The 1144464-nt window shown below is 43.1% G+C and overlaps 15 protein-coding genes, 9 long non-coding RNA genes, 1 other non-coding gene and 5 pseudogenes across 98 annotated transcripts, besides 114 other annotated features; 15 read left to right on the top strand and 15 right to left on the bottom strand.

The window, feature by feature from the left end:
* Positions 99912-100910: an enhancer, noted in NCBI's record as "H3K27ac-H3K4me1 hESC enhancer chr21:35575958-35576956 (GRCh37/hg19 assembly coordinates)". NCBI's record gives its function as "activates a minimal SCP1, AML or CMV promoter by ChIP-STARR-seq in naive and primed H9 embryonic stem cells {active_cell/tissue: H9 hESC(naive and primed)}" and the evidence as "EXISTENCE:reporter gene assay evidence [ECO:0000049][PMID:30033119]".
* Positions 111845-111934: an enhancer, noted in NCBI's record as "active region_18394". NCBI's record gives its function as "activates an Ori minimal core promoter by ATAC-STARR-seq in GM12878 lymphoblastoid cells {active_cell/tissue: GM12878}" and the evidence as "EXISTENCE:reporter gene assay evidence [ECO:0000049][PMID:35858748]".
* LINC00310 (long intergenic non-protein coding RNA 310) lies at positions 114648-123890 on the bottom strand. Of its 2 annotated transcripts, none has more exons than NR_027266.1 (2): positions 123774-123890; positions 114648-115799 (listed from the first exon to the last, which is right to left on the bottom strand). It is a non-coding gene; the product is annotated as a long intergenic non-protein coding RNA 310 (long non-coding RNA). The 2 variants fall into 2 exon arrangements; NR_027267.1 differs by lacking the exon at positions 114648-115799 and adding an exon at positions 121322-121859.
* Positions 124493-125370: an enhancer, noted in NCBI's record as "NANOG hESC enhancer chr21:35551498-35552375 (GRCh37/hg19 assembly coordinates)". NCBI's record gives its function as "activates a minimal SCP1, AML or CMV promoter by ChIP-STARR-seq in naive H9 embryonic stem cells {active_cell/tissue: H9 hESC(naive)}" and the evidence as "EXISTENCE:reporter gene assay evidence [ECO:0000049][PMID:30033119]".
* Positions 145171-145671: an enhancer, noted in NCBI's record as "H3K4me1 hESC enhancer chr21:35531196-35531696 (GRCh37/hg19 assembly coordinates)". NCBI's record gives its function as "activates a minimal SCP1, AML or CMV promoter by ChIP-STARR-seq in primed H9 embryonic stem cells {active_cell/tissue: H9 hESC(primed)}" and the evidence as "EXISTENCE:reporter gene assay evidence [ECO:0000049][PMID:30033119]".
* Positions 161537-230989, bottom strand: MRPS6 (mitochondrial ribosomal protein S6). The gene is made up of 3 exons (NM_032476.4): positions 230822-230989; positions 179087-179226; positions 161537-162159 (listed from the first exon to the last, which is right to left on the bottom strand). The coding sequence occupies exons 1-3, from the start codon at positions 230864-230866 to the stop codon at positions 161967-161969; spliced, it is 378 nt and encodes a 125-aa protein (NP_115865.1). The 5' UTR covers positions 230867-230989; the 3' UTR covers positions 161537-161966.
* RPS5P2 (RPS5 pseudogene 2) lies at positions 168439-169190 on the top strand (annotated as a pseudogene).
* Positions 174377-174921: an enhancer, noted in NCBI's record as "H3K27ac hESC enhancer chr21:35501946-35502490 (GRCh37/hg19 assembly coordinates)". NCBI's record gives its function as "activates a minimal SCP1, AML or CMV promoter by ChIP-STARR-seq in primed H9 embryonic stem cells {active_cell/tissue: H9 hESC(primed)}" and the evidence as "EXISTENCE:reporter gene assay evidence [ECO:0000049][PMID:30033119]".
* SLC5A3 (solute carrier family 5 member 3) lies at positions 198307-230989 on the bottom strand. Its single transcript, NM_006933.7, has 2 exons — positions 230822-230989; positions 198307-209704 (listed from the first exon to the last, which is right to left on the bottom strand). The coding sequence occupies exon 2, from the start codon at positions 209366-209368 to the stop codon at positions 207212-207214; it is 2157 nt and encodes a 718-aa protein (NP_008864.4). The 5' UTR covers positions 209369-209704; positions 230822-230989; the 3' UTR covers positions 198307-207211.
* Positions 230128-231078: an enhancer, noted in NCBI's record as "H3K27ac hESC enhancer chr21:35445789-35446739 (GRCh37/hg19 assembly coordinates)". NCBI's record gives its function as "activates a minimal SCP1, AML or CMV promoter by ChIP-STARR-seq in naive H9 embryonic stem cells {active_cell/tissue: H9 hESC(naive)}" and the evidence as "EXISTENCE:reporter gene assay evidence [ECO:0000049][PMID:30033119]".
* Positions 230128-231541: a biological region, named in NCBI's record as "H3K27ac hESC enhancer GRCh37_chr21:35445789-35446739".
* Positions 230332-230731: a silencer, noted in NCBI's record as "silent region_13267". NCBI's record gives its function as "represses an Ori minimal core promoter by ATAC-STARR-seq in GM12878 lymphoblastoid cells {active_cell/tissue: GM12878}" and the evidence as "EXISTENCE:reporter gene assay evidence [ECO:0000049][PMID:35858748]".
* Positions 231022-231541: a silencer, noted in NCBI's record as "silent region_13266". NCBI's record gives its function as "represses an Ori minimal core promoter by ATAC-STARR-seq in GM12878 lymphoblastoid cells {active_cell/tissue: GM12878}" and the evidence as "EXISTENCE:reporter gene assay evidence [ECO:0000049][PMID:35858748]".
* Positions 236389-236490: a silencer, noted in NCBI's record as "fragment chr21:35440377-35440478 (GRCh37/hg19 assembly coordinates)". NCBI's record gives its function as "represses an EF-1alpha promoter that drives an FKBP-Casp9 reporter gene in an ReSE screen in phorbol 12-myristate 13-acetate-treated (for megakaryocytic differentiation) K562 erythroleukemia cells {active_cell/tissue: K562(+PMA)}" and the evidence as "EXISTENCE:reporter gene assay evidence [ECO:0000049][PMID:32094911]".
* Positions 237247-237763: an enhancer, noted in NCBI's record as "H3K4me1 hESC enhancer chr21:35439104-35439620 (GRCh37/hg19 assembly coordinates)". NCBI's record gives its function as "activates a minimal SCP1, AML or CMV promoter by ChIP-STARR-seq in primed H9 embryonic stem cells {active_cell/tissue: H9 hESC(primed)}" and the evidence as "EXISTENCE:reporter gene assay evidence [ECO:0000049][PMID:30033119]".
* On the bottom strand, positions 252619-321731 carry LOC105372790 (uncharacterized). 3 transcript variants are annotated; one of them, XR_937681.3, is made up of 4 exons: positions 320694-321731; positions 320038-320200; positions 265697-265798; positions 252619-252856 (listed from the first exon to the last, which is right to left on the bottom strand). It is a non-coding gene; the product is annotated as an uncharacterized LOC105372790 (long non-coding RNA). The 3 variants fall into 3 exon arrangements; XR_937680.3 differs by lacking the exon at positions 252619-252856 and adding an exon at positions 261915-265225; XR_937682.3 differs by lacking the exons at positions 252619-252856; positions 265697-265798 and adding an exon at positions 319608-319837.
* Positions 257347-257396: an enhancer, noted in NCBI's record as "active region_18393". NCBI's record gives its function as "activates an Ori minimal core promoter by ATAC-STARR-seq in GM12878 lymphoblastoid cells {active_cell/tissue: GM12878}" and the evidence as "EXISTENCE:reporter gene assay evidence [ECO:0000049][PMID:35858748]".
* Positions 266010-267209: an enhancer, noted in NCBI's record as "MED14-independent group 3 enhancer chr21:35409658-35410857 (GRCh37/hg19 assembly coordinates)". NCBI's record gives its function as "activates an origin of replication core promoter dependent on BRD2, BRD4, P300/CBP and CDK7 cofactors, and independent of MED14, by STARR-seq in HCT116 cells {active_cell/tissue: HCT116}" and the evidence as "EXISTENCE:reporter gene assay evidence [ECO:0000049][PMID:35650434]".
* Positions 272259-272358: an enhancer, noted in NCBI's record as "active region_18392". NCBI's record gives its function as "activates an Ori minimal core promoter by ATAC-STARR-seq in GM12878 lymphoblastoid cells {active_cell/tissue: GM12878}" and the evidence as "EXISTENCE:reporter gene assay evidence [ECO:0000049][PMID:35858748]".
* Positions 283907-284086: an enhancer, noted in NCBI's record as "active region_18391". NCBI's record gives its function as "activates an Ori minimal core promoter by ATAC-STARR-seq in GM12878 lymphoblastoid cells {active_cell/tissue: GM12878}" and the evidence as "EXISTENCE:reporter gene assay evidence [ECO:0000049][PMID:35858748]".
* On the top strand, positions 285531-288622 carry LOC105372789 (uncharacterized). Of its 2 annotated transcripts, none has more exons than XR_937678.4 (3): positions 285531-285827; positions 286999-287126; positions 287355-288622. It is a non-coding gene; the product is annotated as an uncharacterized LOC105372789 (long non-coding RNA). The 2 variants fall into 2 exon arrangements; XR_937679.4 differs by having other exon boundaries at positions 285551-285827; positions 287019-287126.
* Positions 285560-285719: an enhancer, noted in NCBI's record as "active region_18390". NCBI's record gives its function as "activates an Ori minimal core promoter by ATAC-STARR-seq in GM12878 lymphoblastoid cells {active_cell/tissue: GM12878}" and the evidence as "EXISTENCE:reporter gene assay evidence [ECO:0000049][PMID:35858748]".
* Positions 286117-286306: an enhancer, noted in NCBI's record as "active region_18389". NCBI's record gives its function as "activates an Ori minimal core promoter by ATAC-STARR-seq in GM12878 lymphoblastoid cells {active_cell/tissue: GM12878}" and the evidence as "EXISTENCE:reporter gene assay evidence [ECO:0000049][PMID:35858748]".
* Positions 320341-320510: an enhancer, noted in NCBI's record as "active region_18388". NCBI's record gives its function as "activates an Ori minimal core promoter by ATAC-STARR-seq in GM12878 lymphoblastoid cells {active_cell/tissue: GM12878}" and the evidence as "EXISTENCE:reporter gene assay evidence [ECO:0000049][PMID:35858748]".
* Positions 321732-326875: 5144 nt separating the features above from the next.
* Positions 326876-328185, bottom strand: LOC101928126 (uncharacterized). Its single transcript, NR_134561.1, has 2 exons — positions 328016-328185; positions 326876-327839 (listed from the first exon to the last, which is right to left on the bottom strand). It is a non-coding gene; the product is annotated as an uncharacterized LOC101928126 (long non-coding RNA).
* Positions 327489-328688: an enhancer, noted in NCBI's record as "P300/CBP strongly-dependent group 1 enhancer chr21:35348180-35349379 (GRCh37/hg19 assembly coordinates)". NCBI's record gives its function as "activates an origin of replication core promoter dependent on BRD2, BRD4, P300/CBP, MED14 and CDK7 cofactors, with strong dependence on P300/CBP, by STARR-seq in HCT116 cells {active_cell/tissue: HCT116}" and the evidence as "EXISTENCE:reporter gene assay evidence [ECO:0000049][PMID:35650434]".
* Positions 327888-328417: an enhancer, noted in NCBI's record as "active region_18387". NCBI's record gives its function as "activates an Ori minimal core promoter by ATAC-STARR-seq in GM12878 lymphoblastoid cells {active_cell/tissue: GM12878}" and the evidence as "EXISTENCE:reporter gene assay evidence [ECO:0000049][PMID:35858748]".
* Positions 332198-332887: an enhancer, noted in NCBI's record as "NANOG-H3K27ac-H3K4me1 hESC enhancer chr21:35343981-35344670 (GRCh37/hg19 assembly coordinates)". NCBI's record gives its function as "activates a minimal SCP1, AML or CMV promoter by ChIP-STARR-seq in naive H9 embryonic stem cells {active_cell/tissue: H9 hESC(naive)}" and the evidence as "EXISTENCE:reporter gene assay evidence [ECO:0000049][PMID:30033119]".
* Positions 332505-332799: a silencer, noted in NCBI's record as "tiled region #8447; K562 Repressive non-DNase unmatched - State 7:EnhWF". NCBI's record gives its function as "represses a minimal TATA promoter and a strong SV40 promoter by Sharpr-MPRA in K562 cells {active_cell/tissue: K562}" and the evidence as "EXISTENCE:reporter gene assay evidence [ECO:0000049][PMID:27701403]".
* Positions 333381-373445, bottom strand: LINC00649 (long intergenic non-protein coding RNA 649). Of its 3 annotated transcripts, none has more exons than NR_038883.2 (3): positions 372825-373445; positions 358672-358757; positions 333381-335330 (listed from the first exon to the last, which is right to left on the bottom strand). It is a non-coding gene; the product is annotated as a long intergenic non-protein coding RNA 649 (long non-coding RNA). The 3 variants fall into 3 exon arrangements; NR_134558.1 differs by having other exon boundaries at positions 373300-373353; NR_134559.1 differs by lacking the exons at positions 333381-335330; positions 358672-358757 and adding an exon at positions 366195-366342.
* On the top strand, positions 336103-337466 carry LOC124905013 (uncharacterized). The gene is made up of 2 exons (XR_007067847.1): positions 336103-336334; positions 337217-337466. It is a non-coding gene; the product is annotated as an uncharacterized LOC124905013 (long non-coding RNA).
* Positions 355777-355836: an enhancer, noted in NCBI's record as "active region_18386". NCBI's record gives its function as "activates an Ori minimal core promoter by ATAC-STARR-seq in GM12878 lymphoblastoid cells {active_cell/tissue: GM12878}" and the evidence as "EXISTENCE:reporter gene assay evidence [ECO:0000049][PMID:35858748]".
* Positions 356021-357220: an enhancer, noted in NCBI's record as "P300/CBP strongly-dependent group 1 enhancer chr21:35319651-35320850 (GRCh37/hg19 assembly coordinates)". NCBI's record gives its function as "activates an origin of replication core promoter dependent on BRD2, BRD4, P300/CBP, MED14 and CDK7 cofactors, with strong dependence on P300/CBP, by STARR-seq in HCT116 cells {active_cell/tissue: HCT116}" and the evidence as "EXISTENCE:reporter gene assay evidence [ECO:0000049][PMID:35650434]".
* Positions 356367-356846: an enhancer, noted in NCBI's record as "active region_18385". NCBI's record gives its function as "activates an Ori minimal core promoter by ATAC-STARR-seq in GM12878 lymphoblastoid cells {active_cell/tissue: GM12878}" and the evidence as "EXISTENCE:reporter gene assay evidence [ECO:0000049][PMID:35858748]".
* Positions 356688-356982: a silencer, noted in NCBI's record as "tiled region #8462; K562 Repressive non-DNase unmatched - State 1:Tss". NCBI's record gives its function as "represses a minimal TATA promoter and a strong SV40 promoter by Sharpr-MPRA in K562 cells {active_cell/tissue: K562}" and the evidence as "EXISTENCE:reporter gene assay evidence [ECO:0000049][PMID:27701403]".
* Positions 373151-373792: an enhancer, noted in NCBI's record as "OCT4-H3K27ac-H3K4me1 hESC enhancer chr21:35303079-35303720 (GRCh37/hg19 assembly coordinates)". NCBI's record gives its function as "activates a minimal SCP1, AML or CMV promoter by ChIP-STARR-seq in primed H9 embryonic stem cells {active_cell/tissue: H9 hESC(primed)}" and the evidence as "EXISTENCE:reporter gene assay evidence [ECO:0000049][PMID:30033119]".
* RN7SL740P (RNA, 7SL, cytoplasmic 740, pseudogene) lies at positions 385229-385572 on the top strand (annotated as a pseudogene).
* Positions 388582-389191: an enhancer, noted in NCBI's record as "active region_18384". NCBI's record gives its function as "activates an Ori minimal core promoter by ATAC-STARR-seq in GM12878 lymphoblastoid cells {active_cell/tissue: GM12878}" and the evidence as "EXISTENCE:reporter gene assay evidence [ECO:0000049][PMID:35858748]".
* Positions 388763-401114, top strand: ATP5PO (ATP synthase peripheral stalk subunit OSCP). Its single transcript, NM_001697.3, has 7 exons — positions 388763-388839; positions 390067-390117; positions 392168-392278; positions 395356-395485; positions 397114-397226; positions 400546-400632; positions 400928-401114. The coding sequence occupies exons 1-7, from the start codon at positions 388804-388806 to the stop codon at positions 401039-401041; spliced, it is 642 nt and encodes a 213-aa protein (NP_001688.1). The 5' UTR covers positions 388763-388803; the 3' UTR covers positions 401042-401114.
* Positions 389706-390905: an enhancer, noted in NCBI's record as "MED14-independent group 3 enhancer chr21:35285966-35287165 (GRCh37/hg19 assembly coordinates)". NCBI's record gives its function as "activates an origin of replication core promoter dependent on BRD2, BRD4, P300/CBP and CDK7 cofactors, and independent of MED14, by STARR-seq in HCT116 cells {active_cell/tissue: HCT116}" and the evidence as "EXISTENCE:reporter gene assay evidence [ECO:0000049][PMID:35650434]".
* Positions 402191-402786: an enhancer, noted in NCBI's record as "H3K27ac-H3K4me1 hESC enhancer chr21:35274085-35274680 (GRCh37/hg19 assembly coordinates)". NCBI's record gives its function as "activates a minimal SCP1, AML or CMV promoter by ChIP-STARR-seq in primed H9 embryonic stem cells {active_cell/tissue: H9 hESC(primed)}" and the evidence as "EXISTENCE:reporter gene assay evidence [ECO:0000049][PMID:30033119]".
* On the bottom strand, positions 404706-662066 carry ITSN1 (intersectin 1). Of its 30 annotated transcripts, XM_017028428.2 has the most exons (41): positions 661854-662066; positions 615184-615245; positions 585711-585770; positions 583297-583389; positions 581916-581979; positions 569363-569523; positions 554245-554424; positions 552661-552757; positions 549170-549270; positions 542581-542644; positions 538555-538692; positions 536739-536854; positions 532244-532506; positions 529689-529838; positions 529459-529599; positions 523019-523106; positions 522434-522573; positions 510099-510226; positions 506959-507188; positions 504638-504759; positions 502123-502137; positions 493345-493592; positions 490495-490654; positions 486095-486300; positions 485244-485326; positions 480914-481080; positions 477704-477749; positions 474822-474943; positions 470143-470260; positions 467935-468126; positions 447710-447831; positions 445775-445881; positions 439233-439416; positions 437236-437334; positions 429046-429213; positions 422112-422324; positions 420896-421017; positions 419444-419526; positions 419045-419128; positions 418107-418280; positions 404706-416415 (listed from the first exon to the last, which is right to left on the bottom strand). In XM_017028428.2, the coding sequence occupies exons 3-41, from the start codon at positions 585736-585738 to the stop codon at positions 416267-416269; spliced, it is 5166 nt and encodes a 1721-aa protein (XP_016883917.1). In that variant the 5' UTR covers positions 585739-585770; positions 615184-615245; positions 661854-662066; the 3' UTR covers positions 404706-416266. The 30 variants fall into 30 exon arrangements, with proteins under 30 accessions (XP_016883917.1, NP_003015.2, XP_016883918.1 ...); NM_003024.3 differs by lacking the exon at positions 615184-615245; XM_017028429.3 differs by lacking the exon at positions 615184-615245 and having other exon boundaries at positions 554245-554313.
* Positions 408512-409097: an enhancer, noted in NCBI's record as "H3K4me1 hESC enhancer chr21:35267774-35268359 (GRCh37/hg19 assembly coordinates)". NCBI's record gives its function as "activates a minimal SCP1, AML or CMV promoter by ChIP-STARR-seq in primed H9 embryonic stem cells {active_cell/tissue: H9 hESC(primed)}" and the evidence as "EXISTENCE:reporter gene assay evidence [ECO:0000049][PMID:30033119]".
* Positions 409098-409684: an enhancer, noted in NCBI's record as "H3K4me1 hESC enhancer chr21:35267187-35267773 (GRCh37/hg19 assembly coordinates)". NCBI's record gives its function as "activates a minimal SCP1, AML or CMV promoter by ChIP-STARR-seq in primed H9 embryonic stem cells {active_cell/tissue: H9 hESC(primed)}" and the evidence as "EXISTENCE:reporter gene assay evidence [ECO:0000049][PMID:30033119]".
* Positions 418306-419505: an enhancer, noted in NCBI's record as "BRD4-independent group 4 enhancer chr21:35257366-35258565 (GRCh37/hg19 assembly coordinates)". NCBI's record gives its function as "activates an origin of replication core promoter dependent on BRD2, P300/CBP, MED14 and CDK7 cofactors, and independent of BRD4, by STARR-seq in HCT116 cells {active_cell/tissue: HCT116}" and the evidence as "EXISTENCE:reporter gene assay evidence [ECO:0000049][PMID:35650434]".
* Positions 446353-447046: an enhancer, noted in NCBI's record as "H3K27ac-H3K4me1 hESC enhancer chr21:35229825-35230518 (GRCh37/hg19 assembly coordinates)". NCBI's record gives its function as "activates a minimal SCP1, AML or CMV promoter by ChIP-STARR-seq in primed H9 embryonic stem cells {active_cell/tissue: H9 hESC(primed)}" and the evidence as "EXISTENCE:reporter gene assay evidence [ECO:0000049][PMID:30033119]".
* Positions 502404-502905: an enhancer, noted in NCBI's record as "NANOG hESC enhancer chr21:35173966-35174467 (GRCh37/hg19 assembly coordinates)". NCBI's record gives its function as "activates a minimal SCP1, AML or CMV promoter by ChIP-STARR-seq in naive H9 embryonic stem cells {active_cell/tissue: H9 hESC(naive)}" and the evidence as "EXISTENCE:reporter gene assay evidence [ECO:0000049][PMID:30033119]".
* Positions 562272-562374: a silencer, noted in NCBI's record as "fragment chr21:35114498-35114600 (GRCh37/hg19 assembly coordinates)". NCBI's record gives its function as "represses an EF-1alpha promoter that drives an FKBP-Casp9 reporter gene in an ReSE screen in phorbol 12-myristate 13-acetate-treated (for megakaryocytic differentiation) K562 erythroleukemia cells {active_cell/tissue: K562(+PMA)}" and the evidence as "EXISTENCE:reporter gene assay evidence [ECO:0000049][PMID:32094911]".
* Positions 607318-607819: an enhancer, noted in NCBI's record as "H3K4me1 hESC enhancer chr21:35069053-35069554 (GRCh37/hg19 assembly coordinates)". NCBI's record gives its function as "activates a minimal SCP1, AML or CMV promoter by ChIP-STARR-seq in primed H9 embryonic stem cells {active_cell/tissue: H9 hESC(primed)}" and the evidence as "EXISTENCE:reporter gene assay evidence [ECO:0000049][PMID:30033119]".
* Positions 608087-608705: a transcriptional cis regulatory region, noted in NCBI's record as "H4 fragment used in the reporter construct". NCBI's record gives its function as "negatively affects activity of a beta-globin enhancer-driven SV40 promoter in transfected K562 erythroleukemia cells {active_cell/tissue: K562}" and the evidence as "EXISTENCE:reporter gene assay evidence [ECO:0000049][PMID:30886051]".
* Positions 611921-612447: an enhancer, noted in NCBI's record as "OCT4-NANOG-H3K27ac hESC enhancer chr21:35064425-35064951 (GRCh37/hg19 assembly coordinates)". NCBI's record gives its function as "activates a minimal SCP1, AML or CMV promoter by ChIP-STARR-seq in primed H9 embryonic stem cells {active_cell/tissue: H9 hESC(primed)}" and the evidence as "EXISTENCE:reporter gene assay evidence [ECO:0000049][PMID:30033119]".
* Positions 612448-612974: an enhancer, noted in NCBI's record as "OCT4-NANOG-H3K27ac hESC enhancer chr21:35063898-35064424 (GRCh37/hg19 assembly coordinates)". NCBI's record gives its function as "activates a minimal SCP1, AML or CMV promoter by ChIP-STARR-seq in primed H9 embryonic stem cells {active_cell/tissue: H9 hESC(primed)}" and the evidence as "EXISTENCE:reporter gene assay evidence [ECO:0000049][PMID:30033119]".
* Positions 647297-647796: an enhancer, noted in NCBI's record as "H3K27ac-H3K4me1 hESC enhancer chr21:35029077-35029576 (GRCh37/hg19 assembly coordinates)". NCBI's record gives its function as "activates a minimal SCP1, AML or CMV promoter by ChIP-STARR-seq in primed H9 embryonic stem cells {active_cell/tissue: H9 hESC(primed)}" and the evidence as "EXISTENCE:reporter gene assay evidence [ECO:0000049][PMID:30033119]".
* Positions 661308-661437: a silencer, noted in NCBI's record as "silent region_13265". NCBI's record gives its function as "represses an Ori minimal core promoter by ATAC-STARR-seq in GM12878 lymphoblastoid cells {active_cell/tissue: GM12878}" and the evidence as "EXISTENCE:reporter gene assay evidence [ECO:0000049][PMID:35858748]".
* Positions 661758-661857: a silencer, noted in NCBI's record as "silent region_13264". NCBI's record gives its function as "represses an Ori minimal core promoter by ATAC-STARR-seq in GM12878 lymphoblastoid cells {active_cell/tissue: GM12878}" and the evidence as "EXISTENCE:reporter gene assay evidence [ECO:0000049][PMID:35858748]".
* Positions 661868-662207: a silencer, noted in NCBI's record as "silent region_13263". NCBI's record gives its function as "represses an Ori minimal core promoter by ATAC-STARR-seq in GM12878 lymphoblastoid cells {active_cell/tissue: GM12878}" and the evidence as "EXISTENCE:reporter gene assay evidence [ECO:0000049][PMID:35858748]".
* Positions 662678-663087: an enhancer, noted in NCBI's record as "active region_18383". NCBI's record gives its function as "activates an Ori minimal core promoter by ATAC-STARR-seq in GM12878 lymphoblastoid cells {active_cell/tissue: GM12878}" and the evidence as "EXISTENCE:reporter gene assay evidence [ECO:0000049][PMID:35858748]".
* CRYZL1 (crystallin zeta like 1) lies at positions 662826-715226 on the top strand. Its single transcript, NM_145858.3, has 13 exons — positions 662826-662886; positions 673010-673081; positions 679807-679884; positions 682499-682571; positions 687817-687861; positions 690961-691029; positions 701030-701163; positions 702222-702333; positions 705319-705417; positions 707166-707287; positions 708731-708836; positions 713360-713405; positions 714646-715226. The coding sequence occupies exons 2-13, from the start codon at positions 673016-673018 to the stop codon at positions 714743-714745; spliced, it is 1050 nt and encodes a 349-aa protein (NP_665857.2). The 5' UTR covers positions 662826-662886; positions 673010-673015; the 3' UTR covers positions 714746-715226.
* Positions 698639-698728: an enhancer, noted in NCBI's record as "active region_18382". NCBI's record gives its function as "activates an Ori minimal core promoter by ATAC-STARR-seq in GM12878 lymphoblastoid cells {active_cell/tissue: GM12878}" and the evidence as "EXISTENCE:reporter gene assay evidence [ECO:0000049][PMID:35858748]".
* Positions 715653-716342: a silencer, noted in NCBI's record as "silent region_13262". NCBI's record gives its function as "represses an Ori minimal core promoter by ATAC-STARR-seq in GM12878 lymphoblastoid cells {active_cell/tissue: GM12878}" and the evidence as "EXISTENCE:reporter gene assay evidence [ECO:0000049][PMID:35858748]".
* Positions 715695-716194: an enhancer, noted in NCBI's record as "H3K27ac hESC enhancer chr21:34960679-34961178 (GRCh37/hg19 assembly coordinates)". NCBI's record gives its function as "activates a minimal SCP1, AML or CMV promoter by ChIP-STARR-seq in primed H9 embryonic stem cells {active_cell/tissue: H9 hESC(primed)}" and the evidence as "EXISTENCE:reporter gene assay evidence [ECO:0000049][PMID:30033119]".
* DONSON (DNA replication fork stabilization factor DONSON) lies at positions 715883-727016 on the top strand. Its single transcript, NM_017613.4, has 10 exons — positions 715883-716246; positions 716965-717045; positions 718386-718589; positions 719799-719977; positions 720901-721079; positions 722321-722402; positions 722512-722616; positions 723067-723265; positions 725005-725217; positions 726123-727016. The coding sequence occupies exons 1-10, from the start codon at positions 715926-715928 to the stop codon at positions 726258-726260; spliced, it is 1701 nt and encodes a 566-aa protein (NP_060083.1). The 5' UTR covers positions 715883-715925; the 3' UTR covers positions 726261-727016.
* Positions 727086-761529, bottom strand: SON (SON DNA and RNA binding protein). Of its 5 annotated transcripts, NR_103797.2 has the most exons (13): positions 761398-761529; positions 758188-758354; positions 749176-755091; positions 747251-747411; positions 745191-745337; positions 744792-744980; positions 737300-737410; positions 735480-735596; positions 731937-732016; positions 731112-731259; positions 728900-728971; positions 728674-728789; positions 727086-728149 (listed from the first exon to the last, which is right to left on the bottom strand). NR_103797.2 is itself a non-coding variant. In NM_138927.4 (12 exons), the coding sequence occupies exons 1-12, from the start codon at positions 761472-761474 to the stop codon at positions 728143-728145; spliced, it is 7281 nt and encodes a 2426-aa protein (NP_620305.3). In that variant the 5' UTR covers positions 761475-761529; the 3' UTR covers positions 727086-728142. The 5 variants fall into 5 exon arrangements, 4 of the variants coding, with proteins under 4 accessions (NP_620305.3, NP_001278341.1, NP_115571.3 ...); NM_138927.4 differs by lacking the exon at positions 731937-732016 and having other exon boundaries at positions 727086-728202; NM_001291412.3 differs by lacking the exons at positions 731937-732016; positions 749176-755091 and having other exon boundaries at positions 727086-728202.
* Positions 753839-753905, bottom strand: MIR6501 (microRNA 6501). The gene has a single exon (NR_106756.1). It is a non-coding gene; the product is annotated as a microRNA 6501 (primary transcript).
* Positions 761155-761244: a silencer, noted in NCBI's record as "silent region_13261". NCBI's record gives its function as "represses an Ori minimal core promoter by ATAC-STARR-seq in GM12878 lymphoblastoid cells {active_cell/tissue: GM12878}" and the evidence as "EXISTENCE:reporter gene assay evidence [ECO:0000049][PMID:35858748]".
* Positions 761389-762120: an enhancer, noted in NCBI's record as "NANOG-H3K27ac-H3K4me1 hESC enhancer chr21:34914753-34915484 (GRCh37/hg19 assembly coordinates)". NCBI's record gives its function as "activates a minimal SCP1, AML or CMV promoter by ChIP-STARR-seq in primed H9 embryonic stem cells {active_cell/tissue: H9 hESC(primed)}" and the evidence as "EXISTENCE:reporter gene assay evidence [ECO:0000049][PMID:30033119]".
* Positions 761389-762134: a biological region, named in NCBI's record as "NANOG-H3K27ac-H3K4me1 hESC enhancer GRCh37_chr21:34914753-34915484".
* Positions 761425-761484: an enhancer, noted in NCBI's record as "active region_18381". NCBI's record gives its function as "activates an Ori minimal core promoter by ATAC-STARR-seq in GM12878 lymphoblastoid cells {active_cell/tissue: GM12878}" and the evidence as "EXISTENCE:reporter gene assay evidence [ECO:0000049][PMID:35858748]".
* On the top strand, positions 761674-800636 carry GART (phosphoribosylglycinamide formyltransferase, phosphoribosylglycinamide synthetase, phosphoribosylaminoimidazole synthetase). 9 transcript variants are annotated; one of them, XM_047440743.1, is made up of 22 exons: positions 761674-761716; positions 765244-765396; positions 769247-769342; positions 769814-769988; positions 772111-772222; positions 773010-773078; positions 773683-773808; positions 775630-775717; positions 775963-776048; positions 776232-776400; positions 779567-779798; positions 782285-782379; positions 783552-783661; positions 784005-784203; positions 786959-787210; positions 787426-787578; positions 793109-793315; positions 794647-794784; positions 798463-798593; positions 798865-799006; positions 800040-800155; positions 800252-800636. In XM_047440743.1, the coding sequence occupies exons 2-22, from the start codon at positions 765252-765254 to the stop codon at positions 800441-800443; spliced, it is 3033 nt and encodes a 1010-aa protein (XP_047296699.1). In that variant the 5' UTR covers positions 761674-761716; positions 765244-765251; the 3' UTR covers positions 800444-800636. The 9 variants fall into 9 exon arrangements, with proteins under 9 accessions (XP_047296699.1, XP_006724053.1, NP_001129478.1 ...); XM_006723990.3 differs by having other exon boundaries at positions 761675-761907; NM_001136006.1 differs by having other exon boundaries at positions 761675-761907; positions 765211-765396.
* Positions 761685-762134: an enhancer, noted in NCBI's record as "active region_18380". NCBI's record gives its function as "activates an Ori minimal core promoter by ATAC-STARR-seq in GM12878 lymphoblastoid cells {active_cell/tissue: GM12878}" and the evidence as "EXISTENCE:reporter gene assay evidence [ECO:0000049][PMID:35858748]".
* Positions 762285-762574: a silencer, noted in NCBI's record as "silent region_13260". NCBI's record gives its function as "represses an Ori minimal core promoter by ATAC-STARR-seq in GM12878 lymphoblastoid cells {active_cell/tissue: GM12878}" and the evidence as "EXISTENCE:reporter gene assay evidence [ECO:0000049][PMID:35858748]".
* Positions 772272-773471: an enhancer, noted in NCBI's record as "BRD4-independent group 4 enhancer chr21:34903402-34904601 (GRCh37/hg19 assembly coordinates)". NCBI's record gives its function as "activates an origin of replication core promoter dependent on BRD2, P300/CBP, MED14 and CDK7 cofactors, and independent of BRD4, by STARR-seq in HCT116 cells {active_cell/tissue: HCT116}" and the evidence as "EXISTENCE:reporter gene assay evidence [ECO:0000049][PMID:35650434]".
* BTF3P6 (basic transcription factor 3 pseudogene 6) lies at positions 785459-785957 on the top strand (annotated as a pseudogene).
* DNAJC28 (DnaJ heat shock protein family (Hsp40) member C28) lies at positions 812851-816512 on the top strand. 3 transcript variants are annotated; one of them, NM_001320746.3, is made up of 2 exons: positions 812851-812942; positions 815143-816512. In NM_001320746.3, the coding sequence occupies exon 2, from the start codon at positions 815174-815176 to the stop codon at positions 816338-816340; it is 1167 nt and encodes a 388-aa protein (NP_001307675.1). In that variant the 5' UTR covers positions 812851-812942; positions 815143-815173; the 3' UTR covers positions 816341-816512. The 3 variants fall into 3 exon arrangements, with proteins under 3 accessions (NP_001307675.1, NP_001035282.1, NP_060303.2); NM_001040192.3 differs by having other exon boundaries at positions 812851-812965; NM_017833.5 differs by lacking the exon at positions 812851-812942 and adding an exon at positions 813166-813501.
* RPS5P3 (RPS5 pseudogene 3) lies at positions 822305-823028 on the top strand (annotated as a pseudogene).
* On the top strand, positions 824593-872081 carry TMEM50B (transmembrane protein 50B). 5 transcript variants are annotated; one of them, XM_011529746.3, is made up of 10 exons: positions 824593-824729; positions 835641-835780; positions 837445-837557; positions 839158-839225; positions 844062-844154; positions 848783-848840; positions 853704-855785; positions 865270-865353; positions 867575-867684; positions 871765-872081. In XM_011529746.3, the coding sequence occupies exons 2-7, from the start codon at positions 835682-835684 to the stop codon at positions 853747-853749; spliced, it is 477 nt and encodes a 158-aa protein (XP_011528048.1). In that variant the 5' UTR covers positions 824593-824729; positions 835641-835681; the 3' UTR covers positions 853750-855785; positions 865270-865353; positions 867575-867684; positions 871765-872081. The 5 variants fall into 5 exon arrangements, 4 of the variants coding, with proteins under 4 accessions (XP_011528048.1, NP_006125.2, XP_047296944.1 ...); NR_040016.2 differs by lacking the exon at positions 867575-867684; NM_006134.7 differs by lacking the exons at positions 865270-865353; positions 867575-867684; positions 871765-872081 and having other exon boundaries at positions 853704-855426.
* Positions 867051-901685, bottom strand: IFNGR2 (interferon gamma receptor 2). Of its 2 annotated transcripts, NM_001329128.2 has the most exons (8): positions 900951-901685; positions 893675-893731; positions 889547-889679; positions 882882-883087; positions 877535-877683; positions 872231-872390; positions 871696-871853; positions 867051-867739 (listed from the first exon to the last, which is right to left on the bottom strand). In NM_001329128.2, exons 1-8 carry the CDS (start codon positions 901021-901023, stop codon positions 867605-867607), a joined length of 1071 nt encoding a protein of 356 aa, NP_001316057.1. In that variant the 5' UTR covers positions 901024-901685; the 3' UTR covers positions 867051-867604. The 2 variants fall into 2 exon arrangements, with proteins under 2 accessions (NP_001316057.1, NP_005525.2); NM_005534.4 differs by lacking the exon at positions 893675-893731 and having other exon boundaries at positions 900951-901154.
* Positions 891310-891478: a silencer, noted in NCBI's record as "fragment chr21:34785395-34785563 (GRCh37/hg19 assembly coordinates)". NCBI's record gives its function as "represses an EF-1alpha promoter that drives an FKBP-Casp9 reporter gene in an ReSE screen in HepG2 liver carcinoma cells {active_cell/tissue: HepG2}" and the evidence as "EXISTENCE:reporter gene assay evidence [ECO:0000049][PMID:32094911]".
* Positions 891612-892366: an enhancer, noted in NCBI's record as "H3K4me1 hESC enhancer chr21:34784507-34785261 (GRCh37/hg19 assembly coordinates)". NCBI's record gives its function as "activates a minimal SCP1, AML or CMV promoter by ChIP-STARR-seq in naive H9 embryonic stem cells {active_cell/tissue: H9 hESC(naive)}" and the evidence as "EXISTENCE:reporter gene assay evidence [ECO:0000049][PMID:30033119]".
* Positions 899421-900584: a transcriptional cis regulatory region, noted in NCBI's record as "chr21:34776289-34777452 region (GRCh37/hg19 assembly coordinates) targeted for CRISPR interference". NCBI's record gives its function as "positively regulates IFNGR2 gene expression in GM12878 lymphoblastoid cells {active_cell/tissue: GM12878}" and the evidence as "EXISTENCE:mutant phenotype evidence [ECO:0000015][PMID:33828297]".
* Positions 900055-900555: a transcriptional cis regulatory region, noted in NCBI's record as "chr21:34776318-34776818 region (GRCh37/hg19 assembly coordinates) targeted for CRISPR interference". NCBI's record gives its function as "positively regulates IFNGR2 gene expression in THP-1 monocytic cells {active_cell/tissue: THP-1}" and the evidence as "EXISTENCE:mutant phenotype evidence [ECO:0000015][PMID:33828297]".
* Positions 900586-900635: a silencer, noted in NCBI's record as "silent region_13259". NCBI's record gives its function as "represses an Ori minimal core promoter by ATAC-STARR-seq in GM12878 lymphoblastoid cells {active_cell/tissue: GM12878}" and the evidence as "EXISTENCE:reporter gene assay evidence [ECO:0000049][PMID:35858748]".
* Positions 900776-900825: a silencer, noted in NCBI's record as "silent region_13258". NCBI's record gives its function as "represses an Ori minimal core promoter by ATAC-STARR-seq in GM12878 lymphoblastoid cells {active_cell/tissue: GM12878}" and the evidence as "EXISTENCE:reporter gene assay evidence [ECO:0000049][PMID:35858748]".
* Positions 900846-900925: a silencer, noted in NCBI's record as "silent region_13257". NCBI's record gives its function as "represses an Ori minimal core promoter by ATAC-STARR-seq in GM12878 lymphoblastoid cells {active_cell/tissue: GM12878}" and the evidence as "EXISTENCE:reporter gene assay evidence [ECO:0000049][PMID:35858748]".
* Positions 900936-901475: a silencer, noted in NCBI's record as "silent region_13256". NCBI's record gives its function as "represses an Ori minimal core promoter by ATAC-STARR-seq in GM12878 lymphoblastoid cells {active_cell/tissue: GM12878}" and the evidence as "EXISTENCE:reporter gene assay evidence [ECO:0000049][PMID:35858748]".
* Positions 900936-902609: a biological region, named in NCBI's record as "IFNGR2 promoter region". NCBI's record gives its function as "regulatory_interactions: IFNGR2".
* Positions 901029-902196: a promoter, noted in NCBI's record as "-1172 to -6 fragment used in the reporter gene construct, where the GRCh38 reference assembly represents the ATT haplotype". NCBI's record gives its function as "drives IFNGR2 transcription with higher activity for the ATC haplotype than for the CCC and ATT haplotypes in transiently transfected Jurkat T cells {active_cell/tissue: Jurkat}" and the evidence as "EXISTENCE:reporter gene assay evidence [ECO:0000049][PMID:22057826]".
* Positions 901030-901434: a promoter, noted in NCBI's record as "0.4 kb -411 to -7 fragment used in the reporter gene construct". NCBI's record gives its function as "drives IFNGR2 transcription with moderate activity in transiently transfected HEp2 endothelial cells {active_cell/tissue: HEp2}" and the evidence as "EXISTENCE:reporter gene assay evidence [ECO:0000049][PMID:8910544]".
* Positions 901050-902206: a promoter, noted in NCBI's record as "1.2 kb -1182 to -27 fragment used in the reporter gene construct". NCBI's record gives its function as "drives IFNGR2 transcription with maximal activity in transiently transfected HEp2 endothelial cells {active_cell/tissue: HEp2}" and the evidence as "EXISTENCE:reporter gene assay evidence [ECO:0000049][PMID:8910544]".
* Position 901152: a transcriptional cis regulatory region, noted in NCBI's record as "rs17882748 SNP tested in combination with the rs8134145 and rs8126756 SNPs in reporter gene assays, where the GRCh38 reference assembly represents the ATT haplotype". NCBI's record gives its function as "influences IFNGR2 promoter activity in combination with the rs8134145 and rs8126756 SNPs, with higher activity for the ATC haplotype than for the CCC and ATT haplotypes in transiently transfected Jurkat T cells {active_cell/tissue: Jurkat}" and the evidence as "EXISTENCE:reporter gene assay evidence [ECO:0000049][PMID:22057826]".
* Positions 901238-901258: a protein binding site, noted in NCBI's record as "NF-kB-binding probe". NCBI's record gives its function as "binds the NF-kB p50 and p65 subunits but not the c-Rel subunit in MonoMac6 monocytes, with enhanced binding upon Bryo-1 treatment {active_cell/tissue: MM6}" and the evidence as "EXISTENCE:protein binding evidence [ECO:0000024][PMID:16888033]".
* Positions 901422-902037: a transcriptional cis regulatory region, noted in NCBI's record as "chr21:34774836-34775451 region (GRCh37/hg19 assembly coordinates) targeted for CRISPR interference". NCBI's record gives its function as "positively regulates IFNGR2 gene expression in GM12878 lymphoblastoid cells {active_cell/tissue: GM12878}" and the evidence as "EXISTENCE:mutant phenotype evidence [ECO:0000015][PMID:33828297]".
* Positions 901422-902609: a transcriptional cis regulatory region, noted in NCBI's record as "chr21:34774264-34775451 region (GRCh37/hg19 assembly coordinates) targeted for CRISPR interference". NCBI's record gives its function as "negatively regulates IFNGR2 gene expression in THP-1 monocytic cells {active_cell/tissue: THP-1}" and the evidence as "EXISTENCE:mutant phenotype evidence [ECO:0000015][PMID:33828297]".
* Position 901429: a transcriptional cis regulatory region, noted in NCBI's record as "rs8126756 SNP tested in combination with the rs8134145 and rs17882748 SNPs in reporter gene assays, where the GRCh38 reference assembly represents the ATT haplotype". NCBI's record gives its function as "influences IFNGR2 promoter activity in combination with the rs8134145 and rs17882748 SNPs, with higher activity for the ATC haplotype than for the CCC and ATT haplotypes in transiently transfected Jurkat T cells {active_cell/tissue: Jurkat}" and the evidence as "EXISTENCE:reporter gene assay evidence [ECO:0000049][PMID:22057826]".
* Position 901439: a transcriptional cis regulatory region, noted in NCBI's record as "rs8134145 SNP tested in combination with the rs8126756 and rs17882748 SNPs in reporter gene assays, where the GRCh38 reference assembly represents the ATT haplotype". NCBI's record gives its function as "influences IFNGR2 promoter activity in combination with the rs8126756 and rs17882748 SNPs, with higher activity for the ATC haplotype than for the CCC and ATT haplotypes in transiently transfected Jurkat T cells {active_cell/tissue: Jurkat}" and the evidence as "EXISTENCE:reporter gene assay evidence [ECO:0000049][PMID:22057826]".
* Positions 901568-902206: a promoter, noted in NCBI's record as "0.6 kb -1182 to -545 fragment used in the reporter gene construct". NCBI's record gives its function as "drives IFNGR2 transcription with moderate activity in transiently transfected HEp2 endothelial cells {active_cell/tissue: HEp2}" and the evidence as "EXISTENCE:reporter gene assay evidence [ECO:0000049][PMID:8910544]".
* Positions 918319-918524: a silencer, noted in NCBI's record as "fragment chr21:34758349-34758554 (GRCh37/hg19 assembly coordinates)". NCBI's record gives its function as "represses an EF-1alpha promoter that drives an FKBP-Casp9 reporter gene in an ReSE screen in HepG2 liver carcinoma cells and K562 erythroleukemia cells {active_cell/tissue: HepG2 | K562}" and the evidence as "EXISTENCE:reporter gene assay evidence [ECO:0000049][PMID:32094911]".
* Positions 921090-921384: an enhancer, noted in NCBI's record as "tiled region #6397; HepG2 Activating non-DNase unmatched - State 1:Tss, and K562 Activating DNase unmatched - State 1:Tss". NCBI's record gives its function as "activates a minimal TATA promoter and a strong SV40 promoter by Sharpr-MPRA in HepG2 and K562 cells {active_cell/tissue: HepG2 | K562}" and the evidence as "EXISTENCE:reporter gene assay evidence [ECO:0000049][PMID:27701403]".
* Positions 921090-921561: a biological region, named in NCBI's record as "Sharpr-MPRA regulatory region 6397".
* Positions 921202-921561: an enhancer, noted in NCBI's record as "active region_18379". NCBI's record gives its function as "activates an Ori minimal core promoter by ATAC-STARR-seq in GM12878 lymphoblastoid cells {active_cell/tissue: GM12878}" and the evidence as "EXISTENCE:reporter gene assay evidence [ECO:0000049][PMID:35858748]".
* Positions 923326-924525: an enhancer, noted in NCBI's record as "P300/CBP strongly-dependent group 1 enhancer chr21:34752348-34753547 (GRCh37/hg19 assembly coordinates)". NCBI's record gives its function as "activates an origin of replication core promoter dependent on BRD2, BRD4, P300/CBP, MED14 and CDK7 cofactors, with strong dependence on P300/CBP, by STARR-seq in HCT116 cells {active_cell/tissue: HCT116}" and the evidence as "EXISTENCE:reporter gene assay evidence [ECO:0000049][PMID:35650434]".
* Positions 924004-924163: an enhancer, noted in NCBI's record as "active region_18378". NCBI's record gives its function as "activates an Ori minimal core promoter by ATAC-STARR-seq in GM12878 lymphoblastoid cells {active_cell/tissue: GM12878}" and the evidence as "EXISTENCE:reporter gene assay evidence [ECO:0000049][PMID:35858748]".
* Positions 936611-937312: an enhancer, noted in NCBI's record as "H3K27ac hESC enhancer chr21:34739561-34740262 (GRCh37/hg19 assembly coordinates)". NCBI's record gives its function as "activates a minimal SCP1, AML or CMV promoter by ChIP-STARR-seq in naive and primed H9 embryonic stem cells {active_cell/tissue: H9 hESC(naive and primed)}" and the evidence as "EXISTENCE:reporter gene assay evidence [ECO:0000049][PMID:30033119]".
* Positions 936611-938164: a biological region, named in NCBI's record as "MED14-independent group 3 enhancer GRCh37_chr21:34738709-34739908".
* Positions 936965-938164: an enhancer, noted in NCBI's record as "MED14-independent group 3 enhancer chr21:34738709-34739908 (GRCh37/hg19 assembly coordinates)". NCBI's record gives its function as "activates an origin of replication core promoter dependent on BRD2, BRD4, P300/CBP and CDK7 cofactors, and independent of MED14, by STARR-seq in HCT116 cells {active_cell/tissue: HCT116}" and the evidence as "EXISTENCE:reporter gene assay evidence [ECO:0000049][PMID:35650434]".
* Positions 937313-938014: an enhancer, noted in NCBI's record as "H3K27ac hESC enhancer chr21:34738859-34739560 (GRCh37/hg19 assembly coordinates)". NCBI's record gives its function as "activates a minimal SCP1, AML or CMV promoter by ChIP-STARR-seq in naive and primed H9 embryonic stem cells {active_cell/tissue: H9 hESC(naive and primed)}" and the evidence as "EXISTENCE:reporter gene assay evidence [ECO:0000049][PMID:30033119]".
* Positions 943050-943344: a silencer, noted in NCBI's record as "tiled region #14728; HepG2 Repressive DNase unmatched - State 4:PromP". NCBI's record gives its function as "represses a minimal TATA promoter and a strong SV40 promoter by Sharpr-MPRA in HepG2 cells {active_cell/tissue: HepG2}" and the evidence as "EXISTENCE:reporter gene assay evidence [ECO:0000049][PMID:27701403]".
* On the bottom strand, positions 944703-980172 carry IFNAR1 (interferon alpha and beta receptor subunit 1). Of its 8 annotated transcripts, NM_001384498.1 has the most exons (12): positions 979436-979597; positions 968920-969043; positions 963393-963568; positions 961145-961299; positions 960891-961032; positions 959207-959321; positions 955277-955476; positions 955024-955178; positions 951659-951809; positions 950784-950929; positions 949034-949251; positions 944703-946826 (listed from the first exon to the last, which is right to left on the bottom strand). In NM_001384498.1, the coding sequence occupies exons 1-12, from the start codon at positions 979509-979511 to the stop codon at positions 946808-946810; spliced, it is 1677 nt and encodes a 558-aa protein (NP_001371427.1). In that variant the 5' UTR covers positions 979512-979597; the 3' UTR covers positions 944703-946807. The 8 variants fall into 8 exon arrangements, with proteins under 8 accessions (NP_001371427.1, NP_001371433.1, NP_001371429.1 ...); NM_001384504.1 differs by lacking the exon at positions 979436-979597 and adding an exon at positions 979929-980172 and having other exon boundaries at positions 944703-949251; NM_001384500.1 differs by having other exon boundaries at positions 944703-949251; positions 960891-961056.
* On the bottom strand, positions 969466-969954 carry USF1P1 (upstream transcription factor 1 pseudogene 1; annotated as a pseudogene).
* Positions 978769-979670: an enhancer, noted in NCBI's record as "H3K27ac hESC enhancer chr21:34697202-34698103 (GRCh37/hg19 assembly coordinates)". NCBI's record gives its function as "activates a minimal SCP1, AML or CMV promoter by ChIP-STARR-seq in naive and primed H9 embryonic stem cells {active_cell/tissue: H9 hESC(naive and primed)}" and the evidence as "EXISTENCE:reporter gene assay evidence [ECO:0000049][PMID:30033119]".
* Positions 978769-980893: a biological region, named in NCBI's record as "IFNAR1 promoter region". NCBI's record gives its function as "regulatory_interactions: IFNAR1".
* Positions 979586-980256: a promoter, noted in NCBI's record as "promoter fragment used in the reporter gene constructs". NCBI's record gives its function as "drives IFNAR1 transcription in transiently transfected HepG2 liver carcinoma and 293T embryonic kidney cells {active_cell/tissue: HepG2 | 293T}" and the evidence as "EXISTENCE:reporter gene assay evidence [ECO:0000049][PMID:17125879, PMID:18761606, PMID:19501422]".
* Positions 979595-979624: a protein binding site, noted in NCBI's record as "-3C/-3T probe, where the GRCh38 reference assembly contains the -3T variant". NCBI's record gives its function as "binds HMGB1 in HepG2 liver carcinoma cells with higher affinity for the -3C variant than for the -3T variant {active_cell/tissue: HepG2}" and the evidence as "EXISTENCE:protein binding evidence [ECO:0000024][PMID:19501422]".
* Position 979608: a transcriptional cis regulatory region, noted in NCBI's record as "-3C/-3T polymorphism tested in reporter gene assays, where the GRCh38 reference assembly contains the T allele". NCBI's record gives its function as "C allele results in higher activity of the IFNAR1 promoter compared to the T allele in transiently transfected HepG2 liver carcinoma cells {active_cell/tissue: HepG2}" and the evidence as "EXISTENCE:reporter gene assay evidence [ECO:0000049][PMID:19501422]".
* Positions 979610-980893: a promoter, noted in NCBI's record as "promoter fragment used in the reporter gene constructs". NCBI's record gives its function as "drives IFNAR1 transcription in transiently transfected THP-1 monocytes {active_cell/tissue: THP-1}" and the evidence as "EXISTENCE:reporter gene assay evidence [ECO:0000049][PMID:26679744]".
* Positions 979665-979674: a transcriptional cis regulatory region, noted in NCBI's record as "-77(GT)n variable number tandem repeat region tested in reporter gene assays, where the GRCh38 reference assembly contains 5 GT repeats". NCBI's record gives its function as "9 GT repeats result in higher activity of the IFNAR1 promoter compared to 5, 14 or 15 repeats in transiently transfected 293T embryonic kidney cells {active_cell/tissue: 293T}" and the evidence as "EXISTENCE:reporter gene assay evidence [ECO:0000049][PMID:17125879]".
* Positions 979671-980573: an enhancer, noted in NCBI's record as "H3K27ac hESC enhancer chr21:34696299-34697201 (GRCh37/hg19 assembly coordinates)". NCBI's record gives its function as "activates a minimal SCP1, AML or CMV promoter by ChIP-STARR-seq in primed H9 embryonic stem cells {active_cell/tissue: H9 hESC(primed)}" and the evidence as "EXISTENCE:reporter gene assay evidence [ECO:0000049][PMID:30033119]".
* Positions 979904-979953: an enhancer, noted in NCBI's record as "active region_18377". NCBI's record gives its function as "activates an Ori minimal core promoter by ATAC-STARR-seq in GM12878 lymphoblastoid cells {active_cell/tissue: GM12878}" and the evidence as "EXISTENCE:reporter gene assay evidence [ECO:0000049][PMID:35858748]".
* Position 980165: a transcriptional cis regulatory region, noted in NCBI's record as "rs2843710 polymorphism tested in reporter gene assays, where the GRCh38 reference assembly contains the C allele". NCBI's record gives its function as "C allele results in higher activity of the IFNAR1 promoter compared to the G allele in transiently transfected THP-1 monocytes infected with enterovirus 71 {active_cell/tissue: THP-1(+EV71 infection)}" and the evidence as "EXISTENCE:reporter gene assay evidence [ECO:0000049][PMID:26679744]".
* Positions 980174-980383: an enhancer, noted in NCBI's record as "active region_18376". NCBI's record gives its function as "activates an Ori minimal core promoter by ATAC-STARR-seq in GM12878 lymphoblastoid cells {active_cell/tissue: GM12878}" and the evidence as "EXISTENCE:reporter gene assay evidence [ECO:0000049][PMID:35858748]".
* Positions 991221-991290: a silencer, noted in NCBI's record as "silent region_13255". NCBI's record gives its function as "represses an Ori minimal core promoter by ATAC-STARR-seq in GM12878 lymphoblastoid cells {active_cell/tissue: GM12878}" and the evidence as "EXISTENCE:reporter gene assay evidence [ECO:0000049][PMID:35858748]".
* IL10RB (interleukin 10 receptor subunit beta) lies at positions 994385-1038200 on the bottom strand. Of its 5 annotated transcripts, none has more exons than NM_001405849.1 (7): positions 1038053-1038200; positions 1036050-1036173; positions 1027814-1027971; positions 1024649-1024815; positions 1021326-1021473; positions 1016306-1016463; positions 994385-995591 (listed from the first exon to the last, which is right to left on the bottom strand). In NM_001405849.1, exons 1-7 carry the CDS (start codon positions 1038099-1038101, stop codon positions 995586-995588), a joined length of 810 nt encoding a protein of 269 aa, NP_001392778.1. In that variant the 5' UTR covers positions 1038102-1038200; the 3' UTR covers positions 994385-995585. The 5 variants fall into 5 exon arrangements, 4 of the variants coding, with proteins under 4 accessions (NP_001392778.1, NP_001392779.1, NP_000619.3 ...); NM_001405850.1 differs by lacking the exon at positions 994385-995591 and adding an exon at positions 995676-996382; NM_000628.5 differs by lacking the exon at positions 994385-995591 and adding an exon at positions 1007346-1008383.
* Positions 999932-1000431: an enhancer, noted in NCBI's record as "H3K4me1 hESC enhancer chr21:34676441-34676940 (GRCh37/hg19 assembly coordinates)". NCBI's record gives its function as "activates a minimal SCP1, AML or CMV promoter by ChIP-STARR-seq in naive H9 embryonic stem cells {active_cell/tissue: H9 hESC(naive)}" and the evidence as "EXISTENCE:reporter gene assay evidence [ECO:0000049][PMID:30033119]".
* Positions 1003093-1003142: an enhancer, noted in NCBI's record as "active region_18375". NCBI's record gives its function as "activates an Ori minimal core promoter by ATAC-STARR-seq in GM12878 lymphoblastoid cells {active_cell/tissue: GM12878}" and the evidence as "EXISTENCE:reporter gene assay evidence [ECO:0000049][PMID:35858748]".
* On the bottom strand, positions 1007346-1074629 carry IFNAR2-IL10RB (IFNAR2-IL10RB readthrough). The gene is made up of 13 exons (NM_001414505.1): positions 1074351-1074629; positions 1062590-1062681; positions 1060853-1060894; positions 1059493-1059616; positions 1057677-1057849; positions 1055713-1055858; positions 1051737-1051905; positions 1036050-1036173; positions 1027814-1027971; positions 1024649-1024815; positions 1021326-1021473; positions 1016306-1016463; positions 1007346-1008383 (listed from the first exon to the last, which is right to left on the bottom strand). The coding sequence occupies exons 2-13, from the start codon at positions 1062642-1062644 to the stop codon at positions 1008210-1008212; spliced, it is 1638 nt and encodes a 545-aa protein (NP_001401434.1). The 5' UTR covers positions 1062645-1062681; positions 1074351-1074629; the 3' UTR covers positions 1007346-1008209.
* Positions 1035625-1035674: an enhancer, noted in NCBI's record as "active region_18374". NCBI's record gives its function as "activates an Ori minimal core promoter by ATAC-STARR-seq in GM12878 lymphoblastoid cells {active_cell/tissue: GM12878}" and the evidence as "EXISTENCE:reporter gene assay evidence [ECO:0000049][PMID:35858748]".
* Positions 1035685-1035834: an enhancer, noted in NCBI's record as "active region_18373". NCBI's record gives its function as "activates an Ori minimal core promoter by ATAC-STARR-seq in GM12878 lymphoblastoid cells {active_cell/tissue: GM12878}" and the evidence as "EXISTENCE:reporter gene assay evidence [ECO:0000049][PMID:35858748]".
* Positions 1037945-1038354: a silencer, noted in NCBI's record as "silent region_13254". NCBI's record gives its function as "represses an Ori minimal core promoter by ATAC-STARR-seq in GM12878 lymphoblastoid cells {active_cell/tissue: GM12878}" and the evidence as "EXISTENCE:reporter gene assay evidence [ECO:0000049][PMID:35858748]".
* Positions 1038307-1038935, top strand: IL10RB-DT (IL10RB divergent transcript). The gene is made up of 2 exons (NR_038974.1): positions 1038307-1038504; positions 1038665-1038935. It is a non-coding gene; the product is annotated as an IL10RB divergent transcript (long non-coding RNA).
* Positions 1038525-1038594: an enhancer, noted in NCBI's record as "active region_18372". NCBI's record gives its function as "activates an Ori minimal core promoter by ATAC-STARR-seq in GM12878 lymphoblastoid cells {active_cell/tissue: GM12878}" and the evidence as "EXISTENCE:reporter gene assay evidence [ECO:0000049][PMID:35858748]".
* Positions 1038625-1038684: an enhancer, noted in NCBI's record as "active region_18371". NCBI's record gives its function as "activates an Ori minimal core promoter by ATAC-STARR-seq in GM12878 lymphoblastoid cells {active_cell/tissue: GM12878}" and the evidence as "EXISTENCE:reporter gene assay evidence [ECO:0000049][PMID:35858748]".
* On the bottom strand, positions 1038903-1074629 carry IFNAR2 (interferon alpha and beta receptor subunit 2). 8 transcript variants are annotated; one of them, NM_001385055.1, is made up of 10 exons: positions 1074351-1074629; positions 1062590-1062681; positions 1060853-1060894; positions 1059493-1059616; positions 1057677-1057849; positions 1055713-1055858; positions 1051737-1051905; positions 1043840-1043970; positions 1041297-1041774; positions 1038903-1039633 (listed from the first exon to the last, which is right to left on the bottom strand). In NM_001385055.1, the coding sequence occupies exons 2-10, from the start codon at positions 1062642-1062644 to the stop codon at positions 1039596-1039598; spliced, it is 1356 nt and encodes a 451-aa protein (NP_001371984.1). In that variant the 5' UTR covers positions 1062645-1062681; positions 1074351-1074629; the 3' UTR covers positions 1038903-1039595. The 8 variants fall into 8 exon arrangements, with proteins under 8 accessions (NP_001371984.1, NP_000865.2, NP_001276054.1 ...); NM_000874.5 differs by having other exon boundaries at positions 1038903-1042006; positions 1062590-1062727; NM_001289125.3 differs by having other exon boundaries at positions 1038903-1041774; positions 1062590-1062727.
* Positions 1058537-1059136: an enhancer, noted in NCBI's record as "NANOG hESC enhancer chr21:34617736-34618335 (GRCh37/hg19 assembly coordinates)". NCBI's record gives its function as "activates a minimal SCP1, AML or CMV promoter by ChIP-STARR-seq in naive H9 embryonic stem cells {active_cell/tissue: H9 hESC(naive)}" and the evidence as "EXISTENCE:reporter gene assay evidence [ECO:0000049][PMID:30033119]".
* Positions 1065859-1065908: an enhancer, noted in NCBI's record as "active region_18370". NCBI's record gives its function as "activates an Ori minimal core promoter by ATAC-STARR-seq in GM12878 lymphoblastoid cells {active_cell/tissue: GM12878}" and the evidence as "EXISTENCE:reporter gene assay evidence [ECO:0000049][PMID:35858748]".
* Positions 1066049-1066278: an enhancer, noted in NCBI's record as "active region_18369". NCBI's record gives its function as "activates an Ori minimal core promoter by ATAC-STARR-seq in GM12878 lymphoblastoid cells {active_cell/tissue: GM12878}" and the evidence as "EXISTENCE:reporter gene assay evidence [ECO:0000049][PMID:35858748]".
* Positions 1069834-1069883: an enhancer, noted in NCBI's record as "active region_18368". NCBI's record gives its function as "activates an Ori minimal core promoter by ATAC-STARR-seq in GM12878 lymphoblastoid cells {active_cell/tissue: GM12878}" and the evidence as "EXISTENCE:reporter gene assay evidence [ECO:0000049][PMID:35858748]".
* Positions 1072751-1072940: a silencer, noted in NCBI's record as "silent region_13253". NCBI's record gives its function as "represses an Ori minimal core promoter by ATAC-STARR-seq in GM12878 lymphoblastoid cells {active_cell/tissue: GM12878}" and the evidence as "EXISTENCE:reporter gene assay evidence [ECO:0000049][PMID:35858748]".
* Positions 1074163-1074212: a silencer, noted in NCBI's record as "silent region_13252". NCBI's record gives its function as "represses an Ori minimal core promoter by ATAC-STARR-seq in GM12878 lymphoblastoid cells {active_cell/tissue: GM12878}" and the evidence as "EXISTENCE:reporter gene assay evidence [ECO:0000049][PMID:35858748]".
* Positions 1074233-1074292: a silencer, noted in NCBI's record as "silent region_13251". NCBI's record gives its function as "represses an Ori minimal core promoter by ATAC-STARR-seq in GM12878 lymphoblastoid cells {active_cell/tissue: GM12878}" and the evidence as "EXISTENCE:reporter gene assay evidence [ECO:0000049][PMID:35858748]".
* Positions 1074353-1074812: a silencer, noted in NCBI's record as "silent region_13250". NCBI's record gives its function as "represses an Ori minimal core promoter by ATAC-STARR-seq in GM12878 lymphoblastoid cells {active_cell/tissue: GM12878}" and the evidence as "EXISTENCE:reporter gene assay evidence [ECO:0000049][PMID:35858748]".
* Positions 1098869-1098928: a silencer, noted in NCBI's record as "silent region_13249". NCBI's record gives its function as "represses an Ori minimal core promoter by ATAC-STARR-seq in GM12878 lymphoblastoid cells {active_cell/tissue: GM12878}" and the evidence as "EXISTENCE:reporter gene assay evidence [ECO:0000049][PMID:35858748]".
* LOC105372787 (uncharacterized) lies at positions 1109050-1131626 on the top strand. Of its 2 annotated transcripts, none has more exons than XR_937675.3 (3): positions 1109050-1109256; positions 1126748-1127019; positions 1131387-1131626. It is a non-coding gene; the product is annotated as an uncharacterized LOC105372787 (long non-coding RNA). The 2 variants fall into 2 exon arrangements; XR_937676.2 differs by lacking the exon at positions 1131387-1131626 and adding an exon at positions 1128215-1128542.
* Positions 1131627-1134330: 2704 nt separating this feature from the next.
* On the top strand, positions 1134331-1139097 carry LINC01548 (long intergenic non-protein coding RNA 1548). Its single transcript, NR_024102.1, has 4 exons — positions 1134331-1134426; positions 1134734-1134871; positions 1135986-1136124; positions 1138876-1139097. It is a non-coding gene; the product is annotated as a long intergenic non-protein coding RNA 1548 (long non-coding RNA).
* Positions 1135050-1135119: an enhancer, noted in NCBI's record as "active region_18367". NCBI's record gives its function as "activates an Ori minimal core promoter by ATAC-STARR-seq in GM12878 lymphoblastoid cells {active_cell/tissue: GM12878}" and the evidence as "EXISTENCE:reporter gene assay evidence [ECO:0000049][PMID:35858748]".
* Positions 1139098-1144464: the final 5367 nt, after the last annotated feature.

Raw genomic sequence — 1144464 nt, 5'->3', positions numbered from 1 at the left:
GATAATAGCCATTCTAACAGGTGTAAGGTGATGCCTCATTGTGGCTTAATTTGCATTTCCCCAATAATTAGTGATGCTAAGCATTTTTTTTTATGAACCTGTTGGCCATTAGTATGTCTTTTTATGAGAAATGTCTGTCCAGATCTTTTGCCAATTTTAAAAATCAGGCGAATTGTTTTTCTTGCTATTGAGTTGTTTGGGTTTCTTACATATTTTGGATATTCACTCCTTATCAGATGTATGGTTTGCAAATATCCTCTCCTACTCTATGGGTGTCTCTTCACTCTATTAATTGTTTCCTGCAATGGCTTTTTTAGAATGAAAACTTCTTGTCCCTAGTTTGGAGCCCAACTATTAAATTCCTCAAATTGCTAAGAAACTTCATTATTGTCGATGACTCTGCAGTCACCTGGTGTGGAGATGCCAGGAAGACATATGGTCATGCGTTTGGAAGAGTTTTATAAACTAAATAAAGCATCATCACTCATCTCCCATAGAATATGCTCTGATCATTAAAGGAGACTTTTAAAAAATCTTTAATGAGAGCAAGATGATTGAATATACTTCATTATTTTTGCAGGTCTTAGTTTTATTATTTGTGAAACAACAAAATGCTGGTTTTAGAGACATGGTTTTACTGGATATCCTGACTAAAAAAGTTACTGTCCAAATACAAGAGATTCATGCACATATCTGTACGTACTTACTGGGTCAGAATGCTCATTATCCAATTCTTTATACTAACCACCATAAAGGTTTTCTTGAAATTGGACTAGTCATTTTCTTTTTCCCTGATTCAGTAAAATTTTCTTGCAATCTAGTCAGAGGACAGTGACATTTTAATATTTTTAACAAATACATTAAAAACACTAAAATTCTTCCTCCGGAAGCTTTTTGAGCGGACTAAAAATTGTTTCCCATTTGAAAAATACACAGATGATGAATTTTTATAGTAACACGTCATTTTCAACAATACAGCAAAGTAGTAGAGATATTTCTAAGCATTTTGTTTCCAAAATGCTTTCTCCATAGGGTGATTTACTCTTGAAAATCAGTAATGTTCTTACTCAAAGTTAAAATATCCCCTTTAGCTTTGTAGATCATGTCTATTTATTACTGCAAAAATACCTGCCACCTCAGTGACAGCCACGTGCCACAGACAGCATCTGTGAATGTGCAATGCTAGTCACAGTAAAATAAACTAGATACCTCATCTCTAAGTTGGGCAACCCTTTCAAGTATTTTACAACAGATAACTAGCAAAGTTCTGTGTGATACAAAATGTCTTCACTAATACTTCTTCCCCTTCTGTTACAGAATACTCCAAATTGTATTGCATATGTTAACGTTTTTTGTGTTTATTTCATTGGTTCATTTTGTTTTGAAAGTTAGCCTCTTCACTGCCGTCCTCTAAAACTTTGTACCTCTGGGGACAACATCTTAGTAATGATAGCTTGCCTGTGAAAGGAATAGGAAATGAAAGTCACTTTGGACCTGTCTCTGTAGGATTATACTGGGATTCCTTTTATACTCTGGTCAAATTGGCTGCCACATCTAGGGTTGCACTGATACTGTTCTCTCATAGACCACTGTTCTTGTTACAGAAGTCACTTTGCATTAAACCTATCTTCTCCAGTCCATCTTTCTTTTAGAGGTTCACGAGGAAAGTAGTCCCGGATGTGTTCCATTACTGAGTGAAATTAGCAAATTCCATAAGATGTTCCTAACACCTTCCACATGTTAGAAACATCAGCACATCAATCCAACTATGGAGTAAACCTCCCACACTGTCTCATTTCTCCCAGTATTTATTTCTTCAATTCTTTAGTGATGTTTTCAAGGCATCTTCCAGCTGCATTTGCTGACTCAAGAATACATCTTAGTTTACTCATCAGTTTGCGTTCTACACATTAGTTTGCAGCTGTTGCCACTACAACAGAAATAACAAGTGTTGGCTGGGCGAGGTGGCTCACGCCTGTAATCACAGCACTTTGGGAGGCCGAGGCAGGCAGATCACCTGAGGTCAGGATTTCAAGACCAGCCTGGCCAACCAACATGGTGAAAACCCATCCCTACTAAAAATACAAAAATTAGCTGGGTGGGGTGGCGTGTGCCTGTAATACCAGCTACTCAAGAGGCTGAGGAGGGAGAATCGCTTGAACCCAGGAGGCGGAGGTTGTGGTAAGCCAAGACGGCACCAATGCACTCCAGCCTGGGCAACAGAGCAAGCCTCCTTCTAAAAAGAAAAAAAAAAAAAAGAAAAAAAAACCAAGCATTTCCTTCATAGCATATAGCTTTTCACATTTTACTATTAAATAAGAAATCTTTTTCAATACAGGCTTCAAACAGTGATCATCAAATTTATTGTGATTGTGGCAAAGTGCTGGATTGAAAATGATTAATGAATGGCTCTAAACATTCAAATTATAAAAATTTACTTTCATATTCTAGATAACACATTTTTCAATGTTTTACAAATAGTGTTCACTTCACACCAGCTTTAATTGATAGCACAAGTTGCAATACATATTTAACTTGAGTTTCATTGTTAATGGTAGAGAATGTAAATTCATATTTCAAGCAGGTTTGGGTTTTTTTTTTTTTTGGTCATTTTAATTCTTGTGTGTATGTGACTTTTTGCCAGAACAGATTCTATTCATATTGTTCTGCCTCATAATGTGGCCAAAAAAGAGCATGCATCAGTATTATCTGCAGCAAGCAGTTTCTCTATAGGTTTATTGAAAGCTATTTATCCACTTCATGGAGGTTGGTTTTGTTAAAAACAAGATGAACCCACTTACCCAAGCTCACAGATTTTGCAATTTGTCAAAAGGCTCTGAATGCAAGTGAATGGTTACAGGGGCTGCTGTCATCTCCTGCACACAGGGGCACATTCTCCTCTCAAGGTAACTCATGTGTTGGATGAGACATGAGACCAGTGACATGAGGATCAAATGTAAGCAGCAGTGTCATTCCATATACTGAATGTCAGCCACACTGAAGTTCTTTCTTATTGTTTTAGATTTTTAAAAAAGATCTTTTAATACACCTTTCTTCATAGCAATGGATCATCTTGAGCACATGAGATGTGTCTACCCTTCTCCAGAGACCACCATTCCTAACTCAGCTCTCTCCCTGATAAATAAATAGCAATATATGAATTATTTATTCCACAAATATGGACTTGTTAGCTAAAACCCAAATCTATCTCTTCTCCTTCCTAACACTCAGGAACTACATTTCCTAGTCTTTCTTATGCCTTATGTGGCCATGAGACTGAATTCCAGCCAATGGAATGTGCTCCTTCTAGACACAGGCCATGAAACCTCCCATGCCATCTTCCTCCCCATTCTCTGTATTACTACATCTGCTGTCAATGTCTAAAGCAAAGTTGGAAGCCATATTTTGAAGAGAACAGAGTCTCCATCTGTTTGGGCCCCTGAATGACTCTGTGGAGCAGAGCACTACTCCCACCCCTCCATCATCAGTTGAACTTTACATGAGTGAGAAATAAACTTGCATTATGTTAAGTCACTAATATATTGAGAGTCTATCTGTTACCGAAGCCAGAGTTAATTTAATTAATACACTTCTTATTTTAAGATGTTTTGATAGATGTTATGAGGGCTGCAAAAACAAACAGAAATAATCTTGACCTCAAGAATATAACTAACACATATATGCAAATAATCATATTATGAATCAGTCCAGAGCACAAGCACCATGTGAGTGGCCCAAATTAAGCACAATGGCAGTTTAAGCAAAGAGAACAATTGTTCTAGCTACTGTGGTAAGAAAATGTTTCATGGAGGCCTTTGCGATGGCCTTTGGAGGAAACAGAAGATTTCAGTAGACAGAGTTAAGAAGGGATTTTCTCAGAAAAGATAGGTATGAATATCCTCTTTGAACTGGAACCTTGAATGCCCAAGCTAAGGTGTTTGCAATTGATCCTGCAGGCAGTGAAGAGCCAACAAGACATTTTGAGCTGGGGAAGATGTAGTCCCAACGGTACATTAGAGAGAGAAAAGAAGGTAGACTAGAGGAAGCACAGAAGACCTGTGTGTTTATGAGATTGATTTGGAAGCAACCACAGTGGTCAGCCTGGTGTTAACAGTTAAAAGCTCAAGCTGTGGGTCGGCTGACCTGCTTGTGAATCCTAGCTCTTCCATTTGTCAACTATACAGACCTTGGATAAGCTACTTTACTAAGCCTCAGTCTCCCCATGTGCAAAAGGTGGATAATAATAGAAGGTACTCCCTAAGATTAATATGAACGGTGAGATAATGCATCTAAAGTATGCAGCACAGTGCCCAGCCAAGAGTAAACACTTCATAAACAATTGTCATTATCATTGGTATTCCCAATGTGAGATAATGGGGACCTGAGCTAAATTTGTCAGTGGTCATGGAAAAGAGGGCTGAATGCAGAGACATGCAGAGAAGGCAGATGAATCAAAAATAACTCCAAAGTTTGGTCTCAGTTGCTTAGAACCTTCTCCCACTGGAAAGATGGACTGGTTTTGTTAGGTAAAACATAACTGCATTTTTAGACAAGCCAAGTTTGAGGTATGAAGGGAAAGCTAGAGGCATTTGCAGATAAAGTAGAAGAAGGCAGTAGAGGGGAGAATTTGAATAAGTGAAACGAATTATTGGAGAAAGATTCCAAATGAGAAAGGAGCAGATGAGACCAACACATAGGTTAGGGTCTTGTCTGAAGGGAGATGAAGACACATACTCCTCTTTCCTTCTTCTGAGATAAAAGAGAAAGAAAAGAAAAAGGGAAGGAAAGATCTAGAAAAACTATGATATATGAAACAGAAAAGTTGAAGTAGCTAGTGGAACCTGACCTTGGCTTTTTCTGAAAAACTAGTGGTGTGGTCATCTGCTTGCAGTAGACATGGGGGCAGAGGTCTTAGCACAGGAAGCAACCACCACTTAACACTCACCATCTTCAATGTTCACCGAAGACCCGTGCCTATAAGACCCTGGGCTCTGTGCTCTGCAGAGAGAATTTTTAAAGGACACTGTTTTTAATGGGAGTTGTTGAATGATCAACTGCTTGTGGCTTACAAGGATGGCAAACACTCACTGTCCTCGAAAGACTAGATTTAAGTTAAAGGTCCAAATTGGCTTTCTTTGCTCTGATGTTGATGGGCAGAATCAACCCCAAGGGCATGGCCCATTAGAGTGTTTGCCGACTGAGACCATGCTGTAATTTGATCTTAGTGATCCCAGGGAAGCTACTAAGGGACTAAAGTCTAGTTTGCACAATTGGTGCTTAAAAAAATTAAAATTAAAATTAAAATAAAAAAAGATGGTGGGCTGGTGAGCACACCCATAGGGCAAGCCCCTGCCTCCCTGCACCAGCACACCTGAGCCAACACCAATAGGCCCATCACTGACTTCTCATACTCTAGACTGCTCCAATGCATCCTTTCACTTGATTTCATCTTTGGACAATGTGATTGAGGAGAGAGGGAGGTGCCTGTGGGATAGATACCCTTAGAGACGGTCCTGCCTGGCTGCCAGAGCTAAGTTTCAGCCAAAGTTGAACTTGAGCAACTCAACTTGGAAGCTCCTAGGTTGAAGACCTCCAACCGGGAGGAACAGTCACCCCACCAGAAGACACAGGTCACATGAGAACCTTCCTAATGAAGTGAAGCCTTGTTTGTTTTTCCCTGGTGGAGGTAATTGCATGTGACATTTCTCTGAATCATTTATTTATATTTTTTTCTTCTTTTTCAGCATAAGAAATTAAACAGATGGGAAAATCATGCTTAAAGAGTTTTCTTATTACTCCTGGCAGTCTTTGGCTTTGGGCAACTGGTCAGCATCTTTCCCTGGCTAGAAATAATGTCTGGAAGTGTTTATACCGCCTTCAGCTTTACAGAGGACAAGCAGGGACTGCATTTTCCCCATTTGTTCCCTTCATCAAAGTCTTTGTCCAAGTCCTAGTATAAAGATGTGTTCTTGAGGCCCTGGACCCCACTCAGAAGCTTTTTTGTTTAATTTGATTCTTCTTGTTGACATTAGGAGTGCCTTTAAACATTTCTCTGTCCCCATCTTCTAGCTGGAATCCAGAGTTCCTTGTTAGGAGGTTGGACATGGATGAAAACCTCCCTGATGGTGAACACAGCTGGGAACATGTGCAACTGAGGAGAGGACAGATGGGAGGTGGGGGTGGACTAAGAGAGGGCAGTTCCTTCTGCCATCATGGAGGAGATGCCAGATGGTACACCATGTTGTACCCATATCTCTATAGGTGCAAGCCCCGGGAAGATGCATCTAGGGGCTGTCTACGGAATCAGGAGCCTACTGTGACTCCCAAGAGGATCGGCTTCTCCAAAGCTCAAGCCAGACCTGAACCCCCAGGATATGCCACCCTTGAATATTTGTTCTCTGCTGCTAGGGTAGAGTTTACATTCAGAAGACAGAGTTAAGAAAGGTGACAAAACCGGAAGAAGAATGGGATGTGACTTGGGCACGGAGACTTTGGGAGTTCCAGGTATTGATTGAAGTTCAGGTGGCACCAGGATTGAGAATGGGGTCCAAGGGGACACCCCAGCTCCCTACCCCACATCCTGCTTCCTATCTGTGAAACTAGGGTCCCCTGTCCACGTCATCATCTTCTGTCCCCACTGAGAATGAAAGCAACACCACAGAAGTACATTGCTCCCTGGGGTACTCTTTCTGTCACCCTCTGATATTTGACCAGAATTCCCTTATCATACCCCACATCCCAGCCCGGGTACAGTGTCCCTTTTTACAAACTCCCACAGTACCCAATACTTAACACACATTGTATTGTAATATACCTGCTTAGGTCTTTCTTCATCACTAGACTATACGCTCTGAAATCAGTAATTGTCTTTTGCTGGGCTTATCACATCTGACTCATGAGAGAAGAGAGTTGAGACCTCCAAGTCCCACACAGGCATATGACATGGCAGACAGGACTCGAGTCGCTGTGTCCTATGCTGTCCTTCCTGACCCTGGAGGGTTCCAGTATTTGATTGGAAAGCAGACACGTTACTTTCAGCATGGCACACCCCATTGGCTCTCACACCTGTCTTTTCTTTGCAGTTGCTCCCTTGGACGATTTGAAGCCCTCTCTCCTCTAAGGGTTCTCAATGGATCAGAACCATTTTAGCAATTTGTGTGCTTCATTTGTCATAGTGACTGGGGGATGTCCTACTGATATTTATTTGGTGGGGGCAAAGAAGGCTCGACATCTTGCAATGCCTGGGACAATTCCCTGCAGAGAAGAGTCATCCACATAATGCCTGATGTTCAAGCGTTTCACCAGGGCTTCATGTAGGTAAAATCTCTGTTCTGTTTTACATACAAACACAAAGCATTCCTTGGAAGGTTTTTAAATATGCTGAATTTTCCAGGAATGCGACTACCATGTCAACAGAGGGAGGGTTGTATTTTGTTTGCCAAGAGTCAATCACTATTTGGGACACCATGTTACTGACAGCAGTTCCCCTTGTACAGTGTTTGAGTGGCCAACATAGCTCACTTGAGCAGGCTGCATTTCTATCTGTTTCTTTCTCAGGGAGGTGGCATAGTGGCCCAGGTATCAAGTTGGGCATCATATTTTCTACTTTATTCCTGCCTGAGCATTTACCTATGGAAACACATACTGTTTTATTATAAATAACTTTCTATTTATTTTTAAGTCAGAGCATTATGTCAACCTTTTAAAAATAATATGTGTAGAGAGGTTATATGATTAGTTATAACCTCTCTATGATTAATTACAACAGAATTATAATTCTGTTCTGGGTTGAGTTGTGTCTCCCAAAAAAGATATGCTGAAGTTCTAACCCCCAGGACCTCAGAACATATTTATTTGGACATTGGGTCTTTACCGAGACAATCAAATCAAAATGAGGTCTTTAGGATAGGCCTTAATGCAAGACGAAGGGTGTCCATATTAAAAAGGGAAATTTGGACATAGAAACACACATAGAAGGAGGATGCTATAAAAAGACACAGGGAGAAAACAGTCATCTACAAGCCAAGGAGAAAGGCCTGGAATAGACTCTCACAGCCTCAGAAGAAAACAACCTTGATGACATTTATGACAAGACTTACAGCCCCCAGAACTTTGAGACAATACATTTCTGTTGTTTAAGCCAGCAGTCCCCAACCATTTTGGCACCAGGGACCAGTTTCATGGAAGATAATTTTTCCGTGGGATGGGGTTGGGCAGGGGATGGTTTGGGGATGAAACTGTTCCACCTCAGATCATCAGGCATTAGTTAAAATCTCATTAGCGTGCAACCTAGATCCCTCACATGTACAGTTCACAATAGGGTTTTCGCTCCTATGAGAATATAATGCCACTGCTGACTGGACAGGGGACAGAGCTCAGGTGGTAATGCTTGCTTGCCCACCACCTACCACCTGCTGTATGCCCAGTTCCTAATAGGCCACGCACTGGTACCAGTCCATGGCCCAGGGGCTGGGGACCCCTGGTTTAAGCCACCCAGTCTGTGATACTTTGTTATGGCTGCCCAAGCAACTAATACAATTTCATTCCAGAAAAGTAAGGAGGTGTGAAATGTGTTATACAAAGAGGACACTGGGTATGATGTGGTTGAGAACAATTGCTCTATTCAGACTGTCAAGCAGAGCTGCTGAAAATGGCCCCAAACAGCAATAATAATACAAAAATCAGGCTTGGTTTGGCAAAGGACAACACCATAATGGGTAATTTCAGTGTCAGAAGTAATCAAAGTATTAAATATCTAGCAAAAGAAAAGAAAAGTAAGCCTCCAACTATGGAGACTTCCTGAACTTGAGAGGGATTGACCACAAAGTTATTAAAGTTTAAAAAGAAAGAAAGAAAAACTATTTCATACTTGGAGAACGCTCTTAAAACTCTTCTTGCTGTAGACAAATAGCCCCACTTAATGTGTGTATGGATTTTCACTGTTTCTGAAGCACTTTATGTACTTTGTTCCATTAAACTGTTACAATAGTCCCAAGAGGTAGGCAGAGCAGATGAAACTATTCTCATTTTATATATGAGAAATCTGTGGCTGTTAGAGTGATTTGCTCAACGTCAAATAAACATGACATTTTTCTTTATTAACTAAAATTATTTTGGCTGCAAGAAATAGCCACCAATACCAATGTGAGTAACTTACACATAAAATAATTTGATACTACAGTTACCCCCAGCCAAGGAAGCCATGAGCAATTGGCCTTGGGAAGACTGGAGCCACAGTTCTTCCAGGGCTTTCTTCATCCATGCAGCTGCTATGTAGATGACTCCACAGCCCACCTCCATGATCTGACTCCCTGATTGAATTTCAGATTTCCAGATGAGAATCTGACTGATCATTCAGGCATCTAACCCTGTGCCAAGCAATTGTGCCCAGGGCAGGGAGGTCATGTAGTATCAGCAAGGCCTATAGGGTTTTGATCTTATGGTTTAGGGGGAAGTTTCTAGAGAGAGGAAAATCCTTATGTAGATGAACAAGTCCAGAGAAAATCCATCCTTCTGGGCACTCAACACACTCTAACCTTCCTATGCATCCAGATATGCCCCCGGGTAACACAGTGCAGAACAAACAGGTACAAGCACACACACCCACTTGCCGGGGGAAACAACTACAGGTATATCCAGCTAAGAGTCCATCGATGGGCTAACAGTTCATCTAACATCACTCCTTTTCTTCCTGGGCTCACAGATTAGCTCATTTCCTAGTCTCTGGGGGAACTAGATGTGGCCTGTGACCAAGTTCTAGCCAGTGGAATATGAGCAAAACTGTTGAGCATCACTTCTAAGTCTTATCCGCTTTGCTCTTTCCCCTTCACAGACTTGATGCATATTAATATAGTGACCTTGGCAGATTCTGTATATTATGGGGAAAAAAAACAACATTGAAGGAGGCTGGGTCCCTGAGTCACTTCTCGGAGGAGAGGCACCAGCAGATCAGGGACATATTTGGAATTTAGGAGAGCAAGAAATAAATTTCTATGGTGTTTGAGCCCTAACACATCTTGGGTTTGGTTTTATGGCAGCTAGTGTTACCTTAGGCAATGCAGAGGATGATGCTCAGGACACACTGTTCAGAATGTTACCAAACTCCAGTTTGTGTTTGTTCCTTACCCCTCATTCCATCACAGTCATTTCTCCCTACTAGAAACCCTATGGACTCCATCACCATCATTATAAATCATATAAAGGAATAGGGAGACAGAAAGAAGAAACAATCCTAGATATGAATCAAGAGACCGAGTTGCACACCTGACTTGGTAACTCTACATCTTTTGCTCATGGGGATTCCTTTTTCTCTGGGAACCACAGAAATGGGCTGCTGGCAGCCAGGTTTATCCTGCATGAAATTGCCTCCTGAGGGCTGACTGGTATAGGAACAAATTCCTGACCTAAAAGGGCCAATCAACTTCTCTCTTCTAGGAATCTGAAATTTGAATGAGAGAAAGAGATGATGAGATGAGGACTAATCACATTAATAGCAAAGTTCCTGGGGAAAGAGCTATTAACTCCTGAGGCTGACATCACTAGAACAGCATAGTTACTGTCTTTCTCCAGTTGACTCATTCAACTCTTCCCTGAATTAAATGATTTGCCAAGCAACTTTCTAATAAATTTCTGTTAATGCTTAAACTTTTTGAGTTTTTTATTGCAACCAGAAGAACTCTATCTAATGAAGAAAGTAGTTCCAGAAGAAGGGATTTGTTGATCTTCACAGTATCCAAAGGAGGTGCTCTTCAACCATTCGCTCATTCATTCATTCATCCATATATTTAAAGAATATTTATTGGGCTCCTACCTTATGCCAGGCATATTGTGCTAGATGTTGAGGATTCAATGATGAATTTGGTCTCTGCTGTCCTGATGCTTGCAGCCTAGGAGGAAAAGGAGCATTGGTTGGATAATCTCTCTCATGAACATGCAGGTTTTGAGAGAAAGATTCAGGTCTATGAAAGAGCATAGCAAAGGATGGAATCTAGACTTGCGGACATGAAGAAACAACACTTGCACTAACTACTGAATACCTAGTAGGCATTGACTCCTAGGAGAAAGCAATACTTTACCCAAATCTTTACAAAACTCTGTGATGGGAGCTTAAATAGAAGTACACAGGGAGTACCATGTGGCCCAACAGAAGTATTTTAATTTCTCTGAAAGCAATGGAAAAGGTGTCTCACAGTAGATGAGATTTTAGTTGAGGACAAAGAGGTTTTCAAAGAAGAAAACGGGGTAGGACATTCCAAGCAGAGGAGAAAAAGCATGTGCAGAGGCATGAAGGTATCAAAGTGTCAGAACAAATAGTTCTGTGTGGCCATAGGATTCAGGTGAAGGATATTTGTGAGTGAGCATTTCAGTAAGGAAGCTCAAGGGCCAGGTCAGGAAGGGCCTCATCTAGGCCATGCTAAAGCAGTACGATTTTATCCTGTGGGGATAAAATCCCCACAGTGGGGAGCCCAAGAAAGACGAACACAGGGAAGCATTACAATAAGATGATTTGGAAAGTTCATTCCAGGTTTTCTGAAGAACAGATTCAACCTGGGAGAGAATGGAAGATGATAGGACAATTAGGAACTATGAACTGCCTCTGCTGTGTGAACAGCTGTTATCTGCTAAATGATCCACTAGAGGCCTGAGGTCTACTATAATCTCAGCATTCATTGGTAAAGAAACAGTTTGAAGTGTAACAGTTTGAAGTGTCTCCCCAAGCCTTCCTCTCCTACCTCACTCATTGCCGCCATCTTGGTTGGCCCAAACTGCCTCAGGTGTGGCTTGTTGTGTGGCTCCTAACTGGTCTCTCTTGATGTAATCTGCCCTTTTAATCTCTCTTCTCATAGCCAGCTGGTTATGCTCCTGGGACCTCTCAGCTGATCATGTTCCCTCAACTCAGGGAGCTATCTGCTGCCTAAGGGTCAAGCCATAGTCCTCTCTTCCCCACCACTAGCCTCTCACCCTTTGCTCACTGACTCTTCTTTACCTACGTTGTCTTTAATTCTCACCTCACCCCCAAAGGAAACATTATTGTCCTTATTTTATAGTCTCAGATAGGCCAAGTCACAGGTCACAGATAAAAGGCTACAGGCTTGTAAACTGTGGAATCACATTTTGAATTTAGACCTAGCTGACTCCGAGGCCCATGTCCTTTCTATTTGGGAATGCTAATGCTGAACTCCTGTTCTCCACAGAAACAGAACCAGCAGGATACAAGAACTGGCTTATGTGATTCTGGAGGCTGACAAGTACCAGCATCTACTGTCAGCAGGTTGGAGATCTGGGAAAGCCTATGGTGTGATTCAGTTTGAATCCAAAATCCTGAGAACCAGGAGAGCTGATGGTATAAATCCCAGTTCAAGGGTCAAAAAAGATGAGATGTGTTATCCACACTAAAGCAGACAGGCAGGAAGCAAAAGAGACCGAATTCCTCCTTCCCCTTCCTTTTGCTCTATTGAGGCCCTCAGCAGATGAGATGGTGCCCACCCACATTGGGGAGTGCCATCTACTTTATGGAGTCCATCAATTCAAATGCTGCTCTTATCTGAAAACACCCTCACAGACACACAAAGAAATGATTCTTAATCTGGGTATCCTGAGGCCTGTCAAATTTACACATAAAGTTTTCCACCACAACTCCAACCCTTGTCAACTTGGGCACCCATACACATCTCCTTAAACCATACTTAATCTCCAAATAAAGGTAATAATGAGGTCATAATTCCATCTAATATGATACAATCATCCTGCATACAACCAAAAATACACTGACCCCTTCCCCAGAAGAGGAAGTAAAGTCCTTGAGTGATATTTACTCTTTCCCTTGATACCCCTAATTTAAACACTGTGGTGTGAAATTAATACTTACATACTATGACAAAAGTCAGTGGATCTTATGTTGCATGGTAAGGGAACAGGAGAGGAAAGAAAACAAAGATACACACACATGCACACACACACGTACACACACACACATTCATAGCAGAATGAGGAGGAAATATTTGTGACCGTTAAGTCCATTTCTGTAACTACTTAATTGTTGTAGCTGGTATTAATAATCACTTTCTTCCATTACCCATTCTGTTTTCCCTTTGCCTTCAGCAAGCACCTCAGCTGGTTATGGTTCTTTACCCAGTGGGGTGACCCAAACATTCATTCCCCAAAGGTCTGGGCCATTACTAGCCCAGCCTGGATTGGACTGTTGTCATTTTCCATTGACCTTAATCACAGGACATAGTAATACTAAGAGATACCAGAAGGTATCTCCTATAATCCAGTCATACTCTTCCTTACCTTCACTGTGGAGCTATAGTACAATTTCCCCTTGGTAATCAGGACCAATCACCCAGCCAATAACACAACTTCCTTGCCTGTGGTTTTTGAGGCATGAGGAGCCCAAAGTGGCTAGGTGGCGGTCTTAACTTTCTATTCAATGGAATCATCGCTGTGTCTCTTGGTGGAAGCATTCCTTCCTCCAGAAATAAGACCTCTAGCCCAGCAGAGCATAAAGTCATAAGAATAAGAAGCAAAATTTTGCTAGTGGGTAATAGTGAGTCACTCCAATTTCCTTGGACCCAAGAATCCTGGCTATCAGAGAAGTAGTACCATGTATTAGATGCTGATACAAAGCATAGAGAGCCTTCTGGAGAACCTTGCCCTAACTCTGCAAGGTATTACCACCTAGCTGACATGATAACTGCATCTACAAAAGGCCATTCCACTGTTCTATCGAGTTAGCTGCTTCAGGATGGTGGAGAACATGGTAGGAAGAGTGAATTTCCAAGCTCCTGACCACCCAGTCAGGATGACCCCAGCCTATGAATCAGTATATAATTGCATGTCTGGCCATTTCGCCTTCCAAGTAAAGTGAACCATCAGAAGTGTGGCTCAGATTTCTGCCCAATGGGAGGATTTCCCTTCACCACTGTCCTTCAGGGGTGGCCCAGAGAGGGGCTGTAGAGCTGCAGCCATCCGCTTTCAGGTGGTGCCTGGATATTGTGCAGAACCATCTGTAAACCAGGACTGGGTTCTCTCTTCCCCTCTCAACTGATTCCCTACATGTAGCCATAGGGAAACTCCCATGAAGCTGGGAGAAGGAGAAAAGGCATAACAGGGGTGGAACCACAGGCATTTGGGTCACTTTTTCATGTAACTTACTTGTGTTTTCAGGGCCCACTTGGGACCAATCATATATACCACTTCATTTGATCATGGAGTGTTTCTTTACATGCCCAATTCTATGGCTTGATGGGTCAGACAATATCCAAACCATGATGGGCAGCTCTGGTTTCATGATAACTTGGTGGCCTGTGGTTACATGGTCAGTCTCTATTAAGACCCAGTAGCAGGCCAAGAGCTGTCTCTCAAAAGGAGAGTAATTACCTTCAGATAATGGCAGGGCCTTGCTCCAAAATTTTAAAGCCCTGTGCTGTAATTTGCCTACAAGGGCCTGCCAAAAACTCCAAACAGCATCCCCATCTGCCACTGACACTTCAAATGCCATTGGATCTGCTGGATCATATGGCCTGAGTAGCAGAGCAGCAGGCACAGCAGCTGGGATCTAGTGCAGTGTTTTCTTTTTCTAGGTCCCACTCAAAGCTAGCAACTTTTTAGGTCACTTGGGTAAATGGCCGCTATCTGGTTAAGTGTATCATAATCCACTGTCATTCTCTATGATCTGTCTTCTGCACAGGCCAAATAGGAAAGTTGAATGGAGATATAGTGGGAATCACTACCCCTGCATCTTTCAAGTCCTTCATGGTGGCACTAATCTCTGCAATCCCTCCAGGAAAGCAGTATTGCCTTTGATTTATTATTTTTCTAGGTAGAGAACATTCTAATGGCTCTCAGCCTTTCCTACCATAATAGTTCTCACTCAACATGTTCAGGGAGGCATTGTGAGGATTCTGTCAGCTGCCAGCTGGCAGAATCCATTCCAGTGAATTCTGGAACTCGGGGAATAACCACAGGATGGATTAAGAGGCCTACTCAACCCAGTGGAAGATGGACCTGAGTTAAAACTCCATTGATCACTCGACCTTGATAATCCATACAGAAGTTTGAGGTCTCTCCATTCAGAGCCAATGATATGGTTTAGCTGTGTCCTCATCCAAATCTCATCTTGAATTGTAGCTCCCATAATTCCCACGTGTTGTGGGAGGAATCTGGTGGGAGGTAGTTGAATCATGGGGCAGGTCTTTCCCATGTTGTTCTTGTGATAGTGAATAAGTCTTAGGAGATCTGATGGTTTTATTAAGGGGAGTTCCCCTGCACATGCTCTCTTGCCTGCCACCATGTAAGATGTGACTTTGTTCCTCCTTCCCTTTCTGCCAAGACTGTGAGGCCTCCTCAGCATGTGGAACTGTGAGTCAGTTAAACCTCTTTCCTTTATAAATTACCTAGCCTTGGGCATGTCTTTATTAGCAGCTAGAGAACAGACTAATGCAGTAAATTGTTACCAGTAGAGTGGGGTGCTGCTATAAAGATACCCGAACATGTGGAAGCAACTTTGAAACTGCTAACAGGCAGAGGTTGGAACAGTTTGGAGGGCTCAGAAGAAGATAGGAAAATGTCAGAAAGTCTGGAACTTCCTAGAGACTTGTTGAATGGCTTTGACCAAAATGCTGATAGTGATATGGACAATAAAGTCCAGGCTGAGGTGGTCTCAGATGAAGATGAAGAACTTGTTGGAAACTGGAGTAAAGATCACTCTTGCTGTGCAGAGACTGGCAGCATTTTGTCCCTGCCCCAGAGATCTGTGGAACTTTGAATTGGAGAGAGATGATTTAGGGTATCTGACAGAAGAAATTTCTAAGCGGCAAAGCATTCCAGAGGAAGCAGAGCATAAGAGTGTGGAAAAATTTGCAGCCTGACAGTGCAATAGAAAAGAAAAAATCATTTTCTGGGGAGAAATTCAAGCCTGCTGCAGAAATTTGCATAAGTAACAAGGAGCCAAATGTTAATCACCAAGACAATAGGGAAAATATCCCCAGGGCATGTCAAAGACCTTCATGGCAGCCCTCCCATTATAGACCTAAAGCCTAGGAGGAAAAAATGATTTCCTGGGCCCTGTCCAGGGCCCCCCTGCTGTGTGCAGCCTATGGACTTGGTGCCCTGCATCCCAGCTGCTCCAGCCATTTCTAAAAGGGGCCAAGGTACAGCTCAGGCCATGGCTTCAGAGGGTGCAAGCCCCAAGCCTTGGTAGCTTCCAAATGGTATTGAGCCTGTGGGTGCACAGAAGTCAAGAACTGAGGTCTGGGAACCTTTGCTTAGATTTCAGAGGATGTATGGAAGTGCCTAGATGTCCAGGCAGAAGTTTGCTGCAGGGGTGGGGCCCTCATGGACAACCTCTGCTAGGGCAGTGCAGAAGGGAAATGTGGGGTCAGAGCCCCCACACAGAGTCCCCACTGGGGCAGTAGCTAGTGAAGCTGTGAGAAGAGGGCCACTGTCCTACAGACCTCAGAATGGTAGATCCACTGACAGCTTGCATTGTCCCCCTGGAAAAGCCACAGACAGTCAACACCAGTCCATGAAAGCAGCCAGGAGGGGAGCTGTACCCTGCAAAGCCACAGGGGTGGAGTTGCCCAAGGCCTCGGGAGCCCACCTTTTGCATCAGCATGACCTGGATATGAGACAAGAAGTCAAAGGAGATCATTTTGGAACTTCAATGTTTAATGACTGCCCTATTGGATTTCAGACTTGCATGGTGCCTGTAGCCTTTTCATTTTGGCCAATTTCTCCCGTTTGAAACAGGTATATTTACCCAATGCCTGTACCCCCATTGTATCTGGGAATTACCTAACTTGCTTTTTATTTTACAGGCTCGTAGGTAGAAAGGACTTGCTTTGTCTCAGATGAGACATTGGACTGTGAACTTTTGGGTTAATGCTGAAATGAGTTAAGACTCTGGGGACTGTTGGGAAGGCATGATTGGTTTTGAAATGCGAAGATGTGAGATCCAGAAGGGGCCAGGGGCACAATCATATAATTTGGCCGTGTCCCCACTCAAATCTCCTCTTGAATTGTAGCTCCCATAAACCCATGTGTCATGGGAGGGACCTGGTGGGAGGTAATTGAATCATGGGGGTGGGCCTTTCCCATGTTGTTCTCATGATAGTGAATAAGTCTCATAAGACCTGATGGTTTTATAAAAGGGAGCTCCCTGGCACATGCTGTCTTGCCTGCTGCCATGTAAAACATGACTTTTCTCCTCCTTCCCTTTCTGCCATGATTGTGAGGCCTCCTCAGCATGTGTAAGTGTGAGTCAATTAAACTTATTTCCTTTATAAATTACCTAGCCTCTGGTATGTCTTTATTAGCAGCATAAGAACAGATTAATACAGCCAGTGTCCAGCAGTCCCCAAAAGTTCTGATTATTTCCTTTTCCCTAAAATAATTACCTTTTTAAGGCTATATGTTCCTCTGGGGAAAGCTGGAAAAAAGATTAAACAGTATAAATTTTCTATAGTATAATGAGGGCTCTTCCTTGAGTGGGCCCAGTCTCACTCAAGGGGTTCTGAGTCTGTAAAAAGCTCAAGTATGGGAATTGATTGAGGGGTCATGAGTCTGTTTTTATGATTCAAATTAGACTTTTGTTCACTTGACCTATAACTTTTCTGCTTATACAGATCAAGTAAGAATTTAGTAGGCTTCCTATCTATTTCACTCATATGAGCACCATGATCAATTAGCTAATGCCAGAGTCTGCAGGAGTAGACTGTTCTGACTGCTGCTTTGACTCTGCTGTCCATTACGGTAACACTGCCCACCTTACCTTTGGCTGTTTAGTGCCACTACCTGGTCCCTGCCACCCAATAATCCATTTATTCCCATTGTGTTTAGGTTCCCCAATTCAGTAACTGTGGTTCTTATTGTGAGGTCTGGTCTACAGAAAAGAGCAATCACAGAGGTCTTCAAGAATGCTGTGGCTCCTCTCGCAAATTTACTCCTCACAGTATTGGTGAAATATATGTCTTCTACAGCCTCCCAGTGTGGGTGAGTAGATCCTAAATGACAAAACCGCTCTAACACTCCAATCTCCCTAAGCCTTTGATTCCCTCCCTCTACATTAAACTAAGGTAGGTAGGTCATTTCCAATTTGCTCACAGTGGTACACCTTTGGATCTATGTTTCAGCCAATCAACCAACCAAACAAACTGTTAGAGCCCTTTCTAACTCCATGAACTGCAATATTAGATGCAAAATCTCTGCTTAGTGAGCCCATGTCAATAAATTCAGCCTGACCCAATTTTATGTTCCTTCCACAATTATCCCACACTTTTAGTATACAGCCCTACACATGTTCCATGGACTTCTGCCTACATTAATTTAAAAACTCAAGCAGTTCTTCTGACTATAAGTACTCTCTTGGGTCACACATGGCTCACCTTTAGGGGCCTGTTAGAACTTAAGTCAAGTTATAGGTCTGGAAGCAAAGAGGGATGGTGGGAGTGGGTCCTGAAGAGAATCAGCATTGTCTTCCAAGGCAGCTGCCTCAAGTGAAGTCATTACAATTTCCTCAGGCAATGCAGGGTTAATCCTCCTGAGACCCAAGTGGACAGGCTGATACCACTGGGATGATGATGCCATTACCTGAGAGTGGGAAGGCCATGGCCACTGGGTTTGAGGAGGCCATTTCTGCTGGGGGTAAGGAGGTCAATTCCACTGGAGATGGGGAGACATCTGCCACTTGCGAAGCAAAATAATCAGAATTTAGGGGCTCAGTGTCCCCAGCTTCATCAAGGTCTTCCCGCACCTTCCTATCCCAATTTACAGGATCCCATTCTTTCTTAATCAATGCCCTCACTTTTACCCTGTGAGGCTGGGAGCTCAATTTGCGTTGTAATTCAGTCAGCTGAAAGATAAGGTTCTGTGTTTGATTTTCAGCAATTTCAGCTCTGTGGCTACACATGATCAGGGTCTTTTTTAGGGCACACCAAGAAGCTCTTGAGTCATTTACGTAGCACTTGAACTGGGAGTCCCTGTTCAGCACGTCAAGTCCCTGAGCTCAGCTCATTAGGAACAACCAACCAATTCATTATATTTGTTCATTTTTCAGAAATATTTGTAAGTATTATATACAGATTCACCTAGATCCTTGCTTCTCATAGTTAGTTAAGCGTATTCTATGCAGCTATTTTGTGCATTTCTATAAACAGTTTACACCATGGACTGTCATTGCCCTCTTTACTACTGGAAATAGCATCATTAGTGTCTTTAATCAGATTAGAGATTCAATTTCAGAAACTCCAGAACTTATTTTAGAAAATTCATATTTAAAATTCTGGCCCTCTAGAACTACTCTCAGTATCAAAATCTGGATTAGGGTTCTCCAGAGAAACAGAACTCTCATGAAGGTCCTCTGGAAAACTCCAGTATGGATTTTGATACTGACGTACATAAATACACTTATCACGAGGAGTTAGCTCACATGATTGTGGACATTGAGAAGCCCCAGGATTTGCTGTCTGCAAGCTGAAGACCCAGGAAAGCCTCTAGTGTGATTCCATTTGACTCCAAAGGCCAGAGAACAAGGGGAGCTGAAGGTGTAAATCCCAGTCAGAGGTCCAGAGAAGATGAGAGAAGCTGTCCCACGTCAAGTAGGCAGGCAGGAAGCCAAAAGAAGCAAATTCCTCCCCTCTGTTTTGTTTTCTTCAGGCCCTCAGGGGATTGGATGATGCCCATCCACATCGGGAGGGCAGTCCTCTTTATTGAGTGCACTGATTCCAGTGGTAATTTCATCCAGAAACATCCTCCGGACTCTGCCAGGAACAATGTTTAATCAGGGCACCCTGTGGCCAGTCAAGTTGACACATAATTAACCATCACAGCCAAGTAGCCATGTTTAGTTAGGCCATGTTTTCCAAACTATGCACCCCCTCTGCATCCTAATATTTCAAGCGTTGAGCCAAAGTATTGCTCAAACAATATCAACAAGTGCTAATACTGCTTTTTTCCCAAATCACAGTAAATAACCAAGTTTTAAAAAATTTCACATATGTGCCCTTTATAATTTTTAAAATGTCTTTGGTCCCTGTGACCACTTGTCTAAACTAGAATTTAGTATAGGACACTGACTCTGCACTATTGATATAGTTATTTTAATTGACTGTCTCCTAAATAAGTTTGAAATTTACTGAAAAGACCACATGGTTAGTGGGAAAAGTGGGAAATTAGGCTGTTGACTATTGACATACACAAGGTCCTGAAAGCCTGGCTCAGTACAGTAGTGGTGTGCTAAGCACTGGGGAGACTTGGGTGGCTTTTGATCTGAGAAGCCCAATTATAGCTGTGCCATAGGGAGACTTCTTTGACCACAGGGCCCAGGAAAGATAACAGCAGAACTTCTCAAAATGTGGTCCTCTATCAACTGGATCAATACCCCCCAGGAACATTTTAAAGTACAGAGTGAACACCCAAGACCTCCAGTCAGAATTTCTGGGAGCGGGACCCAGGAATCTACATTTTAACAGTCTCCCAGATTTTCACGTACATTGAAATTTACGAATCAGCAGGTTGGAGATGGGAAAACCAGTTCGGTGGCTGCAGAGATTCTGCTAAAGAGAGGTGATGAGAGAATAAACTACAGGGATTTGATCTAGAATGAAACAAGTAATGACACGTGAAGGAAAAGCCAGCAATGGACAAGCAGCCAAGGGCTTCTGATCAGGTTGACTGAAGGATGGTGGGGCCTTTAGCAGAAACAAGGAGGATAGGAGAACATGCTAGGAGGGTAGGAGAAACATATGAATTTGGTCGAAGGTAATATATACGTTTGGGTTTGGCCACTATAAAAGTGAGGTGCTGGCAGGACGTACTAGCAGGCACGTGGGATGCTCTGTCATTAGCAGATATCTGTGTGGCATCGTACATCTATGGTCGACTTGTACGCCTAGAAACCGAGAGACATAATGAGGCTCGGGCCATGGGGCCGGTCTTCTGGGAGTCTATTAGCTTTCTCTGCTTGTGTCCAGAGATGATACCCATTGCCCGACAGCGATCTGCAGATTAGTCCATTAGTCACACAAAAGTGATGAGAACTGGGGAGAGGAAGATAAACTACCTGAAAACCAACTCATGGTTCCCACCGCACCGGGGCTGCCTGACAACAGCATTTTCCAAAAGGTACCACAGCATTATTACTCTTGAGCTCTGGTTGGGATCTCTGTGCATGTCCTCATTGCAATAGTGCACCAGCAGTTCACTTTCAAAGGCGGCTTCAAAATCCTCACAGCTGTGTTTTAAACCCGGCCAATTAGATTTCACTGGAAAGTCAGTCAGGGCCAAAACCTGGGAGTAATTTCAAGGACACCTTTTAAGACCAAAAGGCAGCCTTTCAGAATTGACAGTTTCTGTAGATCCAAGTTACACAGAGCCTTTCATCTGCACATTAGCAGATGCAGGACTAGGGGGATGGACTGGAAGGACTTATCTGAAACTGGAATCATCAGGTTTCCTGAAACACACACATTTTCTTGTTTAGCTTCCCATCCACCAAGGGGGTCACCTGGGGAATATCACTGCCAGAAATACACCTAGAGGTTTTCAATTAAAATAAATTGCCTCAATCTTTGCAAATTATACAAGAACCGTCAGTGTCATACCAAGGCCACAAACTCACTCTCAGGCGAGCTCCAGGGAGACAAATTTCAGAAACCACAGATGGGGAATGAAATCCCTTCGATGCTCATAACCTGCCCTCTGTGACCTTCTGAATGGAGTCACAGTGCCTGGTCTTCATAAGCCCCAGGAAGCCATCAGCAGAAGCTGTGGAAAATCCACCCAGGTGATCAGTCCTCAGGCCTGCTTTAGTCTCCGGTTGCCCAAGGTCTTCCTGTCTGTCTCAGAGGACTCCTAAGGCCAGCTTAGGGATCAGTGGCCTCACACATCCTTTTTCCAATCCAGCAAGCCTAACTCATCTCAAGGACAGTAAGCAACCCTCAAGTACCTCCCAGGTCCAAACCCTCCCTGGCCTCTGATCTTTATTGCCATCAGACTCTCCTGGGCACACAGAACAAGCAACACATATTTATGTTGCTTCCCACTCTAGATCATAAACTCACGTGTTGTGTTTTTCCTTTCTGGAATTCCCCTGCTAGCTCTACAGCCCCAAGAGAGGAAGTGTCCGGAGTTTGGATGAGTGACACTTGTATTGCTTACAGACTTTTCAAGATGTGAATATGTAAGATGATTCAGGACTATGCATGGTGACACATGCCTATGTCACTATATTAGTCTGCTAGGGCTGCCATAATGAAGTACCACACACTGGGTGGCTTAAACAACAGTTTTTTTCTGTTTTTTTGCTTTTTTTTTTTTTTTGAGACGGAGTCTTGTTCTGTCGCCCAAGCTGGAGTGCACTGGAGCTATTTAGGCTCACTGCAATCTCTGCCTCCCCGGTTCAAGCTATTCTCCTGCCTCAGCCTCCCAAGTAGCTGGGACCACAGGAGCACACCACCGCACCCAGCTGATTTTTGTATTTTTAGTAGAGACAGGGTTTCACCACGTTGGCCAGGCTGGTCTCGATCTCCTGACCTTGTGATCCGCCCAACTCAGCTTCCCAAAGTGCTGGGATTACAGGTGTGAGCCACCGTGCCCGGCCAAACAACAGTTTTTTGTTTTTTTGTTTTGTTTTTAATACAATTCTAGAGGCTGCGGAAGTCCCGGATCAAGGTGTCAGCAGCGTTGGTTTCCTTCTGAGGCCTCTCTCCTTGGCTTATAGATGGCCACCTGCTTCTAGTATTAATATTTTCACATGCTCATACCTCCGTGAGTCTGTACCCTAATCTCTTTTTATAAGGACACCAGTTAGATTGGATTAAGGCCCATTCTAACAGCCTCATTTAACTTTGGTTACCTCCTTAAAGACCCTATCTCTGAATTCAGTCCCATTCTGACGTCCTGGAGATTAGGACTTCAAACATATGAATTTGTAGGGACACAGTTCAGCCCACGACAGCCACATAACATGCACCCAGTGGAAATCCAAGCCCTTCTGCGCCTCGCCTCAGAGCCAGACTACCCACCGCCGTATTCCTCATGAGTTGGAGTGAGTTAGGGAAGACAGAAAGTTCAGTTAAGTCAGTTGCTTCTGGTTCACAGCTCTGGTAGAAAATTCACTGGGAGGAAGTGTTGGAAATTAATAGCTGGCAGGCTCCGGTCCTCACCTGTTTAGACCCCCATCTCCCTTGTCGATGGGCATCACCTAGCGCCTTTTACTGATCAGCTACCCTGGCTCAAAGCCATGACCCCCCAGCCTTCAGAGAAGAATCTCACAAAGGATTCACACACACCCCAGGTGACAGAAATTGCTGTGCCTGCAGTGCTCTAGCTATGTGCGGGACCCAAGCGCTCAGTCCAGGCCTGCTTGGAGCACGTGTGATCTCATCGGACAGAGGAGGCTGCGTGGAAGGCCCCATGTGGAGACGGGCCAAGGCACCGACCAGAGACTGCTGGAGGCTGCATGCAGCTGTTTGAAGAGAATTGGTTTGATCCTCACAACGGAAGAGCCAAAAGAGTTCACGAAATCTACTCTAAAAGGGCAAAGATACCTACATCTGTGTTGAAGAGAAGCACTGCTATTTGTGAGAAAGCACTGCAAGATGGAACAAGGTGTGGTGCCATTTAGAGGAGGGTCAGACCCGAGGCCCGGGTGAGAAACGCTTGGGGGAAGGTGGCCGTTGAGCTCAGTCTGGAAGGCTGCGGGCAAGTGGGAGGGGATCCCAGAAGTGGGGGGCATAGCCTGTACAATGACCAGATTCCAGGCCTGTTCTGACCCAAGCAAAGGCGAGTTTTCCAGTTGTATCCCCAGAGCTACACGCCCCAGAAAGAGCAGGAGCTGAAGGCAGTGCCTGTGGCCAAAATAGCGCCTGCAGACAGCGGGAGAGGCCAGCCTGTTCTCAGACTCAGCACCCCTTCTGTATCAGAACCAAAAACTGGCTCTCCACTGTCAGCATTATTGCTTTCCAGGAATCTCCTGTTTTGTAAAGTATTTTTGCCAAGATGTGATGTTTTGCAAGCCCTGCAGCCCATCTCCCTCCTCCTCTGTGAAACTGATGAAACCATTCATCTTCCAGCCCCAGGCAGCCTTACCCCACCCCAGCCTTACTCCCCAACTCACTCCAGAATCTGGCTAAGATCCAGGAGTCTCGGAGGCAGAAGACAAGCCCGTCTGTCTTAACCAGAACTGGTGACATGGAGGGGCTGTGGTATCCTCACAGCCTGGTGAAGACAACTGCCTGTTGGCAGACACTCCTAAGGGGCCTAAAAGTCTCCAAGACAGACCCTGCATTTGGCAAGAGACAGAGTCGGATCCTTTCTGAGTATATTTTGATATGAATCAAGGGCAAGGGGCCCTTTCTGAAATATTTGCTAGAGGGCCATATTTTAAACTCATTGCACTGCTCAGTGACTCCTGCCCCACATAAACTAATCAATACGGTAAATATTTATTCAAATTCCCATTTATGAGGCCAAAGGGAAAGTAGGTTGACCACAGAGGAAGTGCTTCATGCATGTTGATACCTGTACCCAGAAGTCATTTATCCCAGCCTTGCAAGGAAACAATAAATTTCACCAAGCCACTACCATGCATCAATCCAGGCAGAAACATCTTAAGGCTGGATGAGATGTTATTAATATCAATCAAGCTATGGGACACGCATTGTTCTAAAAATTGTACATGTACTAATGTACATAACCTGAAAGAGATTTCTATTTTACCACAAAAACATCAAAATCCTGCATTAAAAATGTAATACATTTTAAGAATATTTTAAAATTCAAAACCACACACCTGGGACTCTTTATGTCAGCATCCTGGGTAGTACCTCATGGTAGTATCGCTCCACCATGAATACTGATAACAAACTGTACCTTTAATACCTTAAGACTTTAGGCCTAAGGACTAAACCCAGATTGTTCTATCTCAGCGTTCCTGGGAGCCCTGTGAAAGCTAAAAGCGAATTCGGGATTTAGTCTATATCGTGTAGAGAATTCCCAGCTGCTGTTTGAGCCCTTGCTGAGCAGCCATGCCAAGAAATTACCCCAGACCTTTCTGGTGACCTAGCCAGGGCCCAGGAGAGAGAGAGGGCGGACAGGTCACTTTGTCTCCACTCTAGTTTAGCCAGGGCTAGGGTCATAACCTCCCCAGCAGCAAGCATGCAGCTTTGGGAGAAATAGAAAAGTAATCTAGTAAGAAAACACTGTAGGAGTTTAGAGGGCAAAATAGCTGCCACAAGACCTAAATGATGTCGGGATGCTTTTCAGAAAGTCTACTCTGTTCCCTACTTCTGGTGCAGTAGGAAAGACCATGTAAGATTGCAAAGTCATCCCCTGAGGGGATGAATGCCCTTAGCCCATGCTCTTGACAGGTGAATGCAAACTATTATGTAGTTGGACATGTTTACTTTATATGCATTTGTGTGTGAGTATGTGTCATGCCCAGGGGGTGTCCTCCTCTGTGGACTAGGGAGTGTTGAAAGTTTCCCCTCTCTTCCATCCTTGAAGGAATATGTGACTCTAATAGTGAGGCTTTCAGTTATCCTGTCTAACCTTTGTCAGCGAAGGGAAAATAGAAACCTCCAATAGAGCCCCATAACCAGCCAATTTTTTCACCTTAGCCTAGGACAACACTAAGTATGAACAGCAACACAGGTTAGGCAGTTGCCACTTTTCAGAGAAGCTTGCAGGAGGGTGGAATCCGATCCAAAATGTTTGCTGGGGGAGAGGAGACACAGAATGCAAATATATGGAGACCGTGAATTTATTCACATTACAACTCAGAGATTCAAAGAAACTATTCTTTATTGTCTCTATAGCTTCATCTGATATTTCTCATGAGACGCTAGCCTGCTGGGCAGTAGGAGCTACTAAGATTGGCCAATTGACAATAGTTCAGGGTTTTTCCAATTTAAACTGCCTCCTTTCAATTTAAACATTGAGTCTATTTATTCAAAGTTCAATTCCCTTTAGGGTAGCTCGTATTTTAATAGCCTGTATAGGACAGCTCAGATTTCCTCCTGTGGTTGCTTTGTTCCTTTCCAATATGGCAGCCAGTGTTGGAGGAAAGATGGAATTTTCATGATTTTGAGGAGGGAGGGAGTCATCTCTGAACCCCGCTACTGGAAAACTTCCCTAGCCAGATTTCCTTATCAACTTCTGCCTGACACTTTGAGGGCACCCAGGCACTTCTGTTGGTCCATTCCATACTGGCATTGAAGGCATCTAAAGAGGCTAATCTCTGGTTTTCCCTCTGCCTGACCCATTGAATTGATGTGTATTGCCCAGGCTGGTGCAGGGACAGGCTATGAAACAGTCTCCTGCTAGAGTCGTAAACGGTGTTTCTCAGTTTATCCAACAGTCCCCCTCCACCATCAACTCTGGGAGTGTGATGATGACAAGGGATATTAGGGCTGGGGCTTGGTCTCTCACCTCCCTTTTTACTGTCAGCCCTCTGCCAATCCTTCCATGCCCTATGGAAGTGGCCAAAAGCAGGGGTCCTCCAAGAGGTCTGAAGCCCCCCCCCCCTTTTTTTTTGAGACGGAGTCTTGCTCTGTCGTCCAGGCTGGAGTGCAATGGCATGATCTCAGCTCACTGCAACCTCTGCCTTCATGGTTCAAGTGCTTCTCCTGCCTCAGCCTCCCAAGTAGCTGGGATTACAGGCACCTGCCACCACGGCCGGCTAATTTTTTGTGTGTGTGTGTTTTTATTAGAGACGGGGTTTAGCCATGTTGGCCAGGCTGGTCTCGAACTCCTGACCTCAAGTGATCCGCCCACCTCAGCCTCCTGAAGTGCTAGGATTACAGGCGTGAGCCACCATGCTCGGCCTGAAGCCCATTTTTATATACCTGTGAAGGCACGTCACTAGTCTTGATTTTTTGGCCTTCTCATGGCTATCTGGATGTTTCTGGTGGCCCCATGGGTTACAAGTTTGTGATCAAGATCCCTGATCCTGACCCAATTGTCTTCCTTTTTGTTTCTTCTTTGCACTCACAATTCCAGGTCCACATAGGGTGGCCTTCAAGCTCTTCTCATAGATCACAGCTTTCCCCTGCCCAGGAGCAACAAGCCTCAAAGCCTACTTGCCACAGGCTGAAGTCTGTCTCTTCCATAATTATGGAAAAATTTTAGAATATGAGTCTTCCAGTTCTGGGTTTTAAAATGTTAATACATTTTGAAAATCCTCTTCCTCTCTAAAAAATCTGGATTTCAAGACTATTGTCTTCCTGCAAAATTCTATTTTCGATGTCATAAACTTCCTTTCTCTGTGCATCCTGACATAACAATTCCGATTATTTCCCAACCTCCCTGAGGGGCAACAGATGGCTCAAACTGCATAAGGAGAACTGGGGGGAAGTTCTGCCCACAAAAATGCCAAAGGGAAAAGCACATGAGTAGTTTGCAAAAACAAAAAGCAAACAACCAAAAAAACAAAAAATCCTATCCCCGTTTCATATACCTATTACTGAGACTCAGTCAAATGCCTGTCCTCACCCTTATTTGCTCCTGTTCTCAGAACTACATGAACACTTTGGTGGATGAGAATGGGTTCACCAGAGGCCCAAAGCCTGCCCCATCTGGTGTCTCCATGGAATGATTACTCATCTCTGCCTCTCCTACTTCTCAAACTGTCTAGTCAGAACCTACAACAGTCATATGACCCCACCACAACGAGAATCGGGTACTTATGACTATGACAGGAACTTGAGGGACAATATGATGTCTTTTCAATGTCAGAAATGACAAATGGGGCTTGACTTAACAGTTGTACAAAGTTACCAATTTATGGCTGATCTCTTTTGCCACATGATGAAAAGGTGTTCAGACAAACTGCCACAACTGTCTTAAAGACTCTGCAAAGGAGAGAACACAGGCCAGATGTGGTGGCTCATGCCTGTAATCCCAGCACTTTGGGAGGCCAAAGTGGGTGGATCCCCTAAGGTCAGGAGTTTGAGACCAGCCTGACCAACATGGTGAAACCCCGTCTCTACTAAAAATACAAAAATTAGCTGGGCATGGTGGCGGGCACCTGTAATCCCAGCTACTCGGGAGGCTAAGGCAGGAAAATTGCTTGAACCCAGGAGGCAGAGGTTGCAGTGAGCCGAGATCACGTCATTGCACTCCAGCCTAGGTAACAAGAGCGAAACTGTCTCAAAAAAATAAAATTAAATTAAAAAAGGAACACAACTGTGTGGATTTCTCAATGCCCTTTGTATGGACGATGCAGTCACGAAAATTCAGGGAAAACCAAAGAGAACAGAGCACAAGTACAATGCACTTGGAACTTTTTCATTCACCAACTTCTCTAGGAGCCACTTCAAAGAGACAGAACTATTGTTATTTCTTATGTTGTCCTGTATGCCTGCGGCAACTTAGTTTTCAAAGGACTATCACACCTACTAGCTCCTTTTATCCTCTCAAAGCCCCATGAGGTGGGTACAACAAGTGCAGTCATCTCCTTTGACAGATGTGTCAGCCTCTAGGGCACACCAAGGTAGTGTGAGATGCTCCAAAGAAACCCAGGTGACTCCCAAAGAGAGTTCTTTACACTGTGTCGCAAAGAGGCAATTGGACCTAAATCTTCATAGAAAGATGGAAAGTTGAGTGATATTGCTGAATGGTTTAGAGTGAGACAACAGGTATCTGTATATTTGTGCTGGACCTAGGTTCTCATCCTGCTTCGGCCACTCGATGGCCATGCAAGTTTCAGAAAGTCATTGAACCTCTTCAGCCTTAGTTTCCTTGACCAAAAAATAGGAATAAAAATAATATCTGCCCTACTCTCCACACAGGATGGCCAAATGCATCAAAATTAAGCAGCTGTGGGTGCTGTATTTATGGAGGAATTTTTGGACACAATCAACCTTCAGAGGTGGGTCTATGACTACTTAATACTGATAACTACAACAGGCCCAGGCTTCTGTCTTTTCTAGTCACCATTTTATATATCAATCCTGGCTTTCTGCTTCCTTAACTCAAGAAAGAAAGAGGAAAAACGTGTGTAATCGATACAAACTAGTCCTTTTATCCTTGCTTACAGATGACTGGAGGAAGAACATAGCATAAATATGGTGAAGGATGCGGCTATTCGGGTCCTTGGTCTGTATATTAGAAGAGCACTTTACAAGCACTTTTACATACTTTTCTGTCAACCAAGTCAGTAAGCAGGACAAATAGCACCACCTGGATACAAAGACTGAAGAATGGAGCTGAGGACTAGTGTGACCTGACCACAGGGCATTGAACTCAACTCTCCCAAGAATTCCCTAAGTCTCTCCTCCTCCCCCTGTGCTAGGTTTGGGGTTGAAACTTGAGCACTTGAGACAAAATATTTGAGCAACTTGAATGAATGCATTCTTTCTGAAATTCAGCCATAGTCACCATCACTGTTCCTTAAGCACCTGGTATTTACGGAGCTTCATGTCGATTTACAAATATATGCTCATCTCCTGTTAGTGGCTCAGCATTGTGCTAGGGCCCAAAAGCGATGTTGAAGTACAGTGATTGGTGGCTTCCCATGGTTTATAAGTGTATTTGCAGAAACCCCCCAAATATGTGAAATAGTAATAAATGGTTTGGGCCAGAACTGCAACCAGCACTGGGCATGTCACTCACTATAAGAAACGTAATGAAATAACGAGAGATTGGATCAATCATTTAAAACGAATTAATGGGAAACATACTATGAAGGGCTAGGTTTTGTGGTTCATGATATAAACAATAAAGGGGTTTGGATGGAAAACAGACCAATTAAAGTGACTACCGTTAGAGGAAGTGTCATGGAAAAGGAGAGACTTAACTGGATATTAATAGATCAGTAAAAATATTATGTCAAGGAAAAAGGTGAAGCTATGCCTGATAGGAGGAAAAAAAGAACAAAATCCCAGAGACAGGATATGTATAAGGCATGCATAGTACAGCAGTGTGCCGGTAAAGGTTCAGCAACCCTCTCTTGGTGGGTGAGGGACTTGATTAGTAGCATTTGCCAATTTCCAAGGCATAAACACTCCCAATATGGCTAATCTCAAGTGACCAGCATGACATCACGGAATGGGTAGTTGGAAGGGATGGGCATTAGCAAACCATCATAGAGTATTTCCACCATTAAGATACAACAGCCGTGCATGATCTCAGGAGCACAGATAATGGTAAAACTATTTGGAAGCTATGAGTTTTAAGTATTTATTAACTTTTTAAACCTAATTTATTTAATTGTAAGTTTATATCATTTACTGTATAATGACAACTGTGTTTACCAACTGGCTCACAAGCTTCCTGAAAATTTTAGCACAGGCTCTTGAGAGCCTGTATGAGAGAGAGTTCCTGCACATGATTATGGCCCAGATTCAAAACAGGAAAACCGTCCCACGGGAATGATTCATGCAGGAGGTTTGAGGGAAATAACATTCACTTCATAGAGCCAGATCATAAAGACCAAGAAAGACAAGGAACCTGGTGTAGAGGGAATGTAGTAGGATTGAGAGCCCCCAAGCATGGAGCTGCCATGATGTTTCAGGAAGCTGGAGGGGGGTGCACAGGACAGACTGGGGAAGGAGTGTGCACTCAAAGGCGGGGCAGGAAGAGGAGCTTAAAATTGGGGTGACAGATTGGGTGGAGATGGGGAGACTAACATGAGGGATATCTTTAAGTAAACCCAGCACAATATGGCACCCAGCTTTGGGAATTCAGAGAAGGGCCCATTAAAGGTGCAGGAGGTAAGTCTGGTTGGCTGAGAGGGGAGTTGCTGCTGAGAGAAGGAGCTGACCTGAACATCCTGGGAAGGAAGATGAGTTCTCAAATCTGCTGCATGGGAGGCAATGGCCAGGGAGATGCACCAGGGGAAAGGTCTACAGCAGTGACACTGTGGACAACTGTCAGGAGATACAAGGTTGGAGCCTGTGGGAGAGGAATGTGATTGGAAATGTCCATTTTGGGGTTTCAGTCCAGAGCTGGCAGAAGCCTTGAGATGCATGAGCTCTCTGGAGAAAGACACACAGAAAAGAAGGCTTAAGCTTGGCACACACTGGCATCTGAAGGCAGGAGGAAGAAGAGCCACAAATGTTTCCAGATAAGAAGTCCCCAGAGGGTAGAAGAACTAGAGAAAAGGTCTCAGAGACCAAGATGGGGCCATTTCCCAAAGGGAAGTGTATGTCCAATGCATTAGGGTTGTTGGCTAAGCTAAAATAGGGAAAAATAAGTTCTCCTCTCTCAGACAGGGATGTTAGCTAGGCTAAAACAGAGAAAAATAAGTCATTTCTCAGAAAGAAAGAGTAATGGAATTTACAGCGGTGTGCTGGTAAACGTTCAGCAACCCTCTCTTGGTGGGTGAAGGACTTGATTAGTAGCATTTGCCAATTTCCAAGGCATAAACACTCCCAATATGGAGAGTTGCTGTCAAGAGAAGGAGCTGACCTGAACATCAGAGAAAAAGTAATGGAATTTAATTCCACCTCATGAAGATAAACCAAGTCCACTACTTGGGGCAGAAGCTGTTCTTCTGGCCTGGGTTACCTGGAAGGTGCCTCAATGTTGTACCTCACTGTGCTATGGAGGCACAGGCTCTTTGTTCCAAGGAGGGGCACCCAGTCAGTAAAAATGTGTGTTGGGAAATCTCGCCGCACTAAACGTGTTCCAGAAACTTCTCAATAGTCAACAATTTAAAAGCTTGAGATCATAGAAGTTAAAAGTCTAATAAGCAACTAAAAGGAGAGTACAATATATGCAGCCTTAGAGATATTTTTTCTACCCTAGGAATATAAAATTGCAATTTGTGAAATAATCTGGTAGCTACCTTGATTGCAGTTGTTTCCTTTTAGAAAATTCTCCATGAAACCTAAAAACACAAGTCTCGTTCCTTTAGAGGAAATCTTTTTTAAATGTCCAAAAATAATAAAGTATGAATACAGCAGTCCTCTTGAAGGAATGTGCTGTATACATCCATTGTCCGTTACAAACACCAGAGGTACCACACGAGGTCTTTAGGGATTACTATATAAATAATGAACACTCTTAAAAATGCAAAATCCAGTTCAATAGCGCTTTCATTGCTCTTATTTTGGATTATGTCTATTGAGAGAGAAAGCAGATTTCAAGCCAAATGGAGAGAAAGATAATACCCCATATATCGTGTTTAATTTAACATATTTAACAGAAATAACAAAGACAAGGCTTACTCTACAGCTTAGCTTTTTCAGATTTAGTAATTCCAGTAATGCTTTTGCTTCATGAAGTGCTGAAAATAAAGCAAGAATATTTACATTCTTGTTTTATTTTATACAATGCTTCTCATCATTTCCCTGTTTGTGTAGTCTTATGTATGTTCTTTCTTTTGTTCCTAACCCTTTATAAGGACAACCCAAAAAAACCCTATGTTTTTTTCATTTTTGTTCTTGAATGATAGAATGTTTCTTAACTCTTTATGATATATATTAAAACCACCCACATATTGCTGCACCAGGCTTTAATTAGGGGAAGATTTTTTTCCCTGATTGCATCTCCTTAGCTACATGGATTGTGCTACAATCAGGAGAACAACAGGGGAAATGAATAAAAATGACAAAATTGTTTGTTGACAGGGCTTTGGGGAAGAAGACACACTCAACTTTGCTGGCGGCACCATAAATTGAAAAAAGAAATCATTTCAAGAGCAATTTTGCAATATGTGACATGTCATAAAAATTATCCTACTCTTTGACCTAGTAGGGCTATTGGAGAAACATGTCCCAAGGAATAATTCCAAGGAAACAAAAATATCTGTAAAAAGATGTGTTGAGCCCTCCCATATAGTAAAATGAATAATTAGAAACAGCCCAGGTACCCAACTGTGAGGAAATGGCTTAGGCAGACTGTACTCTATTAATATAATGGAATATTAAGTGGTCACTAGGAATGACAGTTATAGAGATGATTATGCAATCTGAGGAGTATCATGCAAAATCATTTTAAATGGCAAGAGGAGAAAACATAGCAATGCACAGAGTGAAAGACAGCATTTCCTGCCTCCATAGGAGAGTGTGTGATGTAAAGAACTGGGGATGTAGCAGTTCAGTTACTGCAATTCCTCAGCTTTTATTTCACTTGCCTTTTAGATGGGCCTGTTTGACCTTCATTGCTTAGTTTATAAATCCTACTATTCTCAACTTGTAGGCTGCACACTCTCCTGAGAAGGGAGAGGCAATGCTAGAAGGTGGAGGCATGCATAATTTAAAAACAGTGTAGTGTTTCGCCCAATTGTGTGTGTGTGTGTGTGTGTGTGTGTGATTATGTATAGTTGAATTTGAAGCTCAAATAATATTTTTAAAGAATGTGAGCTTTGTATGTTTATCAAAAGCGAGGCTTTAAAAGGTTGAGAAAAAGTTCCCTCTTTTAACTTGTCCTAGGTACTTATGAAACTATTTAGTGCCATGTAAATTGGATCTGCAGATATTCCATTGAAATTGCCCATATTGAAGCAGTCTAGCCTGCCACAATTATCTTGAGGTGCAAGGAACACAAAAAAGAATTGCCTGTCCAACAATTTGCTAAGGAAGAGGGTTTACGTGAGATAAACAGGCTGCTGGTCTGTCTCGCCGAGATGGCAATATGGTCATACAGTCAAAGACAAATTTTTAAAGGGAATTTTAAAATGTTACTAAGGGCAGTGGACTAAATGGAAGACCAAATATTCTCTGAGTGTATGACTAAAAAGTCTCATTATTTTGTTACATACTTAGATGGAACTTCTGCCATATCTGTGTACAATGAGCCCTCCCTACGTCCAGGCTCTGGGACTCAGCCCACCACCTCCTCTGAGTCCTGCTTCATCAGGGTTCCATCTGTCGCTAGCTCCTCCACTGCCATCTCCAGTGGCTTCTTACTCCGTTGTCCTTAATCTAAATGAAACTTACACTGGATCTTTCCTTTTCCCTTCGGACAGTGGTGTGCCAGTAAATGTTTAACAACCAGCTCTCTGGAAAGAAGAGCTCTGACTTACAGCCTTTGCCAATTGCCGTGGTTTAAATACTCCTATCATGGTTGAGTTCAAGCTACCAACATGACATCACCGAATACAGAGGAGAAGAGGTGCGTAATCAACAGCACAAGCATCATGTAGTATTTACACACAGGGACAATAAAGTATAGATAATAGTAAAATGAAATAAAATCATTAGAAAATGAGGAGTTTTGAATATTTATTATCATTGTTTTTAATACAATGTATTTAATTGTAAGCTTATAAAATTTAATTTTAATCTAATCAAAATTTAATTGTAACGAATTACAAAATTTTATTTAATAATAGCTCATGAAATTCCTGAAAAGTTAATAATCAGCTCTTGAAAGCCGGCCCTAGCACATAGCTCTAACACACCACTGCATCTCTCCATCAAAATTTGGATCATAAAACTATTGTGTCACAGGATTTCATGGTCATTTGACACTGCCCTCCTTGAAGTGTTCTCCTCCTATGGTTTAGGGCAGCATGCTGTGGTGGTTTTCCTTTGATACTTCCAGCAAGTCTTCTTCATCTCCTGCCTTGGTTCCATCTCTCTCCTTTAACCCCCTTTGCATATTTGTGTGCACCCAATTTTCATTCTTTTTATTTGCTGAGCCAGGGTCTCACTCTGTCACACAGGCTGGAGCGTGGTGCCATCACAGCTCACTGCAACCTGCAACTCCTAGGCTCAAACAATCCTCCTGCCTCAGTCTCCTGCATATTCTCATTCTCCACCTGGGTCTCTTCCCTGAGTGATCTCATTCACATCTACCAACAACATATTAACGACTCCAACATGATTCTAGCATCTGCAGCCAAAAACCTGACTTGTCTCCAGGTGCAAAATGGCCCATGGGCGTCACCTCCTGGATCTTTATTTTTCTGCTTTCTTTCATACCTCTTTACCCAAACTTGATATTTCTCCTGCATTCCTTATCTAGGTCAAAGAACATTTCCACTCATTCATTAATTCAGTCGTAAATACTGATTGCATATTTAATATCAGCTAGGTACAGTTTTAGCCATGTATTCATGAAATACAATAGAGAGAAAAGTCACCAAAGGCCTCAAGAAGGCAGTTAACAAAACAAACAAGCAAACAAAGACCAGATATATCTTATAATGTCAATGACAATAAACATGGTGAAAGGCAAGGCATTTTAAAGACATCCTTGGTTCCTTTCTCCTTTACTCCCTACATCTGCATGGATACTAAGACCTATGCCTCGACTGGCTCAATATCCCTTGAATGGAGGCTTTCCTGCCTCTCCAAATTGGCATTGCCTTAAGTTGGGCATTAGCACCTGTGACTTCCCACCCCTGACCTGGCCTTCCTGTTACAGGTTCTTGCCTGATCCGTCCTCCGTATTTTCTCTGGTGCTTTTCAAAATTATCCCCTCCGCTTGTTAAATACCTCATGGGGTCCTTTAAGCACTGTAGGATAAATTCCTTGACATACTATGACAAGGGAACTAATTTCCCTAGTTATTTACCGTGTGTGAAATGCTCAGTGAACATGTATTGTACACACACAGGCACATGTGCACACAGTGCACACACAGACAGTTTATTTACATGTATACATATATACTATATAGTTACACATATATACTATATATGTGACTATTTGGAATATAGATGTAAATATATACTATATGTGACTATATGGAATATAGATATAAATAAATCCCTTATAGTAGAATAGATGTATGTATTCCATATAGTCACAGAAAGGATGCCATTATCCTTCTGACAGCTTGGTGAATCCACATCATTTTTCACTTTGTACAGGAGCTAGACCTTTTCATAATCTGGCCCAACCTTTCTCCCTGAAGTTTCCTCTCCTGCCCCACCCCCGGCTCACCTAAAATCCCGTCTCAGTGACCTACTTTTCCATCTGACGTCATTTTCACACCTTTGAGCTTTTGCTCACGTTGTCTCTTCTTCCAGGGATGCGTTTGCTTCACTTTCTCTGCCCGGCGAGACTCAACCATCCAGACGCCTCTTCTTAGGGAAGGCTTCTTCCCTCCAGCCCACACCACCATCCTTTTGCCCCAGGAAATCTCCCCCTCCTTGCCACTGCCACAACCCTTTGCTCATAACACCTTTTTGTTGAGCACCTACAATGTGCTAGGCACTATTCCACTATTCCAGAGACTGGGAATGAGTGGTGAATAAAGCTAAGTCCCTGCCCTTGTGGAGTTGGTATTCTACTGGAAAGAAATGGAATAGAAACACCATAATTTCAAATAGCAACACATACTGAAACAAAAATAAAATAAAGCAATAGGTAATGAGATGGAGGGGGGTGAGTCCAGGTGTATCAGTCTGCTCAAGCTTCCGTAACAAAATACGACAGACCAGGTGGCCTAGACAGCAGAAATGTATTGTCTCACACTTCTGGAGTCTGGAAATCAAGATCAAGGTGTTGCCAGGGTTGGTCTCTTCCGAGGTCTCTCTCCTTGGTTTGCAGATGGCCGCCTTCTCACTATGTCCTCACATGGTCTTTTTCCTCTGTGTGTTCACACCCCTGCTGTCTCTTCATGTGTTCAAATTTCCTCTTCTTGTAAGGATACCAGTCAGATGGGATAAGGGCCCACCCCAACCATCTCATTTTAACTTAATTGCCTTATTCAAGGCTCTATCTCCAAATATAGTTACAGTCTCAGGTGCTGTGGATTGAGGCTTCATCATATAAATTTGAGGGGGACCCACAATTAAGCTCCTAACAGCCAGGAAACTGCCCTTCCTCCCCAGGTGGGGACAATCACAGCACATTATCAAAAGGTAGCATAGCCATCTGTGTCCACACTCATCTCCCACATGAGTCACTGTGCAGTGAGTGTAAGGATCATGTCTTACTTCTCGTTGCCCTATATCACCTAGCATATATGCAATAAGTGTTTATTGAATAAATGCATAAACCAATTGGCTTTTAGAGACAATTCGTTTTGGGCTCAGAATCCAATCAGTTGTCCATATTTCAAATTCAAAAAAAAATCATCTGATAGCTTAGTAGAAAATCCTAGTGACACAATAGTGTGCCTAATTTTAAAGCTATTCATATCCAAGCCACCTGAATGGCTCACACTTTTCCCATTGGTCTTTCCAGTGGGCATTGTACCACATCCAGCCATCTGACAAGGAGAGTAAATTGCATCTGATTTTCCAGTTTTGAAAGCTTGAGGATTATTTCTGGCTTGGAAGCAGTTCAATCCCAGGAATATCGATGCCAGCATCTGTACTAAAGTTAATTTGTTTCTCCATCTGTGCCATTTGTGAATCTACCCATTTGAACTCTCGGGAAAGGGAGGTAGCTGGGTGAACCCTACAGTTAGAGAAGACAGTAAGCAGGTGGCTTCCTCTCAGGGAACGCACAGAGCAGCACCAGAGGGAGAAACACAACTGTGAGACATCAAATCGTTCTTGACACTCTCACAGAATACATGCAGCAGATGGAGAGGGAAAGGGATTGAGAATTTTCATCCTCCTACCTTGAAAGTAGAGTAGTGACTTAGGCAGATCACAAGCACGATCACATTTCACATTATATGTGGCTCCGTAATTAACATTACTTTTGTTTCAGTGGGAAAATAGCACATATTCTTTTATCACTAGTACAAGAAGAAATATTATTTTAGGTTCTAGTTCTGTGTTCTCAATTCCAGTATCCTTACCCTTTATAGATTTGCTCTCAGTGAATTCAGATTTGTGTGTGCGTGCACGCATATATTTTATTACTTAAACAGCCTACCATTTTGTCCAAAACATTTTAAGCAACTTATAAAACCACTTAAAATATAATAAGATTGTATGACTTAAAATTGGATAAAATTTTTGCATATGGCCTTTACTTGAAATGAGATAGACTTTTTGTACTAGATCTTTCTCACTGAGATTTGCTAAAACATAATTAAATCCTTCTGTATACGTATTTGATGCTCCAAAGAAAATAATGCTGCTAACAGAAGGCCAGCATAGTATCTCTGGGAATAGGGAAGATTATGTTCCATGTTTCAGGCACATTTTTGCACAACAAATGAAAGGGAATTGTCTTGTGTGAGGAACAGTCATGAAGTTCTAAATGCTTTAGTTTCTCAACCTTGGTGTCAAGACCTCTCAATTCATGCACATGTACAGTCCAGCATGTCTCCAATTACTGTTATGATGGGCAGGGAGGGAGGTGGGGTGGAAGACTGAGAGGTTAGAACATTCTCTAAAAGGAAAGCTACTCCAGTTTTATTTCATATTGGACTGTTAGGGAGTTGTGGGAAGTGGGGAGTAGTTGGAAAAGAAGAGAAACAATAGGGGATTTCACAACAATGAAACACTGAACCATAACACCAAATACTGAGGACCATGGACGGTAGACTGGTGGCAGGATATGACGTAGGAGTTAAGAACACAGGTCTGGTTTCAAAGTGGCCAGGTTCTAGCATCAGCTCTGCTGTTTGCTAGCTGTGTGACCTTGCCAAAAGTCACACACTTAACCTCTTTGGATCCAACTATACAAGGTGTTTCTTATTCTTCACTTCCTTTTTGAAGTGAGTCAGGCTAGAAGAGCTCTTGAGAATATTCTTGTCTTCTTCTGTTCAGTGTTGCTATAAAGGAATTCCTGAGATTGGGTAAATTATAAAGAAAGGTTTATTTAGCTCATGGTTCTGCAGGCTATACAAGAAGCATGGCACCAGCATCTGCTCTACTTCTGGCAAGGGCCTCAGGCTGTTTCCACTCATAGCAGAAGGCAAAGTGGAGCCTGTTGTGCAGAGATCACATGGCCAGACGGCAAGCAAGGGGGAAGGTGCCAGGCATGTTTCAATAGCCAGCTCTTGAGGGAACTAACAGAGAAAGAACTCACTTACCCCCAGGGGAGGGTATTAACCTGTTCACAAGGGATCCACCTCCATGACCCAAACACCTCCCATTAGGATCCACCTCCAACACTGGGGGTCAAATTTTAACATCAGGTTTGAAGGGGACTAGTATCCACACCATAGCAATTCCCTTTCAGTTTTCAGCAGCATAACATAACAAAAAGGTGCTCAAGAAGCTAGTGGAGATGTGCTGCCCTCCTGGGAGCTGGCTGGGGAAAAGTTTATTCTGTTTACTTCTGTTTATCCTGTTATTCAGTGTGGGCCCTGGGGGGATTAAGCCAAGGCCTGGGCCTCCAGGGGCCTATCTAGATTCTCCATTAGCTTGTCAAGCTTTGCCCTGAATAGCTCATTACTAAAAATGTTGACCAAAAAAAGACTTTGTGCATCTTTTTGGAATACCTGGTTCTCTCCCTTTAGTGTTTTACAAACTGTCTTAGTCCTTTTGGGTTACTGTAACAAAGTGTCACGGACTGGGTAGCTTATGAACAACAGACATTTATTTTGCACAGTTCTGGAGGCTGGAAGTCTAAGATTGGTGTGACAGTCTGGTCTCGTCCTAGGGAGGGCTGTCTTCCAGGCTGCAAACTGCCAACCCCTCCTTGTGTCCTCACATGGAGGAAGGAGAAAGAGCACCCTCCAGAGTCTCTTCTCATAAGGGCACTAATTCCATTCATGAGGGTCACCTTCATGACCTAATCACCCCCAACAAAAGCCCCACCTCCAAAGACCATTACACTGAGAGTTAGGGCTTCAACACAAACATTTGGGGAGATACAAACATTCAGTCTATAGCACAAACCACCATCCTAAATTTGTGGCATCGTATTTGCTCTTGGGAAAAGCAGACAGATATGGCCCTAAAGTGTGAACTCTTTGAATCCCTTTAGAATAAGCCAGCAGCCATGAAGCAAAAGGCCCTCATCAATCTTTATATTTTTCTTTCTAATTTTCTATAAACTATTGTTTTCAAACCCATTATTAAAAGTTTCCTTCACATACGAGCTCTCTAGGCCCACATGAAAACTTGAAAACAAGTCAATTAAACAATTGCAGCTAGGAACAAGTAAGCACATTTTATTTTACCTCCTGGAAAAGGAGCCCAGCCCAAAGGAGCTCAGCTCCAGCAGTCAGCTGGAGACGAAGAAGGACTTCCTACCAGTAGCTGCTGAGTATCCATGGAGTTCCCCCATGACACTCAACCTGGGGGCTCCAGAAATCTGGAGAGGACAGGAAATGAGAGCAGACCCGCATCTCCTTGGAGGGTGTGGTTGGGGGTTTCCCCAGCAGGATGCCTGGAACCACGAATGCATAGACCTTAATGGATTAACAAGAGGACTTCCAACAGGACCCAGAAGAGGACCTAGCTAGGTGGCCAACACCCACATTTCTGTGGATTCCCTCTCCACTCAGCCCTTTTCTCAGCTCTCTGAAATTTGTGGTTATGGATGAAAAGATCATTCTGAGAAAGGTACCTCTCTCCCCACCTGCCGCCAGTCCATGACCTTAACATGGTTAGACTCACCAGACTTTGGATAAGTCCTCTGGATTTTCCAAGATATGGATTTTCACTTTATTTCACAATGCTTTGAGCAGTTCTTGAGTTTTTTCAGATATTTATTTTTCTCCTTATCTAGAGTGGACATGGGTGAGGCTCAGTGGGTTTTTCCTGGGGGCAGTGATCATCAACTCCTTGAAAGCAGTAACCATTCCATTTTTAAATTTATGGATTCAACCAATATTTATTGAGGATGTACCAGGCACTGTTCCAGTTGCTGAATTTCTAGTTCTGAGCAAAACAGATAGGGCCTCGACCTTTAAGGAACTTAGAGTCTGATGGAAGGGACAGGTGTTAAATTCACAATTACAACAATAAATATAAAAGTACACACCGTGATTGTACAGGAGACTGACAGACCAACAACTGGGCAGGAGTAGAGGGTTTGTGTGTGGGAAAGAAGAACCATGGAGGTTGGAAAAGAAGCACAGGGTGCTATGAAAGAGTATAACAGAGGCCTCAGTTAGGTTAGGAGGGGATCAGGAAAGGCCTCACAGAGGAAATAGCCTGAAAGATGAAGGAGCCTTAGCCAGGGAATGATTTGGGGACTGGTGGGGTCTGACTGAGCCCAGTAAGAAGTGGAGACAAGGGCATGCAAGGAGCTGGAAGGTAAAGAGGGGTAGATCCACAGGGTCTTCAGGAAGTGTGAACACTTCCATTTTAAGCCAAGTGCAGTGGGAATCCATTGATGGGTTTGGGGCAAGGTTGTAGGCTGATTTGGTTTCTACTTAGAGGAGATCACTCTAGCTGCAGAAGTGGAGGCCACAAATGGATGTGAGAAGACAGGTAGGAGGCTAATGGGGAGTGGGAGACTCTAGGTGAGAACTGTTGGTGCTGGACCTGGCAGGGCAGTTGAGATGGAGAGAAGTAGACAGATTGCAGACATACTGAGAAGGAGGAGCCAACAGGCTCTGGTTGTAGTGCAGGAGATATTACTGCAGGAGCAACTAAAATAGGTGGACAGTGATTTTGTTTTTGTAAGGGGAATACACTGGAGGGTCAGGTTTGAGGGGAAGGTCAGGAGATCCACTTTGGAAGTGTTAATGTTGAGGAGTTTGGGAGAGCAGCAAACAGAGCTGGCAAGGAGGCAGTTAAATATTAATGTCCTGGAGCCCAGAGGAGAGTCAAGGCTGCCTTCTCCGTGATGCCTGGCAGGGCTCTGCATCCACTAGACAGGCCCAATGCATGGCTGTTGACCTAAAGCAATCATGACCCTAAATGCTCACCTTAGTCTGCCACTTACCCTGGGGCTCCCAGGAACCCTCGTCTTTGGGAAGACTTAACAGTCACTGTCGCCACATTTTGGAAATGTTAAAGTCCAGTCACAAACACTCCAGAAAATTGCCTAGAGGGAACCAAAAGAGTTAAATGCATAGTAAGTATTAAAATTACTCTATTTATCCTTAAGCTTCCTCTCATCTTAAAGTTTGTATACTCAAGTCCCAATATAATAAAATCTGGATTAAGCTGTTGTAGAGCTTAATGGAGCCAAGTGCCTATGCCAAGTCTCAGTTAATACATTTTAAATGAAAACACACCAGCAAGATCTAGAACAAGGGTCAGGAATCATAAAATAAATACCACAAAAATAATTCTCCATTGTGAAATGACGGGTGTCATGCCCCTGGGAGTCTAAAATCTCTTCTGAATTAAACAATCTTTTCACTTGGAGACAATTAGCAAACTGTTGGCAGGCTCTGCTCTTACCTTGCGCGAGGGAAAGAGAAAGAAATTCAGAAAGTGAAGCCAGAAACTTGTCTACCTTTGTTTCCAAGCTTGGCTCTAAACACTGTCAAAATGTTATTGCTCTGGTTCGAGGAAAGAGACTGACAGACCAACAACTGGGCAGGAGTAGAGGTTAGTGCCTGGGAGAGAAGAACCAAGTTGTGCAAACATTTAGAGCCTTCTAGAAGCTGAATGAACTTCTATCTCTGGGGATACCTTTGTTTTCTGGGGGTCAGGGGTGGTGTAGTAAACTAATACTGTTTCCCATCCATCCCTCTAACACCAGTCTCATCTTGAATCCTGCCAGAGAACCTCGTGCTCCTCTTAGGGAAGTAACTGAACTACATTCTTTGCTCTGGTGACAGTGAAGGATGGGTCTCATCACCTGCGGGGGCTTGTTTTGCCAGTGCCTGCAGTCTTTTTCAAACCTCTACAGGCACTTTGTGTTCCTAGCTAATACTGGAGCAGTGCCCACTCCTGAAATGCTGAGCCGTAGGCCTTCTTTTCAGCTGCAGAGAGCTCTGTGCCCCCACAGAGAATGCCCTTCAGTCAGGCAAAGGCAGGGGCGAGACGCCATGTTTAAATTCAGACCTGCCTCAGAGTCTGTCCTCCTTGGGAGGCCTTGAGATCTGCATGTTTCTCAAAGGGACACATCCCAGCAGGAGGATTTCCTGTTGGTGCCACTATACTGGGTCTCGCTGAGTTTTAGCCTCTATGCTCAGCCTGTCATGCCAGTGCCCGCACATGGTAACTAAAATGCCCCTTTCACATTTCCAAACACTCCCCTAGAAGAGGTGGTACCTGGTAATAACCACTATCAGGGGAAATCCCAGAACAGAAGGAGTCAGGGACCCAGGGCTGTGTCTTTCTTCTACCTCAGTCACACCCAGGTCTGGGACAATCAACAGGAACCAATGCACCACTGTGTTACCAGCCTCTAAGCTGCCTCCTGCAAGCCTCTAAGCTGCCTGCCTCCCATGTCGCCCACCCTACCCAGCTCAGTCTCAGGTGGGCTGAGAGGGGCCAGCCGTGTTGCCATCTTCCCCACCTCTCATGGCTTCAGTGACAGCACATGTCGTGGCTTCTTCTCCTCACATGATAATCGGAGACACCTCTTCCTTTACAGTAGGACCCAGAAAGAGCCATTATTAACAAATGCCCCAATGGGCTTTTACATTTCTTGAGTGTGAGGATATGAGGGTGAATGAATAGTTTAATTATGTGAGCAGGGGCCTAGGAGTGGGTGCTGACATGACTGGTAGCTCCGTTGTTCTCAACAGACATATTGCTGCCACCTGACCAAAGCTAGAGTAAACACAGCCACACATCTGAACTGAATTTTGACAAGACCCTGTTTCCAGACTCTTCTTTGTCGAAAGCAGCTGTATCTACCACAAAATGGAGGGTTTGTCCTTGAAAAACTTAATAATGTCGAAGAGACAAGGGATGGCCAACTTGTGAATGGTATAAACACAGTGTCTCAAAACCACAGGTGATCCCAGGTGGTCAAGATGAAGGAAGAAAGAGGTCACTTTTCTGAGGGTTCACGCAACTAAGCATGTGTGAAATTCAGAGTTAACTGACAGAAGCACATGAGTGGCCCAGCATGGGTGATTCCCAACCTCACGGTGGGGCAAATGGACCACAGCAAAGGTCTCCAGGCCAAAACATGAGTATCATTTACCCTAATTAAATCTACTCTGCAGGGGGCCTGAGGCATGGCTATCATGCCTTGTGAGAACCTTTGGACAGCCAAGCAACTTGTAGCCACTATGTCTGGCTCAGAGAAAATAAACAGCAATCAACATCTTGGCCTAGATTATAAATTTAAATTTTTAGGGAAGTTATTTTCCAAGGTTGGATCAGTGTTTCACTTCATTATTACATATATATATATATATATATATAAAATCTTCATGCACATTGCTACTACTGGCTTCTGGCCAGGTCTACTCTGCCAAGAGTAGAAAAACTATGAGAAAAGCTTTTTTTTTTAACATTTCTAAACTGACTAGAAACAGAAGGTGCAAGGAATCTAGACAGCGGTTGGCAAGAGGAGAAAAAAAGGGGAGATGTATGATTTGGAGGCCAGAGTAGAGAGACATTGCAGAGGAAGAATATCTAGCACTCAAAAATGAATCTTACTGGGATGGGGATGAAAGATGGAAAAAGAACCACAAAAGGAAAACCCACAGTTCAAATCCGGATTCTGGAAGAATGCTGGAAGCCTCAGTAGATTTGGGGAGTCCATATCAGTTTGGTGCTTTCAGTGATTCCATCCAAGCTCATGATCAAGTTCAAAGGAACACCATGGACGGGGCTTATATCCAGAATTCTACCAGCTCAGAGTTTTCTCAAGGGCCTGCTTCCCACCTTCCAAACTCTTTACTCTTTTTTAATCTCACAGAATTTCATTTTGCTGTTTTTCTACCTAGAATCTCCTACCTGTCTCACCTCTGTGAATGGATGACACCCTCAGGTAGCCTGGCCATCTCTGATTTTCATCATCTCAAAACCCATTTTCTATTATCCACTCTCCACCCCATCACCTACATTGCAGCCCACTCCACGCTCTGCAGTTTTGACAAGTGAAACTCAACTTTTCATCTGGACAAAGGCTAGAATGTGCCACACAGAAGGCTAACTCAAGGTTCCAGTTGTCTGTGTCAAAAGGGAACAAAAGGAAGAACAAGGAGTCAGGAAGGGAACTTGGGGAGAATACAAGCTTGTTTTTGTACATGATAAGTACAAACTGGAAGTTGAATCTGGAGCTCAAGAGCTAAGAGAAGGAATACATTTTGGGAGTCAGCATAAAGGTAAAAGATGAATCCATGAAGGTGCTTTGTGTGAGCAATTTCCATGGCCACCTACAAATTCATCTACATTTAGACTCGTCCTTATATTGTTGCCCCTCATATCTGTATTCAAGATGAATCCCCCATCTACAGTAATAAGTCCATTCTTTCCCACCTCCTTGGGAACATTGTTCCAACAAGTAACTCCTTTCCTGTATCTTCAACTGTCTTTTACCACCAGCTCTTAATATTCAGCCTACAAACATGTCCAAATCTCTCTTATCTTTAAAATAACAACAAATTAATTAAGAAAAAAGAAAAAAATTCCCTCCTCTGGCCCTGATTCTCTCCAGCCACTGCCTTGCTTTCATGTTTTTTGCTTTCCCAAGAAGAAAAGAGATTTGCCTGGAAGAGGAATAGATACTCACTGCCTTTACTTCCTCATTTCCCATCAATTGTTCACTTGCTAAAGTCACCAGTAATCTCCATGTCTCCAAATCCAATGGATTTATTTCAATCCTTATCTTATTGGACACCTCTAGATATAACATTGTTGTTCCTTGAAATTCTCTGTTCCCTTTATCTCCATGGCTCCTCTTTCCCGGTTCTCCTTATTCTTCTTTGATCTCTTCTCATTGGCCTTCTTTGAAGAGCTCTTCCTCTACTACCACTACGTTGGTATTCTCCCAAGTTTTAATCTTGGGCCATATTTTCTGTCCTTTTGCATGTTCTCTGTGGGCAATCTCTGTGATAGACTTCTAATTTAGTTCCATTATCACTAGAGAACACATTCCGTATTATTTCATGTCTTTTAAATTATTGAGACTTGTTTTATGCTTTAGCATATGAACTTAATGAATGTCCATATGAAAATTAAAAGAATGAGTGTTCTGTTTTCATCATGGGGAGCTTTCTATAAATGTCAATTATATCACATTGTTCATATATTGTTCTAGTCTTACATATGCCTGTTGATTTTCCTCTCCTATCAATTAGAGAAAAGAGTGTTGATATCTTCAACTATAATTGTGAATTTGTCCATTTATCCTTTCAGTTATGTTAGTTTTTGCTTCATGTATTTTGAAGCTCTGTTATTGATGAATATACATTTAAAATTGTTTTGTATTCCTTATAAATTGATCACTTTTTCTTTATGAACTCTCCTTTTTCATCCCTGTAATAGTCCTTGTTCTGAGTCTACTTTGTCTAAAACTAATATGGACAATTCTGCTTTCTTTGGATTAGTGTTAATAGAGTATATATTTTATATCCTTTAACTTTTAATCTATCTGTGTCTTCATATAGTTTTTTGCAGGCATCGTATAATGGGGTCTTGCTATCCAATCTGACAATCTGCCTTTTAATTGGGATGTTTAGACCATTTGTATCTAATTTAATTATCCATATGGTAGTATTCCAGTATACCATCTTTCTATTTGTTTTCTATATGTCCTCTCTATTCTTCACTCCCCTTTCCCCTATTTTACTTCCTTCTTTTGAATTAATTGAGAATTCTTTATGATTCATTTTATCTCCACTACTGGTGAGCAACTAAGAAGTAAAATCTGGTGAGTGTGGTGTCATGAAAGTCAACGTAAAAGAATATTTCAAAAAAAATTGAAGTTATCAACACTATGTTAAATGCCTCTGAGACCTTGAATAAATATAGACATAAAAATGACCGTGGGGTCTTGCAACATAGAGGTCAATCTGGTGGCCTCAGTAGAAACAACCTCAGTGAGCTGGTGGGGTTATAAACCCAGTCTAACTGGGATGAGGAGAGAATAAAAGATGAGGACGAGAAACAGGTACCATGAGCAACTCAAGAAGTTTTGCTATGAAAGGGAGGAAAGAGAATGTGATGGTGATTCCTAAAGTATATGACATCAACAGGAATTATTTGTTAAGAAGGGAAATATTAGAACACATTTGAGTGCTGGTGAAAATGATTCTGTAAAGAGAAGAAGACTGATAGATTGATGTTAGAGGAGCTACAGGGAGCAAGTACCTTATCAGAAGAAGAAAAGGTAGGTTCTAGAACACACGTAGAGGGGGTAAATTTTGGTAGGAAAAGAGTCATATTGTCATTTGTGGGGAAAAAAAGCAGCAAATATGTGGGGCAAACATAAGATTGGCTGGTGATTTCTTTTTATGGAAAGAGGAAGGACTTTCTATATTACCCCATGTTCTAGAAGATGTGTAAGTAGAGATTATTAGCAGACGATGTCCATATGTAAAAAGTGCTATAACAAAAGGAGTTCTAGATCACAACATATGGACATAGAGGTTAGTTCCAGATGAAGAATCAGAGAGATCTTTTTAGAAGTGGTATTATTTGAGCCTGGTTTTGAAAAATGGGTAGAATGTAAATAGTTGTTCATTTGTTGGCAAATATCTACGGAAACATTATAACCACTTATGAGCTATGCCATAAGCCAGACAGGGTCACTGCCCTCAGAAACTGCTAGACAAAACTGGGAAGAGGTTCCCAGGCAGAGGAAAGAATAGGAGTAAAAGGAAAATAATTGATGAGAAATAAGGGAAATGGGCAAGTGATAACCAAAGTGTGGAAGAACATAGGTGGAAGACTAAGGAGTTACTGAAGATTTTTGAGCTGTGAAGCACTACTAATCAGAGTTATCTGTTATGGGGAGGCCAGAAAGCCAGGTAGCAGAGGGCAGGGTCCCACATTCATAAACAGTCTTAAATTGAAACTTTTGACATTATCTCCAAATGAGCTCATATACCCAGTCATAGCAATACATTGATAGAAATGAGAGAAGATGATGTTCATTCAGCAGATTTTAAACTTATGTCCTAATATTGGTCTACATAACCTATAATATCTATGAAATCCCACTTTTTTTAAACCCTATCATTTTTGTGGGTGGCACAATTATATTCAACTTGGATTTTCATGTTAAAAACATTGATTTGTTAAATGGAAATATTTAAAATATTCTACCATTTGAGGAACTTGGAAACTGTGTGTGTGTGTGTGTGTGTGTGTGTGTGTGTGTGATATATAGCAGAATTCTTAAAAGAATGGAAGTGATAAAGATGCAACTACTGAGAGGTTCTGCTTGGAATCACAGCATCATTACCTTTCATCAACTGAAAATAGCTTTCTTCTTTCTGTAGTCTTTTATGATATGCTAAGAAGCATCAGCTGATCAAGCAGATGGTAAATTATTACAGTTCTTTTATTAATGTCAACTCTGGTCTCATCATATTAGCAATGGTCACATATTGCAACTCATTCTGCCTTTGCAGGCACTCTGTACCAATTAATAGAATTTAATTCCAGTCCATTGACATTTTAAAAAGGGTTTCAAAGTAAACAATTTGATACAATTTAATTACAATGCTTTGAAATTCAGCTAAGATTAATGGAGTTAAAGAAGAACATACATAAAATTCTTGACAGACACAAAGTGATTACTAAATGAAACTATCATGAGAATACAAAAGATACTTATTTGAATTTCAATTAGCACTGAGAAATGAAACCTGTATGCAAACAAAATTAGAACACACATTAAGCAATGCTGAGGGTAGAAACTGATGTCTCCAGAACACATGAATCCATATCTTTCACTGTCTGCCTTCTCCACAGACCCAGGCTAAAACATGGATAGAGTCATTAAGTATCTACACAGCATTATATGAAAAAAATTACAAAAGTACAAATATTTACTGATCAAGAAAATCCTCTTGCTATTCTTCTATTAAAAATTTATAACTTTGGTTAAATATTACTCTGTTTTTTCTTCTTTGTTAGAATCCAAATACTTTTGGGCAGGAATTTGCCTGACCCTGAAGAGCCACATTCAAATCTAGGTGAGAACAAAACATATCACTCAGGGCTCCTGGACTTGCAGCTGCATATAGTAACTATGCGGATTTTAACTTGACTGCCTTTGGGAAGAGAAGACATATAAATTTCATTAGGAAAGGCTAGGTTTCTAGCTATAAATGTGGGAAGATGGATGTGTGCATGTGTGCTGTAGGACTAAGAAGTGGAATACTGTGGGCATCTGTTGTTTTGTCTGTCCTGCACCCCATTTCCTTTGTGGGACCTTCTTCTCTTCCATACCAGTCATATGATTATGGACAGAGAGACAATCCCAGCAACCCAACACCATCTCTCAGCACAGAACAGGGCAACCAACACAGTCCCTGATGATCAAAGTACCAAATTATTCTAACTACAAGGGCTGGTGCAAGTGTAATTCCTTCTTTGGTATTTTTCAATTGAAGCTGGGATAAAATCATTTTAGAAGACAGAAGATCCCAGGATGAAATGCAGAATGTAGAGGAATAAGGTACAGTAACTTTGGAAGTGAGTGGAGTCTGTAAGACTGAAGGTTAAGGAACTGTACATAAGCCCAGAACTGTACTCTAGCTGATAAAGTCGTTTCCCATGAGGGTACAGTTAACAACTTTGAAATCATTATATATGCATACTGAAACTGAACAATTAAGTAAATGGATAGCAGATGGTAAAAGCTAGGTTTCTTAATGTTAGAGTGGGAGGTTACAGACAGGAAAGGGAAAGAGGCTAGAATGATCTATGTAGTAATAGATTAGAGTCGGAGACATCAGTATGAACACATATTTGGCTTAATATAGATACAAGTAGTTACATATAAAAATATTTAAGATATGTGTAAATACACAAGTTAGTATACCACACATACATATATCCTTACTCTGTCAGTTGAGGGGGCCTAGATTCAATGACCACTTAGTTGCAACGAGCACACCTACCACCTAGATCTTGGTTTCTAATAGCATTCTCCAATAAAAGGAACCAGGCCTCCTTAGAGAACTGGCTGCTTCTAGGACTGGAGCAAGAAAGATACCTACAAAATAATCCTGGGACATCTTGTAGGGCCAAAAAAGTAAGAAAGTGCTCAAGACAAAAGCAAGAACAAAAACCCCACATTTCTATGTCAAAGGGACACAGGAACTAACCGAAAGAGCTCTCAATGGCCAAAGGTGGAACAATTTGAGCAACAAAATTAGAAAGTAGTATTGGATGATAACCCAATGTATAAAATAAATATCAGTGAGATCATACTAATATAAATAAGTGCCCAGATCAATACACGGGGGAGAATGAGTAAATCTCTTGTGCAGAAGAATTCCAAATAATTTCCGTAGGGTGGAGTACACCTCAAGAAGGCAAACAGTTCTCCACTCCTTAAGTGTGGGCTGTACATAATGACTTCCTTCCAAAGAGTGCAAAATGGAAAGGGGAGAAAAAGAGTAACTTTACAATGTGCAAATATGAAAAAAACACTGCCTCAACCATGTGGTCAAGGTTAAAATCAGCAGTGATAAATCATGTTGATAGTCTGTACATCTGACATGATGTAATGAGAATGGTATTTTACTTCTGTGGTCTTCCTCCCCAAATACAATAACCTTAGTCTAATCATGAGAACAACATCAGACAAATGTCAGCTGAGGAACAGGCTACAAGATACCTGACCAGTACTTCTTAAAACTGTGAAAGTCATCACAAAGAAAATCTGAGAAACTCTCACAACCAAGGGGAGCCTAAGAATTCACAATAATTAAATGCAATGTGGCATCCAGGATAGAATCCTGGGACAGAAAAGAGATATTAGAGAAAAACTAAGGAAATCTGAACAAAGGGTTGACTTTAATTAAAAATAATGCCTTAATATCTGTTCATTAATTGTGACAAATGTATCATACTAATGTTAATTAGTGAACATGTAAAATATTAATAAGAGGGAATGTGGGGCACATAGAAATTCTAGGCTATCTTCACAACAATTCCACAAATCTCAAATTATTCTAAAATTAAAAGTTTATTTTAAAAAATAACCCAATATCAGCAGAGCCATCTTTCTCTGGTGTGGCATCTCCCTGGTGTGGGAAGAGGGGAGGAGAGGTCTGAGCCCTCCCCAGCTGGCCATGACTGACCTGACTACTCCCCATTCTTCTTGGCCTCTGTTGTTTCTAGACTTCCTGTTCAAGGTCCCCCAGATCTGTTCCTTGGATCCACCTGGGTTCCCCTTCTTCCACCATTCTTTGGCACAAGACCCAGCTGGGACTCCCCTTGTCCTTCACATCATTTTCTCCAGGTGTCCCAGGCATGACGTTCATGGTTAATGTGAGCCCTCACTCAATGCCAGTAAATACTTAGAAATATTGTGTTGTGACACACCCACCTCTGCTCCGCTCTGCTTCTGCCCATTTTAGTAGGAGGAGCTATTTTTCTACATAAGACACTGCGAGGGATTTACCAAGAAAGAAGACCTAAAGTTTTCTCAGACTCTGAAGACCTAGAACATTCTCAGGCTCTAAAGTTCCAACATGCCCCTGCCCTTCCCCCAAGGCAATGCACAAGGATCCTTTCTCATAAACAGCTGCAAATCATGCGTTTGGCCCATAAAATTTGTTCTGGCTCTAGCCTCATGCCCTAGAGTTTCCCTCTCCCTATTTCCTAGCTCTACTGCCATCACTTCTCTCTGTAACCTAAAGCATCAACTTAGTACTACAAAGACTCCAGTTAGATAGGATCTTCAACAGGGCTACAGCCATGGGTTTGCATCAGCTGCTGCTGTGTGCAAGTTGTTGCACCAGTATGCATCTGTCAAGAGGGATGTGTAGAAATCAGAAAAAAAAAATGGAAATTTCGTAAACTTTATTCTGGAAAAATAGCCAAGACATCTGGAAAAGCACCAAGGAAAGGATGCATAAAGGAAAAGGGATTCAATAGGATATATTTTGTTTCCTGTGGCTGCTGTAATAATTTACCATAAACTTGGTGACTTAAAACAACTGAAGTTTATTTTCTCATGATTCTGGAGGGCAGATTTCTGAAATCAAGGTGTCAGCAGGGCTGCGCTCCCTGCAGAGGCTCTAGGGGAGGAGACTTCCTTGCCTCTCCCATCTTCCAAAGGCTGCAGGCATTCCTTGGCTTGTGGCCACATCACTCCAACCTCTGCCACCATCTTCACATGGCTATACCCCCTTCTCTGTGTCTCTGTCTTATCATTTTCTGTCTCTTATAAGAGCATTTGTCATTAGATTTAAGACCCATCTGGGTAATCCAGGATGATCTTATCTCAAGCTGCCTGACTTTACTTAGTTATATTAATAAAGACTCTTTTTCCAAATAAGGTCACATTCAAAGAATCCAGGACATTCACATATATTTTGGGGGACCACCATTCAAACCACTTATATTAGTCTGTCCTCATGCTCCTAATAAAGACATACCCAAGACTGGGTAATTTGTAAAGAAAGAGGTTTAATGGACTCACAGTTTCACATGGCTGGGGAGGCCTCAGTCATTGCGGAAGGCGAAGGAGGAGCAAAGTCACATCTGACATGGCAGCAGGCAAGAAAGCATGTGCAGGGAAACTGCCCTTTTATAGAACCATCAGATCTCCTGAGACTTATTCACTATCATGAGAACATGATAGTGGTGGGGAAAAACCCACCCCCATGACTCAATTACCTCCCACCAGGTCCCTCCTACAACACGTAGGGATTATGGGAGCTACAGCTCAAGATGAGATTTGGGGGGGTGCACAGCCAAACCACATCACCACTCCATGGAACTTCAAAGAAAAGAGTTAAGATAACTGCCCGTCTTAAGCATGAAAAAAAAAAACAAACACCCCCAAGTGTGGTTGTTTGATGGTGAATGGATATTTTGACACATTGGGCACAAGAAGGGGCATGATACATTTGTGCTTCATTGGATTTCAACCTTGTTCACTGGAAAAAAAATGCAGAAGCCCGGGCTTCACTCCAGACCAACTGAATACAAATCTCTAGAGGATGGGGCCTGGATATCAATATTTTTCAAAGCTTCCCCCGTGATTCTAATGTGTAGCTAGGGCTACAAACCACTGGGCCAGGTGAGACAGGAAGAGTTATAGACCCCATTGTTTTTGTTGCAAAGCTCCTAACCCACCCTGGGAGCAAGTGGAAGAGAGCCCTGTCCCCCCTTTAAACCCACTGCCCAAGCAGGCATTTCTCAGTATTCAGCCGCTAGAGATGTGTCCTAGGGACCTGCCTCTCCAGAACTGGGTGGAGTTGACTTTCTCAGCTTCTCTTTTGCCAGTATCTGTGTGGCCTCCCAGACCCATGTGCACACACATGCACACACACACACATTGTTCTTTTACCATAAGTGATTCCTCCCTCTTTCTGTATTTGAGATCCTCCTCCCCAAATGGGGATATTCCAGCCAGTGCTAGGAATCCCTACTAAGAACAGCATCATTTTCCTGAAAGTTCTGCCCCCAATGGAAACCACATCTTTACCTCATCAAACTGTTTCTTTTCTAATTAGTGTGTACATGAAGTGCTAGATCCAATGAGAAAGACACGAGTCAGCTCATTAGAGTTCTCAGGTTTATATTGAAAGGAAAATTAGATCTGCATTTATCTAAAGCAAATACATACTCTCGGTCAGATAATGAAAAATGCACCAAATGGCTTTTTAAATGGAGCACAAATATGCTTTGATTGTTCTTTTTGTTTATGTTTTGTTTTGTTTTGTTTTTGAGACGGAGTCTCGCTCTGTCACCCAGGCTGGAGTGCAGTGGCACAATCTCAGCTCACTGCAACCTCCACCTCCCAAGTTCAAGCGATTCTCCTGCCTCAGACTCCTGAGTAGCTGGGACTACAGGCGCCCGCCAAAAAGCCCAGCTAATTTTTTATATTTTCAGTAGAGACAGGGTTTCACCGTGTTAGCCAGGATGGTCTCAATCTCTTTACTTCGTGATCCGCCTGCCTCGGCCTCCCAAAGTGCTGAGATCACAGGTGGGAGCCACCACGCCTGGCCGCTTTGATTGTTTTTAATGACACTCTCTTTTACGCGAGTGACATCAAAGGAAGCACCAGTTAACCAGAAGTGAAGCCAAACTGGCTTGCCTTTGAAAGGGAACAAGTAACTCACTATCCTGTAATCACCACTTAGTTAGGTCCATTGACATTTTGGCTCAAAGTGACTCCTCAGGCTTCATGCCAATTAGTCTGAAAACTGCAGGAAAACCTGAAAGAGCAATGCCCAGGCACTAAGAATGGGGAAAAGATGACTGGATGCTTCTCAAGGTTGTCATTCTGACTTAGCAAAAAGGAAAAGGGAAGACAAAGTAAGAAACACCCCCAGTTAATGCTGATCTTGGGTTGGTAAAAGAACAGGAAGAAGAGGAAAGGCCATATCAGAGTTCCACTGGGTGATGATGTGAGAACATAACATTCCCAGAGAAAAGCATCAAATAAAGAACGTTATACTCTTCTCTCTGGATCACTGCATACCAAAAGGCAATAAAAGGATAAATAGTCAATTTATAAAAGAAAATTCACAAATACTAAACCATGATGTGATGGTCATTAGTTCTACCTTCCTGGTTTTTCTGTATCTTCTCTTGGTCCCATGATAGAATCAAAGGTCCCTTGCACTTGAAGTAGGATATGGCCATGTAACTTGCTTTGGCCAATGAAATGGCAGGAGTAACATGTGTAACTTCCAGCCAGACTGTTTAATAACCTATACGTAATTTGCTACTCTCCCTTGTCTACTGCCTCAGTGACCAGCAGCGTTTCAGACGGTGGCTGCCCCACCGTCTGGCCCCTAGAATGAGGACAGGAACAGCTCAACTCACAGTGGGAATCTAGCATGAGAAAGAAATGAACTTTTGTCATTTTAAGTCACTACAATTTTTTTTTCTTTTTTTTTAGACAGAGTCTTGCTCTGTTGCCCAGGTTGGAGTGCATTGGCACGATCTCCGCTCACTGCAACCTCCACCTCCCCGGTTCAAGCAATTCTCCTGCCTCAGCCTCCCGAGGAGCTGGGACTACAGGCATGTACCACCACACCTGGCTAATTTTTGTATTTTTAGTAGAAATGAGGTTTCACTATGTTGGCCAGGCTGATCTCAAACTCCTGACCTCAGGTGATCCTCCTGCCTCAGCCTCCCAAAGTGCTGGGATCACAGGCGTGAGCCACCATGCCTGGCCATCACTACAACTTTTGAGATGTCATTACCACATCTTAATCCAATGTAACTAGATTTGTTTATATGACATGAAAGAAAATGTTCAACTTCATAAAATTCAAGTACCTATGAAACTAGCAAAAAGGAATTAAATGATCAAGAAACCAATGCTAGGAATGCTGGGTATAAAAAAAAAACCTTGTTGATAGTTATTTGATTTGATAATTTCTGGAGTGTGATCTGGTATTATCTAAAAAGAGTAAAAAAAAAAATTCACATCCTTTAGCCCAAATCCCCTCCTATGAATTTATTTTGTGGAAATAATTCAAAAGAATTGTTGAAAGTTAATTATACAGAATGGTTTACAGAAACTCTTCATAATGGTCAAAACTGAAAACATCAAAATGCCCATCAATTAGGCAAGATTAAGTAAACTGTTGCAATTAAATTATTTAATACTGGAGTGACTAAAACCTATGCAACAGTGCATATGACATAAATTCAGTGAAAAAAGTAGCCCACCTCTGCACACTAATTATAACCATAGAAAGGTTTAGCTCCTGCAGAGGAAGTACATCTTTTCACTTGAATACAAGCCCATGTGGGGAGAAATTTTCTGGATCTTGTGCTCCACCATTCTGAGTATCTGGAATAATACTTGGGACATGGAAAACATTCTGTTATATATTTGTTGAGTTGCTGAATTAATTAACCAAGTAATTACTCTTCATAAAAATTAATCTTCATAAAAACCCTGAAAATCAAACACAATGTTATTATCCTCAATTTATAACTAGAAACAAAATGTGGTTTTCAGAGGGGGTTTTGTTTTTGTGTGTGTGCATATTTTTCAATGACATCATTTCAGAATTTTTAAAGAACCCCCTCTGAGGGGAGCCTAACTCCTCAGCTCTCCTTCTCCAGATGGTCTCTCCTGAGAAGTGTTTCTTCTGTGGTACCCAAGAGGCAGGGTGAGGCTCAGAGGTACACAGAGGCTTAGAAGCCAGGCAGGGGCAGCAGGGTGCTATGCTGGGGCTCTCTTTCTTTTGTCTGAGTTTAGGTCCTGGCTCCAGCAGTTCTTTCAACTCCTCTGAGCTCAAACATAAGTATGCCTTGGAAGAGACCTTGAACGTAAAAGAACTTGTAAACAATACAGAGAGTTACACCAGCATTGGAGACCCAGTTTCCTCATCTACCTGCATCCTAGGGCAATTATAAGAATTCAAAGGAGAATGTACATGGAAGTGCTGTGTATAATTTAGAGTTTTCGGTCAAGATTTATTTTTTGGTGAGGGAATCAGGGTACCTGGATGGCAAGAGCATGAGGTAAAACTTATTGGGTGGCTGTGGCTCCCACAAGCCTGAATGATCTGTCTCCTCATCCAAGTTCAGAATGGAGTAGGGAGACAGGGGCTTCAATGGCCAGGCCAGTTTTCTACACCCTGGTGGTTGGTCCAAACTCACTTTCCTTTCTGCCACCCTCAGACATCAAGCAAAACATACACATTCAGTGCACACCCAGGAACCACCAGAGGGGCTGGTGAAAACCTGCAGATTGGCCAAGGCTTAGTCCATCCGAGCACCTCAGGTGACACCTAAAGGAGGAGATGGGTCCCAGCTGCTCCTTGCATTCGTTATCTATTGCAGTGTAACCAATCATCCCAAAGCTTAGCAGCTGAACACAACAAACGTTTACCATGCCACAATTGCTGCCAGTTAGGAATCCAGACACAGCTTTGCTGAGTGCCTCTGGCTCAAGGTCACTCATGAGGTTGCAGTCAAGCTGTCAGCCAGGGCTGCAGTTTCATCTGAAGGCTTGACTGGGGTCGGACAGATTCATCTTCAAGCTCACTCATTCAGTTTTTGGCAGATCTCACTCACTTACTGTGTGGGTCTCTCCACAGGGCTACCTTACAGCATGCTGGCTGGATTCCCCAAGGACGAGTGAGCCAGTAGAAAATGAGTACCCAAGATGGAAGGTACTGTCTTTCCTCAACCTCCCAAGTAGCTGGGACTACAGGCGCATGCCACCATGCCCAGCTAATTTTTGTATTTTTAGTGGAGACGGGGTTTCACCATGTTGGCCAGGACAGTCTTGATCTCTTGACCTCATAGTCTGCCCACTTCAGCCTCCCAAAGTGCTGGGATTATAGGCGTGAGCCACCATGCCCGGCCAGCACTGTCTTTTTATAAGTCCATCTTGGCAGTAGCGTTCCATCATTTCTGCCCCATTCCATGTGTTAGAAGCAAGTCGCTAAGTCCAGCTGACATTGGAGGAGAAGGATTTACACAAGGACATAAATACCAAGACCTGGGGATCACTAGGGGCCATTTTGGAGGCTGCCTACCACTCTACTTCTCCCCAACATTCACTTGGTAAATGAAGCAGTGCTGTTACCTCACCCAGAGGCCACACCACCTACCAGGGCTCAACAACACACTACAGATCCAGTCCTGTGACCTGAATGCCCCACATTGGCTTAGAAGTTGGCAAAATCATATCAGATCTACACCCAAGAAGAATCACCTAGGAATCTGCATTCCAGGCACATCCCACCTCTAACACTCACTCACTTACAACAGAATGACGAATTTGTTAAGAGAACATAAAGAATAGTGGTTAAGAGTGTGCATTTGGGCACCAGACTACCTGTATTTGAATCTGACTTTGCTGTTTCATTATTGTGTGACCTTAGCCAAGTTACTTAACCTCTTCTCTCAGCCTTGGTTTCCTCATCTGTAAATGGGAACTTATTTCATAGGATTGTGCTGAGGATCGAAGAAAACAATAGGTAATGCATTTAGAACAGTGTCTGGCACATAGAAAACTCTCAATACATGTCCATATTCTGTTCGTGCTGTTTGTTGTTGGAAATTAAAACAGAAAATCTATCCTGAAAAGGGGATAGGGGCTGATTATTTGCCCAAAACTCCCTCTCGGTAGTCATGAACTTCTGAATATGGTGTTCAAATATTTTTCAAAACAAAAAAGATTTTTTCCAAAGAAGGCCAAGTTCCATTCACTGCATGTTAATGCTCAGCCATCACGGCTTTGCTTAGGCCATCACAGGCCATGGAAGTGCAGGGACACAACAGTTTGTTTTGTGTGTGTCTCTCTTAATCTGCAAAACAGATGCAGCTTGGTCAGGCTTTCCTCCAAGCCATCTTCAGCAGGAATGATGCTCCACCACTCTGGCACATGGTTCTGCATTTCCAGTGGATGGGATCCCCATAAATCAAGCAACTGATTCCAACCCCAAAATCCACAGCACAGGGGTTCTTGGCAGAAAGCTCCTATTTTGTTAGCTCATGACTTTTTGACTAATTGTTGAATCCTGTAAGATCCACATTGTATGAAGTAAGATTGGGTATGACTTAAGAAAGGATTATTTTAAATACGATTTTTTCATTCACCCTGAGCATGTGTCTCATCCCTTGGTGAGTTCAAAAGCAAGAAGAGCAGGTTATGGTGAATTCTTCATGGTGGACTCCAAGCCAAAGTAGGACACCAAAACCCAGAGTGGTTAGACAAGAAGCATAGATAGTCTCACAACCCTCTGCCTGCCTGGACTCCCGACAGAAAGCACCAAGAGCCTGGGAACCACCTCAGCCTGGCCCCTCACCCCTCAGAGGTAGTAAGCCTGACACCCAGCTCCCCTGCAGCTACAAGTCACAGGGGCAACATGGCACCCAAAGTTTTGCCTCTTCATCTTTCAAGAAGCATGTTCATGTCACTGGTTCTCATTCTCTCTGGGGACCACTCTTTCTATGTGTTCCCTGCTTCCCAGATTTGGATGTCTGCAAAATAGCTGGACACCTAAAAAAAAATCAGCACTGGCTAAGTGAGCTTGGCAAAGTCACATCACCTCCCTGAATTCCAGTTTTCTTCTCTGTCAAATGAGGAAAGATGAGCAGCAGCTGACCTCCGTGGACTCCTTCGGCTCCATGTTTTCTGATTCTATACATGGACGATGGTAAGTTAAAAGCAAAAGCTCCCTGAATCCCACTGATAATTCAAGAGCATAATATCCTTGCAGGAAAACTGGGGCCAGGCCTCAAATCCTGTTTGAATTCATCCTCCCTTCCTCCTCCCACAAGATGAGACAGAGTCCTTGAGCCACTTTCTCCAGCACTGGGAAGAATGAGCCTGGAGAGTGGTTAGAAGCCTGCAGCAGCAGGGGAGGCTGCTTGTCACCAAAAAATAAATGAGTAAATAAACTAAAACCATGTGTGTATGGGTGTGTGTGCACACAGGTGTGTGAGTGTGCATGTAGCCAAATCCACCTTTTCAACAATTGTTGACGCTAAGGATAAAAGGTCTTTACTTGGGAACAGAAAAGAAAATTACTGTAAAGGACATTTTTGGGACATTGGTTAAATATGAACTTAGACTGCATATTACAGATTAGTACTGTGTTAGTGTTGAAATTTCTGAATGTAATAACTGTGTTGTGATTATGAAAATGAGTGTTCTTCATCTTAATGTTTAGAGAATGAAGGATCATGGTGTCTGCAACTTATTGTCAAATGGTTCAGTAAATGATAGTAATAAGTTTCCATATGGAAAGAGCTAGAGACTCATGTGGCAATGTTAACCACTGGTAAGTGTAGGTCAGGAGCAGGCAGATGTCCATTGCACTATTCTTGCAACTTTTCTGCAGGCTTGAAAATTTTCAAAATAAAAAGTTTAAAGTAAAATGAAATCAGAAATGTAAAAGCAAAATGTCCAGGGATTTTTAAAACATCTTCATTTGGGATTAAAGGCGGCAGATGCAGACAAGTAAGAGCCTCTGGCTCTAATTAAGTTCACCAACTCTCTTGGGATTCAGTGCGTCATGACAAGGGCCAAAAAGCTGACACTGTCAGCCCCGCACAGCTGAGTTTCACTAGAAAGGACCCAGTGAAGGGACCTGATCTGCCCTCCTGTAGCTCATGGTCAGCAGGGAGAGAAAGACAGGCCATGGGCCTTACCCGCAGTGATTAAAGGCCACCCAAATGCAGTAGGTCACCAAGATGAGTGGCCCCTCATCCCCGGAGGTGAAGGGGCTTGCTTCCCAGGGGCGTCCAATCTGACTTCCTCAAGTTCCAAACAGAGCTGCCACTAGGGCAAATCTCCTTCCTGTCTTTCCAGTAAGCATCAACATTTTTTCCTTTCTTAACCTCTGGATTCGGTCATTGGTAAGGACGAGGTCAGCCTTGGGATTCCCCAAAGCTGAGATGGACTGGGATGCCCCAGGAGGCAGGAACACTGGCCCCTTGGCCACCTGTGCCACATGGCCCAAGTCAACACCTCTGCTGACCACACCAGATCTCCAAGGATGTCAAGGAGATCCAAGACTTTGGTCCTGTTACAAGGAATTAGACAACCACAGGTACTTAGAACACCATTGCTTGCTCTCAAATCATTGTAATTGTTCTCATAAGGAAACATCATTACAGTCTGCAGAAGAGTGGGACTCTGCTGCCACACTGCATAGGAAGAGGGTGTCCCTGGTCATCTTGGATAGGGTCATGAGAGCTGCTCACAGAAAGAGGACATGAAGGATAAAGCACTCCTTGCCTGGCTCTTTCCAAACATTTTGTTCCTTCTACCAAAGTGGCAGCACTAGTTAGCCCCTAAGGCTCTAGAATCTTCTGCCCCATCTGCAGTTGCTTTATTTTCTTCTTCACTTCCCCCAGTTTTCAGGTTTCCTGTGAATTCCCTTTGGTCTAAAATACCCAAGAAAGAGTCAAGCCTGACCTCCACTTCCCAATCTTTGCTTCTTGTCCGGAGGTGGCCTGACACCTGGAAGCACCAAGGTGGCCTCTGAAGACTCCCAAAATCCCAGCCCCTCTCTCCTTGGCAAGAGAGGACCAAGTGGTTTCCCCAGGAGACCACAAGAGGGAGACAGCTTTCTCCACCAAACTTGGCAGCAGGAATGCCTATGTACCCAACCATGTGCCCAGCACAAGTGCTTGGTAAAGAGATAAATAACTTCAGAAAGCATAAAGGAGGAAAGCCAGCAGTCATGGGACCTAGTCATGGCCCCCAGAAAAATCACTCCCACTGTATCCTCTCCCATTTTCTGACTACATATAAATTCCCAACATAAATCAGCACTTTGGGTTTATTACTGGATCCATCCCAGATTTCAGACTCGTACCTCTCCCATTTTGAGATCCAAAATGTCCTTTATTGGACCCCATTACTGGCCTTCTTTTTGCCTTCCTCCTCTCCCTTCCTTGTCTGCACAGTAGTGTCCCACTGACGTGCTAAGCTGTGGCAGCCAGTGACCCAGCTGGCACCTAGCACTTCCCTGACCTGGTCCTACCCTCATGCTGGGACCACACACCTCTTTTCCTTGCCTCTATCCAGCTTGTCTGAGCTGGAGCCTCAACACCCACCCCCAGCTCATTTCACTGGTGAGCCCCAATCCCCACCCTCGCCCTATCCCTATCCTTGAAGGAAAAGTGTGTCCTTGACCACATGGGTGCCTCCTGCTGGCTATGGGAGTGAGAGGATGCAGGGCACACTTCTTCCCCAGGCCTTTGCTGCATGTACTCTGCACACAGGACTCACCATCGTTTAACACACTCCACCTTCCACCTGCCCCAGAGGATGGTCATAAGGCTTACAGGAGAAAATGTTCTTAAAAGCACCTTGAACTGTGGAAAAATATTAATAGAGGTTTGCTCATATTAATTTTTATAATTGATCTTAGCCAAAAGGCTGAGAAGCAATTAATATTATTATCAAATGGACTTTCTTTTTTAGGGCAGAGTTAGGTTCACAGCAAACTTGAGTGGAAGGTGCTAAGAATTCCTGTCTATCCCCTGCCCCAACACAGGCACAGACTCCCCTACTACCGACATCCCACACCAGAGTGGGACGTTTGCTACAAACAATGAAGCTACACTGACACATCACTATCACCCAAAGTCCAGGTTTACATCAGGGTTCCCTCTTGATGTCGTACATTCTGAGAGTTTGAACAAATGCATGACATGAATCCACTATTGTACTACCATACAAAATAGTTCCACTGCCCTAAAAATCCTCTGTGCTCCACCTATTCGTCCTTCCTTTCCCAGCCAACCTCTGGCAACCACTCATCTTTTTACTGTTTTCACAGTTTTGCCTTTTCCAGAATGTCATATAGTTGGAATCATACGTAGAGTCATGCATTTATTAACGACAGACAAACATTGTGAGAAATCAGCCATTAGGTGATGTTTTAGTTGTGTGAACATCGTAAAGTGTACTTACACAAACCTAGAGGCGTAAGCTACAACACACCTGGGCTATACCGTACATAGCCTATTGCTCCTAGGCTACAAACCTGTACAACATATTACAGTAGGGAATACTGCAGGCAATTGTAACACAATGGGATTTGTGTATCTAAACATAGAAAGGGTACAGTAAATATACAGTATTATAGTCCTATGGGATAGCCATTATGTATGCGGTCCATCATCAGCCGAAACATTGCTATCCAGTGCATAACTGTATATAGCATTTTCAGATTGGTTTCTTTCACGTAGTACCATGCATTTTAGGTTCCTCCATGTCTTTTCATGGTTTGGTAGCTAATTTCTTCTTAGTACTGAGTAATATTTCATTGCCAGGATGTATAGTTTGTTTATCCATTCACCTACTGAAGAGCATCTTGGTTGCTTCCAAGTCTCAGCAATTATGAATAAAACTGCTATAAACATCTGTGTGCAGGTTTTCGCATGGACATAAGTTTTCAGTTTATTTAGGTAAATACCACAGAGCATGATAGCTGGATCATGGATCATGTGGTGAGAGGTCGTGCTCTCATTAATTCCATTTTCAACCAAAGGCTCCATTTTCCTCAGCTCCCAGCACCATAAGGGACTTTAAAAGCCCAGTGCTGGGGTCGCTGCCCTCAGTATCTACAATTGCTTCACATTTTTTTTTGAGATGGAGTCTTGCTCTGTCGCCCAGACTAAAGTGCAGTGGGGTAATCTCGGCTCACTGCAACCTCCACCTCCCAGGTTCAAGCGATTCTCCTGCCTCAGCTTCCCGAGTAGCTGGGACTACAGGCGTGCACCACCACACCTGGCTAATTTTTTGTATTTTCAGTAGAGACGGGGTTTCACTGTGTTAGCCAGGATGGTCTCGATCTCCTGACCTTGAGATCCGCCTGCCTTGGCCTCCCAAAGTGCTGGGATTACAGGCGTGAGCCACCATGCCTGGCCTACAATTGCTTGACTTTTTAAAAGCTTTTCATTTGGGATAATTATAGATTCATATGCAGTTGTAAGAAATATTTCAGGAAGACCCCTTCCCCCAGCTTCTCCCAACAACAGCACCCTCTTGCACAACTATAGTACAATGTCACCCCCAGGAAATTGACACTAGTATGGATGGACCACATTCTGTTTAACCATTCACTCACCACAGGACATTGAGGTTGTTTCCAGGTTCTGGCTATTACAAGTAGAGCTGCTTGGAATATTTTTGTAAAGGTGTTTTTGTGTGTGAACGTAGGGTTTCATTTCTCTGGGATAAATGTTCAAGGGTGCAAATGCTGGGTCATATGGCAAGCACATGTTCAGTTCTGTAAGAAACTACCAAACTATTCCAGAGGGGCTGTACCATTTACATCCCTGTCAGCAATGTGTGAGTGATCCAGTTTCTCCATATCATTGCCTGAACCAGGTGTTATCACTAGCCATTCAGATAGGTGTGCAGTGATATCTCATTGTGGTTTAAATTTGCAATTCCCTAATGGCTAACGGTGTTGGATACCTTTTCGTGTGCTTCTGCATATTCTCTTCAATGAAAAGTTTTGTTCCTGTCTTTCCCCAATTTTCTAATTGGATTTTGGGGGCTTTTTACTGCTGAGTTTTGAGAATTCTTTATACAGTCTATACAAGTATTTTGTCCAATATGTGGTGATATGGTTTGGATGTTTGTCCCCTCCAAATCTTATGTTGAAATGTGATCCATGGGGCATGGCAGCTCACACCTGTAAGCTTTTGCAAAGATTCCCCAGTGATTCTAATGTGCAGCCAGGGCTAAGAACCACTGGGCCAGGTGAGACAGGAAGAGTTGTAGACCCCATTGTTGGGAGCTTCTCAACAAAAACTTTGGGAAGCCAAGGTGGGCGGATCACCTGAGGTTAGGAGTTCAAGACCAGCCTGGCCAACATGGTGAAACCCCGTCTTTACTAAAAAAAAATACAAAAAATTAGCTGGATGTAGTGGCACGCACCTGTAATCCCAGCTACTCGGGAGGCTGAGGCAGGAGAATTGCTTGAACCCAGGAGGCAGAGGTTGCAGTGAGCTGAGAATGCACCACTGCACTTCAGCCTGGGTAACAGAGCGAGACTGTCTCAAAAAAAAAAAAAAAAAGAAAGGAAAGGAAAAGAAAGGAAAGGAGAGGAGAGGGGAGGGGAGGGGAGGGGAGGGAATCCCCAGAGTTAAAGATGGGGCCTGGTGGGATCATTTGGGTCATGGAGGCAGATCCCTCATGAATGGCTTGGTGCCCTCCCCATTGTAATGAGTGAGTTCTCATTCTATTGGTTCCAGCAAGCATTGATTGTTTAAAAGAGTCTAGTACCTCCTCCTCTCTCTCTCTCTCTTGCTCCTACTCTTGCCATATGACACGCCTACTCCCCCTTTGCCTTCTGCCATGATTGGAAGCTTCCTGAGGCCTCTCAGAAGTCAATGCCATCACTGTGCTTCTTGTACAGTCTGCAGAACCACGAGCCAAAGTAAATATCTTTTCTGTGCAAATTACCCATCCTCAGGTATTCCTTTATAGCTATGCAAAACAGACTAACATATGTGGTTTGCAAATATTTTCTCTCAGGAGGTAACTTGTCTTTTCATTCTCTTCATGGGGTCTTTCTCAGAGCAAATATTTTTAAATTTTTTTTAATTTTAAGGAGGTAAAATTTATCAATTTTTTCTTTTATGGATCATGCTTTTGGTATCAAGTCAAGGAACATATCATTGATCACTACGTCCCCATAACTTCCTCTTACATTTTCCTAAAATTTTGTATTTTACACTTAAGTTCATGACATATTTGGAGTTAATTTTTGTCTCATGTGTGAGGTTTAGGTCGAGATTCATTTTTTTGCAGAGGAGTATAAATTGCTCCAGCATGATTGTTGAAAAGGCCATTTTTCTCCCTCTCAGTAACTTTTGCATCTTTGTCAAAACTCGGCCAGTTGCGGTGGCTCACGCCTGTAATCCCAGCTACTCAGGAGGCTGAGACAAGAATCGCTTGAACCCAGTGGGGCAGAGGTTGCAATGAGCTGAGATCATGCCACTGCATGGCAGCCTGGGCGACAGTGAGACTCTGAAATAAATTTTTTTTTTTTTTTTTTTTTTGAGACAGAGTCTCACCTGTTGCCCAGGCTGGAATGCCGTGGCGCTATCTCGGCTCACTGCAACCTCCACCTCTAGGGTTCAAATGATTCTCCTGCCTCAGCCTCCCCAGTAGCTGGGATTACAGGTGCATGCCACCGCACCTGGCTAATTTTTTGTATCTTTAGTAGAGACGGGGTTTCACCATGTCGGTCAGGCTGATCTTGAACTCCTGACCTTGTGATCCGCCGACCTCGGCCTCCCAAAGTGCTGGGATTACAGGCATGAGCCACCAGCAGATAAAAAAAGTCAATTTGACATATTTGTGTGGGTCTTCCCTTAACTTTTTCTCATCTGTTTTCCCTTACAGAAACTCCTCTGCCTGACAGAATGGCAGTGGTTGTGCCTGTCTGAAGTCTCAGAGACTCGGGATAGATAGATAGTCACTGATTCAAGCAGCCTGGGCCAAAATTCTCACCCAGTTGCAAAGCAACAGGTCTGTGGCAAATGGCATTCTAACTTAAGCAAAGCAAGAGCTGAAGATGGTTTGGGGAAGGGAAAGTGTCAATCATCCCTTAATTAGATCTTCTAAAAGTGGAAACCAGCAGTATAGGTCACTTTCCAAGAAAGTGGCAAAATGTGAATAAGTTTCCCTGCCCTAAAACACTGAGTGATTCTGAAGTCCTGAGGGTCAAGAGGAGGACAGTGTCACTAGGGTGTAACCAGATGGGTGCGAGACAATCCATTCCCAACCAGCAGCGAGGGCGAGGGTTGGGGATCATCTTTTTACTGAGTGTCTCGCAGTGTCTTGCAGTCTCAGTGTGGTATTTCTTTTCAGACATGCTTATTCTTTATTTTTTGTTTAATTATAATTTTTATTTTTGGTTCAGGGGTACATGCGCAATTTGTTATATAGGCAAATCGTGTGCACAGGGGTTAGTGGACAGATTATTTCATTACTTAGGTAATAAGCATGGTACCCAATGGGTATTTTTTCTGATCCTCTCCCTCCTCCCACCCTCCAGCCTCAAGTAGGTCCCAGTGTCTATTGTTCCCCTCTCTGTGTCCATGTGTTCTCATTGTTTACCTCCCACTTATAGGTGAGAACATGCCATACTGGGTTTTTTGTTGCTGCATTAGTTTGCTTAGGATAATGGCCTCCAGCTCCATCCATGTTGCTGCAAAGGACATGATCTCATCTTTTTATGGCTGTGCAATATTCCATGGTGTATATGTACCGCATTTTCTTTATCCAGTCTACCACTGATGGGCATTTAGGTTGATTCCATGTCTTTGCTATTGTGAATAGTGCTGCAATGAACATACACATGCATGTGTCTTTATGATAGAATGATTTACGTTCCTTTGGGTGTATACTCAGTAATGGGATGGCCAGTCAAATGGTAATTCTGTTTCAAGTTCTTTGAAGAATCATCACACCACTTTCCACAGTGGTTGAACTAATTTACACTCCCAATAGCAATGTATAAGCATTTCCTTTTCTCCACAACCTCGCCAGCATCTGTTATTTTTTGACTTTTTAATAATAGCCATTCTGACTGGTGTGAGATGGTATCTCATTATGGTTTTCATTTGCATTTCTCTAATGATCAGCGATATTGAGCTTTCTCTCACATGCTTGTGGACCGCATGTATCTCTTCTTTTGAAAAGTGTTTGTTCATGTCTTTTGCCCACTTTTTAATGGGGCTGTTTGTTTTTTGCTTGTAAATTTGTTTGAGTTCCTTTTAGATGCTGGTTATTAGGCTTTTATCAGATGCATAGTTTGCAAATATTTTCTCCCTTTCTGTAGGTTGTCTGTTTACTCTGTTGATAGTTTCTTTTGCTGTGCAGAAGCTCTTTAGTTTAATTGGGCCTTGTTTGTCAATTTTTGATTTTGTTGCAATTACTTTTGGTGTCTTTGTCATGAAATCTTCACCAGTTCTTATGTCCAGAATGACATTTCCTAGATTATCTTCCAGGGCTTTTACAGTTTTAGGTTTAACAATTAAGTCTTTAATCCATCTTGAGTTGATTTTTGTATATGGTGTAAGGAAGGGGTCCAGTTTCAACCTTCTGCGTATGATTAGCCAGTTCTCCCAGTACCATTTATTGAATAGGGAAGACTATTTCCATTGCTTGTTTCTGTCAGCTTTGTCAAAGATCAGATGGTTGTAGATGTGTGGCCTTATTTCTGGGCTCTCTGTTCTGTTCCATTGGTCTATGTGACTGTTTTTGTACCAGTGCCATGCTGTTTAGGTTACTATAGCCTCGTAATATAGTTTGAAGTTGGGTAACATGATGCATCCAGCTTTGTTCTTTTTGCTTAGGATTCTTGGCTATTCTCTTTTTTGTTTCATATGAATTTTTAAATTGTTTTTTCTTATTCTGTGAAGAATGTCATTAGTAGTTTGATAGGAGCACAAACGGCCTTTTTTTTTTTTTTCCAGACAGAGTCTCATTTTGTTGCCCAGGCTGGAGTGCAGTGGCGCAATCTTGGCTCACTGCAACCTCCACCTCCTGAGTTCAAATGATTTTCCTGCCTCAGCCTCCCAAGTAGCTTGGACTATAGGCGCCCACCACCATGCCCAGCTAATCTTTTGTATTTTTAGTAGAGATGGGGTTTCACCATGTTTGACAGGATGGTCTCTATCTCCTGACCTCATGATCCACCTGCCTCAGCCTCCCAAAGTGCTGGGATTACAGGTGTGAGCCACCGTGCCTGGCCCAGATAGGCTTTTAAACTTTTTTTCTGGTTCTTCTGGAAGTGTCAGGATAGAGCGCCCTCTTAAGAACCTCATCTGTAGCTGGAGAAGCCCAGTAGATTTGGTTCTGAGCTGAACCCAAAGCTCCTCTCTTCTGTTGCCCCAGCCTCTCCTTCATCCTACCCATTTCACCCTAAAGCTCCACATCATAACCCTTTTTACCCTAAAGCTCCACAGGGTGGGGAAGGTGGAGGGAGGGCAAACATTATAACCAGAAGCCTTGGAATGTGAGTTCATTTCATTCCAGGTCTGCATTAGAGAGGACATGCCCATCAGCACAGAGCAGTACCCCTGCACAGCAGGCAAAAGCTAAAAATCACAGTTTAATATCTTTGTTTTTAATGCCAGAATGTCAAAAATTAAGACAAATTTCTCCAAAAGCAAAATATTGGTTCTCCACAATCCCCTACTCAGGCCAAATCTCCAAACCACCTTAAAGAAATCCAGGGCTTTTCTCTGAGTGCCTCCGCATCTCCTAGAAACAAAGGCTGTTCAAGACCATGCACCTGAAGCAGATTCACAAGCTTCTTCCTGCCTTTTCCTGGACCCAGAGCAGCAGAATACCTGGCAACCAGTGTTCTTGGGGCAAAAGCTTCTAGAACATCACAGAGCAAAAATAATACATAACAAAGCCATCAGCCCTTTCGATCCCCATCCTCCCCAAGTTGTGTTCAACAGAACATCCCAGGGTGAGCTCTTGTCACAAAGCAATCTCTTCTTGCTATTCACAAGCTAGGAGGGCAATCATAACTAGATTGCCACAAACATACCACAGTTAATAAGTGACATAAATAACCATATAAATGTCAAGCTGTGAATCTGAAACTTGACAGGACATTTCAAATCCAACACAGCTTGGCACCAAAGATCATTCTCTGAATTCACACATAATCTGCTTTGTGCAGCTCTTTTGAGAAAGAGCTATTGACCCAGTAAGCATGTTATTCTCTACCGGAGATTATAGTCATTCCAAGTCAATTAACTGCATTCCAGAGACAACAGGAGGAACTTAAAATACAAGATTTGAAGGTTTGGAAGTGAGACAGAAGACAGGAAGGGGTCTTGTAAATTGCGGTTATTAATACGTTGACGTTGTCCTGGAGCTCTGAACAGCAGAAAACATCAAGCCATTTGTTTTTGTTTTTGTTTTTAAATCCATGTTGTTGCTAGAATTTTCACATGACCAAGTTAGTGGAGGCTGCCCAGGCTGATTGTAGGGCCTTTGTTACACTGGATGGCACCAACTTGGAGACTGAGTCCCCTTCACATGTGAAGCCATTCCTGGTTACAGAGTACACGTCTCTGATTCTCCAAGACTTCACCTTCTTGCTTTATATTTTAAATGGAGGTAAAATTTATACAACTTAAAATTAGCCATTTTAAAGTGTCCAATTCAGTGGCATTTTGTTCATTCACAATGTTGCACAACTACCACCTCTATCTAGTTCCAAACCATCTTCAGCACCCGAAAGAAAACTCTGTCCCATTAAGCAGTCAATCCCCATTCTCCCCTCCTCCCAGCCCCTGACAATCACAGATTGGCTCTCTGTCTCTGGATTGAGCTATTCTGAACATTTCGTATAATGAAATCATATCACACGTGACCTTTTGTGTCTGGCTTCCCTCACTTAGCATAATGATTTCAAGGTTCATCCATGTTGTAACATGTATCCGCATCTCATGCCTTGTTATGGCTGAATAATATTCCACTATACGGATTATCCCACATGCTGCTTATCCCTCCACTGGTGGACATTTGGATTGCTTCACGTTTTGGCTATTGTGAATACTGCTGTTATGAATATTCATATACAATTTCTTATTTGAATATATTTTCAATTATTTGGGGTATATACTTAGGAGTGGAATAGCTGAGTCATATGATAATTTCGTGGCTAACTTTTTGAAGAATTGTAAAACTGTTTCTCCCCCTTCTTGTTTACAGTTATGTCTTCACTTAAAAACTATGTCTTGAGCTGGTCACGGTGGTTCATGTCTGTAATCCCATTACTTTGGGAGGACAAGGCAGGTGGATCACCTGAGCCCAAGAGTTCACGACCAGCCTGGACAACATGAAGAAAACCTGTTTCTACAAAAAATTCAAAAATTAGCCAGGCAGGGTGGTGTGCACCTGTAGTCCCAGCTACTTGAAAGGCTGAGGTGAGATGTTCACCTGAGCCCTGGAGGTTGAGGCTGCAGTGAGCCGTGATCACACCACTGCACCAGCCTGGGTGATAGAGTGAGACCCTATCTGGAAAAAAAAAGTTGTGTGGTACACACAACTTTAGTATTATTTCTGAGGTTCAGAGCAAGGGAGAAGATGGAGAGGAGGCTAGCCAGTGGCTCACTTGGCTATCCTGACACCAGAAGTTTCCCGTTAAATCAATCTTCTGAAGATCTCAGGTGGAGTTCCTACGGTCCTCGTCTACTCCACACTGGTGTTAGTCCATTTTCACACGGCTATAAAGAAATACCCAAAACTGGGTAATTTATAAAGGAAAGAGGCTTAATTGATTCACAGTTCTGCATGGCTGAGGAGGCCTCAGGAAACTTATAATCATGTCAGAAGGGGAAGCAGTCACATCTATAAGGTGGAAGGCAAGAGAGAGCATGTGAAGGAGGAACTGCGAAACACTTAACACCTTCAGATCTCGTAAGAACTCACTCACTATCACAAGAACAGCACGAGGAGACCCACCCCCAAGATCCAATCACCTCCCACCAGGTCCCTCCCTTGACACGTGGGGACTATGGGGATTACAATTTGAGATGAGATTTGGGTGGGGACACAGAGCCAAACCATATCAACATCCCACATCCCCCTGCTCCTAGTGAGAACTAGGGGTGAGTGATCATAAGGGGAGGAGGAGGGCCAGAACTGATAAGGCAGTGGCCTCCATAGGAGAGTACATACACCCCGTGGGAGCAACAGACCACTCTCTGTGGGGATGCCAAAGGAAGCCATTAGAACCTCTATTTCTGTTTATTTTATCTAGAAAGTAGAAAAAAGTGAGCTTCACAGAGTGTTATAGGTTGAACGTCATTCCCCTAAAAAGCATATAATGGAATCCCAACCCCCAGTACCTCAGAGTGTGACCTAACTTGGAGGTAAAGTCTTCACAGAGATGATCAAATGAGATCAGTAGGGTGAGGCCTAATTCAATATAACTGATATCCTTATAAAAAGGAGAAATTTGGACCACACACACGTGCACACACACACACAGAGTTAGACCATGGAAGATGAAGGCAGAGGTGGGGGTGCCGTGTCCACAAGTACCATAGATTGCCAGCAACCCCCAGAAGCCAGGGCAGTGGGACCTGGAACAGATCCTCCCTCCCAGCCTCAGGAGGAACCCACCCAGTGGACACCCATGATCTCAGACTTCTGGTCTCCAGAACTAGGAGAGAATATGTTTCTGTTGTTTACACCACCTAGTTTGTGGTACTTTGATAGAACAATCCTTGTGAGCTAATATACTATATTTTATATGAAGGTGCTCATGGGTCCCCTCACTTAGTCCCTCACATGCAGGACTTGAAGCCTCTTAGGGAGTAGAACAGCCACACCTCAGAGGGACAGACAAGCCCTGGTCAGAGTGACCAGAGCAATCTACCTGCAGGCAGGTAAGTGGATTTATAGATTAGACCATCTATAGTAATGCAATCAATTCTCATGCAATGAATGGGTGGATTTAGTAGATTACTATTTTAAAAGTTGATTGGGGATTATACTGACCTGGCCACCACACAGGAAGCAAAAAGAAAAGGTGGTGCTAACTTCTCTCCTCACACTGAGACAGGGAAAGCTCCTCTGAGGCCATGCAAGGCATTTCGGGAGGCCAAGGTGGGGGGATTGTTTGGGCCCAGAAGTTCGAGACCAGCCTGGGCAACATGGTGAGACCCTGTCTCTGCAAAAATAAAAATAAAAATTAGCCGGCATGGTGGCACACACCTGCGGTCCCAGCTACTCAGGAGGCTGAGGTGGGAGGATCGCTTGAACCCAGGTTGAGGCTGCAGTGAGCTGTGGAATGCTGCAGTGAGGCTGCAGTGAGCTGCAGTGAGCTGTGGAATGCCACTGCATTCCAGCCTGGGTGACAGAGCCAGATCCTGTCTCAAATAAATAAATACATAAAAATGCATGGAGCTATTCAGATCTGACAAGAAGCCAGTCAAAAGAAGATAGAAATTCACAAGAAGACTACTTCGAATGCATATCTATAACCCTTATTGTTAACGATGAACCTTAAATCTAAATGTATATTATGCCTTCAGGTACTAACGAATGGTAATACAAAGCTGTCACAATTAGTGGCACTCAAAATATTGTTTATTTCATCTTGTTCATCCTTTTAGTTTCAATTGTATGTATGTCTTATAATTTACATAATATATAGTTGATAAGTAAACCTATGTGCCCCCCAACATTTTTGTTTTTTTGAGACAGTGTCTCGCTCTGTCGCCCAGGCTGGAGTGTAGTGGCACGATCTCGGCTCACTGCAAGCTCCGCCTCCTGGGTTCACGCCATTCTCCTGCCTCAGCCTCCCGAGTACCTGGGACAACAGGTGCCCACCACCATGCCCAGCTAATTTTTTGTATTTTCAGTGGAGATGGGGTTTCACCATGTTAACCAGGATAGTCTCAATCTCCTGACCTCGGATCCACCCGCCTCAGCCTGCCAAAGTGCTGGGATTACAGGCGTGAGCCACCACGCCCGGCCCTGCCCCCCAACATTTTACTAAATGTGTCACATAACGAGATAGGTTTGGAGACCACTGATTTAGGGCATGGGCTGCAGATAGATAAGTGACATTAGCCACCCAAAGACAGGGGGTGCTGGAGTCCTTATATCTGATCTTCAGACAGAGACAGATGCTGTTGAGCATCAGAGACATTCTGGACAAGAAAATGCCTCCAGGGATGAAGTGATGTGATCATGAGGTCTGAGAAAAAACTTCTGAGGCAGAGGAACCAACGCTAACATTTACAGAAGGTGCTGGGAGAGCTGCCTGATATGCCAGGTGACATGCAGCAGCCCAGAGCTGGAGAGGAATGTGCCTCGTGAACAGGTGCGCGACACAGCAGTGTGGACCCTGGAGGAAGGAGCTACTTCTCAGCTTTGCAAGGGCACGAAGATTTCTACCAGGAAAAGCATGCACCAGAATGGTGTCCCCTACCTGTTGCAGTGAAAGGGAACTCAGATGTTGGAAATGAACAAGCGAAGGTGACTTTTTAATGTGTTTGAAGGTTGATGAGGAGTGGACATTCTTCTAGCAAGTGCTGCCTCACAGGCTCTGGCAAGTCTCAGCAAGAGATGAACCTGGAAGTGCAAGACTTTAAGCATCCAGGGTCGGGGTGGAGCAGAGGATGGGGATAGTCAACTCTCTTCCAGAATCTAGACTCTGATCATCTTCCTTTTCTTCTCCATCTTCCTAATTGAAGCCCCTCCACCCTCCTCTGATGCAAAAGAAGAATTAAGTGGGAAAGAGCCAACCAAGCAAAGAGTTTAAAGAGTTCCAAATGAAGAGGTTAGGGGCAGGTCCTCAGGCAAGGAAGGCAGATGGAAGGGGCTTCAGGGAGGATGGAGAAATTCATAGAACTTGCAAGTAGTTGGGGACAAAATGATGAAACCCTGGAAAACTCAGGAGGTGTGCACAGTAAACCCCACACACTCATTCTCGAGCAAAGGATGAATTGGCTGGATGGGAAGTGCAACCCCCAAGTTCTTTTGACACTGTCCATTTAGGGATGTGACTCTGGGGTCCGAGGTCAAGAGGAGGTGGAACCTTCTTCATGGCACTCCGTGTAGATTTGCTCAGCACCCATCCTTTCCAATGGTGGTTTAAGCAATCTTCAGTAGTGAGGACGGGAGCCAAAGGGTATCACATTGCCAGTCACTCAACCAACCCACTAATAAGACAGGCTTTCCTGACCATTTTATCCCTGGCAGTCAAAATAGGGGAGTCAGACTTCTTCAAAGCAGTCAGGTTCTGTTGATCCAAAAAAAAAATCTAAAAAAGTTTTCATTTTTTATTGTGTTAAAATAGACATAAATAAAATTTACCACCTTAGTCTTTTTTTGTTTTGTTTTCTGTTTTTTGAGACAGAGTCTCACTTTGTCACCCAGGCTGGAGTGCAGTGGCGTGATCTTGGCTCACTGCAACCTCCATCTTCCACATTCAAGCAATTCTCATGCCTCGGCCTCCCGAGTAGCTTGGACTACAGGTGTGCACCATGATGTCCAGCTAATTTTTGTATTTTCAGTGGAGGCAGGGTTTCACCATGTTGGCCAGGCTGGTCTCGAACTCCTGGCCTCAAGCAAGCAATCCATCTGCCTCGGCCTCCCAAAGTGCTGGGATTACAGGTGTGAGCCACCATGCCTGGCCTCATCTTAGTTATTTTTAATTGTACAGTTCAGTGGTGTTAAGTACAGTCATGCACTGTATAGTGGTGTTTTGGTCGACAACAGACCACATATAAGACAGTGGTATTGTCATATACAGTATTTTTATCATATACAGTATTTTTACAGTATTATAATCTTATTTGTTTAGATACACAAATACTTATCATTGTGTTACAGTTGCCTCCAGTATTCAATACAGTGACATGCCATAGAGGGTTGTAGCTTAGGAGCAATAGGCTTTACCGTTACAGCCTGGGTGTGTAGTAGGCTATGCTAACTCGGTTAGAGTAAGTACGCTTTATGATGTTCGCACAACAAAATCACCTAATGGCACGTTTCTCAGAACATATCACTGTCATTAAGTGACATATGACTGTACATTCATTATGTTGTGCAACTATCACCACCATCCACATCCAGAACTTTGTAGAAACCAAACTCTATATCCATTGAAGAATCAGTACCTCATATAAGCGCATTCATACAGTTATTTGTCTTTTTGTGCCTGGCTTATTTCACTTGGCATAATGTTCTCAAAGTTCATCCATGTGGTAGCATATGTGAGAATTTCCTTCCTTCTTAAGGCTGAATAACATCCCATTGTATGCATATGCTATATTTGGCTCATTCCATTCATCTACGTGAATAGCCATTCACGGCTATAAACGTGGGCATACAGATATCTCTTTGAGACTCTGTTTTCAATTCTTTTGGGTATATACCCAGAAGTAGAATTGCTGGATGCTGTGGTAATTCCATTTTTAATTTTTTAAGGACCTGTCTTACCATTTTCCACAGTGGCTGCACCATTTACATTCCCACCAGCAGTGCACCAGGGTTGCCTCTACATGCTGGTCTACACTTATTCTTTCCTCCCTCCCTCCCTCTCTCCTTCCCTTCCTCCCTTCCTTCCTCCCTCCCTTCTTTCCTTCCTCCCTCCCTCCCTTCCTTCCTTCCTCCCTCCCTCCCTTCCTCCCTTCTTTCCTTCCTTCGTTCTTTTTTTGACAGTGGCCATCCTAATGGGTGTGAGGTGGTATCTCACTGTGGCTTTGTTTTGCATTTTTCTAATGATTAGTGTTGTTGAGCATCTTTTCATGTGCATATTGGCCATTTGCATATTGAGAATGTATAATGTTAGTATATTTCTATGGAGAGCAGGACATCCCAAGTGGCCTGGAGCGCATGTCTACTGCCTCAATGTGCTCTGCGCTCTCCCGGTGAGGCTCCTGATTCTGCTGTTAGTCTGTGTGATGGTTAATACTAAGTGTAGCTTGATTGGATTGAAGGATGCAAGTCTTGATCCTGGGTGTGTCTGTGAGGGTGTTGCCAAAAAAGATTAACATTTGAGTCAGTGGGCTGGGGAAGGCAGGCACACCCTTAATCTTGTGGGTACCATCTAATCAGCTGCCAGTGAATATAAAGCAGGCAGAAAAATGTGAAAAGGCCAGACTGGCCTAGCCTCCGAGCCTGCATCTTTCTCCAGGGCTGGATGCTTCCTGCTCTTGAACATTAGACTCCAAGTTCTTCCGTTTTGGGACTTGGACTGACTCTCCTCGCTCCTCAAGCTTGCAGACAGCCTATTGTGGGACCTTGTGACAGTGTAAGTTAATACTTAATAAACTCCTAGATAGATAGATAGATAGATAGATAGATAGATAGATAGATAGATAGATATCGCCTATTAGTTCTGTCCCTCTGGAGAACCCTGACTAATACAGTTTAGGAAACCCAAGTATGAACCTTCCACCATGTGGCTGTCTGCTGGGGACACTCAGTACCAACTCAGGCTTAACGTTGGAGTGGAACCACAGATGCCCTTGAAACAGATTAAGCTGGACCACAAAAGGCTGGAGGCCAGCAAGCAGGAGGCCAGACTCCCTTGAGGCCAAGCTGGATAAAATGCACCCTTATTCCCCAGCTGCTCCTAGCTTCGATTTGGCATGGTGTGCTGGAGCAGACACCCTTCGCCATCCTCTCCTGTTGCTCAGCTATGTTTGAGTTTGGGAGAGCGACAATGGTGCTTGCTGCTCTCCTGACCAAACTACAAGCTACAAGCTCAGGAGATGAAATTTCCCTCAGGCAGCTTCCCGTCTGCTCTTAGGGAGTCATCCTTCCTGGAGGAGCCTCGGGGTTCTCAGAGGCACCTTGTCCGGCCTTGTCCCTTCATAGCAGGACCTGGATCAGGCAGCTCGCAGAGGTGGAGCAACATGACTGTGCACCTGGTTGCTTCTCCAGGCCCAGTCCCATCTGGGTTGATTTTGAAAGAAATATTTACACTAAAGGGCTTAAGCAGAGGGAAGATTTCACTGCCTCTTATCTCTCATAGTTTAGAAAAACAACCAACATTTCATGAACGCGTGACCCTGTGGTGCCTGTGTTTACGGCTCACTTCTCTGGGGAGTCTTCTCTTCTCAGAGCCCTGTCCTGGCTTCCTTTGCACCGCTCACTTCCTCTTGGACTCCCAGGGAAAAATAGGATTCCCATGGACATGCCACATCCCTGATAAGGTTCCCTGAACATTCCAAGTTATCCACACTTGAGACTGACATTGCTCTATGCCCCATCTATGTAACGGCAGCTCCCAGTTCTTGTCCTCCAGCCAAAACATCATGAGTCACTCAGCTCCAAGGAGACCTGGAGACCCTCCCAAACACACAACTCCTATATGCAGCACAACCAGCCCAAAGCCATGTGACCAGGCTGCTCACACTCATGCCCAGCCCTGCAAAGGCCCTGCTCTCCTATCCGTCGCCCCAGCCCACCTTTGTACACATGCACTCCCCAGAAGACCTCAAGGCAAAGGATCTCCAGCTCCACACCCCACCCACCACTGGGTCTTCCTTTCAGGCTGAAGCAGACTTCTCTTATGCCAAAGCACTTATCCTTCTCCAAGGAACCAAGTGGAAACCTAGAGTGGGAATTCCATACCCATCCATCCTCTCCCATCATACCCTCTCCCATCTTCCTCCTGACTCAATCTGCCATCCCCCTCTCCCTCCTGCCTCCGATGCTGCTCTCCAAATTCTTGCTCCATGATCGCAAACTCTCTACCTTTGCATCTCAGCCATCTCATCGAATGTTCCCTCCGACTCTTGGCTTAACTTAGTGATTCCCAGCCCTGGCTTCACATCAGAATCCCCTGAGGAAATGTTTAAAAAGATACTTCTGCCCAGAAAGGGCTGGCTACCTAATTTCTGAAGCCAAGCACAAGACAAATATGCAGGCTTTCTTATTCAACAAACATTAAGGATTTTCAAGATGGCAGCAGCAGAGCATTAAAACAAGCACAGGGCCCATCTGAGTTCCACTGTCCAGGTCCAAGGCCATGGAGCAGCCCTGTGCCCAGGTACTTGCCCTAAACCTTCAGATTTAATTAGCCTGGGTAAGGCCCTGGAATCTGCATTTTAAAAGCTCACCAGGAGATGCTGAGGAGACCCAGCTGCCCCAGGCTGACCAAGAGATACTGCGTCTGTTGCAGCCCTCTCAAATGGAAACTTTTGGAACCAGAAGTTGGGCTCCTGTCTTCCTGGCTCCATAGAGTCACTTCCAGACTTTTTCTCTGTGTGGTCTGGAAATTACAGTCCTGCAAATTAGCTGCTCAACTAGATCTAAGGTCAATCTTGGATTTTCACTGCCCTTGTCTAGGACATTTCTGGACTTCTCTTAGCACCTTTCCTCATCCAACCAATATTTAGCAAACAGTTCACAACTTTCTCCACCCCCATTCATGTTGCTGCCTCAGCATCCCTGTGTAAGGCCCAGCCAAGGTCCTGGCCCCTCGGCCCCTTGTTCGCCCCATGATCAGTGACCACCTCTCTTCTTCCACCTCAGCACCCATTCCCATGCTCACTGCTGGGATCTGGCCAAGACTCAGAGCTCCTTCACTCCTAAATCTCAAACCCAAGTTCCCCACTCTCTGACCACAGCATCCTGTCCTAACCTCTCTCTCATCCCCACTGAGGCCTTCAGTCCAGTGACCACCCCCCCAGATATTCCTTATCTATTACTTTTACTCGCTTCACCTTCCATTTTATCCTGCTAACATTCAATAGTCCAATCTTGTAATTACTCTCCTCCAAATACAGATGCTCTTAGACTTATGGTGGGGTTACATCCTGATAAGCTCATCCTAAGTTGATGATATCGTAAGTCAGAAATGCATTTAATACACCTAACCAGCTAAACATGCTAGGTTAGCTGAGCCTACCTTCAATGCACTCAAAACACATTAGCCTACAGTTGAACAACATCATCTCACACAAAGCCTATTTTATAATAAAGTGATGGGTATCTTGTATGTTATTGAATACTGTACTGAAAGTGAAAAACAGAATAGCTGTATGGGGGCTGGAAGTACAGTTTCTACTGAATGTATATCACTTTTGCACCATTGCAAAGTCAAAAAAATCATAAGTGGAACAAGTCAGAGACTGTCTGTACTAGACATTCCCTTCCTCTCTGTCCTTACGTCTCACCTATCTAGCAAAATTCAAGCCTTGGGTGGATGTCATCATCCACTTTCTCTACACCTGCTATTGGCCAGCAGATCACTGCTGGAGGGACATCCCAGAACTGCACAGCCACCCATCTTGGCTATGCCCTCAGGACTGCCTGGTAATTGGAACCACAAAGGGCTCCTTCGGTCAATACAGGCTCTTCTTTGCACAATTTATACTTCAAACCTTCTCCAATCTCACCACGTCTGAAACCACTCCTTCCTTCCTTCACATTCAGCAAATGACCTTGTCATCTACTGTACTGAGAAAAGAGAACAAACTGTCTCACCAAATCTACAAACAGATGTCCCTGAGTTTGCACCCACCTCTCCCTCCTCCTGCTGAGAGGGCCAGCTCCTTCACAGATGCCCTCTGTGCCCTGTGCCTGTTGCTTTCTCGAGGGCCTGGTGCTACCAGCTATCCTCTCTAGCTTGTTCCTTCCATCTCCTCCATCAGCATTTAAATCCCCTAGCTGCAGGTGGGCACAGTGGCTCATACCTGTAATCCCAGCACTTTCGAAGATTGAAGTGGGCAGATCACCTGAGGTCAGGAGTTCGAGACCAGCCTGGCCAATATGGCAAAATCCCATCTCTACTGAAAATAGAAAAATTAGCCTGTCATGGCGGTGCACACCTGTAATCCCAGCTACTCGGGAGGCTGAGGCAGGAGAATCACTTGAACCCGGGAGGCAGAGGTTTCAGTGAGCCGAGATCATGCCATTGCACTCCAGCCTGGGCAACAGAGCAAGACTGTCTTAAATAAATAAATAAATAAATAAATAAAAATTACCATGGCTGCAATCTTTGAAAAAGGAAAGGGAAAAAGAAAAGAAAAAGAAAAGGGAGAGGGGAGAGGAGGGAAGGAGAGACCAGAAGACCCTCCTCTTCCTCCAGCTCCTATCCTCTCTTACTGTCTTTTTTTTTTTTTTTTTGGCAGGGTCTTGCGCTATTGCCCAGGTGGGAGTACAGTGGTGCGATCACAGCTTACTGCAGCTTCAACCTCCTGGGCTCAGATGATCCTCATGCCTCAAGTTCCCAAGTATCTGAGATTACAGGTGCATGCCACCATGCCTGGCTGATTTTTGTTTTTTGTATCTTTGATATAGACGGGGTCTCACCATGTTGCCCAGGCTAGTCTTGAATTCCTAGGCTCAAGTGATCCAACCACCTAGGCCTCCCAATGTGCTGGCATTACAGGCATGAGACATTGCACCTGGCCTCTCTTACTCTTGCCTTTGTGGCCACACTCCTTGTGTCTCCCTCATCTGCCACTGACCCCAGACCCCATTCCCACAGACTTTCACTACACCACTTTAAGGAAACAATTCTTAATAAGGTCTCCAATCATCTCCGTTTTAAACAGAATGGCTACATGTGGGGCCTCATCTTACTGGACCTCTCAGTGTCACAGAAACAGGCTGACCACTCCCTTATTTCACAAATACTTTCTCCCCTTGGCTCCTTCACACCGTTTTCTCTTCCTATTTCTCTAGCTTCACTCCTCGGTCTCTTTATGGGTTCTTCCTCCATGCCGTAAATATTATATGGTGGAGCTCTTGAGGCTCCATGCTAGGCACTGTTCTTTTCGCCCTCTACTCTCTATTCCTGGTTGATCTCAACTACTGCCATTTCTGCAAATATCATCTAAGTGCAGACTCATTTTTCTCTCCAAAGACATGAAATATCAATGGCTATTTCCCTCTCCCATTCCATAAGCATCCTGGGCTGATAGTAGACTCTAGGCTCCCCATGTCTTGCTGCTCTGCCGCCCCTGGGATATTGCATTCATCTGCACAGTCACGATAACTCACCACCATGTCTGTACTACAGCCTTTGGGAAGAGGAAAAGTGGCAGGGAACAGACAGACCCTTGCCCTTTGAGGACACACCCCAGAAGTTGTATACATCACTTCTGCCAACATCTCATTGGCCAGAACTTGGGCCAATGAGCTCCAAGGGACACCTGGGAACTGTAAGCTTTATTCTGGATGGTCACATGCCCCTTTAAACTCCTCTTAGAATGAAAAAAGGGGAAGGCAAATATGGAGAGAAAACTACAAGAATCGGCCACAGGGCTCAGCAAAATGTACCAACTTCCTCTTTTGTCAAATAAAAACCTTTTTTCTAAACCTATCATGTGTTGCCATTATTTCATGAAAGGATACTTTTAACGCCAAAATTGGGGAAGACATACTCTCAAAATAGAGAACAGTCTTTTAAGTGAAATGAATTTAGATGTATGGAAGAAAGCACTGTCTCATTCTTGTTTTCCTCACTTCCCTTGAAACTAGCACAGCCGCCAAGCCTTGGTCTCCTGACCTGAACTGGGAGCCATGTTTGAGGAGCGGCTGTTAAGAGTGTTGCCAATGTCATCTTCAGCTCCCTAAGCCAATCTGATTTACGGGGTGACTACGAGAGCTCCCAGTGTTATTGACTCCCAGGCTCCACCTGGTACTAATATAGAAATCCATGCCTCCATCCCCTCAGGTCCCTTCCCATTTCCAAATGCCCAGGGCTGACCAGGTCCCGTGCAGTTGGGACGCACTGCTGTGGCTGCCCTCCCCATCCCACTTTGGGCCTTTACGTGACATCAGGGGTCTCCAGAAAGTTCGACCACAGGGTGCTGCTGCCTCCCAAGACTATTCCAGACAGAAGAGTCTCCCCAGCAGAGATGATGATGTCTCTTTGTGGCCAACCTTGAAGGGTCACACCTTTGTCACTAGCATTTCTTCTTCCTGCTTCACATACTTCCATGGAGGATGTGTCCTCAGGAGACCACCCCTGAGACTCCCTGAGAAACACTGGGTAGTGCCCCCTCTTTCATTGGCCGTATCAATCAAGGGAGGACTCAGCGTCTTGTCACTTTCAGGTGAGTTTCTCCCGAGACGGACACCTTTGGCCCTGTCTTTGCACTGAGAGTCATCCTCACCCCCACCCTCAGACCTCTCCCCATTTCTCTAGGAGGCCTGGGGAACTTCTGAAAAAAGAACCGCTGGCCTGCCCCACATCCCAGAGTCCTCACTGCAGCCACACAAATTAGGCCGTGGACTAGAAGGAGCTAAAGAGCTAGGAACTCTTCTCCCCCAGCTCCAGGAAGTGGAGAAGGTCTGCTTTGCACCCCCTGTCTGCTCCTCCACTTACAAGGTATATTCTGGGGGGTTCACAAGCTCTCGTCTGTGTTACTGGAAAGGGAGCTTTGGACAAGCTGGTTTTCTGACCTACTTTTCTTGTGTTCGACCTTTGAAAAACGAAATGTTTCTCTCACCCACGGAGCTCTTCACCGCATCTTCACAAATCCTAAAACTTAAGGTTTGTTTTCAAGTATCTTCTCCACGTTTTTTTTTTAATTAGACATTCCTAGATTTGAGTCCTAGAGTTTTGGTACAGGATGGAGCTTAGAGATCATCAGATCCGATGGCTTCATTTTATGGCTGAGAAAACTGAGGTCCAAAGATGTTCAATGGCCACCCGAGGTCACACGGTAGCCAGCCCCGGCGTCCACGTCATGTGAAGACTCCACAGGTACCTTGCAGGGGCCTGGCCGCGGGGGATGAGACGTTGGACCCTGGCAAGCCCGAGGCAGCCTCCCCTTTCCTGCCGCCGCTGAGTCTCTGCCCTCCACGCCAAATGGAGTTAAGAAACAGAGACAGACTGCACAGGAAATTCTCACGGGAGGACTTTTCAAGATCCGTTAAGAAAATGTTCTCTTGTTTACAGCTGAGTGCATCCTAGATGCAATGCCAACAGCATTCACTCTGTTTTGTTTATTTTAACCAAGAAGGGAAATTAGTGGCAAAAGAATATTTTGATAATGAATGGAAAGTTAGTCATGACATTTTTGAGGGGGAATACGCAAATAAACTTTAAAAAAATGAGAGCTGTCTCAACAGACAACAGAGGGGATTCATGGATCTCTGCCAATTTCAAGAGATATTTGGGGTGTCTAGAGTTTTCTGTTTCTTCCATGCACATAGCATAAGCCTTTGGGGTTGGGGAGGTGTGTGTGTGTGTGTGTGTGTTCTTCTAAAGCAATCCTAGTTAATGGAAAGATTTTCAAATATTTGGAAAGGGATCTCAGAACTTTACAGAACGCGACCGTATCTATTTCAAAACAACCTGGGAGTATTTGGTGTCCACTTTGGCCTGGTAAATTTCCACTGCGGGCAGCACTGCACAATTTTTTCATTCCAACTCAACTCGCTTCAAGTGGCGTGATTTGATTAAGCATTTCTTCACTTTTAATGGCATGCCAAGGCTCCAGGGCATCATTTTTTGGGTGGCCCCAAGTGGGCTGGGGTGGGGGCGGGAAGACATTCGAATCTATAAAGGTTTGTTTCTGACCTTGTCCTCCAATGTAAGTCTACCTGGTGCCTGGCAAGACTTCCCATGTTAGAAACAGGCCTGACTTTGCTGATCGTGATTTTTCTATGGTGAGAGGCAAGAAGCATCCAGTGGGGAGTCAGTACCTGAGGAGCTCAATGAAAGGTGCAGGGGACAAGTCTCACATAGCACTTGGCTGAAGTCCCTGCACCACCCAGGAAGTTCTATCTCTGGGCTGCCCACTGGCAAACTCTATTACCACAGTATTTTAGAAAAAGTTTCACTTAACAATATCAAAAGATCTTGACCTTTGAGCATAGTCTTTTCCTCTGTAAAACCAGATAATAATATGACTTCACTGCTGAGGTTGAGGGGGTGTTAGAAATATTATAGTCCTGGAACATGGTGAAACTCCACAAATGGTATTTATAGATGGTGCCTTTGATTGTCATGGTATCCATTATCACCATCCTCCTTCTTCGAAGAACCCCCATTTTGTTCAGATATCTGCTCCACTCTCATACAGCTGTGTGCCCAGGGCAGGGCCTCAGGGAAGAAGAGCCTGAAAGGGCCCAAGATTCCTCTATTCCCAGTAGCCAGTGATTTTCTCAAGATAAGCCTAAGGCACAGTGATGACCATTACAATGTGAATAGAACCTGCAGTGGGGGTACAGTGAGGACTGGGAATGTCTTCTCTTCTGAGAAGAAGCCACAGGAAGAGTGTCCTTCACTCCTCAGGATGTTATTTCTCAAGCTGATGCTGTCATCTTGAAGCCAGCTACAAGGATGGGGCCAATACCAAGCATGACAGAGCAGAGAGAAGGAAAGAGACCACACTATCAAAGTGAAGTAGCTATTAAATGACTCCAAAGCCCATTATTTCTGAGCTTCTCAGTAGCCCCCAAAAGCAGTATCCCAGGCCACTTAAAGTTCCCAGACAGGGAGACGTTGCAAGCCAAACATGCTCCATGTGACCAGTCTTCTCCAAATCTTCTCTGGCTGGAAATACTCTTTGCCTCCCAAGTAGTGAGTGAGCTGCCTCTTCACTCCCCGACACCGGTGAGCCCTCCCTTTACCCCACAGCAGTGAGTCGTCCTTCCCCCAAACAGGAGGCTGAAGGGAAGATGAGTGCAGGGAGGGTGGTCTTTCAAAAGAGTGAGAGCTGAAAGGAAGGGGAAACTTCAGCCAAGGAGAAAGGACTGGCTCACTACAGGAGAGCCACGAGGACATTTCAACTCGAAGATTTGCAAAACAGCAACGGATCTGTGTGTTTTAGATTCTGCTCCGGGGCGTACAAAGAAGCCATGGGGCTTCATGGGGCTTTGGCAATATTGCCACTCCACCTACTGGGAGGCTTTGGCTACAAATAACAGAAACCCCTGCTTGAACCAGCATCATCAATAAGATAATGCATTCTCTTATATAATACAAATGCTCTGTAGGGGAGTTTTGGAGACAGTTGAATAAGTGGTTTAAGAATGTCAACAATTATCCAGTTCTTTCCATCTCTGCTTTTGGTGTGGGCTTCATTCTCCATCTGGTATCAAGACCACGGTGGGAATTCTAAGCATTTCATTAATGATCTCCACCAAGAAAACAAGTGGCTCTGCATTCTGAGCCACTCAAGTACTACTGACTACAGATGGATGGGCTTTGAGGGAGGACAAAATCCAAGCTCCCAATACCCAAAGTGACATTTAGATCTAAAGAGACATTTTATAGGCTATGAAAAGACAGTCTGCTTGCCCTGAATTCACCAACAACAAAAAGGAGGCTCCATATCATAGTGGCCTCCTTGAAATTGCGAAACAATATACTTCACACCCCAGGGAGTTTCAATTCAGCCTCTATCCCAAATCACTAGGCAAGTGGCCACATTTGAGGGGGATCCAATAGCAAGAAGCTTTAGAAGCAATCCAGGCAGCAGTAAAGGAAGCTTTACCCAAAGCCCCTATCTCCTTCAGATTCTATAAAATCTCAGTTGTCCATTAACACACTTCCCTAATGGGGTTGGACAAAGAGACTCCACCAGTATTTCTAAACCTCTTAGGACTTGAGGGCATCCTCCACCTAGTAAAATGCAATGCCGAACTTGTAGCTGACTCACAGGTGAGAAGTAAAAAGATAAAACTTGACTGTATATCAAATACCTTTTCAAAAAGAACTACCAAGGAATGGCCAAAAAACTGAGGAGAATATTTGCAACATTTATGACAGAGGCTTGATATCCTTATTTTATCAGGAACTCTTACAGATCAGTCTTTAAAATATGAACACACATATAAAGTGTACACAATTCACAGCACATAAAAAACATTAAAATGCTACCACTTGTGAGTAACAAAAAAAGGAAAGCTTAAAAAATAGACGCATTTGTTTCTTTTTTTCTTTTTCTGGTTTGTTCACTTATTTGCTTCATCATAAAATGGTGACGAATACCACGCAGAGACGGGAGGTGGCACTGGGACTGTTACGTGCTGCTAATGGCACTAGAAATCCATGCAAACTTTCTAGAGGTCATTTTAGCAAAATAGAGCAAAAAGACTTTAAAATGTACATAAACTTTAAAGTCATGGTTCTATAGCCAAAAATGTATCCTGAGGAAAGAAATGAAGAATTACCTGAGGTGGTACTATACACTCAAAATTATTCAACCTAGTGTTATTTTTTATATTAAAAAGTTAGAAATTAGGGCAGGTGTGGTGACTCATACCTGTAATCCCAACACTTTGGGAGGCCGAGGCAGGCGGATCACCTGAGGTCAGGAGTTTGAGACCAGCCTGGCCAACATAGTGAAACCCCGTCTCTACTAAAAATACAAAAATTCACTGGTCATGGTGGTGGCACCTGTAATCGCAGCTACTCAGGAGGCTGAGGCAGGAGAATCACTTGAACCCAGGAGGCAGAGGTTGCAGCGAGCCGAGATCACACCACTGTACTCCAGCCTGGGCGACAGAGTGAGACTCCGTCTCAAAATAAATAAATAAATAAAATGCTAGAAATTACTAAAATGTCTAATAATATTTTCATTAGCTAAATGAATGATGATACATGCATTCCATAACATAATATGCAACAACACAGAAGAATGTTTTACCATAGGGACAATGGTAAGTTAAAAGAGTTACAAATCATTAAGATCAGTATAAATTTTGGTAACTATTTGCATGGTGTATCTTTCTAGCTTTACTTCCAAACTTTCTGTATCCTTATCATTAAAGCATATCTCTTGTAAGCAGCAAATAGTTGGTGCAATGTATGGTTTTAATTATATTTAAAAGTACACAAACTGGAATGCACACTTAGAGGGCAGTATGCACCAGTATGGACACAGAGGGTGCTAAAATATTAAAAACAGGGCTGGGTGCGGTGGTTCATGCCTGTAATCCCAGCACTTTGGGAGGCCAAGGTGGGCAGATCACCTGAGGTCAGTAGTTCGAGACCAGCCTGACCAACATGGAGAAACCCCATCTCTACTAAAAATATTAAATTAGCCAGGCATGGTGGCACATGCCTGTAATCCCAGTGACTCAGGAGGCTGAGGCAGAATTGCTTGAACCCGGGAGGCGGAGGTTGCAGTGAGCTGAGATCGGGCTATTGCACTCCAGCCTGGGCAACAAGAGTGAAACCCTGTCTCAAAAAAAATAAAATAAAATATTAAAAACATTTCATAATAAATGATAAATAGTCACTTCCCAAGCCACTCCCCAGTCCTCCTAACTCCCCCACAACCCAGGACTTCCCAGACCTTCCCATGGTCTAGAACCTAATGGGTCAACACCCAGTACAGCAAAAGCCAGCCTCCCAGACTCCTGTCCACCCCGTTGGTCGTGCCCATGCGGAACCAGCTGTTAAATATTCTATCATTCCTATGTGTAGGGTGTACACATATGCATATGCACCCAAAAGAAAAAAACAAAAGGCCATATTTTGCTGTACTGGGTGTTGACCTATTAGTTTCTGAACCATAAGAAGGTCTGGGAAGTCCTGGAGAGAGACTGGGTAGCTGGGGAATTAGGATAGTTGGGAAGTGGCTCAGAGAAATGACCAAACACAGTGTTCATCTCAGCATTGGAATTATTTTTATTAACTGTCTGGGGTATCAGTTACCCCACATACAAAGTAGTTTTATTTAATTAGCATTATTTAATTACCCACGTATCAGTAGCTTTATTAACTACTTTGTGTGTTTTCATATTTCCCCCTTTTTTAACAGTGAAAATGTCTTACTTATCAAAAAACAATAATACTTGTTAAGAAATAAAGAGTTTGGTGAATCCATGAATAGATTGCTTTTTCATCCACTGTCCCCTATGCCCCCCAACCAGCATCTGGCCCATCCCTAATCTCTATTTGGAATACCAAAGCCACTCAAGCAACCATATCCCTCAAAATCAAGCAGCATCTGATCTTGATATCAATAACCAGATTTTTGTTCTTGACAGCCAGTTCAGCTTCGGGAGGAAGCGTGTCAGACAGCAACATCCCTGCATGCTTTGAGGATGCCAGGCAGGCAGAAAGGACAAATCTGGAGGCTCCTTAGTCCTGCTCACTGGGTGGGTCTTCTACTGTTTCTGGGAGTGCAAATTGCTGCAGCTTTTTTTGGAAAGCACTTCAAACTTGTCCATCAAAAGCTCAAAGGCGCATACCTTCAGCCCAGCATTTAACCTACAAATCTGCTCACACACTTAACAAAAAGATGTCTGCACAAGTATGCTCCCTAAATTGTTTTTGTAAATAGCACACATATGGGAAAGAAACCCTACATCTATTAATGCACAGGAAATCCACTACAGCTGCTGAAAACACGAGGGAAGGCTACATGTGCTGATACGGAAAAATATCCAAAATGCATTGATGAATTTTTTTCAATCTGCAGAACATGTATACTATGATTTCATTTGGTTTTTTTTAAAAAAAGAAGAAATCTGTATCTACAAATATAACATTTCTGGAAAGGTTTGTGAGAAGCTGTTAGCAGTGAGGACTTATGGGAATAGGAGGGGGAGACTAGGGAGACTGCTTAGGGCTCTTTTTCTTTCCACTTTACAGCCTTTTGTAGTGTTTAAGCTTTTTGTCATGAGTAACAATAATTTTTAAAAATCTGCTTCCTGACGTTTTAGCCCAAGCCTAGGCAAAACAACAGCTACAGCCCAGTGAGCTAGCGAGTGGGTAATTTACGTGTCAGGGGATTTGCCCACGGAATGACTTCCATCCTAGCAGTCAAGGTCACCTCAGGGCAAGGCCTCTCAAACTTTCCACAGAAGTACCCCCGATGACAAAATAGAACAAACATGTAACCTCAGGGGATGAAGGCAATTGGCCCAAATCTCTGTCGCAAACAAAATTTCTTTAGTGTTCAGACTATCTTAAAAATTAAGGCAAATTTCAAATTTTTACTCAATAATAGAGTCATATTTAATTTATTGTAAAAAAAAATGTTCTCTTCAAATCTCACTTATGGATGTCTGGACATTATGTTGGTAAATCCCTCAATCCTGTTTCACACATTAAAATTCTGGATAAAACTTAACAAGAAAAAAATGTATTCATAGCCTCCAAGGCGTGAAAAGTGAAAGTGATGATAGGAGCTCAAGACGAGGGACGTATGGAAAAGTGGGACTTGACATAGGCTGGGAGGTGCAGATTTAATGCCCACATGAGAAACGAGCCTGGGCAGAATCTAGTGTGTGCACAGGAAGTGCTGTGCCAAAGAGCTAAAATTCATAGGATTTTAGGTTTCATAAACTGCTGCTTCTAACTTAAAATAAGAAACATGGATAAGAAAAATTCTACTCACCAGGATGAGAAGTCACAAGGAAGCTTGCCATCCACTTGCAACTTGGGGAAGAAAAAGAGAAAAATACTAGAAATCAGAATCCAGGCCAGGGCTGTTAGGATAGTGACTTACCACTACCTGCCTAGCACGATGGCCTCAAGCCACAAATCAATGTAAAAAGTAGTTCAGAACTCAAGAAATCCACAAGGACCACGTTAGAGAAAAATGCAAACCAATTCTGTAGAGGTGATCCCCAAACCCAGGGAATAGGGCCTTACCATAAAAATATGAGCCACACTAAAGATAAGCAGAAATAACAAACTATTTGAGGAAATGAATCACCATGAGGGAAAATCCACAGATCCAATAAATAGGAATAATTGCATATCAAGAACCAAAGATAATAGGACAATATGTTTAAATTTAACATGTTTTAATATGTTTAAATAGATAAAGGAAGAAATTTAATATGTTTAAATTGATAAAGGAAGATTTTTAATATGTTTAAACAAAGGCCGGGCACAGTGGCTCACGCCTGTAATCCCAGCACTATGGGAGGTGGAGGCAGGTGGATCATGAGGTCAGGAGTTCGAGACCAGCCTGGCCAACATAGTGAAACCCCGTCTCTACTAAAAATACAAAAATTAGCCATGCATGGTGGCAGACGCCTGTAATCCCAGCTACTCGGGAGGCTGAGGCAAGACAATCACTTGAATCCAGGAGGCAGAGGTTGCAGTGAGCCGAGATTGTGCCATTGCATTCCAGCCTGAGTGGCAGAGTGAGACTCCATCTCAAAAAAAAAAAAAAAAGTTTAAACAGATAAAGGGAGAAACGTAAACAGAATGAAAATAAAACAGGCATATTATCAAAGGACCAAACAGAAGTCTGAGAGAGAACACACATATATTTTCTATAAGAAAGTACAATTGAGGTACTGAATAGGATATCTGCCATAAATGAGGACAGTATTAGGAAACTGGAAGATGGCTGGATGCAGTGGCTCATACCTGCAATCTCAGCATTTTGTGAGGCCGAGGCAAGAGGATTGCTTATGGTCAAGAGTTTGAGACCAGCCTAGCCAATATGGCAAAACCCCATCTCTACTAAAAATACAAAAATTAACTGGGCTTGGTGGTATGTGCCTGTAATTCCAGCTATTAGGGAGGCTGAGACACAAGAATCACTTGAACCCAGGAGGCAGAGATTACAGTGAACTGAGATTGAGCCACTGCACTCCAGCCTGGGCAACTAAGCAAGACTCTCTCTCCAACAACAACAACAAAAAGAAACTGGAAGGTTAGACAAACTTACCCAACATGCCTCAAAAAATAAAGACATGGAAAATATGAGAGAGAAGAAACATGAACATTTAAATGAGAAGAACCAACATATGTCTAAGAGGAGGTCCAATACAGAAAAGAAGGAATTGGGCAATATTCAAAGAGGTAATGACTGAGAACTCTTGAATATTGAAGTAAGATATGAAGCCTCAGTTTAAAAAGTATACCAAAACATAAGAAGGATAATTCAAATAACTACATGCTGAAATACATCATAGGAAACTACAGAATACCACAGGCAAAGAGAGATAGACATTAAAGCTGAACAACGCAAGTGTGAAAACATTAACAAGGTTGAAGGAGAACTAAGTTACATAATAAATAAGGAAAAAAAAAAACAAGAGACCATATTGTCAAGTGACCACAAAACCTCAAAATTTTCGAAAAACAAAAATAGAACAAAAAAATTTCTTTAATGACAATGTAGAAATAACATCAGAAATTAAAAAAGCAAAAAGCAATTACTATGTGAATAATTTTAAGTACTCTTTTAAACAATTCTTGAGTCAAAGAAAAAAATGCAAACATTAACACAAAATAACAGAAGATGGTAATAAGGAAGACACTGCCATCAGTACCTATAGCCATACAGCTAAAGCAGTACTTGGTGAAAATGCAGAGCCTTATTTAACTGTATTAATAAGCATAAAAAAATTTAAAAAGTGAATGAAACAACATAATAAATAAGTCAGAAAAAAGCAACCACATGAACCGAAGGATAGGATGGCTGAATGAATAAGTTAACTATGAAAAAGTTAGAATAGGATGATTATAAACCAGAATGGGCATAGTGGCTCACGCCTGTAATCTCAGTACTTCAGGAGGCCAAGGCAGGTGGATCGCTTGAGGCCAGGAGTTTGCCACCAGCCGGGCTAACATAGCAAAACCCCATTTTTACTTAAAAAAATACAAAAAATTAGCCAGGCATGGTGGCATGCACCTGTAGTCACAGCTACTTGGAGGCTGAGGCACAAGAACTGCTTGAACTGGAGAGGCAGAGGTTGCAGTGAGATCATGCCACTGCACTCCAGCCTAGGCGACAGAGTGAAACTAAAAAAAAAAAAAAAAAAAGAAATTATAAAATAGAAGACTATAGACCTAACTGATAAATAATGCAACAGCTGTTTCATTGAAAAACAAAATAACAATGCAATATATAAACTTCTGGCTAACAAAATCAAGAAGAAGGAAGAAAGTAAATATATAAAATGAGATTAAATAAATTCAAACAACCAGAGAAATCATGGAAATTAAATAAATTATACAGAATTACTTTTTTCAACATAATAAAAATAAATCTTCAAATATATGGATAAAAAGGACAATGTCCCAGAATTGAGCTGTTCAATACAGTAGCCACTAGCCAAATGTGAAAATTGAACACTTAAAATGGAATTAGTATAAACTGAGATGTGTTGTAAGCACAAAATGCCACTAAATTTCGAAGATTTAATAAAGCAAAAAAGAGTTTTTCATTAAAAATTTCAATTGATTACATGTTGAAATTATAATATGTTAGATACATTTGGTTCAATAAAATATTATTTAAAATAATTTCATCTGCTTTTTAAAAACTTTTAAAATATGGCTACCAGAAAAATGTGAAATTATACAGATGGTCCTTAACTTACAATGGTGTGAAAGCAATACACATTCGGTAGATAAAATGCTTCAAGTATACCCATACAACCATCCTGTTTTTCACTTTCAGGAGAGTATTCAATAAATTACATAAAATATTTAACACTTTATTATAAAATAGCCTTTGTATTAGATGATTTTACACAACTGTAGGCTAATGTTAGTGTTCTGAGCAAGTTTAAGGTAGGCTGTGCTGTTATAATGTTCAGTAGGTCAGGTAATGTTAAACTCATTTTGACTTATGATATTTTCCATTTACAATGGCTTTATTATAAGTTGCCTCTGTTTATATAGGCAACTTATGTTGCCTCTGCCTATATATAGCTTTATATTTATATTGTATAATATAAATATGCACTGTACAACTTATATTGTACAATGCCGTAAAAGAAAATATAACTTGTTAAAACACACTAGAAGAATGAGAAGATCTAATAAACTAATACCCATAGAGAAACAAAGAAATTTTCCCAAAAGATTCTCCCTGCCACCCTCCGCCAATAAAAGCTCCAAACCAAGTTCATTTCTCATTAAAGAGCAGTAGGTCCAATGGTATTTAAACTGTGCCAGAGCATTTTTAAGAGAAAAATGTTCAAATGCTCTTTCTGAAATAACCGCAATAGAAAGCCTAACAACGACTGCACACAAAAATTCATAAATTAATTTCACTTATGGATACTGAAGCAACAAACAAACGAACCAACAACAACAAATACTAAATATAAAAGACTGATAAACAGGATACTTGGCCTTCTTGTACTCTACATACTTGTGGAATACCGTAGGTCAGAAAGATCAACAATCTGTAATAACAACCAGGTAAATGAGAAATAATCATACTCTAAAGACAGTAGAGAATCACGGAAACAACAAGGACTAGGTAAAGAAAAATTCCAGAAGAGGAAGAGCTCATCCTAGATGAGCTGAATGTGAGCTAATAATCAGCCTGCCTCAAACAGAGGAACTCTACATGGGAAGAGAAGCCAGCAAAGCTTTCAGCTAGTGCAATGGATTAGAAATTACAAGAGCCCAAAATACAAAGCAATTTTTTCCCATGAGACATTTGCTAAGTTCTGGGGTGTCCCGAGGGGAACAGGGTCAGAAAGGCAGAGTGAAATATTCTTCAGTCTTGTAGGTGTTTAGGAAACGAACTCTCATCAGAGGGAGAAGCCTGCAAAATACATGGCCAGTCTTCCCCTCAAGACATTTGCCAAATTTTAACTTTCTTGGGATGATCGTTTAGCTCAAAACCTCCAAAAGACAGGACTTTCCAGGCAAATCAGGGGTGAAAATCATCTACTAAAGTAGAATCCAGCCTCAAGCCCACCCAGTCCCTGATTGGATTGAAACAATCCTCTTTTCATCTTATCTGCCTAAAAGAAGGAAAAGGCAACCCTCAGTGGTAGAGATATCATCTGCAGACTTTATGATTCTGAAAAAATATGAAAAATGAGTCAGGCATGGTGGCTCATGCCTGTAATCCCAACACTCTGGGAGGCCAAGGTAGGTGGGCAGATCACCTGAGGTCAGGAGATTGAGACCAGCCTGGCCAACAGGGTAAAACCCCATCTCCACTAAAAATACAAAAACTAGCCGGGCATGGTGGCAGGCGCTTGTAGTCCCAGCTACTCAGGAGGCTGAGGCAGGAGAATTGCTTGAACCTGGGAAGCGGAGGTTGCAGTGTGTCGAGATAACGCCATTGCACTCAGCCTGGGTGACAAGAGCGAAACTCCATCTCAAAAATATATATATATATGAAAAATGTGTTAAAGAAAACAATTATAATCCATGAATGTAACAATTAGAATATACTCAAGTGGACATTCCACAACTAAAAATACAATGGCTGAAATTAAGAACTTGTTGGCTTTGAAAGAAAACTATACAAAGCAAAAGACAGGATTAGTAAACCAAAAAACAATATAAAACACAGAGAGAAAAATGAATGGAAATAACAAAATAAAACATAAGTGAAATTTGGGACACAGTCAAAAGATCTAATAAATGCCTAAATGGAGTCAAGAAAGAGAGAATAGAGAGGTAAGGGCACGGCAATATTTGAAGAGATAATAGCCAAGAACTTTCCAACACACTGATGAAAGATGTCAACCCATTGATCCAGAGTCTCAGTGATCCACAGGGAAGGTAAATAAAAAGAAAATCACACCAAGACATATCTGAGTTAAACAGCTGAAGACCAAAGATGAATAAGAAAACCTCAAAGGCAGCTAGAAAAAAAAAAGTAGCCCAGGCACAGTGGCATACGTCTGTAATCCCAGCCTTTGGGAAGCCAAGGTGGAAGGATTGCCTAAGCCCAGAATTCAAGACCAGCCTGGGCAACTGATACAGTTTGGCTGTGTCCCCACCCAAATCTCACCTTGAATTGTAATAATCCCCATATGTCAAGGGCAGGGCCAGGTGGAGATAATTGAATCATGGGGGCAGTTTCCCCCATACTATTTTCATGGTAGTGAATAAGTCTCATGAGATCTGATGATTTTATAAATGGGAGGTCTCCTGCACAACCCCTCTTGCCTGCTGCCATGTAAGATGTGCTTTTGCTCCTCATTCGGCTTCTGCCATGATTGTGAGGCCTCCCCAGCCATGTGGAAGTATGAGTCAATTAAACCTCTTTCCTTTATAAATTACCCAGTCTCTGGTATGTCTTTATTAGCAGCATGTGAACAGACCAATACAGCAACATAGAAAGACCCCACTTACACACACACAAAAAAACCCTTTTTTTAATGAGCCTGTGGTCCTGGCTACTCAGGAGTCTGAGGTGAGAAGACTGCTTGAGCCCAGGAGGTTGAGGCTGTAGTGAGCCATGATTACACCACTGCTCTCCAGCCTGGGTGACAGAGGAAGACCTTGTCTCAAAAAAAAAAAAAAGTATATTAACTTGAAGAGAGCAATAGTTAACACTGATGGTTGACTTTTTCAACAGAAAGCATGAAAGCCAGAAGACAATGGAATTATATCTTTAAAGTGTTAAAGTAAAATATCAAGTTAGGATGCTATATGTAGCTAAAGGTTCTTTAGATCTGAAGGCAAAATAAAAATAAATGCAGGGGGGGAAAAGCTGAGAAAACTCATCCTCAGTGGAGAAGCACTACATGAAATACTACAGAACAATTTTTTTCAAGCTGAAGAAAAATGTTTCCAGATAGAAGCACAGAACTTGAGGAAGGAACACACAGCACTGAAAAGAATAAACATGTAGGAAAAGATTTAAAAATATTTTCTGTCTGAAGCAAAAAAGATAATAATGTCTTATGAGCTTTATGACACATGTCAAGTTAAAATTATACAATACCCCAAGTACATCAGTCTGTTCTCGAACTGCTTTAAAGAAATACCAGAGACTGGGTAATTTATAAAGAAAAGAGGTTTAATTGGCTCATGGTTCTGCAGGCTGCATGGGAAGTGTGACAGCATCAGCTTCTGGGGAGACCGCAGGAAACTTACAGTCATGGCAGAAAGTGAAGGGGAAGCAGACACGTCTTACATGATCAAAGCAGGAGGAAGAGAGAGAGAGGGTGAAGGTATCACACACTTTTACACAACCAAATCTGGTGAGAACTCACTCACTATACAGTACCAAGGGGGGACAGTGCTAAACCATTCATGAGAACTCTGCCCTCATGATCCAATCACCTCCCACCAGGTCTCACCTTCAACACTGGGGATTACAATTCAACATGAGATTTGGGTGGGGTCACCATGTGTGGGAGGGAGTAATGGACTTAACCTGTCATAAGGTTATTGCATTATTATTAATTAAGAAGTAAAAGTAACTTAAGGTAGAAAGTAATAAGTCAAGCATACATAATGAAATCTTTAGGGCAATCACACAAAGTATAACTAAAAAGCTAATAGATAAGAACATAGAATAGAAAAATACACGATTAATCCTCAACCATGACTGATGCTTTATTCTTTCTTCCTTTCATTTTGTTGATTTATATTTTGAATGATGTTATTAGATGCATATAAGTTTCAATTCTTAGATATTCTTGTCAAATTGATCACTTTATTATAACAAAGCATCTCTTTTTCTCTCTAGTAATATTTCTTCCCCTAATGTACGGTTTTCTGATATTAACATAGCCACACAAAATTTGTTTGGGTCAATATTGCTTGGTACAACATTTTTCATTCTTTTATTTTCATCCTAACTTTGTCCTTCTATTTAGTATGTATTCACTGTAAACAGTATACACATGGGTCTCAACACTTTTCATTTAATCCAACAAGCTTTTCTTTTAATTGGAGTGTTTTGTATTTATATTTAGTTACTGGTATAAGTGCATTAAGTCCTACCATGTTGGTATTTATTTTCTATTTATTTCATCTTTTCTACTCCTTTGTTTCTCGTTTTCTGCCTTTTTCAGGATTGATCATGTATTTTTCTATTCTATTTTTCTCATCTATTAGCTTTTTATTATATTTTTTATATTCAAATTCTTATGTATATATTGCATACATAAACATATGCATGTATATGTATAAATTCATATATTTGTACACTACGTATCTCTATACTTTATGTAAACTAAAGATTTGTGCACTTTTATAAATAAAATGTTAGCAAATATATCAGCCAACAGAATTCATCAGCAAGTGAAACAATAATGTTCACCTTGACAAAATGGGCCTTATTCCAGGAATGGAAAGATGGTTCAGCGTGAAAAAATCCAATTCAAATAATAATAATTCTAAGGAGAAAATTATGTAATCACCTCTGTGTATGTGCAAACAGAACTCAACAAAATGTAAAAATCCATTCTCGATTTTCCATGGTCAATAACATAGGAACCCCTAAATATTGCGTGTGTGTGTGTGTGTGTGTGTGTGTGTGTGTGTGTGTGTGTGTCTTAAACTCAAAAACAAAAAGTATGCTTAATCAAGAAATACTAAAAGCTTTTACCCTTAAGTCAGGAATGAGACAAGCATTTTCTCACTATCATGTTGTTATTTAATTTTGTACTTGAGATATTAGCCAACACAATTAGAAAGAGAACAAAATCAAAAATATAAAAAATGGATAGAAGGAGGTAAAACTATCACTATTTGCAGGCGATTTGGCTTATGCTTTGAAAAAACAAGATAAATAAGTGAAAACAACTATGGAATCATGAAGAAAATTCAATAGGAGAGCAGGATATGTAAAATTAATAGAAATCAATAGCTTTTGTTTATATGTTAGAAACAAATTCAGTTAGACAATATAATGGGAGAAAAGACTTCATTTACGAAAGCACTAACAAAGATAAAATATTTAAAAATAAGTTTAAAAGAAACATGGAAACTGACATTAAGAAATCTTTTAAACACTCAGAACAACAACAAAAAGACTTGAAAAATAAAAATCCCCATCATGTTCTTAGGAAGACTTAGCTTCGTAGGGATGTCAATTTCCCTTAACTTATAAATGTTAACATATAACTGTTATCCCAGTAAAAGAAGTTTTTATCTATACAAAGTGATTCTAAATTTTACATGGAAAAATAAGAATAGACCAGCTATTTCTGATAAAATAAATGAGGAAGTTATACTATATATTAAAATATATTTAAAATCTTCAACAATTAAAACATAGTAGTGGCATATTACTTATTAGACGGACATATAGCACAGAATTGAAACCCTGGAAAACATCCAAATCATGCAATGATTTTGTTTAGGATTAAGATGGCACTCAACTACATGGGGAAAAGACAGATTATTCAATAAATGGTGTTGATAACCACCACTTTTGGATTTTGAATATGGGCTTCACATTTATAGTAGAATAAATTCTGACTGGGTCAAAGATTTAAATGTAAAAAGAAAAAACATAATACTAAAACAAAAATGGGAGCATGAGGAAGGCCTTGCTAACTACAACTCAAAATCTAGAAGCCACGAAATAAATGGTGAATAATTTCAACTGCATGAAAACCAAAAGCTTTTGCATGGCAAAAAGCAATTGAAAAAGAAAAAAAAAACACCCTAAGCAAAATCAGTAACAAATGACAAAATGAGGAAGATGTGTAACTCACATCACAAAGGATTAATTTCCCTAGTATATAATAAGCTTCTGCAAATTGATGAGTCAAAAGGCAAACAAACCAATAGAAAAGTGGGCATGGATATGGAGAGCTCACAATGAGAAACATACAAATTAAAACCATACTGGTTTTTTCAAATTTATCGAATGGCAAAAATCCAAAAGTTTAAAAGCCAAGTCTGTTGGTAAGCTTTGAAACATAGGCACTCTCTCTGATACATTGCTGCTGAGAGCATAAATTGGCATACCCCCTGTAAAGGCTAATTTGGCAACATCTGTCCACATTAGAGATGCATTTACCCTTTGACTCAGCAGTTTCACTTCTAGGAATTTACCTTATGCATAAACATAATTGTGTGCTGAACGAAGAATTGCAGTTGTCCACAGCAGCATTGTTTGAAAGCAAAATACTGCAGACAACTTAAATGTCCATTTCTAGGGGATTGTTTGGGCATATTTTAGACAGCAAGAAGCACTAGTAAAGAAAAATGAGGAAATGGTTTATGTACTATGATGAAAAGATCTCTAAGATGCACTGTCAACTGAAAACAGTGAGGTAAGGAACACTGTACTGTGTATTAGCAATCAAGTAGAAAAAGAGTTGGGAGTGGGGGAAGAACATATTCCATGTGCTTGTATGTGCAAAAATCCCACAAAACTCTAGAAGGATAAACAACAAATTAATAACAGTGGCTATGCCTTTAGGGTGGGGGATAAGAATTGGGCAGATGGGGGCCGGGCACAGTGGCTCATGCCTGAAATCCCAGCACTTTGGGAGGCTGAGGTGGGTGGATTACCTGAGGTCAGGAGTTCAAGACCAGCCTGGCCAGTATGGTGAAACCCCGTCTCTACCAAAAAGACAAAAATTAGGCGGGCATGGTGGCAGGTGCCTGTAATCCCAGCTACTTGGGAGGCTGAGGCAAGAGAATTGCTGGAACCTGGGAGGCAGAAGTTGCAGTGAGCCAGGATTATGCCACTGCACTCCAACCTGAGTGACAGACTGAGCCTCCGTCTCAAAAAAAAAAAAAGAAAGAAAGAAAAGAATTGAGCAGATGGGAAAGGACACTTTTCACTGTGTAATGTCTTATACTTGTTGATTTTTTTAACCATAAAATGCATTACTTATCCAAAAAGTTAAATAAATAAAACGTTCAGCTATGTGAAGGAAGCATAGGACAATATCCCTCTCTCTCCCTTTCCTTACCCCAGAGCAGCCTGGCTCCTGCAGAGCTGAGGAACTGAGCACGTGAGGTTGTCTTGGTTTCACAGAGCCTGGAGTGGGCATAGCTGAGTCCCTGAAGGTTACACGACTTGCTCAGGCCTGTCCAGTGAAGTCAAGGGCAGTTCCAGAGCTGGAAGCACAGGGCTGGGACGTGGCCTCTGGTCTCCTCCAGTGAGGAGGCAGGTGCCCAGGGGCAGGGTGCTTCTAGATGGCCCCCAAAGGAGCCCACCATTGCTACATTCTAGAGCAGCTGAAAGGGAGCCCAGGGCCGGCCAGCCAGCTCCGCAAAGGATTCTGGGTGATGAGGCATTGTGGGATTTTCTGAAATGACTTCATGTCATTTCTCTACCCCAGATCACCCTCCTCGCCTGGTGAGAGTTGAGAGGTCTCAAGCAGGATTCCAAAACCGAGAAGGGTCAGAGACTGGGAAAGGAAACTGGCCTCTCCAGCAGGAAGAAGCTGCCCCCAGGCCCTGGCCCCAGGATCTTGACTAGCCTATTAAAGACATGAGACTGAGGCCTGGACACTGGATTCCATTTTTTAATTTCCCTGGGGGAAACATTCCACACAGCAACCAGCAGGGTCATTTACTTCTTCAGGAGGCCTTTTATCACCCTGTGGCTGGAGGACCATCTGCAGCAGCCCCTGCTGTGCGCTGGCAACACTGAGCAGCATGTGCGCGGCTGCCAGGGGCTGCTGGCCACCTGGGCCTGGGTAGGAAAAGGACTTAATTAGCCACAAAGAGCTCCCTGAGTATGCAACTCAGAATCACTCAGTCTGTTCGCAAACAAGTAAAGCACCTACCATGATCCCAGCATAGTCCCGGTTGCCCCTGGGGTTCCCAAAACCCCAGCCTCCCTCATGCTTCTAGGCCCTCCACACAATGCAGCGAGTGACACGAATAGTCTTGCATTGGTCACTAACTGCCTTTTGCAGCTAAATTCTATTCACAGCAAGTCTGTGGCCTCCCCAAAGCTAAGGATCCCTGTTATATCTCCGGATATTCACAGAGCTCCCAGCGCAGCCGAGAACACACAGCCAGCCCTGCAATAAATGCTTGTTGGTTGCCTGCCAGGATCCAAGCTAAAAATGGAGTTGCCTTACGGCCAGGTAAGACCCAAGGCAGAGCTTCAGTCGTGCCCCCCCCCAGCTGTCAGGAACACTCACTGCAAAAGTCGGCCCTTCAGGTCACCTTCAAGGCCCTACAAACTCTATCCGGACCTGCCCCCCCATCAGCCTCTGACCCTGGCACTCATACCCCTCCAAGGACAGTGCCGGCCTTCCTGTTCCTCCAACAGGAAAGGCCACCGTCTCCCCTCAGACCCACTGCACTTGCTGGCTGCCCACTTCTAGAATGTTCTTCCCCTAGAAATCCATGGAGCTCACCCCCCCATCTCCCTGTCAGGTCTCTGCTCAAAGAGTATCTTCTCCATGAGGCCTCCTCATCACCCTATTCTAAAGCACTCTCACCCCGCATTTCCCCATCCCCCTTTCCTGCTTTCTTTTTCTCTATATCACTTACCACTGCCTAAACAGGAAAAAAAAAAAAAAGATTTTTCCTATTTATTTTATCACCGGTCTCCTCCAATCTAAGCTTTCTAAGAGCAGAGCTTTTTGTGTTTTGTTCAGCTGTGTATCCCTCCAGGCACAGAACAGGGCCTGGAGGGTTCAACAAGGCCCTCCAGGGCCTTGAGTAGGTGCTCAACAAATATTTACTGAATATATTAATATATGTATTGATTGATTAATTTAGCTGGGGCTCTTTCTTGAAGTTAATCGAATTAAAACAACATAGATTTTACATTGCTTGTGCACATGGATGAAAAACAGTTCCCTATACTTCTTTACTGTTTCATAGACGTAGTTTTATTTTATTTGGGTCTCACTAAAGACCTTACTCGATTAGATGGGGCAGAAATGGTTATGACCTTGATTTTACAGAGGCGAAAACTAAGACTCTGAAGGGTGAGATTTCCCCAGGACCTTCAACTGGTCACTAGCAGAACCGGGGCATCCAGGTTTCAGGTCCCATGTGCTGGGCTTTGTTTACTAAACCTCAGGGCTTTAGACTCAACCTCAGGGCTTCTCCGTGGATTCTTGCTGAAGCTTCCTACTTTGTTTCAAGAACCTGTATTTCCCCCTTTCTTTCTCTTCCCTCCTCCCAGATAGCTTGGGGCCCACAGTTCCCCACCCCTGCCCGATGCAGATGGCAGAAGAAACCATTGTAAGTCTCCTCGAGCTGAGCGCTGTGCACCAGGTCGCATTCTAAATTTTTGGACTGCGTTCACCAGGGTCTTTCACATTTGCAAGGAGCAGAAACAGGCCTGGATCCTCTGAAATAACAGGGAGGTATTGCCATAATTCACACAGAGTTAAGAAAGATAGGATTTCCTAACACAGACCAACCTCGCGGAAAAGCTGCGGCCCCAGCTCCGGGGACTGGAACGCAGGCTCGGGGCGCCTCCCCCTTCCCTGGCTGGCAAAGTCCTGTCCTCCATCTCGCCTCCATCCCCTCCTCCCCTGCGCTGGCAGAATGCGCAACGTGTCCCTTCTCGGTGGCCCTGGAATTTTCTGTGCGTCTCTGAATCATGGCACCGGTCTTGCTCCATTGGTTTTGACTGCTGGTCTTGGTCTCCTTCGTCCACCTTTGCGAACTCATCACCCTTTGCTCTCTAGGACCCACCGGCCACTTCTAAAAGGGCACCATAGTTCATAGGTGGATTGATCTAGAAAGGTGCCTCCTTCATTCTCCCCCACGATTTCTGGGTTGAAAGCCTGGTGGAGGCAGGGGGACAATTACAGGCAGGATTTATAACTTGGGTGGGCAAGCGTGGGGGTGGAGGACTGTGGCCTCTTTCTCTCTCTCTCTCTCTCACACACACACACACACACACACACACACACACACACACACACACGGAGGGAGGGAGAATGTCACCATTTGTCCCCCAGCTCCATTCCCCACTCCGCAATGATACAAGCATCGCCTGCTTTCTTTAATTTGCTTCAAGAGCTTTTGGTGCAGAGAGGTGGGAGAACAAGGGAGACCCCAACTTGTCGCACGGCGACTCGTGGCAAAACGCCTGGACCCCGGGGCGGTTTCGCTCAGCTCTTCCCCAGCTGGTGGCCACTCGGCGGCCGGGCTGCGGCATTCCGAGCGCGCGATCCCGCCAGGGCCGCCACCGAGGGCAGCGCCGAGAGCATGGAATTTTCCACCGCTCAGCCGAGTTTGCAGAATTGCGTCTCATTGGCCGAGCGGAGGTGTCTGTCCCCGCGTGGGTGCGGAGATGAGATTAGCCAGGAGCCCTCCTCAGTGGGCTTTGCAGGGCTCTGATTAATCAGGTCAGCGGGGCCAGGGAGGGGAGTAGAGGGCGGGTGGGAGCCTGTTTTCTAACCCAGCTCTGCTGCAGCCTTTGGACGTCCCCTCGCTGCACGGAAAGTGCGCCAGGGAGCTGGAAACAGTCGACAGCAAACCTTAGAATTTACCTCTTCATCGTAAAATCCCCCCAGAAACCACTGCAAAATAAGATTATCAAGCTAAACCCTGCCCCCTCCCTCACCTCCTCTTAATCTCCCTCATCCCCCAGTTAAGCCGGAACTAAAACCAGGACCTTACTCTCTCCTGTCCCTGACATTTAACCCCTTAAATTATCTTTCTGCAGTGACTTTCACAGATCCCAATCGCGACAGTGATTCAGGACCAAGTCAGTACTCCCCCACCCCCAGGGTCGAACAAGAAATGCAGAAGGTGGCAGGAAATTAGAACTAAGGGGAGTGGACCTTATTGTGCAGGCTGAAATGCCCACCTTCAAGTTAAAAGATGCAGCAAGACAAGACGCCTGGCTCAGCAGCGTGTTCAAATAGAGTGTTGGCTTAATGGAATTTATGTGTGAGCCAGTCGTGTTGATTTTTGATTTAAAATAGCCCCTTGTTTTATTTGCTCCTGGAGTGACTGCATTAGGAAGCTCCTTTCTGAAAGCTATGGTTAAATCTGCCACAAAGGCAGCCCTGGCCCTCACAAGATGTTTGATGAGTGAATGAACGCTGTTCCCGGCAGTCAGGGCCCTTGAATGAAGGTAGTATGAACTCCAGTTCCTCATCCTGGCTGGGTCATATACTTCTTCTTCCTCTTTTTTTTTTTTTTTTTTTTTTTGGGGGGGGATGGAGTCTTGTTCTGTTGCCCAGGCTGGAGTGCAGTGGCACCATCTCAGCTCACTGCAACCTCCACCTCCTGAGGTCAAGCGATTCTCATGCCTCAGCCTCCTGAGTAGCTGGGACTACAAGCCTTCACCACCATGCCTGGCTAATTTTTGTATTTTTGTAGAGATGATGTTTCACCATGTTGGCCAGGCTGATCTCGAATTCCTGACCTCAGGTGATCCACCTGCCTCGGCCTCTCAAAGTGCTGGGATGACAGGCATGAGCCACCACGCCAGGCCCGTCATATACTTCTCCTGTGACTTTAGACAACTTATAATTTTTTTTGAGCCTCAGACTCCTCACTTTTAAAAAGAGGCTAATAAATCCTCAAAAGGTAAATGGAGAATTACCCTATGAGCCAGCAATTCCACTCCTAGTCATATACCCAAAAGAATTAAGAACAAGTACCCAAAACGATACTTGTGCACAAATGTTCAAGGCAGAATTATTCACAAGAGCCAAAAGTGGAAACAATCCAAGTGTCCATCAACGAATGAAGAAAATGCAATATTACCCAACCATAAAAAAGGAAGGAAATTACGACACTTGCTACAACATGGATGAATCTGGAAAACATGCTAAGTGATAAAAACAGACACAAAAGGCCACACACAATATGTGATGAAATATTGTGATTCCATTTACGTGACATATCCAGAACACGTAAATCCACAGAGACAAAACACAGCTGGTGGTTGCCAGGGGCTGGGGGCAGGGAGAATAGGAAGTCACTGCTTAATGGGCATGGGGTTTCCTCTGGGGGTGATGAAAATGTTTTAGAACCAGATAGAGGAGCTGGCTGCATGACACTGTGAAGGTACTAAGTGCCACTGGATTGTGCATGCTTTAAAATGGTTACTTTTATGTTATGTGAATTTCATCTCGATAAAAAACTTTTTAACGGGGCTAATAATAAAAATACCTGCCCAGCCTGGCGTGGTGGCGTGCGCCTGTAATCCCAGCTACTGGGGAGGCTGAGGCAGGAGAATCACTTGAACCTGGGAGGCGGAGGTTGCAGTGAGCCGAGATGGCACCACTGCACTCCAGCCCGGGAGACAGAGCGACACTCTGTCTCAAAATAAATAAATAAATAAAATAAAGAAAAAACCTGCCCAAGGAGTAAATGTGATAATCTATGGAGCGATGTTTGAGCAACTTAAAAACCCTATTTCCTGATTCTCTCTGCCTTATTTCTAGAGTGGATCATTAGGGCATCACTTTTTCAAACATACAGCTAAAACTGAGGCAACCTGAGGCCCACCCAGCACCAACTGGAGCGTCAACCAGGAACAGAACCTTGTACTGTCCTGAGGTCCCTTGGCTAGGAAGCTGCAGCCATGTGGATCCATGTAAACAAGAGGCTTCCTGCTGTTAATCTAAACTCCAGGGCCAGAGCCCTGCACAGCAGTCAGTCCTACAGGCAGAAGAGCCTTGAGGCACCATGAAAACCACTTAAAACTTTTTTTTTTTTTTTTTTGGAGACAGGATCTTGCTGCGACCCCGCCAGTGCAGTGCAGTGCAGAGCTGCAATCACGGCTCACTAGGCTCAAGCAATCCTCCCACGTCAGCCTCCAGAGTAGCTAGGGCTACAGGTGTGCACCACCACCACACCTGCCTCCCCTGAAAACTGAATGGGAGGATTGGGCACTTCAACTAAACACAAAATACAACTTAAAGAAAAGCAATTCAATACAGGCTTCTCAGAGGGAAGAACCACAGAACTGGTGCTATGGTAGGCTGCTCATGCCAAGAGCCAGGCGCCTGGGCTGGAATCTGCCCCAGCTCTACCACCTTCCATATGGGGCACCTCGGCCAGGAGTCAATTTTCTTATCTAACAAATGGGGCTTACTGAAGCACCTACCACACAGGGCTGCAGTCAGGATTAGGCTCATAAACACATGGGCCAGAAAGAGAGTAAGTGCTTAACAAATGTTAGCTGGTGTTGTTGAGGAAAAGGTGATGGATGAAAAGAAACATTGGTTTTGCTCTTTGGGGCACCTGGTGGGGTGAGGAAGACTGGAGTCCCCTTAGAGCAGCTAACCAAGCTGGGCTGCAGCCTTTAGACGTCCCCTTGCTACACAGAAAGTGGCCCTGCTAACCCAGCTCAGCTTAGATCACTTAAAGGAGCAAGGGGCTGTGAAGTCATTTAAAGCAACATGAAGCACTGTAGGCAGGATGTGGGCAGGGGAAACTCAGGGTCAAACGACAGTGACAAAAAGGGAGAGAGAAGGTCAAAAGGGATATTCTAAAACTAAAGCAAGGAGCAGCTGGTAGGTATTGGGAGTGGGTCAGGAGTGGGGATGACTCGTATTTCAGGGGTCTCACCGGACACAGGAAGAGCCTTCTTTTGTTGTAACAGTGAAAAGGGAGCTCTGAAATGTTGTCCCCTGCCATGGGAGCACTTGGAAAGTCCAGTTCTCAAAGCAGAATTCACCACACAAGCAGCTCCTTCCGAGGAAAACCACGAATGCCGTAAACTCCACAGAGACAAGGACCCTCCGTGCAGGCGGCCCTTACCTGCTCGTCTAGTTCCCACCTGAATTGAAAACCTCATCATGAGCGTGCACCTTTCTGCAAATCAGCAAAGACCGACAGCCTTTTAGCAGCTAAAGAAAGGCCTGCAAGGTGCAGAAGTTAATAGGAATTAGGACATTGTGTGGTTTTCTGTGGTGAAACCCATACTCGTCCTTTGTCATATCAACCACCATCCTCATCATCCTACTACCCTCCCCGTGCCTGGAGCCTCCCAACCCACTACTGCCACAGTGTGAGAACCGAGGGGAGTCCCAGTTGGAAGGGCTGCGGTACAGCTCCCTGTGTGGTCAGCCTGTGTCCTGAAATCCAGTTCCCACCAGCCTCAGAGCAAGGAGCCCAGTGAACTAGCACTCCGGACAGTCCCAGAGGAAGGGAGACTTAGGCCTTGTTGAGATGCATCTTCAGACTGTCTTCAGTCTTCCATACACACATCTTATTAGCTGTTCACAGTAGGTAAATACTGGTATTCTATGAAGGACAATACAAAAAAGGAAAGGTGTCCTCTACTAGAAATACTTTGAAGCTATAGTTCTACGTGATTTTTCAATGTCTATAGTATTTCCTCCTCCTCTCAACACACACACATACACTGTCCTCTGCCCACTCCCACTTCCACCCCTCCAACACTGACACAGGGAAAATACTTTAAGTTGGATGGCAGGAAACTCGCAGTTAAATGGATTAAGATTCAGAGATCAGAGTCAGAACTGATTTCAGGTGCATCCCAATTTTTTTTTCCAGAGATGGGGTGACTTCATTTTTTCTGTTACCTGGGCTGGAGTGCAGTGGCACAGTCATAGCAGTCACTGAGTCCACTCCTGAGCTCAAGTGATCCTCCCACCTGAGCCTCTTGAATAGCTGGAACTACAGACACGTACCACCATGCTTGGCTAATCTTAAAAAATTTTTAGAGAAGTTGCGGGGGTGTCTCATTATGTTGCTTAGGCTGGTCTTGCTGAACTCCTGGCTTCAAGCAATTATCCCATATCAGCCTCTATTTTTAAAAAATACAAGTGATACATGTTTATTGTAGAAATTTTTAAAATTACAATTATGCAGGAAAAAAAAATAGGAAAAATTTAAGCATCCCAATCTTGCCATTCAGAAACTACTATTAAATTTTTAAGTTCCAATTTACATATACACATACACACACAGGATGGGGGAGGGGACCCCCGCCTCCCACAGCAGCTCGTTTGAAGGTGAAGGTGGAGAAAGTCTGGGAGGTTGAAGCTAGGTGCATGGATGCATAGAGCCAGACAGGACTAGCAACAAGGAAGAAAGCATGACTACTGGCATGGCCTCTGGTACCCAGGCTGTCCCTGAGCTACAGCTCAGCCCCATGAAATATTGTTTATCCTCCTGGTTCTTCGCAGAAAGTGGCATGGCCTGACCCCTTGCAGGACCGAGGCATATGCGGGACAGGTGGGAATGCTGGCCGGATGGTGTCCCCTTCCAGGGCACCAGCAGGGACTGGATTGTCCTCAGACACCTCAGTAGGCCATAGGAACCATGAAGCCAGGGAAAGAATTTGAGGGTTCATGCTCCTGACACATGGGAAACACCCCTAAGGCCCTTCAGGAATAACTAGAGAGACAGAGGAAGAAAGTGCTGCTGTTCTGCAAATGGAGTCCACCAACCAGGGGAATTTGAGTAATGACGATGAATGTAACTTCATTTTTCCCAAAGAGTGTTGAAGCCTGGGAAAATTAATATTTCTATATATATATATATTCTTAAACATAAAATCGGATCGTATCATAATTCAACTAGTAAGCTGTTTGCTTAAGATCTCATGAGCTTTTTTTCTCCCTGTAGATTAAGAGATAATTATATAATAATGCATTTCAAACTGTGTTCTATAGTTTTACCAAATTCTGGAGACCTGTGAAGGTATTTCAGGGCCCCTACAGAGGGGAGAGGACATTTTGCAGATGGAAGGAAGAGATGATAAGTCCCTACTCCCAAGTCAACCTAGAAGAGCATTACTTTATTTTATTTTTTATTTAAGTTACAAAAAAAAATTCTTGGAGAAACAAGCCCCAGTAACAAACAAATTTAGAAAATAAAATAAAATTCCCAAAGAGTTCTTCAAATCGTCAGATATTTGGTCAATATACAGAGTAGGATCCAGAGTTCACACGTTACATTTGGTTGACAAGTCTGTAGGTTTCTTTTTGTAAGTCACATTTTTTTTGTTGTTGTTATAGCCATTTTCAGGGACCTTAATGACTTTAATATCCTTTCTTTTTTTTTTTTCTTTTTTGAGACACAGTCTTGCTCTGTCACCAGGCTGTAGTGCAGTGCTGCAATCCCTGCTCTCTGCAACCTCCGCCTCTTGGGTTCAAGCTACTCTTATGCCTCAGCCTCCAGAGCAGCGGGACCACAGGTGCCTGCCACCACACCCAGCTTGTTTTTGCATTTTTAGTAGAGACCGGGTTTCACCATGTTGGCCAGGCTGGTCCGGAACTCCCAACCTCAAGTGATCCGCCTGCCTCAGCCTCCCAAAGTGGGAGAGCTCTACTTCTAAACAGTTCTGTACACTGGGATTCTAGAAAGACTGATTATGAAAAAGTGGAGGTGTCCTTTACTAGAAATAATTTGAAACCACAGTTCTGCATGATTTTTTAATGCTGTATAGCATTTCATTGTGTGGATAAATGACAATGTATTCGTCAAGCCCCTATTTTTGGATATATAGGTTGTGTGCAAGTAAGGAGTTGTGCTCACCTGCAAATATCAAACTCCTGAAAGACTGACTTGGACAAATTAGATTTTTTTAAATATATATAAAATAAAAAGTCTGGAAGGAGGCTGCATTGACATCGGTTGTTGGGTAATGGTCATCTCCAACAGGCCACTGGGACTCCAGAGCAGGACAAAGGGGGAGAGGGGTGCGGAATTATAGGTCAGAGGATGCTCGTAACTGAGTGGATTCCCCTGAGAAAGCGTTTTCCTGCCTGGTATCTCCCAGTGACTTCTGCTTACATCTCATTGGCCACCCTTACCTGCAAAGCGCCCAGAACATGTGGATTGCATTGCCCCCGTCCCGCCACAAACCTGGGGTTCTGTTAGTAAGGAAGAAGAAAAGATTAGAAAAACAAATAAACCTTTGTCATGAAAATCCTTTTCCCCATATCCTTGGAGCTACATCACAAGTTAATTTTTTCCTTAAGATCAAGTCACAGAAAGGAAATTGCTCCTCTAAAGAGCTGTTGGTCAAAGGATATGTAATTGCAATTACATAGGAGGAATAAGTTCAAGAGCTCTGTCCTGCAGCATGGGGATTACAGTTCGTGACAATATACTGTATTCTTGAAAAATGCAAAGAAAGTGGATATTAAGTGTTTTCACACACAAAAAAACCTCTGTGAGGTAACTGGCTAAATTTAACCATTCCACAATGTGCAAATACTTTAAAACATCATGTTGTACATGAAAAATACATACCATTTTATCTGTCAATTCTTAAAAAAGGCAGAGCATTTGTTCTCAGACTTCTCTAACAATTTGCCCTTTAGAAACATTATACTAAGAAACATTGTATTTATATTCCCACCAGCAGTGTCTAACAAAAAAAGTATCTATTTAACAAAAATATTGGGATAATCTTTCATTTTGGATCTTTGCTAATTTAATAAGGAAATTTTTTATCACTTTTTTCTTAATTGTTTAAAAATATTTCCAAAATATGTAATAGTCCTGATTCCATTCCTATCAGTGGGATGTGTATGCCCTGGAGTGGGGCTTCTTACATTTTCACAGGTACACAAATCACCTGGGATCTCATTAAAATGCAGGTTCTGATGCAGCAGGGTCTGGGATCTGCTAAGAATCCCATTTCTTACAAGTTCCCAGATGACGCAGGTGCTGCTGGCCCACAGACCACACTTTGGGTAGGGAGTTCCTAGACGCTCCATGGGTGCAATTTTGTTATAAGACAGAGTTATGTCTGATTGTTGAGTGAGAACTGCTCTCTTCCCTGAAGACAACCAACTTGCACACCTGAAGGTCAAACGAACAAACATCGTCAGAGTGGATTCAGGGTAAACCAAATCTCTTCTAATATGATACTGCAGAGTGAACAACTTAGCTCTGCACCATTCAACACAAGATTTCTGAGTGAGCTTGGAGGCCCTGCAAAAAGTGACGGCTGCCTTAAATGGGTTAAAGTTTGGGGAGGGGCCAAGAAAGCCCAGTACCTCCAAAGCGATGACCTAGACAGAGGTGAGAGCCTGGAGGAGCCCAGGAGGCAGAAACAATGATCCCTGATGGTGGGCACCTGGGGAAAGTGTCACGCTCTCAAGGCCTTATAGGACCCTCTGTTAAAATACTAATCTGGGTTCAGTTCTCTTTATTCTCACCCACATCAAATCCTGGCTAGTGGCCCAGCTTCACACTTCCTGACCTTAGGGATTTCAGCTGGCTGAAAAGATTCTTCCTGGCTTTGGTAAAAACTAAATTCCTGGATGAGATTATGCCAAAGGCCTGGGAGATGAGAGGAGAAGGGGAAGGAAGGGAGGAAGAATCCGGAGCCAGGCAACATCAGGAGCAGCTGTGGAGACTCAGAGGGTCTGGGGAACACCCAAAGTGGGAACCAAGGCACCCAACCCAAGCAACCTGACCAAGATGCCTGTCTGTATTAGTCCATTTTCACACTGCTGACACAGACATACTCGAGACTGGGTAATTTATAAAGAAAAAGAGGTTTAATGGACTCACAGTTCCACATGGCTGGGGAGGCCTCACAATTATGGCAGAAAGTGAAAGGCATGTCTTACATGGTGGCAGACAAGAGAGAACGAGAGCCAAGCAAAAGGGAAAACTCCTTATAAAACCGTCAGATCTTGTGAGACTTATTCACTACAAGAACAGTGTGGGGGAAACGTCCCCATGATTCAGTTATCTCCCACCAGGTCCCTCCCACAATAAGTGGGAATTATGGGAGCTGCAATTCAAGATATTTGGGTGGGGACACAGCCAAACCATACCACTGGACGCAGGCCATATCACATAGACACAGCCCAGCTGCAGGGTCTGAAGCACCTAGTACCAAGACGGTGTAGGGGTGAGAGACAGGGAGGGGATGTCTGTGGGAATTGTTTCGGTTCACGCTGTATACCTGGAAGTCCGATTTGTCTGATCTTAAGATAGCCATTCCAGTCTTCTATGCTTCTATGCTTGGGTTTGCAGAATACAGCACATCCTTTACCGTCTTGAGCCCATCCATGTCCCTATCTTTAAAGTGTGTCTCTTTGTAAACCTTTTTGTCATAATTAGACTGGGCCATGGGCTACAAAAATAATAATAATAATAATAATAATAATAATAATAATAATAATAACATTTATTTGGTAGAAGAGGGATGTGGTATTTACAGGGCAGAGAAAGTCCCCAAGAGTCATAAGATGAGTCATTAACATCACTGGCATCAACTAAATGTCTTCTTAATCAATGAGAAACCAGGATACAGGTGAGAAAGAATTAGAGCGCAGACTCGAAGTTGAGGTCATGGGGACAGCAGCTTCTGTGGCTCCTGGATACCCTGCGTGCCCAACCACAGGACTCATGTGAGAGTTTTTCAACCGGGAAGAGGGTTTGAGAGTGTGTGTTTGTGTCCACCTGCCAGGTGGGCTTAGCCCATGCACTGCCCGTTTCCCTAACAACAGGGCCACCAACCATGAAACCCCTCCCAGGGGCATGAACACTCTCCTGTGGCCTTTAGTCCACACCTACAAATGTCATGCACCACCCACAGTGAGAGACAGAGACCAAGAAATCCCCACAAACGTAGCTAAGAAATAGCTTTCATTTCCTGTGTTCAGTCGTTTTCAAACCAGATGCACCTACCTGGGAAGATTTTTAAGTGCCAATGCCTGGGTCACATCCCCAGGTGACTCTGCTTCTTTGATCTGATGGTGGGGTGAGGTATCTGTATTTTATTTACTTATTTTTATTTTTTTGAGACTGTCTCTCACTCTGTATTTTTTTGAGACTGACTCTCACTCTGTCACCCAGGCTGGAGTGCAATGGCACAGTCTTGGCTCACTGCAAACCCCACCTCCTGGGTTCAAGCGATTCTCCCACCTCAGCCTCCTGAGTAGCTGGGATTACAGGCACCTGCCATCATGCCTGGCTAATTTTGGTATTTTTGTGGAGGTGGGGTTTCACCATGTTGGCCAGGCTGGTTTCGAACTCCTGACCTCAGGTGATCCTCCCACCTCGGCCTCCCAAAGTGCTGGGATTACAGGCATGAGACACCATGCCCAGCTGGTATCTGTATTTTTTGAGGCAATTTCCACTTAAGTCAATATTTCTAAAGCCTGCCTAAGTATGCTGAATGTGCAAACAAACCCCTTTTGCATGCTGAGAATATCCCAGAGGGGACCCAAGTAGAAAGCCACCTGTTTCAAACAGTCAGGTCTATGTTATACTGTGGCATGGCCAATGGCACCAGGGCTGGCTGGCTGCTGAGGACAACTCATGGAGTGGAATGTGACCAGACAATGTCAGCACGCATCAAAGGTAGCAGCCCACTGGGGAATGGCATCTGACACTCCTGGTCCTGAGACTGCAGGAGGGAGAGACCCACAGCCAATGGGACACCCAATGGGAGTCCTGCTCTCCCCAGAGGAAATAATTAGCCCTGAATTGCCCCATTACTTGATATCTATCTCCAAGGTCAATGTGAATGAATAGGTCTCTTTGCTTGATTTCTTCCCCTAGAGCAAATGTTTCAATGATCTCCACACTCCTCCTTAATTCAGAGTCCATTGTCCAGCACATTTGAGCCCCTCCATGAAAACAAGCTCCTAGGTGAGTATAATGTAAATAAAACCATTGCCATCCAAAACGGTGTTTCTTGTTCAACCCTGCTTGCAAAAGCTTACTCAACCGGCAGAGACAAAAAGCAGTGCTTTTCGAAGTATGAAAACTACCCATTATCCCATTAGAGAGATGCCGGTTACAGAGATGCCGGTGGAAATCGGAAGCTTCTGGCTTCAGGCAGAACTAGTGAGTTTGAAGCTCACTTTTTAAATGAAAAAAGTAATGCTCTTTTCTTCTTTGGGACTCACAACAGCTAGTTCATAGTGTGAAGCCACAAAACTAGACCTTTTAAAAATGATCTTGTCCTAAGACTAGGAGGTTGGAAGAGACGAGAAGGTTTTCATTTAAAGAATGAGAGTTTTTTCTGGCCCTTTGGCCAAACTGAATCCCATCCACTTGTCCAATCCAAGATCCTCTTCCTGGATTCACTATCTCCAGATGGGAACTTGCTAGATTTCATTCATTAAAACCAAGGCTCCCCACTTGCAGGCACAAGTTCCCATCTGCTGCCACATCTTTGCAGTATCAGCTCAGCCTTTCCTCTTCTGGCACGAGTTCACAGGCTCCTGTAGAACCAGAGGTAGGTGTATGACAGGGGTTTTGTGCCTTGAGTGAAAAACTTACTTACCCAAGACAATAGTGCCATTCCACATCCATTTTCTGCAGACATTTCAATACAAAAATGATTGAGGTGGGAGGTGGGAGTACGGGGGAGGACTGGTGGATTATGCAGGGATCTTGTGGCTGCCAAAACCCAAAATATATTTCCCTGCTGCTTATAAACAGCAGTAAAAGGTCACAGCCACCTCCGTCTGAACTTCTGTCTGCTTGATAAGAGCAGTTGAAGATGTATAAACATTGCTTCTCCCATCTTCCACTCACTTTCAATGAAATACTACTTAAATACAATCAGGACGACACATCTTCAATATTTAACAGCTCGACTATGGCCCTGGCCTGCCAGAGTGGATATCGTGAAGACCAGAGCAGGTGGGGGAGAACCCTATTTCTTCTAAATCCTGAAGCGGGGGTGGCTTTGCAAAACAGAAAGACTTGCAAGTAAATAGACTGAGTCATCACCTAGGATAAGTGACAGCAGTCTTAACACATTGCATGGCCTTGGATTTTACATCAGCCAACAAAGATAATGAGATTTCTGCCTTCTCTTATACAGACATTCTACTGGCCAGATATCCTTGTCCCACTCAACATGCAATCGTTTGGGGGATAATTTTATCCTCGAGGATCCACTCTCTGGATTCGCTGTCTCCAGGTGGGAACGTGCTAGGTTTGCTAGCACTTTGCTACAATATTCTCTGTAGCTGGAACTTACAGTATGGAATGTGAGGAACAGAATAATAGTAGTAGCTCCTCTGCACACCCAGATACTCAGAGGCAGATTTTTCTGCATGAAGGGGGACTTGCTATCGTGATCCTGGACATTAAGGACATTTTAAAAGTAAGTTAGCACTGCCCTCCATGGCTGGCTGCTCTGTGGACACCCTGGGGAAGAAGCACTTACTTAAATGATTAGACCTGGATTCTGACCTTCGTCCTGAAGTGCGTGGTCTGTATGTATATGTGTGTGTGTGTGTGTGTGCACGCGCACGCATGCGAGCATGTGTGTGACTATGTGAGCATGTAACACATGCGTGTTCATTTGCTAGGTCTTGTTCTCCCTCATCTGTCAAATAGCAATGATATTACCTGACCCATCTACTTCACAGGATTGCCTGGTAGATCAAAAAAGAAATTGATGTATTAGGGTTTGTATTAGTCCATTCTCACACTGGTATAAAGAACCGCCTGAGACTGGGTAATTTATAAAGGACAGAGGTTTAATTGACTCACAGTTCTGCATGACTGGGGAGGCCTCAGGAAACTTACAATCATGGAGGAGGGCAAAGGGGAAGCAAGACACCTTCTTCACAAGGCCACAAGGCAGCAGGAAGGGGAAGTGCAGAGCAAAGGGGGAAGAGCCCCTTATAAAACCATCAGATCTTGTGAGAACTCTTTCACTATCGTGAGAAGAGCACAGGGGAAACTGCTCCCATGATGCAATTACCTCCACCTGATCCCTCCCCTGACACATGGGGATTATGGGGATTATGGGATTTACAATTCAAGATGAGATTTGAATGAGGACACAAAGCCTAACCGTATCAGGGTTCTTCCAGTGAGACAGGATGCGTATAGAGAGATATATTAGAAGGAATTGGCTCACAGAATTAGAGGCTGATAAGTCCCCAAATCTGCAGGGTGAGTCAGCAAGCAAGACCCAAGAGAACGGATGGTGCACTTACAGTCTGGGTCCAAAGGCCCAAGAACCAAGAGAGCTGATGGTATAAACTTCAATCTGAAGCCTGGCAGGTTGAAGATCTAGGAAGAGCTGATGTTTCTATTCAAGTCCAAAGGCAGGAAAAAGTTGACGTCCTAGTTTGAATGCAGTCAAGCAGACGAAATTTCCTCCTACTGAGGGAGGGTTGGCCTTTTTGTTCCATTCAGGCTTTCAATGGATTGGATGAGGCCTGGCCATATCATAGAGGGCCATCTGCTTTACTCAGTCTACCAATTTAAATGTTAATCTCACCCAAAACGCCCTCACAGAAACACCCAGAATAATGTTTGACCAAATATCTGGGTACCCCTGGGCCCAGTCAAGTTGACACATAAAATCAACCATCACAATGGAGTCAGAGGCAGCACTGAGTACTGGAAAAAACACCATTTCTGGAGGTCAACAGCCCAACGTCAAGTTCCAGCTCTCTTACTTCCTAGTTGTGTGATCCGCAGGTTACTCGAACTCTCTGAAGCTGCCTCAGTTGCCTCATCAGTAGAATAAGGATGACAGAAGAATCAGTGTCTGACACATAGCAGGCACCAAAGCGTTGGCTGTTTTGGATGCAAAAAGTACTTTTCAATGGTTCCATTTGCCCTTTGCATTTAATGTACATCACTATTTTAGACAAAAGGGGCTGCAAGACACAGAAAATACAAAGGAAGAAAAAAGGAGGCATTACTATCAACGAAGAAAAATAATGAACCAGCAAGTGATGTGGACCTTATTTATACAACCTTACCCTTAAGTTAGTAGACCAGGATCTGTGGGCCTTGGAGAGACATCAGAACTGCTAGACTGTGTGGCTCGGCTCCTCAATGTGAAACTCCTTTACTTTCCCGGGGACCCGCGGACGCATATTTGCCTTGGAACATAATGGTGGGGTGGCTGTGGCCCTTGCAGAGTGTGGGCATGTTTCACGTTATATGCATGCGTGCTGGAGGATGAAACCAAATCCATTTGGGACCTGACACTGTCATCCACCAAAAAAGCAAAATATTTTCCCATCTAGAATCAAAGTAGAAAACCACTCTCACAGTTGGTTTGGGTTTTAAAGGCACACTAGTGGTTGAAAAATGGTTTGTGGTCCAGACAAGACTTGAGCCAACCCAACACTTCATTACAGTGCTGGTTCCCCTTCCAAAGTCCTGCTGCAGCACGTGGGCGGTGTTAGCATCCCTCTGGCAGCTGAAATGGACCCAGAGAAGGGAATCATGGTTAGAGGAGACCTAGACGGTACAGCAAGAAATGCAGAGGCTGGGCTGGCCAGACGAGACTGCTGGGGGCCAGCGTAGAGCTCTCACAGAGTGTGAGATATTTGGGGTTTGGCAAACCCGAAGAAGCAGGTTGCCAAGTCCCACAGCTCCCTCTCCCCCTGGTGTATTTCAAAGGAAATTAAATCCACATGTTTCTGATTTGCTGACACTTCAGGCTCATCCAAAGGTGGTTTTGCAAGAGTGGCTTGGACATGAGGAGCCCAGAGAAACCCTAATTATTATTGTTATTTTTCATTTTGAAATGCAGACCTGTACACTTACATAATCCATGCCATGCCTACCAAATCAGACCCCAGTTTTGCCTTCCCAAAACTTTTTGTCCCGGGCCCACCGGCAACAGGTCATTGAAGTCAACTGGAGAAGAGAAACGATGACTTTAACATCCAACCTAGAAATCCGCCTTGAAAATAGCACCCAAGAAACGCCAACGCTGGCATTCAAAAGCAAAAGCACTGTATGGATTGGGTCTATGGATCTCATAATTTCCTTAGACTCTGGGCCAAGGGGCAAAAACTTAAATTCAAGATGGTAGGTCCTGGATGTGGGGTCTGAGGTGGAAGGATATGGAGCTCAGAACCTCAAGAGGAAGGAACCATCACAAAAGTGTTCTCTAGAATGTTCTCAATTGACCAGCCATATCTATGAATGAAACTCTGACAAGCTGCAACCAAAATTCGGCTTCAGGGACAGAGAATCTCATTATACACTTAGAAATAATTTAGCACTTTTGGATGTGACCTATGACCTCTCCACGCCTAGCCACATGCAAACAATTGACCAGAGAGGTCAGGGACCAAAGAGCTCCTGTCTTCTGACCCAGGAGTGAACATTGTCCATTCCTCCTATCCCTCTCCCATTTAAGGCTTTTCCATTCACTTCAAGGGGCCTCCTCTCCTGCCGTGAGTGAGTTCTCCCAACAGAAGCGGTGGCTTTGTCCTGGTGCATGGCAGTGTGCTCTACACGCTCGATAAACGAGCAATGAAGGCTGAGAAAACGAATTGGAAAACAACCTTCTCCAGTCTCTCCGCTCCCGGGTTGGAATTTTCAAGCTCCAGCCCTCCTGGTCCTCAGAACTTCACATTTGTTCTCCGTTTCTCCTGCCTTTTTAAAATCCAGGTAGCAGCCCAGCGTTGTGCCTTGCACCTATAATCTCAGCACTTTTGGGAGGCTGAGGTGGGTGGATCCCTTGAGCCCAGGAGTTTGAGACCAGCCTGGGCAACATGGCGAAACCCCGTCTCTACAAAAAATACAAAAATTAGCTGGGCACAGTGGTGTGTGCCTGTGGTTCCAGCTACCTGGGAGGCTGAGACAGGAGGATCGCTTGAGCCTACGGAGGTCAAGGCTACAGTGAGTCGTGACTGCATCATTGTACTCTAGCCTCTGGGCAACAGAATGAGATCCTGTCTCAAAAATAAGAAAACAAAATAAAATAAAATCCAGGTAGCCCTTTCTTCTCAGGTCTCAGCTGAGATGTCCCATCCTGGGAAGGCTGATGCTTTTCAGCCCAGCTTGGGAGGCCTGCCCCCCACCTATATTGAGCTTCCCTCCCTTCCAGGTGTGTGTACATAGATACATACTCGTGTTTAGCTAATGAAGTACAAGGTCACCTGCACAGGCTGCCTGCCCACCGGACTGCTGGCCCCTTGAGGCCAGGAACCAGGGCCATCTCTGTCACCCTCTTCCCAGAGCTTGGCACCGAGGAGGTGGGAAATTGGTACTGGTCCTCTAATCAGCTCTGCTCCCTAACCCTGCGACCAGCCTTCGCCATCAAGACGGCTCAGTTCTGTGAACCGTACAAACCATGAGTCATTAGAGCCTTATCAGATGCTTCGAGACTAGTGCCCACGTGAGTTAGTCTGCTGGGGCCGCCGTGACAAAGTGCCAAAGGCAGGGTGGCTTAAACAACAGACGTTTATTGCTGAACAGTTCTGGAGGCCAGAAGTCTGAGATCAAGGTGTTGGCAGGGTTTGTTCTGAGGGCTCTGGGGGAGAATCTGTTCCAGGCCCCTCCCTTAACTTCTGGGGGTCACTGGCAATCCTCAGGTTCCTTGGCTTATAGAAACATTGCCGCAGACTCTGCCTTCACCTTCATATGGTGCCCTCCCTGTGACTGTGTCCAAAATTCCCCCCTTTTAAAAGCCACCAGTCATCCTGGATGAGGGCTCACCCTTAATGGCCTCACCTTAACTGGATCATCTGCAAAGACCCCAATTCCAAATAAGGTCACGTTCACAGATACTGGGGGTCAGGACTTCAACATCTTTGTTGAGGGGGACAAAATTCAACCGGTAACTCCTCAACCTATAATACCACTCCTCCGGTAAAGAAAAAAATATTTTAAACCAACTTAAAATTCTCATTGAAATAAAGTAACCATTTAATTTATTGCCCAAACTGGAACATTTTTTGAGAATAAAAGAGAGTGCTATTGGTAATTTTGTAGGGAAAATGAGCCGCCCAGTCTGGGCCACATGGCCACCCTCTGTGGCTAAGCTCGTTTCTCAGCCCTTCCCATGCAAGGATGCGGTTTTACCTTCACTGCAAATCCCTCTTTGTTTGTGTTCCCCAGCAGGTCCAGTGTGTTTTATACACAGTCGCAGCGAAACCAAGGGATTAGCTGTATTCCGGCTGTAGTTAATTCACTGTTTCCAGCTAAATGCAAGCCCAATCTCAGCAATTAATGTGGCCAGATCAAATCAGGTTCTCTTTACACCTGTTCCCCTGCTTAATTAGGTTCTCATTTCCCAGGGGGACTCAAAGGCACTGAGAACCATTAGCTCAACCCTGGATTAGGAAGGCAGCATCAGGCCCACAGACATCACCGTCATGCACAGGCGATGTCCCCGAGACAGCTCCAGCCCTTACGTCTAGAAATGTGTCTTGACAACTGTGATGCCCCCAGCGTGGCCAAGGGAACGATCCCCTTTTTTGTTAGAGACTTCCTTTCATGTCGTCCCAAGGGAAGGACGTGTTCCCAGTGGTGCTCCTTTCTGAGGTAATTGTTGGACAGGAGTCAGCCAGTTAAGCCTGCCCACCTAATTAACGGGAGTCTGTTATGATTTATCAAAATAATGAGATAGGGAACAAAGACATTGCTTCACCCCCCACCCACCCGCCTGATATTTTGGCCTCTTTTCTTCCTTTTGGAAGATGACCCAATATTAATGAGAAATGAGTCACTTATTATTGGGGTGCAAATAGAGAGATAAATGACATCAGTAATTAAGTCTCAAGCCCTCTTTGGTATAATGGAGCCATTTGTCAGGCAATATTATTCAATTAATTAATTCCATTAGGGCTACCACACTTCTCCCAACCCAGCCATTCAACTGTCAGCTCTGATCATTTGTATGATACAAAAATAGAATGGTTAATAAATGCATCATGAAACCAAAAAGAAAGTATTTTCGCCATCACAAGAAAGCCAACTAGAAGTGCGTGATTTGTGAATGTGTGAAGTGCTCACAGCCAGCCGCAAACCTCTTCCCATCACGGACTGAAATGTATCTGGTTGTTTCTTAGTTCAAATCTCTAGGAAGAAAAAGGGAGTTGGTCCAGCTCATCTTCTTTTGCCCTATCAGTAACCAGGGAAAGGAAAGAAGTCGGGTGACATGAAATGGAACTGTGTAAGGGACAAGGGCAGGCAAATACAGTGGGAGGGAAGGTTTCCAGAACAGCAGCTCCCAGCTCACGTGCTCCACATAGGTCTGCTGTCTTTCCTGTCTTGCCAAGTACAGAGGAGAATCCTGACCTCGGTCTATGCCCATCCACCTCTCATTGCTCACAACTCATGTTAGTTTTGTCTCCGTTGAGGCTCGTATTAATTAATAAATACACCTGCATTCTCTCTGATTCCATTACTCTTTCTGTTCTCCTTTTCAACCCATGCCAGTTGGTCTCAGAATTCTTTACCTCCCTCCTAGTGGGACATTTGCCTTCAGAAAAAAGAAAGGTAACAATCCAGAACCACAGTTAAGGAAAGTCTGCCTAAATGAATGAGTATCATCATATTCTAGAGAAAGGCCAGAAACTCCTTATGAATCTTGACATATCCCAATTTACCTCTTAATTCGTCTCCAAATCAACCTTTTTCTTTGATCAGCAATATTAACATACATAAAATACCATCTCCGTGTTTCATTTCTTGTTCTGTTCTGCTTTGATTAGGTACTAATACTCCAGGAGCACTGGGATCTGCTCATTTTCATTGTGACGCAGCAGTATTTCAGCCAAGTTTGGAATTAAATATGCCTTTATGTGCTGGCATAAAAAGCTATCTACCATTCCTAGGAAAACAGCTTCTATTCCAAACAGCTGACTTCCAAAGTCCAGAACATAATCTATTTGTAAGCTGCGTGGCTGCCTACACAGTTCCAGCCCCTTTTCTCTCACCTCCCAGCTAATCAAGTAATCTTTTGTTTCCTGAGCCCATTCTGTGGAGAGGAGTGTAAATCAATCAACAGCGAAGGCCTCCAAAGCCTGCAAGCCAGGATGAGCAGGAACAGGCCAAGGGCAATGGTTCTCAAACTTCAGCCAGCATCAGAGTCGCCTGGAAGATCTATCGCAACAGACTGCCAAAGATCTGGGGTGCAACTCAAGAACTGGCATTTCTAACCTTCCTCCTAGTGGAAAATTTGCCTTCAGAAAAAGATGGCCCAATCCAGGGAAGAGCCACTGGCCTAGAGTATATGGGACAGAGGTACAGGGAGGTAACTAGATGTTCAGAATCCTCAGCAGCCAGCCACATAACCTAACTGGTCCAAAACCCACCCTCCCCTGGGATGGATCATGAAGGAGTAAACAGCCCTCCTTGGTCTCTTCTGCCTTAATCTGCAGGCAGAGATTACACCCTACCATGAGATGAACAATTGCCTTGGAATAGGTCAGCATCATGTGCCATTTTATAATTATATCTACAAATGATACGACAACTCACAAGATTTAGGGATTTCTGAATGTTTGTGAAAATATTTTGTTTTGTCTGCTGCTTCTTGTTGATGTCACACATACCCAAAGACATTCCACGGGTTTAACAAGTCTTGGGCATCTTGTGGAAGACTCAGATTCTCATCCATCTCAGAGATGGATGGGGAACTTGACGGTTTTAATTCTGTGCACCATGATTGCAAGGGTCATCTGGTCCAGCATTTCCCAAACTTCTCTTGAGTCCCATTCACAGAGATATGCAATCCAACCAATCCCTTTGCAATTGTGTTCATGTCTTCATGTTGGTGTGTCATTTTAGTGTCTTGGCCTGGGTTCCCCTCAGAAAGCATAGCCTGCAACAAGGGCTTTGTAAGGGAAGATTGGTTTGGAGAGTGATCTCAGCAGACAAGAGTCGGGGCCTGAGGGTGTGAAGCAGGGAAGAAGGTGGTGACCTGCTCCATCTTATCTTCTGGGAGGATCCTCTGAATTTGCAGCCTAGGGGAAGAAAAAAGGGAGTACTAATTTATAGACTCCCACCCCCTTTTGGCCAAGAATTTCCTCATAGAATGTTGACTCCCTTACACTTCCAGGTTGCACAAGCCTCAATACCAGGACACTGTGTCAGAGAGGCCCAGGGCAGAAATGGAGAGACGCAGTGCAGCTGAAACAAGGCACCTTCTGGTTACACCTGCGCAAAGCTGGCTGCTCCAGCAATGGCTGGTGTGGAAGATGGGTCAGAAGGTGAGAGATACACACAGAAGATATCTACTATAGTGTGTATGCAAAAGTAGAAACTGATAGTCAAAATATTTTCTATTTCGTCAACATAAATTTCATGTTAGCTACAATCTTTAATATCAATATATTTAAAATTTTAATCAAATGTGAAGATTAACACCAAGTTTCAAGAGTGTGTGGCTAAAACCCATAAACCTTACAATGTACCTACATGCCTCATTTCTAGAAACTTCTACCATTTCTGTGTCCACAAGAGCTAGGAAACAGTGACTACACAATAAATTTTATGATAACCATTTCAGGGCCACCAGATACAAGGAGGAAGTCAATAAAAGAGTTATTTTGTGTCAGCTGTTGGGTGCTCAGATTAAAATAAAAATTGAAATTAACCAGGAATTGGGGCATCAAAAATTGCTTTCATGACCTCATGTCTGAAATTCTTATATTTTGTGCTTAAAATATCAGCTAGCTGCTATTTGTAATCACTTCTTTACAACCATTTGTTCTCTATAAATGAAAACCAAAATTAGACATAACTGTCCCTGTCTTTTCTTTCTGTAACACTGGGTTTCTGAGGTCCAGGGGCAGACTTTGACGAGACAAAGGCCATCTTCAGATAAAGTGAAGATTATCATGAGGCAATTTACTGAATTATTAACATGAATTTCAACATCTGTGTTGCTAATGTTTCTAGCCTTTAACAAATGATCCATTTAGGATATGGGCCAAAGAACATATGGCTAAGAATAAAGGCCATTTGAAACCGCACAGGGGTTAGCATCGTTGGGGGCTCAGCACACAGTGAAATTGACTGAGGCCAAATCACGAGCATGCTCAGTTGAGCAGCCCCTACTGCCACGCATGCGTACATGGGACCCACTCAGGGGCTCTGGAATCGTTCTGAGATGAAGCAGGGAGGTATTTAAATATTTCGTAAAAAATGTTTTATCATTTGAAATTTTCAAAAATGTGCAAAAGTACAGAAACTAGTATAATGAGCCCTCAAATATCTCACCCAGCTCAAACAAGTATCATGGCTAATCTTCAATAATTTTTTAAAAAATTTAAACAGGCATCCGTTTTGCTCCCAAAGGCAGGAAACCAGGGAACATTTTCATGACCCTCTGAGGGTTTGTGACCTGCTGTCTCTGGTTCACTGACCTTATTCAATCCTCTCTTTATACAAGGGAATGCTATGCTTCTCCCATTCTCTGGCTATTTCTCATGCTCGCACCAAATTAAGTGGACTCTGTCTATGATTTCAGCAACGGTGACATATAATCCCAGTGTTAAAGGACGGAATTTTCCAATGCAGAAGCAGCAGAAAGTGAACAGAGGAAACATTGCCATGAGCAAAGGCTCCTCAACACAGTATCTCCGACTGTGCTACAAAGCCACCCAGCGTGTGGATGAAAAGTGAAAAAAAAAAATCTGACAATTGAGTGATTGTTCTCTCTCTACAAGCAATCCTACTATTTCTAACCCCTCCATGGGCTGCACAGGCAGCATGCAGACATTGCCTAGGTCTTCCTACAGGGGCCGGCGAGCCCGTTGTTTTCCAACAGACCAAGATCCGACACCAGGATTGCAGTCATCAGAACCTTTCCCTCCCCACCCCCACCCCCGCCCCACACCAAAACGAAGAGGGAGTTGAGCAGGGCAGCTACTCACCTTGTCTCATTTGTTCACAAAGAATCCAAAGCCAGCAACATCGATCAGCTTCTTGCTTTTTGTCCAACTACTTGCCTACAACTCTAGAAAAACAACAGAGGTCTGCCAAGAATCTGCAGTCCCTTCAATCTCAAAATAATGACTAGCCTATCCAGTGTTTCCATCCAAGGAATTGTTGGTTGCTACACAAGAAAACCCTTTGGGTGGTAAGAGTCAGGAGTCCAAGAAAGGCATGTGGTTATTTTTGCCCCTTTCTGGACCCCGTCTGCACTTTGGAAAGAAAGGGAAATCTATTTTTGACATTGGCTATTCAGCTTTCAAATAACATTAGCCGTTAAAGCATATCTAATTTAAATGCTGATTCAAAGTTTTGCTTAACATTAAGACGACTTTTTGGTCTCCTGCTTCCTACTGCCTCAAGCAGAAACACGGCTTCCCATTCGCATTCTGTTTTCTTGGCAAATATGAGCTAAAGTTTTGGAATAGGTTAAGGAATTAATGCCTCCATTTTCATATGACAACTTGCATCTTTTTAAAAATAATAATATACCAGAGTGATGAAGTGGAAAGTTTCATTTTTTTCTTTCAGATTACAGCACTTCTAAGACTGGCCACCTCATTCAATACAATTTGTCATTAAAGAAGGAATTATGTGGTCACGAGATATGAGAGGAAAATGAAACACAGCGGGGTGGGGGGAGGGAGAGCATTAGGATAAATAGCTAATGCATGTGGGGCTTAATACTTAGGTGATGGGTTGATAGGTGCAATAAACCACCATGACACACATTTACCTATGTAACAAATCTGCAAGCCCTGTACTTAAAATTCAGTTAAATTAAATTTTAAAAAAAGAAAAAGAAAATGAAACACAATGGGGTCGGGGGAAAGAATGGAAAGGACATGGTAGTTTTGGAATATTACAGTGGGCACAGGCATTGTTACACATCAACCTTGAGACTAAAAAGGCAGGGAACGAACATGAAGTTCACTGGGACTTTGCAAAAACTAGTAAGTATTGTAGTGTCACTGACAACAACACATCTGCATCCAGCCTCCAGAGTGGCTTCCCCTCGCCGCTCCTTGCTTGAAGAGAAAGCCAAGAATTTGCATTTCATTGTTTTAAAGAGAAAAAACAAACAAACTATACTTCTAATAGCCATGAAAGCATTTGCAATCCAGAGTTCAGCTTGTCTTTTAGTTAAAAAAAAAAACAGAAAGCCGCACTACTTTACCAAAATGATTCCTAACATGAAAGGATGGAGTTGTTTTGCCTTTAACTCATTTCAAAGGCAAAGAAAATTGCTCTTCTTCAAAGCCTTTGGTTGGAATTGTTCATCCAAAACAAAATAAAATTAGAAAAACAAAGCAGCTCGCCCTGCCCTCATCCCTGCTTAGCAACCACCCACCTTCTCCCAGCTGGAGGCTTTGGTGGACGCTTGGTTGTGCCACTACCTGATCTTCTAGCTGTCGATAGACATTTCTTACCCCTGAGAGATACCCTGACCTATCATTGAGGCCCCGAAGGACTTTAAGTAGGTGTTTAACTGGTGGTGTTGAGTGACTGCATTTAAGAATTATAAGACTTTAGTTGTACTATAGAATTAATCTCTTTTTATGAAAATAAGAGAGATGGGAGTGAAAGATAATAAAAGCCACAGTGGATGGTTAAGTATCAAACTTCATTAGACATGGAAATAGTAATAAAAATATTAAACTACAAGGAAACTTGAGTTAGAATCTCCATAGGGGGACGAACTGTACTAGTATGCTTGGGTCTGCCCATTATAGGAGTTCAAGGCTCATATCCCGTGAAACCCCTCAGTTCTGGGCAAACCTAGGGACAGGTGATCGCCCTGCAGGCTGCCAGTGACTCTTAGAGACAAAAATCCAAGTGTTGACTTAGTTGGAAATCAGAAGGCTCATCACAAATGCTCATGTACATCCTGTACCCGTCCCACTGTGAGGCTCCATCTCAGCCTCCTGTTTATTTCCTTCCTTGCACTTAAAATAACATGAACATTGTTCTGTTTATTCCCTTATTGTCTGTTCTCCTTACTCAGTGTGAGCTCCATGTGGGCAGGGGAGTCAGCCTGTTTCCCACTGAAGCCCTAGAACATTCCCCAGCAGACAAAGGATGTTCACGAAACATGTCATAAGTGCAGAAGAACTCTCCCTCCCAAATTACTGAATTGGACAGAATTACTGTATTCCACAGATTTTAAGAGGCACAGTTTTTCACAGGCTAACATTGCTGAGATCCAGATACATCTTAATCAGGAGTATCTTTCAAAAGCCATCGGCCATGTGCATCCACCCAGCTGTAGCTGTTCACATTGTTATCACTTTGATTGAGATCTGTGCATTTGTTAGCTTAACCTCAGAGTTTAACTACTGTGTAGGAATCTCCCCAAAGAAATTTCACTACGATTCAGCACTGAAATAACAAGCTATTTTGTAGTCAGAAAGGTACAGAAACCAAGCAGTAGGATGCAAAGGTGGTATTAGTGAACGACATTTATCACAGAAAGAATGATCAGGAGTCCATATTTTCTTGCAAAGAAACAATCAAGTGCACCAGAAACCTCGCAAAGGAAGATACCCACCAGTCGGACAAGCTGTGTTACTTTCTATTGCCGAGTTACTTGTTTCATTGCCAAATCTCTAGAAGAGATGAAGATTAACTTAAAAGGAATCTGATGTCATTGATTCATATGTCATTCAGGACTGTCATTAAAGGCATCTGTCACAGTGTGTTGGCAGTGTTTTTCCTCTCCTATTGGTATATAAAATAATGGCTGGTCTTACTATCAAGCCATTGTAGACCGGACTTGATGAAATAAGATATCATAGGCTTTCTCAATCTTTTTTTCAGGTCTGTGAAACAGACTGCCCAGAGACCATCAAGGAGATTGCTGGCACATGGCAGGGTCAGTAGTGTAGCAACTCATTCGGTCTCTACAACTTTCCCAGAACCTTCTGGTGACAGTACTCTAAGGGCCCCTACTCCTGGTGAGGGATGAGACAAAGGGCCTCTGGCTCTAATACCAACTATAGTTTTCGAGTCCCTATACATTTCCCATGTTGCCCCCTCATGCCAAGTACTCTGTTGAGCTAGTCCAGTCCTGCCCCTCACCCTGGACTCCCTGCAATGCTGAGTGATGCCCATTTGCAAGGCCTCATTATTATCTCAGCACCGCCCAAGTCCTGTCATATGTTAGTGTCTGATAAATCTCAAACACTAATTCCAACATGTACGTCATTGGCAGTTATCCACCATTTTTGGTTGACAGTAGCTGCATAATTCTGGAGAAGGGATTCGTGTATCTAATTGTTTTGCTTCTACAGGACAGAAGCAGGAGAAATGCTCAGAAATGGTGCAGGTAGACTCACACAAGACAAAACCTGGTCAGTAGCCCAAACAGAAGCGTACAGTTAGGAGAGTCATTAGAGAGAGTGCAGCCCACAATTATCAACAATGATCACGTGTTCGGTTAAACAAAATGTGTCCATTTTTCTTAAAGTTTTTAGAGGCTCTCAATGCATTGTTGGATGTTGAAACCATTTCATAGTTTGTTCATTCATTTATTTTGTTCACCGAATAACTGAGTGCCCAATCTATGCCAGTTTACTCTGCTAGGCATGGGACATAGAAGAATGAACAAAAAAGATACAATTCCTACAAGGCATATAGCATAGAGCAGGCTTTTTACTTGGGACACATAGACCCTCCCTCCAAGTGGTTCATAATTAGAACGCAGAGGTCTAAGGAATTTAGATGGGAAGAAATTACAGCATTGTCTTCACTAAACTCTCACTCCTAGAAATCATTGATTTCTTCTCTGTCACGTGTTTCACCTTTTTGAGAGTAAAGTATATCATTCAGTATGTAGAACTTTTGAGATTGGCTCCTTTTACTCAGCATAATGTCTTTGAGATTCATCCAAGTTGTTGGGTGTGTCAATAGTTCATTCCTTTTTATTGCTAAATTGAGTAGTATTCCATTGTAGAAACGCACCACAGTTTATTTACCCATTGACCCACTGAAAGACATTGGGTTGTTTTCTCTTATTAGTGATAATGAATACAGCTGCTATAAACATTCATGCATAGGTCTTTGCATGAATACAAGTTTTCAGTTCACTTGGGATTGCTGAGTCATATGTCAATTGTGTGTGTAGCTTTATAAGAAACTGCAAAGTAGGGCCAGCCACAATAGCTCACACCTGTAATCCCAGCACTTTGGAAGACTGAGGCAGGAGGACAGCTTGAGGCCAGGAGTTCAAGACCAGCCCAGGCAACCTGGACCCTGTCTCTCCAAAAAATACTAAAAATTAGCCAAGCATGGTGGTGCCCACCTGTAGTCCTAGCTACTCAGAAGGCTGAAGCAGGACGATCCTAGAGTAGCTGTGCAATTTTGCATTCCCATTGGCAGTGTATGAGAGATCCAGTTGCTTTGCATGATTGTGAGCACTTAGTATTGTCAGTATTTTTTATTTTTGCCATTCAATAGGTGTGTCTCACTCCATAGGTTATATCTCATCAGAGTTTTAGCTGGCATTTCCCTAATAGTCAATATTATTGACTATCTCTTTGTATACTTATGTATTAATGGATATTTGCTAATATTTTGTTGAGAATTTTTGCATATATGTTCATGAGGGATAGTGTTTTGTACTTTTTGTACCATCTGTCTGGTTCCAGTACCAGGGTAATGTTGGCCTTATAAAATGAGTTGAGAAGTGCTCCCTCCTCTTCTATTTTCTGGAAGAGATTGTGTACAGTTCATTTTATGTCTAGAAAATATTTGGTAGAATTTATCATATTTCTTGTTTAAATATTTGGTAGCATATGCTATATGGTGTGTGCTAGAATCTTGGCCTGAAGAATCCTTTTATAGAAGGTTTTAAAATACAAGCTCAATTTTTAAAATACTAATAGTGCTATTCAAGTTATCTACATGTCATCTTGGGTGAATTTTGGTAATTTGTGTCTTTTGCAGAATTCATCCGTTTTATCTAAATGGTCAAATTTATGAGCAGGGTGTGTAGTGATAACCCTTTTTTCATTCCTGATATCAGTAATTCATGTTCTATCTTTCCCTCTGCCAGTCTCACCAGAGGTTTATTGAACTCCTCATTATTTTTCTGTATTGTTTTTGAAATTGTTTTCATTTTTTAAATTTATGTACTTATTTTTATTACTTCCTTCCTTTGCTTATTTTGAGTTTATTTTGCTCTTCTTTTTCTAATTTCTTGTGGAAGCAGCTTAGATTACTGGTTTGATACTCTTCTCTTTTCTAATACAAATTCATCGTAATGATGAAATTTCCATCTAACCACTGCTTTAACTGCATCCCACAAATTTTGATATATTTTTATATTCATTCAGTTCAAAATATTTTCTAACTTCCCTGAGACTTCCTCTTTGACCTACAGATTATGTACAAGTGTGTTGTTTAATTTCTAAGGGTTTGTAAATTTTCTTATCATTCTGTTTTTCATACTTTGTATGATTTTGATTCTTTAAATGTGTGACAAATTTGTTTTATATCCCCAGATATGGTCTATCTTGGTGAAAGTTCCATGTGAAATTGAGAAAAATGTGTATTCTGCTGTTACTGAGTGGAGTATTCTATGTCAGTTAGAAACAATTGTTTATCATTTAGTTCCATTTTCTATACTATACACTTGCTGACTTTCTGTTTACTAAGTTCCATTGATCACTGAGAGAGGAATGTTGAAGTTTCCAACTATAATTATGAATTTGTGTATTTCTTATCTCAGTTCTGTGAGTTTTTCCTTCATGTACCTTCAAGCTTTGCTGTTTGATACATACAGATTTAGGATTGTTGTGTCCTCTTGATGAAATGTATTAGGTATTGCCCCTTTTTATCCCTGGTAATTTTCTTTGCTCTGAAGTCCACTTTGTCTGATATTACTATAGACACTCTACCTTCATTCTCATTAATAATATACATCTTTTGAATATATATTGCTTTACTTTTAGCCCACTTATGTCATTATACTTGAAGTGAGTACAACTGAAACACTTGTATTAATTATATACTTATAGACAGTATATAATTGAGTCATTTTTTGAAATCCATTCTAAAAATCTATCTTTTAATTAGTATGTTTGATCCATTTACATTTAATGTAATTACTGATGTTTTTATTTAAGCCTATCATTTTATTGTTTGTTTACTGTTTGTCTCTGTATTTTCAGTTTCTATGTTTTCCCTTTGTTTGCTTTCTTTTTGGTTAAACATTTGTTAGTTATCTATTTTACCTATTGCATTTTTGTTGACTATCCCTTTGTGTAATTTCTAAGTAGTTGCTCTAGGGATTAAAATATATATTCTTAACTTTTTACAGTCAGTGTATATTTTACCACTTCAAGTGATATATTACCACCATATATGGGTTTCTTTACCCATCCTCCTTTATGTTGTGGTTGTCTTATTTGTTATATCAACATACATTGAAAACCCCACTAGACGATGTTATAATTTTTGCTTTCTACCATCAAATATATTTTAAAGAACTCAAGAGAAGAAGAACAGTCTATTATGTTTGCCCAGTTATCTGTCATTTTTGTTGCTCTTCATATCTTCTTCTGGTGTCATTTCCCATCTGCCTGAAGAACTTCCTGTAACAATAGTGTGGTGACAACGAAGTCTTCATTTTTCTTCACCTGGGAATGTCTTTATTTTATCTTCATTCCTGAAGGATATTTTTACTGAATATAGAATTGTAGTTTGACAGTTCTTTTCTTCTAGCACTTAAAAAATGTTCTATTTCCTTCTGTAAAATCTGTTGCTATTTGAATTATGTTGCCCTATAAGTAATGTGCTGTTTTTCTCTGGCTTCTGGAAATATGTTTTCTTTAGTTTGCAGCAGTTAATAAGAATGTGTTTGGGCATGGATTTCTTTGGGTTTATTCTATTTGAGATTTCCTGGGATTCTTGACTCTGTAAGTTTCTGTTTTTCTCCAAATTTGAGAAACTTTCAGCCGTGTTGTTGTTGTTGTTGTTGTTGTTGTTGTTGTTGTTGTTTTTGAGATGGAGTCTCACTGTGTTGCCCAGGCTGGAGTGTAATGGCGCGATCTTTGCCCACTGTAACCACTGCCTCCCAGATCCAAGCAATTCTCCCTGCCTCAGCGTCCTGAGTAGCTGGGATTACAGGCGCCCGCCATGATGCCTGGCTAATTTTTGTATTTTTTAGTAGAGACGGGGTTTTGCCATGTTGGCCAGGCTGGTCTTGAACTCCTGACCTCAGGTGATCCACCCACCTCAGCTTCCCAAAGTGCTGGGATTACAGGTGTGAACCACCATGCCTGGCCTCAGCCATTATTTCTTTGAATTTTTTTAAGGTACCACATATTTTCTCATTTCTTTCTACGAATGCTATTACAACAGTGTTAGACTTTTGGTATTTCCAGGCGGGTTCATAAAGCTTGGTTCTCTTTTATTTTTCTATCTGTTTTCTCCATATTGTTCAGGTTTCATAATTTCTATTGATCTATATCGAAATTCACTCACTCTTCTTTGTTGTCTTCATTCTGCCATTGAGTCCATCCAGTGAGATTTTTATTTCAGTTATAGTATTTTTCATTTCTGAAATTCCCTTTTGGTTCTGCTTTATATCTTCTATCTCTTTTCTAAGACTTTTTTTTATTTATTTCAAGAATGTCTGCCCTTATATGTTCAAGTATTTTATAATAGCTGCTTTAAATTCTGTGTCATCTCAGCATTGGCGTGTTGATTGTCGTTTTCCATACTAGTTGAAATTTTACCAAGTCTTCATATGTGTTGAGTAATTATTGATTGTATCCTGGATATTTTGATGATTATAAGACTCTAGATCTTATCTAAATCCTATAGAGAATATTGTTTTGTTTTGCTTGTTTTTAAAGTAGGAAATCGATCTGGCTGAGTTCAGGTCACAAGTCCCACTGGTCTTCTATGGATTATGGTTCCAATATCAGTTCTGTTTTCCAATACTTCAGATCTATCCCTTTGTATATGTACATTATCCAGTGACCAGTCTGAGACCTGGGCAATGGTTTATTTTGTAGTTCAGTTCTCTTAGTCTGTCTATGTTATTTAGGGTAAGTTCTATTCGTGTATATCCCAGGGGTAAGTCTAGAAGTTCATAAACAACTTTATAGGGTTGCTTTTCCCAGCTCTTCCCACTTCCTAGTACTTTCCTGTTCCCAGGAGCTCAATTTTTTGGTCATCTGGCCAGAAAGCCGGGGCTTTACTTAGCCTGTTCTGCTATATACTTCCCACAACTGTATCTGTGTCCAGGGAAAAGCAGTAGGATAACAGAGTGGGGAAAAAAAGCATTAGGGATTTTCTTCACTCTCTTGGGACAGCAGCTCCTCTGATTCAGGAAAGATTCTCCTGCCTCAGAGTTTTGGGCTCCTGTGAGCTCTTGTGCCCCTACTACCACAGGAGTGCCTGGGCGCTGGGACACAAGAGAATGAAGAAAAGAAAAAGCAAAACAAAACAGGGGGTTTCTTCACTCCTTCTAAGTATTAGGAGACTTCCTTTCTGCTCCTTCAAGCCAGACTAGGGGGCTCCTCTGGGGCTCTCTGTCTGCACCAGTGCCCACTTCTGGGTTTTCAGACTGCACTGAATCCAGACCAGGTGATTCTGGAGGGGGGAAAAATGGTAACTCACCACCAGTTCAGCGGTACTTGAGTTCTGTCTTCTTTACCAATTTGCTGGCTACCCTTTGCTTTTCAGAGTCTTTAAGTAGCTATTCCATACATTCTTGTATGGGTTTTATAGCAACATTCACCGGGAGTCAGGGTGGAGTGTGCTTACTCCAACTTGCCCTGAACTAGAACCCAGTGTGTTTTATTTTATGCATTTAAAACATAACTCTGGCAAAAGATCCATAGACTTCATCAGCTGCCTAGGATGGTCCACGGCACAGAAAGAACCCTTAGCCAAAAGTAAGGAAGAGACATATCAACAATCACTTGCAAACAAGTACATGCTCAGGAGAAGGAGCAAGGATTTTTGGAAGCTCCTGAAGAGAGCTTGAAGAGGACCTAGGCTAGTTTGGGTTCAGGAAGGCTTCCCAGTGAGCAGGGGAGGAAAAGTGTTCTCAGCAGGCAAAAGCCATGTTTACAAGCCAGAAAACAACCAGAGCATAGAAAATGTGAGTCATGGTCTGGGCACGGTGGCTCACCCCTGTAATCCCAGCACTTTGGGAGGTTGAAGCGGGTGGAACACCTGAGGTCAGGAGTTCAAGACCAGCCTGGCCAACATGGTGAAACCCCGTTCCTACTAAAAATAAAAAAAATTAGCTGGGCATGATGGTATGTGCCTGTAATCCCAGCTACTTGGGAGGCTGAGGTACAAGAATCGCTTGAACCCAGGAGGCAGAGGTTGCAGTGAGCCAAGATCAAACCACTGTACTCTAGCCTGGGCGAGAGAGTGAGACTCCATCTCAAAAACAAAAAAAATAAAAAAGAAAGTGTGGGTCATTGCAAGAAGTTCAGAATAGCCAGAACGTGAATTTCTATGGGCTCTTGAGGCCATGTAAAGAAGAGAATCACATTGTTTTATTAGATAGCATTGGTGAACTATTACATTCAATGAAATTCTAAATGCACTGGAAGCTGTCATCTTGATGATATCCCTCATAGGACCCAATTCCAGACTTCCGTCTCAGTGCTATACATAGACTCTGCTATGTAGGCATTTAACATGTGAATAAGGAATCCATTCATTCTGCATGCTTGGCAAGAAACTGTTGTGGGTACATACACCATTGGATAGTTATTTTAAATTGCTATTTCAGAGATCAAAAATTCAATGAGGAGACAAAGCAAAATACAAAAATGAAGAATGCAAAAGAATGGAATAGCCAAAGGAAAAGATGTTTAATTCCATCTTTTTGTTATTATTATAAACTAGAAGAACACCTGCAAATAACTGACATAAAGCATTTCTCTGTGCTTTTGAAAAATTCAAATTTGTCAGAGCTTAAGGCAGAGCACAAGAATAAATACAATGAAATGGAGAAAACATGTTTAGAAATAAAAAAGAAACTAAATTCCCAAGAAGGTAAATCCAGCATGCTATAATACAATTCAAATCCCCATAGAGAAACACACACAGGCCTGTTGTGAAAAATTCAGTGGCCTTGCCACAGAGACTATCAGCTGAAACTGACCACAGGCATAGAGCTCATCTCTTCACCATGAAATAGAAGAAAAACTAAAGACCATGTATCCACACACTATAGAATTGCTTGCAAAAAATGACTGGCTAAGGATAAACTGAAAATAGGCAATAAGAGATAGTAATAGTTCTTAATTTAGCATAAGAAAAAATTTGGGCTGGGCACAGTGGCTCACGCCTGTAATCTCAACATTTTGGGAGGCCAAGGTAGATGGATATCTCGAGCCCAGGTGTTCAAGACCAGGACGGGCAACATATTGAAACCCTGTTTCTACAAAAAGTTTAAAAATTAGCTGGGTGTGGAGGGTGTGCTCTTGTAGTCTCAGCTACTCAGGAAGCCAAGGTGGGAGAATCGCTTGAGCCTGAGAGACAGAGGTTGCAGCGAGCTGAGATTATATCACTGCACTACAGCCTGGGCAACAGAGTGAGACCCTGTGTAAAAATAAATAAAAGAAAAAGAAAAAGTGTGATGCCATCCTAGGCATCACAATTTGCTTGAAAATCAAAATGGGGAAAGAGAATACATTTGGGAAAGCTTCAATCAGGCCCTCAACATTTACTGGGCACCTACTATAAGCCAGGCCTACATTAAGCTCTAGGAGTGTGTTATAGACTGAATTGTGTCTCCCCAAAATTCATTATGTTGAAGCCCTTATCCCTGGTACCTAAGAATGTGACTATATTTGGGGACAATGTCTCTAAAAAGGCAATTATGGTTAAATGAGGTCGTTATGGTGGGCCCTAATCCAATCTGATTGGTGTTTTATAAGAAGAAACTTGGCTGGGCACACTGGCTCACACCTGTAGTCCCAGCATTTTCAGAGGCCGAAGTGGGTGGACCACTTGAAGTCAGGAGTTTGAGACCAGCCTGGTCAACACAGTGAAACCTCACCTCTACAAAAAATACAAAAAAATTAACCAGGCATGGTGGCATGCACCTGTAGTCCCAGTTACTCGGGAGGCTGAGGCAGGGGAATCGCTTGAACCCGGGAGGTGGAGGTTGCAGATTATACCACTGCACTCCAGCCTGGGCAACAGAGCAAGACTCTGTCTCAAAAAAAAAAAAAAAAAAATTAGTTGGGCATGGTGGCGCACACCTATAGTCCCAGCTACTCGGGAGGCTGAGGCAGGGGAATCACTTGAACCCAGGAGGTGGAGTTAGCAGTGAGCCAAGATCACACCACTGCACACTGCACTCCAGCCTGGAGACATAACGAGACTCCATCTCAAAGATAAATAAATAAATAAATAAATAAATAAGAAAGCAGCCATCTGCAAGCCAGGGAGAGAGGCCTCAGGAGAAACCAAACCTGCCAACACCTTGATCTGGACTGTCAGTGCCCAGGACTGTGAGAAAATAAATGTCTGTTGTTTAAGCCCCCCAGTCTGTGTGTGGTATCCTGTTATGGCAGCCTGAGTGGACTAAAACAGGTGCAAAGGTGGATGGAACTCACAGGCTTGTGAGGAAGTTGACCCAGAGACAAACAGTGACAATAACCAGAACAGGCTGCAGGGTGATGAGCAAATGGGGGTCCTTTAAGCAGCAGAGAGAACTGAGTCCAACAAATAACCAAGAGGGTCAAAGGATAAACTCAACTTCAAAACCGTCTGTACTGCTACTGCCTCTAGAAGCTAAATTCATCCTGGGATCCATCAGATTGGAAATGCCATCTGGGGTCAGACTCAGAGTATGAAGCTGCACCCTTACCAAAGTAGCATCCCCAACAAGGGATTTGGGATCCTGTTGCCATCCAGATGTAAACCATCCCTGAACAATGAGCATGAAAAATGCAGAGTTCCATCCATCCTTCAGCCTTAACCCATCTCCTGATGGTACCCATAAACAATCTGATCTGAATGATCAAAGAGAAACTGTCTCAGAACATGGAGCAAAAATTCAGTGAAGTGAAAATCATAAATAAAAATATAAGAGACAGGAATACAGCTTCGAGAATATCAGCTACTGTGAGAATATTGACTATTGAGTATTGAATATCAGGCATTCCTGAAAAAAAGGCAGGGAAAGATAAGAAGAAACAAACTTAACAAACAAATAGAAGAAAATGCTCCTTAACTGAATAAAAACCAATTTGGGGACCAGAATGTAAACTATAAGTACCAAGCAAGTATAATAATAATAATTTGAAAAGCAAAAAAGAGAATCCCACTTGGGCATAATCTGGTGAAATTCCCAAAATCCAGCCACCAGAGAAAGAGAATGAAACACAAGAATTGTGTTACAGGCCAGGTGCGATGGCTCATGACTGTAATCCCAGCACTTCAGGAGGCAGAGGATCACCTGAGTCCAGGAGTTTGAGACCAGCCTGGGCAACATAGTGAGAACTCGTCTCTACCAAAAAATAAAAACAAATTAGTCAGGCATGGTAGCCGGTGTCTGTAGTCCTAGCTACTCAGGAGGCTGAGGTGGAAGGATCACCTGAGTCCAGGAGGTCAAGGCTGCAGTAAGCCATGATTGTGCCACTGCACTCCACCCTAAGCAACAGAGCAAGACCTTGTCTAAAAAAAAAAAAAAAAAAAAAAAAAAAAAAGGAATTCTATTACCTAACTGAGCTCAAAACCAAACAGAAAGCCCAGAAATAAAGGGATAACACAGATCAGTGAGCCATAGCTAAAGTCTCATAAACAGTCCAAGGCCCAGCAAAGTCAAATATAGGTTTAACCAGCTGAGCTGGGGTTCTGGGTCCACACAAGAAGAGCAGGCCAGACTGGGAACTGGAAGGAGCCACCAGCATAAAGATAGGAGTTACCCAGAGTGATTTTGCTCCTGAAACCGAACTAGAACTCTACCCACAGGCCCAGGAAGCTTGCCTCGGACCCAGCCTGTACCGTGGGGGTTAGCAAAAGAACTACCTGCAAGAACTACCCCCAAGTAATTACAATGAATGAATATATTATGGTTTCCTCCTGTCCCTGAATTCAGAACTGCCCCCACATTCATTATGGGGTGCAGATGCAAAACCGTGTCTGCCCAAATCTTTTATCTAATTACCAAGTAGAACTGTACCCACTGGAGATGGTGGCATGGCCTGTGCTCCCTGCTCCCACACTTGGAGGAATGTTTGTTGGAAAACATCGAAACCACACTGCAGCTGATTCTTGTCACCATTACCGCACCCTGCTGTGCTACCCGACGTCAAGTGCATTCTGCAGGAAGCAGCACCCCTCTGAAAATGCCACTGTGGCACCAGCTACATGGTGAGCCTTGCAGATTTCAGAAACTGTCAGAAGGCAGACTGTAAGATAGTGAGGAAGGCCAGGCTTTGGAGACACAAGAGCTGGGGGGGATTTTCAAAAAGCATTGTGCTTCTTCAAACCCCAGTTTCCTCATCTGAAAATGGGAGTGATCACAACTACTTTTTAAGGTTATCATGCAGTAGATAAAATAATAACTATAACAAACAAATGAGTATTATAATGATGATGACATTTTTGGTATAAATAGATTACTTGATTTGAAGTTTTAAAAATACCCCCAATGGTTTGTTTTTATTTTTAGTTTCAATATGTTGCTGGAATTCCTGATAAAATTTGTAATTTATAGACAAAAGCTCAGTGCTTTGGGATGAGAAGAGGGGTCACCTGATGATGAGACAGCCAGGTGGGAAGGGGTCCCTGGAGAAACTCCAACTAGCCTCCCCACTGAGGTGCAGCCTCAGGAAGTTCAAGACGTTTGCAGCAGGGAGAGCCTGAGCTTGGCCCCTCCTCTTCCTGCATGGAGCCTGGCATTTGAGCTGTGGGGGAGAAACACTCTAGCAGGGACCCTGGCCTAATAAGAGTCCCTGTTTCCCCCTTTGCTTCCTTTTCACTCAATAAAATCCTGTCTCACTCACCATTCAAATTGTCTGCGAGCCTGAATTTTCAAAGAACCCCACCTTTAGCTGAACTAAAGAAAAGTCCTGCAACATTTTTGGCGCCCAACATGGGGCTCGAGAAGCAGTGAGTGAAACGGGGACTCAAAACCTCTCATTGCTGCTTCTAAGCCTTTTCCACACCCCCATCCCCTCTTTCCCATCACTCCTGGGCCTTTTCATGGCCTTTTCCTTCCTTTTTCAGGACCCACCACAGAGCAGCATCTCCCCGCCCTGCCAGGGCTGGGAAGTATGGCCCAAGAGTCCTGCACAGCTGGCTGGCTGGTTCCCAGCCACATGCTGCTGCCGTAGCCTTCTCCATCCATGGTCAAGGTGTTTAACTCTATTGGACAGTAATTAAGCTTAAACTTCTCTTCCCGGTGGAGGAACCACTTGCATAAGAATAAGAAGTTCTTCCCCAGGCATTTTTAAACTGTTTTTTTTTCTTTCCCCTTATCTACCTGGTCAAAAAGTTAACCTTTAAAGTTTTTTTTTCTTTTAGAAGACACTTTACTAGTCCAGGCTCCCTGCAACTACAACTGTTTGTATTTTCTGTAAAGTTTTAATTGTGAAAAAGGATTTGTGGGGCTAGTCTTGGGCTGTGGTCAATCTGGTGTGCTTTGCTTGTCTGCATGGTTTATGTTGCAAGCTTCCATCTTGCTTTACACCCTGGGGGCATGGCTGGTAATTGCTTGGCAAGGCTTTGTTTAGCAACCCTGCCTGAGGGGAACAGCCCTCTCAGATTTGATACCTCCATGTTTTCTTAGCCCTGTCTCTTAAAGGTTCCCACCCAGCGACTGGGTTCTCTTTTGCCTGTACTGTGTGTGATGCCTGGAAAAAGAGTTCTAACTAATTTAGTCTAAAGAAAGACAAGCACTTGGATCTAATATTTTTTAAAGGGAAGTTAAAAGCTGTGGTACCTTTCAGTTCACGTGACTTTAATCATTAAGAAATAAAAACAGCCCTAAAGACTATTGGTAAAATGCAGGTCAGATGCAAGGTTTGCTAACTGTTTTGAGGTTACAAACTGCTTTTGGGGTTTTGAGAACTATTTGACTTGTCAGCTTCACAACTGGTAGGGACTGAGGACATGGAATTAGCTATGCCCTTAATTATGCTGGAGTCAAACCTTGGCTGCACTTAGCACACAATTAAAGCAAGTTACCAAGTTTTACCTTAAAGTTAAAAATTGCTAGGAGTTAATTGAAACTACTAGAAATAGATTTACAAGCAAGGTGTGTAAGAACAGTAAAATGTGGTTTTTTGGTGAAAAGTTATAAGAAGACATGGAAATGTAAACCTTTACCTAGGGTTTAAAGATTGTTTTGAGTTAAATTAGGAAGAAGCTGAAGGTTCGAAGAAGAAGTGGAAGAATTGTGGAAGTTAATCTTGCAGAAGAGGGTCTCTATGCAAACATATTAGCTAAATTCAAGAGTATTATACCTGTAAAAAGCAAAGATTCCTCTTCAAAAACTTTCCCCTCCATCTAATTAGGAATAAATAGTAACTTCTCTTAAAAACAAAATTTAGGCCGGGCACGGTGGCTCACGCCTGTAATCCCAGCACTTTGGGAGGCCAAGGCAGGTGGATCACGAGATCAGGAGATTGAGACCATCCTGGCTAACATGGTGAAACCCTGTCACTACTAAAAACATACAAAAAATTAGCCAGGCGTGGTGGCGGGTACCTGTAGTCCCAGCTACTCAGGAGGCTGAGGCAGGAGAATGGCATGAATCTGGGAGGCAGAGCTTGCAGTGGGCCAAGACTGCGCCACTGCACTCCAGGCTGGGTGACAGAGCAAGACTCCGTCTAAAAAAGAAAAAAAAAAAATCAAAATTTATTCAAAGACCTGTGCTAACATTCTTAAATAGCTGCTAGCCGTAATAAAAAAGTCAATATACTTCATATTCTTAGGTCCCACAGTTTAGCCTAAATATTTGCCTTGGCGTGCTTATACTGGTCCAAGCAAGCATTAGGTCATAGCCTGTTCCTCTTCTTTATTTAAAGGTGTTTTTACCTTTCTCAGCATTCCACAAGTTACTTCTTCCTTCCTTTATTCTCCTCTGTCTTTGCCTCTTTTAAAAAGTTCTAAGTTGCTGGCCAATCAGGACAAATACAAAACGTAAGGTCCCGTTCCTGCCAATGAAAACCAGACACAGCAGTAGGGTGGACGCGTCAGGTTATAAATGACCCTGTCTCCTTTGTTCGATATACTCTCATGGCAAAACTGCTGGCAAGTGTAACTTTTCTGCCAAAAATATAAAAATGGCCTTGCTGAGAAAATTAAATTTATGTTCAAGTGCTCTTTCTTTACGGCACCAGGGAACAAACATTTCAAACATATGGTTTTTCTGTAAATTGAGTATTGAAATAAAAACACAACAAGGAATTCTTAAAATACTAATCTGCTCTTTGGCAAAGTTTATAAAGGTTTATAAAAGCTTTTTGTTTCTTTAAATTTCTAAGTCATCACTTTGGCAAAATAAATAACTTATAGTAATCTGGAACTCTATTTCATAATAGCAAATGTTTTAAACCTCAAACATTTACTAGCCTTCCCAAAATCAAACTTCAGTTTCAAAATTGTCTTTCCTGACATCTTGCTTTTTGAATACTTCAGAGGGCCCCTGGAGTGTCCAGAAAAGAGAAGTAAACAGGATTATTTGACATGTTTAGGTACATGGGATTGCCAAAATGATGCTCAATCTTCTTTAGGTTATATCTTGGTGAATAATGCTAATATATGTTCCAAAATTGTACAGGATTTCTAAAATTCTAATGTCTGAGTATATGCTATCAACCATAATTAAGGTTTTTATGTTAAGTTATTGTAAACCACAGAGATAACCAAACTTCTTTGTCAATTGTGTTTCTAACTGTAACTACTCTGGACATTCTGCTGTTCATAGACAATTGTTGTCTTGTTTTAATCCTTTTCAAAAGATGGTTTATAACAGGGTATAAGACTCTGACAGGTGCTTTCAGATACAATTTCTGATTGTATTTGAGACAATCAGGTTTGATAACTTTGGAGACTGTGACACTGGAATAAAGGAAAATGTACAGGACTCACAAAAAGCAGAAATGTTCACAAATATCAAACAAAACTGGAGTTAACTAAATAAGCTGAGCTCACGAAGCTGAAGTAAACTTTTTGACTTTTTCTTGGAATATTGTTGATCCTTGTTTTGTTTTTCATAGTCAAGGAAACTTGTTTTGAACTATTATGGCCTTTAGTAATTGAGTAAGGTATACTCCTATGAACGAAAACGTGGAGCATGTTTGTTTCTCTCTGCCTGGTTCCTCTAGAATTTGGAAACTATCTATGAGTATTCTTATGGCAATATAGTTGTTTGCATCAGTGCAATAGGAATCCATTTTTCTTTTGCAACAGGACACAATTGGAGAAAGTGATTATTTTACCAAGGCTTTGACTGGAAGGGTATGCTTCCCTTTAAGGAGTCAATCTCGATTCGCAGAGCCGATAAAAGCCCCATGGGGGAAACTGACCTCATACGCTCGTCTGTGCAGTCCCTGTACAGGGTTCCTGACCTGTGGAATGTCACTTTCTAACAGGTCTAACAGGTCTAGGAGCTCCAAGTTTATCTTGGGACCTTAAGAGGAGAAAATCATCCAACTCACAGGTGTTTGAGGATACAAACCCATGGTTGGGCTCAGCTTTAGAAGGTCTTATCTGAGACTTCTTGTGGAACAAACTTCCATCAAAGCCAATCCAAAAGGCCTATGTAGAAATAATTATTCTTGCTGCACTTTATCCAAATAATCAAGCCAAGAATAAGACTAAAGTTTATTTTGCGAACCATTCAGTCCTATGATCATTTGTTTTTTTAACAAACATGAGGACTGGAGAGAGAGAAATCATGTTTCCAAGCTTATATTTGTCATTAAATTCTAAACTCGCTAGTTGTTTTTAAGTTTTTGCCTACATTTTAGACTAACCCTGCTTCTTCCTGTGAACCAACCAGCAATCTCCAGCTGCAGCTCAGAAAGAACAAGAGGGATGGGAAATGTAAAAATCTGGATCAATATTCTAGTTCTGAGCAGTTATCCTGCAAATCCTGCCAGGTGATGGGAATAAATAGGATGTCCATCACCCAGAGGCTTTTTGGGGGGAAAGTAAAACCAAGGTAGCTAACCAAAGCCAAGTGGCATGCAGCCAAATCCCAGAAAGCATAACTATAGCTACCGGTTATCTGGGTGTGTCACAAGACATCCTTTCTTCTCTCTTGTTGGAGGACTCAGTTCCACATCTTCACCTTAGCATTCAGCTTATGATAAGGAGTCCATGCAACCCCCCAGAGACATATTTTTATCCTAAACTCAATTCCAAGCTTTGGGTCAAAGCCCTATGAAAGAAAACTGGATCTAAGAGATCCAGATGCAGACAAAAACAGAAGTTAAAAGGCACCGCGCAGGTGAGGGTGGTTGATTCCTGCTGATTAAGCCAAGCCCAAGCTTCCTGTTTCATGGATAAAGGCCACCTTAATATCCATGGCATAAATGAGGTCCAGGGAACTCCAAGGCTACTGACAGCAGGTCGGAAAGAGACATAGGTGAGAGCAGATAGTTTCTATTCTCTAGGCCCTCCCTGCTTCATGGGTGCAAGTCGCTTTAGCACTCATGGCAGGACCTGCCAAGGTCACCGGGACTCGAGGAATGCAAGGATGGAAGAGGGAAAGAGGATGCTCTTCCCCTTCTCCCTCAAGTACCCCAGGTATCTGTTAGGAAGAGAAGGGAGCCAGGGATACCTGCTCCTCTCTTTCTAGATGAGTAGCCCTTCATCTTCAGTCTGTGCCCCTTTAGAATGCATCCTGAATCCCTGGGACTCCTTTGAAAAAATGCCTTCTCTTTTTCCTTTCTTTTCCTCTGTCCTCTCTTCACTGATAGGTAATTGTGTCTCTGTACTATGGGACCCTCCCCTCAGATGCATCCTCCAAACTGGAAAGAGTTAATTTCCCAAACCTTAAACTGGTTGGCTTAGGACTGGGTTCAGGGGAAGGAAACCCAGAAGCCCAACATGCCGGCAAAAGGGTAAAGTTTTTTTAACCAGTTAGTTAGGCTTTTGGCCTCCCTCTCCCTGTGCAAACTGGTAAAATGCCTCGGAATTTCTGAGTTGTCCTTACCCCTGCACTTGTTTCGTATTGACACATGTTTTCTAATAACCCCATTTGTCTGTTCTTGCCTTCAGGCCATCAAACTCCAAGCGGTCATGCAACCAGAACCTCTGACAATAGCCCCTTCTGCCAGGGACCCTTACGTAGGCCTCTGAGGGAGCTCTGATTGCCGTTTCCCCAAAATGGCACCCTCTGTCAGCAGGAAGCAGATCAGTCTTCGTTCTTATCCTAAATCTAACAGCAATTAGATGTACTTCTGTCTTTTTTTGAGATGGAGTCTCGCTCTGGCGCCCAGGCTGGAGTGCAACGGCACGGTCTCAGCTCACTGCAACCTCCGCCTCCCAGGGACAAGCAATTCGCCTGCCTCAGCCACCCAAGTAGCTGGGATTACAGGCACGCGCCACCACGCCCAGCTGATTTTTGTATGTTTAGTAGAGATGGGGTTTCACCATGTTGGCCAGGATGGTCTTGATCTCTTGACCTCGTGATCCACCTGCCTTGGCCTCCCAAAGTGCTGGGATTACAGGTGTGAGCCACCACGCCTGGTCATCTGCCTCCCTTTTTAAAAAATAAAAAAATAAAAATAAAAAAAACTATCTTACAGATTAGATACGGTTGCTTCTCTTTTATTTGTACAAATTGAAACAGAAGCAACAGGATGTCATCAAAGCCCTTCCCCTAAATTGTGGGGATTTCGGGCAAGGCACGTGCCCTCTCCTGTGATTCCATTTTCCTTACTAGAAATAACAATAGAGGCATTAGCCCCTTATTTAAATACCTACTCAGCCCAGCTCTGTGGTAAGAAAACACAGTAGAAAATGGTGGCCGGGTGTGGTGGCTCATGCCTGTAATCCCAGCACTTTGGGGGGTCGAGGTGGGCGGATCACCTGAGGTCAGGAGTTCGAGACCATCCTGACCAACATGGCGAAACCCCGTCTCTACTAAAAATATAAAAATTAGCCAGGCGTGGTGGCGGGCGCCTGTAGTCCCAGCTACTCGGGAGGCTGAAGCAGGAGAATTGCTTGAACCCAGGAGGCAGAGGTGGCAGTGAGCCGAGATCCCGCCACTGCGCTCCAGCCTGAGCGACAGAGCGAGACTCCATCTCAAAAAAATAAAAATAAAAATAAAGAAAAAGAAAATGGTAAGAAATGTGGATTCAGACCTAAGAACGAAAACTTTACAACATGTAACAAGGCTTCATATAAAATGCAACCAGATCTTTTGCAAGCCTGTTTGAGCAAGTAAGGGACACACTTCATTCCAAAGACCGAGGTTTTCCTTGTCCTCTTTCCAGAGCAAGAAAACAAAGACCAGGGTGATGAAGAAGTAACTGGGAGCCACAGTGGCTGTAACGAAAGCTAGACCAGAGCACCTGGAATTAAACGATGTTTTCAGTTGGTTTGAATAGAAAGGCAGATGCGCAAAATGAATACTGTACTCAGCTTCTTTTCGGAAGCCCAAGCGACCGTGCTCTGCGGCACATTGCGGCCTTGGAGAGAACCATCAGCAATGGAGGAAATGGACTTCGCGTGTGATGTGAGGGGTTGACCGTACTTTGAATCTTGTATCCGTATCTGTTGTGTTGACAGCGTTCACACGGAGAGTTCTTTCAAACGTAAAATGTAATTCTGTTGGTCACAGGCAAAAAATCATCATGCTACATCTTTTTTTTTTCGACAATCAACTAGGGGGGCAGGGCGGGGGAGTATTCTTTTATGTGTTTCTTCCCCTATGCAATTCAAAATGCAAGGCGGTAGAATAATAAAATTAAATGCGCAATAATGGAAAAAACCGATTCCACTATAAAAAAGCTCTATTGCTCCATCTGAGAGAGAAGAAAGGGAGCTGGATAGTGTGTGCCTCTTCTCTTTCAAAACCAAACTGTAATCAAAAGCAAACAGGCTCAAAAACACAACAGATAAAACTGGAATTTGCAGCTGTGATCGAGAGACACAGAGTGAAGCAGCCCCCACACAAAGCGCGCAGCACACGGCGTTTTGTTTTATTCAGGAGACGCCTCTGAGAAGCTCAGGCCCCTCGAGTGGGGGCCCCAAGCCCTCCGCAGTGCAGACCAGCAGGCAGCTGAGTTTTGGACAGATTGGCAGCCCCAGGGCGGGAGACAGGAGTGGAGTTAAACCATCTGCAGATCGTCGACCACCAGCAAGATAAGCCCCGCAGGCACAGAAGCTGCAGGCACCGCTGTTGCATTCTATGGCTTGGGCAGGTGGGTCAGCTGCCCCGAGCTTTCACCAGCGGCGGGCGGGTGAGGCAGGGGAGGCCACTTCCTCCCTTTTTTCTTCCCGAGGAAAGCCTAACAGGAGATGTCCCTGCCCTACAAGCGGGTGTCTGAGGTTGCCCTCCCTGTGCCTTTGGGCTTGGGCGGCGAAGGCTGCGACCTCACTCAGGCACCCAGACCCTCTGGTGATGTCACCAGATAATTTTCACGGTGGATGGATGGGTCTCTCACGGCCTTCTCCATTCATGCCTCTCATCCTAGAAATCGTTTGGCTTGGTCCAAAATATTGGCCCTGGCCTGGCGCGGTGCCTCACGCCTGTACTCCCAGCACTTTGGAAGGCCGAGGTGGGCGGGATGGCTTGATCCCAGGAGTTCAAGACCAACTTGGGCAACGTGGTGAAACCCCGTTTCTACAAAAAAATTTTAAAATCAGCCAGGCGTGATGGCGGGTGCCTGTAGTCCCAGCTGCTTGGGAGGCTGAGGTGGGAGGATCACTTGAACCCAGGAGGTTGAGGCTGCAGTGAGCTGTGAACCTGCCACTGTACTCCAGCCTGGGCAACAGAGTCCTTGTCTCAAGAAAACAAAAAACAAAACAAAACAAAAAAACAGCTCTCTCCTAGACCCTCATTCCCTGTATAGATCTGCAACATGAACCCCCGCTATCCTGCACTCCTTCCCCCCATTCCGTTTAAAAGAGACTTTCACTGCCACCCTTTTCCCTCCCAGGGCCCCTCCACCCTCTGGCCATGCCTGGGGTCTGGGTCTCCCCCAGGCACTCCACTTCCCTCCAGACAGCCCAGAGCAGGTGCTATTGTTGCCACCCCAGGGCCTGTCACCATCAGGGAGGAGCTCAGCACCGCCACAGGCGGCTCCTTTGACTCCCAGCCACTCTCTGCCTTAACTCCTCTGCTCCAATGAGCTTCCCGTCCCACTTCAGCCACCTTCTCCCGCAACCACACCAGAACTTGTCTCTCCCTGAATTCCTTCCCCTCTGAAATCTGATTCTCCAGTTCGACCCTGGCATCCACCAGGGCTCTTGTTTCAGAACCCCAGTCACGACAGCAGCCAGAATTCCCTCCTTCCAGGCCGGGCGCGGTGGCTCACACCTGTAATCCCAGCACTTTGGGAGGCCAAGGTGGGTGGATCACCTGAGATCAGGAGTTTGAGACCAGCCTGGCCAACATGGCAAAACCCTATCTCTACTAAAAATACAAAAATTAGCCAGGCATGGTGACAGGTGCCTGTAATCCCAGCTACTCAGGAGGCTGAGACATAAAAATCACTTGAACTCAGGAGGTGGAAGGTGCAGTGAGCTGAGATCACGCCACTGCACTCCAGCCTGGGCAGCAGAGCGAGATTCTGTCTCACAAAAAAAAAAAAAAAAGAATTCCCTCTTTCCCACCCTGGCTTCCCAGGGTGGCTTCACCCACAACCCACCAGGCAGACCTTGCTTAGTTAGCTGTTAAGGTTGGAAAAAAAATCCAATTAGCTCTTGCTCACCAAGGGATTAACTATTCATGGGTCACCTGAGAACTGATTCATCTTCCTGCTTCAAGGAATGACCATATATTCATCTTAGGCAGAGGAGAATCAATGTCACACTCTTAAAGTTATTGCCCTAATGTCTCCTCTCCTTCCTGTCAAAGTACTGAGTTTCAAAATCTAAACACATGACTCTCACACAAATATAAAATGAACATTGAACTCATTAATGAGCAAGCCAAGAGGATAGTAAAGAGGAATCAAAGAGCATTTGTGGAATTCATCAGCATTTAAGAACAAAACAGAATGCGAGAAGGACTGCTAGGTTAGATATAAAACCGGGCCAGGCACGGTGGCTCACATCTGTAATCCCAGCACTTTGGGAGGCTGACGTGGGTGGATCACTTAAGCCTGGGAGTTCAAGACCAGCCTGGGAAGCATGGGAAAACCCCGTCTCTACCGAAAACAAAAACAAAAACAAAAAAAAACAACAACAACAACAAAAATTAGCTGGGTGTAGGTGGCAAGCAGCCTTGGGCCCTAACTACTTGGGATGCTGAGTGGTGACAATCACTTGAGCCTGGGAGGTCAAGGCTGGAGTGAACTATGATTGCACCACTGCACTCCAGCCTGGGTGATAGAGCAAAGCCATGATTCAAACAGGCGTGCACACACACACACACACACACACACACACAAACTGGTTAATGTCCTACACAGGAATAAGACTACAACCTTTCTGGTTATCTTTTCTTGGAAACAGAAATTGACAAGTTACGTGTGACTTCACTGTGTTTGGGCTTATCACCTAGTAAACGGTAAAGTTAAACACAGGTATATTCTCCCTCAAAACAACTCCTGGCTCAGCCTGTCACACAGTGTCCCAGCACAACATTGAGAGGACATGCCCCTTTCCACTTTGCCTTAGTTCTAAGTTTTGGATAATTTTTCTTAATAATTCCTCAAGAGACAAAATTCTAAACTAGTTATCTCAAAATCCCCAAACATTCCTTTCTGAACATAAAAAAAAAAAAGAAAACCATAAGTGCATTACTCACACCTCATCGGGATTTTTTTTTTATTTTTTTTGAGACGTGAGACAGAGTCTCACTCTGACACCCAGGCTGGAGTGCAGTGGCACCATCTCGGCTCACTGCAACCTCCGCCTCTCGGGTTCACACCATTCTCCTGCCTCAGCCTCCCGAGTAGCTGGAACTACAGGCACCCGCCACCACGCCTGGCTAATTTTTTTTTTTTTTTTGTACTTTTAGTAGAGACGGGGTTTCACAGTGTTAGCAAAGATGGTCTCGATCTCCTGGTCTTGTGATCCGCCCGCCTCGGCCTCCCAAAGTGCTGGGATTACAGGTGTGAGCCACTGCACCCGGTCCCCATCAGGTACTTGATGACCAAAAAGTGACTGTTGCCCGGTAGGATCTCAGACATGGCCCGGCAGTAGAAATGGTATTTTGGCAGCCCTCCAATTACACAGATGGCCACCAGCTCTCCTAGGACTGGGCCTGGCCAAAAACAGACACTGAGTTCCAGGACAGGTCATTCAGGAATGGATTAGGTATGTTTACACCTTCATGAAGATATCATAGGATTGGAACTTGAAGGAAGCTTCTGGCCAGCCTGCCTCAGGAAAATATCCCCTAGATCTTCTATGACAGATGGTGTTTCCTCTTTTGAGTCCTCCTAGACTGAGGGAGCCCAGTGTTCATCAATAGCCAGTGTTTCATCAGCCTCCCTGGCAGGGATCACTCTTAAGCTCTCTCTTTATGAATTTAGGGCCATTTCTTCTTGTTCTGTCCCCTATGAAAATGGCTAACAATTGATCAGTGTCTTCACCTAAAACCTCTTGACTAACTTAAAGACCATTTTTAAGCCATCATTTTCTGTTAGGCTAAATAATCCAAACTGTTATCATTTTAATTCTATTATTAGTTGTGCTTTGCTGAGAATCTCTCAGGTCAGGTCTCTTCTAAGAACAGAAAGAACATAATAAGGCCCCAGGGACAATGACTTCGCAAACCAGGTTGATGATCTTCCAAATCAAATTGGCTTTCTCTAAATAAAAGCCTGGCATTTCTCTCATGTTTAACAACCTAGGGAAGTTTGCTGTGATTACCCTTTAGGTTGTTTCTTATATTATTTTGCTAGTCCTGTCTTTCTTGATTGTTACTGGTAATTTTTCTAACGGGTTTTTTAACACAGCATCCTTGGTTTTAAAAATTAGGAATTGGAGTTAAAAAGAAGAAAATAAAGTCCTCGTCATCACACTCAGAGATAACAACAGCTCATATGTTGGTGCTCAGCATTTAAGTCTTTTTTCCCAGATAATTTTCTTTTCTTTTGAGATAGAGTTTTGCTCTTGCTGCCCAGGCTGGAGTGCAGTGGCGTGATCTCGGCTCACTGCAACCTCCGCCTCTCTGGGTTCGAGCAATTCTCATGCCTCCGCCTCCTGAGTAGCTGGGATTACAGGCGTGTGCCACCACGCCCAGCTAATTTTTGTATTTTTAGTAGAGACAGGGCTTCACCATGTTGGCCAGGCTGGTCACAGACTCCTGATCTCAGGTGATCCACCCGCCTCAGCCTCCCAAAATGCTGGAATTAGAGGCGTGAGCCAATATGCCCTGCCAGTTTTCTTTTAAGAAGAGAACAGGCTGTACTGACATGCTCTGTAAGCTACTTTTTTCATATGGTAACATGGAACACGGGTGGACAACTAGTGCCCCACACCCTCCCCCAGCTCAGGGTGGCCTCACCCCCCACAGCATCTGACTGTCACCATTGCCACAAACCCAATTCAACACAAAAGCAGCTCCTACGTCAGAACCAGTCCTCGCAGCAGTTCAGATAGGCCTAGGAGGCAAAATGAAATGGATCTACCCACACTGATTCATTTACCTGAAGAGAATCAGCTCAGGAAGTGGGAGAACAACACAGCCACAAGCACGCAACAGTGCTCAGACAGGAAGGCTTGGGTTGAGATGTATATATACATTTTAATTTCTCAATTGACAAGTACAAATTGTATATATGTATGGTATACAACCTGATGTTCTGATACATGTGTATATCGTGGAATGGCTAAATCAAGCTATTTAACACATACATAACTCCCCATACTTTTTATGGTGAGAACACTTAACATCTACTCTCTTTGCAATTTTCAATATACAATATATTGACTCTAGTCACCATGCTGTATGACAGGTCTCTTGAGCTTCCTCCTTCTGTCTAACTAAAGTTTTGTGTACTTTGACCAATGTCTCCCCATTCTCCCCATTGACATAATTTTGAGCATGGAAATATCATTAGATTGGCACCAATTTGGAAGAAAACCAGCCAGCGTGAGGGTCATCTGCAAGGAAGGACTGGGTTGGCCCTAAGCACGCCATTCCAGGCCACCAAACTGCTCCTTCAGTTACCACACTGGTGCTCACATTAGGGCCCTGCCATAGGCAGCTTGGTCAACCCACTGTGGGGCACACAGCACCCCAAGGAAGGTCCCTTTGCGGGGCAAAGCGCGAGGCAGGCGAGTCCCGGGGACGTTGGGGCACTTTCGGGACAAAGCTTGGCTTCTCTTCGTTAAACCATTATTTCATTAAAGAGACTGAGAGGAAATGACAAGAATTGCAGCTAACTCTTTTGAGTTTTTTGTTTTGTTTGTTTGAGACAGAGTTTCGCTCTGTTACCCAAGCTGGAGTGCAATGGCGCCATCTCGGCTCACTGCAACCTTCTCCATCTCCCGGGTTCAAGCGATTCTCCTGCCTCAGCCTCCCGAGTAGCTGGGATTGCAGGCGCATGCCACTACGCCCGGCTAATTTTTGTATTTTTAGTAGAGAGGGGTTTCAACATTTTGCCCAGGCTGGTTTCGAACTCCTGACCTCAAGTAATCCACCTGTCTTAGCCGCCCAAAGTTACAGGTGTGAGCCAGGGTGCCTGGCCTCTTTTTTTTCCAGGAAAAATCAAGTTTTTTGCTGGTGGGAATGACCATCAAACTGCATGACCATTTTGATGATGCAGCAGGGTGAGGGGAAGTTTGCGGAGCGAAGCCCCCAAGCAGGTCCGAGGGGACCGGACCTTGGGCACAGGAGATGGGAGCACCCCTCCCCTGACCCCCACCTCAATGAGACGCAGCATCAGGAACATTCCCCGGAGCGGGGCTGGAGGGTGCAGTCACAGACACAGAACAGCGGAAGTGGTTCAAACATTTGTGGAATATTTCTTCTGATTCCTCCATTTTTTCAGTAAAATAGGGAACAAAGCCAATTAGCAGAGGTAAAATGAGGGCCCAAAGGTACTGGAAGGTTGAGAAGGGAAAGAAGGACCTAGTTTCCTGGGAAGGTAGAGGTCTGGGGAGCCATGCTGCCCCCAGGAGCACCACAGGCCCCTGTGTGGTTGTGGTCATGAGACCAGTCAGCAGAGATATGCTTTTCCCCAGGCACATCCAGCCCATAGGTGCAGGCTGTGGTAGAGTCTGAGTATCATCAAGAGAGGCCTGGAGAGTTGGTTGCAGCAGTAGACTTGAAATTTAAGGAGGGTGAGGAGGGCAGTGAGGGCATGAGGAGAGACAATGGATAGCCAGTAGGATAAGTGGGGCCCTGTAGGGTTGAGGGAATGGGATTGGAGCCAGGGTATAAGAGGGAGTGAGCTAGGAGGGAAGAGCGGGATGTTTGAAATTAGGACTCTGAATAATGTCGTTTTTGGCAATGACAGGGCCTGAGGTGTAACCCGGGAGTGGGTGACTAATGTTAGATGGATGGCAGGGTGGTGGGGAGGAGACTGGGTAGCCAGGAGGCCAGGCTTTTGGAAAGGATCACCTAAGTCGCCTAGGGTCACGTGAGATTGGATTGGAGAGAGTAACAGTGGCTGGGAGCTGAAGCCTTCAAGGAACACAGGAGGTGGCCTGGGGAACCACAGATGACTGAACCCCCGATGGTTTAGCCCAATGGCATGAGATTGGGCAATGGTCTGGATGGGACAAAGAGGACTGAAGACGCCTGCTTTACCTCTAGGCCTCGTGGTAGAGAAAAGACCCACTCCTGAGAGGGCTACAGGGGAAGCAGAGGCTTCAAGGGGCCCCAGCTTCCACTGGAGCAACAAGCAGGAAATGTTTACAGAAGAGGTGGAGGTGATCAGAGACCACTGATGACTGTGAGTTCCAGGGGCCCTGAGAACAGGTTTCACGATTGGACAGGAAGTTGAGTCAAAGGAAGGAAGGTATGAAGCTGAGTGGAGATTGGGTCGCCAAGGGTGAGGGATCTTCTGGAGGGCCTGGGATTCTCATGGTGACTGTCATCAAGAATAAAGGGCATCGTAATATTAGTCCCAAAGTTCTCAAGGTAGAGAGCAGAACCAGGCTCTGGGGGTCAGGAGGTGGGAAGCAGGGGTCTATTGGGGGAAGCAGAAGTGCAAGAAGTATGGAGAATTCATGGTGGTGGTGGTCTTTTTTTTTTTTTTTTTTTTTGAGACAGAGTCTTGCTCTTGTCGCCCAGGCTGGAGTGCAGTGGCACAATCTCAGCTCACTGCAACCTCTGCCTCCTGGGTATAAGCAATTCTCCTGCCTCAGCCTCCCGAGTAGCTGGGATTACAGATGCCTGCCACCACACCTGGCTAATTTTTGTATTTTTTAGTAGAGACGGGGATTCACCACGTTGGCCAGGCTGGTCTAGAACTCCTGACCTCAGGTGATCAGCCCGCCTTGGCCTCCCAAAGTGCTAGGATTACAGGCAGGAGCCACCGCACCCGGCCTCATGGTAGTGGTCTTAAACCCTCTCCGAACTGCACTTTGTATAGCAAGCATTGCTTTTCTGTTTTCTTAGGTCAGAAAAATGACAAACAATCCAGGAAGGAAATCAGCAAATTATTATGTTTATAAAATATTATAAACAGGCAATTAACAGGGAGAAAAACTCAGAATGACCGTTCCCATGAAAGTTCATGCTTATTAATAATAGAGAAAATATAACTTTAAGAGACACTTGTTGACACTTATTAGACTGGCAAGGCTTTAAAAAACGTAATACCACATAGTGGGAGGTACTTGAAAACAGAAATCTTAAACCTTGCTGATGGGTGTGTAAACTGATGCAATGACTTTGGAGAGAAATTTGTTAATAACGGAGATGAAAATACTGAACAAACCAGTTCTTCCCTTCTCTAGCCAGCAGTTCTTCTCAGTTTGCACACTCACATATATGCGCCAGGAGATAGCTAACTAGCAGTAAGTCCATGGCAGCATTGCTTGAAACTGTCAAATTGGAAATGCCCATGAATAGGCAAGTGGACAAACTGGGATACAGTCACACATGGCATACTATATGACAGGAGAAATCAGTGAACTACGTCAACAAGCATCCACCTGATAGATCTCAAAATGAGTGCTGAAGAAATGAAAAACAAAAGCCTATCACTGAAGCTTGCATACCACGAATAAGAATCCACAAAACAATGAGTTGTAGCTGCATATATATGTATCAAAAATATAAAATATGGATATAAATGATACACACTGACTGATAATGGTTTGGGTCTGTGTCCCTGCCCAAATCTCATGCTGAATTGTAATCTCCAGTGTTGGAGAAGGGGCCTGGTGGGAGGTGACTGGATCATGGGGGCAGTTTCTGGTGGTTTAAGATCATCCCCCTAATTGTTGTCATGGCAATAGTGAGTGTTACTGTGAGATCTGGTTGTTTAAAAATGTATAGCCCCTCCCCACTTTCTCTCTTCCTTCTGCTCCAGCCATGTAAGACACACCTCCTTCCACTTCACCTTCTGCCATGATTGTAAGTTTCCTGAGGCCTCCCCCAAAAGCCGAGCAAATGCCGGCACCACACTTCCCATACAGCCTGCAGAACCATAAGCCAATTAAACTTCTTTTCTTTATAAATTACCCAGTCTTGGGTATTTCTTCATGGCAGTGCAAGAACAGACTATTACACTGACTTTAGATATGGCTACCTCTTGAGGGAAGGAATAGGATAAGAGGGGGTACAAAGGATTTCAACTATACCTAATATTTTCTTTAAAATAAAAGCTCTGAAAGATATATAGCAAAAATACAGTATCTATTAAATCTGAGTGGTAAGTTCCTCAAATTTGTTACATTAACTTGTTATTTTTAGGTATGTTTGGATTTTTTACAAACATAGGTTTCTAGTTTCTCAATCCATGTGCCAGTTTTAGGAAAGGAAAGGGAGTACGAATAGCGCTACAAGGTGAGGACACTCACTGTTACAGCGTCATGCTTGCCAGAACAGAGATTTAACCCCAAAACCATTTGGGTTAACAGAGCGGTTAACAGAGATTTCTTTAGCATTTTACTTAGCCACATTTATAAATAACTTCTTCATATTATTTTTAGATCTGGTAAGATATATGGAAGAGGAACAAGCTTTTAAAACATTTAACTGCTAACTTTATAAAATCAGCGCCTTTAAAATCCCCTGTGATTTTGCTTTGTGAATGACCCTTTGCTGGTGTTTTAAAAGTAATTAAAATGTATTTGGAGAGTATTTGAAAACTCCTGAGCTGTCATGGTGCCTGCAGAGGAGAGTTGCTATACTTACTAATTATCCCTTTCCTTGGCCTCACTAAACCCCATCCAATCTGCCTGTTCCTGAGGCTGGAAGGTAACAGGAGTACTGCATCCAGGCTCTCCTAGTACAGTCTGGCTCTTTCTGGCCACATCACCAAATTCTCTGCCAAGGTACTTTTCTAAGGGCTCCTTTCAAAGAGAAGGCCCCTTGCTCATGCAGATGTCATAGTTGCCTAGTGGACGGGAGATGGTGGAGGATGAAAGTTTGTGTGCATGAGAAGAGGAGGCAGGATGGTGGGAGACAGACAAGACAAGCAGAGTAAGAAAAATGGTGGGAATCAAACTCCCCTTTTTTGCAGGTAAAAGTTGGAGATTTACAGAAAGATGTCAAAAAGACCCTCAGCAGAAAACTAAGCAAAATTCCTGCATCAAATAGAGCCTATTCTTGTTATCTGCAGTAGTTGTGTTCTTTAAAGTTGCCATCAACACTGACTTAGAGAACCCTGAATTATCGCTCCTAGGGGAAATACAGGGTTAGGTTAGCCTTTGGTCACAACGCTTATGTCAACCCATCAATCCGTGAGCTTGTTTTATGTGTGTTTCGTTTTAAAGACGTTTACTACATACTGTTGATTAACATTGAACTCAAGGCCAATGGCACTAGAACTCATGGCTGAACAAGTTTGTCTAACAGGTATCTTCTCCAAAAGGCACATCACAGCCTTCTTGCGCTTAGAACACAGTCCTGCAGCACTACACTTGGGGGCCATTTGAAACAGCAAAAGCACCATGAAAAAGCACACAAATGCAAAAAAAAAAAATGGCACTAAATAGTGAAAAAGACACTTGTTTACAGTATGAGAGCTGGAACAAGAAGGCAGAGTGTTGCTTTGTTCGACAGGGAACAGACTTGTCAAGTGACTCAAATTCTTTGCTACTCTACACATACCCGTTGAATGACTACAAAAGTATCATGGGTATTCATTTTGAGGACATAAATTTTAGCAAGTAAGCAGACTCGCAAATATGGAATCTGCCAATAATGAGCATCCACGATACCAATTAACAGAGCCTGACACCTCTGTCAAAGTGTAATATCCAGTCTTTCACAAATAGGTGCTTAACATTTTGGTATCCGATTAGACAAAGGATGCTACATCCAAGTCACATCATTTAGCTCAATACAAGCTTTATGGAAACTACAGAGTCTCCCACTTATTTGGAATAGAGAGGTCAAGAGTCCATTTTGCATAATCCTTACTTCAGGCATTGTCTGGTGAACAATGCACCCTTGTCTCTTCCACTCACAATGGAACTGTCTCAAGGCAAATTGCTTTCTCTGAGAAATGTGACGATGCTGGTGTTCTGGAAGCAAAGGTTCAGATGCCACACCCAGACACCAGTGCTGCTCCCCTTCAGCAGCCCAGCGGACCTGAATACTTTGGGGATGAAGTTTGGTTCCATGAGTCTTTTGTTAATCTCACTGGGTTGTGGTGGCACTAGGAATGTGCAGGATTATCCAGGTCTTACTGTTGTCACTTTAGAGGTCAATTTTGGGGGTTGTGGTGTAGCTCTCAAAAAACTACCACCAATATGGACTTTTCGTTTCGACATGGTTTTCCTCCTGCGACTAACAGAATGTGTCTTGCCTGTATTTGGCTGTAAGCCATGTCCCTTAAAGCTTCATTTTCAGAGAACAAAAAGAATGCTGGCAATCTGAGCCCAGCAAATGACTGTGCTGACCTCTGGGACTCCTTTGCTGTTTTCTTGTGATTAAAGACAGGCCTATTCTGTTTAGAATGAGATTACTAGTCAGCCCCACAGAATCCAATGGCAGGTTATGAAAACAACAGCTATGCTTATCAGAACATGAAAAGAAGTGTGCAAAGAATAAGCCTCTAAGAAATTATTTTAACCCTTCCCCACCTCCATATCCTACCAACTACCAAGTTCTTTAATCACTGATGGAATAACTCTTCAGCAAACCAGGCAGTAACTCGGTCCAGGGTATTAGAGACCAGGACAGGCTCTTTGAGACCATCTGCTTCACTGGCCACATTTTCCATGTGAGGACACTTAGACCGGGAGAAGAAACTGAACATGGTCAAGGCTGGTGGGTGGAGAGTTCTCTGAGCAGTTCTCCAACCCAAAGTCCTATGATCATTCCACTACTGCATTTTTTCAAGGTGACCAAGAATCCCACAAATCGCCTTGGAAACTTCCCACCATCAACACCATACTTGTCTGTTTCCAGGTGCAGAAAACAGGCCAGGGACTGGCAGGTAGCATCACAAGGCCATTACAGGTGCCGTCATCTCTCTGCGGAGACCTCCTAACGCAAATGGCAGTAGCCCAGACCACAGCAGAGAGAGAATAATTTGTACTTTTCACACGCTCCTACGCACATTTCAAAGCACACACTGTTCAGGAAGGGGTTGCCTGGCGAGCACTCGCCCTCTCTAGTCCACACTGCCCACCTTCTTGTAGACATCTGCACCCCTTGCCTCAGCCCTCTTTGTACTTCTCCATGGCCAATCAGTGGAATTATTTCCTTCCTCACAAATATGCAGGCAGCATGGGGTTACTCAATTAGGAGGCATGTTTTATAGCAAGTTAACATGCACAAGACTCATTCTTGGCTCTTTGTAAAGATCTTTCAAGAAACCCTGAGCAACCTGACTTCCCAATCTTACCTCCAGCCACAAGCCCTGCAACTCTGACATTTCCACCATCCTTCTCACCATCACACTGTAACTTGCCCCCCTCCCAGGGGTTCCCAAAGCTCACCATGCAGTCTCACCACCTCCCCACCTGGCCCCACTCTCATTCCAGGCACTAGTCAATCTAGTTCTCCCCCGTCCCCGCCCCAGTTTCCTAGCACTTGGTTTAAACATTTGTTATTATATTTATTATGGGCTGTGTTTTAGACAGCTGAACAGTCCAACCCCCACGTGTGAGAGCCCTGAGGCCAGAACACTGCCCCTCTGATCTTTGTATCCTGCCCAGAGCAGCACCTGCCATATGTGTACTCTCAAAAGACACCCGTGGAGCAATGTGGAGAGAAATGAGCAGTGGGAATTACAGAGCAGGGAGAATCATGAGAAAAAAATACCTGGTCTCCAGGAGACACCAACATTTTCTGATGTTCTCAGGATTTCTGTTTGAAGACCTGAGATTTAAAACACTCCCAGGCACAGTGGCTCACACCTGTAATCCCAGCACTTTGGGAGGCCGAGGCGGGCGGATCACGAGGTCAGAAGATCGAGACCATCCTGGCTAACACGGTGAAACCCATCTCTACTAAAAATACAAAAAATTAGCTGGGCGTGGTGGCGGGCACCTATAGTCCCAGCTACTCAGGAGGCTGAGGCAGGAGAATGGCATGAACCCGGAAGGTGGAGCTTGCAGTGAGCCGAGATGGCGCCACTGCACTCCAGCCTGGGCGACAGAGCGAGACACCGCCTCAGAAAAAATAAATAAATAAATAAAATAAAAAATAAAACCCTCCCAAGGATCCCCAGCTCCCAGCGCTCCCCTTCTCTGGCAGCGAGGAAGCCTGGGGTCTGGCTCTAGGTGCAGCGTCGGAAGGGCCCAGAGGAGCAGGTCATCCAGAGCCAGCCCCTCGTGGCATAATCAGGACTGCAGGGATTGGCAACATCTACCTCCAGGAGCCTGTAAGCAGGCCAAAATGGGCTCTGGAAAGAGAGACATGACTCCCAACTCCAACTCCTCCTCCTTTTGCGGCCTTGGGGATGTTATCTATTATCCTGTAAGCCTCAGGTGTCTTAAGTCATAAAACAAAAGAATATTTGGCTTAGGGGGCTGTCGGGAGGGTAAAGGAATACCCACATTGAACTCCTGCTGAAAGCACTGTGGGATCCCTCAAGTGGGTGGGGGTACACCAGGGCTCTTCCAGACTCAACTAAAAGCTTGGAAAAGCGGCTCATGTTTTCCGTACTCTCTAATCTTTTAACCGAATACTTCATCTCAATCAACATACATTTGGTCTTTCAGCAAAAATCTACTGGGCTCCATGGTCCTTTGTTGACACTCCATGGTACAGCGCCTGTCTCCCTTCAGATGCTTCATGAACAATCCATGTGAATGGATCCACCATTGTGAATGTCATGGAGCAGCTTCTGTTGGGAGCAGGCCCCCCCCAAAATCTGGCCATAAACTGGCCCCAAAACTGGCCATAAACAAAATATCTGCAGCACTGTAACATGTTCATAATGGCCCTAATGCCCAAGCTGGAAAGTTGTGGGTTTACAGGAATGAGGGAAAGGAACACCTGGCCTGCCCAGGGCGGGGAAACTGCTTAAAGGCATTCTTAAGCCACAAACAATAGCATGAGCGATCTGTGCCTTAAGGACATGCTCCTGCTGCAGTTAACTAACCCAAACTATTCCCTTAATTCGGCCCATCCCTTCGTTTCCCATAAGGGATACTTTTAGTTAATTTAATATCTATAGAAACTTTTAGTTAATTTAGTTAGTTAATTTTAGTTAATTTAATATCTATAGAAACAATGCTAATGACTGCCTTGCTGTTAATAAATACGTGGGTAAATCTCTGTTCGGGGCTCTCAGCTCTGGAGGCTGTGAGACCCCTGATTTCCCACTTCACACCTCTATATTTCTGTGTGTGTGTCTTTAATTCCTCTAGCGCCACTGGGTTAGGGTCTCCCCTATCAAGACCAGCTCGGTAGACTAGCTTCTTGGGCCCCCAGGCTCTCATTTTCAACCTCCCTGGGCCACCTTCAAAAAACAACCCCCTGGCTTGTCACAGGCCTGAACTGTGGCCACTACTTTGGACTTGGGACTGCAGACTCTCAGGACCTCCACTCTCGTAGACTGGAGCCAGCATACTTTCCTCCAGCCAGGGGGCAGGGCCCACTGGCAAAAATAAGCCCTTCCAGACATGCTGGAAGAGGAAAGGGGTGACTCTGAGTGCTGACAGGATCATGAGGATAAATATCACCTATGTCATCAATCCTGAGCACCATATCTTAAATGCCGATGTTCCTCTTAAATTCCTTTCAGAAGTCCAAGTTTCGTATCCTAAAATGCAGCCAGTCAAGCCGAGTATTGGCGAGATCAAACCAAGTACTTCTGGAAGACTGAGCCTGTCCAAAGAGGCCCACGAATAGTCAAGGCTGCAAATCCCAGGAAGATGCCCTTTCCAAGGACATGAGCCCCCCAGGGAGCATCCTGAAGCTGATGCCTCACCCGATGCCAGCCTTCTGCCTTCCATGCGTCATTTCCCATTGGCAACCTCCTATCCCTTTGCGCTTAACTCCTCACAGGTCTCCAGTCTCCCAGATCTGGCCCCTCAGTTCCTTGTGACATCACACGACTGGCTCCTCGCCCTTCAGAGCTCAGCTTGCACGTGCCCTCCCCACTCCATCCTCTGTACTCCCCCCAGCAGCTCCTACACTGTACATACTTTGTCTGCCTCCATGCCAATTCTCAGCTCCACGAGGCCAGGGCCTGTCTTTGTCTATGGCTCTACTGCCAGCACTTTGCCATTATCATCCCCTGAAGGAGGAGACCAGAGCCTCGGACCACCACCAGCCTGGGCAGGGAGACCGGATGCTCTACTCTGACAAATAAGTGGCCTGGAAACCACCCACCTGCACGCCCTGCTCCAACACTAGACATCCCGACGGGCCAGCAGCTGCCAGGGGATGAGGACCCCTCAGTTGCTGAGGATCCAGCTATGCACCAACCACTCACAGGGGAAAGACAGTGGCTTCGTTTTGGAGCTTCCAAGGAGGGGAACTGGCATACTGCACGGCTGCCCTACTTTGCCAGCCTCCTTCCTAATGCTCTCTAAATTGTGCCACAGGATTGCATGACCTGGAATACCCAATGGCGTCTTGTCAGGGACCGGCAAGTGCAGGAAAAGAAAGTGCCAGTGCTACACTCGGGCCATGCGGCCAAATGCCACTAACTGAGTGGTGACAATTCACTCCAGACACCCAAGTGCCTTGTTTAACCTGAGAGGGCAAAGACAACCTTACTGTTACAAGAAGGAAAAAACAGATGGCATCAGGGTCCCTAGTTCAAGATTCCAGCTATCACTGGCAGTTGTGGGGTCAAGGGCAAATCTGAGTGGGGGTTTCCTAGTCCAAGCAACAGGTATAGCAATGCTGCCTTTCCTGGGGCTGCTGAAAGGAGTAACTGAGGGAATGGACATAAGTGTGCAGCATGGCACATGGCGTGCGTTTAATAAACTCCAAGCAAAATGGACCTCAGATCGCACCGAGTCAAAGAACATCAGGACACAAAGTGTCTGCTAGAGAGTTGGTGCTCTCGCGAGCCCTGACCGAGAGCCTGCGCTTTCAGGAAATTCCGAATAAAACAGGAAGTAGCATATTTTCCCAGATAATCTTTACCCCTTTTATTTCCAGTCTACAGTTCTTAATGAGCCTCTTCACTGAATTATTGCTCTTCAGAGAGACTTTTTATAGCTTTTTGCCTCTGGAGGAAGTTAAGCTGGATACCGCCTGAGTTCTTAATAAGCAAGGCGACAACACTGATGACCCAGTGCAGACACAGGCAGCTGCTACAGAGGGAGGAGGCGCTGGGCCAGAGCTGGGAGACCAGGCCCTCCTGGCGCTTTGGGCATCTCTTGCACATCTCTCCATCCTCCGGTCTTGCCATGGTTAAAAACAAAGCAGAGGCCAGAACTCTCGGCTCCTTCCTGCTTTTCAGAGATTCCCAGAACCGGCACTTCCCCCAACATTTTATGTGCAGAAGTTCCGTCATCTGTGATGGTGACAGACACCTTGTGCAGGGCACCCCCTGGGAAGGGGGAAGGGCTAGTCAAGTCTTTCCAATCAGCCCCGAGGAGACCGAGGAAGAGATGCAGGTGACTGTTTTGGGAAACGACCTCATCCTCACCCATCCTGGAAGCCATGCCACTGCCAGGAGGCTACTTCCTACAAGAGGCCTGCCCTGGGATGAGGGACAGTGGAGGAGGCAGGTGCTAGTAGCAAAGGAATGACAGGGAGCAGCATGAGACCTTAACTGCACCAGAACACACGTCCCACCACAAAGAGCAGCACAAACCACAATGACAAGTGAGGTGTGCAGGGAAAAGTCACTGATTTTGTGGCGTGCCCAGTAAGGAACAGACAGACACCCCTCCTCCCCTGCCCCACCCCGGCTCTGGACCTCAGTGGGTACTGGGTAATGCCTCCCCGACACTGCCAGGCACTGCCAGCTAGACTGGAGCTGCGGGGCCCTGGAAGTGCACTGCACTGGGTAAGTAAAGGGACAAAACACCTCCCACATTCCTACAATCAAGTTTATTACTCAAAGCAAAAGTTGTCCATATAATACATTGGTCGTCAATTTTTATTTCCACATGGTTACACAGGCTGAATGACTAGCTCACAATCCCAGGAGGTATTATAAGTTTTGCTCTTCAAAAAATGGTGTTACTGTTGTAAGGGGAAAAGTCCTCAATGACAAAGAAATGACACTAATGAAAACAAAATCAAGAACGATCCACTGGTACTGCAGGTTACAGAGAAGCTGTCAGTGAGCAGTTCCCCACCTCTCGCAAGCAAAGGGGATCAAGGGCTAAAAATACCTTAGAAAAATCAAACAGCACCTGCAACACATGCTTATATAAAGGCCAAACTTGCAAATTCTTCCTTCTCGTCCATGCTGCCCAAATGTGAAGGAATTACATATAAGGCTAAAATCTGGCGAATCTTCTCACTTCTTCCTCTTCTTTGTGGAATATAATTTTTCTGCGAGTGGGACTGGGACAATCCCTTCACATTCTTTTAGTTCCTGGGTCAGAGGGTGTTTGACAATATTCCCTCTAATCACATCTATATCTCGAGACAAGTGCTCCACCATGCTTTCAACAGCTGCGGTGGGTGCATAAAAATCCACCAAGAAATACCTGCAATAAAATAAAAACTTGTGAGTGTCTGCATTTGAATTGTAATAATTCTACTATTTTGGTCAGTGTTTCCATTTTACTCTTCCTAGACAGACATCAACTACACACAAACACACACATACACACACATAACCTTGTCAAAATAGAAACTACCAGCTGACCAGCTAAACAGAATTGCAGTGTTAAGCCCAATCTCCCTTTTTCTATGGTCTTTCCCATTACACTCTTGTGAAAATATGAATCCAAACCAGCTTTATGGCAGCAAAAACACACTGTGACATTACAGATGGTGTGAAGTACTAGAAAGCATGGGGGAAAACTTCTAATCCATTGACGAGACTGAATTTTCCAAACTATTCATTAATGTTGTGTGTGTGTGTGAAAACATCTATTAGATACTCTTCTAACTTTTCAAAGGATTTTCCCTGTGAACTAACACACCTAAGAGAACCATGAGCCCACAAACATGGGAAAAGATTAAGAAAGGCATGGGACTGGTCTACAACTATGTTCAATACGGACAAGGAACAAAAAGAAAATTACTGGAACCTTAAGTAAGAAAAAGAATTTACCACTCATCACTCAAACCAGACTAATGTCGACGGGCATCCCGCACGGCTCACTGGTCTTCAAAGATTGACAAGGTCCTCAGCAGCCTGCTGGCTGACAGTGCAAGGAAAGAGCCCATCCCTACCCACTCCTGGCTCCTCTCAGACCTAAAAGGTTAAGCCTCCCTTGTACTGTCTGATTTGGACCATTATGTGACTAAAGGTCAGTTTTCAGGGCAGTATTTCAAAATCCTGCAATGTTCTAGCTGGTTAAAACTATGAAATTTTCGTCATCGCTTGCCTTGTTCTAGGCATACATGTGGTTCTCAGGACTCCCAAGCACATTCCCCTCCCAGGCCTTTGTACTCGCTGGTCCTTCTGTTGGAAATGTTCTCCGCCCAACTTCCACATAGCTCATCTCTTGCTTCTATCATGTCTCTGTCCAAATGTCACCCTCTCAGAGAGACCTTCTGTGCCCACTCTCCTAAAGCAGCACCCTCCTAGCTCCACCAAGGCCCCTCACTCTCCATTGCCCTCACTCAAGGCTTTGTTTTGTTCCACAAAGTACGTTCTCACCACTGGCACAGTATGCATTTGCTTACTGTCTGCCTCACTCCACTAAAGCACAGTTGCCATAGGAAGAAAGGCTCTGGTGTTAACCCTAGCACTCCGAATAGAGACGAACACGGAGCAGGTCCAGAGTAAATCTTTGACCGTGATGGTGTTAGCATGAAATGTGGAGCTCTCACAGGAAGCTGGGAAGATCAAGTTGAAAAGGAACAAATTCAGCAAGGAAGGAACTTATGAGAAAAGGGATGGCATTTTGTGTAATTCCAGACAAAGGGCAAAGAGGTTCAAAACTTGTAAGTAAATTTACCAAGTGACCATTTACTCTTAAAGCCAAGCCTAGTGGAATAATTATTCAAGTAAACATATAATTAAATAAAAGGACAGAAAAATATATACCAACCAAAAACACTAATCAAAAGCAAGCTCAAGTGGCTACAGTAATATCAGACAAAGCAGACTTCAGAGCAAAGAAAATTACCAGGAATAAAAAGAGACAATACATAATAATGGGTCCACCAAGATGTAACAATCTTAAATATACATGCACCAGATAACCGAGCTTCAACATATAAGAACAGCAGAACTGAACAGAGAAATGGACACATCCAGAATCACAGCTGAAGTCTTTTAACATTCCTCTTTCAGTAATCGATAGAACTACTTATACAGAAAATCACCAAGGATATAGAAAAAGTGAACACCAACATTAACCAAGTGGAGTTAACTGACATTTATAGAACCCTTTACCCAACAATCACAAGACAGACATTCTTCCTAAGTGTACACAGAACATTTACCGAGGCCAACCATATTCTGGGCCATATAACATAAAGGGATTCAAGTTATACACAAAAATCTTCGAAAAATGCCTCAACACTTGGAAACTAAACAGATATCTAAATAAGCTGGACAAACAGGTAGAAGGAGAAATCAAAAGGGCAATTACAAAGTACTTTGAATTGAATGAAAAAGAAAATGCTACAAATCAAAATTTGGGGGATGCCATGAAAGCAATACTTGTCAGGAAATTCATATCTACTGAACACCTAGGTAAGAAAAAAAAAAAGGCCTCGAATCAATAGTCTCAGCTTCTACTTTAAGAAACTAGGAAAAGAGCAAATTAAATCCAGTAAGATGAGAAGAGAGAGAGAGAGGAGAAATCCCCAAAGCAGAAAAAAGAAAAACAGAGAACATCAATGAAACCAAACACTAGTTCATGGAGAAGATTCGTAAAATTGATATGCCTCTATAGCCAGACTGTTGAGTAAAAAGAGGTAAGGGCCTCTATAGCCAGACTGTTGAGTAAAAAGAGGTAAGGTATAAATTAAAGGCACTGGGAATGAGAAAGGTGAAACAACTACAGATTTCATAAATATTAAAATAATAGGAAATATTATAAAAAATTTTTGCAAGGTCAGGCGCTGGGGCTCACACCTGTAATACCAGCACTTTGGGAGGCCTAGACAGGCAGATCAGTTGACACCAGGAGTCTGAGAAAAGCCTGGGCAACATGGTGAAGCCTCATCTCCACAAAAACTACAAAAATTAGCCAGGCATGGTGGTGTGTGCCTGTAGTCCCAGCTACTGGGGAGGCTGAAGTGTGAGGATGACTTGAACCCAGGAGGTCCACGCTGCAGTGAGCCGTGATTGTATCACTGCATTCCAGCCTGGGTGACAGAGCGAGACTCTGTCTCAAAAAAAAGCATTAAATTTAACAACTCAGATGAAATGATCAAATTCCTTGAAAAACACAGACTACCAAACCTCACTCAAGAAGTACAGATAACTTGAATGGCCCTATATCTTATTAACGAAATATGTGTAGTTTAAACCCTTAAGCCCTATATCTTATTAAAGAAGTTTAAAAGCTTCCCACAAAGAATATTACAGGCCCAAATGACTTCACTGGTGAATTACACCAAACATTTAAGGCAAAAATACCAATTTTTTTTTATTATACTTTAAGTTTTAGGGTACATGTGCACAATGTGCAGGTTAGTTACATATGTATACATGTGCCATGCTGGTGTGCTGTACCCATTAACTCGTCATTTAGCATTAGGAATATCTCCTAATGCTATCCCTCCCCCCTCCCCCCACCCCACAACAGTCCCCAGAGTGTGATGTTCCCCTTCCAGTGTCCATGTGTTCTCAATGTTCAATTCCCACCTATGAGTGAGAACATGCGGTGTTTGGTTTTTTGTCCTTGCAACAGTTTACTGAGAATGATGATTTCCAATTTCATCCGTGTCCCTACAAAGGACATGAACTCATCATTTTTATGGCTGCATAGTATTCCATGGTGTATATGTGCCACATTTTCTTAATCCAGTCTATCATTGTTGGACATTTGGGTTGGTTCCAAGTCTTTGCTATTGTGAATAGTGCCGCAATAAACATATGTATGCATGTGTCTTTATAGCAGCATGATTTATAGTCCTTTGGGTATATACCCAGTAATGGGATGGCTGGGTCAAATGGTATTTCCAGTTCTAGATCCCTGAGGAATCGCCACACTGACTTCCACAATGGTTGAACTAGTTTACAGTCCAACCAACAGTGTAAAAGTGTTCCTATTCCTCCACATCCTCTCCAGCACCTGTTGTTTCCTGACTTTTTAATGATTGCCATTCTAACTGGTGTGAGATGGTATGTCATTGTGGTTTTGATTTGCATTTCTCTGATGGCCAGTGATGGTGAGCATTTTTTCATGTGTTTTTTGGCTGCATAAATGTCTTCTTTTGAGAAGTGTCTGTTCATGTCCTTTGCCCACTTTTTGATGGGGTTGTTTTTTTCTTGTAAATTTGTTTGAGTTCATTGTAGATTCTGGATATTAGCCCTTTGTTAGATGAGTAGTTCAAAAATTAATTCAAGATGGATTAAAGACTTAAATGTTAGACCTAAAACCATAAAAACCCTAGAAGAAAACCTAGGCATTACCATTCAGGACACAGGCATGGGCAAGGACTTCACATCTAAAACACCAAAAGCAATGGCAACAAAAGCCAAAATTGACCAATGGGATCTAATTAAACTAAAGAGCTTCTGCACAGCAAAAGAAACTACCATCAGAGTGAACAGGCAACCTACAAAATGGGAGAAAATTTTCGCAACCTACTCATCTGACAAAAATACCAATTCTGATACAAATTCACCGAGAAAAAAGGAAGACACATCTCAATTTGTTCTGTGAAGCCAGCATTACCCTATACCCAAACCAAAGACATTACAAGAAATCAGATGAATGTCCCTCAAGAATACACACTTTAAAATTCTAAACAAAATTTTAGCAAATTCACTACTATCATATATTAAAAAATACAATATACCATGACCAAGCAGGCTTTATCCCAAGAATGCAAGATTGGCTTAACATTTGAAAAAAAATGTAATTCAAATTAAAACATATTAACAAACTAAAAAAGAAACACCATATGATCATTTCAACAAACACAAATGAAAGCATTTAACAAAATCCATAGCCATTCCTGATTAAAAAAAAAAAAATCTCAGCAAACTAGGGATAGAAGTGACCTCCCTCAAACTTATAAAGAGCATCTTTGAAAAATCTACAGCTGACATTTCACCAGCTGGTGAATATCTAAATGTTCTTCCCCTAAGACTGGGAACAAACCAGAAAGTCCACTGTCACTTCTATTCAACACTGAAATGGAGGTTCTAGCCAGTGCAGTAAGGCAAGAAAAAGAATAGGTACCTAGACTGATAAGCAAAAAGTGAGACTGTCTTATTTGCATATGACATGATTGTGTTTTGAGAAAGTATTAAGAAATCTATAAAAAAAATAGAACTAATGAGTTTAGCAGGATTGCAAGATACAAAAATCAATGTTATTTCTATATACTAGTAACAAATAATCAGACCTTGAATTAAACATTCAATACTTGCAGAGAAATCAGACAAAAGGTATGCAAAACTACAAAACGCTGCTGAAAGAAACAAAATCTATCAGGTATATCTTGTTCACGGGTAAGAAGACTCAAAATTTAGATGTCAACCCTCTCCAAGTTAAACAAAAATTGAGATCTATTATTTATTTTACTGAAATAAAATCTATTGACATTCAGTAGAACCTCAATCAAAACCCTAGAATATTGATTAGAAAGTTCATAATGGATCTAAAACAGCCAAAACAACTCTGATAGAGAATGTAAGTTGAAGGACTAACACCACCTGATTTCAAGACTTATTATAAAGCTATGGCCATCAAGACAGTATGATATTCATGTACAGATACACAGAGAGATCAAAAGACTAGAATGGAGTACAAAAATAGAGATTTACAACAAATGGTGCTAAAATAATCCAGTATCCACACGCAAAAAAACCGAACTTTCTTCCCTACTTGTACCATTTAAAAAATTAACTCAAAATGGGACAGATTTAAATGTAAAATATAAAGCTATAAAACTTAGAAGCTTTTGTAAATTTGGATTAAGCAAAGTTTCCTTAGACACAACACCAAAACCAAAATCCATAATAGAAAAAATTGATAAATTAGATTTCATCAAAATTAAAAACTGCTCTTTGAATAAAAAGCCACTAAGATTTGCGAATTAGAAGTCTGATAAAGGACTTGTATCTAGAATACAAATAACTCTCAAAACTTAATTTAAAAAAACTTTTAAACAATGGTCATAAGATTTGAACAGACATTTCACAGAAGACATACGATGGCAAAGCAGCACATGAAAAGATGCCTAAAGCCATTAGTCATGAGAGAAATGCAAATTAAAACCACAAAGAGATACCTACTAAAGTGCCATAAAATTAAAAAGGCTGACCACACCAAGTGTTGGCAGGGATGTAAGAAAAACTAGCATTCCATGGATGTGGTGGCTCACGCCTGTAATCCCAGCACTTTGGGAGGCCGAAGCAGGCAGATCACCTGAAGTCAGGAGTTCGAGACCATCCTGACCAACATGGTGAAACCCTACCTCTACCAAAAATACAAAAATTAGCCAGGCATGGTGGCACGTGCCTGTAATCCCAGCTACTTGGGAGGCTGAAGCAGGGGAATTGCTGGAACCTGGGAGGCGGAGGTTGCAGTGAGCAGAGATCGTGCCATTGCACTCCAGCCTGGGTGGCAGAGCAAGACTCCGTCTCAAAAAAAAAAAGAAAAAAGAAAAGAAAAACTGGCACTCCAGGGTGGCACGAGGTCCACGCCAAGTAACAGAGACACTCGGGCTGTGCCCTCTGGATGACCGAGTGGGAGACAGCACCAGCAGTGGTAGAGACCCCTGACACCAAGCTCTTTGGGAAGTGGACGCTGTGCAGATCAATGATGCAGCACAAATGATGATATGCAGATCAGTGACATTTCCCTGCAGGATTCCATTGCAGTGAAGGAGAAGTATGCCAAGTACCTGCCTCACAATGCAGGGCCTTATGCTGCCAAACGCTTCTGCAAAGCTCAGTGCCCCATTGTGGAGTCCCTCACTAACTCCATGATAATGCATGGCCACAACAACAGCAAGAAGCTCATGACTGTGCGCATCATCAAGTATGCCTTCCATTTCATCCACCTGCTCACAGGCGAGAACCCTCACCTCCAGGTCCTGGTGAACACCATCATCAATGGTGGTCCCCAGGAGGACTCCACAGGCTTTGGGTGAGCAGGGACTGTGAGATGACAGGCTGTGGACGTGTCCCCACTGCACCATGTGAATCAGACCACCTGGTTGCTGTGCACAGGCACTCTTGAGGGTGCCCTCCGGGAGATCATGACCATTGCTGAGTGCCTGGCAGATGAGCTCATCACTGCCACCAAGGGCTCCTCCAACTCCTTTGCCATCAAGAAGAAGGATGAGCTGGCATGTGTGGCCAAGTCCAACCGCTGATTTTCCCAGCTGATGCCCAATAAACCAGTCTGCCCTTTGGGGTAACCCCACGCCACCACAAAAAAAAAAAAAAAAAAAAAAAAAACCGGCTCTCATATACATTGCTGGTATAGTTTGGCACTTTCCTAAACATACACCTACAGTTATGATCTAGCCATTCCACTGCTAGGTATTTACCCCAAAGAAATTAAAGCATGTGTCCACACAACAACTTGTACACAAATGTTCACAGCAGCTGTACCTATAACAACCCCAAACTGGAAAAAAACAAATATTCACTACATACAATGCCATACTACTCAGCAATGAAAAGGAGTGAACTATTGATACACACTATTGATCTCAAAATAATTATGCTGAGTGAAAGAAACTAGAGTAAAAGGGGTCCAATACCATCCAATTCTATGTAAGTCTAAAAAAAAAGATGTTCCTCAACTTACAATATACGCATTTCGATAAACCCGTAAATTGAAAATATTTTATGTTGAAAACGCATTTAATACACCACCTAACCTAACATCACTTAGCCAAATGCCCAGAACGCTTAGCCTACAGTTGTGTAAAATCATCTAACACAAACCCTATTTTACATTAAGTGTTGAATAGCTCATGTAATTTTACGGAATACTTTACTGAGAGTGAAAAACAGACTGGTTGTTTGGGTATTTGAGTACGGCTTCTACTGCATCTGCAATCACTTCTGCACCATCATAAAGTCGAAAAAAATCGACAGTGAAAGAAAAAAGATCAGTGGTTGCTTGGGATGAAGGACAAGTAGAGGAAGGAATCGAAGGAGGAGGAGGAAATTTTAGGGGTGACAAATATGTTTATTATCTTGACCGTGGTGATTCTGTGAGTGTATACATATGTCAAACCTTATTAAATTATACACTTTAAATATATGCAGTTTATTACATGCTAATCATCGCTATAAAGCTGATGATTTTAAAATGGCAGTTTAGAAGCTGAATGGGCAGGACTTGGTCAATGAGCTGATGTGGGATGGAGGCAACAGGGAGCAATTACAGCTGATGAAGACTCCCAGGGTTCCTTAAGCAACGAAATAAAAACGGTACAAACGAATCCACTATTCCACAAACTTCTTGAAGCAGTGACTTGCACATTTGCTCACTGACAAGACTGCCACTTGGGCTCACTCTGAAAACTACACATAATCCTGGCCACATTTTCCAAGGTTTAATTCCACTTGCTTATTTCTACTCCATATAGCAGGTAATAGGGTTGCAATGACCCAACTTATGAATTACTCATTTATTCAAGATTTAATTATTGATTACTTACTTTGAGTTAGGCTCTGGAACAGAGCTTAAAATAGTGTGATCAACCTCAAATCACCACCTCCTTGCAACCCTCAGCCTTTTACCCAGTCACTCCCCTTGCCCCACAATAATTCCATTTGGCCACCTGGTGGGCAGTACAGGGAACTCTCACCCAACAGGGGCCCAATGCTTTTTTCCTTCCCATTTATCCATTTGCTCTTTCACTCACTATTCATCAAAATGTCCTTCCAATCTACCACGGACAAGTTATGACCTCACCCTGTCTGCCAACATTCCCAACACACTGAAGTCTATAGCAGGTAGTTTTTCTCTGAGCTCCCGCCTCTTCCTTGGCCTTGTCCAGTTTCCCTAGAAGCCTTCCTCTCTTGCTTCATTCCATTTGAAGCCCTGTGCTTAGAGTAATGTGCTGCTGAAATGCCATGCATCAGGAGGGAGGCTCTAGCAAGAGCATGACATGCTCTGGCCATCAAGTAACCCAGACACCACCACTGCCGAGTGCTCCATGCCCCTCCCTCCAGAGAGTCCACAGGAAGTCCAAGCCTGCCCTTCCTTACAGTCAAGTATTCAACTTATTCAAATAGCACCTCTGGGGCTGTCTTGGTCTTACTTATGATATTGTTCATAGCAAGCACTGCTTTCTTCCATTTTCCATTCAACTGCTTCACAGGGTTAGAAGCTTGTGAGCTAGCCTAGGAGTCTCAACATGTTCTAAGAGAAAGTGTGTTTACAGATGCCAACAACCAACTCAACTGCCCACTAATCAATTCTCATCCAGCCCTCCTGAAAGTGTTCTCCATATACTCAGCACTCACTCAATAATCCTAAGAAATACACCCAAAGCTTTTGGATTCTATGATGTGATAAGGGTAAAAAGAATACCCAAGGATGGAAACAGGAAGCCAGATATATCAGAAACCTCATATTTCTGAACTTAAAAAAGAAGTGTCTTTCATAAGACTCTAATTTTCAAAGTACTTTCACAGCTTTCAGACAACTTTTGAGGAAGAGGATGAAAGAGAAGTGGCAGCTCCACTCCGTGTGGCAATTGAGGAAAGGGAAGAAGAGAAAGTGGTGCCGAGTGTTGGTTGGGGTCCAGCAGCCCTCTCCCCAGCAACAATACTCCTCTAGGAGTCTTCAAAGTGGTTTCCTACACGTTGCCTCCTTTGAGTCGTACAATTTAATGTAGTTAAGAAGAGAGACTCAAAAAGGTTAAGTCATTAGCCCAAGGTCACTCAGCTATGAAGTGGTCACTGCCAGGATTCAAACAGAGCAGGTCTTTTGACTCCAGGACACAAGAAACCACAGATAGCTTTGGGACCAAATGGGTTACAGAATCATAGACTGGAAGTGCTGGAAAGGACCATAAAGACAACGCAGCCTAAACCTTTCACATGAGCAAACTGAAGCCCAGAGGGGAACTGATAGGCCCCAGGTCACAAAGTGAGAGTCAAGCTCCGGACTCCAGACCCCACAGCTCCCCACTCTGTATACTGTATCTCTTGCTACCTAGTACCCACATGTTGGAGGATTCTCAAGGATAAAGAGAAAACCTAGTTAAAGACCTGGAAATCCTAACACTGGGCTTTCCTAGCTTCGGGAGGCTCCCTGTTGCTACCAAAACCCCTCTCTTGCCTTCACCCTCCTAACTGCTCTGACTTCCTGCCACCAGGCATGACAACGCTCCTTCAGCAACCAACTAAACGAGCACAAGCCGGCATGCACAGCTGGTGACTGGCATCTCATGCTTGTCGTCCTGCTGCTATGCGCCCGGGGCTGATGTGGGCAAAGACTGCTTCCACTCCCATGGCTCCCTATTACACCGTGGAAGTTTCCACAGAAAGAAAACGCTACCAAAACAGCGAAGGTGAGAAGTGACTCCGAGACAGGCAGACCTTACTGTATTCGCCACTCTCCGAAGTTGAACCTCTTACCAACCCCCTCCCGACCTCTTCTCCCAGGGAACCAAGATGTCTCTCCCAGGCCACAAGAGAACTGACCAGAAGTCCAGGATAAAGTCAATCTCTGCCTGCTTCAGTGACCCAAGTACACAGATAAATGGTCCATTATGGTTTTCCCACACAGGAATGACCTTCACCAATTCCTGGTTGCTTCCAGTACATATCCTTTTCTTCTTACCTATTCATCTGGGCAAACTTAACTTGTTAATGAGCATCTACTACAGACAAACCTCAGGAGGTTAAATGGATGAGGCACACATGGTCTCATCCTCCTGGAATATGCAGCCCAGCTGGGCAGAGAGGCTGTACGAGCTGCTGCATGAGCAGAAACCCAGGCTTCCACCGCAGTCCTGTGGGAGACTGTCCATGACAGGCAAGGACCCCTGACTCACTGCTGGGCTTTGCTAACTACAGATGACCTAAGGACTGAGAATGAGACTTTTTACAGCTATGACAACACCAAGTACAGTCCCGCATTTCTATTTTTACACATGAAGAAAGTCAGGCCTAGAAACAACCTGTGTGGGGTGGTGGGGCTGGGTGGCTTTTGATGCCTGCGAGGATCCCTTTCTCATGACAGCACAGGTCCACAAGAGACCTACAAAAATGGGAGTTAGGCTGAAAAAATGGCCTTGGAACTAACTCCCTTGATGCCCGCTCCCTGCATCCTCATGAAGGTTGCCATGGAGAAACCATTCTAACAATCAGAGGAGCTGCTGTTCAAGGGAAGGTGACCAGAAAAGGGGCTCAGTGTCTCCAGGGGAGTTAGAGCCCTCTGCCCCAACTTCCTCCTGACCCTGGGAAAAGAGAGAATCAAGAGGACTCCACAACCACAATGAGCTATCAGTGTCTGCTTCTTCCCCAGCCAAACTAGGCAGAATCAAAACACAAGACCAGAAGTCCTAACGCACGTGGACTCACGATCAACTCCTCACTCAAGGCACAAACGTCTGGATTTGACTACATTGCAACTGACTAGACATGCCCCAAAGCTGACATTCTTACTTAACAAAAGCTCTCCAAATAGCTAGTTTTCCATTTTCCACTTCTACTCTTGGTGATTGAATCAATAAGTACACAGCTCATTTTGGGAAAACAGTCTAAAATCTAATTACGTTACACATTCCCAGCACCTTCGACCATGTGCTACATGGCACAAGTGACATGGTTCCGCCTACCAGGTAGCCAGGGTCCATGCAAGCACCAACATTGCCTTGAACACAAAGCCGAGCAGTGTTTACATTTTAAAGGTTTGTTTTTACATGTGTGGTGCTAATTATAGAATCACCACTTCTATGAAGTTGCTATCAGCTTCACAAAAGCATCTCTCTTTTCTATAGAAAAGCACGTAACTTTGACCCACACTAACTCTGCAGAAGTGGAAGTGAGGAGATGACTGATGCCAGGCAAGAAGTAACCAAGAAAGGTTCAGGACACTAATGCATTTCTCACTGCAGATAACAGTGTTTGAAAGCTGGAGCAATAGTGAACTTCTTCCTAGGTAGAACTTGCCCACGTGATCTTCCAGGTGATAATGTGCCCTCCTTTATATTTCTTAAGACACTCACATGCTACAAAACTCTCTACTACATGGCCCAAACCCTCTAGAGATCTGAAAACACTCAGAGAAATGGCTTCCCCAAGACAGACTGTGCCCCAATACTGGAAAACAATGCCACCAAAAACACTCCATTCACAGCAGCATGGTTGTAAGAGAGCCAGCAGCTCTCATGTCCCTTCTGCCCCTCCCCTGGAGAGGCCTAGCCCCTCCACCATTCAGTCACCATGCAGACTGCCCGGTGCTGCCAGCCCTTCCCCGACTCCCCTAGTTGTCCAGGGGGAAAACTGTATTTTCTGACAGTGCCCTTAAATGTAAAGGTTGTATTTTCTTTATTCACTTTTGTCTTAACCCTGTATTTACAAGTTTTCCATAAAAAGAGCTTGCTTGAATTTGAGTTACATTCTTTGTCTCTCTCTCACCCTCCCCTTCTCCCTAGCAGACAAGTGGAAATTTCCACTGAAGCACTCAGTGGCTCACAGTGGGTGGGGGGATGGGGGAGGGGGATGGGAGGGCTTTGCAGCCCTGAAGCATCCTTGAGCCTTTTTGAAGATAGGAAACAGATCTGTCTAAATGCCAGTTCCTAGACCGTCTCAGTTAAACCTTGTTGCATTCAGGCTTCACCGAGGCAGTGAATTATTCACCTTCAAACTGAGGTACCCTCTGCATGGAAAAGCCCCATTTCTTTTTATATCTGTTGGGTCTCATACATTTTCAAAACCACTAACACTAAACCTGCTGCAGAATCCTTACAAATCTTGGGGCACTGCCACTAAAAAGAAACCTCCAAGGCCACAGCAGCCCTGTCTGAAAACCTGGTGTGGAGTACCTACACACGAGAACGGGGTCAGAACACTGGCAGAAAGGCACGAGAACATGGAAATGTTAGCTAACGGGAAAACTACAGAGGAGAATCAATCTCCTCTAGAGAGGGTGCCAGTGCTCATGGAGTAAGCTGCAGACACATTTGGGAAGCGAGTCAGTAAAATTCCACTGATTCACCATGGAGCTGGTTATTTTTATCATTCTGCTTACCCGTAAATAGAAGGGCATCTTATATGTAGGCCAGCAGATCTCTGCTATAAGCACCTATCCAAATTTTAAAGCAGATGAGAACAGGCAAAGAACGGGCAAAACAGGCAAGAAAAACACCTTCTACTTAAGAGTTCTTATACACAGGCATTTGGAAGCCAGCCCAATCTCACTGCCATAAAATCAGACCCGGTAGAAACAGAGCAGAGGCATCCTTTTACAAAGCAGCACAAGCCCAACGCTGAAATACGACCGCACTTTTTGTATAGTTTCCTCTCAGTCTCAGCTCAGCCCCATCTAGTGGAAAGAGAACCGAGAACCATAAGCTCCGTGCAGCCCTGGAGTGAGTGACGTGGTTCTGGCAAAGGGTGACTGTTACTATCATTCAGTAAGATGCCTGCCCCTTTATAGCACGGGTCTAAATGAGCCTCTCCTGTCATTGCTCCCTCTAACATAAATGACATCTTCCCCTTCCAAACGCCCAGGAATACAGTAAGAATTTTCCACACCAACACCTTGTCTGTCCCGCAGAGCAGATGAGGGTGTCAGGGTGAGCACGTGCAGACACAAAGGGGAGGTAATCTCGGGGACCTGAAAGAGACCCCAGCAAATCCAGAGCTGGGAGTGACTCCCAGGCCTCTGAGCCACCCAGCTCCAGGTCATGCACCAATGATTTATTTAGTGTTAACAAGTTAGAGGGCTGAGATATTGTCCCAATCCCTGATAAGGGTGGCCCAATCCAGGCCCCATTCTGCTGCCAAGGGGAACACTGAATTGCATTTTCAAAAACAGGTTTAAAATGGTCCTCAGCTGAACACGCATGACTCCCCCAGTTCTACTGACCTTCAGAGATTATGAATTAAGAAAATCTCTGTGGACTAGTCTGGGAACTTAACCATCAAGTTGTTCCACTGGGAAAATAAGTTCTCAGTTATAAACAACAGACTTACAGGCAAATTTCTGGAACACAACCTGTTTCTAAAGTGGAGTCTGACCAAACTAATATTTGAAATATAATGACTATATTTTTATTTTTGGCATAAACTGGAAACAGTCTTGATATAATAATAAACATCAGGTATCATTTCCAAAGTATACTCTCCTCCTCCTCTGGGCAGATTTCCCAGATAACCCTAAAGCAACAGGCTCTCCCTTACCTACTCTTTTCTTCCAGCCTACTGGGCATGTACGTGATAAGGCGGTTGATTTGGGGGGCGGAGGGGGCTGGGCATGGGAGAACAGTAGAGGCAATTGCCCAATACACAGTGAAGTCATTGGAACAGAGATACCTACCCGTCAGCCCCAGGCTTAGCTTTACTCCTGCTGTGCTGGGCACTTTCACACACACTCCCTCAGCCGGTGCCTAGGTTAGCATTATGCAGCCAACTCTCTGATTAGACTGAAAACTCCTTGAGACCAGGAACCACGACAATTGTGAGAATCAACCTGAGACCTGTGGACACCACTAGGACATACCATTTCTCCCCACAAAACGTAAAAGCAACAAACACACGATACCAACAGTACCATGATAGAATGTGGACTCTCAGAAACATCTAGGCTCACTCCATTAGCCAGCCAAAAGCTGGCTCTCGCACACCACTGTCAGGTTTCAAATCAGCGCCTTGCCGTAATTTCGGATACGTGTCATAGCCTCTAGGGCTGTTCAAAAAGAGCCAAAACTTTGAATGCTAAACGTGTAACCAATAAAACCACTGTTTCTTCTCAACCACTTCAGAAAAGCAAGTCTCCCAGTACATAATCCACTTATTACATGTTTCTAACACTTTCTGTGGCTATGGATTAATGCACATAAAGAATTTGCCAAATGAACAAAATACCTGGTACTGCCATGGTTAGGGTTAGTGATTATGGGGCCACTGCCTGAAGCCAAGAGAATATCAGACTAACCTTAAGCTCCACACTGCAGACACATAAACGTTATCGCCCAATTCCAAATCTTTATTCGGGTAACTTCAAACTACACTTGCCTCTCACATCCTCATTTCCCAAAAGTCACTGTGGAGAATGTTCACGAGTATTATAGAAATAAAATGTAGCATAATCAAATACAGTGAATTAATGAACGGATCTTACTGAAGGGCTTCTCATCATTTATGTGCCAATGTGCACTGTGAACCTCTAGAAGGAATTCGATCATGTAAGGCTTCCCACATCTAATTGATCACACACACCCTACTTCTCCTTTTTTGATGGAGCATCTCTACGGAATTAGCGTTTCAGAGACCACACTTTAAAAAACATTACCTTTAACAAATAAATACCAGACACTGATTTATCCCAGAAAATAGGCTTAAAGCATGAACCTCCCCCACTGCAGCTGGGCACTACCTTTCTGTGTCTATATATAATACACATATGTAATACAGAACACTGCTTCTGTTTGTTGAGGAGTCTGAAAGTAAAAGAACCAGCAATAAAATCTTTAAAAGTCAATGAACTAAGTGACTGCAACATATTCCTCAGCGAGGCACATGCACCTTTGCCAGGGGGGAACCCAGAAGTAGGGCTAGTGTTCTCAGCAGTTCTGGCTTGGTCCCAGTGGGCTCCTCCAGGACCTGAATTTATTCCACCCATAAAGAGAAACGGCTACCCACCCCCAACCCCCACCACTGCACACAGAGGTCTGAAAATGAACTGAGTGAACACAGCAGTTCTTGAGCCTGGTCCTCAGACAAGTGACGTCAGCATTACTCAGGCTACGTGTTAGTGCAGATCCTAGGATGCTGGTCATGCCAACTCTCAACAAAGTCAAATCCTCTACTTGAAAAAAGGGCAGAAACCCCTGGAAGTACTACATGAGTGGAGAAACTGACTTCTTCACTGCCTTCCATCCAAGAACTGCGCTAATGACTCTCGGACAGTTTTTATATGCTCCTCTTTCAACAAAAAAGGCAAAAGGATCCATAACTGCGCTGTTAAAACCACACCCATTTGTGATTAAGTTTAAAAGAAACAGACAGACAGACACACATGCTCTCCATCCCTCATTGTTATTATGACTGTGGAAGAAGCCTAGCCACTGTGCATTTCCTGTTGCCTAGCAACGCCTCAGGCATTCTCTTCAGAGGTGTTCTCAAGAAGCTGAACACTAGCACAAAACAAGGTGAAGCAATCAAAAGATGAAATTTGCAGCACGGCAGAAGGTTTAAATGCAGTAAGAAAGCCTCGATGTGAGACGCGACTCCACTCAGGCCCTATCACACGTACTGTACCTGCACAAGACAGCTCGACTCACATAACTACAAGCAGCATTCTCGTCGCAGAGCACATCTGCAGAGACTGTCTTGCTGGGTCCTTGTGGCAATGCAGATGGGAGACCCATAACCTGAGTTCTGTGCCCAAAGAAGCCAGAAACAGAAGGGGAGGCCACAGAGTTGCTGAGTGCCAGAGAGAGCTGACTCTTCTACTCTTGGACTTTTCCTACCGCGCTAAAACCTGATTCCCATCTTCTCTAACACCCACTCCTAGGAAATCCTACAACATGAGAAGATTCAAATCTATTCTACAAATTGTTCTCCAAGAACTTCTACAAAGATAGTTATTACTACAGAATCAAATCTGTGACATGTATTTGAGGAAGCTGCTGTACACAGTAGGAGACAAAATTCCAAACTGTGATCATTACTTGGAGTAGGTATTACCATTTTTCTTTTGTTGATTAGGCTTAGGTTACATACATCAGTCAAAAGCAGCATGTTCTGTTATTTGCAACGCATATGTTTAAAACTGATACACTATGTTTGTGGACAGCACTGTTCACTAAGGTATTTTAAAGGCAAAAGTTAAAGAAATGTCAGGGAAAACAGTGCTAAGGTTGACAGGAAAAGGTTCCACAAGCTAGACTTGGTAAGCCCTTTGCTCCTAGGATGGCCTAGTTTTGAACTCAGATCATAGTCCACGAAGGGCCAGCATATCACATCCCATCTGCAACACAAGACTGCCAGAGTGTGTACCCAAAGGACACCTAGGCGCAACAGGGGTCTCAATGTGAAATTTTAAGAACTTCTAATAGTAATTGAACAGTACTCTTTACTGAGCCTATCAAAAACGTCTTTCAAGACTTCATGAAGAAACTTACCCGCCTCTGTTGTGCTGCTGACTGTGGGCAGAGATCCTATAAGGAAGCGCTCGTTCACCCAGGTTTTCCAAGTCCCTCACTATTGCTCCTCTGTCCATCAGGGCCTCTATCGTACGTTTCAAAGTAGCAGCAGTCTCTGGCTGTTTTTGTTTGTGTTTTTAAAGAAAAGAAAAAAAAGCATCAGAATTAATATAAGAGCTAGAATGATTAAGTCTGCTCAGTTCCAATCATAACAGCTCTACTGGTAGGAATCGCTGGGTAAAAGCAACAGAAGCTGGTTTTGGTTAACTTAAAATAAAAGAGAGAGAGAATTTATTGTAAGGATATGAGATAGCTCACAGATACGAGGAATATCTGAAGAACCAGGCTTCGGAGAGTTCAGGGACCAGGGCAGCTCCAGGGATCTGGGAGGCAGGAACTAATGAGTGGCTTCTTCAGAGCACCTCGGCCAGGCTGAATCAGTGCCAATCACTGTCAGTCCTTGTATCCCATGACTCAAAATTCAAATTCCAGGAGAAGAGTATCTCGTTGGCAGGACACCTGAACTGCCCATCCCACCAAAACTGTAGCCAGGGGGAAAAGGTGTTGTCTCCCAAAGAAAAACTGGGAGACTGTAACCAAAAGGGGGAAAGGATGGGTAATCAGACCCAAACTCTGCCCTCATGGAGCTTACAATCTAATAAAGGACAGAACACAAAATACACATGTATGGAGAGCAGAGGGCAGAATACAGGAAATAGCATAGAGACCAGAGGGCTCACGAAAGGAAGAAACATTCAGCTGGAAGAAGGGTTTCACTAAGGAAAGTTTACTTGAAAGGCACCCGGAAAATGATGACCGGAGGTACAAAGAATGAATGAACCAGCAACTGAGCCCCAGTGATGGGGTTCAGGGCAAGGGAGTGCTGAGGAGATAGACGGGTATACACTGGGCACAAGTCCATGAGTAATCAAGGCCTGTTATTTAAAAAAAAAAAAAAAAAAGCTTGAACAATATAGAATCCCATTACCCAGAGATAGACTGGATGGTGAATTAAACTTTCTGGTGAATTTCTTTCCAGATATCTCTCTATGCATATGTATACACAAGCAATTTTTGGAAGAAAAGATACTTTATAAGGATAAGCCTGAAAACTGCAACGAATGCAATGTGGAGAATGAAGGCAAGATGTGGCGAAGAAGGGCACCACAATCTGGTGGCTGAGAGAGTGCAACTGTCACTACAGCTAAAAGGAGAGCTGGAGAAGCTGGTGAGGACAGTAAGAGATGAATCTGGTTTAAGACACGCTGAGTCTCAGATGCCATGGCTCCCCTAGGTTGACCTCTCCAGATGTAAATCTTAAGCTCAAAGCAGGTGGATGAGAAATACACATTTCATAGTCACCTGCACAGACGGCTCTCTGAAGCCTGAGAAGGAGGTGAGATCAATAGAAAGGGTGGAGGGGGAGAGGAAAGGAGATCACCAGCAGAACCTTGGGGAGTACAAACATTTAGGGGCTAACAAGAGGACTCAAAGTCAGAGAAGCAAATATAAAACGTATCATCAAATAGGACAAGGAAAATCGGGAGACTGCCTTGTCCAGAATGACAATGGGGTAGAGGACAGAGATCAAGAAAAAGCCGCGGTGTGGTAGCTACATGGGCATTTGGCAAGATGGGGCCAGAAAGCAGGCTGCCAAGGTTCCCATGGTAGAGGTATGAGAACAATGGTGAGGAGGAGAAAATGCCAGGGCTCCAGGGACAAGCAACTTGAGCAACGTGTTTTAGGAGAAAACACATGGGCAAGTTGGTAGTCAAAAAGGAGCGGACCATGCAAGACGATAAAATGTAGGATTTCTAAAATAGCAACAACGATGACAGCTATGATTTACTGGATAACTACTATATGGTCTAGTGTCTTATTGTTACATATTTTATCTTCATAAAAAAAAAAAGCCAAGAAGGTTTACAGATTTGGGATGGGATCTCTAGAGAGATGCTGACAGGGCAGCTATTAAGTGGAAACGCCTGCTGCAAGGAGAAGGAAAGCTGTGGAAACCATCGGGGAGGAAGCCAGAGGCACACCTTGGCAAAGACAAGGTGCACATCTCCTCAAAGACCTACGTGAAGAGGTGCAAGCAGGGTGATTTTAAAGTGCAGGAGGAAACTTAAGAATAGGCTACCTTCCAGAGGTTCATTTGGGGATCAAATGAAGAGAAAATTGCAGAACAAGTTTAAGTGTGCATTCTGGCAACCAAACAAAATCCACTATATTTTTAAAATTTTCTTTCTGACAAGTGCTGCTAAAATGGTATGAAATGTGCTAAGTATTGGCTTAAGGCTTAGAAAAAAACATTCTTTACTTTCTTTTCATATTGAAGTCCATTAGGGATTTTAAAAATTCCTACTGAATCGTTGTTTATATATTTAACCAACCTTAAGATAAAACAGAAATTTCCTGAAGACAATAAAAATTCAGGCCAAAATCTCTTCCCATTAACAGTAGGTAAAAAGTCTAAGGCAATTTATCCTTATGATTGTATCAAACACATTCCTAGACAGTTCTAATCATATGAAGACTACATTCTTCTCACATTTCATTATAGTTCACAAAGACATCGCCATACATCTGCAGAGGACTCATTATTAACAGCAGCACAGTATTTCATTTAACTGAAAATGCTGTTTCTTGACCTGGCATTACATCAATTAACGTATGATAAGGTAAAGGAACAGCCCATCCAAATAAAGAGTCGGGTCTCAGCTTTGCACTCAAAAAAAAAAAGGAAAAAAACATTTGATTGATTAGTTTTCTGATTAGCTACCCAAATAAATTTCAATTCCAGTTTTGCCTGATTAAAAAGGAATATATCTCAATATCTTTTAAGTTCCAACTGAAGTGTTTACAGTATAAAACTCATTACCCTCTTCTGAAGTAAGAGCTTATAAAGTAAAAAACATTTTCTTCTTACATCTGTCTCAAAAAGGGGAAAGGCTACCTAACAAGAATGTAACTTAGGAAAATATAAAAAAAAAAATTGTTTGACTTCAGTATGTCAAGGTCAAACTGTAGACTACTGGAATGGCCACATTCATCTCACTTTAATTTCAAAACACCCAGAAGTATAAAACGAAAGGTGGAAGGAGGAGCAAAAATAACGCCCCATAGACCTTACCTCACCATAAAGCAGGGTTGGCAAACCAGGGCTCTTGGGCCAAATCTGGCTTGCTACCTGTATTTGCAAATAAAGTTGAACTGGAACACAGCCAACTCACACATCTGCATAGTGTCTATGGCTACTTCTGTGCTAAAGGTAGATCTGTAATTACAAGAGACCACATGGCCCCAGAGCCTAAACTATTTACTATCTGGCCAACCCCTGGTTCTATATTGTGATGGGCTGAGGGAAGCTGGCAGGTCCTTAATCCATGTACCCTAAAATGCACCACAAATAAAACCATGAGCCTGGGCCACTGACTGACGTATAGAGGGTGTATTCCTCACTGGATGTGTCATCAGGTAGACACATCGGGTACCATCTAACGAATACCATCAGTTGAGCTGTTCAACTCACTGCAGGGCTCAGAACTGATTCCACTAATCCACTATTCCATCTGCCAAGCTCCTAATAATGTCTTTATCAACCCAGGTTGCCAACTTCAATGTTCCTCATTTGGTGAAACCTATAGATCTATTAAAATAAAATTCTTACGCTTAGAGGGGAAAAAGTTCTGCTCAATCCAGCACAATGTTCAACTTACAAAAGCATATAGTTTACAGGAAACAAATGATCTTGCTGCCATAATTCTCATTTATAAAGTCTCTGAACCACTCAATTCCAACTATTCTAAGAGAAGTTGTGCAGGCTTCTGAGAGGCTTCTCTCACCCCATCTGAAAGCAACTCCTTCAACTCTTTCCTTCTACCTACCAAATGCATCAATGAAACACACTTTGGCAAGGCACAGACTGAGGGCTGAAAACATTCATTTGAAAAAAAAATACAGAAAGAAAGGAATGAATGAATGGGAATGGAAACTAGAAAAACTAGGACTATGATTCTAGTCCTAGCTCATTCACTAATGAGTTATACAAACCTGAATATGTTATTAAAATTTATCAATTTTAAACTTGTACCTCAGTTTCCTCATCTGCTAAATTAGTAGTTCTCGATTTTCCTGTTGCTACAAGCTTCACATGAATAAACAACATTCATACTGCAATTCTCAACATCTGCTGGAGGCACAACAAAGTTTGATGAAAGTCTTTTTATGCCCCCCAATTCTGATATCTTCATCACCAAAATGCACCTCCATCCCCCAGTTCTCCTGATGTCATTCTTTTTTTACTTCTAACAGCACTACAGCAATCTAAAAATATTCTTTCACTAACCAGAATGTAAGCTACAGAGGAGCAAGGACCTTTGTCTATCTTGTACATGACTGTATTCCCAACGTCTAAAATGGGCCACACTCATCGAACAGGTGCTAGAAATAGCTGTGCTAATTGTACCTCCTTTAAGAGGGTCTCTTGCTTACTTACTCCTATCTTTCCTCAAGGAACTCTAAGTTTCCTTCTATCTCTAACATAACTTGAAGCCACTTTTCATATACAACAAAGCTCACTATCAAGGTGGTAACTGTAACACTGAGGCAAAATTACAATACTAATGTTTTCCCATTTACTTCACGCAGTACCAAAATGCTGTTCACACCAATACTGTATTTCAAAAATACCTACAATTCATCTAGAAGTGAAATTAATTAAATATTTTATACATTTCAAATATCAAATTCCAATACACATATAAATATAAATGTTAAAATTACATTATAATTATTTGCTGATTAGGTAAGATAAAGTACTATCCAAAAATTTAACGAAATAGTATAATACTTATAAAAAAGGTAATTAATCCTAGAAGAAATTAAAGCTAATTTTTTATATTAATTACCAAAACTAATGTTTAGCCTACAAAAGACTTAGGGAAAACCCAAGAGCTAACTTCAAATATTTGCAGGGCTATTATGCAAAAGGTAGATTTGTTTTATTTTGATTGGATTCCAAGAGTGGACTAGAATCAAAGGGTAAAAATTAGAGAAATCAAGCTGTATTTTGTAAACAAGAACATATTTCCAAAAATATACAGCTGTATGAAAATGCAGTGGGCTGCCTTGTGAAGTAGTGACCTTCCCATCACTTGAAGTACATAAATAGATACAGGATGGCTGTTGGATTAATATCTGCATGGGTGGGAGGTTGAACTCAACAACTTCTTAAAGCCCCTACCAAGACTAAATACTACTCTGGTACCACTCATCATTCTGAAGGACATTCTGCAGTGAAGCCAGTTTTGAAAACTGCAACTGCATAGCAATGAAGAATACACGTACTGCTAGGAAAAGTTAATGCTGCTGACTAGATTCATGCTAACGTACCAGCTGTTCTACTCACTACTGTTTTCACAATGATCTTCTAAAAGGGTCCCCCGTAAAGCCCAAGAGTCCTCAAACCATATTTTGAAAACCACAGTTCTAGAGATGCTAATGGGAAAAGTTGCTGTAGTAAAAGATGAGAGCAAAAAGGTGGGAAGAATGAAAGGAAGAAAGGAATCTCTCCTTGTCCCCCAAATAAAATCCCCACTCAGGAAGGTTACTGAAGCTAAGAATTCATGGAAGTATCATAACCACCACCACTAGTCAATGACCAACGTTTAACCTAATTAAACATATTTTCATCCCAGAAGAGAAACTTGTCAACAAAATTATCTTAGAAATTAGACTCTATGGGAAAGACAGTTTTAAGCCAGTGGCCTCCAATATACCCAGCTAGCACTACCACACCCTAGTTCCCCAGAAAATAAAGCACACATAGAATCCACAACATTCAACAGCATGCAGCATCTACCTACACCCTGCCCGCCTCACGTTACAAAGAGTTATACAACACTCAAGAGCAGGCAGGACTCAGGGAAGGTAGAGCCAAGACACAGAACTGTCAAAACCTGTGAAAATGTACATGTAAAAGTCTTTCCCATTCTTTGCTGAATCTTAATTCCAAATCTTACTTCCTTTAAAAAATTTCCTTGCAATTTAAATTTTCAAATAGAAAGGCTGTCCCTGTGAATTCTGCATTGACATTCTCACAGCAATCTGAAAATCTGTGAGCCCTAACTTTTCAACAGTCAAATGGGTGTCATGGAAAGTGGCTGAAGTTCTAGCAGACCTTGGGAGAACCATCTACATAAAAATATGTGAAGTGCCAGCCTTGCCTAATGACATAAGCAAAGCCCAACTATGAAATTGATTCCACAGGAACTGTTTGATCAAATATTCTTCATTGTAGAGAACCTCTTTTGCCCAACAATTTATTGAATCAGGAGTTTCAGTCCTCTAGGTAATTAAGGAATAAAAATTATCGAACACAGAAACTACTTTTTAAATTAGAATAAAATTCAATAAGGACAAGTCTAGAACACTAAGAAACATAAAGATGCCTAAGTACATGTTCAAATGTGATTACTTACCTCTACAGGCCTGAACCTGAAGTTATAACTTGAAGTGACTAGAAAAGTAACCTTTATAGGCTTTGTAAAGGTCAAAGATAGAAAACACTTATTAAAATTTAAATGCTGTACTCCTTTGCTTATGAATCATATTATATAGGCCATTTTTAAGAAACATGGAGTAGGCTGGGCACAGTGGTTCTTTCCTGTAATCCCAGCACTTTGGGATGCCAAGGCGGGCAGATCACTTGAGGCCAGGAGTTTGAGACCAGCCTGGCCAACATGGCGAAACCCCATCTCTACTGAAAATATAAAAATTAGCCAGGCGTGGTGGTGTATGCCTGTAGTCCCAACTACTCGGGTGGCTGAGGCTCAAAAATTACTTGAGCCAGAAGGAGGTTGTAGTGAGCTGAGACTCTGTCTCAAAAAAAAAAAAAAAAAGAAAGAAAGAAAGAAATGTGGAGTAACTAATGAATAAAGACTTAACAGGCTTTAAAACAGTAGGTAAATGGGAGGGGAAAGAAGAGACAGGAACCAAAATACAGTGACCCTGGAGCAATACAGGTTGAAACTGTGTAGGTCCACTTACAAGCGAATTTTATTCAATAAATATATTGGAAAAATTTTTGAAGAGTCACAACATTTTGGAAAAAAAAACTTGCTTTTTCTCTAGCTTACTTTATTGTAATACAGTATATAATACACATAACATACAAAATAACATTGGTAAGGCTTCCAGGTCAACAGTAGGCTATTGGTAAAGTTTCTGGGGAGTCCAAAGTTTACACACAGATTTTCAATTATGCATACCCCTACACTGTTCAAGGGTCTAACTGTACATAAAGTGTAGTAAGAAAATAATAGTGTAATGCAGAGAAAAACTCTTTGAATAAACCAATGCTGTGTGCTCTGCAAAAACAAAAATACCCCAAATTTTAAAATTTTTAAAATAATGTTGAAAAAAATACTGCAGATTCACAGGTCAGGCTTTTCAAGTGGTCATTTAATTGTCAGGCTATAGTGTAGAATCTTAAGAATTGCTTAAGTTAATATATTAACTAAAAAGCACTCGTGAATATGGTATTTATATAATCATCTTTCTGAGAAACAGTTACATGCGGGAAAACATCACGCATCTTTATGGGGAAGCCATTTTAAAATAACTTAAATGGCACAAGTCATTTAAGGAGATACATACATACACAGGAGATACATACATCCTGACACCTGCATGTGGAGTGAAAGGGCAAAGTGAATGATCTCTTATGGGCAGACCAAATTCTGCGGGTATCAGAAATGTAAGCTGAAACTTAGGAAATTGCCATTTTGGTTCAACTTAACATTTATCTGGAAACATTCTTCTCAAAGTGTCTTCCTCAAGACAAGTATGTCCAAGCTGCTCGCTAGGAAGCCCATCTCCAAAAGGGTAGCCGCAGGGAAATGGAACACCAAGTCCCTGTCCCTAAAAAGTCTGCGATACAGATAGGAAGACAGACACTTGTAAGTTACTAATAAAGGCAGATTCAAACACAGGCAATACTGATGTGAAAAGCAATGATGCCACAAGAACTCAAAAGAAGGAATTACTACTACTAACTGGTTGGTTGAAGAAAGCAGATTTCAGCCAGACCCTGAAAAATGAATACCCCGTCAGGAGGGAAAGAGGGCCACTTTGGGTGCTCTCAGAGTGGGTCTGAACTAACAGCAGACGAAAGGAAGGGAGAAAATTCTTATGAAATTTATATTTGGGGTAGAATCAACATGGGTACTGAATTTAGTATAGGTAGAAGCCTTTGTTTTCTTCCACCTATGGCACTATTTTGCCTAGAACATTAAGATTTCAGTTTCTTCAAACACTCACCTACACTATTGGTAAAAATGTAAACTTTCTGGAAGACAATTTGGCAATGTATATTAATTTAAAATGTGTACACCTTTAACTCCACAGCTACTTCTAGTGTGGGGAATCAGTCAGAGTGGTGGGAAAAACTACAGGGAAAGGACCTAAACCTTCTGAAAGGTCGGAAGGTTCTGCAGAGCCCCAGGGGAGAAGAGCTGAAGGCAGCTGTTCTATAACCCTGAGGCAGAGGCCAAGGAGTAGGTACAAGGGAGTGTAGGGGAATTTATCTTAAAGAGGCTTGTTTACTTATGCTGACCAGGAACTGATCTTTGATCATCCTCTCGCATGAGGTTCTCTGAAAGGGGGGCAATAAATGTTAATTACCTACAGGTTGTGTTTGCTCCATGTTTTCAGCATTGTGCCGGCACTGAATAAAACCAAGCAGCTCCAGCTTCTTGGGGCTGCTCTGGCCACTAGAGCCAGGCAGTCAACTAGCTGCTCTTACACTGCATACCTGTGTCTGAGTACTCATTTCATCCGTAGCCAGGGTCTGCAGGACACACCCAGCATTCTAGGAATTTAAGCAAACTACCATACCCATGTACCAGACTTAGCTATGAAAAATGCTCATCATAAAGTTATTAGGATAGTGAATGAATGGAAATCTTATTGCCCAATGGAGACTGGTTCAATAAACGATTTCCACTGATTGAATAAGTACGATACAACCATTTAAAAATCCACCAAGATTTCAGAAATCACCACTAAAGAACTTATTAATGTAACCAAACACCACCTGTTCCCAAAAACACCTATAGAAATTAAAAAAAAAAAAAAAAACATGGATGATTGAGAGGCTGAAGCAGGCAGATCGCTTGAGCCCAGGAGTTCGAGACCAGCCTGAGCAACATGGTTAAATCCCATCTCTACAAAACACACATACACACACACACACACACACACACACACACACACACACAAAATTAGCTGGGCATGGTGGGACACACCTGTAGACCCAGCTACTCAGGAAGCTAAGATAGGAGGATTGCTTGAGGCTAGGGAAGATGAGGCTGCAGTGAGCCATGACTGTGGCACCACACTCCATCCTGGGTAACAGAGTGAAACCCTGTCGGGGTTGGGATGGGGTATGATCCTTACATACTGGCATAAAAACATTTTAATAATAAAATAAAATCAGCATGGAGAGTACATCCATGTATCTTCCAAAAAAAAAAAAAGGACTATGTAGACAAACATGGAAAAAAGAACGGATGACTATGCAAGGTATTAGTCTTCCCTAGGTAGCAAAACAAGTGGAGTATTCCATTTTTTTTTCTTTTACACTCTGATTTACGATGAGCAATTAAAACGTGTTTCAGTGACAAACTTCTTTTGCAACAAATTCAATTTTTCCTTTAAAGAATTTCTTCTCCCAAGTCTATCCCAACCGCTATCTTGCCACAGATACCATAATTTGTAAATTCTGTCTTCAAGTCCCAGATCTACACTTGGACACTGAAAACTCATTCACTGACTCCGTGTCCATCCAGGCTTTTAACAATATAGTAATAATCAGAGAGGTATAAACAGGTGGCTTCCAGAGGTTACTGAAAGAGTCTTGCAAGCTGGTACTTCCAGCATCATTAATTATTACAACTGGTTACTCTGTCTCTTGGGGAATGAGAGGAAAAACTGGAATCCAGAAGTACTGGTCCCAGAATCAGAGTGCACCAAAAAGACGTGATAGGACAAGACCAAGTCTGGCCCTGACACCACAGTGGTCAATGAAGCCAAGGGATGTGGAAACAGGAGCCTGCCCATTCTATGGCCATGCAGCCAGGAATAAGACTCTTGAGACCTGGGAAATCCAACATTAAGAAGTACTCTTTGGGCAATGTGATGAAAACAAAAAGAACTCAGAGAAGAATGGAGGTTAAAAAGAAAACAGGAGCAAGAAGCCAATGACTGGTCCAGTAACTGATCTGAGTTCAGCACACATTAATCCTGGGCCAAAACGAAGGACCCAAGAACAAGGCAGAGGCATTGTTATCTTCTCAGTGAGATAATGCATGGCTGAATTTGCAAACGTAAAAAGCAGATGACTGAGGAGTAAAGCAACTTGAGCTGCAAGGTAGGCAAAATGCCTTTAAGTCATAAACTACACTTACCCATCCAAGGGGCCCCTGCACCAAGTGCCTGCTAAGCCATCAATACCAGCATTGGAATCAAAAGGCTATGAGCGAATAAATTTAAAAAATGAACCCACTGAGCAGAAGGGAAGACATAATTATAGGAGATCCAACCTTGTGTGAACTTACTAGTTGTCAGCTATATATTAGTTAGTCATGTGCCTTGGTTAACATTAATCTCTAGTTCAATAATAATGTACCTTTGTTCCTTAATCAACTAATTTCTGAGGTTTCAAATCAAAGAATATCATTCAGATGTCATTCATTTAAGGACAAATTTGGGGGCTCACTTGCATATAATCAATCATTCCTTTCATGATTTGGGTAAGTCAAAGGAAAAGGGCAGAAATCACCAAGGTATTTCTCAGCACTTGAATCACCTGGGAGCTTTAAAAATAAAGGTGTCTGCATCTTACCCTCAGATATTTCAATTCAATTGGCTTAAGGATTCAAAAATCCTGGACACTAAGATTTTTTTAAAGCTCCCCAGGTGCAAACAAATGTGAGAACCGCACTCTAGTAGGAAGCTAGCTGGCTTCTCATCCTCCCAAAGATGAATGACTCTGGCTGAATTGCAGTTTGTAAAAGATTTTAAGCAATGATCTTCTCCAACACTAATTTAAGGAACATAAAAGTTTCACTCTTTCTCACCAATAATATTGGAGTCTTGTCTGAATGTGAAATGGAAAAATGACAACCCCAGTGGGTGACTATTTGTGGTAAATACTACTGCATCAGCTAGAAACAATGCCAAAATGAAGGTACCCTACTTGCTATTCTAAGGACATTTTAAAGTCCATGATCCTCTTGCTGAGAGGTTTCCATTTCTATACTCCCCATCCCCCTTCAGATGCACTCACAGATAAAAGATAAACGGGAAGACTGGCAGGAGTCCTGGTTACTATGACAGCAAGTAAAGGAAATGCCTAAGCTTGTGAAATGGATAGTGGGAGCAGGAATCAGGTAGGCATTACTGAGCCACCTGCCTTATTGATTGCATGCCTTCATGCACAATTCAGTTCCCTGCCTTCGCCTTATATTTCAACCTCTTCACAGGGTAGAAGGGAGACAGCACTGGAGTGACAAGAAAACCAGGGGAGGGAACAGTCAACCAAAGATTTAGATGGTAGAGACAAAAGGTTTATAAGAAAATGAATCTTCTACATATCCATGTAAGGTTTAGCAAAAATATCACCTGGTGGACTGGGTTAAGAGAAGTTCTTAAAATCATACATTCCTAGAATGACAAACATGGACTTTGACAAAAAAGTCAGATTTGCATAATTTGCTCAACAACAGACAAAAAGCATGTCCATCAACTAGGCCAACTGCAGTGATGCTTAAATTCAAGTGGTGGGAGGAAGGCACCTGATGGACTGCTCTATTCTGTAGAGCAGGGAAGAGAAAGGACACAAACACAAAGGAATTATAGGAATAAAAACATGCATCAAGATTCAGCTACTTTTTCAGATGCCACATATGAGGGAAATCATATGTTGTCTTTCTGTGTCTGGCTTATTTCACTTCACATAATGTCCTCTAGGCTCATCCATGTTGTTGCACAGGATTTCCTTTTTTATGGCTGAAGAGTATTCTATTGTGTATGTATGCCATACTTTATCCATTCATCCACTGATGGACACTTAGGTTGATCCACATCTCAGCTATTGTGAATAGTGTTGCAACGAACACAGGAATACAGACACCTCTTCGATGCTGATTTTATTCCATTTATCCAGTAGTAAGACTGCTGGATCATATGGTCATCCTATTTTTAATATTTTGAGAAATCTCCATACTGTTTGCCACAATGGCTGTACTAATTTATTCCCACCAACGGTGTGCAACAGTTCCTTTTCTCCATATCCTCGTCAACATTTGTATTTTGTCTTTTTCATAATAGCCATCCTGACAGACATGAGGTGATATCTCAATGTGGTTTTTTGTTGTTGTTGTTGTTCATTTGTTTGTTTTTGATAGAGACAGGGTTTCACCATGTTGGCCAGCCTGGTCTCAAACTCCTGACGTCAAGCGATCCACCCACCTCAGCCTCCCAAAGTGCTGGATTATAGGAATGAGCCACCGCACCCACAAAACCCTCAGTGGTTTTGTGTTTCTCTGAATTATGTTAAATGAAATAAGACAGGCAAAGAAAGACAAATACTGTATAATCTCACTCATGACATTTTAAAAAGTTGATCTCATAGAGAGTAGAATGGTGGTTACCAGAGGCTTAGGTGGTTATGGGGAGGGGGGATTGGGAGCTGCCAGTCAAATGATATATAATCATAGACAGAGGAATATTTTTTAAAGTGTCCAGAATAGACAAATACAGACAGAAAGTAGGTAAGTAATTGTCTGAGCCAGGGGATAGTGGGGAGAGAATAGGTGTGGGGAGGGAGAATTGGGGAGTGACAACTAATGATTATGAATGTTCTAAAACTGACTGTGGTGATGGTTGCACAACTTTAAAAACCACTGGATTGTACACTTCAAATGGGTGAATTGTAAGATACATGAAATTTATCTCAAACTGTTTTTTTGAAAAGATCCAGCTACTTTCTATAAACGTGTCTTTCTTCTGTAACCCCATAGGTATCGCTCGCATTCCACATACATCTTGCAAGTGTAATTATATAGGAGTCTGTCCCTATTCTTAAACCTCTTCAAATTGCTTCTTACTCATGGTTATTAGATGCTGGAGGTCCAAAGAACTTGGCTTACAATACACGTTCAATAAATGTTTGATGACTAGTCAAAGAATAAATGGAGAATTGAGAAATAAAAGTTGCTAACTGTACTTAATATAACTAGAAAGGAAGAAAAGATTATACTGAGTCATAAAATTTAAAAGATCTTCACTGCAAAGAGGAAAACAGAGTATTTTTTGAAAGACAGAGATGCATAATGAAGTTAATGCACATCCCACTAGTCAAAAGGAGAGATGCAGAGTAAAAGAACTAGAAATAAGACAAAAGACAGAAACAACATCTAAGGCACAGGCAGAAACACTTAACAGTGCATCCAAACTTCTAAAAATTCTTGGGATTAAAATACAAAACCAAATGGATGTTCAACTCCTGAAGCATATGGGGAACAATACAGCAACAAAAAAAAAAAAAAACCTCAACTCTGAAAAGCCATGGAAAGCTGGAAAGAGAGTCAGAAACTCCTATGAAGAGACAACAGGACTTTACAGGGGGCCTACCTTAGGGTATGCCAGTGAGATCCCAAATTAGACTTGGAAGGGGGCAAGCCCTAGGGAATGGTGGCTCTCATTTTGTTGCATTATTAGCAGTGTCTCTCCTCAATTACTGAAACATGGAGGCCACATATGAAAAGGAACCTCAACTGCCTCAAAGTTATCCAGAGGAAAAAACAGAAGAGCAAGATGGTGAAGGGTCTGAAATCTATGCCCTGTGCTATACACCCAGAGAGTGAAGAACATGATGTCTGATTTTGAGACTTCAGAATACATTTATCTTCAACATTTCTCTTCAAATAGAAGTGGGGGAGGGGATAACACTTCAGAGGTAGAACTTGGGAGTAAAAGCCAGAGACAGATTTAAGGTCAATCAGAAAATCCTTTAAAGTTTAGAACTTTCTGAAAGTGGAATGAGCCTCCTTGGCAGGAAGCGGGTGGTGGTGCTGGTAATGTTCTATTTCTTATGGGTGGTGGTTACATAGGTATTTGCTTCACAATTCCAAGTGATTCTCATTAATCATGGAATCCATATATGCCAATTTGCCTACTTGCTAAAATTTATTTGTAGCCCCCAAATCAATACCCCCAACAATACTGCAGTCATCTGTAGATATGCACACATGCACAGCATGGTGGAAAACTGCAGTCCCCTATTGCACACATTCCCAGCTGAGGCAGACAAAGGCAATGTTTCGCCCTTGTTTCAGCTCACATATCATAAACAAGGGTCCTTTGGCTGTCTATTTAGTACCATGTTTTTTTGCATGTGTGCTTTCTGGGGGTCATTTCGTTGTTTAAAATGGCTCCCAAGTGCAGTGCTGAAGGGCTGTCTAGTGTTCCTAAGCGTAAGGATGTGATGTGCCTTAGGAAGAAAATTGAAGCTTATCTAGCACAATGCAGGCATGAGTTCTAGCGCTATCGGTCTTGAGCACAATGTTATCACTGTTAGCAATGTTATCAACAATTAGTAACTATGTTGTCTTTAAACAGAAACACACATGAGGCAAGGTCATGTATTGATTGACAAACACGTATTGACAAAAATGACATGACCATACACTGGAAGGAATCTAACGCAAGGGGCAACGATTCAGAATTCACTCATGCAGTGTTTGAGGTAAATTTACAAAACATAACTACCACAAATAACTGTTTACTACACCATACATGTGTCATTTTATGGAATATGTTAAAACTCACAATAAAATAGCTTTGATGAGTGGTATTCAATACACATTGTATAAAAGAATCACCTATACAGCCTTTTTTTTTTCTTTTTAATGAGACAGGATCTCACTCTGTTGCCGCCTAGGCTGGAGTACAGTGGCACAATAGTAGCTCACTGTAGCCTCGACCTCCCAGGCTCAAGCAATCCTTCTGCCTCGGCCTCTTGAGTAGCTGGCCTCTTGAGTAGCTGGGACTACAGGTGTGCATCTGCACATGTGGCTAACTTTTGTGTATTTTGTAGATATGGGGTTTCGTTATGTTGCCCAAGCTGGTCTCGAACTCCTGGGCTCAAGTGATCCACCAGCCTCAGCCTCCCAAAAGTGCTGGAATTACAGGCATGAGCCACTGTGCCCAGCCAACTACGCAGCTTTTAAGGCCCCTTTGAAATGTGAACAATTTTCATCGCTTAGCACTTAGAAATAAGCAGAACTTTAAAACTCCAACTGTGCTTCTGGTAGGCAACATGTTATCTCAGGGAAGGGCAGAAATGGGCAATAGGCTCTGAAATTTCAACCTTCAAAAGGTTAAAGGGTGAGTACCAGAATTTCCAGGCAAGCCAGAGGATTCAACACAAGCACCTAATTATGCTCCCACCTGAAAACCTACTAGAACTACTGTAAAGAGATTTTTTTCAGCTTTATGGAGGTATGATTGTCAAATAAAAATGATATATATTCAAGGTAAACAATGTGATGTTTTGATGCACATATTGTGCAGGATTTTTTTTTTTCAGGTACAACCTTACAAGAATACGAGAAGAAACATTAGCAATAACATTCTGGAAGAAAGGAAGTAGAAGCAGAAAATCAACAATGGGAAAAACTAAGAATCAACCATACCAACACTGGGCACCTCTGGGAAGTGGGGGTGAAGTGACACTAAAATAAATACAATTGGTCAAAAGTTTAAGGACTAGTTGGATCCTGAGATGCATATTTGAAGGTTTATACTCTGCGGCAGATAAAAAAGAGGGCTCTGCATTGGAGGGCACAGGCACAGCTCTAAATGGTAGTACTGTACCAAAGAGATTAAGGAAAAAATGCAGGCTGTGAATGATGGGGCCCCTGTGTTCTTTCCCCACTTGGCTCTCACAGTCATGGCAAAAGGCCTTTTATCCTTCAGTTTAAAACTCAAAACTTTCTTTGGAAAGCTTGACTTATTCTAAAGATATCGCAGGACTTAACCCAACAAACAGCCAGGCCGTTGCAGGCCCAATCGTGATGCCAGCGTGCTCCACCCTATTAAAAATAAGCAGATCAGCATATATCGGAGAAAAGCCTTTAACATGGAAGATTAACACAGAAAAAAAACTATCTTGAAGTAAATAAAGCGGGAGTGGAAGACGACAGTACCTTCAGAGATGAGAAGATACAAGATATAAGACAAGAATAAGAGACTATAAAAAAAGATTTCAGGAACAAAAGAGCTCTTAAAATTGAAAAACTCAACAGAAATTTTATTCTTTTTCAACAGAAGGGTTGGAAGATAAAGTTTAGAAACTGCCCTAGAAAGAGCAAAGAGATGAAAATTAAGAGCAAAGGCATGAAACCAAGTGTACCAGTCCAGGAGGTCCAAGAGCTAAACAAAAGGGGCTCTAAGCAGGAGAGAGCAGGGAGAATCACAGTCCCAGCACGGAGCTGCCATACTGAAAGAACCCACCAAGGGCCAGTACTGTCCAAGAAAAACTTTTGTCAAGGTACCTAACTGAAATTTTAGAGCACAGAGGCTAGAGGCTAGAAAATTCCTATGGTCTTATGATTTCAAATTTCTGAAGGAAAGTGCTTTCTAACCCAGAATTCTACATTCAGCCAAAGTTGCAAACAAATACGAGGTAGAATAAAGACTCTATCCATGCAAAAATTAATTCTAAGGTGTTACAGGATTCAACAAAATGAGTTGCATCAGTATTATCAGATTTCTCACTGCTGGAGAAGAGAAATACAAACACCGAGGGAAGGCTAAAAAGAAACCACTGGTGTTGGTTTAGAACTGGAGGCATCTGTAGATGTGCACAGTTAGCAACAGGAACATGTTCTGAGAAATGCGTCGTTAGGCAGTTTTGCTTTGTACAATCATAAAGTGTACTTCTGCACACCTAGAAGGCGTACCCTACTACACACCTAGGCTATGTGGTGTAGCCTACTGTTCCTAGACTACAAACCCACGCAGTTACTGCAGGGAATACTGTAAGTAACCGCACAACGACAAGTACTTGAGCATCTAAACATAGAAAAGGTCCAGTCAAAATATGGTATAAAAGATAAAAAACGGTATACCCATAAAGGGCACTTACCATGAATGGAGCTGGCAAGACTGAAGTTGCTTTGGGTGAGTGGTTAGTGAATGTAAAAGCTTAAGACATTACTGTCCACTTTTATATCCCTGGCAGCAGAGTTTGTTTACACCAGCACCACCATCAACAGGAGTAACGTGTTACGGTACGTTACAAGATCACTAGGCTACAGAAACTTTTCAGCTCCATTATTTTATAGGACCACCATCATATACGTCGTCCATTGTTCACTGAAACACCATTATAAGACATGTGACTGTATGTGTATTTCCTAGTTCTGTACACTGAAAGGGCCCAGAAGTCATGATACCCCTACAGCAGTGAGTACTCCAAGCCACTCTACTAAATGCCCAATCCCCAGACTGAGGCAGGGAAATGACACAGTGCATCCAGAACATCTTACTGTGCTGGAAAATGCAAAGCACTCAAGAATTGATGGAAACGTCACAAAGGACAAAGAAACCATTGATAAAAGAAACCAGCTAAATCTGGAAACATCTAAGCAAAATAATGACAGTAATGAATAATAACTCACTGAACAAAGTAATCCAGGAGTTCATACTGACAAATGAACAGGAAAAGGGGAAGCTCTTGAGTACAGTATCCTCCCCATCAAAAAAAGGCTAGAAAATAGCCATTACAGTAACAACTCAGGCAAGATTCATAGATAAATGAATGCTAAAACTAGGGGTTCAAGTTTGATGAGAAATAGGTTATTTACATGGTTTTTAATATCCCCCCACTAATTACATATTACCAAAGGGAAAAAATAGTAACTAACACTGGAGAAACCTGGTGGACACCACCTTAACCAAGATCAAAGTTAGTATCATCGATAATGGGACAACACATCCAATGCCTCCTAATGTGAGGCTTTAGGGATGTAGCATCACTTTTGTATTTCTGCCAAAAATGCATAGTGTGAATCTAATCATGAGGGAACAGACAAACCCAAACTAAAAAGGGACAGTCACAAAATGATTGGCCTGTATTACTTTAAAAATGTCAATACCGGCTGGGCACAGTGGCTCACGCCTGTAATCCCAGCACTTTGGGAAGCTGAGGCAGGTGGATCACCTGAGGTCAGGAGCTCAAGACCAGCCTGGCCAACATGGCAAAACCATATCTCTACTAAAAGTACAAAAATTAGCCAGGTGTGGTGGCGCATGCCTGTAATCCCAGTTACCCAAGAGGTTGAGGCACGAGAATTGCTTGAACTCAGGAGACAGAGGCTGCAGTGAGCCAAGATCGCACCACTGCATTCCAGCCTGGGCGACAGAGCAAGTCACATTTCCCCTCCACCGCCAAAAAAAAAAAGTCAATACCGTGAAAGACAAAATCCAAGAAGTAGTCCAGATTAAAGGGGGCAAAAGACATAAAAGCTAAATGCAATGAACTGGCTTCTGAAAGGGGAGGAAAAGCTGCTATAAAGACATTACTGGACCCAGGAATATCTGAATAGTCTTTTGATTCAAAATCACTGTTTCTCTGTCCAGTTTGATAACTATGAGTGACTGTTCTTAAGAAATATACACGCAAAGTACTCAGGGAGTAAAGGGGAACAATGTCTGCAAATAGTATCTCAAATGGTTCAGAAAAAATATTTATGCTTCAGAAGAATGGCAAAGCCAATGTGGCAGGCAGTATGTTAATCCCTGGTGAGCCTGGATGAAGTCAAGTCCTAAATTCCTCATTCCATTCTTAACAACTTTCCTATAACTTGAAATTTCAAAATTGGAAGTGAAAAAATTAAGAATATTTTAATTTACTCTATGTTTTACACATAATCCTATTCTCAGTCAATACCTGTGAGTCAGTGTTTACAAAGATTAAAAATGACAAAAATTAGTAGGGGGAAATTCACTGGAAACCATTCATGGGCCAAGGGCAAAAGAAACTGAGGTACAAACTCTTCTTCAACTCTGAGACCCAGAACACTACATTGTGGCAGTGTTCATACTGAAAATACTTAGTCACAGAAATATAAATTTTTCATTTTATTCAAAGTTGGTACAGAATTGCTAACATTTCCATAAAATAATTACTATACTTCAGTTACAGGACAAAATACCACAGAAAGGAATGTACTTTGCAAGAAATGTAGTTCATCTTAAGTTTCCAAATACTTTTGAAGGCTAATGCAGCAGCTGGCAAAATAACACACAGTACACAAAGAACAGTGTATTTTACAGAGTCAGTAATGAAAACTGACAGCTCTTTAGCAGATATGCTTTTTTCATTTTTTAAACAATAACACTTTCAAAAACACATGAAACCAAGATCATACATGTTTACAATTTTAAAAAATCAGATTGTACACAATAGGTTAGAATAGACAAGTTAGAATTGTCATGATTTTAACAATCTTAAATCTACAATTTCAACTGTACTCCTTTCAATATAGAAATAACCTGCTTTATACCAAATTCTACTTTCTGCTTGCAACTAAAACACTGTACAATGAGATGGATACAATTAGTCAAACCTTAAAATTAAAAAAGCTGTAGACAACAGAAGGTAAACTGGAAATCCATTTACAATTCAAAAAACTCACTAATAACAAAATTAATGTTCATCAACTTCATTTATAATCACATTTGGCCTACAATGCCTAACTAAAATGACACATGTACACAATATACACCCCCAGTGTACTAACTGGTCTCTTACAAAAAATCTGAACAAAGCATCATAAGCAGGACACTGGGAAGAACATGTTTCAATGTAGACATCTTTTAAAAATGCATTAATACTTACATATCAAAATTACTAGATAAAAGCAGCAGCACTCTGCTGACATTTGGCTTAAAAATAAATGAATGAATGAAGCAATTTCACAGGATATTATTAGAAAAAGAATTGGTTTTCTTCTTGAAGAAGACTACTAACTTTTGCACAGCAACTATTTTTGATATCCATCTTATCAAAAAGAAAAAAGAAAGCACTGAGAAGTATAACACAGTTCATACATGATTGCCAACATGGGTCTGGACAAAAGAAAATGGGATGTCCAAGCAAAGAACGGGTAAATCCCTGCTCTATTTCTGAACTCTGCTGGCAATCTATAAACTGAAGCAGTAACAGTGGGGGAAAGCAAGGGAACAAATTCCATACCATCATCTGACACTAATGGAGTATGGCATTATTAAAAAAAATAAAGCTTTTGCATTTTAATAACCCCACAGAAAAGTCTATGAGCAAAAGACTTGATCTGTTTGCCACTCAAAAGTTAGAGATCTCACAGTGAAATTAGAAAACTCTAATTATACATATTTACACTGCTAGGACTACTTTTCACCTAGGCTAATTAAAGCAGTTCTCCATGAAATTATAGATGAAAGGCATTTCTGCCAAAGAAATCTCCAGAAGCATTTTTTTGTACAGTTCTTACAAACTATCTTAAATTTAAAAACATGTAAAGGTACAGAACACATAGTACGTAGGATTAACAGGTTATAACAGCTTTGCATTATCACATGTTGCTAAGCCAAGGGTGTTCCTCAAACTTCTCTTTCCTGCACTTCTGGTAATCTTCTTCCCCTCATCCCCCCAGGCCTGAGGTTTGATATTCTCAAATAATGTGGTAGGCTCATTCCTGGCTAGCTTTTTGCTGGCAAGAATAATCTCTCCCTCAAAGTGTTCAGGTTAACTCTTCTAAAACATCTCATATTAGTCTACACCAGATATAGTCTTCCTTCTAGATATATTAGAGTTGACCAAGTCTTTCCCTAAAAGGATAATTATATAAAAGAGTAGGAACAAAGGTAGTCATTTCTCTCCCATTCTGAGAATTACATCTTTTAACACATGGGCAAAATTTAAGACAAAGACATTCATTCATTCTTGATAAACAAGCTACTCGGAGGTGAAGTGAGGAGGTGGAAAAGGGCAATGCTGAGTAGAAGAACATACGTTTTCTTCTACACACACATTAACAGATTTCATCTCATCTAGACTAGAAGAGGGTTAATGGGACAAGTGAAAGAATCCTCTCCACCCCATTGTGAAAAGCAAAGTAGCTCCTCTAGCAAATATGCTTCAGAATTAGTCTGATGCTCAGAACACTCAGATCAAATTATCCTTTATTAAAATGAAGCACAGTCAAGTATAGGAAAAAAATAAAGGTAACTTCATCTCTCACATACAAACGTACACAAAAAAAATCAAAGACAAGTAGTATTTGCCCTGTTAAAGTATGACTTTCTGCATGTTTGGGGGGGCACTGTTAAGAGGTAATATTTCCTAAAAGATTTAAGATTTTTTACAAAAAACCCCAATCACACTACAGCTTAAAACAGAAATATGTCACCTGTTCCACCCACCAAAAACCTAGACATCTGTCCCTATTTCTCCAGTTTCAAGTTGCAGTAAAAAGCCCTCAAACCCCATTTTAGCTAGTAACCCCCAAATATAATTTTGGCATTCTTGACATTTATATTCTCTCCCTCCATCAATGTGGTACAAACTTATTGAGATTATTCCTTTGGGTCCCTTACCATTAGGACCAGTTTAGATACCGCATTGTCTTGGGCTTATCAATACTGTAGTGCTCATAGCAACTCTGAGACAAATACCTGGTGGCCTTTATGACTGGCACTTGTGGGATACAGAGAATACTATTAGTCTTGTGCTTTCTATGTGTGGGTACACTAATGTGTGAACACGATTTTGTGCTTTCTATGGACTTTAGCTTTCTATCATGGAATATAAACTGTTGTCACGTACCTGTTCTCGATATACCTATCAACCTACAATGGAAACACAACAAAATTAAGATCACAGAACATAAGTAACTTTAAGTTTTTAATGGATATAAAAGAAACAACATTTAGGCTACAACACAAATACAGAACTACCTGGTTTCACTGAACCTAAATAAAGGCTGCACATAAAGTATGTCAATGTAATGCATGTTTTTTTTTTTTTTTTACTTCCTTCACTAGTTACGACAAAATTTAAGAGGAATAACAAATACAAATTTTCTGTTAAGAACGGAAAGGTGCAAACTAGCAGAGTCAATACTGGTAACCAGAAGGCACTAATCCAAACACATAAATTTCAAAAGCTGGTTATATTATGGAATACCATATATACTGGCCTTTGCCAGTTTGGGATTTCTGCAATAGCAATAAGCCTCGTTTCTGTTTCCAATTATAACAACAAAAAGATGAGTTACTAATGAACATTCCACTTACAGAAGTCTAGGCTATGTTGATAAATTGAAAACTTATCTAGACTACTCTGTCTAAGAGCAATAAAAAGTAAACACTCTTTTATCCAGCAGCACTAGGAAACAGGGTGAATTTACCAAGATAAATTAGGTTGGGGATACCTACTGCCAACTTGTGCGGTTGTCGAATTCACTGTAATATGTATTCCTCTTATTGATAGAGCTCTGAATGTAAACAACCTAGAAGTGAGGGGAAAAGCTTCAGTATCATGGACAACAATTATGTTATAGTGCTTTTCAGTGGTATAGAGCAAAACCACTGTTCCCACACTACGAAAAATCTGAGACCACTGTGTTTTGTCTTGATTTGCTCGCTCTTCAGCTGCTTACTTTATTCTAGCATCCTTTCTCTTCAAGCAAGCTGTGAACCCAGGTAACCAAATTTAAGAGTCATTACATAAAGTACAGTTATTGGTTTAAGTCAATAGCCTCAGACTATGTATGGTACTGCCCAAAAAGTAAAGTGCACAAGATTAGCAATGATACAGATATACCAAACAGTTTTTGTTTATTTCTGAGTGAAAGACTATATATGCCAATGGTTAGGGTTGTTGGTTACTGGATAAATTAGGTGCTTACCCCAAAACAAAAAAACTAATCCCTCTTTTTATAAAGAAGTTTAGATGGAAACAGAAACAGAAATTACATCAATTCTCACAACATTCCTTTAAAGGTGAATCAGTAATTTAAAGCCTTATTCTCAGCATTGAAGAGAGAGAAGTTTAAATAAAAACATTTATATGACTACTAAGTGAATAATGGTGTGGGACTCACCACTGGCAAAGCCAGTTAATTACTTTGAACCTTAACTAAATTCTCTCCTAGGAGTCAAAGTAGCTGAACAGCTAAAGTATTCCAACAAAGGACAGTCTGACAAAAACATTCCATATTAAGTGACCTTGACAGAAGAAAAAGATTTGCAGCCCTAAGTTAACCAAGTCTAGCAATCGAAAGATTACCTTTTCACAATCCAGCCTCATACGTTCCAGTACAAAAGGGTTCCTCTATATGCCAACTAATTCCAAATTTTTACTTTTACTGCAAAAAAACCTTTTTGGCATCAAAACTCCATTGTTTCTCTGCACTCTGACACCATCATTTCAAAGGGGCTCACATAAATGATCACTACTGCTCTCTCCCTAATTTTTGAAAAAGGAGTTTTGAGAATAAAACAGTGCTTTTATTATTAGCCAACACAAAGTGTGAGAAAATCATTCCTGAGAATTAACATTTTAAGCTAACAGAAATTCAGTATACTTAAAACATAATTATATTTAATGAGTCATTATTTGGATCTAAAAGTCCTCAATACTGGGGCAAAACATCACTTTCACACACCATGCCAATATGCCTTAAAGTGAACTAAGCTGACAAAAAAATCAAAATTTGAATTTGCTAAGTGCTGAAAAGACTAGGTGTAGAACTGACACAGCAATGTGAAGGAAGACAAAGAGAAAGACCAGTCTCTCTGAATGGTAAGTGGGCATATACACATATAGAAACAGATCCCATTTGTAAAGAAGTCTGCTCAGGCTATTATCAACACTGAAATGCCTTCAACAACCTAGCATCTGGCTAATGCAAAATCTTACAAATACTGAAGCCTCAAAGCATTTTTCTACTAAATTATCTCTACTGTGGTAACAAACTTCGTACTTTATAATGCTTAACATCAAACCAGGGTTTAAAAAGCTGAAACTTATTTATTGGTGCCCTGATTTATATGGGGAGGAGTTTAAAGTAGCTGAGAGCCAAGGTGCTTCAAGCTCTAAATCTAATGAAAATGATTCTACATATGCAGATTTTAAGCTAATATTTGTTGTCTTTTACCAACGGGCTAATATCTGTGTCACCCAGGTACTTATCTCACTTAATCATTTTTCTGATTTCTTAGGAAAATTTTGTCCTGGCAAGTCTCTGTAGTCACGTAATTTAACAGGAAAGGTCTTGTATACATCTCTCTATCCAAACCTAGGAAACAGTGAGGTGTCACCACCAACGACCCATGTGATCCCTTTCCAGTCATCATGCCTCTGATGAAAATGAGCCAGGAGAATCATCATAAGTTAACCCTGTAAGCTTTAACACTGCCAAGCAGGAACAGGGAAGACCTAACCTTTGAGTAGCAAGTAACTGAGTAGCTAATAAGCCGCTTTATTTGGTGGTAAAGAATGAAAATAACCCACAGGCCACACCAAATGATATTCAAAGTCAGAGGGGAAGATCCATATGCCTACTATAAAGAAAATGAGCCATGGACTGCGAATACAGACACACTCTATTGGCTCTCACAAGAGTTAACCCCTTGCTTAGCCTCAAGTTACAGAAGTGCATAACAACCCCCTCAACTCAGTTCTTAAAATGTGAAGTTTCACAGAGTGATGGGTCCCAGCTAATTTCTTGAGGTATCATCCCTAAGAGCTATGGCTACATGACCCTGGCCAGGCTCTTTGTGCCAAAATACAATGGATCCTTTGAGCCAAGTGAAAAGGAAGCCCTAGGAGATGAGATCTATTGAATTTAGGCCGAAGGACACAGCACCATTGCTATTGCTTGATGCTTCTCTAATCTAAAGACAAAGCATAATTACCCCCAGGAAAGAATAGCTGGGGAAGAAGAAATCGGCTCAAGTGTTTACTCTCTGGGGGTGGCAGAACAGAATATTCTGAAAGATGACCAGGGAAATTAGAGGTCCCACAAAATATGCAATAATCATCCTGCATACCAATGTAATATGCCCTTCTCATCAGATCTTGAGATGAAAATTGCCTGAGAAGACAAAAGTCTAAGAACTGGGGATACCATTAACACCTGGTAAGACATTTATTTTTCTCTACCTTCCAAGACCAGTGTCCTCACCTCATTTTGACTTTTAGCTATTCTAGTCAATATCAAGCTTCAATTCTGAACCTTAGCTTGAGCTAATATAAAAATATACACATGTTAATGTCTAAAGACCAATGTCATCATTTAGGACCCATTTAGTCAGTGTAAAGTATGAACATTTTGCTAGCTTAAGACAGTCCATGTATGATCATTCCAGGAACAATCATTCTAATGAAATATAGATTGAAGACTGGTCCCTGAATTAAGTTGCAATCAGCAATTCACAAACTTACTCGAGCACATTATCTATTACTGGGAAGCAATAAGAAAGACAAGCTTCAGGGACTTTAGTCTAAATAAAATGATGTTTATACTGGCAAGAATAAACAATTCTAATGAATATGCTAATAGTCATTCCTTATTTACAGACTTTAGTACTCTAAACTTGACCTACTGCTATATACACACAGACACAAGATGATGTACCTTATGTATCTTACTAAGACAAGAGCAGAAAGAAGGTAGAGGGACCCTAATTCTCCAAACTACTAGGACTCAATGTTAAATAAAGGGAGAAAAAAAAAATCACAAACACCTCCTATTCATTTACGCTGGATATGGAAGAGATAGGCTGCCCAGCCAATATGTCAATTATCAGTGAATTACACAGTAATGTGGTTCAAAGAAAATTTTAGTTCTTACAACTTAATGTTAATTTGAAAAATCCAAGATCTTATTACTTTCCCAAACACCAAAAGGTTGTCCCAAAGGAAGAACAGTTCCTTTGAAAAAACAGGACAAAACATTGACAACCATTTGTCCAGACACATCTGAACAAACCATGAGTCCAGATTTGGAGACCTGGTTTCTGTTCTTCCCAAAAGAGACTTCATAACCTTGGACATGTCGCAGCCTCAACTTCCAAACAAGAAAATGATGAGCTCTATCTATTTGGCCCCCAAATTATAAACCTCAAGAATAAAATTGAGAAAAAAATTCTACAAGGCACTCTAAGCTCTTCAGAAATACATGCTATTCATACATAAATTATTTTTTCATTTACAGACTCAGTCCTTCAGAAAGCCTCCTGATCATGGGAAGACACTATGCTACCTGACAATTTCTAAAATTAACTTTGGACTAATCAAGTCCATCATAATGAAACTAGTTTATAGACTACAAAAAAATTAAAAAGACTGAGTTTTGATTCAAAATCTACAAAAGTATTTATGAAAGTAATTTCCCTAAATACAAGCCTAGTAAAATCATGCAATCTAAAAAGTATCAGAGATTAAAGAAGGTCAAAGAAAGTACATACATAATTTGCTTCCTTCATCTTTCATGGAGGACAAAGGACAGTGTTGAGCATACGAAGACACAGAAGTACGTAATCTGTAGAGCTTTTCTCTAACATCTTTTGTACCCTGTACCCACTAGCTGCAAGTGGGTGCCAAGCCATGTCAAGTTAGAGTCCTATAATTACACAGTCCTGTAATACCCTCCACAAGACACACTACTAACCCCAAAAGTTCTTGTTTGGCACCTCTCAAACATGCTATCCATCCTACAGAAAGACTATATTGACAACCTAACAACAGCAAAGTATGCACTGAGTTTTCTGTTACCGACGGCCAGTTTGCACTGAAACATCCTTATGCTCTAAGTCACTACAACAAAAATGTAGAGGCTGTGTACAGATGGAAAGTCTTTTGAGGAAAAAAAAAATCAGGGAAAAACTTATCAAGGATGCAATAAGATATCAGAATTAAATTTTCCCTCTAAAAATTCAACCTTGATATATCATGATCTAATCAAGTAGAGCAATCCAGCACACAAAGGCAGCGTCAATTTTTCTTCAGGTTTCTGGACATATCTTCCAACTGGATCCACCTAGGAAGGCATTTGGCTAATAATTTTTCCAAATAACAAGAATAAAGCTAGAAAATTAGCAGAATATATGAGTAATCATCTGATTAGCATAAGTTAATCAAACACTGCTTAGGGGGCTGGTCATTTCCAAACTATATAAACAACCTTAATATGATCAATAAATATGGGGATCATCAGCAACATTTACTTCATTTTCTCCCCCATAATCATTTAACAACACAATCATGACATGTAACTTTACAGGCAGACTTGTTGGTCATTTCAGTATGGTTCACTTAAACTTGAAAGTAGAAAGAAAAAAAAAAAGGAACTGGAACAAAGTTTTTCCCTAACATTCCATATACTGGTGGTACAAAAATACCTACAGGAAAACATTCTTTCTTTGGGAAATCAGAATCCGTAGGCTCATGCTAACAAAATGAACCTGGCAAATGAACTTGTCCTGAAACAAGTATCACACAAGCACATTCGATTTTCAGTACATAACTGATTGTACAATGTCTAAGAAATAAGTTTTTCTTAATGGTAGGAGGGATTACAGAGACAGAAAAAAAAATTTAGAAATGAGCAAATCTTCTACTTCAGGGTAAGGTCTGCCAAGACTTGGCAGTGCAGACAGTATACCTTAATTCATGGTAACTTAACATATATTCTGCTCTAAGTGCTCTGTGAGAATAATTGGTCTCTTCTTACTTTGGTATGCAAAATTTAAAACCACATTTGCACAATTCAGTCTGTTAGGTTTGGCTTCACTTAAGTTGAAGATTTACTTTAATCCATCTCTGGGAAAATAAAGTCTTGTAATTAGATGATTTTCTGCTAAGTAAAATTTGGCTAAAACCTACAGCGTAAACAATGCCTGAGAGATGCACAGTTACATAACTTTTTTCCCCAAAGACCAGTCAGTATTGTCTTAAGTTAGTGTCTCACCATATCCTTAAGTTCATAAGGAGAAATAAACAAACATGAAAATTCCAAGTGAACACACAGCAAAAAGTCCAATATTTAGTATTACTTTAACTTGCCGAGTCTCTTCTAGCATCTGTAAACAAACAGCCTCCTCTTCCATCAGGTCTCTGAGACTCCTCTTGCTGAGGCTCTTACTTTTAAAGCCACAAAACCAGTCTATGAACTTCCAGTACCGACCTCCATCATCCGTTTCTTTCTTTCTCTCTTTCTCACCCATGAGAGCTGCTTGCCCATTGGAGTAAGCGTCAACTGGTGTTTCTGCCTCTGAATGACCTAAGGATGCCACTGGGTTGCCCTCCTCTCTGCAGGTTACCAACAGATTAACATCTTCAGGCTGAAGGCCCTTAATGCTGTCTTCAGATTTCCCGTTGGGAATGATGTGGTTGATGGTCTCATTATTCTCACTGCATCTCAGAATGCTCTTTTCTTGCATTTTGTATGGTTCCTCTTTTGGGGAGCAGTTCTCCTTCACCACCAGGTTCTTCTTAGACCAAAAGGTGGTGGTTCGAATCTGTTCCTTTGTGGGAGGTGGTGTGAGAAGGCTCACAATTACAGTAATGAGTCCCGTGACCCAAAACAATCCTGTGGCCACATACATATAATGGATGTCTTTGATGAAGCCCGGCCTATTATCAGGTTGGTCACATTCTGGGGCACGGTAGGCAAAGGCCAGTATCAAACGGACTGCTCCAAGAACAAAGCCAGCCATTCCACCATAGAAAGCCCCTTGTTCATTGCAGCGCTTCCAGAAAATTGCCAGCAGGAACAAGGCTGCCACTGGGGGTGTCAGGTAATCTGCTACCTCCTGAATGTAAAGGTACATCTGGCCTCCTTGCATCTCCACGATGATTGGCACCCATGCTATGCTGATCACCACCATAAATGCCACAAATATCCTCCCCACAATCATTAACTCCCGGGAGCTTGCGCTCTTGCGGATAAGTTTGTACACATCGAGGGTGAATATGGTACTGGCACTGTTAAAGATAGAGTCTAAGTCACTCATCAGAGCTGCAATCATCACTGCCATCATTAAACCCCGAAGGCCCACAGGAACCAGCTTCATCACCAGGCGTGGGTAAGCAATATTGGAGCAACCAGCTCTGCTTCCACACACCAGCATGCAGTGCTCTGGGTTGATGCAAGCTATATCATCAGTAAACAGTATCCTGGAAATCATTCCTGGGACAACTATGATAAACATTGGCAGGAGCTTTAAGAAGCCAGCCATAAGAGTAGAGCCTTTGGCATGAGCAATGTTTTTGGCTGCAAGGACCCTCTGCACGATGACTTGGTCAGCACACCAGTACCATACTGAAGCTGGGGTCTGCCCAAGAATGAATCCAGGCCAAGGAACATCTTCATCTGTTGGATTCCGCAGCATTTTCAGGGCTTCTTTCTTAGGGGAGACATTACAAGAATTTGTGTTGGAAAGGTTGTATGTCAATAAGATGGAAGTGACATCGGGTGAGGCCAACATGTACCTTCTCTTAACTTCCTCAAACCCGCCAATCTCCATTATGCTAATAATCATAAGTGTAAGTGCCCCAATGATCATGAGCAGAGCCTGCAGAGTGTCTGTGTAGATCACTGCAACAAGGCCTCCGGTGACAGTCAGCAAAGCAGTCATGCCAATGAGCAGGATGACAGACACATAAAGATTCCAACCCAAAGACTCCTGGATAAAAAGGGCACCCGAATACAGATCCACCGAGAGCTTGGTGAAAATATAGAGAATCAGAGACAAGGCTGCAAAATAGACCTGAATCCTATGGCCACCAAATCGCTTGGACAAGTATTCAGGCATGGTATATACCCCTGACCGGATGTAAATTGGGATGAAAACCCATCCCAGAAGTTGTAAAAGCAGTAAGGCATTGAATTCCCATGCGCCCACTGCAAATCCACTTGCAGCTCCAGATCCTGCCAGCCCAATGAAGTGCTCACTCCCAATATTGCTCACAAACAGAGAGGCACCAATTGCTACCCAGGTCATAGAGCGCCCCGCCAGGAAGTATCCACTCACGGTGCTTCTATTAGATTTCCACATGGCAAAAAAACCAATGCACATGACCAGGATAAAATACAGGGCCACTATGGCAATGTCTGCTGTGTCCAGTACAGCTCTCATTCTGGTAACTTGTGAATAATAGCGCTCCAATGACAGAAGTGTCCAACTTTTTATTTATTTTTAGTAACCCCAGCCAAGTCTGTAAACCATACGTGAACTGGACTACACAGAGCAACACAGCAGGGTCAAAGTCTTTGTCCTTTGGTTTGCTGTCTTGATGGTGGTGGTTGTGATAAACTTTGAAGAAGACAGTTTAAATTTTCCGCTTCTTAATTGGGATTGAGAACTTAGCTCGTACTCTTAATCCACTCTCCACAAGACCATCAGCATTTACTCAGGTGCTGGAGGAGAAATTCTGAGTTGCAGCTAAGTCTAGTGAAGCCTACTGTACCAACCCTGCAAGGCAGCAGAGACAAAAGACAAAGATTGAAGTAGAGGAGGTCTCGCCACGTGATGAGGAAACTTTCAGTCTAGCAAACCCGGCGCAACGAGACATTCTTTATTGGAAGAAAAAAAATTTTTTTAATACACTTCAGTTCCACAGGAAAGAGCAATCTATATGATCACAGCTGATACTTTTGTCAGTGAGAATATTATCATTTTGAGCTGAGGACAGAAATTCATCTACCTCATAACTAAGTGGCCTAACTTCAGCAGCTAACTGCCTACCACAGCATTGCCCTTTCTTGTCTTACTGTGGTATGCTCAGATTAGGACAGGCACTAAGATCTTAAAGCACCCTAAAGGGGAGAAAACACTAATTATATTCGTAATAAGGGCACAAAAATGAAATCTTAAAATACTATGAATCCTAAGAGAGTTTGGGGGTAACTTTATGGCCAGTTAGGGTCCTGGATGGAACAGGCAGGTGGTGTTTACTAGATGTTATCATCTACCCTCAGAAAATTTAAATACAGAAAACCAAGTACTGCCTAGTCTCTGGAAATGTATTGTTATAAAGCTTCTTAAACTCCAGTAAATGGATATAGTTGTCATACAGTAACCTAGATCTTGTGAGACGCCCCCTGCCCTAATGGGAAACACGACATTCCACACAAAACTAAAAATATCCAACTTACAAAACAACTCAAAAATTGTATTATTTCTGCCAGTTAGAAGATGCTGCAAGAAGATAAAAAGCAAACTTTAAAAGAAGCAATTTCCTTCTCTTCCTTTTCATCAGGCAGTATTTCCAAAACAACCTCTGAGAGGATAACGGCACTGACTAAAGGCGTGATTTTATGTTTTCCTTTTAATGCTTTTTGTTGAAGGGTATAAGAAGCAGAGAAAAGAGGGAGGAGGAGAAAAGTTTTCAGAAGACTAAAAAATGATTTATTATTATGTCCGCCAAACCTCAACAAAACAGACATTTGTGGACCATTAGATAAATCTTCAGTAGGACCATCAGGAATTTTTCAGTTCTGGATTAAGATAATCACTCTGCAAAACAGACATTTAAATATACCTAAAATTAAATGTATTAAAATTTGACGGCTTCTCTCCTGAAAAAGAGACAAATACTAAATTTTCAGTTAATTGTAATTGCAGCTGACAGATCAATACGAACAACAATTTTATTCAACCTAATGCCTTCCACACATTAACTTCTAAATGATTTCTCCTTTTCCAATAAGGCAACCTCAGAGAAGAATGTTTTTCCATGCTTTTTCTGATGATTCTAGGCATTTTCCTTTTAAGTCCTATAAATTATACTAAAGCTACCTCTTCTCAAAACCGTTCAAAACAGACCACAGTATTAGAAACTTTACAACACACTTCTCACTGACAAAAGGAGCTAAACATAATGCCTAGAGACTACTGCCCTACAAAATTAGGTTCTTAGGTCTAATGCAGAAAAAACTGCCTGGATAGAAATGTCTCAATCCCATCTGCGTGCCTTTTTAAAGCATTAAGCAATACAATAATTATGCTATGAAAAGTGATTTAAATCCTTTCTAAGTGTCAACGGCTGGCATAAATAAGATTGATTGCCAGAGAAAAGCAAAAAAAAAAAAAAAAATCTTAAAAGTTGAGGTTTGTATCACTTCATACCTGCCAAATCCTGAAGATGATCATATTTCTATGACCACCTTCCCCACCCCCAAAAGCTTCCAAGTTTTTAAACAAATGCTTTGACATTATGTAGGACGAATCATCTAAATTTTTAATAAAATCTAATCAGATGACTAGTAAACATTATTTAAAAAGGTATCGTTAAATGTTTCTGCATAAGGGAAGCTTGTCAATTACAATGAAAACTGCTGTGTCAATTACAATGAAAACTGCTGTTCGCAGTTATGAAACCCTGCCTCCAGGGCTCTCTGCTACCCAACAGCCATCCAAGTCATCCTCAGGCCACTTGTTTCAATTTTCAGAAGGCTACCTGGCTAATCAGGTATCACTCTTCCCAATGGCAGTAGCAACCACGTGCTTTCCAAAGAAGGGAGAGAAAAACACAGTGGGTATTTCTGGTTTCATCTGGCCGTTGGGGGGGAAATAGGGTGGGTTATGTGTCATAGTAGCTGCTGCAGCTTATTTGTTCAGAGAACAAAGTGCTGAAAAAGAAAACAAGCACTTCCTCAATCACTGGGAAGCACTGTTACTATCAGTAACATTGTTCTTCATTGTCAAATCTGATTTATGCAAGGTAAATATAGAAGCTATATTCTGCTGCCTGATGAATGCTCAAACTGCATGAAGTTCTCATGCTAGCCCTAACTCCTAACTTCTCTAGTAAAGTCGCTCTGCCCACAGGAGAGGTACCAAATAGTACCCTAACACTAGCTCAAGGCTGAATTCTCAACTCTCCGCCTAGGCTTCCTCATATCCTTCAAAGCCACTGCGGACAGTTCCCTTCTCACTGGATACCATACCACTCTGTGGGTCGTGTCTAGATTTTTCCAACTTAAACAAAACACATGCAGAGACCAGCACCTGGTAAAGACTGGAAAAGGAAAAACAAAACCAAAAACAGGTCAATTTGGTTTGTAGAAATATATAAAATACTATAATGCAATGCAGCTATATTTTACACTCTAGTCACAGTCACAGCCTTGAATTTCAGTCTTTCAAGAGATAAACTACATTCCTTAAAAATGGTTCTGAATATACAGTATGTTATATATATATATATGTTTTTCTTCCTTTTAAAGAAGTTAACATTTCTTCAACAAAATACAATGAGCACTGTCCAGGGTTCCCTTATTTTTATAAGAATACACATGGAAGAATCTTCAGCTAACATGAGGCTTTTTAACTTGTATTTTTATATTTATATATGCTTTTTGTCACAGTTCATCATTCACGCAAACCTCTCAAGTAAAATTATAAGACAATAAAATAGGTATAGTTATGAAAAGCATGTAGGTGGGTTCCTTGGTAGTCCATTTTTTTCTTAAAAAGCTTCTGTAATGGGAGTAATACTTGTAGAATGCAAAAAGAAACAGTCCCCTAGTGGTGATGAGCAGATTTAGCCAAACCTTGAACACAAAGGTGCTTTGAAACAGAGCAGATTCCCCTTCTTCCCAAAAGAGAAGGCATCCTTCTCAGAAAGTAGTATTTTATTGTTTTGCACAGAATTAGAATGCAGTTTTGGTTCTATTCCACGCATCTGGATAAATTAAATTGCAACTGAAGAATTAATCCAAATAGAGAAGTGTAAATATAAATATTTGCTGCATTTGACCAAATAGAAAGAGAAAAAAAGGTAAGACCAAATTTAAATAAGCACTCCTTCAGGTGATATAACCATGTTAACCAAAATGTAATTAGTTATCATGACCAGATCTCTCTAGTACTGTCTGGGTGACCATATAATTTATCTTCCAAACCAGAAACTTATTCTGGAACTATATGTAAACAGCAGGATATATGGGCACTCTATCAAAAAAATAATAAAATAAAAAACCACCTGCCACTAAAACCAAACAAGGAACAAGAAAAATTATCTCCTATACTCAGGGCTTCAAGTCATAAGTTCAATGACACAGGGCGGGGCCTGCAAAGAGTAGTACGCAATAATCTTAAACGTGACCAAACAACCACCTCTTTTAGCTTTGGAGTCAATTTACAAACCACACACTCAAGGTACAATCTGAGACGCCTAGTCCAGCACTCTGTCAATGGTAAGCTTGATGAGCCCTGCTCATCCTCTGATCCAAATGAAAAATATTCACTTAGCCAGCTAATAATTGAAGGGTTATAGAACACACAGACACCTCTGAAAACTAATTACCTGAATTACAATCACTTTTGTGTAACCTACCAAAAACAAAAAACATGGGCATACCCAAGCTTGTTTTCTCCCCACCCCAACAGACAGATTTCATGATTCTGTAAGAAGGGAGGTGGGTGTAGGTACCACATCTATGTAGGTGGCACGGTACAGAAGAAAACAGCACAGTTTTTAAGGGCTGGGTTCCATGCTCCGTCACTTCCTAACTGTAGGATCTCAGGCAACAACTTCATCTCTATGAGCCTCAACAAGTCTCAACTGTCTGGCTTTTAAAATGAAACCAACTTGCTCCTTATGATTTATAAGGAATAAGTAACAGAGAAAGCTAGTATTGCCCAGTGCAATGGGGAGGTGGCTCAGTAAATGTCAGTTTACTCCCTACAACCTGAATATACTAGAAGTGATATTAGTTCCTTTCAAATTAAACTGTCAACTATGTGCAAGGCATATTAGGATTTTCCCAAGTTATTTATATATAGAAAGATTAGATAAAATAATGCATTAAAGATGCAGCTCTCTCAAACATTTTAGACTCCCAACTGTCTCATCAACTATTAGCTCCTACTTAAATCACTTCAAGTAAAATACAAAAAGAAAAAATGTATATAAAATTCTTAAGACTTTACATACATGCTTTCACTTTTGTCACCTTGACTCAAGTTCTAGGAAAGCAAATTCCTGTGGTGGAATAGACTACTAACGCTTGATGCAGAGTGTATGTGTACTCACATAGGACTGTCCTCAACCCCTGCTTACTTTAAAAATGTGGAGCAAGGATACTGTAGCGGTTCATCAGTAACACAAAGAGCAAAACAGGTTTTCCTAATATAACTGGCCTGAACTCCAGCCAGTTTTAAATTGTAAGTGGAGCTAAAGACAACACTACAGATTAAGTATCCCTAATGCAAAAATACAAAATCTGAAATGCTCCTCCCAAATCCAAAACTTTTTGAGAACTGACATGATGCTCAAAGGAAATGCTCACTGGAGCATTTTGGGTTTGGGATGTTCAGATATGGGATGCTCAGCCACCAAGTAATATGCAATATCCCACAATCCAAAACACTTCTGGTCCCAAGCATTTAAGATACGGGATATTCAACCTGTACCGTAATGTTTTAACCATCCCTAAAATATAAAGAATTTGCCCTTAAATCTTTTTGACAAAACATTTCTATTAAACTTGCACCCTCAAGTTTTTAAAAGTTATTAATTATACAAAACCCTGATTGGACTCAAATGGTGCTGAAGCTGTATTCTGATGGGTGAAGTTGAGGCAGAGTAGGGAGGGACTGCGGCCCTCCTCCCAACCCTCTACCACCAGAACAGCTCTACTTTTATCAGTTTCTCCCGGGACAGGAGTGGGGAGGGGTTAAGAATGGATAATTTCCAAAGTAAACCATTTCCTCAAATAAAATCTTATTCACCTAGAAAAGTTCATAAACCACCAGATTTACTTCATCCATATACACTCCGCCCAAGATATATTCATTTTAACCTGATTCTACCAATAAGTTTGGCTCATCATGAATTTTTTTATAGAAATCTCAGAGAAATAAGACCTTGTAGATATGGCAGTCAGGGAGGGAAGAACAACTATGAAACTACTACTGGTTTTAACTTTTATGTGAATGATACTAGATCACATATAGGAGCAAACTCCCAACAACCCATTTTGTTAAAGATAAATGAAAACATGAAATAACAGGCTGGGCGTGGTGACTCACACCTGTAATCCCAGCACTTTGGGAGGCCAAGGCGGGTGGATCACTTGAGGCCAGGAGTTCGAGACCTGCCTGGCCAAACCTCATCTCTAAAAAAACACAAAAATCAGCCAGGTGTGGTAGCACACGCCTGTAATCCCAGCTACTCAGGAGGCTGTGGCAAGAGGATCGCTTGAACCCAGAGAGGTGGAGGTTGCAGTGAGCCGAGATCACACCTCTGCACTCCAGCCTGGGCAACAGAGCGAGACTGTCTCAAAAAGAAAAGGAAATATGAAATAACAGAGCAGCAATGCCTATTACTATGTAATCTTAACCAAACATTTGTGTAACTCAATAAGAATTCAAGAGGCTCAACACTATCTGCTTGTAAAAGACTGTTTATCAAAGATAAGTGAGTTATAAATAATGGAAATTTAAAAAAAAAAAAAAATCTTACACTAACCTAAGTCCTAACACCATCTAGGTACTGTGTCTAGTTTTATGTGCATTACTTTAATCCTTATAACAATCATGAGATAAGTACAATTATTATGACCATTTTACAGATGAGAAAACTGAAGCCATGAGGTAGTATAACTCACCCCAGGCCACAGCTGTCTGTGTTACAGCCAGGATGTTGCCTCACATCTATATGTCTAAACAGCTTTTGCCCTTAATCACTATGCAATACTACCTTCAGTGAAAAGGACATTACTGACAGGAAGAAACATTAACGATATTGATAAAAGATCATGCGTGTTTAAAAAGTTGTGCTTGAAAATACACAAGATGGATATGTAACAACTGTTAACAAAGTAAGACTGCAAACAGCACGTAAGATAAAAACCAGTTGAAATCTTTGTGTGATCATGTGAATGGATGTGTATGGATAAAATGCAGAGATTAAAAGTAAAAAGAAGTCCCAGGCATAGGCTTCACATACAGCAAAGCCCTGATGGGTCAGCTGTAAGACCAGACGTATCTATGTTCTCACCATCCAAGTTCAACGCTTTCTGCCTTCATTCTTTTTATCAGTGTTAATTAGTCATTCCACCAGAAGGGGAAAAATAGTAAGTCTTAAGTGTATTCTATACTTGACCCAGTCATCACAGCTATAGATTCTATCTAAGCCAATCTTTATCAACTCCCACAACTTTAAAACATTAAGTTAAAGGAATTAGCTGTACAATCTACAAATGCAAGGGTTCTCACAGTAAAATTTATGGACAACTGCTCTTAATGGATGAAGTGTTGTAGTTGCCTGTTGTTCCGGGGTATGAATAATTTGCTCTTGCCCAAAAAATGTGTTCTACTCTCAATCCTCCCCATCTCAGAACAGCAACTTCATCCTCACTATTGCTCAGTCCAAAAATTTTAGTCATCCTTGACTGCTCACTTTCTCCCTCAACCCACATGCAATCAATCCATCAGCAAAGCCTGTTGGCGATACTTAAAATATATCCAGAATCAAAGACAACTACTAGCACCTTAGTTCAAATCACCATTCCATCTCATCCAGATCACTGTCCCAGCCTCTTGTCTCCATGCTTCTGCCCTTGGCCCACTACAGGGCACTAGCACAGCAAGCAGTCAACCCTTTCATCACAATGGACCAAACTAGCCTCTGGGACTGGCTATTTCCTATGCAGGCAACACTTTGTAACCCCAGGTTTCCACAAGACCTGTCTCCTCTCCTTTTACGTCTTTGCACAAAAGTAACTTCCCTGACCATCTCAATGCCTCCCTTCCAACTTTGTATTTATCCATAGTACTCAACACCTAACACGCTATAAAACTTAAACGTTTCTTCTGTCTCCTCACTACCATGTATGTAAACTCCATGAGGGTAGAATTTTCTGTGTTGTTCCCTGATGTGTCCTAGTGTCCAGAACACCATCTTACATATTACAGGTGCTCAAATGTTTGTTAAATAAAAAAATCAAATATTAACAACTAAGTTCTTCGCCATCAAGACTGCTAAACTTCCAATATCCTATATTACCATCAACAGTGGTTTTTTAAGCAACAAGAGATGCAGATTAAAGAGGCTAAAGGGAAAAAGAGCCTCCTCCCTCCTCCACCAGTGATCTGCAATCTCAAATAGCTCCAGTTGAGGGTATGTGTAATGACAAGGCAAACTGGACTAGACAAATATGTTCATTCAGATAAAAATCTCAGTGGCCCATGACATAGTAAAAACCTGTATCTGGAGCCACCATCTCCCTCAACCTACCACCTACCACCAGTCTGGCCCACTTCCCTTCACTGTGCTAACTCCACTGCGGAACGTGTTTCAAGTTTTACTGCTGCAACTGTCGACATCCACCTCTTAGTGTGCAGTGATATGTGCAGACCTTCCCTGTGCGTGTCTGTCTGGCAACTGTTCCCACACAGCTGAAAGAGCAGGTCAGTGCCGGCAAGCAACAATTCCCTTCAGCTCACCCAACAGAAACCCAAGCACCCTGATGTCAACTCATGAAGAATCCTCTTCCACCTCTCCATTACAACTTGAGTTCAGAGTTCCCACAAAACTAAAGAAGTTACCTTAGTAACTAGCATTTACCAAACACCATGTGCCAACCACTATTTTTACACTACATGTTTGAGCTCATCTAATCCTAACAAAAACCCCAAGAGGCAGACATGATAATGATCCCCAATTTACAAATGAGAAAACTGAGGACATTTGAGAGGATCACTAAGGGAGTTCATGAACATCCTTTCTGAAATAAAGATGAAGAACGCATCCTTTTACAACACCTTTCAGGAAGATACACACACACACACACACACACACACACACAAACACAAACTAGAAATAAACACAAGTCAGATAAAATCCAGCTAACTGATGCAAAAGGACTAATGTAATGAGAAAAATCACCACCGGTAAGCCCTGAAGTAATGCACCCAGGCTATGAGTACAGGGATGCTACAATTTTCAGGAGAAAGGCTGCTGGGGGACTTCAAAATGGACGCATGCAGCTGCTAACATCTGTACCCACACCAAGAATTAATCTTTTCTCTAAAATGCAGACATGTGTCCCTCTTGATGTGATCTATCCCTCCCAAGACCACTTAAGTGCTCTTACAAAACAAAACAAAACAAAACCTGAATCTAATCAAATTTCTAGAACCTATGGGTCTACAGAAATTACCTGGAATAGAAGAATATATATAAACAGCATAAGTGACCAGCCAAATCCGGAAAGGTAAAGAGTGGGGTAAGAAGCTATTACAGAGTAAGAGACTTAAGGTCATTAAGCAAACATAATTTGTGGACCTTGTTTAGATTCAGAGTCAACCAGAACTGTAGACAGACACTTTTGACAATTCAGGGAATTTGAACATGAACATGAGGTGTTAAGGAATTGTAGTTAGGTGTAAAGGCACTACGGTTGTTTAAAAGTCCTTATTTCTGGCCGGGCGCAGTGGCTCACACCTGTAATCCCAGCACTTTGGGAGGCCGAGGCGGGTGAATCACGAGGTCAGGACATCAAGACCACCCTAGCTAACACGGTGAAACCCCGTCTCTACTAAAACTACAAAAAATTAGCTGGGTGCGGTGGCGGGCGCCTGTAGTCCCAGTCCCAGCTGGGGCTGAGGCAGGAGAATGGCGTGAAACCCGGGAGGCAGAGCTTGCAGTGAGCCGAGATCACGCCACTGGCACTCCAGCTTGGGCGAAAGAGCGAGACTCAGTCTCAAAAAAAAAAAAAAAAAAGTCCTTATTTCTTATACACTAATTACTTACAGGTGAAATGATATATCTAAGTTTGCTTTAAAGTACTCCTGCAATAACTGATTCAGTCACCAACAGATGCTAAAACCAATGCAGATTGTTGGAAAACAAAATATTCAGTCTCAAGTTTGTTATTCCATAGATCACTTAATACAAAAGGGAAATAGGGTACATTTACAATGGCCCATTCTGGTGAATGCCACCTAACCAAATGACTGCTTAACAAAGTGGTATGCCTCCCGGTGTGATGCATTGACATCCCTATGAAATACTCATTCCTGTCAACAATGGCTAATCTAACTCTAATCATGAAAACGCAACTACAGTCAACTCCAAAGTGAGGGTTTCTGCAAAACAGTAGGCCTGGACTCCAAAACTCCTCAAAGTGCCACTGTTATTAATGACAAAGGCTTTGGAACTGTTCAAGGAGACTAAACAAGTAAATATATGATCCTTGATTGAATACTGAATTAAAACACTAAAAACTATTACTGGAAGAACAGCGTAAATTTCTATATGAATTGAATATTTGGTGGTAGTATCGTATCAATGTCCGTTTTGAATGTGATGACTATGTTGTGGTTAGGAGGAAGGCCCTTATTCCTAAGAAAGGTATGTCAAGATGTCTGCAACTCTCAAAATAACGCAGATTAAAAAAAGATAAAATAAGGCATATTCTAACAATTAGTGATCTAGGCAAAAATCATACAAGTGTTAAATGAACTGCTCTTTAAGTCTGAAATTTTTTTAGTCATGTTAGCCAAGGGAAATTAATGAAAAAAATTTTAAGATAAAGAAAACAGAGGTGAGCAGACTGGAAATTAACAGTTGAAGCTGAGTGATAGGTACAATACAAAATTTCATTAAACTACTGTATTTACCATTACGTATGACCAAGTCTGTGTTTTAATTCTTCAGTTTTTCCATTTGTAAAATGGAAATAGCTCTACCTAACCTTAGATGGCTGAGGATTCAAGAGAATTGTACATATGTGTGTGTGTATAATATGTAGGTGTGTATATATATCCTAAATACATATACACACCTACATAACCCCTGCACCCCTACTTCAATCCATTGCTAAGGTTAGGCATTATTATCAACTCATCTAGCCTCCCTCAAAGGCTAGCAACTATGAGGTTTATAGAGGTAAAACATCCTACCAGGTCAACTTTGTGTTTTTTTTCTGTTCTCAGTCTACTTGGTTCCAATTTTATGTTTCTAGAAAAAAACTGTTTCTAGAAGGAAATCGCTTCTGCTCATCTTTCCATGTGACTAAGGCAGAAAACCTAAGCACAAGCACCTTCCTGGTAGACCAGATTATAATTCTCCAGGCCAAGTTATAAATAGAAGATTCAGAAATTAGGGTATTTCCTCTGAAAGATACTTTTCAGTTGGAAAACTTTAAAACCTTCTAATTTTCTCCAAGGTTTGGAGAATATAACACTCAAGAAGTAAGAAGTAAGACCACAAAAAGAGTAACTTTAACAGTATTTGGAGGGACTGGTAGAAATTACGCCCTGAATTAAACCTAAGAAATAAAAACAGAAACATGGTATTCTAGATTATAAAGGCAGCTGGATTTTCCTCTTGCATTGCAAACACAGGACAAGTAGAGGGATAGAAAAATCCAGGGAAATAGGGTCACGACTGTTTTCTTTGTATGCCAGATGACAAGAAATCTTGAAATTATCAATAGTTTCCAATGAGTCCATCCTAATCAGATAAAATACTCAAGACAGTGACATTAGGAAAAATGTTTTCTTCAATCTTCTTACACACACAAAATTTGCAAAATCTCCTGGCCCTTACTTAGTCCACACATGAGAATGGCATTCCCATGAGACCAACAGTGCTACCAAAGTCTGCGAGACTTAGGCTGCCTAATGGAAACTTGGTGTCTTAAAGCTTCAAGATACTATACTTCATACAACTGTTTTCTCATATGACTATTAACAAAACAGAAGGCAAGCAGTACACCAACAGAAGAATGGCAATCAAAACAACCCATGACTGGGTCATTTGCTTACTTAACAGTGTCAAGCAGTTAAAAAACAAAACCACACACTTCAGTACCATACACCTTTCCTACAACATGCCTGACAGAGCCTACACTCAAATTTAGCTTTTCAACTGAGCAACAGAAATTCACCTTAAATCTGAATCAAAACCAGACTGAACAGATGTTTTATATTCGGAATTCATACACGGGGCATCTGAGCACAAAATGAAAAGGGAGCAGATATCTGGAACTTACACTGATTCTGCACCTTTCTAACGGAAGCAAAGACGACACATGGATTTGCAAGAGCATCTTCCCAGCAGCTGAAATGCAACCACAACACTGCACTTCTGATCACCACAATGAGAATTTTCTCAAACTGGATTATATCCACAGCAACCCGGCTACCATAACTGCACTTGGTTTCTTCACCTGACAAAATTAAAGCACTTAACCACTCCAGGGTAGGTGTTACAGAGAAACTTTTAAAAACTCAAGTCAAAACAAAGACAAAACCAGGAATTCTCGATTCTGGGGCAGAAGCAGAAAAATGCCAGTTTATGAGGATTGAGGGCTCCAATAAAGAAAGTTTTGCTAAGTCTGTGCTTTCACTTGCAATTTCATTTTTAAGCTTTCATCTACACCAACCTCTACTGAGGTATGCCCAAAGTGGACAGAAATTACCTTACCTGGGACTGTAATCATAGTAAAAATGATTGCAAGGGGAAGCAAAACAAGTCAATTACACCTTGGGCCAAAACGTACGTAAGAACAACCTGGGATCTGAGTTCGTTTTATTTGCAATTTGATGTTATCTATCTGGAGTGGGAGTGAAAAAAAAGACAAAAAAAGAAGGTTAGTCAAGGTAATAACTTGGCTTCTATTTTATGGAAACACAAAGCCTGGTCAAAAATAAAAATGTCATCACCTCCCTCCTCTATAATCTTTACCAAGAGAGCACCTGAATTTTTTTCATGGTAATACTATTTTCCAGGGATCATGGGTAAACTATTTTTAATTCCACAGATACACTCTGAGCAAAAAAAAATATTTTCTAGGCAAAGCAATCTTTGCATGCCAGTAGTATTTCAAACACCTAAGAGGTTAATACAACGGGTACAAACCAAATAGTACTAATACATGCCTAAAACAAGATATCACTCAGACATTGAAAGAAAAAGTGGACTGTGAATGTCACTCCCTCACAGTTTACACGGTGCAGCTCTGAAGCCTACATGTATATTTTAGCCTAAATGCACATATACAACCCAACAATCCGAAACTATAGATACTTTCAAGAATTGAATATGCCTGCCATTGCTGAAATCAGTCCTACTGCAAACCAGTGACCAATTAACAAGGTGGGCTTTGTCAACATAAATGCTAAGAGATTTACAGACAACCTACAGCTAATTATCTGAATATCTAGATTACAAAATGAGAGCCAACCTAACCCACAGATACATTACATTTGATCCATGGTACCTAAGTATTCAATTAGTTGGCAACATCAAAAAAAAAAAAACCAGATTTCCTATAAAATCTGGATTTCTGGCTGGTAGGAGGAAGAGAGAAAAAAAAAGCTGGCAAAACCAGGCCCACACCCCTCATGGCAATAATAGATGGGAGCAGAGTAGTAAGCACCAACACCACTAATTCAAACATTTACTTAACAAGAACTGTATTTCAGCTTTGATCTAGTTTGGGATTCTGATGAAATAAACTTAGATATAATAAGTTTTATCTTTTAGAGTTTCTTCATTAATAAACTGGGAATAATGAAAAACTAGGCAATGAAGTTCACAGCGACTTGCCTAAGACCACAAAGCTACTTTAATGACAGAACTACACTTAACTACCTCCAAGGTCACATAACCACTTTATCTTCAAATACCCTCCCAAATGAATTACTTCCATTTTACAAAGAAGGAACTGAGGATCCAGAAGGTTAAAGTCCTTAGGAAGTAGGTGCTACAATCCAAAACCCAGTCCCATCTGCCTCTAAAGCTCCTTCTAGTCTCCCAATGCCAGTCTTTGTTTATTCTATGGTAACACATCCAGTATCTTCATTTCAGATCTTACAAGGTTTTTCTACTCATTTATAATAGAAAACAAAAAAATCAGCATTTTTCTATAAAGCAGAAGCCTTCATACCCAAAGCCATATCCAGTCATAAAACTATATATACGTACCTTAAGTATTTTATTAAGTATTTTATTCAACACATAAACATACATTTATTTGCCAACCTCAATATAGGGGTCATGACAAGCACTTGGAGAATGGAATCGATGACCTGGAGTTCCCTGATGATTTGAGTTCCTTCTGCTTGATCTAAGCGACATCTACAGATGGCATTATCTACAATTTCCAGTTTCAGCTTCATTAAAGTGGAAAGTTTAAAAGATCCTTGTAAAACACTCCACATACACAATCCTCCTAGTTATTTTTCTTCCCAAACTTTGAGTTATTTCAGCCATATCTAATTCTACAGTCATTATTTTAATGACTCACCTTTTATCAAGTCTTCCCAAAGAATCCAACTTGGTTTTCAGGAAACAAAGGTTTGCACTCATTTCATCAGCTCACATGATATTTAAATTATTTTACGGAAACAAGATTACCTGTCATAAAACAGTCTTGGAAATCAACACAACTTCTGGTAACATACAACTCACCCAGCGTGAGCGAAGTGCACTGACTTGTAAGCAAACTACTAGCACGAGGTCAACACGCTGTATCATAGCAAATAACTGTTTTATAGAGATGAGAGTAGTAACCCCTCAAGGCAGCTTAGTAAGTATCTACCATATATGCAAAGCATAGCAGAACAAACATGAAAGACTCAGCTCTCAAGAATTTGTAATCTAGCAAAGGAGGTAAAACATATTCACCAATTAACTGTAATACAAAGTAGAAAGTGATCCATGTGATGGGAGACGTGATGAGATTCATGCAACCAAAGGAAAGATTAGTCTATTATACTCCTAATGTTGCAGGCCCTTGATATTTGTTTAATGTACCAAATGAGTTAAGATGAACTTGGAAGAACATGAGACTGGTTTTTCATGGAGGTGGTGGGGTATTGTGGAAAGGGAGGGTGTTCCAAACAGAAAAACAGCATGATGCCGGCACCAAAGAAAATAAAAGGTAATGGTATTTATAAGAATCTGCACAACTTTGTTTACTGGGCATATAAAATGTGGAAAAAAACTGAAAGATGAGGTTAAAAAAATAAGTTGGGAGTCATACTGAGACAGCCTTGGATGTGACTTCATCCTGCATGTATTTGAAAATGAGAAGTATGCAGTAATTTGGCAAGTGTTGATACAATCAATTAGTATGGGAATCAGAAAGCCATCACTTAATGCTTTCTACTATTTCCTTGTTATAAGTGCACCTATTTAGGTGTTTTAAAGTATCTCAAGGACATATATTTGCACTACAAGCGTATTTACAGGTATTAGCTATCCTCCCCTCAGTAGTATGTCAGGAGACCAGCTAAGAAACTGCAAGAGTCCAAGGAAGAAACAAACAACATGAGCAGTTCAACTAGGGCAGAGAAGACTATATGGCATTGAGACTGCAGGAAAAGAAAGAACTGCATTTGTTCAGCCCCAGATGACAGAAGACAGAGAAGCGATAAACAGAAATAAGCAATAACAGAGGCAACTTTGGGGATAGGCAACACATTAAGTTCTTAACCACACTGAGTTTGCAGTGCCAAGGGGATACCCAGGAGGCCATAACCAGCACAGAAGAGAACAGAAAATGCCAGAGTTGTCAGCTTGTTAAAAAAGGTGGCAAATCATCCACATGAAGGTTAATGGAATTGTACATAAAGAGAAGAGGGCCTGTAATCCCAGCACTTTGGGAGACCAAAGCGGGCAGATCACGAGGTCAGATTGAGACCATCCTGGCCAACATGGTGAAACCCCATCTCTACTAAAAAAAAAAAAAAAAAAAAAAAAAAAAAAATTAGCTGGGTCTGGTGGCGCATGCCTGTAATCCCAGCTACTTGGGAGGCTGAGACATGAGAATCGCTTGAACCCAGGAGGCAGAGGTTGCAGTGAGCCGAGATCGTGCCACTGCACTCCAGCCTAGGCAACACAGCAAGACTCTGTCTCAAAAAAACAGAAAGAAGAAGAAGGGAGAAATCAAGGGAGTAACATCAGAAAACAGCAGCATAAGAAGCCAAGAAAAATGATGCACCTAGAAAATTGTGTCTATATACTCTAAATCAGGGGCTGGCACATTTCTTCTGTAAAGGACTAGATAATAAATATAAACAAAAGAACAGGGTCATGTTCCAATGTAACTTTACTTATGGACTCTGAAATGTGAAAGTTTTATGAAATTCAAGTGCCATAAAGTATTGCTGTTTTTTTCCCCACCTATTCAACTGTAAAATCTTTTCCTACTTCACAAGCCACAAAAATATAGGTGACAGGTCAGATCTGGCCCGGAAGCCACAGGCTGCCAACTCTTGCTCTAATTTCAAAGCAACAAAAAGGATAAGAGGCTGAATTAACTGTCACTTTCCAAACCCAAGGGTAGTTCTTCCTTTAGACAAATTGATAACTTACCAGACATTCATTTGACTAATTCCTTAAGTAAGGATTCCCCTAAGAGGTAACTACATGTGTTGATAACACGTCTTAAAAATATTGCCTTCCACTAAAAACAGATAAACTCATGAGTATATTGGAAATTCTAACACAAAGCTAAGAACATTAAATAGGAAAAGTCTGATAATCAAATTGCAACAACTTTTTATAACATGAGTAATCACACAGTATTTTATCATTTGTTCTCTACCCTTCCTTCCACCTTCATGTTAAACCCCATTATGGTATTCCAGGTTTCTTTTAGATGAGTTAAACATGTAGTAGTACAAACACAGCAAAGGCACTAGATGAAAAATATTACTTCAGAATTTTCCCGTCATTGCTTTTGAACTCTTAATTTTTTGAAACTGATTTTATAATCTAAAAGGTTAGAAGATTCAATAGTCTGCATATAATACTAGATATAACCTAGATTTTTAAAATCTAGAAACATCAGTATTGAATGTGTGAGTCATGAATTAAGAAAAAAAATTAGTGCAAAATGTCAACTTCTGACAAGCAGTCTTCATACATACAAACCATATCTGGTGAGGAAGGACTCCTTACCCCCAAGCCATTCCTTGTACCTTAGCTGTAGCTCAGGGGCAGGAACAGGACTCCTTCCTTCTTCAATAGCTTGCTGCGGCAATAAGCTGTAACCCAAGAAAATTTAATACCAAATGAAAGTATAACATTGTTCACAGGGTCAAGTCTTCCATTACTAGGTAACTATTTTAAGTTGCCTGGTTTCAAGCAGATAAAACACAAAGAGAGATTATTAAAGATACAAGGCTAAGCTGTTTAGGGAGGGCCCATGGGAAGAAAAAAAAGACCACTTGACAGCTAGATGTTTCCGTTTGAACTGATGTCTCCCACCAACACACAGCAGAAACTTCACTATTTCCTAGTTATCAAATGCTTGCCAAGCAAACTACAAGGACCTAGGGTTGACCTGACTCATACTTCAGTTTATTAGCACCCTCCATCTCCAAAGGGTATCTAAAATACAGGCACTTCATAGGCATTACTTTCAGAACATCCTAACTTGAATAGAACTCTAGAACAAATACAAAACTTTTGCCAGGTGTTCTAATCAAAAAAGGCTTGCATTTAGAGAAAAACTCTTCATCACTCTACCAGAAAACCAACTGTTTTCTACATTTTAGGAACTGATTATACTTTTCTATATTCAAATTAAACCAAGTCAGAACTCAAACTCAGATTACACAAAACTCCTTACCCTACCAAAGTACTATTTCAATGAGTTATCTAAATGTAAAATATAATCTGCGTTGAGTATTAAACATAAAAATTACTGTTTGTTTTAATAAGAACTTAAGATTTCCAAAATAGCTATCTTCTTTATTCCTATTAGAAAAACATATGAAGATATATATATATAAATGCTATCTTATTGTACATGCAATGGAATCATTTAGCAAGTGAATTAGTTATTAAGCCATTAACCTTTAATTCTTCATGTAAAAATTCCTGAACGCCAATGAGAAGATTTCAGGAAAAGTATTATCCCAGGGCTTTCATAATCTATGCCAACTGTGAACACCTTCTGGGAAAAGGGCACGAGACGTAATTAGCGTTCCTAAAGTAACCACAAAATACTTATGTATTGCACAGATTTCTTTCCTCAGATTTCTTCTTCCTGTATACCCAAGGCATAAAAAGTGTCTACAAAGTTTCATTTTTTTCCTAAGCTCCTCTACATTATACAGTATGCGGCTTTACCATTCATGTATTGGCACTTCAGTCTTTTACCTAACTGAAATACCAACCTTTAAAATCTAATTATCAAGTGAAACCAAAGGGCTTCAACCATTTTCCCACTCACAAGAGAGCTCACTCACCAAACACATGACCCCTTCTCCTCATCTACCTCAAAGTTCTCATTGCAGGGGGGGCAGGGTGGAGGTGGATATAGACCTCACCATCTCACAGGCAATCCATTTCTTTTTCCATTGTCAGAGGTCTTCCTCACACTGAAATGAGGCTACCTGGGACTGCAGCCTTGGTCTCTCCTTTGCGGCTATGTCCTTTCACATTACAGCCTTTGAATACTGTGTTTTCCAGAAGTGAATAAAACTCTCTTGATGCTATCTGATATGGGTGTAACAGGACTTTTAAAATCTTTTTATTCCAGAGACTCTTCTATAAATATGAACTAAGACTGGTCTAAACAACTGGTTTTTCAAATTGCTTGTCACCTTTAAAGGCCTAGTTTCACAACATCCATTACTTTACCGTCATATTTCAGAATTTAACCACACTTTTACCTACTTTTCACGCTAAAACAGAAAATAGAAATAACTTTTTTTATATACACACTTTTTTAAAAATCAAGCTATATGGTACTTGAAAATAAATTTCTTCTTAGAAACACTAGTTAACTACATTCCTAAATGCCCAAACTTGGAAGTACAAAAGTAGATACTCATAATCAACTTCTACTTGCAAACTGAGAAAAACATAGTATTGGAATTTCTGGGTGACTAATTGTACAACTGTATAGTTCAATATGACTGACTCTACATAATACACTCTGAAATCTTTCAATGGGCATTCCCGCAACTGACTTTGCTACAATCCAGATACTGTGACAGCCAACACAGGGCCTGTATTTTAAATTTTAAAACTTTGCAAGCTCAATTTAAAGGAGTCAAGCTAGGGTCAAAAAAAAAGTAATGAGGACAGGGAGGAGTTAATATTCTCCAAACAGACTAAGAATGCTCTCCAGGCTGAGTACTGCGGAGAAAAAACAGGAGAGCAGCTCTGGGAGTCCAAAGGCTGGAAAACTATAGTTTCTTAACTTCCATATCCGCTGTTAAAGTTGCCTAACACAGCATTTTCCTCAATTCCAAGATGCACAAATGATTTGGGGAGGAAAGGAAAATACATCATATTAAAGGGGTAAAGAGGTATACACTTAAGAATCTAAAAACGTGGAAGATACGCAACTTTGAACTGAGGAGCTTCAATACCCTTCTTGCAACAGAAGCACAAAGTGCCTCGGGTTAGAACTGTGGTTTCTCCAAGGCCTGCTACCGGTGTGCAAGCTCACAGTCGCATTTTTCATTTCATAAGCCTAGAGTTAACTTTTTAAATTCGTTTCCCCCCAAACATTCATCCTATTTTAGAATCCTATTTTCCTAAACTGAAAGCAAGCAAACTGGTCTAAAACCTGGAAGTCTTTGTGTTTGTGCCACATTTACAAGCTACAGATAGGTTTTTGAACAAATAACTGAGAAGCTATTGTTTAATATTACTTTATTTAGGTCAAGGATCTCCTCAACATAACTTCGCCATTGTACATAAGTCACCACTGTTACAACCTTCTATCTACTGCCATGGGGCCTCTTTCTCCAAGAGGCAGTTCACCTTTATTATCTACTTTCTAGGGCTTTTTTTCTTTTTTTTGCCCCCCTTCCCTCATGCGAAGATTTCAAGGAAGGTTATTTATTATTTTAACCAAATTACGCTCTGTTGATCTGAACTAGAGTGAAAAATGGGTGCTCCACATCCAAAGGCTATGTTATTACAGGACATAAAAAAAAATGGTAAAAGAAATACACTTAATACTTGCAGCCATGTTAACCAAGATACTTGGCAACTATGGCAAAAACAAAGGGGAGGGCAAGTCTTCATTTCAAAGGTTTCAAAGGGTTACAGAATGAGCAAATATTATTGCCTACAGGTTGCCTCTTTCAGTGTCACCTGCTACCTCCCCAAGACAAGGAAAGTAAACAAAAGGAATTTCAGTAACGAATTTCCCAGGTTCCACATTCCCTAAAACACGTAAGTTGAAGGGAGGGCTTAAACAACTTCCACCTAATTAAAAATCTTCCCTTTTAATAATGCTTTGTTTTCACTGCTCCTATCCTTTCGGAGTTACATATGCTGGTAAGCAAGGAGGAGGGCCAAAAGGGATATTCAAGAGGCTGAACAGATACTATCTTAACTTCTTCCAAATCCATGAAGAACAAGCTGGGGGACACAATGGCATGCCTGGCCAGGCTGTCTGGACCTCATAGAGAGGCACTGGCGTCCCTTCCCAGTTAACAATATGCAAAGCACACTTCCTAACAATCTCCCGACGCTCCGTGATTGTTAGTTTATCAATTGAGCTTAAGTTCAACCAAACTTGGTAATACTCCTCGCAATTGACCTGGAGCCTAATTTCAAACGTAAAAATGCGTCCACTCCTCTAGCGCTGTAGGAAGCTGTGCTTACAAAGTTCGGACGTGGTACAATGATTTTTGTTTTATTACACCTGGTGGAGAAAAAAAAACATAACACCAAACTACGTTACCGAATTCCGAATTCACGGGAGAATGGGGATTTCGGCGACGACTTGAGGAGTACATGACCCAGGACAGAGGACGAAGTGAGCTGCCTCCGGGCCGCGGGCCCCTGTCCTTGGCCACGCCGTCACCTGAAAGGGGCCGCTGGTTCGCTTAGCATCCCTCCAAACCTGAAATCCCCTACCTCAAGATCAATCAAAAGCAGGGGGAAGAAAGTGTCTTCTGGAGGCGCAAGAAAGGCCACAACTTGGATGAATGAAACTGGGCTAAGGGCACCCGGAGCGGGATTTTCGCTGAAGTCAGAAAAAGAAAAGTCAAAAGATTTTTTTTTAACATGAGAGCGATTGCAAGAGACTGGAATACAGACAACGGCACAAACAAGCTTTGGAGGAACGCTTTATTGGGCGCGGACGTTCCGGGCGGCCGGCGGGCGCTAGAGCGGAGGCGGTCGGCGGCAGCCGGCGGGCGGCGGAGCGGGACGGACCAGGCGGCGGCGGCGGGGCCGGCGACGAGGCAGCTTCACGACTGGCGGGGACGGGCCGGAGTCGGGCTGGGCGCCCGCGCGTGTCCTCCCGCGGACCTTCCACTGGACTCCCGCGGGCCGGCGCCGGGATCGGGGTCGGGGCCCGCTCGGTCCGCCCCGCCCCCCGCCCGGCGGGCCGCTTGCGAGGCACACCCTCCCGGACCGCGCACACGCGCAGGCACACCCCCGCCTCCCGCGCGCACGCGGCCGGGCCCGGCCGGCCCACGCGCGCCCCCTTCCCGCGGACGCCCGCCGCCCGCCCGCCGCCCCGGCCTCCTCCGAGGAGTGCAGGAAGGCCCGGGGTCCCGCGGCCAGGGCGCGCGGGGGACGGCGGCCTAGCGGCAGCGGGGGCGCCCGCGCGGGAAGACCGGCTCTGAGGGAAGGTCACTTACCCGCTGCATGGCTTTCAGGATTAAAGCCAGCTCGTAGCGGGGCATGCCTGGAGGATCGGCGAGTGCGGCTCGGAAGCCAGCCGGTTCCCGGGACGCGAAGGGGCGGGACGGCGGGGACAGTGGGGACCTAGAAACTGCTGCGCCGGACGGCTCCCAGGCGGCGAAAGCACGGTCCGAGAGCGCGAGCCCGGGCTTAAAGGCGCTGGCAGCTGCGCAGACGCCGCGCCACGCCCCCTCGGCGCGCCCCGCCCCGCCCGCGCGCCTTGCCGCCGCCCCGCCCCCTCTCCGCCCGCGGGCGGCCGCCACGCCCCCTCCGCAGCCCCGCACCCGCCGCACCGCCCCCGCCCCGACCCCAGCCCAGCCCGCCGGCCGCGGCTAGGGGCGGTGCTGCAGACGCGGCCCAGAGCGGCTCGCGGCGGCCGCACGCCCCCTCGCGACCCTGCCTGCCCCTACCCCGCCTCCTGCCATGCCTGCTACCTAGCTCTCGAACCGGCTGGAACTTTCCATGCCTTCCTTCTCCTCCCGGGCGGCGGGCGAGTGAGTGCCCGCCAGTGCGCGTGCGCTGCGGTGCGGTCTCGTCCGTGCGCGTGCCCCTCGCCCGCGACTCCCCGGAGCTAGGGACCTTCGCGGCGCAAGGCGGGGTCGCGGCCGGCCCGGGGGCTGTGCGGCCAACGGCTGCTCGCAGGGGTTCTGGAACATTCCCGCCCGGGGTCGGTAGGGGGGTGCAGCTCTCGCCCCCAGCCACAACTCTCAGGTCTGACGCGGCTGACCAGGCCCCCTACCCGGCGAGGAGCGCGCTGGCACAGGCCGTGGGCCGCGGCGCGCGGGCTCGGGTCTGACTCAGTCCCTTGGCACTGCGTGACCTTGGGCCTGCTGCCTGTGCCGAAAGTGGGGACCCGAGTGAGTTACTGCACGTTAACCTCCGAGGACGGTGCCTGGTACACACAGGCGCGATACGGGCATTTGTGGTGTGCCCCTGACCTGCCCCCACGTGTTTCAGCGGAGGGCAGGCGAACACCTTAACTCTATCTCATTTCTTTAAATGTTTCCTCCGCTTTCACTTAAAGGCTAGGCTGAGTGCCTGGGAGACCCTTTAGCAACTGTCTAAGGTGGGCAGGGGCATACGTTCTGCCCTTGCCATCCCTTTACACCCACATGGTTCTCCGCCCTCCAGCCAGGGGCTCTGCAAGTGCAGTTTTCTCCAGCGCCCTTCCTTAGAGGTTGAGTACCCTGCAGCTGAGGCCTCTGCCCCTTGTTTGCCCCATTAAAAGCTCTGTACGTGGAGTGTTTGTCAACTTAAAGTGCTTTAACGTTAATAGGTAAAGTTTAGTGAACACTTACTCTGCATCAGGCCCCATGCCAAGGCTGGTGGATGTGTCTCCTAAAATTCTCACAACAGCCCTGAGGTGACAAAGATTCTTTGCTTGGCCAAACTTTAGTCAGGCTTCTGAATCTCATGCTAGGCCCATCTGTGCACTTCCTTGTAAAATCCAGTTCTAGCACAGAACCCCCATCCCCTCATAGCAGATCAGGTTCCTCATCTTCCTCTATCCCCCAGTCATGTCTTTTCACCCTGGCCTGAGTTCTACAAGAATCCTTTAGATCGGTTGAGCCAGAATCCCTCTTCCCCCGATGGTTACTCTTAGTGATTTTACATGGCCATAAATTTCTACTTGCCGACGCTGCATTCAGAATTGGAGCCCACTCTCTCTCCCCGGGTTTCCCTGATCCCTGTACCCATCGCGTTGGTCCTGAATAAAGTCTTTCTTACCATGCTTTAGTAAGCATCACTGAGTAATTTTTTTAAACAGAGGCAAGCACTGTTAACCCCATATTAGGGATTAGGAAATGTAGGCACAAAAAGTTTTGTAACTAGTCCAAGGTCATACAGTAATAGAAACAAAGTACTTTTAGCCGCCCCTCTACCCTTCTGACCTCCGGTTCTCCTACCACACAGATGAAGATGCTGATTGTTATTCAGTGGATTAACCGTGTAGTCCACGTAAGCCAAGATTAGAGTACCTTTGTCACCTTACCCAGAGGTTACCATTTCACATCCCATGCGTCTATTTGTGACATATGGGAGGTAGGAGATGGAGATGAACCCAAGTTTTTCTGAGATAGCTGGATTTTAACATTTTCTATTTTTAGACTTGTCTACAACCCATACCTGTGTGAAGCCACACAGGTAATCCAAATTGCCTGGCTAAGTGTCAATTAACTTCATGTTTGGTTTAAATAAGTAGCGTACTATAAATAACAGAAGGAAACAAGGAATTTCTGGACCTTCAGAAGTGAGTTACAGGCTGGGTGCAGTGGCCCACGCCCGTAATCCCAATACTTTGGGAGGCTGAGGCGGGTGGATCACCTAAGGTCAGGAGTTTGAGACCAGCCTGGGCAACATCGTGAAATCCTGTCTCTAATAAAAATACAAAAATCAGCTGGGTGCGGTGGCACTTGCCTGTAGTCCCGGCTACTCGGGAGGCTGAGGCAGAAGAATCGCTTGAACCCAGGAGGCGGAGGTTGCAGTGAGCCGAAATCGCGCCACTGCACTCCAGCCTGGACGACAGAGCGAGACTCCATTAAAAAAAAAAAAGTCAGTTACAGATTTTCTAGAATGGTCCCACCCCGACTGTCCCCTGTCTTGTCAATTACATGACCCAGTTTAGTAATGAGAAAATAAAGACCCCGTAGTAATATGCCAAGTCAAACACTGAGGCGGCGCAATGAGCTGACTTCAACTCAGAGCATTTCCTCTTGGAAGCTCTTTAGTTTTCCCTTAATGCCCAGGGATGAGTGAAGACCTGGCATCTTCTCTACTCCTTCTAACTTGACAAGTGGTATAAGGAAATTAACCTGACTGCGTAATACCTCACCACAGAGTCAGCATCCCCAAGCCCTCCCAGTCTGGTAGCCACCCACAGACTCATTCCATTTCTTAAAAGCAGAGAGAGGGCAGCTACTGTGATTTTCCCCCTTCAACCTTTTTTTAACAAGCACAGAAGCGGCCGGGTACGGTGGCTCACGCCTATGATCCCAGCACTTTGGGAGGCCAAGGCGGGCGGATCACCTGAGGTCGGGAGTTTGAGACCAGCCTGACCAACATGGAGAAACCCCGTCTTTACTAAAAATACAAAATTAGCCGGGCATGATGGCACGTGCCTGTAATCCCAGCTACTTGGGAGGCTGAGACAGGAGAATCGCTTGAACCTGGGAGGCAGAGGTTGCAGTGAGCCAAGATCGTGCCATTGCACTGCAGCCTGGGTAACAAGAGCAAAACTACATCTCAAAAAACTAAATAAAAAATAAAAAAGCACAGAAGCAGAATGCTTGTGGCTTCATTTAAAAAAAAAAAGATTTTTTTTAAATCACGAGGAATGCTGTTGCAAATTTAGTGTCTTCCTACTATAACTACAAACTTAAATTCACCAAAACAATTTTTAACTTTATACTATGTATAGTCAGCATAATAGAAATATATTACTGCAGCATTTGATATATTAATTTAAAAATGACTCTCTTAGATTCTCCAAAACATTTATTATGGTATGTGTTTAAGATTTGATTAACCAGAAGTTTGATTAATTTTCAAGTAAGTTTTTTTGAGGGGGAATAGGAAAGAAGAATAAGAACAGAAGTTGAAATCCAGCCCTATTTGTAAAAAAGGAACCTCAAGATATGCCCTGGGTCAGTTTAATCACCTTTACCTTCTTCTTTTATGTTGCTGTATAATGAGACTTGACCTTGAGCTTTCAATCGTTAATCCTCAAAGATGGCCATTATTTTTATTACTGAGTCTAACATTTTGAGCATTAACTATGAACCAGAACCTATTTTAAATTATTTGCATGTATTAACTCTCAGTTCTTACCACAAAGATATGTATTATAACTGCCCCCATTTTACATATAGGGAAAAGGAGACTTCATAAACATCTCAGCAACTTGCCCCAAATTATGCAGAACTCAGAGCCTGCACGCTTAACCCCAATACCATACAGCATTATGTTTACCAGCCAGCGCAAACTGAGCAACTATCTGTCGATCAACCAACTTTTATTGTAGTCCTACTCTGTCCTCTTCCCTGGGTGATGGCAGTCTCCCACTCCTTGCACCCATATAATGCCCTCCCTTAAGTGGCCAAATTCTCCCCTTGCACAGACTTCTTCCTGCTGCCATGAAGCATATATAGGTCTCTTCTAGCTAGGGGGAAGAAAAACCTCGTCATAACCCTGTTACCCTCTCAAGTTGTCATTCTTTTCTTCTTCTCACAGCCACATATCCCCAGACCCACTGCATCTTCCAGCCTTTGCACTCTGTGTTCCCTCACACTGTCACCACTGGCCTTCCATTTGTCCACCAAGTAGTTTCCCTGGCATCATCGTCAGGGACCTCTCTGCAGTCCTGAGGGTCTCTTCTTGGCCATCCATGATCCTGTACTCTTGGGGTTTTCCTTTGTCTCCTTGGTCCCTGTGTCTGGCTCCTTTTTCCCCTTCTGTCCCTGAATGCGCTGTTCTGCAAAGCAAGGAGGTGTCTCAGCAGCAAGGATTTAAGGCAAGACTTGCCCATAACATGAGTTCCCATGATCCAAGTGCATTGGAGTTTGGCTCTAAACAGCCTTAAACTGATCTTTCCTGCCAGAATCCCGGTTTACCCTAACAGTACAGGTGGGCAGTGGAAAGTGAATAAATGAGTGATCTCCTTGTCTGTAGATAAGGAATCTGATACAAAAACAAGGTACATTATTTATCCAAAGCCATAGAGCCCTGGGGTGGCACAATTCAAAGAAAAAACTTTTGCTTGCCATATTCTTCTTAGGCATGCACTGCGTGCCATGATGCCATGATGGCAGTTTTACTGTTGCTAATGGATTAATCCATTGTGAGTGTGATACTCCTGTATTCTAAAAGGTGAGTTCTTTTCTTTTTTTTTTTTTTTTTTTTTTTTGAGACAGAGTCTCCCTAGTAGCTGGGATTACAGGCACCCGCCACCATGCCCGGCTAATTTTTCTACTTTTAATGGAGACGGGGTTTCACCGTATTGGCCAGGCTGGTCTTGAACTCCTGACCTCAAGTGATCCGCCTGCCTCGGCCTCCCAAAGTGTTGCGATTGCAGGCATGAGCCACTGCACCTGGCCCTAAAAGGTGAGTTCTAACAGTCATTGGGAAGAGGTAAGATAAGCACAAATCATCATTCTGCTTAGGTAACCTTGTGTCTCTAAATACTGCCCCCAGAAAGTGGCGAAATGTGACTGTTTCCAGTTAATGGAGACAGTGATCCCAAGGTAGCACCAAATCATCTGTTAAGCTGTCAGTCATCACTCTCATCAGCCTGTCATCTTCTCCTAGATAAAAGTGAGCCTCCATTCATGGTAAAGTATACTCCAACTCCCCAATTTTGCATCACTAAGTCCTGGGATTGTTCCCTAACTGACTCCTAGGACCTGGGCCTGTAAAACCCCATTTATTTGCCTTGCTGCCCTGTATGTATCTGTGTTCCTCAGCCAATGGCCCAAATGCAAGTCACATTTCAAATGTATTTCGTTTGTAACTTTTATCAGTGAAACCGCTGGTATTTCCTGATCCCCCTACACTCACCCTCACCCACCTTTCAGACCTTCTTGGCCATGCCCATTTGCTTTGATTCTTCTTTTTCTTCTCCATAAGCCCCCAGGTGCTACATAGGCTAATTTGTACCTCTCTAACTCTGTCAGCTTGTAAGTGCTATTGGTTGTGTTCCTTGCACAATGGAATACTGTATGGAACTTCTTAGGGCGGACATTTGGAGAGCTCTTTAAACATTTTCTTTCTTTTAATCCACCAATTTCATGATTATTTTTCTAACTTTCATCAACGGTGGGGGTGTGGTTCAACTTGGGCTCTACTTATAAGAAAAAAGGTAAAGGAAAGATTGCCTAAATCTCATGTTCTCTTATTCCCAGCCCCATCTCACCCTATCCTGCCAAAAAAAAATTATGGGATGTTTTTGAGAGATATTCTTCTACTACAATATCTTTTTTAAGAAAGAGAGAATTTTTTTAAAAACTCTTATGACTTTAAAAAGACAAAATACTGCTTGCATCACTGCTTGCTGAAAGAGTTTTTCCTAATAACAAGATTGTAAAGTGTCCCCCAACAGGCCCACAAGTGTTCTTAATGTTAAATGTCAATGAAATTGGAGGTATTAAACAGCCTCATGTTCTTTCTCCACGACTGCAAAATCAGAAGAACACATGTGGAAGCATTTTAGATTTAGTAAAGGGAACAAAGGCCAGGCACCAGAGACTGCTGCGGTGGGCAGGGGTCTCCAGGGGCTGGGCCTCCCTGGCCAGGCGCTAAACAAAGGTCCTCGGGAGGACCCCGCAAAATCAACTGGGGGGCAGTCCTCAGGGCCAGGCGGGGAGAGCTGGGTGAGCCAGGCCCACTCAGCATGGAGTTTTAAGGCTGGAGATGAAAGGACAGAAGGAGATGAGGCCCAGAAGGCTTCAAAGGGGGCAAGCGTGCCTGCTCTGGAATGCAGAGGAGGGCGTTGTGGTGGCTGCAGAGAGGAGCGGTGGAGACCAGAACCACAGGGCTTGGCGACTGCTGAGATGTGTGAGGGGCAGCTCATGGGGCCAGTGTCAACTACGGTCTTGGGTTTCTTCTCCAGAAACATTCTTGACCAACTAGCCTTTGTTCTGGCCACATGCACCTTTGGTATTTCCACAGCTCCTAATGTAAGGCTTCTATTACACTTCAATTCATTAGCATTTCTTCTTGGATGTTTTATTTTCATCAGTCTTCATAGCAACATGATCATCTTCTGAGGAGCTGAGGTAGTAACTCTTATTTCTCTAATAGTCTCTTAATTCGGGGCTTTAACCAAGAGGAGGGGGTCAGTCCCAAAACCTTCACTGGGTCCCCACCTAAGTGTCATGACACTGCCAGGCAACACTTCCTGGTAAGACAGTCAACATGCAGGTGTCATCTCAAAGTCCAGCCATCTGTGAGGCTCATGCCACCCCCTGTTGCTGGGACTGACTGGACATGGTTCTGTTGATCTACATGGGAGAATGCCCTCGTGATCATCAGCCATGGTTGAAAAGAGACCCAGTAAAAGAAAACAGAAAACAACCCATTTTTTAAACATTTTAAATGAACAGACACTTCATCAAAGATGGGCCAATAAGCACATGAAAAGATCTTCAACATCAGTTATTAAGAAAATACAAATTAAAACTGGAATGAAATACCACTGCATACCTATTAGAATGGCTAAAATTAGAAAGACTCAAAACACCAAGTGCTGGTGGGAAGATGGAGCAACTGAAACATGCACTGCTTATGGGAATGTACATTGTGTGATCATTTCGGTAATTTCTTGCAATGTTATACACAGACCTACCATGTGACCAGCCATTGTACTCCTAGATATTTATCTAAGATGAATGAAAGCATGTGCCCGCACAAACACTTGTACACAAATGTGCACAGCAGCTTTGTTTGTAATAGTCAATAACTGAAACAACTCAAATAACCATCAACAGGTGAATGGAAAAACAAATTGTGATATACCTATACAATGAAATTCTGCTCAGCAATAGAAGGAATGAACTGTTGATATATTCAACAATATGGATGAATCTCAAAATAATTATGCTTAGTGAAAGAAGCCAGACAGAAAAGAGTACATACTAAATGGTTCTATTTATATACAATTCTAGAAAATACAAACTTATAGTGACATAAAATGAATCAATGGCTGCTTGGGGTCAGAATGAAGTAGAGAGATTATGAAGTGGCATAAGGAAACTGAGGGCGTGATGGATATATTTATTATCTCGATTAGGGCAATGGTTTCATGGATTATATATACACATATCAAGTTGTATACATTAAATATGTATGGTTTATTATACATCAATTATACCTCAAAACTGTAAAAATATAAGTCATTCACATCATTATGCTCAGAGGAAAGTCATTTTGGTTTGTCTGATGTACATCTATCTTCATCTTCCTCTGTTTCCCCTTCCCCAAATTCCTGGATAAAAGGATCAAGATCACACCCACTTCTGGTATTCAAGTCAATTAAGACAAAACAAACAAAAAGTCCCATTAAGTTCTACAGGAGATGCAAAGAAGTATAAGAAATAGTTTACAGGAGATGCAAAGATGCGTAAGAAATCTAGGTAGCAAGAGAAGATATAAATGTGTTTACAGTTAAATTGTCCTAACAAGATTGAAATATCTATTCTAAAAAATAGAAAACATATAAAAAAGAGTGTGATTAACTGTCTAATCAAGATTAAGGGCAAAAATTTCCAGAGAGGGATTACTTTGAACTGGGATGGTTCAGGAATGTTTCATGTATGATGTGGGACTTAAGCTGGAATGTGAAGAATGGATAACATTTTACAAATAAGAGGAAAGAGAATGAGCACAAGATGTTTTGGTGGGGTCAGAGGGTGGTGACATGGGGTGAATAAGTTTGACAGGAGGAAAGTTTTCAGTAAGAGAATCACGGGACTCAACTCTACAAAAGTGAGACCAAAGTGGGAGGGACTTAAGCGCCAGGCAGTGTCTAAACTCCCAGCCTTGATTTCATCTTCACATGAGGAAGAACTTGGGAGATAGTCAGCCTTTCATCACCAGAATCATTCAGCAGAGTGTGTGCGCATGTGAGGGAAGTAGGAAAGGAGCTAACTGTTGAATAGACAAGTCCTTCCCAATTCTGAGCCACTGGTCACAGATTCATGGGCTTCAAAAGCATCTTTGCAGGTAGCACAGGACATTTGTCTCATAGCATCTTGGTTCCTCTTGGAGGTGGTGCCTGACTCTCATACCAGAGTCAACAGAGCCAAATTTTCCCCTTTCCTACCCTACATTTAGTCAAGGAAGGGAAGACATTCAACTGCGGCCAATCAGACTCTTCCCCCATGCTTTTGAATCCTGAGTGGACAACATGAGGAACAGTTAGAGTCACTCATGATGTTGGCCAGACCGTTGCTGCTCCATGCCTGTGGCTTCCAATCTTCCTGGTTACCAGCCCTCCAGAGTGCTTTTGGCTCCTGGCCAGTCCCCTGGTCTCTAGTCCATTCTGTGATTCCCCCAAATATCATTTCAATAAATTTCTTTTTTGCTTTACACAGAGTCTGTTTCTGTAGCTCATAGCCAAGAACCCTGACTGACAGAACTCTTTGGGTCATAGCACTTCAGTTTCCTGCATAACCTATTGGTCTTAGTTCAGACCCCTGGGGCCGTATGGCACAAGTCTACTCCCTCTGTCACATGAGCTCCTGTGTCTGAAGACAGTTTTATAGTCTATCCTGAGCCCTCCCTTCTCTGGGCTAAATGTTCCCTTGTTCCTCCACCTTGTGAGATGGGTACTCCTCATCTCACATGGGCTAAGTTGTTTCTGCAGCCTGGGTGCTTTTTCCAAGAGTGCACAACTGCCCACATTTAGACCATTTGTGACTCAATAAAAGTCATTCCTTTTTTGTTTTCCCATGCAAAGACTATATTATAGCCAGGGTACTGGTTCAGCTACTGAAACAAAAGTCAAAGTAACAGTGACTTAAACAAGACTTTGTCTCTCGTGGAAAGATCTGAATGTAACCAGGGCATGGGACTCAGGCTTTTTCCAGCTTGCTGTCTATTTACAAGACATGGCTTAAATCTCATGGTTCTTTATGGCTGTTCCGCTCCCAGCACCATGTTCACATTCCAGGAACAGTATGGCAAAATAGAAAAAAGACTTGAGTAATTCCCTTTAAAGAAGTGGCCCAGAAGTTGAACCCATCACTTACACTCATATTCCATGGATCAGAACTTTGTCCTTCCTGTGGACCTGCCTTGCCTTCAAGAAAGGCTGGGAAATGTAGCTTTACGTTGCAGAGTACGGTAAACTAGCAGTCTATGCCATAGACCATATAATGCAATTTGGATATCACCCTATAAGTTATTCTAAGTATAATAAGATGTTATACAAGTCAAAAATGGTTAGTTGCCTATAACTTTCTAACACTCAGTCATTGTTGGGTATTTTGCAGTGATTATCAGGCTAGAGTTACTGAAAGAGTTGAGTTTTAGGTAAGCTTGATTTTTTGGGCTTACCAGGGCACATGCCTTGGATCAGTCCCTGTACTCTGAAACCCAAAGGTCAGATCTGCACTGGAATTTTCCACTAATTGAGACAACTAAGTAGCTCTCTCGAAAACAAAACTCACAAGATTGCTTTACACAATGAGTTTAATATATTTTCAGGCGTATTAGGTAGAATTCTGTGGGTTACAAATAGTAGAAACTGACTCTAGATAAATTATTATAAGTGTACCGGATGTCTCCCAGGACTCGAGGCAATATGCAGCTGACAGTCTCAGGAACTGACTAGAACCAAGATGCTCTCCACATTTTTTTTCTGTTTCTCTGCCAGTCAGCTTTCTTCTCTCTCTGAAAGGGCCCTTTTTCTCTGCTCTCCCATCTGCACAATAGATGATAGCCATTCTCAGCTCCTTGGTCTACATATAATCCCTCTAAACACCAAGGGATACTCCAAGGCTCTCCTTCAATTGGCACTTGATTAGCCTAAACTGGTTCATTGGTCCACCCTTGGGCCAATCAGCCAGGTCTAAAGAGTAGATCAAATCATATCACTGTGGCTGCTAATAACTACCTCTGAACCCTACAAATTTGGGAGGTTATAGCTAAGGAGAAACAGTTTGCAGCAAAGGGGAGGCTAGACAGGCAACCAATGGGTACCATGGGTGTCTCCTCCATTCATGCATGTGTTGAGAGTTGTCATAATTTTAGAAATGTAGCTGTGAGCTCTGTGACACAGAGACACATAGAAACATAAGGGGGTTGGAGGAGAAACTGTCTTCCTCAGGGTTTTTTGGTCATAAGTAATAGAAACCTGTCCAAAGGTTCTGCTATGGTTTGAATGTGTCCTTTGAAAAATTCATGTGTTGCCAATGTGATAAAAGGTGGGGCCTTTAAGAGATGATTAGGCCATGAGGGCTCCTCCATCTAGAATGGAATTAGGTGCCCTTTTAAAAGGGCTTGATGGAGTGAATACACCTTGCTTGCCCTTCTGCCTTCCACCATGTGAAGACACAGCATTCCTCCTTCCAGAGGATGCAGCACTCAAAAGCACCATCTTGAATGCAGAGAGCAAACCCTCACCAGACAACTGAACCTTCCAGCATCTTGATCTTGGACTTCCCAGACTCCAGAACTATGAGACAATAAATTTCTGTTCTTTATTAAACTTCCTAAGACATTTTTAGTGCATTTGAAATTAAAATATATCTGATTCTCTAAAACACTTCAACCTGATATGGCAAACTCATAAACCTGACAAGATCTTTCTAAGCCTTTAAGCGATTATTGAAATTTAATAAATCTAGGGAATGAGCTTCTCTTAAGCTTCATGGTGGATAAGTATCGACTGTTTTCTAGTGTTAATTCTCCCCTCTTTTCCTTTTAGCTAAAACCCTTAAGCTTTAACTAGTTGCATGACCACACAACCACAGACTACATTTCCCAAGCTCCTTTGCAGCTGGCTGTCACCATGTGACTATGTTTGGGCCAATGGAATATGAGCAGATATGATGTGTGCTACAATGAGCGCATCTCCTTAAAGACACTTGCCATAGACTTTCTTCTTTCCCACTTCCCGTTGATGTGGTAGTGAGCCACCATCAACCATGCTTATGAAGATAACACCCTAGGCCAAGGGAGAACCAAAGGAGAGAAGGAACCAATTCCTTAGAAGACCTCAAATCACAAGGCTGCTTGGCCTCCAGCTCTGGACCATTTCACTACTGACTGTTAACAAAAAATGAAATAAACTTCTATCATCTTTGAGCCATTACATTTTGTGGTTAGATTGTACCCCAATAATACAACTTCCAAAGACTGTCTACAAATTCAATTAATTATATCCTCTTAAATGTTTCAAATTAAAATTGCAAGTGTAATATGCCAGGCTGTCTACTATGTTAGATTTTCTTCCATGTTCCAATCTCTTTAAATAACCAAAAGATTATAGTGATGATTTAAAAATTATTCCTAACCTTACCACAAAAAGAGTGTGTCTTCCTCCATTTTTTGCTGCTATAACAGAATGCCACAGACTAGGTAATTTATAATGAATAGAAATTTATTTCTCACAGTTCTGGAAACTGGGAAGTCCAAGATCAAGAAGATAGCACCTGGCAAGGGCCTTCTTGCTGTGTTATCCCATGGCAAAAAGTGGAAGGGCAAGACAGAGGCCAAGGGGGGGCCAAACTCATCCTTTTGTAAGGAACCCACTCCCACAATAATAGCATTAATCCATTCATGAGGGCAGAATCAAAACCAGAGTATTGTCATATTTTATTGATTCTCATATTGAATCACCCTCTCATTAGGCCCCACCTCACAACACTGTTGTATTGGGAATTAAGTTTTCATCACACTTTTTTTGGGAGAGACAGTTAAACTAACTAAAGCAGAGTGCTATATTTTGTTGAATCTAAGATATAAGATTCAACTTTTTTTTTAGGATATCACTAAGGTAGAAAAAACACAAACATTTATAATTTTTTGGAAATTTTCAACTTTTATTTTAGATCACCATTTATAATCATATGGTGCCATTGATTTCTTTCTTTTCTTTTTTTTTTTTTTTCCAGACAGAGTTTCACTCTTTTGCCAGGCCAGAGTGAAGTGGCACAGCCTCGGTTCACTGCAACCTCCATGCCGCACCCCCCAGATTCAAGCTATTCTTCTGCCTCAGCCTCCTGAGTAGCTGGCATTATAGGGTGCCCACCCCATGCCCAGCTAATTTTTGTATTTTTAGTAGAGACAGGGTTTTGCCATGTTGACCGGGCTGGTCTCAAACTCCTGACCTTGGGCGATCCACCTGCTTCAGCCTCCCAAACTGCTGAGATTACAGGTGTGAGCCACTGTGCGTGGCCTGATGCCATCGATTGTAAAATGCATTCTAATTCCCAAGATGGTAAAATGTAAAACACTGTGCACCTTAGAATCAGTAAAATATGATAGTATTCTGGTTTTGATTCTGCTCCTCATTGATTCTACACTAGTCTCTACATTTTCCCAGGGTTGCAAAGTCCCTTACCCAACTGAGGGGAAGAGAGTTGCTGTCTCCAGTGAACTGAGTCTACTGGTGGCAGATTCAGGACCTTGACTCAGTTACAAATTCAAGTTCTTGGTAGAGAAGTAAACACCAAATCTGGACACAGGTGCTTTGTACTTCCAGAATGATTTTGCCTGAGCAGCCATGAATACTGGAGTTGGAATAGTAGAGTTGGAACTTGTCAGCTGTGTCAAGAGAGTCCCTCTGTGCCCACATCTTTGCCCTGGGATTTAGTTTCATAACAGTGTATCATGTGTTTTCTGGGTGGCTTTCAAATTTCACCTTATGTCAATCTTAATTGAAACCTCTGTCAACTTTTCATCACCTGATTTGAGTGGGCAGATCCTACAAATACATGCACACTTTCACCCATACATACACACACCAGGCTAATCTCTTTGCTGAAAGATTAGGATTCGTTGAATGAGTGCTATTTGCAACACTCTTTATATTTTCGCCAATCTCATTGGCCATCATTTTGTAATTATTACATTAAAAAAGTAAAAACAAGGATGTATCAAAGGACTCAAGAGTGCATCCTAGAATCCAGTAACAGAACGTACATCCAGGGCTCCTGGGGAACTAGACAAGACATCCTTGGTTTCTCTGGGACTACATGTATCTTGTCTCTGCTCTGCTCATGAAGTGTCTGACATCACCCCACCCTCCCCATGCCATCTTGTCTGTTTGGAGACAAGCACTCTCTGCCTCTACATGCCCACCATGGAAGATGGCTAGCCCATAGCCCAGGTATCCTGAGGACACACATGCCAAGTTCAAGTGACAGCAGATACCACCATCTCTGATCAGGAGGAGGAATCTCACTTGACATCCATCTTCAGATCCATCTGAATCCACGAGAGTACAGTGATGGCATACAAATTCTTGCTTCCAAGAGAAGAACTATCCAAGAGAATTGTAGGCAGAGCAGGTCTCACCAAAGGTGGCTAGTTGGCAGCAGTACAGCTTGGTGGTCAAGAGCATGGAGCCAAAGCCAGACCGCCTGTGTCCAATGACTGTGTACCCTTGAACAAGTAACTGAACTCTGTGGTTCAGTTTCCTCATCTGTAACATAATCAGACCTAAGGCATAGGGTCGTGTCCAATATACCACACACAATACACGGAAAGTACAGTGCAGCCTGCAGTGTGGGAAGTGCTTAATAGCGGTTTGCCATTATTGCTACAAAGGCCCAATGCTTTAAAAGAAAAATTGATTCAGATCACCAAGCTCTGCTTGACTCTTATTCCCCAGATGTCCCCTCTTTCCACAGCTGGGGAAACCTGACTCCACTTGAAGGCTCAGTGGCACTCCAGGAGCTGAGAAGAAGCAGATCCTAATGAGCAGAAGGGATGTAAGGAGCTCTAATTTGGCTCTAACACAGTGCCCGGCTCCATCAGTGTTAGCCTGCAGCACATAATGGGTTTGCAGTGCCGTGAGGCTTCAGTAGAATGTAAGCTCCAGAGAACAGGGCCTTGGTCTAATCATGGTAAGGTCCTGGCCCCTGATACAATGCCTGACACAGAGGGTGATGAATAGATATTTGCTGGCAGAATAAGGTAGGAATTTCCTCTAGATCAAGCTTGTCCAACCCATGGCCCATGGGTCGAATGCAGCCCAGGATGGCTTTGAGTGTGGCCCAGGATGTCTCAGTATGGCTTTGAATGCAGTCCAACACAAATTCGTAAACTTTCTTAAAATCTATGAGTTTATTTTGCAATTTTTTAAAAAACTCATCAGCTATTGTTAGTGTTAGCATGCTTTATGTGTGGCCCAAGACAATTCTTCTTTCAGTATGGCCCAGGGAAGCCAAAAGATTGGACACCCCTGCTCTAGATGGTGGGCTGTCCCCACTTAACTGGGGATATCAACCTCTGTGCCCCCTCTGAGGGTGGTACCTGAAGCCTTTGGCTAGGTTGAGTTCCCAGGGAGGGAGATGAGGAAAAAGGGGGTCTAGCTGGAGGCTTGAGGAGCCTCAGCCTTGGAGCCATGGGTTCCATTTGGGACATAGGTCTCTGCCATTGCTGCTCCCCCCACATCCTCTCTCCCTGGAGGTGCCTTCAGCATGATCCCCCTCAGAAGGCCTGAAACACAAACAGCTGGGGAGGAATAGAAGACAGCGGGAATCTTCTAATCTAGAGTAGGGCAGGAAAGGGTGTCCTTCTCCTTTTCTGGGTCCGCAGCTGTGCAAAACAGTAACATTGCAACACCACTGGCATTTTTCTCCCTCCTCAGGTGGGAAATATTTACCCTGCCTAGAGCAGCTACAACACACACTGGTGACCCATCCCTGTGCCCAGGTCCCTATCTTACCACGCCATCCAGTCCCAGTCTCCTTTCCTGTCCTCTTGTTAGCAGACCTCCCGAGTACCAGGAAGCTTACCCCACCTCAGCCAGCGTGCCCCTCTGTGCCAGCTTCTGAGTTTTTCCTGAGGGGATACCCGTGATGCCATCGCTCCGGTCTTGATGGTGTTATTTCCTTGTGGCCTGGAAGTCTCTTGGCCTGCGCTGCTCAGCCAGAGCGTCCCACAAGAGGATGCATACCTCACTCCCATGAGCCCCACCCCGGGATTTTCATAGCTACTGTCAGGGACAAGTCGTGGGAAATGGGCCTCAAATGCTTTCCAGAAGCTTCCTTGCTCACTGCATGTAAAGCTTTAAAGCCCTCATTTAATTGTCTTCTTCCCACATTTTAAAAGTCAACACCCCTGAGGTGGGGCGCGGTGGCTCACACCTGTAATCCCAGCACTTTGGGAGGCTGAGGCAGACAGATCACTTGAGGCCAGGAGTTAGAGACCAGCCTGGCCAACATGGCAAAACCCCATCTCTACTAAAAATACAAAAATTAGCCAGGTGTGGTGGCACATGTCTGTCATCCCAGCTATTCAGGAGGCTGAGGCATGAGAATTGCTTGAACCCGGGAGGCAGAGGTTGCAGAGATCTTGCCACTGCACTCCAGCCTGGGTGACAAAGTGAGACTCTGTCTCAAAAAAAAACAAAATAAAACAAAAACACACACACACAAAAACAAAACCAGAGAGCCTTGGCTGCCCTACCCCAGGGAGGGGGTCTGGTTCCGCCCAGGAGGCTGTGCCCACAAGCTTCTGGCTAGCCTCTGTAAAACCTCCCCAGATCAATAGATAAGCCAAGAGGAGGAATCGAGTCATAGGGAGCAGGAAGGCCAGGCTGGGGACAGGACAGGGACAGCCCATGCTTGAGGGACAATTGAGAAGAGGAGGTACCTGTCAAATTAGGCTTCAGGGTTTTAAAAGATTGTTATTTGTATTTTGCTATTGTAAGATTACTGTAACCTTACTACGGAAAATTCAGGAAACAAAAAAATGCCCATAATCCCACAATCCAAGCTGAGCCACTGTTGACACTTTAGAGGTTTCTTTCTAAACTTTTATGGATATGTGTTATTTAATCAGACGGTACATATAATTTTATATTCCATTTTTTCATTGATATCTAATCATGAGCTTGTCAATGTTTTTAACTAACATTCATAACTGTTATTTAGACTTGCTGTGTTATATCCTACTCCAGGAAATGCCGGTGTCCATTTAATCTTTCCCCTGCTCTTGGATGTTTCAGGTGACACTTTTTCACTCTTCATTTGTATAGCAAATCCCTAGATGAACATCTTTGTTCTCTGGCTTTTTCTGCATTTAGGAATGCTTCCTTTGCTTGGCCTTCCAAAGCGGAATTTCTTGAAACTGATGGCTTCTTGGGTCCATTGCCAAATGTTTTTTTTCCAAATAGGGCATCAGCAGTGCTGAGCAGGCCTCGGGTTAGAATCAGAGCTAGGGGGCCAGGCTCGGTGGCTCACGCCTGTAATCCCAGCACTTTGGGAGGCCCAGGCAGGAGGATCACCTGAGATCAGGGGTTTGAGACCAGCCTGGCCAATATGGTGAAGCCCTATCTCTACTAAAAATACAAAAAAATTAGCCAGACATGGTGGTGCAGACCTGTAGTCCCAGCTACTCAGGAGGCTGAGTCAGGAGAATTGCTTAAACCTGGGAGGCGGAGGTTGCAGTGAGCTGAAATCACACACTGCAGTCCAGCTTGGGGGACAGAGCGAGACTCCATCTCAAAAAAAAAAAAAAAATCAGAGCTACGGGAAACTGAGGCCAGCAAGGATCCTGTGTTCTCAGTACCCGAAACACTGCAATAAAATTTCTCCAGGGCTAGGCCAGGAGGTCAGAAGATCTAAGAAGTGGAACTAGGGATGATTGGAAATGCCCGAATCATGTGGAATCAGTGCCAAAAGAAAGTAAGTAATGAGTCTAGACATGTAATTGCCGAAGTGCATATGGTGCCTCCAGCTGTACCACCCTGAACAGCTGATTGCTCAAGTGCTATACAGTAAAGACCAAGAGGTGGAAAATTACAGGCAAAGTACAGGTGAAGGCCAGGACCCCAGGCACATATTTTTAAAAGAAGCTCTGGCCGGGCACAGGGCTCACTCCTGTAATCCCAGCACTTTGGGAGGCCGAGGTGGGTGGATTGCCTGAGGTCAGGAGTTCAGGACCAGTCTGGCCAACATAGTGAAACCCTGTCTCTATTAAAAATACAGAAAACTAGCCAGACATGGTGACATGTGCCTGTAATCCCAGCTACTCGGGAGGCTGAGGCAGGGGAATTGCCTGAACCAGGGAGGTGGAGGTTGCAGTGCACCGAGATCACACCACTGCTCTCCAGCCTGGGCAACAGAGCGAGACTCTGTCTCAGAAAAAAAAAAAAAAAAAAAAAAAAGAAGAAGAAGCTCTAATCTCCTGGGTGGTGGCATGGAAAGTTACTCAAAGGCAGAAACCGCCTCATCCCAATGGTTCCTGAAAGCCACCTCACCCTGCACTTCGCCCAGGGAACCATATAAAAAGGGAGTTCCAGCATCCACTTCCTTCTTGGTTCCAAGCTGCCTGCCTCAGCCCATTCCTCCCACCTCATTCTATCTTGGATTTTATTTTTTCAGCTTCCAACCTGGGCATTCTTTCACTATTGCAGGTGAAAATGACAAGGTCCTCTTGCAGCTGCCATTGATTCCCCCAAACCATAACTTGTTCCACCCCCCCAAACCATAACTGGTTCCACTGCCACCAGCTAGCCAGCTTTGGGTCACCTCTGCCGATTCCTTCCATCTGCCCCCAAGACCACTGCTGTGCCCACCCCACAGGGCTCCCTCTCTGAGTGCTCTCCTCCTACTGTCTGGTTTCCAGCACTGCCCAGACCCTGCTGATGTCCAGACCTTCTTCCAGCCCAGACCTGTCTCCTGGCCCCAGGCCCAGGTTTTGGCTGATCATTAGACATTTCTACCTGGGTGTTCCAGGTGTCAGCTGAACCCAGTATCTTGCCTTTAGGCTGCGCCACCTCCAGTCTCATGTCCTGTGAATGGCCCCACCACATACCCAGGCCTTGTACCAGAAATCAGAAAACCTCCTAGAGGTGACCTTATTTCTTACTTCCATCCAGTAGGTCACCAAGGAGCTCTCAAATCCATTCCTTCCTTGCCACCCACCTCACTCCACAGCCCTCAAATGCACTCCCACACGCACTTGTTTACCTGCCTCACTGACCCGGGTCTTCCCTCTTCTACTCTCGGGCTCCCAGAGTGGTCCTTCTCAAACAGCATGTTGATCAGATCACATTTCTGTTTACGTAAAACTCTAACTGCCTCCTGGAACGAGGGGTACTGGGGGTAACATTCCAAATCCATTCATTCATTCACTCATTCAGGAAATATTTACTGAGGGCCTTCCATCTGACAGGCACCACACTAGCACTGGGAACCCACTGGAAAATAAAGCAGACATGGGTAAGTGATGTCCACTGATATCAGGGTCATCTACGAAGGGCTGCACCATGCACACCGAGATTGATCCCTCACCACATCCCAGCTGTATTCTCCACCGTTAAACTCACGACCCTGCAGCTCCCGAAGCATGGTGCTTCCCTACCCAGAACAAGTTGCTTCTCCAGCCCTATTTACGCTTCCCTATTCTTTCTTTGGATAATCACTATTTGTTCTTCCCAACTCAACTGTATTCTCAGCTCCTCTCGAAAGCTTTGCCAACACCCTTCCTCATCCCCCTTCAGATCTACCTGCCCTTCCCCTATGTCACCAGCACCTGTGTTTACCTCCATAATTGTATTGACCACACAGTGTAGTGACACTGTTTACTTGCTTATATTCCCTTTCCCACCCACTTCCTACACACACATACACACACACACACACATTTATGAGCCCCTTAAGATAAGGACCTGGGTGTTTTTATCACCGGTGCCTAAAAACGACTGGTATATGGTCTGTATTTGGTAAACAAACCATGTGAAGATAACACAGATCATTCTTACTTTTGAGTTAATAAAATATTTGTTGACTACATTTATTTATATAGTTCATTATAAATGCAGGTTAATGTCTTGGTCACCTTGGATACATTTAATAAACTTTTCAGAGTAGCATGAAGTTCACTGGGCCAGATTTTTATTGAATGCCAACTATGTGCCAGGCATCATTTTGGCACAGGGAATATGGCAGTGAAAAAATTAAAGTCCCTCTACTCTTAAGGCTTCTATTCTAGTGGGAAAAGGCTGACTGTAAACACATAAATAAGTGGAAATCTCAGAGAGTGATAAATGCTATGAAGAAAACATCATAACGGGAGGAGGAGGCATTCTTGGAGGTGGGAGAGCAGCCTCCACATTAGCTGGAGTGATTTGGGAAGCCCCTCTTTCTTTTTTTTTTTTTTTTTTTTGATATGGAGTCTCACTCTGTCACCCAGGCTGGAGTGCAGTGGCACGATCCCGGCTCACCACAACCTCTGCCTCCCGGGTTCAAGCAATTCTCCTGCCTCAGCCTCCCAAGTAGCTGGGATTACAGGTGCCTGCCACCACGCCCAGCTAATTTTTGCATTTTTTATTAGAAATGGGATTTCACCATCTGGGCCAGGCCAGTCTCGAATTCCTCACCCCAAGTGATCCCCTCACTTCGGCCTCCCAAAGTGCTCCTGACCTCAGGTGATCCGCCCACTTTGGCTTCCCAAAGTGCTGGGATTACAGGCTGGGATTACAGTGAGCCACTGCACCCGGCCTGGGCAGGCCCCCCTTAAGCCCAACTTCCTCATCAGTGAGTTGGGAATGATGACGGTACTGAGGTGCTTGGAGACTTAGGAGGATTACATGAGAAAATATGAATACAGCACCAACACTTAATAAAAATTGTCCTTATTGCAGGGTTTTTGTTCGGTTTTGTTTTGTTTTTGAGACAGAGTCTCGCCCTGTTGCCAGGCTGGAGTGCAGTGACATGATCTCGGCTCACTGCAACCTCCACCTTCCAGGTTCAAGTGATTCTCTTGCCTCAGCCTCCCAAGTAGCTGGGATTACAGGCGCGTGCCACCACGCCCAGCTAATTTTTTTGTATTTTTAGTAGAGAGGGGGTTTCACTGTGTTAGCAAGGATGGTCTCGATCTCCTGACCTCGTGATCCGCCCGCCTTGGCCTCCCAAAGTGCTGGGATTACAGGCGTGAGCCACCATGCCAGGCCTATTGCAGAGTTTTAAGCAAGGAAGAAAGATTATCTAATTTACACTCTTTTTTTTTTTTTTTTGAGACAGAGTCTTGCTCTGTTGCCCAGGCTGGAGTGCAGTGCCACAATCTTAGCTCACTGCAACCTCTGCCTCCTGGGTTCAAGCAGTTCTCCTGCCTGAGCTTCCTGAGTAGCTAGAATTGCAGGCACACACCACCACACCTGGCTAATTTTTTCTATTTTTAGTAGAGACAGGGTTTCACCATGTTGCCCAGGCTGGTCTCAAACTCCTGTCTCCAACTCCTGTCAAGCGCTTCACCCGCTAAGCCTCCCAAAGTGCTGGGATTATAGGCGTGAGCCACTGCGCCTGGCCCCTAATTTACACTCTTAAAGGAGCATGCCAACTGCAGATGGAGAATGAATGGTAGGGGTGGTAGGAGAGGGAGGCCACCCCCGGAGGCTGTGGCGATGGAAAGAAAGATGAAGCTTCTTTCTGTTTCTAGAAGCAGATCTAGTCAAGTATCAGAGATTTACTGACATGTGCCACTGGAAAGGCCAAGTTTAGAAGATAATCTCTTGGACACGAAGAGCACATTTGTGCCTGATGGAATGTGTGAAAACATGCCTGTATTTCCTGCCACACACATGTCCTGCATCAAGTTCTACCATGATCGTCACACCTGGGCCATCGTTCACATCTGCTTCTAAACGACTGGTACAACTGTGTGTCTCTCTTTCTACTGTGCCTGGGCTGTCTCCTTGGGGTTTCGTTTTCATCTCTAAGTCTATTAAATTACTCCTTAAGGTTTCATGAGTATTTCCCCTGCAGTTTCCCAGAGTCCTACAAGCTGCTCAGCCATTGTTATCTTTTGAGACTTTTAAAGCTTTGATTAACTTAATAAATAAAAACACAGTTCTTGAGACAGGGTCTCACTTTGTCACTCAGGCTGGAGTGTAGTGGTGCGATTTAGGCTCGCTGCAACCTCGACCTCCTGGGCTCAAGCAATCCTCCCACCTCAGTCCCCAACCAAGTAGCTGAAACTACAGGCAGGCACCACCATGCTCAGTTAATTTGTGTTTTATTTTTAGTAGAGATGGAGTTTTGCCATGCTGCCCAGGCTGGTCTTGAACTCCTGGACATAAGCAATCCGCCTGCTTTGGCCTCCCAAAGTGCTAAGATTACAGGCATGAGCCAATGCGCTCAGCCTAAACACATACAATTCTAAACACTCAGAAATGCACACAATTCTTATAAACATGATCTACCCAGCACCTGTTCATGGTGAAGATTTTGAATGTTATTGGAGCGAGGTTTTCATGTGATCATCAAATGTTGGCCCACTCGGTGGCTGGACTGAAACACGAAAACTCCCGAAAGCTCTGCCTTAGGAAACACAATAATATATATGTTTGTTGAATGAATGAGTGAATGAACAAATTCTTAAAATTTATGGCAACCCCAAAAGTGGAAGTAGGAAAGAAATGTTCAAGGAACATTCTAGATGAAGCTGCTCAATACCATCTCCATTGTGATCTTGGGGGGCCTGGCTCAAAATTCTAGGTTTGCTCATCTCTTCTTCCTTCCCTCCCCTCTTTCCTCTCTTCCTCCTTTCTTTCTTCTTCTTTTGTTTGTTTTTTTTATTTTTAGTTATACCAGTCATACGGATAGCCCTCTCAGCAAATACTCAGTCCCTTCTCTAGAAGTAATCACTGTTTTTAGACTGGATGTATGCCTCTGAAATTAATTCTATGTACTTCTATGCATGATGACTGTGCTGTATATGTAAACATGTATAGCATTGTTTTGATATACATGTATTGCATTGTGTGCATCATTCTGCAGACTGTTTTATTTTCTCAGTGGTAATGGTACAGCTTCAAAAACTCTCCAAATCTCTATGTATAAATCTACTTCATGTTTAAAGACTGATACTCAGCATTTCGTAATTTACTGTACTTAGTATATGTAACCATTCTGTTTTTTCTTTTTATAATTGTGTGTGCGCATATGTTTGTGTGTGTGTGTATGTCTGTGTGTGTGTGTGTGTATGTGTGTGTGTGTGTGTGTGTTAAAACAAATATAGAACAGGGAAAAAACAAAAATGTATCGCTCAATGGTTTATCCCAAAGTGAACATCCATATAACCCTATTCAAGAAATAAAATATTACCAGCATTCCAGAAACCTCCTCTGTATTCCAATCACCATACCATCCCTCTCTGATTAAAGTAGCCACTACCCTGATTTTTATGGAAGTCATTTCCCTGATTTTTTAAAAGACAGTTTTACCATCACAACTTGTATTCTTAAATATTAGAGTTTAGTTTTGCTTTTTGAATTTCATATAAATGGAATCTTTCAGTACACCTTCTTTTGTGCTTGGTTTCTTTCACTCAAAATCATTTTTGGAGATTTCTCCATGTTGCTCCATGCAGCCAAGGTTCATTTGTTTTCGTGGAGTTTCTACCTTGTTGCCCAGGCTGGAGTGCAATGGCGCAATCTTGGCTCACCGCAACCTCCGCCTCCTGGGTTCAAGTGATTCTCCTGCCTCAGCCTCCCGAGTAGCTGGGACTACAGGCATGTGCCACCACGGCCAGGTAATTTTGTATTTTTTTAGTAGAGACGGAATTTCTCCATGTTGGTCAGGCTGGTCTCAAACTCCTGCCCTCAGGTGATCCGCCTGCCTCGGCCTCCCAAAGTACTGGGTGTGAGCCAGCTACTGTATTTTATTCAGTAAATACACCACAATTTATTTATCCATCCTACTGTTAAGGACAATTGGGCTGAGTAAATTCTGAGGCTGTTGGGAGCAGCTCTGCTTTAACTGTTCTTGTCCGTTTCTTGGTGCCCACGTGCATGCATTTCTATTGGGCACATATCTAGGAGTGGAATTGTTGGGTCATAATATACGCATATCTTCTACTTTAATAGAGAATGCTAAACTGTTTTCTCAAAGTGGCTATGTCAATTTATTCTCTTACCAGCCATGTATGAGAATTCCCTTTGCTTTACATCCTCACCAACAGTTATTATTATCAGTCTTTTTAGTTGTAACCATTATGATGGATGCATAGTTGAATCTCATTGAAACTATAAGTTCTCTGATTTCTGATTTATAGGTTTATTAATCTGGATAGCCTGTTTTATGAAGTACCCATCCCAGTGTCTTGTCCCTTTTTCTACTGGGTTATCTTATTCTTACTGGCTTGTAAGAGTTTTGTGTGTGTGTGTGTGTGTGTGTGTGTGTGTGTGTGTGTGTGTGTATTCTGAATAGTTGCTTACCTTTTCACCCTCTTACTGTCATCTTTTAATGAACAAAAATTCTTAATTTTAGTGAAATGTAATTTTTTTAATAGTTAATATATTTTGAGCCCTGTTTAAGAAGTCTTTATGTACACTAGAGTAGGAAGATATTATACTACGCTATCAACTAGAAGTTTTATTTTACCTTTCACATTTAGATCTGCAATTCACCTGAAATTGAATTTTACATATGGTGTGAGATAAGGATCAAGTTTAATTTTTTTCCATATGGATATCCAGTAGTCCCAGCACTATTTGTTGAAGAAAACTTTGTGAAATATCGAGTGTCAAAATACGCATGAGTCTGTTTCTAGATTTCTCCCTTCTCTTTGATTGATCCATTTATCTACTTATGCATATATATATATATATATATACTATGTAAATGGCTGTGGTTTTATGATAACCTGATATCCAGTAGAGCAAATCCTTCCATCTTTTTATTCTTCTAAAAAGTGTTTTGCTATTTTGGGCCCTTTGAATTTTTATACCTGTATGTTCTTTTGGATATTTTACGTATACTATGATACCATCTATGAATAATGAGTTTTATATTTTCCTTCCCACTTCATATATCTTTCATTTCATTTTATTGCTTTTCTTCGTTTGTCTAGGAGATTCAACACAATGTTTAATAGGAATGAGAGTGGACATCTGTATCTTATTCTCATTTTCAAAGAGAAACCTGTCAACATTTCACCATATGTTTGCCATAGGTTCCCCCAGATAACCTTTATAAGATTAAGGAAGTTCTCTTCCATTAAGAATATTTTTTATGAACGACAAATTTTATCAAAAGCTTTTTCTGCATCTCTGGGATAGTCATAGTTTTCTTTGTTTTGTTAATATAGTGAAATGCATTGATTAATTTTCTAAAGGTATTCTTGGAACAAATTTAATTTGGTCATGATATCTTTTGCATAGCTAGATTTGGTTGGCTGGTGTTTGTTTGGGATTTTTGCTTCTATGTGCTAGAGTCTGATTGTCTTGAATTTTCCTCTCTTGTAATATCTTTGGCAAGGTTACGCTTTCTTCATATGTCAGGTTCTGGGGAATTTATTTTTTTCTTTTTTCTGGGGCTATTTGTATAAGACTGGTGTTATTTCTTCCCTAAATGTTTATTATACTTCGTTGCTGAAGACTTCAGGGCCTGGTTTTTTGTTTTTTGTTTTTTGGGGGTTTTTTTAATAATTAATTTAATTTCTTTACCAATTATTCAGATTCAGATAGTCTGTTTTTCTTAAATCTATTTTGATAAGTATTGAGTTTTTCAAGGAATGTCCCATTTCATTTTTTGCATAAAGTTTCAAGATCTCCTTATCTTTTTGATACCTATTGGATCTGTAGTGATGTCCATCTTTGAATTTCTGACTCTTTGTTCTACTTTAAAGATAATCAGGCCTGAATCTTTACTGTCACACAAAAACCCTTTCCTTGTTTCTCTCGTCAGTAAAGCCAGACTTCACTTTGCCGCCTTTTCAAGCCACACGCATCCATCAAGGCTCTGCACAAGGTTTCACAGTCTCCATGTATATTTGATGACTATCTCATCCCTCACTTATTTCTCTCTTCTCTGAACATCTATTATTTTTATCTCTGCATTCTAATTTTTTCTTGATTATATACTTTTAAATTTTATTGCTTTGTCCAATCAAACTATATGTTTTCTGAGGGTAAGGACAAATATGACACTTCCAAATTTCTCATAGCACATGAATGGTCATAGTTACACAGAAGAACTCAGTCAAGAATGCTGATAGAGCAATAATAGATTAATCCTACAGTACATATAAACTCAATATTGCAGAAATGTCACAAAAAGAAGCTCTGAAAGGTTTGTTGATAAAACACTAAGATAATATCCTAAGATAGGAAAAATCAGGGCACAACTGAAACTGTTCACCAGTCAACCCTTGAATAATAAAGAAGTATTACCCTTTTATACCAGCCTCCATTGTAGTCTCTGCTGTTATAAAAATTAAGGTGTGCCAGCCGGGTGCGGTGGCTCACACCTGTAATCCCAGCACTTTGGGAGGCCAAGGCAGGCAGATCACAAGGTCAGGAGATCCAGCCCATCCTGGCTAACATGGTAAAACCCCGTATCTACTAAAAATACAAAAAAAAAAAAATTAGGCGAGTGTGGTGGCGGGTACCTGTAGCCCCAGCCACTCAGGAGGCTAAGGCAGAAGAATGGCATGAGCCCGGGAGGCGGAGCTTGCAGTGAGCCGAGATCGCACCACTGCACTCCAGCCTGGGCAACAAAGCGAGACTCCATCAAAAAAAAAAAAAAAATTAAGGTGTGTGGTTGGGCATGGTGACTCACGCCTGTAATCCCAGCACTTTGGGAGGCCAAGGCGGGCGGATCACCTGAGGTCAGGAGTTCAAGACTAGCCTGCCCAACATGGTGAAATCCAGTCTCTACTAAAAATACAAAAATTAGCTGGGTGTGGTGGCGCATGCCTGTAATCCCAGCTACTTGGGAAGTTGAGGAAGGAGAATTGCTTGAGCCCGGGAGGTGGAGGTTGCAGTGAACCGAGATCATGCTACTGCACTCCAGCCTGGGCAACAGAGTGAGACTCCGTCTTTAAAAAAAAAAAAAATTGAGGTGTTAACTTAATATACGTACATATTAAAAGTGAAACTATGAAGTCACAGAGTATTTATAAAAACTGTAGAGAAGGAAACAAGCAAAATGAGATTAAAATAGAGAAGAAAACTACTTTTAGCAGGACCTAAGAAAAACCCCACCTTTTGTTACAAAGTCTGACGAATATTGTCCAGATATAGTGCAACATGCACTAACTTGAAGACAACTCCAGGAGCCCCTATACAATTCTACAGTGAACAAGTCTAGTGCAATGCGACAGGTAAACCCATTTGGAGAGCCATTGGAAATAGAAAGACATAAAGACATTGGGAATACTGCAGAAAACATGAGGAAACTCAAAAATTCCTAGTTTTCATCCTTATTTATTTTTCTGAAGATTTTACATTCAAAATGCAACTTGCTATGCACATAGAGAATATCTCTCAGAAAAAAAATTCTAAAGTACATCAAAGCAACTTCAATTGGGGCACTGAAGAGCAAAATGAACACTTCTGAAATTCAATGTACAAATAACTTTTAATGTACAAATAACTTTTAAAAATTCTCCAAAAATGCAAACCAAAGAAATAGATATTTTAAGACTAAGATATGAGACATGAGACGCGATCTAAGAGTCAGCCACTTAAGTGAGTTTCAGTAGCAATGTCACTTAGAAGAGAAGCCATAATGCAAAAAATAATAAAAGAAAATTTCCTTTCACTAAAGAAAGGAAATAGCCGGGCACAGCGTTTACATCAAAAGGACCCACCAAACACTCGGCAGGAATACTAAAGAAGAGAGCCAACAAAACATGTCATGGTGAAATTCCTGAATCTTGAAGATGAAGAGAAAGTTCCATACACTTCCAAACAAAAACAAAGGACTACGTATTGAGAACATTGACCAAATTCTGAGGTAATTCTAGAAATCTCTTCCCATCCAAACTGTGATTCATGTGTGATTGTAAAAGGGAGACAGGTTTGGACATATAAAAATGAAGATTACATGTTTCTTCTGAAGAAGTTACTTAAACTTCTAAAAAGTTCTGAAGTTACTGAAGTTAAAGTTCTGAAGTTAAACTTCTTCTGAAGAAGATTACGTATAAAGATGAAGACCCCTTGTTTCTTCTGAAGTTACTTAAAGGGTAATCCAATAGAAATGCATCAGAGTAAGAATAACCAGAAAGGGAAGGTTTTGTGTATTCTAAATATAATTATTAGTTTGGTGCAAAAGTAATGGCAAAAACCATTATTTTAATGGCAAAAAACTGCACTTACTTTTGCACCAACCTGATAGCTCACATTTATTGAGCATTTACTATTGGTCAAGCATGTGATAATCAAAGAAAAAGACTTGGAATGCAGGAAAATAGAACATTCATTATTTTTTACCCTTTCTAAGAATAACCAAATTAAGAAAGAAGAAGCAGAATAAAGACATCAAGGAAAAAAGTCCAGTGTGTAATTGTAATAATAATAGCCAACATTTATTGTGGATTTACTCTGATTCAAGTACTATTCTGAACAAATCTAGATATAGTGTCTCATTTAATCACTCCAACATCACCATGGAGTAAGTATTATTATTATTATCCCTATTACACAGATTAGAAAACTGAGCTATAATAATAATTTGGCCAGATGCAGTGGCTCACGCCTGTAATCCCAGCACTTTGGGAGGCTGAGGTGTGCGGATCACCCGAGGTGAGGAGTTTGAGACCAGCCTGGCCAATACGGCAAAACCCCATCTCTATTAAAAATACAAAAATTAGCCGGGTGATGGCGTGTGCCTGTAATCCCAGCTACTTGGGAGTCTGAGGCAGGAGAATCGCTTGAACGTGGGAGGCAGAGGTTGCAGTGAGCTGAGATCATACCACTGCACTCCAGCCTGGGCCACAGAGCAAGATTCTGTCTCAAAACAAACAAAAAAAATAGGAAGGCCAGTGTGGCTGGAGTGAAGATAATGCAAAGAAAACAGTGAGAAGTAAAATGGGAGTGGTGCCCAGGAGCCAGATCGCCTAAGGTCTGCAGACCCCATGTGATGAGAAACTATAGCAAGGATCACTCGGTCTTCAGTTTGGAGACAAGATGATAGGGAGGCAAGAAGGAAAGAATCAAGACTGGTCAGAGCCTACTGTGGTATTCCACAGAGGTTGCAGTGAGCCGAAATCGTGCCATTACACTCCAGCCTGGACAACAAAAGTGGAACTCCATCTCAAAAAAAAAAAAAAAAAATAGCCTACTGTGGTATTCCAGAAGTGTGGTGGTGCTCTGGGCCAGGACAGTATTAGTGAGGAACTGGAGATGTGCTTGAAGGTAGAACCAACAGGATTGAATTTGGAGAGCGTGAGAGAAAGAGAGGATTCAAGTTTGATTTTAAAGTTTTCAACCTGAGTAACTGGGTGAATAGGTGCCATTCACAAAGATGGAGAACACTGGAGGAAGAGCAAGTCTGGGGACAGAATCAAGAGTTTGATTTTGGACATGTTACGTTTGAGATGCCTATTGGACATCCAAGTGAACATGTCAAATTGACAGGTGGAGTTTAGGAGAGAGGTTAAGACCGGAGATACAAATTTGAGAATTATCTGCAAAGGGTGCTGTTCAAGGCCATGGGACCAGATGAGATCACCCAAGGTGTCAGGTAAGTGAAAAGAGAAGCACTCTGAGGACTCAGTGTTGGACACCCCGATATTTAGGGGTGACGAACAGGAGGACAACTAAGCAAAAGAGAATGAGAGGGAACCTCCAAGAGGCAAAAGAACACTGAGATTATGTGGTATCACAGAAGCTACAGAAGGGGCTTTAAGAAACCAATACAAAAAATTCATTGACAGAGTAGTTGTACCATTTAATTTAAAATTGTTTAAAGGAGGCTTAAAATAGAAGACATAATGTTTTTAAAAATCCCTAAACAGTCTGAGAGGTAGTTTGAGGTAGTAGTTAAGACCTTGGGAAAAATAAGATAATGCTTATAAAATAAACATGATACATGGTACTTAACATTCAACAAGTAATAATTACAGATTCTTTTCATCATCATCATCAACAAGAAAATCTAGATTGTAGAGAGGTGACTAGGAGAATGAAAGCATGTTAAGTTTCTTGCGTTGCAGAGATGATAGAAGGGAAGGAGGGTTACATATGCTGTTTCAACCTTGATGTCGATAGAGAAATAAAAAATAGATTTGTTAAAAATTTAAGAATGCCTGATAGAATATAATATTTTCTTTTATTTAAAAAATACTTCATATTAAAAATTAAGATATAGTCATATACTATAAAATTCACCTTTTAAAGTTTACAATTTAATACATTTTAATATATTCACAAAGTTGTGCAAACATTATCATTATCTCATTTTAATCGCCGCAGAAAGCACCTCCACACCCATTAGCAGTCATCTCCCATTTTCCTGTCTCCCCACGCCCAGGTCCTGGCAGCCACAAATCTTTCTGTATCTATGGATTTGCCTCTTCTAGACATTTTATATACAATAGTTCCCGTTATCCGCACTTTCCATTTTCTGTAGTTTCAGTTACCCATGGTCAATCATGATCAGAAAATATTAAGTAGAAAATTCCAGAAGTAAAGAATTCATATGCTTTACATTGCACGCCATTCTGAGTAGCATGATGAAATTTTGTGCTGTCCCACCTGGGATGTGAATCATCCTTGGTCCAGCATATCCATACTGCATACACTACCTGCTTGTTAGTCACTTAGTAGCCATCTTGGTTATCAGATTGAAAAACATCGTATACATAGGGTTGGGTACTATCTGTAGTTCCAGGCATCCAGTGGGGATCTTGGAATGCAGAAAAGGGGGGGCTACTGTAAATGGAATCATACAGTATGTGGCTGTTGATGTCTGGCTTCTTTAATTTAGCACAGTGTTTTTAAGGTGCATTCCTGTTGTATCATGAATCAGTATTTCATTCCTTTTTATGGCTGAAAAGTATTCCATTAGATAGGTACACCACCTTTTGTTTATCTGTTCACTAGTTGATGGACATTTGGATTGTTTTTATTTTCTAGCTATTATGAATAATGCTGCTATGAACATTCACATACAAGGTTTCTTGTGGGCAAATGTCATTTCTTTTGAGTATGTACCTAGGAGTGGAACAACTGAGTCACATGAAAACTCTATGTTTAACTTTTTGAGGAACTGTCAAACTCTTTCCCAAAGCAGCTTCACAGTTTTCTATTCCTACCAGTAATGTATGGAGGGTTCAGCTTCTCCATATTGGCAACACTTGTTATTGACTGTCTTTGATAATAGTCATTCTAGTGAATGTGACATGATATCTCACTGTGGTTTTAACTTCCAGTTCCCTGTGACTAATGATATGGAGCATCTATTCATGTGCTCATTAGCCATTTGTATATCTTTACTGGAAAAATATGTATTCGACTATAGTGCCCACTTTTAATCTGGGTTGTCTTTTAATTGTTGAGTTGTAATAGTCCTTTATATTATAGGGGGAAGAAGAGAACTCTTCCCCCATCACCCTCTGAAGGTTTGCTGAAAATAAACTGACAAAGGCAGATTAATAGAAGAAAAAAGCATACAGATTTATTTTAACACATCACATTGGAATTGCAGGAGAATAATTACCCAGTAACCCAAAGGGATACACATGCTTATATATTCTTCTTCATAGGGAAAAAGAACATGGGGAAATGTGGCTGATTTGAGGGATAGTAAATGATTTTTAGGGGAAATGAATGGGTCTAATGCTCAGACAATGGTTAGTAAATAGTTTTCTTTGGAAATTGAATGGGACAGAGAGAAGACAGTGGTTTGGGACAAAGTTTGTCTGGTGTTTAATTTTCAATCTCTTCCTCTGTGTTATGAGTTTATTCTTCTCTAGTTAAATTTCAGGGAAGGCAATTGTGTTTCTCTTTAGTAGGTTCAGTGTCTAGGTAGATAAGGGAATTTCAGTGAACAACTACATTCTGTGCTTTGAGAGAGACAGAGGAATAGTCGGGTGCAGGGACCAGGGAGGTCAGAGAGACCTCGAGGTTGCTTCATGTCAAAGTGTCCTATTTGGGGGTAATGTTTTCTGAGCCCCAACAATATATTCTGGATACTAGACCCTTATCAGACATGTGATTCAACAATATTTCCTCCCACTCTGTGACTTGTCTTTTTCCTTTCTTGATCGTGTACTTTGAAGCACAGATTTTTAAAATTTTGATGAAGTCCAATTTATCTATTTTTTCTTTGATTGCTTATGCTTTTAGTGTCATAGCCAAGAAACTTGCTTAATTAAAGGTAATGATTATTTACATCTATGCTCTCTCCTAAGAGTCTTACAGCAAAGTCTTTGATCCATTTTGAGTTAAATTTTGTATATGGTGTAAGGTAAGGGATCCAATTTCTTCTTTTGTGCATGTGGATATCCAGTTATCTCAGCACCAGTTGTTGAAAAGACTATTTTCCCCCCATTGAATGTCCTGGCACTATTGTTGAAAATCAATTGACTATAAATATATGGGTTTATTTCTGGACTTTTAATTCTATTCCATTGTCTATGTCTATCCTTAGGTCAGAACCACACAGTCTTGATTACTGTAGCTTATGTTTTGAAACTGGGAAATGTGAGTCCTCCAATTTTGTTATTCTTTTTCAGGATTGTTTTAGCTATTGTGGATCCCTTGAATTTATATATGAATTTTAGAATCAGCTTCTCAATTTCTAAAACAAAACAAAACAAAAAAAAAGCCCAGCATCTGGAATTTTTATAGTGATTTCAATTTGGAGAAAATTGCCATTTTCCAGTCCATGAACACAGGAATGTCTTTCCATTTATGTAGGTCTTCTTTAATTTCTTTCACCAATGTTTGAGAGTTTTCAGTTAAAAGTCTTACACTTCTTTCATTAAATTTATTCCTAAACATTTTTGGATACTAAGTGGAATTGTTTTTCTTAATTTCATTTTTGTGTTGTTCACTGCTAGCTTACGGAAACAAAATTGATTTTTGTATATTGATCTTGTGTTTTGTGGATTCCTTAGGAGTTTCTGTATATGAGACATTTTTCCCTGTATAGCCACGGTTTCCTTTAGTTTTTTAGGGTTTTTAAAACATATTTAACATAGTTGATTTAAGTCTTTGTATAGAAAATCCAGTGTCTGTGCCCTCTTGGGGACAGTTTCTATTGAGTGTCTTTTTCCCTGCATATGAGACAGACTCTCTTGTTTCTTGGCGTGTTTCATAATTTTTGGTAAAAACTAGACTTTTAAAACAATATAACATAGCAACTCTGGAAATCAGATTTTGCCCTGGGTTTGTTGTTGTTACTATTTAATTGGTATTGTTTGGTTGGATGGTTGGTGACTTTCCTGAACTAATTCTATAAAGGTATATTCTTTGTTTTGTGTGGCCAGTGAGTCTCGACCAGTTAGCTTAGTGGTCATTTAATGATTCAACAAAGACTTCCTTAGATGACTGGAACCAATAAGACTCTCAGTCTTTACCAAGAAGTTCTGCGTGTGTTTCCTTCAGCATTCAGCCAAGCACCTTACAGCTCCATCTTAGCCTTCACTTCCTGCTTCAGCAGAGGCTCAAGGTTGGCCAGAGGTGAGAGCCAGGGTCTTCTTGGATATTTCCTGGGCACACACACAGCACTGGGTGTCCACACAGCCCTAAACATTTGTATGGCTTTCTATATTCCCAGGAATATTGTTAGAACTTTTTAAAGCGCCCACTCTCTCCAAGGACATCCCATTCCTCTGCTTTTTCTTTTATGTTTTTTGGTTAGCACATTGTCTATCCCACTTGTTATCCACTACCTCAGTCAGCTGTGAGGTTCAATAATTGACCCTACTCTCAAGGCTGCTTTTATTTGTGCTGGATGAGCTCTAAGTCAGCTCAAATAAAAACAGCCTTGCAAGTAGTGTGACCAGAGAGGTCAAATAATGACAATTCTCCGAGAATGGGCCTTGAGGAGCTCTAAGCCCTTCCAGTGACTGCCGGACTTTCCCCTGTGGTCACAGGTCGTTTTGCAGGCTGTTGGATTTCACAGCTAATGTGGTGCTGGGGAGGGTGGGGATGGGAATACGGCAAGTTAAAGTGCCACAAAGCTCCCTGTTCTTACCAAGATTCTGCTGTTTTCTTAAATAAATGTTTCCCAGATTGCTGCAAGCCTTTGGTTAATTTCCAAAGTTCTGAAAACGTTGATTCTGACATTTTTTGATAATGTTCTTGTTGCTTTTATGGAGGAGGGAATTTTCGGAGATCCTTATTTGCCATTTTGGCTGGTGTCCTAGAATACAATTTTAATGGAAACTTTGAACCCTCTAGAAGTGCACCGTGTAGTGCAGCAGCCACTACTAGTACACGTGGCTGTCAAACCCTTGAAATGTGGCTGGTGCGAACTGAGACGTGCTCTAAGTATAAAACACACACTGGCTTTCAAAATACACTCTCTCTATATATATATCCATAATCATTTTTACTCCAAATATATTTTGAAATGATAATATTCTGGTTATATTAGATCCAGTAAAATGTATTGTTAAAATTAATCTGGAGCCTGATGCAGTAGCTCACACTGTATCTCAGCACTTTGGGAAGCTGAGGCAGGAGGATTGCTTGAGCCCAGGAGTTTGAGACCAGCCTAGGAAACATAGTGAGACCCTGTCTCTATAAAATAATAACAACGCATTTTTTTAAAACTAATTTTGCTTCTTTAAACCTTTTTTAACGTGTGTGGTAAGCAGGATTCTAAGATGATCCCCAATGAGTCATGCCTTCATGGCTGCTAGAAAAGTTTAAATCACAAATGTGGCCTTGATATACTTCTGTTGAACAGGGTTGATCCAGGAGGAAAAGAAATACAAAGGAAACTATTAATCTGTTAAAATGAAACAAAATTAAATCCATTAAAAATTAGAAAGAAACAAGAAAGAATAATAAACAGAAAATATCAAACATGATTATAGGAATGAGACTCAACATATTGTTTGTTAGATTCTATATAGTGGAATGCTTGAAGATGTCAACATGATGAGCATTGTGTTAGACTGATTCCTGGGGAACATCTGAGTTGGAGGTTTGTGGGCTGGCATTTTACTGGGAAAGGCCTTCAGTTACAATGAATACCTGAGGGAATGAGGGCAGCAAGAGGGGACAGAAAGAGAAGTCAAACTGAGATGCAGGTGGAACGGGGGGTCTCAGCCGATCCCACAGGAAACTCTGGAGCTGGGGAGCTTCTCAGAGGGAAGACTGAGCCTCTATGCTCCACATTGGCCAAACATTGGATGTGAATTGTCCTCTGGAGAGAAGGTGTAACCTTGCCAATGGCAAATCCTGAGAAAGGGCTTACCTGTGACCCATCACCAGTCAGCTTCCTGACAGCCGGGGAATGAGTGCCTTCACTCTGAAGCAGCATCTGAGAGCACACCATATCATCTGCTACAGAAGTTGTCTGCCATACAGTAAGTGAAAAGAAGCAGATTATAGACACTATATGTTAAGCATTAAAATATAGGTTGATATATAGGCATTAGAAAGGCCAGAAAAGGAGCACATGAAATCATTAATGAAGGTTCCCTTGAGGAGGATGAGGGGAAGGGTTAGTGGTGGCTGAGATGGGGGAAAGTATGTAACATCAGGTATTCAAATACTTTGTATTGATCACATATCACCAGGAAAAAAATACAGAAACTAATGCGAGGTTTCCAGTATGGGCATGCCTATGGTGATCAACTGTGGGTTCAGGATTGAAAACCTCAGAATTAGAATTGCTTTCTGAATTTTGCCTTCAACATCTCCCTAGACTGTACAAATAGACAACAACCCCGGGCAGTTCTGACATTAATGAGAATGATGCCGCCATCACTAAATTCCTCCTGGGCCAGATGGCATCTGCCTCATTGTACAAACTTCATCTTTTTAAAGTCACATATCTACTTATTTTATCTGGTTGAATTATTCCAGTAACTTTCTTGGCACCAGAAAAAGAGATAGCAAATATTAATTCTGCTCTTTTTATCACGTCAACGGAGTTTCTTCTCCACACTTGGTTTTCTCAATCACCTAAACAAAAATAGCAGTTGGGGCCTCCTTGCATCCTGAAAGAGTCATGGGGAATTTTCCAGGGAAAGGAAGGCATGGCATCTGCCACCCCCTTGTTGGGAGAGGATTTGTTTTAATTGTTCCATAATCTGGGGTGTCAACTATTCAGCAATCAGTGTAATAACAGAAACTAACCAATTAGAATGGACACAAGCCCTTGGGGAGGTTGGAAGGTATCCAGGCAGTGGTTACTTGACAACCAGTGTGAAAGTAGTTCAATATTTTAACAGGTCGAGATGTACCTGCCAAACACCAGTGCAAATGCAGGCACATGGTGGGTGAGGGATGGGTTGATGAAGCTCACTGAGTAAATGAATGGCTCCAAATTGGCCTAAAACTCCACCATACTTAACCTCTGCAACATGTCAGCTGGATAGGAAAGCACACCACAAATTCATCTGGCTCCGACTCGCCCACTTCTTCCCATGACCCAGCCTGAGTCACCGGCATCTGTAGGTTTATCACAGCACTCTACTCCAGGAAAGACAAAGGTACACAAAACAGAGGAAGAGCCGTCTCCCCTTGATTAAAAGTCCGTGTGTGTTCCGCAGTCTTCTCCAGAACACCAAGAGTGGGAGGCAGGAAAAGGATGGTGGGTTTTTTATTACACTTTGAAATGCCACCAGACTTGTGGTAAATTGAAACATTGTTTTAAGGAATTATAGGTATTTCCAGGCAGGAGAAATGTGAGCTCCATTTGATCACAGTAATGTTGACTTTAGGCTTCCTTGGGCAGAAATCTAAAACCAACATGGATAAATGGATGCTCTAAAACATCTAACGTGGGCAGGGTACTGAAGATTTGTCCATGCCTCTGCTTTTTTATTTAAATGTGAAAAATTGCACAAGTCACCTCTATCTTATTTGACCTCTGCCCGTAGTCCGCTTCACAGCCTAAATCAGGTGATGAGACTCTCCAAGGTCCAAACTCCTTACTAGGTCCAACCTCCCCGCTGGTTACAACCTTCCTACTGGGTACCAGTCTCCCAGTGTGCAGCAAACTCCCTACTGGGTACCAAGCTCCCCCCGGGTGCCACCTCCCCACTGGTACCAATCTCCCCAGTAGGGTACAACCTCCCCCCTGAGGAAAACCTTCCTCTGGTACCAGTCTCTCCAATGGGTACAGCCTTCACCCTAGGTAAAACCTCCCCCCTGGTACCAGTCTCTCCAATGGGTACAGCCTTCCCCCTGGGTAAAACCTTCCCCCTGGTACCAGTCTCTCCAATGGGTACAGCCTTCCCCCTGGGTAAAACCTTCCCCCTGGTACCAGTCTCTCCAATGGGTACAACCTTCCTCCTGGGTAAAACCTTCCCCCTGGTACCAATCTTTCCAATGGGTACAACCTCACCAATGGGTGCTAGTCTCCCCAGTGAGTACTAATTTTCCCACTGGGTACCATCATCCTCCCTGGATACCAACCTCCCTGCTGAGCACACCCTCCCCCTTGGGCGCATCCTCCCCACTGGGTACCATCCTCCTTCCTGAGTAACAATCTCCTCACTGAGTCCCCACCTCGTCAATGGGAACCAGCCTCCACATTAGTACGACCACCTCTCTGTATACCACCCACCTTGCTGGGTGCTAATCTCACTGGGTACCATTTTCTGCTAAAGACGAGTACTCTCATGTTGCCTGAATGAGTGTTACCTTCCCAACCAAGAGCAAGAATCATCCGTATCTGTATGCCCCTTGACAGTTGACAAAGCACCTTCATTCTCACGGTCCCCTTTGACCTTTGATCCTCACCACTGCCCGGGATTCACATTCACATTCTTATCATTTTACCCAAATGTCCTGTTCTTTTCATGATGCTAGGCTGCACCATGGTACCCATGGGGTGTTGACACCTGTGCAAACTGGCTCAACCTGAGAGGACAAGCCCATGCCCATACACCCTGCTGCTGTCATATCCCAGAACCACAGGGTGCAGATTCTCTGGATGCCTAGCTTGGAAGGCGATGGGGAAATGTAGGCACTTGGAAGAAGTTGCGCTGCTGTTTCTGCACCTCCCTTCCAAGTACGGTGACAAGATAAAGTGATGACGTAGGTCAAGCATGTATTGTCATGCCTGGCACAACAAATGTCTGGGGCTGGTATGAGTCCAATATAGAAGGATACCTGGGAGAAAAGTCTCCTTTACACCCAGGGCAGCACTTTCATGCCAAGGTGGGTTAACTGAGTAGTTCTACCTCTTGCTTGGCATGAAAGCTGAGGGCTTGTCCAAATAATTTCCTTTGCAAAGCAATGCACTGTCCCTCCCATGAGGTCTCCATGTCTGTGCAAACTTGTTCTAAACCTGCAGAGGACCAGGCATGTGCCTATACCACATGCTGTGCCCACATTCCAGAGCTCTTAGTTCTGCACAGCAGGGAGAGGACTTGTACCACCGTGCGCAAAGAGGGCTCCCAGGCCAACATCCAGCCAGGCCTGGCATGGGAGCCCGTTCAGTCACTGCAAAAGACAATATCATTGAGCTCGACTTCAGGACTCACAAATGGATGGGTCCAGCCCCACTGATCTTGTACAAGACAACTGTCCTTGGCTCCAAAGGACACCTGGGGTCTTTAGTTTCCAACACTCTCAGTGTGGCTAGTGGTCTACGAGAGTACATCAGGATTTCCATATAGACTCAGCAGTTCCAAATGATGTACCACAATATAACACAGCTCATATGGAAGGAGGTGTGCTTAGTGAGCTATGCAAGGTATTACTACGCAGGTGTTATAAACGGAAGGAGATGAGAGGAGCTGATAAGCCATTTTGTTTTGAGAGATCTATGATCTGAACAAGTTTGAGAAATCTGGGGGGCAAGGGGGGACAAACCAGCTGATTTCCAAATTCCAGACCCTCTTTCGGGAGTCAAAGCTTGGCTCACCAAAATTGCACCTGGAAAACAACCATCTCTTTGTCCTTGAGCTTAACCTCAGAAGACTTCTGGAATCTAGTGGGATCAGAATTGGAAGGGGACCTGGCAAATTTTCTTTAGGCGAAAAAAAAAGCAAAAATAACAAAACGGCTCCCTGCTACACCCCACCCAGGAACCCCCACCTCACTGCCCACCAAAAAAAAAAAGAAAGAAAGAAAAAGAAAAAGTAAAAGAAAAAACAAAACAAAACAGATCCAGGGAGATTTTCCTCTTTCTCCCTGCTTCCTTTTCTTTGAGTGTTTTATCAACTACTGCAGTGGGTGGCATCTGAGCTACTGGTGTTTTCCTACTTAGAGGAGAAAGAAAATTCCATTAACTGAAGAATAATATGGTTGACTGCCCCACACGGCAGAGGCATGCAGCACACTGCAGACTTGTTTTCTGTGTCGTTCTCAGGACTCTGAGGTCTAGACTCACTGGCTCCTGTTCCCTAGGTTGTCCAGGTCTTTGGGGGTGTGACTACCGCCCACAGGGAAAGGACAGTGCGTGCTGATAGGAAGCACAGGAACACGGGAGGGAAGAAGAGGATGAGAGCGGTGTATCAGGTGAACCATTTCTTGTTCAAGAAAGAAAATAAAGAAAAACTAATCTAGGCATAAATCTGTACTACAGCTCATGCTGAGACTCTGGAAGTACAGTCAGGGTCTAGAATCATCCAGAACACACACACGGATTGACTCCCACCAGTCCCTTACCCTTTGGGGTGAATGACCCCAACCTTCCTGTTTTGTGTGCATGTGTTTTTTAAGATGGTCAGGTCTCATACTGTTAAGTATAAAATGGTAAAACTAATTGGGAAAACTGAAAGTTTCTTATACCGTTAAACACATAACTACTGTATGCCTCTGAAATTCCATTCCTAGGTATATTTACCCAAGAGAAATGAAAACATATGTCCACACAAGGACTTGCATAAGAATGTTCCTAGCAGCTTTATTCAGAATAGTTCCAGACAGCAAATAACCCCACGTATCAAGAGGTGCATGGATAAACAAATTGTGTTTAAAATTATATTAGTTTCCTATTGTCACTATAACAAATTACCACAAAATTAGTGGCTTAAAACAGGCCAGGCGTGGTGGCTCATGCCTGTAATTCCAGCACTTTGGGAGGCCAAGACAGGTGGATCACCTGAGATCAGGAGTTCGAGACCAGCCTGGCCAGCATGATGAAACCCTGTCTCTACTAAAAACACAAAAATTAGCTGGGCACCGTGGTGGGCACCTGTAATCCCAGCTACTCGGGAGACTGAGGCAGAGAATCCCTTGAGCTGGGAGGCAGAGGTTACAGTGAGCTGAGATCACACCACTGCACTCCATCCGGCCTGGGAGGCTCTGTCTCAAATAACAACAACAAAAACAGTACGAATTTATTCTTTTTCAGTTCTAGAGGTCAGAAGTCTAAATTCAATTTCACTGGGCTAAAGTCAAGGTGTTGGCAGGGCTGGTTCCCTCTGGGGGCTCTAGGAAAGAATCCATTTCCTGGCCTTTCTGTCTTCTGGCGGCCCCCTACGCTCCTCCAGTCTCTGCCTCTGTGATCACATTGTCTACTCTTCTTCTGTAGTCAATCTCCCTTGGCCTTCCTCTTACTTGTGATGACATCTAGGGACCACCTGAATAATCCGAGCTAATCCTTCATCTCGAGATCTTTAATTCAGTCGACATCTGCAAAATCTCTTTGGCAGCATAACGTTCAAAGTTTCCAGGATTAAGACCTGGATATCTTTGGAGCCATCATTCAGGAATATACTAACTAGGAATAAAAAAGAATGAGCTGTGATACACACAAGATAGACGAATCTCAAAAACAGAATGTGGAGCCAAAGAAGCCAGACCGAAAAAAAAGAGGCCAGCCATGTGATTCCATTGAGATGAAGTTCTAGAACAGGTAAAACTAATCTGTGTTGATAGAGATCAGAACACTGGTTGTCTGGGGGGCAGGTGATTTACTGGAAAGGAACACAGAGAACTTTCTGAGGTGATAGGAATGTTCTGTATCTTGATGATCTTCATGGGAGGGTTGATTACAGGGGTGTATACATTTATCAAAACTCAGGGAACTGTACGCGTTACAGCTGTGCATTTCATTATATGTACATTTTTCTCCAATGGGAAAATAAGTGTTGGGGGAAAGGTAAATAACAACAAACAAAACGGAGAGAGAGAGAGAAGGGAGGGAGGAGAAGGAGAAGGTAGCAGTGGAGGGAGGCAGGAAAATAAAAAGCAAAGCTCAATCTATTTGAGGAACACATTGATCATTTTCCTCTCTTATTATGGAAGGAGCTTTGACTCAGAAGAGAGAAGGACTGGACTCTAACCTGCTTGAGGTTAGCTATTCCCCAGCCCCTTCCAGCACTTAAGGCACCTAACCCAATTAGCCCACCTTAGATAAATGTACAAAACAAGACACCCAAAGGGAAACCTGAAATATATTGAACACTTCCTTCCTCCCACTAGAAGTGAGAAAATCATCATATTTTTAATGTATCAACTGTTTCCACTTCTCACACTCCCTTCTAGAATCCACACATATTTCTGTGTATTTTTTAGAGTGTTGTTATCATGGCAGAGGGATCACTTATCTTCTGTCTTTTTCATTTAACATCAGACAGACACATTTTCCCATTTTGCTAGGGAGGCTTCATAAACAACCCTTTTGACCATTGGATAATATTTCACCAAATTGATTGATTTGTTATCATTTACTTAGCCTTTTCTGTCATATTGGACACTTAGGCTATTTCCTTTTTTTCCCCCCATGGAAAAATAATAGAGTAATGACTATGTGCATACACATGCTTTTGTTCTTTTTTTTAAATTATTTGAGACATGAATACTGAAATAATAAATAAATAAGGGGAAAAGGAAGCAGCAAAGAAACCCCTATCATAGAATTTAGGGTTCGAGACACCTCCAGAACACCTGGTCTAAAGCCCTAATTGTACAGAAGAAGAAACTGAAACCAGGGCGTGTTTGAACTCACACGCCCAAGGTCACAGTGTGACTAAGTCACAGATCTGCGACTCAACTGAGGACTTCTGAGTGAGTGCAGCGCTCTCTAATCCAAACAAAATAAGCACAAGCCATGCCATCTGCCTCACCTGCACAGCCAACACCAACAGGAATGAATTACTGCTGTCTAACCTTGTCATAAAACTGCGTCGCCCAGCTCAGTTATGAGAGAAATCACTTAAACTAAGAAGAACAGTTGGTCGAGCCCGTAGTGTTAGCATGAGATTCGATTTTAAGCTATCCTTTAGCTCAGCCGCAAAGATAAATACCTCATCTGGAAATTGGAGAGAAAATTCCATTCTTTGCATTTGTGTGTTTGGGAGATGCTCTGGGTACATGTGAGTGAAAATGAAAGATTGTTGACTCTCAACTATCTTCACAAATAGCAGAAAACCCTGTCATGGATCATCCAAAGAGAAACTAATCCAAATATAATTTGCAATGTGCTTTACATAATTTTCTGGCAGTGGATTCACTTTCTTAACTGTTTACCATAAAATTTGAGTTTTTAGAGTATTCATCTATTGAAACGACTTGATCTATATAACATACTGGAAGAAAGACCGCTATTTACAATGGGCCTGTTTTGTGCCGGGCCATAAGCTAGACACTTTACATATGCTGTCTTGTGGATTGTTATCCTCAATAAGTAGGAATCTGAGGCTCAGATAGATTAAGGAACTTCCCCAAAATCACCTAATGAGAGTTATAAAGTCAAAATTCCATTCCAACACTGTCTAAACCCCACTCATTTTCAATTCTACCAGGAAGATCAGATCAAACTTCATTCAACAATTTATTTATTTATTTATTTTTTGAGACAGAGTCTCACTCTGTCACCCAGGCTGGAGTGCAATGGTGTGATCTCAGCTCACTGCAACCTCCACCCCCCGAATTCAAACAATTCTCCTGCCTCAGCCTCCCAAGTAGCTGGGATTACAGGCTCCCGCCACCACAACCGGCTAATTTTTGTATTTTTAGTAGAGATGGGGTTTCACCACATTGGTCACACTGGTCTTGAACTCCTAACCTCAGGTGATCCACCTGCCTCGGCCTCCCAAAGTGTTGGGATTACAGGCACGAGCCACAGCGACTGACAACAAATATTTATTTATGTCCCATCTATGTGTGGAATCCTGTTTGCTAGGTAACACGGGTATAAAAGTAAATAAGAGAAACACCTCCCTTCAGTAGTGCACAACCTAGCAGATGAAGATAGAAGCAATCGCATGTAGAAGGTCCTACAAAAGTACTTGATAAATAAAAGAATGAAGAATTAGAGGTTTGTAAAGCAGGTCACATATTTACGGTCAGTCAATGACAGACTGCTTAAAATGCCAATCAGCACGGTCATATTCTTGATTGTTTCTTACAGGATGTAAATGTCATGCAAATATTCAATTCTACCCCAACTCTGAGACAAAAAGTATTTTGAATCCCCTTTCCCACTGGGGTCAAGAATAAACAAGCTGAGTTTCCTGAAATCTAAGCAATAAACTAGATACTGTTCCACTTCTTCCCTATGATGAAATATAATACTCTAAGTATAATAAGTTGTTTAAGTAATGTAATTAAATTAATGGTTTTTGAATGATGCCAATTGTGGTTGTAAGTAACCAGAAAAATTTCCAATTCAAAAAAATTTGGCAGTAGAAAAAAATTATCTGTCCTTAAAAAAAAAAAAAATCTACAGAAAGGAAAACCCCAGGCTGATTACATCAGCTGCTTAACGACGTCACCAAAGACCCAGGTTCTTTGCATCTTCCCCCGCTTCCATCCTCAGATGTCCGATTAGTTGCCCTCATGGTTGTACCATGCTGCCATAATTCCAGGTATCACATGCTGAGGCAGAGACTTGCGCTGTGCTGACCACGTCATTCTTCCACCTCAGCATGCAGGAAAACTACATTTCCCAGCTTCCCTTGCTGTTAGTTGAGGGCATATGACTGGGCCTGGCCAATGAGATGTACACCAAAGGGATGAGCCTAACTCCGTGTGAATGACCCACCCTCTCGCTTCTTCTGTAAGTCATACATCTGGCAGCATCACAAGGTGAAAGGAACCTGGGTCCCTGAATCTGCACTTGAGGAGAGATGCTGACCCAGTGAACAATAAATAAATATGTATGAGTTTAGGCCACTAAAATCTTGGGGGTGTTTGTTACAGCAGAATTGCCAATATCCGGCAGAAAGAGAGAGGGGCTACCTTCTCTCAGTGGTGCATTCCTGACCCTGGGGCTTAGTCAGCCAGGAAAAGTGAGTGCGTAGGAGGGGCAGTCAGAATGTCTGCGGAACCCCGCTTCCATCTGGGCTACGTGTGTCTGCCTCAGAATCTTCTGTTTACCTTGTCAGCTCTCCCATTCTGGCCAGTGGACCACTTTGTTTTCACTTCTCAAGCCCCCCAGTTGACCTGCTCTGCCTTCCTTTAAGTTGGCCTTACACTCGGGCTCCCAGAGAGCTGTCCGGCAGGAACCAGCTTTGCTTCCTGCAGCCAGACCTCCAGACCCACCTGTGCACCCCAGTACTCTACTCTGGATCCCGTACTTACCCCTTTTGGACACCTCGCTCACTGACAGATTCTTCCTTTTTTATTTTTATTTTTATTTTTATTTTATTTTTTTTTTTTGAGACAGAGTCTTGCTCTGTCGCCCAGGCTGGAGTGCAGTGGTGTGATCTCGGCTCACTGCAACCTGCGCCTCCCGGGTTCAAGCGATTCTCCTGCCTCAGTCTCCCGAGTAGCTGGGACTACATCTTCCCTTTCTTATACAGTCAAGTGCCGCATAACGACGTTTCAGTCAACAACGGGCTGTGTATACCACAGCTCCCGTAAGACCATAATGGAGCTGAAAAATTCCTATCGCCCAGTGACGTGCTAGCCATTGTAATGTTGTAGCACAATGACTTCATGTGTTTATAAATTTAGTGTAGCCATACAGTGTTCATAAAGTCTATAACAGTGTTTATAAAGGAGTGGGCAGTAATGCCCCTCACATTCACTCACCACTCACTCAGAGTCACCTACAGCAAACTCCAGTCCTGTAAGCTCCATTCATGGCAAGGGCCCTATACAGGTGCACCATTTTTTATCTTTTACACTCTATTTTTAATCTTTTATACCCGATTTTTACTGTACCTTTTCTATGTTTCGCTATGTTTAGATACACAAATACTTACCATTAGGTTACAACTGCCTACAGTGTTCAGTACAGTGTCATGTTGGACAAGTCTGTAGCCTAGGAGCAGTAGGATACACCATACAGCCTAGGAGTGTAGTGCCTTATACCATCTAGGTTTGCGTAAATACATTCTACGATGGTCACACAATGACAGAATCACCTAACAATGCATTTCTCAGGACATGCCTTCATTGTTGGCCAGGCATGGTGGCTCATGCCTGTAATCCCAGCACTTTGGAGGCTGAGGCAGGCGGTTCACTTGAGGCCAGGAGTTTGAGACCAGCTTGGCCCACATGGTGAAACCCCATCTCTACTAAAAATACAAAAATTAGCCGGACGTGGTGGCGGGTGCCTGTAATCCCAGCTACTTGGGAAGCTGAGGCATGAGAATCGCTTGAACCCAGGAGGCGGAGGTTTCAGTGAGCCGAGATCGCACCACTGCACTCCAGCCTGGGTGACAGAGTGAGACACTGTCTCAAAAAAAAATAAAAAAAGAAAGAAAGAAGGAAGGAAGGAAAGAAAGAAAAAACAACAGCAACAAATATCTCTCTTGTTAAGTGACACATGACTGTATTTTCAGAAAATGTTTTCCTCTCCAATGGCTTCCCATCAGCATTTAAATCTGATCAAATCTTTATATGAAAAATAAAATCTCATCAGGGAAATGTGAATCAAAACCACAATAATATATCACCTCACACTGTCAAGATGACTATTGTCAAAAACAGCGGTCCTCAGCCTTTTTGGCACCAGGGACCAGTTTCCTGGAAGACAATCTTTCCACGGACCAGGGTGGAGGATGCTTTGGGGATGATTCAAGCGCATTCCATTTATGGTGCACTTTATTTCTATTATTATTGCATTGTAATATATAATGAAGTAATTATACAACTCAGTATAACGTAGAATCAATGGGAGCCCTGAGCTTGTTTTCCTGCTAGATGGTCTCATCTGGGGGTGATGGGAGACAGTGACGGAGCTTCAGGCATTAGATTCTCATAAGGAGTGCACCACCTAGGTTCCTCGCATGTGCAATTCACAGTAGGGTTCGCCCTCCTAGGAGAATCTAATGCTGATCTGACAGGAGGCAGAGCTGAGGCACTAATGTGAGCAATAGGGAGTGGCTGTAAACACAGATAAAGCTTCACTCGCTTGCCTGCTGCTTAACTCCTGCTATGCAGCCCAGTTCCTAAGAGGCCATGGACTGGTACTGGTCTCTTTCAGAGAAAAGGAAACTCTTGTACACTTGGTGGAAATGTAAATTAGTACAGCCGCTGTGGAGAAATTCCTCAAAAAACTAAAAACAGAACTATTATATGATCCAGCAATCCCACTTCTAGGGATATATCCAAAAGAAATGAAATCAATATCTTGAAGATGCATATGCACCCCCATGTTTATTGCAGTATTATTCACAATAGCCAAGACATGAAATTAAACTAAGTGTCCATCAACAGATAAGTAGATAAAGAACATATGATACATACATGTCACATACGAATACACTGGAATATTATTCAGCCTTAAAAAGAGAAGGAAATCCCAACATTTTGAACAACAGATAAGTCTGGAAGATATTGCGCTAAGTGAAATAAGCCAGACACAGAAGGATAAATATGACATGATCTCACTTACGTCTAAAAAAAAGTGGAACTCATTGCCGGCATGCCCACGCCTGTAATCCCAGCACTTTGGGAGGCCGAGGATCACCTGATGCCAGGAATTCGAGACCAGCCTGACCAACATGGTGAAACCCGGTCTCTACTAAAGATACAAAAATTAGCTGGGCGTGGTGGCATGCACCTGTACTCCCAGCTACTCGGGAGGCTGAGACAGGAGAGTCGCTTGAAACCGGGAGGCGGAGGTAGCAGTGAGCCGACATCGCGTCACTGCACTCCAGCCTGGGTGACAGAGGGAGACTCCGTCTCAAAAACAACCAAAAGAAAAGTGCAACTGATAAAAGCAGAGAGTAGCATGCTGGTTGTCAGGGGCTGAGGGGGCAGTGGGAGAAATGGAGAAATATTGGTCAAAGGGTACAAAGTTCCAGTTATAGAGGAGCAGTGCATTCTGGGGAGCTAATGTGCAGCATAGTGACTATAGTGAGTAATACTGTATTGAATATGCTAAATTTGCTAAGAGAGTTGATCATTAAGTGTTCTCACCACTTAAAAACAGACACAAATAGTAACTATGTAAGGTGATGGATATGTTAATTAGTTACTTAAAATAGGTAGGTAGTTAGAGGGATGGATAGATAGATAGATTATAGATACATAGGTAGGTAGATAGATAGATTAGATAGATAGATAGATAGATAGATATAAATAGAAGATAGATAGATAGATATAAATAGAAGATAGATAGATAGATAGATAGATAGATAGATAGATAGATAGATAGATAGATATAAATAGAAGATAGATAGATAGATAGATATAAATAGAAGATAGATAGATAGATAGATAGATAGATAGATAGATAGATAGATAGATATCGATAGAGGAGAGGGCTGGGCATGGTGGCTCATACCTGTAATCCTAGCACTTTAGGAGGCCGAGGTGGGCAGATTGCCTGAGCTCAGGAGTTTGAGACCAGCCTGGGCAACATGGTGAAACCCCGTCTCTACTAAAATACAAAAAATTAGCTGGGCAAGGTGGTGTGTGCCTGTAATTCCCAGCTACTCACGAGGCTGAGGCATGAGAATTGCTTGAACCCGGGAGGTGGAGAAGGTTGCAGTGAGCTGACATCACACCACTGCACTCCAGCCTGGGAAACAGAGTGAGACTCTGTCTCAAAAAAAAAAAAAAAATCTCAAGATAGATAGATGATAGATAGATAGATAGATAGATAGATAGATAGATAGATAGATAGATGATAGATAGATAGATCATTTGGTAGATCGTTCGATAGATTTCATTGACATCTTCTAGCTACTGTAGACTTCTCTCTCTCCCTGCGTAGCCAGGCTTGGGGAGACTTGCTTAGACCTGGTCTCCATTTCTCCCCCTGTCATTAGCTTTACCACCCTCTCCAGTCTGAGTCTCCCTCACTGCTAGACTGAAGCTAGTTTTACCACGGTTTCTTATGACTTCCTTGTTGCTACATCTGTGGATACTTTCCCTTCCTGTATTAGTTTTGTAGGACTGCTATAACAGATTACCACAAACCAGGTAGCTTGAAACAGCAGAAACATATTGTCTCACAGTTTGGGGGCCAGAAGTCTAAAATCATGGTGTTGACAAGGCCACGCTCCCTCTGAAGGCTCTCGGGAGGGAGACTTCCCTGCCTCTTCCTAGTCCTGGTGGTTGCCCTCCTTCCTTGGCTTTCCTCGGGTTATGGTGGCATCATGCCAAACTCTGCCTCTGTCTTCACATTGCCTTGCTTGTGTCTCCGTGTCCAAATTTCCCTCTTTTTATAAGATTAGGGCCCACCCTAATCTAGCATGACCTCATCTTTACTTGATTATATCTGCAAATTCATGACCTCTAAATGAGGTCACAGGTACCAGAGATTAGAACTTCCACATTTCGTTTTGGGGGACACATTTTAAACCCATAACACTTTTATATCTAACTTGACCTGGCAAGCCCTTCTCTCCTTGCGATACCATCTATTCCTGGTCCTCCTTAGACCCCCTCGAAATCTTTTTCCCACATTCCTTCTTGGGCTTCTCTCCTTCTGTCCATCCTTCTGCCATTAGTGTCTTCTGGGGCTTTTCCTAAGCCTACTCCTTTTCTCTCTTAGCTGGAAAATTCCAAACATCTATGGCTTCAGTTGCCATTTCTAGACTGACTCACACAGAAACGCTCACAAAACATACTCAGCTAAAAGTTCCACACTGAAAACTCATCATCTTCATCCCAAACTTGCTTCTGCTGCTGTCTTCCCCATGTCCATGAATGGACCACCACCCATGAGGTCACTTGAATTGCCTCCACCCGATCACTGAGCTTCCCTCACCTTCATTCCCCACTGCCAATCAACTGTCAGGGCCTGTCCCTTCCAATCCCTTCTAATCCCTCTCCCCATTGCCATAGTCCTAGTTCAGGTCATCATTGTCTTGCTCCTCGACTAGGAAAGAAGCTTCCCCATGGTCTCCCTGTCCCAAGCTGTGTGGAAACTCAGATCTTATCACTTCCATATTAAATACTTCAACTGTCCTTACAACCCTCAGAATAAGGTCCAAGCCCTTGAACTTGGCTTACAAGACCCTTCACCATCTGGCCTTACCTACTTCCCCAGTCTGATCTCTCCATATTCCACCCTCACATGTTAATACTCCAGCCAAACCAAGCCACCTACACTTGGCCTCCTGGTCTTTGCTTATGGTTTTCTGCTCCTGGAATATTATTTCCAGCTCTCCTGGCTGCCCAAATCACACTTACATTTTATATTCATTTATTCCACAAACATATCTTGAGTGCCTGCTATGTGTCATAACCTATCCTAGGCGCAGAGGATGCGGTAGAAAACAAAACAGAAAAATATCTCACTTCATGAGCTTCCACTTTGGTTAAGAGAGACAGACACAAACTATCAGCAAGTGAATACAGGGAGTGCATCAGATAGCGCTAGTGCTTTAAAGAAAAATAAAACAGGAGGGTAAGGGGTTAAGTTTTTAACTAAGCAGTACATGAGAGTCCTCACCGAGGAGATGGCATTTAAGCCTGGCTTGAACATTACTCCCTCCTGGAAGCCTCCTGGAAATTTCCCAAGACCAGGGTAGGCGTCATCTTTATAAACTTCTATGAAGCCTTTATTTACCCATCATAGCACTTACCGCACTTTAAAGGACTTTTGTGTTTGCGTGTGAGTGTCAACTGTAAACTTTGTGAGGACAGAGACTGAGTCTGTTATTTATTGTATATCAACAGCTCCTTGTAGATATATGTTCCTTGAACAAACGGATGCATTGACAGCCTACATTATTTACAAGTTTTATTATACAAAAAATTTATGTAGTATTTATTGTAATGTCCTGTGTTACAAATCACTTTCTCACCCACTGTCTCGTTTGAGAGATGTGGGTCTTATTGTCACCTTTTAACAGACACTCAGAAAAGTTAAGTTTCTTGCCCAGAGTGTCACAATAAAGGCTAAACCCAGCTCAATCACAGCTCTCACATCTTCAGACCCAGAGTGCTTTCTAGAAAAGCCCCCTGCCTTCCTGCATGTTCTAAGAAAACGCAAACCACTAACCCCAGGGCATTAGCCGTCCTCAGCCAATTTTTACTGTTCCTCCCTGAGTTATCATATTCTCATCTCCCCAGAAAACTTCCACCAAATGCTAAAGCCAACATTTAAATCCAAAGGTAAAACCTTCTGGAATTCCTTGATGTAGCCACTGCACAGGCTGGCCTGTGTTCTCATATCAGTTTTCAGAACAATTCTTGCCCTCCTGCAAGTCCACATTTAGCAGATCCACTCAGACAACTACAGAGTGGGGATCAATTGAATTCCTTTCCTAGCTGACACTTTTGAGCTAAGACTGTCTTTTCCATGTGTTAATTTTAAAATGTGGGTTTCATAAAAGCTGCAGGCGGAACAGCAGATGGGGGTCCGTTAGCAATCATTAATATCCTCTATTCGTTGCCTGCCCCCCCAATTGATAAAGTGTCACTCCACTTGGGCAAAAGGGGCCAAAAAGGGAGCGGGGCACAGAAACTCACTGTTCAACAAAAGCCCTCCCATGCAGTGAAGAGCTGGCCCCATCAGAGTGCCTGTGTCTTGCAGGATTTGGAGAAGGGAGCCTCAGCTACCCTCCCTTGAGCGAGGTGAAGTTTGTTGCAGGAGTGATGGGACAGCTCTTGGTAGTTTTCCACTTGCTACTCATGAGTTCTCACCCTGTTTGGCTCTTTGTCACTTGGTCCCATAAAAACACCCACTGCAGGATGCTTGCTCATGCCACCCACCCACCAAATGGCATGTGGCAAAGAGGGTCAGAAGTTCACACACTTCCTCTTTGTTTTCTTGTGTTTCTTTCTGCATAAGCACCTCTCAACAGGCCAAATGGTTGTTGTTGCCACATAGATTTTTGTATTGATGGTTTCCTGCCATCCCCTCATTCTCAAGAGTGGATGGGGGCAGAACAGGGGAGAGTTAACTATTTTGATGAAGAGCAGTTTATAGGATGAATAGGCACAGACAACAAAAGTAAGCCTGGATGCTTTGAAATGAGCTGCTTTGTATTGAAGAGCTTGCTTCTGCCCTGCAATACTTCCTTGCAGTTGAATAGATACTGCAGAGAGTAAACACACTTATCTCTCTCGAGAAAGAAAAAAAATTGTGTTCCCAGGAAGCTGGAAAATTCTCCCATAGGTATAAACATTTAGGAAAAAAGAGATAAGCCGCCTAATTCTAATAACTAGGAATAACCAATTAGGTCATCTGTCCTCACCTCTGTCACTTCTCTCTGAGGCTTGTGGTGTTCAAATTCTGCTACCCTTAACTTTCTAGAAGGAGGGAGAAACACCTCAATTCCTTTCCACTCTTCCGGTTCAGATGGTTCAAACAGCTGGACTTCTTTGACAAAAAAAAAATGACTTTAATCATGATAGAAACATAGTACTTGAAACACAGAACAAACAGAAGAGAAAAACATTTTCTGTGATAGTTTTCTCTTTTGGTTTCTGAAAAGTGAGCAAAATTTTTAATTAAAAAAACCCATAAAATTGCCTTAGGACACTCTCGACACAGATGAGAGAAGACAGTCATTAAAATAAATTACAGAATGGGAAATGGCACCATTACCATTCTCCACTGATTTTTTTTAGAAGTGTCTTTTACCAAAAACCTTTTTGACATTCTAATAAAAGCAAAATGTTTTAAGTTAGGAGTGGCTTTTCAGAGCAATATCCCTTTGCCTCAATGGTTACTAACCAAAATACATGGATAAGATAAATCTGAATAAAAGCAAGAACTAAACCAAACTGAATTAACTTCTTCTCAGCCAGAGGTTAATTTTAAAGCATTAAGCTGAACCATCATTCCTGATGATTGTGGAATGAAGTATTTGGAAGTATACGTTTCATCAACAACTGGGAGACACGGAGTGTGGTTAGGAGAATACCTTGGAATTACACAGTGCTGGGTTCAAACCTGAATTGAGTCATTTCCTAGTTGTGTTCTCTTGAGCAAGTTACCTAGCTTATCTAAACCTGAGTTTCTTCATCCATAAACTGGGAATAATAATAACTGTTTCATCTGTCACAAGGTTGTGAAAAGGATTAAAAGATAATACAAAATGCTTAGAGATACAAAAGGTGTAGTAGGGTGTCTGGTACCTTTTAAGCAAAGCTATTATTACTGTATGGAATATTCAGAAAAACTACTAACTGCTGCACAATGCACACAATTTTTTCCTCATGTGTGCAAGGACTTGAAACTAAAGAATAGAGTTTGGGATCTTCCTACATGGAAGCATGTTAATCATGGTCTCAAAACCAGATTGAACAATATTTGCAGTCAGCTTGCAAACTTTCACAGTATCAGGTCACATGGGATGGTTCTCAGGGTCCCAGGAGAGGGATTGAATTGTGTTGTCCTCAAAATTTATATGTTGAAGCCTCAATCCCCACAGTGAGATTGTATCTGGAGATAGGGCATTTAGGAGATAATTAAGGTTAAATGAGGTCAGAAGGGTGGGGCCCTAACCCAATAGAATTGGTTGCCTTATAAGAGGAGGAAGAGAAATTCCTCTCTCTCTCCCTCACTCCCAACTCCCACCCCAGCCCTGCTATATGCACAAACTAAGGAAAGGCCATGTGAGGACACAGCGAGAAGGCGGCCATCTGCAAGTCAGGAAGAGAGGCCTTACTTGGAAGCCAATCAGCTGGCACCTTCACCTTCCTGCCTCCAGAACTGTGAAAAATGCATGTCTGTTGGTTTAGCCACACAATCTATAGTATCTTCTTACGGCAATCTGAGTTGATTAATACAGAAGGAAAGATATCATTAATTTTACCCCACAACCAGAAAATCGAAAACATGCCTTACTGAGCAGAGAATGCTTCCTCTCTAGAATACCCCTGTCCCACTCTTGAGAGCTGGCCAAATGTACATAAAATTGATGGCTTTATCTGATTTTGAAAGAGAAATACATCAAATCCCAATTTTTTTAAGTTAAGTAACTTTGACAGGGGAAAAAAATTCACCTCCCAATGGAGGGCATAATTTGTACAGTAGTCTGTTGGGGGATACATTTTGTTGCACAATTCAAACCTGTAGCCAGGATTGAGTAAGAAAGCAACTTCAATGATTTTGGAAGAAACTGCCCTAAAACCGGAAGCCTTAGTTCCCTTCTGAAATACATCTCTACAAGTGGTTCACAAGTTTAAAGACAGATGTTATCACCAGTTATTGAAATGATAGTTTCCCCAGGGAAATGGGCACTGCCCCAAGAGAGACAAAAATGTAGACAGAGAATGAATAAATCCTGAAATGTTCTAGTAATTTCTACGACAACACCTCCCCCTTCTTGCCAGCTCTACTCTAAGCAGATGCTGCTGAGCCCTCTGAACCTTAGAAGGGTGGCCTCTGCAGGGTGGAGGCAGAGGCACTGGCTGGGATTCCACAAATTTGCCTTCAAATTCGTTTATTTGCTTAACGGCTATTCATCAAGGACCTGTCATGCATTACAGGAGAGTAGTGAGGAACTGAGTCTAAAGCCAGACTGTGAGATCAAGTCCTGCTGTGCCGTTTACCACGGCCAGGTGGCCTTGGGCAAGTCAGTCCATCTTCCTAGGCCTTGATTTCCCAAGACAGATGGGCAGACTGGGAACAGCACTTGCATGTCATCACAACCCTGTGTGTGCTTGTGGTTATCACAGCTGCTCCCTGCCCCAAGGGTCTATTCCTGGTACTGGCATCAGCTACCCCTTTTCTGATATTCTGTAGCTCTGTGACCTTCAGCAAAACATTTAACTTGCATTTGCTTTCATTTCCTCATCTGCAAAATGGAAATGACAGTGCCTGCCTCACTGGATTATAGGAGCATTCAGTGAAACATATATGCAAAGTGCATGATATAAAATGGTTGCACAGGAATGTTTTTCTTATTAATACGGATTAATTGTTTTTTTGCTTCCATCTTCACCCCATACCCTTTTATTATATTTACATAGAGAGTCCTTCTCAGCCCTTGGCCATGGACAAATCCTGAGAATGCTCCTGGTGAAAGAGGCAGCTGTGTTTCTTCCATGTGAACTTTCTCTCATTGGTCATGTGGGGTCAGGGTCTTGCCCACACAGCATGTAGTGGAAGTTGAAGTAGTTATCTAAATCAGGGGTCAGCAAAGTTTTGCTGTAAAAGGCCAGATAGTAGATATGTTTGCCCTTGCAGGTCACACAGTCACTGTCACAGCTATTCAACTCTGCCGATGTGTGAAAGCAGCCTTGTACAATCCACAAATGCATGAGGATAGCTGTGTTCCAATAAAACTTTATATACAAAACAGGCAATGGGCCAGATTTGGTCTGTGATCTGCACTTTGCTCACCTCTGATCCAGATTCATCCATTCAACAAATATACTGCATGCCTTATATGTAACAGGCACCATTCTGGATGCTAGGAATATAGCTGTAAATGAAATAAAGCCCTCACCATAATGGAGTTCACATTATGTTATAAAGGTATTAATATTGGTTATTGTCTATTTCTCACACTGAAGACAGCAAGTGGAGACAGTTTTTCAAAAAGGGAGTAATCATTTGGGTGAAATGCTGCTGAAGTTTGGGTAAACCAAGGACTCAGAACTGGCCATTGCATTTGGCAACAAAAGAGTCACTGGTGACCTTGATGAGTGCACTTTCAGAACAGTGAGGACAGGCCAGGTGTGTGGCTGTAAAGGGAAGCACAGCAGTGAGAAGGGAGCAGGGAGGGGCTCAGCCTCAAGGGAGAAGGTTGTTGTGTTGTTAAGATGGAGAGGTTAGAGCTCATTTGCATAGAGAATGATCCAGAAGAAAGGTACAGTTGTATGTCATGATACAGGAGAGAGAGAAGTGGTTTTCCAGAGTGGCAAGAGGACACGGTCCCAGTGCCCTGGTGAAGTGCTCTCCTCTGCAAGGAGCAGGTCCAGTTCATCCCTGGGAACAGGAAGGAAGGCAGGGCCAAGGGGCAGAGATTCAGTTCTGAGAGAATAAATCAGTTCTCCTCCAATTGCTTCTATTTTCTCACTACAATCAATGAGAAGCAATATCATCAGATGGGAATGAGAAAGGGAAGGAGTTCTAAGGAGAGATGAGAACATTTGAAACAGCCATCTCAGAGGTAAGAAATTTTCCTACTAGGACCCTTGGTCAGCCTCTGGCCAGCCTTCAAAATGGGCTCTTTGTGTTGGATGTCCATTTTGGGTGCAACCGAGTCAAGGGATGGCCATGGAACATGCATTACAGCCTGTCCTCTCTGCATAACTGCCTAATTCTCCTTAGCCAGTAAGGAGGGCTATATGTTGAGTCAGATAGTTTTCCTACAATGATCTGTAGCCATAGACCCCTAGAAGGGGCAGAGAGAGGGAATACCAGTCTGAGGGTAGGCCTGGCCAGATCCACTTAGCATCAGATGACCTTGATTTTTCACATGACAATGAAGTCCAGCAGCTGTATAATATTCAGTGTCCAAGACACAGTGCTGCCAAATCATGCCCTAGTTTTGGTTTTGTTTTTGCTTTTTGAGACAAGACCTCACTCTGTCACCAAGGCTGGAGTGCAGTGGTACAATCTCGGCTTACTGTAACCTCTGCCTTCTGGGCTCAAGAGATTCTCCTGCCTTAGCCTCCTGAGTAGCTGGGCTTAGAGGTTCCCACCACCACATCCAGCTAATTTTTGTATTTTTAGTAGAGATAAGGTTTCACCATGTTGGCCAGGCTGGTCTCAAACTCCTGACCTCAAGTGATCCTCCTGCCTCGGCCTCCCAAAGTGCTGGGATTACCAGGCATGAGCCACCACACCCAGCCTGTGCCCTAGTTTTAAAACTTCTTGTACATAACTGCGCACCCTCTATCTGTATTGGAAGGCAACTTCAGTTTCGCTCTACCATCTACATCTAGTCAGTTGTTGGTATGTGTCAGGCACTGAGCTAATTAGCTCTTAAAATATATCAACTTATCCTTAAAACAACCCAGTGGTTAGTACTGTTGTTGATTCCATCTTACAAATGAAGCATCTGAGAAATGTGAGGCAGTATGTCCAAGGTCACATAGCTCAACATATCAGTAGGTCTGCCAGACCTCAAAGTCCATACTCTCAACCACTAGTGTAGACTGAAAATACCTCTGATTCAGTTAGATGTTGGGTTTGACTGCAAGTAACAGAAACTCCCAAAATATTAACTTACACAAATTAGGGGCTTTGCTTTTCTCATGTAAAGGGCTGCTGTGGTAAGCCATTCAGGATTGGTATGGCAGCTGCACAACAGTGTCTATAACTGATGTTTCTTCTAGCTATTTGTTTCCCTGCTTAGTTTGTGCCTTCGTGCTCACAGTCACCGCATGACTACAAAATGGCGACTCTGCCTCCAGCATTGCATCAGCATTCCAGGGAGAAGAAATGGGACAACAGATGATGAAAGGTGCGTGCCAATTTATTCCCCTGACACCAACATTTTTTTTTTTTTCTGTCTTCTTTTAAAGAGCTTTCCTGGAAGCCCCACCCTGTAACATCTGCTTACTTCTCATTAGCCAGAATTGCCAAAGGTCTCCCCTGACTACAAGGAATCTGAGAAATGTACAATCTTAGCTGAGCTTATTGCCACCCTAAAGAAAATTGACATTCTGCCACCCCTCCCTTTTTTTCCTAGCAACCCCCTTGACAAAATTGCTGAAGCAATATGGGACTTTTTAAGATTACAAGAGCCACGTGGTTAATATTACTGGAATGTTTTCATGAGTGTGAAATGCAGTTGTCACAGAGAAGCTTCTACTCATCATCTTAAGGCAAACACCAAAGTTCTTCAGAACAACTGATTCCCCCTACAAGGAGAAATATCCAAGGCCTTCATCCACCAGAACAGTCAAATCATTGAAATTTATCAGGCCTCGTGCAGTGGCTCACGCCTGTAATCCCAGCACTTTGGGACACCGAGGTGGGTGGATCACTTGAGGTCAGGAGTTCAAGACCAGCCTGGCCAACAGGGTGAAACCCCGTCTCTATTAAAAATACAAAAATTAGCTGGATGTGGTGGCGCATGCCTGTAGTCCCAGCTACGTGGGAGGCTGAGGCAGGAGAATCACTTGAACCTGGGAGTCGGAGGTTGCACTGAGCTGAGATCACGCCACTGCACTCCATCCTGGGTGACAAGAGTGAAACTGTCTCAAAAAGAAAAAAAGAAGGCCAGGCACGTGGCTCATCCCTGTAATCCCAGCACTTTGGGAGGCCAAGGTGGGCGGATCATCTGAGGTCAGGAGTTCGAGACCAGCCTGGCCAACATGGTGAAACCCCATCTCTACTAAAAATACAAAAATTAGCTGGGTGTGGTAGCACATGCCTGTAATCCCAGCTACTCGGGAGGCTGAGGTAGAAGAATCACTTGAACCCAGGAGGCAGAGGCTCCAGTGAGCCGAGATTACGCCAGTGCACTCCAGCCTAGGAGACAGAGCGAGACTCCATCTCATCAAAAAAAAAAAAAAAAAATTTCTTCCAGTGTCCCAGGACATTCCCCCAAGTATCTGGAATTTCACAAAGAGGGCCAGATACAATTCTATCCAGAATTCATTGCTATACTTGGAAGCTAGAAAGACCCCTCTTTACTATGGAGAACAGATGATAGAACTTATGCTTCTAATAAAACAAGATGCTCTTCAATCAGCATGCTCATGTGTCCAGGGAGCTGACCCCAGTGTGTTGGTAGTAAGGCTTAATAGCAAGAAGAGATCATGGGAAAGTCAAGGACAACCAGATCTGACAGTATACCTGGGAAAGGGCTCTAGTTGCTGTCCGTCAGGATATTAATTCAAATGCCCAAACAGTGATTGTTCATCAAAGGGCATTCTGACCTTCCCTAATTCCATTTTTTCAAAAGACATTTTTAGAGTAATTTTGGGTTCGCAGAAAAATTGATCAGCAAGTACAGAGAGAGCCTGTGTATCCCCACATGCCCTCACCATTTTCCCCTATTATTAATACTTTGCACTTATGTGGTACATCTGTTTCCATTGATGACACAATATCGATACATTATTATTAACTAAAGTCCATAGCCTACATTAGGGTTCCCTCTTTGTGTTGTACATGCGGTGGGGTTTGAGAATGTCTAATAACATGTATCCACCATCACAGTATCCTGCAGAATAGTTTCACTACCTCTAAAAATCCTCTGTGTTCCTCCTTTTTATAGTTTGGATTTGTGTCTCCACCCAAATCTCACGTTGAAATGTAATCCCCAGTGTTAGAGATGGGGACTGGTGGGGGGTGATTGGATCATGGGGTTGGATTTCTCATGAATGGTTTAGCAGTGTTCTCTTGGTACTGTCCTTGAAGTAATGAATGAGTTCTCACAAGAACTGGTTATTTAAAAGTGTGTGGTGGGCTGGGCGCGGTGGCTCACACCTGTAATCCCAGGACTATGGGAGGCCGAGGCAGGCGGATCACGAGGTCAGGAGATCGAGACCATCCTGGCTAACACGGTGAAACCCCATCTCTACTAAAGATACAAAAAATTAGCCGGGCGTGGTGGCACATGCCTGTAGTCCTAGCTACTCGGGAGGCTGAGGCAGGAGAATTGGTTGAACCTGGGAGGCGGAGGTCGCAGTGAGCTGAGATCGTGCCACTACACTCCAGCCTGGGTGACAGAGCAAGACTCCATCTCAAGAAAAAAAAAGTGTGTAGCACCTCCCCCTTCTCTCTCTCTTGCTCCTGCTCCTGCCATGTGAGACACCTGCTCCCCCTTCATCTTCCCCCATGACTGGAAGCTTCCTGAGGTCTCCCCAGAAGCAGATGCTTGTGTTATGCTTCCTGTACAGCCTGCTGAGCCATGACCCAATTAAACCTCTTTTCTTTATAAATTACCCAGTCTCAGGTATTCCTTTATAGCAGTGTGAGAAGAGACTAATACACACTTATTCATCCCTCCCTCCTTCTGAACCACTGGTGACCACTGATCTTTTTACTGTCTCCATCATTTTGCCTTTTCCAGAATGTCTTATATTTGGAGTCATATAGTATGTAGCCTTTTCAGATGGGCTTCTTTCACTTAACAATGTGCATGACAGTTCCTCTGCGTCTTTTCATGGCTCAATAGCTCTTTTTTATTGCTGAATAATATTCCACCATCTGGATATAGCACAGTTTGTTTATTCATTCGCCTATTGAAGGACATCTTGGTTGCTTCTAAATTTTGGCAATGAAAAATAAAGCTACTATAAACATGAACACAAATTTTCAACTCCTTTGGGTAAGTACCAATGAGTGTCATTGCTGGACCACATGGCAAGAATATGTTTAGTTTTGTAAGAAACTGCCAAACTGTCTTCCAAAGTGACACTGCCATGTTGCATTCCTGCCAGCAGTCAATGATAGTTCCAGTTACTCCACATCATCATAAGCATTTGGTGTTGTCAGGGTTTTGGATACTTTTTTTTTTTTTTGGAGACAGAGTCTTACTCTGTCACTCAGGCTGGAGTATAGTGGTGCAATCTCGGCTCACTGCAACCTCTGCCTCCCCGGTCCAAGCAATTCTCTTGCCTCAGCCTCCCTAGTAGCTGGGATTACAGATGTGCACCACCAAACCTGGCTAATTTTTGTATTTCTAGTAGAGATGGGGTTTCATCTTGTTGGCCAGGCTGGTCTCGAACTCCTGACCTCAAGTGATCTGCTCACCTCGGCCTCCATTCAACAACTATTTACTGCAAACCTACTTAATGGCATATGCAAGAGAAAGTCAATCTCTACCTCAAAGTCCTTAGAGTTTCAAATGTCTTTAGGATTCCAATGGAAAGTTGTGGACAATCCTGCAGCCTTTGGATCAATTGTTCTTGATATGGTTTGGCTGTGTCCCCACCCAAAGCTCATCTTGAATTGCAGCACCCCTAATTCCCACATGTTATGGGAGGGACCCAGTGGGAGATAATTGAATCACAGGGGCGGTTCCCCAATACCGTTCTCGTGATAGTGAGTAAGTCGCACGAGATCTGATGATTTTATAAGGGGTTTCCCCTTTCGCTTGGCTCCCATTTTCCTCTTGCCTGCTGCCATGTAAGACATGCCTTTTGCCTTCCACCATGATTATGAGGCCTCCCCAGCCAAGTGGAACTGTGAGTCCATTAAATCTCTTTTTCTTTATAAATTACCCAGTCTCAGGTAGGTCTTTATCAGCAGTGTGAAAACGGACTAATACAGTTCTTAAACTTTAGCTGGCATCCTAGTCACTCACCTGGAGTGTTTATTAAAACATAGATTGCAGTGGGCAGGAAAGAGGAGTGATGCCCAGCCCCAGAGTTCCTAATTAAGTAGATCTGGGATGGAACCCAAGAAGTTGTGTTTCTAACAAGTTCCCAGGTGACACTGCTGCTGCTGGTCCAGGGACCACACTTTGAGAATCACTGGCCTAGATGCTTCTCAAGTGAAGGAAAAACACCAATGGGGATAGTCATGCCCTCCCTCGGGTATTGGAAAAACCAATGGAAAAGCCATTCTATCTCAGGGCTGTAGGGCTGCCCCTCACCTAGTGTGTTAGGAAAGTTCATGACATCCATGCTTTGCCTGCTCCATAAAGAAGCTCTCAACCCTCTCTGAAGCAGCTCAGTTTAAGTCCTGTTTTCTTTCCAGAACAGAAAGCCCTGTGTTAAGCATATTTTCACCCTCTGAGGGAGCAGCTCTGTGGTTGGGTACCCTAGCAAGAGGACCCCTTCTTAATGTCAAGCAGGTTTTGATGGCAGAAACTATGTTAATGCATTTTGATGAGCACAAATTGTGACGACTGCATTTTGTTTTTGTAGCAGATGCCATACCTCCTGGTACTAGAGCTTGTGTTGAGCCACCAAATGCTAGGTGACCCCTAGGTCCTGATTGCTGACGGTTTACTTCTCAAGAGAAATGTCATCCGCAGGACAGACCTGTCTTTGACCCCAGGCATCAGCTCACTCCACAGCTACTTCCTTGACTCTGCCTTTACCACCCGTGTTAATTATATCCTCTTCTCCAACTCTGTCCTAGGAATCAGCTGGTACTCCAAAGTTAATTATATCCCAAGAGGAACACTGACTGTTGTCACCTTGTTGCTCACCAGCATTTGCTGTGCCTGGCTCTGCAGACACTGGGCTGGACATTCCACAAGTCCTCCCTTTCATCTTCACCAGGGCTTCTGGAGGGGCTTCCTTTTAGCATCACTGCCCCCCATTTAAGGATGAGGAAACTGAGGTTCAGTGCAGTTAAGACACTTGTTCCATCACATGGCTACTAAGTGGCAGAGCTAGGATTCAAACTCGGGTCAGCCTTATATTACAGACTCTGGAAGGGTAGATCTGAGCAGAGCTACCAAGACATGGACCTTGAGGATAGGAGATAAAGTCTAGAATCAGGAGCAAAGTCTCTTTCCACCTTTAAATACTCTGTAAGCTCTATTCATAGCTTGCAGGCAGCCCTCTTCTTGGACCATGGAGTAATAGAGTTAGTTGCACCTCATTTTTCTTGCCTGCCCCAGAGTCTTGCCCAAAATCGGGACTCAGAAAATGTGTATATTTAGTAAATGAATGGATAGATTAAAAGTGGCCAGGCTGCCTCCACGCATGGTGGCTCACACCTGTAATACCAGAACTTCAGGAAGCTGAGATGGGAGGATGGCTTAAGCTCAGGAGTTCAAGACCAGCCTGGGCAACATGGAGAAACCCTGTCTCTACAAAAAAAATACAAAAATTAGCCAGGTGTAGTGGTACACACTTGTGGTCCCAGCTACTCAGGAGGCTGAAGTGGAAGAATGGCTTGAGCCCAGGAGGCGGAGGTTGTGGTGAGGCGAGATAGCACCACCACACTCCAGCTTGGGCAACAGAGCGAAATCTTGTCTCAAAAAAAAAAAGGGGGGGGGGCCAGGTTGGACACATTTAGCACCTAGATCTTGGTTTCTAAAATGATTCTTTAGCAATGGCTTATCCAGGGCTCCCTGGAGAAATGGCTGATTCTAAGACTGGGGCATTTTGTAGTGCCAAAGTAATGACATGCTAAACAACTAAGCATACCAAAAAACCACAATGATGGGGAGTGTGTCAAATGAACAAAGGAGCCAACTGAAAGAACTCCTACTGACCAAAGCAGGAACCATTTGAGCAAAAACAAATAAATAAAGTACTATTGAATGATAACCCCAAATAGAAAATAAGTATTCATGAGTCCAATACTAATATAAATAAATGACCAAATATTTAAATAATAAATCGGGAAGAATAGACCAATCTCTAGTGCAGAGGAATTCCAAATAAATCATGTAGATATTTGCTCCTCAAAAAAGTAGAGCATCACTCAAAATGACTTCCTTCCAGCCAGGTGTGGTGGCTAATGCCTATAATCTGAGCACTTTGGGAGGCCGAGGCAGGCAGATCACCTGAGGTCAGGAGTTTGAGACCAGCCTGGACAACATGGTGAAACCCTGTCTCTACTAAAAATACAAAAATTAACTGGGCATGGTAACAGGTACGTGTAATCCCAGCTACTCAGGAGGCTGAGGCAGCAGAATTGCTTGAACCCAGGAGGCAGAGGTTGCAGTGAGCCGAGATCATACCACTGCACTCCAGCCTGGGCGACAGAACGAGACTCTGTCTCAAAAAAAAAGGCTTCCTTCCAAAGAGTACAGCATGGAAGGGATGGAGGAAGAGGAGCTTTGCACTAGATAAGTCTGACGGGCACTACCTCAGCCAGGTCATCAAGGTCAACATCAACAGTGATGAATCGTGTAGGTGTTATGTGGTGTGGCCTTCTTAGTGGCTGTCAAAGGCCTTCCAGTTGCATTTCTAATCCCCATTCCTTGACATGATTTACTGAAAATGACACTTCACCTCTCTGGTCTTCCCATAACTCCATAACCCCAGTCTAATCAACAGAAAAACATCAAACAAATCTCATCTCTGCATTCTAACAAATAGGTGACAGTGTTCCTTGGAACTGTCAAGGTCACCAAAGACCAAGAAAGTCTGAGAAACTGTCACAACCAAAAGGAGCCTAAAGAGGCATGATTAAAGGTAATGTGGTGTCCCCAGTGGGATCCTAAAACAGAAAACAGTACATAAACGACATTAGGAAAACCTGAAGAAAATACGAATCAAGTGTGGAATTTAGTTAATAATAATGTACCTGGCTCATTAATTGTGACAAATGGACTCTACTTACATAAGATGTTAATAACAGGAAACAGTGGATGTGAGGCCTATGGGAACTCTCTCTACTATGCTTGCAATTCTTCTGTAAATCGAAAATTGCTTTGAAATTAAATTTTTATTTTTTATTTTATATTTTTATTTTTTTATTTTTTTTTAAAGGCCAGATCATACCATTAAGTAAGTGACATTCCAGATTGATTACTGTCTGTATTGGTTGGGGAGGCAGTATAGAAAATGGAAAACAAAGCTATTTACGGTTCTCACCATGAGCTGTGTTTCCATAACAGATGCATTTTATAGATGGATTGTTATTCTAATAATAAGTACTATATTTTCTTGCCTATATTAGGTCATTATATCCTCTAAAGAGTATAAGTTAGTACAACTCTCCATAGGCAGAGGCTCTTCCTTGAGAAGAACCAATATGAGTTCATGAAGAGTCTTCAACTCAGTTTCCCAAGAACATCCTAGAGGAGAATTAACGAAAGGTGTGGCCCTCTTAGTGGCCGTCAAAGGCCTTCCAGTTGCATTTCTAACCCCCAGCAGAACCACAGCACTGCCCCAGGTAGTCAAGCACGGTGGTTTCTGATAAAGGTCTGCCCGTGACTTATCTGTGGTTTTCTTAACTTTCAATTTTTATTTTTTCAATTTTTTAATTATTTATTTATTTATTTTTTGAGACAAAGTCTCCCTCTGTCACCCAGCCTGGAGTACAGTGGCATAATCACAGTTCACAGCAGCCTCCAACTCCTGGGCTCAAGGGATCCTCCCACCTCAGCCTCCCAAGTATCTGGGGCCACAGGTGTACGCCACCACACCCAGTGATATATCTGTGTTTTAAAGGTCATGGATTATCACCCTCAAGCAATAAAATGGTTCAGATGAAAGCATGCCATGAAGTAGGTGCGTGAGGTGATGGCCAGAATTCCACTAGTTCAATGACTCCCACCTTTGTCAGCCAGGAGTCGGTCCTGCCGTATTCCTTACGGACCACTGAGCCAGTCAGATCCAGTGCTTCTTCCCCTGTGCTGGTCAGTGGGGCTGACCCATGCAGATGGTGTTTTCCTGGCTTCCAGGTGAGTTTGGCTAAGCGGGGCATTGTCAGGAGATTAAGAGTGGGAAGAAAGGAGAAGCCAGAGGATCTCTCCCCTTCTCTCTCTACCTCACCAGGTATCTCAGCCACTCCTGCAGATCCCATGTGACTCCAGTTCTTCCCAGACATGCCCACCGTGGGTGCTGAGTAACCCAGCTCCTGGCTCTGGCAACCTCCCCTCCTTTTGACTCGCAAGCCTAGAAACATAGTGGCTTCCTGCTGTTACCAACTTCTGGGTTCCTCCACTGCCCTTTGTTTGGCCTCTCAGAACTTTTATCACCCACTGAACCAATTCTTTGTAGCAAATGAAACCGCCTTTGCAAAATTATGACTGAGACAGTGAAAGAGATCTAACTCAATCAACTCCATCTTGCTTCTAACCTTCAAGCTGTCCTTGTTCATTCCTGGGTGTAGGCTGAATGAACTTTGGGAGAAACTCAGTTTATAGTTTATAGTTTAAAACAAAGATGATAACAGCCCTTTCTCAAAGCAGACCTCCTCCTTGCCTGGGGACTAGACTGCCTTTGTAGGACTAACATTAGCCACGAGATTAGAAAAAATTATTTAGGAGTCATGCAGCTGGAGGTTACAAGATTCTGACCCTCCCTAAACCACTCCTAAAATCAGTGCTTCAGATATTTTGCAGACTCTGCACTTGATGGATCAGCCGGCACCATCCAGACTGATAAGCTGGCTCATCTGATCCTGTGGCCCCTGCCCAGGTTACTGACTCAGTGCAAAAAGATAGCTTTGACTCCCTATGATTTCATCTGTGACCAATCAGCACTCCTGGTTCACTAGCCTCCCACGCCCCCACTCACCAAGATGTCCTTAAAAGCTCTGCTCCACGAATGCTTGGAGAGACTGATTTGAGTAATAATAAAACTCTGGTCTCCCGCATAGCTGACTCTGCGTGAATCACTCTTTCTCTATTGCAATTCCCCTGTCTTGATAAATAGGCTCTGTCTAGGCAGCTGGCAAGGAGAACCCCTTGGGCAGTTACATAAATACCGTCTGTTGGCCAAAGCGGTGGTTCATGCCTGCAACCTCAACACTTTGGGAGGCCGAGATGGAAGGATCACTTGAGCCCAGGAGTTCAAGACCAGGCTGGGCAACATAGCGATATCCTCCTTAAAAAATAAAATAAAAATTAGCCATGTGTGGTGGTGCCTGCCTGTAATCCCAGCTACTCAGGATGCTGAGGCAGGAGGAGCACCTGAACCCAAGACTTTAAGGCTGCAGTGAGCTGTGATTATGCCACTGCATTCCAACCTGGAGGACAGAACAAGACCCTATCTCTAAGTAAATACATTAAATTAAATTAAATACTCTCTGTTTCACCTGAGACATAGCAGAGTGTTTTCTAATACCCTCTTTTAAAATACTTAGAGTAGATTTCAATTTCCTTGTTAAACTCTGCTGTCTTTTTTTTTTTTTTTTTTTTTTTTTTTGAGACGGAGTCTTGCTCTGTCTCCCAGGCTGGAGTGCAATGTCACAATCTTGGCTCACTGCAACCTCCACCGCCCGGGTTCAAGCGATTCTCCCACCTCAGCTTCCCAAGCAGGTTGGGATTACAGGTACCCATCATCACGCCTGGCTAATTTTTGTATTTTTCTAGAGATGGGTTTCACCATGTTGGCCAGGCTGGTCTTGAACTCCTGACCTCAGGTGATCTGCCCATCTCGGCCTCCCAAAGTGCTGGGATTACAGGTGTGAGCCACCGTGCCTGGCCTCTGCAATGTCTTAAGACCTGATTTTTTTTCATTCTCCTACACACACACACAAACACACACACACACACACATTTTGAAAGCACTTTGCAATTGTCTTCCTGATTTCACGTCATAGTAGTTAATGTTGCTTAGGAACATGGGAGTTGAACAAGGTGGACCTTACCACTATGATTGAGCCAGGAAGTTGTAAGAGGACCTGGGAGAATGATCTAGAGGCATAGATGAACTCTAAATGAACTTCTGGCCTAACAACCACAGCAAAATCATTAGATGCATCTCCTCTAAAACTAACAAAAGTTTTGGCTACACACTTTTAAACTCTCTATGGTCACAGAATGAAGGAAGCAACATTTTCCTTTGGGTACTATGATGTCTCAGTGGGGGTCACCCTGGTATTTCTAGATTTACCAGGCAAACTAAAAAGAGACCCCGTTATGGATAAAAGATTCCATTGTTCATAAGAAGAAACATGTTCTGACTTTGGTTTAGCACTGGCATCTTCATAGGGTCCTGTTGACTTTATATTGTCCCTGGATGGAACAGTTTTGGGGATTTTAGAGAAGCGTTTTGTAGTGATTTAGGAATATTTGGAATATTTAGGAATATTTGGTTAAAGGTCCATTTGTTACTTGGCGGGTGGCTCATTTGCTTTCATTGCTGTCTAATGTAATAGACTTCACCTAAGTTAACCAGATAACCATAAAGTTTTAAACTAGGAAGTTTAAATTGTCCTAAAATAAGCAATTTAGATCCACCCAAATTTGTGAGAAGATGAACAAAGCTCTATTCAACTCTTGCTGTGTAGATCTAACGTCATTGTCCTTTAGGCAGCAAATGTCGTTCTAGATTTGTATACAGTGTAAATTCTGAAAACCACATACTTTGAGGACCAGGACACTCAGACTCTCTTAGGTGATAATGTGTGCATGAATTCGCATGTGAATACACAAGTACATATGAATCCTGTTCTGTAAGATGCTGAACAGTAAGTTCCACTGAATTGCTTTCTTATCACTCAAAAACTGTTTGGCTTCAAAGAAATGAGATATTCAACCAAATGATTTTATTGCTTTTCTTTTGCTTTTATCAACATGTTGCAATCACATGTAACTGAAGGACAAATTCTTCCCCAGAAGATACACAGAAACAACTTCTTAGAAATACTATTCTTAGGCAGATAATGACAAGTAACTGCAAAAGGACGAGATACACGTATCAATCTGCAAAAGCGAAGGCTTAAAGTAGTCCCTGTCTTTTGTGGTTCAAAGTTTCACTACCACAGACACACAATTAAATAAGTTCACATGGATGTGAGCAAAAGAAACCAATCTTATTGTCCATCACAGCTTGCTTTAATGGCTTTAAAATATATGAAGGGGGCCAGGTGTGGTGGCTCACACCTGTAATCCCAGCCCTTTGGGAGGCTGAGGTGGGCAGATCACTTGAGGTCAGGAGTTCAAGACCAGCCTGGCCAACATGGTGAAATCCCATCTCTACCAAAAATACAAAAATTAGCTGGGTGTGGTGGCTCATGCCTGTAATCCCAGCTACTCAGGAGGCTGAGACAAGAGAATGGCTTGAACCCAGGAGGCAGAGGTTGCAGTGAGCCAAGATAGCGCCATTGCACTCCAGCCTGGGAGACAGAGCAAGACTCCATCTCAAAAACAAACAAACAACAACAATTTTATATATATGTATGTGGTTTTTTACATCCAATGGCTCACAAACTTTGGGGTATATCAGGATTTCCTGGAGCTTGGTACAGTGAAAATTCTTAGCTCTAGTTCCCACGTATTTGGTAGGTGGTTTGGTCAGAAATTTGTAATTGAAACACGTCCCCTGATTCTGATGTAGGAGGGTCTCCAGACCATGCTTTGAAAAATGCTGGATGACACACTACTCAGGAGAAGACAGAGCCCCAACCCTAATATATAATATATTTTTACCTTAAAGCAAATGTCATTTTTAATTGGACAGGTGCCACCAGTTCTACAGTAGTTGGGTTCACTGCTTGAGGGCAGACATCCTACCACAGGGAAAAAATGTTTCTTTTTGTTCGTTTGTTCATTTGTTTTTGTTTTTGAGATGGAGTCTTGCTCTGTTGCCGAGGCTGGGGTGCAGTGGTTCGATCTTGGCTCACTGCAGCCAAGATCGGATCAATTGATTCCCCTGCCTTAGCCTCCTGAGTAGCTGAGATTACAGGTGCCCACCACCACACTCACTGCAACCTCCGCCTCCCGGGTTCAAGCAATTCTCCTGCCTCAGCCTCCCGAGTAGCTGGGATTACAGGTGATGCCTGGCGAATTTTTGTATTTGTGGGTAGAGATGGGAGTTTCACCATGTTGGCCAGGCTGGTCTCGAACTCCTGACCTCAGGTGATCCACCCGCCTCAGCCTCCCAAAGTGCTGAGATTACAGGCGTAAGCCACCATGCCCAGCCAAAAAAATGTTTCTTCTTTGGTCAATACACAGAAGCCCCTCAATACCTCTGCTTGTGTTAAACTCTTGGGGGACATCTGAAGCACATCTTGCACTTTTATTCCGGGTGCTCTTTTCCAAGGAGGGAAAGGTCATTTGAAGAACAAATCACTCGCCTGTCTCAGCCAGGGTCCCTGAGGAGATCCAGCCAGTGTTTTTCAGAGCCTGGCACTCTGCCCAGGGCTTAGAGGCACCTTTTGACTTGGTGCTCTGGACAAGATTTGACAATCTGGGCCAAATCTGGAATGGGTTTCCGAAAGCCAATATTGGAGCACTTGCGATTGAGACCTGCCAAATAATGTGTCAGGAATGTCCAGTTCCTTTCCCATGCAGAGTGGCAGTGTTTAATGAAAAAACACAGCTCCGAAAAATGAGATGTTTTGTGCATTATCCATATTCATTAAAACTGGAACCCAACCCCAGAAAATACAGATGCCTTCTGTCATCAACACCTCACCTTTTTTCCTGTGGTTACTTAATACAAATGTCACAGAAGCTATTCTATAAGGACATGTCACGTGGCAGCATCTGCAGGCCAGTGTCCCTTTTCTTCTTGTCCAGCCTGATGCTAGGCAGTGGGAGGGGAGGTATGGGGGTGGTGAATTAAACAAAATCTTTAAAAACAAGACTCTGGCTCTGACTTCCACTGCACAGATTACCAAGCGGATAGGCATTTTATTTTGCTAAATGAAAGGGCTAGTTTATATCTTCCCTGGATCATTTTCTAACCTAACTGCAGTGGAAACATTCTCAGAAAGAAAGGCTTTCTTGTTTGTTTGCCCTTTATATAGCCGCTGGTCATCCCACTTGGAGAATTTGGGCAGTAACCTGCTGCTTCTGCTTGGGGCCAGGCCAGCTAGCAAACTCTTCTATGAGTTGGCCAACACAGCGTTTTGTCAGATGATCACAGCCAGCTCAGAAGCCCTCAGTGGCACCATGTTGAAAGGTAGACCACATTTCAAGCCCATCTTTGGTGGATGGAAATGGCTCATCTCACTGGCTCCTCTAGGCAGGGAACCACATCTGACCCAAATTGTCTACATTCCACAGACTGGTCTTTTTGTATGTTTGGGGTTTTGTTCTTTCTGTCAAGCATATAGCAGGAATTTTCCTCTGGAAGGAAGCCATGAAAAGATGGCTTCCCCAAAACGGTAGGAAATCCCTGTAGGATGGTTAATTTTAATGTGTCAACTTGACTGGGCTAAGGGATGCCCAGATAGCTGGTAAAAGATTATTCCTGGGTGTGTCTATGAGGGTGTTTCTGGAAAAGATGAGCGTTTGAATTGGTCGGCTGAGCAAAGAAGAGAGCCCTCAGCAGTGTGTGTAGGCCTCATCCCATCCATTGAGGGCCTGAATAGAACACAATGGCAGAGGAAGGGTGAATTTGTTTTCTCATCTTCAACTGGGACATTCATTTTTTCCTGCCCTTGAACTTTGGAGCTCCTGGTTCTCGAGCCTTTAGAGTCTGGAACTGACGCCAGTATCCTCCCACCACCTCCATTCCCAGGACTGAATTACACCACCAGCTTTCCTGGGTCTCCAGCTTTCAGATGGTAGATCAGATTGTGGGACTTCTCAGCCTCCATAATAATGTGAGCCAATTCTGGCGATGGATTGACTGACTGATTGACAGACAGAGAGACAGATAGATAGAGAATGGATAGACAGATAAATAGTTGATGGATGACAGATGATAGATTGATAGTTAATAAATAGATGATTAATAGATAAATAGATGATAGATAGATAATAGATGGCAAACAAATAGTTGATAGATGAGAGATGATAGTTGATAAATAGATGATGAATAGATAGATAGATGATAGATTAGATGATAGATAGATAGATAGATAGATAGATAGATAGATGATAGATAGATAGATGATAGATAGATAGATAGATAGATAGGAGAGAGAGAGAGAGATGACAGGCAGATAGATCCTATTAGTTCTGTTTCTCTGGAAACCCCTGATTAATACACCCTGCAACTGGTCCCTAGTAAGATCTTCTCTTGCAACCAAACCCCACAGTTTGCTTCTCACAAAATAAAGATAAGGCGATGGGGCTTAGCCAGCGTCCGCCTCTCCTGAGATCTGACAAAGCCCGAGCGCTAATTTTCCCCCTTTCCTCACTTTCTCCTTCCTCCCCTGGCTGCCATTTTGTGGCAGAAGCAGACCTACACTGCAAAGCATTTGAATCTCAGTTCTTCTTCTAAACCAGTTAGCAAGTTTCTAAGCCATTCTGGGCCTCCTTTCCTCAGTTGATGAAACAGTCATGGAGAATACTTCAAAGCATTTAGGGGTGAATTCAGTGAGACGAAGAACAAGAAGGGACCTGAAAGGATGGCAGCTCTCCCTTTTGGTTGTGTCTTTTTTCTTTGACAAGGGGAATCACTCGGGGATGGGAAGGAAGCGGCGTTGCTCACATGGAACTCAGAAAATCTCTTCATTAGTGAAATTTGAGGCTGTTCTCATTCTAGCCACAGCTGTAGTGATGCTGAAGTCATTTGTCTCAGAGGTCTGCCTCTCCCACTCTGAGCGCTGCACAGCCCTTCCAGGCAGTGGCTTTCAGGACAAAGACGATGAAACCATTTTCTGCGTAGTGAAACACAGACATGGTTCTCCCTTAAGTGATCTAATCTCACAGGGACATTCTTTATGTACATTTTGAATGTAAATGAAAAGTAACCTTTAAAATCATCATGTTAGGGTTTCACAGATGGGACTTTAAGCAGTCCATGATACCCCTGGGAACTGCATGAGTGTTCGTGGGTCTTGGTTATATAGTAAACTTCCAAAGACAGCCTCTACAGATGCATTGTTCAGTCAATACATAATGTGAGCCACATAGTTCATTTAAAGTTCTCTGGTAGCCACATTTAAAAATTAACAAAATTAGGCTAGGCCTGCTGTAATCCCAACATTCTGGGAGGCCGAGGTGGGAGGATCGCTTGAGCCCAGAAATTCAAGACCAGCCTGGGCAACATGGCGAAACTCCATCTCTCCAAAAAAATACACACAAAAAATAAACTTAGCCGGGTTCGGTTGCACACACCTGTGGTCCCAGCTACCTAGGAGGCTTAGGTGGGAGGATCTCTTCAGCTCAGGAGGTTGAGGTTGCAGTGAGCCAGGATCACGCCACTGCACTTCAGCCTAGGCCACAGAGTAAGACCTAGTCTCCAAAAAAAAAAATTACTTTAAGTAATATATTCAATTTAACCCAAAAGATCAAAAATATATTCAATATAAGAGATTTACTTTTTTTTTTTTTTTTTTTTTACTAAATTCACAGTTTAGTGTGTATTTTACCCTCACAGCACATCTCAATTCCAGTTAGCCCCATTTCGGCTGCATGTGGCTAGTGGCTACTATGACAAAGAGTGCACGTTTATAGCTTTTGTCAGCTTTTGATAACAAGTAGCATCATGACATTATAGAGGATAGTGAGAGATCATAGTACCAATAACAGTTCAAAAGTCTCCTTAGGAGCTCACAAAAAGCTTTCAGGTAGATTATCTCACTGTATTCTCATTTTTAAAAACTCACAAAGTGGACATGGCAGATGTCATTTCCTCATATGAGAACTGAAAAAAACTAAAGCTTAAAAAAAGTAAATAGGCCAGGTGCAGTGGCTCACACCTGTAATCCCAGGACTTTGGGAGCCCGAGGTGGGAGGATCTCTTGAGCTCAGGAGTTGGAGACCAGCCTGGGCAACATAGCAAGACCTCATCGCTACTAAAAATAAAAATTAAAAAATCAGCTGGGCGTGGTCTTCACACCTATAGTCCCAGATACTCAGGAGGCTGAGGTGAGAGGATTGTATGAGCTCAGGAGTTCGAGACCAGCCTGGGCAACATAAGAGACTCCTTCCTGTCTTTATAACAAATTAAAAAATTAGCCAGGCCTGGTGGTGTCCAGTTGTAGTCCCAGCTACATGGGAGGCTGAGGTGGGAGGGTCACTCGAGCCCGGGAATTCAAGACTGCAATGAGCTGTGATCACACCACTGCACTCCAGCCTGGGCAACAGAGTAAGACCTTGTCTCAAATAAATAAATAAATAATTGGCCTCGAGTCAAACAGCTGGAAGTTGAAGGGCCAGAAACGTCAACTGGGCCTTCGGACTCCAAATCCCCAGTTCTAGCTAGGAAAGGGATGGTCACATCCCACTGTCATCACAATGCTGTGGAAGTGGCCCTTTTTTATATCTTCTGCCAGGTAGTAAGGCCCAAGAGGGCAGGAATTGATCTACATTTTGTTCATTGCTGCATTCCCGGCACCTGACAGTGCCTGGCACAGAGCAGGCACACGATTCCTCCTTGATGAATTAAATTCAACTGAATGAGAAGAATGGGACACAGCAGACACCCCCATAATCAGAATCCAAGTCACTCCATCTCCAGGACCTTTTGGTTAAGCCAAAATCACAAAAGCCACCTTCACACAGAGGTGGCCTTTGTCCATCCTTTGACACTCTCTCCTTTCCCACCAGACACAAAAATATCTGCGCATCTTTTTCAGAGCAAATAACTTTAGCCACGCCTCTGTGTTAATGCTCACTTTGCATTTTTAAGTGGAAATTTACATCTCCAGTGCAAAATAGATCTTGAAAGTAGACTCAGTCTGGAGCAATTTGGATGCCAACCTCTGCCCCTCCTTCCACCCACCCAAGGCCACCTTGGAGGGGCCTATGGACCACCCCAAGAGGCTGTGAAGCTACAACATTAGTACGAGTGAAACATCATATTGCCCCTCCACCTTGCCAGCTGTGTTGGGTTGAATCATGCACATCTGGAAGAGTGGTCAAGTCTGACTAGCGAGATCAGAGGATGGCTTGAGGCTCGGTGGAGGCACAGCCCATTCCCAGCTGCCCCTGGCACAATCTGCTGCTGGCCCCTGGCTCACCTCTACACCCCTAGCAGCAGCAGCCTCCTCCAATGAAGGTCTCTTTGCCTCCCTGTGTGGTGGCCCTGGCATCCCACATCTGCGTTACTTTGCCAGGGTTTAGTGGAAACCTGGGCCAGGTGCTGAGAGCTTCTGTCTTCCCAGTGGTGTTAGGATGTGGGGGCAAGGCAGAGATCCAGGACCAGAACATCCTGCCCATGCCCTCAGCTGCTGCTTCTTGCCAGTTTACCACTGGGCACCCAAGAGGAATGTAGAGCAGGGGGCAGAAGCAAAAGCTGATTCTGAACTTTTTATGATTCCTCAAATCTGATTGGCAAACATTTCACAGCCCAGGGCCCCACATTTACCCTTACCAATGCAAACTAGAGTCCGATTGAGTCCCATGCTATTTCTGTCAAATGTATCTTGTTTTTGTAAGTTTCTCCATGAATAAGTTTTTCCAGAGGACACCCAAAATTGCTACCCATATTTTGGTTAGAGGAAAAACATCCTTTGTTAAATGAATGAACTGAGCTAAGTGCAGTGGAAAATTCAAGATTAATCCAATTAATAATCAAGGACCTCCTACTGCTGCAGGTCAAAGCTCTAGGCACTAGAGATACTAAGGTGACACTAAGAGATATAGAGTGGCTTGTAAAGTTTACAATGTAGTGGTAGGGGGTGAGGACAAGGGAAGAGAGAATAAATCAGAAAACATCAATATGTAAGAGAATTCTAATAGTCATAAATGCTATGGAGACATTAAAATAAGTTATGGGGTACACAGTCATTTTGGCATGAGAAAGACCACTTAGAAGGGAGGTCTTCCTTTGGAAGCAGTGACATTGAAGCTGTGAGATGAATGAAAAGAAGCAGCCAGCTACATGAAGAGCTGGGGAAGAGTGTGTTGGCAGAAGGAATAGTGACTGGGATGCCTGACACAGAGACTCACACCTGTAATCCCAGCATTTTGGGAGGCCGAGGCAGGTGGATCACCTGAGATCAGGAGTTTGAGACCAGCCTGACTAACATGGTGAAACCCCGTCTCTACCAAAAGTACAAAAATTAGCTGGGCATAGTGGCACACGCCTGTTGTCCCAGCTACTCGGGAGGCTGAGGCAGAAGAATCGCCTGAACCCTGGAAGCGGAGGTTCCAGTGAGTTGAGATCCTCCACTGCACTCCAGCCTGGGCGACAGAGCGAGACTCCACCTCAAAAAGAAAAAAAAAAAGAAAAGCAGAATAGTAACTGGGAAGGCCCTGAGGCAAGAGTGGGCTTGTTGCATGGGGAGAGGCCAGTGTGGCTGGAGCAGGGTGACAAGGGACAGTGGGGAAGGATGACATTGCAGGGTCATTAGGGACTAGATAGGATGGGGACGAGTATAGATTTTACTCCAAGCATCAAGCGCCTCCTTGGAGCGCTCCAAGCAGGGGAGTAAAACCCCTTAGGTTTTCTAAGGTCTGCCCTGGCCGCAGCTGGGGATGGGTGGTGGAAGGGACTGGAAGGAAAGCAGAGAGTCATAGTGGTTGCCCCAAAGATCTCAATCTAGAAAAGAAACAAAATACCTAGAACTCCAGTCAGGGTGACATACATTACAACAGAGCTTTAAACTAACGTCCAAGATAGCCACCAGTTGAGAAAAAGTTATTCCAGCTGAGGAGACAAGAGGGGACTCTTGAGGGTGCCGCTCAGGCCTCGGCTTAGGCTTCAGGTACGACCATCTTAAATTTGGTCTGCAATTAGTTTACGTTTTTCAGTCACCACATGAGGTTACTCTGATGCCAAATCACCATTCTTAATCTGCCCATCCCCACAGAGGACACAGTTAATATCTTCTAGAGCCTTATACTCTGGCCACAGGGCACAGAGCCAAGCTTTCAATAGGAGCAATGTATTAGTTTCCATGTGGGTAGCAGCAGCAGGAAGGCATCTGATTTCTTTGACTTGAGGAGTTCAGAAGATGCTGGAAACCACAGAGAGGGAGGCCTTATTTCCTGGTTAGATACTAAGAGGTGTGTCCCTGGGTGGAACCCACCTTGGCAAACCTGTGAAGCTCTCCTGGTTTCAGGGATCAGAGCAGTTCAGAACTGCAAAGGATCTCACCTGTCATCCAGTCTAGCATCTCCCAAGTCCAACAGTGGTCCTGAAACAGGAAGTGATGGAAATGCAATCTCCAGCCTTCCCAGGTCTCATGAGCCAGAATCTGCATTTTTCACAAGATCTCCAAGTGATGTGCATGCATATTGTAGTTTGAGAAGCACAACTCTGAAGATTCTCACCTTCAGTGGATAACAGATTCACCAGCATAGATTTAAAAAAAAAATACAAAACAAAACACGATAAGAGATGCCTGAGCCCTATTCTAGGGATTCGGTTTTAATTGGTCTGGGGTGAGCCTAGGCAGTTTTATGTAATTGTTTTTTTTTTAAGATCCCTGATCATGCAGGGACATTAATCAGAGAATCTCTTATGTAATCCAAAGTTCTTATTTTTACTGATATGAAGCTCTGGCTCAATAAATTGAAAAGATTCGCATCTTATTCCAATGCAGGCATCTTGGCAAAAGTGGGCCCAAGATTCTGCATTTCTAGCAAGCTCCCAGGTGAGGCCAATGCTGGTCCTCAAACCATACTTGGAATAGCAGGTGTAAGAGTTAATTTTACGTGTTGACATGACTGGGCCATGGGGCGCCCAGATATTTGGTCAAACACCATTCTGGGTGTGAGGTTGGTTTTGGATAAGATTAACATTTAGATCCATAGACTTTGAGTAGATTGCCCTCCATTATGTGGGTGGGTATCCTCCAAATAGTTGAAGGTCTGAATAGAAAGCAGTAAGACTGGCCTCACCTGAGCAAGAGAGGATTCTCCAGCAGATGGCCTTTGGACTTCATCTGCAATGTTGGCACCTCCTGGTTCTCCTGCAGACTGCCTTTGAACTAGAACTATAACTAAAGCATTGCTTCTCCTGGGTTTCCAGACTGCCAGCCTACCCTGCAGATTTTTGACTTGTCAGCTTCCATAATCTCATGAGCCAATTTCATATAATAAATCTCTTTCTATAAATATATACACATTCTATTTGTTCTGTTTCTCTGGAGAAGCCTGACTAATACAACAGGCTTACAAAGGTTGCTCTGCTGAGACTCCAATTTTTGCCAAGATGGAAAATTCACATAAACCATTATACGTCTTGCCCAGAGTCAACCTAATTGAGGTACAAAACACAAAATTCAGGAACTAACGGAAAAACTGTGAGAATACTGAAAGAGAAACTGTTGCATGTGTATGGTGGTAAGAGTGGTAAGGGTTGCAGCCTGGGATGAGCCAGCTGGTGCTGCTCTAGGAGGAGACAGTAGAAAAAGCAACTTGAGTTCCACTCTTCTCTTCCATCATTGCCTTGGGACAATCACTATCTTTCCTCGGCCTTTAGAAATTGGCAGTTGTGGCCCAGACTGCTGACACAAGAGTAAAATCAGGGCAGCCCAGAAGTCCCATTCCAGTGAAACCTTATAGAACTTCAGTGAAGGCTGAGTAGCCTCTGCATTCCCTGCCCTCCCAATCCCAGAGTTGGGGATGATAAACTGTGCATGCCTATTCCTGTTGCTGCTTCTGCCTGAGGATCTGAAGAGGAAGCTCTGGCCTCAGGTGTTGCTTGGTGGGTGATACCAAATGGGGGCATCCTATCTGGGGTTCTTTCCCAGGCTTGCCCATTCTCTCTCTTTGTTCATCCAAACATAGCAATATAAAACAAGAACAGGGAGAAAATACAAGGTATGGAAATTATATAATGGGAATAAAGAGCACAATAAATGGGCTTCGTGGTTGAATGGATACAGCTAAAGAATGAATTAGTGAATTAGAAAATCAGATTGAGGAACACTCCAGGAAGCAAGCAGGGGAAAATTCAAATGTAGAAAATATAAAAGAAAAGTTAAGAGACTTGGAGAATGAAAGTAAAACTACCAGCATCCAGACAAAAGGAGTCACAGAATAGAAAAAAATAAATAGAAATGAAGAGAAGAAAATAGATGAAGAATTCATGGAGATACGTTTCCAAGCATTAAAGATGAATATATTCAAATTAAAAGAGTGCATAGAACATCAAAAGGAAAGAGAAGAAAATTCCACATCTAGGCACACTAGAATCAAATTTAGGAATACCATGCAGAATCATGGAAATAATTAATTAATTAATTTAGAAATACCAAACTCAAAAAGAAAATTTTGAAAACTCTCAGAAGGAGCATAACACCTACTAAGGAAAAATAACCTTTTTCCTTTGTGAATATCATACTTTTTAAAAGTCACTTTAAAAGTGAATATCATACTTTTTAACCACAACAGTGAATGCAAAAACATAATGAAGTGTGAGTTGTAAAGTGCTGAATGGCTGGGAGCCATGGTGCATGCCTGTAATCCCAGCACTTTGGGAGGCTAAGGCAGGTGGATAGCTTAGTCTTAGGAGTTAGAGACCAGCCTGGGCAACATGGCGAAACCCCATCTCTACCAAAAATACAAAAATTAGCTGGGAATGGTAGCACCGCAAGTCCCAGCTACTTGAGAGACTGAAGTGGGTGGGAGGGTCGCTTGAGCCCAGGAGGTCGCGGCTGAAGTAAGCTGTAATCATGCCACTGCACTCCAGCCTGGGACACAGAGTGAGACCTTGTCTCTAAAAAGTATTAATCCATAAATAAAGTACTGAGGAAAGTACATTGAACCTAAAATTCCATTTCTGGCAAGATTGTCATTCAAATGTAAGGTGTGATGAAAATATTCTCAGGCATACAAGGCTTGAGGAAGTCTGTCATGCTACAATCCACATTTAAAAACACTTTTTGAAGAAGTGATATTCAAATAAGAAAAATAAATCCAGGAAAAGCCGCAAGAAATATGTGAAATAAGGCTGGGCGTGGTGGCTCATGCCTGTAATCCCAGCACTTTGGGAAGCTGAGGTGGGTGGATTCACCTGAGGTCAGGATTTTGAGACCAACCTGGCCAACATGGCAAAACATTGTCTCTACTAAAAATACAAAAAACTAGCCAGGAATGGTATTGGGCACCTGTAATCCCAGCTACTCGGGAGGCTAAGGCAGGAGAATCGCTTGAACCCAGGAGGCAGAGGTTGCAGTGAGCCGAGATTGAGAGCCACTGCACTCCAGCCTGGGCGACAGAGCAAGACTCCATCTCAAAAAATAAATAAATAAATAAAAATAAATAAATTAAAAAAAATCAATATAAATGGCCTAAATTTGCCAACTAAAAGACAGAAAATCATCAGATTGGATTTAAAAAACAAAATCCACCTACATACTATTTATAAAAGGTATATCTAAAGTATAAAAACATGAACAAATGTTGAAATTAAAAGAATGAAGAAAGATAACAACATATGTCAATATAGGATAAATATACTTTAAAAGAAAAAGCATATTTAGGGCTAGAGAGGATCACTGGATGCAGAGAAAAGGGTTCGTTCTCGAAGAAGACACGACAAAGCTAAATATGAATGCATCTAATGAACAAACCTCAAAATACAAAAAACCAAAAAATTGATAGAAATACATGGGGAATGCTAAATACATGACAATGCCAAATATGAATGCACCTAATTAACCTCAAAATATATAAAACAAAAAATGGATAGAAATACATGGAGAAATTGACAAATCCACTACCGTCGAGAGAGATTTCAATTATTGATAGGTCTCTATTATTGATGGGTCAGGCAGACAAAACAGCCACACAAATTACAAGCTTGAACTAACGACCATATATAGAATTCTGCATTCGACAATTAGAGAATGCCGTTTTCTCACACATGCATGAAACATTTATCTTTTTAAAACTTCTAATAATTAATAGAGATTTTAGTTGGTTTCCCAGACACCCACGTAAAGACTACATTTCCCAGCCTCACCTACCTCTAGGTAGGGCTATGTTACTAAGAGCCAACCAATGGGATGTGAGTGGCAGTGATATGTACAACTTCTGAATCAGGCCCTTAAAGGGCATCCTACTACCTGGATCAATAAATGATTGTGACCCACTGTGAGTCCCGTAAAAGGCAGCAACACCCTATAGATGGCAAAACAATATGGCAGAGGGAGCCTGGGACCCTGATACTAAGGGCTGCTAGAGTGCTTATTCTCAGTCTCATAAGAAGGAAAGGGAATTCTATCTTGTTTAAGTCTCTTCTTGAAATGGAAGAAGTCCCTTTTAGCTTTCTCTCTTTCAGGATCCCTAATACAGAGTATGTGTGGAACTGTCTACGCACCAGACTGACCCCAGAAACAGAAGACCTGGATAAGGAGGAAGGATGAAAAACCAGCTTTTGCCTTACAGCAAAGACCTTAAAATGCCGCTGGAGAATGTGAAGGGAGGCCTGAAATGATCAGAATCTTCGGCCAGTCACTAGGCAGCCCCTGGTGGGAGGATGTCCTGTCTGCCCCTGTGCCCTCAGAGGAGGAAGGGCAGAGAAACAAAGAGGAACTAGGGGAGGAAACACACGCTCCACTCTCATGAGGGCAGAATAGCAACTGGCACGGGGGAGCGGCCATTACTTCGAGGAGGCAGGCTTGTTGTGCCAAAACCATGTTTGTTTTAAATGGAATTGGAGGGAGGAGCACTCCTCCCTCCTTTGTAAAAATAACTAGTTTCTGAAGGCAAAAGGAAAACGGGGAGGCAGGTGGCAGGCTGAGGCCTCAGTGATAAAAACATATCTCCTCATCACAAATTAATGAAGATAAGCAACACAAGACCAAGGGGAGGGGAGCTAAAGATGGGGGATGACCCAGAGTGAAAGAACTTCTGTGGTGACCTCTGCAGAGTCACAGGGCCACCGTTTCAGGGTGCAGCCAGCACTTAATGACTCCTCCAGAGAAGCCCAGTGTTCCACAAGATCACACAGGAGTATGTGCCAGGAGTTCTAGATCCATATGGAGTGGAAAAGTACCGGTTAGATTGTTGTCCCATGGTTTCTTTCCAGGTATTTCCTCAGCAGGTGGGCATGCCCCACCCACAGCAGGGAAGGGGAGAAGCTGGAGATAAGCGTGCCTGAGGTCCAAGGGCGTGGGCCTGCATAGCCGAGACCCAGGTCCCTACTGCCTCTCTTCTGGAAGCCTCTCCTACCACCTAGATCTTTCTGTACCTTGTCCTCTGCTGTTTTGCCCCCTGAGGGCACCCAATGCTGTCATGCTCCAAACTCCTTCCAGAGCCTTCTTTCAGAGCCCACCCTGGGCCCCATCTCCCTACCCCAGACAGGCACACCAGTTCTGCTGCATGTCTGGCAAAACAGCCATGGAAAGTCTAGAGCAGCACTGCCTTCCCAGGACTACTTACATCTAAAATAGGGGTCCAGATAACACAAGTGAGGCTGGGTGTGGTGGCTCACACCTATGATGCCAGCACTTTGGGAGGCTAAGACAGGAGGATTACTCAAGCCCAGGAGTTTGAGACCAGCCTGGCCAACAAGGCAAGACCCCATCTTTACAAAATAAAAATTAAAAAATTAGCCTTGTGTGGTGGCACACACCTGTGGTCCCAGCCACTCAGGAGGCTGAGACAGGAGGATCACTTAAGCCCAGAGGTCAAGGCTGCAGTGAACCATGTTCGTGCCACTGCACTGCAGCCTGGGCAACAGAGAGACTCTGTCTCAAAAAAATAAAAAAATGAAAGAGAGAGAGAACACAAGTGATATGGTTTGGGGACACAAGTGATATGTGTCCCCACCCAAATCTCATCTTGAATTGCAGCTCCCATAATTCCCACATGTTGTGGGAGGGACTTAGTGGGAGATAATTGAATCATGGGGGCAGTTTCTCTCATACTGTTCTCGTGGTAGTGACTAAGTCTCATGAGAACTGATGGTTTTATAAGAGGAAACCCCTTCTGCTTCATTCTCATTCTCTCTTGTCTGCCACCATGTAAGACGTGCCTTTTGCCTTCTGCCATGTGAAACTGTGAGTCCATTAAACCTCTTTTTCTTTATAAATTACCCAGTCTCAGGTATGTCTTTATCAGCAGCATAAAAACAGACTAATACAACAAGTGAGCCTCCAAGTCAGTACCTCAACCCCAGGTAAAGCATCCAAAGCCCCCTGTGGAACTTTAGAAACTACAGAGTTTGCACTTCCTCTCCACATCCCAGTAAACAGAAAACCCAGGAAAGGGGCGGGGAGGAAAGCGCTGGGAACGTGCAGTTTTCAACCTTTTGTTTAAGGGTTTCTGCTGCCACCAAGGCTGAGAACCAGAGCACCGAGGCAAGATTCAACAGACGTTTTGGAGCTCCAAGTTCACTAAATTGCAAGGTATAAAAAATTAAAACAGGAGCACAAGCATGCCCAGAAGTACATAAGAATTTGGCTTGTTCTTCTTTCCAGCCATCTCCCACGTCTTCCTCCTCCTCCCTCTGCCCACCTGGACATGGAATCCAGGTTCTCAGTTTGGAAAAGGGAATGAGGGAAGAGAAAATGAGAATGGAAGAGGCACAGCTAATGCCCTTCAAAGCCATCAGCACCTGCACCTTTCTGCTTCTCCCTCCTCCCCAGAGACTGGCAGTAAATGTCTATTTTTAAAAAGCAACAGCTATTAATAATTTCTCTACCAATTCAGGTAATGTTTAATCCCTTATTGTCAACCACAGTGGTTTGTGGACGAAGGACTTCTGGTTTATTATAGTCATTACTGCCTTACTGTCAGTTTTCCAAAAAAGTATTTTCATTTTATTTTTATTAGGGAAGTGCGGACTCTTTAATTCCTTGGCAAACCCAAACTCAATCAATATATTTATTGTACTAAGTCTTCTAAAACCCAACAAATTACCGTCCCTCCTGTTAAGGTCCTTAATTAGTTTGCTAATGAGTATTCCCTGTTTAAGGACATGATCCTGAACAAGCACACAGAAGTCATCAACCTCAAATGTAATTTTCATGGAGTTACCTCCTCAACCTGGCTGTGGCCCCCATCATGTCTCAAATTAAATTAAAATCACAATTCCCATAAAGGCTCTCCACCATCAGCCTTCCCCTGCCTGACAGCCTTCTTTTAGTGCTCCCTTCCCCCAATAGATGTCTTCTCATTCCTTTTGCCTAGAATCTTCTTCCGCTCTCTCTGCTACCTGGCAAGCTCTCAGCTGTCTCTAAAGGCTGGCAGTCAGCATCCTTTCTTTCCTTCTAGGAAGCTTTTCAAATCCTCTCTAGCAAGATTAGCATATTTTTCCTCTGAGCCTGCTTCTACCAGACCTCAGTCATCCTGTTCCATAAAGTCTGTGCCTCCATGCTCCAGACTTTGAACTTCTCAAATAAGACTTCGTCATCTCTGTATCCCCAGTGTCTTGCATAAAATCTGCCCAGGGAAGATGGCCCATAAATGCTGGATTAATTGAACGAATGTATAAAAGAAGCAAGCCTACCTACAGTCCTCTACACAATACTCACTCTCTCCTCCATCTTTCCCAATGTTCATCCTTTTTCCAGAGTAACCTGAAAACCACACACCTACCATGAGGGCAGGAGACTTATCTGTTCTGTTCCCTATTGTATCCCCAGTGCCTAGAACCCTGCCTGATGTATTGTAGGTGCTCAGTAGACATTTGTTGACCAAATGAATGAATTCTTCAAACTTATCGTTCAAAACCCACTTCCTCTACCCAGCTCTCACCATTCCCAGAGGACTGTCCTCCATCTACTCCCCTCCTCCTTTCTGAGGGAAAACTGCTTTCTGTAAATCTCTACTCATCACACCATCCTGTCTTTTTTTTTTCCTTTTTGATTTTTTTGAGACAGAGTCTCACTCTGTTGCCCAGGCTGGAGTGCAGTGGCACAATCTCAGCTCACTGCAACCTCCGCCTCCCAGGCTCAAGCAATTCTTGTGCCTCAGCCTCCCAAGTAGCTGGGACTACAGGCACGCACCACCATGCCTGGCTAATTTTTGTACTTTTAGTAGAGACAGGGTTTCACCATGTTGGCCAGGTTGGTCTCGAACTCTTGATCTTAAATGATCCACCTGCCTCGGTCTCCCAAAAAAATATATAAAACTTTGCGATTACAGGCATGAGCCACCACACCCAGCCTCAACCTGTCATTATCAAGAATTTTGGTGCAAATATACCAGTTTGGGATTACATAAATTCTTCCCAATTTGATACAATCCAGAAATCAACCATGTACCATGACTCATCTTTTTCCCTATGTGCAAAAAAAAAAAAAAAAAAAAAAAAAACTGTCCTGTAAACCTTATGGGCCTACTTAACAATCAGATTTAGGTAGCTATTCACGTAGGCATGAGAACAGAGTATCCCGCTGTGTTCAACATTGTGGTCGACAGAGAATTGCAAACTGCAATTAACATCACTCATCCATCCCTAAGTTTCCAAGAATGAGAACACGGTGAAATGTGCTTCATGGTAAAAATCTACTGAGTAGAATCTAAACTTTCTTTGACGGTTTCTGGATCTACATAGCCCCAGGATTACTCTGAACATCAATATCTTTTTATGAAAGTTATACAGAAGCATGTCAGTCAAGGAGCCTGTTTGCAAGAGTCCTGTGTGTGTTGACTGGGGTACCCACCCCACACACTCCAGGTTGCTCTGTGCTGCAGTGCCCACCCATTGAGGATTTCATGTAATAAACCTCAGCGACCCCTCCTAACTGGCCTATTTGCCGATAAAACCAGCTGCTGAACTACCCCTCCAACTCTCCTACTTGCAAACTCCATCTCCTCCAAATTCCAGTGGGAAAGACAATTGTTTTATTTTATCTTAGTCTTTTAATTATCTTCTTCTTCTATTTACTTTTCTGAAGCTTAGAGCTATAAAGGACTTTGGGCACACCCAACCAGACATTGCTATATAAGACTATATATTTTATAGATATATATACAATTAAAAGTTAGAGGGTCATTACACTATAGGATAAAACAGCAATAAAAACTTTATACTTAGAGCTTAGGTTAATCCTTTTAAAAGCACCTGCTCTTTGGCTGGGCGCAGTGTCTCACCCCTGTAATCCCAGCACTTTGGGAGGCCAAGGCAGGCGGATCACCTGAAGTCAGGGGTTTGAGACCAGCCTGGCCAATATGGCAAAACCCCATTTCTACTAAAAATAACAAAAATTAGCTAGGCATGGTGGCAGGAGCCTGTAATCCCAGCGACTCAGGAGGCTGAGGCAGGAGAATTGCTTGAACCCAGGAGGCGGAGGTTGCAGTGAGCCACTGCACTCCAACTTGGACAAGAGTGAAACTCCATCTCAAAAAAAAAAAAAAAAAAAAAAAGCACCTGCCTTTTGAGGACTGTATCAGGACTCAGGCCTCAAAAGCTGATTTGACCATCTGTGCTGGAGAGACATGTAAAAAATTAGAAGGTCAATCTAACCAGGCCTTACACATAGGCTTACAGTTCATGACCGAGGTATCATAACATGATGGGTACACCATGTTATGATTGCTATCACAATATTCCTAATAATAACATCTACTATAAGAATAATAAGGCTACCATTTTGTGAAATAGGCATTAGTATCCCAGTTTTGCTGACAAGAAAACTGAGGCTGGGACAGGCTGTATATCGCCAGGACTGAGAGATAATAAGTGAAGATTGCTGGTCCTCAGACCCATCTGTGTGATGCCAAATCTCATTCTCTTAACCACCCTGCTCATCCCAGCCCTGCCCTGTACATACACACACACCCTAACGTAGAGAATATTTGTAATTATCCTGGCTGCCCAGCATCTGAACTCCCTTCCTGGGTTCAGGGAATCCTCTATTTATGTATGAATCGTGTAGGAGGCAGGGCGTGGAACCTCCTAGTACAGAAGCTGAGCCCCTTCACTCCTGCCTTTTCCAGCCTCCCTTGCTGCCGGGGCTGCTAGGGCTCAAGCACATGACCTAGGTCCAGCCAATCAGATGCACCCTCCTGGATTCTAACTCAGGAGCTGGTGGGGGTTAGAAGGGGGCCCACAAGAAGCCCTTCTAGCAGCAGGGGCAGCCTGTTCTGTGTGCTTGTTCAGGATCATGGGGGCAATTTCTCATGGTTGAGCACATCCCCTCGGTGCTGTTCTCGTGACAGTGAGTGAGTTCTCGTGAGATCTACTTGTTTAAAAGTGTGTGGCACCTCCCCTGCACCTTCCTCCTGCTCCAGCCACGTGAAGTGCCTCACTCGCCCTTGGCCTTCCACCATGATTGGAAGCTTCCTGAAGCCTCTTCAGAAGCAGAAGCCACTATGCTTCCTGTACAGCCTGCAGAACTGTGAGCCAGTTCAACCTCTTTTCTTTATAAATTACCCAGTCTCGGGTATTTCTTTATAGCAGTGTGAGAACGAACTAATAAAAACATGTTCATGAAAAGACCTAAGGGAGAGCTGGTAAATGTGCCTTATGAATAGTCCTTAGCGGAATCAACCATCCCAAACATTCCAAAGACGATCCTAGTCTTTCTTGGTTTCAGATGCAATGCGCAAATCCTCTCATCCAAGCTGGGACAGTCAACACCACCTTTTCCCCAGAAAAATCAGCCATTAGAGAACCACAGACTCCCCGCTTCCCAGGAACTCCAGTGATCTTGGGCTGCACCCACCCTGTCCCCTCCCCTATGCCCTTGCCAATCCAGCAGCCTCTGCAGAGGGTTTCTCTGCAAGGACATCAGATGCGCGTCCTCTCTAAAGAAGCTGCCTCCACCCAGAGGCTGAGTCAGGTTGGGAAATGAGAACTGAGTTTGCATCCAGAAGAACTGTGTTCAGTCTCCCTCAGATGCTTTCTGACTGTGGGATCGCGGACAAGTCACAGAGGGCTCTTTTCCCAGCTCTAAAAGGGGAATGGCATCTGCCCAGTCCTGCAAGGGAGCAGGAACCAGATGGGACAATGCATGGGGAGGCATCCAGGAACAGCATGGAGTTCTACAGACGTCTGCAGCCTCCCCACTCCCATCCTGTCCTGCCTGCCAAGGTCCTACCTGTCCTGCAGGGCCATCTTAGCCTATGGGAGTTGGGGAGCAGGCCTGGGCTGTGTCCATAGGAAAGCTCGCCTGGCTCTGCTGTGGGGAAGATCCGTGAGACCAGAGCTATGAACCCTTTCATCCCAAGGTTTGAGGTGTGCAGGTGGGAACCCTGCCCTGATGTGCCATGAGCCAGAGGGGCTTTGAGCCATGGGCGGGGGACAGGAGCTCAAAATGGAAAGAAGAGTCCAGCTTGGCATCATCCTCTGGGTTTATTTGCATGAACTGCTGCACACCAAGGCTGTGGGGAGAATTTTTGTTGAGAGAGGAGAGTTTAGACGAGGAGGTTCTGTTGGCCCCAGTGAAGAGAAAGCAGCAAGAGCTTTCTATTTTCTAACGGAGGGGGTGGGCCAGGCGTGGTGGCTCGCACCTGTAATTGCAGCACTTTGGGAGGCTAAGGTGGGAGGATCGCTTGAGCTCAGAAGTTCAAGACCAGCCTGGGCAACATGGCAAAACCCCGTCTCTATAAAAAATACAAAAATTAGCCAGGCATGGTGGTGCATACTTGTAATCCCAGCTACTCAGGAGACTGAGGTGGGAGAATCACTTGAACCCAGGAGGTGGAGGTTGCAGCGAGCCGTAGTCACACCTCGGCACTCCAGCCTGGGTGACAGAGCGAGACCCTGTCTCAATAAAAAATTAATTAATTAACTAACGAATAGATGAGGTGTGGCTGAGGGTAATGGATGAGACAAAGGTGTCAGCGGGTGACAGAGATCAGATAAAAACCAAATCCTCCCATTGTACATTAGGACGATGCCACTTCAGAGCACCCCAAACTCAGGGACACTTTGAGTTGGTGGCCCTTTGCACTTAACTGTCGCCTGCAACCAAAAAGCTCCCTTCTCCCTCAAATTTTAATCAAGGCCCTCCTCAGATGTCACCACGTTCACAATGCCTTCCCCGAACCCCTGCAACAGGAGAACCTTCGTGCATACCCCTCCCCCATATCACTGGTTCAACCTCCTGAGAGGGCCACACACAGAGCCTGAAGACCCAAGTTCCAACTCCAGCTGACAGCGTGATTTTTGCACAAGTTACTCCATCTTTTTGGATAAAAATTCTCTCCAGACCTTTCTCTCAAGGTTGCTAGTTGTGAGGCTGGAATGGCTAATAAGCAGGAAAATGCTTTGGCAGCTCTGAATGGCCCCGGGCAATTGCCACTTCTGTCTTGAGGGCCAAGGGACAAGTCTCTGCTTACCTTTGCACTCCTCCTAATTCTGAACACCTGACCTGCTCCACATCCTGGGCACCTTGATCTCAGAGTGGAAAGCCCCAGAAGGCAGGGAGCCCCAGAAGCAGGGAGCATGTACACCTGCTGTGATGGGGTGAATTGCGGCCCCCACCACCCAAATTCATCCTTTGAAGTTCTAACCCTCAGTACCTCTGAATGTGGCTTTATGTGGAAACAGGGTCGTTGCAGAGAAAAGTTAAGAAGAGATGGTATAGGAGTAGGGTGGGCCCCCAATCCAGTCTGACTGGTGTCCTTATAAAAAGGGGAAATGTGGACACAGACACACACGGGGAGAGCACCCCGGGTGAAGATGAAGGCAGAGATCTGGGCGATGCTTCTAGAAGCCAAGGAACGCCCAGGGTGGCCAGCACCCCCAGCGGAAGCCAGGGAGGGCCTGGGACAGCGCCTCCCTCACAGCCTCAGAGGAACCCGCCCTGCCGCCACCTCCATCTGGGACACGTGGCTTCCGGAACTGTGAGGCAGGACATCTCTGTAGGCGCAGCATGCTTCATGGTGCTTTGTTACGGCAGCTGTGGTAAACTGTGACAGCCTGGGATTTACTGAATTTGCCAGGCAAGGAACTGGAGCTGCGAACCCTGGGAAATGCTGGTTCAGGCTGTTCCTCAGGGGCCTCCACTCCCTGAGGAGCTCGGAACACAGGCTTGCAGGGTGTGAGGTGTGGGGTGTGGTGTGTGGTGTGTGTGTACATGGTGTGAGGAGGGTGTGTGTGATGTGTGTGTGGTGTGTGTGTGTGGTGTGTGTGTGTGTTGTGGTGTATGTGGGTGGTGTGGTATAGTGTAGTGTGAAGTGTGTGGGTGGTGTGTGTGTGGTGTGGTATGTGTGCGTGGTGTTGTGTGGATGATGTGTGGTATGTGTAGTGTGTGGTGTGGGTGGTGTGGTGTGTGTGTGCGGTGTGGTGTGTGTGGTGTGTCGTGTGGTGTGGGTGGTGTGGGTGGTGTGTTGTGGTGTGTGTGTGTGGTGTTATGTGGTGTGTGTGTGGTGTGTATGTGTAGTGTGATGTGTGGGTGTGGTGTGACATAGTGTAATGTGTGGGTAGTGTGGTATGGATGTGTAGTGTGTGTGTTGTATGGTGTGGTGTGTGTTGTGTGTGTGTGGTGTGGTTTGTGTGGTGTGTCATTTGTGGTGTGGTGTGGGTGGTGTGTTGTGTGGTGTGTGTGGTGTGGTGTGTGTGTGGTATGTGTGTGGTATGTGTGGTGTGGTGTGTGTTGGGGGGCAGCGTGGTCAGGAGCAGGAGTGGTTCTGAGACACACAGCTCCCCCTCCTGCCCCGTCTCCACCCCATTCCCCGCAGGGCCCCATCAAACCCAGCTACTTGCCTTTCCCTTCCCGTCAGCCTGGAGCAGACTGGAAGAGGAGGAGAGGAGAAAAGAAGAAAAGCACGAAAGTACGAATCCTTCCTAGGTTCTTCTCCACGTCCTTTTCCTCCCCTTCCTTCCTGCTCCCCCAAGCCAGTGCCAAATGTCAACCGGGAGCATCAAGTTGACCTGACATTTTCTGAACTGGCAGTTCCCTTCTGGGCCGTGCAGCACAAATAGACATCTTCTGCATTGGCTGAAAACAAAGTTGGAAAGACCAGACTACATTAAAAAAAAAGAAGAAGAGAAGAAGAAGAAAAGAAAAGGTAAAAACAGATGACACTGCCCCTCCTACTATTTATGCCCCTCCCCAGATTGCTGTCTCCAAATACAAAATGCCGCCTGGAATCCCGGCCAGTGCTCCAGCACAGCCTCAGAGACCAGAACAGAAGTTACCTGAAAACGAAGGGCACGCCTGTTTCAGATCTGAGCTGGCACTAGGATGTATCCTTCGCCTCTGGAATCTGGAGCCCGCACCGACTCCACAGGCGGGGCAGAGGCCAAAAGTCAGGCCTGGAGGCTGATTTCTAAGCAGACAGCCCAGCTCTCAGCAGAACACCTAGGGAAGGGCGGCGAAAATTATGCAGCCTCACGTGCCACGCCAGCCTGGCTCATGCACTTGCATATTTTGGGCCTTCCCTCAGCTGATGGGGACTGCTTGCACGGAATGACCTGGCGCCCCTGGGCCAGGGACAACTTTGTTTTCGAAAACATTGTTTCCTGTAACAGCTCATGAAGAACTGAAAACCTCACAGATGGAATGCCCCCAGACGCCAGAAACTCTGCACACCATCTCCCAGTCAAAGATGATGATTCTCCTGACATTATAGTCTCCTCAACCTCTTCCTGTGACAGGTACCCGTCCCCAAAGTGGTTCAGGCCAGGCCTGCACTTCCAGAATGAATGGTGTTCTTCAAAGGACATCCCCCCATGAAGGGCAAGAGGGTTACTTGGTCATCCAAGGCAACTGTGGTAAATGGCAAGGTGACTCCAGGTTGTCACAGCGATAAAAATGCTGCCACGTGAAAGAGGGTGCCCAGGTAGAGACTCACCTAATCCATCACAGTGATCCAGAGACACGGCTCCACTGGGGTTTTATCCCATGTAAGAGGAGAGGGAACAGGGATGGGTGCCCCAGGTCACACCAGCAGACTGAGGGATCCTTTGACTCCCCATTTTTTCCAGCACTCCAGAATATTGAGAATAAATGACACATTTACTGAGACCATTCATTCAAGGTGGTTGCATGCAAATGAAGTTATTGTGGCTTACATGTGTGAGTTATTACGAGTTCAAGGCCATGTGTCTGAATATAAGCTGGGATGCCTTTTCTTCTCACCTAGGAGACAATAGAATGTTCCATGAGGATCAAAGAGCCATGAGGGCCAGGCCAATGTGGGAGAAGGAGTGTGGAGAGAGGTGTCTGGGAAAAGAGAAAATCGGCAGTACCACTAGGCGCATTAGAATAGAGTAAGGAGCTGCCAGAAGACGTGAGCTGGGAGTGGACAGCCCCCACAGGTGCAACGTCTCAGCCAGCAGCACCAGGCAAGAGATGGTGAGGAAGAAGGAGTTGATTCAGATCAAGTCCAGGAACCAATGGGAACTGTCTCCAGGCTGGCCAGAGCAATCCTCTGCTTCCACGACTGCCTGAGAGAGTCCAGTCACTGCACACTCATGTCCTCACTGCAGGATCAACACTGTGGCTCTGGAAGACCTGACTGAATGAGTATCCTTGGTGACCTCCCAGGAGAAGTCACTGAGGGGATCAGAGTGCGTAACCCACTGGCTGCACCCAGGGCCTCTGACCAAACAGGAAAGATGGAGAGCAAGCAGTTGGCTGGCCCAGGACACTCAGGCCAGATGCAGGAAGGGTTGTTGCATTTAATAAAAATGAGTGTTAAATCATGATCTGGGAGAAATTGGAAGCTTCATCACCACTGGTGGGAATGCAAAATGATGCAGGTGCAGCCACCATGGAAAACAGTTCGGTGGTTCATCAAGTTAAGCACAGAATTACCGCTTGACCCAGCAATTCCACTCCTAGGTATATACCAAAAAGAACTGAAAGCAGATGTTCAAACAAAAATGTATGCAGAATGTTCATTATAGTTCATAGCAGCACAATTCATAATAGCCAGAAGATGGAAACAACCCAAATGTTCATCAATAAATGAATAAACAAAATATGGCAAACCCACACAACTGAACACTATTCAGCCGTAAGAAGAAATGAAATACTGATACATGCTACAACGTGGGTGAACCCGAGAGCATTATGCTGACAGAAAGAAGCCAGACACAAAAGGCCACATGTTGTATGACTCCACTATATGAAATAGCCAAAATAGGGCCAGGAGTGATGGCTCACGCCTGTAATCCCAAAACTTTGGGAAGCTGAGGCGGGCGGATCACTTGAGGCCAGGAGTTTGAGACCAGCCTGGGCAACATGGTGAAACCCTGTCTCTACTAAAAAAAAAAAAAAATAGAAAATAAAAATTAGTCGCACATGGTGGCAGGCACCTGTAATCCCTGCTATTCAGGAGGCTGAGGCAGGAGAATCACTTGAACCCAGGAGGTGGAGGTTGCAGTGAGCCGAGATCACGCCACTGCACTCCAGCCTGGGTGACACAGTGAGACACTCCATCTTTAAAAAGAGAAGAGAACAGAAGAGAAGAGATCCAAAATAGGCAAATCTATACAGACAGACACAGATTCATGGTAGCCAGGAACGGGAGAAGGGTGAAGAGCCAGGGAGAGGCTGCTAATGAGTATAGATATTCTATTTGGGATGATGAGCAAATTCTGGAACTAGAGTATACTTAAAACCATGGAATTGGACACTTTGAAATGGTTAAATTGGCAGAGGGCCCCCCATCCCTCCGCCAAAAAAGATATCCAGCAATTTTCCTCCTTCCTAAGTTCACAGACTTTGATTTATTTGAAAAGAAACTTGATCCACAACAGATTAAAAGCAAAGTTTCAAGCTTTTAGTCATTCTCTGATATCAGATTTGCGTCATCTGGAAGCGACATTATGTTTGGAGACTCTGCTCTGAGAAGCTGGTCCTGAAGGAGGACAATGTCTGGCCATCCTCATCCAAGTCGCTGTCCAGTAATACCCCTTAGCTTTGCAGAGGACTTGCGAGACCTTTGCAAGACCTCACTTTTCACTTCTCATCCCCGCTTCTACATTGTGACAGACGGACGGGGCTATGGTTATTTCCTTAATACAGAGGAAGAAGCTGAGGTTCTTGGGGATGAGGGCCAGTTGAAGGTCATCACAGCCTGAGGGAAGCAGCATCTAGACTCTGTCCAGTGCTGCTTTCCCCCATGAGCACCTCCCTGGTTTTGACCTATCATCTCAGGCTAAAAACCTCAGAATCTTTGGCAGAGAACCACTGTGAAGCTCCACAGTGGGTTGCCTGAGCGCAGTAGTTACATCAGAGAGACGTATTCTTTCTCCAATTCTGCCCCTAGGGAGGCAGCTGGCCTGCCTGCAGGCAGCAGGGAGTGGTGAGGAAATGAAGTAAAACTCAGGGTCTTAACACCAATACTAGAGGTTTTTTTCTCTTTTTATTTCTTTCCCCAGGATTAGTCACCGGGCCATATCCTTTTATCGCAAGAACCCAAATACTCTTAGATTCAACCACGTGAAATCTGCATGTGTGTGGAAGTATAGTGAGTAGAATTTTGTCCCTCAAAAAGATATGTTGAAGTCCTAGTCCCCATACGTGTGACGATGGCTTTATTTGGAAACAGCGTCTTTATCAATGCAATCACATTAATATGAAGTCATACCAGATTAGGGTGGGCCCTGATCCAATGACTAACATCCTTATAAGAAGAGCGACATTTGGACATAGAGACATGGAAGCGACCCAGGGATGAAGGCACGTGGTGACCGAAGCAGAGACTGGAATGATGCAGCTGTAAGCCAAGGAATGCCAAGGAGTGCAGGCAGCCGCTAGAAACCAGGAGCTTTTCCTAGAGCTGTCTTTGGGAGCATGGCCCTGCTGTCACCTTGATTGATTGAAAGAATAATACCCTCTAGAACTGCGAGAGAATCCATTTCCATTGTTTTAAGTCACTCAGTTTGTAGTAAATAGCTCCTGTAGCCCCAGGAAATTACTAATATAGTAAGGGCAAGACTGTTGGATGCTGGTCCTTTCACATGCCACCATCTCACAGTGGGTCAGGAGCCTGTTATGGGTTGCTCAACTTCAGCCATCCACAAGATGCACAGCTGGCCCCAGGGGAAGAGGCAAGCAGCCTTGGCTTGCTGGGCCCCTGGGCTTTGTTGCTCATGGAGCAGGCACCATCTTGGCATCCTTGACGCACAGCAACGGTTACTGGCTCTTGACAGGCCCTGGACAGACCTCAGTCCATGCACTTCTCTCTTCTCTCATGACTCACTCTGCTAGCCAAGAGTTTGGCAAACAGCTTCTACAAAGGGAAGTACATTCACCTTTGTGGGCCACGTGGTCTCTGCCATGACCTCTGAACCCTGCTGCTGTAGTGTGGAAGCAGCCGTAACAATACCTAAATGAGTGAGCATGCTATGTTCCTATAAAACTTTATTTGTGGACATTGAAACTTGAATTTCATATAATTTTCGTGTGCCACAAAATGGTATTCTTGAAAAATTTTTTTCAAATATTCAAATATGTGAAAACCATTCTTAGCTTGCCAAGCAGTACAAAAACAGGCAGCAGTGGCCGGTCACGGTGGCTCATGCCTGTAATCCCAGCACTTTGGGAGGCCGAGGCAGGCGGATCACGAGTTCAGGAGATCCAGACCACAGTGAAACCCCGTCTCTACTAAAAATACAAAAAATTAGCTGGGCGTGGTGGCAGGCAACTGTAGTCCCAGCTACTCGGGAGGCTGAGGCAGGAGAATGGCGTGAACCCGGGAGGCGGAGCTTGTAGTGAGCTGAGATTGTGCCACTGCACTCCAGCCTGGGTGACAGAGTGAGACTCCGTCTCCAAAAAAAAAAGAAACAAAAATGTGAAAACCATTCTTAGCTTGCCAAGCGGTACAAAAACAGGCAGTGGTGGCCAGGTGCAGTGGCTCATGCCTGGCCAGCACTTTGGGAGGCCAAGGCAGGTGGATCACCTGAGGTCAGGAGTTTGAGACCAACCTGGCCAACATGGTGAAACCCATCTCTATTAAAAGCACTAAAATTAGCCGGGCGTGATGGTGGACACCTGTAATCCCAGCTACTCGGGGGGCTGAGGCAAGAGAATCGCTTGAACCCGGGAGGCAGAGGTTGCAGTGAGTCAAGGTCGTGCCTGGGCAACAAGAGCGAAACTGTCTAGGGGGAAAAAAAGTCAGGCAGCAGCCCTGTGGCTATAAATGCTAAATATATCAGATGATCCACAAATTCCTGTCTCCAACTCAGGTGTCTTCTGAGCTTCAAATAACTCCATCTATGTCCACTTGGATGTAGAATGTGTATTAGGTTTTTCAAACGTAACATATTCTAAATACCACTTTTGCTCTCCCTCCCCACCTATACCTATCCCATCCCTGTGGTTTTCAAACATTAGTATACCCCATCTCAGAATTTAAATAACCAATCAGGCCAGGTGCATGGCTCACACCTATAATCCCAGCACTTTGGGAGGCTGAGGCAGGTGGATCACCTGAGGTCAGGAGTTTGAGACCAGCCTGGCCAACATGATGAAACCCCGTCTCTACTAAAAATACAAAAATTAGCCGGGCTTGGTGGCAAATGCCTGTAATCCCAGCTACTAGGGAGGCTGAGATGCGACAATCACTTCAGAAGGCACCAGAAACTCTGCACACCATTTCCCAGTCAAAGATGATGATTCTCGTGACATTATTGTCTCCTCAACCTCTTCCTGTGGGCAGGTACCCGTCCCCAAAGGCGGTTGGATCCAGGCCTGCATTTTCAGAATTAATGGTGCAAGGAGGCAGAGGTTGCAGTGAGCAGAGATCGTGTCACTGCACTCCAGCCTGGGTGACAGAACGAGACTCCATCTCAAAAATTAAAAATAAATAAATAAATCAAAAACAGAATCTCCACATGATTCAGTAATTCCATTTCTGGGTATATATCCAAAACAATTAAAAGCAGGGTCACAAAGAGATAATCGTATACCCATATTTACAGCAATATTATTCACTATAGCAACCCAAGTGTCCATCCACAGGTGAACAGATAAGCTAAATGTAGTCTATGCGTACAATGGAATATTACACAATGTTAAGAAGGAAGGAAAATCTGACACATGCTACAACATGGATGAATATTAAGGACATTATGCAAAGTGAAATAAGTCTGTCACAAAAGGACACACACTGTGTGATTCCACTTAGATGAGATACCCCAAGTACTAACATTTACAGAGACAGAAAGAAAAATGGCGGTTGCCATGAACGAGAGGGAAGAGGAAATGCGAACTGTTGAAATGGCATAGAGTTTTAATTTTGCAAGATGCAGAGAGTTCTGGAGACGGGTTGAACAATGATGTAAATGTATTTAACACTACTGAACTGCATACTTAAAATGGTAAAGGTAGTACATTTTATGGTTTATATTTTATTTTTGTATTTTATATTTTGTATTTTGCCACAATCTTTTCCAAAAATCCAATTCCCTCCTCGTTCTCTGTGCCCCTCTGTGATCCGGCCCTGCCTCCATCTCTGACCTCATTTTCTATGCCGCCTCCTCTACTCCCTCAGCTCCAGCCATTCTGGCTTTCTGGCTAACACCCGTTAAAGCGTTTAACACCCACTAAGGCATTTCCACCTGGAATCTTCTTCCTCCAGAGAGTCTCGTGACTTACCCTTCCACTCCCACAGGATCTGCTCAAGGAGACCTTCCCTCACCACCCTTTCTAGAATGGCAGTCACCCTGACTTTGTTCCTTTTTGCCACACTTCCTAACTTGACATTAGGTTGTTTGTTTATTTAGAGACAGGGTCTCGCTCTGTGGCCCAGGCTGGAGTGCAGTGGTGTGATCACAGCTCACTGCAGCCTCAACCTCCCAGGCTCAAGTGATAAACCCGCCTCAGCCTCCCGAGGCCTCTGGTCCCGAGGGACCAGAGACTCATGCCATCACCCCCAGCTAATTTTTTGATTTTTTTGTAGAGACAGGGTCTTGGTTGCCCAGGCTTATCTTGAACTCCCGAGTTAAAGCAATCCTCCCATCGTCACCTCCCAAAGTGCTAGGATTCCAGGAGTGAGCCATCACACCAGGCTGACATTATAGGTGCAATTGTCTGCTTGTTTATTCTTTCTTCTTGTGAGAGCAGGAGTTTTTGTCTGCTTAGCTTACCACATAGCTCCTGGCACACAGTAGGTGCTCAATAAATACACTGTCTGTGCAATGAGCTGCTGAGAGAATAAATGTGAGCCCTGCAATACAATCTCACATAGAAAGACAAGGGTGGGGGACCCCAGGGACTTCAAATCACCCTCTTACTGCTCAGTAAATGCAACTTTTTCCCTGGACAATAAAGAATGGAATTGTATATGTAAAATACTGAGAGCTCTTAGAGAAAATAGTTACAAAATTCGTAGCAACCCGCACACAGCAAAGCTCAATATTCATGGAATGCAGATCTTTAGTACTGGCATGATTTTAAAATTCAAACATAAGCTGTTTTTCCACGTTCTTTAACCACAAATAAGGCTGCTGGTCTGGGGTCAGGATACCATGGAGTCAGGAGGACTCCTGGGTGACTAGTGCCACCACTCACTTGCAGTGTGACCTTGGGGAAGCCACTGTTCCCTCGCTGGGCCTCCGTTTTCTTTCCAGTCCTAATTAAGGACCAGGTTGCTTCCCATGGGTCACTTCCGACTTGAACATTTTTGCAACTTCAGAAAGTTATAGTTCATTCATTCTTCAAGATTTCTGAGAATTTAAGTTCATCTGAAACTGCTCATTGGTAAGTTTCCTTTTTTTGTCCTTCCATCAATTGGCAATGCAATACAGAAAAACAATTCTACCCAGGAGTAAAACCACAATGATTCATGTCATGTCAAACCCAAATGCAATGGGGAGGGGAGGGAATAGGGATATTTACTCATTCTTGGAATAAGAAGGAGTTTGAACTCAAAACTGCATTATTCACGGTAACATCATTCATCGTGACAAGCTGCTGTGTTTTTCATGAGGTTGTAAGATGTAATTGCTCAGGCATTCAGATGGTATTAGAACGAGGGAGTGTCATCCTATCAATAAAAACAGAACAAACTCTGTCTTTGGGGAGGCCAAGAGTGGGGCTTAAGGGAAGGGCACAGCGAGGGAGACAGAGGCTGGGGCAACAAGCACTGGGGCGGGGGGTGGGGTGGGTGCTGCAGTTCCCCACGCCTAGCCCGCCCTTCCTACAAGCCTGCCCTGGACTCACCATCAGCTGAAATGAAGCAGGAAGTGGAGCAGGGGATCTGTGGGCCCCACAAGCTCAGAGGAAGGAGGGCAGCAGGGACTTTCAGTGCGTGGCTATAGGAAATTTACCAAGTGGAACAGGAGACTCCGAAGAGTTCATGTGCTTTTCCGAAGAAGTGTCCAAAGGCACTTAGGCCAAAAATAGATGAATAGATGAGTGAGTGAGTGAGTGAGTGTACGTGTGTGTACGTGTGTCAGTTCTGGTAATCTACAAAGACAAGACTGGCTTTCCCCAACTTAATCCTCCCACCAACCCCCACACCCCCTTCCGTTCTTGCATGTCTGAGCCTGTCTGTCTGGCAGAGGGAGAGGTGGACCCAGCAGCCTCTGGGGAGAACTAGAAAGGAAGATAAAATAAGGCTAGGAAGTTTGGCCACCCCTGCTCCCCCGAAAAAAGCTGCTATCATCAAAGGGGAAGGGCCATTACACTGATAGTCTACTCTGGCCTCTGTGACCAGAATTTGTTCTTGTGGAATGTAGCCGGAGAATCTACAAGTGAAAACGCAAGGCGTTGTTTTCACCAAGATATAAAAAGCTGTGGCGCCAGCAGCATAGGTGCCCACCACTGCCACTGCTCATCCACCCCACCCCACTGTCACTCATGCACAGATGGCCCTGTGGCCTCGTTTCCTGAGAACCCCAGAGGATGCAGAATCACTCTAGCCCTCTGAAAACTCCTTAGCGCCTTAGCACTGTGAGCAAGAGTGGCATTAGTCATTTGAGGAAGTGGTGGTGACCAGCAAGAGACAACCTTCATTGAAGGCAAAAATGAGGTGATTTCACACTGTTCTGCAGAGAGCAGAGGCCTCTCCCTGAATGCAAATGTTACCATGACAGGAGACAAACACATGGCAGTTCACTGGGTGATAGTGAACAGGTGTGCCTTTGGGTATTCCCAGAAATAACTGGAGTTGGACATATTCAAAGACAACCAACTAAACATCCAGGAAAACATGACGCCATGAGTAGGGCTAGCAGACAAAAGAAACAGACTCACAGAGGTTTCAGATATTCAACTCACTATACACAGACTAAAACAATTCTAGCTACTCTTTTCAAAGAAATAGTCAACAAGTTTGCAAATTCTAACCAGGAACTGGAAACTATAAGAAGTGTCACAGAAGAACTTCTAGAGGTGAAAAGTACAATAACTAAAAATTAAAGAGCATATAAGTCGCTTTAACCACACTTTGAACACAGCTGAATAATTCATATACCAAAATTAAAGCAGAAGAAACACTGAGATTACAGTATAAGGAGACAGAAAGATTAAAAACCAGATGAGAGGGTAATAGAGTACACAGTGAGTCAACCTAACATGCATTTGATGGCGGTATCAAAAGAAGTAAAAGGAGGGAAGGCCCAGAAGAAAATATTTTAATAGGCTGGGAGTGGTGGCTCATGCCTGTAATTCCAGCACTTTGGGAGGACAAGGCGGGTGGATTACCTGAGTTCAGGAGTTCAAGACCAGCCTGGCCCACATGGTGAAACCCCATCTCTACTACAATTACAAAAATTAGCTGGGTGTGGTGGCGGGCACCTGTAATCCCAGCTACTAGGGAGGCTGAGGCAGGTGAATCGCTTGAACCAGGGAGGTGGAGGTTGCAGTAAGCCAAGATCACACCGTTGCACTCCAGCCTGGGCAACAAGAGCGAAACTCCATCTCAAAAAAAAAAAAGAAAGAAAGAAAATATTTTAATATATAATGATGGAAGAAGGAAGGAGGGCGGGAGGAAGGGAAAAAAGAAGGAAAGAGGGAGGAAGGGAGGATGGGAGAAAAGGAGGAAGACAAGGGAGAAAGGGAGGAAGAGAAGGGAGGAAGGGAGGGAGGAAGGAAAGGAAGAAGGGGGATGGGGTGGGAGGAAGGGAGGGAGGGAACGGAAACTTTTAAAGCAGCCTTAGGAAGAAAGAGATCACCTTTAGAGAAGCCATAAATAAACAGTCAACTGACTTTTTTTTAAAGCCACAATGGAATCCAAAAGAAAAGCCTAGATCCTCTACCCATGGAAAATATCCCTCAAGAGGGAAGATGAAATATAGACATTTGCGACAACAAGAAAAACCTACAAATAAAACTCCAAGAGCATTCACCACTAGCAGATCATCATCTTTTAAAAGGAAAAGGAGTGTGGCACCCACAGCTGTGTGGAATGCTGGAGCTGACAATTTGCTTGGAGCTTCCAACAGGGAAATCGCTGCTTGATGACTGGTGTAGACCCATGATCTAGCTACTCTATTCAAAGAAATAGTCGGCAACTTTGCAAATTCTAACCAGGAACTGGAAACTATAGGAAGTGTCACATAGTTGATATAAAAAATGAACTCAATGATCATGGACATCAGTGTGAACCAGATGGACCCCACACATGTCTTGGCACCTCAGAGGCCCCTGGAATGTGTGTGTGTATATATGTGTGTGTGTGTGTGTGTGTGTGTGTGTGTGTGTGTGTGTGTGTGTGTGTGTATATGCCTCCAGGAAAAACATTGGACCCCTAAAATGACATGGGAAAACAGGGGCTCGAAGCAGGAGGTAAATTCAGCTAGAGGATAATAAAGTTATGCTTCTTGTGGTGCACAGACTACTGAAGGCAGGCTTTGCAGAGAGCTTGGAAACCTCCAGAGTTGCATCTTAGCCACCCTTTTGAGTTACTAGGGGAGTCAAAGAACATAAGCCCTCTTAAAGCACCTGAAAGGCAAGGAAAGCCATACAGATTTGAGGCAATGATCATACTTGAAATCACTCCCTTAAAGTGACTGAAAGAGTATCAGTTGGGCTCAAGCAATTAAACAATTGTCAAATGCATCAAGCATCTGTGATATGAATTCACAGGCACATCTGAGGAAGAGCCCAACAGTAATTCCTCATCTTGTGGCTGGACCTTGGGAGGACCCTTGGAATTCCCTGGGAGAGCTCTTATCTAGGACTGGCCCCCTCTCCTGCCAGGAGCCACCTTCAGAGACTGAGGGACTGTGAGTTCCTTCTCCCTAGCTCCTCCCTCGTAATTCCCAACATCTCTGACCACTGGCAGCTCTCCCCAGAGGCTGGAGGGCTACTGATGATTCCACGGAAGTGACTGCATGCACCGATCCTAACCCCCGATAACTCTAAGGATGCTAGGTAGGAATCTCCTTCCCAGGATCATAAAACTTGGTGGAGAGGAGGGGTTTGAAAAAGATTAATAACCTGCTAAGGACGTGACCAGACTGCCTTATTGAAAACAAGGGACTTGTGTGTGTCTTCTCTTCCCATTAACATCCCAACTGCCTGGTGAACAACCAGCTCGAGGAAAAGAAAAAGGAGATTTGCTGCTGTTGCTAGGACTAGGGCCCCAAATACATTAAGGCCCTTGATGGGGGAGTTAAGCCTGCCACCGTCCAGCGTTATGGGGTAAGCAAGCACTATCAGGTCTCTAAGTGGTAAACATAATTTTCCCACATGGGAGACACTAATCCACATCATGCTGAAAGCAAAGTTATAAAGTGCGGCTGTCCCACCCCACCCACCCCACCCCATCTCGGTCATGAGCATCCAGGTGCCTTTTCTTTTTAGAGACAGGGTGTCATTCTGTCACCCAGGCTGGAGTACAGTAGTGTGATCATAGCTCACTGCAGCCTCGAACTTCTGACTCAAGCCATCCTCCCACCTGCCTCCTGAGTAGCTGGAACCACAGGCACATCCCATCATGCTTGGCTCAGTTGCGTTTATGAAGCTTCTTCCACTCGGCTCTGAGCCTTGCTCCTGGAGTCATCCTTCGGCCAGGGCTGCTGGCACCTGAAGCCACTCTGGCCCCTGAACATCCCCCAGCCACACTAGTCCTGGCTCTCTTCTTCACGATGTCCATCAGGCAGAGACCAGCCAATGGGAGGTCAGACCCACCCTCCTCTGAACTCAGTGACATGTATGGGCTTTCATTATGTGCCTCTTCACAAATTTTATCTTTTTTCATTTTTGTGTCCCTTAGGATAGGAATTCCTAGCTCTACTTAATAGATGAGTGTGGGGCCGGGCATGGTGGCTCACGTCTGTAATCTCAGCACTTTGGGAGGCCAAGGTGGGGGAATCACCTGAGGTCAGGAGTTCAAGACCAGCCAGGCCAACATAGTGAAACCCCATCTCTACTAAAAGTACAAAAAGTAGCCGGGCGTGGTGGCAGGCGCCTGTAATTCCAGCTACTTGGGAGGTTGAGGCAGGAGAATTGCTTGAACTGGGGAGGCAGAAGTTGCAGTGAGCCGAGATCATGCCACTGCACTCCAGCCTGGGTGACAGAGCAAGACTCCATCCAAAAAAAAAAAAAAAAAAGATGAGTGTGGTAGGCAGAATAAAGTCCCCCAAAGACGTACACAGCCTGACCCCTGGGACCTGTGAATATTTCCCTCTGTGGCAAAAGAGACTTTGCAGAAGAGACCAAGTCAAAGATCTTGAGATAAAGATATTATTCTGGATTATCACAGCTTCTAAATGCAACCACAAGTGTTCTTATAAGAAGAAGGCAGAGGGAGATTTGACAGTAAAGAAGGCAATGAAACAAGGTGCTGTTCTGCTGGCTTTGAAGATGGGGGAAGAGGTCAACAATCAAGGAATGCAAGGAATGCAGCATTAGAAGCTGGCAAAGGCAAGGAAATGGGTTCTCCCAGAGCCTCCACGGGGATCTTGGTCCTACCAACATCTTGATTTTAGCCCAACGAAATTGATGTCAGACTCCTGACCTCCAGAACGCTAAGAGAATAAATGCATGTTGTTTTAAGTCCACACGTTTGTGGTGCTATATTACAGAGGCAATAGGAAAGTCATAAAATGAGTAAACAGAGACACGTAATGACTTGCTTCAAGTCACGCAGCAAGTCAGTGGAGCTGGAATTCACACTCTGGCTTTTGGATTCTAAGCCTCATATTCTTTCTGTTACACCATGCTGCTTCTGAGACTCTGCAGCAATTGAGAGTGTAATAATCGGGGAACAGATAAATTAGGTAATCAGTGTGTGTGTGTGTGTGTGTGTGTGTGTTAGCAGGATTAGACAATAGGGTACGAAAGAGAACATGTCATTGACTTGTACTTATCTCTCAAACTATCCAATGGAAAATTGAGAAACACCAAATACAAATTATAAAAAGGTATCATTAAGCTCAACATTTTGCCTCTGTTTTTCTGGTCACAGCGCAGTTGGTCTTCATATTGCAAAATAGTGATGATCTTGTTCTGTCCACGTGTTCACCTAAAGCACTGGTCTTACAGAAGGGTTTGAAAGAAAACAAATGGGCCAGGTGTGGTCGCTCACATCTGTAATTCCAGCAGTTTGGGAGGCCAAGGAGGGTAGATCACTTGAGATCAGGAGTTCAAGACCAGCCTGGCCAATATGGTGAAACCCTGCCTCTACTAAAAATACTAAAAATTAGCCGGGCATGATGGCACACGCCTGTAGTCCCAGCTACTCAGGAGGCTGAGACAGGAGAATTGCTTGAACCCGGGAGGTGGAGGTTGCAGTGAGCTGAGATGGCACCACTGCACTCCAGCCTGGGAGACAGAGTGAGACTCCATCTCTAAAAAAAAAATAGAAAATAAAAGATAAATAACTGTTCCTTGTGAGCCCTAACAAATAACAGAAAGTGTATAGAATAGATGCAAGCCGGGACTTGGGTCCTGAAGGCCAGAGTTCAATGTTTGCATTTCCTAAAGGAAATCTAGGGCAATCACATCTCTAACGGACAGCGGTCACTTTCGTGCCAGAGATAAGCCTTGAGCTCTTGCTCACTTGGTACATGTTGCATTTTCTCCTTCATTTTTAACTCCTCAGGAACCCCTAGAATGGTAAACTGGGAAGTCACCTCATTTAACTTAACAAGGAATCTGGGGCCCAGAGAGCTTAGGGGTGCCTCAGATGCTACTGGTTATGACCACGATCTGATGGGTCATCGTTACTTGAAGGGGTGAGCAGAGGCTTCGCTTAACTTCCTTAAGGCTCTCAATGGAAGAACCGCAAGTGTCTGTCCCCTTGTCATTTTCTGAAAAAGCAATTTATCATTAAGTCCTCCCTGTTGCTGAGCTATTCAATACTTTTTTACCTGTAAAAACTCCACTCTGGTTAGTTACTGCTTGGACATGATACCACAGCATTACCTGAGAGGTCACAACACATTTTATGTCTTTGGTCAGAAATAGAAAAACAGAAGCACAAGACCCCTAGCCAGAAGATGACAGCATGCCAGAGCTTAGTGTCACCAAGCTTTCCTTTCTATTTTTGGAAGCTTTAACTTATTAGGCAAACGTATCATCCAACAAACACTGGGAAATGTAAGTTGGAAAGGTCCCGCTAGTTGATTAAATTCCCTCATTCTCTTCCAAGGCTCTCCCCCAAAACTGAAAGCCCCGTATCAGCTCTCATAAGAATAATAGGAGGAAACAAGCATTTTCTAAGTCTTTGATCCTACTCCTGCCTAACCTCCTAATTCAATCTTCACCCCTGGTTTTAAAGCCACCAACACCTCTCCTGCTCCCAGAACTTTTCTCTAGCTGGGACCCTGTCTGCTGCTTTAATCAGAAGACGTAAGTAAAGAGCTGTCTGAAGCCCACTTTGGGGAGTCAATGTGGAATCAGGGTAGAAGATTCTTGATGCCCAGGTGGCCATCCTCCACCTAAACAGGATCCTGCCAACATCATTGTACTGCCCAGCTTGCTACAGCACAGTGACAAGATGTGCTGGTGATATCTTTCAGTGGAGATTGTACTTTGCACTGGACAAGTCCTCATAGATGCCGAACTCATGTCAGACAATAAAGCAGGACTTTAAATAGCATGGCAGAGGCAATCTAGAGCTATCATTAACTCTAATTCTCAGAATCAGAGGACTTTGCTTATTTTGTCAATAACATCTACCGGCAGAGAACACCCAGGCCAGGGAAGCAGTGGGACTCCCCACAGGGAAGAGGAGCCACTGCCTACTAAACATGCATGGTTTGTCTTCACAGTGGACAGTTTGGTGGCCGCAGACATCATCTTCTACAACCACATCTACATCCTTGCCTTTCTGTTTCAAGTTGTTCTCTTGAGAAACTGTTCAAATTTTCAGGAGCTGAAAATGTACTGCCTTAAATCCAACTCATGCCGAGATTTCCAGGTTTGCTTTGAGGAATCCACTGCACTGATGGTGACTTGTTTAAAATTCTTCAGCTCTTCTATTATGTCCAATTCAACAAATAGTTACTGAGTGATTGCCGTAGCCAGTCTCTGCTGAGCTGGGCGTCTTCAGGTTGTCTCGGACCTCATGGAGCTCCCAGTCTATCTGGGAAGACAAAGTTAAGAAATAATGAGCATTGCAAAGTGTATTATAAATAGCAAGGAGATGTTAGTCTAGAGGGCCAGCTGCTGCTGTTGCCACTGCAGCAAATTGAAGCCAGAAAGAGAACCGGAGGAAATGCAGGAAATGTGCCTGGAAAAAAAATAATAACAGCATGGTGGCCACCCACAATGGTGATCAAGTTTTTTTCCAAGTTCTAATGAAACATCCATTCATTTTTATTTTGTGAGATTGAAGCTGTAATAGCTCGGTATACAAAGAATTTCCTGTAGATTAATATGAAGCTGGAAGGAGTTGATAGATTTCAGCAGTGATTTGGGCTATTAATCCAAGCCAGTCATTCATTAACCCTCAGGAAGTTTTCTGTGCCAAAGTCATTATTATTATTATAAACTAAACCCCAAGCCCCAAATGGGTGTATGGCTACTTTTCTCTCCAGGATCCTGAGTGTTTGAGTCAGCCAGGGAGCCTGAATCATTTCCTGAATTCCCTTCTGGTTCATGGGGAGTTAGACTTTGTACTATGCACTTGCTGCCAAGGGAACCCAGCAAAGAGCCCTTTTGAGAGGTAACTATCACTCTTGCCTTTTTTCGTGAGGTCCTAAGTGGCTATGGCAGGTGGCTGGTTGTCTCCCAATTTTTGTTTTTCTATACTTCTGTAGTATAAATTTTAGCTGGCAACATGGCTGCCTGGCCAAAGACTACATTTCCCAGTCTCCCTTGCAGTAGCCATGGTCATGTGACGAGGTAAAGCCAGCAGAAGTGATGAGGGTCACATCCTGATCTTGCCCTCAAAAAATTGGTAGTATCATCGACCCCTTGTGCCCAGTCCCTTTCCCCCTTTCCACTGCTGGAAGGAGAGGAGAAGAACCAGGGTATCTCCTTAGACACAGAAATGGAAAGCACGTATTAAGGATGTGGAGCTACCCCAGCAGCCCTGACCTGCTGACCTCCAGACTGTGACATGGAAACAGATCAACTTCTCTCTTGGTAAGTCACTGTACTTTGGAGCCCCTTTGTTACAGCAGTTAAGACTGTACTCCTACAAACACAGTGCCTACCAAGCAAACCCTGTGGCCCCAGCTCAGGGACTCTTCCATATTGTATGTTGATGCCTCAAGGCAGTGGCTTTTTTTTTTTTTTTTTTTTTTTTTTTTTTTTTTTTTTTGAAACAGGGTCTCAGGCTGGAGTTCAGTGATGCAATCTTGGCTCACTGCAACCTCTGCTTCCCAGGTTCAAGCGATTCTCCCACCTCAGTCTCCCGAGTAGCTGGGACTACAGGCAAATGCCAACCATGCCCGGCTAATTTTTTTGTATTTTTGTAGAGATGGGGTTTCATCATGTTGCCCAGGCTGGTCTCGAACTCCTGAGTTCAAGTGATCCAACTGCTCGGCTTCCCAAAGTGCTGGGATTACAGGCATGAGCCACCACGCCCGGCCTGCAGTGGCTTTTTAAATACATTGTCTCATTTAATTATCCCAATAGTCCCATGTAGTTGGTATTATTGTACCATTTTAAAAATCAGAAAACTGAGGTAGAAATAGATGAAAAAACTTGCTTCAGATTCCACAAGCAAGTAGGCGGGAGAGTTAAGATTCCAACCCAGCCATGTAACTCCCTGTTGCCTCTTCCCTTCCTTGCCATTCCCCTATAAGATGACTTGGTCACATCAACATTCTCTTTGTGGTCCAGGTAAATACATACCCTGGGTTAAACAAATTCCAGAAAATAGTCTAACTTGGCTCTGTGTGGGTGTAACCCACCAATCTTGCTTTTCTAAAGGCAATAACGATCGGTCACCCTCAAAAGCTCTATCTGGTGGTTCAATAGTTCAGCAGCTCCACATTGGTTGAATTCCTATTGTGTTCCCAGGCATTAAGTCTGACACTGGGGACATCAAAACGGATAACACATGGCCCTGGATCTCAAGGAACCTGCCGCCTGATGGAAAATAAAAGAGAGAGTCACACTTAAATGAATGATTTCAGCATAATGAATGTGACAAGTGATAAGATAAGGGAATGCATCCAGTATCACTGCTTTTCCAAGGCTTCTCGAGGGGTAAAAAATTACCCAGTGGGTATTTGAAGGAGAAAGTAAATAAAAGAAAATCTACCAAGAACTGTGCTATTTGGTAATACGTGTTATTTTATCTAATCCTTACCATAAAACTAAGAGGGGTATAATTTTATCTCTGTTTTGCAAACAGGGAAAGTGAAGGCCAACTGGACCTAAATTCCCAAGTTCCTACACTCCACAGGAGATGCAGTGTTGAAATCTAGGTTAGCCTGGGTCCAGAGACCACATTTTAGCTACTGTTCCCAAAATAAAGAAGAAGTTGATCCTCTCTCTTGGGAAATTTTTCTTTTCTCGAGTCTTTTGACTGGAACAGAAAACACCTGGAATTATGAAAACAGCTAAGAGAAAGGACTAGTTCTTTATAACACAGCGCTTTCTGTCAGTCTCAGGGAAAATGTCTCTTGTCAGCATGGAAAGAAAAGCAAGATTATAGGCAATTACTGTTTCTTTTTCCTGGGAGCTGCTTCTCCCCAAAGCTGATGGTATTGATTCTGGGGGTTCAGTCACAGTGTCTGGCCCCCTCAAGTTCTGGCTAATTAGCCCCCCATCCTTCCTGCTAAGTCAAAGGCCCAAGGGAGGGGCGTGTGTCCAAGTAAGGCCAGCCTGAGCTCATCTAGGATTTGACATGTGACTGCTGGGAGAAAAGAGAAGCTCCTTTTGCCCCTCTGGGCATCAAGCCAGGGAGGCCTGGAGGTGAGGCAGCGTTTTCAATCATAGAAGCAATCAAGCAATCATTCAATCAATTTTCCTGAAGTCCTAAGCTGGGTTGGGTTCAGTTTCTTTTATTTGCCAATGAAACCATCCTAACACTGTGGGGAAGGTCTGAGTACAAAAAGCAAGCTCACAATGTAATTTCAATACTTACATTCCTTATGTTTATTTCTGATTTTTATGTTATATACTTTATATATACAATATTTTCAAATGTATATACAATATATTATGTTACACACATAATAGACACACAATATATGTTACACACATAATAGACACACAATATATTATGTTACACACATAATAGACACACAATATATTATGTTACACACATAATAGACACACAATATATTATGTTACACACATAATAGACACACAATATATTATGTTACACACATAATAGACACACAATATATTATGTTACACACATAATATACAGACAACATATTGTTACACACATAATATACACACAATATATTATGTTACACACATACACACAATATATTATGTTACGCACATAATACACACAACATATTATGTTACGCACATAATACACACACAATATATTATGTTACGCACATAATACACACACAATATATTATGTTACGCACATAATACACACAATATATTATGTTACGCACATAATACACACACAATATGTTACGCACATAATACACACACAATATATTATGTTACGCACATAATACACACAATATATTATGCTACGCACATAATACACACACAATAATTATGCTACGCACATAATACACACACAATATATTATGTTACGCACATAATACACACAATATATTATGTTACGCACATAATACACACACAATATATTATGTTATGCACATAATACACACACAATATATTATGTTACGCATATAATATATTCATATATAAAATACATGAGTTTACATATAGAATACAATATTTATATATTTGTATATTTATTATATTTATTATATTCATTATGTATTATATTTTTATCTATTTCTTATATTTGTTATTTCAATGCATAGAGTTTTGACCAGGCATGGTGGCTCCCACCTGTAATCCCAGCACTTTGGGAGGCTAGGGTGGGAGTATCTCTTGAGGCCAGGAGTTCAAGACCAGCTTGGGCAACATAGTAAGGCCCTTGTCTCTACAAAAAAATTTAAAAATTGGCCACGATGGCATGCACCTGTAATCCCAGGTATTCAAGAGGATCCCTTGAGGCCAGGAGTTCAAGGCTGCAGTGAGCTATGATTGCACCACTGCACTCCAGCCTGGGCAACAGAGTAAGACCCTGTCTTAAGAAAAAAAAAAAAACTTAAGAGTTTTCTAAGTTCTGAGAGTTTCAAGCACCCCATCATTTTCAAATGAAACCACACAGACAAATGCTAAGGTTAAATGTTTGGAATCACCATCTTTTTATGTGGCTCCCAGAGCAGTGGTTGTTCATGCATTTCATAACTAATGTCTGGTCCTCATTTTTATTTGTAAGTTACAAAGGATGCAGACAGTAACTTCTGGCTTAGTCACCAGCCCCGCTCTACGAGATGTCAGCTGTGCATACTTGAGAGTTGTTAAATTTATGTTTCCTCCTGAATTGCCATCTTTGTCTAACAAAACCCATTCTATGATAAGCTACTTCCATTTTTTTCTTCTTCTAAAAGGTATTACTCAAAATGGATTTCCCCAGAATCTCACAGTTTTCCAGAATCTGTGACCAAAAGTGGGACTATTTTTCCATCTCTATACTGGGGGCCTGGCCTGAAGTATAGGCAGGTTTGGGGGTACCTATATGGGGTGTCATAGGGCTTTGGGGTTCCTGCCTCACTCCAGGGCTTTACCACCTGCTTTCTGAGCCCTAAGAGTCCTTCCCCATGGAGCAATCTCAATTAGAGATGCCTTCAGAATGTAATTCTGCCTGGGAGAGGTGACACATGGATAAATCCACAGTAAGAAACAAATAGCTGGAGCCGATTCTTTCTAATTCTGCAAGGAGAAAGGGTGAAGTGAGAAAAGGTGGGCAGAGGCTGCCTGATCCTGGGAGAAGCAGCCCACGAATGGGGAGTGAGGAGGAGGGATTCTGAAGGAGGAGGCTGAGAGTACAGGAGCTGCCCCTACAGCTCAGCCTGGCCAGCCATGGGATAATCCTGCCTGTGGCTTCCACTAGCCACATGACCTCAGGCAATGCCTTAACTTCTCAGTATCCTCATCTGGAAGTGGAGACAATCATACCTACATCACAGGGTGTTGTGTTCGTAAAATCCCTCACATCTATGGACTGTGCAACATGATGCATGAGGTTCACTATCAGTGGACAGAAATTTAATCCCTAAGGATGTCAGGTAAATATTTGTTGAATGTTAGTGAATGAATGAATGCGTGAATGAATGAATGATCAGCCCTCCCTCCATTCAGTCAACCACTCAGTAACCTCTTATCTCCCATCTGCTTTGAAAACCACTACATTCAACATTCATTCAAGAGATTATTTATTGAATGCGTACCATGTGCCTGGAAGTCAGAACCTGCTCTGTAATTTTCCAGGTCCAGCATAAAATGAAAGAGGAGGGTCTTGTCCAAAATTTTGTTAGAGTTTCAAAATAGAGACAGCAGGGCATGCAGCTGGCCACACCGTCAGCATTTTAGGAGTCAGGGACACAACGGTGACAAAATAAGCATCCCTACCCTTGTAGAGCTCACATTCTAGCAAGAAGAGATAGACCATAAACCAAATCATTTTGTTTATGCAAGACATATAAACAAATATATCAGAAAAATATATAGAGAATGTTAGAGAGTGATTAGTCCTAGGGGGAAATGGATGAGGAAAATGGGCAAGAGAGTGGAGGGGTGGGGTTATTTGATTTTAATGAGGATGGTCAGAAAGGCTTCACAGAGAAGGGGAATCTGAGCGAGGACGAAAGAGACAGCGGATGAGCTGAGCAGATAGCTGGGGAAAAGGCTTCCCGACAAAGGGAACAGCACATGCAAAGGCTCTGCTGGCAGCATGCCTGGTGTGTCCAAGGAAGAGCACGGGGCTTGGAGCAGCACTAGATGAAGTCAAAGAGGTAGAAGGTCTGGAGGACTCGAGCCAAGGCTCCCGCAATTGTGCAAGGACACACAGGGTGGCCTGACGCAGAGTGAGACAGCGAGGTGGCGAGAAGTGAGTAGATTCTGCATGTCTTTGGAAGGCAGGGCCAAAGGATTTGCCTACACATTGAATATGGCATGTGAGCAATAGAGAGGGGTCAAGAAAGCTCCAAAGTTGGGGGACTGAATAAAGCCCAAAGAAGAATCAAGCTGCCATTGCTGAGGAGGAGGTGGTGGGGAGGAGCAGCTCTGGGGGCATCACAGGGGCTCAGTTTGGGACACTTTAAGTCTGAGATGCCTCTTAGTGGTTCAAATAGAGGTACAGGGTAGACAGAGAGAGGAATTTTGGAGTTGGGGGAGGGGACATTCAAGCAGGAGGTACAAATGTGGGTGTCATCAACAGCAATGCAGGACATAAAAGGTGTCAACCTAAATAATGACAGAGAGAGACAGGATCTCCACAAAAGGAGCTTATTTGGGAATTGCAGGGGATTGCAACCTGGGAAACATGTGCTATGATGAATCATAGGCATATCCAAAGAGACTGGGGCTAAAGAAAACTTTTACAGACAAAAAAACGGAGAATTCCACATAAGCTGTTTAGAAACAAAGACCATTGATTACAGGAGTTCGCGATGTCTCATTAGTGGAGGCTGCCATTGCTGGGTAAGTGTCCTTGAGCAAATGGCTTACCTCGAATCCTCCATATGTGAGGAGTTCCTGGCATAGTCCCCATCATACACATATGTGCAGGGATTCCTTGTGACAAGTCCTGTTACAGGCACGCATATAGGCTCCAATTCGTGACCTCCACCTCCATTTTGTTAGGGTTTGACATAAGCGACTCCATTCTGATATTGAGAACCCCCACAAAGGAAAGGACCCCCAGGAGCTCCAGTCCACCTGGAGAGATGAGACACAAACAGAGGCTTCCTAGCAGTACCAGGCAGTCACAGATGAGTGCAGGCGAAGAGCTGAGAGAGGGCATCAGAAAATGGACTCCGAATATAGGGAGTGGCATGGGCCACATCTTGGTCAACAGGCTGCTCAAGAAGAAGCCACAGAAAGAGCTGAGCCTCAGCAGCTGAGCTCAGTGGACCCCAGAGCATCTTGCAGAATTCGCCTTTCCGTTCTACCTGCAGAAGAACTTCCAAATCAACCTGTTTCTCTCCAACTCCACTCCCAGCGGCCCAGGTTCTTCTGCTGTTGCTGAGACAACCACAGGTGGGCTCCCTTCTGCTCTCACTCCCTCCTGAGGCTTCCTCTTCACAGGAGCGCCTGTTCTTAGAATGTAAATCACATCTCATCACTCCCTTGTTTAAAACGTACCCATGGCTTCCACAGGTTTTGCACTCTGGCTAAAGAAAATCATGTGAAAACTTTTCAAGGAAGTGGGGCTCCAACAGGCTGTTGAAAATCCATTGGAGGGCGGCACTAAGCTTCAGTACTCCAGGCAAAAGGAATCATGGAAACCCGTGTTTCTCAAGCTTCTTTTGGCCAAAACCCACAATAATAAATATGTTTTATACCCACACACTGAAACAATCATTATCCTAACTATACACAATTCACTTTTTAAAAATGCTATCCTATTCTGTTCTTTTCAGTTCTATTAAATTCCAACCCATTCTATTCTGTTGTACATCATTTCATTACACTTTTTTTTTTTCTTTTTTTTTTTTTTTTGAGACGGAGTCTCCCTCTGTCGCCCAGGCTGGAGTGCAGTGGTGCGATCTCAGCTCACTGCAAGCTCCACCTCCTGGGTTCACGCCATTCTCCTGCCTCAGCCTCCCGAGTAGCTGGGACTACAGGCTTCCACCACCATGCCCAGCTAATGTTTTATATTTTTAGTAGAGACGGGGTTTCACCGTGTTAGCCAGGATGGTCTCGATCTCCTGACCTCATGATCCGCCTGCTTTGGCCTCCCAAAGTGCTGGGATTACAAGCGTGAGCCACCGTGCCCAGCCTACAATTTTTTTTTTTAATGCTGGTCACAATAAACTATTGATTTCACCAGCCATTAATGTGTTGCAATCTGTGTTTCGTTGGTAGTAAAAGGCAGGGAACTAGGATGACCTACAGTGGAATCAGTGACTCCAGCCAGGTGAATCAGTCTAGCTAATAACAGCTCATGTTCGTTAAACAAGTCCTATGTGCCAAGCATTTTGCCATTACTTAGGTACAATATTACATTTATTCCTCAAAATAAACCCTTAGAGTTAGGCAATGTTATAATTATTTTACTGTTGAAGTCTTCTGAGGTTTAAGAAAGTTAAAGTCCTTTGGACGTGATTACCAGGTAAGAAGTAGAATTTGGGTTTAAGAAGTCTGATTCCAGATCCTAAGCTCTGGCCCCACACCAGGGACTAGAAGGAAAAAGATGAGACATCAGTCTGGAGCCAGGCATCTAAAGATCTCATATACCCATCTAAAGGGCATTGATTCTTTTTATTTTTAGTTGATATGCAATAATTGTACATATTTATGGGACACAGAGTGATATTTTGATACATGTGTACAATGTATAATGATCCAATCAGGGTAATTAGCATATCCATCACCTCAAACATTTATCATTTTTTTGTGTTGCAGACAATCAAAATCCTCTCTTTTAGGCTGAGCACAGTGGCTCATGCCTATAATCCCAGCACTTTGGGAGGCCGAGGTGGGAGATCACGAGGTCAGGAGCTCACAAGGTCAGGAGATCAAGACCATCCTGGCCAACATGGTGAAACCTGTCTCTATTGAAATACAAAAAATTAGCCAGGCATGGTGGTGCAAGCCTGCAGTCTCAGCTACTCAGGAGGCTGAGACACGGGAATCTCTTGAACCCAGGAGGTGGAGATTGCAGTGAGCCAAGATCATGCCACTGCACTCCAGCCTGGGCAACAGAGCAAGACTCTGTCTCAAAAAATAAAAAAAAAAAGAATCGCTACAGAGCTGCAGAGGCACAAGAGGCTGAGGCACAAGAATTGCTTAAACTCAGGAGGCAGAGGTTGCAGTAAGCTGAGATCACTCCACTTCACTCCAGCCTGGGTGACAGGGTAAGACTCTATCTCAAAAAAAAAAAAACCTCTCTTCCAGCTTTTTGAACATGTACATTTAATTATTGTTAACCATATTCACCCTAAAATGCCGTAGAACACTAGAACTTATCCCTCCCATCTTACTGTAACTTGTATCTATTAACCAATCTTTCCTTTTTCCTCCCTAGAGGACTAGAATATTTATGTAAAAAATCATCCAATCACCTTTTATTATTATTATAAATATTTCAAACATATAGAATATAATAGCAAGTAACAGAATTAACTCACAGGTATCTACCACTTGGTTCTATCATTTCATCATATTTGCTTTATATTGTTTCCTTTTTTAACCTATGTCATATTTAAATTAGCTTTTTGTAGACAGCTTATATTTGAGTCTTCTTTTTTATCCAATCTGACAATCTCTGTTTTTTTAGTGGTATGTTTAGCTCATTTACATTTAATGTAATTATTGGTATGGTTGAATTTATGTCTATTATTGTATTATGTGGTTTCTGTTTGTCCTCTGTGTGTTTTGGTTCTGTTCCATTGTTCCTGCCTTCTTTTGAATTACTTAAAGTTTTTAGTATTTCATTTTAATGTATCTGTTGCCTTTTTTGGCAATATCTCTTTGTGTGTGTGTGTGTGTGTATAGTGACTGTTCTAGATATTGCAATATGCATTCCTAGTGTTTTACAGTCTACTTCAAGTTACTATTTTACCAATTCAAAGTAAAATGTAGGAGCCTGACAAACATATACATACTTTTACCCTCCCCCTTTATGTTATACCTGTCATATGTTTATATCTATATACATTGAGAACCTCACCAATGTTATGATTTTTGCCTTCAACAGCCATAAATATTTAAAGAATTTAAAAGGATAAAAATAGGGTATTTTATTTAGCTCAATATTTACCATTTCTGTTGCTCTTCCTTCATTCCTGAAGTTTCAAGTTTCCCTCTGGTATCATTTACCTTCAGCCTGTAAGACTCTCTTTAGCATTTATTTTAGAGCAGGTTTAATACCAAAGAATTCTCTCACTTTTTCTTAATCTGAGAATGTATTTATTTTACCATCATTCCTGAAGGATATTTTTTCTGAATATAGAATTCTGGGTTAAAAGCTCCTTTCTTTAAGCACTTTAAAAATGTTATTCTACTGTCTTCTAGCCTCCATGGTTTCTGGTGAGAAATACTCAGTCATATGAATCCTTGTTCCCCTATATATAATGTGTTACTTATTTCTGGCTGCTTTCAAGATTTTTCAATTATATCTGGTTTTCAACAGTGTGTGATGCATCTGGACATGATTTCCTTTTGGTTTATTCTGTTTGAGACTTGCTGAGCTTCTTAAATCTACAAATGTATGTTTTTCCGAAATGTAAGACATTTTCAGCTATTAATTCTTCAAATATATATTTTTTTCATAATCCAGTCTCTTTTCTCTTTCCTTTTGGTGCTACAAGAACAAGAATGTCAGACCTTTTGGTCTTGTACCACAGGCCACTGAGATTCTATTAATTTTTTTCAATCATTTTTTCTCTCTGTCCTTGAGACCAGATAATTTTTATAGATACATCTTCAAGTTCACTGACTCCTCTGCCATCTCCATTCTGCTATTAAGCCCATTCAATGAGTTTTGTTTTTCAGATATTACAATTTTCATTTTCAAAAGTTGTATTGTATTCTTTTATAATAGTTTCTATTTCTTTGCCAAACACTTTTTTCTTTCCATTTTAAGGTGTTTACCTTTACCTCATGGGCTTGGTTATAACAAGTAAAGTATTTGTCTGATAACTTCAGCATCTGGGCCATCTCAGGATTAACATAATCGATTGCCTTTTCCTTTAAAAAATAATCACATTTTCCTGGTTCTTTATGTGTCAAGTAAGTTTGGATTGTATCTTGTACATTTCTAATATTATTCCATGAAATTCTAGATTCTCCTTGTAAAACTTCTAGAGAATGTTGGTTTCGATTTGTTTAGCAGGCCATTAACCCTGTTGTGTTCAGATCACAGGTTCTGTCTTGCCTTCTGTTTGCAGGGTTCTAGTGTCAGGTCAGTTGTGAAAATCTTTGCAGTAGTACTTTTAGGTCTGTCCTGGGTATATACAACTTGAGGCTGAGCTCAAGATTTGTGTTGGTCCATACACAGAACTAAGGAATCCCTCTTCTCCAGCATTTCCCCTACTCCAGGAGCCCCCAGTCCCTGGGCCATGGACCATTACAGGTCTACACAACAGAAGGTGAGCTGTAAGCAAGCGAGTGAAGCTTTATCTGTATTTACAGCCAGTCCCCATCTCTCCCATTACTGCCTGATCCCCTGTCAAATCAGCAGAGCCATCAGATTCTTATAGGAGCACAAACTCTGTTGTGAACTGTGCATGCAAGGGATCTAGGTTGCATGCTCTTTATGATAATCAAATGCCTGATGATCTGTCACTGTCTCCCATCACCCCCAGATGGGACCGTCTAGTTGCAGGAAAACGAGCTCAGCACTCCCACTGATTCTACCTTATGGTGAGTTGCATAATTACTTCATTATATGTTACAATGTAATAACAATAGAAATAAAAGGGCACAATAAATGTAACGCACTTGAATCATCCTGAAACCATCCCCCTACCCAGGTCCATGGACAAATTTTCTTCCATGAAACTGGTCCCCAGTGCCAAAAAGGTTGGGGACTGCTGCCCTATTATCTAGTTCCCAGGGATCCATTTTCTCAGTCCTCTGGCCAGAAATACAGGGTTTTTCTCAGGATTTTAGGTCCACAACTAGGCTGCCCTCAGATCAAAGTTGGGAAATAGAATGGGGGAAAATGAGAAATTCAGCTCTGAACAATTCATTCTTCAAGTTTTGACTCCCTTCCTCAGTCTGCATGCTATGACTTTTCCAAGTCTTAAGTATTTTCTGCTTTTAAAAGTTTTAGTTATAATCAGTGGGAGAGAGAGAGGCTTAGAGGTTAGACTCCTTCTGGATCAGGACAGGAAGCTGATCTCTTATTTAAGGTTGTTTTAAGCACTACATATACCGCTGAGGCCCCTAATATGTCCCTCCCCCATCCCCTTTTCCTCCTTCCAACTGCAGAAAAACCTACAGCCTGAATGTAGGATCTATTGCCCCCATGTATTTTATGTTTTTTATGAAGATCCATGAATATGGTATAGTATAGTTTTATGGGTTTTTAAGCTTTACATAAATAGCTTCATGATATAAATATCCAGTACATGGTCAAAATCTGTATATTTTCTGTATCTGCTTAGAAAGAATGTATATTCTCTAACTTTTTTCAGTGGGGGGCGGGGTGGTTGTTGTTTGAGACGAAGTCTCGCTCTGTTGCCCAGGCTGGAGTACAGTGACATGATCTCGGCTCACTACAACCTCCACCTCCCGGGTTCAAGCGATTCTCATGCCTCAGCCTCCTGAGTAGCTGAGATTACAGGTGCCCGCCACCATGCCCAGCTAATTTTTGTATTTTTAGTAGACCCGGAGTTTTGCCATGTTGGCCAGGCTGGTCTGGAACTCCTGACCTCAAATGATCCACCCACCTCAGCCTCCCAAAGTGCTGGGATTACAAGCATGAGCCACTGCACCCGGCCTATTCTCTGATTGTTGAGTGTAAAATTACACATATAATTATTGTTCAAGCTTCTTATATTGTTTATATGTTCCATAATCATACTAATTCTCTGTCTTCTTGGTTTATCAATTACTATGAGAGGTATGTTAAAATCTCTCACTACAAGTATGGATTTGTCTATTTTTCCTCCTAATTTTGTAAAATTTTGCTACATATGTTTTAAGGTGATCTTGCTAGGTCAATGGAGGTGAATGTATCTTAATGAACTGTTCCTTTTATCATATGTAGTGACTATTTTTCTCTTTAAAGTGTTTTTATACATGTATTAAAAAGTCCATTTTGTCTGTTATTACTATAGCCGAACTAGTTTTCTTTTGATTAGTATTCCCCTGGTGTGTATTTTCTACCTTTCTGCGTCACTCTCTAAACAAGAGGCATACTAGAATACTAGACTGCATGTGCGTGTGTGTGTGTGTGTGTGTGTGTGTGTGTGTGTGTGTGTTTAACCTATTCTAACAATCTCTTTTTTTTTTTTTTTAGACAGGGTCTAACTGTGGTGCCCAGGCTGGTCTCAAACTCCTAGACTCAAGCAGTCCTCCCACACCATCCTCCCAAGTAGCTGAGACTTCAAGCCATGAGCCACCACACCTAGCTTCTGTCTTTTAACTGAATAATTTATTCTATTTATATGCATTATGATTACTCATATATTTAGTTTTATTACCATTGCTTTATTTTATACTTCCTACTTACTCTGTCTTTTCTTTGTTTCTTTTCTCTGTCTCTTGGATTGTTTGAGTTTTACTGATTCCTCCTTTATCCTCTAAACTATACATATATATTTTTTTAATTCTGCTCAAGAGTAATCAGACTGATTGATTTTTAGGATTTAAGTCTTAAACCAATTCTAAAAAATTTTTAGCCAGTTTCACTTTGACTGCTGCCTCTTCCCCATTACCTTTTTTTTTTTTTTTTTTTTTGAGACAGAATCTCGTCTGTCACCCAGGCTGAAGTGCAATGGCACAATCTTAACTCACTGCAACCTCCATCTCCTGGGTTCAAGTGATTCTCCTGCCTCAGCCTCCTGAGTAGCTGGGATTATAGGCTCCCACCACCACAACTGGCTAATTTTGTATATTTTTTAAGTAGAGATGGGGTTTCACCATGTTGCCCACACTGGTCTTGAACACTTGACCTCAAGTGATCCACCCACCTTGGCCTCCCAAAGTGCTGGGATTACAGGCATGAGCCACCATGCCCGACCCCATTATCTATCTTCTTACCTTCTGGAAACCCCATTACATGTATATTAGAATTTCTCATTCTGTCCTACTTGTCTCTTAATCTCTCTTTCATATTTTCCATCTCTTAATCTCTCTAAACTGCTTTCTGTGAAATTTCCTGTACCTTCCAAGTCCCTAATTCCCCTTCAGCTGTCTCTAATCTGTCCATTGAGTTTTTAATTTTAATGACTATATACTTTTCATTTTTATTAATATTATTCTTTTTCAAATCTGCCTCCTCCTTTTAATAGTCTTATTCTCTTTATCAATTTTCAATTCCTTTTTAAGTCTTTAATAATTTTAAATATATTTATTTTATAGTATATTTGATAGTTCTATTATCTTAAGTTCTTGAAACATAATCCATCAGTTGCTTGGTCGGCTGACTCTTGCTCATGGTAAATTGATTCCTCGTATGTTTTGTAATTGGATTGTGAACTTATATTTAGTAGGACTCTGTTTGTAGCAATCTTCAACTGCCTGAATTGAGGGAATGTTCCTCCAGAGAAGATTTTTTATTGCTTCTGACAGACATTGCAGGGATACCATCACTGCTTGATACCACTTCTATATTAATCTTTTATCTTAAGAATTCCCAGACCAAATGGGTAATATACATTTGAACCTTGAACCTACATGAAGAATTTATAGTATGTTACGTACTGAATGTTTATGTCCCTCCAAAATTCACATGTTGAAGCCCTAACCCCCAATATATTGTATTTGAAAATGGGGCTTTGGGGAAGTAATTAAGGTTACATGAGGCCATGAAGGTGGGCCTTTCATGATGGAATTAGTGCCCTTATAAGAAGAGACACCAGGGAGCTTGCTCACTTGCTATCTCTTGCGACACACCCACAAAGAAGAGATCATGTGAACACATAGCAAGATGGTGCCCACCTAGAAGAATAACCATCTCCTACACCAGGAAAAATGCTCACTAGGAACCAAATTGGCTGGTACCTTCATTTTGAACTTCCCAACCACCAGAATTGTGAGAAATCAATTTCTGTTTTTTAAGCTACCCAGTCTATGTTATTTTGTTATGGCAGCCTGAACAGACTAATAAATAGTAGCATCCAAAAAATCACAAACCTAGGTATTAACATAATGGAAGTTGTGTAAGAGCTCTACCATTCAATATTGGAAGATTCAATATTATAAAGATATAAACTCTCTACAATCTGGCATATCTAGAGTTTCTGTGTAATTCTAATAAAAATCCCAGCGGGTTTATTGTGAGCGTGCATGGAAATTGACAAGCTCATTCTAAATTTTATATGAAAATGTTAAGGGGCAAAAAGAACCAAGACAATCTTAAAGAAAAACAAAGTTGGAAGACTTTCCCTATTTGATATCAAGACTCATTATAGAATGAAGTAATGGTATACAGTAAGATAATGTCACAAGGATAAACAAATAGACCATTGGAACAGAATCCAGGATCCAGAAACTGACCTATAGATATACGGTCTCTTGATTTACAGCAATGGTGACAATGTAACACAAGAGAAATAATATTATTTTCAATAAATAGTGTTGGGTCAGTTGGCTATCTAGATGTAAAAAAATTAATACCAACCTCTATATATTTTTTTAAAACTATATATACAAAAAAAGAATTCAAGATGGATTGGATTGTAGCTCTAAATTTGAAAAATATAAAAATAAAGCTTCTAAAAGAAATCACAGGAAAATATATTATTTTGGACTAAGCAATATTTCTTAAGTAGGTCTCACAAAGTAATAACTATAAGGAAAAAATAAGAGACTTGAACTTTAATAAAATCAAGGACATCTGCTTATCAAAAACACCATTAAGAGAACGAGGCCGGGCGTGGTGGCTCATGCCTGTAATCCCAGAACTTTGGGAGGCCGAGGTGAGTGGATCATCTGAGGTCAGGAGTTTAGACCAGTCTGGCCAACATGGTGAAACCCCGTGTCTACTAAAAATACAAAAAATTAGCCAGGCATGGTGGCGGGCGCCTGTAATCCCAGCTACTCAGGAGGCTGAAGCAGGAGAATCGCTTGAACCCAAGAGGCAGTGGTTGCAGTGAGCCGAGATCTCGCCATTGCACTCCAGCCTGGGCAACAGAGTGAGACGCCGTCTCAATAAAGGAAGAAAAAAAAAGAGTGAAAAGGCAAGCTAAAGAATGGGAGAAGATATTTGCAATATATTTATGGTCACCAGGATTTATATTTCAAACAAATCTATAAATCAAGTATAAACTGTAAATCAGTAAGAAAAATACAGATGACCCAATAGAAAAAATGAGCAAAATACTTGAACAAACACTTCATAAAAGCAGGTATCAAATTGCCACAATACATATGAGAAAGTACACTCTCATTCATCATCCTAGAAATGCAAATCCAAGGTCAGGCACAGTGGCTCACACCTGTAATCCCAGCACTTTGGGAGGCCGAGGTGGGCAGATCACAATCTCAATCAAGAGATCGAGACCATCCTGGCCAACATGGTGAAACCCCATCTCTACTAAAAATACAAAAATTAGCTGGGCATGGTAGCACACACCTGTAGTCCCAGCTACTCAGCAGGCTGAGGCAAGAGAACTGCTTGAACCTGGGAGGCGGAGGTTGCAGTGAGCTGAGATCATGCCACTGCACTCCAACCTGGTGACAGAGTGAGACTCCATCTCAAGAAAAAAAAAAAAGAAAGAAAGAAATGCAAATCCAACCAGAGTGATTAAAATAAGCCTGAGGAAAAGACAATACAAATTGAGGATGTGGAGCAATTAGAATGCTCCTACACTGTTGTCATTGCTGTTGGACTTTTTTTTTTTTTTTTTTTTTTGATACATGGTCTCACTTTGTTGCCTAGGCTGGAGTGCATTGGCGCGATCAAAGCTCACTGCAGCCTCCATTTCCTGGACTCAAGTGATCCTCCTATCACAGCTTCCTGAGTAGCTGGAACTACAGGTGCACGCCACCATGCCCAGCTAATATTTTAATTTTTTGTAGCGATGGGGTCTCACTATATTGCCCAGGCTGGTCTCAAACTTCTGGCCTCAAGCAATCCTCCTGCCTTGGCTTCCCAAAGTGTTGGGATTACAGGCATGAGCAATAGTGCCTGGCCCATATGCTGTTATTTAAAATGAACAGCAACTTTGAAAAACTGTTTAGCAGTATTCTCCAAATCTGAGGTTATACATACCTAAATTCAATAATTTTTCTCTTAAATATTTGTTCAACATAAATACCTTATGTGCAACAAAAACTCACATACCAGAATGTTCTAAGCAGCACTATTCACCAATATTCAAAAACTGAGAGTCACACAAATGTCCTGGATGAACTTTCAAACCCAAGTGCCCTGCTTCCCAAAACCAGCGTGTACACCCCCATCCCCAAGGGATACACCACATCAGTCATGTACTTGAAGCTCTGACTTCCAGTTCACTCTTCATTTGGCCCCTACAGATTTGCTTTACTTTCTTATGAGCTCAGTTTTGCACTGAAGAGGCTGCATGTGACTGTTCATTCAGAACGTCAGGAGGTTTTGCAGCAGAAGTATTACAAGATTACATAGTTCCTGATATGCCTCATCATCTTTCCATGGCCCTGTCTAGCTGTGAAGATTCTTCCTGGCCCTGGTTTTGCAGACTAAAGATAATATTTTGTTGTAAAGCGGAGAGAGCAGAGAGAAAAAAGGAAGATACTTTCACTTAACACCGAAGGGTCGGGGGAGCATGGTTGGGGTAGTGTCTCTCCCCTAGTTCATCTGCTGAGAGGCTGCAGTGAACCTTGTCCACATCCCACTGGAGAACCAATGCCCTGCCTGGCTGGAAATCAACACCCTGGCTGTCCTAAGGGCTCATCTCTGGTTTGATGAGGTTGACAACTATTTCTAGAGGCTCCCATCACCCAGCTGAGCAGCTGTCCACCTCCCTCAGGTCTCTGGGTGGCACTGGGCAGGGCTGGAATCTAGGCTGCCAGGCACCCCTGACTGAGATGTGCTGAGAGGGTCAAGCCTGGAGAATCCCTCCCACCTTCTGCTTTGCCCCTGGCTCCTGTATGGATGCCCTTCAAGGTCACGCCTCTCTCTGATAGAGGACTCAGTTTAATTACCAGGTGCTGCTTGGACTTCTCGTGTCCTAATTTTCAAATAGCCCACAAGGCCCCAGGCCGCATGTAAACAGGCAGGGAAAATAGTAGCTCCTCCTGAGTGCTGTGCATGGCCCCAGAGGCCGGGATGACCAGTTTTCTGCTGACCACTTCTTTGTGGTTGAGTAAAAAGGCCTTCGCATTTCGGGATAGAACTGAGGTTCCTTAGGATCTACTGTCATCTTCAACCTGTGGCTAAAGAACAAGGGCTGGTGAACAGGGAGATGCTCAGGTCATAACAACAAAAACAGGTGACAGTGATGAAGTATCCTACATGCCAGGCACGGTACACAGGGCTTTACATGGGTTAGGTCATTTAATTCTCAAAACAACCCGAAAGATAGAGATATAGACATACATACATATGTATATATGCGTATATATACACACATATATTATAAATAAATATATATTATAAATTAATGTATAATTATATATTATATATAATCCCATTTGTGATTATTATAATCATATAATTATATATACACATATTATAAATAAATATATAATTATATTTTTTATATATATATATAAAATTCCCATTTTTCTGATGAGCAACTGAGACTGCCAGAGGTATGTGACTTGCTCCAAGTGACACAGTTAAGTGACAAACCCAGGACTGAGCCCCAGAAAATCTGGCTCACATCCTTGACCACGGTTCTAGGTGTGATCTTTTGTCGCTGATCCCAGATTCTACGTCACCTCTAGCACATGTCAGGCACTGCCCCTGGCGGACCCTTTCCACCCTTCCTGCTTTGCTGTCTCAGTGGACCCTTCAGTAGGTGTGTCAGCGGGAGGGGTTCACAGAACACCTCTTTGGCGGGATCTCCAAAAGCCCCTCCTCATTTCCCTCTTCTTGACCACCAACGTGTCCCTCTCCCTGCCCTTTTAGCTGGGGTCTCCTGCGTGCCTGGGCCTTTCTGTCTCCTTCTTATTTACTTTGCCCAGCAACTACTATAACTTCTCACCTGGCTCTGACCCACACAAACCTAGACCAATCCCCCTGTTTCCCTCTCCACCTCCTAAAGAGTGGGGTGCCCAGCTGGACCATAACGACACAGCTGCCTCGGGCTGGGGTTGAGGGGCATCCACTTGGTTCTTCCTTCACTGGGAACGCCAGACCAGGAACGGCCCCAGCTTTCCTTAAGGAGGAATGGTTTCTCTGAGTGGAAATGGTACGCATTCTGCAGGCACTAACCATCTTCAGTGGTTGTGGTTTAAAACTCAGAATGAGAAAGCCACCTTCAAAGAAGCCATGCCACACATTTCCTGTTTAGGAGCTCAGCCTAGACTAGATGAGTGCTCACGCCTATAGTCCCAACACTGGGAGGCTGAGGCGAGTGGATGGTCTTCAGCCCAGGAGTTTGAGACCAGCCTGGGTAACACAGTGAAACCCCATCTCTACCAAAAAAAAAAAAAAAATTAGCCGGGTGTGGTGGGACTCACCTGACTCACCTGTACTCCCAGCTACTCAGAAGGCTGAGGTGGGAGGATCACTTGAGTCCAGGAGACTGAGGCTGCAGTGAGCCATGATCACACTACTGCACTACAGCCTGGGCAAGAGAGTGAGACAGTGTCTCAAAAAAAAAAAGAGCTCAGCCTTGATTGGGCATCAGATTTAGTTCTTGCTTAATGGCCCAGAGCAGCATAAAGCATGAAGCATGACAGACATGTCAAAAGCAGGCCTGGCAGAGTCATCCTCCTGGGCTCCTATGGCATATCCTTCACGCTGGCCAGGCCTCAAATCCAATTCCAGGTCTTGACCACCACCAAAGCCCTGCGGTCAGCCGAAGGTTCCTGCCAGCCAGCTTTGTTCAGTTATCTACTTATTTTTACCCCTAAACCACCCCAAAAAAATAAGCAGACTGACTGTTCAGTTAAGGAGGGACATCAGTCCACTACAAGGCCCTGAAGCCAAGAGCTAATTTTAAGAAAGGAGGGAAACACATATCACAATGTGCCCCAGACCAAACACCACTGGGACAGGAGTGTGAACAGCGCTTAGAACCCAACCCTGGAGGCTCACCTCTGTGCAGCCTTTGGCCATCCATCCGGAGCCCGCCCTGATTCTCCACAGGGAGAGTGGGGAATTACAGTTCCCATCCCTGTTGGGTGGAACCAGATGACATCCTAAAGGCCCTTCCTACTGGGACTCGCTCCATCCTGGTAATACCTGCCATCGAATAAACACCATGGCCAGCCATAGAGACGCATGATCACACTCGGTCATCCCAACAACCCAGCCAGACTGTTCTTGTGAACACCCTTTCCAGAAATGGGGACAGTCTCGTGCCAAGATGCCAAAATGGGTGGGGGGAAGAGAAAGGGTTTGGGTCCAGGTCTGTCTAATTCGAAGGCTGCTTCTGGCACTTCCCCAGCTCACGAAGCCTGCTGCCTCTTGACAGGAAGTAAAAGGCACAGACAGATGGTGCTCTGGTGGAGCCCTGCCCAGAAAATGGCCACTTCCGGAGCAAAACTGCCACAGCAACAGGCCTTGTCAACAGCAGCCTCCAACCGTTAACCACAGGGCCATCTCACCTCTAGAAATCAGCTCCCTTTTATCCACACATCCCTACACACAAACAATAACTCCATCACCCAGGAGACCACAGAACAAAGGCAACGAGAGAGAGGGACAGAATGGGGCATAAATAAGATGCTGGATGGGCAGACAGGAAAAAAACACTTCAAGGCAGAGCACACCAGGATGTATTAGAAAGGAGTATTTGACACGCAGGCTTTTAGATGAAGCCTACCCTCCTTACGTGGGGAGTATACACAAATGAGTCTGTATTTTCAACTACGTCACATGCACCGCCTTGCAACCCAAAACAATATTTGTGCTTCAGGGGCTGCACTGCGCTGTTTTATACACAGAATCACCTGGCACAGCTCCTGTCCCTGAGATGCAAATTAATGTTCTCATGTAGTGGGGGGAAGGGGTCGAGAGGAGGCGAGGGGGAGGGGAGCAAATGTGCTCTGCAGGCCACACTCAGGCATTGACATCGCTGGGCATGATAGGCGCCGCCAGTGCTGTTGCTTAGCAACTCAATACCCTTCGAGAAAATCCAGCAGCCTCGCTGGCTTGCAGAAGCAGGCAGGGCTGGTTCAGCATGGCATTGGGCATGGAAAGATACTAACAGGTTTTTTTTTTCCAGTTATTAATAATCATTCTTCCTGATTTCCCATACAGATCGACATACCTGAGGGGACCCAGAGTCATCCACTACACTGGGGCTGGAAAAAGCCCAGGGTTTTTAAATTGCCTCCCAATCGGCTTCGGAGAGTAGTGGAATTTTACTGGCTGGTCCCATGACACTCCTTCCAGCCCCGGCCCTCACCACAACACAAAGGCAGAGCTCCACAGTGTGACTCACCAGCATACCTTCAGATCGTTGTTTGTCAGCCCATGTCATGAGTCATGGTTTCTTCAGCTTTCTTTTTTCTCAAAACTGAAACACTTGACATTTTACAATAGGGTTGGGGGGAGGCTTTTCATTTTTTTTTTTTAAGCCACTCTGTGGCTTTGTGTGCAAGTGTGGGGGCACGTGGGCAGAGGTGAGTAATGGATGCAAGAACAGGTAAACATGAGCAAGGTTCTCCACGCCATCAGCCACCTGGCAAGCCATCAGAGCTCAAGGAAGTTGTCATTTGTGTCGTGGAGGAATGGGAATACCCCTGGGCTATGTATCTTGGAAGAGACAAGGTGCTGGACAGCTTTCCACCCTCCATCTGTTGCATCCCAGCAGTGTAATGCTCCCTCTATTCCCACACACAAAGAGGTCGGCTTCATTTTGTGCCACGTGATAACAGCACCATGTAAGGCTTTAAGAAAAATCCTGCAGGAGTTACAAGAGACAAAGTACACTGCGACGTAAGATAAGAAAAAAAGAAGTGGAATTGCCACAGGGAAACTGTGCTGGGCCGAACAGTTGGTTGGTGGGTCCCTGGCTTTGGGTTCTGATTCTGACATAAATCGGGTGGGTGATGAGCTTCTTATTTGCATGGCTCATGCAAATATGCCATGATGTTATAAAGCACAACTTTCCTCCTCTCCATGAAGCCCTCAATCTCCAAATTTATTCACTTAGACAGCACAGTCTTTCCCCCAGAGTGTGAACCCCTCAAAGTCGGCACCATTTTATAAATCTCTTTATGGTATCAACCCAGCACATATCCAATACATACTAGATGCTCACTCATGCTGCCTGTGTGTATGGAGACATGGAGAAACAAAAATTAACTAAATCCAATTCACGTTTTGGAATCCTTATTTATTCCCATGCATTACAGGATAGATTCAATATGCCCTGTCAAGTCCCAGGAAAGTAATGAAGACCTAGGAAAGGATACAACAGAAAACGTTCTGAATGTTACACAATTTGAAATGCCATGATGTCATAAAGCATTCTTAGAAAAGGTAATAGTTGGCCGGAGGTGGTGGCTCACTCCTATAATCCCAGCACTTTGGGAGGCCGAGGCGGGCAAATCACCTGAGGTCAGGAATTCGAGACCAGCCTGACCAACAGGGTGAAACTCCGTCTCTACTACAGATACAAAAATTCGCCAGGCATCACCTGTAATCCCAGCTACTCGGGAGGCTGAGGCAGGAGAATTGTTTGAACCCAGCAGGGGGAGGTTGCAGTGAGCTGAGATGGCGCCACTGCACTCCAGCCTGGGTGACAGAGTGAAACTCTGTCTCAAAAAAGAAGAAAGAAAGAGAGAGAGAGAGAGAGAGAGAGAAAGGAAGGAAGGAAGGAAGGAAGGAAAGAAAGAAAGAAAGAAAGAAAAAGAAAGAAAGAAAGAAAGAAAGGAAAGAAAGAAAGAAAGAAAGAGAAAGAAAGAAAAGGTAATAACTATCAAAAGTCTCCCCACAGTCAGGGATGAGGACCAATTCTATACATAAGTAAATTAGGGAAGGGGAAAGTTAGAACTAATAAAAATATTTGCCCTGTCAGATTGGGGTAATGTCTGAAATTTCCACAATATTTGCTTATTTAGATTAAGATATTGAAGACCTGTGTCAAAATGTAAATGTTCTGTAGCCACAGCAATGTATAAATCCATTATTAACCTCAGGTGCATTTGCTAAATTTATTAAATCCATTCCCAGAGTGTAAGAGACCTAGGGATTGAGACTTGAAGCATGTAATTGTGTTTTTACATTATGGAAATGTCCAAACATGTACAAACTTGAAGTAATAGTGTAATCAAGCTCTATGTGCTCATCAGCTAGCTTCAACAATTATCATCCTATCACCAGCCCTGTTTTATCTACTTCCTCCCAACACACACACATTGGAGTGTTTTGAAACAAATCTAAAACCTCATAGCATTTCATTCATACATATTACAGTATATAACTCTAAAATATAAAGACTTTTTTTTTTTTTTTTTTTTTTTTTTTAGAGACAGGTACTCACTATGTTGTTCAGGCTGGTCTCAAACTCCTGGCCTCAGGCAATCCTCTCATGTAGCTGGAATTACAGTCCTGAGCCACCGCACCCAGCTAAAAACATAAAGACTTTTTAAAAACATAACCACAATACCAGTATCACACCTGAAAAAAAACCCCAACAATTTCTTTTTTTTTTTTTTTTTTCTATTTTTTTGACATGGAGTCTCGCTCTGTTGCCCAGGCTGGAGTGCAATGGCATGATCTTGGCTCACTGCAACCTCCACCTCCTGGGTTCGAGCAGTTCTCCTGCCTTAGCCTCCCAAATAGCTGGGACTACAGGCATGCACCAAAATGCCCAGCTAATTTTTGTTATTTTTAGTAGAGACAGGGTTTCACCCTGTTGGCCAGGCTGGTCTCAAACTCCTGACCTCAGGTGATCCACCTGCCTTGGCCTCCCAAAGTGCTGGGATTACAGGTGTGAGCCACCACACCTGGCCAACAATTTCTTAATATCAGTAAATATCTGGTCAGTACTCAATATTCAAATATCCCTGTTAAAACAATTCAGGGGTTCTTTTTGAATTAATGAACTTGAATTATTAGAGCAGTTTTAGGTTCACAGCAAAATTGAGCAGAAAGTACACTTCCCATATGCCCACTGCACCCAGACATGCACCACCTCCCCCACTATGGACGTCCCCCACCAGAGGATGATCTTTGTCACAATCAGTGAACCTACACTGATACATCATTATCACCCAATGTCTGTAGTTTACATTGGAGTTCATTCTCGGTGTTGTATACTCTTTGGTTTGGACAAATGTATCATGATATGGATCCACCATTACAGAACCATAAAGAACAGTTTGACGTCCCTACAAATCCTCCGTGCTCTGCCTGTTGATCCTGCCCTCCCTCCAACCCCTGTCAACCACTATCTCCACCGTTTTGCCTTTTTCAAAATATCATATAGTTGGAATCATACGTAGCCTTTTCAGATTGGTTTCTTTCACTTCATAATCGCATTTAAATTTCCTCCATGTCTTTTCATGGCTTGACAGCTCATTTCCTTTTAGTACTGAATAATATTCCACTGTCTGGATGTACCACAGTGTGTTTTTCCATTCGCCTACTGGAGGACATCTTGGTTGCTTCCAAGTTTTGACAACTATGAATAAAGCAGTTATAAAATCCTGTGTAGGTTTCTGTGTGGATATGTTTTCAGCTCATTTGGGTAAATATCAAGGAGTATAATTGCTGGATCATGTGGTAAGAGTATGTTAGTTTTGTAAGAAACTGCCAAAGTGTCTTCCAAAGTGTCTGTATCATTTTGCATTCTCAGCAGCAAAGAATGAGAGTTCTTGTTGTTCCACTTTCTCGTCAGCATTTGGTGCTGTCAGTGTTTGGATTTTGGCCCTTGTAATAGGTATGTAGTTGTATCTTTTGTCATTTTTATTTGCAATTCCCTAACAATAAATGATGTTGAACATCTTTTCATATGCTTATTTGGTATCCATATATCTTCTTTGGTGAGGTGTCTGTTCAGGTCTTTTGCCCATTTTTTAATTGAACTGCTCCTTTTCATTTTTTCTTTTTCTTTTTGTTTTTTTTTTTTGAGACAGGGTCTTGCTCTATTGCCCAGGCTGGAGTGCAGTGGTGTGATGTCAGCTCATTGCAACCTCCACCTCCTGGGCCCAAGCAATTCTCCCACCTCAGCCTCCTGAGTAGCTGGGACTACAGGTGCACACAACCACGATTTGGAGTTTTGTTGTTGTTTTTTTATTTTTTATTTTTTTTGGTAGAGGCGGGGTTTTGCCACGTTGCCTAGGCTGGTCTCAAATGCCTGGGCTCAAGTGATCCACCAGCCTTGGCCTCCCAAAGTGATGGGATTACAGGTGTAAGCCACCACACCTGGCCTGGACTGTTCCTTTTCTTATTGTTGAGTTTTAACAGTACAGTTTTGAGGTTAAAGTGGTCATATACAGAACATGGCCAGGGCTGGTCCTAAGAGTATGCACACGGAAAGACAAGATGTGAATTTCACCTGTTTCACTGTTTTGTATTCCGTTTCACGGTTGTTGAGAGCAATCCATGCATGAAGTAGGACATAGATGTGGAATTCAATTTCTCTTCCTATCAGCCAATGATGCACACCAGCTTCCCCCAGTTGTTATAAAACAACAAAGAGCTGGGTTTTCTTAACCTGGCAGTAGCAGGACTTGATTATTTAATCCCATTGTCAGCTCTACCTAATCATGGATAAGCTAGATATCCTTGTCTGATCCTCAGTTTCCTTGTAAGATAGAGGTAATAATAGGACCTACCTCATACAATTCTTAAGAGAATTAAAGAGGATAATGAATGTAAAGCACTTAGGAAAGCTCTTGGCATGGTACACTCATAATGAAGATGAACTATTGTATTGTTACTTCCCAGTCTCCCTGGAAACCAAAGCTGTGGGCAAGCTGACGCTTGATGAAGCTCCTAATGGCCAATCATGGCCTCTCCTCTGCTTTACAAAACACTGAATCTGAAATGTTTCAAGCTAGTGTTCTCGATAGGTTTCAGACCACCTGCATTCAAATCATAGCAAGCAATTATTTAAAATGTGGATCACTGGCCAGGGGTGGTGGCTCATGCCTGTAATCCCAGCACTTTGGGAGGCCAAAGCAGGTGAATCATTTGAGGTCAGGAGTTCAAGACTAGCTTGGCCAACATGGTGAGACCCTGTCTTTACCAAAAATGCAAAAATTAGCCAGGTGTGGTGGTGCACACCTGTAATCCCAGCTACTCCAGAGGCTGAGGCAGGAGAATTGCTTGAATCCGGGAGACAGAGGTTACAGTGAGCCGAGATCATGTCACTGCACTCCAGCTTAGGCGACTCCATCTAAAAAAAAAATGGGATTAGTAAGGCCTGGGCAATTCTTAAGAACACTGACATTTGAAAACTTCGGCCTTAAGCTTGCCTTACTGGTCGTGGAATGACTTACCCAACCAGAGAGAAACCGTGGTGCCCAAAAGTGAAGATTAGCAGAGGGGACCCGGGACCTGGGATCATGAGGCTAGCAGTGGACCCTGGCCACTTGTGGAATGGAATTAACAAGAACTCCCTCATGGGGCCACAGCTACATATATTCCATTAATTGATTAATGTACAATGTCACTTGTGTTATTATTTCAATTCCAAGAACCTAAATATAGAATTCCTACTTGGTGCTTCCAAAAGAAGACCATGTGGCCTAGTGATTTCCATAACAAAGGACATCACTCATGAGAGTCTCACCCATTCATTCATTACCAAATATTTATTGAGTGTCTATTCTTTGCCAGGCACCATGCTGGCAACAAAACAGGGAACAAAGTAGCCACATCCCCTACCCTCTTGAGTAGAGGGCTCTGAAATATTCACAAAGAAGGGATGGGAGAAATGTAAAACAAAGCTTACAAAATCCAAAAACTAGAAAAGGACCTTCATGGGTACAAGCTCCAATTCCTTCAATAGAACTGGTGAGGAGACACAGAGAAGGAGATGAAGCAACTCCACGCCCAACTCAAGTCGGCAGCTAGGAAGGCACCTTGCCCCTTAGTTCTCAGAACTCTTCTTACCCTGTTTGTTTTGCAAAGAAGCAAAACAAATAGGGAGTTGCTCTTTCTCTGTGTCATTGGAATGCTCTCTCGAGTTGACAGCAGCAAAATTGTTCCCACTTAATGCAGTCCTATTAAATTTTAATTTTTATCTTAATTTAAAAGCATGATATAAAACAGTATACAGAGTGGAATCTCATTTTTGTAAAGAATATATATGTGGTGTTTGTGTGTGCATAGAAAAATGGCTGTAAAAATGAAAGATTATCAATAGACAGCCCCTAGGGGCTAGGATTATGGGAGCTTTCAATTTTCTTCTTTATTTTCTTGGAACTTTCTCTGAATTTTCTAAATCTCCAAGAACACAAATTACAGTACTTCTATAAGAAATTAAAAGGTTGTTTCAAAAATAATGTTTGCTTTTTTCTTTTGAAGTCAGTGTGTTTTGCTTTTTTGACAGTAAATCCAATCTCATAGGAGGTTTCGAGAATCTTCTTGTCCAGATTACACCCAAAAGTTAAACTCATGAGAGACGCAGCATAAAACAGTGACCTGTTGCCAGAACTCCTCTAAGATTTTTTCTTTTTTCTTTTTTTGAGATGGAGTCTCACTCTGTCACCAGGCTGGAGTGCTGTGGCATGATCTCGACTCACTGCAACCTCCAACTCCATGGTTCAAGCCATTCTCCTGTCTCAGCCACCCAAGTAGCTGGGACTACACGCGCATGCCACCACGCCCAGCTAATTTTTTGTTTTTTTTTTTTTGTATTTTTAGTAGAGACAGGGTTTCGCCATGTTGGCCAGGATGGTCTCGATCTCCTGACCTCGTGATCCGCCCACCTCAGCCTCCCAAAGTGCTGGGATTACAGGCATGAGCCACCGCAACCGGCCTCCTCCAAGATATTCTTAGGTGTACCAGGTGAAGACTAGCTGTGGTTGTGAATGAAATCAACTAATCTACAAATATTTCCAGACCCCTAACAAGTACAAGGAATTGCACTGTGCCCTGTGTCAGGAGGTCAAAGGCATGATCCTGGTCTCCGAGAAACTTGCAATCTAGCTGAGCCACAAAGACATAAACATATGCAAAGTGGATTAACAACATGTGCCCAGAAGCGTGATATTGGGACACACGCCATGTGCTGCAGTGGCAAAGGGAGTTTGTTTAGGAAGCCATGAGAGCCAAGAAGTGGACAGAAGGTGAAGGAGGCTCCCGGGGTCTGGGCCTGAAGGCAGTGGGGAGCCACTGTGGGTTTTTTCAGCAGGGCAGTGACGTGATGAGATCTGTATTTCGGGAAGATTAGGTCAGTGGAATGTACAATCCTACTGGAGCAGGAAGAGACTAAAGAGAGAGGAAAACAATTGCAATAAAGGCCCAGTGGAAAGAACACTGGGTGTCAGGTGTGGCTCAGACACCAGGCAGGCCACTCCAAACATGCCACTTCTTCTGCCTGGCACCAGCTGCCTCCCCTGACAAGCGAGAGAGTTAGGCTACAATCTTTAAGGTCCTTGTCAGCTGCTAAAATTCTTTAGTTCCACGATCCAGGTAGGAGTGCTAAAGGCCCGAACCAGTGTGCTGACAATGATGAGGGCAGAAAGGATTTTATTCTAGCAAATGCCTCACGGCAGAAGCTACTAAATCATCTTCAACACAGGCACCCACACAATGAAGTCATGTTTTTTTCTCTTACTCTTATTTTAACCCCACGGGAGGCTTATGCAGCGTTTTCTTTTTACTTTTTTTTTTTTTAATTGAGATGTAGTTTACACACTATAAAATTTCTCTCTGAAACTATACAATTTAGTGTTTTTAGTATAGTCACAAAGTTGTGCAACCATCACCGTTAATTCCAGAATATTCATCACCCCAAAAAGAAATCAACTAACTAAAGCTAATGCCTTACCCGTTAGCAGTCACTTCCCTTTTCCCTTCCCCGGACCCTGGAAACCACTCATCTGCTTTCTGTCTCTACGGGTTTGTTTTTCTGCTGACACGTCATATAAATGGAATCATACAAGTAGACTTTTGTGTCATCTGGCTTCTCTCACTCAGCATCATCTTTTCTTTTCTTTTTGAGCCATAGTTTTGCTCTCGTCACCCAGGCTGCAGTGCCATGTCACGATCTCGGCTCACTGCAACCTCCGCCTCCTGGGTTCAAGTGATTCTCCTGCCTCGGCCTCCTGAAGTAGCTGGGATCACAGGCGCCTGCCACCGTGGTCAGCTAATTTTTTTTTTTTTTTTTTTTTTTGTATCTTTAGTAGAGACAGGGTTTCACCATGTTGGCCGGGCTGGTCTTGAACTCCTGATCTCAGGTGATCCACCCACCTTGGCCTCCCAAAGTGCTGGGCTTACAGGCGTGAGCCACTGCGCCCGGCCAGCATCATCTTTTCAGGGTGGTAGCATGTGTCAGTACTTCATTCCTTTTTATGGCTGAATAATATTCCATTGTATGGATATGCCAGATATTGTTTACTCATGCATCCATTGATAAATATGTGAGTGGTTTCCACTTTTTTTCCAGTGCAGTGAATCTTATTCTCTGGTTTACCAGCAGAAAGCTGTCACATGAGCTTCCATTATTTGAATTGTTTAAAAAGTGGAACTTGGGGGTGAAGGGGAGTGTGATCACTTCTGGACAGAACAATCGTGTCTTCATCTGCATCAATATTCATTCTGGTAAGTCTTACCAGAGATACTACTGGGGGAACTGAAACATTTGTACCTCCAAAAGAGTGTGTGACTTTAAGTGAAAATTGCTGAGCACCAAAGCCCATTCCATGGATTTTAAAATGCCACGGGATTAGGGGTAATCTTTAGCTTTTATGTTCTGCCAGTGAGAGGGCATTGAGTTTGTAGATTCCCAGGCATGACTGAAGCCAAGTCTCAGCTTATGTGGAACTCGCTTTTCATTCTGTAAACAACATACTCAGGCCTGTGCGTATCAGAGTTTCAGCTTTACTTCTTTTCCCACAGTCCAAGCTGTTGATTTCCTCACTGTATTTTTATGAGTTAGAAAAACATGAAATATCACAGAACTGTGATTACAACATGACTCTAGATGTCCTTGTCTTTTCCTAAATCACACTAAGTTAAGAATAAGGCCAATAAAACAATTATCCAGTTGACATGAGACCTCTGAGTTCAGACTTTTCTAAATGGGAGAGGAGGGGGAAAAAATCCAACTCAGCTGTATGTCGTCTTCTTCTAGATGTTTAACACAATTTTTTTTTTTTTGAGATGGAGTCTCGCTCTGTCACCCAAGCCAGAGTGCAGTGGTGTGATCTCAGCTCATTGCAAACTCTTCCCCCCGGGTTCAAGTGATTCTCCTGCCTCAGCCTCCCGAGTAGATGGGATTATAGGTGCAAGCCACCACGCCTGGCTAATTTTTGTATTTTTAGTAGAGACGGGGTTTCGCCATGTTGGCCAGGCTGGTCTCGAACTCCTAACCTCAGGTGATCAACCCACCTTGGCCTCCCAAAGTGCTGGGATTACAGGCATGAGCCACCGCACCTGGACTATAATTTTAAAATTATCACATATGCCAGCAAAAAGAGTAGAAAGTCTTAATTGAAAGCTTTATCACAAAAAAAAAAAATTTACTAAGTACCTACTATGTGCCAGAAAGAGTAATGAGTTCCATGGTGTCTTGTGATGTAATTGAAAAGATTTAACCATTAAAACCGTCAGAATTTGCCAGGGGCTGTGGGGAAGAAGGAATGGAAAGTGACCGCTAATGGGTATGAAGCTTCTTTGGGGGTGAAGAAAATGTTCTAGAACCAGATAGTGGTGATGGTTGCACAACCTTGTGAATATACTGAAAACCACTGAAATGTAAGCTTTAAAAGAGTACAGAAATTTTACGGTATGTACCATACCATAAAATTGAAAATAATTTTGAATAATTTGAAAAGTGAAATAATAATGACACATCATAGTATCATTAAAAGAAAAACTTCAGCCAAATTAAATTTAAAGGAGTTTAATTGAGCAATGAACAATGCACGAATCGGGCAGCCCCCAGGATCACGGCAGATTCAGAGAGACTCCAGGGATGATCGCTTCTCGGCCTTTTGGCTAAGATCAAGTGTGAGACTCCAGGGATGACTCGGGTCTGAACAAATTTATAAAAAAAAAAAAAAAAAAAAAAGGAAGTGACGTACAGAAATCGGAGGTGAGATTCTGAAACAGCTGGATCGGTTACAGCTCGGCGTTTGCCTTATTTGAACAGAGTGTGAACACTCAGCAGTGTATGAGCGGTTGAAGTAAGGCTGCTGGGATTGGCCAAGACTCGGCAATTGTTACAGCTGCATACTCCTCAATTAGGATTTCAATCTTGTCATAATCCTAAATTAGGGTTTCAATCTGTTTCAAAGTTAGGTTGCAGTTCGTCCACAAGGACTCAAATATGGAAGTAGGAAGTCCGGGGCCGGGCACGGTGGCTCATGCCTGTAATCCCAGCACTTTGGGAGGCTAAGGTGGGCAGTTCACTTGAAGTCAGGAGTTTGTGACCAGCCTGGCCAACATGGTGAAACCCTGTCTCTACTAAAAATATAAAAATTCGAAAAATTAGCTTAGCATGGTAGTGGACACCTGTAATCCCAGCTACTCAGGAGGCTGAGGCAGGAGAATCTCTTGAACCCAGGAGGTGAAGGCTGCAGTGAGCCAAGATCGTGCCACTGCACTCCAGCCTGGGCTACAAAGCAAGACTTCATCTCAAAAAAAAAAAAAAAAGAAGAAGTAGGGAGTCCTTTTCAGGCCATATCCATATATAGTTTGCTTTAACAGTATTTTTTAAAGACTTAAAAAACATGCCTGGGGGTGAGGTAGAGGAGAGATTCTCTTTCAAAACAGTTTTGCTACTGAGCAAAAACTAGAGTCAATTTCCCTGTCCTGTTGCCACTATCCAGATTGGCTGCAGTCCTCCCCTAGCTGTTCCCACTACAGGCCTCTGGCATCCCAAAACCCCCAGCTTTGTCTGGTTCAGTGAACACCCCAGTCCACACACTGCAGTGGAACCTCTCTTAACTGCTTTGCCCCCAAGGATGTATGTTTCAAGAGAACGCTGCCTGGCTTACAACGTGATTTGGAAATACGCTGCTGGCTGTGTTTTATGCGTTTTATCAAGTGTTTTTACCTTTGTGCTAGCTGGGACCATGAAGGGCACAGTTTTAGAAGGTTGAAGTTAAATAATGATTTCACACCAGAAAATGTTCAGCAGGGGCCCCCAAGCAGCAAGCTGCCAGGCAATGGTCAATATTCTTGAACCCTGGAGGCAGCCACACAGCCAGAATTTGCACAGTGGCCACTGGTAGAGTTTGGGGTTGGATAATATAGCAGTTAAGCCCAGGGTCTTTGGAGGCAAGCTAACTGATTGGCCATGTAGTCTTGGGCAAGATCATTCACCTCTCTAAACCTCAGTTTCCTCATCTGTAAAATGGGGATGATTTTACCTATAGGCATCCTATAGGTTTGGGGAGGATTACATGAGTAAATGAACATGAAGTGCTTAGACAGTGCTAAGTAGATGCTGCTGTTAGAATTATTATGACTTCCTGAGCTGTTGTTTTCTTACCACCCTTAAAGAAGGAAGGAAGGTGTTTGCCACATCTAACAACCTTCAAGGATGCTGGCAACTTCCCAGCTGGGTCTATTTTGATTGTCATCCCACTTAGACATGTCACATTCTAAACTAAGACATTTCAGCTGAGGGTCATGGGTCCAGGGACATTCTGGGGGAACTCAGTTGAGATTCCAGGGTGAAACCAACAAACCGGGTCTTCACATTCTGCCACTTTTCATTGTCTTTAGGCTTTGAGCAATTTAAGCCCCATTTACAGGTTCTCAGAGACCCGTGCCAGATAGCTCAGAATCACATGAGGAGCTGGTTTAAAATAGGAAATTCCTGGCCCCACCCAGGACTACTTCACAGAGCCTCTTGGGAGAGAATCTGCATTTCAACAGGCTCCTCGTTGCCTCTTCTGTGAGCTGGAGAGTAAGAACTGCAGCACTTGGGCCAAACACAGTGGCTCACGCCTGTAAACCCAGCACTTTGGGAAGTCGAGGTGGGAGAATTGCTTGAGCCCAGGAGTTCAAGACCAGCCTGGACAACATGGCAAGATCCCATCTCTACCAGAAATAAAAAAATTAACTGGATGTGGTGGTGCACACCTATGGTCCCAGATACTCGGGAGGTTGAGGTGGGAGGATCACTTGAGTCCGGGAGGTTGAGGCTGCAGTGAGCTGTGATCGCACCACCGTACTCCAGCCTGGGTGACAGAGCAGACCCTGCCTGGCTCAAAAAAAAAAGGCAAAAAGAACTGTAGCAGTTGAACTTGAGAAACTGACCTCTACAGCCCAAGGGCATAAAACCAAGTGCCAGGCTCACACAAGCACTGAAGACCCTTTTTTTTTCCTTTATGAATACAAAAAAAAGACTAAATAAAATTGAAAAATAAACTTTCAAAGGCTAACCAAAAATCATGAATGAGTAAATGAAGCAGCCACACGTATCTCGTTTCTTCTTTGCTGCTCCTCACCATGTTGTCCCTGAAGGGGAAAGCATTAATATTTATTGAGGGGATTCTTCCTCAGTACAAAAGTAACGTGAGATTAATGCTTAAAACTCCAAAACCACAGAGAAACACTAAAGAAAAGACAAACAGGCTGGGTGTGGTGGCTCATGCCTGTAATCCCAGCACTTTGGAGGCCGAGGCAGGTGGATCACTTAAGGTCAGGAGTTTGAAACCAACCTGACCAACATGGTGAAATCCCATCTTTACTAAAAATACAAAAATTAGCTGGGTGTGGCAGCAGGCACCTGTAATCCCAGCTATTTGGGAGGCTGAGGCAGGAGAATCCCTTGAACCAGGAGGTGGAGGTTGCAGTGAGCCGAGATCGTGCCACTGCACTCTAGCCTGGGCAACACAGCGAGACTCCTCTCAAAAGAAAAGAAAAGAAAGAAAAGAAAAGAAATATGAGAAATAAGGGGGATCATATATAATTGTTAGCTCCAGGGATACTTTAGAATAATGTGTTTAAAACTGTTTTGTCTGGAGACTTAATGTATAGCATGGTGACTATAGTTAATAACAATGTATAGTACACTTGAAATTTGCTAACAGAGAAGAACTTAAGTATTCTCACCATACACACACATCCAAAAGTAACTGTGGGAGGTTATGAATACGTTCATTAACTTGATTGTGGTAAGCATCTTGCAATGTTTATGTATATCAAGTCATTACATTCTGTACCTTAAATATATTCAATTTTACTTGTCAATTATGTCTCAATAAAGCAGGGGGCAATACAATTTTTTTTAATTTAGCATGCAAAAATTTTTTAAAAACATCAAAGCTGAGTCCACAGTGTTGATTTTACTTGTATAAAATATTTCTGCAAAATTTATCCTATCAAGATATTTGGTTCACTCCAGTCCCACCCTAGAAACCTGTCACACTTTCAGTTCAGGACCTACAGACCCATTGCAACCGGCCAGCTGTCTCTGCTCCCATAAGGGGAGGTCCCAAGTCATCAAAGGGGACACTGTCCCTAAGGTCAGCTGTAACCTTCCATTTGGAGTGTCTTCTTTTTATTATGAAACATAACTAAGGCTGGGCATGGTGGCTCACACCTGTAATCCCAGCACTTTGGGAGGCCAATGCGAATGGATCACCTGAGGCCAAGAGTTCGAGACCAGCCTGGCCAACATGGTGAAACCCCCGTCTCTACTAAAAATACAAAAATTAGCTGGGCATGGTGACCATGCCCGTAATCCCAGCTACTCAGGAGGCTGAGGCACCAGAATTGGATGAATCCAGGAGTTGGAGGTTGCAGTGAACCAAGATCATGTCACTACACTCCAGCCTGGGCAACAGAGCGAGACTCTGTCTTAAAAAAAAAAAAAAAAAAAGACAAACAGAAATCATTGCTCAGAAGCCAACACTGTCAACAGTTTTTGAGGTTCTTTCTGGCCTTTTATATAATGTGTATAAATACACAATTATTTAACAAAAACCTCATTTATACACAGGCTACTCTTTCTTGAATTTGAGCCTGCTCTTTTAAAAAAAAAAAAACTTAGCAAGGCATTATGAATATTGTCTCAGGTCAACAAATTCTTTTTCACCATAGTTTTAAACAGCAGCATAGCGTTCCACCATAGATATGCTGGGATATTTAATCCCTGTTCAATCACTGAATATTCAAGCTCAACAATTAATTAAAAATAAAATAAGGCCAGGGGTGGTGGCTCAAGCCTGTAATCCCAGCATTTTGGGAGGCCGAGGTGGGTGGATCACCTGAGGTCAGGAATTAGAGACCAGCCTGGCCAACGTGGTGAAATCCTGTCTCTACTAAAAATACAAAAATTAGCTGGTGCGGTGGTGCATGCCTGTAATCCTGGCTACTCAGGAAGCTGAGGCAGGAGAATCGCTTGAACCTGGGAGGCGGAGGTTGCAGTGAGTTGAGATCGTGCCACTGCACCCCAGCTTGGGTGACAGAGTGAGACTCCGTCTCGAAAAAATAAAATAAAATAAAATAAGGCAGATTCTAATTCATAGGCCTTTGGTGGACATCTGTCATTTTTTAAGCTCTACAGTTGACTTCAATCAGTAGCCAGGATTGATGGCTACCATGAAAGACTACTTCTAGAATATTCTCAGGAAACCTTTAGAATTGGAACACAAATAAGGAAAATTTCCAGGCCCTGAGGACATCAGCAAATCTGGATTATATAAACCCCATTAATTCCAGGGTGAGCAGTGCTGTCACACATCACAAAAGGAAAGACTACTACTCCTTTTGTCCTTGTCACAAATGGACTGACTTGATCCAATGTCCCTAAGATGGTGCCAACTTCATTTCTGATGAACAGCCACTTTGAGAACTGTACTGTGAGGCTCTGCCAACTGGAATGACTTGTTTTTATCATTTTTTTTCTCTCTCTTTCATTGCTTCATTTAATTGCCAAGCTATGACTGGAGTTTGCTGTGTCTTTGGGGCTCAGGTGTACAAGGAATTCCCACAAATTAAAAAATATATTCAAGAAAGCTCAGAGTTTATGAAATTATATGCAACTTAGCTTGATGTTAGTCTAATGCCCATCTCAGTGTCTTCTTGAATGTATAACAAAGAAAAGGTGATTTTTAAAAGTTAAAATTGGTTCAGGCCAAGCATGATGGCTTACATTTATAATCCCAGCACTTTGGGAGGCTGAGGCAGGTAAATCGCTTGAGCTCACGAGTTCAAGACCAGCCTTGCCAATATGATGAAACCTCATCTCTACAAAAAATACAAAAAGTAGCCGAGTGTGATGATGTGCGCCTGTGGTCCCAGCTACTTGAGAGGCTCAGGTGGGAGGATGGCTTGAGCCCAGGTGGCAGAGGTTGCAGTGAGCCGAGATTGCATCACTGCACTCCATCCTGGGTGAAAGCCTTGTCCCAAAAAAAAGAAAAAAGTTAAAATTGATTCAAAGGGAGTTGGTGACAGCTCCTTATAGGGTCAGTCTTGGTTGCTTCTCTATTCCCTACAATTTCTATCATGATCTCAAATAGGCCACTCATATTTGTTTAAAGAGTTCATGCCTGCAATGAATGAATGAATAAAGATGGCTTTCTATCCCATTTCAAGCCATACAATATAGATGATCTGAATTACTCTGCTGTCCTGCAGATTTGGCCTTGGTTCCCAAAGACCACCCCACTAATAGCCCCCTGATTGCTTAAAAACTCAAAATAGCCAGTGCTTTTATCCAGCCCTACAATTCTATCCACAGAACCATAAGCCCGTAGAAATATGCTACCAGCCCAGCCTCCCCCAAGGAGGTGTCCTGCAAAATGAAAAGTATGGCATTCTTTACCACTTTCGGGTCAAGGGGCCATCTCCAAGGTCACACTAATTCATCTGCTACAGACACTGTGGCTGCCTTTAAACCTTGAGCTAGAAAAAGCCTCCTTTATTCTCCAGTCACCTCATCTACGCTTTTCCCAGCCTCTCCGTGGGGTCAGCAGTGACCACTTCCTTGTACCAAACTGCACTGCCCCAACAGAACACCAGCCTGATTTACCAGGATCCTCAAAGCAAGTGTTCCTTTCTGTGTGTTCTTTATGCATAAAAAGAAACAAAATGATTCCTCTGTCACCAAACTTTGCCAATGGTTTTTGGGGTGGTGCATCCCACTGTGGGGTCCAGGAAGATCATATTCTCTCTGGAGCATTTCAAAATCGGACTCCGCCACTCGCTGTCCCACGTTCTGGGAGCACTTCCCCACATCTGAATGTGTTTCCTTGCCCCAACTTTTACTTTCACTTTTGCTCCAGCTAAATAATTATATAAAGAAAAAAATGTAGAATTTATCTTTCTTTTTTTTCTTTTTTTTTTTTTTACCATGTAATTTCCTTTTTCGTGGTGAACTCCTACAAAGCCTCGGCCGTTCTCACATTTTTGTTTGAACCAAACATAAACGCTCTTTTTTATAAAATAAATCTTGCTCTGTGCTTGCTTGCCAATGTGCCCTGATTGCTGATTGTTCTAAAATCACTAGTCTGTCTTCCCTTGTAAACCCCCTGATGAAGACACCCAGTTGTGACTCACCTAGCTGTGGTCCCCTGCAACCAGGTGCCTCCAAAATGGGGCTGGCGTTGACAATAACCATTTCCCAGCTTTTAGAAAGAGGTGACAGAGCTCTGTTGTAGTGTCTGAGCCACAACTCAAGAAGGTAATGAGAATAAGGAGCCAAGATGGCCGAATAGGAACAGCTCTGGTCTACAGCTCCCAGCGTGAGCGACGCAGAAGACGGTGATTTCTGCATTTCCATCTGAGGTACCGGGTTCATCTCTCTAGGGAGTGCCAGACAGTGGGCGCAGGTCAGTGGGTGCGCGCACCGTGCGCGAGCCGAAGCAGGGCGAGGCATTGCCTCACTTGGGAAGCGCAAGGGGTCAGGGAGTTCCCTTTCCGAGTCAAAGAAAGGGGTGACGGACGCACCTGGAAAATCGGGTCACTCCCACCCGAATACTGCGCTTTTCCGACGGGCTTAAAAAACGGCGCACCACGAGACTATATCCCACACCTGGCTCGGAGGGTCCTACGCCCACGGAGTCTCGCTGATTGCTAGCACAGCAGTCTGAGATCAAACTGCAAGGCAGCAGCGAGGCTGGGGGAGGGGAGCCCGCCATTGCCCAGGCTTGATTAGGTAAACAAAGCAGCCGGGAAGCTGGAACTGGGTGGAGCCCACCACAGCTCAAGGAGGCCTGCCTGCCTCTGTAGGCTCCACCTCTGGGGGCAGGGCACAGACAAACAAAAAGACAGCAGTAACCTCTGCAGACTTAAATGTCCCTGTCTGACAGCTTTGAAGAGAGCAGTGGTTCTCCCAGCACGCAGCTGCAGATCTGAGAACGGGCAGACTGCCTCCTCAAGTGGGTCCCTGACCCCTGACCCCCGAGCAGCCTAACTGGGAGGCACCCCCCAGCAGGGGCACACTGACACCTCACACGGCAGGGTATTCCAACAGACCTGCAGCTGAGGGTCCTGTCTGTTAGAAGGAAAACTAATAAACAGAAAGGACATCCACACCAAAATCCCATCTGTACATCACCATCATCAAAGACCAAAAGTAGATAAAACCACAAAGATGGGGAAAAAACAGAACAGAAAAACTGGAAGCTCTAAAATGCAGAGCGCCTCTCCTCCTCCAAAGGAACGCAGTTCCTCACCAGCAACGGAACAAAGCTGGATGGAGAATGACTTTGACGAGCTGAGAGAAGAAGGCTTCAGACGATCAAATTACTCTGAGCTACGGGAGGACATTCAAACCAAAGGTAAAGAAGTTGAAAACTTTGAAAAAAATTTAGAAGAATATATAACTAGAATAACCAATGCAGAGAAGTGCTTAAAGGAGCTGATGGAGCTGAAAACCAAGGCTCGAGAACTACGTGAAGAATGCAGAAGCCTCAGGAGCCGATGGGATCAACTGGAAGAAAGGGTATCAGTGATGGAAGATGAAATGAATGAAATGAAGCGAGAAGGGAAGTTTAGAGAAAAAAGAATAAAAAGAAATGAGCAAAGCCTCCAAGAAATTTGGGACTATGTGAAAAGACCAAATCTACGTCTGATTGGTGTACCTGAAAGTGATGGGGAGAATGGAACCAAGTTGGAAAATACTCTGCAGGATATTATCCAGGAGAACTTCCCCAATCTAGCAAGGCAGGCCAACGTTCAGATTCAGGAAATACAGAGAACGCCACAAAGATACTCCTCGAGAAGAGCAACTCCAAGACACATAATTGTCAGATTCACCAAAGTTGAAATGAAGGAAAAAATGTTAAGGGCAGCCAGAGAGAAAGGTCGGGTTACCCTCAAAGGGAAGCCCATCAGACTAACAGCGGATCTCTTGGCAGAAACCCTACAAGCCAGAAGAGAGTGGGGGCCGATATTCAACATTCTTAAAGAAAAGAATTTTCAACCCAGAATTTCATATCCAGCCAAACTAAGCTTCATAAGCGAAGGAGAAATAAAATACTTTACAGACAAGCAAATGCTGAGCGATTTTGTCACCACCAGGCCTGCCCTAAAAGAGCTCCTGAAGGAAGCGCTAAACATGGAAAGGAACAACCGGTACCAGCCGCTGCAAAATCATGCCAAAATGTAAAGACCATCGCGACTAGGAAGAAACTGCATCAACTAACAAGCAAAATAATCAGCTAACATCATAATGACAGGATCAAATTCACACATAACAATATTAACTTTAAATGTAAATGGACTAAATGCTCCAATTAAAAGACACAGACTGGCAAATTGGATAAAGAGTCAAGACCCATCAGTGTGCTATATTCAGGAAACCCATCTCACATACAGAGACACACATAGGCTCAAAATAAAAGGATGGAGGAAGATCTACCAAGCAAATGGAAAACAAAAAAAGGCAGGGGTTGCAATCCTAGTCTCTGATAAAACAGACTTTAAACCAACAAAGATCAAAAGAGACAAAGAAGGCCATTACATAATGGTAAAGGGATCAATTCAACAAGAAGAGCTAACTATCCTACATATATATGCACCCAATACAGGAGCACCCAGATTCATAAAGCAAGTCCTGAGTGACCTACAAAGAGACTTAGACTCCCACACATTAATAATGGGAGATTTTAACACCCCATTGTCAACATTAGACAGATCAACGAGACAGAAAGTCAACAAGGATACCCAGGAATTGAACTCAGCTCTGCACCGAGCAGACCTAATAGACATCTACAGAACTCTCCACCCCAAATCAACAGAATATACATTTTTTTCAGCACCACACCACACCTATTCCAAAATTGACCACATACTTGGAAGTAAAGCTCTCCTCAGCAAATGTAAAAGAAGAGAAATTATAACAAACTATCTCTCAGACCACAGTGCAATCAAACTAGAACTCAGGATTAAGAATCTCACTCAAAACCGCTCAACTGCATGGAAACTGAACAACCTGCTCCTGAATGACTACTGGGTACATAACAAAATGAAGGCAGAAATAAAGATGTTCTTTGAAACCAATGAGAACAAAGGCACAACATACCAGAATCTCTGGGACGCATTCAAAGCAGTGTGTAGAGGGAAATTTATAGCACTAAATGCCCACAAGAGAAAGCAGGAAAGATCCAAAATTGACACTCTAACATCACAATTAAAAGAACTAGAAAAGCAAGAGCAAACACATTCAAAAGCTAGCAGAAGGCAAGAAATAACTAAGATCAGAGCAGAACTGACCTTCAAAAAATTAATGAATCCAGGAGCTGGTTTTTTGAAAGGATCAACAAAATTGATAGACCACTAGCAAGACTAATAAAGAAAAAAAGAGAGAAGAATCTAATAGACGCAATAAAAAATGATAAAGGGGATATCACCACCGATCCCACAGAAATACAAACTACCATCAGAGAATACTACAAACACCTCTATGCAAATAAACTAGAAAATCTAGAGGAAATGGATAAATTCCTCGACACATACACTCTCCCAAGACTAAACCAGGAAGAAGTTGAATCTCTGAATAGACCAATAACAGGCTCTGAAATTGTGGCAATAATCAATAGCTTACCAACCAAAAAGAGTCCAGGACCAGATGGATTCACAGCTGAATTCTACCAGAGGTACAAGGAGGAACTGGTACCATTCCTTCTGAAACTATTCCAATCAATAGAAAAAGAGGGAATCCTCCCTAACTCATTTTATGAGGCCAGCATCATTCTGATACCAAAGCCAGGCAGAGACACAACAAAAAAAGAATTTTAGACCAATATCCTTGATGAACATTGATGCAAAAATCCTCAATAAAATACTGGCAAACGGAATCCAGCAGCACATCAAAAAGCTTATCCACCATGATCAAGTGGGCTTCATCCCTGGGATGCAAGGCTGCTTCAATATACGCAAATCAATAAATCTAATCCAGCATATAAACAGAGCCAAAGACAAAAACCACATGATTATCTCAATAGATGCAGAAAAAGCCTTTGACAAAATTCAACAACCCTTCATGCTAAAAACTCTCAATAAATTAGGTATTGATGGGATGTATTTCAAAATAATAAGAGCTATCTATGACAAACCCACAGCCAATATCATACTGAATGGGCAAAAACTGGAAGCATTCCCTTTGAAAACTGGCACAAGACAGGGATGGCCTCTCTCACCACTCCTATTCAACATAGTGTTGGAAGTTCTGGCCAGGGCAATTAGGCAGGAGAAGGAAATAAAGGGTATTCAATTAGGAAAAGAGGAAGTCAAATTGTCCCTGTTTGCAGACGACATAATTGTATATCTAGAAAACCCCATTGTCTCAGCCCAAAATCTCCTTAAGCTGATAAGCAACTTCAGCAAAGTCTCAGGATACAAAATCAATGTACAAAAATCACAAGCATTCTTATACACCAACAACAGACAAACAGAGAGCCAAATCGTGAGTGAACTCCCATTCACAATTGCTTCAAAGAGAATAAAATACCTAGGAATCCAACTTACAAGGGATGTGAAGGACCTCTTCAAGGAGAACTACAAACCACTGCTCAAGGAAATAAAAGAGGATACAAACAAATGGAAGAACATTCCATGCTCATGGGTAGGAAGAATCAATATCGTGAAAATGGCCATACTGCCCAAGGTAATTTACAGATTCAATGCCATCCCCATCAAGCTACCAATGCCTTTCTTCACAGAATTGGAAAAAACTACTTTAAAGTTCATATGGAACCAAAAAAGAGCCCGCATCGCCAAGTCAATCCTAAGCCAAAAGGACAAAGCTGGAGGCATCACACTACCTGACTTCAAACTATACTACAAGGCTACAGTAACCAAAACAGCATGGTACTGGTACCAAAACAGAGATATAGATCAATGGAACAGAACAGAGCCCTCAGAAATAACGCCGCATATCTACAACTATCTGATCTTTGACCAACCTGAGAAAAACAAGCAATGGGGAAAGGATTCCCTATTTAATAAATGGTGCTGGGAAAACTGGCTAGCCATATGTAGAAAGCTGAAACTGGATCCCTTCCTTACACCTTATACAAAACTCAATTCAAGATGGATTAAAGACTTAAACGTTAGACCTAAAACCATAAAAACCCTAGAAGAAAACCTAGGCATTACCATTCAGGACATAGGCATGGGCAAGGACTTCATGTGTAAAACACCAAAAGCAATGGCAACAAAAGCCAAAATTGACAAATGGGATCTAATTAAACTAAAGAGCTTCTGCACAGCAAAAGAAACTACCATCAGAGTGAACAGGCAACCTGCAAAATTGGAGAAAATTTTCGCAACCTACTCATCTGACAAAGGGCTAATATCCAGAATCTACAATGAACTCAAACAAATGTACAAGAAAAAACAAACAACCCCATCAAAAAGTGGGCGAAGGACATGAACAGACACTTCTCAAAAGAAGACATTTATGCAGCCAAAAGACACATGAAAAAATGCTCATCATCACTGGCCATCAGAGAAATGCAAATCAAAACCACAATGACATACCATCTCACACCAGTTAGAATGGCAATCATTAAAAAGTCAGGAAACAACAGGTGCTGGAGAGGATGTGGAGAAATAGGAACACTTTTACACTGTTGGTGGGACTGTAAACTAGTTCAACCATTGTGGAAGTCAGTGTGGAGATTCCTCAGGGATCTAGAACTGGAAATACCATTTGACCCAGCCATCCCATTACTGGGTATATACCCAAAGGACTATAAATCATGCTGCTATAAAGACACATGCACACGTATGTTTATTGCGGCATTATTCACAATAGCAAAGACTTGGAACCAACCCAAATGTCCAACAATGATAGACTGGATTAAGAAAACGTGGCACATATACACCATGGAATACTATGCAGCCATAAAAAATGATGAGTTCATGTCCTTTGTAGGGACATGGATGAAATTGGAAAACATCATTCTCAGTAAACTATCGCAAGAACAAAAAACCAAACACTGCATATTCTCACTCATAGGTGGGAATTGAACAATGAGAACACATGGACACAGGAAGGGGAATATCACACTGGGGACTGCTGTGGGGTGGGGGGAGGGGGGGAGGGATAGCATTGGGAGATATACCTAATGCTAGATGACGAGTTAGTGGGTGCAGTGTACCAGCATGGCACATGTATACATATGTAACTAAGCTGCACAATGTGCACATGTACCCTAAAACTTAAAGTATAATAAAAAAATAAAAATAAATAAAAAATAAATAAAAATTTAAAAAAAGAAGGTAATGAAACAAAGCATTAACATTCCAAAATGGAAGGCCGGGGGCGGTAGCTCACACCTGTAATCTCAGCACTTTGGGAGGCCAAGGCGGGCAGATCACTTGAGGCCAGGAGTTCGAGACCAGCCTGGCCAACATGGTGAAACCTCATCTCTACTAAAAATACAAAAAGATTAGCCGGGTGTGGTGGGGCGCATCTGTAGTTCCAAGTACTCTGGAGGCTGAGGCAGGAGAATCGCTTGAACCCAGGAAGCAGTGGTTGCAGTGAGCTGAGGTCATGCCTCTGCACTCACTCCAGCTTGGGGGACAGAGCGAAACTCCGTCTCAAAAAAAAAAAATCCATAATGAAGCATGATCCATGTTTGCATTCATCTTGCCTCTATTGAAAGACAAAATACTGCATTTAGAGGGGACTGCATCCTGGGGATGAGAGTAACAGCTCTAGTTTGTGGTGTGCCGACTCCTTGCCCACGCTGCGTTAAATGTTTTGCAGGCATTACATAATTTACATGATATATACCATCACTATCTCCATTCTCCAGGTAAGGAAATGAGGCAGGAGGTTAGGCAACTTGCCCAAGTCACACAGCTGGTGAAGGGAAGGGCTGCAATTCCAACCCAGGCCCTGGGGCTGCAGAACCTGACGCTGCCTCTGCAGGAACAACAGGATCATAACCAGACTCCAGTGACCCAGGTCCCCCAGGCCCCAAGGCTTGGCCGCAGCTGGAACTGCAGAGTGCTTCATGACATCAAAAAAGGGCACCAAGCAGGTCCAGTTTACTATTAATACATTCATTCCTCATCTCAATTTACAGTCTGTTTTGATTCAAATCAATGAACAGAAGAATGTTCTGCTGTTTATCATTTGTTCATTCCTACAGTCATTACCGTCTTCCCCAACAAGGCACCCATTTAGTGGCATAACTTCTCCCTGAACTGCCCTAGCCCCAAAAGAAAAAGGACTTTGATATCAGAGTTACGGATCTGCTCCAAGCCAGCAGCACTTTTCTGTGAAGCCCGTGGAGCAGATATGAAAACCTGGGCGAGATGACTCCAACCTGGGTTGCTATGGGAAGTCTGAGGGGCTGGGTGGGCAGGGGCTGTGGAGCTGAAACATTAGAAGGGGTTTGTTTCTAGGGTTTCTAAAGCTAGAAACTCCTAGAAGGTTTGCAGCCAGGGGACAACAAACTGTAGCTATCTGGGCCCGCAAACACCAGGAGCCTGGATTAGAGCATTTGGCAAGGGACCCTTTCATTTGCAGACCTCACAATACTCCGATTCTTTCTTGCATGTGAGCGAGAACAACACCGAGGTTTGTAGAAGGAAAGCTCTAGAACAAAATTCATCCCGATGCCAGAGGCTTCCTCACAATGTGAGGAGATGGCGCCCCCTCGTGTCGAGATGATCCTTCAGCACCTGGACCAGGCTGAGAGCGGTGACCTTGAGCACTAAGCAGGTGGTGGCTTCAAGATGGGCTTGACCTGCAGTGGGGAGAGGCCTGGGCCCCACAGTAGGTGACCAGTTCCCACGGCTTGGGGTCCTCCGTCTGTCACCTTGCAGATACAGGAGGTCTATACTGCAGACCCTCCTAAAGCAGCTTTCTCTAAAGATGCAAAAAACCACCAAGCTGTTTTTAGATGTGCTATTTGCTGTTTTTCTCTAGCAGATGCGCCAAGTCCTAAAGATAAACAGTTTAAAATGATATGGATTCAGTACCTGGAATCCCATTGTCCATTTCTATCAACACTTTTTTTGTTGAAAGCCTGATCGGTTCCAGCCCAGTGACCTCCATAGATTGGCATGACTCCCCTAAAGCCCCCTTTTTGTAAGTGCTAGAGATCCTTGCTGAAAGCTGTCAAGGGCACTTTCCCATCCTTTGGGTTTAAACAGAAAGACCAGCTACATGTAAAAGCCCATCACCCCAAGACAACAAGTGGCTCTGGTCTGCTAGAAAGGATTCATGCAGTTTTTTAAAATGAACTCAGAAAAGAAAAGAACAGAAAGACAAAATTGAAGCAGAATTCACTCCAAGATAAATAAATACTTGAACAATGCAAACATTTCTCAGGTCCTTCTGGTGTGACAAAATGTATAGGGGCCAGACATGGTGGCTCACATCTGTAGTCCAGCTCCTCTGGAGGCTGAGGCAGGAGGATGGCTTGAACCCAGGGAGGTCGAGGCTGCAAGTGAACTGTGATGGTGCCACTGCACTCCAGCCCGAGGGACACAGCAAGACCCTGACTCAAAAAAAGAAATGCACAGGGAAATTGTTATTACTATCCTTTGCTCTGAACAAATACCATCCTTATCTGCATTCTGCAGAGCTAAAGAAAATTCCCCCAGGTTGGAGGAGTCTACGTTAAAGCTAAGCTTTGGAAGGAATTTAAGAGGTAATCTGATCCAATTCCTCAGTCTTTCATGGATCTCCTTAACTTGAGGCAATTGCCTTTCATATCAGAAGCTGTGTTATCAGAAACCACAGAGGATGTATCTCCCCTTTAAGGGCCATAGTCATTAATAAGTGACAGGATCGTGTCATCCTTTTTTTTCTGATTATAGTAGTGACATATGCTCACTACTATAGTGTAGTGAGCATTTTTCACTGTGTAGAAAAACACACAGTGTGGTTTGTAATTTTTCCTCATGTCATTAAGTACTTTTTATGTCATTAAATACTTTTTGAAAATCTCTGTATCTCTTTTTTTTTTTTCAGACAGGGTCTCACTCTGTTGCTCAGACTGGAGTGCAGTGGCACAATCACAGCTCACTGCCACCTTGACCTCCTGGGTTCAAGCAATCCTCCCTCCTTAGCCTCCCAAGTAGCTGGAACTACAGGCATGATGTGCCACCATGCCTGGCTTTTTTTTTTTTTTTTTTTTTTTTGGTAGAGATGCGGTCTCACTATGTTGCCCATGCTGATCTGGAACTCCTGGGCTCAAGTGATTCTCCCTGCCTCGACCTTCCAAAGCACTGAGATTATAGGCTTATGCTTATAGTCCTGCATCCAACCCTGAAAAATCTCATTTTAGTGGCTACATAATATGCCATTTAAAAAGCCATTTTCTTATGTTCAGACATGTGTTTCTAGTTTTTTGCCGTTTTAAAGCTGAGTGTGGTGAGCATTTTCCACATTAACACTGGTCCAGATTTCTGACTAGTATAGATTGGAAGCGTTCTTTCTGGGTTAAAGGAAAAGTCACTTTTAGCCGGGTGTGGTGGCACAAGCCTGTAATCCCAGCACTTTAGGAGGTGGAGGGGGGAATATCGCTTAAGCCCAGGAGTTCAAAACCAGCCTGGGCAACATAGTAAGACCCTCATCTCTACAAAAAGATAACAGAATTAGCTGGCGGCATGGTGGTGCATCCCTATAGTCCCAGCAACTAGGGAGGCTGCGGTGGGAGGATTGCTTGAGCCTGGGAGGTTTAGGCTGTAGTGAACCATTATTTCACCCCTGCACTCCAGCCTGAGTGACAAAGTGAGACCCTGTCACACAAACAAAAATTTATTTTAAGTCACTTTTTTTTTTTGAGGTGGAGTCTCACTCTGTCGCCCAGGCGGGAGTGCAGTGGCACAATCTAGGCTCACTGCAACCTCCGCCCCGCGGGTTCAAATGATTCTCCTGTCTCAGCCTCCTGAGTAACTGGGATTACAGGCATTCACCACCATACCTGGCTAATTTTTGTATTTTTAGTAGAGATGGGGTTTCACCCTGCTGACGAGGCTGGTCTCAAACTCCTGACCTCAGGTGATCCGCCCGCCTCGGCCTCCCAAAGTGCTGGGATTACAGGTGTGAGGCTTTAAGTCACTTTTTAAGCCTTTGAGTCACTTTTTTAAGAGCATGTACAGTGAGGGTCTGATGCCACCACACTGCTCATTTCTACCACTGCATATGGTTTCTTTGTAGAGAAAATAAAACAGCGAGCAATATTTATTTTGAATTGAAGGTCAGTGTAAACAAAAACATCGAGATTAGATGTCCGAGTTTTGCCCTGTGGCCTTGGGCAAGTACCTTTGACTCCATTGGCCTCAACTACTAAAATATTAAAATAACTCATTTTTAAATGATTTGAGTTTGTGCAGAGAGAAAGCGCGATAACTGCAGAGTGCTAAGTCTCTTCACTTCTTTTTCTTTTTTTGTTTTTTTTTTTTTTTTTTTGAGACAGGGTCTCACTCTGTCACCCAGGCTGGAGCACAGTGGTGCGATCTTGGCTTACTGCAACCTCTGCCCCTCAGGGTTCAAGTGATTCTCCCACCTCAGCCTCCCAAGTAGCTGGGACCATACGCCCAGCTAATTTTTTTTTTTTTTTTTTTTGTAGATACATTGTTTCACCATGTTGCCGAGGCTGGTCTTGAACTCCTGAGTTCAAGCCCATCTGCCCACCTCAGCCTCCCAAAGTACTTAGATTGCAGGTGTGAGCCACAGCGCCCGGCCTCTTCCCTTATAGGATACAACTTTTTGTTCCTTTCCAAATGCTCTGTTCTTGCATAGCAGAGGGTGTGGCAGTGTCACAGCTGGGAAGTTTCTGCCAGTTCCCTCCACATGGGAGTTTGCACATGGCGCCCTGGCCTGACATCACAGTGATTTGCCTACAGGCACCCAGAAATCCAAGAGCAGGCAGGAGGGAGGTGTGGATGCAGTGTTATCAGGCTTCAGGGCTTCTGTGTTTCTCCCTTTGCCCACACCACTAAAATACAGGCTAGCTTCAAAATCCCATTCCAGAAACACATCCTGAATGATTCACTTATTCTTTCAACCATAGAGATGGAAAGAGATGGGACTTGGTGCAGGTGCCTGGGTTTGAGATGCAAATTGCCATTTCCTAGACAAGCTGCGTAAGCAGGATCCAAAACGTTTTCACCATCTATAAAATGGGGGAATACCAAGCCCATCTACATCTCGAGTCATCCTAAAACTCAAAATAAAAATGAAACCATATATGTGCAACCAGTTAACAAATCCTAAAATTGAAATGACCATAAACCACTATTTTGGAGATGTGCAAGTGGCTGGAAATTATTCTAGATATGAAAGAAAGTGTGTCTTAATATGTTTAGAAGATTCAGAATTGTTTAAAATGTCAAAAAGTTGGGGGCAGGGCACCAAGCGCGGCGGCTCACACCTGTAATCTCAGCACTTTGAGAGGCCGAGGTGGGTGGATCTGGAAGCCAGGAGTTTGAGATCATCCTTGGGTAAATACAAAATAAACAGAGGGTATTTCTCTGCTGCTGTGCAACCTTACAGTTTACTTATAATTAATTTTTTTTCCTTTTTTCTCCTTATAATTAATTTTCCATGCAGCTTTTCAATTTTCTCTCACCAAGTTGTGTCAGTTTTGGAAATCTATTTCAAAATTTTTCTAGATATAAAAAAAGATGCTTAGAAGATTCAGAATTGTTTAAAATGGCAAAAAAAAAAAAAGTGGGGGTTGGTGGTGCCAAGCAAGGTGGCTCACACCTATAATCCCAGCACTTTGGGAGGCCAAGGCAGGAGGATCGCTTGAGCTCAGGAGTTCGAGACCAGCTTGGGCAACATGGCAAAAACCTGTGTCTACAAAATACAAAATTAGCTGGGTGTGGCTGTGTGCACATGTAGTCCCAGCTACTCAGGAGGCTGAGGTGGGAGGATTGCTTGAGCCTGGGAGGCTGAGGCTGTACTCAGCCATGACTGTGCCACTGCACTTTAGCCTGGGCAACAGAGTGAGGCCCTATCTCAAAAAATAAGCAAATAAATAAAATAAAATGGCAAAAAAAAAAACAAAAAGCAGAAACCATCTGAATTATATTCAGAGTCTAGAGTTTCCCAAGTATAGTTGACCCTAGAACTTTTTATTTGTATTACATCTGTTAACACCCACACTTCAGAAAACACAGGTTTTGCAGTTTAATTTCTCATAGAATATAAAGTTTATAAAGGTAGGCACTGTGTCTTGTATCCTGTTGTAGCCTCAGTGAATAGAACAGCTGGCTACATGTAATAGCTGCTCAATAAATTGTGTTAAATAATGTGTTGAATACTTTTCATTAGGCTTATTTGAAAATAGTCTCTGAAAGTTTGCAGAGTAGAGTGAAACAAGGGTTTTCATGTGCTGCTACGGAAAGTATAAATTGGTTAAAATTTTGAAAAGCAGCTTGGCCTCATGCATCAGAGGCTCTTAGAGTACTCATATTCTCTCACCAAGTTGTGTAAATTCTGGAAATCTATTCGGAAATTTTCCTAAATATGAAAAAAAAAAATGACTGGGCATGGTGGTGTGCACCTGTAGTCCCAACTACTTGGGAGGCTGAGGTAGAAGGATTGCTTTAGTCCAGGAGCTCTCAGCTGTAGTGCACCATGCCGGTCAGGTGTCCACACTAAATTAAGCATCAATATGGTGACCTCCCAGGAGCAGGGGACCACAAGGTTGCCTAAGGAGAGGTGAACCAGCCAAGTCAGAAACAGAGTAGGTCCAAACTACCATTTTTAGGCCGGGCATGGTAGCTCATGCCTGTAATCCCAGCACTTTGGGAGGCCAAGGTGGGCAGATCACCTGAGGTCAGGAGTTCAAGACCAGCCTGGCCAATATGGCGAAACCCCATCTCTACTAAAAATACAAAAACTAGCTGGGTGTGGTGGCATGCACCTGTAATCCCAGCTACTCTAGAGGCTGAGATAGGAGAATAGCTTGAAACCAGGAGGCAGAGGTTGCAGTGAGTCAAGATTGGGCCACTGCACTCCAGCCTCAAAGACAGAGCGAGACTCCATCCCAAAAAATAAATAAATAAATAAATATAAAAATAAAATAAAACTCCCATGCTGATCATTAGTGGGAATCATGCCTGTGAATAGCCACTGTACTCCAGGGCAAAAGAGCCAACACCATTTCTTTTTTTTTTAAAAAAAAAAAAAGAAGGCTGGGCACAGTGGCTCATGCCTGTAATCTCAGCACTTTGGGAGGCCAAGGCGGGTGGATCACCTGAGGTCAGGAGTTCAAGACCAACCTGGCCAATATGGTGAAACCCTGTCTCTACTAAAAATACAAAAAAATTATCTGGGAATGGTGTCACATGCTTGTAATCCCAGCTACTTGGGAGGCTGAGGCAGGAGAGTCGCTTGAACAACAAGAGCGAAACTCCATCTCAAAAAAAAAAAAAAAGAAAGAAGAGAAATATATGTCTAAATATGCTTAGAAGATTCAGTATTGTTTAAAATAGCAAAAAGAAAAAAGGAAATCATCTGAATTATGTTCAAAAATCATAGAATAATTAAGTTGCAGAATATTCACTTGATGGACTACCCTGCAGCCATTAAAATGATACTTAGAAACTTTTATAATTTGGAAATATGCTTATATTATAAGCATGAATGCATAACTCATATGTAATTTTGCATCCTTTTCTTTCTTGCATTAAAGAAAATGGCAAAATACCAAACTGTATAAAGATTGTTAATCTGCATGTATAATAAAAGCAAACAAAATAAAGAGCTAACATAACCGGGTGTGGTGGCGTGCACTTGTAGTCCCAGCTACTTGGGAAGCTGAGGTGGGAAGACTGCTTGAGCCCAGGAGTTGGAGACAAGTCTGAGCAACATAGTGAGACCCTCATCTCTAAAATAAAAAAAAATGTTGTATTAGCCAGGCTTGGTAGCATGTGTCTGTAGGCCCAGCTACTGGGGAGGCTAAGGTGGAAGGATTGCTTGAGCCTAGGAGGTCAAGGTTGCAGTGAGTCGTGATCACACAACTGCACTCCAGCCTGGTGACAGAGCAAGGCATTGTCTCAAAAAAAAAAAAAAAAGACTAAATTAATAAGCACCACTCTCTCAGGCAATTGTTCTAAGCACTTTACATGTATACCTTTTTGTTTCTTCTAATGACCTATAGGCAGATACTATTATAATACCCATTTTATAGATAATAAACTGAAGCACAGAGAAGTTATATAATTGGGCCAAGGAACTGATTGGGATTCAGGCCAGGGTAGTTCAGGCCACAGCCTAAACAAATATTGAGAAACAAGACACCAAAATATTTACAACAATTGCCTCCGAGTGGAAGAAAAGAGGACAATTACTTTCTTTATCTTTCTCTACGTTTTAAAAAGTTTTTAGGGGGTTGGGTGTGGTGGCTCACACCTCTAAGCTTTGGGAGGCTGAGGCAGGCGGATCGCTTGAGGTCAGGAGTTCAAGACCAGCCTGGCCAACATGGCAAAACCCCATCTCTACTAAAAAGAGAAAAATTAGCCGGGTGTGGTTGTGTACACCTGCAGTCCCAGCTACTCGGGAGGCTGAGGCAGGAGAACCGCTTGAACTCAGGAGGCAGAGGTTGTAGTGAGCTGAGATCACGCCACTGCACTCCAGCCTGGGTGACAAAGCGAGACTCTGTCTCAAAAAATAAAAATTGTAATAATGAGAAAACTGCTCTCTAAAAGGGCAAAATAGTGAATTAACGTGTTTCTATAATAAATCTGAGCAGAGAATTTTTCTTTTAAGTTGATTACAGAACCCCCACTATTACAACCAGGAATACTGACCCTTGCTCTGCCAGCCAGTCTCTTCTCTGACAGAGGAGAAAATTCGACCAAGTTCTATTTAGAGAGAATGGGTTGAAGATAGGTTGTTTTTATGGATGCAGACAAACTATATCCAAGGCTAGTACCCAGTTCTCAGTTTCAATATCAAATTTGCTCAAACCCGGGTTCTCCTATTTTAGGCCTGATGCTCAGATAGCCACTCTGCCCTAGCCAGAATCAAGAATCTAGGTACCAGAATCCCATATGCCCTCACAAACCAACAGCTCAGTTCTATACTCAGGTGAGATGGGGGAGAGGGGAGGGGAATGGAGGGCCACAGGGATTCTTTGCTTTTGCTTGGCCAAACTTTAGTGAGACTTCTGAACCTTCTCGTAGTCCTATCTATGCACCTCCTTGTAAAGTCCAGTTTTAGCAAAACTGCTAAGTCAGTTTAGCCAGAACCCCCAATCTTCGACAACCGATCATCTTTGATATCTGATCAGGGTCTTCATCCTTCACCATCCCCCAGGTGATGTCTGATCACCCTGGCCTGTCTTCTACAAGATTCCTCTAGGTCATTTTAGCCAGAATCCCTCTTACCCCAGTTTCCTCTAAGTAATTTTCTATCCACTGACCCCCGCACTGCTCCTTGGCCATAAATTCCCATTTGCCCATTCTGCTTTCGGAGTTGAGCCCAATCTCTCTGCCCACTCCCAGACCCTGTTGCACTGGTCCTATACCCATCGCTATGGTCCTGAATAAAGTCTTCCTTATCATGCTTTAATAAGCATCACTGAATAATTCTTTATTTAACAATGGGTAGTCATGGCCCAGGTAAGAGAGACGTGGTGTCCGCTCCTGGAGCTGCAAGGCTCCTGGGGGCTTTTTGTTTTGTTTTGGTTTTGTCTTTGTATGCAACGTGAGAAAAAGCCATTGATGCAGGCTTTAGCATGCTGGGAAGGAAGTGTAAAGAAGCCAGTGACGCTGGTAATAACTGTGAAATGGAACAAATGCCACCATATTTATCTAAATGTAAATTTTAAAACTGGGGACAGCAAATCCATTCTACAGTGAGCGCCGCTTGGCCAGTAACAATGACTTCATTTTCAGATGCAGTCGAAGCCCTGTGGCTCCACCCCGAGGGTCCAGCCCTTACCACTGCTAAGAACTACAACTCCCAGCCCGAGGGAGGTCTCTGCGCCTGCGGCCTGACGCCCTACGCCTACACTTCCCAGAGAACCTAGCGGTTACGCCAACGCGCGCGTGCGCCCTTGCGCGTTTCTCTCTTCCCACTCGGGTTTGACCTACAGCCGCCCGGGAGAAGATGGCTGCCCCAGCAGTGTCCGGGCTCTCCCGGCAGGTGAGAGAAAGGTGGTCCTGAGAGCCAGTGGGAGGATCCCTCCTGGGATGACCGGTACCAAACCTCGAGCACCAGGGTGCGATGCTTCGGCTGGGGAAGTCTGGCAGTCTTCAAGGTTATGGGACCTGGCGAGTGGGAGCGACTCAGGACGACCCAGCGTTTGTCCCCCGGGATGCCTACGGGGCAGTAGGCGCGGGGCTGCGCGTGCCGTAACCTTGGCGTCTTCCGAGCACAGCCCCTGGAAGCTGCTAGCCTGAGGGGCGCAGGAGAGGGGGTCTGCCCTTCGCTGAATTCCGGGGAAGGGGCATGGACTAGCCCCCAAATCAGCTTCCTTTGCCATTGTGGTAAAACCTGTCAGAGATCACTTACTAGTAATGCTAAGGAATATTTGTAAAACACATTTCACAGTTTTATAAATAAAATGAGGCCGAAAAGTTTAAATGAGTCTTTGGCTGCTCAGTCAGTAAGTGGTAGAATTGAGATTTGAACCCACGGAATCACCCAGAAGATCGAGTTTGAAAAAATGTTATGCTGTTTGTGCTGCATCTCACCATGGTGCTTTACATATCATGACCCCTTCCTGGCATCTTAGGTAATTTTTTCATAAGCATTAAAAAGTCTTAATCCTCACAAGCAGTTTTGATAAAACACGTTCCATAGCTGGAGTATTTGAAGGTGACCTGTGATCTGTGACCTGTGCGCTTGCAGGTGATTTTTAAACTGTGTATTCCAGCTCTGTCTTTTGATGGGCAGGATAGTGTCTCTCAGAACTAAGGCTTCTTGTCAGATCAAACTCTGCGGCAGTACTCAAAAAATTCATCTTTATTTTCAGATAGCATTTGCATTCCGAGGAGGGTACGTCTGTTGCAAATGATCTGCTCAAGGGTCTGTTAATAGAAACGCCAAAATTTTGGTTAAATATTTTTGAAACATGCACTCCTTGGAAGTTAGTGTTTTTCTGTCTTACGGGTATGCTAGCCTCGGTCCATTCCTAGCAAACTAGGAGGTTCGTGGGAAGGTGATTTCCCAAGCAACTTGGCATAATCCTCATTGGGTAAGTTTACCCCTTAGTAATAGTAAGTAGCTCACCCTCATGTAATATGTGAATATACAAAGAGACAAAAGTAATGATTTTAAGGTTATTTAAAATTTTTTGTTGTTATTGAGTTAAATGCAGAAATCCTTCAAGTAATTTTGTTTGATCTATTTTCCTTTATTGCTTTGAAGGTGCGATGCTTCAGTACCTCTGTGGTCAGACCATTTGCCAAGCTTGTGAGGGTATGTTAATTTATATTCTTCTGTAATGATAAAGTACGCGAAAGTGTGAGTCAAACAGCAGTACAGTCAGGGCGTGGATTTTTGTGTAGTTACTATCTAAACCTTTTTGCGTGACTTGTGGTTCCCAAAATGTGCTGTGTGCATAGGGTGGGGAAAGGAATGGTGTTGAGTATTTGCTTTTTGACAGGCCCATGCATAATCTTTAAATATGAAAACTTTTTAATCATTTGTTTTTCCATTAACCCTCTAAAATAGGCAAGCTAGCATTTACTTACTTTTTTTTTTTAATGAAAGAAACAGGTTTAACAAAGTGACATGCCCAAGTTATCACAGGAAGTTATTACAGGAGACGATATTAAAATCAAGGTACCGGGCTGGGCGCGGTGGCTCACGCCTGTAGTCCCAGCACTTTGGGAGGCCGAGGTGGGCAGATCACGAGGTCAGGAGTTTGAGACCAGCCTGGCCGACATGATGAAACCCCATCTCTACTAAGCATACAAAGATTAGCCAGGCATAGTGGCGCATGCCTATAATCCCAGCCACTCGGGAGGCTGAGGTAGGAGAATTGCTTGAGCCCGGGAGGCGGAGGTTGTAGTGAGCAGAGATCATGCCACTGCACTCCAGCCTGGGCAATAGACCAAGACTCTGTCTCGAAAAAAAAAAAATATCAAGGTACCTGGGTTTCTAATGCAGTTCTCCATGTTCCATTCTGGTGAGAAATATTCATACTCTTCACACCCTTTCTTTCCAGTAGGCACCAAGGAGGCTCACTATTTCAGGGAGTTGCCAGTCCCTTTCTTTTCAAACCAGAAGTAATCCAGTTGACCCCGGATAAAGAGGACTATTAGTGACACATAATAAATGAAGTTCCCCAGAAGGCCCCCTGAAATGATACATGGCTAACAGCTGGAAACAACCCTGTTGGAACATGAAGTCTGATTCCATTTCTATGGGTTATTTTGAAATTCTTTATTTGATTAAAGAAAGTTCCTGTGTGATAGAGAATTGGTTCAACTGTCAAGGAGCAGGAACTTTTCTAAGATGTGCTGGGCAGACTATACTACCCACGCTTTTCCCCACCAAATCAACAGTGAGCCAGTCCGCCCCTTGGAAAAATCGTGTAAAGGAAAGATGATCATACCAGGTCTGTGTCCTTAATGAGCCCACGTCAGGTGGAATTTAGGAAGATAATTATCCTGTCCCGTCCTCATTACCAGCCCTAAATCTCAAATCAAATGATCAAAATCATTTCGTCCTTCATGTGAGACCTTAAAACTTCATAACAGTGTTAAGGAGTAACTGGTCTTCCCATTTTACAAAAGGGGAAACTGAGGCCCTGGGAAAATTTACCTGAGGTTACTCAGCTTAGTCCTAGAGCTGGACTGGAACTAAATCTTTCTCATCCAAGCCTGAGCTTTCCCACTACAACCATACAGCACCACTAAGAACATGTAGTCATACATTGATGGTAGAAAAAAAGTCTATAGTTTATTGTGAAAAATAATTCAAGCATCAGGTTTTTTTGTAAACTGCCAAAGGGCTCTGTTACACTGAACATCGATAGGGAGGCTATGTAAGGGAAAATGTGTAGTGTTAGTATGAAATGTATAAAAGTATACTTGTGTGTTTCATAAACACCTGTTTTCCTAGCTCTAACATACTCGAAACTGTCTATCAGTGTTCACAACCTCCCATACTTGAAACTAAATAGTTACTGAGTTCAAAGGAAACATAAGCTTATCTCAAAATTAAAGTACAAGTAATTGATAAAGGTATGTAAACCTGGAAGGGACTTTAGACAATGCCTACTAAGCCCCTCATTTTACAGATGAGGAATTGGAGGCTCAAAGATTGAGTGACCTGACCAAGGAAACATCGCTAATTTATTTGCAAATTGCCATTTAGGACAGCTCTTGAATGACATATTTAAACTGTTTTGTGTTAAAGAGATACATTTTTTAAAATATAAATTTTAAATTCTGCTCTTGAGAGTATACTATTAACTGATTTTCCTTTTTCTTTCCTCTCCTATTTCACCTTTTTTTTAAAGCCTCCTGTTCAGGTATACGGTATTGAAGGTCGCTATGCCACAGCTCTTTATTCTGCTGCATCAAAACAGAATAAGCTGGAGCAAGTAGAAAAGGAGTTGTTGAGAGTAGCAGTAAGTAGCTTTCCTATTCATTACATATGAAGTTCCTGTTTGTATATTTTTTCCTTTGGTTGTTTGTGCATTCCTAATGAGGTGTATCCTACAAGAAAAAACTGGGAAAAAGCCATTGTCTGTAAACACATTTTTAGTAATAATATTGGGTTTTTATTATAAGACATATAAAAAGAACAAACAGATACATATAAGGATATTAATATTAGGAACCAAGATTAGGGGCTAAGAAAAGGTAGAAATATAAGATTAAAATGGATGGTAATTTAGGAAAATTGCTATTTCAGAAGAGAATTTAAAAGCTACCTTTAAAAATCTATGCTTATAACTGGGCACAGTGCTCACGCCTGTAATCCCAGTACTTTGGGAGGCTGAGGCAGGCAGATCAGGAGGTCATGAGTTCAAGACCAGCCTAGCTGACATAGTGAAACCCCATCTCTACTAAAAAATACAAAAAATTAGCGGGACGTGGTAGTGAACACCTGTAATCCCAGCTACTCCGGAGGCTGAGGCAGAATTGCTTGAACCTGGGAAGCCGAGGTTGCAGTGAGCCGAGATCGCGCCATTGCACTCCAGCCCCGGACGGTACGAGACTCCGTCTCAAAAAAAAAAAAAAAAAAAAAAAACCTATGCTTATGGGCTAGGTGTTTAGAATATATTGTGATTTGGTTTTACTGAGAATTTGTTTTCATGAAACCTTTTCCTCAGGTTTTAATTGCCATATTCTATGCTTGTAGAATCAGAGGAGGCTCAGATATGTCTTACAGGTTGTTTTCATTTGGTAGAGATGCCTTTGCAATTGCCAGAACCCCAGAAGTAACCATGTAGACCTTTTCATTGTTTTGGTAAACCTCTTAATTATTTTGTTCCCAAAATGTGAGGGAAGAATAACAGGGTGGGGCGCGCTGGGCAGCAGAGTTAGTAAAGGGGCATGGGCTTCCCAGTAGTAGTAGAGGACTGACAGGCAAAGACTGTGAGGCTGCTGCAAGATGTTTTTTACTTTTTTTTTTAAACATGAAAAGCAGAATAAATAAACCGTATTACCAGAAGCCTACATTGTAACTGAATAGGAGAATGTCTGCTTTCGTTTTCACCGAATTTTCTAGTTAACAAGTTTCTACACATTCTGTTGCTTCCTTCGATTTTCTAGCGCCACCACTGGCAGTAAGGTCTGCATTAAAAAAGGTGAGGGAGACGCAGTCTGGTATATAGCCTCTTCAGAGGAAGTTTGGTTTTTTCTTCATTTTAAGATTCTTCATTCTTTAATTCACATATCTGCAAGTTTTTATTGTTTAGAAAAAACAATTCATAGGCCAGTTGTATAGAGTAATAATACTTACGTTCTATATTAATCATCGTATGTATAGTCTATAAGTATTACTGTTCTGTACTGTTTATGTTTTATTCATTTTTCACTTGAGCTTCTATTGGAACTTCCGTCTTAACAGGCAGAATAATTTTAGCTCCATATTCCTTCCTTGATCCATTTATCTCTGCAGATAATGCTTAAGGTCTTAGCTGGTGTGATAAACTCTTATGATTCTCTCAGAGCCCAGGAGCCCAGCCCTGTTGTTGGAGACATTTGGGGGAAGGGCATGCAGGAACAGACGGGGTCTCACACAGGCATTTTTGGAGGTGATGGTTATTGTCTGCTACTTGTCAGTTATGCCCATTTTAAACGGAAACAATCATGTTTACAATGGAGAGAATTACTTGGATTGTGGATATTAGAATAGAGTTTGTCTAAAGCCTGGAAGTCAGTCGAGACATGGAGAAAAAGGGAGGCAATTACCTTAAGACACTGAATATTAGCAGGGTTTTGGCACTAAGAGGGAAGGATGATACAAGGATACGCACTGTCCTCTGGATGATGCAGGAGACACAGATAAACATGAAAAACTAGGTAACCCAAATTCCAGAATGCTTTAAATCTGTATATTCCTGCATTTTTTATGGAAAAATGTCATTTCTGTGGGGTCACTCAAGTGGAAATGTTAGCATTGGATGATAGTATCTGACCAGTATCCTGGATCAGAGGCAGGATTCTGGCCAGGAGCCTGGGAGGAGGTGCTAGGAGCGTAATTGAAAAGCATAGAGAGGTGTGTTAACTGAAGGTGCTCAACTGGAAACTGCTGTTCGTTTGTTGGAACTCTGGAGCAACATGCTGGAAGCTGCACTTGGTCACTGAATTCAGACACTGTGATACAACAAAATGAGAAGAACGTTGTTTCCCATGATGGTTGTGCTCCTGTTTTATTGTCCACTCTGTCTCCCAGACTCTTTGGGGCCGCTCTGGCAGCACCAGAGGCCTCACAGAATCTGCTGGGTTCCCTGGACTCTGTAAGAGGCAGGGCCCCTCCAAGGGAGCGGTGCGGAGGCCTCTGTGGTCAGAGCACAGTTGTGAGGTCTGCACTCTAGAAATAGCACTGCTAGAAAACCAGACGACTCCTCTCTTAAATATATTAAAGTATGCAGTCTAATGAAGGTTTGGCTGTTTAGTGTTTTATAATCTTTCTTGAAAAGCAAAAACAAATTTAAGAAAGTTCGTACAGTATTTTTAAATTTTTTTGAGGAACATCATTCTATATAAAATCCTGGTGCAGTGCACAGTGTATTCTGAAAGGCAGTCAGAAAATTGTTTGATTATAATCTTTTTTTCATATGTTCTTCGGCAGTGCTAATTTAATTCATAAAATATTTAATTCATAAGAAAGTGTTTGTATGGCCGGGCACAGTGGCTCATGCCTGTAATCGCAGCACTTTGGGAGGCCGAGGTGGGTGGATCACTCGAGGTCAGGAGTTTAAGACCAGCCTGGTCAACATGGCGAAACCCCGTTTCTACTAAAAATACAAAAATTAGCGGGACATGGTGGTGCAGCTATTCGGGAGGCTGAGGCAGGATAATCGCTTGAACCCGGGATGTGGAGGTTGTGTGAGCCAAGATTGCGCCACTGCACTCCAGCCTGAGCGACGGAGCAAGACGTTGTCTCCAAAAAAGAAAGAAAGAAAGTGTGTGCATGGCACATCCTTCATTTGTGCTCTAAAAAATTTAAGAAATTATTTTTTGATGCTTTCAGCAAATCCTGAAGGAACCCAAAGTGGCTGCTTCTGTTTTGAATCCCTATGTGAAGCGTTCCATTAAAGTGAAAAGCCTAAATGACATCACAGCAAAAGAGAGGTTCTCTCCCCTCACTACCAATCTGATCAGTGAGTATTAGAACTTTTTCATTTGAGGTGTCTTGAAACTATGACTGGAAATGTGGTCCATGGACTGTGGGCGGCATCAGCATCACCTGGGAGCCTGTTGGCAGTGAAGAATCTCAGGCCTCACAGCAACCTGCTGAATCAGAGTCTGTATCTTAACCAGCTCCCTAAGTGAATCGTTTGCACATTGAAGTGTGAGGAGCATCGTCTAAAGGATACTAGGACCTAAGCATGTCTAATTGTATAGTCAGTAGTTTCAACTGTGGAGGCGGCCAGTGTGATACCTACCAAGAAAATGGTTCGTGGCCTGTGGCTATACCTTGATCCTTGGATACATTTGCATTCTTGGGTACATTTGGACTGCTTTTCTCTTTTTGAGACAGAGTCTTACTCTGTCACTCAGGCTGGAGTGCAGTGGCACGATCTCAGCTCACTGCAGCCTCAACCTCCCAGACTCAGGTGATCCTCCCACCTCAGCCTCCCTAGTAGCTGGGAATACAGGTGCATGCCACCACACCCAGCTAATTTTTTGTATTTTTTGTAGAGATGGGGTTTCTCCATGTTGCCCAGCCTGGTCTTGAACTCCTGGGCTCAAGCCATCTGCCTGCTTTGGCTTCCCAAAGTGTTGGGGTTACAGGCATGAGCCACCATGCAGCCTGGATTGCTTTTCAGATCCTCATAGCCAGCTCAAAATAAAAGTTGCAGAGAAAGTGTGTTCATGATATCATCTTTGAATTTGTAGCCAAACATACAATCTGTAACATAAATATGAAAATCAGATTGCAAGCTGAGAACCCCCCATACCTACTAATTTAAATCCTTGTCAGTGCAGTCTATTTAAAAAAAAAAAAATTGGATATGCGTTTTAAATAACAAGTTGTATCTTCTCCATTCTTTTTTTTTTTTTTTTTTTTTGAGCCTGGGTGTCCCTTTCTGTCACCCAAGCTGGAGTGCAGTGGCACAGTCTCAGCTCACTGCAACCTCTGCCTCCTGGGCTTAAGTGATCCTTCTGCCTCAGCCTCCTGAGTAGCTGGAACTGCGCGCATGCGCCACTAATTTTTGAGTGCCCAGCTAATTTTTTAGTTTTTTTTTTGTGAGGCAGGGTTTCACCATGTTACCCAGGGTTTCACCCATGTTACTCCTGGACGCAAGCTGTCTGCCCATCTCGGCCATCCAAAGTGCTGGGATTACAGGCATGAGCCACTGCACTTGGCCTCCATTCACATTGTTAAAGAACATTGAATATACTGTGATTTTAAGAGACAAGATCTTGCTCTGTCGCCCAGGCTGGGGTGCAGTAGGACAGTCATAGCACACTGCAGCCTTAAACTCCTAGGCTCAAGCAATCTTCCTGCCTCAGCCTCCTGAGTAGCTGGGACTATAGACATGCACCACCAAGCCCTAACGTTTTTTTGTAGAGATGGGATCTCACTATTTTGGCTGGTCTTGAACTCATGGCCCCAAGCAATCTTTGCACCTCAGCCTCCAGTAGTTGGGATTATAGGCATGCGCCCCTGTATATGGTGTTTTAAGGCCACAAATCTAAGTTTGTTTTTTGGGTTGAGTATACAACTTCATGAATAACTTGTTCAGGTGAGTTTCTTGTTACTGAGACACCTTCACTCTGGCAGATTTGCTTGCTGAAAATGGTCGATTAAGCAATACCCAAGGAGTCGTTTCTGCCTTTTCTACCATGATGAGTGTCCATCGCGGAGAGGTACCTTGCACAGTGACCTCTGCATCTGTAAGTAACGGGTTGTTGCTGCTGTGTTTGCCTTGATATTACATGTGTCACCTTTTGCAGGAAGAAAAGGGAAAAACAGGGTAAAATCAAGAAATTGGGAAAGGTAACTTGTCACCTGGGATGTTTGTTTCATTTTTATATCAGCTTCTGTGACCCTTTGCTTTGGAAAAGCCAGCGTGTATCTTATTAGTGCTTCTGTAACCAGTGATTATTCATAAGGCCTGGGTTAAATGTAAAGTACATCAAAATGTGTTGGAAAAGAGTGGTTTAGACTCTATTATATGTTTGAATTATTTTATGAATACCACTTGAAGTAGTTTCCTGAAACTAGAATTCTAGAGTTTATTTTTTTGAGACAGAGTCTCACTTTGTCACCCAGGCTAGAGTGCAGTGACACAGTCACACCTCTGTAGCCTCAACCTCCTGGGCTCAGGTGATCCTCCTGCCTCAGCTTCCTGAGTAGCTGGGATTACAGTGCACCCCCACCACACCCGGCTAATTTTTGTGTGTTTTTTATAGTGATGGAGGTTTTACTGTGTTCTCCAGGCTTGTCTCGAACTTCTGGGCTCAAGTGACCCACCTGCCTTGGCCTCCTAAAGTGCTGGGAATAAAGGTGTAAGCTACCACACCTGGCCTGAAACTAGAGTTACTAACCTTTCATCTTTGGTGGTGGTGAGTGGGAAGGAGTAGAGCCGTTGGGCCTTTGTATCTTTTTGACTTGATAGTGGGCTATAATTGGCTACCGTTTATTGAACCCTACTATATGCTGGGTGCTTTATTATGTTATTCAGTATCAAAAGATTCATGTGAGATAGAAGTATAATTAACCTCATTTTACAGATGAGGAAACCGAATGCAGGGAGATGAAGTCGCTTGCCCAAAGTCATACGAGGTGGGACTAGAATTTGAACACAGGCCTCAAGGCCTCTTAGAAGTCCATTTTCCTTAGACTACACTACATTGCCTCCCTAGAATTAATTTTGTTGTTGTCTTCAATATGTATTTTCTTCCCTATGTAACTCAGTCAAATGTAGTGTAGCTTACCCTACAGGAAAACAGGGGAGTGTGGTAGATTGACTTGGAATTCGTAGCACCTGACCTCATCTAGATTAATAGATGTAGCATTTAAAGGACAGTCTAACCTTCTAGTTAGCACAGATTCAAGGAGAGGCATCCTAGCACATCATACTTACTTGCACGTTTGTAGTTCAGTAGTTGGTGCCCCCAAAACATGTGCCTGGCTGCAAATCATTACAGCTCAGACATAGGCAGGGAGCCCTCTGTGGCTGCATCAGTTATCCCTAACAGTGTGGCACAGATTAGACATTCACCTGCCCCACGGTCACCCATCATGAAGCACTGGTGCAGGCCATTCTTCAGTGAACACAAGGACATGATTTTCTTTTTTTTTTTTTTTTTTTTCTTTTTTGAGACTGAGTCTCACTCTGTCACCCAGGCTGGAGTGCAGTGGCACGATCTTAGCTCACTGCAACTTCCGCCTCCCAGGTTCAAGCAATTCTCCTGCCTCAGCCTCCCAAGTAGCTGGACTACAGCACCTGCCACCACACCCGGCTAATTTAGTGTATTTTTAGTAGAGATGGAGTTTCACCATGTTGGCCAGGCTGGTCTCGAACTCCTGACTTCAGCCAATCCACCCACCTTGGCCTCCCAATGTGCTGGGACCACAGGTGTGAGCCACCGTGCACAGCCACAAGGCCATGATTTTCTTTTAAAGGATGCTTGTTTTTGCAAAAGATTTTAGAACCAACTGTTACTAATGCTTTTGATGTTGATACTGTTGGGTGCGTGAGTCTGTACTGTTTGAAAAACGTTATGTCTTGATGAGTGACTAAGAGCACAGGCTTTAGAAATACACAGACTGGTTTCAAATATTGGGGCTGGTCCTCACCTGCTGATGTGGCCTTAGGTGAGTTTCTTACCCACCCTGAGCCTCCGTTCCCTCATATGTAAAATGGGCATAATGACCGGTGGCCTTTCAGGGTTGCCCACATGAAGGGAGATAGTAGGCATGAAATGTGCCTGGCATAGACAGGTACCTGGCAGTTGGTACATGTCTCAGTGGAGGGTATGTATATTTCAGAATTCTGTAACCTTTTAGTCTCAGTAAATCATGTTTTGAACACGAATAGATTCTGGCCACCACCAGCACCCCCCACCCCCAAAAAAAGGATATTGTTATATCTTTACAAAGACATAAATTTTTCTGCCAAATTTTTTTAGGCTCTTAGAGGAGGGGCCAGGGAGGTAGGATTTATGACAAGTTAAAAAAAGGCCTTTTTAGCAGGGTGTGGTGGCTCACACTTGTAACCCCAGCATTTTGGGAGACTGCAGCGGGTGGATCACTCAAGGCCAGGAGTTCGAGACCAGTCTGACCAGCATGGTGAAACCCCGTCTCTACTAAAAATACAAAAATTAGCCGGGTGTGATGGCATGCGCCTGTAATTCCAGCTACTTGGGAAGCTGAGGCAGGAGAATCACTTGAACCTGGGAGGCGGAGGCTACAGTAAGCCGAGATCTCGCCACTCTACTCCAGCCTGGGTGACAGAGCGAGACTCGGTCTCAAAAAAAAGGCCTTTGGTTTAACAGCCTTCTTCATTTTCACCATTAGAACACTTAACACTATAACATAACTAACCAGGAGTAAGAGTTGGGGCCGAGAGGAGAGTGCAGTCTGGACATTTGAGGTGCTTGCTCTAAAGTAGGTTATGGAGCTGAGCTGACTTCAGGAAAAGCCAACTGCTCCAGGTTCTCTCACTGGGGTTCAGAGAGTGGAGTGGCCTGCCAGAGCTCCAGGTAGCTGTGGATGCGGGGAGATGAACAGCCAGCAGAGCTAGGCAAACATGAAGATGTAAAACCAGGTTAAAATGGCAACTTTTCAGCCAAGGACATGATAGATGCATGTCGTGTCCCCAGGGCTGCACCCAGGAGAGGCCTGTGTCCTCCTGCATTGATGGGGCTGCATCTTCAGGCATTAGAAACTTGAAGGCCTTTCCTTGTTAGTTCCAAGTTGTACTGCTAGCACACAGAGCAGAGGCAGGGAGGGAGTGGCATTTACAGGCCGTCCTTGAACGGCTGAGTGGGAGCTGCCCGGGTGATGCTGTGAGGCAGGGCCTTCCTGTGCTCCCTGAACCTCCAGCGTGAACAAGGAGTGAATGCTGCAGAGCAGCTCCATGATGGGCCCAGGTAGCAAAGGGAGGAGCTCACAAGGCCTGTCTTGGTGATGTGGGCCTGGGGTATTTTAACTCTGGAAGTTTCTGTTTTGCTTTATCTAAATTGAAAGGATGGTTTTGCCTTTCAGCCTTTAGAAGAAGCCACACTCTCTGAATTAAAAACTGTCCTCAAGAGCTTCCTAAGTCAAGGCCAAGTATTGAAATTGGAGGCTAAGGTAGGTTTTAAATTATTTATGGTACGTTTTCTCGGGTTATTTTAAGCTTAAAATGGCTACAGAAAGTACTAGTGAAATATTAGATCTAACTCTATACTAATTTTTCTGTAGTTAAAATTTTGTATTTATTTTAAATTTAAATGATTATCTGACTGTGCAGTTTTACTTTTGCCTTTTTCTAGGTGTAATTATAACCTCTTACATTTGTGCAACACATTTAGCCTTTCAAAACACTTTTTTGTGTGTCCCATTTGATTAGCGCGTTTTCACATTTCCAGTCTTACTTCTTTTGTAGACTGATCCGTCAATCTTGGGTGGAATGATTGTGCGCATTGGCGAGAAATATGTTGACATGTCTGTCAAGACCAAGATTCAGAAGCTGGGCAGGGCTATGCGGGAGATTGTCTAAAAGTGTTGGTTTTCTGCCATCAGTGAAAATTCTTAAACTTGGAGCAACAATAAAAAGCTTCCAGAACAGATCATATTATGTTCACTGTCTTTTAAACTGGAATGTAGAAGGCTTTATTTTTATGTCCTTTTTTGGTATCCCCTGAGTATAAAGGCCAAAAAGCCCTTTTGGCCTAGAGAATTTGGTTTGAGTAGATTATGTTTAGGAATTAATTGGTTAGACACAGCACCTAACACATGGTCACTCAGCAAAGTCTATCTGGTCCTGCCTGCCAAAATCCCGTGTCTTTAAGGGTTTGTTCAGAGTTCCTGGTCCCTACTAGATCATCGGATCTGTGTTTGATCCATAGCCCTCCAGGGAGGCCTCTTGCCCTTGATCCTAACATGAACACACCTAGTTGTAGGCTGCTCTGTAGCTTTCAAGGCCATTTCATGTACATCTGAAGCTGCATGACAGCCTTGTCACACGGGTGGGAGAGACATCACCCCACTTTACAAATGAGGAAAGAGATTGAGGGGCCCTAGAGATGTGCTCAGAGTCACCTGTCTGGACAGCTGGTGTCAGGCCCTACAGCCCATGTTTTTACCACTGTATAACTAACACCATGCGCCGACACGTTGCTGGAGCAAACGGGCAAAAGTTACCTTAGGTAGGTCCCCTGCCCCTTCCCGCTTTGTCCCTAAGATGCTCCCAATTCACCTTTTAACCAAAACCAGTTCCCAGGTCAGCTCTTCCACTACATTTTACCTTTTGGTCTTCTAGAGAAAATAGTTACAGAGTTCCCCACGCAACAGCCCGCTCAGGTGCCTGTTCCTTAGTCAACCTCCAAGAACTTTTGGCCAACAAACCAGTTCCCTTCCCAGAACCACCCCTGGTTGGGCAGAGGCAGGACCATTGCAGCAAAGAAGTCCTACAGAGCAATGACATGGCCCAGCGCTGCTCCCTATGTGCTAGTGCTGGGACTGGCGTGCCCTCCATGTGGCACAACACTCCTGACACTCATGCTTGGCTTCAACTCCAGCTTCCTCCTGGCAAAGCTTTTAATACATGATCACCTAATGTGACAACCAACGGAGACACCACGTGGCCCCTCAGCCTTTCCAGGAACCAGGAGTGCTGAGGCCCCTCAACCTTTCCAGGAACCAGGAGTGCTGAGGCCCCTCAACCTTTCCAGGAACCAGGAGTGCTGAGGCTGCTGGCTGGCCCGAAGACCATTCAGCCACCTTTTAGGTGGGCCTAGGGCTACTCAGCTAGAGACCACATTCTTGAGCCTCTGGCAGCACCTGACCTTGGTGCTGAGTTCTGGCAAATGGGAAAGGAGAGGAAGCGAGGTGTGCCTTCCTGGACTGCCCTCTTGAGCAATCCTTAGTCCATCCCTCTAGCTAGATGCAGACAAGATGGCAAGCGATGCCAAGGGCAGAGCCACCCTGCCAAGCCTTACTGCTGCCCCTGGGCTGTTAAACACGATGAAGAAATAGACCTCTCTTCAAAGCCACGGGATATTGAGTTCTGTCTCCGCAGCTGAGTCTGCAACCTAACCATGACCACATTCCAGGTTCCCCCAGACTCACTGCCTGCCTCCTGCCTGCAGTGAGGCCTGCTCTGCAGAAGGTGGCGTCATACACACAATCACAGCTCCTACAGACATGTGACTGCCAATGGACAAACCGTCTTTGCGGGAGCCTCATGCTGCTGATGCTGCCCAGATCCTTCAGAGTCAAACTCAGCAAGCTTCCTGTTGATCAAGCACATACAATCTTGGGGAATGATGAGGCCCTTCATATGTCGCCTTACGAGGTCACCAGAGAGAACCTAGAGATCTATGTACAATGATTTGTTTTGTTTTTTGAGACAGTCTCACGCCATCACTCAGGCTGGAGTGCAGTGGCACGACCATGGCTCACTGCAACCTCAACCTCCTGGGCTCAAACCATCCTCCCACCTCAGCTGAAACTACAGGCAGTGAAACTAGAGGCAGTGCGACCACACCCAGCTAGTTTTCATATTTATAGTAGAGACAGGATCTTGCCATGATGCTCAGGCTGGCTTTAAACTCCTGGGCTCAAGTGATCACTGGCCTCAGCCTCCCAAAGTGCTGGGATTATAGGCTTGAGCCACCACACCCAGCCTACAATGATTTTCTTCACAGTATTTTTTTAAAATCAAGGTGAAAGTTTTACAGTCCCTTGTATATGGGATATTTTCGATGCATATTAGCTATTAAATAGTACAAGAGGCCGAGCGCAGCCAGGGTGACAAGAGCAAGACTCCGTCTCATAAATAAATAAATAGTACAAGAGTATTTAAAATGCACACACACACAAAAAATACAGAAATGAAGTGCATCAAAACCTTTATTTTTGTGTAGAAGAACATCTCCATTAAGTGATTTTATTTCCTTTGTGTTTTTCTTTCCTTGCTGAATTTTCTGCATTAACAAGTATTACTTCTGTAACAAGAAGAAAAACTAAATATTTGAGAATAAAAAGTATTGCCTTGATTATGCTGGCTACTAACCGTGGTTAAATAGGTAATAATTACATGTTTTGTACTAGTGATTCCATCCACTCTCTGGTCTGTGTGAGGGGGCCCTCATCAGACTTGGAGAGAACTAGGTATAGTTGGGAAAGTTAATTATTGCATTTGTTTTTAATGGCATTTAACTTTTTATTTTTAAGACAGGGTCTCACTCTGTCACCCAGACTGGAGTGCAGTGGCACAATCATGGCTCACTGCAGCCTTGGCCTCCTGGACTCAAGAGATCCTCCTGCCTCAGCCTCCCAAATACCCGGGACCATGAGCATGTGCCACCATGCCTGGCTGATTTATTTTTTGTAAAGACAAGGTCTCACTATGTTGCTCAGGCTGGTCTTGAACTTCTGGATGCAAGCAATCCTCCTGCCTCAGCCTCCCAAAGCACTGGGATTACAGGTGTGAGCCACCACATCCAGCCTTAACTTATTTTTAAAACTTCAAATAACAACCAAGAAAAGGGCATACGATTTTATGTTCTTCAAAAATGGGGCATACTAGTTTTAAAAAGGCAAAGACATACTGCTGTAGGGTCAACTTTTTAAAAATGTGCTATGTCACAATTCAACTAGTGTCCAAGCCAGCTAGAGAATTTAAAGGACTTATTTATAGTCAGTTAAATCAGTGATGAAATAGGTAGGAATGGCCTTAAAACCAGAACAGGAGGAAACAACCTAATACAATTCAGCGTTGGGTTTTATGGAACGCAGAATTATAGATCACCCAAGTGCTGAACACGTGGAGTTACGTGTGTTAGAAACTTCTTCCTGGAAATTCAGCGACCCTTCTGAATGTCTTTATAAGAAAATCAGCTTTTTGCACCGCCCTCTCAACCCCACCCTCAGAATTTCTTATGCTGTACAACACAAAACTTCTCCTGTTCTCACAAAGACTTCGTACACAGAAATCTATTTCTGCTTGGTGTTAGCTAACATTTATCTGAAGCCGCAGGACAGCTGAAAGGGTTGTTGGTTGGTTTTGTTTTCTAGGTTTATTTCTGCACAATTTTCCTTGCACAGCTACAATCTTATCTGTGGGAAGAGGAAGAGACACCATTTGCAGGGCTGTTAGCTTCCTGTGCTCTCAGAAAAGAGTGAAGCAGAAAGAACCCAAAATAATCCACTATAACAGATTGGCTTTTCTCCTTTTATTCATGAACTATTTGAATTTAAACCACACAGGTCAAAATGACCAAAGAGTTGTTTTTTGTTTTTGTTTTTGTTTTTGAAGAGATTGTTCTTTTTAGGTTCAAGATACACAGGAAGAGCAATTTGTACTGATGTTGCTACTGGTTTAAAGAAAGGTCTCAGTTACCATCATCTTAATCGGTAAAATTTAACATTTCACACATAATAAGTTGCCAAAGGAACACTCAAACAGCAAAAACAAACCTCAGCTTCTTTCAAACAAAAAAGAAGAAACAATGTTTTGGCCCTGCTTCATCAAACCTTTAGACAAATACGTAAGTCTACAATTTATAATAGTGTCTAGTAATTCTTAGAATTCCATTAACATTACATATCAGACAATATAGTCTCTCTTTTATGGAAAATTAAACAGTACCATTATTTGGCAACAGAAGTATATTACAATCAACAGCACATCCATCAAGGGGCGGGCCTGGTCCTACCCCTGGGCAGGGCTGTGAGGGAAGCAACATGCCACCAGCACTGTGGCCCGCTTGTCACTGGAAGCACAAGGAGCTCACGTTCTGATGGATTACATTCTTTTCCAAACAGGCAAAGGCTATCTGGGAGGGTTCGCTAGCACTCCTGGGAAGGGAGGGCCCCATGTTCTAGCTTTTCTTGTCCCCAGACTTTTTTGAAACAACCAAGGCCCAAGGGACAGTTGACTGGCTGACTTGTTTCCACTCACAGCCCTCTTGCCACCCCAGCCAGAGGGCATCGTTCTAAGGAAGGAGAGTCAGGGCCTGTTTGGGGTTGGTAGACCAGAGCTCATCTCCTCTGCTGGCAGGCCTTAGGTGGCCTTCCAAGGCTGCGCCTGAACAAAGAAATCTCTGAACAGCTCCATCTTTGGGAATAAAGCCAGTTATGGACCACATGGACAGTGCCTCTAAGTGATTTGCAGATTATTCATGCACCTAAATAGATTCCAGGAAGCTTCCAGAAATCACAGCTTCCCATACTCCTGAAGTCAGCAGCTTTACTGGTTCGGGCCTCTCAAAAAAGGGGCTCCAGTTGCTGGTTGACAGCATTAAGATGCACGCAGCCTGTTCAAAGAAATGTTGAAAACCTAACACATTCTTCAGATGTCTTTTCAGACCACAGGCCCTCAACCTTCCACCAGCGGTGTCACCCCCAAACACAATGCATTCAGATCACCAGAAACCAGCTCTTTTTGTTACTGCAGTATTTCCAGGCTGCCAGGGGAGGCTGGACTCCTGGGGTTGCCCCCTCCTGAAATCATTTCTGAATGCCTTTCTCAGGGGTTTAGACATTGAGTTTCACAGAATCCTCCTTAGGTGGCCTAAGGGGCACTTCTGGTGGCCAAGTACAGAAAGTCTGTGCCCCAGAAGCAGCCTGGACTTCTGATCCTTTTCTGGGAATGCAGACGGGAGGAAGGCATCTTCCCCCTGGGGTCTCCATGGAAACATGGGCATCCAGAAGCCTGCCCCAAAACGGCTTAACTCAGAAACCCTAAACCATCCATCCACCCACCTGGCTATGCAACAGTTGAAGACAGTGAGGATGCATCAGGAAATTTCATGGAAAACGCAAACGCTAATTAGGGATAAACTGAATCAATCCAGATACAGAAGTAGAAAGGGCGACCTGGAAGTCAGAGAGTGGCCTCTCTAGTGGGATAGCTGCGTCAGCCCCAGATCCCTAACAAATCCACTAGAACCCAAGGAAGCCTGCGTGGCACATGGATCTGATGAAAAACAGGCTCCCTATCCTCTCATCCTTCCTGACACAAGTACCCTCTCAGATATGTGATCTGCAAAAATCCATTTTTAATGCAACACCAAGGTCCCATGCGAGGTCATAGCTACAGGATACTTTTCATTTGATCACGCCACCATCCATTACACTGAAATTTATCATATTTCCTGCAGGAAAAAAAATGACTCATTTGATTTCTAACATATACAACTTGGAATTTTTTTTTAATATAAGAAATTTAGTTGAGTTGAACCCAAGTAATCTCATTAAGCATTTTCTACTCTTGGAATAGGTTTTAAATTTTTTTCTATAGTTTTATGCACTTAAATTAGATTCCTAAAATACTCTCATATACATACAGAAAAATAATCTCTCAATGACAAATCACATTTTACAATAACAAGTTAAATATTTTTGACTACAGAATCTGTGTTAGTTTATGCAACATTTAACAGCATGGCCTCTTACATACCATATATACATTTAGTCATGGCCATTCCATAAACATACAGCAGAGATTTCATGAGGAACATGAAATGAATACAACCTTTTCCCTTTATATAGTGGGAGTTCGCCTTTTTCTTAGCTGGAAACAGCACAGAATGTAGAAAACCGGAAACTGAGCTGATTATCATCCACAGGACATTTTTGTTGCAGTTTCTCATCTGTACACATGTATTTACACATAAGTTCACCACCTATACGTGTGAGGGTACAAAGCTGATGGAGCTAAGGCAATACAACACGGGGTGGGCAGGGGCCAACTCCCCTATCTATGCAGGGCCACCAAGGGATAAGAAGGGTCATGGAGGGCACAGACTCCGGCTTGCGGGGCTACAGCAGATGAGATCTGAGGTTGATTTCACAGTTCAAAGATACTTGGGCTATTGGCCATGTAGGCTTTAAATGCATGTCTAAAATTAAGTAGCATTAACATAGATCTTGCTAAAATATCTACTTTCTGTCACAGTGAATGTTTAGCAGATGACATTTTAAGGATATTGATTTATAGAATGTACCTCAAATGTTCATTCATTAAAACTAATGCTGACACGCTATTAATGAAATGCCCCTGGAGAACACTTGCAGAACTTCCCGTAGTCCGGAAGATTGCATGACGCATGAAAACAAAGCCATAATTTGTTATGTCATTCAAGGTGACTCAATCAAATCCAGGTGAGATGAGTTTGCAATTTCTGTCAACATTTTTACTTAGCAAATATAATCCCAGACAGAATCAGGAAACATAGTGAGGATTATTGCTCAATGTATATGGAGATGGGGACCTACTTGCAAAAAGCAAATGGAACTGCAAACATTTTGGAGCGTCCAGCCCAGGAAAAGTAAAAGCTCGTGAAAGAAAGCAACAACAGGAAGCCCAGCTTCATGGTCAGCTGCCTCCCGGGGCCATGGTCTTCTAGAACTTGAGGCTACTTACACAGAGGGATCTTTTCTCTCCTACCATCCCCATACATGGGATCCTAAGGGGAGAGTCTAGCTGGGAGGTCGCAGCCTCTCCGAAGCAGGTTCCTCCCAGACACCCGCAGACCAGATCGTGTGGCCCAGCTGGGCAGGGAGGCACTGGCTCCGCAGACTCCCCTTCTCTCCAGGGGGTGAAGGCTGGAGGAGCAAGTGTCCAGCCACTGGGGAAGGGACACTGAGCACTTCTATGACCCTGCTTCTCTTTGAAGGCAGAAGGTTGGAAAAGGCTTGCTGTCCTCCCAGGAAAGGGGAGAAAAGCTCCCAGTGGATGCCCAAGGCCCAGAGGAAGGGTTTTATTTCCAAGCAGTGAGCTCAATGGTAAAGGCTCACAGCTGCTTGACGCCCTGTGGCCCATCCTGAACTGGGAGCCCAGAGCTCCTGCCACCACCGGCAACCCCCTCTCCAGCCTTGGGGTACAGCTGTGAACTAGGGGCTCGGTTCCACACCCACTAGCTAGTCCAGGCCATTTGTGCTTTTAGGAAATAAATGCAGACGTTTAGAAAAGTGTATCCGCGCAGCTTGCCACAGCCTGCCGGGAGACCTTTCAAAGTAAGAAGACCTAAGACAGAGCCCATCAGCTTCGGGAACCAGCAGAGAACAGTGTGGTCAGGGCCGGCCTCCTGGGTGTGCTGCCTGGCAGCCACAAGGGGCTATGCACTCAGAAGGGACCTGAGCTTGGCTTAATGCTCTCCTCTCACTGTCTAGAAATGCTTCATCACCTGAACAAGGGGCCTCGCATTTTCATTTTGCACTCTGTCCGCAAACCACGCGACTAGTCCTGACCAGGATGACAGGACTGTGGAGCAACGTATTTCCTGTTTCCCTCTCCAAGGCACAGAGCCATGCATCCCCCTAGGTGTGGGTAGGTACACACGCATGCGCACACATGCACGCACACGCACGCGCACACACATACACATATGCACGCACACACAAACATGCACATGCATACACGCACATACACACGCACACACACGCACACACACAAATACGCACACACGCACAAACACATGCACTCACAAACATGCACACACGCACACATACACGCACACACATGCGTGCACACACACGTAGACACACACACATGCACACACAAACACGCGCACGCACACACATGCATGCACGCAAACCCATGCACACACACGCACACGTGCACGCACAAACACATACATGCACACGCACGCACAAACACGCATGCACACACCACGCACTGAGCTGCTGCGTCCCACCAACAAAAATTCCCTTCCACCTAAAATTCCAGAAGTCAAAGTCTACAAGTAGAGACTGTAATCCAATCCCAATAGAGCACACCGTAACTCCTAGAACGCTTGCTGGGGAGCAGGGCCTCCTCCAGGTCACCTGCCCTGCAGTCCACCCAGCCGACAGACACTAAAGCTGATGCAGAAAGGGTGGGAAGCCTGAGGACCTCCGTGCAGCCCCAGCCTCAGCGGCAGGGAAGAGCAAGGTCTCACTGGAGACCCCTGGCGCGCTAGGCTTGAACCCTAGGCTCGCCGCGAGCTTCCTTCCCACCCAGCCTTCGGTCTCTGCCAGGCCCACATTCCTAGCTCTGAGTCCGTTTTCCTGTCTTCCCCTACACCCCACATCACCAATAACTCCTTCTGCGATCTACACAAGAGCAATGCCTAGCAGCTGCGGTAGGTGGAGCCGGCACCTTGAAATCTGCCAGTGAAAACAGCGAGTTTCCTCCTCCTACAGGGAGACCCTCCACCCCCGCCGGTGACAGTGCACAGAATGGCAGCGGCTGCTGCTCACCCAACGCTGCAAAGCCACTACACCCTTTCTTTGGTTCCTGTCTGCCTGAGGCCCCCATTCTGTTTAGATACAGGAACGGCAGGAAATAAGAGATTTGAGTTAAAAAAGAGAAATGCAAAAGCGAAGAGAAGCAGAGTCGCACAGGAATGTTATTCTTTCAAAAGATAAAAGTATAAAACCAGAACTTCTGGAAGAAGAAAATACGCATTCTTACCACTGCCTAAAAAGAAACCTTAGTTTCTGGTTAATCCTCAGGAAATATCAGAGAAATGCTGATTTTTTTTTTTTCAAGGCTGACCAAAAAGTCCACTTCTGAACACAGCTTTATCTGGTGGGCTTTGAATACTAAAATATTCATACTAGGCAGATGATAGTAACAATATAGGCTGGTATAGAAAATCGAACAGAATCCTATTAAAACACAACTCACAAAACACCCCTGACATCCAATAAGGGGAAACTGACCCTGAAATTTGACAAGCACACATAGTGTCAGAAAAATTATGATGTGGGTGTAATATGGCTCCCCCAGGGCCAGGGTAAAGAGGGTTCCTTTGAATGGAGGAACTGATTGAGGCTGCATGGAACTAAAGAAGTTATTGGGAGGTGGATATGAACTCTTTTATAAGCGTTGGGTCTTATTTTAATGACTTAAAGTTAGTTTGCCATCAAAAGCAATGGCAAAAACCGCAATCACTTTTGCACCAACCTAATCCAATTAGGCTTGCTTGAATGCCACCAAGGCAGGCCCGTCCAGCTGCCGCCCAGCTTCTAGGAGGGTGGCCTGGACCAGGATGGGGACTCCCTAAATGAACAGTGCATTAACTACTAAGATGTTTCTGAGAGATCACAACCCAGAGATGGACTGTCTAGTGTGTCTTGGTGTCTGGGTTTTAATGCTCCCAAGACAGACAGCTGTTAGATGTCTTCTGTCTTTCATGTGGACTAAGTTTCCATGCCTATCAGGAATAGATTTTTTTTTTTCTGGCTCCTACAGATATAAGGTTATGTATCTTACTTGATCCTGATGAAATGCAGACATATCCTGGATCTGATACAGTGCAGGCTGAGGAAACAGGAATTCTAGAACTTTCCTTTCCTCTAGCTCAAATAAACTGTGTTCCAAGTACAAAGAAGCAGGATCCAGAGGAAGCTGTGGGGCGCCATTAAGTTGACCAGCCAATTACTTCCTCCGTGTCAGGTCTAACCAGAAGAGGTCTGCATTAGCTCTTTTTTTGTTTGTTTTGAGAAGGACTCTCGCTCTGTTACCCAGGCTGGAGTGCAGTGGCGTGATCTCGGCTCACTGCAACCTCCGCCTCCCAGGTTCGAGTGATTCTCCTGCCTCAGCCTCCTGAGTAGCTGGGATTACAGGTGCCTGCCACCACCCCTGGCTAATTTTTGTATTTTTAGTAGAGACAAGGTTTCGCCACGTTGGCCAGGCTGTTCTCGAACTCCTGACCTCAGGTGATCCACCTGCCTCAGCCCCTCAAAGTGTTGGGATTACAGGTGTGAGCCACCGCACCTGGCCGGTTTGCATTATTTCTCTGAAGAACCCCACACAAAGCAACATTAATTGATCGGAACCATTCAAAATAGAATAAAAATATCCAAGGGCTCGAGGGAAACATTCACTCTAGAAGGCGGGCCCTGGGCTACTGCACATGAAGTACAAGCCACTGCGACAAGGAGAGCAGGGACTGAGCCACGTCTTCATCAGAAACCGGGCTGGCAGGCACATGGCAGTGGCAGGGGATGCAAACGGGCCTAAGACTGCTTCTCCTGGAATGGGCTGACCTGTGGGTCCCCCAGGAGGAAGCTGCAGGGAATGCATCCCTTGGCCCCCAGGATAGCTCTCATCAGGCTCCTCTAAAGCCTGTAAGGTCACTGGGCAGAAGAGCTAGAGGGAGCTGCCCCGTGAATGGCAGCTGTGGTTTCTTTGCACCCTCAGTCTTTCTGCTGCTTTACGATATCACCTCATGAGTGCAGCCTGACGGACAAGGAAAGCCCACCTTCCTCTAGAAGGGGCCCAGGCAGGTAGGCAATTACACTGTAGCTGGGGAAAAAAAGAAAGAAAGAAAATGCCCCCCATTTGATCAAGCATTGAACGTCCCTAAAATGAACTGAGTGTCTACGTGCAGGAGGCTGCTAGATCAATGTCATGGGAATTCCTGAGCCCCCCTCACTAGTGCAGGTTAGGGCTGTTCTAGAGAAGTACCTGCCACTCATACTTAATACAAGCCTGTTTCTGTCCCTGAGATCCGCCCCAGAACCTAGGCTGGCCTAGCAATCCTCATCTGAGCTCAGCCTTCCCAGAAATGGATTCATCTTCTGGGTCATTTGAACAAATGAACTGAAAACATAGAGAAACACAAGCATTTGGTCTCACTGGTCCACTCCAGGGAAAAGGAGGAGAATGAACATTCTAATGATATACTAAGCAGCCCCTGGGCCATTCATGGAAGTAAGGGGAAGTCTCTAGCAGGAATTTCAGCACCCCACGGTGCAAAAAGAAGGAGGTGTTAGTTTTCCCTAATGCCTCTTATGGTGGCTCAGACTATACTGTCTGAGGGCTTCATCATGCTACCGGTTTCTGGGGCTACTGGTTATGCTTCTGCCTGGTGTGAGCTAAAGCTCTTTTATCTAAAAGCAAAACAAAGCAATCCAGGTGCCTTTGTTTTCATCTCACTTTCTGGCATAGGATGCTCTAAACTTGTAAACAAGCATATCTGGACCAAGCAGACCTGCTGCTAATTGCACACTCACCTCGAGCCCAAAATGACCCTGTTACATCCAAAGCACACCAGGTATTCATGTAAAAGTGCTAGTGTCTGCTATAAAGCACATCGCTAACCTTGAAAAGGAAGGGAGAACTTAGAAATCAAATCAAATCAAATCATACTTTGTTTCCAATGGAAATTCTTAAAGTTGTTACACGTACAAAACACATTTTCTTCTTATCAATCAAAAAGGCCCAATCAACTAGAAAAAAACGACTTGGAGTGGAGATAGAGAAGTCTTTTTCTGCTTATACAAGGTACTGGCCTACTCTAAAATATACTCCAAGAGCTTCACCTTTTCAATAAAGCCAGAAGTGCCTTGTCCATTTCTCCCTTCATCTTCAGCCCCATCAGATTCTAGAACATCCTGGTTCTGTGTGGTCAGTGGCTTTACACTTGTCCTAGCCAGTTCCTGGAGAGACAGCCGGCCTGCTTAGCCTTGGAAGGCAGACCTGCAAGTGTCCTTCCCTGCTGGCGCTAGCACCTAATCCCCCTGCCACCCCAGAATACTCCCCTGGAGGACACCTGGGCTTTGGTACCAGGTCACCGAGATAAGACTTAATGTGGGTGGTCAATTTACTCATAGTCTGATGGGATTTTTTCCCCAGTTAAATTCAGGGCTACTCTACCCAAAGAAATCAGTTAGTTTCATACACTTAGGTCATACTTTAGGTTGTTTAAAAAAAGCAAAGAAGAAAAAAATGCCTCCTCTTACATGAATGTTCTTTGGGAGCAGAGCTCTTTCCTCTGCTATCAGAGGACAGGGACATATTATCCAAACAAACAAGGAAGTCTGGCTCTAGTTTCTCAAGCATCCCTGGTGACCTGCACCTAGAAAGTCCCTCTTTCCAGATTAGTCCAGGCCTGGATCCGAATGAGCCACATCTTCAGGCTCTCATGGTCACAGCAAACCTGGTTCCAGGAGATGATGCTGTCCATCCACCTGCCAGGGTGATGCCAGCAGCCAGACAGGCCCTGCCCCAGAGGGACCAGGATGTGGACTCTGCCTTCTAGAGAACTGCTCTGTGAAGAAGGCTCAGCCCAAGAGGTCCCAGGATAGTTCAGTTCTCAGGGAAGACTGAGGGTTACAGCATAACCCTATGACCAGCACAGCCCCTTCTTGGGCTAAAGGAGATCAGAGTGTGCAGGAGAAGCTAGCAGTGTGGCTCAGAGCAGAGGAACGCTTGCAGGGGTGTCTAAAAGGCTGGGATCAGGATGCCGGGATGCAGTGGCCTAGAGAACTCCTATATTTAGAAAACAAAGAGCTAGGAGACAGACTCCTTGTTGGCAAGGAGCATTTAATTTCTATGAAATATAGCCCAGGTGGTCAAGAAGGTAGAGGTGAAGGAACAGAGAGGCCCAATGGTTTGAGACTCCATGCATCACCCATGTTTCTCAATCCCTGTGACACAACTCATGAATCACAGCTGGGTCCGAGGGCCAGCCCGACTCCTCCATACGGACAATTGGTTACATTACAAATTACACCAGTAAATACAAGGACACTAATCCAGAACTTGCTACATGGCAGGAGCATCTCAAGGATGCTCAACAGAGTCACTTGAGGAAAAAGAGTCACATATTGCTTTCTCATGCTACATTAATTCCAATAATAGGACACTATGAGTGGGTGACCTGGGACCTAAAACGATTGTTTGTCATTGTGCATACCATACGCTACCTACATGAACAATGATGTCCAACATTAACACGCAAATAAAGTCAATGAAGAAAAGACAGGACAGAAAACAAAAAGAGATCGGAATGGTGACCCACACTACCCCATTTACACATTGAATACTTTTCTTTCTACCATGGTAGCATATCTTTCATAAATACACTAAACAAACGGTGTTGGTTATAGAAATAGGAAAGCATGAGTTGCATGTCTATTTATAGATTTAATTTAAAAGTTTCTTAACAACATCAAAAAATATAAACTTAAAGTATTTTAACCATGTTTTCTGCTGGGAAATGGTAAACAAATGCATGCCTGAAGTTAAACTTGGTCTCTAACATGTTCAGTTGAAAGTTTCTAACTACAGGGTATATTTGCTTGTTTCAAAAAATACTTATGTCTGTTGTTCTTGATACAAAATTCTACACTATCTTCAATAAATAAATAATAAAGTATTTCTTAAAAGTATGAAATGTAAACTTTGTTGTCCTTTCCAACACACACTTTTAAAAAAATTGCTTGAAGTATGACCGGGCTCTCATGGGAAATGATAACACTACACATTCAGTTCCCAGCAAAGGAGGTACTCTGCCACAACGCTGATGCTATCATTTAGAAAGCACTTTGATAACCCTAATTAAAGTCTAAGGACCTACAATCAAAGAGAACACCATCTAGTACAGGAAAGCTAGACTCCAGTACCAACAGAACATGCAAAGGACATTTCATGACCACAACAAACTAGGATTATGAGAATATTAACATGCAAACAAAACACGGCCCCCACTTTTCATTAGCAAATCAAGTTACTATCTAACTAACCAGATGATCTCCTGGCATTTAAGGGAAAAAAAAATTAAAGAACTCAAACCAAACAGCTTGGCACATAGTCATAAAGTCCTGACTCTTGCAACAAGCATATTATGTGAGGTTGGGGTGGTGGAGGGTGGAAAAGTGTCTTAGGTCTTTGCCCCGGGATGTGCGGGGCTTGCATCCTCCTAGGGTCTTTCACCCACCACATAATGGACTGCCTTCATTTTCTTTCCCAACCTCCAGCTTGATATTTTTCCTTTTCACGCCTTGGGGATCTAGGACATGGCTTTTTGGGGAACGTACCAAAAAGAGCTGTTGAAATGTCCTACAACAATCAGGATTCAGCACATTCAAGCACAGAACAGGTCACCAGCAACGACTGCTGCTATGAAATATCACAGGCCTCCGAGCCAAAAGAGATTTTTCCAACATGGCTGCCAACCGAGACCCAGTGACCCAACATTGTAAAGTTGCCTTTCCAGTGACCTGTAGTGATCTGATCCAGCAGAGGGGTGACTTTCTAGATAATGACTTTCTGTGACCATATTCTAAGCATGCTGGGAATCAGAACTGAATCCACGCAACAATACACCAGTGTGTTTTCATTGACATATATTAATACAAGGCCTAGAGGGGGAAGGAACGGCTATAACGGTGCACATGCTGGAAACTTCCATAGACCAGCTCTTCAAAGAGCTAAGCCAGGGCCTGATCAGACCGTCTCACCGAGTGATCAGCTCTAGGCAGCATTTCCCTGCAGGAGAGATGGGATTCTGAAGCAATGACAGGACCGTCATAATTGTTTCTAAACTCACACCAAGGACTGGGCATTGTAGGCCAAGAAGTCTACTTGGGGACTGGTGGATGTAAGAAACAGGAGGGTTACATGAGTTCTCCAAAAATATAGACATTGCATTTATAAATCTATTTTATAGTAACCAGACCCATCCCTCAAGCCCGGGAAGGGGCTAGACTCCCAGCTGCACCCTGTTGAGGGCTATGGGATTTCAGCGACCCTAGAAGCCATAATGAGACCTGTAGTGAGGACAAAGGAAAACACAGCTTTGTTTCATGAAACAGGAAATTGTTTCGGGGCAGGGAGGATTGTCGAGAATGATTCCTAGGAGCTTTGAGGGGCCTGTCTTTGCCATCCCATATCCCTGTGACTGAATACCAAATGGTGGTTTCTTAGAAAAGGAATACAATTTCCAGACAGCATGTGTGGCCGTGGGCTGGGACCCTGCTGAGCACACCCTGAGCCCGCTGCCTACGGCTCATCAAACAACTGCAGGTCCAAGCGGACCACAATCTCTCCCGTGGGGACTTCGTGCAGCAGAAGACACTTCGTAACTGGACCTTTGGAGCCCTGGTCTTTCTTGATGTCCGCCACACGGATCTCCGTCCGACCCAAAAAATCTGAAAAGAGAACAAACAGACCCTCCTAAGAGGGACCATTCCCTCTCTTCGAGGCACATGTCTGGCATATTGGGGACCCCCTGATGAACTGTTATGCTCTCCCTTCTTCTCTGGGCTCTGATGTAAACCAACACTAGGATTTCCAACTCGCTCCCCAGCGGAGTTGCCAATGTGTCATGGTATTTCATTACTTAAATAAAAAAAAAAACCCAACCCCAACCTTTATCTCTCAGAATTAGAAGGTGGCCGGGCACAGTGGCTCGCGTCTGTAATCCCAGCACTTTGGGAGGCCGAGGCAGGAGGATCACTTGAGTCCAGGAGTTTGACACCAGCCTGGGCAATAGAGTGAGACCCTGTCTCTACAAAAAATTTTTAAAAATTAGCCTAGCATGGTGGTTCATGCCTGTCATCCCTGCTACTTAGGAGGCTGAGGCAGGAGGATTGCTTGAGCCTGGGAGGTGGAGGCTGCAGTGAGCTGTGATTGCACCACTGTGCTCCAGCCTGAGTGACAGAGCGAGAACAACAAGAAAAAAGATAAATAAATAAAAAAAATAAAAAGAAAAAAGAATTAGAAGTTGACAGTACACATAGTAGTTAAGAGCCCAGACTTGGGAGCCAAACTGTTCCAGTCACACTCAAACATTTAACCAGCTACCACAACGAGTACCTAACTCACAATGAGATAATTCATATAAAAAGTACTAAAAGATGAAGGCCATATGGAGCCATTTAAACCTTGTACAGATAATGCTAGCATTTGACCCTCACTTCTTCGGTTATAATTAAGTTGAGACCATAATCTTTTAACTTACTCTGTGATTTTTTTTTTTTTGGAGACAGGATCTTGCTCTGTTGCCCAGGCTGGAATATAGTGGTACCATCATGGCTCACTGCAGCCTCGACCTCCCAGGCTCAAGCAATCCTCCTGCCTCAGCCTCCCGAGTAGCTGGAACTACAGGTGCATGCCACCATGCCTGGCTAAGTTTTGTATTTTTTTGTAGAGACAAGGTCCCACTATGTTGCCCAGGCTGGTCTTAGACTCCTGGGCTTAAGCGATCCTCCTGCCTCAGCCTCCCAAAGTGTTGGGATTCCAGGCCTGCAGCACCATGCCCACCGGTGATTTTTATTGGGTTGAGGGAGAGACAGGTAGTTTCTTGGAATCATTGGGCTGAGACTATTCTTTTCCAGGCCCAAGCAGAAACAGAAGGCTGGCTGAAGAAATGATTCATTCAACATGACTGCATCCCTTTGCCTACTTAATAAGTGGTACAAAAATGCCACCCAAAGGGACCTGGCCCATTCTGCGGCTCCTGTTGTGGGCTAACATCCTTGTTCCATTGGCCAGTTTCATCCATTGCCAGCACAGCTTTTTGCCAAGGACTGAAGAACTATGCTGAGGCTCTTAAACACACCCCTCTCCACAGTCACCTGCTTTGGAAAGCAGAAGATGGACGTGTTTGCCCAGGGCAGCTGGCACAATTCTAGACCAAGCATGCTCTGTCCACATGCAATGAGACGCCTCCAGAAGACTCCTCCAGGGGAGACAGAGCCTCGTCTTGTGCCAGCCAGCCTCATCTCTCAGGAGGGAAACCGAAGGAATCCTGGCACCAAGTCCCCAGGTAAGAAAACATTAACCCACGCAAACGAGTGCCAGGGAAGGAGGAATAACCACAGGGCCGCGTTCCACTCACCATCTGGTGAGAACTGGTCCCTCTCGAACACAGTGATGCAGAGGACTTCCTGCTCCAGGTCTCGGATGAAGAACTGGCAGTTGGAATTCCACTTGGGGTTCAGAGTGTCCTGGATCGTCTTGGTGATGTGGCACTGGGAACCCATGGTCACCTCACAGTACGGGTTGCTCTTTCCTGGAGGGAACAAAAGCCTTCGCCAGGTGGAACTCACACCTCATTTTGATCTCCACTCTTTTTTTTTTTTTTTTTTAGATGGATTCTTGCTCTGTCGCCCAGGCTGCAGTGCAGTGGTATGATCTCAGCTCATTGCAACCTCCACCTCCTGAGCTCAAGTGATTCTCCTGCCTCAGTCTCCTGAATGAATAGCTGGTATTACAGGTGGCTGCCCCCATGCCTGGCTAATTTTTTATATTTTTAGTAAAGACGGGCTTTCACCATGTTGGCCAGGCTGGTCTCAAACTCCTGACCTCAGGTGATCCACCTGCTTTGGCCTCCCAAAGCACTGGGATTACAGGTGTGAGCCACCATGCCCGGCCGCTCCCCACTCTTAATAACTGCTATGCTTAATAAGTGTCATTCGGTGGAGAATCCGGGTGGAAACTCCCAGAAGTCAGCTTCATCCTTAAACTAAAAACAAATACTTAATTGAGTGGGCTTTGAAACTAGGCCCTTCCTGTCTCGTTACTTTGGCCTGATCTTGTGTCACATCCACTGTGAATGCAGCCACTCAGATCCCTCGGAGAAGCAGAATGGTAGAAAGGATGGAAAAAAAAACACAAAACCTCCAGGTTTTTAACAAGTGCTAGTTAAACCAATTCTGGAAGGAGATCAGGGAGTATGGAAATAGCACATTTGATCTAGAGCCAGGTGGGGGTGTGGGGAACCCGGACCCTACTCCCAACCCCAAAGCAGGAGCCGGGGGCGCCTCACAGCCTTACCATGTGACCGACAGGGTTTCAACTCGATGCCTTCAACCACGTTCACCATCAACCTTCCAATGCCTGTTGCCCTTTGGGAACGGACTATGACGGCAGGAAAAACACAAAATGCTTCATTTGAACGTGCCACACCTTTCCCATCTCTGTGAGCCTCACAATGCATTTCATGTACCTCTCCCGACTCAAAAGTAATTCTTCCCTCTCCTTAAACACTTGCTTCCTTGCTCCTGGAATTTGCCCTCCATCCCCATCTGCATCCCACCCCAAGCTCACTTCCATCTCATTCCATGCCCCTCCTCTAGGTCCAGGGGATTCTTCTATTCTGAGGATTTTCAGCCCAGCCAAATGGCCCTCCCTCCTGCCCAGCTGTGCAGGACACCCCGCGGGGCCATGCATTACCCAGGTACGCTTTCTCGCGCTTCTTTTTCTCAGTCTCTATGTAGAGTTCAGAAGCAGCTTTGATTTTCTGCACCCAGGCAGTCCTTGGACAGAAAAAGACAGAAAGTTGCCAAACAGAAACTCAGGAAAAAGGCTTCAGGTCTGTTCAAACACTGTTGCCAGGACTCTGTTTCTTTGTTCATTTGATTTTAACAACAAAGGCTCGGGAAAGAAAATCTGATTTTATGTCACGTGACGCTAATACTTATTCCTGCCATCGATAAGAAAGGCATGAGGGCCATTTCCATGGATGTCCTCAAGACCTGCGATGATGTCCCCGGGGAAGAAAATCTGTGATAGATGCTGTCTTGGAGGCAACATCGGGACACGACTCCTCTTCCTTCCTTACCGAAGAGCAGCACATATTTGCCTAATCCAACAAAGCCAGAAGGATCTCGCTTATGAAATCACGCAAAGAAAGAACAAAAACCACTTCCCAGATTGGGAACCACTTCACACGAAAGACCAAAACGCCTTGGGGGAAGGCATTTGTGGCCGCGGTTTTCTCCTTCATTTTTTCTGAGAACCATATGCACAAAAGCTTTAGCCAATTTTCTTGCTTGGTGCAAATGCTCTTTGGAATGATGCTGGCCTTGTGTCAAGTTCACCCTTCAGAAAATGATCTATTTCATTTGGCTCCAGGGCAGTGTCTTGAAGACAGATTGAAGCAAAATACCCACAGCCCTAGGTTCCAGAATGCCCATTTAAGTCAGCCAAGGTGAGGAGAGGTTTGGGTTTGCGTGGTCCTATTAACCCCGAAATTACTTTCCTATTGGTTTCTGCCACCTGGGAAGCCAGGGGAAACCTGAGATGCTCTGTTTACCTCAAAGAATGCGAAACATTTCTTAATAAAACAACAACAACAACAACAACAATGCCAGGTGCAGTGGCTCACCCCTGTAATCCCAGAATTCTGGCATTCTGGGAGGCCAAGGCGGGTGGATCCCTTGAGCCCAGGAGTTTAAGACCAGCCTGGGCAACATGGCAAGAACCCATCTCTACAAAAAAATATAAAGAATTAGCCAGGCTTGGTAGCACATGCCTGTAGTCCCACATACCTGGGAGGCTAGGGTGGGAGGATTACCTGAGCCCAGGAGGTTAAGGCTGCAGTGAGCTGTGACTGCACTACTGCACTCCAGCCTGGGTGACAGAGTGAGACTCTGCCTTAAAAAAAAAAAAAAAAAAAAAAACTCAAGCAAAATTAGTTTGAATCCATGTTATTTTGGAAAGGGCATGCCATGTGACAGATTTTTGAGAGGCTGTAGAAAAAAGTAATAGCCCCATCCCCACTCCCAGCTAGGGGTGATGGCATTGCCACTTGGGAAACATTGGCACCTGATTAATCACCCGCCCCTTGTGTGTCCTAGAGCCGTGGAGCCCTGGGGCCCATGCTGGGGAGGCGGCAGGTCTCACCTTTCATTTATGCTTTCTGCTCGGAGAGTATAGACGCGGTCAATGTGGGAGATGTGGAAGATGGGCTCGTCTCCAGAAGGGTCGGTGGGTAATTTTACTAGAACCTCATTTAGGAAAATAGGCTGGAAAGTAACACACAGGCATTACAAAGCGAGGCTGGGGGTCTGTGTGCTCCGGTAAACCGTGAGTGTGTGAGCACACTTATGCCAATGTGTTCTAGTAAACGAGACTGCAAGTCAGCGCGTGTGTGCACACTCGTGCGTGTGTTTCAGTAACCTAGACTGAGCATGTGTGTGTGTTTCTGGGTGTGTTCCAGTAAACCAGACTAAGGGCGTGTGTGTTTTCCAGTAAAGAATCCCAGAATAATAATTTTGGGTTAGCATCAACTTTTACATATTACAAATTATAAATATGATAAATATGGGTTCCCCCGCCCACGATTTTGCGGGTATGTTTTAAGTCTTTCAGAATAAGATCTGGCTGGTGTCGCTTTTCCTGGTGTATTCTAAACAGCAGTTTTCATCCACTTTACATCAAGCAATTCCCTCCAAAGATTTTCACATGAAGTTTCTAGTAACTATATAACTACATAGCTCTTTTTTTTCCCATAATAAAGCTAACTGCTGCCTCAGAGAAAATTCTTCTGTAAAAACACCCCCATGCAGACAAATTTAGAAAAACAACGTCCCGTGACACAAAGACACACAAACACAGCCATGCACGTATGAGCAGACCATATAAACAGCTGAGGGAAATTCTCCACGTATCAACTGTTTAGAGAGACTTTGCTAGAAAGGAGGGGGCTCGGATGTTTCAAGCTACCTGGAGAAGTCTGGCAGGGGACTTAGGACTGTTTGGAGGCGACGGTGGGCCCTGGGTGCTGTTTTGCACCTCTTCTCCCGAGCTTTTTCACACCTGCCTCATCTGTACCCTAGACTTCGCTCCTACAGGCTAAAGCATGCCTCTGTCACATCCCAGGGGACCACAGCAGCCATTTGGCAGCCAATATGTTCCACCGATAGCACTGAGTGTCACTGACACTGCGGCGGGATATGGATCGTCCTCCACTCCGGACACCCTAAATCGCATTTCAACTCCTGGCCTTCTCCTGCATGCCACAGCCCCTGACCCTGCTAAAACTCTACCTCCTTTTTGGAAACTTCTTCCTCCCCAAACACGTCAACCCTGATAATGCAAAATCTAGAATCCAACTTACTGTTTTATACATTTTATACTGCAGGTTTGATTTGGGGCTGAAGACTTTGTCGGTGCCAGAAGACCCCAAAGGCTTCGTGATCTGAGTCAGCAGGAGGAAGTCGTTGAAAAGGAAGCCATACAGCTCCTTGTTGCTCTTGGCCTTGTAGAGCTTCCCACTGTGCAGAAATTTGCGCGGCCCCAAGCAATTGGTCACTGAATTGAACACAAGTTGCTGAGAAAGGAAAACAAAACCCAAAGTGTAGCATTTTTGTTTCTCCGCATCTGAAAGCATGGGCTCCATCAGAATCAGAGGCCAGGCCCCAGCAGACTCGGATCTCAGGCAAAAGTCAAGGATAGCTTTGAAGACTTTGGAGCCAAGAGATCAAAGTCAGACAAAGGCACAGTTCAGGGGATTCCAAGTATCAAGAAGAGTCTCAATGGTAATTTCTAAGGCTTTTCCTCTAGGAGCATGCCAGTGTCTTATGGTGCAACTGGTGTGTTTTTTCTTTTCTTTTTTTTTTTTTTTTTTGAGACAGGGTCTCACTATGTTGCCCAGGCTGGAGTGCAGTGGTGTGATCATAGTTCAGGTAGCCTTGACCTCCCAGGTTCAAGCAATTCTCCCATCTCAGCCCCCCAACACATGTGAAAAAAACTTTTGTAGAGATGGGGTCTCCCTACTTTGCCCAGGCTGGTCTTGAACTTCTGACTTCAAGCGATCGTTCCACCTCAAGCTCCCAAAATACTGGGATTACAGGTGTGAGCCACTGGGCTTGGCCATTTCTCTTTTTTATTTACTGGGGAAATGGGGCAGCAGAAAGAAAAGTGCCCACCTGGCTCCCACCTTGGGGACTCCCTGCTCTATGCAGGGTCTGTGCATGAAACAGCTCCAGGGAGAAAACCCCACACAGATTCAGACAGTCCTTTGAGCTTCTGGAAAGCAGCAGCCCCCGTCTCTCTCCAATTCCATGGACAAATGCTGCCTTCCAAGGCACAACTGCAGTCCGGGCCCCTGGCATGTGTGTGACTGCACAAATCAGTGGTGTTAATTTTTTTTTTTTTTTTTTTTTTGAGACAGAGTCTCACTCTGTCGCCCAGGCTGGAGTGCAGTGGCACAATCTCTGCTCACTGCAAGCTCCGCCTCCCGGGTTGACGCCATTCTCCTGCCTCAGCCTCCCGGGTAGCTGGGACTACAGGTGCTCGCGACCACGCCCGGCTAATTTTTTGTATTTTTAGTAGAGACGGGGTTTCACCATGTTAGCCAGGATGGTCTCAATCTCCTGACCTCGTGATCCACCTGCCTTGGCCTCCCAAAGTGCTGGGATTACCGGCGTGAGCCACCATACCCAGCTGTAAATCAGTGGTGTTGAGCGACCCTCCAGTGCCAAACAGAACAGACACTGTACTGCGCACATGAAACCTCACCCGACTCACCCGCTCAGCAAACAGGAAGGGAACAGCTCCCTCCCTCCACTGACCCTTAGAGACACGGTGGGCGCTGAAACGCGGCTCTAACACCTCTCGGGGGTCCATCACCTCCACTAGGTTCTGAAGGGGCAGAGGGCACTGAGGTGGAGATGATCCCACAGAGGCCCCCTTTTTGACAGCAAGGGGAGAGGCCAAGGATAGCAAGGCCATGGCTGCGCGCCAGGAGTAAGATGACCCAGTCCGAGGCCAGCCCCTCACGCTCCCCATCTGCCCACACAATTGGCCTGGGGGGCGCTCCGGAGCTCTGTCCTGAGCTACGAGCCCTATGGACCCCTCTCTGAAGAGAGTATTTGTGAAGGAGTGATAGGTTCGTAACATGTGTCCCCCAAAAGAAGCTGATGGCCACCTGTCCATCTCCAATACAGGAGAAACAGTGGCACTTCTGTGAGTGGAGAGCTAAAGGCAGCTGGAAAGGGGCCACTGCACTCTGCTGTCAGCCACGAGGAGGAAAGATGACCTCTGACCTCCTGTGGAGGGTCTGAGAGCCCAAGAAAGACCGAAGGTGGTGCCACAACAGGAACCTTCAAAGAACATTCTTCACCTCTGCACTCCAGGCAGGAGCCTGGAGACCAACCAGCCCTTCCTGCTTGCCAAGACAGGGTTCAAGCCACGTGGGCGCAAATAATCCAGAGAAGGCAAGTGTCATTGGATCCAATGACATAAAGGTGCTCTCGTTCATTCATACTCAAAGCCTCTAATTGGCCAAGATAACACTGAATATGCATGAACTGGGAACAGTATTTAAACTTCTCTATCTTCAGACAGGAATGCCAAAAACAGCATCTGTTTGAAACTTAATCACTGGTGTGTGTCCAGACCTGGGCCACGCATGGTCCACACCGTGATCCTAGGTCAGGAGACAGAAGTCAACACATCCCCTTCCCATCACCATGAACATCATCAAGACAACAACGACGCTGTGCATGATAGCCAGGAAGACTGACCAAGAAGGACAGCCATCTGATGGCAAAGGGGGGATGTAAGCTGAAAAAATCAAAGCACAAGAACTAGGCTGGATGCAGTGGATCACACCTGTAATCCCAACACTTTGGGAGGCCGAGGTGGGCAGATCACCTGAGTTCAGGAGTTGGAGACCAGCCTGGCCAACATGGCGAAACCCCGTCTCTACTAAAAATACAAAAATTAGCTGGGTGTGGTTCTGGGCCCCTATAGTTCCAGCTACTCGGGAAGCTGAGGCAGGAGAATCTCTTGAACCCATGAGGTGGAGGTTGCAGTGAGCCGAGATCGCACCTCTGCACTCCAGCTTGGGTAAGAGAGTGAGACTCTGTCTCAAAAAAAAAGAAGGATGACAACTGATTTTACTTTAACATCTTCAGATCCCGGCCTCACTGTGTCCCTCTGATGGCAGCTGTCAGAGTCGGGGAAGGGCCCTTTCTAAAGTGCACATGACTGTGTGTCGGCATTTCTGCGTGGCAGTGCAGGGGCTGCTTGAGTCCCTTGTCTTCAGGATCAAGTTAATGTTCCTTTGCATTATACACAGGCCTTCCTCGGCTGGGCCTCAGCCTGCCCTGCAGCCCTGTGGCCCATCATTCCTCTGCAATCCTCACCAATGCCCTGCTCAGAATCTCAGAATGGTCCTCCACTCCTAATGCCCTGCCTCAATCTTTCTTTTTTTTCTGAGACAGGGTCTTGCTCTGTTGCCCACGTTGGAGTATAGTGGTGCGATCATGGCTCACTGCAGCCTCAAACTCCTGGGCTCAAGCGATCCTCCTGCCTCAGCCTCCCAAGTAGCTGAGACTACAGGTGCATGCCACCACACCTGGTTAGTTTTCTAAACATTTTTTGTAGAGACAGGGTCTCACTATGTTGCCCAGGCTGGTCTTGAACTTCTGGCCTCAAGGGATCCTCCTGCCTTGGCCTCTCAAAGTGCTGGGATTACAGGCCTGAGACACGGTGCTTGGCCTGCCTCCAATGCTTCATCCTGCAACACGCAGTCAAGCATCACCTCCAGGGCCCGAGAGTCCCCCGTACAACTGTCCCTTGCTCCTGTCACATGTCGCCACAGCACTTGGCACCTAGCTCTGCCTCCTTACCCCTCACATCTTGTTGTAAATGTTGGTTTAACCCCCAGCTTCCTCCTGGACCATAAGCTCCTCGAGAGTGGGAGTCACATCTTATTTGTTTTTATGTCCCAGGGTTTAGTACTGAGCCGTGGCACATGGGTGGTTACTCACTAAGTGCTTATTGAATGAATGATGATGAGCGAATAAATGAGCCACCCACTGACAGCAGAGCAACACAAAATCCCAAAATGGGAGCCCACAGCTGTCCTCTCGGCTTCCACGGGGCTGCTTCCACACCTTTGCTCATCCCACACCAACACTGAAGGTGGACAGGAGATGGGGCCGTGGAGGAACCAGTCATGGTGACTCCCTCAGGTGGTGATGGCCTTTGCAGCTTATGAGAGGGAAGAAACCACAGGAGGAGTGGATGAGGGAGACACATTCTCGCTGGTCATTTTGGGAAACCCTAGTGAATGGTGTATGTGTGTGCATACATGCATGTATGTATGTGTGTACAGGCACAAGCACATGTGTATACAGAAACAGAGAGAAAAAATGGGCAAAAAGAATGAATGAGACCAAAGGAAAGGTTAAGTGAAAAGAAGAAAATTAGAAACCAAATGAGAGGCTTCTGGCCAGGCGTGGTGGCTCACACCTGTAATCCCAGCACTTTGGGAGGTTAAGGCGGGCAGATCGCTTGAGCTCAGGAGTTTGAGACCAGCCTGGGCAACATGGTGAGTCCTTGTCTCTACAAAAAAAATAGAATCATTAGCTGGGCATGGTGGCCAATGCCTGTAGTCCCAGCTACTTGGAAAGCTGAGATGGGAGAATCACTCGAGGAGGTTGAGGCTGCAGTGAGCTGAGTTTGTGCCACTGCACTCCAGCCTGGGCAACAGAGTGAGACCCTGACTAAAACAAACACACACACACACACACACACACACACACACACACACAAAGAGAGAGAGAAAGAGAAAGAGAGACAGAGAGAGACTTCTGTTGCTGGAAGTAGAGTGGACTAGATACTCAGAATGACTCACCCAACAAAAACTTTAAAAAAACAGAAAAATGCAAAAATCCACTTTTTAACTCCAAGAAAACTGGCACACACACACACACACACACACACACACACACACAAAATAGAAACAAAGTAAGAAATTTGCAGAGGCTGAAAACAGAATGAAAATAGGAACCTTGGAAGATCACCGAAAGCCAGTGCCACTATAGCTTTGAGGGTCTCTCTTGAATCTGCTGACGCTGACCTTGCATTTTACTCACTACATAGGGTGCAGAAACAGGTGCATCCAGAGCCAACGTGAGGGGTCTACTAGGAGATCTTCACAAAAAGATGAACCCAGAGGAGGAGTGACAGGTAAACTCAAGCTCAGAGGGGATGAGCAATAAAACATTTCTGTTTTTGACCTTGGTGTAGTGAAGGAAAACGTGCCCTGAGAATGTGTGCTTTATCAGGTAGCTCTCACGCAAGTTTACAACCACGATTCACACAAGGGCTGTGATGCCCAAACCCCTCTAAACATAGTTTTGGATAATCACAATAACAGTCCTTCCAGAAGGAATACAACTTCAGACAATAAAGATGCCTGCAGGTGGGCCAGGTGCGGTAATCACGCCTGTAATCCCAGCACTTTGGGAGGCTGAGGCAGGTGGATCTTCTGAGGCCAGGAGTTCGAGACCAGACTGGTCAACATGGTGAAACCCTGTCTCTCCTAAAAATATAAAAATTAGCCAGGCATGGTGGTGCGCACCTGTAATCCCAGCTACTTTTGAGGCTGAGGCAGGAGAACTGCTTGAACCTGGGAGGCAGAGGTTGCGGGGAGCCGAGATCACACCACTGCACTCCACCCTGGGTGACAGAGCGAGACTCCATTTCAAAAAAAAAAAAGGTGCCCACAGGTAAAGTTCTAAGGAACATTTAGTTCACAGTCAAAAATCGTAATACAAGAAACAAGGTAGTAAGTTTAGCAAGAGCTGGCAGAAACAACAGACAAAACAATAACACCCATAACTTCAGGTTATGGGTTCTATATCTATATCTATATCTACATCTATATCTATATCTGTTTGTTGTTTTGAGACACATTCTGCTCTGTTGCCCAGGCTGGAGTATAGTAGCGTGATCATAGCTCACCTTACCCTTGAACTCCTGGGCTCAAGCAATCCTCCCACCTCAAGTGTGAACCACTGCACCCAGCTAATTTACTTTTTATTTTTTTGTATAGACAGGGTCTCACTCTGTTTCCAGGCTGATCTTGAACACAAACTAGCCTCCTGCCTCCACTTCCCAAAGCACTGGGATTACAGGCGTGAGTCACGGCACCTGGCCAGGAATATCTATGTTTAAAATGTGTTAAGAAATAAATAAGAAGGATTAACATTTGAGCAAAAAACAAGATACAAGAAAGAAACCAGCATAGCTGGGCATGGTGGCATGCACCTGTGGTCCCAGCTACTTGGGATGCTGAAGTGGGAAGATCACTTGAGCTCAGGTGGTCCAGGCTGCATTGAACTGGGATTGTGCCACTGCATTCCAGCAGCCTGGGTGACAGAGCAAGATCCTGTTGAAAGAAAGAAAAGAAAAAAGAAGAGAAGAGAAGGAGAAAGGAAGGAAGGAAAGAAGGAAGGAAGGAAGGAAGGAGAAAGAAAGAGAGAGAGAAGGAAAGAAAGAGAGAAAAAGAAGAGAGGAAGGAAGGAGAAGAAAGAGAGAGAGAAGGAAAGAAAGAGAAAAAGAAGAGAGGAAGGAAGGAGAAAGAGAGAAGGAAGGAAGGAAAGAAAGAAAGAGGGAGAGAGAGAAAGAAAGAAAGAAAGAAAGAAAGAAAGAAAGAAAGAAAGAAAGAAAGAAGGAAAGAAAGAAAGAGGAAAGAAAAAGGGAGAAAGAGAAAGAAAGAAATCAGCAGACAGGAGAAAATAAATAGAACTTCTGGCAATGGGAAATGATATAATTTAAATTAGAAACTCAGTGGATGGCCAGGCGCGGTGGCTCATGCCTGTAATCCCAGCACTTTGGGAGGCCGAGGTGGGCAGATCACCTGAGGCCAGGAGTTCAAGACCAGCCTGGCCAACACGGGAAACCCCATCTCTACTAAAAATACAAAAATTAGCCGGGTGTAGTGGCGTGTGCCTGTAGTCCCAGCTATTCAGGAGGCTGAGGCAGGAGAATCACTGGAACCGGGGAGGCGGAGGTTGCAGTGAGCTGAGATGGTGCCACTGCACTCCAACCTGGGCAACAGAGTGAGACTCTATCTCAAATAAATAAATAAATACTCAGTGGGTGGATGAAACAGCAGATGAGAAGCAGCTGGATGGAAATGAGGATGCTATCGGCTGGGGAGGAGAATGGTTCATGCTTTTCTTTGTCCTCCTCCAGGCTGGCAGGCGAGGCTCTGCCGGGGGAGACCAGGGCCCAGCCCCAAGGTTGGCTACCTCAGACAGGCCTTCACACTGCACGTGGGCCTGGATCCACTCCAGCCGGTCAGAGTTCTCCTTCTCCCGCACCCCTTCGTTCACCTGGGAACAGAGCTCTTCCGCCTTCTCCAGGGCGTGCTTCAAGTGGCTGTGGTCCGGGTGGTTTTCAGGGGTGTTTTCCAGGATCTACACAGGAGAATAAAAACAACCACCTCCTTTTAGGCAATGTGGGCGGGCCTGTGATCCAGGGTCCTGCAGGACCAGGCCCAGCGGGGCAGGGCACCATCCTTTCATGGACGGCGCCCACTTGAGCAATCGCAGCTCTGAGCACCCACATGGCAATCACGTAGCAGATGACGGCCACTCCTTGATGGCTCCAGTGGGTGGCATTGCGGGAAGCAGTGAATGGTCCCATCCTTGAGGTCTCAGTCCAGCCCCACACCCTGAATGTCCAGGGCAAGCTATGTGATCTGTCCGGCAAAATGTTAACATCGCAGGGTGGACCCCAAGCCACACATGCAGACTCACAGGATCACAGTGTGTACATATAACCATGGGGCCCTTAGAGTTTCTCTTTGAAAATATTTACCCTTGGCCGGGCACAGTGGCTCACGCCTGTAATCCCAGCACTTCGGGAGGCCAAGGTGGGCAGATCACAAGGTCAAGAGATCGAGACCATCCTGGCCAACATGGTGAAACCCCATCTCTATTAAAAATACAAAAATTAGCTGGGCGTGGTGGCGCATGCCTGTCGTCCCAGCTACTCGGGGGGCTGAGGCAGAAGAATCGCTTGAACCCAGGAGGCAGAGGTTGTAGTGAGCCAAGATTGCGCCACTGCACTCCAGCCCAGCAACGGAGAGAGGCTCCGTCTCAAAAAAAAAAAAAGAAAGAAAAAGAAAATATTCACCCTGTTTCACAGAGGAATAAACTAGTCCCTGAGACCAGGAGCAGAGCCCAGGCATCCCAGGCCCAGTTCCGTGCTATTTTCCCACCTGTTCACTCACTTGGGGAACATACAATGCAATTCTGGCATTTGATGTGCAGTGTTCCATCAACCCACTGATGAGGGTCTAAGAGCCAACAGGTGCCCTTGGAGGGCAGGGCAGGGACAGCGCAGTCTATGCTTAGCATGCAGCCTGGGGCATAAGAGGAGCGGTGGCTGCAGCAAGGGTGGCTCCTTCCTGGGTCCACGCGCCTCTGGAACCACATGCAGACGGGTGCATCAGAGCAAGTGTGCGCTTTTCTAAGCAGACCATTTGGGGTGGTGGCTAAGAATGCCAGCTCCGGAGCTGGACCTCCTGAATTTAAATCCCTGCCCCACCACAGACCACCCATGATTTGGGTTGGTTATATAAATGTTCTTTTTTTTTTTTTTTTTTTTTTGAGACGGAGTTTTGCTCTTGTTGCCCAGGCTGGAATGCAGTGGCGCTATCTCGGCTCACTGCAACCTCTGCCTCCCGGGTTTCAAGCAATTCTTCTGCCTCAGCCTCCCGAGTAGCTGGGACTACAGCCACCACGCCTGGCTAATTTTTGTATTTTTAGTAGAGATGGGGGTTTCACCATGCTGGCCAGGCTGGTCTTGAACTCCTGACCTCAGATGTTCTGCCTGCCTCGGCCTCCCAAAGTGCTGGGATTACAGGCGCGAGCCACCGCACCCAGCCATAAATGTTCTTTTTGTCTCGTTCTGTCACCCAGGCTGGAGAACAGTGGCACGATCTCATCTCACTGCAACCTCTGCCTCCCAGGTTGAAGCAATCCTCCTGCCACAGCTTCCTGAGTAGCTGGGACAACAGGTGTGCGCCACCATGCCCAGCTAATTTTTGTATTTTTAGTGGAGACGGGGGTCTCGCCATGTTGGCCAGACTGATCTCAAACTCCTGGCCTCAAGTGATCTGCCTGCCTCAGCCTCCCAAAGTGCGGGGATTACAGGCGTGAGCCACCACGCCTGGCCCACATAAATGTTCTGAGTCTCAGGTTCCTCGCATGAGAAATGGAGAGGTTAATAGCCTCCTTTATATGGTGTGTGGAGAACTAAATGAGACACGTGGACCTCTTGGCAAAGCACCTGGCCCTTAGAAAGTGCTCAATAAGCAACAGTGATTACCATCAGATCCTCAAAGGACTTCCAGGCCCCTAAAAACAATTATCACCCTGTGCTGGAGAATGAAGAAAGACCCTAAGCCACCTTTGAAGTGTACCAGGAGAATGCCGAGGGCATATTTGCCCAGGCCTTGTCCACATACAAACAATGTAAATGGCCCTGACTCTGAATATCTTATCCCAAAGGCATACCGTGGTTTAAAGTCCTAAGTAGATGCTCAAATGGAGAAAAACACACACTGTTTTCTATGTCTTGTGAGTCCACAAATCAATTCCAAGCAACAACCCCAACCTCTGGGCCAATCCTGACTGTACGTTAGAATCCTTTTGGAAAATCTGAGGCCTCATCCATGACTAAATCAAAATCCCTGGAGGGTGAAACTCAGGCTTAGGGGTTTTCTAGAGGTTTCCAGATGTTCTAACATGCAGTCAAATCTGAGAACCACTACTACAGGCTAGGAACCCACCCAGCTGGCTTGAGTAAATTCATTTGTTTTGTTTAGTTTCAAAATTCAAACAGGTTTATCAATTTTTCTAATGACAAAAGTAATATTGTACAATGTACAAAATTTAGAAAATTCAAAAAGTTATAAAGAACCTAAAAATCACTAATAATCTCCCCATTATTTCAAGAATAAAAATTGCTTTGGGAGGCCGAAGCAGGATGATCACTTGAAGTCAGGAGTTTGAGACAAGCCTGGCCAACATGGTCAAACCCCGTCTCCACTAAAAACACAAAAATTAGCCGGGCGTGATTGTACCTGCCTGTGGTTTCAGCTACTCAGAAGGGTGAGGCAGGAGAATCACTTGAACCCAGGAGGCGGACATTGCAGTGAGCTGAGATCGTGCCACTGCACTCCAGACTGGGTGACAGAGCGAGACTCTGTCTCAAAAAAAAGTAAATAAAAATAAAAATAAAAATTGGATCATACTACCATTTTACAAAAACTACCATTTTATACTGTACTATTTCATACATTGCTTTATAGTACAATGTTCCATGTCCATTTCATACATATTATCATTTTGAGGGTTTTATAATATATCATTATTGGGGTAGACCCCAATATTCATTGAGCACGTTATTGAGCACAATGCGTCTAAATAGTTACCTTCCCATAAAACTTTATGTTGCTTCCAACTTTTCAATATTTCTTAAATTATTTCCTTAGAATAAATTCCTAGAGGTGGAATTGCTGAGCCAAAGAGGAATTATAGTTTGATCTATAATCGCCTTCCAAAAAAGGCTGTATCAATTTAACTTCCACCCAGATCTTTGCCAACACTGGGACCTATAATCTTTTCAATATACGCTCATCTGGCAAGCCAAAATCAAAGTATTTTCTTGTTTTGTTATGTATTTTCTTTTATTACCTGTGAGTGTGAACTTTTTGTACATTTAGCGCATAAGTGTTCTCAATGATAAAACTAACATTTATATACTGCCTAGTATGAGCCACTTTGCATACATTAACTCAGTTAATTCCCACATCACTATGCAGTAGGTACTATCAGTGTCCCTATTTTACAGACAAGAAACTGAGGCCCAACTTGCCCAAGAGCACACAGTGGTTAAGTAGCAAGATTCAAACCCCAGCCAGCCTGGCTCCAGGCTATGTGCTCTTCACTGCTATTCCATACTGCCTACTGCCTCTCAGCAACTTCAAGTTCTATATTCTATCTTTTCTTTTTTTTTTTTTGAGACTGAGTCTCGCTCTGTCGCCAGGCTGGAGTGCAGTGGCGCGATCTCGGCTCACTGCAACTTTCACCTCGTGGGTTTAAGCAATTCTCCTGCCTCAGCCTCCTGAGTAGCTGGGACTACAGGCATGCACCACCATGCCCAGCTAATTTTTGTATTTTTAGTAGAGACGGGCTTCACCATGTTGGCCAGGATGATCTTGATCTCTTGACCTCGGGATCTGCCTGCCTCGGCCTCCCAAAGTGCTGGGATTACAAGTGTGAGCCACCACATCCGGCCTTTTTGTTTTTTGTTTTTTTTTTTGTTTTTTTGAGACAGAGTTTCACTCTGTCACCCAGGCTGGAGTGCAGTGACTCAATCATAGCTCTTTCCCCTCTTCTTGCAAAATGCATCATACCATAGGATTGCTCAGTGAGTTTAGTGTTGCTTTTTCACATAACAGCATTTTCTCAGTGTCTTTCCACACTAATACATGAGTAGAAGTTGCTCTGTATCTTTTTAAATATTTTCATAGTACAGATCTACCATAATTATTTAACCATTCCCATTAATGAACATATACGTTGTTCCCCAGAATAAAATTTGGGTTTTTGTTTTTTGTTTTTTTTTTGAGACAGAGTCCCACTCTGTCACCCAGGCTGGAGTGCTGTGGTGTGATCTTGGCTCACTGCAACCTCTGCCTGCCAGGTTCAAGATATTCTCCTGCCTCAGCCTCTCGAGCAGCTGGGATTACAGATACACATCATGTAGGGAACATGGCTGTGCTGCAACCAGGCAGGCATACGCAGATGTAAACAGCCTGCATGACTCAGGGGGATTAGAGTGCAGGTGCACAATTCTGTGCCATGTCCCATCTACCTGCTGTCTCTCAAGTGTTCTTCCAGCTCCCTGCCCCACGTTCACCCACTCCCCTCAGACCTCAGCTGGGCCTCAAACCTGACACACCATCACTCCCGGCTAATTTTTTCTGTGTTTTTAGTAGAGACAGGGTCTCACCCTGTTGGCCAGGCTAGTCTTGAACTCCTGACCTCAAGTGATCTACCCGTCTTGGTCTTCCAAAGTGCTGGTATTATGGGTGTGAGCCACTATGCCCAGATGAAAGTTTGGGTATTTTTTAGGTTGCTATGATCTAAATCCTTTAAGTTTAGGATTAGCATGTCTTTGAGACCATGCTAAGAATTTCTCCACATCAGTATCATAAAAATATTTAGTATTAGTACTTTAGCAGATTTCATATGTATCTCATAGCTGACCACTGTTTTCAATTCTCTTCTTAGTTCAGCTGGTTTTCAGTTCATTTTTGTGGGTGCTCTGGAAGAAATCAATCGTGTTTCTGCAAATAATGAGTTTTTTTCCCCCTTTTAAATATTTGGGCCATGCAGTCCTTTTCTTGTTTTAGTTTTTCTCCCATTGGCTAGATATAGAACACCTATTTTAAAAGCTTGTTTTCAACTTCAATTTGCAATTAAACATTGGGAGAAAAAAGAGAAGTACTGAGCTAATTAAATAGTAACTGTGGTGTTGGAAGAGAGAAAACAGTAAGTTGAAAACTTACTTCAAAACTAAGTATTTAACTCAGCCAAAGATCCACAGTGTATTTTGTGGAGTTGAGCTGGGGCTGGACTGAGGAGATGGCTTATGTGGGAGGGAGATTTGTCACATGTAAGAAGACTGAGCAAATAAGGAAACACATTGAGGATAATGAGAGCCAGGCTCTTCACAGAGTAGGGAGTTACAAAGGCAGAAGGGGAAAGGCTGGAAAAAATTCTGCAGTATTGGATTAGAATAGGAGGTACTGGTGTGAATTCATGAGTTCTAATATACATGGATAGATGGATCTAGAAATAAATATAAATATATGTGTATATACATTGGCATATGTAAATATGTGTGCATGAAAAGACATTCATATATTTCCCAGCTCTGCCACCGAGAGGAACACAAAACAAAATCACCCCAGTAGCAATGAGCACGCCAGTGCCCACATCTGAGTTTCTAAACACCATTTTCCATTAAAAGGAACCAGATCTAAAACCTCTTTCCAGGAGCTATACTCCCTGTGGTTTTACAAACATAGGCTCAGAGGACATCTAAATCTGTTCACTCATTTTACAGGTGGGGACACTGAAACCCTAATTTTGTTCTTTCTTTTTTCTTTTGGTATCGGCTTTCTCAAAGTGACAGGAGAAGAACAATCATCTAATATCAACACACAGTGTCTGACATGGTTTGGCTGCGCCTCCACCCAAATCTCATCTTGAATTGTAGTTCCCATAATTCCCACATGTTGTGGGAGAGACCAGGTGGAGATAATTGAATCGTTGGGGTGGCTTCCCCCATCCTGTTCTAGTGAGAGTGAGTGAGTTCTCACAATATCTGATGGTTTTGTAAGGGGTTTCCCCCTTCGCTGGGCTCCCATTCTTCTCCTTCTTGCCATTATGTGAAGAAGGATGTGTTTGCTTCCCCTTCCACCATGATTGTAAGTTTCCTGAGTCCTCCCCAGCCATGTGGAACTGAGTCAATTAAACCTCTTTCCTTATTAATTACCCAGTCTTGGGCAGTCCTTTACAACAGTGTGAGAATGGACTAATACAGTGTTTCACAATGGCCTTCTGAAGACAGGTCGTAGCATTACGTTTCTTTCTCTTTTCTGCTAAGAAAATCAAGGCCTAGAGGCACTGGGCCTGTCTTTAAGAAAGAGTCAAGGGAGAAAGGCACAGACCACAGACTGTTTCTGTGATTCCATGTTATTTTCTTCTAGAAAAAAAAAAATTAAAAAAAGAATCAACGACTAAGCTCTCATTTTCTGACTTACAAGGTAGAAGCCACTTGGTCACACATCTGAAGGCTGTGCAGTATTGAGAGGTGACAGCGTGCTGGCAGTCCTCACAGCCCTCGCTCGCTCTCGGTGCCTCCTCTGCCTGGGCTCCCACTTTGGCAGCACTTGAGGAGCCCTTCAGCCCACCACTGCACTCTGGGAGCCCCCTTCTGGGCTGGCCAAGGCCGAAGCCCCCTCCCTCAGCTTGCAGGGAGGTGTGGAGGGAGAGGCGCGAGCAGGAACCGGGGCTGCGTGCGGCGCTTGCGGGCCAGCTGGAGTTCCGGGTGGGCGTGGGCTTGGCGTGCCCCGCACTCGGAGCAGCCGGCCGGCCCTGCTGGCTCCGGGCAATGAGGGACTTAGCACCCGGGCCAGCGGCTGCGGAGGGTGTACTGGGTCCCCCAGCAGTGCCAGCCCACCGGCGCTGCGCTCGATTTCTCAGCGGGCCTTAGCTGCCTTCCCGCGGGGCAGGGCTCGGGACTGCAGCCCGCCATGCCTGAGCCTTCCCCTGCCTCCGTGGGTTCCTGTGCAGCCCGAGCCTCCCCGACGAGCGCCGCCCCCTGCTCCACGGCGCCCAGTCCCATCGACCACCCAAGGCCTGAGGAGTGCGAGTGCATGGCGCGAGACTGGCAGGCAGCTCCAGCTGCAGCCCCGGTGTGGGATCCACTGGGTGAAGCCAGCTAGGCTCCTGAGTCTGGTGGGGACGTGGAGAATCTTTATGTCTAGCTCAGGGATTGTAAAGGCACCAATCAGCCCCCTGTCAAAACAGGCCACTGGGCTCTACCAATCAGCAGGATGTGGGTGGGGCCAGATAAGAGAATAAAAGCAGGCTGCCCGAGCCAGCAGTGGCAACCGGCTCGGTCCCTTTCCACACCGTGGAAGCTTTGTTCTTTCACTCTTTGCAATAAATCTTGCTGCTGCTCACTCTTTGGGTCCACACTGCTTTTATGAGCTGTAACACCGCGAAAGTCTGCAGCTTCACTCCTGAGCTAGCGAGACCACGAGCCCACCGGGAGGAACGAACAACTCCAGACGCGCTGCCTTAAGAGCTGTAACACTCACCGCGAAGGTCTGCAGCTTCACTCTTGAGCCAGCGAGACCACGAACCCACCAGAAGGAAGAAACTCCGAACACATCTGAACATCAGAAGGAACAAACTCCAGACGCGCCACCTTAAGAGCTGTAACACTCACCGCGAGGGTCTGCGGCTTCATTCTTGAAGTCAGTGAGACCAAGAACCCACCAATTCCGGACACAGTATTAGCTCTCTTTTTTTTTTTTTTTTTTAATAGAGATAGGGTCTCATTATGCTGCCCAGGCTGGGCTTGAACTTCTGGGCTCAAGCGATCTGCCCACCTCGGCCTCCCAAAGTGCTGGGATTACAGGCGCGGGCCACCGTGCCCAGCCAGCTCTTTGCGTGATAAACCAGCTTTTCTTTCTGAGTTACCAAGCAGACCTCTGTGACACCTTGTTGTCTCGTGCTTTCTACACAACAGTTACCAGATATGTTCACTGGGAATCTTGTCCATGACCCCAGCCCTCTCCAATGCAGAGAAAGCCGTCCCCTGCTTGAAAAGGCAAGACAGGTACTTACATTTTTAATGATCAGTGGGTATCTTGTTACCCGTTGCATAGGCTTCAGTATAAAACTAGAGAGTGGCATCCCTTTACACCGAGGATCCATTGCCAATCTCTGAAATGAGATGTTTTTAAATGTACTTAAGAAACTTGCAAAATCCAAAGTTAGTGACATCAATACTAATGTCAGTGAGGACTCTCCACCCATTATCTCATTTATCTGGATGACAACTGAGAGACCTGGGGTTGGAAGGGCCTGACTAGTTACCCTGTCCAGGATGACACACTTTCCAGATGGAGAATGGAGACCCACAGATGTGACTCAGCCAGCAGGGTTAAGCCCTGCACTCTGGATTCAGCATACCCTCCATGGCATGCATGGTTCCTTATGCACAGAGATGAGATTCTGGCTTTACACAGAATATTTCGTCTGGATGTCTGCAGAAACTTTATAACATTCCCAGGAACAAGAGTCACAAGACTATACGGTTAGAGGAAAAATTCCCCTTACACCCCAGAACTGCTGGAAGGGCTAAATCTCATTGTCTAGTTTTGAGTGGAGCCTGCACGTGCCTCTGGGAACTCCAGGCAGGGCTGAGAAAGAGGAGCTCAGACAACGGGGGTCAAGACTCCAGTTTCAGGGTCTGGCCACTTAGCTGTCAAAGGCTGTGGTCTGGTTTAATGCCTTAGAAACGGGCAGCTGCATTGACTGGAGCCCTGAGACCTGATAACTGTCTCCAGGGACCGGGACCTGCTCCAGCTGTGGACACCATCATTCCAGGAACACCTCGCAGCTGGCAACGACGTGCCACATTCCCACTGAGAGGAGGTGGGGAGAGGTGAAGAGGAGAGGGGCGGGGAGGGACAATGAGGCCCCTGCTCTGGGCTGGTGTCAGCACTTTCCTGAAGTTCAAGTGCATCCAACAATGAACTCATCTTGCTCGGGCCTAGGAAGAGCCCAGCCCTTGGCTGAAACCCTAGGTGGTCCATGGCGCCCAGCAGCTCAGCATCTGCTCTCTCGTCTCCATCCACCCAAGGCCTCCTTCTTAGCAATCTTTCTCCCCTTGGAATGACCTCAGAGTGCCCCATGCCTTGGCTGGCAAGTCTAGGCTGAGAAACACCATGAGAGGCAGAAACAACAAGCTCACATGAGGCTCTGACCAAGAAGAGGCTGCGCTTGTGCCTCACCACAGTGATTCCACAAGCACCACTCTAGGACAGGTGAGGATGGCCTGTCTCCAAAATGCATGAGATCCAAAGATATGCCTGTTATTATTATTTTGTTGTTTATTCATCAAAAGATACCTGTTTCACAGAAGCTATTTTATTCTCTTCCTCCTTTTTTTCTCCAGGAGATGTGGGGGCTGTTTGAATGGCCCAGCACGGCCAGCAGAGACCCACACTGGCCAAGGCCAAGTCCCAGAGCTGCAGGTCTTCCAGCAGTATCCGCATTACCTCCCCAAACATCCCCTGGTGGACTCCCAACTCTCCAGATCCCTGCTACCTCCAAGGAAGAGGTCCTGGCATCCCACACTGACTCCCACAGGCTGTCTAAGGCGGGAGCACATCAAGCAGAACCAACTGCGAAAGGAATGAAGGGGCCACTGGGAGTCCTGGCCATTCCCTCTGCAAGTGAAGGGCAGAGACCAGCAAAGAACTGAGGATGTGGCGATTAAACACAAGAGGAAATCTAAGACCTGCCTGGGCCTTGCAAATGAAATGAAAGATTTAAACATGCATCCAAATAACACCAATAGCATCTGGAAAACAGATCCCTAAAGACACTTTCAAAGCTTCCAAGCCCAGGGTTCACCCCTCCTCTCCAAGCCCACCCCTTTGGTGACAGCCACACTTGCCAGTGAGTGCCAGTCCCCTAAGGCTTAGCCAAGACCCTAGGCCCTGTTGGCCTCTAGTGGGAACACTCTTGCAGACTTTTGAATTAGCCCCTCACACATCCAGCTGCCCAAAGATCGCCACTCTGGGGCCCAGTCTCTGCACAGCCTGGCTCCTTACTTTGACGAACTCCTTGAAGTCTGGGGCCTCATCCGTCTTCTGCTGGATCAGGGCAGCCCCGTTGAGCTGGCGGCTGCAGAAGCGGATGTAGGGCTGCATGTGCGGCAGCTGTGCGCTCAGGATGTCTCCAATCATCTTCACAGGCATCTTCTCCCCGGACATCTTCTTGCGGACTCTCAGCGCTCTGCACGGAAACACGGGAGGTGAGCCCCCTGCTTTCACGCTATCTGACAGCACCACAGCACACTTAGGTTGCACAGAAACAGAATGTGTGTGAGGGGCACAGCCTTAAGGGCCACTAAAGGATCTATTTGGGAGACAAGGAATGGAGAAAGAAATGAGTCTAGGGCTACAGAGAGGTAGCACCAGAGCATTTTTCTTTGGCAGAGTGGCTGTTTGTTACAATTTGTTTTTCTTGTGCAGAAATATGGAGTTTTTTTCTTGAACAACTCAAATGGGTCCCCTGTGTCGATGCCTCACTACACAGATTATCGGTGGTGAAAGCCCCAGGTTGATGTGGCCTGAGCACTGATCCTATTTCCAGGAGACACTTCTGCCCAAGGGAAGTTGCTATTGCCAGAGGATGGGGAAGGATGATTTTTGGCTAAAAAGAACATAATTAAGATGGCAAAACAAATGCCTTGGCAAAATAATCCCATGAGATTCAGCAAAAGCCAGGTATAAATGACTGTTTGAAGTATCTCTGTGATTCGCTGCTTCATTGCTAGAGCTGAGTTAACTAAATTAAGAGGAGTTCGGAAAAGAGGTCTATTACTATGATAATGGGCCAATGAACCCAAAAAATGTATATCCTGGAATTCAGGAGAGGTGTTGATGGGACTGGGAAGTGTGTGTTCTGGGGTCTGCCTGCAGTGTGAGTGCTCAGAGCTATGGTAACTAGGACTGTGCTTCCCCTCTCCCAACTTCAACATGTGAACCCTTAACACCAGCATCTGGAAGAAGGGCATGGCACTGAGCTTATACACGGTAAGGACAGCAAGGTACTACATGGCAGGACCACAACATGAAGCCATGGGTGTGTTCAGCTATCCTAGTTAGTGATCATGGGTGGATGGATGGGTAGATGGAACAAAATGGTATAACCTATGACTTTAACACAAGGCTGGGAGGATGTCCCTATTGAATGCCTTTGGCTGCTTTCATGGTCATGTTGGAGAAGCCTTTGAGGTACGGGGCGGGCTATTGAATTCCAAGGAAGCTCTGCAATATTTATATTAGGCTTTAAAAACTTCAGATCACTTTCTTTTCTTTCTCCCACATTTTTGGCTAAAATAAAGTCCCTTGGACCGGGCAAGCCAAGGAGAAAAACTTAGGGACCATAAATGATGTGGTGTGAGCAGTCAGCGATTCCACCTGAAGTGGATGCCCTCATGGGGAGATCAGCACTGGCTGCCTCTGGGGTGTGGGGAGCAGTGGCAGCTTGGTGTCCTCAGGATGGCCCAAAGGCCACTGCCCCATTGAGGGGTTGGTGTGAAATACCACAACGAGCAAAAATGTGCTCAAGGGTGATGACACCAATAATTTGGGGGGATGAGAGCCCTGGATAGCCACGTTATAAACTTGCAATGAATGGAAACAGGAAGAAATTCCATCATTCCATCATTTTCCTATGAGGAGTAGTTTTTTTAACAAGTGAATAAAAAGTACTTTCACCCTTTCCTTCTCCTATTTTGTTTTGTTTTGTTTGAGACAGAGTCTCACTCTGTAGCCCAGGCTGGAGTGCAGTGGTGCAATCCCAGCTCTACAACCTCCACCTCAGTCTCCCGAGTGGCTGGGACTACAGGCACCCGCCACCATGCCCAGCTAATTTTTATTTTTTTAGTAGAGATGGGGTTTCGCCATGTTGGCCAGGCTGGTCTCGAACTGCTGACCTCAAGTGATCCACCCACCTTGGCCTCCCAAAGTGCTGGGATTATAGGCATGAGCCACCGTGCCCGGCCCCGGCCGCTGGCCTGTTTTTTATTAAAGGATGAAGGAGACAAGAAGAAAAGAAAAGAAGAAAGAGCATCTGCAGACAGTGATTGTCTTGAGGAATTAGTTCCTGGGTTCTGCAGACCCACACTTGTAGAACAGAGTTACCCAACCAGCAGACAGGCCTAAAATTAAAGCCTGATTTACTATGGACTAGGCACCTATTAGATTCAGTCATGGGTCTTCGTCCAGGATGGTCTACTGTATAGGCAAAGACTTATGAAGACCGCAAGGTGTTACCAGGCCCAGGGATCATGTGACTCGGCTGCTGCAGCCACAGCCCTAAGAGTACTCTGCTTGCGGTGAGCTGATCGGCAGTCTCCTAGAAAGGTTTACAGATGAGAGGACTTGAACTGCAAAAGGCAATTAACTGGCTAACAAATGTTTCAAAGAGCGCTCAATGATTGCTGAACACATGAGTGTCTGTAACCCTCTGAAGTCTGCAGACCAAGTGGACAGTCATGGAACTAGCATTTATTAATGCTTCCTATGTGTCAAACAGAGTTTTACATATATTATTATCCCCATTTCCTATTGGGGAAACTCAGGCATGCAGAAATTCAGTGACTTGACCCAAGTCTCAGAGCTAATAGGTGACAGAGGTAACCCTGGAACCCAGGTCTGACTCCAGAGCCCATGGTTGGGACCACAGCCTCAGAGGCCCCAACCCACCTCCCGCCACGACTGCCTCCAAGCTGCTCTGGGCACCTGCCCATCTTCCCAGACGCGGCTGCCCTGCTCCCGCCATCTCGCCCTCAAGCCTTTCCCTGCTGGTCCCAGCCTCAGCCTCTGCACTTCCCGCCCTGCTGGACTTCCCACCATCTGCTCCATGCCCTCTCTCCTTCCCTCTTCTCCTTCTCCCAACCCCACATCCTTTTCTTCTTCTTTCTCACCATCTGTCATTACCCCAAACTGATTTTTATTTTTTATTTTTCCTTCATTTTCTGCTTAAACAAGATAAAATGGAATCCATTCTTCTTAAGTTAAAAAGAAGATGAGTCAGATATTTAAGAAAAACACTGTTTTGGGACAAGCTCTTATTTTTTTTTTCTTTTCTTTTTCCATCGAGGGGACAGGAAAGCCTCTTGATAAAAAACAGTTCCCCAAACCTGGGTTGGTCACCCCACCTCACTTCTGCTTCCCTTCTGCTATCATTTTTTTTTTTTTTTTTTTTTTTTGTGACACAGTCTCACTCTGTTGCCCAGGCTGAAGTGCAGTGGCACGATCTTGGTTTACTGCAGCCTCTGCCCCCACCGGGTTCAAGCAATTCTTCTGCCTCAGACTCCTGAGTAGTTTGTATTACAGGCATGCGCCACCACGCACAGCTCTTTTTTTTTTTTTTTTTTTTTTTAGTAGAGATGACGTTTCTTTTTTATTTATTTATTTATTTATTTTTTGAGACGGAGTCTCACTCTGTCGCCCAGGCTGGAGTGCAGTGGTGCGATCTCAGCTCACTGCAAACTCCACCTCCCAGGTTCACACCATTCTCCTGCCTCAGCCTCCCGAGTAGCTGGGACTACAGGCGCCCGCCACCACGCCTGGCTATTTTTTTGTATTTTTAGTAGATGTGGGGTTTCACCGTGTTATCCAGGATGGTCTCAATCTCCTGACCTCATGATCCACCCGCCTCGGCCTCCCAAAGTGCTGGGATAACAGGCATGAGCCACCGCACCCGGCCCTTCTGCCATCATTTCTGACAGCTGTCCTGAGGGTCCTGCTCCAGGCTCTGGATATAAAAAGGTTCTAGACCTGTCTGGCCCTACCTTGTCTATGAAAGGCACATTTCTCAGGTCTCAGCTTCCTCGCAAGAGAGCCAGCCATTTGCTCTAACCCTCAATGAGGCATCATTAGTAGGAAGTCCATGTGTTCCAGTTAGCCCTTTTTATTTTCATGTTATTTATTTATTGTTGACTTGTTTGATAACTGCCCTACCCCCTGCCCCACCCCCCAAATACAAGGACTGTAGGATCAGGAGTAGCAGACATATGGCCGCTCACTGGTGGCACTCCAGGGATTGCTGCCTTAACTTCTTATCCTCAAATGCCTCCCTCTCTCGGCTGCTAGGAGCCCTCGATCTCCCCTCATCACAGTTATTCCTTGGCATGAAGAAATTATGTCTATGCAGCCACCCAAATACAGCACAATGTTTTTTGTCCAGTTTATGATGTGGGTGTTCACTCTACAATTCTTTCAAATTTTCTGTATGTTTGAGATTTTTTCTAGTAAAATGCAGAAAAGAAGAAAAAGAAATCAGGTCCCCAGAAGGCTACGGTTCAACATAAGATTTTATCTGGAGGATGAAGACATGAGCCAGTTAGTCCAAACAAGCTAATCCGGGAATCAGAGGAACGGGGATAGAGAACCTTGGGATGGAGGGAAGCCAGCAGCCCCTGTACACATCAGCCCCCTGATGGACGGCGTGCCCCTGGGACACCTGATTCCCTTGCTCTCAGAATGACCGTGCATGGTAGGCAGGACAAGCACCATGACTGCCACCTTAATGCCCAAAACTAGTTAGAAGGGGCCGGAGCCCAGACAAAAACTTGGGATGTCTGACTTCTGGGCCCATGTTTTTTTCCACGGGGGCAGGACTGGGCGGAGTCTCTATTCCGGGACCTAGGCATCATCCACAGAGCAGCCACCCTACTGTGTGACTTTAGGGAAGTCACTCAGCCTCTCTGAGCTTTGCTGCTTCAGCCGTAACAGGGCTGTCAGTTCCCACCTCCACAACTGTGGAGCAAGTCAGAGCCGACAGGAGGAAGAAGCACGCAGGCCTGGCCCCCCACACAGCTCAAGAAAGAGGCTGCTTCTTCCCAGATGGGGGTTAAAAGACAACAGAGAGGTATGGGGAGCTGAGGCCAGCACCAGTTTCCCTCAGGCCAACCCTGAAGTGGGGGAAGCCCTCTCTAAGGGCTACTTGGGAAGCTCAGAAACATCTCCCGCCTCCCCCAGCCCCCACTGATAGCTGCCCAAGGAAAAAGGTTTTAACTTACAGGTATATTTTCTTTTCTTTTTTTTTTTTTTTTTCTTTTTTTGAGACAGGGTTTCACTCCCGTGGCCCAGGCTGGAGTGCAGTGGTGCGATCTTGGCTTACTACAACCTCTGCCTCCCGGGTTCAAGCGATTCTTCTGCCTCAGCCTCCCTAGTAGCTGGGATTACAGGCACCCACAACCACACCCGGCTACTTTTTGTATTTTTGGTACAGATGGGGTTTCACCATGTTGCCCAGGCTGGTCTCAAACTCCTGACCTCAAGTGATCCACCCACCTTGGCCTCCCAAAGCACTGGGATTACAGGCATGAGCCACTGTGCCCAGCTATCGTCTATGTAGACGAGAACACTGAGGCCCAGGGACCAAAGTGACCTGCCAGAAGACACACAGCCAGAGGCAATAGCGGATGTGAGCCCAAGGGTGTGACACCAGACCTAAGTTCGAAAGGCTTCCACGGCATCGGGTGGCAGGGGGCGCGGGCAACGGAGTCCAGACCTTCTCTAAAAGCCTGCCTGATGTCACCTTGGATCATTCGTCTTCTAGAGCACCAAGCCAGCAGACATTATGTATCTTTCTTCATGTCCACCTCTCCACACCTCCTCTCCATCCCTCCATCCACTCCCAAACACACGCTCAGGAAAGTGGGGACCTGAAATTACCTTATAAGAACAATGCAGAGACCACATTTAGGAAATGGGGACTTCCCAATGACACGGATGAAGATCAGGAATGGACGCAAGGCTCTGGAGCCTGCCCTCCATCCTCGGGCCCAGGAAGTGGGTGGCCCTTCCTCCCAGCAGGGAATATCACGCGCCCTGCAGGCTGTGACTTAATCTGTGTTCTAGCAAGTGATGTTACAATGAGAGCGTGGTGGATACAGATTTTGGTTTTTGACTTTTTTTTTTTTCTAAGAATTGGAAGAGACTTTGTGATGATCGAATCCAACCCTTTCATTTTACAGATGGGGAAACTAAGGCTCAAAAAGGAAAGGCAGTGAGTAAGTCAGAATCCAAACCCAGGTCTCTTGACTCCTGGCCCTGGAGCTGCCTCTGCAAACTAAAGTTGGAAGAAAATACGACCAGCCTAGGGCCAGCTTCCCGGAGTGATCCTGAGGAACTGCTGATGTTAGGCAGTGAACAGTTCCACATTTTTCCATCTGCAGGGCCAAGAATGCCTCAAAAGACCAATAATCCCCCATGGGATCCCGCGTCCGAGGGAAAGCGTAGAGGGGGCAGCCCCACGCCCCAGCATGGAGCCAGCACCATCAGGAGCCAGCGTCGCCCTAGCCCTGGAAATTCACAACCACAGTAATTCACCCAACAGCAGGCTCTGGGGTGCCCAGGAAACCTACTCTTGCAATGAGAGATTCGGAGTGCGTTTCCAGAAAGCACGAAGGCACAAAAGGGTGATGGTGTTTGTGAGTGGCAATGAGAAGAAAAAAAAAAAGCCAGAAAGAAGCACAGGGCAGCATGCAAGAAGGACACACAGACCCACAGAGGTGCGAGTGCATGAGAGCCGAGGAGGCCAAGCCAGGCTGGGGATTAGAGGAGAGGCTTACTTTAGTAGTTTGATATTACACATAATCAGCTCCTTCCAGTTCACAAAAATCATAGCAACCTCTTTTTCTGTCAGCAGCTCAGACTCCATCAGGGGTTTTTGAAAAATCTACAGATGCAGAAAACGAAGCAGTTCAGAAAGCAGTTAGCTTAAAACTCACACACTCACACGCCGATCCGCTGAGAGCAGGGAAAGGGCTCAGGTGTCTGTACCTTGGCTGAGAGGCCCAGAGGTGAACGCCTGCTTTCCTGCAGTTTCTGAAGCAGAGAGCCCCTCCTCTGCCCTGGAAACCGGAGGGGGGTCCCCAGCAGGGCCTGCATTGTTTTACAGGGGAAGGAGGGCAGCTGAAGTCTCCAGGAGACAGGTCTTAACTCCACCAGACAAGCAGGGAGGCCGGTACCAAGTCATGCACGCAGGCTAAGCGGTCTCACCTGCGCACTGGGAGGGGCTGGACCGGTGTGAAAAGCGGGGCTTAAAGGTGCCGGTGGCTGTGGACAGTCCCTTCATCTGCATAGGTAAACCGAGGGCCTTCTGAGAGGAGCAGCCCAGGCGGCAGCTCCTCTAATAAGCCAGTGGCCACCTCGGTGACTGACTCCATCGCTGTGTCCTCAGCCTCCTGGGCTGACCCTGGACAGACCCAGCACTTGCAGGCCCGCTACAAGGGGGTGAGTGCTGCCCTCCTCCTGGGCTCTGGAAAATGAATGAGCCCCTCCAAGCTCTGTGTGGTTGAGCAACTCTCAGTAAATCACAGATCTCAGTGGAACCCCGTGTTCCACTTGCAAGCCCCCGCCTGCAAGGAGGTCATTTTCTCCCACAGGAGGCGCTTCTGAAGGCTCTTTAGGGAAGGGGACAGCCCATCTTCGACATAAACTTGGCTGGGCTGCGGCTGCTCCCTGGGAGTCCTATTCCACAGGAGTCCTTAAGCCGACGTTGAACCCGGCATGTACCAGGGCAACCACATATGGTGGTGCGTTTTGCAGAGTGCAAAAAGGAGCCATATCTAAGGAGTGACACTTGCACCCTGGACATCCTGAACTGCATATTTAATAACAGTCAAACACCTTGAGAAAGGGGCACCTTTTTGAGTTTGCATCAATGCTTCCTAAGTATTAATGGTGGTCCTGCAGCTAACAACCCACCCTGTACTCCTCCAACAGCGGCGAGCCCTGCTGCGTCTTTCCTGGATGTTAAGACTATCAGACAAGATGGTTTCACACCCGTTTGGTGTGGTGGTTGCCAGACTACCACAGCACTCTCCAAACTGCAGGTCCATCTCTGCAAATCCCTGTCTCCCAATATGGCATCTTCCCATGGACGTGGACAAAAGGCCTGCTGAGCAGCAGGAGCGCCGGGCTCCGCATCTCCCCATAGTTCTGGATGAGGTGGCCAGGGCCCTTCTGGGAGGACTGACAAGATGAGGAGGCATCACTCAGGTCAGGGGCTTTTGTGGGGGCCTGGGAGGAAACGTTGCCATTCTCAGTGACAGGTTTGTCTCAGGGTAACATATGGCAGGAATGACTCGAGACAGCAGCCAGATGGCCCCCCATTTCCAGATGCCAACACTGCGGGCCAGGAGGGCGGCGTGGCTGGCTCCATGGCACCTCCTGGTTGGTGGCTGAGCTGCAGCTGCTCTGAGTAGAGCGTGGACTCCAGACTCTCAGTTCACATGACTCCATCCATCAACTGCTCAGGGACTCACTTGCCCTTGGCTAAGTGATCTCTGTCCCTCTGTGGGAATGACTCAATGTTGGCCATGGATAAGCAACGAACCGTCTCTGCGGTCGCAATCTCCTATAGCATTTGCCATCCAGATGCTCCTCAAACATCAGAAAGTTTCTTGGGCTCAGAATCAGGACATAGACCTCCTTGACGGAACCCTCCCCTCTCCCTCCGTCATCGCCCCCTGCCGTGCCCCCTGCCCCACCAGCTCCCTTACCTCTGTGACCAGCTGCAGGTCATTCACATAGTTCTCCTCGGTGACAATGAGCTCGTGGATGTATCCTTGTCGCTTTCTTTCAGTTGGGGTCAACATATCCAAGAGATGTAAGTCTGAACACCCTGGAAAACACAACCATTTGGGAGAACTTAGCACAGTCTGGGGAAGCCCACACAACTTCACACGGAAGATCCTCGTGGCTGCTGGGTCCTGAGGGCTTGCTCCAGTCCAGTGGGGTCATGGGCTGAAATGTGTCCTCCCCAGTAATATGTGGAAGCCCTACCCCCTGGTACCTGTGAACGTTACCTTATTTGGAAATAGTCTTTTCATATATAATCAAATTAAGATAAAGTCATACTCAGGGTTGGGTCCTGACCCTATATGATCAGTGTCCTTATGAGAAGAAGACAGAGACAGACAGGCAGAACCTGGAGTGATGTGTTTCCAAACCAAGACACACCCCGAGCCCTCAGAGTGAGGCTGGCACCTGCCAGCATCTTCCATTTTAGACTTCCGGCCTCCAGGAATGTATGGCAATAAATTCTTATTGTTTTAAGTCCCCCCGTTTGTGGTCGTTTGTTAGGGCACCCTAGAAACTGATACAGGCGGCACACTCCTGCTTCATCAGAAACACGAAAATAATGTGAAAACAAAACACTCAATGACGATTGGCCAAAACTCTGGAGGGCTCACACCATGTCAGGTGGTGAACTGCATTTAATGCTCAAGTATTATACTAGAATTATCCCCATTTCACAGACGAGGACACCGAGGTTTACACAGGTTGACTGGCCCCAGGTCTCTCAGCTTGGAAGTGGTGAAGGCAAGAGCCAAACCCTGAGACTTGGGCTGCAGAGGCTGTGCTCTATCCCCGAGCTCCAGGAGGCCATGGGTTATCCATGTCGAGGTTGGTTTGTGGAGGATGAGGTGGCTGTGCTGAGGCTCTGATGGTCCTGGGGACCAGGCAGATGCAGGGTGCCTCCAGACAGCACTGGGCACACTCTCCTGGACAAAGCTGCTGCCTGGCCCCTGGGGCAGCTGAGCAGCATGCTTGCCACAGAGAGGGTAGTCCTTCCCACTGCAGAGAGCCTGGCACAAGACCATCATGGAGGCCAAGGCTGCCCGACGGGAAGGGCCACTCCACTGCCCTGAGATGGTGCCTGCACTGGAAGTGGGGCTCACTCATGACTCTGCCCACTTAGCTTGTTATTTGGGGTTTTGTTTGAACATTTGAGCCTCCTGCCCCAGACACACTGGAATGAGCAGGAGGGAGGCTTGGTTCTTGGGAGCATCCCATGTGCAGGCCTGGACCCACCTCTCTTTTTTATCAGAGGTTCTTTATTTAATCACAGAAGCCAGACTTGGAAGACAGACCCAGAGGTGTCCCGAATGTAGGTGGGAGAGTCCGGGCTGAATCCCCTTTACTTGTTCTTCCCATCCCTTCTGTTCCCCTCAAGGGGGCACAATGGAGCACAGTGCAAAACCCCCTGCTGGGGACCAGTGGTTGTCAAAGCGTGGTCCCCAGGCTGGCAGCATCAGCGTCACCTAGGAGCTTGCTAGAGATGCCCCGGCTGAAGTGACTCTGGAGTTGGGGGCTGGGTATCTGTGATGTAACAAGCTCTCCAGAGGATTGTTTTTTGGCGCACTAATGTTCAAGAAGCCTGCTCTGGCCTAGCAGGGGTTCCTCGAGTTTCCATCTTCTCTCAAGGGAGTTATCTGGGGTCATGACTGATCTAGCCTATATGCTGAAAGCTTCTGCAAATTGTATGATCCCTCTGGGCCAAATGATATCAGAGATTTCTTGGCAAATGCTTTGCTGCTTTAGAGGTTAACTCTCGGGTTGTGGTGCTTCCAGCCCTTGGTTTTGTCCGTTCTCTGGGCCAATTGTCCTTTCTGGATGCTGTAGCTTCTCTTGCTGGGACAGGAACAACCCAAGACCAGCAGGAGAATGCTGGGAAAGCAGCAGAAATGAGTCATCATTATATCAACACCCTCGACCTCACTCAGAGTCCCCTGCCCTGAGGTCAAGCAGAATTCTCCAGGGCTGCAAGGTGAGCTCGCACTTTTGCACAGGTCTGCAGATGTGTCTGAGCTTGAGCCCTCTGCTCAGCCACGGGTTTGGCCCAACTGTTCTTCCTGCCTCAGGGCATAGATTGTCTTTTATTAAAACAGCTGCACCAACAATGAACTCTCAGGAAGGAGGCAGGCCACGGGGCTCACTCATTCAGTTCAGCCAAGCTGCTGTGTGAGCTTGGGTTTGTGGCAAGCTGAGTGATGTCTCCGAGTTCTTTGACTTTTATTGGGAAGGTCACCCAAGAAACACTCGAGTTTGGGGGGAAACATATCTTGTTCCTGCCCTCTTTTTACCCCACTCTCCTGTGAGTGAGTGAAAGGGCCCGGGCCTCAGGCCATTTCTTGTTGAAGGGCTGAATGCAGCCCCTGCATTAGGCAACTTGGATGCCCTCTCACGGAAGCAGAGTCCCTGGAGCGTTCAGGATGGTCCCTTCTGCAGGGAGATTAGAATATTGACACAGAGTGGTAGCTCTAAAAGTCACTGCACAAACACGGTGCGGTGATGTTTGCAGCTACAGAAACATCAGGCCCGTAGTGGCCACTGGCTGGACCAGTTTTCTGAATGTCCCTTTAAGGATGCCCCACAGTTGCCTTGAAGAATCTGAGGGAAGTTATGGGTTCTTGCTGCAGCGAATACATGTGTACAATGCACACCTTTAGGGCACACTTTCATTGGGTTCACAGGCCCTTTTGAAGACTGTTCATAGATCTTATTCATTCACTGGGCAAATATTTACTGATGTCCTACTATGAGGCTAGGACTAACCACTCTGGGTGCTGGGGATTCAGGACAGAAGAGGAGAGACTCCTGCCCTCCAGGGCATAGCTAAGAACCTGGGGGACTGGTGGTCCTCAGCAGGCGGTGCTACTGCCCCACCCTCCGCTGAAGGTGGTGCTCTTCCCCACCATGTTGAGGTCAGTACTGTCCCCACTCCCCAAAGGCTGAGGTTTGCCCTGCATCCCACTCCAGTCCCAGGGCTGAGAGTGTGTTCTTGGTTGTCATAGTGGAATCTGGCAGGCTGGCCAGGGCTGCTAAATGACCCACAACATGCAGGACACAGAACTGCCCACCCCAAATGCCAATAGACGAGCACCCTGTTGAGAAACACTAGTGTTACTTGAAACTGACAACCCGACCAGAGTTCCAGTCTGCAGCATGGAGGTGCGAGGGACCAGCAGACACGCGTAGAATGATGAGGAATCGGAAAGAAGGACCTATGGGGAAAAGTCCTGGCTTGCTTTGGATTTCAGAAGCTCTTCTGAGTCTTCAAGTTTTACACGGTGCAGGTTGTGAAGAAGCTCAGAGCCAGAGCAACAGCAGAAGGTTCAGGGTAAATTTGGGCCATTTGTCCAAGAATCCCAGGAGCCTGGGGCCAGTTGGGGACAAGCTGGAGGGCTGCTGCGTGGCCTCCTGCTCCAGGTAGCGTTGGCCTCTGGTCCAAACACTTTGCAAGGCCCAAGTCAGAGCTGATGGAGCTTGGAGGTCAGGGGAAGCGCTGGGCAAGTCTGGGCTGCTTGCCCCCACCAAATTCCACCTCTCGCAGGTCCACCTACCACCCTGCCTGGAGACAGGGGGATGGCCCTGATGGCCACTGCAGAACACAATGAAAAGCAAAAGTTTTGTGGGGAGAGTCTTCTTTACATTATGTGCCAATGATGTTGGCTTGGAATCATCTTTTTAGCCATCAAATTGACCCATGGGAGGCTGCTTTAAAACTTGCTGGTGAATGCCAGACCAAGAGAACCATTAAAGATTTGAAATAGGCATTTTGAACTCAAAAATATTCTTCCTTTGAAAATTTAATATTTAGAAAAACAAGTGAGTTTAAAAACTCCATTATTCAAAGTAGGGTAAATGGAAAAGACATTTCAAATAAAAGCGTTTTCTTTAGGGGTGGAGGGACGTGGCCTTTTCCTCTTTTGGGTCCTAGGATAAACATGGTTTCTGGCCCCCTTTCCCAGGGAAAAACGAGAGGAGAAAACACATCAAATGGTTTTCCATGAACATCTTGGTGTGACAGAAGGATTCTCAAAACTAACTGAAATCCACACACAGCTGAAATAATATTGCAAATGACTCCAGGCGGTTACAAATGATCCCCTATTATAGCCCACATAAAATTCCTAATCTGTGTGCCGTCCCTTAGATGTTGCCTAGTTAGACACATTTACGAAATGGAGAGAGATGTGATGGCCTTCTGGAAGGATTTTTTGAGTCTAGGCCCTGGAGAAAATCACGGGGAAAAAAAAACCTTACCAATAAAAGGTCATCTTGCTTCCCTCAACTGATATTTGTATGAACAGCATCATTTCAAGAACTTGTTTTATTACAAAAGTAATACATAAACACATGCTGATTATTAAAATTTCAAGGGCTACAGAGCATTCAGGGTAAAAAGTGCACCTCACCCATCTCCACACCTCCAATTATTCTACCTTTCCCAATGAGAAGCAGAATTTTGAAAACGAAGCCAGCCCCCACAGCAAGTTGCCCATTGAGCAAAGCAAATAAACAGACCTTGTTCCTGTATGAAAGGGGCCAAAATATGCAATAAGGTGGTCCATAAATATTTATTAAGTTCCTCTGAAGTCCAAGAGACGCAGAAATAAGCAAGATACTGTCCTTGTCCTCAGGGAAACTCACAATCTTGGGAGAGACACAACAGGAAAATTAAATTAAAAATATTAATAGCAAGCAGCTGGGCTTGGTGGCTTATGTCTGTAATCCCAGTACTTTGGAAGGCAGAGGTGGGTGGATTGCCTGAGCCCAGGAGTTCATGACCAGCCTGGGCAACATAGTGAGAGACACCCATATCTACAAAAAATTTAAAAAATTATCCATGCATGGTGGTACATGCCTGTAATCCCAGCTACTTGGGAGGCTGAGGCAGGAGGATTACCTGAGCCCAGGAAATAGAGGCTGCAGTGAGCTATGATCGCACCACTGCACTCCAGCCTGGGCAACAGAGCGAGCACCTGTCTCAGGAAAAAAAAAAAAAAAAAAAAGGAAAGAAAAGAAAAGAAAAGAAAAAAAACGAGAAAAAAAAAAAAGAAATTAAAATAGCAAGCATTAAAAAAAGAGCCCAGGCCGGGTGCAGTGGCTCACACCTGTAATCCCAGCACTTTGGGAGGCTGAGGCAGGTGGATCACTTGAGGTCAGGAGTTCAAGACCAGCCTGGCCAACATGGTGAAACCTCATCTCTACTAAAAATACAAAAATTAGCTGGGCATGGTGACAGGCACCTGTAATCCCAGCTACTCGGGAGGCTGAGGCAGGAGAATCGCTTGAACCCAGGAGGTGGAGGTTGCAGTGAGCTGAGGTCGCACCACTGCACTCCAGCCTGGGTGACAGAGCGAGACTCTGTCTCAAAAAAAAAAGAAAAAAAAGAAAAGAAAAAAGAGCCCGTGTGCTGTGCTGATGGTGGAGACAGTAGGACCTCAGAAGGGAGCAACTCCTCGTGCTAAGGGGAGGCTTCCTCGAGGGGCCCTCCTGAGGCTGGGTCTCCATATGGCTGGGGAGGTCAAGACCATACACTGGGGGCTATGGGCACCAGCAAGAGCAAGCCTTCACCCAGGTGCCAGGTCGACGCGGAGACACTGCAAGAGATAAGGTGGAAAGGTGGGAAGGGCCAGATGACAGGGTGACGGGGATTGTGATGCCAGAACAAATGTTCAGAAACAACATGTGGAAGGACCAGGAGAGAGAGCAATAAGCAAGCCCGGGCGATGGCTTTCATCTTTAAGGGAAAGGATCTACCTTTCCCTTTTGTCTCTGGGGACATTCAGCCCAAATCCTCTGGCTCAATGGCCCCGGATCAGCAGGGTCTATGCTACTTGGGCTCCTGGAGGTCCCATCTATACTGCAGGCTTCTCCCCATGGACCAAGTCTCTCCTGCCAGGTGAGCCCATGCACCCCAGAGCTGCACTGGCTTCTCCTGGGCAAATTAATCTAACTGCACTCCCTTCAACACCCTGGGCCTCTCCTGGTAGGTGTGGGGTGGCCTGTCGTGTAGGAAAAGCAGATGAAGCCACATGGATATGACGTGAAGAAAGTTCTCTGGCCAAACACTATGTCCCTTTACCCTGCAGCTGATGTCTGAAACCCCAGCGTTCTCCAAGCCATGAAGTTGTGTACTCCTGCTGTGAAGCAGCATCCACGCTCGGCCCCGGGGTTCAGTGAGAAGGAGGCAGTCCGGGTCCTTGTCCTTTGGGAGCCTGCTGGTTGCTAGACCTGGGAGTCCCAGGCCAACTTGGATCCTTGCTGAGTTGCAGGCACTTTGCACAGGGCATCACTCCAAGCGGTTATCAGTCCTTGAGACCTCGGAGTTGCAAATCCTCAAGATGCGATTTTTAATGGGGTCTGGAGAAGCCGGTGGGCACAGAGGTGAGAGGGGAAGGAATGCCCCCAAAGGCACCAGAGACCCTCGTGGGTCCAGCAGAGCTCAGGTATCCCACCCAGCCTGTCCTGGTGACACATCTTGCCCCATGTAGCTGGGTCCTCGGGAGGCTTCCATTCAGATGTAACCCAGATGCTTAAAAGTGCCAATGTAACTCCAAATAAGCTTTGTTTTCTCCCAAGGAGGGGAATCCAGTCCACAGGGGTTGCCAGGCAGTTTAATTACTGCTGAGAAGTGGTGAAGATCAAATTCTTCTCAGGGATAAATCATCTCTTAATTTTCCATAAATATGCACATTTCAGAGAGTGAAAGGGTGTATCATTCATAGCTTCATAATGGGCACTGGAATTCCTGGCACAGCTTTACATCCTCTGTGGTAGGTATGCTTCAGCTCATTCCAGGCCCCTTCTATGTCCCACCCCTGACTTCCTGCTCTCACTGTGCCCTCTCCTGTAGTATGAGTAGCTCCTGTTAATAAGTTTTTTGGGTACAAAGGCAGACTGGCATGTTATAATGAAAGTACAAATGCATTTTTATTGGAATATGAAGGAGGAGCCTGTTGGTTTTTGTTTTATTTTTAAGTTTTGTGGGTACATTGTAGGTGTATATATTTATGGCGCACCTGAGCTATTTTGGTACAGGGATGCAATGTGTAATAATCACATCATAAGAATGGGGTATCCGTCCCCTCAAGCATTTATCCTTTGTGTTACAAACAATCCAATTACACTGTTTTAGTTATTTTTAAATGTACAATTAAATTACTATTGTAGTTGCTCTGTTGTGGTATCAAATACTAGGTCTTTTTTTTTTTTTTTTTTTGAGACAGAGTCTTGCTCTGTTGCCCAGGCTAGAGTGCAATGGTGCAATCTTGGCTCACTGCAGTTTCCACCTCCCAGGATCAAGCAATTCTCGTGCCTCAGCCTCCCGAGTAGCTGGGATTACAGGCATGCGCCACCACGCCCAGCTAATATTTCTATTTTTAATAGAGACAGGGTTTCACCATGTTGGCCAGGCTGGTCTTCAACTCCTGGCCTCAAGTGATCCGTCTGCCTTGGCCTCCCAAAGTGTTGGGATTACAGGCATGAGCCACTGTGCCCAGCCAAATACTAGGGTTTTTCTTGTTGTTGTTGTTCTTGTTTTTGTTATTTAGACAGAGTCTTGCTCTGTTACCCAGGCTGGAGTGCAGTGGCGCAATCTCAGCTCACTGCAACCTCCGCCTCCTGAGTTCAAGTGATTCTCCTGCCTCAGCCTCCCAAGTAGCTGGGACAAGCACATGCCACCACGCCCAGCTAATTTTTGTATTTTTAGTAGAGACGGGGTTTCACCATGTTGGCCGGGCTGGTCTCAAACTCCTGACTTCAGGTGATCCGCCCGCCTCGGCCTCCCAAAGTGCTGGGATTACAGGCGTGAGCCACCACACTCGGCCAAATACTAGGTCTAATTCAAGGGGGCCTGTTGTTTTGATGAGAAGGATTTGAAAATATTTAGCAGGGGAGGAGGAATTTGAGTTGGACTTCAGCAGGCTAATATCGGTGGTGAGGGGGCAGGCAGCGGTGAGGGATTCAAATGGAGGGAGGAAGAATGGGAGTAAATAGAAATTGGAGTCGGGGGCGTGGAGCCCTGGGGGCAGGTGCAGAGGAGGGAAGCAGTCTCTGCGTGATGGTGAGTCATGGGCGTTCAGGTGGAACGCCACTCAGAGCTCACAATGCCGGGTGCTGCACATGTGCAAACTCATTGAATCCTCACCAGGAATCCTATGCGGTAGCTATACTGTTGTTATCCCCCACTGAACAGACAGGGAAACTGAGGCACAGGGCGGGTAAGTCAGTTGATAAATGGCAGAGGGAGTCTGACCCTAGAGCTCATGCTCTTCCCCGGAGGCCTCTTCCTCCTCGCTGGTGCGCTAATCTGCTCAGGCGACCATAACAAAGGCCACAGACCCAGCCGCTTAAACAACATATACTTCCTCATGGTTCTAAAGATACAAAGTCCAAGATCAAGGTGACAACAGGGCTGGTTCCTCCTGAGGCCTCTCTCCTCGGCAGGGTCTTTCCTCTGTGCATGCACATCTCCAGCGTCTGTGTGTCCACATTTCCCCCTCTTATTAAGAGCACCCATCAGATGGAATTAGGGCTCACCCTAACAGCCTCGTGTTCACTTCATCACCTCTTTAAAGAATTTATCTCCAAACGAAGTCATATTCTGATGTCCTGGGCTTCAACGTGTGAATCTGAGGGACACAGTTCAGCCCTAACAGGTGGGGAAGTCCAGTCGAGGAGGCGCTGGCTGCGGAGCTGGGAAGGTCTTGGCTGTGTTTCAGGGGATCAGTGCGGCAGCTGTGTGTGGCATGGACGGGGCTGTGGCCCTGGAGTTTGGCCACACACTGGGGTCACGCAAGGAGTTTTTAAAAATCCCAGTGCCCCTGCTGTACCCCAGACCAACTAAACCGGACTGGCTGGAGTGGGGTCCAGGCATCTGTTATCGGCAAAGCTCCCGTGTGGTTCCCATGTACAGCCAGGAGATCAGAGGAAAGATGGCCTGGAAATCAAGACACCTGGCGCGAAAAGCGGGTGGGATTTGGAAACTGATCCGTCCAGGCCCAGGGATCATGAGAGCTGCCACAACTGCTGAGCTGAATCCAGCCCATGGCAGGTCACTCAAGCCATTGTCCAAGAGGCTCAATGGCTGTAACCACAGAACGCCATCTCTCTGAGCCCAGAGACCATCTGACACTCCACTCTTCGGGCCCTCTGAAGCTGCACCTCAGGCCACGCTGCCACCACTGACCCCCAGCCATGGGCTATGGCTTCAAAGGCTACTCTCTCTGCTCAACGCCCTCATCTTATGAATGGAACAGCAGATCCCAGCGATGTACGGTGACCTTCCCTATCAAGAATAAAACCTATGCTGGTGATATGTCAGGAAATGGAATCAGGAGGAAACCACCGGCTTTTCAAAGGGCAGGCCTGAGGGTGGTCCTTAAGCTTTTCTCTCTCAGCAGATGCCTGCAAGATCAGGCTGAGAGGTTGTGCTTGTCCTTGGAGCGCAGGGCTGGTGGGGACTGGTGGGGGATGGCAGTGGCCAGTCTAGGCCAAGGCAGCCAGGCCTTCTCTGAAAATGACCCTTGGCTGACCGGTTCCTGGACAGCCCCAGCCCACAGGAAGCTCTGGAGGCCAGACCAGCTCTGAGCTGTCCAGAGGGGCAGGTGGACTTCTCATCTCAATGGAACTTTCTTCAGAAGGGTCTAAGCACCCATAGCCTGCTCCCTGGGGTCGGTCTCTCCTAACTTAACAAACTGATCCCATAGGAACCCAAGAGGCAACCTGAGCCATGACATTTCCTGCTCATTCACAGCGGCTGCATAGATCCGCAGGGGCCCCTACTTTTGTGGGGCTTCCATTTTGGTAGGGGAGACAGAAAACCAAATACATACATAAATAGACAGTACTGAAGGTGGTTATAAGAACGATGAAGAACAATCCTTATGCTTCATAAGCTCACTTCCTGTTTTGGGGTCTTTTCATGAGAACTTATTTTGTAAACGATGGTGCCTCGTTTACAATTTCCTTTCCTCCTGGGGAGGGAAACTCAAGCACAGGTTTTGTGCTGGGTTCCAGGCTACACGCAGCAGGGAGAATGAACACTGTGACGTGTCCTGCCCCTCACAGCCTAGCTGGGGAGGAAGGACCAAGCCTGTGGAACAACAGGCAGGTAGAAGGGCAGCCCAGGACTGTCTGCCACAGCACTTCCTGAGCAACTGGCAAGAGTGAGGCGCCATGGGGATATGCACGTGTGGGAGGTAGGCCCTGCCCTCTGGTTTGTAATCAGCAGGGAGGCAGGGTGCCCTGCAATAAGACAACTACACAAGGCAAGGTACCATCGCTGTTCATTAGTGTTGTTACCATGGAGGTCTTAATGGGGATGTAACAAACCACAAGATTTGGGCCCTGCCTCCAAGGAGCTCACAGTCTAACTGGGGAGGTAAGAGTATCTATGTATTTCTGTATCAGCCTTTCTATCTAGTCATCTTTCTGTGTGATAAGGAATTCAGAAAAGAGCTGAGTTGTTACAAGTTAATGGAGCAGGAGAGGTGGCAGCGAAATCGGGAGAGGTGAAGGCAGGTGGGCAGGAAAGGCAGGGGAGGTGGGGCAAAGGCATTTGCAGCTGGGGCCTACCAGTGGCTTAAATGAGACTCAAGAATTCTGGGGTGGTGGTGGAGGCTGACATGATGGAGGGAAGGTTCTGGGTTGGGTGAGACTGGACAGCAGAGTGAGGCTAGATGATGAAGGAAGTCCCTGGACCCAAGCACCACCTCCCTATTGGACATGTGGGCACACAAGATCCCTGGGAGGTAGACAAGGGGGGTTGAGTCATTCAGTCTCTAAGGCTGGGGGAGGCTCCTTGCCCACACTGCCTGCCTGCACCCCCATCCCTTCCTGCTGACGTGGGCCCACGATGCCACAGTGGGCACCAGATGTGGGTTCTGACTCTCTCTGAGGAGGGACTCCCATGATGAAAATGGACCTTTCCATAAAGTGGTTTGGAGGGTCAAAGGGGATGTTTTCAACAGGGCCATTTGGAAAGCCATGGGGGCAACAAAAGCCTGGACTTTCGTGACGGGTCATGACGGGGACTCAAAGGTGGCAGAAGAAAGAACACTGAGCAGGCTCCTGTAGAGCAGCTCCGTAACCAGTCAGCCCAGTTTCCCCTCTGCAAGCACAGAAGAATGCATGGGTTAGGGAAGGCTTCCTCGAGGAGGTGACGACTGAGCCGTGCTAAAATTCAGCACAAATAGGAATAAATGAGGAGAGGGAAGGTTAGAGGGCTGGAGAAGGGGGCAGATCAGGCAGGGTTTGCAGACCAAGTAGATTCGGGTCTTTTATCTCGGAGGACCGGGAATCCCCTGGATGATTTTAAGCATAAGAAGTGATGTTTTTAGAATAGCTCTCTGCCTGCAGCGTGGGGGAAGCTGGAAGGAGAGAGTGGGTGCAGAGAGACCAGGTCGAAGACTCAGTCATCCTTCTGTGAGGGGCAGGAGCAGCTCCTTCAGCCCTGGCCTTTGCACTTGCTGTCCCTTGGGCCGAGAAAGCTCCTCCCCCTTGATCTTTGGACGTGCCTCCCCCGCAGCCAGGTCTCCATCCCCCCTCTTCAGAGAGCTTTCTCGGGCCATCCTCTCGGCTGGATCCCTGGCCCCCAGTCATGCTCTGTGCCACCCCATCCTTCACTAGCTGGAACCCCCACTCATTTCTCTGCTGCTTGTCACCTGCTCCTGAAAGTTCTAGGCATCTCCTCTGCTTGTGTTCTGCTGAGCACGGCCCTATGACCAGGCCGGTTCCATGTACCTCAGCCATGACTCTCAGTGGGCAGCGGGAGAGGTAAACAGAGTAGACTGGGTCCCTCCTGGGCTCATGGGCCACACAGCAGGAGGCGGGGAGAGGAGAAGACAGGATGCAGGATGGAAGGGGAGGCGGACAGGACGGGCAGATGTGCTTCTGCCCCCTAGAGAATGGGATGGAGGGAGGAATCCCACTGGATACCAAGTCAGTGGAGGGCTGTTACTGAGGATTCGGCCGTGTGGGGTCTTGTCACGGGGCCTCAGGACTCCAAGGTAACACTCCAGAGAGGAAAGAGGCATCCCTGGCCTGGTCCCCTCTGCTGGGGCGGACTGCAGGCTCGCTCTCCTGGGGGGCCTAACAAACAGAGTGGAACTGCAGGTCTGGATATTGAGAGGCATCTTGGGGGTGCACACAGTGGGCAGGGAGGGAATTAAGCATGCCTGGGGCAGCTGCTCTGGAGACAGCGCTTTGGGGCAGCATTCCCCAGCAGCCCACGCCCCTTATCTAAGCTGGATGATTGCTTAAAAAATCCAGCAGCCGGCATGTCTAGGGGGCTGAACGTTCCATTCTTTGCTGGCAAGAGAACACAAGGCCACAGAATGCCGTGATGAGAAATAAAGGACCCAGTGACTCAATGCATTTGTGACAGGTTTATTGTGGAGCGCTGCATGGGCCTGCCAACACAGTCCAGACGTGACATTTAAAAGCCCTGCACATTCCATTTTCCCTGGTGGCCTCCCCACCGTCGACCGTGTGAAACACAGGCAGCTTGTCCACATCAACCAAGAGTCTGCTGAGTAGGCTCTGGTCTTTGGTCCAGAGGTCTCTGCACATTGCAGGAGTGCAGCGAAGGCGTTTAAAAAGCTGCTTGCTTCCACCGGTGGGCCTCCTGCTATCAGGAAGGGGGCCAGGGTTCGTGCACGGATTGGTAGGGCAAATCTTGCAATGAGATAGCTCAAAGTTTTTAGGGAAGCTGTCCAATCTTTTCTCTCTGAAATTCCTAATCTATAAAAGCATACTTTCTAAAAGGTCTTAAAAATGCACACAACCTACCTGCTGTTTTGGTTTAATGAAAGAAGGCACTTGATTGGATTCCATGATGCTCACTGACCAGGCACAAATGCCTTTTCTCTCCAATAAAAACAACAGCAACAAAGCTATTATTCTCTGCTTATTTTCTGCTAGATGTCATCATTATCTCTCCATATGTAAATGAGGAAACTGAAGCACAAAGAGGTTACATAACTTGCCCAAGATCACACCACTAGTAAGTAGCAGAGCTGGGATTTGAACCCGTGCTCTGAGCCACCATCCTGGATTGCTCCTTAGCCTCTATAAGGTCCCCAGATGCAGTTATGTGGATGCTCCGTCTGAATCACTATCTTCCTATAGGCAGGTGGTCTACAGGGAAATAGAATGTTCCAAAATGATGAGAGAAATGGAGTAAAATATTAGGCTGAACTTGCAGAGAAGCCGTGTTGTTATATACAGCACCATGTTTTTCTGGAGGCCAGGAATGAAAATTGGGAAGCTACAGCAGCACATGTTCTTACATTTGGCTCAGACTGAGGGTGTCTTAAGTAAGCCTGAGCGCCTGGCAAACTCGCCCAGTGGAGGAGAGAAGGACAAAGGGCTGGGGCGGGTCAGCATGAAGCTTGTGCGTTGAAAATGTGTTGGAATCCTTACCAATGGCTCCAAACTCCCATGGTAACCCCACCAGTGAGGAAATCACATGAGGCAAGAGGGGCCCCTTCCCGATCTTTCCAAAGATGCAGCCACCAGTTCTGTGGAGGCAGGAGCTCTGGGGCTATTATGGACACACATGTCCATAGATCTGTGCATCAAATGGTACGCCTAGAACGAGGACTTGTCGGAATTTGAAAAGCTGACTTGAGAACATCACTGTGTTTCCCGAGACCCTCAGTGCCCTCAGCTGTATAGGTGCAGGCCTTATGCTCAATGTTCTCTAAGATCTCGACTTCACTGAATAATCCGCAGAGAACATCCTGCGCTCCACCGCAGCCCAGGCCTTTCCTCACTTTCTGGGTGGGGCCTGGGAAGCAACGCAGTGGATCAGCGTGCATGAGTGTGTGGGGACAGGTATCAGAAGGGGACAGGACAGCATAGGAAATGGGAGGGGAAAGCAGGGGCGTCAGGGGTTTCATCCTCTCACTGAGGGAAACAGCGTCCTTGATGAAAACTGGCAGATCAAAAGTGTTCTCCCCTCTCCTGGGTCAGAGTTCAGAGAAACGGCATCAAGAGAAGGAACTGTTCAGCTTTTAAAGACATGATAGTCTGAGTCAAAATAAGGAACATCTCTTTTGAGGCTTGCAACATCACTCAGAAGCGACGTGCCAAGCAGATGTGGAAATAGCAGCTGTCAGCCTCTGCCAGAATCTTCTATACAGCGGTATTTATCTGCCTTCTGGCTGTACCCTGAACTCACCGTTTGACCTACTGTCACCAAGCTACAGATGTAGGCAGTTAAGTCACCTGAAAGTTGCTGCTCACTGCCTGTCACACACACACACACACACACACACACACACACACCGTTGACATCATAAAACAACAGCATGGTAGCTGGTAGCTTCTAAGAGGTGGTATGCCCAACATTAAGTTGCACGGACACTATATATATCTTATAGCTGATGCTCATTTTTTATAAATGAAACATTTTTGAGAATCAGGTCATACAACTTAAAAATGCCTGGGGAGCTTTTAATTTAAAGAATAGATTCTTCCTGAGAGGCTATGGAGCCCTCTGAAATGGAATAGCTAACTAGACGTCAGGAGACACTCTGGAAGCCTGGTTTTTCCTATGTGGGGTTTTCGTAAAGAAGTGCCCAAGAGTGGCCGGGCGCGGTGGCTCACGCCTGTAATCCCAGCACTTTGGGAGGCCGAGGCAGGCGGATCACAAGGTCAGGAGATCGAGACCATCCTGGCTAACACAGTGAAACCCCATCTCTAGTACAAAAAAATTAGCGAGGCATGGTGGCGGGCACCTGTAGTCCCAGCTACTGGGGAGGCTGAGGCAGAGCTTGCAGTGAGCCGAGATTGCACCACTGTACTCCAACCTGGGTGAACCGTCTCAAAAAAAAAAAAAAAAAAGTGCCCAAGAGAACTCTGGCTGAAGCGGAACATTCACATTAAGGCTACTGTGATCTTGGACTTCACTACGTCTCCCTATCCTACCAGACCCCGAATACCAGACATTTCAAAGAAGGAGCTATTTTTCCTTGCATTTTTGGGACCATTGGCATCCAATGTCATTTCCATAAAAATTCTCTTGGGTATTTTTGGAACTAAAGAGAATGAATAGGATTAATGAAGCAGGACTGCGATTTGCTGTGCCCGTTGCCCAACTGTTACCTGGGTGGGGTGTTGCCCCCGCCCTGTGCTGGAGTGGAGACTTGGCTCAGACAACGGTCCCTGGTCCTCAGCCTCCTTCTTAGACCAAATGAGCAAGAGACTCCAGGAGCAGCCCCTTCCAAGGCCACTGTTGTTTTTGGGAAGCTCACATCTAAAGGAAAAGGAAACTGGAGAGACAGCATGGTCTCCTCTCTGAGGGTGATGTGGTCTGTGTCAAAAGCTGAGACTGGTGTTTTCTATAGTCACCGGTTGATTTCATTCACTCATTCAATAGGCATTTTTTTTTAACCTAACCTACCATGTGCCAGGTGATGATATATTGTACTAGGTTGAATTATAGATTGCTGTTTTTATAGGTAAGAATTGACAATTTCATATGGTTAAACCTAATATTTAGAGGGTTTTCCTAAGCTAGTGTTACTATTTCTTCTGATGGCATCGCTGAAAGCATAGATAACCCAATCGTTACTATTTGCGGCCTGGGTCTGCCCAGATTCCTTTCCAGAAACAGGGAAGATACCAGTTTCTACCATGCATGTAATGGTTAGATATTTTGTGACTTAACATAGGGCCGAGTTACTGCTTTAGATCGGCTTCTCCCAGACACCCTTTTATGCAGAGGCAGTCTGAGGCCTGGGCCACTTGGGGAACTCAACCACCATGGCTCCCCAACTCTGCAGGCCTGCTCTGCAGTGTGGAGAGGCAGCCGGCCAGAGGAGAGTGATTCGTAAGTGCACAATGAAGACAATCTCATTTGGACTCATCTTGTCTAATGCTACTGGAGCAAAACTGTACCCAAAGTTCACTTGCAAATATATTTACACAGACCAATATGAAATTAAATGATTTAATAATCAGTTTAAAAAACAAAACAAAACAGACTGGGCACAGTGGCTCACGCCTGTAATCTCAGCACTTTGGGAGGCCGAGGTGGGTGGATCACCTGAAGTCAGGAGTTCAAGACCAGCCTGGCCAACATGGTGAAACCCCATCTCTACTAAAAATACAAAAAGTAAGCCAGGCACGGTGGCTCACACCTGTAATCCCAGTGCTTTGGGAGGCTGAGGCGGGTGGATCACTTGAGGTCAGGAGTTGGAGACCAGCCTGGCCAACATGGTGAAACCCTGTCTCTACCAAAAATACAAAATGCAGCCAGACCCACGTGCATGCCTGTAATCCCAGCTACTCAGGAGGCTGAGGCAGGAGAATCGCCTGTATCCGGGAGGTGGAGGTTGCAGTGAGCCGAGATCACGACACTGCACTCCAGCCTGGGTGACAGAGTAAGACTGTCTCAAAAAAAAAAATTAAAAAACAAAAAACAAATAGCTAAAGAACAAACAAACCAAAACCTGACACCTTTAAACTCTGAGGCCATAGGAGATACCTAGTATCCCTTCACTAATTTATTAGAAGAAAGATGCTTTCTTTCCCTTGTACTCAATTTTCTGTTAACCAGATTCTCTTGTGAATATGACTGAAGTAGTTTAATCTAGTACCAAAGTGCAGAGTATGGGGGATAATAAACAAGAATAAGATTTTGAAATATAAAACCAAGGTTCTGAGATACGTTTGATGCTGCAGATACACGACATGAGCTTAGGTGATTAAATTTATTCAACAGGAGTTACCGGGGCAGCCTTTCTGGTGGTGAATAACCAGGTGAACATTAACCACAGTGGCCAGTGGGGTGAGACCTGCGCTTCTCAACCTCAGCTCTGGTGACATCTGGGGCCAGATCATTCTTTGTTGCGGGGGACTGTCCTGTGCACTGCAGGATGAGGAGCAGCATCCCTGACTCTAACCATGAGACACCAGCAGCACTCCCACTGGCTGAGAATCATGGGGTCCAATGGATACAACCAAATGCAAACTCAATGATTTGTAGGGGAAAGCACAGCTTCCTGGGGAACAACCCATGTCAACTTCACAAAGCTGGAGGCAAGCCTGGGGAAATGGCCTACAGTGAGGGCGTGGGGCATCTGGAGTGAATTAGGTAGAGTGTTATGGAGTAGTACCCACCTTGACAACTGCATCCCTTCCAGCCAAACTCAAGACTGGAGAAGCAACACTGGCTTACACAGCTGAAGGGATCCTGGGGAAGAGATGGGACTTGCAGACTCAACCACTGCTCCACACGGGGGTGGCCTGGGGGACAGTGAGAAGGATCTCCCCGCCCACCCCTGGGCCTTTGCTTGTCCTGACAGCTCCATCTACAATAGCCACACCTCTTCCCCCACTCCATCTGGCTCCTCCCTCCTTACTCTTCAGGTCTCAGCTCAAATGGCACTCCCCGCCCCACCCCCTGAAGGTTCTCTGATCCTTGCCCTGCAGCCACCCTCCCCTGGCCCTGCCAGTCTGCTCAGTGGTGCCTCATATCCAAACTTCTAGTGCAGAACTTGTCACCTTGTCACACACATACCGTGCATATTTATATGGATTGCAGGAGTTTGGTTTTCTGTTTGTTCCTTCCATTACAATATGAACTCCATGAAGACAGGGACTCTGTTTCCACGGAGTACCACACTCCTCCCAGAAGCCAATGGGGCACCCAACTCATGGTAGACATCCCCCCCACCAAATATCTGCTGAATTGAGGAAGGAAACCACTTTTCCACTGAATGGCAGGAGAGGTCCAATAAGTGAAGCTCATGAGGATGGAATCAAGCATGTGGTCATTGTAGCAAACAGTGGCATCAATGTGGACGCTGGTTTATTTCTGCAAAGTGTGCCAGGCAGAAGCCGATCCCAGACAACGTGGGGCATGTGCAAGTTTCTGTCTTTACCCACATAATTTTGGGGGTGTTCACCAGTACATTACGATACATCTTTTGGACAAATGGTTTGTACCCTGAGCCAAATCACACACCCTCAATGTGTCGACAACTTATATCAAAAGCCCGGTGAGACTGAACTGCTAAACTGGGTGGTAGAGTTCTATGTTTCGAAACTGGTATTATAAGGAATGATCATTTGCATATTGATCAGGGAAGGTGGAGAGCACGGGGAGAGGGAGGGCTGTTCAACAAAGACTCGGCGAGCCTCTGATAATGTCTGTATTTCAAAGAGCACAGGTCATGGTTGACACGTGGGCAGCAGGCCCATTGCTGACATCTAGTCTGCTTGGTTCCTCACCACCACTGCCAGGTTCCAACATCAAGAACACAGAGACATTTCCATCTAACTTTTGTATGAAGAATTTAATTATCTATACACGGAACTAATTCAAAAGGTTGTATTACAGTTGTTAAAGCCGCAGGTTTATATATTTATATATTTTACATTCATATCCGTGAAAATACTGAAGTGCAACTGAACGAGGAGGAGAGGTCCTCGCTCTCTGCACCATGTGAAAGGAGAAGGACCTCTACACGACCACCAGCACAGCCTCCCGACAGCGCCGGGAGAACGCGAGGGGAGTGAGCATTACAGAGTCTTTAGGAGGACAGCTAGATTGTGCTTGAGGCTCCCCCTGCCCCATTTTCTGTGCTGTGAGCAGCAGGCATTTTTATTGAGAGCTTCCAACTAGTGTTTAAAAGACAAACAGGGCTTCAGCTACAGCATATCTAACACACAAACGGACCATGAGCTCCATTTCATATTAATCTGTAGAAATTCCACAGTCTAGTTAAAAAATGTAAACATTGGAAATTAATTGCAGGGAGACTTCTATACATTCTTTCTTGTCAAGAAAATTACTTGTTCAAAATAGGTCATTCCATGAAAAGTAACTGGAATAAAACTTCATGTAACAGAGACTAAAAAGAGACTGTGGATATCGTTGATCGTAACGACCTCAGTGGTGTTGTCTACTGATTTTATGCTATGCAAACACGCAAAATTAAAAACCCCAAACAAAACACCAACTCAACCAGATAAATCTGAGACCGAACAAAAACACAGAGTGCTTTCTCATGTGGCTACAAGGTCACTGTGCAAAATAAAATTAAATGCAATATGATTAGAGCATCGTACAAGGTAATAGCTTTGCCATGGAAAGAACTAATTTCTTATGTACAGGATGTATTACATGCTCAACAAGGTACAGCTGATACACACAAACAAGCACAAACACCTTCGCTTTAATTGGGCTCATTCTATACGTCTTTAAAACAGAGATACTGAACTCCTCTGCACTTCTATGGTAAGGGGGAAAAGCCCCAAACTGCACAATTTAGTTGGTAACACTGGACAAAATGAAAAAATACATCAAGTCTCAGATTTATGGACATTTGGAACAATTTTTAATAGCACATGCAGCATTCCTTGATAGTGGGTCTTTTTGCAAAACCAAAATAGCAAAGAAGTCATTTATTTATTTTGTTTATTAAAAAGCTAAAATATATATTTAAAAATAATTTTAAAACTATTGAAAGCACCTGTGCAAAGGTGGGGGAAAGTCAATTTGAGTAACTAGGAAAGCCACAAAAGGACCCACTACCCTGTGTGTTTTTGTAATTTTTGCTCCTATCTCTGCAAGTAATAACTCAAACATTGCGATCACATGCAACTAAGGTAAAATGAGGTAAACTGCTCTGCAGTGAGTTCTTCTACTCAGAAGGCAGTAGGTGATCATGCTGGAAGTCACATGATCAAGGCTGCATCTCCCATCATCCCTCTGGGCAGTGATATGGGATAGTGGGTCTCTTTGAGGACTTTCAAGCCTGAGGGGGGGATGGACAACATATGATTCCTAGAAAAAGGAGGAAAACAACACATAAGCAAAACAAAACAATGAGCAAAATTCAAGCTAGGAAAATGAGTCAGGCATGTAAACAGCATGGTGCCAAAATGATTTAAAAAAAAAAAGGAAAAAGGAGGGAGGGGAGGGAGGGGACATGCTACAGAAGGAATGAAAATTAAAGAGAAATAAAACCCCATGAGATAAACTCTTGCATTACAGAAGGTCTTCAAAGAGACGACTGCGAATGCAGCAATGGTCTAGCTTTAAGTTCTGCAAACAAAGCTCAGCAGAATCAGAGCAATGCTGCATGTTTTACGGGAAGATACCAGAGAGGCGAGGCGACAGAGCCACCAGGGCACTTACATTGCTGGCTTGGGTCCATGTCTGTGGTCAGCTTCACATAATTGGATGGGAAGAGCCCCACTTGTCCATTGACTTCTCCTTTCCACCAGTCAGGGTCCTCCTTGTTGAGGACGTTGATGATCTGGCCCTTGTTGAAGGCCAGCTCATCGTCATTCTGCGCGGTGTAGTCGTACATCCCAATCACCTGGCACACTGCAGGAGACAGGGCTGGGTGAGCGGCTGCACACCCGCCGGAGAATGCACAACGGGTACCGCGCAGCCATTCAACATTCCCAGCTACTATTTCTGTCCTTTCAGAAGAGGGTGACAGTAGGTGGAACTGTTCTGTTGGGCTTTTTACAGTGTGGGCAATAAAGGTGAAGAATTAAAAACTAAGACAACAACAAAATTTTCACACTAAGTCTTTAGTTTTTATGATATCGTCCTCTTTTTCATGTTTACTTGTCAGCAGAAAATGTACAGTGCTAATCGAGGGCTTTCGTTTTGAGTGCAGCGGAACTCCTTCCTACTGCTGACTCTGGAAAGACCAGCCCAACCCCATCCTATCTTCTGCTGCACAGGACAGCTATGTATCATGGGGACTTTACTATCATTTTTCCTTTTTGGTTTAAAGTGGAAGGTAATCATCATTTGACCTCCAAGAATTCCAAATCTTAGGGAAAACTAAAACCAGTGATTTATTTATTTATTATTTATTTATTTGAGACAGAGCCTCGCTCTGTTGCCCACGCTGGAGTGCAGTGGCACGATCTCAGCTCACTGCAACCTCCACCTCCAGGGTTCAACCGATTCTCCTACCTCAGCCTCTTGAGTAGCTGGGATTACAGGCATGCACCACTACGCCTGGCTAATTTTTCTATTTTTAGTAGAGACGGGGTTTCACCATGTTGGCCAGGCTGGTCTCGAACTCCTGGCCTCAAGAGATCCGCCCGCCTCGGCCTCCCAAAGTGCTGGGATTACAGGCGCGAGCCACCATGCCAGGCCTAAAATCAGTGTTTCAAAAGATTTTTCTGCTGCTGTATCTTTGCATCTCAAAATGTTGTCCTGAAAGAAATCTCCACCCTCAAGAACAATTTTTCTTTTCTCATTTTCTCTCAAGCTTACAGGAGGTAAAATTGTTCTCATTCTTTGGCACTTCTACTTCAGATGAGTCTGCACCAACAGGTCACAGTCCCTATGAATCTTTCTTAACCAACCTATTAATAAATAGGTTTAGGCTTTTTAAATTCTCCAGCTAATTCAATCACTTCAGCAACTAATTTCAGCGGGCCTGAGGAAGGGGCTGTACATGGAAGTGGAGGGATACTGACACATCTCTCCAGGGGACAGCAAACCCTGCGGGAACCACATTCCTCAGCCTACACAAGGCCACAGCTCAAGCAAAGAGGCCCAGTGGGGACTGCGGCTCATCACAAAGTTTGCCCATCCTTTAATTTCTTGAGAAGGCTGCCAGTTTTTAATCTTATCTCACTGGGTACATACAGCACAGATATTTAACCACAAGGTATTGGAACAAAAATTCTACACTTTCCACAAAAGCCAACCAAGAATGATGGCTTAAAGACCTAAAGCAGAAATCTGCTCCCCCTGACCTCACCTCTCTCAGATCTTGCTGAAGCATCTCATTTGGTCCCTTCAATCAGAAAATAGCCAACTGGGCCAACTGCTGTGCTCTGTTCTTTTCCAGTCCTCCAGGAAAGTGAGTACAACATCCTGCCTGCCCAGCGAAGCCCCCTCTGCCCACAGTGAATGTCACAGGGGAGCTATTTTGGTCTTCAGTGAACACCACATTATAGCCCCCCAACCCCCGTGGCCCCCAGCTCCATCTCATGACCTACTGAGACCCCAGCCGTTTATTTTTGGGTGTCCCTTTCTGTCACCTCACCCCCTAGCCTAAACCCCAATTTAAATGGCTGGAAGGAAATCAAGAGGAAAATGTGGCCTTAATGCCACAGCATTCATGACTCCTGCAAGAAGAGCATTCCAACAAGGGTTCTGTTGTATCCAGCACAGAAAAGCCACTTAGATATCTGGTCCTTTTGAAAGACATATTCCATATCACATTAGTTGGGTGTCAGTCCCAGCAAGTACAGGAAGTGCTTTAAAGCACATGTGAAAAACAACCTAAGATATTTAATGAGAAAATCAAGTGGAAAAACTCAAGTGGCATGCAGACCATCTTCCAGTTAGAGATGCGAAACTCCTTACCTGCCGCTAATGCTGTTGACTTAGGTGGCTCTGTTGGAGTGATTTTGCTCGTCCCAGGGCTTAGAAGCTTTACATAATTAGCTGGGAACCAGCCTATCTGGCGCTTTTTCCCACGTGCCTAGTAAGAAAATAATTACATCAAACATTTTTAAAGGCGCATCTTTTATAATACAGCTCACTTTATAACAGAGCACTTATGTAAAGCTTACATATAACTGAAAAACAAATGACATTAACGGTAAAATCTATGGATTACTATGTCACAAAAGTAAAACACCATAGCTAAAAATTCAAATTGTGGCAATCACTGGTCAGCAAAGCCCAGAATGTTTTTGCTTCGGCTAGACTGTGTGGATCACAAAATTAAGATATACCATGGATTGCCTGGGACAGGAAATTCTACTCATGTAATGCTAGCACTCAGCTGTTAATTTCAGGTAATGTAGACATTATGGTTAATGCCAACACTGTATATGGGTTTTAGGAATAATAATAATAATAATAATAATGGCCACCAATACACACTGAGTACTTCTTTTTTTTTTTTTTTTTTGAGACGGAGTCTCGCTCTGTCACCCCGGCTGGAGTGCAGTGGCACGATCTCGGCTCACTGCAAGCTCCACCTCCCAGGTTCAGGCCATTCTCCTGCCTCAGCCTCCTGAGTAGCTGGGACTACAGGCACACCGCAACCATGCCCGGCTAATTTTGTTTTTGTATTTTTAGTAGAGACAGGGTTTCACCGTGTTAGCCAGGATGGTCTCGATCTCTTGACCTCGTAATCTGCACCCCTCGGCCTCCCAAAGTGCTGGGATTACAGGCGTGCGCCACCGCGCCCGGCCCTCACTGAGTACTTTTTATGAGCCAGGCCCTGTGCATTTATGCACACAATTCCAGAAGGATAATAGTATTATTATTCTCAATTTCCAGATGAAAAGTTGAGTGACAGCCCCAAGGCCACAGGCAGTTAGTGGCAAGCCAAGATGCACTCATGTGTCTGCATGCTCCTTTATGGGTAATATACATCCTTAGATGCAAGATGACATACATGCAGTACACACAGAACACAAGGAGACTCAATGTTACTTTCACAAACCCGTAGGCCCATGTGATGACTAAAGCCACATTTTTCACCGCCATTCCTTTCTCACTTAATTCAATCTGATTCAACACAAGACTCATTTATGGAGTGTTTCTGCACCATGCTGTTAGGAAGGGACAGTAGATGACTGTCCCTATAAACCCGGGGAGTTTATAACAAAGTTGGTGAGGCGGGTTTTGCAGTTAGGACACAATCCCATTAAAAGACTCGAGTTAGGGATCATGAGTCGGGCTTTGACTACCCTTCTGTACACCACCAAGAAAAGAGAACCCAAAACTACTTGTGCATACACACACATGCGTACACATACACACACACACGTCTAGAAACAAGGCTCTGATCGAAACAGCCACCTCTGGGGACAAGGTGGGAGGGAGACATTTATATCCCCTTGTAACTTTTGAATTTTAAACCATGTGACTATAATTACCTATTCCCAAAATAAGGAAATAAAACTAAAAGAAAAGAAAACTTCCACCACATTACCTCTGCCCTCCCACCTGCCAGTTTATCAAGAGGGATACCTCTAGGTCATTTTCAGAACACAGAGCAGGTTTCCCTTTCCTTGAGGTCTGATAGATTCCATCCCCTTGGCTCAAGGACTAAAGCTTTTATGTTTACAGTGAACCTGCCGATGACTGAAGCCATCTGGTTACAAATTTCCACGTTTATCTACCGAGTATACCACCATTCTGCTCGCAATGACACCACTCTTTCCCACACCTCTGCAGCACAGCACAGAACTCACTGGTGTTTCCTCATTTGTGGATCCACGCTGAGAGTCACTCTGGTGACAGCGCCAGGAGCTCTCCTGGGTCATGGCAACTCAGCCACTTTATTGAGAATCCTAAGAACCACTCAAACACTCACTTAAGCACAGTGCTAGAGGTGTGGGGACTGAAAAATACGGCTGCTGCCTCCAAGGTGCTAGTCAGCTACATGTGGAAGTAAGAAATGTGCACAGAAAGCAAAGTAATATAAAATACTAAAGAGTGGTGCCGGCACGGGGCCAGTGCTGGAGCTCAGGGGAGGGACACGGTGCTTCTGGTTGGGATGGTCACAGAGAGCTTCCAGAAGTGGGATCTCCCAGCTCTTGCGAAAGTGGAGAGGTTGGAGCTGGTTGGCCGCTGGTGAGAAATGTCATGAACAAAGGCAGCAAGGCAGGAGAGCAGGGGGTGCTGGTGTTTCAAAGAGGCTGGAGTGGAGACGCCATTGCTCAGCGGTAAGACGTGAGGCTGCACCGGGGAGAGGGGCCCCGCAGGAAGCCTTCCCCTGGCAGGCAAGGAGGACAGGCGATGGGAGTCTCCCACGTCTCCAGAACAGGACAGGGGCATGATGCTGGAAGGACCAATGGGTGATACAGCACAACTCTAAGCAGGGAGTGGGACCCGAGGGTCTAAGGAGGCCTCTCCCTCCCCAGCACAGGAGAAGGCATGCTGACAAAAAGGAGTGGATTTCCAGGCCTCCAGAGGTCAGATTCCTTAACCAGTGAGTAGTATCTGGACATTTATGGGTGTCCATCAGCAAACTCTCCAGGGAAAGTTTCATCTTTAGTTACACTCCAGGTTGTGCCTTCTATTCTGGCCAAGATGCGTTTCTTATATATTCAGCTCTCCAGTGTGGCTCTTCCTGTCCTGGCCTCAGGCTCACTTCCACAGAGTGGTAGACGGGACTGTGTGAGACCCGAGGCCTTCCCCAGCAAGGCCTTCTTCCTTCCTGCTCCTGCTGTTCCAACCTCCATTCCTCAGGAGCACCTGAGGGTCTGTCTTCCGTGGCTAGTCCACTGCATGGCAAAGGTTTCCTGCCTCCCTCTTCCCCCTCAAACTTACGTAGTTCCATACCGTCCTGCTCATGGGCAGACAAATACCAGCAGATTGGGTAAGTCAGTCTACAGGCCCACTAATAGCCACCAAAGGGTTCCCATGGGCCCCTTCCTCACAAAGCATTCCAGAAACCATTCCTTCCTATATCCGTTCAAGCCTTACTGAGGCCCCCCTGTGTTACGCAGAGGCCCACGTTCAACAAACGCCAGAGAGACGGACGGCTGCTGGAAAATTCAGTCCTTCCATAGGCCCCATGTGGGCAAGCCAGGGAGCAAGCCCTGTCCTTCACTAAGCTATGAAGCAGGTGGCCAGGTGCCCGCCTGGCAGTCTGAGGCTGATCTTCACTTTGGATGGGGGAGGATGCGGGGAGGGAGACACACTTTCTGTATGAAAAGTCAGCTGGCTTACCTCTCAAGTAACTGCTATAGTAGTAACTTTTTAAAGGCAACTTTTTATTTAGAAATGATTTCAAACTCAGGAAAATTGGCAAGAATAAGAAAAGCACACAGAACACCCATAGGCCCTTTACCCGAATTCACCTACTGTCAACACTTGGCAGCAGCTGCTCCCTCATTTGTGCGCGTTCTCCCTCCCTCCCCCCCCACCCTCTTCTCTGCAAGTTCTTTTTTTGATTCATCTGATTGCAAGTTGCTTACATCTTAACTCTACCCCTAAATACTTCAACACGTATCTCCTAAAAATAAGAATATTCTCTTATATAACCACAGTACAGTTATTGCTTTCTGTAAATTTTACACTGGTACAGTAATTTTGTCTAATGTAGTGTCCATAACCCAATTTTGTCCATTATCCCAAAAATGTCCTTGACAGCGTGGTTTTCTTTCACACAGGGTCTAGATACTGCACTGAGTCTAGATACTGCAGCCAGTCCTCACGCCTCTTTAGCCCCCTTTCGACAGGTTTTGTCTTTTATGATCCTGACGGTTTTGAAGACCAGTCACTCCCTCCCTCCTCCCTCCCGGCACAGCTGTACACACACCATGTCCTCTGGTCTCCCCACTGCTCATCATTCTGATCACCTCATTCAGGTCTTGTCCTAGTTCCCCACTCTATAATTATTGTGTTTTCCCCTGCAGATCATGAGTGATCTGTGGGGGTCACTTCAAGACCATGCACATTTTCTGCTCCTACTGAAAATTTTCTTGCAGATTGGGCATCCACCAATGATTCTAAGAAGTTTTACCATGAGAACTGCGTAACAGTAATCTTTTTAAAGCATCTTTGTCTCTGGAAATGAGACTTATAGGAAGTATCTGGAATGGTAAAATGTGTAAACAAGATGATATGATTAACAATACACACACACACACGTGCGCGCACACACACGGGAACTAAAAATACTGTGATGTATGGATGTGGCTTTGAATGCAAAGAAATCTGCTCTTGTGCCACACCTTCTAATACCACTGATGAAAAGCTCCACTCTCTAATGCCAAGGCACATAAGGATATGCAGGCATCCCTCGTCATATGAGTTCTCACTATGCCGACTCTATCTGAATTCAGGAATGGGAAAGATATGTTTTCGTATGCGCTCCTAGCTCTCAGAAATCTGTTACCGGCTGTCTGAAACTTAGGAACCAAACAAACACAGAAAATTTGGCATCTCTCACTATCCAAATACAGAATTTAGGTGGTGAGGGGTGGTTTGTACTTTACAATAAAATAGCGTCCCTTTGAGATTTTGTGTATTGAAACTTGGATGGAGAATTGTAAATAAACAAAAAAGACACTGACTTGCAGCTCTCCTTCCCACCATCCACCTGGGTTCTTTTTTCGGATCAAAATCAGCTGACCAGGGGCGAGAGTGAGCTGCTCGGGGCCGGTGGCGGTGTATGAGGCAATAACCTGGGCAATTTCTGAAAAACAAGATCAAACACGGCAGTGCACTGTTAAGAGTCAGCAGGAGAAAAGGCCAAGAAGATGCAGGCGCCTCCCAGGTTCACAGATGAACACATCAAAACCAATGTATTGAGCTGGATTTCTACCCAACGAGTAAGGCTCCCTGAATCGCCCGTTCCCAGAGCTACCAGGCAGACACGGCATTCAAGGGCCTGGCTGATCCTTGAGCCCTCAGTGGGCTGCAGACTCCCTTGTCATCCCGTGAAACTTACTTACCAACTTCCCTCCACGAAGTCCGCTCCTTGCCCACTCCTGGCACCTTCTGTCACACCCCTCCCATAATTACCCAGAATGCCCTGAGGCCAAGGGTGGGGCCTCATTCACCACCCACCCCAGCACAGTAGCACCCAATGGCTAAAGTGCTACTTTGAAGTGACTAAAGGACTCAATAGCTTTTCTAGCTGCCAAGTACAGTAGAAAGAGAAGCCCATTTTCCTCAGAAACCACTGGGAGCCCGGCAGGGGCTTATTTCTATGTTGTTGCTGCAGATTCTCACTCCCAACGACACAGCCTTCTTCTTTATGGCTCACATTTTGAGAGTGATCCCTGAATATCAGGTGCAAATCATGGCAGGGCAAATTTCTTTCTTTTTATTTCACGTTACAGGAGGGACCTGGAGTTAAGAAGGGAACTTTATGCAAAAACAATTCAGCACAGGGAAAAAAATGTGAACAGTTCTGTACTTTTCCTGAATGTGAAAAGTCCCATGGGAAAAACTCCAGCGGTACCACAGACCAGGCTCTGAAACACACCATTTCCACGGGCCCAGGAGACTGAGTATGAAGAGACAGAACCCTTCTCTGCCTGAGTTCTGGCTCATCTGCAACTACTGCTTTCTGAACTTCTAGAAGCAATAGAGAACAAACTGTTCTGCTCCTCTACCCTTGCTCTCCAAGTGTGGTTTGTGAACGAAAGGAGAAAAGAAGGAAAGAAGGACAGAAAAAAAAGAAGAAAGAGGGAATGAAGTAAAGAAGAATGGAAAGGAAGAACGCAAAAAGGTCTCATGTTCTGACGAGATTTCCTACTTTTCTACTCACTCCAGGGAACAAGTAAGACTCTGGCCCTTAAGCAAGCCGCTCTCATTCTGTTCTGCATGCTATCAGGGGTCGGCCACCAGGATAGAAGCACCTGGCGGTCATGGTGCAGGCCTGGCCCTGCCTGATGCTTTGCAGAGCTTGGGGCAAGCAAGAAAGGCCACAGCATGGTCTACTGGCCCAGCCTAGGCTCTGACTGGGAGCTCCAGCTGGGATGTCTACGCTGGGATGAGGACTCTCCTGCAACACACCAAAGACCAGCTCTTGGTTCCAAGAGTTTATGGTTTGGAGAAAGACCAAACTAGTGTCCTATTTGGCACTGGATGTTCTTGCTCCTCAAGGGACCTGGCATACGCAGCCAGCAATCTGCCCCAACATTCTCTGCAGTCTTTTGTGTCCTTTCTTGCTAGTTTCAGTGCAAAGCAAAGCCCACCTGGGCTTCATCTATGAAATATCTGGACCCTCTGGAATGACAAGTGTACAAAACTTAGAAAACTTACACTTAAAACGGAGATTTGGTGGGGTGGTCCAATGTATCTCCATCCACTGTATTTATCTGACTAAATACTCCATCCAGTATTTATCTGACTAAAATAAAATCCTAGACTACGTGAAATTTCCCTTCTTTTCCCTAGCCATGTAAGCCCAGTTGGAGCTGGGCACCAGACAGACAAGCAAATCCGTCTCTTGGCAATTCAGTGACTGTTTCAACCTATAATTTTCTAAGAATATGATAGCCAAAAAGTTCAAATGACCTAGACCAGGAAGACGTGCCACAGAAACCGTATTATTTCACATCCGCTTCTTTCTTTTCTTTTTCGTGCTATTTATAGCACATGTGATTTTACTGAAATAAACTAAAACACTTTGGATTCAGAGGCATGACTACAATTTTGTACCTTCAATGTGTACCGAGGAAAACCATCCTATGGCTTCTACATTAATGGGACCTACACTCTAATCTTCTCCATTGTTTGTGTCCTGGGAATGCATTGTTATGAAATGAAAAAGGGCTAACCAAGCCTAAGAGGAAGACGGAGAAGCAGCTGAGCCCATAATCCTACAGCTCCATGTATTATAACTTCCCAGCATCTTGCCTGAATTATTTATCTATATATTTATTTTATTTTATTTTATTTTATTTTTTGAGATAGAGTCTTGTTCTATCGCCCAGGCTGGAGTGAAGTGGAGCAACCTCGGCTCACTGCCACCTTGGCCTCCCGGGTTCAAGTGATTCCCCTGCCTCAGCCTCTCGAGTAGCTGGGATTACAGGTGTATGCCACTATGCCTGGCTAATTTTTCTATTTTTTGGTACAGACCGGGATTCCCCTGTTGGCCAGGCTGGTCTTAAACTCCTGACCTCAAATGATCCACCTGCCTCGGTCTCCAAAACTGCTGGGATTACAGGCATGAGCCACCGTGCCTGGCCTCACCTGAATTATTTCTCGACAACCCAAGAGAACATTCTGTTAGGTAACGTCTCCACTCTTCATGTGTGAAGCAACAGACAAATCTCATAACCAAGTAAAATTATTAATGGATTCCAAGGAAAGGACTTACTCTCACCACTCTTAGGAAAGATTCTTTTTATTTTAGGCTTCTGGCCCTAATACACAAAGATGGGGAGCAACTATCAATTACATTCAAAACATTGAAAAGTAAGCATCAGGGTTTGTAACTTACCAGGTTTTTTTCCTAAACTCCCTGTTTTCCCAGCAGTTCCAGAGCCCTTAAAACAGAGCAAAAGGTCTCATTTGCATGCTGAAGTTTTGATCATGCAACTTTAAAAACGATTAATGATGATACAAACCCGCTTGAGCCCCAAAGCCCCACTTTTCATTCTGGGAAAACATAGCACTGTATCACCTGACACAAGGATATAGATCAGGAAAACATGGAAAAAAATAATTAAAACATGTGGCTTTTACTCATTTCTATAAGAGAAAAAAACAGCAGAGTATGGCGCCTGTAAGAGCCCAGAGGGCTCCAAGCACAGGCACTTCTCGGACCTGGTCAAATCTAAGAGGAGGTTCCAGGCTAGGAAGACTGTTAGTTTACATCCTAAACACTAAGCTCGGACTTATTTTCACATGGCTAATTATGAAATATTTCACACATAAAAAGTACAGGGAATATAACTCACGAGCCTACTACCCGGTTTTAACACATTAAAATATTAATATTTTGCACATTTGCTTCAGGAGCTTTCTTTTTTAAAAAACTAACAGGGACAACTGGAACCTCTCTTCCCCCATCCTATTCACCCCTCTCTATCCAAAGAGGCAGTGGCTGTCCTGTGTGGCCTTTCCACCCAATTTCACAGAGTTTATACATTGAAATTTCTCTATCAATGCATAGAGGCAGAGCATATTTCTTCCCAACTATCAAGTGTTTAAAAAGTGCTCTGGGGTTGAATTCCTCTCTGGGATACTCATGGAATTTTAAACCAGCCAAGTAAGCCAACAACAGAGACCACGAGAGGCAGGACAGGAGCCAGAACGGAATCTGTTGTTACAAAGTACTTTATTCTAAATTAATTTATGCTTGAGTCTATCTTGCAGTAAATTAAGCATTCCAATTAAAACAAAACAAAAGGCTTAATAAACAAAACATGAGTTACTGAAAGAATAAAAATATGCCATTTATCTACCAGGAACACAACTTACAGTCTCTTTATTTTGCTTATTGAAATTTAAGAAACATTTACCAGGAAAAGTTCGGGTTAAATTTTTACTCTGATTCTGCTTTATTAACGAACAAAGTTATACAAAAGCAATCTCTCACTATTTTTCAATAGGCTGCATATCAAAAAAAGGAATACCAATGAAACAAGACTCCAGTGACCAGTTAACTTTCCTAGTACAGGCTTAGAATCTACTCCCTATACTCCATAAAAAGAACAAGGCAATTGGCAGTACCCTAGAGTTCAAGTAGTTTCAATGTGCTCCCTTTGAAAAACCACAGCCAGCCCCATAAGCTGAGATGGATTCAGAAGGCCATGTTCTGTCCTCCCTGCACCTATAAAGTCCCCCAGACTGTGCCCCAGACCTGCCCATACAGAGAAGGGAAGCAGGATGGGACGACTCTCCCCATGCCCAGACGTCAGTTCTGGTATCTGAAGCTGGGTCTGGTGTTAGGTTGGGTCGGATATTTTGCTTTTACACTGAATTCTGTATTCAAGTAGGACGAAAGAGCTGAGTTTTCAGGTTTTTTTTTCATTATTATTGAATAGTATAGCTAGATGTATATCTAAAAATTTCTAGTACTGCTAGTTCTTCTGTGGCTAATAATTTAAGACTGTGGTTAAGAAAGTACCTTACAACTCCACTTACCTTAAAAAAAAAAGTCACTGTGTGTTTTCCTAAAATTTATTTCGGATGGTTTTATTAAAGTAGAAAACTGTAACTTATTAAAATACATTACAAGTAATGGCTTTCGTATTTTAACTGATCCAAAAGGTAAAGTCACTTTAAGAGTTTTCATGCACGGTAGTAGAAATTGAGTTTGGCTTTTAGTGTTTTACCCAATTCCCCTGAAATATCATCTGTATGACTCTCATTGGACTCGACTTGCTGGCCTGGAGAAGAATTGAATTCTCTGTTTCCAGGTCTGAAAAGTCCAATATGCCAGCTGTCTCGCAGGGCAAAATTACTTTCTTCCGGGCTTCTGCCAGATTCTCCAAGGGTGGGCAGACTTATGTAAATCCATCCATGGGAATTCCACTTAGCTGCTCTCAAGACCGCAGCAAGAAAAACCAAAAAGCAAAACAATGCCACCCCTTAAAAAAACAAAACCCAAGCAAATAAAATCATTTCTGGGAGCTGCAGGAGAGGTGAGCAGGCCAAGGGCAGGACTCCTAGAGCAGGGCACCAGGCCCAGCCTCGCTCCCAGAGCAGCTCCGAGTACACGGAGCCGCACATGTAAGAGCCCAGTATACACTCTACTACTGGCATTTGAAAGAGAGAGAGAACTTTGTCCACTTGCTCACTCCTGAGAAAGCGGCCCCTACAGGCTCCCTGCCAGCCTTTTCTCTCTCAGTACCTAGGAGGTATGAGGAGAAAAAGAAAATAACTGTGAATTGACTGTCAACACTTAAAAAAAAAAGGAGTTAATTCTTGTTGGTTTTTTTAAATGTGCATTGGATCTGTTAAATGACTCCATTTATACCCTGAAACTCTCCACTAACGTGCAAGTGGCTCCTACAAGACTGACTCCCATGCTCTGTGGTAGGTCCACCCCACCATTCCATTCAACTTGCACTATCTTAAGACCACAGTTTATGTGATCAAATTTTTAGGGCTCTATTTAACAACAGTGAGAGCACTTCCAATTCATACGGATAACAGCACTTAAATTCAGTCCTGATCAACGGAGATTCTAAGGCCTAGCCAAAAGTGTACCCATCCCTTAGATCTTGTGTCTTTCTACTGTGTGGGCAAAACCAGAAATTCTAAAAACTTTCTAATAATATCCAATATTCTGGGGCGATTATCACCAGAATACTTCTGTTTATACAGGCAAAATATTGCTACCATTCTTGGGCATTTAAAAATCAATGACCATAATGATCTAATCAAGAAAGTTTACTCCAAAGCGTAAGTCAGTTACAGGCAGGAAGAGAGCTTAATACTGAACATTATCCTCCCAGCTGATGCGGACCAGCCCCATCACACTCAGCCTCCACTTAGCCCTGATGGCATTCTGCTTGGGGGAAGCCAGTGCTTACTGCGCAGTGCCAAATGACAAGATCAAACAATGACAGGTCACACTGGATTTACTGTCACATTCCAGAACTTAGCAAAACCCAACAAAGTTCCGCTGTCAAACATCGTGACTCCCCACAAAGAGAATCACCGCACAGAAAGGGAGAGGAAACAGTTAATGTGGGTTTACCTCTGAATCTTTAAGCCTCACATAGTTAGAAGGGAAGACTCCGGCCTTGTCGCCCACTGTTCCTGTCCACCAGTCACCATCTTTCTTGGTAACCAAAATCACATCCCCTTGCTGAAAGGTTAAATCTCCTTGCTCAGAACTCTCGTAAGTGTACATGGCAATAAATTCTGGTGGGGAGAAATATTGAGATACGGAGAGAGCTTGATTGTTTAAAGAAATCCCAGACAGCTTTGCAAAAGCAAGTTTACGAATAAGGAAGTTAGGACAAGATCCATTCAAGAGAAAGGCTAGTCACAGATAAAATACAGAGCTGCAGAATGCCCTGGGCTCCACATTCCCCCAGTGCACATAAAAGTTCAGTAGCTGCAGACAGGGAGACAATTCCTGGGAAGACCCAGACACAGGAATAAAAAACCCAACTGCATGTTTACCGACACTTGAGTATTTAAGAGTGATCTACCATTTAGCATCATGATTTCTTTTTGAATGAAAATGGTTTTTACATTTATTTTTAACTAAGAGTTACACAATACCTACTCTGTGCTGAGCACTGGGTCAGATGCATTCATATGCAGGCTCTTGGTAAGCATATTAAATATGTGTATTTCAGTTTTGAGGGTACTACGTCACAGGTTTTTAAAAAATTGTTAGATAGCATATATCCTTCGCATAAATTAAATAAGACATACTTTTCCTTATTGAAGTGCCTGAAAACTTATGTCCTATTGTGCCATATACACAATATGATAGGAAGCTGTTAGAACACAAAATGAGTTACACATATTGTTTAGTTAAAAATGGGCATCTAGTTGTCATTCAAGAGCACAAACAGGTAGAGAGGACTGATGATAAAAGGAATGTCTAACCCAATCCCAGAAAGCCTTTCAACAAGTTAAAAAGACAAATCACAGTTTATCACATTTTATTATTCATGTAATTTAGTCTTAAAGGATAAGAACTAATGTTCCTTTGTGTCTTGAATTTGAAGGGTGTGCATTACAGAAGAAACTTTCCTTTTTAATTAGATGTAGAACTTTGCATCACTCTTGGTGGATTTTATTAAGGCTTAGAACCAAATCACACTCTCAGAAAGATCACCAGACACAAAATCCTGGATGGAGGTTCTAGGTACAGGATAAAAGATTTACAGAAAGATGCACAGGTTTCTTATTTCCCCTTTTTCTCCATTTTATCCTAGGCTTTTGTATGTATTTTTTTAAAGCAACAGAAAAATCACCATTTACCCAAAAAGTTCATTTTTATGATGGACAATGTATGTTTCTCTCTAAACCTCAGATGATGTTCCTTTAATGTCGAGCCTCGTGTTGAGTAAGAGGTAGGAATTTTTTATGGAGAACTCCTTCGGTTGATTATCAGAGCCTCTGCAGGAGGTACTAATGAAAACTAAAACAAACAGACAAAAACACAAAAACCTCTAACTCTTGTGCTCACGTGGGCAGCCCCTGGAGCAACAAGGGCCTCCTTCAGCGCCAGTGTTGACCTGTCAGCGCCGAGGCCAGCAGCAATTGCTGGTGGAGAGCACTGGGCCCCATGGCAGACACAGGTCATTCAAACGTCCCAGGGAAAACAGAAGACTCTCTGTCTTTAGCCCTGAGGCGCTGGTAACACATACCTCCACAGTGAAAATTGGAAAAATGATTTCCCACACAAGGAAATCAAAGTTTGGTGGCTTTAATAGGGTCATTCTTTCTTCATTAACAGACTCATTTTTCTGACTTCTCCATACTCTCACCCTTCCCTTTTCATTTTGCTCCCTGTTACTGTTCTTTAGATCATATTTGGCCATTTAAGACAGGATCCTTGGCCATCAATACTTTCCCCAGTGATTCCTCAACTTCAAAGTTACTTTCTTTAAAATTGATCCAAATTTTGAAGTAACTTTCCAAATGCTTAAGAAACTTCAGAAACATGAACTCTGGCTGAACTTGGTATTGCAGTATAAAATATAAAGGAGACTGGGAAGACTGAGGCTGGCCTTGCCCTGCCTGCCTTGCACAAAGACATCTGAGAGTGGCTTTAGGGTGACAATGAAACCCAGAGACATGATGATGGATAGGCAGAGGTTCCTCTTTAGCTACCCCTTCTCAGGAAACATTCCACAGAGGGCACTGGCCATCCCCAAGCCAATATTTTAAATATTTTAAAAGCAACCCAAGCCAATCATCTATTTTATCTGGTTTACAGTTTACTTTAAATTTGATTATGTTCAATGTGGTATTTACAAAAGGCTCATTAATATATGTAAATAGCTTTTCTCAGAATTTCTAATGTCCTCCCACCCCTTCACAAAGCCAGCAACCTTTCCAAATATTTCTAATAACTAAGTCATTTCAAAATTGGCTGTAATAAATACAAACTAAGATCAGAATTTAACTCTATTATGTTGCCCAATTTTAAGTACATGCATGGTTCACTTGTGACCTATTTATTGAGTCCTCAGTACATGTCTCAAAACAAACAAACACTCCTCCATACTGCTATTGGATGAGGATGCTCATACTTTATGTGGCTTTATCACTAATCCAGGGAATGAAGCAAAAACGACATAAAAGTAGCAGACATTTACTGAGCTTTGTTCTAAAAGCCTTCTGCATGTTATCTCATTATCCTTGTAATAATTTCCTACCTCAAGGGGTAGTTATCACGGCCAATTTACAGACAAAGAAGCTAAGGCATAAACAAAATAATACTGTTACTAGATGGGTGAGTCAAGATACAAACTCCAGCCCTCCAGTGAGCCTTGATTGGATGTAACACACCAAAGTTTTTTTCTTTATCTTTTGGTGAGGTGCATAAGTTGCTTTTTACTAAACTGACTGCATGTGGTATTTAAAGGAGCTTTTTGCCTTGTTACCCTAACAGTGGATAAAAAGTCATTAAGATAATGAGAATGTATAAAGGGAACTCTGTTAATCATTTTCATGGTAATAGCAAAAATTAGATGCTGGATTTGTTTAGTGATAAGGTTTTATAGCTATACTATGAACTAAAAAAAATTCTTACTTTAAAAAACCTCTTGAAAAAAGAACATTGTTACTGTGAGTCTGAAATACCATTATACCTTAATCCTTGCTGTCTCCACCTAAAACAGCTGTTTTAATAATTCTGTTTTTCACTGGGCAAGGTTTCTAAGGAATGTTAACAATCTCATTATGGCAGACAAACTAAATAAAACATTCTATTCTCCTGTAATGTATTCAAGGAACCCATAAAGAATTACTATAGAATTGGTTAGTTATGGCATCTGTTAACTACAACACTGCTCAGATGTCTACACAGAAAACCCATCTAACTCAGGGAGCACTCTCCAGTTAGGATGTGATGATGGCTGTATTGAATGTAAAAAAGATGTGAGATTTTTACCATGAGGGCCTGAATTACCTAAGTTTTATTCAGTTGGCATCCATACAATATTTAGGATTATGTCACCAAGTGGAGATTGAGAAAGAAGGCAATTATTTGCATAATAAATACTCAAAATGATTTTTTTTTTTTTAGTCCTAAATTGTCTGGTTTGATTGTTTTCATGGAGCACAGAAATTGAGTTTCAGTTTCATTTGGGATGGTACAGATGGCATTCATGTTACTATGAGAACTCTAGTGGTCTGTGTAGTTACTTTTATTTTATTTTATTTTATTTTTTTGAGACGGAGTCTCGCTCTGTCGCCCAGGCCGGACTGCGGACTGCAGTGGCGCAATCTCGGCTCACTGCAAGCTCCGCTTCCCGGGTTCACGCCATTCTCCTGCCTCAGCCTCCCGAGTAGCTGGGACTACAGGCGCCCGCCACCGCGCCCGGCTAATTTTTTGTATTTTTAGTAGAGACGGGGTTTCACCTTGTTAGCCAGGATGGTCTCGATCTCCTGACCTCATGATCCACCCGCCTCGGCCTCCCAAAGTGCTGGGATTACAGGCGTGAGCCACCGCGCCCGGCCTGTAGTTACTTTTAAAACGAAATACTTATCTATGAAGTCAGATGAGACTAGACTATGTTAGGTGAAGCAATGACCATAGTTTAGCTATAGAGATGCTCGGAAAACTCGATTCTTAGTGAACTGAATGGGTCTCTTTTAAAAGTCAAAGGGCTTATAATAAAATATAATTAGAAAATTCAGTTTTTGATGATTAATATACCTGACAGTATTTTCCATGAAGTACTCCGATTCTGTAAAGAGCTAAACTTACATTTTACTGTAGTTTAATATACTGATCATAAATGCAGTCTATCTTAAGATGAAATTCAATCTCATTTCAAACATTTACACAATGTCCTTGACCCTTCTGAAGAACATAATACAACTCAGGCCCTCACCTTCTCCCGAAACGACCGGCTTGGCTGCTGGAGAGGCTACTCGCTTTAGACTAGCAGGACTCTCTGAAGAACCAGAATCCATGCTGCAATAATGGAAGAAGAGAGTATTTTAATTTTTATCTTCAAAGAAAATCGTACAATGACACTGATTTTTCTGTTAAAACTGCTTAACTTTTAAAACTTTAAACGACCCACAGCTGAAATAGTTGTACTTAGCTAGGTTAAAAACACATAATAAGGTACTACAGAGGCATGACTCTAAGCTCGCATTCTTATTTTTCAGCACTTTGCTATACTGGACACATGGCTTATGTACTAGTTTATTTCAAGGCATGACTGACTGAGAGATGCTCATTGAATATTTTTGCTATTTTCATCCTTTTAAAGCTCATAATTTGTTTTGAACATCAATATGGTTGGAGGAATTAACAACCTTAGGTTCCATGCTATAAGACCCTAATGAAAAAGACAATTAAGTCCTTCTGATCATTTCCCCAGATCCTTTGGGTTTCCAAGTATTCACATATATCTGGTACAGCACTGGGTAATAAGCATAAAGAGAGTCATAATCTCCAACTAATGCACAAGAGTGTTCCAGGTCTCAGAGCTGAATTCCTTCTTGCATAAGGCAATGAAAAACAAGGCACATAGGTTTTCATGAGAGAAGAAAGAATGCACTTATCTATAAGAGGCTCCCTTTTGGTACTCTATATACTATAACTTTTGCAGTTAAAAGATCTAGAAGACAAACTAATCCCGCAACTCCTGTCTGTGAATCTTAACTAGTGCAAACAGTAATATAACGCCTAATATTGTTTTCATCAAATACAAGCAGATAAATACAAAAATACCTTGTAGACTTCCTTATGGGCCCTGAAATGAGTTTCACGTAAGACTTGGGGAACCAACCCTTCTGACCTTGAACTTCTCCAAACCACCACATGTCTTGCTGTTCCAGGACGGTGATGACATCATTTTTGTTAAAATTTAAGTGGTTGTCTTTTTTGGCTCTCCAAGGATATAGGGCTTGAGCTTGTAGCCCCTCCACCTTTTCACCCTTGTGTGGAATAACATAAAGGACCTCTCGTTATGTTGCGCTTTGTTATCAATTAGGGCAGACGTGAGCATGGCACCTCTCCAACAAGCACAGGCCAGACAAGCACACACAGCCACAAAGGGCCCTGAGGCAGCACAGCAGGAGGGCTGGATGCTTCACTGTTTCCCAACAATTGTTTATTTCCAAAAGTGGAGGCCAAAGCCTTCCAGCCTCTTCACAAAGTCATTGTCTGACCATCTAGAACTCTCTATTTCAAAAAGCCAGGAGGTCACAATTATTCTGTTGCATCTGGCTGTGTGCCCTTTATATTTTGGTTCTATTTTCACTCTCAAGTTGCCCGGGACACCTCCCCATTTCCAATTTGACTGGCATTTTTAGTGGAGGATTAACAGTGGAGCAGACATTTTATGAACTATCATGAGATCATTAACTGGCATTTTAGATTAGGTAGACCCAGGGAAATAGGCCCTATCTGGATTATGCTTGTTTTAGTTCCTTTTCAGAGAAAACAGGGATTTGGTTAGCATAAATTCATTGTAATTACCATTTATTGTACATCTACATGCACTGCCCCATGAGATTACAGATGAAAAAAACAGTCTCTGCCTCCCCCAGATAATTTAGGGAAAAGCACTTTATTAACCACAAAGCACTATAAAGATGGGCAGTATTACTAGCAGGTAATTCACAAGTAATGGGGAAGACAGAGATAAAAACAACCAAGTGTACCACCTGGCAGAATGAAATATACTAAAAAGGAGTTCCTACTATTCACTGCAGGAATAAAGAGAAAACAGGGATGAATTCTGCCTGGGGGCATCAGCGTAAATTTCACAGAGGGGGCAGCATCTGAGATGGGCCTTGAAGGATGAGAAGGACTTTGACAGCTAGGGCTTCGGAGGAAGGGCACTCCAGGCCGAGGGCGCAGCATGGGCAAAAGCCTCGAGGTGGAACACTGCAGGGGGTCCGGGAAGAGAAGCACAATCCGGGGCTGCATGTGGCCTAGTCTCATGGAGGGGTGGAGGAGGAAGTCAGGCTGGAAAGGCAGGGTGAGGCATTTATTATCTTTTAAGCTATAGCATTAAACCATTACAGTATCTTAAAGCATTTAGTAAAAAATGAAACACCAACTTTCAATCATATATATGAATGGACAAGAACAAAAGATAATGCCTAGAGAGAGTTACTTCAGAACCAATTTGTACATGCCTTTAGAAGTCATTTATATTATACTGACATTAAGTTATGATTATGTCTGATGAGCAGAGAATTTACAACAGGTCAAATAGTTTCAGCATCTATGTTGATAACCTCTAATTCCTGGTCTTCATGGGTTCTTGCCTTCTTAAACCCACAACATCCCTATCCTATTTCCTTCCACTTAGCTGTACATTCACTCCTTCAAGTCCCTCAGAGCTGAGGGGGTTTCCCTGGATTTCGAACACCCCTAAGATTGTATATTCTCGACCTTCCATTTTCCCCCTCTTGCAGTGGACCTGCTGCCCGCGTAGCTCCTCATCCCACAGCCCTTCTGCACTGTCTAATCCTCTCCGCCACTTCACTGATTTCTCTACGTATGGACCCCAGGGTTGGCCTTTCAACTGTGCCCTCACTGGTATTTCAGAATCTCTCCCCCTGAGAAATCTTCCCCGTGTCTGCTTTGTCAACCTTTTCACATTGATGGGCCCTAATGACCCCAGCCTGGGCTGGATGTGGACTCTGGGTTTGAATCCCAGGTCTGTCACTTACTAATTTTCTGGCTTTGGCAACTGTTTAATCTCTCTGAATCTCGATTTCCACATCTGTAAAGTAGAGATGATACTTTCTCCAAAAGGCTATTAAAGTTTAGCAATCCCATGGTAATGCAAGATGTGTGTAGGTGGGGAGGGGGAAGGAAGTTTAGTAAGATCCATGCACAGTATTGCTATGATAGAAATAACAGTGGTGAGCTATATAACTATTATTATTCCTAGTCCCAAGCTGTGAAGCATTGCTAGAGAAAGCTGAGGCAATGTGCAATGATCTATTACGGACTCAGGTTAAATTAAGCCAGGCAATTCTTTTTTTTTTTTTGAGAACTCAGTCTTGCTCTGTCGCCCAGGCTGAAGTGCAGTGGTGTGATCTCAGCTCACCACAACCTCCACTTCCCAGGTTCAAGTGATACTCCTGCCTCAGCCTCCCAAGTAGCTGGGATTACAGGCGCCCACCGTCATGCCTGGCTGATTTTTGTATTTATTTATTTTTTTTAGTAGAGATGAGGTTTCACCACGTTGGCCAGGCTGGACACGAACTCCTGATTTCAGGTGACCTGCCTGCCTCCCAAAGTGCTGCGATAACAGGCATGAGCCACCGCGCCGGCCCAATTCTTCATTCTTCTTTGTCGGATCCCTCATTCGCCTGCTCCCAAACCTCTTCTACACTCCGCAGCCCCTCCAGGCTCCCTCCTCACTGAGAACAATATCATGCAGCCCAACTTGAACATTTTTCTTGGCTTTATCTTCTCCAATCTCTTCACTCTTCCTCATCCAGAAGAAAAAGACTCCTGTCTTTTCTGTGCTTTTAATGTTTTCTGCCTTATACCAACTATATCCTCTGACACTTCACTTTTCCATTCCCATCTCCACTGGCAACATGGCTGGTTCTTGCTTTCCCGAGGCCCCTCACTCTGGTCCTTCTCTTTCCTTTTGCAGATCTTTCCACTTTCTTGCTGCTCATTTCCTTTTACGCCCCTGCAGTGTGGTTTCATCCTTCTCCTTCCCAGGTTACAAAGCTCTACCTGTCACAATGAATGGTCTCTTCTTTGCCCTGACCACGGTACTTAGTAACATAAGCAACCTCCCATCCCCCACCTCCACTCTCTGGAACAAACCCCCACCCCATCACTGAGTTACTGTTAACTGAGCATGTGACACGTGCTAAATGCTGAGCTAGGACAGATGCAAAGGAAAGTACCATTTCCTGCTGAGTAGCTCCTCTTCTTCTTCCAGACCACAGAACACACACGTGCCTGTGGATTTGCTATTTTCTCCCTGTATTCCCTCTCCTTGGATGACCTCACACATTTCCTGATATCCGATAATGTTCTCTATGGGAATGGCTCCAATCTATAATCCCAGTCTCGTGCTCTCTTCCATCCTCCAGATCTATATTCCGACAGCCTGCCAGACAGGGTCCCACGTTCACCTTCAACTCAACACAACTAAAACACAACTCTTCCCTTTAACTGCGCATTCATTTCATTTTCTGCCTTTCTCCCTTCCCGCTTTAAGGTGGGCCCTTATTCTCAATCCCAGCCCTCTTTCCTTTCCTTCGGCTCCCATAGGCATTGTGACTCCAACCTCTTCACTCTCCTCTGCAGTCTCTCCCACGTGCTCGCCTCTTCTGCTTCCACCGGCACCTCCCTACTTGGTGAACATGAACTCAGCTGGGTCCAGGCCTGCCCTAGGTCTCAGCTGGGTGACACCAACAGCCCCCTGACTGGTGGCACCGCCCTGCCGGCCCTCCACTCTAATCTTCCTGCACACCGCTCCTCCAGATGGATCTGCCTAGACCCTGTGTTCCATCTGGGTGTTCTCAGATCAGAAATGATGCTGGAACCTCCAGTGCCTCCCAGATGGGCACTTGCTGTTTGGCATGATTATTGATAGAAATTTGAGTATTTTATCATTATTGTATTAAGCAAAAGAGAACTATTCAGAATAACCACCTTTATCCTTTCAGACATTATTCTTTCCGAGCAGGGCATTTCAGAGCCTCCCATTAACCTTTAATTGGTCTACCTTTTCCAAAAAAAACTCAATGGTCTAGACAAATGGAGGGGTATGTGATTTTCCTTAAATACATTCTGACTGTCTGCCTTCGAGCCTTCCCAGCAGTTTCTGTCTGACAGGCAGGCTCTCTCCATTTTCTAGTAAGATCTTACCCACTGGTCAAGATGCAGCTCAAGTGCCACTTCTGCAATGAAGCTTCCTTCATCAACCCAGGCAGGAGAAGTTGACTGTGTCCCACCCCCACCCCCAACTCCCAACTATTCACAGCAGATTTCTGGCTCCTGCACTGGATTCCCATACTGCCAGCCAACCAAGACACACATAACAAGGCTTGCTTCAAAATGACATTGCCAAAAAGCATTTGCTGAAGTTTTTGGCACTAGATAGCATGCTAAGTCTTCACACTCTCACTGGCTGCCTTTACCTGGCCTAGCACAGGAGACGGGGAGGAGCCAGTGGCCGTGGCTGGAGTAAAGGCGGACCTCTGCCTTAACTGGCCGGCACTTGGAACGGTGAGAGAGGGCTGGGCTGCCCATGCATCCCAGTTATCCGTTTCTGGTTTCTCATTCGTGCTGGTGGGCCACCTGGAGGGAAAAGCACAACACCATGAATAACAAGCACTCCCTAATATACCAGCTTTTTACCCACAGTAAAGTACCAAAAAAAAAAAAAAGCAAGCACTCCCTAATATGCCAGCTTTTTACCCACAGTAAAGTACCAAAAAAATAAATAAATAAATAAAAGAGGAAAAAAAGAAAAAAGAAAAAGATGGCAACCAATGAGCCTGTGCAACACAAACCTAGTATACTTAATGTGGCTTTCTACAGTGAAAGAACAAGGAGGAGGCTGGGCACAGTGGCTCATGCCTGTAATCCCAGCACTGTGGGAGGCCGAGGTGGCTGGATAACCTGAGGTCAAGAGTTCGAGACCAGTCTGACCAACATGGTGAAACCCCATCTCTACTAAAAATACAAAAATTAGCTGGGTGTGGTGGCGCACCCCTGTAATCCAAGCTACTAAGGAGGCTGAGGAAGGAGAAATGCTTCAACCTCGGAGGCAGAGGTTGCAGTGAGCCAGGATCGCATCACTGTACTCTGGACTGGATGACAGAGTGAGACTCTGTCTCAAAAAGAAAAAAAAAAAAGTTAGCTGGGTGTGGTGGCATTGAGTCTGTAATCCCAGCTACTTGGGAGGCTGAGACACAAGAATTGCTTGAACCTGGGAGGTGGAAGTTGCAGTGAGCTGCTGAGATCACGCCACTGCACTCCAGCCTGGGTGACAGAGCAAGACTCTGTCTCAAAAAGAAAAATAAATAAAAGAACAAGGAGGAGAGGAAAAGGCATTTGATTTCCTCATTGATAAAATGGGAACAATACTGTGCCACTTAAGGTTAGTTGTGAGGGTACATGAAATACAGGCTAGGGAAATACTCTGTAACTGCAAAGCCCCGGAGAAACATCCTCACATGATCATTATCATTTGTAATAACAATAGTTAAATGAGAAAAAAAAAAGCTACATGCCACCTATGGAGCTGGAGCTTCTCAACACCATTTCTCAGACCCATGCACTCTACAGCAAGTACCTGGTAGTATGCCTAGATGCCACAGCAATTACAAGTGGCATCCTGACAGCAACCAGTTGTCCTGGGTCCCAGGGACAGTTCTAGTTTTGTGATTTTAATAATTTTAGATAAACAGGCTGGGCATGGTGGCTGATACCTCTAATCCCAGCGCTTTGGGAGGCCAAGGCAGGAGGATCACTTGAGTTCGGGAGTTCAAGATCAGCCTGGGCAACATAGTGAGACCTCATCTCTACAAAAAACTTAAAAATTAGCTGGGCATGGTGGCATGCACCTGTAGGCCCAGCTACTTAGGAGGCTGAGGCAGGAGTATTGCTTGAGCCCAGGAGGTCAAGGGTGCTGTGAGCCATGGTCATGCCACTGCACTCCAGCCTGGGTGATGAAGTGAGACCCTGTCTCAAAATAATAATAAATAATAAAAAATAATTTTAGATAAACATGTCTGTGTGACTGCAGATCTAAAGGCAATTTACTTTTTACATCCTTATAAGATATACAAACAAATCTGAAAATCAAAATAATTCCTGATTTTTCATTTGGAAAATAAGGTGCCCATAATTATAGCAAGAGAACTGCACACCATACATATATTGAAGAAGAGGCATACTGATTTGATCCCCAGCAAAACAAATCCTGGAAAATATGGTATTAGTCTTCTATTTTAGCCTAAGCTTTAGTTTAAAAACTCAGAACTTTTCAGTCAAGACCAAAAGAGTAAGGAAAAGTTTCAACTTGGAAGTCAAGCTAATGGAAGGCTTTTTTTTCTTAAAGCAGAGATTAGATGAGGGGACCTTCTTTAGCGCCTTCAGCCTTTTATGTGAAAATAAAGTATGAAAAACTTGCTATTCCTTACATCCTTCCCTCCACTTCCTCCCGCCCTGAGTAATTATTCTTTCTTCCCTCTATTTGTTCCATCTGATCCTTCTCCAGCAATACATCTGGATTCCTTGCCTTCAATTTGTTTCTTCTGAAAGATGATTAGACTTGAAAAAAAATTTAAACACTTCTTATTCAAATCACTCATACTTGTATCCTAGTATAAAATATTTTTAGACAATTGCTCATCTAGGTCATGGCCCTATAACTGGAAGTCTGAACAACCATTTCATCTATCATTTCAAACCTCTGCTTACACACAGTTTTTAAAATGCCATTTCCTGATGAACCAGGGCACAGAACTAACTGGCCAAGTGCAAACACCTCTTCATTCTACTGTACATTTGTATAAGATTAATGAAAGTGGAAAGCTTTAAAGGAAACAGCTTTCTATCTTATTCAGAACCACATGACTGAATTCAATTTTTGCTTCTGCCTGGCAAAAAAAAGTGCTATTTGCATGCAGGAAATAACTCTGAAAATTTGCTGACTGACATGGATGTCAAAATAGATTATTAGGAAACTGTATTTCTCCACTTCTTCCACAAGAATGATAGATACAAATACATTATTGAACAAAACAAGATAACAGGCTTCATTTTGTACCATGGTAAGTCACTGTTAGACAATGATATCATTAAATCCAGTTCAGGGACTGTAATCTCCAATTCGCCAGCTAGAGAAAGGAGTACTGAAAATGAGCCAGCTCCCTCACATAGAAGGACAATCCAAGACTATGAAAATACTTAAGGGGGTGGGGGGGAAATGATCAAATTGGGATTTCAAAAATCATCAGAAAGAGCCCACCAACACGTACGTGGAGCTGAAGTCGGCCCAGTTATTAGGGGTCGTGGAGGGCTCTGAAGAGGTTACTGCCAAAGGGGCGGGGGTCTCACGCAAGGCCAGTTTGGGGGCAGGGGCAGATGTTGAATCAGTCACTGGTTTCACTGGAGCGGGAACCTCATTTTCTGGGATTTTCTCTGCATAGTTTGCAGGGAACCACCCTGTCTTTCCTTTTAATTCTCCTCCAAGCCAGCCGGGTTCTCCAGTTTGGCTTTCATCCACCTGTGGAAAAAGTCACAGCTTTAAGTAGAACTAAATTAACCCCTGAATAGACCCAGCACCCAACTACAGTGAAGTCCCAAGCCTCTGCCCTCTTTAGATTGACATATGGCATAGGAATCTCTTCATCTTAGTCCAAGTGTCTGGGAAAAGAGTCTAAGCAGTAATGCTGAAAAAAAAAATGCACTATAATTCAAGCTCTTATTCTCTGCACTTTTTAAAAAAGCCTTACCCCATAACTGTCCTAATAATGGCAGTTGAGACAAAGTGCCTGGAGTCCTGAGGCATGTAATTTAAATATTTTGATTTGGGAAGTGACTTAACAGGCTTCATCAGAAAGTCATGTCATTATTAAAAATAATTTGACTTGAGTTTATTACTTAAAGTTGAAAGCAAAGGGTGCAATCAATATAAATTCAGTACTCTGAAAACCTCCAATAACTAAGTAGTATTTATTCAGTATAAGGACAAGGAAGATTTAAAAAAAAAAACCATGGCCTTAAATGGTTTCCACGAGAAGCAAAGCTGACTGCTGCTGTGTTTAGGCATTTAAAAGCTCCACAGACACATGATGAGAAAATTAAGGAAGTCATTATTTACAGCAATAATCAATTGTATTAAGGTCCTGTAGTTTTCTTTTGTATAAATTTAACTTGCATATTCAGTGCACAGGAAAATCCAGGATTATACTGTTTAAAAATTTCACAGAGGCCATTTATTACGCCAAATGCTTTTAAGGTTTGCATTTTAATTCTGACTCAAATGGATCATCCAAAATGGCCAAAACGATTCTACTTTTCTTTACGAGTTGTCCCTACTATTTTATGAGCAACAGGAGAATGACTTTGGAGGACAATCACATTTGCTATTGGGAAATTTATTTTTGGGCTGGGCACGGTGGCTCATGCCTGTAATCCCAGCACTTTGGGAGGCTGAGGCGGGGGATTACCAGAGGTCGGAAGTTTGAGACCAGCCTGACCAACACAGTGAAACCTCGTCTCTACTACAAATACAAAACTAGCCAGGCATGGTGGCGCATGCCTGTAATCCCAGCTACTCGGGAGGCTGAGGCAGAAGAATCGCTTGAACCCAGGAGACGGAGGTTGCAGTGAGCTGAGATGATGCCATTGCACTCCAGCCTGGGCAACAGGAGTGAAACTCCGTCTCAAAAAAAAAATTTTATTTTCATTACTATAATTCTTATAAGGGTCTTATCTTATGAAACCTTATATCTTATTTTTACCCCTTCCTATGCTGCCTAAGGAGTAAAACATCAAACACTTCACTGGAAATTAAAGTTGCTTCTTAGAAATCAGACATGAGTAGGCAGGGTCTTAACAATGATTTTGGAAAAATCTGACAAAAATACCAGTTATCTAATCCATTCAAGTATTCAGTAAAAATTAATTAAAAATAAAGCAAAAAATGATTACATTAAACAAACCAAACATCTATCTGTATGTACTCAGTGGACAGTGAGTAATAGGGTTCAATACTTATTAGCTTATTTGAATTAACAAATGTTTGGGGTAGAGGTGGAGAAAACAGAATGCAAGGCAAGGCTTACTTCTGATTTCTACCTGTTATTTACAATATATTCAGCAAGTAGGGGATGCCTGCTTGCTGCTCCACTTTAGGGAATCTTTATTGTCACAGATAAAAGCAATTTTTAAAGCTGAGAATTCTCCAAACAACCAAAAAAGGAGTTCCCTTGTATAAAATGCAATAACACTTCCAAAGGTTGAATTTTTGGCTTCACAGTTCTATCATTTCTGCTCACACTTACACCCACATGAACACACTAGCCACTTTGCAGTCATTGTTTTGTTCTTACTGTTCTTTTTCTGGGCAGCCCCAACTGTTTCTCTAGATGAGGATTTAAGATAAATTTTCCCCCATTTGGATCTTCTTTTATGCTGAACTCAAATGGCTAGATGTCTTTCCTTCCTTGTTTACATTTTGGTGATATGGTGACACATTATAACTTTGCTCCACACTGGAAACATAGCTGTCTCTATCCAAGCCAGGTCCTGCCAGACTTCTCAGTAGGTTCAATAGTCAAGATCAGCCACCTTGGTTCTAGGACCAAAGGTGATGTCAGGCAGGAGTGGGTTAGGAGCTTGAGCCAAACACACAATAACTTAGTGTCAAGACTGCAAAGTGTAATGATCAAGAATAGGGCTCTGCAGTTAGACCGTCTCAATTTAGGAGCTAGTTCTACAATCTATTAACTGGTTGACTTTGGGCAAGTTTAATCTCGTGGCACCTGTTTCTTCATCTGTAAAATGGGGATAATAAAAATACCTGTCTTATTATAATGCTCACTGTGAGGACTGACAAATATTTACACCAATGCCTGGCATACTAAAAGTGTTAGCTTTTTTTTTTTTTTGAGATGGAGTCTCACTCTTGTCACCCAGGCTAGAGTACACTGGCACAATCTCAGCTCACTGCAACCTCTGCCTCCTGGGTTCAAGCAATTCTCCTGCCTCAGCCTCCTGAGTAGCTGGGATTACAGGTGCCCACCACCACGCCTGGCTAATTTCTGTATTTTTAGTAGACATGGGGTTTCACCATATTGGCCAGGCTGGTCTCGAACTCCTGACCTCAGGTGATCTGCCCGCCTAGGCCTCCCAAAGTTCTGGGATTACAGGCGTGAGCCACCGTGCCAGGCCAGATATTTTTTTTAAATTCTCTCTTCTGCTGTCCAGCTCTGATGTTGCGCTGTAGTTCTCCTACTTGGGCTTCTGTCCTATTCTAAAAGCCTGGTCTTTTTTTTTTTTTGAGACGGAGTCTCGCTCTGTCGCCCAGGTGGGACTGCGGACTGCAGTGGCGCAATCTCGGCTCACTGCAAGCTCCGCTTCCCGGGTTCATGCCATTCTCCTGCCTCAGCCTCCCGAGTAGCTGGGACTACAGGCGCCCGCCACCGCGCCCGGCTAATTTTTTTTGTATTTTTAGTAGAGACGGGGTTTCACCTTGTTAGCCAGGATGGTCTCGATCTCCTGACCTCATGATCCACCCGCCTCGGCCTCCCAAAGTGCTGGGATTACAGGCGTGAGCCACCGCGCCCGGCCAAAAGCCTGGTCTTGACTTTACCTTCACTCTAGGTAACAATCTGCTTCTCTGTTCAGGAGTTCCCTGCTCTAACTGCCTGGTCCTCTGCTCCCTCTAGGTTTACCTTCTTGCCATAAGCAATCCTTTAGGGGCTCAAGTGGATCCCTTGATCGACGGGAACTCCTACTCGTCTGCTCATTTTGGACCTCCTCAAAGGTCAGCTGCTTTGCTTAATTATGTCCCATGATCTATTGTTACTCCCTTGAAACACAGGGTATTGACTGGTTAATAAGACTTTTAGGCCAGGTGCAGTGGCTCACTCCTGTAATCCCAGCACTTCTGGAAGCCAAGGTGGATGGAACACTTGAGGTCAGGAGTTTCAGGCTGGTGAAACCCCATCTCTACAAAAAATACAAAAATTAGCCGGGCGTGGTGGCACATGCCTGTAATTCCAGCTACTTGGGAGGCTGAGGCAGGACAACTGCTTGAACCCGGGAGGCGGAGGTTGCAGTGAGCCAAAATCACACCACTGCACTCAGCCTGAGTAACAGAGCGAGACACTGGTGGACATCTGGAATGCGACCTGAAGCCCTGGGGAAATGTCCTCCCCCTCCAGTAAACTGATAACACCCAGCCTGTCCTCAGATGTGATAGAAAGCCTGCTGGTGCAGTGTACACCTAGGAGTGAAGGAGGGGGCCATATCAGCCTCTTATCCCCTTAAGCAAGAGCTTCTCCCATCCCTAAGGATAACAGTGAAATCAGCATTTCACTTTTAAGCAAAGAAATCTGTTGGTCTCAACAGCCCCCCAAACAATAGTCTCAATTAGCTTAATTTACTCTTACAAGTATACATCAATTTTAATAAATTATTACATTTTAAGGTTCAGGGGCTGTAAGAGACTTTCATTCTTAACACCTAAATTAAATTAACCACTTAGAAAGGGCACAAAGGTCAACATATGAAAATGAAAAATATTTCTTCTTGGATTTGGAAAACTACCCAAAATGCCAATCCAATTTTGGAAAACATAAGATTATGGCAGACCAAGAAATAGGAACACAAACTGCTTTGTAATATGACTGGTTCCAACGTGGACTTTTACACAATGTACATTTACCTACTGGGGGCTATAAGGGAGATGTTATTATTAACAATTTTGGTCTCAATACAATTTCATTTATCAGGCACACTGTAACACCCCAACGTATTTGGGGGTAATTCTAGTGAAACATCATTTAAGCGAAGTACAAACACCAGATATTGCTCACATTTCTGGGACTATGTTACAGAGCTGCTCTACTAAATGTTAGTAATTACACACTGCATATTGTAGCTCGCTGATGCAACAGTCAAATATACACAGCAGCCACTTCAGCTTCAAGTCCGTTTGGCAAAGGCCGATGATATTACACCTCTTTTCTCAATTTTTATATGCTCCATGGCTGCCATCTTCATTAGGTAAGATTAATATTTCTAAAATCTCTGACCTTGTCACAAAGGGGGGAAGCAGAAATTCCTTTTTCCCCTCATAGAACATGATAAACAAGTGTAGCAAACAGGTTTAGCCTGTGTATTCAGACCAGCTGACAGTGGCTGCATGGGATGTGTTGAGGAGTGCAGGTAGTAAAACATTTTCCATGGATTTGCCGGTTTTGAAATATAAGGTTTCTCCCCAAATTCCTAGATGAGGATATTAAAAGTCTTTGTTTTTTGGAAGGATTCTCACTCTGTTGCCCAGGCTGGAGTGCAGTGGCGCGATCTCGGCTCACTGCAAGCTCCGCCTCCCGGGTTCATGCCATTCTCCTGCCTCAGCCTCCCGAGTAGCTGGGACTACAGGCGCCCGCCACTATGCCCGGCTAATTTTTTTTTTTTTTGTATTTTTAGTAGAGACGGGGTTTCACCGTGTTAGCCAGGATGGTCTCAATCTCCTGACCTTGTGATCCGCCCACATCGGCCTCCCAAAGTGCTGGGATTACAGGCGTGAGCCACCGCGCCCGGCCTTAAAACTCTTTCTGAGGTCAGGAGATTGAGACCATCCTGGCTAACACGGTGAAACCCCATCTCTACTAAAAATACAAAAAAATTAGCCGGGCGTGGTGGCGGGTGCCTGTAGTCCTAGCTACTCGGGAGGCTGAGGCAGGAGAATGGCGTGAACCCGGGAGGCGGAGCTTGCAGGGAACCGAGATCGCGCCACTGCACTCCAGCCTGGGCGACAGAGAGAGACTCCGTCTCAAAAACAAAAAATAAACAAACAAAAAAACTCTTTCTAAAGCTCCAACCTGGAGGCTGGCAAATTTCACCTCTGTTGCAACTACTCAAATCCGCCACTGTAGCACACAATATGTGAATGAAGGAGCCTGGCTGTGTTCCAATAAAACTTTATTATAAAACAGGCAGTGATTGGGCCAGATTTGAGCCAACCCTGTAATCGTGTATACTGGTCCCTCAAAACTGCAGTGATATTATGGCCAGTTGTTACTAAATGAGATACTTTCTGATGTTTAATCTATGGAAATCTATGGAAGGTAGAGGAAAAAGGTATTGTTGGCTACATTTAAAAAAATGTCTGTCAGGAGAAGAAAAGGAAAAGAATGAGTTAAAAATTGTTATAAGAGTAACACTAAGACAAACAATTTCCAGAATGAACTGACTGGCTAATGACTGATAACTACTAAAGAAGTCCATTCTTCTTTGGATATTTTTAAGAGGATATTTTCTAGAAATGATTTAGGATTAGTCCTGACGTGAAAAAGAGATTAGGTTAGATCAGCGGTTCCTGAAATTGACTACCTAACAGAACCACCTGGTCAGACTTCTGAAGGCTGTATATGCAGTAGAGTTCTCAGAATCTCTGGGGATGAGCCCTGGCATGGTTATTTTTTGGAAGCTCCCTCAGCAATCTGGATGCATTCAGGCCTGTACCAGTCCAAGGATAAGCATTTAAACCAAGCTTGTCCAACCCGCAACCCACTGGCTGCATGTGGCCCAGGACAGCTTTTAATGAGGCCCAACACAAATTCGTAAGCTTTCTTAAAACATTATGAGTTTTTTTTGCAAGCTTTTTTTTGAAGTTCATCAGCTATTATTAGTGTTAGTGTATTTTATGTGCAGCCTAAGACAATTCTTGCAATGTGGCCCATGAAAGCCAAAAGATTGTACTGATTTAGACACTCAGCCTGTGTTCTCAAGATAAACTTCAACAAAACAGCAGTGAGCATAGGTCTTCTCATTTCTTATGTTCTACTAACATGTTACGGATGTCAAATTTGATTTAATTCACCCTCCAAGTATTGGGAGTTCCAGATCAAGAGAGGCCATGTATTTTCTACGCATCTAAGCCTTAGCCATCAAGGTCAGACTCAATTGAAAGCATTTGGTCTTCCCTGAGCACATCACTTTACACTGATTCCTCTCCTCTTTTAAATTCCTAGCAGAGTTAGTGAATGTTTATTGAGAACTTCATCACATGTTGGCCTTTTCATGTGTTTCTCTAGATTTTTCTAAAAAGATTTTAAACATATGAATGGCAGACTTGATAATTTTCTATTATCTACAGTGCTGAGAATAGTGCTATATACAAGGTACCACATTAAATTTTTGTTAAACATGAAAAATTATAGTTTTGGATAAAACCAGGCTAAGTTTTTCTAAAAACAAAATATTTTTAAGGCTAAGACTGCCTACATTAAAAAACACTGTCACAATGTTAGACTTCTAAAAATCGAACATATTATAGTAAGCTATGTCCCAAAGACGTTTGAGGAATCTGAGAATCTGATGACTGTGCCCACAAAAGTATAAGTGAACCCCGGATTTTTCAACCTAGGGAGACTGACAGTAATGTTGTACTACATGTCTCATGCTCATCATTTGTTAACTGCAAAATTCATGAAATTAAAAAAATACAAACCTGTTGCTATTAGATGTCAATATCTATCTTTTTGCATTGACTGTTATCCTCACAAAGATAACACAGCTGAATGGCACCTGGAGTATCACAATGCATTTTGTAGTACAAAATCGAAACACTGCTGTCCCTTCTGCAAGCCAACGAATTATGCCTAGTAGTACATTCTACATTTCATTACATATTTGGGAGGTCTGAGATATAATAAACATTATTACAGTCCTGAGTAGATACTCTCTAATATACTTGTCCTTGAATTTATTTTGTTTTATTAAAAATTACAAATTAGATACATTTATAAAAATGAAAATAACATAGAAGTCTATAAAATTCAACACGAAAGCCCCTTCTTTACTGCCCAGTGGTAACCATTGTTAACAGTTTGATATATATATTTCAAAACTGTTAACTATACATAAACACATGAATACATATATAGTTTTATTTCGAACCAAAATGCAATTATGCTGCACATATTCTGCTTTTTTGATGGAAATCTTATGTGTATATGTGATCTACATAAGTTTTAATCTTCATTGTATTTTTTAGCTGTATCATAATTTATTTAAGCCATCCCTTTACTGATGGACATTGGGCTGTTTATTTGCTTTTACCAACACCACTGCAGTGAACATCCATGTACACACATATTTGTGCATGTGCCCAAAAGAGGAAGGAGAAGAATGAGAGGAAGGAGAAAAATAGAATTTCTGGGGCAGAGGGAACGAGAATTTTAAATCTAAACAGGCACTGCCAAATTGCCTTCCAAATCGCTTAACCAATTTATACAACCATGCTAACAATGTATATTATATCCACTGTCCTATACTCTTGACAAAGCTGGATATTACCAGACTTTTAAACTTGCTCATTTGACAGAGGAACAATGCTATTTTGTTTTATAACTTGCATTTTTCTGATCACCCAAGAAGCTAAGCATCTTTTCATGTATTTTTTAAATAACTGACTTTTTACTTCATCTGTGAATGTCCCTTCCCACCCTCTGCCAATTGTTTAAGGCTTGTGGGTGTCTTTCAAAGTGAACTGTTCGGAATCTTTATGTAACAGGGGTAACCCTTTATGTAACCCTTGGTCTCATATATTTTGAAACATAGACATTTTAATTTTTGCATATTGTTGACTGTCCATTTTTGCCTCTTAACGACTTCTGGTTTTTATAGCTTCAAAAGGCCTTTCTTAGCCAGAAAATTATTCCAATAGTCTGCTTAAAAAAATTTTTTTCCCAGAATTTTATCTTTTATGTTTAATCTACTTGGAACTCCTTTTTGTCTATGGCCTGAGATGGAGACTTGACCTAATCCCTTGCCAAACACAGAGCATTCAAGTTAGTCCTTAAAAGGAATCTAACAAAAAGAAACCCAGTACACAAACTGAGAAGACTTACGACTTACTTTTTTTTTAAAAAGCACAACCTACTACACAGACTCAAACACATTTTTACTGCCGCAACAACACCCAGAGATACGTGTACTTACACAGAATTCAAGTGACTTAAAAGGACAAAACATTGAATAAGATGCAGACTTCCTGACAGTTAGGCAACACTTACCCATTCCCCTTTAACCTCCACCAGGAAAGCAAAGGTTTGAAAGCAAGGCAAAATATATGTTTAATGACATGCTTTATTCTTACAGCATATCTAAACTCTACGCATCTCATCAAGCTGGTGGTTAACTAGCCAATTCGAGGAAAAGGTTTCAACAGGCCTAGGATTACAAGTGAAGCCCAGATATGTTCCCGAAAAAGAGCAACACTTTCTCATTAAGATACAGATCACCTGCAACATTTCCTCATCATCACATTTCATAACATTCCCTTACTTTAGGATGAGAGCGAGCTGCTTCTCTGCACCTTGTGTTGCAACAAAATCCAGTTTCAAAAATATTAGGCTGGTTTGTTTAACATTAAAAAAAAAATTGTAATGAGGTCCTCACTGATGTGACATTGTATTTTCAGAAATTTTAGATTCCTATTATATGGTGTTTACATATTTTACAATTAATCTGCTTTACAGGATACACTACTTCAAATATGAGGCAGTATGAGTAAAGTAGCTTCAGGCTATCAGAAACCACGGTGTAGGAAACAGCAGGTGGTGAAGTCAGAGGAAAGCTGACAGAAACACACCCCGCTGGCTCAAGTTACCATTTGTGTGTACAGAGTGGCATGCCCAAACCAACAGTTCTTTCTGTAAAGGATGAGTAAGGCTGGCACCCAGCATGTTTCAGTCAATAACTGTGTGCTGAATGAAGCCATGGAGTATACTTGAAGAGGTTTTTGCTACTGTTAAGGTGATTTTAACTTTTAAAGATCTGGAGCCTGGGCAACATAGGGAGACTCTGTCTCTACAAAATGTAAAAAAATAAAAATTAGCTCGGTGTGGTGGCACACGCCTCTGAGCTACTCAGGAGGCTGAGGCAGGAGGATCACTTGAGCCTGGGAGGTGGAAACTGCAGTGAGCCAAGATCATGCCACTGCACTCTGGCCTAGGTGACAGAGTGAGACCCTGTCTCAAAAAAAAGAAAAAATAATTTGGGATGTTTGGCCTTGCTTCTTCTAGCCCATGGTAATTACAGAGAAAGCAGCTATTAGGAAAAAAGGGGACACAGGAATTCATTTCTCTAAGTGCCAAACATATTGTTATTTCTAGGTATTTTAGCCTATTAAAGATCCACAGATATGATGTGTATATGGCAAGATGAATGCATGAGTAATAGTAAAATCACCTGTACACCACCCTTTATACTTCAAAGACATACAGTCCTTGGGTAAGAAACATGTTTGTTTCAATTGTTAACTTTCACAGTTCTTTACAAATTCTAGGCCAGGCATGGTGGCTCATGCCTGTAATTTCAGCACTTTGGGAGGCTGACCTGGGAGGATCGTTTGAGCCCAGGCAATTCAAGACCAGCCTGGGCAACACGGAGAAACCCTATCTCTATAAAAATTACAAAAATTAGCTGGGCATGGTGGTGCACGCCTGTGGTTCCAGCTAGTTGGGAGGATGAGGTGGGAGAATCGCTTTGCTTGAGCCCGGGAGGCAGAGGTTGCAGGGAGGCAGAGGTTGCAGGGAGGCAGAGGTTGCAGGGAGGCAGAGGTTGCAGTGAGCCAATATCACACCACTGCACTCCAGCCTGGGCAACAGAGTGAGAACTTGTGTCAACCACAACAAAAAAAAAATCTAAATTATCTTTAAAAAAAAAAAAAATGTTAAGAGTAATGCAGAGTTGACTACTTCTAAGACTCTAAAGAGAGTAACTAGAACAAGGAACTACTATTTTCTTTTAGAAAATGATTTAGATCAACCATGTCTGATTTTCTTTCTTAAACTGGTTCCTATAGTTTTAGTCACATCATAAAATGATTATTAGTTCAAGGAAAGAAACAATAACAAAGCAAAATTCTAAACTATTTTCTGTTACAAAGTAGGAAAGCAGATTAACTGTATAATTCATTACTCTTTTTACATAATTAAAAGTTCACATAATTAAAGGGAAAAAAGATGCTTTGATGCAAAGATACAAAAGTTATTGCAATTATGAGAATGATTTGATAGAGTGTTTTGCACTTATAACTATTTCTTAAAGACTCCTGGCCTCCTTCCACCTTGGAGGATCCTTTTGTGTGTGTATATATATGTGTACATATATACACACACGCACACTAGTATATATTATACATACACATATATATACACACGCACACTAGTATATATATTGTCTATACATCATATATAAAATATATGTATTACATATATATGTATACTCATAGTATATAAGTAGTAATCTAAACTCTGAAATTATCAGACATTTATAGATTTAAAAATAAGAACACACTGTCTTTATCAACTCAATTTTAAAATGATGTTAGGATACATTTTTTTAAATGCCATCTTTCATTTTAATAGAAAAGAAAGAAGATTGAGCTTATACTTTAAAAATCTAGATGCTGGATTATTGGGTTTCATACTCACTGACAATCTCACAATTGTTGAATAAAGTGAAAAAAAGAGGACAGAGGCTAATCTTCAACAGAAATGACCCTCTCACTGGAGTCTTTCTTACCATGACTATGTCTCCTGGCTGGATAGTGATTTCATCATGGCTTCTGGATTCAAAGGGGTACAGTGCCCGGTAATACACCACTTTTACATTTTCCTGTGCAGAAATGGTAAGTGGACCTTTTTCTGTTTACAAAAAAAGGTGGGGGGGACAAAAATAAATAATTACAGAGAACACAAATGTATGACAACAAGCCAAACAACTAACCTCTCCTCTATTGCCTATCTTAACCTCTGAACTATTTCCCTCCATTCAAGGAATTTCTGAAACACATACTGAATGCCAAAGCACAGCCAAATCTGACGTCAGCAACAAAAACCCATGAGAGAGTTCATTAGTGACTCTCTCTAAACAAAGGTCACTCCAAGCCTGGGTGCGGCGAGGCTGCCTAAAGGTCCCTTGTCTCTGCCTCTTTCCTTGGGCTCCAGCAGTGCAGATCTGTAAAGCATCAATACCCGCCCTCCTCCCTACCCAGTGTGTTGAGTACAATGTAGCAGTTAGGATATGACCCAAAGTCTGAATCAGCCAAGGAGTCAACTTGTTTGGGAGGGAACAGAGGCACCAGTTTCCATACTGAAACATGAAAATGCAGATGTTTTAGGCTCTTTAACCTGGTCATATAAAAACTAAGTGCTGATTTTGGTTATACTGATAATCCCCGATGAAGACACTCTTCCTCTACATTTCTTTGGGAAATAATTAGCCTAAGGATGAAACCTAGATGAAAATAATTTAGATTTTACATGAAATAAAATGTTTAAAAATGCACATGAGCGGAGGATATTTTGGATTCTGGTTAGCAAAAACTAGTAACAGACCTTTGGGCATTTTTACTCAAGAGCTACAAGTATTTTGACATATACCTATCTTATCTGAAAAGCAACGAGGGGGAAGTATTATCTCCACATGATTTTGAACTGTATGACATGCAAGATTTCCTACTGACTGAAGGGGAAAAATAAATCCTCATCTTATACTAGGAGGACGCATGAAGAACTTAAACTAACTTCCTAAGATCAATGGTGAAATTATTTTCAGATTAAAAAAAAAACTATCAAAAAATTAATTTGCCCCTCCTATGACATGGTTGCTACTCTGTAGGTCTGATGACCTGCCAGTCTTTCCCCTGGACTGCATGCATCTGAAGGCAGGTAGGTGCCTAATGCAACTCCATACCTCACGCCCATCTCTGCCCACTATGTAGCTGGGGACCAGTAAACCTTTACAGAATAGCTTGAAAGTGTTTTTTCTTTCTTTTCTTTCTGTATACTGAAGCACTAAAGAAGCACATGGATGACCAAGCAAAACTGGTATAATTTACCACACAAAGAAAAAGCAATGACTTGCTTCCACTGAACATTATTTGCAAAACTGTACAATCACACAACCACACAAGAATCTTAAATACATTCTAGCTCACATCAGATATTATAAAGGATAGCTTTTTCTAGCTATTCCGATTAGATTGGTCTTTCATTTATCTTTTTGTTCAGTCTTTCATTTATCCCTTTTTTAAAAAAAAAAGGCAAATTAGGCTAGGCATGGTGGCTCATGCTTGTAATTTCAGTACTCTGAAAGGCCAAGGTGGGAGGATCGCCTGAGGCCAGGAGTTCAAGACCAACCTGGACAACAAAGTGAGACCCCCCATCTCTACAAAAAAAAAAAAAATTAGCTGGGCATGGTGGTGCATGCCTATAGTCTCAGCTCCTTGAGAGGCTAAGACAGGAGGATTGCTTGAACCCAAGAGTTTGAAGCTGCATTTAACTATGAGTGTGCCACTGCACTCTAGCCTAGGCGACAGAGTGAGACACTGTCTCAAAGAAAAAAGAAAAGGAAAGAGAAGAAAGAAAAGAGAAGTAAAGAAAAGGCAAATTATGCTTTTACATTTTTCAAAAAGTAAAAGCAGTTTTATGCAATGCAGACCGAAGACAGCGAATGCCCCATCAGTGGAGGCAAGGGTGAAAGGTGCCACTTTCTGTTGCAGAAACAGCTCAGAAATTCCAGGGAGGGAAATAACAAACCAGAGAAACAGCAGGTTCTTTTGCAGCATATAAGACCACTGGAACTTCACGCCACTTGTTAGCTCCGTAGAGGACTCGTGGATGCCAGTGTAACGTGGGCCAGAGGCTGGCATGGTGGTGGGAGAATTACACAGATCTCAAATGACCCTGGGGAAAGAAGAGCTGGCCATGCTCAAAATAAGAGACTGACGTTCTCATCTGTTAATGTAGCCAAGACAGGTACTGATGAGATAGGGGCATTTTTCAGGAGGCTCTGGGAGAGAAGATGACTTATTTTCTATAATTATTTTTGGCTTCTAATACCTGCAGTGGACCAGGGTGCCTGGACAGCTGGCTTAGCTGGTTCTTGGTGTTGATGGAAAAGCCGACCCAGCTTGTCTTGTGCTTCCTGTTTGCCTTTTTCCTCGCCATCCTTCTTTTTGACACTCTCCTCCCTTTTCAGTTTTTCCTCTTCGTGGAGTTTTCTTGGTCTCTGATGCTCGTCCTCCTGCTGCACATGCTCCAGCCACTGCTTGTCCCTTTCCTGAGCTCGTCTGCCAACAAACACGCTTGATTACAGCAAGAAAGCAACTCTAAGTTAACACTACTGTTGCCTCTTTTCACAAAAAAAGCTCCATCCAGTAAATGGGATGGGAACATCAAGGGAACATTGTTGTTCAGATGGGGCAACTGAATCAGGGCTCCAGTTCTGAATGAGAAGAAATCACATGATTTAGGAAAACACAGAAAATTTCTGATGTATTTTACAAAGTGGTTACAAGAATAAGAAAAATACTTCTTAATAATAAAGCTGGTATTAAACTGACAAAACAAACAAACAAAGCCATAAAACACAGAGAACATAACTTCTATAAAAATAAAATACACCCAACACTGTAAAAATTTCCCCCCAGCAAAGGGAACAACACATTTACATGCACACACATTGCTCCCCAAACCTGAAGTTGAAAGCAAGGGATTGTTTTATTGACTTCAACTACTTTGATTTTGTTTTTCAAAGTAGCTACCACAAATAGATAATTGTAATTAAATCTAGGCCTTGAAATTTTTGATGGCCTCAACCTGAAACCCACAGTAAAAGACTGAGAATGATTTTTCTCATTCCATAATACTTTATAAAGTCAGAAAATACTTTAAATGAAACTAATATGTAATAACAAATGACATAATAATAACTAGCTCCCCATATATTAACTCCTTTAAACTGCGAATCAGGTTGGTAGTCCTAGTATTACTCCTATTTTACAAATGAGGAAGCTGGGGCAGAGATATTAAATGACTTGTCCACGTCACACAGCCATACATGCATGGGCTTCAATCCCAGGCAGCCTGGTCCCAGAGTCTCCACCCTGAACTGCCATCCTGTGACATGGCTAACGCACACAGGTCATCGGCTAGAATTAGGAATCTGCCACGGGAACATAATTGAAACAAATTATACTTTTATTCTCCATTGTCAAAAAATTACATTTATTTCTACTCTGTATGAATGTGATATTTTAATGCAGAAGTCTTTAAACTTAAATCTTAAACATTTTATTTACAATTTTTAAAATGTCTTTTAAGAAAGTATAAAAACATTTTTTGGAGGGGTAAGGATATGGTTATTCATGACAACAAAAAAACCATAATAAAAACAGTGGCCAGGCGCGGTGGCTCATGCCTGTAATCCCAGCACTTTGGGAGGCTGAGGAGGGCAGATCACGAGGTCAGGAGTTCTAGACCAGCCAGGAGTTCTAGACCAACATGGTGAAACCCCATCTCTACTAATAATATAAAAATTAGCTGGGCGTGGTAGCACACACCTGTAGTCCCAGCTACTTGGGAAGCTGAGGCAGGAGAGTCGGTTGAACCTGGGAGGCGGAGGTTGCAGTGAGCCGAGATCGTGCCACTGCACTCCAGCCTGGGTGACAGAGCGAGACTCCGTCTCAAAAAATAAAAAATTAAAAAAAAAAAAAAAAGAATTACTTTATATTTTCTACCAATGAAGGTCACCATATATACTGTATAACCATCTAATTTCTGACGTTAATTTGCAGTTTTTATCTATATAATTGGAATACATATTCCATATTATATTTTTATGCTATTTTCTGTATTATGCTATTTTATGTATTTTTCTGTATTTTATGTTTATTTCTACACTGTAGGAATTTAACAGTTCAGTGTGGTATAGTGTGAATAATAAAAGCATTTTATAAACTCTGGGGGTAAGAAAAGGATGGAGTTAATCAACATCCAAGGAGGAGATCCTTAGTCTGACCCCCAAGAAAACCATAAAACAATCCTGTAAATTGGTCTGGGACCCCAGATACCTCCCCACTGGCACTGAAAAACAAACAGAAGACTCTATATACCCATAAGAAAGTATGCACAGCTCTTGGCAGGTTAACTGAACTCAGCCCACTAAAGTCAATGACTTGCCTCAAGTATCCGTTTCTTCGCCTTTTTAATCTAATTTCTTGAGACAGAGTCTTGCTCTGTTGCCAGGCTGGAGTGCAGTGGCATGATCTCAGCTCACTGCAACCTCCGCCTCCCGGGTTCAAGTGATCCTCCTGCCTCAGCCTCCCAAGTAGCTGGGACTACAGGCGCGTGCCACCGTGCCCAGCTAATTTTTTGCATTTTTAATAGAACAGGGTTTCACCATGTTGGCCAGGATGGTCCTAATATCTTGACCTCGTGATCCGCCCACCTCGGCCTCCCAAAGTGCTGGGATTACAGGTGTGAGCCACCATGCCTGGCCTTAATCTAATTTCAATTACCAACTTTTATAATTTACGGGGCTGTCATTGGGACATTTGGTCATTTTTGTTTCGTGGAGTCTAAAATTAACTGACATTTAAAAGGCAAATACCCAGTAACAAAATCAGACACAAATTTCTACAATTTACTACAGTAAGTTACAAGTAAAAATAAAAATATCACAAATAAATCTTCAAACAAAAACAGATAAAAACATGTCTGTATCCTACACACTAAGCAGCGGTGGCAAATTTCCCCCTTTTGTACTAAAGTTTAATTTGCAGTTGAAAAACAGAAGAGGCCCACCCTGACCCTGCTGGAGAAGCCCTGTGTGGGGCACTAGCTCAGTGGCTTGGATTTTAAACCAGGCACTCCAACCCCTGTTAGCTGTTAGTAAAAGGCTGTGAACTGGCCATTAGCATGCAAATGAGCACACCAAGTGTCCCAATTTCCTTGTATAATTCCATTTATCTACATAGTAGTAGCTTGAGAGAGCTCTGGGAACCAACCAAAAACTTCAGAGGGTACTGATACATGCAAAGATTCATATATACACGTGTTTGTGTTTGCACTCACACTTCACATGCACACTAAAGACTGAAGGCTCTTTCTGGTGCAGTAACTACTTGGAGAAGCCAAGCAAAGAATAGTAAATCCTCAAAGTTCCTTCCAGATGAGTCCACAATCCAAAGAAGACTCACCTTTGGGCTTCTTCTTTTTGTTTTTCTAATTCTATGATCTTTCGTTCTTGTTCTTTCTGTTTCAGTCGTTCAGCCTCCATGGACTTTTGCTTCTGGAGTTGTTGCTTATTGTGTATTTCTCTTAGTTCCTATAATTAACCGAGAAACAGTTCATGTAGCGACATGAGTGACAGGTACATCAACTATTTATCAGCATGCAACATTTCATAGTGGGAAGCCTAGGACACTTAGGAGATAACGTTTCAGAGTTGGAAAAAGTCAACTTGGAAAGCTAGAATCACACCACATTTTGACATGACTGATTTCCAAAGGCCACTTAAGATTACATTCTAATGAGCCATACACATTATACCATTTTCCATGATCTGCTCTAGAAGAAACCTGCTAGCGAAGGGCAGGAGGTGAGCTCTGCTGCTAAAGGCTCAGCAATCATAATGGAACGTAACCAGTTCCAAGATATGACGATGATCATGAATAAAACTTAAGCTTCTTTTGATTATCAATCAACACCAACCTTTACTGGCTTTGAAAATACAGATGCCTCTTCTTCACTGACTACCTCCATTCAAACCTCACCTCCACCTTTCACTAAGCTGCCTTAGAACAAATGGACATCTCTTTGCTCCTCAATTCTTTGACCTCAATTCTTCCCCCCAGGGTCTATTTTTCTTCAAGTTGCTCCTCTTCCAGAGCATCTTTTCTTACTAAATCTATCCTTCAAGTCGCTAACTGCCCCAAACTAAACCAGCAATCAGGTTAAAAGTAAAAAGCTATAATTTGATGATGAATACCTTGGATCCAATTTCCTCACTTGATACTACTAGCTGCAGGAATAGCAGTAATTTCCTTAGCAGGCTACTGAAAATAAAATGCATTCTATGATATTTAAAGTACTCAAGTCACAAGTTTAGACACCTGAAAATAGGAAGAATAAGGAAACGTCTGCTGAGGAAGAAACTCCCTGATTCCATAGAAATCAAATGGTCACCAATAGATTGAGTCACTGAAACTCGTCTTATGTGGGCCAGCGATAAATCAGATGAGTCAAAGTGCCCAGTAGAGCCAAGGTATCTTTCCAGCTGATTTCTTGATCTAACCAGGGCTGGTCCTCCCAGTACATGGCCCAGGGATCTCTATGGGGAGAGTTAAGGACTAAGATTTGCCCTGTCGTCTTCTATCACCTTTCTCACTGGCAAGACTAGATGGGCAGGTAGGTTTCTTCCAGGCCCTAAAATTCCTACCTTTAGATTCATTCAGAGATTGAACAACAAAGGTAGACGGTTTGTCTGTAGAAAGTCAGTATTAAAATGCACTTGTTATTGGAAAAAAATCCTAAGGGTTAGGCTAACCTTTTCCTACTAATTTTGCTAAGGTTAAAGTTAAAATCCATACACAAATGTTTTATAAACTGTAAGTGACGCTGAGAGGCTTTAAAAGAACAATGAGATAAAAGAAAAAGTTTAACTGGAGATAGGGGTCTGGGGGGAGGTACTTAGGAAGAGGAAGGTACTGGAGGAAAAGGGGAAGGGGAAAATGGAGAAGAAGGGAAGAAGGAAAAAAGGAAAGGAAGGAAGGGGGAAGGAGGAAAAAGAAAGGAAGAAGGGGCTTCAGTAGGGAACCTAGCAGATGACACTGGGAACATCCAGGCAGGACACAGCAGGAAAAGGTACCTTTGTAAGGCACAAATTGGACTGTTCCCTATGGCAGCAGACCTGACATGTGGAACAGAGGGAAGGGGAAAAGAAGGCTAAGACTGGAAAGCAATGATGCAGCCTCACACTGACTGTTTAAAGTGCTGAGATCAGAAAATCAACCCTAGGGAGAAAGAAGTCCATTTTTCATCATCTTTCTCACTGCCATACCAAGGGATGTAAAACTTAATTTTAATGTGTTAAAAAATCAGTAGTACTGGTTTTCATAGTAACCTGGAATCAAGAATAAATAATCAGTAATAATATGAATGAAAATTTCATTTTCAAGACCATCAAATTCTTAAATAGGTTCAGAAAAAATAATTTACAGCAAAAGACTATACTTAAAAGTTACGCCACCATGGCTAACACGGAGAAACCCCGTCTCTACTAAAAATACAAAAAATTAGCCGGGCATGGTGGCAGGCGCCTGCAGTCCCAGCTACTCGGGAGGCTGAGGCAGGAGAATGGCGAGAACCCAGGAGGCGGAGCTTGCAGTGAGCCAAGATCGCGCCACTGCACTCTAGCCTGGGTGACAAGGCAAGAATCGGTCTCAAAAAAATAAAAAATAAAAAAGGTACAGAACTGGGAATCAAGAAACCAGGATTCTAATCTCAGGTCCCTGATATGAGCTGGCAGATGAATCAGAATGGATGATCTTTAGGTGTTCTTCTAGTTTTGGGATCTGATAAATCTTAGACATTGTTCATCACAATGTCTAACAAACAAATAAAGTATTTATTTATTTCAGTATCTGTTTTATTTAGAATTTTATTCTTAACTGCAAGAATAAGTGAAAAAAGCATAAGCAAAATAACCCTGAGCTGAAATTAAACCCTACAAAGGAGTAAGAAATGCCGGAAGAGAAATAACATTTCAGCTTGATGTTCAGGAATCTGATTATATATTAAATAAAGAAAAGTCCTTATTTCATCCAGGAAAAAATGTATTCATGAGTGATATTCAAAATATTCAACAACAGGTACTGCACAACCAGAATGGACACTGGCCATGATGTATCAACATACTATAATAGATAGCCCATAGGCACAAATGAAGATTTTTCATTTTTCCCCAAGAATTATACCGCACATTTCCTTTCTATACTAGGCTCTTGTAACTGGATATGGATTTATAGATCATTGATTACCGGATTTAAGTAAAGCTAGTAATACATTAGGAGAGACTATAAAATTGAAAAGCTTGTAAGAAAAAGTGATTTTGAAGAATCTACAGAAAAAAAACCTACCTATGACACAGTTTCAAAAATAATTTTTAAATGTATCAAATACATGAAAAAAGATACTTAAATTTTTTAAACACACTTGTTTTTGAGTATAGCAGTATTTGAACCGATCTTAGGAACTGATTATGTAAGTTGCAGTTTCAAGCACCTCCAAGGAATGGAGCTTGCAGGAACCATAAAATAACAGACGACAAATAAGCTAACAGAAGGCTCTGGCACCTTATGATCCAGATTTCAAGATGGCAAAGTTTTTCTATCATTTCCTTCATCCAAGTCAAACACTGCTGAGATACACAGTTGTAAGGAAATCAACATGCTGCCCAGAGGCAGGCATTCTGGGTCTTCTCTTTTCTTGGACTTAAAGAGTTTACTATGGCATGAATCAACATAAGCAGAACATGGATGATTTCTAAGTTGATAAGCTTTTTAAAAAGTTGAACTTCCGAGAAGGCAATCTATAGAATGAAGAAATATATACTCTTAAAAAAATGAGTGAATGACTCTCCTTCCTTTGCCAGAACAAAGTCCTTGTAGAATACCCAGTCCTTTCACATAGGGGAGCAGATGGCTACACTATTCTCTCATTCTTCTCCATACTATTAAAGAGACTCAAGTACAGTTACAGTTATTAAGAAGTATCCTTTTAACTCCTTCAGAAAGAAAAAAATTCAAAGTGACAAACAAATCTAGTGCCATTAAATTACATATCTAGGAAATGAGCAAATTATTGGGGGAAATGGCTAAGGAAAATTTCACCACACTGAAAGTATCAACATTTCCTGGTAGGCAACTTGATTTAAATGACCCTGCAAATTCTATTAAATCCACATGGAATTTGTCACAGTTATTTTGCTATTATAACAGAAAGAAAACAAACAAATTACCACGAATCAAAAGTCAGTATCTCACTCGGTTCTTCCTAAAGTTAAGTGATTTTTTTTTCTAAAACCAGTAATTCTACAAAAACTTGTTTCTTGGATGGATATTAATCTAGCAATATAGTACGGAGTGTACAACTTTGTTGATTTTTCTTTTATGAATTCTATTCAAGTGTATGACATGTTTTACACTAGGTAGAGTATGTAATAATTTGATATTATCTTCCAATAAAACATAATTACAGTACTTTCTTAAATAAGAAATTATTAAGTAGTCAAGAAATTGTAGCTGCATGTAACAAATACTTATGCAGAAAAAATAAAACTATAAAATGTGTAGTATATATACTACACACATATATTAAATATTAATATTAAATATTAAAATAAGTTTTTTTTAAAAAATCACAATTTATGCAGAATCATGAAAATACAGAGTTTCTTAACCAGGTTCCATGAATAAGCTTCAGCCCTGTGGATACTATGTTGCATGCAGACTTGGGGTATATGGGCATTTTTCTGGTGGAGAAAGCTCACAGCTTTTATTAGTCTCAAGGGGTCTTTGATCAAGCACAGCTCATGAACCACAATAACAAATTACTGGCATATCAAGATTCTGTTTTGTATTAGTTAAGATAAACGAAAATCAACTTGCTTTTAATTTTCTTCCCTAGACCAAAGAGGGAAAAGTCACTTATTTCCCCTAAAGAACTAAGATATTTGAACCATAAAACATCTTTGGACATCCTATGGCACAGAGCCAAAGTATTTCAAAAGCAATCTGTTTGACAAATTGAATACCCAAGAAAATCCAACTATTTTTCCCCTGAGAAATGTGGCTCAGGTTTACTGAAGAAGTTTGTTCTATTGCTAAGCTAAAAGGCACAGAATCACTTGATTTAATAACTGTGACTGTTTCTCCTTCATCTGGTCTTAGAGACACTCAAAAATACATGTATTATGTGAAACAATATTACTTGAAATATAAAGTAGCATGCGCCTGAACAATATATAGGATTCCTTTTCACAAACATTACTTTGCATAATGTATATGAAGAGAAAAAAATAGCAACAGGGGTCTATGAAAGGAGACCAGCAGTTAATGGAAATGTATTTACTGATTTAGATATTTAACTTTTTTGAAGGATTTTGCTTTTGGTTCGCCTCAGGATGTCTCTTGGAAATGAGAGACAAAAACAAACATAACTTAATTACTTAAATTTCATGAACTCAAAACCATAAATCAAGATAAAATTATTTAGCTCACATATAACATTTATAATAATCTTCATACTGTTAATATTAAATTGACCTCATTAAAAAATGATGTAGCTACCAGCATCAGAAATTTCAGGTGTTTATCTATAATATCACATCCATAAAAAGTCCAAAGTAGAAGTGCTTTTCTGTAAATAAACATTATTTCTCACCTAGGGATAATATGTAGTATACGGTATCAAAATTTATAGAAGGCCTTTGGAGTTTTAAAATACATTAACTTTTTCAAATTAAGTGGTTGTGAAACAAATGAAGAGCTATTAAAGAAGGCCAGTTAACAAACCCCATGAGGTGAGAACTTGTGCCTGTATGGAAAATTTTGAAAAATAACGATTTCAGAACACAGAAACTATACCCAAATCAAGGTAAACTGATAGCCCATTTATCATAAAATTATAAATTTATTCATTCATTTAAAAAATTTATTTATTTAGAGACATGTGTTGTCCAGGCTGGAGTACAGCGGCTACTCACAGGCACGATCATAGCCTTGAACGTCTGGCTTCATGTGATCCTCCCACCTCAGCCTCCTGAGATATATGTCACTGTACCAGGCTACATTTATTCATTCTCGATGCATTAAAACTGAGAGGACTATACAGAAAAATATATACTGATTGGTTATTCATTTATTTATTTATTTGAGATGGAGTCTTGCTCTGTTGCCCAGGCTGGGATGCAGTGGCATGATCTTGGCTCTCTGCATCCTCTGCCGTGATGAAGTTCAAGTGATTCTCCTGCCTCAGCCTCCCGAGCAGCTGGGATTACAGGTGCATGCCACCACACCCAGCCAATTTTTGTATTTTTAGTAGAGACAGGATTTTGCCATGTTGGCCAGGCTGGTCTCAAACTCCTGACCTCAAGTGATCCACTCGCCTCGAACTCCCAAAGTGTTAGGATTATAGGCATGAGCCACTGCACCTGGCCTGACTGGTTATTTAAATTCTGAAATGGGATATACTGTTTGAAAACATGTTCAAAAATTTAAATTTGAAGTCAGTATTTAACAAAATAATAAGACTATTTCCCATGGCACAAAATGGTAGTCAATGTGTCACAAGTGCTAAGGGAGATTGGAGCAAGGTGTGTGTGTGGAAGGAGGTGGGCAGAAGAGCTAGAAGCTCTTGTCCTCTCTGCAATAGTAATAGGTAATCAGACACCCTCTGCCATGAGGCTTTGGGAAGTACCCTTGGGAAGCATTACCAGAAAGAGAAAACTGATTCCATTTTGTCCTGAAAATCTGAATTTCCCTCAAAGTGTCTGCTTCAGTCACAAAGCAATATTCCATTAAGAGAAGAAAGTATTTTTTCAAAAGACTGAGTTCTTCTTAACCCTTTCCCAAATTATCTTTTATTAAATTTTTACAACCTTAAAAAGAAAAAAAACCCATGCTGTAACTAAAAAACTCAACCAAGCAGCCTACTGGTATGGCACAGAATCTGACAGAATGAGAGTTAGAGCACTTTATTACTTCTGTGCATAAGAGGTCTTTTCCAAAGGATCATATAGGTAAAAATAAAATTTTAGCTTGAACAGAATGAAAGAACCAAACATTATTCTACTAATTATGACAAAGCAACATGGCTATTTGAATTCATACTGATTTCTCTCACTGTCTCTGTGCCTCCTCTTTCTGAGTCTTTCTCCTTCCTTCATTGTTTCCCTTCACAAGCATTTTTTTCCCTGACTTCTTACTCTGTTCTGCAGTTCTTTCTCCAGCTCTTTTCTTTTTTCCTCTGGTTGCTAAACATTTTGCCTTTCACTGCCTTCATAATGAATGAGCCTCCCATGAAAGCTAGTGTCTGAAACCAAGAGTATAAAGGCTTTAGTTAAGCAAACAACCTCATTTACTACAACTGGCCTTCTCATTTCAACATCGATTCGGTTCTAAGAGCAATTTTTAGAACAGGTAGCATTATGGGGAGAATTTATATTTCTAACAGCCTCTTGTGTCTAATTTTAGAAGCCTGGATTTCCCAAGTATACTAAGGAATTAAATCATAATTGTGAATTAGTCTTAAATATTCAAACTTTGCTAGAAAATAAAATGCTATACACATTTGGAATAGTATACTGATCACAGTATGTCTCCCATGATGGAAACATGCACATGACCCAAATAACAACTGAGCGCTTTCACATTTTTGCAGACAAGCTCAAATTCAATGATCTAAAATGCTTGTTAAAAAGACAAGACTACAGTATACAGTACCTTGTCCAGCCTGTAATTCAGTTTACACCACCATACACACACGCAACTCGTCAATAGGAAAGAATCAATCATACTCCACGATTAATAATAACTAGTAATTAACTTTTATAAAGAAGGCTTAGTACTTCATGGTAAATGCTATCTTAGACACTGAGCACTCATCTGCGCAGGGGAAACTGAAGCACAGAGCTGGAGATGGTTCATCATTCTTAGTCTGAGAAAGATGTGCATTGCCTGAGTAGGGCATGGAGACCTTTAGAAAGAAGTCTAAGTGGATGACGCAGCCCAGGAGAACTGCCAGGCACTGCAACACTGCCTCCTCCATTGCCACTGACTGGAAGAAAGAAATGCTCAAATGTAAACGGCCATTCACATTAGGACTTGTCCAGTACACACTGACTAGACAGGAACCAACAAGGACTCAACTTTTCAACATGAAACATAAAATCTAGCTCCGTTGGGTGTTGGATTCTCCTTATTTGACCTCTTAAAGGAGCCTGGAAAACTACAAGCTGTACTTTGTGCTGCTGCTCCATCTTAGAGCTAAGACATTAAAATATGGAACATTAGGCTGTCAGTGCCAAGGAAAACTGCTACAGTAACTACTGACATCGCCAAGGTCAAGGTAAAGTCAGGTGCTACTGTCCAAAAAGTCCTAGCAGTAATGTTATTTAACACTTGTTTGAATCATAATTTTATGCCTATAGGTAAGCACTGTGTGTAAGAAAAACTACCCTTTTGGTACACAGAGTCTCCAAAAAAGTTGGGAGTTTTAATTTTCATGTAAACTGAAGTAGAAGTCATAGATAATAATTTTAAATTGTTGTTTCTAGAACGTGGATCTGAGAAGACTACCGATTTCTTAATAAGGTATTTGTTACATACAGAACACATTTTAAAAGCAGAAATTAATGGTAAATAAATTTTACCCACTGAATTAAAACTATTTTAAGATGTACTAATTCATGCTAGCAATAATCACAACAAAATTAATTATTCCTGGTTAATTCACTGTTCAAATATTTCATTTGATAATCAAAAACCTAAAATTTATCATGCATAGCAAGGGCAGCATAAGTACAAAGGCTGCCAATTGGGGAATTTGTAGGATAAGAGCTTCAATATTTCAGGGTGCTATCGTTTCTCCTCTTCTCCCACCCTCCCTGTTTTTACAGACTTATTTAAAACCCAAAAGCAAAGTTTATTTGCTACAGTAAGATTCCTGTTTCCTTTCTCAAGTAATTATTGGTTTGGGTGGTAAATAGAAAGATATTTACATCTTAGGATCTTTTTTTGAATATATAAATATGACACCTAAAAGGTAAATATCTATTAAAACGCATGGAAAAACAGCCTTTTTTGGAAAACAAAAAATGAGCCTTCAATTTCCATGGATTAGGTAGAAACTTAAAGGCCCACGACTTTGAATATGGAGCCATTTAACAGAAGATCACGATTATAAGTATGCCTTATGTTTTCAACAGGTTGCTTCCTATACGAGACAAATACCTGTTAACCTGTAACTTTTTCCTCTTTAATTAATGCTTTGAGAATTTCTATCTTTGCTTATCAGATTTTGGGTAGGGAAGGAAGGAATTCTTCCTGAACTGAAGAAAATGGGAGAAACCCACAAAAGACAAATTAATCTGAGCAAGACATTCTAGAGAAAGAACTAAATCAGATTGTATGTTAAAAGAAAAGGAAAGTATAAGTGTATTTAGTTTTTTGACTAAATACGCTTCCTATACTTCCTAATCACTGTCTTATAACTCAGAATCTGGGCTGAACCAGGGTACGATTATTCCCTGTATTACCTTTATACCTAAGAAACTGGACATAACTCTGAGCATGCATCAAAGTAGGTGAATGACTTATTGCAATTTACCCAAAATAGTGAGAATCAATTTTTGTTAAATGTTATCCTCATTTGTGGAGCCAGCCACTTAATATAGATTTAGTATCCTGATCAACTAATTTTAAAATTCTGTACTCTGTAAGGTATTCCTCCAGTGTTACAGTACTAACCTATAATGAGGGAACTGCATTTCCTTCTTCCAGGTGAACAATCTACGTGAACATGAAATACAAAAGAACAGGAAGCCCTAATTTCTTTTCTGTACTCTCCAGCTGGCTTCCTTTAGGGAAAGGAAGGTTTAGGATACAACAAATTCACACTATCAGGTTAGATGTGTGAAATGACACATCCCAGGAAGGCAGAAGTAATTTTTGCATCAACAGCGTGGATGCTCTAAAGGCACTGCCGATCAAGAGGGGCACTGAAGAAACCCCAAGAGTCAGGAGACTGGCTCCTCCTGGCCTATCTCTTCATCCAAGAAAACATGGTTGCTAATGGACACATGCTCTAAAGTTACAAAAAAAGTATTTCATTTTCCAGTGTGGCTACAACAAAGAAAAGTGGGCAAGTGACACTTAAGAGACTAAATGATAAATCCATCTCTGAGTTGTCTCAATCAAATTCTATAAATCTTTTGATTCTCCAATTTAATTGTTTGTTTTGGCTTTATCAGGTTTGAGAGGAATACTAGAGATAATAACCATAACACAACATATTCACTAAGTCCTCCAAATGCGTGTTAAATAACAAAACAATATAGTTATACTGACCTGTGATTTGTTTACTGTTTTGTTTGTTTGTTTTTTGAGACAGGGTCTCACTCTGTTGCCCAGGCAGGAGTGCAGTGACACAATCATGGCTCACTGCAGCCCCAACCTCCCAGACTCAAGTGATTCTCTGACCTCAGCTTCCCAAGTAGCTGGGACTACAGGCACATGCCACCATACCTGACTAGTGTGTGTGTGTGTGTGTGTGTGTGTGTGTGTGTGTGTGTGTGTTTTGTAGAGACAGGGCTTCACCCTTTTGCCCAGGCTAGTCTCGAATGATCCACTTGCTCAAGTGATCCACCTGCCTCCCAAAGTGCTGGGATTACAGGCACATGCCACCACACCCGACCTGACCTGTGATTTTTTTTAAACTCATCATATTAATTAAAGTTAATAAGAGAAAGCCAAAATTAAAATTAAAAAACAAGAAGAAATACTCTTATTTAAAAATAAGCATATTTGGAAAAAGGGCTAGTGGAAAAGGGGGCTAAAATTGGCCTTTATGTAAGAAACTCTGTGATACTGAAAGCAGCCATAGTCAATTAAACAAAGTAGGGGTGACTCGCCACATATTAAGGGTGTTCTCTTTAGTAATGGCAACAGAAATTCAATCACCAAAATTATTTAATCTTCTAGACATTTATCAAAAGCCTCTCACTAGAGTATCATTTTCTAATACCTGAACCTTTTTTAGGGGAGTCAAATTTCTAGAAAAAGAATCAATGTGAAGGCACAAATCTGGACTACTGCCTGGGTTCAGAAGAGAGCTTAATATTTAACAGTTTATATCCCAAGAGACTATTAAAAAGCAACATAGGCTTTGCAACAGTGCTATTTTTTTTTTTTTTTTGCTTATAAAAGAGACAAGTGACAATGAAAGTTAATGTGAGCATACTTTAATTGAACTTATTCTTTTTTGTTTTTTTGTTTCTAATTGCACTTATTCTAGAGATGGTTAATTTACAGCTGTACTTCCAATACTGACATACCACACATAATCATATATGCATGAATATAGAACATATATAGTGTACACACAAACACACACCATGTAAGCATGAAAGCAAAGTGAAGAAAAACACTAAGTTGGCTCAAATAATATTTCCCCTAAGAGCACTTTCCTGGAATCGTACAATTGAGAAAAGATCATTACCTAATACTCTGAAAGAACAGCACACATACCTCAAACTCAGATGTCTAGACAATTTGGCCTAGAATCTCAATCCAAAGGTCAACTATTATAAAAGTTTCAAATATGCTAATTTTTAATTTTGTTTTTAGAATTATAGAATAGGAGTTTTACTTCTTCCCACTGTCAAAAGCTGAATTGGCTTAAAAAGAATTTTATGTTAGAAAAGGAAAACAAATATTTGGAGGGGAAAAAAGTATAACATCCAATTTCTTATAAGAATAACAAAAATGCTAATATCTACATACATCTAAAGTAGTATATGATTGTTTATAAGAAATAAACTGTTTGTGTTCTGATTTTAAGAATTAACATTCCTTTTTTTTTTGAGACAGAGTCTTGCTCTGTCACCCAGGCTGGAGTGCAGTGGCGTGATCTTGGCTTACTGCAAGCTCCGCCTCCTGGGTTCACATCATTCTCCTGCCTCAGCCTCCCAAGTAGCTGGGACTACAGGCGCCCACCACCATGCCCGGCTAATTTTTTGTATTTTTAGTAGAGACGGGGTTTCACCGTGTTAGCCAGGATGGTCTCGATCTCCTGACCTCATGATCCGCCTGCCTCGGCCTCCCAAAGGGCTGGGATTACAGGCATGAGCCACCACGCCCGGCCAAGAATTAACATTCTTAAGATGATACAGTTGTAAAGTTAAATCAGAAACACCAAATCTGAAAAAGGCTGTGATCTAACCATTTTACATTTCCTCAGAGTTTTGGCATTTTCCCAATTTTACTGTGCAAATGTGACAAAACCATACACCACTTCTGCCACAAGAGACAAAAGCAATTACTCCACTAAAACAGTAAGATTTAAAAATGAGGTAACAAAATAAAGATCTACATTTAAGCGCAATGAAGATAAGAAGTGGCAGAAAAATTCTTAGTTTTAAAAAAGAAAACAATCCCTTTTAGTAGTATTCAAAGAACATAAGAAAGATAAAGCTTTTGGAATCAACTTGATGTGACTATAAACAGACAAAAGAATGGAGATGTGTCAAAATATGATTCAGGTTAAAAATAGATGTCATGCTGGGGCCACTCATTCAGCCCTAATTTATAGATGCCAAATTCATTCTTATATTTTCAAGGAGAAAAGTGCAATTTAGATTGTCTCACAATGGCATAATAAATTTTTCTGCCTGTGATTAAATAGCAACTAATCATTTGGACAGTTAAAAAAATTAAAGGTAGGACACACATGCAGGCACACATAGAAGAGTTACCTTCAGCTGATTATTGAAAATATCAATCTCCTGTAGTTTTGATCTAGTTTCTTTCTCCACTTCATCCAGTTGGTCTCGTAGGTGCTGCCGAGCTAGTTCTTTTGCTTCTAAGGCTCTTTTAAGTGTAACAAGTGAATCTCCTATTTTAGAAAAACGTCGCAAAGATAAGAAAAACTTTAATTTGCAGTGAGGAAAATGTTTTTTAATGTTCTCATTTCACTTAAGGAAATTCTTGCTGGTTAAAAAATAAGAAAAGGCTGGGTGCGGTGGCCTACACCTGTAATCCCAGCACTTTGGGGAACCAAAGTGGATGGATCACCTGGGGTCAGGAGTTCGAGACCAGCCTGGCCAATATAGTGAAACCCCATCTCTACTAAAAATACAAAAACTAGCTGGCTGTGGTGGCATGCACCTGTAGTCCCAGCTACTTGGGAGGCTGAGGCAAGAGAATCTTGAACCCGGGAGGCGGAGGTTACAGTTGGCCGAGATTGCGCCACTGCACTCCAGCCTGGGGGACAGAGTGAGACTCCATGTCAAAAAAAGAAAGAATAAAGAAAAGGTCAACTTTAAAAATAAAACACCTACTGTGCAAACTGTTCTGCTGAACTTGTTTTAATTGGTCATTGAGTATCTGTTTTTCTGGAATAAGTCTTCCAAGCATTTGCTGAGATTCCTGGGAAGGAAGGAGGAAAATAGTAATGAATGACAGGGAAGGCTACCACATCTACATTAAGATCCAGGCAGAGCTTAAGTCAGTTTTCTCAGACTCTTCCCAAATCCTGCATGGTGAAGCTGCATTTAATTATTAATTAGGTGTGGCTCCTGCTTTCTTTCCAAGAAATTAACTCTGTTTGCCAAATGCTTTTCCCTACACAGTTATAGCTTCCCTGATATTTCTTATATTTTTGTTGACTTACCGGATATTTATAAGCTTCAAAAAATGTACATTAAGTACTACTCCACAGAGATAAATTGAAGCAATGATCTTCCAATGGCACCGGGATCAAATGCAAATGCAGTGATCCTACTGTTTGTAAACTAACTCAGTGGTCTAAATAGGAGCTACCCTATTACTCTATCCTGAACTTTGATACTTACTAAGGCTGAACTTAGGTTTACCGTATACCTGAAGTTAGAAACAGAAATCAAAGATTTTTAACAACTAGAATCTTAGCTGCTGTATATATTTTTCCACCACACTGGATGGAATTTTAAACAGGTACACAAAAGTTTTGAAGCAACTATTTTTTTAACTGACACAAGAAAAAAGTTAAGCCACACTGCACAGGCTGTTTGGAATTTTTGTGGTTAACTTGCCAAGAACAGTATCTGCTTAAATTTAGCCGAAAATATCCTGTATAGTTTCTGCATGTTTCAGTAAAATGGCAGCCTTCCTAGGTTATAATAAAGAATATTTGACTTTTATTTTTACCTTGATAAAAAATGAGCTCTATGTATTGACTTTTTGTTTGAAAAACTAAAAATGCCTTAATTAAAATTTTTCATCAGAAGCTAAAAACCAGTCCATTTTGGAATAACCACCTTTAGATACAGACTGGCTTATGTGGAATAAATCTCTGTGTAATGCATGTCTAAATGGTAGAAAGAGTTAACTCAATAGCTAGAATTTAGAAGCATCTTCTCCTATGAATAATCCATACCAGAAAAAAAAATCTTGATAAAACAGAATACACAAATCAGATCTGACTTATCTCCAAAGCAAGTATCTGCTAATCCCTGTACAGAAAGGGAACCAATATCTGATTACCTACTACATACTTTTCTTTCTTCAAAGAATGTTTTATTTTTCACTTCATTACATTTTTGGGAATCTTGATTTTTATCATATTATCAATAAGTGAACAGTCTAAACATCAATCTTTAATAAAAATTGTACTTGGTCATATAGTATTAGGTGATAATACTTAGTTTAATAAACACATGGCCTTCATCCCTAAATTTTCCAGGAGAATATTTTATGAAACTTTACCTCAAGAGTTAACAAAAGACACATAAAGAGAGTTAACACATAGAAAAATACACTTAGGCCAAGGTGGGCAGATCACCTGAGGTCAGGAGTTTGAGACCAGGCTGGCCAACATGGTGAAACCCCATCTCTGCAAAAAATATAAAAATTAGCCAGGCGTGGTGGCGCTTGCCTGTAATCCCTGCTACCGGGGAGGCTGAGGCAGGAGAATCACTCGAACTCGGGAAGCAGAGGTTGCAGTGAGCCGAGATCGCACCACTGCATTCTAGCCTGGGCAACAGTGAGACTTTGTCTCAAAAAAAAAAGAAAAGAAAAATATACTTTAAAAAGGTGCATGCATTTTGTAATATTTTAAAATAATTTCCAGCAATCAACTTCTGGTACTTTTTCCTTTACAAATCTCAAATTTCAAATGTATAAGGAGTTTCTTAGGACTTCAAAGTACATGAAACAATAATTGAACAGAAATGAAAGGAAGATATACAAATCCACAATGATCAGGATTTCAGTGTTCCACTCTCAGTAGCTAATAAAAGTAGTCACAAAATCAGTCAAGACACAGGAGACTTGAAGACCACCATGAATCAACTTGATCTAACTGATATTTAGGGAACACTCTACCTAATTACAACAGCATGCACATTCTTTTCAAGCGCCCATAGAATATTCCCCAAGACAGAGCATATGCTGAGCCATAAATCTCAATAAAGGTGAAAGAATTAGAAGAAATTACAAAGAAAATTTAAAAAAGATTTTGAATTGAATAAATATGAAAATGCAACATATTAAAAATTTGTGGGATATGGCAATGTCAGTGTTTAGATGGACATTTAAAGCTTAAAATGTTTGTATCAAAAATGATGAAAGGTCCAAAATCAATTATCTAAACTTCCTCCTTATGAAGCTTGAGAAAAGAAAATTAAACCCCAAATAAGTAAATGGAAGAAACAAGAGAAAAAGAACAAAAATAAAGCAGAAAACAGACATACCACAGAGAAAATCAATAAAGCCAAGGGCTTACTAAAAAAAAAAAAATCAATAGAGCCAAGAACTTATTTTTTAAAAATAAACAAACTCCAGATAGACTGATCAAGAAAAGAAGAAGGAGGAGAGATAGAGTAGGAGAAAGGAGAGAAGAAGGGGTTAGGAAGGAAAAGGAGAAGGAAGCACGGAGACAGAGTGAGAGGACACAAATTACCAATATCAGTAAAGAAAGAAGAGACATCACTACAGATACTACAGACTTACATACAATAAGAGAATATTATAGGCCGGGCGCGGTGGCTCACGCCTGTAATCCCAGCACTTTGGGAGGCCGAGGCGGGCGGATCACGAGGTCAGGAGATCGAGACCATCCCGGCTAAAACGGTGAAACCCCGTCTCTACTAAAAATACAAAAAATTAGCCGGGCGTAGTGGCGGGCGCCTGTAGTCCCAGCTACTTGGGAGGCTGAGGCAGGAGAATGGCGTGAACCCGGGAGGCGGAGCTTGCAGTGAGCCGAGATTGCGCCACTGCACTCCAGCCTGGGCGACAGAGCGAGACTCCGTCTCAAAAAAAAAAAAAAAAAAAAAAAAAGAGAATATTATAAACAACTTTATACAAGTAAATTTAATAATTTAGATAATATAAACAAGTTCATTGACAGATAATCAAAACAGATTCAAGGAGAAGAAGAAAATCAGAATAGCCCTATATCTGCATAATGAATTTTATAATTAAGTCTTCAAGAAAGCTCCAGGCCCAGAGGCCTTCACTGGTGAATGCCACCAAAATTTAAAGAAGAAATGCTATTTCAACACAAACACTTTTAGAAAATAGAGGAGGAAGGAATATTTTCCAACTCATTTTCTGAGGCCAGCATTACCCTGATATCAAAACTAGACAAGAATATTAGAAGAACACTAAAAACCAATATCTCTGTTGAATTGAATTCAACAGATTTAAAAAGATCCTTAATAAAATAATGGGAAATGGAATGTAGTGAAATATTTTAATAAAGGGTAATATACCATGACCAAGAGTGGTTTATCCCAAGAATGGAAGGCTGATTTAACATTCAAATGGCAACCATGTACTTCATCATATTAACAAAATAAGAAAGAAAAAACACATACTTATCTCAATAGATGCGGGGAAAAAACATATGATCTATTTCAACACCCATTCATCATAAAAACCCTCAGCAAAAGGAGAAGTCCATCAACCTGATAAAAGGTGTTTACAAGAACCCTGGTTAACACTATACTCTATGGTGAGAGAGCTTTCCTTCATCGAGAGGGAACAAGGCTCTTCCCACTTCTATCCAATATAGTATGGGAGGTTCTGGTCAACAAAGTAAGACACACAAAGGAAGTTAGTTAAGCAATCACAGATATAAGGTCAATATACAAAAATAAATTCTATTTCCATATACTGGCACCAAACAACTGGAAACTAAAATAAAAATATGCAATATACAATAGCATCAAAAGCCACAAAATACTTAGGGATAAACTTTACAAAGTATCTACAAGACTTGGACACTGCAAACTACAAAACATTGCTGAGAGAAATTTATAACTACCAAAATAGAGATTTATGCCATAGATTTACTATTGCTGAGATGTCAAATCTTCCCAAATTGATTTATAAATTCAATGGAATTCCAACAAAATTCCAAGCATTTTTGTAAAAACTGATAAGCTGATTCTAAAATGTACATGGAAATGTTAAGGACCTGGAATAACCAAAAACAATTCTAAAAAGAACAATAACAGAGAATTCGTATCACTTGACTTCAAAAATTAGGTATCAACAGGGTGAGGTACTGGTAAAGGACAGACAGATCAAAAGAACAGAATAGAGTCCAGAATAGACCATTACAAATATGTTCAACTGATTTTCAACAAGCTACCAAGGTAACTCAATGGGAAAAAAGCCAGTGTTTTTAATAAATGGTGCTATAACAACTGTGTATCAGTATGTAAAAATATAAACCTCAACCTTTACCTTATACTATCTGCAAAAATCAACTTGAAATAGCTCATAGACCTAAACATATAAGATACAACTATGAAACTTAAAATTTTAAGTTTTTTTCAATTTATAAAAACTTGTAAAAATTATTTTTTTAAGCCCCAAAAACTTCTAGAAGAAAATAAAATATTTGCAGTCATGGGGTAGTCAAAGATTTCTCAGATAGAACATAAAAAGCATGAACACCAAAAGAAAAAAAACGGTAAACTGAACTTCATCAAAATTTAAAACTTCTGCCCTTTAAAAAATACCACTAACAAAAATTAAACCCAAGCCAGATTGGGAGAAAATATTTGCAAAACACGTATCTGACAAAGGACTTGTTAAGAATATAAAAAGAACTTTTACAAGTAAATAGTAAGACAAACAGCCCAATAAAAAATGGGCAAAAGATTTGTTCAGACACTTCAACGAAGATGCACAGTAAAAAATACTCGCCAATAAACATGTAAGATGATTCCCAACATCATTAGCCTTCAGGGAAATACAAATTAAATGATCAGAATGTAAAATGGTACAAACTCTTTGCAGTTTGTCAGTTCTCTTTCTTTCCTTTCTCTTTTCTCTCTCTTTTTTTTTTTTTTTTTGAACAGGGTCTCATTCTGTGGCCCAGGCAGTCAGTGGCTCAATCATAGCTCACTGCAGCCTCGATATCGTGGGCTCAAGTGGTCTTCCTGCCTCAGGCAGGTACTACAGGTGAACGCCCCCATGCCAGCTAATTTTTAAGTTTTTTTTTTTTTTTTTTAGAGATGGGGTCTTGCTATGTTTCCCAGGCTGGTCTCAAACTCCTGAGCTCAAGCAATCCTCTTACCTTGCCCTCTCAAAGTATTGGGTTTACAGGTGTGACCCACTGTGCCCAGCCTGACAGTTTCTTATGGGGTTAAATATACACTTACATGACACAGTAGTTCCATTCCTAAAAGTTTACCCAAGAGAAATAAACCATTTCCACATAAAGACTTGTACATAAATGCTCACTGCAGTTTTATTCATAAAAGTTCCACACTGGAAAGAACCTGAATATCAACCAGTAGGTGAATGGACACATAAGGAAACACTACTCAGTGATGAAAAGAAACAAAAGAGTCATTCACTCAGTAACATGGACACATCTCAAAAACATCATGCTGAGAAAAAGCCTAACATAAAGGAATCACAGGCAAATATGATCATCCACAGGCAATATTTACATGAATTTGATGCCCCTGTAGTTCAGCACTTGATACCAAACCAGGTGATATTATAACAACTTTGGATAGGCTTTAAAATGAAGACAGAACTACTAAAAGTGCTCTGTATGTCTCCAACTATTTAGTATACATATAGCTCTCATATGACCCCCTAAAATACTTAAGTGTACTTATTTATTGTAATTACCACAGTAAAGCCAAAGTCCTGTTGGTGGACTACAGGTTCTGTGTGATCCAGCTCCCACCTGCTCTACCCAGTAGTCTCCTTGCTGTAACTGGCATCTCAGAGTCCTGCTACGACCTCAGGACTTTGGCACTATTTCCCTGCCTAGATCTTGCTCTGCCAGATACCCACATGGCTTAGCCTGTCATTAATTTCAAGTCTCTGCTCAAATGTCACCATCCAGAAAGACCTGTCTTGGCTACCTTAGTTAAAATCACAACATTTCCTATCCCTAGGACTCTCTATTCCCTTCCCTACTCACTCTCCATAGCACTTTTCATCTTCTAATACAGTACACACTTTATTTTGTTAGTCTCTGTTCCTCCTGCAAACAGAGGGTAAGCTCCCAGAAGACAGAGTGTCTGTCCCTGCTGTAGCCTCAGAAACTGCAAAAGCACCTGGCCCGAAGCAGTGCTCAGTAAATATTTGCTGAGTTTGTCTCCTTGACAGGCTACTTTTCACACAAGGACCCTGTCTACTTCATTTTTGCTTCCCAGTGCCTAGTACAAGACAGTTGCTTAATGTTTACTGAATAAGTAAGTAAATGAAATGAATTAGAGAAAAGGATGCCAGTTTAATATAATAGCTTTTAAGAGGCATATTTCCTCACCTGTAATTGTTGCTGTAGATGGGTGATTTCGGCAATTCTCAACTCTCTAGATTTGTTTGTGCTCTCAATTTCTTGCCTTTGGGTGGTCAATCGACATCTGATATCTTGAAGTTTCCCTTCTAGTTGATGCTTTTTATCATTCTTGAACAAATGAAAGATAATAAAAATTATTACTGTTTTTAATGGTTCCATCTTAGTATATTTTCAAAGTATAACCAAACTTCACTCACTAGAGCTTCTAATTCAAATTCCAAAGTCTTTTTCTTTGCTTTCAGTACAACTATGTCCTCTTGTTCTTTGTTTCTTTGATTTAGTAGTTCTTGCCTTCGATTCCGTTCCCACTCAAGTTGTCGTTGCCTTTCAAGTTCCCGTTTTGCAGCCTGTGACATTTACAGAGACAAATTACTAATTTTTCAGTTCTTACACTACACAATGTCTTTTCACAAAAATGGCATCTAGGAAGTCTTTCCTTTTAGGGATGAAATATTAAACATTACAAGAAATCACATTAGAAAACAAAAAATTACATAAAAATACAGTATTCCTTCTATGGGAATAAAGGGAATACACAGAACTGGGTATTATATTTACATAATACTATATTTACGTAAGATGACAGGATTATTTCCCCATTAGAATTCCATTCTTTATGCCTTCAAGAATGCTTGATGTGCTAACTAAAAATGCTCCTTCTTATTTACTGACACGCCAAGAAGGAAAATTTATGTAGTAAAATCAAACTAAAACACCCCTGAACAAAAACAAACAAGAGTTGATTTTACTCCACCAAAAGAGAAATTATTACTTAACTCGTTTTAAAAGTCTGCGACTCCCCACTTCCTAATCATTCATTTCCTTTTTACCACAAAAGCTTTTGCTCCCTCCAACGACTGGCTCTGACGACTGCTAGATAGAGTACATATCAGAGCATCTGACAGTCTATGGGAATTGCCTCTGACTCATGGGTCATCCAACTACACCTGATACATGGTAAATGTCTATTAAATAATTCTGAATAAATACTCTAGAATATCATTTTTTTGGTACGTTGAAGAAAAGTTTGCCTATCTTTGTTCATTCTGAAAATTAAAATTTTGTTAGTGTCTGTCTGAACAAAAAGGAGTTACGGGGCCGGGCGCAGTGGCTCACGCTTGTAATCCTAGCACTTTGGTAGGCCGAGGCAGGCGGATCACCTGAGGTCAGGAGTTCGAGACCAGCCTGGGCAACATGGCGAAACCCTGTCTCTACTAAAAATACAAAAATCAGCCAGGCATGGTGGCTCACGCCTGTAATCCCAGCTACTCCGGAGGCTGAGGCAGGTGAATCACTTGAACCCAGGAGGTGAAGGCTGCAGTGAACTGAGATCGTGCCACTGCACTCCAGCCTGGGCAACAGAGCGAGAGTCTGTCTCAAAAAAAAAAAAAGGAGTTATGGCTATAAGTTTTGTTTCTTTCTTTTTTTGAGACAGGTTCTTGCTCTGTCACCTAGGCTGGAATGCAGTGGCCTCCAACTACTGGCCTCAAGTGATCATCCCTCCTTAGCCTCCCAAAGTGCTGGGATTACAGGCTTGAGGCACAGCACTCAGGCTATTTTTTTACATCGAAAAATTCCTCATTTTTATCTTTCATTCACATGAAAGAACCATGTGTTGCTTCTGCAGTAATGTACTAAAATTGGAAAGAGAGACAAGATTTGCTTAGCCCCTTTCCAGGTATGGCGCTAAATTTACGAAGCCTTCCATAGAATATAGGGAGGATGTCCCAGACATATTTTTAAAAGAGTTTAAAAAGAAGGTTGCATGGGCCAGGCGCGGTGGCTCATGCCTGTAATCCCAGCACTTTGGGAGGCTGAGGCGGGTGGATCACCCGAGGTCAGGAGCTCGAGATCAGCCTGACCAACATGGTGAAACCTCATCTCTACTAAAAATACAAAATATTAGCTGGGCGTGGTGGCGGGCACCTGTAATCCCAGCTACTCAGGAGACTGAGGCAGGAGAATCGCTTGAACCCAGGAGGCAGAGGTTGCAGTGAGCTGAGATCATGCCACTGCATTCCAGCCTGGAAGTGACAGAGCGAGACTCTGTCTCAAACAAAAAAAAAAAAAAAAAAGAAGATTGCAGAACAATGTAATTGGTATGATACTATTACAGTGGTTTTTAAAAAATTATACAGCCCTTACACTCTCCGCCATATAAACCTTTATATTTTTATATAGGTGTATACAGAGAAAACAGTCTGGAAAAACACTTTACTGGTATCAGTGGTTTGTTACAAAATTGTATCATCAAAAACTTGTACATTAATGTTCATAACATCATTGTTTATAATAGCCACAATGACCATCAACTGCTGAATGAATTAAAAAATGTGGTATACCCATATAACGAAATATTACTCAGCCATAAACAGGAATAAAGGACTGATTCATTTTACAATGTGGATGAACCTTGAAAACATTATGCTAAATGAAAGCCAGAAACAAAAGTCCATATATTGATGATTCCATTTATAAAAAATGTCCTGAATAAGTAAATCTAGAAAGATAGAAAGTAAAATTAATGATAGGAGCTGGAGGGAGAAAGAAATGGGGAGTAGCTGCTTAATGGGTAAAGAGCTGGAGTGATGAAAATGTTCTGGAATTAGGGACGATGGTTGCACAACTTTGGGAATATACTAAAACTACTGAATTGTAAAAAGACAAAGATGGCGTGAATAGATCACTTGGATAATTCTGAAAAGGGGTGATCGCACACTAACTCCGGGTGGCTCCACTCTCGCCTGCTTACCTCTCGCCTCTCAATTTCTTTCCTCCTCTCCTCCTCTCTCTGCCGTTCTAGCTCCCGCTGCTTTTCCAGTTGCTTCTCCAGTTCCAGTTGTCTTTTGCGCTCTTGCTCCTGGCGCTCACGCTCCTTCCTCTCCTGCTCCGCCCGCTCCAGCTGGGCCAGGCGCTCCTGCTCCTTGCGCTGCTGTTCCAGGAGAGCTTGCCTTCGTTTCTCCAGTTCCAGGTTGCCACGTTCAAAGTTCTCCCGCTTCTTATCTTCAAACGTTACTTCAGACAAGGAACACAGCAACTATGAAAACTCAAGATTTTCAACGGACTCTTTTCAAAGGAAAACTCACCAATGTATTTGAAATTTGTAGTACAAACCCAAACCCAGAACTCCCTAAGCTTCTGTGTCCTTGTTAATGAGCACAACGAAAACCCCCTTTGCCTAACCTCTCTGTTTATATCTTCTCCTCCACGCCAAACACTGTTTCTAAAAGATCCTTATCTAGCAGTTCTACATCACCATCCAGACTCCTTTCCTTCCCTGTTACTCCATCCTTTCCCTTCTTCCCATGAGCTTGCCCTAGGAATTAACCCCCTCTCTTCTGGACCATGAGTCTCTGTCTCTCTCCCTCCTTCCCTTTGCCTTGTAACCGTGCTGATGAGTCCTCTATTCTAACAAGATTTCTCAAAGCAGAGTGAAAGGTGAGCATTCGGCTTTTCACACTGAAGAACAAGCTGTGCCCTGATCCCTATGGAGATCACAGTCAGTCAACAATTTTTTCTAACCCATTATTCAGTTTCCTTCTTTAACACATCAATTATAAATTTAGAATGATTACTCAGTTCTATCCTTTTTTTTCTAATACTTTATGTCCATTTTATTTCTTCATTTTCTACAATCCCATCATCCTTGTCCCTTACTGTCCTCAGCAGTGTCTATTTCATTTCTGTGTTGGCCTCACGCAATCCTCCTTGGTACCAACGCCGGCCAGGGGAGCACTCATTGCCACCCTGTGCAGCATGCCAGTCCCTGGTCCACATCTAAGAACCATTGCTTCTCACTCTGCCTTGAGATCTGCAGCTGTGAGCATCCATCTTTGGCTTCTTCCCACATTCCTGTTTGGACTTCACTGCTTTAGACAGACTTCCTTCACGTACTGTAGTCAGCGATTAGAGATGAAAGCGGGCAAGTATGTTTTGGTTTTCTTGCTCACCTTTGGTGATTTCAGAGGAGATGGTATCCTCTACTCTGATATCTTAAAATTCAAAGTCCTGGCTGGGTGCAGTGGCTCACACCTGTAATCCCAGCACTTTGGGAGGCTGAGGTGGGCAGATCACTTGAGGTCAGGAGTTCCATACCAGCCTGGCCAACATGGTGAAACCCAGTCTCTACTAAAAATACAAAAAAATTAGCCAGGTGTGGTGGCAGGCACCTTTAACCCCAGCTACTTGGGAGGCTGAGACAGGAGAATCGCTTAAAGCTGAGAGGCAGAGGTTGCAGTGAGACAAGATTGCGCCACTGCACTCCAGCCTGGGTGACGAGCAGACTCTGTCTCAAAAAAAAAAAAAAAAAAATTCAAAGTCCCCCTCCCACAGAAAGGGATGATGTAATGATACATGCTGCAAGGTGGATGAATCTCAAAAATATTGTGCCAAGTGAAAGATGTCAGTCATAAACAGTCATATATGATTCCATTTATATGAAATATCCACAACAGGTAAATCCCAAGAATCAGAAAGCAGATTGGTGGTTGCCAGGGGCTGGAGGGAGTGATGGATATGGAGTTTTGTTGTGAGGTGAGGAAAGTATCTTGGGACAAGAGAGGTTGTGGCTGCAAGGCACTGTGAATGCACTAAATGTCATTGTTAGGAACTGAATGTTTGTGTCGCCTCACCAAAATCCATATGTTTAAGCCCTAATTACCCTAATGTGATATTTGGAGATGGAGCCTCTGGAAGGTTAAGATTAGATTAGCTGGCCAGGCACGGTGGCTCACGCCTGTAATCCCAGCACTTTGGGAGGCCGAGGCAGGCAGATCACCAGAGGTCAGGAGTTCAAGACCAGCCTGACCAACATGGAGAAACCCTATCTCTACTAAAAATAAAAAATTACCTGGGTATTATGGCACATGCCTGTAGTCCCAGCTACTCGGGAGGCTGAGGCAGAAGAATCGCTTGAACCCGGGAGGCGGAGGTTGTGGTGAGCCAAGATCGCGCCACTGCACTCCAGCCTGGGCAACAAGAGCAAAACTCCATCTCAAAAACAAAATAAAACAAAAAAAATTAGCCGTTGAGAGTGGGGCCCTTATGATAAATTAATATCCTTATAAAAAGACAGGGACTGCCGAGCGCAGTGGCTCACACCTGTAATCCCAACACTTTTTGGGAGGCCAAGGTGGGTGGATCACCTAAAGTCAAAAGTTCAAGACCAGCCTGACCAACATGGTGAAACCTCCGTCTCTACTAAAAATACAAAATTAGCTGGGTGTGGTGGCACATGCCTTTAGTCCCAGCTACTTGGGAGGTTGAGGCAGGAGAATCGCTAGAACCCAGGAGGCGGAGGCTGCAGTGAGCCGAGATTACGCCATTGCACTCCAGCCTGGGCAACAAGAGCGAAACAACCGTCTCAAAAAAAAAAAAGGCAGAGACAGAGATAGAGAAAACAGAGAGAGGAGAGATCTGTCTCCCTCTGCATGCACAAACCAAGGAAATCCCATGTGAGCAAAAAAACTGAAGGCTGCTGTCTGCATGCTACGAAGAGGGCCCTCACTGGGAACCAAATCTGCACACCGTGATCTTGGACTTCCAGCCTCCAGAACGGTGAGAGATAAAATTCCCACTGTTCAAGCTGCCCGGTCTATGCTATTTTGTTATGGTAGTCCAAGCAGACTAAGACAGCCTCTGAACTGTACATTTTGTATTATGTGAATCTCATCTCAATTTAAAAAACTCTCCAAGTCTCTATACATCTTTTTAATTCCAGCATCTGGCAATATTCCTAGTATGTAGGAGGCATATAATAAACGGCTGTTGAAGGAATGAATGCACAAATGAAATCTCTGATAATGTTGCTTCCTGTTCAAAATTTTAAATGAATGTCTACTAAAAACAGAAAAAGAAAATTCTGCATTCCAAGCATTCCTGTCCTTATCTGCCATTGAAATTTCATTCTCATTGTTATCAAAACCTGAACTATTCTCACTTCCACTTGTGGTGACCCTATTCATCTTCAACTCTCAACTCAACTGTGACCTCTTCCACAGACATTTAATTCCTCATATCTTCCCCAGTCTACACCAACCAACCATAAGTGAGGTCTGTTGTGCATCTATAATACTCTCCAGGAATTTATCCCACTCACATACTGCTGAAGTGATTGCTTATATGGATGTCTTAAATCCTCTAATATATTTTAAAGGTTCTAGAAAGTATGAACCATGTATTAACATTTAGATTCTTTGCTCAACATGCAGGCTTGCACGTAAAATATTTCCAATAGTATTTCATCAGTGAACAAAAGGTAATTTAGTTTAGACAATAAACTGGGACAGCCAGTGTTCTGACCAGACCAATTAACTGCTGAGCATCTTAAATGCAGCAAAATGACACTGACAAAGTATTTATCATAAAAGACTCCATAATTTCATTTGCTTCTTAGTATCATTATCATCTCATCATTAATAATTCATAGCCACCTTAGAATATTTTAATAGTATGATGGATTTATCATTGTAAATGAGTATTATTTAAAATAGGTTCAGCTGGGCACAGTGACTCACGCCTATAATCCCAGCACTTTGGGAGGCTGAGGTAGGTGGATCACTTGAGGTCAGGAGTTTGAGATCAGCCTGGCCAACATGGTGAAACCCCATCTCTACTAAAAATACAAAAATTAGCCGGGCGTGGTGCATGTGCCTGTAGTCCCAACTACTCCAGAGGCTGAGGCAGGAGAATCACTTGAACCTGGGAGGCGGAGGTTGCAGTGAGCCTAGATTGCGCCACTCCACTCCTGCCTGGGTAACAGAGTGAGACTCCATCTCAAAAAACAAAATAAATAAAATAAAATAGGTTCACATTAAATTTAAAATAGGTTCCTGCAATTAAGGAGTTTCCAATTCTCTTATAACAACATGAGAAAACAACAGTAGATGATTTGATTTTCTATTTCTGCACTGGTGGTATTAAGCAATCACCTTAATACTCATCAGTTTTTAGTGCTGTATATTCTATGGATAACATTTACATAATTTTTGTTTAGCAGTTTATAATCAGATTTCAAGTTACAAGTTAGAACAACGGTGCATTAGCAGAGTGCATAATGTTCTTATTTCTCTATCCAGACCCAAATCCACAAGCTTAATTAACAATTATCTCCAACTAAGGTCAGTTAAGTTACAAGGCAAAAATGTCAAAAACTAAATTTATGTTTACCTCTATCTTTGTCTTAGAGATAGGAAATCTCTAATTTCGTTTAATCTAAATGATTTAACTCAACATAAAGGCTGCCTTACCAGGTAATTTCTTTTCTAATTGTTGTTGTTCATCTTCTAAAACTGGTTCCTCTGGTAGCCTCTGATCTACAGATGTTGAGCTTATGACAGATATACCACTGCCAGATCGAACTCTTCTGCAATTGCGGGGAAAAAGAAAAATAGATTCACACAGAGCTGTCTGGGTGGAGTTGGACAAGTTATGAAGAAGGATTTTTAAAGATTTTACCATGCCATGGAGCAAATTTCATTTACAGTAAGGAAAATATAAAGATTTGGTCTTCTCTATTTACAAAGAGTTTTTTAATGAATATTGGAATGTCATCAGACTCTGAGTGCCAAGCTTAAGAATCACCACCAAAATTGAAACAATTCCAAAGGATGAAAGTAGTTAATAATCAAAAAGTGGTAAGAACAATGCCTGGGACATGGTGAGCACTAAGTGGGAGCTGCTATTTCCATTGCCCTCTCAAGTAACCTTAAATTCCTCCAAGGGAAGATCAGCAGCTCAGCTCACTAGGAGCATCTCTCTTCCCTTTCCCATCTCTCCATTTCACCCCCTAAGAAACACATGCAATGTCTATATAGTTCGTAAAACAAATCACTTTGTTTACTAATTTCTTCCACTTTACACTTTTATTTATTTATTTATTTATGTCATTTTATTTTATTTTATTTTTTGAGACAAAGTCTCACTCTTGTCCCCCAGGCTGGAGTGCAATGGTGCAATCTTGGCTCACTGCAACCTCCGCCTCCTGGGCTCAAGCGATTCTCCTGCCTCAGCCTCCCGAGTAGCTGGGATTACAGGCACCTGCCACCACGCCTGGCTAATTTTTGTATTTTTAGTAGAGACGGGGTTTCACCATGTTGGCCAGGCTGATCTCAAACTCCTGACCTCAAGTGATCCACCCGCCTCGGCCTCCCAACGTGCTGGGATTACAGGCGTGAGCCACCGCACCACCCTCCCCACTTTACACTTTTAACTTTGCTGTGTTTAAACCGTCTCCCAATCCTTTTTACGCATTCATTATCAGCTTCCAATGTTGCAGTTGTGGGATTTCACAGGCAAAGTGCCTCAGCTATCTGTTGCTTCCTACATAGTCACAGTTTCCTCAGCTTGCTCCTGTACCACGTGTGTGCTGACAGTAATGGCTCTATTTCTCTTCATTTAAAGGGGATTTTGCCCCAGTCCTTCCTGCAGTTTGAGGACTCAGGTCAGAAATCTTAATCTTTCTTTCATTCTCCTTTGTACTTGTAAGATCTCATATTCAGTTTTTATGTTCAAAGCCAGGAGACAGAGCTGTCCTGGACAGCGTGTGCATGCATGCATGGATGTAAATGAGGATGCCAGTCACAATACTGGACCTCAGGTGACTCTCTTGACATCTTTACTGAGACTGTCTTTCAGTCCAGGGTAATTTTCTTTGTCTTCCTGATTATAATTTCTACATTGCTAGCAGCTTTTGTTACCACTGAAATGTGTGGAATTCACAAGTGTGATCTCCTTGGTTTCTTCTCTATGCATAGGCTCATGCAGTTTCTCTCTTGCTGCTGGCATCTGTTGTGAAAATTTCTGGTAAGCATTGATGACATAGGTTGGTAGAAAATCAACAATCTATTGATGTTTTACTTCATTGTTTCACTAATATACTTCAAGTACTTTGAAGAACAAAATGGGCCCAAGATTAACATAGACCTAGATGAGAGTCTCTAGAATTCACGGATACTTAGTTTCCTTGTCAGGGATGAAAATCAGGTAAGACACATAGTCAATAAAGCCAAGTTTGGAATTCATATACTCCGCATACAATTCCTGATCAGAGCCCATGTTCCTTACCTAAAAGAAGGTGGAATGTATTCTGGAGGCAGGACAGGTGGCAGTGGTTGGCCAGACATAGCTACATCAATGAGGTGCATTGCCAGGATAAATTCCTCTGCTGTAAGTTTTCCATCTTGATCAATGTCAGAAAGATTCCTATTCAACAAAAAGTTAACTGTAATCCGGTTTCATGAAAATTCATGCTTTTTACTATTCATTAGTGATTTAAAAGTTATGTTTTCTTATTGACCACAGGCCAACTGAGTCTCTTTGTCCCTCATTTTGTCAAAATAGTACCTATTTTATACTGCTGCAAAGATAAAATTACAGGTAGTTGGGACAGTGTTCCTCATTCAACAAATGCTATGATTATAATGATACTCTTCCCCAACCTTTGCATATTTAACATATAATACACTCATATTCCATGAATCTTTTTTAACAGATGAGCTCTCACTGTTACCCAGGCTGATGTGCAATGACATGATCACAGTTCACTGCAGCCTCACTGCAGTCATGATCACAGCTCACTGCAGACTCACTGCAGTCATGATCACAGTTCACTGCAGCCTCACTGCAGTCAAGATCATAGTTCACCACAGCCTTTCCGGGCTTAAATGATCCTCCTGCCTCAGCCTCCCAAACGTGAGATTACAAGGTGTGCGCCACCATGCCTAGCTAATTTTTAAAATATTTTGTAGAGATGGGGGTCTCACTGTGTTGCCCAGGCTGATCTGTCCTGGCCTCAAGTGAGCCTATCAAATCGCTGGGATTATAGGCATAAGCCACCATACCCAGCTCTATATTGTTAAATGTTCTGCTCTAGACCAGGAAATGACAAACTATCAGTAAAGGGTCAGGTAGTAAATATTTTACAGTTTATAAGACATACAATCCTTATCATACTGAATTCTGTCATTTTGGCAGAAAGTAGCCATAGACAACATATAAATGAATGGGCATGGCTATTTGTACGATAAAAACTTTCTTCACAAAAACAGATGCAGGCCAGATTCGGCCCACTGGGCAGAGCTGGCCACCCCTTAATCTAGGCCTACACAGTGGATCTTTATGAACTCCAGCCACAGAGTCTAAGTGTTTCCTCTTCCTCAATCTCAGGATTCAATCTCCATCATTCTTCATAATGAACTTGCCCAAGTAGCTAATTACAGCAAACATTCTCCTGGCAAGTCCAAGAATGTGATTTTACTAAACAATTTCTGGACCATCAAAAGAAGATACATGACAACACATCCATTCACTAGAATGTCAACAGGACAAATGCAATGGGAAACTGGTTTTGCCAATGCCAAAAATTAAGAAACCTTCTTAATTCTGAAATTTCCTTAGGTGCTATAAACTTTTTTTGTTATAATTTCCATAAAGTAGAATGCACACCTTCTAGAGTATAGGTCTGAGAGTTTTGACAAACATGAACCACAACATACAGAATAGTGTCAGCTCTACCTAAAATTCCACATCTGATTGTAGCAACTCCCTCCTTTGCCCCCATCCCCTGGCAACTGCTGATCTTTTTTCTGTTCCTCTAGTTTTGCAAGATACCCATATGCAAGATACCCAGTTTTAAAAAGAAATGCAAATGAAATAAAATGAAACCCCTGCCCGCTCTTCCTTATTCTGTTCCTTTTTGTGTCTCACAATTAGCCAGTCCTAGGTAAACCAGTTAGAAGGTGGCTGAAATTCTTGTTTTTTCACCACACTTACCTAAATTATGATTATAAGCATTTAATTAAAATATCTTTTTTAGTGTGTAGCACCAGAATATAACATTCTAACAGAAGAAGCCTCAAGCGTTTTTCTCAAATAGGATAAGTTATAAATGAGAAATTTAAAATAAATATTTCAATATAATCTGGTATCATGAGAACAACCTAATAAATTGTCAACCAACCTCCATTAATGTTAGATCTTAAGTTTATATTTCAGGGGGCCCTAGGATACTGTTCAATACCCTGATTTAAAGAGTTCTGGGTGTGTCAAAGATATAAGATGTTTATTAACTGGTCTGGTCTACTGCCAAAGGCAAGCTCTTTCATACAAAACAGAAGGGAAGAGAAGGGCAAAGGAAGCTGCATTAGAGCTTGATCATTTGTGAAACAACCCTATCAATGTGGCCTGCAAGAAAATCACGAACTTTGCAGTGAGTCTTGTAGACAAAGTTTATTTTCCAGGGACAATCACCAACATACAGCTATAACATGCACACTTCTTAAGAAACCATTCTAGTTAACATTTAAATTTAAGGAAGCCTGTAGGACCCAGGCAATGCTCATCGATAGCTATTCAAAATCATTACACAATAGAGACATTATGTGCCTTTTGAGGAGAGTACACAGAGACCTCTCTGGCACAGTCTTATCAAAAACAAAACAACAAAACAAAAAAAAAAATCAAATCTGATCCGCAATTCTCAACCAGGGAAGATTTTGTACCCCAAGGCACATCTATCAAAGTCTGGAGACATTTCTGATTGTCATGCTGGGTGTGGAGCTCATGCTACTGGCATCTAGCATCCAGTGAGTAGTGGCCACAGATGCTACTGAACATCCTACAGTATACAGGACATCCCCCAACAACAAAGATTTATCGGGCCCAAAATGTCAATAGTGCTGGGGTTGGGAAACTTTGCTCTAGATCTAATTATCAATTTACAGGAAATACAGAAACAAATTAGACAATCCCACAGTGACGCACTCTTCAAAAGTTAAGCCATTAAGAAACTACAGGACAAATGATCTGGTTTGTTTTTAACGGAGTTTTTTTTTTTTTTTTTTTTTTTTGGTTGGGGGGCGGCCTGGGGGACTTGGGAAAAGAAGCAGAGAACAAGACAAGGGGAAATTTATAGATTAAAGGAGACATAAAAGATGGAAAACTCAAGTATTGCAAAATACAGGCTTATTTCAGTCCTGAGCTGAACAAATGAACTATAAAAACATTCTGAGGCACTCTAAGGAATGTGAACATTCCCTGATTAATTTAATGATAAGGATGACTACTGAAAAACTTAGGTGAGCTATTGCTGTTATGACTGTGCTAAGAAGAAAGTCGGTCAGGCGCAGTGCTCACCCCCGGAATCTCAGCATTTTGGGAGGCTGAGGTGGGCAGGTCACCTGAGGTCAGGAGCTCGAGACCAGCCTGGCCAACATGGCAACACCCTGTCTCTACTAAAAAAACAAAAATTAGCCAAGCGTGGGGGTTCATGCCTGCAGTCCCAGCTACTAAGGAGGCTGAGGCAGGAGAATAGGCTGAACCTGGGAAGTGGAGGTTGCAGTGAGCCAAGATGGCACCACTGCCATCTGGATGAAAGAGTGAGACTCCATCTCAAAAGTAATAATAATAATAATGAATGAAAAAAAGGAAAATCCCTCTCTTTTGAAGATAAAAGCTAAAATATTTGCAGTAGAAATTATATAATAACTAAGATTTGGCTTAAAATAATCAAAGAGGCTGGGCATGGTGGCTCACGCCTGTAATTCCAGCACTTTGGGAGGCTGAGGCGGGTGGATCATCTGAGGTTGGGAGTTCAAGACCAGCCTGACCAACATGGAGAAACCCTGTCCTACTAAAAATTCAAAATTAGCCGGGCATGGTGGTGCATGCCTATAATCCCAGCTACTCAGGAGGCTGAGGCAGGAGAATCGCTTGAACCCGGGAGGTGGAGGTTGCGGTGAGCCGAGATCGTACCACTGCACTCCAGCCTGGGCAACTAGAGTAAAACTCCATCTCAAAAAAAAAAAAAGAAAAAGAAATCAAAGACAGGGAGAGCCAAGACTGGTCACGAGTTGAGAATTGTTAAGTTGTATTATCACTCCTTCAGAATTTATTGTATTAATCTGCTTTTGTATTTTTCAAAATTGAGAGGGGAAATAGTATTATAAAAGAGGCAATCATTACAACTCACTGAAATTAAGCAAATTCTACATATTCCCCCATAAAAAACGGTATTAATCTAAAACCCATGAGGCCACACCAATCTAACCAAGTTTCCACTTTATCCAAACCAAAGAACTTTTCATTCCTTACCATATTGAAGCCAGCTGAGCCTGTGGTAAACTTGACTGCATAAGAATAGTTCTTGCTTGGGGACCTAAACAGGAACCAGGAAAAGGACATACAGATGAGTCAGCAAATACTCACTGTACAGGAGGACCAGGGTTCTGCGTATGTGGACTACTCCATGACCTCATGCAATCACAATGCTTTAAATAACATTTGCTACTACCGCAGGGGCTTTGTAAAAAGGAAATTAAGCCCCAATGAAAAAGAGGAGAAACACAGAGCACAGCATCTGACACATAATAAATTTTTGTTAAATGGATGTTTGATAAAGAATGACCATGTGAAAGATTTAGAGTTTCAAAATATAACCTGACCTTTTGTCCACATTACCATCTTTATTTGTATTGGGCTTTATTTACAAACTTGAAAGTTATTCTCTTTAAGTTTAACATCTTTTGCCGCTGCTACCACCTGCTGTCTCCACCCTGCTCAACCTCAGGCAAATTCAGGGAAGATTCGGAGAATCTTAGAGGAGGAAGGGACCTCGGAGAGATCTCCGGGAAACTGTTTCACTAAACAGACTTAAAAAGAAAAAAAAAAAAAGTTGCAGGAAGCGCTAATAGCCAGGATTAAAACACATTTCCAGCCTGGTGTGGTCACTCGTGCCTGTAATCCCAGCATTCTGGGAGGCTGAGGCAGGCAGATGGCTCGAGCTCAGGAGTTCAAGACCAGATGGCAAAACCCCATCTCCACCAAAAGTGCAAAAAATTAGCTGGGAATGGTGGCATGAGCCTGTGGTCACAGTTACTCGGGATGCTGAAGTAGGAGGATCGCTTGAGCCCCAGAGGCGGAGGCTGCAGTGAGCCAAGATTATGCCACTGCACTCCATCCTGGGCAACAGAGTGAGACACTGTCTCAATTAAAAAAACAAAACAAAACACATTTCCTATGTTAGCCAAGAAAAAAAAAAAAAAGAAGAATTCCTGGAATTTCTACTCTTCTCTCAAAATAAGCTCTCATTTCTTAAAATAATCATAAACATCTTCACTTCTGGTATGAAAGTGGCCTTAGACATCAGACAAACGCACAGTAGGAGACTCAGTTTAAATAAACTACAGTCAGAGAGGGAGAAATAAATACGTCTTCCTTTCCAGCACTGCCTCTCAAGATGTGGTCCCAGGAAGACTGCTGGACAGAGGAATGGAAGGCTGTGGCAATTTTGTTGGGAAGATTCTGGTGTATATGTTTTTGCTTTTTGCTATTTCTTTATTCAAACGTCACCTCATCAAAAACCACAAAACTGGATGTGTTTTTGCATGGCCAGCAGTAGAGGTCAGGGAACCAAGGAGCTGTAGGCTCTAGTCCTGGCTTAGTCTAGACTTTGCTGAGTGACTGGGCCAGGTAGTCTGGATCCTAGTTTGCTCATTTCAGATAAACCAGTCTATGATCCATTGGGGCAATGAGCTTAGCATCACATTAGCACATGAGAGGTGCTCTAATGGCAGGTAACATTACTGACAATAGTTCAACTTTTATTTACATATAAAATCCTGACAGAAAAGCACACATACGGATACATGTGGATATATACATGTGCACATGTACACAGCTGAATTAATTTTCCAAAGTGAAAATACTCAAACACTATGGAGGTCATGAAAGAGAGTATAATCGCACCCCAGATGCCCCTATTTGCCTCTCTTTTAGACTCAGCTACCACCAAGGTAGCCTAACTTCTAACCAAATAGCCTGTCCGCTGTTCCACCTGGCTTATTTTGCTCAATATATTGTCGTGTAGAGTTGTAGAACATTAATCCTCACTGCTATGGAGTGTATCATTGTGTCATTACATCCTAATTCATTGTCCATTCTACTGTTTTCTTTTCTTTTCTTTTTTTTTTTTGAGATGGAGTCTCGGTCTCGCTCTGTCACCCAGGCTGGAGTGCAGTGGCGCCATCTTGGCTCCCTGCAACCTCCTCCACCCGGGTTCAATGATTCTTCTGCCTCAGCCTCCTGAATAGCTGGGACTACAGGCATGCGCCACCACACCTGGCTAATTTTTCTATTTTTTTTAGTAGAGACAGGGTTTCCCCATGTTGGCCAAGCTGGTCTCGAACTCCTGACCTCACGTGATCCACCCGCCTTGGCCTCCCAAAGTGCTGGGATTACAGGTATGAGTCACTGTGCCCGGCCTGTCCATTATACTGTTGATAGGCATTCAGTTAGTCTTCAATTAGGGCTACTATTAATAGTGAGCATTCTAACTTTTGGTGAATATATGAACACATTCCTGCTGGATGTGTGTGCATACATGAGCACGTGTGTGTTTTGGGAGCATCTAAGAATAAAAAACAATCTACTGAATTCATGTGAAGATTCTAAAGGACTGTGGTACAATGGAATGAGCAAAGTTCAGGCATCACTTTCTTTAGTCTGTAACATTGTATCTAGAATGTTGGTAACAAAGTAGAATTAACAAAACTTTAGTGGGTGATTTAATTTACACTTGTAACAATTGCCCTTACTCCAGAACTATAAAAAAGGAAGTTAATATTTTATCTATTACACATAAAAAGCCTAACAATAAATGTGAAGAACTAGCTCTAAACCTGGATATCAGGGGACTTGGATTCTAGTCCTGACTCCCTAATGGCATGTGACATTAACAAAACTACTTTAACTTTCTAAAATGAAGTTCTTCCATCTGTGAAATGAGGAAAATAATCTACAACAGGGATTGGTAAATTATAGCCCTTAGGCCAGATCTGGCCCACTGCCTGTTTTGGTAAGCAAAGTTTTATTAAAACAGCCATATCCACTGATATAAGCATGATATATGGTTGTTGTCATGCTACGATGGCAAAGTTGAGTAGTTGCAGCAGAGAACATATGACCTATGAGCCTAAAATATTTATTGTGCTATTCTTTACAGAAAATGTTTGCCAATCCCCACACTAGAAGATCACAATTATCTCTTGTAATTCTACTATTTGTCTACATATGTCCTAAATCAATGTTGCAAAATATTAAAAATAGATCAGCAACAGCTAAGATAGCATCTTAGCACATTTGGACAACACACAGTTGAGCTTTGAGTGCACAGAACTCTTCTGTGGAAACCTAGGTACATAAAGGGATATCGGTTTTGGAGTACTGGCTTATAAGGGAACATAGGAATAAAACCAGAAATCCCAAGCACACAAACCCCACTTCTGGCATCCATGTTTGGGCAGGGAAGTATGGCTAGAAAGGAGAGAGTAACTACATGAAATGAGCTTTATTTAAAACAATGACTAAGACTTTAGCTTTTCTGATTAATAGATGAATTACCAAATAGCATATTCATTGTTTCAGAATGCAACAATAAAATACCTCTTTGAGAAGAAGGGCTAGCATTATTAACAGGAATACCAGAGTTCTAGAGCTTCTTACATAACCTTAATTAAAGAATGATCCCTCTCTATTTTATAAGGCAGTCTCTTTTAAGGGCATGCAACAGTTACACATCAAGCCATGAAGGAAGAACAGGGTGTCCAACAGGATGTATCGGCTAAATCAACCCAGATAGTCAGTGGGGTAAACAGTGCCACTATTAAGGCCAGACGCGGTGGCTCACGCCTATAATCCCACCACTTTGGGAGGCAGAGGTAAGCAGATCGCTTAAGCTCAGGAGTTCGAGACCAGCCTGGGGAACATGGCAAAACCCAGTTTCTACAAAAAATTAGCTGGGCATGGTGGCACATGCCTGTAGTCGCAGCTACTTGGGGGCTGAGGTGGGAGGATCCCCCGAGCCTGGGAAATCCAGGCAGCAGTGAACCATGATTATGTCACTGTACTTCAGCCTGGGTGCCTGTAATCCCAGTACTTTGGGAGGACAAGGTGGTAGGACTGCTTGAGGTCAGGAGTTCAAAACCAGCCTGGACAACAAAGATCCCACCTCTAAAGAAAACTTTTTTAAAAAAATTAGCCAGGTGTGGTGGTGCATGCACGCCTGTAGTCCCTGCTACTCAGGAGGCTAAGGTGAGAGGATTGCTTGAGCCCAGGAGTTCAAGGCTGCAGTGAGCTACTATCGCACCACAGCACTCCAGCCTGGGTAACAAAGCAAGTCTCTGTTTCAAAAAAAGAAAGAAAAGAAGTGCTTTTTAGCTCCTGAAAACAAAAACCCACAAAAAACAAAAGCAAGAAGGATGAAAAACAAGAGATTACAAATATAAATTATATATTTCTTTTGGGCCATGTTATATACTGAAACCTTTTCTCAACTTTCTTGATATTTTGCTTCTCCTGCAGCTGAGTGAACTGCTTTGGGGATTCTGACTTCATAAAATTATTTTTATAATTGTGATCAAGACAATGACCTTTATGTTCCATCCACCTCAACAAATCAGCTGTTTCCATCAACATTCTAATTTAGTATAAAACATACTTCATATTGATTCCTAAGTACATAAAGGGAAAAAAAATTAAATTTCTATTGTTTATTCCCATTTTAAAATTTACTGTAATAAATTATTCTACTTGACATGACTATACAAAGGTCTGGCTCAAAAGTAAAATTCCCACCTTAAATTCTTGCTGGATCAAAGTAGCAATAAGTATGCAGATAAACAATATCAAAATCTGCTTTCTTTCCAGTATATTTCAAATTTTACTTTCTGCCTCAGATATTTAAAAGTTCTAAATGCTCAAGTGCCTGGGTCATTATATTTGGAATGTAGATACTGCATTTCATTCATAAAACACACATCCCACCAAGAAAGAGAGAATTTCTCAATCAATGTCTCAATTGAATACTATTTTAATCAACTCACAGCAAACACCAACGTTTTCAAGAAATATTTTTGGATTCATTGGCAATGTAGTTCTGGGTTTGTATGGAGCACTGGTGTCAAACAAACCATGTAAAACAGTACTTAAAAATATGCTATTAAATATACCTTCAGTGGGCCGGGTGTGGTGGCTCATGCCTGTAATCCCAGCACTTTGGGAGGCTGAGGTGGGTGGATCACCTGAGGTCAGGAGTTTGAGACCAGCCTGAGCAACATGGTGAAACCCTGTTTCTACTAAAAATACAAAATTAGCCGGGCGTGGTGGTACATGCCTGTAATCCCAGCTACTTGGGAGGCTGAGGCAGGAGACTCACTTGAACCCAGGAGGTGGAGATTGCAGTGAGCTGAGATCACACCATTGCACTCCGGCCTGGGCAACAAGAGTGAAGCTCCATCTCAAAAAAAAAAGCAGAGCCTGCATAAGGTAGGCTGGTTTTGACAGCTACTGCTTTATGAGGCAGTATGACACATCGAGAATCTGTGTGTATTTACTATTCACCCATTCAAACATAAATACATGCTTATTTGGGGTGACTGCTGAGATCCTTAAAGGGACCAGAGTTCAAGATTAGATTAGAACCCTTCAAAATCTCGTCCAACTCTGACATTTTTAAACATAAGATACCTTTTTTCTTTTGGGAGTAAAAATTGCAATTTTAAGTAATAGCAAGGAAAAAATAGTAAGAATCATTTCTTAAAAGTGTTTTGGATTATAATCCTCCCCTTACCCCACTCCACCACACAGGAAACCTAATTTTTTTCCCTTCCTTTCATATTTGTTAGAGGGCAGTTAGTTTTTCCCTTTAACATTTAATATTCATATCAGAGGTCTCTATTTTCTTTCATTAAAGTTATGCTTTTCTTTATAACTTTCTTTTTTTTTTTTTTTTTTTTGAGACGGAGTCTCACTCTGCAGCCCAGGATGGAGTGCAGTGGCATGATCTTGACTCACTGCAACCGCCTCCCAGGTTCCAGCAATTCTCCTGCCTCAGTAGCTGGGATTACAGGTGCCCACCACCACACCCGGCTAATTTTTGTATTTTTAGTAGAGACCATGTTGGCCAGGCTGGTCTTGAACTCCTGACCTCAGGTGATCCACCCGCCTCAGCCTCCCAAAGGGCTGGGATTGGGATTACAGGCGTGAGCCACTGCACCCAGCCTTCTTTATAACTTTCTAACAAGTATTTAAACCTTCGTGAGAAAAATTTTGAACAGTATGCTAAAATTCCTGTCTATCCTTCTGACGTAGATAACAGAATCATTCTTCTTTTAAAAAAATCCATTGAGATCACCTAAGTTAACTCTGGCCTTTTATATTAATAGATAAAGAAATATCCAAAGTGGTGAGCCCTATCTAGGCAGTTATCTGAGACAGAGCCATGTTCTCAACTCCCTGCTTTTACCCTGCCTGCTGCCTCCAACTCTAACCTAGTGAACAGACAGCTTCAAGTTCATCAAGTTCAAAGCTGGACTTCAGAAGTTGAAGCTAGTTTTTGTTCAAAGAAGTGTTTCTTTGCTAGTGCCTTGATTTGCATATCAGTGGCTTTCAGCGTACAGGAGTATCCCTGGTCTATATTCCATTTTACCACAAAGCAATGGGGCATGAGAGAATGATATAACTATGTAAAGAGTTATCAGTGGATAAGAACATGAGATAACAGAGACAAAGGAAACACTGCCAAGAAATAAGCACACAGACATGGAAAATATCTATGACCCAATATCTAGAAACAGTTTACATTGAAAACAAAGATCATATTTCACTAATTTTTATTTGTAAATACCTGTTAAGTGTCCACTCATAGTTTTGTCATGACTATTGAATAATTGCCTGTATTTCAGTCTTGATGACTGAGGAACAGCCCACTCTGCCACTGGTGGGACACTGTGGGGAAAAGAAAAAGGAGAGAAAGAGGATTATCCATAAGGAACAGCCTGGTAAAGTTCCTTAATGACAGTAAACTAAGAACTTCTCTAGATAATCATCTCTAACTTTCATATTTTATTCATTTTATTATCACTACTTCTGATTTTTTTTGCCATGGGTATTTCCCATTTTTAAGATCATAAACATTTCCCTCAAATAGATAATTATTTTTCCAGAATCATGGATAAACACAATAGACTGAGAGGCTGTTTCAAGTTGTATATATAATAATTTAAAGGTTCTATAAAAGTATGAAAAACCTCTTGTAACTGAGGTAAAACAATAATGTCCAGGCTATTCTAATTTCTAAAACACTTCTTTTTTGGTTAAAAAGCAATGCTAAAAGCAAACCAATAACTGCCTTTAAAGGTACTAATTCTCCAAAATGTTTTAACTTTCTATACGTGAATATACAGGACCCATTTCTTAATGAAGTGAAATTACTCCATTCTGGTAAGTTTAAATTCAGACCCATTGGACAGTTTCCCAGAGAGAGAGAGAACAGAACATTTCCATGGTCACACATAAGCAGAGTGGGAATGGAGACAGCTTCACTTTCTCGACTACAATCCAATACTGATCTCTCCTTGCCAATGTGCCACAATCCTGAGCTGGCCCAAGGACACACTTGCCAGTAGTTAGGCTGCGTCTACACTTCCTTAGTGATTAGTTCCTCAGATGCCACTGTCCACACAAATATCACACTGGTACCAATGGCTTGTTAAGCTTCGACATCTGAATTAAACCCAATGGCTGAGCTCAGACAGTAAAACTGGCATTCCCCTTCCAGGACAGATTACAGCTAATGCTCTGTCTGCAATTTCACTTCAACAAAAATATCTATTCAAACATGTAAAAGCACAATCTTACTGAAATACTGAACTTTTTAATCATCATTTCCATGTGTTATCTATGCACTTATATCTATTATATACAGTTCAAGTATAGGAAATACCTCCCAAACACTCGAGAAGTACTTATATGAATTCACCTTTTTCAATTTTTATGAATTTCTTAATAAAAAACACTTACCATGATCTATTCTGCTGTGGGTACTTCTGCACCAACCCTCTCATGTTAACTAACTAATATTTTGCTGATTCCAACTCCCACCTATTTGTCAAGAAGCTAACTATCTAGTTGCTACACGCCAGGAATGTTGGGTGTTACATACACAAGTTGTCCCAGATTACACTTATCACATCAGAGTTTTCTGCCAAATTCCTGAGAATTTAAATAGACTAAAAACTCATGAAGATGTACCCAAAAGTTCAATACTGCATTGCAAAAATTGGCTAGAAATTTAAGTTATTAAAAAGGTGACAACATAAAACAGTTGTTTCAATAGCACTAATGTTCACTAATACTGATAGTTCATTCTAATGTCACAAATCAATAAAGCAGATTTCAAAATTGCTTCTGCAAAGTCATAATAAACTCAAAACTTCAGCATGGTATAGGAGAATTTTTTTTTTTTTTTTTTTTTTTTTTTTAAGAAAGAGACTTGCCGTGTCACCCAGGCTGGAATGCAATGCCGCGATCTCAGCTCACTGCAACCTCCACCTCCTGGATTCAAGCAATTCTCTTGCCTCAGCCTCCCGAGTAGCTGGGATTACAGGTGCCCGCCACCACGCCCAGCTAATTTTTTGTATTTTTAGTAGAGACGGGGTTTCACCATGTTGGCCAGGCTGGTCTCGAACTCCTGACCTTGTGATCTGCCCACCTTGGCCTACCAAAGTGCTGGGATTACAGGCGTGAGCCACTGCACCCAGCCCAGGAGAATTTTTTTTAAAAAGGAACTTAGTGTAAGATGATATAGGTTTAACTCTCAGCTCCACCATGCACTAAGCTGTAAACTATGGGTGAGGACTAGAGCTTCTCTGGGTGTGCTTCCTCATGCACCATCTTGAGACATCTACTGCATAGGTAGCTATGGGGTTGAATAGGATTAATGATGTGCCTGGCAAAGTAGATGCCCAATACATATTGAGGCATCTTAAGGGTAAAACCGCAATTAAATGGAACACAAATAAATACCTGTATCCTACAATTAAGTTTTTTAGAGAAAACTTGCATAGTTAAGAACACACGCCTTAAAATCAGACATCTCAGTTTGACTCAGCTCTGTCACTTATGAGTTACGTTCTGTTGCACGAGTAACATAATGTCTCTGAGCTTGTCCCTCATCTATAACAGAGAGTAACAGAATCATCTCATGGGGAAGAATGAGTTAATGTAAAGCTTTTGGCACAGTGCTTTTCAGTTTATGGATTTTCTTTAAATCATTTTTAAAAGGTAATGAAGGCATCACTGAATTATATTCAACATGCTTTTCTCTTGAAAGTGGGAAAATGACTTGATTCACTTAACAATTTCTAGTGAGGATTGACATAAGACAGGATAAATTCCAAAAGCTTTTTTTTTTTTTTTAGGCAGGCTCACCCAGGCAAGAGTGCAGTGGCACAATCACAGCTTACTGCAGCCTCGATCTCCCTGGCTCCAGCCATCCTCCCATCTCATTTTTAAATTTTTGTATCGACAAGGTCTCCCTATGTTGCCCAGGCTGGTCTCAAACTCATGAGCTCAAGCGATCCTCCTGCCTCAGCCTCTCAGAGTGCTGGGATTACAGGTGTGAGCCACCACACCCGGCCCAAAAGTTCTGAGATGGCTTAAAAGAGACTTAATTTCTCTTCTTAATGTAGCAGTATGCAAGGGTAAAACATAGGAGTAAAATAAAAATATGAAAGGTAATAATTGAAACCAAGGTTGGCCAAAACATAAGCAATAATGTCATGTCAGCTTTAATAAAATTGAGCCACACATTTGATTAATGTGAATTGTCCACTATCTGGATAATTCTTTTCATAATAAATCGTCTTTAATAGGATTTTACTAATTACCCATATAAACTCCACAAGATTATCTGAGATAGAATTAAAAATAAGGCCAACTATAACTCCAATCTTCATACAAAAATTTTATACATAAACTTGTAAATCATAAACACATAAAATAGTTCATTTGCTTTTTTCCCTTATACCCAGAATTTTATCTTACTGTTTTTAAACATTTTATTACTATCCATTTGTTATCCTCTTTAAAAAAAAAAAAATACACAAAGCCTTTAAGGAAATGTTATGTCCTTGATTTCTCTCATCTCTGCAACAAATTAATGATAAAAACTAGTGACACTATCCAGAAATTAAGAAAATTATTATTAGCACTCTACAAAAGCCTACAAAAAAGATGACAACAACAAAAAGAATATAGATGATTCATGGTCAAATTTATGATTTAATCAGGTAATGGCCTTAACCAAACTTCCCATTTAAAAACAAGCAAACTTACCTGGCCACATCAAATGACTGTGCCTTTTGTAATTTAGTGTTTAGTTGTGACCCTGGACCAGATCTACTAAAGGAAGAACTCTTTGGCAATGTGGCTGCTGTAAAAATAAATGTTGAATAATTTTAATTCTACAAAGATAAGAAACTTTCCCCAATTTACAAAAATTAAAATGCACAGTCAACAAATCTGAGGCAGAAATAATTCCCCCTTCTTGCCAGCCTAGACTGAAAAGAGCTTTTCCCTCCTTACCCTCTGTCCTCCTGCCAAAAAGGTTTCTAGATTTACTTGTTCTACTGAAAATCACCTTACTATGTAGTAATGCTGATTTCCATAAAATTTTACTCTTCATTAAACATTTTGTATCACATTTTATAGGACCTATTCCAACAGTTAAAGAGGTAACAGCTTAAATATATAAAATGGTATTTTATTCACTGCACTGAAGGAGCTGAAGTATTAGTTCCAGATGTAAGAGCCAAGAAGTCACAAACTGTAGTCTTGGCCAGATAACATGTGACACTAGGGAAGGTCAGCTTTTGTGTCTGATTATCACTGGGGTTGGTTAGTTGAGTGTCAGAAAAAAAACACTGCGTCTTAGCCACATTCCCTCACTCTTGCCTGATGGCAAATGACTTGCAACATGTGCCATTAGTCACAAAAGAATAGAAGACTCAGAGTGTGTGGATTTGCTTATGCTCCTGGAAAAACAACTGCACACACTTTCTGGGCTACCATCATGTCCACAGTCATGGTCATATATGCAAGATGAACTACATGTGACAAGAAAAAATCTAAAAAAAGGAGATACATTTAGCTTATTTGGCCATAACTTAAATATATATCCTGATAAATATACAACAAATTCAGGGGGCCAAAGGCGCAGAAATGTTTCAAGTATGATGCTAAAACCCATGTCGTCAATACTGAATTTACTTAGATGTAGTCAAAGTACTTTAAAAATAATACTTTCCATATTGATATGAATTCATTAAGATGTTAGACCAAGGCTATCTACATCTACAGTTTTATACTTTAACTAAAGGAAAAAAGACTTAATAAAGTCTCAAAGTGGAATTAATTAAACCAGAAACTTTTAAATCCTTTCCTTCAATTAAGCAGGCATGTAATACCATAAAATAGTATAAACTGTTCTTTTTTATTCTTTCCCACAACCCCCAACATAGTTCTATTCCTAGGGGATTGGCTTGCTTATTAGCAATTCATAGTGGCTAAAGAAAAGTAGTAACTGATACATAAAAATAGAAAATGTTCAACTACAGTTCAACTTCAATTGCTCTTCTCAGCCCTTGAAAGAAAATTACATTTGTGGCTTTCACTGCTGAGCTCACCTTTGTCCACAGTGGTACCCAGAAATCTATAATTCTCTTTGACTCTCTCCACACTAACATATCCCATTTAATACAGTGGAAAAAATGTGAAATCAAGTGAAAAAAATAAAGATATTTTCCTCTGGACTAAAATATCATTTAAACATAATCAGAACGTGAAGAGAAAATATTTTAATAATGAACAGCAAAATACAAGTAGTAAAAACTCAGCCTATGGTTTCAGCAAGTCACATACCAGGATGAGCAAATGCAGGCAGAGGTTGTATAACAGGGGGAGCCCCGTTAGCCAGGGGGGGCACAGCTGCTGTGGGAACAGAAGATACTAGGGTTGGAGACATTCCAACAACTGGAATGGATCCCATTGGCACTGGAGCAACAGCTGTAAGCGGTGGCATGCTGGCGATACCTCCCATACCTATGAAGAAAAAACAGCTCAACACCATTCACATCCAATCACATTTCAACACTGAATAATAATTAACCCAGTACTGCTTAAAGAAAATCACTTTCCAGCTGTAATATATTCCAATTAAAATAGGGCTTCAAGTTAATCATTTTAAAGAGTAACAAAAATTATGTCAAGGATCACATCAAAAGGACTCAAGACTCAACCTGAAGACAGAACAAACAAGATGAGAATCAAAAAGAATAATAACTGCAGTGGACTTAAAGGCTCAAATATAATTAAATCCATGAGTTCAAAATGATATTTAAAAATAAATAAAATCCTAACTGGTCAAAAAAGGAGGACACTAAGGCAATCAATTTACTACTTTGAAAACTAGTAAATAAAAGGTAGAAAAATCAAACTGCAACCTGCCTTTCCTATGTTTATTATACCTCAGGGAAACCACATGTTTGATGGGGAAAGCATCTTTATTCATTTTCTTTTCTTTTTTCTTTTCTTTTTTTTTTTGAGATGGAGTCTCGCTCTGTCACCCAGGCTGGAGTGCAGTGGCGTGATCTTGGCTCACTGCAACCTCCACCTCCCGAGTTCAAGTGATTCTCCTGCCTCAGTCTCCTGAATAGCTGGGATTACAGGTGCCCACCACCATGCCCGGCTATTTTTACATTTTTAGTAGAGATGAGGTTTCACCATGTTGGCCAGGATGGTCTCAAACTCCTGACCTCAGGTGATCCACCTGCCTTGGCCTCCCAAAGTGCTGGGATTACAGGCATGAGCCACTGTGCCTGGCCCTGGAAGCATCTTTATACAAAAATATTCTAACCAATAAAGAAGAAATGATAAAACAAAAATAAATGTTTCCAGCTGGGCACAGTGGCTTATGCCTGTAAACTCACTACTTTGGAAGGCCAAGGCAGGAAGATCTCTTGAGGGCAGGAGTCCAAAACCAGACAGGGCAACATAGCAAAATCCCATCTCTACAAAAAATTTTAAAAATTAGCCAGGCATGGTGGTACCCGCCTGTAGGCCTAGCTACATGGAAGGCTGAGGTGGGAGGATCACTTATGCCGAAGAGGTTGAGGCTACAGTGAGCCACAATCACACCGCAGTACTCCAGCCTGGGCAATACAGTGAGATCCTTGTCTCAAAAAAAAAAAAAAAAGTAAAAAAGCTTACCTTCTTTTTTATTTCTCTGTCCCAACTTTAATACCTTCTTTCATGTGGAGTAAATAAATTTTAGTGTTTAAATGCCCCCTATTGATTTTTTTTAAATATTTTTGTTTGTTTGAGACAAGATCTCACTCTGTTGCCCAAGCTAGAGTGAAATGGCATGATCATAGCTCACTGTAGCCTTCACCTTCTGGGCTCAAGCGATCGTCCCAGCTCAGCCTCCCAACTTGCTGGAACCACAGGTGTGCATCCCTACACCCAGTTTCATATATATATATACGTGTATTTTTTTTTTTGGTGGGGCGGTAGAGATGAGGTCTTACTATGTTGCCTGAGCTCGTCTCGAACTTCTGGGCTCAAGTGATCGTCCTGCCTCAGCCTCTCAAAGTGCTGGGATTACAAGCGTGAGTCACCATGTCTGACCTTTACTATTTTTTAAAAGTAAATTTTCTTTTCAACCTGAGAGAGCTAACTGAAAAGAGTATTATTACATAATAATAGTAATTAAAATTTTCTTTTTTTTCTTTTATTATTAGAGATAAGGTCTCACTCTCACCCAGGCTGAAGTACAGTCACGTGATCACAGCTCACTGTAACCTTGAACTCCTGGGCTCAGGGGATTCTTTTGCCTCAGCCTCCAAGTAGCTGGGACTATAGACACGCACCACCAAATGCAGCTAAGTTTTTATTTTTTTGTAGAGACAGGGTCTTGCTATGTTACTCAGTCTGGTCTCAAACTCCTGGCCTCAAGCCTCTCACGGTGCTGGGATTACAGGGCTGAGCCACTGTATGCATCCAAAAGTAATTTTCTATGTGGTTGTTGTAGGGATTAAAATCTCCAAATTAATTTATCATAATCAACTTCTAATGGCAGAATATAGAAACTTTACACAAATATAGCTCAATTCCCTTTCTCCTCTTCTGTGCTATTACTGTCACATACATTATAATATGTTATAAGCCCAATAATAGAGTTATAATTATTACTTTATACAATCTTATATCTTTTAAACTTGAGAGAAAAGAAGAAAAATAGATTTATGTGGTCTTCTAAATTAACCTACATATTTACCATTTTTGATGCTCTTCATTTCTTTCCATATATTAAAGTTACCACCTTTTGTCATTTCATTTCATCCTGAAAGTCTTCATTTAGTATTTCTTCTAAGGTAGGTCTAGTAGCAATGAATTCTCTCAGTCTTTGTTTATTTGAAAAAGTCATTATTTCACCTTCATTTTTAAATGATAGTTTTGCTGAATATAGAATTTTGGGTTGAATTTTTTCTTGCGGCATTTTGAATATTCCACTGCCTTCTAACCTCCATTGTTTTCAATTACAAGTCTGCTGTTATTTATATCTATGCTCCCCTATCCATGATGAGTTGCTTTTCTCTTGCTGCTTTCAAGGTTTTATCTCTGTGTTTGGCTTCCGTAGGTTAACTATGATGTGTCTGGGTGTAGATCTCTTTGTATTTACCCTACTTGAGGTGTGTTGAGCTTTTGATTGTGTAGACTATTGCTTTTCACCAAATTTGGCAAGTGTTTGGCTTTTATTCTTCAAATATTTTTCTGTACCTTTCTCTCATGATCCTCCTTCTAAGACTCCCATGACACACATATTGGTAAACTTGGTCTTGTTCCATAAGTCTCTGAAACTTTGTTATTTTTTTTCAATCTTTTTGTTCCATATTCTTCAGATTGAATAATTTCTATTGATTAATCTTCAACTTCACTGACTCTGTCTTCTGCTATCTTGAATCTGCTATTAAGACCCTGTGGTAAATTTTTCATTTTAGTTATTGAACTTTTCAGGTTTTGTTTTTGTTTTGAGACAAGGCCTCACTCTGTTGCCCAGGCTGGAGTGCAGTGGCGTGGTCTTGGCTCACTGCAGCCTCCACTTCCCGGGTTCAAGTTATTCTCCTGCCTCAGACTCCCCAATAACTGGGATTACAGGCATCTGCCACCACGCCCAGCTAATTTCTGCATTTTTAGTAGAGACGGGGTTTCGTCATGTTGGCCAGACTGGTCTCCAACTTCTAACCTCGGGTGATCCGCCCACCTCAGCCTCCCAAAGAGCTGGGATTACAGCCGTGAGCCACCGCTCCCAGCCTTAGTTATTGAACTTTCCTTTTTTTTTCTGTGACAGAGTTTCACTCTTGTTTCCCAGGCTGGAGTATAATGGCGCAATTTCGTCTCACTGTAACCTCTGCCTCCCGGCTTCAAGGGATTCTCCTGCTTCAGCCTCCCACATAGCTGGGATTATAGGCGCCTGCCATCATGTCCAGCTAATTTTTTGTATTTTCAGCAGAGACGGGGTTTCATCATGTTGGCCAGGTGGGTCTCGAACTCTCTACCTCAGGTGATCCACAGGCCTCGGCCTCCCAAAGTGCTGGGATTACACGTGTGAGCCACTGTGGCCGGCCAGTTATTGAACTTTTCACATCAATTGTCATACTTTTCTAGAATTTCAATTTTCCTCTTTTTTGTAATTTCTATTGTTTTTTGGAGAGTGTCTGTCTGTTGATTCATTTCCACGTTTTCCTTTAGTTCTTCAGTTCTTTGAACGTAATTGCTGCTTTGAAGCCTTTGTCTGCTAAATGAATCCAACAGCTGGATCAGAGATAGTTCCTACTGACTGCCTCTTTTCTTGAGGGTGAGACAATACTTTCCTGTTATTTTTTAATGTCTCAAATTTAGGTGAAAATGGACATTCAGATAATACATTGTAGCTACTCTGGCTCTGATTTTCCCCCTGAAGGTTGTTGTTTCTATCTTTATTTAGTAACCGGCATAGGCTAATTCAGAAAAATCTGTCTTCCCTTGTTGTGCAGCCCCTGATGGTTCTGCTCAGTTGGGTTTTTAAAAAATTCGTTTTTATCTTTAAGCCTGGCTTTTTACGGATTGCACCTGCATCTTTGTAGCACAGTAGTCAGCCAATGATGGGACGGAAGTTGTGCTCAAACACCTCAAGTCAGTAAGGCTTCCTTTCTCTGACAATCTGTCAGCACAAAAATGCATTCAAAGTTCAGACCATTTTAAAGTCTTCCTCAACTTTAACATTTCACAGGGCCTTTCTGCATATTCTCTATACGTGCATGCAGTTTGAGGGCTAGTCAGGAGTTTGCAGCTGACTCGGGCCCACCCTGGTCTCCGCGACACATGTGCATAGCCTCAGCCAAGAATATACTTGCCCTGGCCATGACCACGAGTTCAGGATAATAGAGTGGCTGGTCATACCTGCTCTTCTGTGGCCAGAATTGTCATTTCCACTGACAAAGCTGCTGGGCACAGGCATGACTTCCCACTCCCAAAGCAAGTAAGCCCCCTTCAGTGACAGCAGTTAAGACTGCTAATATTTACAACCTGTCCCTCCACATTACCAAGCTGAAGTGTTGGGGGATAGGAAAATGCCCAGGAAAGAATGCAACAGACTTCTGCTTCATATCTGAAGCTCAGCAGCTTTTCAGGCATAAATGATTCTCAGATGTTATATACCTTTGGTTAATTTCCAGAGCACTGAAATGGTTATTCTGTCAATTCTGCCCTTGAGGGAAGAATTTGCTCATCTCAACTCAGGCATGGTCGGAAATCTCACTGCTGAAATGTCTTTTAGGTTTCCTTTAATCCACAGTCCCCTCTCCATCCTTTTCATTTTCTTTTCTGTTGAAAGACCCAGGCCATGTGACCTGTGGAGTTTCCCAGTCTGGATTTTGCTGATTGCATTCTCATGGTGCGGTTCAACATTTCCCTCTATATTCTGTATTTCCTGCAAATACGCAGCTACATCCAAAGAATGGATCAAGCTGACGGTGGATCTCTTTGGCAAGACTACAGGAAACACACAAAATGTAGCTGTCTTTTTGTGATCTTGGCAGTCATTGATGCTTAACGCCTATATTTATTCATTTATGGGGAGTTGAAAATAGTGATGTTCTAATCCTACTATGTCTTTGTCATTTATTAGCTGTAATAATTTTATAAAGAGGTGCTTCTAATGAGGATATACTAGTTGGCTATCCAGTTGTACAGCTCATATACAAAAGGCATAATAAATGCCTGATTCTTTCCCTTTACCTGTTTTCAAGGTAATGAACTGGTTTCTTAGGATCTTCTTAAGGTAAATTATTCTTGTTAAATACATTATTAAATCATTATTGAGTCATAAATTTACAAATATTTATTGAGTTTTAATTCATGGCACATTATCATTCTTGAAGTTCAAACTGTCCTCTCTTTGGCCAATGTAAGCCTCTTCGGGTTGGCTTCTGAGAATTTCTGATATCCTCCTACTATGCTTTGATAACTTCCTTGCTGACCAGTATTACAAGATGGGTCCTTCAAGCTCTTCACATTTCATATCTAGACCTGGATTCAGCCATTTCTCCAAGAAACTCTGGTTTCTTTTGGTGAGAAATGATATTTCAAGTTCACAATCTGGACGCTAAGGATGCTCAGTGCTGCTGGGGTAGATGATTGTATCTAGTCTTTTCAGTGAACAGAACTAGGAGACAAATAGATGGATAGATGAAGAGAATGGGGGGTGTGGTGAGAGACGCCTTCTGAGTTCATATTAATACTTTCAATTTGAAAATTCAAATCCAAGACTATACTGCTTTTTCATTACATTTGATACTATTATATTTGTTATCTCCTTTCTTCCACACCAAGAATACAGATTTCAAAGGTATAGAAAATGACAGAATTAGACTATTCCGTAATTACTTATTTGTTTTTACCACATATCTCAGACAACAGTTTCAGAATAACAATACTAATACTAATTTCTGAATGCATTAAATTATTTTTTTGCATGCAGTCCTGCTCCCCTTAAAGTTTTATCGTATCCAATTGACAGTGCATGGGAATTACATCCGATACTCTCTCCTCCTCAGCCTTCCTTCAGTCTTAGCTCTACAGCTAACTATATATTTAGTGCTCACCATCAGTCCTTATGATGACCTAGGTCTAGCTATTTTGATTGTCTGAAGCACATTCTCTAATAGATTCCTTAAGAAAGGCTCATGTTAATATACCCCGAAGCCTTATAAATTGGTAACGTTTTGTCTGTTTTTTCTACTTGAAAGTCAGTTTTTCTGGACACAAAATCCTTGGCTTGTTCTTTCCCTGAGAATTCTAAATATGTTACTCCATTTTCTTCTAGCAGAAAGCACTGCTGTTGAAAAATCTGAACATAATCTAATTTTCCCCCTTGTAAGTCATATGCTTTCTTTTTCTACATGTCTAAATAATTTCTCCTTTAACTAGAATATATCTTAGTGTTGGACTTTTTAGATTGATATTCTTGGCCACATGATACTCTTTTAAATATAGTTTAGAATCTCTTATTTTAAGAAAGTTGTCTTGAATTCATTTTTATCATTTGTTCTATTCCATTGGTTTAGTTTTCTTCCTCAGGGACTCCTGCTGCCCATACATTCAATCTTCTTTGTCTTAAATACTTGTTACTGTTTCTCAAATTCTTTTTATATCTTTTCCATTTCCTTTTATTTATTTAGGAGACCTAGTCTCACTCTATCCCCGAGGCTGGAGTGCAGTGGTGTGATCTCAGCTTACTGCCACCTCTGCCTCCCGGGTTCAAGCGATTCTCATGCCTCAGCCTCCAAAGTAGCTGGGATTAAAGGCATGTGCCACCATACCCAGCTAATTTTTGTAATTTTAGTACAGACGGGGTTTTGCCATGTTGGCCAGGCTGGTCTTGAACTCCTGACCTCAGGTGATCCGCTCACCTCGGCCTCTTAAAGTGCTGGGATTACAGGCGTGAGCCACTGCGCCCAGCCTCATTTCCTTTTAATTTAAATTTTTTTCCTCTTTGTAACTTCTATTTTTCTTCAGTTAGTATCCCCTGTGTTGCTTCTAGTTGCATCCTCATTTCTAGAATGAATTTTTCTTTTATTTCTCATTCTTTCTGTCACCTTATTTATGAGCCTTAAAAACTCTGATTTTCATCTTTCAAGTCTTGTATCATTTTCTTATTCTCTTTGAGCTTGTTTTGAAGTAGTGATTTACTGGTGTGCTTTCACTGTCCACAGGGGTGTTATTTCTCCCTTTATTCTCCTTTTTCCTAATAATAACTTTGTGTTATTTGACCTTGCTTGACACTTTCTGCAGTGGATTTGACCTTGCTTGATACTTTCTGTTGCTCATTTTTATGTGAGCCTTGCTTCTTAGGAATTCCAGTCTCCATTCTCCTCCCCTACTTTTGTCTGGACCATCTCTTTCCTTTGTATCCATGTCCCTATACTGCTCAATTTTGATTCCACTCCCAGTCATTTTTCCTGAGTATGAAGCCCTGTCCCAAAAGGAAGGCTTGTTGGGCCAGTCTTTTGAGTTCATAGGGGCTGGACTGCTCCAAATCTCTCAGATCCTTTGTACTCACTCAGTACTGCAGAGAGCATAACCCTTTCCTATTTCTATTGCTGCTCTCAGCCTGGTTGAACTTTCTTGCAAATACCTGTTAGCTATTTTGGGGTTCTCCTGTTTCAAGTGCACCAGGTACCCTAATTCTTCCCTCTTCCTCCTGCACTGTTACAAATGTACACAATTCTGTTTTGTTTGTATTTCTTTTTACTAAGAGCATGTATTACTTGTGTAAAATTTTAAAAATAGGGCCAGGCGCGGTGGCTCACGCCTGTAATCCCAGCACTTTGGGAGGCCAAGGTGGGTGGATCTTGAGATCAGAAGTTCGAGACCAGCCTGGCCAACATGGTGAAACCCCGTCTCTACTAAAAATACAAAAATTAGCCAGGCGTGGTGGCACATGCCTGTAATCCCAGCTACCGGGGAGGCTGAGGCAGGACAATCGCTTGAACCCAGGAAGCGGAGGTTGCAGTGAGCCGAGAAGGTGCCACTGCACTCCAGCCTGGGGGACAGAGCAAGACTCCACCTCAAAAAAAAAAAAAAAAGATTTTAAAAATAGTGTTGTTGAACACAGTGGTCATCACTGGGTAACAGAATTAATAGTAATTTTTACTTTTTAAGTCTTTTTGCATTGTTGACTCGCAAGCAGCATCTATTACTTATACAGTAAGAAAATCAGACTATTTCCTTTTTTTTTTTTTTTTTTTTTGAGACGGAATCTCGCTCTGTCGCCCAGGATGGAGTGCAGTGACGCGATCTCAGCTCACTGCAAGCTCTGCCTCCAGGGTTCACGCCATTCTCCTGCCTCAGCCTCCCGAGCAGCTGGGACTACAGACACCCGCCACCATGCTTGGTTAATTTTTTTTTGTATTTTTAGTAGAGACGGAGTTTCATCATGTTAGCCAGGATGGTCTCGATCTCCTGACCTCATGATCCGCCCACCTGGGCCCCCCAAAGTGCTGGGATTACAGGCGTGAGTCACTGCGCCCGGCCTATTTTCATTTTTAAAAACAATGTTTATAGACACTGAAAATCCAACAAAGAGAAGAAAAAAATTCTAACTTGGGCTTTACTGAGTAAGTTTATAATTATAGTCATCTAGATGACTGGTTTACAGTTCACGTGCACACTATCAAGCACATTACCACACATCTCATTTGGAATCAGATTAACTTTACATATCCACACATAGCAACATGTATCAGGTTTACCTTGTCAGTTTTAGAATTCCAAAATTTTCTAAGATTATTTGATAACTATATTTTTAATGTGTTTTTCTTTTTAAAAATTTGGTTCTTTTGATAACTATACTGAATTATACTCCAAATCCTGGTTTTTGCTTAAGTAAGAATGTCAATCTACTCAAGCAACAAATAAAAATAGATGGAAACAAACCAAAAGTTTTCATGAGCCATCATTCAGACTTTCAAAAGGCTTGACACAGCATACTGCGCAACCAGTTAACCTTCAAGACACGTACCCCATCTGTGCTGCAGACCCCTAACCTAAAAGGAGGCTAACCTCAAAAAGACACTGAGGAAAAGGCCAAGTTTAAAAATACTGTTTAATCATCAGACTGGTAAAAGCATCTTTTAAGCTTCCAAATTTGTTAGAAATCTTCTCTTACATAATAATTTTTCCATTTTACAGAAAAGGAAAAATTTATTAGCTATCTATCTATCTATCTACTTACATTAAAAAAATATAAATAGGATCTCACTATGTTGCCCAGGCTGGTCCTGAACTAGGAGCCTCAAGCAATCCTCCAGCCTTGGCCTCCCAAAGTGCTGCGATTACAGGCATGAGCCACCGTGCCTGGCCTACTGTGCTTTAAATAGCCACTGCAAAAAGACTATCATCCTTTTGACAACTGACTACCTTTTCTGAATGAATGACTTTCTAAATAAATACATCTACCAGAAGCCGTATTCTGGCTGCCATCACCTCTTCCTGTGTAAGTCTTAATTCTTGAAATTCTCTCCCCTCTTCCAAGCCTCCAATCAGGATTTTGTCCCTATCACTATACTGAAACTGCTTGTCAAGGTCACTCAAAAGCTCATCACATCAAATCTAATCAGCACTGTTCTGCCATATTCTTACTCCATCTCTCAAAAGCAGCTCAAACAATGGAGCATTCCCTCCTTCTTGAAACACTTTTTCTTGGTAGCAGGACACCAATCTTCTGCCATTTCACTTTTGTCAGCCTCAGTTTCTGGCTTCTCCTCTTTTGCCTGACCTTTAAATGTCACATCACATCAAGGCTTGGGTCTACACTGTACTCCTTATAGCTAAGCTTGCCCCTAAGACATGCTCTCCATATCCAAACTGCCCCAGAGCTGATCGATCCTTCCTCTGAGCTTCAGTCAAACGTAGTCATCCCTGTCTCCTTAACATCCCAACTCGGAAATCTACTAGGACTCTCAAAATCACCAAAACTCTTAATTTCTCCTTTAAAACCATTCCTCTTCCTGTTATCCCCATCTCAGTATACACTTATACCATCCATCTAGTTATTCATGTGAAAAGCCTTAATACTCCTTTTTCATTTCTTATTTCCAATCTACTGACAAGTCCTTTTTACTTTTTTCCCAAAATACAGGCTAGAATGAATCTAATCTGTCCTCCACATTGATTATCACCACCAGATATAAATCACCATTGCCTCTTGCCCGTGGCAAAAGCCTCCTAACTGATCTCCAGGATTCCATTCTTGTCCCCTACATTCCAGTCTTCAGATAACACAGATAAGTCTATCAACCACGTCACTCTTCTGCTTAATCTGTTGTTTGCTTGCTTTTCCTTATGGTCTCCCCATGCTTCAGCTACGACGCCCCTCGCACACCTTCCAAACCCCAAGCTAGTTTTTGCCTTAGGACTTTTGCCAGTGCAGTTCCTTTAGCCTGGAAGGCCTCTCCCCTAGGTCTTCACATGGCTCTCATCATCTACATCAGTTCCAAAAGTCATCTGCTCAAAGAATTCTTCCCTGGCCATCTTGTTCTACTGGTTTCTCTCTCTCTGTCTCTCTACTATTACTCTGTTTTAATGAACTTATTGCACTTATTCTCACCTAAAAGTATTTATTTCCTTGCTCCCCACAATTTGAAAATAAGATCCACAGTGGTAGAAGCCATGAGGTCTTGCTGGCCAGCATGTTCCCAGCAACTAGGACACACAGTAGGGGCTTACAAAACACTGGTTTAATCCAATAAAACCATGTACTCTGGCAAAACAAAAACCAAGCAAAAGAAAAACAGACTCCTCCTGTATAAGCTGGGTCCAGAACAAAAGAATTATGCTGAGTGCACACTGGTGAAAGAAGGTACCAAGTCTACCCATAGAATTTCCTACAATAGAAAATTCTATTTTCAGGGTGCTCTAAGGCAAGTCACAGTATCACTGCACCCCATTTTTCTCTCTTCTCTGTAGGGGAGTTGAACAAAATCATTGTTCAGACTCCAGTCTGAGCCTTAATTCTATAGTGTGTTAACAACTACATTAAAAAATATCTGAGGCTTGGTGCCATGGCTTATGCTGTAATCTCAGCACTTTGGGAAGCCAAAATGGGAGGATTACTTGAGATTAGGAGTTTGAGACCAGCCTGGGCAAAAGAGCAAGACTCTATCTATAAAAAAAATTTTTTAATTACTTCAGTGTGGTGGTACATGCCTGTAGTCCCAGCTACACAGGAGGCTGAAGCAGGAGGAACGCTTGAGCCTAGGAGTTGGAGGCTACAGTGAGCTATGATCGTGCCATTGCACTCTAGTCTGGGCAACAGAGTGAGACCCTGTCTCAAAACAAAAAACCCATGCAGACAAGGAACCATGGAAGAGTGACACGTCATGTCACCCAGTTAGTTTGGTGATAATGAAGGCACGGAGAAGGTAATTTTAAAAAACCTAAAGCCATCCGGGTGCGGTGGCTCATGCCTGTAATGCCAGGAGTTTGGGAGGCCGAGGCGGGTGGATCACAAGGTCAGGAGTTCAAGACCAGCCTGGCCAAGATGGTGAAACCCCGTCGCTACTAAAAATAGAAAAATTAGCCGGGTGTGGTGGTGGGTGCCTGTAATCCCAGCTACTCGGGAGGCTGACGAAGGAGAATTGCTTGAACTCGAGAGGCGGAGGTTGCAGTGAGCCGAGATCATGCCACTGCACTCCAGCCTGGGCGACAGAGTGAGACTCCATCTCGCCTTTAGATAAATGGTAGCTTTGGACAGGTTCTATCTCCTTTGTTAGAAATATGGCCTTAAGCAAAATGTTCAATTTCTGAGAATCTCAGTTCCCTCATTTATATAACAGGGCTAATACAGTCTGCATACTTTTTAGGGTTATCATTGTGATCAAATATTATATGTGAAGGCACATACTATATATAAGGGCAAGGAAATGCAGAGTCAGATTTTTGTTTTGTTTTGTTTTTTGAGATAGGGTCTGGCTCTGTCACCCAGGCTGGAGTGCAGTGGCACGATCTCCCTTGGCTCACTGCAACCTCCACCTCCTGGGCTCAAGCCATCCCCTTGCCTCAGCCTCCCAAGCAGTTAGGACTACAGGCACACACCACCATACCCAGCTAATTTTTGTATTTTTTGTAGAGATGGGGTTTTGCCATGTTTCCCAGGTTGGTCTCAAACTCCTGAGCGCAAGCGATCTGCCCACCTCGGCCTCCCAAAGTGCTGAGATTACAGGTATGAGCCACCACACCTAACCAATAATTTTCAATATTAATTAGAAAGCAGGCCAGGTGCAGTGGCTCATCCTGTAATGCCAACACTTTGGGAGGCTGAGGTGGGTGGATCACCTGAGGTCAGGAATTCAAGACCAGCGTGACCAACATGGTGGAACCCTGTCTCTATTAAAAATACAAAAATTAGCTGGGTGTTGCGGCATGTCCCTGTAGTCCCAGCTACTCGGGAGGCTGAGACAGGAGAACTGCTTGAACCCGGGAGGCAGAGGTTGCAGTGAGCCAAGATCATGCTACTGCACTCCAGCCTGGGCGACTAAGTGAGAGTCTGTCTCAAAATAAATAAATAAATAAATAAAACAATGACAATAGTAATAAATTATTTTATTCTCAAGTGGCTCAACAAACTATAAAATATATATATGTATTTTACCCTAGATTGAGCTGAGAGGTAGAACTAGAAAATACTTAAGTAAACTTGATCAAGATCATATACTGGTAACTTCTCCTATGTTCTGATATCCTTCATGGTTTAGCCTCATCAAAATCATTTACTGAGAACATCAATGTGGTGAGGAAAGACAGGGAGAAGTCTGGGGGGAAGAGTGATGGGCTGCCTGGCAGAGTATTAGGTCAGAAATCCTGGCAGGTTTAACAGTAGCAGGTTACTTAACGACTGTAAAACTTTCTCAGCAGTAAGGTCACAACCTCCTGAAACTAAATCAGCAATAGCTCCACAACTGAAATTCTGATGGCAGAATGGAATAAGAGAAAATGAATTAAATGGTACAGGAAAAATTATTGACCCCAGGTTTGAGAGAAAAAGGAGAAATGGGGTGCCTCTAGTCATTTGACCTTTTCTCCACTATGAGATTTCTTCTTGTAGCATTGGAAGAAAGCCAAAAGAAAACCAAATACCGTTGTTTTTTGTTTTTGTTTTTTAAGACAGGGTATCACTTTGTCACCCAGGCTGGGGTGCAGTAGTGTGATCTTGGCTCACTGCAGGCTTGACCTCTTGTGCTCAAGTGATCCTCTTGTCTCAGCTTCCCAAGTGGCTGGGACTATAGGCACCCACCACTATGCCTGGTTAATTTTTAAATTTTCAGTAGCAACGAGGCCTTGTTATGTTGCCAGGCTGGTCTCCAACACCTGGGACCAAGCAATCCTCCTGCTTTGGCCTCCCAAAGCATTAGGATTACAGGCATGAGCCACTGTGTTCGACCCCAAACACCCTTGAATTATTTTAACGCCTGGGTCCTGACCAAAGATTGGCTACAGAGATCTTCAGGGATTCAGAGCAAGTTCCACTTAAATTAGCTGGTTAACTAAAGGCTAAACATTGTGAGCACACACTGGACAAGACAAACAACGGCCCCAGTCATGTGGAGGCTGCTGCAGTGTTCACTTCTGCTCTTCCTCGCCTTTGCTCATATATGGATTTTTCTTTCTTTTCTTGGACCACTATCCTATTTGCCTAAAAATCTTCCAAAACCTTTCCCCTTACAAAAACCAGCCTTGTGGCTAAAACTTACTAAAAGAAAGGCAATACATTGTTTTTAATAGGAAACCTAGTAAGTAAAACCAGAGTATTTCTGTATCTTAGCTTATCATTAATTATATCAGAGACACCCTGAATTACTGTTGACTGCCCCCTCCGAAATCTATTTCACTTTATCACCTATCATCAGCTATCTGAGGATGAAGAGATGAAAAGAAACTCTAGCCACAATTTTCATGTTTTGTTTTAAACTGTTAAAGAACCTCCCCATGAATCAGATGTTAGATTTTATTACTGTGATCTTCAAATTAACCTAAAGTCTAGAATGAGAACAGAAATCAGAACTACTGATCTCAGTCAACTAATTAATCAATTAGCTTATAAGAAAAATACCTGGTTGAAAGATAATTTTTTATGGAATCACGTTTGTTTTGAGACGAAGTCTTGCTCTGTCGCACAGGCTGGAGTACAGTGGCACAATTTTGGCTCACTGCAGCCACTGCCTCCCAGGTTCTCCTGCCTCAGCCTCTCCGAGTAGCTGGGATTACAGGTGCGCACCACCACACCTGGCTAATTTTTTATATTTTCAGTAGAGATGGGATTTCGCCATGTTGACCAGGCTGGTCTCGAACTCCTGACCTCAGGTGATCCACCTGCCTCAGCCTCCCAAAGTGCTGGGATTAGAGGTGTAAGCCACCATGCCCGGCTGGAATTAGGTTTTTAATCAGGATAACAATGTTTATTTTTTCTCTATTCCATTTTGTTCTAAGAAAGAATTTAATGTGGCCAAGTGACTCAGTACTGTGATTCAAAATATATATATTTCTAGATGCCATAATCCAAAGGAATTGTTTATGCACAAGGAGAAACAGACATTATGGAAACCGAAAATCAAAAGGAAGTATGCAACAACCTGAAGGATAATGGAAGAGAAAAAAAAAAAAAAACCCAGAAGCTGCAGCAGCGGACTGTAAGTTTCTTCCTTTTCCCCTGACTGGCGGCCTGCATCTCTGCTTTCATTTTGATTACTTTACATCCCAGGGTTCAAATGTGAACATGCTCCTTCTTCTCCCCAGCACTATCTTCCTGCAGGGGGCCATCATTTTTCAGACAGAATTACCTCCTAGAATTTCATAATGTTATAAACCGAGAGGGAAAAAAAGGAAAACATTTATTTTTAAAATATACAAGAAAATACAGAAACCAATTCATTTTCAGACTTACCAAATGCTGGTGCGCTAGAAATAGCAACTGGTTGCTGTTTCATGACAGGGGGAAGTGCAGAGGGTAGCTGATATCCTTGTAGCTTCAGTTTGATAAGTTTCATAGCTATGGAAAACTCCACTTGATCCATTCTTCCATCATTATTCATGTCAGCTAGTGCCCTGCAAACCAACAGCATGGCCTGAGAACAACTGTGACCATAAAAGAACCTTTCCAAAACCACCACTCCCACCAACACGAAAACAAAATAATTAGCACTCTTACCCCTAGAGACAACAACAGAAAACATAACTGTTTACCAAACTATGGGGAATAGCCTGTAAATACTGGCCAAGTTTTATATAAACATAAAATATCTTTCACTCTGCCACTTTAGCAGGTAATTTTCAGCCTCAGTGTGAGGATTTGTACTTTAGACATCAAAAGGGGTTTCTTTCTGAAGTGATGAAAACATTCTAAAATTAGCTAATAGTGACTGTCGCACAACTCTGTGAATAAACTAAAACCAATGAATTAGATACTTTAAACGAGTAAATTTTATTATGTGAATTCTTTCACAATAAAGCTATTAGAAAAGAAAAAGATTTAGAAGCGGAATGTTAATATTGCTAGAGATACTTAGATTGCATTCTTTGTAGAGCTCTACAAACCTCAATGTGGGAACATGACACAGTATGCTATGCTACCTACTTATGCTATGCTAGGGTTACTCAACTATAATGCTACTAAACCTCTAAAGCTCTTGAAACTAACTTTTCTTTAGAATCATGCCCCATATCACTCAACAATTTTGTAAGTTAGCTTACAAAATGTGTCTGCTATTTGAAAATGGTACTCAAATATACACGGTCCAAGTGCAAACTGTAATGAGCTTTAATGTAAAGTATTTTCTCAAAGAAGAGTAAGCAAAAGGAATCGCTTCTCGGCCTTTTGGCTAAGATCAAGTAAGCAAAAGTTTGTCCTTGTAACTGGAAACTACATTATATCATCAAAACTGTGCATATTCATGACTTAACCTCTTCTGCATAAAAAAGTTTTATTCAGATTTTATTTCTTTTAATCCAGATATTAAAAGCATGAGGATTTTTTTAAACCAATATTATGAAAAATGTATTTGAAAGATCTAAATAAGACAGTTCAATTAAAATACCATGATCTTTTAGACTGAGCCATATCCGGACAGTGTTCACAAAAGAAAATTAAGTTACACAGAAAACAATTCTGCATAGCTGGAATTAACTCAAAGAAAGAAAACATGTAACACAATAAAAAGTATGGCATAAGACAAAGATAAAAAAATCTCTAAAAGTGATCAAGATTGTAAAAGTTGGCACATTTTAGAAAATAAGGATCATAACGCAGGAAACAAAGCTCTGTGGTTGCAGAAACCTTTTTGCCTCAGATAGGAGTTCCCCATTCTCCTGTAGTCATGGGCCCTTCAGCAAAGAATTCAGAATCTGAATTCTTCTCACTACTTGTGAACCTGAGCATCATTTTTCTGTATTTCGTGGCCATTTGGATTTGCACTTCTATGAACTGCTTATTCAAATCCTTTGCCAAATTTTCTATATATTGCATGTCTTTTGTTGTTAGTTTATAAGAGCTCATAGTGTATCACAAATTAACTGTTTATCTGCTGACTGCTGAAAGACTTTTAAAAATTCATTATTTGTTGATTTATGTATATGTACGGCATAAAAATTCTAAATTTTTGTATATAAAATATTTCTTTTATCATATGATTAGAAGGTTGTTAGTCCTTGATTTTCTAACATTGTATTATTTTATTTCATTTCAATCCTTAAACCAATAATTATGGGTAGGGGTGGGGGAGTTATTCCAGGGTCCAATCACATTTCTTCTACATGGATTCCTAGCTTTCCCAGTAATATTTATTAATCAATCCCTCTTCTTCTCACTGAACTAATATACATTTTTATCATGTATCAAATGTTCATATGAAGTGAGAACTATTTCTGGACTATCTGTTCTGACTGAACAATTTCCAGGTCAATATTACAATGATTTGATCACACTGGCTCTCTGGTATATTGTGATCCGGGAAGGTCTGGGAAGGTTTTTTTTCCCCCTTGGTTATTCATGGGTGTCTATTTTCCTATGAACATTTAGATTATTTTATCTGTTATACAAACAACCCTACTGGGATCCAAAAACTGCCTTAGAAGGGGATTTTTGGAGAATTGATTAAACCACAATTGCTTTTGCACCAATAGTTTACCCAACCAAAGAAAAGACAATCTTTCCGGTTGTTCAAATATACTATTTCCTTTAATAAAATTGTATCACTTTTTTCATATAATATGCTTTTCTTGCTAAATGTATTCTGAAGAATTTTATCATTTTTGCCAGATTTTAGATGAAACATTCCCCCCATTTCCATTTTTAGGTGCTTATTTCAAGCACAGAGAACATTTTTTATTTTAAAAAATTATTTAGGCTGTATTTAGCTATCCTACCAGACTCCTACAAGTTCTTATTAATGTTTTAAAACTAAAATCTCTTGGGTGTACTAAGTATACAATCACATAACTAGAAAAAAATGAGCATTATCTTTCTTTTCCAATATTTAGGCCAATCTTTTTTATTGGTCTTACTGCCTTCTAAGACATTACTGAATGCGTTCTTGCTCAGTTCTGAGTTTAAATGAAACAGTAGATTTACTAGAGCTAATAGTTTAATAGAGTTCATTGTTTAGAATGACAGTTGGTAGTGATTTCTGGAAAGTAATGTAAACTGAAAACAAAATTTTGAGCCCCCCACCATCTGAATGGACCCCTCATCTCAGCCAAGGGCATTTCAAAATTAACCTGAAAAACTAGTTCAAGCCAAGATGGGAAGAGGAAGTCAGACATGCCTCATTATACCCTCCTCCCTTTTGGAATTCAGGCCCAGCTGACCAGCATTAGCATCAACACAGGCCTTAAGACTGATAAAGGAGGCTCTTAAAGTCTGATAAGAAATATTTACCATCTATTTTCTCTGAAGTCTACTACCGGGAGGCTTCACCCGCATGACAAAACTTTGTTCTCCAAAACCACTTATGATAACCCACACATTCCCTTCTATTGATTCCAGCTCTTTGGATAATAACTCTTTCAATGAAATGCCAATTAAAAACTCTTGAATCCACGTATGACCTGGAAGCCTCTGCTTCCAGTTGTCCCATTGTTCCAGACCGAAATAGTGTACATTTTACATATATTGATTGATGTCTTATGTCTCCCTAAAATGTATAAAACCATGTTATATACCAACCACCTTGGGCAAATGGTCTCAGGATCTCCTGAGGGCTGTGTCACAGGCCATTGGTGACTCATATTCGGCTTGGAATAAACCTTTTCAAATATTTTACAGAGTTTGACTCTTTTCATGGATAGTAGTCTCACATATTTAAGTAGTTTCCTTTCTACTTATTAGAAATGGTTACTGTATTTTTCATCGGGTGCCTAATCTGTAATTACCAATCCGATCACAAGTTTTCTTCTTCCTTTTATCTGCTGAAATAATGACTAATGTTGATAGAATTTTTCGACTCTGAACCAATCTTGCACCTCTGGCATAAAGTTGGTCATTGTGTATTCTTTTCATACATTGTGAAATTCTATTTGCTAAGATTTTGACTTTTTTGGATCTATGCTCATAAATGAAACTGGCTTCTGGTTGCTTTATTTTTGTACTACCTTTCAGGTTTTATAAAGGAAACTAAGTAAATAAAATGAAATGGTGAACTTCCTTCTTTTGCTAAGTAGTTTTTTAAAAGATACGCAACTATTTAAAACGGTTTGGTGGGGAAGAGTTCCCATTAATAAAAATCAACATCAACATGCACACTAAAACCAATCAATCAGTCAGGCAGGTGCCCACTCCCTGTTCCCCACACCACTGCCCAGTATGGTCTCTGGTGAGAAACAGGAATATCCAGTGTGGGATAATGAGTAGGTTAGGGGAGAAGACTTTAGGTAATGGCTTAATTAGACTCTAAAGGTGTCCTACAGAAGTGTTTTCATGGGTGAGGAGAAGAAACTTAACCATGAGGTTCTAGGGACTTGACTTTAAACCACATACGACAATCCCAACATTTAGTTGAAAATGTCGTGATACTCAAAAAACGCTTTTCTCAATAAACATAACTGTGGGGAATCCCTGGTAATGAAAATTCTAAGAAATTTATGGAAATATGGTAGTTACGGCTGGGCGCGGTGGCTCATGCCTCTAATCCCAGCACTTTGGGAGGCCGAGGCAGGTGGATCACCTGAGGTCAGGAGTTCGAGACCAGTCTGACCAACAAGGTGAAACCCTGTCTCTACTAAAAACACAAAAATTGGCTGGGCACGCGGGCGCCTGTAGTCCCAGCTATTTGGGAGACTGAGGCATGAGAATTGCTTGAACCTGGGAGACGGAGGTTGCAGTGACCTAAGATAGCACCTCCAGCCTGGGTGACGGAGCAAGACTCCATCTCAAACAAAAACAAAAACAAAAAAACAGGCTGGGCACGGTGGCTCACGCCTGTAATCCCAGCACTTTGGGAGGCCGAGAAGGGTGGATCATGAGGTCAGGAGTTCAAGACCAGCCTGGCCAAGATGGTGAAACCCCATCTCTACTAAAAATACAAAAAATTAGCTGGGCATGGTGGCACGTGCCTGTAATCCCAGCTACTCAGGAGGCTGAGGCAGAGAGTTGCTTAAACCTAGGAGATGGAGGTTGCAGTGAGCCGAGATCACGTCACTGCACTCCAGCCTGGGTGACAGAGCAAGACTCTGTCTCCAGAAAAAAAAAAAAAAAAAAAAAAAAAAAAGAACAGAGAGCATTTATAGCAGGTTACCTTAATGTAAGGAGGAAAGGAAGTAATTTAAATATGAATACATACACGTTATATACATTATGTACCTGCTTTTTTCCAACAAAAATAAATGAAGGATAACAGGAAACTAATACAATGGGTGGAAACAGGGTAAAGGGATAGAAGAGGGAGTGACCTTGTCTGAGCACACCTTTTTGTTAGTTTCGGTTTTTAGAACCTTTTTAATCTGTTATGTATTTAAATAATAAAATTAAGTCCACAAAGATGAGGAGGCATATCTAAATTAAATAAAAATGAAAATAAACCTAATCATATTATAAATAACTAACATATCCACGTAAGAGGTAGAAAAAAAAGCCTAGTCCAAGTAACTTCACATAGTACTTTATATGTCCTCTGTTTAAAAACAAAAGGAACTACAAAGTAATCTTGAAATCTACTGTGAAAGGAAAATAAAAACGCAGGACTTCAATTCACTATGCAAAAGGTAGAAAAGTAAGCTGAAAGCTGAGTCCCTGAAAGCTGAGTCCCTTTGTTCCTAAGCAGGGAGCTACAAATAAAAGGTCAAACACCTCTACAGGCTACTTTATGTTCCATTTTATCTTATGTAAAGTGCCGACTTACTGAGCACTTTACTGATTTACTATTACCTAACTGACTATTCCCCTGCCTGCTCCTTTTCTCTGGCAATATATGGATTACCATATCCTCCCTCTTTGCCCTCCAGCCTACCTGTTCCCTTTAAATACTGAAGCCATCAAAATCATCGTTGGAGAAAAGCACAGTTTCTGTGATTCTGTGCTTATTTCCTCCCGGCATGTCCTTAACTTTAGCAAAATAAACTCCTAAAATGATTGAGACCTCTTGTCTCAGATACTTTTTGGTTTACACTACTTACTAGGTTCTTTTTTTTTTTTTTATTTGTTTGTTTGTTTGAGACAGGGTCTCACTCTGTTGCCCAGGCTGGAGTACAGTGGCACAATCATAGCGCAATGCAGGCTTGAATCCTCAGCTCAAGTGATCCTCCCACCCCATCCTCTGAGTAGCTGAGACTACAGGCATGTGCCACCATACCTGGATAATTTTTTTTTTAAAGTAGAGACGGGGTCTCACTATGTTGCCCAGGCAGGTCTCAAACTCCTGGGCTCAAGTGATCCTCCTGCCTCGACCTCCCAAAGTGCTGAGATTACAGGCATGAGCCACTGCACTGGGCCTAAATTTGTTGTTTGTAGTGGAGGTGAATGTAACAATTCTGAAACTACTTTGTGTGTGTTACAGGATGAAGGGATGAGGCCAGGCTCCTCTTGTCCCACCTCATTCCCTGCAGTGTTGGCACCTACAGATTCCTTTAGGAGCCCAGTTCATCCACAAAGCCTGGCCTCAGGCTGCTCATCTCTCACCTGCTGCCCCTTGGGCTGGAGGTGAGACCCAGCAGCAGTGCAGACTAATCCAGTCATTCATTCTCATTCATTCAAAAACCAATTATGGGGCAGGGGGGAGTGGGGGGCTGGGCATCTATCTGGAAATTGGGGTTATATCTATGAAAAAGACACAGTTCCTAGCACCACAGAGCTTATATTTTAGTGCAAGCAGAACTAACAAGAGAACAAACCAGATTATTTTACATGGTGATAAGTGCTACCAAGGTAAAGGGAAAGAGGTGGGCAGAGGGGACCACTTTACACTAGCTGGTCAGGGAATGCCACTTTGGGGAGGTGACATATGAACTGAAACCTGAAAGGCAATGAACCTGCGATGTGAGGAACTAGAGCAACTGAATTATAGGAAGAGGAAACACTAAGTACAATGACCCTGAGGCAAGGAGAAACCTGGCCCATTTAAAGAACAGGAAGAAGGCTGGGCAGGGTGGCTCAAGCCTGTAATCCCAGCACTTTGGGAGGCCGAGGCAGGCGGATCACAATGTCAGGAGATCCAGACCATCCTGCCCAACATGGTGAAACCCTGCTACTAAAAATACAAAAATTAGCTGGGCATAGTGGCGCGCGCCTGTAGTCCCAGCTACTCGGGAGGCTGAGGCAGGAGAATCACTTGAAGCTGTGAGGCAGAGGTTGCAGTGAGCTGAGATCGCACCACTGCACTCCTCAAAAGATTATTCCTGGCCGGGTGCGGTGGCTCATGCCTATAATCCCAGCACTTTGAGAGGCCGAGGCAGGTGGATCATCTGAGGTCAGGAGTTCGAGCCCAGCCTGGCTGACATGGTGAAACCCCGTCTCTACTAAAAATACAAAAATTAGCCAGGCATGGTAGTGTGCACCTGTAATCCCAGTTAGTCAAGGTGCTGATGCAGAAGAATCACTTAGACCCGGGAGACAGAGGTTGCAGTGAGCCCAGATTGCGCCACTGCCCAGCTTGGGCGACAGAGTGAGACTTTGTCTCAAAAAAAAAAAAAAAAAATTCCAGCTGCTGTTTGGAGACTAGACTCTAAAGGGGCAAGTGTGAAAGAGAGAACCCAGTCCAGATGCTCGAACAGTGGGCCCAGGTGAGATGACAGGTTAGGATGGTAGCAGTAGGAAAGAAGTGGCCAGATTGGGGATAAAGTCCGTAAATGCAATTACGTTGATGGACTGGGTATGCAGGGTGAAGAAAAGAGGGAAATCAAGCACGGTGCCCAGGTGTTGGTTTGGGCAGCCAGGTAACTAAGATGTCATCTTAGTTCAACGCCATGAGCTACTGGATGGTAAAGACTCAGGAATGAGGGATGGAGGAGAGGGGATCAAGAGTCCAGGGTGCTTATTCTTTTTTTTTTTTTTTTTTGTATGAGTTTAGCAAATTGATCTTGTTGGGGCTGAAGGCCCTTCTGACACATACTCAGGAGTGTCTTAAGAAAGTACAAACTATGACTATATGGCTGTTTGCCCTGACACCCATTCTGAACCAGATCACAAAGTTGATCTAATCCTTGCCTTCATGTGTCTGGCTCCCTTCTTTCCTCTCAGGGCCCATTTCCAGGTAGTGCTCCCTCACTCCCTCTTTTCTCTCCATTTCTGCTGGCCCTCCGTCTCAGATTCCAGAGCCCTCATCCAGCCTCTTCACCCCGTCTCTTCTTCCTTCCTGTACCTTCTGGCTCTTGTCTATTCCCACTGCTTTATTCTCCTCCCCTCCACATCATAGCAAAGTTGAAAAAATTCTAAGCACTTCAATTGCCAAAAGGATATCTGCCAACCTCCTTCCAGCTCCTTATTAATAAGACAATTTCTAGGAAGATGTACCATCTTTGGCCACGGTTATAATTTGGCATGACACACACTGACTTGACTCCATCCTCCGAGAATTAAGGTTTTCTTGTATTCTTAATTGGAAATCAGCCAGGAGAGACAAGGAGTCCCCAAAGCATTAACAGATTACAGTTGAAAGTTAACAAATTAGTTAACTGGAATATAGTTTCTACATGGAAATAAAACATAATAAAGGTTTCTAACATATACTGTCCATCAGTTCGTATCACTCAAATATTTGAAACAAAGTCCAGAACAAAGTAAGTAAAGCTCAGAGAGAGAAACTAGACACAGTTTCCAATTCTTAATCCAAACTTCTCTTCTTTGCTGGATGTGATGGCTAATGCCTATAATCCCAGCACTTTGGGAGGCTGAGGCGGGCAGACGGCTTGAATCTAGGAGTTCAAGACCAGCCTGGGCAACATGACAAAACCCCATCTCTACATAAAATACAAAAATTAGCCAGGCATGGTGGTGTATGCCTGTAGACTCAGCTACTCAGGAGGCTGAGGTGGGAGGATTGTTTGAGTCCGGAGGATTGTTTGAGCCCAGAATATTGAGGCTGCAGTGAGCTATGATCATGCCACTGCACTCCAGTCTTGGTGACAGAGTAAGACCCTGTCTCAAAAACAAACAAAAAAGCAAAAAATTATCTTCTTCCCCAGATGACTGACACAAGGACTGCCTAAAACTTCAGAGTCAAACCCATTCTTCCGTCTACCAAAAGGAGTAAGGACTTACCCTGGGACCCTACCAGAAAAATCACAGAAGAACATAAAAATAGTATGGGGGTTGGAGGGAGCTGCTTCTTTAGATCAGCTATTATTAGTTGCAATTTTAAAAACCTAGGCTTGGCCGGCTGCAGTGGGTCATGCCTGTAATTCTAGCACTTTGGGAGGCCGAGGCAGGCAGATCACTTCAGGTCAGGAGTTCGAGACCAGGCTAGCCAACATGGTGAAAACCTGTCTCTACTAAAAATACAAAGGTTAGGCGGGCATGGTCGTGGGCACCTGTAATCTCAGCTACTTGGGAGGCTGAGGCAGGAGAATCACTTGAACCTGGGAGGCAGAGGTTGCAGTGAGCTAAGATCGTGCCATTGCACTCCAGCCTGAGCAACAGAGCAAGACTCCGTCTCAAAACATAAACACAAACAAACAAACAAAAAAACCTAGGCTTTAAGAGATCAAGTACTACTCAGGGTTACTATGTGAATAAGTATCAAATCAGCTCAGTTGAAAGGCAGATCTTGCTAAACTCATAATTTGCACTGCATTATTCCATCATCTGGGCAGGATATCAGTGGTTCATGAAATTTCCAATGACTTTTCAAAGACATTTCTTTTGGGAAAAGAGAGTTACAGACATTTTTGATAGTAAAATACGCCATCACAAATTTATTTAGCAAAACGTAAGAAAAAAATTAAAGATTCATTCAATCTAAGATTGCCACATTACCATCTTTAATTAATATACATAGTCATTATAAAAACCTGACTTTGGGCCACTCAGGTAAAAATAGTTTAGAAAGTTAGGACAACTGTTTTTATTTTTTAGAGACAGGGTCTTGCTCTGTCACCCACGCTAGAAGGCACAATCATAGCTGACTGCAGCCTCAAACTCCAGGGCTCAAGCAATCCTCCCACTTCAGCCTCCCTAGCAGCTAAGACTACAGGCATGCACCACAATGCCCAGCTAATTAAAAAAAATTTTTTTGGCCGGGCACAGTGACTCACGCCTGTAATCCCAGCACTTTGGGAGGTCGAGGCAGGTGGATCACAAGGTCAGGAGTTTGAGACCAGCATGACCAACATGGTGAAATCCCATCTCTACTAAAAATACCAAAATCAGCCAGGCGTGGTGGTGTACGCCTGTAATCCCAGCTACTCAGGAGGCTGAGGCAGGAGAATCGCTTGAAGCCGGGAGGCAGAGGTTGCAGTGAGCTAAGATCGTGCCATTGCAATCCAGCCTGGACAACAAGGGCAAAACTCCATCTCAAAAAAAAAAAAAAAAAAACAAAAAAAAAAAATTTTTTTTTTTTTTTTAAAGATGAGGGCTCATTATATTGCCCAGGTTGGTCTCAAACTCCTGGGCGCAAGCGATGCTCCCACCTTGGCCTCCCAAAGCATTGAGATTACAGACGTGGGCCACCACACCCAGCCAAATGTCACTTTTTTCAATTAAGACAGTTGTCTTTGCCAGGCATGGTGGCCACACCTATAATCCCAGCACTTTGGGAGGCAAAGGCAGGAAGATGGCCTGAGTCCAGGAGTTCGAGACCAGCATGGACAACATAGCAAGATCCCACCTTTACAAAAAACAGAAGAAAAAAAATGAAATTCATTAGAGTGTATTTTATTTTTCTCCACCACACTTACCACCATGTGACAATTTTTGTGTTGTTATTGTCTCCCTCCACTAGACTGCCGTTTCAGTAAAAGAATGGATTCTGTCTATTTTGTTCATTGCTATATCCGCAGCACCTCTTAACAGTCCCTGGCCCACAGGAGATATCTGATAAATAATTTTTCAATGTTGAAAGAATAAATGAACTTTGAAAAATTGGGAATATAACACAAAAGCATAATCCAGTGGAGGAAGTTAAGTCTGCGGAAGAAGGTTCCAGCGAGAGGTCCTGATGGTATGAGACATGATCATGTATGAGCTGCAAAGCAGAAGCTTGTTAAAATTCACAAAGGTGCCACAGGTCTCTTGCGTTTAAACTTTCACATTTAACTGACAGAACAGGGCTTCTGTGCTCACTTGCACATGACTTCTTTCTTGCAGGCTGTTTCTTCATCTGAGCATCTTACTTTACTTAAACTGTAATTCCAAAACCGCTTGGTTATCTGATTTTTTAGCTCTAATAGATCAGAAGTTAGAATTAGAATGGCTTCAGAGGAGCAAGCACACTAGTTTAGAGACAGTCTGGCGGCCAATATGCTGACAACCAGGAAAAAGAAAATAAAGCAGATACCCAAAAAAAGCACAGAGATCTGGTATCATTTCGTTTCAATTCAAATATATCCAAATACACACACACACACACACAAACACACACACACAATCTCCTGTGAAAGTTTTGCTATTTCAGGACAGTTACTAATTTTCATAATGATGACATTTCATCAAGAAAAGCTTAGATTGTGTTCTGTAGACTGTGCTTAAAAGAAACAAAAAGCTGTATCAACCTTTATTAATTTCCACAAGATTATAAATTTAAAAGTTTGGTAATTTAAGAGGACAAAGTAGTTAGCTGGAAAATTCAGTTATGTAGAATACCCAGCCCCTGGAGATGATACCTTTTTGGGTTTTACTTTGAGGGCCTATTATGTGACAGGAGCCACAATAAGTCCTTGGTTTTTCTGGAATCCTCTCAACAACTCTCACAAAACTATAACCATTCCTATTTTCTAGATTAGAAAACTTGAGGTCAAAGAGGGTAACTGTATCTCCAAATCAGAGACACTGAAAATGGTACACCTGGGAATCAAACTCAGGTGTACGACTACAAATCACATGCTCTTTTTTTTTTGGAGACGGAGTCTCGCTCTGTCGCCCAGGCTGGAGTGCAGTGGCATGATCTCGGCTCACTGCAAGCTCTGCCTCCTGGGTTCACATCATTCTCCTGCCTCAGCCTCCCGAGTAGCTGGGACTACAGGCGCCCGCCACCACACCTGGCTAATTTTTTGTATTTTTAGGAGAGATGGGGTTTCACCGTGTTATCCAGGATGGTCTCCATCTCCTGACCTCGTGATCCGCCCGCCTCGGCCTCCCAAAGTGCTGGGATTACAGGCATGAGCCACCGCGCCCAGCCTACATGCTCTTTCTTCATAGCGAGCTGCCTTCGTATCACTAATTAACTCAGGGAAGTGAAGTATTAAGCACCCTTGGTGAAAAAAATGAGACATCTTAGAGGACAACAGAATTCAGCATGGCTCTCCAAAGCCATGAGCCAAGAATCCAAAACTGTATTTGCCACCCTTTTTATTATACTCTCTGTATTTCCTGTGGCTTAAAAGATTGAATGCCTATTTGTGATAGTCAAATAATTCACTATTATCTATTAATGTTATGGATTTACCATGCACTAACTCTCAAATATTTTCTTTACCTTTTATTCTTCAGTCAATGAAAGATAAAAAATCATTCCATTATAAAGCAAGAAATGTGGGACATTCAAATAAATGTGGGTGATATGGGTGAAGCCAAAACTAATTGGTGAAGGAACACCAAAATTTAGATGTCTCCATGGAAATTCAACTTTTTGACAGTGTTGTCATTCAAATGTCACCACTTTTTTTGTTGTTTTGTTTTAGTTCCATATGAGAAAGACACTTTTCAGACATAACTCTCTGGTAAGAAGTAACAAGATATTTCAGGCTAGAGATACATGTTCTCCTTTTATAACATAAGAAATCATATTACCAAATAGAACAAAACGATATTTTATTTTGCCTTATGCTTATGTAAAATTTCATGTAAAATTCCAACTTACCATATCTGTGCTAAAACAGGTTGAGGTAACCCAGATTGAAAAAAAAAGTTTCTAGCTTGATCACCTGTAAATTAAACAGAAAAAGTTTCAGGAAAAAAAAAAAAAAACAACAGCTGACAGAAATCCTGTAATAGCAAAATTACAAAATTTACAAAGAGGCTGGTAATACTATAAATACCAGTTGAGTGCATTATAAAAGTCCAAGGATAAGCCCATAGGCAACAGTAAAAGAATCCATCAGCACTGACTTTAGAATTCAAAAAATCATCTCAAAAAGGGCCTACCATTTCCTGGCATAGATTTTCCACTTTAATTAATCTGCTATTAACTAAGATATGAACAGCTACCCATTGTGCAAAAGCACATTTATAGAAATCCTTAGGAAACTGATGACCCATACTTTCACTTTATAAAAAAAGTTATTTGCCATTCCCAATACCTATACTCCAAATTCTGGGTACTTCTGAAGTATTTACAGAGAATAAATAACAATGATTAAGAACGACACCTGAGGTCAGAAGTTCAAGACCAGCCTGGCCAACATGGTGAAGCCCCATCTCTACTAAAAATATAAAAAATAAGCTGGGCATGGTAGTGGGTGCCTGTAATCCCAGCTACTTCGGAGGCTGAGGCAGGAGAATCGTTTGAAACTGGAAGGGGAGGTTGCAGTGAGCCGAGATCACGCCATTGTACTCCAGCCTGGGTAACAAGAGCGAAATTCTGTCTCAAAAAAAAAAAGAAGAAGAAAAAATTAGCTGGGCATGGTAGCAGAACAATTCCCCTGGAAATAAAGATTCCACTTTTTATAAAGTGAATTCTGAAAAATAATCAAACAGGAAAATTAGTTTGTTTATTTTTGAGATGGAGTCTCGCTCTGTCACCCAGGCTGGAGTGCAGTGGCGTGATCTCGGCTCACTGCAACCTCTGCCTCTAGGGTTCAAACAATTCTCCTGCCTCAGCCTCCAAGTAGCTGGGATTACAGGCGCCCACCACGACACCCAGCTAATTTTTTATTTTTAGTAGAGACGGGGTTTCACCATGTTGGCCAGGCTGGTTTGGAACTCCTGACCTCAAGGGATCTGCCCACCTCGGCCTCCCAGAGTGCTGGGATTACAGGTGTGAGCCATTGGTCCTTTGATCTTAACCAATTCCCATAAATTACATGCACAAAACAAGTGGTTTGACATGCACTAAAAATTGCAAACAAGGTATGATTCCATTATGTGTAAAAAAATTGTAAAAGGACAGGCACAAGGTTAGGGCAAAACAGGTAAATGTCTCTCCTTGGTCATATTTGCCCATCTCGTCTTTGCATGATAGAGTTTCCACAGACATCTGCACTACTGATAAGTAAAAATGAAAAAATGCTGACTGTGATTACCAGTAATGAATCCAGATATTGGCTTTAAACTATGGAACTGCTGATCATGCTTCGCTCTTTCCTCTACAGTTATGGCCCAGATATCCAGGCTGCCTAAAATCCAAAGAAAAGACAAACAAATTATTCAGTGAGAAAAGGAAAACAAAATGCTCTCACACACTATTTCCACAGCACTTCAAGATTCTGTCAATGTATTATAAAGACTTGATAAATTCACATCTTCTTGTCCTTGGAAGTTATGCATATAAAGTTAGAAAAGTGTAAAACAGGACACAAAATGTAAGAAACAGAAAGAGAGAGAATGGGAGGGAAAGAAAAGAAGAGGCACACATTCCTTTTTTAGAAACTTGTTTTATAATCCCATAGTTAGCAAGATTATAGTAAATTAATAATTTACTTACATAAACCCAAGCAACAGACTAAATTAACTTAAACCTAAAACTGTACTCTCAAGTGCCTTAAATGCCACAGGCAAAAGTTATGAAAGAAGAAGGTGAGTGTGATAAATATCCATGAAAATCTTTTGGGGGGTGATTAAAATATTAATATATTAGATTGTGGTGATGGCTGCACAACTCTATATAATTTGCTAAAAATTATTATACAACTAAAGCTAGTAAATTTTATGGAATATAAATTATATTTCACTAAAGCTGTTTTTAAAAACAGGTATCTCAGTATGCAGGAAACAGACTTAAAAAAAAAGAAGGGCAGGGGATGTCCTGATATGAAATAATAGCCAAAGAGAATGGGTTTTAGGTTTTCCTTCAGTTTCAGCTCTTAGGCTGACTAGATGTCCACTCACGACTGAGATCTTGCAGACTTTAGTCCTAGGTCTCCTCAAATTGACTAAAATAATTCTAGATTACATACATGAAAGCTTTCAAAAGCTCGGACACCTTCCACAAAACTGGGAATACACAATACGTATGTTTCACACAAAATGTGAATGTGCCCAGCACACCAGCAAAAACATCTAAACATTGCATCTCTCCTCTCTACCGGGTCTGGGATGACACTGACAGATAAAGTAAAAATCCATTCAGTCACTGGAAAAATATTTACTGTGGGGATGAACGGGTGTCCAAGACAGAAATGACCCCTTCCTCACAGGCCTTACAGTTCTGCAACTTCTAGAAGAAATTTTCACTGCCCTGTCAGAATTCATCCCTGTAACTATAAACAAAAACCAGAAATTGTACAGTAATTAAGAAGGGGGACAAAAATAAAATAGAATAACTAGTGATTTTTAAAAGTTTACAGATCTCTGTACCAGAATCCCACGGAGACTTTTACTCTCTTCATGACAAGATTAGACAGCTTCCAAGAGTAATCCGTTAATATGAACTTTTAATAAGTATTTTTTAATAAGTACTTTTTAATAAGTATTTTTGTTAAAAAGTAACTTGGGTGTAAGCAAGAACACTTAACAATTTCCTAATAACATTAGGAAAAATTACCCAAAAAACACATTTTATGCAGACTGATATGTTTCAAACTTATGTTTAGTTTAACTGAAGTAAAACAAACAAAAATGTCATGCTTCAAATCCAGGCTTTGAAAAAGTGTAAATGACCCCATCACTTCAACAAATAACTTGCTGATAAAAAAACAGAGGAGTGGGGGAAAATTCACTAAGAGACTTGGGAAACACATGACCTAATTGCAATGTTTGTATCTTATTTGGATCCCAATTTAAACAAACAAACCATAACAAGAAATGTCTAAAGACTATCAGGGAAATGTCCAAAGACTATAAGGTACAGACTAGATGTAGCGAACATTTTACAGGTACAATAATATGGTATTGTTTGTTTGTTTGTTTATTTAGAGATGGAGTCTTGCTCTGTCGCCCAGGCTGGAGTGCAGTGGTGCGACCTCGGCTCACTGCAACCTCCGCCTCCCGGGTTCATGTCATTCTCCTGCCTCAGCCTCCCAAGTAGCTGGGACTACAGGTGCCTGCCACCACGCCCGGCTAATTTTTGTATTTTTCATAGAGACAGGGTTTCACTATGTTGGCCAGGCTGGTCTTGAACTCCAGACCTCAGGTGATCCACCAGCCTCGGCCTCCCAAAGTGCTGGGATTACAGGCGTGAGCCACCATGCCCGGCCCGGTATTGTAAATTTTTATAGATGTGATAATGGTACTGAAGTTATGTCTTTAAACGTTTTCTTATCTTTTAGGTACACATACTAAAATATTTATAGATGAAATGATGCCTGGGAGTTGCTCCAAAAGAATCCAGATGAAACAATATTGGGCATGAGTTGATAATTAATGAAACTATATGATGGAATACATGAATGCTGATTATATTATTTTCTCTACTTTTTAATTTTAAATTTGCCATAATATCAAGTTTTTAAAATCTGGTCCCAAAGTACATTAAAAAGAGAAATTTCTGAAAACTTACCACCAAAAGGTGTTGGAAACTGAGCCATGGTTCTGTTACTTTTACCTTGCTAATCGACGCCTGTAAGTGAAAATGCAACATTTAAGTTTATGAAAACTTAATTCCTGTATAATCATAAACACACCAACATGCTATCTTTAATGGTCAGAGGACTAATACTAGAGCCAGAGCATAGCTCTACAATTAAGGAATTCATTCATTCACGTGTTACTTTTTAAGTATACAGTTGTCCCTCATTATCCCAGGAACACTGGTTCCAAGACCTCCCATGGATTAAAAAAAAATCCGTGGATCCTCAAGTCCCTGATATAAAATGGCACAGTATTTGCATATAACCTAAGCACGTCCTCTTGCATACTTCAAATAATCTCTAGATTACTTACAATATTTAATACAAGGTAAATGCTATGTAAACAACTGTTATTCTGTAAGCTTAAAAGTCTGTACATGTTTAGTATAGACATAATTTCTTCCCCCAAATGTTTTCAATCTATGGTAGGCTGAACCTATGGACTCTGTGAAACCCATGGATACGGAGGGCTGACTGTACCTTTTTCTTAACCATCTATAATTACCAGTCCATCTACTTGATGGTTATAATCAAAGCTTCTTTTCATTGAGCATTTAGTACATGCTACACATTATACTAGGTAATTTATTATAGGTCTTATCTCTTCTACTCATCATCACAGCCCTGTGAGATAGGTTACCATTATTACCATCCCCATATTATGGATCAGGTAAATGAAAATCAGAAAGGGTACGTGATTAGCACGATATCATTCGTTTGGTGACCAAACGCTGTGGAGTTAGCTGTCCTGCTAACTCCATATCCTGTAAACAATGCATATTACACTAACATCTGTCCCAGACTACCAAACACAAATCTAATGCTCCAAAAATCTCCATCAGGCATTATTTATTCATCAACAGCCGATGTGAAAAAAAGCCAGTCCTCTTCTCTAACTAAAAACAAAAATCCAGATTTAGGGCCGGGCGCAGTGGCTCACGCCTGTAATCCCAGAACTTTGGGAGGCCAAGGCGGGCGGATCACAAGGTCAGGAGATCGAGACCATCCTAGCTAACACGGTAAAACCCCATCTCTACTGGAAACACACACACACACAAAAAAAATTAGCTGGGCGTGGTGGCGGGCGCCTGTAGTCCCAGCTACTCGGGAGGCTGAGGCAGGAGAATGGCGTGAACCCAGGAGATGGAGCTTGCAGTGAGCCGAGATTGCACCCCTGCACTCCAGCCTGGGTGACTTAGCCAGACTCCGTCTCAAAAAAATCCAGATTTAGTGAATATTTTTCCTTACGTTTAATTTAACAGGGTAAATGCACAGTTAAAAATGAGTATTGACTGGGCACAGTGGCTCACACCTGTAATCCCAGCACTTTGAGAGGCTGAGTCGGGCAGATCACTTGAGTCCAAGAGTTCAAGATCAGCCTGGGCAACATGGCAAAACCCTGTTTCTAGTAAAAATACAAAAATTAGCCAGGCGTGGTTGCATGAGCCTGTAGTCCCAGCTACTCAGGAGGCTGAGGTGGCAGAATAACCTGAGCTCGGGAGGTCAAGGCTACAGTGAGCTAAGACGGTGTCACTGTACTCCAGCCTGAGCAACTGGAGAGAGACCCTGTCTCAAAAACAAAAATTAAAAAAAAAAAAAGAATGAGTACTAAATACTCACAGATTTAAAATCTTAAATTTAAATTAAAAAAAATGAGTCTCTTGCCCTAATACATCTCAATTTCATCTTCCAATTTGTCCACAGAAGTTTTTTCCAACTATCACATTTTTAAATTTCCAAAAGCACTTTCTTGTTCTCTGTTCTTCTGTTTCTTGGATCATTGGATTCCTCTGGGTTCCTTTTTTGTTCATTGGCTCATTGACTGGGTCTCTTTCACTTTTTTTTTTTTTTGAGACGGAGTCTTGCTTTGTTGCCCAGGCGATCTCAGCTCACTGCAACCTCTGCCTCCCAGGTTCAAGCAATTCTCTTGCCTCAGCCTCCTGAGTAGCTGGGATTACAGGCTCGCCCCACCATGCCCGGCTAATTTTTGTATTTTTAGTAGAGATGGAGTTTCACCATGTTGGCCAGGCTGGTCTCGAACTCCTGACCTTGTGATCCGCCTGTCTCGGTCGTCTCTTTCACTTTTAAGGTTTTCCTTGTATATCTAGTGGTCCCTGGATGCGCCTCCATATTTAATAATGAGGCACTAAAAAACTGCCCAAGCTCAGCGTGGGTGGCAAGCTTGTTGACTGATGGGCTTCTCTGTAAAATGATCAGGTATATTGAGTTACCTTTTCATTGGGACACCTCCAAATGTTCAGTAATGTGGAGGTTTCTTCACCGAAGCTGTTAAGTTTTGCCAGGTAGAACGAACTGCTGGGTGGGGTGTGAAGGGATCAACTCATCTAAGTGCTGCCTTGAGGAGGAGTGAAGAAGGAAGGAGGTAGGGCCCTACACTTCAGTGTGCAGACCTGTACAGGCTCACTTGACTTTCAATCCCGTGCTTCACCTCTCTAGTCTGGAGCACTTCCGGTTCTAGCGCTCCTCCCATTTCCCCAGCAGACGGGACTGAAGTAGTTACCCATCTGCTGGAGTGTAGGAGAGGAAGGTCTAAGAGATCTGGATATGGACTTTTAAGGAATTTCCACTGTGAGCTGTAAAACTGACTTCAGCCTTTTGGAATACGTGGAGCCCCCAAGCACAAGGAACTCTCTCAAGATATCCCTGGGGCATGCTGTTATCTCCATAACTGACCTCTGCAGGTACTTAGGTGGTATCTTTCTCTGTGAACTCAGTTACTACTCCCTCCATTCACTTTCTGTTTTGAAAAATTGTTAAAATCTTTGGTCACTGTCTCCTTTACTGTTATGTTTCTCCTTATGAATTAAGATTTCACTTATTTATGTATTTTATTATTTTATTTATTTATTGAGACAGAGTCTCACTCCGTCCCCAGGCTGGAGTGCAGTGGTGCAATCTTGGCTCACTGCAACCTCCACCTCCTGGGTTCAAGCAATTCTCCTGCCTCTGCCTCCGAAGTAGCTGGGATTACAGGTGACAACACCCCATCTGCCCAGCTATGAATTAACATTTTTAAGCTTCCTTTGAGATTATTGCAGACTTTAGGGAAGGAGAAAACAAGTGTAGTCAAGACACCATATTTAACCAGAGGTTTGTGAATCAGACTACTTCTCACTGTAGATTCCCTTTAGAAATTGCAGCTGCCTTTCTTTTCCTCGACAATTTCTCATTCAATATATTGTATAGGCAACCTTGATAATTCTCTTGAACATTTTAGTGTGTTTTATCTCACTTAGTCCTCATAAAATCCTTTTGGAATCAACATGTCATATATCTTTTTGTAGAGTTTCCCAAAAATGGTAAGCTCTGGATTTTAAATGCATAGTAAAACAGATATTTAATATATATGAGAATACATTCTGTTCATTCAGTTTTACTTCCATTTTTTTACTGTGTTGCAAAATAAAGAGGTTATTGATTTCTCTTCTTTGTATCCAGCTACTTTACCATACTTTCTTATTAGTGCTAATAGTCTCACATATGAATCTCTTTAGATTTCCTAGACCTATATTTTCTGGAAATAAAGAATTTAGCCTTACATTACTAGCCCAAAGCAATAATACTAAGCTATACAAAATAGTTGTGATAGCAATAATTTTTGTATTGCCTGTGACTTTCACAGTGACAGTTTTGGTATTTCATATTTTAATAGGTTGGTTTGTTGTTGTATTTTAGTAAAGATTATTTACCATATTTATGTAGTTTCCTTCTATTCCTATTTTTTATAATTTTATTAAGAAATGGCTAAATTTTTTTCAGAAGCTTTCTTTAAGCATCTAGTGAGATAATGAATTTCTCCTTTACTTACATTCTGAATTATAGTGACATATTTGCAAATACTGAATTATCCTAGAATTTGTACAATAGACCAATTCATATATGCATGTTATTCTTTCACTACACAGCTAGGTTTGATTTGCTAATATTTTCTTTAAGCTTTTTGTTTAAGAAAATGTTATACATAATACTATGCAACAAATGGCAAATCCAGAGGAAATGCATGCATTTCTACCTTCCTATAAATCTCAAAAATTATCTTAGGAAAAAATGATTTTATGAAGTTAGCATTAGCTTAATACTCAACTATGATACTGAAGGCATTAAAATAGACCATTTTTACTTATAGATATAGATATAGATATAATAATTTTATGCCTTACTTTAAATATTTCACAGCTACTATGAGAGGATCACAGCAAACATAAATATAACTCTTATGATTTCAAATATACTTGTAGTCATTATCAGTTCCTGACAAAGCACCTAAGACTATTTGTTATTTACCATGCTACTCTAGAACTTAGGAAATAATTCTCACCCTAGGTGAATCTCTACCCTCCAAAAGCCTTCACCTCACTATGACTAATATTAGACTACATTTACCTTCTGGCCCTTCTGACCTCCAACTCTACTTCTCCTTCATCTGTATCTCTTAAGTGACAACCAAAGGGACTCCACGTTCTCTCTCTTTCCCTCCCCAATTAAAGCCCGATTTCTTTAGTGTCATGTTCTCAGCTGGATGTGAACAAGGAATCTACCTAATGAAAACTAAATTATGTTTATGTATGAATGAAGATGTACCTTTCAGGTTTATTCACTAACACAATAGCCAAATTATGGCTTAAAGATGAGGCTGGGCCAGGGGCGGTGGCTCACGCCTGTAATTCCAGCACTTTGGGAGGCCAAGGCGGGTGGATCACGAGGTCAAGAGATGGAGACCATCCTGGCTAACACGGTAAAACCCCGTCTCCACCAAACAAAAAATTAGCCCGGTGTGGTGGCACATGCCTGTAGTCCCAGCTACTCAGGAGGCTGAGGCAGGAGAATTGCTTGAACCCGAGAGCCGGAGGTTGCAGTGAGCCGAGATAGCGCCACTGCACTCCAGCTTGGGTGACAGAGCAAGACTCCGTCTCAAAAAAAAAAAAAAAAAAAAAAAAGATGAGGCTGGAATGTTCCCAGGTAATTTTCTTCCAACCACAGGTCTTTCCAATGCCAATCACAGCGAGGTTCTCCTTGGCTCCTAAGGAACCCCAGACAATAGTAGAAACATGTAGATGAAGCAACATCTTTCAATCACATCTCCTTTTGTGTTCTATGCTACCTGGACAGACCATGGAGATGACATCTTGGCTTAAGGTGTTTTGTCCTACCATTATATATGCTTGCTGTATGAATTACTACAATTTGAAAAAAATATAGTAATTTGTAAAAGGCTACCATGTTGAGACCGGGAGTGGTGCTCACGCCTGTAATCCCAGCACTCTGGGAGGCCGAGGCAAGCAGATCATGAGGTCAGCAGATTGAGACCATCCTGGCTAACATGGTGAAACCCCGTCTCTACTAAAAATACCAAAAAAAATTAGCCAGGCGTGGTGGCGGGCGCCTGTAGTCCCAGCTACTCGGGAGGCTGAGGCAGGAGAATGGCGTGAACCTGGGAGGCAGAGCTTGCAGTGAGCCTAGATCGTGCCACCGCACTCCAGCCTGGGAGACGGAGCAAGACTCCGTCTCAAAAACAAAAACAAAAAAAGGCTACCATGTTGAAAAAGAATAATCACATATCCAACACATTAAATAATGTCACAAAACCTGGTCAGGCACGGTGGCTCCCACCTGGAATCCCAGCACTTTGCGAGGCCAAGGCAGGCGGATCACTTGAGGTCAGGAGTTCGTGACCAGCCTGGCCAACATGATAAAACCCTGTCTCTAATAAAAATACAAAAATTAGATGGGCGTGGTGGTGGGCACTCGTAATCCCAGCTACTCAGGAGGGTGAGGCTCAAGAATCGCTTGAACCCAGGAGGCAGAGGTTACAGTGAACCGAGATCCTGCCACAGCACTCCAGCCTGGGCAGCAAGAGCAAGACTCAGTCTCAAAAATAAAAATAAAATAAAATGTCACAAACCAGAGTTCTGCTTCTGCTATAGCAGACAGAACACAAAATGTAACTATAATACTTGAGGACAATAAGAAGTAGACAAAAGCAGGCAGATTTGGGAGGTGAGTAAAAAGTTTCTAAAAAGTTTCCTTTCCATGGAGTAAAAACTTTCTTTTTTGTCTTTTCTCTACAACTCTGCCCCACAGGTGGGCCCCAGTCAGGGAGCTATGCAGTGAAGCACAGGTGCAGAGACTAAAACTCCAACAGAAACACGGTCTTTGTGGTTAAAGGAACTAATGAAAAAGGCACCTGTGGGCTGTAAAGTGTGGGGAAAACCAGAGAGGAAAGAAGGTAGAAATGGGACCTGCCATTGTGTGAATTAACTCCCGCTTGTCTTAGGCTCACACCTGAGATATGGATATGCACGGCAGGCTCAAAGAAGCACAGCACTCACTGGTCTTGAAAACTGAACTGAGAAAGGAACCCCTGTCCACAGACAGCATAGAGAATTTATAGTCTGGTATATAACCAAGGCAGATCTAACCAAGTTAGATACCTACTGAAACAAACAGCATTCTGCAGAGGATTACAACAGCACACAACATCTATACAACATGAAACTCACAATGTCCAGGATATAATCCAAAACTACTGGACATACAAAGAAGTAGGAAAATCTGACAAATTCTTAAAAAAAAAAAATTGCAATCAACAGATGCCAACTCCAAGACAATGAAAATGTTGAGATTATCACACAAAGACTGTAGAACAGCCATTACACCTACTTTCCATGAGGCAAACACAAACACAAATGCATGGAAAGATACAAGTTATCAGCAGAGAAAGAAAAACTAGTTTAAAAAGAATCAAATGAAAATTTTAGAGAGAAGCTGAGATCTTTAAGAATGAAAGCAGAGCAAAAGAAATGGCAAACATCTGAGTAAATATAAATTTATTTTTCCTATTAGGGTCTTTAAAATATGTAGACTGTTGAAAGCAAATACTGTAACACTGTGTAGTAGGGTTTCAACATAAATATAACACATATGACAACTGTAACATAAATGTCTCTGGGGGGAGGGTAAAGGGACTTTTATGGCTGCAAGCCTTCTACATTCTATGTGAAGTGATAAAATATTAACTCTAAGCTGATAATAAAAGGTTAAGTAAATATATTTACTACCTGGAGCAATTACACAACACACACACACACACACACACACACACACACACACACAACACACAGAAAAAGACATAGCCAAAAAGTCAAGAGGCAAATGAAAATGGAATGTTAAAAATCCAAAGATGTCAAGAAAAAAGAAACAGAAGAAAGAAAGAAAAAAAAACAGAAAGGACAAACAAAACCAGTAATAGGAAGATGGCAGGTCTAATTCCAACAACCGATAATTACATTAAATGTTAGTAATCTAAACAATAACAGAAAAAAACTTGGAAAAAGAAATGTAAACCAACAGTAAGTAGAAGAAAGGAAATTACAGTGATATGGCAGGATGAATAAAAATGCAGACAATAGAGAAAATTACAAAATCAAACTTTGGTTCTTTGAAAAAAAAAATTTACAAACCTCGAGCTAGATACAGAGAGAAAAAAAAATCGTAGAAATAAGGGGCATCCCCATCAATCCTACAAACATTTAAAAAATAAGAAATAGTAAAAAGCCTTATGCCAATAAATTTGACAGTGTAGATAAAAGAAACAAATTTCTTGGAAAATAAAGCTTACTAAAATTGATACGAGAATGTGAATACTCTTATATTTATTAAAGAAGCTGATTTTATCATTAAAAACCTTCCCCGGCCAGGCGCGGTGGCTCATGCCTGTAATCCCAGCACTTTGGGATCACGAGGTCAGGAGATCGAGACCATCCTGGCCAACGTCTCTACTAAAAATACAATAATTAGCTGGGTGTGGTAGCACGCGCCTGTAGTCCCAGCTGCTCAGGAGGCTGAGGCAGGAGAATCACTTGAACCCAAGAGGCGGAGGTTGCAGTGAGCCGAGATCGCAGCACTGCACTCCAGCCTGGCGACGGAGCAAGACTCCGTCTCAAAAGAAAAAAAAAAAAAACAAAAAACTTCCCCCAAAAGAAAGCCATAGTCTGTTTCACTGGTGAATTCTTTCAAAGAAGAAATAATACAAAAATTATGAAAAGTTTTACAAACAAAAAAAAAGGAGATCACTACCCACTTCACTTTTTTAGGTCATACAACTATAATACCAAAACCTCACAGACGTTACAAAAAATAATAGAACAAGATCCCTAAAGAATACAGATACAAAAATCATTCACAAAAATTAAAAATTGAACATCAATATTATATAAAAAGGATACTAAAATATAACCAAATAGTTTATCCTAGAAATGGCAAGATTAAACCATTCAGAAAATGTAATATACTATATTAGCAGAATAAAGCAGAAAGCCCATATGATCATGTGAACAGATATTTTTTTAAAAGCTTCTGACAAAAACGCAACATCCAATCATGATTAAAAAAAACCAGGCCGGGTGTGGTGGCTCACGCCTGTAATCCCAGCACTTTGGGACGGGCGGTTCACGAGGTCAGGAGGTCGAGACCATCCTGGCTAACACGGTGAAACCCCGTCTCTCCTAAAAATACAAAAAATTAGCCAGGCGTGGTGGCCGGTGCCTGCAGTCCCAGCTACTCGGGAAGCTGAGGCAGGAGAATGGCGTGAACCCGGGAGGCAGAGCTTGCAGTGAGCCGAGATCATGCCACTGCACTCCAGCCCGGGTGACAAAGCGAGACTCTGTCTCAAAAAAAAAAAAAAACAAAAAAAAATGCCTCTCAGCAAATTAGAATTAGTAGGAAACTTCTACAAACAGATATAGGGGATCCATGAACAACCTACATCTAACATCACAGTTAACGGTTAAAGACTGAATTTCTCAGCCTGAGATCAGGAAGAAGACAAGGATATCTGCTTTTACCACTTCTGTGCAACACTGATATGGAGATTACTCAATAAAGTAATAAGACAAGAAAAACAACAAGCAAAAAATAGGCATGAAGATTGGAAAGTAAAAATAAAGCTCTCCTTATTTACAGATATCACTATTTATATAGAAAATCCCAGAGAATCTAGAAAACAATAACTATATTCAATAAGTGAATTTAACAAAACTGCAGGATAAAAGGTTAATGTATTAAAATGAACTGAATTCTTAAATACTAGCAAGCAAAAAATTGGAAAGTGGAATTAAGAAAAACAACTGTTTTACAGTAGCATCAAAATATGTAAAATTTCTAAATGTAAATTTAACAAAAGACAGGCTGGGCGCGGTGCCTCACGCCTGTAACCTCAGCACTTTGGGAAGCCAAGGCGGGTGAGTCACCTGAGGACAGGAGTTCGAGACCAGCCTGACCACTAAAAATACAAAATCAGCCAGGCATGGTGGCACATGCCCGTAATTCCAGCTACTTGGGAGGCTGAGGCATGAAAATCGCTTGAACCCGGGAGGCCCAGCCTGGGCAACAAGAGTGAAACTCCGTCTCAAACAAACACACAAAAAAACATATACAAGGCCTCTACACTTAGAACTACAAAATATTGCGAAGAAAACTTAAAGAAGACCTAAATAAATGGTACTAAGATACTAAGTTCATGGGTTGAAAGATTAAATACTGTGAAAATGCCATTCTTTCCAAAGGGTTTGTATATTCAATGCAATCCCAATCAAAATTGCAGCAGGCTTTGTGGCAGAAATCGGCAAGCTGATAGTAAAGACCTAGAATAAGCAGAGCAACTTTTTAAAAGAACAAAGTTGAAAGATTTACCCTGATTTCAAGATTTACTATAAAACAACAGTAGTCAAGGCCTTTTGGGATTGGTGTAAAGAGACAGATCAATAAAACAGAAAAGAAGAGTTCAGAAAGACCTACCCGTTTGGTTAACTGATTTTTGGCAAAGTTGTAAAGACAAATCACTGGAGGAAAAAAGTCTTTCAACAAACAAAGTGGATCAACTGGATATCCAGGTGGGGAGAAAAGCCAACACTGACACTTTACATAATACACAAAAATTAATTCAAAACGGGTCCTAGGCCTAAATGCAAAACCATATATGCTTCATATAAAAATCTTAAAAGATGGGAGAATATCTTCCTGAACTTAGGCTAGGCAATTTCTCAAAACACAAGGAAGCATGATTTATAAAAGAAAAAATTAGGCCGGGTGCGGTGGCTCACGCCTATAATCCCAGCACTTTGGGAGGCCAAGGCGGGTGGATCACCTGAGGTCCGGAGTTCCAGACCAGCCTGACCAACATGGAGAAACCCGTCTCTACTAAAAATACAAAATTAGCCGGGCGTGGTGGCGCATGCCTGTAATCCTAGCTACTCTGGAGGCTGAGGCAGGAGAATGGCCTGAACCTGGGAGGCGAAGTTGCTGTGAGCCGAGATCGCGCCATTGCACTCCAGCCTGGGCAACAAGAGCAAAACTCCATCTCAAAAAAAAACAAAAAAGAAAAAATTAGTAAACTGGGCTTCAAAGTAATAAAAAAAACAAAAAAACAGTTCTTCAAAAGATAACCCTTATGAAAACAAAAAAGCAAACCACAAAGAAAACACTTACTTGCAACACATACATTAGAAAAAGTACTTGTATCCACAATATCTAAAGAACTCTTACAATTTAAGAATAAGACAGCTCAGTGAGGAAATGGCTGAGATGTAAAATAACTTCTAGAAATGGGCAATAAACCCATGAAAAGATGTTCAACATTATTAATCATCAGGGAAATGCAAACTAAAATCACACTGATATGCCACTATATTTCCACTAGAATGGCTAATATGAGAAAGAATGACCACATCTAGTGTTGGTGAGGATGTGGAACAGCTCTACACACTGCTGAGAGGAATGTAAAATTGTACAAACTTTTAAAAATATAGTTTTCTTAAAACATTACACAGCTACCACTCCACCTAGCCACTCTACTTCTAGGTATTTGGTTAAGAGAAATGAAAATTTATGCCCACACAAAGATTTCTATACAAATGTACTATCAAGCTTTATTTTTAAGAGCCAAAAACTGAAACCCAAATGTCAATCAACTGATCAATGAATAAACAAATGATGATCTATCCATCCAATGAAATGCTACTTGGCAATAAAAAGTAACCAACTGTTACACAGGCAACAACATGCGTGAATCTCAAAATTATTATGCTAAGTGAAAGAAGTCAGATTAAAAAAGAAGTATATATCTATGATTCCACTTCCAGAAAAATTCTAGAAAATGTAAACTAATTATAGTGACAAAAACCCCATCAGTGGTTTCCTGAAGATGGGAGGAGAAGAAAGGACACAAAACAGAGAGGCACAAGAACCTTTTGGGGGAACAGAAGTGTTTGCTCTCTTGGGAATGATGATTTCACAGGCATATGCTCATGTCAAAACTAACCAAACTGTACATTTTTAAATATACACATTTAAAGTGCAGTGCCTCACATCTGTAAAGTGCTTTGGGATGCCAAGGTGGGAGCATCACTTTAGGCCAGGAGTTCAAGACTAGCCTGGGCAACATAGTGAGACCCCCCAACACACACAAAAAATAAAAAATTGAAAAAACATAAAAAATAAGTATATGCATTTAGTACACTTCAATTACATGTTAATGAAGTTGAAAAGAGAGCCACAAGCCACAAAGAAAAGACTAAGTATGAGTCAAGGGTACAGCATTCCTAACAGTTCACTATAAACTAGCATATCTATGTTGATGGAATTCACATCTCTCCCCCAAGAGACATAGCAATTCTTGATATGCCTCAACACAGATTTTAACTTTTAAAAAATATCTCGTTTAAGCTCAAGTTAAAAACTGAATTGAGGCCAGGTGCAGTGGCTCACACCTGTAATCCCAGCACTTTGGGAGGCCGAGGCGGGTGGATCACTTGAGGTCAGGAGTTCAACACCAGCCTGGCTAACATGGTGAAACCCCATCTCTACTAAAAATACAAAAATTAGCTGGGCGTGATAGCGCACGCCTGTAACCTTAGCTACTCGGGAGGCTGAGGCAGGAGAATCACTTGAACCCAGAAGGCAGAGGTTGCAGTGAGCCAAGATTGTGCAACAGCACGCCAAAAAAAATAAATAAATAAATAAACAAATAAAACCTGAATTGAAAGGATAGAACAAATGGTGTGGACTGTAAGGCTTCTGAGCAAGTTAAGTGGCAGATCTCAGATTGTGAATAGGAATCCTGAATGACATTATTTACTAAAGCTGACAAAAAGAAAATTTCTTTTTAAAAAAGGTTTTCTAATAGAAGTGAGGTAGGGTGAAGCATAGTCTATGTTGAATCCAAAATGCTTTACTGGAAAATACTAATTACTCATTTTAAGGTCAATATATCCAGTGTTTTTTTTTTTTTGGTAATAAATGCCTTTTATTAAAATTCTAAGATCAGTGCTTTTCCAAATACCTTTATGACCAAGTAACAAATAACAGCTATACTCTCATTTTAAATTTCATATAAGTGGGGAAAATGTCTGGAAAGTATAAAATATGAGGTATTCTTTAAAATGCCATCAATTAAAAACTTGGTGGCTCATGCCTGTAATCCCAGCACTTTGGGAGGCTGAGGTGGGCAGATCACTTGAGGTCAGGAGTTCCAGACCAGCCTGGCCAACATGGCGAAACCCCATCTCTACTAAAAATAGAAAAATTAGCCAGCATGGTGGCACATGCCTGTAATCCCAGCTACTCGGGAGGCTGAGGCAGGAGAATCACTTGAACCCAGGAGGCAGAGGTTGCAGTGAGCTGAGATTACACCACTGTACTTCCAGCCTGGGTGACAATAAGTATATGAACAAAATTCAAATATAAAAGATGATATGAAACTTCACAGACATCAGTGTTTGATTTGTATGAATAAATATATATACTTCAAGAGGCAAGTTATAAAGGGCTCCAATATGAGTAGGCTTTCAGAAAAAAAATTAAAGCTGCTTTTACTGCCATAACTCACTAAATATATAGTCAAAATGAAACATCAATTTAGAATGATAGGAGAAATGAACTTCAGTACCTCCATTTCTAAAGGAAGAGCATTTGACTGAATATTTTATTAAGGTCTTTCCATTTAAACTTCTGGAGTATATTTTAGATTAAGCAAAATTTTCAAATGTTAAAAAGAGAATTGAAAAAAATGTAGGTTTTAGCCAGGTGCAGTGGCTCACGCCTGTAATCCCAGCACTTTGGGAGGCTGAGGCGGGCGGATCATGAGGTCAGGAGATCAAGACTATCCTGGCTAACACAGTGAAACCCTGTCTCTACTAAAAATACAAAAAAAAAAATTAGCCGGGTGTGGTGGCAGGCACCTGTAGTCGCAGCTACTCGGGAAGCTGAGGCAGGAGAATGGTGTGAACCCAGGAGGCAGAGCTTGCAGTGAGCTGAGATCGTGCCACTGCACTCCAGCCTGGGTGATAGAGCGAGACTCTGTCTCAAAAAACAAATAATAAAGAAAAAATGTAGGTTTTAATTTTTGAGTCAGAGCACTAGCATATTAAATATTTTTCATATTCTTCTTTTTATAATCAGATTATCATTTCTATTTAGAGCTTACTTAAAAATAAACCTTAATATCTTTCCTACATCTTATTAATTTACTCAGGAAAAATTTTTATTTTTATTTCCAGGTACGGTACAAAGCTATACTGATCCAATATAAAAACAACAGGCTGGTTCAGTGATTTTTATCTCCTCATTAAAACATTTTGTCTTTTTTTTTTTTTTTTTTTGAGACGGAGTCTTGCTCTGTTGCCCAGGCTGGAGTGCAGTGGCCCGATCTCGGCTCACTGCAACCTCTGCCTCCCAGGTTCACGCCATTCTCCGGCCTCAGCCTCCCAAGTAGCTGGGACTACAGGCACCTGCCACCACGCCTGGCTAATGTTTTTGTTTGTATTTTTTTTTTTTTTTTTTTTTTTTAGTAGAGATGGGTTTCTCCATGTTAGCCAGGATGGTCTCAATCTCCTGACCTCGTGATCTGCCCACCCTGGCCTCCCAAAGTGCTGGGATTACAGGTGTGAGCCACCGCGCCCGGCCAAGATTGTCTTTACAACTGATTTCGAGGTCCTTATCTCATTCAAATGACAACTTAGCCTTACTCCCGGAATCAAAGATAATAGTCTACAATAACATTATGCCAAAATAATGAAGTCAATTTTGGTGAGGATTTACTGGCATGATCCTTAATAGTAATAGCTTATAATAACGAATGGAAAGTTTAAGTGCTTGCAAGTACACCTGACCTATATTAGCCAATTTAATCCTATTAACAAAGCTATGGACTAAATATTATTAGTATTCCCTCTTCCAGAGACTAAAACACAGTTTATACAGTTATTAAACAATGGAAGAGAGAGTCTGGATTCAGAGCCCATGATGATAACCTCATACTTTTAGGAATACGAACTTCACCAAAGAGGCACAAAGTAGTTAGCCTGGTAAACTAACCAGGGTGAAGCGTGGGTGCAGGGGATACTGTTCCATGCAATAAAGGCACTGGAAAACGAAAGAAGAAAGATAAACCAATTTTTTTTGTAATGTCATAGCAGATCACAGAAACAAAATGGGGGAATTAAGATTAATAGAATGCTGACATATAAGTCCAGTGAGCTTCTACTTCTTACACACAAAAAGGAAAAGCTTCCTGACGTGTAAACATTTACCATATGTAAGCAGGAAGTCACACATTTTTTGAAAATCTAACAGAAAGCCTAGAGCAGTTAAGAAAAGAAAAAAGTGAACGAAATCAGTTCTATCTCTATGAGGGGACTTCAGCAGCATAAGGTAGGTCACCTACGCTGAAAACAAACAGAAACATACCTAGAGAAAAGGAAAGGCATTCTTCTCTCTGAGGTCCCTGGCCCTGTGGCCTAGAAAGCAGGAGAGTTACCCAGGAGTGCAGGAAGCTCAGCCCCAAGCAGAGGCAGCACCTCAGGGCTAAGGGCCCGGAGCTCTTCGGCGAGGAGACAACACACGGAAAAGGGCAGCACCAAGTAGGCAAATAGGCACAGTCCCATTTACTTCTGTTTTACAACAGGGCCTACATCATGATTGCTTACACTTTCCCCCTTTAAAGGTTATAGGTGACAATTGTGGGAAATTTAGAAAACTGAAAAGATAGGTGAAAAAAAAATCCACAATTCCACTCTCCGAAGGCAACCTCTATCAACAGCTTGGTATTTATATTTCCTTTTAGTCTTTTCCCAGTGAAAGTACAATTGTTTCCTTCTTTGCCACACTTTACACAAAATGCATGCTTTCAGCAAGTTATTAAAACCTTTCTAAACATATTGCTGGACCTAGATATTTTATTGAGACAAACACTCCTTATTTAGGTACAAAAAATAGAAAAACATAGAGACTAAGTATTAAGCAATGAAGAAACAGGTAAATAGTTTCTTCAAGTTTGGATAATGTTCAGATTTTTAAACCAAAGCTAGAATATGTTTAAGAAGTCTTTAATCTTTCTTCATTTCAGCTTCAGGAAAAAAGAGCCAATTACAGAAAGTCAAAAGAAAAAATACTGATGATCCTTAATTTTGGCACTTACATTAAAATCCCTAATGTTGATATAGATAAGTAGAAGGCCTCTAATAAACATGTATTTATAAACTAGAATGACCATCCTTAAAACAACTTTATTTCTTTATATATATACGCATATATATTCTTTATATATATATTCTTTCTTTATATATATACAATTTATATATACGTATATATGTGTATACACACACACACACACACACACACACACACAGACAGAGTCTCGCTCAGCCACCCAGGCTGGAGTGCAGTGGTGCGATCTCGGCTCACTGCAATCACTGCAACCACCATCTCCCAAGTTCAAGCGATTTTTCCATCTCAGCCTCCCGAGTAGCTGGAATTACAGGCACCGGCCATCATGCCCGGCTAATTTTTGTACTTTGGTAGAGACAGGGTTTCACCATGTTGGCCAGGCTGGTCCTGAACTCCTGACCTCAGGTGATCTGCCCGCCTCAGCCTCCCAAAGTGCTAGGATTACAGGCGTGAGCCACCGTGCCTGGCTAAAACAATATTTATTAAAATGTCATTTTGCATGATAAAAAAGTATATTGAAACAGATTTGTTATTTCAGTTCCAATGTTTTGCTATCATAAACATGGGAAGATTATTCAGAAAATATGCAACAATTCCAAAAAATAAAAATCAAAACAAAACATAAACAATTAGGGATTTTAGGTTCTAGCACATAAATACTAAGTTGAATAGTTAAAAAGGTAAAATTTAACCATGTGGAATAAAATGTCTAAAGTATTAATTACTGGCATAATTTAAAACTTAACTTTATATCAAATAATTAAACTGTAATTGGTCTTTTAAAACAAGTATGTCATTGTGCTGTTCTTTCAACTTTCCTGAATGTTTGAAAATTTTCAAATTTTTTTGGCCAGGTGCGGTGGCTCACGCCTGTAAACCCAGCACTTTGGGAGTCCGAGGTGGGCAGATCGCCTGAGGTCAGGTGTTCGAGACCAGCCTGGCCAACATGGCAAAACCCCATCTCTACTAAAAATATAAAAATTAGCTGGGTGTGGTGGTGAGCACCTGTAATCCCAGCTACTTAGGAGGCTGAGTGCAGGGGAATCGCTTGAACCTGGGAGGCGGAGGCTGCAGTGACCTGAGATAGTGCCACTGCACTCCAGCCTGAGCAACGGAGCAAGACTCCGTCTAAAAAAAAAAAAAAAAAAAAAAAAAAAAAAAAAAAAAAAAATTTTTTTGTTTGTTTTTTTGTTTTTTGAGAGAGAGTTTCGCTCTTTCGCCCAGGCTGGAGTGAAGTGGTGCAATCTTGGCTCATTGCAACATCCGCCCTCCAGGTTCAAGCACTTCTCCTGCCTCAGCCTCTCCAGTAGCTGGGATTATAGGCACCCACCACCACGCCCAGCTAATTTTTCTATTTTTAGTAGAGACGGGGTTTCATCATGTTGACCAGGCTGGTCTGGAACTCCTGAGCTCAGGCAATCCGCCCACCTCAGCCTCCCAAAGTGCTAGGATTCCGGCCTTTTTTTTTTTGAGATGGAGTCTCGCTCTGTTACTCAGGCTGGAGTGCAGTGGCACAATCTCTGCTCACTGCAGCCTCCGCCTCCTGGGTTCAAGTGATTCTCCTGCCTCAGCCTCCCAAATAGCTGGGATTACAGGTGCGTGCCACCACACTTGGCTAATTTTTTTTTTTTTTTAACAGACACAGGGTTTCACCATGTTGGCCAGGTTGGTCTCAAACTCCTGGCTTCAAGTGATCCACCCACCTATGCCTCTCAAAGTGCTGGGATTACAGGCGTGCGTCACCATGCCCAGCCAAATTTTTTAAAAATTAAAGGGAGAAAAGGCATGTTAAAAATAACAAGCATGCAAGATGAAATGAGGTAATTCAAACATATTTACAGGCCAGGCACAGTGGCTCACACCTGTAATCCCAGCACTTTTGGAGGCCGAAGCAGGGAGATCACTTGAGTCTAGATCAATTTCCCACAACAGTCACAGGAGTTCAAGGCTGTTCTGGGTGACGTGGCAAAACCCCGTCTCTACAAAAAATACACAAAAACTAGCTGGGCGTGGTGGCATGTGCCTATAGTTCCAATTACTTAGGAGTCTAGGGCGGAAGGATTGCTTGAACCCAGGCCTAAGCAAGCCTAATCCATTTATAAATGTTCCATTATATACAAAATACCCTTTCTACCAACAGTAGGTTCTTAACTACTGAGACCAGGCATGCTTTGGTTGTGACTCCAGCAACATGGATTGGTGGCATTGCATGAGCTGAGATTGCACCACTGCACTTCAGCCTGGGAAACAGAGTGAGACCACATCTATAAGAAAACACACACACACACACACACACACACACACACACACACAGAAAAAAGAAATCTTCTACATGTACTACTAATACATAGTCCAGATAATCAGCAAATTTCTAATACACCAAAATAGGCTAATCTAGGCTTAATGACCTAGAGACTAAAAGGTGATTATGAACATACATCATCTGTTTTTCACTTAATTATTGACCATCCCCTCACAAAAATCTTATAATCCTCTTATATAAATGAAGAAACTGGGCCCAAACAATTAGTGACAGGCAAAATTTACAGAAGGGGAGAGTGGAGGCCCAGGCTGTTCAGTGTAAGATGCCACCAACCCGCGCTGCTGGAGTCACAACCAAAGCATGCCTGGTGTCAGTAATTAAGAACCTACTGTTGGTAGAAAGGGTATTTTGTATATAATGGAACATTTATAAACGGATTAGGCTTGCTTTCTCCCTACTACTGTCCATAAAGTCACAGTGTTTCAGCAGCTCTCAACTGTGAACAACTACATCTGTCTCCCTCCCTTCCAAAGTAAGGCAAGATGGCTAGAAGGTATTAGAGGCCAGAGGAGTAAGGACAGCAGAGACCTCTTCATCTTCATATTTAAACAATTCAGGGCCAAGTGCGGTGGCTCACACCTGTAATCCCAGCACTTTGGGAAGCCGAGGCAGGTGGATCACCTGAGGTTAGGAGTTCGAGACCAGCCTGGCCAACATGGCAAAATGCCATCTCTACTAAAAATACAAAAATAAGCCAGGCATGGTGGTGGGCACCTGCAATCCCAGCTACTCGGGAGGCTGAGGCAGGAGAATTGCTTGAACCCAAGGAGGTTTAGGTTGCAGTGAGCTGAGATCGTGCCACTGCACTCCAGCCTGGGCAACAGAGAACAAGACTCCGTCTCCAAAAAAAAACAAAACAACAACAAAAAAAAAACAATTCAAGCAGGGCAGGTGGCTCACACCGATACTCCTAGCACTTTGGGAAGCTGAGGCAGGAGGATCTCTTGAGGCCAGGAATTCAAGACCAGCCTGGGCAACATAGCAAGATGCTGTCTCTACAAAAAACAAACTTAAAAATTGGGTGTGTGGTACATGCCTACAATCCCAGCTACTTGGGGAGGCTGAGGCAGGAAAAAATGCTTTTGTCCCAGGAGTTCGAGGTTGTAGTGAGCTATGATGGCACCACTGGCACTGCAGCCTGGGCGGCAGTCAGACACTGTCTCTAAATAAAATAAAATGAAATTGCCTTTGGGCTTGCTTATTTATTTATTCTATAATTTTTTGAGATAGGACCTGGCTCTGTCACCCAGGCTGGAAAGCAGTGGCACAATCTCAGTTCACCACAACCTCCACATCCAGGGCTTAAGCCATCCTCCTACCTCAGTCTCCCAAGTAGCTGGGACTATAGGTGTGTACCACCACACCTGGCTAATTTTTGTATTTTTGTAGAGACAGGGTTTCACCATGTTGCCCAGCCTGGTCCTGAACTCCTGAGCACAAGCAATCTGCCCGCCTCAGCCTCCCAAAGTGCATGAGGCACCGTGCCCAGCCAGCTGGACTTGTATTTTAACAGGTCTATTTCTAAACCCACTGAATGGTGTCCCTTCCCATCTTCAGACTCATTTATTTGAAACAGATTTTTATTATGGTACTAAGGTAATAAGTGTAATTGATCTTTTATAAATAAATATTTTTAAAAATTTGTTTTAAAGTTGCTCAAAAGGTCTAATTTCAGCTTGAAGAAACTATAGGATAGTAAGATATAGAATACAAGATTAAAATTGGTAGAAATGTGGCATCAATGAAACATTGAGGGGAAAGAAATGTCCAAATGTGGGAGAAACATAAAAATGTGTATATTTTAAATATCTCAAAGGATATAAAAACATCCTCAGAAACATAAAAAAAAATTATCTGATATTTGAGAGTTGTTAGGGTTTCGTTTCAGGTATTAATCTATCTATATCTGTCCTTGATCTAGAAAAACAATTAAAAGATACCCCAAACAAATACTGCCTCCACATATTATCCTTTTAAAGGCTTTGCATCTATAACAATTCAAAATTGGAAAACATTAAAGAAAAATACAAGGAAACCTTTCTCTTATTTAAAATAATCTGCAATGAATGAAAACAACTGGAAGAGCCTATGTCCCTGTTCTATAAGTGAGTCTTATACCAGATTCCTATCTTGAGATGACTCTTAGAGCAGGAAATGAATGAAAAAGAAGAAAGCTGCCCTGTAAGATTACACATAAAGGCAAGAGGTACACAAAGCCCTTTTAAAACACAGAGAAAAGGTACTGAAAGCGAGACAAAAAATGGACAAAGGAACTGACAAATCCCAAACATATAGCCAACCTGATCAATGCCCTATTGTCATGTCTGAAGCCCTGAGCCTCAAATGTGGCTTCTACATGTGCTATTTGAAGTAGAAGAACAAGATGACCTAAAAGGGATATGCAGCTTGTTCATAAGTAATATTTTAAAACTGCATAAAGGATAAAGAACCTGATAAAAAGAAGAATCTTATTACTAAAACTGAAAAAGGTCATTGTCCACATTATATCTGACAAACTATCATGATCACTCAAGTTGTCCTCTAAATAGGGAACAGGCATTCCTCCCAGAATTTCTGTTGTTGTTAGGGGGGAGTGGCAGCAGGGGATGGGAGGTGAAAAGGAGACACTCAGGAATGACCAGGGTCCAGCAATCACTGTCAGGTACAGCTGTCAGCACATCACTTGGCAACACTCAATGGCATTTCGGACGATTTGTCCCTTTACTCCTGCTTACTTTCCACAAAGAGAAATGTCAGGGTATCTAGCCTGGAGAGCTTCAATAGGCAGATTTTAACCTCAGTTCTTCTAAATCATCCTTACTTTAATATTGGCAGGAAGAGAGAATTCATCAGGGAGCTAATAAAACCAAAACCTAGCTACAACATAAAGGTGAAAAATAAGGGACAGCAATGAAAGACAGGAAAGCAATTCCTGTTCAAGAGATAAATGGAATTAACAGTCCCCTCTTTGAAGCTCTTTTTTCTTCTTCCAGACCACCAACTAACTGCAAAGTAACATCTGAAAAGTTATTATCCATAGTTTGTCTATTTGTTTGGAAAAATCAGATTGTAGAGCCCTACAGATGCAGATAGGAGAGCCATTCATAAAGCTTCAATAAAGTGACTTTATTTCTTCTAGAAGGTTCTATTTTCCAGTGGGTCATCAAGAATAAAACATTATATCAAGTTCCTGAAAGCTAAAAAAGTACTTCCTGGAAAAAAAATATAACTCTAAACAGCAAACAATAATTTTAAGAACCACTGATTGAGATAAGAGCCTTTCAAATCAAAATTTTATTTTAAATATAAGTTATGGAATAGATTCAAATTAACAGCCAAATTAATAATGAGATTGTATAAGTTTAAACTATTTTCAACTCACATACTTTCCAGTCCTCTCAAATATAAATTAATAAGTGATGAAAAAATTAAAATTTCACAAATAATTGCAAACACTTTGTCACATGAAAAAAAAATGTAATGGCCTAGGTTACAGGAAAACAAAATGTTGTCATCTGTGTAATGTAGATATATACAGTCACTAAAGAAGAGATAATCTAGGCTAGGCACAGTGGCTCACACCTGTAATCTCAGTGCTTTGGGAAACCGAGGCAGGCAGATCACCTGAGGTTAGGAGTTTGAGACCAGCCGGGCCAATATGGTGAAAGCCCATCTCTACTAAAAATACAAAAAAAAAAAAAAAAAAATTAGCCAGGTGTGGTCGTGTATGCCTCGGGAGGCTGAGGCAGGAGAATCGCTTCAACTCGGGAGCTAGAGGTTGCAGTGAGCCGAGATCACGCCTCTGCACTCCAACTTGGGCGACAGAGTGAGAATCCGTCTCAAAAAAAAAAAAAAGAGACAATCTAAAAGTTGTCTTCCAAAACTTCCAAATAAAAACTCAAGTTTCAACCATTGCAAAGCCCATACATAAAGGAAAACATTAAAATAAACTTCCATGTTGTAGCATAAGAACTGAAATCACACTTAGTCTTAAGACAATACAGTGCACTAATTTACTACTGTCACCTTTATCTCTGGGTATTTAAATTGTATACCTCTAAATACAGCCAGCAACCAAGCCTGGTATTATCAGCTCATCGGCACGAACAGTGGTTAAAGGTAAGCAGAGAAAAGTTTGAGAGATATGGCCCTTCAGCTTTAGGAAAGAAGAAACTACATAGAAAGTACTAACTGTGTAAAATAACACCATAACACCGAAAAGGGCAAGAAAGTAGGGAAGCCTCCTGCCAGATTTTTAAGCCAGTTTCAACAAAACAGTGCAACAGCTGCAAATGGATGAATTAAATATGGGCTGAAAGACGGTAGTAAAAGAAATGAAATATGCACATACTGTATAAAAAACCATGAGCCAGTAATTATAAAATGCCCTACATTTAAACATATTCATCAAAATTAAATTGGCTACATGTAAGCCTTGATAACGAGTAAGTAACTGAGAATCCAGTGAATACTTCACATGTATGACATCTTCACAGCTTTAGTGCCACAATGGACAGCAAAGACAATAAGATTTTCCTGTCCAATACAACTGAGTCCTTTTGCCAGTTAGAGTTGGTGGAAAACTCAATGGAGAGACTGCTAAGGACTGTTAAGTATTTGCCCAATCAGGAGATAAAGGCAATCTGCACAGGTACATATTGATAAATCTGATCCACACATAGATGCTGGCTACCTCCTGCTACAGCTGAAGATTATTTACCAATGTGTAAAGAATGGGAGAAGTCCAACAACAAAAAAAAAGCCTTACTGCAACATCAATGAAAAGTCACTGGGTATCACGAATGAGAGCAAAGGACAATGCAGTCATTAACAAAAACCAACTGCGCTCTGCTAAGTGACCTAGGGGACTTCTATGCACAAGATTTATCACTACTAGAAGTTTTAGAACTAAAAACCATTCAATAACATTAGCATCACTAAAACACTAAATAGACTGCAGCCAACAGAAAGCCAGACCATTTTAGAAGGCAACAGACAGATGACTCAAATATTTAATCTCACTTCACTTGATTGAGGTGCACTGAAATATATTCAAGCCTGAGGAAAGGGAGAAAAGCTGAAAAGAATCCTGCTGCTGGTCATCTTTCCTGGGGATTTCACTCCTTTTCTTTACATGGATCTGGCTGCACCATTAAAGTACAGAAAAGAACGTTTCTGTTAAAAATCACAAACACACTGAGATCCAAAATAAAAAGAAGAAAATCCTAGATTTCCTCAATTTCTTATTTTCTTTAGAAAGGTTCACCTTCTACCCATAATATAAAAAACTTTCTAAAGGCCCACTTATACTCAAAATGTGTTTGGTTTATAATCTAATTTATTCACAATTCCAGTTTATGTATGTTTGCACATTCAAATTTCACTGTGTTTTAGTTTCACGCTTGCAAAATCCAGCAGAGGTATTAAGCTTTAAAATTCCAAATACCATGGAGAAGATTTTTAAAAGATAACAACTGTTACTGAAGAAAAGTTCACACATTCAATATGTACTTCACTGAATAACATTTCCCTCTCTAACAAAGCTTTTCCTATTTCCTTGACACTCCAACTTTTAAAATGGATCTTATAAAGTTTTTGTCAATTTTATTTGGGAATCTAAACCAGTTTACTTTAGGTCAACCTAGTTCAGAAAGTTTACCACAAGGAAAGAGGTAAGGCCTCAAAATAAATAAGTTTAATACAGATATCTGATATTAATACTGTTAGAGCAAAGAGACCCTCTCTCACACCACTGGTGGGAGGGCAAACTGTTACAACTCCTTTGGAAAGCGTATCATAGGTAAGTATATCAAGAGTAGAAAAAAGTGGCCGGGCACGGTGGCTCACGCCTGTAATCCCAGCATTTTGGGAGGCCAAGGCAGGAGGACTGCTTGAGGCCAGAAGTCTGAGACCAGCTGGGAAAGATGGTAAGACCTCATCTCTACAAATAAAAAAAACAAATACAGAAATCAGCTGGGCATGATGGCACGCACCTGCAGTCCTAGGAACTGCTCAGGCAGGATTGATGGAGCCTAGGAGTTGGAGGCTGCAGAGAACCATGATTGCACCACTGCATTGCAGCCTGAGTGAAAGACCCTGTCTGTTTTTTGTTTTTTGTTTTTTTTGAGACACTCTTGCTCTGTCTCCCAGGCTGGAGTGCAGTGGTGTGATATCGGCTCACTGCAATCTCCGCCTCCCAGGTTCAAGTAATTCTCCTGTCAGCCTCCCAAGTCGCTGGGATTACAGGCACCCACCACCACGCCTGGCTAATTTTTGTATTTTTAGTAGAGACGGGGTTTCGCCATGTTGGCCAGGCTGGTTTTGAACTCCTGACCTCAGGTGATCTGCCCGCCTCGGCCTCCCAAAGTGCTGGGATTACAGGTGTGAGCCACAGCGCCTGGCCAGACCCTTTCTCTTAAAAAATAAAGGAAAAATGTTCTTTCCATTTTACCCAATAACAAAACTCCTGCAAATCTGCCATAAGAAAATAATCCAAAATACAAAGATATATGTCCAAAGGCATTCACCATGACTTTATTTTTAACAATTAAAAACTTAAATAATCTTAACTGTTCAATAGCATAGGAACAGTTAGGTAAATTATGAAACATCCAGCCAGGCATGGTGGTTCACATCTGTAATCCCAGCACTTTGGGTAGCCAAAGTTTGGGAGGATTCCTTGAGCCCAGGAGTTTGACACTAGCCTAAGCAACAAAGTGTTTAAAAATAAATAAATAAGTAACAAAAATAAGACCAAAACATTAGCTAGGTATGGGAGCACATGCCTGTAGTTCCAGCTACTTGGGAGGCTGAGGTGGAAGGATCGCTTGAGCCCAGGAATTGGAGGCTGCAGTGAGCTACGATCGTGCTATTGCACTCCAGCCTGAGCAAAAGAGCAAGACTCTGTCTCCAAAAAAGATATATCCATATAATGAAATATATGACAATTAAAAATATAAAACTTTATATGAGGTATTTGTCCATTGTGTTTAAGACACAGAAACAAAATATATCAAAAACTTGTAAGCTGGATAAAGTGTTGTAAATATTTTCACTTATATATAAAACTTTTACTATGATACAGTTACTCCTTTCGTACACATTGTATCAGATAAGATAACCCTGTGCCCTTCCACAGGACTGTGAAAGCCCAGAGAAAAAAGCTACCAACCCTGACTGAAAGAGTAAGAAATCACTGCAGAATAGCAGTGTGTATGATTTAAATTAGGAGTGCTATATAGACACAAGTGGGAACAGCATTGCAGGCTAAAACATAGCAAGAAGGGGCTGGGTACAGTGGCTCACGCCTGTAGTCCCAGCACTGTGGGAGGTCGAGGAGGGTAGATCACCTGAGGTCAGGAGTTCAAGACCAGCCTGACCAACATAGTGAAACCCTGTCCCCACTAAAAATACCAAAATTAGCAAAGTGTGATGGCGCATGCCTATAATCCCAGCTACTTGCAAGGCTGAGGCAGGAGAATTGCTCGAACCTGGGAGGCGGAGGTTGCAGTGAGCCGAGATCACACCATTGCACTCCAGCCTGGACAATAAGAGTAAAACTCCATCCCCCACCCCCCCACCAAAAAAAACAAAACAAAACAAAACAAAACAAAAAACAGCAAGAAGGGTATGAGCAAAGCACTATATAAAAATACAAAAGGTATCAAGACTAGTCCCAAGAGAAGAGCGGCTATGTATCTGATTTTTTACTTTTCTTAGAAAATTGAATAAAATCACATAAAAAATTGTCAGATTTCATGTATTACCATTTAGAAAACAGTTGATTCATAAAGCTTACAGCGTTCACCTACATTTGAAGAGCTTTTCATAGAAATAGATTTTACTGGGCTGGGCGCGGTGGCTCATGCCTATAATCCCAGCACTTCGGGAGGCGAGGTGGGCGGATCACATGAGGTCAGGAGTTCAAGACCAGCCTGGCCAATATGGCGAAACCCCATTTCCACTACAAATACAAAAATCAGCCTGGCATGGTGGCATGCAAAAATTAGCCCGGCATGTTGGCATGCCCCTGTAATCCCAGCTACTCAGGAGGTTGAGGCAGGAGAATCACTTGAACTGGGAGGCAGAGGGTGCAGTAAGCCAAGATCGTGCCACTGCACTCCAGCCTGGGTGACAGAGCAAAACTCCGTCTCGAAAAAAAAAAAGAAATAGATTACTGACAATGTTTAAAATTATCTTTTATGTTCAAACATCTGAAATCCTAATTTTCATATTTCCTTCCTTCTATGACTATATTTAATGGATGAGATTCCATTATTTCTAAATTTAGTCAAATTCAGAAATTTGATGTAAAAGAAGTTATTCTGTTGTATAAAGAAACTAGAAATGCATATAAATGAGATACTTACACATATATTTTAAATTTCAAGAAAGCTGCTAAAATGTAAATGTTACCCAGTGTTGTAACCTGAGTATGTTGCTCCAGTGGAAATCACAGGATTGACAGCACTAAGGGCAGCAAGACCATGAGTAATTTTAAAGCAGAGGCAAACTCCCACTGATTCTCACAGCAGGTTAGCAAAAGCAAATTGAGCCATCACAGGCAGGGTCCAGATGATCAATGCTTTAAAGTTATGGAACAGAAAGCACGCCAGCTAGAATCCAGGTAGGGTGCTTACTGGTACGGACCTCGTGAGTTGCTTAGCCTCTTTCTAAGCTTCAGATTCTTTGTCTATAAAATGCTAGTATAATTAGCACCTAAGTTAAAAGGCTCCTAACAGTGACAAAGACCCTCTCCTTGACCAAACTCAGGCTTCTCTGAGCCCTCCTCAACGAAGCCGCAACCTCCTCCAGTCCCCTCCTGTCTTCAGCCTACCTAACTCAGTTTTACAAACAATCCTGCTAAGTCAGTTTAGTGAGAATCACCCCCATCTGAGATATCTGATCACCTTTGATATTTGATCAAATTCCTCACCCCCACCTTTGATGTATACATTCTAGGCCTGCCTTCGGCAACAATCTTGTTAGGTCAGTGCCATGGACCAAATGTGTCCTCTCAAAATACATACACTGAAGCACTTATCCCCAAGGTCATGGTATTTGGAAAGCGAGCCTTTGGGAGGTAATTAAAATCATGAGAGTGGAGCCTTCATGAATGGGATTGGTACCCTTATAAGAACAGACATCAGAGAGATGATCTCTCCTTCTGCCAGCAGGAAGGTGACTGTCTGCACACCACAAAGAGGGCCCTCACCAGGAACTAAATCTGTCGGCATCTTGATCTGAGACTTAGCCTCCAGAACTATAAGAAATAAATTTCGATTGCTTAAGGCATCTAGTCTATAGTAGTTTGTTACAGTAGCCCAAGCAGACTAAGCCAGTTTTATAAGATCTACTGACCTTGATGTCTCCACTTAGCAATTTACCATTCACTGACCATATTCTGCTACTTGACTGTAATTCTCTATTTGTCCTTGCTGGATTCAGAATTGAGCTGGATCTCTCCCCGCCATTGCAATAGTCTTGAATAAAGTCTTCCTAACTATTTTAACAAGCATCAGAGTAATTCTTTAACAAAGATAATTAAATGAGTTTTAACATAAGTAAAACACTTAGTTAGAATTGTCCCAGGTGGAGTAAAAAACTTAAAAATGTTTTTTTCAGTCACCATTATAATCCAGTAAATGTAACAAAATTAATGTTTAAGTGTTACATTGCTCAGCTTAAATCAAGTATTGACTGTTTATTATATGACAGTTACTGCGACAAACGTAAAGGTCCAAAGAAAGACACAGGTCCTGCCTCAAAGAGCTCATATTTAGAACAGGAACAGAAAGTAAACAAACAATTCTGGCACAGTGTGTTTCATACAACACCGCAGAGCAGGCCAAAGAACAAAGGAAGCAGAGAAGAGAAACTGATTAACTGAGCATGGAAGAAAGGCCACCAGCCTACGAAGGATGAAGAGAAGTTCACACAGCTGCTTTCCAGGTGAGGGTAAATACTCAGCAGGAATGAAAACAATCCCAAAGGCAAGGATGTGAGAGTGGAAACAGGACTTGCCCATGGCCCATTGGGGTGATGGAGTCACTGAAAGATTTTCGGCAGAAATGGGTCTTTTTTTTTTTTTTTTTAACTTTTACATATATATATATATATATATATACATATATATATATATATATATATATGTATATATATATATACACTTTTTTTTTTCTGAGGCAGAGCCTTGCTCTGTTGCCCAGGCTGGAGTGCAATGGTGCAATCTCAGCTCACTGCAACCTCCACCTCCCCAGTGCAAGTCATTCTCCTGCCTCAACTTCCCCAGTAGCTAAGATTACAGGCATCCACCACCATGCCTGGCTAATTTTTTTTTTTTGAAACGGAGTCTCGCTCTGTTGCCCAGGCTGGAGTGCAGTGGTGCGATCTTGGCTCACTGCAAGCTCTGCCTCCCGGGTTCACGCCATTCTCCTGCCTCAGCCTCTCGAGTAGCTGGGACTACAGGCACCCGCCACCATGACCGGCTACTTTTTTCTATTTTTTAGTAGAGACGGGGTTTCACCATGTTAGCCAGGATGGTCTCGATCTCCTGACCTCGTGATCCTCCTGCCTCAGCCTCCCAAAGTGCTGGGATTACAGGGTGAGCCACTGCACCGGGCCACGCCTGGCTTATTTTTGTTCATTTATTTTTAATTCTTTTTGAGACAGAGTCTTGCTCTATCACCCAGGCTGGAATGCAGAAGTGTGATCTTGGCTCACTACAACCTCCACCTCCCAGGTTCAAGCAATTCTCCTGCCTCAGCCTCCTGAATAGCTGGGACTACAGGCATGCACCACCACGCCAGGCTAGTATTTTTGGTAGAGATGAGGTTTCACTATGTTGGCCAGGCTGGTCTCAAACTCCTGACCTCAAGTGATTCGCCTGCCTTGGCCTCCCAAAGTGCTAGGATTACAAGTGTGAGCCACTGCACCCGGCCTTATTTTTTTTTTTAATTATTTTTTTTTTTTTTTGAGACAGAGTCTTGGTCTGTCGCCCATGCTGGAATGCAGTGGTGCAATCTCAGCTCACTGCAACCTCCACCTCCCGATTTCAAGCGATTCTCCTGCCTCAGCCTCCTGAGTAGCTGGGATTACAGGCGTGCGCCACCATGCCCGGCTAACTTTTGTATTTTCAGTAGAGACAGGGTTTCACTATGTTGGCCAGGTTGGTCTTGAACTCCTGACCTCAGGTGATCCACCGGCCTCAGCCTCCCCGAGTGCTAGCATTACAGGCATGAGCCACCATGCCTAGTCTATTTTTTATTCTTTAGAGATAGGCCCTTGCTACCAGGCTGGAGTACAGTGGTGCGATCATAGCTCACTGTAGCCTCGAACTCCTGAGTGCAAGCAATCCTCCCATGTTAGCCTCTACGGTAGCTAGGACTAGAGGTATACATCACTGTGCCTGTTAATTTTATTTATTGTTATTTTTTGTAGAGACAGGGTCTTGCTACCAGGCTGGTCTAAAACTCCTGGACTCAAGTGATCCTCCCACCTCAGCTCCCAAAAAGTGCTGGGATTACAGGCCTGGGCCACTGCGCCAGGCTCAGATTTACCTTTTAGAATGCTCCCTCTGGGGCTACACAGATGCCGCATTTGGGAAGGTGACAGCTTAAACCTAAATAGACACAAATTACATAACTGTCAAGAGACTGTAGACACTGTCCATCAACAAGTTCAAAATTGAAAAGAAAAATTGAGCACTGGTAGTTTATAGAAGCATACCAAGAGAATGATATTCTAAATCAGTAAGTCAACATTAGGCAATCCTGAACATTTGATTTACTGTAGAACTTCTTCAGATTAATAACTATGAGCAAGTGACCAGGCCAGGCACAATGGCTCATGCCTGTAATCCCAGCACTTTGGGAGGCCGAGGTGGGTGGATCACCTGAGGTCAGGTGTTCAAGACCAGCCTAGCCAAGACGGTGAAACCCCATCTCTACTAAAAATACCAAAATTAGCCGGGCGTGCTTGTAATTCCAGTGACTCAGGAGGCTAAGACAGGAGAATTGCTTGAACCTGGGAGGCAGAGGGTGCAGTGCACCGAGATCGTGCCACTGCACCACTGCACCACTGCACTCCAGCCTGGGTGACAGGAGCGAAACTCCATCTCAAAAAAAAAAAGAAAAAAAAAAGGACTAGTGAACTATTCTTAGAGAACTGAATTTATCCTTTGCAGAACACTGCCCAAGCTCCCTCTGTCTTTCCTCTTTCTTGCCATTCTAAACTTGGGCCATGGGTCCTATTTGGACCCCAGAATGGTCTCAGTGGATTTTTTCTGTTGTTCCCTCTGCATGCTCTAAGCCTACAACTAGATCTATTGGAAACTGATGTTCATTGTCTGTTTCTCAGACAAGACTACATTCCCCTGAGAGCAAGAACTGCATTCCCAGCCTCTGTTACATGGTTTGGCCCATAAAAAGCACACAAACCATGTGTATTCAATGAACGCATTTTAGAATTAATAAATTAAGTTCTGAGTAATCTCTGTGATCACCCTTCCACCTTCAATGGTCACTTAGTCCTCATCCACATAAACTCAGAACTAAACAAGGAGTGTTTTCTATTCAGATTCCTGCTACAGTGTAGTCCTACGAATGTTTGGGAACAAATTTTAATTCCCGAAAGAGACAAATACCAAAACAAAGAAGAAATAATGATTTTGATCTTGAACCCACATACGTTCCAAGGAATACAACAGAAATGAGCCCTTAGTTTCCTAAACTTCATGGTATTATATTAGCCATGTAAGTTTCAAGTCCATTATCCAGCGTTCTAACAGAAATACATGAAATAACAGTCCAGCTAATAAGGCTGATGCTTAAACACATGCCTTTTCAAGAAAAAAAAAAAAGGCAAACAAAACAGTGATGATTTTTTGAAAACTTTATATCATAAAATAGACAAAGCAGCTTTTTGAAATCTTAGATAAAGTAGGTAATCATATTCTAGAAATCTGCTATTTTGGAAGCCACAATCAAAATTCTTAGGAGGTTCCTCTATCTGTACAAAGCACAAGTTTTCCTAGAAACAGTCTTTGTATATTCAGCCTGAAAAATCAAACAAACTCAGCTTAACATCAAAGGTTCGCATGTTTATTTTATTTACTCAGTCTCAAAGTATGTTACTTACAACTCTTTGTTAAGCATCTTTTAAAAGCAAAGTGATTGTCAATGAATGCCAATTCAAGTTGTATGATATGAGGGCCATTTTCAAACACTCCAGAAGCTACGAACAACTGTCCCTAACTATGTATTTGGAATGCTGTCCTGAAAATGTCATTTCATTTGTTCCTGAACGTTGGTTCATTTTCAAAGTTAACATGTTTGAGTAGGTCAACATAACATAGATCACCTGAGAGAAAGAGGAATGCTGTTCCCTAAAAAACTACAAAATCCTTAGGCCTTCAAGTTCTACAGATTAGAAACATCAAAACTCAAATACATTTCAGATTGTCTTATTATGTAAAACTCATGCCGATAAGCATCCTAATGTGGCTTGAAAATTCTTTTTTTTTTTTTTTTTTTTTTTTTTTTTTAAGATGGAGTTCTGCTCTTGTTGCCCAGGCTGAAGTGCAATGGCACGATCTTGGCTCACTGCAACCTCTGCCTCACAGGTTCAAGCAATTCTCGTGCCACAGCCTCCCGAGTAGCTGAGATTACAGGTGCACGTCACCAAGCCCAAATAATTTTTTTTTTTTTCTTTTGAGACAGAGTCTCGCTCTGTCACCCAGGCTGGAGTGAGGCCTGACTAATTTTTGTATTTTTAGTAAAGACAGGGTTTCACCATTTTGGCCAGGCTGGTCTCAAAACTCCTGACCTCAGGTAATCTGCCCACCTTGGCCTCCCAAAGTGCTGGGATTACAGGCATGGGCCACCGTACCCAGCTGAGGCTTGAAAATTCTTTAACTATTAGTTATAAAGTTAACCAAAAGAAAAAGACCATTCTGCAAAATATATAGGAAGCATGTCCAAATTGTGTTGAAATATCCACCACATTGGCCACTGACAAACAAAACCACCCAAACCAGATAAAGAGAACAATTCCATCCATAAACACATAATGAGAACCCAAAAAAACTGAGGAGTTTCGTGACCTAGCTCTAGTCTCAGATCTGTTCACACATTCATTCTATAATTCTCTAATTTATGCCAGGTAACATGCAGGACCTCATTTTGACTTTATTAGATGGCACCAATCTTCCCTGGAGTGGTTAGACAAGTAGATCATCCATCTTGAAATGTGATATATAAAATGGAAAGGGGAAATGAGACAAAAATTGAGCTCAAGAAAGCCAGGCAATAGACGAACTGATTCACACTGGCTGGTCACACAGACTGTGAAACATGTCACTGTAAACAGTAACTCTACCCTGAAAATGGAGAGGCCAGAAGGATACATCGGCGAGCACTCAGCACAGTTCAATTACCTTGCCATTAACTTACCCACCCAGCCAGACTCATCACTTGCACTAAAAATAGGACATAAATGCTTTTCTAGCATTCCAGCTATGAAAAACTTAAGATAACAAATTTCAAAACATTTATCAGAAAAATATACCAGGAAAAGAGAAAAAGCAATATATATATATTTCTAGTGACAAAAACACAAATTGAGAAAAATGACATTAACACCTTGCTTTGATATGGCACCTATCTGTAAAGAAGCTTAAATACATTTGGAAATTAAAAAAAAAAATCTAATCACAGTAATTCTAACAACATCCCTATGAAATAGGTAGAATGTAAATATATAATTACTTCTGTTTAGCTACTGAAGAAAAGTAGACACATATTTCCCATTCACTGCTAATGACATTCTTGAACTAGCTCAGTCCAGCACTTTGAGCATACCACAGAGCCAAGTCATCAATTACCTTCTAAGTTGTAATAAAGCAAAATATAAATGTGAACCCCACAGTTTTCTATGCTTAAGTACTAAACTCTTAAGAATGCACAAACAAGTATGGCAAAATTGGCTTCAGCTTTAGAAGGAAAACAAATATTCAATTCAGTCTGATGAATCTACTTTTTTAAGAAGTAAAATTGAGAAATAGTTATGATTATTATTAAAACCACTTGAAATGCAGAAATTATAGAGAAGAGTGAAAACTCAATTTCCCACACTCACCAACAGGAACTGACAGCTTTATGCCTCCCTCAAAGGACAAAAGGAATTCAGTTTAAAGTGCAAGGTCAAAGTATACAAAAAGACACACTGGCCTGAGAAACCAAGAGGTTTAACAACAAAGAATGAGTCAACCAATACTTGCTGATCTTGAGTACTAAAAAAAGAGAATTTTTTTTTTTTTTTTTTTTTTACTCAAAAAGGAATTAATTTGTCCCACTGATGGCTAGGAAAAAGGATCACCTCTAAGTGTTTTAAATGTGTTTTTAAGAGCTATTATGAGGTAGCTTTAAAAGTTGGTATATTATTACAGCGTTGAAGGGGTACTTCCTAAATATACCCAATACATCTAACTCCTTTCAAGGCCAACTCTTGGTGAAATAATTCTTTCTTCCTTTCAATACTATTTAGATAAGGCACCACCAAAGCAGTACAGAATGACTAAACCTGAACTTGCTACAGGAATTTCCAAACAGATAAGAACTTGCAAATACGTCCCTATTTAAAAGACAAGGGAAACTTGAAGAAAGTCTCTGATTCCCTGAACGCCGAGTATATCCAGTGAAAACATAAACTCCTTTCTTAAAACATAAGCTCTTCAATGCAGACACTGTCTCCTTAAAGTTGTATTCAGACCTTAGCACCTGTGCCAAGAGTAAATGGTTTCTATTGTCACTATGAAACGCAACTTGCTTTAATAAAAGGAAGTGATGTCTAGAATTTGCTTCAAAATAATCTGGAGTGGAGGGTGGCAGGATGGAGACAAGATTAGCTGAGAGTTAACAGTGACTGTAGCTGGGTAATGATACTACTCTCCTTTCTTTTGTAGATGTTGAAATTTTTCATAATAAAAGGTTAGACAGAAAGAAAAGAAAGCTAGTTTTAGAAAGTAAATCCCCTTTAACTTGACTATTTCTTTGAGAGTTACTTAACAAAGAATTCACAAGGACAGCAATTTAATCTCTTAAATTCTTTAAAGTTATAAAACAATTACAATTACTCTTCAGTTCTTCTGTAGTTCACACAAGTGGAAGAAGCTGAACTAGGAAATTACCTACTCTAGATTAATGTTTTCTCTCTTATATGTCATAAGAATTACATGACATATAAGAATCATATAAATATCAGGAATAAATTAAACCTGATTTAAAAGAATGACGGGTCATTTTTTTCCCTCATCCTAATAAGAGACCCTCTTTCTGAGATAATTAAAGGAAATTATAAGTACCCTAGGAAAACTGTTTCTACCCCCAAATACAGGTTTTAAGTAAAGCTTAACAAATTTTTAACTATCTCTTATATCAGTTCCTACAAGCTAACCTTAGATTAAACTGAACTTTTAAACTGCCTTAACCTTAATAAATGTCCTCATTAATCATGCTATTCCACATTTTAAAACTTTCATTTTTAGGATCCTGCTAAGAATTACAACACACAAAGGAAAACAACCCCTTGACTGTCTTTTAGTGTGAATCGGTACTCAGATGAGTGCCATCAAGATCAATTTAGTCTCTAGCAATGAGTTGAGACATTTGACAATTAAGATTAATGTCTGACCTGTGAGTTGACCCTAATGGACACCTTCCTTAAAGCAGATGCATGGCAGATTAGATAAGTAGTCACATGGAAACAAGGTTATTACTGAATCACATTTCTCTAAGGAGTTATCAGCATTCTACTTATACAGAATTAACCGAAATGCTTTAATGGAACAGGAAAAATAAAAATAAAACATAGCATGGGAAATGAAGACTAACTCACAGGGCTCACATTGAGTCTCTAACAGATGTTACACGGTGGCTTCATTCTCCTCCTTTTTTCCCCCTTTCCTCTCTTTATCTGGTAGCTTTACTTAGGGGCATCGGCTCCAATAGCAAACAAGCACATTATTTAAGCTGTCATTCTTGCACACATTCCCAACCTACTTGGCAGAGTGGATATTTCTAAAATGGATAGCAACTACAAATATTAAAATAGAGAAATTCATCAAAATGCAAATGAAAACTGGTCACTGAGTTCCCTAAATCTACATTTAGTATTTCAAATATTTGGAAACTGCATTAAGCACAGGAGTTATTTAAAGGAGTTTAATAAATAATCATGTCAGATATCTGTAAAATGGACACAAAAGGTACCTTTTAGTAACATATTTATAAGGAATTCAATCTGTTCATTGCAGGAGACAAACCAGTTCTCAGATCTCTACCGAGAACAAAAAATATTTCACACATTCACCTCAGCAGGGTGGATTTCCAGCACTGGGAAGAGCCAGATGACTCAAGACTCAGCCATGTTTCCATGGCTTGAAGAAAAGATGATTAATGATGCAAAACAACTAGGCATGGGGAACTTGTACAATGGCTTGCTTACCCAAGATCAGCTGCTAGCTAAAAAATGCTTCAACCTCTGATAAACAGGGCCCTCAATGGACAGGTTCAAACAGGGGCTTGGTTCTTGAATGACTCACATTAAGCTTATCTAGCACATCCGTCACAAAAAGACAGTAGGACTAAAATCAACTTATTATCAAGCTCTTCACTTTTAGATCATTGAAATGACTGCACAAATCCCAAAATATGAAAAGATGATCTCTGAGTAAAAGCAGGAGGAAAAAAAAAAAAGTCAGCGCCTGATTCCCCAGGAGCTGATTATCCAGTCTGAGAATCGCCAAGGCACCTTATTTCCTCAGGCCAACTGTCTACCTTTCATCATTCTGGTCCCTTTCACTCTTGCCATGGTGAGAGGGAAGAGAAAGAGAGTGTTTGGTTAAGTAAATAGTTCATATATTTGAAGGAGGAAATTCAAGAAGAGAAAAAGAGAACAAGGGTAAGATAAAATTAATCTTATAAATACTTGTCTATTTCATCTACGACCTTTACAACTGCCGATTGGCAACATAACAAATAAAGCAATAGATACTACTAAAAGTACAAAACTAAGTGATCCTAGTGTGACAATAAATATAAACAATGTTCAGAAGCCATATGGGGAAAAAAAAAAGGGCTCAAGCCTGCAATCCCAGCACTTTGGGCAGCCGAGGTGAGTGGATCACCTGAGGTCAGGAGATCAGCCTGGCCAATGTGATGAAACCCCGTCTCTACTAAAAATACAAAAATTAGCTGGGTGTGGTGGTGCACACCTGTAGTGCCAGCTACTGGGAGGCTGACACACAAGCATCACTTGTACCCGGGAAGCAGAGGTTACAGTGAGCCAAGATGGTGCCACTGTATTCTTCCAGCCTGGGCAACAGAGAGAGGCTCCATCTCAAAAAAAGAAAGAAAAGAAAAGAAAGAGGCTGGGCACTATGTGGCTCATGCCTGTAACCCCTGCACTTTGGGAGGCCGAGGCGGGTGGATCACCTGAGGTCGGGAGTTCGAGACCAGCCTGACCAACATGGAGAAACCCCGCCTCTACCAAAAATACAAAATTAGCCGGGCGTGGTGGCGCATGCCTGTAATCCCAGCTACTAGGGAGGCTGAGAAGCGAGAATCGCTTGAACCTGGGAGGCAGAGGTTGCGGTGAGCTGAGATTGCGCCATTGCACTCCAGCCTGGGCAACAAGAGTGAAACTCCATCTCAAAAAAAAAAAAAAGAAAAGAAAGAAAGGAATTATATAGGAGGATATATAACAAAACACCAATAGTTGTCCTGAGTAGCCAAATAGAACACAACCTCTACTTGCTTGTATTTAATGCATATTTAAAATTTTTTCTGTAATTAGTATGTAGTTTTTTTTTTAAGCACATAATCTTTTGGTATGGCAAAATGACCCCCAAGAAAGCACTTTTCATTTTAAATATAAAAGGAGCTATTGTAGGAACTGCTCTATAAAACTGGTTCCAAGGCCAGGCGCGGTGGTTCATGCCTGTAATCCCAGCACTTTGGGAGGCCGAGACGGGTGGATCACGAGGTCAGGAGATCAAGACCACCCTGGTTAACACGGTGAAACCCCTCTACTAAAAATACAAAAAAATTAGCCGGGCATAGTGGTGGGCGCCTGTAGTCCCAGCTACTCAGGAGGCTGAGGCAGGAGAATGACGTGAACCCGGGAGGCGGAGCTTGCAATGAACCCAGATCTCGCCACTGCACTCCAGCCTGGGCGACAGAGCGAGACTCCGTCTCAAAAAACACGAAAACAAAAACAAAACAAAAAATAAAATAAAATAAAATAAAATAAAATAAAATAAAATAAAAACTGGTTCCAAACTAAGCGGAGGCATCAAATAGCATGAAAATAATCTGTTTACTTTCTTTTGTTTTTTGAGACGGAGTCTCACTCTGTCGCCCAGGCTGGAGTGCAATGGCATGATGTCAGCTCACTGCAACCTCTGCCTCCTGGTTCAAGCAATTCTCCTGCCTCAGAATACGTTACTTTCTTGCTATTTTGTTCATTAATTCAACAAACATTTATTAATCAGCTATCATGCATTAGATCCACTGTCTGCAGAGATGCCAAAAATGGTAATAAAGATGTAACTAGTTAATTCTCGTTCTCATGAAGCTTGATACCATAGGCTACAGGCTGCAGAGCTTCCTGCCTGCCCCCAACCTCTCAGCTTCAATACCCCTCAAAAAACCTAGGAAACCTTCTTAAATATCGCTCCATACAAACACATAGTACTGTTATCCAAATATTTGCTGCCCTTCCTTAACAGACCCTTTCCTACCTGTCCATCCCCGGGCGGGTAAATATTTCTTGCTTACTGAGGCCCTGCATGACCACGTGACTTGCTTTTGGCCAATGAAGTATGAGTTGAAATGGCACATGCCACTTTTGAGGTTCTACCATGGCATGAAGCCCACAAAGAGCCTTAAACTGAGAAACAAAGTTTTGTTGTCGTAAACTACTGAGATTTGGAGATTGTTACCACAACATAATTTAGCAAAAGCTGACTAATTAATATACCCGACTAAACTTTGACACAACAGAGAATATTAAATAACCTACGAGCAAGGGATACAAATAAGTAATCTCCACCCTGGCTGTGCTGACTCTGGTTTACAACTTAATGTTCTAAGTGGTAGATGAGGATAATTTGGTCCAGAAACCATGCAGTCATTAACCTACTGATTGCTTTGCTGTGTTTTCTCTCCAAAAGTCTGGGCAGGACTTCAGACATTTGGTGGACTTCAGACATTTGGAACCTTCCTTAAAGAAAAATGCAGAAAGTATGGCACCAGGCCACGCACATCGGCTCACGCCTGCAATCCCAGCACTTTGGGAGGCTGAGGTGGGTGGATCACTTGAGGTCAGGAGTTCAAGACCAGCCTGGCCAACATGGCGAAACCCTTTCTCTATAAAAACACAAAAATTAGCCGGGTGTGGTGGTGCATGCCTGTAATGCCAGCTACTCGAGAGGCTGAGGCATGAGAATCGCTTGAACCCAGCAGGCAGAAGTTGCAGTGAGCCGAGATTGCGCCATTGCATTCCAGCTTGGGCAACAGACAGAGACCCTGTCTCAAAAAAAAAAAAAAGAAAAAAGAAAAGAAAGAAAAAGAAAATACGGCACCAATGAAAACATTCCTCAGCACTGTCCTGAGTTAGAGAAAGAAAAGAACAAAAACAGAAAGAAAATATTCCACAGGACACAAGACAACAAACATCCAGAGGAATAAAACCCCCACTGCTTCCCCTTGAAATAAATTAACTAGAAGTTATTTTTCTTAATTAGAAGATATTTGCTTTAGAAACAATAAAATGCAAAAGAACATTATATCTATTACATAGGAATAAAGTGTTATGAAAAAGACAGCAGGCCAAGCGAACTAGAAATGCACCTAAAATAAAATGACAGATTAAAAACAAAAGGATGGGCTGGGCGCGGTGTCTCACGCCTGTAATCCCAGCACTTTGGGAGGACCAGACAGGCGGATCACGAGGTCAGGAGATCAAGACCATCCTGGCTAACACGGTGAAACCTCGTCTCTACTAAAAATACAAAAAAATTAGCTGGATGTGGGGGCGGGCACCTGTAGTCCCAGCTACTTGGGAGGCTGAGGCAGGAGAATGGCATGAACCTGGGAGGCGGAGCTTGCAGTGAGCTCTGCCACTGCACTCCAGCCTGTGTGACAGAGCGAGACTCCGTCTCAAAAAAAAAAAAAAAAAAAAAAAGGATAAGGATCAAAAAACACACAAAAAAGGGAGGACTGCTAAATTTAATAAGCCTTTCAAGGCAAAAACTGTCAATACGATAAATTTTATTTTCCTAAAACCTATAATCCACAAAGAAAGCAACAATTGTAAAACTTTGTACTCCCAGTAACATAACCTGAAAATACACATAACAAAAACTAAAGGCAATCTCTTTGTATTTACTGATTAAAATGTAGAAAGCAATAACTTAAAATACAACTGAGATGCATTTCTAATTAACTGAGTAGCCAAAAACTAAAATAGTGAAATTGTCCTAGGACAGATGTCACAAAGTCAACGAATATCTGGGGAGCAGCAAGCCATACACATCAGAGTACCCATGCAGTGAAGAGTTGCAATGGAAGCACAGACATCATCAACTAGAACGTTTACAATGTCATAGGAATAAGAGAACACAAATACTATGCATATATATGTATATAGATACACACACACACAAAGGGAATAACACACCTGAAACATAAATATTTACATAATAAGGTTATACAAAGGCTTTGGCTTATGATTCGGGAAACACTCTTTAAGGGTAAATATAAGATGATGTAATCTCATAATCTTTCTAATTATAGGATAAAACAATCTATGGTAGGTAATTCAACATGTAAAGAAAAAGTACTCTTGGACAGGAACTGTGAAAAATCATTATGCTATTTTCATGCTTATGCCTTCAGGTTAAAAAATCAAGAACCATATCAACAATACATTATGAAGTAGATGGAACACTGACAGAAAATCTCTGCTTCCGTGAAACCCTGTCTCTACTAAAAATACAAAAATTAGCTGGGCGTGGTGGCGCATGCCTGTAATCCCAGCTACTCAGGTGGCTGAGGCAGGAGAATCGCTTAAACCCGGGAGGCAGAGGTTGCAGTGAGCCATGATTGCGCCACTACACTCCAGCCTGGATGACAAAGCGAGACTCGGATCCCCCACCACCCCTCCAAAACAACAACAACAACAAAAACTTTGCTTCCTCACATATCCTTAGAATAAATCCTCATCTTCCAAGAAAATCATCTTCAGGCTTTTGTCAACCAAGAAAACTTTCTGTAAACAAAACCTCCCACTGAAGCTCACGATATAAAAGCTGAGCTGCTGTGATTAAAGTGTGAATGCAGGCCGTGGGGTGGGAACAGTTCCAAAAATGGTCACCTAGTACTTACCACAAATGTCATGGGCCAAGCACGGGGCTAAGTGCTAGGGATTCAGAAGTGAACAAAACAGAGTGTCCTCTGGGAGCTTACATTCTCGAATAGGAAGACAGCTAATAAACCAGTAAACAAATAAAGAAGATCATTTTACATACAGAACCCCACTTTAAGAAAATAAGTAAGGTTAACAAGATAGATGGTGACTAGAGGGGGTGTGTGGGGCTTCTTCATGTGCCTGGGGATAGTCAAGGAAAGTCTCTCTGAGAAGACATCAGAGGTAGCTTCTAGTTAGTTCTAGAGGAGGTTCAGCCTGTATAAAGACCCAACGAAAGAAAAGAACCTGTTCAAGAGATAGAAAGAGACATGTTAGGCTACCGCAAAGCAGACAAGGGGAGTGCAGAAGGAAGAAACTGGAGAAGCACAGAGGCCAGACAAGTGGATCTTTTATAGTAAGGCTTGGATTTTATTTTAAATGTAATGGGAAGTCTTTGAAAGGTTTTAATCAAGGGAATAATATGATCTTATTTACACTGTAGAAGCTACTATGTGAAACAGATTACAGGGAGAGACAAAGTGGAACCAAGACAACGTCCAGAAGACCACAATAAACACCCACATGAGAGACAGTGGTGGCCTAATGTTTTAACAGTGGAAATGATTAGGAGTGGTCAGACTCAGGATATATTCTGGACAGAAAGTCTACAAGACTTCATGATGGAGTAGATATAAAGTGGTGGAAGAGCGGAATCAAAGACACCTTTGAAGTTTCTGGCCTGCCTAAATGGGTGTTTGACAGCGCTATTTACTAAGACGAGAAAGGACTGGGGTGTGCGCATTAGGGTGGGGACAGCATCAAGAATTCCGTTTTGGGCTGGGTGCGGTGGCTCAAGTCTGTAATCCCAGCACTTTGGGAGGCCTAGGCGGGTGGATCACTTGATGCCAGATGTTTGGGACCAGCCTGGCCAACAGGGCGAAACCCTGTCTCTACTAAAAATATAAAAATTAGCTGGACATGGTGGCACACAACTGTAATCCCAGGTACTCGGGAGGTTGAGGCAAGAAAATCCCTTGAACCAGGGAGGCGAGGCTTGCAGTGAGCCGAGATCATGCCACTGCACTCCAGCCTAGGTGATAAGTGAGACTCTGTCTTAAAAAAAAAAAAAAAAGAATTCTGCTTTGGCTATGTTAATTTTGAACAGCTTATTATTAGATGCCCAAGAAGATCTGCCTACTAGACAGCTGCCCATCTAAGCCTGCAGTTCTTGGGAGAAGTAGGAGCTGGAAATACCCACATACTTGCTCAGTTCTCCCCTCTCCTGACCTCCACTTCCATGGCAAACTCTTTTTTTTTAATTATACTTTAAGTTCTAGGGTACATGTGCACAACGTGCAGGTTTTGTTACATATGTATACATGTGCCATGTTGGTGTGCTGCACCCATTAATTTGTCATTTACATTAGGTTTATCTCCTAATGCTATCCCTCCCCCCTCCCCGCACCTCACGACAGGTCCCGGTGTGTGATGTTCCCCACCCTGTGTCCAAGTGTTCTCATTGTTCAATTCCCACCTATGAGTGAGAACATGCAGTGTTTGGTTTTCTGTCGAAAATGTGGCACATATACACCATGAAATACTATGCAGCCATAGAAAAGGATGAGTTCACATCCTTTGTAGGGGCATGGATGAAGCTGGAAACCATCATTCCGAACAAACTATCACAAGGACAGAAAACCATGGCAAACTCTTTAAGCCTTCTCAGAATTCCCAGTGCTCCTCAGAACAGTGTGACACTTAGTGGCTTTTTCCAACTTTATACCTAAATTTGCCTAATGTTTGCACAGTGCAACCAAAATAATTCAATATTTAAAAATGTAAATTACATTTGGCCACACTAAAATAAATGTATTTGCTTGCATCAAAACAAACTACAGACAGTTTGAAGACCCTAGTGAACAAATGAAATCATGGAAGTGTGGCAGAGGCTGGGCACGGTGGCTCATGCCTATAATCCCAGCGCTTTGAAAGGCTGAGGTGGGAGGTTTGCTTGAGCCCAGGAGTTGAAGACCAGCCTGGGCAACTTAGCAAAACTCCACCTTTAAAAACGTTTTTTAAAAAAGAGAAAGTGTTGTAGAAGAAAATGCAGGTTAATATTCGTAAAATCTTGAAGTGACAGGGGATGTTCTCATTTGACACCATGAGCAGAAATCCTTAAAAATGGAAAATCAGGACAGGCGCAATGGCTCATGCGTGTAATCCTAGCACTCTGGGAGGCCGAAGCGGAGGGATCACCTAAGGTCAGGAGTTTGAAACCAGCCTGACCAACGTGGTGAAACCCCGTTTCTACTAAAAATACAAAAATTAGCAGGAATCGCTTGAACCCAGGAGGCAGAGGTTGCAGTGAGCCGAGATCGTGCCACTGCACTCCAGCCTGGGCAACAACAGCAAAACTCCATGTCAAACAAAAAAAAAAACAAAAAAAAGGAAAATCATAGTGGATGGCACTTCTATGAAACACTTAAAACACTTCTATGAAAGAAAAAAAATTCCACAAGTTAGTTTTAAAAGCAAATGAAATTTTGGAAACAAATATCTGAAGCATATGATGTAAGGAATTAATGTCCCTAAGTATGAAGAGTTCATATAAATCAAGAAAAAAGATTAACCCCAAAAGAAAATGTGACAAGGACAAGAGCAGAAATTCAAAAGAAATTTAAACGACCAACTGACACATGAAGAAAAGTGTTAAGCTTCTTATCAGTAAAAGAAGTGAATGAAAAGATACTATTTTCACCTATCAGGCTGGCAATTATTAAACCGGCAATGAGCATAGACTTGGGGTCTGGGTACAGGCACACAGCTACTAGTGAGAACAGAAACTTCTATGCCCTTTGTGGGTATCTGGTAATACATATCAAGATTTATTCTTTATTTTTTATTTTTTGAGACAGAGTCTCGCTCTGTCGCCCAGGCTGGAGTGCAGTGGCGCAACCTCGGCTCACTGTAAGCTCCCCGTCCCGGGTTCAAGTCATTCTCCCACCTCAGCCTCCCAAGTAGCTGGGACTACAAGCACCCGCCACTGCACCTGGCTAATTTTTTGTATTTTTTTTTAATAGAGACAGGGTTTCACCGTGTTGGCTAGGACGGTCTCGGTCTCCTGACCTCATGATCCCCCTGTCTCAGCCTCCCAAAGTGCTGGGATTACAGGCTTGAGCCACCGTGCCCGGCCCATATCAAGATTTTTACATGCTCTTTGACCTACAAATTCCTAGTAGAGAAATGAGAAATGGGAGGGGCCAGTGGATGAAGAGCATCAGCTACAACAAAGTTTTTCAGAGTAAGATACTCTGCGCCTAAAAAAGATGCTTCAGAATTACATCTAATGATATGAAAAGATAGTGACTGAAAAAATTAGGTTATAAAACCATATGGTCAAGGTAATTCACATAAATGGATATATTCACATGAAGAGATACCAAATAATAAACTTCAGTATGTTATCAGTATTGTTTCTGGAAAGAGTGAGTGTCCTTTATGATCTTTCTTTTTCTTTCATTATAATGAGCATATATTATTTTGACAATAAAAACTTTATTTCATGGCAAAACAAAAACAAAAGTCCTACACATAAAAGAGATACTGAATGGACATTGCCAAAAATGTCAGAAGATACTTTGGGGAAATTTTTCCTCTCTTTTAGAATAGAAATGTTTCTGTATTTATGACACTTTCCATTATGAACATGCATTACTCCTATAATAAAAAAGGTAAAATAAACTTTTTAAAATTAAATTATTTCCAAATCTCTTCTCCTATCTTAATTTTAAGGACCACTGCAACTATCAAACAGTATTTTCTAAAGTTTATGTCTATTTTCCTTCTTTTCAGGTGCCAAAACCAGTTTTTCTTTACTGCTCTATTGTCTGTGGAGAGCACAAAGGGATCCTGTTCCCAAACACACTGGGCCCCATTTCCCCTCCATATTATTATTTTTAATTGTCTTCCACACTTTAGCCCAATAGTTCTCAAAGTCTGGTCCCCACACCAACAGCACCAGCATTAATGGGGAACTTGTTAGAAATGCAAACTGTTGGATCCTGTCCCAGATCCAGTGAATGCATGCTAGATTTGAGAACCACTGTTTCAGCCTATACGCTGTGGGCCTTCAGAATCCAAACTCTCTTGAAAACAGTCAAATTGTATTTCAAAGTAATTTTCAATAGTAACACATTAAATCATTCAAACAGACTGAGCTGCTAAATATCTAACAGCTGAAAAACTTTTGAAAGAAAAAAAGAATCCACAGTAAAAGAAAATCATACCTGTAGAGATGCCTTAAAGGTACCAATGAGTCCTAGAGACATGGCAAGCCTTCAACAGTTCTGAGGTAAATACACCTGGCTGCCTCAAGGAACACATTAAATACAAACTCATTTAATTACATATGTCAAAGGCAGAGTTATACAATCAAACATTCAACCAGATTCCTGAGTAATAACAATATCCAAGCCCAATCTAGAAGAAATACAACTATCAGGTGTGCTAAAAACTTCAAAAACATTTTATCCTGAACAAATAAATGATCCCATTTGGGGCAAGATGTACAGAAGTTTGATGTAATAATTAACATAGTTGTTTACCTCTGATGGAGGTTTAACCATGATAAACATGAAACAAAGTTTAAACACAGTCCAACACCAATAGCAAATTTTCTGCCACATTCATTTGTTCAATAAATTAATGAGCCAGGTCCTGAGCTGGTGCTAGGTGATGAAAAGGTGACATCCTGGCTGCTCTTGAGAAGCCTGCAGTTCAGTTAGAAATGAGCTGAGGACAAACAGCTGGGATTACCCCCACTGAGGGGTAGGTTCCGACAAGACACAGTTTCTCTAATACGTGTTACAGATAAGAAAACCGAAGGTTTGAGAGATTAAATCACCAAGGCCACCTAACTTTCCGCAAGTCCACGCTCTGTCCTCGCCCCTTCAAACCGGCACCTCTTCTTTGTTTATTGTATAATTTAAGGTACATGACACGATGTTTTGTTATACATATACACAGTGAAATGGCTACTACAGTCAGAAGTAATACATCCATCTCCTCACATAGCTACGTGTGTGTGTTAAGAGTACCTGAAATCTACTCTCAGCAAATTTTCCAATACAATATTAGCCAGAGTCATCATGCTAAATATTAGATCTCTAGTTTTATTCATCCTATGTAACTGCAACTTTGACCTACATCTCCCACTTCCCCTTCCCCCGATAACCACTCAGCCACTCTATTCTTACATATTCAGCTTTATTTCAGATTCCACATATAAGTGAGATCTTGCAATATTTTTCTTTTCTTTTTCTAGTTTATTTCACTTAGCAGCATGCTCTCCAGGTTCATCTATGTTGTCACAAATGACAGGATCACCTTTTTAATGGCTATTCCACTGGATGTATATGCCCCAATTTATTTTTTTTGTCTGGCAACAGACACTTATTAAATCGTTTCCGCCAGGCGTGGTGCCTCCCGCCCGTAATCCTACCACTTTGGAGGCCGAGGCAGGTGGATCACGAGGTCAAGAGATCGAGACCATCCTGGCCAACATGGTGAAACCCTATCTCTACGAAAAATACAAAAATTAGCAGGGCGTGGTGGCACGCACCTGTAGTCCCAGCTACTCGGGTGCCTGAGGCAGAAAAATTGCTTGAACCCGGGAGGCGGAGGTTGCAGTGAGCCGAGTTTGCGCCACCGCACTCCAGCCTGGCGACAGAAGGAGACTCCGTCTCAAAAAAAAAAAAAAAATCGTTTCCATATCTTGTCTATTGGGAATAATGCCACAAGGAACATGGGAGTGCAGATATCTTCCCAAGATGCTGATTTCATTTCCTTTGGGTATAGGGATTGCTGGGTCATACAGTAGTTCTATTTTTAATGTTCTGAGGAATTTCCATATTGTTTTCCATAACTGCTTCATATCAATTTACATTCCCACCAACAGTGTACAAGCGTTCCCTTTTCTTCATATCCTGGCCAATTCTTATTATTTCAGTCTTTTTTTATAATGGCCATCCTAACATGTTGGAGGTGGTACCTCATTGTGGTTTCATTTGTACTTCCCTAGGTAGCACCAGTTTTCATGTTAAAAAGAGACTTATGAGTATACATTGTTTGCATCTTACCTGAGATTGTACTAATTGTATGATAGAATGAAGAATAAAACTGATTTTGTTATGATTTTTAAAAACACGTGAATTAGATAAAATTAAGTAGCATCAAGACATCAATTCTTTTTTTTTTTTTAGACAGAGTTTCGCTCTTGTTGCCCAGCTCACCGTAACCTCCGTCTCCCAGGTTCAAGCGATTCTCCTGCCTCAGCCTCCCGAGTAGCTGGGATTACAGGCATGCACCACCACGCTGGCTAATTTTGTATTTTTAGTAGAGACGGAGTTTCTCCATGTTGGTCAGGCTGGTCTTGAACTCCCAACCTCAGGTGATCTGCCCACCTCGGCCTCCCAAAGTGCTGGGAATTACAGGCGTTGAGTCACTGTGCCCAGCCAAGACATCGACTCTTTTTAAATTTTTAAATGATCCCATTTTTGAATGGAAAAAAACTACAAATGTACAAAAAAGGACAAGATGGATATACAACAAAATATTAACACTGATTAACGGTGAGATTCAAGTAATTATTATTGTAAGTTATTTATTTATTTATTTATTTATTTGAGACGGAGTCTCGCTTTGTCGCCCAGACTGGAGTGCAATGGCGCAATCTCAGCTCACTGCAACCTCACTCAAGCAATTCTCCTGCCTCAGCCTCCTGAGTAGCTCGGATTACAGGCGTGCGCCACCATGCCTGCTAATTTTTGTATTTTTAGTAGAGATGGGGTTTCACCATGTTGGTCAGGCTGTATTGTAAGTTATTTTTTAAATTATCATCCAACTTAAAAAAACAAAACAGGCCGGGCACAGCGGCTCACACCTGTAATCCCAGCACTGAGGTCAGGAGGTCAAGACCAGCCTGACCAACGCGGTGAAACCCGTGTCTACTAAAAATACAAAATTAGTCGGGCGTGGTGGCCGGCGCCTGTAATCCCAGCTACTCCGGAGGCTGAGGCAGAAGAATCACTTGAATCCGGGAGGCGGGGGTTGCGGTGAGTCAAGATCACCACTGCAATCCAGCCTGGGTGACAAGATTGAAACTCTGTCTCAAAACAAACAAACAAACAAAAAACAAGAAAAAAAATACAGCCAAGATTCCACTTATCAGTGTTCTTAATAGGTATGTACCATTCCCTAATGGATGTGTGAAAATCCGTGGGGTATTTTTGGTGGTCTCATTCGCTGGGAGGCACCACTGGCATTTATTTAACAGGTTGTGCAGAACAGTCCCATATGAGGAATTGTCCCATACGACTTTTGAATGTTTCTCTAGATAGTAATGTAGGGGAAAACCCCATGTATAATTATCGGAACCTAAAACCAAATTCCATTTCACACAGAATCACAAAAGACTTTTTCCAAGTTTCACTACACATTCAATTTGCTAGGAATATAATTACCACATAAATCAAAAGACTGTTTTGTATTTTACCAAAAGTTGCTCACAGTTTTAGAGAACATGTCATTACATCTAATGCCCTTCTTGATATTTGAATCACCAAGTAATGTACCTCTACCGTGTGCATTTGCAGCCACTGCATTCTCAGTGCACCTGACCTAGTGAGCATGTGATCCTAGTGTAGCTGAGACAACACTGACACACTGAACTATTATCATGTTAGTATGTTACTTTCATTTGAATTCTGAGATGAATACATTTCTTAAGAATAAAAGAAGCATTACCAAAGACTTACTACAAAAAGAGAGTGTTGTCTGACAGGGTTGAGACCTGGCTGCAATGATTCATGCATGTATGCACTGGATGAGAAACTCTTCCATCCAGGCAGACATTAAGGAGGTCTGCAACACATAAGTGAACGATGGCCACTCTTCCGACTACATTTTATGTTGTTGTTTTGGGAAAAAAAAAAAGCGATTTTCATTAAAAAGCTATGTATACTAACTTTACATGGGTTTATTTTTCATTTTAAATAAGTTAATAACCAAATCATAAATTAGGGAATAAGTAATTTCTCAGATTTTGTTTTGTTTTGTTTTCTGGGACAGTGTCTTGCTCTGTAATCCAGGCTAGAGTGTCATGACATAATCACGACTCAATCCAGCCTCCAACTCCTGGGCTGAAGCAATGCTTTCACCTCAGCCTCCCACATAGCTGGAACCACAGGCACATGTCACCACCCCTGGCTAATTTTTTTACTTTTTGGTAGAGGCAAGGTCTCACTATGTTGTCCAAGCTGGTCCTGGGCTCAAGTGATCCTACCACCTGGGCTTCTCAAACTGTTGGTATTACAGGCATGAGCCACGGCACCTGGCCTCTCAGTTTTAATCAAAAAGTTTGACAACTACTGCTCTAATGGAAAAAGATATGGAGAGGTCAAAACTGGCTGGAGAGAGAGCACCTATGAGTCTAGGGCAACACCTGAGTGAGAGTGAGAGAAGTTCCAGAACTAAGCCAGATCAATAGTGCACAATTAAATCAGGTGTAAGGGGGAGGAAGGAATTCAGGATAAAGAATAAGGTTCTACATTGGGCATACGAACAAATGATGAAGCCACTCAAGAGAGATCTCAACACCAACACATGTCATTTTCTGAGATTAAAAAAAAAAAATTAAGACGTTTTCTACCCACAAACATATTAAAACTTAAATGAGGGCCGAGAGCGGTGGCTCACGCCTGTAATCCCAGCACTTTGGGAGGTCAAGGTGGGTGGATCACAAGGTCAGGAGTTCAAGACCAACCTGGCCAATATAGTGAAACCCCCATGTCTACTAAAAATACAAATAAATTAGCTGGGCTTGGTGGCGCATGCCTGTAATTCCAGCTAATCGGGCGGCTGAGGCAGGAGAATTGCTTGAACCCGGGAGGCGGAGGTTGCAGTGAGCCGAGATCGCACCACGACACTCCAGCCTGGGTGACAGAGCGAGACTCCGTCTCAAAAAAAAAAAAAAACTTAAATGAAAAAAGTATTGGCACAGTGACCCTTTTTCATGCAGATATAATACCAGTTTGGGCCAGGCATGGTGGCTCACACCTATAATCTCAGCACTTTGGGAGGCCAAGACGGGTGGATCACTTGAGGCCAAGAGTTCAAGACCAGCCTGGCCAATGTGGTGAAACCCCATCTCTACTAAAAATACAAAAATTAGCCAGGCATAGTGGCGCACACCTGTAATCCCAGCTACTCAGGTGGCTGAGACAGGAGAATCGCTTGAACCCAGGAGGCGGAGCCTGCAGTGAGCAGAGATCGCACCATTGCACTCCAGCCTGGGCAACAGAGCAAGACTGTCTCAAAAAATACAATACCTTCTTCTCTGTCTGTTTCTGGAACACATAAACAAACCAGAATGTTTGGACAGGAGTCTTGAACCTGTGGCCACCACAGGTGGAAAGGAGCCCTGAGGGAGGCCATCCACTTGCCACATCCCCTTCAGCCGCCTAGGCATCTATCTCTACAATCTCATACATATTTTCTTTAAATATTCAGCTTCAAAAACCTTTTAGGTCAGAGGTTTTCAAAGAAGCAGGACGGAGGAGCCACCTACTGCCCTTTCACACTTTTCCCTGGAATTCCTGTGCCAAGTGTGGGGTCACTGACCTGCAAGGCTCTGAGCTTGCACTGTTCCACTGGGAAGGTTTGGGGCTGCCATGCACAGAGAGTTAAGGACAGTTACAGATATGGCCACAGAGTAAAGAAAATCTCTTGAGGTAAGAGCCTTTAACTCAAAGTACAAGTGGAGAAGAAAGTATCAGAAGGCCTAATCTTTAACACCAATGGAGCCACTCCTTCATGCAAACTGCCTAGAGCATCCCCAGGCCCCATCCCTGCATCCCACTTTACCCCAGCAAAGGTCGTGGACCCTAGAAAGGGATCTGCGGTAGTAAAGACTGATAGTAAGAAGAGCAAAAGGGAAGTAGGCGGGGATGTCCTTCAGCCCCAGTGCAGATCTCCTGACAACACTCCCTGTTTCTAGCCAGTAGCTGGAGGCACTGGCTTACTCCTCATGGCAGAGAGCCCATCCTAACCTCAGTGATGACATGCCTTGGGGGGGCCCACACCACAGTGATGTGACCCTCTTAGGGAGGTTGACAAATTGCGTTTCAATAATATGAATCCTAAAAGACTCCAATTTGTATCACTTATCTTTTGAATACCATCTCCCTCTTCAACTTTTTCTTTCATTTCTAGTTGGTAGTAAAAACCCTCAGAGAAGTTCAAAGGCAGTAAGTGCTAGACTCAAGTAAAGAGGTTGGGAGAAAACTGTGAAAATGCATCTTGCTCCAAAGGACTCCAGAAGGGGAAGAGGTCCTATTATAAAGCCATAAGTGGAGCCAATCTCTAGGAAGGAAAGGTCCAACTTTCGAACTGGACCAGAAATATCCTGGGCAGGAGGTCTGGCCCCTATAGCAGCCCATCCTCCTATCCTTGCTCCCTATCTGTCTTCTAACCATCTGCTTGCTGGAGCCCCTGCCATAGGCACCAGAACCCAACCCACCTCACAATCACTGCCACCACTATCAGTGCAGTACTACGATGCCAGCCTTCCAAATGGGAACTTCACACATACATTCCCAGGGAGCTATTATTATACAATGTACATAAGGAGCGGTATTACATAGATCGCATACTGTGAACAGTGCAGACTCAGGAAACAGACTTCATGGATCCAAACACCAGACCTGCCACTTACTAGCCGTCGGACCACAGATAAGTTACTTAACCATTTTGTGCCCTGGTTATAAAATCCAAGTATCAGTACCTACTCCACAGAGCTGCTGGATTAGAAAGTTCAAAACTATAGATTTAATCAATACCAGACATCCTTTTTTAAAACCAGAAACCTACCGCATCCCAAAAAGTACACTTTGGTTCCAAATCTAGTAACCTCTGAAGCAGTAAAGATGATAAAAGCTAAGCAGCCAAAAGAGTCATTTGGCTTACAATTTATTTTCCTTCTGTTTTCAAAAATATATAATACAAGTAGTTCGTATATGCTTTTTCATTATTGGCACATACATTTTTTACCAAGACATTTTGTTCTCAAACTTTTTGGCCTCAGGACTCTTTTATACACTTAAAAATTATTGAGGATCACAAAGAGCTTACCTTAGAGAATTGTAAAAAAAAAACAAAAAAATCCAGACATATACAAGTACATAGACCATTAGCCAACAAAGAGACTACACCATCATATATTATAGAGCGTTTGGAAAACTACACTTTACACCTGTGGAGAAAAAGAGTTTAAAAAAAAAAAAAGCAAATAGGCTGGGTGTGGTGGCTTATGCTTACAAATTCTGTAATCTCAGAATTTGGGAGGCCGAGATGGGGGTGGATCACTTAAGCCCAGGAGTTCAAGATCAGCCTGGGCAACATGTGGCAAAACCCCATCTCTATGAAAAATAAAAAAACTAGCGGGCATGGTGGCATGTAAATGTAAAACAATGCCTCCCTGCAGTCCCAGTTGGGAGGCTGAGAGGCAGGAGGATCACTTGTGCCCAGAAGTCGAGGCTGCAGTGAGCTGTCATTGCACCACTGCACTGCAGGCTGGGGACAGAGCAAAGCCCCGTCTCTAAATAAATAAATAAATAAAAATTTGAAAAGCAAATAACTCTCAACAATTACTATGAAAATAACCTGAACCTGCAGACCCTTTGAAAAGGTCATAAGGAGCCCCAAGGGCTCCACAATACCCTTTGAGAATATCTGCACAAGGCAAAGACATACTTAAAACTCTCATGGCTTTCATTTTTCATCTTTTCTAGATTTACAAGAGAATAAAACAACTACGATATATTTCATTCAACTATATATAAAGTGCAAATGATCTTAGCCTAAAATTACAATAAAATGGTTTAAGAAAGTATTTTGGCAAAATTACAACTAAGGTAAACTTGGAAAAAACGTCATGTCGAAATATTTATTTTTTTTAAATTGCAGCATCATACAAATAACATAAAATTTACTGTTGAACTGATTTTAAAGTATGCAATTCAGTGACATCTCAGACAATCATGAAGTTGTGCAACCACCACCAGTATCTAGTTCCAGAACATTTTCATCACCCCAAATAGAAATCCTATGCTCTGCCCCAGCTACTCATCTGCTTTCTGTCTCCACAGATTTGCCTATTCTGGGTATTTCATATAAATGGAACCATACAGGCCAGGTGCAGTGGCTCAAACCTGTAATCCCAGCACTTTGGAAGTCCAAGGCAGGTGGATCACTTGAGGTCAGGAGTTCAAAACCAGCCTGACCAACATGGTGAAACCCTGTCTCTACTAAAAATGCAAAAGAATTAGCTGGGCACGACAGTGGGCACCTGTAATCCCAGCTACTCAGGAGGCTCAGGCACGAGAATAGCTTGAACCTGGGAGGCAGAGGTTGCAGTGAGCTGAGATCATGCCACTGCACTTCAGCCTGGGCAACAGAGCGAGACTCCCTCTCAAAAAAAAAAAAAAAGGAACCATACAGTATATTGCCTTCTTTCACTTAGCATGTTTTCAAGGTACATCTATGTTATACATGTTTTCATGTTTATTCTACATGCTTTCAAGGTACGTTTATACTGTACCATATATCATTCGTTTCTTTTTATAGCTGAATCATATCCCATTATATGAATATGCCACATTGTCCACTGATGCACAAAAGTTGATGGACATTTGGGTTGTTTCCACCTTTTGGCTATGGTAAATAATGCTGCTATGAATATTATGTACAAGTTTTTGTTTGAACACCTGTTTTCTTTTGGTATATAGCTAGGAATGGAATTGCTAAGCCATATAACTCTGTATCTATCTAATTGAGGAGCTGAAAAATTATTTTACACAGCTGTGGCACCATGCTACATTCACACCAGCAATATATGAGGATTCCAGTTTCTTCACATCCTTACCAATACTTGTTATTTTCCTTTTTAAAAAAAAATGATAGCCATACTAATGGTTGTAAAGTGGTATTCTCATAGTTTTGATTTCCATTTCCCTAATGACTAACAATTTTGAGCATCTATCTGTTCATGTACTGGTTGACCATTTGGATATCTTCTTTGGAAAAATGCCTACTCAGGTCTTTGCCCACTTTTTAATGACGTTATCTTGCATTATGTCTATTTTTTTCTTTTTTTTTGAGACAGAGTCTCATTCTGTCACCCAGGCTAGAGTGCAATGGTGCGGCCTTGGCTCACTGCAACCTCCACCTCCCAGGTTCAAGCGATTCTCCTGCCTCAGCCTCCCGAGTAGCTGGGATTACAAGCACCCGCCACCACGCCCAGCTAATTTTTGTATTTTTAGTAGACACGGGGTTTCACCATGTTGGCCAGGCTGGTCTCGAACTCCTGACCTCGTGATCCACCCACCTCGGCCTCCCAAAGTGCTGGGATTACAGTAGTGAGCCACTGCGCCTGGCCACGTTATGTCTAATTATTTTTTATAAGTAGATGAGAGCAATTTAAGCCTATCATGCATCTTTTCCTCTCATCTCTTCAAAGGTTAAAACAAATGGCGAAGCTTCCAGATGATGGAAAGAGCAACTGAGAAATTAAGAGAGGTCATATAATCAACTGGTAACAAAACTACATATAATAACTTCATTCGTATCTTAAATTATAAATTCCAGGCTTGGATCACAGGTGATAAGAATAATAACAATCATTTCTTATACAGTGTTTACTATTTAGTGAGGCACTGCGCTGTTTTAACATCCTCACAACAATCTTATGAGACAGGAACTGTGATCGACCTCATTCTACAGATGAGGAAACTGAGGCACAGAAAAGTTAAATAGCTTGCTTATGGTTACACAGCTAGTAACTGCTATGTGTCCCCACCAAATCTCAGGTTGAAATTTGGTCCCCACTGTGGCAGTGTAGGGAGGTGGGGCTTAGTGGGAGGTGTTTTCAGGTCATGGGGTGGATCCTTCATGAATAGATTAAGGCCCTCCCCAAGAGTGAGTGAGTTCTCACTCTTAGTTCTCACATGAGCTGGCTGTTAACAACCTGGCCCCTTCCCATCCCGCTCCTACTACCTCTCTCACCATGTGACCTCTGCACTCTCTAGCTCCCCTTAGCACAGCAGCGGCACCAAGCTACATTCACACCAACAATGTATGAGGATTCCAGTTTCTTCACATCCACATCACATTCAGGAGTCCACACTGAGTGAAAGCAACCTGAGGACCTCACCGGATGCTCTAACTTGACCTTCCTAGCCATCAGAATTGTGAGCCAAATAAACCTTTTTCTTTATAAATTACCCAGCCTCAGATATTCTATTACAGCAACACGAAGTGGGCTAAGACAGTAGCTGAGCAGCTTGGCTCCAGAATCCCTTGGCTATGCTGCCTGCCTCTCAACCTTGTCCAGCTGCCTCACTGAGGACTTTTTAGGAAAATGCTAGTAGCTACATAGCTGATGGGTCACTTTCAAGTTCCAACCCCCACTGTCTACAAAATCTTTTAAATAACTCTTGGTTTTAGAATTTAATCATCAGAGGCCGGGTGTGGTGGCTCACGCCCGTAATCCTAGCACTTTGGGAGGCCGAGGTGGGCGGATCACCTGACGTCAGGAGTTCGAGACCAGCCTCAACACGGAGAAACCCCGTCTCTACTAAAAATACAAAAAATTAGCCAGGCGTGGTGATGCATGCCTGCAATCCCAGCTACTCGGGAGGCTGAGGCAGGAGAATTGCTTGAACCTGGGAGGTGGAGGTTGCGGTAAGCCGAGATCGTGCCATTGCACTCCAGCCTGGGCAACAACAGCAAAACTCCATCTCAAAAAAAAAAAGAATTTAATCACCAGGTTAGGTATGTCACAAAGAAGTAAGCCCAAAATCAGATGGGTGAATGTCATTTTATCATCCTGATTCAGATCTCTTCCAACATTTTGAACCTGCAAAACAATATTCAGGATATTCTGACTCAATGGTCTATTACGAAGAGCATCTGGATTACATTTTGACTGCAATCATAAAAGGTTACAGTTGCCAGCAAAGCTATGCCTAACGGCCCATCTAACTAAAGCTTATAATTTACAGTATAATTTTATAACAGTTAATGGCTTTGTAAGCTAAATCTAAAAAATAGATCTTATAAGAAATCTAAAAGGTAATATATCTCATAATAAAACCAGTATGAATATAATGCTAGAGTTTACATATTTCATTTCTGAGCAGTAATTACAGGCATAACTTCCTGGTATATCCAGCAATTACTATAACTGCCTGAAGAGTTATGAGACATTAGAATTTGAGGGAACTTCAGTATATATCCAAAACAGTGCTCAATAAATAATTCCTGCTCCTTCTAGGCAAGGTAGACTAATGCCTGAGATGTGTCTATACTGATGAAAGCTCATTTATACCAAATCTTGTTTTATAATGTTATAATACTATTATTTATGTGGTAAGTCAATGATTTTTTATTTAAGTTCAGCTACTCACTATGCCATTTATATTTTCATTACACAAATGGCAGCAAATTCGAGGTCCTCATCTGTAACACAAGGATCTTGTCATCTAGTTCACAAAATTGTGAAAAACAAATTTTAGATGGCATATGTGAAAGACCTGCAGAATCCCTGAAACATGAAGGGTACTCAGTACTCATCCTGTGTACGTGCAGAAACATGTGTGACATGAGGGGCAGTGTGGGTCAGATAATACCAGAAGTCCTTCTAAAGCACATTTTATATGAGCTGAGCACAACTCCAACCTGTCCTTTATCTAAAGGCCATTTAACTGATGAACTTGGCAGCATAAAACCCAGTACCTAGATAATACCAAGAAACCTTCCTGATTAGGAAAATGGGTATCATTCAAATAACTGTTAAAGGAAATCAGTTTTTTCCCTGGGCTAGACCTAACTATAATACCATTTCTGACAGAACAGAAGACCCCAAAAAAGGCAATACCCCATCACCTATTTGCTCAAATGTTTCATTTAATTAGGTATAAGAAGGTTCAAAATGAAAAATATTAGTATAAATTAAGTTTAAGTCACAAGAGGGATGTAAAATGCTTTCCTGTTATGATGGGATTTGTAAATTCGGAACTTTAAATCAGAGGTCCCTAGAAAATAGATGGAAAGAGGTAGAGCCAAAAGTTCAGTGCTGGAAATCAAAGGGAAAATGACTCATAGCTGCGGCAGGTACGGGTATTTTCACTTCAGTAACACCCAGTTAGGCCTAAAGGATAAGGGACAGATAGGGGGAGGCAGAAGGGAAATAAACTGTAAAGCTAAAGTGACAAAAGAACATTCTATGGTGAGATCCAGATGGAAGAGAAATAGAAGAGGAAAAGGGGAAGGTCAACAGGGATACAGCATAATGCACTCTAAACTGTGAGTGAAGGTTTAGATTTTATCCTACAAGGCAGCAATTCTCTTGTGGTCTGTGGATCCCTGGGAGTCCTAAGACCCTTTCATGGGGGTTCAGATGGTCAAAATTCTTACGTGTATTAGTTCATTTTCACCGAGACTGGGTAATTTATAAAGAAAAAGAGGTTTAATGGACTCACAGTTACAGGTGGCTGGGGAGGCCTCATAATCATGGTGGAAGGCAAAAGGTATGTCTCACATGGCGGTCACAAGAGAGAAATGAGAGCCAAATGAAAGGGGAAACCCCTTAGAAAACCATCAGATCTCCTAAGACTCACTCACTACCACAAGAACAGTATGGGGGAACTGCCCCCATGATTCAGTTATCTCCCATCAGGTCCCTCCCATAACGCATGGGAATTATGGGAGCTACATTTCAAGATGAGATTTGGGTGGGGACACAGCCAAACCATATCATCATGATGGTACTCAGGCAAGACCTGCTCTTTTCACTGTGATTTTATTTACACTGATACAAAAACAATGGTGGGTAAAACTGCTCCCACCTTAGCAGTGGCACCAAACTGTACCAGTGTGGTCACTGGATTCTTCACTGCCAAACACTCACATAAAAAAAAAAAAGTCAGTTTTACAACAGGATGTCTTTGATGAATCATGAAAAATTATTACTTTATTAAATCTCAGCCCTTGAGTACACATGCTTAATGCTTGTATGACTAGATACTCAAAGCATTTATGTGCTACACCAAACAACAATGTCCAAGAAAATCACTGTGCAATCATTTGAGTTGTGAGCTAAACTAGCCATTTTTTTTTTACAGGAACTCGATTTTTATTTGGCAAAACAACAACCAAAAAAAACTATGATTATTCAGATTTGGGTATCTGGCACAGTTTCTCAAAAATAAAGCAAGCCTGATGCTGCAAGAAAAACAACTGACAGTACTTGCTGTTCATGATAAAATTTGAATTTGGGGTGAAAATTAGAATTTTGGAAAACTTGTATCTGCCATTATGAGCTAGACTGCTTCTCAACATTTAAAGAATTTTCTAATAAGATGGGTGGTGATAACAAACACGATTTTGTGATATTGTTTAATGAAATGTGTCAACATTTGTAAGATTTACATAACTCAGTGACCCAGTATTTTCCAAATGACCAATACATGATGTTGTATGTATTGGTCAAATCAAACAGGGGTAAAATAGCCATTCAAAGTATAGGATGGATCAACAGATTTTATTGTAACAGAGGATAAAAAGTTCACTTATATGACTTCAGATTCTACACTGCAACCAATCCTTAAGAAACTACCCAGTGTCAAGTTTTGGTACAGTATCACAAAATAACCACAATTTTCTGGAAATGCCACTAAAAGACTCCTGTTCTTTCCAACTACATATCTGTATAAGGCCAGATTTTCTTCAACTATTTCAACCAAAACAACGTTTCACAACAAACTGACTACAGGAGCAGTTATGGAATTCAGCCATCTTTTTATTCAGTGAGGCATGAAAGAGATCTGCAAAAAATGTAAAACAAGGCCACTTTTCACTAAATTTTTTTGTTTTGTGAACAGTTTTCATAAAAATGTTATTTATGTTAACATGTAATAGGTTTATTACAGCTATTTTAAGTGTAAATTTCTTGGTTTTAATTTCTAATCTGGCAGACAATGATAAGACAAAAATCCACATGAAGAAAAGTTCCTTGGGGACCTCAATCACTTAAGAGGACACAAGGGTTTTGATACCAAAAGGCTTGAGGTCCACCACCTTAGGAGATAAAAGCACGGGGAAAGATCTTATTGTGGGAGCAGCACATAACAAAGATTATTTTGGCAACATGTGAGTGTAAAATGAAGTGGAACAGAGAAGCCAGACGAGTCAGGAAGCAGCAACCATTAAGAGCAAAGTAGTAAAGTGAAAAAATATATAAAGGCCTGGACTAAGACCAGAGCAGTGGGGCTAGAAAGGGTGAATTCAAACGACCTTTCAGAGGCTGAATTGACAGAATCAAGCCACCGACTTCAGCATCAGATAGAATCCAGGCTGGGTGCAGTGGCTCACACCTCTAATCCCAGCACTTTGGGAGGCTGAGGTGGGAGGGCTGCTTGAGCCTAGGAGTTTGAGACCAGTGAGATCCCATCTCTACAAAAATTTTTTTTTAAATTAGCCAGGTGTGGTGGTGTACAACTGTGGTCCTAGCCACTCGGGAGGCTGAGGTGAGAGGATTGCCTGAGCCTGGGAGGTTGAGGCTGCAGTTAGCCATGATCAATGATCATCTCACTGCACTCCAGCCTGGGTGACACAGCAAGATTTTATCTCAAAAAAAAAAAAAAAAAAAAAAAAAGTACAGGCTGCTGACTTAGTCCATGAATAGCTTACAAAGCTAAATTATAATTGCTTGTTCACCTATCTAGCTTAAGGGCAGGTACTAAGTCTATACTGTGTATAGACACAGTATTCAAAAATACTATAGGCAGACTGAGTTCTAAAAAATGTTCTCCAACACTAACTGGGTGTCCTACCATTCATTTCAATTCTGACACTACCGGAGTTAGTGCAGACTCCCCAAATCAAGGGCTTGGTCCCATAAGACTTCCCCACTTCAGATGCCAGCCTCAAGTCTTGCACTTCTGCCAGGCTGACTACAAATTTAGGGGTTCCCCTAACTCCACTTCAAGTTAAGTAATTGACTAGAACAACTCACCGAACATGGAAAAGCTCTGTGCAACTCAGGAACAGCCAAATGGAAGAGACTCACTGCACAAAGCATGGGGGAGAGGAAGTACAGAGCTTCCATGCCCTCTCCTCCTCTGTGCAATATAGGCACTCACCTTTCTGCACATCATGGGTTCACCAACCCAGCTCTCCGAACCTCACAGTTCCAGGGCTTTCGTTTGCAATTTCATTGCATAGGCATGATTAAGTAGATCACTGACCACGTGACTGAACTCAATTTCCAGTCCCTCTCTCTTCCCTGGAGCTGGTGGTGGCGGAGGGCTGAAAGTTCCAACCCTCCAATCCTGCAGTTTCCTGACTGCTTCCTCCGGACCACCCCCAATTCTGAGGGTGTCCAGCCCCTCATCCCCAGGAGCCAGTTCATTAGCATGAACTCAGATAAGATCCAAAAGGACTCATTATGAATAAGAAGACACTCCCACCACTCAGGAAATTCCAAAGATTTTGGAAGCTATGTGCTAGGAATCAGGAACAAAATGATATAAAATTATACCACAGACTATCTGACACACAGTAAGTAATCAATAAATAACTGCTGAAACAATGAACAAAAGGATAGATAATAGTATCATTCACCAAGATGGGATATACAGACAGAGGAAGAGGTTGGTCAGAAGAAAGGTGGCAGGTGAGCAATGCTCTAGATGTATTGAAGTTTTAAGCGCCCAATGGATCCAGTAGGTACAGTCATGCAGCCAGTAACATTTGAGTCAATGATGAACTGCACATACAATCGTGGTCCCGTAAGATTGTAACAGCATATTTTTACCGTGCCTTTTCTATGTTTAGATATGTCTCGATACACAAATACCACTGTAAATACTTGTGTTACAGCTGCCTACAGTATTCAGTATAGTAACAGGCTGTAGGGGTTTGTAACCAAGGAGCAAAATAGGCTATACATATAACCTAGGTGTATAGTAGGCTATACCACCTCGGTTTGTATAAGTAGTTGACCCTTGAATAACATGAGTTTTAACTGTGTGGGTCCACTCATATTCAGATTTTCTTCTACCTTTGTCACCCCTGAGACAGTAAGACCAACCCTTCTTCCTCCTCCTCAGCCTACTCAACGTGAAGACAATGAGGATGAAGAATGTTATGATGACCCACTTCCACTTAATGAATAGTAAATATATTTTATCTTCCTTATAATTTTCTTAATACTATTTTCCTTTCTCTAGTTTATTGTAAGAATAGAATATATCATACATATAGCATACAAAGTATGCGTTCATGGACTATGTTATCAGTAAGGCTTCTGGTCAACAATAGGTCATTAGTAGTTACGTTTTGGGGGAGTCAAAAAGGTTATATGATTTTTTTTAAAAACAGAATCTGGCTCTGTCGCTCAGGCTGGAGTGCACTGGCACAACCACAGGTCACTGTAACCTCAAATTCCTGGGCTCAAGCAATCCTCCTGCCTCAGCCTCCCTAGTAGCTGGGACTACAAGAGTACACCACCATGCCCAGCTGATTTTTAAAATTTTTGTAGAGATGGGAGTCTCACTTTGTTGCTTGGATGGTCTCAAACTCCTGGTCTCGAGCAACCTTCTCACTTTGGCCTCCCAAAGTGCTGGGATTACAGGCAAGGGCCACGGAGCCCTGCTTATATGTGGATTTGCCTGTGTTGGGGACCAACACCCCTAATCCCTCCCTTGTTCAAAGGTCAACCATACACTTTATGATGTTTGCACAAAGACAAAATCACCTATCAGAACATCATCATTACACGATGCAGGGTTAGAAAAAAAGACACCGCTCCAGGTACAGACAGATAAATACAGTGAAAATGACTGCCGTGGAAGACCAGTGAAATGTCAAAAGAGGGTATGAAAAGCCCTGGCGACAGCAACATTTTAAGGATAAGAAGCCCTCAAAGGGAATTGGGAAGTCCTAAATGTAACAGAGCAACAGGGCAAGGAAATAGCTGAAATGACCCATGCTGAGGTCACAGCTGCTTATGGAAAGAAATGAAACTAAGAGGAAACTGACAATCAGAGATAAAAGGAGAAGGTCAAGAAAGCTTCTGCAGAAAACCAAATACCGCATGTTCTCACTTACAAGTAGGAACTAAACACTGGGTACACACTGACACAAAATTAAGAACAATAAACACTGGGGATTCCAAAACGGGGGCAGGGGTTGAAAACCTACCTATCTGGTGCTATGTTCACTACTTGGGCAACTGGTTCATTAGAAGCCCAAACCTCAGCATCATGCAATAAACCTACATAGCAAACCTGTGCATGTACCCTCTGAATCTAAAAATTAAAATAAAAAAATTAAAAAAGGCCGGACATGGTGGCTCACGCCTGTAATCCCAGCACTTTGGGAGGCTGAGGCAGGTGGATCACCTGAGGTCAGGAGTTCGTGACCAGCCTGGCCAACATGGTAAAACCCCGTCTCTACTAAAAATGCTAAAAATGCAAAAAATTAGCCAGGCGTGGTGGCAGGCGCCTGTAATCCCATCTACTTGGGAAGCTGAGGCAGGAGAATTGCTTGAACCTGGTAGGCGGAGGTTGCAGTGAGCCGAGATCGCACGATTGCGCTCCAGCCTGGGCGATAGAGTGAGACTCTGCCAAATAAATAAATAAACAAATAAATAAATAAATAAAACAAGTGGCACGCCACAGACCTGATCTACCTACTCCGGGGGCTGAGGTGGGGGGACCGTTTGAACCCTGGAGGTAGAGGTTGCAGTGAGCCAAGATTGCACCACTGCACTCTCCAGCCTGGGTGACAGAGTGAGACTCCGTCTCAAAAAAAAAGCTTGTTTCAGTGGCTACACACTTGAACAGAATTCAAACTCACCCCCTATACAGATGCACACAACACTGTACACTGTGAATGTCTGTAGTATTGGTTTTTGCATGAGGTCAACATTTTATATGTATGTGAAAGGAAATGACACCACTGAAATACTACAACATTTAAAAGTAACTTCAATTATTAATTATTAATTTGTATGACACTGATCATACACTGAGTAAAGGCCATCTGTTTTGCCTGCCTAGCGTTTTTTTCTCCTCTTGACAGATCCTACTTCTCTTTAATGCTTTCTGTTAATTCCACGAGTTTAGGTACTGGTCTCACCAACTGGGGGAAAAGGTAGACCCAAGGCCCAGGAGAGCCAATGAGAGTACACGTTTCCCTTGGTCATATGATGGGTTCAGACACACGATCATGCCAGGCCAATCAGAATCCTTGGACTTGACAGGTATGTGAGTCACTACATTTCAATGCTGTGCTTCTTCCACTTGGAAATGAAAAAGCTCATACAAATACAATTATGAATAAAGAAAACTGTGGCAATAAAGCAACCTTCCTTTTTCTTCCTTCTCTCTCCTACAATCCTCTTTTTTCTCTCCCTATCACTTTTTCCACCTCCCCACCCAACTGCATTTAGATAGTGGACTACTTAAACTTATCACTGAGTTTTTTTTAAGTTAAGGATTCCTGATACATGACATCACCACGACACAGAAAGCTAATCTAAGAACTAAGCCCAGCCCCAGGTAAACTATTCTGTGATTCAACTTCTTGGTATTTCGACAGTACACTTTAGAGTCTTGTTTCAAGGCCCTTCGCAGTGGCTCACGCCTGTAATTCCAGCACTTTGGGAGGTCAAAGCAGGCAGATCACTTTGGGTCAGGCGTTCAAGACCAGCCTAGCCAACATGGCGAAACCCCATCTCTACTAAAAATACCAAAAAAAAAAAAAAAAAAAATTAGCCAGGCATGGTGGTGCCTGTAATCCTACCCACTCTGGGGGCTGAGGTGGGGGGATTGTTTGAACCCAGGAGGTAGAGATTGCAGTGAGCCAAGATTGCACCGCTGCACACTCCAGCCTGGGTGACAGAGTAAGACTCTGCCTCAAACAAAAAAAAAATCTTGTTTCAGTGGCTACACACTTGAACAGAATTCAGACTCACCCCCTATACAGATGCACATAATACTGTACACTGTGAATGTCCCTAGTATTGGTTTTTGCAGGAGGTCAACATTTTATATGGATGTGAAAGGAAATGACACCACTGAAATTCTGCAACATTTAAAAGTAACTTCAAAATTTCTTCCTTCCTGTTTTCCCTCAGCTAGAGATCTACACCGGTTTAAAACAGGTCCGAGCCAGAGTCCGCATTTGTAAAATGGCCTTTCCAATCAAATTGTGATTGCCTGAATTAGATTAAATTTTGGTACTTCCATGTTTCTTGCTATCCTTAACTGTTGATGTTATTATATGGAGAAAATAATAACAAATTCACAACGTCCCTAGACATAGTGAAAAAAAAAAAGAGACAAGGTAGTATCATAAAAAGAATATTGTGGTAAGAATGAGAAGAATGTTTAGTTCACAGTAACAGAAACTCCAGCTACCTAAATCAAGGGGAAGGAGGTAACCTTAAGAACTCAAGAACGAGAATGCAGCTGGACCAAGAACAGACTGGAAGAGAGTGGCTTAATGCTGTCAGAGAGTCAGGTAGTGTTCTCTCTGCTTCTCTTTAGACAGTTACTTTATTCTCCCCATCCATAAATCATCTTTCTTAGTCCCCAGACAGCAGAACATAACTGCTTATAACTCCCAATCCTTTACTTAGGGTCCTTGAGCATATTAAGGCCAAATCCTTCTCTATTGAGCCTAGTTTCAAATTTCCAGGGAAGAAACGAACACTGATTGGGCCAGGTTGGTCAGGTGCCCAACCCGAGTTCAATGTATTATGTCTTTTGTGTAGAGAAGGAGGTAGGAAGAAATTGGATGTGTAGGTTGAAGGGCACTTAGGGGATCTGTGTTGGGTCAGATATACATTCCAAAGGTTCTCATCACACAGTCTCAGCTTTGTACCTTGTCTCATAATCAAAATACGGAACTAATAACTAACGTTGATTCTAGACTCTTGCTAAGAGTCTAGAGTATAACAGAACTTAAGATAATTAAAGTGAATTTAAAAAATCAAAGGCCAGGTGCAGCGGTTCATGCCCGTAAGCCCAGCACTTGGGGAGGCTGAGGCGAGAGGTCCACTTGAGTCCAGAAGTTCATGACCAGCCTAGGCAACACAGCGAGATCGTCTCTCCAAAAAAAAAAAAAAAAAAATTAGCCAGGTGTGGTGGTGCGTGGCTGTGGCTGTAGTCAAAGCTACTTGGGAGGCTGAGGTGGGAGGATTCCTTGAACCTGGAAGGTTGGGGATACAGTGAATCATGGTCATGCCACTGCACTCAGCCTGGGTGACAGAGTGAGACAAAAGAGAGAAAGAAGAGACAAAGAGAGAAAGAAAGAGAAAGAGGAAGGAAAGAAGGAAGGAATTAAAGGGTAACAAGCATTCATCACTGTTTTAGAAGTTCCATGCCAATAAACAAATACAAGTTATGGTGGCTCATGCCTATAATCTCAGCACTTTGGGAGGCTGCGACAGGAGAACTGCTGGAACCCAGCAGTTCAAGACCATCCTGGGCGATATAACAAGACATCATCTCAAAAAAAAGAAAGACATTGGCCGGGCGCAGTGGCTCACGCCTGTAATTCCAGAACTGTGGGAGGCCGAGACGGGCGGATCACGAGGTCAGGAGATCGAGGCCATCTTGGCTAACACGGTGAAACCCCGTCTCTACTAAAAATACAAAAAATTAGCTGGGCGTGGTGGCTGATGCCTGTAGTCCCAGCTACTCGGGAGGCTGAGGCAGGAGAATGGCATGATCCCGGGAGGTGGAGCTTGCAGTGAGCTGAGATCGTGCCACTGCACTCCAGCCTGGGCAACAGAGCGAGACTCTGTCTCAAAAAAGAAAAAAAAGAAAGAAATACAAGTTAAAAATAAATTATAAATTCTAGGAATGAAAATGGTCCTTTATAAACATGATGGTCTGTATGAAAAACTCGAGAATTTTTAAAAAAGCATAGAAGTCTTAGAGGGCTGAGATTCTATCTTGGTTCAAGGCTACTCACCTAGAGCAATGCCAGGCATATACAGCGTGTACTCAAACATTCACTGAACAGCTAACTAAACTCAGAACTTCCCAATCACGGCTGGGTGCGGTGGCTCACGCCTGTAATCCCAGCACTTTGGGAGGCTGAGGAGGGCAGATCATCTGAAGTGAGGAGTTCGAGATCAGCCTGGCCAACATGGCGAAACCCCGTCTCCACTGAAAATATAAAAATTAGCTGGGCATGGTGGCACATGCCTGCAGTCCCAGCTACTCAGGAGGCTGAGGCAGGAGAATCACTTGAACCCGGGAGGCAGAGGTTGCAGTGAGCCAAGACTGTGCCACTGCGCTCCAGCCTGGGCAACAAAACACGACTCTGTCAAAAAAAAAAAAAAAAAGAACTTCCCAGTCACAGTACTTTAAGTGGATTATAGTTGTGCCAAAGATACTGATGCCCTCAGTTTTGGGGAACGATGCCTACAATTAGTACTAATTATTGCTACTAACACAGTACTAATATTATCTGGAATCACAAAGACTGAGAAGCATTGAATGCAAGACCAAAACATTGCTGGAACTTAGAGTTCCAGCAAGACAAGTTGGTTACCAAATAAATTTGTGTAAGGCCAATAGGCATTTAATAATCATTCACACTCATTGGTAATACAGAAAATAATGCAAGTTAAAACAAATAAAATTGGCTAAGATGTTTTTGGAGATGGTTTTACCCAGTCCTGGTAAGAGAACAGGAAACAAGTACCTTTTACATGATAGGGGGAATGCATCTGAGAGCGGTATGCTGCAAAGGCTTTACAAACAACTTTTGGTCCAAGAATTTTACCTATCTTTATTAAAAAGCAAAAAGACAAAGAATCTATAGGTCCAGCAATAAGTGACTGATTACATATATGACGATGTAGCAAAAAAGGCTGCAAATACAACACATTAAGTGAAAAACACAGGCTACAAAACTGTACGTACCTGAGGCTACAAACTGGCAAGGCAACGAAGACTGAATCCAGCCCTCAGGTATGCTTTGAACCCCAGTGTGTTAACAATAAAAAGTGTGGCCCACATAAAAATCAGAAGATTTCATATTAAACCCACATTCTCCTAAATAACTATAAGGTGTAGTAACACCAGGACGCATCCTCCCAGAACCACAAAGGTCTGGGTTGACTGGCCCTGGACCGTCCTGCCACCTTCAGTGCTCGTGGTCCCTAACAGGCCTTCAACTCTCCCGGGCTAAGTAGCTTCACACCAGGCACCTGCTGGGTAATTTGAGCATGTTGACCTTCACAGGGTATTAACAGTCATTATCACTGGATGGTAAGATCTTGGTAGGCTTTTAGTCTTCTTTCCTTATATATGTTTCCAAAAGTTTTCTTCAATAAACATGTATTCCTTTTGTAGTAGGAAAAAACATGTTATTTTTTAAATTACCAAATCACAACTGTAATATTAATCACTTCATCTACCAAGATCAAAACAACTAAAGATAACAGATAATGACTGTGGTTTAAAACTAATTGAACTAAGAATTAAAGTAAGGTTACGATTACTGCAGGATTTCCCTCCCTTTGATACTAATTAAAACTCCAGATTGGACAGACAACAGCAGCATTTTACAAAACAGATCTTCCTCAAAGAGAACAGCTTCTATAGACAATGCAAAAGCCTGCTATTTTAAGGATTCATTCCCATACATTTAAGATTTCTTTCACTAAAAAAAGGAAACAAAATCTCTCCTATAGAAACCTATATTCATAACCTCAATTAATTTGTTTATAAAGCTAAATAATTCTTGATCTTTGTCTTACACTGCTATTTCATTTGATCAATAGTAATAATTTTATGGGGTTCTCTTTTCCTCAGAGAAACTCCGGAAAGTTTACACAAATTACCATTCATCTCAAACCATTCCTGAGACCTCACAAAGTACACCACATTATCCTCATCACAAAGATAAAGCAGAAGGCTAGGTAGAAACGTCAACATCCATAGACAGCTGGAAGCCGAGTCAATGGAATGTTCCTCTCTATCCATCCTCCAATCCACTCCCACATGATACTCAGAAGGAGATTTTTAAACAAAAGCACATCATGGGACTCCCCTGCTTAAAACTTACATTAACTTCCTACTTCCCAGACATTCAGAGTCAAGTCCCAAGTGGGCCTCTCTCCTTCACTCCCCACCTGTCTCTCTTGCCCCCAGCACTTGCTCTGTACCAGCTCAGAGCCCTCGGGCCTCCAGGCTTGAAGGACCTCAAACACTCCTTGATTTAATAAACCAACAAATAACCCTTGCGTGTCTGCCAGGCAGCAGGCGCTGCTCTAGGGCCTGGGGCTAGCCCCCTGGACAACAGCGATACACTCCCTGCCCTCATGGAGCTAACATCCTGGTAACCCCGCTACCAAGTTTCTTCCTCCTGTAATCATTTAAAGAATATTAAAACAACAATTGTAATAACTGTATCTGAAGGGGTCTAAAAATAAGCAGTGCTACCTATAATACAGATCTATTCTCATTTAATGACTTTAATATTAGCTCTTTATATTAAGTGCAGGAAAGAGGAAAAATAAAGGCAAAGGGAACTACTATTCATTGAAATCTGCTATATACCAAGAATGGCACTCATTTTCTTGTCAATTTTTCAAGGTTTCTCTCATTACTAGCTATATAGCTTTCATTCATCAGTGGCCAAAATGCAATTCTCCAATTCTGCAAGACTGGGGCAGCTGAGTTTCAGATAACTTCAGAAATTGAAAGATAACTTGGTTTTAAAATCTACTATCTTAAGTTCAGAGCGGAAATGAATTGATTTTTGTGAAACACTGGATCCACAATGAACACTCCTATTATAGATAACACACTGGAATGATATATGTGTTTACACAACATTTTGTCTGTGTTAGAACAATAAAACCGGTCAGGAAATTTGCCTTGCAGAGAAGTAATTAACCCTGTACACACACACAGGCAAACAGACACACACACACAAAACGAATGGCTCCAATTCGTTGGAGCTCCAATTCCAATCTTGTTGCAGTGCTTTTATGGTAAGAGTCAGCGTCCTTCTTAACTAGGTTGGTTAAAGCCTGACACTAAAAGCCAGCTGACCTCGTCCACGTCCATGAACTGTATCCATGTCTTGCAAATGCATGCCACCAGACACCAGAACGATTTGCAGACATAATGCAAGGAGGAACACATCAAATGCTCACCAGTGCAACAGAGGAGCAAGAGCATTGTCCTCCTGTATTAAAAAGAGGATGTTTAATTTTAACCACCAAGGGTAAAATTCTGACCACTTGCTGTGTTGCTATGACCTTGTTATTTTCTTTCTTTCTTTTTTTTTTTTTTTTCTGAGACAGAGTCTCGCTCTGTCGCCAAGGCTGGAGTGTAATGGTGCGATGTCAGCTCACTGAAATCTCCACCTCCTGGGTTCAAGCAGGGAATTGAAGCAATTCTCCTGCTTCAGCCTCCCAAGTAGCTGGGATTACACTTGTGCGCCACCACGCCCGCCTAATTTTTGTATTTTTTAGTAGAGATGGGGTTTCACCATGTTGGCCAGGCTGGTCTCAAACTCCTGACCTCATGATCCGCACACCTCGGCCTCTCAAAGTGCTGGGATTACAGGTGTGAGCCACCACGCCCGGCCAGACATTGTTATTTTCACATTCGAATTCACTTGAATTCAAAATTCTGCCACAGCCCTCAGCTCAACTCCTGGCTCCACCACTCAATGAAGGGCCAAACGCACTACCACATGACTCCAGCAGACCCCATACCACACAAAAACAATGACAGGTTTTGGTGACCAACTGAAAACTGAGCTAGGCAGCCAAACTCAGTCCAGAGAGCTGAAGCCAAAACAATTTCACCAATGTTCTCTCTGGGCAGTAAGCTAATAAAGCAAGCTACCTATCATTAATTCTACTAGAAAAACACCGAAAGAGCAGTGATGCATTAAAATAGATTAACTTGCTTAAAATTCACTTTCTTAGAGAGCTACGAACTTTAGGAACAAAACTGGAGTGACATTCTACCATCCCATGTATTAATAAAAATGTTTTGGTTTACTTTTCAGTGATCTCCCAGTGGATGATATCTCTCTACACTGAGGCCTTCACATTCAGGAAGCAAACTTCCTTAGGCCACTTTCTATCTCCAAAGTGGCCAACATTCACATTCAGGAAGTAAACTTCCTTAGGCCACTTTCTATCTCCAAACTCGCCAACATGGAACTACCTGGACACACACACCCAGCTGTCTCCCTCATCACACTTCTGTACAGTCTTGCGTTTCTAAGACAAGTCCACATCACAAGTGAACTGCCTTTTCAAATTTCACTAGTCTTCTCTAGCACTCTAATCCTGTTTTTCATGCAGGGGTACTTTAGGAAAACCACTACAGAGTAAAGGATAACAAGACTACTTTAAGGATGAATGCTGGACAGTTGATGAGGCTAATTTTTCTCTCTCTCCTCTTTCTTTCTCCTTCCTTCTCTTTCTCTTTCTCTCCTTTCTTTTCTCTCTCTCTTGCCCTGCCCTCCCCTTTCTTTTTTGACAAGATCTCACTATGTTGCCCAGTCTGGAGTGCTGTGGCATCTGCAGCCTCCAACTTCTGGGTACAAACAGTCCTCCCACCTCAGCCTCCCTAGTAGCTAGGACTACAGGTGGGCATCACCTCACTGGGCTACTTTTTAAAAAATTTTTTGTAGGGTCTTGCTATGTTGCCCTGGCCAGTCTGGAACTCCTGGGCTCAAGTAATGCTCCCACCTTGGCCTCTCAAGTATTGGGATTACAGGAGTGACCCACAGCACCGGTCCCAAAGCTAATTTCTGAGCTAACTTATGTGACCAACTCTTCAGTGAAAGGGATTCAAATTTGTGCCCCACCCAGTTTATATATTAGTACATGTCAGAGAACCTCTTAGTTACTCCACAACAGCAATCGAGAACATAAAAAGTACCCAAATGCCTATAAAACATGTCTAGGAAACAGGCTAAGAGTTTTGGACTCTACAGTAAAAATCTGCTCAGACACTTGCTGGCTCTCTAATTGCTGGTACCCTAGTTTCCAAGGCATCTGTAAGATGAGAGTTTTTTGTGAAGTGAGTTAATGTATATAAGATGCTGCAAAAGAACTTAATCGACATTAGCTATCACTATTACCCATGCACAAGATTTCTGAGTTTCCATATCACACTACTAAACACATTATACTAACAGTCCATTCTTCTTCCTAAAAGCAAAAATTCACTAGGTTTGTCACTGGTTAAGTCATTCCATAAAATGGGGGAAGGTACAAGGGGCTGGGAGACTGGAAGTCTGATATACCATGGTAAGAGTATAAAATGATACAATCTTTCTAAATGACAAATTGGAAATACGGATTTAAAAAATCCTAAAATTTAGCATAGGCTTTGATCCTGCAAATTCCATTTGTAGAAATTTATCCTAATGAAAATAATCTCACAAGTACATTCAGAGACATATGTAGAAGGACAGTCACTGCAGGGTTATAAGTAACCGTGGAGGAAAAATAAACAAACTAATGTCTAATAAAAATAAATTGGCTAAACCACCAGAGATCCATGACTGGGTGTGGTGGCTCACGCCTGTGATCCCAGCACTTTGGGAGGCTGAGGCAGGTGGATCACCTGAGGTTAGGAGCATGAGACCAGCCTGGCCAACATGACGAAACCCCATCTCCACTAAAAATACAAACATTAGCCAGGCATGGTGGCAGGCATGTGTAATCCCAGTTAATCAGGAGGCTAAGGCAAGAGATTCATTTGAACCTGGGAAGCGTAGGTTGCAGTGAGCCAAGATTGAGCCACTATACACCAGCCTGGGTAACAGACTGAGACTCCGTCTGAAAAAATAAAAATTAAAAAAAAAACTACCATAGATCCATAAAACGGAATATTATTTGGTTACTAAAATTGTTATAATGCAATATATATATAGGAAAAGACACTCATGACAAGATGTTAAGCAAAAAAAAAGCAGGTTACAACCATATGTATAGCAAGATCCCATTTTTGTTACCAGAAATTGTATATGAATAGCCATATGCACACACACAAAAGGATTTGAAGAAATATGTATGCAGGTAGTAGACTTACGGGTATTTCATAGTTTTCTACTTTATACTTTTCTGTATTTCAATTTTTCTACCATAAAACAATTATCTTTTTAAATACAAAGAATATTAGTTGCTCATCATAAACTATATTTTAACCTAAAAGAGATCAGGAGATTTAGTATTTATTTTCAAAACTTATATTAATACATATTTGATAGCTTATTAAATACTTTCAATGTTTAGTCTAGTCATTCAATTAAAAAAATTATACATAGTACCAAGGAGTTAGCAATAAACTTTTTTTTTTCTTTTTTTTTTGAGACAGGGCCTTGCTCTGTCACCCAGGCTAGAGTGCAGTGGCACAATCATAGCTCACTGCAGCCTTGATCTCCTGGGTTCAAGTGATTCTCCCACCTCAGCCTCCGAAGTAGCTGGGACTATAGACGCACACCACCAAAGAAACTTCTTTTTTAAGCAACAGATTTCTACTTACTATCATAAAAGTCCAGTAGTACAATAATTAAATGGGTTAGCTTTTGAGTTTTAGGTATTTTTATACACCCCAATTCTTTATCATCACTGTAACTACCATTTATTAAGTGGATGTGTCTCAAAAACTTAGGTAAGCACTTAGAAGTATGTGAACTTTATTATTACTATTTCCATGTTCAGCTGAGAAATGAGGCATTGAGAGGTTAGATCAAACTCCCTGACTATGTGTGGTCAAACACAATATTCTCCAAAGTTTGAGCTCTTAACTACATAATATCTATGGTGCCCTGTGGTGAACTCTTGAAAAGAAGGTGTAAAGGTCAAATTTTATTAGTATGAAAAGTGAAATTGGAAAACATAACAATTTTCTCTATTTGCTAGAAACCAATTTTTATAGCAGTATGTTGGACTTATGGTTTATAAAATGATATTTTGATATAAGACAATATACCAAATATAAGTTTGATATATGATTTACCACTACACTGTGACTTAAATTTACATTTTGACTCTCTAAGCAAATGCTTTGTTCTGAATCTTCTTTCTGGCTAATCACCTTGAGCACACTACGCCTGGGAAAGGCTCTCTCCTTTCTAAACTAACCAAACTTACAGAAGTCACTGGGGTATAGTGCTTGTGGCTCCTAATTTATAAAATCAGTGACTACTAAAAAAAATTTTTTTGTAATATGCTGGGCTTTAATATGCCACTAACTGATAGATTAATTTGACAAGTAACTTTTAAAAGATTGGCCTCGCTGCAATGTAATTCACGTATTCACTCAACAAATGTTTAATTGAGTTCCTCCAGGCACTGTTTTAGGCCCTGGAGGTAGAGGGGTGAACCAAAGCCTCTGCCTTCTGAAAGGTGTACGACAGGTAAAATTACGCAATCACAGTCAATTGTTTTTTATTAGCAGCCTAAGGGATAAAACTTAATCTGCTACTTGAAAAACTTTCTATCCACTTCAGGAGCTAGTCTCAGGAGATGCTCAGAGAGAAGGAAGCCAGTGGTTTCCAACTTCCCTATGCAGGAGAAATTCCTGGAGAATGCATTAACAACACCAATTCCAGGGCCCCACCTCTAGCTGTCTGATTCTGAAGCGAGGTGACAGAAACCCGTATTTATTTTTATGTATTTATTTACTTACTTACTTTTTGGACACAGGCTCGCTCTCTCTGTCGCCCAGGCTAGAATGCAGTAGGGCAATCATGGCTCACTGCAGCCTCCATCTCCTGGGCTCAAGCGAACCAGATCCTCCCACCTCAGCCTCTAGAAAAGCTGGGAATATAGGCACGAGTCACTAAGCCCAGAATATTAAAAAAAATTTTTTTTTAGAGACCAGGTTTCCCTGTGTTGCCCAAGCTGGTCTCAAATTCCTGGGCCCAAGCTATTCCTACTTCAGCCTCCCAAAGTGTTGGGATTACAAGTTTGATCCACCATGCCCAAAACCTATATTTTTAACAAGTGCCTCCATTAATGCTGATGTAAGTGATCTGAGGCCCACACTTTAAGAAACCCAACCAGTTAAGTGGAGCCATTCAGGAGGAAGTGATCATTCAGAAGGGAACAGCTCTATGGCAGAAGAATTTGAGGTGCATAATATAATCCCAACTCTCGTGTCATCAATTCTCTACAACTCACAAATGTTAGCAAATTAAAAAGATAATTTAGAGTAGAGGAATTTGGACGAAGCATGGTGGCTCATTCCTCTAATCCTAGCTCTTTGGGAGGCTGCCTAGGTGGGAGAATCGTTTAAGGTAGGCGTTTTAGACCAGCCTGAGCAACACAGAGAGACCCTGTCTCTAGAAAAAATTTTAAAATTAGCTGGGCATGGTGGCGTGCATCTGTGATCCCAGATACTCTGGAAGCTGGGGTGGGAAGATCACTGGAGCCCAGGAGGTCGAGGCTGCAGTATGCCAAGATTGCGCCACTGCACTCCAGCCTGTGACATAGCCAGACCCTGCCTCAAGAAAAAAAAAAAGGAAAGGAATTTACCAGCAGCTCCTCCTTAATCTCTTACAGGAGGCTTGATAGTTTGTCCCAGTCTAGGCACTTGGGGAAAAGATAAACTTGAGCAGAGGTTCTACTACCAATATTGAAGATAAGCTTTAGGGAAAAGAAAATTGCTAGTCGACTGCCAAAAAAAAAAAAAAATGCTAACAGCGACAAACATTTCACAGAACTAACTTGCTACCACTCATTTTATGCCCTATTTCACAATGCTTAGTATCTGTGCAATCCGCAGGGTTCCAAAGTACATTAAAAATTTGTTCATTTCCTCTCTTACTCAGGCAGAATAATAAAAGAGTTTTGTGACGGTACCATGCGCCGTAGCAATTTCAACAGAAGCATTCCTAGATAAAGAAATACCATTTTTTTAAAAAAAGATCATACTATCAGAAATGATCTCCACTGGACTACTTAAAGGTGTCTGAAATAATTTTAACACCATCATCAAATTAGTGTCCCTCACTTCTTAATTTATATGACTTAAAAGTCCCTGGATTCTTTACAAACCCATCTGCACTAAGGATTTTTCTTTCATATGTATGTATTTTTCAATGTTTTTACTTACAAGGAAACTCCCATCAAAATAACGTTTCAAGCACACCAGTAAAAGAAATTTTAAACAGAAACATATTTTGTTCTCAGAGATAAACTAAGAAATAATAACTATGAAGGATGTTTAAGCTTCTGCACTCTCAACCTTAAAGTCATCTAAAAATAAAGGTATCCCAACAAATACATTCCTCCTATTCATATTTTGGGGGTTTAGAGTGGCACCATGCAAACCAGCTGGCCTGCTGGGTCCTGGCCCCAGTTCCTGCCCTCACATCCTGTCCACTACATAATCCATGAGATCTCTGTGCCTTTCTTTTCATCCGTTCCACGGGATTAGCAAAACTGCCTCCCCGCTGACAGAACTGAGAATTTCTAGAGGCATTTGTTTGTATGGGATTTGCTGTTATTATCTACCCTCTTCATTGGCCTTGCCTTTATTATCTGTACGTTTTGATCAAGAGGAGCAGCAAGAGAAGAATGCCAACAGACAAGCACAAAGAAACGCATCTGGCCGGAGCCTGCATGTATCTAAATTTCCAGGTTGCTGCTGCCCTCAGAATAGCACTGATGATGGCAAAGTTCTAGAGGAAACTTTCATATTGAAGAGGCTATAAAAATCTCTATAGCCTCCAACTCCACAGAGAAGCCGCTAATCTATTTCTTCCAAAGCAAAGCCTTCTTGAGTCTGAATCACAACAAAAGATTGCCCATAGGAAATGTAATCTCCGAAGTTGTTTTCTAATCCCAAGGCAAGCAGAAGCGCAGGAAGGTGCGGCCGATTCCTCGCCGGTTTCCTTTTTTTGGGAATTCGGATTGCATTCGTGCAAGCAAGGGACTGCAATTGTGTCTTGGGTCCACACCACAAAACCGTGTCGGTGCGTAAGAAGGGAAGGGACGCGGCGGACCCGGGGACGCGCTCACAGGGCGCGGAAGACGCTCCCCTTTAAATGCCTTCAGGGGCGGCCCCGCGGCGCGCCCTGGGGCCGAACGGCATTGCCTGCCCTTCACTGACCCAGGATTCTGCAGGCTTGCGAGCGAGGGGCCGAGGAAGGAGCCGGGGCTCCAGGCAGAGGCGGCGCCGCTCCCGCCAACGCGGGTCCCCGGGAGGCCGGCGGGAGGCGAGGCCGGGCCGCCCCTCGCCGGCGGCCGAGGGCAGCGAGGTCAGCCCGGGAAGGAGCGGCCGCCCGGGGTCCCCGCGAGAGGAGGGAGCCCGCTCGGCGGCGGGGCCGCGGCGCCCATTCATCCCCACGCCCGTCCCGCGGCCGCCACCCCACGGCCCACCGCGGCCCCCGGCCTCCCAGTGCGGGTCCGCCCGCCACTCCGCCGCCACCCCCGAGGACGGGAAGGACAAGGCAGAGGGGCAGCCGCTGCCGTCTCTCGGGCGCGCGGCGAGGGGCTAAGGGCGGCCGGGGAGACAAGCGCCGGGCGCGGGACGGATGCCCCGGGCAGCCATCGCGCAGACCCCCGCGCCGACCCCCGCCCCCGCTGCAGCCGCCCGTGGTCCAGGCCGCCGCCTTGCAGCCCTCTCCTCACCTCATCTCCGGGCGGGTCCGCGCTGCCGCCCCAGGGACAAATCAGTGCCGCTCACGCGCCGCTGGGAGGGACGCAGGAGCCGCAGCCCCGCACACCATCCCCGCCCGCCTCTCTGTCCGTCCCGGAGCCCGCTCGGGATTCTTCCTCGCGAGCCGCCGTACTACGGAGCAACCAAGCTACGCTCCCTCCCCTGGCGCCTCCACTCTTCTCTACCTCCTTCGCTCCCTCCCTCGCTCCCTCGCTCCCGCCTATCTCCTCATCTCCCTCCGCTGCCTCCCCCGCCCCCCATCCACCATCCATCTCCGCCCATAAGTGGGTGGGGAAACCGCCAGCCAATTGGAAGAAGGGGCCCGCACCTTCTCACCACCCCCTACCACTGGCCCCGCCCACCGTGCGAACCCAAAGAGGGTGAGCCAAAGAAATGTAAGACAACAGAGTGACAAGCCGAATGAGCCAATCAGCAGGGGCTGTGTGGGGGCAGGATTAGCACTCTCCCCCTCCTCCCCATGTAGGCGTAACAGGAGATTTATGGTCTGAGGTTGCCTATCGTGGTTTATGGAGATTTTGTTGCACGATTTCGGTGCATCTGCTCGTTGCCGTGAGAGACACTAGATAGGATGCACTTAATTGACTTAATTATTGGAGGTTTTCAAGGAGAGAATAATGTGGAAAGGAAAAAGGCGAAGCACAACCCAAAGGGGTTGGCCGGGCCTATGGTTGGAATGAGGAAGGGTGTGGTCTTCGGCTAAAATTTGCATAAAACGGAACCCATCCGGGCGATTCCAACTTCGCCCATTTATTGGTAGTCCTTGGGGCGGGGCCTCGCCTCTTTCTCCGCCCCCGAGCGGAACATGACGGGAGATGTAGTTCCGAGACCGGTTGCCATGGCGTTCTGGACAGCCTCGCGAGTCCGACCCCGCCCTTCAGGAGTGACGAGCGGCCTGACCAATGGGAGCAGGGGGCGGGCTCTCTGACGAAGGACTGGAAGGTGGCGGTGGTGAAGGTGCAGGCCGTTGGGGCGGCTCAGAGGCAGGTGAGCCCCGGGAAACGCGTCCTGTGTCTTGGGAAACGGGCCTTTAAGCGAAAGGTGGAGAGATGCCCCACAGAACCGTGCAGCCCTGGGGAGGATGGTGGTTCGCGTCGAACCCTAACCTGGGACTTGTTCGGGCCCAGGCCTAGCTTAGCTGAGGCCGCTGAGGGGTGGGTAAGACTAGATTTGAGGGACAGTTTCCTGGACCTTGACGGGTTTTGATTGTAGGTCTTATCTCAGTTTGCATCTCCCTCTACTTTTATGGAGGCAGAGGTCTGGGAGTGCCCTTCCACTTAATCTCCCAGGTTGGGTTTTTCTCCTCTGCTTCTTGTTCCTAGAATTTGAGTGTCTTTTTCTTTCTCTGTTACTTCTTCTCAGCCACTTCTTTCTTCCTCATCACTTTGCTGTTTTCGGAAAGCAGTTAGTAGTTATTCGCTGTATGTGGCTTTTGAGCCAGATCGGCCCTCTTCATTATGCTAAACGGCGGAATCATCTGGAGCGAGATGTAAGCATCGCCTTGGGATAGGTCTGGGTCGGGGCCGAACATCTGCGTTTCTAAGAAGCTCCCAGGTGCTGCTGTCCACGTTATGAGTAGAAAGGTTTTACCTGAACTCTGTCCAGTACAAATATAATGCGAGTCCCTTATGTCATTTTAATTTTGGGGTAGCTACATTTAAAAAGTGAAAAGAAACACGTGAAATTAATTTTAATTATATGTTTCATTTAGCCTAGTATATCTGAGACATTATCATTTCAACGCTTAAACAAATATTTAAAAATTGAGATTTTACGTTCTTTTCTTCGTATTAAATCTTCAAAATTAAATTAAAAAATTAATTCTTCAAAATTAAATCTTCAAAATCTGATGTGTATTTTCCACTTAACAGCGCATCTCAATTCCGACTAGACACAGTTGGAGTGCTCAATAGCCACCTGTGCTAGTGGCTGCTACAGTAGCCTACTGCAGAAATTAAAAGGTGGGAAAAATAAGGTTGCATTGACCAAACCCTTTGCAACTCTATGAGATGGGATTCAGAACTACTTTAGAGATTCTCTGTAATTGAGATGTGCCCAATTTACAGAAATAATAGTCAAAATAGCCAACATTTCTGAAAGTATGATGTTGCGCTGAGTGCTTTGCAGGTATTATTTAATCCTTATGGCAACCCTCTGAGATAACTGCTATTATTATCTAAGATATGGGATCTCAGGCCCAGAAAGGTTAAAATTAAGTAGCCCAAAGTCATACCGCTAATAAGTAGGAAAGCCCCGATTCAAACTCGGGTCAGTTATGACTTCTAAATCAGATCCCGCAGCCATTGCAGTGTATAATTACTACCTTTTATCACTAATTTCCCTTATCGATGCCTCTGTTCCAGCTTACAGCAGGGGATAAGACGTTTAGATTTGAAAGTGAGGTAGTTCGCCATACAAGATAAAGCTGCCAGCCTTGTGCAATGAAATATTTCTAAGATTAACTATGCTCTTTTTGTAGACCCAATGAACTACATTGAGCTCAGGAGAGTTTTATGAGCAGAAGAGCAAAAATACACATATTGGCCGAGCGTGGTGGCTCACGCCTGTAATCCCAGCACTTTGGGAGGCCTAGGCGGGTGGATCACTTGAGGCCAGGAGTTCGAGACCAGCCTGGCCAACATGGTGAAACCCCGTGTCTACTAAAAATACAGAAATTAGCCGGGCATGGTGGTGCACGCCTGTAATTCCAGCTACTCAGGAGGCTGAGGCAGGAGAATTGCTTGAACCCGGGAGGCGGAGGTTACAGTGAGCCAAGATCACGACCACCACACTCTAGCCTGGGCAACAGAGTGAGACCCTGTCTCAAAAAAAAAAAAAAAAATACACATCTATATATGCTAAAATATGGTATTTTACAAAAAAAAAAGTCTTCCATTTTATGCATAATAAAGACATGAAATTATTTTCTCTTGATTTTTGAATTAGTAAATATTTAATCAAAATTACAATTCATATTTTTCATTTGAAGCAAGAAGTGGTTTCTCTACAATCCTCTAGTGAACTGGAAAATTAAGCATTTACAAACTTCAATAATGTTAGTAGGTGGAAAAGAAAGTCAGTTAAATGGATTGGAGGGGAGCGAGTAACTGTTGTGTGGTAGAGTTTCGGGAGGATCCCTCAATTAGTTATTCTCATCACCAGAGGCCTCCACCTGCATTGTCCCAGAGTCACATAATTAAGCCACCTTATAAAGGGAAGACTCATTCATCACACCGTTCGCTCCCTTGTTCCCCAGTAGTACAATATAGGAAAATAAGATGCTCATTCAAAAATATAAATGAAAGTTAAGTTTCTGTTGTTCTGGATCATATTATATTAAATAGCCCTACATTGAATAGTAACTGGATCAGAGATTTTCAGATCTTTGGGATAATGACCATCCCACGTCTCCAACCCCCAGAGATATGGGTGGGGAATTGGTCATGTAAGAAACCCTAGACTCTTAAGTCAAAATGCCACCTGAAAATCAACAGATAATAAAATAAATCCCTCATGGAGGTGGGGAGGTCATCAAAAATTCTTTTGAGATCCAAAAGAGTTCTTTGTTGAGAGCCACTGTAGGCAAAAAAGAAACAATTTTCCTTTTCTGCTCCTTTATCTATCTTTAGATCTCAAGTTGCATAAGATGTAGAGATTATGCCACACATGTATAAATTCAATCGAATATGCCTTGATAATATTTATCAAGATTGTCACAATTAGAAGAGAACTAAATGGTCATTTGATCCACCTGTCCCACTCAGTTGACTCTGGAATCTGCTTTATGAAGCCTGTGTAATATGTACCCATCCTCTGTTTCAGTCCCTCTAGTGATAGGGACCATCTAATGTTACGCATTTTCCATTTAGTTTTAAGTTATAATGCCTAAAGTTCTTATATTATCAGCTGGAATTGCTTTACAAGGTTTAGCCAGATATAAGCCACTGTCACAATATCTCCTGTGCCCATCTTATATAATAACAGGCACAAAAGAGCACTGCAGTTGTGCACAGCAAAACACCCAAAACACCTGTGGACTCATTGCTAGTGCAAAGTGTCCTTTGAATATACATATTTCTAGAGACTGTTGACTATACCATGTAGAGATATCCTCAACTGTTATAACCATGCATTCACTACCCTCTTTAAGAAGCAGGCCAAGTGCAGTGGCTCACGCCTGTAATCCCAGCACTTTGGGAAGCCGAGGTGGGTGGATCAGGAGGTCAGGAGTTCGAGACCAGCCTGGCCAACATGGTGAAACCCCATCTCTACTAAAGATACAAAAAAATTAGCTGGGTGTGGTAGCGTGCGCCTGTAATCCCAGCTACTCGGGAGGCTGGGGCAGGAGAATCACTTGAAGCCGGGAGGCGGAGGTTGCAGTGAGCCAAGATTATGCAGCTGCACTCCAGCCTGGGTGACAGAGCAAAACTCCGTATCAAAAAAAAAAAAAAAAAAAAGCAGACCTGACCCATTAGGACTACCATCCTCCACACCCTGCAGAATATATTTGAGCCAAACCTCCAGCTAGTTGCTTTGATTATGGTGACTATATTCTTTTTAATCAAATATTTGGGCATATTTCTTTTTCCAATGTGTGAATATGTACAAAAAGTCTCACAGATTAATGTGAACATTGTTAAAATTTAACATTAATTCACCTTTTCCCAAATGATCAAAATATAACTGAAGATTTCCCCCTAACAATCCAGCTAGTATTATAATGCTATGCACAGGTCCCAACGATGGATGGGTAATAGGGTATTGGATACTGCCCAAGAGAGCCTGGCATGGTGACCAGGTTGAGCATACAGGGCCACATTTCAGAGTTGACTTCATCTGTTTTTCTCTTGTCTAGCTGTTTATATGTGTGTGTGTGTGTATATATATATATATATATATATATATATGTTTTTCTCTTGTGTAGCTGTTTATATATATCTTTGCTTTCCTTAAAAATGAAGGTAGGTTAGAAACATTATAACCGAACTCTGAACCTGGAGTGGCCATAGTATTATAAAGTTTGTGTTGGGGACTAATAAAAATTTGAGCATGTAAGAAGAGGAGTTTGGACTTTCAGGAATTAAATTAACCATAGGGGAATAGATGAGTTGAATGAGGGAGAGTATTGAAAGCATTTGGCAGCCTATCGCCACAGCCCGAGCCCCAGGCATTGAGGTGAAGGTGATGGGATGGATCTAAGGTACTCTTTTTTTTTTTTTTTTTGAGACAGAGTCTCGCTCTGTCGCCCAGGCTGGAGTGCAGTGGCGCGATCTCGGCTCACTGCAAGCTCCGCCTTCCGGATTCATGCCATTCTCCCTTCTCAGCCTCCCAAGTAGCTGGGACTACAGGCACCCGCCACCACGCCCGGCTAATTTTTTGTATTTTTAGTAGAGACGGGGTTTCACCGTGTTAGCCAGGATAGTCGCCATCTCCTGACCTCGTGATCCGCCCGCCTCGGCCTCCAAAAATGCTGGGATTACAGGCGTGAGCCACCGCGCCCAGCGATCTAAATTATTCTTGATGACTAGAGAGTACAGCAAAATCTTGTTTGGGGGAAAGATGAGTCCAGCTTTGTGTCTGTTAAATTTGAAGTTGGTCTGATGCTCAAAACACTTTTGGCCTGAAAGTGTAGGTAAGGAATGATTTGTAGAGGTTTTATTTACAACTAAGAATAGATGAGTTTTATACAAAAAATTAGCCGGGCGCAGTGGCGGGCGCCTGTAGTCCCAGCTACTCGGGAAGCTGAAACAGGAGAATGGCGTGAACCCCGGAGGCGGAGCTTGCAGTGAGCCGACATCGCGCCACTGCACTCTAGCCTGGGCGACAGAGTGAAACTGTCTAAAAAGAAAAAAGAATAGATGAGCTTCTTGGGGGATTGAGTGTAACAGAGGAGCAAGTGGAGTTCATGTTGCTATTATAAGAAGGATGAAACCATTTGAAACTACTTCCCATTGATTTTTTAGAAATCCCTTAACAGATCAGTATTTTTATTAACTACTTTCTTGAAGTGTTTGTAGTCAAGTGTTTAATTTATGCAAAGTTCTCGTTCTGCTTTTGCTAAAAATTATTCTAAATTGGTATTATCTCCTTAATTTTTGTTTCTCCAGATTTTTTAGTAAGTTTACTGTATGGCCAATATAAAAATTTATAGTATTACTAACATAATCCTCAGTTTGTGGATTAATTCAAACATTTTGAAATTCTGATATACCTGTAAAAGTATAAAATTTCTATGCTTTTCACAGGCTATATCAGCCTACATTTTTAAACAGGTTTATTGTAATTAAAAAGTTTTGTATGTTTAAGAGACAGGGTTTCACTCTGTTGTCCAGGCTGGAGTGCAGTGTTGATTATAGCTCAAAGCAGCCTCCAATGCCTAGATAGAACTACAGGTGAGCACCACTACGCCAGGCTTATTTATTTATTTATTGTATTTTAAGAGACAGGGTCTTGCTTTGTTGCCCAGGCTGTGGAACTCCTGGGCTGAAGCAGTCCTCCTACCCCAGCCTCCTCCCAAATTGTTGGGATGACAGGTGTGAGCCACCACTCTGGGCAAAAAGTTTTATATCATACTTTTTTGGTATAGTAAAATTTATAGTAGAACTTATAATTTTGAAGTTACATGACTTTTCTTAGAAATGTCATATTATATATTTTGTTTTATTTATTTGTTCATTTATTTATTTTTGAGACAAAGCCTCGCTGTGTTGCCAGGCTGGAGTGCAGTGGCGCGATCTCAGCTCACTGCAACCTCTGCCTCCCAGATTCAAGCGATTCTCCTGCCTCAGCCTCCCGAGTAGCTGGGACTACAGGCATACGCCACCACGCCCAGCTAATTTTTGTATTTTTAGTAGAGACAGGATTTCACCATCTTGGCCAGGATGGTCTGTATCTATTGACCTCATGATCCACCCGCCTCGGTCTCCCAAAGTTCTGGTTACAGGCGTGAGCACCATGCCCGGCCTATACATTTTAATTTATATTTTTATTTTATAAAATGTTTAATACTTTTATGGCCGGGCGCGGTGGCTCACGCCTATAATCCCAGCACTTTGGGAGGCCGAGGCAGGCGGATCACAAGGTCAGGAGATCAAGACCATCCTAGCTAACACGGTGAAACCCCGTCTGTACTAAAAAATACAAAAAAAATTTAGCCAGGTGTGGTGGTGGGCGCCTGTAGTCCCAGCTACTCCGGAGGCGGAGGCAGGAGAATGGCGTGAACCCAGGAGGCGGAGCTTGCAGTGAGCTGAGATGGCGCCACTGCACTCCAGCCTGGGCGACAGAGCGAGACTCCGTCTCAAAAAAAAAAAAAAAAAAAAAAGTTTAATACTTTTATGTCCTATGTGCAAATGTATTTTAAGTCAATACAAATTTTATTAAATAACATGAGACTTGGCAGAGTGTGAGACAAAAAACAAAAAATAAAATGAAATACAATTTTGTTACGTAATAGACTGTTTTATTTAATCTGCCTAGGAAACCATGTGGGCCTTGAATACCATCCATTCTACCATTTTCCTAGTACTAGGAACTCAGTATTCTTTTTTTGGGCTTTCAAGACAAATATTTCCTCAGTTTTCTTCTGGCTACTTTTGTAAAAACACCTCTCTTTCTTTACTTTGTAACTTTAAGGATATTTTTGTTCCCATACAATTCTCAATTGGACCAACTGAACATTACTTTTTTCCACCAACCAGGGCAATTTTCACCTAATTTAGAGAAACTATTTAGGATGATGTGACTAAAAATATTGCCATTATTTTATATATATATATATATATATATATTGTTGTTGTTGTTTGTTTTAAGGGATACTAGGGGTACAAACAAGCAGTTATCTTCCAGGGTCTTTGAAATTGGGGCACAGTCTAAGGTCCATGTGACTGCTTATCTGGGAGACATGCCATATATTTCAAGATTCAATGGGCAGAGAAAACAGTAGCTTCCAGTATCACAAAGCAAGATGCTTTGAAATCAAGGCATTGATACGTAATTGTTCCACTTCTCAAAAAGGCAATTCTAGTAACTCCAGACTGAGTAGGAACAGAGTTGTTTTTTTTTTTATTTAATAATAATGGATATATTTCCCAGGCAATGGTTGGGAAAGCCCGCTAGTTAGTAAATAAATAAAGCAAGGTTTCATTAGTGTGTAATGAAATCGGGAAGCATGGAACAAATGGAGTGAGTGTCACTGGGGATGATTCCAGAGAGGGGGTAGAACTTGAACTTTATTTACTTAGCAGAATCTAAATTACAGCATTCTGTCAGAGAACAGGCCATGCCTAGAAGCTCTGAGATGGGGTAACCATATGATGTAAAGTCATACTAACTAGATAGAGGGTATGTGCTTGGACATTGTGGAAGCAGTAAGGTAGAGTAGGGAGAGAGAGTATGCATTTTAGAGAGCCTTCAAAGGAGGTTAGATTTAATGCTGGAGGGAATACGTAAATGTTGTATCCATGCTTCGGTTCTCCCCAGCCCCCAAACAAAAACATTGACACAAAGACCTTCTGCAACCAAAGCGTTAGAATTAATCATTTAACCTAGCTTAATCCTGCTTTTATATACTTCATTGATACATGCTACATACGTAATTTCTATATATGTCTTGAATGTGTATTCATTTCTGTTAATTCCAGCGTTTGATTATCACGTCCGAGAAACCAACAACCATTGCTCAACTACACTCTGTAAAAACTCTTTACGTATTTGGATCCAAGTAGATCCACTAACATTCAACACAGAGGGCTGGCTTTATGGACATATGGCCTATGCAGTCTCACTGACCTCAGATTCAGAAGAGACTTTTGCTTGATTTCATGCTCTGCTATCTTGAAATTCTAATAATTTCTAGACAAGGCTTCCCACATTTCCATTTTGCACTAGGCTCTGCAAATTATGTAGCCAGAACTATCAATAGGTACTTAATTATTATCTTAAAGGTATTCCACTTTAGGCCGGGTGCGGTGGCTCATGCCTGTAATCCCAGCATTTCGGGAGGCCGAGGCAGACGGATCACAAGGTGAGGAGATCAAGACCATCTTGGCCAACATGGTGAAACCCCCTCTCTACTAAAAATACAAAAACTAGCCAAGTGTGGTGGCACGTGCCTATAGTCCCAACTACTCGGGTGGCTGAGGCAGGAGAATCGCTTGAACCTGGGAGATGGAGGTTGCAGTGAGCCGAGACTGCGCCCTCCAGCCTGGCGACAGAGCAAGACTCTGTTGCAAAAAAAAGAAAAAAAAAAAGTATTCAACTTTAATTGATATATCTAATGTTAGCAGCTCAGTAGGAAACCATTAAAAGCCATGGTTAGGAGTAATGACTTTGGAAGAAGTAGCACCTAGTTTATATCCCAGTTCTGGCCCAGCTGGTGCTATGAGACACCAGCTACATGCTTTAAGCTAAGACTCACTTTCCTCATTCATAGAATAAATGAAATAATAGTATTCTTACCAAAAAGTATATACAAGAATGTTTTTAACAGAACAATTCATAAGAGCCCCAAACTGGAAACAATTCAAGTGTCTGTCTATAGTGGAATGGATAAATAGCAATTTGTTTATACAGTGGAGTACTATGTAGCAATACGAATGAATGGAATACAACTACAAGTAACAACATGAGTGAGACTCACAAACCTAATATAGAAAGAAAGAAAACAGACATTAAAGAGTATAATTTTATTTATATAAAGTTCAAAAGCAGACAAAACTAATCTGTGCTGTTAAAATTTAGGATATTGGGTCTCCTTAGGAGGAGAAGGGGACACAGGGAACTTCTGGAGGTGTATGATGATGTGTCTCCTGCCATGATGTGGGCATATTCACACTGTAAAATTCAACAAGTTATGCGCTTCAAGGATTTGTGTACTTTTCTATATTTTATACTTCTGTAAAATTTGCATAAAAAATAGTCTTACCACATAATTACTCTGAAAATTAAAGAAACAATTGTGGAATCTTTAGAGATACCTCAAGAAGTTCACAGAGCCGGGCGCGGTGACTCATGCCTGTAATCCCAGCACTTTGGGAGGCCGAGGCGGGTGGATCACCTGAGATCAGGAGTTCGAGACCAGCCTGGCCAACGTGGTGAATCCCCATCTGTACTAAAAATACAAAATTTAGCCGGGCATGGTGGCGCGTGCCTGTAATCCCAGCTACTAGGGGGGCTGAGGCAGGCGGATCGCTTGAACCTGGGAAACGGAGGTTGCAGTGAGCCAAGATCGTGCCACTACACTCCAGCCTGGGCAATAGGGCGAGACTCCATCTAAAAAAAAATAAATAAATAAGTTCACAGAATATAAGTTTATTTATTTTATTTTATTATTTTTTTGAGACAGAGTTTCGCTCTTGTTCCCCAGGCTGAAGTGCAATGGCGCGATCTCGGCTCACCGCAACCTATGCTTCCCAGGTTTAAGCGGTTCTCCTGTCTCAGCCTCTTGAGTAGCTAGGATTACAGGCACGCACCGCCACACCTGGCTAATTTTTTTTTTTTTTTTTTTTTTAGTAGAGATGGGGTTTCTCCATGTCGGTCAGGCTGATCTCGAACTCCTGACCTCAGATGATCTGCCTGCCTTGGCCTCCCAAAGTGCTGGGATTACAGGCGTGAGCCACTGTGCCCGGCTATAAGTTTAAATACTTCCATTAAATGGTTTATAGACTGATACAGAAGAATTAGGGCCACAATTTTCAACCGGTGTCTTGGCTGTTCACTTTCTCCTTTTTAATGATCTTTAAGACTTCGAAAGCCTTTCATAAACGGTAATTAAAGGAAAATTTAATAAAAGGTAAATAAAATTGAGTTTCTCTGGCCATCATAAGGCTTCTTTTAAGTAATCTTTTTTATTGTATAGGAAAGTAAAATGAAGCATGTTTGCCTTTGTAGTAAAAGGTTGAACTGTAAACCCATTCTCAGTAAGACAGGTGCCCAGAGAGTGTTGCATATTCTCTTATTTGATCACTTTGTGAAAGATTTTTTAAATTTACTTATTTGAAAACTACATTTGTAGTTGTCGTTTTATCCTTTGCCAGCACTGTTTTTCCATTTTTGCTTACATTTAGTCTGGAAGACTTGTTATTTTATTTCATTTATATATATTTATTTTTAGGTGACTATGAAAGGCTTATATTTCCAACAGAGTTCCACAGATGAAGAAATAACATTTGTATTTCAAGAAAAGGTAAGAAAAAATGTTTAATCATTAAAGTAGTTAGTGTATTTTTATCTGCAATAAACCCACTTTTAAATGACGTTATTTTCAGTGAGACTTAATGAACAAAATTACTCAAATGAAACTCCTCAAATTACAGTACTTTCCTTTAAATTTTATGTGAAAATGGTGGTTCATATAGTAGTTTAACTATTTTTTAAGTTTTATTTTGTTTTTAATTGGCACATAATTGTACATATTTATGGGGTACCCTGTGATGTTTTGATTCATGTATAAATTATGTAATGATCAAATCAGGGTAATTAGCATATCTATCAGTAAAATACTTGCCATTTTGTTGTGTCATTTAAAATCCTCTCTTCTAGCTATTTTGAAATATGCAATACGTTGTTAACTATAGTCACCTTGCTGTACAATAGAACACCAGAACCTATTCCTTCCATCTACCTGTAACTTTGTACCTGTTGACCAACCTCTGTCCCCAGCTCCCACCCCTTTAATCTCCCCAGCCTCTAATAACCATTATTGGACTCTCTACGTCTATGCAATCAACTGTCTTAGATTCCATATTTGAGTGAGATCATGTAATATTTGTCATTCTGTGCTTAGCTTATTTCACTTAACACAGCGTTCTCAAGATTCATCCACATTTTCACAAATGACAGGATTTTACTCTTTTTATGGCTGAATAGTATTCTGTTGTGTATATATACCACATTTTCTTTACCCATTCATTTGTTGATGGACGCTTAGGTTGATTCCATATCTTTGCTGTTGTGAATAGTGCTGCAGTAAACATGGAGGTACAGATATCACTTTGACATATTGCTTTCATTTCCTTTGGATGTATGTATACCCAGGAGAGGGATTGTTGGATTAAATGATAGTTCTTTTTTTTTTTTTTTAATTGCGACAGAGTCTCACTCTGTTGCCCAGGCTGGAGGGCAGTGGTGCCATCCCACCTCACTGCAACCTCTGCCTCCCAGGTTCAAGTGATTCTCCTACCTCAGCCTCCTGAGTAGCTGAGATTACAGGCACGCACCATCACACCTGGCTAATTTTTGTATTTTTAGTAGAGACAGGGTTTCGCCATGTTGGCCAGGCTGGTCTCAAACCCCCGACCTCAGGTGATCCGCTCGCCTCAGCCTCCCAAAGTGCTAGGATTATAGGCATGAGCCACTGCGCCCAGCCTGGTAGTTCTATTTTTAATTTTTTGAGGAACATTCATATTTTTGTCCATAATGGCTATACTAATTTACATGACCACCAGTGGTGTATAAGAGTTTCCATTCTCCACATCCTTACCGGCATTTGTTACTTGTTGTCTTTTTGATAATAGCCATTCTAATGGGGATGAGGGGATATCTTCCTGTGGTTTTGATATCTATTTCCCTGACGGCCATGATCGAGTGGTGTTCATCCCAGGGATGCAAGGATAGTTCAACATAAGTAAATCAATAAATGTGATACATCACATTAACAGAATGAAGGACATAAACCCTCTGATCATCTCAATAGATACAGAAAAACCATATAATGAAATGTAACATCCCTTCATGATAAAAATCCTACATAAATTAGGCATAGAATGAATATACATCAATATAATAAAAGCCATGTATAACAAACCTGCAGCTAACATCATACTGAACAGGAAAAAGTTGGAAGCTTTTCCTCTAAAATCTGGAACAAGGCAAGGATGCCCACTTTCACTACTTCTATTCAACATAATAATAGAAGTCCTAGCCAGAGCAATTAGGCAAGAGAAAGAAAGAAAGAGCATTCGAATTGGAAAGAAGAAAGTCAAACCATCCCTGTTTGCAGATGACGTGATCTTATATATAGAAAACCCTACAGACTCCACCAAAAACCAGTTAGAACTAATTAATGAATCAGTAAAGTTATAGGATACGAAATAAAAAATCAGTAGGAGGCTGGGCATGGTGGCTCACGCCTGTAATCCCAGCACTTTGGGAGGCCAAGGCGGGTGGATTGCCTGAGCTCAAGAGTTCAAGACCAGCCTGGGCAACACGGTGAAACCCCATCTCTACTAAAAATACAAAAAATTAGCCGGGTGTGGTGGCGTGCGCCTCTAGTCCCAGTTACTCGGGAGGCTGAGGCAGGATCATTGCTTGAACCCAAGAGGCAGAGGTTGTAGTGAGCCAAGATTGTGCCACTGCACTACAGCCTGGGCAACAGAGCAAGACTCCATCTCCAAAAGAAAAAAAATCAGTAGCAGTTCTTTGTTGTTGTTGTTGTTGTTGTTTTTTGAGACAGGGTCTTGCGCCATCACCCACACTGGAATACAGTGGCGCAATCTGGGCTCACTGCAACCTCCCCCAGCATCAGCTCCCACCTCAGCTTCCTGAGTAACTGAGACTACAGACATGTGCCACCATGTCTGTCTGACTAACTTTTTTTTTTTTTTGGTAGAGGCAGGTTTTGCCATGTTGCCCAGGCTGGTCTCAAATTCCTGGGCTCAAGCTATCCTCCCACCTCAGCCTCCCAAAGTGCTGGAATTATAGGCGTGAGCCACCGCGCCTGGCCGAGTAGTAGTTCTCTGTAGCGACAGCAAACTATCTAAAAAAGAAATTAAAAGGCCAGGTGCCTATAATCCCAGCACTTTGGGAGACCAAGGATGGAAGATCACTTGAGCCCAGGAGTTCAAGTTCAGCCTGGGCAACATAGGGAGACCCTGTCTCTACAAAAAAAAAAATTTTTTTGAGTTAACCAGGCATGCTGGCTGACACCTGTAGTCCCAGCTACTTGGGAGGCTAAGGCGGAAGGATCACTTGAGCCCAGGAGGTCAAGGCTGCAGTGAGCCGTGATCTTGACACTGCACCCCAGTCTGGGCGACAGGGCAAGACTTGTCTCAAAAAAAAAAAAAAAAAGAAAGAAATTAAGAAGGCAACCCCATTTATAATAGCTATAAAAAATAAAATGCCCAGGAATAAATTTAACCAAGGAGGTGAAATATCTCTACGATGAAAACTATAAATATTGATGGAAGAAATTGAAGAGAACAGTAATAAGTGGAAAGATAGTCTATGTTCATTAATTGGAAGAATTAATATTGTTAAAATGTCCATACTACCCAAAGCCCTCTACAGACTCAATTCAATCCCTATCAAAATGCCAGTGGCATTATTCACAGAAATAGAAAAATAATCCTAAAAATCATATGGAACCACAAAAGACTCTGAATAGCAAAAGCCATCTTGACCAAAAGAATAAAGCTGGAGGCATTACACTACCTTACTTTAAAAAATATTTTTAAAAGAATTACTGCAAAAGAGTTTTTAGTTCCTCAGGGTGGTAGTGTAAAAGGTATTAGGAAGACAGAACAAACTTAATAGTCTTACATGTTGTGAAAGTAACCCAATGTATTCCGAATACCACAATAATGCAAGTTTCCAGAAAGTAGCCATGTTTCAGAAAAGACCTTGTCTCGGCCAGGTGCGGTGGCTTACGCCTATAATCCCAGCACTTTGGAAGGCCAAGGCAGGCAGATCATGAGGTCAGGAGATCGAGACCGTCCTGGCTAACACGGTGAAACCCTGTCTCTACTAAAAATAAAAAAAAATTAGCCAGGCGTGGTGGCATGTGCCTGTAGTCCCAGCTACTCAGGAGGCTGAGGCAGGAGAATGGTATGAACCCGGGAGGCGGAGTTTGTAGTGAGTGGAGATCACGCCACTGCACTCCAGCCTGGGCAGGAGAGCAAGACTCGGTCTCAAAAAAAAAAAAAAAAAAAAAAACCATGTCTCATATGTGAAATGGAAGAGGTAGAAAGATATTATTTTCCATACACATTTCAGAGAGTGCTGAAGTTACCTGATTTACTAAGTTTTAAATGATCACTCATATTCATATTATCACCAAGTTTTTTATTACTTTAAGCATAGATAGTAGAATTTTCATATACAGTATTGGTGATTATTAGAAAGATTTGTGGCAAGCCAAAATCATTCTTCCATAAATTTAGGGATTAAAAGTAAGTGTTATATGTAAATCAGTATTTCATAATAATTATGAGAGTTTTGATCGTGAACACAATCCAGTTTTCTCTCTTGTCTGTCACTAACTCCTAAAACATTTAGGCCAGGCACAGTGGCACACGCCTGTAATCCCAGCACTTTGGGAGGCTGAGGCAGGAGGATCACTTAAGCCCAGGAATTCAAGACCAGCCTGGGCAAAAAAGTGAGACCCCTATTTCTACCAAAAAAATTAGCTGGGCATGGTGGCACCCACCTGTGTAGGTCAAGGCTACAGTGAGCCATGTTCACACCAGAGCACTCCAGCCTGGGTGATAGAGCAAGACCCTGTCTCAAAAAAACAAGAACAATTAGGCCAGGAGTCTGTGTTTCAGACAGCTTGGCTTCTATCATTGATCAGGATGAGGGTCAGGGGTTGATTGGCTCTTGGGAAGAAACATCTCCAGGTTCACAAAATCATGAGTAAAATTCACAAACTCACCAATATTAATGAACATCTTCATATTATCACCAAGTTTTGTCAAAACTGTGATTTAAAAAGATGTTCTCAGATTGTGTTCATGACAAAACACAGTAATCCCTTTGATACATCACAGGAGGGGCTATGTAAGTGGCTATTCTTGGCTAGCTTTTCATCTAATTGTGGGCATATTGGGTAGAGGAGACTGATTTAATTATTAGTACCAGGTTCAGTTGTTTAGATGAGGTGATACTGTATTTAATAATATAGGTGGATGACATTGAGTGTCTGAATTTGGACTATTTTTGCCTTTGAATTTCTTTTCTTTTTCTTTTTTTTTTTTTTTGAGACAGGGTCTCGCTCTGTCACCCAGGCTGGAGTGCAGTGGCACAATATCAGCTCGCTGCAACCTCCACCTCCTGGGTTCAAGCAGTTCTCCTGTCTCAGCCTCCCAAGTACCTGGGACTACAGGCATGCGCAACCATGCCCAGCTATTTTTTGTATTTTTAGTAGAGACCGGGTTTCACCATGTTGGCCAGGCTGGTCTCAAACTCCTGACCTTAAGTGATCCACTTACCTCGGCCTCCCAAAGTGCTGGGATGACAGGCGTGAGCCCCCATGCCCGGCCTTGCTTTTGAATTTCTATCTAGAAGTGGAATCTGAGGGATAATTAGGTTCAATTACGTTGGTATGTTGAGCCCAGAATCCCATGGGGCATGATGAAATGCCCAAGGCACATGTTAAGGAAGAGTTGAATAAAGGACGCTAAAGAATTCCACTGGCTAGCCAGGCACAGTGGCTTACGCCTGCAATCCCAGCACTTTGGGAGGCCAAGGCAGGCAGATCACCTGAGGTCAGGAGTTCAAGACCAACCTGGCCAACATGGTGAAACCCCATCTTCTACTAAAAATACAAAAAAAAATTAGCCAGGCATAGTGGCTCATGCCTGTAATCCCAGCTACTCAGGAGGCTGAGGCAGGAGAATCACTTGAACTCGGGAGGCAGAGGTTGCAGTGAGCTGAGATTGCGCCACTGCACTCCAGCCTGGGTATCTCAAAAAAAAATGAAAAAAGAATTTCACTGGCTGGGCACAGCGGCTCATACCTGTAATCCCAGCACTTTGGAAGGCCAAGACAGGAGGATCACTTTAGCCCAGGAGCTCAAGACCAACCTGGGCAACTCAGCGAGACACCATCTCTATTTTTTTTTAATTATATTTTTAAAAAAGAATTTCACTTATAGCGTTAAGAAAATTTAAGGGCTGGGCACTATGTCTTATGCTTTTAATCCCAGCACTTTGGGAGGCTGAGGCATGAGGATTGCTTGAGCCCAGGACTTAGAGACCAGCCTGGGCAACATAGCAATACCCCAGCCCTACAAAAAAATTAAAAATCAGCTGGGTGTGGTGGTGCATGCCTGTAACCCCAGCTACTCAGAAGGCTGAGGCAGGAGGATCACTTAAGCCTTGGAGGTTGAGGCTGCAGTGAGCTGTGATTGCGCCACTGCATTCCCGCGTGGGAGACAGAGTGAGACCCTGTCTCAAAACAAAACCAACAAAAAAAGGAAATTCTAAAAATTAGTAAAGGCCTGCTGGGCGTGGTGGCTCACTCCTATAATCCCAGCACTTTGGGAGGCCGAGGCGGGCGGATCACAAGGTCAGGAGATCGAGACCATCCTGGCTAACACAGTGAAACCCCGTCTCTACTGAAAATACAAAAAATTAGCTGGGCATGGTGGCGGGTGCCTGTAATCCCAGCTACTGTGGAGGCTGAGGCAGGAGAATGGCATGAACCCGGGAGGCAGAGCTTGCAGTGAGCCGAGATCGCGCCACCGCACTCCAGCCTGGGTGACAGAGCAAGACTCTGTCTCAAAAAAAAAAAAAAATCAGTAAAGGTTATACGTTATGTGTATATGTGTTTAAGGATATCCCTGTAAATGTGAAGAGCCGGTGTTCTGAGATTATTTAGGTTGAAATAAAGGAGTACAGTATTTGCTGCTTTACTTTGTTATCCTAACTTTATTGTCTACATATATATCCATATTGTTATTTGAGTACTTTTAAAAATATGTATCCAAAAGCTTTTTTAAAATTGTACCCCCAAATTTTCTTTATTTTTTTATTATATACATTTCTATAATTACTTATAGTTGTTAAAATTAGCTGTGAGATTTAGGGTCTGTCTAATTTTGTTTAATTACATGTAAAAATTTTCACAGCATAAAGACATATTCTCATAGGAATGTGTAAAATAACATATTGTTTTGTTATCATTTGGTTCTAGGAAGATCTTCCTGTTACAGAGGATAACTTTGTGAAACTTCAAGTTAAAGCTTGTGCTCTGAGCCAGATAAATACAAAGGTATTGGTTCTTTTATTATGGCACAAAGTAAAATGAGAGTTTCTTAGTGTATTTAGTGTATAAATATAACGATAACTGACCTCTCAATGTGAAGAATTTATTACCATCTTCATTTTTGTTAATTTTTTTATTTGAGACGGAGTTTCACTCTTGTTGCCCAGGCTGGAGTGCAGTGGTGCAATCTCAGCTCACTGCAACCTCTGCCTCCTGGGTTCAAGCAATTCTCCTGTCTCAGACTCCTGAGTAGCTAGGATCACAGGAGCGCACCACCACACCCAGCTAATTTTTGTATGTTTTTTCATAAAAATGGGTTTTGCCATGTTGGCCAGGCTGGTCTCAAACTCCTGACCTCAGGGGATCCACCTGCCTCGGTCTCCCAAAGTGCTGGGATTCCAGGCATGAGCCACTGCGCCCAGCCTACCATCTTTAGAATAGAACAGCTAGGGGAAAAAATTTAGTGTGCTTTTGTATATTTCTATATAAGGGACATTATTAGTCTGATTGAAGTTACGTATTTTATATGAAAATACAAATATTTTATAAGAAAACAGACATAATGTAAATATTTTATAATATTTTATAAACTCCTTTACATTGCAAAAAACTAAGAGTTTATAATTAACAAAGCCTATTATTAAGGAAGAAATAAATAATAAAATAGAAACTAGAAACCTAATCAGTTTATTAGCTACCAATTAGATATTTAACTAATATTACTAGTTATGGTTCATATTTCTCTTGTCATTTCTTTTTGTGTCGCTCTCTCATAAACATACATCTTTACCTCACATTACCCTGCAGTAATCTTTCATTATTGACCATGAAATACATAGAATGTTTTCAGTGGTAAATAAACTGTGGTTAAATGTGCCATGATAAATTGAGCAGGTCCATTTACTCCGTTTTTTTGTTTGTTTTGTTTTATTTTTTAGGATTAATGCCATAGTTTACATGACCCGTAACTTATTGGATTATAATGTGACTATAATTTTTAGGAACCTAAAAGTCTTCTTTGATAAAGTCACACTTAGGAAATTACAGACCAGGTATAGGCTTTCACTGGGCAACTCTGTAACATGAGCATGACTTGAGAAATGCATTAGTGGGATCCCCTGAAGTCTTTTCACAAGAGTACTAGTACTAGACCTTGTCTGCAGACTTCTGTTTTCAGATGTTTTTATTAAAATGGAAAAATCCATTAAAATCCAAGTCTAAGAAATAATCTCCTTGTCTAACAGAAATAAATAGTAAATTATAGTAAAATCGGTTGAATGAAATATTGCACATCTGTTAAGCATAATGGTTATGAAAACTGTGTGGGTAATGTAAGAAAATGCTTATGGTAAGTGAAGGAGCCAGGATGCAATTGCTAAAACCATAGTTTTAACTCCATACAAATGTGCATAAAAGAAATACTGTGGCCAGGCACAGTGGCTCACACCTGTAATCCCAGCACTTTGGGAGGCCGAGGCAGGCAGATCATGAAGTCAAGAGATCAAGACCATCCTGGCCAACATGGTGAAACCCTATCTCTACTAAAAATACAAAAATTAGCTGGGCATGGTGGCACGTGCCTGTAGTCCCATCTACTCAGGAGGCTGAGGCAGGAGAATCGCTTGAACCTGGGAGGCGGAGGTTGCAGTGAGCCGAGATCACACCACTGCACTCCAGCCTGGGCGACAGAGTGAGACTCCATCTGAAAAAAAAAAAAAAAATAGAAAAGAAACACTGTAAAACACCCAGTACTTCTATAAGAATGTCATATGAACATCTTAAGAAAAGTATTATGTTCCACATTGAAAAAGAGACTTCTGACCATCAAGTATACAATACAGGAGATCAGAAAATTGAAAAATAAATATAGAAGAGAATTAATTTCTTTTTACTTACTGTTCCTAAAATATTGTGGTATCTACAAATACGTTCAGCATCTGTAGTGTTAAGTGCCAGGAGCTTAAACCACGGGCTTAAAGACAGTATACCCTGTTACTTCAAAAGACAAGTACTTACAGTTAATTTGGTCACAATCTAATAAAATACCAATCTCTTAAAAATTTAGCCTTAACCAAAAGAAACTCCAGTCACCATGAATCTGAAATTATATGGCAGATTACCTGTTAATATCCATCACTACTTCTCACCCACTCCCTAACCCAAGGCTTTTGAGAACTCAGGTGATTTTAAAGGGTATAGGAATGGAGAACCCTTTGTTCTCATTGGCCACACCCCCTTATTCAACAGTCTTCTCTCCAGACTACCCTCCCTTCACCTGAGTAAGATGACTGATAGTGTTTAGCCAATCAAGAAATGTTTTGGCCATAATTTCCCTTCATACTTGGCAGAGTAAAGATGTTAAACAAAGGATGTTAATGGTAATTTGAATAATAATATTCATTCCTAAGTCCTGCAGAACAACTAATGCCTCAGTAAATTCTTGGTTTCCTACCCTTTAGAGAAACCTATTTTGTGAAGTTATTTGCTTTGTCTCAGTTCCAAAACTTGAACCATATTTGCTCTTTCTGTGATTTGACTTTTACTCTCGCTTTCCTCATATATAATGGAGTCCAGGATTTCTTCTGACAATAGTATGTTAACTGCCTTTGTCATGATTTAGCTTCTGGCAGAAATGAAGATGAAAAAGGATTTATTTCCTGTTGGGAGAGAAATTGCTGGAATTGTATTAGATGGTAAGTATACAGATGTGAGTATATGTATTTATTTTCTAAGGTAAAAGAGATTAAATGTAGCTAATTGGTTTACTGGTACATAAAATTATATACAGCCTTTCAAATTTAAATTTAATTATATGAACATGTCCTTTTTTATTTTTATTTTTATTTTTTGAGAGACAAGGTCTCTCTGTGTTGCCCAGCCTGATCATAGCTACAGCCTTAACTCCTGGGTTCAAGCAATCCTGCTGCCTCAGCTTCCTGAGTAGCTAAGTCTACAGCAAGCTTGTCCAACCAGCATGCAGCCCAGGACAGCTTTGAAGTCAGCCCAACACAAATTCGTGAATTTTCTTAAAACATTATGTGATTTTTTGGCCAGGCGCAGTGGCTCATGCCTGTAATCCCAGCACTTTGGGAGGCTGAGGCGGGCGGATCACAAGGTCAGGAGATCGAGACCATCCTGGCTAACACGGTGAAACCCCGTCACTACTAAAAATACAAAAAATTAGCTGGGCGTGGTGGCATGCGCCTGTAGTCTCAGCTACTCGGGAGGCTGAGGCAGGAGAATGGCGTGAACCTGGGAGGCAGAGCTTGCAGTGAGCCGAGATGGCGCCACTGCACTCCAGCCTGGGCGACAAGTGCGAGACTCTGTCTCAAAAAAAAATCTATTAATTTGAAAAAAAATTACATGATGTTTTTTTTTTTTTGGTTCATCAGCTGTCATTTAGTGTTAGTGTATTGTATGTGTTGCTCAAGACAATTCTTTCTCTTCCAGTATGGCCCAGGGAAGCCAAAAGATTGGACACCCCGGCCGGGCGCGGTGGCTCACGCCTGTAATCCCAGCACTTTGGGAGGCCGAGGCGGGCGGATCACGAGGTCAGGAGATCGAGACCATCCTGGCTAACACGGTGAAACCCTGTCTCTACTAAAAATACAAAAAATTAGCCGGGCGAGGTGGCGGGCGCCTGTAGTCCCAGCTACTCGGGAGGCTGAGGCAGGAGAATGGCGTGAACCCCAGGGGGCGGAGCTGCAGTGAGCCGAGATTGCGCCACTGCACTCCAGCCTGGGCGACAGCGAGACTCCGTCTCAAAAAAAAAAAAAAAAAAAAAAAGATTGGACACCCCTGGTCTACGGGTACACGACATTATGCCTGGCTTTGTCTAGCTTCTTTGGTTTTTGTTTTGTTTTGTTTTGTTTTTGTTTTTTTTCAGAGTCTCACTCTGTCTCCCAGGCTGGAGTGCAGTGGCGTGATGTCTGCTCCACTGCAACCTCTGCCTCCCAGATTCAAGCAACTCTGCCTCAGCCTTCCAAGTAGCTGGGGCTACAGGCGCTCATCACCATGCCTGGCAAATTTTTGTATTTTTTGGTAGAGACGGGGTTTCACCATGTTGGCCAGGCTGGTCTCGAACTCCTGACCTCAAGTGATCTGCCCACATCGGCCTCCCAAAGTGCTGGGATTACAGGCATGAGCCACCATCCCTGGCCCCTTTTTTTTTTTAATTGAAAAGAAAAATAGGACTCAATTGGTATTTTATAAGTGAAGAGCTTATTACAGTGGTAAATATTTAGGGGTTATATATTTAAATCCACAAGTAATCATATATTGAATAGAATGACCAATATTGTCTTTTTATGATGAAATAATGATCTTTACATACAGAACAGTAAGCCTTATATCAGGCATTTGATATAATTTGTTTCTAAATAGACCTATACTTAATATTCACTAACAGGTGGTTCATGATTAACGTGTTTGCTTTTACCTCCTATGCGAATGAATAAATGTGTTAAGGTATGTTAGAGTATATTTGAGTTTTACCTGGGATTTTAACGTAGAATAGATTTGATACTCTATGTAATCTTCTGACATAGCTAAATGATAATTATGTTTCTTTTTTCTCAGACTGTAGAAAAATAAATACAATAACTAGATGATCATTCATTTTACATTTAATGAGCAATTGCTAACTGCTTAGGATATAAGTGAAACGAACTCCTTGCCCTTAAACGGTTCACTCTCTAGGGGAGAGACAAATATACACATGAGCAGATTATTATGTAAGCTTGGAAGAAAGTTGCTTAACCTGGCCAGAAGAAACAGGAAAGGCGTCTTGGAGTAAGATGTCCAAATCATAAGGGGCAAGCATGTTGAGAATCACACCTAGCAGGGAGGATATTATGAGCAAAGACAAGCAAGTGAAAGTGGGATGTGTATAAGAATTACAAAGAGTTTGGTATTGCTAGAGCAAGATAAAGTCCTGGGCAGGCGTCAAGGGTATGGTACTTGGTAGCAGAGAAACATTTTGTCAAGAAAATTCTCCTCCTAGGCTGGGCTTGGTGGATTACACCTGTAATCCCAGCACTTTGGGAAGCAGAGGTGAGAGGATGGCTTGAGCACAGGAGTTTGAGCCAACAGAGCAAGACCCTGTCTCAAAAGAAAAAAAAGAAAAAGAAAAAAAAATTATCCTTCGAATATTGCAGAATAAAAGATATTGTACAAAATACTTTCATGATTATGTGAACACTAATTCCTGCCTTCCTAAAATGAAGCAGGAGGATAGGCAAGGGCCAGACCTTTGGTTGAGCCTTAGATATCAGATTGTATTTTAGGGAGATTATTAGAGTAGGCATTTGAAGGAAGGGTGGATGTAAGGCAAACGAGTCTAAAGGCAAGAGGACTGGTTGGGTTGTAGACCAAGAGGCAAGAAACAGCAAAGTCCATAACCTCAACAGTGGTGGCAGAGGTGGAGAAGAGGGATGGATTCAAGACATATTGAGGAAATAAAGTCTGCAGGACCTAGTAACTGGGAAATTAAAAACAGATCAGAACCAGGAATGGCTTACAGAGTTCTTGTTCAGGCTTGAATTGGAACCAACATTTGATAAAGGAAGATGATCCAATTTGGAGGAATATTATGAGTTTAGATTTATACTTACTGAGTTCAAGGAACTTAAGTGACATCTCACTGGCAATATCTAGTAAGCAATTAAATGAGTTAAAGCTCAAGGGTGAGAGATCTATGCTGGAAAGTACATATTTGAGAAATGTCAGCATGTAGGTTGTATTTGAAATAATAGAATTGATGAGTTCTCCAAGGGATAGAGTAGAAAAGGAGGAGAGATGTAAACAAAGAACCCTTTGGAATGCACTGTTTGAGGGTCAATTAAAAGAAGAGGAGTATGAAAGAAACCAAGAAAAAAAGAGTCAGAGTGACCTTAGGAGGACAGGGATCAGCAGTAGAAGGGAAAGATAAAAGTATAGTGAATCAGAAGCCAAAAGGATTGGGGGATGATGGCACAGGAGGGAGCCAAAGAAGAAGCAAACTCCAAAAGAAAGACTTGAAAGTAGAAATACCAGGCTTCGAATTACTTGCTAGTGGCAACAAATGCACTCTGGGGCCATTTTGTTGACAGAGCCAGTCAAAGGGGCCATTTCCAGATTCAGGTTTCCAGCTTACTTCACCGCTTCATGTCAGCTTCCTTGTCTGTTAAATAGAAATAATAATACCTACCTTATTGGTACATTGTGAAGTTTAAATGCATAAACACACAACAATGCTGGGCACAAGGAGGCATTCAACAATATTTGGAGTTTTTTCCTCCCCTTTCCTCTTGTAACTCATTGAATGAAACTACTCAAATGAATTGACTGATAGTCGAGGCTTTTTCTCTACATATGCAGAGAAAATGTAACTATATCATTTCTTTTTTTTTTTTTTTTTTTTGAGACGGAGTCTCGCTCTGTCACCCAGGCTGGAGTGCAGTGGCGCAGTCTTGGCTCACTGCAAGCTCCGCCTCCCAGGTTCACGCTATCCTCCCGCCTCAGCCTCCCAAGTAGCTGGGACTATAGGCACCCACCACCACGCCCGGCTAATTTTTTGTATTTTTAGTAGAGATGGGGTTTCACCGTGTTAGCCGGGATGGTCTTGATCTCCTGACCTCGTGATCCACCCGCCTCGGCCTCCCAAAGTGCTGGGATTACAGGCGTGAGCCACCGCGCCCGGCCATCATTTCTATAAAGTTCCAGAAAACTTCTTGGTACCAACCTGAATTTATTTCCCAAATCAAAGTAATTTTAACGTCACTCTTCTTAAGGGAGGAGACCACCCCTCATCTTATGCCCAATTTCTACTTCCAAAGAAAGAGGAAGTAAAAACTAAAAGGCAGAAATGAAATCCACAGGCAGACAGCCCAGCGCCACGCCCTGGGCCTGGTTAAAGATCGACCCCTGTCCTAACCGGTTGTGTTATCTGTAGATTCCAGACATTGTATGGAAAAGCATTGTGAAAATCCCTGTCCTGTTCTGTTCCGTTCTGATTACCAGTGCATGCAGCCCCCGATCACGTACCCCCTACTTGCTCAATCGATCACGACCCTCTCACACGGACCCCCTTAGAGTTGTAAGCCCTTAAAAGGGACAGGAATTGCTCACTTGGGGAGCTCAGTTTTTGGAGACGTGAGTCTTGCCGAAGCTCCCGGCCAAATAAAGCCCTTCCTTCTTTAACTCAGTGTCTGAAGAGTTTTGTCTGCGGCTTGTCCTGCTGCATTCTCAGAATTCCCTGTTGTATGAGATTCTGCAACAAAAATAAAGACAGATTGGGCTAGCCACAGGAGGAGTAGAAAACAATATAATTATCATAGAAGCTATAGAATAGATTAGTTTCTTTACTCCTTCTTCCTTAAAGTCAGCTAAATAGAGGCCAGTCACAGTGGTTTACACCTGTAATCCTAGCACTTCGGGAGGCCAAAGCGGGTGGATCAGTTGAGGTCAGGAGTTCAAGACCAGCCTGGCCAAGGTGGTGAAACCCTGTCTCTACTAAAAATACAAAATTAGCCAGGCATGATGGTGCATGCCATTAGTCCCAGCCACTCGGGAGGCTGGGGCACAAGAATCACTTGAACCTGGGAGGTGGAGGTTGCAGTGAGCCAAGATCGTGCCACAAACTCCAGCCTGGTTGACAAGAGCAGAACTCCATCTCAAAAAAAAAATGAATAAAGTCAACTAAATAGGCAAAGAGAGAGATACTTCTCCTGGTCACAATAATCGCATGGCCCAAATATCTAGAGAATCCAGATTTGAAGTGCTGTATATCCTGTAGTCTTTACAGACCATCAAAATGTTATTGACATTTTGGTCCTTTTTTCCACATTAAACAAAATCAGTCTTTTTACAAATCCACAGATTTTAAAAATGTATTTTAATAGATAAGAATTATATTTAATAAACTTGTAATATTAACTATTAATTTTCTTCACTCTTTAGTTGGAAGCAAGGTATCATTCTTTCAACCAGATGATGAAGTAGTTGGTAAGTTATAGTTCATAGTCTTATTTCAAGTCATCTATTTTACCGTCATCTCTGTTTTTTCTATATAACTATTAATGTTCACTGTGACCTTGCTTCATATAGAAGTACTTTCCCGGCTGGGTGCTGTGGCTCACGTCTGTAATCCCAGCACGTTGGGAGGCCAAGGTGGGCGAATCACCTGAGGTCGGGAGTTCGAGACCAGCCTGACCAACATGGAGAAACCTCGTCTCTACTAAAAATACAAAATTAGCCAGGCATGGTGGCACATGCCTGTAATCCCAGCTACTCAGGAGGCTGAGGCAGGAAAATTGCTTAAACCCAGGAGGCAGAGGTTGTGGTGAGCCGAGATCACACCATTGCACTCCAGCCTGGGCAAGAAGAATGAAACTCCATCTCAAAAAAATAAAGAAAGAAAGAAATGCTTTCCTGGTTTTTGGAATTTACTGTCAAATTTCTATTGATGATAAAAATTGGGACCTTGATTGCAATAGCAGAACATTTAAAACTCACAAGAACAAAAAACCAAACACCGCATATTCTCACTCATAGGTGGGAATTGAACAATGAGATCAGATGGACACAGGAAGGGGAATATCACACTCTGGGGACTGTGGTGGGGTTGGGGGGGGGAGGGATAGCATTGGGAGATATACCTAATGCTAGATGACGAGTTAGTGGGTGCAGCGCACCAGCATGGCATATGTATACATATGTAACTAACCTGCACAATGTGCACATGTACCCTAAAACTTAAAGTATAATAAAAAATATATATATTTAGCTGTAGAACAGTTTTATAGATAAAAAGATAATCATAGTTGCTATAGTGCTTGGTGTAGCCTTTTTCTGGCAGATGCTTAGTCTGTGGCCAGACTGAAGTCTTTAGGGAGAAGGAAAGTTACAAGTCACATGCTTGAAGGCTGCTGACTGACTGGGCCATATAGAAGCTCCATGCACCGTTTCAACTGAAATCATACAGAGCTTTTCTCTTACAACTCTTGTAAAACTAAAAATTGACTTAAAACTTTTATTGTTTTTTAAAATCCACAGTATTTTTGCAATTTTGCAACCTGTGTCCTAGACAGTCACACAAACATAGGCTATGACTTTTATAGTTGCAACCTGCATCCTAGACAGTCACACAAACATAGGCTATGACTTTTATAGTAATCCTTGAAATTTTCATTTCTCTGTGGAAGACATAAAGTTAGAAAACATTTATATAACTTGTATTATATAGGGCCATATAATATATATTATGTGGTGGCTCACACCTGTAATCCTAGCACTCTGTGAGGCCAAGACAGGAAGATCACTTGAGCCCAGTAGTTCAAGACCAGCCTGGGCAACATTGCAAAAGCTCGACTCTACATAAAAAATACAAAAATTAGCCAGGCGTGGTGGCACACACCTGTGGTCCCAGCTACTCAGGAGGCTGAGGTGGGAGATCGCCTGAGCCTGGAAGTTTGAGGATGCAGTGAGCCATGATCACACCACTGTACTCCAGCCTGGTGACAGAGGGAGACCTTGTCCAAAAAAAAAAAAAAAAAAGAGAGAAAGAAAAGAAAGAAAAAATATTTAGCCTTATAGCGTTAAAATTATAGCATGCTTGAAATTCTTAAAGGATAGATTTGTAAGAAAGTTTTCATCAGCTTTTTATAGTATTGCCTTTGACTCAGGCATTATCCTGGAGAATTGATTATTTCTTTCTTGTCTTTTTATTCTGCTCAGGAAATCAGTGGCACTCTGTATTATTCAAGATTCTTTTTGTGAGAAACCAAAAACAAAATCAGACTAGCTTAGAAGAAAAATGGGATTTTATTAGAAACATACTCTGGCTGGGTGTAGTGGCTCACACCTGTAATCCCAGCACTTTGAGAGGCTGAGGTGGGTGGATCACAAGATCAGGAGTTCGAGACCAGCCTGGCCAATGTGGTGAAACTGTGTCTCTACTAATAATACAAAGATTAGCTGGGCGTGGTGGTGCACGCCTGTAATCCCAGCTACTCGGGAGGCTGAGGCAGGAGAATCGCTTGAACCCAGGAGGCGGAGGTTGCAGTGGGCTGAGATCGCGCCATTGCACTCCAGCCTAGGCAACAGAGCGAGACTCTGTCTCAAAAAAAAAGAATTGAAACATACTGAGGTATGTCATGGAACCAAACTATAGGAAGGTAGCTATGCATCAAGGACAATTTTGTTTATTTGTTTCTTAGTTTGAGACAGAATCTTGCTCTTGTCACCCAGGCTGGAGTGCAGTGGTGTAATCATGGCTCATTGCAGCCCTGAACTCCTGGACTCAAGCAGTCCTCCTGCCTCAGCCTCCTCAATAGCTAGAACTACAGGTGCATACCATGATATCCAACTAATCTTTAAATTTTTCTTCTGTAGAGATGAGGTCTCACTATGTTGACCAGGCTGGCTTTGAACTCCTGGCCTCAAGCAATCCTCCTGCCTTGGCCTCCCAAAGTGTTGGATTACAAGTGTGAACCACCATGCCCAACCCATCAGGGACAATTTTTTTTTTTTTTTTTTTTGACACAGAGTCTCGCACTGTCGGCCGGGCTGGAATGCAGTGGTGTAATCTCAGCTCACTACAACCTCCACCTCCCAGGTTCAAGCGATTCTCCTGCCTCAGCCTCCTGAGTAGCTGGGATTACAGGCGCCTGCCACTATGCCCAGCTAATTTTTTATATTTTTAGTAGAGACAGGGTTTCTCCATGTTGGCCAGGCTGGTCTCAAACTCCTGACCTCATGATTCACCTGCCTCGGCCTCCCAAAGTGCTGGGATTACAGGCGTGAGCCACCACGCCCAGCCCATCAGGGAGAGTTTTAACAAGGAGTCCAGATGCTCCCAAGACTCTGACTTTGTTCTATAACATCAGCCATCATCTTACTGTCACTCAGAGGGGAAAGAAGAAAGCGATAGCAGGAGTGGCACAGTGCACTTCCCATCCCATTTCTGAATTTTTTCTTGTCCACACTAGTAATTACTGGAACCTTCCTCAAAATTTCACTGAACAAAATTTGTAATAATACTGGCCTCTCATTAGGAATGAATTTTTGACTTACATCCCTTTAATTTCTTGTTTTGATTTTTAGGAATTTTGCCCCTGGACTCTGAAGACCCTGGACTTTGTGAAGTTGTTAGAGTACATGAGCATTACTTGGGTATGTAGCAATTCAGTACTTTGGAGCTCACATAAGTCTTACTTCACTGACATATGGTTTAATAACATTTTAATTTTTTTGAATCTACCATAAGTGTTGTACTTAATAAAGTATCATTAGCCAGTCATGTATGTAAAAAATGTTGGCTGGTCATGTGAATACTTCTAGCTTATAATTAGTATTCATAAAATTCATATTCAGACTAAACAATATATAGACCTTTAAGTTTTACTAACACTGCTCATGGTAAGATCTTTGAAAAGTGATTTCTCTCTTGGCTCTTAAATTATATACCTAATCAGAATTAAAAATTTTTTTTTACTCTTGGTTATTGACTGAAACAAAAAACATATAAAATTTAGACAGTACATGGAGAGTTTGAGACGGGAAAGAATCAAGAACACTCATCTCAAGCTAGGTGTGGTGGCTCACACCTGTAATCCCAGCACTTTGGGAGGCCAAGGTGGGCAGGTCACCTGAGGCCAGGAGTTTGGGACCAGCCAGGCCAACATAGCAAAACCTGGTCTCTACTGAAAAGACAAAAAAATTAGCTGGGTGTGGTGACACGCACCTATAATTCCAGCTACTCAGGAGGATGAGGCATGAGAATTGCTTGAACTCTGGAGATGGAGCTGAGATTGCACCACTGCACTACAGCCTGGGTGACAGAGCGAGACTCTGTCTCAAAAAAGAAAAAAAAAGAGCACTTATCTTTGGTTTCTAATATCTTTTGACTAGTGTTGAGTTTAACTGAAATATTCGTTTTTAATTTTTCTTATGGTAATTTATTTTTTGAATATTTAAAGTACATGTACACACACACACACTTCATGAAACCATATTAAACAGTTGCTTCATCTCCTAAGTAATCAGGGGAAAGCAATTAAAACCACTTAGAGATAACATTATGCATCCACCAGACTGACAAAAGTTAAAAAGTCTGACCATCAGCCAGGCGCAGCGGCTCACGCCTGTGATCCTAGCACTTTGGGACGCTGAGGCGAGCAGATCATTTGAGGTCAGGAGTTTGAGACCAGCCTGGCCAACATGGTGAAACTCTGTCTCTACTAAAAATACAAAAAATCTTAGCTGGGCTGTTGGCGCACGCCTGTAATCCCAGCTACTCGGGAGGCTGAGGCAGGAGAATCACTTGAACCCGGGAGGTGGAGGTTACAGGGAGCCGAGATGGCACCACTGCACTCCAGCCTGGGTGACAAGAGTGAGACTTCATCTCAAAAAAAAAAAAAAAATGACCATCCCAAAGTGTGGGAAGGATGTGGAATGATGGAACCTTTCATGTGCTGGAGTGTAAGTTGGTACAAATATGTTAGAAAACAATTTAGCTTTATCTAATTAATGATGTATATATACCAGACCTAGTAATTCCACTCATGTAGCCTATGGAAATTTGATGTGCACTAGGAGGCATACTGCATAAGAGTTGATAGCAGCTTATTTGTAATAGTGAAAGAAACTGGAAACAGCCCAAATGTCCATCACCAAGCAAATAGATAATTGAAAATATTCATAGAATGAATTTCTATTGAGCAGTGAAAATGAGTAAGAGCTAAACATATCAAAGTGGATGACTCTCACAAACAGCATTGAGTGAAAAAAGCAAGTTACAGAAGAATACAAACAGTCCCATGCCATTTATTTATATACAGTTCAAAAATGTACAAAATTAAGCATATGTTATTTAAGGATATAGAGAAAAGGTAGAGGATGGAAAGTTGGGTGGAAGTTACCTGTGTGAGCAGGGGAGGAAGATGTGGTCAGTGGATACACCAGGACTCCAGTGGTACAGCCAGCATATATTTCTTATGCTGGAATTCATTATGTTCTTCATACCATATCCATAGTAGCAAATACCTTCTCTTATGTTCTTGAACTATTGAATTAAACCTTTTCCTAAGTTCTTTTCTTAAATAATGTGATCTCTAATCAGACCTTTTGGGGACAGAGGCTAATTTGGATTTGGGTCTTCCAAAAATAGTAATCTTACTCAGTTAAGTCCTTACAGTAACTTGAGCTAGGCTACCAAATCTTTGGCATTTCATTTCTAAAATTATAAATTTAAAGTAATTTTTATTTAAATTAATGTCATTCATTATATCTAAAATTTCCAATAATACTTTATTATTTTATTAAAAATTAATTTCCAAAAGACACTTTTTCAGAGATCTGAGGGCTGCACTTATTGGAACGTACATGAAGCCTAGTGAGGAGCCAAGTGTGTGTCTTCCTTTGAAAGATAAAGACCTCTTTCAAATACCACGCAGTGAGAGTCTCTAATCCAGAGCTATCTTGAAATTGTGCAGTTTGAAATTTGAGGACTGCCACGGGCTCCTTTACAGGAAACTATCCTATTTTTGGCCCCAGAGTTTCCTTGAATGGTTGGCCTTATTGCCCTGTTCTTTCGAGTACGTTGTGAATATGGAGTCTTTTCATTAAGTAACCAAAACTAAATTGCTATAGAAGATAAATTATTAAAAACAACAACAATTGGCTGGGCGCGGTGGCTCATGCCTGTAATCCCAGCACTTTGGGAGGCCGAGATGGGTGGATCGCCTGAGGTCAGGAGTCCGAGACCAGCCTGGCCAACATGGTGAAACCCGTCTCTACTAAAAATATAAAAACTAGCCGGGCATGGTCGTGGGCGCCTGTAATCCCAGCTACTCGGGAGGCTGAGGCAGGAGAATCGCTTGAACTCAGGAGACGGAGGTTGCAGTGAGCCAACAGTGCCACTGTACTCCAGCCTCGGTGACAGAGTAAGACTCTGTCTCAAAAAAAAAAAAAAAAAAAAAAAACAACCAAACAAGGCCCATTCCTTTAGGCACTGATGAACACTGGAGAATTATGACATGGACCAGAAGGAGAAAAGCAAATTAGAGCATCCATTTTCTAGCTATAAAGTTTAAGCTAAGACCGGCAAACCACACAAATGGCCTTTTTCTTCTACCTTATTTATAAATCAGGAGGATGGATTAAAGTCCAGAAATCCATTAAAGTATATAGAGAAAACAATTGCAGATATTCCTTGAGGAAGAAAACACAGCAAAATGTTTCTTTAAAAGAAGTACGACAGGCGTGGTGGCTCATGCCTGTAATCCCAGCACTTTGGGAGGCCAAGGCAGGTGGAACCCCTCAAAAGTTTGAGACCAGCCTGGCCAACATGACAAAACCCCGTCTCTACTAAAAATATAAAAAATTAGCCAGCTGTGGTGGCACATGCCTGTAGTCCGAGCTACTCAAGAGGATGAGGCACGAGACTCGCTTGAACCCAGGAGACAGAGGTGAGCCAAAATTGTGCCACTGTACTCCAGCCTGGGCAACAGAGCAAGACTCTGTCTCAAAAAAATAAAATAGCATAAAATAAGTACTTTAAGGCTGGGTGTGGTGGCTCATGCCTATAATCCCAACATTTTGGGAGGCTGAGGTAGGAGGATTGCTTGAGCCCAGGAGTTCAAGACCAGCCTTGGCAACTTGCTTGTCTCTACCAGCAAATAAAATTTTGTAAAAAAAAAAAAAAAAGGCTAGGCATGGTGGCTCACGCCTGTAATCCCAGCACTTTGGGAGGCCGAGGCGGGCGGATCACAAGGTCAGGAGATCGAGACCATCCTGGCTAACACAGTGAAACCCCCTCTCTACTAAAAAATACAAAAAAATTAGCCGGGCGTGGTGGCAGGTGCCTGTAGTCCCAGCTACTCAGGAGGCTGAGGCAGGAGAATGGCGTGAACCTGGGAGGTGGAGCTTGCAGTGAGCCGAGATCGCGCCACTGCACTCCAGCCTGGGCAACAGAGCGATAGAGCGAGACTCTGTCTGAAAAGAAAAGAAAAGAGAAGAGAAGGAAAGAAAGACTTTAAGAATGGGCAACATAGCAAGATCATCTCAACAAAAAGTTTGTTTAAAAAAAAAAAGTACTAGGCCAAGCACAGTAGCTCACACCAATAATCCCAGCACTTTGGGAGGCCAAGGCAGAGCCAATTGCTTGAGCTCAGGAGTCCGAGACTAGCCTGGATAACATGGTGAAACCCCATCTCTACAAGAAATAAAAAAAATAAATAAATAATAACTAGATATGGTGGTGTGTGCCTATAGTCCCAGCTGCTTGGGAGGCTGAGAAGGAAGAATCGCTTGAACCTAGGAGGTTGAGGCTACTGTTAGCTGTATTTGCGCCACTGCACTCTAGCCTGTCTCAGAAAAAAAGTAGTACTTTAAGAAGGAGCTCTTACACAGCAAAGGAAACAACAGTGTGCAGAGACAGCCTACAGACTGGGGGAAAATGTTGATAAGCCGTACATCTGATAAGGGGTTAATATAGTGATATAGAAGGAGCTCAGAAAACAGCAAGAAGAAAAAAACAATTAGAAAAGGGTCAAAGGACCTGAATAGACATTTCTCAAAAGAAGACATGTGAAAAAATACTCGACATCAGTAATCATTAGGGAAATGCAAATTAAAACCACAAAGAAATACCATCTCATACCTGTCAGAATAGCTGTTACCAAAAAGATGAAAGGTAAGTATTGGCGAGAATGTGGAGAAAAGGGAAACTTTGTACGCTATTGGTGAGAATGTAAACTAGTACAGTCATTATGGAAAGTGTATGAATGTTCCTCAAAAATCAAAACATAGAATTACCATATGATTCAGTAATCCTCCTTCTGGATATTTTCCCGGAAGCTTTGAAATCAGATGTCTTGCACTCCCATATTCATTGCAGCACTATTCACAACAGCCAAGTTGTGGACTCAACCTAAGTGTCCAGATGAATGAATAATATGATATAGATATACACAATGGAATACTGTTCAGCCTTTAAAAAGCAGGAAATTGTGTCATTTGTGACAACACAGATGGAAATGGAGAGCACTATGCTGAGTGAAATAAGCCAGGCACAGAAAGGCAGATACAGCATGTTCTCACTTCTATGTGGAATCTAAAACAAACTCATAGAGGCAGAGAGTAGAATGGTGGCTACAGAGGCTGCGGGCTGGGGAGAATGGAGTGTTGATGGACAAAGGGTATAAAATCTCAGCTAAACAGGAGGGATATGTTTTTATTTATTTGTTTATTCATGAGATGGAGTTTTGCTCTTATTGCCCAGGCTGGAGTGCAATGGCGTGATCTCGGCTCACTGCAACCTCCGCCTCCCAGGTTCAAGCAATTCTCCTGCCTCAGCCTCCCGAGTAGCTGGGATTACAGGTGCCAGCCGCCACACCTGGCTACTTTTTGTATTTTTAGTAGAGACGGGGTTTCTCCATGCTGGCCAGGCCCGTCTCGAACTCCTGACCTCAGGTGACCTGCCCACCTCGGCCTCCCAAAGTGCTGGGATTATAGGCGTGAGCCACCGCGCCCAGCCAAGGGATATGTTTTTATTTTCAGTTCTTTGCACAGCATGGTGAGTATAGTTAATAATAGAGTATTGTACATTTCAAAATTGCTGAGAGTAAATTTCAAATGTTTTCATCATAAAATATGTTAAGTATTTGAGATGATGGCTATGTTAACTTGCTTGATTTAATTATTCCACATTGTATTCGTAAATCATAGCATCATTTTGTGCCCCATAAATTTATACAATTATAACTTGTCAATTTACAATGTTTAAAAAAAAAAGAATGATGACTAACAGTGTGACCTTTAGGCTAGATCCTAGGCATGCTGACTGCATCTATAAATGAGGACACTCAACTGAATAACCTGTAATCTCTGTTGTAGCTCCAACCTTTTGTAAAAGGGAATAATTTCAGTTTCCCGGCAAGTTTGTAGGGGAAAACTTTCAGTTCACCACAACTCTATTTTAGTTTCTATTACTTTCCTGGTGATTTTTTTTGTATATAATTTGTTTTTATTTTTAATTTGTCTTTGGTGTTTTGTTTTTTGTTTGCTTGTTTATTTTTGAGACAGGGTCTTACTCTGTAGCCCAGGCTGCAGTGAAGTGGAATTATCACAATTCACTGCAGCCTCAAACTCCTGGGTTCAAGAGATCCTCCCACCTCAGCCTCCCAAGTAGCTGGGACAATAGGCATGCACCACCATGTCTGGCTAACTTTTTTTTGTAGAAACTGTCTTGCCATGTTGCCCAGGCTGGTCTCTAACTCCTGAGCTCAAGTGATCTTCCCGCCTTGGCCTCCCAAAGTGCTGGCATTACAGGTATGAGCCACTATGCCAGCCTTCATGATTGTTTAATGAGTGCTCAGTGCTCAGTCACTTTCAACTCAAATAAGTCTGTTCTTTACCAAACCAAAGAGCTATGTTTCAAACATTCCCCCAAAATGTGGTGTTAGTCCTATTTCTCAAACTTGATAATAGAGTTAAAGAGTAGAGTAATTCTTCCAACTCTTTTGTACTTTTCAGTTCTTAAGCAATTCTGTCAAGCCTAAAACTAATTTTATTTTTCATTCAAAATTTTCAGCATTGTTGTTTTTATTCCTTTGGAGCTAAACTAGAAAGAGATCAAATTATAATTCTTAGATGCTGAAATATGGCTCGCATTTATTTGTTTAATTGTTTTTTGAGATGGAGTTGCACTCTTGTTGCCCAGGCTGGAGTGCAATGAATGGTGTGATCTCAGCTCACTGCAACCTCTGCCTCCTGGGTTCAAGTGATTCTCCTGCCTCAGCCTCCCAAGTAGCTGGGATTACAGGCATGCGCCACCACGCCTGACTAATTTTTTGTATTTTTAGTAGAGATGGGGTTTCTCCATGTTGGTCAGGCTGGTCTTGAACTCCTGACCTCAGGTGCTCTGCCTGTCTCGGCCTCCCATAGTGCTGGGATTACAGGTGTGAGCCACTGCACCTGGCCTTATTTGTTTAGTTTTTATAACATAATAAACACCTGTGGACCCCCAACACAAAAGCAAGTGTGTTGACATTAACCCACATCTAACCATGCAATTTTTTTTTTGAGACAAAGTCTTGCCCTGTCACCTAGTCTGGAGTGCAATGGCGCGATCTCAGCTCACCGCAACCTCCATCTCCTGGGTTCAAGCGATTCTCCTGCCTCAGCCTCCCAAGTAGCTGGAATTACAGGTGCCTGCCACCATGCCTGGCTAATTTTTGTATTTTTAGTAGAGACGGGGTTTCACCATGTTGGCCAGGCTAGTCTCAAACTCCTGACCTCAGGTGATCTGCCTACCTTGGCCTCCCAAAGTGCTGGGATTACAGGTGTGAGCCACCTTGCCTGGCCGCAGTTAGCATTTCTTTAAGGACAACATGATTGAGTTTTTAATAAAAATATGGTAGTCCCAATCCTTTTGATAGAAGATGTTCCCAATAAGTAAATTATACGTTGATTGAGCGTGCACTGTTGAAATAGATGTGCTTTAAAGTCATATATTCACCTTATGAGCTATGTGGCATTAGACAAATTAATCAATTACCCTGAACCCTATTTCATCATCCGTAAAATTGGGAGAATAGCTATCTTAAAGAGTTACCTAAGGAATAAAGTACTGTGTGTGCTATCACCTGGTGCTTAATATGTTTTTACTGTTTTAATTCTCAGCTCTTGTCTGAGCATTTCAACATGCATGTTTGAATGCTCCACTTCGCCCACTAGATGGCACTAGTTTGTTGCTAAATGCAGTGCTGACTACTCTGGCTAGTCCACATGAATCATTGCTACTAGAGGAAGCATTTCAAAGAGCTGGTAAAGACTGTGAAAGTGTTATAAAGTTGATCTTAGGTAAAATGAGAAAGAATTTCTTGGCCAGGCGTGGTGGCTTACACCTGTAATCCCGGCACTTTGGGAGGCCAAGGTAGGCAGATCACCTGAGGTCAGGAGTTCGAGACCAGCCTGGCCAACATGGTGAAACCCCGTCTCTACTAAAAAAATACAAAAATTAGCCAGGCCTGGTGGTGTGCACCTGTAATCCCAGCTACTTGGGAGGCTGAGGCAGGAGAATTGCTTGAACCCAGGAGGGGGAGGGTGCAGTGAGCCAAGATCACACCACTGCACTCCAGCCTGGCGACAGAGTGAGACTCCATCTCAAAAAAAAAAGAATTCTTGTACTGCGGAAAAATTACATCAGTGTACAACATAAATACAAAACAAAAATTAAATAGTGAAACATGTTAAGGAATAGTTTCACGGTCAGATCATGCGGAACTTTTTAAACTATATTAGGAGTTGCATTTGGTTCCAAGTACAGTGTAAAGCCATTGATAAATTTTAAGCAGGGAATTGTTAGGATGTCAGTTATCTTTTTAAAATATCATTCTGATGATTCTGTTTTTTAAAGATACTGTTAAAGAGATTGAAAACAGAAGGCACAAAGTTGAAAATAATATTTACAGCACATGAACAAATGACTTCTCTAGAATATATAAAGAATTCCTGTAAAGCTCTAAATAAGAAAAAGACAAAACAATAGAAAAATTGATTAACACTTGAAAAAGGAATTCACAAAAGGAATTCCAGATGGCCAGTGAACATGGAAAGATGCTCAACCTCTTTTAGTAGTCAGAGAAAGCAAATTAAAATCATAGTAAGAAACTATTACCTACCTACATAATTGGTAAAAATATATAAATGTGATCATTCCACAAGTTGACAAGGACATTCACAGCAACAGGACACTACTGTGGGAAAGTAAATTGATGCAATTACTTTGGAAAGGTGTAGTTAAGGAACAGATAATATACCTGGGACCTAGGATTTCCACTCCAATTTAAGTATCCTAGGAAAACCCATGCACGGTGTAACAATATTTTTCATATACGAACACACTTAGCAGCATTGTTTGTAACTGACAAAAATTGGAGACAACACAAATGTTCATCAGCTAAACAATGGGTAAGCAAATGAAGGTGTTTTTAATATATTGGAATGCCATAAAACAACAAGAATGAAAGTGCTCTAACAGCCTCATCCACAGAATGGATGCCTTAAAAACATAATATGGAACATAAAAAGCAAGGTAGAAAAGAATGCATATGGTATGATTCCATTCAGATAAAGTTTAAAGCCTTGGCAATATGAAATTTTTTTTTTTTTTTTTTTGAGACGGAGTCTTGCTCTGTCACCCAGGCTGGAGTGCAGTGGTGCAATCTTAGCTCACTGCAACCTCCACCTCCCGGGTTCACACCATTCTCCTGCCTCAGCCTCTCCAGTAGTTGGGACCAAAGGCGCCTGCCACCACGCCTGGCTACTTTTTTTTTTTTTTTTTTTTTTTTGAGACGGAGTCTCGCTGTGTCACCCAGGCTGGAGTGCATTGGCATGAGCTCTGCTCGCTACAAGCTCTGCCTCCCGGGTTCACACCATTCTCTTGCCTCAGCCTCTCCGAGTAGCTGGGAATACAGGCGCCCGCCACCACGCCTGGCTAATTTTTTGTATTTTCAGTAGAGACGGGGTTTCACCGTGGTCTCGATCTCCTGAGCTCGTGATCCGCCCGCCTCGGCCTCCCAAAGTGCTAGGATTACAAGCGTGAGCCACCACGCCCGGCCAGAGACGGGGTTTCACCGTGTCAGTCAGGATGGTCTCGATCTCCTGACCTCGTGATCTGCCTGCCTCGGCCTCCCAAAGTGCTGGGATTACAGGCGTGAGCCACCACGCCAGGCCAGGAAATTGTATTGTTTAGGAATGCGTACTAATGAGTGATACAAATAAGAAATTGCATGAGAATGGTGGTGACCTTTGGTGAGGAGAGAAGAGGCTGCTGGGGTGATGGTTGTGCTCTCTCTCCACCAGGATGGTATACCGTTAACTTTGCATATTTCCTTTATATTTATTCATCCAGCTATATTTTATATTTTACATACTTTTTCTGCACATTTTATTTCACAATATAAAAAGTTTTAAAAATACACACACACTGACTCCTATATGGAGAATTATTCATGGGCAAATAATGGAAAGTATTGTAGGTGAGAGAGAATGGGAGTAGGGGCTTGGACCAGGGCCATAGTAGTACTAGAGATGGAGAGAAATAGATCCAGGAGGTAGGACTTGTGGGACTTGCTAACAGATTGTTTCTTCTTGTTCTTTATGATAGTTCATAAACCAGAAAAGGTCACATGGACGGAAGCAGCAGGAAGCATTCGGGATGGAGTGCGTGCCTATACAGCTCTGCATTATCTTTCTCATCTCTCTCCTGGAAAATCAGTGCTGATAATGGATGGAGCAAGTGTAGGTGCTAATGGTTTTGTTAAGAAACAGACAAGCATACAGTAAACTTAGGAAATTTAGCAATGAGCCATCCATTTGCTAATATAATTCTTTGCCAATAGCTTATTGATTGACTTTTTTTCCAGTGTCCTATTTTGTTATAATAAGCAGCTTTTATCAATAGAAGATCAAAGTTAGATTTAGTGTGATTAGTTTATGACTTTGAATCTGCTGGTACATTAAAAAGACAAGCCATTTTTATTCATTCCTGTTAGACAAAGCCTAAGATGCCACATGAGCCTTTGAAGTCATAGTCCAGAATTCCCTAATAGCTTTGTAGCCTATTTCCCACCCTCACACTTACGTTGATCAAGTATTGGCATTTTATGTATAGATGGATCACACAAAAGATCAACACGTCCTAATTTAAACATATTACATATATCAAAAAATAGTTCAAGACACTAAAAGAATACATAAAATATTGTCATCTAAAAATGTTAAGAAAATCTTGAAATTAACTTATAGTTTTATTTTCTAACTGGCTTGTGATGAAATGCTTTCTTCCTGCTTTTCTTTGAAGAAAAGGCAAAGCTGTCTTCAGCACTGGCTTCAGCCTGATATCCAACATCAGGATAGTAGTGTTTCCCCAAACTTACCCTATAGGTCTGAACAGGATGGAGCTTTTGAAGTGTTTTGATCTTCAAAGAGAGATAGCTGGACTCCCATATATAGTATATAATTAGCTTAGACCATCGCATTGACAAGGCCCAGTTTTCTCTTTGCAAGGCCATGTGTCTGAATGTGGCCCTCCATCCTTGAAATTATGTGCTGTGGTCAGACTGAGTGACAGCGTGTGACATGCAGCTTTTCCACCACCCCTTGTAAAGAAGAAAGTCAATCAAATATTTCCCCTATTAAACTTGCCCATAACTTTGCTCTTTTCCTATTAGATAACATTTTAAAATATACTAAAGTAACACTAAAGAATTATACTTTATTAAATAATATAAAGAAATCAATTCGATATGGCCTCTGTTCTATAACCATACACCCACTGTATATTTTTTTCTACACAGGCATTTGGTACAATAGCTATTCAGTTAGCACATCATAGAGGAGCCAAAGTGATTTCAACAGCATGCAGCCTTGAAGATAAGCAGTGCCTTGAAAGATTCAGACCTCCCATAGGTGGGTAATATTATGAGCACAGACTTTAAAACAGGAAATTTTGAAGGAAAATCACCTTTAAAAATGTACTTGTAAAACCAAGTACAAAATCCCTGGCCAGGTGCAGTGGCTCACAACTGTAACCTCAGCACCTTGGGAAGCCAGGATGGGAGGATTGCTTGAGCCCAGGAGTTTGAGACCAGCCTGAGCAACATAGAAGACCTCATCTATATATAATCTTAAAAAAAAAAAAAAAGAATTTATAAAATCCCAAATGAAAGTCAGTTTCAAAATGCAGTGTATGTGCTATCTCCCAATTTGCTTTTTTTTTTTTTTTTGAAACAGGGTCTCACTGTGTCACCCAGCTGGAGTACAATGGCACAATCGTGGCTCACTGCAGTATGGACCTCCCCAGGGTCAGGTGATCCTCCCACCTCAGCCACCTGAGTAGCTGGGACTACAGGCATATGCCATCACGCCCAGCTAATTTTTTGTATTTTTTGTAGAGACGGGTTTAGCCATGTTGCCTAGGCTGGTATCAAACTTCTGAGCTCAAGCAATGCACCCACCTTGGCCTCCCAAAGTGCTGGAATTACAGGCATGAGCCACCATGTCCAGCCCCAGTTTACTTAAGTGATAGTTTTAATTTTAATTATTTTTTTTTAAACTTACATTTTTCAATGTTTTTTCCTGTTTGCCCCATTGTTTTCAACAATTTACTTAATTTTGAATTAGGTGAACTTTGATGCAGTTTAGAAACACCTGATGCAGGCTGGGTGTGGAAGAACTAGAGACAAGCCTCAGAGAACTAGCTTCTCCAAGGATATACACCTAGTAAAGGACTGGAATGAGATTTGAACCCAGGCCTGTCTGACAGTAAAGCTCACATTATTTCCACTGTTACATTATGCTTGTGACAGAGATAACCAAGAAATAGAAGGAAGGCAATACAGGGGCTGGAGAAAGGAGGAGAAAAGGAAAAAGAAGAGATCTGAAAATAGAATGGAGAAAGAGCACAGGCTGGGCGTGGTGGCTCACATCTGCAATCCCAGCACTTTGGGAGGCCGAGGCGGGTGGATCACTTGAGGTGAGGAGTTCAAGACCAGCCTGGCCAACGTGATGAAACCCCATCTCTATTAAAAATACAAAAATTAGCTGGGCGTGGTGGCAGACGCCTGTAATCCCAGCTACTCAGGAGGCTAAGGCAGGAGAATTGCTAGAACCTGGGAGGTGGAGGTTGCAGTGAGCCGAGATCGTGTCAGTGCACTCCAGCCTGGGCAACAGAGCGACAGTCCGCCCCCAAAAAAAAAAAAAAAAAAAACTTTATGGACCGGGCACAGTGGCTCATACCTATAATCCCAGCACTTTGGGAGGCCAAGGCGGGCAGATCATGAGGTCCAGAGATGGAGACCATACTGGCTAACATGGTGAAACCTGTCTCTATTAAAAATACAAAAAAAAAATTAGCTGGCATGGTGGCGGGCACCTGTAGTCCCAGCTACTCGGGAGGCTGAGGCAGGAGAATGGCGTGAACCTGGGAGGCAGAGCTTGCAGTGAGCCGAGATCGCGCCACTGCACTCCAGACTGGGTGACAGAGCGAGACTCCATCTCAAAAAAAAAAAAAAGCATGAATGGTATTAAAAAAAAGAACATGAACGAAGGGAAAATTTCTTATTTGTTAATTTGCCTTTCCTAGATTGCTTTGTCCCCCTTTCCCTTTTGTCCTCTTCCTCCTTGCCTCCAAGTCCTAGATTACTCTGTTGGACTACACCACTAATCTGAGCAGCTCTAAGAGGAATTCTCTTCAGCTAGAAGGTGTTGAAAGATAGAGAAAGGAAATACAAACATGTTGTTATTTGCCAGTTCAAAATTCTGAGAATTATTTTTAATTCTGTCAATAATTTATATTCTATTAATAGGATACTACTAATATCCTTTAATGCAGCCAATTAAAATCTGTTTAATTTTTACTGACTTGCCTAAAAATCATGCTCCTTTTCCTTAGCTTTAAGATTTTTCTTCATTTGGGAGAGTAAGTGGGGAAGAGAGGGAGATTTCTATGACTGAGAAAGGGTGAAACAGCCTCTAGTAGATAATTACCATATTATACAAATACAGACTGTCCCCAGCTGACAGTGTTTCGATTTAGGATTTTTTAAATGTTACGATCGGTTTATTGGGGTATAGAGTGCATTTTTGACTTACGGTGGGTATATTGGGATGTAGCCCATCGTAAAGATGAGCATATCATCTGTATATTTTTATGTTTTTTAGCTCTAAAGACTATTAAATATGAACATACTTGAGAAACTACTTAATCTAGCTGGGGGTGGTGGCTCACCCTATAATCCCAGGGATTTAGGAGGCCAAGGCAGGAGGATCACATGAAGCCAAGAGTTCAAAAATAGCTTAGGCAACATAGCAAGACCCTCTCCCTACAAAAAAAAATTAAAAAAATAGCCATGCGTGGTGGCATGTACCTGTAGTCCTAGCTACTTGGGAGGCTAGGGCAGGAGGATTGCTTGAACCCAGGAGTTCAAGGCTGCACTGGGCTGTGATCACACCACTGCACTCCATTCTGGGCAATGGAGTGAGAACCTGTCTGAAAAAAAAAAAGAAACTGACTTAATCTTCCATTTCATGTCGTATTATATATGTACCTCTGTGTTTTCAGATTCCTAATTCTGGCAACATATCCTATAACTGTAGAGAATAGTGCTCTGTGTCAACAGACCAGCCTTGGATCACCTTCTCCACAAAATGTTCACATTTTAGTTTTATTAAATATACAAGTCTCTTCATTTAGACTGCTATATCCCATATTGGGTTAGATGAGAAAAAGTATAATTTAAATTGACTTTCTCCCTTTAAATTCAGTAATTGTTTGAATTGCTTAACTCATTTCAAGAATAGATATTTATTTGCTTTTCTTTTTCTTTTTCCCTGATTTGTTTGTGTTGATCACATAGAGAACAGTACAATTGCCTGATTTCCTGTCCTTTACAGCCCGAGTGATTGATGTATCTAATGGGAAAGTTCATGTTGCTGAAAGCTGTTTGGAAGAAACAGGTGGCCTGGGAGTAGATATTGTCCTAGATGCTGGAGGTAGGTACCTTATGAAATTAGTAGCCTGTGTAGTTTTTTTAGTTTGATGAATTTAAGAAAAAAAATTTAACCAGGGCATAATTATTAATGCACTTATTAAACCAGATGTTCAGTTTTAGGTTTTGTTTTTAACTGAAGACTTTTTAATTTAAATTGGAACTTCCACTTTATTCTCATTGTAAGCGCTGTATGTAAGAGAGAACATGCTTATCTTTTACAGCGTAGACTAGGGGTGTCCAATCTTTTGGCTTCCCTGGCCACATTGGAAGAAGAATTGTCTTAGGCCACACATAAAATACAGTAACACTAATGATATCTTATGAGCCAAAAAAAAAAAAAAAAACTCAAAAATGTCTTATAATGTTTTAAGAAAGTTACGAATTTGTGTTGGGCAGCATTTAATGCCATCCTGGGCAGGCTGCGAGTTGGACAAGCTTGGTGTAGACATTAGAGTAACAAATGACATATCGCTACAAGAAATCTAGAAACATGGCCTCCTCAGTGGCTCCCAGAAAACACAGCATCATTCTCATGCCTTTTCAGTCCCATCTGCTGTGTGTGGCTGCCTTCGATTGGATAGTTGACTTCTGCAGTCTCTATTTGGAAAATATCAAAATTTGTTCCAGTTTCACTTTTCTTGAATGTTTTTAGTTTAACCAGTATTTATTTAACACTTACTCTGAACACACTTAAGTAATAGCATGACTTCTAAAGGATAGGCTTTACGAGCCTGCAAAGTGCTTCTATTTATACTTTGGTAGGATTTATCTTCTAATGTGAGAATCATGGATGAATATGGTTATGACTATAGTGTGGTTTTTTAAACCAGTATTTTCTAAGATTTGAAAATAGCTCAGGAAAATCTGTCAGTGGAAGTAAATACATACTTTATTGCATCATTTTTTCACATGGACATTTCAGTAATTATGTTAAGACTATCTTGAGTCTATGAGTTTTTTAATTGGGAATCAATTCATCTCACTATATTAAGCTATCAGTGTTAATTGTCAGATTTGGTTATGTGTTACATTACTTTGCCTGGTTTTCAAATGAAGATAGACTTTTTATCTTTATTTATTTCTATAATAAGTAGATTTACAATAAATTACAATTAAATGTTGAATAAATTTTATGATCAGTTTAATGCAAAAAGTAGATTTTAAGGTATCAGAATACATTGTGTGTTGCTTTTTCTAAGAAAAATATTTCCTCATTTGTACATTAAAAAGTAAGGAGGGCTGGGTGCTGTGGCTCATGCCTGTAATCCCAGCACTTTGGGAGGCCGAGGCGGGCGGATCACGAGGTCAGGAGATTGAGACCATCCTGGCTAACACAATGAAACCCCGTCTCTACTAAAAATACAAAAAAAAATTAGCCGGGCATGGTGGCGGCGCTTGTAGTCCCAGCTACTCAGGAGGCTGAGGCAGGAGGATGGCGTGAACCCGGGAGGCGGAGCTTGCAGTGAGCCTAGATCGCGCCACTGCACTCCAGCCTGGGCGACAGAGCGAGACTCCGTCTCAAAAAAAAAACAAAAAGAGAGTGCCGGCGGACACAGTGGCCTGTGCCTGTAGTCCCAACTACTCATGAGGCTGAGGCTGGAGGATTGCTGGAGTCCAGGCCAGCCTGGGCAACATAGTAAGACCTTGTCTCTAAATAAATAAGAACTTGTTTGAAGAATAAATTTTTGTCAGATTATTATAAAATATATTTCTTCTCTCTCTCTTTTTTTAAAACTATTCCCTTGCAAGTGAGATTATATAGTAAAGATGATGAACCAGCTGTAAAACTACAACTACTACCACATAAACATGATATCATCACACTTCTTGGTGTTGGAGGCCACTGGGTAACAACAGAAGAAAACCTTCAGGTACTATCAGAAACCATAAAGCGTTACCATTACACCAAAGGGGTGTAATTAACAAACAATAATGCCTAAGTTATTTGAGGCAAGGTATGACTAAATTAGTATAAAATCTGGGCCAGGCATGGTGGCTCACACCTATGAGTCCAGCACTATGGGAGGCCGCGGCGGGCGGATCACTTGAGGCCAGGAGTTCAAGACCAGCCTGGCCAACATGGTGAAACCCCATCTCTACAAAAAATACAAAAATTAGCCAGGCATGGTGGCACAGGCTTATATTCCCAGCTCCTTGAGAGACTGAGGGCTGAGGCATGAGAATTACTTGAACCTGGGAAGCGGAGGTTGTAGTGAGCCGAGATTGCGCCACTCCACACCAGCCTGGGTCACAGAGTGAGACTCTGTCTCAAAAAAAAAAAAAGAAAAAAATCTGAAAAATAAAGAAATTTAGCTTTTTTTTTCCATTCCATATTTTATATCAGAAAGAAATGTAGCTTTTTTTTTCACTTTAGCAACATGTTGGCCAAAATGTTGAAATACTGCCTAGTAGAGACATCCTTTCAATGACGATGAAGTGTAATTTTATTTAGTGATTTAGACATGTGACTTACGAATTTATTTTATTTTATTTTTTTATTTTTTTATTTTTTGGAACAAAGTTTCGCTCTTGTTGCCCAGGCTGGAGCACAATGGCATGATCTCGGCTCACTGCAACCTCTGCCTCCCAGGTTCAAGCGATTCTCCTGCCTCAGCCTCCTGAGTAGCTGGGATTACAGGCGCCCGCCACCACGCCCAGTTAATTTTTGTATATTTAGTAGAGACAGGGTTTCACCATGTTGACCAGGGTGGTCTTGAACTTCTGACCTCAGGTGATCCACCTGCCTCGGCCTCCCAAAGTGCTGGGATTACAGGTGTGAGCCACCACGCTGGCATGAATTTTTAATAGTATTTCAGATAGCATTTTTTCTCGGTGACATTGTTGACATATACTTAGCAAAATATTTCTATATAAAATTATCACAATTTCCTAATTATTCAAATTGGAATTACTATATATGTTTATGTATCTCTCAAGGTTATATTTTTCAGCATTCTAGTTACATATTTACATGATGGCTGATATGCAAATACCGTAATTCTCACCTACCAATCTTCACTGATTTTCCAACACCCTCATGAAGATGGCCAGAAAAGACACACACACACCCCTACCACTTCACCACCAGGATTCTAGATTGGCCTTGCATCTGCCATGTACTTATCACCTCGCTGTTTCATCATTTTGGACCATGAAATAGAAAATATTATCGTTTACGTTATTAAAGTTTATGTGCATATTTTTGTGATTTGGACATCATTTAATTTGTGTAGAAGTTTTTCTGACTCGAGATACCAGTCATCCTGCTGTTAAACTCACAATAATTGATTAGTCTTTGTTTCATTCTATCCAAGTTGGATCCTCCAGATAGCCACTGCCTTTTCCTCAAGGGAGCAACGTTAGCTTTCCTGAATGATGAAGTTTGGAATTTGTCAAATGTACAACAGGGAAAATATCTTTATATCCTTTTTATCGACTGATTGAGTTTCTGGCTTGAACTTTGTACTGTACTAAGTTCTTTCATTACGATAATAGGAAATAATAATAGCAGTTAAGTTTCCTTAAGTATTCCAAACAGTATTCCAAGTGCCTTGCAAGTATTCATTTAAACATTAAAACAGCCTTTTGAGATGTAAGTACTGTTATCATCCCCATTTCACAGGTGAAGAAACAGAAGCACAGAGATGTTGATACAGACTCAAGGACGCAGCAAGTGGCGGAGCAAGAATCACACTCAGGCAGTCTCTCTCCTTTCTGAACAGAGATGAGCCCTAAGATACCTGGAAGATTTTGTTTTTAACCTCACATTAAGGAAAGCACACATCACCTTGAAAGGTTGCACACTTACTCCTATGATGGTGCCATTGCACAGAAACATTTCAGAATACTTTTCTAAATTAAAGAGTTTGTGGAGTGTTTTATAAATATCAATGCTAGGAAATCTTTATCAAATGAAGATAGGTTTGACTTTTTGAAACAAAAGTCATTCAGAGATAAGTCTGGTGTGATTGAAGCCAAATCATTCCAGTTGAGTAAAAATAATAAAAAGTTTGGAATATACAAACAATTTCAAAAAGAAAGGTGCAAACCTCTTTAGAGTAGGGTCAACTTAAGAATTCCTTTTATTTCTAAAATGACTGGCTTAGAGGCAGCAGCACTTGGTAAAAGTTTTAATGTATTGGATAAAAAAAAAGTTATCATTACTTGATAGAGCATATGTGTGTGTCTGAAGAAAGATTTACATAGCCTTACACTTCTCTCTACTGAATATCATACGTTACTTTTCTTAAATGTGTCTAGTCATATATGTGTGATATGTATAAAGGCCAGTTCCCTCCAGGAGCAATGACAGTCTTTATTCGGAGCTTTAAGGTAGTTATGTAGGCCGGGCATGGTGGCACATGCCTGTAATCCCAGCTACTCATGAGGCTGAGGCAGAAGAATCGCTTGAACCTGGGAGGCAGAGGTTTCAGTGAGCCAAGATTGCACTACTACACTCCAGCCTGGTGACAGAGTGAGACTCCATCTCAAAAAAAAAAAAAAAAAAAAAAAGTTACGTAATTAGTATACTGCATGTGTTAAGTTTTAAGGAGTAGATTTCAAAACCCCTTCATGTAGTGAATGTATGAGTTTAAAGTTATTTCTGATTAAATATTTCCTATTAAATTTGAAAATTAGATTTAACTTTCTAAAAGGATTTTTAATTAATTTCATTTTTTAAAAAGGTACATGAGCTGGCACAGTGGCTCATGCCTGTAATCCCAGCACTTTGGGAGGCCGAGGTGGGGGATCACGAGGTCAGGAAATCGAGACCATCCTGGCTAACATGATGAAACCCCGTCTCTATTAAAAATACCAAAAAAAAAAAAATTAGTTGGGTGTGGTGGCACACGCCTGTAGTCCCAGCTACTCCAGAGGCTGAGGCAGGGGAATTGCTTGAACCCAGGCAGTGAAGGTTGCAGTGAGCTGAGATCGCGCCACTGCACTCCAGCTTAGCTACAGAGCGAGACTCTGTCTCAAAAAAAAAAAAAAAAGTAAATGTCCAATCCAATAACATTGTAATTATTAAGAATAACATGGAATGATGCTACAGTGGAGAATACCATGTGGCTATTAAAAGTAACAGTTAACAAAAGTAACATTAGTTAAGGTTAGAATACTATGTAGCTATTAGTTTTGATTTTTTTTTTTTTTTTTTTTTTTTTTTTGAGACAGAGTCTCACTCTTGCCCAGGCTGGAGTGCAGTGGCATGAGCTTGGCTCACTGCAACCTCCAACTCCTGGGTTCAAGCAATTCTCCTGTCTCAGCCTCCTGAGTAGCTGGGATTACAGACATGCGCCACCACGCCTGGCTAATTTTTTGTATTTTTTAGTAGAGACGGAGTTTCACCATGTTGGTCAAGCTGGTCTCAAACGCCTAACCTCAGGTGATCCACACGCCTCAGCCTCCCAAAGTGCTGGGATTACAGGCATGGGCCACCACTCCCGGCTGTAGCTATTAGTTTTGAATCTTACATGTTGGAAACTAGACTGCTCTGCTTATAGTATATAACTTAATTCTCTCAAACCACCTCTCCCGATGAGAAGGCAATTTTAACCTATTTGACAAATCCTTGGACCAAGTTGAAACATGACATGTGTATATGAAATACTGTACATTTTCCAGAATCAGAAATACATGCTTTGCACACAGGTAAGAATTTTATTAACAGCAGTAGGAAGGGAACTTGCAGGGATGTGAATTAGTAAATTTATATTCTTTAGTTTCCTTTTAAAAATATTTTTAGGCCAGGTGTGGTGGCTCACGCCTGTAATCCCAGCACTTTGGGAGGCCAAGGTGGGCGGATCACGAGGTCAGGAGATTGAGACCATCCTGGCGAACATGGTGAAACCCCTTCTCTACTAAAAATACAAAAAATTAACCAGGCATGGTGGCGGGCACCTGTAGTCCCAGCTACTCGGGAGGCTGAGGCAGGAGAATGGCATGAACCCAGGAGGCGGAGCTTGCAGTGAGCCGAGGTCGTGCCACTGCACTCCAGCCTGGGCAACATAGCGAGACTCCGTCTCAAAAAAAAAGAAATGTTTTAAATGACTTATATTTGCTAATTTGCATTTTCTTTCTTTCTTTTTTTTTTTTTTTGAGATAGAGTCTCGCTCTGTCACCAAGGCTAGAGTGAAGTGGCGCCATCTCAGCTCACTGCAACCTCTGCCTCCCAGGTTCAAGCAATTCTCCTGTCTCAGCCTCCCAAGTAGCTGAGACTATAGGCGCATGCCACCATGCCCACCTAATTTTTGTATTTTTAGTAGAGGCAGGATTTCACCATATTGGTCAGGCTGGTCTCGAACTCTTGACCTCAGGTGATCCACCTGCTACAGCCTCCCAAAATGCTGGGATTACAGGCGTTAGCCACCGCACCCAGCCCTAATTTGCATTTTCTAAAGTCCTGAATCATACAGTAGTCCTCACTTGTGCAAACCCTCCTCATTCAGTTCATACAAGCTAAGTTGCTGCTTGTGATTTAACAGAGACATCTCCTTCCAACTGTGTCATTCTGGGCCATAAATAATTCAGAAGTACGGGCAATTACATAGAATCTTGATCTTAGTATTATAATTTCAATTAAATTAGCAAGATAGATTTTTTCTTTGATTTTTACATCATTTTCTGATTCTCTTAGTGACATACGATCAGCCCCCTGTATCTGAGGGTTCCACATCCAGGGATTCAACCAATCAAGGATCAAAAATATTTGGAGGCTGGGGGCAGTGGCTCATGCCTGTAATCCCAGCACTTTGGGAGGCTGAGGCAGGAGGATGGCTTCATCTCAGGAGTTTGAGACCAGCCCGGGCAACATAGGGAGACCCTGTCTATACAAAAATAAAAATAAATTAACCTGGTGTGGCGGTGAATTGCTGTGGTCCCAGCTACTTGGGAGGCTGAGGATCACTAGAGCCTGAGAGGTTGAGGCTGCAGTGAGCCATGATCATGCCACTGCACTCTAGCCTGGGCCACAGAGGGGGCCCCTGTCTCAAAAAAAAAAAAAAAAAGCTCTGAAAAAGTAATAATACGACAATAAAAAAAACAAAAAAAATAGCATAACCACTATCTACATAGTATTTACATTGCATTAGGTATTATAAGTAATATAGAGATGACTTAATGTATAATGGAGATGTGCCTCGGTTATATGCAAATACTAGGCCATTTTTTTTTTCTTTCTTTTTTTTTTTCTTTTGAGACAGGGTATTGCTCTGTTGCCCTGGCTGGAGTGCAGTGCTCATTCCAGCTCACTGTAACCTCAAACCCATGTGCTCAAGGGATCCTCCTGCCTCAGCCTCCCCAGTAGCTGGGGCAACAGGCACATGCCACCATGCCTGGCTAATTTTTAATTTTTTTGTAGAGAGCCTTGTTTCCCAAGCTGCTGCACTATTTTCTATAAGGGACTTGAGTATCTGGAGATTTTGGTCTTCATGGGGGTCCTGGAACCAATCCCTCATGGATGCGTGAGGGATGACTGTATATCATACACACATAAAGTTTACTGGCTTCTGCAAACAAATTTTGAGCCCATTAACCAACCAGCCTGGTCAACGAATGTACATCTAAAGTAAGATATATACGTGCTAAAATTGTTTTTAACTAAAAATGCCATATGTAGTGTAGAAATGAAAACTAGACACTATTTCATTCGCATCCATTGAGATAATAGTGGTGAGCACTTAGGATAAGCACCAGGCTTGACTTGCTGCTCTTGTCACTTGTCCTTGGAAATTTAGGCTCTATTACACCACCAACTCTCAAATCATTTCCCTGTTGTAGAGCTAAACTTGACGTCCTACAGAATTTCTCTAACTTAACATGTTGAGTCTCTGAGAGTGCAAAACTTGAAACAAGAGAAAGTGGCCTGCCTGGCATCCTCTGCTTATTGAATGGTTTTATTTAATTCTCCTTTACATTGCCACCTTAACAATCCTTCCAGCTACGTATCTTAAAGGATGTGATGGAGAAGTTATCAACTGGTGTTTTCAGGTACGCTAAAGTAACCAAATCATTGTTCTTGTTTGTTTTTCTATTTTCAGGGAGCTAAGGCAGGCAGTCCCACTTTTGTTTTAGCTCTCGCCATGTACCTGTTGCCTCCATATTTTATTATTAGGTTGGTGCAAACATAATTGTGGTTTTTGCCATTGAAAGTAATGGCAAAAACTGCATTTACTTTTGCACTGATCTTATATTTCGTTTAAATAGCTGCTCTTTAATATTTATCAAAGTGTATCTGGTGGTACACCAGTAGGTACTCGCAGAGATAGAAGTGGCTTGTGAGTTTTCCTCACTCCATTATGTAGTGTACCTCACCCTTTGCTTTTCCTCATCACCCCTCCCAAAGCAACTTGAAGTAACCAATAGCTTGAAGGAGAGAAAACCATGGTATATTTGTTTAAAGTTGAATATGTTTATCAGTTATAAAAGAGGGAGTAGGCCAGGCGTGGTGGCTCACGCCTGTAATCCCAGCACTTTGGGAGGCTGAAGTGGGTGAATCACCTGAGATCAGGAGTTCGAGACCAGCCTGGCCAACATGGCAAAACACTGTCTCTACTAAAAAATAGAAAAATTCGCTGAGCGTGGTGGCGAACGCCCATAATCCCAGCTACTGGGAGGCTGGGGCAGGAGAATTGCTTGAACCTGGGAGGTGAAGGTTGCAGTGAGCCGAGATCACACCATTGCACTCCAGCCTGGGCAACAAGAGAAACTCCGTCTCAGAAAAAAAGAGGGAGTAAATAAAGTAGATAATTTTTTTCCTTCAAAACTTAACCACTTTTAACATTGGAAACACTAATGGACGAATTTGTTTGAATTACTTAAAGTAATAGATTTGAGGCCGGGTGCAGTGGCTCATGCCTGTAATCCCAGCACTTTGGGAGGCTAAGGTGGGTGGATCACTTGAGGCTAGGAGTTCAAGACCAGCCTGGCCAACATGGTGAAACCCATCTCTACTAAAAATACAAAAATTAGCCAGGCTTGATGGTGCATGCCTGTAATCCCAGCTACTCAGGAGGCTGAAGTATGAGAATTGCTTGAACCCGGGAGCCGGAGGTTGCAGTGAGCTGAGATCGTGCCACTGCACTCCAGCCTGGATGAGAGAGCCAGACTCTGTCTCAAAAAATTAATTAATACACTAATAGATTTGAGCACTAGCATTTGTCATATACCACCCTGTTTGTTCTACTTATCTTTAACTAGACCTGACATTTCTAATTTCATTCCTTCTCAGACCTCAGTTGGATGAACCCATTCCACTGTATGAGGCAAAAGTTTCCATGGAAGCTGTTCAGAAAAATCAAGGAAGAAAAAAGCAAGTTGTTCAATTTTAATTTTCTTCTTTCTCAGACCTCAGTCGGATGAACATATTCCAGTATTTGAAGCCAGAATTTTCTTTGGAAATTGTTGAGAAAAACCAAGGAAGATAAAACAAGTTGCATTTTTAAGCACGTTTCTCTGCTAAGACAAGATGCTCAGTTGACACATTTGAAAAGTGTTTGAAAAATTCTTGTGCAAATGATCAAGATAATTCTATAATTAACATCTTAAGGGAATTTTTCTAAAAACCTTTTCATTGTTTCTATATATTTTGCCCCTGCTATAAAATTCCTTCCATGAAGAAAACTGCTGCTTTCAGCAAAAGTCACACTACTCTTGATAAAAGCTGTTGCAGGCCTTTGCTAAGCTATCAAAGTAACGTATTAATTTTGTATCAACTCCGTTCTCAACACCTTCCTTAAGTCTTTGCTGTCATAATTTAAGCATTTGAGTATATTTTGAAGTCTTAAAAGACTTAGCCCATAGGCACTTAAATTTTGTGTTTTCAACTATTCATTCACTCCGGCTTTCCCCAGGATCAAAGAAGATCCCATTAACTTGCCAGTGGCAGCTGCCTGGAAGTCTGAGATGACCAGGCACTGGGAACGGGGAAGGGAGGGATGTCGGTAGGCTGCGCTGGCATAGGAAGCGTGCTGACGTCTTATCTGAGTTCTCTGGGGGTTGAGGAAGGTGGCCTAGTCCCCTCTCCTCGCCTCTTGAGAGCAGTAGCCACTGCCCTCTCTTAAGTTTATGGAAGCAGCAGCCCATCGCCGCAGCTCAAGTTTGTTTCCTTTTCATCCAGGCGCCAAACCCCGGGCTGATCACATCCCTGCTGCGGGCTTAAATAGAGTTAAGCTATTTCGGTGCCCCACAGGGTAGTGCACATCAGCGCCCTGGATCGCATACTTTCCAGAAGCGTCGCTGAACCTGGCGACTGGACTCTGGCCGAGGACCTGGCAGAAGCGCCAGGGCAGGGTCACCGCTGGGACAGTGGGCGTTGACGGCCACCCGGGATCGCCGCTGCGGGCTGCGTCTCGCGGGCTGCCCACTGCGCATGCTCCGCTCGGAACCGGCGGGGGCGGAGGCGGGGCCGCGTCGGGGGCGGGAGCTCGGCGAGGCGCCACGTCAGGGGCGGGCCCGGCGCGCGCGGGAAGTCTCTGTAGGGCGGCCGGCTACCCTCAGCCGCCGCGCGTCATGGCCCTTTCGGTGCCCGGCTACTCACCGGGCTTCCGAAAGCCGCCCGAGGTAGTGCGGCTCCGACGGAAAAGGGCCCGGAGCCGTGGAGCTGCCGCCTCCCCGCCCCGTGAGCTGACGGAGCCGGCGGCCCGCCGAGCCGCCCTGGTGGCGGGGCTGCCTCTTCGCCCTTTCCCTGCTGCGGGGGGCAGAGGCGGTGGCAGCGGCGGCGGCCCGGCCGCTGCTCGGAGGAACCCCTTCGCCCGCCTGGACAACCGACCGCGGGTCGCCGCGGAGCCCCCCGACGGGCCGGCCCGCGAGCAGCCGGAGGCCCCGGTCCCGGTGAGTGTCTTGTAGCCTGGCCGCCAAGGGGCTCTTGTCTTTCGTGGGTTGAGCCAGCTGTGAATGGGGGATGGAAAGTCCTCGCGTTCGAGGCAAGGAAATGGGCGCGAAGACTTCGGCCGCCCGTGGCCTTAGGGTACCCCGCCCTGGGAGCCGCGATTCTGGCAAGGCCGGGTTTGTGGGAAGAGCGCTCCCCTGGCTACCCCGCTGCGGGCTGTGCTCACGGGACGCGTTCCCGAGGAAAGTGAGGGGGCCCCAGAGGGCAGCGAGGAGCCCCTTGGAGAGGACTTAGAGGTGACTTGGAAAAGAGCTCGAAAAACCCTGAGAGCCCCCATCTTGCAAGGACGCTGTTCGATGGGGCAGGTGACAAGCCCTGCTTCCCCCGTGATTTAGGGCCTCCCTTCTCTCACGCACTCCAAATTATTCTGGAGATGGGGGAATGTCGAGGATTCGTGGGGTCAGAATTCACTAGCATCTGTCTTACCCAAAGCCTTTTGGATCTTTCGGTTTGAAACGCCGGTCCCTGTTCCCCTCAATTTTGATACTAAAGTTCAGACACAAAACTGAAGTGTTGAAACTCATAGATTGGATGGGGTGCCTCTGAATTTAGGTGTACTTGCGTTTATTGAGAAACATGTATGCCAGGTGAGGCTCTGTACATATTTAACGCAAACTTCAGCATCCTTTAAATTTTAAAGGAGAATATATTTAACCTCAGTTTTTAGATTCTAATCAAGAAAATGATTTGCTATGGGAAGAGAAGTTTCCTGAAAGAACAACTGTTACTGAATTACCTCAGGTAATACTTTTTAAATATCATTAGAATGTGTATTTGTATAAACTTTTTTTTCATAGGATTTGAGCCTATTTTTAAAAATACATTTATACTTCTCAGAAGCATTTTGCTTGGAAAGTAGTTTTACAGAGAGGCTTGATCATCTCAACCAGGGATGAAAATACCGCATCAGCCAAGGTAAAGGAGTTGGTTTGATACAGTAATGATGACTGTAAAGATAGCCAGCGCTAAAATAGGCCTGATAGACGTGGGGGTTTTCTTTTACTCTCTAACAGTTTTTACCACTCTTCTTTGGGCAGTTGACTTCTCCAGTTCATCACTCAGAGCCAGCCCTCCTGGCCCACCTCCACAGGTTGTGGCATAGCACTGAACCTCGTTGCTCCTCTCCCCTAACACACACACGTTTCCATTCCCCAACTACTACCATTGTGCTGTGTAGTTTGATAAATGCGGTTTGTCCTAATGGGAACAGGCTAGAAGAGTTCTCCAAGACCCAGTTTCTCTTGTAAATAAGTGACCTTCTTATGGTCTATCCAAGATAGTTCCCCCTTCTCTGATATTTTATTGTGATATAAAAGAATGCTTGGCCGGGCACAGTGGCTCATGTCTGTAATCCCAACACTTTGAGAGGCTGAAGCAGGCGGATCACACCTGAGGTCAGGAGTTCGCGAACAGCCTGGCCAATATGACGAAACCCCCGTCTCGACTAAAAATACAAAAAAATTAGCCAGGCGTGGTGGGGCACGCCTGTAGTCCCAGGTACTCGGGAGGACGAGGCACGAGAATCGCTTGATCCTAGGCGGCAGAGGTTGGTACTGAGCCGAGATCACACCACTTCACTCAGCCTAGGCGACAGAGGGAGACTCCGTCTCAATTTAAAAAAAAAAAAATTCTTGTATTGTGGAGAACGTCGACCTGAAGCAGACAGGTTGAGGGGAAATATTTGAAGTCAGGAAATGTTTCTTAAATATGGGCTTTGTTAGCCCTGGATGCAGAGTTTCAGAAGCTTAAAAGATCCAAAATGTTTTAACACTTGGAATATTTCTACTTCAATACAAACATCTATACTACCATAAAGAACTGTAAAAACTAAAAAGTGAAATCTGCCCCTCCACCACCCCTACCCCCAACAACAAATTCCCGCTTCCCATAGGTAACCATGGTTAAAAGTTTAGTGTGACTCCTTTCAGACTTTTTTACAGTGTGTAATGTATTTTTCATGTTATTTATTATACAGCTTATATGATTTTTACTTTTCAGTGATCATGTTAGCTGATAAAATCTTTAGGTTGAAGGTTTTTTCTTGATACTCGACTAATTTTTGCATTCTTTGTTTTCTAAAGACTTCACATGTATCATTCTCCGAGCCTGATATTCCGTCCTCAAAAAGTACTGAGTTACCTGTGGACTGGAGTATTAAAACGCGACTCCTTTTCACCTCTTCTCAACCCTTTACCTGGGCAGATCATTTGAAAGCACAGGAAGAAGCTCAAGGTCTTGTCCAGCATTGTAGGGCAACAGAAGTTACTTTGCCTAAAAGTATACAGGTAACTCTGAAATAAAATAGTTATGTGTTAAAGTAACAAATTAAGTGTGAAATGCTCTCCTTTGCAAAATAGCAGATGCTGCCTTCCATTAAGTTTTTCTTTGGAAATTTAAAGATACAAAGACAGGAAGTTTTGTCTTTCCCAGATGGTGCTTATGGTGCTTTCATACCTTTTTTTTTTTTAAGTCAGATTGAGTAACTGCTCATACATTTAGAGACTTGTCTTGCAAATTAATCAGTGTTGCAGGCAAGAATTGTTAAATTATTTTTCTCTAAGGCTTTTTGAGAAAGAAAATACAAAGAAAGAAGTGAAAAGCAATTGGGTGGGATTGCAAGGGCTGATGGATTTACAGATTTTCTTACCTGTATAAGAAAAATTTTATGAATTTTGTGGAGTTTGTGAGTTCTAGAATGGTTTTAGAGATATACATTTTGATTATTTTAAAGCATCAACTCAAAACTAGGAGGCTGGGCACAATAGCCCATGCCTGTAATCTCAGCATTTTGGGGGCTGAGGTGGGGGGATTGCTTGAGACCAGCCTGAGTAACGTAGTGAGACCCCATCTCTACAAAAAAAAAAAAAAAAAAAAATTAGCTGAGCATGGTGGTGGGTGCCTGTAGTCCCAGCTACTTGGGAGGCTCAGGTAGGAGGATTGTTTAAGCCCAGGAGGTCAAGACTGCAGTGAGCTCTGATTGTGCCACTGTACTCTAGCCTCAGTGACAGAGTGAGACTATCTTAAAAAAATTTTTTTAAAGTCTCAAACTAGGTTAAAAAGGATTACCCTGAAAAAGGTCTTGGTATATTATACATCTTTTCAATAAATAGATTAGGATGATTTGTGATTTGCCGTATCAGTGTTTACTGGCTACTTTTAAAACAGCCTTTTGGAGAGAGGGTTGGATGTAGTGTTACCTACACACACATGCCCACCCCTATTCCTCATGATAAAAAAGGTAGTCATTGTCCTTAAGGATGGTAGAAACAGGAAAATGTTCCCATCTATGTTTAAATGTTCTGATACTACGGCTTACCATTACATCTGGCTCAAATAAGGATAAACTATGTTTTCGTTCCTATAACAATTATTAATGCTTTCCTATAGAAAGCAATAAAGATTCTTAGACCTAAGTGTTTGGTAAAGATTGTCTTTAATAAAATTCTCTATTTCTCAATGGGCAAAAACTGCCCACTGTCACCTTTGGATTTTAGGATCCCAAACTCTCCTCTGAGCTCCGTTGTACCTTCCAGCAGAGCCTTATCTATTGGCTCCACCCTGCTTTGTCTTGGCTACCACTGTTCCCTCGTATTGGAGCTGATAGAAAAATGGCTGGAAAGACAAGTCCTTGGTCAAATGATGCAACCCTGCAGCATGTTTTAATGAGTGACTGGTAAGATTAGTAAGAGAAACTTGTATAATTCAATAGTGAATTTTATTTTAGCAGCATTCTCTATCATATTTGTGACTGGATACGTTAATGGCAGAAGGGTATCTAGATCCTTGTGAATTTTATCTGAACCTATTAATAACCAACATATAAACTGTTTACTTTTTTTTTTTTTAGCTGTTACTCATTCTTTACCCAATTGTGGTAGAATGTATATAAGTGTTGGTTAAATATATACAGACAGGCAGGCCGGGTGTGGTGGCTCACGCCTGTAATCCCAGCACTTTGGGAGGCCGAGGCAGGCGGATCACAAGGTCAGGAGATTGAGACCATCCTGGCTAACACGGTGAAACCCTGTCTCTACTAAAAATACAAAAAAAATTAGCCTGGTGTGGTGGCGGGTGCCTATAGTCACAGCTACTCGGGAGGCTGAGGCAGGAGAATGGCATGAACCTGGGAGGCAGAGCTTGCAGTGAGCCGAGATCGCGCCACTGCACTCCAGCCTGGGCGACAGAGCGAAACTCCGTCTCAAAAAAAAAAAAAAAGTATATATATATATATATATATATATATATATAAACACGCAGCCCTAATTCTTTAATGCTACTTCTTGTCAGTCTCTGCTTCCTTTTTTAGCAGCAGCTCAGAGAAAGTCAGCAGGCAATTCTCAATTAAGTTTTGTTTAAAGAAAAAATAAGTGTTTAAGTGGTATACACTATTTGTTAAAGTATTGAGAAGTCATCAGCGAGTCCTCATAACCAATTTCAGTCCTTTAAAGCTAAGTCATACGTAACCACAAAAATTAAAACCATTATCTAAAATATTTGTGTTGTGTTTTAAACCAGGTATCAAACTGAATTATTCAGAATTATAAACATTGCATTAAATGTTTAATAATACCTTAAGAAAATTTTTTTACTTCATAGGTCTGTGAGCTTTACTTCTCTATATAATTTGCTGAAGACAAAACTTTGCCCCTATTTCTACGTTTGTACCTATCAGTTTACTGTCCTGTTCCGAGCAGCAGGATTAGCTGGAAGTGACTTAATCACAGCTCTCATATCTCCAACAACTCGAGGTTTAAGAGAAGCTATGAGAAATGAAGGTAAAAGTTTAGGTTTAAAGTGAGAATACTATACTATATAGTAAACCTATTTTGGCCTAAAAGCTATTTAAATTTAAAATGCCTTTTACCAGTTGATTAGCAACATTAAGAAATATATTATTTCTTTATTTCTGGCTTTTTTTCCCTCCCCCACAATTATTTAATCCAGCAGTCCGCAAACTTTTTGGCACTAGGGATCAGTTTCATGGGCAGTGAGGAGGATGGTTTCGGGATGAAACTGTTACACATCAGATGATCATTCTTTTTTTTTTTTTTTTTTTTTTTTTGAGATGGAGACTCGCTCTGTCACCCAGGCTAGAATGCAGTGGTGCAATCTCGGCTCACTGCAAGCTCCGCCTCCTGGGTTCAGGCCATTCTCCTGCCTCAGCCTCCCGAGTAGCTGGGACTACAGGTGCCTGCAACCATGCCCGGCTAATTTTTTGTATTTTTAGTAGAGACGGGGTTTCACCGTGTTAGCCAGGACGATCTCGATCTCCTGACCTCGTGATCCGCCCGCCTCGGCCTCCCAAAGTGCTGGGCTTACAGGCGTGAGCCACCGCGCCCGGACAAGATCATCATTCTTATAAGGAGGGCACAACCTAGATGCCTCACATGCACAGTTCACAGTAGGATTCGTGCCCCTGTGAGAATCTAATGCGACCACTGATGTGACAGGAGATGGAGCTCAGGCAGTAATGTTCACTCGACAGTCGCTCACCTCCTGCTGTGCAGCCCGGTTTCTAACAGGCCACAGGCCAGTACCAGTCCACAGTCCAGGGGTTGGGGACTCCTGATTTAAACTGTTCCTTCCACATAGTGTTCTCTGATCTCTAAAATAAAACACATATTGGGCCAGATAGTCACTATCTGAATATACTCTTCTAGAAATTCTTCTATAGTACCAATTACCCCTTTAATAACAAAATTTTCAAACTGAGTAAACCCATTAGTGGATCATGAAATCTACTTAATGGGCCCAATCAGTACTTTTTCAAAAAGTGAACTGGAATACAATATGATTTATGAAAGAGTGTTACATGTATGTGTTGTTTCCCGAACCTCTTTCAAGGAGAATACGTTTTATGCATGTTTGTAGGTTTGTGAAGAAAGCTTGAAAACTCTACTGCCTTAATAGATCATTTGTAAAAACTAACATTTCAAATTTTTTACACTCTAAAAGTACAGCATGCCTGTTAAATACTTTAAATGACAACTCAGTTACATTTTTGTTCCTCATATAGGTATTGAATTTTCTCTGCCTTTAATAAAAGAAAGTGGCCATAAGAAGGAGACAGCATCTGGAACAAGCTTGGGATATGGGGAGTATGTGATTAAAATAACTTTATATCATCCACTGACTTATGGACTCATGAAATAGATTTGCACAGGAACAGCTTGTGAAATAGGGACTCTAACTGTAGCAATTTCCTAGGGAGCAAGCCATCAGTGATGAGGATGAAGAGGAAAGTTTTTCCTGGCTGGAAGAGATGGGTGTGCAAGATAAAATTAAAAAGCCAGACATACTTTCTATCAAGCTGTATCCTTTCAGTTGTTGTTAACTAGAATTAATTTTCATTGAATGACGTTAGTGAGAAGTTTAACATTGGCAGTTTTATATGATTATAATCTTAAATTATCTTCAGGTCATATTAAAACTAATTCTCCATTGTAATACTAAATAAGCCCCTAAGTATCAACAAATGGTGAACTATTAAACCTTTTTTAATCAAAACGTTCAATTATGATTGTGGGAGAATAGGTGTGTTTTGACTAGAGAAGAAATTAGGTTTAGGTGTCAGTTTGTAGCAAATTCAGATTGTTAACATTTTGATTGAAACATATGCCTTATGATTCGGTAAAGAGAGGTAGCAAGAGGATTTCCATTTCATTATGGAGAAAAGGAGTCTCAGGTGATTCAGAATCAAGATAACTGCTTTCCACATTAGGTGAGATTTGCTTTTGCAATTTCCTTGATTGTCATCTTCAGGCGTAAAGAGAAACATGAAGTACAAATGGATCACAGACCTGAATCTGTTGTGTTGGTAAAAGGAATCAACACCTTTACATTGCTCAATTTTTTGATTAACTCTAAGAGTTTAGTTGCTACCTCAGGTCCACAGGCAGGACTTCCTCCAACCCTCTTGTCCCCTGTTGCTTTCCGAGGTGCCACAATGCAAATGCTTAAGGTAATAAAAGTCTGCATAACCTAGCTTTTAAGAAGTACTTTACTTTGATAGGATAAATTCTTGATTTAAAAAAAAACCTCCTAGCATTTTTACTTGGTACATATTTTCATTTTGCTTTCCTCCCATTAAAAAAAGAAACAAAAATTATATAAGACAGTTATATCAAAGAAATTATGTGGAAATATATAAATTATATGAAATCCTTTTTATTTTCTTTTCGAGATGGAGTCTTGCGCTGCTATCCAGGCTGAATGGAGTGCAGTGGCGTGATCTCAACTCACTGCAACCCCTGCCTCCCGGGTTCAAGTGATTCTCGCGCCATGCCTCAGCCTCTTGAGTAGCTGGGATTACAAGCACACACCACCAAGCCTAGCTATTTTTTTTGTTTTTTTTTTTCTTGTTTGTTTTTGTTTGTTTGTTTTAAGAGGGAGTCCCACTCTGTCACCGGCTGCAGTGCAGTGGTGCGATCTCGGCTCACTGCAGCCTCCAACTCTGGGGTTCAAGCGATTCTTCTGCCTCAGCCTCTCGAGTAGCTGGGGTTACAGGTGGGCACCACCACGCCCAGCTAATTTTTGTATTTTTAGTATAGACGGAGTTTCACCATATTGGCCAGGCTGGTCTTGAACTCCTGGCCTCTTTTTAAATTATACGAACATTTATTTTCTTTTTTTGGTTGGGGAGACAGGGTCTTGCTGTAGTGCAGTGGCACAGCTCACTGCAGCCTCAACCATGTGGGCTCAAGTGAAATTCCTGCCTCAGCCTCTCGAGTATCGGACCACAGGACTGCCATGCCCTGCTTTTTTTTTTTTTTTTTTTTTTTTTTTTTTTTTTTTTTTTTGAGGTGGAATCTCACTCTCACCCAGGCGTGTGCCACCACGCCTGGCTAATTTTTTTTTTTTTTTGTATTTTTTGTAGAGACGGGTTTTCACCATGTTGGTCAGGGTGGTCTCGAACTCCTGACCTCATGATCTGCCCTCGGCCTCCCAAAGTGCTGGGATTACAGGCATGAGCCACTGCACCTGGCCGCCCTGCATTCATTCATTCATTCATTCATTCATTCATCTATCTATTTAGAGACGGAGTCTTGCTCTGTCACCCAGGCTGGAGAGCAGTGGCTCAATTTTGGCTCACTGCAAACTCTGCCTAACGGGCTCAAGCGATTCTTCAACCTCTGCCTCTGGGGCTCAGGTGATTCTTCTGCCTTAGCTTCCCAAGTAGCTGGGACTATAGGCTCACACCACCATGCCTGGCTAATTTTTTTGTATTTTTAATAGAGACGAGGTTTCACCATGTTGGCCAGGCTGGTCTTGAACTCCTGACCTCAAGTGATCTGCCCACCTTGGCCTCCCAAAGTGCTGGGATTATAATCATAATAAATTATATATGTAAATACAAAATACATGCTAAATCTTAGCAATAAAATTGAATGGATTTTAAATTTTTGTTTTTCCAATAGTCTGCATTGACAGTGTATTACTAAATCAGATAAAATACTATATGAAAAAATGGTATTCTCTGGAATATACTTCACCTGAAAATCTCTTAATATGGAAAGGTTGCTGAAAATTTACTAAGTATTTGTACTCACATAACATTGTTTAGATGTCTTGGGAAATAGTTTTATTCCATAATTGTTAAAAGAGAGGAAACCCCAAATGGAAATATATTGAACATATTTTTGGCTAGGCAAAAGGTTGAGAGATGATCTTAATTTTCCTTTTCTTTACATTTTCATGAAGGCACGGAGTGTGAATGTGAAGACACAAGCTCTTTCTGGATACAGAGACCAATTTAGTTTGGAGATTACAGGTCCTATCATGCCTCATTCTCTGCATTCACTGACCATGCTGCTCAAATCTTCACAGAGTGGATCTTTCTCTGCAGTACTGTATCCACACGAGCCAACTGCTGTATTTAACATCTGCCTGCAAATGGACAAAGTACTTGATATGGTAAGTAGACACCTATGAGCAGACTGTTTTAGTTGTAGTTTCCTCAAACTAGCTGGAGGGAAATTGAGTCATTTATGCTGAGTCACTATTGTGTTTCAAGTAATTAAACTGTTACTTAATTATGAATTACTAGAGGAAGGAATAATGTCTGTAAGTTGTTTATGTGAGGTAGCTTTCATGAATTCAGTCCAAGTACAATTTTTTTTTTTTTTTGAGATGGAGTCTTGCTGTTGCCCGGGCTGGAGTGCAGCGGCGCGAGTCTCGGCTCACTGCAGCCTTAGCCTCCTGGGTTCAAACAGTTCTCCTGCCTCAGCCTCCCAAGTAGCTGAGATTACAGGCATGTGCCACCACATCTGGCTATTTTTTGTATCTTTATTAGAGACGGGGGTTTCACCATGTTGGCCAGGCTGGTCTTGAACTCCTGACTTCAGGTGATCTGCCCACCTTGGCCTCCCAAAATGTTGGGATTACAGGCTTGAGCCACGGCACCCGGCCTCAGTCCAAATAGTTTTAACAGTGACTGAAGAACTTCCCATTCCAAAAAGGGGCAGCTTTTTCATTTCCTCTTGCATCCAAAACTCAATAGTACCTGATTCCTTTATAGTTTAAGGAAACAATTCACTGTGGGTATTTAACCATATTTGCCTTTAATTTTGAACATACTTAAGGTTTTTAGAGTTAGAATTAAGACCTTTAAAATTGTCTCATGCATCTCAGTTGGCTAGACTTATAACCATTAATATTTTGGGATTTTGTCACTACAAAAATTCTTAGCATCAACTTCTATTAATAGGATGAATCACATTAATCAGCCATTTATTTGTCAGTCTCCATAGTAATTATTTAACTCTTCTGTGTTTAAAGACTAATGTGCTTTTTACTGACTTGTACACACATTTCCACAGGAGGTTGTTCATAAGGAGCTTACTAACTGTGGTTTGCACCCTAACACTCTGGAGCAACTTAGTCAAATACCGTTACTTGGGAAATCATCTTTACGGAATGTGGTGCTGAGAGACTACATTTATAATTGGAGATCCTGAACACCAAAGTAAGCCTAAAAGGAATCTTTGAGGAAAAAAGCCTTCTAGCAAGGAAATTCAAGATTCTTGAAGTTGAAGGAATATACTGAAATGTTTATAAACATAACTTTTACTACAGTAGCATCTAAGGTTTTAAATGTGTTTTACTATTTTCAGATTAGATTTTTAGATATAAAGATGAAAAACTCAGATAACTCAAATGAGATATCTATATCCCTACAACCTAATTGTATATTGAGCAGAAACTGAATTAATATGCTTCCTTGCAAATGGGAAATCACATAGCAGTTACCCCATGGCATTGTGACTAATGGCATCAGGGCAAAAATATGTTACTTTACGATTTACCTGTTAGCAGGTTCTTGTTTCATAAAGGTAGAAAATAAATACAGACAACATCTACTGAGCTAGTTGATTGGTGATGCTTCTACCTTAATATCTTTCCTACTGATTTATAATTCCTTTATTTTCACATATACTAAAACTTTTTAAATGCATGTTAATTCAGATAAAAAGGCATTTTGTATTCCACATAGAATAGTGTTAAGAATTGTGAAGTACACTGAGCTGTCACGGCAAAGTAGTATTTAATGTGCTTATAGGGGTGTGTGTGTGTGTGTGTGTGTGTGTGTGTGTGTGTGTGTGTGTGTGTGTGTGTGTGTGTGTGTGTGTGTGTGTGTGTGTGTGTGTGTGTGTGTGTGTAGGGGGGGACTGTATAATTCACATTTTTAAAATAAAAGTGCTTAAAAATCAAAAGCATTGGGTAAAGAAATAATAGTATCTAAGTATTTGTTCACTTTATAACCCAGAAAATAAAACACCACGTTTATTCCAGAGAAGTTTGTATTTGGGCCTTAAGCTTTTGAAAATAAAGTTTAGAGACATAGCATATGAATACCACTGTAATACACATGAAATATTCTATCAGACCCTAAAAATTAACATAAACTTTTAACTTTCTCATAGTCAACAAAATAGTGGCTGGTTGCCAATTTTATTAGATAAGTTGGTTACAGCATTTTAATTATCATTTTACGTCTATCTAGGTGTAGCTGAAATTCAAAATGCACATCAAAGTAAAACTATATCACAACTCAATGCCATACTAAATGTACTGGCCTCTGCAATAGAATTCTAGTCAGACTTCATTTTTTACTCCCTTCTTATGACCCAAGTGGCTTTAACAGGAATGCAGGACTTAGTGCTGATCATCACACAACATACCACTTTCTTTTTAGAACCTCTACAAAATTTTGAGGGGAGATGGTGGCATTAGCCCTGTGGAACAGATCTTGATCACCTCAATAACACTGGCCCATTATCTGTCCAGCAGAACCCATTGTGAAATAGTACAAGGTGCACAGCCCTTCACTGATTACAGGCAAGTGTTACAGTAGCCTAGCCATAAGGAAGGGGAGTTACATCATAGTACAAAATACAGTATAAAAGCGTTATTTAACATTCCACACTGAAGATTACTCTGATGCCTTCAAACAGTCGTTTGGATGTTAGCCACTTAAACAAATACATCACTAAGGTAAACAATATAAACATACCAAAACCCTGTATGGTTAAATACAATTTCCATGGTACAAAAATCAAAGCCTGGAGATGTTTTTACAGATTGCTTTTTACACAATGTCTTAAATTGCCAAATATTTACAACATTAAAGAGGAAATACATTGTGATGCAGAGTAAAATTCTGAAATGATTATTATAAAACCTCAATCTATCTACGTGAGGCACTCCTGAAGCAAGTGGCATTAGCCATGAGGTCCTTTGGTACAAGGCCCATTGCTTGAAGAACCACAGTAGCTGCTGTGGCTTTAGCATGCTTCTTATTAGGGCTGGCAAAGCTGGGCTGGTAAGCGCTTCCATTTATCAATACCTATTCAAGAAAAACATACAATTGGGTCTGGTAAGGGCTCCATTTCTCAATACCTATTCAAGAAAAACATACAATAAGAACAGCATCAAACTTTAATATCTATTAGCTTTGTATTTTTTCACTAAATGCTAGAAAAATAATTTACAAAAATATAAAACCCATACTATGTAAGTCAAATTATAATCTCAACCCGAAGAACCAAATCATTTGGGAAAGGGACTGCAAATTAGAGCAGGTCTCCAAATTGAGAAAAAGACTGACAAAAGTATTAAATTAATTCCCCACATTCAACTAGAAAATAACAATTGTATACTATATTTTACCCTTTTCCAATTTTTTAAAAAATAGGACATTGACAAGTCGTATTAAAGCACCCTTCAGTGTTTAAAAACCCCACCACTTAACTACAAATACAAACCCCCCACCCATGAACAGAATCTTAATCCTGTGATCATGTTTACCCCTCACCCTCTAAGTCATCACATTAATAAATATATATAATTAATGCAGAAATTCATATTTACCCTAAAGAGAAAATGTTTGCGATGATCAGGGCCACTATCATGGACCAATAGAAATTCAGGTGGTTGCCACCTTCTTTTATTACAGATCTCCATCAAAGCAGACACAGGATGTTTGCCTGCAGGGGGGAGAAATACCCAGTTTTAAATTATTTCCACCAACTTCTGCAACAAATAATGAATTCAAGGTGGGATTAGGGTAAGAGGAAATTCAAAAACGTGCTCTCACCTGACAGATCTTTCATTGCAGCAGAGAAGTTCCCAGACCTCTTTTGTGCTCTTTCTCCTACTGCAACAAGACCTTTAAAAAAAAATTGTTCACTAAATAAATTTCAAAGCACCACTTTAAAACAAAGATCCCTCTGTAGGAGTCTGAACCTCAAAATGTATGCCTTCAAATAAAATCAGCAGATTCCTAGTACACTCGATTTCTCTATCAATCTTCTCTTTCTTCTCTTTTACTGTTTTTCAGCATATAAATTTATATTTAATATTCATAGATCTTGGTATGAGAAATTGTAATAAATACCAAATGTAAACAGAAAACAAAAAGTTAAGTATGGCCAGGCACAGTGGCTCATGCCTGTAATCCCAGCACTTTGGGAGGCCGAGGCGGGTGGATCTCCTGAGGTCAAGAGTCTGAGACCAGCCTGGCCAACATGGTGAAACCCCGTCTCTACTAAAGAAACAAAAATTAGCCGGGCGTGGTGGTGCGCGCCTGTAATCCCAGCTACTCGGGAGGCTGGGGCAGGAGAATCGCTTGAACCTGGAAGCGAAGGTTGCAGTGAGTAAAGATCGTGCCACTGACAGCCTGGGCAACGAGCAAAACTCCATCTCAAAAAAAGAAAAAAAATAGCTTATTGCCAAGTGATTTCTGCAGATTTACTGTCTCTTAAAAAAATAAGCTTCAGTTAAGACTCTTCCAAAAAAGGTTAGGATTTTAAGCCACCAAAAAGGTGAAAACGGTTGTCTCCAAATAAAATAGGTCCCTTTTTTCCTAGCAAACTCTCCTCTCCCTTCCTAACAAATGGGAGATGTTCTCAAAATATGAACATAACCTTTCTACATAACCTCTCTCTCCATAGACTTATTACAAAGGGGATTAGCTACATTGCTAAACCCAAACACTGCTTTCCCAATTCATATACAGGTTGAGTATTCCTTATCCAAAATGCTTGGGACCAGAAGTGTGTCGGTTGATTCCAGGTTTTCAAATATTTGCATTGTATTTAGCGGTCAAGCATCCCAAATCTGAAGAGGCTGAAATCCAAAATGCACCAATGAGTATTTCCTTTGAGCATCATATCAGTATTCAAAAAGTTTTCTGTTTTAAAGCATTTCAGGTTTCCAGATGTGGGATGCTCATCCTGTATGTTACAGGAAATTTTTCAACCTTTGCTAAATAATTCCATGCTAATATAAGCTTTTCTAAACCTATCCTGGGAAATCTGTGGTTCTCTGAGAGCTTACAGTCAGGCCATGTCCCACAATTCCAAGGACAATGCTTCCTGAAATTGTACAATACTTAACATCAAAGTATTTGGTGCAGAGCTAGTTCATTTCCAAATTCATTAAGACAGTTTAACTATTGAAGTTAGCTTCAACTTACTGTTTGATTACAAAGATGAAAATAAATCCCAGTTTTACATTTGTCAGCTTTTATAAATGAGGTTTAAACAAGCTATACAAAAATCATACTGAGCTGGCAAGCCTCTCATGATTCCACTTACATTATTCCAAGGGAAGAAGTTATTTAAAAGACGCCAATTAGCTATCATCTGTGGGAATGATTAAATACTTAGCAACTACATACAAGCTACATAGAAGACACAGTGCTGCCCTGCCCAGGTATCTGAAGGTAAAAGGAAAATACAGTCAATGCTAACAGTTCCAAGATGCCTTAACACAAGGCAACAGGAAGAAGTAACATTATTGTCAGCAGCTGGTCTACTATACTCTAACCCAACTTAACTACTGAGCTTGGAAGAAAAAAGCAAACAGGGTTTATGAAATCTAGACTAAACCAGTATTGTAATAGGAAATAATGAAGATGTGCTAAAATATCTAACAAAAAATAAACTAAACTCTAGAAAAAAGGATGGTTCCTTGTCAAGAGAAAATAAAATGGAAATCCTGTTTTCTAAACATGAAATCCAGTTGAATTTGGAGGTGTAATAATAAAATTAGATATATACACATTTCCATATTTAGCAACTAGCATAACAAAAGGTGCCTTTTAAAAGTTCAAACTGGTGTCTCTATCCATAGTTATATAAAAATAAGCTGCTCTGTGAACCCCAAAAGGGGTTAATGTTTTTTCTGACAAATACCTGTATATATACAAGAAGTGCCTTCAGTTCAGTATCACTGGGTTCAAAAGGATATATTAAAGGTAATGTTAAAGGAGACGTTAATAAACATTCCAAAAAAGAACTTGTTACCTTTTCGGTCTGTCTTAAAATCAACTAGGATGGGTTCCTTATTGCCTTCTTTGTTTTTTCCTAATCCTTCTCCTTCTCTCCAGCCCATTTTTCTCATCAAAACGGCTCCCATTCCTCCAGTTACCGGGGCTGCTCTTAAGAACTGATCCTATCCAAAGAAAGAAAGGTAAAATGTCCCCATTTTACAGTTAGAACTTGGTGACAGATTCATTGTTTACTTTCTAAAAAGAGGAATCTTACTTTACTTCTAGATCTGTTATAGCAATTAAATGTAAATTCCTCTATACTTTATACATACTGTAGTGTGTATGTTCTGATTATTTGCACATTAACGTAATAGTATTTTGGAAGTCAAATAAGACAAGTAAATGGCAGTTTTGAAACAGTAGCCCTCGTGCCCCCCTCAAAAAAAAAAAATTAGAACACTCCTGTTTTCGTCCACTATTTAGGTTCACTGGTATCTCTTCTTAGCTTGCAAAATAAAAAGAAGGCAATGTTAAAACAATCAATGATATTAATTGTCCCAGGTGTACCTAGTTTATGAATAAAGCCCAGAAATCACTTAGAAATAGTTTAGACACTGAAGAAGCATACTGTTGTCATCCAAAGTTTTCTTCCCCATTCTACTATAAAGCAAGTATAAATATTTTACTTAGAAAATCCCTAAAGCAGAAAAAAAAAAAAAAACTCTTGAAATTTACACAGTAACAAATAGAAAACAATCACATAAAATATCCTGTAAGTATGCCAAAATGAATTTGAATTCTTTTAAAACCTAGCTTGATGTTAAAAGACTTTTAAAAAACTCCTTAAATGTTTACATACCTAGGCCTCGGTAGCAGCAGTGTTGTGAATAGTACGGCTGGCACTGACCGGGGCAAGAAGACAGCTACAAGGATTTGGCCCTGAAACAAGTTTCCATACAGAGGGGTGAAAGTTCACAGGTTATTCTGTGAACAGTCATCTCTCTTGTATCCAACCCACTGAACCATAATTTCCATCAAAGCAGCAAACCACTTAATGTCCTAAGATGCACAAGTATATATACATTAGCATGGTCAACAGTTATTTTTACAGGTTAAGAAATATTCAATGCCTCTTATTAAAGGGCATCCATGTACATATAGCAAACAGTATTAAGTTGTACTGTTGATCTTTATGGTCATTTTTTAAAAATTTGAAACATATCTCCAAATCATGCTTTATTTTCCCCTTGTTACTAAATTTTAGGTTTTTATGTTCTCTTACCAAATATATATATATATATATATATAAATATATAATATAGCAAAAGTCATTAACTTATCAACAGAGAGAGTAAAAAAACTTCAGTAGCTCAGGAAATAGTATGCACATCTCCTATATTGATAAGTTAATACTGAATGTAAAAAAGAAATGTTTGTATGCAGTAGTAAAACTGTATCTATCATCTTTTGTTTCCCAGCTTTGTAATTAAATGCTGGGGAGAAAACATGCCAATGACGTGTGACTAGACATTAAGTTCATCAAGGTGCTCTGATGGAAGGAGGCAGCTGTGGAGGTAAAAACATACCCCTGGTTCAGTTCCTTATTTGGTGCAGGCCATGCAGTGTAGATGTATAAAGAGAAAGCTGATGCTTGGATATTAACTGCCTTGATGCTACACACCTAGAATGTCTTTTACTTACTTCCAGGTTCATCCGTCCCTCTTTTCCAGGGAACACGCCTAAAAAAAAGGGCAACTGTGCAGAGTACAATATAAATCCCCAAATAACCCAGGTTTCCAATTTTGTTTCCATTCCCTAGTATCATCATCTGTTTCTTTACCCCAGTGTGAAAAAGCTGATTAATTTAATGAGACCACAATAACAAACTGTATTTATCAGGTCACATCCAAATCATTCCATTCTAGAAATAAAATTTCTTTTAAACGAACTACTTTAAATGTTTTACTGATTAATGAGACTACTGATAAAACTTTGCTTTTTTTGTAATCTAAAAATACACTGCAACAAACTAAAAAGAACACGGAGGATGTTGGTATTCCATGTGTTTTTTAACACATAAGGCAGATGCTGGACTATACTAAAGAAGAGCCAAAATGATCGTTTGACAGGTTTTCTAAACACAACTAAACATTTAATGAGTAGACAATATTTGTGATATTTAACATGGATCATACATCCTAAATTTTCAGCTGCCTAATGACTTCTACATGTTGTGGCCCATTTTTAATTTTCAAAAGTTTCTTTTTTAGTTGATACTAGCATCAAATATTCTTCAGTAATTCTATACAAATGAATCTTTTCCTTTAAGTGCTACTTTTATCTATAATTTAAAATTTGGTCTGAACATATCTTTATCTCATAATTTATCAAAATAATTTGCTTCCCAAAGTATATCTTACATAAAATATAAAGTTGAAGCCTTTTTTCAAGGTGCTACTAAACATTTTAAAGTTATTAAAGTCTGTTAACTGCCTACAAGACTGCAAATACCAGAAGAAATTATTTTAGGGGAAAACCAATTGAGTCAGTAAAAGATTCACTTTTTAAAAGTTATTTAAGTTATTAACACATTTATAAGTATACAAACATTATGGATCAGCACATCATTAGATAAAGACCAAAATTTTGTAATGGAAGCACATTCAGAAGTTTCTACCTAGCAGTGTACATGACTCTGTATTATGTGCCTATTTTAACACCCATAAGCTTTATTTCTAACTTCCTGAAATACTGGCTGAGTACTTAGCTTCAAGACTAAATAGTATTAAAGAATTAAAACTAAAGAAATAGATGTACATTTATAGTTCTTCCAAAGATGAAAGACATTTTTTCAAATATTATATAAATCACTTTCATAGTAACTATAATATAGAAGTCCAAGATTAATCCAATCTTTAAAATATTTTGCTATATACATTTTCACCCTTTATTCTAACACCAACCCTCAGCAAACTGCAGAAATTGTAATTTCTTAATGAATCTAACTGTGTACTCACTATACACATCAGTGCAACTACTTCCCAAAAAAAGGCAGGCATAATGAGTATACATGATGTTTCATATTAATTTGTTAGTAAGATCAACAAAGATAAAGCTATCAAAATTGAAATAAATGTTACAAGATTAAAATACACAAAGCAACCAATGTCTCATTTTTCAGAAATTCAGCTCATTCACTGGCACTCATAGCAACTCTCTATAGGTAACCATCACGTTACTGATTACCACTAGACACCTCAGAGACTTTGAAATTCCAAAGAGTTACTTGCCCATGATTACACAAGGAGTCAGGAGTACAACAGGATAAAGAAACCTTCCCAATCCATTAGACCACGCGGCCTCCCAGTTTCAGCACTGCTATGCTGCCAGTACTCCTGTAACAAATTTCCCATCACCCATCCAACCAAGCTTTGTCCCTTCACCACAACGCGTTTCTTCAGAATGCCCTTCTTAGCCACCTAAGACTCCCCCAATGATGAGGCAGCCGTAGGTGGAGTTCACAGGTCTCACTGCAGAATCTGAAACCAGATGCACCTACATCTTCGTAGCACGAGGCGTCCATTCTCTCCCTTGATTTTAGGTCTTACATATCTGTTTTGTCATGAAATTAGTGGTTCTCAAATTGAGCCTGTGGATCACCAGAGGCCACTAGGGCCTAAATGGTGGTCCACAGATTAATCTCCATCCCATCCCCTTCACCACAGCCCACCCCACTCCAGCCATCCTCCCTCAGGCTTCCAGTCCCATGGCAAGATCACCACATGCAGAGCTAATACTAGGGCCTCCCAACCACTTGCTGTAACCAGCAGCTGACAACCAAAAGGTCCTGGGGCTACAGGTCACAAGAGGAGTGAGGAACGGGGGCCAAGAGATCTTACAAGAAGGCACAGGCACTAATGAAGCGGGTGGGGTGCGAGGGCAAAGGAATAGAGGAATGGAAAATTAAGGTGGTAGAGGGCTCTTGGGGGCAGTGATCCACTAAAAATAAACCTGTAATAAAGTATCCCATGATGAAGAAAAATTTGAGAACCACTGCTTTGAAATGATTAGGTTAGTAGTCCAGCAGGAACTGTGGAATATTCTGAACAGCACCTGATACACTATTAGCGTTCAAAATAAAGTTAAATCACCCCTTCAAAAGCAGCAGTAACAATTTTTAAAATAACCTTATAAGTTAGTGGCTCTTGAGCCACATTTATACATTTGCCATTTTCTCATGAATCCAGTCCGTCTTCAGTGTCCGCCCTGGAGCATATACACATAGCAAATTTACTTGGAACTTTGGTTAGAGTCACTGGTCTTTTCATGCAGTTTTAATAAACAGTTTCCAAAAAATTTAAACTTTTTGTTCGACACTTTCATATGTGCATATACTGTGTACCTTTTTAATCCAGGCTTGGGCACCAGTATTGGCCAACTGTTCTTGTGTCAAAACCTGTACTCCTGTACTTCCTGTGAACTGGCCAGGAATAGAGTTCAGCTGAGCCCAGGCATCAATCTGAAGAAAAGAAGTAGTCTCAGTTAACTAAGTAAAATTACCTGATTAAAACATCACTGGTAATAATTCACTAAAAATGGCTGAAAAGCAGACTTAAATATTTAACTTTTAAAACATATTTAACATTAAATGTTTGCCTAAACTTTCTAAAGAAGCAGTTTGACAACATTTAGTGAATCCCATTAATAAGATTTTGAAATGTATCTAAAAGCACAGCTACTAAAAAATACAGCTGTTAATATTCTTCAAACTATCACACAGATACACTAAAAATGCAAAAAAGAGCTCATATGACAATGGGTCCCCACCCTCCCTTCCTATCTCATACAAATGTATTGTAATACATGTCATGACAGCCTGGATTCTTAATTACTTCCTTTGAGACATTTATACAGACTAAATTCATGACACAGGTTTAAAGAGTTTAAATGTAGGAAACTGTCCACTTGAATACATAAACGACTATTTTTTTTTGAGATGGAGTTTCTCTCTTGTTGCCCAGGCTGGAGTGCAATGGTGCGATGTCTGCTCACTGCAACCTCCTCCTCCCGAGTTCAAGCGATTCTCCTGCCTCAGCCTCCAGAGTAGCTGGGATTGATTACAAACATGCGCCACCGCGCCCGGCTAATTTTGTATTTTTAGTCGAGACAGGGTTTCTCCATGTTAGTCAGGCTGGTCTTGAACTCCTGACCTCAACTGATCCGCCCGCCTCGGCCTTTCAAAGTGCTGGGATAACAGGCGTGAGCCACTGCACCCGGCCGTAAAACAACTTTTTAAAGAAGCTTGTATACTTTTTTTCAGTCACCAACATTTGTTGTGATAAAGATCAGCTGTCATTCACACAAATTAGATTTACTAAACACCTTGCACTGTCAGCAATGTATTTCCTGTCTGAACATGTACTTACTGATTTACCATAAAACAGTAGAAATGAAATGGAGAGGCTGTCCATTGTTAAAAGCACAGACTCCAGATTCAGATTGCTTGGGTTTGAATCCCAGTTCCCCCACTAATTAGTTGTGTGACTATGGATATCACTTAATCACTCTTTTGTTTTTTTTAGACAGTCTCACTCTGTTGCCCAGGCTGGAGTACAGTGGCGCGATCCTGGCTCACTGCAACCTCTGCCTCCCAGGTTCAAGCATTTCTCCTGCCTCAGCCTCCTGAGTAGCTGGCATTACAGGCATGCAACACCAAACCCAGCTAATTTTTGTATTTTTAGTAGAGATGGGGTTTCATCACCTTGGCCAGGCTGGTCTTGAACTCCTGACTCCTTGCCCCCACCTCGGCCTCCCAAAGTGCTGGGATTACAGGCATCAGCGACCATGCCTGGCCTTAACCACCCTTTACTTCAGTTTTCTCGGCTGAAATATGGCAACTATTAATACCTACACATTTCATAGGGTTGTAGGCACTTAGTTGTTTTTATACACCAGATTGTAAACTCTGTGAGGACAGGGAAATTTTTCTATTTTGTTCTCTCAAGAAACAGTTCCTGCCACATAGTAAACAATAAACATTTATTGAATAAATGATCAGGCCTCGAATCACTTTCATTTAAAATAAGACATTGAAAATAAGGTAAAGGATGTTACAACTCAACCATCTAGTTAGCAAAATTCTTATTTAGACATTAAAACTGGTACATTGGTGTGAGTTGGCTGATGGTAAATAATAATTTTTTTTAAAAAACTGCTACATACCCTTTCCTGAGCTCTATTTAACATGCTCATGGCTTCAAGATCAAATGCATTCTCACTGAGTCTTTTCTGAGCAAGTGCCCGTTCACTCATTGCTGTAGAGATGTCCACAGGCTAAGAAAGAAAACAGAGATAATTATCTCAAATTACCATAGTCCCCTAAATTCTGAAAAGTACTCATATCTTTAGTTGCTACATATCAAAAACAAAATAATAGTCTTATAATACTAATAATCTTGGAAAACAGGGAGAAGACTCAGAAAGAGAAAGTAATCTTGGAAAACAGAAGAGGATTAAGATAAATTACAAAGTATCACACAGGTCGCAGAACTGAACCCAAAATCTGACTGAATTTAGTCAATTTTCTATTATATATATATATCAAACTATAATCATAGAAAGTTCCATTAAGAACTTAAAACTCGCTACTCTTCATGATTGAAAGCCATTTATAGTAAACTGCAAATTTTTTGAACTGTGGTAAGGTTATTACATTCCTTAGCAGTTTTCATTTTACTCATTAGCATAACCTTCAAGAGCAGTAAGCAAAATTACTGAACAAGCAAGCAGAAAACCACTATGATCACTCCTTTACTCATCAGCGTATCTTTAACATCTTCCAGTTGTGGACACTTTGGTCTTAAGAACCCAATTTCTTTAAACAATATATTCAGGATATAAATAAATGAACCATGTTTTCAGTTTATACACACTTATTACTTATATTAAGTATATTACACTATTTATAATTACAATATTTCTGTGGAAGTCCATAACATCAACTGAAACACTTTTGTTTCTTTTCAAAGCTCATATTCTACCTTTTAAAACCTTACGGCAAGTGGAAGAAACTTTTTTTTTCAAAGTAATCTTTGGAGCCAATTCTTAATTTGTCAGATTTGTGGAAGGTTTAACCACAGAATGAAAAACACATCAAGATAAGTATTTGTTATTTTTTTTGTTCTAAAATTAAAAGCTCGAGTTGATTTTTATCAACTCATTTCTTGGTTTTTGTCCTTCTTTTAACATTATTATTATTTCCTAGTTATCTCACACAAGAAAATTCATTTTTGTAAAATGCTTATCTGACATGGAAGATTTTGCTGTTTTCATATACAAAGAATAAGTAGACACTGCATGAACATAACAAATACGGGGAAGTCAGTAAATAGCTAACGGCTAAGGATTTTCTTTTTTACAAGTAGAGGCTAGCTGTAATTAAGACTATGTATCATGTATAAAAGACTTCTCTTAAGAATAAGACCTGTCTAGTAGAGAAGGCTGTATGACTATGAGAATAATTATAACTCATGCATAAGGATTCACAAATCTTTCTTACCTTCAGAACCCCTAATCCTCCATAATTCTTAGTTACCTTGCTAATAAACTAATATTCCTTTAGCTAACTCAAGGTTTTTCTTTAAGTATGGATTCTGATACAATGCCTTCTTAAAATGAAAACAAAATTAATCCTTTCTGTAATTAAGACTGTTTATGTTAATATATAAATCTTTCTAGAGATCTATAAACAGTCTAATCAACTGCAGAATGCATCTTTCAAATTGAATCTCTCAACTGTAATTTCGCTAAGTTGATTTAAGTAAATCATCACACAAATTAGAACAATTCTAAGACCTATTAGAAATATTAATCTAAGCAAAGTGAGATTGAAACACTAAGAAACTTAGTATGTCATCTTTCACTTAAGTCTGTTTGATTCCTGGGACTTTAATGAGAATGCAGATATTTCAGGTGAAAATTCATGTCCCCCTAGGCCTACCTTAAGATGTTTTGTCAGGTAGGATTATCAAGGTAATTTTTGAAGGCACACAAGATGCGACAAGTACTGTCTCATTAACCTTCTCACACTTACTTTGCTTTTCCTAGCAGTCTCTATAAATCTAAGTGTTAGGGTGCTTAGGCATAAATAATAGGCTTTTATTCTAACAAGGCTAAAATCTGAGGATACTGGGGAAAATGTGTCTACCCACTATCCCAACTCCTGATCCCTAATTTCCAACTATAAATTAGCTACTCATCTATTCAGATGGCTCTAAAATATAACTTCTAGAATAAAACTAATTCTTTCCAAGTGGAAAGCAAACTATTACACCTGCGAATGTTCTTCTCTCTTAGCCTTTATTAAACGTTTAACCTAAATGCCTCACCATTTATCCCCAGAATGAAACTCTTCAAATCTTAGTGTTTCATATTAAACTCATGATTCTGAAAGGAATTTTATTATAGCAACCTTGATATTTAAATAAAATTACAACTATGTTTTTCCTGAGGTAGTAAAACTTCATTTACTCTTCAACAGACTTACCAAGGGAGCTGCAAGTTCATGTCAAAAATGTATTACCAAATAGTAATTTGACTACTGGTTTCATTTTTTTTTTTTTTTTTTTTGAGATGGAGTTTCGCCCTTATTGCCCAAGCTGGAGTGCAATGGCACAGTCTTGGCTCACTGCAACCTCTCGCCTCCTGGGTTCAAGTGATTCTCCTGCCTCAGCCTCCTGAGTAGCTGGGATTACAGGCATGCGCTGCCACCCCCGGCTAATTTTGTATTTTTAGGAGAGACGCGGTTTCTCCATGTTGGTCAGGCTGGTCTTGAACTCCTGACCTCAGGTGATCCGCCCGCCTTGGCCTCCCAAATTTCTGGGATTACAGGCGTGAGCCACTGTGCCTGGCCATATTTTTATTTTTAATGCGAAAACATATACTCAAAGTAGAATGAATCAAGATTATCTTAACCTCATAAAGATCCTCAAAAGTTTACATCAAAAAGCCTGTTTCCAGCCTTTCAAGGTAACTCAAGTTATACAATGAGGCATAAAAAGCCAATACAATCCCCAAAGCAGCAATGTTTAAGGGTCAAACCCGATGTTACTTATCAGTATTGAAACACTCATAATACCACAGCTACCCTTTAGAGCAGCATTGCCCAGTACAACTTCTTACAGTGATCACTACTGAGCACTTGAAATGTAACTAGTGTGATTAAAAACCTGATTTTTCAGGGGCTGGTAACTGCTGTATTGGACAATAGAGCTTTAGAATCTTAACTGTCGTTTAATATTCAGAAACTGGAAATATAAGAAAGGCACCAAAATGATGGTAAAAGGCCCCTCCAAAAACTGGGAAAAAGAGAATCTTTAATCTGTAGAATACTATTACCAAGCTGTCACCAACAAGCCTTAGTTTCTACCAATACACTATAAGACTAGCATGTTACCTAGTGTATAAAAATAATTCTGTAGTAATATTCTAGGTATGATAATGGGGGAAATGTTTACTGACTTTTCACCTTTGCTCTAAAAGGTGAAATTTACATAAAAAGTGTCCTGAATTACAAATCTCAGGTAAATAAAAACTGCCCAAATTCTTCACTCTCTCTCCCTCAGCAAGAAAGCAGACAACTACTTCTTATAAAACCTACAAAGGTGTCTGAGGCATAATGAAATTACCATAATGCAACTGGCACCATATAACATGCATTTCATGACCTATATTAATACATTTAAGTGAGCCTTTTACATTTTTATTTCTCATTTAGGAAATTCTTCTAAATCCATTTACTCCTTTTGTTAACACAACTGTTGACATAAAAAGAACAATATTTTAAGAGACTTCTTAGAATATCAGTGAAAGGATATAAAAGAGCTAAAGATAATTGTTAGGATGGGGTGAGTCAGATAAGGAAAATACCTATAACCAGAAAATTATTTTCTATTATTGGTAATCACAGATATCTCAAAAGCAGGCATAAAAGGAAAACTTTAATTATAAGAAAATAGACCTAAGGTAAAAGCATCTGGCCTGTATATAAAACATGATTTTAGAATATTTAGCAAATATTAAAATATAAAGAGGTTAATGCATACAAGAGCAAAATGACAACTACAAAAATAAAAGCCACAGAATGTCCCAGTTATGTGTTTGGTTGGCTTTAAAAAGTGAATTACGAATCTTTTTATTGTATCATACAAAATTCTCTAGTGTATAATAGACTAAATGAAGTACAACGGGAAAACAAATAGATAACCTACTAAATGGTTCAGAGAAATTCAGCGTTAACCACATAAGAGAATCTAGGAAGGAAAGAATAACAAGGCTGTATATTACACATTCTAGCAGTGCCGGGACCTATGTGTTTAATTTCCAATTAAAATTTTCATTTTTCTCCAAGTTTTCCTATACATTTAGAGCTTATAAATTTAAAAAAATTGTAATTCCATTGGGATGTGGAAATATGATTTGATAAATACAAACCAGTAAACTGCTTAACATAAAGATGATCTTAACATCTAAGCATTCACTAGACCTTAACAATACTACCTCTGGACCCCTAAAACATTTGATTGATACTAAATCCATGAAAACTCCACACTAATAGTTGAGTAGTTACTACTCCACTTATGTCAAAGATTACATCCTAATCTTCTACTCAATAAACCTCTACTAACTTTATTACCAAGAATTAATGCCCCTGAGGACTATTTTTAAAATATTAGTTTTCCAACATTTTATTTCATTGTTTATAAATCAAATTCACACAAATACAGTCAAAGTTCTGTAGTCACTCCTTACTGAGGATGATGCTGGCTGGTTTCTGAGTATGAAGACGATGCTATGGCAGTACCGCACACAGTCTGATGAGTTGTTTTTCCATAAGAAATGAATTTATGCTGCTTCATCCACAATGTCTATCCATTCATACTCATGTCAAAGAGCATTCATATGCAAGACAATTGGTGGGATTAGGGATTACAGCAAAGCTAATTCAGCCCTCTTATGGAGATAAAATCTGTGATCTTTGCCTAAATGTTTTATGCTCAACAACAAAGAACCACAAACTCCATTTATATTTATTAAAATGAAAAAGGCATAGATAAAAATTACTATTCAGTTCAAAGGTTGACCATTTAAAAGAACTATCTCCTTTTACTCTAGAAGCCTTTATTTCAAACTCTAACAAGGAATCAAAAGGGTTAATGCTCCCACGAAGTGTTACCAAAAGTATTTCACAACATTGGTATATATAACACTAATTGTATAAATAATAAATTCATTACTTTTACCTTCTATATATACAATATAGTATATTTAGATGGTCACTAAATAACTGGAACTAAACATTTTAAATTGTGACTATTTCCTCTACACATTTTAACATTATTGCCAGGTAAAAGTGCAGATATGAAAGCAAAAGGCAATCCTGCCTCTTTGCCCTTGTATTTTGGGATTCTCTTCTTTAGAATTAATCTGTATGTTCTTTTGAGTCTAATCTTCTAAGCAGCTTAAAGAGGTTTTATATCAAATAGTTACATATATCGTCCCACAAGAGACATCATCTGCTTTATTCATTTAGCCCTTTGAAAAGAATTGTAAAATAATTTTACCTTCTAGGATTCTTCTTTGGTAAGAAAAAAAATTTTTTTAACAAAAAATAATGTCACCATTATTTGAGTACCTTTCTCTATCAACTTTTCCCACCAGATTTAAGAATAATTCTCCTCAACCTTTAATTAAAATCTGACAACTTTTGATGACAAACAAGGCTAAGGCACCACACTCAGTGTTAAGATTGAAAATGGCTGAGTACTAAATTTCAAATAAATAGACGCACACACACACTCTCTCTCTCTCAAAAAAGTGTAAGCATCAGGAGTTACTAAGCACTTTCCCCATGATTGAACCGAAGAAATTCAAAACAGTTATGCTCACTTATCTTCTCAGGAAGATCCCTTGGAATTCTGCAATATTTGTTAAGTCTTCAGTGGAAAATATTTGTCATACAGACTCTCTCCCTACCTATTTTTTTTTCCAACTCTTTTTTAAATGCTTAAACTGCAGGAAATTACTAAAAGCATACATATTAGGATTTCTAAGTAAGCCTGTTCAACCCTCTTATCATGGTTTCTATTCAGCTACTACAAGAAGATTAAGTCAGCTGCACATGTCAGTTAACCTTTCTCTCTTGAGATATGCAGGTAGCCTGATTGGGGGATTAACAACTCAAATGGTCTCACTAAAATATTATCCAAACCAACTATCTCCCTCTTAACTGGTGATGGCATAACTTGCTTCACTTGTTGAATCCCATGGGAATACAGATTATCACCAGTAACTGTAAGTTGCACTGGCTAGTTATCATGTCCAGCTTCATTGTACAGAACTTGTTCTCTCAAAATGCTGCAGGTCAAACAAACAAAAAAAAAGTGAAAATGTCAGCTGTGAATAGCTTGGGGAGAAAAGTACTGCTATCAAAAAGTTTCTGATTTGGGTTCTGTTCACTTTCTGATTTTATAAACAGGATTTATTTGTAGAATTGGAGGTGTTTACTGGAAGATGATGATATGGCCAAGCCAAGGAAGGGAACCTACAGTGAAGAGTACAGGTGTCTCTGATCTACATATCCAAGAACTGCAAGAAAAATGTCCAGATGGGCATCAGATACCTAGTCCAGTCCTTGGCAAAAGTCTGGGCTTTGGAAACCAAGGGCAAGAGGCGATGACAACTAATCTATAGTAATTAAAACTCCCACCCCCCTATTAAGACTCCACCCTCCCACATCCCCCAAGCGTGATTTTGCACAACAAGTTAAATAAAAGTAAACTGTTTATTAAAAGATACAGCAAAGGTACAGATACAGAGATACATACAAAGATACAGATATATATATATATTTACATATATATACAGTCTTGCTGTTTTCATGTGCACTATATTTAGCAGCACATTATTTAATCAGGCGGCATTTTAATGGGGTTGTTTTGACACTTGGCATTATTAAGATACAACTATAGCCCCGTGGAAATTTCAACGTTTGAATTCCACTTCTCCGACTTTTAATAGTAGCAAAGAGGGGAAGGAGAAGGGAATGGAGTACCAAGGCTGAGCATTAGGTTAAACACAAGAATTTAAAAGGGCCAAGGTAGCAAAGGGAAGGAAAAATAATTAAAATTAAAGGCTATCTGACAAACAACCCAGAGAAACAGTAAGAAACCATCATTAAGGGCAATGGGCTATGTACCCAAGATGCTCACATCAACCTACAATGACCTTTTCCAATCCAGTTCTTGTGTTGAACCTGAGGATCTGCCCTCTCCGATCAATCCCTCCACCCGATAAATTTGCTACCACCAAAATCTAGAGCTATAGAGCCTTGAAGCAAATCGGGAAGCTAAATAGTTGTACCTTGGACTACCTTCCCACAAGTGCAGGGAGGGCCCAATGTTGGGTAGGGATGTGATAACACTGTTCTCTGCAATTCGATGCTTTTCACTTTGTGGCTTGGTTCCACAAAGTGAATTGCATCGAGTTACTGTCAAATGAGAAGCTGCGGGTTGTTTCATCTGTCGTCTAACCCGGCCCTGCCGTTTAACCCGGCCCTAAGAAGAGTGAAACAGAATCCAAATCAGACATAACATAACAATGAAATGGCAGATTCAGGTATAAAAAAGGAAAAATACATAATATTCCTCCTACTTACCTCTGAGGGCAAATTGCTGCTGAAAACATTATCATCATCTTTGTTTTCTTCACCATTTTTCTCCACAGGAACCCATTCTCCATAAACACTATCCGCTTCTTTTTTCCGATGTTGAGATCCAGATGATACAGGGAATTCTTTTGTTAATGTTACCTGGCTTTTTGGTGGAGTTGGTTTTGCTGCAGCAATCTAAAAAATAAAGTGTTTCTTAATTAAAGCTCAATATGATATCTACATTAAATGGTTTGAGATTTTCTACATAATCTGAAGGAAATGATATTATCCATTATTTCTCACAGTATTTAAAACAAAAATTAATAAACTAAATTCGATTTGGGTTTTATTTAAATAGTTCCACAAGTTACACTGTTTTACCAATCCATAAGCACTAATACTCACATTCAGATTGAAAAAAATAGGTTTGGGTTCACTGAGTTTAAAGGGATGATGATAAAAAGGAGGTTCTTCTTCCTCTTCATCCGAAACATGAGGTTTATTCACTATTACATCATCATCTTCTTTACTCTGTGCGATCTGTTTACATTTCTTTAAAAGTAAAAACAAACAAAAGATAAATCTTACGCTTTATGTAGAACATGTAATTTCTTAGAATCAAAACCACATAATAGCAACTTTCCAAAGTTAAACAAGATTCATGATAGGTTATAGATACGTAACTTGGCATATTAACTACTATTTAAACACACTCTGGCTGGTCAGTCAGTCAACAACATTTATTGAGCACCTACTATGTGCAGAGAGAGCACTGTACTGGGCACTGTCTGGGGAATACAAAAAAAAAAAAAAAAAAAAAAAGTAGAAGACATGGTCCCTGCTCTCAAGGAGCTTACAATCTAGTACAAGAGAAGGAATACATATACATGAAATAATTGAACACTTTTACAGAGCAACACAATAACAAGTGCAAACTGATATAATACAAACTGAGTACATAAGTGCTAAAAGAACAAAGGCTTAAGAGAGAATAGTCAGGCAGAGTTAGAGAATCAAGGAATATTCCTTGAAGAGTTCTAAGCCAGATTTTCATAGTAAAGAACAAAGACTGGTAGGGAAAGGAGAAGTCATCCTAGTCAGGTGGTGGTAAAAAGGTGAGAAGAAACTTGGGACAAGAAGGCTGAAGATGGGGCCGAAAACAGCAAAATACTAACTGTCCTTAGCATTTTGGATAAGGAGCTTGGATTAGGTAAATAAGCAATAGAAGCGTTTACAAGGTCCTTAATTTTTTAAAAAAAGTTGTAATTCATATTGTAATAAATCTAAGTGAGGAAACAGATTCAGAAGCTTTACATTTTCCCAGATGTATGGCAAAACAAAAGATCTGAAATATTTGCAACAGGATTAGATAGCAACATGTCTCTCCATAAATGTTTTGTGGGTTGAGTTTCTTTAAGGAGAACTTAGGAAAATAAGGCATGATGGAGAGGGTGCAATTGATGAGGTCTGATACATAAAGCAAAGTCAATTCCTTCCTGAGATGCAAAGGAACAGACTCCATTACCTGGCTTTATAAAAAGGTCAAGAGTAAATTTGGGTACACCTGTCTCTATACAAGCAGTAGATTTAATGACATCTATTATCAATTGAAAATATTACAATAGGATAAAAAGCTCATTTCGCCAAAAACACAAGAGTATATTAAGCTTGTAACCAAGGGGAACAGAATATATTGACAGTGGCAGGCTGGCATAAGGCTAGCCAATAACAAGTTCCAATATATGAAACAGTGTGGTATTTCTGGATCCTAGCAGCAATATTTTAGCATCTCCCCCCATCCACCCACACCAAAAAAATAGTAATAAAACAAAGCCCCAAAAAAGCCTCAATTGAAAAGATCAAACTTTTAAAAACAAAAATAAGTGTGTTTAAAATATATATGTTACTGCCAAAACCCGAACCGCAGGAAGAACTGATAATGGCCGGCCATTATCGCCAATGGCTGGTACCAAACAGCCAAAACCCGAAATGTTGATGCGAAAGAAGTTCCTTTCAGGCAATGGCCAGCTATTCTTATTAATTTCCAAGCTCCGGTGGCAAAAGATCATTTCTGAAGATTGTCTGTGTCTTTGCGTATATGCAGTATACTCGTGGCGATCAGTGAACGCGTCGTGAATGGAAACGAAACTGTAGGCGAGCTTCTGCGTGTTGCTCACTCAACACCTCCTCCATTCAAACGAACCGTCCCACTCCTCAGTCAGTTTGGCTTCTAAAACTGGAAAGCAAAAGTAATGGGAAGTAACTTTTAGCTAGCGGAGCTTAGCCATCCCGGATAATGGCCTGCTAAACAGAGCTTCTGCCGCTGCCACATCTGTATTTCGGGTTTTGGCCACTCGGTGCCAGCCATTATCAGTTCTGCCCACAATTCGGGTTTTGGCACGCTCCAGAGTCAACATCACTGGAATAATCCATTTAAGAATGAAAACAAATTCTGTCTAGCTTACCTCAGTTAGTTCTTCTATAGTAGCTCCTCCTGACTTTTTAGCAACTTTCTCTTCTATAGTAGGTGGAGGTGCAGGCTTTAGGTTTGGTGGTAAAGGGACACCAGCCTTAGCACACATGGCAGCTGCATTAGCTTTGGCTATTTCAAGTAATTGAGCCTTATCTGTAAGAAGAAAAATACAAGCTGCAGTTTTCCTAAAAGACTGTACATTTTGTATTACCAAAAGTCTAACATACTAACAAAACTAAAGGCATCCTAGATCCATCGAAGAACTTGGGTATCTAACAAAAAAGAAAAAAAAAAAGGAAAAAACTATAGGCATCAATATTCTGCTCTAAGTTACAGCTATGATCAAACCACTGGCTCAAAGTTTTTCAGCAGTGGCCTCATTCAGGGAATTAAGTCCACATATTGAGCTTCCCATTAGAATATTACAATAGGTTACTACACAACTATAATGATCACCCTACTACACACACTCTAAGATATAAACCTGCCAAAGCCTATTTCATTTCACAAAATTATCATGACCTTACTCTCCTTCTGACACCTTAAATCACTCTTTGAGCCCCAGTTCAAGTGCCACCTCTTTTTTTTTTTTTTTTTGAGACAGTCTCACTCTGTCGCCCAGGCTGCAGTGCAGTGGCGCCATCTTGGCTCACTGCAACTTCCACCTCCCAGGTTCAAGTGATTCTCCTGTCTCAGCCTCCCGAGTAGCTGGGACTACAGGCGCGTGCCACCACACCCATCTAATTTTTTGTATTTTTAGTAGAGATGGGGTTTCTCCACATTGGCCAGGCTGGTCTCGAACTCCTGACCTCAGGTGATCCACCTGCCTCGGCCTCCCAAAGTGCTGGGATTACAGGTATGAGCCACCATGCCCAGCCGAAGTGCCACCTCTTCTAACAAGCTGTCATTAAGTCAGAATTAACATTCCTTTTCCCCTTTTCCCATTGTGTTCCTAAAGTACCTCACCTCTATCAGTATTATAGTAATCACATTCTGTCCTTTTTAGACAGTGTTACTATAAGAGAGACATATATGCATTTTACCCATGTCTCCTCCACCACTTGCAATCACTTGAGGAATTACATACTGTTCCTCTGCTGTGAATAAAAAAGAACTCAGAAAACTTCTGTTGAACTGAATGCAGATTCTCCCTTTTTACTCTTAACCTCTTCTTCTTTAGACAATCCTGGCCTAGAAATGTCCAGTATACTGGGATAAGGATAAATTATCCATATTTATTATAGGTAATCATTCATATCGATCAAGTTTTAATCACCTCTGCACACTAAAAATCAGGGGAAATTAGAACAGTTATCTTTAAAGTAAAGCAGAACAGGTTATTAAAAATCACACTGATCTAAAATATTTAACTTTATTTAGCTAGTATCACCTACCCAATTAAATAACCCCCACACGCAAAATTCCCCACTCACTTCCATTACCAACTATACCAATCAGAATTACCTTCATTTAACAGTCCTATAATGCCATTTTAAGATATGTTAACTTATTTAAAAAGGAACATTGTAATTTTAGGCTTAGTTGCAAGGATGTATGTTAGAACACATACAATAACAATCTGAGCATATACTTAGCTTGTTTTTAATTTAGCTAGAGTTCTACATCTGTTTCTGCTTTCAATTTTTAGCTATGGCAAGATAACTAAAACAAAATAAAACATTCAAATATGGAAACACCTTGGTTCTATTATACTCTGAAACAGGACTTTTTAACTCTAATTATAATACACTGATCCCAGTAGTTCCTAAATACAGTACCATGTAATAATAAAAACTTAAAGACAGAAACATTTATCCTAAACCAGTAACTAAGTATTTCACTTGACTCAAGGTCAGAAAAAAATTAAGGTTTAAAACATTTTCTACTACCATCCCATTAAACTTTAAAATGACTCACCCAAATCTGTCAGACGTTTGGGTGATCTGCCTCGTTCAGAAGACCTGGATCTTTTACGACGGATGGGAGATCTGCTAAACCTTCTTCTTAAGGGTGTTCTTGATCGCCTTAATCTGACTGGTGAGATACTGAAGCTTCGTCTTCTTACCACAGACCTTGATCTTCTCCGGCGGCTTGGGGTGCGGCTCCGACGGCTAGGGGTGCGGCTCCGGCGGCTGGGGGTGCGGCTGCGGCGGCTGGGGGTGCGGCTGCGGCGGCTGGGGGTGCGGCTGCGGCGGCTGGGGGTGCGGCTGCGGCGGCTTGGGGAAATGCTAAAGCTCCTTCTTCTACCCACAGATCTAGACCTTCGTCGACGACTTGGAGTATGACTCCGACTCCGACGACTTGGGGTTCGACTTCGAGCTCTAACTGTCTTTCGGTTATCCCTGGAGCTTGATCTTTTTCTTTTTCTTTCCCTAGACTTGGATCTGTGCTTTGGAGATCTTTTGCGCTTCTCTTTTGATACAGATCTTCTTCCTCTAGACTTTGATCTTGATCTGCTGCTTCTCCTCCTGCGTCTTGAACGTGACCGTGAACGTGTCTGAGAGCGATGAGACTTGGACTTAGATGATCTCTTTCTTGCCCTAGAACGAGATTCACTGGTACGCTTGCGTGATTTGTGTTCAGAAGATTTGGAACGCTTACTTCGAGATCTTAATGAAGAGTCTCTTTTCTTCTCTTTCTCCCCCTTATCACGGTTCTTATTTTTCTTGCTTTTTTCGTGAGTGTCCTTAACTTTTACAAAAATTTCATAATCATCTTTTTCCTCTGAAGAAGACTCTGAAGCTCTTTCTGGCATACTACTTACAACCGGGCTGGCAGCAGATCTGTCACGTCCAACATCACTTGCAAGTAAAGGTCCTTCAATGCCAGCTCTAAGGCTTGTAAGACGTTCCATGTCCTTAGGAAGTAACGGTCTCACTAAATCTGCTTCATTAATATCCTCAATATTGGCAGAAAATCCTGAATCAGGCAGTGTCTCTTTAGGAGGGGGAGGTACTTCTTTTTCTCCTCCACTACTTTCTTTAGGGCTGAGCAGAGCTGCTAATGTCTGGTCACTCTCTTTTACAGGTAATGGTTCTTCTGTATCCTTACTAACAAGGTTATTATTAGATGGTAAATCAAGATGAATATCTTTAGCAGGCAAAGGCCCTTCAATGTCAGCTTCACTACCACCACTAGGACTGGTGGAAATTACCATGTCATGTTCAGTATCTTGAGTAGTTAAAGATAAATCAACATCATATTTATTAACTAAACTGAGAGTAGATGCTGTGGTAAATTCAATACCCTTACTAGTTCCTGTTGCATCAGGTTCCAGAGCAAAAGGACCAGTAGAAGATAGAGTTTCTCCTGCATCAGCTTCACTAACACCAGGGTAGGTATCCAATACTGTGCGCTGTTTAGTCTCACTGGTGGGCAAAATTTTCTCTTCACCAATTTCCCCAACAGGACTAGTACCAGCAGCACACACTGTATTATGTTCCATCTCTTTAGCAATTAAATGATTATTTATATTAAGGTCTATATTTATACCATGTTCACTTTCGTAAAAGTCACCTTTCAGGTGTTCCTCAGCATGTGGTTCTTCACCTGAATGCAATGCAATCTCCTGCATGCCAATCTCTGGAGCAAGATTTTGATCACCAGAGGATAGATTAATTCCTTTCATAACATGTGATGACATGATACTAGATTCCAGTATCATTGGTGTGGACTCTATAGCCACCTCAGTTGGTATTACTTGAGTCTGCTCTGAGACTGTGACAGCAGGCTCTGAAACTGTCACAGTCGATTCCTGGACAGAAACAGATGGTTCTGAAACAATCATAGAAGGTTGAAGGACTGACACCGCTGGTTCCAGAACAGGCACAGAAGGCTCCAGCGCAGAAACAACTGGCACAGGAATGGTAACATAGTCTGGCTCAGCCACAACAGGAGGCTCCGGGACAGTCACAACCGAAGGCTCCAGGACAGTTACAGTCGAAGACTCCAGGACAGTCACAGTCGAAGACTCCAGGACGGTCACAGCCGAAGACTCCAGGACAGCCATAGCTGAAGACTCTGGGGCAGCCATGGCTGGCGGCTCCAGAATGCTCTCTGCCAGCACTGGAGTAGTTACTGCTGGAACCAACAAGGATGTAGATACTTCTGAGGCAACATGTCCTGAGGCTCTCATGGAATCAAATGTTTCTGCTGTCTCTGACATAACAGGAGGCTCTGATGCTAACACAGTTGGTTCAGCTGACATGGCGGGAGTTTCAGATACCATACAAGTCACTGGTCTCTCTGGAACAACTTCATGTTCTTCTGCTACTACTGCAGACTCTACAGGTGTTAACGTAATTGAAGATTCTGGCTCTGGTGGTGGTTCTGGAACAGTCACAGCAGCCTCTGATACTAAAACTGAGGGATCTGATGCTGACACTGAATAATCAGTAGGCACTGCTGAAGGCTCCGAAATCTCACTTTGACTCACAGGAGGCTCAGGCTGCGATACAGACTCTTCAGATGGTGATGATGGCACCTCTGTAGGCCAAGTATTTTCAGCTGTTAATGCTGACTGCTCAGTGGGCAATGCTGGACCCTCTGGTGGTTCCTCAGGAGGCAATGGTGGTGTCATTGGTGGCTCCTCAGGTGGCAACGGTGGCATTGTTGGGGGCTCTTCAGGAGGCAAAGGTGGCACCATATATGCCTCTGTATATGTGTCAGTGTAAGAATCGGTGTAAGAATCAGCAGCCATAGACATCATTGAACGATCAGCAGTATAAGATGACATCATAGATCGGTCAGCTGCAGAGTACGATGACATCATAGACCGGTCAGCAGCAGAGTATGACGACATCATAGACCGGTCAGCACCCATGGACATCATAGATCGATCAGCCATTGGGGACATCATGGAGCGTTCATAAGCTGACATCATGGAGCGTTCATAAGCTGACATCATAGAGCGCTCAGCCATAGGGGACATCATAGAGCGCTCGTAGGCTGACATCATAGAGCGCTCGTAGGCTGACATCATAGAGCGTTCAGCCATAGGGGACATCATAGACCGCTCATAAGACATCATAGAGCGTTCGTAAGATGACATCATGGAACGTTCTGCAGCATAGGACATCATCATAGAACGTCTAGATGCTAACATCAGGGGTCTAGGTGCTAACCTATATGGCCTGGGTGCTATTCTATAGGACCTGGGTGCTATCCTGTAGGGTCTAGGTGACATCCTATAGGGATCAGGAGTTAGTCTGTAGGGATCATGGCCTAATCTATAAGGGTCTTGTCCTAACCTGTAAGCATCATGACCTAATCTATAGGGGTCATGGCCCAACCTATAGGGATCCTGAGCTAACCTGTAAGGATCCTGAGCTAACCTATAGGGATCAGGAGATTTTGAACCCAACATAGCAGAATCTTGGGTACTAGACGCTAACATCTGGGCATCCATGGTACCAGACGCTAACATCTGAGCATCCATGGTGCCAGAAGCTAACATTTGAGAGTCCATAGTGCCAGATGCTAACATCTGGGAATCCATTGAGCTAGTTGCTAACATCTGGGAGTCCATGGTGCTGGTTGCTAACATCTGAGAATCCATGGTGCTGGTTGCTAACATCTGGGAGTCCATGGAGCTGGTTGCTAACATCTGGGAGTCCATGGAGCTGGTTGCTAACATCTGGGAGTCCATGGAGCTGGTTGCTAACATCTGGGAGTCCATGGAACTGGTTGCTAACATCTGGGAGTCCATAGTGCTAGTTGCTAACATCTGGGAGTCCATGGAGCTAGTTGCTAACATCTGGGAGTCCATGGAGCTAGTTGCTAACATCTGGGAGTCCATGGTGCTAGACGCTAACATCTGGGAGTCCATGGTGTTGGATGCTAGCATCTGGGAGTCCATGGTGTTGGACGCTAGCATTTGGGAGTCCATGGTGTTGGATGCTAATATATGGGTCTCCATGGTGTTAGAAGCTAATATATGGGATTCTGGGGCCATCAAGGGATCCACTCCTACTGTTACAGAAGTCTCCCCCACTAATGTAGTAGGCAGCTCCTGTGCTACCGTATTATAGGATTCCAGCGCTGTCGTCGAGGGCACCTCCAGGGACTGCGACACGGTCATCGTTGACAGCTCCGATGTTGTCACCACAGACTGAACAGAGATCTCCAGCGCCACAGTTGCCACAGGCTGCCCAGGCAACTCTGGCGCCCCAGGCTGCCCTGGCAACTCCAGCACCCCTGTTGCCAGAGGCTGCCCCAAAAGCTCCAGTGCTCCAGCTGCCCCAGACTGCCCCGAGAACTCCAGTGCCCCAGCTGCCATGAGCGGCCCAGGCAACTCTAGTGCCCCAGTTGCCACAGGCTGCCCCGACAACTCCAGTGCCCTAGTTGCCGAAGGCAGCCCTGGCAACTCTGGCACCCCAGTCACCGAAGGCTGCCCCGGCAACTCCAGCGCTGTCGTTGCCACTGGCTGTCCTGGCAACTCCAGCACCATCGTTGCCTCAGGCTGCCCCAGCAACCCTGTTGCCGTTGTCACCTCAGGATGCCCAGGATGTTCCACCGTTGTCATCCCCACAGGCTGCTCCAACTCTGTCGTCGTCACAGGTTGTTCGGTCAACTCCATTGCTACTGTTACCGCAGGCTGCTCTGGCAACTCTACTGCTGCTGTCACCAAAGGCAGCCCTGGCAACTCCTGTGCCATCACAGGTGGCTCTGGTACCTCCTGTGGTGGCTCCAACCCCATGGATGGTGCTGGAAGCCCTGGCAATTCCTGCGACAACTGTGGCACTGGTGTCACAGAGGGCCCTGGCAACTCAGGCACTGCTGTCGCAGGGGGCCCTGGCAACTCAGGCACTGGGGTAGAAAGGGGCCCTGGCAACTCTGGCACCGGGGTAGCAGAGGGCCCAGGTAACTCCAGCACTGGAGTCACAGGGGGCCCCTGCAACTCCGGCATGGAGGTCGCAGGTGGCCCCGGCAACTCCATCGCTGAGGCCACCGACGACTCCTGCAGCTCCAACGCTGTGGTCTTAGGCAGCTCCGGCAACTCCTGCGGTCTTGTCATGGATGAATCTGCAATCTCCGATGGTACGTCTACAGGCTGCTCTGGCAATCTTAGCGCTTCAATTGCAGATGACTCTGGAAAATCCATTGTTGTTGATGTGCTTGGCTCAGGGTACACCTCAGTAGGTGTCTCTGATGATACCACAAGGGTTTCTGAAGGCTCTAACACTTTTGCTACTGGGGGCTCTACCAACATGATCTTTGATGGCTCTGGAGATGTGCTCTCCACAGATTTCAGCACAGACTTCATCTGATACTCCACTGACATTGTTACAACTGGCTCAGATGACTTCAACACCAGTGTTGTAGTAGGCACTGGTGCTGCTGCAAAGGAATCCAGAATCTTTGTCATGGATGGTTCTGGCATTACTGCCACAGACTGCTCTGACTGCTCTGAGATTACTGATGTAGATACAACTGACAGTTCTGCAGTTTTTGTAGCTGGCTTCAGAGTTTCTAAGATGTGTGGCTCTGATACCTCCATTGATACTACAGGAGGTTCTAGCACAACTGCAGGGGATTCATTGGTCTCAGATGGGCCAAATGCTCTTGTAGGAAGCTCCAGCGCCACAGCTGAAGGTTCAGAATCAAACTTTAAAAAGGAATCAGATTCTAAATCTATGTTCCCATCATCATGAGATTTCGTCTTTGACTCAGATTCTTCTGGCTGTCTTTTATATTTTTTTTCCTTTTCTTTCTTCTTTTTCTTCTTTTTGTTTTTGTGCTTTTTATGCTTCTTTGACTTTTTAGTGGGAATTTCATCAGTAGGATCTGTTTGTACAGATACGCATCTACTTTTTCTGGAGCCCTCTTTCAAGTCTAAAAGTAATAGAAATTAATTTTGTCAGACATTCCCCAAAGTAGAGTTAGATTAAATCATATAAACCCATATTTACATTCCATGTTAAAACACCTTAGTACAGGCCAAGTACAGTGGCTCACGCCTGTAATCTTAGCACTCTGAGAGGCCAAGGCAGGTGGATCATGAGGTCAGGAGTTCAAAACCAGCCTGGCCAGCATGGTGAAACCCCATCTCTACTAAAAATACAAAAATTAGCCAGGCATGGTGACGCGCACCTGTAGTCCCAGCTATTTGGGAGGCTGAGGCGGATCACTTGAACCCAGTAGGTCGAGGTTTCAGTGAGCTGAAATTGCACCACTGTACTCCAGCCTAGGCAACAGAGCAAGACTCTGTCTCAAAAAAAAAAAAAAACCCCACAGTATAACACCTCACGTTAAATTAAAAGTTACCAAATAAACTATTTTTCATAAAACAGTTAACCTGGAGACTACTACTTTTCTGATAATTCTTTCCACAACTAATGCCTGGGTTAAAAATAAATTATTAAACACCAAAACTTACTTTGAATTACATTAAGACATGTTTCACTAAATTCTATTAAAATAATTATTCCCTCCAGCTCTCAAATCATAGCAAAATTACTTTTAAACTACTTTTGTCACTGAATATATTTCATGTTATTAGTTGCTACAGTTTCTATTAAAAATACCCACATAATATAATTTTTGCGATTATTAACCCTTGTTTATACAGGAAGCAACATGGCACTGGCTCTGGAACAGACTGCCACTTTTGAATCCTCAATCAGTTCATCACTTACTAGGTTAATGGTCTTGGCCAAATTACTGACACACTTGTGTCTTCTAGAGTTAGAGGATAAAGTGAGTTAAAACATGCAAAGTACATCAAATAATGCCTGGCACAGAATAAGCTTTCAACAAAGGTTAGTGATTGCTTCTACAGAGTATAAAAATATCTGAATAACAAATATAAAATATTCATAGAGAACTCAAATTTTACCTTATCATGCCTACGTTACATTCTAATAAAAATAATATTTTCCCCCAATACTATTCTGAAACCACTAAAATAACTTTTTAAATGTTTCTGTTTTAGAAAAGGATACTGATTTTAGAGAGGAAATTCTTAGTCCTTATAACTTAAGAAAGTTTGAATTTACATACCCTAAAGAGATAACATTTTCCCCCAATACTATTCTAAAACCACTAATAAATAACTTTTCAAATGTTTCTATTTTAGAAAAGAATACTGATTTTAGAGAGGAAATTCTTAGTCCTTAATTTACAACTTAAGAAGGTTTGAATTTACATACCCTAAAGAGATGGGAGTATTCAACTTTAACAACCAGATGGGATTTATTTACTCTAATGCCAATATCAAATTAGATAAATCTTAGGGACCCCCAAAAAAGCTCATCAGAAATCTGAGCCATTAAGACTACAGAAAAAAGGCCGGGCACTGTGGCTCACGCCTGTAATCCCAGCACTTTGGGAGGCCAAGACGTGTGGATCACGAGGCCAGGAGATCAAGACCATCCTGGCTAACACGGTAAAACCCCGTCTCTACTAAAAAAAAAAAAAATACAAAAAATTAGCCGGGCGTGGTGGTGTGCGCCTGTAGTCCCAGCTACTCCGGAGGCTGAGGCAGGACAATGGCGTGAACCCGGGAGGCGGAGCTTGCAGTCAGCTGAGATCACCCCACTGCACTCCAGCCTGGGCGTCAGAGCGAGACTCCGTCTCAAAAAAAAAAAAAAAAAAAAAAAAAAAGACTACAGAAGAAAATAAATCAACACTTGACATAGGCCAAAGCAAAACTTACCATTTTCTATTAATTGTTTGTTTCATAATACAAAATGTTAGATAAGTCATACTTCAATGAAGGTTGTTAGAGCCATGAATCTAAGCAAGTCTGTTTGAGAGTCATGAATCTAAGCACAGCTAAAGTTCCCCCCAAAAAAGAGGACAAACCAACCATATTACAAACTTGATTCCAGAACTAAATCAAGGTAATGACTGTTATTTTTGTGGCTAAATCCTTCATTTCTAAACATCAATTAATCAATTCCAAAAACGCTAAATATTCAAGCAATGATTCCTCTCCATCCACTGCAGTTTAAGTGGGATGGGTATTTTTACACAACTGTTTAATAAAAATCCATACTCAAATTCCTGATACTAAGAAACTTAATCAAGCCGGGCGCGGTGGCTCACGCCTGTAATCCCAGCACTTTGGGAGGCCAAGGTGTGCGGATCATGAGGTCAAGAGATCGAGACCAGACCACCCTGGCCAACACGGTGAAACCCCGTTTCTACTAAAAATACAAAAAAAAATTAGCCGGGCATGGTGGCAGGCGCCTGTAATCCCAGCTACTTGGGAGGCTGAGGCAGGAGAATCACTTGAACCTGGGAGGCGGAGGTTGCGGTGAGCCGAGATCACGCCATTGCACTCCAGGCTGGGCAAAAAGAGTGAAACTGTCTCAAAAAAAAGAAAAAAGAAAAGAAAAGAAAAAGAAACTGAATCAAATAAACTGAAACTAAGTCAAAAATAAAAATTATATTCTACCAGCAGAGTAAACAAGTACATCAATGTTTGTTTTCCAGTGGAAGTATGGAAGGAAAATTTAAACAAGAAAGTCTTCATTAAATCAATTAAACAAAAGCTTAAATTTACTGAAAAAAAAATTTTTTTTTGAGATGGAGTTTCATTCTTGTCGCCCAGGCTGGAGTGCAATGGCGCAATCTCAGCGCACTGCAACATTCGCCTCCTGGGTTCATGCGATTCTCCTGCCTCAGCTTCCCAAGTAGCTGGGATTACAGGCACCCACCACCACACCCGGCTAATTTTTGTATTTTCAGTAGAGATGGGGGTTTCTCCATGTTGACCAGGTTGGTCTGGAACTCCTGACCTCAGGTGATCCACCCACCTCAGCCTCCCAAAGTGCTGGGATTACAGGCGTGAGCCATCGCACCCAGCCTAAAGTTTTTAATTTAATAAATATCTTAAATACTGAAGTCAAAAACTAACATTAACCTTCAAATTTCAAAAAAATCTTAAAAGAAAATTTTTGAGACAGTTAATTATCTCCAACTTACCTGGCTTATATCGTAGTTCTGTATCTAAGACCCCAGAAAGTACTTCCTCTATCTTCTGCACTATTTCTTCATTTGGTAGACTCCTGGCAGAGGCAGCTGCATCACCCGCCTGGTTTCCTTCAATGGGTGTATTTGTTTCACCATTCAGCTGGCCTTCATTCCTTCCACTTGACATGAAAAGTTATCGAAATTCATTAATATTTTATCATACCATTAATAAAAAAATCCAATTAATTACAATAATCATATGTTGTACTGACTGTCAGATGTTTTACCTTTTTCCTATTTTAGATATTCACCACTAATAATGCTTCTTACCATGATCTACTTATATTTTGGACATTTCATTTTTATACAATTAAAGTTTTCAGAACTATGAAAATTAAGAAAACAGGTTTCTAAGTACACTCTTTGTTAAACAAAATAATTTCAGAAATCTAACTTTAGGCTTTTGGGATACCCACATATTTCTTTCAGGGGAGAAAAATTAATAAGAGCCCGGTCACAAATCAAAAGAAAAACATGTGGCCTAACATTATGGTAGAAACCATGGCTACATTAAAGCCACAGCTGTGCATAAATCACAATCACCATCAATAGTATCAAGGAACACAAAAGTTAGCCACAGGCACACTGAATAAAAAGGGTAACCTGTAACCTCTGTCCAGGCTTACATTGCTACTGAAATGCCACTGAACTTAAAAAGGAAAATAATTTATGTAATTTTTACACAATTATCAAGAACTCTGGTTTATAAAACTCACATAAAACAAGTGGCATTTATACCAACAGTAAAAGCATAGATGGCTTAACACATGTTCCATTCACAGGGCCAGAGAAATTTTTAAATAGGTAAGAACATATCATTCGCCCAGTAATTTTTACTATTTTTGTGTGAATTTGCAAAATTTTGAAAAATCAAATACTTTCAGCAACAGTTTGATTTTAACTTCAATTTTAGCTAAATGAAAACACATCAATTATGCTCCACTACCTGATAAAAGTCTGAATGGTCAAAAACCAAAAAAAATTCAGTAGTTACCTAATTATTATTAAGGAACATCTGGCTTTCTAATACAATGAATTGTATAATTATAGTTATAATAATTATCATTTATTGACTACTAGTGTCATACTGTTCTACATTAACTCATTTAATCCTAACAAAACTCTGAGATCACCACTATTATTCTTTTATAAATGAAGAAACTTAGCTGAAGGTCACACAGCTACTAAGAGGTGAAGCTGGTACTCAAACCAGAGGCCATATTCTTACACACCATCTATAACAGAAGTTCGATAACTTGTTTTAACTATCTAAATGTCAGCCTCATTACTCTAATTTACATAAAAGCAGATGAGAAAAAAAACAGCTCACTGAAATGGCAAATAATCAAAAACTTGTTTGCAGACTGATAACGCATTATGTGTTGAAGAGAAGCTGCATATTCCTCTAGTAATAAACTGCTTCGTCTAATATTATTTTTAGATATTCCTTCTGTAGCACTTTATTTTACAATTTTCCTAAGCATTTATACATAATTATGACAAATTTGAAAATCAGAAAAGTAATTATGGTTTTAAAAGTTAATCTACAAGGAAGTAATGATTTCATCTTAAAGCCAGCAATCGTTAACCGCATTTACTGAAAAGCAATGAAAATTTCAAACCACCTAAATATGCAACAGTATATTCCTACAATGGGATTCTATGCAGCCATGAAGAAGTCCAAAAGACTGAGACTGAGAGGGATAAACCTGTTCACAACGTATTAGCTGGAAAAATGATCAATACAAAACAAGATGATCACATATCACACAATACATGGGGGGGGAAATGAAATGACATGAGAATATCAATAACGTGAGTTTTTTCTTTTCTCCTTTTTCATGTCTTCTAAATTATAATAAAACGCTCATTTTCTAAAGGAAAGACTAGCTTTTAAAAGCTACAAAAACACACCTCGTTAAACTAAGCAAACAACTACTTATTGCAGCCAGAGATTTGTCAGGAAAATTATATTCTCTTAGCTCGGGTCTCTTCTCATCCAAAACACTACTAGCAATATCACAAAAATTTAAAAAGCAATGTGAGTGGATCTATTTCCACTTAAAAAACAACACATTCTGCAAAAGTGATAATTCTAGCAATAATACATCATTGCCCTAATAATCCTGTATTACTTTGGGCACTTACAACTGGTTTTCGGCCCATTTTCAAATTCACGTACTGCTCTTGCTCTCAACTTTTAAAATACAATTAAAAACACTTGAACTCGGAACACTTACGTTTCAAGATCTCTTTCCTACTTCTGTACTTTAAAGAAATGAGTATCTTATACAAAAGCAAATATCGAGAGACAACCGCTGAACATGACACACTATTTTCCTAAGTAAACAACCATTTCTTTAACAATCTCTTCGCCTTCAAATTTTGTGAAGCCAAGCGCAAATTATGTAAAGTCTACCAGCAATGACAAAAATAGCGTGTCAACTGGGGCAGGGGTAGCAAGAAAATAATAGACCTACACACAAAGTCCACTTTCACTTGCTGTAATTAATCGCAACCATTTCAAAGTCCCCTTCCATCTTTATCTCGAGTATTTTAACAAACTAGCAAGTGCATCAGTTTGAGTTCGTTTTAATTGAAACATTTAACTATCAGAACGGCTGACAGATACTACAGGACACTAGGCCCCGAATAATCTTATTAATAGATCCAGACCCCCAAGCGGTCTGAAGCTCGCAATAATAAAGAGGATTTAAGATTAACCAAGAAACGGCCGTTAGAGACCCTTTCCGGTCATAGGCACCGGCCGGCAAAATCCGCGGAGGCGAGAGGGGGAGGGGATACGCGGCGGCGGAGGAGGAGCTGAGGAAGGAACTAGGCCCGTCCCTGGCGGACAACCGGGCCTACGAGTAGCTAAACGGCAGGGGGGACCCAAACAGGGGAGAAGGGTGAACATCTTAACTCGGTTCTGAAACAGGGAGTCTTGGGTTACCTCGGAAAAGGCGAAGTTCCTCGAGGGAAAAGGAAGGGAGCGGCTGGGGGGGCGGTTGGGGGGGGCCCGGAAAATGGATCCCAGGCCCAGGCGGGGCCCTAGCGGGGCCTGAGCCGGGGAACGACTGCGTCTCCGAAGAAAGGTGCCAAAGAAGGCTAGGTGAGGGCCTAACGGTCCGTTGGGAGCAGAAGAATCTGGGAGGCGTTTACCTGGAAAGCTCCTGTTGAATTTCCCGGAATTTACTGACCACGAAAGACCTAAAAATCTGCTCGATGTTGGTCGCCATGGCGTCCGCTCCGTTCTCTCAACTCCTCCTCGCTAGTCCTCCAGGCTCCCAGCATGCCTCGGGAGGAGGCGCACGGGCCAATTCGGTCTCTCGCCTTCCTGATTGGCTCCAAAGGGAATGCCCGGTCCGGCCCGCTCCACCGAGGGACCAATCAGTGAGCACGGCCCTGCTCTCCTCTGCTGTTTCTGAGCGGCTGGGGTAGAGGTGCTGACGTTTGCGCCGCGCACGACTATGTCCGCCATGTTAGTGTCTGACGCAGGCGCCATTACAGGAGCCGTCTCTCTTGAGGCGACCGTGTCCGCATAAGTTGTCAGTCCCCAGCAGTGTTTGGGAGCCTTAACAGGCTTGCTAAGTGCCTGAGATTAAAGGCGAAGAGGAAGAAGAGCAAGAAGGGCAACCCGGTGTTTAACACACGGCTTTCAGGCGCTCTCAGGTGGCGCCAAGTTCAGTTTCGACAGGGATATGCATCCGGGAGAGAATTTTTCAGCCCCCGCCCCCACTGGCATGTGAGAGGAGGAACTCGCTGTTGCCCTGTGTCTTCCCCAGTGCGTTCTATAACCAGCCTCATTTTTTTTTTTAGCAATAGGCCGGATGTCCTAAGCGACCGGCATTCAAAGCCCGGTGCATTTTAGTCTCATCAGGAGTCAGGCGTGTCACGAGATTTTTCCGCGGTAGCTGCTCAGCTCTGACTCGTGAGCGGCGCACAATTGGCTAAGAATGGGTTTAGCATTTTGGCGCTCCCCCCCGGCGCTCCTGGAAACACTGCGTGGCACCCCGTACCACTGTCACATTATAAACGTGCTAAGGCTTGGGTGTCTCGGCTGGGGAGCAGTCAGGCAGCGCCCAGGGCGGGAGGGAATCAGACTAGATTCTCGCCGCGGAGACCCAGGGCCGCGCGGACCAATGGGGCAGGGAAGCCGTCGTAGGGCGGGGCAGTGAGGGGCGGTGCCGCGCTGGTCCCGCGCCGGTCCCGGTGGGCCGACTTCCGGCGAGCGGGCAAGCGGGAACCAGGTGGCCACCCGGTGTCGGTGCGTAAACCCCCTCCGCTTTTACACGGAGCGCGCTTAGGCTTTGGTTTGGGGATTTAAGATCGCGAACTGAGTGAAACCATAGAAACTGATTTGTAGAAATTTTCCTGTTGTTTGTAAATGCGGTGGGTGGGGGTTGGCCATGTGCTTTTCACTTGCTACTGTTAGCTGGTTTCTATTTGCTCTTTTACTTTTCCTGTTTTCTAAGATGTCAAGGCCTTTTTGTGTCTTTATACATTTTTAGGACATAACCCTAAATTGGTGTACTTTCTCTTTATGCACCCGTTGTCTCTGGCAGATTACTTGGTTAATTTTGTAGTTGGTTTCTACTTTATTCTCCATATCCTCTGATACGGCTTTATTTGCCTGTCTTATTCTGCTTATGTTACCCATTCTGAGGAATGAGGCCCAAGGTTAGTGAAGTCCCCCAAGGTCTTCCTGCTAGTATGGGGCAGCGTCTCTACCCAGGCCAAGGCGCTGTGTGAGACTCAGGAGCCCAGGCGTCCTCACCACTGGGTAGTAAGGCTATTTTCAGTGATCCACTAGAGTAAACAGAATTTTCCCACACTACTGCTATATTCAAACTAAAGATGTAACATTTGCTCTAGATTTAAAGATCTGTTTATTTCTGGCCGGATGTGATGTAATCCCAGCACTTGGGAGGCCAAGGTGGGTTGACCATTGGAGGTCAGGAGTTCGAGACCAGCCTGGCCAACGTAGTGAAACCCCGTCGCTACTAAAAATACAAAAATTCGCCTGGCGTGGCGGCGCACGCCCGTAATCCCAGCTACTTGGGAGGCTGTGAGGCAAGAGAATCGCTTGAACCCGGGAGGCGGAGGTTGTAGTGAGCTGAGATCACACCACTGCCCTCCAGCCTGGGCGACAGAGAGAGACTGTCTAAACAAATAAATAAATAAATAAAATAAAAAATCTGTTTATTTCAGATACACATGGCAAGTAAAATGTGTTTTCCCGTTACACTAAAGTAGCTGTTCCTTCCGAGACTGTAATTTAACAGGGTTTTTTTTTTTCCTTTCTCAAATTTTCAATGATCATCGTTTCACTTGTTGAGAGAATCTGAAGCAAAATTGCTTCTGTTAGGCTCCACCCCCTCTTACCTGTGTGACCTCCAGCAAGTTATTTACCTATCTGGGCCTCCTTGTCTTATCTGCAAATTGGTGATAGTAATAGTATCTCCCTCATAGGATTCTTTCATGACAAGCATTTTAAATAGTACCCTGCCCAAGGTTAAGTGCTCAAAAAAATGTTAGTTTTGTATATTGTCAGCTTACATTTTTCTTAAAATATGTAATCCCAACATCATCAAAATAAGTTTTCAATTTTCTTTTTCCTGTTACCAGTTTGTCTTGTGGTAAGTAAATGTAACAAGTTAACATTTACTACTGCTGAGTGCCAGATTGTACTTATTTATAAATGTCATTTCAGTTAATCTCCTAGGTTACACTGCTGTTGTATCCATCCTTCTAAGTCTCAGGTGCCAGAACTAAAGTGAAATGAGTTGGAATTTGATTTTTGCCTTCTCTACCAATATTCTAGCATATTGCGCTATTTGAATTAGGAGTCAGCAAACTATGGCCCACATACCAAATCCTTCTGCTGCCTGCTTTTGTACAGCTCACCAAATATGAATGATTGAGAAAAAGAACAGGAAATAAATGAGGTTTTTGTGACATGTGAAAATTTTATGAAATTCAAATTATAGTATCCGTACATAAAGTTTTATTGAAAGCGAGTCACGTTTATTTGTTACAAACCTTTGATGGTTTCCTGCTACTTAAAGTACTGATAGGCAACAGTGATCTCTGACCCACTGCCTGTTTATGGGTCCATTAAATTTTTCTGGACATTGGCACATTGATTCATCTTCGTATTATCTTTGGTTGCTTTCCTGCTAAGGTGGCCGAGTCGAGTAGTTTTGACAGAACTATGTGGCCCTTTTTGTGTAAAGTTTGCTTACCCCAGTTTTCAGTATATCCTTTAATTTATGATAACCTAATTATCTGTAAGATTTCAAGGTTTAAAAATTGATATTTTATAATACATTTTGAGTCTAAAACAAGATTCATTTCATAACTAAGGCATGATGATTATTAAATCTTTTTGAAGTGAAGCCCAGAGAAGGGAGATTATCACATAAGGAGCTGAGAGTCATCGTTTGACTCCTTAACCTAGCTCTCTAGGCCAGCCTGCCTTCTTTTTGAAATACCTCCCTTATGCTTATGACGACAGTCATATTTCTCAAATTATGAATCCCAGTTTTTCAAAAATGAATCATTGGATGAAAATGTCATTTGTATGAGTACAAATGATTACTTAAATTATATTTACAAATCTGGATTTCTTTTTTTTTTTTGAGATGGTCTTGCTCTGTTTCCCAGGCTAGAGTGTAGTGACGTGATCCTGGCTCACTGCGATCTCCTCCTACCAGGTTCAAGCAATTCTCCTGCCTTGGCCTCCTGAGTACCTGGGATTACAGGCACCCGCCACCATGCCTGGCTAATTTTTGTATTTTAGTAGAGATGAGGTTTTGCCATGTTGGCCAAGGCTGGTCTCAAACTCCTGACCTCAAGTGATCCACCTGCCTCGGCCTCCCAAAATGCTGGGGGTACAGGCATGAGCCACTGTGCCCGTCCCTGGGTTTCTAAAATGTGCATCCTAAGATATAAACTGTGGTTTTCTTTCTGCAGGTTTCATTTTCCTTTGGAATTTCTGCTTTACAGACAGAACAATGGCAGCCCGAGTACTTATAATTGGCAGTGGAGGAAGGGAACATACGCTGGCCTGGAAACTTGCACAGTCTCATCATGTCAAACAAGTGTTGGTTGCCCCAGGAAACGCAGGCACTGCCTGCTCTGAAAAGATTTCAAATACCGGTAATCATGTTTTAAAGTGGGGAGTAATAGTTATTATTTGTTATTAATGGTATGCTGTCAACCATATCTGTACTTTATGTTAATAAAGATAGGCTGGGCACAGTGGCTAATGCCTGTAATCCCAGCACTTTGGGAGGCCGAGATATGCGGATCATGAGGTCAGGAGATGGAGACCATCCTGGCTAACATGGTGAAACCCCGTCTTTACTAAAAATACAAAAAATTAGCCGGGCGTGGTGGCGGGTGCCTGTAGTCCCAGCTACTCGGGAGGCTGAGGCAGGAGAATGGCTTGAACCCAGGGGGTGGAGCTTGTAGTAAGCTGACATCATGCCACTGCACTCCAGCCTGGGCGACAGAATGAGACTCCATCTCAAAATAAAATAAAATATAGACTACTATTCAGGGTTGAGTGCTTTCCTTGACCTTAAAATTTATTTGGTAATTTGAATGCTTGCCAATATGTTATAAACTTAAGGTAACCTATTGTTCAGAATATGGCATTTCCTTATCTTAAACTGTTTTAAACCTGATAAAACACATCCATTGGAAAAGTAGTAAGTGCCTAATACAGATTAAAGGCATTTTGTTGTGTATTTTTGTAAATGGAAAGTTTAGTATTGCTATTAAATACAACTTGCGGCCACGTGCAGTGGCTCACGCTTACAATCCCAGCACTTTGGGAAGCCAAGGCAGAAGGATCTCTTGAGCCCAGCAGTTTGAGACTAGCCAGGGCAATGTAGTGAGACCCGATCTCTACAAAAAAAAAATACAAAAATTAGCCAGGCATGGTGGTGCACATCTGTAGTGCCAGCTACTTGGGCAACAGAGTAAGATGAGAACCTGTCTCACAAAACAAAGTTTTTAACAGTTGTTACTCTAATAGATCTCAACCCTTATCTCTCTCTGACTTTTTTTTTTTTTTTTTTTTTGAGACAGAGTCTCACTCTCACCCATACTGGAGTGCAGTAGCGTGATCTCAGCTCACTGCAACCTCTGGCTCCTGAGTTAAAGCGATTCTTCTGCCTCAGCCTCCCGAGTAGCTGGTACTACAGGTGCATGCCGCCACACCCAGCTAATTTTTTGTTTTTTTAGTAGAGACCGGGTTTCACTATGTTGGTCAGGCTGGTCTCAAACTCCTGACCTCAGGTGATCTGCCCGCCTCAGCCTCCCAAAGTGCTGGGATTACAGGCATGAGCCACCGTGCCCAGCCTCCACCCTTATCTCTCAATTGGCAAAAATGAAAAAATGGTCAGTTCATATACTACATTAAGCTTGTCAGTGGCTTCAGAAACTCCTCAGTATTCTAATAATACTCAGAATAAAACTCAAATTCCTTACCATGCCTTTCAAAGCCCTTTGTGCAGTCTGTCTTCTGCCTGCTCTTCCAGCCTGATCTTTTATATCCCTTTTTCTCTTTTCACTATACCCTATCCATGCTGTCCTACCAATTTCCCAAGCAGAAGCTTGCTGCTTTGGACTTTATATTTGTTCCCACCCCTTACTATGACTGTCTCCTCATTATTCAGAGCTCCACTTAAATGTTAGCCTCCTTAATTATATCTCTCCTACAGTTTCTTACTAAAAGCAAGTGTCCATCCCCATTTCATTTGTTTATGATCATGAATGTCTGTGTTTATTTTTACTTCACTATTGTCTGTCTTCTATGTTCTTTTCCTCCACTAGAATATAATCTCTAGTAGAATGTAAGCTCCATGAGGGCAAGGAACTTGTCTGTCTTGTTTTGCATGGTGTGCACAGTGCTTAGTTCCCTATGTGGCACATAATATTTATGGAAAGAAGAGCATGGACCCAACAAGCCACAAACTGGGAGAAGATAGTGGCATGTATATAAGACCAAAAGGAATAATACAAATTAGCAAATACCTCCTTTTCTGGGATCTTAATTCTACGGGTGAGATATTTGTTTATTAGAGAACTAGGACAGTTTATCTGCGATTGAGGTCATACAGGCAAGCCCATCAAAATCTCTTAAGATCATCATGAGACTACTACAAGTAGTCTTGTAAGACTACTAAAGAGACCTCTTCCTCTTGTTGCCCTCTGCTATACTGATATAGTTGACGCTGCTCAGCCTAGTTGTGTTCAGAACCACTAACCCACAGTGCGTGGTACTCCATCCTAATCACATTCAGGCAGTTGCTGCAGATTGAGGACCCTACCTTTTCTGGACTTGGACCCTATACAGTAGTCACCAGCCTATCCACAATTTTACTTTCCACAGTTTCAGTTACCCACAGTCAGCTGTAGTCCAAAATATTAAATGGAAAATTTCAGAAATAATTCATAAATTTTACATTGCACACCAGTCTAGCATAGCATGATGAAATTTTGTGCCGTCCAACCTGAGACGTGAATCTTTTTGTCCAGCATATCCATGTTGTTACTTACTAGCCCTGTTGGTTATCAGATTGACTATCATATTATCTCAGTGCATGTGTTCAGGTAACCCTGTTTTACTTAATAATGGCCCCAAAGCTGATGCTGGCATATAGTTATAATTGTTCTATTTTAGTATTAGTGATAGTTAATCTCTTACTGTGCCTAATTTGTAAATTAAACTTTATCATAGGTGTTTATGTATAGGAAAAAACATACTATATATATAGCGTTCAGCACTGTGGTTTCAGGCATCCACTAGGGATCTTAGAATGTGTCCTCTAAGGATAAAGAGGGACAACTGTACATCACAAATATCACTTCTTGTACTCTGTACCAATGGCAGAGTGATTGCACACTTCAGCTGACTTAACGAATGGTGGTCCAGGCACAGTGAAGCAGGAGAGCCCCTATGGAGCCAAACCATGTTCAGTATGTGGTTGATCCTACCACTAGTTACTTAGAACTCCACAGAAGAAAATTTACCTGACTTGCAGGTTGGAGAAGACAGGTTCCTCTTAAAAGCGTCATTGAGTTCTTAACTTAAACAGCTCTGCCCCAAAGAGATCCCTCCTGACCCAACCCAAAATAGCCTCTCAATTCACTTCATATCAAATTTGCTTAATTTGTTCATATTTGCTGTTTTTTTGTTTGTATGTTTATTACCCAGCGTTCCTACAGCGTATTGTAAACATGTTAAGTATAGGGACCCTGCTTGTGTTGATAAATTTTTTTTTTTTTGAGACAGAGTTTCGTTCTTGTTATCTACCCAGGCTGGAGTGCAGTGGTGCGATCTTGGCTCACTGCAACCTCCGCCTCCCCAGTTCAAGCGATTCTCCTGTCTCAGCCTCCTGAGTAGTTGGGATTACAGGTGCATGCCCCCACACCCAGCTACTTTTTGTATTTTTAGTAGAGACGGGGTTTCATCATATTGTTCAGGCTGGTCTCGAACTCCTGACCTTAGGTGATCCACCCACCTCGGCCTCCCAAAGTGCTGGGATTACAGGCGTGAGCCACCGCGCCCCGCCGTGTTGACATCTTAATACCAGTGCTGAGGACAGTACTTAGCACATAGTGGATTTTCAGTACAATTGATTGATTGACATTAAAAGACCAATTTCTGAGTATATCTTACGTTTTTTGTTTAATATACAGTCAATATTAGTGACGTGAACAATATCATGGAGGTGATACTTTATGGCTCTTTGGGAAGTTTATTGGTGTTTTCATCTGTCTACAATGATAACGGAGAACTGAGCTCTGTTGGTTAGCCTAATGCACTCTCCTCTGAATTTCACATGTTGAAACTGTCATCTCTGCCAATATAAGAAAACCAACAGATAACAAGCATACTAAAGTATAGAACTTAGTTTTTTTAGTGAGACACTTAGTTTACTTAAGTGGAATGTTTTTGTAAATGCAGTGGTTTTTTTTTTTTTTTTTCTGTTTACAGCCATCTCAATCAGTGACCACACTGCCCTTGCTCAATTCTGCAAAGAGAAGAAAATTGAATTTGTAGTTGTTGGACCAGAAGCACCTCTGGCTGCTGGTAAAGTTTGTTTCTGTTTATTGTTACAGTATATTCAGTGCAAACAGAAGCTTAGGGATCATCTAATCCAATTCATTTTACAGATGAGAATTTGTAATATTATCTTGGAAAAAGAGCTTCCACTCTCGAAATTTATGGAGTCTAGATTTTTTTTCCCAAGCATCAGTTATATGATGAGTTAGAGATCAAATTTGCAGCCATGGAAAACATTTTATATGTCTTTATTCTGCTGTATTCTGGTGTGTGTTTAATAATCCATATATGCAAATATAACAACTTTTGATAGATTTGAATAACATGTTAATAGCATTTTATCTCTATCCAGTAGACAACATGAAAAAGTTAGTTATCCTCTGCCACCAGTCATCTGCCTTGTCTAGATGTAGATATAGTCTGATACTAATTCGTCTTCAGGCTGAAAAGCCCCTGGGGAGACCTTGGTTCACCTAAGGCTACTGTTTTCATCAATAGGGATTGTTGGGAACCTGAGGTCTGCAGGAGTGCAATGCTTTGGCCCAACAGCAGAAGCGGCTCAGTTAGAGTCCAGCAAAAGGTTTGCCAAAGAGTTTATGGACAGACATGGAATCCCAACCGCACAATGGAAGGCTTTCACCAAACCTGAAGAAGCCTGCAGCTTCATTTTGAGGTAGGTAAATGGTTGTCTGTGAAGGACAGTTGTTTAGTTTTGATATTTAAATACACAGGTCAGTGGCCAGGCACAGTAGCTCACCTGTAATCCCAGCACTTTGGGAGGCCAAGGCAGGTGAATCACTTGAGCTCAGGAGTTAGAGACCAGCCTGGGTACCATGGTAAAACCCTGTCTCTACAAAAAATACAGAAAAAAAAAAGCCGGGCATGATGGTGTGCACCTGTAGTCCCAGCTCCTCTAAAGGCCAAGGTGGGAGGATCACTTGAACCCAGGAGGCGGAGGCTGCACTGAGCCAAGATTGTGCCACTGCACTGCAGCCTGGGTGACAGAGTGAGACCCTGTCTCAAAAAAATTAAATAAATATACAGGTCACTTCTGTGTTGAAAATGTAATGCTAGGTCTTTAGGCTGTCTCAAGATGTAGTAAGATAATTAAGGAAAAAACTTTCTCAATAAATATTATGTGGGTTGTCGTTTTCCAGAACCAAAATAAAATGGGATCCTATGCATACAGAGTTTATATGATCTTGTGGCCTTGCAGGAAGATGACATTTTTAATAAAATCTGAGTAGTTCCTCAGGGGAAAAATACACTTGGTTCTGCAGTTGTGCGCTCTTCACAGCCATGTTTTTGGTTTTTGGTTCCCCGCCCCCCACCACCACCCCCCAACCTGAGACGGGGCCTCTCTCTGTCACCCAGGCTGGAGTGCAGTGGCGTGATCTTGGCTCACAGCAGCCTCTGCTTCCTGGACTCAAGTGATCCTCCCACCTCAGCCTCCCAAGTAGCTGGGACAATAGGCACACACCACTACTCCCAGCTAGTTTTTATATTTTTTGTAGAGACGGAGTTTTACCATGTTTCCCAGGCCGGTCTCAAACTCTTAAGCTCAAGAGATCCGCCTCTCTCTGCCTCCCAAAGTGCTGGGATTACAGGCATGAGCCGTAACACTAGGCCTCACGGTCAGATTGACAAACGCAGTGGCATCTTACAACATAAAGAACATTGATTTTTTTTGTCATAAATAATTAACCAGAGTGAGTAATCATCACTTGGTCATCTGCCACCACTATTGCCATTTTATTTTATTTATTTATTTATTTATTTTTATTTTTATTTATTTATTTATTTTTTTTTTTTTGAGTCTCGTTCTTTCACCCAGGCCGGACTGCAGTGGCGCTATCTCTATCTCGGCTCACTGCAAGCTCCGCCTCCCAGGTTCATGCCATTCTGCTGCTTCAGCCTCCCGAGTAGCTGGGAATACAGGCGCCCACCACCACTCCAGGCTAATTTTTTGTATTTTTAGAAGAGACGGGGTTTCACTGTGTTAGCCAGGATGGTCTCGATCTCCTGACCTCGTGATCCGCCCGCCTCGGCCTCCCAAAGTGCTGGGATTACAGGCGTGAGCCACCGCGCCTGGCCACTATTGCAATTTTAAATTTCAAAATTAAACATCCTTTGTTCTCTATTATGTGGAAAGCATTGAGCAATTAATGAGTGTTAGTAGACACATGCATTTGCCCTTTTTTTGTTGGCACTTCTGCTTCCTGGTTATGTTTTCCTTTCAGTTGTGTCAGTTTCATTTTTTTTTCATTCATATCCTAAAGAGTTTCTTAAACACTGAATATTATTATTTCCTAGCAGCCAGATGCCTTGAGCAAGTAACAGTTTTGTTACTTACTTTGGGTAAGTCTCCTTCCAGACCCCCAGGCCCACTTGATAATTTCATATGTGTACTCCCAGAAATGGTCTGTGTATGCTTACTGTTGTTATACAGCCGCATTTTCTACCTGAATGAGAGTACTATTTGCTACTTTGTATCTTAGAGATTATGCCATATCTACTCTATACATCTACTTATTCTTCCAAAGATATTGCCTATGTAATCTCATGATAAATGAAAAAAGCAAAATTGTAGGTACTGTATGATTGGAACTACAAAGGAATACGTAGGGGAAAAAATCCTGGTGGGAAGTACATCAAAATGTGTTGGAATGATAATTAATTTTTTTCTTTCTGCTTTTCAGTCATTGCTATAGCATATCGTTACAAAATCCCACAGCATTTTAAAATCTTGAGTTGTAATGGTTTATTGGATGTTGACGATTACTCTGTCTTTACAGTGCAGACTTCCCTGCTTTGGTTGTGAAGGCCAGTGGTCTTGCAGCTGGAAAAGGGGTGATTGTTGCAAAGAGCAAAGAAGAGGCCTGCAAAGCTGTACAAGAGATCATGCAGGTAGGCTGGGTCTTCTGAAAAAATTTACTTTTCTATTCATACTGAATAAATACCGTTTTAAGTTTAAAAAATGTTCCTCACAATAAGGAAAATCTATTTTGCAAACATATGGGTAAGTTATTTTTTATAATCCCATGTATTATAATCCATCTCTATAAAATAGTTATGGATTTACACTGTAAATTAAACCATGATTGTATTATTTTGAAGTAAATTGTAACATCCTTTGTTGTCTGCCACTGAAAGAAAATCCTCAGACTCTAGAACATATAAATAAATTATCAAGCCATCCATGAGGACAAAAGTATTTGTCCCACATGTCCCGGGTCTAAGAGAAGTAAATTAATGAATGAATATGCCTTGTCTTTCGTGATCGATCTTTGTTGTTGTGGGTTTTCTGTCCTTGTAGAAGTCTACTTTCACAAGCATGCTTTAGTATAGTTATTACAGCCAAACATGTATAATTATAATCGGAAGTAAGGATTAAGTGGCGATAATGAAAACATCTGTTTTTCCCATACCTTATTTGAAACTGGATCACCAAATCTTCAGGAGAATATTAGAGGTGTGTTTATTCCGTCTGTACCAGTGTTAGCTACACTATTGCCACATTAAAAATAGGAAACATTTATATGTTCCCTTTGAGTCTTTCTGAAAGGGAAAGAAAAATTACAGTACTCACTGGTTCATAATACAAATGCTGGATAATGCTAAAAGTCAACTAAGTATCAAAAACTTACCAAGCCTCTTTTTTTAAAAAAAAAAAAAAAAAAAATCTTACAATCAGGAGAAAGCCTTTGGGGCAGCTGGAGAAACAATTGTCATTGAAGAACTTCTTGACGGAGAAGAGGTGTCGGTATGTATATTCATCTTTTTGGCTTTTGTAGTGTATAAGAAGCTGTCATCTGACCTGTGTACCCCAGAAAAGACTTGATATACTCTGGTTGCTTCATCTAAAAACATAAACCCAGCAGTTACAAAGGAATTTGTATACTTTTATTGTTGGGGGTGCAAATGAAAAAATAATCGATCCTCTGTTAGTCATCCCTAGTGTGTTAGTGGGGGCACTTGGACTTACACACTATTGAGGTTCTGGATTAATTCAAGCATTCATGCTTTTTCTTTCATATACAGTTTATTGCACAATAAATAAAGTCACCTTAAACCAAGTTTTAATGCCTGGAAGCTTAAAGTGGGGGAAAGGTTGAAATCTTTTACTTTGAGAGTAGCTTGATTTTTTCTGACTTCCCTCAAAAATTACAAATCCTTCAGAAGTTGAGTACATTATGATTCTTGATGTATGTAGCTTAATGTTATTGACGTTTCGGTTCATTTCTCTGCAAAAAAAAAAACAAACTTTTCCTCAAAGAAGAATTAAGGGACATATAGTTTGCCTCACTAAATTTTTTTTTTTAGTTTTTGACAGTTAACATAAATGGACTATTTTGTTTTCTTTATAGTGTCTGTGTTTCACTGATGGCAAGACTGTGGCCCCCATGCCCCCAGCACAGGACCATAAGCGATTACTGGAGGGAGATGGTGGCCCTAACACAGGGGGAATGGGAGCCTATTGTCCAGCCCCTCAGGTACTTCCCGAAGACTCTGCTGAAGTCTTGTAGTAGTTTGGTTTTCTCAGAGAACTCTTAGATGATACTTTCTATTTTGTTTTGTTTTCTGTTTGTTTGTTGCTATGAATTATGTTACTAATCAGCAATTAAATGAGGAGTATCTTTTCTGGTCTCTAAAACTAACTTTTCCTAAAAGCCTTTTTTGAAGAACTAAAATAAGCCAATCTAAAGTATAGTATGGGTTGAATAGATCCTCCTATTCCCTCCTCTCTGCAGCCAATTTTTAACACATGGGAGCCTGTCGTGGTCTTGGATTCATCTTTGGATATCCGTGGTTCAGCACAAAAGTGTTGTCTGTGTGTATCTGTGTGTGTGTGTGATATGAATTGAGAACCAAGTCACATCAGAATTTCTAGTGTGCGTGTGATATGAATTGAGAACCAAGTCAGATCAGAATTTCTTGTGTGTGTGTGATATGAATTGAGAACCAAGTCAGATCAGAATTTGTTCTGATCTTTCTACTTCATAACAGACAACACGTTTCCAAACAATTTCGGCACAGTTTTTGTTTTTGTTGTTGTTTTTTGAGACGGAGTCTCGCTCTGTTACCAGGCTGGGGTGCAGTGGCACGATCTTGGCTCACTACATCCTCCACCTCCTGGGTTCAAGTGATTCTCCTGCCTCAGCCTCACAAGTAGCTGGGACTACAGGCACAGGCCACCACGCCAGGCTAATTTTTGTATTTTTAGTAGAGATGGGGTTTCACCATGTTGGCCAGTATGGTCTGGATCTCTTGACCCGTGATCTGCCCACCTCGGCCTCCCAAAGTGCTGGGATTACAGGCGTGAGCTACCATGCCTGGCCTTCTGCACAGTTTTTTTTAGGAATTTGTGCTGTTGGCATATAAGTAGGTTAACAATCCGAAAACTCACCTATTCTTTTCATTGAAGATAGTCATAATGTTTGTGCTAATGTAGTGCCCCTTTACATATTTTTCTTGCTTAAAAGATTAAAAATAGGCCAGGCGCAGTGGCTCATGCCTGTAATCCCAGCACTTTGGGAGGCCGAGGCAGGTGGATAACCTGAGGTCGGGAGTTTGAGACCAGCCTGGCCAACATGGAGAAACCCCGTCTCTACTGAAAATACAAAAATTAGCTGGGCGCGATGGCACATGCCTGTAGTCCCAGTCCCAGCTACTTGGGAAGCTAAGGTAAGAGAATCACTTGAACCCGGGAGGCGGAGGTTGTGGTGAGCCAAGATTGCGCCATTGCACTCCAGCCTGGACAACAAAAGTGAAACTTCACCTCAAAAAAAAAAAAAAAAAAAGATTAAACATAAACTTCATTTTTTTTAAAAGACTTCATAAGTGTAGGCCAGGCACAGTGGTTCACACCTGTAATCCAAACACTTGTATTAAAACTACCATTTGGTAATAGTGTATTCTAAGAACTATATCTGGGTCTAATTTTTACAATTAAATTCATAAACCCAGAATCTTACATATATAGACTTATGAAATATGCAGCGTATACTGGGAAGAGTACAAAGAAGCCTTAGGGTAGGAGAGAACTTGTTTCATTTCTATTACGTTTCGGGAAGTTATTTTTGGCTAGTTCTTTTAAGAGTGTATTTTTTGAAAATCATAAAGCTAAAATACCTACTTGACAGAGTCATTGTGAGGATTGAGAAAGTTTAAATCTTTCAAGTTCAAAGTGTTCAGCATGTTTCAGGTAGTAAAAAAATGAGTTATCCTCATCATCCCCTTCTGTTGTCCCATGTAATACTACTTAGACTTTTTAAGTTACCTGTTACATTTAACTGTTTCTGCACGTTCTCCAGGTTTCTAATGATCTATTACTAAAAATTAAAGATACTGTTCTTCAGAGGACAGTGGATGGCATGCAGCAAGAGGGTACTCCATATACAGGTAGGCCCACCCACATTACTATGGAAGCCACCTATAGAGTAACTTTCTACTTTTGATAAAACTTATTTTCCATTCCCTTTTTTTTTTTTTTTTACCACTTTTTAATGGACCATTTTTTAAATGTTTATGATTTTTCCAAAACTTTGATTATTAGAAGTTTATGTAGTAGATTTTATATTTGTAATACAGTGTCTTCATCATAGATTTTCTTTCTCTCTTTTTTTTTTTTTTCTTTTTTAATGAAGGTATTCTCTATGCTGGAATAATGCTGACCAAGAATGGCCCAAAAGTTCTAGAGTTTAATTGCCGTTTTGGTGATCCAGAGTGCCAAGTGGGTAAAAATATCAAAGTATTACTTGGTAGAAGATATGTGGTATTTTAATCTTGGAATTTATCAGCCTGGAAGTAATTACCTTTGGGAAATTCATGCAAGTTCTGCTAGTACACCAGTGAATAAAATGTTTAAGGAAAACTAAAATTTATCCCACCTGCCATGTGGATTATGTTTTTCCAGGTAATCCTCCCACTTCTTAAAAGTGATCTTTATGAAGTGATTCAGTCCACCTTAGATGGACTGCTCTGCACATCTCTGCCTGTTTGGCTAGAAAACCACACCGCCCTAACTGTTGTCATGGCAAGTAAAGGTTATCCTGGAGACTACACCAAGGGTGTAGAGATAACAGGTGAGTGTCAGGGAGCAAGAGGTTGGAGTACAACGTGACAAGTGCCAGCACCACAGCAGACCCCCCTCTCACACTAAGGCTTGCTCTCGATAAGAGTGTGAAGCCATCAGAAACCTTTCAGAGGGTCTTAACCATGTTGCTTATTGGATATGTGTGTTCAAATATCCGCAATTACTGTATTCAGAGAACCGTTGATTTCCCTTCCTGTGCAAGGAAGACATAAGTGGCAGAACCACATCTCCCGAGTGTCACCCAGTGCAGCCTTCCACTTCCACCTGCCTAGAGCCAGGGTAATAATGAGATTCTCTGAGAGTCAGAGGAACATTAGTACAAAGTATATCAATAAGATATATTTTAGAGGTGAGGACTCTGAATTATCACAAATGCATACAGTTTTGTGTGGTTTGACCCCCAGTTTACAGTGCACCCCATAGTCACTTGGATGGCAAAATTCAAACAGTTTCAAAGTTTATCCTTCTCTTTTTTTTCTCTCTCTCTTTATATAAAGTAGGTGAAACATCTCGTTAAATGATGTTAAATCTAAGTTCCAGTGCCGTAAGTCCAAAGGCAGACCTCTGTGACCCCTAGCAGCCTATAGTTTGGCCACTCTCCGTGCTCCAGTAGTGTATTTGGGGGGTTTCCTTTTTTTTTCGAGATAGACTCTAGCTCTGTCACCCAGGCTGGATTGCAGTGGCACGATCTCGGCTCACTGTAACCTCCTCCTGGGTTCAAGCGATTCTTCTGACTCAGCCTCCCAAGTAACTGGATTACAGGTGTATGCTACCAGGCCCAGCTAATTTCTGTATTTTTAGTAGAGATGGGGTTTCACCATGTTGGCCCGGCTGGTCTCGAACTCCTGACCTCAAGTGATCCGCCTACCTCATCCTCCTCAAGTATTGGGATTACAGGTCTGAGCCACCATGCCCAGCCTCCAGTAGTGTATTTAATTCAACAACCCCATAAACTGTCTTGCCCAGACACCAAGTCCATTGCCTTATGAATCCCACGCATGGCAGCTAGGCAGGCAGTTAAGAATTGATTCCTTTTGAATATGGACAAAGAAAGAAATGGGCCAGAACCAAGATCCCTTGCATTGGTAAAATTTCCCTAAGATTGAAGTAACAAGTGTATAATAGTTCTGCCAGAGCAATATTGAGTTTTACCAGTACTGGCAGGCAGAGTAGCCATTCAGAATCACTAAATGGCTTTGTGTTGTAAAAACACTCAGGGAAGATGTATATTAACAAACTACCAAATAGGATGCTAACAAAAGAAATAGAGACGGAAAAAGAAGACCACCAGGAGATGAAAGAATGGTTTTCTAAAAATTAAGAAAAAGTGTTATCTTTACATAAACTGTCCCCTTTGGTCACTTTAGAATTTAGAATATATAGTCTAATAATGTTTTAACTATAAAGCTGTATCTGAGAGTTTAAAAATAATTCAAAATACAGTGAAGGGGCAGGAATTTGGGGCTGACCCCAAAACTTAATTTAAGCCAAGTTTGTCTTAAAATCATACAAGTGTTATAATAGTGAAAAGATTACTTATGTTTTGCATTGTACTGATCATATTGGTTATACTGAAAAGAAAGAAACTTAAGTCTCATGATCTGGTTAAAAAAAAAAAATCGAAAAAGAAAAAAAGAAGCAGCTTTAATTGAATAACTGTGATGAAAAGAAGTTCCTTTACAGGCCAGGCACGGTGGCTCACACCTGTAATCCTAACACTTGGGGAGGCCGAAGCGGGCAGATCACTTGAGGTCAGGAGTTCGAGACCAGCCTGGCCAACATGGTGAAACCCCGTCTCCACTAAAAATACAAAAACAATTAGCCAAATGTGGTGGTGCATGCCTATAATCCTAGCTACTCAGGAGGCTGAGGTGGCAGGATGGCTTGAACCCAGGAGGTAGAGGTTGCAGTGAGCCGAGGTCGCACAACTGCACACTCCAGCCTAGGTGACAGAGCAAGACTCTGTCCCAAAAAGAAAAGGAAGTTCCCGGCTGGGCGCAGTGGCTCATGACTAATCCCAGCACTTTGGGAGGCCCAGGCAGGCAGATCGCAAGGTCAGGAGATCGAGACCATCCTGGCTAACACGGTGAAACCCTGTCTCTACTAAAAATACAAAAAATTAGCCGGGCATGGTGGTGGGCACCTGTAGTCCCAGCTACTCAGGAGGCTGAGGCAGGAGAATGGCGTGAACCTGGGAGGAGGAGCTTGCAGTGAGCCAAGATTGCACCACTGCACACCAGCCTGGGCGACAGAGCGAGACTCTGTCTCAAAAAAAAAAAAAAAAAAGGAAGTTCCCTTACTCTTAAGGAAAAGATTAATGTGATCAGATGCAGGATTTTTGTTTCTTTCCTCATTAAACAATTGCTTTTATAATGAGATTTACGATAACACAAGAATTTAGGTTGTCATCCTAAAATAGCAGACAGTTCTTAGGAGAAAGGTCTAATTACTATTACATTGCATTAAAACCTATCTGGGAGGCCAAGGCGGGCAGATCAGGAGGTCAAGACCATCCTGGCCAACATTTTCAAACCCCGTCTCTACTAAAAATACAAAAATTAGCTGGGTGTGGTGGCACATTCCTGTAGTCCCAGCTACTCCTGAGGTTGAGGCAAGAGAATTGCTTGAACCCAGGAGGCAGAGGTTGCAGTGAGCGGAGATCACACCACTACTAGCTTGGCAACAGAGTGAGACTCCGTCTCAAAAAATAAAAGAAGACCTGTCTGATAGGGAAGGTTCTTTTAAGTGAGAGAAAGATCTTTAATTTTTATGTATTTATTTATTTGGAGACAGGGTCTCTGTTGCTGGGTTTGGAGCAGTGGTGCGATCACACCTCACTGCAGCCTCAAACTCCCAAATTCAAGTGATCCTCCCACCTCAGCTGGTGTGTGCCGCCACACTTGGCTATTATTATTTATTTATTTATTTATTTATGTAGAGGCGAGGTCTTGCTCTGTTGCCCAGGCTGGTCTCGAACTCATGGACTCAAGCAGTCCTTGCCTCAGCCTCCCAAAGTGCTGGAATTATAAGCATGAGCCACCGCACCTAGCCAAGTTAAAAAAAAAAAAAAAGAAACTTGTGGAAATCGTAAATCACTTCACGGTGTGAAATACTGTTGCTATTTGAAATCATATGTCAAATATGCTCTCTTCTAGGGTTTCCTGAGGCTCAAGCTCTAGGACTGGAGGTGTTCCATGCAGGCACTGCCCTCAAAAATGGCAAAGTAGTAACTCATGGGGGTAGAGTTCTTGCAGTCACAGCCATCCGGGAAAATCTCATATCAGCCCTTGAGGAAGCCAAGAAAGGACTAGCTGCTATAAAGTTTGAGGGAGCAATTTATAGGAAAGACGTCGGCTTTCGTGCCATAGCTTTCCTCCAGCAGCCCAGGTAAAACTCTAAGCAAGTTAGCTGTAGTGCCATTTCAGAAACTGGCCTAAATGGCTATGTAGAACATTTCATTAACCCTATAAGTCATTCAGTATTCTTTTCTCTCTGTGGGAGTGATACAGTCTTGGTTTGTATTTTGTTTGAATCAAAACTGGTTATAGCAATACTCAAATGGAAAAAACTTCATGATAGCGTAAGTTTGGAAAGTTTAGCAAAATCACAGTGGTACTGATTTTTATTTGTTTTCTATTTTTTTTATTTTATATTTTTAATTTTTTTAACAGGGTCTTCCTCTCTCGCCCAAGTTCTCATGCCTCAGCCTCCCAAATAGCTGGGACTACAGGCACAGGCCACCACACCTGGCTAATTTTTTTGTATTTTTTGTGGAGATGGGGTTTCACCATGTTGCCAAGGCCAGTCTGAAATCCTGGGCTCAAGTGATCCTCCTGCTTTGGCCTCCCAAAATGCTGGGATTATAGGCATGAGCCGCTGCACTTGGCCTGATACTGATTTTTATTCCTTGCGTTATCACATAGTGTTGTATTTGAAACATAGTTCATGGTTTTATCAAAGAACTGAAGATGAGAATACTGGTCATCTAACTTTGTAATTTGATTTGATTATACTGTAAAGTTTGACAGTCTCATTTTATCACTGCGTTTGTATCTATTACTAAAATGTATTTTTTGACCTCTTACTGATTCATTGTTGGTATGTACAAACTGTTGACTTGTAAAATCAATAAAGTCTTAGTTGGAAATGTGGGTGTTTTGATTTCTTTTTTTTTTTTTTTTTTTTTTTGAGACAGAATTTTGCTCTTGTCGCCCAGGCTGGAGTGCAGTGGCATGATCTCGCCTCACTGCAACCTCCACCTCCCGGGTTCAAGTGATTCCCCTTCCTCAGCCTCCTGAGTAGCTGGGATTACAGGTGCCTGCCACCGTGCCCAGCTAATTTTTGTGTTTTTGGTAGACATGGGGTTTCACCATGTTGGCCGGGCTGGTCTCGAACTCCTGACCTCAGGTGATCTGCCTGCCTCAGCCTCACCAAGTACTGGGATTACAGGCGTGAGCCACCGTGCCCGGCCTGATTTCTTAAAAATATATCACATTTGCTATTGTTCGTGAAGTTCATTTACGGATAATGAATAAATTTTAAGACAAAATTTTTTTACCAACGTAATTCAAGCTATACTGTTACCAAGAGGCAGGTTTTTTTAAAGTTTAAACACAGATTTTCCAAGAATCAAGAACATCAAAATACCAGGCTAAAAATTTATTTTTCATTTAAAAATGACTAGATTCCATTGAAATGACCTATTTCAAGGGACTGCAATCTCAATTCTAGTCTGAATTATTTAAGTTATAAAGATGAAAAAATGGAAATGCCACAGTGTTAGTTGCTACTGGAGAAAAGGTTTTTTAACATCAGTCTTTGTTTTCTATCTGAGAGTGACCCAGAGCTGCTGGCTTTATTTGAGTTAACTGCCAATGCACTCAACTGTATTCTGGCAGCTTTTTTGTTTTTTGTTTTTGTATGCTTTTTTTAAAGACACTTCTATAAAAACACATATTTCTTCATGTATCACTGCATCCCAGCAGGCCAGAGTTCTCATTTTTGCAAGTCAAGACTACAAAATCTGCAGTGTCATTCAAAAATTTGATCTCTAAATGTACTGCTCCGACTTGTGGGTCCTATACAGAAGGAAATGATGCACTGAGTATCTTTACCTGGTTTTGCTTTTGTCATAGTGTTTACTGTCCTCAGCTATTAGGAAACAGATACAGTTATATATTACTGAAATTAAGAACTCAGTTTAATTATTTAGGGATACTTGTGTACGGTTTTTACAAATCTAATTTTCACTTTTTTGACTTGATTAGGCATTCCTCTCTTGTTCATACCAAAATTGAACTGAGAAAAGTTGCAGCAAAATGTCAGTATATCTACTTTTAAACAGATGGTTGCCAGGGTCTGGGGTAGTGGGGAATGGGGAGTTATTTAACTGGGACAGACGTTCAGTTTTACAAGATAAAGGATTATGGAGATGGATGATGGTGCCGGGTGCACAGCATTATAATTGTATTCAATACTATTGAACTGTTCACTTAAAAATGGTTAAGATGCTGAATTTTATGTTGTGTATATTCTACCTTAATAAAAAATCATTTAAAAGAATCAGTATATTTAGCAGCCTGTGAGAAGTACTTGTAGAAGAAATAGGTGATTGAGTTAGAATAGCGGTTCTCAGGGATGATGTAATCAAGTCAACTGGGGAGATGGTTCAAACTCATTTCAATTCCCAGAGCCTGCCCTAGACCAGTTAAATCAGAATCTGTATAGATGTGGCCCAGGCACTGACTTTAAAAAAATTTAAGCACTTTAGGGTATGTGAAAATCACTTGGGATATCTTCTGCTTTAAATAATATTTTAAGATTAAAATAATTTTCCCTGACGTTTAGGTGATGACTTGTTTTTAATTCTTTAGGAGTTTGACTTACAAGGAATCTGGAGTAGATATCGCAGCTGGAAATATGCTGGTCAAGAAAATTCAGCCTTTAGCAAAAGCCACTTCCAGATCAGGTCAGTGATCCTATACTTTGCTAATTCATTAACTTTGATATACATTGTGAATGGATTTGGGTTTTATATTTAACAGGAATATTTTCCAAAGCAATGCTTGGTTACTGTAAGTTTTGCCCTGCTTAAGCCAAACCCAGTCTTCTGCTTTCTTTTCTTTAATATTAAAGTATTTCTCATCTGTCATGTTAAACTCAAAAGGATATGTATGCTCCTTTACTTTTTTTTTTTTTTTTTTTGAGACAAGAGTCTTGCCCAGGCTGGAGTGCAATGGCACCATCTCGGCTCACTGCAACCTCTGCATCCTGATTTCAAGCGATTCTCCTGCCTCAGTCTCCCAAGTAATTGGGATTATAGGCACCCACCATCATGCCTGGCTAATTTTTGTATTTTTGTAGAGACATGATTTCACCATGTTGGCCAAGCTGGTCTTGAACTCCTGACCTCAGGCAATCTGCCCACCTCAGCCTCCCAAAGTGCTGGGATTATAGGCATGAGCCACCATGTCTGGCTGGTCCTTTAGTATTTAATTACTTCCTTTTTTTTTTTTTTTTTTTTTGAGACAAAGTCTGGCTCTGTCGCCCAGGCTGGAGTGCAGTGGTGCCATTTCGGCTAGCTGCAAGCTCTGCCTCCTGCATTCACGCCATTCTCCTGCCTCAGCCTCCCGAGTAGCTGGGACTACAGGTGCCCGCCACCACGCCCAGCTAATTTTTTTGTATTTTTAGTAGAGACGGGGTTTCACTGTGTTAACCAGGATGGTCTCGATCTCCTGACCTTGTGATCCACCCGCCTCGGCCTCCCAAAGTGCTGGGATTACAGGGGTGAGCCACCACGCCCAGCCTTAATTACTTTCTTAATCAATTCTTTGAGCACATGGTGCAATCTCTCATACTCAGGAAGGGCATCTCTTGTTTCAGCCATTCTTATGAACAAGTGGTATGTATATACATGTTTAACCTATTAACATGTTACATGTTAATCTATTAAATGATTACATTCTCCCAGTTGATTTGATTATGTCATCTCTGAGAACAGCTGTTCCAATCATCTATTTCTTCCAGAAGTACATCTCACAGGCCGCTAAATATACTGGTTTTTTTAAACTAGTAGACATTTAAATAATTACATGTTTAATCTATTAAAATGTAGCAAGTAATTAATTTCCTCTCCAACAGGCTGTAAAGTTGATCTTGGAGGTTTTGCTGGTCTTTTTGATTTAAAAGCAGCTGGTTTCAAAGATCCCCTTCTGGCCTCTGGAACAGATGGCGTTGGAACTAAACTAAAGGTAATCAGACACCTTTGTGAATAAAGGCCTTTTAGGAAAGATGAGGAAATTTATATCAAATATGTATTTTTCTTCTCTTGACATATATGAGCTAAAAAGGACCATGCCAAATAACCATGTAAAATGGCTAAAATATCTGCACATTTCTAATAACAAATTATTATTTAGATTATATTTGGATGGAAGGGTACTTTAGAGGATAAAAGGGGATGCTTTTAGACCAAGTAGCTTGTCAGAATTTCGTGTTCTTTTGTTTTTAGGTGTTAAGAGCAGCTAATCAAATGGATAAGATACAATTTTGAACTTATTCCCTAATGTGGATGTTTATATTGTTCTTACATAGATTGCCCAGCTATGCAATAAACATGATACCATTGGTCAAGATTTGGTAGCAATGTGTGTTAATGATATTCTGGCACAAGGAGCAGAGCCCCTCTTCTTCCTTGATTACTTTTCCTGTGGAAAACTTGACCTCAGTGTAACTGAAGCTGTTGTTGCTGGAATTGCTAAAGCTTGTGGAAAAGCTGGATGTGCTCTCCTTGGTATGATCAGCCATTTTAATCAATAACATGTCATTCTTCTTTTTGTGTTTTAGCCCTATGTAAAAATGTGATCAGTGCCAATGTAGCTAGCAAGAGAGACTGTATATCACAAGATGCATATATGTGATATGCACAAATGAAATATAGGTAAAACTACCTGAATTAAATTTAGAGCCTGCTACCTTCAAAGCCCTCCTCAGGGGTTTGTCCTCTAGACCCGTACTCCCAAACTGTCAGGCAGGCCTTATCTTTCTTCCCAATTTTTGGCCACCTTTTAACATCCCCATCAGTCTCAGTAGCCTCCTCAACAAACAGGTCTAGGAGTTATTTCCTCCTTATTGACCCCACGGTACAGGCAGATGGGTTCCTGGCATTCCGGATCTTAACTAAAGCCAAATTTTCCCATAGAGTGACATAAATAATAATATACGCCCAAGTTTTATAGAAGTATCTTTATACATGAAATGTTTGAGCAAAATGAATCTGTAGGTTGATCAAGGAACAAAATAACCTCTTTTTTTAATTTAAAAAAAAAAAAAAGGGAATCTCTCTCTGTCACCCAGGTTGGAGTGCAGTGGTTCAATCACAGCTCACTGCAGCCTTGACCTCCTGGGTTCAAGGGATCCTCCTGCTTCAGCCTCCCAAGTAGTTGGGAACTACAGGCATGTGTCACCAACCCAGCTAATTTTTGTACTTTTTGTAGAGATAGGGTTTTGCCATGTTGCCCAGGCTGGTCTTGAATTGCTGGGCTCAAGCTATCTTCCCATCACAGCCTCCCAAAGACACTGCCTCTTTTTTTTTTTTTTTTTTTAAACAGAGTCTTGCTCTGTCACGCAGTCTGGAGTGCAGTGGCGCAATCTTGGCTCACTGCAAGCTCTGCCTCCTGGGTTCACACCATTCTCCTGCCTCAGCCTCCCGAGTAGCTGGGACTACAGGTGCCCGCCACCACACCCGGCTAATTTTTTCTATTTTTCAGTAGAGATGGGGTTTCACCGTGTTAGCCAGGATGGTCTCAATCTCCTGATCTCGTGATCTGCCTGCCTCGGCCTCCCAAAGTGCTGGGATTACAGGCATGAGCCACCGTGCCCGGCCAGAAACTGCCTCTTTTATATGACCATTTAAACCAGAAATTGTGCCATCTTGCATCTGCACATGTGTGCATCTAATCTCAGCTGGTCTACCCAGGACCCCTTGAGCACCAACCCTAGTCCTCCACATGACCCTTTTCCACGCTGACAAGATGAAAGAAACAACCAAATTGCAGGCACAATTGCGTAATGATGGAAAAGAAACAGAAAGAAGGTGGTTCAGCTACAGCAGATGATAAAAACTTCAGTTCTCCTTAAGAAGTTAAGGGTAAACAATATCTCTGGTATTGAAGGGGTGAGTATGTTTACAAATGAAGACCAGAGATCCACTTTAACAACCTAAAATGCTGGTAGCATTTCTCTGGGGCAGTGAACACTTTCACCATTACAGGCCATGCTGAGACAACGCAGCTGATAGAAATGCTACCAGCATCTTAAACCAGCTTGGTGCAGACAATCTGACTAGTTTAAGGAGACCGACTGAAGCTCTGCCCAAATAGTCTGTGGATGGAAAAGCACTGCTTGCTAATGGAGGGGATGGTGATGAAGTTCTAGATCTTGTAAGGAGTTTTGATGAGGCTATTAAGAATGAGGCAAACTGAATTGAGTCAACTTCTGAAGAAGAAAAAATATGAAGTAACTAGGAGCTGCTATTTTACATTATGACTGCTTTCTGAAATTGTTTATGGATCTGATAAAATTTAGATCTCTAATATTTTAAGCCCCATTCCTGTTGGACACTGCAGCTCTTTTCAGTTTTTGCTTATACACAATTTCTTCTTTTTTTTTTTTCTTTTTGAGATGGAGTCTTGCTCTGTGACCCAGGCTGGAGTGCAGTGGCACAATCTCGGCTCGCTGCAACCCCCACCTCCCAGGTTCAAGCAATTCTCCTGCCTCATCCTCCCAAGTAGCTGGGATTACAGGCATAAGCCACCACACCTGGTTAATTTTTGTGTTTTTAGTAGAGACAGAGTTTCGCCATGTTGGCCGGGATAGTCTCGAACTCCTGACCTGATCCACCTGCCTCGGCCTCCCAAAGTGCTGGGATTACAGGCGTGAGCCACGATGCCCAGCCCACAATTTATTCTTTGTAGCTAATTAAGCTAAAGAAGCCTGGGAATAAAGTTTGAAACAAACAAAAATTGCCTTTCAACCACCGTTTAGAACACAGTTTCTTATTTGGAGTCTGCCTATACCTTATATCTTGACATGATATAATTGTAAGTAAAATGCTATACTTTTTAAGCTAGGGTATTTGGAATTGGGCAGTCCCAGTTAAGTCACTTCTTTAAGGCTGTATCATCACCTGAAAAATGGACTGATTATAAAGATCAAATACATATGAAAGCAGTTTTGAAACTAAACAGCTATAGAAATGATGTTATATTCAACTGAGCATTCATTCTGTGCAAGCAGTGGTGTTTGGCGGCTGCATATATACTTGTAGAGGTGCTACCTAATCTCACCCTTTGTGGAAACAAGTGCTATTTCTCCTGAAATCATGCTTGGTGGAAAGTTCTGTTAGACAGCTGGTAGAGTACATTTTCTTAAATATTTGCAGGACATAGCCATGTGTTAGTTGTTCATGTTAAGAGTAGCCTGTGCCACTGTTTCCTAGACAGATTTATAAATACTCTGATTTCTTTGTTCTTGTCTTATCCCACCAGGAGGTGAAACAGCAGAAATGCCTGACATGTATCCCCCTGGAGAGTATGACCTAGCTGGGTTTGCCGTTGGTGCCATGGAGCGAGATCAGAAACTCCCTCACCTGGAAAGAATCACTGAGGGTGATGTTGTTGTTGGAATAGCTTCATCTGGTCTTCATAGCAATGGATTTAGCCTTGTGAGGAAAATCGTGGCAAAATCTTCCCTCCAGTACTCCTCTCCAGCACCTGATGGTTGTGGTGACCAGACTTTAGGTAAACTCCCTCATGTTTAAACTGTCCTGCTTGGAAATGCCTGAGCAAGCATTTAGTGGTTTTAGTCTCTGATTACTTAGAGCTAAAAGGGAATGAATTACCTTGGTTTGCTACTTGGTCATTATTGTAGAGCTGGTGTCATTCTCCAGGTTGATTTTTATGTTTTGGTTTTCTATTCATAGGCTAAGTTTTTGTCTTCTCTCTTCAACATGCAGGGGACTTACTTCTCACGCCTACCAGAATCTACAGCCATTCACTGTTACCTGTCCTACGTTCAGGACATGTCAAAGCCTTTGCCCATATTACTGGTGGAGGATTACTAGAGAACATCCCCAGAGTCCTCCCTGAGAAACTTGGGGTAGATTTAGGTAAGATCACTAAAACGAACTTCTGTTCAGAAAATTGCTGAGGAAAAAAATGCATTGTGCGAGAAAACTATGGGTAGTTAATGTACACATGATTACACATGGAAAATTCTTAATCATTGGGGGTTTTGGGAGGGAAAAACTCGACCCTTTTCTATCTCTTTTTGCTTCATTATCTGTATTTATAAGACATAAAATATTGTCATGTAATTGGCTTACATAAAGTTGAAGTACTCGATAAGTAGGTCCTCCAAGGGGATTGGTAACTTCAAGCTCTATTAAGATGGAGCCCTACACACCAGGAAAGGAAATGTTAGCTATTAAGTAATCCATATTCGAGATAAAAGGACCTAAACCAAGGCATAGAGAAGGGAGGCACATTGGAGAATCATTTTATGCTTAGAAGTAAAAAGAAGTCTCAGGTTTCTAGTTAAGCAGGTGAGTAGGCGGTAACATCATTAACATAGGAAGAAGAGTAAGTTTGGAATAGAAGGTTTTTAAATCTTCAGTGTGTTTATTCCAAGGTGACTGTGAGCAGAAGTTGAAGTCATGCTGAAGATAAATTGGGTGATTATTTGCACGTAGTAATAGTTATAGCCAAGAGAATGAGGGAGACCAAAAGGTTGTTTCTCAAAGTAGAGTGACTGAAAAGAACAGTCCAAAGTAGTGGGTAAACCATGTAAAAGTATTATCATCAAACCAACATGGGATTTTTTTCTTTTCTTTTTTTTTTTTTTTTTTTTTTAGACAGAGTCTCACTCTGTAGCCCAGGCTGGAGTATAGTGGCGCAATCTCAGCTCACTGCAAACTCTGCCTCCTGGGTTCAAGCGATTATCCTGCCTCAGCCTCCCAAGTAGCTAGGATTACAGGCACCCGCCACCATGCCCGGCTAATTTTTGTATTTTTAGTAGAGACAGGGTTTCACCTTGTTGGCCAGGCTGGTTTCGAATTCCTGACCTCAAGTGATCCGCCCGCCTCAGCCTCCCAAAGTACTGGGATTACAGGCATGAGCCACCGCGCCCGGCCCCAAGGTAGGATTTTAACGTGACACTGGTCCGCAGTGTCAGGTACAGCACAAAGATCTAGAATAAGCACTAGAAAAAGACCAGTGTATTTTAGAGTTAGGTCAAAAGTCAGTTTGCTGGACATAGATACCACCCACTAGATTGTTGTGGCAGAGTTGTGGAGACAGTGGGTAGAGATTTCTGTTTGAAGAAACATACTGGTAAAAGGGAAGTGGAATAATTTTATGCATGCAGCAAAAGTGAGGGACAGAGTCCTCCCTCCCTGTGTTCTTTTTTGTTTTTTGTTTTTCGTTTTTTTTTTTTTTTTTTTTTTTGAGTTGGAGTCTTGCTCTGTCGCCAGGCTGGAGTCGCCAGACTGGAGTGCAGTGGCGCAATCGCAGCTCACTGCAACCTCCGCCTCCTGGATTCAACTGATTCTCCTGCCTCAGCCTCCCAAGTAGCTGGGACTACAGGTGCCCGCCACCATGCCCGGCTAATTTTTGTATTTTTAGTAGACACGGGGTTTCACCGTGTTGGCCAGGATGGTCTCAATCTCTTGACCTCATGATCCACCCGCCTTGGCCTCCCAAAGTGCTGGGATTACAGGCATGAGCCACTGTGCCCAGCCCCTCCCTTCCTTGTTTTTGTAAAATAAAGTCAGAGAAACTTTTCCAGCTATAGTCAACTAATACACATTGATTTGAAGGAGTAGAAACTGAGGGAGTTTACATAAAATAACTTCTCTGTGAAGTATTAGTGAGATGATCAGGCCTGGGGTGGGAGCTTGAAGAGAGGAGTGGATAAAGCAGTCAAGGTCAAACAGGAGTGAGACAGTGAGCAGGACTGAAGGCACAGGTGAAGGTGAAGCTGCTCATGTAGTTTTTCTCCCAGAGCAAAAGCATGTATATAGCTTTGAAGCAAGAACAGAAAAAAAATAGATTAGTTAGGTTGATCCAGCTGAACTAAGCAGGTATTGGGGTCATTCATTGGGGAGAAGCAGTCAGAGTGATAGAGGTGAGTAGATATGGTGAGCTAACCCAAGAGTCAGAGCGTATGTGAAGCTCGGAGAGAACTGAAGAGTCAGAGGTAGGTTGTGTGGAAGTGAGGAAATCGGCAAGGGAAGCTGGGAGAGTGGTCAGATGGGATTTCAGCCTAGTCAGGGAAGCAAAACAGACAGGCCAGGCTAGGCTGAGTGGGAGTCTCTTCCAGGTCCATGGACTGAGCATATTAAGGAGTTGAAGGATTCATAGGAGGGTGAAACTAGTGGTTCAAGACATTCCTTGGGTAGAAATGCTTTCTGGTGAGCATATATAAGAACCTTAATAAGTAGTTCATTCATCATCCTTTTCAAATAGTTAAAAAACAGTGGCCTGCTGATGAATGGGGAAAGGAGGCAGGACTGATTTGTGCATTTGCCAGTTTTTGTGGTATAAATACTCCCATCATAGCTGCTTTAAAAATGGCTGTTTAACAGTCTCTACAAGCTGGCTCTAGCACACCACTAGTTAAAAACAACATAGTAGTCACCTCATTAAGAAACTGAAAGTGATATAGCCATATTCCTGAAAGCAGTTATAGTTTGAGTTACACAAATGTCTGTATTCCAATAAAAGCCATTGCACAATTCCTTGCATCAGCCTCTAAAGTTTCTTCCAGGAATCATACTTTGACAACAGATTTAAGTAAGGACTTCTGGGGGTTTTTTTGTTTGTTTTTTATTGAGACAGAGTATCACTCTGTCGCCCCAACTGGAGTTCCGTGGTGCGATCACAGCTCACTATTGCCCCAACGTCCTGGGTTCAAGTGATTCTCCGACCTCAGCCTCCTAAGTAGCTGGGACCACAGGTAACACGCCACCACACTTAGCTATTTTTTGTATTTTTAGTAGAGACGGGGTTTCACCACATTGCCCAGGCTGATCTTAAACTCCTTGGCTCAGAGCAATCTGCCCATCTCAGCCTCCCAAAGCGCTGGGATTACTGGCATGAGCTACCACACCTGGCCAGGACTTTTCAACATTAAAATTACAACTTACATTATTCATGAAGTACTTGTTCATTTATAGAAGCTAGACTCTTAGTCTGCCAGTGTTTTTTCCTATAAATATTTTGTAAAACTTCACTAAAACAAGATCATAATTTGGTAATCTGCTACTTGCCCTGCCATTAAATATGTCATCACTATCTCCTTGTCTTAGTAGCATCATTTTTGATAACAAGTATTCCATTTTACAGATGTACCACTATTTAGTTTTAAGTTGCTATTTACTTTTAACTATTGAGAGCATAGTGAACAATGTAGTTACTAAATCTGAGGTCAACTATTAAGAATGGACATTTCCCAGCTACTATAAATGGAATTGAATCTAAGAGTCATAGACATGTGATTCATTTTTATTTTTATTTATTTTTATTTTTTTAGACAGAGTCTCACCCTGTCGCCCAGGCTGGAGTACAGTAGTGCGATCTCAGCTCACTGCAACCTCCACCTCCCGGGTTCAAGTGATTCTCCTGCCTCAGCCTCCCGAGTAGCTGGGATTACAGATGTGCGTCTCCACGCCCAGCTAATTTTTGTATTTTCAGTAGAGATGGGGTTTCATCATGTTGGCCAGGCTGGTGTCGAACTCCTGACTTCGTGATCTGCGGGCCTCGGCCTCCTAAAGTGCTGAGATTACAGGCCTGAGCCACTGCACCCGCCTCATTTTTAAAATTGTATCAACTTCAGGCTGGGCATGGTGGCTCACCCCTGTAATTCCAGCACTTCGGGAGGCTGAGGTGGATGGATCCCCTGAGGTCAGGAGTTCAAGACCAGCCTGGCCAGCATGATGAAACCCTGTCTCTACTAAAAATACACACACACACACACACACACACACACACACAGAGACACACACACACACACACAAATAACCAAGTGTGGTAGCACATGCCTATAATCCCAGCTACTCGGGAGGCTGAGGCATGAGAATAGCTTGAACCCAGGAGGCGGAGGTTGCAGTGAGTCGAGATCACGCCATTGCACTCCAGCCTAAACGACAGAGAGATACTCTGTCTCAAAAAAAAAAAAATTGTATCAACTCCAAAGTATTAAAAAACTGATTATCAGCTGAGCATGATGGCTCATGCCTATAATCCCAGCGCTTTGGGAGGCTGAGGCAGAAGAAGCCCAGGAGGTCAAAACTAGACTGGGCAACATGGTAAGACCCTGTCTCTCCAAAAAAAAAATTTTTTAAATAGCCAGGCATGGTGTCGCATGCCTGTAGTCCCAGCTACTCAGGAGGATGAAGTGAGAAGATCACTTGAGCCTGGGACATCAAGGCTACAGTGAGCCGTGTTCATGCCACTGCACTCCAGCCTGGGCAACAGAGCCAGATCCTGTCTCAAAGAAAAAAAAAATTATCCAATAAATAAATCAAATAAATAGGCAGAACTGATAGTAAACCTTATTATTTAATAAAAAGCTGAGTTCACATTGGCTTCCCTTTCTTAAGAGCATCATAAATAATTTAATTCAGTATAGTTTTTTTAAAAAATCAGATCCCATAATCGTAGATTCCAAAGAACTATCCAGATTCTTTTTAAATTCAGAAATGTTGTGTGTGTGTATATAGACCTTTACCTAAAAATTTTTATTAGAGATTTTTGTTGTATTATTTGTGATAAGAGAGAATGTATTCTTTTTTTTTTTTTTTTTTTTTTCAATTTGAGTCGGAGTCTCACTCTGTCCACCAGGCTAGAGTGCAGTGGTACCATCTCGGCCCACTGCAACCTCCACCTCCCAGGTTTAAGTGATTCTCCTGCCTCAGCCTCCCGAGTAGCTGGGACTACAGGTGTGCGCCACCACGCCCAGCTAATTATTGTATTTTTAGTAGAGAATGGGTTTCACCATCTTGGCCAGGGTGGTCTCGATCTCCTGACCTCGTGATCCGCCCACCTCAGCCTCTCAAAGTGTTGGGATTACAGGCATGTAATCCAAAGTGTTGGGATTCTCACGCCCGGCCGAGAGAATGTATTCTTATAGCAGACCTAGGAAGTCTAAATTTTAAAAAGAATGAGAGGGAGAGGGTGTTGATCCGCCTTCCATTAACATAACTTTTCTTGAGGAGTGTATGCATTTTCTCTAAATATGTAGATAAGCCATCTAGTTTTGCATTGTACTTTGGGTGCATTTTGGTCATCACAAAGACTCAGCCAAACATTCACAAAAGGATGGTATACTGGCCTTTGCTGGAATTCAGCTACTAGCTCATCTGATCCATTAGGGAATGTCTAAGGGTCTAGTTAGTTAATGTAGCACAAAACCTCACTCATTTGTGAGTACTGGCCAAGTGTGTCAACAAAAAAATGTTCTTAATGTCTAAGGTACAAATGGATCCCCAAATAAAAAGTTCTCAGAGGCCAATTTATAGTTTTACCCTACATAAAATAGCAGAGCCTGATTATAATTTCCACATCTTTGAATATGTGCATACTTTTGTACTTTGTGTGAGAAGGTAGGAAAATCAAACAATTCGTGTCTATTTTTTTCAGATGCCCAGACCTGGAGGATCCCCAGGGTCTTCTCATGGTTGCAGCAGGAAGGACACCTCTCTGAGGAAGAGATGGCCAGAACATTTAACTGTGGGGTTGGCGCTGTCCTTGTGGTATCAAAGGAGCAGACAGAGCAGATTCTGAGGGATATCCAGCAGCACAAGGAAGAAGCCTGGGTGATTGGCAGTGTGGTTGCACGAGCTGAAGGTACTTGCTCCTTACTCATTTTTAGATATATAATTTTAGCTGTATAATTTTAGCTATACCTCAGCCTTGCCTCACAAGCTTTCTGCCCACCTTTTAGTGCAGCCATCGCTATGGCAACTATCTTTACACAGATGTAACATGACAGCACCCACCCCAGCGATACCACGTATCTCTTCATTTCTGCCTCAGAACTAAGCATTCATGCATGCACAGCCACACCCCACAGGATCGCTTCCCAAAGTAATCTCCCTACACACAAGACCTCATGGCTCTGCTGTCACTCAGCTCGATTCAAGGAATAGCGAGCAAGCACCCTGACAAGTACTGTATCAGTCAGGACTCTGCGAGAAGTGCTAGAACTTGGCAGAGGGGCAGAAAATCCACTCAGATTCACTAACAAAGACGTCACATGCTTGCTTTGGCAGGACACATACTAAAATTGGAACGATACAGAGAAGATTCACAAAAATAAAAAATAGAAAAAAAAAATGTCAGACCTTGTTGACTTTACCTGTATCTGCCTTTCTTTCCTCTATTGTGTAGGATTCATTTTCAAGCGGGTTCTCCAAATGCCGGAAAGATAACATCCTTCAGCTCACATTACAATAAGAAAGAGAGACCCAGCCGGGCGTGGTGGCTCACGCCTGTAATCCCAGCACTTTGGGAGGCCGAAGCGGGTGGATCACGAGGTCAGGAGATCAAGACCATCCTGGCTAACTCAGTGAAACCCCGTCTCTACTAATAAATACAAAACATTAGCCGGGCGTGGTGGCGGGCGCCTGTAGTCCCAGCTACTCGGGAGGCTGAGGCAGGAGAATGGCGTGAACCTAGGAGGCGGAACTTGCAGTGAGCCGAGATCGCGCCACTGCACTCCAGCCTGGGCAACAGAGCGAGACTCCATCTCAAAAAGAAAAAAAAGAGAGACCCTCTTTTTCTTAACATCGCATATCAAGCCTTTAAATGGCTTTGCTAGGTCACATGCTTATCCCCGAGACCAGGAGATCATGGCACTACTGTGGGTGGTCTCGCTAGGAAGATTTGGGGAGTAGGGGCAGAATACTGGCAGGCAGTCATATATATCCACCGTGCACTTCAAGATAGTGATGTGATCTGCAGCTTTTAGTTGAAGTAATTACATATGTTCACCTTTTGGAAGTTTTTATGAAAGAGTAGTGTTAAGTGATACAAATGTGTTGTTCATTTTAGTCCTTGCATTATCTTATTTTCAGGATAAAACATACCCTAAAGTTTTCATAAAATATTTTTCTTTCCATTATTCTTGTTAATTCACAATTGTTCTTTACTTATTTATGGATATGTTTGAAATGAAGGTTCCCCACGTGTGAAAGTCAAGAATCTGATTGAAAGCATGCAAATAAATGGGTCAGTGTTGAAGAATGGCTCCCTGACAAATCATTTCTCTTTTGAAAAAAAAAAGGCCAGAGTGGCTGTCTTAATATCTGGAACAGGTGAGATGTGGCTTCCCCTTCACTGTAGAGCTGTTGACTGCCCTTCCTTTCCTCCCCGCACTCTTGTGAGATTGTAAGGTTACTCTCGGCAGAGTCTAGGGACTGGGGGGAATCATGAGGGTTGTCTTTGTCTTTTCAGCATTCTTAGTCTTTCCACTTTTCTTAGGAATTTGAGACAGCTCCCAAAGAAAAAAGTAAAGGATGTCAGAAAGCTGGTTAAAGAGAAACCAGAAAAGATAGAAGCTACAGCTCATTTTGTATCATAGCTTTGTTGTTGAAAAGTCTGAAAACAGTTGAGGAATTTTTATTGTTATCTTATTAATTAGAAGAAGTTTATGTTTAACCTTTATGGATAGAGGGGTAAAGTAATAAGAGTATTGTATTCTCTCAGATGGATGTAGCCTGATTTTTTTCCCTCTATTGTAAGTAACACTGCTATGAACATTCTTGCAAATATTCAGTATGTTCTTAAATGCATATGTGATTTTTTTTTATTTGATGGCCAAGATCATAGTGATTCTTTTTGAGACAGTCTTGCTATGTTGCCCAGGCTAGAGTACAGTAGCTATTCACAGATGCAGTCATAGTACACTGCAGCTTCCAGCTCTGGCCTCAAGCAATCCTTCCGCCTTATTAGCCCCCCGAGTAGCTGGGACTGCAGGCATGCAGCACCACAACCAGCTCTGATACTTCTTCAGGATTCATTCCCAGAAGTTTAATTGCTTTACAGGTCGATCTTAAGGTTTTAATGTACTTTAGGCCCAAGTTGATAATAAAGCAAAGAAGCTATTGTAAGATGCAGCCATAAAAAAGAATAAAACCACATCATTTGCAGCAATATGGATGGAACTGGAGGCCATTATCCTGAGTGAACTGCCTCAGAAACAGAAAACCAGATATTGCATGTTCTCACTTATGAGTGGGAGCTAAACAGTGGGTACATGTGGACATAAAGATGGAAACAATAGGGCCGGGTGCTGTGGCTCACGCCTGTAATCCTAGCACTTTGGGAGGCTGAGGCGGGCGGATCACAAGGTCAAGAGATCGAGACCATCCTGGCCAACATGGTGAAACCCTGTCTCCACTAAAAATACAAAAATTAGCTGGGCATGGTGGCACACGTCTGTAGTCCAGCTACTCTGGAGGCTGAGACAGGAGAATTGCTTGAACCCTGGAGACAGAGGTTGCAATGAGCTGAGATTGCACCACTGTACTCCAGCCTGGAGACAGAGCAAGACTCCATCTCAAAAAAAAAAAAAAAAAAAAAGATGGAAACAATAGATACAAAACAGGGAAGTGTGGGAGAAGAGGTGAGGGTTGAAAATTTTTCTATCAGGTATAATGTTCACTATGTAGGTAATAGGTACACTAGAAGCCCAGTCCCCACCATTATACAACATTCCCATGTAATAAACAAGCGTGTGTACCCCCGAATCTAAAATTTTTTTTTTTTAAAGAAACTATTGTAAGAGTCATAGCATAGTGGTTTGTTCTTGAGAGGGTCAGTTTTTCTTGCTTAATTAAGCAGCTTATTTCTCATCAGTCAGTTTTAACATAATGTTATACTGTTTCTACTACAATGCTAGATCACAAGATACAGAATTTGTGGGAGCAATTACATATCCTAGGAGCAATTACATATCCTAAACCACGTCGTTTGCAGCAATATGGATGGAACTGGAGGCTATCCAGGAATATCTGTGCTTTTCACAATCTATTAATCCATTATCCCAAGAGGAAGGGAGTTTTTTTAATTTTTAATTTGTATGGGTACATGGTAGGTATATATATTTATAGGGTACATGAGATCTTTTGATACAGCCATACAACCTGTAATAATCACATCCCTGTAAATGGGGTATTCATCACCTCAAGCATTTATTCTTTGTGTTACAAACAATCCAGTTATTTTATTTCAGTTTTTTTTTGTTTTGTTTTTGTTTTTGTTTTTGAGATAGAGTCTCACTCTGTCGCCCAGGCTGGAGTGCAGTGGCGCAGACTCGGCTCACTGCAAACTCCGCCTCCCAGTTTCAAGTGATTCTTCTGTCTCAGCCTCCTGAGTAGCTGGGATTACAGGCACCTGCCACTATGCCTGGCTAATTTTTTGTATTTTTAGTAGAGATGGGGTTTCATCATGTTGGCCAGGCTGGTCAGGCTGGTCTTGAACTCTTGACCTCAGTATGATCCGCCTGCCTTGGCCTCCCAAAGTGCTGGGATTATAGGTGTGAGCCACCACATCCAGCCTCTTCCAGTTATTTTAAAATGTGTAATAAATTATTGTTGACTATAGTCACCCTGTTATGCTATCAAACACTAGATTTTGTTCATTCTAACTATATTTTTGTACCCATTAGCATCCCCTCTCCCCGTCTCTCCCACTACCCTTCCTAGCCTCTGGTAACCATCATTGCACTATCATCATGAGTTCAACTGTTTTAATTTTTAGCTCCCACAAATAAGTGAGAACATGTGAGGTTTGTCTTTCTGTGCCTGACTTATTTCACTTAACTTAATGACCTCCCGTTCCATCCATGTTGTTGCAAATGACAGGATCTCATCTTTTTTATGGCTGAATAGTACTCCATTGTGTGATGTACCACATTTTCTTTATCCATTTGTCTGCTGATAAACATTTAGGTTGCTTCCAAATCTTGGCTAGGGAGAATAAACATGAAACTGCAGGTATCTCTTTGATACACTGATTTTCTTTCTTTTGGGTATATACCTAGCAATGGGATTGCTGGATGATATGGTAGCTCTTTTTTTTAATTTTTGAGGACCCTTCAAACTGTTCTCCATAATAATTGTACTAATTTACCTTCCCAATAGTGTGTGACGGTTCCCTTTTCTCCACATCTTCGCCAGCGTGTTATTGCCTGTGTTTTGGATAAAAGCCATTTTAACCGGGGCGAGACAATATGTCATAGTTTTGATTTGCATTTCTCTGATGATAATGATGTTGAGCACCTTTTTATATACCTGTTTGCAATTTGTGTGTTTTCTTTTAAGAAATGTCTATTCAGATCTTTTGCCCATTTTTAATCAGAGTATTAGATTTTTCCCTAATGAATTGTTTAAGCTCCTTATATATTCTGGTTATTAATCCCTTGTCAGATGGGTAGTTTGCACATATTTTCTACCATTCTGTGGGTTGTCTCCTTACTTTGTTGATTGTTTCCATTGCTATACAGAAGCTTTTTCCATATTTACTTTAGTTGCCTGTGCCAAGAGAAAGGGAATTTAGAAGCCTCACATATCACCAGTCTTTTCCAAGACATTTATTCAGAAAATTTGACTGTCCCCTATTCAAAATGGCACATCTCTTTTTTTAAAAAGTGTGAGGTTGGGCGCGGTGGCTCATGCCTGTAATCCCAAATTTGGGAGGCCGAGGTGGGCGGATCACCTGATGTCAGGAGTTCCAGACGAGCCTGGCCAACGTGGTGAAACCCCATCTCTACTAAAAATACAAAAATTAGCCAGGTGTGGTGGTGGGCTCCTGTAATCCCAGCTACTCAGGAGGCTGAGGCAGGATAATTGCTTGAACCCGGGAGGTGGAGGTTGCAGTGAACCCAGATCGTGGCACTGCACTCCTAGCCTGGGCGACAGAGTGAGACTCCCTCTCAAAAAAAAAAAAAGAAGTAGTAGTATGAGCTCACTGCTGTTTTTCTCCCTTCTCAGGATCGAACCTGCAAGCACTTATAGACAGTACTCGGGAACCAAATAGCTCTGCACAAATTGATATTGTTATCTCCAACAAAGCCGCAGTAGCTGGGTTAGATAAAGCGGAAAGAGCTGGTATTCCCACTAGAGTAAGTTACTTGGGAAAATATCTTTGCTGTGGGCCATATTTAAGCTCGTAATCTGCCCTCACAGGACCCTGGTCTATGGGCACTTGTTCTTGGGACTTCGCCATTTTGGGTGGGTGCTGGGCTTGCCTTCTTCATCCTGTCCCTTTCTTAATAATCTCTCTATCAGGTATATCTTTACAAGGAAGTGAAGTATGGTCTGTGTAAAGGTTGAGTTTTTAATTATTTTTGGTAATTCATTGAAAAGGGTTGTGCTTATCTTTTTCTATTACAGGTAATTAATCATAAACTGTATAAAAATCGTGTAGAATTTGACAGTGCAATTGACCTAGTCCTTGAAGAGTTCTCCATAGACATAGTCTGTCTTGCAGGATTCATGAGAATTCTTTCTGGCCCCTTTGTCCAAAAGTGGAATGGTAAGCAAAAATTATTTGACATCACATTGGGAAATCAATTGAAAATGGTCTCCAGAACAGATAACTTGCCAAACAATCCCAGTAGTGAACACCCATCCCAGAAATCCAACTCCTGTTTGACTGTGATATTTTATTAATACTTTAACACAGGTCACAGTTTAATTTCCTTTGTTTTACACTAAAGAATGACCCAATGATGATTTATTAACCTGCTCTCTATCCATTTACTTTGGCTTGCTGTAATTAATCACTTTTTCTAATGTAGCTTAGTTTTGTTTCACATTACTGCAAAGATAATATTTCATCTTTTGAATAAATATTCAGAAGACCTTCCTTTATTTGTTTGGAAGCAAAAGAGAGTGATTCCGTATATCCCAAAATGAAGAGTCCATCCTCTCTTAGGAAGCATAGACCATTGCCAGGAGTTGGCAAGGAGGAGGTTATTGCCAGAAAACACATACTATCTATGTTACTGCCTTCTTCCCAAAAGCCTTGACTGCATCCTGTTTGTGTATGTGTGCACACAGTTGGTCAATAAATGCATTTTCCCTCCAAAGAGTTTATGTATTCTTAGGTGAATGTAGTTAGAGCACTTGTGGTGTGATATAAAATAGACAATGCCTTTGGTGACATGAGCCACACAGAACTAATCTAGCATCTGTCTGGTGGACAGGTCACTTTGTGGTTAGAAGTCAAGCACATAGATGCTATGTAAGAACCTCTTGCTTATTTTTAATAGTACGTGCCAGCAACAAGCTGGTATTCAGCTTGAACTCCCCACCTTCCTGTCACCATGAATGTCTGTTCAGAGCACCCCAGCATGCCTTTAACTGTGCAAGGCGGGTACTTGCTGCTTCCAGGGCCTTCTTGGATGAGAACTTACTTTTACCTCATTTCTGTGTTTGGCAAAGAAAACATCCATCCCAGAAATCCAACTCCTGTTTGACTTCGGATCTAGATAGGAAAACGTATTCCTTTAACAGAATACCCAGGATTTTTAAATTCTGACCACTATGCTTTTTTTAATTTTTAGGAAAAATGCTCAATATCCACCCATCCTTGCTCCCTTCTTTTAAGGGTTCAAATGCCCATGAGCAAGCCCTGGAAACCGGAGTCACAGTTACTGGGTGCACTGTACACTTTGTAGCTGTGAGTATGTCTTTTTCTACCAACATAATATTAGTAGTCAGATGTAAATGACACTGGCTAGAAGGTAATGTTCAAAACTTTTGCTTACTTTTCCAGGAAGATGTGGATGCTGGACAGATTATTTTGCAAGAAGCTGTTCCCGTGAAGAGGGGTGATACTGTCGCAACTCTTTCTGAAAGAGTAAAATTAGCAGAACATAAAATATTTCCTGCAGCCCTTCAGCTGGTGGCCAGTGGAACTGTACAGCTTGGAGAAAATGGCAAGATCTGTTGGGTTAAAGAGGAATGAAGCCTTTTAATTCAGAAATGGGGCCAGTTTAGAAAGAATTATTTGCTGTTTGCATGGTGGTTTTTTATCATGGACTTGGCCCAAAAGAAAAACTGCTAAAAGACAAAAAAGACCTCACCCTTACTTCATCTATTTTTTTAATAAATAGAGACTCACTAAAAACAAGACTAGTTAGTGCAGCATATCTGAGACATACAGTTTTCTTGGTCTTTTTTATGCTCTTTTTCTAACCGTCACCCCCTCTTTTTTTTTTTGGTATTGCCTGACAACATGATGAATCACCTCCATGTTTATAAGTTTTATGTTTTCAGCTGGGCACAGTGGCTCACGCCTGTAATCCCAGCACTTTGGGAGGCCGAGGCAGGCGGATCATGAGGTCAGGAGATCGAGACTATCCTGGCTAACACAGTGAAATCCCATCTCTACTAAAAATACAAAAAATAGTTAGCTGGGTGTGGTGGTACGCACCTGTAATCCCAGCTACTCGGGTGGCTGAGGCAGGAGAATCGCTTGAACCCAGGAAGTGGAGGTTGCAGTGAGCCAAGATCATGCCACTGCACTCCAGCCTGGGCAACAGAGCGAGACTTGTCTCAAAAAATAATAATGGGCTGGGTGCGGTGGCTCACACCTGTAATCCCAGTACTTTGGGAGGCTGAGGCGGGCAGATCACGAGGTCAGGAGATCGAGACCATCCTGGCTAACACGGTGAAACCCCGTCTCTACTAAAAATACAAAAAAAAAAAAAAAAAAAAATTATCCTGGGTGTGGTGGCGGGCGCCTGTGGTCCCAGCTACTTGGGAGGCTGAGGCAGGAGAATGGCGTGAACCCGGGAGGCAGAGCTTGCAGTGAGCTGAGATCATGCCACCGCACTCCAGCCCGGGCGACAGAGCGAGACTCCATCTCAATAAATAAATAAATAAATAAATAAATAAATAAATAAGTTATGGGTTTTCTGATCTTTGATCATATGCTTTTGAAGCCATGACTGCTGGATGTATCTGAGTTAAAATGAGGAAAAGAAACATGAGGACAAACCCAAGTGTATCACCTGGGTTCCGTTTATAATCTTGGTTATAGATTCCGGTGTGTAAAAGTTGCCCAGCCTCCTTCTGATCAGTGTCAAGTGACTATCTCTTCCCCAAGTCTAACAAGGCAGTATCTCTTCCTTATATTGTATAGCTGATTTGAGACTTTTCCGACCATCGTGATCATAATCTGGTGTGTTAAGATTTCTGGATAGCTCCCATTTCTGAAGGATAGTATCCTTTATGCTTTGAAGTATCATTAAACGTTCCTCTAATTATTGACAGTTTCTGTAATCCCCAGATTTTAGCTTCAGTAAAGTTTAATTATCCTGTGGTTTATAAAGATCCATACTTCTCTGCAAGTCACTAGAGGATTAGGGGGAGAGTTGGTGGCTTTTAGATTCAAGCATAAAACTTTAGGCACATTTCTCATCCACTGTGTCTCTCTATTCCCTTGTCAATTAAAGTAGGCAAATATCATTCATATAGTTGTTTTGATGAGACAGTCTCACTCAGTCACCCAGGCTGGGGTGCAGTGGCAAGATCTCAGCTCACTGCAACCTCTGCCTCCCGGGTTCAAGTGATTCTCCTGCCTCAGCCTCCTGAGTAGCTAGGATTACAGGCATGCACTACGACACCCGGCTCATTTTGTATTTGTGGTAGAGACGGGGTTTCACCATGCTGGCCAGGCTGGTTTCCAACTCCTGACTTCATTTGATCTGCCTGCTTTGGCCCTCATAGTGCTGGGATTACAGGCGTGAGCCACCGCACCCGGCCCTCCTTTGGCCTTTTTAAAACCAAAATTGTCTTTACCTCCCAAAGTGTTTTTCAGCAATTCTAATGCATACATTTGCCTCCTCCACTGTTTAAAAGAGACCATCTCTGACAGCCATTCTTTCACAAGCCATGTAAATTTTACATTTACCACAGTGTTAGATCATTTTCCTTTATCTGGAGCCAAATGTTAATTAACAGTTAAAAACTGATTCATAAGTGGAGACAATGCAAATGTTCATCAGCAAATGAACTGATAAATATATGGATAAATATATCCATACATTGAATACTATTCAATTATAAAAAGGAATGAAATACTAACACATGCTACAGTGTGGGTGAACCTTGAAGTATTATGCTAAGTGAAAGAATTCAGGGCCAGGTGCAGTGGCTCAGCTCTGTAATCCCAGCACTTTGGGAGGCCGAGGCAGGCGGATCACGAGGTCAAGAGATCAAGACCATCCTGGCCAACATGGTGGAACCCTGTCTCTAATAAAAATACAGAAATTAGCTGGGCGTGGTGGTGTGCACCTGTAGTCCTAGCTACTAGGGAGGTTGAGGCAGGAGAATTGCTTGAATCCGGGAGGCGGAGGTTGCAGTGAGCTAACGCCCCTGCACTCCAGCCTGCCAATAGAGCGAGACTCCGTCTCAAAAAAAAAAAAAAAAAAGAATTCAGTCATAAATGACCACATGCGGCCAGGCATGGTGGCTCACACCTGTAATTCCAGCACGGGGGGCCCAGGTAGGAGGATCAGTTGAGCCCAGGAGTTCAAGACCAGCCTGGACAACATAGTGAGACCCCCATCACTACAAATAAAACAAAAATTAGGCATGGTGGCACACACCTGTAGTCCCAGCTACTTGGGAGGCTGAGGTAGGAGGATTCCTTGAGCTCAGGAGGTCGAAGTTTCAGTGAGCTGTGATCGCACAACTGTACTCCAGCCTGAGTAAGACGTTTTCTCAACAACAACAACAACACCAAAAAAAAAGACTGGCTGGTCTCGGTGGCTCATGCCTGTAATCCTAGCACTTTGGGAGGCTGAGGCAGGCAGATAACCAGGTCATGAGATCGAGACCATCCTGGCCAACATGGTGAGACCCCATTTCTACTAAAAATAAAAATAAGCGGTTGGGTGCTGGTGGCTCACGCCTGTAATCCCAGCACTTTGGGAGGCCGAGGCGGGCGGATCACGTGGTCAGGAGATCGAGATTTCCTTATTAAATGTTTCATGGCAACATGGTGAAACCCCGTCTCTACTAAAAAAGTACAAAAAATTAGCCAGGCGTGGTGGCGGGCGCCTGTAGTCCCAGCTACTCGGGAGGCTGAGGCAGGAGAATGGCGTGAACCCGGGAGGCAGAGTTTGCAGTGAGCCAAGATCGCATCACTGCACTCCAGCCTGGGTGACAGAGCGAGACTCCGTCTCAAAAAAGAAAAAAGAAGAAAAAATAAAAATAAAAAATAAGCTGGGCGTGGTGGTGCGCGCCTGTAGTCCCAACTACTCAGGAGGCTGAGGCAGGAGAATTGCTTGAACCTAGGAGGCGGAGGTGGCAGTGAGCCAAGATCGTGCCACTGCACTCCAGCCTGGTGACAGAGTGAGACTCTGTCTCAAAAAAAAAAGACCACATATTATACAGTTCTATTTATATGAAATGTCCAGGCTGGGTGCAGTACCATACACCTGTAATCCCAGCACTTTGGGAGGCCGAGGAGGGAAGATTGCTTGAGTCCAGGAGTTCCAGACCAGCTTAGGCAACATAGCAAGAAACCATTTCTACAAAGAATAAAATATAAAAATTAGCCAGGTGTGGCTATGTGCGGTGGCTCAGGCCTATATTCCAGCACTTTGGGAGGATGAGGCAGGGGGGTCACTTGAGGTCAGGAGTTCGAGACCTGCCAGGCCAACATGGTGAAATGCCATCTCTACTAAAAATACAAAAATTAGCCGGGCATGGTGGCCCTTGCCCGTAATCCCAGCTACTCTGGAAGCTGAAGCAGGAGAACCACTTGAACCTGGAAGGTGGAGGTTGCATTGAGCTGGGATTACACCACTGCACTCCAGCCTGGGTGACGGAGTGAGACCTTGTCTCAAAAATAATAAGAAGTAGAAGAAAGAAAGGGCCGGGCGCGGTGGCTCACGCCTGTAATCCCAACACTTTGGGAGGCCGAGGTGGGTGGACCACTTGAGGTCAGGAGTTTGAGACCAGCCTGGCCAACATGCTGAAACCCCATCTCTACTAAAAATACAAAAATTAGCCAGGCATGGAGCATGTGCCTGTAGTCCCAGCTCCTCGGGAGGCTGAAGCCTGCAGGAGGACTGCTTGAGCCCTGGAGGCGGAGGTTGCAGTGAGCCGAGATCACGCCACTGCACTCCAGCCTGGGCGACAGAGGGGAACTTCGTCTCAAAAAAAAAAAAAAAAATTAGCCAGGTGTGGTGGCACACACATGTAGTCCCAGCTACTTGGGAGGCTGAGGTGGGAGGATCACTTGAGCCTAGGAGGTTGAGTGCAATCGAGCTGAGATCATGCCACTACACTCCAGCCTGGGCAACAAAGTGAGACCCTGTCTCTAAAACTAATAATAATAACTGAGGCCGAGCACGGTGGCTCACGCCTGTAATCTCAGCACTTTGGGAGGTCGAGGCAGGCGGATCACTTGAGGTCAGGAGTTCAAGACCTGCCTGGCCAAAATGGTGAAATCCCGTCTCTATTAAAAATACAAAAATTAGCTGGGCATGGTGGCAGGTGCCTCTAATCCCAGCTACTTGGGAGAGTGAAGCAGGAGAATCGTTGGAACCTGGGAGGTGGAGGTTGCAGTGAGACGAGATGGCACCATTGCACTTCAGCCTGAGTGGCAGAGCAAGACTCTGTCTCAAAAAAAAAAAAAAAAAAATCCTAATAATAATGAATAACATTTAATAAGGAAATGTCCAGAATAGGCAAATCCAGAAGACAGAAAATAGATTAGTTGTTGCCTAAGGTGGATAGAGGTATTTGGGGTGACAAAAAAAGGGTACAGGGGTTTTTGTTTGAGTGATGAAAATGTTCTAGAATTGATTGCAGTGATAGTTGCACAACCACAAGAATGTACTGAAAGCCATTGAATGTACATGTCAAATTCATGATTGCATGGCATATGAATTATATCTCTAAAACTGTTTCCCAAAAGGAGAGACCCAACTTGTCTGTCACTCAAAAAAAACAAATCAATTTTTTTTCTTTTTCAGATGGAGTTTCACTCTGTTACCCAGGCTGGAGTGGAGTAGCGCGATCTCAGCTTACTGCAACCTCTGCCTCCCGGGTTCAAGGGATTCTCCTGCTTCAGCCTCCTGAATAGCTGAGATTATAGGTGTTTACCACCATGCCCAGCTAATTTTTGTACTTTTAGTAGAGACGGGGTTTCACTATGCTGGCCAGGCTGGTCTGGAACTCCCCACCTCAAGCAATCTGCCCACCTCGGCCTCCCAAAGTGTTGGGATTATAGGCATGAGCCACCGCGCCTGGCCTAAAAAAAAAAAAAAAAATCTTTTTTTATAAAAAATTTGATTCATAGTTTTTTTAAATACAACGAGTACATTGAACATGCTTCACATTCAGAACATGAAGTCTTTTAAATGAATATAGGTAGAACTTCCAACTTCCAGGCTTTGTAACAGAAATCATATTAAAGACTCAGTAGCAAGCCTAATCCTCAAATCCCCCATCTGTTAACCTGATAATCCTCATGTGTAAACTTATTTAAGAAGCTAACTCCTGAGCCACCTGTATTCTGAGCATTGCAATAAAGATGTGAAGATTTTAATATTACAAGTTGATTTTGCTTTATAAAATGAAAGTTTCATGAATTGAAATATCTGTGGACACTGAAACCTCAACAACAATTTTTTTTTTTTTTTTGAGTCAGAGTCTCACTCTGTCACCAAGGCTGGAGTGCAGTGGTGCAATCTCGGCTCACTGCAAACTCTGCCTCCCCGATTCAAGCAATTCTCTGCCTCAGCCTCCCAAGTAGCTGGGATTACAGGAACCCGCTACCACGCCCGGCTAATTTTTGTATTTTTAGTAGAGATGGGGTTTCACCATCTTGGCCAGGCTGGTCTCTAACTCCTGACCTCGTGATCCACCTGCCTCGGCCTCCCAAATTGCTGGGATTACAGGCGTGAGCCACCACACCCAGGCTTTTTTTTGTTTTGTTTTGTTTTGTTTTTTGTTTTGTTGAGACGGAGTCTAGCTCTGTCGCCCAGACTGGAGTGCAGTGGCAAGATCTCAGCTCACTGCAACCTATGCCTCCCGGGTTCAAGTGATTCTCCTGCCTCAGCCTCCCAGGTAGCTGGGATTACAGGCACGCGCCACCACGCCCAGCTAATTTTTGTATTTTTAGTAGAGATGGGGTTTCTCCATGTTGGTCAGGCTGGTCTCGAACTCCCGACCTCAGGTGATCTGCCGGCCTTGGCCTCCCAAAGTTCTGGGATTACAAACAGCCACCATGCCCGGACTCCCAGCTAATTTTTATATTTTCAGTAGAGACAGGGTTTCACCATGTTGGCCAGTCTGGTCTCGAACTCCTGACCTCAGGTGATCCGCCCACTTCAGCCTCCCAAAGTGCTGGGATTACAGGCATGAGCCACCGCACCTGGCCCCAAACAGCATTTTAAATTTCCGACATCACCAAACTCCAGAAAGTCACAGGAAAAAAAAATAGTTGTTATAACAATATCACTCAACTCCTTGAATGCTTCAGTTATATGCACCAGGAAAATCTACCACTGAAAATCATTTCAAATGAAATATTCAGCTGAGGAGTCTATTAGATCCTCCTTCACTTTTGTTGAAAACCAAGTATTGGAAACCACGCAACTTTTTTTTTTTTTTTTTTTTTTTGAGAGGGAGTCTCACTCTGTTGCCCAGGCTCTAGTGCAGTGGCGTGATCTTGGCTCACTGCAACCTCCGCCTCCTGGGTTCAAGTGATTCTCCTGCCTCAGTCTGCCGAGTAGCTGAGATTACAGGCGACTGCCACCACTCCCAGCTAATTTTTGTATTTTTTAATAAAGACGGGGGTTTCACCATTTTGGTCAGGCTGGTCTCGAACTCCTGACCTCAAATGATCCGCTCGTCTCGGCCTCCCAAAGTGCTGGGTTTACAGGTGTGAGCCACCACGCCCGGCCTTTTTTTTTTTTAGACAGAGTCTTGCTCTGTCACCCATGCTGAAGTGCGCTGGCATGATCACGGCACACTGCAGGCTTGACCTTCTGGGCTCAAGTGATTCTCACACCTCAGCCTCCTGATTAGCTGGGACTACAGTCTCATGCCACCATGCCTGGCTAATTTTTGTATTTTGTAGAGTTAGGGTCTCATTGTGTTGTCCAGGCTGCTCTCGAACTTCTACACTCAAGCAATCCTCCCCCTTTAACCTCCCAAAGTTCTGAGATTAGAGGGGTGAACCATTACACCTGGCCAAACCATCCAATCTGTAAAGGATTAATTTTCCTTCTTCAGCACCCACAGTAAATCAACCTTTTCAGTTGCACCTTTGCTGCCTGGAAGGTGTTAACAGTCTGGGGTAAATGAGGGGTGTGCCTTTCTTTTGCAAATTGAGGGAGGGATGATACTTAGAGGGGAGGTGGGACTTCTTTGTACACCTTGAGGGATTCCTGTATTCAACACTGTGACACCACTGTGGGGTCAGTCATTAGCTTCGAGGAGGAGGTTTAGGCATTGGCGTTGGCATTGGCAAGGGAGAGTAGATAATGAACATAATGTAGAGGTGTGGAATCTGAGAGCACCAATTGCATGAGAAGGGCGGAGCCAGCCAAGGACACTGGGTATGAGTAGGCTGTGCAGTAGGGGGACCCAGGAGAGAGAGAGAGGGACGCTGTGAAGCTTGAAGAAAGGTGTCTCAAAGAGCGGAGAACGAGCTTCTGGTGCCTTTCTCTTAGAGGCCAACTACAGCAAGAAGAGAGAAAAGTCAGTGCCACCCGCACAAGCACCCTTCAGCAAATCCGAAATCCCAGGATCAGAAACTCCTTTCTTCGGATGGGGAGACTCTGCCCCACATCCCACCCCCAGCACATCTCACCCAAATCCAAATCTCCAAGTTGGCAGAATGACTTCGAAAGAGGAAAGCAGGAGGCAGCAGCCCACAGCTGGTCCTGCAGGGCAGGGGTGTGTTCAGCAAGAGGAAAATGAGGGGGAAAGCTTCCACCTGCTTTCAGAGTTTTCCATCTGGGAGGAAACATTTTGGGTAACACAAATCCCTGGGACCTACTGAAGGGATGTATAAGGATCAAAGACACCTGCTGTGTTGGTCTGGTGGGGCTGATGTGACAAAGCACCACAGACTGGGTCTTCAACTACGGGAGACCATTATTCTCCCACAGTCGTGGAGACTGGAAGTCCAAGGTCAAGGTGTCTGCAGAGTGGGTTTCTCCTGAGGCCTCTCCTTGGCCGGCAGATGGCTGCCTTCTTTCTGTGTCCTCACAGGGACGTTGCTCAGTGTGTGCACAACCCTGATGTCTCTCTGGGGCCAAATTTCCTCCTTTTATAAGGATGTCAGTCAGATTGGATTATCACCCACTTTAACAGCCTCATTTTAACTTAATCACCTCTTTAAATAACTTATCTCCAAATGCAGTCACATTCTAAAGTACTGGGGGTTAGGGCTTCAACATGGGGGGCACAATTTAGCCCAAAGAGTGGAGAAGTGACCAGGTCATCTGGAGGGAGACAACTGTACATAGCGTCTCCTTATTGTAATTACTGGCCGGGCGCGGTGGCTTACACCTATAAGGGGTACATAGGTGCACTTATGTCATGGGGGGTTGGTGTACAGATTACTTCATCATGCAGGTATTTAGCCCAGTACCCAATAGCTCTCTGTTTTCCTCCGCTCCCTCCTCCCACCCTCCCACCTCAAGCAGACCCCAGTGTCTGTTGTTTCCTTGTGTTCCTAAGTTCTCATCATGTAGCTCCCATTTATAAGTGAGAACATGCAGTGTTTGGTTTTCTGTTTCTGCGTTAGTTTGCTGAGAATAATGGCCTCCAGCTCCATCCATGTTCCCGCAAAAGACATGATCTCATTCTCTTTTATGACTGCACTGTTTCTTTCTTTCGTTTTTCTTTCTTTTTTTTAAGAGACAGGGTCTCACCTATCACCCAGGCGGGAATAACAGTGGCACGATTATAGCTCACTGAAGCCTCAAACTCCTGGGCTCAAGCGATCCTCCTACCTCCTGAGTAGCTGAGACCACAGGTATGTGCCACGGCACTGGTCTATAGCATGGAATCTTTCATAATTTATTTCTCTCTCTGTAATTTGACTTTATTCTTCCTATTATGAACAGTGGTTCAAAATGAAAATCTTGGGACACTCCCCCGTCTACCCGAAGATTTTCAGAGGTAATCAAGATTCCAAAGTTTGTGTGGGCTAGGTGCAGTGGCTCACACCTGTAATCCCAGCACTTTGGGAGCCCTAGGTGGATCATTTGAGGTCAGGGGTTCGAGACCAGCCTGACCAACAAGGCAGAACCCTGTCTCTACTAAAAATACAAAATTAGCTGGGTGTGGTGGTGCGCGCCTGTAATCCCAGCTACTCGCGAGGCTGGGGCAGGAGAATTGCTTGAACCTGGGAGGTGGAGGTTGCAGTGAGCTGAGATCGTGCCACTGCATTCCAGCCTGGGCGACAGAGCAAGACTCCGTCTCAAAAAAAAAAAAAAAAAGTTTGTGTGAATCATTCTTAGGCTGAATATAACCTTTAAAACATTTTTTAAATTAATTAATGTATCGTTTGGTTGCAATCTCTGAGGATGAGTATGGCCTTTTTTTTTTTTTTTTTTTTGAGACGGAGTCTTGCACTGTTGCCCAGGCTGGATTGCAGTGGCGCGATCTCGGCTCACTGCAAGCTCTGCTTCTGGGTTCATGCCATTCTCCTGCCTCAGCCTCCAGAGTACCTGGGACTACAGTTGCCCGGTGCCATGCCTGGCTAATTTTTTGTGCTTTTAGTAGAGACAGGGTTTCACTGTGTTAGCCAGGATGGTCTCGATCTCCTGACCTCGTGATCTGCCCACCTCGGCCTCCCAAAGTGCTGGGATTACAGGCGTGAGCCACCGTGCCCAGCCAGAGTATGGCCTTTTATATGGTCAATTTATTGAGAACATTCTGTCATTTCTATCTTGTTTTATGTATTTTTATAATTTTAATGGATTGAAGGGGAAAATTCTTATTTTTTTACTAATGAAATTTTCCCCTGTACCTAGAGAAGGGACTTGCTTTGTGGGCTGAATACACTGATAAACCACTGGTATTGGGAAGGAGGATGGACAGTCCCCGCCCCTTCCCCAGCCTTCGCTGGGCACTCAGTTGAAGATTTCAAAAGGTCCTTGAGCAGCTGGGGAAGCAAGGCTAACTTCAACATTTCTGTTTTCTGCGTGAAGTGTTGACACTTGGAGTGTATTTTAATTTTACTTTTTTTTTAAATAAATAGAGATGGGGTCTCCCTATGTTGCCCAGGTTGGTTCAAATCCCTAGGCTCAAGTGATCCTCCCACCTGGGCCTCCCAGAGGGCTGGGATTACAGGCATGAGCCACTGTGCCTGGCCTTGGAGTGCATTTAGAAGCAAGGCTGGGAGAAGGATGAGATTGAGAGATATAAGGCACCTTACTGGGCCTGGAAGCAGAAGAGGGGGATGGCTACTGGCAACTTTTAGGAAGTTTTGCTTGGTGGCTTTTTTTTTTTTTGAGACAGTGTCTCGCACTGTCACCTGGGCTGGAGTGCAGTGGCGCAATCTCAGCTCACTGCAACCTCCACCTCCAGGGTTCAAACGATTCTCCTGCCTCAGCCTCCCGAGTAGCTGGGATTACAGGCATGCGCCACCACGCCCATCTAATTTTTTGTATTTTTAGAGAGATGGGGGTTTTCCGTGTTGGTCAGGCTGGTCTCAAACTCCCGACCTCAGGTTATCCACCTGCCTCAGCCTCCCAAAGTGCTGAGATTACAGGCGTGAGCACTGCGTCTGGCCTTATTTTTCTTTTTAAAAATTTTTTAGTGGCCAGGTCTTTTTTTTTTTAGACGGAGTCTGGCTCTGTCGCCCAGGCTGGAGTGCAGTGGCACGATCTAGGCTCACTGCAAGCTCCGCCTCCCGGGTTCACGCCATTCTCCTGCCTCAGACTCCCGAGCAGGTGGGACTACAGGCGCCCGCCACCACACCTGGCTAATTTTTTGTATTTTTAGTAGAGACGGGGTTTCACCGTGTTAGCCAGGATGGTCTCGATCTCCTGACCTCGTGATCCGCCCGCCTCGGCCTCCCAAAGTGCTGGGATTACAGGCGTGAGCACCGCGCCCGGCCAGAAATCCTATTTTCTTTCACATGAGTTATTTTGTTGATTGTTTGCTTATAACTAAAGCCCTCAGAATCAGAGTTTATACTGTATCTTTTTCTGTGTTCCTACATAGATGGCAATAAATGATTCTAATGTTTATGATGTAGAAGCTGAGGAGGCTAATACCTATTTCTGGCTCCTTTTAGGAGACACAGTCATAACAAAAAATATTGCTTAATGTGCGAGGCACAGTGCCAAGTGGTTTACATACATTGTGTAATTCTCCCCCTAAAAAAGTCAATGAAGTTGATACAATTATTATTTCATTATATGTAAAATAGGGAAAATAACAGCATTTATCTCAGAGGGCTGTTGTAAAGATTAAATGAATGCCTGTAATCCCAGCACTTTGAAAGGCCGAGGCAGGCAGATCACCTTAGCTCAGGGGTTCGAGACCAGCCTGGCCAACATGGTGAAACCTGGTCTCCACTAAAAATACAAAAAAATTAGCTGGGCATGGTGGTGCGCGCCTGTAATTCCAGCTACTCGGGAGGCTGAGGCAGGAGAATAGCTTAAACCCGGGAGGTGGAGGTTGCAGCGAGCCGAGATCGCGCCACCACACTCCAGCCTGGGCGACAGAGCGAGACTCTGTCTCAAAAAAAAAAAAAAAAAAGTAAATGAGAATATACATAAAGCACTTAGCACAATGGCATACTATTTACTATAGTTTACTATTTATTGCAACTCTCATTTTGCAGGTATCTTGCCTAAGGTGCAAGCAGAAGAAACAGGATTTTCAACCCAGATCTGAAAACTCCCAAGCCTCTGCCTTTTTCTTTTTATCCTTTTTCTTTTTCCTTGTTAAAAAACTTGCTTCCTGTACAGAGAGGGGAAATGCTCAGTCCCCACGTCAGTGGTTGAACTCCAAGCCAGAAGATCCCTATTTTGATTTTGTCCTCTGGCCTGTCGCCAGCCCCTCAACAGTACTTGAATTAATAAAAGGGCAGGTTTTAAGCCTCATGTATCTGCGCAGGTGACTCCTTCTGTGACCCCGAATAAACCTGTTCCGGTCCCGTTCCGGGGAAACAGCCTTGCCTTCCCCTGCCCCCAGAAAGTTACCCTCGCCCTCCGAGCCACAACTCCCCACGCCGCCAACTCGGTCTTTACATCATTTTCGACGCCCCCTAAGTCCCTCCCGAGAGGCGCAGGCGCACATCGCCCCTTCTAGCGAACTACATCTCCCACAATCCCAATCGGCCGGACCACCTCCGCTCGGGGCGGGGACGGAGGTGGAGCTGGTGGTCCCCGGTCGGGACGAAGGCTCCCGAGGTGCCCTGCCTGGGTCCTCCGGGGTAAAGTTCGTTTGGCGGAAGATTGTCCGTTTTCCTGGTAAGGTCACCTGTCCCAATCAGGTACGATTCTGCCTTCCGTACCCCCGAGCCCCTCAGTGTAAAGTGGCAAATGGTCTAGCCCGGCGGAGGCACCAGCTGGAGGCGGTGGGAGGGACACCCGCAGTGAAGGGCGGACCGCGCACGCATGCGCAGAGGCGCGGCAGGGGGGCGGGAGCCGCGGAACCCCTACCCCAGGTCTGCGCAGGTGAGGAGGGGGCGGGGCAGGACCGACCTCCCTTGCCATGATAACCACCTTCGCAGCCGGCTCCCAGACCGTTGGCACCGATTGCCTAGAAAATAGGGGGTCTCAGGAGCTCCGTTTTAGCGTTTATATATCCCAATTCCAATTAAGCCACTTCCAGTATTTTTTGGCCATTGTCAGTGTACAAGTCTTCCTCCTCTTCGAGACCATGTTATTGCAATAGCAGCAAACGTGTTGGGAGGCCTCACAATTCATCATGGTTTTTCTGGCCTCTGGCAGATAGCTCCTTCCTAGCGAGCTGTGGAGCTTAAAGTCTTTTGGACACTTGATTCTATTCAATCCAGTATCAGACCAGGTACGTACCTTGTCCATAAGTCGTCTTATGAGAAGACTTCTTGAGATGATGCAGACTCTCGTGCAGTTTATAATCGGCTGGAGGTATAGACAGTTAAGCAAGCCTCCTTTTTTACTGTGCCCACCCCTAACCATTTTGCTTACACCTTGTTATGGGACTTGGTTAAATTGCTTAACCTTCCGGACCTACGTTTTCTCATTAAATGAGAAGATTGGATTAGATGATCTCTAAGAACTTTCCACTTGTAAAATATACGGTTAGTTAGTGAGGGGTAGAATCCAGATTCTATCTATCTATATTTTTTTGAGACAGAGTCTCACTCTGTTGCCCAGGCTGGAGTGCAGTGGCACGATCTCGGTTCACTGCAACCTCCACCTCCCGGGTTCAAGCGATTCTCTTGCCTCAGCCTCCCGAGTAGCTGGGACTGCAACCTCCAGTTAATTTTTGTATTTTTAGTAGAGACAGGGTTTTGCCATGTTAGCCAGGCTGATCTCGAACTCCTGACCTCAGGTGATCCACCCACCTCGGCCTCCTAAAGTACTGGGATTACAGGCGTGTGCCACCGTGCCTGGCCCCACAATATGTTAACACTAAACTTCATCAGCTTCCACTTTTCTGCCCACATCAGTGAAATATAGCTATAAGAATGCAGCTGGTGGGGCTGGGTGCGGTGGCTCACGCCTGTAATCCCAGCACTTTGGGAGGTCGAGGCGGGCAGATCACAGGGTCAGGAGATCGAGACCATCCTGGCTAACACGGTGAAACGCCGTCTCTACTAAAAATACAAAAATTAGCCAGGAGTGGTGTCGTGCACCTGTAATCCCAGCTACTTGGGAGGCTGAGGCAGGAGAATCGCTTGAACCCGGGAGGCAGAGGTTGCAGTGAGCCGAGATCATGCCATTGCACTCCAGCCTGGGTGAGACTCTGTCTCAAAAAAAAAAAAAAGAAAAGAAAAGAAAAGAAAAAAGAATGTGGCTGGGCACAGTGGCTCACCCCTATAATCCCAGCACTTTGGGAGGCAGAAACTGGCAGATCGTTTGAGCTCAGGAGTTGGAGACCAGGGTGGGCAACATGACGAAACCCCATCCCTACAAAAATACAGAAATTAGCCAGGTGTGGTGGTGCACGCCTGTAGTCCTAGCAACATGAGAGGCAGAGGTGGGAGGATCACTTCAGCCCAGGAGGTTGATGCTGCAGTGAGCCACGATTGTGCCACTGCACTCCAGCATGGGCAACAGAGCAAGACCCTGTCTCAGACAAAAAAAAAAAAAAAAAAGGCTGAGCGCAGTGGCTCATACCTGTAATCCCAGCACTTTGGGAGGCCGAGGCGGGCAGATAACCATGTCAGGATATCCAGACCAGCCTGGGCGATATGGTGAAACCCCTTCTCTACTAAAAATACAAAAAAATTAGCTAGGCGTGGCTCTGGAGGTGGAGGCACCACTGCACTCCAGCCTGGGTGACAGAGCGAGACTCTGTCTCAAAAAAAAAAAAAAAAGGAAAAAGTTGACAGCAGCATTCAAAAGAACTGCCCCTTGTTGTACTTATAAATTCATGCTGTATCTTTTACCTTATTGCTGAAAATAAGAAATTAACTGATAATACAACTTTGTTCAACCTATATTTGTTGTCGTTTTATAGGTCATTGCTAGGAAGAACTCTGGGTACAATAATGAATACAATGTATGTGATGATGGCTCAGATCTTAAGATCTCACCTGATAAAGGCTACAGTGATTCCTAATCGAGTGAAAATGCTTCCATATTTTGGTATCATTAGAAATAGAATGATGTCAACCCATAAATCCAAAAAGAAGATCAGAGAATATTATAGACTGCTGAACGTGGAGGAAGGATGCTCTGCAGATGAAGTCAGGGAATCTTTTCATAAGCTTGCCAAGCAATATCATCCTGACAGTGGCTCTAATACTGCTGATTCTGCAACATTTATAAGGATTGAAAAAGCTTATAGAAAGGTGCTCTCCCATGTGATAGAACAAACAAATGCCAGTCAGAGTAAAGGTGAAGAAGAAGAAGATGTAGAAAAATTCAAATATAAAACACCCCAACACCGACATTATTTAAGTTTTGAAGGTATTGGTTTTGGGACTCCAACTCAACGAGAGAAGCATTATAGGCAATTTAGGGCAGACCGTGCTGCTGAACAAGTGATGGAATATCAAAAGCAGAAACTACAAAGCCAGTATTTTCCTGATAGTGTAATTGTTAAAAATATAAGACAGAGCAAACAGCAAAAGATAACGCAAGCTATAGAACGTTTAGTGGAGGACCTCATTCAAGAATCCATGGCAAAAGGAGACTTTGACAATCTCAGTGGGAAAGGAAAACCTCTGAAAAAGTTTTCTGACTGTTCTTACATTGATCCCATGACTCACAACCTGAACCGAATACTGATCGATAATGGATACCAACCAGAATGGATCCTTAAGCAAAAGGAAATAAGCGATACTATTGAGCAACTCAGAGAGGCAATTTTAGTGTCTAGGAAAAAACTTGGGAATCCAATGACACCAACTGAAAAGAAACAGTGGAACCATGTTTGTGAGCAGTTTCAAGAAAACATCAGAAAATTAAACAAGCGAATTAATGATTTTAATTTAATTGTTCCCATCCTGACCAGGCAAAAAGTCCATTTTGATGCTCAGAAAGAAATTGTCAGAGCCCAGAAAATATACGAGACCCTTATAAAAACAAAAGAAGTCACAGATAGAAACCCAAATAACCTTGATCAAGGAGAAGGAGAGAAAACACCTGAAATCAAGAAAGGTTTTTTAAACTGGATGAATCTGTGGAAATTTATTAAAATACGATCATTTTGATGTTTACTATCATAAATCATTCTTAGTTCCACTGACACTTTACATGGAAAATGAGATTTATTGCTATAATACAAGAATTTAAGAATTGTGCCATTGTACTTATCACAAAACTAATCACATAGCCAATGATGTGTGAGTGAGAAACCTATCAGGTTTGTCCTGAGGATATAGCAAGAAAAGAAAATAACTGAAACTCCTTTTTTTTTGAGACGGCGTCTCGCTCTGTCACCCAGGCTGGAGTGCAATGGCACAATCTAGGCTCACTGCAACCTCTGCTTCCCAGGTTCAAGTGATTATCCTGCCTCAGACTCCCGAATAGCTGGGATTATAGGCACACACCACCATACCCGGCTATTTTTGTATTTTGTTTTCTTTTTTTTTGAGACAGAGTCTCACTCTGTCGCCCAGGCTGGAGTGCAGTGGCGCGATCTCGGCTCACTGCAAGCTCCACCTCCTGGGTTCACGCCATTCTCCAGCCTCAGCCTCCTGAGTAGCTGGGATTACAGGCGCCTGCCACCACGCCCAGCTAATTTTTTGTATTTTTAGTAGAGACGGGGTTTCACTGTGTTAGCCAGGATGGTCTTGATCTCCTGACCTCGTGATCCGCCCGCCTCGGCCTCCCAAAGTGCTGGGATTACAGGTGTGAGCCACCGCGCCTGGCCTATTTTTGTATTTTTTGTAGAGACGGGGTTTCACCATGTTGGCCAGGATGGTCTCAAACCCCTGACCTCATGATCCACCTGCCTTGGCCTCCCAAAGTGCTGGGATTACGGGCTTGAGCCACCATGCCCGGCCTAATTTTTATATTTTTAATAGAGATGGGGTTTCACCATGTTGGCCAGGATGGTCTCGATCTCTTGACCTCATGATCCGCCCCCCTTGGCCTCCCAAAGTGCTGGGATTACAGGCGTGAGCCACCATGCCTGGCCAAAAATAACTGAAACTTCTAAAGAAAATAATTTAGTTCATTCTAGTGTTAAAATGTTGGTCATCCAGTGAAATGAGCTAGGATCAGGTTTCTGACTTAGGAATCATACATGAATTCCAAAAGTTTTGGTGCAGTTTTGAGCTGTAATAACTAACTTAAAAGCAGTGACTGTTGCCATTTTCAAACATAGGTACTTAAACAACAGGGAAACCGAAAAATATGTTATCAAAAGTCACAAAACTGAAGTGTTATGAAATTTAACCAATTAAACCTCCAGATGACTTTTTTTTTTAAACGAGCTTGCTGGATTTATATTCCTGAACTTATTAAGGCTCAAAACCGTTCCAAGACTTTTGGGACACCCTCCATATGGGTGGAAATATTAAGATCAGAAAATTAGCCTACTGGAATTACTGTACTTTTCTTTTTATGAGGGCCTTCTCTGTGGGTACTGAATGAAAAACACACCAAACATCCAGATTCTACTTTTTCCTGTCTAACTTGATGGTTTATTGGCTGCAGAAATCAGTGAAGCTAGTTGATTTAGCAATTCTAGAAAAAAACTCCAGTGTCCGCTTTTTTTTTTTTTTTTGAGATGGAGTTTCACTCTTGTTGCCCAGGCTGGAGTGCAATGGTGCAATCTTGGCTCACTGCAACCTCCGCCTCCTGGGTTCAAGTGATTCTCCTACCTCAGCCTCCCAAGTAGCTGGGATTAGAGGTGCCCGTCACCACGCCCAGCCAATTTTTATTTTTTTTAGTAGAGATGGGGTTTCACCATTTTGGCCAGGCTGGTCTCGAACTCCTGACTTCAGGTGATCCACCTGCCTTAACCTCCCAAAGTGCTGGGATTACAGGCGCGAGCCACTGTGCCTGGTCCAGTGGCCACTTTGTTTTTTTGAAATGGAGTTTTGCTGTTGTTGCCCAGGCTGGAGTGCAGTGTTTCCTTCTTTAATCCAGAGTGCTGTGTTACAGAAGTGGTTCAGAAGTGAGGGACTCACCACCTGCATTTTGGAAGAAAGTGTTATTTTGTAAAATGTGTGATAGTTAAAACAACAAACAAAACTACACCTTCAAAAAGAAATTTTTGGCCTTTAGCTTAGATGCTGCAGCATTAATTGGCATAATATGTGATTATAATTTATTGAATGATTTGTCATTTGGTTTCTACAATGATAGTATCACTGTAAATAAAATTGTGAACAGTATGGAATGTTGCTTAATAAGAGCTATAGTTCCAAAAACATTTTAGAAGGCAGTAATTTTGTGACTCTTGTTAAAAGTGGGAATTCGAGGCCGGGCGCGGTGGCTCATGCCTGTAATCCCAGCACTTGGGGAGGCCCAGGCGGGCGGATCATGAGGTCAGGAGATTGAGACCATCCTGGCTAACACGGTGAAACCCTGTCTCTACTAAAAATACAAAAAAATTTAGCTGAGCATGGCGGTGTGCGCCTGTAGTCCCAGCTGCTGGGGAGGCTGAGGCAGCAGAATGGCACGAACCCAGGAGGTGGAGCTTGCAGTGAGCCGAGATCGCGCCACTGCACTCCAGCCTGGGTGACAGAGCAAGACTCCGTCTTAAAAAAAAAAAAAAAGTGGGAATTAGACGTAAGAGGCTTAACTGCATTACAGCAACATAGATGAACAAAACCATTTTCCATATTGGTCAATGAGAAGGTAAGGTTACCAGAAAATGTCAGTAAATTTTTAATTTCAGCACAGTGCACTTTATGTTTGTAAATGTTGTCTATGTTAATAAAGTTACTATAATAATTATTCAATGTCCCTTTGTTATAATGGTAATAATATTTTGGGCTAGGCATCTAATTTTTTTTTTTTTGTAATGGAGTTTTGCTCTTGTTGCCCAGGCTGGAGTGCAATGGCGCAATCTCGGCTCACTGCAAACTTTGCCTAGTGGGTTCAAGAGATTCTCCTGCCCCAGCCTCCCAAGTAGCTGGGATTACAGGCATGTGCCACCACGTCCGGCTAATTTTGTATTTTTAGTAGAGACAGGGTTTCTCCATGTTGGTCAGGCTCGTCTCAAACTCCTGACCTCAGGTGATCCACCCGCCTCAGCCTCCCAAAGTGCTGAGATTACAGGCATGAGCCACCGCCCCCAGCCCTGAATGCATTTTTTTAAAAAAATCTTTTTGATTGGCCAGGCACGGTGGTTCATGCCTGTAATCCCAACATTTTGAGAGACCAAGGCAGGAGGATTGCTTGAGCCCAGGAGTTTGAGACCAGCCAGAGAAACATGGTGAAACTCTGTCTCTACCAAAAACAACAACAACAACAACAACAAATCAGGTGTGGTAGCACATTCCTGTAGTCCCAGCTACTTGGGAGCCTGAGGTGGGAGGATCGCTTGAGCCCAGGAGGTCAAGGCTGCAGTGAGCCATGATCACACCACTGCACTCCAGCCTGGGCAAGAGTAAGACCCTCTCTCAAAAAAAATGAAAAACAAATCTTCCAGGCTGGAGTGCAGTGGCACGATCTTGGCTCACTGTAACCTCTGTACCCCGGGTTCAAACGATTCTCCTGCCTCAGCTTCCTGAGTAGCTGGGACTACAACCACCTGCCACCACACCTGGCTAATTTTTGTATTTTTAGTAGAGACAGAATTTCACCATGTTGGTCAGGCTGGTCTCGAACTCCTGACGTCGTGGTCCGCCCTCCTCGTCCTCCCAAAGTGTTGGGATTATAGGGGTGAGCCACCGCGCCCAGCTCAGGTAATGTTTTTATAGCAGTGTGAAAATGGACTAATATAGTACCCTGGCATAAGAGTTTTGAGGAGACATAATCATTCAGACCATAACACCCATGATAACTCTGATCCTCCAGTTCCATGAGCCACAGAATCCTACTCATTATTTAAGCCAGTTTGAGATGTTCTTTTCTGTTACTTATAACTGAAAGAGACCAACTGACAAATGTATACACTGTCTTCAGAGTCTAGATGTGGAAAGAAGTATTTCCTCTTCTGCTGGAGTCAAATTATCTTCCAGGCCTTGGTTTTTTGTTTCCCATCTAAAGATCAGTCTTTTCTCCTAAATGACTGACACTGAATAGCCATCCTTTCAGGAGAGAGTCCATTTCAGACCCACAGGAAGTATGACCTTAGTCTCAAGACACCTTTATCAAAATACAACAGTTCTAATAGCTGCCTAAGACTTATTCAGATGAATCTTTTTGTTATACAACCACATAAGCATATGGAGAAAGAGAATATTTTGGGAAGTACCTGTTTATGCAACATGTTTTAGCCTTTCAGATAGTTCCTGTGGTACACATTTGGCTTGTACACTCAAAAGATGGACGTGAATACCACTCTATCAGAGTAAGTTCATGAAGCAGCCCTGAGAGAGAATAAACTAGAACCCATGGGGCGTAGCGTGAAGGACAGCCTGGATTGTTCCTTTCTCTTAATAGGCTTGTACCAACTGGACTGCATTTTCTGTCTAGTTTTAGGTGAAGTAGATCTTTCAGAACCTGTCCTGGCCCAAACCTGAAAATGGTCCTGAAGTCACAATGTCTCCAGAATCTAGGAGTGCCTCTCTGAAGTGCTTGGGTAACAGGAATTTAACAAAACATATGCTTCAGTAGCTACATGGTAGAATACCAATTGAATTAGAAAATGTGTGGTTTTTTTTTTTTTTTTTTGAGACTTAGTCTCACTCTGTCGCCCAGGCTGGAGTGCAGTGGTGCAATCTCGGCTCACTGCAAGCTCTGACTCCCAGATTCAAGCGATTCTCCTGCTTCAGCCTCTTGAGTAGCTGCGATTACAGGTGAGCGCCACCATGCCTGGCTAATTTTTGTATTTTTAGTAGAGACGGGGTTTCACCATGTTTGCCAGGCTGGTCTCGAATGCCTGACCTCATGGTCTGTCCGCCTCGGCCTCCCAAAGTGCTGGGATTACAGGCTTGAGCCACCGCACCCGGCCATGTGTGGTTTTTTTTTTTAAAGGCTGATTTACAATTCTACTAAATACTTAAATCAGTACATTTGGAATTGACAGCGAAATGTTGACATCAGCAACTTAATCCCCGTATCTTTCAAATGCCTTTTTTTTTTTTTTTTTTGAGACGGAGTCTTGTTCTGTCGCCCAGGCTGGAGTGCAGTGGCGTGATCTTGGCTCACTGCAACCTCTGCCTCTCGGATTCAAGTGATTCTCCTGCCTCAGCCTCCTGAGTAGTTGGGATTACAGGCATGTATCACCATGCCCAGCTAATTGTTTTTTCTTTTTAGTTGAGACGGAATTTTACCATGTTGACCAGGCTGATCTGGAACTCCTGACCTCAGGTGATCCAACCGCCTCTGGTTCCCAAAGTGCTGGGATTACAGGTGTGAGGCACTGTGCTCGGCCAAATGCCCATATTTTTGAAAGCATAACTAAATACATGTTTGACTCTTTGTGGAATAGAGGTTTATAGACTGAGAGAAGCAAATTGTGCTATGGTTTGAATGTGTCCCCAAAAAGTTCATGTGTTTGAAACTTAATTACTATTGTAATCGTGTTGAGAGGTAGAACCTTGAAGATGTGATTGGGTCATGAGGGCTCCACCCTCACGAATGGATTAATGCTGTTATTGTGGGAGTGGGTTAGTTATCTTGGGATTGGGCTCTTGGTAAAAGGATAGCGTCAGCCTGATTTTCTCCTTCTGTCTTGTATGCTCGTTGGCCCCTGTCTGTCTTGTTTTCTACCATGGGATGACACAGCATGAAAATCCTTACAAGATGCCAGCACCATGCTCTTGGAGTTCCCGGCTTCCAGAACTGTGGACCAAATAAAACACTATTGTTTATAAATTGCCTGTTCTGTGTTATTCTGTTATAGCAGTAGAAAAGGACTTCAGACAAGCTGCATTAACATAAGTCTCCACTACTAAAAAAGCAACTTAAAGCATGTGCATCCCAACGGTAGGTGAACAGTAATGTCTTCCTTCATATATGGAGGTAATCATTTTTCTACAGATATTATTCTGTAACAAAGCTTAAAAAAATCCTGGGAAACCTTAAAATATTAGTACTTTAAAAAGCAATGGCCTGTCTGTGCCAGGGCAGCATGTGGTCCATGCTGATCGACAGAGACACTCAGGCTGTGCCCTCAGGATGACCGAGTGGGAGACAGCAGCACCAGCAGTGGCAGAGACCCCTTGACATCAAGCTCTCTGGGAAGTGGAGCACTGATGATATGCAGATCAATGGCATTTCCCTGCAGGATTACACTGCAGTGAAGGAGAAGTATGCCAAGTACCTGCCTCACAGTGCTGGGTGGTATGCAGCCAAATGCTTCCGCAAAGCTCAGTGCCCCATTGTGGAGCCCCTCACTAACTCCATGATGATGCACGGCTGCAACAACAGCAACAAGCTCATGATCATGTGCATCATCAAGCATGCCTTCGATTTCATCCACCTGCTCACAGGCGAGAACCCTCTCCAGGTCCTGGTGAACGCCATCATCAACAGTGGTCCCTGGGAGGACTCCACATGCATTGGGCGAGCAGGGACTGTGAGACAACAGGCTGTGGACATGTCCCCACTGCACTGTGTGAATCAGGTCGTCTGGCTGCTGTGCACAGGCACTCGTGAGGCTGCCTTCTGGAACATCAAGACCATTGCTGAGTGCCTGGCGGATGAGCTCATCAATGCCACCAAGGCCTCCTCCAGCTCCTATGCCATCAACAAGAAGGATGAGCTGGAGTGTGGGGACAAGTCCAACCGCTGATTTTCCTGGCTGCTGCCTAATAAACCAGTCTGCCCTTTGGGATGCCTCCCCCACCCCCCCAAAAAAAGTGATGAGATTTGGAAACTTCTAATTGTCCCCTAATATCTAGTTTTCCTTCCTTAGTACTGAAACCCCATTTTCCAGCCTTCTTTGCAATTTGGTGTAGTCAAGTGACTATTTTACTAGCAGAATGAAAACAAAAATGGTACATGCAACCCCCGCCCCTTTCAAAAGGTTCTTAAAGAGAGGAGAGTGTTCCCTTCTGTATCCTCTCTTCTGGTGGAATGCCAGCATTGTGACATATTTCAAAAGTAAATTATTCAGCACATATTTATTGAACACCTAGATCCTAGCCCATGTATAAGAGCTATAGGAGAACATTATCCAGGATGGCATTTTTGGTGATAATTCCATGATACAAAACCTTTTACTTCATTATGCCTCAAGTAAAATGCTTTTTAGATTTCCACTGATAATAACTCTACTTGGCTGGGCACAGTGGCCCACGCTTGTAATCCCAGCATTTTGGGAGGCAGAGGCGGGTGGATCACCTGAGGTCAGGAGTTCAGGATCAGCCAGGTGAAATCCCGTCTCTACTAAAAATACACAAATTAGCCAAGCATGGTGGTGCGCACCTGTAATCCCAGCTACTCGGAAGGCTGAGGTGGGAGGATTGATTGAGCGTGGGAGGTAAGAGGCTGCAGTGAGCCAAGATCACACCACTGCACTCCACCCTGGACAACAGAGCAAGACCCTGTCTCAAAACAAACAAACAAACCACCCAAAAAACAAAGCTCGACTTTCCCCCAAACAACTAAATGGTTATAGGCATTTCTGTAGGAAATTTAGACGGGGCTTCCAAACGCTGTTAAAGTTATGTTGAAAATCCAAGAGGCTGAAAGATATCTGACTATAAGAAAGACGAAAAAAAAAAAAAAAGACAAAAATCTACGTGAATAGACGGGAGAGCGCCGAGCGAAATCAGAAGACTAGTTGTATTGTGAGGATCACCTCGGGTAACCAGCACTCGCTGGGTAGCCCTGGTTTACTAACTTCAACTTTCTGGGGCTCCATTTCTGAATTGAGGGGATTAGAAAAAGGCATCTCTAAAGACCCTCCGTTCCCGAGAACCCTCCCGGAGCACCTTCCCTACTCTGGGCAGCTCGCAGACAGACAAGACTGATCGGCCATAGGCGAAGGGAAACCCTGGTCCCCCGGGTCTCGAGCTCCGTCCGCACGTAATCTCACGGTACTGCACTTCAAGTCAGCGTGCAGAAACGCAGCAGTGGGAGCCCGGCGGCGGCCGCCCACCGGCAGGGGACAGGAGAGGCCCGTCCCGCTCTGCCCGGAACCGTAGATAGCTGGGTCTGAACTCCGGCTCCGGGAGGCCTGCAGAGCAGCCCACCCCGTCCCTCGGAGCTCGCCCTGCCCCCGGCCGGCCACTTGCTGCACGCCGATTGGTCGCGAGGAGCGCCCGGCGTCCCGCTGCGCCCAGCCAACGCCCTCTCCCCGCCCCCTCGCGTCCCGCCCCGCCCCCGGCCGGCCACTTGCTGCGCTCCGATTGGTCGCTGCGGTGCACACGGCGCCTCGCCCCGCCTCACCGGCGCTCTATCCTCGCGTCTGCTCCCAGCTCCGGGCTCCCGGGGCTGAGGTGGAGCCGCGGGACGCCGGCAGGGTTGTGGCGCAGCAGTCTCCTTCCTGCGCGCGCGCCTGAAGTCGGCGTGGGCGTTTGAGGAAGCTGGGTGAGTCCTGTCTGTGGGTCTCCGGCGCCAGGCAACCGTAGAGGGCTCGCGCCCGCCGCCCGCGCGTAAGGAGGCTCCCTCGTCGGGCCCTGTCCGGCCCGGCCTTCTGGGGGCTGTGGGGCCGTCCAGCCGGGTTTTCCCTGCGTTCGGCGCCGGCCTGCAGACTCGGGCCCGCGGAGCCCCCGCCGCCCCTTCTTGCCCCTGCCCGCGTCCCTTCGGGCCGACCGTGACCGTGGCGCCGCCGCGACCCGCAAGCAGCCCGGGGAGGCTGCCCTGCCGCGCTGTCACGCCGTCAGGTTGCGTTCCTGGGGAGGGCTGGAGAGGCTCCATCTCGTGCCTTTCACCTTCTCGCGCGGCGGGCACGGAGGCGACGGTTTTCGGGACGCCCTGCTGCGGCCGCGACGCCCTCCCGAGGCCGGAGCGAGGGCCCCGGGGCGGCTCCAGCCCTTCTTCGCCCCTCCCGTTTGCCCCGAACCATTGCTAGGAGCCTGTGTTTTCTGCACTTTTCTGATTTCATTCTTACGAGAGTCAAGTACAGAGGCGGGAGGGGAAAGGGAAGGGGAACAACATTCTTTCGAGAATTATAAACCTTGAGCTCCGTTAAATAAGTAGCAGCAGAGCATTGTCACTGGAGCAGTGGTAGTCGCGGGTAGGACCGTTTCGGTTTTTAGCCAATAGGCTGGTTAAAGGTACTTAAAACAGTAAGTTGGAAGGTGCTGAAATTCTAAGGTAAATACGTGACCTTTCAAAACCAAAGCAGTGAGACGGGCTAGGCTGGGCTGCTCCCCGCTGCGCGTGCCTGGGTCGGGGGGTGCGGAGGGGCAGGGGGCGGAGGCCTCGGACGGGACGGGGTGGGAGGGAAGTGGCATCCGCATCGTCTTACATCGCGCTGTAAGACCCGATTTTCTCTTTTCGGAGGATCCCATCTCCCTTCTCAGACTCTTCATCCTACCTGCACTGTGGATCCCTTGACACTTCAGAGGCTCTGAACTCTCAGGCCGGTCACACTTTTTCATCATTTTGTTTCTTGTCTTTTAAACCTGCATGCATTTCAAACGTAGAGCAAACATTAAACTTTTTTTTTAAACTGAAGATAGTGGTGCAAGACTTTGTTATTGAAATGCAAACCAAAAGTTATCTTGAATATTTATCGCGCTGGAAAAGCAGGTTTAATTAGAGTGAGGTGGGGACGTATATTTCTTCTTCCGGAGACACAGCCTTCCCACTCACCACCCCAATCCCTCCTCTCTGTCAACTAGGGTTACAGCAGCCTTACACTGGCTAGTCTTTTCTGAATTCTGAATTCACTTCTGGGGGCCAAGGTAAAGAATTTATCGTATTTTATCCTCATTTTCCTTTTCTGTTTTTTTTGAGACAGAGTCTCCCTCGTTGACCAGGCTACAAGTACAGTGGCCCGATCTCTGCTCACTGCAGCCTGCACCTCTAGGGTTAAAGGGATTTTACAGCCTCAGCCTCCCGAGTAGCTGGGATCACAGGCGCCTGCCACCATGCCTGGCTAATTTTTATATTCTTAGTAGAGAGAGAGTTTCACCATGTTGGCCAGGCTGGTCTTGAACTCCTGACCTCAAGTGATCCGCTTGCCTCGGTCTCTGAAAGTACTGGGATTACAGGTGTGGGCACCGCGCCTGGCCTTTTAAAGTGTATTATTATTATTTTTAAATTTATTTATTTATTTATTTTTTGAGACAGAGTCTTGCTCTGTCTCCCAGGCTGGAGTGCAGTGGCAAGATCTCGGCTCACTGCAAGCTCCACGTCCTGGGTTCACGCCATTCTCCTGCCTCAGCCTCCCTAGTAGTTGGGACTACAGGCGCCCACCACCACGCCCGGCTAATTTTTTGTATTTTTAGTAAAGACGGGTTTTCACCGTGTTAGCCAGGATGGTCTCGATCTCCTGACCTCGTGATCCACCTGCCTCAGCCTCCCAAAGTGCTGGGATTACAGGCGTGAGCCACTGTGCCCGGCCTAAAGTTTATTTTTAACTTATGTATATATATATATAATTTTTGAGGCCGAGTTTTGCTCTTGTTGCCCAGGCTGGAGTGCAATGGCGCTATCGTGGCTCACTGCAACCTCCGCCTCCCAGGTTTAAACGATTCTCCTGTCTCAGCCTCCCAAGTAAACTGGGATTACAGGCGCCCGCCGCCACGCCCAGCTAATTTTTGTATTTTTAGTAGAGACTCGAACTCCTGACCTCAGGTAACCCCCCCCCGCCTCGGCCTCCCAAAGTGCTGGGATTACAGACGTGAGCCACCGTACCTAGCCCGTTTTACTTTTTAAATGATTAAAGTAACATTCAGGTTGTTTAAAACATTTAAACATGACAGAAGAATATCAAGTAAAATTCAGACAGCGCAGAGGTATGTCAAGTTAGAATTCCTTGTTTGTTCACTCTTTACATCCTCAATTCCATTCCCTAGGAGGGTATTATATTATAATATTGCTCGGCAACTGATGATAATATAAGGACACATTTCCTTCATAAGCACGTGGAGACCTACCTCATTTCCTCCCAACCCCACCCCTCACTTTGGAGACCGGGTCTCACTGTGTTGCCCAGGCTGGAGTGCAGTGGTTCCCTCACGGCTTGCTGCAGCCTTGGGCTCAAACGATCCTCCCACCTCAGCCTCCTGAGAAGCTGAGACTATAGGCGAGTGCCACCATGCCTAATTTTTGTAATTTTTGTAGAGACGGGTTTCTCATATTGCCCAGGCTGGTCTTGAATTCCTGAACTCAAGCCATCCACCTGCCTCAGCCTCTCAAAGTGCTGGGATTACAGGTGTGAGCCATCCTGCCCAGCCAACTTGCCTCATTTTCAGAATGTTGCATGGTATACCGTTGTTTGGATGTACCCTAATATACATTTTTTGGTTCCTTATTGATGGACATTTTGACTGTTTCTGGGTTTTAGCCATTAAAAGCTTTGCTTTATGAAAATCTTTTTGTCGTTCTAGGGTAAGTTTCAAGTAGATAATATAAACAGATGATTGTACTTTGATATAATTTTATTTCACAAGGAATCTTTTTAAACTTAAAGTTGTTTTTTTTTTTTTTTTTTTGAGATGGAGTCTCACTCTGTCGCCCAGGCTGGAGTGCAGTGGTGCGATCTCGGCTCACTGCAAGCTCCACCTCCCGGGTTCACACCATTCTCCTGCCTCAGCCTCCCGAGAAGCTGGGACTACAGGCACCCTCCACCACGCCCAGCTAATTTTTTGTGTTTTTAGTAGAGACGGGGTTTCATCGTTTTAGCCAGGATGGTCTCAATCTCCTGACCTCGTGATCCGCTGGCCTCGGCTTCCCAAAGTGCAGGGATTACAGGTGTGAGCCACCACGCCTGATGTTATAACTTAAAAGATTTTATAATTTAAAAGCAGTAGCTAAATCTATTTGAATTAAATGCATTTCTAAGATTCCATATATTCTTTTATTATTTTTTGAGACGGAGTTTTGCTCTTGTTGCCCAAGCTGGAGTGCAATGGCGTGATCTTGGCTCACTGCAACCTCCATCTCCCAGGTTCAAGCAATTCTCCTGCCTCAGCCTCCTGAGTAGCTGGGATTACAGACATGCGCCACCACCTCGGCTAATTTTGTATTCTTAGTAGAGACGGGCTTTTGTCAGGCTGGTCTTGAACTCCCGATCTCAGGGGATCCACCCACCTAGGCCTCCCAAAGTCTTGGGTTTACAGGCATGAGCCACTGTGCCTGGCTCTATATATTCTTTTATATTTAGAGGCTGGAACAGAAAATTTTGAAGACTGTATTAAATAATAGAGGATTTATTACTCTTCTTACCACGAAGTGGTGTTGACCTTAAGGTTATATTGCCTCATTTAATTGGGTTGGCAGAAGTGATAAGAGAGGTCCTTCAGATTAGAGGGGGCTCTGCTGCCCAGGCCGGAGTGCAGTGGTGAGATCTTGGCTCACTGCAACCTCCACCTCCTGGGTTTAAGTGATTCTCCTGCCTCAGCCTCCCGAGTAGCTGGGACTACAGGTGCGTGCCACCACGCCCAGCTGATTTTTTGTATTTTTATTAGAGATGGGGTTTCAACGTGTTAGCCAGGATTGTCTTGTTCTCCTGACCTCATGATCTGCCCACCTTGGCCTCCCAAAGTGCTGGGATTACAGGAGTAAGCCACCGCACCCAGCTGCTTGTTCTTTTTTAAAAGTAATTTCTTCCTGGGCGCGGTGGCTCACGCCTGTATTCCCAGCACTTTGGGAGGCCAAGGCGGGTGGATCACGAGGTCAGGAGTTCAAGACCAGCCTGGCCAAGATGGTGAAACCCTGTCTCTACTAAAAATACAAAAAAGTAGCCGGGCCTGGTGATGGGCCCCTGTAATCCCAGCTACTTGGGAGGTGGGGGCAGATAACTGCTTGAATCCAGGAGGCGGGAGTTACAGTGAGCCAAGATCGTGCCACTGCACTCCAGCCTGGGCGACAGAGCGAGACTCCATCTCCCAAAAAAAAATAGTAATAATTTCTTTCATTGCAAATTTTATCTCAGGTACAAAAAAGCATATAAAACATGTATAATTTAAAGAATACTATTGCAATGATCATTTTGTATCCACTACCAGATTAAGAAACAAAATGTTTGGCCAGCCGCAGTGGCTCAACACCTGTAATGCCAGCATCTTGGGAGGCTGAGACAGGCAGATCACTGAAGACTGGGCGTTGGAGACCAGCCTGGCCAACATGTGAAACCCTGTCTCTACCAAAAATATAAAAATTAGCCGGTCGTGGTGGTGGGCACCTGTAATCTCCGCTACTTGGGAGGCTGAGGCAGGAGAATTGCTTGAACCTGGGAGGTGGAGGTTGCAGTGAGCTCAGATCACGCCACTGCACTCCATCCTGGGTGACAGAGAGAGACTCTGTCTTGGGGGTGGTGGCGGTGGGGGAACAAAATGTTTGCATTTTTTTCTTCCAGAGGTAGCCTCTGTCCTGATTTGTTTGTGTTTATCTTTCTCTTGCTTTTTTATTTTATTTATTTTTATTTTATTTTATTTTATTTATTTATTTATTTTTATTTTTATTTTTTTTTTTTTTGGTGACGGAGTTTCACTCCTGTTGCCCAGGCTGGAGTGCAATGGCACGATCTTGGCTCACTGCAACCTCTGCCTCCCGGGTCCAAGCGATTCTCCTGCCTCAGCCTCCTGAATAGGTGGGATTACAGGCATCCACCACCACGCCCAGCTTGGTTTTGTATTTTTAGTAGAGACAGGGTTTCACCAGGCTGGTGTCGAACTCCTGACCTCAGGTAATCCACCCACCTTGGCCTCCCAAAGTGCTGGGATTACAAGTGTTAGCCATTGCACCTGGCCTCTTCAGTTTTTCTTGTAGGTCTCAGTTTCATCGGGTATCATTCCTTTCAGCTTGAAGAATTCCCTTTAGCATTTCTTTCTTAGCGCAGGTTTGGTGATGAATTATCTCAATTTTTGTTTACCTGGAAGTACCATTATTTTACTCTTATTAAAAAAAAGAAAACTGGCTGGGAATGGTGGTGCACACCTGTAATCTCAGCATTTTGGGAGGCTGAGGCAGGCAGATCGCTTGAGTTCAGGAGTTTAAGACCAGCTTGGACAACTGGGTGAAACCCTGTCTCTCTTAAAAAAAACAACAACAACCCCCTCCCCTGCCCCCCAAAAAACACAGCTTTGTTGAGATACAGTATATATACTGTAACATTCACCTGTTTTAAGTGTACAGTCGAATGATTTTTAGTATTTACGGAGCTGTGCAGTCATTGCCACAATCTAGTTTTAGAATCTTGTAGCCTTTTGCAGTCACTTTGTATCTTTCTTCTCCCCATCCCTAGACAGCCACTAATCCGCTTTATGTCTATAGATTTGCCTATTCTGGATGTTTCTTGTAAATGGAATCACACAATATATGGTCTTCTGTCTTTTACTTAGTCAGTTGTTGAGGTTCGTTCATGTAGCATCTATCAGTAGGAACCTCTTTCCTTTTTGTTGCTGAATTTGTATTTCGTTGTATGGATGTGCTATGTTTTATTTATCCATTCGTTGATGTATGTTTGGTTGCTTCCACTCCGTGGCAATTACGAATAATGCTGCTATGAACAAGTTATTGTGAAGATATATTTTCATTTCTCTTGGGTAGTTAGATAGGAGTAGAATTGCTGTCACCTTCTTGTTTTTTTTTTTTTTTGAGACAAGGTCTCACTGTGTCACCTGTCATAGCTCACTGTAACCTCGAACTTCTGGGCACAAGTGATCCTTGCATCTCAGCCTCCTGAGTAGCTGAGACTACAAGTGCACACCACCATGCTTGGCTATCCTCATTTTTGGAGAATATTTTTGCTGGGTATAGAATTTGGGATTGAGTTTTTTTTTTTTTTTTTTTTTCTTCCGAGACAGAGTCTCACTTTTTTGCCCAGGCTGGAGTGCAGTGGTGCGATCTCAGCTCACTGCAACCTCCAGCTCCTGGGTTCAAGTGATTCCTGTGCCTCAGCCTCCTGAGTAGCTGGGTCTACAGGTAAGGGCCACCATGCCCAGATAATTTTTGTATTTTTATTAGAGATGGGGTTTCTCCATGTTGCCCAGGCTGGTCTTGAACTCCTGGCCTCAAAGCAGTCTGCCCACCTCAGTCTCCAAAGTGTTGGGATTACAGGCATGAGCCACCACACCTGGCCTGATTTTTTTTGTCTTAAAGCGTTATTAACAGTGTCATTCCTGTGTCTTCTAGTATCCTTTGTTCTGGTTAGAAGTGAGCCATCATTCCTATTGTTCTGTCTCTGTATATGTTGTATTGATTTTTTTCCCCATAAGACTGTTTCAAGAGTTTCTCTGTATCTCTGGTTTTCAGCAGTTTGATTATGATGTTTTCTTTGTATTTATCCTCCTTGGAGTTTGCTGAGCTTTTTGGATTTATAAGTTAATATTTTTCACCAAATTTGAGAAATTTTCATTTATTCTTTTTTTTTTTTGAGATGGAGTTTTGTTCTTGTTTCCCAGGCTGAAATGCAATGAATGGTGTGATCTTGGCTCACTGCAACCTCCGCCTCCCAGGTTCAAGTGATCCTCCTGCCTCAGCCTCCCAAGTAGCTGGGATTACAGGCATGTGCCATCACACCCAGTTTTGTATTTTTAGTAGTGACGGGGTTTCACCATGTTGGCCAGGCTGGTCTCGAACTCCTGACCTCAGGTGATCCACCCGCCTCAGCCTCCCAAAGTGCTGGGATTGCAGGTGTGAGCCACCGTGCCCAGCCCATCTATTATTTTTTTCAAAATTTTTTTATTTCTTATTCTGTCTTTTCTTCTTCTGGGAACTTTAATTACATATATTTTAGACCACTTAGTATTGTTCCTCAGGTCTCTAAATTGGATAATTTCTTTTGATGTTTAAGTTTACTGTCCTTTTCTTCTACTGTATCTAATCTGCGATTAAGTTCATTTAGTTAATTATTTATTTATTTATTTTTTAGATGGAATCTTGCTCTGTTGCCTGACTGGAGTGCAGTGGTGCAATCTCGGCTCACTGCAACCTCCGCCTCCTGGGTTCAGGCAATTCTACTGCCTTAGCCTCCTGAGTAGCTAGGATTACAGGTGCCTGCTACCATGCCCAGCTAAGTTTTTGTATTTTTAGTGGAGACGGGGTTTCACCATGTTGGCCAGGATGGTCTCGATCTCTTGACCTCGTGATCCCCCCGCCTTGGCCTCCCAAAGTGCTGGGATTACATGTGTGAGCCATCCTGCCCGGCCCATTTAATTTTTAAATTCAAACATTGTAATTTGCAGTTCTAGAATTTTCTTTCTTTCTTTTTTTTTTTTTTTAGGGGAGTCTCGCTCTGTTGCCCAGGCTGGAGTGCAGTGGTGCCATCTCGGCTCACTGCAAGCTCTACCTCCCGGGTTCTCGCCATTCTGCCTCAGCCTCCTGAGTAGCTGGGACTACAGGCGCCTGCCACCATGCCTGGCTAATTTTTTGTATTTTTAGTAGAGACGGGGTTTCACCATGTTAGTCAGGATGGTCTCGATCTCCTGACCTCGTGATCCGCCTGCCTCGGCCTCCCAAAGTGCTGGGATTACAGGCATGAGCCACTGCGCCCAGCCCCTAGAATTTTCATTTGAATCTTTTTACATTTTAATTTATTTTTTAGAGACAGGGTCTTGCTATGTTGCCTGGGCTGGGCTTGAAGTCCTGGCCTCAAGCAATCTTCCTGCCTCGACCTTCTGAGTAGCTGGGATTACAGGTGCAAGCCATCACATTGGCTCCTGATTCTTTTTTTAAAAAATAGTTTCCTTTTCTCTACTAAGATTCTCCATTGGTTCAGTTATTTTGACCATGTTTTCCTGTAAGTCCTTGAATATGATTTTTATAATGGGTGCTTTAAAGTCTTTGTCTGCTAATTTCAATATCTGAGTCATTTTGGGATTTATTTCTATTGACTGTTCTTTTTCCTCCTTAAAAATAGATCACATTTTCCTGGTTCTTTGCATGTCTAGTGATTTTTTTTTAGTATATATTGGACGTTGTGAATAATATGAGTCAATTTTGTTATCTTCATCTGAAAAGTATTGCTTTTTATTGTAACAGGCAGTTAAAATATTGGCTGATCACCTTGAAATTGTGGAGACTTGGTTTTATATTTTGTTAGGATATGTCCCCAAGGTGTTTACTGATCCTCCCTGACTTGGTGGAATGAAAATTCCAAAATGTCTCCCTTATTTTAAAGTGTTTGGGGCTCTCTTTGTGACTTACTCCTTTCCGAGATGTCCCCCTTCAATTTCCAGCTGTTATGGTGGTCCTGAACTCCCATCTTCTGGCATCTCAAGCCAAGAAGACTGTGGCTTTTTGCTGCCACTGTGGCCACTTTGTGCCAAGGGGACTCCCTGGGCTGGGAATGGGAGTTTAATGGGGTTCCTAAGGGGAACAGCTGATCCCACTTACTGTGTTTTCTTTCTTTTTTTTTCTTTGAGAGGGAGTCTCACTCTGTTGCCCAGGCTGGAGTGCAGTGGTGTGATCTTGGCTCACCCCAACCTCTGCCTCCTGGGATCAAATGATTCTCCTATTTCGGCCTCCTGAGTAGCTGGGATTACAGGTGCATGCTACCATGATTGGCTGATTTTTTTTCTTTTTTGAGATGGAGTCTTTCTCTGTTGCCCAGGCTGGAGGGCAGTGGCTCACTGCAAGCCCCGCCTCCCGGGTTCATGCCATTCTCCTGCCTCAGCCTCCCGAGTAGCTGGGACTACAGGCGCCTGCCATCATGCCCAGCTAATTTTTTTTTTTTGTATTTTTAGTACAGACGGGGTTTCACCATGTTAGCCAGGATGGTCTCTATCTCCTGACTTCGTGATCCGCCTGCCTTGGCCTCCCAAAGTGCTGGGATTACAGGCGTAAGCCACCGAGCCTAGCCGATTTTTTTTTTTTTTTTTTTTTTTGAGACACAGTCTCGCTTTGTCTCCCAGGCTAGAGTGCAGTGGCACAATCTTGGCTTACTGCAACCTTCGCCTCCCGGGTTCAAGCGATTCTCCTGCCTCAGATTTTTGTATTTTTAGTAGAGACGGGATTTCACCATGTTGGCCAGGCTGGTCATGAACTCGTGACCTCAAATGATCCACCCGCCTCGGCCTCCTGAAGTGCTGGGATTATAGGCGTGAGCCACCACGCATCTGGCTGTGTTTTCTTTCTTTCAAGGATGAAGTTTCTTTCAATTTCTGCCTGTTTTTCAGCCCTGTCCAGTGCTTTCAATTTTTTTTTTATTTCTTTCTAGAATTTATGGTGGCCTTGAAACATTTCATGTTTACATAATATCTTTGTTTTTAAAAATAGTATGCTACACTCCTATAGTTATTTAGGCACATGATTTTTCTCCTTCTTCCAGTTATGTCTTACTGCGTTACAGATTAATGCCAAAACCCTGTGGCTTAAAACAGTCATTTTATTATGTTTATTAGATTTTATGGGTCAGGAATTTGGAAGGGGCATAGCCAGGATGATGTATCTCTGCTCCATATATCTGGTGCCTTACCTGGGAAGGCTCAAACTTTTGGGATGGTGCTATAGCTGGATAGCAGTTACCTAAAAGTGTCTTTACTCATGTCTGGCAGTTAATACTAGCTGTTAGCTGGGACCTCAACTGTAACTGTGGGTCAGAACACCTATAAATGGTCTCCTTACAGCATGGTAGCCCAAGCATTAGTGTTCCAGAGAACCAGGCAGATGCTCCATTGCCTTCTGTGACCTGATCTTGGAAGTGGCATGGAGAAGTTACATAGCATCACTTCCTCTACTCTACTGGTCTACTAGTCTTTATTGTTGACCCAAATTCAAAGGTAGGACATAAATCTACCTCTCAATGGAAGAAGTGTCAAATATTTTAGATATGTTTAATTTATTTCATTTATTTATTTATTTTTGGACAGAGTCTTGCTCTGTTGCCCAGGCTGGAGTGCAGTGGCATAATCTTGCACTGCAATCTCTGCCTTCCAGGTTCAAGCAATTCTTGTTCCTCAGCCTCCCGAGTAGCTGTGATTACAGGCATGTGCCACCACGCCCAGTTAATTTTTTGTATTTTTAGTAGAGACAAGGTTTCATAATATTGGCCAGGCTGGTCTCGAACTCCTGGCCTCAAGTGATCTGCCCACTTTGGCCTCCCAAAGTGCTGGAATTACAGGCGTGAACCACCTCGGCACCTAGCTCCTAGACATGGTTTAAAACCATAGTGCTCATTTATCAAATAGCAAGCTCCCCCTTGGGTCCTAGCGTAGTCCTATATACATCTCAATTAGGTACTTGTTGAAGTATTGAATTTTTCTTAACTATAGTAGAATAGGACCTAAAGTAAAGTTGTGTGTAAAGCTTTAAGAAAGGAGTAAGGTATTTTACTTTTAGAAAACATTTTCTTAGGTTGATTAGTTTTTGTCTTTCTGTTTGTAGGATACAGCATTTAATGAAAAATTTATGCTTAAGAAGTAAAAATGGCAGGCTTCCTAGATAATTTTCGTTGGCCAGAATGTGAATGTATTGACTGGAGTGAGAGAAGAAATGCTGTGGCATCTGTTGTCGCAGGTATATTGGTAAGTGAGAAAGACTGGTTGGTGACATGTATCCCTTACCTTTTGCCCTGGAAATTAATGCCGGTTCCTTTGAACTGAGAATGGCTTTCCAGAACTATTTATTTCACTGCTGTTTTGTATAGATGATTATCAGAGTTCTAGATACTATTGCCAAGCAGAATATGGTAGGCCCTGGATTCATTTTGACTTTGTAAATGTGTACTTAATATCTTTTCTTCAGTTCCAGTGATAATATAATTATTATAGGCAATAGCATTTTTAACTTACTGATACAACATATATGTAAGTACTTTAAGATCCTTAAAGGCTCAGAATTTGATGTAACCCAAAATTATTGTTGTGACTTATTGAAGGTCAGACAACAGTGACAGTACTCTGCAGATAATAGTAACAACCTTAGGCTCCATTGGAACTGAAGCCCTGCAGCGGCTCTAGGGAAGAAATACCATCTCTGTTTCCCCAGCTGCAACATCAGGGGAGCATCAGAGGAAGAGATTTGTGAAGGAAACTATTGTTTAATTTTCTTTCCATCATTTTTTAACTTTAATTGAAAATGACAGGCATAAAACAAAAGCAGAGAGAATGGTATAAAGATTCCATCACCTCCTTTATCCCATGTGTCTATCATCCAGCTTAAAAAAAAAACACCCCAAAATCAGGACCTATCTTGGTTTATAATTCCATCAACCACTCTCTGTCCGCACTTTTTTTTTTTTTTTTAAAGAGACGAGGTCTTGCTATGTTGTACAGCTACTAGAGTACAGTTGCTATTTACAGATGTGGTCGTAGTATACTACAGCTTCAAATTCATGGTCTCAAGCAATCTTCCTGCCTCAGTCTCCCAGGTAGCTGGGACTACAGGTTCATACTACCATTCCTGGCTCCCACAGCATTTTTTGGAAGCAAATTTCTTTATCTGTTTACATTTTAAAAATTCATCTCTTTCAATGTACAGTTCTACACCTAAAGTCCAATAGAAAAACAAAATGAAATGAAGCAGAGCAAGAACTAACGATAATTGTGAAGCAGTCTGCTCACTGCAGTCTCCGCCTCTGACTTCCCAGGTTCAAGCAATTCTTGTGCCTCAGCCTCCCAAGTAGCTAGGATTAGAGGCACATGCCACCATGCCCAGCTAATTTTTGTATTTATATTTGAATGTTTTTGAGACAGAGTCTCGTTCTTTCGTCCAGGCTGGAGTGCAGTGGCGTGATCTCAGCTCATTGCAGCCTCCACCTCCTGGGTTTAAGCGATTCTCCTGCTTCAGCCTCCCAAGTAGCTGGGATTACAGGTGCCTGCCACCATGCCCAGCTAATTTTTGTACTTTTAGTAGAAACGAGGTTTCACCATGTTGACCAGACTGGTCTCAAACTCCTGACCTCAGGTGATTTGCGCGTGTTGGCCTCCCAAAGTGCTGGGATTACAGATGTCAGCACTGCGCCCGGCCTTGTATTTTTAGAAGAGATGAGGTTTTACCATGATGACCAGGCTTGAACTCCTGACCTCAAGTAATCCACCTGCCTTGGCCTCCCAAAGTGCTGGGATTACAGGCGTGAGCCTCTGTACCCAGCCCATTTATATGATCTGTAGGACAAAAGGAATGTTAAAAAGCAGGTATTGTGCTAGCAAGAGTTTTAATGTTTCAGTGACTTGGGCTGTGTTTTAAGTTTTTTACAGGCTGGTGGATAATGATTGATGCAGCTGTGGTGTATCCTAAGCCAGAACAGTTGAACCATGCCTTTCACACATGTGGTGTATTTTCCACATTGGCTTTCTTCATGTAAGTATGAAGATAATTCTCTATTCAAGGTGATTTTTCTAAAAATACTTTCCTGTTAATGTGCAGTGCTTTCTTGAATAACTTTTTAATTTATTTGATAGACTATTTTTTAACATGATACATACATAATTCCCATTTTATTACGATTTTTTTTAACCAAGAATGAGTGTTGGATTTGGTCATATATCTTTTTAGCACCTATAACAATTATCTTGTGATTTTTTTTTTTCCTCATATTTTTAAATCTGGTCAGTTACATATTTTGTCAGTTGCAAGATCTACTTTTTCGCATTTTAATACCTCTGAATATCAGGATGCATCTTACAGTCAGTGGTATCTTAGAATTATAATTGATAACATTTTTATTTCTTGTCAGTATTAAAAATTAATGGTGTATCTTAAAACTGATGGCTCTGAGATTTCATGAAACATGTTACGTTTCTGCATTTTTTTAGTAGTAAATCACCCGTAGGTGTTGTAGTACACTCAACTTTTACCTTGCAGTATTATTTTTATTTTTTTTAATGTGCTACTTGACTGTGTTTGCCAGTGTTTGAGGAAAAGGCAAGATTGGCCTCAAAAGAGATTTGTTTGTGGCTTTTGTTTTTATTAAATTATTTTTAAGTTTATGTTACCTCATTTCATAAAAAAGCTTGGAAGCTTTTTATGGATGTCTTTTAACAATTAAAAAATATTAAACATTAAGATTACATCATTTCCTTATACCATCAGGAGGTTTTTTTGTTTTTGAGACAGAGTCTTACTCTGTTGTTTGGGCTGGACCACACTGGTGTGATCTTGGCTCACTGCAACCTCTGCCTCCCGGGTTCAAGTGATTCCCTTGCCTCAGCCTCCCAAGTAGCTGGGATTACAGGTGCCTGCCACTACGCCCAGCTAATTTTTTGTATTTTTAGTAGAGACGGGGTTCCACCATGTTTGCCAGGCTGGTCTTGAACTCCTGACCTCGTGATTTGCCTGCTGTGGACTCTCAAAGTGCTGGGATTACAGGTGTGAGCCACTGCACCTGGCCAGGAGTTTTAAAAAGGTTATATTTTGGAAAATGGAACTACTTATATCCATTGTGGCTTCTAAAAAAAGGAAATTCCTGTTACTAATTAATGTACCTTGCTCTAACAAAAATGGAAGGGGAAGCTGAATAAAGTGGGCATATTATACATAAGCTACATTTTCTCTGAGCTTAAGAAATGGATCATAGAAAATCACTTGACTTTTAACACAAAGAGAAACTGTTTAACTCTTGATAATAATGAGAACCTTGAAGTGGGATAGCACTGAGTCATTCATGTATAAATGTGAAATAGACAAAGAATCCAGAAAACTGGTCCCTCTTGTATAATCTCTGGAGAGAAGTGATAGAAATCTCTTAAAATAAATGTGTTTTCTGGGTGTACTTTATGAAAATAAGACTAATGTAACATTTCTATCAACTAGCATTTTTATTAGGTTAAAAATATGTTAAATTATTCAGATACTGATTTTAGTTATGAAATAATCTGTTTTCCGTCTAAGTGTTATATAAATATTTGAGTATTTTAACAGCGAATACTGAAATTCATTTGATGATTTTGTGCCGTTCTAGGATAAATGCTGTATCCAATGCTCAGGTGAGAGGTGATAGCTATGAAAGCGGCTGTTTAGGAAGAACAGGTAAAGATACTTTGAGCTGTTAATGGGTGTTGACAAAACAGAAATTTGTCACCAGAAAAAAAGCCTCTCTTGTGAGTCTTTATTCAAGACTGGTAATGATTATATAGAATATTTTTTATTTGCTTTAAAACAAAGTTTTAGTGTTATTCAAATCCTTAAGAAAGTAAGTTATTGCTAGAAGTTACTGTTTTTGTCATGTTACACTGCCCATGATATAGATAAAAAATGTTGCTATTCAAATGGATCTTGGACTCCAGTGCTAATGATGGATTTATTATTATCCCAATTGTTGACCAATAATGTTACTTACAAGATGGCTGACTATGATTATTAACAGGAAAGTAATGAACACATTAGGGGATCAAACCTAGGACTACAGTGTCTTTACATTCACTTCTGATCACCTGAGTAGCCACCTACAGACTGCAACAAAATTGTTCAGTAGAAAGATGCTATTTGTCTACACATAAATTAGTTTTTATAGTTTGAATTCATTTGAATTGTTATCCAATTTTTGTTTTTTTTTTTTTTTTTTTTGAGACGGAGTTTAGCTCTTCTTTCCCAGGCTGGAGTGCAGTGGTGGGTTTTTGGCTCACCACAACCTCCACCCCCTGGGTTCAAGCAATTCTCCTGCCTCACCCTCCCGAGAGCTGGGATTTCAGGCATGCGCCACCATGCTTGGCTAATTTTGAAGTTTTAGTAGAGATGGGGTTTCTCCATGTTGATCACGCTGGTCTCGAACTCCCGACCTCAGGTGATCCACCCACCTTGGCCTCCCAAAGTGCTGGGATTACAGGAGTGAGCCACCGAGCCCGGCCCAATTGTGTTTTTTAAACATTTACGGCCGGGCGCAGTGGCTCACGCCTGTAATCCCAGCACTTTGGGAGGCTGAGACGGGTGGAACACCTAAGGTCAGGAGTTCGAGACCAGCCCTGCCAACATGGAGAAACCCCGTCTCTACTAAAAAATATACAAAATTAGCCAGGCGTGGTGACACACTTCTGTAGTCCCAGCTACTTGGGAGGCTGAGGCAAGAGAATCGCTTGAACCCGGGAGGCAGAGGTTGCGGTGAGCCGAGATCACCTCATTGGACTCCAGCCTGGGCAACAAGAGTGAAACTCCGTCTCAAAAAAAAAAAAAAAATTTACATTATAATATGAAGAAATTAAGGTACAGTGGGCTTACATAATGTGTCCAAAGTCACAGAGCAAGTAAGTGGTGGAGCCAGGATTGAACATGGACAGTCTGGCTCCAGAGCCCATGCTTTTAGCCACTATGCTGTGCTTGTTTCCCATCTAGAACCATTTGGTCACTTTGTCTGGTTTGGTATCACGTGTATATTTTTTCTTTTTGTCAGCTTAATTGAATATAATTTAAGTATAATAAAATTCACTAATGTATTTATTATTTTATTAATTTTTTTTGAGACGGAGTCTCACTCTGCCACCCAGGCTGGAGTGCAGTGGCATGATCTTGGCTCACTGCAGCCTCAACAGCCTGGGCTCGAGTGATCCTCCTGCCTCAGTTTCTCAAGTAGCTGTGATTATAGGCACATGCTGCTGTGCCCAGCTAATTTATTTATTTTTTGTAGAGACAGGGTTTTACCACGTTGTTCAGGCTGGTCTTGATCTCCTGGCCTCAAGCTATCCACCTGGCCTCAAGCTATCAGCCTCCCAAAGTGCTGGGATTGCAGGCATGAGCCACCACGCCTGGCCAGAATCCACCAATTTAAAGTGTACAATTTGATGAGCTTGATCAAATGTGTACAGTTACAGTTGTGTAACTACCACTACAATCATGATACAGAACATTTCCATTGCCCCAAAAAGTTCCCTCATACCCCTTTTTATAGTTAATACTCTTCCCCTCACCTCGTGGCCACTACTGATCTACTTTCTATGATGGTTGCTTTGCCTTTTCTATGATTTCATATAAATGGGATCATATAGTAAGTATCATAGCCTTTTAAACCAAATAAAGCAGCTTTGAAGAGCTTAGCTTTCTTTTCTACTTGATGTTTTATTTTTTAAATTTTGTATTTATTTTGTTTGAGACGGAGTCTCGCTCTGTCACCCAGACTGGAGTACAGTGGTGCGATCTCAGCTCATTGCATCCTCCGCCTCCCAGGCTCAAGCAATTCTTCTGCCTCAGCCTCCTGAGTAGCTGGGATTACAGGTGCCTGCCACCACGCCTGGCTAGTTTTTGTATTTTTGGTAGAAACTGGGTTTCACCATGTTGGCCAGGCTGTTCTCAAACTCCTGACCTCAGGTGATGCACCCGCCTTGGCCTCCCAAAGTGCTGGGATTACAGGCATGAACCACCATGCCCAGCCTTCTACCTGATGCTTTAAATGCTGATGTAGATTTTGTAACCTCACTTCTACTGGAATCCATGGAGAATTTGCGAGAGGGTATAATGACAAATGACAGATGAGCCTAAGTTTAAAGTGCACAATATGTGTGTGTATGCGCATGCGATCGCGCTTACTTTTCATCATATCCTGTATGTCAGCCTCAGCAGTAATGTCAGGAATGAGGGAAGGTAAAGAAAAAATATATATTAGCAAGTGAAGATGTTGTATGTAGAGCATACAATAATGTACTCCATCATTTTTCTTTCAAGAATATTCCACGGACATTGCTGTGAATTATGTTACTATTATCTTTTTTTGAGACGAGGTCTTGCTCTGTCTCCCAGGCTAGAGTGCAGTGGCATGATCATGACGCAGAAAAGCCTTGAACTCCTGGGCTCAAGCAATCCTCCCCTCTCAGCCTCCAGAGTAGCTGGGATTACCGGTGTAAGCCACTGTGCCTGGCCACTATTATCTGTTTTTTATAGGAAGTTTCACTGTAACTTATCCAAAGTTTTTTAGCTTAAAAGTGGAACCTGTATTTGTCTTTGGTCTGTCTGGTTCCCAAGCCCGTCGTTTTTACCCTAAGTGATTATTATATTTTATTCTATGATATTCCCTATTCTATTAAAATTAACAGTACAGTTTATATTTTTATATTGTGCATATAGTGCAATTTCTGTTTAGTGTTTCAAAAATTAAGGACAAACTGTCTTATAGTCATGCCCAGGTATTGCTACTCTTAAGCTTTTGTACTGCTTAAGTGGTTTATCTGTAAACTATCTCTATTTAGTTCCCGGAGGAATTAATAGGAAAGTATCAAAATAATAAATATACTATAAATGAAACAGCTAAATAATAAAACTATAAAAAAGAACAGGAACTAGGTAGAAAAATGATCATTGTACTTAGAACCTGGGACAAGATGGATGCTTTTAATTGTTCATTAACCTTAACTCAGAGCTTCCTTGTAGCCAAAGCAAACAAGAGAAAATGTTACAGTTTTATTTTTTTGCTAAACAAAAGCATACTTCTTTTTCTTTTTTTTCTCTTTTTGTTAATATGCCCTCAGACATACTTACTTTACAAGAGAAATTTTTTTCTTGTTTAATTCTATTAGAAAGTTTAATGTATATAGCCATAAATAAAGGACATGATGGAAAATAATTGTAAGGATTTTTTTTTTTTTGAAACAGTTTTGCTTTGTTGCGCAGGCTAGAGTGTAGTGGCATGATCTTGGCTCACTGCAACCTCTGCCTCTCAGGTTCAAGCAATTCTCTTGCCTCAGCCTCTTGAATAGCTGGGACTACAGGCACCCGCCACCAAGCCCGACTGATTTTTTTTTCTTTTAGTAGAGATAGGGTTTTACCATGTTGCCCAGGCTGGTCTCGAACTCCTGAGCTCAGGCAATTAGCCCACCTTGGCCTCCCAAATTTCTAGGATTACAGGTGTGAGCTACCATGCCCCGCCTTTAAGGATTTTTAATAGTTCCTTTTATTCACGTTAGATAAAAGCTATGATTGAATATAATTTAGAGATTGTATTTCTCCAAAGAACTAAACATTACTGTTTATTTCTGGAGATCTGCTTAGTATTGTAATAAAATTTAGATAATATAGAGACCTATTTCTCTCAGATATCAGCTGTTCTAACCATTATGAACTTTGATCAGTGCTTCTTCCTTATCTGGTGTCTAAAATGAATCTTTTCCCTGGTAACAAAATATTTGCAACTGAGGCAAATTTAGTTTTCTGTTATGGAAATTGGCTAGGATTTTATTTTTACTTCAGTGGAGCTTTCTTCCCCTTCCAGAGGTTGATGGGGCTGTCAGTATACCTGTGAACAGGATCTGGTGCAAGTATTAACCTGCTTTCCTAAAAATATGTTGAATCTACTCAAGTGTCCAGATGATTTACATTATCGAGATCTAGAATTTTGTTCAATACAGGGTTGAAGAGATACTTCTGATCTTGAAGTTTTCATGAATATGTGGTACAGATTGGCTGCCTCAGCAATAAAAAAGCCTGAATATACTCCTAAAGAATGGCCGTTATTTGTACCATATTGAATAATGGTGTGATTATAGAAGCTTACCATTGATTAAAAAGGGACATATTAGTCCTTCTTCATTTGAAGTCTCTCATTCCTATGTGGTGATGGCTATCCAGAATACATGTGCTACTTTTAATAGAGCAATTATTTTGGTAATATATACAACAGTGTAATTTTTTAATTAGGGCATTCGTTTCTCTAGTCAGTAAAAAGGTAACTTTCTTTTTTTCCTTTTCCATGTATGGTTTAACTTCTTTTAGTGTTTTTTTTTTAAATCATCATTCATTTAACTTACAGCAGATTTATATAAATATATGACTATCTTTGATATGCATAATATATACTAGGCTAACAGGGCTCCTAGTATTATGTATTCCTAAGACGTTACAGAGCTGCAAAAATGAACAAAATCATAAAGCCTCTTCTCTACACAGGTGCTCGAGTTTGGCTTTTCATTGGTTTCATGTTGATGTTTGGGTCACTTATTGCTTCCATGTGGATTCTTTTTGGTGCATATGTTACCCAAAGTAAGTATATATTCTTCTTGTATTTTATAGGAGAGATTCAGATATGTCTTTTATATTTGGCTTACTCTACCTTGAGTACAACTTAGTATAATTGTTCACTTAGATTGAAGATACTGCTCTGTGTGAAGATACATGAGTTTAATAAAACTTGTCAGTGGGAACACTTAGTGCAGTAGGATAGCCCTGGTTAGGAAATCCAAGCCACTGACAAAGCTGGTACCTCTCAGCTGTCTCCAGACTTTCTGCTTTCCTTCTTTACCTTAGACAGCCAGGATTTTATGCTAGAGGCCCATTTACTGGGAGTTGCAGTAGAAAAAGTGAGAAACCAGTACAGGTGTACACTCCCTTATATACAATTCTAAAATCCACAAAATGCTGAAAATCAAGTTATTTATAACTAGTCTGGCAGCAAAACCTGACCTAAACTGACATGGAGCTCACTATTTTCTTTATCCCATTTAGTGTAAGTATTCAAATGTTTTATTGTAGGAATGAAAATAGATATATTAGATTATAGGATGTGCTTGTCTATACCCAGCTGGCGGTGCTATGTAGTATATGTGCTTTCCCTTACTGTTCTTAAACCTGAAGAATTCTGAATCCCAAAATATATCTTGCCCCAGGGATTTCAGATAAGGGGTATAGACCCCTTATCTGATAATCTATGGATTGCCAGTAGATAATCTTTCGTTTCATTGACACCTTCTCTCTCCAACCTAATCCTGTAATTTTTTTTTTTTTTTTTGAGACGGAGTCTCACTCTGTCACCCAGGATGGAGTGCAGTGGTGTGATCTCGGCTCACTGCAACCTCCGCCTCACAGGTTCAAGTAATTTGCCTGTCTCAGCCTCCCAAGTAGCTGGGATTACAGGTGCACGCCACCACACCCAGCTAATTTTTGTATTTTTTTAGTAGAGACAGGGTTTCACCATGTTGGCCAGGCTGGTCTCAAACTCCTGACCTCAAGTGATCCACCCATCTTGGTCTCCCAAAGTGCTGGGATTACAGGTGTGAGCCACCATGCCCAGCCAATCCTGTAATTTTTAAGTCATGGGTACAGGGGGAGTTTTTTAAGGGCAAGACTGAACACATATGTATACTCTTCATACAGAAACAGCTGATGGAGTGGGATGAGCTCTTATTACACCATGCTGAAATCTGTGGCTCTGCCAGGTGCCATAGCTTTTCATTCACAGTAGTGATGAAAAATAGAACCCAGTTTCAGAAATGTCTCTGGAAGCGTCGGAAGACTGTTTCACTGGCCCTCTTCCTTTGCTCCTAAGACAGGAGTCAGTTTCAGAGAACGCAATTTATTCATCCTCTGACTCCTCTACCTCTGGAATCTCTTTGTCAGCCTTCTTTGCTTAACTGTCACATCTCCTTGTCCTGACTCACAGCTGGTTTTTGAATACTTTTGATAGTATCATTTAAGTCTCATAGTTTGATCAGTATAAGATCTTTGGAATACTTTTGTTTTTCTTTTGTCTTTCACTTGATACAAAATAAGTCAGATTACAAGAGGACAGTGGTTGGCTTAAATAACATTGGTCACCAACTGTATCTAAAATGTGTTTTTTAGTTAATTAAAAATACTACTAGAGCACATAATTCTGGTATGAAGCATATCTGAAGGAAAATGCTTTTTTAAAGATAGCTTCATTGAGATATAATTTGCATACCATATAATTCAGCCATTTAAAATATGCAGTTCAGTGTTTTTAGTATTTTCACAGAATTATGCTACCATCATCACAATCCAATTTGAGAATATTTTTATCACTGCCATACCCATTAGCAGTCACTCCCCATTACTCCTTCCCCTAGCCCTAGGCAGCCACTAATGTACTTTCTGTCTGTATCTATTTCATACACATGGAATCTTATAGGAAAGTGTTTTTTTGAGACAGAACCTTGCTCTGTCGCCCAGGCTGGAGTGCAGTGGCGTGATCTCGGCTCACTGCAACCTCTGCCTCCCAGGTTCAAGCAATTCTCCTTTCTCAGCCTCCTAAGTAGCTGGGACTGCAGGTGCATGCCACCACGCCCAGATAATTTTTGTATTTTTAGTAGAGATGGGGTTTCACCATATTGGTCAGGCTGGTCTCGAATTCCTGACCTCAGGTGATCCACCCACCTCAGCCTCCCAAAGTGCTGGTATTACAGGCGTGAGCCACTGTGCCCAGCCGGAAAGTGTGTTTTAAACTCATTTTATCCCTGACTGTAAGAAGGGTGGGCTGCTGTCACTGATTTTCTTAAAAGGTCTCCATAGTTATGTTAAAGAAAAACTTTAGATAAATTAGCAATTTGAGCAAACCAAGAAGAGGTTCGGAGAGCTTCACCCAGCAGCATGAGCAGCTGTAGGCTGAACACAAGGCAAAGACAAGAAATTTTTAGATTGTCTGTAGCTATATGTTTGTCTTATTTGTGCATGGTCTCATCAGTTGGCTGCTTGGGATTGGCTAAAGCTTAGCCGTTTGTGATTGACTAAAATTCAGCTATTTATTAAAAAATATAACCCTAGGTTTCAGTTCGTTTACGTAAGTTAGGTTCCGGGGGGTGGGTTGGGGTCACACAGGAACTCAGAGTAGGGAGATAGCCTCAGGTTAATGGCTTCCTGCTTATTTACTTTAGCAGTTGAAGTGATCCATGAGCTTTACAGTTTCTATAGTGAAAATAGGGATAAATTGCCATTTCTGTAAGGTATGTAGGGAAATATTGTTTGTAAAGGCTTTACTATTGTTGAGTGTATTTTTTTTTTTTTTTTTGAGTTGGAGTTTCACTCTTGTCGCCCAGGCTGGAGTGCAATGGCACAGTCTCGGCTCACTGCAACCTCTGCCTCCCGGGTTCAAGCGATTCTCCTGCCTCAGCTTCCCGAATAGCTGGGATTATAGCCGCCTGCCACGACTCCCAGCTAATTTTTTGTATTTTTAGTAGAGACAGGGTTTCACCATGTTGGCCAAGCTGGTCTTGAAGTCCTGATCTCAGACGATCTACCCACCTTGGCCTCCCAAAGTGTTGGGATTACAGGCATGAACCACCGCTCCCAGCCAATTGTATCTTAATATTTAAAGAACTAGTAAATATTGATAAATTTCTTGATTGTGAATTTCATCTTTCTATTTCAACAGCATTACTCATTTAAATATACTTTTCTTTTTTTTTTAAGATGGAGTTTCGCCCTGTCGTCCAGGCTAGAGTGCAGTGGTATAGTCTTGGCCCACGGCAACCTCTGCCTCCTGGGTTCAAGTGATTCTCCTGTCTCAATCTCCCAAGTAGCTGGGATTACAGCCATCCACCACCACACTTGGCTAATTTTGTATTTTTAGTAGAGACAGGGTTTCCCCATGTTGGCCAGGCTGGTCTCAAACTCCTGACCTCAAGTGATCTACCCGCCTCGGCCCCCCAAAGTGCTGGGATTACAAGCGTGAGTCACCACACCCAGCCTAAATATACTTTTCTATTTGTAAAGTGAATATGACTTTATTTCAGAGAGCATTTCTAGGCCATGTTTCAAATCTTTTACTGTACAGATTTGCTTGAACTATTAATATTCATAGTAATAGCTAACTTTTATATATTACTTTATAGGCTAGATACTGTTCTAAGCACTATATAGAGTCACTCATCTAATTCTTACACTCTGGAGTAGGTGCTATTACAATGCCCGTTTTACAGGTGAGGAAATGAAGATATGCTGAGGTTAAATAATTTGCCCAAGGTCATACAGTTAGTCATTGGTATAGATAGGATTCAAACCTGGGTCTGGCTCAAACTTGGAGCTCTTAACCATGCTGCTGTATTGTTTGCTATGATATCAAGAGCTCAGAATTGAACCAGTTTCTTCATCTTCTCCAGTATTTTTTAAATCAACATTTGTAGTTTTACAAAAGTTAATAATCCACAAAAATTTAAGTAGTTTCCATTTTGTTTCTTTTCTTTTCCTATAAAGATAGTAACCATTTCCTCCAGGATAGATTCAGTGAAAGAGAATGATAAATTCTAACTGTGTTATTTATATCTGACATATTTGCATGATAAAACTCCTGGATTGAGAGCCAGGCATTGTGGTGTGTGCCTGTAGTCCCATCCACTTGGGACGCTGAGGCAGGAGGATCACTTGAGCCCAGGAGTTTGGGCTGTAGTTTGCTATGATTGTGCCTGTCAGTAGCTGCTGCACTCCAGTCTGGGCAATATAGTGAGGCCCCATTTCTTTAAAAACAAACACAAAAAACCTCTTGAATTCATGAAAGAAAATAAATTAACAGACTGTTTAAAAGTCAAGAATTTATTTTGTATGTTTTTACGATTTTGCATTTCAGTGTTGGCCATAGGAGGCAAAGGAGCAAGTTACTGCTTCCTCAGCAGTTTTGATGTAGCTAGAACCAGCAATTACTTTGACTAAAAGAAAACTTTGTAAGTTCATTGACTTTTATCCAGAGTAAGAGCAGTCCTTTGCTTTGGGGGAATTAAATTGGCATTTTCTTCTTTCAGTTTCATTATAGATGTCTTACAGTTAATGAATAATAGCAGTATGTTGTAATATACAAAATGTATCATTATGAATGGCACTGATACTTTATTACTGCCGTTTGCCTATATAACCGTCTAATCTGTTTTACTTTGTGTATGTAGATACTGATGTTTATCCGGGACTAGCTGTGTTTTTTCAAAATGCACTTATATTTTTTAGGTAAGTTGCCTTATTTTTTAACCACGCCTGTAACATTTACAGAAATGTCAACTTAATTAAGGCAGCATATATATGGAACACATATAAATCCCATGGATTGGTTACAATGATAGAACTTCTTTTAAAAGGTGAGAATTCCACTGTTACATAAGAGCAGAGAGGCCTTTTAACTAGAGGTCTTGCTGTGTATCAAGACTTTAGCTGGATCCTTTATATATTTTACCCTTTGAATTCACATTTAGGCCAAGTGCTGTGGCTCATGCCTGTAATCCCAGCACTTTGGGAGGCTGAAGTGGGTGGATTGCTTAAGTCTAGGAGTTTAAGACCAGCCTGGGCAACATGGCAAAACCCTGTCTCTATAAAAAAATATAAAAATTATCTGGTTGTGGTGGTGTACAGTGCCAGCTACTCAAGAGGCTGAGGTGGGAGGATTGCTTGAGCCGAGGAGGTTGAGGCTGCAGTGAGGCAAGGCTGCACCACTGTACTCCAGCCTGGGCAATAGAGTGAGACCAAAATAAAATAAAATAATGCATTTAATTATTTTAAATATATGTCAGGTGTTATTCCCATTTTATTTATTTTTATTTTTATTTATTTATTTATTTTTTGCGAGGGAGTCTCACCCTGTAGCCCAAGCTGCCTTAGTGCAGTGGAACAATCTCGGCTCACTGCAGCCTCCGCCTCGGGACTCAGGCGATTCCCATGCCTCAGCCTCCCGAGTAGGTGGGACTACAGGTGCACACCACCACACCCAGCTAATTTTTTGTATTTTAGTAGAGACGAGGTTTCACCATATTGCCCAGAGTGGTCTCGAACTCCTGAGCTCAGACAATTTGCCTGCCTCGGCCTCCCAAAGTGCTGGGATTATAGCCACCACACCCAGTGTTATTCCCATTTTATAGATGAGGAAATAAAGTTTAGGGCTTGCTTTAGGATGCCTAGCTAGTAAATGAGAAGCCTGGATTTGAATCCAGACTGCTGCTTCCATAGCCTGTGTCTTATTAAAAAACCCTATCAGACCCATTGTTTCACTTGACTAGCCTTTCGGGAAAAAAAAAATTAACAACAACAGGTAAAGTACCTTTATGAAGAAAAAAGGAAAAACCAGAATTAATACCTAGTGGCCAGCCAGGTGTGGTGGCTCATGTCTGTAATCCCAGCACTTTGGGAGGCTGAAGTGGGTGGATCATCTGAGGTCAGGGGTTCGAGACCAGCCTGGCCAACATGGTGAAACCCCATCTCTAATAAAAATACAAACATTAGTCGGGCATGGTGGTGTGTGCCTGTAATCCCAGCTACTCGGAAGGCTGAGGCAGGAGAACCACTTGAACCCAGGAGACACGGGGGTTGGAGTGAGTCGAGATAGTGCCACTGCATTTCAGCTTGGGTGACAGAGCAAGACTCCATATCAAAATAATAATAATAATTAATACATAGTATGCATATTATATACAAAACCTGTTGGGAAATTCTGTTTTCTGAATGCCCTTTTAAGAAAAGTTAAAGTAAGTGGAAAAATAAACCAATATTAAAAGTATTTTTTAGGGGCAGTCTTCTAAAATATCCCCAAAATGAAGTCCATTCTATGCTTTTTAGAATGAATGTCTTTTTTTTTTTTTTTTTTGAGCTGGATTCTCGCTCTGTTGCCCAGGCTGATGTGCAGTGGTGCAATCTCAGCTCAATGCAACCTCTGCCTCCCAGGCTCAAGCAATTCCGTGCCTCAGCCTCCCAAGTAGCTGGGATTACAGGCATGCACTGCCACACCCAGCTAATTTTTGTATTTTTAGTAGAGATGGGGTTTTGCCATGTTGACCAGGCCGGTCTCGAACTCCTGACCTCAAGTGATCTGCCCACCTCAGCCTCCCAAAGTGGTAGGATTACAGGTGTGAGCCACCATGCCCAGCCTAGAATGAATGTCTTTTAATGTCAACATAGGATATTTAGGTATATATTTATAAAATTTTATCTGCCTCTGTCCCCATCCCCCATAAATCATTAAGTAACTTCTAAGCCTTGAAAAACTTTGCTTTTGTCACTGGTTTTAAGTAATTTGATTACGATGTACTGTGGTCTAGTTTTCTTGATATTCCTTCTGCTTGGTGTATATTGAGTTTCTTGGATCTATAGGTTTATAGTTCATCAATAAATCTAGATTCTTCTCAGCCATTATTTCTTCAAGCATTTTTTGTATCCACTGCACCCTCCCTCTGGGATTTCAATTACAGGTTATAATAGGCTGCTCGAAGTTGTCTCACAGCTTGCTAATGGTCAGATTTTTTTTTCCTGTTTGTGTTTCAGTTTGGATAGTTTCTATTGTTACATTTTAAAATTAATCTCGGCTGGGCATGGTGGCTCACACCTGTAATCTCAACACTTTGGGAGGCCAAGGCGGGTGGATCACTTGAGGTCAGGAGTTCGAGACCAGCCTGGCCAACATGGTGAAACCTCATCTCTACTAAAAATACAGACATTAGCTGGGCATGGTGGTGCATGCCTGGAATCCCAGCTACTCGGAAGGCTGAGGCCAGAGAATCACTTGAACCCGGGAGGCTGAGGTTGCAGTGAGCTGAGATCACACCATTGCTGAGCAACAGAGCGAGACTTCATCTCAAAATAAATAAATACATAAATAAATAAAATTAATCTCTCTATTGTCACTTTGAAGAATTAAATAAATTAATCTCTACTTCTGCAATGTCTAATCTATGCCATCCAATGATTTTTTCATCTCAGACATTGTATTTTCTCTCTCTAGAAGCTTGATTGGGTCTTTAAAAATATTTCTGATGTCTTCCCTTAACATGCTCATGCCCTCTTCCACCTTGAACACACAGAGTATATTTATAGCTATCTCAGGGTCCTTGTCCAATTGTCTGTGTCATTTCTGCATCTGCTTCTACTGATTTTTTCTGCTTCTGTTTACTCTTCATTTTGGACCTATTTTCCCTTATTTGGTGCTTTGCATACAATTTGTTGGGACTGGATCTTTGCTAGTCCTTTAAATGTTTTTAAGCTTTGTTTTGGGATGCAGTTAGGTGACTCAGAAACAATCAGAAACAATTTGATCCTTTTATGTCTCTTAAGCTTTGTTATAGGCAGGACCAGAGCAGCTGTAGCCCAGGACTGATTTGTCCCCCTACTAAGGCAGTCATACCCTTTGAGTGTTTCCACTCTCTGATGCTTCATGTATTCCGAGGTTTCTCTACTCGACTTGTGAGAGTATGAACTCTCTTCCAGCCTTGTGGTAGCTCTGGGACATGTTCTTTCCAGTGGTTCTTTCCTTCCCTTGGGTAGTTTCCTCTTATGTATAGACTCTTCAGTACTCAGCCACAGACTGAAGGAGCACCCCCTGCAGATCTCCTGCGTTCCCTCTGTGTGGCTGTCTGTACGCTGCATGGCAAACTCTAGCCATGTGGTCTCCCTCCACTCTCAGACCACCATGCTCTACCTGGATTTCGCCTTGTGGCCTTGACACTCCTGGTTTTGAAAGATGTTTGGCAGTTTCTGCTGTCTTATATGTCAAAGACATGTGACTGACAGCCTTCTGGGGATATGGTAAGTTGTTATGAAGACATTTTAGGCAGTCTTTAGAGATTAAGTTCAGATTCAACACTTTGTGGTGGTAGATGAATCCACTTAAATGACAATTGGATGAACAGAAACCTTGTATGCTCAGGTGGACATAGTTGACAGCTGTGTCATCTATGTGCTCTGCCCAGAGGCTGGCAAGTTATCAGGCAGCCTGTATGCTTCCTGTGTGCTGGACCTGTTCTAAGCTCTGGGGTACAACCTCTTTTATTTACATCTCTGGTCACTCCTCTGTTTTCCTTGCAAGCTGATCCTCCACTCCCTGCCTACTACCTTTTGAAGTCTCTTAAAGCTGTTCTTGGCCTTAAGAAACTCCTTGTTATTTTTCTGTCCCTGGGTGAACTCATGTGTACTTAGGACTCCAATTATTGCTTATATGCCAGTGAGTCACAGATGTCCCTTTCCAGGCCTAAACCGTATATCCAGATTCCTACTTCACATCCCTTCTTGGGTTGCTGACATTTCAAATCCAAAACATTTAGTATGCCCACAGCTCAACTCATGGCCCTGGAGTGTCCCATCTCTCTGCTCCCGCCTCCTTATCCTCTCTCACTTTGCCGAGATAATTCCCCCTCTTCTTTTGGATCTCAATTCAGTCACCACTCCTCAGGAAAACCTTTCCTGACCTCTCTAACTAGGTCTGATCCTTATGTTTCACTCTGAGGATACTGTGCACCTCTCATTTATAGCATTTTTTTATAGGTGGAATTTTATATTTATTTGATTGTCTCCTTATTAGACCCTTAGCTCCATTAGGGAGCAAGTTTGTCTGGACTCAGTCTCACCCCAGCACTTAGGTGCTTGGTACGTAGCCACTTTTCAGTGCACAATAATTATTTGTTGAAGGAATGAAGAATTGCAGCATGGTCTGTTGTAGGGTGCTTCAGTTACTGTAATTTAGATATGGTAGGCTCCTGGAGACATAAAATGGCCCTAATGCCTGTCACTATGAGAATGGTCTCTCTCCCTTTTTCTTTTGATTTATTGATTCATTTTTTTGTTTCTGAGTCATAGAGAAATGTCTCTTTTCCTTACAAGTTGCCTGTTAATAACTTCCCAGGCCTTAAGAAAGAATACAGTTATGCTTAGCCATCGTAGTTAACAGACTGCTTTACAAAATAAGCAAATTAAGACCAACACTGCCATGATGTCTAATTTAATTTTTAAAATTGATAGGAATCAGTGAAGTACCTGTCAAAGCATATTGAGAAAATGAATTCTGTGTTGCTTGTTCCATCGGTTTTTTCCTCATGATTTGTTTTCCTATCTTTCTAGCACTCTGATCTACAAATTTGGAAGAACCGAAGAGCTATGGACCTGAGATCACTTCTTAAGTCACATTTTCCTTTTGTTATATTCTGTTTGTAGATAGGTTTTTTATCTCTCAGTACACATTGCCAAATGGAGTAGATTGTACATTAAATGTTTTGTTTCTTTACATTTTTATGTTCTGAGTTTTGAAATAGTTTTATGAAATTTCTTTATTTTTCATTGCATAGACTGTTAATATGTATATAATACAAGACTATATGAATTGGATAATGAGTATCAGTTTTTTATTCCTGAGATTTAGAACTTGATCTACTCCCTGAGCCAGGGTTACATCATCTTGTCATTTTAGAAGTAACCACTCTTGTCTCTCTGGCTGGGCACGGTGGCTCATGCCTGTAATCCCAGCACTTTGGGAGGCCGAGGCGGGCCGATTGCTTGAGGTCAAGTGTTTGAGACCAGCCTGGCCAACATGGCGAAACCCCATCTACTAAAAATACAAAAATTAGCCAGGCATGGTGGTGGGTGCCTGTAATCCCAACTACCTAGGAGGCTGAGGCAGGAGAATCGCTTGAACCCGGGGGGCAGAGGTTGTAGTGAGCTGAGTTTGCGCCACTGCACTCTAGCCTGGGGGAGAAAGTGAAACTCCCTCTCAAAAAAAAGAAGGACCACTCTCAGTATCTGATTTCTGAAGATGTACAAAAAAATATAGCTTCATATATCTAGAATGAGCACTGAGCCATAAAAGGTTTTCAGCAAGTTGTAACTTATTTTGGCCTAAAAATGAGGTTTTTTTGGTAAAGAAAAAATATTTGTTCTTATGTATTGAAGAAGTGTACTTTTATATAATGATTTTTTAAATGCCCAAAGGACTAGTTTGAAAGCTTCTTTTAAAAAGAATTCCTCTAATATGACTTTATGTGAGAAGGGATAATACATGATCAAATAAACTCAGTTTTTTATGGTTACTGTAAAAAGACTGTGTAAGGCAGCTCAGCACCATGCTTCTCGTAAAAGCAGCTTCAAATATCCACTGGGGTTATCTTTTGACAACTTGCCATTATCTGATGTTACACAATTCAATAGCAAGCAAGTTTGAGACAATCGCAGTTTAAAAGCATGAACCATTTAACAAAAAGTGGAATAATTAAAGATAAAGCACTTCTTCCCAAAGGGAATTATCACCTAGTGAAAAATTATGCATTTCATCTACTCAGTTACCGACTGCAAGTCTCTCCTCGCTCTAGCTCTCAAGCTTTGGGTGAATATTCCTGTGAAATATATCTTCAACTTGAAAGTTCATACTCCAATCAAAAACTCCTTTTACTGAGTTTGCAGTACTGTATTTGCACTGTTTGTATTCCTCTGGGCCCTTATTGCTACTTTTGCTTTCCTTTGTTACACAGATTTTGTGTTGCACTTTTTCTCCAGAGGGGTGTTGTAGAGCCTTGGTTGTATGAATAATACCAGTGGTAGTGTCCACGGCTCTAATGTAAGCCCATTTGGCATCACTCCTCTCCTCTCTCTTGAGAGGATTTCTTGTGCACAGAGTATGAAGCAGTTGTGGAGCGCTGTGCCTTTGTCAAGATACCATCTTGTTTGATGACTTCTTTCTTTGCTGTTTTTTCTTCAAAATGTTAGTAAGCTCTGTCATGCTTCTAGCAAATTGTAAGACTAATTATTTGTTTCCACCTCATAACCTGTTGCAATAAATATTACTTCTCATACAGTTTAATATTGTTGTTTGTTGGAGAAAATGAACCATAAAAATTGATTTGCTGTTCAGTTTTCAATTATTCAAGTATACCCAATTAAAGATGCAGTTATGTTTATAAAATAAGAAGAAATAGACTTGTAAAATGCTTATGTGAGGGTTATTGAAGGTTTCCCTGAAGACTGACTGGAAATGGTGGCTGTTTTTTTCTATTTCTGACTCTGCCATGAATTTTTTTTTTTTTTTTTAAAGACAATATCTCACTCTGTTGCCTAGGCTGGAGTGCAGTGGTGCAACCACAGCTCACTGCACCTTCAAATGCTGGAGCTCAGGCAATCCTCTTACCTCCGCTTTCCAAGCAGCTGGGACCACAGGTACGTGTCATTATGTCTGGTTAATTAAAAAAAAATGTTTTGGGAGGCCTAGGTGGGCGGATCACGAGGTCAGGAGATCGAGACCATCCTGGCTAACATGGTGAAACCCTGTCTGTACTAAAAATACAAAAAAATTAGCCGGGCGTGGTGGGGGTCACCTGTAGTCCCAGCTACTTGGGAGGCTGAGGCAAGAGAATGGCGTGAACCTTGGAGGCAGAGCTTGCAGTGAGCCAAAATCGTGCCACTGCACTCCAGTCTGGGCAACAGAGCAAGACTCCATGTCATTAAAAAAAAAAGTTGTTTTTTGTAGAGACGGGGGTCTCACTATGCTGTTCTGGGTGAACTGGTCTCAACACATCCACCTGCCTCAACCTCACAAAGTGCTAGGTTGACAGGCATGAGCCACCACACCCAACCCTGAATTTGTTTTTTAGTTGTGAGCAAATCACTTAATTTTCTGTTTCTTCATTTTAAAAAAAGAGATAATGTGGTCAGGCGTGGGGGCTCACGCCTGTAATCCCAGCACTTTGGGAGGCCGAGGCGGGCAGATCATGAGGTCAGGAGTTCGAGACCAGCCTGGCCAACATACTGAAACCCGGTCTGTACTAAAAATACAACAAATTAGCCAGGCGTGGTGGTGCACCCCTGTAATCCCAGCTACTCGGGAGGCTGAGGCAGGGAGAATTGCTTGAACCCGGGAGGCAGAGGTTGCAGTGAGCCAAGATCGTGCAACTGCACTCCAGCTTGGGTGACAAAGCGAGACTCCGTCTAGAAAATAAAAAATAAATAAAAACATAAAAGAGATAATGTTAGTATCCACTCTTAGAAATATTATGAGTTAGGGCAGAATCTTTGGTAATCATCTACAAATGCATGTGATTCCCTTACTAAGGTTCTCAAGCTGTCACATAGATTCAGTGGTCATTGAATCTGAGTGTTTTTTGTGTGTGGACCAATATTATCAGAGTATTCCATTTTATTGCTCTAAGATCCTTGTATTCCTTGTGCTGTTGCCACTGAGTAAAAACCCAGAGGCTGTATTTTTCCAGTATATATATATATGTGTGTGTGTGTGTGTGTGTGTGTGTGTGTGTGTGTGTATTTCTATACACAAGACGTTGACTTGACATTGATTTGCATCAACATAATGAAATTGGAAGACTGAAAGATTGATGATATCAAACCATATAATTTGGCCCCTTGAGCAAGAGCCCCCAGAGGGTTTGACATGGGTGCATTGAACTCATGATCTCTACATTTTTCCCCAGTGGAAGGGTTTTCAGTCACAACATCAACTCAGGAGTCTTTGTTTTCATTGTTCTTTTTTATGGAGTCCTTTTTACAGTGTCTTACTCTTGCCCAGGCTGGAACGCCGTGGTGTGATTATAGCTCACTACTGCCTTGAACTCCTTGGCTCAAGCAGTCCTCCCCTCAGTCTACTATAGGTGTGCACCACCACACTCAGCTCTCCTTTTTAGATTTAGTTGCACCTTTCCCAAGTTGCTTTTAGAACACTGGTGGCCCTGAAGGTGTACCTGAGAAAAGGTGTGTGTGTCAAAGAAGCTTGGGAAACCCTGGGCTGAACTAGGTCTAAACATGTTTTTTCTTTCTTTATTTCTTGATTTTTTTTTTTTTTTTCAGATGGAGTTTTGCTCTTGTCACCCAGGCTGGAGTGTAGTGGTGCAATCTCAGCTCACTGCAACCTCTGTCTCCCAGGTTCAAATGGTTCTCGTGCCTCAGCCTCCCGAGTAGCTGGGGTTACAGGTGGGTACCATCCTACCCGGCTAATTTTTGTATTTTTAGTAGAGACATGGTTTCACCATATTGGCCAAGCTGGTCTCAAATTCCTGACCCCAGGTGATCCACCCGCCTCGGCCTCCCAAAGTGTTGGGATTACAGGCGTGAGCACTGCGCCCCGCCTTCTTGCTTAGTCTTTTTTAGAGAGGGGTCTTGCTATGTTGCCCAGGCTGGTCTTGAATTCCTGAGCTCAAGTGATCCTCCTGCCTCAGCCTCCTGAGTAGCTGGGACTAGAGGTGCAAATCACCACACTAGGCTCCAAAACACCTTTTTAAAATTCTGTAAAGTTCTTTTCTTTCTTAGAGGTTTTTTTTTTTTTTTTTTTTTTTGTGTGTGTGTGTGTGTGTGTATTGTATGTCTTTAGGAGGAGGGTGTCAATTATATGGTGTTTTCTATTACTGAGACTTGGAAATTTATCTCCTGGAACATGTTGAAAAATGTAATTTGGGGCCAGGCACAGCGGCTCTCGCCTGTACTCCCAGTACTTTGGGAGTCCGAGGCGGGCAGATTACTTGAGGTCAGGAGTTCGAGATCAGCCTGGCCAACATAGTGAAACCCATCTCTACTAAAAATACAAAAAATTAGCCAAGTATGGTGGTACATGCCTGTAATCCCAGCTACTTGGGATGCTGAGGCAGGAGAATTGCTTGAGCCCAGGAGGCAGAGGCTGCAGTGAGCTCAGATCAAGCCACTGTACTCCAGTGTGGGCAACAGAGCAAGACTGTCTCAAAAAAAAATAAAAAATAAAAAATAAAAAAAATAAAAGAAAAATGTAATTTGGGGAAAGTGCTGCTATGGTGGCTTTAGAATAGATAGAACACAGGGAATTAACAAAAGGAGAGGAAAATGTTTAGGTGTGGGCATGGCTGGCTTTGGGAAAAGCCTGTGGCCAGCCTGATTATGGGGAATAAAAATGGTGGCAGGAGGGCACAGTAGGAAGAATTCTTCCAATTGCGTTGTTACTAGACAGTTGTGGTTTGGGCGCTGGGATTCTCGGAGGCCTATGGATTTAAGTTTAGGTTGGTTTACTTCTCCCTTATTCCCTTATTCTGGCACTGCCATTTATTAGCTATTTGACTGCAAGACTGTTTCCCTGTCTGTAAGTATGTTTGAGAATTAATCTGAGGAAATGCTTAACAAAGTTCCTGGAAATAATAAGTGATTCACACAAGTAGGCTTTTTTTTTCCTTTTTTTTTTGAGACAGAGTCTCACTCTGTCATCCAGGCTGGAGTGCAGTGGCTCACTGCAGCCTCAGCCTCCTGGGTTCAAGCCATTCTCGTGCCTTGGCCTCCCAAGTAACTGGGATTGTAGGCACATGCCACCACGCCTGGCTAATTGTTTTTGTATTTTTAGTAGAGATGGGGTTTTGCCATGTTGGCCAGGCTGGTCTCGAACTTCTAACCTCAAGCGATCCGCCAGCCTTGGCCTCCCAAAGTGCAGGGAATTACAGGCGCCGTGCCCGGCATTTCTTATGATGACTTTTGAAGGGATGTTTCCTTTCTCATCTGATGACTTTTTAGCTTTTTGCCACAAGGTGGCATGCCATGCTAAGAAAAACAAGACTTCCAAGTTTAGAGCCTGCCAGAGCATTTTTTTGTAGCACTTTTATCACAGCTTAAGTAATTTTACTTAGGGTTTTGGATAGCAGTAAATGCCTCTTCAATTCTTTCAGCTGTGGCAGATAGGATATTTTAAATTTCTTTGAGTAAGTATGGCAGGACAGGCTGCCTAGACCCTCATGGATTATGCCAGTGTAGAGAGTGCTGGGTCTTTGATTTGGGGAGCATGTTGACCTCTTCCCCACCCCAGAGGTCTAGACATAAAACCAGAGAGCTCTCCAAAAAGGATGTAAATTGTGCTCTTTTCCAGCAGCAGTTTCTGGTTTTTTTTTTTTTTTTTTGAGACTGGGTCTCACTCTGTCACCCTCCACCTCCCAGGCTCAAGCGATCCTCCCACCTCAGCCTTCCAAGTAGCTCAGGTGCATGCCACTACATCCTGGCTAATTGTTAATGTTTTGTAGAGATGGGGTTTCACCATGTTACCCAGGCTGGTCTCGAACTCCTGGGCTCAAAGGATCTGCCTACCTCAGCCTCCTAAAGTGCTGGGATTACAGGTATGAACCACTGCACCCAGCCAGCAGTTTCTTTTGTTTCTTTTTCTTTCTTTTTTTTTTTTTTTTTGTAAAGAGATGGAGTCTCACTATTTTACCCAGGCTGGAGTACAGTGGCTTTCACAGGCATGAACATTGCACACTTCGACCTGGAACTCTTGAGCTCAAGTGACCCTCCAGCCTCAGCCTCCCGAGTAGCTGGGACTATAGTACAGGTCTGTGCTCCAACAGTTTCTACTCCTGGTGCCAAAAACATTATTCAGTGTGATCAGTGTACTTCCCTCCCACCATGGAAGTTGTGAGTTTAGAAATTAACCTTTTTTTTTTTTGAGACAGGGTCTGGCTCTGTCACCCAGGCTGGAGTGCAGTGGTGTGAGCTCGGCTCACTGCAACCTCTGCCTCCTAGGCTCAAGAGATCCTCTCTCCTCAGTCTCCTGAGTAGCTTGGACTACAGACGCACGCCACCATGCCTGGCTAATTGTATTTTTTGTAGAGACACGGTTTCACCATGTTGCCCAGATTGGTCTGGAGCTCCTGAGCTCAAGCGGTCTGCTCACCTCAACTTCCCAAAGTGCTAGGATTACAGGCGTGAGCCACTGCGCCCAGCCTGAGATTAACTTTTTATGTTGAAATTACATCAGACTTACCAGGAGAGTTATAAAAATAGCACAAAGAGGCCAGGCATGGTGCTCACGCCTATATCTCAGTGCTTTGGGAGGCCAAGGTGGGCGGATCACCGGAGGTCAGGAGTTCAAGACCAGCTTGGCCAACATGGTGAAATCCCATCTCTACTAAAAATACAAAAATTAGCCAGGCGTAGTGGCAGGTGCCTATAATCCCAGCTACTTGGGAGGCTGAGGCAGGAGAATCGCTTGAACCCAGGAGGCGGAAGTTGCAGTGAGCCAAGACCCCGCCATTGCACTCCAGCCTGGGCGACAGAGCGAAACTCTGTAAAAAAACAAACAAACAAACAAAAAAAAACCACAAAGAATTCCTGTATAACCTTTCAGATTCCCAGAAGTTAACATTTTACTACATTTGCTTTGGTCTGTTATTTTAAATGTTTGGCAGCATGCTGCAGATGTGACGCCTGTTTACTTACCCTTGAATCCTGTGTATATTTCCCCCCAAACATCACTGCGATACGATGCCAAAGTCAGAAAATTAACATTGATACAGTACTTTGTGCCTTATTCAAATTCTTCAGATTACCCCTGTAATGTACTTTATAGTAAAGAAAAATACTATTTTTCTGTGGCAGGATCCTGCCCATGGTCACACGTTGCATTTAGTCGTCATATCCCTGCAGTGTCTCTAATATTTGGAATGGTTCTTCAGTCTTTGTCTTCTGTGACTAGGCATTTGGAACTTGAGTGGCTTACGTATCAGGACTACTAGCAGTTGCTGTGTGCCTTTGTGTTCTGTTTAGGTCAACAGCACCTGTGGGGTTGTGCGGTGCACAGCCTACAGGAATGTACCCACAGCCCCGACTACTGGTGCTCCACTATTTTAGTAGTTAGCATGGGGCTGGCCACTTGAGAAGTGTCTGGATCTGGAGGACACTTGAAGGTACTCACAGTTGTATTAAGGGTCACAGGAAAATTTCAGAAAGTAAATAGTCAAGAAACACATTAGTTTGATTGATTAATTGAATTTTATGCCAGGCAAAATTTTGTACCTGCCCATCTCCAAGGACCTCAGGGTCCTCCTACCTGGACTTACCAGCTCTTTAAGGGTTTGACCCTCTCTTAGGCTTTTCAGATACAAAAATACTCTTATTACCCACAGAGAATAGATCAGATATTTTTATTCACCTGAATGTAGAAATGAAACGAGTTGAATTAATATTTACAGTTATTATACATTGTTACTCATACCACTATTTAATTTCAAGGAAAATCATTAATATCATATGTTGTGCTTTTTGTTTTGATTTGTTTTGTTTTTTTTTTTGAGACAGAGTCTCTCTCTGTTAGCCCAGGCTGGAGTGCAGTGGCACGATCTTGCTCACTGCAACCTCCGCCTCCCAGGTTCAAGCGATTCTCATGCCTTAACCTACTGAGTAGCTGGAACTACAGGCATGCACCATCATGCCTGGCTAATTTTTGTATTTTTAGTAGAGACGGGGTTTCTCCATGTTGGCCAGGCTGGTGTCGAACTCCTGACCTCAAGTGATCTGCCTGCCTCTGCCTCCCAAAGTGCTGGGATTACAGGCATGAGCCAGCGCGCCTGGCCACATATCATTTGATGTTTATGTTGTAGCTAGGTATATGGATGTAAAGTAACCCTGAGGGTCTGCCTCCCTCCTCTTTTTTTGATAACTGAGGGGCCCAGAGAAGCTAGTGCTGCCTGTATTTCTACAATGGGATGAATTTTTAGGCTATCATTTTTTAGGAATGTCTAGGTGTCATTCCTAGAGCATTGGCAAGTTGCCCTGACCAGAGTCCTCTCCTTAGCAACGGGTGGCTCTGAGGCCCCAGGTCCCAAGTAACCACTCTGACCAGTTTCCATACCCTCTCAAGCGTAGCCAGCTGTTTTCCCTCACCACAGACTGGAAACAAGGAGAAAGACGTCACTTTCACTTCATTCCCGTGGGACAGTCCTTGAGTCTCAAGGGAGGCTGGGAGTGGCAGTGAAGGGTGGGGAGGCATGACTGCATCTCCGGAAGCTGCTGGGGTGGAGTCTCACTTCTCATCAAACAGAAGGACAGCTGGGGATGTTCTCATCTCAAATAGAGACTATTTGGCAAACAGCAAATATATTTTGAAGGGCTCTGGGCGCCTCAGAGATGTGACTGCATAGTGTGGAAGTTGTCAGAATCAAAATGGAGTCACTTGTGCTTCAAACAAACAAGCAAACAAATAAAAAACCCTGACAAATAGAGCTGGGGAAGGCCATGAAGGATTCTCATGCAAAAATGCTTGATAACAAAAATGATCACAAGGCCGGGCGTGGTGGCTCATGCCTGTAATCCCAGCATTTTAGAAGGTTGAGGCAGGTGGATCACTTGAGGTCAGGAGTTCAAGACCAGCCTGGGCAACATGGCAAAATCCCATCTCTACTAAAAATACAAAAAATTAGCCAGGCATGGTGGCGGATGCCTGTAGTCCCAGCTACTAAGGAGGCTGAGACAGGAGAATTTCTTGAATCCAGGAGGCAGACGTTGCAGTGAGCTGTGATTGCATCACTGCCCTCCAGCTTGGGTGACAGAGCAAGACTCTGTCTCTAAATAAATAAATAAATAAAAATGATCACAAAAGACTGCAAAAATCTCAACCTTGCACAAAGCCCTTCACCGCCTTACACAACAAACACTTCTATGAGGACATCTGCCCAACAACTGCCTGTCTAACCTTGGAATGGCATCCCCCTTGCTATTGATCCTTATAGCCAAGGATAATTATCTTAAAACAGTGATCTAATCCTCATTTTTTCCTTTAAGAACCTTTGTTTTCCTTCACCTTCCTAAATATGTACATAGTTTACTCTGGCACACGTGTTCCCCTTGTAATACCCTATTCCCAAATCAGTATCATTTCCTTTCAGAGAGCCTCTCTCTGTTGTGGCACTTCAAAGACATAGTGGCCATAGTGACTATGCAGGCTTCTTTAAATGTTATGTACCAAGAAGTCCTTTTTTTTTTTGAGACAGATTCTTGCTCTGTTGCCCAGGTTGAGGTGCAGTGGTGTCATCTGGGCTCACTGCAACTTCCACCTTGTGGGTTCAACCGATTCTCCTGCCTCAGCCTCCTGAATAGCTGTGATTACAGGCACCTGCCACTGCGCTGGGCTGATTTTTGTATTTTTAGTAGAGACAGGGTGTCACCTTGTTGGCCAGACTGATCTTGAACTCCTGACCTCAGGCGATCCGCTCACCTGAGCCTCCCAAAATGCTGGGATTACAGGTGTGAGCCGCCGTGCCCTGCCAGAAGTCCATTTTATGTGATTTAAACACTATGGACAGAGACGTTATTTTATTTTATTATTATTTTTTGAGACAGAGTCTTGCTCTGTCGCCCAGGTGGAGTGCAGTGGTGCAATCTTGGCTCACTGCAACCTCTGCCTCCCAGGTTCAAGTGATTCTCCTGCCTCAGCCTCCTGAGTAGCTGGGATTACAGGCACACATCACCACGCCCAGCTAATCTTTGTATTTTTAGTAGGGACGGGGTTTCACCATGTTGGTCAGGCTGGTCTCAAACTCCTGACCTCATGATCCCTCCTGCCTCAGCCTCCCAAAGTTCTGGGATTACAAGCGTGAGCCCCCGCACCCGGCCTATTTTATTATTATTTTTGAGACAGAGTCTCGCTCTGTCACCAGGCATGCAGTGGCACGATCTCTGCTCACTGCAACCTCTGCATCCCAGGTTCAAGCAATTCCCTTCGCTCAGCCTCCTGAGTAGCTGGGATTACAGGCATGCACCACCATGCCCAGCTAATTTTTGTATTTTTAGTAGAGACGGTGTTTCACCATGTTGGTCAGGCTGGTCTCAAACTCCTGGCCTCAAATGATCCGCCCACCTCAGCCTCCCAAAGTGCTGGGATTACAGGTGTGAACCACTACACGCAGCTTACCTTCTGGGTTCTAATAAATATTTATGAACAGTGAAATTTGAATATCATAGAATTTTCATGTGTGATGAAATATTCTTCTTTTGACTTTAACTATTCCAAGATGTAAAAGCTATTCTTAGCACACGGGTTTTACAAAAACAGGGAATGGGCTGATTTGGCAAGTAGGTTATGGATTATGCCCTGTCAACGGATTATTTATAAGAGTGCTTCCAACTCAAAAATTTTGACAATGTACTTAGCTTGACTTTATTTTTCTTGAGACAGAGTCTTGCTCTGTTGCCCAGGCTGGAGTGCAGAGGTGCCATGTCAGCTCACTGCAACCTCCGCTTCTCGGGCTCAAGTGATTCTCCTGCCTCAGCTTCCCAAGTAGCTGGGATTACAGGTGTGAGCCACCACGCCCAGCTAATTTTTGTATTTTTAATAGAAACAGGTTTTCGCCATGTTGACCAGGCTTGTCTCAAACTCCTGACCTCATGATCCACCCACCTCAGGGTCTCAAAGTGCTCGGATTACAGGTGTGAGCCACTGCGCCTGGCCTTGACAGTGTAAATACTAATCCCATCAATTAGTCATTTATTTTACTAAGGAGAATGAGGCATTTCATTTCAGAAAATACTATTTAAGGCTGGGCACAGTGGCTCACACCTGTAATCCCAGCACTTTGGGAGGCTGAGGTGAGCGGATCACCTGAGGTCAGGAGTTTGAGACCAGCCTGACCAACATAGTGAAACCCCATCTCTACTAAAAATACAAAAATTAGCTGGGTGTGGTGGCGCACATCTGTAATCCCAGCTACTCTGGAGGCTGAGGCACAAAAATCGCTTGAACCCGGAAGGCAGAGGTTGCAGTGAAGTGAGATTGTGCCACTGCGCTCCAGCCTGGGCAACAGGGTGAGACTGTGTCTCTAAATAAATAAATGGGGTGGCACAGATGCACTTACCCTAACAGAGTTGATTTGCCCTCTGTCCTGCTGGGCTGAAACTCTTTCCTGTTCTCCTGCTATAGATGTATCCTCCACTCCTCGCTGGCCACCATCCTGCTGCCCAACAGAAGAAGCTCTTCTGTCTCCGATTTCCTGAACGGTCTAAGGTAAGTCTTTACAACTCCTATCTACAACTTCTTCCTCCAAACTTGTCTACTTAAGGTGCACCTAATGCATACAACAGATGCTTCACAGGGAGACTTGTGTGCATGGGGTGGGAGTGGGCCTTGTTTTTCTAACTCTTGCCACTGCAGACAGCATGGTACACAACACTTAAGAGAGTTAGCCACTTTTGCCGGACACGGTGGCTCACGCCTGTGATCTCAACCCTTTGGGAGACCAAGGTGGGTGGATCATGAGGTCAGGAGTTCGAGACCAGCCTGGCCAACATGGTGAAACCCCATCTCTACTAAAAATACAAAAATTAGCCAGGCATAGTGGTGCACGCCTGTAATCCCAGCTATTCGGGAGGCTGAGGCAGGAGAATTGCTTGAACCTGGGAGGTGGAGGTTGCAGCGAGCTGAGATCGCGCCACTGCGCTCCAGCCTGGGCGACAGAGTGAGACTCTGTCTCAAAAGAAAAAAAAAAAGCCACTTTCTTACCAGCAGTACAGGGCCCCAACTGCCTCCCATGTAGCTGGGATTATAGGTGCCTGCCACCACACTCAGCTAATTTTTGTGCTTTTAGTGGAGACAGGCTTTCACCATGTTGGCCAGGCTGGTCTCGAACTCCTGACCTCAGGTGATCTGCCTGCCTCGGCCTCCCAAAGTGCTGGGATTACAGGTGTGAGCCACCGTGCCCAGCCTATAAATGGATTTTAAATACATATCCTTTGAACAACAGAGCCCGACAGTACTGACACAATCAGATGACTTGCGTGCTCAGTAGATAACATTACTATTGATTAATCAGTTAATTCTCTTTATTGCCCACAAATCCCTGCCTTGGTCAACACAGTGTGACTTGTCACATATAAATGAAGTGCTAATGTGCCTTCTGCAAATCCCCCTTATAACTTTTATATTTTTGAGACAGGGTCTCTTGCTCTGTTGCCAAGGCTGGAATGTAGTGGTGTAATCATTGCTCACTGCAGCCTTGAACTCCTAACTCCTAGGCTCAAATGATCCTCTGGTCTCAGCCTCCTGAGTAGCTGGGACTACGGGTGTGCACCACCACGACTAGCTAATTTTTTATTTTTTGTGAAAACAAGGTCTCACTATGTTGCCCAGGCTGTTCTCAAACTCCTGGCCTCAAGCGATCCTCCCATCTTGACCTCCCAAAGTGCTGGGATTACAGGCATGAGCCACCATGCCCAGCCCTCTTTTTTTTTTTTTTTTTGAGATAGGGTCTCGCTCTGCCTCCCACGCTGGAGTGCAGTGGCATCATTTCGGCTCATGGTAACCTCCGCCTCCCAGGCTAAAGCATCCTCCCACTTTAGCCTCTCAAGTAGCTGGGACTACAGGTGCATGTCATCATGCCTGGATAATTTTTGCATTTTTCATAGAGACAGGGTTTCACCATGTTGCCCAGGTGGGTCTAGAACTCCTGGCCTCAAGTGATCCACCCACCTCAGCCTCCCAAAGTGCTGGGATTATAGGCGTGGGCCACTGCACTAGGCCCTGGCCTTCTTTATAACCTTTGGAGGATCAAGTGACATCCATAGGAAGTGTTTGCTGAGTTCCCATGAGGCCTCAGTAGCTCTAGCAGGTGTTATTTAAGAAAAAACAAGTTTAGATTGAGTAATTTTAGAAAGCTGAAACTCTGCAGAAAATAGGCTACAATAAAGAAAACACTTCACATAGACTTTAAAAAACATGCACTATACAATCTTTTATTTCCAGTTTAAAAACAAAATCTTAAATTACTAGGAGTATATTTACAAGATTAATTACATTTTAAGCCAGCACACCATGGATGTACATGAAGGGCCACTCGGTGTCCCTCGCTGGGACAGGTTGTGTGACCTGCCCAAGGGGCTCCGGCTCATTTGCCAAAGTCAAGACGACGACCAGGTCTTCTGACTGCTCAGCCCAACCAATAATGAAAAAAGTATCAGAGATGTGTCATATCCATTTTGCTAACAAGCAATTACATGCCTTTTTAGTGTTTAAGAGAAGCCTTAATTTTCCTGGGATATCTCCGTAAAATCATTCTGGAATTTGATTTTGAAAATTCTTTAAGAAAAAAAAAAAAAGCTTGTCACCCCCATGAGACCTGCTGTCTCTCATGTCTGCAGGGACAGGCCTTTTAGAGGCAGCAAAAGGGAATACTGGTCTCTGGAAAGTCCAGACAGAACTCTAGCAGCTCCGATGGCTTGATCTCTTCCAGGGAGCCAGTGGGCTAGGCCCATGCTTTGGTTCAAAGCGTTTGGAGAACATCTTCTTGCTCCTTTTCCGGAAACGAGATAATGGACACAGAGTCCCAGACGTCATCCTTTGGTGAGCTGTCCTTGTCCAAGGCCTCTAAGATGGGCTGAGTTGGGTCTTTTAAATACTTGAGGAGGTTGGAAAGCAAAATTGTAATTAGTTTACCAGTTCAGTATACCAGACCTTTTAACTTTAGTTTTTGTTTTTATTTTATTTTTATTTTTATTTTTTTTTTGAGATGGAGTCTTACTCTTGCCTAGGCTGGAGTATAGTGGTGTGATCTCAGCTCACTGCAACCTCTGCTTCCCAGGTTCAAGCGATTCTCCTGCCTCAATCCTCCAAGTAGCTGGGACTACAGGTGCCCACCACCTTGCCTGGCTAATTTTGTATTTTTAGTAGAGACAGGGTTTCACTATGTTGGCCACGCTGGTCTCAAACTCCTGATCGCAAATGATCCACCCACCTTGGCCTCCCAAAGTGCTGGGATTATAGGCGTGAGCCACTACGCCTGGCCTACTTTAGTTTTAATTGGTATAGTTATTTTATTCAGATATAAGTTGATTCTGTCCACCAATGACATAACTTATTTTTCTTTTTATTCAACAATGAAACAATTTTTTTTTTTTGAGACGGAGTTTCACGTTGTTGCCCAGGCTGGAGTGCAATGACACGATCTCATCTCACTGCAACCTCTGCCTCAGCCTCCCAAGTAGCTGGGATTACAGGCATGCACCACCACACCCTGCTAATTTTGTATTTTAAGTAGAGACGGGGTTTCCCATGTTGGTCAGGCTGTCTCGAACTCCTGACCTCAGGTGATCCGCCCGCCTCGGCCTCCCAAAGTGCTGGGATTGCAGGTGTGAGCCACTGCACCCGGCAACAATTTTTTATTGTTGTTGAGTCAGTCTCTTTTTCGCCCAGGCTGGAGTGCAGTGGCGCGATCTCGGCTCACTGCAACTTCCGCCTCCTGGGTTCAAGCAATTCTCCTGCCTCAGCTTCCCAACCAAGTAGCTAGGATTGCAGGCGTGCACCACCACGGCTGGCTAATTTTTTTTTTTTTTTTTTTTTTTTTGAGACGGAGTCTTGCTCTGTTGCCAGGCTGGAGTGCAGTGGCGTGGATCTCAGCTCACTGCAGCCTCCGCCTCCTGGGTTCAAGTGATTCTCCTGCCTCAGCCTCCCAAGTAGCTGGGACTACAGGCGCATGCCACCATGCCTGGGTAATTTTTGTATTTTTAGTAGAGACAGGGTTTCACCCTGTTGGCCAGGATGGTCTCGATCTCCTGACTTCATGATCCACCCACCTCGGCCTCTCAAAGTGCTGGGATTACAGGCATGAGCCACCTCACCCAGCCAACAACTTCTAATAGTTGAATACTCCTTACCCCTCATCTCAGTAATCACTTTAATACTCATCCCAGGGCTGACCATGTTAATATGCTGAGAGTTTAAAAGGGCAAAACTCAGGAAAAGCAAGTTTTGTTTTTTTCTTCTGATTTTCTGATTGGAAGAAAAGCAAGTTCTTCCTTGCAACCCTCAGTGTAGGCCTGTGGGTTATTAATCTTAAGACGTCTCTAAAATTGTAACCTTTCAGTGAAGGAGGGACTGGGGGCTCTTGTTCAGCTGTGATGGGGAAAAAGAGGGCAAGTTCACAAGCATTGGTCTCAGGCACTCCTCCACCCCTCCCCTTGCACCAGCGCACAGCAAGCAGAGAATCTGGGAGCGAGGGCCTTAGGCCTTAACATATAAAGGGGTGTTTCCCAGCGATTAATTTCCCTTTTGCTCCCGCAGGCTTTAGGCTTAGCCATAGATTCACCAAGTTACCAAGAATCTAGTGTCTAGCTCTTGGAAATGCTGAAAGATACTGGAAGACAATAAGCTTGTAGCTGACTGACTGAAAGAGGAACAAAACCAAAACATGTACCCTTGTGAAACCCCAGAATTATAAGTGAAACATGATTCACTGTTCCCATGTAACTCAGAGACCTTTGGCGGATGTTCTTTATGCTTTCCTAGAAAAGTGAACTGACAGGCCTGTGTTTTCTGTTCATGTCTCAGAGGAATGACTCATAGTATATTCATGTACTGGGGCTCAGCTGGTAGTTCTACCAGGAGAGAGAGAGATTATTACTGCAAGTAAGATTCTGAGACCTGTTAGGAGCTGTGATTTTGTGACAATATTAACCAGGGAGGTTCTAGTAGGGAATCTGTATACTGCCTGTGTACCTACAATACATCATGGCAGATGAAGGAACAAGTGACTAGGGTTCTTTCTGAAAGTGCTGCTATGTTTCTGCAGACTTGGACCTTATCTAACCTCTGTTCATCCCACATGTAACTGAGTAACATTCTGCTTCCAACACCTTTACTCTAGGTTTACCCAAGAATAATGTGAAGCCTCCAGAAGCAAATGCTTTTTATTTATTTTATTTTTTTGAGATGGAGTCTTGCTCTGCCACCCAAGCTAAAGTGCTATGGTGCGATATTGGCTTACTGTAACTTCCACCTCCTGGGTTCAAGCAATTCTCCTGCCTCAGCCTCTCATGTAGCTGGGATTACAGGCGCCCACCACCACGCCCGGCTAATTTTTGTATTTTTGGTAGAGACAGGGTTTCACCATGTTGGCCAGGCTGGTCTCGAACTCCTGACCTCAGGTGATCTGCCCACCCTGGCCTCCCCAAGTCCTGGGATTACAGGTGTGGGTCACTGCGCCCGGCTGCAAATGCTTTTTAAATGTTCTTCTCTCAGCTCGCCTCTGATCCCCAAAATGTCCTGACCGTGTCCTCAGAAGGCCCAATGGCCTCACAGAGCCTCAGGGGGCTGGGGTTATGCAGGAAAATAAGACTTTCCACAAGACCCACGCTACTGTTCTTTCTCAAGTCCTTTCAAATATTAGCAATACCCACTGGGCAATGGGTACACGGGGCCTGGCACTCACAGCTCTGGGTGTTGACTCTGCCTTAGGGCCCTCCTAAGCACCCTGTGGGCCCCAAAGCTCAAGCTCCTGATCACTGTCTCCACCGCCTTCACGTCCTCCAGCCAGGCCACTTCCCTGGAGCATTCTCCAGACAGCAGAGGAGACCTGCTGCCTCGGAGAGGGGTCTACTGCAGCCAATCTCCAGGCCAGGCCACCTTTTTAGCCAACCCCATGCCATTAAAAAAAAAAAATTAAATTGTGGTAAAATACACATAACATAAAATGTACCATCATAACTCTTTTTAGGTGTACAGTTCGGTAGTGCCAAGCACATTCACATTGTGCAATCATGACCACCATCCATCTCCAGAACTCTGTACAGCCCCAGAACTGAAACTCTGGCCCCATTCAACACGAACTTCCCACTTCCCTCCCTCCACCACCGCAACCACCATTCTACTTCCTGTCTTTATGGATTTGATGACTCTGGGGACCTCATTTAAGTGGAAGCAGACAGTATCCTTTTGTGACTGCCCTACTCTACTCAGCATAATGTCCTCAAGGTCCATGTGTGTGGTAGGATGTGTCACAATCCCCTTCCTTTCTAAGGCTGAATGATATTCCATTGTATGGAAAGACCATCTATTAAAGATTTATCTATTAATCCTTCAACGACACCGGAGTGCTTCCACCTTTTGGCTGTTGTGAATCGTGTCAACATGAACATGGGTGTACAAACAACCCCATACCATTTGTAACCCAAATCTCTGTGTCCACGGCTTTGCCCACAGCTGCACTCTTAGGGGTTGCCAGGGGCAGTGGGGCCCTGATGTGTCACCATTAAGATGTCTGCGTGGCCGGGCGCAGTGGCTCCCGCCTGTAATCCCAGCACTTTGGGAGGCTGAGGTGGGTGGATCACTTGAGGTCAGGAGTTTGAGACCAGTCTGGCCAACATAGCAAAACCCTGTTTCTACCAAAAATACAAAAATTAGCAGGCCATGGTGGTGAGCACTTGTAATACCAGCTACTCAGGAGGCTGAGGCAGGAGAATCGCTTGAACCTGGGAGATGGAGGCTGCAGTGAGCAGAGATTGTACCATGACACTCCCGCCTGGGCAACAGAGCAAGACCCTGTCTCAAAAAAAAAAAAAGAGATGTGTGCACACGTACCTCTTCTATCTGTAATGGGATGCTTGGTGGAGTGTGAAACCAGTATTTAATCAGGCCTCTATATTTCAGGACCAGGAAGAAACAGGCTCCTGCCAGCACCGACAGCAACGAAAATGTTCCCACGGAGATCAGGATGACTTGCTGAAGCTCAGTGGAGGCTAAAAAGAGGACACGAAAGTGAACAGAATGATCTTCCTACGCACAACACAAACATCAGTTAATGTTCCATCCATGCTGCTTAAAGAGCATTCCTGTCCTAGTAAAATGGGCAAGTCCCTCTACCCCCCACCCTCACCTGGTATGCTTACATTAATAGCTAAAGTCAATCCTGTAATGAAATAAAGCAAGTGGTAGCTGTCTGGTAGCCTCCACTACTGCAAATCTCAGCACAAGCTCATTATTCCTGCAGTTCAGCACTCTTCTCACTGGGTCTCCCCACTCCCACCACCCATGACCTCATAAGCATTCCCCGATTTCACTATTGGAGGAGTATTCTTTTCCCAGTTCAGAAAGGACATAAGAAGGTATATTTTACCATCTGCCATTGTTTCGTAGCAAGATATGTTGCTTAAATGCCCGACTCTAAAGATGTTACTTTTGTTCCAAAGCAGTTGTGCCTGGACTTGTAAACAGTACACTCTGGAGGGTTTTAAGTTATCCAATGAAATGGAGTTGCTTCTGAAAGGGCCTTTGACCTGTTTTAAAAACATCACAAGCACACATGTAAATGAACATGGCCAAGCTGCCTACATCTTTTCTGATGTTTCCTCAAATTCACTGTGAACACGACAACCAAAGAAGAACAAGATGCCATTTTTAGTGGGTCACTGGCTGGCAGTGGACACATTTTATGTGTGAAAATTGGTGTGTTGTGTGGCCAAAGAGGCTGATAGCTTTAGAACTGTGTTTCTGGCTGTGAGGTCTCAGAGTGCCCATTGTAGTAACTAGACTTCAGTAAATCCCAATTTCTAGGATAATCTTTTTCTCCTTTAACATTTTGGGCTGGATGGGGTGGCTCACGCCTATAATCCCACCACTTTGGGAGGCCAGGGTGGGTGGATCACCTGAGGTCAGGAGTTAAGAGACCAGCCTGGCCAACATTGCAAAACCCAGTCTCTACTAAAAGTACAAAAATTAGCTGGATGTGGTGGCACACACCTGTAATCCCAGCTACATGGGAGGCTGAGGGAGGAGAATCACTTGGACCAGGAGGCAGAGGGTGCAGTGAGCTGAGATTGCGCCAGCCTGGATGAAGAGCAAGACTCCATCTCAAAACAAACATTTTGTATTTCTTTTTTTTTTTGAGATGGAGTTTCGCTCTGTCACCAGGCTGGACCGCAATGGTGCGACCTCGGCTCACTGCAACCTCCGCCTCCCAGGTTCAAGCAATTCTCCTGCCTCCAACTCCTGAGTAGTTGGGATTATAGACACCCACCATCATGTCTGGCTCATTTTTGTATTTTTAGTAGAAACAGGGTTTCACCATGTTGCCCAGGCTGGTCTCGAGCTCCTGATCTCAGGTGATCCACCTGCCTCGGCCTCCCAAAGTGCTGGGATTATAGGCGTGAGCCACCGCGCCTGGCCAACATTTTGTATCTCACGGTTAATCTAGATACCTCAAGTTAGTCAACAGAGAAAAAATTATTCTGGGAAATAATGTTCCTTTCATTCCCAACCTGCTTCTAGTTTGACCGAAATGTGCTTGAGCCTCCTATAGTTTCAGCTAAAATGACCTTAAGGATTTATGTCATCAGGAGACAACTGGACCCTAGACTCTAGGAAGGTTCTGTGTCTCCTCTGCGCATCCCTCTGCTGCCTTGAGCAGGCCTTGCTGCCTCCCCACCTGGTCTTCCAGGCAATGGCTCCTGTTGTCCTGGCAAGGCTGTCATTGTCCCATACCAAAGTGGAAAACAGCGATACCCTATTATGGCAGTATAGGGTTTCTTGCAAAGAACTGTTTTCTAATTTTGAGATACAATATAATCCACTACAGCCACATGAAATGGTGGTATAACATATGCTTGAAAACATGGGAAGACAAGGCTGCTAAATTGTTAACTGAAAAAAGGCAGATTATTCAAATACAGAACATGTTGTTATTTTTTAAAATACAAAAATAGGCCAGGCATGGTGGCTCATGCCTGTAATTCCAGCACTTTGGGAGGCTGAGGTGGGAGGATCACTTGAGTCCAGGAGTTTGAGCTTGGGTAACATAGTGAGACCCCCTCCCTCCGTCTCTACAGAAAATAATAATAAAAAAATAAGCTGGTCATGGTGGTGCATGCCTATAAGTCCCAGCTACTCGGAAGGCCAAAGTGGGAGGATGGCTTGAGCCTGTGAATTGGAGGCTACAGTGAGCTATGACTGCACCACTGCACTCCAGCCTGGGTGACAGAGTGAAATTGTCTCTGAAAAATTAAAATTAAAAAATAAAAATATAAAAGTAATTGTATGATCTATGAATAATAGTATTACTTGATGGTTTTACATTTTCTTTTCTTCTGTTTAATGGTGTTGGACTGCCAGGGCAGAGGAAGACACGATTTTAAGGACAAAAATTCCCTTTGGGTTTATTTCAGCATTCAATTGGAATTCCTAAAATTTAGAGTCACAGACTGCAGAAGAGCTAACGTAACAGGCCTAACACTAATGCCCTTTGAAGGGCCTGATTTCCAGGTCAACCCTTAGCTGACATCTGGGAATTTGTGTGCGTTTTTTGTTTGTTTGTTTTTTGAGACGGAGTCTTGCTCCGTTGCCCAGGCTGGAGTGCAGTAGTGTGATCTCGACTCACTGCAACCTCTGCCTCCCAGGTTCAAGCAATTCTCCTGCCTCAGCCTCCTGAGTAACTGGGATCACAGGTGCCCACCACCACGCCTGGCTAATTTTTGTATTTTTAGTAGAGATGGGTTTTCACCATGCTAGCCAGGCCTGTCTCGAACCCCTGACCTCAAGTGATCTGCCTGCCTCGGCCTCCCAAAGTGCTGGGATTACAGGCGTAAGCCACCGCGCCCAGCCTGGGAATTTGGATTTCAAGTTTATCCCTCCCATTCCCAAACTGGTAAGGTGGCTTACCGTCCCTACACTGTTTGCACAATGTGTTTTCTTTATGAGGAACATCTGTTTTCCTTCTGGGAGTCGGAATTTTGGCATACGCTACACAGAGGGTGCGTATGTGGCCAGCCCCCAGAAAAAGCCCTGGGCGCTGGGTCTCTCATAAGCCTCCCTGGCAGACAACAGTTCACATGTGCAGTCACAGCTTGCTGGTGGAGCAATGAAGTGTATCCTGCGTGACTCAGCTCAGGAAGGGCTCCTGGAAGCCTACCCCTGGACACCTGCGGACTTTCCTCCATGTGCCTCTTCCCTTTGCCGATTTTGCTTTGCATCCTTTTGCTATAAAAAATCAGAGTATGGGCCAGGCACAGATGTGGAGGCTGAGACAGGAAAATCTCTTGAACCCGTGAGCCGAGATTGTGGCACTGCACTCTACCCTGGGAGACAGAGTGAAATTCTGTCTCAAAACGAAATCAGAGTGTGACTCTGTGCTGAGTCCTGGGAGTCCTTTGAGCGATCTAGGGTGGGTCTTGGGGACCCTAACACACAGACTCACAGCTGGAACAAAGATCACATTGGTGGCTTTCAGAGTCATTTTCATCCTTGAACCTTTTGATCATGGAAGCCAAGTACAGATGCTCTGGTCAAATGGAGGAAAGGGACTTGGGGGCCCTCACGGCTGCTCCTCTTCACAGGCTCCAGCTTATAGCTCAGTTGTTTCATTTTATACACGAGGAAGCTGCAGCCCAGAGAGGCTAAGTGACATGGTGCTAAGCGGGTCCCAGGCAGTGGAAGCCTGTTCTGTGTGCTCTTCATTAGAGCTTGCTGCTCAACAAGGCTGGCCCCAGGGTCCTGGAGCTGAGTTCTCCAGTGCTGGGCAGCCCTGCCCAGCTCTAGGATACAAGTGGCAACTCGCCCTCTGGGGGCTGACTCAGTGCAGAGAAGTGGATGGACTCCATCCTAAAAAAACAAAAGTATGGGCGGGCCCTTGGGGAGGGAGCATGGCAACACGGTGCCCTCGAGTGAAGAAAGCAACCAAAGGGTGGAGAAAAGCGTGGCCAGAGGGCCCATCCTATCTCTTGCATTTCCGGCACCGTATCCAGTTGGAGAGGACAGACTTGGAAGAGGCAGAGTCTCTCTTCTGGATTCTGCCAGGCTCCCTCTATTCTAATCGACCCAGATCTTGAGCTCTGATATGGAGAAATGATTTTTCCCTATTTCCTAGATGCTAAGTCTGTTTTTCAGTGAGTCTCACTCTTCCCAGTTTCATATTCCCCATAATGAAATGAAGAGGAGGCTGGGAACGGGCTCATGCCTGTAACCTCAGCACTTTTGGAGACTGAGGTGGGCAGATCGCTTGAGACCAGGAGTTCGAGACCAGCCTGGGCAACATGGCAAAACCCCATCTCTATAAAAAAAAATTTAAAAATATTAGCCAGGTGTGGTTGGCACAGGCCTGTAGTTCCAGCTACTCGGGTGGCTGAAGTGGGTGGACTGCTTGAGCCGGGGAGGTAGAGGTTGCAGTGAGCCAAGATGGTACCACAGTACTCTAGCCTGGGCGACAGTGAGACTGTCTCAAAAAAAGAACAATAATTAAAAAAAAAAAAAAAATGAAGGAGAAGTGCAGATACAAAGCGTGTGGCAGAAAAAGATGGTGGTCAAGAGCAGGGCTCTGAAGCTAGGCATCTCTGCTCTGCTCTGCTCTGCCAGTGATTCGCTGCTGACCTGAGGCAAGCCACTTAACGACTTGGATTCTCTCTCTGCAAACGGATTAGTATAAAGATGAAATGGGCCGGGCACGGTGGCTCATGCCTGTAATCCCAGCACTTTGGGTGGCCAAGGTGGGCAGATCACCTGAGGTCAGGAGTCTGAGACCAGCCTGACCAACGTGGTAAAAACCCTGTCTCTACTAAAAATACAAAAACTAGCTGGGCATCAAGAGCGAAACTCCAGCTCAAAAAAAAAAAAAAAAAAAAGATGAAATGAGATGAAGTATCTAAAATTCTGGCCCAGAGCCAAACACAAAGGAAGCTCTCAATAAATGTAAGCTCTTATTATCAAAAACCATCATAATGTTGAATTTAGGAAATCATGAAGTTCCCATAGATAACAGAACCTCCTTAAATGCAGCTAGGATAATTTAGGCACTGGAGATGCTTCAAGACCATGATGCTTTTTCCTATACTCCCCGAGGCTGACCAGGCCGCTCTGATGTCATGCACCTCTGTCAACGTGAGCACCTGCCACAGCCCCTTGTGGATTGCATTTCTGACCAATCTAAGCACCTGCAGTTCTCCACGTATGCCACGCCTTCTCATACCTGCTGGTACTGCTCTCTGGAAAGCTCTTTCTCCCTCTGTTTCCCCCCGATTTCGCATGTGCCCTTTTCACAAACTGTTCAAACATTTATACAGTTAAGCCTTGCAGGCTGTAGTTGTGGATTCCTCATGGAGAACCAGGCCCACTAAAACCTCCTCCAAACTACAGAGCGTGGCAAAGGCATCGTAAGCAGGGCACCGGCAAAGTCTCAACCCCACACAAGGGACACAGAGTGACATCAAAGGATGGCTGGCCCTTCAGATCAGCCTGGCGGAGGGAGGTCTCAGCAAACCGAGTGGAAAAACAGGTCTTGAAGAGGACAATGAAAACAGGCTCAGGGCTCAGCCTCTATGGGGACACGGGGACATGGAGACACCCTGTTCTTGCCCATGTTAAAGGTTTCTTTCTTTTGCTAAGCCAGAAACTGCAAAGAAAAGAAAATCCAAACAAAAAAGAAAGATGCTCTTGCCTGTTGGATTCCTCCTTTTTCCCAGTAATGGACATAATAACAAAAAAAGGCCGTGGAGGTATCAGCGATGTCAAAGGGAGAGGAGAACCTGATGATGAGGGAGCCTTCTCCTGGGGTCACCTCAATGTTTTCTGGAGGCCCGACAGTCACTGAAAAAGAATTACAAAGAGAAAACCACACACATACACATATGTATTATAGATATAATACAATGTATTATATAATGCTATATATATATGTATATATATATATATAGTGGGTGTAGATATATACACACACGTTTTTATCTATCTCTTTATTTATTATTATTTTTTCGAGACAGTTTTGCTCTGTCGCCCAGGCTAGAGTGCAGTTGTGCGATCTCGGCTCACTGCAACCTCCACCTCCCGGGCTCAAGCAATTCTCTTGCATCAGCCTCTCAAGTAGCTGGGATTACAACAGGCGTGTGCCACCATGCCTGGCTAATTTTTATATTTTTAGAAGAAACAGGGTATCATCATGTTGGCCAGGCTGTTCTCGAACTCCTGACCTCGTGATCCGCCCACCTCAGCCTCCCAAAGTGCTGAGATTACAGGTGTGAGCCACCGCGCCTGGCCTATTTATTTATTTATTCATTTTTGAGATGGAATCTCGCACATATCACCCAGGCTGGAGTGCAGTGGTGCAATCTCAACTCACTGCAACCTCCGCCTTCCAGGTTCAAGCGATTCTCCTGCCTCAGCCTCTCATGTAGCTGGGATTACAGGCACACGCCACCATACCCGGCTAATTTTTGTATTTTTAGTAGAGACAGGGTTTCACTATGTTGGCCAGGCTGGTTTCAAACTCCTGACCTCAGGTGATCCGCCTGCCTTGGCCTCCCAAAGTGCTGGGATTACAGGCGTGAGCACCATGCCCATACTATATTTAAACACAATAACTGAGAAGTGTTGCCATGTAAGTCTATTTGTTCAGGCTTTTCATATAATTCACAGGTCAGGCTAGGACTGTGACTCATGATGTGCTATCAATGAGGGGTTATCAAGCATTTATTAAGTAAGCATGCACATTGTATAATTCACCAGAGAAACTCAGATCAAAGTACAGTTTGGGTCCTCGAAGTTCTAAGAGACCAATGTCTGCACATTTTACACAAGGAGACAATCCTGTCACTGTGTGTTCACAACAGCAGGGCTGGATTCTCTCCCCTGGGCACTCCAGGTTGGTGAGGGTTAGGTGTATGATCTGGCCAAGCTTCTCTCTGTGCAAAAGAACTGCTGAGTTTGTAGTTGTGCCCCCTCATTTGTTCTGGTGGAGGTGCTAAGTCCAGACAACTCCCAGTGGCAGAAGTGAGGTCAGGCCTGGCCCACCACCAGCCATAGTGATGTTTGTGGATTGACTGCTAGTGACAAAATGCTCTTCCACTCAGCCTGCCCAGGGACACCAGCACACACGTTCTCCAGCTTCCCTTGTCCCAGCTAAGTGAGCAGAGTGTGCAGAAGTGCGTTGCAGAAGCACCTGCAGGGACTGGCTTTGGACACATTCTTTGGGCATCTCCATTAGCACATGGGAGTGTGGACACCAGCCACAGCTGGCCACTGCACGGCTGAAAACACAGGGCTCAGACCTGCCCTTCTGAAGAGAGTCCTGGCCCGGAATCTGACATGAACCCAGTAAACCTCATCTAGAGGCGAGAACAATCTGCCTCCTCTCACAGCACTGGAGGAAGGCTGGCTCTAGGGAACACTGGACGACAATGTGTGGAGTCTCCAGGTAAATGGCCTTTCCACGAAGCCTCTCACGATCAGTGTCACTGCCAAATAAGGGTATCACGGGATGGGCATGGTGGCTCATACCTGTAATCCCAGCACTTTGGGAGGCTGAGGTGGGCAGATCACTTGAGGTCAGGAGTTCAAGACCAGTCTGGCCAACATGGAGAAATGCCGTTTCTACTAAAAATACAAAAATTAGCTGGGCATGGTGGGGCATGGTGGTGCATGCCAGTAATCCCAGCTACTCAGGAGGCTGAGGCAGGAGAATCGCTTGAACCTGAGAGGCAGAGGTTGCAGTGAGCCGAGATCGGGCCACTGCACTCCAGCCCGGGTGACAAGAGTGAAACTCCATCTCACAAAAACAAAACCAAAATTAACTGGGGTGTGGTGGCCCATGCCAGTAATCCTAGCTACTGGGGAGGCTGAGGCACGAGAATCACTTAAACCTGGAGGCGGAGGCTGCAGTGAACTGAGATCGCTCCACTGCACTCCAGCCTGGGCGACAGAGCGAGACTGTCTCAAAAAACAAAACAAAACAAAAAAACAAATAAGGTTATCCCCATTTCTCAGACGAGGAAACGGAAGCCAGGAGGTGACACTACTTGCCCACAGTAACACAGCCAATAAATGGCAGAGTTGGGATATGAACCCAGGTGAGGGTGATGCTAAAGCCTGCCCCCTCCAACCACCATCTCACTCCTCTGCTTGGTAAACCACCTCCATATCCATTACTGATTCTAACGCCACCAGCAGAGGTGAAAGTGGCAGATGTGACATGAGACCACCACTGTGTCAAGCTTTTCAAGCACGAGGGCAGAGAACAGCAGCCCAGCCAGTAACTAACAGAAACATGGGTGCTTGACTCCGGCCGGAAGCGGCAGCTGGCTGGCACCGGACCCACTGTCACGATACATCCTGCTTCTGTTACCTTCTCTTGATCCCTGGGCAGTGGCGGTAAGTATCATTCCTTTTTTTTTTTAAATGACAGAGCCTCGCTCTGTCACCCAGGCTGATGTGCAATGGTGTCATCTTGGCCCACTGCAACCTCCACCTCCCAGGTTCAAGAGATTCTCCTGCCTCAGCCTTCCAAGTAGCTGGGATTACAGTCGTGTGCCATCATACCCGGCTAACTTTTGTATTTTTAGTAGAGATGGGGTTTCACCATGTTGGCCAGACTGGTCTTGAACTCCTGACCACAGATGATCTGCCTGCCTCAGCTTCCCAAAGTGCTGGGATTGCAGGGGTGAGCCACTGCGCCCAGCCATCATTACTTGTTTGCATACTCCTAATTCCCACTTATTTGACACTTTATAGCTCAAATGGAGGGTGGTTTGGCACCCAAGGACAAATGGCTTGTCCACAGCAGACGAGGAGCTGGCAGGATTGCCCTGTCTTCTCTGTTTCTGTCCCTCACAGTACCTAGCACAAACCACTGATTAAAAAAAAAAAAAAATAGAGATGGGGTCTTGCTATATTCCCCAGGCTCATCTTGAACTCCTGAGCTCAAGCGATCCTCCCACCTCAGCCTCCCAATGGGCTAAGATTACAGGCATGATCCTCTCTAAAAAACTTTTTATTGGCCGGGCACGGTGGCTCTCACGCCTGTAATCCTAGCACTTTGGGAGGCTGAGATGGGCGGATCACGAGGTCAGGAGTTAGAGGCCAGCCTGGACAACATGGTGAAATCCCGTCTCTACTAAAAATACAAAAAATTAGACGGGCATAGTGGCGTGCACCTGTAGTCCCAGCTACTTGGGAGGCTCACTTGAACCCGGGAGGGAGAATCACTTGAACCCAGGAGGCAGAGGTTGCAGTGAGCCGAGACTGCACCACTGCACGCCAGCCTGGGCGACAGTGCAAGACTCCACCTCAAAAACAACAACAACAAAAAAAAACTTTTTATTACAGAAAATTTCAAACACATAGAAAGTAGAGAGAAGATAGGCTGGGTGCGGTGGCTCACGCCTGTAATCCCAGCACTTTGGGAGGCCGAGGCGGGCGGATCACAAGGTCAGGAGTTCAAGACCATCCTGGCTAACATGGTGAAACCCCATCTCTACTAAAAATACAAAAAATTAGCCGGGTGTGGTGGCGGGCGCCTGTAGTCCCAGCTACTCGGGAGGCTGAGGCAGGAGAATGGCGTGAACCTGGGAGGTGGAGCTTGCAGTGAGCCAAGATTGCGCCACTGCACTCCAGCCTGGGCAAGAGAGAGAGACTCCGTCTCAAAAAAAAAAAAAAAAAAAAAGTAGAGGGAAGATCATTAACAAACACTCATGTACTAATTACCCAACTGAATCAACTGTCAACTTATGGCCAATTTTGTTTCTTCTATGCCTGGAAGCTTTGTCCTTGTCCCTCCTGTTCTTTGGATTATTTTGCTTTTTTTTTTTTTTTTTTTTTTTTTGAGATGGAGTTTCACTCTTGTTGCCCAGGCTGGAGTGCAATGGTGCAATCTCAGCTCACCACAACCTCTGCCTCCCCGGTTCAAGCGATTCTCCTACCTCAGCTTCCCAAGTAGCTGGGATTACAGGTATGCACCACCACATCCAGCTAATTTTTGTGTTTTTAGTAGAGATGGGGTTTCACCATGTTGGCCAGGCTGGTCTCGAACTCCTGACCTCAAGTGATCTGCCTGCCTCGGCCTCCCAAAGTGCTGGGATTATAGGCGTGAGCCACCGCGCCCAGCAGGAACTCTTTTTATTCCCCCAATTTTTTATTGTGGTAAAATACACATAACATAAACTTTAACATCTTAACCAGACCTCCTCCTCCTTTAAAAATCATAACCAAAACACCATTATAACACTGAAAATAAGTCAACAATAAAATTGTTCATTATATATCAAATATCTAGACGGTGATCACATTTCAATTGTCTTATACATTAGTTTGTCTAAATCAAGATCCATGTAAGTTTCATGCCCTGTGTGTGCATAAACCAGACACGGAAGAAACATCTGGCATGGCTGACTACGTGACAAATGAATTACTGGAGGAACAAATGTAGGAACTGGAATCTGAGGGTTCTTCTGTCTCCTTCCAATATCTGGGGACATATTTGTTCACTCAGTCATTCAACAAATATTTACTGAATACCTACTACATGCCAGGCACCATTCAAGGTGCCTATTCTGCAACACAAAAGAAGTTGCACCAGAATAAGTAAGGGTGATCAGAGAGATATGCTAGCATCCCTTCTAGCATGAGGTTGGCAAACTTTTTCAGTAAAGAGCCACAGTAAATTTAGACTTTGCAGGCTCAACAGCTGCTATTGCAACTACTCTACCATTGTAGTGTGAAAGCAGTCATAGACACAATAAAAGATGGATGTAACTGTGTGTTCCAATAAAACTTTATTTACAAAAACAAGTGGTGGGCCCGATTTGGCCTGCAGGCTGTAGTTGGCCAACCCCTGGTTTAGCAAATCACACTCCCTTAGCATCAGCCTCCAAGGTCAGAGTGTGGGTTTGACTGTCCTACCCATTTGTCTGCTGGTCATTTAGGGTGACAGGCAGGACAGAGGTGTGTGGAGTCGATACCGCAAGTGAAGAAAACCTGGAAAGTATAAAGGAAGTTCTATACTCAAGTTCTCTTACCATTCCGATAGTGTTGAAACCAAGGCATTGTCACCCAGGCAGAATGGAGTGCTCCCAGCTCAGCTCGAAGGCGTAGAGTGACATTGAAATCCATTGGGAAGCCTGCTGAGGGACTGGCGGCAGTGAAGTCACACTCTGTTGCTGTGATCTGTGTACAATTCACCCCTATGGACATGATGTCGGCCGTGAACCATTTACTGTCGGTGCTGGGAAGGAAAAAAGGATTTCAATTCACAGAATTCTCTGTTTCATGTGTAATAGTTTCCCCAGAGCTTTTGTTCAAAACGCAGGTTTATTGAGATACAATTTATATGTACCATACAGTTCCCCCCCGCTTTTTTTTTTTTTTTTTTTGAGATGGAGTTTTGCTCTGTCACCCAGGCTGGAGTGCAGTAGCGCAATCTTGGCTCACAGCAACCTCCACCTCCTGGGTTCAAGTGATTCTTGTGCCTCAGCCTCCCGAGTAGCTGGAACTACAGGTGTGAGCCACCACACCCAGGTAATTTTTGTATTTTTAGTAGAGATGGGGTGTCACCATGTTGGCCAGGCTGGTCTCAAACTCCTGACCTCAAGTGATCCACCTGCCTTGGCCTCCCAATGTGCTGGGATTACAGGCATGCACCATCATGCCTGGTTAATTTTTATATTTTTAGTAGAAACGGGGTTTTACTATGTTGGTCAGGCTGGTCTCAAACTCCTGGCCTCATGTGATCCGCCCACCTCGGCCTCCCAAAGTGCTGAAATTACAAGCGTGAGCCACTGTGCTTGGCTGCTACTGTTATTTTTATTTTTAATTTCTTTGTAGAGTTGGGGGTCTCTCCTTGTTGCCCAGGCTGGTCTTGAACTCCTAGACTCAAGTAATCCTCCTGCCTTGGCCTCCCAAAGTGCTGGGATTACAGGTGTGATCCCTTGTGCCCAGCTGTGGTTTTTAATTGGGTTATTTGTCTTCTAATTGTTGAATTGTAAGAGTTCGTTATCTATTCTGGATACAAGTCCCTTGTCAGATAGATGATTTGCAAATATTTTCTCCCATTCCATCCCATAACTGATTTTAATACTTCAAACTCAGTCTCTGTAGCCTATGTTTTGGGAATGGAACTGTGTTAATACAAACTCCAGTCCTGCTTCCTGCTGGTGCGGAGTTTCTTTCCACCCATAGCTGCCCATTCAAAGAGGATTTGTCTCACCCATATGAAAACCTTGCCAAATACATGGCCACACATCCTTGTGAATGACAGTGCCTTTCCCAGAGTCCCAATGCCACACTCCCACGTGGGACTCTAGTCCCCAGCTCTGACCTCTTTGCCTTAGGTGACAGACTTCAGAAAGGCCAAGGAGGTGGCTGCTGGGAGCCTGAGTAGGGGCAGCGGACAGTATCCCCCTACAACAGCAACTATGGCCCAGAAAGCAAGGCCATGGGAGACAGGAGACGAGACTGGAGACCGCTCTGTATCCCCACGACCACCGGCTTTCACGTACCACACATGCTTCTAACTGTACCTCCGACCCTCTCCAAGATGCATCTTCCGCTTAAGTTGCAAGGGACAAGATGAAAGCCACTTCAAGATGCGTGGCCAGGGCTTCCATGAAGACACCCGCCATAGATACCTACTACTCAGCCCCAGGGTGACAGACCCTAATGGGGAGAGGGATCGCAAACCACGAGCCTCTCCTCTCAGGTCGGGGGTGAGGGGCGTGCTCTGGAAGAGGTGAGTGATTTCTTTTTCAAGGTAGACAGATACCTAAAGACCCTCTAACCGCCCCGCTCCTCCTCCTCCAAGAGCAACATGCACGGCTCTTCCTCAAATGCAGTGCAGGGCCTGCTCCCCCAAACCCCTGCCACTGCCGGGGCTCAGCCTGTCCCTGGGACTCAAGAGCTATGTCCAGCCTTTGTGAGGTCACTCACAAAAACATTAAGTAAGTCCATCCCCTTTGACCCAGCAACCTCTCTTCTAGAAGTGTAAGAAAATAACCAGATATGATTCATGTACGAGGTCATGACTTAGGACAGGCACAAGCTGCCAACTGTCTACGCCCATGACTGGGGAAAAGTTAAATACAACACATGTGATATGTCACATAATGAAACATACAATGTCCACACAGAAATAATTACATGAAAAAATGCTCACATTTAACTACATCAAGTTAAAATAAAAAAGGAAATAGACCCCAGAAGTGTGACCCCAGTCTGGTTTGGTTTACACACACACACACACACACACAATTTTCAAACAAGAGAACGAATTTAGAAAAAAAAGTCTAAAATGAGAATAATGGCTGGGTGCAGTGGCTCACACCTGTAATCCCAGCACTTTGGGAGGCTGAGGCGGGCAGATCACTTCAGGTGAGGAGTTCGAAACCAGCCTAGCTAACATGGTGAAACTGCATCTCTACTAAAAATACAAAAAAATTAGCCAGGCATGGTGGCGGGCGCCTGTAATCCCAGCTACTTGGAAGGCTGAGGCAGGACAATCACTTGAACCCAGGCGGCGGAGGTTTCAGTGAGCTGAGATCACGCCACTGCAGTCCAGCCTGGGCAACAGAGTAAGACTCTGTCTCAAATAAATAAATAAATAAGATAAAATAAAAAGTAAAATAAAATGAGAATAGTGATTATTCTTAGAGTGTAGAACAACAGGTTATTTTATTTTCTTCTACTTTTCTAGATTGTCCAGATTTTCTATAAAGAACATGGATTGCTATTAAAATCAGAAGAAAATGAAAAACAAATGTTTGAGAAGACAGGGCTGGGCAGGTCTGAGAGAGGGGCTGGCAGTAGACCAGGAGGCGTGATCTGGAAGGGGCCTTGCTGCCCGACTGTCTGCATTTTCAAGGAAAACTGACATCAGGATTGGTTTTTTTTCCTGTTATTTATTATTATTTTTTTCTAAGTGAAAAGTCCAGATTTCTTAATGTTGGCAACAAATTGAAGAAAAAAAAAATTAAACACTGGGAGCCAAATAGCCTGCAGCCACTGTCTGCTACCCATGATTTAGACTTGAAATTCTCCCATCAAGTGCTCCATGTAATTTTGGTCTTGATACTCTGTCAAAAAACAAAGGCATCTTCATTTTTAATCATAGCAATGCTTTATTGTAGAGAAACACGGTGGAAATTTAAGTCTCACAAGCCTCAAAACTAATAAAAAGTCCCAAACACATGTTTGTATCTAAAACAAAGTATCTAAAAACAAATGCAAAGGCCCTCTTCCATTATCAAATCTACAAACTGAAAAAGAAAAAGAAATCATCCCCGATTTCACCTTTTTCTAACAGGAATATTCACATGTACCCTAACCTATGTTTCTTTTACTAAAACCAACCTCTAGGCTGGGCGTGATGGCTTACACCTATAATTCCAGCACTTTGGGAGGCTAGGTGGGCGGATCACCTGAGGTCAGGAGTTCGAGACCAGCCTGGCCAACATGGTGAAAAGCTGTCTCTACTAAAAATATAAAAATCAGCCGGGCGTAGTGGTGGGTGCCTGTAATCCCAGCTACTCAGGAGTCTGAGGCAGGAGAATCGCTTGAACCCACGAGGCGGAGGCTGCAGTGAGCCGCAGGTTGCAATGAGCCGAAAGTTGCAGTCAGCTGAGATCACGCCACTGCACTCCAGCCTGGATGACAGAGCGAGACTCTGTCTCAAAATAAATAAATAAATAAATAAAAAATAAAACCAACCTTTATCCCTGAGAAAATATCTATAAAATGCTTTTTGAAAAGAAGACAAAGTGAAACAGGTTAGTTTATCAAATGAAACTCTATCAAAGGTTTTTTTTTTTAATGCAATAACGTTTTATCCCATTTTTAGAAGCATCTCCTCTGAAAATCAGTAAACGTACTTCCTTGTTCAAGGCCAAGGAGCCCATAAATCAGCATCAAGCCTAAGTCAATACATCAGCCGTGACTCTCACAACAAGCTTCTTGTTTAGCTCTAGGGTGTAATGTTTGCTGAATGCTGAGGGTAGGGCCAACTTCCTGACATGTGACCTGTGCGCTCACATCAAGCCCGTTCTCAGAAAGGCACTTCATTTGATGCTCTGCGGTTGCCATCTTGAAATTCTTAATACTTTTTAAATAAAGGGTCTCACATTTTCATTTTGCACTGGGTCTTGCAAATTGTGTAGCCTGCTCTGGTGGATTGCTCCATTAATTACAGGTAACTTAATGTTCGTAATTTATAACTACTGGAGGAACAGATCAATGTGATTTAGAGATAACTCTCAAACCTCAGTTTAGCACCTGTTTCTATTAAGCAAATACTGTTACAACGGACATTTAAAAACAAATAAGAAACGCCAGTGTGATGGCTCATGTCTGTAATCCCAGCACTTTGGGAGGTTGAGGTGGGTGGATCACTTGAGCCCAGGAGTTCGAGGCCAGCCTGGGCAACATGGCAAAACCCCATCTCTTCAAAAAATTAAAAATTAGCTGGGTACAGCAGTGTGCGCCCATAGTCCCAGCTACTTGGGAGGCTGAAGTAGGAGGATCTCTTGAGCCAGGAAATTGTGGCTGCATTGAGCCATGATCATGCCACTGCACTCCAGCCTGGGGGGCAGAGTGAGACCTTGTCTCAGAAAAAAAAAAAAGAAGTTATCTGAACCGGGTGGGGTGGTGCACACTTGTAATCCCAGCTACACAGAAGGCTGAGGTATAAGAATTGCTTGAACCTGGGAGGCGGAGGTCCAGTGAGCCAAGATCGTGCCACTGCATTTCAGCCTGGGTGACGGAGACTTTGTCTCAAAAAAAAAAAAAAAAAGAAAAAGAAAAAGAAAAACAAGTTACCTGGAAACCTACTCCTCTAACAAATCAATTGCCTGTCATTTTTCCACATTACTTTTCTATTCTTTTTTTTTTTTTTTTGAGATGGAGTCTCGCTCTGTCGCCCAGCCTGGAGTGCAGTGGCACGATCTCGGTTCACTGCAAGCTCTGCCTCCCGGGTTCACGCCATTCTCCTGCCTCAGCCTCCCAAGTAGCTGGGACTACAGGCGCCCGCCACTACACCCAGCTAATTTTTTGTATTTTTAGTAGAGACAGGGTTTCAGCGTGTTAGCCAGGATGGTCTCGATCTCCTCACCGCGTGATCCGCCCGTCTTGGCCTCCCAAAGTGCTGGGATTACAGGCGTGAGCCACCATGCCTGGCCTACTTTTCTATTCTTTTACAGGTGTGAGCCACCATGATCGGCCCCTTTCTATTCTTGACAATAAATACATACCACTTGCAACTTTTCAGTATAAAAGTGAATAAAAAATTTTTTTAAGTAACAAAAATAAGAAATAAAAAATACAAATACATGCCAAAGTTTACAGAGTTGCAATTTCTACCAGATGACATCTAATTATCCTTTCTATTGGCTGTCTGTGGTTTAGTGTTCAAGCGTAAGTTAGCAGGCTAAAATTGGTCACTTTCCTACTGATGGATATGAATATACACTTCCATGTATCTCTTCATGATTATAGTTTTTGTCTCTCTTTTTTTTGATGGGGGGTTGAATTATCTGTGTAGGATAAAACTACTATGAAGGCTGGGCACGGTGGCTCATGCCTGCAATCCCAGCACTTTGGGAGGCCCAGGCGGGCAAATCACTTGAGGATGGGGCCAGGAATTTGAGACCAGCCTGGCCAACATGGCAAAACCCCATCTCTACTAAAAATATACCTATTAGCCAGCCATGGTAGCTCATGCCTGTAGTCCCAGCTACTCAGGAGGCATGAGAATCACTTGAACCCAGGAGGTGGAAGTTGCAGTGAGCTGAGATCATGCCATTGCCCTCCAGCCTGGGCGATAGAGGGAAACTCTGTTTCAAAACAACAACAACAAACAGACACACATGCACACGTGCACACACACACACACATTGGAAAACTACTATGGACATTTCCATGACTTCAAATGTCTGGTAGAATTCCTCTTTGAAAGGGCTATGCTAATTGATTCTGCAAACAGCATCAGGTGAACACATATGAACCAGTCCCATCTCACAAGCACTGGACATCATCATGTCTTTACATTTGGTTTACCAAATAGTACAAAATGACTTAGCCAATAACTTCACCTTACTCTTCAATTAACCTACTTAACAACGTAAACAAAAAATAACAAAGGATGTGGACTTTGCCCTCTTTCTATATGTATTTATATTGCAAATCAAGTGATGGCCAATTCTGCAAAAGCTTGAAGAGGCAAGAGACAGATGAAAGAGCCAGGATAATATGCAAAATGGAAAACCAGTTGAGAAACTCAGAATTCATTGTAATTAACCAAACAAATTTCTGATCAGGCCATATTTGGTCTATAAGGTTAAATCAATCCGATTTTTAAGCCCGAAGATGAAGACTAAAAGCTGCCTCCTGTTCTTCCATGGTGGAAGCCTATTTTTACAACCTTTCTCCTGAAACCAGCGAAAGAATGAACTTTCCACCAAAGCAAGAACCCGTGTGGTTAGACAGCGGAGTCCTGACTGCCAGTGTAGTTTAAGCCTTCAGATGAGTGGGAGGCTGTGAAACCTCTGTCCTCAGAGATTTTACAAGCTCCAAGAACGATGTGTTTCCCACGGGTTTGATAACAAACCCTGCACAGAGGCAGGGACTAGTATGTGGCCCCAGGGTTCCGCACGATGCCCCCACAGCTCCCAGCAAGGATCCAACAGAAATACCGGCTTACTATTTAAACTGCACTTGGTAGACAACAGGCCTCGTGCTATTGCTCAGGGCCACTGGCTCCCAACTCAGGACCTGCTCTGCGTTGTACAGGCGAATCTTCGGGTGCTGAGGAGCGGGCAGCTGGGAAAGAGGGTCTTGAGGGGGACAGAGAAAAAGAAGAGGGAGGAAGGGAGGAGAGAGAGGGAAATAATTACAAAAATGTTTCAATGTCCATTATCTAAGTCATTCATACAACTCAGTTTTTGTCAAAGTGCAGAAATGGCATTACCAGGTCCCCCTGGGCATGGCCCCACACCCCCGACTTTTGGCTACAAAGATGGCCCTACTGGTACAGGCAGCACAAAAAGAAAAGAGGCGCCTGGGGCAGCCTTTCCACCTGCAGGTCCCAGTTGTTACGAACAGGTCCTGGGCCCTGGAGTCTGGCCGGACTGGGGTCCCAGTTCTACCATTAGTAACTGCATTAGGCTCGGGGCAGGTCACTTCACCTGTCTGAGCTTGAGTTTTCTTTTTCAGGAATAAGGGGTCAATAATGATACACCCACAGGGCTGTGGCGAAGATTAACGTGGTGATCATGTGACACGCGTTAGCTTCAGATTTAGTACCAAGGAAGTGTCTGGTAAATGTCCGCAAATACGTGCACACGTGCACACACTACACACGCAAAAACACACAAACATCCTAAATCAGGTACGCAAAGCCCAAGCTGCAGGGGAGGGCAAGGAACGCCGACTTCTGGGCACCATCAGAGTTGTCGTCTCTCAAGGACCCCCAGCATCGCAATCACAGGGGTGCTGGTTAAAGTGCAGGTCCTGAGGCCCCCAGGAAATCTGCATTTTAAACAAGCTTTCCAGCTGCTTCTCACACACATTAAAGTTAGAGGACAACACGGCCCGAGCTCAGTGGCTCACACCTATAATCCCAGCACTGTGGGAGGCCAAGGAAGGCAGATCACTCGAGGTCAGGAGTTTGAGACCAGTGTGGCCAACATGGCAAAACTCTGTCTCTACTAAAAATATAAAAGTTAGCCAGGTGCGGTGGTGAGCGCCTGTAATCCCAGCTACTCAGGAGGCTGAGGCAGGAGAATCGCTTGAACCCAGGAGGCAGAGGTTGCAGGGAGCTGAGATCGCACCATTGCACTCCAGTCTGGGCGACAGAGAGAGACTCTGTCTCCAAAAAAAAAAAAAAAAAAAAAAAGGTTAGGGGGCAATAAACAGAGAAAGAATATACTCCCCCGGAAACACCACCAATATCAGAATCCCTCTCTTTGGGGTGACCTGGAAGAAACAACCACAACCTCTCCCTTCCCCAAGCAGGTACTTCACAGGGAGCCTTCGGGGACCTAGAAGAAACTGCCACAACTCCTCCCTTTCCCAAGCAGGTACTTCACAGGGAGCCCTTTGTCTTAGAAAGAAAACATAATCAAGATAAGGCTTTTGACCAAAAAGATTAATAAGAAATGCCCAGAAGGTGGAAGAAAGGTTTGAAAAACATGCTGTTCCAAAATTCAAAGCAGGAAATTCAAGCCACACATTTTCGGTAAATGCGCTCAACCTCAAAGAGATCAGCTGACAGCCTGACCACTGGCTCTTCTTCTGAAAGATGAATTGCCAAGTCTGCGGCCATTTGTTTAGTTATAGGATGCCCCTCCCCTCCACACCTATGAGCTCTGGGTGACCTTCACCCAACCAGCTAACAACACTTCTCCTGACACACAGCAGGCCTCATGACATCCTGGGCCGAAGGCAGACAGGTAAAGCTGCGTGGCAAGAGGCAGGCCCACCAGGTGTGCTGTGGCTGCTATGACCTAGCAATGCCCAAAGCCAGTTGGGGACTGGATGCTTCCAGAGGGGGGTGGTGGCAGGTCAATGCTCCCTCACAGTCACACAGAGAGGCCTGCATGACAGTCACACAGACAGATCTGAATAGCATCCGAACTATGCAGAGAAATTTCCACAATGCTGCCTTCACATTAAGCTAATAATTAACCCCAGGGAAACTGACGCCCAGACATCAAAGCCAGAAATGAAACACAGATCCTACACAGGCTTCTTCCAAACCTGGAGCAAGTCAAGATAACAGAGGCAGCTGTTTGAATAGATTTATTGGAGAGTCTAAGGCAGCTCTCCGGACCAAACTGTAAATGAGACAAGATAGAAATAAACTCCTGGCCGGGCACAGTGGCTCATGCCTGAAATCCCAGCACTTTGGGACGCTGAGGTGGTGGATCACCTGAGGTCAGGAGTTCGAGGCCAGCCTGGCCAACATGGTGAAACCCTGTCTCTACTAAAAATAGAAAAATTAGCCAGGCATGGTGGCACACACCTGTAGTCCCAGCGACCTGGGAGGCTGAGGCAGGAGAATCGCTTGAACCCGGGAGGCGGAGGTTGCAGCAAGCCAAGATTGCACCACTGCGCTCCAGCCTGGGCGACAGAGCGGCACTCCGTCTCAAAAATAAATAAATAAATAAATGCTCTGGTACCACAGTCCTCATTAAATAGAATTTAGGAGACAGGCCTTGACGGTATCGGGGACCTCACAGCTTGATTAGACTTAGAAAGCACATTTTTGGCCTCTGACTTTCTAGTTGAAACAAAATTAGTTACTCATAGACTTAGTGCAATACCACACATAGGCACATAACCCAAACCTATGTAAGCACAAAGAAAATCAAACACTTTGAGTTGGTCTGGTCGGATTATCTCCGACCTTCCTGTTACAGCAATAAATTCTCTTTCTTCCTAGTTTGTCTGCTTCTTGTTATTGGGCCATGAGAAAACGCAGCTGGACCCGGCTCTTTCCAGGAACAGGGTGAGTGTCTGCTTAGGGTTGGGCATTCAAAGAATCTGACAACTCCTTTTATTTCCTGTATTAGGTTCTTCTTATCACTGTAACACATTATCACTAACCTAGTGACTCCACACAACCCAGATTTAGCTGGGCGTGGTGGTGCGCACCTGTAGTCCCAGCTGCTCAAGGGGCTGAGGCGGGAGGATCACTGGAGCCCAGGAGTTCGAGGCTGTAGTGCATGTGCTATGATCATGCCTGTGAATAATCATTGCACTCTAGCCTGGCCAACATAGCGAGATCCCCCCATCTCTAAAAATAAATAAATTTTAAAAAATCACATCTAAATTTATTTTCTTATAGTTCTGCTGGTCAGAAGTTTAAAGTCAGTCTCACTGACTAAAGTCAAGTTATCAGCAGGGCTGGGGTCCTTCTCGAGCCTCCAGGGAGAATCCATTTCCTTGCCTTTCCCAGCTTCTAGAGGCCACTCCCATTCTTTGGCTCAGGGCACCTTCCTCCAGCAAGGTTGGCCGCATCCTTCTTGTCTCCCTGGTACTGAACCTTCTGCCTCTGCTCCATCTTTTGGGGACCCTGTGGTGGTATAAGGCCACTTGGCCCAACAATGCAAGACAATCTCCCCACATCAGGGCTCTTAACTTACTCACATCTGCGGAGTCCCTTTTGTACGTCAGGCAGCACATTCCCAGGTTCACGGACTCTGAGGATGAGGGCGTGGACATCTTTGGGGACCATTATTCCGCCCTCCACACGCCTGTTCACCATCTCCCATCTCTGGGGAGGAACCAACAGGAATAGTCTCTTCTTCCCGACTTCCCTTTCCGGGCACCTCTAGTTCCCCAGTCTAAGCATTCAGTTCAGAAAGGAAGCACCAAGGGGCTCCGGGGTGGGTGGCGAGGGGACAAGGAAGGGCTTCCACCCCAAGCGACGCGTGGAACAGCAAAAGGGCATCACTGTATAAGTCGGGGTTCCCATGCCAGCCTTCCATTTCCTTCATTTTCCGTTTCACTGAGGTGTAAGAGATGGCCCAAGCAACATTGTTCTGCCTTATATCCGGGTTTCCTATCATCCCCTATCTTTTCACATTTATAGAAGAAAATCAGTCTCAGAACTGCAGACGCCACAGGGAAGTGCCAAGGATTGCACATCTGTGATAAGACTGTCCTTTTTGTAGGCCAGGGGGCCTGTCCTTGGGCAGCCCAGCCTCTGTGTTCCAGGCCACATGGCCCCCGATGGGAAACACCAGGGCTGGAAGGCTGGGGAGAAGGAGCAGTGGTTGTGAGATGCAGGTTTCATACAGGTTACACCCAGATACTCTTGTCTTACCATGAGTAGCTGCTGAATCATTGCACCATTCTTGGTAGGTCTCCAAAGTTAGCTGTGCTGAGCATAAATTTTAGATTATGAGTTATGAATTTTAAAAATACAACATGTAAAAAGTTATTCTAATTGGATGGGCGTGGTGGCTCACGCCTGTAATCCCAGCACTTAGGGAGGCTGAGGTGGGCGGATCACCTGAGTTTGGGAGTTTGAAACCAGCCTGGCCAACATGGTGAAACCCCGTCTCTACTAAAAATACAACAATTAGCCAGGCATAGTGGTGCACACCTGCATTTCCAGCTACTTGGGAGGCTGAAGCACAAGAATCATTTGAACCCGGCAGTGGAGGTTGCAATGAGCTGAGATCACGCCACTGCACTCCAGCTTGGGCGACAAGAGCGAGACTCTGTCTCAAAAAAAAAAAAATTGTTGTAGGCTGGCCGCAGTGGCTCACGCCTGTAATCTCAGCACTTTGGGAGGCCAAGGTGGGTGGATCATGAGGTCAGGAGTTCAAGACCAGCCTGGCCAAGATGGTGAAACCCCATCTTTACTAAAAATATAAAAATTAGCCAGGCATGGTGGTGGGTGCCTGTAATTCAAGCTACTTGGGAGGCTGAGCCAGAGAATTTACTTGAACCTGGGAGGTGGAGGCTGCAGTGAGCCGAGATTGCACCACTGCACTCCAGCTTGGGTGACAGAGAGAGACTCTGTCTCAAAAAAAAAAAAAAAAAATTATTGTAATTAAGACAATGAACTTGCTGAACCTTCTTGCCTCTTGAGAACCTCCTGTATAATACATCTGTAATATATCTGTAACTGCTTTTAATAAACTTAAACTTCCCCGAAGGCAAGGAACTTACTGGTATGTTCGCCCATAAAATGGACCCTGCTACCAACAAAAAAAAATGAAGCTTATTGAACTGGACTAATGCGTTAATGGTCGAACCCCAAATCTTACAATACATTAGAGAGGGAATTCCTGAGAGGGAATTCTTTAAAGAAGGAAATACACGTGCTTATAGAGGGCATTTTGGCTCAACTGTCAAAATTTCATTTTCAAAACCTCACTTAGGAAACCAAGGGACATGTGTGAGAGCAAGAGGAAAAAATAACGACACATTTTCACATATAAGCATGACCTGAGCACTCTCCCTAGGCAGAGTCTCAAGCGCCATACCTAATTCAGAAATCAGCCATTTAATCAAACTTCTGTAACCATCTGAGTGCATACTGTCTAGTTCTTTACAGAAAAACTTTGCCGATTCCTGGCATGGAGGGTAGAGTTCAGACTTGAGTAAGCTGAAAATCCTTCAAGATCTTATCCCAGACCAATCACCACCACTCGCTAAAATACCATAAACTCTATCCTATTTTATTTTGGACCTACATAATTTTGCATATTGCTTTTTCTTTTTTTCTTTTGAGACAGAGTCTCACTCTGTCCCCCAGGCTGGAGTGCAGTGTCGCAGTGGCGTGATCTCGGCTTACTGCAACCTCCACCTCCCAGGTTCAAGCAATTCTCCTGCCTCAGCCTCCCGAGTAGCTGGGATTACAGGCACCTGCTACCACGCCTGGCTATTTTTTTGTGCTTTTAGGAGAGACGAGGTTTCACCATTATTAGCCAGGATGGTCTTGATCTCCTGACCTCCTGATCTGCCTGCCTTGGCCTCCCACAGTGCTGGGATTACAGGTGTGAGCCACTGAGCCCGGCCTCTTTTTTTTTTGAGACAGTCTTGTTCTGTCACCCAGGCTAGAGTGTAGTGGCACGATCTAGGCTCACTGTAACCTCCACTTCCTGGGTTCAAGCGATTCTCCTGCCTCAGCCTCCTGAGTAGCTGGGATTACAGGCACCCGCCACTGTGCCCAGCTAATTTTTGTATTTTTAGTAGAGACAGCGTTTCACCATCTTGGCCAGGCTGGTCTCGAACTCCTGACCTAGTGATCCACCTGCCTCGGCCTCCCAAAGTGCTGGGATTACAGGCGTGAGCCACCACACCTGGCCTTTTCTTCTTTTCTTTAATCTGAAACTCCATGCTTCAAAACCCAGCTCAGTTTGTTCTTCCTCTATTGGACTTTCTTCAACTCTTCCTGGCAAGTAGTGTCCTATAACATTTAAAAATATTTCTATTCTAGCACTTTTGAAAAATCATGGCACATAGTGTATGTGTATCTATTATAGTACACATGGTAATACAGACATTCTGACAAGGTCTCTAAGTAGACTATTCTCTACATTCATTGTCTTAATCATTTTTATACACTCAGGGCCAAACACTAGGACCATTTAACAACCAGTGAAGAGGTGAATGAACAACTCTGCCTTCCTGACCCATCCCAACACCTTTGATCTACCTATCCCAGATCCAGGCATTTCAGACTTTATGCATATTTAGGAATAGGAGGGGCTGGGTGCGGTGGCTCATGCCTGTAATCCCAGCACTTTGGGAGGTTGAGGCAGGCAGATCACTTAAGGTCAGGAGTTCGAGACCAGCCTGACCAACGTGGTGAAACCCTGTCTCTACTAAAAATACAAAAATTAGCCAGGTGCGGTGGTGCATACTGTAATCACAGTTACTTGGGAGGCTGAGGCAGGAGAATCACTTGAACCCGGGAGGTGGAGGTTGCAGTGAGTCAAGACCATGCCACTGCACTCCAGCTGGGCAACAAGAGCAAAACTCCATATCAAACAAACAAACAAAAAGAATAGGAGGATATCCTGGGTCTTAACAGCATAGTTTGATTAACACTTATCACACACAGATAATAAAATAAAATATAATTAACATTAATCATTTAATCTTGATAATTAAGGACTGACCCTTTAGGATCTTTCTATTGGGGGCGGGGACATTATGATGAAAGTCAATTAGGTGAACATCATTGATCCCACCTCCATCACCTTGCAGATGAGAAATAAAAAGGCATTTTCTGATTCCTCAGCCATAACCAGGAAATTGTTCTCTTCAAGAAATACTAGGCCAGGCATGGTAGCTCATGCCTGTAATCCCAACACTTTGGGAGGCTGAGGCTGGCGGGGGTTGGCGGGGGGGGGTGCGGTGGGGATCACTTGAGGTCAGGAGTTCGAGACCAGCCTAGCCAACGTGGTGAAACCCCGTCCCTACTAAAAATATAAAAATTAGCAAAGCATGGTGGCAGGTGCCTATAGTCCCAGCTACTTGGGAGGCTGAGACAGGAGAATCGCTTGAACCTGGGAGATAGAGGTTGCAGTGAGCCGAGATAGCGCCACTGCATTCCCACCTGGGCATCAGGGCGAGACTCCGTCTCAAAAACAACAACAACAACTGGACATCAAGTTATTGACCTAGATTATTTGGCTCTTCCTATCAAGAAAGGTTTGACTTTCCAGGAAGTAAACTAGAGATATAACCTAGTTCGAAAGAATGGCTGAGAAAATTAAGAGAGGTAATGTATATAAAGCACTTGGCATCTCGTCTGACCAATAAATGTTACTATCATGATCGTTTATAAAGGTGGCAAAAGCATTCCAGCTACATGATATTTTCACTTGCTGAGATTATGAACACTCAGGAGCTTACCCAGTGGACATTCACATGCAATGGTTTTTAAGTTGCTGGGGACTTACTGTCTTTCTCGGTGGTCTCTAAGCATATGAGAAGCTCTGGCTGTTCAAGTCAGCAAATAATGATAAAAAATTCTGTGGCACAGTACATATCCAATCCCCTGAAAAAGTCAGCAGCACCTGCTACAATTACAAATAGAAGCCTTAATTCCTCAACACTCAGGTAACTAACTGGTCAGTTGATTTACTGCACTTGTGCTGTTGGTTACATTTTTCTATCTAGCGCAAACGGCCACTACTTAACAGCTCATGGCTACAAATTGCCACAGGTCCCATATTTTACATATTCTACTCTTACAGAACTCTAAGGGATAGATACTATGTCTCCCTTTAAAAAATCTGTTTCCGGAGCCAGGCTGGGTGGTTCACATCTATAATCCTAGCACTTTGGGAGGCTGAGGCGGGTGGATCTCTTGACCCCAGGAGTTCAAAACCAGCCTGGGAAACACGGTGAAACCTCATCTCTACAAAAAAATACAAAAATTAGCCAGGTATGATGGCGTGCACGTGTAGTCCCAGCTACTCAGGAGGCTGAGGTGGGAGGATGGCTTGAGCCCAAGAGGTTGAGACTGCAGTGAGCTGTGATCATGCCACTGCACTGCAGCCTGGGCGATGGAGAGAGATACTATCTCAAAAAAAAAAAAAAAAAGTTTCCAACACTTTTTTTTTTCTCTGACCATAAAAGCAATTTCAAAATTACACCGGTAAGTTATGGGAAAGTGTGAAAACCTTTCTACCACCCATTTGCCATATAATCATTGTGAATATTTTCACTTTGTGTTTTGACTAAAAGAGTGTTTCTTTTGAAGATATCCATTAGGTTTGTTTTTAAGCTGTTTAATGTGAAAATGTTCAAATAGTTGCAAAATAGAGATTAGTTTAAAGCACTACACTACTTTTCTTTTCTTTTTTTTTCTTTTTTTGAGACAGAGTCTTGCTCTGTCACCCAGGCTGGAGTGCAGTTGCATGATTTCGGCTCACTGCAACCTCCCCTCCCAGGTTCAAGTGATTCTCCTGCCTCAGCCTCCCAGGTAGCTGGGATTACAGGCGCCAACCACCACGCCCGGGTAATTTTCGTAGTTTTAGTAAAGAAGGGGTTTTTAACATGTTGGCCACACTGGTCTCTGGAACTTCTGACCTCAGGTGATCTGCTCACCTCTGCCTCCCAAAGTAATGGGATTACAGGCATGAGCCACCGTGCCCAGCTGCTACTACTTTTCAAAGGATCAATGGAGCCAGTTTTTTTATTTGTTTGTTTTTGTTTTTTTGAGATAGAGTCTTGCTCTTGTCGCCCAGGCTGGAGTGCAGTGGTGTGATCTCAGCTTACTGCACCTCTGCCTCCTGAGTTTAAGTGATTCTTCGGCTTCAGCCTCCTGAGTAGCTGGGACACAGGTGTGTACCATCACGCCCCCTAATTTTTGTATTTTTGGTAGAGACGGGGTTTCATCATTGTTGACCAGCCTGGTCTTGAACTCCTGACCTCAGGTGATCCGCCCGCCTCAGCCTCCCAAAGTGCTGGGATTACAGGTGTGAGCCACCGAGCCTGGCCTCACTTTTTAAAATTTTTTTATTTTGCAACATATCACATAGACCAAAACTTTTGTAGAATACAATTAAAGTTAATCATTAACAAGATGGACAGGTAGCTGGATGTTGTGGCAATGTCAGACTATAGTTTCTAAATACATCTTTCAACCTCTGGACTCATCACAGGTAAGTCACAAACAGTCCACAGATCACCACTAGTCACTCCTCTCTGGCATGAAGTCACTCGCCTGCTGATCCCACACTAGGACAATCATCAACTCTCATTAGGAGGAGGCCTAGGGAGGAGGCATATGCAGATTGCTCAAGACGTGAAGCCAAGTGGAAGCAGAGTCAGGATTTGAACCCATCTGTCTGACTCCCATGGAAAAGCAGTTAATAATTTCCTCAAGTGCAAGGCACCCCAGATCAAGGAGATACGGAACTTATGGGCCTTTGCAAGGAATGCCGGTAGAAAAAACAAACCCACAACACAAGGTTATAGCTTCGAATGGGAAGAATCTTCTAAATTCTCGAGACTCCTATGATATCACTCTCCCCAGGGGAAAGAACCCAGCAAAACAAAAGCAGATACATACACAAGAATGTTCTAGCCACACATTTGTCATTAAGGTCTTTTCCTCTTTTTCTTTTTTTTTTTTTTTTTTTTCTGAGACAGAGTCTTGCTCTGTCGCCCAGGCGGGAGTGCAGTGGTGAGATCTCAGCTCTCGGGTTCAAGTGATTCTCCCGCCTCGGCCTCCTGAGTAGTTGGGATTACAGGCGGGCGCTACCACGCCCAGCTATGTATTTTTAGCACAGACGGGGGTTTCACCATGTTGGTCAAGCTGGTCTCGAACTCCTGACCTCATGATGCTGCCTCAGCCTCCCAAAGTGCTGGGATTACAGGCGTGAGCCACCAAGCCTGGGTTTCTTTTGGTTTTTATGTTTGGCTCATAAGCGTGGTCAGCTGGTGTCAGAGGTTAAGGAGGCCGCCAGGTAAGAAGCTCTCTGGGTAGGGACAGAACCGGTTTTAAAAGCCTGGCTCAGCTGGGCACGGTGCCTCAAGCCTGTAATCCCAGCGCTTTCAGAGGCCAAGGCGGGTGGATTGCTGGAGCTCAGGAGTACAAGAACAGCCTGGGCAACACAGTGAGACCTCCTCTCTACAAAAAATACAAAAATTGGCCAGGCGTGGCCAATAATACCACCTTCTTGGGAGGCTGACGTGGGAGGATCGCTTGAGCACGGGAGGCGGAGGCTGCAGTAGCTGAGATGCTGCCCACTGCACTCCAGCCTGGGCGACAGAGCGACACCCTGTCTCAAACAACAATAAAATAAATAAATGCCTGGCTCAGTTGACACTCTTCCTCTTCCGCCCCAACACTGATGGGACCCGGACAGTTCTGAGCCCTGCCTGAATGCTGCTGCCCCATCTCTATGACCGCGGGAACTGTCTAGATTTCACACCCAGTGTCAAACATGCCCTCGGCCAAAGTCGGAATTGAGTCTGGGTCACCCGTCCAAGACGCTGGTCCCTGCTCCACCGCTGCTACTACAAAGGGACTGAGTCTAGCTTCCAGCCAGGCCTTCGGGAGGCACTCCAGGCGGGGACTAAGCGCAGTCTCGCCAGGCTGCAGAACCAGTGGCCAGCAAAGGCGGCCCCCGCCGGAGCCCTGGATTCAATTTGCTGTTGTTCATTCCGAGAAATTCGGAGACTGGGGCCACGCTGGCTTTCCCGGCGCGGGCGCGCGGGTGGGGGAGGTGGCGCAGCCGAGGTTACCGGCTTCACGGAGGGGCACCGAGTGTCCTCTCCCGGAGAGGGGTGTCCCGGCGGCCAGGACGCCAGGAGGGGTGCCCCCCGTCTTCCTGCTGCTGCCCAGCTCCTGTCTGGAACTCCTGGCCGCCCATCCCAGCCCCGCTGCGGGCTCCCAGCGGGCCCCTCTAGCCCTGGGCACCCCGCAAGACCCCCACCTGGGGCACCCGCAGGTTCCCACCTGATCTGAGCACTCCGCATATCCCACCCACCAGGAGCACCCCGCAGATTCCCACCCACTCTGAGCACCCGGCAGATTCCCCCCACCCCACGATCCGGGAGTCCCCCAGCCCCCACATGCTGCGGCTGCGCCCGCGTCCCGCCGCGGAGGCCCAGGCCCGGCTCACCTGGCGGGGCCGCGGCGGCGGCGGCGAAGACTCCGAGCAGCAGCAGCAGCGACCACAGCAGCGTCGGTCGCATGGCCCCGGGCGCTCGGCGGCGGCTCAGGTCGCGGCCGGGGCCCCGCTCGGGGTCCGCGGAGCCGCTCACGTCGCCGCCCAAACCGCCATGGCGAGCGCAGGGCGCGCAGGGCCCGCCTCTTCCCGAGCAGCAGCGGGGCGTCCCGGTGGAGGGGATTCGGCTCGGCCGCCCGCGCCCCCGCCCCCGCCCCGTCCCGCCCCCGAGGCCACCGCCCCCGCGCGGGACTTTCCCGCTCCGGGAACCGCGGCCCTGGGGGGCCTCTGCGGCTGCAGCGCGGGGACCCCACGCAGCCGGCCTCCCAGAGCGCGGAGCCTCCCGGAACGTCCTGGAGACTGGAGCCCCGCGGGACGCCCACCTTCGGGGGCCGCGATCCTTCCGGAAGGGCCCCGCGAGACCCCGGCCCAGACCCCCGGGCTTTCCCTGGAGCCCCCACCCCTCCTGACCCCCCCCAACTCTCCTCTCGGGTGCTTGATCGCACAATTCGAGGATTCGCCCCTTTAGTCGAAATGTTTGCTTTAATAGCCCCCAAAGTACATATTAAGCTTTCAACTCTCCCCCGCCCCCCTCCCCTTTTTTTTGAGACGGAGTCACCAGGCTGGAGTGCAGTGGGGCGATCTCGGCTCACTGCAACCTCCGCCTCCAGTCAACCCCATTTTGAAAAGGGTTTTAAGGGGAAGGAGTTAGAAAGGGCCCAGTGAAGGAGGAGGTGGGGCTCTGGGGGTGGGGGGAATGGCCTCCGAGCAGGGGGAGGGAGAGACAGAAACTTCCAGCATTTCTAAATGGCGTGGGGTTTGCCCTGGAGCCGGCGGCGGTGCACGAGTAGGAAGTCCTTTAGCAGCTGGGCAGCCGCAGGCCCGCTCCCCAGCCCGAGCCTGCACCATGTCGTTTGACGCCTGTTGGGAGAGGGTTTTAAATCTGCCCTGTTCTTCCAAGATGCGTCATAAAGCTAGCGCAGCAAAGGAGGGACGCGGTGCAGGGAGACCAAGAATTTAAAAACAGGTCGTCCCGGGAGCCCACTGGACACGTTAGCAAAAATGGGTTTTGCAACATAGAGCTTTTCTTTTGCTCTTCCCACATTCTTGCATTTCCTCTTTGTAGAACTATTTTGAAATTGGCCACGCTCGTGAAAATACGTGATGAAATACCTCGCAGACAATTGAATTATGCATTGGATATTTCTAGATACAGAGATGTATTTATATGTTACACGAAAAAAGCGGGCGATAACTTGGAATCACTTCAAAAAGTATGCACTGATGCCAGGCGCGGTGGCTCACGCCTGTAATCTCAGCACTTTAGGAGGCCGAGGTGGGCGGATCACATGAGGCCAGGAGTTGGAGACCAGCCTGGCCAATATGGCTGAAACCCGTCTCTACTAAAAATACAAAAATTAGTCAGGCGTGGTGGCCGGCGCCTGTAATCCCAGCTACTTGGAGGGCTAAGACAGGAGAATCACTTGAACCCGGGAGGCGGAGGTTGTAGTGAGCGGAGATTGCGCCACTGCACCCCGGCCTGGGTGACAGACCGAGACTCCGTCTCAAAAAAAAAAAAAAAAAAAAAAAAAAAAAAAAAAAAAAAAGGCACTGAAAATGACAGGATTGCAAGAAGGATTCTGTTTTCAAACAAATAAATAAAATTACAAGAAAACGACTGGGTGAAAGATGCCAACATTCTAACAAGAAATCGGTTACAGGATCACACAAGTGTCATCCGCCTCAGGGGATGTAACCGAATGCTGGTTCAGTCGCTGGCTGCTTGCAGAGTCTAACAAGAGCAAGATGTGGTGGAAAGAAAGTGACTTTATTTCCAAAGCTAGCAAGGGGAAGTGGTTGGATTCCTATCCCCAAAGCAATCACGTTGAATTGTGGGGTATGGGGAGTGGGAAAGGCAAGGGTTATTTATTTTATTTATTTATTTATTTATTTATTTATTTATTTATTTATTTATTTGAGACAGAGTCTCCGTCACCCAGGCTGGAGTGCAGTGGTGTGATCTCCGCTCACTGCAAGCTCCGCCTTCTGGGTTCACACCATTCTCCTGCCTCAGCCTCCCGAGTAGCTGGGACTGCAGGCGCACGCCACCACACCCGGCTAATTTTTTGTGTTTTTTGTAGAGATGGGTTTTCACCGTGTTAGCCAGGTTGGTCTCGATCTCCTGACCTCGTGATCTGCCTGCCTCGGCCTCCCAAAGTGCTGGGATTACAGGCGTGAGCCACCGCGCCCGGCCAAGGCAAGGGTTTAAAACGGGAAAACGATGTGGAAGTCAGGCAAGGATTATGCTAAGTACACTGTCTGTTTGTCTTGTTCCGGTGGCTGTCTTGGGTCCTAGTCCACAGGAAGCCTGTGGTCTGGCATCATCTCAACAATGGCTGGATTCTTAATTAGACGCCTTGAGGTCACATGTGGAATTTTGCAGAAGAATCTCCAGGCTTGGTCTGTCTGTCTCAAGATTAGCGTCTGGAACCTCTAAGAAGGCACGTAACTAGACACGGGCATACAGTTAGATAAATGTGAAGGGAGTTTATACGGTGAAGAAGGGAGGGACATGGAGTCCATTTTAAGGCTAAGGGAAAAGGCTTCTGCAGTTTGTTTCAAGGTTACATCTTTGATGGCTGGGTGCGGTGGCTCACGCCTCTAATCCCAGCGCTTTGGGAGGCTGAGCCAGGTGGATCACCTGAGATCAGGAGTTCAAGACCAGCCTGGCCAACATGGTGAAACTCGTCTCTACTAAAAATACAAAAATTAGCCAGGCGTGGTGGCATGTGCCTGTAATCCCTGCTACTTGGGAGGCTGAGACAGGAGAATCACATGAACCCAGGAGGTGGAGGTTGCCGTGAGCTGAGATCATGCTGCTGCACTCTAGCCTGAGCCACAGAGCAAGACTCTGTCTCAAAAAAAAAAAAAAAATTGTAACCTGTATATCATTCTAAAGAAATACTTTTGGCCAGATGTGGTGGCTCACACCTGTAATTCCAGCACTTTGGGAGGCCGAGGTGGGTGGATCACCTGAGGTCAGGAGTTCAAGACCAGCCTGGCCAACATGGTGAAACCCCATCTCTACTAAAAATAGAAAAATTAGCCAGGCATAGTGGCAGGTGCCTGTAATCCCAGCTACTTGGGAGGCTGAGGCATGACAATTGCTTGAACCTGGGAGATGGAGGTTGCAGTGAGCTGAGACAGCACCACTGCACTCCAGCCTGAGTGCAGAGTAAGGCTCCATCTCAAAAAAAAAAAAAAAAGAAAAGAAAAAGAAATACTTTTGTGCCTAATTTTATAGTGAGTTGTGTATTTGTTTATAAAGAGGGCTCCATCTATTATATACACTTCAGCCCTACAAACCCTGAATCTGCACCATCCCTTTCCATTAATTCCTTACCTTGTAATCAGTTGATCTTCCTGAAGCATTTCTAATAGCCTAGAGGGACTCCTCTCACCTCCCTCAGGAGAGTGGGTGGGGGATGGCAGAAAGAAGCCAACATTTTTTGCTGGCCAGTGGTGCTTCTCTAGGTATTATAACACTCAGACCTCCCAGTTAGGCAGGCGATGGCTGTCCCATGGGGACACTAGCAGAGTTCAGTGACTTGGCCTGTGGTGGGTTTGCACTGCAGTAGGTCTGCTAAACTGTAACTGCATTTCCTAGAATTCCCCTCCCTGAAAAGTTCTGAGGTAACATGGGCAGGGAAGGATGTTTGTGTGTGTCTTGGTCCATTTTCTGTTGCTTATAACAGAATATCTGAAGCTGGGTAATTGATAAAGAAAAGGCATTTATTTCTTACATTTTGGGAGGCTGAGAAGTCCAAGGTCTAGGGACTAAATCTGGTGAGGGCCTTCTTGCTGGTGGAGATTCTCTGCAGAGTCATGAGGTGGTCAGGGCATCACATGGCAAGGGGGGCTGAGGGTGCTAAGGTGCTCGGATTTATCTTCCTCTTTTTTTTTTTTTTCTTTTGAGATGGAGTATCACTCTGTTGCCTAGGCTGGAGTGCAATGGTGCAATCTTGGCTCACTGCAACCTCTGCCTCCTGGGTTCAAGCAATTTTCCTGCCTCAGCCTCCCAAGTAGCTGGGATTACAGGCACCTGCCACCACACCCGGCTAATTTTTGTATTTTTAGTAGAGTTGGTGTTTCACCTGTTGCCCTGGTCTTGAACTACTGACCTCAAGTGATCCACCTGCCTCGGCCTCCCAAAGTGTTGGGATTACAGGAGTGAGCCACCATGCCCATCCCCTCTTTTATAAAGCCACCAGCCCCACTCCCATGATAACCATTGGTCCATGAACCCATTAGTCCATGAATGAATCCACCCATCCATGAGGGCAGGATCACCATAACCAATCACCTCTGAAAGGCCTCATTCCTCCATACTGCCATATTGGGAATCAAATTTCCAGCACGTGAAATTTGGGGACACATTCAAACCCTAGCAATGTGCGAGACTTGGAAGATGGAAGGAAAGGTGCAGCCATATTCCTTTACCCTTGGGAGGCTGGGGCAGGGCACAAGGCATCCATCTTTGCAGCTCCCGACCTGTGGCTTCTCTGCTGATGTCCTAGATGGCAGGGATGCAGACAGGCTCCAGGCTCCTCCAGCTCCCCGTGGATCTCATGTGGTCGTGTAAGCTGGAGGTGTGGAGATGGAGAGCAGGGTGAGGAGGGTGGCAGCTGAGCCTTAGATTTCAGCTTGTCCCTGCTTCCTCCATCTCTTGTCCACCTTCTCTTCCCGGCCTCCTGCCCTGAGGACTTCAGGCTCCAGCACCGGACAGGGGAAAATTGTCTCTCCTGGACTGTGCACACATCTCTCATGTTTATGTGAGGTCAAATCTCTGTAATATAACAACACACACACACACACACACACACACACACGCACACACACACACACACACATCACATCACATGATGGTTTTGCTTGTTGGATCAAAATCTGGCTGAGCATGCCCCAAATCACACAGCCAATGAGTGGCAGTGTGGGCTCCTAGCCAGGCCTGTCTAGTGCCAAAGCCCCCTGCATTTCACAGCAAACTTCTCATCATGCTGTTCAGTTTTCTCGTAATGAGACCCAGCTCTGTGCCCAGTCAAGCGCTCCACAGCTCCCCATGACCCGGCTATTCCATCAGTGAGTCTTTGAAATTGTACTTCGTGAAGGTCACATGTGCCCTACTTGTCTGCCTCTTCCTCTGCTGTTCACCCCACCTGTTTGCGCCTCTCCCTGCCTTCATCTACAACGCCTCCCCCAACCCCCACTCCTGCCATACCCACAGTCCAAATTCTACAACTTCTGGACTCCATTTCCTGAGAACTCTGTTGCCTTCTCTGACTACCATCTTCCACTGTTTGCTGCCATTTTGTGTCATCGTTGGTGTCCGTGGGGATTGACATAGCCAAAGGCAGGGCCGCTGACACCTGTGAGTGGGTAGGTGAGTGTCTTCCCTGGATTCAACAGAGCTGTAAGAGGTCCGAGCTCAAAGTAGGCCTTGATCATTACCAAGTGGGGCCCTGATATGTGACTTGGTGCCCCCTTGTTTCAAGAAATTCCAGGATCAAGGTCAGAGGAATTGGCATGTTAGCGAAAGGATGAATTCCCTTAGGTCTCCGGTGATGGGCTGGGTTTTTCTTGCTGTTTGTCATGGGCCACAGCCCCCTCCTTTCACCAGCCTACACTTGTTGCATTTCTACTTCCCCAGTGGGGCCATCATAAAACATCATTCCAGTAATGCCAAGTCTTCTCTAGTCTTTTGCCTCCTGTCTGGGACCCTCACAAGAGTAACTATTACACATACAGCATTCTATATTTAATTCCTCCTGAAAACAGGGAATGAATGATATCCTGATTTTTTTTTTTTTTTTTGAGACAGAGTCTTGCTCTGTCACCCAGGCTGGAGTGCAGTGGCACAATCTCGGCTCATTACAACCTCCGCCTCCTAGATTCAAGTGATTCTCGTGTCTCAGCTTCCCGAGTAGCTGGGATTACAGGCGCCCACCACCATGCCTGGCTAATTTTTGTATTTTTAGTAGAGACGGGGTTTCACCATGTTGGCCAAACTGGTCTTGAACCCTTAGCCTCATGTGATGTGCCCGCCTCAGCCTCCCAAAGTGCTGGGATTACAGGCGTGAGCCACTGCGCCCGGCCGATATCCTGAAATTTGTCAGGGAGAAGAGACAACAGGCAGAGAAAAGAAAATCTTCCAGTTCCTTTTTAACTCCTTGAAAAACAGGAGACTCCTACACTTTTTAAGTATACGAAGCTTTAATATTCCTGACTTTGGTATGTAGGAAAAGCACCCACAACCCCAGGGCCACAGCCCAGGGCCTGGGAAGCTGCCAGTAATAACTAGAAGGCCCAGGCCTGAGATTTTTTTTTTCATGAGTTCTCAGGACAGGACTTGTGTAACGAATCCTCTTGGGTTTTGTAATTCAGAAAAACTCAAACCAATCCCCATTTCCTGGAAGGATTAAGAGCCTATCATTTTTTCTGTGTGTTTAAATTTGCTCGCCGACTGGGTGCGGTGGCTCACTCCTGTAATCCCAGTGCTTTGAGAGGCTGAGGCAGGAAGAATCCCTTAAGCCCAGGAGTTGGAGACCAGCCTGGGCAACACAGCAAGACCTCGTCTCTACAAAAAATTTTTAAAAATAAAAATTAGCTGGGAATGGTGGCCTATGCCTATAATCCCAGCTGCTCAGGAGGCTGATATGGGAGGATTGCTTGAGCCGAAGAGTTCAAAGCTGCAGTGAGCTATGGTCGCTCCGCTGTACTTTAGCCTGGGTGATAGAGCAGACTCTGTCTCAATAATAATAATAATAATTTTGCACTCTGGGATCCTGCAGACTTCCAGGAAAAACCTGGCAGCTTGGGCATGAGTAGGAGCAGTTTATTAACCAAGGGCTCATGCTAGGTAGCAGCTGCTGGAAGGCAGTGGTCCACAACCTTTTTGGCACCAGGGACCAGTTTCGTGGAAGACAATTTTTCCAAGGACCAGGCGGGGGGTGGGGGGCGGGGGAGCAGAGAGGAATGGTTTCGGGATGATTCAAACACATTCCATTTATTGTGCACTTTATTTCTATAATTATTACTTTATAATATATAATGAAATAATTATACAACTCACCATAATGTAGAATCAGTGGGAGCCCTGAGCTTGTTTTCCTGGAACTAGGCGGTCCCTTCTGGGGGTGATGGGAGACAGTGACAGATCATCTGTCACTAGATTCTAATGAGGAGTGTGTGACCTAGATCCCCTGCGTGTGCAGTTCACAATAGGGTTCACGCTCCTATGAGAAGCTAGTGCCTCTGCTGATCTGACAGGAGGCAGAGCTCAGGGGCGAGCAATGGGGAGCGGCTGTAAACACAGATGAAGCTTTGCTTGTAGCTCAACCCTGTTCATGAGCAGTGGTTGGGGACCCCTTCTGTAAGCCACAGCCAGGAGGAGGCCCATGGGGCATCTGATGAGTCACTACAAGGCTGTGGGCAAACTGGGAGCTATGCCCATATCCTCTAATAAGAAGAGGTACCATTTATTGACCTCCTGCCCTGTGCTGTATATATCGCTCTGCCAACCCTCATAACACATCTATGAGGTAAGGGTAATGGCCATTTATCTTGATTTCTGACTGTCCAGAATCTTTGGAACGCTCTTGCTGTACTGGGAGGATTTTCAGTCTTGTGAGTATTTACTGCTTCCAGAAAATTCAAATTCCCAACCTCCCTTGCAGCCATGCTTTCCAGCCTGTGTCAACCCCACCTTCTGTGGGAGCCTCCTTCCGCTATACACCTTCACTGGACCCAGAATCATGCACGATTTCACCTGAAAGAATCACCTGGAGCTCCCTACACACCCCCAACTCCTTGACAATTTTTCATGAGGGACATCAGTTCCATATAACCCAAAGAATCTAATGTCACATATTCTGAAAGTGAAAAACAGTTGTTATTCTTACTCTCTTTCTTTGCAAACATACATATGAATACCCTTTCAGATACTCTTTACCTTGTTTATTGTGACTCTCTTTGCTTTCAAAAAATACATTTGAATCTTTTTTCCAAACATGTATTTTGATTTGATTACTGTTACTTTTCGGGTTTGGAAAGTGTGTACTTGAACCTCTTGTAAATCTTGTATTCTCTGAGTTTGTTCACCTTCAAGAGCATGACTTCCTCGTGTGTGTGTGTGTGTATGCATGTGTATACGTGTCTTGGGAAGGGCTTGGTCTTTGGCTATGCCAATATGTAAAAAAAGAGCCCATAGGCCGAGCGCAGTGGCTCACACCTGTAATCCCAGCACTTTGGAGGGCCGAGGCAGTGGATCTCACGAGTTTGAGACCAGCTGGCTAACACGGTGAAACTCTGTCTCTATTAAAAGTACAAAAATTAGTCGGGTGTGGTGGTCCATGCCTGTAATCCTAGCTACTCGGGAGGCTGTGGGAGGATTGCTTGAAGCCGTGAGGCAGAGGTTGCAGAATCATGCCACTGCACTCCAGCCTGAGCAACAGAGCGAGACTCTGTCTCAAAATACATAAATTAAATAAATAAATACATAATTTTTTTAAAAGAGCCCATAAAACAGAGATGTGAGAAACAGAAGTGAAGATGTCACCGGCTTCTGCCTGATGGGTGCTCATTTTATGTAGATTGTTAAGGAAATAGCAACAGTCACTATCTCAAAAACACCTGTGCTGGGCCGGGCAAGGTGGCTCACGCCTGTAATCCCAGCACTTTGGGAGGCCCAGGCGGGCTGATCACGAGGTCAGGAGATCGAGACCATCTTGGCTATCACGGTGAAACCCGTCTGTACTAAATATACAAAAAATTAGCCGGGCGCGGTGGCGGGCGCCTGTAGTCCCAGCTACTCAGGAGGCTGAGGCAGGAGAATGGCGTGAACCCGGGAGGCGGAGGTTGCAGTGAGCCGAGATAGCGCCACTGCAGTCCAGCCTGGGCGACAAAGCAAGACTCCGTTTCAAAAAAAAAAAAAAAACACCTGTGCTTGCCTTGCCACAGCAGAACCACACCGTAGGAATCAGTCTCAGTGAATCCAGTCCCGGTTTTGCAACCATACAGAAGTTGCCAGTCAGCGTTTCTGGTGACAGAACCACATTGCCACACTGAAGGGGTGCAATACTAGCCACAAATGAAGAAACTCGATGTTTTCACTTTCTTAGGAAGCCTGCCTGGGAGCACATGGGTGGCTTCCAAGGGGTTTTGAAATGCTGGGGCCACACTAAGGGACTTCACCCTTCCATGTAGGACTCTCAAGATGCAGGGAACCAGGCTGAGGATGCCCAGCTCAGAGATGGGTGGGCCAGTCTCTTTTGCCAGTGCACCCCATGGAGGTCTGGCCGGGCCCCCAGTTCTTGGAAGCTGGATTCGTTTCCTATGGCTGCGGTAATGCATCCCCCCAAACTTAGTGGCTTAAAACAAAAATTCATTCTCTTATAGTTTTAGAGGTCAGAAATCCCAAATGGGGCTGGGTGCTCATGCCTGTAATCCCAGCACTTTGGGAGGCTGCGATGAGAGGATCACTTGAGTCTAGGAGTTGAGAACAGCCTGGGCAACACAGCAAGACTCTGTCTCTACAAAAAATAAAACATTAGCCAGGCGTGGTGGTGGGCACCTGTAGAGGACTACTCAAGAGGCTGAGTTGGGAGGATCACTTGAGCCCAGGAGTTTGAGGCTGCAGTGAGCTATGATTGCACCACTGCATTCCAGCCTGGGTGACAGAGTGAGACCCTGTCTATAAAAAAGGAAGGGACATCAGTTCCATATAACCCAAAGCCTGGGTAACAGAATGAGACCCTATCTATAAAAAAGAATAGGAAAAGAAAGGGAGGGTGGTGGTGCATGCCTGTAGTCCCAGCTACTAGGGAGCCTGAGATAGGAGGATCTCTTGAATCCAGGAGGCAGAGATTGCAGTGAGCCGAGATGGTGCCACTGCACTGCAGCCTGGGCAACAGAGTGAGACTTTGTTTCAAAAAAAAAAAAAAAAAAGGAAGGAAGAAAGAGAGAAACCCAAAATGGATTGGCAAGGCTGTGGTCCTTCCAGAGGCTCTGGGGAGAATCAGTTCCTTGCCCTTTGCAGCTTCTAGTAAGGCTGCCACATTCCTTTTTTCTTTTTTTGAGACGGAGTCTCACTCTGTTCTCCTGGCTGCAGTGCAATGGTGTGATCTGGGGTCACTGCAAACTCCGCCTCCTGGGTTCAAGCGATTCTCGTGCCTCAGCCCCCTGAGTAGCTGGGATTAGAGGCACATGCCACCAGGCCTGGCTATTTTTTTTTTTTTTTTTTTTGTATTTTTAGTAGAGATGGGGTTTTGCCATTTTGGCCAGGCTGGTCTTGAACTCCTGACCTCAGGTGATACGCCCGCCTTGGCCCCCCAAAGTGCTGGGATTACAGGCGTGCGCCACTGCGCCCGGCTGCATTCCTTAACTCATGCTCCCTGCTTCCATCTTCAAGCCATCTTCAAACCACCCTAATCTCTGCTTCCATCCCCACCCCTCCTCCACGGACCCTCCTGCCTGCCTCTTCCCCATGCAAGGACTGTTGTGATGACATTGGGCTCACCCAATAATCTAGGATCATCTTTCCGTCTCGAGACCCTTCGCTTAGTCACATCTGCCAACTCCCCTTTATCATGGAAGGTAACATATTCGCAAATGTTGGGGGTTAGGTTGTGGACATCTCTGGGGGTCATTATTCAGCCTACCATAGGGGCTACACAGAATGACACTGGACAGATAGGTGGCAGCTCTCAGCGTCTGGACCTTGGACTCTTTGCCCCACTTCCATTTTGGCCTGTCCCCTTCACCCCTGCCCAGCGTGAGTGCGTGTGCATACACACACACACACACACACACACACCCCCAACCCCCCCTCCCAACACACACCCAGAGCCTGGCAGCCCTAGGCTGCCACCACGCCAGCATTCCCCTCCTCTCAAAATCTGCCGGCCTGTGGCCCTTATAGGGCTACATTTCCTGGGGCTGGTTCTTGTCCTTTTCTTGTTAAATTCAGTGTAGTGTTCAATTAGCTTAGGCAAAGCCTGCCTTCAGCTAAGGAGGAGGTAGAGAGATTAAAATTGCTTTCCGGGGCTGGGATTCAGGGCAAGTGAGGGTGGAAGGGAGTTGCTGCGCTTCTTGAATAATCTATCCAAATCCATTTATGGACAAGACTACAATTTTCTGGTTGTGAAAAGGTAACAGTGGGGACCTGGCCTGGGCAGTGTGGACAGTTAGTTCTACAGGAGGGAGGGAGAGGTTACTGGGACAGCAGGGTTCTTTATTTAACTCCTTCCTCTCCACAAGCAGTTCTTTCTGGGAACACATTCCCCTCGCAGAGGCTCATGCCAGGACTAAAGCTTCCAGGGCAAGCTGGTGTGTGGTCTAAGGATCCAAGTCTTCTGGGGGCCAGGCGTGGTGGCTCATACCTGTAATCCCAGCACTTTGGGAGGCCAAGATGGGCGGCTCACTTGAGGTCAGGAGTTCGAGACCAGCCTGGCCAATATGGTGAAACCCTGTCTCTACTAAAAATACAAAAACTAGCCAGGCATGGTGGTGGGCACCTGTAATCCCAGCTACTCGGTAGGCTGGGGCAGGAGAATCGATTGAATCCAGGAGGCGGAGGTTGCAGCGAGCTGAGATCGTGCCACTGCACACCAGCTTGGGCAACAGAGTGACACTCCATCTCAAAAAAAAAAAAGAAAAAAAAGAGAAGGGCAGTTTACAGGCACACACGTTTTGCTTTCAGTCTGACTTCTGCTATGGACAATGGCTATTTTTGCTTTTGTTAGGATTTGTACCTCTGTGGGGGCCCTTAGTATATGGACTAACTTAAAATGAAATTTTAATTGAGTTGGAACTTGTAAACTTAAATACACAAGTTTTTTGTTTGTTTGTTTGTTTTTGCTTTTAAAGACAGGATCTCTGTTGCCCAGGCCAGAGTGCAGTGGCACAATCATATTTCACCGCAGCCTGGAACTCCTGGGGTCAAGCCATCCTCCTGTCTCAGCCTCGTGAGTAGCTGGGACTACGAATACGTGCCGCCACATGAGCTAATTTAAAAAAAAATTCTTTTAAAGATGGAGTCGTAGTATGTCGCCCAGGCTGGTCTCGAACTCCTGGCTTCACGTGATCCTCCCACTTCAGCCTCCCAAAGTGCTGGGATTACAGGCGTTAGCCACCACACCCAGCCCATAAATTTTTCTAACTTTTTTGTTGCTGTTGTCTTTATAATAGTAGTACTTGGGCCAGGCGTGGTGGCTCACGCCTGTAGTCCCAGCACTTTGGGAGGCTGAGGTGGGCAGATCACTTGAGGTCAGGAGCTCAAGACCAGCCTGGCCAACACAGTGAAACCCCGTCTCTACTAAAAATACAAAAATTAGCTGGGCATGGTGGCACACACCTGTAATCCCAGTTACTCAGGAAGCTGAGACAGGAGAATCACTTGAACCTAGGGTGGAGGTTGCAGTGAGCCAAGATGGCGCCACTGCACTCCAGCCTGGGTGACAGAGCGAGACTCCGTCTCAGGAAAAAATAAAACAAAAAGTAGTACTTGTTCATTGTCAAGGAACTATAAAATACAGAAAAGTATAAAGAAGAAAAAACAATTCCTCCATAATCTTACAATACAGAAATGGCCAAAATTCATATCCTGAAACTCCTCAATTTTTAAGCACCAGCAAAACGGCCAGAAGGCAGCATTATTTCACCCTTTCTGAGAAGTGTGTAGAAACCACACACAGGACAGGAGAGGAAGGAACCTTTTGCTTCTCCTGTGTTTCCAGATTGTATGAAAATCAGGTTGCCTATAGTTTCAGGACATTCTCTACAGGTACAGTCTTGACTTTGCAAAGCCCTGAACACGTCTTGACCAGTGATAAGAGGAGATGCCGAATGCCTCACATTCACTGTCAGCAGCCCTCAAGCTTCAGCCTTCCTTGGCCAGCTCCCGGGTATAGTGACTTCCCAGTACAGTCATGGGCACTGGGCGTAAGCCATTATGTAGAGATTATGCTACATTTTGTGAGTGTTAAATACATCGTTAATGTAATGTCCTTTCTTTTGCAGAATCTTAAACTATTGTCACTGTGAACTTTCTTTTTATCTTGGAAACCTCAAACATCATAGTGTGTGACTTCTAGTGTATCCATACAAAACAGATCCAAGCAAAGCAAACACGAATTCATGTGGGTACCTTTGTGGATGAGGGCAAGAACACAGACAGCCTAGGGGCGGTGGAGCATGTTCAGAAAGGACGCGGTGGTCTGGAATATGGTGCCTTCTCTCCCTTCCTCCCTCCTTCCCTCCCTCGCTTCTTTCATGTATTTAGCACATATTTACTTACTGAGCATCTACTCTGTGCTAGGCACTGTTCTGAGAACAACAGATAAAAACTCTGAGCTTGTGGAGCTTATGTTTTAGTGGCAGCGACAGAGAATGCCCGGTCAATCACTGAACACAGCATCTAGTATCTGGAACCATGGTGATCGTGCAATGCAGAGGACCATGAGTGGACTGCAAGTTGCATTACATCCAGTCCCAGGCGATTCTCTTGGGGTCTGCAGTAGGAGAGTCTGTCAAATCCCCTCCTTTTCCTCTGTTCTGGCATTAGTGGTAGATCCCCAGGTGGCTGGACTCTCTGTGTGGGAGGTGGGGAGCCCCTGGCAGGAACTGGGGTGGCTCCTCTGGTTGTGCTAGACAAGCACCAATCCACAGAGCTTTTCAACATCCCCAAGGCACTTGGGGGGTGTCCACTGAGTGGCAGTTTCTTCTCATCTGTCAATGGGCTGCACCCCCAACTCACAGTCCCATGACCTCCCCTGGCTTGGGGGAGCCTCCACCCTGCCTGGGCCTCCCAGTTCACGCAGTGGGGAGGGCACCATTCCTCCCAGCACAGTCCAGTCCAACACCCAGGGACCTGGGCACATCCATACATGCCTCCTAACTCATTCCCCCAGGTAGCATAGGGGCATCTAGGCAAAGGAAGCTCCAGAACCCACTTTACTCAAGACCCAGGGACATTCCTGTTTTCCAAATGAACATCACTCACATTGCCTAGGAAACAGCCTCACCTCAAAAAACATTGGCTCAAATAAAGGCAACACTACCAGATATGATATTCTAATGCTGAAGCTTGGACTTATCCAAGTATCAAAAAGAGATTCAGCCAGGTGCGGTGGCTCACACCTGTAATCCAAGCACTTTGGGAGGCCGAGGCGGGAGGATTGCTTGAGCCCAGGAGTTCAAGACCAGCATGGATAATGTGGCAAAGCCCCATGTCTCAAAAAAAAAAAAAGAAAAAATTAGAGGCCAGGCACGGTGGCTCACGCCTGTAATCCCAGCGCTTTGGGAGGCCAAGGCGAGCGGATCACCTGAGGTCAGGAATTTGAGACCAGCCTGACCAACATGAAGAAACCCCATCTCTACTAAAAATACAAAATTAGCCAGGCGTGGTGGTGCATGCCTGTAATCCAAGCTACTCAGGAGGCTGAGGCAGGAGAATTGCTTGAACCCAGAGGGCAGAGGTTGCCATGAGCTGGGATCGCTCCATTGTACCCCAGCCTGGGCAACAAGAGTGAAACTCCATCTCAAAAAAAAAAAAAAAAAAAAAAATTAACCGAGCTTGGTGGTGTGCACCTGTAGTCCCAGCTACTTGGGAGGCTGAGGCAGGAGAATCGCCCAGGCCCAGGAGTTCGAGGCTGCAGTGAGCCATGATTGCATCACCACATTCCAGCCTGGGTGATAGAGTGAGACCCTGCCCACTCCTCCGCCAAAAAAAGAGAGAGAGAGACAAACTCATTTACTTTTTTATTCCTCAAAAAATATTTACTAAGCACTTCTTAGATGCCAGGCATTGTTCTAGACACTTGAGATACATCGGTGACCAAAGTGTTGTCGCCACACTTCAACTTCAACCTACTGTAGGACTTTTCTTCCTTCCTTCCATTCTTTCTTTCTTTTAAAAATTAAAACCGGGGTCTTGCTTTGTTGCCCAAGCTGGCCTCAAACTCCTGAGCTCAAGCAATCCTCCCACCTTAGTCTTCCAGGTAGCTAGAACTACAAATGTGAGCCGCCCAGCCTGGCCTTCAAGAATTTGGTAATTATCTACAAGTAAGATGTGTTGCATAAATAGGAAGCTAGATGGATCATTAGGCAGATTTGATTACTGAAAACATGATGCACTTCCTATTATAGGCATGAGCCACTGTGCCCAGCCTACTTCCTCTTATAATCCCAACAACATTTATTTCAAAACTGTGTACAACGAGGACATTTTGGGGGTAATGGATATTTATGATTTTGATTGTGGGGATGATTTCACGTATGTTAAAAACTTATCAAAATGTATATTTAAAACATGCACGGCATAATAGATACCAGTTATACCTCAATTAAGCTGTGACAAGAGGGAAAAACTACATAGGCACCTTAAAAATAGGGTTGTAAAATGCTCAGTCAGTGATTGCTGCAGTAGTAGTCCATCTGTATGCTCAAATCTGACTTCTTAGAGAACCTTAATAAGAGAATTTTAACCTAGGGATGTCCTACCCTTAATCTGAATTGGGAATTCTGGGATTTCCTCCCACGGAAATCAGTTCAGGACCCATATGTAAAACTGATGCCCATTCGGCTAGCCGCGGTGGCTCACGCCTGTAATCCCAGCACTTTCGGAGGCCGAGGCGGGCGTATCAAGAGGTCAGGAGATGGAGACCAGCCTGGCTAACACGGTGAAACCCCGTCTCTACGAAAAATACAAAAAATTAGCCGGGCGTGGTGGCAGGCGCCTGTAGTCCCAGCTACTCGGGAGGCTGAGGCAGGAGAATGGCGTGAACCCGGTAGGCGGAGCTTGCAGTGAGCTGAGATCGCGCCACTGCACTCCAGCCTGGGCAACAGAGTGAGACGCCGTCTCAAAACAAAAACAAAAACAAAAACAAACTGATGCCCATTCAATGCTGGTGGCTCTGACTCCCCAGGTAGTTCAAGGCCTAGAGAAATGCTAGTGTCACTTTGGGCTTGGAGAGGCCAACAACCCAGCGATGTCATAAACTACCTGGGGCTCACCTGCCTCAGGCTGAAGGTCACTGGGACTGCTAAGAAGCAAGAATAAGCCAAGGGGCCAGAGCTCTTCCCACGAGAGCTGCAGATGTCATACTCCAGTCCTGTGTCGAAGGATTTTTAAAAAACCAAGTATCAGGCTGGGCATGGTGGCTCACACCTGTAATCCCAACATTTTGGGAGGCCGAGGTGGGATCACTTGAGGTCAGGAGTTTGAAACCAGCCTGGCCAACATGGTGAAACCCTGTCTCTACTAAAAATACAAAAAGTAGCCAGCCACGGTGGCTACTACCTGTAATCCCAGCTACTTGGGAGGCTGAGGCTCTAAAATCGGTTGAACCCAGGAGGCTCAGCTTGCAGTGAGCCAAGATCACACCACTGCACTCCAGCCTGGATAGCAGAGTGAGACTCCATCTCAAAAACAAAGCAAAACAAAACAAAACAAAAAAATCAAGTATCACAGAATAAAATATTTAGGTTATGGGAAAATAAATTCCAACTCACAGCTCCAAAATCCGAAGAGCTCTGAAAATCACAAACATTTTCTTAACTCCTGACTTGAATTAATATCAAACTAGATATAGTCCTTAATTCTTCCATTAAATGTGAAATGGATACACTTTCCCTAGAAAATTAGAAATGGTTTGATTACAGGGTGCTGCCCACAACATGCTGAGAGTGCTACCTAATATTACCTGCACCATATCGCTTTTCTAAAACGCCAAATTAGGCTAGGTGCTCACGCCTGTAATCCCAGCACTTTGGGAGGCCAAGGTGGGAGGGAGGATTTATTGAGGCCAGGAGTTTGAGACCAGCCTGGGCAATATAGTGAGATCCCCCCTCCCATCTTAAAAACAAACCAAAAAACCCAAATCATGAAACATTTCTGGCCCCTGAGGTTCCCAGATAAGGGGTTGTGGACAGGGGCTGATAACACACCCATCTAGTGAACAGCTGTACTTGAGATGTTATTTCGGGAAACGCTCTCAACCCACTTGTAAAGAAGAGAGCAGTATCCCCTTCTCACCTGGGAGGAAAACTGAAGCTCAGAGGCCTTCTGTTAGAGGCCAAATTGGAAACAACAGAACCCACCCTAGCTAGTTTAAGCAGAAAACAAATTAATGGAAGGTCACTGGTAGCAGAATCCTTGGAAGATCCAGGAAGCCGGTTTGGAGGCCCCAAGGCCAGGAAAGGTGCTCAGTTCTCCTTCAGGGGCCGCTAGTGAGCACATTCTTTCCCCACAACCTCACTGGTACCAAGGATATTAAACGGGGTAATATTTGTCCATGAAACTGCCCCCCACCCCCAGGATATCTCATTGTTGTTTGATTTGGATTTTTTGACCGTGGATGAGGTTGGCCATCCATTGTTGTTTGAGACAGAGTTTCACGCTGGAGCGCAATGGTGCAATCTCGGCTCACCGCAACCTCCGCCTCCCAGGTTCAAGCAATTCTCCTGCCTCAGCCTTCTGAGTAGCTGGGATTACGGGCATGCACCACCACGCCCGGCTAATTTTGTATTTTTTTTTTTTTAGTAGAGATGGGGTTTCTCCATGTTGAGGCTGGTCTCGAACTGCTGACCTCAGGTGATCTGCCTGCCTCGGCCTCCCAAAGTGCTGGGATTATAGGCGTGAGCCACTGTGCCCGGCTGGCCACCCATTGTTTAACAACACTTGAATCTCTTTTTCTATTATCACATCTTTTCTCCCCCACTCCATTTTTTTTTGTCTTGTTCTGTTGCCCAGTTTGGGGTGCAGCAGCATGATCATAGCTCACTGCAACCTCAACTTCCTAGGGTCAAGCCATCCTCCCACCTCAGGCTCCCAAGTAGCTGAGACTACAGGTAGGGGTCACCATGCCCAGCTAATTAAAAATATATATAGAGAGAGACGAGGGTCTCACTAAGTTACCCTGGCCGGTCTTAAACTCCTGGGCTCAAGCCATCCTCCCGCCTCAGCCTCCCAAATGCTGGAATTACAGGCATGAGCTACCAGTCTGGCTGTTGCCCTTTTTTGAGTGGGTTATTGTCTCTTCTAAAAATTGATTCGTGTATACGTGCTCCCTCCCTGGGCACTTAATGCTGGTGACCAGTCCCTACTCCAGGCACTCCACAGGGCAGGACTCACCTTCCAGAAAGCAGTTCCACTAACCTGGGGAGAGCCCAGATGGCAAAGGAAGGCGTGATTGCAGCCTGGGATGGCTGGAAGCACTCTTAGCTAAACCGGGCTTGGACTGCCTGACGCCATCTTCAGAGAGGCTTGGGAAGCTGGGCTCAGCCACGAGGCTGGCTTGGAACTAACGGGAAAAGGGTGGACAGATGAGATTTATCTTCTCAATCATGCCGTTTGGCTAACCTACACTCAATCCAGTCTAGGCAGCTTCGCGATCGGCTTGTAACTTGTATCTAACCCATTTAGTGAGAATAACCAGCTGGTTCACGTAATGCTTGCTGCTATGCGGTTTATGTGAGAAGACACTTTTACCAGTGGTTAAAGTCCTTCGAATTCTTCACTCTTGACAGAGAAGACAAAGGACCTGTGGTTATTATGTTATAACCACACAGTATCAAAGGTTACTTAGCTAAGTGTGAAAGTAACAGTAAGCGCCGCGAACATCAAGGAAACTCAGGAAACTCTTCCTCGAAGCCTTTTGATGACATTCAGCGCTGCATAAAAATCACAGATTCCTCTCAGCTCATATGCACAGGATGCCCAGAAATAAGACTCTGTGGAATGGATTTTCTTGGTACATTCTAAGGTTCATAGAAGAATAATTAGAAGTTCTCGATCAGTTATTTAAAGGGAAGAGAGCCTTTTACTGAGGTCCAGGGTGGTCTAGGTGCACCCTGTTTCTTTCTGGAAACAAATACATAGAAACAGCTCAACTGACTTCTCATTAATAACTGTTTATAGAGAATTGATGAGGCAGCCGGGCACGGTGGCTCACACTTGAAATCCCAGCACTTTGGGAGGCCAAAGTGGGAGGATCACTTGAGATCAGGGGTTTGAGATCAGGCTGGACAATATGGTGAAACCCTGTCTCTACTAAAAATACAAAAATTAGCCAGGTGTGGTGGCGCATGCTTGTAGTCACAACTACTTGAGAGGCTGAGGCAGGAGAATCACTTGAACCCAGGAGGCGGAGGTTGCAGTGAGCCAAGATTGCACCATTGCACTCCAGCCTGGGTGACAAGAGTGAAACTAGGTCTCAAAAACAAACAAACAAACCAACCAACAAACAAAAAACCCAAAAAACAAAACTAGGATGATAGGCTGGGCGTGATGGCTCAAGCCTGTAATCCCAGCACTTTGAGAAGCCGAGGAAGGAGGATTGCTTGAGGCCAGGAGTTTGAGACCAGTCTGGGCAATGTAGTAAGACCTCCCTCTCTAAAAAAAAAAAAAAAAAAAAAAAAAAAAAAAAAAAAAAAATTTAGCCATGCATGGTGGTGCACACCTGCAGTCCCAGCTACTCAGAAGGCTGAAGCATGTGAATCGCTTGAGCCCAGGAGGTGGAGGTTGCAGTGAGCCGAGATCATGCCACTGCACTCCAGCCGGGGTGACAGAGCAAGACTCTGTCTCGAAGAAAAAGAAAAAAAAATTGATGCTGAGTAAAAAAAGCCAGTCGCAAAGGACTACATATTGTATGGTTCCATTACTATGAATTGTTCAGTAAAGGCAAATCCATAGAGACAAAAGGTACATTGGTGGTTGTCAGAGGCTGGGGGCGGGGGTGAGGGAGTAGGGTGTGGCTGCTTGATGGGGACACAGTTTCCTTTTGGGGAAGTGAAAATATTTTGGAACGAGATACAGGTGGTGCTTGCACAACAGTGTGAATGTACCAAATGCCTCTGAATCGTACACTTTAAAATGGTTAATTTATGTTATGTGAATTTTACCTCAATCACTGAAAGAAAAAAAAACGCCAAAATGACATCCGGCCCTGCCCCCTTGCTCAATTCCGTGTCCTTCCCTTCATGGATTTGTTACTCGCTTGTCTTGCAGGCGAGGACAAGTCACGACTGCTGTTCAGTTTGCTGATCTCTGAAATGGCAACCCTGATGCTTGTAGACGGGTTAACCCCCTAGCAGGACACAGTGAGGGTTGGTTTCCTGTGTCCTCCTCGCAGTCTGGGTCACGTGGCGCTTCCTGTGGCTCACTGCCTCTGACTTTTCAATCAACTTTGTGGCTAAAGCACCATGCACTGTGCTTTGCATGGTCCGGACTGTCTGGTTTGTCAGCGACTCAGGGGCTTTTCCAGATGCGGGACTTTCAGTGCTGAAACTGGGAAAGCCCAGGGTAAACCAGGATGAGTCAGCGGCCCTGCCTCGTGCTCTGGATAAGTAAGGTGTGCAGAGGTCAAGGCTACAGCTCTCTCCCCAGAGGGGATCTTCCCTCACTTTCAGCACAGTCAGAGGAGGGGGCTCCCGTGTGCCAGGGGAGGAGGCTGGATCTGAAGGTGGGTGGAGCCGGGACAGTACTAGATTAGGGGCTGCCAGCAGTTTCTCCTTTTGTTTCGTTTGCTAGTTTTTGAGACAGCATCTTGCTCTGTTATCCAGGCTGGAGTGCAGTGGCACCATCACCGCTCACTGCAGCCTCAACCTTCCAGGCTTAAGTGATCCTCCCACCTCAGCCTCCTGACTAGCTGAGACTACAGGCACGCACCACCATGCCCAGCTAATCTTTTTGTATTTTTTTGGAAAGATAGGTTTGCCCAGGGTGGTCTCAAACTCCTGGGCTCAAGCGATCCGCCTGCCTCAGCCTCCCATAGTGCTGGGAATACAGGCATGAGCCATCACAGCTCGGCCTGATTTCTCCTTTTGGAGTGAAAACTGGAATTTTCTTTGAGGTCCTTTTTGAAGTCAAGGGCTAACGTCATGAGTGGCCTGTTAGGTGACATAGATGACCAACAACCAGTGATGACCAACAACCAGTGATGACCAACAACCTGAAAATGATGCTGATGGTGGTGGTGGGAGCTTGGCAGGATGGTTTTGGCTGGATAAGGGCCTGGGCTTAGTAGCATTTGTGGGTGAAATTAGGGCATGCCTCAACTTGGGTTATGTAAAGGGATCAGCAAATCTACCGAGATGCCACGGAGACTCTGAGAAGAGCGACTGGGCCTCTCTGCTCTTTCCTTCTTCCCTTCTTTTCTTTTCCTTTCTTTTCTTTTCCTTTCTTCTTTTTCTGTTCTTTACTTTTCTTTTTCCTTCCTTCCTTCCTTCCTTCCTCCCTCCCTTTCTTCTTTTCTTTCTTTCTTTTTTTTTTTTGAGACAGGGTCTCTGCCGCCCAGGCAGGAGTGTAGTAGCACAATCTCGGCTCACTGCAACCTCCACCTCCCAGGTTCAAGCAATTCTCCTGCCTCAGCCTCCCGAGTAGCTGGGATTACAGGTGCCCGCCACCATGCTCGGCTAATTTTTTTGTATTTTTAGTAGAGACAGAGTTTCACCATGTTGGGCAGGCTGGTCTTGAACTCCTGACCTCAGGTGATCCACTCACCTCAGCCTCCCAAAGTGCTGGGATTACAGACATGAGCCACCACACCTGGCCTCTGCTCTTTCTTTGAAGTTCAATGTCACTGGAGGACATCTGATGGATTGAGGGGTGAGGAGAGCTTGGCTGAGGCTGATATAGGAAAGAACAGTAGGGGCCCAGGATCCCCCCAAGGCTGGATGTCTGGAGGGGTAGGACCAAGGGGAGCCTGAACAGTGGACCTGGAGCAGAAGTCACTTGGGAAGACCGTCATCTGGGGCAACCTGTGAGGGACATAGCCCTGCCAATGCGTGATGAGGTGCCTTCCAGAAAGTGGCTGCTTGTGATTCGAAAGTGGGCCCCTAGACTGGGAGTGGTGGCTCACGCCTGTAATCCCAGCACCCAGCAGTTTGGGAGGTCGAGGGCAGTGGATCACTTGAGCCCAGGAGTTTGAGACCAGCCTGGGCAATGTGGAAACCCCCATCTTTACAAAAAAAAAAAAGAAAAAAAAATTAGCTGGATGTGGTGGCTCATGCCTGTAGTCCCAGCTACTCAGGAGGCTAAAGTGGGAGGATTGCTTGAGCCCAGGAGGGTGAGGCTGCAGTGAGCTGTGATTGTGCCACTGCACTCCAGCCTGGGCGACAGAGTGAGACCATGTTAAAAAAAAAGACAAAAGAAAAAGAAAGTGGGCCCCTAAAACACTGCTCATAATCGCCCCCAAAAGTGTCAACAAGCCAAATGTCCATCAACTTATAACTAGATACATAGCATACGATGTATCCAAATGGTGGAAATTATTTGGCAATAAAGAAAAGAAGCACTGATACACGCTTCGACATGGACCAACCTCAAAAATGTGATGCTGAGTGAAAAAAGCCAGTCATAAAGGTCATGTATTGTATGATCCTCTTTATGTAAAATTTCCAAAATGGGTGCATTCATAGAGACAGAAAGTACATTAATGGATGCCAGGGGCTGGCAGGAGGGGAGACGAGGAGTGACTTTTAACGGGTACGGGACATCCAGCTCACAGATGCTCTGCATAATTAGAGGTCACACATTCCTCCAGCATCCTCCGGGGTCTTGCCATTTAATCTCTGTGGCCCCATCATCCATGGGTTTTGTTTATGCTTTAAGACCAGCTCTGTGTGGAGGAGTCTCTGAAGCATGGGGGCAAGGCAGGAAGAAATCGGGCCAACCCAGCCAGAGGGAGGACCAACCCCGAAGTGTCCCCTTTGACCAAATGTGGATTTCCGGGAGCACAGACCTGGCTGCTGCCCCAGGCGTTGGCTTCCTGTCTTGCCAAGCCTCTGCCATCCTGTTGTGTGAGTCAGAGCGAGTCACAGCGGAGGGCGTGGGAGGCCTGAAGATAGCCCAGCCAGTGTTCTCAGCTCGGCTGCATGTTAGAGACACCACGCATGTTTAAAGACTAGTGTGGTGGAGAGTAAAACTTTCTACTCTCTGAAGGTTTGATAATTGAGTCTATGAAGTAAACTGACAGTGGACAGATGACAGTCTCTCCACTAAAACCATTTTAATTATGTGTATACGCATGGAAGTCCCACCAAATCTGAGGCTCAAAAAGTCCAGATGATTGAGGTTTATACAGTATTCTGTTTGGGTTTTTTGTTTTGTTTTGTTTCAGAATCTTGCTCTGTCACCCAGGGTGGAGTGTGGTGGTGTGATCTCGGCTCCTCACTGCAACCCGTGACTCCCAGGTTCAAGTGATTCTCCTGTCTCAGCCTCCTGAGTAGCTGGGATTACAGGCATGTGCCACTACACCTGGCTAATTGTTTTTTGTATTTTTAGTAGAGACAGGGTTTCACCATATTTGCCAGGCTGGTCTCAAACTCCTGACCTCAAGTGATCCAGCTGCCTCTGCCCCACAAAGTGCTGGGATTACAGGTGTGACCACCATGTCAGGCCTTATACAGCATTCTGCTCTACAGAAAGGAGTAGAGGCTTGAGGCTTCCGGGGATTAAGCAACAGCAAGTCATGGCAGGGAAAGGGAAGTAAGTGCTTGGTGAGCAATCCCTGTCCTGCTCTGCAGAGAAACAGTCTCTGAGCTAATAGAGGTATTAAAAAAAAATAGAGATATCCCAGGCCTTCTGCCTGATACAATTTACCGATGTAGATTTCCTTTGTAGATATAAATTTTCTTTACAAAAGGACAGCTTTTCAGCTGTTCCTGTGCCTGTAGTTTCTCAAAATAACCAGCTCAAAATATGCCAAGGAAGTATATTTTGGCATGTTCTGATCTCCTATGGCCATATTTTGGGTGGTTTGTCCTGAGCCGAGGCAGGTGGATCACCCGAGGTCAGGAGTTTGACACCAGCCTGGCCAACGTGGTGAAACCCCGTTTCTACTAAAAATACAAACAATTAGTTGGGTGTGGTCGTGCCTGCCTGTAATCCCACCTACTCGGGAGGCTGAGGTAGGAGAATCACTTGAACCCGGGAGGCAGGATAATTGCTTGAACCCAGGAGGCAGAGGTTGCAGTGAGCCGAGATCACGCCATTTGCACTCTAGCCTGGGCGACAGCGTGAGACTCCATCTCAAAAAAAAAAAAAAAAAGTAACATATCAATTACATGTTAACAGAAACCACATATTTTTCATGAAAAATATATTTTCCAAAACAAAAAAGTATTCTTTGATAAAATTGCTCAAAAAAAAGAAAGAAAAAGAAAGTGGGCCCCTAAAACACTGCTCATAATCGCCCCCAAAAGTGGCAACAAGCCAAATGTCCATCAACTTATAACTAGATACAAAGCACGCGACATATCCAAATGGTGGAAATTATTTGGCAATAAAGAAAAGAAGCACTGATACACGCTTCGACATGGACCAACCTCAAAAATGTGATGCTGAGTGAAAGAAGCCAGTCACAAAGGTCATGTATTGTATGATCCTCTTTATGTAAAATTTCCAAAATGGGCGTATTCATAGAGACAGAAAGTACATTAATGGATGCCAGGGGCTGGCAGGAGGGGAGACGGGGAGTGACTTTTAACGGGTACGGGACATCCAGCTCACAGATGCTCTGCTTAATTTGGAGGTCACACATTCCTCCAGCATTCTCCAGAGTTTTGCCATTTAATTTTGATTTATGTATTTTGAGACAGAGTTTCGTTCTTGTCGCCCAGGCTGGAGTGCAGCGGTGCGATCTTGGCTCAGTACAACCTCTGCCTCCTGGGTTCAAGCGATTCTCCTGCCTCAGCCTCCCAAGTAGCTGGGATTACAAGCATATGCCACCATGCCCGGCTAACTTTTTGTATTTTTAGTAGAGATAGGGTTTCACCATGTTGGTCAGGCTGGTCACAAACTCCTGACCTTAAGTGATCTGCCCGCCTCGGCCTCCCAAAGTGCTGGGAATACAGGCGTGAGCAACCGCGCCCGGCCAAAATTGCTATTCTTTAAAAAGAGATTTTAAAACATCTCTTTAGTTTCTGTCCTAATAGAAGGAAGCTGGGTTTTTACATCTGCTCTGCTCTGCACGGGTGCAATATCACATATGCAGCCGCTAGAAAATCCCATTGCATATCCCACTGAAAGAATGATAGTGAAAAAGACAATTCATCTCTTGGTTGGTTATGAAAACAGTTTTGACCTTGCATCCCCTCTGAAAGGAGTTCTGGATACTTTGAGAACTACTGTTCTAAAACACTTAGATGCAATTAAAAGCTTTGCCATGGCCGGGCATGGTGGCTCATGCCTGTAATCGCAGCACTTTGGGAGGCCGAGGTGGGAGGGTCACCTGAGGCCAGGAGTTCAAGACCAGCCTGGCCAATATGGCGGAACCCCGTCTTTACTAAAAGTACACAAACTAGCCGGGTGTGGTGGCGCACCTGTAATTACAGCTACTCAGGAGGCTGAGGCTCTAAATCGCTTGAATCTGGGAGGCACAGGTTGCAGTGAGCCAGGATGGTGCTACTGCACTCCAGCCTGGGCAACAGAGCACGACTTTGTCTCAAAACAAACAAATAAACAAGACAGCTTTGCCAGTATCCATGAGCTTGGGAAAGTGACTGGATACATGTCAAATGTATGCAAATAAATTGCTTTGCCATATACCAACATCTCTGGAATGTCCCAGGCTCCACACAGCGTGTGTGTATACTGTATCGCCTTTATAGAGAATCTCAAATCTCAACAATCCAGTTGTCCCTTAGCTATGTTGCTGGAAGTCCAGGCTTTGGCTTTTGAAAGGCTCCTTCTCTTCCGCCATTTCTTCAAAGGGCTCCTGGGTGGGGAGAGAAGAGCAGATGGGAAGCCTAGGCAGCAAAGCAGGGCTCACACATATCCTCAGAAATGCACCTGCTGCAAGCAGCCCTACTGTTGGCTGTGCCCTGCCTTCTCTGCTATGTTGCTGTTGGCTATGCCTTCTCTGTGCTGCTGACACTGCTGCTGACTGCTCCGGCTCTTTTGCCAGGTCTTTCAGACAGAGTCCCCACAGTTCTTTCAGCACTGCCTGCTTAGTCCCATCGCTCCTGGGCACTGGAGAAGCAAGTGAATGATAGAGGTTGGGCCAAGGGGTAATTAGGTGGAGAATGTTCTTACAGTCTACAAATTCTGCCACCCTTTCTATCGCCAGCCAGCATCTGCATTCATGAGACATTCGTCAAAAGGGGCTGAGTTTTCTCTTCCTCCAGTTAAGATCCCTTGCAAGAAGGGAGCTGTACAGATGGGTTTCTGGACCTCATGTGAGTCAAGAGGTGACTGGTCATCTGTGTCTGTCAATTCTCACAGTCCAGGGACTTTCAGGGCACCATATTCAGAGCAGGTGAGCACACAGTGGCTAACTATGAGTCTCATTTCATACCTGTCAAAATGCTGCGGTGACTGTGGTCACTGCCATGAGGATGGGAAATTTTTAAGAGCATGGAAAAAAAAATCCCAGAAAAACTGGCAAATTGGAGAAAGTAGAGAAGGTGGCTGTGCTAGATAGAAAGGAGAGTAAATAAGGAAAAGGGCAGGTTGAGCACAGTGTGATTGCTGGGAGAAAATGAGGGACCGAGAGGTGAGCGGTGCCCACCTCTGGAAGGTTTTGTTTGTCCCCTACATGGGATGAGTGGCGCTGGAGGAAGACAAGGTGGGAAGGAAGCTCCCTCCTCCAGGTGCCTCCGGAAGCCCAGTGCTGATGTCGCTGAACACGAAGGGAGAGTGTCACTGTCACGGCACCAGTGGCTTCTTTGTGGCTAAATCCAAAGGGTGCATTTTAGCTCTTTCCTTCCAAAAGCAGTTGATATTTTCAGTGTCATTCAAATTTATAAGAAAAAAACTTATTACCTTTTAAAAAGATCATTATTAATTATTATTATTATTATTATTATTATTATTTGAGACAGGGTCTCACTCTGTCACCCAGGCTGGAGTGCAGTGGCGCAGTCTTGGTTCACTGCATCCTCTGCCTTCTAGGTTCAAGCCATTCTCATGCCTCAGCCTCCCAAGTAGCTGGGATTACAGGTACCCGCCACCATGCCTGGATAATTTTTGTAATTTTAGGAGAGCTGGTATTTCACCATGTTCGACAGGCTGGTCTTGAATTCCTGACCTCAGATGATCCACCCGCCTCGGCCTCCCAAAGAGTTGGGATTACAGGCATGAGCCACCGCAGTCGGCCAAAAATTATTTTTAAAAGATTATTTTAAAAATATTATTTTCTTGTGTCTACTCAGGATTTTGTCTGTAATACTAATTTTCAAGTGTCTCCCGATTTTATCCTACTTATAATTGCATACTATCAAGTGTAGTTGTGTCTCAGCCCCGGAATTTTCTGTTTAAATATTCTTCCTGAAATAGAATGTTTTTACATAATCAACAGCTCATTTATTGCCCAATTAAAAAAACAGCCTTATCTAGGTATAATTTACATGCCACAAACTCATCCATCTTAAATGTATACATCAATAATTCTTATTAACTTCAGAGTTATATAAATACTACCACAATCTAGTTTTAGAAAAATTTTTGTTTAACTTTTTGAAAACACCTTAAATGAAATTAGCATTAGAGAAAAAAATATGTCTATTTTAAAAACCCTGAAATTTGAACTTTTTTTTTTTTTTTTTTTGAGATGGAGTCTTGCTCTGTTTCCCAGACTGGAGTGCAGTGGCACGATCTCAGCTCACTGCAACCTCTGTCTCCTGGGTTTAAGCGATTCTGCTGCCTCACCCTCCCTAATTTTTGTATTTTTAGAAGAGATGGGGTTTCGCCATGTTGGCCAGGCTGGTTTTGAACTCCTGATCTCAGGTGATCCACCCACCTCAGCCTCCCAAAGTGTTGGAATTACAGGCGTGAGCCATCTTGCCCAGCCTGAACATATTTTTTAAATGGTGTGTTTTTTTCTTTCAATGACACTAGCTTAAACTAAGCCATTTGAACTCTTATTTTAATGGATCAACTATTTGATCATTTATTTAACATCATGTGATAGTTAATGTTATGTGTCAATTTCACTAGGTTATGCTACCCAGGCATTCGGTCAGACATTATTCTAGATGTTTCTGTGAAGATGCTTTTTAGATGTGTCCTAATTTTCTGAATGGTGGCTTGGACCAGGGTAGTAGCAGTGGAAGTGGTAAAAGTGGTCAGAGTGGAGGTATTTTGGTAGCATGGGTGCGATTTCCTGACAGATAGAATGCGGGTCATGAGAAAGGCAGGAGTCAGGGGTGGCATAAGGTTTTTGACCTTAGCGACTGGAAGGAAGGAGTGGCTACTTATGTTGATGGGAAAAGACTGAAGAGTGGGACGGTTTGATTTGGTTTAAAATCAGCATCAGCACCTCCCATTTTATAATGGAGGACTTGTGTGTGTGTGTGAAGGAAAATGTGTCTTGGTTGAGTGCAGTGGCTCATGCCTGTAATCCCAGCACTTTGGGAAGCTGAGACAGGAGGATCACTTGAGCCCAGGAGTTCAAGACCAATCTGGGCAACATAGCAAGACCTTGCCTCTATTGAAAAAAAAAAAAAGTGACTGAAGCACATGACCCTAGAATCATCTAGATAATACTGCAACTATGAACTGCGCTAGAAGCTGCATGCTCATCATTTCTCTTTACAATGTCCCTGTGATACCGATGTGAGCATGAGCATGCCAAGTTTATGTTTATTACTATAATTATTATATAATACTTACCAAGCACTTCTTGGGGTTTTAGGTACAGAGACCTAAAGTTATTTGCCCAAAGTCACACGGCCAGTAGGTGGCAGGGCTGGAATTCAAATTGGGTTACTGTACCCTGGAGTCCCTATCCCTTCAAGACATTGTTTTGTGCCTAATTGCGAATCTGAACTTTGTACAACCTCCAAAAGAAATACTTGATAATAATTCTGAATCATCCATTTCCACACTCTAGGGGGGTGAACTAAGTAATTTTTTTCATATTGCAACTGTTTGCTTTTAAGTTCTACAAATAGAAAAAATAAGCATTTCCCTATTGAAGAGGAAGTGTAACTGGACACTACATGCTTTGCTTAGTCAAGGGGAAAATTTAATATAAAAACCACTATACATTTGAGGAAGTGGGTCAAGAGGCTGAAAGGCCAACAAAGAATCAGAGAAATGTATGCTTCTCCATAATAATTGTTTACAGTTGAAGGAAAGTCCCAAAAGCAGTATACATCCCAAATTTCTACTTTGTCCAAGTCAAAGATCCTTGAACCTGGCAATGAGTAGATGTGCACCTTATAGGGCATACAATACACTCACACAGTTTGTAGGATGAACAAATATACTCGGTCTTCTTTCTTTCAACTTCCTTTCCCTGAAGTGACAAGCAGCAACAGAACTAGGAAGACCCAGCTTTGCTTCATGTATTTATTCTTGATGATTATTGTCATAAAGATGTGAGTTTCAGGAAGTAGATACCAGCCAAACTGGTACAGAGCTGGTTACAGAAGGCAGCTTTTGGGTATAATCCCAGTTTAATTTTAGAGGAAAACACGTGCAACACAAATGCTTTATTTTACCAACTTGTTTTCCATGCAGTTATGATTTTAATGAAATCAAATAAACTCTTCTTGCTCAGGGTGAATATATACTTGAACTTCATAAATAATCATTTCAGATGAATTCTCCCAGTTTCGAAGAAACTGGTCATCTGGTAGCAGAGCCTGCTTACTATTCCCCAAGGGGTCTGCTCACCACACTGGCACCTCCTGCCTTTTGCTTGTCTCTCTACTGGTTCAGCCAACTCTGGGCATAAATCCCTCCCTTCATTTTCCAAAGAGATAGTGGTGACAAGATTACAGCTTTAATGTGACTTCCCTGAAGGTTTATGGGTAAAGGAAGGGAATTCCTACCCAGGCAGTCACTTGTTAATGCTGCCATGCTGGGGCCATGCTTGGAACCCACAGGAATGAACTCAGGGCCTTGAAGGGCCTCCTGTCTGCTAAGGAGCCAGGCCAACCTCTTCAGAATCACAGTGCCCTCAGGCAAATCTCTCACCCTGGTAGATGCCCACGCACCTTGAGATCAGAGGGAGGGAGAGGTGCCTCCCTGAATCAGGGATTATGGATTCCTTCAAGTCTTCATTTCCTGGCCTGAAGTTCATTTCATTTGCTTCCCAGGAGGGCTGAGGCTCACTCTCGTTGTTTTTTTTTTTTTTCGGAGTCTCACTCTATTAGCAGGCTGGAGTGCAGTGGCGCGATCTCGGCTCACTGCAGCCTCCGCCTCTCAGATTCAAGCAATTCTCCTGCCTCAGGCTCCCGAGTAGCTGGAACTACAGGTGCGCACCACCGCGCCCAGCTAATTTTTGTATTTTTAGTAGAGACGGGGTTTCACCATGTTGGCCAGGCTGGTCTTGATCTCTTGACCTCATGATCTGCCCGCCTCAGCCTCCCAAAGTGCTGGGATTACAGGCGTGAGCCACGGCGCCCGCCCATTCTCATTTCTTTTTTTTTTTTTTGAGACGGAGTCTCGCTGTGCCTCCCAGGTTGGAGTGCAGTGGCGCGATCTCGGCTCACTGCAAGCTCCGCCTCCCAGGTTCATGCCATTCTCCTGCCTCAGCCTCCCAAGTAGCTGGGACTACAGGCGCCCACCACCATGCCCGGGTAATTTTTTGTATTTTTAGTAGAAACGGGGTTTCACCGTGTTAGCCAAGATGGTCTCGATCTCCTGACCTCGTGATCCGCCCGTCTCGGCCTCCCAAAGTGCTGGGATTACAGGCCCATTCTCATTTCTTTTAGGAGCAACCTCTCTACTCCACCCACAAGGTGAGGCCTGGCCCCAGGGTTCCCCAAAAACAATCCTACCGCACCCGCGCACCTGGGCGGTGCCCTCTGGAGCCAGTCCAATGGTCTCCTTCAGCATTAAGTGAGGGCATGGGTGTCTTGCTACAGACCTGGGGGCTGCTGGCCTCTCTGCAGTGACAAATGCTACATCCCATGCTCATACCTTCCCAAGTAGAAGCAATCACTTTTAGTAGCAGAAAAATTGAAATACGTCTCTCAAAGTAACAAAGTCAAGTGTATGCACACTTTGGCCAGGCGCGGTGGCTCACGCCTGTAATCCCAGCACTTTGGGAGGCTGAGATGGGTGGATCACGAGGTCAGGAGATCGAGACCATCCTGGCTAACATGGTGAAACCCCGTCTCTATGAAAAAAATACAAAAAAAAATTAGTTGGGCGTGGTGGTGAGCGCCTGTGGTCCCAGCTACTTGGGAGGCTGACGCAGGAGAATGGCGTGAACCCGGGAAGAGGAGCTTGCAGTGAGCCGAGATTGCGCCACTGCACTCCAGCCTGGGCAACAGAGTGAGACTCCATCTCAAAAAAAAAAAAAAAAAAAAAAGAGTATGCACAATTTTAGGGGTTTCTGGTGATTTTCCAGAAGTGTGGACACAGATGTGTCTAAGGCATAGTCTCTCCACCTGGTCACTGTTGACGTTTTGGGCCAGATGATACTTGGGTGGGGAAAAAGGGACTGTTCTGTGCATGTACCCACTAGATGCCAGTAGCACCTACCCCCACCCTCCAGTTGTGACAACCGAAAATGTCTCCAGACAATGCGAAATTCCTCTGGGGGTAAAACTGCCACCACTGCTTTAATGCAATTAATTTGCAATCTCTCAGCTTCCATAAGTGCTTTTGCCTACAATTCATCTTCAGGGCCCACGTTTTGAGGTTCTTTTCCACCTTCCCTTCCACAATCACCCTTCCTTTACTTCATAAAGAAAAGCATGCTCCTCTCTCCCACCCTTGGACTCTCACTAGGATGACCTGGGTGTGAAAATCTCTGGGGCACAAGCTAAGAGACAACTCAGTTGAGAAACAGAATGATTCCAGTGACTGGGTGACAAGCCCTTTAAGAAGGCTGGCACTTATTAATATTTGCTTACAAAAATAATGTAAGTAGGAACTACTCAAATTGCCTGCTGACCAATCAATCATTGTACAAATTTTTGAAGGTTTTATTATGGGAAATTTTATATGTTCCTGAAATTAGAGAGAAGTATAATGAGCCACTCAGCTGAGTTCCCAACACTCAGCTTCGATTAGCAACATGAAAATCAGGATTTTAAACATTTATGATGACTGTTATGGTGACGAAGGGAAAACTTCCTCTTCACCCTCTGAGGTTTTGCTGAAAAATCAGTGGACAAAAGGCTGATAAAGGCTGGGCCTGGTGGCTCACACCTATAATCCCAGCACTTTGGGAGGCTGAGATGGGTGGATCGCTTGAACCCAGGAATTTGAGACCAGCCTGACCAACGTGGCGAAACCCTGTCTCTACTAAAAATAGAAAAACTAGACAGGTGTGGTGGGGCGTGCCTATAATCCCAGCTATTTGGGAGGCTGAGGCATGAGAATCACTTGAAATCACTTGAACCTGGGAAGTGGAAGCTGCAGTGAGCCGAGATCATGCCACTGCACTCCAGCCTGGGCAACAGAGTGAGACTCCATCTCAGAAAAAAAAAAAAAGGGCAGATTAAAAGGATAAAAGGCATTCAAATGTATTAACGTGCACACAGGAGAACCCCAGAGTGATGACCCCAACTCCCCAGTGGGGCTCAGTAGCTTCCATGCCTTCCTGAGTGTACAGACAGAATGGGGACTTGAATCATGGCAAAACAGGTATGGGAGGGGGAGAAGATGAGGTCTGGTTAGCAAAGGTGGTCTTGTTAGAAAGTTTACAGATAGCAGTGCTCAGAGAGAATAGGTGATGAATGCTTTTCGGACCTTTAAAGATGTCTGACTCTCAGTTAATCTTTCCTGGATAGGACAAGGGAGGGCCTGAGAGGAAGCCTGGTTGCATCCGTGCAGATTTTCTCGACAGATGCAAATCTCCCTGACAAAAGACAGCGTTTTAGTTGCTCTTGTATTTCTAGCCCTTCTGAATCACCATCTTGAACTATGTCAAGGAAATATATTTTGGGGTGAAATATTTTGGTTTTCTTCACTATGGAAAGTTTCAGACTTGTACAGAAATAGACTAGGGTTATGAACCTCTCTGTGCCTGTCACCTAGTATATTAGGTTTCTGTTGCTGTGCAACAAATTCCTACACACTTAGCAGCTTAGAACAATATTCATGGATTAGCTCACACCCTGTGGTCAGAAGTCCAGCATGGCTAGGCTCTCTGCTCAGCATATTGTAAGGTTGAAGTCAAGGTGTCGGCTGGGCTGTGTTCTCATCTGAAGGCTCTGTGGGGGAGAATTCTTGAAGTCTGCTCCTGTTGGCAGAATTCCATTCCTTGCGGCTGCAGGACCTAGGACCCTGTTTCCATGCTGACTGCCCACAGTGGCTGCCCCAGCTGCTACCAGCCACTTGCATCCCATGCACTGTGGCTCCCTCCACCTTAAAGCCATCAGCAGCCTGTTGAATCCCTGTGCTTTGAATTGCTGTCTGGGAGGAGCCAGAGAAAACTCTGCTTTTGGAGGGCTCATGTGATTTAGGTCAGGCCCACCAGAATACTCCTCTCCCCGGCTAGCGGTCAACTGTGCCAAAGAAGCTAGTTACAGGAGTAAAATCTATTGCCAGACAGTACTGGGGATGATACAGGGTGTTTATATCAGAGGTAGGGACCTTGGGGACCATCTTTGAATTCTACCTATCACACTCAGCTTTAAGAATTATCCATTCACGGCTAGTTTTGTTTCAACTTGTACAGGATGAGTTCCCTGGAAGCAGGCTCTGAGATCCAGGTTAGCTTGCAGGAAGTTGAATAGGGAGTGCTCCCAGGATCAAATCTGTGCAAGGGAGAGAAGGAAGCAGGGCTGGGAAGAGTGAGTTCTAGGGGATGGACCTGGGAGCTGACCCAGTGGGGCAAGCCCTGATGGAGAAGACACTGGATGTGGGCTGTCACAGACAAGGGCTCAGCACAGGCTGGTACTCCTCAGTGAGGTGCTTCTTGAAGATACTGACAGAGCCAGGCTGTCTCTTGGCAATGCTTCAGCAGGTGGGGGAATAAGGCCTTCCCTTGTGCACAGTGCATTACACCCATTGCACTGCCCTGCATTTCTGTACCTTTCCTCCAGTGTTCATTTGAAGTAAATTTCAAATATTATCTTACTTCATCTATAAACATTTCAGACGCATCTTATTTAAAGCACAAGATACCATAATATTATTAGCTGGCACAAAATAAGTTAGTAATTCATATTACAAAAATTGTGGGAGGTGCAGTGGCTCAGGCCTATTGTCCTGGCACATAATCACATAATGAGGTGAGGTCAGGTGTTCGAGACCAGCCTGGGCAACATAGGAAGCCCTCATCTATGTGACAAATGAAAACAAAAAAAATTTAGCTGGGCATGGTGGCTCATGCCTGTAATCCCAGCACTCTGGGAGGCTGAGGTGGGTGGATCACCTGAGGTCAGGAGTTCAAGACCAGCCTGGCCAACATGACAAAACTCTGTCTCTACTAAAAATACAAAATTAGACAGGTGTGGTGGTGTGCACCTGTAGTCCCAGCTACTCTGGAGGCTGAGGCAGGAGAATCCTTTGAGCCCGGGAGGTGAAGTTTGCAGTGAGCTGAAATTGCACCATTGCACTCCAGCCTGGGCAACAGAGCAAGACTCCGTATCCAAAAAAAAAAAAAAAAAATTGTTGGTGTTAAAAGTTTTAATTGTCTTGACACAGGATTTTTCTCTACCACTTTGCCAAGCAGGGACCTCCATGGCTGGGGACACACACCCCCACTCCCAACCTCACCTGGGCTTTGCTCAGCCCCAGGCCTGCTGCTGGAGACATCCTGACCACTCAGCCCCACCTGCATTATGGCTTGTACCCAGTTCCCAAGCTCTTGTCCAAGAAGAATGAGAAGAATGAGGATATGCTGACAATTCGAAGGCGGAGGATGGGCAGAGAAGAATTTTGTTGAGCAGAACAGCTCTCAGTGGAGAGTGGACGTGGGGGTGGTCCCTGATCCCCACAGTCAGGTGGTTTCTCTCTCCCAGTGTGGCTGAGTTTGGGGTCTTTATGGGCTCAGAATAGGGGAGTGCATGCTGATTGGTTTGTGAGTATGCAAAAAAGGCTAAAGCAAAGACACCACTGAAAGGTGGGCATGACAGTGTAGAGAACCAATTAGGAGGTATATATAAAACAGGTGAAGGGTGGGGCTCAATCAGAGGAAAGTGCACCAAATGGGAAGACAGGTTCTCAATCCAGTCCGTGGATGTGACCTGTAGCTTGACTTTCAGGCTTTAAACTGTTTTTGGCTTGGCAGTGGGGTTTCACCAGGGACCCGCTGTTATCTGCCTAGGCATTTGCCTGCCTCTTGCCACTATCAGTCTCATAAATGTAACTTCCTCTTTCTCTCTCATGTGCACACACACACACACACACAATTGAAAACAGATAAGCTTGGCTGGGTGTGGTGGCTCATGCCTGTAATCCAAACGCTTTGGGAGGCTGAAGTGGGAGAATCACCTGAGGTCAGGAGTTCAAGACCAGCCTGGCCAACATGGTGAAACCCCGTCTCTACTAAAATACAAAAATTAGCTGGGCATGGTGGTGGGTGCCTGTAATCCCAGCTACTTGGGAGGCTGAGGCAGGAGAATCGCTTGAATCCAGGAGGCAGAGATTGCAGTGAGCTGAGATTGTGCCACTGCACTCCAGCCTGGGCGACAGAGCGAAACTCTGTCTCAAAAAAGAAAAGAAGAGAAAAGAAAAGAAAAAAGAAAAGAAAAGAAAAGAAAAGAAAAGAAAAGAAAAGAGATAAGCTCTCCCTCTTTTTCCTTGCAATTGATTTGTTAATGAAACCAGCCCTTTTGTCATACAGACTTGCTCATAGTCTGGAATTTGCATCTGTACAGTATCATGTAACCTGTTTCTTTGTCCCCTGTATTTTCTATAAGTTGGCAATTCGATCTAAGGCCAGGTCAGGATGGTGTTAGAAACAAGCACTCAGTGCTGCAAAGAAAAACCAGCACTTAGACAGAAAATTTCTCAGCAAGGCACATTTACTTCTGCAGAAGAGTGCTGCCTGTGTCCATCTGCTTGCAAGAGCACACCGAACAAAGGAGAGAAGGGTTTTTACCCCGCATGCAGCTTCTGTTCCTGTGTCCTTTCCCCATTGGTTGGAGTTGGACCGCACAATCTAAACTAACCCAACTGGATAAGACTTAAACTTTCTCTAAATATGGCAAACGTGCAGTTAAGAGAAGGATGGGGTAGGAGTAGTTTGTCTGTTAGAGTACAAGGCATGTCTGAACATGTCTGGGCATGTCAGGGCACAATCAGAGCGGAAGAGTTGTTTGCAGGCTAGAAATGAGAGTACAAGGAGGTTGGGCTTCTGAACAAAGAGCAAGAACTTTACACAATTAAACCCTTTGAAGAGGAATTTATCATTCCTAACAATGGGTTTTTTCAAGACTACTCCTGATCTGTCCATCAGGAGATGTATAATGTTTGGCAGTTTCTGTTTTTATAATGTTAGCTGCTGGGTTTTTTCTTTTCTTTTCTTTTTCTTTTTGTTTGAGACAGGGTCTCAATCTGTCACTCAGGCTGGAATGCAGTTGCTTGATCTTGGCTCATTGCAACATGCACCTCCTGGGCTCAAGTGATTCTCCTACCTCAGCCTCCTGAGTAGCTGGGACTCAGGTGTGCACCACCACGCCCAGCTACTTTTTTGTATTTTTTGTAGAGAGGGTTTTTACCATGTTGCCCAGTCTGGTCTCAAACTCCTGGGCTCAAACGATCCACCTGCCTCGGCCTCCCAAAGTGTTGAGATTACAGGAGTGAGCCACCACGCCCAGTCAATGTTAGCTGCTGTTGATTGTAAACTGAAAAGTATCTGAGACAGGTCTCAATTGAGAAGTTTACTTTGCCAAGGTTAAGGACAATGCCCAGGAGACAGGTCTGTGCCTTTCTCCAAAGATGATTTTGAGGGCTTCAATATAAGGGAAAAAACAGGCTGGTATGGAAAGAAGGAGGGTATGGTCACATTATCGAATCCACAAGTTGCAAGAGAAAAGGAGCAGGTAGGGGAATAGTCAATTTCAATTATGTATTCCTTGTATGCTCAGAAAATCAGCACTTTACAGAAGATAAGGTGAACACAGAGTAGGTTAAATATCCCCCCCAAGACACTTACCTTTACCTCTAGCTCTCTGCTTAGGAACAAAAGGAAAGGCAGCTTCTTGCATGACTCAGCTTTCAGCTTAGTTTTTTTCTTTTGGCAGAGTGAATTGGAGTCCCGAGTTTTTATTTTCCTTTCATATCATGCTCAGCAACTAGATAGAGATAATTTTTGATAAATGTTCACTAAATAGCTTTTGACCTATAAATCAGAAAGAATCCAAAGACTCGAGTGGAGGTGACACTTTGGGATTCCTTCCAAGCCCATCACAAAGCCTCACCCCAAAACATGGAAAACAGGAGCAGCAGAGGCACTAGGTCCTGTCTCCATGTGGCAAGAAGGCATGTTCATCTGTGACACCTGCAGGCATTGAAGGAAGAGGGAAGAAGCTCCATCCAGTTAATTAAGAGATGTATTTCCAGGCAGGGTGTGGTGGATCATGCCTGTAATCCCAGCACTTTGGGAGGCTGAGGCAGGCAGATCACTTGAGGCCAGGAGTTCAAGACCAGCCTGGCCAATATGGTGAAACCCTGTCTCTACTAAAAATCCAAAAAATTAGCCAGGCATGGTGGCATGCACTTGTAATCCCACTTGCTCGAGAGGCTGAGGCAGGAGAATCGCATGAACCCAGGAGGCAGAGGTTGCAGCAAGCTGAGATAGCACCACTGCACTCCAGCCCTGGGTGACAGAGCGAGACTCTGTCTCAAAATAAATAAATAAGTAAATAAATAAAAGAGATGCATTTCCAGTGAAATTGGACTTTTTATGCTGAAAAATTATTTATCAAAGGTTATGAAATATTTGATCAACTGTATACTAATAATTGCAATAATAATCCAGAAAAGCTATTTTTCTTTCTTTCTTTTTTTTTTTGAGATGGAGTCTCACTCTGTCCCCCAGGCTAGAGTGCAGTGGCTTGATCTTGGCTCACTGCAACCTCTGTCACCAGGGTTCAAGTGATTCTTCTGCCTCAGCCTCCTGAGTAGCTGGGATTACAGGCTCCTGCCACCGTGCCCAGCTAATTTTTGTATTTTTAGTAGAGACGGGGTTTCACCATTTGGCCAGGCTGGTCTTGAACTACTGACCTCGTGATCCACCCACCTCGGCCTCCCAAAGTGCTGGGATTACAAGCATGAGCCACCGCACCCAACCAGATTTTTTTCTTTTTAACATTCAGAGACTATGATCATATAAAAAGAAATATATCAATTTATATACTTTTTTGTTGCAAAGATATACGATAGATGATCAATAAATCTACTGCATGAAGATGAACTTTTGTGGGAATAAGAATATGAATTCAAGGAGGAAAGGAAATGGTGTAAAGTTTCAGAACCCATAAAGAACAGTTTCTGGAGTTTCTTTTTAAAAAAATTTTTAAAAAAATATTTCTGAGACAGGGTCTTGCTCTGTTGCCCAGGCTGGAGTGCAGTGGCACAATGTTGGCTCACTATACCTTGACCTCCAGGGCTCAAGAGATCCTCCTACCTCAGCTTCCCAAGTAGCTAGAATTGCAGGCACACACCACCACACCTGGCTAATTCTGTTCATTTTTTTGTAGAGACAAGGTCGTCTCACTATGTTGTCCAGGATGGTTTTGAACTCTTGGACTCAAACAATCCTCTCGCCTCGGCCTCCCAAAGTGCTGGGATTACAGGAGTGAGCCGCCATGTCTGGCCGAGTTTCTGTAATTTCAAAGTAGACAATGATGGGTATCAAATTGCTTTGATAGGAGATTCCATTGAATGCATTTATAAGAGCGATAAAGCAAGTTTATTTTAAAATGTGAATATTTACAACTTACTGTAAAGTATTTCTTTTGCAACTATTTAAACGTGTCAGGAAATATTTTAGATGTTAATTAAAACATGAAGAAATAAATGGATTTATAAAATTCTCTTGGGGGTAAACAAGCAGAAATTAAGACATGAAATGTTTAAAGTTTACCTCCATCCAATCTCCCTGCCCTACTTCTCAGTCTAAACCTTGGTGTTCACATTTCTTCACTGATGTAGAGCAATGAGGAAGTACTTGCCTTATGTTGACATCAACACAAGCCTACGTGATGAACTGCACACTCACGACAGAGTCTCACTTTGTTGCCCAGGCTGGAGTGCAGTGGTGCACTCCCGGCTCACTGCAACCTCTGCCTCCCGGGTTCGAGTGATTCTCCTGCCTCAGCCTCCCGAGTACCTGGGATTATAGGTGTGTGCCACCATGCCCCGCTAATTTTTGTACTTTTAGTAGAGATGGGGTTTCATCATGTTGGCCAGGCTGATCTCAAACTCCTGGCCTCAAGTGATTCACCCACCTCAGCCTCCCAAATTGCTGGGATTACAAGCGTGAGCCGCCAAGCCCAGTCTGCACACTCACTTTGAAAAAGGATTTGTATAGCTTGTAATAAGACGTTACTATACTTGTATTCTGGGCAGATAAAATAATGGCAGAGAGCAGACTTCCTTTAGAAAAAGGAGGAAATAATGTATCAGAAACCAAGGATGAATCACTTACTGTTAAGTCTGCCCTAATTAAAAATAAATAAGTAAAATAGTGACCTTTTTAAAGCTGGGTGTGGTGGTGCACACCTATAGTCCCAGCTACTCCAGATGCTGAGGCGGAAGGATCGCTTGAGATAGAAGTTTGAGGCCAGTCTGGACAACAGAGTGAAACCCTGTCTCTTAAAAAAAAAAAAATTACTATCTTAACCATTTTACACATACAATTCAGTAGTATTACCTATTTTCAGAACTTTTTCATCTTGAAAAACTGAAGCTTTATAGCCACTGAACAACTCTCCATTTTCCCCTTCCTTGAGCCGCCAGCAATCATCGGTCTAATTTCTGTCTCTAGAAATTAGATTGCTTTAGAAACCTCATGTAAGTAGAATCACATGGTATTTATATTTTTGTTGCTGGCCTATTTCACATAGCATACATAATGTCCTCAAGCTTCACCTATGTTGTAGCACATGACAGAATTTCCTTTTTTTTTTTTTTTTTTTTTTTTGAGACGGAGTCTCACTTTGTCGCCCAGGCTGGAGTGCAGTGGTGCGATCTCGGCTCACTGCAAGCTCCGCCTCCCGGGTTCACGCCATTCTCCTGCCTCAGCCTCCCGAGTAGCTGGGACTACAGGCACCCTCCACCACGCCCGGCTAATTTTTTGTATTTTTAGTAGAGACGGGGTTTCACCGTGTTAGCCAGGATGGTCTCGATCTCCTGACCTCGTGATCTGCCCGCCTCGGCCTCCCAAAGTCCTGGGATTACAGGCGTGAGCCACCACGCCCGGCCTCAGAATTTCCTTCTTTTTAAAGGCTGAATAATATTCCGTGGCATGTGAACACCACATTTTATCTGCTAATCTATCAAAGCAAATATTTTGCAAATAATTTTTCCAATTCCAAAGGTTGTCTTTTCCATTGATTATTTCCTTTTATATGCAGAAGTTTTTAAGTTTGATGTAGTCCCATTTGTCTACTTTTGTTTTTGTTGTCTGTGCTTTTGGTGTCATAGCCAATAAATCATTGCCAAGTCCAATATCATGAAGATTTCCCCTATGTTTTTGAGGGGAAAAATCTCAAACCGTTTTTCCTCTGCTCTCATGCCACAACAATAAACACAGAAGACTTCTGTGACCAAATGCGTAGTGATTTCTCCCCATTAACAAGAAGGCAATCAATTCTGCAGCAGACACTGGTTGGGTATCCTCCTATTTAATTCTGACACTGTCTACCTGGAGATAGCATCAGATCCTGATACAACACCTAAACAAAATTTATTTAGGCAGTTAGTGAGGATAAAAGAGTCCTCAGTAAGGTTTGCCTTTTAATAAAAAGAAGCCCCAAATCATTTCTTTTCTAACAAAAAGAGCCTGAAAACTCAAGCTGCAAACATAGATAAGCAAACTGGAAGCTTGCATAGGCGAATGCCAGCAGCTGTGCCAATAGGAAAGGGATACTTGGAAGTCAGGTATATTCAATATTGAAGTTCCCTTTTCCCTTTTCTTTGTTGCCACGTGTGCAGTAAAAAAGCAGGCAACAAGGCCTGGGCTAGGTAGAGGTGCCATTTGCATAATAACAGATGAGGGTGGGATGGCCAGCCTCTTCCTGTGCTATGTAAATGGAACACCTGGTCCAACCAATCCTCTGTGCCCTACGTAAATAAGACACCGCTTCCTCAAGCTCATCTATAAAAGCAACCGCATCTCGCTGTAAACCCGGAAACCTGTTCGGGACTCCTTCCTCTGCACAGGGAAGGTCTCTTCTTTCTTTTGCCTGCTAAACTTCCGCTCTTGAACCCACTCCTTTTGTGTCCCCATCCTCGATTTCCTTGGCGTGGGGCAACAAACCACACGTATTACCCCAGACAACCATGCTGCTTCAATCTCACAGGTTGAGAGCTCATTCCCACAAGACTGCCCCCTTATTTCCGATGCCAATTGCAAGCCCCAGGTTTTACCTGTTATGACTGAATGACTATAAATTGAGGGTCCCATGGCCCCCTCCTTGTGTTCAACTGATTTGCTAGATTGCCTAACAGAACTAGAGGAAACACTAACTTATGTTTACCGGTTTATTATGAAGGCTATTACAAAGGATACAGATGAAGAGATACATAGGATAAGGTATGTGAGAAGGACTGCAGAGATTCTATGCCCTTCCCAGCAGCCTCTGCATGTTCAGCTATCAGGAAGCTCTCTACTAAAAATAGAAAAATTAGTTGGGCGTGGTGGCAGGCGCCTGTAATCCCAGCTATTCAGCAGGCTGAGGCAGGAGAATTGCTTGAACCTGGGAGGTGAAAGTTGGAGTGAGCCGAGATCGCCCCACCGCACTCCAGCCTGGGCGACAAGAGCAAAACTCTGTCTCAAAAAAAAAAAAAAAAAAAAAAAAAAAGGAAGTAGTGACACGAAACACTGTCTCCACACTCCACCCTTATAACCTCCAGCTGGCACCCTGAATGGTCTGGCCTCTCCCTGGGGGCGGATAGGGCAGGAGACACTAAAGTATTAATTATCTTTTTTGATCATGGCTGTAACTGTTCTGCGCCATCTTCAACAGGTGAGACTAAGGAGGGAATCACAGCTAGTCATCTCAGCCAGGCCAGTAGGGGGCGCAGTGCAGTGATCATTCCCTGGGGCCAAGGCTGTCTCCTTGCAGGTTCATCTCAGCTCTGCAGCAATGCCTACTTCTTTCCATCCGCTCCGAGGCTGTTACTAAGTATGTGGAGCTCCTTTTCAACAACTCGCTTACTACAAAGTCCTGCTCATTAAAAGGCGAAGGTGGTAGTGGTAGAGGACTAGATGGGCTAAGTATTTGCTCAACTGCTCTATCTTGCTTTGTAACTACCAAACCATTTCTGGGTGAGATCATGGGGACACCAGATTCTTCACATCCTTTCCTCATTTGCTCAAGACGAGATAATCACAAACAGAACTTTAAGAAACCACCTGTATAAACATACTTGGCGTATCTTCTGGGAATGGAATTATTGAATAGTAACCGATTGTCAGCCTGAACAGGGTGACTTGTTGCCCTCCAGTGGTAAATTCAATCAGTGTTTGTACCGTCAACGTCCCCGCTCAATCACCGTTAAACACTTAGGCAACCAAGTGTCAGCCACAAAGTTAAAAAACAGTCCTTGTTTTCATGGAGCTTGCCAAATAAATATAAGCAAATGGTATAAAATCCCTTCCCTAGGGAGCATGCTAGACACACCCGCAGGTACAGACACAGATGGGGCATGATGACTTCTCCACGTGTATGCAGTGGAGTTCTTTTAGGGAGATTTCAGAGTGGATGATGTACTTTTATACTACAACATTTAGAATAATCTCTCTAAGTACAATTCCAGAATATTAAAAGTATTATAAAATTTGGGAATAGACAACAGAGTCAAGTACACAAAAAGCCTATTATATATTTAAGGACTATGTTTAGAAAAAAGGGTCCTTTTACTGGAAAGATAGGAAAATAGGTTTTTCTTCTTAACTTTGATGTATCCAGAAAATCTGGGAGGGAGGCTCAAGGGTGGTGAGTCACTGTGAGACGTAATGTTTAATTTAATCCAGCTATTGAGTGATAAAATTTTTCAACTTCCTCCCTTTTCTCAAGACCTTAAAAAAAAAAAAAAACAACAGAACATCTTCTCTGCCAACATTTTTTTTCTTTTGAGATGGAGTCTCGCTCTGTCGCCCAGCCTGGAGTGCAGTGGTGCGATCTTAGCTCACTGTAACCTCCGCCTCCCGGGTTCAATCGATTCTCCTGCCTCAGCCTCCCCAGTAGCTGGGATTACAGGCACATGCCACCATGCTTGGCTAATTTTTGTATTTTTAGTAGAGACGGGGTTTCACCATGTTGGCCAGGCTGGAACTGCCAACATTTTCTTCATCCTAATCATTAATCACTTCTTCACCCACAAAATGTCCTTTGCTAGAACATGAGTTCCAAGTGGAGACAGATCACAGAAAGGGGAGGAAAACTCAGAAATCCTTTGTTATGAGAACTATCGAATTCTCCTCTTGCCTTTGTTCCCCTCAGGTAAAGAAAAAGATTGCTATTTTTCCATCAATATCATACCACAAATATCCACCTATATTTATGTTGCCCTCAAGAGTTGTAATTCTATTATCATCCTACTCAAGAAAAAAGGTAGTGAGAAACAACTGGAAGTTACTGGTATTTTGTTATTACTAAGTACCAGGGCATTTCTTGGGCATTAGGGATGATTTATTTATTATTTGTGTCCTTGTCCACTGTAAAAAAGGGAAGCTTAAAAACACAAGTGTGTGTTCAGGTTCCCAGCCTGAATACAAATTGTATTCAATTTCCGAGTGAAATGTGTCCAGACAGCAGGAGAGATCTACTTATCTGTGAGACTGAAGAGCCTCCTTGGAACGAACTAATCCTGAAAGAAGAACTACTTGTGAAGGGCAAACAGTTTAGTTCAAGAAAGCAAGGCTATGCAATACCACAGCAAACTTCATTCAATGAAGACTGAGCTCCAGCCATGTCTTAAGAGCGGGAAGAAAAAGCAGCAAACAGGCTCTATCTCCACAGGCTCTGGGGACAGTGACGGCTGCAGTGGCTCCTTCAGGATGCTCAACCCTGGGCTCTGGAACACCAAGCACAGGCCTCAGCTCTTCCATGATGAATACCTTTTAAAGGCATCAGCTGCAGCATCTCTGTTGCATACAAATTCACTAAGTACAAAAAAACTCCTAGACTTTTGGGCCCATTGCTTATTACATAAAATTGTTTCCAGCAGTAGGGTTTAAGACAAAACACAAGTGAAATAAAATGTACAAGTTTGTTCCATAGAAACACTGAAAACACGGTTATGTCCTTCTACAATTCAGTAAAACAAACACTGCCACAAACACCCTCAGGTTCACAGTTTAGATTTCATTCATTCAATAATTATTTTCTAAGTACTTTCATTACTGGGGATGCAGTAATGAATAATAAGGTCCCTGTTTTCTTGGAGCCTCTGTTCCAGCAGTGGGGCAGGGGAGACAGACAGCAAACAAAATAAATCAATATACCACGTTAGTAGTCACATGGTTACTGGGTAGGGAAAGGAAAGCTTCTGCACACCTAAACCCCTTAAGAGCAATTTGAGGCTGCTGCAAATATCACGGCCTCTTTTAGGGGAAGATAAAAACTCTAAGTTTTATATATATATATATAAATAGAGATGGGGTCTGGCCATGTTACCCAGGTTGGTTGATCTTGAACTCCTGGCCTGAAGTGATCCTCCTGTCTTGGCCTCCCAAAAGTGCTGAGATTATAGGCATGAGCCACTGTGCCTAGCCCTAACTTATATTTTTAAAAGTAACTTTTTTATAAGTTGCAAATTTCTAGTCAGACTCTTAAAAGTTCACAATTCTAGGGAGCTGTTCTAATTTTTAGTTACAAGGTATATGAATAAGTACTTTAAGTCCATACTAAAGGAATAAGACCTACATCAGGTGGGTACATGTGCAGGTACATATATGAATATATGTTTACAGGCTCATGTCAGAAGTGACACAGGTACATATTATATATAATGTTAATCTGTATTATATATTAATATAAAATTATTTCTGGCTCTAATGATACAAATCTTTCATATAAATTCTTAGATTATATCTGGTCTCTCTAAGAACTATCAATATGCTAATTTTCAGGCGGTTAATTGGTACCCCCAAGTGCATGGTATTTCTAAGTAAACTTCTGTTCAGAAAAAATACTTGTCACTTACAGCTAAGCATATACTGATAAAGCAACATGTAGAACATAATGCAGAGTGGAATGCAACTGCCTTTTCATGTCTAGAAGACAAGGTAAAAACGAGGTGTTTTTTTGTTGTTGTTTTCTGCTGCTGGTGCTCAGCGCTTGTTCACTGAAAACCACAGATGGTCTTAAAGCGTGAAGCCTTGTGCTCCAACTTCCTAGAGACCTAACAATTTCACTGGTGTCTTTTAATGTTAATGTCCGTATTTTCCCTTCTCCACATCCTACAAGGGCATTGCTCCTTTTTAGGCTATCCAGTCTGAAGTACGTTTTCCCAGTGGTGAACACAGGGCCAGAAGTCCTGGACAGCATGATTGAGTTGTGGTAGTCTGAAAAGCAATGGTGGCAGGCAGTCATGATATGCTCCCATCGCCTCTTCAAAGACGCAAACGTCCAAAGTGACAAGGCTTTTCCAAAGGTCAGGCCGGCCGTGCACGGTGGCTCACACCTGTAATCCCAGAACTTTGGGAGGCCGAAGCGGGTGGAGCATGAGGTCAGGAGTCCAAGACCAGCCTGACCAACATGGTGAAACCCCATCTCTACTAAAAATACAAATACAAAAATTAGTGGGGTGTGGTGGTGGGCACCTGTTATCCCAGCTACTCTGGAGGCTGCGGCAGAGAATTGCTTGAACCCGGGAGGCGAGGTTGCAGTGAGCCGAGATCAAGCCACTGCACTCCAGCCTGGGCAACAGAATGAGACTGTCTCAAAAAAAAAAAAAAACAGCCTCTGGTCAGAAAGATGAAAATGTGTCACCATGGGGTTCTCCGGCAGAGAGTGGGTTCTCAGATGAGATTCCTGGGTCTCCTCAATGACCCACCATGCTCTGCTTGAAGCACTCCAGAAGCCAGGCGGCAGGTCTGGGGACATGCACGGTGTGGCCTGCAGACACGTGTATGTGCCAGGCAGGATGTGCCGAGCATCACAGCCCTCCCGAGGGCAGCTGCCTTCAACCTTTTCTTCCACCAGGATCATCTGTTTTTTCAGCAGAAATGACTACTTAAACCAGACTGGCCTTAGAAATGGCCGCTCCCCAGCACGTTCTAACTTTGTCTCTTTTCTTTCACTGGTCCCTGTCGGAACGGTGCTGTGAGAACACTGCCCTAGAGGCCACCAGAATTCCCAGACTTCCTGCCTATTAAGGATATCCATGGGTAATCCCCAGTAGCAAGTAATTTAAAACTAAGTTGTAGGTGCCTTTGGAAAGCATTATGTAATTTCTTAAATTGGGTTTTTCTTCCTAGTTACATTTTTCCCCCTCAGTTCAATGATTTGTATTTTAACGCCAAGCAGGCTGAGCAGAAGGGGTATCTGAATACTGCTAGACGAGAAGCCAGCCTGGCATTCAAAGTGACAGAGACCACCCATAACAAGAGTGGGTTGATCACTGAGAGCTGATTAGGTGCTCAGGCTTCCAGTGGAACATTCTTCTTCCTCTTGCACCAAAGCCAGCGACCTTTTTCCTAGGGAAGCATTCTTCTTCTATGTCAGTCTCCTATCATTGCCATTTTCTGGTCCCAAGACTTCTTGCATACACTATCTTCTGGCATGGCATGTATACTAAAACTTGTACACACTCTCAGATCTTAAAATACAACAATTATTTCTCTAATTAGATAGTTACCTATTTTCTATGACTTCAGTGATTGCAAATTCCAGCAGAAGCTACTGTTCTAATAAGTTTTGAATCAGAGGTCTTAATGCATAGTAAAAGATTGCCTGGCTTTAATCCTAAACCATGTAAGGGTAGATACTGTGATGTGGAAGCCAATGTTCTCGGGATGAATGAACAGAAGTCCCTCAACATTTTTAGGGATCATCTTTCTGGCATTTGCAGCTGTTTTCTAGGGTAAGCTACTTTCCAGAAAACCAAGTGATAACGTGTTCAGACTTTCCTAAATAAATTTCCTAAGGGCCTACCCTCAGTGTTAAAAGAAAAGACCAAATGTTTGAAATATCTCCCGAGGAAGAATGAAACAGAATGTTAGGAATGGCGAACAGACAGGTGTGGCACATGCAGTAGCCAGCAGCATCAGTGATGGACAGGAACACAGACGTCATCCTTAGCCACGGTGCGCAGCTAGCACGGCTGCACTTAGGCTCACAGGAGGAAGACGGGTGGCCACTGTTTTGGTCTGACTCATCTCATCCAATGCAAGTCCGGTGACAGGCTTTTTCATGATTTTACACATGGAAAAGAATGTAGGAAACGTTTGTCTCAACTCTTTTAATTTCTTTTTTTAAAGAGTCTCACGCTGTCACCAGGCTGGAGTGCAGTGGCGTGATCTCGGCTCACTGCAACCTCCACCTCCTGTTTTCAAGCGATTCTCCTGCCTCAGCCTCCTGAGTAGCTAAGACAACAGGCGCGCGCCACCACACCCGGCTAATTTTTGTATTTTTAGTAGAGATGGGGTTTCACCACGTTGGCCAGGCTGGTCTCGATCTCTTGACCTCATGATCTGCCTGCCTCAGCCTCCCAAAGTGCTGGGATTACAGGTGTGAGCCACCGTGCCCGGGCCTGTAATTTCATTTTTAAATAGTTAAGAGCTTGCCCGTATTTTTAGGACCTATGATCTGAAGATGTTTTTTCTTTCCCTAAACAGGGAAACGTCCTCTCTGTAGTTACTGAGAGGAAGGTGAGGACCTCAGGCTCCCAGTGTAACTCCTGCTGAAAAACCTTATACTTGACACAGTTCATTTCTGGTCATACAAAGTCCTGCTGTAGTTCTTCACTTGTTTTACTTTCGCTTTCATCTTCATTAGAATAATTTCCTGAATCTTGGCTAGTTTGGGAACTGTATTTTTTATGATCTTCATCAGTTTGATTAGTTTCTTCTACTGTAGCAATTGTGCTTATATTTTCAATTATGAAACATTTTTCGATTTGTTCCTCAGAAGTTGAAAGCAGAAGATTCTTCAATGGCTGTTCAGAGAAATACTAATTTAAAAAAAGGGAAAGAGTAGAAATCAATTATTTAAAATAATAAAAATTCCTTTTCTAGTTGTAATAGCTTTAGTTTCTTACATCCATTACTGAGAAAACCTATCTTCTGGCATGCATATTAAAAAGTCGCCTAAGAACATACTAATTGCCTTATAATGTTTAAAAGCATCATTAGTGAGGTCACTCATATCTTAGTACCTTCTGTGGTGAGTCTTTGAAGAGTACCTAAGAAAGGTACACTGTGCCATCGGGGTAGGCGGGGAAGAACACGGGAAAGGACAGGAGCGGGCGGACTCTGGGATCATGACTTTTTTTTTTTGAAATAATAAAAATGTTTGTATCCAACACATATATATCCAGAAGAAGCACAATTGAGAAATTATTGGCTATTGTAACTAGTTTTTAAGTCTATTTTAAATAATAGCTATGAATATTACAGTACACAGGAATGACATTTAAAAACTCAGGGGTATAATAGTAAAATTGTTAATATTTACGGAGCATTTTTAGAGTGGTAAGGTTCTTATGGTTTAACTCCTTTGCTCCTAACACCTCTATGGGGTGGTTTACAGCCAAGGGTACTTGCTTACCTGCCCTTAGTGACTTGCTCAAATTCACAAAACCCACCCTAGATGAGCACATGGTTTCCCAGGAACAGATTCTATGTTTAGGCCTTCACCATTCAGTGCTTTCATTTAATATGCTAGCTTCATAGAAGTGCCAAACAAAAAACTGTGATGTGTGTCATAAAAAAAGTCTCATGTTTTTAGTTATTTCATTTTGTATGATTTCATCCATAGAATATACTTTCTACGCTGATAGAATATTTTAGTCTTCTGGATATATACAGATGCTCCTAACTTACAATGGAATTACGTTCTGACAAACGCATCACAAATTGAAACAGCGTAAGTTTGGGACTGTCTGTACTGAGAAGAATCACATTACAGACTTTATTTACTTATTTAGAGACAGAGTCTTGCTCTGTCACCCAGGCTGGAGTGCAGTGGCATGACCTCGGCTCACTGCAACCTCCACCTCCCAGGTTCAAGCGATCCCCCTGCCTCAGCCTCCCGAGTAGCTGGGATTACAGGCATGTGCCACCACGCCCGGCTAATTTTATATTTTTAGTAGAGACAGGGTTTCTCCATGTTGACCAGGCTGGTCTCGAACTCCTGACCTCAAGTGACCCACCCGCCTCAGCCTCCCAAAGTGCTGGGATTACAGGCGTGAGCCACCACGCTTGGCCAAGAATCACAGGCTTTAAACGGTAAAACAAATGCCACAGTGAATCTAGGAATTGCCAGAAAAATATGAAATTAAGGACAATCATTACTATCTCATGCTATGTTATTACATGAAATTACTGTTTTTAAAGTTAATTGACTAAAGCTTTGAAGAAGATACCCAAATCAGTCTCTATTATTTTCTGGATATCAAGAAAACCTACATATATCCTGTTGAAATCAAACACATTTTCTGTTCATTACCTAGCTGTTGACAAAAAAATAAAAAAAGTAACATACCTCATCTATACTGGAAGAAGGTTTAAGTGATGGAAAGAAGACATAATTGATGCATCTCAAGAAGACTTTCGCAGCATAAATGACAAACGGGAGAGCAAATAATGCAATACAAATTCCAACTATAAGCCAAATTTTAGAGGTATTTCCTAAAAAGATATACGTGATATTTAGCATATATTTTGACATACAAATGCCTTAACAGTGCTGACAGCTGTGTGAAAGACTAGCCATATGAAAGGAAATATAAAATCTATTAAATAATACTCTTAAAAATATTTCTGGCAGCACTGAGTCCACAGCAACCATAGGCAATGACATTTACATTTAAAGATTGGCGTGGGAACTGAAGTAAGAGATCCTCAGGGAGAAATACAATATTGACATACAGGCCAAACATGCAAGTATCCTTCAGCACTTTTACACCATACAACTAGCAAAATTTAATAGATATTCTGTGACTAAGCCTCTACCGGTCAACACTAGAAACTGTAAAATAGAAAATGAGACTAAACCAATTCCCACATTAAAAAACTCACAATTGAACTAAGTGATTTCTACATGATAATTATGTTAAGGATTATATTCTAAAAATTTAAAATAGTTTTATTAAATGTTAAAGAGAAATACATTAAGGAAATTAATTATAGGGATACTGGATGAAATATAAAGCATCCAACAACACCGACTTGAGAGTTAAGCGTTACAAATATTTTCTAAAAAGTCTACTTTTGATTCATGTAGTTCATGAAGAAAACATTCTTTCTATATATTTTTTGCAGTAAAGAGAAAATGTTTTACAATTTTCAATGTACAGTATAGAATTACTTTTATTATGTCTAGCTACATTTTTAAAAAAGACAATAAAAGATTCTGACCTGGTTTTGTTTTCTCACATACAGCGTCACTAAAAACACTGCTTTTATTCAGCTTTTCATCCATGGTGTGTGCTCTGGCTTTCACACAATATACAGTCAGTGGTTTCAAATTAGGAACTGTAACATCAGTTTTTTTCTCGATAATTTTTCTCTAGAAAATATAATTAAATCACTGATAAAATTTAGTCACCTCAAGAAATCAGGGAATATGTGCTTTCTCAATTTTTTATGTTCAGTCTAACATTGGCCTCTCCCACGTAGTTGGTATGTATTTTTTGTTTTGTTTTGTTTTGTTTTGTTTTTTTTGTGAGACAGTCTCGCTCTGTCACCCAGGCTAGAGTGCAGTGGTGCAATCTGGGCTCACTGCAATCTCTGCCTCCTGGGTTCAAGCGATTCTCCTGCCTCACCCTCCTGAGTAGTTGGGATTACAGATGCAGATGCCACCACGCCTAATTTTTTTTTCTTTTTGGTAGAGATGGGGTTTCACCATGTTGTTCAGGCTGGTCTTGAACTCCTGGCCTCAAGTGATCCACCCACCTTGGCCTCCCAAAGTGCTGGGATTACAGAGTATATGTGTGAGAAATATAAATTTGTTTTAGATACACCACTATAACCAAATCAGAAAGTTAAAAATGCTGCTGCCAAAAAAGCATATGATCTATTCCTAAGAGAATTCTAATTGATTTACAAGTACATGCCAAGTCTGGGGTAATTGCCATTGTATTACCTCTGATTAGTGACAGAATGGTTAAGAGTAGGGGTTTTGGCCTCAAACTGCCTTATTAAGAGTATCACTTACAGCTGTGTGGTCTTGCAAGCATTATTTAATTTCTCTCTACCTGATTCCCTGATCTATAAAATCGGGACAGTTATTGCTGCTATCTGTATCAGTCAGCTATCGCCAGAATAATGTCTAACAAGCCGGTGGGTCACACCTGTAATCCCAGCACTTTGGGAGGCCAAGCAGGAGGATCACTGGAGCCCAGGAGTTCAAGACGAGCCTGGGCAACATAGCTAGACTCTGTCTGTACAAGAAATTTCAAAAAAATTGGCCAGGCATGGTGGTGTGAGCCTGTAGTCTCTGTTACTTGGGAGGCTGAGGAAATCCCTATTTCCAAAACAACCACCACCACCACCACCAAAAAAGCCTGGGCAACGTGGTGAAACTCCATCTTTAGCAAAAATACAAAAAATTAGCTAGGCATGGTGGCATGTGCCTGTAGTCCCAGCTACTTGGGAAGCTGAGGTGGGAGGATCACTTAAGCCCAGGAAGTCGAGGCTGCAGTGAGCTGACATCACATGAGTGCACTCCAGCCTGGGAAAAAGAATGAGAACCTGTCTCAAAAAAAAAAAAAATAAAATAAAATAAAATAAAAAAATATAGATAACAAAACTGCCTTAACGTTCAGTGGCTCACAAAACGATTATGTAGTTTCTCACTCACAAGTCTACAGACTGGCTGGGCAGCTCCCACGGAGGCTGTGCATGGGGTTTAGGTCAGCTCCAGCAGCCTCTAATCCTCCTTGGACCAGAGACTATGTGGAATACATTTTATTCCTGGCAAATAGGAGCAGTGCAAGAGCCAAGCCAAACCCTGCAAGCACACTTAAGGCCTCTGTTCTCAGCACATCTACTTGGGCTCCAGCATCTACGGTCTGGTGGTGCAGGGAAGAAGTCACCGTCCCAAGTATTTGCCAAACAGCAATGTAACCAATCACATAATCCGGCAGGGTTGTTTTGAAGAATGACTGAGACAATTCATGTACAATACTTAGCATAGTACCTTACATATAAGTATTCAATAAGAGTTTCTATAGTAACAATTATTGATATATTATCCAGTATAGGTTAAGATGGCAACTACAATTTATTGAATCTCTACTACTTGTCCAGCAATGTGCTAGGTATTTTCATATTTGTTACTTCCTTTTAAACCTTATAAACATCCTTTTGAAAAATTTAGTTGTTATGATTACCACCACTTCAGAGAAGAGGAAGCAAAGTCTCCAAGAGGTAAAGCACCCTGCGTACGTAAGGTTACACAGTTTAGCAGTGAGATAGAAATTTAGGTTTGTCTGATCTACAGACATCTGAAAACCGACCATAATTCTCAATGGGCTACATTAAGCTATGGTTACAGGGTTGTCAGACAATTAAAAAGGGAAGCAGCCAAATCAATGGAATTTGCTTAGATTTCCAATAGAAAATGAGGTGAAGTTAAAGAATTTACCAGCCTGACTGGACAGGAGTTTTAAAGGTCGATTCTTGACTACAAGTCCACGAGGGGGAAGTGATCTGGGAAACACGTATATTATCTGACGGTATATATTATCTTTGTCAGTGGTATCTGAATTTTAGGGTTTAGACCAGTGTTTGTCAACCCTTTTTTCATTACCTCCCCAACTAAACAACTTTTTGGGCAATTTTTTCCTAATCCTTCCCCCATCATAAAATTAAATACTAAGGAATAAGATTTTGTTGGGCAAAGCTGAACTTTGGAAGAATGCTTTCCAATGGTTTTGGAGGAAAACAAACAACTGTACTACATAAATTCTTTTGTCCCATAAGAACCAATTTTTGTCCCCTTGGAGGAGCCACCAGGGGACATTTGACAATATCTGAAGATGTTTTTGGTTGTCACAACTAGGAAGGAACACTACTGGCATCTAGTAGGCAGAAACCAGAATGTTGCCAAGCATCCTGCACTGCACTGGACAGCCCCCTCCCAAGGAACTATCCAGCCCAAACGTCAATAGTGCTGAGAATCCCAGGTTTAGATGAATACATGGGAATCATGTTAAAAATGCAAATTCCTGAGTTCCATCCCCAGAGATAATGATTCAGTAACAATAGGCTCAGGAATCTGTATTTTAAAAGCAAACTGGGGCCCAGATGCAGCTCACCCATAACTCTACAGTGCAAAACATGAAAAATGCTCATAATCTTCATTTTGTTAATATCTGAGTTAATCACATTTTTTTTTTTTAAAGACAAGCTGTCAGTCACTCTGTCACCCAGGCTGGAGTGCAGTGGCACGATCATGGCTCACTGCAGCCTTGACCTCCCAGGTTCAAGTGACCCTCCCACCCCAAGTAGCTGGGAATATAGGTGCACGCCACCACACCAGGCTAATTTTTTAAAATTTTTATTGAGACAGGGTCTCCCTATGTTGCCCAGGCTGGTCTCAAACCCTTAGGCTCAAGTGATCCTCTCGCCTTGGCCTCCTGAAGTGCTGGGATTACAGGCCACTGCATCCAGCCCACATAAAGTTTAAAAATTTCCCCCAAATTTTACATTCAAGCTTTATTTACCCAAATCATAATTATAACTCTAAGTTACAAAATTATACTATACAGTCTTTTTACCTCAGCATTTGAAGTGTTTTCCCAAAAAATAATTTCATAAATCAGTGGATAATCCTGGATCACAGGCGTGTTTCCAGACTGTTTTGGAGCACCGATATAGATATGGAATGAATCACTAAGGGATCTAATGTTAAAGACTGGAGGAAGTAGGAAAGCTAGAAAAAATTTGTAAAGAAATAATGTTCAATTAGAAAAACAATTTTAAAAACTTGCACCAGAGAATTACAATCTCCAGTAAAAACTACTGCCTTACCTTGTATTTCAGTATCAAACTTTATCTCTTCAGACCAAAAAGATGTGTTATTTCCATCAGATGCTTGTACGCGGAGAAGGTAAATTCCTTTTTGGAAAACGTTTTGAGGAAAGACACACTGGGTAGTTTTGACATTTTCACAGTCAGGTATTTGTTTCCATTTATACAAATGGTTTCCAGGATTCCTTTTTAAAAAGGCGCTTTTAAGACAAATATTTTTTAAATTCATTAGATATTTATTAAGTATTTACAATTGCCAGACACTATGTTAGGGGCTAAGGTTACAGAAATAAATAGTATCCACACTCAGGAAACTCACAAACAATGGAAGAGATATGCATCTAACATAAAAGAAAACCAAAGACTGTTCCAGACTGTGGTCATGTTGTGCTCTGCTGGAGGTGGCTCATATCAATATGCAAGAACATCTGTTAGTTAGAATTTCCAGGAATGCTGCAAGCTGGTTTATTTTTTTTGGCTTTTTTTTTGAGACCGAGTCTCGCTCTGTCACCCAGGCTGGAGTGGAGTGGTAGGATCTTGGCTCACTGCAACCTCTGCCTCCTGGGTTCAAGCAATTCTCCTGCCTCTGTCCCCCTGAGTAGCTGGGATTACAGGTGCACGCCACCAGGCCTGCCTAATTTTTGTATTTTTAGTAGAGATGGGGTTTCGTCATGTTGGCCAGGCTGGTCTTGAACTCCTGACCTCAGGTGATCCACCTACCTCGGCCTCCTAAAATACAAACTGGTTTTTAAAGAAAAACCATTACTAAAAATTAAGTTATATAAATTTGCAAATAAAAAATTGTTTTAAAGACAGAGGTAATAAATAAATTCATCTTGTCCTAATTATTTTACTACATTTTATTTTCTAAGCTCTTGGGGCTATCTTTATCTATTGTAGCTATATGATAGTGGTGTGCTACTGTGCATATGTTCCCAACTCCATATTCAGGGACATCAGGCTGGTGGCTTGAAAGTGGCCATGGTGGGAATATTTATATCATAAAAATCAGCAAACACTACAAAATAGGACTTTTTCTTTCTGGAAAGCCAGCTGCTAAACATGCGCCAGCATACCAATGGACACTGATTAAGTGCTAAAATAGAGACACACTGCGGGGTTATAAGAGCAAGTATAAGTACGAGACTAAAGAGGTTAAGTAACTTGCCCAGAAACCAACAGCTAAAAGCATCTCAGTTCAAGCCCAGAACTCTAATAGCCTCCTGACTGGTTTCCTTATCTCTCTTTAGTGTCTCCTTAGTCCACTCTCCCACATACCATGTCGCCGCATGCACCTTCCTCAAATCCAGAGCTCAGGTTAACTATCACCCCAACACAAAATCCCCAAAAGCCTACAGGACAGCCTGAGGTTGACCCTAATCTTGTCCCATTCTACTTATTCAGCTTTCTTCCCATTGCCACCTGGTGTCCAAATGTTCTGCTACTCTAGAAGGACATCCTCCCCACTGGAGAAGGCAAAATTCTGAGATGGCCCCCAAGATTCCTGCCCCCTGGTGTACACATCCTGTATAATCCCCTCCTCTTGAGCATGGGCAGGACCTGTAAATACGATGGAGGCCCTCCTCTCATAATTAGGTTACATTAAGTGGCAGAAGAGAAGGTATTTCACAGATGTAATTAAGGTCCCAAATCAGTTGAATCAAATGAGAGACTATTCTGGGTGGGCCTGACCTAATCAGATGAACCCCTTAAAAGAGGATCTAGGCCAGGCATGGTGGCTCATGCCTCTAATCCCAGCACTTTGGGAGGCTGAGGTGGGCAGATCACTTGGGGCCAGGAGTTTGCGAACAGCCTGGCAAACATGGAGAAACTCCGTCTCTACTAAAAATACAAAAAAAATGGCTGAGCGCGGTGCCTCACGCCTATAATCCCAGAACTTTGGGAGGCTGAGGCGGGTGGATCACCTGAAGTCAGGAGTTCGAGACCAGCCTGGCCAATACGGTGAAACCCCGTTTCTACTAAAACTACAAAAATTAGCTGGGTGTGGTGGTGCACACCTGTAGTCCCAGCTACTTGGGAGGCTGAGGCAGAAGAATCACTTGAACCCAGGACGCGGAGGTTGCAGTGAGCTGAGATCATGTCACTGCACTCCAGTCTGGGTGACAGAGTGAGACTCCGTCTCAAAAAAAAAAAAAAAAGGATCTAGAGGTCAGACTCTCCCTTCCTGATGGCCTCTAAGAAGTGAGCCACCATGAGCTCTAGAAATAAATTCTGCCAACAACATGTGAGCTTGGGAGCGGCCCCCAAGTCTTGTATGAATGACTGACTCCTTGACTGCTTAGCAGAAGAGCCAGCTAAGCCACGCTTGGACTCCTGACTCACAGAAACTTTGAGACAATAAACAGCTGTTTAAGTTGCTAAGTCTGTGGTAATTAGTTACAGACACAGAAAACTAACATCTAATAGTTGTCTACTTAAAAAAAATCTGAATTAACAATCAAGGCCTTGTTCATACCTTATCTCTTTCCTTATGGCTTCTTTGGTCTCTTTAGCCCCTATTCACCTTTACATTTTCAATTTCTGCAACCCTTATAATTTGTATACCACTCTTTAGTCCTAAACCACACAACACTTTGCAATGTTGGCTAACTGCTTTCAATTTTTGAACCACGTTTGATTCTGCTGACTCTTTCCATTTCTTCAGTGCTTTGTACAATATGGTAAGTACCCAAAAGAAGCTTAGAGATCAGCTATCAGAAATACCTCTCATTATCTATTTGGTGACCCTATTATTTATTCACTTCTGAAAGTGAGGTATACACAAAAGACTACTGAACAGTTTCCTGATTGGTTTGTGAGGTTATATATGCATTGTGGGGCACATATGCACATAAATGCATTTGCATTCTACCAGTCACCCTTGGTTCAAAATTAACACTAAAAGATAGAAATTGATCATAGCGGTACTTACACTTCCCTTCTCCCTCATTTTTTCTGTTTCTTTCCAGTTTCTTCTGACTTTTCCTTTCCTGTCTTAGCTATACTTGCCTTTGCTCTCTCTACTCCTCTGCCACCAATGTATATCTTTCTTTCCATCTCTTTTCTCCCCATAACCCATTTTTCCTTCTACTTAATTTTCCTCTTCTCTTTTCTCTATTCATCTCCTACAATTTTCCAATCAATATAAACTACATGCAGTTCTCTTTTATCAGCTTTTTAAAAATTTTAATGCTTAGAGATGGGGGTCTCACTATGTTGCCCAGGCTGCAGTGCAGCGGCTACTAGCAGGTGTGATCATACAACACTGCAGCCTCAATTCCTGGCCTCAAGTAATCCTCCTGCCTCAGCCCACTGAGTAGCTGGGACGATAGGCATGCGCCACTGCACCAGGCCAGTTCTCTTTCATTTATGCAGCGCCTGGACTTCATCCATGTTTAGCTAGCCTCTGCTCAACCACATAGAACATAGTTCTTTCCAACTTTCTTTCCCACCGAAGTATCTACTACAAAATTTTGTCAAAACCACTAAAGTAATAAAGAAAATAGGAAGGCTAATTTTTTGAATTGAACAAGTGAGTGGACTGAGATCATTTTAAGGACTCATGGAAGAAGTGAGTTCTTAGAAAAAGATCAGGGTCAACTGTCGAGTCTTCCAGATTGGGGAAATAACACATGCAACTAGTTACACTTTCTTTTTTTTCTTAAGCCAGTAAGAACCCCAGATATTAGAATCCATCTATTTTACAAGTGAAGAAATTGAGGCCCATGGAGGTTAAGCGATTAGCTCAATGTCATCCAGTTAGTTACTGGCAGAACTGGGGTTAGAAATGAGATTTCTCACGTTTCCAATATATCGTACCCACCTCCCAGTCGGTCATTCTGTGTGCAAGGACCTGGTGACTGATGCAGAGCGAAAAGAAGCATAATCAAAACAAACTGGGCAAAAGGAAATTTATGGAATGGAACTTACTGGAGCCACTGAACTTGAAAGGTCATGTTTGCATATGTATAATCCCATTTAAGAACATAGTTCTGATTTTGGACACTGACTTCTATATTTTCTGGTGGAGGTAGTTCATTTTCAACTAGAAGCCAAAGAACAGATAAAAAAAAGCACACATTTTTACTCAAGTGAGATAACTGGCAAGAAGATAAAGGCTCGCATTTTATCATTATAAGGTAATAGTTAAATATGGTTTGTATTCACACTATGTAATACTATGCAGCCATTTGAAAGACTACAGGCCGGGCGCAGTGGCTCACACCTGTAATCCCAGAACTTTGGGAGGCTGAGGTGGATGGATCACCTGAGGTCAGGAGTTCGAGACGCGCCTGGCCAACATGGTGAAACCCCATTTCTACTAAAAATACAAAAATTAGCCAGGCATGATGGCACACGCCTGTAATCCCAGCTACTCGGGAGGCTGAGGCAGGAGAATCGCTTGAAGCTGGGAGGCAGAGGTTGCGGTGAGCCGAGATTGAGCCACTGCACTCCATTCTGGGCAAGAGAGTGAGACTCTGTCTCAAAAATAAATAAATAAATAAATAAATAAATAAATAAATAAGTAAAAAAGAAAGAATGCAATAGATGGCTAAGATCAAATGAAGAACGTAATAGATCTGTATTGAGTGATATAGAATATCCCCAACACACTGGGTTAAGTAAGCAAGCTGTAAAATACTTCTAGTAAGATTTTATTTTGTAATTTTAAAAAACAAAACCCAAGAAACTGTGGGTCTGTGTATATGCTTACATAAATCCTGAAAAAAGTTGTGAAAGGATATACACAAACTGCTAAGCAATGCTTATCTCTAGTGAATGGAATTGGGGATAAGAAGGGAGAAGAAGACTTCACTTTAAACCCTTCCGTAATGTTTGATTAAAAAAAAAAGCATATGAAATTTACAATTAAAATAAACAAATCCCAGCTCCTGCCCTTGACCTTAATTATTGGAAAGATGTTACTAAATGTATCAGGATACTTTCATATTTTAACATTCCACTTACAAAGGTATGCTTTCTTGAACAATAACTTGTCTACTAGCAACTACTTCCCCACCTTTTCTTCCCACTTGCAGAACTCATAGTTCAGCTACCTCCTGCTTCATGTGGATTCTGAACAAATGAAAAGTTTTGTCATTACAAAATATTTGAACTTTTTTTTTTTTCTAAGACGGAGCCTTACTCTTTGTCCCCCTTGCTCCCGACTGGAGTGCAGTGGCGCGATCTTGGCTCACTGCAACTTCCACCTCCCAGGTTCAAGGGATTCTTGTGCCTCAGCCTCCCAAGTAGCTACCACTACAGGCGTGAGCCACCACGCCCAGCTAATTATTTTTAGTAGACACGGGGTTTTCCCATGTTGGCGAGGCTGTTCTCGAACTTCTGGCTTCAAGTGATCCAGCTACCTCAGCCTCTCAAAGTGCTGGGATTACAGGCGTGGGCCACTACGCCCAGCCTGAACTTTTAAGTAGAATTAATTTTCATTACTATTTGAGACAAAAATCCCAAGTAACATTTATTTTGCTTATGTAAATGTTACAATGTTTTTAACATATATTGACCTATCATGTAAACTTCAGCAATATGGGGAAGATGCCAAAATTGACAATCTGTTTATATATTTATTGAATCTAAAACAAAACATCTTCCTTACCTGTGGTCTTTATACAATGTACTGGACTATAGACACCAATTTTCCATGACGTAAGTAGTGCTGCTTTAACTTTTAGACAATAAGTAGTCTCTGGTGAGAGTTTATAAATTTTATGTCTGGAATAAATATTTTCAATCCTTTCCTATAACACAAATATAAGTTGGTTCTTTAAAAAAGTATAAAGTCAAATTTTAGGATTAATTCGCCTAATTTTTCTCTCACATCGATTAAACAGAGGTAAAAATAATGCTTACTTCTACACCTGAAGAGTTTTTCCAGATAACTAAGCTATATGTAAAGCTTAAACCATCCAAAGCCCACATAACACTATCTTTTGTTCCAGGAGAGATGTGTATCACTATTGCCTTATCTTCAGCTTCTAAATGTACTTCTGGAGGACCAATCTGAGCTGCAAAAAAATCAAAACAATTACTATGGAACTTTATTAATACAATGCCAAAACCTTCATTCAACAAATAATTCTGAGCACTTAATATGTGCCTGCCACTTCTGGGAGTTAAGAGCATACAGATAGGATAGAAAGCTGTAAGATCACCAGTGGAGTGATACAGAAAGAGAAGAGGTTCAATGACTGAGCCCAGCAGCAGTCTAACACTGAAAAGTTGGGAAGATGAAGCGATCAATGAGCAGGAGGAGAACCAGGAAAGAGCAGTGTCCCAGAGATCCAGTAAAGGAAAAACTGAGTGATGACCACATCTATGCTACAGAGGGATGAAGCCAGAAGAGGACTGGGAATTTGCTTGGCATTGTGGAGGCTGCTGTGACCTTGAGAAGAGTGGTTTATTTATTTTTTTTTTTTGAGACGGAGTCTCGCTCTGTCGCCCAGGCTGGAGTGCAGTGGCACGATCTCGGCTCACTGCAAGCTCCGCCTCCCGGGTTCATGTCATTCTCCTGCCTCAGCCTCCCGAGTAGCTGGGACTACAGGCTCCCGCCACCATGCCCGGCTAGTTTTTTTTTTTTTTTTTTTGTATTTTTAGTAGAGACAGGGTTTCACCGTGTTAGCCAGGATGGTCTCGATCTCCTGACCTCGTGATCTGCCCGCCTTGGCCTCCCAAAGTGCTGGGATTACAGGCGTGAGCCACCGCGCCTGGCCAAAAAGAGTGGTTTTAAGTGAGGAGGAACAGAATTTGAATGGAGAGGGCTGACAGGGAATTGGAAGATTAGTATAGAAAGGGAGTACAGATCATTCTTGGTACAGGGCAGTGGTTCTCAAACCTTTTGGTCTCAGGATCCCCACTTTTTTTTGAGATATGGTCTAGCTCTGTTGCTCAGGCTGGAGTGCAGTGGCACAAACACAGCTCACTGCAACCTTGATCTCCCAGGCTCAAGTGATCCTCCCTCTTCAGCTTCCTGAATAGCTGGGACTACAGGTGTGCACCACCATGCCTGGCTAATTTTTATATATTTTTTGTAGAGATGGGGTCTCACTATGTTGCCTAGGTTGGTCTTGAACTTCTGGCCTCAAGTGATCCTCCCACCTCAGCCTCCCAAAGTGTTGGAATTACAGGTGTGGGCCACTACACTCAGCTCCTTTACATTCTTAAAGGAATTATCGAGAATCCCAAACAGCCATTATTTATGTGGGCTGTATATTTTTATATTAGCATATTAAACATTAAAACTGGTAAAGTTTTCAATCCATTTTAACTAATTAATCCATTAAGAAATAACAATGGACTGGGCATGGTGGCTCACGCCTGTAATCCCAGCACTTTGGGAGGTTGAGGTGGGCAGATCACCTGAGGTTGGGAGTTTGAGGTCAGCCTGACCAACATGGAGAAACCCTGTCTCTACTAAAAATACAAAATTGGCCAGGCATGGTGATGCATGCTGGTAATCCCAGGTACTCGGGAGGCTGAGGCGGGAGAGTCACTTGAACCCAGGAGGCAGAGGCTGTAGTGAGCCGTGATTGTGCCATTGCACTCCAGCCTGGGCAACAAGAACAAAACTCTGTCTCAAAAAAAAAAAGAAAGAAATAACAATGATAAACCTATTTTATGGTAACAAACATTTGCCAAAAGGAACATAGAAACTTCAGAGTGGTGCTGTTTTACATTTTTTTTCCAAATCTTTTGAATGTTTGGATTAATAAAGAAGGCAGATGAATTTCACATTGAATTCTATGTTAAATCAGTGACCATATCACCACATCACACATCAAACAGCCTCCTCTGGAAAACTCCACTGTGAATACAAGAAAGAACAAAAATTAAAAAGGCAACTAAGTCTTAGATTTGTCATAAATATAGCTTTGTCTTTACAGCCCCCTGAAAGGGCCTTGAGGATCACTCTTTGAGAACCACTACTACAGGGAAAGTAGGACAAATGGAGCCATAGCAGGAAGAAGATATAGGTTTAAGGGAATTTTTGTTCTTTTTAAAAGATGTTAGATTTTGCATCATGCAAATGAATGGCTTGGAAAGTGAACTGCTCTGGTAATATTTACTAAAGAATATAATTCAGCTAGCAACTTTTTCTTACCTTTGCGAAATGGTGTAAATGAGTCAACCTCATACCATGAAGAAGTGTTTTCTTTTTCTGCTCTTATACGCAATTTAATTTCTTCATAAACATTCAGCTTGAGTGAAGAAAAGTTGCATTTGGTACTAGTAATATTCTGACACCCAGACAATTTTATCCAATTATCCATCCCAGTTCTTTAAAGTAAAAAAAACAAATGAATGAGTGAGCAAATGTATAAATGTAAGTGTCAAATACTTTCTATTTACTGGTATAAGAGTTATTTCTTAACTCTTAATAACTCTTGTTTAAGAGTTATTTCTATTTTTGGTTTAAGAGTTATTTCTTCTACTTGAGCTAATGTCCTATTAACATTTTAGCATACACCCTTCCACTCTTTTTCAATGCATATAAGCCAAGTTATTACTTATGAAACTGAATTTTAAAATACAGTTCTTTATATAATTTTGTGGGTGGTTGCTTCAGGAAGCAGAGAAATAAATGACCCATAAGGTAAAAGTGGATTTAGTATGTTGGCTCTGTTAAAAATAGCTGTGTGACTTTTGGTAAACTATTTTGTGTTTCTGGATCTTATCTTCCTTATTGAAAGTTTGGAGCCTGGTCAACATAGCAAACCCTGTCTCTATGAGAAATAAAAAAAAAAAAAGGCAAAGCAGGGCATGGTGGCACATGCCCACAGTCCTAGCTACTGGGTAGGCTGAGGTGAGAGGGTCATTTGAGCATAGGGGTTCAAGGCTGCAGGCTGCAGTAGGCTATGATCATATCACTGCACTCCAGCCTCAGCAACCGAGCAAGACCCTGTCTCTAATAAAATAAAATTAAATAGAAACTGGGGAATTGGATTTGATGATTCCCTTCTGACCTCCTCCTATGAATAGACTTACCTTCCCTAAGAAAGACCTCAGAATCAGTATGGTTTCAAGGTTTCCTCTGCCCTCTCCAAAAGCAAACCATCCCTTCTGCTTGCCTGTCTCCGTAATTTCTTCTATTACATCATCAGAAACCACAAAACTGAAAATGTTTACATAAACAAATAAATTTTTGGAAGTGGAACTGGCCAATCAGAAAGCTGAAGTGATATTAGATTCTTCCTTTCAAAAAAGGGGCAAACATGAAAAATAAAGTGGGCATGGAGTGCCTAAAGCAGAAAAGGACATGTTGCCCAGAAAGGGGAAGAAGAGCTTGCAGGGAAAGTGAGGGATAGAAACGAACTTAGCAGATTTCTTTTTTTTTTTTTTTTTTTTTTTGAGACAGAGTCTTACTCTGTTGCCCAGGCTGGAGTGCAGTGGTGCAATCTCGGCCCACTGCAACCTCCACTTCCTAGGTTCAAGCAATTCTCCTGCCTCAGCCTCTCAACTAGCTGTGATTACAGGCGTGTGCCACCACGTCTGGCTAATTTTTGTATTTTTTTTTTTAGTAGAGATGGGGTTTTGCCATGTTGGCTAGACTGATCTTAAACTCCTCACCTCAGGTGATCTGCCCACCTCAGCCTCCCAAAGTGCTGGGATTACAGGCGTGAGCCACCATGCCCGGCCAATTTAGCAGATTTGAGAACTTTTACCTATGTTAAGCCCATTGACCATAAGTAGCAGAGAAACTATCTTCTGGGAAGGCATTTTTGTCAAGCCTAATTCATTAGCTGATTTATTTATTTTTAATAATATCACAGATGCCATTTTAAAGACGATTTAGATATTAGAAACCAGAGATAATACCAAAATAATTTTGTTGCTGAACCAAATACAAGTCTACCTTGTTTTTCAAAATGGAAACATTTTTAAGAAATTACCAAAAATATACACTAGCATATGAAATACTTCATTCTTGGCCAGTTTTCACTTCCACTTTTACATATCTGAGGCCTGAGATTAGAGCTGGCATTAAAAATACCTTAAACATTCTTGAAAAGGTTCCACATCAGAATCTATTTCTAAAAATCCAGAAACTCTCATTATAAACAGAAAACCTTATCAAAAATTTAAAACTTAATATAATTTCAACCCAACCTCACTGTTTACATCTGTCTTTCCTACTTCAGGAGATGCTGAAGCATGCTCCATTAAAACTGTTTTACATCTAATCAAGATATTGCAGCAGAAGCTACTTTTATATTTTCTTAAAAAAATCATTATTGGCCGGGCTCGGTGGCTCACACCTGTAATCCCAGCACTTTGGGAGGCCGAGGGGGGTGGATCACTTGAGATCAGGAGTTCGAGATCAGCCCGATCAACATGGAGAAATCCTGTCTCTACTAAAAATACAAAATTAGCCGGGCGTGGGGGTGCATGCCTGTAATCCCAGGCACTCGGGAGGCTGAGACAGGAGAATTGCTTGAACCCGGGAGGCGGAGGTTGCGGTGAGCCGAGATTGCGCCATTGCACTCCAGCCTGGGCAACAGAGCAAGACTCCGTCTCAAAAAAAAAAAACCAACAACAAAAAAACTATTATCATATGCAATAATTAGCTCAGAACAGAATATGAAATATGAATATGTAACTAATGTAATATTTACTTCATGAAATCCGTTTCATAATATAACTTCATGCCATCTTTGCCTCTCCTGTTCACTGAGGCAGTCTAAGCAGTCAGAAGAGTGTTTGGCATGAAATATATTCAATATTTGTTGGGTTTTTTTTTTTTTTTGAGATGAAGTCTTGCTGTCACCCAGGCTGGAGTGCAGGGGCACGATTTCAGCTCACTGCAACCTGTGCCTCCTGGGTTCAAGCGATTCTCCTGCCTCAGCCTCCCAAGTAGGTGGGATTACAGCACGCACCACCACATCCGGCTGAAGTTTTTGTATTTTTAGTAGAGATGGGGTTTCACCATGTTGGTCAGGCTGGTCTCGAACTCCTGACTTCAGGTGATCCACCTGCCTTGGCCTCCCAAAGTGCTGGGATTACAGGTGTGAGCCACCATGCCCAGCCTTTTTTAACTTTTTAATAACAGCCATTCTGACTGCGGGGAGACAATATCTCATGGCAGGTTTCGTTTGCATTTCTCTGATGATTAGAGTGATGTTGACCATTTTTTCACATACTTGTTGGCCACTGTATGTTTTCTTTTGAAAAATATCTATTCCTATCTTTTGCCTACCTTTTGATGGATTTGGGTTTTGTTGTTGATTGTTTGAGTTCCTTGGATATTAAGCTCTTGTTGGATGCATATTTTGCAAATAGTTTCTTTATACAAGTAACATTAAATAAGGGTATCTGAAATAATTCCTTCTCTACCTAAAATAGTTGTTCATAAGGAAATTCCAAACTAAGGGAAAAAACAAAACTGGTAACCAAACTCAAAGTTCAATTTAATGAAAATCTCTAGAGATAAAAAATTTTAAATGATCAATTCTGAGAAAAGTCATATATGAATTTGTGTGTGTATATACATATACATATACAGTGTGTATATGTATATATAGTGTGTATATGTATGTATACACAATGTGTGTATATGTATGTATACACAATGTGTGTATATGTATGTATACAGTATGTATTATATATAGTGTAATGTATATATACAGTATGTATATATATAGTGTATATATGCATATATACAGTGTGTATTTGTTTATATATGCATACACAATTACTGAAGCTGTGAGATTCATATGCCAGTTTTAGTTACAACTCGAGAATAGTGTCACAGCTGTGGCTGAAGTGGTGGGCTCCTGGTTCCGGAGGGCCTAATGCCTTATTTCTTCATTGCCTGCTTTTTCTTGGACAGGGGAACATGGTTGGCAGGTGGGGCCCCAACACATAATCGGAAGGCAAAGTACTGTACTTCCTGATCTGTGTTCCCTTCTATATTCCTCCTTCTGCCTGCCTCTCCTCTTGAATAATTAAGTAGAAAGTACTAAGGAAGAGACATCAACACTCCAGAAAAACTGAGTCTTTAGAAATGCAAGGTCCAATATATCGATTTTTATTTTATTTTATTTATTTATTTATTTTTGAGATGGAGTCTTGCTGTCTCCCAGGCTGGAGTACAGTGGTGCAAACTTGGCTCACAGCAACCTCTGTCTCCTGGGTTCAAGCGATTCTTCTGCCTCAGCTTCCCAAGTAGGTGGGATTACAGACACATGCCACCATGCCCAGTTAACAATATATTTACAAAGTGTATCTAGGCCAGGGCAGTGGCTCACGCCTGTAATCCTAGCACTTTGGGAGGCTGAGGTGAGCAGACCACCTGAGGTAAGAAGTTTGAGATCAGCCTGGCCAACATGGCGAAACCCCATCTCTACTAAAAATAAAAAAATTAGTCAAACATGGTGGCATGTGCTTGCAATCCCAGCTACTCGAGAGGCTAAGGCAGGAGAATCGCTTGAAACCGGGAAGTGGAGGTTGCAGTGAGCCAAGATTGTGCCACTGCACTCCAGCCTGGTTAACACAGCAAGACTCCACCTCAAAAAAAAAAAAAAAAAAAAAGTGTACCTAAAATTAAAATATAGTATATCATGGAGATAATAGGAAAGCCTGATCACAGGAAACCTGGTGGCCTATTCCAAGGTCTTCGATGGACCTTTTGGAGTACAATGCCATATCTTCAAGATATACCCTAGCTCAGACCCCAACTTATATTGAAAGAAGCTGGAGCTGGAGAGGATGTGGAGAAATAGGAACACTTTTACACTGTTGGTGGGACTGTAAACTAGTTCAACCATTGTGGAAGTCAGTGTGGCGATTCCTCAGGGATCTAGAACTAGAAATACCATTTGACCCAGCCATCCCATTACTGGGTATATACCCAAAGGACTATAAATCATGCTGCTATAAAGACACATGCACACGTATGTTTATTGCGGCATTATTCACAATAGCAAAGACTTGGAACCAACCCAAATGTCCAACAATGATAGACTGGATTAAGAAAATGTGGCACATATACACCATGGAATACTATGCAGCCATAAAAAATGATGAGTTCATGTCCTTTGTAGGGACATGGATGAAATTGGAAATCATCATTCTCAGTAAACTATCGCAAGAACAAAAAACCAAACACCGCATATTCTCACTCATAGGTGGGAACTGAACAATGAGAACACATGGACACAGGAAGGGGAACATCACACTCTGGGGCCTGTTGTGGGATGGGGGGAGGGGGGAGGGATAGCATTGGGAGATATACCTAATGCTAGATGACGAGTTAGTGGGTGCAGCGCACCAGCATGGCACATGTATACATACGTAACTAACCTGCACATTGTGCACATGTACCCTAAAACTTAAAGTATAATAATTAAAAAAAAAAAAAAAAGAAGCTGGAACACCCAGAAGAAAGAAGGAATGGCTATGGGTTAGAGACGCTGTCTACCACCCTCATCCCCAATTTTTTGCTTCAACACCCAAAGATGTATTTGACTAAGTCTCTACAGAAACAAAGTTAAAAATATTATGTAAAATAGGCGTAACATTTCTAAAAAATAGAAAAACCAAACACTTTCCAAATCTAAAAATTATGGTGTTGTTAAACTTGTAAAAATTATTCAGGTCATTCTGACAAATCAGTAAGTAGAGTCACATACTTTTGATAATCGAATGAAAAAGTCACATTCCCGACAGACTCATCGCTCCTGTTCCACCTCAGGATAAAGTTGTCATCTATGATGTCGACCTCTACTTTTTGAGGAGATTTTAGATTTTTTCCACCTATAAAAGCAACAAGAAATAAGAACATTATATACAAACTGTACAGATATTCTAAATGTTATTCTATCCCTCACATCCCTGATTAAAGAATGAATACAGTGAAACATAATGAAGTATATTTTAAAAATCTAAAAAAACTAATGATTGCTCCCAGCACAGGGATGCTGATAATTACATTTCTGCATCTGAGAGAGCTGAAAAAAGAGTTGATTTTTTTTCCTCTTTGAAATAGAGTTGTCTTTTAATTAAAAAACAAATGGTCTCTGCATAAAAATAGAATTTTTCTTGGTCTTAGAAGTGACACCGATGAGTCACTCTTATGATGAGGTTCAACTGTTTTATGGCCTCAATTTGATTTCACATTGTATGTTCATAGATAGATAGAGATGCTTCTTGACTTACAATGGTGTTACGTCCAAATAAATAAGGTTGAGTCCTAGGGGCAATCAAGTGCTGGCTTCCTCCCTGCAGTACTCCTTGTGGTGACATCATCACAAATAATTGACCAGTGCCAGGAAGAGTCACCTGCCCAAGCAGTGCCTCTGAGCCCTGGGTAGTAACAACAGCAGCTGTACTCCCTGATGTGGTACCCCCTGCCCCATCTCCCACTGCAGGGGTGGGAAAGTATAGTGTATCTCAGCAGCTTTCCCCTCTGTGTTAACTGCATCATAACTGGTGATATCACCCTGGATCACCACCTGGGTCATGAATTGAGTGGTAGGATAGCCACTGATGGCACCAGTGCCCTCAGTCTGGACATCCAGCTGCCCCTCACACACCTGGATCACCCTGCGCATCACTTGACACTGGGGTCAGGGAAGGTGGCAGCTGACTGGATGCTGGCAATAGCCCCACTGGCTGGGTCTTCCCCAGAAGCCATTGCACCTGCCTGAATCTGCACTGTCCCCTCTGTCTAGTGCCCTTTCATTTCACCTTTCAGGACTTCCTTAAGCATTTCTCGCAGGGCAGTTCTAGCGGTAATGAACTCCCTTAGCTTTTGTCTATCTAAGAACATCTTAATTTCCTTATGCTTTTGAAGGGCAATTTTGCCATATACAGGGTTTTGAGTTTTTTGGTTTTGTTTTTTTTAGCACTTTGAATACACTGGTCTCCAAAGTATCAGGTGAGAAATCTGCTGATCATGTTATCAAAGATCCCTTGTGTATGACAAGTCACTTCTCTGTCTTTGGCTTTCAAAAGTTTGACTGTTTCTTGGTGTGGTCTCTTTGAGTTCACTGTACTTGGAGTTTGCTGATCTGTCCGAAGCTGAGAGTGGGGTGCTGAAGTCCCCAACTACTATCATATTGGAGTCTATCTTTCCCTTTACGTATAGTAATATTTACTTTATATATCTGGGTGCTCTGGTGTTGGGTACATGTATGTTTAGAATTGTTATATCCTCTTGCTGAATTGGTCCCTTTATCATTATATAATAACCTTCTTTGTCTGTTTTTACAGTTTTTGACTTAATGTCTGTTTAATCTGACATAAGTATAGCAATTCCTGACAGCTTTTGGTTTCCATTTGCTTGGAATAACTTTTTCCATCCCTTCAATTTCAGTTTATATGTGTCTTTATAGGTGAAGTGGGTTTCTTATAGAAAGCATATAATTGAGTCATTTAAAAAATATTCCGCACTTTGGGAGGCCGAGGCGGGTGGATCACGAGGTCAGGAGATCGAGACCATCCTGGCTAACACGGTGAAACCCCGTCTCTACTAAAAATACAAAAAATTAGCCGGGCGTGGTAGCGGGCGCCTGTAGTCCCAGCTACTCAGGAGGCTGAGGCAGGAGAATGGCGTGAACCCGGGAGGCGGAGCTTGCAGTGAGCCGAGATCGCGCCACTGCACTCCAGCCTGGGCAACAGAGCGAGACTCCGTCTCAAAAAAAAAAAAAAAGAAAAAAAAAAATATTCCGCCAGTCTCTTTAAGTATGGAATTTAATCCATTTACATTTAAGATTATTATTGATATTTGAGCCCTTACATTTGTCATTTTGTTAAAGTTTTCTAATAATATCCTTTGCCCCTTTCTTCCTCTCTTATTATTTATCATTGTGGTTTGATGGTTTGATAAGGTTTAATTCTTTTCTCTTTCTCCTTTGTGTATCTGCTCTATCAGAGAGTTTTATACTTTTCCATGTTTTCAAGATACTGACTGCTCTCTTTTCACTTCCAGATGTAGGACTCCCTGGAGCATTTCTCATAAGGCTGGTCTAGCAGTGATGAATTCCCTCAGTTTTTGCTTGTCTGGGAAAAACTGTATTTCTCCCTCATTCCTGAAGGATAGTTTTGCTGGGCATAGCATTCTTGGCTGTTTGAGTATATCATCCCATCCTCTTCTGCACTGTAAGGTTTCTGTGAAGAAATCTGCTGTTAGCTGAATGGGGATTTTCTTAAATGTGACTTGATGCCTTTCTCTTGCTATTTTTAGAATTCTTTCTCTGTCTTTGACTTTTGACAACAGATAATAATGTGCTTTGGAGAGAACCTTTTTGGGTTAAATCTATTTGGGAATCATTGAGCTTTCTGGATCTGGATGTCTGTATCTCTCTCCAGACTTGGGAAGTTTTCAGCTATTATTTCATTAAATAGTTTGTATATGCCTCTTACCTTTTCTCCTCTTTCTGTAACTTACATAGTATGAACGTTTGTTCCTTTAATGATGTCCCATAAGTCTTGTAGGGTTTCACTTGTTTTTTCTACAATTAAGTAATATCAAATGGTATATCTTCAAGTTCAGAGATTCTTTCTTCTGCTTTACCAAGTCTGTTATTGAAGCTCTTTATTGTATTTTTTAAATGTAATTCATTGAATTCTTCAACTGTAGGATTTGTTTGGTTGTTTTTCATCATGTTTTAATTTTTTTGTTGAATTTTTTGTATTGTGAATTGTTTTCCTGATTCATTGAACTATCTGTATTTTCTTGTATCTTGTTGAGTTTCCTTAAGATCATTAGTTTGAATTCCTTTTCCAGCAATTTGTTGATCTTCTTTTCATTGGGCCACCATTAGAGAGTTCTTACTTTCCTTTGGTGGTGTCATATTTCCTTGCTTTTTCATGTTTTTGTGTCTTTGTGTTGATAGGATAATTACCTCTTCCAAACTTTACAGACAGTGGCTTTCAAAGATAAAGTCTTTTATTAGCAGTTGGGTTTCAGTATGCTGGTTTCGAAGGGTGTGGTGACTGTTTCCTGACAGATGCAGTGGTATGGTAAAGCAGCTGCTTTACCTGTGTTCAATGTCAGTAGTAAATGGGTGCCTCAGGGGCCTAGGCTGCAGAAGTTTGTGGCAGTGGTAGTGTAGGTTGTTAATGTTCTCAGTGTTGAAGGCTTTTAGGATCCTCCTATTCTTGTCTTCCCCACAATGGGGAGACTCAGCCAAGGCAACACCTCTTGGTGTCAGGTCTGACAGGGGCTATATATATGCAGCTGCAGCAGCTCTTGATTCCAGATGAAGGTATTCAGAGTGGCTACTGGGCAAAGGTCCTAGGCTCAGGATCTCACAAACCTACTGAGACACTTGGTTGCTGAGGTGGGTTTGCTCTCTGTGGCAGGGCTTGGACGTAGTTGCTCACAGAGCCAGGATTTGTGACCTGGAGGTGCTTCCTGGCAGCTTAGGCCCAGAGAATGGGTTGTAGCTTTGATTCTACCCCTATGGGGGTCAGGGCATAGCACTGGCCTGACTATAAAGAAGGGGTTCTCTGGAGGTTTGGGCCTGGGGAGCAGGGTATGGTTTTAATTTGGGAATATGAGCTAATAGGGCTCAGTGGCAACACAGGTCCCAAGGGATGAGGCACCATGAAGTCATGACTCTAAATCTTGGAATAGCTAGGGATAAGCAGTACCCCAGACTGTGAGGCCAAGTGTAGCAGCAGCAGCAAGTACTACAAAATGGTGAAGCATAGCTGTTGTCTGGGCTGGGAATGGGGGGTAGGGAACAGCACAGTGATGACTCCACTCCTCAGAGTGTCTCAGCAGCTCAGGCTCTAGAGGACTAGTCCAGCTCCAGGGAAGCGGGGTACTACAGTTATTTGGCCTGTAGAACAGGGTGTCTCAGCTCAGCCACTGCTCTGTTTCCCTGAGACATAGGATACTACATCAGCTCAGCCCTGGGATGCATAGCTGCTCGGTTTGGCCAGGGCACTGATTCTGCAGGGAGTGATGTGCTCCTTCAGCTGAGGCCCGGGGAGTGTGACTGCTCTGGGTGGTTCAGGCCCTGTTTCCCTGGAATGCCGTATACCACTTCAGCTTAGGCACAGGGGTGCATGACTGCTCTGGGTGGCCAAGGTAGTGTGTTCCCAGGAAATAGGATACTGCTTCAGCTCTAGCCCAAGGGCAGTGGGGTAGGAGTAGGTGGAGTAGTTCCACCTCTGCTTGACTCCACAGGGAAGGGTGTAACAGCTGCTTAAAGTTTAGCTTAGGGATGTTGAGCCACCAGCCTGGCGTGGTTCAGATGAAAGGAAGCCATGGCTACAAGTCCCCGAAGCAAGACACACTCCAGAAGTAGTTCCAGTTCCAAGGTGGAGTGGCACAGTAGCTGTGTGGGCCACAGCAGGTGGAGCACAGTGTTGGCTCCTTCTCTGGAGGGAACACAGCTGTGCAGACTCTAGGCAGCTTCCTCAGCTTGGCTTAGTTGCTGTCTGGACTCTAAGGAACCCCAGTGGTGAGATCTGTTGGTGCCCATGGTGTAGCTGGGATCTTCTTGTTTATCTCCTTGCCATAGGAAGAAGTTCCTCCTCGTTCCCAGATGATCCTAGGAATCCTGGCATTTCCTCCCATTCTCCATGTGGCCATCCCACTTTTCTCTGCTCACTAGGATTTCTGTTACTTCTTTGATGCACTCTAGCACTCTTAGTTAAGTTTGCTAAAATGTAGTTGTTTATTTGTTGTTCTGGCTGTCTTATGAGGGGATGAGCAGAAGGGGCTTCTAGTTGGCCATCTTGCTAACATCACTCTCCCAGACTACATTGTGTGTGTGTGTGTTTGCTTTGTTTAATTGCTGTGTAATTGTTGTTAATCCTGTGCCAAGGATCAGCTTGAGCTATAAACTTAAGGTCTCTCCTGAGCCTTTCCCTAGGTATGTACAGTGACTTTCTAATTTTCCCCATAAATGCAGTTGTTTTTAAATGTCCTAGTCTTTAATATCCGGCTCCCAAAAGTGAAAGAGAAAAATGAAGCAGAGGGAGATTTCTAGCCCTTTAAATCCATGGGGCAGGGGAGTGAGTGGGGAGGGGGTTGTAACAATGAGTAAGGTGTAACAACAACAACCGCCCATCTCTTTGCGCTTTTGTGACGAGAAGGAGCAATGACCAATCAAGAGCACAGATCCCAGATATCTGGATGGTGTGTTTCTTTTTGCCCACCTGATTCCTGTAAGTTGTGTGCAGATTGCTCTAATAACGTGCACAGCTGTCTGCTAAGGGTTGAGAGGTGGAAGATGGGTAGCTGCTACTGTACTAAGAGCTCAAATAGACCAAAATTAACTGCAATTTACCATCTAAGTCTGTCCCCTGGAAGTTGCAAGCCTGCAATAGACTCCAGAGTTCCAAAATAGTTACATCAGATTCTGCCAGTACAATTCTTGTCTAGGTGAGGAGACAGATTCCTGGTGCTTTCTACTCTGCCATCTTCCCAGAATCCTCAAAAGAAGTATTTGTAAAAACTGCTTCTTTGTGTTAAACATAAATCTCCAACTAGATTGCAAGTTCCTTAAGGGCAGAATTTATATCGCTTCATACTTGATTTGCATTTTTTCAGAGTATCCAGCATAATGGTGCATTCACAGGAACTCCTTAAATATCATAAAGGACTGATCTCTCACTTTGATAAGTTATATATTTTTTAAAAGATCAGCTTTTAAATTCATTTATGGTTCCTACAATATTTCTTTTACTTCTGCCTTGGGGCAATCATGTTATCTTGTTGTAGACTTGTTCTACCACAGGGGTTCTTGTATAGAACTTTCTTAACTGAGACAGCTTCTTGCTCTTTCCAGTTAGATCTTATAGTATGGGGTCAAAAGGGGAGACAGCTGAGAAAACACTTTTTTTTTTTTTAAACTTAATGTGGTACCCATCAGGTCTCCCCATCCTCAATTTTCTGTTTCATACTTGGAGTCTCTAAAACTTCATCCCTGAATAGAATACATCACATCCCCTTATCCCACTCTAGAATTCTTAACTTGGTTCTCATCCATTTGTTAGAATTTATAGATTCTATGCAGCCAAAGGGTAGCAACTGGGTTTACAGAGTTTAACAAAAGATCTGATGGCATTTGTAGTATTTACAATATCTTGTGCAGAATATTATAATTCTAGTAATTTTGGGCCTTGAGACAAGAATAGAAAATGTTATAGGGTACAGCTAGTGATTTCCTCAGGGAGAAAAAAAATCCTTTACTGCTAAAAGAAGGAGACCCTGAAGTTACAGGCATGTTGGCATTTGGAAGACCAACAAATAACTGACTGATAAATGGACAGGGGCTTGGAAATAAAGTTATTAAACAGGATTTTAGTTTTCACAGATTTTGCTCTATTATTATTGGCAATCTCCTTTTAATAATTTTTTCATAAATTGTTATGTAACATTAACATACAATATATTAATTTACTAGTATATTAAAATGTTTTATATTAGTATATTAACAATTAATTACCCCACATGTAAATGTATAAATGGACATTTAATCTAATATATATATAATGCATTTATAATTTTGGTTGCTTTCAACCTTTCACATTCATTTTCACGACCAAAATGGTTTACTATATCTTTAAGTCTGACATAAATCCAAATATAGATATCTGTACAAATATGTAAGTAAATGTCTTCCCATATTTTGGATAGTTTTCTTAATCTAGAGTCCTAGAATTGCATTTACTAGGCTAAAAGGTACATTTATACAACTTCTGAAAGACTGAGCAACATTACAATCTCACTGAGATAACTTTCAGGATCAGCTTGAGCTGTAAACTTAAGGTCTTGAGTTTTCAACATGATTTTTTTTGGGGAAAAAGTAGATAGTTACGTAAACCAAAAATAAAATTCTAAGTCCCCCAACCATCAGAATGGACCCCTTCTCCTGACCAAGGGCATTCCAAAGCTAACCTGAAAAACTACTTCAGGCCATGATGCGAAGTGAGGTTTGGATATGCCTCATTATACCCTCCTCTCTTCTGGAATTCAGAAAAAGCTAACCACCATTAACAACAACACAGACGTTAAGTTTCACAAGAAACAGTTACAATCTATTCTCTCTGAAGCCTGCTATCTGCAGGCCTCATCTGCATCAAGGGTGTCCACTCTTTTTGCTTCCGTGGGCCACACTGGAAGAACAACTGTCTTGGGCCACACACAAAATACACTAACAATATCTGATGAGCTAAAAACAAACAAACAAAAAAACAGAAAGAAAACAAACAAAACAAAAACCCCTCATGTTTTAAGAAAGTTTACGAATTTGTGTTGGACTGCATTCAAAGCCATCATGGGCTGCACGCGGCCAGTGGGCTGTGGGTTGGACAAGCTTGATCTGCATGATAAAATTTTGGTCTCCACAACCCCTTAGGACATCCCAGACATTCCTTTCCATTGATTTCAACCAATTACCAATCAGAAAATCTTTAAATCTACCTATGACCTGGAAGCCTTGCTTTGAGTTGTCCTGCCTTTCCAGATCGAACCAATCAAATGTACATCTTAGATGTACTGATTGATATGTCTCCCTAAAATGTATAAAAGCAAGCTGGACCTTGACCACCTTGGGCACATGTGGCCAGGACCTCTTGAGGCTGTGTCATGAATGCATCCTTAACCTTGGCAAAATAAACTTTCTAAGTTGATTTCAGACCGGTCTCAGATATTTTTGGGCTCACAGTTAACTGAAAGATACTGATAATTAGGCCCTTAACATACAAGTGGACAATCAGGAATTTAAATTGTTTGGCCTTTGGGAAAACAGTCTAGTCTGGTTAAGCCCCAAGGCTATTAGTCCAGACTCAGGATTTGACTTCCCACTCCTCCACGGACTGGCCTATACAGCCTCAGGCAAGTTACTTGATCTCTCCGTTGCTCAGTTTCCTTGTCTGTTAACTAAGCATAACAGTATCTACACTGCTCTGAAAGCTTAATGAGTTTATACCTTTAAAACACTTAGATTACTGCCTGGCACACAGCTAAGAGCTTAAGAAATGATAAATGCCTATAAATTATATCTTGCCACCTGTCCGCTAACCTAATTTTAAATTAATTTCTTAATGCACACCCTCCTGGAATGTCAATTTTATATGAAAATTCTGGGAAAGCTTTTTTCACATCAAACCAAACATGAGTTTAATGCAAGTTTTTCATAAACAAAAGACTTCAAAGAAATTACTATGGGATGCACCAGGACCCTAGTACCCACATCCTAGGAAAAGTATACTACATATTTGTGGAAAAGTTTGAGAAATAGGATATCATGTACCACACAGGTATATGGTTTCCTAAGCCAACAGGTAAAGTATTTTGAACTCACTTGCAGGCTCACAGACCACCTGGACTCCTGCACTGGGATGCTAGCCCTGATTCTCTTTGGGTACCCCTCCTCACTACAAAATTACCTCTCACTCTCTATCAACCTTGTAATAGTTGCCATTCCCCCATGCATCCCAAGTAAGTATGAAGAATTTCAGCAAATTAGCCTGGTGACGCCCTGCCTTTGTATTTTTCTTTTATTATTTTTGTAAAAGAAAAAAAAAAATCTCAGGACCTCTCCCAACTTTCTTACGCAAAAGGGAAGTTAGTTAAGCCCAGAGGCCAAGTGACTGCAACACCCTCTTCCAAACGAATGGCTGTTACTAGCATTATGCTTCAGCCAAATCCCCAAGGAAGGATAAAAAGACTCAGCCATCTGCGAAGGGCTACCCTGACAGATCATTCATAAGTCAATTCTTTGCTGGTCTCCCATAAACAAGGGGATGCCAACTGTAACTTCAGGTCTACAACCTAAGTCTAGTTCCTAAAACTAAAGTCTAAAACATAAATAGATCGGGCGTGGTGGCTCACACCTGTAATCCCAGCACTTTGGGAGGCTGAAGTGGATTGTTTGAGGTCAGGAGTTCGAGACCAGCCTGGCCAACATGGCAAAACCCCATCTCTACTAGAAATACAAAAAATAGCCGGATGTGGTGGCGTGCACCTGTAATTCCAGCTACTCAAGAGGCTGAGGCAGGAGAATCGCCTGAACCTGGGAGGCAGAGGTTGCAGTGAGCTGAGATCACGCCTCTGCACACCAGCCTGGGCAACAGGCTGTCTCAAAAAAAAAAAAAAAAAAGTATAAATAAAAATGTCTTCCCATATTTTGGACAGTTTTCTTAGTCTTGGGTCCTAGAATTGCATTTACTAGTTTAAAAAGTATGACTATTTTTATGACTTCTGAAAGACTGAGCAACATTACAATCTCATTGAGATAACATTTCATTGAGTTTTGAACATGATTATTTCTTTGGGAAAAAAGTAGGTAGTTAAGTAAACCAAAAATAAAATTCTAAGCCCCCCAACAATGTGAATGGACCTCTCCTCTCAACAAATGGCATTCCAAAGTTAATCTGAAAAACTAGTTCAGGCCTTCCACACTGACCATGTCAATTACAAGCTTATCTTCTCAGGTGCAAAACAAAGTCAAGACTCCATCTACCCAGAGGCATCTGCATAACTGACTCCCTTTACTCTCTTTTTCTCTTCAAGACACTCATGGTATCTTAAAATACAGATTTCTTGGGCACTAACTAAATTCTCACAGAACTATTTGCCTTACTGCCTTCCTGCCCCACCTCCTGAAAACCTCTGGAAAACCAGTCACAGACGTGTTTGTGGCTCACGTTTTTCCCGGATGCGCCCTGAAGCAGGCTTAGTAAACCTCGAGAACTGACAATTATGCTTCAGTCACTCCGACTGTCATTTTTTATTGGCCTGTATGAATCCTGAGGGCAGAGAAATCCTGGCCACACTTAGCTCACTCCCCCGTGGGACTGGGCGCCTATTCACCAGATTGAGGAAATGCATTTCGGGAAATGTTTTGTTTATTATCAAACAGACCAGCGGAGCCGCGGTACTTTCCCGGAAAGAATCAAACTCGACACAAAGCTCTGGCACCGCCATTTCACGGGGGTGGGACCCGGGCGCTCCCGAGGACCCGTACACGGCCACAGGCAAGCGGCAAGAGAGGACCCAGAACACCACTTTCTCCTGGTTGATTTGCGAGCCCAGGTCGGGTTTAATCTTTGGCGCGGCAAAGTGGACCGAAGGTTTCCCAGACTGGGCGTCTGTCGCCCCCAACAGCATCGCCGCCCCCGTAGCCCAGCTGCGTGCCCTACCTCCCGCCCTGCGCCAAGACTCTCCTCCCCGCCTCTCACCTGCGGCTGCGGACAACACCCATGGCGCCACGGCGACGAGCACTAGGGTCGTCGCGCCCAGGAGGACGACCATCATCTGGGAGCCGCCGCAGATCCCACCAGTTACATGTTCGCGCACGCGCAGCTCCTCTCAGCCGCCATCGCCCCGTCCTAAGTCACACCGCCCCTCTGCACACGCGCTGCCCCTCTTAGCTCTCACCGCCCCTCTACGCACGCGCCGCCTCTTCTGACACACACACCGCCCCTCCGCGCACGCGCCGTTCCTCCACGCACGCGCCTTTCCTCCTAGCTAGCACCCCTTCTCCAAGCTCCCATTGCCCCATCCTAATTGCAGCACCCCTGTGCGCGCGCGCCTTAGAAATCGCAGGCCTCCTGCATTCTCTTCTTCCTCACTCTTTCCGGCCTATGGCCGGTCTGGAGCACTTCACCATCGCATTCCAGGACGACTCCCCCTCACAGGAGGCCTTGACCTTCACAGGATCGCGGCACACACCTGCGCAGACCCAGCGACTTTGGAGTTCCCGCGTCTCTTCCCCATGTCTGCAGTCGGAGGGCGCGGGTGGGCTCCTGGTCGCGGCCCGGCGCTCTTCGTCCTCGCCCTTCTCCGCCCGGGGCGCTTGCTGACCCTAGAGTCTTGGACAGTGGCGTTGGGAGTCCCCAGCGGCCTGGGAACCAGATGAGGCTGGAAGGAGGAAGTGGCTGAGCGACCAGACCGTTGCTGTGTGCAGAGCGAGAGCGGGGCAGAGGCGGTCGAGCGCTCGTTTTCCGGGCGACTTGGCTGAGGGGCGAGATGGTCCCTTGGAGAGAACAGCCACGGGCCCTGGGCCGAGGGGCTCCAAACAGCAGTCGCTAGGCTGTTTTGGTCGTCGGGCTTTATCAGTAAACAATTCGAGCCCATGGTTCGAATGATTATTTAATTAAATTCCTCAGTAATAGATCCAGTGCATTGTGAAAATATGCGAAATAAAATTTAAATGATGAGATAAAATAAGGAATCAAATACTTCGTTGTTATAACAACCAAGCAATTAATTAGCAATTACATAATTAAATGAATGTTTGTAAAGAACAATGCAATGGAATATATATGTATTCCATCTATATATTCCATCTCTATATTCCATCTATATATTCCATCTCTATATCCCATCACTATATTCCATCTCTATATCCCATCTCTATATTCCATCTCTATATCCCATCTCTATATTCCATCTCTATATCCCATCTCTATATCCCATCTCTATATTCCATCTCTATATTCCATATCTATTCCATCTCTATATTCCATATCTATTCCATCTCTATATTCCATATCTATTCCATCTCTATATCCCATCTCTATATTCCATCACTATATCCCATCTCTATATCCCATCTCTATATCCCATCTCTATATCCCATCTCTATATCCCATCTCTATATCCCATCTCTATATTCCATCTCTATATTCCATCTCTATTCCATCTCTATATTCCATATCTATTCCATCTCTATATTCCATATCTATTCCATCTCTATATTCCATCTCTATATTCCATCTCTATATGCCATCTCTATATGCCATATATATTCCATCTCTATATGCCATATATATTCCATCTCTATATGCCATATATATTCCATCTCTATATTCCATCTCTATATGCCATCTCTATATGCCATCTCTATATGCCATCTCTATATGCCATCTCTATATGCCATCTCTATATGCCATCTCTATATGCCATCTCTATATGCCATATATATATGCCATCTCTATAGCCATATATATATGCCATATATATATGCCATATATATATGCCATATATATATGCCATATATATATGCCATATATATATATGCCATATATATATGCCATATATATATATGCCATATATATATGCCATATATATATATGCCATATATATATGCCATATATATATATGCCATATATATATGCCATATATATATATGCCATATATATATGCCATATATATATATGCCATATATATATATGCCATGTATATATGCCATATATATATATTCCATGTATATATGCCATATATATATATTCCATGTATATATTCCATATATATATATTCCATGTATATATTCCATATATATATATTCCATGTATATATTCCATATATATATATTCCATGTATATATTCCATATATATATATTCCATGTATATATTCCATATATATATATTCCATGTATATATGCCATATATATATATTATATATATATTCCGTATATATATATTCCATACATATATTATATATCTATTCCGTATATATATATTCCATACATATATTATATATATATTCCGTATATATATATTCCATACATATATTATATATATATTCCGTATATATATATTCCATACATATATTATATATATATTCCGTATATATATATTCCGTATATATATTATATATATATTATATATATATTCCGTATATATATATTCCGTATATATATTATATATATATTCCGTATATATATATTCCGTATATATATTATATATATATTCCGTATATATATATTCCGTATATATATTATATATATATTCCATATATATATTCCATATATATATTCCATATATATATTGCATATATGTATTCCATATATGTATATTGCATATATATATTCCATATATGTATATTGCATATATATATTCCATATATATATATTCCATATATATTCCATATATATATATTCCATATATATATTCCATATATATATATTCCAGATATATATTCCATATATATATATTCCAGATATATATTCCATATATATATTCCAGATATATATTCCATATATATATATTCCAGATATATATTCCATATATATATATTCCAGATATATATTCCATATATATATTCCAGATATATATTCCATATATATATATTCCAGATATATATTCCATACGTGAATATTCCATACATATATATTCCAGACGTGTATATTCCATACATATATATTCCATACGTATATATTCCATGCGTGTATATTCCATACGTATATATTCCATACTTATGTGTCCCATATATGTATATTCCATATGTATATTCCATACGTATGTGTCCCATATGTATATATACGTATATATTCCATACGTATGTGTCCCATATATATATTCCATACGTATGTGTCCCATATGTATATGGGACCCATACGTATGGTCGACATACGTATGTTTCACATATGTATGGTCCACATACGTATGTTCCACATATGTATGGTCCACATACGTATGTTCCACATATGTATGGTCCACATACGTATGTTCCACATATGTATGTTCCACATACGTATGTTCCATATATATTGGTTCCACATATATATGTTCTATATATGTATTGGTTCCACATATATATGTTGCATATATGTATTGGTTCCACATATATATGTTGCATATATGTATTGGTTCCACATATATATGTTGCATATATGTATTGGTTCCACATATATATGTTGCATATATGTATTGGTTCCACATATATATGTTGCATATATGTATTGGTTCCACATATATATGTTGCATATATGTATTGGTTCCACATATATATGTTGCATATATGTATTGGTTCCACATATATATGTTGCATATATGTATTGGTTCCACATATGTATGTTGCATATATGTATTGGTTCCACATATGTATGTTCCATATATGTATTGGTTCCACATATGTATGTTCCATATATGTATTTGTTCCACATATGTATGTTCCATATATGTATTTGTTCCACATATGTATATATGTTCCATATATACATATATGTATATATTCCATTGCATTGTTCGAATCGGAGTCTTGCTCTGTCACCCGGGCTGGAGTGCAGTGGCGCGATCTCGGCTCACCACAACCTCCGCCTTCCGGGTTCAAGCGATTCTCCTGCTTCAGCCTCCTGAGTAGCTGAGATTACAGCTGTGCGCTATTGCGCCCGGCTAGTTTTTGTATTTTTAGTGGAGATGGGATTTCCGCTGTGTTACCCAGGCTGGTCTGGAACTCCTGACCTGAAGTGATCCGCTCACCTTTGCTTCCCGGAGTGCTGGGATTGCAGGCGTGAGTCACCACGCCCAGGGGAAATATGCCTATTTTAAAAACATCTTAGAGGTATAATTTATGTATCTTGAAATTCACCCAGTTTGAGTGAATAATGATTTTTAGGCAATCTATCCAGCTGTTAGGTATCGTTTAAAAAACTTTGAATTATCACTTTACGATTCATCGATTTGGGGGTTTGATTTTGAGTGTGTCAGTACTTCGTTTTAACAACACCAAAGGTGGAAAAACACCCCATGAAGATACGTGAATCCAAATGGAAGAGGAAAAATTCCTGGTTGCAATTACAAAATAATACTTATTTTAAAAGCCTTTTGAACGACTCTGCATGTTTAAATTAAAATTTCCATTTCCTGCTGTCCAAAAGTTCTTGCAAACTAGTTGGAATAGGATGCATTTTTATATTTAGAACAATGAGCTCAAAATGACTGAAAAGTTTAATTAGATTTTTAAACACATTGACAATTTCCTCCCCTCCTTTTCTTCCTCCTTTCCTAAGATTTTCACTCTTCCCCATCTTAATACAACCTATTATAAACATTGAATTGTATTTTAATAAAATTGGATTGTGCTTTAATAAAATTTGCCACAGCTGTGACACCCTGTGGTAAGTACTTCGTGTACTTTAGTTTCAACTTTTTTGCTGTAATAATTTATTTAAGGATAAGACATGAATTAATTTCCCCTGTGGTGCAAGCTCTGTAACCTTAACCCAGAACCTCCCTTCTCTCCTTTATTCTAGTCAAAACGGTCCATTAGAGGCTGCACTTGCAGTTTTTCCATACAGCATGTTCTTTTTCACCTTTTTTGGTGGGGAGGGGAGAGGGAATCTTGCTCTGTTGCCCAGGATGAAGTGCAGTGGCATGATCTCGGCTCCCAGCAACCTCTGCCTCCTCAGTTCAAGCGATTCTTCTGCCTCAGCCTCCTAAGTAGCTGGGACTACAGGCGTGTGCCACTGCGCCTGGCGAATTTTTGTATTTTTAGTAGAGACGGGGTTTTGCCATGTTGGCCAGGCTGGTCTTGAACTCCTGGCCTCAAGTAATCCACCTACCTCAGCCTCCCAGAGTGCTGGGATTACAGGAGTGAGCCACTACACCCAGTCCCATTTTTACTTTTTGCTTGGAAATAATTTGAAATTACAGACAAGTTGCAAAAATAGTAAGATAGCTCCCACATACCCGTTGCCCAGATTCAGCAAATCGTTAATATTTTGCCATATCTACACTCCCTCTTTAAATACACATACAAAGTCATGTATGTATGTTATTTATTTTCCTGAACTTCTTTAGCTTTCTTTAATCCAGAGTACTTCCCTGGCCATTGTCTTTCATGTCATGGACATTTTTTTGATTTGGGGATTTTTTTTTTTTTTTTTGAAAAACACAGGCCAACTATTTTATAGAATGCTTCTCCAATTTGGACTTGTCTGATGGTTTCTCCTGATTAATTTCAGATTATGCGTACCTGGCTTGTGTGGTGTCCTCAGTCCCTTCACAGGCACATTAAGCTTATTAGTACCTCATATGTGATGTTAATTTTGATCATGTATCAAAGTATTATAGTTACAGTCTCCATTGTATAGTTACTATTCCGCCCCCCATCGACCTCCCCTCCCACCCCACCTCCTGCAGCTAATTGGTGGGAAGACACTCGGAAATCCTGCAAATATTCTGCTGTTCATCAAACTTTTCTTCTAGAATTAACATCCATTAATCATCCTTGCCTGAACTATCCTACCTGTGATGGTCATGAAATGGTAAGTTTTCAACCCTGACCCTCTCACTGCAAATATTAGTTGACACAATTTAAGAAAGAGCTTTTCTTTCTTTCCATTTATATTTATTTATTTATTTATTTATTTGAGATGGTGCTTTGCTCTTGTTGCCCAGGCTGGAGTGCAATGGCGCCATCTCGGTTCACCGCAACATTTGCCTCCTGGGTTCAAGCAATTCTCCTGCCTCAGCCTCCCGAGTAGCTGGGATTACAGGCATGTACCAGCATGCCCGGCTAATTGTGTATTTTTAGTAGAGACAGGGTTTCTCCATGTTGGTTAGGCTGGTCTCGAACTCCCGACCTCAGGTGATCTGCCCGCCTCGGCCTCTCAAAGTGCTGGGATTACAGGCGTGAGCCACCACGCCCGGTCTCCATTTATTATTAGTATAGACTCACAGATTCTTATTTTATTTCATTGGTTATAGTTCATTGTTATCCTTACTTAAATTTTTAAAATTAATATACAACTTTTAGAGGAGTTTTAGGTTTACAGACAGTGTGGAGAGTTCTTATATACCCCCTCATCCCAAGCCTGCTTTCAGTTTCCCGTTGTTAACATCTTGCATTGGGGTGGTACATTTCTTACAGCTGATGAACGTATACTGATACATTATTAACTAAAGTCCAGAGTTTACGTAAGAGTTCTTTCTTGGTGTTGTACATTCTATGGGTTTTTACAATGTATAATTGTTACTGGTAGAAGGCATCCCAGTTACCTGCACAGCAAATTCGACTGAGGGGCATAAGGCGGAAAAAGAGACTGAGGCAAGTTTCAGAGAAGGAGTGGAAGTTTATTTAAAAAGGCTTTAGAACGGGAAAGAAAGGAAAGTACACTTGGAAGAGACCCAAGCGGGCAAATTGAAGGACAAATGCAGCGTTTAACTGTGATTCTAGGATTTATAGGCTGGCCCACTTCTGGGGTTTTGCACCCCTTTCCCATGATTCTTCCCTTAGGGTGGGCTGCCCGCATGCGCAGTGCCCTTCTTACACTTGGGAGGTGAACATGTGCAGTGTGTTTAGGAAGTTGTGCGCATGCCCATCTGAAGATTTCTTCCCTTTTCCGATGGAGTGCCCCCGGAAGGTCATACTCTGCCGTTTTGTCTCTTAATGTGCATGCACCGGCTCACTCACCCAATACCGGAGATTATTGGAAGCTCTTTTTGCTTCTTGGCGCCTACATTCAATTAACACTCTAATGTAATAGCTGTGGACCATTAGGAGATAATTCGGCTCTGGGTGCTGAATTATTTTTAGAGAGGCAATGTGATTGTTGAACCATCACCTGACATTCCTGGTGGGTGGGGGAAGAGCCGTCTCCTGCCCTTCTCATACATAACCACTTGCAACATAATGTCATGTATCTACCATTACAGCATCATACAGAGGCATTTCACCGCCCTAAATATCACCTGTGCTCTACCAATTCACCCTCCTTATTTATTTTAATGCTCAAATTGTCCTAGATTTGGCCAGTGGCAGCCACTTCAAGCTGACTCTTGTTCCTTTTGCTAGTATGCTCTTAATTTTTTCTAACACTTCTTTACTTTCTAGCACAAGATGTTCCAAGTTCATCTTATATTTTTCCTGCTCAGTCCTAAAATCAGCCATTTCTTCAAGGGGCCCTGCTTTTTGTTGTTGTTGTTGTTGTTGATGATGTTTTTATTGGGGGATGGTATTTAGAAACCAATATATGGGCACTAAAACTTTTTGTTTTAATTAAGGAAGTAAATTACTGTTGAGTATATATTTTATCTTTCCCTTTTTGGCTAACAAAGAAAAAGTCGTTCCTTGGGTATTTCACTTTTGGAAAAAGACATGTTAGAAACATCTGTGCTTTAGAGCATGTTTCCATATGATTACGTGGCAGATTTCCCACACTGTGAAATTGAACTCTTGTTTCTTCGCATTGTCAGCCGTATTTGCTATACACAGTCCAACACTATTGCTGACTGAGGAATGTATTTTAGTTTGTCATATTGTAGAAAGAAGAACAAGGGGCATGTGGCTTTTTGTCTTTTGCTATTAAGAACCCCCAAAGCAGTTTCTAAACACTGTCACCAATTACGAAATTTTGTAAAGAACCAAAACGAATGAGTATCATATGACTTTAAACACTCTTGGAAAGAAATTGTGGGGGTTTGCTTTTCTGGAAAATGTCTTCCTAATGTGATGGCTTCATACTGTGATTAGCTAATATGTCAAGGCTGCTGTTATCTTATTCACTTGTGTATTAATAGTACTATCTTTAATTTCCAATTTATTTGCAAGAATCTTGTCACATCCATTTTGTGAGCATTAATTTAGTTAAAACTAGCTAACGACCTGTAAACACACATCAAGCCAAGTAAATGGTTAGACATAATCACAAACTCCAAAAGTGTACAAGCAGAAGCATCGCTGCGCATTTCCACCTTGTGAGTTTCTCACTCTGTTCTCAAGTGTGTCACACATCACTGAATGTGACAATGTGATGCTCTGGCATTTGGACCAAGTGAAGGTGCTTGTGCTAGGTTATATATCAAATATCAAAAGCTTAATTTATTTCTTATTAAAGAATGTAAATAGAATTTCACTGCACTTCGGTGGACCCTGTAATCCAACGCAAACCCCTAGGGTGGGTGCACCCTGGATTAGAAATCACTGCTTTAGAACCTTCCAGAAGAATAAATTCACTTCTTTCTGGGAGGAGAGTTTGGTAGATGAAAGGAGAAGAGTCCTAGCTGAGTAGCAGCCCAGTGGCACAGACTTTGAGGGTGTACAAACACTAGCTCCAGGATGTTCAGGAAGGAATCTGAGCCGTTCTACTCTGGAATCTCCAGAATGTCTTTCTCCTTGGTGCTTTATCATCCTATACATTTCCTCATCCCAGTAGGCAGGCAATTCAGTAAAAGATAGTAGTGAAGCTGGCACAGTGGCTCACACCTGTAATCCCAGCATTTTGAGAGGCTGCAGCAAGAGGATCACTTGAGCCCAGGAGTTTGAGACCAGCCTGGACAACAAAGAGAGACCCCCATATCTGCAAAAAATACAATTAGTTGGATGAGGTGGCAGAGGCCTGTGGTCCTAGCTACTCAGGAGGCTGAGCCTGGAGAATCGCTTGAACTCCAGGAAGTCAAGGCTACAATGAGCCGTGATCACACCACTGCACTCCAGCCTGGGTGACAGAGTGAGATGCTATTTCAAAATAGTAATAATGATGATGATGAAGCAAACGGTGGGAACACTAAACTAGTTTAGTGGTGAGGGATACACATTGCAGCAGGTGACCTGCAGTAAGAGATGTTTAAGGGGAGGCAGAGTATAAGTAGGAGATAGGAAAAGAAGAGGGATACAGCATTCTAAATAAAGGGAACAGCATATTTGAAGGTCTAGTCTGTGTTCACATGGCTTGAGGAAAGATTGAGTGTGGCTGCATGCTCACTGCATACTGAGAAAGATGTCTGTTTTTAAGCAGTAACATGGAAGACAGCCATACGCCTTTTCAAGTGGTAACTAAGTATCTCTTAAACAGAGACTGGCCTACTGGTTAAGAGTCTGAGTTCTGAAGTTGACTTAGGTTGCTATCCCACCTCCGTCACTCTGGGATCTTGGGCAAGTTACTTAATCTTTTTTCCTGCTTCCTCATGGGGACTATAATAATATCTATATCATAGTGGTGTGATGAATTTTTAATCAGTTAATGCACACCAAGAGCTTAGTTTAGTGTCTGGCACAGTGTGCTCAGTAATTTTGGTTATTTTTTTCTGACCATCGTGGTTACTGTTTTTCCTACTTCAGGAGGGCTCAGAGGGAAGATCTAGTTTTTCTGGAGAAAACCTGAAGGATCAAATAGCCCCAATGATCAAAACTTCATAGTCTGCAACCTCAATTGAGCTGAAATTAAAAACCTACACTTACTTCACATCTCTACCCTACAGCTTTTCTTCTCATTTTCAACAGATGTTCCTCCACCCAGCTCCTAGTTTCTTGGAAAATACAGTCAACAGATCAGGTTTCAGCTCTCCATCACCAAAACTTCAAACTCACCTGCACCTGCTTCCATTCTGTCTTTCCCTGTCGTTGGGAAGACATCCTTCTTTCAGTCAAATGAAAATCTCTCTGTCTGGTTCCGTGAGCCACCCCTTCATAGGGATGGCTATCCGTTGATTATTTTTACGTTTTTTCATGACTTTATCTCCTCTCTTTAGTTTCTTCTTGTTAACAGTTACACATTCTCAAGTCTCTCCCAATTTAAAAAGGCGTATATGCTGCTTTCACTCCAGAAGCCGTCCTTCCTGTTATTATTCGTAGCCAAATCTGTCTACATTTGTCCACAACTATCTTTGTTTTCTCACTTATGTATTCCTCAGCCCACTGAGCTTATCTTTCTGTCCCGTTTTGCTTATTCTCTTCTCACCCAGATCATCAGCTAATTTCTAGTATTCAGATCTATTAGACATTTTATAGCCTTGATTTTACTTGACTTCTCCATAGCATTTGGTATCTATCATTCCCCACGCTCTTTTTCTCATGATTCCATACTCGTTTGCTGTTGCATCTGTCTTTCTGGCCATTCTTCTCAATCTCCAGGACAACCCACTCCACTGCTTGTGACTTAAATATTAGTGTCCCTCACTGCTTTGTCCTGGCTCATCTTCTTTTCTCATCTCCTATAGTGGTCTCTTCCTCTTCTGTGAGTTCACTGACTGTCATTTATGCTCATGGCTCCCAAATTGGTCTTCAGCCTAGATTTCTTTCCTGATATCCAGATTTTATATCTATCAGTGTATTGGAAAGAGGAGGATGAGCCTTTATTCCCCTAATGATTCTGCTCCTCATTTGAGGAGTCTGGCTCCGTCCCAAAATCTTGTGCGTGATCTTTCAATCCTGACCACAGAAATTACAAAGCTTTGTCTGCCAGGCCTCATGGGGAGAAACTGTCCTCCCCATACCAGACTTGCATGTGCACTACAGTGCACTGCATTTTTCTAGAGGGATTTGTGGTTAAGGACTCAGCTTTCCCACCTCCCACACCACCTCTGGCCAGCCCTGCTCATAAGCGTATCTGCATTCCTGGCCATTCTGTAGGGGAAAAAGGAACACTGGGGTGCTGCCGCCTCTTTTTTGCTTCTTGTTTGCAGTTAATAAAGGCTTGATTGTTATTTTCAGTTCAGCTCATTGTCCTAAATACTATCTGGACACCTGATTGCTTGACACCATTCAGTGGACCCTTTCTATTTGAGGATTTGTGTCTGTCTAGCTGAAGAAAATTTTCATGTATCATTTTTGTGGCTGGGGTTTGGTGAGCTTCTTGGATCGATGGGTTTATAGTTTTCATCAAGCTTGGAAAACTATTGGCCATTCTTTCAATTTTTTTCTTATCCTCGCTTTACTCTCCTTCAAAATGCACACTTATTAGACTCCTTAAAGTTGTGTTCGATGCTATTCTTTCATTTTTTCTTGTCCTTTCCCCTGTGTCTTTCATTTTGAATAGTTTCTATCACTATGTCTTCAATATCACTGCTCTTTTCTTCTACAGTGTCTAATCAGCTATTAATCTGAATTCAGTATATTTTTCATCTCAGACATTGTACTCTTCATCTCTAGAAGTTGGATTTAGTCTTTTAAAAATATATTTCATGTCTTTCCTTAATATACTAATGCTTTCTTTCATCTTCTTGAACATATAAAATATGGTTTCAATAACCGTTTTAATGTCCCAATCTACCAAATCTATCTACTATTTCTATTGATTTACTTTTCTTCTTGTTAAATTAAATTTAGCCTAAAGCTACCTCCTTACATATTTTAAGTCTGGCCTAAAGGCTTCTTTGTACATCATGAACTGTAGCCTACCTAGATGTGTAAACAGACTGTAATTTGCTCTTGTAACAAGTAGCGGAGTCTCAGCCAATCACAGCAGCTGAGTTTTGGCCATTCACAGGTGGCCAGCTGTTTAAGCCAGCTTCAATAAGGCAACAAAACAGCTGTGATCAATCCAGCTATTTCTGTATCTCACTTCTGTTTTCTGTACATCCCTTTCCTTTTTCTGTTTAAAAATGTTATTGACCATGTGGCAGCCCTGAAGTTGCTCTGAACCTATTCTGGGGGCTGCCCAATTTATGAATTGTTCTTTGCTAAATTAAACTCTATTGAATTTAATTTGTTTAATTTTTTTGTTAAAAAACACTCTCATTCATTATGGGTTGTATTTTCCTACCTTTTTTCATGGCTAGTAATTTTTTATTGGGTGCCAGACATTATAAATTTTACATTGTTGGGTGCTGGATATTTCTTTATTCCTATAAATATTGCTTGAGTTTTATTCTGGGATCCAGCTAAGCTACTTGGAAATGGTTTGGTACTTTTGAGGCTTGCTTTTGTCAGAGAGGATCAGGCAAGTGTTTGGTGTAAGAGCACATTTGCCCCACTATTGAAGTAATAGCCCCCTGAGTATGCTACCTGATGCTTCATGAATTATGAGATTTTCCACGCTGGTTGGAAACTATTTTCAGCCCAGCATGAACCCTGGGGATTTATCCCTTTGCTTTTTTAGCGTGGTTCTTTCCCTGGCCTCAAGTTTCCTTACTACACATTGTCTGATCAGTAATTAGCCTAATACTCTTTGCAGCTCTCTGGAGCTTTTTCTCTGTGTGAAGCTCTGTCTTGTCTGGTTCTCTACTCCATGAAATCTAGCTGCCCTGGCCTCCTTGGACTCCTAGCTGCGTTTCCTCGACCCACAGGGATATGGAGTCCTTCTCTCTATGCTGAGGCCTAGAAATTCTCTCCAGTAAGTCAGTTTGGGCAATTGTAGAGATCATCTCAATTGTTTCTCTTCTCTTAGGGATTACTGTCCTGAGTTTTTTATTGTCTAATATCTAAAAATATGTATTTTAAATCTTTTGTGCTATTTTGGTTGTTTATTTATAGTTTAAGGCGAAAGAGTAAATCTGCTCCATGTTACTCCATCATGGCCAGAAGCAGAAGTCTCATCCTTGCACCGTGTTTTAAATACTTCCTCCCTTCCATTTTCTTTCTTCTTTCTTAAACTCCTATTAGTAGAAAATTGTACTTCCTGGATTGACCCTTGAGGTCTCCTAATATGTTCTCTCTAGTTTTTAACTCTTTATATTTTTGTCCTTGGTTCCGGAAGATTTACTTGATTTCTAATGAAATATTTATTTCTGTGATTATATGTTTAATTTTTAAAAGCACTTCTTTATTCTGATTTTTTAATATATAGCATCATGTTCTCATTTTATGGATGCACGAATGTGGGATCTTTTAGAATTTGGGTTTCTGTGACATTCTCTTCTGTTCCAATATTCTATTTCTTTAAGAGTCAATTGGTTCTGTTTGTCTTTTTCTTTTATTTTTCTCATTGGCAATCTTTGAGTATTTTTTAAATATATTTTAAAGGAGACAGCAGGTTGATTTTTTTTAGGTAGCTAGTATTAACAGAGTCTTTCTCAAGAAAATGAAGACGTGTTTTTGAGGCAGAACTTATCTCTGGAAGCATCCCTGTAGGATAAGTAGGGAAGTAGGGTGTGAGACATTGCAAGATTGTGGACACCAACTGCCAGAATGGTGAACTCTTCCCTTTGGCCTACTGAAGAGTGCAGTAATATTGCCAGGGTGGTTAATTCAATTATTGAGAAGAACAGATCTATAATTTTTTGCCTAAGGGTGACTTAGACAAATGCCTGACTGCCTCAGGAAGGGGAGAGGCAGGCAGCAGAGGAGTGTGGGAAGCTTTTTGCCACTGCTATTCTGTTGACTGACTTTTAATTAACCCATTAGTGTTTGTACCTCCTCGTTTTGTTTCCACCTTTCTGTCATACCTGAGTCAAGAACAGCAGCCTTTAGATATTTTTTATTACATAATTCCAGTAGGAAAACAACAACGTTGATCATGCATTCCCAGTAGGTGTATTGTTATTTATCTATAAGCTAAATACGCATATTACTGCACATATTTTTATGCACATCGTAAATCACATACAAAATAAACATTTGAAAAGGATGCCTTTTATAGACATTTAAAAAGGGATTTTAAAGGCTTTTTATGAGATGGGGTCTTGCTTGTTGCCCAGGCTGGAGTGCAGTGGTGTGATTCTAGCAGTGGTGCAGCCTTAAACTCCTGGGCTCAAGGAATCCTCTCACTCTGTGAGAGGGAGTCTCACTCTGTCACCCAAGCTGGAGTGCAGTGGCACAATCTTGGCTCACTGCAACCTCTGTCTCCCGGGTTCAAGTGATTCTCGTGCCTCAGCCTCCTGAGTGGCTGGGATTACAGGTGCACACCACCATGTTCAGCTACTTTTTGTATTTTTAGTAGGGACAGGATTTCCCCATGTTGGCCAGGCTAGTCACAAACACCTGACCTCAAGTGATTCACCTGTCTCAGCCTCCCAAAGTGCTGGGATTACAGGCATGAGCCACCGCTCCCGGCCCCACCTCAGCCTCTTGAAGTAGCTGAGATTACAGGCATGAACCACTGTGCCTGGCTTAAATCCTTTAAAAAAATATTTGAAAAATAAAAATAAAAGACTTAATATTTGTTCCCACACCATGTATACTGGTCTTGAGCCCCCAAGACATCTGGTCTGTTCACATCTCTGCCTTCCTGATCACCTCTCTGCTCTCATGAAACCTACCTACTCAGAGTGCTATAACTTGTTGCTTTCTCCCTTTTTTGTTTACCATGTTCATGGAAAGCCCTTATGTGGAAATTAACAGAAAACTGTCTCTGTACCACAGAGAAGATAAAGGGAGATATCCCATTGCAAACTCTGGAAGAATTTTAAGCTTAAATCTGTCCATGAGTGGATGACATGGCTTTTTTGCAGGATTACTGTGGGTCACACAAGTCCTGTAGAGCACCTCTTGTAATGCCAATGACAGTGTCAGTTTTTTCTAAGTAAAATTTCTTCACAGAGTTCATGAAAGAGAGAAAAAATCCTGGAAATGTAACACGATGCAGCAGTTATTTAAGCCCAAGTTCAATGCCTTCTAACTAGGATGCATCTTACTAAACATATATTTGATAAACTATAACACAGAAGATAGGATAATGAACAAGATAGACATGGTATCTGTATTAGTCTGCTCAGGCCGCCATAACAAAATACCACAAATTATGTGGCTTAAACAACAGAAATTTATTTTCTCACAGTTCTGCAGGGTGAGAAGTCCAAGATTAAGGTTCTGGCTCATTTGGATCCTGGTGAGGCCTCCCTTCCTGCTCACAGATGGCTACATTCTCACTGTGTCCTCATATGGTGGAGAGAACAAGGTCTCTGCTGTTTCTTCTTATAAGGACACTAATCTCATCGATTCAGGGCCCCACACTTATGACCTCATTTAACCTTAATTACCTGCTGTAGGCCCTACTTCAAATACAGTCACATTGGGGATTAGGGTTTCAACATGTGAATTTTGGGGGTACACAATTCAGTTGGTAACATTACCTGTCCTCATGAAGTCCACTACAAAACACAGATATTAATAAGCAATGCAACATGTAATGAGAATGAAACATGTAGTAGAGGTAGTAACTCCTCTGGAGGACTTAAACTGTTATTCTCTACATACTTTTTGGGACGCAGAAAGCATGCATAAGCAATACACGAAAGCAATGTTTAGGAAAGAGTAAAGCTGCAGAGGTAAACCTGTGGCTTTTGACTTGAAGATAAACCATTTACATTATATGCAGGTCACAATTTTTTTGTTTGTTTTTAGTTCAAAAGGCACTTAAAATCTTGAGCATCATAACTGATATCTTGTTTAGTAGTATAAATTGTTTCTCAGTGAAAGGTAATAAAAGATTATGAACCCACAATAGCAGGTTCTTCTGACTTCTTAGTGCAACTGCTAAGACCATAGAATTGTGAGTGTTGGTCATAAGGAGGCAGTGAAGAGCAACTGAAACAAATGTAAACACTTTCTTATCTCCTTGTGATTATTTGGTAAGCTTCTCTGCTGTTTCAGAAAAAAGTCAAAATAAAACACCAACCCAAGTAGGGACTGAGTCCTCATTTGTCAATCCTAGGACCTGGATCACACACTCTCCTCTGGTCTTGCATATGCTGGTGTTATTGGTGATCCATCCATGACGCTTTGAATCTTTCTTACATGTCTATGTACATCAGCCAACATCTCCTAATGATGAACAGCTGCACTTTTGTTGGATGCAAGCCAGAAGTGGCAGATTTGTCTCTGGGACTGCTAAACCACAAACGTGCAAGGGCAACTGGAGTGCAGGTTCCAGCTGTCATAAAGAACCTCTTCAGCTGCTGTTGGGGTTTCAGATCCACTTATCTCTACTGCAATGGGGTACTTTTCTACTCCTGCAAAAATAGAAAGTCACAACAACACAGAAAACTGCAAATTTTGTACTAAATTAACACCTTATGCACCCTTAAAGGCAATGGTTTGCCAACTTTAGTGTTTATTGGAGTCACCCAAGGACCTGTTATAACATAGATGAAAATACAGACCTCTCCCTCACAGTCGCTGAGCCAGTAGGCCCGAGGCGGGGCTGGAGAGTTTGCATTCCTAAGCTTTCATGTGGTGCTGATGCTGCTGGTCTAGGAAACACACTTTGAGAGCCATTGCTTTAAAGAATCTTGATGTTCTTCTTACCCGTAGCTTAGATGATTATATTTCCTACAGTCCCTATTCTTTTTGTGGGATCTTCACATACAATATACTGTATACAGTTTTCCATGTGATTATATTGTATCTACGGGACTGTCAAAAGTTTCTTATTGGTGATGGTAGGACATTTAGAATTTTCTACTTCTATAGATGTCCTCATCAGCAGTTCTTATACCTAGCAATAAAATATTAACTTACTTCATTTAATTTTATAAAACAGCAATCTCATGCTTTTCAGATATAACAATTAATATATGCAAATATGTTGCAAATATAGTACAGTTACTATCAAAAGTTGTGAAGTTTAGAATCTTTCAGGACACTTTAACATCCATGAAGTGATTCACTTTGAAGCAAAAGCTCCTATCTGTCCTTTATTCTGATATGTTGGCATCGTGTTTTCCAGAATGAAGAACAAGGTTCCTTTGGGAATTTGTGGGCCAAAGTGTTTCTGAGAAGTGGAAAAATTGATGCCAGAGAGCTGTGAAGAAAGGAAAAGGAAGCCATCAGCTGAGAGGGCACAGTATATATGTATACATAATTTCTGGAAATCTGAAAGATGGGAAATCCTGGAAGGCAATGCAGCTATCAATGAAAGGAACATAGAAGACCTGAACTCTGGGCATGAGTCAGCCACGGATTTACTGAAAGATCCTGAGCATTCATTCATTCACTCATACATCCATGCATTCAACAAATAGATCTTGAGCCATCTATTAAGCACCAAGCACTGTTCTAAGGGCTGGGGATCCAGGAGTGAATGAAATATACAATGTCTGTGCTCTCCTGGAGCCTACAATCTAGTGTGGACAAGGACAAATGTGTGAACAAAAAATATTTGTTGAATTGAATCGAAATATTATGATGTCAAGTAATGCTACATACTATGAAGAAAAAGAAAGAGGGACAAGAGACAGCAAGGGAGAGGGCCTCTCTAAGAAAGAGACACTGGACGCAATGACACAAGGAGAGGGCTGTGTAAATAGAAAGTGTTCCATGCTTAGGGAAGAGCATATGCACGGGCTCTGAGACAGATGTGTCTCTGGCACATCCCAGGCTGTTCCGTGAAAGGGCCCTATATGCAAAAAGGCCCTCAAATGCCAAAGGAGCTGAGAAACCGAAGAACAAGGAAGACAAATTCAGTTTGTCGGTAAAGGGTGGTTTATTGGGGAACTCACAGACAGAAGCATGGTCTTGGGCAGCTGCAAGACAAAGGGATTTCTCATGGTTACCCTCAGATCCAGAGATTATATACTAGAGGGAAAGAGGGTACATACTCCAAAGAGTCAATGAAAGACCACTGTCCAGAACAGGCAAGACTGCTATGTGCGTCATAGCCTGTACTTGGTGTGATAGTATTATGGTTGCTTTGATCTCAAGGCAGGATTTGTAGCGAGTACATGTTCTTACACTAAGGACAGTAAATAAAGTAGGAATCAGGAGGACTTCAGGGACTGGGGTGAATCAGAAGTCAACATGGTGGATTAGCATCCAAGATGCAGTCACGTTTGTCTCCACACAAGCACAGCAAGTAGGCTGAGCCCCTGCAGAATGAGGAGAGAAGGGGTGCAGAGGAATGGAGGCCAGGGGAGTAGTCGGTGGGGCCTGCAGCCTCTGGCAAGGATTTGGGCTTTATTCTGGGCCAGATAGGAAGCCATGATGGAGATTTTAGCAGAGGAATGACATGATCTAAATTAGGGAAAGAAGAAGTGGAAGGTTACCAGGCGCTTAGCTCCCTCCTGGCTCCCACAGATGCTAAACTTACCCGATTTTAATAATTTTTACACACTGAAGGGAACCCACACTAAATCATTGTTTTTAAACAGCTAACAATGTTGTTGGGCTGGGTGTGGTGACTCCCAGCATTTTGGAAAGTCAAGGCAGGAGGATTGCTTGAGCCCAGGAGTTCAAGACCAGCCTGGGCAACAAAGTGAGACCCCATCTCTACAAAGCAAGTAAAAAAAATTATCTGGGCATGGTGGCACGAACCTGTAGTCCCAGCTACTTGGAAGGCTGAGGCAGGAGGACCGCTGGGTCCCAGTGGGGTCCAGGCTGCAGTGAGCCATGATCGCACCACTGCACTCCAAACAACCCCACCCCCCAAAAACCCAATGATGTAAATTCACATTCTGCTCAGATAACTATTATATCAAAAACTAGAATTTTACAAACTAGGGTTCCTCGAGTATTTAAACAATGATTAAAAATTTAATCAATTAAACTCTTTCAAACTAAAAATGTAATGAAAATTATAAGCCAAATGGATATGTTAAAATGGTTTGAACACCTTACAAATCTGATACACATGAATATAATTGTTACAAAACTTTTCAGTATAAACCTCCAAAAACCTTTTTATAAAAATGTCAATGTTGTGGATCTAAATTTGCTTTGTCACAGTCTCTGTTCTTATATTCTTTTCTCATATTGCTTCCCTGGGTGCTGTAGGCCTTCCATCTGCCTCTCCAGATCCATTCTTCTCTGGGCCTGCCCTGTTCCATGCCCTGGGAGACTTCTTGTATAAAATGCATCAAAAATGGGTGTGGTGGCTCATGCTTGTATTCCCAGCACTTTGGGAGGACGAGGTGGGCAGATCACTTGAGGTCAGAGGTCCGAGACCAGCCTGGCTCACATGGTAAAACACTTACTCTACTAAAAATACAAAAATTAGCTGGGTGTGGTCTTGGGTGCCTGTAATCCCAGCTACTTGGGAAGCTGAGGCAGGAGAATCAGTTGAACCTGGGAGGTGGAGATTGCAGTGAGCCGAGATTGTGCCACTGCACTCCAGCCTGAGCAACAGAGCAAGACTCCATCTCAAAAAAATATTAAAAATTAAAAAAAAATTCATCAGCAGAGTCCTTTACCCTCTGACTTTGGGTGGGTTCCACCAGTGGGAGGCATCAGCCCAAGATCAGAGGGTGGGGGACAATGAGGTGTGCTCTCTTCCTGCAGGGTCTCCATTAGTGGGCTGTGTGGCTGACCCCTGTGCTCTCCAGGGTAATGGCTCCTCCCCTGCCTCCCAACAGGCCTAGAGCTAGTGAGCTTCCCACTATTGCTACTGTATTGTTTTTTGGTTTCCCTTCACCCTGCCTACGCTGCTACAATAAGATCCTTCATTATGCCTTTCTCAGTTACTCTGTTGGAGTGTGTCATGGGTTTCCCGTTAGGACTCTGACCTATTGATAGGTCATGACCTAGGAAGTGAGAGTGACCTTTGCTTACCAGTGTAGGTGATCAATACAGGTTAACAGTTGAAGGGCCGGGCATGGGGCTCATGCCTGTAATCCCAGCACTTTGAGAGGCCGAGATGGGAGGATCACTTGAGCTCAGGAGTTTGAGACCTACCTGGGCAACATGGCGAAACCCTGTCTCTATAAAAAGAAAAAAAAATTAGCCTGTCGTGGTGGTGCGCATCGGTAGTTCCTGCTACTCCAGAAGCTGAGGTGGGATAATCACCTGAGCCTGGGGAGATGGAAGCTGCAGTGAGCTGAGATCATGCCACTCCAGCCTGGGTAACAGAGGAAGACTCTATCTCAAAACAACAACAACAAAAACAGTTGAAGACTTAGAACCAGGGATAGGAGATGGTACTTCCTCCCACGAGACCTTATCTACATAGAATAGTAGAATAGGCTCTTTACCTTTTTTGGACAGCCTTTGCTCATTATGTAAGGAACTGTGGAGGTTATTGGCTCTAACCAGCCAGTTTTGCTTTTTTTGTGTCCTTAGTCTTACGATCTTTAGGAAAATAACGCTGTTTGAATGTCTTATCTTGATAGTACAGCCTGAGACAAGACAATGACTAATCACATAGTGTTTGTGATGCCACCAATAAAAGCCATTTTGTAACTGCTTGTTTGAAGAAGGAACTGGCTTGGTTTAACTGATTACAAAAGTGCTGATCAATTCAGTCAACTGAAACATCAATTTCATGTCTTCCTGGCCATTCAGACCTGCAATGATGAGGCGTCTGCTACTGTAGATCTGGCTCTGTGTATACTTGGGAGCTGGGGAACTCACAAAATCCCCAGGAGAGTGCGCATGCTCAAAGGTAGGGGGCCTTTCAGGGCAGCCCATTTGGGATCCTTGCAAGCTTTCAGGAAAACAGTATCAGTGATGCTCTGTTAGCTGGTGCTGAAGAAAGAACCAGAAGAAAAAGAAACCACGATTGCACCTTGAGGGACGGTGTGTAATCTCTGGATGGATATTGGCTGGATCAGCGGTAATCCAGCCATCCTGCTGATGGCTCAGCAGGCCGAGTCAGCATGGCTTGTACTTTGCCGGCTGACTCGGTGTTTGAATTTCCCTGCCTTCAGGCTTTGGCTGTTCAACTGGGCTTAGTGTCAATCACTTTTTGATGCATCTTCAGGCTGGGTCCTTTTTTCCTCCAGACTGCTGTGGAAACTAGAAACAGAGCAACAATGCCAACATTCCCCCTGGGAGGGCTCTTCTTCAGCCCCCTTCCTGGCCAACAGCGCTGTGCTGTGCTGTCCCCGCCGTGGCAGAAATGCTCATTGTGCTGGGAAGGAGGAGCCAGCCATCTTGCAGACCCTGCTACTGGCTGGTCACCAAGCTGGGCACCTTGCAGCTTTTCTGTCACTGGTTTTCTAGCGGGCTCTGGCACTGCCCCATCAGCCCTCTGCCTGGTCAGGTGGGCTCACTTTCTCATTCCCCTAGGGAGCTGCTCCATCCTACTCATTTCCTCCCAAGCCCCTCTCTTCCCTCCCTTTGTTGATGACCTATACTTTGCCAGGAACATAGAAGACACCAGGCTTCCTTAACCCCTCACCCCCTTAGTGGGATCACCTGCCTATCCCTGGCCTGTGTTCTCTCCAGTGACAACCTCGGGAGTATCCCTCCTCCTGCCAAAGGCCAGAGCGGGGGCTGTAGGTCTGGTCACTTCTCTTGTGTCCTTTCCAGGGACATCAGGCCTTCTCTCATGGGTGTCAGCAATGCATCTGTCAAGGGCTCAGCTAATCTGGAGAGAGTGGCTAATTGAAGCAATAAGGCAAAAATGAAAGTAACAGAAACACCTGTAATCCCAGCACTTTGGGAGGCCAAGGTGGCCGGATCACTTGAGGTCAGGAGTTCGATACCAGCCTGGCCAACATAGTGAAACCCCGTCTCTACTAAAAATACAAAAGTTAGCTAGGCATGGTGGCACACAACTATAGTCCCAGCTACTCGGGAGGTTGAGGCAGGAGAATCGCTTGAACCCGGGAGGTGGAGGTTGAAGTGAACTTAGATTGTGCCACTGCATTCCAGCCTGGGCAACAGAGCAAGACTCTGTCTCAAAAAAAAAAAAAAAAAAAAAAGAAAGTAACAGTGAAGCCCTCATCACTCACTGCAGGGGCAGAAGCAAGAGGATTCCACCCTCCCCGCAACAGAGCTCCAGTCAAGAGTCAAGTAATCAGTATAGATGTGGGGGTGAAGGTCATCTCTCTGTTGAGGCTTCTGTAGTTTTATGGACCCGGGAACTAGCGGGAGGGAGAGAGGACAGGGCCAGGAGTAGGAAAGAACTGAGTCAGAGAGGATAACAATGTCTTCGTGGCTCCCCCTTCCCTACTCCCTGAGAATAAGGAGGCCTTAGTTGAGGTGCCTGAAGAAGGCCTTGGGCACACGTGCAAGGCTGGGAACACAGGTGTGCATAAGAGCATGGCCAGCAGGGGCCTGAGACCTTGACCGCAGCTCCCTCCAGGGACTGCAGTGCACTGGCTATGCCAGTTCTGGTCTGGAGAGGGAGCCTCCCTGTGAGGCCTCCTTGGTACAGCCTTAAAGTTGCCCAGGGTCAGTCCTGAAAAACCAGCCCTGGGATTCTAACTAGGAGCCGGACTCCTCATTTCCTGTCTACAGGCCTCAGGCGACAGTATACCATGGTGGTGTAATATCACTCACCTGAAATATCCCCCCCTCGACTTTCTTCTTGCCCCTTCCAGACACTGTCACACTTCTTCTGAGCCCAAAAGCCGTCCTTCTCAAAGGAGTTGGCTACACCTGCTGTCCCAGCTTCTCCACACCCTCCTGTTCACTCCTCAATACCATGAAGTCTAGACTTTATTGTCATCACTCTGCGGCAACAGGTCTTCCCAAGATCTCTAGATTAGGCTGGGTTCCCTGGAAACACACTCTGGAAGGAAAATTTGCATGTGGGAAATTCATCTGGAAATGCTCTTGGGGACAACACTTGTAAGGAGTGAGGAAAGTAGGATTGGGCAGAGGGAGAAGTTGGAGATGGATGATGATTCAGAGTTGCCTGAAGTTAACGCAAGGGGGCCCAGCCTTGGCACTCCCGCATGGAGCAGTCATCGGGGAACCCCCAGCTTCCATTTCCCTAGAAATGAAAGAAGTCTCCTGCCTGGCAGAAGGGGCGTGACTTATGCCTGATTGGCAGCTCCCTGGATGAGGAGCAGGGAATCGCTGAAAGTCCACCTTGAGCTCCAGCCTCTTGTTTTTAGAACAGTGCCTCACCCTGTTGCTGTTGGATTGAGAACCTCGATTCCCTGTTCGTTGTTGGCTGGAGGAGGCATCCTCAGGTCCTAGCCATGTGACTTCTCCAATATGGCAGCTTGCTTCATGCAAGTGTGCTGTCCAAGAAGGCAACAGAGAGAGTCTGCTGGCAAGATGAGAATTACAATCCTATGGAATCTAAGACAGCATCCTGTCACCTGTGTCGCTTTCCATGGGTAGAAGCAGGTCATTGGCACTGTCCACACTCAAGAGGAAGGGATTACTCAAGGGTGTGGCTACCAGGAGGTGGGGATCATGGGTGGCTATCTTAGATGATTGAGTCTGGAGCCAGACCACTTGGGTTCAAGTCCTGGCTCTGTCACTTCTTGCCTGTGTGATCTTAGGTAAGTGATTGAACCTCTCTGTGCCATAGTTTCTTTATCTGAAAAATGAGGCAGATAATAGTATCTGCTTAACTGGGTTGCTGTGGGAATTAAATGAAAATGTAAAAGTGCTTAGAACAAGACCTGCACATAGGAAGCAGTAAGTAAGGGTTGGCTATCGCTCCCACCCCATCAGCTCCATAGGGCAGGTGTGCAATGCGACCCTCAGGGGCAGCCCAGTAGCAGGCAGGCCCCAGGCAGAGGCCAAGAGGAGGGGAACTGCAGCTGGCTTGTGTTTCCTGTTTATATTGAATTGTTTAACCCAATTTAAAGTCTGTCCTTGCCATGACTCCTCCTGCTCAGAGATATTACTCCCACAGCTTTAACCTTCCGGTTATCTTTTTTATCACAATCCAACAGCAATAAATTTGACCTCGTAAAGTGCCAGCCCAATAGTCAGTGGCTGTTTAATTAAGAGTTCTCATGGGCATGGAAACAAAGACATTGTTTGGTGTCTGCTTGATTCAAACAGGAGTGGTGAGGTGGTCAGGAGACAGAACCATGGACCTGACTCAGGGAGAAAAATCATGTTGAGTCTCTGAGTCTCTAGTTCATAAAATAGACTTTGTTTTTTACTTCCCGTTTGTTTTTTAAGGAAGTTGATTTGCAACAGCATTTTCTGAACTAGAGAGTTCAGGAAATGGGACAGTGAGGCAGCATGCCCAGTCATTCTCAGCTAACTCCCTTGCTGAGAAGAGTAAGATACTAAGTTCCCGTAAAATAAATCTGAATGACCCTCTGCCCATCTTCTTCCCCATTTTAGATACTAAGAAGATATTAGAACTGGTCAGGGTAAAACAACAGAGTCTTTCCGTGCTGGATTAAGTTTCCTGCGGCAGAAGTAACAAATGATCGCAAGCTGGGTGGTTTAAAACAACAGAAATTGTCCAAGGAATGTAGCCCAGTAGGTTTCAGCCTTACTTTACCCAGCCCCTCTTCAAGATGGAGTCGCTCTGGTTCAAACACCTCTGAGAACGGCATCAGCAGATTGAGTGTCTGGTGAGGGCCTGTCCTCATAGGTGGCACCTTCTCTGTGTCCTCACATGGTGGAAGAGATGGGCAGCTCCTCTTTTATGAGGTCATTAATCCCATTCACCACCTCCTAAAGATTTCTACATACGAATTTTGGAGAGGCACAAACATCCAGACTGTAGCATCTGGATATCCTGTACAGAACATAACTGTTTTCTTTCACTTTGCATATTTGTTTTATTTTTGTTTTTCGCTTGCATATGTTTTATGGTGATTTGTTAACTTACAGCTCTCTGTTTAATCTGCATGTATAATTGTCATGTATCCCAAGAAGGCTTTTGTTTACCTTTTTTTTTTTTTTTGAGATGGAGTTTCCCTCTTGTCACCCAGGCTGGAGTGCAGTGGCACGATCTCGGCTCACTGCAACCTCCGCCTCCCGGGTTCAAACAATTCTTCTGCCTCAGCCTCCTGAGTAGCTGGGATTACAGGCACCTGCCACCACGCCTGGCTAATTTTTTGTATTTTTAGTAGAGACGGGGTATCACCATGTTAACCAGGCTGGTCTCAAACTCCTGACCTCAGGTGATCCACCCACCTCGGCCTCCCAAAGTGCTGGGATTACAGGGGTGAGCCACCGCACCTAGCCATCATTATTTATTATCCATTAATTCAACAAATATTTCTTTGTACCAGCTACTTAGGATTATCTTATTAGGCACAAAGAAAGGGGTAGCAACTTGGAGAATTGCTTCCCAGGTGGTCAGTGGTGAGCAGCCGAGAAGGCTGAAGTGCATGGGAAGGATGCATTCCTGGGGCATGTTTCCCAGAGACACTCACAACCCCTCAGGAAAGAAATCTTCCTGTGGAAGCACAAGGTAATGAGTGGAGTCAGTTAGCTGGGTATTAAAAGAAAGCGACCCCTTTGAAAGCCAGATAACATAAGGTCACACAGAAGTGCAGGTAAGCACGTCCTTTCAATCTATCATAACTGCTCTGCTACAGCAGCTGTTCTCCACCTTGACTGCAAACTGGAATCACCTAGGAGCTTTAAAAAATGCTGATGCAAAAATCCCTCTGCAGAGAGCTGAAATTCATTGGTCATGGTAAGGCCTGGGCATCCACATTTCTAAAGCTCTCCTGGCGGCCACAGTGTGCAGCTACGGCTGAGACCCATGGTTGTGAGAGGAAGGAACAAAGGTGCCCTGGAGGCTAAACCAGTCTGGGGATGGGTGTGGGAGGTATGTTAGGGGAGGGGCAGGAGCCCCAAAAGGAAGTGAGATATTTTCAACAAGGCGAGGCAGCCAGAAAGAGCGAGGAGGAAGGGTGGAAGGGGGTGAGGATGGCTTACACTGTCTTCCCCTCAGGGAATCTTTCAAACCAACTGGACATATGTTTTCTGCTAGAATGTCTGATTGGTGGCCCACAGATGCTCTGCTGAAACCCCTTCTGGTCCCAGAATTCTTGGACATTTTCCCACAGGTGTTCTTCCCTTAGTCACTTCCTGGTGAAGTGGCATCCTTTGTCTGGGGAAATACCCAAGATTCATTGTCTTATGCTAAGGAAATTGAAGTCACAGACACAGGAAATCGAAGACATGGACACACAAAAACTGGGTTTAACAGTGGAAGTTCAATAGTTGAAAGAAAGAAGAGAGAGCTTCCTTGTGCAGAGGGAGGGGGTGCGAGTGGGTCCGAGTGGGTTTCCGGGTTTGGGGCAAGATACGGTTGGTTTTACAGATGAGCTTGAAGAGGCAGTGTTTGATTTATATAGGGCATAGTGGATTGGTTGGGCCAGCTGTGCCATTTACATAGCCCACAAAGAGGCTGGCCATCCCACCCTAATCTTTTATTCTGCAGATGGGGTCTCTACCTGGCCAGCACCATGACACCTGCACACATGACGACAAAGAGAAGGGAGGAGGAACCTCCATATTGGATGTACTTGGCTTCCAGGTATCCCTTTTCTATTGGCACAGCTGCCGCATTCACCTGTGCAAGCTTCCAGCTTGCTAATCTACGCTTGCAGCTTGATTTTTCAGGCTTGTATCCTAACCACTCATATTTTCCATTCTTTTGTTTCTCTGTACTGTGCCCTGGATAATAACTTCTTTTTTCTTTAAAAAAGTGTAACAAGATCTTAAAATTCAATTTCAAAAATAATTTTTTATTTTATTATTTATTTATTTATTTAGAGATGGAGTCTCGCTCTGTCACCCAGGCTGGAGTGCAGTGGCACGATCTTGGCTCATTGCAGCCTCCACCTCCTGGGTTCAAGTGATTCTCCTGTCTCAGCTTCCCAAATAGCTGGGATTACAGGTGTGCACCACCACGCCTGGCTAATTTTTGTATGTTTAGTAGAGACGGGGTTTCACCATGTTGTCCAGGCTGGTCTCGAACTCCTGACCTCAGGTGATCCACCTGCCTCAGCCTCCGAAAGTGCTGGGATTACAGATGTGAGCCACCACACCCGGCCAAATTTTATTTCTATATACATGCAGCAAACATTGAAAAAAGTTTCAAAAAAGCAATCACAGATCTACCCTCCCTATGATGGTTAATTTTATGTGTCAACCAGCTAGACTGATTAGGTAAAATGCGAGTCTTGATGTTGGTGTGAAGGTATTTTTAAAGATGAGATTAACATTTAAATCCATAGATTTTTGAGTAAAGCAGATTACCCTCCATAATGTGGGTGAGTTTCACTTCTATCACTTGAAGGAAGGCCTTAAGAGAAAAGAAGCCTGAGGTCCCTTGAGGAGGAGTTAATTCTGCCTCCAGACTGCTTTTGCTCAAGCTGAAACATCCACTCTTACCTGGGTCTCTAGCCTGTTGGTCTGCCCTGCAGTTTTTGAACTTGCCAGCCTCCACAGTTCCTTCAAATAAATCTCTATGTTCATTCTATTGGTTCTGTTTCTCTGGAGAACCCTAATACCCTTCCTTTTCTCTTTCTTTTCTTTTTTTTCTTTCCTTTCTTTCTTTCTTTTTTTTTGACAGGGTCTCATTCCATCACCCAGGCAGGGCCGGAGGGCAATGGCATGAACATAGCTCACTGCAGTCTTGACCTCCTGGGCTCAAGCTATCCTCCCACCTCAGCCTCCTGAGTAGCTGGGACTACAGACACATGCCACCATGCCTAATTTTAAAACTTTTTGTAGAGAAGGGGTCTCACCATGTTGCCTGGAATGGTCTCAACTCCTGGGCCCAAGTGATCCTCCCACTTCAGCCTCCCAAAGTTCTGGGATTACAGAAGTGAGCCATTGTACCTGGAGACTCCCTTTTTTGCTCAGTTCTGTGTCTAATCTGTTGTTAAGCCTGTCCCCTGGCTTTTTAAACTTCCACAACTATACTTTTTATTTCTAGGTTTTTTTTTTTTTAATAACGGATCTGGCCCTTGACTGCAATTCTAGTTTTTGAAGCTTTAGACTGAGAGCTCCCAGATGACTGAGACCTAGTACCTAACACAGTGCCTGGTCAACAGCAGGCAGGGTCTAGGAAGTACTTGTGGAATGAGTGGACATCAAGATGGCAAACTAGAGCCTTTTTCAGTATCTAACAATGACACACAGGTAGTATCATGAACACATATAGTGCAACACAGAGTAAAACTTTAATGGAGCACCAGCAGCATATAAAACATATATAGGTAGAAAAATAAATTCAAAGTACTGCAAAGAATCCAAAAGTCCGTGCTCTGTGTAGCATTGAGCTGACCACCCTTGAGTTGAGGTCGATTTTCAGATCAGTCCATCCATAATCTGGTAGAATGTTACATCTACCAGATGTAACATCTCCATTCTTATTCCTCATTTTAAGTATTTCTGTTTCTCACAATTTTTTTTTTTTTTTTTTTTGAGATGGAGTCTCACTTTGTCACCCAGGCTGGAGTGCAGTGCCGCTATCTCGGCTCACTGCAACCTCCTCCTCCTCCTCCCGGGTTCATGCAATTCTCCTGCCTCAGGCACTCGAGTAGCTGGGATTATAGGCATGCGCCATCATGCCTAGCTAATTTTTGTATTTTTAGTAGAGACTGGGTTTCACCATATTGGCCAGGCTGGTCTTGAACTCCTGACCTCAAGTGATCCGCCTGCCTCGACCTCTAAGGTGCTGGTATTACAGGCGTGAGCCACTGTGCTCGGCCCTGTTTCTCACAATTAAAACATGATCTTATTTTAGTGATATAAAAGGCTGAAAATTACACTCTCAGTGGCCAACTTCTGAAAACATCATGAAAGCCTTTATAAGGCAGTGAGTTCCCAAATGGAGTATTTTTGCCAAGACAGCCTTTAAAATGTAGCTCTCTGGTGGCTAAGTCCAGGGTCTGGGAGTTCTAGATGTGGGGCTGGCTCAGATGGTCTTGGCCCTTGTTTGCTGCCCTGATCCCTCACTGAGGCAGATGTGAGATGGAGTACGTCACTGTGCCCAGCCGAGTGTGTTTCCTTCTCAGAGCCTAGCTTTGGGGCCCCTGCCCAGGCGGGGTCCCGAGGCTGCAGCTGTCACCAGGATTCTGCTTGCCGCTCTCAGAGTCTTCTGCAATGACACTTAGCTTGTCAAAAACATCATTCTCATCCGACAATGGAAAGGAGAAAAACAGAAGTGTGTTATGATGAGGATGGCCCAAAAACTGTGGAGGGAAAGAGGACAGTTAATGATCAATTTTCTCCATTTCTTTTTCTGGGTTTACAAAGATTTTTTCACAGAACTCCTGGCTGGAAAATCTATTTTATTTTATTTATTTATTTTTAATGTTTATTTTATTTTTTTGAGACAGAGTCTTGCTCTGTCACCCAGGCTGGAGTGCAGTGGCACGATCTCAGCTCACTGCAACCTCCACCTCTCAGGTTCAAGCAATTCTCCTGCCTCAGCCTCCCAAGTAGCTGAGATTACAGGCATGTGCTACCACGCCAGCTAATTTTTGTATTTTTAGTACAGATGGGATTTCACCATGTTGGCCAGGCTGGTCTTGAACTCCTGACCTCAGCTGATCCACCCACCTTGGCCTCCCAAAGTGCTGGGATTACAGGCGTGAGCCACGGCCTCTGGCATCTTTTGATTTATTATTTATTTTTATTTTATTTTTTTACAAGTGGGGATACTCACTGCTATACAAACGAAGATTTTTTTTTTTTTTTTTTTGAGATGGAGTCTCGCTCTGTCGTCTGGGCTGGAGTGCAGTGGCACAGTTTTGGCTCACTGCAACCTTTGCCTCCCAGGTTCCAGAGATTCTCCTCCCTCAGCCTCCTGAGTAGCTGGGACTACAGGTGCCCGCCACCATGCCTGGCTAATTTTTGTATTTTTAGTAGAGATGGGGTTTCACCACGCTGGCCAGGCTGGTCTTGAACTCCTGATCTCAGGTGATCAACCTGTCTCAGCCTCCCAAAGTGTCAGGATTACAGGTGTGAGCCACCATGCCCGGCCAATCTTTGGACTTTTTTTTTTTTTTTTTTTTTCAGACGGAGTCTTGCTCTGTCACCCAGGCTGGAGTGCAGTGGTGCGATCTCAGCTCACTGGAACCTCCACCTCTCGGGTTCACGCCACTCCCCTGCCTCAGCCTCCCGAGTAGCTGGGACTATAGGCGCCCACCACCTTGCCTGGCTAATATTTTTAGTAGAGACAGGGTTTCACAGCGTTAGCTAGGATGGTCTCGATCTCCTGACCTCGTGATCTGCCCACCTTGGCCTCCCAAAATGCTGGGATTACAGGCGTGAGCCACCGCACCCGGCCCAATCTTTGGACTTTTTAAAAATGTGGCTACTAGCAAATCTAAAACACACATGGCTTGCAATATGCTCTATCAGACAGAGCTGCCTTCTCACTTTTAATAGACACCAACTCTTCTCAGTTTGTGTCACCTGTAGCCAGGGCTCCTTAAGGGCAGGGACCACAGTCTAATAATCTTTGTCTCTCCGGTGCTTTGAACGATGAAGATGCCCCTATACATTTCCTGAAATCTCTGCTGGTTTCCCACTCTCCATTCTTCATCTTCCTAGGTCCACCAGTGCTCTTAATCTTCACAATTAGACGGAGAACCTTCTGTAAAGCTTTGCATCTTGAACCCTTTCCCTACAGATGGAACCCCTCTTAATGTCATTTCTACACTCAGCCTTCTGGTATGACTTAATGGAACCTGAGGGTAGCTCCACTACCTCCTGGCATGGACCTGTAGGGATTTTTCCCTTGTGGGTTTTGAGCAGCTGATGGAGGGTGGTGGGGTGCTCCTCTGTTGGGCCAGGAAGGAGGCTGGAGGGAAGGGGAACCTCTCTAAACTTTGGATCCAGTGGATTAATGAGAATGGACTGGAAGCTACTCTGGATTTTCCTGGGATAATGGGGACAGGAGAGATCAAAGGAAGGTGTATTAAATCTCAAGGAAGCAGTATCAGCTGAGTCTCCCGGTTGGACACACACACACACACACGCACACACACACACACACACAAACTGGTGGCTGGCTCAATAGATCAGTGTAGGATGAACCTCCCTAGTGCTTTTTTAACTCAAAGTCTCCATTCCTAGCAAATCTCCCTGAACTCGAAATGATCCTCTGGATCCTGGTTAATGGATTCTATCATTATGAGTCAAGCTGGAGAAAGTCGTGATGTGAGGACCTCGAACTGCTCCGTAGTTGCCTGGCCCTTCTCCAGCACCCTCCACTCCCATCTCTGATTTCTCAGATCTTACAGGGGCTGGCTCCACGGTCAAGTCTGCAAAGTCTTCTAGCCTCGGAGGTGAGAGCTTATGCCAGCAGGCCCCTCTACCGTTCATTCCGTCTGTTCTTTCCTGTCTGACCAGTTTCTCTGATGGTGAAGCCAGAAGCAAAAATAGCAGGTGAATAATTTTGTTTCCTTTTGGTTCTCAGTTAACACAACACCTTTTACCCAAGCAAAGGGCCCACCCTCATTCTTTGTTCTTCCTGCTGCAGCTGTGGCTTCTCAAAAGCTCATAGAGGATTCTTAGTTCATGCTGGTGCTGCAGTCTCCTTGGTACTTTTTTTTTTTTTTTGAGATCGAGTCTCACTCTGTCGCCCAGGCTGGAGTGCGGTGGCGCGATCTCTGCTCACTGCAACCTCAGCCTCCCGGGTTCAAGAGATTCTTGTGCCTCAGCCTCCTGAGTAGCTGGGATTACAGGCGTGGCTAATTTTTGTATTTTTAGTAGAGACAGGGTTTCACCATGTTGGCCAGGCTGGTCTCGAACTTCAGACCTCAAGTGATCTGCCAGCCTTGGCTTCCCAAAGTGCTGGGATTATAGGTGTGAGCCACCATGCTCGGCCTGGCACTCTCTGTAGGGGGTTCTAGTCGCTCTGAAACACTTGCCTATGGTCCTGTGCCCCACTTGCCATCGAGGGTAGATGCAGTGCTATGTTGCCCAGATCCCTTTTGTGGAGGAGGCGCTTGTTCCCCCAGCCTCCAGGAATATCGGAGGCTGAAATGGCTCACAGCTGAGTCCCTTTCTAGGCTGTGCCCTTCCCAGAAGGCAGTTGCCTCGGTCAAGGCTCTGTGCCCTTGCCAGAGGCAGCCTGCATCAGCTGACTGGTGGTGCGGGGACAAGGGCCTGATATTAGCTATCACAACAATACATTAATAGGACCAGACACGCCAAGAAGTGGCAAGGCATTGGTGAGGCACACACACTGCAGAGGGTGAGAAACTCACCCTGTAGAGATTCAGGGACCTGCCACATCTGTGATATTTGAGGGGACCCTTGCAGTGGGGCATGCCAGGACATCCTCTTTAAAGGACCAATTATTGTATCTTGCCCCTCCCACCACTAGGAAGGAAGCATTGTGCTGTGGAGGCCTCAGGGTTCTGGAGGCAGCATGTTCCACGCCTAGGAATACTGACTGTTCCAATATGTTTATCAAACCACACAGGAGGCTGCTGGCACGGAGGGGCCCCAGGCAGGAAAGGGCCCTGCAGAAGGTATGGGCCGTGCAGCCTGCAGCCCTATGCACACCTCAGGACTGGTACATTACCCACCAGGGACGGCCTGTGAATCCAACCTGGGGAATGTGTGACTTCGCATATCCTTGAAGTGTCTGGGGTGGGAAAAGATGCTGGGTGGAGTTTATGGCAAATCCCAAGAGGAAAGTCACAACATAGATACGAGAGTTCTGGGGTCAGGCGGGGCCATCTGCAGCAGATAATTGTACTCTGTTTGAAAAAGCAGCTCCTGGGACGCTATGGGGTCCCGGCAGAGACAGAGCTTCTGACGAGGGACGCGAGGTGATGGTGCTGCCCAGAAGTGACCATCATGAGGCCTGAGACCCAGTAGGTCCTGAGATGGGGTCAGAGGGTGCATGTTGGCCACATGCAGGTGGCTCGGACTCCTGTCCCCTCTACCCCTGTCGCACCGTGTCTGTGTCTGCTCACATGATGACCATAAAGGGGGATGGGTAATTATGCCTAGCAGAAGTAGGAGGAAAGGCCGGCCTGGTTTCATGGCAAGGTTAGCATGGTATGTGGGCACACACCGAAAGTGGCCCGCTGCTGCACTTCAGCCCCAACCAGGGAGAAAGTGTCCCCACGGGCAGAGCTTTGGGCCGTGGGTCTGATCATCACCTTTATGTGGAAAGAAAAGCAGCCCAAGATCAGGCCAGCTGTGGGATCCCAGGCAGGGGTTAGTGACAAGCCTGGTGGTCAGGGGCCCTGGGGAAGGAAGACTGGAAGGTTAGGGACAAGGACGTTTGGGAAGAAGGATGGACCTGAGGGAGTAGCTGGAGCGTGGAGATTTCTGCATCCCATATTAACTCCCACTGAGAGCATGTATCATAGACAGCAGACAGCCAGGGAGACATGATGACACAGCCAGTGGATGTCAGCCAGCCTCTGCCACTGGTCACCTGTACATGGCACAGGGCTCATGAACACAGCAGCCGTGGTGGCAGGGATGGAGGCTGCGCGTGGGCCTGAAAGAAGGGGCTCCCACTCCCACGGCTGGGTAGCCACCACTGCTGTGGAATGTCCAACCTGCCTGCGACAGAGATCAATGCTGAGCCCCTGATATGACGGCATTCCCCGAGGAGACTGACCAGCCACCTGGTAGCAAGCTGATGACGTCGACTCTTGCACCACTCTGGAAGGGGCAGTGGTGCATCCTGGCTGGAGCTAACCTTTAGTTTAGGAGTGATTTGCTGTTCGTGTCCTGCAGGGCCTGTCAGGATTCCCAAGGTTTCACAGGTGTTTTCTCTCCTGGTAGAGGATCCTGTTAGGTGTTGAATTCTGTTCCTACAAAATTCATGTTCTGGGCCAGGCGCTGTGGCTCACGCCTGTAATCCCAGCACTTTGGGAGGCCAGGGCGGGCAGATCACTTGAGGTCAGGAGTTTGAGACCAGCCTGGCCAACATGGGGAAACCCTGTCTCTACTAAAAACACAAAAATTAGCCGGGCGTGGTGGAGGGCACCTGTAATCCCAGCTACTTGGGAGGCTGAGGCAGGAGAATCACTTGAACCCAGGAGGCGGAGCTTGCACTGAGCCGAAATCATGCCACTCCACTCCAGCCTGGGTGACAGAGTGAGACTCCGTCTCCAAAAAAAAAAGAAATTCATATGTCCTAATCCCTCTACCTCAGAATGTGACTGTATTTGGAGATAGGGTTGCTGCAGAGGGGATCAGTTAAGTTAGAATGAGGGTATAGTGGAGCAGGGTGAGCCCTCCTCCCGTGACTGGTGTCTGTATAAAGGAGGGGCAATGTGGACACAGACACTCACATAGGGAGAAGGCTTGTGAAGATCAAGGCAGAGACTGGGTGATGCCTCTAGAAGCCAAGGAACGCCAAAGATCGCCAGCAACCCTCAGAAGTTAGGGTAGAGGCCTGGGACAGATCCTCCCTCACAGCCTCCAAGGAAACCATCCTAGTGACACCTTGATTTTGGACGTCTGGCCTCGAGAACCGTGAGAGAATCAATTCCCGTTGTTACAGCTGCGCAACGAGTGCTACTTTGCTACAGCAGCCCCGACAAACTAGTAGAGACGCCGTATCACATGGTGCCAGACCAATGGGCCCACTGACAGTGAAGGCGGGACCCCCCTGGTCGTATCCCACCCTGCACCACCCAGCAGCTGCCAGACTGGAAGAAGGACGGAGCGGCCTGTTGAAAGTGCAGGGGAGGCGCCAGCTTGGAGATGACACCTGGTGAGGGCAAGGCATTGTCCTCCAGCCCCTGGCATGCACCCAAGACCAACAATCATGTGGGGCTGTGTCCCCAGCAGGTGGAACACCTGCGTCAGGAAGCAAGCGCAGGGCAGGAGTGGCCCTGTTCACCCTCATCATGCCCAGTGACCTACTGGGGAAACCGCTGCTCCCTGGCCTTGTGATTTGAGGCTCTGTGGGTCTAGGGCAGGGCCAGCAAACAAAGGCCCACGGGGCAGATCCGGCCTACCACTTGTTTTTTCACATGGCTTTCGGATTTTTAAATGATTATATTTAAGTGGTTATATAAGTGACTACATAATTTTGATTTTTATTTCTTGCCAACAGAACCTCAAATATATATATATAAATTTTAAAATTTTTTAAATTTTGAGATGGAGTCTCGCTCTGTTGCTCAGGGTGGAGTGCAGTGGTGTGAGGGATCACTGCAACTTCCACCTCCCGAGTTCAAGCGATTCTCCTGCCTCAGTCTCCCGAGTAGCTGGGATTACAGGCATGCGCCAGCATGCCGGGTTAATTTTTGTATTTTTGTATTTTTTTTTTTTGAGACGGAGTCTCGCTCTGTTGCCCAGGTTAGAGTGCAGTGGCGCGATCTTGGCTCACTGCCAGCTCCGCCTCCCGGGTTCACGCCATTCTCCTGCCTCAGCCTCCCGAGGAGCTGGGACTACAGGCGCCCGCCACCACGCCTGGCTAATTTTTTGTATTTTTAGTAGAGACGGGGTTTCACCATGTTAGCCAGGATGGTCTCGATCTCCTGACCTTAGGTGATCCACCCACTTCAGCCTCCCAAAGTGCTAGGCTTACAGGCATAAGCCACTGTGCCTGGCCTTCTAAAATATTTTTTACCTGGCCCTTTAAGAAAAAGTTTGCTGACACCTGGTCTAGAAGGTTCCCAGAGTGGGAGCATTTCTACCAGGGGACATGAAACAAGGCCCGATAAACTTTAAGCCACCTCCTCAGGCCAAGAGACTGGCAGGCAAGAGAGAAGTCACCACTGTATCACAGTGGGTACCCGCCAGAGTCACTGGGCACCTCCTGGGACTCCCCTGCCCGATTTTGACAGCAAATTGACAAGTGCAGGGACAGGCCATTGCCTGAGATGGGCTTGGGGACCGGAGGCTCAGTGCTTTCTGGGATGAGGGCTGGGTCACCCAATCAGGTCAGCAGCCCCTACAGCACAGGCTCCTCCCGGGAGAGGAGAGCGGGCCCTCAGGGCAGCGGAGGAAGGAGCCAGCCCACAAGCATTCCTTTGTGGTCCCGACACCAGCAGCAGCGGTGGGGGCTGGAGTGCATTCCACTCATCTTCCTCCTGTAACCCTCCCCAGGAAACGAGATCAACTCAGATCCTGGAGGAGCTGCTTCCAGTAGATCCAAGTGGTCCCAGGGGTGACTGTAATGGAGGCTGTGGTGCCTTCAGGAATGAGGCACTCGTGCTCCTAGCTCCTGGCTGCTGCTGTCTCACCTCTCACCCTAGCTTAGGGCCCCTTCCTGGGAGTAGCCCACATCCAGCGCATGGCCAATGTGGAGTTCACACGCCCATCCCTCTTGCCTCAGCTTAGGACATCTCTAAAGGGCCACCCCAGCTCGAGAGGCCACATGGGATTGGCTGAGGCCTCTGTTGTGGCTGTGTGACAGCTCAACCTCTCTCTGCCACATCTGGCTACCTTCACTCCTTTAGGGTATTATTCCCAAGGATGTTCCCCATCAAGCCTTTTGAATACAAATCTCTATCTTAGAGTCTGCTTCCTGGGAAATGAGACCAAAGATAGTTCCTTTGGGTCCGGGCTTGGAATCTTTTCATTCTCTAGTGTCAGTGACTATCCAGAGTTTCATTTCTTAGGGCTTCTTCAGTCCTGTTATCATTAGTCAGGTGCATTGTTTCTTCTTCCTAACCCTTTTACAAATAGCCTTCCTAAAGTCCAGGAAACACTACCCAGAATTTCAATCGCTCTCGTATATTCCAAAACTGGAAATGTTCCTTTCTTTCCTCCCATTCTCTCCCTCTGGTGATTTCCTGGCATTTAGCCTCCAGTTTTCTCTTTCTTCCACACTGAGCTCTGTTTTTCCCCTCCTGCCCTAGAACCATCACCTTTGCTCCTCAGGGACCTGGGGCTTTGGGCAGTGAAGGCTGGAGAAGGAGCGATGCCCTAGGTGCAGAGAGGGATACTGGACAACCCCGCGCCCCTTTCCTCGGGGCTGTTCCTTCACCTGACATGGTTACAAGAGAATGGACCAGCACACAAGAGGCGTGTCTGTGTGTGTGTGTGTGTGTGTGTGCGCGCGCGCGTGTGTGTTTTCCTGGAAAACATGTTGTCTGGAATTGGGCAGCCCTAACTAGAAAGGAAAGCTCTTTCCGATCAAGGTTTTCAAATCCACATCTCACTCCATCCTACCTACCTCTTTCAGGTGCTGTGGAAGAGAATTCCTAGGGGAGAAGGCGTACTTTGTCTTCTTGTAAACGCACCACAGCAAGGCGAAGCAGCCGAGGAGTGCCAGGCAGACCATGAAGACCGAGGCCATGAGGATGACGGCCACCATCCAGGAGGGGACCGTTTCTGCCAGGGGTAATGGGCATGTTACATTCTTGTCACAGGTCGGGTCACAGTGATCCCAAGAGCATTTTAACCATCACAATCCCTGAAAACAGAGCCTGTACGTTTATCTTGGGGGACGTCTCAGAAACAGCAACTGGTTGGAGGACCCAGAGGTTTTTGAAGAGTTTCACCCTTTTCCTATCTTCTCCAAAGTTTGGTTTCTGGAATTATTGCTGACATACATCAAAAGAATAACAAGCAAGAATTCTGATCCACTGTACCTACTACTGGCAGTGTAGCAATGGGCCTCCCAGGTCTGGATATACCACTTCTGCCTTGACACAGCAAGTGATACTCCCCTGGACACCTGAGCCTGAGTTAAACACAGGCACCATCTCGTTCTATATTGAGAAAAACAGAAACTCTGCGTGAACAACTCTATCCAAACCCCTGCACTAAGCCAGGTGTGGTGGCTCACACCTGTAACCCCAGCACTTTGGGAGGCCGAGGTGGGAGGATCACTTGAGCCCAGGAGTTTGAGACCAGTCTGGGCAACATAGTGAGACCCCTTCTCTACAACAAAAAAAATTTTTTAAAAATTAGCTGGGTATGATGGCAGACACCTGTAGTCCCAGCAATTTGAAAGGCTGAGGTGGGAGGGTCGCTTGAGCCTGGGAGGTCGAGGCTGTGATAGTGAGCTATGATTGTACCACTGCACTCCAAACTGGGCGACAGAGTGAAACCCCGCCTCAAAAACCAAAACCAAAGCCAAAACAAACAAACCCCTGCACTAAGAGACTTGGCCAAACCCCAGCATAGCTTCTAGCAGGCCAAGGCCACACCCTTGAATTCCTGTCTGGAAAAACCCAAGGCTGCCTAAGGAACTTACCATTTGTTCTTCCCAGCCCCTGATGCGAGGCCTTGACCTCTCTTTCGGAGAGCATTTATTAAAAAGGGCTTATAGTGGTGAATCCTTCCTCTGTCCCTTTGAGACATGTATGTATCTCCCACAACGCAGGGATATTTTTCTCAATGATCTGCGAGCCATTCTTTTGAAATCATCAGGAAGTACAGGGCCTCTGTCTCCCTGTCTCTGTGGGAGGGTAGAAGCCTAGCCTTGATAAACACCGGTTCACAGACACAGAGGGCCTCACGGCACTGACCCATCCCCTTAGCTGATTTAAAATTTTTTTCACTTCCCTGATTCTGCTCAACTCCCCACGCATTCTTTCTTTCTACTCCCTCATTCTCCTTTTATTTATTTTCATTTTTGAGATAGAGTCTTGTTCTGTTGTCCAGGCTGGAGTACAGTAGTGCAAACACAGCTCACTGCAGCCTTGACTTCCAGGACTCAAGTGATCCTCCCACCTCAGCCTCCTGGGTAGCTGGGACGACAGGCATGTGTCACCATGCCCAGCTAATTTTTAAAATATTTTATAGAGATGGGGGTCCCACTATTTTGGCCAGGCTGGTCTCGAACTCCTGGGTTCAAGCGATCCTCCTGCCCCGGCCCTCGTTCTCCCTTTAAAACACCTCTGAGTAAATGGAACTCGGCCCTTTTCCCAACTCCAGTCATTACTGAATAAAATGTTTTGACTGCTTTAATTAGCGTCCTGCTTTGCTTATCTTTGACAGAGTCCAGGATGTCACCTGGGTTGCTCGTGGTCCCAGCTCCCCTTGTTCGGCTCCAGGTCCCTCCTCCAGCTGCCCTGGCCACCTGATTTCTCTGTGCCCATCCCCTGCCAACCAGCACCGCCCTCACGAGCACAGCATTTGGCTCTGAGAGGGGCCAAGAGAACAAACACTGCCCATGAAGATCATGTCGTTTTAAAGGGACACAGGGATCAAAGAGCCCTGACACAGCACATGACCCTGGAGCTACAGCAAGTGCAGTCACCTGCTGGCACGACATGGTGCTTGTCACAGTGCGTGGCTCACAGTGCACACTCCTTAAACGTCTGAGGGATGGAAGTGGCATCTGTATGAGGGAAGCGGCTGGAAGGACCTGAGCACTTGTGCCGCCCCCAACCCCATGGCCCTCGTTCTCTTGTGCTTTCATTCCCGCAGGCGGCCTCCCATCTCCCCAGCTCCTGTCCTTGCGGGTTTCAGCACTCCTTATCCCAGTTCTTGGTTCTTGTTTGTTTCATGCACCGGAGCCCAGAAGCGGTGCCGTCTGGCCCACACTTCCAGCATGTTCAGCTCAAACATGTGAGTCTGCTCTTGGTGATTCCAGGGTCATACGGCAGTGAGCTGGCTGGAGCGGCCCCCAGTCCACACCACAGCTGGACACGTGAGGTCTCCTTGGGATTTGACATCCCAGGTCTTGAGAAAGTTCCAGGCTCCTACTCATCCATCCATCCTTCCATTAATATTTCGGTAGTTCTCTAATTTGGCGCCCGGAGACTCATTCAAACAGGGATCCATGGGCCCCGCCCTGTTATTTTATTTTGGGTAATGAACCTCTGGGGCAGTGCTTGGGTCTCCTGGTGTCTCAAACTGGGGCATCTTAGCATCTTAAACAAGGACACATCTGGGTGATGGTGACATGATTCAAGGAATGCTTTTGTTACTCACCCCAGATGGAGAGTTCCACAGGGGGCAGGAGAGAGGACCCTGCTCTGCATAGGTTGTGAACTGTGGGAGAATCTACTAATCTACATCCTCCGTGTAAAGTTCTCTAACTTGTTTCAGATTCATCTGACCACACCATGAGGCAGACTACTCTTTCCTGTTTTATCCACAAGGACACGGTGCCTCAGTTTACCTATGGAATTAATCTATAGGTAGTAAGTTACAGGAAACATAACCTGGGCTTAGATGAATGAGCCTGTGTTCTGGTTGATCCTTTTCATTTACTAGCATTTGGGCAAGTTACTTAACCTCTCTGTTTTAGGCTGTTTTTGCACTGCTATAAAGAAATAACTAAAACTGGATGGCTGGGCATGGTGGCTCATACCTGTAACCCCAGCACTTTGGGAGGCTGAGGTGGGTGGATCACTTGAGGTCAGGAGTTCGAGACCAGCCTGGCCAATATGGCGAAACCCCACTCTCTACTAAAAATAAAAAAATTAGCTGGGTGTGGTGGTGGGCACTGTAATCCCAGCTATTCAGGAGGCTGAGGCAGTAGAATTGCTTGAACCCAGGAGGCGGAGGTTGTGCCAAGATCGAGCCACTGCACTCCAGCCTAGGCAACAGAGTGAGACTCCATCCAAAAAACAAATAAACAAATAACTAAAACTGGGTAATTTATAAAGAAAAGAGGATGAATTAGCTCATGAATCTGCAGGCTGTACAGGAAGCATAGCGGTATCTGTTTCTGGGGAAGCCTCTAGAAGCTCCCAATCATGGTGGAAAGCTAAGTGGGGGCAAGAGAGAGCAAGATGCCACATACTTTTAAACCGCCAGGTCTCTCAGGAAGTCACTCACTCTCGGGAGGACAGCACCAAGGGGATGGTGATAAGCCATTCATGAGAAATGGGCCCCCATGATCCCGTCACCTCCCACCAGGCGCCACCTCCAGCACTGGGGATTACATTTCAGCGTGAGATCTGGATGAGGGCAACATCCAAAGTGCATCACTCTCTGAACCTTCATGTTCTAGTTTGTAAAATGGGAGAAGATCCTTCTAATGCTCTCATTGAAAACTTGTGGGATTTAAATGGGATAGGTGTGTTTTAAGAAAAAATGAAAATGGTGTTTGATGAAAGCAGGTTTTCAATGGCTCATACCCTTTTGTTTTGTAAAATGTTTGGATTTTGTCAGTTCATGGGTGATTACTGGTATTTGCAAGCTATTTGAAATGTTTTCTTTTCTTTTTTTTTTTTTTTTGAGGCAGGGTCTCACTCTTATTGCTTAGGCTGGAGTGCAGTGGCATGACCTCAGCTCACTGCAGCCTCTGCCTCCTGGGTTCAAACGATTCTCCCACCTCAGCCTCCCAAGTAGCTGGGATTACAGGTGTGCGCCACCACACCTGGCTAAATTTTGCATTTTTGGTAGAGACAGGGTTTTGCCATTTTGGCCAGGCTGGTCTCAAACTCCTGACCTCAGGTGATCCGCCCGCCTCGGCCTCTCAAAGTGTTAGGATTACAGGCGTGAGCCACCACGTCCGGCAGACATGTTTTTCTTTTTGATCAAACTGCATGCCGCATGCCATGTTTCATCCTTCCATTGTCTGAGCTTGCTGAACCCTTCACCAACATCTTTAAATTATAGGAAGGCCTGCTGTTTGTATGCAGACACCTGGGCCTCAGTTTTCACCAACATGCAACTGCAATGTGTCTGCACATAAATATGCAGTGTTTAGGCCCATGGGAACCTTCTCTCTTTCCTTCTCCCGTTCCTTCCTCCAAGCTAGAAGTGATCCATATGGTGTGTGAAGGACTGTGTTGACATCCTGGATTCCTGCATATAAGGGGCCCTGAATCAGGCAGCACTGGCTGAGGACCGTGGTCAGATTTCCTGACACTTGCTTCCCATCACATGTCGGCAGTGGCTGGAGATGTGCCGCCTGGGGAGGAAAGACCTTTGGGGTATGTGACAGGGCTTGAGCTCTGCTGGTGGTCTTGGGAGGACTGATGAGCCTTGCTTTAGGGAGCCTGGGATGGTAGAATAAGTACTGCCAAGGGGGGCTCATGGAGGCAGACCTCGCTCCACCAGACAGAAAAGGTTTCTAGCAACTCCTTTGATCTAAGAGTGAATGAGCTGCCTCAGAAGCGGGTGTGGTCTCCTTCCTAGCATGAAGCTGAGCAGTCAGGGCTGAGAGATAATGTCAGGGCGATAGATTTCTGAACTGAGCTGGAATTTGAGTTGGATGCAATCATGTCTAGGGCAGGTGTCTATAAAGCTGTTTAGGATGCTTAGCGGAGGTGCATCTCAGGGCTTACCGTCATGGGTTGTTTGCTCACAGACAGGCTCACTCCATTCCCCAGCTTTGTTCCGATCAGGAAGAAACCCTCGAACTTGAACACAATAAGTTGTCCATGGCTCCAGGTTTCTGAGGACCTCAAAGTCATACTGGGGAGTAATTTGAAACTAGTAATGGAGACAAAAATAAGAACATGACTAAGCAGTGGAAGGGCACCACCTTTTTTTTTTTCACATTTATCAGTGATAATAGCCGTTTTAGACTTAAAATAGGAAGGAGCAGGTAGCAGGTGCTCCTCTCAGTTCAGGGACCCTGAGGCCACTCAGGGGGTGCATCAAGGACTGACAGTGGTGCCCACAAACCATTTTGGTTCCTGAATTCTCCAGCTTAAATGACACACAAGCCATCACTTCTTTTTTAAAAAAGATAAAGCAGGCCGGGTGTGTTGGCTCGTGCCTGTAATCACAGCACTTTGGGGGACTGAGGAGTTTGAGACCAGCCTAGTCAACATGGCAAAACCCCATCTCTACTAAATATACAAAAAATTAGCCGGGCGTGGTGGCGCACGAGAATCGCTTGAACTTGGGAGGTGGAAGTTGCAGTGAGCCAGGATCACCCCACACTGCACTCCAGCCTCGGTGACAGAGCGAGACTTTGTCTCAGAAATAAAGAAAAAAGTAAATAAATAAATAAAATAAACTGGTCTTTTAATTATTATTTTTTTTGAGATGGAGTTTCACTCTTGTCGTCCAGGCTGGAGTGCAGTGGCACGATCATGGCTCACTGCAACCTCCGTTGCCAGGCTCAAGCAATTCTCCTGCCTCAGCCTCCCGAGTAGCTGAGAATACAGGTGCACACTACCACACTCAGCTAATTTTTTTTTGTATTTTTGTAGAGACGGGGTTTTGCCATGTTGGCCAGGCTTGTCTTGAACTCCTGACCTCAGGTGATCTGCCCACCTTGGCCTCTCAAAGTGCTGGGATTACAGGTGTGAGCCACCACACCCAGTCGCAATTGGTTAGTTCTTTTTTGGGGTTGGGGTCGTTGACAGCATGCCTATATGCCTCTACTGCATGAGGAGCTAAGCCCATGGAGGTCAATAATTGGATTAGACTTATGGAATATATGAAGAAAATGGTTTAACTTCTAATAAGTAAATTAAAAGACCAAAAGCAAATCAAAGCAACAACTGAAAAAAATGGCGGGCTTGCAGTTCCAGAAGTCCAGTGCCTCTAAAACCTTACAATGCAAATTTTTTCAAAGATTAAACTCAGAGGCAAGCAGGTAAGGTGGTGGCATAGTAGTAGAGGGACCTTCTCAATCCCTGCTGGGGCTTTTTCTGCCCTTTCACGTCTGGGCAACTTCTGGTTTTATCTTCTCACTTTCTCCCAACAGGAAGAAAGAATTCTCAAAAGCCCTTCATGCTGTGAGTTTAGGGACCTAGTCTGGCACCGCCTCAGGAATCTCTACATTCTAGAGGGGAACCATATAAGCCTGTATTGATAGAAAAATTAGCGGGGTGTGGTGGCAGATGCCTGTAATCACAGCTACTTGGGAGGCTGAGGCAGGAGAATTGCTTGAACCCAGGAGGCGGAGGTTGCAGTAAGCTGAGATCGCACCGCTGCTTTCCAGCCTGGGCAACGACAGACTGTGACTCTGCCTCAAAAAAACCCCCAAAAAACCTGTATTGGTGGCATCACAGGCACCTGTGAGAGGAGCAGTGCAGCAGGCAGCCTTTCCACACTCGGTAAGTCACACAGAAGGTTGCCACACAACTGGCCGAAGAGAGAGGACAAATGTGTAACCAGATGCCCATGTTGTGGGCATGTGTGAGAAAAGAAGCTAAACAGTAAGTGGAGTTTGCATTCACACTTGCCTCAGGAGGCACCTGACCCTGCTCACTGTAAAACTAGATCCTTAATTGAGGTCTGTTGCTAGCTCCCGGAGGGGAGCAATCTGCTCTTATCTTTATACCCCAGGGCTTAGCAGAGATGCCTGCATTTGATCAGTGATTGTGAGTATCAGAATTCATATGCTGAAACTTAACTGTCACTATGATAGGACTCAGAGGTGGAGGTTTTCAGAAGTGATTAAATAATGAGGGCAGAGCCTTCCTGAATGCCATTGGTGACCTTAGAAAAGAGCAGCAAGGGAGCTGTTTACATCCTTGCCCTTTGCCTTCCACCATCTAGGAGGCAGAGCACGCCAGTGCTCACCAGACACTGAATCTGCTGGTGCCTTGATCTTGGACTTCCCAGCCTGCAGAACTGTGAGAAATAAATTTCTAGTGTTTATAAGTTACCTAGTCTGTGGTATTTTGTTGTGGCAGCAGGAAAGGACTAAGACACTGCATCATTTAATGGAACATTTTTTGGGGAAAAAAATTAACTTGAGATTTTTTGGGCTATGCAGTGTGTGTATATAAATTTAACTACATCATTCCTAAGATAATAAACATGGGTGATCCCTTCTTCCCAAACACTTTGAGAATTAAGTGGTAAAATCAACATTTAATGTGGAAGGGATAACATATATGTAATATGACATACATAACATATATATGTCAGTTTAGGACCATGAATGGCATTCAGCTCAGAAGCATTAGGTGTCAGAATAAACCTTGACCAAGGATGAATAAAAATAACCTTAACATGTCTAGCAAAGAGGAAGGAAACCTCATGTACTGATGTACTGACCATATATACATCATTCCAGGCAATGGGATGAGTTTATATTTTCTATTATTTCATTAAATTCCCCAACAATCTTACGAAGTAGGTTATTATCCTTGTTTTATTAATAAAGTAAGTTATTATGCCCATTTTGCAGACTTGAGGAGGCTGGGGTCAAGAAAGTGACCAATGGCACATGGTGGCACGGGTGATATTCCGATCAGATCTTTTGACTCCAAGCCCATGTTTTTAAAGAAATTGTCCCCTGAAGAATAGAGCAACAAGGGGCTGTCTTGACCACGGACGTCCCTGATTTGCGGTGTGTGTGGGACACAGGGGTTGATGTCATGGGACAGTTGTCAATTTGCTGATCACCTAATTCAGCCAGCTCCAAGTTCCCTTAGCTAACTCTGACTCAACTGTGCCTTCCCCTGCAGCTGCCCTTCAGGGAGGGAAAGGTCTGCTGTCACTGTGCAGACTTTGTCCTGAAAGTCTGCTCTACACATATCCCTTAGGAGTCTGGGAAGCTTGAGCCAGAGATACCAGTAACCCCTCAGTCTGGGAAGCTCTTGGCTTACAGAGGACCAGTCCATAAGGTGCTGCCACCTTGCAAGATTCTGCAAAGAATATGAAAGCCTACTACCTCTGAAATGCAATTAGCCAACCTTACCTTTTCATCAGTACCGTTTTTCCAGTATTGCACATTATAAGTCCATGAGTTATACACATTCTTCATAGTCCAAGTTTCGTATTCATTCTCAATTTTAGGGGCTAAGAAACGCATATGTAAAGAATCAGCAAGTACTTCTACTTGCATTCCAGGGGGTCCAATAATGGCTAAGCAGAAGAACAAGCAAAATGACAATCAAAAATCACATTTTAAAAACTTCAACATTAATTTTTCATAACCATGCAGAACAATTAGTCCACGGAAGTACACTGCTTTGATATACTATTGTCATGACATTGATTGACATGGCTAAGAAGGGTAGTTGGATTTAGTTTCTTTTAAAAAATCTGATAATCTTTGTCTTTCTTAATGAAGTTTAGTCCACTTATGTTTATTGTGGTTTCTGATACATTTGGAATTATTCCAGCTACGCTATTTTGTATTTTCTATAAGGATTTCTTTTTAAATTTCTATTTTATGTTTTTGGTGTCTTCTCCTCTTTTATTCCTGCTTTTTGTTGGCTTGAATTTTATTTCCTTTTTCAGGATGGAAGCTACAGATGGCATCTCTATTATTTTTAGTGGCCACCTTTACATGTTTAACATATATAATTAACCATATATATTTCCAACAATGTCTAAAGCTGTTTCCCTTCTGAATGCTCTTTTACTAGATATTCATGTGGCTGGCTCCTTCACTTCATATGGGTCTCTGCTCAAATGCTACTTCCTCAGAGAGACTGTATCTTACCATTCTATGTAGAAGTGCAGCTCCCATTACTTTCTGTCCTATTGCCTTGCTTCAGTCTTCTTAAGAACCATAGTCACTACCTGTCATGTAATATGTATCTATTTATTTATTATCTGTATTCCTGATTAGCACATATATGCTCCATGAGGTATTTTGTCTCGTTCATTGTTGTAGCTTCAGTGCTCAGAATGCAGCTGTTACACAGATGTACTCAATAATAACTATAGAATGATTCATAAATGGTTCCAGGCAATCATGGTGTTTGAGTTATGTCCTGTATTCTTCTTTGGCTGCTGTTACTTTTTCAGGGCTGTTAATGGACCTGCTTCCATCATTCTAAAGTGCTCGTCTGAAAACCAGACAAGAAAACTTGTTGGAATACTTTGCCAAAGCAAGTATAAATAGGTTATGCATGATGCCTGGAAACACTTTCCTATCACTAAAATACATAGACTTCAAGAGGCAAATCTCCAATATTGGGTAGTAGTTGCTAAGAGCACAGAAGCAAGAGCCTGGGTCTGAATCCTTGCTCAGCCACTCATGACCTGTATGACTTTTTGACAAGCTGCTTAACCGTGTTGTACCTAGGCTCTAAAGGGAACTTCCATGGATGGGAGCTAACAGGATTTGGGACAAGTTAGGACCTGGTAAGCCAGTTAGCAATTATAGGAGCAAAAACTTGTACTTTTAACTATTGTGAAACTTACTTTTCTGTTCATCTTTCCTTTGTTTTTGTAAAGGTACCATTAGAAAATATAATCTAACTTTGATAATTTATGATTCCAAAAGTAAGACGTTTTTACCCAGGCTTGGGATGGAATTGGGAAAGGGAAGAAAGGCATCCTAGCATCATTCTCTACCAGGGAGGATGTAACTGTAGGGGTCATGGGGGTCCAGAGCAGGGACCGGCATAAAGACCACTCCCCATATAGAGACACTTCTTTTTTTGAGATAAGACTTCACTCTGGTCACCCAGGCTGCTGGAGTGCAGTGGTGTGATAATGGCTCACTGCAGCCTTGACTTCCCAGGCTCAGATGACTCTCCCACCTCAGCCTCCCAAGTAGCTGGGACTACAAGCACACTCCACCATGCCTGGCTAATTTTTTTTTTTTTTTTTTTTTGGTATTTTTTTTGTTTTTTGTAGAGACAGGGTTTCACCATGTTGCCCAGGCTGGTCTTAAATTCCTGGGCTCAAGGACAAGTGTGGTGGTTCATGTCTGTAATCCCAGCACTTTGGGAGGCTGAGGCAGGTGGATCACTTAAGGTCAGGAGTTCAAGACCAGCCTGGCCAACATGGTGAGACCCCGTCTCTACTAAAAATACAAAAAAATTTAGCTGGGCATAGTGACAGGCACTTGAAGTCCCAGCTACTCAGGAGGCTGAGGCACGAGAATCATTTGAACCCTGGAGGCAGTTTGCAGTGATCTGAGATCGCGCCACTGCACTTCAGCCTGGGTGTCAGAGTGAGACTTTGTCTCAAAAAAAAAAAAAAAAAAAAAGAAAGAAAGAAAGAAAAAAAGAAAATTCCTGGGCTCAAGTGATCCACCACCTCAGCCTCCCAAAGTGTTGGGATCATAGACGTGAGCCACCATGCCTAGCCAGAGACAATTCTTTTAGTGCTTTTCTCTATGTGAGTTTTGAAGGGCTGTATGTGAATTTTGTGAATTAGGTTCTTTTAACCTCTAATCTTCTTTACTCTCTCAATTGCTAATATATGGTTTAATTAGTTTTCAATTCCTGATATTCTAAATATGCTCATCTCATATTTAGGGGACTCTGGTGGTCACCATGACCCTCCAAATCTAACCTGGGAACAATATTTTTTTTTTTTTTGAGACCAAGTCTCACTCTATTGCCCAGGCTGGAGTGCAGTGGCGTGATCTCGGCTCACTGCAATCTCCACCTAACCTGGGAACAATTTTTGATGCTGACCAACCAGTCTGACCCAACCCACCTGCCATCAGCCCTATCCCTCCCTCTGTCCTTCGCTCTGGGCAAGCCGGCTGTCCGCATCATATTTTCCATCTCTACATCTGCCTTCATTCTTTTGCCTATCACGTTATGTTTCTTTGTTTAAGTCATAATTCCATACTGACTTTCTCCCAGAAAATTCACCACAAGAATCCTTCCAGAACTTCTCCTCAACAGCACGGGCCCCAACATAGTCACATCCTTGAGGCACTGAAGGTGTTAGATTTATATTTAATTGTTGCATTGATGATATGCCTATCTTTTTCTGTCTCTCCCATGAATTCTTTAGGGATACAACTCTCTTTATTATATTCCTTAAGCTCCTTGTGCAAGGCCATCCATTTGTGGGCCCTCAAAGAATTCTTGTTGATGGACCAACCAATGTGGAAAAAAACAAGGCAAGATGATGACATTACAAAAAAAGGGAAAACAAAATGGCTTACTGTCATCCACAGGACAGAAGGTGATGTTTACCCAGTCTGAATGCTCATCTGCAAATTCAGCCCTGACTCTCAAGGTGTGGTCACCATACTTGGAAAGACTTGAGAAATCACATTCCGTCAAGGTAGTATTCATGCATTTATCTTGGAATATCCTATAACTACACAATCAAAAAGATAGGTCAATCAGGAGAGTTCTGGCTTCAGTCTCCCTGAGGCTGACTGGTACTTAATTTGGAGGGGGGGGCGGCGCGGGAGTGGAAACTGTGTTAAACATAGAAATACGTGTCTTCAAAACAGAACTTCTCAGAGACTTGAACATCTTAATGACTACGTGCCTCTCCAAGGGGTTGAGTATTCAGCATACTTGACCAAGAAAGCTTGCTTCCTTGATTACGTATTTTTGAAAACAGGGGCATGTGATTTATGAGACATTGATTTACAAAAATTTACCAAAATAAAGATATTACAATGATTTTCAATAAAGTCATGTGCTGCATAATGACATTTCGGTAGATGACAGACCACATATACAACGTTGATGCCCTAAGATAATGATACTGTATTTTTACTGTACCTTTTCTATGTTTAAATACATTTAGATGTAGACATACCTCATTTTATTGTGATTTGCTTTACTGTACTTCACAGATATTGCATTTTACAAATCGAAGGTCTGCAGCAACCCTGCATTGAGCAAGTCTATTGGTGCCATTTTTCCAACAGCACATGCTCACTTCATGTCTTTATGTCACATTTTGGTAATTCTCGCAATATTTCAAAACTTTTCATCATGATTATATGTGTTATGGTGATCTGTGATCAGTGATCTTTGATGTTACTGTTGTAATTGTTTTGGGGTACCATGAACCACACCTATATAAGACAGTGAAATTAATCAATAGATGTTGTGAGTGTTCTGACTTCTCCACCCACTGTCCACTCTCCTGCCTCTCTCCTTCTCCTCGGGCATCCCTATTCCAAAAGCTGCAAAGGATTAAGCTTAGTGAGGAAGGCATATTGCAGGCCACAACAGGCCCCTTGGGCCAAACAGTTAGCCAAGTTGTGAATGCAAAGGAAAAGTTGTTGAAGGAAATTTAAAGTGCTACTCCAGTGAACACATTAATAATAAGAAAGTAAAACAGCCTTATTGAAAATATGCAGAAAGTCTCAGTGGTCTGGATAGAAGATCAAACCAGCCACACCATTCCCTTAAGCCAAAGTCTAATCCACAGCAAGACCCTAACACTCCAATTCTGTGAAGGCTTAAAGAGGTGAGGAAACTGCAGAAGAAAAGTTGGGGCTGGGTGTGGTGGCTCACGCCTGTAATCCCAGCACTTTGTGAGTCTGAGGTGGGCGGATCATCAGGTCAGGAGTTCAAGACCAGCCTGACCAACATGGTGAAACCCCACCTCTACTAAAAATACAAAAAAATTAGCCGGGCATGGTGGCATGCACCTGTAATCTCAGCTACTCAGGAGGTTGAGGCAGGAGAATCACTTGAACCCGGGAGGCAGAGGTTGCAATAAGCCGAGATTGTGTCACTGTATTCCAGCTTGGGCAACAGAGCGAGACTCCATCTCAAAAAAAAAAAAAAAAAAAAAGAAAAGTTGGAAGTTAGCAGAGGTTGGTTCATAAGGTTTAAGGACAGAAGCCATCTCCATAATATAAAAGTGCAAGGTGAAGCAGCAAGTGCCCATGTAGAAGCTGCAGCAAGTTATCCAGAAGATCTAGCTAAAATCTAGCTAAAATGATGAAGGTGGATACTCTAAACAACAGATTTTTAATGTAGATGAAACAACCTTCTATTAAGATGTCATCTAGGACTTTCATAGTTACAGAGGAGAAGTCAATGCCTGGCTTCAAAGCTTCAAAGAACAGGCTGACTCTTGTTAAGGGCTAATGTAGCTGGTGACTTTAAGTTGAAGCCAACACTGGATTACCATTTTGAAAATCAGAGAGCTCTTAAGAATTATGCCAAATCTACTCTGCCTGTGCTCTACAAATGGAGCAACAAAGCCTGGAGGACGGCACATCTGTTTACAGCATGGTTTACTGAATATTTTAAGCCCAGTATTAAGACCTACTGCTCAGGATAAAAAGTTTTCTCTCAAAATATTACCTCTCATTGACAATGTACCTGGTTCCCCAAGAACTCTGATGGAGATTTAAAAGGAAATTAATGCTGTTTTCATGCCTGCTAACACAACATCCATTCTGTAGCCCATGGGTCAAGGAGTTATTTCGACTTTCAAATCTTATTATTTAAGAAATATATTTTGAAGCTGGGCACAGTGGCTCATGCCTGTAATCTGAGCACTTTGGGAGGCCAAGGCGGGCAAATCACTTGAGGTCAGGAGTTCGAGACCAGCCTGGCCAACATGGTGAAACCCTGACTTTACTAAAAAAAAAATACAAAAATTAGCCTGGTGTGGTGTCACTACTTGGGAAGCTGAGGCAGGAGAATCACTTGAACCTGGGAGGTGGAGGCAGCAGTGATCTGAGATCATACCACTGCACTTCAGCCTGGGCAACAGAGTGAGACTCCATCTTAAAAAATAAAATAAAATGAAATAAAATAAAATAAAGAAATATATTTTGTAAAGTTATAGCTGCCATAGATAGTGATTTCTCTGATGGATCTGGGCAAGGTAAATTGAAAACCTCCCAGAAAGGATTCACCATTCAAAATGCCATTAAGAACACTGGTGATTCATAGGAGGAGGTCAAAATATAACATTAACAGGGGTTTGGAAGAAGCTGATTCCAACCCTCATAGATGACTTTAAGGGGTTCAAGACTTCAGTGGAGGAAGTAACTGCAGATGTGGTGAAAACAGCAAGATAACTAGAATTAGAAGCGGAACCCGAAGATGCGACTGAATTGCTCCAATCTCATGATAAAAGTTGAACAGATGAAGAGTTGTTTCTAATGAGTGAGCAAAGAAAGTGGTTTCTTGAGATGGAATTTATTCCTGGTGAAGATGCTATGAACATTGTTGAAATGACAACAAAGGATTTAGAATATTACATAAACTTAGTTGATAGCAGGGTTTGAAAGGATTCCAATTTTGAAAGAAGTTCTTCTGTGAGTAAAATGCTACCGAACAGCATCTCATGCTACAGAGAAATCTGTCATGAAAGGAAGAGTTAGTTGATGCAGCAGACTTCATTGTCATCTTATTTCAAGAAATTGTCACAGTCACTGCAACTCAGCAACCACTACCCTGATCAGTCAGCAGCCATCCATATCAAGGCAAGATGCTCCACGAGCAAAAGGATTATGACTTGCTGAAGGCTCTGATGATTGCTACCATTTTTCCGCAAGTAAATATTTTAAAATTAAGCTGTGCACATTTTTTTAGACATAACGCTATCACACACTTAATGGACTACAGTATAAACATAATTTTTAGATGCACCGGGAAACAAAAAAATTCATGTGACTCACTCTATTGTGGTTTTAGCTTTATTGTGTTAGTCTGGAACCAAAACTGCCTTATCTCTGTGATATGCCTGTATACAAATACCATTGTGTTACGATTGCCTACAGCACTCAGTACAGTAACATGCTGTACAGGTTTACAGCCTGGGGCAATAGGCTAAACCACATAGCCTAGGTGTATACGAGGCTACACCATCTAGGTTTGTGCAAGTACACTGCATGACGTTCACACAGCAAAACTGTCTAATGATGCATTTCTCAGAATCTACCCCAGTTGTTAAGTGACCCGTGACTGTCCTGTCCTATAAATGACTATCATTGCAATTACTCTGGAAAAATTATAAAACAATTCATCAGTCTCAGTCAGAACACCAGCCCCGACAGCAACCGCTAAAGGGAACATGACAGAAAGTGAAGTGGAAGAAAAGAGATGACATTTGGACATGCCTGTTGGATGCTAGGGAAATACAATCTCCTGAATCTAAGCTCGCAACAGCCAAGGAGGTGTAATTGGCTCCACGTGATCAAAGGAAGCCCAGGCTCTCATCCTGCAAAAAGTGAGGAGCTGGCCCGGCTCAGTGGCTCACGCCTATAATCCCAGCACTCTGGGAGGCCGAGGCAGAGGATCACTTGAGCCCAGGAGTTTGAGAACAGCCTGGACAACGTGGTGAGTCCTTGTCTCTACAAAAAATAAAAAAATTATTTGGGTATGGTGGCATGCGCCTGTAGTCCCAGCTACTCAGTAGGCTAAGGAGGGAAGCTCGCTTGAGCCTGGGAGGTGGAGGCTGCAGTGAGACGTGATTGCACCACTGCACTCCAGCCTGGGCAACAGAGTGACACTGTCTCAAAAAATTTAATTTAATTTAATTTAAAAATTTATAAAATAAAATAAAAAAGTGAGGAGCTATCTGATTGGTCCCCCAAGACATCTTCTGGTGCCAAAACCAATTTGGTTGCTCCCAGAAGTGATGATGAAAGTGATGGTGATAAAAATAACAACAGCCAACATTTATTAAGTACACAGGGGTCAGGCGTGGAGAGCCTAAGAAATCTGCCCAACTGAACTCAGATCTGTTTGACTTCATAGTCTAAGGTAGCACATCACATCTCACAGCATTCTTAGTGATACCTAGAAAAATCCCTTGCAAAAAGTAGATAGAGATCATTGGGATCATGCTATTTTTTCACTTAATATACCACAAATATTTGTCAATCAACCATTTCTTCACGGCTGCTTAACATCCCATCATTTGGAAAATCCAGCGGTCATTTCATTAAGGGGGTTTTCTCACATGTGGCCATATTTTTTTTCCTCCCTACCTTCTTTCTTCCCTTCCGCCTTCCTTCTTTCCAACTCAAGTCCAGCTAATTAAAAAAAAAAATTGTAGAGACAAGAGGCTGCTATGTTGCCCAGGCTGGTCTTGAACTCCTGGCCTCAAATGATTATCCTACCTTGGCCCCCCAAAGTACTGGGATTACTGGCCCATTTCCTTCTTTTAAACTAATGCATCAATTGTCCAGCATGTGCAGTATTTCAAAAGTTGTTTTGCAATAACATCTTTTTCACTAGGTTTTTTTTTTTTTTGAGATGGAGTCTCACTCTGTCACCCAGGCTGGAGTGCAATGGTGCAATCTCAGCTTGCTGCAATCTCTGCCTCCTGGGTTCAAGTGATTCTCCTGCCTCAGCCTTCTGAGTAGCTGGGACTACAGGTATGCACCACCATACCCGGCTAATTTTGTATTTTTAGTAAAGATGGGGTTTTGCCATGTTGGTAAGGCTGGTCTCGAACTCCTGATCTCAGGTGATCCACCCACCTCGGCCTCCCAAAGTGCTGGGATTACGGGCATGAGCCACCGCGCCTGGCCTTCACTAGGTTATTTTTATTGCATGTACAAATACTTCTCCCCGCATTAAATAGGTAATATGACCCATTCCTCATATTTACATCTAATTGTTTTGGATGTTTTTATATTAAAATCACCAGTACATCCTCTGAAGTGCCCCCGGCTCTGGACGCCCTGCCCCAATGCACGCAAACAACAGAGAGTTTGTGCTGTGCAATTGCTCATGCTAAACTCTAAACAACTCTTTTGTAGAGCCACATGAGGCAATCACATCTTTAGGGATCAAATATCTTCCCCAAGGACACGGCCAGCACATATTTTGTTTTCTCCAGCACATGCCATACTCACTCTGTAGTTCCACGCGGGGGAGACCTGGAACCCAGGTGTGGATACCCTCATGAAGTCACTTCATGAAGTCATTGGGATCGCTAACATAAAAGATAAACATGCAAAGCCAAGTGCCTCGACTATAATGGCAAAAAGGCATGGCATGGGCTGGGTGTGGTAGCTCACGCCTGTAATCCCAGCTCTTTGGGAGACTGAGGCAGGTGGATCACTTGAGGCCAGGAGTTCAAGACCAGCTCGGCCAACATGGTGAAACCCCATCTCTGCTAGAAGTACAAAAATCAGTTGGGCACGGTGGCATGTGCTTGTAGTCCCAGCTACTCAGGAGGCTGAGGCAGGAGAATCGCTTGAACCCAGGAGGTGGAGGCTGCAGTGAGCAGAGGTCGTACCACTGCACTCCAGCCTTGGTGACAGAGTGAGACCCTGTCTCAAAGAAAAAAAAAAAAAAAGGCTGGGCGCGGTGGCTCACGCCTGTAATCCCAGCACTTTGGGAAGCCAAGGCGGGTGGATCACGAGGTCAGGAGATCAAGACCATCCTGGGTAACACGGTGAAACAGTGTCTCTACTAAAAAAAATTAGCCGGGCGTGGTGGCGGGCGCCTGTAGTCCCAGCTACTCGGGAGGCTGAGGCAGGAGAATGGCGTGAACCCGGGAGGCGGAGGTTGCAGTGAGATGAGATCGCGCTACTGCACTCCAGCCTGGGCAACAGAGCGAGACTCCGTCTCAAAAAAAAAAAAAAGAAAAACAAACAAACAAACCCAAAAGCACAGCACAGAACAAGAAAAACTACAGGGAGACAGACAGACAGAGAAGAAATTTAATTTTCCACAGTAAAATCTCCGTGGCTATTCAGACTGAGTAGAGACAGCACAGAAAGCAAATGATAAAGCCAATCAGTACTAGAAAATGCACATCAGGAAAAAAATTAATTATAGAGTATGCCCTCCTTCAATCCTTGGGACAGCTGACAGTACTGGACTATGGACTGTAAATTAGATACAAGTATTTTATGAATGTAAAAGTTCCTGAGCTTCTCACTGTACTATGTGATGTAAGAGATTATCCTTGTTCTTGTGAAATACACAGTGAAATATTACAGCACAAAGGGCATGAGAGAGAGAGAGGAAGGGAGAGAATGTGACCAACATTAAAAATTGGTGAACCTGGGCCGGGCGTGGTGGCTCACGCCTGTAATCCCAGCACTTCGGGAAGCCGAGGTGGGTGGATCATGAGGTCAGGAGATAGTGACCATCCTGGCTAACACGGTGAAACCCCGTCTCTACTAAAAATACAAAAAATTAGCTGGGCATGGTGGTGGGAGCCTGTACTCCCATCTACTCGGGAGGCTGAGGCAGGAGAATGGCGTGAACCCGAGAGGCAGAGGTTGCAGTGAGCCGAGATCGCGCCACTGCACTCCAGCCTGGGTGACAGAGCGAGACTCCGTCTCATAAAAAAAAAAAAAAAAAAAAAAATTGGTGAATCTGATTGTAGGCTATTTGGAAATTCTTTGTATTCTACTTAAAATTTTGAAATGTTCTGTTAGTCTGGAATTATTTTGAACTAAAAGTTAAAAAACAAAAGCCAGCAATGCACAGACGAGGACTATCTTATTCACCTTTCTACTTCTTCTCTGATGTAGCAGGCCTTGGGGATTTTTGTGAAATGACAGCTGGATCTGGGAAGAAATTTCCTCCTGCCTCACTGAAGGACTTGTCTATCTTCGTATGTTTCTGAGTCACACAGAAAGCAGGTGTGTTGGCTTGTCAGCCTTGGGCCTCCTGCTGCTGTTTGCGCCTGGCCTAAAGGTGTGTCACCTGCAGTCCAGCATGTGGCGTATGGTGGCAGGCTGCCAAGGGAGTGCTGGCACTGACTTCCTTCACCAGGCGTAGGGAAACACTGACAGGCAGGAGAGGTAGAGGGCGTTCAGATCACCACTGAGATGACCGTCTAGGGTGACACTCACTCTTCCTTCACAGCCCCTGCTGTTGTCCGAGAATGGGGTTTTTAACAGTCAGTAGCTGTCTTACTTTTAATTTCAGGATGGAACCACGGAGAAACTGAGCACTCATTATGCAAATTATGTGCATCGCGCATGGCACTGGGGCATGATGTTATAATCCATTGGAGGGGAACAGGTGATATATGGTAGCAAGGGGCTTCCTGACCGCTTTGCATATCTCAGTTTCTTGGGTAGCATCCACTCAACATTGCTGACTTCCAGCAATACTACTCATACCTAGAGATGACAGCAGTGGTATTTTTCTTTTAAAATATATCAACTGTGACAAACAAGCTGGGATGGGCACAGCATGAGGTTACCACTATGGCTGATTATATCTACATACGCATGATAAAATGTCTGTATCTGCCAGCAGCCCTGTGATTAACAGTCAAATCGTCAACCATCACAACTAGAAAACCTAAAAGAGAAAAGGTGGCCACGAGAATTTCCCAGACAGCAAAAGGCTGGCAGGGAGGCTCCCTGAGGGTTGTCACAGTCACACGGTGACCGTAGTCAGACTCCCTTCCTCCTGTGGCCCAACCCAGTGACCAGCCCAGGGCTGGCTCCTCCGGTGCGTTCCTGCCAATAGTGAGGCCAGACCCACCTTAGGTACTGAGCTGTGAAAGTCAGGTTCCCTTTGGCAAAAGCAGGTGACTCCCACTGTAGAATGTTCTTGAAATTAACAGAATTCATTCTGACATTTTCGGGAGGTGGTACCATTCCCAATGCTATGAAAATAAGACAAAAACATTTACAACTTTTCTCCTCAAAACAGATGCCCATGAAAAAGCCCACATCCAGCACTTGGTTCTCCTCTATGGCTCCATGTCTTCAAAGGCCACGTGGGTGAGGGAGGGAGAGACAGGTTGGCTGTGCTGAGGAGTCTAGATTTTCTTTGAACAGCCGTGAGGAGAAATTTCTGGAGGGGCAGGAGTAAAATGGGGACAGACAAAGGAGCCTTGGATTTGTCTGGTGGCAGAAAGCTATGAGGGGGTAGGGTGGGCACATGGATTTCAGATATATTTCCAGACGTAAAAACAAACTGGAGACTTCCTGATACATTTGATGCATAAAAGCTGAGGTCAATGTCCATTTTGGGCTTAAGCAGCTGGTGCCCCGATTGGAGCTCAGCTGGGGAACTCACGAGTCCCATTTGAGCTGCATTAGGTTGGAGATGCTGGAGAGAGGCTGAAGTAGGAATGTCAGGGAGACAGCCAGATGAATGAGCCCAGAGGTCACACCAAGAAGAGATGTGGGCTAGAGACAGAAATTATTTTCAAACCTTTTAATAGAAAATTCGAAACCTGGCCAGGCATGGTGGCTCGCGCCTGTAATCCCAGCTCTTTGGGAGGCTGAGGAAGGTGAATCACCTGAGGTCAGGAGTTCGAGACCAGCCTGGCCAACATGGCGAAACCCCATCTCCAATAAAAATACAAAAATTAGCCAGGCGTAGTGGCACACACCTGTAATTCCAGCTACTCGGGAGGCTGAGGGAGGAAAATCGCTTGAACCCGGGAGGCGGAGGTGGCAGTGAGGCAAGATCAAGCCACTGCACTCCAGCCTGGGCCACAGCAACAGAGCAAAACCCTGTCTCAAAAAAAAACAAAAAAACAAAAAAACAAACAAACAAAAAAAAAAACGGAAGAAGAAAGAAAGAAAAGAAAATTTGAAACCTACATGCAAGTAGAAAAGTAGAAGACTATAATAAACCACCACCCATCACCCAACTGGTACCAAGAGAGATATAAATGTGCGAGTCATGGGCCTATAGCCCGTGTTTAATGCCAGGGTTTGGCTGAAATCCCCCAAAGGAACAGTGCCAGGGAAGGAGAGAAAAGGCCTTGGGCATCACAATTAGCTACATAGAAACCTGACAGAGCAGGAGGGTCCCAAGCAGAGACAGCCTGACAGGGCGGGAAACCGGAGGGGTATCCCGGAAGGCCAGGGAAGAGTTCATGAGAAAGGAAGGAGGTGACCATGGTGTTATTGGAACCTAGGCAGTCAATTTAGAGGACAGAAAAGGTTTCAATGGATTTAGGTTTAGAAGCCATGGAGCTGGGGCGCTGGGGGACAGAATCCAGATTTCAGGGTGCTCGGGCCTGAACCGGAAGGAGGGGAGGTGCAGCGGGTGATGGGAGGCACATCTGTAGGGAGGGCTGGCACTGAGGGGGCAGACTTGGGGTCAGGGAGGGCTGTCAGGGCACTCGGGGACTGGTGGGGGCCTCCACTTGAACTGATAGTCTCCAGAAGGGTCAGATGACAGCCACGGTGGGATCTTGGGTCTTTTGGGGAAGCTACTTTATTTAGACGCCCGCCAGCAGAGAGCTGCAGGAGGACAGGGAATCAAAAGACGCCGGGAGTCTCCCCCTGAGTTTAGGGCCCAGACGGTCTGTAATCCGGGCGCGGATGGGGCTTTCTCCTGTTACAGAATCGACGGCAGCAGCAGCCTAGTTGCGTCTCAGCAGCCGGCCGTGGCGTTTGCATCTTCTCTCCCGAGGCCCCGAAGGCTCTTAAGTCACTTGCAGGGCGCCCAGGGATGGGATCAGGGGCGGCATCTCGCGGGGCCTCCCGGTTCCCAAGCGCGCCCCCTCCCCGCGGACCCCTCACCTGACACCAGCAGGCAGCCACCCAGCCAGCTCCCAAGGCTCCACGCCATGGACGGACGCTGGGGGTTCCGCGGCTTCCTCCAAGCACACGACCCCCGCCCGCGCCCGGGAGAGCTTGTCCGCGGCGGCTTCCGGGAACCAGCGGAGATGGGCGGGGCGGGGTGGGGAGGGGCCGGGCGACCGGGCTCCCACCCCGCTGCAGGCCCCGCCCACCAGCCCGGGTCCACCCGCGAGGCGCGGGGCACAGGCTTGGCAGATGCACACGAGGAAGAGGAAGGGATCCTCGCAAGCTTTGAAAGGCGCCGTCAAGTCAAATAAATAAATGCCCTACAACACCAACCCAGGACTGAGATCTGCATGCTGGAATGACGGTGGTGGTGGTGGCTTTCAGTATTCCCCAGGTTTTGTCCGGAGCACCGGCACGCCCTCTCTTGAAGTCCGCTCTCCGCACAGGTGAGTTAAAAGCACTTCAGCAGCAAATCCAGTTTGAGGGTCTTCTTTACCCTTCTCCCCAGGGATAAACAACACAAAACCAAGTCATCTTTACGCAAATAACTAGTTTCTTTCAGAGACTACTAAGAAAGCGTTAATTTCCTCTTTTTAACTTGATTAGTGGTTAGACGGGAAGATCCGGAGCTGTCCAGTGTCTTGGGTAATGCACGGCATCGCCTGATGTCTGACGCTAGAACACCACGTAAAGTCAAGCAGAGGGAAGTGAATGCGCCCTAGGCCCCTGCAGGCCACCAAGAAGAGCTAGAGGGAGTTGGTGCAATCCTAGAGATGCCGGCAGGTGCACCAATCTGTGGCACACGTACGCTCTCCAATGGAAGACAACTCAAGACCACACCAAGTTTGTATTAAAAAAGTACTGTTGTGTTACTTTTTACCAACCTCCAATCATTATACAAAATGTTAAAAAATACACAAACACACACACACACTCACAGCCATAGAGGTTATCGCAAAAGATCAACCCAGAATCTTTCAGAATATGACAGATGCACTGAGAAGGCAGATAAATTGATTCAATATACAAAAGGCCTCTTTCCTATGGAATTTCATTAGATTAAATAAGGTGTTCCCTCCTCACAGCCTCATCCTTATGAGCAATCATATAAATAATCTATTTAAAGTCCTTGAACTATAACTTGTATAATTTTTAGTTTTCCCCCTTTGAAGGGGCCTAAGAGAAAGGTTTGAGAAACCAGCTCTTGAGGGGGGCAGGGGTGAGGGGTAAGAGGTCCTGTGCCTTTCATTCATCCTGGGAGCTTCTCAGGATTGCAGCATTTCCACCTGAGTGTTCATTCTTGTACATTTTCTCATCTTTCTCCTGGGTTCCTAGGATCTTGGAGATTACCTAGTCCAATCCTTTTACTTCAGAAACAAAAAACCTGAGGCTCAGAAAGGCTAAGTCAAATGCCTAGGGTCACACAGGGAAACTGTGGGAGTTGGATCCCTGAGTCCCAGTCCTTAAACTGGTTGCTACATGACATTCTAGAACCTCTCCCCACCAACTCCCTTTTTAAAGACAGGGTCTGGTTCTGTCACCCAGGCTGAAGTGCAGTGACATGATCTTGGCTCACTGCAACCTCCGCTTCCTGGGCTCAAGCCATTCTCCCACCTCAGCCTCCCAAGTAGCTGGGACAACAGGCACATGCCACTACGCCCAGTTAATTTTTCTAATTTTGTTTTGTAGAGACAGATTTGCCATGTTGCCCAGGCTGGTCTCGAATTACTGGCCTCAAGCGATACGCCTGTTTAGGCATCCCAAAGTGCTGGGGTTACCGGCAGGAGCAATTGCTCCGGGCCAGACTTCCCTTCCCCCGCCCACACCCCCCCAACCCGGCCTAGATCCACAGGCACTGTAATCACAGCTGACACACTCGACTCGGAATCAGCATAGAGAGCACTCTGAAAATTGTCAAATAGGGTCCCTGAAACTTGTATACCATACTTCTCCTGAAGATCTTGAAGCATCTTTGTGTTTGCTTTTTTTTTTTTTAACTTAAAATATGGCATTCAGGTTTTATCCCTCTCCCCGACGCCATGTTTCCTTTCTGTATTAGTCACACACGTGATCCTAAAGTCTGTCTTCCCCACTTTAACTGGGGAGGGCTGGACAAGGTGGAATTCCAATTGCAGGAGACAGGATGTGACATGGGTGAGGTGCCCAAGGCTCACCGACTGAAACTTCGATGGCTCTTCCCTGTTTCCTTGTGCAGGGCCCCCCTTCTCTCCACTGCTCACCTGGCTCTCCTCCTCCCTTCCTGCCTGCTTTGCAGCTCTTGCTACTATTTTCCTTTTCTTTCCCTGCTCCCACCCTGGCCCAATTTATTTCACAGAAATATCACAGGGCCAGCCAGGCACAGCGGCTCACCCCTGTAATCCCAGCACTTTACGAGGCTGAGGAGGGCAGATCACTTGAGGTCAGGAGTTTGAGACCAGCCTGGCCAACATGGTAAAATCCTGTCTCTACTAAAAATACAAAAATTTGCTAGGCATGGTGGCAGGCGCCTGTAATCCCAGCTACTTGCGAGGGAGGCTGAGGCAGGAGAATCACTTGAACCTGGGAGGCGGATGTTGCAGTGAGCCAAGATCACACCATTGCGCTCCAGCTTGGGCGACAGAACGAGACTCTGTCTCAAAAAAAAAAAAAAAAAAGAACGAAAGAAGAGAAATATCATAGGGTCCTGGACCACCTCTGAAACTGTGGGGAACCCTGCTCCCTGGTAGACATGATGCAGAAACATCCTAAGTGCATTAGTGTAAAGGAAAGGTGCACATGTGCTTCCTTCAAAGTGCACCACTTTGAATATGTAAACAATGCACTGAATGATACTATGGTCCCCATACTGGGAATGTGCATAGGTGATGTCACCTGGAAGAAAGGAACACCACAGTTTCCTCCTCCTTCCCTTGGAGAACACTTGCAGACGATAAGGCAGCAAGTTAGGATGCAGAGACAAAGAACCCTGTAGGTGCTTGTCTGTCCAAGTTCATTCAATAGTTTTGGAGTCATCTCATTATATAACCATCCCCAAGGTCAACATCTGACTCAGAAGTGTCACTTTGATCAGATGGAGCATCTTCGGACCACAGGCCCTCTGAAGAGGGGCTGGGAAAGGTTGGCTGTGTCCCTTCCCCGCTGGCCAGCAAATGGTTTGATTGCACATTATCAGGATCCTCTGGGTCAACCATCTCTTCCAGATGAGACGATAGCATCAGAGGGGCTTCTAAGTCGTCACTGTCCTCGTCATCAAGAACTCTCAAAAACACAGAGTTTAAGTCCACATTGAAGGTAATTCTGCCCCCAGACCCCTCCGTGGAGCTGTAGTCCTCTTCGGGAAAAGGGTCCTGGAGTGGACTCTTTCTCCTCTCACAGGGCCCACTCAAGAGTTCCAACTGCTGAGGGCTGTCCTTTGGCATCGTGGGGAGCTCCACATCAACCTCAGGCAGGTCAGGCTCCTCCTCGGACTCCGGGTCTATCAACTGGGATTCTGTAGAGGTGGCAGAGGCCTGACCCAGAGGCCTGACAGTCAGTCCATGCATGGTATAGCCACCGCCACTTGTCCTGGGCGCTGCCTCAGTATCGCTATCACTTTCATCATCATAATTATAATCCCACACTTTCTTCTTTCTGTTGATGTAAATGACCTCCACCATATCCATGGCTTCCAACGGTGGCAGGTTAGGAAATGGCCAGGCTAAAAAGTTATGAAAATTCTTAAAAAAAAAAAAAAAGAGAGAGAGAGTCCGTATCAGCTGTACTGTTTGCTCTTTATTTTCTACATAATAAAACTTAATCACTGGGGCACAGGGATGCACGCTTGTAATCCCAGCTACTGGGGAAGCTTAGGCAGGACGACTGTTTGAGCTCAGGAGTTTCAGACTGTAGTGCATTATGACTGCACCTGTGAATAGCCACTGCATTCCAGCCCTTAGCGAGACCTTGCCTCTAAAAAAATAAAAAATAAACTTAATGAGATTGAATGATGATGCAGTTGATGATGATGACAGCAATAATAACAGCTAACAGTTACACCATGCTTACTATATGCTGGGCATGACTCTTGGTGCTTTATATATAATTTACCTTTCCCTTGCAACTGCTCTATGAGGTATGCTTACTATTTTTTTTTTTTTTTTTTTTTGAGACGGGAGTCTCGCTCTGTTGCCCAGGCTGGAGTGCAGTAGTGCGGTCTTGGCTCACTGCAACCTCCACCTCCCAGGTTCAAGCAATTCTCTGCCTCAGCCTCCTGAGTAGCTGGGATTACAGGCGCCCGCCACTATGCCCGGCAAATTTTTGTATTTTTAGTAGAGAAGGGGTTTCACCATGTTGGCCAGGCTGGTCTTGAACTCCCGACCTCGTGATCTACCTGCCTTGGCCTCCCGAAGTGCTGGGTTTATAGGCGTGGCCACCGCGCCTGGCCAGGCTTACTATTCTTATGCCCACTTTACAGATGAGAAAATGAGGTGCAGAAGTTAAGAAACTTGCTCAAGGTTTGTGACTAGTGAGTGGGAGCAGCTGCCTTTCAAACCAGGCAGGCTGCTGGCCACATAGACTATGTTCTGACTTACTCCTCTTAACTTCCTCTCCTTTGGCTGCTTCTTTATATTTTTAAGATATTTATATATTTTTAGAGCTAGGGTCTCACTCTGTAACCGAGGCTGGAGTGCAGTGGCGCAATCACAGCTCACTGCAGCCTCCACCTCCTGGGCTCAAGCAATCCTCTCACCACATCCTCCTGAGTAGCTGAGACCACAGGCATGTGCCAGCATGCCTGGCTAATTTATTTTTATTTTCTCTAAGACAAGGTTTCCTTATATTGCCCAGGCTGGTCTCAAACTCCTGGGCTCAAATGATCCACCCGCCTCAGCCTCCCAAAGTGCTGAGATTACAGGCGTGAGCCACTGTGCCTAGTCCTTTTTAAATCTTTTTATAGGATAAATCCACTTTGTGTATATGTTCCACTGACATAATCCAAAACAAAAAGACGATCCATATAAAAATGTTTATTGTACTATTCATCATCACCAAAGAAAAGAAAAGGAAAAGAAATCCAAATGCCCTTTAGCTGAGAAATGGTTAAATGAAAAATGGTATGTTAATAATAATGAAATTCTACCTGATCATTATAAATTATGTGATGAAGTATAAAAACAAAACAAAACAAAACATTGCTGAGTGCAGTGGCTCACACCTGTAATCCCAGAACTTTGGGAGGCCAAGGCAGGTGGATCACTTGAAGTCAGGAGTTCAAGACCAGCCTGGCCAACATAGCAAAACCCCATCTCTACTAAAAATGCAAAAATTAGCCAGGTGTGGTAGCACACGCCTGTAGTCCCAGCTACTTGAGAGGCTGAGGCACGAGAATTGCTTGAGCCTAGGAGGCAGAGGTTACAGTCAGCTGAGATCACGCCACTGTACTCCAGCCTGGGTGACAGAGTGAGACTGTCTCAAAAAAAAAAAAAAAAAAAAAGGAAAGAAAACATAAAATGCACAGATGCACAGATACACTTACAACTGCACATGTATATATATGTAACTAACCTGCACACTGTGCACATGTACCCTAAAACTTAAAAGTATAATAAAAACAAAAACAAAACAAAAACCCTGCAAAATATACATTTATAGATATGGAAAAGAACTCAGAGTGAGAAAGCATTTTGGTGTTTATAGAAAATGAGATTTTCTTCTGTGAAAATATTTATATAAATACAAATTCTTAAGTTAAAATAAAAAACAAAGATAGAAAAAACAAAACAAAACAAAAAAACTACCTACCAAGACTTTGGGGAGGCTATTTCTTAAGCATATATAACCAATCCATTTCAGTGTCACTATGGTGCTTGTCAAGACCAATGCTATCAAAAACACAGTAATTATTCCTCCTATTTTGGCAGATTCTGCTGATTCTGTTGATGAAAAATTAAATGACTTTATTTCAAAAAATGCAATAAACAATTGCAGATGGAAATAAATGTACATTGGCCTGGTGTTACAAGATGATCAAGAAACCAAAGGTTTGAAAAAACAGTTTTATATTGAGAAATACCAGAGACTGGAGAATTATCTAAGTGTGCATTTTTTAAACAATAAAATAGACTTAGCTTTTAAAAGTAAAATTTCCTTCAGTTTATGTTCTATAACTGCACTGTACAGTGGAGTAGCCACTGGCTGCAGCTGGCTGAATTTAAATGATTAAAATTAAACAGAATTAAGAGCTCGGTCTCTCAGTCACATGAAACACATCTCAAACGTTCGGTAGCCACACTGGTTAGCATGCGCTGCGGGCAGGAAGAAGTGGGGAAGGAAAGTTTGCTTGAAAACAACCAACTGGGTCATTCTGAGGCTGGACTTTAGCCACGCTGGGGCCACAAGTCAGGGCTCTGCAGAACCTGCCTTGCTCTATTAACAGTTCCCCTTAGTTTCTCATCAAAATTCCTTTTGGAAAATTTCAGCTTTTTGACTGACCATAGTTATTTTCCTGAAGTGCGACCAGACTGAAAAATCAGTAGTTATATCACTAAGGCTCTCTTGCACTTCCAGAAAGGTCTTCATTAGTATTAATCCTCGAACTATAGCCTCAGGCAAAAATAGATAGAGGGGAGAAAAAAGGAAATCAAATGGATTATGTACTCTAAGTCTTCCAGAAGGTTAAGGAATGAATAGAAAGAAGTTCAGTAAAAACCCTTGATAGTTCAGTAAAAACACTGTTAGATAGCACAGGGTTCAAGAATCCACTCTCACCTCCATCAAGAGTGTGAAGGATTGGATTGTCATATCAATGACAGTTCCAGAATCAGATCTAGCCACAGAGGCACGCCTTTAGGATACAAAATTCTGACATGTATAGCGTTTACATTCTTGAAAGGGGTACTGTAAACCAAAGTGATTTCACTGGTGAAGGAATGGCATAATACAGAGATTGTGACTCATGTACCCATCCAACTTGCATATAACAGCTACAATGCACTCTATGTCCAAACCAAATTGTGTAAATTGTAGTTAATATGCTAGGATAATATTCCTCAATTTGGGGTATTCTCATGAGTCTGAGAATTCTTTAGGAGAACTTAGAATTTTTGTTTGTTTTCAGCTTGATGATAATCTAAAAAATAGAAATCTCACTTGGGGTCATGACAATTATACATGCATGCTATTTTTAAATATTCATATTTGAAAAGAGATGAATCCCATCAATGTTCTGACTCAGAAAGGAGAAGCTGTGATTGAATGTTACTGCTGTTAACTATCTTCTTCATGAAAGATGGACCAGATCAACCCATCTTGGGAAGGAGAGACCAGGTCGTGTCTTAAAAATTTGGCCTTGGACAAACCTGTCTGTCTCTGGATTCACTGTGGAGATATTTTAAGCAAAAAATAAGAAACCTCACAAGCAGAGGGCTGAACTGAGCAACGGGGTTGGTAATATCTGATCACAATGATCTTTAATGGAAAAGATAAAGAACTTTATGAAAAGACTGGCGATGACTAACATCAGTCTCTTATAGTTCCTCCCGTACTTACCTCTCTGGAACAAGTAAGACCGCCTCTCCCCTGGGTGACTGCAGTAATCAGCCCAGGGGTCACCTGGCTCCCACTTCAAGGCATGTGGATGGATGTTCCCTTTACATCCCACGTCAGATCACGGAGAGCAACCTGCTCACAACCCTCTGAGGGTCCCCATCTCTTGCAACGGCTTCTAAGTTCTATGTCATTCAGGCTCCTCCATCTTTTCTGACCAGAACTGTTACTATTCTTCCCTTGTTCAGTTCACTCCTGCCGTGCCGTGCCAGGCATATCCTGCCTCGGGCACTTGGCACTTGCTGAACCCCGCATATGGAACTCCTTCCCCTGATAGGTTTGCGTGACTCACTCCCTCACCTTGTGTTTGTTTCCCATTGCCACCGTAACAAATGATGCAAAGTTAGTGTCATAAAACAATATAAATATATTATATTAATAGTTCTGGAGATCAGAAATCCAAAATGGGTTTCACTGGGATAAAAAATATCAAGATGTTGGCAGGACTGAACTCCTTATGGAGGCTCTAGGGGAAAACCCATTTCTTTGCCTTTCCCAGCTTCTAGAGGCCACTTGCATTCCTTTGCTCATGGCCCCCTCCTTCATCCTCACTCTGCGACCTCTGCTGCTGCTGTGAGAGCTCCTTCTCTGCCTCTGAGTCTCCTGCTTCTCTTTTTGTTGAGACACAGTCTTGCTCTGTAGCTCAGGCTGGAGTACAGTGGTACCATCTTGGCTCACTGCAACCCCCACCTCCCGGGTTCAAGAGATTCTCCTGCCTCAGCCTCCCAAGTAGCTGGGACTCCAGACGCATGCCACCACGCCTGGCTAATTTTTGTATTTTTAGTAGAGATGGGGTTTTACCACGTTGGCTAGGCTGAACTCGAACTCCTGACCTCAGGTGATTCACCTGGCTCGGCCCCCCAAAGTGCTGGAATTACAGGCATGAGCCACTGCGCCTGGCCAAGATCTTCAATTTCATCACACCCACAAGCCCCTTTGGCATAGAGGTTAGCCTGTTCACATATCTGGGATTAGGATGTAGACATCTTTGGGGGCCATTATTCTGCTTACCACATCTCCCTTGGGTCTTTATTCAAATGCTACCTTCTCAGGAAGGCCATCTGTGGCCATCTGTGGTGGATGCTGTGGGTGGCCTGCCCATGTCCCCTTTTCCAGTCAGTGCACACCCACTACTGCTGCCGCACGTGTCTGCTGATATCTCTCAGAGCTGATCCTTCTCTAAGTGAAAGGTGAGGCCAGCTGGACTTCCTGGGTGGAGTGAGGACTTAGGGAACTTTCTTGTCTTACAAGAGGATTGTAAAACGCACCAATCAGGGACTTTCCTGTCTCACAAGAGGATTGTAAAATGCACAAGTCAGCATTCTGTAAAACGCACCAATCAGCACTCTAAAACGCACCAATCAGCGCTCTGTAAAATGCACCAATCAGCAGGATCCTAAAAGTAGCCAATCACGAGGAGGACTGAAAAAAGGGCACTCTGATAGGACAGAAACGAACACGGGAAGGGACAATAAGGGAATAAAAGCTGGCCACCTCCAGCCAGCAGTGGCAACCCGCTCAGGTCCCCTTCCAGGGTGTGAAAGCTTTGTCCTTTCGCTCTTCACAATAAACCATGCTACTGCTCACTCTTTGGGTCTGTGCCATCTTTAAGAGCTGTTAACGCTCACCAGGAAGGTCTGCGGCTCCATTCTTGAAGTCAGCGAGACCACGAACCCATTGGCAGGAACCAACTCCGGACACATAAGGAACTGCCCTTGCCCAAAAGGGGGCTGCCTCATCTGGAGGCCATGCCATAGATCACCACCAGTAACTGACTGGCTGCTGACTTGAGGATACAGTTCACGCTTCCGAGAACCCCTTGGGATCAGGCTCAGCTGAGAGCCACATGCCTGCTTAATTTCTCTCTCCCTGTACCTACCTGTTCCCTCTTTCCCCTTCTCCTAAGATGCCCCCACCAATAAATCACACTTGAATATGAATTCACATCCCAGGCTCTGCTTCTAGCAAATGCAAATCAAGACACTATCCTATTAAAAACAGCAACCTGCTCTCCTCAACCTGACATCCCCCTCACCTCCTTTCCCGCATAATTTTTTTCCATGGTACTTACTTAACATACTGTCTATTTTACATGTTGATCTTGTTATTCTGTCTCCTACTGCAATGTAAGCTCCACAAGGTGAGAAGTTTTTAATCTGTTTTGTTCACTGCTAAATCCTCAATATCCAGAAAAGAATCTGGCTCATAACAGGCCCCCAATAAACATTTGTCAAATGAATGAATAGAGCTTTTCCTTAGGGCCTTAATATTAATAAAAGAGACAAACCATTAGTTTTAAGGCTTGACAAGGGGAAGGTGTTTCTCCAGATGTCTGGGCTAAAATCCCCCCATATCAGTCTGCCCTAGGATTGGGTCACAGTGCTTACTGCTGAGCCTATGTTAATGCTGGTCTCAGGCTATCCTTCCAAGACCCCTCACCATCCAAACCTGTCTGGTTTCTGAGTTTGGCTGGTTGAGGGCACGTCAGATGGCAAGCAGATAGTGACAGAGGCCACGTTATCTGAACCTATTTGCTTCCTGAGTTTCAAACAAGAATTTGACATCAGGTACAGTATTTGGATAATTAAAGAGAGCGGTACTTGACCTATCTCGGGTAATAATCAAAGAATGAGGGCTGACTTGATGTGCAACATGACGCATTCACGCCAAGTAAAAATGGAATGACCTGAGAGGATGTTGTTACATGAACATCTTAGTAGGTGAAATGGAAAAGAGTCAGGGGAGAAAGTGAGTCATCACAGAATTCATCAACCTCCAAGGAGCTTGTGCCTTCTCATCAGCAACACATTCACCTTGGAACTGGGGACTGAGTTTCAATAAACCACCATCTGTCTGCCAGGTCACTAATTTCAGTTTTTATTGTCTATAAGAGTTTCGTTTGTATGTAAGATCAATGATATAATAAAATATACATATATATCCAGTCTTTGTCCCTAGTTCCTGGAGCAGAGCTTCAAAAACCTGTGGAATTTCCTGAACGTTAGGAGTGTCTTTTGTTAACAAGCCTCTTTTAGGGGCCACATATGAGTTTATGCTTGTGAGGTGATGGGGCAGGGTGTGGATAGCTTCAGGATGAGGGCTGGTCCCTAGAAAAACTAACCACATGATCAGACGGTTGGAACTTCCAGCTCCCCCATTTGACCTCTATCCAAGGAGGGGAGTGGGCTGGAGACTGAGTTCAATCCTGCAGCCAGTAATTTAATCAATCACACATACATAATGAAACCCAATACAAACTGTGAACACCAAGGGTTGGGGAGTCCCCAAATTCATGAACAGATGAATGTACAGAGAGGGTGGTACACCTGACTCCCCAGGGACAGAAGCTCCTGCACTTGGGACCCTTTCAGACCTTGTCCTGTGCACCTCTTCAATGGCTGTCCATCAATTCCTTTATAATAAAATGGTAATCATAAGCCATAACACTTTCCTGAGTTCTGTGAGTCATTTTAGCAAATTATCAAACCTAAAGGGAGGTCATGGGAACTCCTGAATTTGTAGCCAAGTCAGGTGGAAGTGCAGGGAACCTTGTCACCCATGACTTGTGGCTGGCATCTGAAGTGGGGGCAGGCAGTTTTGTGGGACTGAGCCTTTAACCTGTGGGGTCTGTGCTAACCTGGGGTAGTATCAGAAATGAATGGAATCATTGGACAACTAGTTAGTGTCAGATAGCTGGTGTTAGAACAAAGACATGCACATTTATTTTGGATTTATATTTTTGAAAGAGCTATAGTCAGAATCTATATGCAGTTTTAAGTTTGCCTGTATTTGCTGACATAAAAATAACTTACGCTAAAGGTGTTTGACATGTTTTTTCCTTTAGAACCAGCCTGTGCATCATCTGGTCTTGAGGAACACTAGAGAATCAAATCATATTGCCCTGTAGTGAAGCCAACACAGAGCACCGTTATGTGCCAGGCAACGTTCCGTGGCTCACTTCATTCACAAGTGACCATATCACTTTGTCAATGAAAAGAGCCAAAGTCAGTAACATACTTGAAGAGATTCAGTCTGAGTCAAATATGAGTGACCAATGGCCCATGACACAGCCCCAGGAGATCCCGAGAACCCTTGGTCAGGGTGCAGCTTGGTTTTATACATTTTAGGGAGACATAAGGCATCAATCAATGCATGTAAGATGTACACTGGTTCAATCTGGAAAGGTGGGACAATTCGAAGTGGGGGGGCTTCCAGGTCATAGGTAGATTCAAAGATTTTCTGATTAAAAACTTGGAATTAATAAAAGGAAGCATCTGGGTTAAGACAAAGGGTTGCGGAGGCCACGGTTCCTATTACGCAGATGAAGCCTCTGGTAGCAGGCTTCAGAGAGAACAGACTGTAAATGTTTCTTACTGGACTTAAAAAAGTGCCAGACTCTTAGTGAATTCTCTCTTGGATCAGGAAGAACACCTGGACTGGGAAGGGGGTTCTTTATAGAAAGCAGATTTTCCCTGCAAGAGACAGCTTTGCAGGGCCATTTCAAAATATGTCAAAGAAATGTATTTTGGGGTAAAACACTTTGGTTTCTTTTAGGGCCTGCTATCCATCATGCTGGTATTAGTGCTACAAAGCATCTTTTTGTCAGTCTTAAGGTTTCTGTTTTAATATTAGTGCTGGCCAGCTGTGCCTGAATTCCAAAGGTAGGAAGGTCCCGTGAGGCACGTCTGGACCACTCACTCCCATCATGGCCTGAACTAGTGTTTCAGGTTTACTTTACTTTACTCGGCCCTTGGCTGAGAGGAGGGATCCATTCAGTTGGTTGGGGGGCTTAGAATTTTATTTTGGTTTACAACTAAAGTAATTTCTTTATAGATCCTACCTTATTTTTATTCTGGTAAATCAGAACATTAAAGATACTTCCATTGGTGTCAGAGGCATTTGAGCCAGAGCAACTCCATCTTGAGCTGGGTAAAATGGGGCTGGGACCTACTGGGCTGCATTCCCAGACAGTCTAGGCATTGTAACTTACAGGATGAGATAGGGGGTTGGCACAAGATACCGTTGGTAAAGACCTTGCTGATAAAACAGATGGCAGTAAAGCCGGCCAAAACCCACCAAAACCAAGATGGTCGTCCTCACTGCCACACTCTCACCAGCACCATGAGTTTACAAATGCCATGGCAATGTGAGGAAGTTACCCTACATGGTCTAAAAAGGGGAGGCATGAATAATCCACCCCTTGTTTAGCATATCATCAAGAAATAATCATAAAAATGGGCAACCAGCAGCCCTCGGGGCTGCTCTGTCTATAGAGTAGTCATTCTTTACTCCTTTACTTTCCTAATAAACTTGCTTTCACTTTACGGACTCGCTCTGAATTCTTTCTTGCGCAAGATCCAAGAACCCTCTCTTGGGGTATGGATTGGGACCTCTTTCCCCTAACACTGCGGTTGGGACATTTAGAAGGGCTTCTTTGAGGGAGACTTGCATAGCTTCTCACTTTTGGTAAAACAGGTGGAAACTTGGCTACTTCCTGAGAAAACAATCAGCAGGGAGTTCCGAGGCTTGATTGTTCTCACTCCAAAGGGGAAGAAGGTTTGGGATCACACTGTTTATTGTTCTGATGTCTGTGTAACAGAAAGGTGTTCAGCCTTCATCAGTGATTTTCTCGTACACCCTGGCAAGGGTTCCTTTCATCTATGAGCGAGAGCTGATGCCAGATCACATCCATGAACTGCACCCAACCTCGCTGCTTCCACCTTTTCACCCCTTAATGCCACTGTATACCACTGTCTCAAGCAACTCCACCTCTTCTGGCATTTGGCTTCAGCAATGGCCACACAAAGGGCACACAGTGCTGAATTTAATCCTGACTCCCTGAAACAAAAGCGTTTCCATTTCAAGATTTCTGATCTCATCGAGTAGTATCTGATTGTTTTTTGGTATGACAATATAAAAGTGACTCTACCAGATCATACACACGAACCAACAGAAAACATCTCTGTGAGGTGTTTACTGGAAGAAAGACCTTTAGTGCTCCATGAATTCTTTTCAGATTCTTTTCTTTAAATAGGCTTGCCCTCAGAGTAAAAGCATGAATACTCAAAACATGAATTTAAAAAAATGAACATACCTGATTCCTGGCCAGGTGGAAGGAGGGTGCATTTTAAGGGAGACTTTATTACTGCTTGCTCATCACTGTGCTCTAAATAAACAGATACACAGTAGTTCGTGTTTGGAATTAACTTGTCAATGATATAGGTGAAATTTCCACTCATGTTTCCTTTTATTTCGGGTTTATGCTGTAAACATAAGCAAAAAATCAGTAAGACTGAGAATTTCATTTAGAGGTAGGCCTTAATCTCTTTTGGGATTTGTCTTCAAATCTCAAACAGGGTTAGATTTATCACAGGCTTGGTAAGAAAAAGGATTTATAAGTCATCTGGAGCAAGTAATTTATCAGAAAACTACACCTACATGCACTTTTAATATACACCTGCACACACACATATTTTATAACCATGACATCTAGTCTAGCGCCTTCATTTTACAAATGAGATAAAAGTCTTCAAAGAGGAATAAAAGTCTCTGTGACGTCATTTTTACAAGATTATCTTCTCTCATGGACAGTGTGTGTCTACTTTACACTTGAGAAAGTGCCTTCATAAACATTAACCCTTTTGACTTTCAAAACAGTCTGCAAAATAGGCATTACCTCCATTCAACGGATGAGAAAACTGTAGCTCAGTGTGGCTAAGTAACTTCTCCAAGGTCACAGAGCTTGTCTGTGACAAAACTGACTGATGTCTAGTTTCTCATCTTCTCCCTTTATCAATAGACAGATATAGATAGATAGATAGATAGATAGATAGATAGATAGATGGATGGGGTCTCACTCTGTTGCCCAGGCTGGAGTGCAGTGGCATGATCTTGGCTCACTGCAACCTCCACCTCCTGGGTTCAAGAGATTCTCTTGCCTCAGTCTCCTGAGTAGCTGGGATTACAGATGCCCGCCACCATGCCTGGCTAATTTTTGTATTTTTAGTAGAGATGGGGTTTCACCATGTTGGCCACGCTGGTCTTGAACTCCTGACCGCAAGCGATCTGCCTGCCTTGGCCTTCCAAAGTGCTGGGATTACAGGCGTAAGCCACTGTGCCCAGCCATCTCCCTTTAAACACCTTGCCTCTTCTTTCCTGTAGTTGCATTTCACTTCAGAATTTAAAAGATGATATGAAGGCTCTTTCATGAATAATAACTTTTGTATCATGTTTTACAGTTTTTAAAATACATTCTTACTAGCAGTTTAATAAATGAGGATTCCTAGCAGCTCAAATACAGCCTTCAGTAATGATGTTTTTCTGTAAATTTCTGTTTGGGAGGAGGAGTTAGTAAACAAACAAACTTACGACCCAACAAACTAAAAGCTTCCCCTCCAGTGGCCAGCACACAATCTCCTTCCCTGTTTGGAAAAATTCCTTGGAAGAATGAGCTCTCTTCACTGTCTCCAATTTTTCTCCTCCCACTCTTTCTTGAATCTACTCCAACCAGCTCTTTGCCCCTAACTCTATTAAAACTACTTTTATCAAGGACACAATGTTGCTAAATCCAATAGTCAGTCCTCTTCAATTGTCCCATTTACAGCACTGGACTCAGTAGACCACTTTCACCTTCTGGAAAGTTCTTCTCTCAGCTACCGGGACATCACTCTCACCTGCTTCTCTCCCTACCATGCTGGTTGCTCTTTCTCAGTCGATTTTGCTGTTTCTTCCTCATTTGCCAGATCTCCAAATTTTGGAATGTTCCTGGGCTCTGTCACTGGATGTCTTGTTTTCTCTCTGAGTGTCTATTCCCAGGTGACCTCATCTGGTCTTAGGGCATTCAACATGCACCAAGAAGCCAGTGACTCCCAGGCTCTCTCTCTAGCTGCGGGTTCTCTCCTGGACAACAGACTGGCACATCCAGCTCCTTCCCCACGTCTCCTCCTAGATTCCTTACGGACACCTGGAATTTAACATGTCCCAAACCCTCTAACCCTATCTAACCCTCACCTGCTTCATTCATCATCTTCCATAGTTAATGGGGAAGTTAGTCTTGCTCCACATGCAAAATATATGCAGAATTATGAGCTGGGCATGGTGGCTCATGCTTGTAATCCCAACACTTTGGGAGGCTGAGGTGGGTGGATCGCCTGAGGTCAGGAGTTCAACACCAGCCTGGCCAACACAGTGAAACCCTGTCTCTACTAAAAATACAAAAAATTATCTGGGTGTGCTGGCGGGTGCCTGTAATCCCAGCTACTAGGGAGGCTGAGGCAGGAGAATGGCTTGAACCCGGGAGGCGGAGGTTGCAGTGAGCCAAGATCATGCCATTTCAGTCCAGCCTGGGCAACAAGAGCAAAACTCCATCTCAAAAACAAACAAACAAAACCCAAAATATATGCAGAATTTGATGGCCTCTCACTACTCATTACCCCTCTACTATCAAGGTCCAAGCCACCACCATCTGTTGCTTAGATTATACTAGTAGCTTATTTTTTTTTCTGGATTTAAAGGCTAATTTTCCTTATGAAGAAGATGCCTATTAACTACAGTTTTTCCTCTTATAGAGTAGTCAATATCCTAATAAGCAACAGTCTCTTATTTTAGGAATCATAATCTAAAACATAGAGTTAGTTGCTTATGGGGTGAACACAAACGAGACATGATTGAAACAGATTTAATGACACTCCACATAGTCCTTAGGCCACATAAACTTATTTTTCACCCATTTTTGCTCCTTTTCCTAGAGTACTGATTATAATCCATGTCGATATTAAAAGAAAAATGATAATAATCATATAATTTGTTACTGCCTCTTAAGTGACTGCCACCCTGGATTGTGTCTTAGTTGGTCTCCTAACTCCCATCTTTGCCCCTGTGGTCTATTTTTAACAGCCCAGCCAGGATGCTCTGTTAAGCCTTGGGTTCCACAGGCTTCCATCACACTCAGAAGACCCAGACCCACAAACTCCTACCAGGTCCAGCCACATTTACCCTCTGACCTCACCTCCTCTTCATCTCCTGCCTGGTCACTCCAGTTCAGCCACCTCTCCTCGCTGTTGCTGAAATACACCGGGCCCACTCCAGCCTCAGAGCCTTTGAACTTCCTGTGCCCTCCGCCTGAAATGCATCTACCCTGATTATCTCTCAGGCTGGTCTCACTTGCAAGGGTTTTATACTTGGCAAAGGGCTCTACAGACATAAGCTGCTGCTACACCGGTGAGAGCAATTTGTCCATTTCCACTTATTCCAGCATTTGGAGGGCTAGGGACAACAAAAATTGAAGATGCAGGGCTGTCTGATACCAGATAACCCTGAGGTTACTGAGAGTCAGGTCCTTTGCAGAAATTAGGAGAGGACAGAACCTGCCAGATAAGCCACTTCCTTACTGTGTGTGAGGGCCAGAGAGGCAGCGACAGATGCTTTTCACGGGTGGCTCAGCTAAACTCTCCTTTTCAAATAAATCTCTCCAGGGTTCACTGAAATTTGGCTGTACTCTGCATCTCCCTCCCACACCCTCTCTCCTGTGTGTTCCTTGATGTTGTGCATGTGGCTTACTCTTTTTTTTTTTTTTTTTTTTTGAGACGGAGTCTTGCTCTGTCACCCAGGCTGGAACACAATGGTGCGATCTCGGCTCACTGCAACCTCTGCCTCCTAGGTTCAAGCGATTATCCTGCCTCAGCCTCCGGAGTAGCTAGGATTACAGATGCCTGCCACCACATCCAGCTAATGTTTGTATTTTTAGTAGAGATGGGGTTTCACCATATTGGCCAGGCTGGTCTCAAACTCCTGACCTTAGATGATCTGCCCGCCTCGGCCTCCCAAAGTGCTGGGATTATAGGCGTGAGCCACCAGGCCCAGCCGTGGCTTATTCTTTTAAAGAACACTGTGCTGCAGGTTTAGATCAATAGTGAATGAACCATAGTGACTTCTTCCCTAAGTCGGACCATACTGAAGCCTGACGTTTTAGCTTTAATTGTTCAACTGCAAATTTCCTTTCAAAAGAGACAGTCAAGTGCATTGATTGCCCACTCAGAACTGTTTTGATCCTAACAGGAGAAGCCACTTACCTTCTTAACAATTCCCTCTGACTGTTCTTCAATGACGAGAGATAAATCAAACTGTAATTCTTCCTCAACAATAGATGGAAATTTCACCATCACATTAATGTGGTTGGTAAAACCAACAATCTCAAACTCTGGTGGTTCAAAAGACACTGTGCAAAAAACAAAAACAGACAGGAATATGTCACAGAGACCATATGTGGCCCACAAAGTCTAAAGTGGTTCTTCTCTGGCCCTGTATAGAAAATCTGCCAAGTCCTGATTTACATCATAATTTTTCATTGCTAATGCTATTCCACTAAGTGACTGTATCATGATTTAACTGATTCACTGTTTTGAACATTTAAATTGTCTCTGATTTTTATTAAAGACTTAATGTATCATGGGATATTCTTGGAACTAAATTTTTGCATTTGTCCTTAATAATTTCTTTCTTTCTTTTCTCTTTCTCTCTCTCTCTCTCCCCCCCTCCCTCCCTCCCCCCTAACTTTCTTTCTTTCTCTCTTTCTTTTTTAATGTAGACATAGGGTTTCCCCATGTTGCTCGGGCTGGTCTTGAACTCCTGAGCTCAAGTGATACACTGGTCTAGGCCTCCCAAAGTGCTGGGATTACAGGTGTGAGCCACTGTGCCTGGCCTTAATAATTTCTTTGGGACAAATTACTAAAGAATTCTGGATTAGAGTAAGCACATGTTAAGGTTTTTAATACATGCTGCCAATTACTTCAGATGGACCATGCCAAAGCACACTCTTTGTATTCCCTCTAAACCTGGATATTTATGTATTTTTCATATTTATCATTTGAGCCATGAAACATATCTCACTGTTACTTTAATATGCATTCTTTAACAACCCAAATACCATGAACTATAAATTCTGATTTTCTTTCTTTTCTGTGTGTACACACAGATGTCTGTTTATACACATACGTAAACATGCACACAAATCCAGCAAATGTCGTATCCGAATTGTTTGCCACAGGGGGATTCAGTTATCCTTACCACTTTGCTAATCATGTATGAGCACGTGCACACCCGCATAGCCTACAACAGGAAGCTGAGACCAGATGGTTCTCTTGGAAACTCGTTGTAAAGTGGGAAATTGAAAAAGTAACACAGCTGGGGCTGTTAACACAGTGTGTTAGGGAACTGACTTGAGTCACAGGGAAAGAAAGAAGGGGTAGGCCTGTTCTTGGGGTCTAGTCTTCTCCTCTGAGCTTTGGGTACTAGGTGCATGCACACTTGGTGTTCACACACAAAAGAACATTGGGTTATAATGAGGGGGTGGAGTTGCTGTATTAAGAAAACACTGGGGCCAGGTGTGGTGGCTCATGCTTGTAACCTCAGCACCTTGGCAGGCTGAGGCGGGTGGATCACTTGAGGTCAGGAGTTCGAGACTAGCCTGGCCAACATGGTGAAACATTTCTACTAAAAGTACAAAAAATGAGCCAGGTATGGTGGTGTGTGCTTGTAATCCCAGCTACTCTGGAGGCTGAGGTGGGAGAATCGCTTGAACCTGGAAGGTGGAGGTTGCAGTGAGCGAAGATCGCACCACTGCACTCTAGCCTAGGTGACAGAGTGAAACTCCATCTCAAAAAAAAAAAAAAAGAAAGAAAGAAAGAAAGAAAGAAAATCCTGGGCCAGAGAGATGAGAGCGCTAGATCCAGCCCACCTGAACCTGGCTCCAGACTTCCTGTCAGGCTGCAAAACCGAAAACAGCAGTTCCTACTGCCTTATACAGGCACGGGGCAAATCTGCAAAGTACAAATTATCATTCCACTTTTCAGATTTAGAAAACCAAGGCTCAGAGAAGCAAAGCAGTCCACGGTTACAGAGCTAGGAAGTGGCAGGGCCAAGAGGTGAGCCCAGCCCCAGGTCTAAAACACCTTTGTAGACCTCCTATTTCATGGAATAGCAAATAATAAAGATCTTGATGATGGGGACGAAGTGGAGAAACAGAGATAAAACTCACTGTCTATGGCCAGCCAGAAATTGTGTGAGCAACTGAACAACGTTGTGTTCCCGCTGAATCCTTCTAGGACGGTGACATAGGCCTCGTGTGTGCTTCTCCACTCATCTGTGAGGTCACAAAATGATCTTGTGGTATTTGCACAGTTCTTAACCACCTTCAAATCTTCTGGTTTACTTTGGAAAGAAAAAAATGGAAAAAGGAAATTGTTAGCATTGATGTAATGAGAGTCTATTTTTGGGCGCCTTACTTCATTGTTTCCTTTAGGGCTCTGCCCAAATATCATTGTATTAAGTGATCTTCCCCAACCATCTTATTGAAAATGGAACATCTTATGCCCTCCCCACCCCTGCACTTTCAATCCCTCTCTTTTCTTGATTGTAGCATTTACCCACACCTGTCACATTATACCTTTGTTTACTGATGTCTCCATTTACATAATGTCTGCTCCAGGAGGGCAGGGACTTTGGTTCACAGTTGGACCCCCTGGCATGTAGTAGGTGCTCAGTAAAACTTGCCGGAGGAGCCGGGTGCAGTGGCTCACGTCTGTAATCCCAGCACTTTGGGAGGCCAAGGCGGGCGGATCACGAGGTCAGGAGATTGAGACCATCCTGGCTAACATGGTGAAACCCCGTCTCTACTAAAAATACAAAAAATTAGCTGGGCGTGGTGGCGGGCGCCTGTAGTCCCAGCTACTTGGGAGGCTGAGGCAGGAGAATGGCGTGAACCCGGGAGGTGGAGCTTGCAGTGAGCCAAGATCGTACCAGTGCACTCCAGCCTTGGTGACACAGTGAGACTCCGTCTCAAAAAAAAAAAAAAAATTGCCGGATGAGTAAATGAATGAATGAAACTTGGGCCCTCATGGTGGAAGCCTCAGATCTCCCTTCCTCTATGGGACAATTATGAATGCCTTCCCTGAGACCCCCTCCCTCTCTGGCTAAGACTAGATGATCCAGTCCTAAGTCAGACCTGGGCTATTTCAGGGACAATGCAGATATCTCATCTACCAAGCTTCAGTTAGTTGGATGATACATGTGACCACTCAATGCAGAGAAAAACTTTTTAGCAGGCACCGAAGAGAAACTCACAAGAGGTCTCCCACTGGCTCAGTCAATAAGCAGTAGCAGCAGCAGCTCTAGGCCAAATAAATAACCATCAAAAGGACACTCCAAGGGGCTGCTGGATCAAAGCAATGACTTCTAAGGGCGATTGGTAGGTGTGGGAAGACAAAAGACAAGCAGGACTCCATCCATTATGTCACGAATCCTTGCAGCAACCCCTCAGCAGAGGCATTAGCTTAGGGGCTGAGGTCCGTGCCAAGTGTCAAGCTGGTTAGTGACCAAACCAGACTATGGACCCAGGCCTGTCCCAGACTAGGCCAGGCAGCTTTCTGGTGTCCCACCAGAGTAAAGAAAAGTGAACATAAACCATCAATATGGTCAATAGACCTTTGGATTCCTGTCCTCAGATAACAGGACTTTTAAACATTCAGACTGACTGAATTAGAGAAATCATTGCCTAACCCATACACAAGAATTATTTTGTATGTGAGGTTCTGACCTGTAGAAATTGGCTTTGATGACACATACAAGCTTTGTCAAAATAGATTTGGATTATTAAAGTATTCAACTGAATTAAAAATGGATGTGTGATGGTGTTTTGTCTTTGGCTTTTTAAGGCTCTGAATAAGAAACGCAGAGAGAAGGAGAGGTAGATAGGAAAAGGGAGAGGGAGAGACAGAGAGAGAGAAAAGATCACCTCTCCCCATATAACAGAACAATAATATGTTTACCAAGAGAAAATGAAATATCAAACCAACCTCATGATTGTATACAGCAATGTATAGTGAGTTGGTACAATGGAGTGGTTTTTTAATTCCCATGATAAGATGGACCGGAAATTTCGCAATGATATCTTGAAAGTGCAAGATTCATCTGTGTAATCTAAAGAGAAGAAGAAAAAGGGCATTGAAATTTGGAACCCACAGTTGTATTCTGGCCACTGTTCAGTCATTTCTTGGGATCTAGAACCCACACCTCTGGCAGATAACCTCTCCAGAGAGCCCTGGTGTCTTGAAAACAGGAAGTCTACAGGACATGGGAAATAAATTAGTAAGTCAATTAACGAGCAACATATTGTCAGGGCAGGCAAGCATGGGAAACAGGGACTGTGCACTGTGTAAGGAGAGTCTGGACAGAAGGGCTTCTCCGATGCCCTTGGACTGTCCCTCCATGGTTCACTGGACCAAAATAACCCAGGCCATCCCAGCCCACATGATGCACTTCCTTTCACTCTCCCCTACCCATTCTCCCTCCCCAAGCCGTTCTCTCAACTCTGCTCCCAGCTCCTCCATGAAGTCCTCCTTAAGTAGCTCAGCCCGCTGCAAATTTTCCTTCCTCTGGATTCCCCAGCTCACTTATTCCCTGGATCACAGAGAGCAGGGGAGTATAACATGAGCCCAGACTGGCCCTTTCTAAGCATTTAAGCCCCACAACAATGCTGAAGTAGGCACTATGAAAAGATTCATTTTACAGACTGTGAAACTGAGTTGAATTATACAATGTCATGTAGGTGGGAAGTGGCAGTGATAAATGAGACATTAAAGCCAGACTTGCCAAATTCTGCCTTATACGGTTAAATTTTTAAAGATCACTGAAGTTTCCTGTGGTTAGGACTCAGGCCTTTGTTTCTCAACTGCCAACTCTTCACCCCCAACCAACACTTAGCACAAGGTTGGACACATATTTAATACTTAGTGAAGTTTTGTGGACAGATTTATATACGTAGGAAGAAGTTTAGTTAAAAAAAAATTATTGTCCTTTGTCTGGAATCATCAGGGTGGAAGAATGTAAATTAAAGAGTAAATATTTCTGGGCCATTTTTTATTTGGCACAGTCTGTGTCTCCTCATTCTTTTATTAGTGAGATTATTAAGAGTTTGAATATTCTTTAAAGAAGTTTAAAAATGATCTCTAGTGTTCATTTCTTAGACTAGTTTTGTATCTCTCAAAAAACCAGAGTTAGCTCATTTTAGCTCCTTTTACAGAGAAAGAATCCCAATAAAACAGGCAACAGATGTACAATCAGAAATCAAATCTCCCACATTTTATACCTCTGAATGGTTGCCCCAACACTTTCACTCTTATACAAAATTTAGTGAAGCCAAAAAACATCTCTTACCAGGCGAATCATATGAAATACCAAACACGAGGCTGATATACACTAGAAGGAAGAAAACACATTAGAGAGGCAATAGTTTTATCTGGGCTCAACTTGCAATGATTACTCTAAGTCTGACATTCTTTAACACACATTTATTGGTATCAGATTGAGATTTTTCTTGTGCCAAAAAAATGCCCACATAGATGGTTTTTACTCTACATTGGTGCCAGCAGCACATGGTGCAAGGACTGTGATCTGAGATAAAATAAGATCCATTTGGGAGCTGACACTAACAACAATATGTACGGTCCCTGTTCTGCCCTGCTTTTTCCACTTAAAAATATATCTGGGGCCGGGCGTCGTGGCTCACGTCTGTAATCCCAGCACTTTGGGAGGCCGAGGTGGGTGGATCACACAAGGTCAGGATTCGAGATCAGCCTGGCCAACACGGCAAAACCCTGTCTCTACTAAAAATACAAAAAATTAGCTGGGTGTGGTGGTGCACACCTGCAGTCCCAACTACTTGGGAGGCTAAGGCAGGAGAATAGCTCGAACCCAGGAGGCGGAGGCTGCAGTGAGGTGAGATCGCTCACTGCATTCCAGCCTGGGTGACAGAGGGAGACTCTGTCTAAAAAAAAAAAAAATGGCTGGACACAGTGGCTCATACCTGTAACCCCAGCATTCTGGGAGGCCAAGGCGGTGGATCACTTGAGGTCAGCAATGTGAGACCAGCATGGCCAACATGGTGAAACCTTGTCTCTACTAAAAATACAAAAATTAGCCGGGCATGGTGGCGGGTGCCTGTAATCCCGTCTACTTGGGAGGCTAAGGCAGGAGAATCGCTTGAACCCAGGAGGTGGAGGCTGCAGTGAGCTGAGCTCACACCCTGCACTCCAGCCTGGGCAACAGAGTGAAACTATGCCTCAAAACACACACACACACACACACACACACACACACACACACACACACACGCACACGAGATTTTTTTTTTTTTTTTTTTTGAGACAGAGTCTTGCTCTGTCAGGCTGGAGTGCAGCGGCTCGATCTCGGCTCACTGCAAGCTCCGCCTCCCAGGTTCATGCCATTCTCCTGCCTCAGCCTCCCAAGTAGCTGGGACTACAGGCGCCCGCCACCACGCCCGCCTAATTTTTTGTATTTTTTAGTAGAGACGGGGTTTCACCATGTTAGCCAGGATGGTCTCGATCTCCTGACCTCATGATCCACCTGCCTCGGCCTCCCAAAGTGCAGGGATTACAGGCGCGAGCCACCGCGCCCGGACACACACGAGATCTTTAACATCAAAGAATTTCCTTGTTTTTGTTTAAGTACTTGGGCTGGCTGAGGGAATGTCCTCAGAGGCAATTGTCCATCCTAGAAATATTCACAGAATATGAATAAGCATGTTGCTAATTAATCAACTTTAGAGGTAAAAGACATTTATCAAAGATTGGGGAGGAAGAAAGCGTGTTAGGAGAAATTACTCTTCAAATTATGGCGAGGATAGTCCTGATTATTATTGCCTTAAGTCACTCATTTGTTTTCCTAAAATTAACAACAGGACAGGAATCTACATTGAATCTAAACTACTAGTGTAGGTTTCCTATTTGCTTTCCACTTAACTCCTGACACTAGGCAGGGTGGTACTGGGTCCTCTAGTCAGGGAAATGAGTTTGCGACTTCCTGCCAGTGCTCTCAGTGAGGATGGCATCACAGCTTGCTTCTATAAGAGCTAAGATAAAAAGCAGCACTTACCCATGAGAACCAAATTAAGTGATCTGAAGATGAAGGCATTCTGGCTCAAAAGCATCTTTGCTATTTTTAGAGTCTTCTCTTGACTTTTACATCTGAAATCAACATTAGGTGATCAAAATTCTGAAGTGTCTAATTAAACTGCAAATATAAAAATGGGAGCAAAGACAAGATAATGAGAGACCTGTAAGGAATAGTAAAATTCCTAGTCATTTACCCCATTTATTCAAGTGAGCCTGGTCTCAGCTTCTGGGCCCAATCCCCTACCTAGTCTGGGAGGAATTTTAAATTTAACTTTTGAACAGGCAACAGTCGTTGGGTTCAACAATTTTAAGCATTCAAAAAAAAAATTGTGAAAAGTCTTGCTCCCTTTAGAAAACTTTTTTTTCTTTTGTGAATCCTTCAGAGTATCTTCATGCATAAGCAAAAACAAATACATATTCCTAATTTCCCCATCTTTTAGACAAGAGATAGCATGTATAGTCCCTGTTCCACCCTGCTTTTTCCACTTAAAAATATGTTTGGAAGATCTTTCTATCCTTGTTTTTTAAATAGCTGGATACAGTTCTACTCTATAGACACACCATTATTTATATAATTAGTACCCCTACTATAGACATTTGAATTATTTCCAGTCTCTTCTGCAAGGAAATCTCTTTCATTTTGCACATGTGCCAGTTTAAGTGTGGGAAAATTTCCAGAAGTAGAATTGCTAGACAAAGGACATATCAGTTAGGGTTCTGGCAAGAAACAGCTCATTCAAATTAGGATACACGCTTTTTAAAAAAATAAATTTAAGGGGTACAAGTGCAGTTTTGTTAGATAGATATATTGCATAGTGGTGAAATTTGGGCTTTTAGTGTATCCATCACCTGAATAGTATACATTATACCCATTAAGTAATTTCTCATTCCTTAACTCCCCACACCCAATCCACCCTTCTCAGTCAGTAATGACTATCATTCCACATTATATATATGTCAATGTGTGCACATTTTTTATTAATAGCTCCCACTTATAAGAACATGTGGTATTGACTGTTTCTGAGTTGTTTCTCTTAAGATAATGGCCTCCAGTTCCATCCATGTTGCTGCAAAAACACGATTTCATTCTTTTTTATGGCTGAATATACTGTGTGTATATATATGTAACTTTTTTTTTTTTTTGAGACGGGTCTTGCTGTGTTGCCTAGCCTGGAGTGCCAGTGGTGCAATCATGGCTCACTGCAGCCTCAACCTCCCAGGCTCAAGCAATCCTCCCACCTGTCCCCCTAAGTAGCTGAGACTACAGGTATGTGTCATCACACACCGGCTAATTAAAAAAACCTTTTTTTTGTAGAGATAGGGTCTCACTATGTTGCCCAGGCTGATCTCAAACTCCTGGATTCTCGCCTTGGCCTCCCAAAGTGCTGGGATTACAGATGTGAGCACCACACCTAGCCACATTTTCTTTATCCAATCATTTGTTGATGGATACTTAGGTTGATTCCATATCTTTGCAACTGTGAACAGTGCTGTGTTCTGAGAAATTCATTGTTAGGCTATTTTGTTGTATGAACATCAGAGTATACTTAGACAAACCTAGATAGCATAGCCAACTACACATCTAGGTTATATGGTATAGACTATTGTTCCTAGGCTATAAATCTGTGCAGCATGGTACTGTGCTGAATACTGTAAGCAGTTGCAACACAGTGGCATTTGTGTATCTGAACATATTTAGACACAGAAAAGGTACAGTAGAAATATGGTATAATCTTATGGGGCTATCGTCATATAAAAGGTCCATCTTTGCCCAAGACATCATTAGGGGTTGCAGGACTATATTTACAAATGTGTGAGAGGGCTGTAGGCAAACCAGAAGGGAGAGTATAGAATCTGCAGCTCACAACATTGAGGCCTGTGACCACTCTGGGGCCCAGAAGGGAGACTCCAGAACCTGTAGCTCACAACATTGAGGGCTGTGACCACTCTGGGCCTGCAGAAGGGAGAATATAGAACCTGTAGCTCACAACATTGAGGGCTGTGACCACTCTGGGCCTGCAGAAGGGAGAATATAGAACCTGTAGCTCACAACATTGAGGGCTGTGACCACTCTGGGCCTGCAGAAGGGAGAATATAGAACCTGTAGCTCACAACATTGAGGGCTGTGACCACTCTGGGCCTGCAGAAGGGAGAATATAGAACCTGTAGCTCACAACATTGAGGGCTGTGACCACTCTGGGCCCCAGGAGGGAGAGTACAGAACCTGCAGATCACAACATTGAGGGCTGTAACATTCTGGGTCTGCAGAATGGAGGGTATAGAACCTGTAGCTCACAACATTGAGAGCTGTAGCTCACAACATTGAGGGCTGTCACCACTCTGGGCCTGCAGAAAGGAGAGTATAGAACCTGTAGCTCACAACATTGAGGGCTGTGACCACTCTGGGCCCCAGGAGGGAGAGTACAGAACCTGCAGCTCACAACATTGAGGGCTGTTACCATTCTGGGCCTGCAGAAGGGAGGGTATAGAACCTGTAGCTCACAACATTGATGGCTGTAATCACTCTGGGCCGGAGGGGGAAGAGAAGCCAACATTGCAATTTGTAAGGAGAAACTCCTGTATGAGCAGCTATGACATGAGACCACTGGACACAGCCAGACCAAGAGGACAGTGCAGGCAGGAAGCTGAGGGATAAATATCACTCACGGTGTCCCTTCCTTCTCTTATTTGGGGCTCCCCATCGGCTGAACACAACCAGAAGCCATAGGGCAAGGGGCCTGGAGTTGTATCCTTACCAGACAGGGTCCTGGGCCAACTAAACAGTGGGGAGAGGGGAGGGTGGGTCTGAAGAAGCAGACAGAAGAGACCTGGCAATGAAACTATGCATCTGTAATTTGGATAGAAACTGTCACACTGACCACCCGCGGGGCTATACCAATTTACATAACCACCTGCAATGTGTGAGAATTTTCGTTTCCCTACCGTTGCTTCTTAGAGGTATATCATCAAGTTCTTGGATTTTTCTCAAATTCATAAATGAAAAGTTGTCTTTCACATTAATATTAATTTGTATTTCTCTTACTCTTTGTGATGGAACACCTTCATCTTTTCATAGGTTTAAGAGCGATTTGCATCTCCTTCTCATTAACTGTTCGTGCCTTTGGCAATTTTTCTGTTGAGCTGTTGCTATTTTCTTACTGGTTTGCAGTTTTTTTTTTTTTTAAGTAGAAGGGAAACTGTGATATGAGTCACATCTTTTTCTTCTCTCCCCAGTTTGTCACTTGCCCTTTGAGTTGCTTGTGCTGTTTAAAAAAAACAACCCCCCCAAAAAAACACCCAGAAGTTTTTGAGTTTTATGTTTTCAGATTTAAAGGTATTTTCTTTCTTAGCTTCTAAATTTTGAGTCATAATCAGAAAGTCTTCCCTACTCCAAGGTGAGAAAGGAGTTCTTCAAGAAGAATTTTAAGGAGCCCCAGTAGATCTTGTTCCTTCTCTCTCTCTCAGATATTCTGTCCCCATCCATGTGACTAAGACCTATAGATTGTGGGCATTCTTCTGTCCCCCAAACACTGGGGAAATATCATCAAAATAAAAAAAGACCATGAAATCGCAGACTTGTCATGGCTTGTGGCGACTGTCTGTGGCTGGTGACATAGGAGTAAGAAGAATTTACCATGACAGTTTAGGTCAAGAAAGGCAGATTTATTAGAGAAAGTAGGAAAATACATTGCAAGGGAGCAATGGGCAGGTCAGTAAGAGACGAGTTGACTGCCAGGAGACAAAGGCTTGCTGGGGATTTTATAAAATGCAATTTAAGCTGAAGAGTGCTATGTGGAGGACTGACAACGCCAAGGTAGCAGGGAGCTAACTTGCATTTTTCGGTCAGCCGAGATGTTTGATGATAAGTTGAAGCATTTGATGATACGCAGGAAGATTGTGAGTTATGTGTGCAGGAGGGTCGTATGTCCTGGGCCATAAAGAAAGGCAGACCTATAGCTTATCTGCTTCTTCTTTTTGTTTGTATGTCCTGGACCATGAAGCAAGGTAGACCTATGGCTTATCTGCTTTATCTCTTTGCTTTCCCCTAGACCCCCAGCCTGACTCCTCTTCCCTAATTAGGACTTCACAAGACGAAGTTCAAGCTAAAAACAATGTAATTTTTAAGTCTTCTCTGCTGCCACAGTAACACATCCAACCTGGGGTATTCTCTTAGAGAAATCCAAGTGATTCCAAGTCAAAATTTCCAGCCTTGCTACAGACTCCACCACCCATGAGATATCCAAGCACGACTGCCTGGAACTAATCCCATAATACTGTACCCATTGAGAAACATCTGCTGAGATATCTTGATGTGTGATGTCATCTCCCATAATCAATCCACAGCAGAGGCGTTGCCTAGTTGTGAACATTCCCCTAGATACCACCACATCCAGATTGTAGAAGGGCAACTTCTTTATTTTTTGAGACAGGGTCTCACTCTGTCACCCAGGCTGGAGTGCAGTGGTGTGATCTCGGCTCACTGCAACCTCTGCCTCCTGGGCTCAAGCGATTCTCCCACCTCAGCCTCCCAAGTAGCTGGGACTACAGGCATTTGCCACTACACCTGGCTAATTTTTGTATTTTTTTTTTTAGAGATGGGGCTTTGCTATGTTGTCCAGGCTGGTCTTGAACTCTTGGGCTCAAGTGATCCTCCGGCCTCAGCCCCACAAAGGGCTTGGATTATGGATGTGAGCCACCATGCCCAGCCAGGGCAACCCCTTTATATTTGAACACCTGACCTGACCTCTGACATGTGGCCTCTGGTCCCCATTTGTCTCCAACGGTGGCACATCTTCATCTTTGTTATATATCTGCAGGAACACTCAGTCTCTTCAGCAGCCGAGAAAACACACACACACACACACACACACACACACACCCCATTCTCCCCCTCTGGGCCAGGGGATGGCTTCCTTCCTTGCTTTCTGGTGACTTATACTTCACTTGGAACCATATGCCTGATTACCAGATTCTTCTTGCTTGGAAAATATAATATCCCATCTTGGCATCGTGCCTAAATTGTTAATGGAGCTCCTTAAAACTCTTGCTGACTACAAATAGATCAGTCTTCCTAAAGCATGGCTCCTGTCAACAGGGCTAGTCTCAGTACCCCCAGGCCCTGCAGCTAGAAGGATCCTACACTTGGCTTGAGGTTCTCCTGTGGCTATCCTGAAATTCTTAACCATTTTATCTTTCAATGTGAGTTTTGTGCTAGGAGCCCCAGCTCACACTTGGATCCTTCCCCATCTCCTGCAGTTTAGGCTCCCAGCAGAGGAATCCCAGGCCCTGTCTGGCTTCAATCTCTATGCCTAACAACTGCTGCTGCTACTGTTGGCATGGGGCATCAACTGGGACCACATTCCGCTGAAGCCCTCCTGGTGCAGATGCTGGAGAGGTCAGGGCCAGCACTCCAGCCTCGCCCCATGGACTGGAGTCAGAGGGTGACTGGCTGGAGGTTGGGTCTGGCAGGGATGAGTCTCTGGGTCACTCTTGACCCAGGTACCTAGCATATCTGAGGCAGAGACGTAAAGACCCTTGGACGTGGCCACTACACTGTGGGTTAGGATGGTAGGTGCTTGGGAAAGGGAGATGCAAGGCTTGACTTCCACAGAGCCTGCCCCAGGCTGGATCGAGGGGAAGCTAGCAGGAGGGGGATGCCTAGAAGTCAGGTGCAAGTACATGCATCCTAGAGTCACCAGGGCAGAGGGGCCCCAGGGACCTGTGTGAATCTGCTCTGGCTCCCTCGGTATCCCTGAGCCTGAGGGAGGGCTCCCTTGGGTGGCTCTGTGCCTGGTGGAGACCCTCTCTTCCTCTTTGCAATCTTCCTCTGTCTGGCTTCAGTTTGCTTCTTCTGGCTAGTTCAAGGGAACCTCCCAAGATGTGCTGTAAAGTACTAATGGTATAACTTGGCAATTCCATATATGAATTAAATGCTCTTATTTAAATCTGGTTTTGCATAATATAAAGAACTGCAATATTCATGCTAATAATTCAAGTTTTTATTTTTATTTTTTATTTTATTTTATTTTTTGAGACAGAGTCTCACTCTGTCCCCCAGGCTGGAGTGCAGTGGCGCAAACTTTGGCTCACTGCAAGCTCCGCCTTCCGAGTTCACTCCATTCTCCTGCCTGAGCCTCCAGAGTAGCTGGGACTACAGGCGCCCGCCACCACACCCAGCTAATTTTTTGTATTTTTAGTAGAGACGGGGTTTCACAGTGTTAGCCAGGATGGTCTCGATCTCCTGACCTCATGATCCACCTGACTTGGCCTCCCAAAGTGCTGGGATTACAGGCGTTAGCCACCATGCCCGGCCTATTTTTTTACTTAGAATGATATTAAATAGCAAACAAAAAAACATTACGTGTTGAGAGAGAGAGACTGTGGAAGAAAAGGCTTTATATTTTAGTACCTTTAGTGGTACTTTCTCAGGCATTTTTATTTGGCTCTGGGTGGGCCCTGTGAATTATGTAGTGAGCTCAGTCTGTAGCTCACTGTTGCCTGACAATGCACCAAGCTCCTTAGGTTAAATTCAAGGCTATCAGCCTTTCCAGTTTTTCCTAGAGTTATTGTCCTGCTGAGCCCCAGGTGACAGGTCACCCCCTGCTCTTGTCAGAGGTGTTGGAACCAGAGTGACTCCATCTTGAGTAGCAGCTGGGTAAAATGAGGCTGAGACCTGCTGGGCTGCATTCCCAGGGGGTTAGGCATTCTTAGTTATGTGATAAAACAGGAGGTCACAAAGACCCTGCTGATAAGACAGGACGCAGTAAAGAAGCTGGCCAAAGCCTGCCAAAACCAAGATGGTGACAAAACTGTCCTCACTGCTTATCATATGCTAATTACAATATATTAGCATGCTAAAGGAAACTCCCACCAGTGCCACCACAGTTTACAAATGCCATGGCAACATGCAGAAGTTACCCTATATCATCGAAAAAAGTGAGGAACCCTCAGTTCCAGAACTCCCACCCCTTTTGCAGACAACTTATGAATAATCCACCACTTGTTTAGCATATGATCAAGAAATAACCATAAGTATACTTAGTGGAGCAGCCCATGCTGCTGCTCTGCCTATGGAGTAGCCACCCTTTCATTCCTTGACTTTCTTAATAAACTTGCTTTCACTTAATTCTGTCAGCTTGCTCTTTAATTCCATCCTGTGCGAAGCCAACAACTCATGTGGCTTCCCAGGCTGAACCCCAATTTTGTCACAGGTTCACCCTGTGACACTGTGGCCTTCTCCATTCTGAAAGAAGAGCTCTACCTGCTATTCACCCTGAGACCAGACAAACCCTGCCAATTTTCAAGGCCCAGATAAAATGGATGGATTGAGTGAAGTGATTCTTTGAATTCCAACTCCTCCTAGACAGACAAACAACCCTCCAGGAACTCGCTGCCTCATAGTCTCCTGGTAAAGTATGGCTGTGTCTTTCCTTCTGTTTGACATAGACTGATGCACATTGTCAAGGAGGCAATGAATAATGAATGAAGTGGATTCAGAAATGTTAGACAAAAACAATTACATATCTTTTTCTGGAAATTAGAAAAATATGAAAAAGTACAAATAAGAAAGTAACACTCATCCTTATTCCTACCATCCAGCATCAACAATTGTTAACATCTTGGCATATTTGATTCTAGCTTATTTTTCAAACATCTTTCTTTTTTCTTCTGTAAAAACTATTACTATCATTAATATTAGGCGAACATAATCCCACAGATCTTTCTATGCATAAACACACACACACACACACACACACACACACACACACACACAGTGTTTCTGTTTAATGTTACTTGGGAAAAGACTAAAATAAAGTCAAAGGAGTTGTTAAAATTTAAATTTTTTTGTCCATAAGAAAGTATAATTTCCTATGATATCCCTCTAAGGTTTTAAATAAAACTTATGAAAGATATTAAAAGTTGCAGTATTATATATTCACATAGCATCTTTTAATTTTATACCATATTTACTATTCCATTCTTTGAAAGAAGAGAATATTGGTATTCTCATGTTTCCTTCCATCTTCCTCTCTGACTTCTTTTTTTTTTGGCTGTATATTTTTGTCTAGATTAATAACAATCGCATTCTATCTTACCCACAATTTCTATAGATGTATTACTTCTATATTTAAATAGAATAAATACTCACCAAGTCTTTTTACCTTTCTCTACTCTTAAGTTCTTTATTTTGATTTATCTCTTAATTTGCTATTTCCTGGATTTTATTACTCAGCAAGTTTTTGTTTTTCCAAAAACGGTTCATGGGTGCTGAATTCCCTTTGTTCTTCCGGAAAAAAAATATGCCCCTCGGAAAAGTTTCTTTCCCTTGGAACTGTTTCCTCACAACCATCATAGTCTGGCATTTAGTGCTGCACTGAAGTCTGAGGCGAGCTTGATTTTGTTTTTCCCTCCTTTACTTTTTCTTCTTAGATTCCTAAATCTTTTTCTTTGAATTTAAATAGTTTAAGATATCGTAGTGCTTCCGTATTCCCACATGACATTTTCTGGAACATGGCATGTTCCTTTGGCCTACAGACCATTTTTTCTTCATCTCAATAAGCTTTCTTTGGACTTATTTTTATTTGAATTTTCTGTCCCATTTGTTGACTTCTCTACATCTGGGACTTCAGTGGTCCCAATTCTTGATTGTATTTTGTCTTTCATAATAGCTTCTTTCTTCTTAATCTTTGTCCCTTTTCAGTTGAATTTACTGGGCTTCCTTACTGGGCTTTCTTCTATTAAAATACTTTTATTTTCAGCAGTATTGCTTCTGTTCTTTCTCCTGACTTATTTATTCTGTCACTATGTTTTTACGGTCTTCAATTTTCCTTTAGGTCTGCAATCTCCCTTTTCATCTCCAGTTTACAATTTTCTCATCTTTGAGTTTGTTTTATTGGATTTATATTTTTATCAAGTTGTTGCACAGTGTAAGGCAATGGTAATGAATTTCTTCTGTTCCAAGTGTAATTCTTTGTTTTTAGTAAGACGTCTTGCAATCCACGTTGTTCTTTCCTTTCCTATTTTTCCCCCTTACCATTTCTGTTCACTTTGCTGCTACTAGTTTGGCTTTAGTACCTCCTACTGATATGGCAGAGTGAAACCTCGACTTCCTTTCCACAACTTTATCTGATTCCAGCTTGTTCTGTAAAGCCTGGGCAATTTCTCTAGCCCAGAAGGTTGGTGCCCAGTGAACCTTCCCCCATCTCACTCACCTTCACCCAGCATAAAGGGCCCACTGTTCCTTTGTGAGAAAAGAAAAAAGCAAAGTATGTTGTGATTCAGTTTCCTCTTTTTTTTTTTTTTAACAAGGACTGGATCAGTCTCCTTCTTTCCTATTTATTACAGAGAAATCTCACTATAGTTTCTGGTGGTTGAGACACATTTAAATTTTAAATTTTTTTTTAAACTTGAGAATTAAAAACAAACAAATGAAAACCAATGACAATGCTGATGGATATCTCCACGTACCAGATGATAAAACCCTGGCTTGTGGGGTAACTCGTTTTCCTGTTAGGGCCAGAGAAAATTTTCAGTGGCTCTGAACTCCTCCCCATCATACATACCTCTCTTTTTCCCTCCTTTGTTTTGTCTTTTCCATACCTCTAAGTCAGCCAACCTCCTCTGCCAATTACCTGTTTTTCCTTTATTCTTCCCTGAATTGCATAGCCCCCAGTTTCATTCTTCCAAAGGAAGAAGAAGGACCCTCAGGGCCAGTGCCGTCAAGCTCTGCTCTAACTCACTAATATTTCACAAATTATAAAATGCCCATTTTCTTTTAACATTTGAGAATTTCTGAAATCAGAATGCTTTCATTCTGGTGGCATGGCATAGCATGATTGACAGTGTTTTTTCTTACTTCATTACATAAAATGAAAGTGCATCTTATAAGCAATGGCATTTTAGTTTGGGTTTTAGCTTTGATAAAACATGATGATTGAGCCTGTAATACTAGCACTTTGGGAGTCCAAAGCAGGTGGATCATTTGAGGTCAGAAGTTCCAGACCAGGCTGGGTAACATAGTGGAAATCCCATCTCTACTAAAAATACAATTAGCCAGGCGTAGTAGCACACGCCTGTAATCTCAGCTACTCAAGAGGCTGAGGCAGAAGAATCGCTTGAACCCAGGAGGGGGAGGTTGCAGTGAGCCAAGACAGTGCCACTGCACTCCAGCCTGCGCGACAGAGCGAGACTTTGTCAAAAACCAAACCAAACCAAACCAAACCAAACAAAACAAAACATGATGATTGATAACGGAAGATGATACATACCATTGACTCTTGAACAGTTTGAAGGTTTATAAAGGTAGCAGAAAAAATGAGTCCAATGTGGCTTTGAGTGTGCAAGTGTGAGCCATGGAATATATATTTTAATAAATGTTTCACGTCTATGACAGTACCTCTAGGGTTATGATCCTTTTCATACTACTTTTTGAAATGACTTTTAGACAAATCACCATTGTCAAATTATGTGAACCAAAATCAGATTTTCTTTAACTTTTCAATAAATACATGAGAAACTTTAGAGGAAATAATAGGTAAGAAAAATGAGTCATGTACATTTTTGATTATCTAAAATTGTGGAAAACAACTTTATGAACAATAGAACTTACAAGTTCAAGTCATTTTCTGCGACAAACAGATCAAGCCTTATCAGCTATGCCCTAATTGCTAGGAGTGTTTATCGAATATTTTCCTTAGGGTAGATTTTGATAGAGTATCTGCTACCCCCTCACCCCCTCAAGCCTGCACAGGTGGATAGGGGGTGGGTGGACAGGATACTGAGAAACCTTGGCAAGCAGTGGGACTTAGCCCCTGGGCCAGTGAGCACACATGGGAAACTCCACCTCTCCCTGAGCCAGCTCCGGCACTTCTCACCACTGAATCAACGCCCAAGCATGCTATATTCGTTTCTAAGACTTCTTGCTAAACAAAACAAGGAAATAAAAAAAAAAATGTTAAAAGAAAGGAGGTGGGAATACTCAGAGTCAATATAACCATCGCTAACCAAATAAACGGGCTGATGGAGTCAACTCGCTACTGCGTGTAACGGATTGATTTGCTCAGGGTTGAAATGCAAGTGCCGATCGCCTCTCCATATTCGCGGAGTATCTTCCCAGTATCTCCCCTCTCCGACCCTGGGAGGGTGCACCCTTCTGTCTCCGCGGCCACGTCCCCTCGCCCCTTCCCCCTCCTGCCTCCACGCAGCGGATCCGGAGGGGTGTAGGCCGCTCCAGCCCCGGCTGCAGTCTGTGACCCTGACGCAGGTCGAGGGGGGCTAATCCCAGGGGACCTCAAGGGGGCGGGCTGGAGATCCCGAACCTGAGCACCCAGCTGGTGAGCCGGTTTTGCAAGGCGGGGTGGACCTGGAGGAATGTGACCCTCAAACTTAGCAACGACTCACATCTTGCAGTGGCAAATGCCCGGTATCCTGGGCATCCTTGGTGGGGTGGGGTGGGACGCGGAGGGGTGCAACGAAAGCGGACTCCCAGCAGGGGCGACGCGTGGAGGGCGCAGGACAGGGCCCGGGAGGGGTCCTGGGGTCGCAGGTGCGGCCCCGGGAGAGAGGAAGGGCGCACTAGCCGCATACTCAAGACGCAGAGGGAGGGCAGGAGGAGGAGGAGGAGTCGGGGAGAGCGAGAGGGAACCGGAGGGGATTCCGGGAACCGCTGCAGGGAGGCGGCGTTTTCCCTCCAGTCAGCTGGCCACGCGCTCCGCTCCCGCGACCCCGCCACGCTGCGTTACCTTTGCAGCTCTCGCCTTGCGGCTCCCGAGAGATGCTAGCCTCGGGCCCCAGCCGCGCCCGGCTCTGGGACCCGACGCTCGCGGTCAGGATGCGCCTCGCGGGCGGCCTCTCGGACAGAAGCGGCGGGCGGGGGACAAAAGCGGCCCGTGCGGCCGGGTGGTGGTCCGCGGGCTGCGCTCGGGGAACTGTTCGGCTCGCCGGCGGGATTCCTACCCGCCGGGAAGAAGCGTCTTTAGTGCGGGTGCGCGCGCCGAGCCCCGGCCTACGAGGAGCGATACGGAAGCGCGGGCGCCGCGCCGCCGCCGGCGCGGGGGCGGGGGCGGAGCCAGGGGCGGGGCCGGAGCCAGGGGCGGGTCCTGGGCCGCTGGCGGGGCTGGAGCAGGGCCGGAGGCGGAGGCCGGGCCGGGGGCTGGGCAGGAGAATAGAAAAAAGGTCCGGTCATTTACAATCGTCTGCTGCCGATTGTCAGCTCCTAACCAATCCCGCCTTCGCCGAGAAAGCTCCATAGGGGAAGAATTTGGGACTGTTTTGTTTACTGAAGTATCCTTAGGGGTTAGAATAGTGCCTGGCATTTAGAAGACACCCAAAGATGTGTTGACTGACTGAATGAATGAATGAACTAAAGAGTGAATGGGTTCTCTCCTGGCTCCCCCACTTGTTAATTGTATAAACCTGCATGATATAATTCTCCAACTAGTAAAACGAGGATAAAAATACCTACCATTGAGTAAATGTTGTAAATATCTACAACATTATCCGTTGTAGATTCTCCCCTCTTCTCCGCGGGTCTCTTCTCCATACTCCTACCCTTCCCTCGACCCCCCACTGATCAACGTGTTTCGGGATAGGCAGAAAGACAGATGTTCTTCATTAATTTGTCTGCTTGTTATTTATAGCCTGTCAACTTCTAAAATAGACTATGAGGCCGGGAGCGGTGGCTCACACCTGTTATCTCAGCACTTTGGGAGGCCAAGGCAGATGGACCATCTGAGGTCAGGACTTCAAGACCCAGCCTGACCAACATGGTGAAACCCTGTCTGTACTAAAAATACAAAAATTAGCTGGGCGTGGTGGCGGGCGCCTGTAATCCCAGTTACTTGGGAGCCTGAGGCAGGAGAATTGCTTGAACCTGGGAGGTGGAGGTTGCAGTGAGTTGAGATTGCACCATTGCACTCCAGCCTGGGAGACAAGAGCGAAACTCTGTCTCAAGAAAAACGAAAAAAAAAAGAAAATCCAAAACCAAAATAGACTATGAGGCAGCTTTCAAGTAAAATGTATGTATATTCTAAACATTACAGCTACTAAAATGGAAATGTTAATATCTTTTTGAAGGAGAGGGAAAAGATACACTAACCACCTAAATTGTTTTAACTGAGTATTTAATCTCTCGTTCAGCTTTCTGGCCTCCTAGGAAAGGGAGGAGGAGGATGTTTCATACTTTTTGTAGATGGGAAAAATGAGCCTTTTAATCTATGAAGTCAACCAACATTTGCTGATACTCCTTTAAGGCTAGGCACAAGGGTGATCATAAAGAGGATGTCACGGTCCTGCCTCTTATGTGACCCTTGGCAGAATTCCCACCAGCCCCATACGATCTGAAGGGAACTTATCTAGGATCCTATTTCTTATAAAAGACATTCAACATTGAAAATATTTTCAGCCACAGTTTTAGAGAATTTGCAGAAATAGCCTCTGAAAATGGGAGAAATCCAATACCAAACTCCATGTGCTGCATGCACTCTTTTATATAAACATATATATTAAAAATAAAACTATGTCAAAACCTTAACTATGACTTATTGCAGATTGGATGATAGTAGGTGATTTTTATTTTGTTTCCTTTCCAAACATTCTACAGTAAACATCCTTACTTATATAATTAGGAAAAAGATTTTTTAAAAAACAAATGCAGTCCTGGCTAACACGGTGAAACCCCGTCTCTACTAAAAATACCAAAAAAAAAAAAAAAAAAAAAAAAAAATTAGCCAGGTGTGGTGGCGGGCGCCTGTAGCCCCAGCTACTCAGGAGGCTGAGGCGAGAGAATGGCGTTAACCCAGGAGGTGGAGCTTGCCGTGAGCCAAGATTGCGCTACCGCACTCCAGCCTGGGCGACAGAGCGAGACTCCGTCTCAAAACAAGCAAACAAACAAAAAACAAAACAAAACAAAAGCAAATGCAGTCTATGCCAAGGTGTGAAGAGCTTGAAAGCTGTCACTCCACTCCCCACAACAAGAGAAAAGCTGAACAAATTGAAGATTAACAACTCTTCTTGTTTCAGTATCAGTGAATTGAGTCACAGGGCAAACTGCAAAAACTGAAAGACAGACAAATGCAAAGAATCACAGTTTACAGGGACCAGAAGCCTCTGAAATCATAGCAAAACTTAAATTGTAATTGACTAATTGCTGGAGACTGAGTGTGGACTAGCTTGAGAATTAAACACTGTTGGGTACTCAGTCTTAGAGGGATGCTCCCCAAATTGTTAAAGGTTTACTCCAAGAAGCTCTACCAAGTTCTCATGGTAAAGACCACAGAAAAATTCCTGACTGGCCGGTGGGAGGGGAAAAGTAAACATTTTGAGATATGCCCAGAGTGTTCTGTAACAAAAACCTGTCCTCAGGGCAATTACATTACTGGAGCCTAAACTGACCTAGCAGAAGGGCAATTAGACAACTCAGCCCCCTCTAGCCTTCCTGTCTATCATGACTGGAGGAAAAAAGCAAAAGTTAAGAAACTTCTCGGAGGGTCATAGCCCAGAGACTCAGGCCCATTAAAGAAAACTCTGGGAATTAATCATAAGATTGTAGAATGTTTTGCCTCCACAGTATCTTACCACCACATCAACAGGACTCTGTAGTATAATAACGGTGGATTACAACTCCATTTAAGAAGGCATTTCTAGGAAAACCCAAAGACAATGGAGGAGACAAAAATGAGGACACTAAATAAAACTGAAGCCTCTGACACCTACAACTACAGCAAACATTTAACACAGCCTAACTCTTAGCCAGATAAACCTAACACCTTATCCTAAAGGGCCATTTATCTCAGCTCCCATGACCTGATATGTTATATCTAGTTTTTAACAACGAATTACAAGGCATGCTGAAAGGCAGACAACACCAAGCACAATTGGAAGAGACAAAGCAAGCTTAGAAATAAGACTCGGAGATGGCAGAGAATTTGCAAATCAGACTAGGAATTTAAAATCATGATGATCGCTATGCTAAGGGTTTTGTTTTTTCATAGAAAAATATATGGTCTGGTTCCTGCCTAGAGCTCCTAAATCCCCTGCAATTTCCTGAGTAATAGGGGTGATAGGCGTTATAACGAGGCTACTGTTTTTGTTTTTGTTTTTGTTTTGAGACCGAGTCTCGCTCTTTTTCCCAGGCTGAAGTGCAGCTGCGCGATCTCGGCTCACTGCAAGCTCCACCTCCCGGGTTCACACCATTCTCCTGCCTCAGCCTCCCAAGTAGCTGGGACTACAGGCACCCGCCACCACACCCAGCTAATTTTTTTTTTTTTTTTTTGTATTTTTGTAGAGACGGGGTTTCACCATGTTAGCCAGGATGGTCTCAATCTCCTGACCTCATGATCTGCCCGCCTCGGCCTCCCAAAGTGCTGGGATTACAGGCGTGAGCCACCGCGCCCAGCAATGAGGCTACTCTTGGTGAGCCCCTGGATAGCTTTTAGATGGAGGCTGGTCACCAAAAAGACCAAGCCCAATAATCAATAAAGCCTGGAACTTTTGGCCCTACCCCCTCCACCCCAACCTCCAGGAAGGAGAGAGGGACTAGAGACTGAGTTAATGATCAATCATGCCTACATGATGTAACCTCCATAAATAACCCCTGAACAACCAACAGAGTTTGAAGAGTTTCTGGGTTGGTTAACACATTAAAGTTCTGGGAGGTTGGTACACTTAGAGACGGCATGGAAGCTCAGTGCCCCTTTCTCCCATACCTTGTCCTAGGTATCTCTTCCACTTGGCTGTTCCTGAATTGTATCTTTTATATAAACCGGTAATAGTAAGTAAAGTGCTTTCCTGAGTTCTGTGAGTAGCTGTAGGGATTCTGTAGATGTTCTTTATCAGGTTGAGAATAATTGTCCAAATAATAATAGCAGCAACATATTGGTTGATTATAGCTTATGAATAAGTGAAATGTATAATAACAATGTTATAAGGGTTGAGAGGGAGAAATTGGGGATACTCTTTTCTAAGATACTTGTGTACTACCCATGAATTAGTGTATTGTTATTTGAAAATGGACTTAGATTAGTTATAATGTATATTGCAAACTCTAGGGCAGTCACTAAAGATTTGTTAAAAAGAAGTATAATTAATGTGATGGTTAATAGTGAGTTTCAACTTGATTGAATTGAAAGATGCAAAGTATTGTTCCTGGGTGTGTCTGTGAGGGTGTTGTCAAAGGAGATTAACATTTGAGTCAGTGGACTGGGAAAGGCAGACCCACCCTCAATCTGGGTGGGCACCATCTAATCAGCTGCCAGCATGGCCAGGATAAAAACAGGCAGAAGAAGGGGGAAAGGCTAGACTGGCTAAGTCTTCTGGCCTCCATCTTTCTCCCATGCTGGATGTTTCCTGCCCTCAAACATCAAATTCCAAGTTCTTCGGCTTTTAGACTCTTGGACTTCACTCCAGTGATCTGCCAGGGGCTCTCAGGCCTTTGGCCACAGACTGAAGGCTGCACTGTTGGCTTCCCTACTTTGAGCTTTTGGGACTTGGACTGGCTTTCCGGCTCCTCAACTTGCAGATGGCTGATCGTGGGACTTCACCTTGTGATCATGTGAATCAATTCTCCCAATAAACTCCCTTTCATATATACATCTGTCCTATTAGTTCTGTCCCTCTAGAGAATCCTGACTAATACAATTAATGTGCTAAGTGAGGGGAGAATGGAATCATATAAAATATTCAATTAAAACCAGAGAAGGGCTGGGCATGGTGGCTCACACCTGTAATCCCAGCACTTTGGGAGGCCGAGGGGGCGGATCACGAGGTCAGGAGATCAAGACCATCCTGGCTACCATGGTGAAACCCTGTCTCCACTAAACATACAAAAAATTAGCCAGGCGTGGTGGCAGGTGCCTGTAGTGCCAGCTACTCAGGAGGCTGAGGCAGGAGAATGGTGTGAACCCAGGAGGCAGAGCTTGTAGTGAGCCAAGATCGTGCCACTGCACTCCAGCCTGGGGACAGAGCCAGACTCCGTCTCAAAAGAAAAAAAAAAAACAAAAAAACAACAACAACAGAGAAGGCAGAAAAAGAGAAGGAAGAAAAACAATAACAGCAACAACAATAAACATAAAAAGAACAAGTGCATTGAATAGAAAACAGTTACAAATATGGGAGATATTAATCTAACTATCAATAGTATATTTAAGTGAATGGTCTAAGTGTACCAATTAAAAGACAGAGACTAATAGAGTGGATTTAAAAATAAATCAAGGGCCAACTATATATTGTCTACCAGAAACCCACTTTAAATATAGAGACACTGATAGATTACATTTTTAAAAATGCCAACCTGACCAACATAGTAAAACCAAAAAAACAAAAAACAAAAAAATTTTAGCTGGGTGTAGTGGCAGGTGCCTGTAGTCCTAGTTACTCAGGAGATTGAGGTGGGAGGATCACTTGAGCCCAGGAGTTCAAGGCTGTAGTGAGCTATGATTGTGCCACTGCACTCCAGGCTGGGCAACAGAGGCAGATCCAGTTTCAAAAAAAAAAGAAGAAAAATGGAGAAATATATGACATTCTAACATTAATCAAAAGAAAGCTGGAGTAGCTGTATTAATTTCAGGCAAGCAGATTTCGGAACAAAGAAAATTATCTGGGGTAAAAGACAATTATATAATGATAAGAAAGTCGGCTTTCCAAGAAAGCATAACAGTCCTTAGTGTATATGCACCCAACTCCAAAGTGTCTAAATATATGATGCAAAAATTAATAGAACTGCAAGGAGAAATAGACAAATCCATCATTACAGTTGGAGTTTTCAATATCTGTTTATCAGTAATTGACAGATTGAGCCAGCAGGGAGAGAATCAGTAAGGATATAGTTGAGATGACCAGCACCATCAATTAATTTGATCTAACTGGCATTTATAGAATATGTCATCTAACAGCAGCAGAATACCCATTCTCAAGTTCTTGTGAAACATTAATTAAAATAGACCACATTCTGGGCCATAAAACTCATGCTAACAAATTTGAAAGAATAGAAATCACACAAAATATACTATTAGATCTTATGGAATTAAACTTGAAATCAATAACAGATAGCTAGAAAAAGTCCCAAAATATTTGGAGATTAAACAATAAACTTGTAAATAACACATGGGTCAAAGAAGAAGACTTAGGAAGAATTGGAATATTTTAACTGAATAAAAATGAAAATAAAACATCAAAATTTGTGGAATAAAATGAAAGCAGTGCTTAGAGGAAAATGTATGGCATTAAATGAATACACAAGAAAAGAAGTGTAAACCAAAAAATATAGTTATAAGCAGCCCCTGCCCTCCCCCCAACCATCTGAATGGATCTGTCCTCTCTGCCAAGGGCATTCCAAAGTTAACCTGAAAAATTTGTTCAGGCCATGATGAAAGGTGGGGTCAGACATGCCTCATTATACCCTCTTCCCTTGTGGAATTCAGGAAAAGCTGACCAGCATTAATATCAACACAGACCTTAAGTCTGATAAGAAGCATTTACAATCTATCCTCTCTGAAGCCAGCTACTTGGAGGCTTCATCTGCGTGATAAAACCTTGGTGTCCACAATCCCTTACTGTAACCCAGACATTCTTTTCTATTGATAATAACAACAAATTGCCAATCAGAAAATATTTAAATCTACCTGTGACCTGGAAGCCTCACCCCACTTCGGATTAACCCACCCTTCCAGATCTAACCAATGTACATCTAACACATATCTGAGTGATGTCTCATATCTCCCTAAAATGTATAAAACTAGGCTGTGAGGCCGGGCGCGGTGGCTCACGCCTGTAATCCCAGCACTTTGGGAGGCCGAGGCGGGTGGATCATGAGGTCAGGAGATCGAGACCATCCTGGCTAACAAGGTGAAACCCCGTCTCTACTAAAAATACAAAAAATTAGCCGGGCGCGGTGGCGGGCGCCTGTAGTCCCAGCTATTCGGGAGGCTGAGGCAGGAGAATGGCGTGAACCCGGGAAGCGGAGCTTGCAGTGAGCCGAGATTGCGCCACTGCAGTCCGCAGTCCGGCCTGGGTGACAGAGCGAGACTCCGTCTCAAAAAAAAAAAAAAAAAAAAAAAAAAAACTAGGCTGTGCCCTGACCACCATGGACACATGTTCTTGGGATCTCTTGAGGGCTATGTTAGGGGCCATTAGTCACTCACATTTGGGCTCAGAATAAATCTCTTCAAATATTTTACAGAGTTTGACTCTTTTTGTTGACAGAACACAGACCTAAAATCAAAAACTAAGCTTCTACCTTGGGAAACTAGAGAAAGAAGATCAATGTAACCTAAAACAAACAGAAGAAAAGAATTAATAAAAATTAAAACAGAAATCAAAGAAATTGAAAACAGAAAATGAATAGAGAAAATCAACCAAACCAAAAGCTCATTCTTTGAAAGATCAGTAAAACTCATAGACCTCTAGGTGGGCTAACCAAGAAAAAAAAGAGAGAGAAGACACAAATTACCAATATTAGAAATGAAAGAGAGGTCATCACTACTAATCCTATGGACATTCAAAGGATAATAAAGAAATATTATGAACAATTTCGTGCCCACAAATTTATTAACTTAGATGAAATGGGCTAATTTCTTGAAAGACACAATCTATCAAAACTCACACAAGGAGAAATAGATAGTCAAAATAGTCCTATATCTATTAAAGAACTGAATCAAGGCCAGACGTGGTGGCTCATGCCTGTAATCCCACCACTTTGGGAGGCTGAGGCCAGCGGATCACCTGAGATCAGGAGTTCAAGACCAGCCTGGCCAACATGGTGAAACACTGTCTCTACCAAAAACACAAAAATTAGCCATTGCAGTCCTGCTTGGGCAATAAGAGTGAGACTCTGACTCAAAAAAAAAAAAAAAAAAAAAAAAGAGAACTGAATCAACAATTGATAACCTTCCAAAAAGAAAACACTAGGCTCAGATGATTGTACTGGTGAATTCTGCCAAATATTTAAGGAAGAATTTATAGCAATTCTCTATTATGTCTTCTAGAAAATTGAAGTAGAGGGAACACTTTCTAGTTTATTCTGTGAAGCCAGCATCACCCTAATGGTAAAACCAGTAAAGACAATACAAGAAAGGACAACTATAGACCAATATCTCTCATGAACATAGACGCAGAAATTCCCAACAAAATATTAGTAAGCCAAATCCAACCATATATAAAAGAAATTATAGGCCATGATTAAATAAGATTTATTCTAGTTACACAAGGCTGGCTCATCCTTTGAAAATCAATTAATGTAATCCATCATATCAACAGGCTAAAGAAGAAAAATCACCTATCAATAGATGAAGATAAAGCATTTGACAAAATCTAACATTTGTGATAAAAACTCTGAGCAAACTAGGAAGAGAGAATGTTCTCAACTTGTTAAAGAATGTCTACAAAAAACCCTACAGCTGATATTATGCTTTATTGTGAAAAACTGGATGCATCTTCCCTAAGATTAGGAGGAAAGCAAGGATATCCATTTCATTAGTCTTATCAACATTGTACTGGAAGTACTAGGTAATACAATAAGATAAGAAAAAGAAAGATGTACAGATTGGGAAAGAATAAATAAAACTTTTTAAATTTGCAGATAACATAATTATCTACATAGGAAATTCCAAAGAACTGATTAAAAAAAAAAAACCCTCACAAATCACTCCTAGAAATAGTTAGTGTTTTAAATGGTAATAAGGTTGCACGATACAACATTACTATACAAAAGTCAATTGCTTTCCTATATATCAAGAATGAACAATTAGAATTTGAAATTAAAAGTACAATACCATTTACACTAGCACAGAGTGACAGAGAGAGAGAGAAATCTAACAAAATACGTAGAAGATTTGTATGAGGAGAAATATAAAACGTTAATGAAAGAAATAAAAGATCAAAAAAAAATAGAGGGATAGTCCATGTTAATGGATAGGAAGACTCAGTAGTGTTAAAATGTTAATTCTTCCCAATTTGATATACATTTAATGGAATCTCAACCAAAATCCCAACAAGTTATTTTGTGAATAGCGACAAACTGATTCTCAAGTTTATGTGAAAAGACAAAGGACCCAGATAGCTAACATAATGCTGAAGTAGAATAAAGCTGGAAGACTGATACTATCTGACTTCAGGATTTACTATAAAGCTATAATAATCAAGACAGTATGGTATTGGTGAAAAAATAAGCAAATAGACCTAAGAAACAGAATAGAGAGCCCAGAAATAGACCCATAAAAATACAGTAGACTGATCTTTGACAAAGCAGTAAAGACAATCCAATGGAGAAAGAATTATCTTTCCAACAAATGGTGCTGGAACAACTGAATATGTGAAAAGATGTATTGAGACACACATCTTTATACCTTTCACAAAAATTAACTTGAACTGGATCATAGACCTAAATGTAAAAGGCAAAACTCAAAAAATTCTACAAGATAACAAAGGGGAAAATCTAGGTGTCTTTGAGTTTGGTGATGACTTTTAGATCCAACACCAAAAGCACAATCCATGAAATAAAAAAAAAAATTGGATTTTATTTAAATTAAAAAGTTCTGCTCTGTGAAAAACACTGTTAAGATAATGAAAAGACAAGCTACGTATTGGGAGTTTACACCTGTGTTTTCCTTTTTAAATACTGAATAAATAGAAAATTTGATGAAGAACAATACATTTATATAGTCTCAAAGTGTCTCATCACAAAAATGCTTATTAATTACAAAGGGGAAAAGAATAATTTTACAGTGGCAAACCCTGGTGAGGTCATCTTAAATGGTAAAATTGAACGTCATCAATAATGAGACAAAGCAGAGCTGTGCATCATGCAACAGGAAGTGATGAAAACAAGGCAGCACCTCATGTGTGATGCTTCCACCAAAGGTGCATACCAAATTGGCCCAGGGCCCAGCCCTCAGCCCTCTTCATCTGTTTTTTGTTTCTGATTTTTTTGTTTTTGTTTTTGTTTTTGAGATGGAGTCTTGCTCTGTCGCTTGGGCTGGAGTTCAATGGTGCGATCTTGGCTCACTGCAACCTCCACCTCCTGGGTTCAAGCGATTCTCCTGCCTCAGCCTCCCGAGTAGCTGGGACTACAGGTGCCTGCCACCACTCCTAGCTAATTTTTGTATTTTTAGTAGAGATGAGGTTTCACCATGTTGGTCAGGCTAGTCTTGAACTCCTGACCTCAGGTGATCCACCCACCTCGGACTCCCAAAGTGCTGGGATTACAGGCATGAGCCACCATGCCCGGCCTTCGTGTGTTCTTTAGGTGACTCCTGCAACTGGTGGCTTAATGTTCCAGCTCTATGTTGATGATGCACAAATATATACTTCCATCTTATACTTTCTATGGAGGCCTTTACATGGGGGGAAGGAAAGGATGTCCATGGAAGCCGATCATAGACATCCTACGAAATAACTGGCCTGTAGTCTCCATAAGTGTCAAGGTCTTGAAGGCCAAAGTCTGGGCAACCATTCAAGACTGAAGGAAACTAGATACGTGACCACTACATGTGATTCATGATTCTGAACTGGATCCTTTTACCATAACAGACATGGCAGGTGAAACTTGAAGGTGGTCAGAGGATTAGATGGTATTAATGAATCAAAGTTAATTTTCTGCTTTGATGGTGGTATTATAGTTAGGTAGGACAATGTCCTTGTTTGTAGGAAATACACACAAAAAGTCTTTAGGGGTGATGGGGCACCAGGAAATAGCTCAGAAAACAACTTGTTTGTACTGTAGTTCAACTTTTCTGTGAAGTTTATAATTGTCTAAAAGTGACAATGGCAGGGTGTGTTGGTTCATGCCTGTAATCCCAGCACTTTGGGAGGCTGAGGTAGGAGGATCACTTGAGGCCAGAAATTTTAGGCCAGCCTGGACAACACAGTGAAACTCTGTCTCTATTAAAAAAATTTAAAAATTACCCAGACATGGTGGCGCATGTTTGTAGTACCAGCTACTCAGGAGCCTGACACAAGAGAATCCCCTGAGCCTGGGAGGTCAATGCTGCAATGAGCTGTGATCGTTCCACTGCACTCCAGCCTGGGTGACAGAATGAGACCCTGTCTGAAAAAAAAAAAAAAAAAAAAAGGTATTGAAGACATATAAAGACAGCATCAAAGAGATATACAATTTCAGGCCTCAGTGGAAAAGTGTGAGGTGGAAATGTAAACTTGTGAATCATCAGCATAGAGCTGGAGCCATCATTTGTATGGGTTCACCTAAAGAACAGATGAAGAGGGCTGAGGGTGGGGCCCTGGGTCACGACCATGTTTAGACATCCAGTAGAGAAGCAAGGCCAGGGGACCCAGGAGCATGGAGACTGGATGTCATGGAAGCCAAGAGGAGAGAATTTCTTGAGAAGAAGGGAGAGATCACTCTTGCTGAATGTGGCTGAGGGCTCAAGCAAGATGAGGGAGTGACCCTGGGCCTTTGCAACCCAGAGGCTGCCGGTAACCTACTGAAAAGAGCTATTTCAGGAGAGACCAGTTAGAGAAGGTGGAAGGCTGATCAATGGCCCCCCAAAATGTCCACCTCCTAATCCCCAGGATCTGTGAATATAATATCTTACATGTTCAAAGGGATTTTGCGGATTTGACCAAATGAAGAATATTGAGATAGGGATGTGATCCTGGATTATCCAGGTGGGCTCAAAGTAATCACGAGGTCTTCATAAAAGGGAGGCAGGAGAATCAGAGTCAGAGAAAGAAGATGGAAGGACAGAAGAGGAGGCCAGACACTGAAAGAGGCTGTGCTGCTGGCTTTGAAGATGAAGTGTCAGGGGCCATGAACCAAGGAATGCAGGAGGCTTCCAAAAGGAACATAGCCTTGCCAGCACCTTGACTTCTGACCTCCAGAACTGTAGGATAATAAACTTGTGTTGTTTAAGCCACTAAGGTTGTGATCATTTGTGACAGCTGCAGTAGGAAACTACTACAGAGAGAGGGCTGAGAAAAAAATATTGGAGGTGAGAGAAACCAATTTGGAAGTTTTGCTGTATAAGTGAGCAAAAGAATGGCTGGGAACCAAAGGAGGCCTTGCGGGGCAAGGGTGGATATTTTTATTTTTATATTTTGAAATTAATAGACTTTCTTTTCTAAAGCAGGTTTAGGTTTACAGAAAAATTGAGTGAAAAGTATGGAGAGTTCCATACTCCCCACCCTGAGCCCATGCTGTCAGTTTTCCTATTATCAACATCTTGCATTTGTGCAGAATGTTTGCTATCATTGATGGACCCAACTGATTTAACACTTCCCCCCTTTTGGTCATTTTCTCAATTTTGAGAGATTGACCAAAACTGTAGTCATTGATGTCATTATTACCAAAGTAAGTTACTTATTTGGTCTTGAAACCCACTGGGAAAGTTAAATCAAGTTTAGCCTAAAGCTGGCTTCTTATATATTTAAGTTCGGCCTAAAGGTTTTTCTGTACATCGTGAACTATAACAAGTCGAGGTATAAACTGACTGTAGCCTACACTTGTGTCGATCACTGAATTTTGGCCAATGAGATGTAGCCAACTGTCAGAACCATGTTCAAATAAGGCAAACACTGAGCTGTAACCAATCTAGCTGTTTCTGTACCTCACTACCATTTTCTGTAGGTCACTTTTTTTTTTTTTTTTTTTTGCTGTCCATCAAACTTTTCCCACCATGTGGAGGGGCTGGAGTCTCTCTGAATCTGCTGTGATTCTGGGGGTTGCCCGATTTGCAGTGAATCATTCATTGCTCAATTAAACTCCTTTAAATTTAATTCAGCTAAAGTTTTTCTTTCAACAACCCCAAAATCACTAAGCCAAGGGAAAGTCAAGCTGGGAACTGTGTCAGGCAAACCTGCCTCCTATTTCATTCCTAAATAAGACAGCAACAATGATTTAAAAAAAAAAAAAAAAAAAGCTACATACTTCTCTCACACTTTGCCCACAAGGAAATTCCTTGTGTGGACAAAGGACAGAACTCAAAGTGCCCCTCTGCTCACGTGAGACAAATGAATATCTGATTGTTTCCTCTGCCCTATTGTTTTGCTAAGCCAGACTATTCTTCTACTCTCCACTCATGTGTAAATTGTGTATTCAGTGAAGGCTCATCAGAGACTCAGAATAATGCAACCGTTTGTTTCTTACCTACCTATGACCTGGAAGCCCCCTTCTCGCCTTGAGTTGTCCCGTCTTTCCGGACCAAACCAATGTACATCTTACACATATTGATTGATGTCTCATGTCTCCCTAAAATGTATAAATCCAAACTGTGCCCTGACCACCTTGGGCACATGTTGTCAGAACCTCCTGAGGCTGTGTCATGGATTTGTCATGGGTGTGTCCTTAACCTTGGCAAAATAAACTTTTGAAATTTACCGAGACCTGTCTCAGATATTTTGGGCTTACATGCTCTTAACAGGAAATATGTGGCAATATTATCTGCGGAGAGAGGATCACGAAGGAGGTTTGTGGAGAAAGAACATTTTAAACATGGAATACTCTTGTGTATCAAAGACTGCCTGATGGAAGGTGACTCAGTGAAAGCATTTCTCTGGGCTGGAGAGACTACTAATGTGGGTTTGATCCTTCTCTTCACAAAATCCATACCCCTACAACTTTCTAGTCTCCCAGGGGGTCAGGGGAAGGAGTGCCAAATTAGGGGAACCGAATCTAGCCCTGACTCTGGCATGAACATCTCATTGGTCACATTTGCTTGTGAGGCCAAATATTCAACTCTGGCTTCCTCTTGGGAGGCCCTGGCTGAGGTTCCAGATGGCATTGTTCATGAGAAGCTATGAGGTCAACTTCAAATTTGCACATATGAGGACAGTGGGGGCCGGTTCCCTCACTGAGTCTCTGACTGAGAAACTGCAGACTAAAGTTTGACCACATGTAGCCTCTGTCTTTCTCCAGCTGCCCTCCTTAGCCACCCCAGGCAGGTGGAAGGAAATGAGTGGGGAGGGACTGCTTCTTCCTGCTCAGCTGCTACATGTTGCTACAGGTTGAGCGACTCTAATGTAAACATCTCAAATCCAAAATGCTCCAGGAGTTCCACTGAGTGCTCAAAAAGTTTCAGATTATGGAGCATATTGGATTTGGGATTTGGATGCTCAACCTTTACTAATAGGGCATTGCAGCCTTGGCAAACTCCTGGCTTTGTAAGATTGAGAAAGACGCAACAGCTTCCAGCACACCCAACTTTGACCCAGTGACTTAACCACATGCACGTGACCTGGTTTCTCCACCTCTGATTCTCAGAATTGCTCATTGGCTTCCTCTTTCACTCTCTTTTTAAGCTAGGGTCACTAACTTGGGCTTGGTTCTGCCCACAGCCTCACCCCACCAGCCTTCTCACAGGGAAGGTGCCAGGGCTCTGTGGCTGCCACAGTCCTGTGGTGTCCAGACCATTTCTCAAGCTTGCTTTAGATTGTGGCAATGAGTTAATTTTGCATAGACATTATTGAATATCATTCAGTGAGTTACTACAGAAATGTAGATTCATAAAAAAACAACAACAACCCAAGTCTCATCAACTGTTTCTCAAGTTTCTTGGGTCTCCCAATGACCCATGGCCATCTGCTGGGAGATCTCTGTGCATGAGGACCTGATGGATTTGTAGGAGATCCTGCTCTTCTATGGGAGTAGCCCCAGTGGGCACGCTGCTCAAATGAGGCTGGTAAGGGCTAATGAAGGTGCCTAGACTCAATCTTAGGTTTTGGGTATAGGACCCTTCGATGGTCCCCAAACTCACCCCAGGGAGAATGCAATCAGTGTCCCCACAGGGAGAGCTGTAGGAAACTCACAGAAGAATGCTGTAGGGAATCCTGCCAAAAGTGCAATTCTGGAGAGCTCCAAACCACACTTTGGGGACTCGAATGATCTATGATGCTGGCAGGGAGCGAACTTGCACTTGAAATTTCAATAATTTCTCTGGGTGTGAGAGAAGAACCAAGTAATGTTTCCAGAATCATTTTGTTGCTGTTCAGACCTCTTCCTGTTCATCCCTCAGGCAGGTGTAGCCAGGAAAAGTGAGGATGACATTTGTTTGCAAACAATATTTACTGAACCCCTCGAGTTCAGAGCCCAAATTGGATTATTTTGTTTCTGATTAACTGATTGGGGAGTGATGAAGGAATTTCCACTGGCTCTGGAAATTGGGAAGGAAAAAAGGTGAGGATGATAAAGTCAGCAAAAGAATAAGCATTCAGGGTTGGGCATGGTGGCTCGCACCTGTAATCCCAACATTTTGGGAGGCTGAGGCAGGCGTATCACTTGAGGTCAGGAGTTTGAAACCAGCCTGGCCAACATGATGAAACCTTGTCTTTACTAAAAATACAAAAAATTAGCCCATGTGGTGGTGCATGCCTGTCCCAGCTACTCTGGAGGCTAAGGCAGGAGAATTGCTTGAACCCAGGAGGTGGAGGCTGCAGTGAGCTGAGATCATGCTACTGCACTCCAGCCTGGGCAACAGAGTAAGACTCCATCTCAAAAAAAAAAAAAAAAAAAGAAAGAAAGAAAAAGAAAAAAGAAAGAATAAGCGTTCAGCAAAAATCAGCATTCAGTAAGAATGCCAAAGCTTTAGGGGGAGGGTTCATGATGAATGACTCTGGAGTAGAGAGTGCCATGGTAGGAAAATGGGATTCCTGGCTAAAGGACTGAGATATGTGATTAGAAAGTTGGGCTTGAGCTACATGTGTGGGTTGGGGTTAGTGGTAGAAGTCCAGTGGTGGGGTATGTTCACCCCCCCGGGAGACATTGTGGAAAGTTGTGGGATCAGAATTGGTTATCATGATGATGGGCAGGTGCTACTGGCACTTGGTGGGTAGAGGCCAGAGATGCTAAATATTCTGTAATTTCAGGATGGTCTCCCATGTTGAAAGTAGTTCTGAGCTCTTCAAGACTCTTGAATCCATGGTTAGATCTTTTTGTAGGTAAAAAACAAAAACAAAAACAAAACATGTTTCTAATGAGTTGAGCTTAGAACCTAACTCTGTTTTACATTTTACCATACTTTCTGAATCGTGACCCCTCAAATTCATATGTTAAGGTCCTAGCACCTGATGTGATGGTATTTGAAGGTTGAACCTTTGGGAGGTGACTAAGTCATGATCATGAAGATGGAGCCCTCACAGTGAGATTAGTGCCCTTATAAGAAGGGACAGGAGAGAATTCTCACTGTCCCTACAAGTAAGGACACGGCAAGAAGACGGCCATCCACAAGCCAGGAAGAGAGCCCTCACCAATAACCAACTCTTGATCTTGCCCTCCAAGCCTCCAGAACTGTGAGAAAGAAATTTCTGCTGCTTAAGCCACCCATTTGATGGTATTTTATTATAGCAGCCATGCAGACTCAGATAGTAGGGTTTTAATATCACTGCATTTTCCAGAATTGTAACTGCTGTGTAAATTGAGAGAAGATTGTACTCTGTTTTGTTCAGAAATTTACCACGAGTTCTTCTCCATTTTGGAAAATCACATACCAATAACACTCATGATGTCTGAGTCAATGAGAGATCCCACCTGTACCAGACTGTGTGACAGCTGTGGCATTTGCGAGGAATCCAGATGATGTAGGAAATTCAACATGATCTGATTCACAAGTTAACAAGCTTTCTCTCTCTTTTGCTGTGTCTAGGAAAGATCTGGAGAAAGTAAGACTGGAAACTTGAGTGCAGCGAGGATACTCTTGTAGCAGTTCAGATGTAATAGAGCCCTGGACTAGGAGGCAGTGGGAGTGGATGAGAAATGTTGAGGAAGAGGAGTACATAAAATTTGGTGCTAGATTGGCTGTGTGAAGTTTGGGTCATATAAGGAACTGAGGCAAACTCCCAGGATCCTGGATTAAGGCATCTGTTAGACGGTGGAACCATTTTCTAAGATGGTATGTGTGATGGTTAATTTCATGTGTTAATTTTGCTGGGCCACAGTACCCAGTTGTTTGGTCAGGCACCAGCCTAGATGTTGCTGTGAAGGTATTTTAAAGATGTGAAAACACGTACCATGAATAAAGCAGATTATCCTCCATAATAGGGCCTGGCCTCATCAGATCAGCCTCAGGAGAAAAGACTGAAGTCCCTGAGCAAGAGGGAATTCTGTTTCTAGCTGCCTTCAGACTCAAGCTGCAACATCAACCTTCCCCTGGGTCTCCAGCCTGCTGGCCTGGCCTGCAAGTTTCAGACTTGCCAGCCCCCACAATCTTATGAGTCAACTCCTTAAAACCAATCAGTTTTCCTCTCCTTCTCCCTCTCTCCCCTTCTCTCTCCCTCTACACACATACCTCATTGGTTCTGTTTCTCTGGAGAACCCTAATATAGTATACAACAAGAAGCAGCATGCTGAGGGTGAAAGAAATGATTCATTCAACTGAAGGCACAGAGAGGTGGAATTGCTAAGGGCATTGCAGAGGTTTCCTGGAGGCGGCTGCTTCCATATGTCCAGAATGAAGACGATTTAGACTGCGAGAATGGATCTGGAGACCAGCAGTGTCTGGCAACAGTTGGTCCTGTGAGTGCAGATGAACTATTCCAGAGAGATTGGAGAAAGGAAACAGGATGTGAGGGCAGAGCTACAGGCAACAGCGAGCAGACGAGACAGAAAAGGAGCAGAGAGATTATAGAAAAGCCACCAGAGCGCCATCACAGCTGCGAAGACAAAGGGTTCTGGGAGGAAGTGGCTGACAGAGTCCAAGGTCACTGAGATATCAGGAGGGATTAAGTGCTGAACAAGTCACTGGTGACTTGGTTGAGTGCAGGTTTTGCACAATGGGGAGGAGACGAGACAAGAATGTAGAGGACTTGTTATTGACAAGTTTGCTAGGAAGGCAAGGAAGGGAGATATGTTGCAGCTGGAGGCAGATGTGGGGGAGGAGAGGGGTCCTGCTTCATTCTTTCTTTTTTTTTCTCCCCTAAATGGGAAAGTCTTGAGTGTGTTTATTTTTCTATTTTTATAATTAAAAGAATTTTTTTTTTGAATAGACACCGGGTCTCACTATGTTGCCCAGGCTGGATTCTAATTCCTGGGCTGAAGTGATCATCCTGCCTCCGCCTCCCACAGTGCGCCACTGAGTGTTTTTAAATGCTGCTGCAAAGGAACTAGTGGTGCCTGGGCGGGGGTGGAGGAAACAGGAGTAAGAGGCCGACTGAGGTCTCAGGGGTGACAGTGCCACCTGATTATCCTTAGTATTTTCTGACTAGGCTTCTCCAAGAACAAATAATAATTTCGATTTACATTTTGGAAGTTTTCCAGGGAGAGAGGTTTGACCTGAGGAGACAAATCCCTTGGCGCTTCTTTGGTGCTATCTGAAAACCAGGCTGCTTCGCCGGCCCTGGAGGGAACACATTTTGTAATTCCATAATATGTTCTTTCATTTCTCAAATCTTTTTAATCTTTTTTGTTTTCCTAATCTTTTTTTTTTTTTTTTTTTAGACAGAATCTTGCTCTGTTGCCCACGCTGGAGTGCAGTGGTGCAACCACAGGTCACTGCAGCCTCAAACTCTCAGGCTCAAGTGGTCCTCCCACTCAGCCTCCCCAGTAGCTGGGACTGCAGGTGCACCCCACCATGCCCAGCTAATTTTTCTGTATTTTTTGTAGAGACACGGTTTTGCCATGTTGCTCAGGCTGGTCTCAAACTCCTGGGCTCAAGTGATCCACCCCCGTTGGCCTCCCAGAGTGCTGGGATTACAGGTATGAGCCATCGAGGCCGAACTTCTTCATTGTTAGACATCAGGTGCACAGAATAGGAAAAATCATAAGCATTCATTCATGACATTCTCTTCTCATTGGTCCATATTTCTCCTGCTTTAATTTAGTTAGTTATTCATTAGTTATTTTAAATAGTATAATGGCATCTATGAACCCACAGACCCCTCCTCCTGCTTCCCCCAAATCTGGGCAATGAATTCAGAATCCAGTTCCTCTCCTTCCTTTCTTTTTTATATTGCTTTATATTTTCTATATGTGTTCCTTAAATGTACTTTTAAAATTTTAGTTGTTTTAAATTTACAGTCTTTTGGGTCTATATTTTCTATATATCAAATTGCCAAGCCTCATCCTTTTGTTGAAGGCAGCTATCATCCACTCTACCTGACTGCTGTGTAATATTTCACTGTGTGAATAGATCATTGTAGGACACAGAATTTGAAGATGGCTGCCAAGATTCTGGGCCCTGGGGAACATACAGTGTTCAAACTTGAATCTAGGTGCTACTGTGATGGGTTTTGCAGACATAATTAATGCCCTTCATAATTTGCAGACATAATTAATGCCCTTCCTTGATTAGATCAAGGAAGGGAGCTTGATCTAATCACATGAACACTTTAAACCTGGGTCTAGAGTCAGAGGCAGGCAAGTCAGACATCCAAAGTAGCAGTGAAAATCTCCTGCCAGCCTTGCAGAAGATAACTTTCATGTCGTGGAAAACACCATGGGGCCAGCAACCTCTAGAAGCTGAGAATGGCTCCAGCTGACAGCTAGCAAGATGGTGGAGACTCACTCCTTCACCCTCTAGGAACTCAATTCTGCCAACAACCAGTGAGCTGGGAAGAGGGCCCTCACCTTCAGATGAGATTGCAGCCCTGCCAACACCTTAATTTCAGCCTGGTGGGCCCCTGAGTAGAGAACCCAGCCATGACATGTCCAGACATCTGACCTATAGAACTGAGATAATAAATGGGTGCTGTTTCAAGCCGCTACGTTTGTCATTTGTTACGTAGCAATAGAAAATGAATACAACCATAGTTTATTCTTCTCCCTTTTCTTGATGAGCAGTTGAGTTGTTTCCAGTTTTTGGTTATTGAGAACTGTGGTGCTATGAACATTCTTGTATGTGTGCAAGCATTTTAGGTATAATTCTTAGAGTGAAATTGTTATATCATAAGATATGTGAATTTTTTTTCTTTTCCTTTTTTTTTTTTTTTTGAGACGGAGTCTCGCTCTGTCTCCCAGGCTGGAGCGCAGTGGCATGATCTCGGCTCACCGCAAGCTCCCCCTCCCAGGTTCATGCCATTCTCCTGCTTCAGCCTCCCGAGTAGCTGGGACTACAGGCACCCGCCACCTTGCCTGGCTAATTTTTTGTATTTTCAGTAGAGACGGGGTTTCACCGTGTTAGCCAGGATGGTCTCGATTTCCTGACCTCATGATTCCCCGCCTCGGCCTCTCAAAGTGCTGGGATTACAGGCGTGAGCCACCGCACCTGGCCTAAAAATGTATCATTTAAGTTTTCGAGGCATAACTTTCTGTATTCATTGGGTGAAGTTCAAATCTTTTACATTCCTGCTGAGTTTTTTTGTTTACTTGACCCATTATTTACAATGATATGCTAAAATCTCCCATTGTGAAGGTGGATTTATCAATTTATCTGTATATTTCTATCAATTTTTGCTTTATATATACTAGGGGAATTAAACTTTTTATCATTTTGGGGGCCCTCCTCATCCTTCATATTTTCTGATCTATTTTATATACTATGACTGACCATACGTCCTGATTTGCCTGAGACAGTCCTAGTTTACTCTGTCTTTTCCTGATATAATTCTTAAATAATACCTTTTACTCTCAAAGGTATTCTGATTTAGACAATTATATATAGTAAATCTAATTTTATATAATTTAACATTATGATACAAATATTCCTGATCTATACTTTTAAGTCCAGGCAAGTGTAAGTCTCTTTTTTCTTGTTCATTGGTCTTAGAATTTTTTTTTTTTTTTAAATCAGAGTCTCGCTCTGTCACACAGGTTGGAGTGGAGTGGCTTGATCTCGGCTCACTGCAACCTCCATCTCCTGGGTTTCAGTGATTCTCATGCCTCAGCCTCCTGAGTAGCTGGGACTACAGGTGCACACCACCACATCCAGCTAATTTTTGTATTTTTAGTAGAGATGAGGTTTTGCCATGTTGGCCAGGGTGGTCTCAAACTCCTGGCCTCAAGCGATTCTCCTGCCTTGGCCTCCATAAGTGCTGGGATTATAGGCATGAGCCACCACACCCAGCCTGGTCTTAGAATTTTAAAAATTTGTTGTTTACTACAACCAACTTTTGTAAGGTATTTGATTATTTTTATTTGTTTCTCCAGCAACTCTTTGATTTGTTTCTCTACTTATTCAAGTTTTGAGGTCTTATATGACTGAGAATATTTGTTTCATGCCCTGATACTTAATTAAAGGGCAGTTTGGCTGGATGTATATTTCTAGGTTCTAAGGTCATATCCTTCAGTACTTTGCTGATACTGCTCCATTGTTTTCCTGGATCCACTGATGCTGTGGGGAAATCTGGTGTCATTCTCGATGTTGGTCCTTTGTATGATTTACTCTGCAGAATTTTCTTTGTCTTTCATAGTCTCATATTTTACCATAGGGTGTGATATATTTTTCTCTTTCTTCTCTTTGTCATTCTGTAGGCCCTTTCATTCTGAGGTATTTCTTTTTTTCTTTTTGAATTCTAGGAAATCTAGCTTCATTATTCTTTCAAATACTTCCTTCTTTTCATTTTATTCCTCTGACTCTCTGAGCCTTATCATATGGATGTTAGCATTTGTATGTAAATACTCCATTTTTTTGGCTTTTCTCTAATATTTTCTATTTTTTGTCCCTCATTTGAAGAACTTCCTCAGTTTGAACTTCCAACTCACTAATTTGTCCTTGAGTTTTATTCATTCTACTGTTTAGTCACATTTGTGAGTTCTTTCCTTCAACTACTATATTTTTTATTTCTTATGCGTGGTTCCTTTTTAATGTTGTCTTAGTATTGTTTCATTTCTCTTTATTTCCTATTAAGCTTATTAGGCTAATTTTAACTTCTTGGACTTTTCCAACATTTCCTCTTCTGATGGAATCTATAATTCAATTTTTTTTAAATGGTTTACTTCTCAACTATCTTGCTATCTTGACCTCATTCTCCATGGCAGTGGCGAGGTCAGTTGGCTTCTCTGTTAGGCAATATCTATGGAGAGATGGGGTGGGGACAGATCAGTCCCAGACAACTGCGCCACCCTCAGTTACTCCACACCCAGCAAAACAATGTTTCAGGTCAGTGCTCCATCTTTGGTCCCCAGGGAGGAGTGGTTTAGAAAGGGGCACTTTTTGGTTCTCAGTTCCCCTGGCCTGAGGGTTTGGAAGGGGTGGTGTTAGAGAAGGAAGCAACTGCCTAGGGTTTTTCTTCCCACCTGTTTTTTCCAGCTCCTCACAGGCACAGGACTTGTGAGATGCCTGAATTTTACTCCTGGGACATCTGGACACAGGTCTAAGTCATCATCAGGGTAGGGGCAGGCACTGTTTGTCCCTAGCATTGGTGAGGGAAGGGGCAAGGGCAGACACCCATAGTTCCTTTTCTGTTTTACCCTTTCCACAGCCACCCACTGATCCTGCTCCTGGCCAAAGTCCCCTGGCCCTTTCCCAGCTGTTTCCCTCCTGACACATCCCATGGATTTTCTCAAAATTTTGTCAGTTCTCTCTTTATAGTTCCTCCAAGGTTTATCTTAGGGGAATTGGCACTAGATATTTACTGAATGTCCGTTTGCAAGACACTGTGCTGGGAGCCGCAGCACCCATAGTCAATGAGGCTGGCTCATTCCTTGTCCACAGGGCTGCTTACAGAGCAGTGAAGATGGACATTAAATACTTTTGCAACTAGGTAATTCATGACATTTGTGGTCAGTTCTAGAAAAGAGACAGTCTAAGCACTTTGAGAATGCACAGGGATTTATCCAGGGGCCTGGGGAGGCTTCCTGGAAGAAGCAGTGTTGAACCGATGGGGAAGAGTGTTGGAAGAGCGATGGAAGAGTGTTAGGCATCGGCCATGGGAGGGAAGGGCAGGTGGGGAGGAACCTCTCAGGCAGAGGGAAGGGCATTCATTAAGGTGGGGTGGTGGAAGGGGAACAGAGCCATTGAGGAACTGGCAGGAGGTCAACGTGGCCAAAGTAAGGGGAAGTGACGCTGGAAAGGAAGGCTCCGGGAGACGCTGCAGGGCTGTCCTCAGAGGCAGGGCTAAGGATTTGGGCTGTAGTCTGAGAGGAATGGGAAGCCACTGGGGAGTTTAAGCCAGAGTGATAGGATCAGAGCAGCTGTTTTGAAGATGACGTGTTGCAGTGAGGATGGGGGCTCTGAAACAGGCAGGAATGAAAGCAGGGAGACCCGGGAGGGGCTACTGCAGGAGTTCAGGTGGAGATGACAGTGGCCAAGATTAGCGTGCTGGCAGTGGAGGGGAAGAAAAGTGGATGGGTGTTGCAGAATTTAGGAGCTGGATTGGTAGGATTTGGTGATTAGGTTGGGTGTGGAGGGAGAGGCAAGTACAGTCTGCCCTCGATATCCGTTGGTTCCACATCTGAGGATCAACCAACTGCTGATCAAAAAAATTTGGAAAGAAAGCCCCGATAAAACAATACAAGAATAAAAATAATACAAATTAAAAATATAGCATAACAACTATTTACATAGTATCTACATTGTATTAGGTATTATAAGTAATCTAGGGCTGATTTAAAGTATACTAGGCTGGGCGCAGTGGCTCATGCCTGTAATTCCAGCACTTTGAGAGGCCGAGGCGGGCGGATCACGAGGTCAGGAGATTGAGACCATTCTGGCCAACATGGTGAAACCCTGTCTCTACTAAAAACACAAAAATTAGCTGGGTGTGGTGATGCACGCCTGTAATCCCAGCTACTTGGGAGGCTGAGACAGGAGAATCACTTGAACCCGGGAGGTGGAGACTGCAGTGAGCCGAGATTGTGCCACTGCACTCCAGCCTGGCAACAGAGCAAGACTCCATCTCAAAAAAAAAAAAAAAGTATACTGGAGGTGTGCATAAGTTATATGCAAATACTATGCCATTTTGTATTGGGTTGGTGCAAAAGTCATTGCGGTTTTTGCCATAAAGACGAAAAAGGCAAAAACTGCAATATTTTTGCACCAACCTAATACAAGGGGCTTGGGCATCTGTGGATTTTGGTATCCCTGGGGGCCTGGAAACAATCCCCCATGAATACGGAGGATTGGCTTTATATAGATGACTCCCTTTGCTTAAATACCTGGCTTCATGGTGATGGTGAGCATAGAGGAAGGACATCTTGGAGAAGAAGCAGATTTACAGAGAAGATGATGAGTTGGCTTTGGACACGTTGACTCTGATGTGCCTGTTAGATGTCTAAGGGGAATACCAGTGCTCAGACGAGAGGTCTGGCTGGGCAGGCCTTGGCTGGCAAATGGTAACCGAATCTGTGGGAGTGGATGCCATTGCAGTGTTTCTCTATGGAGTGTGGGTATTGGCATGCGAGGATGGACAGTTCTTTGGTGATACTGCCTTCTGTTTGGTCCCTCTGCCGCCATCCACTGAACACTAGTAACACAGCATCCACGCTGCTGTTGTGACAACCAAAGCCACCTTCACACATTTCCCAATGCCACTTCCCCTTAAGAACTTGTAGTCTAGAGAGAGAATCTAGAATGAAACATGAAAAAGGCCTATATTGAGATGTTGTAGAGCAGGGGTGTCCAATCTTTTGGCTTCCCTGGGCCACACTGGAAGAAGAAATGTCTTGGGCCACACATAAAATACACTAACAATAACGATAGCTGATGAGCTAAACACACACACACACACACACACACACACACACACACACACACACACACATCTCATAATGTTTTAAGAAAGCTTACGAATTTGTGTTAGGCTGCATTCAAAGCTGTCCTGGGCTGTGGGTTGGACAAGCTTGATGTAGAGGAAGAGGAAGTGGCAAAAAAAAAAAAAAAAAAAAGAAAGAAAGAAAAAGAAAAGCTGAGAAGTGGCCAGAGAGGGGAGAAAGACCAGGTGTTACACAAAGCCCAGAAAAGAGGGTGTTTCTAGAAGAGACGAGGAAGGCCAATTGTCTTGAACCTGTTGAGAAGTCAAGTGGGTACCTAGCAATGATGAGGTCAGTGGTGTGTGGGGAGGAGTGTGAGCTAGCGTGGGCTGGGGTGAGATATGAGTGGTGACCTGGCAGGGGTGGGTCTTTTGTTCACTCCTGTGTGTGCAGGTCCATGCATTCATACGTGATCACTGCACATCCTGGATTTTCTAGGACAGTACCATTTAAAAAAATGTAATTCTGGCTGGGTGCGCTGGCTCATGCCTGTAATCCCAGCACTCAGGGAGGCTGAGGTGGGTGGATCGCTTGAGCCAAGGAGTTCAAGATCAGCCTGGGCAACCTGGTGAGACCCTGTCTCTACAAAAAAATACAAAAATTAGCCAGGCGTTGTGGCACACAACTGTAGTCCCATCTATTTGGGAAGCTGAGGTGGGAGGATCACCTGAGCCCGGGAGGTCATGGCTGCAGTAAGCCATGATCACACCACTGTGCTCCAGCCTGGGTGACAGAGTGAGACAAAAACACTTAATTTTTTTTCTAACAAAGGCAATTCATTAAAAAGTCACTTAAATAGAATTAACTTTATTTTGTTGTAGTTTTCATAGAAATCATATAAAACAGAAAAAAATAATCAAATTAAGACCCCCTTGTCTTAAGTCTTAGTTGAGGAAAAAACCTTTTTTTTTTTTTTTTTTTTTTTTTTTTTTTTTTTAAAGAAACAAACCCAACTGAGGCCAAATATTCTAGTGATGCAGGCATTGCTCAGACGTGGTCTAAGAAGCGTGCAGCAGCTTCAAGGGGAATTCTGGAAGGGAATTCCCACATTTTGAGCAGTGGCCACATTCCTGGGATAGGCGTAGAAGAGGAAAGCAATCTTGGCCCAGGTGCTTCTGCAGTGCCTCTCAGGAGGTTGAATTATCCACTAAGGCTGAATAGGGGCCCTGGTCTTAGCGCCAGAAATGTGTCTGCCCGGAACAGGAGATATGATCATCTGGGTTGAAAATTAACTAGGGAAGGACATGGTCCAGATGATTAAATTCCTCAGCAACCACCGAGTCATCATCTAGCAGATTCAGTCATGGGCTGTGGACTTCAAGTGTGTATTTTTCAGCCTGTAATGTCTCAAGTTGCTCCACTCTGTACTTCTGTGTATGAATCACCAGATATGATGGATTTTGCCCTGTGTTTATAGCTTCACCTATTAATAGCAGGGTTGACAGTTGAAGAAAGTTGAAGCCCAACACACAGACACACACACACACACACACACACCCACACCCACATCAGCACTTATCCTTGTGCCACATGCTCTACTTTATCCTATCCTATCCTATCCCATGCCTTTCTTTTTCTTTTTTAAAAAATGTTGTCTGAGACTCACTAATTTGATGTGTCATGACTCAGCTGTACTTTGGAAAACATTGATTTTAGAAGGCGGCAAAAGAAACCTGCAGGCCATTGTGAAATGAAGGGGTGATTAGAAACAAAAACCAGTGAGGTTACTTCTTAGGTCAAACGGAGCTGTGCCGACACTGTGAAAGGGTCTCTCCTCGGGCTGCCCTTGTCCCAGCTGGTGACGAGGCTCTGCTTCTCCCATTCTTGGCCAGGGCAGCCCAATAGTAAGGTGGCCTACTGCTATGGCTATGTCTCAGGACAGGGCACCCCTAGTGTGAGGCTTACCCCACTTAGAGGTCAAGGGCAGACCACAGGTCAAAGCTCCATTTCACAGACGTTTAAGGGTTTCCTTTGCCTCCCTCCAAGTCAGTGTTTTCTGAACCCCTGCTCAGGCCTATTAGTGGGTCCTGAAATCAATTCAGTGAGTCCTACTAAGAAGAAATGGCATGAAATGGAACAGAATAGAAAATAGCAGGGCACATAGTACATAGGAGGGAAGTAGTGACCTGTTTTGTGTGTGTGTGTGTGTGTGTGTGTGTATGTGTGTGGTGTGCATATGGTGTTATTGTCGGGGGGCTGTGGGGTATGTGGTATGTGTGTGTGCTGTGTGGGTGGTGGATGTGGTATTTGTGTGTTATGTGTGTATGTGATGTTTGCATGGTGTGTATGTGTGTGTATGATGTGTGTGCCATGGTGTGTGTGATGTGGGTGAATTGGATTGTGATCAGAAGTGGCTTGACCCCGAGGCTAGAACTTCGGCACCCCCCACCCCAACACAGCCCCGAGTCTGTTGGGGTTGGTGATGCGATCTCACACCCCAGTGTGGGTTAGGTGACCCTCCAATAAAGCCCACAGTACCCTGCATTTCCACCATCGTGACATTGCGACCCGGTACTGCGGGTTTGCTTGTCCCTCTGTGTGTGTTTATTGGGTCCCTCTGGTGCCTCCACACGGTGGCATCTAACATTACTGAACTCGCTCCATGCTGGGCACCGCTGTTCGTGCCTTCCAGCCACGAATTCAGTGACTCATTCTCTCACACCAACCCTAAGAGTCAGCTACTATTATCACCTTCCCTATATTGTGGACAAGAAAATAGAGGCCCAGAGAGGTTAAATAACTTGCCCAAAGTCACACAGTAAGTGGCGAATCCAGGATTCTAACCCCAACGTCTGGTTCCAGAGCCCCTTTTGTGACCACAATGCAGAAGGCATTCAATGAGAATTGGTTAAGATTGTTAAGAGAATGGACATTTTGAAACTTAAAATTACAATTAAAATATGATTTTTAAAAAGGGTAGATCTTATTAAAGAGAGGGTTCAGGGGAGCTGCTAGAAAGGATTGGAAATGACAGGTGGCATAGGGGCTGGAGGGAGCTGGAGTTCCCTACAGATAGATGCCCACCATGGCACTGAGTGGGTTAGAGGCAGCGTGGGGTGTGGGATTGAGGGGTTAGGAGAGGGCTGCAGTGAGGGTGGGCACTGGGTGGCAAAGGAGAGAGGGAGAGAGACAGAGAGAGCACAAACTTCTGCCCCCTGAGGGAGGGCATCGGGAAAGGGGTGTGGGGAACAGAAATGCCAAAGCACTATTGTGAGGTCATTTGCTGTGGAGTATGTGCCGTAATTACTGAGCCACACCCCACCCTGCCTCTCTACCATACTTTCCAAGGAGCCCACAGTGCTTCTTTTGTGTGAGTGGATTCCTCTGGCAGACTTGAAGAAGTCCTGAGGTTACAATAGTGTAAATGGGGAGATCCAAAGACAGGATGCAGGGTCCATGAGTTGACATCTTGGGTCGTATATTAAAGGGGCTGAGCCAATGGCACTTCCATCTCCAAAGGGAAAGGCCCCTGCTGACTTCTGCAGTCTCGAATCAATGGCTGAGAGATTCAGTGTTAATTCAGAACTACCTGCTGTTTCATTAGACCTGCCCCTATCCCCCAACCCAGAGGGGTGTGGAAAGCTTTGCATTGGCCAGGAGTTGTGGCTCACGCCTGTAATCCCAGCACTTAGGGAGGCTGAGGCGGGAGGATGGCTTGAGCCCAAGAGTTTGAGGCCAGCCTGGGCAACATAGGGAGACCCCTGGGGGTCTCTACAAAAAAATTTAAAAATTAGCCTGGCATGGTGGTGTGCACCTGTAGTCCCAGCTACTCGGGAGGCTGAGGTGGAAGGATCATTTGAGCCCGGGAGGTTGAGGCTGCAGTGAGCCATGATCGTGCCACTATACTCCAGCCTGGGTGACAGAGCGAGACCCTATTCAAAAAAGAAAAGAAAATAATAAAAAAAAAAGGAAAAGAAAAGAAAGGAGCAAGCCTCCTCGCCTTTTGAACCCAGGCACTGGCTTTCAATCTCTTTGAGAAATTAAATTACACCTCTAACATCCTGGTACACTCAGCAAGTCACAGTAATCTTATGGTAAAGTGAGTGCACATAGAATCCTACTTTAAGCAAAGGGCTGTTCTTTCTGGGTCCCATCTACTATAATGGCAGTGGTCATGGTCTATTTTGCATGAAATCTCTTATACATGATTTTGTAAAGAAGGTTATAACAATATTTTTCTAATGATGTTTGTTTGCAATAAAGTGATTGTAGAGCAAGATAATCACTTTATTGCAAACAAGCATCATTGATAATTATTTAGATACATTCATGCATCCTTAAGACAACCCTTCAGATATGGGTAGATTACATTTTGAGACAGCAGGGTGAGGTCTGTAGTGGGTCTATAAGCCAGTTAGCATGATAAGGGTAACCGCCATCATCCCAGCTCCAAGGCTGTAAGTAAGGGATGTATGGGACAAGAATCTGTTTGCCTGGGGAGGCTGAGGATGCGCCACTGTAGTCAGAATGCTATTGTCTAACCGTGGGGTTGATGAAGCACATCTGGTCCAGTGAGTTGTTCTCTGTGCAAATCCAGGCTAGCCAATCAGCAGAACTGCCAGGCCTTGGGTGTGTAAAGTTGGGACAGGAGAGGGGGGAATCAGAGGGAGGAGAGTCTATAAGACTGGTTTCAAAGATGTCTGGAATGGCTCCACTATCTTGTCCTTAACATTTGCCATTCTCCATTTGGTGGCCTCTGCAGATGGCTGCCAGCCACCCTGCATGTGTCTATCTTCAAGACTTCCTTCTATATCTAGATATGTGAACTTGCAGGATCTGCTGAAGGCAGGGACTCAGGTCTGAATTTCTTCCCATCTGAGCACACCATGGATGTGTGCCAATGTGGTGGTAGGACAAAGACTTTAAACCATTGACTTATTATGGGAGTCAACACAATGGGCAATCTAACCTATAGAAAACAACAGAAAAACATTTTGAAATGTATACATGTTTGAAAGGCTACTATATATAGAAGTCTTATCCCTCAGTGCCTCTGGGGGATAGGATTCATATATATATATATATTGAAGCCCAAATATCTATATGTTGAAGTCCTATCCCCCAGTACCTCTCAGAATGTGGCTGCATTTGGAGAAAGGGCCTTTAGGAAGGTAATTAAGGTAAAACGAGGTCATGGGGAGAGGGGGCTTTAATCTGATATAACTGATGTCCTAATAGGAAGAGGAGATTAGGACACAGACACAGAGGGGTGACCATGTGAAGACTCAGAAATCCGCCATCTATGAGCCAAGAAGAGAGATCTCAGAAGGAACCAATTCTGCTGACACCTTGATTTCAGACTTCCAGTCTCCAGAACTGTGAGAAAATACATTTCTGTTGTTGACGTCACCCCTCTATGGCAGCTCTAGTGGAATAATACTAATAACAGTTGCTGTCTTAGCAGGGCCTATAGCTCCTTTCATGTTAGGAAACGGCTCCCTCTGCTGGGTCTTTGTGTTAAAAGCCAAATGATGCCCTGAAAACAATGACTCATGTTTGGACGGTGCAGAACAAAGTGCTTAGATTCTTCTTTTACAGAATCTATATAGAATAAAGAATGTAGAATCTTTGTAGAGTTCTTTGTAGAATCGATCGCCTGTAATCAGGGTTGATATTGACAATATTTAGCAACTGTTGCGGCTCTCTACTGTGTCTGCCATTAACCCTGTGGATGCTGGACTGTGAGGCTGGGCTGGGGATGGTCCTGGGGTGGGACTCAGTGGACAGGGTAGTGTGGGGAGGATTGAGATGGGGACATTCAGGGAAGTGACTGTGTACCAACCAGTGCAGAAGGATCAACCAGGCTGGAAGATACAGTCTCAAGGCTGAAGATCCGTGTGTCATCATAAAAAAATAGTTTCCTAATATCTGTTCTATAAAACTATCTTTTTATAAAACATCTTCAACTTAGTCTATTGCTCCTGGAAAGAGCCCACAAACAAATATGCTCTTATAAGCAAAAAATCTCTTCCTGGTATGGTTCACGGCTCTCCAAGACATATTCCTTGTCAGTCGGATTCATGCTATTATCCTCACTCTCCTCCTGGCAGTCAGGTTGTGTTGCTGAAACTATAAACACCGCAAGTCTGGAGATAAGATTTGGTGAATTGCAGTTAGAATGTTGAATTTTCTATCACTTTCCGCCTTGTGTTATTGCTACAAAACCAAACCTATCTATCACGCAGCAAGCGCTAACCACAGCAGCCTCTGTGTTTCTACCCTAGTTTTTGATTCTCTATTGTCCTAGTCTCTTGCAGACTAGAAATTGTAAGAGGAGGCATGGTTAATTGAGGGTGGGGTAGAAAGAAGGAAAAGAGGAGGCTAGCAGGGTAGAAACATAGATGATATTGACACATTGAGAAGAGATTGCTAATCTACCATCGTCATTGCTGGGACTCGAGAAGGGCCTTACTGGGATCCAGCCAGGATTAGCTCAGCCACTGCTGCTGTGGTTAGGGTTTGCTACACGATACTCTTTTGAACACATGCCATGGGGACAGTTCTGCACTTCTGCTCCCGTCTGTGGTGTGACAAGGCCGGCTCTGTTCCCTTTTTCCTTCTCAGTCTTAGCTTTTGAGACGCCATGAAACTGACAGTACTGGTTCTGATTATGTGCAAAAACTGGATTCCAACTGCCAAGCATTTCTTTCTCAACTTCTGATTAGCTGCAACTTAGTAGTCATTCAACCTTGAATAAAACAATTTCACCTGAATATAAAAACACGTTTAAAATTAAGAAATTGCTTGCTTACACAATATATTATTCTTTCTTTTTCTGGCATCTTCCTTGCGGTTTAGATGTCATATCGTAACTTCTCCTTCCCCAAAGGGTCAATCCAACTCTAGTGTCTTGTTCCATGTGGGTCTTTTGTTCCTTCCACCCATAATCTAAAGGTCCCAAGGCACTTCCCCTATCCTCCCTCAGCCAAGCTTCATCCTTGGGCTCTGCCCTAGAGTAACTCAGCTGACATCTTAAATATGTCTGATCATGCTAGTTTGTATAATTCCTGTTTTCTGCATGCAGACTATGTGTTTTTCCTAACACACCAGCAAATATTTAGTAACTTTAAATTTATGTGCCAGTATTTTGCAAAGTGCAGTGGGGGGGTACAAAGAATTGAAAACCTGATCTCATCAACTGGAGTTGACTACACATATGTAGGTACGGGAAAGAGTAAGATATAGAGGGTACCACCTGTAGCTGGAGTACCTCCAGCACCGGGCGATGCTTCCCACTTCTCTCCTCTGTAATGCACAGGAAACATTATATTTCCAAATATGATGCATTCCCATGGGTAGCAGTTGCTCTGCCTCTTTCCCAACCAAGAAAGCCTATGGAATTTAGGGATTGTTGGGATGTGATCAAAGGGACAACCTTAAATATCCACTGTTTCTAAGAAGGATCCTTGTTTAGACACTTAGGAACAAATTAACTTATCCCCCTTATCCTGCCCAGCATCCATCAGTGGGTTAGGGAGGTATGGCAGAGGATGGCTGGCAAAGATAGGGCCATTTTCTGCATACAGATCACACTGCAGAGAAATAAACTGAGTTCCCTAGCGGCCTTTGCCTCTGCACTGCTGATTGCAGTTGGTGCCACACTGTGCCAAGTGATAAGCTCTTGAAAAGGAGCAGTTGCGTCGTGTCCTCAGAGGAGGACTGTGTGGAATGTTTGTGTCTGCATATTCAAGCTTGTTGCCAGATCTGCTGTTTCTGGGCCTCTCTCATTCTCAACTTCCTTGTGTTGAAAAATGAAGATATGAATTCCTCTCTCACAAGGGCTGTTGTGGAAATTCAATAAAAGTAATTTTGTGAGAGCTTTTAGCACGGTGCTGGCATTCAAGTGGTTGGTTGCTCAATAAATATTTGCTGGGTGAAAAAAATCTGATATTTACTTCAGAGTTCACTATGTCATTTTTCTTAATGAAAGTATATCCAAGTAGATATCTTGCTAAAATAAGAACAGCTGGAAACTATCTTAAGTGGAATTGCCTGAAGAAGAGGTGTGTCCATTTTCATTGTTTTGTAGAGTTTAGTTCATCCAGCATATCCCTCGCTTCCTTTCCTTCTTTATAGGGTTCCACAAGGAGCTTTGCTGTGGGCGAACTGTTAGCTGGAGCTGTGATAATTAGGCCAAGGTCATGCATCTGTCCCTTGTGGGCCAGTTAGCTCAGCTTGGCTCCATGTCCATACGCATTGATCTTAACCCAGCGGCAGACTCACAAGTGTGTGACCGCATCCCAGAGGACTGCGGGGGAAGGGTTTCTGTGGATCAGGGCAAATCGCTCCTGCCGGAGAAGCACCTTCACGGTCAGCTCTCTTATGGTTATTATGACCTGAAGGTGGCGCTGTTTCTCAAGGAAAACTGGCGTAGGGTCGCCGACAGTCTATTTTAAAGTGAGTGTGAAATGATAGAATGTCAGAGTTGGAGAGAATCTGCGAGGTAATCTTTGGATCGATTTCCTCACTTTCCAGCCAAGGAAACAGATCCAGAGGGATAAAACTCTTGTCAGAAGTCACACCACAGATTCCTGACAGAGGCATGGCTAGACACGGGCCTCCCAGGTCATAAACTTTTACAATTTTCACTGCACTAAGGGTTTCCTGATCCTAAATGGTATCAAGCAATTAATAATGCTTAAAAGAAAACTGAATGAATCATTGATAACTAACCTGGTGATATTGTCAATGAATTAAGTTACTGAATTTCAAATGTCTGTTATTTCTAATCACAGGTCAGATTCAAGTTGTTTTGGCTTTTACTACAAAAAGCATCTTTACATATATCTGCAATTTAATGGATAATTTATTTTCCCTTTCCATACATCTGAAAGAAGAAACATAATTGGTATGAACAGCACTTAATTCCAGACTGACTTCTTTTGAACTGTAGGTAAGCATTATTTGTTTGAATGATTACAATTGAGACAAAATGTGGGTTTTTAACAGCTGCTCACAGATTGCAGGCTGATAATGACAGTAACTCTATGGCAGCTATTTGTAACCCCTACCCTAGTTCATAGAAAGAGAAGCATATTAGACAGTGGGCATGGCAAGTACCTCTCCGCAGGTGTGTACGGAATCAGAATTCAACTTTTAGAAGATTTCTGCTCTGAAAACAAATTATTTTTTAAAGTAAGCTTTTACTTATTTTGGGGGGTATGGTGAGTACTTGGGAACGTGAGAGAGTGTTTCCTACTTTTCTCATGGTGAGAGTTGACAAGATGTGAGGTTTGGAGCCTGTGTTGTAGAATTCAAGGTCATCAAAAAAGGCAGGTCTTGTGGCTCTGCTTGAGGCATGAGTTAAAACTTTTCTTATCATCCTGATCAAATACAGTTGTAGGAGTTGTCGCAGGGAGATTAGCACCCTTTCTCCAGTTCATCTTGGACAGGTGGTTTTTATTATTCTTGTATTTGGTTTTTATCCTCTTTCTTTCAGAGCTAAGGGAGACTCATCAGAATGGATGGTTTCTGAAATAGGAATCTATTCAAGATTTAGGAATATAGAATTTTTATTTTTTAAAACACATTACATTTCATTACACTGTCCAATGATATAACAGAACCACAGACTTTTCTGGTTGTGTCCTGCTCTTTATTTTTACCTGGATCCAAGCTTTCTTCAATGATTCTCTCTCTCTCTCTTTTTCTTTTTCTTTCTTTTTTTTTTTTTCTTTTTTGAGTTGGAGTCTTGCTCTGTCACCCAGGCTGGAGTACAGTGGTGTGATCTTGGCTCACTGCAACCTCCGCCTCCTGGGTTCAAGTGATTCTCGTGCCTCAGCCTCCTGAGTAGCTAGGATTACAGGTGTATGCTACAATGCCTGATAAACTTTTGTATTTTTTGGTAGAGACTGGATTTCACCATGTTGCCCAGGCTGGTCTCAAACTTCTGGCTTCAAACTATCTGCCTGCCTCAGCCTCCCAAAGTGCTGGGATTACAGGCGTGAGCACCGTGCCCTGCCTCTCTTCAAGGACTCTCTTTGCTACATCGGCATCACCTGGGAACGTGGTAGGGCTACAGAATCTTGGGCCCCACCTTGGACCTACCTAATCGTCATCTTATTCATTGGTGTTCCCTTCGCCAGGTGAGTTTTGCACTGACTAAAACACACAGATCTATCAGGTGAGTCGAAATGGCAATACTCATTTACCTTAGTTCTGCCTTTATTTTACTTTCAGTGTTTTATCCTTGTCCATGGAGTCACTCTCATTCATGCAGTTCCACAAATATTTTTTAAGGCCCACTCTGTGGCAGACATAATACAAAGGGCTGAGAATAAAGATGAAAAAAATCATTTACTCAAAGTATGTAGTATGTCATCCAATGATAAGTTATGGAGGAAAAGGCAGGCTAAGGGGGCCGGGAGTGTGGGAAAAGGGTGCAGTGGTATACAGAGTGATCAGCGAAGCCTTCTCCCAGGAAGGGGCCTCTGAGCAGAGAAGGGGAGGACAGAAGGAAAAGTCACGTGGAGGGCTCAGGGAACTACCTCCTCTGCCCTCCAAAGCCACTAGCGAATCGCTGTGTGCGAGGGTTGCCACATTTAGCAAAAATACAAGATACCTAGTTGCATTTGAATTTCAGATCAACCTTGAATATGTGTTGGGTATAACATACTAACTTTTTTTCTTTTTCTTTTTCCTTTTTTTTTTTGTTTTGAGACAGAATCTCACTCTGTTGCCCAGGCTGGAGTGCCGTGGTGCGATCTCGGCTCACTGCATCCTCCGCCTCCCTGGTTCAAGAGATTCTCTTGCCTCAGCCTCCTGAGTAGCTGGGATTACAGGCACCTGCCACCATACCCAGCTAATTTTTGTATTTTTAGTAGAGACAGGGTTTCGCCATGTTGGCCAGGCTGGTCTTGAACTCCTGACCTCAGGTGATCCGGCCGCCTCGGCCTCCCAAAATGCTGGGATTACAGGCGTGAGCACCGTGCCTGGCCTAACTTTTAATATTAAAATACACATATATAAAATTTAGTACATATACTAGTACATAGTACATGTACTAAATTATATTGTAATGTTTTTAGTATGTCCCATACAATATTTACGACATATTTATTTATACTAAACAAATTCATTGTTTATCAGAAATTAAAATTTAACTGGGCATCCCATATCTGTGTGACCCTCTGTGTGACCGATGGCTTGTGGACCAGACCATGAGCTTGGGGAATGTCCTTCTCAGCAGGACCACCATTTCCCTTCTCAGTCAACCCTCACCTTGTTCCCTAGGCTCTGGGCAGGGTCACCTTGAAGGCGGCCATCTGTGGCCTTGTGTTAACTCCACAGGTGACACCTGGATTCTGTAGTCAGATAAGAATGTGCGCCTGTCTTCTATAGCCAGCTAAGCATTTCCTAAACTAAACACTCCTAAAAAGTCTTCTCTAGTGAACAAAACACATCTTAGAATCCTCCAGGAATATACTCCATTGTGAATGGATCACAGTGGGGAAAAAAAGTGAATTGTTCCTTTGTCCATCTAATGTTTGGGAGAAACTCATGATTTATTTTGCAGCCAAACGCACACGCAATCCAGTTTGCAGTTTTCCAAAGGCTATTTCTGATGTGGGATGTGTGGCTCCTCCCACCTCTTCCTGGTATAATCTATAGCGTAACATCTGTGTGTCTATGCTAAGAGTCAAGCCATTAACCTCTGAATTTATTTATTTATTCGAGATGGAGTTTTGCTCTAGTCGCCCAGGCTAGAGTGGAATGGTGCCATTTCTGGTCACTGCAACCTCCGCCTCCCGGGTTCAAATGATTTTCCTGCCTCAGCTTCCCAAGTAGCTGGGATTACAGGCATGCACCACCATGCCTGGCTAATTTTGTGTTTTTAGCAGAGATGGGGTTTCACCTTGTTGGCCAGGCTGGTCTTGAACTCCTGACCTCAAGTGATTCACCTGCCTTGGCCTCCCGAAGTGCTGGCATTACGGGTGTGAGCCACCACACCTGGCCTAACCTCCGAAATTTAAACAAGGGGAGAGTCTCCTCTCCATTTATTATTTTCGTAAACCATAACTACTTGCAGGTTTGTACCTACTGTAATAACAACAAAGCTATGTCAACTTTTAGTAATTGGCCTCTTGTAATGCCCAAGCTTGAAGGGAAGGTCCTGGAACTCAAAGCTTTTGTGTTTTCCAATCAGGGAAATGATGACTGTAAACAAACTACCAGACTTAGCCAAGGTAGCCCAATGGGCTGATTCGCCACCTGCTCTTATAATTCCAAACATCTTCCATCACAAGTTAAAAATTAGTGACGCCCAACACAGCAAACTTTAGTTATGTCTTCTTCTTCTTCTTCTTCCTCTTCCTCCTCTTCCTCTTCCTCTTCCTCTTCTCCTTCTCCTTCTCCTTCTTCTTCTTTTTGAGACAGAGTCTGGCTCTGTCACCCAGGCTGGAGTGCAATGGCATGATCTTGGCTCACTTCAATCTCAGCCTCCTGGGTTCATGCAATTCTTGTGCCTCAGCCTCCCGAGTAGCTGAGATTACAGGCACCTGCCACCACGCCCAGCTAATTTTTGTAATTTTAGTAGAGACGGAGTTTCAACATGTTGGTCAGGCTGGTCTTGAACTCCTGGCCTCAGGTGATCCACTCGCATTGGCCTCCTAAAGTGCTGGAATTACAGGCGTTGAGCCACCATGCCAGGCCTTAGTTATGTTTCATAATAACAAGAAGACAGTCTTATGGAAGGTTACAGCTGACCTTAGGGATAGAGTGTCCCCTTTGATGACTTGGGACCTCCCCTCATGGCAGCAGAGACAACCGGCTGGTTGCAATGAGTCTGTAGGTCCTGAACTGAAAGTGTGACAGGTTTCTAGGGCAGGCCTGGAGTGAACCAAATGATAGGATAAATATTGCAGAAATATTTTGTGCAAGTAAAATCAACACTGTGGACTCAGCTTTGAAACTGTTTAAAAATATTTTTGCACGCTAAATTTAAAAAATTTATTTGTGTTGCCCCCTGCTTTATTGAGGTATAATTGACAAGTAAAATTGAATATATTTAAGGTGTAGAATGTAATGACTTGAAATACCTAAACATTGTAAGATGCTTACCACAATCAAATTAATGAATGTATTTATAATTACCTTTTTGTGTATGTGTGTGTATGGTGAGAATAATTACGATCTACTCTTTTGGCAAATTTCAAGTGTACTATACATTGTAATTAACTATAGTCACCATGCTATACATTAAGTCTCCAGACAAAACAGTTTTAAACACATTATTCTAAAGTATCCCTGGAGCTAATAATTTTTCCTAAGTAATTGGAATACACTTTGTCTTTGTTTCTTATGCTCTATTTTCAGTAAGAAAGTGTGAAGGCCTATTTGAAAATACATTAAGTTGCTGTTTAAATTAATTTGCGGCTCTATTAGAGGTATAAAAGAAGATTTTCAACTTGTTTTCTGCTGTTCTCTAAGCTAGTGGAAGCATATTTGTTGAAGTAGCTGGAATTCAATTTTTAAAACTATTTTTGAAATTTGGAATAATAAAATAAATTGTAGTGTGCGTGTGTGTTACATTTGTATTTTTCACATTTTATAGACTTTTCTACCTATTAGTTATGATTTGGATTTGTAAAACTTGTGCCCTGTGTTAGAAACCTCAGATGATAATAATAAAGTAAAATGCTCATAAAAGTGAAGAATAAGAAAACTTACTGTTAAAATGTGAAGAAAACCAACCAACCAAACAACCAAGCAACCAACCAACCAATGAACCAGCCAACCAACCAAGCAACCAACCAACCAAGCAATCAACGAACCAACCAACCAACCAACCAACCAACCAACCAACCAACCAACGAACCAACGAACCAAGCAAGCAACAAAGCAAGCAAGCAACCAACCAACCAACCAAGCAACCAACCAACCAACCAACCAAGCAACCAAACAACCAACCAACCAACCAACCAAGCAACCAAGCAACCAATCAAGCAACCAACCAACCAACCAACCAAGCAACCAACCAAGCAACCAACCAAGCAAGCAACGAAGCAAGCAACCAAGCAACCAATGAAGCAAGCAACCAAGCAACCAATGAAGCAAGCAACCAAGCAAGCAAGCAACCAACCAACCAAGCAACCAACCAACCAACCAGCCAAGCAAGCAAGCAAGCAAGCAAGCAAGCAAGCAAGCAAGCAACCAACCAACCAACCAAGCAACCAAGCAAACAACCAAGCAACCAGCCAACCAAGCAACCAAGCAACCAACCAAGCAACCAACGAACCAACCAACCAAGCAACCAGTCAACCAATAAGTAAATTAAAAAAAAAAACAGTTGCATTTTGACTACTCACTGAGATTTATCAGAATGAACTTGAAATAATGTAACATAAAAGTAAATTCTTTAAACATAAAATTTAAGTATTAATATTGATAGTGATATTAATTTTTTGTTTATATAATTTTCACATTAAAAGAACTTGGAAGTGAAATTATATATAATTCCACATGAAGTATAGAAGTTGTGTTACATATTTATAGCAGTTTTTTTAAAAAATATAATTGTTTTCCTGTTACCAAGGTCATCCCTACACATTGTAGGAAATTTAGGACATAGAGATTAGTGAAAAGAAGAAAATACAAATCACAGGTAACCAGAAAGGCAGAGAGAATCTCTGTGAATTTTTGTGTACACCTTTCCAGTCCTTTTATCTGTGTATATATATTTTTTAAAAATGGTATTGCCCTGATTCTTTCAAAACTGACATTTAATTTGTGTGTAATATGAGGAAGGGATGAAACTGGAATGGAGAGGAAGATGAGATTCTGCAATGACTCTGATAATAACAGACGAAACAAAGAACTTCTAGTCTCATGGAAAGCAAGTGACATTGTTCTCTGCTGCTTTTATGTGTGCCAGACCAATAGCCCATGACTCCCTGAAATTTTCAGCGTCAGAGTCATATATGTTTGTGTGACTTAAAGGCACATTTCCACATGATCAGCTTTTGTTTTTTAGCTGTGATTAGTTTCAGAAACAGCTGAATTTCCATATTTGACATATTTGAACTTTATAAGTTAATCACGTGGATTTAGTAGTTAAGACTCTAGCACATTTTCCTCTCTGATTTTAGCAGACGAAAGCACTTGTCAGGAAACGTCTAGCTTCAAATCTTCTGTGTCGGAGGTGTGTACGATGAAGCAGAAACAGAAGTCAACTGCAGTAATTTTACTCCCAAGCCGGAGGCCAGCGTGAGAACCAACTAGGTTAAAATCCAGATAAAACTAATTGTGCAGCAAAAAAAAAACTTAAAAAGAAACAAACCTCATTTGTGCAATCCCTGAAAATAAACAGTTAGAAAACAGTGAGAACATGAGACTCCAGATAACAAATGTACTTATGCTTCATTATCAGAAAGATTCACAGTGGGGCACAGGCAGGAGCCAGCATTAAAATAATAAGAACAAAAATAGCTGTGCGTCTCAGCAGGTTGTGTTACCATATTGTACTCAACATGAAGATATTAATTTCACAGTTTTCATAGATAAGTTTAAACACAGGAACCTGTCACAAATAAGCAGTAATCTCAGTGAGGATACATCAGCTGGGATTTCACAGTCTGCAATTTTTAAATTCAGCTGGATCCCAAAAGGCCAATCAATATTGGTGGCAATTATTCTTAGTATACAGTCTAAATGAAATGGGTGTGTTTTTTTCTTTTTTATCAAGGTGGGAGATTGTGATATAGAAGTAAGCAAATTCCCTTGTGGTTGGCAATTGGGCTGCCTAACAGCTGCAGCAAGTCTGCTGTAGATCTCTTTTTCCCGTTTCTCGGGAATAGTACAATAATGACCACATTATTTTAACCCTTAAACGTGAGCAATGTTTGATAGCTAGCTGGGAAAAACCTAGCATGTGTTAAACAAAGCGGGTATGAAAAAAAAAATAAACAAACCAGGAGAGGCTCCCAAAGCAGCTGCCTGGGAACATCACTTTCTACACAGGTTTTATTTACATTCTTTGGTTTCTAAGCCACAACCTCTTGAGGGCCAATGCTTGGGACACAGGTATGTTCTCATGAGGCAGAGTCAGTTTATATTCCAGAGGGAGAGGCAATGAAAACCTTTTTTTCTGTTGTTAAAAAAAATTTCTGAAAGCCAGATACTAAATTATGCAAATCCCTCAATTTTATTCTTTGAAAAGCCTGGTTTTCTTTTTCTAAATTTTTGTCTGTTTGCGGGGTGGTTGGGGATTGGGAGGTATATTGAAGGTTGACAATGAGGAATAGAAAATCAGAGGAGAATCGAAACTCAAAATGATAGTTCAAGTTCCTTTTCCTGGTGGGGCTCAAGTTTAAGTTAGATTGAGCTAACCTTGGGGGATTTGGCTAGTAACACTAGCAAACCCAAGTCATCCATGGAGAGAAGGGACTGAAAAATGCACTGATACAACAAATTAGGATTGATGTGTGTTCCAGTTTCTTAATCTTTGATGTGGGGCTTCTTTTGTCTTCAGCCTGATGCTAAATTGGGCTTTTCATCCAATTTTACTTTTACCTAATTAATTATTTAAAATGCCAGTGTGCCCGAAATATAAAATTTCCATGTCATTTTATGTTCACTAATAACAAAACAAATCAAAACTATGTGCTCTGTGTCTACTAGTGTTTTCAAACCACCAGTTCTCCTAAGTAAATGCTACAAGAAATGAAAAAATTCTGGAAAAGAGCCAAAGATGTGAGCAGAAAAGCCCCATTATAAAAATAGCCTATTGGCCAGGTGTGGTGGTGGCTCACGCCTGTAATCCCAGCACTTTGGAAGGCTGAGGTGAACGGATTGCTTGAGCCTAGGAGTTTGAAACCAGCCTGGGCAACATGGTGAGACCCTATCTCTAGAAAAAAATACAAAATTTAGCCGGGTGTGGTGGCACAAGCCTGCAGTCCCAGCTACTTGGGGGGCTGAGGTGGGAGGATCATCTGAGCCTGGGGAGGTGGAGGCTGCAGTGAGCCGAGATCACGCCACTTCACTCCAGCCTGGGTGACAGAGCGAGACCCTGTCTCAAAAAAAAAAAAAAGCCTATAGTTTTACACATACAGCAGCCCATTGGCTACCTTGGAAATATGGACTTTTCCTCATGGAATTTGGTTATTTTTCTCTTATTTTGATGAAAACTAGAATGAATCAAACGGTAATTTTAGGAGAGTTTTGAGGTCATAAAAATCTATTTGCACTTTGAAAGTTCCAGGTACATGTAGATCATTACCTATAAATTGCAGGGAGCTCCAGGAGACAGGTGGGGAAGAATGTATGAACAGAACTGACTGCTTTGAATTTAAGATGGTATTATGTTGGTGCAAAAGTAACTGTAGTTTTTGCCATTACATTAAAAAAAAAAAAGACAAAAACTGCAATTAGTTTTGCACCAACCTAATATTTAATCATTTCCTGCCTAAAAATGGGGACATAAATGAAATATTCATTGACTTTTAATTCTGTACTGCCTTTTTGTTAATCACAGTTCTTTCTATTGCTTTGAGAGAGTGGATCAAAGTTGACTGGAATTAGTGTTTGGAAGTCAATATTCTAAAGCTGAAAAATACCTTGTCTTCTTCCCCTCCTCCCTCACTTTAAAAATGGTTTAGAATAAAGGCTCCTGATTGCAATAGCGATTTGTGGTTAATATCATTAGACTTCTGGTTTGGAATAATGCTGCTAATTAGTTTCTGTCCTAGACTTTTTCTAATTAAAGCCTAGAGAGGCCTTGGTCCTAAACACCTGGGCAGATTACCTAATTAGATGAAAGAAACATACATAGTCGTTCACAGGTAATTATTCTAACTTTCACTGCTTGTGGAATACTAAACATGTGACAAAAATGGTGTTCTTTCTACCCTGTGAACTGCAAAATATCATCTCCCTGGCACAGAAATTGGTACTGGCACTGTCTTCTAAATAGACAGCTTTGAATCCTTTTTTAATGTGAATACATGCAGAAAGTGACAGATTTAGTTTTTTCCTCCTAGACGTAGGAGAAAACACACACACTAGTTGCTCCTCTGCCGTCTCCCACATGTTCTTTTGAGGAGGATGTTCCCTTTGATAAGCCAAGCAGAACTTGGACTCTCTTTGGTGCGCCATGCTCTTGGGCATTCATTTATATACTCATATATACATTTATATATATTCACATATATATAAATATATACATTTATATATATTCACATATATATAAATATATACATTTATATATATTCACATATATATAAATATATACATTTATATATATTCACATATATATAATATATATTCACATATATATAATATATATAAATATATATATTTATATAACATGAATATATTCAGTCAATGAATATTTCATTTATGTCCCCATTTTTAGGCAGGAAATAATTAAATATTAGGTTGGTGCAAAACTAATTGCAGTTTTTGTCATTTAAAAAAAATGTAATGGCAAAAACTACAGTTACTTTTGCACCAACATAATACCATCTTAAATTCAATAGCAGTCAGTTCTGTTCACACATTCTTCCCCACCTGTCTCCTGGAGCTCCCTGCAATTGTTTGTCCCAGTGCTAGACGTTGTCAGGGTGGCCTCCTGAAGATGGGGCATCTTCTCTTCTTTAGAATTTAGAATTGAAAGCCCAACCTCTGTGTCTGTGTTCTTACAAAAGGAAAAGGATGAAAATCTCTGGGATCCTTTCAGCCATAAGCCTGGCTGCATGGATCATTCTCAGCTCACCCAGCACGGGAAGAGTCAGGCCCAGGTGGAGCTGAACAGGAGGTGCTTGCACTGAATCCACCTGGGACCTGGAGAATATTTTACCCTTTGGGGGACACACTGGAAGGTTGTGACAATGGTCTTAGCCAGTCTGTGTAACCTCAATTGCTGTAGACCAGCCCAAGGGCACCACTGGCCCTTCCCTAAGCATGTCCTGTCCTTCCCTACTTTGGTCTTGGCTCTTACTAATTCTCTCTCAGTCCCATCTTCTGTTACATCTTCATCTCTTGAAGTCCTGTCTCTCCTTTGAGGCCCAACCCCTGTGGCATCCCTTCTCCAAAGCCTTTTCTAGAATTCCCCATTGGTTTCATTTCTTTCCCTTTCCTTGAAGCCTGTTAGCTTTGTGCACCTCTCTCACAAGCCTTATGGTGTCTATTTTGTATTAGCGTTATTTGAGGTCCTATCTTAGCTCTCTGGTGATATTATCAGCCACTTCATTCATTTGCTCAGCAAACATTCACTGAGCGTGTGATATGTGCTTGACACATCTAGCCTGATATATCAGCGCCTACTCTTCTAGGTGCTGAAGATTCAGTGACAGGAAAACATACTTCCTTCCTGCATCGAGCTTACAACCCAACAGGAAGGAGAGCAGACCAAAAACAAGAGAGCACATCAATACATGCGATAAGGTCATGTAGTGATAACAGCTGCTAGAAGGAAATCACGTACTAGATAGGAAGTGATGGGGGGCCCGAGGTAGAGAATAATGCATACTCATTAGCCCAGCACTGTTCTCATCATCTGTATCTATTAATTTGTCTAATTCTCACAACCACTCCATGCATATGGTACCCCTACTGATCCCACTTCAGAAAGAAGTAGTTGAGTCCCAGAGTGGTTAGGACACTTGCCCAAGCTCACACAGCTGGTCAATAGCAGAGCTGTGCCCTCCTCTGAGCCCCTGCTTGCAGCCAGCACACGCACTCTGAGATTGCCTGGTCACCCTTTGTTCTTCTCATCATGGCCACAACAGTGGCAACACAGCAGAAGTTCTAGCACTGACTGTGGGGTCTGGCAACCATGGGATGAACTGTAAGGGCCTCAGAGCAACCCTGGGTCCCTGGCTGCAGAGCTCCTGTGGCACAATTTAGGTGGTGCTCGTGGCTGCAGAGTTGCTGTTCTGGTTATCTATTACCATGTAAGCAATCACCCCAAAACTTAGGAGCTCAAACCAGGATCAACATTCGTTTTGCTTTTGAAAGTATAATTTGTGCAGGGTTTGGCAGGGACAATCATTTCTGCTCCACTCACCATTGGTTGAGTGGCTTGAAGGCTGGGGGCTAGGATCATCTGAGGCCTGCTTGCTCATGTGGCTGGTGGTTGATGCTGGCTCTTGGCTGTGACCTTAGCTGGGGCCATGGCCAGACACCTCGATGTGGTTTTCCCATGGGGCTGCCTGGCTTCCTCACAACATGGAGGCGAGGTCCCAAGGGAGAACATTGAGAGAGGGAAGGAAGGAAAGAGAGAGAGAGAGACAGAGAGACAGAGAAGAGAGAGACAGAGAGACACATGCAGAGAGAGGGAGACAGAGAGACAGAGAGATATACAGACACAGAGAGAAGGAGAGAGAAAAAGAGAGAAAGAGAGAGTCAGGCAGAAGTTGTATCACCTGGAAATGATAGAGCATCTCTACCGCCATGTGCTATTCATTAAGAGAGAGTCACTAAGGCTAGCCCATATTCAAGGAGGGGTGGCGATTAGACTCCTCCTTCCATGAGGGGACTGTCTAAGAAGTTTTGCTTATGTTTTAGAACCAGTACAGTGGCACACTCAGTTCCTCACCTTTCCCAGAGCTTCTATGAGCTGACTAATACTTAAAAAAAATAAATTCCTCTTAGGTTTCAGATATCTGGAGTCTGAAGTGGTTTCTATTACCTTTTTTTTTTGAGACTAGTCTCACTCTGTCACCCAGGCTGGAGTGCAGTGGCATGATCTTGGCTCACTGCAACCTCCGCCTCTTGGGTTCAAGTGATTCTCATGCCTCAGCCACCCGAATAGCTGAGACTACAAGTGTGCACTACATGCCTGGCTAATTTATTTTTATTTTTATTTTTAGTAGAGATGGGGTTTCGCCATGTTGGCCAAGCTGGTCTCGATCTCCGGGCCTCAAGAGATCCACCCACCTTGGCCTTCCAAAGTGCTGGGATTACTCTGTTGTCTTACATGAAGAAGTAAGGGTGGGGTCAGGCTGCCCACTCACGTCCGTCTGATTCCAAAATCTGTTCTCCAAATCCTACCTTACTCATCTCCTGGAGGGCACAAGAATAGAGCTCTCATGGCTGATGCATTCATTCATGCAACCAACAAAAACTCAAATGTGTAGCGAGCATTTCCCATTTGTTGGGGCCTGAGGATGCAACAGCAGACACACTTCTCTGCGTGACTTTTACAGCCTGGTGAGAGGTACCACAGGCAGCAAGGCCGTTACCATGCAGGGTGATGAGAACTGAAATAAGGACATGTCGGGAGCACGGGAAGTGCACGTAACCCACGGGAGTCAGGAGATTGGGAAGGTGTCCCAGGGAAGTGACATCAACTCTGGGGCTTGAAGAGTGGGTTTGAATGAATTAGGCCAGTGGTGGTGGTGGAAGAATGTTCCAGCCGAGAGAGCAGGATGTGCAAAGGCCCTGAGCCTGCTCCATTACAGGAGTGAGTGAGTTGTGTCTGGCTGGGACACTGTGGGTGGAGCAAGAGGGAGACAGAGACACGAGGCTGAAGAGGTGCGTTAGGGGCAGGTCGCGTAGGGCCTTTGGTAGCCTTGTCACCTAATTAAGGACAACCACAATATTGGACATTAGACCTACTTGAGGGTAGAGGTGGAATAATTTGGTAAAGGCAGGGACTCACATTTAAACTCTGAGCATCCAAATAATTACATCAGAATATCATTCAGAAACTGCCTTTGCTGATACCCATTTGTTCATTTCACAAGTATTTATCGAGTGCCAACTGCATGCCAGGCAAATCCTAGCAGAATCTGATGAAAAGGACAGATAGCATGGTAGTATTTATTTTTCTGTGACCTGTAAGGAGAATGTTGCTGGCTTCACAGTCATGCTGTGGTCAGGAGAAGATGCCAAATTAATGCCAGCAGTGCAGTGAAAAGTGCTAGCTGACCTGAGACACAGACGTGGTGCCCTCCAGCTAGTCAGGGAACTTAACCTTGGTTATGAATGGGCAAAACCAACTGGCTGCCTTCCTGTCATGGAAGCACAAAAGCAACAGGCATTTCTTTTTACCAGAGGGGAGCAACAAACAAGTGTCCCATTAGCTTTTTGGATTGATAGTCTGGCAGAAGCAGACGGAGATGAAATCTCTGCTTGATTGAAGCCATGTGAGAAATGGAGAGGGGCTAACGATGCATGTGGACCTGTAGCCAGACCACCTCTGATGGTGGTTTCCAGACTCCATCCATTCAGTGTTAGGGACGTCTATAAGTTACCGCACGCAGGGAGCTGTAGGGGAGAACTGGGCCACTCAACCCTGGTTTGCACAGTTGTGTGCATTGATTCTGCATCAACAATTTCAGAAATAAGTTAAAATTTAAAACTCATGCTCTAAAGTTTCATTGATCTAGATCAACATGGCAAGTGACTCTGTTCCAATGCTTGAGGACAAGGCAAGTGGGTGGGAGAGTGAGAGGCTGAGAAACTTGGGCATCTCCACCACACAGGAGATGATGTCCTTGTGTCTCAACTTGTGGCCCACCTGAGACTCCACTGTGATCACCTCCAGTGAATACAAAGTAGATCATTAACCTGTGACCCGAATGACACAGTGTAAAGACGTCATCAAAATAGACAATGGATGTGAAATAAGATTGATGGCCTACATAAAGGTCAGTGCTGTTATGATCTCTTTTCATATTTGGCCAATCATCAGAGGATTTGAAGGGATAAGGTGGAATGCAGGAGTACATAGATTCGCTTTACTGGTTTCAAGAGACTGGATATATTTCATGATTAAGACTTATGATCTTTGGTGAAGAAGGTTTGACTTCAGAGATTGTAAATGAGATAGCCAAGAAGCAAACTGACATTTAAAGATTACAAGATTTTGGTTGGGTGCAGTGGCTCATGCCTATAATCCCATCACTTTGGGAGGCCGAGATGGAAGGATTGCTTGAGCCCAGGAGTTCAAGACCAGCCTGGGCAACATAGGGAGACCTCATCTCTACAAAAAAAAAAAAAAAAAAAAAAAAAAAAATTAACCAGGTCTGGTGGTGTGCACCTGTGATCCTAGCTACTTGGGAGGCTGAGGTGGGAGGATTGCTTAAGCTGGGGAGGTCGTGGCTGCAGTGAGCTGTGATGGTGCCACTGCACTTAAGCCTGGATGACAGAGCAAGACCCTATCTCAAAACAAAACAAAACAAAACAAAACAAGATTTCACATACAGTTAGAGATTTGTAACTTCTTTTGAAAGATTGCAAGATCTAGCTCAGTTACAGCATGGGACAACAGCTAGAGCAGCAGCCACCCACTCCTGGTAAGCCTCAGCCCCACCTGCCTTGGATGGGGCTCCCTGAGAAGTTGGCTGTGAGATGGGATTTACAGTCAGGAGTTTCTTGGGGACTGGTCTCAGGATCAACACAGGTAATGTGAATGAAGAAAGAAGGATTGGATGGAGAAGCTGAACTGCAGTGCAGTGGATCTGTCACAACCAAGGGTTTAGCCCATCCCACAGGAGCTAGGATGGTCTTTTGAAGTTGTCCTGCCTCAAGGAAGGAGCCATATCAATCATCATTGGATGTGGGTTGCCCCCAGGAGGGGGAAGTTGTTGGGCAAGGTGGCTATTTCCAGAGGAGGGCGATTCCCAGGGAACGTCCCCAGCGAGAGCTGTCAGCAACCACACTCCCAGCAGCAGAGGGAAGGATGTCCCCGTCCTGCCAGGGGAGGTGGGCAGCATCACCGCATCCACTACACTGCCACTCCCACTGCCTCCCTGAGCCTGAAGCCAAGTGTCACTTGTCATTTGTAGCTGCCCTTGCGCGGTTATCTTCTTTTTTTCTCTTTTCTTTTTAAAAATTTTTTTAAAAATTCAAAACTTTTGCTTATTATTATTTTTTTTAAATTTCTGAGATTTTTTTTTGATTTCTGAGATTTTGGTGCACCCATTACCAGAGCAGTGTACACTGTACCCAATGTATAGTCTTTTCTTCCTCAACCCCGTGCTACCATTTCCCCTGAGTCCCCAAAGTCCACTGTATCATTCTTATGCCTTCGCATCCTCATAGCTTAGCTCCCACTTATGAGTGAGAACATACAATGTTTGGTTTTCCATTCCTGAGTTACTTCGTTTAGAATAATAGTCTCAAATTCCATCCAGGTTGCTGTGAATGCCACTATTTTGTTCCTTTTTGTGGCTGAGTAGTATTCCACAGTGTGTGTGTGTGTATACACCATGGAATATAAATATAAATATAAACATAAATATTATATATAAAAAATATATAATGTGGTATATATATTTATACATATATATGTATAAATATGTATACACCACATTTTCTTTATCCACTCATTGATTGTTGGGCATTTGGGCTGGTTCCATATTTTCCATATCTTAACAATTGCAAATTATGTCTTCTGGTAGAAATAATTTCTCTTTTACTTATGAGTCTAGCAAAAGTGAGAGTAAAACACCCAGGGAGGGCTGCCTGTCTCAACAAAAATGGGAAAGACACATTTCCTTTGGGATGTGAAGAATATTCATTCCTATGTGATTGCTTTGCAGACATTTCTGCTCTCTTCACTCATTTATATGTATGTACCAGGCCCAATGGCTCCTGGTCCCGCTCAATCCTACCCCAGGGTCACACACCGGAATCATGGCTCCTGGTCCTGCTCAATCCGTCCCCAGGGTCACACACCAAATTATGGTTCCTGGTCCTGCTCAATCCTTCCCCAGGGTCACACACCGGAATTATCACTCCTGGTCCTGCTCACTCCTGGTCCTGCTCAATCCCTTCCCAGCGTCACACACTGGAATTGTGGCTCCTGGTCCTGCTCAATCCCTTCCCAGTGTCACATACGGGAATCATGGCTCCTGGTCCTGCTCAATCCCTCCCCAGGGTCACACACCAAATTATGGCTCCTGGTCCTGCTCAGTCCTTCCCCAGGGTCACACACTGGAATCATGGCTCCTGGTCCTGCTCAATCCCTCCCCAGGACCACACAGCAGAATTCTTACAGGGGCCGTCTTTGTTGGGGTGTATAACAGAGTACCATAGACCGGATAGTTATAAAGAACAGAAACATATTTCTCACAGTTCTGGATGGTGGAAGTCTGAGAGCAGGATGCCAGCGTTGCTGGGGGCTGGTGAGGCCCTCTTCTGAGTTGTACACTTGTCTTCTCATGGTAGGAAGAGGGTGAGAGACTTTCTGGAGTCCCCTTTTCAAGGGCACTAATCCCATTCCTGAGGGCTCCCCCCTCATCACCTAATCACCTTCCAAAGGCACCACCTCCTAATAGCATCACATTGGGGGCTAGGATTTCACCATATGCATTTTGTAGGGGACACAGAGCCTGCAGCAGCAATTCACCGCCTTCAAAGGGTCTGTGGTTTCTTTTGGTTTTCCTGGTATGATCCTGTGTTAGTTCTTGGAGTAAAATTTGACGATGTGGGTCTTCATGCACTGCTCTGTCCATCCGAGTGGGAGCTGCAAGTTAGTCCTGCCTCCTATCTGCCATTTTCCTCTATCATAATAAGCATTTTTAATCAACACTGTTGAGCTGTTTAGTTGCATCCATCCTATCAATGAGAAATCAAGTTTATGTCCTATTATGGTTTGAATGTTTTCGTCTCCTCTAAAATTCATGTTGAAATTTAATCCCCAATGTAAGAATTGGGAGGTCTGGGCTTTGGATGGTGATTCTGTGTGGACCTATGTTCTCATTTCTCTTGAATATATTTCTAGGAGTAGAATTGCTGGCAACTCTATGTTTAATTGTTTGAGGAATTGCCAAACTATTTTACAGAAGTGCTTTCAGCAAGAGAGTGACATGACCTGATTTTCCTTTTAATTCTGACTGCTCTGTGCAGAATGGGTGGGGTTGGGGCAAGAAAGGAAGACAAATTGGGATGCTGTTGACATATGCAGGTGAGAGGGGATCCTCGCTTGGGTTAGTAGGAGGATAAGCATAGATGGGTGGGTGGGAGATTTATTTTGGGAGGGAATTGACAGGACTTGGTTCTGACTGGATGGCTATTGGTGGTCTTTGAGAGTAGGAGAGGTTCAGATGTCCCTTGATTTCTGGGGTGAGCAAGTGGGTGGATCAAGTTACTTTCTGGCCTTTCTCTCCTTTATCCTCCATTTTTGCCAGGGAAAGGAAGTTCTAGAGGTTGGAATAGATTCAGCTATTTTAACAAAGTATTTTCTTTCCTTTTTTTTTTTTTTTGAGACAGAATCTTGCTCTGTCGCCCAGGCTGGAGTGTAGTGGTGTGATCTTGGCTCACTGCAACCTTTGCCTCCCAGGTTCAAGCGATTCTCCTGCCTCAGCATCCCGAGTAGCTGGGATTGCAGGCACCTGCCACCATGCCTGGCTAATTTTTCTATTTTTAGTAGAGACAAGGTTTCACCATGTTGGCCACGCTGGTCACGAACTTCTGACGTCAGGTGATCCACCTGCCTTGGCCTCCCAAAGTGCTGGGATTACAGGCATGAGCCATTGCACCCGACCAGCAAAATATTTTCTAGGCCATCCTGTGTGTTTCATGCTGGATCTCGTCGTCATGTCCTTAATAAATCACTTACACATGAATCCTTGTCTCAGGGTGGCTTCTGGGAATTCTCCCTGAGACACTTCTCTTTCAAGTTTCAGAATCAGTTATCCATCTGTCCACTTGTCATGCACACTAGGTCCTACAGTCATCACATGCCCCCAGAAAAATTCCAGATCGTATTTGCCAGGTCTGCTCCAAGTTATGCACAATAGTAAGAAAATAATACAGTGAATCCTCACACACTCATTTCTAGATCCAAGAATTATAGAAATCTCAGCATACATGAGGGAGCTTTGTAGGGTGAAGGAAATATCCTATATCTTGGCTGTGGTTTTGGTCATATAACTGTATGCATTTGTCAAAACTAATCAAACTTTAAATGGGTGAACTTTATTGTATGTAAACCTCAATAGGCCTGATTTAAAAACAAATCTTGTTACATGTTTTATTTATCTCTTTTCTTGTTTTGTTTGCTTGTTTGTTTGTTTGTGTTTTTGAGTTAGGGTCTAACTCTGTAGCCCAGGCTGGAATGCAGTGGTGTGATCATGGCTCACTGCAGCCTCGACAGCCCTGGGCTCAGGTGATCCTCCCACCTCGGAATACCCCCTCTTTTACCCCCCAGTAGCTGAAACTACAGACATGTGCAACCATGCCAGGTCATTTTTTTTTTTTCCTGCTTCGGCCTCCGAAAGTACTGGGGTTACAGGTGTGAGCCACCATGCCTGGCCCATTTATCCCTTTTCAATATGCTGAAGTACCTTAAAGTAAGTCCCCAAAATCATGTCATTAAATCTCTACACATTTCAGTACATATTAATAGCTCTAAAAATGGTTACTATTTTCTTATGTAACCATAATACAGTTATTATGCCTCTCAAAGTGCACACTATTTCTTTGGTAATATACTAGATGTAATATTCAGTCCATAATAAAATTTACTTACTTGACTCCAAAGTGTCTCTTTATTGTTGGTTGGCACAAATCAGGATTTGAGCAGGTTCTCCCCATGGCATTTTGTTGTTATATCTTGTAAGTGTTATTAAATCTACCGCAGTCTCCATTATTTTCTCTTTTAATCCCCCTTCCCTTGGTTTGTTGCAGAGACCAGGTCGATTGTCTTGGAGAATGTCCCACATTCAGCATTTGTCTGCATGCTTCCTTATGGTGCCATGCTCTTGTCCCTCTATTCCAAGTGAGTGGAAGTTAGCTGGAGAAGTTTGACTAAATTCAGGATCAAGTTTTTGTGACAAGAATATTTCCTAGCTGGTGCTATGTGCATTTGCATGGCATCAGGAGGCAGATGATATCTAGTTGGAAACAAGACTTTGGATTTTACAAGCTATGCTTTTGTAAGGAAAGGAACACATTTAAAGGTAAGAAGGTGATAAGTGTTATGGGGTAAAATGCTGCAGGGTAGGGGGCTGGGAGTGCTGGGCAGAAGATGTTACAATTTTGAATAGGGAAGTTGAGGCAGATCTCACTGAGAAGGTGTAATAGGCCACTCTTGTACTGCTATGAAGAAACACCTGAGACTGGGTAATTTATAAAGAAAAGAGGTTTAATTGGCTCACTGTTCCGCAGGCTGTGCAAGAAGCATAGCGATTTCTGTTTCTGGGGAGGCCTCAGGAAACTTACAATCATGGTGGGAAGAGAAGGGGAAGCAGGCACATCTTACAGCTGGAGCAGGAGGAAGAGAGAGGGAAGGAGGGACTATACACCTTTTATTTATTTTTTTTTTTTTTTGAGACGGAGTCTCGCTCTTTCGCCCAGACCAGAGTGCAGTGGCGCTATCTCGGCTCACTGCAAGCTCCACCTCCTGGGTTCACGCCATTCTCCTGCCTCAGCCTCCCGAGTGTCTGGGACTACAGGCGCCCGCCACCGCGCCCGGCTAATTTTTTGTATTTTTAGTAGACACGGGGTTTCACCGTGTTAGCCAGGATGGTCTCGATCTCCTGACCTCGTGATCGGCCCGCCTCGGCCTCCCAAAGTGCTGGGATTACAGGCGTGAGCCACCGCGCCTGGCCGGATGTACTATACACTTTTAAACAACCAGATCTCACAAGAGCTCACTCACCATCAACACAGTACCAAGTGGGGAAATCCACCCCCATGATCTAATTACCTCCCACCAGGCCCCACCTTCCCTACACTGGGAATTACAAATTGACATGAGATTTGGGCAGGAACACAGATCCAAATCATGTCCAAAGGTGATGTCTGAGCAAAGACATGGGGGAGCTGAGGGAGTGAGCCAGGAGGATATCTGGGGATTCAGGAGGATATCTGGGGATTCAGGAGGATATCTGGGGATATCTGGGGAGGACAGAGTTAGTGCAAAGGCCCTGCATATTTGAGGAACACAGAATGGGGAGTGGGGCTGGCATGCATGGAATGGAGCAGCTAGAGGGGAAGTTGAGCTGAAGGTCCCAGAAGGATGGACAGGGGTAGATGGTGTAGGGCCTCGGAGCATTGTAGACTTTGACTTCGACTCTGAATGTTATAGAGGAGCCCCTGGAGGGTTCAGGGTTCAGAGCAGGGAGCTGACTTGATCTGACTTGGGTTTTTAAGGAGCTTTTTGACTGCTGTGCAAAGAAGAGACTGTGTAGGGCTGGGAGACAGAGCGAGGCGACTGTGAGAATCCAGGCGGCACACAATGGGGGCCCTGCCGGAGGTGCTGGCAACGGAGGTGTGAGAAGCAGTCATATTCTGGATATATTTAGAAGTTTAGGATTTGCCGACAGATTGGATGTGAGGTAAAAGGGAGAGAGAGTGGAGTTAAAGATGCCTCCAAGGTTTTAGCCTGAGCCACAGCTGCCAATCAGTGAGGTGGGAAAGACTACAGTGACATTTTAGGTACCATCTGCTAGTCCTGCAATGTCACGACCTGCTTGGTTGTCCGCAGGTGGGTTTATTGCTTTTCATTTCTACCAAAAAGTCCTGTCCATTCCAGCCTTTCGCAGAACTTCTCACTGAGAGCCCTGGCTCTAATCCTACTGAAAAATCAGCTACTTTTTTTTTCCTTCCAGCTTTACTGAGGTGTAATTGACAAATAAAAATTGTATATATTTAAGATGTACAACATGATGTTTTGATATATGTATATATCATGAAATGATTACCACAATCCAGCTAATTAGCATATCCGTCACTCATATGGTTACTTTTTGTGTGTGTGGTGAGAACACTTAAGATCTTAAGTGTTCTACTGTCTTAGCAATTTCAGGTATATAACACGTTATTGTTAATTATAGTCACCATGCTGTATGTTAGGTCTGCGGAACTTGTTCATCTTATACCTGCAAGGCTGTACTCTTCGACCAACATCTCCCCATTTCCCCCGAGTCCTGGGAATCACCATTCTATTCTGCTTCTATGTATTTGACTGTTTTGGATTCCATATATAAATAATATCATGCAGTATTTTTCTTTCCGTGTCTGGCTTATGTCATTTAGCACCAGGTCCTCCAGGTTCATCCAAGTTGTCACAAATGGCAGGATCTCCTTTTTGAAGGCTGAATGATATTCCATTGTAATTTATGGAAAACAGTATGGACGTTCCTCAAAAAATTAAAGAAAGAACTACCACATGGTCCCGCAGTCTCTCTTCTGGTATATATACCTAAAGGACATGAAATCAGTGCCTCAAAGAGATATCTGCACTCATATTCATTGCAGTATAACTCACAGTTGCCCAGATATGGAGATAATCAGCTGCTTTCCAGAAGGTTAATGTTTGGTTTGTCCATGGAGATCTCCCTCAGGGGTCATTCGTTTTGAGTGCTTGTTTAGGAGATGGAGAAAGTGTTTTTAGAAAAGGGTGGAAGATGAAAAACATTCTGAAATATACGACTAGATAGAGATTCTTTCAGAATGAATGCTGGGTAAACCACTATTTATATTCATAAGCTTTCAGTACAGTCGATGGCTGGTAATTGGGAGATGGGAGGGATTTCTCAATGGATGGATGACCTTGGTTACATCACGTGACCTTCCCAGGCATCAGTTTTTATCACCTTAAAGTGGAAATCATACAGTAGTTATCTGGGTGAGCAGAGATGAGGATTACATGAGATAACCCATATTTGTACTCAATAAATGGTTATTATAATTGGCAAAATAAGGATATTATTTTGTGTGACTTTTCCCACCTTTCACCATAAAAATGGCTGCTCCCATATATGTATATGAGTATATCCATACATGTATACATACACACACACACACATATATATATATACACACACATATACATGTAACCTTGAGGTAGGTTCTGGCTCTGTTGCCCAGGCTGGGGTGTAGTGGCATGATCTCAGCTCACTGAAGTCTCTGCGTCCTGGGCTTAAGTGATCTTCCCACCTTAGCCTCCTGAGTAGCTGGGACTACAGGTGCACACCACCACGCCTGGCTAATTTTTGTATTATTTTAGGAAGAGATGGGTTCTTGCCACGTTGCCCAGGCTGGTCTCGAATTCCTGGGCTCGAGTGATCCTCCCACCTCCACCTCCCAAAGAGCTGAGATTACAGGTGTGAGCCACCTCGCCCAGCCTAGACATATGTATTTTTTAATGTGTATTTTTTAAATACATATGTATTTTTAAACTACTTTTAATTTTAGGTCCATCCTTTAGAGTTGCGCTCTCTCTTCTTAAATCGCTTCTGTTTCAGCGATAATATGTATGCTATTTTTGCCTTAATTCCAGCATGTCCCACTCCAAACATATTATACTAATTGCATTGCATTTCCAAGGTCATTTTGGAATGCCTCTGGAAATACAGCCTCAGCATTTGCAGAATGGTTTTGCTTGCTTGCTCAAAGGCCAGGCTAAAGATGGGTTATGTGACATTGCAGTGCATTTCCTGAAAATCCACGGATGATCTCTGACAGGACAGCTTGATCTTTCCGATAGCATTTGGAAGCCCATTAAAATGTTCAAGCATGCTGGTTTATTTTACCGTTCAGATGAAATGGCATTTATTTGAATATTACTTAGTAAATATTTAGAGACTTAGTTGTGTTTTGAAATTAGAATTGAAGTTTAAATTTCTAGGTACATTAAATTGCTTTTACAACAGAATTTCTAAATGGCACAGGAAAGACAGAATAAAAATCTTAACAAGTGGCTAAAACTGAAAGCATCCTACAAACCCAAACATGGAAGATGCTTTTTTTTTTTTTTTTTTTTTTGAGACGAAGTCTTGCTCTGTCACTAGGCTGGAGTGCAGTGGCGCGATCTCAGCTCACTGCAACCTCTGCCTCCCGGTTTCAAGTGATTCCCCTGCCTCAGTCTCTGGAGTAGCTGGGACTACAGGCGCGCGCCACCATGCCTGGCTAATTTTTTTCTATTTTAGTAGAGACGGGGTTTCACCATGTTGGCCAGGATGGTCTCGATCGCCTGACCTCGTGATCCGCCTGCCTCGGCCTCTCAAAGTGCTGGGATTACAGGCGTGAGCCACCTTGCCCGGCCAGAAGATGTTTTTTTTAACAAGAAAACAGCATCATCAAAAGTAAGGGCATATACATTTACCCCCTCTGCCTCACATTTTGTGCAAGACTACTTGAAGTAATGGAATTTTGCTAGAAATTTCTTGTTAATGTCTTCCCTTACATTCTGCAAAATGTTCCCAAGAACTGCTGAAATACTGTTAGGATTGTTGACTACTTTTTTTTCTTTGTAATCAGTTTCTATTGAAGAAGAGTCATTGAATTAGCGGGGTAATTTACTATCACTCATTTTTGGCAGCCTTGAGCGTGTATTTGCAGAACCACGAGATAACGGCAAAGAAAGTCCTTGGACACAGGCTCTGTGAGCATCACATCTCTCCAACTGGACCCGTGGGCGCTGCAGTGAGCATATATGTCCTAAAGGGATATGGCACCAACCTTGTGAATTGTTTGCTTGTGTTTTTCTAACATTTCTACTACTTAGTTTCAATTACATTTTTCCTAGCATGGAGTAATAAAAACCTTTTATAAAGGACAATTTCAAGCATATTTTTGAAAATTAATTTCAAAAGTAGACAGTATAGTTTTATGAATTTCTATGTCCCCACTAGCCAGTTCCAACAATTATTCCCACACAGCTGGTCTTGTCTCATCTATAATCCCAGTCTGCTAAGGTATTTTGAAGCAAATCCAGACTTTATATTATTCTATCCATAAGTATCTTAGAAGATAAAAGAAAATGACTTTTAAAAAACAATAACAATGTAGAACAAAGGACATTTATTTTGGATCCTGGCTTGTGGATGGGAGATAATTCCAGAATTATTTTGTCACTATTTACTTGCTACCTGGGCTGTGCTTGCCCCATTCAACAAAAGAGTGTACATTAGCTATTCTGTTTCTATGCTCTGGTCCTGTATTTTGAAAAGAGGGTTTATGTATTCAACAGATATTTGCTAATTCCTACTACAAGCCAGGACTGTGCTATGCACTGGGGATTCAGAGATAAAACACCCAAACTGGGAGAGAATCAGAAAAATCAGCCTCAATACAAACATAAATATAAATACAGCCTGATCCACTTTATGGCAGTGTTAAGTACAGGTTGTTTTGTGTCTGAGATGTATTTCTTTCTCTTGCCCACAATTTAAAAAGCCACCTTGATTGTGATTACATTTCAAGTGTTAATTAGGAATCAATTTAGGCCATATAATATGTAGCCTATTTTAGGTATCTAAGGTTTATCAGAAATTAACTCATTAACTAACGAAGATGCCTTTATCAGCGCCTGCAACTCCAGTGAAACAGTTTGAATTGTTTCCCTTCAATTTCCTCCCCAACTCTGCACTCACTGCTCTGATTTGGTAGCGGAAACACATCAAATGAGTTCTGTTCTTGCAAGTGAGGAAGGGACAAGAGAGGGGACACAAGATGAAAGGCAGGGAGGAGGAGAGTCTCCCAATCTCAACCTCTGGGAGTTTCACGCTTATCATCTGGGGTCCAGTTGGCATGCGGCCAGTGGGCGGTGGCAGCGGCCTCCTTGGGGCAGGAGTTCCTCACTCTTTTTCCTCCATTTGTCTCCTTGGGTCCCTGGCACCTGCTGAGTGAGAAGCCCAGATCTGTATTAGAAGCTGCTGCTCTCTGGCCCAAGAAGGGCAGCGGCCTCTGGATTAGGGAATGGAGGGATGGCTGTTCCCGGGATCACCCCTCTCCCTCTGCCTGTGTGCAGCCTTGTGTGCTCAACCCTGCACCCCAGGGGCCCTCAGACTACTATCATGAGGCCCAGGCCTTGAGCTGCAGAGCTGGTTAATTAGCGCTGGAGCCCAGGAAGCCCCATCTGTTCCCAGCACTTGTGTTGCTCTGATCTCTCCATTTCCCTGACTCCCAGGCCAGGGAGAGTTCTTGTCCTCCTACCCTGCAATCCCTGGAGATGCGCTCCCCCCAACCGCAGCCCAAAGTGCCTTTTCATGGGGCTGTAAGGCAGCTGTCACGAGGTAAATCCCACTCTTTACCCCGCCAGCAGGACAGGTAGGGACAGGTGGGAGGAATACGGGAGGAAACAGCTCCCACTGGTGACTGCCGGACCCTCTCCTCGCTGGCCGCAGACCCTGGAGCCACTTCCCTACCGTATCCAGAGCAGGCCCAGCCCCCGACAAAGGGACCTTTATATGGTGGTCCTGGAATTTTAGTTGGGTTCCCGTAAATGCAGACCCTGACAAGGTCTTGGGCACAGGAGGTTTATCTGAGGGGACTCCAGGAAGCAGGAGTCAGGGAGAAGGAAGCAGGAAACAGAAGTAGACGTCATTACTGAGATTGCTGCTGGAGGCAACAGGGGTCTTGAAGGTAAGAAACATGTCCTTACGGGAGAAGCTGCCTTGGTGGGTTTGGAAAGTGTGAAGAGTTCGCAGGCGTGCTCATCATCAACTAAGTGGACAGGTGAAAGCTGGAGGGGCTCTGCAGAAGCCCTGAGTTGCACTAAAATCTGTACTAATCCAAATAGTGGGTCTAGATTCCCTCTCCTACTCAAAATGACTTTAACTCCTCCAATTTAGCAAATATTGGTTGAACATCTCCTACTGTATTTAATGGAATGTAAGAGATCATTGACTATAAGGCACGCCATTATTTTAAGAGGCTCTAAGAAAAGAGCTTCCAACTCAGCTATGACACTCTATGAAAAGTAAGACTTTCCTAGGTCAGAAGCACAGAAGTGTAAAAAGAATGTTGGTCTCGGGATGGGTACCATGTGCACTGTAGCTTAATGGGCATAGTGGGGCATTGTGACATAGAAACTGCCCTTGCTCCCAGCAGAGGAGAAAAAGCGTGTAAAGCAATGTCAGTGATAACAAGCAAAAATAGGACAGGGGAGAAAGCCAAGAGTCTTCAGACCACAAGAGAAGGAGAGATTAATTCTGGTAGGGAGGTATCAAGGAGGCCTTCCTGGATGAGGGGGTGGCATCTGAGCTGGGCTCAGGAAAAGGTGGGGCTTGAACTATTGGGGATGAAGGGAAAGGCATTCCCGGCAAGTGGGAACAGCACAGGCAAAGGCTCTGAGAGGTCCTAGAAATAAAGTTATTGCACTTCAAGGGGGTTGTAAGATTTATGGGTGAGGATAAGGAAAAAGTAGAGAATTAGAAAAGCAGTGAACTTACCCCTTTACCCAGAAATCCCCCTCCTAAGTGCATGGCCAAGAGAAATTTGCCCTCAAGTGCACCTTTTCCCTTTAGGAAAATCCACCTGGATGGACAGCAGCAGAGGGAGGAGGAGGCAGGACAGACCAGAAGAGAGACAATGAGGTTCTGAACCTAGATGTTGGCCAAGGGAGCAGAGGAGGGCAGGTGAATGGCGCTATAGGGGATACTGTAGCAGGAGGGTTGACTGGACTCAGCAACTGGGGAGGGAGTAGGCAAAAAGAGAGCCTGGGAACTTAGGACAAGAAGCAGGGTATTTTTTTTTTTTCAAGGGAGAGGTAAGCAACAATGATTTACTTGTTCTTACACATGGAACTCTCCAGGGCACTACACCTGCATTTAAATCACTTGGCTCCTGGCACATGGCTCTCCTCCCATTTCTCTTTCTGTCCACTCCCTCTTCATTTGTCCTCTGCCCTCTTCGTATGACTGTTCCTTGGGGCCCTGTCTCCAGGTCAGGAGGCCCTCGCCCTGCAATCACCCTTCCTGGGAGCCTTCACTTCACCTGTGATCTCAAGACCTCTCCCTACTGCCTGACTCGCGCCGAGCTTATGGAACATCTTCCCTTGAGGGTCGCAGTCCATTCGATGAGGTATTTTCCCCATGAAATCCCTTATCTTTGGGAACCTCTTCTTTTCCTTGTGCGTCCTATGTGGGTGGATGGAGAACCACTCTCCACGTGGTTACTCGGTCCAGAAGGGCGGCTGTCTGTACAAATGCGCCTCTTCCTTTCACTTCCTCTATCCAACCAGCTTCTTCTGCCCACCTCCCTTTCATGCTCCTTTCACGCTCCTTTCACATGCTCTTGGCTCACCGTTTTTTTCTTTAAGTTTTTAGAGACAGGGTCTCGCTCTATCACTCAGGCTAGGGTGTGCTGGCACGACCATGGCTCACTGCAGCCTTGACCTCCTGGGCTCAAGCTATCCTCCTGCCTCAGCCTCCTGAGTAGCTGGGACCACAGGCACGCACCACCATGCCTGGCTAATTTTTTATGTTTTGTAGAGACAGGGGTCTCTTTCTTGCCCAAGCTGGTCTTGAACTCCTGGCCTCAAACAATCCTCCTGCCTTGGCTTCCCAAATTGCTGGGATTGCAGGAGTTTGCCACTGCGCCTGACCTGGCTCGCCTTTTTTGCTCCTGGGCGTTGCTCTGACAACCGCAACAAGCTGTCACCTGACAGCTGTGGCAGTGGGTATCTGCTGTGGCAGGCTTTCTGTCCAAGCCTGCGGGGACTTGCTTAGCTATACTGGCTTGTGTGTAAACTTGGAAGCTCAAGGGAGGTGGCTTTCCTTGGGGGAAAACTTTGACCAATAGGGGCAGGAGCTGATGAGCTCATCTGTCTTCCATCCATGTCTTGGGTGGACAATTCTGAGGCATCTTTCACACGCTTCCTCAGGGGGTCTCCAGGGGATCCAGTCCCAGCAGCCCATGGAGGTAACCAGGCCAATAACACCACACTGGGATGCTTCTTTCTCCTCCCACTATTTTTAAAATTTTTAATTTTTAAAACTTTTTGTTGAGATGCGGTCTCCCTGTGTTGCCCAGGCTGGTCTTGGCCTCCTGGCCTCAGGCGATTCTCCTGCCTTAGCCTCTCAAAGTGCTGGGATTACAGGTGTGAGCCACCACACCAAGCCCACCTCCCTCTTTCACTCCTCCCAGCCCCCATTGCTGTTACTTGGCATCAATTCCTAAACAGCCTGCACATCAGCCCTTGTCACAGGTCCTGCTTCTGTGGGGAGCTCAAGCGCGGACACCCTTGGAACACTCCCCAAGTCTCTTCCTTCCCATCCAGCACCACTTCCCTAAGTCACAGCTGCACCACCTCTCATCTGGACTGCTCACAGCAGGTACCTAGTTGATTTGCCTCTAATCTTGTTCTGTTGTAATCCATTGACACATTTTAGCCAGGATGGTCTGTATTAAATGAAAATCTATCTATGCCACTTTTCTGCTTTAAGTCCTAGAGAAGAAGCATCTCATTGCCTACAGAATAAATTCCAAGCTCTATAGCATGGAACACGAAACATCTCATCAGCTGGCCTCTCCCACCCTCTCTTTCCTGCCTCATATTTCATTTCTTCCTCCTGTTCAATAGCGTGTTGGCTCCAAGCTGCTTTCAGTTTGTGTGCACGTGCCACACTGTTTCATGTCTGGGTGCTTTTGGTCATGCTCTTGCCTGGATGCCACCACCTTCTTTGGCCTGGCTGATGTCCACATGTTCTTTAAGCCTTGATGTGAGCATAATCTGTGGCCATTGCTGGTGCCCTGCTATGGTGCTCTGCTTATCCCCACTGTGGCCTGATTCCTCTGTGAAGCAATGCCCTGTTTATCTGAGTTCCTTCAGGAGAGAAACTACATCTAGTTAACTCTAAATCTCCAAATATGTAGATATAGATATAGATATATCTCCAAATATATCTATATATGTATTTGGAGATTTAGAGGTAACTAGATATGAGACAGAGTCAGGCTCTGTTGCCCAGGCTGGAGTGCAATGGCACCATCTCAGCTCACTGCAACCTCCACCTCCCGGGTTCAAGCGATTCTCCTGCCTCAGCCTCCCAAGTAGCTGGTATTACAGGTAGGCACCACCACGCCTGGCTACTTTTTGTATTTTTAGTAGAGATGGGGTTTTGTCCTGTTGCCCAGGCTGGTTTTGAACTCCTGACCTCAAGTGGTCTGCCCACCTTAGCCTCCCAAAGTGCTGGGACTACAGGTGTGAGCCACCATGCCTGGCCAAGAAATACATTTTTGCACTAAATTCTAAATTAAATTCCTATTAATAAAAGCTTTCTGTTGGCCACATTTGTCACGGTCGGTGGTCCCATGGAATTGCAGGCTGCTGAGAAGCACTGGGGAGGAAGGCACGTGGAATTTGTCTTCAGCTGCCCCGGGCAAGAGGGGATGAGACCTTGCCTGTGGGTTGCTTTGCCTTAGCACTAGCCTCCTGGACCAGTGTCTAGGTGGCTCCTCTCTTTTTCATCCCAAACAGACACTCCACTTTCCAGCACGAAAATCTGCATTCATTTCTTAGGGCTGCCATAACAAAGTACCCCAAACTGGGTGATTTAGAACAACAGATATTCACTGTCTCACATTTCTGGAGGCAAGAAGTCCAAAATCAAGGTGTCAGCAGGGCCATGCACCCTCCACAGCCTCCATCCTTCCCAGCCTCTTCCAGCTTCTGGAGGGAGGGAGGCACAGTCTCTATCCTTCCTGGCCTCTTCCAGCTTCTGAAGTTGGGGGAGCCACAGCCTTCATCCTTTCTGGCCTCTTCCAGCTTCTGGAGGGAGGGAGGCACAGCCTCTATCCTTCCCAGCCTCTCCTGGCAGCTGGTGGCCAGCAATCCCTGCCATTCCTTGGCCTGTGCTTCCATCACTCCACCTCCTGACTCTGTCGTCACATGGCCCTCTTCCCTCTGTGTGTCTCCAAATTTCCTTTTCCTTACAAGGATACGCATCATTAGATTTAGAGCCCACACTAATCCACAATGACTTCATCTTAACTTGATGACATCTACCAGAACCCTATTTCCAAAGAAGGTCACATTGGCAGGGGCAGGAGATTAGTACTTCACTGGATCATTTTTGGAGGGGACACAATTCAACCCTAAGAACTATGATTCACTGAACACCTTCTTTGAGTCAGGCACTATGGTAGGTAGGTTGCACACAGAATCATATTTAATTTTCTTCACAATCCCACCAGGTAGCGGGTATTATCACCCTGATTATACATGTGAGGGTACCCAAGTTCAGAGAGGCCATACAGCTCGTTGAGAAGGAAAACCGGGCTGGGGGCAGTGGCTCACGCCTGTAATCCCAGCACTTTGGGAGGCCAAGGCGGGCGGATCACCTGAGGTCAGGAGTTCGAGACCAGCCTGACCAATATGATGAAACCCTGTCTCTACTAAAAATACAAAAATTAGCCGGGTGTGGTGGTGCATGCCTGTAATCCCATCTACTCGGGGGCCTGAGGCAGGAGAATCACTTGAACCCGGGGAGGCGGAGGTTGCAGTAAGCCAAGATCATGCCATTGCACTCCAGCCTTCCAGCCTGGGCAACGAGAGCAAAATTCGATCAAAAAAAAAAAAAAAAAAAAGAAAAAAAAAAAAAGAAAAGAAAAGAAAAGAAAAAAGAGAAAGAAAACCCACCGGGCACAGTGGCTCATGCCTGGAATCCCACTACTTTGGGAGGCTGAGTTAGGCACAGCACTTGAACCCAGGAGATTGAGACCAGTCTGGCCAACATGGCGAAAACCCGTCTCTACAAAAATACAAAAATTAGCTGGGACATGGTGGCGTGCACCTGTGGTCCCAGCTACTCAGGAGGCTGAGGTGGGAGGATTGCCTGAGCCCAGTAGGAGAAGGTTGTAGATCACGCACTGCACTCCAGCCTGGACAACAGTGTCAGACCCTGTCTGAGAAAGAAAAGTAATAATAGAATAAATAAAAATAAAATCACTCTGTGGTGTGGTCATGCACTAGCATGACCCTGGGCTCTGTGAACAAGGTGGTTTTGGGGGATACAAGAAGGAGGCCAGGTCCTTACCTTCAGCAAGCTTAAATCTTTTTATCATCATTTTATTATCTCTCACAGGTGGAGTCAGGATCAAAATAGCCAAAGAAAAAGTAAGAATCCGTATACAGGAAACAAATATGTGATGATGACCGGAGCAGCTCAGAATCAGAACTTGAGCAAGACCTGGGCTGCTTTGATTTTCTGAAGGTCTCAAAATATTAGGGGCAAAAAAGAAAATAAAAAAAGAAAAAAAAGAAGGAATACCAAAAGCAAGTTACATAAAGTATGAGATATATTACATGTTTCCAGTGAACAAGTGAACAGTTTGGCACGTCAAAGACACAACGTCAGAGCATTTAGCCTCAATTGGCGATAACCTGAAAAGCCTGAAAAGCAAAGCCTTCTGGGAATGTGAGCTCCAGTTCTGGGATGAACCCTGAAAAGGACAGAGTGAGCCACACGTGGTGGCCGGACCATGGGTAAGGGGTGAGCACTGCTGGGCTCCATTCTGCTGGAAGGACGGACAATCTCCTTCTGCACAATAACTGGTGTGAGGGGGCCGGACGCTGTGAGGGTCAGGAAGGGGAGGGTCCACCCAAAGTAGGCTAATGGAGCAGTTGGTGACCCCATTTCCCCAGCTTTCAGCCAGAGATATCCCAGATGTCATGGGAGAGCCATTGGATGCTCTCAGCTCTGAATTTTCATGCCTCTGCCACGGTTAGCATCAGAGCAGTGATTTCCATCCAACATAGCAAAAAACTTTTCATGGGAGACCAAAAGCTTGTGGCTTCAGAATGAATCCAGAAAAAAAAAAAAATCCCTGTCATGAGGGTGAAAGGAGCTGCCAGCCTCAACAGGGCTCCTTGGAGAAGACATTTGAGACTTACATTCCAGGCAAAGTGGCACTTCACATTCTGGGTTCTGACCTTCTTGGAATAAATGTCTCCACCTGCGGGCAGAACTACCTGGCTCTCCTCCATACCTGCTATATCAGAATCTGGGTAGAGTTAGGGAGGGGTAGAGGTATCCTAGGTAATTTTTTTTAGGCACTAAGGCTGAGGTCCGTCGTTCTAAGCTTTGGGGTGGAGGTAGATGGGGAAGATGATAGTAAGTTGCCATTTCATGGGTGCTGATTCTTGAGGGCAGAGGAGTCCATTTAAGTGACTGGGAAGGAGGAGGCTCACATGCTGGCTTGGATGGAGGGTGTGCCATTTTGCTAAATGTGAAGCATAGAGAGAAGAAGCTTCTGGTGGTTGGTTGAGAAGACTGAGCCAGGCAGTATCCCTGGAGGCTCAAACTAGTAACCGTTCCTGGGCCTTGTATCAACCTGTTGCCTTGCCATTTATTCCAGTTACATTTTGCTGTGCAACAAACCACCCCAAAATGTAGTGGTTTAAACAACAATCATTTTATTATCTTTCACACTTACTGTGGGTCATGAATTCAGGAAAGGTTCAGCTGAGCAGTTCTGTCTTGGGGTCCATCATGTAGCTGTAGTCAGAAGGTAACTAGAACTAGAAATCAGAGGTCCAGAGTAGCCGGGGGCTGGTTGTACATCTCTCCCTGTCTGTGTATTCTCACAAGCCTCTCCAGGAGGGCTTTCTGGGTCAGATTGTTTGAGCTTCCTCACAGCATGGCCGCATCTTGGGCCCCTTCATGGCATGGTGTCTCAGGGAAGCCACATCACCTTTAAGGACTCAGTGTTAAAGGTCATGCAGCATCGCTTCCATCATTGACGACTGGCTGCAAACAAGTTATAAGGCTGCCTAGATTCAAGGGGAGTGGGCATAGACCTCTCCTCTCGGTAGAAGGAGCATCAAAGTTCCATTATAGAAGATCAGGTGAGATGGGAGATACTCTTGCCACCATTTCTGGAATGTTCACACACACACACACACACACACACGTATATAAAATTTGGATATTTTATATATATGTATATCACACATACATTACATATATGTTATATATTACATATGATATATAACATGTATTACACATGTGTATATTATATCCAAATCATATATAAATATGGTATTTGGATATTACATATATAATATGCTGCACCCTACATCAAAACATTTTAAAAACAGAAAGTTTCTCTGCTGATCAATCAGTTCATCAGTGGTGGGGGAAGCTGTCTTTCTTTGGACAGTTCTCAAGGAGTTGGAGGCTTTCCTTTTGAAACTGAGGACCTGGCAAGTTTCTCTTTTCTGAAGACATGTCAAGTGATTTTTGATGCCTAAGCCATAAATAGCATTCCTTCAGACATCACTTTAAAATGTTTTTTAGCTTGCTTATGTGTGTGGTTGGGTACATGACAAACAATTCTTCCCATTTCATTGATGAGGAAACTGAGGTTCAGAGAAGAGGCCCATGGCCCAGCGTAATAATAGAATGAGGACTAACTAGGAGTAAGTATTTCTGGTTTCCATACTAAAGCCTCCACCAGGCTATCCTCAGGGGTGTGGGGAGACCATTCGTGGCTTTCGGGAGCTGTTTTGCAATGTCTGGGAGCTGATGATGCTTCAGAACTCATATAAAACTGAGAGCAGTTTGCTCCCTTGCTCAGAGACCACCAGTGGCTCCTCAGCACCATCAGGATCAGATCTAAATCTCTCTGAGGGATGTTCAGGGCCCTCCATGGTGGGATGTGCATACATATCTTTATACAAACACATATATCATTCCTCAAAGTTAATTCATACCTGTCGGAGGCTGATAGGCATTTGATAAAGATCACAGTTTCTGGAAAGATCACTGTCTCTCTGCTTTCCATACCCCCAACACCCACCCTCTCTTCCTTGAAGAGCTCTTGCTGGTTTTAATAAAGGAGAGAGACCCACTGTGAAACTTCCTTTGTTCCATCGGAGGCCTGAAGCTGAAAGAGAGTAGGCTCCGCCGTCTGGGCTGACAAGAGGAGGGCTGGGAGTGGGGGCAGCAGGCGGCTGAGGAGGCCAGAGGAATCTTGGGGAGGTTTCCATATGCTGGGGAGTTTCCAAAAGAACTTGAAGCCAACTGCGCTCTTTTGGACAGGGCTTGTTCCGTGCCGATCCACTATGTCTCAAGTGGCCCATAAAATTTTTACTACATTTTGTCCACCCGTGGATATTGTGACCTAACGTGACCCAGTCAGAAATCTGTTTTGGCAATGTTTTCAGAGGGGATTGGAATGGCCCGGGCCGCGGCCAAATTGACAGTGCTTGCTTTAATCAGGAATGATGGCTTCTGGTGGGATTCGGAGGCAGGGGGTGCAGGGAGCCGTGAACTTTGTCACAGAGCAACGACTTCTGTAAAATTCACAGCAGTTCCTTCCAATTCTGTTGGAATGAGCTGGAGTTACTACAAATGTGTGCCTATGGGCTGCAAGTAATAATGGGAATGGAGTCTTATTTCAATTCTGAACTCACAGAGGAAAAGCTAACTGGGTGAAATCATTTTAATTCTTTCAAAGTATTTTATCCTATCCTTTTATTTTAATAACCCAGATTTAAATGAATGGAAATACATGCAAAATATGGACCCTATTTTTGAGTGTCTTGCAGTTAATCTATTTGGGAGATGTGTCTTCTCAATTGTCATTGAACCTGCCATGGTTGGTGTGTATTAGGCTGTTCTTGCATTGCTATAAAGAAATACCTGAGACTGGATAATTTATAAAGAAAAGAGGCTTAATTGGCTCATGGTGCTGCGGGCTGTACAGGAAGCGTAAGGCCAGCATCCGCTTCTGGCGAGGCCTCAGGGAGCTTTTATTCATGGAGGAAGGCAAAAGGGGAGCAGGCATCTCACATGGTGGGAGCAGGAGAGAGAGAGAGACAGAGAGAGAGAGAGAGAGAGAGAGACAGAGAGACAGAGATCAGCAGGGCGCGGTGGCACTCGCCTGTAATCCCAGCACTTGCCTGTAATCCCAGGCTGATGAGGGCAGATTGCTTGAGGCCAGAAGTTCGAGACAAGCCTGGCCAGCATGACAAAAACCCCATCTCTACTAAAATTACACCAATTAGCCAGGCATGTAATTCCAGGTACTTGAGAGGCTGAGGCATGAGAATCGCGCCTTGAACGCGGGAGGTGGAGGTTGCAGTGAGCCGAGATTGCACCACTGCACTCCAGCCTGGGTGACAGAGTGAGACCCTGTTTCAAAAAAAAAAAAAAGAGAGCAGAGAGCAGGGGGACATGGGGGAAGGTGCCACAGACTTTTAAACAACTGTATCTCCTGTGGACTTGGAGAGAGAGCTCACTTATCACCAAGGGTATGGCCCAAGCCATTCATGAAGGATCCACTCCCATGACCCAAATACCACCCACCAGGCCCCACCTCTAACACTGGAGATTACATTTCAACATGAGATTTGGGCAGGGACACAGATCCAAACTATATTAATTGGTTAAGTTGCCTTCAAGGAATACAGCATACATGCAAAAATGCCTAGTTTCCAAAATGATTAACTCTGAAGCCCCCCAAAACTTAGACATTTTTCTCAGGGTTTCTAAGTGTGGGATGGTATCAACAAGTTCATCTGTATTTTTATTCATCTCATTCAACTCTGGGAGGCCTTTGAGTCAGCATTTGATGATCTGTTTTTATGACTGTTCTGGTATTGTGTAGTTAAACTCTTTAAAGTCCAGGCTTCTTATATTTTGTCAATTTCTTGTTAACCTTTCCGGGGGGTGGGGGCCAGGAATTGTAGCCACATTATGAAGACCATGTTCGGCAACAGTAACACCATCTTGGTGAGTTCCACCTAATGTTAGATGGGTCTATGTGACCTTCATAGAAATGGAAGCAAATCAAAAATTTCGTGATTTTGATGAAACTATATTAGATTTAAAAAAAATCCTCAAAGTGGCAAAAGCACTTTGCAGATGTCAGGGTATTTGAAGCAATGAGAGAGTCGCCTCCATGACCACCACCACCATCATGGGAACCCTGTGAGTCGCGGCCATGTGGAAATATTGATCTTACTATACGAGCAAGGCCACTAAAGCAACCCTGGCCACTGAGTGGTGCCTTTTGGTTACTCCTGGTTCTGCCACTTTTTCACACACATGGTTTTAGCAAGTATGGCTCTTCAAAGACCTTCTTCTTGCTTTATTACATTTTCTTCTATGCTACAGGCAAAATAGGACTGGTGAGTGAATCAAAATTTACAAAAATCCAAGGCAAACGGCCACCAGAAATTTCAAATGCAGTTCGATTTGGTCAGACTTTTGGTATTTAAGTGAGTAACCAAAACAGATTTTGTTTTCTCCTGAAGCAGTGGTTCTTGCCATCATGGAGTTGTGACCCTCACTTCTTGATGTTTTGTTTCGTGACATTTCCCCCATTTCTAAAAGTGCTATAAAATATGTATTTATAAAAGGCGCGTGTATATATGTGTGTGTGTGTTTCAATGTAAGAGATATTGATTAAATTGTCTTTTGAAAATATGTTCTTGATTTTGCTATGCTGTTTAAGGAATTTGGAGGTGTTTTAAGCCAAGGTTTAAGAACAGCCTTTCCAGATGGATCAGCTGCACTACTTAGGCACTTGTGCAATAACTTTCCTCCAATTTTAGAACGTGGGAAACAACAGGAGACACTTGATGACTTTCGCTTGGCTGTGGTGGGTGAGAAACTATGCTTTGTAGGATAAGGGTTGAGCTGTATGTAACACCACCTGGACATTTA

The sequence above is a fragment of the Homo sapiens genome, chromosome 21, assembly GCF_000001405.40.
Source record: "Homo sapiens chromosome 21, GRCh38.p14 Primary Assembly".
NCBI classification, from domain to species: Eukaryota; Metazoa; Chordata; class Mammalia; order Primates; family Hominidae; genus Homo; species Homo sapiens.
Note: the sequence above shows the minus strand (reverse complement) of the source record. Positions and strands in the feature narration are given on the sequence as shown.

What these genes read in the sequence shown, in the direction of transcription:
- DONSON (NM_017613.4), top strand. Translation starts at nt 715,926, where the DNA reads ATGGCCCTTTCGGTGCCCGGCTACTCACCGGGCTTCCGAAAGCCGCCC. An exon ending in CATGTTTTAATGAGTGACTG is followed by an intron (nt 719,978 to 720,900) that starts GTAAGATTAGTA and finishes TTTACTTCATAG; the next exon opens with GTCTGTGAGCTTTACTTCTC. An exon ending in AGAAGCTATGAGAAATGAAG is followed by an intron (nt 721,080 to 722,320) that starts GTAAAAGTTTAG and finishes TTCCTCATATAG; the next exon opens with GTATTGAATTTTCTCTGCCT.
- DNAJC28 (NM_001320746.3), top strand. Translation starts at nt 815,174, where the DNA reads ATGAATACAATGTATGTGATGATGGCTCAGATCTTAAGATCTCACCTG.
- IFNGR2 (NM_001329128.2), bottom strand. Translation starts at nt 901,023, where the DNA reads ATGCGACCGACGCTGCTGTGGTCGCTGCTGCTGCTGCTCGGAGTCTTC. An exon ending in TACCAAGTGCAGTTTAAATA is followed by an intron (nt 883,088 to 889,546) that starts GTAAGCCGGTAT and finishes TTTCCTTCCCAG; the next exon opens with CACCGACAGTAAATGGTTCA. An exon ending in AAAAAGGAGGAATCCAACAG is followed by an intron (nt 872,391 to 877,534) that starts GCAAGAGCATCT and finishes TTTTTAAAACAG; the next exon opens with GTCAAAGGCCCTTTCAGAAG.
- IFNAR2 (NM_001289125.3), bottom strand. Translation starts at nt 1,062,644, where the DNA reads ATGCTTTTGAGCCAGAATGCCTTCATCTTCAGATCACTTAATTTGGTT. An exon ending in TATTTCATATGATTCGCCTG is followed by an intron (nt 1,059,617 to 1,060,852) that starts GTAAGAGATGTT and finishes TCTTCTCTTTAG; the next exon opens with ATTACACAGATGAATCTTGC. An exon ending in TCCACCTGGCCAGGAATCAG is followed by an intron (nt 1,043,971 to 1,051,736) that starts GTATGTTCATTT and finishes TTTCATCAACAG; the next exon opens with AATCAGCAGAATCTGCCAAA.
- MRPS6 (NM_032476.4), bottom strand. Translation starts at nt 230,866, where the DNA reads ATGCCCCGCTACGAGCTGGCTTTAATCCTGAAAGCCATGCAGCGG. An exon ending in TCCTGAAAGCCATGCAGCGG is followed by an intron (nt 179,227 to 230,821) that starts GTAAGTGACCTT and finishes AAACAAAAACAG; the next exon opens with CCAGAGACTGCTGCTACTTT. An exon ending in CAGCAGCACAACAGAGGCGG is followed by an intron (nt 162,160 to 179,086) that starts GTAAGTTTCTTC and finishes ATTTTATTGCAG; the next exon opens with GTATTTCTTGGTGGATTTTT.
- ATP5PO (NM_001697.3), top strand. Translation starts at nt 388,804, where the DNA reads ATGGCTGCCCCAGCAGTGTCCGGGCTCTCCCGGCAG. An exon ending in TGTCCGGGCTCTCCCGGCAG is followed by an intron (nt 388,840 to 390,066) that starts GTGAGAGAAAGG and finishes ATTGCTTTGAAG; the next exon opens with GTGCGATGCTTCAGTACCTC. An exon ending in TATTGAAATTGGAGGCTAAG is followed by an intron (nt 400,633 to 400,927) that starts GTAGGTTTTAAA and finishes CTTCTTTTGTAG; the next exon opens with ACTGATCCGTCAATCTTGGG.
- GART (XM_047440743.1), top strand. Translation starts at nt 765,252, where the DNA reads ATGGCAGCCCGAGTACTTATAATTGGCAGTGGAGGAAGGGAACATACG. An exon ending in TTGGTGATCCAGAGTGCCAA is followed by an intron (nt 776,049 to 776,231) that starts GTGGGTAAAAAT and finishes ATGTTTTTCCAG; the next exon opens with GTAATCCTCCCACTTCTTAA. An exon ending in TGTCTTAATATCTGGAACAG is followed by an intron (nt 794,785 to 798,462) that starts GTGAGATGTGGC and finishes CTCCCTTCTCAG; the next exon opens with GATCGAACCTGCAAGCACTT.
- SON (NM_138927.4), bottom strand. Translation starts at nt 761,474, where the DNA reads ATGGCGACCAACATCGAGCAGATTTTTAGGTCTTTCGTGGTCAGTAAA. An exon ending in CAAACGTCTGACAGATTTGG is followed by an intron (nt 747,412 to 749,175) that starts GTGAGTCATTTT and finishes TTCTTCTTACAG; the next exon opens with ATAAGGCTCAATTACTTGAA. An exon ending in CTATAGAAGAACTAACTGAG is followed by an intron (nt 745,338 to 747,250) that starts GTAAGCTAGACA and finishes TTACTTTTAAAG; the next exon opens with AAATGTAAACAGATCGCACA.
- ITSN1 (XM_017028428.2), bottom strand. Translation starts at nt 585,738, where the DNA reads ATGGCTCAGTTTCCAACACCTTTTGGTG. An exon ending in CAGTCATTTGATGTGGCCAG is followed by an intron (nt 549,271 to 552,660) that starts GTAAGTTTGCTT and finishes TTTTCCCCACAG; the next exon opens with TGTCCCACCAGTGGCAGAGT. An exon ending in ATTAGAAAAGAAATTACCTG is followed by an intron (nt 532,507 to 536,738) that starts GTAAGGCAGCCT and finishes CCTTGTCTGAAG; the next exon opens with TAACGTTTGAAGATAAGAAG.
- SLC5A3 (NM_006933.7), bottom strand. Translation starts at nt 209,368, where the DNA reads ATGAGAGCTGTACTGGACACAGCAGACATTGCCATAGTGGCCCTGTAT.
- IFNAR1 (NM_001384498.1), bottom strand. Translation starts at nt 979,511, where the DNA reads ATGATGGTCGTCCTCCTGGGCGCGACGACCCTAGTGCTCGTCGCCGTG. An exon ending in GGTGTTGTCCGCAGCCGCAG is followed by an intron (nt 969,044 to 979,435) that starts GTGAGAGGCGGG and finishes TTGCTTTTATAG; the next exon opens with GTGGAAAAAATCTAAAATCT. An exon ending in AAAACACTTCAAATGCTGAG is followed by an intron (nt 951,810 to 955,023) that starts GTAAAAAGACTG and finishes TATATTTTCTAG; the next exon opens with AGAAAAATTATCGAGAAAAA.
- IL10RB (NM_000628.5), bottom strand. Translation starts at nt 1,038,101, where the DNA reads ATGGCGTGGAGCCTTGGGAGCTGGCTGGGTGGCTGCCTGCTGGTGTCA. An exon ending in TGAGCAAACAACCCATGACG is followed by an intron (nt 1,016,464 to 1,021,325) that starts GTAAGCCCTGAG and finishes TACCCCTGGCAG; the next exon opens with AAACGGTCCCCTCCTGGATG. An exon ending in TTCCACAGCACCTGAAAGAG is followed by an intron (nt 1,008,384 to 1,016,305) that starts GTAGGTAGGATG and finishes TTCCCTCCACAG; the next exon opens with TTTTTGGGCCATCCTCATCA.
- IFNAR2-IL10RB (NM_001414505.1), bottom strand. Translation starts at nt 1,062,644, where the DNA reads ATGCTTTTGAGCCAGAATGCCTTCATCTTCAGATCACTTAATTTGGTT. An exon ending in ACTTAATTTGGTTCTCATGG is followed by an intron (nt 1,060,895 to 1,062,589) that starts GTAAGTGCTGCT and finishes TCTTCCTTCTAG; the next exon opens with TGTATATCAGCCTCGTGTTT. An exon ending in TTCCACAGCACCTGAAAGAG is followed by an intron (nt 1,008,384 to 1,016,305) that starts GTAGGTAGGATG and finishes TTCCCTCCACAG; the next exon opens with TTTTTGGGCCATCCTCATCA.
- TMEM50B (XM_011529746.3), top strand. Translation starts at nt 835,682, where the DNA reads ATGGCAGGCTTCCTAGATAATTTTCGTTGGCCAGAATGTGAATGTATT. An exon ending in TCCACATTGGCTTTCTTCAT is followed by an intron (nt 837,558 to 839,157) that starts GTAAGTATGAAG and finishes GTGCCGTTCTAG; the next exon opens with GATAAATGCTGTATCCAATG. An exon ending in CGGCTGTTTAGGAAGAACAG is followed by an intron (nt 839,226 to 844,061) that starts GTAAAGATACTT and finishes TTCTCTACACAG; the next exon opens with GTGCTCGAGTTTGGCTTTTC.
- CRYZL1 (NM_145858.3), top strand. Translation starts at nt 673,016, where the DNA reads ATGAAAGGCTTATATTTCCAACAGAGTTCCACAGATGAAGAAATAACA. An exon ending in CATTTGTATTTCAAGAAAAG is followed by an intron (nt 673,082 to 679,806) that starts GTAAGAAAAAAT and finishes ATTTGGTTCTAG; the next exon opens with GAAGATCTTCCTGTTACAGA. An exon ending in ACAACAGGGAAAATATCTTT is followed by an intron (nt 708,837 to 713,359) that starts ATATCCTTTTTA and finishes CCTTCCAGCTAC; the next exon opens with GTATCTTAAAGGATGTGATG.